Source organism: Lingula anatina, chromosome 1 (genome assembly GCF_051362555.1).
Source record: "Lingula anatina isolate TDL-2025a chromosome 1, LinAna3.0, whole genome shotgun sequence".
In the NCBI taxonomy this organism is placed as follows: Eukaryota; Metazoa; Brachiopoda; class Lingulata; order Lingulida; family Lingulidae; genus Lingula; species Lingula anatina.
Window position 1 is genome coordinate 53,370,727 of NC_141767.1, and position 1,105,528 is coordinate 54,476,254.

A 1,105,528-nucleotide genomic window follows, 5' to 3' on the forward strand; every position below is an offset into this window, starting at 1 on the left:
CCTGAATACGATTTTTGAGAAGATATTGTGTTTTCATAATGTCAACAGGATGTAACAGGTAATTGAGATATACATATTAAATACCTTTAAAAGAAATAGAAAAAAAGGACGCAAGAGACTAAAAATGTCATAAAATATCAACAAAGGCTTTTTAAGTAATGGAAAAATGAAGTGCGATGCAGCATGAAACTTGTTTGCTTTTCAAAATGTACTTTAAATCATTTCTTAATTTAAAGAAATTTGATAATAGTCTATTTTATGTCGAACGAAAAGGAGAAACATAAAAAAAGGAAAAATCATTGAAATCAAACAGTGCAAGTTTGACTGGGAAATTATGTAAATTAGAATCACTTTGTGCACTTGCGCTATTCTAATGTGACCTTCTTTCTCTTACTGCGAATGTCAGGGGCCTTGGAAATAAACTTGACACTTTGAATAAGCACGTGCTGTTCAACGTGCGAAATCGACATTGGAATTGACAGATGTAACCAGCCGGGCCTTCTGTATACGGTGTATGTGGTATTTAGTCAGTCTGCGCAAAAATACCTGGAGCGTCTGCGTTTTTTTCGCGCCAAGCGGTCTGCCACTTGAACCCCGTGTCAAATAGTGGTTTCCAACTTTTCAAGTCTTCTTCTTGTTACTTTTAAACGTAGCAGTTGCAGACTACAACTAATTTTTGGAGGGTGGGGGATGATTGTAATTTGTCAAAAATGATTTTTTGGGGAGTAAAACACTATTCTTTCAACTTAAGCAACTCACCCTTCTAATTCACAATACCACGCGACAATAGGGAACTGCGTCTGTAAATATTACTTAATAAACCAGGTCAAACGCACAAAGGTGCGCGACGCAAACCCCTGGATTGTTTTTTGTATCACTTTAATGTGTTCTGCCGAGGATAAAAAGGAGCAGCCTTCGAGTATGCAAAATATGACATAGAAACTAACTGGATTAAAATCACCTTCAAGCTATTATTATTTAAGTTAGGGAATATAAAAAGGCCGGTGTGTACAGCAGGTAAGAACATATATGTATGCCTGTTACGACTAGGTACCCAGGGCATCAATTCCTGGGCTTGAAATCGAGTGGCCACTTTCATATAATACATCCCTTTAAGAACAACATTATAAGTCATCGAAGCAGTGGTCAGGCCGACTTCAGCTGGTCTCCGGGCAGTGGATCGTCGGAAGGGTGGACAATGACCGTTACTTTTTCCTGAGGCAAGTCATAAAGTCGGCAATCAGAGATGTTGACAATCATAACAACAAAATAACAACAACGCTTTGCAGGTAAATAAAGTCAATCAAAAGATTTATTATATATACCATTCGGTATAGTTAGAAGGTATGAAGTCATGGGCCTGCCATGACGTAAATGATATTTACTCAGTCCACGTGTGCCCAAATTGTAAGCTAACCGCAAAACTATTTATTCTGTCCACTTTCTATGCAGGTCATATTTATCATTGCAAGAAAGTCACTTAGTCAATTGCTGATGATCTTTGACTAAGTCAACAGGACTGATCCCCGTAACACCTGGGATATGCTGTAACAAAACCGGTCAATCATTAAAGTAACCAAAGAATTTGACCGCTTTCAAACATTGCTCAAAATGCCATCATCAGATAGAGAATATACCTCCGTAATTAAGTATCTCGGTGTTTATTCAGTTAGGAAAAACAAATATTTACCGTACAGTCCTAAACGGCAGATAAATACCTTTCTGATGTGAACAAGCATTAGCACAAAATTAAAGTATACAGTTGCAAAAAGGACAATCTTAACTTTTCTAAATTTATCCTGCCACTCCTCATAAGAACAATTTCACAACGATAACATGTTGGCGGGAAAAGTTGTCAAATGACAATAGCCCAAATAAAAATCAAAATAAAATTGCGACATTCGTGTCCTGAAAAACTCTCATCTCTAACAGTGTGCTGAAATTGAGCTAGTACTTCCAGCACCTAAAACAACGATGCTCCTCACCCGAATGGATATGTGATTAATACCTCCTTCAAAATGTTCATGTTAGCAACATAAAAACAAAATGCACTGGCACTTTCTTTAGTTTATGGTTGGTCGATTGTACTTTTGGACGGATTTCCAACGTGGAATAATTAATGAATAAAGCTTCTTTGTTTTAAATCGCCACAAGTAAATCTGAATCATTCTCGAACCATTTTGATGCGTAATACAATCTTTTTTTTTTTTTTTTTTTTTTGGTTAACGACTCACAGTGAGAGATCAATAGCAAGGTGATATGCAGTCACCCATCAAATGTACTCATCCAATCTCCAAAACCAACATTTTACTCACATATTCCCCATAGTACTTTCCTACACGCAAACCCAATTTCCAGAAGCCGATATTTAACTCAAACCTCCACTAGCATTGTTCGATAATTGACATACCCTTCTCGACAATACTTAAAAAGTGACAAACCTCACAAGCTAATGTGTCATCAACATCGTTTCCAATGTGTGTAAATTATTAAAAAACTGTCGATCATCTTTGCAATGTCTGTCTGGGGGTTATTTTTATCGTGTGACACTGGCAGTTACCGGTTGATTTTTCGATATGGTCCCATTTGAAAATTACCAACTCTAAAATGCACCTTCAAAGGCCCAGACAAGACGAAATCCGAATCTTCACAGTAGCCCTAATATTAACAGGTCGTTCACATATTAGGAAGAAGAGAATGAGAACGGTAACCTATTTGCCTAGTTTGCCTGTCTTGTCGGTTTATTTTCCGTAGAAGGTATTCTCCATCCCACCTACCCCACTCGTATTGCAATGCTACCACTACGGAGAACTCCCATGAACTTACTTTCCCTGACCTTATCTTTCAATAATTAACTGTAATTTTTATTCAATCTCACACACTTTCACTCGGATTCACTATTAACTTTACGGGGGTCCAGACAGTACTGAATATTGGCCCCACAGCAGCTAGGTAGCCGTTTTGGGGGAGGTAAAACATACAGACATTCTCAATAGCACTAATAGAGTTCGCAGATAAATGCAGTGAAAGGAACATAACGACCTCTTTGGAGAGTCGCTGGCTTATGAACAAATAGCCTTTTCTTGAAAATGTGTCTCTCTAATGAGAATTCTTTCAAATGGAAGAACTACATTGTATGTAATATCTTTGGACAATGTGGTTGATTTAAGTTTTTTTCAGAACAGTCTGCCATACTTAGATAACAAATTGTCAGTTTACAGTATGGAATACAGAGATACTATAGGGACTGAGGTGCTGTGTTTGTATTGTAAGCATCCCTCACACTTTTTCACTAAAACAATAATGAATGTCCAATTATTTATATGACAATATTGTAATATCTATGATAAATCATTATACTCACTACTTAATATAACAACAGAAACTGCTGAATTTAATTTTTAAAAAATGAATAGACAAAAATAACTACAAAAGCACTGAGAAAGTGCAAACCTCTATCGAGGCAGCTCAATTCTCATGATTATAAATCCTTTAATTAGTGAATCCCAATCAGCAGAATTCTGAACTATCCTGAAAATCTATCAAAATCCATCTATAACTTTTTGGGTTGGCTGTTCAGGGTATCCTATCCAGGATTATCCTGCCAAATCAAATTTTCTTTAAAAAACGAGCAATTTCTCCTTCTCTTGAATCATTGATTCAGAAAGAAAAGTAGCTATGCAGACTTAGAAAATGTGACCTTGGGACAAACATGCAAAGAATACCTTTAACAAACAAAGGCAAAAACAAAACCTCCTAGGTGGAGGTAATATAATCCAATTAGATAATAAAATCTACCTCACCAAAACCAGACTAAAACCTGTCATTCTCAATTATTAAAATTTAATATAAATCTGGTCAAAAGGAAAATAATAAAAATTACATCCAAGAGCCATTTCACAATCAACTCATGCAATTTTGTCACATAACAACCTTAATTTTGCCATGCATAACAGAGGTTTTAAGTGATAATTCTTTTCTTGCAGGAGACTTGGACTTGCTGCGACCTCCAGCCCCTGTAGGACTCGCTCCACGGGACCCACTGCTAGGTTCTGGGGCTGGATTCTCCGCCTCATACTTTCTGGCTTCGATGCGGGCCTCTGCCTCCTCTATCATGCTCAAACCCTGAATAAAATATGGTTGAAATGGGCTTTAAAATTTTCATCAATATTTCCTAAATACAACTAAATTAGATATGAAGTTTGATACTAATATGGTTTTCTTCTAAATTAATTTCATTTTCCTGGGTTTATATTCACATAAAAAAAAAACAAAAAACAATTTGATCAAATAAATTACTCATAGTTTGAAGTTTGAAATCTTCACTTTATTTCCCTATATTGGTATAAAGATTTGGATTTTCATTTGAGATATTTTCAGCATTTATTATAATTAATATCATATTAGACAAAAACAATTTTTATTTCAATTTGTTACTAGTGGAAAAGAAAAATACCAGTACTGTCAAAAAGATCAGATTTCACTTATCCCCAAGAGCTGTACATCTATGAAAGTATGCTTGGCAGAAACATGATCCTGACATTTCAACATCATATTTAAATTGACCAACACTACAATTCTTTAGTATAATACAACCTATGCCAGGTGCCAATCACACATATACACTATACACACAACCTATCAGTCAAACTGACCATATGTCAATCTAGTCCATGAGTAATACCTGGAGACGATAAACAAATCTAACCAAACAAAAAGCACTCTTAGTTTATCAAGGTGCCACATCCAACAGTGTCTCAAGTGGGTACTTACCAGCTCATGATGATACCATTACATAACTGCAGTGACAGAGCCGTATCATTCCCTTTTGTTATTTGGTTTTTAAAGATTTCAAAAATAACATCATCTTACTGACATTTTTAAAGCAAATTTGTAAAAAAAGAAAGTAATAAAAAATAATCTGGGAATTGGGTTTTGGTTTGAAAGTTAGAAAACCATGGTTCTGTTGGATGTTCTCATACCTAGGCAACAAATCTACCAAAACTAACCCAACCGGAAGACCCTGAAAACAACTCTTCAGGACAAAAAGAGAATAACTGATTGTGAAGTCATGATAATCTATGACTGGTCAAAAGCGAAAAAACATACACGTATATTATCCTGTAGTAGTTGCCCTAGAGATTGATTTTCTGGTTCTGTATAGATGTGTGAGCATGCACTAAAAACAATGTGAAAATGAGCTCAATCTCAATATGTTCAATCAACTGCAGCATTTGATTGTTCACACTTGAGCCCTGTCCCACTCCCCTGCCTGAAGTAAACTAACCCAGACTAACTCCTGCGATCAGCTGTTTAGTCCATGATCAGCAGTGATGTTTACATTCAACCAAGAAGGTCTAGTTACTCAAGCAAATCAATAAAATTGTTTTGCTCACAGAACCACAAATATTTAAGCACACACAGGAATTCTATCTTATTATTATTATTATTTTTTTTTTTGACTGAGAGAAGACTGTGTTGCTCTTTCTTGCATTTTCTTTTGGAAAAAACAGAAAGAGGACAAATGGCCTCCTATCTGATTGGATGTAATTTAATTCTAAGCCACTGTAGGAATACCCTGTACACCTGACACCTTATATAAAGTGAATCAAAGATATAGTCTTTTGTATAAAGATATTGGGCAATATGTTTTCCTTTTGTGCTCAATTTTTTTTCTCTGTAGTATTTAAAAAGGATGGTGGATTTCTGTATTTTGCCAGCGATGGTACCTGCTATAGATATATACCTGATATGTATGTATTTATACATTAAATTCTATAAACAGAGGTTGTGCTTGTCAGTTACATTACAGTAATAACCTACCGACAACAATAAAGAGATTTATGCTACCCGGTCAATAATTGTTTTTCTACTTAAAATATACTTTTAAATTTATGGTCCAGTCAGTTGGAAATGTGTACATAAAATATTTTTCTTATAATTACTGACATGCAATTTGCTTATCTTCACCTGGCAATCATTAATAAAGCATTCTGATCACTATTCAGGTAACAAGTCAGTCAAAAAGTAAGTTGTTTACCACTCTTGTAGCCATGGTCACTGTAAGTTTTATTCCTTTGAATAAAGGGTACCGGAGGAAACTGATTGTGCCCAGAAGTGACATGTAGTGGTGTTAGAAGTGAAGCTGAGTGGTCATTTTAAGTACAAGTATTCTCTGCCTAAAATGCATTAAGAAAAAATGTTATCTTACCAAGTTGTTTGGAAAACTGCTTTTTCCTCTGACTACATGTCTTCTCTCCCGTTCACCTCCAGCTTAAAATGATCACTCAGCTTCGCTTCTAACACCACTTTACGTCACATGACATCACACTTCCGGCACAACTTTAACTAATTCTCGTCTCCTCCGGTACCCTTTATTCCTCATCTCTATAATGGGCTCCTTGTAAAAATGTTTTTTTTTTAATCACAAAGGTCCAATATGCTGAAAAATGCGGAAAATTGCTCTAAAATCTGCCAGTATGATGAAGGTATGATGAAAAAGTATACTGATGCAATAACTTTTTTTTTCTAATCTGTGGAGATTTTGCACGAGCAACATGTTGCAGAAAAGTCTGGTCCAATTTGGGAAATTCTAATAAGATTTGTGACATGAGAAAAATCTATTGCCCAGGTTACTGATAACAGCATATTCTAGAAAATAACTATGCAACTGAAGGAAATGATTAACACAAAAGGTTGCAGATGCACCTCTTACTACTAGAGCAATGTGGATAATACCTAAGAATTTTGTCAAGCTTTGGTCTCTGAACACTATGGATAACAACCTCTTTCAATTGAAAATCTTTAATCAGATAATACGATATTAGAGTGTTACAAAAAAGCTGTGGGCACATTCCATTTCACCTGCCTTTAATCTAACCAGTATCTCTCAGAATTTGCTGTATGCATTTCTAAGCCTTTCTAAATCCCCTAGCTAGCCATCAGGAGAGTCAGAAGGCAGGTTTTCAGCTCAGTTTGTCAAGGAGGTTCAAAATGACTGAAATAAGATCTTGATGAAATTAAATCTGATTGCTTCAATTTGTACGGAATGTCTAAGAGTCCCATTTGTGGTTAACCACAAATACACAAAAAAGGCAAAAAATGGAATAGTGGTTCATCATAAGCTGAGTCATATTTTCCACAGCAACATCTTATGAGTTAGACAGATGAGGGGGAGGGGGAAATCTCTCATATCTTCCTGACTAGATAAATCGGAGCAAAAATGTGCCAATTTAAAAATAGATCTTCAGCTATGTATAAGAGTGCAAACAAACTACAGAGGAGCCAGTACTGGAAATGAAGAGAAACCCAAGCTTCTTTAAGTGATCAAATAGAAAGTTCAAGCATGAAGGTTAACCCCCTGATGTTCATTCCAGTGGATACTTCCATTCTCTAGCCACACCCACTGCAGGGATCCACAGCTGCCACCACTGATCACAATGTGGCATTTTAAAGTCAGAGGGCAATACAATGTACTGATATAAATTACACATTTAAAGAAACCTTTTTAATTATTTATATAAAATTTAAAAATCTTCATTTAAGTTATTTCTATCATTTAGTTCCCACTATCAATCTCAACAGGAATCACTTAGATGAAGTTAGTATACAACACACTTACCATAGAAGGTGGAAAAAGATTAATTTTGCTAAGATGTAAGTGTGAGCCTAAAAACTTACTGATCTATTACTTCCAATTTAATTCTACATGTAATGTAGCCTCTGAGATAATTTAACATAATGATTTTATTAAGATTATAAAAAATCTTGGTGTAAAATGTACATTAATATACAACTAAAACAACCCATAATATAGGGCAAACATGTTTTTAAAGTTCGAACTGAAAAAGGAAAAGAAGGGAATCCAAATCTTAACTGACACTCATGGTGAGCTTACGATCAGACAGCCCAAAGGGGATAGTCTCTTTTCTTACATAATACCAGACATTTTGGTCTACTGAATCTGAATTATATACTATTCTTGTTCATCAAACTAAAGTCATGGCCATGCTGCTTTTGACTAGGTATTGTTCCAGGTGTCATTGCAAAAAAGTTTATCAGAGTTCACACTCACATTGTGACAGCAGTAGCTATTAGCAGTGTGTGTGTATGTGTGTTTATACATGTATATATTACAAATATAGTAAAAAGGAACTGAGTTGTAACAGATACCTTGCTATGATAACATAGTCTTTCTACTAGTGTAAGTAATAGTGTGTTATGTGTATGGACAGTCTAGCAATTGGCATCAAATGATAGCTTACTGTTTGACTGTGTACATGAGTTCAATAGTAAAGTATGAGGGTCATTAGTAACGGTACTCTTTTACTTACACAAGCACCAAATGGTTTAATACCAAAACACTTGACACAAAATTATTAGCTAGGACAGTTTTAAGAATTTCAATGTTTGTTTACATTTCAGTGAGTCGAATAACCTCCCGCGAAAAAAAAAAGAACTTTACTCTGTTGACTGAAGTAATTACATACGAGGATATTTCTTACTTTTTTGTCATAGAATACCTGATAATGGGCTGTCAAACATATCTAAATGTGATAAAAAGGCCCTTTAAAAGTGGATGCGGGGCTTTTTGTACATTAGAAAAGAATAAACAAAATCTTCAATTTCCAAATGAATCCACCCCTCTTATGTAATTCCTGCTAGATTTACTACGTCTAGGGACTTAAATAAAACAATGTAAATATAGTAACATTGCTGTGCAACCAAGGGGTTACCATTTTCACCCCAATCCAGGCTATAAAAAACGTAACTGAGGACTTTTGTTCTAGTATCTTGCTCACTGATCATGACCCTATGCAAACCTGCACAAATGTTTTTACAACTAAATATCTCTTCAACTGTTTAGAATGTAAATTATTGATATAATTTCAGCTCCAAGAAAAAATAAGAACCTTTTTTCATGGTTCAAAAGAATCTTTTAAAACCATAATGAAAACCACAGAGCAAAACATAAAATTCTATCCATTTTAATCATATTCAATGTCTATTAGACTACTGCAAACATTTTGTATGGTTTTAGATGGATTTTTAGTGAAAGTGTATCCCTTTTTTTTACCTACAAGGCCTTTCCTGGTCTGCAGTGTGTCAAATCTACAAATTCCAGAACCTTGTAACTCTGCCCCTACACAGTCCAAGCACTCTTAATGCCACAGAGTTTTACATGTAAACCTTCCAAGATAAGGAGACAGCTTACATCAATGAAAAAAAAAGAAGGCAAATATTCATGAACCTTGCCCAGTTCTGGACATGTGCTGTCCAGAATGGAGCTCTATGTCTCTCTCACTTCTCTATCTCCTCGCATCACATCGCCAATTATGTATTTTTTCTTACCCATACATAAAAAGTTGCAGCCCCTGCAGACACATCCCTAACTTCATCCAGCTCATGTTGCTTCATCAGCTCCTTGGCCCTCTTGGCAATCTGCATATTGTTGGCCAACTTGTCAGGATCATACTCCAGACAACGGCGCTTAAGACCATCTTTTCCCGTCTTTCCAACCAGAGCTTGGACGTTTTTCCAGATCTGTAAATATTAAGATAGTTGTAATATAATTTTAAAAAGTAGTGATGCCTGCCATAATGTTGAACTGTTATTCACAAGTACTGAATGATGTGTAGTACATGTTGTCTGAGTTGCAATGCTAAGTCCTCATCATGACTTCTAATAACATTACTTGAAATACGTTTAGCTTCTTTTTTTGACTTTTCTTATAAATAAACCTGGCATTAAAATAAAACATTCCTTTCAAACTATATATTAAACTACTTGTAAGCTGTGTTATTCAGTAATTCCAGCTGCAAGCATGTTTAATATGGTCTGCCAGTTTGGGGGGGGGGGGCTTTCTATACCCACCCAAGGTTTAACTTGACTGTTTTTCTTGAATTCCTTAAAATATCAGAGTACAAAATGTGTAAATTTTTCTCTTTGTTGGACCCAGTTATTTAATGAATCAAGCTGCTGTCAAAGCAAAACATTCTTTATATGCTAAATTTTCATTCAATTCATATGCACTAAAAAGGGGCAATGAAGTTTGAACTTGCTTATACTATAGCTTTTTCCTTCTGTCCTCAATTTCTGTCTACTTAACCAAGTTTATTACATTATACGTAGCCATGACAAAGCAACAGCAACTATAAACAAATTTAGAATTTAATTTCAAACAAGTCTAATAACATTGGCAGGAGATATACTTAAGAAAAGAGTGGATGTGGATTAAGCATGGCATGAAAAAACAACAGTTAACCACATGACCAGAAGAGAAATAGAAAAACTTATTATCAAATACAGAGAAAACATGTTTACATGTACAAAATATAAAAACAGCTCCTATGGTTGCACTACAAATATCATTTAAAAGATAAGTAAGGGATGGTGATTCAGCTGTGTTAGATATCGCACTATTTTTTATTCCATGTCAATCAAGTACTTCCTGACACTAGGTTAGTGGTAAGCACTGTACTTGAAACTCTATTTGAACATGTACATTAATTCACATGGACAGATGTCAAATCAGCAGTACGTCAATGGCATGAGTCTGGCTGGCAACATCAATACATATCAACTGACTATTTTCACTTTCAAATTACAACCTGAATTATGTTTTTAATTCCTAATACCACTTGTAAATATATTTCGCACACATTAGCAATAAAATCTTGTCATGAAATAATCATAACCTCCATAACATGGAACAATCATTCAATTTAAGTTGTGATGTTAATTTGTGGACATCAGTAAAATCAAGTTATCCTAGCTTCTTTATCTATAACATAAGTGAAGAGACTGTTAACAAAGAAAAATAGCAAGACATTATTACACATTTTTAGCCTGCTTACAAAAAGATAATTCTTTTAACTGAGGCCATTCTATTTACATTGAGATAAAGCCATCATTTCTGATTATGTGACTCAACTGTATTTGTTTGGTAAACATACAGTCATCATGTACCCTGCCAAGATTACTGTACACCACAAGAAAAAAGTCATACTGTTGCATAATCACACAGAAGTATATCTATGTAGTGTGTGTGTGTGTGTGTGTGTGTGTGTGTGTGTGTGTGTGTGTGTGTGTGTGTGTGTGTGTGTGTGTGTGTGTGTGTGTGTGTGTGTGTGTGTGTGTGTGTGTGTGTGTGTGTGTGTGTGTTTTGATAGATAGATAGATAGATAGATAGATAGTTAGATTGAACAGAGTGCTGTCTCTGAAATAATGGGAAATATTCTTTCATTAACAGTCTTGAAATATTTGGCTTCATCTTTCACAGTAATGCTGCTGAGGAAATAAAAACAATGTTTTCCAAATCCCAAACATGAATCAAACAGCCTACCTTAGTTTCTTTCTCTGTATGACCATGCAGGAGGAATGTGCCTATCATGACTGTATGGACAACTGTAGGAGGGCTGGAATAACTTCTGATTTCTGCCACTGTGGACTGTTTCAGCTGTAAGATTTCTGCACGGATCCTCTCCAATCTACGTAGCTGTAAAAGGAGTTTATTTGCTTCTGCCATTTCTGGAGCCAGTGCCACCTCAAAGCCTTTCCTTTTGACATTGTTGATAGCTTTCTCCAGTCCTTCTAGGTTACGTTTTACCATGGCATTTCTAAGACCTGCAACCATTTAAAAAATATGTGAGTAATGACAATGTTTAATAAAGTGTCCACAAGGTAGATTCATACCTATAATTTAAAATGACACATTTCTTATGCTTTAAAAGGATAACCATATAAAATGCATGACCCATAATAATTTTCAAGATTATAGTCATCATTATATAAATAATATATCATAAATATAAACTTAAAACAATCATATGCCTTCGCATACACTTACCATCTCTTGCATCCAACTCCTCCAAAATTCTTCGAGCCTTAGGAAGATCTTCATCATCATCCGAGAGTTTTGCCTTCTCAAATTCTTTAACAGCTGGTTCAATTTTGGTGCGATCCCTTGAACTGATGGCAGCCTTAAGTGTCAACCTTATTCTTTTGTTCCTTTCATCTGAAAGTGGTTAAACACAATTTATCATAACATCTTAACAATCATCCTAAGTCAAAATTTTAAAATAACAGTTTTATCTAAATTGAGCAATTTTCAAAACTTGTTTAATAGCTCAGCTTGACTTGAACATTAGTTGAATATCTACAGCTATATGAAAAGGTCAACTGTGCACAATGAATGTGTTAGCTGTACTATAAAAACAAAATTGCACTCATTTCACTTAAAACATTTAATACATTCTCACTGCCAAACTTTCACAAGTATGCTCCTGATGCATGATATTTCATTTTCTCAAAATTGTTTGAAACAAGAAAAAAATGCTTCTGTTATAAGCATCACAGTATTTTTCATTTTTATCTCCTTTTTAACTTTCCTCACTTATTAACTATAGGATACTTAAAACAATTTTGTAAGTTCCTACCATCTTTCCTTCTCTGTGCCTCTTTCTCCAACTCCTCTGCTTCTTTTCTTGCCTTGTCATCTTTTGCATTCTCTCTCTTCTGTCTGGCTTTGTTTATTTCTTCTTCTGCTTCTTTTTCACGTTGTTTAGCCTCCTAATGATAAAAAAGGAGTGTAAGAACTGTCTGACAAAAAGGCATAGTTCACTGTCATCACTTTAATCCATGCAGACATTATAAATACAGGGGTTCCAGTATTTCAAATAAAGTTCTAAATGTTTACATTACCTCTGCTTTTAAAGTATCTGCTCACCTTTTTGCATTAAATATGGTTTGTTTACCTTGGCTTTAGATTCTGAATCTTGAGACTCCTTCTGCTGCAACCTCATCCTTTCTTCATGTTCTCTCAATCTCCTAGCCTCCTCCTCTTCCTCCTTTACAATTATAAATATACAAAACTCTAGTTAAAATTACAACCAATCTGCGCTGTCAATATTTTCTTGAAAAATTGTGGTGGAATTGCCAGAACAAGTGCAAATTAAACATGTTTTACAATAATCCTCTCTAACTGACCTGTCGTCTTTTGAGTTCTTCATCTTCTTCTTCAGCTTTCTTATTCCTCTCCTGTTCTTGTCCTAAAAACGTCAAGAAATAGAACTGTTCACTGAATAAAATTACTACAGAATAACATGAAAACAAATGAAGTTTAAAAATTAGTTACAAAGTATCCATTTAATGTATTGTTTGGGGTTATGTCGATACTCCCCCACACTGATACTCCCCCTTAGTAATTTTTTGCATTATGCGCATCGATACGACCCCACACCGATAGATCCCCGCACCAGTACATCCCCGCACAAATACTCCCCCGCACCGATACTCCCACTCAGTATATCTGTAATTGTGGGGGAGTATCAGTGTGGGGAAGTATTGGTGCGGGGATGTACCGGTGCGGGGGAGTAACTGTGCAGGGACGTATCGACATGTAACCTATTGTTTCATCAAAACACATAGCAGGGTTCAAGCTTGTGGAAAGGATTTGGGTGATGCAACAAACAGTATAAGATATATATGAACCTAAGATTCACAGCAACCTGAAAGCATATGAGGACCATTTGTGTTTGACACTACATTAGTATTTTTGCAATGGGAGAGAAATAAGGAGAAAAAAAGGAAAGACATACTCAAAGGAAATATACATGTTTTGGTTAATAGTAAGCTAATCTAAACACTTAAAAGGGCATTTATTAATTGGGAGAGAAAGAATGCATATAGTCATTGATAATCCAGGAGGCATGGTGTAGAGAGGACATGGCCTAAATAAATTGCCAAACTGAAGAAGTAAATATATATAATGATTATACATAATATTACATTCTTGACAAAAAAACCAAGTGTGAAATACACTGGCTAGTTATCATTTGCCCTTCCATTTGTGAACCTACATTTTTGATAGTCGCAAATTAGTAACTCACAACAAACCAATGGCACACAAGACTACAGCTACAGACATCACCTTCTCCTGTAATAAGTGTTTCCTCCACCAATCCTTCCATCTTAACTTCATGCTCCTGATCACTGCTCTGATCCATGCTATAGGAATCAGAGTCTATAGAATTGTTAGTAGGTTCACACTCGATTATGTTAGTATTTCCAGGCTTGGGTTTATTAGTAGGTTGTTGATGAGAATTTAGCGAGTTCTCAGAAGTGTCAGTGGGTGGCGGCAAAGCAGGTTCTAGGTCTAAAGCAGCATATAAGGTATGGTTTGCTATAGCCACACACCAAAACAATACACATTCAATGTTTCATTGCTGTTTAAAGAATAAAGACCCCCGACAAATTAACTAATTATCACAACTATGAGGATCATGGTGCTTTTACATTATGTTATATTATATAATGTTAATAATTGTTATAGGCTTATTGCACCCAGACATGGCATACATGTGAAACTGATAATATCCTCAAGCAAAACACCAACAAACTGGCAATTATATAAATGTCCAAATACAGATGAATTAAGTTGTCAGTTGACAGCACAACTGGAGAGCTTTTGGTCTAATAGTGAGAAACAAATAATAATAATAATAATAATAATAATAATAAAAGTAAAAGCAATTACTTTTCAACATAGAGGTAAAATTTGGTGAAAAACACTTACGTCACCATAGAATGTTATCTATCCATCCCAACTAAATCAAGAAAACTTACTTTCTTCTTCCAGTAACCTTTTCTTTCTCAACTCATCTTCCTCCTTTTGTCTACGGAGCCTTTCTTCCTGAACAAAAATTTATAACAATTCGTCAATTTATATCAACATCAATGTTGATTAATTAAAATGATTAATTAAATTTTCATGTTACAATTTGCTAAATGCTTAATTAATAACAAAAAAAGGTGTTAACTGGTTAATGAATCATTACCTAGTTCTAAATTATTGTACCTATCACATTTTATTTCTATCTTTAATACCTAGGATACTTTTTAAAGATACATATAGTTGCATAAACAATACATGACACTGTACCTCTTCCAACTTTTTCCTCTTGGCCTGTTCCTCCAGTCTCCTCTTCTTTTGCTCTTCTTTTTCTTTCCTCAATCTTTCTTCCTCTTCTCTCTGCAGTCTTTCCCTCTCCAATTTCTTCTTCATTTGTTCTAAAATAAAAATAAATGACAATAAAATAAAAGATCATAACTGTTTCACATTTTCCATCCACACGTTATATCTAATGTGTTTTTCCACCAATATTAGATCATATAATATAATATAATGAAATGTGCAAACCACTAAAACATTAGTTCTAATACAAACATGCTTATATATGGATTTCTGGGATGCACATACCAGGTTTATCTAATGTCAATAACTTTCCTTTCGAAAAATGGAGGAAAACTGTTTACAAAATTTTGTAGCCCCCTTCTTAAAAAAAAAAATTAACAAAAAATTCACTTATTTCCTTTAAACTGCATTTACACCAAAGTCACCAAAATAACCCTCACCTTCCATATCTTTTTCTTCTTCTTTCAGCTCTATCTCCACTTCAAGTCTGTTTGGAATGTTACATAACTCCACCTCTATCTCTGCAAAACTAACCCCGCTCCCAGGCACAGGTCTTGTTTTGATAAATTTGTCCCATTTTCTTCTAGAAAAACTTTTGCCATGAATAGACTGCATAAACCATCTGTAAAATTATTATCATTAAAGGGAATTTTGAAAAATAAACACATTTTTTAAAAAACAGATATCAAACATAAAGTTCAACTTCACAGAAATGCTCTAAATCTTTCAGGAAAAACGACTTTATCAGTGACAAAAAAAAGGCAATAGTGTAAATGACTTCACATTATGTGACTTGTATTTCAAAGGCATATTGTTACATACTATTGTATATGACTATTACATTTATCTCAAGCTTCTAGTAGGCAACTGAAAGACATCCCTTTGCATAACTCAGGATCAGGTGTCATTTAAATTAATTTAATTCCAAAAAATCTATATCAACCTGTACAATTTCATATGCTTACTTTGCCTGTTCCTCTGTAATAGTATCTCTTTGCTGCCTGTCCAACATGGCGAACTCCCACCTTAGTTCTTGTACCAGGTAGTATCTCCTGTCCATCTCCAGTAGTACATCATACATCTCACTTGGGTCTACAGTGGCACTGGCACATACATACTTGATAGAGGCTAAAACCTAATAAAAAATATGCCTGATGCAATATCACATAGCATAAAAACAGTGATCTTGTATCTCTTATTAAAGGGATAATAACTCTTCGTTTTGGCCAAAAAATGAATTTTCCTGGAGTAAACAACAATTTTCCCATACTAACCAATGGTTAATGAATCCATTTTTACATTCAAAGTTAGTCCCTGGTTTTTTTCTAAAAAGTTTGGTTTTTTGTTAAAATCTCTTAAGAGATTATAACAGAGTATAGCTATCAATGGAGGTCACATGGTCTGAAGACAAGCTCATATATCAGAATAATAGCTGTAACTGCCGTTTTTGTGGTAAAACAGAATATATTATATTTCTATGAGTTGTTCACAATGTTTTTATTGTGAAATATAGATATCATATGAAGAGTTAAAAAACAGATATAAATTGACCAAAAGCATAGAAACAATGCCCTGGGCTTATAAGTTTTTAAAAGAAATTAAAACATACTTCCCAAAAGGCCAATTAAAGACAGAGATTAAGTGCAGTGTCCAACGCATGACGCTATAGCGGCAATTTGGGGGGAAAAATGTCGTTTTCGGATTTGGGATTTTCTCTATAACCAAGACAGCTATTCAAGTGATTCAAACGGCCTCATAAAGCTGGTTGAAAGCACTTCAATCGGGTACCAGGGAATTGTCTTAAACTATTTACTTTTGATTTTATCGTCTTTTACGTTAAATTACCCTATATTTCAATGGGTTATTCACTTCAAAAGACGATAACTTTCAAACAAACAATTTCCAACATCCCTGGTATCAGACAGTAGTTCACATTTTTAACAACAATTTGTGCAATTTTCGTAACGATCGGTTGCTTAGATAGGGAGATATACCTGAAACCGCTTGTCGGTTGAAAAACTCATCAAAAGACACATTTTGCAGTGCAAATTCAAAAAAATTATTATATCCAACGTTAGATACTTTGTTGATTAATATAAACACACAAAAAACTAAAAAACATGATTTTAGGCGTAGTTTACCCTACTACTGGTGGCCTTAAAAGAAGCATTTTATAGTATTTCTGAAATCTCCAGCATTATATTTGGCACAATATTTGAATCAGATTTTTTATACATTTATTTATCAAAATAAAGTGCCAGCCTCTACAAAATACAATTCCATTCAAAATAACATTTATTACCTGTGGAAAACTTATTCCTCCCATCCGAATTTCTTGATGCATGGACTGTAATTGGAGAGGTGTTAATTCACCTGTTCTGTCTGTGTCAAACATCATGAAGATATCATCAATGACCTTCATCTGATCTTCTGTAAACCCAAGCTCACCCATTGTTTTGCTCTTTCACACAATTATTTGGGAGGTGGGGTATTATAAAAAACTAAAAAAAAAAGGAAATAAAACAGTTGAGTTAAAATATGTGAATGTTTTGTTTATATATATAAACATTTGCATGGAGTCAGAAATTAATGTTCATTTAATATTAAATAAAGTATCAACTGTACCTTATTCACAGCGCTGTTGACGACAGAACTGCTTGGCTATTCAGCAGTGAGTGTTCATTGTACTAGTACATTTTGAAGAGGTGAGAGGTAAGACAAAGATCTGACAGCTCTCGCATCTTAGTGGACATGCTTGGTGGACATGCACCTATATCTTTCATGCTTTAACACATGCATATTCTAGTACATATCATTGATCATAATTTGATAAATTGGAGTCCTACAGCGTGGATTTTTCCTAAACAATTTAACTTAATTAAACAGCACTGAAACTTTAATACCAAAAAATGTATATTTATTTAATACAAACACCAAACACATCTTAATGCATATATGTGTAAAATGGTTTTACCTTGTTTTCAAATAATGCAAAACTCTACATCTTGTTTTATTTACTATCAATAGAGTTTCCTACATAACTTCGCGGCAGCCATTTGCAAACATATCTAAGGAAGTGCCTCTCCTCGATAAAGACTCATTTTCGAAAGCTTTCTATCTACCAATGAAAACAGTTTTCATTATAGTTTGTGTTGCATGTAGTCTGAAAAGAGACTATGCCGTGGAGGATACCGGAAATCGTTATCCTTTCATACGAAAATTTTGATTTGCTTGGTTATGATGGCCTATTTCTGCAGAACCAATTACATTGACGGATTGAAACAGATTTAGATAGTTCATGGCCTCGCCTTCGCTTTGACACACCAGTGTGATTGTATTTCGAGGAAAAGGTATTCAGCATCCTTCGTTTTTTTTCTTAAAAATGTAGCAAGTAACTCGAAATAACTTGACAATGAATGCAGACGTAGAGTTCCATATTCGCCACAACTACCCTTGGACGAAGCTACCATTGAATATAAAGCAGGTACGTAAAAATTATTTTCACACCGACTCTGGATTCCCTATGTATCATATGATTATTCGACCAATATAATGGGCAGCGTAGACAGTGGTATGTCATTATGTTTATATCATTTTTGGTTTGGGAAAGAAAAAAACAGCTATTTAAACCGAAGTGAAGTTTGATTTTACAACGCATCGTTTAGAAATTTAATTAAATAATCAACAATTTTATTAAATTGAATTTTATAATGCCGTCATGTATTAAATTTCATTCTATGCATTGAAGCATTTAAACATGCAGACAGTGACACACATTCATATATGATTCTCCTTTTAAAATCTAATCACTGGCACTCATCTACACAATGTTACCTTGTCAGTAAAGTCTAATACTTTTGGCATATGTTGTCCTTGCTATCAAATTATATTTATTACTACAGCATACGTACAGTATGCCCCCAAATTAAACGTGTTATTCTTTGATCTTCAGCATCTTTCTAGTTTCAGTTATGAAAGACTATTTAAATGAATCAGTTTTGCAATTTACTTCATGGTTTTCCATTGTTCACCACATAAAACATTGAAATTGCTAAACTATAGTAACTATAGTAATTTATTCAAGTATCAGCAACAATGATAGCTTTTACCACTGAAATGAGGAAATTACTGAAACTAAAAATCAAAGACTTGGCAGTTGCTAATTTTGGGGAGTAACTGCATGTGCATACTGTTTCAAGTACTAGTAAGCTATGTTTTCTGAACCTGAATGGCAAGTCCCAATACTGGGGCTTGAGCAAAAGGAAAAATACATTAGTCAAACTGTAGAGTTTTGTTGAATGCTTCCATTGTTAAATAAGGTACTGAGTTCTCAGGTATGCTCCAGTCCTGTATTGTTCCTTAAAAATTGAATCCTAACAAAATTGGTGCGTGTGTGTGTGTGTGTGTGTGTGTGTGTGTGTGTGTGTGTGTGTGTGTGCTCTTGTGCACGCATTCTAACCGAGGACACACACCCGCCCGAAACCCACTAACCGAGGACACACCTCCAACCGAGGACGTCCTCGGTTGACATAAGCAGTGGAATGCATAAAGGGGCCCATTTCAAGTTAGGTGGTGAAATTTGACGCTATTCTGAGCCAGTCCTCGGTTATGCTGTATAGCGCGGGCCAAATTCCCGCCACGAGTGTATCAGAAATACTGTCCAACTTTTTGTCTGAAATCGGGCTATACACACGCGTCCTCGGTTGTGCTGTAAAGGGCGGACCAAATTCCGCGTCCTCGGTTGTGCTGTAAAGGGCAGACTAAACTGAAACTAATGTTATATCTCAGATGTCTATATATTCAGTAAGTTCATATTTTTAAACTAAAGGTCTTTTTTATCAAATTAATCTCTCCTAGGCCGTTACGTAACTACATAACTATCATCGCACTGTACATATTACGGCACGCTTCTTTATTAGTACAACTGACTTGGAGTGGTTTAAATAAAGAAGAACTGTCTGAATTTGTGGCTCACTCGGTAGATCTTAGGACCGACAATCTTTTGAGGGTGCAAGAATTAAATGAAAAGGGTAAATGGATCGTCCGTAAACCCCCTTTACACTGGGGCGGCGTCCTTTGTGCGACCAAGAAACTGGCATCACTGTGGTCGTAGAAAGGAGGTACAAGCATTGCTTTGGTTGAAAAAAATGAATATTTGGTGATTGGCCAGTTGTCAGAAAGTTAAGTATTATAATTTTGTACTCTCAAATGGATCCGTACTACAGGACGCAGAAAGGACGCCGTCCAGTGTAAAGGGCCCCTTAGCTAACTATGAATTAATCTACCCCTGACAGTTTGAAGAAGGCTATGACATTATGAAAGTTTGAAAATCTTCATAATGGGCTGCTTTTTTTTTTCAGAAAATTTGCTGTTGTTTTTGCTTTTTTCAGCATACATGCAACACTGTAAACACAGTTCAAGGAGAAGCAATAGGTCTATTGTCATGAAACTCACAGAACTGATGATTATTAGTAAAAGGGTTGTCAAGATCAAAAATCGGCATATCCGGGCCATTTTTTGTCAAAAGTTATGCTGTTTTTTTTTCTGCCATTTTCAGCATATAAGTAACACTGTAAGCACATTTCAGGGAGAACCGATAGGCCTGTTGTCATTAAACTCACAGGAGTGATCAATGTTACCAATATACAAATCAAGTTTGAAAATAGGATTGATTGGTTGAGTTTTGTGGAAGTTGTGCCTTGTTTTGATATATATAAGTGGTTTTCTTCAGATTTGATTGTCAGGCATGTTGACAGTTTCGTTATTGAACTAACTAGATATGTAAATATGTTAGTGTTTGTCTGAAATTTTCTGCATCTTTACAACATTGCTAGTTGATTATATAAATATGACGGTAAACATGTTATCATGTACTGTGTAATACAGTGTCTCAAAATGGAGGAAATGGGGTGATTATTTTCAAAAGTTTTGCATTTTTTTTCTCCTTTTTTCAGTGTACATGCAACACTGTAAACACACTTCAAGGAGAACCAATAGGCCTGTTTTCATGAAACTCAGAGAACTGATGATTATTAGTAAATTAAAAAGATTGATCAAGATTGAAAATCAGCATGACCAGGCCCTTTTCTTTCAAATGTTATGCTGGTTTTTTTTCAGCATATATGTAACACTGTAAGCACATTTCAAGGAGAACCAATAAGCCTGTTTTCATGAAACTCACAGAACTGATGATTATTAGTAAAAGAATGGTCAAGATTGAAAATCAGCATGACCAGGCCCTTTTCTTTCAAATTTTATGCTGTTTTTTTTTTTCAGCATATAAGTAACACTGTAAGCACATTTCAGGGAGAACCAATAACTTAAAGCCTGTTTTCATGAAACTCACAGAACTGATGATTATTAGTAAAAGCATATTAGTAACACTGTAAGCACATTTCAGGGAGAACCGATAGGCCTGTTGTCATTAAACTCACAAGAGTGATCAATGTTATCTATATACAAATCAAATTTAAAAATAAGATAGATTGGTTGAGTTCTGAGGGACTTCAGCTTTTATTTGTATATAAGTGGTTTTCCTCAGATTTGATTGTCAGGCATGTTGACAGTTTCGTTATTGAATTAACTAGATATGAAAATATGTTAGTGTTTCTCTGAAATTGTCTGCATCTTTACAACATTGGTAGTTGATTATATAAATATGACGGTAAACATGTTATCATGAACTGTGTAATACAATGTCTCAAAATGGAGGAAATGGGGTGATTATTTTCAAAAGTTTTGCATTTTTTTTCTCCTTTTTTCAGTGTACATGCAACACTGTTAACATATTTCAAGGAGAACCAATAAGCCTGTTTTCATGAAACTCACAGAACTGATGATTATTAGTAAAAGAATGGTCAAGATTGAAAATCAGCAAGACCAGGCCCTTTTCTTTCAAATGTTATGCTGTTTTTTTTTTTTTTTTTTTTCAGCATATATGTAACACTGTAAGCACATTTCAGGGAGAACCAATAACTTAAAGCCTGTTTTCATGAAACTCACAGAACTGATGATTATTAGTAAAAGCATATTAGTAACACTGTAAGCACATTTCAGGGAGAACCGATAGGCCTGTTGTCATTAAACTCACAAGAGTGATCAATGTTATCTATATACAAATCAAATTTAAAAATAAGATAGATTGGTTGAGTTCTGAGGGACTTCAGCTTTTATTTGTATATAAGTGGTTTTCCTCAGATTTGATTGTCAGGCATGTTGACAGTTTCGTTATTGAATTAACTAGATATGTAAATATGTTAGTGTTTCTCTGAAATTGTCTGCATCTTTACAACATTGGTAGTTGATTATATAAATATGACGGTAAACATGTTATCATGTACTGTGTAATACAATGTCTCAAAATGGAGGAAATGGGGTGATTATTTTCAAAAGTTTTGCATTTTTTTCTCCTTTTTTCAGTGTACATGCAACACTGTTAACATATTTCAAGGAGAACCAATAAGCCTGTTTTCATGAAACTCACAGAACTGATGATTATTAGTAAAAGAATGGTCAAGATTGAAAATCAGCAAGACCAGGCCCTTTTCTTTCAAATGTTATGCTGTTTTTTTTTGTTTTTTGTTTTTTGTTTTTTTGTTTTTTTTCAGCATATATGTAACACTGTAAGCACATTTCAGGGAGAACCGATAGGCCTGTTGTCATTAAACTCACAAGAGTGATCAATGTTATCTATATACAAATCAAATTTAAAAATAAGATTGATTGGTTGAGTTTTGAGGGACTTCAGCTTTTATTTGTATATAAGTGGTTTTCCTCATATTTGATTGTCAGGCATGTAAACAGTCTCATTATTGAATTCACTAGATATGTAAAATGGGTTGTTCGACAATTTCTGCATCTTGACAATATTGCTAGTTGATTATATAAAAATGGTGGTAAACCTGTTATCTTGTATTGTGTAAAAAAAGTGCCAAAATGGAAATGAACTCGTATCATTGTAGTTTGTCAGATTCAATCATTCACAATGTTCGGAATGGAGGAAATTGGACATTTAAACTTGTTACATTGATATTTTTGCCATCTCAACAATTTTCTTAGTTGATCATGTGAAATGGCAGTAAACTGTATTATTTTATGTAAAAAAGTTAAAAATGGAAAGAAACCCATTTCAGTACAGTGCTCTCTTGTATACATTTAGTATTTTCAAAGTATGACTTTGGAGTTCCATGAACCTGAAAACCTTTGCTTTGGGTCCGGTTGGGCAACTTTGCTAGTCACATTTTCTGAATATTCATGATACTAATATTTTATTATAAAAAATTAATGATCATTATGCTGTTAAGCATTATATAATACTGCATCAAATTGGAAGAAAGCACAATTTTGGGTGCTGCTGGCATGATGTCCTCAATTGTAAAATTGTGTACTGTGCAAGTCTGTATCCAATGGACGACACTTTGTGTTATCAAAATATAAAATTCATGATAATAAAAGAGTGCTAAATAGAAAATAAGCATTATGAAAATAAAATGTTTGAAAACGAATTTCTTTGGTCTTTTATTTTATTTCATCAGTATCCTTTCTTTTCCTAAATTAATTGATGTTTTATCTCATAATCTTCAATTCTAAAAAAGTGGCAAAGCCCAGCATTAAATATTGTATAACTGTTCATTTAATCATCACCTCTGGTGTTATTTTGGAATTTACCTTAAATATGAAAGAATTTCATAAAAATGTGAATTGCTGCAAAGTAACGCTATATAAAATTTGCTTTGCATTAATAGTACAATCATTATTACATGTAGATGCATGCATGTCCTCGGTTGTAATGTGTAGTGTCTGTCCATGTGTGTGTCCGTGTGTGTCCTCGGTTAGAATGTAAAATTCTTGTCAGCAAAAAATTAGTTTTTATAAAAAATTAATTTATAACATTCATACTCGAATAGATTTTACCCTAAATTGAATGTTTTTATTTTGATTTAACCAAGGAATAAGATGTCCTCGGTTGTATGGTGTTGTGCTGATGTCCTCGGTTGGTACACATAGACAAGTATGCGTGTGTGTGTGTGTGTGTGTGTGTGTGTGTGTGTGTGTGTGTGTGTGAATTCCTTGAACTTTAAGCACTCAAAGTTATTAGCTTATTAGCTAATTTTTTAATTAATAGAAGCAAAGTCATCTATGGGCCCAAAAGGGGTTCAAAAAGTATTTGACTGCATTCCCATAGATTTAGATCAATCCATCTAGATTGACCTAACTCCCTGGGGGTTCTTTAAAAGCCTGGTATCCAGAATTTTGGATGTTATTAATAACAAAACATGTCACAGATAAGAAAAATGAATAATGGATTTGAAGAAGAGAAGTCACATGTCACAAGGCTCTAACAGGGAGAACTGTGATATGATTAAATGAGGAAGAGAGGCGTTTCACCATTTTTTTTTTTTTGAGGGGGGGGGGTGTATCATTATATACTCCAGTTGAAATAATTTATGTATATTTTAAAGTTAATACGAGTGTATATTCTATAAGGACCACAAAAGCTTTGCTGCTGAATTCCTTGTTTAAATATTTTTATTTGAAGGGCCATTTCATTTTATTTCCCCTTTCTTTGATAGCTTTCCTACACCATAGGCTTCTGTATATATTTATATGTTAGCAGTCATGCCGCATCTGTGCTGTCTTGAACTTAATTTGAAAAGTAAAAGGGAAACTTGGTATCTTGCAGCTTTTGTCTGATGTTTAAATTATATTTTCACTAAGTTAAAGTCATAATAACTCTTCGTTTTGGCCAAAAATTCGATTTTCCTGGAAAAAACGGCAATTTTCCTTTACTTACCAATGGCCAACGACCCCATTCCTGCATTCAAAGTTAATCCAGGGTTTTTTTCCTAAACGTACGGTTTTTTGTTAAAATCTCTTAAGAGATTTTAACTGACGGAGCTCTCTCTGACATTGCAAAGTCACTGGTGACCTACTTAAAACCGCGGGAAAAGCAGACAACAACAACACTATATAAGATTCATGAGATATATTCGTCTTTTTGTTAAAAATGCATTTATATCCACAATGTGTGCCATTCTGGGCTTTTCGTTATCCGACGCACTGTACAAAAACTCGCAACTTACGTCTGAGGGTTTCCCGCCATGTTATTTTGGTCTCGAATGAACGCGAGAATCCGCATGACACCATTACGTCATTAGCAACGAATGCACTTGTCGACCAGAAAAAAGGGATTGAAAGCCCTATTGACAAGCACAGATTTTAGTTTTCCTACAATAACGGCCGTTTTAGTGGTAAAATACAATAGAATATATTTCCATGCGTTGTTTACAATGTATTTCATGCGGATTTTTGAATCTCAAAGGAAGAGTTATTATTGCTTTAACTTTATTATTATAGTTTATTAGTTTATTTATTATATAGGTATTGGGAAACTCACAGAAGGAATATGACAAAGAAGTTGTCAAATACAGTATAAAGAATCAACTTAGATTTAAAGGAAACCTAGGTTCGTATGAATTGAAGATTGGTTATGGTAATGTTATAGATGTGATTATAATCTCCTTAGTCCAAGCTTTTCAAATCCAAACATTGTATTTCATATCACATATCACATATCTGTTTCTTCTTTGATTTCTGGAAGACTTAAATATTATCACCATCTTGAATAACTGTTGAAGCTGGTCTAACAATGACAATTTTCATTTTTTTTTTTTTAGTGAAAACAATCAGAAAAGATGAGCGCAAATATTACGAGCAGCTCCTCCAGTACAGTCGGGATCACCTCATGTTGTTTCCATATCACCTGTCAGATGTCATTGTTAAAGGACTGCGGATGACACCATTTGCTTATTATATCAGTATAATGACAGATATAATGACCCAGGAGAAAAGCTATGACTCACTGCCAAACTTTACTGCTGCAGACTGTAAGTGGCAATGCTTGTTCATTTGTTGCAAAATGTAAACTAAGGGATTACTAAACATTCTCTTCTATATCAACAGCAACTTAATCTAAAGAAGCGAGAGCCTTTTATAATTTCTTTATATTTTTGGATCAATTTCTTTAGTCCACTCATTCTATAAAGCATAAACCAATTTTGCAAGTTTTAAGTTGATGTTGTTTAGATTTATTCATTGTATTTTTATATTCAAATATTGCATTGATGAAATGCATATATACAGTGGTATTGATATTTTTCAGGCCTCCGACTCTTAGGCATTGGAAGAAACCAGTACATTGAGCTTATGAATCAATGCAGATCTTCAAAAGTGAGGCTTTTTTCAATCATTATGATTGTAACTAAAAATGCTCACTGTTTTGACATTTCCACTATGACATACATTCTGTCTAAGTTTGCCTTGCTCAGTCAGTTATGATGTGATATTTTCAGAAATTCTTCAGAAAAAAATCCGCAAAGGATTTGGTGCCTTTGCAGCCTATAGACATCAACATTGAACCTTGGTGGACTGTTCAGGCAGGGTACATCACTGAGGAAGATGTTAAAGTAAGGACAGTCACTTTAAATAGATTTAAGTTTAAAGGGAAACAGTATTTTTGCTCCTGCCACTAGGAATGGCATGAATGCTCTGGATTTCAAAGCAATGTTAAAACTGGTACTGAGAATTCCTTCCTCAAGAAGTTTGTAACTTTTGAAATTGTTTAAGTATATTCTTCTTAGCACATATAACTTAATAGGCCATGTAAATAGCAACTTTTGTTTATGTTCCAGACTTGTTCACAGGTAATGAAGGAAGCTATAGATTTTATCATAGATGGTGGAGGCCAGCAGGCAGGAACCATGGAATGTAAAACCATTCACAGTAAGAATGCAGAAATTGTGACAGTTCTAGAAACAACATGTGCTAAGCCTTAAGTCATTGGTGCAGTATATGTGAAATATTTGTAAAAAATGCCAATGACGTCTGTAAATACAACAGGCAGAGTTATACACTTGTACCAATGGTGTCAATATTGACAACCCTGTTTCTCTAAAAGTGATCAGAGTGAAGGAAAAATGACTGCAATTAACCAGAAATTATCATTTCACATTGTTTTTACTCTTCAGAAAGTGAGGTTACCCTTTAAGACAACAGAAATCTCATTTACTGCTCATGCAAGCCAAAGATAAAGGCTGGTGTAGTATAAAGTCAGTTTGCAAGTTTTTTTTGCAAATAGATACATATTTTGAATTGAATTTTATATATTACTGAGTAATTTTAATGTTTTTTCAATTTCAGAACTATATAAAAAGGGTCTTATTTATTTAGACTGCCCAATTGCAGATGATGATTGTTTTATAGGTATGCTTGATGATTTCTTGAATAAATAAAATATAATGAAATAGACTTATTGTAAAATAGTTTTTTTAAATTTCATTACGCCCCAAAAGAAAAAGAAATATTGTGTAATGAATTATTAATTTTTTTTCAAATGATTATTTGTTTGCGTACCTGTTAATACCATATTGTTGTGTTGGGTTTCATCAGTTCTTTTAAGTCAACATAGATTGTGAATGAAGTTTCACCACTTTTCAGTCCCACCATTGGAAGGGTTTGTTATGAACAGGGTGCTAGGAGACTACCTTGAGACCTTGCTGTACAAGATATTTGTGTCTATTGATGAGCATACCAGTGTAGCAGAGGTATGGGTCATTTTGTAATATTATCAGTTGGGTTTAATTTCAGATGTGTTTATGTCTCTTAAAATTGTACTGCGTGGTAGATTTTGTCACAAATTTATCAGCGTTAAGCTTTTTTTATACAAAATAAGTGGCATTGGTGTCCTTAGTATGTGAAATATTTTTTTTCAAAAAGGAAAGATAACTATTTAATTTTAATCTGGGCTAGAAAAGTTAGAGACCATTCCCAAAGATATTTAGATCAATCAATATTTATCCCCCTGGGGAGTCTCACTAGATTGCTGTCAGCTTAACTGGCTTAAATGTCTGTCCCGCCTACTAAAAGCTGTAAGGGGGTAATTAACTTTGGTTTGCGCTCGGCTCCTGGAAGCTGACAGCAATTTAGCGTGAACCCCCAGGGAGTTGGTCGATCCAGATGGATCAATCTAAATCTGTGGGAACCCAGTTTTAGAGACCATACAGCTTTTGAAGAGACTGAACAGTTGCATTTTTTGGATCTGAAGACAAGTACCAGATGATACACTATTATCAAGCAATATTTTGTTCTCCTTTTTTATAGTAAATTATTATTAATTTATGACTAAGAACTATAATTGAAATTTGATTGTTGTATTTTCCAGCTGGCCAATGTACTTCAGATAGATTTACCACTAGTGAAAGTAAGTTCATTAATGGTAGAAAATTTTATTTATTTATTTATTTATTTGATGATATTAAATTCGGTGACTGTCTGTTGGTTGCAAATTTTTTAACAGTATATTATTATATGTTGAGACTATCTTTAAATTGTAGTCTGTCTTCATTAAAAAGTCTCAGACAAGATTTTATTAAGTTAGTAAAAAGAATTAAAGGAGCATTTTTGTGATAACTGCAATGCTGCATTTGAACTTTTCCAGAATGCAGTGTCAATGTATTGCCGTCTTGGTTTTGCCAAGAAAAAGAACCCTGATTTACCTGAAGAACTCATGGACCCAAGCTGGCAGGAAGCAGACAGACCCAAACGGTATGATCTCACATCAACTTGTTAGAACTGTGTGAAAAGAAGTATCTGTAAGTGGTTTTTTAGCACCATAGGAAAGTAGGATAAAGTTGGAATAATAATCGAATCTCGTACTAGAGCTTGCATTTGAAACAGAGATCACTATGTTTTAGCCTTTTCTCAAGGTCTTCTTTAGGTGAAATGAAGTTGAGCTGAGACTGTCACATAAAATGATAGTAAAGCTTTGTTGGTGTTGAAATAAGATGTGTTTCTCATGTGAAAATTTTATACCTAGTCTGTCTGGTCCATTATTTCAAATGGTACATAAGAAGGGCAGTTTCAAAGGTTTTTATAGATGGCAGTAATGAGTAGAAATTTTTTGATTAGGTCCACTGGCACTGAAGAAAAAATGTTGATTGACTGGAGCTCTGCTATAAATGAGCAACAGCCTCCATCTGAGACCTCCTCCACTACCAGCCTAGAGGGAGGAATAGGTAATGTGATACCTAGATTTGTCTAGAATCTCTTTTGATAAAATGAATGGTGATACTGTAACGTCTACTTAACGAAATATAAGTTCTTCATGATGGCATATTGTTTATTAACTTGGTGAACAAAAAGGCACAGTGTAATGGAGGATGTTTTTTTGGATGATTGTTTATTAAACAGCTTGTTCTTTTCTGTCATACTGAAATCATTGCTGGTGCTCTTTTTAAAGCCTTTCTATGTTGCATAACTGCTAAGTACATTTTGTGTAAGGTTTTTGTTGGAGATATTCTACAATATAAGTGAAAGATGTATGTTGGACCATAATTAGCTAAAACATGTGGGTGTTTTCAGATGCCAACAGTCTGATGAATGCAGGACATTCAAAGCGGATTGGTTTTCTGTTTGACTCAACATTGACTGCATTTCTTATGATGGGGAACTTGTCTCCAGTAAGTACATTCAGACAGTTGCCCTTCAGTTTATACAAGAGTAGGGAAAATTATATTTGTTAACTATTGGATACATTTTGGACATTACAAAATAACACAAGTTCTGTAATGTGTTTACCCCCCAAAAATAGTATTTCTTTTTCTTAAGGGCAGATGGAGCACAACAGTCATCATTATGATAGTGTTAGAATAGAGAATGTCTTGTTAAAGGAAAATGTTATTTTGTCCTCAAATTGCAAAACTATTGCTCTGCTACATTGTTTAACATAGTCACATCATTGTGTCATAGGCACTCCAGTGTCTTAATCTCCATTTAGCTGTGGGTAAAACTAGTGACTGAATGATAACTACCATTGGTAACTAGACTTTTATCCATATGTTTTAAACTAAAATAATTATTGATCAATTTGAGAAAGGAGGCATCCCCCAACCCCCCACAAATGTGCGCACATGAATACACATTCACATACACACAAACACACACTTCTACTAATTGGTTGGTAAAATGTAAAGAAGGCGATAACTATTAGATGTCTATTAATAGCTATTTTCCAAAGTTAAATTATATGTATAACTTGAAACCAATAAGTTTTGCCAATAGAAAGGTGTCATTACTTGTGCATTGGTTGGGTATATATGTGAAGTCTTTGAGAGCAATACTGGGAAGATCCAAGATGTTATTTATGTGTTTTGTTTGTTGGACAGAGGGTAGATGTATTTTGCATGCTTTTTCTCAAAACTTTAGAGGAAAAATCTGTCTACACTGCTTTTGCCTTTCTGAGATCTAATTACAAATATGTAGTAGTTGGTTTAAAATTAATCATATCACTAAGAATCTCAAAATGGCAAAATGATATAAACTTTTAGCATATTCTTACTTATGATCCTTAAATCATGAAAATAATGTTGCTCGTGCAAAAGACCTGATTTTTTTATCAGTTTGGAACAATTTTACTGTTTGTAGAAAGTCAGGGGCAGATTTAGGCCGTCTTCTGGGTCTTCCGAAAGACAGTCAGATTTTCAAGTTTACATTGATGGGTATCTAATTTTTTCTGTCGGAAGACGGTCAAAATATGGAGGATGGATCAACAAATATAATGTGGAAGACTGTCAGAAAATATCTCTGGATCCGCCCCTGAAAGTGACTGAAAGTTGCTATCTAGCAAACATAACAAAGAGAGTACAACCTAAAATAAAGTAAGAGTAATCTAGTCTAACTGATTTGATTTTTTTCTGTGATGTCTATGAACTAAAGATTTGCAGTATTTATGAAGCTTAAAGTATTTGCTACAGCAGCTGAAGTGATATTTTGTTAAGGAAAATAGCCATAATTCTAAAGTTTAATCAATGATGTTTCAGAATCTTCTTCAGTCTCCTGAGCTCCTTACTGCTTGGACTGTAAGTGGTGTTGTTGTTATAGTATCTGTGTATCACATATACTATGATACGTCTTTCTCTTTTTCTGCTGCCTCAATTTAGATGTCATGGTGGTGGGCATATCTCGCTTGGTGACTTTATTTTGTGGTGTTTCTACACATGCATCACAAGTAAACCTAGGAAGATGCAGAGTGTATAAAGCTTATTGGGATTTTTTTTCCTCTCAGGGAAATGTTTGTTCTTTTCACAGTGTGTGCTTTGATAAGATAAGAAGCTGGTTATTTTTTATGGACAGACACATTGTGTCTGGACATTTATCGATCTCCTATCTCTGTCGCCACCATTACCATTGGTGTCTCTATGCACTTTCTTGAATTTTTGCTTGTAAACACAATAAAAAAAAAACTAATTAGTACTGATTCTCAAGCTTGTAGGAATGAGTAATAGGACCATAGTACTGTAACAGCTTGAGTTTGAAATTCAACCTGATTGGATCATAATTTCTTGAAGTTTGAGGTTTTTTATTGTGAATTTTTCCCAGATTGGTATTGTGACTTTGAATGCCTACATTAATAGCATTACATAATGTAATGTTGTATCTAAATTGTCAAATGCCTGATATTGTGCCCTTATTATTTTTATTTTATAAACATAAGAAAAGGCAAACTATGTAGACTTATATGAATGATTCTTATGACTAATATACAGTTGGAGTTTTTTTTGTTGCAGGTATGTTTTTGATAAATTTGGTTTCACATTTACAGGACAAGTTTGGGCTTTTATAACTGGGCCTAAAATTTGTATATTGTGGTATTATTGTACCACCAGCGTTAGCGCTGGCGGTACACATGGTTTCGGTCTCGTCCGGATCGTTCCGCCGGCTCCGCCGGCTCCGCCGGCTCCGCCGGCTCCGTTGGCTCCGCCGGACGGCTACCGTTACCGCTTCTCCTCCTAGACGGTAAGGCCCCCCATACCCATCTCATGGATTTAGGTCACCTATAATCTCAACTCGTTCCACGTAAAATTTGGGCTTTGTCGGTATTGGGGTCTGGGTGTGGCACTCATTGCAATGCACCCTTGTCCAAAAATGGCAAAATTAAATGCTAATTATCTACCCTACGGAAGGAGTTACGGGAAAAATTTCTACAGACGGCTTTCCAAAAGTCATATGTGTAGATTTCAAATATACCCTCGGATTTGACCTTTGACCTTTACTTCAAGGTCAAATGGGCCAAAATTTTCAAAAAAATGAAATTTTTTACGAAAAAAAAATTTTTGCCCTGTTATTCAGACACCACACAGACTTAACCAATAATATTATTGGAAAGTGTTACCCTTCAGGTCATCTTTCATCTCCGTGAATTTGGGGTCAATCGGTGCATTTTCACAGGAGTAGCGGCCATAAGATACCGAAACTGAAAACTGTCTCTAATTCGGGAACCGTTAATGCTAGAGACCCATTCTTTTTTGCATTTTGTAGAGCATGTAAAGCCCAACACTGGAGGTGGTCTCGGTTTTTTTGTATTCCATACGGTTTTCGAGTTACGCTGTATCAAAAAGTACATATTGGTGGTGAAAGGAAAATGTACGGAAGCCCACTGGTGCCATATGTAGAAAAAAAAATTATCTCGAAATTTCGAGATACTATTTTGAAATTTGAACAAAAAAATTTACCACCAGCGTTAGCGCTGGCGGTACACATGGTTTCGGTCCCGTCCGGTCCGTTCCGCCGGCTCCGCCGCCATGTTACCGTTACCGCTTCTCCTCCTAGACGGTAAGGGCCCCCGTACCCATCTCATGGATTTAGGTCACCTATAATCTCAACTCGTTCCACGTAAAGTTTGGGCTTTGTCGGTATTGGGGTCTGGGTGTGGCACTCATTGCAATGCACCCTTGTCTAAAAATGGCAAAATTAAATGCTAATTATCTACCCTACAGAAGGAGTTACGGGAAAAATTTCTATAGACGGCTTTCCAAAAGTCATATGTGTAGATTTCAAATATACCCTCGGATTTGACCTTTGACCTTTACTTCAAGGTCAAATGGGTCAAAATTTTCAAAAAAATGAAATTTTTTACGAAAAAAAATTTTTTTGCCCTGTTATTCAGACGCCACACAGACTTAACCAATAATATTATTGGAAAGTGTTACCCTTCAGGTCATCTTTCATCTCCGTGAATTTGGGGTCAATCGGTGCATTTTCACAGGAGTAGCGGCCATAAGATACCGAAACTGAAAACTGTCTCTAATTCGGGAACCGTTAATGCTAGAGACCCATTCTTTTTTGCATTTTGTAGAGCATGTAAAGCCCAACACTGGAGGTGGTCTCGGTTTTTTTGTATTCCATACGGTTTTCGAGTTACGCTGTATCAGAAAGTACATATTGGTGGTGAAAGGAAAATGTACGGAAGCCGACTGGTGCCATATGTAGAAAAAAAAATTATCTCGAAATTTCGAGATACTATTTTGAAATTTGAACAAAAAAAATTTTTATCTCGAAATTTCGAGATAGCATTTTGATATTTGAGCAAAAAAATTTATCTCGAAATTTCGAGATAGTATTTTGAAATTTGAACAAAAAAAATGCTATCTCGAAATTTCGAGATAATTTTTTTTTTCAACATATGGCACCAGTCGGCTTCCGTAAAAATGTGCAGTACGGTAATGGATAATAAATTTTGAACTCCGGAAAAATAAAACATAATGCTTGGCAAAGCAGACAACTTGTGGTCAAAAATGACATTATTTTATCAAATTTAAACTTCTGCAACTTCAGAGAACCTCCCATTTCAAGAACTTTGACCAAAATGACCTTTTCTTTATTTTAATTAATTTTTTCTGTAGGAAATTTATGGCACATTATGGTAACTCCAAAATTATAACATTTAGTCCCTTATATCTCCAAAACTGGCAGAGATAGGTCCATAGTTACTATTGAAGTTGAATAGGAAGTCATATACTGGCAATCTTACTGTGACCTTGACATTGACCTTTGACCTACTTTTCACCATGAACTGAACTTTGCAAATTTTGCTTCCCTTTTATCTCCAAAACTGGCAGAGATAGGTCCATAGTTACTATTGAAGTTGAATAGGAAGTCATATACTGGCAATCTTACTGTGACCTTGAAATTGACCTTTGACCTACTTATCACCATGAACTGAACTTTGCAAATTTTGCTTCCCTTTTATCTCCAAAACTGGCAGAGATAGGTCCATAGTTACTATTGAACTTGAATAGGAAGTCATATACTGGCAATTTTACTGTGACCTTGAAATTGACCTTTGACCTACTTTTCACCTTGAACTGAACTTTGCAAAATTTGCTTCCCTTTTATCTCCAAAACTGGCAGAGATAGGTCCATAGTTACTATTGAACTTGCATAGGAAGTCATATACTGGCAATTTTACTGTGACCTTGAAATTGACCTTTGACCTTCTTTTCACCATGAACTGAACTTTGCAAATTTTGCTTCCCTTTTATCTCCAAAACTGGCAGAGATAGGTCCATAGTTACTATTGAAGTTGAATAGGAAGTCATATACTGGCAATCTAAATGTGACCTTGAAATTGACCTTTGACCTACTTTTCACCATGAACTGAACTTTGCAAATTTTGCTTCCCTTTTATCTCCAAAACTGGCAGAGATAGGTCCATAGTTACTATTGAAGTTGAATAGGAAGTCATATACTGGCAATCTTACTGTGACCTTGAAATTGACCTTTGACCTACTTATCACCATGAACTGAACTTTGCAAATTTTGCTTCCCTTTTATCTCCAAAACTGGCAGAGATAGGTCCATAGTTACTATTGAACTTGAATAGGAAGTCATATACTGGCAATTTTACTGTGACCTTGAAATTGACCTTTGACCTACTTTTCACCTTGAACTGAACTTTGCAAAATTTGCTTCCCTTTTATCTCCAAAACTGGCAGAGATAGGTCCATAGTTACTATTGAACTTGCATAGGAAGTCATATACTGGCAATTTTACTGTGACCTTGAAATTGACCTTTGACCTTCTTTTCACCATGAACTGAACTTTGCAAATTTTGCTTCCCTTTTATCTCCAAAACTGGCAGAGATAGGTCCATAGTTACTATTGAAGTTGAATAGGAAGTCATATACTGGCAATCTAAATGTGACCTTGAAATTGACCTTTGACCTACTTTTCACCATGAACTGAACTTTGCAAATTTTGCTTCCCTTTTATCTCCAAAACTGGCAGAGATAGGTCCATAGTTACTATGGAAGTTGAATAGGAAGTCATATACTGGCAATCTTACTGTGACCTTGAAATTGACCTTTGACCTACTTTTCACCATGAACTGAACTTTGCAAATTTTGCTTCCCTTTTATCTCCAAAACTGGCAGAGATAGGTCCATAGTTACTATTGAAGTTGGATAGGAAGTCATATACTGGCAATTTACTGTGACCTTGAAATTGACCTTTGACCTACCTTACAATGAACTTAACTTTGATTGCACCATTTTTAGTTATATATATTTTTTGCATATTTTGAAAATTCTTGTTGATTGCATTTTTACAGCTTGTCAAGCACAAGACTGGTGGCTGCACCCCTTATTTTGTGTATGTGGGGGTCTATACGAATGCGCTTGCTCCAGCTGGTGGTACAATATTCGGAGGCGGTATCGCCTCTCTGATCCTCTAGTTTTGTCTATCTTTCATTTTTACAGTGCCAAAGTTTGTCTGTCCATTTGCCAGCTTCAGCTGCTGGCTTGTTTAATATATGTTTGTTTGCTTGTTTGTTTGTTTTGGGGGTGATGGTATCCCTGGATAAACACCTTTTAGTTGTAGTTTTGGGAGTGAGGTGTCTTTTTGGATTTCGGTATGACACACAAAAAACATACACCTAAAAGAAAGTATAATTTCAAAGTATGGCCATGTATCATAATAACCTTATTGTTTCTATTTATTATAGTATAGATAATTAAAAATTGGGAAGTAAAAAATCTTTTTAGTCTGGGTATTCCTTTTTGTATATATCACATATATAGATTTGTATTAAAATTCTGATTATTTGCAAGAAAGAAATTATTTTTGTAATAATTATCATATTTTATTCATGTATGTACTAAGTATGTTAAGTGAATTGTAAACCAAATGCATATTGGCATGACTCAGCCAACCTTCTTTAAAGCAATTGGGATTTTACAACCAAACAAAAGTTTTTATTACCAATAGCCATAATGGTATTCTGCAGTAGTTTGTGGCAATAATTAGGTGCTGCAGGGTATTGAAAAAGCATGGGTTTGACATGTGAGGAAGATATATATGGCCACAGTGAATATATATTTGTGATAAGATTGCCAACTTGACACCTTACAGCAAGACTTCCTCCAGGGGATTAAACTGAGGTCTTTCGTCCCTGCAGAAATGTTTGAAATCATATTGATTTAGTGGCATATCTGTAAGCCACCATGGCACATGAAGATGTATATCAAGATATTTGCACAACTTCATTGCCAACATTGGTGCAATTTGGCCTACAGCTGAAACTCTTTGGTAATCCACAGATGTGAAGCATGTTGAGGCCTGTGAAAGGGATGCCTGTCAGCAAATTGTATGTAATATACATGAGTGACTTAAGGCAGATGTTTTAGGATTTTCCAATTTTTATTTGTCTGTTTAGATAATGCTTAAATGAACATTGTGATGTTATGAGATAATGCTGTCACGCGCAACAAAATTATTCAATTCAAACTATTGATGTAAGAGCAAAGTATTTGGGGGTGAAAATATGTATCACCTCAACAGCTATCAACACTGTTGTAATACCTGTTTAATCACAACAAAAAGTACTACAGGTTGATAAGAAATTTTCTTGAAAGTTTTACTTTTTATTTTATCACTAAAAAAGTAAAATAATGCTTTTGTTTAGTGGAACATTGCAATTAGGAGCTCATAAACAAAAACATGTAAAACGTAACAATGGTGCCAAAATATACAAAGTTATGTAGATCACACCTGATCATGTCATGTTAATTTCCATGATAATAGCTGGTAAATTTTGTCAGTTTTTATTCTGTGCTGGACTGCAGCCATAATTTCTGGCTCCTCTCTCCTCAAAATCCCATAAAATCTTGTTTGATTTAATTATAATTAAATTGTGTGATTCTTATAAAACCACTATTGACATTCATGCTGTCTCAATGGGAGAAACTGTTTGTTTCAATTTGTATTCAAATAAACTTTTTGAAAGTTCAATGGTGCTTCAACTTTTACTCAGATGGTTGTAGAGGAAAGCCCTGTGAACAGATAGAACAGCACCTGGGGGAAGAAATTTTAGTGGCCATAGAAGGATTGATTAAATCTTAGTACTGATCTGTGATGGGGCCCTTGAGCAGATAACTAGTTGTCTGACCTGTCATATGACCAGCCCATTGAGCCTCTGACAATGATGAAAATCAGTAGTACCAATCAAAATGTTAGATCATTGCTATGTTAGTATTGGATAAGTTTTTGCTCTTGTGTGGGTAGTGCACACATCTAAGCAACCAACGAGAGGTTTCTTTGCACCCCAACCCCAGGTATATTTAGAATCTTATAAAAATGTATGATTTCATGCTGTTATCTGTACTAAAAAGCAAATGATGTGTTTTTCATGTATAAATTATTCAAATAGGATTGATACATTTGGCAGATTTTAATAAGCAGTACATAATATATTTGATGCCCCTGTGTGTGGTGATGTCTATTAAGTTACACAATGTGTTTGAATCTTTAGAAGTAGCAGGGGCAAGTCCACAAACTATCAATCAATCAATATATATATATATATATATATATATATATATATATATATATATATATATATATATATATGTATATATGTAAAACAATTGATTATAGATTGAATAAAAACATATATTATTTGACTAAGTCATTGTTACCAAAAAGATTTTGGAATATTAATTTGAAATATTAAATAACATGTTAAAGAAAATTTATTAAGTGCTATATGATACTGAAAATGAGTTGTGAATGTCTAACATACAGTCCTGATGTTAAAAACATGCAGGCCTGGGTTGACTAGTGATCAGGCAGTACCTTGCATGCGTTGGGATGCAGGTGTAGCAGTTGACATATAGCTTGATGCAACTGTGAGATGCCGTATGCATGTTTCTTCTTCAGGGTTTGAAGAGCCATGCAGTTACAATGTTTGAAGTGGGAAAACTCAACGATGAGTCACTGGACAGCTTCTTATCAGAACTAGATAAGGTAAATTTTTCTGTTTAAACTACATTGAATCAGTTTGAAGCTGCTTAAGTCATGTGATAAACTGTGCATGCAAACACACAAAAAAGGCCAAGGAAGGAGAGAAATCAGGAATTTGTTTTAATTTCTTAAATTTAACATACTGCATCTGCTTTACCTTTGATTTATGGGTATTAAATTTTTCCAAGGTTAATGCATCAGCTGAAGGAGAAGCACAGAGGTACTTTGACCATGCAGTAACTTTGAGAGACACCATCAAGTTTCTGAGGTACAACAAGGAGCTTTCCCCTGACCCAGAGTTTGGTAGTATGGGGCTGGACCTCATTAGATGTGAGAGCTTGTTAGGATTGGATCCAGGCACATGTTCAAGAGTTCTCAATAAAAATTACAGGTAATGGTAAATTTGTCAATGAATGGATTTTATTTTAATTCATTCACTGTACTCAAATATTATCATAAAAACTAATGTTGTGTACTCATGAAAAGCACTTCAGAATCTGCTGGTTACTGATAGATCAAGTGTTAGCTATATATATACATTACATGGGTATGATGTAGTAACCAGTACGGGAGGTCCTAGAAAAACACTAGTCCCATGCTTTGGATAGTTAAAACTGTTATAATTTTTGTAAATCTGGTAAAAGAATTAGATATAATAATTAGATGTGATGTTATCTGAACAGAATGCATTCATTACTGTAAGTTGAATTTTATCATCTTAATTACATGACGTTATGGTAGAAAGTGCTTTTCACTGCAGTTTGCTGGTTTCCATGGCACCACTGAGTAATGAAATCAGACCCATTAGTAGCTGCTCTCCTCAGCATATAGGGCCTGCTATCCCTGAGGTAGGTACTGTCTTTTCCCTGTACCATATGTCAACAGAGACTCAATAATCTTTAATAGATGATGGGTAAAGAAAGTGTGTTTGTGTGACTTTCACATCACATGTTCTTATACATGTATGCAAGTGACTGTATCACATTTGAAAGCTTTTTGTTAATCGTATTCAAATGAAAAACAAAGCTAATTAACCCGAGGAATAAAAATTGGAAGATATTTGACAAGAACTTAATACATAGTTATTAAATAAGTTTTAGCTGTTTATCAAGTATAAAACGTTGAAAAGGAAAGTTTTCGATGATTTTTTCAATGATTTTTGCAAAGGGAACTTGACATCACATTTTTTAAATTCAATTTCATAATTGAGTGATTGGCTTCAGTGTTTTGTTATTACTAAAATATCATTTTGTGGTTTTGTTGTGCCATGTCACATGAACTTTTCTCTCCCATTCTGATGCTATGATGACATGCAATTGTACTTCTATATTATTTGTATTTTACAGGTGAACTCTGTGTGGTTCAAACTGTTCCTGTACCACATCACTGGCTGTGGTCCACCTTCCTTGTTACTAGTTAAGGGAACCAGGTTGAAGAGGCTGCCTAAAGTTTTTCAGGTACTGATCTGTTTTTAACCTAGTGTAGATCAAACTTAGGAGAACAAAACCTTAATTTATATGGGGTGGGGGTGGGGTGCTTCTGGAATTAAAGCATAAGGCTCTTCAACACGAAACTGATGAGAGTGAGGTCTGATTGATATTGACTGCTTTTTATAAAAATGGGATAATTGTACTTTATTGGCACAAACACCATTTTACCAAGGCTGTGTCCTACATATAATCTGGTTACCCAGAATGTTTAACCTTTTGGATGAACAAACCCAGAATAGACTGACCATACCAGGATAACAAGATTGCTCTTTAGTACCAGTAGCCTCTGTGACTTTGTGATATTTTTAGACATGTGCAGTATACCTTAAATATTACAATTTAATGTTTATTAAAAGATAAATTCATTTTAGGTGGTGAACCCAATGTGGTAGGAACCTTTTTTGATAATTAACTGAATTTGTACCCCAATGGCACATCAGTTTAGATATATACATGACACACTGAAAAGTCTTTGTTATTGAAATTTTCGCACCTTTACCAATACCTCAAACCAATACTGTATATTAGTTTTATAAACATGACAGCAATATTATATCTAGGAATACGACCGCCTGCTGGTGACCACATGGGGACATGATCCAGGGGTGCTTGCCACCTCTAACTTGCTTTTGACACTAAACGATGCCTTGACACACTCTGCTGTACTGATACAGGTCAGTATATCCTTGTTGACCTTAGGTCATAGATACAGTTATTGTTATTATTATTTATGGCATTTTGAATACATTATTAGATATAAACAAATTTTGCATGAGTGCTTCAAGTACCCTGTACAGTTGACTTCTTTTATAATTGCAGTTCAGGAAATATGGATTTTTATTTCATTTAAATGGTATGTTTTTATTGAACAATTTCTCAGTGCCTTCTAAATAGATGTGTGACATTTGTTTCAGGCACATGGATGGCTGGATGAAGGAATGACTGTACATGTGCCTTTCCCATTGGAAAAGGAGGGTAAAAGAGGTAGGGTGAACAGCCTCTTACAGTTTGATTTTAGTGGTAAATAACATTGAAACTTAATGCCTTTTTGCAGTCTGTTTAAATTTACATTTGAGGTTTGTCAGCATTGTTGCAAACAGTCTTTCAAAGGGACAATGCATGATCTTGTTCAATTCTTAATACAGGGCTGTTCAGTAAGGAGAATGTAGAGGCTCACTTTGCTGTCCAAGAACTTGCTTCCAAAATAGACTTGTCACACTCTTGTGGATATGTCACACTCTTGAAAACTGGCAAACCAGAAAAAACTGGTGCTGATTTAATGACACAGGCACAACATGTTGAACAGGATGGTCCAGAAAATGGAATCAAAGATTCTTCAGCAGCAGACACATTGGCTTTTGAATTAGATTCTCTAGGAAATGAAAGTAGTGATACGAGGAAAGAAGAACAGCTTACATTGGATTTGAATGCTACTTTAGATGGTTCTAATACTGCAGAGCATTTTGGTGATGAAAATGATTGGATGATATTGGATTGTTGCTTTGGACTGCCATTGTTTGACTCACAAGTGAATAAAGATGTCTGCGCTAGAATAATAGAACATGCAATATGTGATCAGAATAAGTAAGTACTTTTAAAGTCTTTGTTGTTTGTAGTTTATGATTATTGATGCACAATGGAAAACTACGGTTTTGACCAGGGAAAATATGCTTATTGCAAAATAAAAACAATTATGAATATTCAGAATAGTATCTTCAAATGTAGTTCTAGAAGATTTTGAAATTTTTCTTTGGATGCATCATAACATGGGCTCTCTAGTCTTTTTTTATCTATTTTTTTTTTTTTTTCAGTTTAACCCAGTTGTTGCATTCCAGCAGAAAACTGAGCCTGCAGTTACTGTCTTTTATCAATGATTACCAGGTAAAATGCATATTCTCTATCATTATATGATTCTTGAAAATTGTTTTAACACCAGAAATATATTTAATAGGAAATAAATTTCATGTTTTCTAATTGAAGAAAATTATTTTATATTATATCTCACAAATGCTTTTTTTGTGATGGATAAGTATCGATAGTTGTACAGTGTGGAATCATGGACCTACTGCCAATGTTTTATATAATTGTTAATTATTTTTGTGATTTCAAGGACTCCTTAACAGACAATGGAGACAGTGGGTTAACAAAACAAGAACATTCTCCAGTTCCTCAACCAACAAACTGTCTTCTCTTCCTTGATGGAAATTTGAGCACATGGGAACTTGGCCAATGATATATTTTCTTGGCATTGCCATAGAATCTGTGCAGATAATGTAATTTGTAACTGTTTTTAATTGTAGATACTGTTCGCAAAGATGTCATAAGCATGCTGAATGATAATTGAGCAAAGTTTTTTAATCTGACAAAAAAAATACATGGGAAGAGTATCTGAACATGTTTTATTATTGATTTGATTGAAAGTTACTTATTGTTCAAAACTTATGTGCCCTAGCATGATGCAAGTTTGATTATTTAAATACAAAAAAGTGCATTTGCCATTAATAAAAAAGCAAACAGATCTATGATGAATATTTTATGTAACTCTTAAATTGTATTTGAAAATTGATTAAGTAAAAGTAAATTGTTTTATTTGTATGTTGAGCTTGTATCTGCAGCATCTAATCTGCAATTCTATTTGAATGTGTAGTTAATTACAAGGCACTCAACAATTACCTGGTACATATCTATAAAAATGGTAGAATAAAGTCATATATTCATGTAGTGCACATGGATAAAATTATAAAGTGCATTAAACAATGTTTTGCAGTACTTTTGATGTATCATTCATATTTTTCTGAATTCTCTAGAAATGTAGCAAAAATGATTTTTTTCACTTATAAGTATGGAACCATAGATTGTATTTGGTAAGTTGCTGTGAATGTAATGGATTTTAGAACTTGGTTGTACACTCAAATGGTGGAAGTAAACTAGCTCATCTCATCTAGTCCTTGCTTAAGGGGCAGCTTATGGGAGATTTTTTTAAACATAAATCTGCCCTTCTTCATACTTACGTCTCGAGGTGTGATTTATCAATCTAGACAGTTTGATAGCAATTATAGCTACAAGAATTCTACAAAACTTTATCATATTATTTCCTATAATTATATCAGAGACATTCTAAGCAGGGAATTATATCGAAGGGAATGGAAATGGGAGGGGGGTGTGATGATTTCAAGCAGTATCATTGGTCCTTGTCAATAGAGAGCTGTTACTTAGATCCGATATAATTCCCTGATCTAAGTAACAATTGTGCTATCATGACTGCACCTTCCAAATGAAGTTTCTAAGGCCTTTTGCACATTGAGGGGTACTTGTCTGTACTGATAGTTCTTTGAGAGTAATATGTAAGTAAGTAATCATTAATTGCCTTACAGGGGTGTTTTCAAGTACAGTGGGTTTTACAAGTCCTGCTGTTCAGTAAGTTTATTGGCCTTGTTGAGCACAGTACGATCAATTAGGTAAAAGCCAGGTTCTGTCAACACAGACTGTATTGTCAAAGTATGCCACTCAGTGTGAAAGAGCCCAATTTTTTAACAACATTAGGTTGCAGATGTTCTTGAAAATATGGTGGTAGTTATAGGTGAAATGGTGAAGTGCAATTTGGTATGTATTTGTATTATGAATGTTTGTGTTTGTTAAAATGTTAATTACTGTACAACACTTGCATTTTTCTGTGATTTTGTGTCTAAACTGATCAAATGTATAGCTTATTATTATCATTTTAGTAATGGTGGTAAGATATGCTTGGGTATTTCACAAAGCTTATATATTGGCTTTTTTAGAATTACTGTTATCTAAAAGCTTACATGAGATGAAAATGTTAGTTTAATTTGAGATTTGTAAACCATTGTCAGATGTAATTGAATGCAGAATTTGGAATTAATATGACAGTTTACTAGTATAGAAACATTTAAATAAGCAAGTGAATATTGGGTGTACGTATAAGGTGGGATTAACAGTTACAGCATACCATCATGTTTCAAGAGCAATAATGTTGAACAAATGTAAGTTCTTGAAGAATGACATCAGTTGAAGTTATTCTGGCAGTGTTGGAACAGGTTACATGTACATATTGGGTACTACATGTACATGTTGCTGTCATTTTGCAGGCACTAGTGTGTTTGTGGCCAGGTTTCAATGTTTAGTTTGGTGATCGGAACCTTTTCAGTGGTTTTGAATTCAGTTCAAGTTCTAAACTTAAATAAATTGTATTAGAAAAAAATCTTAGTTGTTAAATAATTGAAAAGAAAATGGGTGTACAATGTATATAAGGAATTGGGGGAAAAAATCCAATTTAGGAAATTCCTTTTAAACTACTTGGGGACAAGAATGAACTTGTTATCCCTTTAATCAATTTTTTTCTTAAACTAAAAAAATTAATATTTGATAAATTGATACAATTTGAAAGAAATTTAATACAGTTTGTAATATAAAACTCAATTGTTTCTTCATTGTTATGAATAATGCATGTACACATATTGCAAGGGAAAAAATGGCAATATTGATTCCCCATTCCCAAACCACTACCGTGCTCTGTTCTTTATATCCGGAATTTTCCATGACGCACTTGAATTCTTTAAACTCAATAATAATAGTTTAAACATTTTTTTTTTCAGCTCAAAAACTCAGAATTACATTTATTTTGAAACGACGCTTTTACAATTAACCTGCAAGATAGCCAAGCTGCACGATTATATGCAGCTGGTACTGAAGTTTTGGAAACGTATTATGTCGCCTTTATTATATAAAAAGGTATCATTTACTCTAGTATGCATCGTGAAATATCTTAGTGATAATAACTTTGATATTTTATGCAAATTTCAATATAGTAATGTGAAAATTTTAATTCCTTAAACATTTCTTCCTCCTATTCAAGAAGAACATTGACGGAAATGCACATGTTGAACCTGACGCTTTTACTGCTGTTCGTAACTAAATTACAAAGAGAGCCACTCATTATACATTGCATGCGCACATTCAATTAAGAGAAAGATTCGAATAGTAAGTTCTGGTTTTGCTGGGACTGAACAAGCAGGCTTAGCTGAAGAAAGGCTACATGTACGAACTTTTTTTGTATCGAGCACAACTGCTAAACCAACGACCGCAACAATCCAAATGGATACCAGTACCACAGGAGAGATACTGCGTCAGATATCACCACAGATACCAGATGCAAGTAAACTTAATCATACTGACCATGTTATAGAGCTTGTTACCGGTAAGTCATCGTGGGTTACAATACAGGGAACAATGTGTTGTATAATTTGTGGTAGCATGCACATGATGCAGTATACCGAACTTGCCTCTTGGCCACAAATCAGAAAAGAAATTCAAGAACTTTTGAAAATAACTCTCCCTCAAGATGATTGCAGTATTTCTTGTGGTAGGTGTTTAGGTCTGATGAAGGAATTCTTAAGTGTGAAAATAAAGATTATAAATATACACAGATCTTCAGCTAAAATGCAAGTGATAAATGAGCCTCAGCCAAATGTGGACCATTCTCCAGTCAATTCAGAGGGGGAACACGGGCAGGATGTGGAGACAAATTCAGGGTCACATCAAAAAAAATTCACTGTCAATGGTTGTGGTGCGGATGCTGAATGTGATCAGCCTTCATTGAAATGCCAACGTTGCGATAAAACATTTGTTGATATGAAGCGCCGCTTGGATCATGAGAAAGTGCACAGATACAGGAAGACTTACAAATGTCAGTACTGTGATAAGATCTGTGTAAGGCTACGCCATATAAAAGAACATGAATCAATTCATACTGGAGAGAAACCACATAAGTGTCAGTATTGTGATAAAAAATTTCGTTCAAAGTCAACTGTTAAATCTCATGAACTTTTTGTTCACACAAACAAACTTAATCAGTTTAAATGTCAGTACTGTGACAAAGGGTTTAAGAGAAAGTGCACTTGGTTACTCCATGAAAAGAGACATACAGGGCAGAAAGGGCCATTTAAATGTCAGTATTGTGATAGAACATTTTATTCTAAAAGTGTTATGGAGCAGCATGAAAATACACACACAGGGAAAAAACCATTCAAGTGTCAGTACTGTGACAGTGTATTTGCTTCTAAGTTAGGAAGATATCTACATGAAAAAATACATACTGGTGATAAACCACACAAATGTCCGCACTGTGAAAAGGCATATATTATAAAATGTCATTTAAAAGTTCATATCAGGACTCACACTGGTGAGAAACCTTTCAAATGTCAATTCTGTGATAAAGCCTTTATATCAAAAGCAAGATGTGTTGAGCATGAATTTACTCACAGAAAGGAAAAGAGATATAAATGCCAGTATTGTGAAAGACAGTTTTCGAAAAAGCAACAGCACCGAATACATGAGGATGCTCATAATGGCGTAAAACCCTTCCAGTGTCAGTTCTGCAAGAAAAGCTTTATGTGGAAGGCTTATCTGGATGACCATGAAGCATCGCACAGAGGAGAGAAACCCTACAAATGCCAGCACTGTGATTTGACTTTCAGTTACGCATATATATGTCAGTATCACATGAGTAAAGTCCATCCTGATGTGAAACACACCTGTCAGTTTTGTGGACAAACCTTTTGTAAATACAGTTCCTGTAGTGAACAAGTAAAAAGATATCACACCGGAACTGATACCAGTCAGAATAAGAAAGAAACTTTATTAAAGTAGAATGGGAAAAAAATGATCTTATTTTACTGCAAATCTTGATAATGAGTATTTTGTAAATTGATCCTCCTGTGACAAGTTCACCTGTTCATGTTCTATGCAAAATGTGCTGTAGTTTGCAATGCAATTAAATGTTTCATTTTTTGCAAGAGATATTAGAATTTTTCCCAGAAACTGAAATCTTAATTATGACAGTTTTAAAGAGATTCATTTGAAGTCATGTTTAGATCAGAGGTGCTTTGAAGTTTAAAATGACAGCATTTGGTTGATTAAAACATGGAGCTAAAACTCTGCATGAATGGAAATTTTGTAAAGACTAGAAGTTTGTTTTTAACATTGAACATTTTGTCTCACTGCTTTATGTGCAGACAGCGGTTACGCATTATATACCCGAGCAATGTATATCCCACCCCTTGAACCCACTTCTGCGCCTACCTGCCCAAATTCTTTCATATTTACACACGCTGACATACTCTCGTACTGGTACTGGAACTGATAGTTAAATACAAAAAGCTGACATCTCTGGGACGTTCGTGTGCTTAATCATCGGAAGCTACCAAACGCCAATACGCTATGAAGTATTATATACTTTGAAGGAAAAGTTGTTTTTGGTGTGGTAAGACTAGGGAGGGTAAGACAAGGAGGAGATATAGCGGACAGAAATGTGTCAACAAAACCTCAGTGATGAAGTTTGAGAAAGTGGCTAAACGACAAAAGCGTTTTCGTCCTTGCAAGTTTTTGTTTGGATCTTTTTTAATGGCGGTGGTCCTCTTCATACATGTTTTGCCAAGGGGACATTCTTTCTTCGACTATCGAGACGAGAGCAATTACATCGATGATTTTACAATGAGGTATATGAGAAATATAGTGCTGATACAAGATATTGAAAATAACTGGTTGGTAAGAGCCTCTTCAAACCATACTTCTACCATAGATACCACAGTGATTGACTACTCGGAGGTCGGTCAAGCACAAGTCGTTAATACAATTCTAGGAGGAAAAACGAATGGTTTCTTTGTTGAGTGCGGGGGATACAACGGACTGACATCATCAAACACGTATTATTTAGAAAAAGAGAAAAACTGGACGGGCTTGCTAATTGAAGCTGTACCACATTTCTATAAACAATTATGCAAGAACAGACCAAATACTCATCGTATAAATGCTTGCCTCAGCACCAACAATAAAGCCGAAAAAGCGTTTTTTAAAAATTCAATGGATATTGAAGGAATCGGTGGTCTGGCCGAACACATGAGCGGAGTTCAACTGAGATATCGGGGCGGGGCACGAAAAAATGCGCCCACCATTGAAGTACAGTGCTTTCCTTTCTATTCCATTATGCTTACACTCGGGATTACTGATATAGATTATTTTTCACTTGATGTTGAAGGAGCAGAACTCCCGGTTTTGCGGACTATTCCCTTTGATAAAATAAATGTTAAAGTTTTCACCATTGAATATCGCCTCTCAGACGGAGTTCACCTGTCACTTGAAGAAACACAGAAAAAACTTGATAGTCTGCGACATTTTCTTATCCCAAAGGGCTATGGAGAGTACGGTGTCTTGACTAAGCGTGGAGATTTAAAAAACTACGATCACCTACCTCTTCACCTACAGGGTTTGGATGTTGTATTTTATAAATTATAACACTTAACAGTCGAGGGGATCAACAATGATCTTTGGAAGGGATATTCTGGAAAAAAAGAAATTGAGTAGAAATGAAAAAAGTAACGGGATTTACGTAGGCCTTCATTATACGCAATTATTTTTATATAATGTCTGCTGTAAGTCTGTTTCATGTAGTCACTTTCACCGCTAAGAATGGGCGTGCCGCTCTTTATTTAAGCTTTGTCAACACAGTATATTACGCACGTATCACGGCCTAAGTTTCATCTCAATAATAAGCCTAAATATAAACGTTGAAAGAGCCACAGTTATAGTCGGACTTCTAGAGTCAAATCTCATGCATAGTATCCAGATTTTCACTGCCTCTGTGTAAATGCTAGTTATTCATGTGCCGCGTTTGAGTGACCAATTCCTTTTTTTTTTTCTTGTATAACTACGAGCGGTATGTGAGTCCAATGACAAAAAATGAATTTTTATGTTACATACTGTCATCACGGTATTATTTTTTTTCATGATATTTTTTATGATACGAAATGAAAAAATAATCTTACCGGACAAAAATGTCAAAGTTGAAATTTTATTTTCTCAAAAGCTATCCATTAAAATTAAATGAATTCTTACTGAATATTTCTGCAAGACATTGCCCCTGAAATAAAGAATCTTGGAGTCAAACGTTTTTGTTTTTTGCCATATGCAGTTGTGTCTATATTCATACAGAACGTAAAAAATCATGGTCGAGGCTACAAAAGCCTCTTAGATAATCCAGAGGCACTTCTGTGGATTGGGACCTGTCTGGGTACTGGATGTCGTGCCTTACATGGCCTGTGACCGTTACTGTGTTACACAGCGAAACCCTGTCCCCGGTGCGAGAACATCCACACAAGTGCTTTTTTGGAAGCAGTGCCCCTCACGACAACCTGGGATGTCTGAAACGAGAACACGCGAATCCAGTTAATCTTTTATCACAAAGAAAACTCGTCCTATTGAGGAAGCAATAATTGGGATGTAAATCCTAAACATGCAGTAATATTATCTGGCTTTTTTTCAAAGTGTCGTTGATCCGAAAAATAATAAAAGGATATTTACCACTGTACGTTATGTAATATTTCTAAATGTTTTGACTCTCATTTCTGGCACATTAGTTGCGGTTTCTGTCATACCCCTGGTATGGTTTCATTCAGCTGGTAATTATCTGAGTCAATCATAGAATTAAAATGATAACAACTGATCATATTGGCCAAACAAATGGATTTTTTCCTGGGGTAATCGACAATTTTCCCATACCAGTGGTAATGAAACAGTTCCGAAATTCACAGTTAGTCCATGCTTTTTTAAGTTTGTTTTTTAATAAACTTTTAAGAGATTATCACAGAGTATAGTCATCTATGGAGGTCACGCGGCCCGGTGTCAAGCACAGAAACCAGAATTATTGCGATAACCCGCCGTTTTGGTAGTATAAGAGAAATTATTGTTTCTATGATTTGTTTACAATATATTTATTGTGAAATATGAGTGTCATACGAAGAGTTGTTATCCCTTTAAATGGGAAAATGTATGTTTATTGGTGGTATGGGTCTGTTAAAAGACCTGTACGTTTTGGACTGACATAATTTAACTCGATAAAGCGTTGACATACGTTGAGAGCCACATTTAACAAAAAAAAAAAGGTTTTTAACATTAGTAACCAAATTTATCACACGAATATGACGTTAACCCACAAAAGATAACTTTGAATAACCTCACCTCTGTCACACAGATCTCCTTCCCAGCCACTAGAGCACATGCACTGACCAGTAACACGATCACACGTGCCGTGGACACACTGGCATACTCCCTGGCACATGTCGCCATATTGTCCCGGCTGGCAGACTAGCATGAAAATGTGATGGTTATTGTTGAAATTAAATGAAAAATGATTATCCTTAAATTATTAAATGGAACGTAATACATCGTTAAGATTTCGTATTGGAGTTCAAATTTATTTAGTATTGATTATGGTATGGCAACTTATTAATCGGCGTAAATTCACCTTTTTCAAGCATCTCTCCTTCGTTTGGTCACCGTACTCCAATCTACTCCGTTTGTTTCAAAATGATTTTTTATATAACAGTAAAAGAAGGAACGGACAAAGTGAAATGATTTGTTGTAATAATGGCAATCATTAAACGAGCAACGAATTCGGACAACAAAATATGTTGAAGCGAGGTACATATGGATGCAGTCGGTTTAACTGGAATTATGTACCACAATGTTAATGCAATTTCCCACCCTCAGACGTGTTAATCAATGTACCTTCACAGTATTTTGCTCCGTGGCGTTGTGTGGTCATCCCCGGAGGACAAGGCTGGCAACTGGTCTGCTGAAGGAGGGACTGTGATGTCCCAGGGGGACACGGCCTGCATCCGCCATCAGCCTTGGAATAGTACGTGCCTGGTAAACATGGCACTGAAATTATATGTTAATTAAAAATAATATCACCCCTCAGTTAATTTTTCTTCTTTACTTCGTTGCGACAAATTTAAACTTCATTTTTTTTAAAAACCTTGTTCTATAAATTACAAAATCGTAATAATACATACAGCATACACCTCTGCTGCCCACAGATTCCATTCCCTCCCCGCAGTCCACCATTACATCCGACACATTGCCACCAGCTGATTCAAAACGTCGACTTGCAGCATGAAAGACTGCTTTATGTCTATCCTCTTCGAACAATTTCTCCAACTTTCCCTTAGCGTATATCATGGCAGCTTTGAGAAAACGCTTGTATATACGCTCACACGTAGCTTGATTCTTACAGTAACGATCGGGAATGTTTAGGCTGGAGCAAATTTGGCGACAGTTTTTGATTTCTTTCTCGGGCTTTTCCGCAAAAACGTCGAAGGCAATATGAACCGAGTCAATAACGTCTTCCCTCGTTTGTCCACTCGCGTCACGTCGTCTTCGTATTTGACTTTCTCCACAAATTATGTCTATGTTTTTTACGTCGCATAGTTTAGTGTTTCTTTTGTAGCAGATTGTGTCGTTGTTTAACGTTTCTGCGAACATTAAACGCACTTCTTTCTTGTCGTCTTCAGTTAAATCACGGCAAGCCCTGACAAAGTAAGCTGAGTCCGCTTCAAGGCGAAAATCAGGGAAAAATTCCACTGGAATTAAAAAATACCTGTATGTAACTTCCATCATCAAAGCCAAATGAGAAGGATAATTATTAAGATGTTAGTATGTTCATTAGTGCAGATACTACAAAACCAAATGTGCATGTAAATATTAAAGAACATAGAAAGTGGGGGTGGGGGCGCAAATACGTTTAGAATATTGATCATCTTTGGAGCTGATTATTTGGTTAACAAATAACACTGCCTACCTGGCGTTCTGTTAAATATTATTTCCTGCTTACAGGAACAAAGGACAGATAATAACGGTAATAACATATTTTCTTATTCAAATTTTGACACAGTTCTTGGCTCCTTGGACTAAAATATACGTACCAACGCAAGGGTCAATAGTAGCATTTGGGTCTGACCTCTGAAATGACCAGATAAATCCAGTGGCTGGACCACACGTTTCGTATAGATTGGTTCTTGTTGGATATTCATAACCCGGGTTGCATTTGACTTGACACTGCTGAGAGTTCTCCTCCACGTACCAGTGGCATACGAGACCACCAAAAGCTGGGGCGTCGGTCTCCGTCAGATTAGTGCATTGTTTAGCAGCTAAATTATGAAAGAAAATTAAAAAAAAAAATACTTTTTTAGTTAAGTATATTAAAATTTAGAAAAAAATGTAATACCTATTGTATTTTAAGGAATTACTGAAGGTGTTCATCTGATTTTTTTATATTAGCATTTATAGTGTAATGTTAGCAGGTTTATTGTCTGCTAATATATCACATATTTTTTTTTTATTTTTAAGCACTGATTTTAAACATTGCCACTAATAATGCTTTATCCGTTTGTCAAATATAATATACATTTTCCATATAGCATAAAATTATGTGCTTAGTTATTTTAAGAATGAAACTAATAAATATAATGATATGAAGGATTTTCAAATAACAGTTTGGGCAACTTACGTTTACAAGTTTTGCCATCCTCAGACAACTTGTATCCCGCTATAGTGCATCTGCACATGTAGCCACCGTCAATGTTTTCACAAGCTTGTTCACATGGACCTTTGCCATTATTACTGTCACACTCATTGACATCTGCAACGATAGGGATTGATTTTAGCAGCAGAGATTTAATGACAATGTAAAATATTTAAGGGAGTTGTTTGTGGTGATCTATCACAATTCATCCCTATGAATCACGCTCGGCTATCACTTGGTTGTTGACTTAATAATCACATAAAACGATTTTTATAATAGCACACATATAAATAGTTTAAATGTATTACTCTTTAACCATAAAAAGCACTTATGTTCTTTATTCCTTTCACAATCAAAACATAACACACAATTTCTTACCAACACAGGGTCCTCCCGGGGGCCCATGGAAGCCCTCACTGCAGACGCACTCAGTCCTACTGCTGCCCTCTTTTAGAGTTCTCGAGTTCAGAGGACAGGGTAAACAACTGTTTACATCAGCTTTGTATGTATTTATGGGGCATGCTGGAATGTAGGCCCTATAGCACGTAAGTTGTCACATAAACTAAATCAAAAATGCACATTCCAAATATTTCTCAAATATTAAATAATGCTGTTAATTCTGCTTAACATTGCCGACAACCAACATTGCCAACAAATTGTCGGAGGTAATCAGCACAGACCCAGTTGTTAAAATTTCAATATTAATTCTATCTGAAGAGCTTTTTTCTAGATCTTACATTCAAAATAGGTAATGATTTTTGTATTACTCACCACGGCACTGCGGCGGGAATCCGTCCCATTCACCAGACTCTGCGCACGCCCGTTGGCTGCTCCCTCTAGCCAGATAGTAACCCTCATCACACTCATATACGCACACTCCATCGAACCGGTTGCTGCAAGACACAATGCGGCCGTTCTTTGGAGGATCTGATACGGGACAGGTGATCTCTGGAAGGGCAAAGAAACTGGTAAAGTCATCTTTTCGTGGAATGTCGATGTAGAAGGAAGATTAACCTGTTAAATTCTATCAAATATGTAGTCTTGTGAAGATTCTTTTGTCTATGGCTACTTATATTTGTCTGGTCTTACCAGCCAATATTTCGTCTGCTTGCAGTCAGACTTCGTCGGGAATGAGGTTGTGATAGGTGTGACAACCTATCACCCCCTCTGGTGTGGTATTTTGTCAGATGATGATGAAGTCTGACTGTAAATTGTTGATTTAACAGTTGCCTCTCACCTTCACAAGGCCCACCAAGTGGTCCAGAATATCCCCTATCACAGAGACACATCTCTTTAGTCGAAGCTGCGGCCAGGAGGGTGTGAGAGTTTTCTGGACATGGGCTGCACTGACCACCATCACTTCGGCCAACCTTGTAGAAATCCTTTGGACAAGCTGTAAAAATTTGATGTTACATATACTTTTTTTATTACCATAACTAACTAACAGTGAAGCTTTGCCATTCGGTTTCAAGCGCGTTTTAATGTTAGCAGCCAACAGAAATTGATCTCAGATCATAATCATCAATAAAAGACCATTAAATTATTTCTGGATTTAGTTTGAGAGGTATCAACTAATAAAAATATAATTTTGGAATTGCCAATTATATTGCAATGTATGGTAATTATATTATGACATTTAACTCTTGAGCCATATATTAGTAAGTTATCAGAATAAGACTATATACATATACTTATATACCCTGGCAAGAAGGGGCCTCTGAGTCCCAGGTTCCGTTGGCCAGACAAGTGATTTTGGGAACACCTTGCAATACATAACCCTCATGGCAGAGGAAGAAAGCACTTCTGCCAAACTGATGTCCATCATCGTCCCTTGACCCGTGGTTAGGTATACCAGGGTCAGGACATTCAATTGCTGTAATCAAAGTATTCATTTTCGATGATCAGTTCTAGCTTGATTTTCACTATCAACGCTGGTTTAATTCTTTAAAAAAACGCAAAATGTTGCCAAGTAACTTTCATTATATACTAGTCTACCAAGTTGGTTTAAAAGTATTTAATGGCAGAAAATTGGTATTTCAAATAATGTTATCTCTACAAAGGTTTTTAAAGAGGTCGAATAGATAGGACTGAATCAAATGTCTTTTCAGTCAACAATTCCCTTTTTAAAACTTGAATATTTTTTCACAATTTTTGCCAATGCTTCACTCGTTTTATAATGTTTATGTTTTTAAACTTTAATATCGTTTTAAGAGTCATATTCATTATTAATTTTTTATTGTATCGTATTATTCATGCATCGTTTCGTACTTGGGCCCAATTCGAAGTTTTGCCTTCATTCTAAAATTGGGTATCAACACATCAATAGATATAACTTTTATCAAAACTTAATTGTACCCTGGCAGACAGGAACAGTTCCGTTCCAGTTTTCGTCCTCCAAGCACACAAGTGATGAGTTCCCTAACAATGTAAATCCAGTGTCACATGAAAACGTCACTTGTGTCCGGGGTTCAACTTCCTTCACCATCATCTGACCGTGATTTGGGGCGATAAGTTGTGGACACTTGATTTCTAGAGAAACAAAATGAAAAAAACTAAGTTTAACTCTCTAAGGACACTTAACCTCGATGTAGACCTACATGTACATCTGGAGTTATCGCTGCTCGTTGTCTTTGGTGAGTTAGGTGCTTGAGGATTTGCAAGGTGAAAAATCAGTGTTTCTTGGTGGGGCAGTTCCGTGACAATCACATAAGTGTACATGTAACTATGTAAACTTATCTCTATTCATTGAAAAGGCACTTTGAATCTCATTTCAATGCCACACGAATCAACTCACGAAGACACGAAGGATGCGAAGAGCTCCACTCTCCCGAGGCAAGACATCTCCGTCGTCTCGGCCCAACCAACTTGTATCCAGGGTTACATGTAAAAGTGACCTGATCTTCGTAAAAGTAGTCTTCTCCGTGGACTTGTCCAAGGCCTAGCGAACCAGGATGACCACACCAACGTTCTGAAAAATATCATATAACAGCATTTTCAGCAAACCAACGAGGGGGTACATCTTCAGGAAGAATTTGGGCATAAAAAAGTGAATTTACCTTATAATACTGCTCTGTAGTTCCATTTATTTTTGTAACTGACAAAAGCTTTGGGTTATTCCATGCTCAAAACGCGATATTACCGCAGTATTGGTCTAAGACAACATCATATTTGAATTACAACCTATTTGAGCTGTTTTTCAGCCGACTAAGGCATTCACTATGCCTAACTATGCTTACACATACAACGGTACCTTATCCCCGGCTGTCTGCTTATGGTAATACCTGTTCCTTCAATTTATTTTCTGCTTCTCGTCATGGTCATCTCCCATTTTATCACAACTTTACATATAAGGATTAATTTAATGTTATGAATCTGGAAAATAAGATTTCAAATCTATATCACTCACTGATGCATGTAGGTGGTTCAGTGCTCCAATTCCCAAAATTGCCAGATCGCGCCATACAGGTAAGCGTATTTGCTCCTCGTAATTCAAACCCATTTAGGCATTTAAATCCAATGTTGTCTCCAACTTCGTAACCAGGCTTTGCATTCAATATAAACCCGTTTTTCGGTGACTGCAAATCCGTACAGGTGATTTCTGAAAAATGCATTGAACATTGAACAACAATTAAATTGCATAGTGAAAAAAAACAATATTAAAACAATTTGAATTCTTAGTCAGAAAGGTTTCATTTATGATAGATCCTGAAATTTCAGGATCTATCATAAATGAAACCTTTCTGACTATCAAAACTAAGATCCAATGAAACTATTTTCAATTTTGAATTCTTTTTCAGTATATCAGCCCTGGGTTTTCAGTTACTTTTGCACCTTTATAACATTTTTTTTGTTAGAGCATATTTCACTTACTTTCACATTTTGGGTTCGAACTGCCAGACCAAGTCCCGTCTATTAAACATCTCCTATGCTCTGGACCGCCTACCAGTGCAAAGCCAGACAGGCAAGAGAAGGTAACAACACTGTCGTAGGGGGCAGGCCAGTTCAATACACCGCCTAAATCGCCATGAGTAGGCTTTAAAATTCGGGGACAAGTAATACCTGCAAAAAAATTATTAACACTTATTTCCAGATTTACTCTCATGTTGCCCATTCTGTATTTTTTATTTATTCAAACGCACATTGGACAAATGAAATTAATTTCAATGGCATGTTTAAATTCTTTACCCCTTTCTACCTAATATCAACTTTTCCCTTTCCATTCTTCCAAAACACTATCTCCAAAGTTGTTTTTGTGTGATTTGATTTGAAAGTACAGGTACATCTTCAAATGCCCTATCTGATCTATCCTCAACAGATCTTATTCATTGCCGTCGTCCATTTACCGTTCTCACAACAATCTCCGAGGAATCCAGGTAGGCAGGAACAGATGTCTGTTAAGCTCGTCCCGCCATTAACACATTGGATGCGACATCGCTGATGCTGAATTCTGTCACCTGAAACGGCAACGGAAATCAAATTCACACTTTTGCATATTTGTGATTGTGTCTCATTAATTGCTTCAGTTGGGAACGCATAAGATTTTGCTGTACTATCTACTAACACATTTTATGAATGCTTTTGTCTTTGAAAGACTTGATCTAATACTTACATACTTATTTAAGCTATTCAGCAACATTACATTTGATTTGCTCAACAGGTAGTTGTTATTTAATGACAAAAGGTAGTGGCCAGAATGATTTATTGGACATCGATAGACAATAAAAGAATTAAAGCCTTGTATTATTCTTAATTTTTTTTTTTTTTGAGCTCACCATTTTTTTTCATTACAATAAAGAGTTTATGGGCCCAAAGATAATAATTCTGTAACACGATCTACTTACATGAGAATGTAAACGAATAAATATATAATACGTCTGATTACAAATAAATATGGGATCACAATAACATGTACTTTATAGGAGAGAGAATATCACGAAGTTCATCGGAGAATTCACATAACTCACCTGGACAGGGGAAACCTCGACAGGTGTTAGGGTAACCGCTCGATCCAAACTGCTTTACGCCACGTGTTCGGGAGCGGGATCCGCTATGACACTTGTCACTACACAGTCCCCAAGCACTCCAGGTATCCCAACACCTCTGAGCACAAAACGTGGTCATGTAACGACGATGCTCCTCGTCTAGAGCCCTCATTTTTTCATTGGCTCGGTTCTGTGCATCTTTTTGTCCCACAAAATCAGTGAAATCGAACACGCCGCCAAATATACCGCGTTTATGTCGATGTGAACTGAAATAAGGATGTTGATTAATATTGTTAATAGATACGATGCCATTTATTTATCATAATCTTTATGCCTCCAATTCTAATGAAAGAGAGAGAGCGAAAGAGTCAGAGCATTGATAAATCTAAACATGTACATTAGTATAAGTTTTAACCGATAGAGGTCGCTTTTGAGTCAGTCAATAATTTGACAAAGAAAGTATTCATAATCAGTGGCGGATTTAGAGGGGGGTCAGGGGGGTCCTGACCCCCCCCCCCCCCCCTACGGTTTCTGAAAAATATATCACACCAATATTTCCATCTTGAAATTAGAATTTTGACTAGCTGAATCATAGTTCTAAACCGTACCAAAGGGCACCGCTTGCCCTCTAAAACACCAAAAATGTTTCGGGGCCCTTGAGCAGGCCCCGAACCCCACGCCAAGGGGGCGATGGCCAGCTTCGCATCTGAGGCCTGTCGTTCTGGACCCCCCTTCAAATAATCCTGGATCCGCCCCTGCATAATTTTCTGTATTATGATAAATCAACAAAATACTTTGCGCTTGTCGCCAGATTGATGAATTTTTCAAGGAGGAGGACGCTTCTGGTTATCTAACCTGGTTCAGTTTTTCAATTTAGTCGTTGAAAAGAGGTCTTGGGGACGGAGGAAGAGTGATAGAGGCAGGATAATGAACAGAAAACGAGAGAGAAATAACTGCAAACTGACAATGGTCATTGTCTTTGTCTTTATTTTGTTGGCTGCTCGTGTCTGATTCAGTTGCTGGTCTTTCATGATAAGTTTTTGCACATGCAAATGGTCGCAATACAAAAGCTCTTATCTGTGTCCCCATTTAACACGCCAGAAAAATTTTAAGTAAGAAGCCGCAAACCATATATATATATATATATATATATTAAGATTAAGACACCGTTGTTGAAAGAAAAAAGCATTCCCTTTTTAAAGTCAGTTCAGTTGGCTACGTACAGTGTATGATTATAAACCATACCGATAGAGAGCGCTTGCAGCTTCTGAAACACAATATAGATTTATTTGACAAGGCATTACATTTGATATCAGGAAATTTGTTTCTAAATTTAATCACCTGATTTTGTTTATGTGGCGATAATAAATGGATATCCATTTATTTTGTTAAAAATCTATGAAAAGGTCCGGGTTGGAAAGAACAACGGAAATACACCTACGACCGCATGATTATGTGTCCAATTGCAAGATGAAATGCAGAACACGTTAAACAAGAAACGTGTTGTTACTGTACCAAGATATCAGCTTAAATTAAAAGAAACAAAACTCAGATGATTCAATTTCAAAACAATTTCCTGATATCAGATGAATTTGCACATTTTCACTTCAATGACAGACATAGAGTTGAAATATCAAGAAGAGTGAGAAGGGGGCAGGTAAGGGCGCACCTACTCCTCCTTACCCGGGGTATTGATAAAATGTAGTGGGTTTCAAGGGATCTCCTACGGTGTCTGTTTTTCGCTTTTGGAAAGGAATGATGGCCAAATCTGTCTTGTCACAAATGAACATCACAGATGACGACATTGACGGTTTGAATTTAGGGAAACGAAAAAATCAGTACGTAGGCCTACGTGCCGTTATGTCTGAGATACATGTAACTAATATTCTGTGTTTTGAGACCGCCTAAGCTGCACATGGCCTTTCCAGCCCTTCTGTGCTTATATGAATAACTTCATAAAGTTAATTATTTTAGAAGAAGGCTCACATAGTAGGCTGGGTAGATTAATGTACATGATATAAAGCACGTATAAAACATTTTACCAAGTGTTGTTAAAGATATTTAAAAAGACTTTCTTTTATGATCAGTTCATGACAAATTATAAATCCTGCCGATAGAGAGCGCTTGGAGATTTTGAAACAGCACAATTTTATTTGATAAGGGATTATATTTCTATAAGGAAATTGTTTTGAAATTAAACACATGATTTTTGTTTATTCGGCTTAATAAAATAGGCATTTATCTATTAGGTTGATAACTTTTGAAGAGGTCCGGGTTGGAAATAACAACGTAGATACACCTACGACCGTATGATTGTATGTCAAATTATTGGATGAAAAGCAGAGCACGTTAAATAAACAACGTGTCATTACAGTACCAAGAAATCTGCACAAGTTAAAATGAACAAAAGGTAATTATTTAATTTCGAGACAATTTTCTGATACCAGATGAATCTGCACATTTTATTTCACTCCAATGAGAGATGTAGGGATGAATATCAAGAAGAGTTGGGGTGCAGAATAAAGGCTGTCCACAAGCCCCCTGCCTGTAAGACTGTTGAAAGATTTAGTGCCTTATAGTGTCTTTTCTCCACTTATGGAAAGGGCCGGTGTATCCGCTTGTTTTACTGAAACATATTTAAATGGTTTTTCACATCAGAAGTTTAAATAAAACGCAAGTTTCTTTAAATTGCGCTGGTTTACTGCTGTAACTAGGTAAAAGTAAATATGAATGCCTCTGCTCAACCGTCTGCTGGCGTTATCATGTTTCTTGGAAACAGATACGTGAAATACGATAGATAAAAAGCTGCACTTAGCGCGTGCATCGCCGTGTGTTTCTGGTAAAAGAACCCGGACCTTAAGTTGCAAATTACAGTGGGATCATTTCTGGTTTATCAGAACTCACTGACTGACAAGCCCCGAAGTGATGCACGATTTAAACCCCTTTTTAAGGTGGCTATGTTGATGGTTCAAGAGGATTAGTCAACACTTTTCGATTCGTGCAGTTTGTTTGAAGGAGGGTAAAAGGCTGAAAAAAAAAAATAACCACACAATCCAACGATTTCACAAAAATACATATTTGGCATGAAAAGCAGGCTGGAAGCAATGTAACTTAGTTCACATAAATATACAAAAACATGCTTGCATAAGAATCGGGGAAACTAATTAGAGCACACAAATTAGGATGTTTAAGTTTCGTTGAAATAAATGTAGAATAAAACCCTTATTAATCTGAAATCATAGTATTAGTTTGAGTCGATAGAGGGCACTCTGTTTACCTTACTATGAACAAAGTTAATTCTCTCGAAATGAGTTCTTGGAAATGGATGTTGATGGTAACGTTTAAAGAAGTAAAATACTGAAATCTTTAGTTACGTTCAAAACGGCAAAGACATAATTATAGTGACAATGTAAATTTAAAAAATGGAAACAGAAACATATTTCACTTGGAATATTAGTGAAGTGAAAACGTATTATCTTGTATAAAAAGCATAAAGCTCTTGTTTTGGGACAACTTCTGTGCTTACATGTAACATTTGGTAAAGTTAAGTGTATTTTCCTTTCAGAATAATGCACATCACATTCTAGTGCACGGATAATCATTTGGATGGCTGTTTTTAGATGATTGAAAGCAACTTTGTTTTATGGTGTTTTATTACTAAGTCCGGGTTTGAATCCTACGTGGGTTTCCAAAAATAGACCGCTAGCGAAGAAAGGTGGGAACAACTGTTTTCCTATCATCTGACTTTCAGCAATGCATTAGGAGGCATCTGTCGCGGAAATCCTGTTTGAAAGATCCGGGTCTGAAAGTGCACTGCCCAAAATAAAGCTAACATAGTCGCCAGTACTAGCATCATACAGAAACGAGCAGAAACTTTGATACTTAACCACTTGTTTAACCACTTTCTGAATATTTGAAAATCATTTCGCACTTCAGATTCGGGATTATACACTCAATCTACAAAAATACACCCCCTTGGTAATTGTTTATGTACATGAAAACGTTCTTTTGCGCCAAAGATGTATGAGCACGTGATATATACATGCAGCCGTACATGCAAGCATGTTCATGTACTATCATTATAACGTCAAATGGTATGTTATAAATAATATGTTGTTTGTATTACATTTAACAAGTGGTTTTCACAATTTTGTTAATAAATGACGTTTAGAGAAAGACAGTGGAAGACCAGACCAAGGGGGAGTGCACGGTACATGGTGCGAGAAAAGATCTAAGGTCATCTAAATGTAAGTAGAGAGAGAGAGAGAGAAAGAGAGAGAGAGAAATTTATAACTAGTAATACCTTGCTAAATGAACACACTGTAAATACACTATCAATGCGATGCATGATGACGCAGTAAAACTACCCGGAGCTCTCATGTTGCTTGTTCACTCAAGTTCAGTCGTTCATTGATGTCTTTTCCGGTAGTTAAAGCGCAGCACAAAATGGCAGATATGATTTGCTATATTTCCTTATTTTTCCCCAATAAAAACTAGATACCACAAAGGGTGAAGAGGGCGATAAGTTTTTTGAAGACCAGAGCAGCCAATGATTAACGAAGATTGACTGAAGTTAATATGTCAAATCTTCACTTTTCCAAGAAATGTGGTATAGATTAAATAGACAAGGTGTCTCAGTTGCCTATCTTGTAGGTTAAATATTCGGCATGTGGGAATTAGCAGGATATACAGTAGTTTTGCTATGACCGCTTTCGATCATCATCGCCGCGATGTCCTTAATGTAGAAATTGTCATTTCTAGTTTCCCCAGATTGATTCTTTGCTTATATGCACATACTAAACCTCAAAAAGATAAACTTTCTCAAATTAAAGAAAAAACCAATAACACATGTCATGATTTACTTATATCATTTCAAGAGATGTGGGGCCAAGGTCGTGGATTTAAATGACGTGCACTGCATATGTTCTAAAAGAGTAAGTGAGCAAGGAAAAGAGGGAAGTTCCGCGTTACTTTTCGTTAACCTTTAGGTTCTTAAAGAGAGGAAAAATCAATCTCTATTTTGGCAATTTGTGGGAGAATCTGAGCAATATTTTTTCAGAATTCACTCGGGAGGGGTGGAGGGCAGGGCAGGGCAGGGCAGGATTTTTTGTCACCGATTGCAAAAGATACAATTAACAAAATTTCCTGACGTCTTCGCTTAACCGCTGCAGAAATTCCTACCCTTACGTTTTAGGTCTTTAAAACAAGTTATCACATATCTTACGCCGATGCACGATTAGTGCATTACCTTTTATAAAAATGTGAAAATTAAAAGAATGTTACATGACATACGGTACATATGCAAAGGCTATATGAAAAAAAATAAGATACAAAAATTTCGGATCAGGATTATGTAGTTTAATGGAGCTATGAAAAGTCCATCGGAACAAAAACGGAGTTTGATTGCTTAAAATCAGTGCTGTGAAACAATACACGACAGAACTAGACAAGAAACTTTATAATAATACATTTATTAAGCTCTGAATACCAAAACAATGGAACATTGTGCTAATTTATTAAAAGTCGAAAATATGCCAATTTTCGCTGAAAACAAAAAAGTAATCGATAAACAGTATTTAAAAAATCTCAATTTTACATCTAAAATCTTGATGTGAAGGGAATACGTTGAATGCATGTTGCGTGGGGCATTTGCATCGCGGACGTCTTCTCGTGGCCACTGCATGCAAAAAACCTTTCTTCACTGAATCCAGAAGCAATTGCTCTATTGATCGAACAATAACCCTTTTAATTTAGAAAAAAAAACAAAGACCCGTTACTGTTATTCACGATTGACATCTCAGATGAAGTATTTATTTATAGCATTTTCCGGGTTGTCTATTTTAAACCAGAGAATGACTGTGATTCAAGACAGGATATGGTATCAAGTGTCATGTTCACATAATCAAATCATAATTTTGATCAGAAGCGCAAACCGAAAAAATGCAATACATGTCAGAAGTGCGCATACGCGCTACATCAATTTCAATGTCACAAAGTGGTACTATTTCTTGCGAAATATTTTCCGTACGACTACGTTGCACATAACCGGGTGCGAGGAGCCTTCCCCGGCCGTGGTCGTGTCTTCCAAACAAGGGTTGCAAGATGTCTGCCCTTCCAGGGTCTGGTAGGTCCCAACAGGGCATGGGAGGCAGGTCCTTAGCTCTCGATCCGGTAGATAATATCCAGCGGAACAGGGCACTGTGAAGAAAAAAATATTAACATTAAGTACAAACTGGTAACTAAACTATTACAATGTACATGTGTTTGGCAGTTTCTCCTTATCTCTTAATCGGAAGAATATGCAAGTGTATTGGGAAGCACATACGTAGAGGCGAAATAACAAGCAAGAATGCCCATCAAACGAGTACCACAAATTAAAAAGAATGCTACATGTACATACAAACAAGCATGAAATAAAAGACCAGGTATAAATGTATGTTAAAGAGAATATGGATTGGTTGGAATAAGGGGAGGAGTTTGGTAGTTTCTCTCCCTTCTCTCTCTCTCTCTTTTCCACGTGGATTTTAGGCCTGCAGTATACCCCCACCTAAAAATACATGAAAACTCACCACATAGTCTGTTTGATGTCAACACCTTCCCCGGGTCACACAGTATCTGTGGTTTCTGGTAGCTGAAACCTTGGCTATCAAGGGAGGGCCGGGCCTCTGCATAATCAATCGACGTGGTCTGTGTTTTAAACAATCCTTCGAGAGCTTGCTTCAACTGGAATGTTTCTTTTAACATCTGTCGCATATTAAGCCGTTTACACGGCGTGTCGCAGTCCAACGGAACGTTCTCATCTGGGTTCTTGATAAGCACGCCAAAGTTGACGGTCACAACCACCTCGCTGTTGCCTTGGCTTTGGTCGCATCTTGTACTGACGTCTTGGACCTCACACGATTTTCTGCAAATGTTGAGGTTGTTGACTTTTTCCTGTATTTTTTGCTGAAGCTGCTGAGCGGTAAGATGCAACTCGATATTGTTGCAGTTGTCTTTGGTTTTGAAAGTTACGGTCACTGGAAGCTTGGTATCAACGAAAAACTCACCTGCAAACAAATGTTGCAATTTTAATGTCATGGACATTGTTATTTTGTTATTTTCCATTCTGTAAGTTAAAACTGCAGCATTTGTGCTATGACAGCGTTCTGACCATCTCCCTGTAAAACAGCAGTTCAACTTATGAATGCCAATCCTTGGAGCCATGAATGTAGGTATACCGTTATTTTATAGAGGAAATTGAACAAACCCTTAGCACGGATAATTCATCAATGGACACAAAATAATTGATAAAATTATCTACGATGTAAAAAAAAACAAAATTTTAAAACATAAAAGGACAAACGCAATCTTCAAATCTAACAGAAATGACTTTTGCGCAAATGAAAATGACCTTGGTTAAAAATGCAAGCTCAAAATTAAATTTCCTTACGAGTGCAAGGGGGTATCCTAGCGGTGTTGTTAATGACACGGTGAGACCAGATAAAGTCGGTGTCTGTGCCACAAGTCACGTAATTGTTGATCCCGGACACGAAGAAATAACCCCGGTTGCATTTCACGTGGCAAATGTCGGAATTCTCTCGGTCCGAGTGCTTGCACTCAAGGAAGCCGTTTGCAGGCATATCATCCGTCAATGACTGGCACGTTTTGTTAACTAGAACAAAAATGAAAAATGTTAAACTTGAGATATAAACTGCATGATTCGCAGAATATCAAGAGAAAACCTGTTTCGTAAAGGCAATGAAAAACTGGGTCTACTTACGTGTACATGTTTTGCCGTCGTTATCCAACACGTATCCGGGAATGGTACAGCTACACATGTGTCTGCCGGGCAAGTTTTCACATCTCTGGTCACAATTACCATTGTTGACAGCACATTCGTCTATGTCTACAATAAAAAAAGTGTTCCCATTAAGATAAACTGCGACGAGAAGAAGAGTGCAGAGGAGTGTATAACACAAGGTGGATCTTTTTAATCCCTCTATAATAGTCAAATGGTTCTTTCTTTATTAATGTGAGCTCTTTCATTTTTATATTCAAATACACTTTGGTAAACATCGAGTGGGTTTATATGTAATCTATAGATAACAGATAATTCACTATGTGCTCTCAGATTATGTGGCCTAAGATCTAATCCGAAAGGAAAAAAAACAAATATAACAAAGGAACATTTACTTACCTACACAAGTGAAACTGTCTCGACGGTAACCAGGTTTACACACACAGGACTGGAGCGATGTTCCCAACAGACCATTGGTGTGTGTGTTAAGTGGACAAGGCGTACACGTGTTAATACCTTCGAATTCTTTATACGTGTTCATTGGGCAGGCTGGAAGACAGCATTACAACAAAGGTTGAAATGAAACGAGTGTCATTGAAATCATAGCTTATATTATTGTATATAACTGGAAGTCATCATATAACTGTTGTACACTTTCAAGCAGGAAATATATTTGCCATCAATTAGTTCATTCAACTTCCTATTAATTAAGGATGTCTAAAGAAAAAAAGCACATTGTTAATTTAAGCGTTTTTTTTCTTTAAACTTACATATGAAAATTAACAACCAATGAAAACAAGAGGGTGGACCAGAGAAATGTAAAGAAACTTACCTGTGCAAGTAGTTGGGTTTCCCGTCCAGCCATCAGCAGTGCATTTGCGACTGTGTGAACCCTGGCGGATAAACCCAGCATCACAGTTGAATACGCACTGGTCATTATAACCTGTCCCTGGACATTGACCGCTGCCATTGACCGGGGCAGTGAGTGGTTCACATGTTATGACTGAAAGTTTAAAAGGCGCTTCATTTTAAAAATAGAAAGTACATTTAAAATATGACCCAGTTATTTCTGAATTATATATGACAATAGGACTACCAGTTTAGGTTTAGAACAAATGTTATCAATTTATTTGTATCTATTTACCCGAATGCACTCTTTAGTGTAGGCTTTGAATCTAACGTTAATTTTAGTAGAGTAAATAGTCACAATATCACCGCATATTTATATGAAAATATAGAAGTCACCTTTACAATCACCGGACTCAACACGCGTAGCTCCGGACACGCACTGACAGTGCTCCTTGTTAGCGCTTGCCGTAGAAGCTGTAGAGGAATGTTCCGGGCACTGTGTACACTGCCCAGGCCCTAATGAATCTTTATAGAACCCGATGGCGCAGGCACGGCACGTAGGGACAGGGTGACTCCAGGTGCCGTCTTCTCCACAGCTTGTGTTGGTTGAGCCAACAAGTTCGTATCCAGGAAAACAGGTGAAGTTTATAGTGCTGGGGTAACTTAATGAGTCGCCATCTCTGGAGCCGTGAGCCAGTGGATGGAGAGGCGGACATTTTTTTGCTGTAAGGGAACCATAGATAGAGTAAAGTCCAAAACTTCAACGAAAGTTTCAGTGTACAAACGTTGTACAGATGTTTATCGGCACAAATCATGTCTTCGTTGGTTTTCTGAAACTGAAGGTGCGAGACATTTCGTATTCTAAAACAAGGAAGGGGTATTAGAGCATTCATACAGGTTTTCCATTTTTAAACATTAAATCAACTATTGAGGTTATAATATCTCACAGATATGTTAAATCTATAAGTACCAAGAAACCCAAGTTATTCACCAAATAAAGCATATAAAAGAGCCTCTGTTATTTGTATATGTTCTGTTTGAAATCAAAGCATGAGCACAACTCTTACGTTCGCAGCGAGGGGGATGAGCGTTCCATTCTCCTGTTTCTAAACAAAATAGATTGCTTTTTCCATCAAGTCTGTATCCGGCATTACAGCTGAACTGGGCGTTGCCACCATACGTTTTGGAGGTGAACATGACATTGCCGTTAGCAGGGACTGGTAGGGTTCGGCAAGAGATGGCTGCAAGTCAAAGACGCAGAATTGATATGTTGGCTGTACATTATTGAACGTGACACAGAAACAGACGGTTGATGAATGTAGAGAAAAAATTGAACACGAAAAAACTAAAACTGATCTTAAAGATTTATAAATTAATATCAAATGTCATGTTTCCCATTGCTAAATTACCTTTAGTCTTCCTAATAAGAAGAACAATGGAACAAATATTTCCTTCTCTCTCTCTCTCTCTCTCTCTCTCTCTCTCTCTCTCTCTCTCTCTGCAGTACAGTGTCATATCCGATATTGTCGTACAGTAACACATACCTTCGCAAGTGGGGGGTTCGGAGTCCCACCCATCTTTCTGACAGACAAGGCGGTCGGTTCCGTTGACTTGAAAGCCAGGGTCACACATAAAGCTGACAGCACTGTTATATGTGAAATCCGTCCCCAGTACACTTCCATGTGCAGGATCCACTGGGGCAGGGCAGGTTATCTCTGTAAAAAGGATAGGCAAAATAACATTGCAATGATAACTAACTGCAATGGCGCTCTCATTGAATCTATTGATTCTTATTCTTTATATCTTTTTCTTCTTCTGGTATGGTAGGGAGGAGGTCGCTCCTCTTGAATCGAATTATCAAATGCGATAAATAAAAGCCACACGTACAATTAGGCTTCATTCACATGCAATGTCTATTTTCTAAATTCTATTTTCTATTCGCGACATGTCTTATGATCACGGTCTGTGCCCTGAATATCCCGCGGCGTAATTACTGGCAGCGCGAGCCAGTTACTATAAGTTACTATAAGTAACTGGCAGCGCGAGCCAGTTACTATAAGTTACTATAAGTAACTGGCTCGCGCTGCCAGTAATTACGCGGCGGGATATTCAGGGCACAGACCGTGATCATAAGATAGCGCGAATAGAAAATAGATTTTTAGAAAATAGACATTCCATGTGAACGAAGCCTTAGTTTGCATATAATGTTTTAAAATCTTTGGATGCCTTCATTACTGGCGCATTCAAATGCATTCCATATATTTTATCTTGCAGAATCTGAATAAGTTGTAGAAACCAATGAGACTAATACTTACGTTCACATGTCGGTGCGGGCGCAGACCATACACCTGTTTCACCGTTCTCTTCACATTTCACAACTTCTTCCCCATTCAGACGGTAACCCTCGTGGCATACGAAAATCACCTCGGATTCGGTCACGAAATCACGGGAACTAGTCATGATTCCGTTTGTGGGATGCGATAGGTTGGGGCATCGTTTCCCTGCAAAAATTAGTGTTCGATTTAAGGTGGGTGTTCATTATCTTTATCATATTAAACAGAATACACTAAAGTCTGCATTGTTGTAGTCCATGTGTACTTTAGAAAAAAGCTCCTTTCAGAGAGAGAGAATCGTTTCCTCATGCCAGTGGTCACTACCGAGTTTTAGATCACCTTCTTCAATATATATTTATTAAATACAGTAACCCACTTACTTTCACAAGTTGGAATAGGATCACTGAAAATGGCATCCTTGGTACACGTAGCACTGGCGGCACCCTTTAGAGTATATCTCGGGAAACAAACGAATGAAATGGTGTCGCCATAGAAGAACCTAGTCCCGCCTTTAACGTTGCCATTTTGGACATTTGGAACATTACATTCAATACCTAGATAAAACATGGTAATCAGGGTTAAAGTAAGAGTTATATAAAAAGAAGAGATGAAGAGAAACTTAACGGACAAACTTTTATCAAAAACATGTATAGGACCTACATGTCACTGTTACCTATCTAAGTTTTGATACAAAGATCACCTTCCAGTGTGAACAGGTTCACATACATGTACCAGTAACTAAAAAAGGGCAAATAAAAAAAGGAAAAAAAGAATGCGCACTAATCATTCGTTGCAATTTAGAAAAGGGAAGAAAATACAAAAGAGAGTGGGAGACCAATGACAGACAGACAGGCAGACAAACTTACGTTCACATATCGGCTCTCCCTCACTCCAGCTCCCTGTATCCAAGCACTGTCTTGTTTTTGGAGAAGAGGTGGTCAATTGGTAACCCTCATCACAGCTGTATTGCACATCTTTGCGATATGTGAAATCATCTCCCGTAAAGGAACCATGGTTGGGTGAGCTGGGACGACCACAGGAGATTGCTGGAAATATGTTTATGTGTGTGGTTTATGTTTAAAAATAGTTCTTAGCTATAAATATTAGATTCATGATAATAATATACACAAAATAATTGTTCCATTCACGCGCAGCATATTGCATTAGAATACAACCTATATAAGTACGTTTTTCCCTTTGATTGGCACATACTGTGTGATTATGATGAATATCATTATGGACAGGTACACATTTTGCCAATTGAGAAACTAACAATAATATGATTATAATTGCATTGTATCGTTATTTTTTTACTGTATTTGATTGGACGTAAACAATAACATGACAATAAGGACATAATAAAAGCCTCTGGTTGTACCTTTGCAAGTGGGCATTTGCCCTGCCCAGTTCCCATTATCTTCACACTGTATTGCAGAGTTCCCCAACAACTGATGGCCAATGTTGCACGCAAACGTAACCGCGCCCACGCCGTAATCTCTGAACTCGGAACTGGTCTGAAAGCCGTTAGAGGGCGCTTCAAGAAGTGGACAGAACAGCCCTACAAAATTTTAACAAGTATTATACTTAATGCCATTTGAATGATTTTGGTTGTCAAAACACTAGCTATTCTTTGTTTTTCAAAATGATTCATTAATTATTCAAAAACCTCTACACAGGACTGGGAAGATTTTTTTCACCCTTTAACCATGAGATGATTCTGTTACGAAATACATGTATATACACTACGTGCAAAATCATTTTCGCCGATTTTAGAGCCGAATTTTTTCTTTTACATGATCTTCAAATGTAGAAATCGCAGAAAAATGCTAGCCATTCCAATAATAATTTTTGTACAATACAAAAATCAGTCTAAATCAATTTAAAGGGAAATGTATTCTAAAAAAACGCAATATTAAATGAAATCTTTTAATGGTAGGAGGCAAAGCTAAAAGAAACGGTTACATACTTCCTGGGTAGGTGTAGAAGTTGCCCTCCTCTTTAACGACGTCAGGACCGTGACAGATGCTCACAGTAGATCCCCGTGCTACAATTCTTCCGTATATTCCTCCATTTTTGGTCTGACAGACACCGTAGCGGTGAAGAGCGGTCCCTGGTTTCCTTTCTGAGGCGACGTAAAAATAAAACTCCTCCACCCACCTATCCTGCCCGTATTCTGGACATGATTTTGCCGTCAGAATCCACGTGCGTGCGCCTTGGAAGTAGTCGTGGCCTCGACACACATTGATACGCTTCTCAAACCCTCCCACTTTTTTTAGCTCTGTACCTTCTAAATAGGAGTCTGAAGGGTATGGCTGCCTGTAGGCTTTGAAGAAAGAGGTGCCGCCTTCCTGGACGTTGTCCTTTCTCACTTGGGACCATGTCCCCGGCCGCACCTGCCTGCCTTGGGTGTATTTTATTATGTGTCGGCCGTCATGGACAGCTCGTGTTCCTATGAAAACGACTGTTTTATCGGGTTCTGAAAATAAAGGGTTGAAACTGCGACATGCCATGTCTGAATTGTTTCTGTGACGTCAAATAAGACAAATCATAATAATGATTTTATCATACTTTTATTTGAAAAATTGCAACCACAAGATTGAATTTGTAAATAAATTACTTTATTCATAAGTTACGTAGCAGTTAAATTGACTTATTTAGCTCCGAAAACAGCGTGATTAGTTATGAATGACTGTACTTCATTCAAATTGAAGTTGCACATAAATTCTACAATAGAATAATACTTTCTAATCTGTGTATTAAAATATGTAAGAATATCAAAAAAATATTTTTATACCTTACCTTCAGGTTTAGTCAATTTAAAATCCGCGAACGCCTATAAATTCAAAACGAGAGAAAATTGAAACCACAGCTTTTTGAATAACCAAACAAATATAAGTTGATTTATGATATTTATACTTCATAAATCTTTTAAAGTTTAAACAAAGAGACACTTATGTACAAAAAAAAAAGAAAATCTAGTCTAATCTAGTCTTGTCTTAAGGCAATAGATTTGACGACATTTATAACCTAAAACATATGAAGATACTGTTCTTTTGCTCCTTCAGTGATGAAATAGAAATCTAACGATTTCATATCAAAAACGCTAATGACTGTCAGATTATAAGGAACAAATAACAATGATCTTCTTTGTTCGTTTGTTTTATATTCACATAAAACTTATAAAAGCAAAAAATGGTACATTCCACGCCTTTATCCGGATAACACGTTCAACTTGTACTATAAACATTTACGGAAAACATCTATATTTAATCCAAATTATCAAAAAAAAAAAAATAAATAAATCAAGGTCGGTATGAATACTCACGTGCTGAGTTAAACCAGCCAAAAGTAGCAAGATGGACAACTTATTCATTTTCAAAATGAAACCAATGCTAGAAAATTAATATCAGGTGTAATATAGAAATATTACAGACGTAGCACGCACGCACGCACGCATACACACGCACGCACACACGCACACAAACACATACAAATGTGCATACCCAGGCCTAGAAGGAAACAGAGAAAATGTGTGTGTGTGTGTGTGTATGTGTATGTGTGTGTAAGAGAGAGAGAGAGAGAGAGAGAGAGAGAGAGAGAGAGAGAGAGAGAGAGAGAGAGAGAGAGAGAGAGAGAGAGAGAGAGAGAGAGAGAGAGAGAGAGAGAGAGAGAGAGAGAGCTATATTACAAAACATACTTCATCTACTTCACGTATATTACAATTAATTCTTTTACTACCTCATCCAAATTGAAGTTGAATGTAATTTTTTAACAAAATAATTATTTCTAATCTATTAATTAAAACATATACAGTGTATTAAAATAAACCTTATTACTTACCTCCAGGTTTTGTCTATTAAAATTTCGCCAACGCTTATAGATTAGCTGCACAGAGTAAAACTTAACAGTCGGCTCCTCAAAAATTTTGAAAAACAAAATCCAGGGAGCATTCACTTCATCTGTTTATCTGTTACTTACCAGTCGCTCAAACTGTGCTTTGAACACGCAATTAATCTGCTGACATGCGCGTCCTGTTTTCCGAGAACGTCTGGTTTGTGGCCCGTGTTCGGGTTTAGAGGAAGTGAAATATCTAAAGCTGTTGCACGACGAGATTATTTGGGTTAATTGCTACGTCGCTTTACTCATAAGCAAGTTTAAACCCAATCTCAATACAGTAGATATGTTAAAAAATGATGTAGTTTTTATTACACGGACGCCAAGTTATAGTCGGGTTTAATGTTGTTAGTTGGGTATAGAGCCTGCAAATGGAGCTGTGAGCATTATAGTGCTGAATAAAGTATAAAATATATTAATTCACAATTTTAAAGCATCATTCTTAGAACCTATACAACATATGGATATACACTTTATATGCACTTATATATGTTTTGATTAGATAAAGATACATTGCCATGTACCACTGGTAAGACTTTTTAGCCAGTACAAATATATTTACGAAACTGTTTTTTTTAAACTATACTGTCACGATTCAAACAAAATAAAATAGCTGTCTATCTGAAGTACGACATTTTGCCAATAGAGTGCGATAGTGTTCCTCACGGAACTGCTGTTGTTTAATTTAAAAAACCACATGTGGTGATCTGAACCGTTATCTGTAACATAAGTCAGTTAAATTTAGCCATAAATTGGATTTTCGTTTCCTGTTTAATGTTTCAAACCATGATTCAAACAAAGTTCCGGGACGACAAGAAAAACAAGATGGGGGGGGGGGGGGGGGGGGGGGGGGGGGGGGGGGGGGGGGACGAAAAAATCTAACCTCTTTCTATACTGTCATTGTACATGTATCCCCGTACTGACGGGAGGAATATAGGCACGACTAAAAATTTTTCGGTTGGGTGTGCTTTGTTATCTCTCAGACGCAGTGCTACATGTAGTTGTTGTTGAATATCAAACTTCAGATTTTAATCGGGGCGCATTTAAAATCAACATTCACAAAATAACAAATTTGAATTTAAAACACTTGCCAACAGTTTGCGAACAAATGCCCTCTTACTGTAGGCGAGTATGATATTATAAAACTTGGGGCAACTCGCGGTGAGTCAAGTGAAGTACTGACAATACTGTAACAACTCCCACATGGGTAACTTGCCTCTCTAAATACAGAAACTTAATGTCATCCACATGCATGCATGCACGGGCGAAAACGGACTTCACCACGAGTATTAAATGAGGGTTAAAGGCGGGAAAAGGGGGGGGGAGCTAACGAACTGAAGAACCGATGGAAGTACAAACGGAAATAACATGGGAAAAAAGGCAAAAGATATAATGAGCCAATTTGTTAGGTCCGGGATCTTGATTATCAGGATTATCTCGAAATTTCCTTGCCCAATCAAGCCCTGATAAGTATTACTTAGTGAAACAGGATTCAGACGAATCCTTATATCCTGTTTGCTATATTAGTAATCGCCCCACAAAGGATGTGTTGCAACCTTTTAATGCCATTAATTTAACACTCCAAAGTAACGTAGCGTTTTAAAGAAATGCAGACACTAAAAGATTCGCTGCCAGGGTGCTGAGGTGTCAAGAATCAAGTTAAGTTCTGCGAAACAGTAAGTGTAAACAGTACAAAGAAACGTGCCTGGCATGAAAAAATACCATATGATCAGTTTCTAAAGAAACGTGTCTATTAAGTTACAATGTAGTTTTTTATTAAGCTTTGATATCATCAGCTGTGTTTCCTCTAATTTTAGTCACTTTAGTTCTGTGTTAAGTTTATTTCCTTTTTTCTGAATATAGATGATATCTGTAATTAACCATGTAATATCCTACATTAAGCTTGGCGAAAATACAGTTTTAAAGAGTAGAGCAGTTTATGATTGGTCTTTTAAAGCCTTACGCTTCTCATCCACACGCACACTTACATGTATATCTCAATATACAGTCAGTCCAAGTACATAAGGCTGTTACACTATACTGCATTACATGTGCGTACGTATAGTGACAGTGTATTCTGTTTTATGTCTGCTTATCGTCTGCTGTACTATTACTTTTACCACATAATCTGCTATATGTTTTTTGATTGAGAGAGAGAGAGAGAGAGAGAGAGAGAGCACAATGTACTTGAATGTAGCCTCATGATTGTGCGAAAAATCACTAATAATAATCACAATAATAATAACAAAAATATTAATAATGATATTGATTATAATAATAGATGAACTTATGAAATACAACTGTAGATAAAAAATGAAAGAAATGAAACTTTAGAAAGAAAAGTAAAAGTAAAAATAAGATGGTTCGAAGTACAAACAAAGATATCCACCAAGATATGTACTGAGATTCTGCTCAGGGCAGGCAGCAACATTTCCAAGAAATCTAAAATATGAATGTTTCTACTTGGTAGTAATTAAACAGTGTTGACACATTACTGATATCAGTTCATCTGGGGGGCAAGGGGTGTTCTGGGCAAGTGTGCCACAGCAGAAACCCGCGGATTTCAATTTTTTAAATAGCAGTCAAATCCTGTCACGTAATCCCTGCATTTCTTAAAACGTGGGTGATATTACTGCTCATTTCCACTAATGCCAGTCTGTAGGATATCACTCTTTTCAGATTATTCAGCAAAACAACTTAACATTTCATTTACTATTTATACCGCAACTTAAGATACCAGAATTGTTTTGTGTTCAGGTGAAGAAATGCTTTATCTGATGACGCGTTTGAGGTCCGCTCAAGTACATACAGTCATGTATTATATAGTACGAAGAAAATGGTATAATTCAAGTACATTTTATATCTGAAATTACTGCCGTTTTTCTATTACAGTAAATCACGAGGTCAGATGCATCCGACCCTGCTACTTTTTCTGCTTCTGACATGCCCCCTCCACTCTGCCGGACAGGGCCCTGATGCGAACCCTCCAGGACCTGATGCCGATGGAACAGACCCCCAACCAGACGCAGGGGGTGAAACTGGTAAGAGAACGAAGTTGACAAAAGGATTCATAATATCGTACTTCACCCAAAACATATATTGGACTTTAATTTTTAAAAATATTCCTAAAAGCATGCTACCTCCCCTGACCACCTTAGAATAGCAGCTCTTTGTGAAACTGGTATTTTTTGTAAGATAAAAATAGAGATAAAATACCCATACACGCATGCTTGACGTATTTTAAAATGTACAAAATTACGCCATTTGATTTGCATTTTTACCATTGAAAAATTAATCTTTAAGCACTATTCATTTACTATAAATTCACTTCATCTTTAAAAACATTAACAGCTGCTTGCTATATACATCTTTAGGTGGACCAGATTTTGACAAATATGTTGGATACTTAGAGAAGGGGGTGGGCGTCGTAAGCACCATCGTTGACACCGGCATCAAAATAGGAAATCTAGTTATGAGCCACCAAGCAGCAAAACAACAGGCAGAGCAGTGGAGAAGCGGGCAGAGATTTAAACTTGAAGAGTTATGTGACAAGATTTGTGTGACAGAATGGTCGTCATGGAGTCTGTGTACAAATAGGTGTGGCGGAGGGACGACTTTCAGAACCCGTAAACATGAATTACCTGGAAGGTGAGTCTACATAAAATGTTGTGTCTTCAGCAGTTTTCGTGAAAAGCGTGATTGAAATTTGAGAGGAATTAATCACATTTTAGTGGTTATTTATACACACCATATGAAATGGTAATCCAAAGAATAACTTAGGAAAGAGAGACTGAAGCAAATATGTTTGAGGGTGGCGTTTCAAAAACTTGGTAAAGAAAATGGTATATTTTGGGAATTTGTTCCTTTTACATTTTTTGCCATTGCTTCCGTTCACTTTAGCAATTGATTATATGCAGGGGTTAAAATCAATGCTTTAATTACAGATGCAGAGACTTGCCCAACTTTGTGTGTCGACATAACACCCGGCAGGTGGCGCACTGTAACATGAAGTGCCCAAATGGCGGGTATCCAAAACCGGGGGGTGCCGGGGGGTGCAACTGTCCCAAAAGTTTCTCAGGAGACTGTTGCGATAATGGTAAATAATATAATTACATTAAGCTTATTAAATGGCATGATAAGACTCATTTTCATGTATCACTATACAGAATTTCCATGTTTTTTTCTGCAGTTAGGGAATATATGAGATCAAAGAATTAACATTCGTAATCAATATCAACCAAAAAAAAAAAAAAAAAACACAGAAACTATCAACCATGAAACAAGCTAATTTCTCGAACAAGAGATTCTTCCCTGGTGTATAACTTTTTTAACGACCTTATTCACACTTAAATGGTAAAATCCTCTTTTCAGGCATCTAAATTTTTGTTTCAAGAATTTAACTAATGGAATCAGATGACAAAGTAAGTTATCTCGGCCCCAGGATCATAAAAAGTCACTTTGAAGTAACAGGGGCGTGATCATCTTTTTTTTATTTTGAAAAAAAAAATTATTTCAGAGGTAACATGTCCATACCCAGGCAGACCTAGCCGGGGTAAAGTGAGCGGTGAATGGCCTGCCAAATATGGCATGGTGGCTACCTTTCAATGTGATGAAGGCTTCGCTCTGATTGGTCGAGATTTACTGATCTGCACGGAAACTGGGTCATGGGATGGAACCTTACCAAAATGTGAACGTATGTGCAATGTCAAAATACATGTACTCATGAGTTTTTTTTCAAAATTATTTTTAATTATCGCCATTCGCTGTATATGATTTTAATTGCACTTATTCAATTAATTGAAGTTCAACCACTAGAATCACTAAAAACTTTTCTTTTTTTAATTTCAAAGAAAATGCTTTTCTGTAGGGCCTATCGCATCATTTATTTCACTCTTAATTTAATCATGACAAAATTACAGGTGTAACCTGTACCATGCCGTCTGATCCACAGCATGGCAGACTAATAAACAAGTGGGTATGATATTAAATAAAACACTAACATGTAAAAAGTGTAATATGATGTCTTTGCTTTCTGTTTAGATTGTACAAAAACTACTAGATTAGTCACCTTCGGTACAAAAAACCAAAAACAGGAGGAGCTTGTTTCGAAGATATATGGGCATAATCTTATATTTACCTTTACATAAGCTTATGTATTTAGTAAATACTAGCTATGATCGGAAGAGCACTTGCATTGACTAATTTTCTTGATGACCTCAAAATTTTCCAGTCATAGGTGTAACCTGTTATGTTTCGTCAATTTATATCTGATAAAATGTTTATTTACGAATGTTTCGTCAATGTGTGTCTGATAAAATGCTTATTTATGAATCAAAAATAGGCAGTCGATCTACCATTATGGCGACAAACTAGTGTACCGATGTGATGATGGGTTCGAGTTCTACGGCCCAGACTCCAGAGAGTGTATTGGATTTGACGGCAGTACGGGAAGATGGACGGGTTTTGATCCGACATGCGGACGTAAGTCGTCTAGCTGCTATTTTATTTTTCTTCGTCGAACCTGCCTGTTTGAGCGGTTTAGTCGGCACAGTCACTACAATGAATATATTAAAACTAAATCGCAAAGCAGGATACAAATTGGTATAAATTGGTAAAAATTTACCTGTCTATTATCTTACTATAACGTGATGGTCTTCAGATATAAGCTGTGGCGATCCAGGAACCCCTCAGTATGGGGAACGAATAGGGAACAGCTTTAAATTCAACGACGTGGTGACGTATCGATGTAAGGAAGGCTATCGCCTGCTCGGGTCCAGCACGAGGAAATGCATCTCCACTGGGACTTGGAACGGGAGAGAGGCGACCTGTGAAGGTATGGTTTCAAAAAAGGGTGGCAAAATTGTGAAGCTGATATTACGACAGCATACTATTTTCACAGCGTTATAATTTCTTCTAACGCTGTGAAAATAGTGGAACCTGAAAAAAGAAAGAGAGGAAGGCCCAAGACCACCTGGCGCCGAACAGTGATGGCAGAGCTGAGGGAGGGGGATCTTACATGGGGACAGGCCCAGCACGTAGCCAGAGACAGGGCCAAATGGAAAGAAGTGACTGTGGCCTTATGTCCCACACGGGACGAAGAGCACTGATGATAATTTCTTCTTAAAATCATTTTCTCTGGATTTTTGTTTGGTATATTTTAAAGTTTGGGTGGGTCCAATTTTAAAAGTAAGCTGTTGAAAAAATGTTTAAATGAGGGATATACAAAATATGACACATCCGAGGCATTTCTCCTTAGAAAAATAAATAGAATATCTATATGGCATTTAACACAATAATTGAAATCGGTGGTATTGTTTATAATTATTGAATCATTATTAATAAAATAAAAAATATCCCTCCAACTCCAAATGCAGAGATCACGTGTGGCGAACCACCTAAGTTGAAACATGGTGCCATTATCGGAAATCGGTTCACCTTCGGGTCTCGAATATCGTTTGAATGTGAGGCTGGTTATCGACTGGTTGGAGAACCTGTATTGGAGTGTGCTGACGATGGGCGGTGGAATGGGGATGTGCCGCGATGTCAAGGTGAGTGAAAACATGTTTCTCTAAAATAGGTAATTGGATGGATGAATGGATGGACGAATAGTTAAACAAACAAAAGCAAAGATATATGGAGCATCCGAACAATCCCTCTAATCTTTTCACACGCAGGCAATTGTAAGCTATGTCTTATGCTTTATCTTCTCCTTCCAGCCGCCATATGTGGTAATCCAGGTTCACCAGAAAACGGCGCGAAGGACGGCAGCGTGTACTACTATCCCCATAACGTCACGTTCAGTTGTTTTGACGGCTATGTGCAGACGGGTCCTGACAAGATTATGTGTATGGAAAACGGCCAGTGGAGTGCTGGTATTCCTGTTTGCGAAGGTTTGTCACTATTCTGGTTTTGGTTTGATAAGAAGATGCGTCACGATTGTGTTTTTTTTTCTTGCCAGTGAGTCTTGGTACCGAGGTTAGAAAACCAAGTTCTGACTGGGAAAATCCTAAATGTAATGGGCAACATACATGGTTTTGAAAGGGTTAATTTATTAAATTAATTTTCTTACAATCCTCGACAAATTACTAGTGTTAGTTAACTCTCAGTCTATCTATTTCAAATGTAAAAAGTCTTTTATGATGATCTTCTACCACTTTTTCTTCAGCTGATTATGGCTAAATAAGCGATTAAACTCATTGTACAGTTCCATTACTATTTAGGTAGCATATGAGTGACACGGATTAAATAAGTTAATAAGTTAATAAGCACAAAAATTTTAAAGCTCACAGTCACGGCTTTTTCCATGTTCCAGCGTGCCCAGTGAACAGTTACAAGGGTGACACTGAAGTATGTGTGCCTTGTCCCAGCCATACTCACACTGTCAGCGAGGCCAGCACTACCCTACTGCAATGTCTGTGTGATGAGGGGTATACTGGAACACCAGGACAACCCTGTGAAGGTATGGTACACCCCCTCCGCTCCCCTCCCCATTCTGTTTGTTAATGAGGAAAATCACTAGAAAATGAAAAAAACAAGATATTCCGCTACCCTGAATCAGGGGTTCACCCGAATTAATTGGAATGACTAGCTGAAAAAATTATTTGTATTGATTTAAAAAACTAACGCAGTATGTATTTAAGTCGCTCGAAGAAAATTTGAGGAAACTCATATAGGCTATCTTGGTGTTAATTTTTTTATGCTTTTTAAAAATCCAGAGATCGCGTGTCCGCTGCTGGACGCGCCGGAAAACGGCAGCAAGTCGGACTGTGGAAATAAATGGAATGACGTCTGCGAGTTTGATTGTCGAGCTGGATATATCATTAAAAGGGGCAGCAGTCGAAGAACTTGCCAAAGCAACGGTGAATGGACTGGGAGTTCTCCTATATGTTCTGGTAAGTTTCATCTTTCAAACTATGAATTAATGTTACTGAACCTCGCGTGGAAAGCCGGATGCCATCAGATCCACACATATCATATCGATGCACGCCTCTGATGTCTTCTGCTGTCACTATCAGAATTTGAAATGATAGCTGTAAAATGATAGCATTCCCTGCATATTAAGCCAATTGTTCTAGTTTGTCGGGGCTTTATATCGTTTTTAGTATTGTAGAGGGAAATGAAGAGTTTATAAATTGTTCCAGTAATTTATATGAAACAATACTTTCACTGATAAAACATTTAGCTTTGTAAAAACCATCATTGTTAAATTATTGAAAATGTTACCATTTTTATTATTGTCTTTTCTTTCAGCTTGTCCTAAGGATACCTTTAAGTCCGATCAAGCCAGCTGTCTTCCTTGTCCTAAACACTCCCATACAGCCGGCCAGGGGAATATGCTGGAGGGGTGCTCATGCGACACTGGTTATCAGGGTCTCGCCGGGGGACCATGCACAGGTAAACAAAATAATCTTGTTCTTCTCACAATTTTTTTCAACTGAGTCAAACGGGGTGATTTCACATTTTCTACTCATAATGCAGAGTTACTAAGCCTACATATACACTGCACTATACACATGCCTACATTATGTTATTCACTATTACTAAAAACGACTTAAAAAGTCACCCTTTTCATTATTTCAAGATGTGAACGAATGTCTTGTGAACAATGGCCGCGGATTGTGTGAAGATGTATGTGAAAATACTGATGGAGGTTACCAATGTCGCTGCTCCATACCCGGGTACGATGTCGATCCTCTGGACATGCATAAATGCCGAGGTATGTGTTTTACTCGTCTTCAGGTTTGCCAAATGTTGATTAAAAAGCTAGTGACATGTATTCAGCGACGTCCATATGTGAATGAAATATCATAATTAAAATCATCGTGGGGTTTCAAGTTATTTACATATTTTTTGTATTGTTTTCACAATATAAAATAAAATCATGAAATGGATCCGATAGAAACCAGTAGTCAAATTCGTATAATGGGATTCAGCAATCACACTCTTCACCCAAACCCAATATAGAGGTGCATTTCACAAGTTCAAGTCTCAAAAAATGAAATTGAATGAATTTGATGTATTATCCAATTTTTTAAAACTTACATGTGTATAGAACCAAAATCCACAAATGTCCCAATTTTACGCCCACGCCTTTCTGTTTTGTAAGCAAATAAACTGATAACCGTTTGAAGTGAAAAAAGCGTAAGAAAGAACATACGTTACCACTGAATCGCCTGATACAATCACGATCATTAGTTGAGTGCTGTGGAAATTTGTGCAAGCTAAACACTATCAGAACCCTATGAGTCATTAATAATGGAAAAGTGATAGGAAAATACTTTTAAATTGACCAGATCTAGGAAAATTACTTTCAAACTAAAGATCATTTTTCTTTACAATGTCCACGTTGATGACTCTTTCAATAGCAGTAATTGTCAATTGTATAGAGAATTGAAAACTTTGTTACCTAAAAGTTATCTACCACTGGTCATATTCGTCGTGAATTTAAAACTCATTGACAGTTTCAAATTTTGGGTGTATTAGTTACAATACCAACTACGCCTCGCATCCTTCGCATACCGTAATGTAACGTATGTTCCACAGCCATAGAAAAGATACGGGACACGAGTTTAATAAACATTGATAAGATATTTTTTCGCTTTTTTTCGTAGAATTTATTGAGGTGTTTAAAAGTAACTCAGACATCAAAAGTGATAACCTATTACACAAACACGATCCGCGTATCAAACGTCTTAATCATTTGCATGTAAAGAAAGGCAGATCCCAGAAACATCTAACCTACCACCTCTTTAAATGAAGCCTTTTTCAACACACCTATAGGTTTTCCAATACAGCAGAGAATTCGTTCAAAATGAGCTTTACTATCCTCTCTGAAAGGTCTAAATTGTCTTGCGGATTTCGGCACTTTTGGGAATTTAAAAAAAATATGTATATATGTATAATGTTTGTTCCATCTATAAAAAGTAAGTGGCTCACAAAATTCCGTTTTTAAGTCTTTCCATTGAGTGAGTATAAGAAACAGATATAACTTTAGAGTTCAAGGGTCTCTACGGTCCTTATCAGTCGCTATTTAAGACAAATTATAGGCTGCATGATTTCTTGTAAAAGTTTCCTTGAGATTTCTTAGATGTTCATACTGTATTTTTACTCTGCCAACGTGCTGGATGATTTTTTTATTTTGGTTACTGGCGCTCTTGGCCTCTACTAAAGTCGTCTCGTTCAAAAAAATCGTATACAGCTTGCCTTTTTTTTTCCTGCTACTCCCATCCGTCGACTTTTCAACCAGTTCATCCCCTTTTCGCGAGTTCTCGACCAACGATTCCGGCATATGCCAGTAGCAGCGGAAAGAAATCTGAGACAACGGTACGTCTTCGCAATCTCCTCAGCCACTATATTATGCAAAATTTTCATCTTACTTCTTGGTGTAACTCGTTAAACTTGAATCACTGTAGCTAAAAAAACATTTTCTATAAGTCATATTTTTTAGGATAATGAGTCTTATTGAATATTATATGTATATATAATATTATTTTTATCCCGGATAAAGGCAACAATTTGCTACATTGTCATTATTGCTAAAATAATTAGGGTAGTGGGGTTATAAAATAAAAGCGGCCTTGTTTGACCAAATCTTGAACAATCAATATTCTTTGTTGCCTTCTTTTTGTTATAAATAAGACTATGAAAGTTTGTGTTGCACTGGGATGGAGGAGACATAAAAGTAATTGCTTCTGCACAGTGTTAGCTAGGGTCCATAGCCTGCTGTATGATGCGTTCTGTCTTAATTTTGGGTCATGTGGGAAATTCAGGTGGCTCCGTATTTCGTGCTCTACAATGGCTAAATCGTTGCCGGATAGCATTCTCCCTCTTTCTTATGGCATTAACCTGTGACTGTAGTTCTTTAATTGTTCATTGTGACTGCCTTCAGTTTCTTCTCCACGTTGTGGCCACCTTGCACACACAACAAGTCTCTCAGGTGGTGATTGCTGTGGACTTGCCTCGGCAACTTCTATAGCAGCTAGGAGCTCTTTTTTCCTTTGGTGAAGTCTACGTTTTCGCGATTTAGTCTTCGCTACCTCTTTTGTTTTTCACGACATTTATAGGGAGGCGGAAGGTAGGCCTACATAGTATTTTGAACCCGTTTTCTTTCGCTTCCAAATAAGCGTCACCCTCATTTTTTTACGAGATCGATATCTTTTTAAATCTCAGCTCTTGTTGTCGCATTTTTCTGAAATAATGATGTTCCGTTCGGTATCAATGTATTTGGCACTGCGCTCACTGCGCTCGTTGGCGATTATTTTTTTCTTGCACAGTCTTGTTTGACATTTATTTCCGTCTTTGACATTCATTTCTGTATTTGAATTAAATTTTTTATTACGACAAAATCATTTACTTCGCCTACATCGTTACTGAGGATTTTATGGATTTATTTACACTTGTAACTAACCTCATCTAATCTTTAGCTCGGGCAGACGTCAGAAAGAACCACCTGACATCTCAAACAGAGGCTAGTTTTTCTTTCGGAGCCAGTTTTGGGCACACGTAGATTTTCACTGGTAACGTATGTTCCGGAAACGTATGTTCCAGGCCACCTAATTTTTATTTTCATAACGTTTTCTTATATATTTTGAAGTGATTCGATCATGTTAAGTTAAATATGACGTAAGGACGTTTTTAATAAATATTTAAACCGTAACTAATGGGGCCTGCGTCATGGCTTATACTAGGTAACGTATGTTCCCTAGGAAAATTGACAAATTGTTTCATTTTGTACAAGTACCTGGTGCAAGAGAAAACAATGTTTTCTTTTGCTGACAGAAAAATATATAGTGATTCCATGATAGTTTGACATTTCAGATATAATATTTGGAGCACGAGGGGAAAAATAATTTATTAAATGCTTATTTTACTGTCGGTAGGGTGTATTTTCCCCGTTTTTTTAATATTCAGTGACAGGCAAACTTAAGTCGCTAAAAAACAATTAACTGCTCAATACAGAAGCTTTTCGTAATTTTTTACAACGTCATACCTGTAGAAGATAAATTAAAGAACAAAACCCGTGATGATTGATTTTTCAATGTGATTAAAACGTTTCCACAGCTAGACGTTATGCATTTGTGACAGTAACGTATGTTCCTTTTTGGGGTTAGATGATGAATTATTTTTTATTATTCGTGGTTCCAGGAAAGTGAAACTTAAATACAAACTTCTTTATGTGGGACCCTAAAATAATCAAACATAGTTTGTAATCTGTGCACTACATATTTTTAGGAACATGCCTGTGACATCGTTTGCACCTCTATATTGGGTTTGGGTGTCTTACCATTCTTTGTTTTGTAGTCGATAAGCAATGTCGTAACCTGACCGAGTCTGACGCACCTACCAATGGTGGCTTGGTGTGCCACTGGTACAGGGAGCAGAACTCTCAGCAGTGCTCAGTTCGCTGTAATCCCGGCTACGAGTTCCCGGCCAGAGTTAACAACTACGAAACCTGTGGATCCACAACTGGCTTTATTTGGTCCCACGAAGAAAGAGAAGAAGTGATTGAACCATGTATTGGTGAGTTTGCACTGCCCCCTAATTTTTGTTACCGAGTATAAATTTCACAACCCTATTTCTCAACGCAGAAGAGAGGAAACCTTGTTGATAATGTAAAAATATATATTTTGCAAAACTGAAGAAAAAGAAATAAACTTAAAATAGTAGAAAATAAATGTTTTATCTTCGGAAAAAGTAACATATATTTTTCATTTCCAGAGGAATTCTTCCCAGATTTTCGCCTGGAAGCCAATTCCACATACTTTGTTCGAGCCTGTCGAAACCTAACTGAAGCCGAGAAAAACGCCGTAAAGGCAGAATTTGCCAAAACTCTGACCGATCAAGGCGTTTGTCTGAAACGCCAGACAAAAGTCTGCGACATGAAGAACGTCGGTATTATATGTGGACACACTAAACGCAGACGACGAAGAGGAATTGAAGAAGAAATTGACGAGATTGGATTTCTCTTCGACGTTAGTGCACACAAGGTAGAAGATAAGGCCAAGGATTGCGATAAGATATGCCGATTTTTGCGAATTCCTCAATACCGATGCTCCAGTCTGTGTGAAAGAACTTACAAACGGTTTCTGAAAGCAGCAGTTCTCTATAGCAAACGGAAAATTCACGAAATTTTCACCCAAGAGGAGGGCCGGAGGGCAGCATTTACGTCTGCTAATAGGGATTTTGAGCCAGAGGACGTTGCAATATCTGACGTCATAGTGGATTGTGAAGCTGGGATGAAGGTGCAAGGAGATTTTTGTAGTAAGTCCTCAAACTAAAAATCCTCTTATATAACCTTCTTTAACAACCGAATAATACACTCCTATAGAACTTAAATTCAAACTCGAAATGAACATTACACTGAAATTAATCAAACGGCGAATAAAATTTGTAATTACGAGAAAATATATTATAATCATAGTCAACACGTAGCACGAGACTTTCAAACACATTGAGAATTATGGGACCTATTTCCTATAATAAGTTAATGGTTAATGTCATATGGCCCCTTAACACTTGAATTAAACAATTTATGCGTGTTTCAGGTTAATGGCAAAACTGTCATCACCTTTTGTTATTTCTGTTATTCCAGTCCCGTGTTCAAATGGTACTTTCTATCACCAAAGAACGAACAGGTGCATTCCCTGCCCTGTAGGAACATATCAGCCAGATCACAGGCAAACACGATGCTTGGCCTGCCCAACTGGGACCTCGACATATAAAACTGGCCAGACGAAATGCAGAGGTAAGATTTTGTTTTCCGACATGATATAAAGAATAAAGTTATATATATATATAAAAGCAAAATTTGAAAACAATTCCAGGACATATGTGGAAACCTCAACAATACGAGTACAGAAATGTGAGGTACCCAGGTGTGGCACCTGTCCACTAATTAAAGAGGGGAGCCATATAACATTTAAAAATGGACTTACATTCAGAATCAAACACCCATACACCTGCACTAGCTCAAATTTAATCTATGTATTAACTTGCAGTGGATGCGGTGAGAACTATATAGGACAAACTGGAGACACTCTCCGACATAGAATGACCGTTCACAGACAACAAATAAGACAACCTAAATATCAGTGCACGTCTGTGAGTGGGCACATTAGGGAATGCTCTATGAACAAAAATAAGGATTTTACGGTATTCCCATTTTATAAATTCACCAGGGAAACAACCCAAACAGAAAGGGAAATAAAAGAAAATCTATTCATTAATAAGTATAAACCTACATTGAATAGATAAAAGCATTGGTAAAAGTAACAATTAAACACTCATTGTTAAAGACGTCACATTTAAGCCTTTATGACATCACCTAGTAACAAATAAACAAAACCCCCTGAAGAAAGAAAGAAACCGGTCGGGGCAAGAAAGTTGCTGTTCTTCTTTTTCTTTTATTATATATATATATATATATATATATATATATATATATATATATATATAATTGGATTTCAATTGTATATTATTTCAATTGTGTATTAATTGAGCAATATTTTTGGAAATTAAGTGGACACATTTCCCTCTATACAGATCTAACTGAAGATTTTAATTTGTCATCTTTATATTCTTTTTAAGCATGTCCCGAGTCAAGATTTGGTAGAAATTGCCTAGGTCACTGTTCCTGTGTGCACGGACATTGCAACCCGGTGGATGGGAGTTGTAGTTGCCACAGTGGTTGGGAAGGACGAAATTGTGATACAGGTAAAATACCTGCATTCTTACACAGACTTTTAGTTGTTCCTGACACAATTTTAAAGACTTTTTTGCTTCAGTCCTTTGCAAAATGACAAAATGACCATTCGTTAGCTATCATCTCTACATATTCAAATATGAATCCTCCATAGTTAGCCAAGCCATACCAGGGTGAATGAATTCAAGTTATAGGTCATGTTTTTTTTTTCTGTTATTAATTTTCTTTATCTTAAGCAGTTAATTACCATCAACTTTTTTTCCCCTCAGAAAATTTTTTTGCTCAAAGATATCTATTTTTTGCTTTTCAATATATTATTTTCTTTTTTTAAGACATCCAGAGTTGCTCGGAAGACAGTTGCCCCCCAGGTGTGACGTGCGAGGATGTCCCCGCTCCAGGAGTAGGTTTTTGCTGTGGAAGATGTTCACAAGGAATTGTTGGGAATCGGACTATGTCCACTCCTGTTATCGGTCGTTAAATGGTGCTATATTTCTTGTTTGAAGGCTAAACTCTATGTTGGGAACAAACGACTTGAATTCTTAATAACTATCAGCTGTCAGCAGTAAAGAGCTAAAACAAATGCTTAGTACTTCATATTTACTGTATAGCTATATCTTGCATAAATTTATAGCTCATGTATAAAAATCAAAGGCGTAAAATGAATACACAAGTTTGTAGTCAATATGTGATCATGTATTTCCATACTTCTAAAGAAATGTCATTAAAAGTGATATTATTATCGGCCAACCGGATGGGTACATAAACTAAGACAAGAAACAAGAAATTCTTGCAGCCATATTTTACTTAACGAGAATCCTGAAGAGCATAATGCCGGTTGCTTATGTTTCCTTGCTTTCATAAGCAAACTCGAAAGAAATGCTTCGCCTCTGCAAGTACCAAGCTACCCATTATGGCTAGCAAACATCGGGGCTGACTGAACAGAACCCACAAAAGTTGGCAAAAGCAAAATAAAATAGTATCTTTATTTGCTACATAAAATGTTGTTAAGGATCATCTATTAGTAATAAACTTAAATCTACGAAAAAGTAAAGTTAAGTTAACAGTTTAAGGTACGCAGCAAGAACAGGCACCATAAATTGTAACTCATTAACCTCTAGAAATGGATTAGCACCTATTATTCACAAACCCAAAAGGCTCAATCAGTTAAACTAATCAACTGTGTTCAAGAACCTAGTTAATGTCATCGTTGTCCAAGCTCTTCGAATGATCCCACCATCAAAATATGCAGAAAGTGTTAAACAGTCGACACTGTTTTCTATGTTGATCATCTGGTTGCTTTCACATCCTCAATTATAACTATTAGGGTCTGTGCACTGTAAGAAAAATAAACTATTTAATAGTTTGTTCTGCTCTTATCGCAAACACTGTGATAAACTGGTGTAGGAGCATTCTTTGGCCTCAACGACAGAAACAGTGCACGTACACTGCGCCTGTGTCATGCGTCCAGGTGTGTGCATGCGTGTTGGGACGTGTAAATAAGGTCGCAAAAACATCTCAAACCCTAGTCTTAGCATGGATATTATAGCCTCTTAGAATGTGAGTTAATGTAAGAACTTACCGCACATTCCCTGTGACAACGTCATACCATCCCCACATTTGATTGCTGGTTGTTTGGTAACCGCCACACCGCCTGCTGGGACCATCTGTAAACCATCGATAAATAAAGCCATAATTGGCCCCTGCGAACCCATGGTCCGAAACGAAGTTTCGGAAGATGACTCCTTGGTCGAACCCACGTTGAAAAGAGTCTCAAGTTGCGATCTTGTCTGTTGTAACACGACAACTCCTTGGTGTTCTACTTCTTGAAGACAAATGGCATTGCAGTTTTCGGAGTCTGCAGCCTGACCCTTGTTAGTGCATATGGCGTCACAGTTCACGGAGCGCTTTGGTACCTTATCTTTTTCGAGTGTGATTTTGAAAGTCAGTTTAGCGGGGTTGGTATCTCTTTTTCGCCTCGAAGAAGAATCGCAAGAGATTTTCACGTCAGTTATATTGCAAACGCTCTGCCCATTTAATGAGCATATGCCCTTAGACTGCAGCAGCTGAATCATTTGGTTTTTTGCTTGGGCTTTTTGACTGTCGGTAAGTCCACTGCATGAACTAACAAAATAAGCTACTTCTGCTTCGATTTCAACTCCGGGAAAAAATTGTTCTGAAGAAAATAAGAAAAATAGAGATAAACCGACCACAATGAAACTGTTCTGGAATCAATACAAAACATCTTTTAACATACATGAATTGGAAGGTAATGTAATGGAAATCATATTACAGTGAACTTTTCACTACATATGTACAATCAGTATTTAGGGAACTTTGGGACGCCTGCCCAAAAGACAGACCGAAAGGACGAACGCCACTGAAACTTCAAACGCCAACCAAGTGAAAAAAAATCTTTCAAATTTGAGAATAAACAGAAAGTACTTGCAGAACTTTGTGAACTCACATTTGTGATAATAAAGTTGATGGTGGATTTTAAAACACAAAAGACTCACCAACACAGGGGGGAATTTCTTCCTCGTTTGCTTCGTGACTCCATAACCAGTTAGTTGAAGATCCGCATTCCTCAAAGGCATTGGTTCTGTCTATGTGCTCAAATCCTGGGTTACATTTAACTTCACATCGTTTGGTATTTGTCACTCTGTCATGGTGACATACCAGACCGCCATTTGCTGGAGGGGTGAGCTCTGAGCACTCTTTGGCAACTTTGGAAATTAAAACAAAACATTCCTAAATATGATAGTGGTAGGCCTACATGTAGGCCCTATTAGTGGGTTTACCAAGCTTATTATAGAGAATATTCATGTACTTGTGTACATACATGTATAGTATATGCACTATTTTTTATTTAATGACAATCACATAGACAGTTACGTCTTTCACTTTTTCCCCAAAATTATACACCCTACCTGTACAAGACGAAGGACGAGTTCCATTGATTTCATATCCAGGTAATGTGCATGCGCATTTGAAACTTCCGGGCTTATTTTCACACGTTTGCTCGCAACCACCATTATCCTGTCCACATTCATCGATGTCTGCAAAAAAAGATTCATTGAATCAGTGTAACCGAATTCAAATTCTGATCAGTTTCCATTTCTCAGCATCATGAGCTCTTTTGAATATAATGAACTCTTTTGTTAATTTCGCATTTTTACACCTTGTGAAGAAAGAATTGGAGCCAACTAGAGGAGAGAGCCCAAGACAAGGGTGGCTGGGGTATCTTGTGGGTGGCTTTCCTCCAAGAGTAACAGAAATAATCAGTTTGTTGGGTCTACTACATGTACCTTGACATGGTCCGCCGGCAGGCCCACTGTATCCAGAGTTACATACACAGTTTTGAAGCTCACTCGCTATACTGGTGGTATGTGAAAAGGGCGGGCAGCCATCACAGGCGGTATCACTGGACTTGAAAGTGTTGATTGGACATGCTAAAAAACAAATAATTGGGTTGAAACACTGAGACGTACTGTATGACCAGCTGGTAGGGAAAATAAAAAGCATTCAGTATGTTTTCTGTTTGTTTCTGTTATAAAAGTTGGAAATTAAAAACATGCTGTTTTAAAGTGCTTGTGGCCATTTTAACAGCTAATCAACACAATAATTGTCCATATCACCAGAACATGTCGGTTGTATTCCGGTCCATCTTCCATCCTGTCTGCAGACTCTCTTGGCATCCCCTTGGGTTCTAATGAATCCATCTCTACAGGCGAACTCACACACGTCACTGACGGTTGTTTGACATTGAGAGATTGTGCCATGCTCAGGCGCCGACAAACTGGAACACTTCACCTCTGAAAGAAATTATAAAAATGAAAATACTGTAGAATATGCAATACTGAATGATGAAGATTTTAATTACATACCAACGTTTATTATGACACAAACGTGCATAGGATTTTCCTTTACTTGCCAAGGAAGTCGAAAACCAATTCTTAAAGTTCTTCTGATTGTTAACCATGACGAGGTCATAAGGCAAAAGTTATAAACCAGAAATAGAAATCTAATCGGTCTTTCCATAGCTGACGGCCCTACCTCCACATGGTCCTCCCGGTGGTCCTTGAAATCCAGTGTCACAGAGACACTGCTTTATGGTAGTAGAGCCTTTTAACAAAGTGTGAGAGTTGGACGGGCATTTCAAACACACGGGTCTTGCATTGACGCCATCTTTGAAATAACCAATTTGACACGCTGAAATGAAAATATGTACGATATTCTGGAAATGGAAATCACATAGATAACTAAATTAAAGATAGATCAGCTTTTACGGAAATGTGTTATTCCATTTTAATGAAATACAGCCAGTGCATATTCCTCCATCGCTTAAGAGTGCAAGCAAAAGGTTTAAGAAAAAAATTCAACTTACATATAGAGGTAAGCAAAAAAATAAAAATAAATAAATAAATAAATAATTACCCACGTACGACCTGCATACAAAATAACAAGTTACTTGTTATATGTAGGTATATTAAGCTCGTTTACCATTACATACAGGCACCGGAGATGACCAGCTACCGCCACTGGTGCAGTTTATCCTTTCAGCTCCGTTCAGAACATACCCTGGCTGACATGTAAACGTAACCTGGCCCATGAACGTGTATGTGCTCCCTTGCTTTCCGCCATGTACAGGAGTGCCGGGATCACCGCAACTTATGGCTACAATCAATAAATAGGTTTGCAAGAAATATTCAACTACTAGGGGTAATCTTGTGATGCCGATGATTTCTAAAATCCCCAAAATCCCCTCCCCAAAATTGAAAGTTGCTCCGTGCATTTGCACTCAGTTTAACACATAAAAAGTATTGGCATTACACGAATGGTTTATGTAAACAGTTTTGAATCACCGTCTGTATCTTACGACTGCATAACCAGTGTGAAATAAATGGGAGATGCAATATAAATTTAAGTTTTCGGTTCAGCTTTAACGATCAATTACAGGCTACACCTAATGTAAATCTACATTTCCCCTCATCTTTATCTGCATCATATTACGGTGACAATTAAATATATAATAACAAGTGAAAATCCAACATTTTTGGATTCAACAAGAGTAAATGCTTAGCACTACTAACGTTGGCACAAAGGCTGTCGACCACTCCATGTTCCTCTTAGGCCGAAGCCACCACAGGTCCGTGAGGACTCTCCACGTAACTGGTGGCCAATACTGCATGAATAGGAAGCGACCTGGCCGTGCTCGTACCCTTCCACAGTGACCACACCATTCGGGGGATTGCTCACAGGGTCGCATATTGTTTCTGTGAAAAAGAAAAAAGTGTCTGTCTACTTTAAACTGAAAAGTAGACCTGACAAAGTCTGGGATAACCATCAAATTAAAAGACTTTCACTTCTGTAATTATTTTCCCAACTTAATGTTTAACCTTTTGTATGAACCGTTTTCTCTTTTTCGTCAAATATAGGAAATATGAGAACATCATATTTGTAACCAATTTAACTAAAAGGATTTTCAGACGTTACTTACTTTTACACAGAGGTCGAACGCCATCCCATCGTCCCGAGGCGAGGCAATTCCTAACTGTTGATCCTTCTAAATAATAGCCAGTGGTACACCCAAAATAAGCCATGGACTTGTATGTAACCCCATTGGTCATCATCCGTCCACCATCTGGAGCTTTAAGCCGTGGACACGTCACAACTAGATGAAAAATATAAATAAATAAATAAATAAATAAATAAATAAATAAATAAAAAGCAGGTATAACAAGATAATATGTTTAACATACGAATGCTGTGCATAACACATAAATCAAACAACACTTTTACTTACTGTCACATTTTGGTTTTCGCGCGCTCCATCTTCCACGACCTTCACACGTCAGAATACTGGCGCCGCTTAGACGATAGCCCGTGTCACACTGATATATGACGGAGTGACCAAACCTGAAGTCTGTCCCGGTCCTAGTGCCGCCGTTCAATAAACCCGGATCTCGGCAACTAATGACTGGATAATTGAATGAAAATTTGAAATCAGACCAAGATGGATTCTGTGCTGGACATACAGGAATAACAAAGCTCTTTTTATCCTGTTTCAGTATGAAAAGCTTTATTATTATTATTATTATTTTTTTTTTTTTTTATTAACATCAAAATTATAGTATGCCATTTCCAATGGTAAATATGAAAGCAAAGCAAAACTGTTCTATTGCATTACTTTCATGACTTACTTTCGCATTTTGGTACGTAATGACTCCATTCACCATTATCCTGACAAATTCGAGAAGTTGGTCCTCGAAGACGGTAACCAGTTTGGCATGAGAATTTGACTCGAACATCATAAGAATGACTTGACAGTAGCGAACTCACGTCGCCATTTTCTGGCTTTCCAGGAAAACCGCAGCTGACAGCTAGAGAAAACATGAAACACTAAGAAGACGGAACTGCGTTTATAACGTACTTGCAATAGAGTTTCTTATTTTGGGTTGATTTTCAACATGTGGTTGGGTTTTAAAGTTAATAATCGGCCATATGGATCTTAAGAGGTCTTAAGGGGCATTAAAAGCAGGATTAGCTTACAGTAGTCGTTTTAGGTTAAATATAAATGCAAACAAATTTATAAACAGGTATCGGTTCTCCAAATAAAGCCTTGTACATCCCTTCCTATGCTTACACATTAAATACCTCAACGTAAATCTTATATAAACTTTTGATAAAATTAGGTCCCGCCCAACTTATATTAATAAAGTTATCAATACACCCGTGTTACATCAGGTGCCGGACAACGAATTTCTACCATTGTATCTTGCCATACCAGTGCCGCAACAGGTTCCGGCGAAACCAGGCGGACATGCGCAGGCAAATGGCCCGAGTGTTCCACCATTTAGGCATTGTTGGTTGCATGACTGTTGCTCCTTTCTTTTTCCACTGCACGAAGCCAGCAGTTCAGCTCTATAGGCACCACACTGGCTTGGAACCACAGGGCTGCGGGAGCGAACCCTGCTGCCAAGCAGAGCACATTGATGGGAGCAAGACGTCCACCCTGTCCAGCTTCCCCAACAGTTCTGGCGGCAATAGCTGTAACGTGTTTCATAAATGTCTACAACTTAATGCTGTCAAAAATGCTTTGCAACAATTACTGTGATACATTAATAAAAAGAAACGTTATGCACTATAGGTAAAGAGAGAGAGAGAAAGAGGAAGCAGTGACACATATAGAGTATAGACATCTTTGTTTGATAACAAACACCTCGATCTGTTTGAATCATTACAGCAATAAATAAATAAATAAATAAAAATAAAATAAATAAAGTCAACATGAAGAGACAATGTATTACAAAAAATTGCTATAGTTTAAATATTCTATTTCCTGCAGTGAAAAAAGCGTAAATACCTGAATGATGAAGCGGAATCTATATGTTAATAAATGAAATTGCCAATTTGATTTTTTCTGGGAAACGTGATTGTAGCATCCGCTTCGTAGGCTATGTTTATAGTCAAGCTAAAAACTAAAATTAAATAGGATGCATTTTTCTTTCTTGAATAATTGAATGTATATAAAAAAGGGCTCTAGAACAAATGTTGCACAGCTCATAATGTTACGGCTCCCCTTGCACTTACTTGTGTAGTCTGTCTTTTCTTGCACTTTCATCTCTTCTCTCGTTACTTTCTTTATTGTTTTCGCCTGTAATTAATGGAATGAAAAACCATCCTCTCCGTTTAACCCTTGAACGAGCAACGAGGAATGACTTGGCACTGTCTTCGCTGAAGCTCAGGTCGTAGATTTCAGCATGTTCCTGCCTGGTGCTTGCGAGATATAATGCAAAGTTCAACTTAACAGATATTTTGCTTGTTACAGTAAGTATGACCGGAGCATGCGAAATGACTTCTCAAAATAACCCATCAAAGTGAATTTTGGGAATGTTTCGATACATTTCTTCCATTTTTTTCATAAACAAGCATTCATACGTTTTATGATTTATCGATATTTAATTTGGAATTAATTTCATCTATTATTTATATTTGTTGCCAACATGAGCTTTTTTTCAATTTTGATGATTTACAATTTTAATATCTCGTAAAGTTTAAATGTTGAACGAGTTTTGTAGGGTATGGGGACGGAAAGTAGAAGGAAAAAGATGTGAACGTTGGGGCGTATAGGAGGGGAGAGTGACGTCGATAGATTATAAGCAGATATGCGTGTCTGTCATATTACTTTGCTTTGATGTAATTTGCTACAAGACTAGATTTCAAGTAACAAACTATTTATGTATTTTGAACTATTTACAATAGCTTAATTGATGTATTCTTTATGGTAGATTGTCTAATTACAAGAATGAAACTGGTAACAATATTGAAAGCGGCTACCCTCTCTGTCCGAGCTGGACACAACCCACACAGGGCAAGAATACAGAGTGGATTCCTGGTACAGTTCTTGCAGCTGGTAGGTATGCACGTCAGTTTAGCGACTGCCAATGGACAGAAAGAGGGGAAAAACTAGGGACCACAACAACACGTACTGAGCTGTCAGTAAACTTATCAGGATAGAAGGTCATCAAAGGCGCAAATTTATATACTATTGTATGCAATCGGAGGACCTTGCATAACATATTTTTCATAACAAAATTGATGACAGGACCCAGACGATGAAAATAAAAAACAATAAGTTAATTTGGAAGCACTGCATTTGGAAAAATTAATATGAATTGATATCCATTAATAATTTAGTAATTCAACTTGCCTTGTTTGATCGCAAATCACCAATACGCCAAAACTTAATAGCACCATAGCCATTGAGCCCACCAATGCGTCCGCCATGATTTTCTGTCAATTAGACTAAACACGAATGCCTAAAAAAATATCTAGGACAGTTGTGAAAAATATCAGCGCCGTGTCAGAAGATCCGGTTTAGACACACTTATAGCGAAGGCGGTTAAAATGACTATTCAAAGCCAAACATCACAGGTTCCAAGAATTACGGAAGTAGCAGTCACGAGCCTGCATTAAACGGTTGAACACTCAATCAGCTGGGCGGATACAAAATTAATGTAAACACAGAGGAGCGATAAGAGCTGAATTAGATGTACAAGGACTGAGTCCGAGACAATATGGCTTTCATCCGAGGTGCAGTTTTGCTGAGTTTCATCTTATTTTTTGTATTTTCGAATTGGACTTACTGCGAGGATCAGGGTTTAGTCAGGTATGTACAGGGGGTTTGACGAGTAAGAATTCCTAGGGTTTAAATGCGCTTTTTGATTTATCAAATTCTAAGATTGACGAAAGGTCGATTCATCCACCATTGATATTGTTTTTGCTGTGATTAAGATGAGAGAAAAGTGTCAGAACTCAAATACTGCAACCATGTTGGCTGTACACAATATACGTGTTTATACCATGTACATGCAAGGCGAGTTTTTGGTGAATAACAGGGGCGTAACCAGACCTTTTAAAATTGTACGCACAGAATTTCAAAATTCCCAGGTATAGCTAAATGTAGATCGACTTACGCAAAAGATGAAGGGCAGTTTAAATTATATGTGCCAAATATAATAGCTTAGTTTTCGCCGTTTATAAAACCATTACTTAAAGTTTAAAATATTCCCACAGTATAATTAAGTTCCAGTAAATTATTTCACCCAGAACCAACGCTTTTTCCGGCATTGGGGTGCAGGCCGTCCATAATTGCCATCTGTATCTTACTTCAAAATTTCAGGGCCTCAAACTTTTCCAAAAGCCGTGAGCGGGGGTGGGGGTGGGGTACAAATTAATGGAGTCTTTTTTAATAATAAATTTCATTGGGAAAGAGGGTTAAAAATAATTGATACCGATCTCCCGTCACGCTCTTCCACGAAAGACCGCCCTTGTATGAATATAAAAATTGCCTTCTCGTCTCGCTCGGATCGCGAGCTGACAATCTTCTGCGAACGAAGTCCATTGAACGAATGTGAAAATCGCTTTCTCTTTTCGCTCAGATCACGCTCGATCTCCCGCTGAAGATACGAAAATTGGCTTCTTGTCTCGCTGCGGTCGGTAACTATCTCTTGTTCCCGATCCTCGGTTAACGAAGTCTCTTGAACAAATATGAAAATTGCCTTCTAGTCTGTTTCGGATTGCGAAGAATCTCTCGCCGAAGATATAAAAATTGCCTTTCTTATGTATTAGCTTTGTCAGATGCCATACGTATAAAGATCCGAAAGGTGTCCCCTTTCATAATTTGGCGGCAAGTTAGGTCATATTTCATTTAGGGCCTACACGTGTTTTGTACCGAATGTAGATCATTCTTGTCACTTCTGCATTATGTATTTTAAAGTTAATGGAAACATTTTATTGTGTTTTGTAAGCTTTAGGTAGTAGTTACGTCGTGACTGAAAAACACCGTGCACTAGAAAGAAGTTTAATATTCATACGTCAAATTACTGCAATGGATTTTCATACGACGTCCACAGCTGTCCCGACAAGTTAAGACTTTTTTAATCAGCTGCCATCCAATTGGCAGCTGGAGGACTCGCTGAAAAAAGCCTTGCTTAGAATGGTATATTTATTGAACTAGGGGTTTACTGACACAAACTATGAAAACATATGCAAATTATGCCCGCTTGTATCAAGCTAAATTCTAAATAACGGTGAGGCACCTTTGTTCGATGTGGTTTGTTGCGGTTATCCCGAGTTGTCAGAAAATAATCTTAAGAACAGTTGATCGTTGTAGGATTCTTACACCTTCTTGCTATATTATTCGTCATGTCCATGGTCAGCTTAAAGATGAATCTTCTAAAAGTTGAACTTATATATGGTATCATCCAAAATCAACCAATTATATTACAGGATAAAGCTCTGTTTGTTTGTGAAAATTGCCCATATCACCCTGTTAGTTTAGAGGGTTAAGCTGGGTCAAGTCCGTGTCAAAATTCTTTACAGTTTTGCAGGAAATATTTTTTTTTGTTTCTCTGGCTCCTTATAAAGCCCGTTGTCCAGATTTTATCTAGTGTCCTCAGGTCTGCTGGAGCTGCTGTTTGAAAATAACACAGGTAGATTTTTATCTGAGATAAATATCGCCATCGAGTGTGCATTCGACACACTTAAGACAAAGGCTACCTGAGAGTTGAAGGGCATTCAAACTTCCAATTAAGAGGTAAAGGAAGTTCCAGCTGGATGGACGATTAAGACAGGACTTCTGGAGGTAGCTAGTATTGTTTATTAACCTCAGTTCTGTGAAAGCAAACGAGACGGGGGGCGTCAGAACAATGGTGCGTATACGATTCATACAGAAGATTTGTACATTCAGGTGACTCTAACTTCCAATCGAAGAGGATTTTTCGTGAAAATACACTAAATTTATAGAGAATAATATCATGATTGGCTCAAAAAATTGTACGCACAGTGCATCCGTGCGTATGCCTAGTTACGCCCATGAATAAAGACACATGCACATTTTCCCTCGGCAAATTACATCTTTCTCCCTTGCACATGCCGGTATAAACATAATATAACAGTAAACAGTATATATCCAAATATGAATGGTTACAATATAGTAAAAAATATTTTTATTTATATATTTTCATTTAAAATCGCTTCAGGTCAAAAGACAAAGAAGTCTCTGATAATGATGTGTTGGATTGGAAATTCTTTCTAAGTAACATCAGGCACCGCAGAGACCTCGGCGGACCACTGGTCATTGATCACAGATCCCGCTTACGGCCTGTCGGTCTTGGACGAAGTAACAGCCTCCCCAATCTAGGTCATCCTTCGGGTCCATCTGGCCGTTCTCGATCAGCCAGTTTGCCATCAATTTCTTCGGGGTTATCTAGTAGTTCTCGATCGTCCAGTTTGTCTTCAATTTCTTCGGGAGGATCTAGTCGTTCTCGATCGTCGAGTTTATCTTCGATATCTTCGAGTGCATCATCTCGTTCTCGTTCTTCCTCGCTGCCTTCGTCCGGGGGCACCGACGCGTGGGGCAAGGCTGGAGCTATAGCCACGGGATTGGCTGTCGTGTCTGGTATTGCCCAAATAGGAGTTGGAATTGCAGGTAATCTTTTATTTATTTATTTATTTATTTATTATTTGCTTTATTGTCTTTTAATCCTTGTTTTCGTTTTTTCATTTTTTGTGTGTCTACTTATTTATTTATTGTTGACCGTTTTAATGTTTATTCCACGTGTTTTTTATTGTGCTCTGTTTGTCTCCATATTCCCCTGTTTCTTTATTATAAAGTTATCGAACTATGTCGGATGGAAGTGTAAATCTACCTATCTCTTTTTCATATGAAGCACAAAAGGTTTGCGGTTACGCTTAAGGTTATATACCAACGTTGGTCCGTTGGTATATACACTAGAAATAAAATTTGATATAAAAGCGGCCATTTATTTGAATGTTATTGCTCGGTGTATTCTAAGTTGATACATTATTTACCTAATTACTGAAGTTGAACTGCAATTTTCAATTCACGCAAATATGGATTTGCAGGTATAGTATATTATTGTTTGCATAATCGTTTCGAGGTTGCTGATTCTACATGAACAACTGGAGTTTTTTTTTCTTTTTTCCAATTTGGTAAAAGCTTGATATCATACATGAGAGCTATAAATATTATCAGTCTTTAATTTGGATTTAAGCTGTGCAGATTTGAACGGAAACTATGTGCAAATGCGTGTCGATTTTTCTGCTTTTGTCTGTAGACCTACATGTACTACCACTGTCATTCGTTGCAATAGCATTTGTTCCACATATTCACGTTCAATTTTTTTTTCTTTTATCTCAGTGCTAGAGTAAAGATTTGATTTTTGTTTAGGTATCGTTGAGAGTAAGAGACAGGCTGAACTGGCAGAGAAAAGATTTGAGAAGGAGTTTGCCCTTACAATTGAACAAATGTGCGAGAAAGTATGTGTCTCTCCGTGGACACAGTGGAGCCGGTGCACGGCAAGGTAATAATTCCAAGTAGATTTCGTTATTTTAATTAGAGAGAGGGGGGAGGGGGTGCCCAATAAGAATCCCACTTTAACCCTCTCGTTAAATGGCACTTTATGTATTGGAATTATTTATTCAAGCATTTTGGTACATATCCTATACCATTAAGATTGCATAGACGGGAATACAATTCTATTTAGACAGACAAGTATCTGAAAGTGAACGATTAAATGACGACAGAATGAGCGCTTTATCATTTTTGGGGTTACCGTGAGTGAAATAACGGCCAATGTCGGAGCCGATAAGCATGCCATGTAGTGAAGATGCCCATAGAAACTGGGGGTCAGAGCTATTTTGGCTAACAATGTTTTATAGATTCAAGAAAGATATTCAACCTGCGTGCAAACGAAAAATTACAATACAAACGGAGAGAACAAGCGCAATAACATTTTAAAAACTCGGATAATGATGTTGTGACATTGTTAAAAAATACAGCTAGTTTATTTACAGATGTGGTGGGGGGATGCAGCACAGAACACGAAAATATATACCACTGCCAAAGAGATGTAAAGAACTCAGTGAATTTACCTGCACACAGCACACATCTGAGCAACTCCGCTGTAATGAAGAGTGCCCGAACGGCGGGGTGCCAAACGGCCAAGGGAACTGCACATGTCCGACGGGGATCGGAGGGAAATGCTGTTCTAACGGTATGCCAAGTTCAATGTTTTGAGATATCTGATTACTGACAGAATATAAACTGCATTTTGCTTCATGTATGTTTGCTCTTGTACAGAAGTAAGTTTTTCTTGCACTGCGGACGTATCGAACTGCCCAGTGAAATAGAATTGACTGATTTTTCAATCCCATTTACTGAAATCTGTAAACGATATAAAATTGATTTTATATTGTTACAATTAAGCCTAGAGTTGAAAAAAAAAACATTGCAAAGATCTTCGTTTTGATTTGATTTATTATCATTAAAGCGCACACTGTCATTTTCGAGCACAGTCACCGATGTCGTGAAGCTTAAACTTATACCTCGTTGAGCATATTACATATTTGCCTTTTAGGCCTACTTGTCCAGTTCTAGACTCTTCTGTCTTCTACCGGTGCCACCAATGAATGAAGCATATCTCAAGTCAGATCTGTTTATTTAGGCTGGTCATTTTTTTTATCTTAACCGAACCGAGGATTTAAACCTTTCAGATGTGACATGCAGTTACCCGGGTAAACCCAGAAATGGAGAAGTTCGTGGCACTTGGCCCGCCATTTACAACAGTATTGTTACTTATTCCTGTGACGAGGGGTATTCCTTAAATGGAGAAGAGGTCCTCTTCTGTAAAAAGAGAGGCACTTGGAGTAGCAAGACCCCAACTTGCGAAAGTAAGTTTTCTGCCTGCATACTATATCGCCATTTCGACTTTGTTGGTGAAAATAACCAATTAGTTTGCCGACCTACAAGTGGGCGTTTGAAGATAATGTGACCTTATGTTCCTCATCGTATTACTCATACAGAAATTGCTTTTCATATAATAAAATAAGATATTTTATAGTAACGCATCGGTGATATATTTTTCTTAACCAGGAATAAAATGTGCCAAACCTGTTATCTCTGATGGCGTCCGTCTATTGAATCCAATGGATGAATATGTCTTCGGCGAACAGATTGCTCACATGTGTGAAGACGGCTACCAGCTGATAGGACCCGAGTTTAGGACCTGTATGGCATTTGACGGAAACTCAGGGAGGTTTTCAGGATTCAGTCCTTTTTGTGATAGTGAGTTGCAAACACACACACACACACACACACACACACACATCTCTAATGATTTTCACCTAGGAGCCAATATTGGACACAAGCTTTCACGCAGTTTAAGGCTTCATTCACATGCAATGTCTATTTTCTAAATTCTATTTTCTATTTGCGGTATGTCTTATGATCTCGGTCTGTGCCCTGAATATCCCGCGGCGTAATTACTGGCAGCGCGAGCCAGTTACTCTAAGTTACTATAAGTAACTGGCTCGCGCTGCCAGTAATTACGCGGCGGGATATTCAGGGCACAGACCGTGATCATAAGACATACCGCGAATAGAAAATAGAATTTAGAAAATAGACATTGCATGTGAACGAAGCCTAAGTCAGTAAGTCAATTATTTAGTAAATGAATCTTTGAATAGTTTGATCGGGTTGAAAAAATAGAGAAAGTGCATTTTCACGTTTTAGAGGATTTGCTATCAAAGGTTTTGTTTGAGGATAGCTTAGTTGTTGCACTGTAGATTGTAAAGTGTAATATTAAAATAACTGTTTTAAAATCGCTAAGGCTTTCAGAATCTTTTTTAGTTTCTTTGACATAAATCTAAATATGCTCCAACTTTTTTCAATTACAAAACTAAATCTTGGTAACACAATACCTACATCTTTGTTTAGAAATCAGTTGCGGAGAGCCAGGTACTCCGAGGTTTGGAGAACTCAGTGGAACCAAGTTCAAGTACAATGATGTGGTGACCTACAACTGTACGAGAGGCTACAGACTAGAGGGCCCTCAAAGACGACGATGTACACTCAACAAACAGTGGACAGGACGGGAACCCACTTGCGTCAGTATGTATCAACTCAAAATATTCAATATGAAATACATATATTTTATATGTATTTCATATATATGACTATTTAAAAAAATATCTTTTGTCAAGATCATGTTGTTGAAAGTGTGATTTATCTCCACAGATTTATCTTCATACGTTTGATGTCTGATAGGGATAACCTTATGCTGGTTATGTAATGGTTCCTTTCAAAATGTACCCATGACTTTTTTTAAAGAAATCACGTGCGCAGAGCCAAGGGATCCAAAGCATGGGCAGTATGTAGGAAAACGGTCAACTTTTCCATTTGCATCTACGGTAAGCTATCGCTGCGATCCAGGCTACAATTTGAAGGGGTCAGCAATTGCCCGGTGTACTGAAAGTGGAGAATGGGACGTGCCCGAGCCGGAATGTCAAGGTACATGTACTTCAATGCGATACATCTGCTATCATTGCCATTTTTTGTGAAAAGAGTACTATTAGGAAAGAACAAATTGGACCAGCATCACAAAACGCCCGTAGTAAAGATCATGTACTTCAGTCAGTTTCATTTTGAACTGCTCTCTCTATCTATACATAAAGAACTTTAGTGATGCAAAATTATCTGTTTGAAAAAAAACTGCCAACATATATGTAAGACTGTGAAGATACCCAGACGTAACATTCCTGTTTCGTTATTTCGGGGAGGCTTATAAATTCATATCCGGCTATCATTATGACATTTAAAACCAATTTTTAACACATTAAAGTATGAAATGATATATCCTTACCTAACCATTTATTTAAATTATTGTTTTTCTTTTTATCAAGAGCTTATAAAATATGTAGGTTTTACCTCCAATATTTCTGTGACTGTCAGTCACCATCATCAGGGAGTAAATGACTAGGGTCATTTCAATTAAAATAATTTAAATTGATACATACAGAGCTAATGAAACTCTTCTCTCACTAACCATTTATGTTGCTTGATGTTAGCTGCAATGTGTGGACCACCCCAAACGCCTTTAAATGGGACAAAGGACGGCAGTGTTTTTTACTATCCCCACAACGTGACTTTTACCTGTTTTAATGGCTACCGTCTCCGGGGTCCCAAAAGGATAACGTGTCTAGCCAGCGGTGCATGGAGTGCAAATAGCCCCACTTGTGAAGGTCGGTGCCCTTTATACACATTACAATAAAGTTAAATTAATCGTGTTGTTGATTGTCGAGGTACTTCGATTCTCATTGTTTAAACGATTTTTAAAATTTAAACGCAAATTTAGGATCTTTGCAGTTTTCTTTTTGTTTTACTGTTTTCCGCAGTCAGAAACAGTTTCGTGTGTAACGTGTAGAAATTATTATACCGAATTATACTGCGATGTAATTACCGGTATCTATCACTTTATTTGTGTATGCGACTATATTTTTCAGCGTGTCCGAAGAACACTTACATGGGACAAGATGACTGCGCCCCTTGCCCGCCCAATACGCACACTGTGACCGAAGCCAGCACAAGTCTCCAACAGTGTATTTGTGACAGAGGGTATACAGGACCGCCTGGTGGACCTTGCCAAGGTTACATTTTAGAGAAATTAAATTATAGCATTTAATTCATTTAAAATATTCAGCCGCAATGCGTTCTAGTTTTCGATCTACATGTACATATGGCAATCTATTTTTTCTCAGCAGCAATTTCCAGGTGTTTTAGCGATTCATTGATGATTATTCTTTTTGCATTTATTAGCTGTTTGTAAAAGCTTCGCTATTTGTTCATTTATTATTCATCAGTCGATATATCTATATATTCATTAATTTAACCATTTATTCAGTTTATTGCTCATCCTTTCATTTCTTCAGTAGTTCTCTATCTTTTCATTCAGAAATCCTATGTCCCGTTCTGACAGCACCCAAGAATGGTAGCATGGCACCGTGCGGAAATCGATTGGGAGCTCAGTGCATATTCCAGTGCAAAGAAGGTTTTATCTTGTATAAAGGGACATCACAGAGAACGTGCCAGGACAACGGTGAATGGGATGGAAAACAACCTGCTTGTTCGCGTGAGTAATATGTTCATGTCAGTAGAGCCAACATCTTTTATGCAGCTTGAAGTCAGTAGGCTTATAAAGAAAACTACTAACTTCCTTCAAACTGAAACTGTCGACACAATAGTAATTTGACGTTTATCTTATGTCCTACAGCTTGCCTAGAGAACACTTACAAAGCTGACCAAAAAAGTTGCCTGCCATGCCCACGTTTCTCAAATGCCCCTGGAATCGGTAACGTAAAGGAGAACTGCGTCTGCGACAAGGGTTATCAAGGACCCAATGGAGGGCCCTGCTCAGGTAATAAGTCATAAACTGTTAAAAAAGTGGCAAAAAGTTCATTAAAAACTTTAAAATATAGCCTCGTATTATTGAAAATTATATAACGTACATTATTTCATATTTTTATTTCATGTTTTTATATTATGTTTTGCGAATCAGCACTTTTAGATCATTGTTAATTAAGGCAAAATAAAAAAGAAGAATAGTGTTAACTTACATTTTATTCTTGGCAGACATTAATGAATGCTTGTCGAATGACGGAAAAGGACCTTGCAGCGATGTTTGCACTAATTTGGATGGTACTTATAAATGTGATTGCTCTATCCCGGGGTATAAAATAGACCCTACAGATCGTCATACTTGTTTGGGTAAGTAAGATCTACAAGATATTCTGTAGTTTAGTTGACACGTGTATGAAATTTTTGGGCAAATTGAGAACTGGTATTTGTACAAATTATTTGTACTTTGTAGTTGGATCGTATCATAGCGGAAACTTGATCGAGACTGTGTTCTCACGGTAAATTTGAAATGTTTGCAGAAGATAAATGATTTTAAAGAAATTGTTAAAATGTGATGGTTTTGTTAAATGCGATTGTGCTTTATAAATTGACTTTAAATTACTTTTTTACGCACTTACAAAATATGCGAGATTCTTAGACTGCCATTTTCATGTATTTCAGCCTCAATAACATGCCGCAACTTAACGGAAGAAGAAGCCCCAGAGAACGGAGGCCTGGTTTGCCACTGGTACCGTGAGCAAAACTCCCAGCAGTGCACCACCAAGTGTAACCCTGGTTTTGAGTTTCCATCCAGAACTAACGACTACGAGACTTGCGGCCCGTCTACCAATTTTACCTGGTCTTTTCAAAGCAAAGATCCAAACGAAACACTGGCTGATTGCATAGGTGAGGAATATGTTCACAGCCCATAAGTCCCAAATAAATGGTCAAAAACTTGCATGAGAGCTGAGTAAATAAGTGAATAAACTTTTTCTGGATAGGTATACTTCAAACGACGAATTGACTGCCAAGCAGTTAATGAAAATATTTTACTGGTAATTAATTTAGACCTAAGACTTCGACCTATCTCTTAATGCCTGTTTTTTCTTTTTCAGAGGAATATTTTCCCGAATTTAGGTTTGAGGCTGACTCAGCTTACTTTGTCAAAGCCTGCAACGATTTAACACCTGAGCAACAAGAAGATACAAAGAAGAAATTCGCAGAGAGGCTTAATGAAAAGGGAGTCTGCAAAAAACGTTCATCTCAGATTTGCAGTTTCAAAGATATCGGCATTATTTGTGGACGCACTACAGTTCGCAGACGCAAGAGGGGAATAGATGAGGTTTATCAATCAGTCGACTTTAAATTTAATGTTTCTTCTCTGAAACTTGGAGAAAAATCCACGGACTGTAACAGAATTTGTAGTTTCTTAAAAATTAGAAATGAATGTGACAAGTACTGCATCCCCGCCTATAAGCGTTTCTTGCAAGCCGCGGTTAGATACGCTCGACGACAGCTGGAGGTAATCTATGGATCGAGTGATCACCGAAGTATGGCCTTTAACGCTGCTCAGAGAGATTTTGAACCGGTACAAGACGGATTTAAAGCGTCTGACGTCAGTTTTAACTGCCCTGAGTCTGGAATGAAAGCATCCGAGAATACCTGCAGTATGTAATTCTTTTGTTTGCAATACAAGTATTACTCATTGAAATATTTCTCAAGCGCAATTTTATTTATCTATTTTAAAAACTTATTGAATGCCATACCGTTATTCCAATTACCATGGTTATTCATTTTTTCCCCTAGAGCTTGTTTTTATCTAAATAATTTCATACATTATCTTCCCCTGCAACAACATTGTTTCTTATTTACACTGTGAAAGTGATTTTTGTACCTGCAATAAACCTCTTAAGTTATCTTATACTTACCGTAACGCTATCAAGTTACTAACTTAGAAATACCCCTTTAGATATTTTTTTAATCAATTAAAGTAGATCAAATTATTAAAATTAAATGTAACCATGATTTATTTCTAAACAGTCGCATGCCAAGCAGGGACTTACTATGACCAGGCAGAGAATGAATGTGTACCTTGTCCCAGAGATATGTTCCAACCTTTGGCGAGGCAGACTGCTTGTGTGGCTTGTCCTGTAGGAACATATGCGCCTCAGCCCGGGGCTGCTGTGTGCCAAGGTACGCACGAGTATATAATTGATTTTGTTTTGTCACTTGCGAAATTTTTTGCAAGTTTATAACTCTGCTCGTTTGTGATTGTGTGTATGTGTGTGTGTGTGTGTGTGTGATAAAATTCTGTCCTGTCCGGCGCAAGAGGCCAGACTTTTAGAGATTTTTGCTTTCATTTTTTTGTAGATAACTAATAGGTCTAGGATGAACCCTATTGGTTTCATAAGGATCATGTTACCTGTCTATATGTAAAAAAATCCCTGAAGGTTTGAAAAATTAACATGGCAAATTCCACTGACAAATTTAAACAATTGTGTTTTTAATAATGTTTATTTGCAAGAATATTAAAATGCTTCAAGAACCATTAGCTTCTTTCTGAGACAACACAGCTGGACTCAGAAATGCCAAAATTTCCGGCACTCTCATATTTCTTTGTTTTCACTCAAGAAGTACAACTACTGGTGGTTAATTAATATTTGATGGATCTTTTATATTATATAATTGACAAGTCTTTGCATTGTGAGTAATTTTATTTAAATCAGTTTATTGTCACGTGGATATATTATTGGATCAATCAAGTAACATCACAGTTGTGCAAGTTAATATCAAAATTTGAAAATGTGTAGCAAAGATAAATGATTGCAGACACACATCTTTAGCTTCAGGATTGTTTGAGTGTCTTTAAGTGTTCTTCATATAATGCCAACTTATTATAAACTGCAGTCTTGAACTTTTTGATTCCCTTTCCTGTAACCCTCCTTTTTTTTTTTTTTTTTGAAGTATATTTTTTCTTTCTTGTATTTGTCTTGCAGTTTGCCCTAACAACAAATACGGGGACCGTTGTAAGGACGAATGCAACTGCGTAAACGGAAACTGCGATCCTCAGACGGGCAAATGCCACTGCACTAACGGATGGGAGGGAGATACATGTGAAATGGGTAAGTTCACGTGCGTTTTTTTAAATAACGCTTTGCATGACAGAAAATGGATTAATTTCATTTAAAGCAACCAATCTGACAAGATGGCTAATAAATAAAGAAGTTGATTTTAATATTATTATTGACATTGGAATTGATTTAACTCATTTACATGTCTGTAAAATAATTTCCAATATAAAGTTGACGCATTGCTGAAAATTGACACTTTGTGGGGACTAAAATTGCAATCTGATTATTTTTCCTTTTTTTCCTATTGAAATGAAAAAATTGCAAAGTTCCAAAATTTTAGTTGTAGTTAAAGCAAACAAAACTTAGAAAAAACATCTGCAATATTTAAACCCAGGAGAAATATCATACAGCGTTGTCTTTCAGATATCCCTGGATGCCGAGATGGCGGGTGCTTTCGTAATGTCACGTGTACGGATGTACCAGCTCCAGGATCAGGTTTCCGGTGTGGACCTTGTCCTCCACATTTTGTTGGAGACGGATCTGTTTGTCGTCCTATTGGGTTGTCAACCTTTTGATCGTATACTTAGAACTACGATCTGCCCATTCATCAAACTTTTGCATTTGACTTGTGTTTGATCATTATTCCTTAGCACAGTAACCCACGTTTGCGCATATGCAAAAATAAATTGCTCTAAACTGCAAAATTGTGAAAATTAACAAATTCCTTTGGTAATCACAAAATGCTTGATTGGAGATGATAAAGTTTCATTTGAGACGAATAGGTATCAATTTATCATATTCGAATTCAATTTCCGAATTTCCGAAAATGAGTTTAAACTTTAAGAATGTTAATGATTGGTTTGTAGACTTGAAAACATCTCATTTGTAGACTTGCAAATATCTGATAACAACATGAATTATTTTGAAGTGCATTGTTTACGATCGATATTAGATAAAAGGCATTCACCTCATTGAGAATGTCTATAATTTCTTTGAATAATCCTTTGCTAAAATTTACTGCTAGAAACTCACCAGGAGCTGACTGCGTGATCAAGTTCTATAACGCATGCGCATACGATTTTTCTCTGTGCTGTATTCCACAGGTTTTATTCTGTTTTATTCAGTGTGCAAATAAACTTTTCCTCTCTGATTCTTGACTTACTAATTTAAAATAGTGACTCCCAGTGAAGTATTCCATATGTTTTGAAGGAATTTATTGAACAACGTAAATATTCAACGCAGGCTCTTTAAGTCATGTAAACATTGAGTGATACTGAAAAAGAATGTGGAAGGCAAGATGATTGTAAATCTATAGGAAATGTGTTCATCACTTTAAATCAAAGTCCCGCCCAAATTTCTGCAGAGATAAAGACCTTGGAAAGTTGAAAGTTACAAAATCAAAAATCCTTTTCAGTGTTAAAGAGTGTGGTTGATAGAAAAATAAAAGAATGTTTTAGGCCGAGAATATTTGCTTTGGTGGAAGCTGCTGCAAAAAACCTATAATACAGGTTACTTTATCGTCTGCGGTACTTATCTATACCCAAACTGAAGAGAATTATAGAAATTTTTGATGAATTTGACAAAAGTGAATGCTAACCCCCTGATAAGATTTTTTCAAAAATATCTTGAGGACAACTGCCGTGGGAAATAAAAAGAAAGAAAGAAAAAAAAAGAAGAGCAGAGAAAATAAATTTAAAAAAATGTAAGGAAAATGATAAGGAGAGAATAAATGACAAAAAAAAAATAGAAAAATAATTAAGAAAACAGAATAAAAAGGAAACAAATGTATATGAATATAAATAAAAAGAAAGCAAAACTAAAATGCAAATTAAAAAAAGAAAGAAAAAAGAATGAGTTAATAAATGAACCACCCGAAAAAAAATAAGAAATTAAGTGTCAAAAAGAATCAAAGAAAGAAGATAGAAGAAAGAATGTAACAAAATAACCAATGGAAAAGATTTTAATAAAGGAAGATTTCTATTTGAAAAACAGAATGAAGACATTCCATCAAAAAAAAGAAGTTTTTTTACGTATTACTATTAAGAATTCATCTTTTAAAAAAGAAAAAAAAATGAATGAAGGCCTTTCATTAAGTAACTTCCTCAGAAAAAAATTATGCATTAATATTTAAAAAATCATCTTTTAAAAAAGAAAACGAAAAAAGAAAAAAAATGAAGAAATTCAATAAAAAATCTCTCTAAGAAAAAAAAATTATCGTATTAATATTAATAATTCATCTTTTAAAGATAAAGTTTACATACTGCGCTGTGTAAACAGGATTTGAAGATATAGCAACATGTGGTCTTTCACGCAACCGGATACCCAGTATTAATTTAGTTCCCAAAGTTAAGTACTGCTTCATGTCCTGGTTGACTGTTTTGCTTCCTGGAACGAATATGAGATAAACGCGGTAAACTCTGAGTCAATTCAGTAGACAAGTCCGGTTATTTTAACGTCACAGATATCTAGTAGACGACTTAGGTCTACTCGCCGGTTTAGCTCGTACGATCACCTCAAGATCTAAATATCACTGGTAAGTGCATACATATATCTGAAGTAGGGTTTCTTTGAAATTACTTGGAGCGTCAAGGAAGGTTAAATACTGAGTTGAGGGTTATAACCATGTGTTAATTATGTTATCTATTGTGTTTATTTTACGTGCTTCTTTTTGTTAAATGATCAACATCACAACACAAGTTGAAGAGACGTTAAATGTTATGTCAGTGAAGTTTCCTTAGAGCAAAAAACTACGTTGGTGAATAAGGTATTCACTTCTATACTTGACAGAAATGTATTTACAAGTGATATTCAAATTATTTAATTCAGAAAAAAAAAAGATTATTTAAAACTAACAGTCGAATAGAGGAAGGCGTAATGCATCGATACATACCGGCAATTGTTATTGCTGTGTGCACACTATGGATGTGCAGCTGCGTGACTGCGGAGGCCACGGACATTAAAGTTGCCAGAAGCGTGAGGTAAGTTTTTTTGTTTATACGAGTTAAGAGACACCTTTTGATAAATATGTGAACTACCGTCTGCACATCTGTCACAATCATGCTACCATTTTACGAGAAACTTTGTGAGAATATTTGCTACCCTAATGCAATGACAACTCCTGAGCAAAGCTTGTTTTTTTTATGCAAATAGAAAATGAAAGGCAAAAAAGTAACTATTCGCTAGATTAAGCACCCAGGAATGAGCGTGCGCATACACAAACACACACGATATCAAGGGGGACGGTGGCTTTGCATCTCGGCACCCCTGGTCTTTCTAGTCTATATTCCCCTAAAAGAGAGAGACACAAGTCATCCACTGAGGTCGCAGAAACATGTAAACGTCAAAATGCTTCACATTTTCTTGACTTTGGGAACAGAAAAAATTGCGTCCAATCTGCTTGAAGAACGGTTTTTTTCAATTCAGAACCGGCTGCGGATTTGTTCAATTCAGAACCGGTGAGCTTCATCATAAAAAAATATGGGTTTCGGATAAAAGAAGGATAGAAATGCCTATTAATCACGTAGTTCAACAGATTTACAATAGACACAAGCATACATGTACAAACGAAACGGGTGTAAATGGGAACACTTCATGGGCTTAGGGATTACATTAAAAACGTATGTATCTGTAATCACCTATTTACGGATCCTCCATCTCAGATTACCATAAACATTCATAGTCCCTTTATACAAAGATTACAGGAAACTACAGGTATGAAACTAAACCTTTGAAACACGCCATTCATCAAGTACATACTATTTGTGTCTACTCTGCCTATTAGGTTTGGATACCCTGATGTGGTCCTATTGAAATCGCCAAAGCACGAGGTGACCAAAGTAAGAAAAGAACGAGCAGCTGCTGCCATTGCTATGGGTGTCGCGGCAGGTGTACAGGCCATTGTTAGCATTGCAGGTAAAACTGAGAGAGAGAGGGAGAGAGAGGGAGAGGGAGAGAGAGAGAGAGAGAATAGTTTTTAGACTTGCAATACGGACCTCTTTTGCCATTTTGTAGAGTGGCCGGTGTGTTTCTAAATGGCTGTTTGACGCTTATAAGCACAAGTTGGAAGTTGTCTTTTTTTTTTTTTGGGGGGGGGGGGGGGTGATAAACCAAAAAGAAAGAAATTTTATCAAAATTGGGTACTTGTTTTTAATGGAATTCAAAGCATTCTTGTGTCTCTTATTTATCAAACATGATGACGTTGGGTCATAGTAATTATTCAATAAGACTGGTTCCTAGGAAATCTAAATAAATGTACATCTAAATAAGACGTTTCCAATTGGTTCATACTTCAGGTATGATTATGGGGAGGAAACAGGCTGAAGAAGCAGCAAAACGGTACGAGAAGTCTATGAAGTTTCAATTGGAACAGTTATGTGACGCTATCTGTGTCACGGAGTGGTCTGAGTGGAGCATGTGCACGGCAAGGTAAACATTTATAACTATCGTTGAATAAGAACGTAGTATATTTGTAGTATGAAGAGAGAGAAAGAGAGTTCAACTGTTAGTGCATGATTATGGTTGGCTAGATTTCATTTAATCTGTTACGAGTTTTACACTTAAGTCAGGAGTGAACAACATCACATTTTTACACATGTACCATACTGAGTATATTTAGTGAATAGGGAACCAATACAGTCTCTTAGATATTTTTATCCTCTTCGATAGAATCTAGCACTTGAGTGTTTCCCTACAACTGGATGTCGCCTTACCTATATGTATGTAAACTTGCAAATATTAAAAATGAAATGCATATCCCTAATTCAGGTGCGGTGGCGGAAGAACAAAACGCACTAGGGAATATCAAAATGTGGGAAGATGTCGTGAACTTCAAAACTTTCAATGTCGACACTCTAAAGTACAGGATTATAGGTGTAACGAAAACTGTCCGAACGGCGGAACACCCAATAGTGGGTCGTGTGAGTGCCAGCCTGGGTGGAAGGGAAGTTGCTGCGAAACTGGTAGGTTTTTTGCACTTTATAATCTTCCCTGTTGTTGAAATTAAACGATCGTTGTAGATATTCTTTAACAATTTTGATCTTAAGCGTTTCTGAAGATATTGGATATGTACATTCATTTGAATCCACATATGCTTGCTTTCATGCACATCTCTCTCTTTCTCTCTCTCTGATGTAACAGTAATGATAGCACTTAATCATTTCACTAAATCACTTATTTATTTCAGAGGTGGTGTGCGATTACCCAACAAAAAATCCACGCAGTCATATTGCGGGCACTTGGCCTGCAAAGTATCGCAGTCTGGCCACTTTCACCTGTGACACTGGGTATCATCTAGCCGGCAGAGAGACCATTATCTGTGGAAGTGATGGGAAATGGAGCCACCCATCACCAAAGTGTGAACGTGCGTATTTATAAAGCAATGTTTCATAGCAAAAATTCCTAGTGCCTCCCAGGTGTACCAAATGACGTGGGGTTGGGGTTCTGACAAACGGGCAACATTGCCTTCCACCTTTCACATCCACGATTTTAAATGTCGGACAGTAACATTGCTTGGCCTCGTGCTAATTTATGCTTTAGATGTAATTCCATACTGTACGTTTGTACTCTTGAATATTACTTTTTATGTCCTACATAATAGTATATGCATACATAAATAGAGGGATAAAAATATCAACTGAAATAAATCAAGCTACCACAAGGATGTGGCAGTTGCTAATTTTATACTACATAATCATAAGGAGGGGCTTAGGCCCCCACTCTGACGCAGAGAGAGAGAGAGAGAGAGAGAGAGAGAGGGGCATCATGCATGAAGGATTGGGTTTCGCCCTCGGCCCCCATGTTATTCACTTTATACGTTTAAAATAATTTTGTAGAAATCCTTCTTCGTTTTCTTTAAAGGTGTTGTTGTATTTTCTTTAAACGACTACGTACATTTTGTAAATTTAGACTCTAAAAACATCTCTTTCTAATTTATAGGAATTGTCTGTACTATGCCACAAGCCAACGAACATGTTCAGATTCTGAACCCTCAGAAGGGTTACGCCTTTGGCGAGCAGCTGGTCTATAGATGTGATGAGGGGTATGAAATAAGAGGCCCTGAAACACGTGTTTGCCAACAGGATCAAGAAACTACTGGAAAATTTTCTGGATTTAATCCACTATGCGAAGGTAAAACTTTATCCTTTTCAATACATTCCCTTCAACTAATTATTTGTTTATGGTATGAAACAATTGTATATCATATGGGCTCAAGGCGAAAACATGTTAAGAAGTCAATCCAAAAAATGCGATCCTTTTTTTAGTAAGCTATATTCCGGTATAATCCTCAGTTATAATATGACTTTTTCATTTAATTCTATGCATTATTCTGTGTTAACTTTATTTAACCGTTTGCATTTCTTCACTGTACTATAAAGCATGCTTCATATTCTGACTCTTAGATAAAACACTGTGCCAAAGTTGTAGTACTCGCGTAAATGCGACGGCCTTCGTTGTTTTGGGTCGCTTTTTTGTCTCCTGCTTTGTTACGTTTTTTTATGATTAGTGGATGCTACGATCAATTAGTTTTCCAATGAAATGTTAAATCAAGTAACCACCTTGTTTAATGCTTTAACACAACTGAGGTACTCATTATTTCCAAAAATTTAATCGATGTACATGTATTTATTCTTATTCTTTTTATGTTTTATCTATGTATAATTGTCCCATATTATGTTCATAGCTGTCAGTTGTGGAGAACCAGGTACCCCACAACACGGAGAGAGAGAAGGGAACTCCTTTAAGTTTGGTGATGTTGTGACGTACAAATGTAATAAAGGATATAAACTAGAGGGACAAAAGAGTCGACGCTGCATGGCTACAAAAACGTGGACTGGTAATGACCCAACGTGTGTAGGTATGTAATAGTTCTTTGTTCATAATCTAGGCATGTTTAGGATCGTGAAAATGCAAAACATTGGACAATGCAAACTTGTCAATGAAATTCTTTTATACACAGTATGTGTTTTAATAATTTATGTCTTCGCTAAATACAAATTGAAACCATCATGTAAATAAAATTCAAAGACTAATCAAAAGCATATCATATTTTTTCAGAAATCAAATGTGATGAACCCCGTGTTCCAAAACATGGTGAGGTTATAGGCAGAAGAGTAACTTTTGCGTCCAAGGTCAGCTTTCAGTGCGACGCTGGCTACAACCTTGTAGGGAATGCTACTCTTGAATGTCTAGAGAGCGGCGAATGGAGTGCTCCATCCCCCACATGTGAAGGTGTGCTGAAAACGAGTCTTTAGTGCAAACTGATAATGATTATTATAATTTATTTCATAATTGCAACCCTAGGTGTTGAAGTTTCTCAATTAACAACAAAAGTCATTAGAATTTATACTATCGCCTTTGGTTGCAGTGCTCTTTGGCCAAACCGACATTTTTGCCAAACCAAAATTCCAGAAACAGACGTATATAAATAAATTTTATATCTGAGAAGCAGGTTGCTTTTAACAGTTTTCATGTAATATCATTTATCGTGGCTATCAAAAGGATGGACCTAAAAGCTGACTATTAAATTGGTTGTCTTTTTAAGTCACTTTTCTTTTCTTTCTTACTATCCAAAAAAAAATTGCAAATCAGAATAATGCAGGTCAAAACTATCAACCTGTTTTGGTGTTTTAATATACCAGTAAAAAATAATCTACATGACCTTTTTCAGCTGCCATATGTGGTAATCCTGGTTCACCAGTAAATGGAGCCAAAGACGGTACCGTGTATTATTTCCCACATAATGTGACATACAGCTGTTTCAACGGCTACATACTACGCGGCGCCTCCAAATTGACGTGCCAGGCAGATGGAGTTTGGAGTGGTTCCGCGCCTACCTGCGAGGGTAACCTACCATGTCTTTGAAGAAAATGACAAAAATTAAACGTTTTTTTTTACCTTATTTACATAAATAAATGAATTTGACATCGATCAATACTGTTAAACAATAATTTGATTTCCTTCCACACGCAGAGCTCATACTTCAGTAAAATTTAAAGTTTCTTTGGAAATAAGGTGCCTCTCTTCCTTTTTCACTTTTTCTTCTTACTTCATTTCCTTATTCCTTTGCGCAGTTTTTCTCCGTTTCTTGACCAATTTTTGTTTCTTTCAGCCTGTCCACTAAACACCTATATGGCTGCTAATTCCCCAATATGTGTTCCATGTGCTGAGAACACCCACACCGTCACGGTGGCCAGTACCAGTGCTGAGCAGTGTGTGTGTAACAAAGGGTATACTGGTCCGCCAGGTGGACCCTGTCAGGGTAAGTAATATATGGGGGGTTGGGGGAGTGGTAGAAAGGTTTATAATCAATTGATTTCGCATACATGTATGGTAACGTTAGTATGAATTCAAAAAAAAAGAAATTTTTGTAAAATATAACTTCTTTCTAAGAAGGGAAATATATCATGTAGCCCTATAAATAATTTGGCTCCCTCCTTATGTATTTATTTCAGATTGTCTGTGGCATTATTTTGATTTTTATTGCCTTTCCTGTAGTTTTCCCTGCAACTGAAAATCGACTGTAAAGATTTTTAACGTAAACCTAATTCATTCATTCAAAATCCGTGTAATACATTTATCAAAAATTTGCTCTTTCAAGGTTTAAAGGGACACTGTTTGTTAGAAATCGAGAACTAAATCTAACTATGTCTTTTTTTATGAATATTCAGAGTCAAGTGTCTCTGGTGTTTGGAATTTCAGATTTCAATAAACTTAACATACATAGGTATGGATACTCTTTTATTCAGTCATTAATTACACGCATATAACGTTTTCTTTGATGTAGAAATCCGCTGCCCTGTCTTGCAAGCTCCTCGCCATGGCTCCATCTCACAGTGTGACAACAAGCTAGGCAGTAGTTGCGCCTTCAACTGCAGTGACGGTTACATACTAGATAAAGGCACAGCCATGCGGACCTGCCAAGAAAACGGAGACTGGGACGGGGCCATGCCCGGGTGCTCAGGTGGGTACTGACTCTGATATATTAGGTCTGGAGGACATTATCTGTGTCGATGAAGGAACGTTTATTGATATATTTTGAAGAATAAACTGACAGGTATTGATATTGACAAAAATTATCTTCAAAATGATACAGTAAGTAATGTTACTCAGCCATTATGCAAGATATTTTGGAAATGTTAATTTTCAACCACGCCCTTTGTTTTGTGGCACAGGCCTGATTTGTACTGCAGTAGTCGCGTGTAGCACATCTGGCATTTTGAAAATGAAACATTTCCTTTTGCCTATACTGTGTTATGTATGGGTTAAGATAAGACCTCTCCGAAAAAATGTATTTAATTAATAAGGCTTGAACGTAGATTCAATGAATCTTGGAAAAGTACATTACTTATATTTACCTATTGTTATTCCTTCTATATAGCAACGAGAATCTTATCGTTATAACATTTTTTCAGCCTGTCTCCGCCACACATACAAAGCCGACTTACGCAGCTGCCTGCCGTGCCCCCGACACTCACACACTGAGGGGACAGCAAGGATGAAAAACGGCTGTCTATGTGATGACGGCTACCAGGGACCACCAGGAGGCCCGTGTACAGGTAAGTACGCCAAGCTTGACCACTGCCTTGGGATCTGCATTCATTTGTTTTGTAGACGTTGGACTGGTTAGATATTAATATTGCAAAAATATATATAATATTGAGGTCTTGCTTATACATTTGTGTCAACTAAGTTTCTTCCAGCACGTGTGTTGTGGTTTTCTCTATTTTTACACTCAGTTGCAGTATATGCATTGGATATATTGAGCGTGTCTTTTTATTTTAGCTACCATTTTCGAATTTCGGACTTTCATTTTGGTGGATATAGGTAGTCTCAAACAATGTTCTCTTTATTCATATTTTTTTTAAATATAGCAACCCCGATGGTTGAAATTATACATAGGCCTATATTTTATTTAATTCACAATTCAAAGGAAGCCTGGACATTTTGGTCCTGTTGCATGCCATATTTAGTGTCGCTCTCACCTCCCTGGAAAGGATACAGCCCGGCTGCCGTATTAAGCGTTCAAAGCTAGCAAACGTACCATTGCTCTTTATGACATAATGTATGAAACACTTCTCTTCTCTTTCGTTTTTTATTTATGTAAGCACGGCCCCAACAGTAGATGAGACACGTATTTCGATACACATTGATTACAAAAGATATTTTATCGTTTATCATAGATATCGATGAGTGCGCACCTAACGATGGCCGTGGACCCTGCCAAGACACGTGTGAGAACCAGGACGGCAGATACAGGTGCTTGTGTTCTATACAAGGCTACAAGATAGATCCCAAAGATGGACACAGTTGTTTAGGTAATGAATACACTAAAAAGCTGTGGTTTTACGTTCAATATTTGTATTTGATGTGTGTTACTAGGAATGGCTTTATCCTATCGTTAGTATAACGAAGCCCACTAATTTAAAATTGAAAATGATAAAGAATACCAGAAAAGCACTCCGAGAGCGCAGACCTTCGCCAAGGCAACAATTTTTGATTATTATTGATTATTGTTGATTATTAATTCAGATCACCACCAAAAACAAATCATCTGTTCCTTGGCCCACTTCTGACAGTTCCTGAAAATTTCATTTAAATCGGTCCATGACTTTTTGAGTTATGTTGATGACAGACAAACAAACAAACAAACAAACAGGGGTGAAAACATAAGTAAGTTCTACAACCTCCTTGGCGGAGGTAATAAACCAGTTGTAAAAACACTGTAATGGCATGCGACAAAATAAGATGCAATTGCGAACAGTGTGGTTGACTTCAGAATTTAGTTTTTGTTGTGGTTGGGTTAAGTCAAACCACTAAAAGATAACTATGCCATCTTTCTTTGAATTTCATACTTCTTGTCTGCAGTAAACGAAACGTGCCGAAATTTGACGGAGTCTGACGCCCCAGATAACGGTGGTCTTGTGTGTCACTGGTACCGGGAGCAAAATTCTCAGCAGTGCTCAGTGAAATGCAACCCTGGGTTTGAGTTCCCTTCCAGAACCAACGACTACGAAACCTGTGGACCAATGACCGACTATGTGTGGACGTATCAAAGAGAAAATATAAACAGCACTCTCGACCCCTGCATCGGTAAAAAAGGAAGATTGTTAATTATGATAAAAAGGTGGATTAAAAGGGCACATTTGTACTTTCGTTAAAAATAAGGGGTTGAAAATCCGTTATTGATAAAACTCATTTATACAGTAAATGAGTGAAATTAGGATTTTAAAGACTGCATTGACATAAGGGAAATAGCAACTGTTGGTAAGACAGGACAAGGCAATTCTTAATTTCACCTAATTGTATTATTTGACGAAAGACTTCTATTTTCTTTTGCATTCTCATGAAATATAATGGATTTGTTACAGACTAATTAATTCCTTTAAGAGTGTAGGTTCTTTACTCAGCGTTTTTCAAATAAAATTTGATTAAAAATTTTTCTTTTAATTTTTCAGTGGAATTCTTCCCGGATTTCAAATTCGAAGCCAACTCGACTTACTTTGTGCGTGCCTGTAATGAACTGACAGAACAAGAGAGAAACGATGTGAAACGAGAGTTCGCTAAAAAGTTGTCAGATGAAGGAGTCTGTCTTAAAAGCAGTACTAAGGTCTGTGACATGAAGAATGTTGGAATCATTTGTGGAAGAACCACAAAACGGAGACGCAGACGTGGTGTCGTGGAAGAACTCCAGTCGGTTGACTTCAAATTCGACGTCGAAGCCAACAAAGGCGCAGGGCAGACATTCACGCAACGTGACCGGAAAAACATATGCATTTTTCTTCGCATTCCCGATCGACACTGTGAAATTTTGGGTGATAAGGTTTTCAAAACTTACAAAAGGTTTTTAAAGGCCGCAGTGATGAATGCTAAACGGGTACTAGAAAGATTGTATCGGGAGCGTCTGGGGGCGCTAGCATTTAACGCCGCTAATCGGGACTTCGAACCACAGCAAAATGGTCTTGACGCCTCTGGTGTTGAAACCGTATGTCCCAAAGCAATGAAAGCCAGTAAAGAAAATTGTGGTAAGCTGCCTAAGAAGATGCACGTCAACTTAAGTTGGGTTCTTAGTGTGAATATGCATTTGTATGTTGTTTTCACACAGCATTATGATAGAAGAACAGTTTATTAATGCGCATTTATTAAAGAGAAATCTTAATGCCGAAGCAAATATATCACTCAGAATACCAACAGGACAATACTAAAATACTGTGAATTATCATATCCTGAATTAGGTTTGAAGTGGTAAACAAAAGGGAGATCTATTCATGGATTAACTAATGTGTACGTTATATTATACATTTGATCGTTTTTTAACTGCTTTTTAAAATTTATTATTCTATTGTTAAAATCAGTTTTACCTAGTAGATAATGTTATATTTCTCAATATTTAATTGCAGTCCCCTGCCAAGCTGGATCATTCTATGATGCGGCAGACGATAAGTGTAAGCCATGTCCGATGGGAACCTACCAGCCCTTGGCACGACAGACGGCCTGTGTGCCCTGCCCTACAGGGTCTACAACAGGGGCACCAGGGGCAAGAATCTGCAGGAGTAAGTTTAAACTTCATAATTATTTTCTCCCGACATGATTTTGAGTAAAAGATATCTAAGGTTATAAAATGAAACAATAACAACTTTTGCTGGGTTTAAAGCAAAGAAGACTAAGACAGATGAGACACAAAAAATAAATTTTGGTAGGATCCCTGTTTCTTTAAATTTTCTGATACAGTGTATTAGTCACATGACAAGCCAAGACCAAGTTAAAAAAAGTTAGTATAACGCAATTTCTAAATCCTTAATAATAAATAAATAATTTAAATGGGCAAATAAATCCTCATGCGTCCTTAACAATTTGTTGGTACTAGTATAATGATTTATGTGGCAAAAATGGAAAAGGAGGATAAAAACGGAGACGAGGGTGCAGAATTAGAAAACCCTCTATGAACTTGAAGAAAATTTAAATCCTTTAAAAGAATATCGTAAATGCACCATAACTACATCGGATTCTCTCTCTCTCTATCTCTTTTTTTTTTTTTTTACCAATGAGCTTATCTTTTTTCCAGTGTGCCCAGCCAATAAGAAAGGGCACCTGTGCCAGGAGGACTGTGACTGTGTGAACGGGCGGTGTGACCCGAGGAATGGAGAATGTCGTTGTCACAGTGGATGGGAGGGGCAAAGGTGTGAAATGGGTAAGGGACAGTTTTAGTCATTGGACATTTAGATTATTGCGATAAATTGTGGATTTTCAGGTATCGGCATGAAATCCGTGGAACCACTTCTGGTCGCGCTTTCTTTCCCCATACTGTCCAAGATCCACTTCTGCTCATTCATTTATTTAAAATAGTTTATTCAAACCAGCTCTTCATATAATTATGAGACTGTGTTCGTGAGATAAATGGCTAATGGTGTTAAATGTGTCATAGATTAACTAATAAGTATCAATTGCTTTATTCAAAAACAAGAAATTGGCCCCTATACATATGAATAAATCATTAGTTTATGGGCAAACACGTACAAGACTTCAGGCTCAGCAAGCTTCAGGCTCAACAAAATTAAGTCCATATCAACGTGGTTCTTGGGTTATATTTTCTTAATTGTGATCTTGAAGAAAACATTAAAAAATGTTTTTTTTAATTTCCAGATATCCCAGGGTGTTTGGCAGGGAGTTGTTTCCGTAACGTGACTTGTTACGACGTGCCAGCCCCCGGGACTGGGTTTCGCTGCGGTCCATGCCCTCCCGGGTTTACTGGAGACGGGTCGCTGTGTCACCCATTACTTTTATCAACGCTTTAAAGATAAAACAGACAAACGCTGCCTGTCAGAGTCATAATTAAGCTTCATGTTTGATGGACTCAGTTAATGTAACTATGCTTGACAGTGATTTTAATGAATGCTTATGGCAAGTTAGGCCTGCCGGTAACTTGAAGAATTACAGTCGTCCCGATTACCATTAAAATTAAAATCAAAATTAATCGAAAAGGCCTAAATAGCAATGTAACAATTAACAATTAAATGGATTATCGGAGAAATCAATTCGTTTTTATTAGTCTTCTCCTTGCTGACATGTTCATTTTTTTTAAAGAATAAAAACATGCTTAATGACAATGTAATGAGAAATTTAAACGTTTTATTTGTTTTAAGAGTTAATTTTAAGAGTTTTATTTGCAATGAATTTTTAATATTTCCGACAGCTCTGTTTGTAGGAACTGTAAGAATATATAAGTAAGGCTATATGATCGCGAAGAGTTGGCCTATTAAAAATTTACATACGTGTATGATGAATACGTTAAATAAAAGTCCTACCCGGAATCCTTGTGATCAATAGCCTATCAGTAGCCCTATGAAAAAAAATTAAAGGGGCAGTCCCTTGACTGTATACCTAGCTACAGGCCTCGTTAAGCCTACATGTATCACTTATACAGAAAGCAAAGGATTTGGGGGACGAATATTTAGTAAAATTAGTTTGGCAATTTATACTTAGGCCTACTGATTTTTTTGGAAATGTTGGTAGGCCTAATTAGGCCTACAACAAACTTCCATTCAAATTTAGGCCAAATACAGCTGGAACCATTTCAGGGTAGGGGTAGAAAAGTGGCTGTTATTTCAAAGGACAAAGGGTTTGAAGGTTTATTGTAAAAACATAGTAACCATAAAATAAATTAGCAAATCTAATTAATTAAATAGGCCTATGCCTATAGAACGTGCAGACATTGATAATTATCTAACCGAATTTAGAAAAACCTTGAAAATTATAGGCTTAGGTCACCTTTAGAATATATTTGTGTGAGGGGAGAGGGGAATACTAAAAAAAATTAAAAAGTTTTAAAATCTATAGTGGGATGTATTTTTTCTTGAAAGCCCGACGACAACTTATTCCAGCGTCTAGCAACCGGATATTCTATTAGTCATTTTGTGCGCAATAAACGGGTACGCATCCAAAACCCGTTTGCACTTCCTCTTCCGTGCTAGTGATGGTGGCGTGCTGGCAGCAATATTCCAACCGGCGAATTAAGAATTCTGTATGAAAAATAGAACAATAGCACATTGATACACGTGTTTTATATGGGGTGTAGTATAGACTACAGCACTATCTATTCCCGGAGCGAGAGCAGACTGCAACATAAAGTATCAAGGTGATATCAACTCAGGGCCAAGGTTGCAGAATGCCCAGTAAAGCGAAGCACCGATTTCCCAAGGATAAGGATAAGGGGCAAGTGAAATTGCAATATAAACAAGACGAGAGTAAGTCCTCTGCGGATGGCCATACTCAGGACCATGGACGGAGGAAAAGGAAGACGAGTGGCAGCGATGATGATCCTGACCAGGGCTTCAGTCTTGGTTATCCGATTCTGTTGACTCTGTCTGCGGTCATATTAGTAGTAGTTGGAGTTGTTTATGTCTACTGGATGCACGAACTGAGAGAGCGTGTCCGAAGACCTCTTAACTCTCCGCTCATCGTTCCAGTGAATGCCACGTCGGCTGCAGTGGCCCCTGAGAAGTACTGGGGCAGTTATCGCCCCCATGCATATTTTGGGTTAAAAACTCGCAGCCCGAAGTCCCCTGTGTTTGGATTAATGTGGTTTACACAGTTTCTTGGAGAGAGGCCACCTGCAGTAAGACATTGGTGCGATCACGTAAGTGTGCAAACTTCCTCTTACTCCTAAAGAAGATATTCTGGATCATGGAATGATATTTTACTGATACGTTTACAATTTAATGTTTTGATAGAATTCATGAGGCATCTCAGTGTCACATTTGTGCCTTTCCTGATCTAAATTGCAGTGTATGGAATTACCCCCCTTCCCAGAAGTCATGTTAGTCTGCAAATCATAGTTGTAATAATTCTCTTTACAGGGTGATGGCATGTTACGCTATGGCTGGCTCGCTCACGATGCAACCAACTTTGGGGTGCAGGAAATTATTGATCGCACAGTAACTTTGAGGACAGAATATTTGAAGAAACCCGGTGGGGACCATGGCGGTGACTGGACTGCTAAGATATCTGCAACGCCAGTACCAGCAGTGAGTACATGCATGCTGTTCCGCACAAACAAACACACACACACACACACACACACACACACACACACACAGTATATTATAAACTGGTTTGGTTGAATGGGAAATGGAAAGTTGGTGCCAAGGTAAAAGTATTGAAATGGAAAAAAATGTCCTCTGTGTTCCTCAGTTGTTGAGCAACCCAAATGATTTATAGTTACACTTCCATATAGAAGATTTATATGAAAAGACATACTTCATGTGACCTATGTTTTTTTAAAAACTGTAACTGTATTACCCATTTTTTTTTAGCTTTAAGACACTGGTATTTTTTTATTTTCTTTTCAAAATTACATGAAATATTTTATTAATAAAAATAAAACTTGACAGGAATATTGCATAAACTTTATGCTTTAACTGACTCAAATATTCTTAAAATGCATTAACAGAAATATTTTCGTTCTTTACTGTTTACTTACTGTTTTGTGGAATTTATGCATCACATACTGAACTTTTTACATGTACACAATTGACTCTTTTATCTCCAAGTTCTGCATGTCAGGCGATTTTCTTAATTGTGGCAAACTTGTAGTAAAGGCATTGTTACAGTGCTGTTTAAGCTGTTCCATATTCATAATCTCTGAAACCTTGAAAGCTTTTGTTAGAACTTGATTTTTATCAAGTGTCTTTGAAATATGTAAGTGAATGTTATCTCTTCTTGAGGAGACAGCTGGTTTATTGCCTCTGCATATTTTAATCTAACATGTGATATCATATCTAGCTCTCTTTTTGGAGTTTGTAAAAAAAGAATAAAATGTGAACATAATTCATAAATATCCTATCCCATGAACAATTTAAAAGATTTTTTTGAACGTCAATTTTCTTCATATTGGTAATAAAAAAAATTGCCTCTAGTCTGCTCTAGCAGTAATCTGATTGTATGTCCTAAATATTGTTTATTTCTATATCTTTCAGCCTGGTGGAGAAACAATGGTTGTGTCCTTATTGTTTTATGCTGCCTTGGATGGACCTGGCTCCCTACAACCTACAGTGGAAAAGAAGCGTACCATGACAGTGGTCTCTGGACACACAGCAGAAACAGGCAGCTTCAAATTATATTTTCCAACCCCGGGAAAGAATGTTAAGGCCACAGACTATCTCTTAGCCAATGCTACTGGTCTTAATAAGCTGAAAGAAGCTGTGATGGCTGGCATGAGAATGGCTCCATGGGGAGATGATAAGACCAAAAGTTACATTGGTCTTGGGGGAAGGTTGTTACCTGATGGTATCACTTCTCCCAACCTTGTTGTCCATCAAGTGACGGTTGCCCTGCCATTTCACATGGAAGTTATTTATGAGTCTGGTAGCAAAACTAGGGAGACAACCCTCAGTGGCAGTGTGTATGATGTAGAACTCTCCAAGCAACGCATTATATTTGAGAAGAAATTTGAGAGTATTTTTGAGCTACAGGATAAAGGTTATAATCCTGAAGACAAAGCAGCAGCAAAGAATGCTCTGAGTAATATGCTAGGTGGCATAGGGTATTTTTATGGAGCATCAAAAGTGCAGTCCTCTTATAACAAGGAACCGATAGATTACTGGTCTGCCCCACTGTACACAGCAGTGCCTTCTAGGTCTTTCTTCCCAAGGGGGTTTCTTTGGGATGAAGGCTTCCACAACCTACTCATCATGGAATGGGATCCTGAGATTAGCAAGGAAATCATTGGACACTGGTTAGACTTGATCAACAAAGAAGGCTGGATCCCAAGAGAGCAAATCTTAGGTGTTGAAGCAAGAGTGAAGGTGCCCGATGAGTTTGTTGTGCAGAAAAATGAAAATGCAAATCCACCAACGCTGTTTTTACCCCTCCAAAAATTAGTCAAACAATTATCCAAGAGTGATGATCCAAAAGACCTTGAATATTTGAGAAATATTTATCCAAGGCTAAGAATATGGTATAGATGGTTCAACGAAACTCAAGCTGGTCCTAAACCTTTGACATATAGATGGCGTGGAAGAGACCCCAACACCAAGAGGGAACTCAATCCAAAGACCCTCACTTCAGGCCTAGATGACTACCCAAGAGCATCTCACCCTACTGATGCTGAAAGGCATGTGGATCTTCGCTGCTGGATGGCTCTGGCATCAGGTATTATGGCTGACATTGGAAAGACCATTGGGGAACCATGGGAAGACTACCAGGCAACTCATGATTTGTTAACAGACAATAAGCTTCTTGATGAACACCACTGGTCTGAAAAGGCTCAGATGTACAGTGACTTTGGACTGCATACTGACCATGCAAAACTTGTGAGACCTAAACCTCCAAAAAATTTAGCTCCAGGTCAGCGACCTCCTCCTCAACAGCAGATGGAAAAGGAGAGACAGGTGAAGAGTCAACCCAAACTTTCCTATGTAAATTCATTTGGTTATGTCAGTTTATTTCCTTTCTTGTTACAAATTGTAGACCCAAATTCCCCAAAATTGGACAAAATACTAACAGACTTGAAAGATCCCAACTTATTATGGACCAGGTTTGGACTGCGATCTCTGGCTAGAAATGCACCACTCTATAGAAAGCACAACACTGAACATGATCCACCTTATTGGAGGGGAAATATATGGATCAACATGAACTATTTAGCTATTAGAGCACTACACCATTACTCTAATACTGAGGGACCATACAAAACCAAAGCAAAAGAAATTTATAAAGAGTTAAGAGATAATGTTGTGAAAAATATTGTAAACGAATATAAAAGGACAGGTTATGTATGGGAAAATTATGATGATTCAACTGGCGAAGGAAAAGGTACTCATCCTTTCACGGGTTGGTCAGCATTATTTGTACTCATCATGGCTGAAAAATACTAGTACATGGTCTCTTTTTACAAAATATATCTCAAATCCATTCTTGGTTGTTAATTAAATAAAGTGTGAGCAACTTGTGTTTTTATAAAAAAAATACAAAATGTTTCACATTAAGTTATTGATGACATATATATAGATATACACCTTTTTACTTCAAACCAACGTATGTTCAAATCATATTTGCTCTTACTTAGCAATGTTCATTATAACAGGAAATTGGGTTTTAACCTTGACATCCAGTTGTTATATTTAACTTGGAATTTGTTTTGTGCTCTTTCAACTTGTGATGTGAGAACATCATGCTAACTAAATGCAGTTAACAGTGCAATAGCTAGCTTTAAACATAAAGGTCATTTAAGCTATTGTTAAGAAGTTGTCATGTTTTAATAATGAAAAACACACTGTCAGCTAATTTAATCAAGTTGCTAGGGGGTTATCCATTTTGATCATCACATTCACAAGTCTAGCCTCAAACAAACCAGTTGCCCCAATCCCAGTTTTTATAATGATCATGTATCAACTATGCACGAGGGTTGTGTGCCCCATGTTGACATTCCAACAATAAATTTATTTAAAATGACGATTGTACTTCACTATATTTCATACATTTTTAAGCAGACAATAATAACAAACACATATTTGTTTCAATCTTATATTTTACGACAATGATTTAAATAGCAGTATTGAAATTGATAATTTGCGACCACTACTCAAGAAGTTTGACAGTTAATTAAATATTAAATTCTAATGGGTTCCAAGTGCATCTGAATTCAGTGCACAAGTTGGAAGTGTCAATGTCATACATACTTTTGATGAACACTACTGGTTTTTTCTCAACAGGAAACTATACAAAAACTAGCTTTGTAATATTTTACCATACAAAGTACAGAGCCACTTGAACAATTTCAGTACCAAGAATAGGTGTGACCAAAGAGAATTGTAGCAAAGTTCCTTGTGCACTACCAAGTATTTTGAAAAATATGTAAAACTGCTGTTAAACCTGAAAAGACCCCAATATACTTCTCACTATCATCTTTTTATAATGGAAAGAACTGACTGCTATCTTTTACAGTAAAATGAGGAAAAATATTTTTTGAGTTCTTAAAATGGTCACAAAAGAATCCGATATTTTATTTATGGAACCTTTCAAATAGCCATTATAATAGATTTAAAATATAATACATACATCCACTTGAAACACATAAAAGCAGTTGCTATTAAACTTGATAACCCTTTGCAAAGATCACAGAATTCCAGTTACTGCTATGACATAATTTCAGTCAAAACTTCTCTGCCACAATTTTTGATGAGCAATACAGATGACTGGACTTGCATGCACAAGGAAATACATTCCAGCTGAAAGAGGGACCAAAGTGAATTACCTCACATCGGACAAAATGATCTTCATCAGGGCAAGTTGATCCAGATTAGTTTGTGTTTACAAATATAGCCAATTAGCCCCTTATACATCATGGACTTGTTACAAATTTTTCTTCTTCCACCTGTTCCCTTGAACTACACAAATTTACTTGTAACTTACTATAAAACAAAGACAGCGCTGCAGGCGAGTGAAATCAAGCACCTTGGTGGGTTTGCTGTCCTATAATGTATGGGTGGGAATCAAAATGCATGATGTATTTCTACCATGTCCAGATATTATTCCTATCCATGTCTAAATGCAATCTACACATATATCAAAGATTTTCTTTTAAAAAAAGTGGCATGTAAGCATGATGGAGATCATATATACAGCATGACCAATAATAGACATGAATAAGGAAACTTGGACTGAAATTGTTCTGCTATGCAAATATTACAGTCTACCGCGCCACATAGTTGGAAGCTGAAATCTAAGCCTTATGTTTGGCAACTAGAGAATTCAAGACAACTTCCCTTGAAACCAATTCCACTGCATCTCAGCCACATGGTTGGTAATAAGGTACTACAGAAAAGTAAACAGACACCAACTGCAGTAACTTACAGTATTTACAAACAGCCGGGGCCATATAGGTAATACATTTTATAATAGGTATCCAGTCCATCTACCGTTAGAAAGTTTTACGATGCACTGCTCTTACTCCTTCTTCATCATATTCTCTCTTGGAAACCCACATCTTTTTAAATGTGTCCAAGGAAGCCAATATGGAACCACTGGAATTAAAGATTTACATTTTGTCAGTCACTTCAACAAACAACCCATGTCAAGCATCATTTTCTGCTCATGCATATTATACATAGTGTGAATAACAACAATTTGGAATTTCACATCACTTTTTTTTTCATTAAGTACACACAAGCATTTCTTACCCAATCCATGTGGAATATAATCTTTCTTGTGGAGCTGATATCTGAAAACAATATTTATTTGTAATTAGCAATGAGGATCTCAACAATTGCTTCGGATGAAATAAATACATCCATCATCAAGAAATATGCTTCTTAATTTCTCATTACTTAAAAAATATAACATCAATATCACCAGACAAATGAGGTGTATTTGGGCAAATCTGACATAAACACTGAAAATCTAAGTGGATACTGTGGCAATAAATCACAACTTTTATTTCTGACAATCACTTTCATGTTACATCTACCTTTATTTTTATGTCCTTTGGTGCTAATTTCCTGACTTCACTAAGCAGTCGATCTCCAAAGCCTTTGGGTAAAATAAATATCTTTTATTTAAATGTGACTAAGTCTCCTTAATGCCAACTCAAATATCAAGTTTTGATTATTTCCAATGAATGTAATATACCAGTTGTTTTTTGATTATCTAAAAATAATTACAGATTTCACTATTCAAACCATGACTGATTCAATTAAAAATGTAAACAAGTGGATTTGAAAATAAATGCCTGTTGACATATAATCTGTTTATCTTGGAGACAGTCAACCACTGAAAGTAATAAATTTACTAACCCCTAGACTAATAAAATAAAAGTCTTCTACTGAAAATCTAAAATTTAGACAGGACAAAATCTTTTAAGAAATATAATTTAAATACAATTGGGAAAATCTAAAGTATACATCTTATCATATTGAAACCAAATTTTTACCAATAAATATTACCTTTAAATAATGTTGACCCTCCTGAGAGGACAATGTTGGACCATAGCACCTTTCTCAGATCCATGTCAGACTTGCGGATTGAGTATGCCAAAACCTCATGTATTCCTTCAAATTCCTCACCAATTAAATCTGGCCTAAACAAAAGTTCTGGTGCTCTAAATCTAGCAGGGCCAATCTGGAAAATAAAAAACACAACTTGTGTAAAAGAAAAAAAAAAGGTATATTGATTATTCTTATTTTCTTTTCATAAAAGTCTCAGTCTTGTGGTTGATAATGGAAAAATTTCAAAGATGTAAACTCAAAGTAATTTTTCACTGACCTATGCAGATTTGAGGGGGTTTTGCACCTGATGAAAAATTCCATTTCCTAATGATAATCATTTAACATATCAATATTGTACGGAAGTGCAAAGCCATTAATATATGCCAATTACCCAGTTGAAAAATGTAAACAAAACAGTTAACACTCAAAGATATTATGCTACTGAGTAAACAGATATTTAGGGTTGTTTTATACCTCTAATACACTTCCATCTGGAAGTGTATATTGTGCCTTTTCAGTCTGCATGGTTTCATCTTTTTGTGGGTTTATTGATAAATAACATGCATTCTGGAATAAAAATCTGAAGACATTATTTTGGCATCTTTATCTTAATGCAAACTGAGCTGCAGTGACTGTGTTTTCCAAAATGGTATCAAGCTCACAGGCAGCATAACCTATACCTTCATGTTATCAACTCCTTTTAAGTTTCAGCGACTTCATTATTTAACTTTTATATTTTTTTCATAGTTTTCCATGCACATTTTGAATTTTTGTTTTACTTAGAGAGCTTTTTGAAATCACACATTAAACTTATTCTACTCAAGGGAATGTCTACCTCTTTGATTTGCCTAACTATCTCTAATTCTGCAGATGTGTGAAAGTTCTGTCCTTCTTTCCTTAGTAGCAGTTTGAGGTATCTAGTGACATCTCTGCCAGCTATGTCTGACCTCATGATACTGTGGGGCATGGCAAAACCTTCATAGATGGGGACAGCGTGTGTGACACCATCCCCAGAGTCTAACACCACTCCTGTTGTTCTACCAGTAGCATACCTAAGAACCAAATTTTAAAGTGAGTATAAAATGAAAATAAATATACAGCAAATATGCTTTTTTAGATAAATGAAGTTCTGCTTTAAAGGCGAATAGGTTAAAGCAATAATAACTCTTCCTTTGAGATTCAAAATTCCGCAAGAAATACATTCTAAACAACACACGGAAATATATTATATTGCATTTCACCACTAAAACGGCTGTTATTGTAGTAAAACTAAAAACTGTGCTTGTCAATAGGGCTTTCGGTGCCTTTTTTCCCGGTCATCAAGGCATTCGTTGCCAAGGATTTTGGCGCATCACGTGGATTCTCGCGTGCAGTCGAGACCAAAATAACACAGGCGCATGACACAATCCTCAGACGTAAGTTGCGAGTTTTTGTACAGTGTGTCGGATAACGAAAAGCCCAGAACTGCACACGTTGTGAATATGAGCAATTAAGACGATTATATCGCATGAATCTTATTTTATTGCAATAAAGTGTTGTTGTTGTTGTCTGCTTTTCCCGCGGTTTTAAGTAGGTCATCAGAAAACCCCGCTCGATATGCTATGTTAGAGAGGGCTCCGTCAGTTAAAATCACTTAAGAAATTTTAACAAAAAACCGTACGTTTAGGAAAAAAACCCTGGATTAACTTTGAATGCAGGAATGGGGTCGCTGACCATTGGTGAGTACGGGAAAATTGCCGTTTACTCCAGGAAAATCCAATTTTTGGCCAAAACGAAGAGTTATTATGACTTTAAAAAAACAAAACAAAACAAAAAAAAAAAAAAACAAGGTCACGCCTGAAGAGTACACACCTATTTGGAAAAAAACAGGACAGATGAGACATGCCAAATGAACAATATTCACTATACACAATAGCCTGAACAATCAAAGACACAGTTATCAAGGCCAATAAAGAACAAATCACTAGCACCCAAGATTTTCAAACAAATAACACAGCTCTTTTTGGCCTTGATAATTTTCAAATACATACTTACAAGCTCAAAACAGCTTGCATTGAAATAAATAATGCAGGTACATTGAAGGTTTCGAAGAAAAGTTCTGCAGCCTTTTCTCGATTTCTTTGTGGATTCAGTGGAGCTTCAGTTAGAAGGACTGGGTGCTAAAAGACAGAGAAACAAAAATGAAGCTGTTAATTACCCTTATTTTGTTGAGTATATAGGTGTCACTGACATTTTGTGGTACTGCCCAAAGAATATAGGTTTTTATTAACTTTTTATTGCATTCACATCTCTATCTCTCTCCTTTCTTAAAGGGTGTCGGTTTTATTTCTTAAAAAGATTTTGAAAAACTGATCAAAGGCAGTCTTACAGAAAAAAAAAGACCTATCAAAATAGGAGAGAGAGAGAGAGAGAGAGAGAGAGAGAGAGAGAGAGAGAGAGAGAGAGAGAGAGAGAGAGAGAGAGAGAGAGAGAGAGAGAGAGAGAGAGAGAGAGAGAGAGAGAGAGAGAGAGAGAGAGAGAGAGAGAGAGAGAGAGAGAGAGAGAGAGAGAGAGAGAGAGAGAGAGAGAGAGAGAGAGAGAGAGAGAGAGAGAGAGAGAGAGAGAGAGAGAGAGAGAGAGAGAGAGAGAGAGAGAGAGAGAGAGAGAGAGAGAGAGAGAGGAGAGAGAGAGAGAGAGAGAGAGAGAGAGAGAGAGAGAGAGAGAGAGAGAGAGAGAGAGAGAGAGAGAGAGAGAGAGAGAGAGAGAGAGAGAGAGAGAGAGAGAGAGAGAGAGAGAGAGAGAGAGAGAGAGAGAAACTCACCTCTTCTGCAAATGTTTGAAGTTGATCCTTAGAGTAAATATACTGCCATATTCTCTCCATATCATTCCAGTCATTTACTATGCCATGTTCCATTGGATACCTTATACTTAATAATCCTCTATGTTCCTTAAATGTGAATTAAAAAATAATCCATACATGTTTTCTTCAGATTTGGACCCCCACCCAAGTTTAGGCCAAAGGGAAAAAAAGTAACTTTTTCACCCATAATTTTATACGTAGCTGTATAAGAAATGATTTTGCTGATAATTAATTAAAATTACATGTGTAATGCCATGTATTCTTTTGTGGTAGACAGACAGAAAAAATTAATTTTCCATAACTGTCAATAAATACAAAATATTTGGAATAAACAAGAACTTCATTTATTTGCAGTCATGAAACCCCAACTGTTAGAATACCTCTGCTTTTGGTCCAATGAAGATATCTCCCTCCAGAGCACCTGCCATAACCCGGACATGTTTAGGTCGTCCAATACTAAAATCATCATGAGAATAAGACATGAATACTTTTAAAAAGTAAATGGAGAAAATGATAGAATTTAATACATTGAACCTGCCTCTGAGCACAATCTCAGTGGTCAAATGTTGATCAAAACCATTGAAATACCCAAATATTCAACACTGTGCACTTTTAACAAGTTAATGCAAATACTCACAAATTGGGAAAATGATATTTGGGTATCTGATCACCAGCAAAGCCTGCTTTGATTACACCAGAACCCTGAAAGTACATTTAAAACCATTATAAATCAAATCATGCCCATATAACATTAAGTCACCAACAGAGACATGCCAAATGAACAATATATAATATGCATAAGGAATATTAATTTTTCAATTAGTGAGAGGAAAAAGTTTTACTATTTTATCACTTTGAATTGAGATTCTTTACAGTTCAAATTGTCACTGTTACTCAATATTGCATCTGTACAAAGTAAACTAAATAAATAATAATCTAAAAATTAAATAATTAATATAAGGCACTCAAAGAATAGAAAAGAAATCCACCGTCGACGCCAGCTGTTGTGTCATATTATTACTAGTTCGGCATAGATAGACATTTCTCTGTTAACGGAATAAACAACATATTAGAATGTGACGGCAGCATGTGTCATGACTGTCATGAATTTGTGGAATCATTGAATGTGAATTGGAAAATATATCCAAAAATGACTCATATCTGACCCAATTTCAATTATACAGATCTGCTTCACGGGCGCATAATTTGTCCTCGCAATGTTATTTTGGTGTACCATACAGAATAGCAAGGAACTTACATTGTCTATAACAACTGGTTGATTCGCAATCACATCATAGGTATCCATCGTGCAGTTACTGAACTGTCTTTTCTCCCTCCCATACACAAATTTTGGCACTTCCTTTGCCGCTGCACGAGTCTGCGCACCTTTACCGGAAGTTTACGGTGACAGGAAACATGTTTTTATTTGTTTATGCTAAAGACATATAATTTTGAGGGAAATCACATGAGATAATGAATTATTTTTAGAATACACATGAAAGGAGGCCTTGTAGTTGAAACTTTTAATACCTCTCGTTAGTCTGTCGTTTTACTTGGGTGGTCTCCTAGAGGAAGTGTATGGCTCTTCCGTCTATTACCCCCAAGCCATGAATATGACTTATATAAAATATTTGAAAATAAAGCAGAAAACTACTTTCTTAACAAAATGAACAATAACCGATTAAAAATATTGTAAAATGCTATTTTCTGAAATAATGGGTGCATATTACTTAATTTGAAAATAAAACATGATCAATGTGTTTTCTTTGTAAGGGGAAAATGACACTTCTTTAAATAGCTTTAAACAGCAAGATGGAGGAGAGAGGGGAGCAGTATTTCGCTCCAAACTTCGGTGGTATGGGTGTTCCTGTAACACCTGCAGGGCTAGAAGCGATTTATAATGCTTGTAGAAGACTGTATCCCGAACAGCCCAACCCTCTTCAAGTGACAGCGGTCGTCAAATATTGGTAAATATTATAAGTCGTTGCACGCTCGGCTGTCACCTTGATTGGATAGTAAACGATTGTCGTAAAATCGCTAAATGATATTAAAACCGGGTGCATAAACTTGAAAACCACCTACAACAACCTTGGACTACCACATTAATCCAATACAATGCAAAAATAAACTATAACAAGTGGTTAAAGCCTTCAAACCGAATGTCGTAAAGTCCCCATATACCTCCATAGAGACAATAAAATAGAATAAGCTTCTGAAACAAGAAAAATCCAGTTCCAACATAATAATCGAAATAAAATACTGCCGGGCATCGGAGCGGCCTAAAACTTGGCACGCTTACCGCTAATACTGCAGGCTACATCATCCCGTCGCTCGTTTGTAAATTCCGTGCATGGCATACGTACAAACAAACCGTAAAAAACAAATTCTCGGGGTGTCGTTGGCTAGGTCCACTCAACAATCCAATTCAGGAAATGACGTAACCGCAGAGGTCGCATTGTCCAATGGCATGGCTTCTTTTTCGTAATGGTAGGTTAGAGTGGACCTGGCCAACGACACCCCGAGAATTTGTTTTTTACGGTTTGATTGTGCGTATGCCATGCACGGAATTTACAAACGAGCGACGGGATGATGTAGCCTGCAGTATTAGCGGTAAGCGTGCCAAGTTTTAGGCCGCTCCGATGCCCGGCAGTATTTTATTTCGATTATTATGTTGGAACTGGATTTTTCTTGTTTCAGAAGCTTATTCTATTTTATTGTCTCTATGGAGGTATATGGGGACTTTACGACATTCGGTTTGAAGGCTTTAACCACTTGTTATAGTTTATTTTTGCATTGTATTGGATTAATGTGGTAGTCCAAGGTTGTTGTAGGTGGTTTTCAAGTTTATGCACCCGGTTTTAATATCATTTAGCGATTTTACGACAATCGTTTACTATCCAATCAAGGTGACAGCCGAGCGTGAGTCGTTGCTATTTTTTAGCTTCACAGTCTCATGTTCAACCGACTCACAATGACTTTCATCTTGGTGATACGACTAAAGCGTACACGTATTTTTTCATTTTGACTGAGTATATTTGTGTAAAGACCCCATTTATTCAATAGCAGGAAATTGACTTTAGTGTGTGGGGATTTTATTTCACAAATCGTATTGTTTACCGTTCTTTGATAAAGTGGAAAACATTTATTTGAAAAATGTCAAATGACACTTCTTAGTTCGAATTCTGCTACTAATCTTATTTCTCTGTCGGATTTTGTCAAAGTTTTATTCATATCATATGAAATTTTGAGTTTTATTGAATACGTTAAAATCTTATTGGTGTAATAAAATAAATCACACCGTGATCGAAAACATAATTTACTAAAATTACTTTTATTTCTTTTGAAAATGATTTCAGGAAGTCAAAGGAATTAAAATTTTAGTAAATCGAAAGCTTCATTATTAAGTGAGTTAATAAGTAAATAAACAGAAAAACATTTTTGTGAATTTTGTACATAATTGAAAGATTTCTCAAATGGCTGCTAATTGTTTTTTATATTTGAGCAAAAACCACTGTTTATTTCTTACTCGATAATTTTTTTAAAAAAATATTAATTATGGTAAACAAACTAATAAAATTAAGCTTACAAACATTATCTTTAAGAAATGACGTCAACATGACAGTATTTTCATCCTAGCTAAATCCTATCTAGGATTTTCCCACCACATGAAACTTTCCAGATTTTTTTATCCTACTTACTATCATTGCTGAAACAATCCCTACACTGAAATTTCATGTTTTATAACATTTGCAATTAAATAATTTAGTAATAAATTACTTGCCAGGCACTTAAACCAACATGTCTTCCTGTACATTTCAGAAAGAAATTTCTACATCTGGTACATTTATCATTTTTAGGAATTCGGAAAAATAATTTGTATTTCAGGATCTATAGATATAGAAAATATGACTTTGGCTTCGTTCACATGGAATGTCTATTTTCTAAAAATCTATTTTCTATTCGCGCTATCTTATGATCACGGTCTGTGCCCTGAATATCCCGCCGCGTAATTACTGGCAGCGCGAGCCAGTTACTTATAGTAACTTATAGTAACTGGCTCGCGCTGCCAGTAATTACGCCGCGGGATATTCAGGGCACAGACCGTGATCATAAGACATACCGCGAATAGAAAATAGAATTTAGAAAATAGACATTGCATGTGAATGAAGCCTTTGGGACAATTTAAAATGCAGATATTATACCTGTTAAGGCTGACAGTGTGTGGATTTCTTTTAAATAGATAAGAGGATAGCCGCCATTGGCTCTGGCAATCTGTGATTTTTATAGCAGGAAAGCACAGGAATTCCCATGTCCATTTAATCTTACGTTGACATATTGAATATTTATACTACACATGCATTTTTTTTAGTTCCACATTTTTTACTCAACGAGAAAAATGCATATAAAATATGGGTAGTTTGAATTTAGGAGTGTGAAAACAAACACAGATCCAATGAGCCTGCAAGTTAAAGGCAAACCAGGAATTGTTTTCAGCTTCTGTCATTAATTCTCAGTAAAATTAGAAGAGGTGAAAAAACAAACTAAAAACACCTGATAATCTCCCCTTGTTACATTGCTGCTACAATAAATTAAGAGCTGTATATGGCATTACCAGTTTTTAAGGTTATCTGAATCTGAAAGTAGGTGACATCAAAGTTGAAAAATCTGTAAGCACAAGTGAAAATGAAATATTCATCAGAAGTGGAATTGTAACTTGGTTGTAAATTGTTCCAATCCTTTGCTTGCATATGTGTAAGTGAACAGAATGTTTATGTAACCATTAAATCAAAACAGACAGAGACATTTGTGGAGGTCATGTATTGTACTTGGAGAAAAGGAATCTGGAGACAGATTTGAGAGAAATGTAGGTCAGACGTATTCACTTAACCTAGGAGTAACCCATGCATTTGTTTTCAGTGAGAGGAGGATGTAACTAAACACCAGGTTAGCCGTGTTTTGTGTTTTGCAGGTTGGGTGGTCCTGACCCGCTGGACTATATCAGTATGTACGCCAACCCAGGGGACCCAGATAGGAATATTCCGCCACATTGGCACTATATTAGTTTTGGACTTTCAGATCTACATGGAGATGGACGTGTGCACCAGTAAGTTATACCATAGAACTTGAATACCCACTTCTTTGGGATAGCCCTATTATTTAGCCATTATTAGTTGTCTGAAACAGAACAACATAATTGCATAATTTAGAAATTCATAGTTTCATTTTGGATTTGTATATTGTTAGGGTTACAAGTAAACTCAAAAATTAACACTTTAGATTGAATACTTGTAAGAGTGAAAAGCCAACCAAATGTCATGGCATCATGTAATTTCAAATAGAATCCCTTAGAGAAATACCAAAAGACATCATTTCATATTACCTGAAAAATGATATTTGAACGGATTTTTCTGCTGGTTTTCTGTGCTTTATATAAATAGGGCAGATAAGTAGGTCAGATTTACAACCCAAAAATTAAAGAAAGTTTAAATCTTCAGTTTAAAGCTCTTTCATGGTTGATAGAGTGATTAAATTTATCCCTTGGCATGTTGACTTTATTTGATTCATACAAGAAACTAGTACAAGTGGTTTATATGCCCTACTGAGAACCCATGCTCCACCAACACTCGGTTCAAATGTAACCTTTAATAATTTAGTTTCAGAAGAAAAAAAAAGATAATAAATTTTGGAGAGTTTTTAAAAGAAAAAATTGATGGAAAGTCTTTTTGAAAGGAAACTTTAAACATTGTTCCCTTTTTCTTTCTGGTTATCTTTTAAACACAATTGTATTTAAAACGTTTTTATTGTCACTATCCAAAACAGAAGCCTAAATACAATTATCCTTGCCAAAGTTCAAATTTTTAAGAAAAAGCAGCTTAACAGTTTACTACAAAAATTAGGCTTGGTATTTTTCATCAAATTTTGTCATGTATTCAGAGGAGAACTCTGGGCACTGTGCTATTTTTGTTTTAGGTTCTATTGATCATATTAATCGTGATGTAATTACAAGTTTGGTCAGTATGTCATTGGTAATACTGTGAACTTTACATATACATTTGAATATTATAACTTATGCTATCACCCTTCTCTAATTGTTATCGTAAATGTGCTAATAAATTGATCTGATGATTCACTGGTAACAACCTGACTAGGATATATATATATATATATATATATATATATATATATATATATATATATATATATATATATATAACTACATGCACATTTAATTCCTAGGAAAGCACTTCAGTAAGTGTGGCAAAGATAAGTAGAAACACTCTGAGTAGAAATTATCAGAATTGATTATATTATTTCATATCAATGCCTCTTGCATAGCAGTCAAGATCTGGATATCTATGTCTGGCAAGCAGCTGTTAGAAAGTAGTTGTAAACTCTTAAATAAGTGTACAAGAAGGCAAGGAACTGCATACTTCTGGCAACATGGAGAGCACTATTGCCTTCTTAATTATTCAGCCAGCTTCACCTCAGGCTGATAGGAAGGTCAATAATTCACCTGTCTCTACTTTCCAGTTTGTTCTTAACTGAAAATAAAAAAAGTTAATTCCTCTTCAAAACGCTGTAGTTTTATACATAAATTGTTTATTTCTTTATATAAATTTTCATTTGTGTGAAATATAATCAGACAACTTGGGTGTAAAAAGTTCAGTTGGAAAGATTTTATTGAATAAGATAATACTGTAATGCCTCCAATTTTCTATGAGCATGATAACTTTTTTTACAGGAACACTGGCCCTGAAAGTCCTAGTGGATTTGGGTTTGAATTAACACTAAGACTGAAACGTGAACAGGGAGAAACTGCACCTCCAACTTGGCCAGCTGCACTGCTACAGGCACTTGCAAGATACGTCTTTCAGTCAGGTTAGATCGGCTGTTTTTTATACCAGAACTGATATGAAACAGTTACAGCAGACATATGCTGTGTATGTACTGTATTAATAACTGCTCTTTTAGTGAATATTATGCTATACCAATTCATCATTTTTGCACACTCTATAGATTTAGGGGAGGGGGGTTGTTGACATTTAGAAATGGTAAACAGCATGGGTATGTTTTATACTTACAAATATCATCTTATCTGTTTGATTTTTACAAGAAATAATTCTTTGCTGATGGCCTGAAATCAACCAATCTTTTTTTCAGAAAACACACTGTGTAGTGGAGACCATGTCTCATGGCATGCTCCATTAGATAACAGTGACTCTCGTGTGCAGCATATGTTGATGACAGATGACCCCCAGCTACAGCCTATCACCACTCCTCATGGAATTGTGAACTTTGTCCAGGTTAGTGGGGTTTACTTTGAATTATGAAAATCTTAAGAAAAGAAATAGTGAGAAATACAACTGCAGAGAATGTTAAGCATTGTGACATAGCGTTTGAAGTGAAAAAAAAGAAGCAAATAAAAGCAGATTTATTCTTATGCAGACCATTGTCAATGTTTAAGCAACATGGGCAATATTTTGCCTAATAAAATTTTTAAGTGAAACAGTGATAAATTTTAAAGCATACATTTTTCATTTTCTGTAGCCCAATTTAATATCACTAGTCTTTAAACAAAATTTCATCTGCTTTAGTTAATTATGCTTTTTCTTGATTTATAATATCACTCAGTGAGACATTCTCTCTTGTCATTGCCTGCTGAAGTGCATCTGTTAAGTATTTTAAATATAAGTTTGATTGACGAAAATGTAACTTGTAGTCATATAAACCTATATGTAGTCAATCACAATAATTGCTTGTACATAAAAACATCTACTGTACCATAAAAGGCAACAAAAATAAAATTGCAGTTAAAATAATATTCGTTAAACAGTTTCAAATTCTAAAAGCCTTTTTTTCAGATATACATGTTATAAATGTCTCATTGCATACTTTTCAAGGGATTTGATGTGAAAAAAATCAGTAGATTCATATACACAGTCTGCAATATTAATTTGAAAGTAATTGATGATTTCTTTTCATATCAGATTGTTGGTTGTTGTTCTGAAGAGTTAAAGGCAGCACAGCATTGGAATGGAGCTGGCGTGATAGAACTTTTAAAAACTATACCAATGTAGGTCATGATTAATCTTATTGTTTCTTCTTTTTTTCCAATTTAAGAAGATATGTGATATAATAATATAAATATAAAGTACCTGATTATACCAGTAAGGTATCTTGTAAAACCGGTCTTATTTGGGTTTAACAAGGTAAGTAAAATACCACGTTCTAAAACATCTCTTAAACTGTTGTGATCGTTGATAAGGTATAATTCCTTATGTTGCAGTGCTGGTGGACCCTGGTTAATTACGGAAATGCGTAGAGGGGAAACAGTATTTGAAATTGATCCTACGCTCCAGGTGAATAAGCTTTGAGAGAGAGAGAGAGAGAGAGAGAGAGAGAGAGAGAGAGAGAGAGAGAGAGAATGTGTTTTAATCGACAAATATTAAAAAGATGTTTCAAATACATCATTGAAGAGCATAAGTTATGATGTTAAGTAAATTATAAAGCAGTTACATTTTTGGTGCTGTTGCAAAATAATTACAGTCATTTTTTTCATGACAATATATTGATAATAGCTATGATATATATATTTTATGTTAATATATATTTATTTAAAGGATCGTGTTGACCAAGGTATTGAAAATGAAGGCTCCAACTTAAGTGGCGTGAGTGCCCGCTGTGCATGGGAGGAACCTAGTGACATAGATAGACATGACAAAGTGAACGAGGAGGAAAATAAAGAAAACAGATTTATAGATGGTGATAGAAGAGGCAGCAGTGACATAGAGAGGCCACACATATCTGCGTTTGGTGAGAATTTACTATTTTTTCACCAGTGTTCTTTTTTATGGACCGAAACTATGTTGGACATGTAGTAGACATGATTTTTTTCTTATTTAGATTGGAAATTCCTTGTTTTTTTCTTTTGGTTTTTCTACATGAAGCCCCTGGGTGCCAGGTCATATGGCCATTGGGTAATATCTTCCTACTTTACAACCCCAAACCATGTCTGATATAAAATATCTTGTCTAATATAGCCACCACCTGCATGTATCATTGCCAATTCTGGAAGTATTGCTGAGCTCTCCCCTAGATTTTTTGCTTGTAAAGGCACTAAAAGGAAAACAGTTACTTATTATTTTCAAACATACAAAAATGATTATAATAACATGACCTTGATTTTTTTTTATTTAGAATTATCATGTAACGGTTACATTTCCGAAAAAATTTAAAGCAAAGCTTTTTTGACTACTTATAGAAAAAAAGTAATGGCTATGCAGACCACTAAATTCACACATTCTGAAAAATCTACTGGTCCAAACAAAATTTTTATTGGCTGTGGGTGTTGCCGCAGACTGCATTATTGAAGGTATAATAATAACTTTTATCACTTATGTATTTCAAACATGTGAATTGATTTCAGAATCTGAACAAATCAAAGCCACATTGAAGAAAGGGCTGAACACAGCTCATCAAATCAAACAAGAGCCTGTAGATAATGAATACTCACCTTCACACCAGCCAGATCAGTAAGTATTTAATGGTGTGTTCGGGTAGCTGAGACTTGTTTAAGTTTTTATTTCACCAAGTGGCATGAGTGGCCACTTAAATCTTTCAGTAAGTTAATGGTCACTGGTGCACAGTTAAGCATTTGATTGAATGGACAATTTTGTATCGAGCTGTGTCAGATTGCTTTCCTATGAATTTTTGATAAAAAAAGGCTGCATTGTCTTTTCAGGTGTACTTTTACACCAAACATTTATCTGAAAACAAAGCATCAATATATATATAATTTTTTTTTTGCCAAATCTCATTTTTACAATCAATTTTCAATCTATTAGTAATTTATCAATTACTAAATAATGGTTTTTTTTTCTTTGTAAATGGTAAGAACTAAAGAAATTTAGATTTAGTTGGAAAATTGCAGTTGCAGTCTTTAATATTTGATGTTCAACTTTCAATCATTATTTGCCTGGCAGACAAACTGGTGGATCTAGAAAGGAGTCATTTGATAGTAATGTAAGCAGTGAGGGGCCATCTGAACTGTGCAGAACAAGAACATTGGATGCTGTGCATCTGAAGTTTAATGTGGAGGCTGGCTCTCTACTTCCCCTGGCTTTGAGGTATATTGTAATGACTGTTTATAACATAACATGTAATTATTATGCAAAACTGTGTATTTTTTTCCAACTTTGGAGCAAGTTTTTTTTTTTTTGTTTGTGTGTGTGTGTGTGTGTAACATGCATAATTATTTGTTTATACGAACTTGAAAAATAAAAGAGAGAATAATCATTGGTTGGAAAGGGCAAATTCATGATTTTCTTTGCTATTTTTGGTCCTTGCCCTATTTTTTCTCATCTGAATTAGACCATTACACAAGCCACACCTTGTTTTTCTAGGGGAAGATTAAAGCATGGTCGCCACTTCACATTTAAAAGTGCATTAAATGATGTTGCCATCACTCTGGTATCTTCAAGTGTATTAGGTGCAATAGTAGACGAGGAACATCCATATGGGGCTCATGGACCATGGCTGCAGGTAAGGATGAAACCATCTTATTGTTGATAGATATTTTGCAGAAAATTTTCATTCACTGTGCATATGTGAGCAGTGCATTTTGTGGGTTTCTGATAGTTAAGATCATGATGACTTAAAGAAAATATTCAATTGTTCTCTTGTAGGTGTTGTTTACTGATGATTTTGTGGAGAGACTGTTAGTCCAGATGGAAGAATTATCAACACCCGAAAATGTAAGAAAATGTTTTTAAAAATTACAGAGTAATGAAAGTTGGGTATATCAGGTATATTTTACAAAAATTATCATGATTTTACTCAGAACATGTTACCCCGAGATGAAATCTTAAAGATATCGTGCATATTTCCTATTTTGATTTGTTACAGATTCATCCTCCCAAAGTTTATTCTTGGCCAGAAAAAAGGCTGTGTATCACAATCATACCAGATGATCTGCCAGAAGGCCAAAGTTGAAGCTCATCATATCATGTCTGTACATGTTGTATGTGTACTGTATGTACAATATGTGGCTTGTGGAAAAGTTGGAAGTCAACCAGGATGGTGCTTCAATTGTATGGGGATTTGATGTTGTTCATCTGCTCTTTTTAAGCCCCGATTAAGATGCATTGGGAGAAGTTTCAAGAAAACTTTTTAAGTTGAATGTAAAATTCATGCAAAGAGAAAACTGGCATGAACTGTTCGCATTTGATGGCTTTGTCTTTATTTGTTCATTTGAAAAGGAATATAATGGGCGATTTTAATGTTAGAATACATTTTGTGCTTTGGAAAAGCATTTTACTTTGAAATTCATTTTTTTCTACTTTTGGTATAGATCTCCATATATTACTATTTATCAATATATTTTAAATGAGCTGTATATTTTTTCTATGTAGAATTTCTCAAGACATTTTACTTAAATTGCTAGAAGTAAAGAGAAACAAAATTTGCTTAAGAGGCCAAACATTTTACCATGACATTTTATATACACTTCATTTGTTCATTTCTCACATCTCCAAATGAATTTTTGAGAGTCACTCATATATGCAATAAACTTGTGTAATTCGTACTTGTGTTTTGTTATTAGAAAATTGACAGGAAAGGATGATATTATAATGATCAGTTGTTAGAAGTCTTTTTTAAATTCTCAAAAGTGGACTTATGTTCTGCACAAAAAACGTGTGATGTTTTCTTTCCATAAAACCGATTTTATAAGTGTCTTTTGGTATGTTTGTCCTGTTTTCACCACCAATTTTAGATGCTTTAATATTGAAAATGGACCAGATTGAGATTATAAAACAAAGCTTTTTAAACACAAGCGTAAGGGCTTGCAGCTGTCTTCGTCAGTCTGATGTGAGAGGCCACTGCCAGGTGGGTTATTTACAAGCCCGGTAGTCTGTAATTCGTGTAGTTGACCAAAATATTATTGGGTGCACCATGTAAAGAGTAAATTGTTTTTAATGAAACTAGTGGTACTGAGAACAATATCCACCTGGACTTCTGAAGCACTGTCTTAAAGATAAAAAACCATGCCTTTAATAAAGATAAAGGGTTGATGTACATCAAAAATCCAAAGGGCCAAACAAAATACATCAATAACATTTGCATATTTTCTATGTACACAAATTATACATCTTCCGATGCAAAAGATAAAGAGCAGTAAATATGGAAAGGCAAACTAAAGTCAGTATGTTCTTGTACACTTTCACCGTTCAACAACATGATATTTTTTAATTCGATCATCATATATCTTTACAGTAATTTTTTTCAGTGCTTTAAAATGATTGTAATATGTGCATTTTCTTCCAATATTATTTACATGGTTTATTACAATATTTAACTCCACCAGTAAAGGAGGTTATGTTGATTAAAGTGTTTGTTTACTTACTAGGAAAAGTGGACAAGATATCTTAAACATAGAACTTTGGAAATTTTAATGAAATTTAATAAGAATGGCAGTTATTCACAGGAGGGAAAGAATTAACATTTTAAACTGAACCATTGTCTTTTGTCATAGACAGAGGTCTGTGCTCTTTGTCCTATACCATCTCTTATCTAAAATACACTGTTTGATGATTTTTGGACTGACAGACTATGTATAAATGGACTTGACTCTACCTTACAAAAAAAAAAATTTAAATTCAATGTTGCTGGTTTGAAAGCCTAGACCTTATCTTCTAAGTCTCTTTTGAGGAGGAATTTCCTCATCACTGAGCCTTCTCATGCCTCTCCCCATTGGTTGCATGCCACCATGACCTCTCCCTCTCCCACCCCTGGCAGGCTGTGATGGGGGAGACAGACCCCTGTTCCGTCTAGTTTCTCTCACAGGAAGAGGTGGGGGTGATGCTCTCTGTCCTCTCATTTCTCGGTTTTGAATAGGGGGAGACACAGGTCTTGGCATGCCACCACCCCTGGAGTCTCTCCTGCCCCTAATGGGAGGAGGACTATATGTCCTTGGGGGTCTTCTTTCCCTTTGCTGCCTTAAGCCTCCTGGGGGAGATGGGGGTCTCTGTCCCCTCATCCACCTGCTGCCCTCTGGAGGTGGGGATTCCACCCTTGGGGGAGAATGTGCTGGAGGAGAAGCTTTCCATCTGCCCCTTGTTCTCATCCCTGGTTCTTGAGGTGATGGGGGTCTTCCCCCTGGGGATTGTGGTATGTCTGGGCCCATACCTTGTGGTCTACCTCTTGGTGGTGGAGAAGGTGTTCTCCTCTGTCCATACCCCATTGTGGGTGGAGGAGAGGCTGGCCTCCGACCTCTCATTGATGTACCTGACATAGGTGGTCTTCTTATAGGGGATCTGCTCCTACCGCCTCCTGGAGATGGTGGGCGCCAGCCACCCCTCTTGTTGTCAATGTACCTTGGGGATCTTGATAGGCTACGCTCATCAGGAGGTGACTGTGACCTGCCAGATGACAATGACCTTTCATCCCTGTCCATTGTATTGGGAAGTCTGTTGGTGAATTTAACAGGAGACTGTGGAAACCGTTGACTTCTTGCCCTTCTTTCAGCCTCTCCAAAAAACATAGTGTCTGCTGATCGTCTGGTTCTCTTTGCAGCCTCCCCAAAATCTATGGTCTCTATTGGAGGTCTAGTTCTACGTGCTGCCTCCCCAAAGTCAACTTCATCTACTGGTTTACGCTCTCTTCTCCTTTCCGGAGACTCTGGAGATGAATCTGGCCTGCAATGGCAATAAAAGCAATTCTAACTGACAGTTTCTTATTATAAAGATGTTTGTACAGATCCATTACAGAACTGATAGAAACCAGTAAACTCGATAACTTGCAATAGGTCAACAAATAAGTAGCACAATTTCGATATATGCTAATCTGTGTGTGTGTGTGTATGTGGGTGGGTGGGGGGGAGTGGGTTTAAAAAATTTAGAAAAAATTGCAAACAATCCACACCTATCTTTACAGGCACGAATGTTATGTATATAAATAATTAGTACTAGTTTCTTACACAGAAATAACATCCAGATGCCAAAAAATAAACAGAAAATAAAATCACGAAAGAAGAAAAAGGCATTAAAAATGCACCATCTTTAAATTTTTGGTCATAAATTTGACCTACTTATTTTTCCTCAAGTCTGCAAAGTGCATAAAATGTAAGTAGAAAATATCCATGCAAATATCATTTTAGGAAAATGATTTAATGAAACTGGTGTCTTTATGAAAAAACTATGGTGTCATTTAGTCTGGTTTAACTGCAGATCTAACAGCAAAAAGAACACAAAAGTTGTTAATAGTTATTAAACATTATTAATTGGTTGATATAACGAAAAACAATTACCTTGGCGTAAGTGTTTCTAATGGGGATGGTGGTCTTTCTTGATACGCAGCAGGAGGGGTAGTACTACGACGGCGACGAGTGGAAAAACTTGAACGTGGTTTGTACAGCTCTGAATTATCATAAATCTGAGACGGTTTGGCTTTAGTGGACTCTGTTGATCTAAAATTAATTTGATATACCTGTAAGCCTTAGAAAACATCACAAAAGGAAAAACATCTACATTTACCTAAATGTGAGGTAATGAAAAAAAAATTAATCTAATAAGATAAATTGTTTTACAGATTTTGTATCATACCTAGGAGTAGAAGAACGCAGTTGTCCTGGCTCTTGCTCACTTGATGTACTGGATGCAGGTGAACTACGACGACGACTGACACGTGGTTTATACAGGTCATCCAAGTCGTACCTCTGGGCAGACTGAGACTTTTTATCTGAATCTGCACCCGATCTGTAAGGAAATAAAAGAAATAAACATGTTGCAAATAGCATTTTTTCTACACATATTCTTTCATGTGTATTCAAATGTCTGTTAAGGGTGTACTGTTTGTGTTTGAAAACATTCTAAATTTACATCTCTTATGTGTAAATATCATGCACAGAATCAATTCAATCCCAATTCAGACTTTAAAAAAAAAGTACCTAAAGTCTGACAAATATTTAGTCATTATGTTTGTACAGTTTCATGAAAACTGATTGGAAATTGTAGAAGATTGTTAGGCACAACTGCATTAAGCTGAAGTGTCAATTGAATTCAATAAATATTGTGAAGAAATATAAAAACAAAATGAAAAAACAATGATTCACAAAAACATGACAAGGTCTGTCTGTGCAGTTTCACTGGGTCTTCCTGAAGTCTGTTTAAGTGCTGCCTGGCAAGATTGCTTCTACAATTTAATCCCAGTATACCCCATACCTTGTTTTGGCATGCAACAAATTCACAGTGGTAACAATGCCAACTACCCACAAAATTGATAATGAACTCGCTTAATCAGGCCCTGCTGAGTGCTACAAGTTTAATACCTGCTTGAAGTTCTGCTGTCTGACCTGGGAGTATCCAAGGGTGTAGTTGGTTCATCCTTCAAAGAAGACACCCTCCTTGACCGTCTCACCCCACCTTCAGTTGACTCTGCACGTGATGATTCGGAACCTACACTTCGAGGAGTATCTGGTCTCTGGGGAGCTGACGTGTCATCTGATTTTGACCTTGCCCCAGTGATCAAGTGACCTATGCTTAGCCCAGTGCTTATAGCAGACACATCAACAATGGGAATATTTGACTGTTCAGCTGAAAGTACAACTTCGTTGTCTGGTACAGAATATTCTACTTCATCCTGTGTTGGAGTCCCAGGCATGTTTTCATATCCGCCTAGACCCTGTGTATAGTCTGTCTGATTGTTGTCTGCCACAGTATATTCTCCAGACATCTCTACTTCCACCGTCTCTTCAATCACATCTGTGTAACCCTCTTCCAGTATATGCTGTCTCTTATCAGTAAAGATGGAAGTGAATTCTTCTGAAGTATACTTTCTATTCCTTGTCCTTTGCCTTCTTAAGGCCATTCTCTTTTCCATCACTTTTTGTTCTTTTAGTCTTTCCTTCAATTCCTCCTTGGTCTTAGATTTTTTCATTCTGTGTTTCTTGTCTTGTGCCTTCTTTTCTTCCTGTTTTTCAGATGAGACTTCTTCTGATTCTAAAACACAATGCAATATTGTTAAGTATTTTTTGTACATAAACCCTGCTCATATATAGATTTCACATACCTTTACAGTTTCAGCAAAACATACATGCTATAAATATCTAAAGATACAAATGTGCACATGATGCATCTTAACAGTTGTTTTCTTAATTTGCAAATGAAAAAAATCTTGACACAAAAGATTGAAGATTTTATTTCAAGAATTTTCTCTTAAACTCTTCTACCTTCTGTTGGCACAGCTTTTAAGGTCTCCTTTGCAATTTTTCTTTCTTCTCTTAGACGTGCCTTTTCTTCATCTCTCTCTTTTCTTTTAGATTCATATGCAGCCCTTCTCTTCTGGCGTTGCAAATATCGCTGCTCTTTTTCATTAGCCTCAAAGTAAGAAAAATAAATTTATTTCAAAAATAAAAATACTTGCTCTTTTTCTAGATTTTAAGAGTTCCATTGAGCTTACTTGTTTTCTAAAAGTTTAACACTTTACTTACAATGTATATACTTTAAAACCTGTTTTAAAGTTACTTACAACTCTGGCTTTTTTCTCTTCTCTAGTTTCTCCATCATCACTGTCACTGAGGTTGTAAGTCAAGGATATTAATTTTCTAGGTTTTTTCTCAGTAGCAGTTTCATCTTGTCTAAAATGATCTGCTGAGTCTTCTTTTGCTGGACAAGCACCTTCTGTTTCTTTCACTGAAAGGATAAAGATTTATCATGATTACATCTAATAGTCAAACTACCAAAATATGCATGTATTAAATATTTTATAGGCTCTGTACTCTGTACAGTATATATGAACACAGAAAGTTATATGATACTCTAAGTATAAACTATCCATAATTGAAATAATCCACGATGAATATCTTCACAATACGAATACCAAAACATCTTTACACAGTGCCCAAAAAATTCAAACAATAGGTGGGACAATACAGGCATATTCTTTGTTTCAACAAAAGAGTAAATAATTATAATTTTTTTTCATTAAATAATTATATCTTATAAATGTCCCCTCACCTTTCTTTGTTTTGACCTGTCCCTCATCACTTGAGCTATTTTCTTCTTTCTCCTCACTTTCATCTACCTCATTTTCACTCTCTGACTCTGATTCAGATGTCTCAAAGGAAGACAAGTCACTTGTGTGCACAGAGCTGATTGTCACATCTGAGAATTCATCCTCATCTACATCTTGCCAAGCAAATTTGTAGGATTTTTCTGGCTTTATTCCATCAGCATGGTCTTTCTTATCAGGCACATCTTTTTCTTCCCTAACTTTATTCTCCTGCTCCTTAGTTGAGTCAGACTGAGGTTTCTTAACAGGAGAACCACCACTTGTACCAGGTGTGGAAATGGGGAGTGGAATGTCTAGTGTTTCTAGAAATTTCTTAGAAGACTTTTCAGGAGACTTGTTTTGCTCTGACTTGACTTGGTCTTCATTTGCTAGCATTGGAAGAGAAGGAGGTTCTGGCCCAGGTTCAGGCTCAGGAGGGGGATCAATGTCCATATCTTCTGGTTCTGGTGGGAGAGGAGGTGCCTCTGGGGGCAAGGGTGGGGTGTCTGGCTCACTTGGCAGGGGAGGAGCAGATTCACTGGGCAGTGGGGGAGGTGCAGAGCTTTCAGGCACCGGAGCTGGTGGCAGGGGAGGCTGGGCAACAGGCTGAACAGCTGGGCCTGGTAGAAATGGAGGTTGCATGGTGCTTTGAAAGGGAAGAAACTGGGAACTCCCTGATGGGAAGTTTGGTGGGGAGAAAGACATATTCTGAGCACCAAATGGATCCATGTTCATTAGATTTGGTGGCTGGTTTCCAGAAAAACTGCCTCCAGGACTTTGCAGATCTAAAGAATACAAGGAAAATATTTTTAAAAATCCTTTTAAACAAACAAACAAACAAATTATAAGATTTGCATATTATCAGGACATGTGAACTTTAAAAAAGCAGACCTGTCAAAATATTTTTAGAAAAAGAGGGATACTACTTATCAAATTAATTAATCAATCAATCAAAATTGAAAAATAAATAAAAAATATTTATATTGCAATATCCTCACTGATTTGTTAAAGAACATTTTCAACATAGAATGCTGAAATATTAACTCAAGATATCAAAATGTATCTTAACCTGGAGGCATGTTCTGCATATTTGTGCAGTAATTTTTTAGGTTTTCCAAACTCTGTTGTCTCTGAGCATTCTTCACTTCCTCCAACTTTTTTCTTCTTTCACTGGGATCAATTCCTAGGAACTCACAGACCACTTTATCCACTTCTGGCTTGAACACTGTCTCAATCTTTGGATTAACTACCTGTTCTATAATCCTTTCAACTCCACTAGCTAGCATGCCAGACCTAAGTAGAACAAAATGATGTAACATCCAAAATGACTTGCAAAGAAAAACATGAAGTTTTTTTTTTTTTTTTTTTTGAAAGTTTGAATTGTATAACACTTGCTTCAGTATAGGAAAAATATTGACAGTTTAGAATTTATTTAAACACAATTTATGTATTACAATATTTCCTTTTTAATATCAAACTCTTAACTCAAAGGTAACTATACACAATTCTTACTGGTTTATTTGCCTTCTCAGTTGTTCTCTCAGTTGGTTTTTGTTTAAATCTGGGCTCCACTTCTGCTTTGAAAGAAAGTTTGTAACATAGTTGTCCACTCGTTGGCGAAGATTTTGATATGCAGGCTGAAATATTTTATTCAATTCTTATGCCATTGCACATTTCTATCTTCTATCAACTTACTTGAAATCATCATATAGAGTATATCCAATTATAGATTAAAAAAAAACAAAAAAAACTTTGCTATACATTTCAAATAAAGCATGTCCTCAGAATCTGTGCATACTGTAAAATTCATTCACATGGTGTCAATAATAATAATAATAATAATGATTGGCATACTTTAGAGGAATTATATGTTTTCCAGTTATGTACGTGGTTATAGGCTGCTCACTTCTTAAAACATTCAATCAGTACTTATGCCGTGTGCCCCCAAACTCATACAAGCAATTATTAAGTTTTAGAAGTTTCTATTTTTAATTTAGTTACGTGATGATTTTGAGTAGTGTCGCTGCTATTCCAATGTATCAGCTTTAAAATTTACTTACTTATTTCTAATGTTCACCCCTGAAATGAACTCCTAATTCTGCTCTTATTATAATTAGTGTCCTTCATGTTTCTTGTGAAAACATAAGTATTAGGCAAATTTTTTTTTTTTTTTTAAATAAATAGCATTATAGTAGAGACACTTGTGAGGGTAACCAATGGGGACTTTTGTTACCCACGAAAGTCTCTTTTTACTTTACTGAAATGTGATATGTGAAATGCTCATATTAATTGGTGTGATTCATGAAAAATTCCATTCCTGAAACTTGTGAATGCATACGGCTTTTTATTTTTTGTCCTGAATGTGACAGATTTTTTACGCTCACTGACACGTGCTAGTATTTCTTGCATTTCCAGTTAGATATGCATAGGGTTTTATTTACTGTGATTTGTGAAAAGATGATTTTATTTCCCGTACACTGTGATCACTCCCCCCCCCCCCCATGGGATCCTCACTTTGACAGTCGCCAAATAAATGAATTTACAAACCATTGAAAACCAAAGACTTGTTTTTGTAATGTTTTGTAATGTTTTTGTAATTTTGTAATCTTTGTAAGTTCCGATTTATCAAGAGGGTGACATGCGCACCGGGACAGTCGGAGAGCCACAATGACAGGTGCTAACATAACTACCAGTCATTCTACTTGTAATATCCAGTAACACTGCCGTCGCTAGCTTTAGTTTACCTTAGTATCAACATCTGCCAAACATTCTTTACGAAACTGATCGAATATTCCTTGTGATTTCAGTTTCTTCACAATCTCTTCTGTAATTCTTGGGTCGCCGGGCGGCAACGAGGATAAATCTTGGCTCATTTTTTGAATTGTGTAGGCTTTCAGCAAAAGAAAATTGGGGTTAGATGGGCGCCGCCATTTTGGATATGCACATAATTAAACATTTTGCAAAAGGGGGTGACAATTTCAATTAAATTATTGGAGACAAGTGGCATAGGTAAATGCTACCTTCACGTGATAAATTGAATGGTTTTGATACAATATGCTTTTTAGTTTCAGTAAGTTATGTTATAACAGCAAGTAATCGAATTGTTTACTTCGTACTGTACACCTCCTCCCCCTACAATCCATACGACTTCCGCTTATGTAAGTCCCGCGGTACATTATTGGTTCACCACGAGAGCGGCAATGGACGGCAATCTAAGGGTCACAGCAGAAGCACATCGAGTGGATATGCGGTGATGATCAGTGATTTTGAATGGTGCTTAGGAAACAACTTGGCTTCAGGATAACTTTACATTATGGAGATCACAGAGGCAGAGATTGACGAGTATGAAAGTTTACCCCCAACCAGTTCCATGACCACGCACATGGCTGCTGGGGCGCTGGCAGGGATTATGGAGCACTGTGTTATGTATCCGGTTGACTCTGTGAAGGTGGGGTGTTTAGAAGTATATATGGTCATTTTACATGTACAAATTTTTACGAAATGTGTTACAACTTACATGATTTAAATTATACAGACATTGTCATGTCACGATGACTGACCCCATATCAATAATTTGACCCAGTTTTCGTGTCAGTTCCTGTGTCGAATGACCCCCCCTTCCCTGTGTTAAAATTTGGTTGAAATCATCACGGCGATAATAACATGATGATAACCTCGCCTGTATGGTGACTTTGAAATAGAATGAAAGCACGTTTCTAAAGTCCATATGGGATAAGCTGATTGATTTTTTATGAGGGTGATTATAAAACTTGCAAGTCATTCCCCTACATTCACAAGTTGTCTTTTATTACATCAAGTTGTGCAAATTCTTCATTGTAAAATCAAACTATATTGTTATTAAGCAAATTTAAGTCAAAACCACATGCTTGACATCTGCTGTTATGATAGATTGTGGACTGAATCTACTTCAGTGAGATGTTTGGATTGCTTTCTTCACTCAACTGACCATAGTCCAGTCAAGTAGACCATTGTGTAAACATTAACATATTTCTGTATGAAATACATCAAAGCAAAGGGATAAAATCATAATTAAAGCCTAGATTACACATGCCATGGGTGCTGTCCAATGAAATGGTATATGATTTTTTGTAGAATTTTTTGGCAAGTACTTTTGCATTAAGTGCCAGTGCAATGCCATTTATACATAACTTTCAGATCATGTAGGAAAAAATTGGGTTTTCAGTTGAAAAGTGACCGTACAGAGCCCTGATAGTCTCTGTCCAGTTATTGTACACCTTGCTTGCGGCATCCTTGTCAGTTGAAGATCAATACATTGTCAGTGTAGCCCCCAATGATTTTTTCACCCATTTGACCAGAATAAGGAAAAGCACAATTTTAATTCATGTAAAACATCTTTGCTGCTGTAATGAATTCTTAAAACAGTAAAGGTGGAAGAGAAAAAGGGCAACAACAGGTTCAACCATTATCAAGATTACCATAAGTATACTGAACTGAGCTTGTATGGGAACTGTATGATACCATCTACTATAATGCAATAGCCTACAGGCTCATTATTTCAAAATTTGTCAAGAGCTTTAGCTTGACAAAATCATAGAGGTTACGTGGGCCATTAATCTGTACAATTTTGTACCATTGTGTATGGCTACCGCATTGCTTTTGCACTGACTCTGTATGAAATGGGATTTACAGTATACAAGCACTGCAAGGACAATGCATAGCAAATATTATACAGGCTTACAGGACACAGTCACTGATGGATCCAGCTAAAATAGTTATTGGTTTTCTAATCATAAAGTGTACAACAGGCAAGTTTTTAAAAAGTCCATTGTAGGGAAATGGTCAGGGAAACATGTCTATATAACAATGATCAGTCCAGTGTTCCATATGGAATCTGTGGCAGAACTACTTGCTAGATTTATGCATCTGTTTTGCTGACCACTTCTCTGCTGACTGACCACTTTGGGCAGTTGGAATGATAAATCATACTTAGGTCAAGAGGATTCTGATTGATCAGACATTTTATAACTTTGTATTGCTCACAGGTTTATTATGTAATCAAACATACCTGAAATCTTGGCTTTACCAGTAATAATCATTCAGCCCAGTTGTCACCATTATGTGGATTTAACAATCGTGTTCCGTTTAGTGTGACAAACTGCAGTGTTCATGCAGGACAGTTCTTTGTTATGGATGTCCTGTGACGCAGGTAAGAAAATGACTGCAAAGGTGCATCACTGTCATTTCCCTAACTTTGCTAAATCAATATGATCTTTATTAATGTCAAACTTTTTATTGACTTTACTATAAATTCTTTTTTTTTTTAAGTTTTCTAAGGATCACTTTCTCAAGGTTTTAATATGGGTTTGTTGATGGACCAACAGTGTTTAGTTCTGTTAAGATACTGCATGTATCAGGATTTATGGGATGAATGGTGATATGTCTGCTGGTAAATTATTGCCATTTACAACTGGTGTTGAAAGTGGGAAAATTAGATTGGAAAGGTTAATGGAGGTTTAACAGTTTTATGCAAATGTAGCAGTTGATTTGCTTTTGGCTGAAAAAAAAAATCAAAATCACATCTAAAAATTATCATCAATTTGGGAAAAAGTGAAAAAAAAAAAATGAAAAATTTCATAAACATAGACTTGCTACTAGTATGTTCACCTAAATCTTAAATGATGTTGGGCAGTAATTGCAATCAAAAGATTAAAGGATTTTTAACAGTGGATGTAAAGTTAAAGACCTAGGGGATATTTCATGAAGCCTCCCTCTGTCTACTTGTATTCTTCTTAGCAGATTTGTTTGCTCAAGGAGTTATAACTCCTTGGTTTGCTGGATCTCAGTCATAAATCTACAGCAAATTTATGCAACCCCACTGCAGTATTGATGGCTAATGATAAGTGAAGAAACTGGCAAGGGTTTTATACTTGCATTATAAATGTTGACGGGGGGGGGGGGGGGGATGGGTAGTAATAAAAGGCACATGTTACTGTTTAGTCACATGTATTTTATTATCCCTTCTTTTTTGTGAAGTTTGGAATGTTATCTAGCCTATCCATGGGTATGCAATGGCTACCCATCAATGGCATGCAGCTTTTGAATTGTTTGTGAATTTGTGTGTACATATTTTGCTTGATATCCCTATGATAAATTTTTACCAATTTACATTATATTTTCCAGACACGTATGATGTGTTTACGGCCAAATCCTAATGCAAATTATAGAAATTTGATGGATGCATATTATACCATTGTGCGTTATGAGGGGCTTCGTACTACGTGTCGTGGTGTGAGTGCAGTGATTGGTGGAGCAGGGCCTGCTCATGCAATGTACTTTGCCTGTTATGAAAAACTCAAGTGGACAATTGGTGGCACAAGACAAGGAAATCCTCTTGCTAATGGTAAGATCTAGCTGGAGTGGTGCAAGAGGAGATATGGCCTTGCTTAATTTGTCTTATTACCTCCGCCAAGGAGGTTATGTTTTTACCCTTGTTTGTTTGTCTCTCTGTCTGTCTGTTTTCATGATTGAGATTTGAATAAAACTTTGAAAAATTTTATCAGACATATATCATATAGGATAGAAATTGACTTTAATGTCATCCATGTTTTTATACTTTCAACATTACCTCCAGTGTTTTTTTTTTCTTATTGATTTATGTTATCTTCCAAATCAAAGATTTTGTTCATTTAAGCTGATATGGTAGCTTTACACCTCATCTCTTATATCACCCTTTGAGAATTTTGATCCCCACTTATGCAACTAAAAATGGCTTGATTATTCCTTTCCTCTCCTGATCCTTTTACTCAGTGACATTGCAATAGAATGAGAAGGAAGCCATCTCTGACCATGCTTTGGGTATTGAGTTACATGTATGCTGTCCAGTTTTGATAATCATGTTGGTCATTGAACCATGTATGTAGTGTCGTTTTGTTACCCATTCATCAGAAGAGGAAGCTATCCTTGAAATAATTTTGTGAGAGATGTCTGACATGGTTGATGTTTTTATTTCTTTAGCTGTAGCTGGGTGTGCAGCTACACTGCTGCATGATGCTGTCATGAATCCTGCAGATGGTAAGTGTGTTTTGGAAAATCATTAATCATGCACAAATCAGTGGTTTCACTGTGACACTTTTATATGAGGTCTTTTCATATCAGCGGTATACTATACTTAACTGGTCTGGTCCATTAAGTTTGAGAGATTGTCACTTGAATAACCTGGCTATAAAGTAAGAGGTTCACCTCCCCCTCCTCCCCTCCCCCTCCATGTAGTAAGTTAAACTAAAAAGAAGAAAGCAAACTTGTGGATAACTTGTAGAAAAGGAGTTAAAGCCCCTGTAGTGTAATTACAAGTTATAGCCTTTAAATGGATCAGCCCAGTAAAGAAACCACTTGATGTGAAAATGGCCCCCAGATAGACGGCAGCAGTCTGTTGTGTCATCCGCATGTTAAATGCGCAGTGCCAATAGTGATATAAAGTAGAAACTTGTTGATTCCATTAACTTAATGCTAATGCACAGTAGTAAATGGTACCTATGATTACCAAGTAAGTGCTATTAGCAGAACTTCAAAATAAGTAATATTATTCTATGGGAATTAACTCTTGTTATTTATGACGTGATTTGTACCTTTGTGATTTATTTTCCATACATTATCATTTTATTACTTGTTTTTGTACATCAAGAAAAATCTACCAGAGAAGTCACATTTTTGTACCTTAAATGACTATAATTATAGACATGGTGTTATTGAACATAAATTTTGAAATATACCACATTATTTTCATCTTCCTTTCAGTTATCAAGCAAAGGATGCAGATATTTGACAGTCCTTACAAATCCTGCACAGATTGTGCAAGGACTATATTAAGAACTGAAGGCATAAAAGCTTTCTACCGCAGCTACACCACACAATTATCCATGAACATACCCTTCCAAAGTATTCACTTTGTTTCATACGAACTAATGCAGGATGTAATGAACCAAAAAAGGGAGTATAACCCCATGAGCCATTTACTGTCTGGTGGTGTTGCTGGTGCTGTGGCTGCTGCTGTTACGACCCCACTCGATGTAGTGAAAACCCTGCTCAATACCCAAGAGAAATGTGCAGTAGAATGTATGAACAGGCGTGAGGTATCTGGACTTTTCGCAGGTTTTGCAACTGTATATAAGTGTTGTGGATTTGGAGGATATTTCAGGGGACTCCAAGCACGTGTAATTTATCAGATTCCTTCTACTGCTCTCTCATGGTCTGTATACGAGTTCTTTAAATATTTCATTACAAAACAGAGAGCCGAGGAAGATGATGGATTTACAGTTGTCTCAGCAGCAGCAGCAAAGATAGATTAGATCATACCAGTTCTCAAAGATTGATAACTCTCAGAAGTGTTTTTATTTAACCCTTAGTATCTGGAGATCTCACGAGACAAGTCAAACACAGCACTGCATAGGACAGCATTTAAGACTGGTCAATAGTTGAGAATATGGATATTTTTTGTGTTAAGTCAGTTATCCTGTAATGGAGCCTTATCATATTTTCATCTCATTTACTCCCAGAAAATTGGAATACTTTGTATTCAGTATAATTTTTAATCTGGAATATGAAGCTTTCTCAGCTAGCCTGTTGTGGATTGATAATTGTGTTTTATAAGTTATTGGATCTGGGATTGATGTGGCAGTACAACTGGTGAGAGCCTTATATTTGAGATTCTACATTTTTGTTTACCTCACATGATCATAGCCATTTATGGGATAGTTTTGTTTTGGATGCATGCAGTTCACTTGTGGCATTTTTTTTTCCGGTCCAGAGGCATTTATAAATATTGGGAGTTTAAAAGTTGGGGCTCAAACTCTTGTCAACATTATCATTAATATCACCAAACAATTTTAAGATTGGTATGTGTACCATGACTTTTTATCACTAAGTAGCATAACTGCAGTGGGTAGACAGTTCTAATCAGCACTGCCTGTGCTTTAACCAAGCTTTCCACATCTTAACACAGTTGCTACACATAATGGTCTTTTCATTGTCATACTAATAAATTGAAGAGTGCTGAACTTTGGCTCTGTTGTGTCCATATCAGAGAGGGGTCACAAAAACTTAAACTGAAATATACGCACAATTATGATAATCAGGGTAGATGACAAATATTTAACCCCAAAAAACTTGATATGAAACTTCAAATACAGACACTGTGTATCTTTTTTGACTTGTAAGGAGAGAAATGTTTTAACATATATTCACTTAGTAAGAATAATAATAATAATGCCATACAAAAAACTGTGATATGTGAAACAGAATTGCAGTATTTACTTTTACTGATGATTGTAACAAGGTTACACAGGTGCTTTCTTAAATGCCCTTTTTTTTAATAAACACAGGTTTTACAGGAAATATTGAATTTGCGAGTTGATGCAGGCCTCTTCTGTTTGAGAAAGGAATATAATGGGGATTTTAAAAAATGACATAAAGGAGGATCCTTTCCATGAAATGGCATCAACAACTCTTACCAAAATTGGCAGCAACAGAAACCATTATATTTTGTAGTTACAATCTGCTATCATTTGCTTGTAAATGAAAAATAGGAATTGCTCAATCTTCTTGCTCCCCACCCCCGAAAAAATGCAGTGACATACTGCTAGCTTAATTCTCAATAAGTAAAATATACAAAATGAATGTTTATTCTTGGTATTCTGCCAAATGAATTGAAATACATAATAACATTAATGAATTAAGAAAGCATCTGTGATGACAGCAGCTAATTGTTCATAAAGATGGAAAATGTCATTATGTCATTTGATACAAATAACTAATTTTTATGAGACACATTAGTTTTGGAGTTAACAAGACTGTAGAGTGTTTGGACCCTAGATCTAAATTTGTATCAATACCTCTTTTACCAAGATGTCTTTTCACCAAAATTTTGTCAACATAATCAAAAATAATGTTTTACTGCCAAGTGTCAGAGGTCAGTCACTTCTTTGTTATACCTGTCATGGTAGACATTGGGTATGATTTGATTGTAGAGTTATGTTATCTTCTGGTAGATGGCTGTACTCTGCAATCCCTTTGATTGCTATATTTCAGGTAGTTACACATTTATTTCATGGTTGGTAGTCAAACCTGACTATATATAATGATAATCTCAACAAATATGGGAAAAGGAGATTTACTAGATGGAATTTGATATATATTCTAAAAGTTCATTTTTTTATTAACCTTAATCTGTATTTGCCATTACCCTCATTACACTTCATTTTGGTAGTGGGATATTCGCATTGTCATCTTTCATTCATGTTTCCTAGAAAAAAAGTAGATCAAGGAAAGAGGCCTTACCTACAATAAAGTCTATGTAGATCAAGGGCTAGGGCCTTACCTACATTAGAACCAAAAAAAAATTTCAGAGTTGAGTTTTTATTTCATATCTCATCCAGTTACAGGCTTGTAGATCAATGGAAATTCTAGTGTGCAAAATGAACCCATTTCTTCAACTAAGATGCTAAAGACAACAAAATGTTTTATATATTTTACTCTTTGGGAGGGCTGTACTGTTTATTGTCATAATTGTACCACCAGCGTTAGCGCTGGCGGTACACATGGTTTCGGTCCCGTCCGGATCGTTCCGCCGGCTCCGTTGGCTCCGCCGGCTCCGCCGGATGGCTACCGTTACCGCTTCTCCTCCTAGACGGTAAGGGCCCCCGTACCCATCTCATGGATTTAGGTCACCTATAATCTCAACTCGTTCCACGTAAAATTTGGGCTTTGTCGGTATTGGGGTCTGGGTGTGGCACTCATTGCAATGCACCCTTGTCTAAAAATGGCAAAATTAAATGCTAATTATCTACCCTACGGAAGGAGTTATGGGAAAAATTTCTATAGACGGCTTTCCAAAAGTCATATGTGTAGATTTCAAATATACCCTTGGATTTGACCTTTGACCTTTACTTCAAGGTCAAATGGGCCAAAATTTTCAAAAAAATGAAATTTTTTACGAAAAAATTTTTTTTTGCCCTGTTATTCAGACACCACACAGACTTAACCAATAATATTATTGGAAGGTGTTACCCTTCAGGTCATCTTTCATCTCCATGAATTTGGGGTCAATCGGTGCATTTTCACGGGAGTAGCGGCCATAAGATACCGAAACTGAAAACTGTCTCTAATTCGGGAACCGTTAATGCTAGAGACCCATTCTTTTTTGCATTTTGTAGAGCATGTAAAGCCCAACACTGGAGGTGGTCTCGGTTTTTTTGTATTCCATACGGTTTTCGAGTTACGCTGTATCAAAAAGTACATATTGGTGGTAAAAGCAAAATGTGCAATACGGTAATGGATAATAAATTTTGAACTCTGGAAAAATAAAACATAAGGCTTGGCAAAGCAGACAACTTGTGTTCAAAAATGACATTATTTCATCAAATTTGAACTTCTGAAACTTCAGAGCACCTCCTATTTCAAGAATTTTGACCAAAATGACATTTTCTTTATTTTAATTAATTTTTTCTGTACGAAATTTAAGGCACATTATGGTAACTCCAAAATTATAACATTTAGTCCCTTATATCTCCAAAACTGGCTGAGATAGGTCCATAGTTACTATTGAAGTTGAATAGGAAGTCATATACTGGCAATCTTACTATGACCTTGAAAGTGACCTTTGACCTACTTTTCACCATGAACTGAACTTTGCAAATTTTTCTTCCCTTTTATCTCCAAAACTGGCAGAGATAGGTCCATAGTTACTATTGAAGTTGAATAGGAAGTCATATACTGGCAATCTTACTATGACCTTGAAAGTGACCTTTGACCTACTTTTCACCATGAACTGAACTTTGCAAAATTTGCTTCCCTTTTATCTCCAAAACTGGCAGAGATAGGTCCATAGTTACTATTGAACTTGAATAGGAAGTCATATACTGGCAATCTAAATGTGACCTTAAAATTGACCTTTGACCTACTTTTCAACATAAACTGAACTTTGCAAAATTTGCTTCCCTTTTATCTCCAAAACTGGCAGAGATAGGTCCATAGTTACTATTGAACTTGAATAGGAAGTCATATACTGGCAATCTAAATGTGACCTTAAAATTGACCTTTGACCTACTTTACACCATGAACTGAATTTTGCAAATTTTGCTTTCCTTTTATCTCCAAAACTGGCTGAGATAGGTCCGTAGTTACTATTGAACTTGAATAGGAAGTCATATACTGGCAATCTAAATGTGACCTCAAAATTGACCTTTGACCTACTTTTCACCATAAACTGAACTTTGCAAATTTTGCTTCCCTTTTATCTCCAAAACTGGCAGAGATAGGTCCATAGTTACTATTGAAGTTGAATAGGAAGTCATATACTGGCAATCTTACTATGACCTTGAAAGTGACCTTTGACCTACTTTTCACCATGAACTGAACTTTGCAAATTTTTCTTCCCTTTTATCTCCAAAACTGGCAGAGATAGGTCCATAGTTACTATTGAAGTTGAATAGGAAGTCATATACTGGCAATCTTACTATGACCTTGAAAGTGACCTTTGACCTACTTTTCACCATGAACTGAACTTTGCAAATTTTTCTTCCCTTTTATCTCCAAAACTGGCAGAGATAGGTCCATAGTTACTATTGAACTTGAAAAGGAAGTCATATACTGGCAATCTAAATGTGACCTTAAAATTGACCTTTGACCTACTTTACACCATAAACTGAATTTTGCAAATTTTGCTTTCCTTTTATATCCAAAACTGGCTGAGATAGGTCCGTAGTTACTATTGAACTTGAATAGGAAGTCATATACTGGCATTATAAATGTGACATTTAAATTGACCTTTGTCCTATTTTTCACCATAAACTGAACTTTGCAAATTTTGCTTCCCTTTTATCTCCAAAACTGGCAGAGATAGGTCCATTGTTACTATTGAACTTGAATAGAAAGTCATATACTGGCAATCTAAATGTGACCTTGAAATTGACCTTTGACCTACTTTTTATCATGAACTGAACTCTGCTAATTTCTTTCTCTTTTAACTTCAAACTTGACAGAGATAGGTCCATAGTTACTCTTGAACTTGAATAGGAAGTCATATACTGGCAATTTACTGTGACCTTGAAATTGACCCTTGACCTACCTTACGAAGAACTTAAATTTGATTGTACCATATATATTTTTTGCAATAGTTTAAAAATTCTTGTTGATTGCATTTTTACAGCTTGTCAAGCACAAAACTGGTGGCTATGTCCCTTATTTTGTGTATGTGGGGTCTATACGAATGCGCTTGCTCCAGCTGGTGGTACAATATTCGGAGGCGGTATCGCCTCTCTGATCCTCTAGTTTACCAAAAGGGCTAATCATGATCTTAAACAGACCCAGACAGATCTTAATGATGTATACCTTCTGAATCATTCTTCTTTCATATTTTCTTGTCTCTATTGATCCATTTTCTTTGAAAGTGAAAGATATTTTTAAAGTGACAGTGCAAGAGATTGGGGATGGAAAAAGGAACCTTTCGAATTAATATGGTATAATTGTGTGGATGTACGAGACCTTTATAAATACAAAAATGCAATCTAAACTGCTATTTGAATATGGTTACTTAAATGAAAGCTTTTATAGAACTTTTTTATGTGCATGAGGAAAACAATAAATTTTTTGGTAATTTGAAGTGAAATCGTGAAGTCCTATGATTAGCAAAAATAAGCATGTCTTTCCAATGATTAATCATTAACATTTAGATGAACTGCTGCCTCATTGTGATCATTTTCTTTATGTAAAGATAAATGCATTTCTCTTTAAAGGAACTAATATTGTTATCTGAGCAAATGAACATCTGTGTGGTTTTCATACATAAACCAGAGCCACAAATATGCCTGAATTGTACTGTGTTCTGTGAATTAAATAGTTCCCAGGAAAATCAATTGTGTCATAAAACCTCTATATGATTTACACAAGTAGTGTGGGCTGCCATCTCAAATGTGCTATAAGCACAGATTGGAAGTGTCAAAGAATTGAAAAGTTTCACAGGTAAGCCAATGTTGAATTTTTTCAAAATGTGTTTCACCTGTTTTTATGTGAGACTTAAACTCCTAATTTTTGTAAACTTTGCCTATTTAAAGCCGACTATAATAACACTACAAAATTATTTGAATAGTTTTTCTGTTATATACGGATAAGATTTTGGAGTAATTTTTAACGGAAGATTGATTGATCGTGGATTCTCAAATAGTAAATTCTGATGCAATTGTTGACCTTGCTATGATTGCTTTGTGACTACAAAGAAAAGTACATGTATCAATTTGGTCCTCATTTTACAGTTTAAAGCATCATCGAAATTATAGTGTGGGGTACTTAGGTTTACAGTACTATTTTCATATTGTTAATATCAACTTTAATAACAAAAACTGTGTCAAGTTACTGGATCATGTTTAGCTATACTTGGTCTCACAGAAATTCACTGCCATTTCTCACCACTGAAACTCTGTTTCCAACTTCAACAATATTAAAAAAGAAATGCCGTGAATAGTTTTTAAATCTGCACACTTAAGTCAAACATTATGCTTACAATTTTTGTGGTATCCATATTATTTTTATTTGAAAAATTGTGGGATAATGTATTATCTATCTTACAGTCTTTTTCCTTGAAATCTGGGCAATGATGCCAGATTTTAAGTCAGTTTACAGTGTCTTGTTAAACTGGTATTAAATATGGAATTTAAAGGATGACACTGCCTACCAGTGTTGGAAATTAAGGTTGGACCGTCTGCCCGGGTCTGACAACTTTCAGAATGGGCTGACAAGTTTTCCCACCTGGCAGACATTCAGTCCAGCTACTTTTCAAGATGGCTGGACTTTCGATCCAGCAACTTATTTTCCTAAAGCCCCCTTTACACTGGACGGCGTCCCTTCTGCGTCCAGCAGTTCAGCCCCATTTGAGAGTTAAAGAATTATAATACTTTACGTGCCGACAACTGGCCGATCATTGAGCATTCATTCTGATACCAAATCAATGCTCATGCCTCCTTATTAAGACCACAGCGATGCCAAATTTCATGGTTGCAGAAAGGATGCCGTCCAGTGTAAAGGGGGCATAAGAGGCAAACACTGCTGCCTACAGCAATATTCTGTTCAGAATCGTTACCAAACTGTGCACACTTAAGTCTCTAAAAAATTCACTGGAAATATATTCAGCAAACTCCACAGAATCAGTAAGTTATTCGTAATATTCATCATATTTTTTATATATAATTACCTCCTCAGTACAACCATAAGTCTACATTTTTTTTCCACTGGTCTAAACTGGCAGTATTCAATACATGATCACACGCCTTTCATATAACAACAATTCACCAGACAACAGGTGTTTATACACACACATTTTATTGATTTGCATTATTAAAAAATGCAGGCAGGATGTAATGAATATTTGTACAAATGTCAAAATGCAAAATACAATATACACACATGATGAATCTCAACTAACACAATATGATGATTGTGTTTTGCCTCGACAGACACATCTTGCACATGGAATGTGGTATGATTAGCAAACTTGAAATATGCTGTTTATGATGAAAGATAATTAAAATCCATTTACACATTTCAAATTAATCATATATAAATAAATAAAATGAAATTTGTGTTCATATCGAGTCTCAACTTCTTCCAAGGCCAAAAGGGGACAGCCAACCTAGAGAGGATCTTTAATTTCTTTAAATTTCATTGATAACTACTAAAAGAAGATATCTTAACCTTATCCTAACTACTCATAGATCACCAGCTTTTGAAATGTCATGTTCAATATCTTTTAATTGGATTACATTAGATATTTTTCATGAACTAAATGAACTTCACAGAATGAGACAATTATAATGAGTATCTTTGCAACTATGTTCAAGTTTCAAAACCTGTAAATAAAAAGTGCATGTGGGAGAGTAACCAGTTGGTACACATGCACATGCATGCACGAATCCATACATGCTCATAGATACAGCTTCTGAACATGGCCTACAAGACTTGATCAATACGAATTGGCAAATGGCAAAAAAAATATACATATAACTACATAATATACAAAGGATATTAAACAAATTTCTAAAACATTTTCCACTTATCAAAATAGTAGTGATTTTTTTTTTCATATTCATAGACAGATACACAAGTATGTAAAGTCCTGTAAAACCTGAAATAATAAAAAAAAAATCTACAGTAGTTTTAATATGAGCAGTTAAAAACTATTTTAAAATAAATGCCGATGAAAGAAAGGCCAGGTAAGTGACATGAAATTAAGTTGCAGTTAAATTATACTTATGTGAGGACATCTTCATAGAAAATAGATAAAAATAAAACAAACGACACCTATACAATTTAACTTGATAAAAAATGGATCTTTCACATCCATCTATCTATAAATTAGTATTATTCTATGGTCAAGTCACACTTGTTTCAAAACATGTTTTACATGCCTCTAGCAAATGCAAAATGCATTATGCTAACTAAAGTCAGTTAAATCAGCCACTGTTTTTCTGAAGATATAAGAATGAGGGAGCACTCTAAGAGCACGTAACTCTGCCATGACAAAAAGACAATAAAAATCTTTTTAAAACACTGGGAGGCCTGGATGCAGTTATCATTACTTCCCCTCCTAAATAAATGTTTACCCTAAGAATTTCACCAAAATTTGAGAAAAACTGATATACAAACAAACCCAGCTGATAAAAAGGTAACTTCCTTCATGGCAGAAGTAACAAACCCTTTTTATTTACGTCTTCAAAAATCAAACATAGAGCCTGGCTAACTCTCTTTTTTTCAACATTTCTGTAATTACGATTCTTTGATCATGAACCAACAGTTACACTTCTAAAACATGTGCCTTTCTGATCTTTTGCTTTAAGCTCACCCAAGTGCTTCAGCCATTAACCCTCTGGGTGCTGTTTTTTTCCCAATTTTTCAATAATGTACAAAACCTGTATTTCTAACTCAATTATAGAATAAAATACATGTAGTTGGGTCACAACAACAGAAAAAAAATTAGATCACAAGTTGGTGAACTACAACAGTGGACATCAGCACTGCTTACACGTGCAAAACTCAAACAGCTTGTGCATTGGACTAGAGTTTGGGCTGTCTGTTGATGATGGTAAGGGTTAACCATTCCATGTTCTGCAACTTAATGGTTTCCTTACAAAATCCTCTTCATTATATTGATTGTGGACCTTTGGCTGGAATAGTTGTACAGTTTACATATGGCTGCCTTTGAAAATGAACAATCATCTCTGTACTGAATATAGGTAAGCTTTTGGTAGAATTGTGGATGTTCTAATAAATGGTTTCTTTTGTAGATAAACCATCATCACTGTATTGCACACAGAGAACTTTTGGGCTGAGGAGGGGGTTGTTTTGAAGTTTGTTCTTTTGCCTGATAGTTAATAATGTCTGCTTTAACCACTCTCTGGTGCTGCTCTAGCTCTGGTTTGGTTAACGTGATTCCTAGTATCTCTGCTGCTATCTTCTGGAAACACAGGTTTACCTGAAATATGTCAACGTATAATATTATATATAATGAAAGCAACACCATCATACTTCAATCATACTTGCAATTTCTATTTACAGATCATTAGGTTGAGTATAGCCTGGCCAGGTTGTGGACACACACACACACACACACACACACACACACACACACACACACACCAGTTAGCCACACATATGGAATAAAAGTCAATCACAACATTCAGGATCATGTATTAAATAAAAACAAAAATTCTCAGATGTTTTCTTTGTTACATTCCCAGCTTATCTTATATTGTTAGGATGCACTGCTAAAATATTTTAATGATTTGAGACACATGATTTTACTATTCCAATATGGTTCAAATTGAAGACTGGGCTTTTTTGACAACAACCTTGCTTGTCTCACAATCCCTGCAACCTTATATGAAGCTAATATAGTCAATATTGCCACATCATCAAGAGCTGACTTAATTTTATCTGTCAACATCTAGGTCTAAACAATGGGATAATATATCCTCACATGTGTCAAAGCTGACTGTTCAATGATGATAACCAACTAATCTAAATAGGCCTTCCAGACAACCAGCAAACATAACTATTTAATCAAACACAGACATTTTGATAAGACATTTTGAAGACTGAAGCTTTATTTTATTTGAAGTATTAATACTTATTATCAGATAATCTAAGGTGGGGTAGCTTTTATGTAAATGGTGGGCTAACGGTTCAAGTATTCTTCAACATAAACATCAGGATAATAGAACAATAGAAAAAACTATGAAAAAATTACCTATTGTATTACATGCCACTGATGCAAACAAAAAAGGGCCCAGGTTTCAGCATATTTACTACATAGCTACGTACTTTTATTTTCTCTTATATTTTCTTTTTTGTGGCCACAATTTAAAATTCACAATCTCTCTGCTATTTAAGCTAGCTAATCTAATCTTAAGGCAACACGTGTCATTATAACACCAAAACTTCTGCTTCCAGAACTGGGGTCACACAGAATAGAGAGGGAGTACGTCCAGCATGTCACCATCCACCTGGCACCTGTGCAAAGCTCTCCTGTGTATACTGCTGGCCACATATGGCCACAGTGCTCAGTATACCAAGAAAGTCCTTATCATCTCCATGGATGGATTTCGCTGGGATTACCTGAACATGGTGGACACCCCAAACTTTGACAAGATGGCCAGAGAAGGAGTCAAGGCACCTTACATGAACAACCCCTTCACCACCAAGACTTTTCCTTCCCACTATACTATGGCCACAGGTAAGGTGATCTGTCAGCATTTATAGCGCAAAAATTCATTTTTTACAATAAGCAGAGTGTCTTTGGTGCATATATATCCCACAAAAGCTCTACAATATCTTTTTATTTTGTGATCACCCCTTTCCAATAGCTATACCTATCCGAATTCAAACTATGCCTTCATAGGTAATCTTAAAAACTCAATGTGATATGCCAGTTCAATCCAGATGTTACATCAACATTGAGATACGGCACAAAAACCGACTTCATAAATAAATGCCATTTTAAGCACAGGGCCTAAGTTCCAAAAATACTGCCTTATTCAGGTCTGTATGAAGAGAGCCATGGCATTGTTGGCAACAGAATGTATGATCCCCAGTTTGACGAGTGGTTTTCCCCAGCAACTAAGACAACCAAATGGTGGGATGGTGGAGAGCCCATATGGATAACAGCTAGGAAGAACAACCTGAGAAGTGCCACCTACTTCTGGCCTGGCACTGAGACCAGGATCCAAGGTCTGAAGGCAAACATAGTCAAACCTTACAATGAGGACGTTCCATTCAAGGAAAGAGTTGACACAGTTATCAAATGGTTCCTGTGTGATAGCATTCACTTTGCAACCCTGTATTTTGAAGAACCGGATAGCCTTGGTCACCAGTTAGGGCCCAAGTCACCAGAGATGCAGCAGAAAATAAAAGAAATGGACACACTTCTTGGCTACATACTTTCTGAAGTGTATAAAGCAGGACTAGCAAATCAACTCAATATAATAATGGCAAGTGACCATGGCATGGCTGAGATTGACCCATCAACTAGGACTGTATCCATTGAAAATTTGATCACCAATCCTTCAGCAATAAAGTTTGTTGTTACCACTGGAGCTTTATGTCAAATCCTTCCTCATGATGGCAAAGTGCAAGAGGTTTATGATGCACTCCATGCCAAGCATCCCAATATGACTGTGTACTTAAAGGAAGACATTCCTGAGAAGTACCACTACAAAAACAACCGCCGTATCATGCCCATATTAGCTGTAATGGATGAGGGATGGTTGTGTACTTATGTAAGCTTGTTTGTTAATGCTGTGCACAAGTATGTGGTTCCTTTCAAATATCTGATTATTTCTTCTAAAAAAACTTTATTATTACATCAACATAAAATAATAAAATAACAGAGATCAATTTTACATGGCTTAAAAAATTCCAACTAATAATATGTCTGTCACTGAATAAAGAGATAAGTTATATTTTCCTATTTCATTCTAGAACACAACTCTGTATGGTAAAGGCACTCATGGTTACAGTAACGAGCTGATGTCAATGAAGCCCATCTTTTTGGCCAGAGGTCCTAACTTCAAGCACAACTACACTGCACAGCCATTTGACAGTGTCGACATCTATCCACTGATGTGTGAACTACTTGCAGTTCCCCCTGCACCAAATAATGGCAGCCTGAGTTCTGTGCAGGGTTTCCTGCAGAATACAACACCAGTGGACCCCAATGCACCAACAATGAATACTTGCCCTACCAGCAAAGCAGATGGCATACAAGGGAATGGATTGTTGACTTTATTTTTGCTTCTTTTTATCTCTATCACTTGATCAATTTTGCAAATTGAAATATTTTCTACTTTTCTAACTAAAATTTTAATCAATATAACTTCTCAATTCAAAAGGTCATTTTTAAAACTGAACATTTTAAACCTGAGCACTATGACTTAATATTTCCATATGCTGTATAACATAGTATTACCTGGCTCTCCTCCAGGATAACTGATAAGTTTTTAAATAGATATTCACTGATATGCCTCTGGCTAATACATGCCATAGTTGTCTACTGTGTGCACCAAGAATTAATTTCATAACTCAGTTGGCCTCAATTACTGAGTAGAATTACCCTCTATTTATATTAATGTCTTCTTATATCTAGTCAACTGCTTTTCAATTGTAGTTTTTTTTTTTCACTGTGGCAAAATAAATTTAAATTAAATGAAAAATTACTTAGTAATTCAATCCTCTATTTTGTGTATAATATCTATGTTAAGCCCTGCTAACATGAAGCTAAATTAAGCACTTTTTTGCACTTAAATACTGATTAAAGGTACTCTTTATTTGTTTAACCTGCCAAAATTAATTTTTTTTTTGGAGGGAGGCTCTCCCACTCACAAAACATTGCCTGGCCCATCCTTTCACATGGGTTAGATGTTTTATTCCATTTTTAATTTAATGGGTTAGTTCTAAATGACAGTCTTCCTGTACATTTCAAGCAAAATGTTGATGTCAGGTTACTTTTACCTGAGAGATTTTAAAGTTTCTAAGCTCTGAATTGGGAAAGATTGGTAGCTTTGCAGGACATGAAGACATAGATATAATTTGAATTTGGAAAATTTACACATGTCGTATTCCATTAACTACAGTCACTGTGATGGTACAGTAACTTGATAGATATCAAGATTATCACTGTATTTGTACCAATCATCTGCCATTTATTTTTTATTCAGTATCATTTATTATTTGTTCCGACCTCTCACAATAGCACCTCCACTCCAACAATGACTTCACAAAATCTTAATATCATCATAAAATCAAATTGACATAATTCAACAAATGATTCCTCAAGCACCACACAAAATAAAGTACGTTCATATCATTTATTATTTGTTCAGACCTCTCACAATGGCACCTCCACTCCAACAATGACTTCACAAAATCTTAATATCATCATAAAAACAAATTGACATAATTCAACAAATGATTCCTCAAGCACCACACAAAATAAAGTACGTTCATATCATTTATTACTTGTTCAGACCTCTCACAATGGCACCTCCACTCCAACAATGACTTCATAAAATCTTAATATCATCATAAAAACAAATTGACATAATTCAACAAATGATTCCTCAAGCACCACACAAAATAAAAGTATGTTCATAAAGTATGTTCATAACTTAAATCTGTTCTGTACATAAAAATACCAAGACTAACCACGTCCTGTACACGCAACTGACCTACTGATGATAAATATCAACTTAATCACTGGTTTATGCATAACAACAAATATATTATCTTGTGTGTACAACCAAGCCTTATGAGTAAACATCTGTGTTTTTCCCATACACAGATATAGTTTTAACATTACATGACAATAAAGAGGGAATAAGGTAGGCTCTACAAGGTAAATATTTTTTCTGTTTGTTTGCTCTCTACCTTTATACTGAGATTAATTGAAAGGAAGTTTTCACACAGAAAACTATCATGTTCAATATCAAATATATTTTAAAACTGTAAATGAATATTTGGTAAGTCCTTGATGTGCTAAATCTTGATTAGCAGGGTTCATGATTGCCCTGATCATGTGCTCTGGAAGAGTAGGTGTAAGTGATCATGAAGAGAATATACTTTTGCCATAAGCAGAAAGTTGTGACAAAACAATTTTTATAAACTAAGTATGGTTTTTAGCACAAATGATGTATAATACAAACATGACACCCATGTGCAATCAACTGCAACTATACACAACATCCATCACATCTGCACTGTGAAGTCACAAGTGGAAGATCTACTTCACATGCATATCAAACAGATTAGACATTTGATTCACGTGTTACCTACATGTGGCAGACTAAATATTATTTACAAGGGTTTAACTACTGGTAGATTGTGTACCATGGGAAAGTTACATATCGCTTAACAATGTTTAATATCAGTCTAAGGTATGAAATTAAGATTCATATAACACAACTTTGAACTGCTGGAAACTATGGACAGGGAAACGATGGACAGGGAATCAGCCAACTAGTCGCGGAACTTCATTATCCGACATCTCAACAATACACTCGAATCAAAAACCATTCACACAGAAGAATATGATTGAAAGGTGGTCTCATCAGAACAGAAACTACTGGCATAAATGTGTAAACACCTTTTTTTATATCACACTATATGTGGTGATCAGTGTCTGCTATTGGAAATAATTCATTTTGGGTGGGATACATTAACAATTTTCATTTGTACATGTAACAAGTAATGCAATGCCACTCCCCTGTTGGACATACAGGACGGTATACTTTGCCTTTGCCGGTATACTATGCTATTGTGAGCAGTGTAAATATTAGGTAAATAAATTAAATTGTTTACTCAACTCAAAGTAACATGTATTATGCTACTTGCTTAAACTGATAAAATAGAACAACTAGACAACATAGAAACTATGGTTTGTTAAGGCTGCCTTAGAGAAGATAAAACACCTTCTCAAACATTGCTGATGACATCAGTGAGTAATAAAGCTCTGTAATGATATTTACAAAGCACTCCATCTTCTTTTATCAGATAACAAAGACACTTTGGCAAGTCCCTATATTCAAGAATTACAAGCCAGTTAGAAAACGGTCACCCGCCATGGCATCAGCAAGTTTCCATACTCTTTTATTCCTTACCTTGCCTATGTTGGTGGCACTTCAAAAGGATTACACTAAGAAAGTTCTGCTCATCTCCATGGATGGATTTCGCTGGGATTACCTGAACATGGTGGATACCCCAAACTTTGACAAGATGGCCAGAGAAGGAGTCAAGGCACCTTATATCAATGTCCCCTTTGTCCCTAATACCTTTCCTAGTCATTACAGCATTGCAACAGGTAAGGCTATTCAAAATGGACAAATATAAAACTTAATTCTTTTCAAACTATATTGGTTAAATTTTCTTATATTTGAATAATTCTAATTTGAAAAAAAAAGGTTATTTTTCAATATCATAGATAACTTCATATCTACCTATTATTTATGGCTAAGAATTTATCAGTTTCTCTCTTTATGTAAGTGAGTATAAGAATACAATGAGTGTAATACAACTGAACATCTTCTATCAAATATGTATACATTATTCATGATATTTTTTGTATTTTTTTTAGGTTTGTATGATGAAAGCCATGGCATTGTTGGTAACAAGATGTACGACCCAGAGTTCGGTAAATATTTTTACATGTCATCTAAAGAGACAAGGTGGTGGAACGATGGAGAACCCATCTGGATCACTGCAAGGAAGAACAATCTTACAAGTGCCACATTCTTCTGGCCTGGGAGTGAAGCAGAAGTGCAAGGTCTCAGACCTAACTTTTTCAAGGCTTATGATTCCAAAGTTCCTTTTAAGAGTAGGGTTACAACTGTGGTGGACTGGTTGACCTGTAAAAACATTGACATGGTGACCTTGTACTTCAATGAACCAGATCACACTGGACATTATTCTGGAACAAATTCCACAAAACTCCTGGACATAATCAAGGATATGGATAAATTGCTTGGTTATATCATGGACCAGTTACAAAGCAATGGACTGACCAACCAGGTTAATGTCATACTGACCAGTGACCATGGCATGGCGGAGAGAGATCCTGATAAGATCATCAATATTGGCCAATATGCTAATGCCACACTGGTCAGGGATGTGGTCAATATAGGGCCTGTCTGTACAATACTTCCTCAGGATGGCAAGACACAGGAGCTGTACAATGTCCTCAAAGATGTTCACCCCAACATGACAGTATATCTAAAGCGTGATATCCCCGAATCATACCACTACAAGAACCACCGCCGCATCATGCCAATACTTGTCATCATGGACCTACCATGGGAGTGTGTTTATGTAAGCATTTTTTAAGGATTTGATCCAAACAACCAATCTTTAATTTCCTATTCTATTTTGTACCCTACTAGCTTGTGACCCTCAAGATATGTCTGGGCTTGTAATTTGTGTAAGATCCTTATGTTTAGACCCAAATGTTTTTTTAATATCACATTTTAAGCCACCATAACATAATATCAAGTGAATAGTGAAGGTGATTTTTTTCCTGAAAAACAAAAAAGTCAACAGCTTGGACCAAGCCATAGAAAAGAAAATCAACTTAACATCATTTCTTTATTGTTATGGTAATGATATAAATTTAAGTTAATTTTCTTTTCTATGGCTTGGTTAAGTTGAATAAAATGTACATAAATACTTAAATCTGCTGAAGTACTACATTATGGAAGAATCTTTCTTCAAACTTCTTATCTGCTCTTCAATTTCAGAATCCAAAGCGTCCTTGGAATGCTCTAGCAACACATGGATGGAGCAATGAGCTGATGTCAATGAAGCCCATCTTTTTGGCCAGAGGTCCTAACTTCAAGCACAACTACACTGCACAGCCATTCAACAGTGTCGACATCTATCCACTGATATGTGAACTACTTGCAGTTCCCCCTGCACCAAATAATGGCAGCCTTAGTTCTGTACAGGGTTTCCTGCAGAATACAACACCAGTGGACCCCAATGCACCAACAATGAAGACCTGTCCTACCAGCAAAGCTGCTGGCATACAAGGGAATGAATTGTGGATTCTATCTTTAATACTTGTCAGCATGGTTAAACATAAGAATAATCCCTGACCAGCAACCAATTTGAAGTTCTATTCTACGTGAAATTTCCATCAATTACAAGTAGTTTGATAGTAGTAAATGACAAAGTTTTTAACTTTAGACAAAGATCGTGTTAGCAGAATATAAAGAATAAAAATCATTTTATCTTTCAGTAAAAAATAAATATAGCAGCATTCTTTAAGGAAATTATGATTCAATATTTTCATGCTATTGTCAACACATCTTTTAATTTTCATTTGCTTTTGCATGCATGCTACCTGTGATAACGAATACTTTGTAACAAAAGCATTTTCAATCACCAATAAACAGATTTACCTACAAAATAGCAAAATTGTGATCTTATCTATTTATTACAATCATAATATTACCTGAAGGTATTGACTAAATAACAAAATATGCAACCAATATGTATTCAGTATAAGGTGTAACTTGATGTCAACAAAAATCTTTTTAACAGTCATAAGGTAATGATTATCTTAATTCTTGTATAAAACAGTGCATTAATAAAGATGCAGATTTCCGAAAAAAAAAATGTATGTCTGCAATGCAAAAGTGGTGTTTGCCCTCTGCAAAAGATTCAGCACAGTGACTGAGCAAATGAGGACTTAGAAAAGGCACCAGACTTCACCCCATCCTACTAATTGATAAAACAGATAGAAGTAGTATAAAACGACACACCCATCAATAGCAATAGTCGTTTTATTCTGTGCTGCTTCCCAGTAATCATTCCGTAAGTATTTGTATAGATTTGTATAGTTGTTGTAAAATTGTTATGACTAGTGTAGAGAGCCTGTAAAATGTAACATGTACACATTTTAGTGCTCAAGATTTTTATTATTATTATTATTGTTATATCCCATATGCCATTATGACAACATGACAGTGCAAAGATTTCCTGTATTATGTATTTGCTGCCAAGTCATCCATATAATCTTCTCATAAACTACTGGCAGATGTGAGTACCAGTCTCATACAACCATGGTCAGGGCTAAACATAAACCAGCCAGGGCCCCCTGGACAGTATGAATTGCTTTGCTTAGACCTCAAGTCTTGGTTTTATCACTGCTGTAGCCTCTAACAGGCACACTGATATGCATCGCACTGCAGCCAGAATACACTTTAGCAAAGTAAGCACAAGTGCCTTCCTTCCAGATGGTAATACTTAGCCTGAAAATACTAGTACTGAGCCTTTTTTCAATCCACTATACTGTTAGGGTGAGACAGATCGAGAAACAACATAGAAATTATGGATGTTTACCTAACTGCAAATATTGTCATCTTTATAATTTTTCTATATTCTGAGATGAGATTGGCACGAGCTGAATACACAGAAAAACTCCTTCTCCTCTCTTTTGATGGTTTTCGTTGGGACTATCTGGACAAAGTGGAAACGCCCTTCTTGGACTACATTGCAGGGTGTGGGGCAAAGGCTCCTTACATCAATGGGACTTTTATTACTAAAACATTTCCCAGCCACTATACTATAGCAACAGGTAAGAAAATAAAAACATTTGAAATATAAAATTTTATAAAGGTTTCTTTCTTGTATGGAAACTTGTTTACAATAAAAAAAAAACAAACTTCCATCTAATTCAAGATTTGAAACATAGTCTGTAAGTGTTGCATATTGGTCATTATGGTCAGAATTTTCATACCTACTTTAGTCTGTACATGTAACGTTTTTCTGCAAAATTTCTGAAATAAATACGAACCATAATGCGTTTACGTTTTACAAAACTTAATAAATTATTTCAAAGACACCAACCATTATGCTGTTTATAACTATTTTTTAGGGTTATATGAGGAAAGTCATGGCATTATTGGCAACACAATGTATGATCCAATATTTGATGAAGTATTTTCTATCAAGGCAAGAACAGGCAAGGAGGGGCGGTGGTGGGGTGGAGAACCAATATGGCTGACAGTAAAGAAGCAGCACAAAGTGAGTGGTACTTACTTCTGGCCTGGCAGTGATGTCAGCATTCAAAATGAAAATGCTAACATGTGGTTCAACTACAACCAAAACACCCCATATGAGGACAGAGTGAACAAAATGGTGAGCTGGTTTAAAGGAGAAGACAAAATTCAAGACAAACCAACATCTTTTAATTTTGTTGCCATGTACTACCATGAACCAGATTTTAGTGGTCACCAACATGGTCCAGACTCAGCTGAGGTGGAACAGGCAGTCAAGGATGTTGACAGGCTTATAGGATATCTTCTAAACAAACTGAGAGCCAATAATCTACTGGAAGTGGTTAATATCATAATTACCAGTGACCATGGGATGACTAAGATGAGTCAAGACAAGATTATAACACTTACAGACTATGTCACCGTCTCTGATGTTGAGAGAGTGCCAGACCATGGTCCTATATGTAATATTCTACCCAACAAAAAAGACCAGGATGCTAAACAGAGGTTGTATAATCAGCTGAAGGATGCCCACCCTAATATGACTGTGTACTTGAAGGAAGACATTCCAGACATCTTTCATTATAAAAACAATAGGAGAGTTATGCCTATCCTAGCAATAGCAGATGAAGGATGGGTCATCAGATGGGTAGGTCAAACTATGATGTCCTTAACACTCTTCAGTTCTTATTTACAATGCTGATAAAGAATATAGTCTGGTATCATCAGTGATTTTTCTTTTACTTTCTACTGTAAAACATTTGTGTTACAATATAAATATAATTCATATTTGTAAGTATAATTTATATTTATATTAAATAATAACAAAGGCTATCTAACTACCATAGAACCATTTTATTGTAAAATTATAGTCTGTCCTGATCAAAATTTCTAAAACAACATTCGACCTTTCCAGAACCAGAGTTTCATGTTCCCAGGCAATGGTACCCATGGTTACGACAACAGGTATATGTCTATGAAACCCATATTCATGGCCATGGGGCCCAACTTCAAAGAAGGAATTACTGTGAACCCATTCAAACAAGTGGATATCTACCCACTCATGTGTCAGTTGCTGAATGTACAGCCTGCAGCCAATAATGGCTCTCTGGCAAGTGTTTCCAGCATGCTTAGAAACACTCCAAGTGAAGTGCACTGGCCACCTTTGCCAAAATCTGAAGAAACTACAGCTCAACCAGACAATGACGGTAGTTCAGAAGTAAATCAACCACTACCTAGAACATCCAGTCCCATTGAAGTTGAACAGCCACCTTTGCCAAAATCTGAAGAAACTACAGCTCAACCAGACATTGACAGTAGTTCAAAAGTAAATCAACCACTACCTAGAACATCCAGTCCCATTGAAGTTGAGCAGCCAATTTCTACTACCCCAATGTCAAGCCAAGCACACACTCATGGACTACATCATGTGGACATACTGTTAAAATTTATGTGCTCTTTTTCTATTACTTTGTTGATATAGTCAGAAGTCATAGTGCCCAAATCAAATGTTTCTTTAGTAAGCTATTGAACTGTAAGCAAACATTATCTGTTTGGCAATGAATGTTATCTTAACAGTGTAAAGGACCTTCATTGTTTCGATTTTTTCAGAGTCTGTGCAAGGCAATTTTACCCTTTGTAATTATGATATTTCTACCTTTTTGATATTTCTACCTGAAAAATGATATTTTAAATGACCTGAAATGCTGAGAAATCTCTCAACATTAAGGTTTACTATACTGGATTTTCAAACCAAATCACTTTAAAAAGCTCAGTTCTAAATGAAACATGATTCATTTAGACTGCCACGTCTTCCTGATATTTTAGAAAGAAATATTAAAACACATATTCATGACCATAAAGTACATCAGGTATTTTAGTTTGAGGGGTTTTACTGTTTCTAAGGTCAGAATTGGAAAAGGTAAGTTGCTTTGCAATGTATTTTTCACATTCTGAAATGCATATAGTATACCTTTCAGGCCCGTAGCTAGCAATTTCAAACGGGAGTTCTTTTTCTGAAAAAGTGGACCTTTTACCATGAAACCTTCATATACATAGATAAAATTTTACCCAGAGGGGACCCTCTGCCCAGCAAAAAGGGAGGGGGGCCTTGAAAAGAGGGGTTCTTTTGAACCCCTCGGACTCCTCCTGGCTACGGGCCTGCCTTTAATTGTGATAAGAAAAAAGGTGTGGGGTAAATTCCAAATATGTACATTAAAAGGCAATTTGTATAACTTTAGTAATCCTTCAAACATAACAACGAAAATAGACAAAAAATCAAACTTTTTTCCAACCAATGATTCATTGAATAAAAAAATCAAATGCATTACATACATTCTTCAGCCAAATTCTCATTATCTTTAAAACTGATTGAAAAAACTCTATTCTCTCGAGTTTAAGTGTCTAGTCAAATACTGTTTTAATTTTTTCTACGTAAAGGATATAACATGTAAAATGAGGCATTCTTGAAAATTAAAGATTATCATTGAAAAATCTACACAATAAAAGCAAATTACAGCAAAAATATTAAAATTAAATTTTACTTACAGAATCTCCAGTTTTTGCAGACACAAAATGACTTGACATTCCATTTTCTTGGGCAAACTTTTGATGCTTGTCTAATTTTACAGTTCTCATATGTTCTAAGTCAACTGAAAATGAAAAAAAAAACAAACAAACATAAAAACCAATTGAAGTTTCTGCACTGATTCCTCTAGCTACAGACAAAAAATCAAACTACATCAACCAACACTTATTAATAATATATCAATATTGATAAATCTGACAAATCAACGACATAAGCATAAAAATGCAAGTCAATCTATCAATACTGGAACTCAAGTCTAAAAAAGTCATCCCGGCACGTGTGCTGAAGTCAGGCCTCAGTTTTCGTAAGAGGTGTGACTATAATGACTGTGTGAATGATACATAAGATACCCCCATTAGTTTTCCAAACAGAGAATTAGCCAGGAATGGACTGACTGGAAGTGTAATTATAAAATCTGGGAGTGTAATAGCCATGAGGTCCAACGGACCGAGACGCAGCCAGAGGCCCGGGAGGGGGTCCTCCTCCAAGAAAATTTGGATTTTTAGGAGCCATTTGGTGCATTCTAGTGACATTTGGATATTAAATTTAACAAAATTTGGCCCTATAATTGTGCCCCCCCAGAAAATTTTATCAAATTTAATAATTTCAATGAATAATTGGAATGGCAATTACAAATTATATTCCAATCTGGAAAAATTATGTTTTGACTATTAAACATAACAAAAACACAATATCTAGACAAATTTAATTACCTTTGATTTTATACACGTAGTTTAACATATTTTAACCATTTAGAGTAATCTCTGTCACCAGTTTGTCGACTAAACTGTTTTAAGGTCAAACCATTTTCATTTGGGTCTTAAAACACAATAAAATATTGAAATTAACATTATGCAAAATATTATCAATGTTACAATTTGATATTCTGTGGGATCATTAGGTACCTCACTTTTCAGAACATGCTGCAAGTACTGATACTCGAAATGTGTGGGATGATTGTATTTATGTTATCTTACTTTGTTTTTTGTTTTACGAACAAAATTTTTGTCTATGTGAGTGTGTGTCATGTGTATGAATGTGTGATGTATGCAAACCTCATAGGTGAGAGCATCCTGATCAAGCAATGTTTAGGGTCAAATGACATGTGGGTTAATGTATGTATGGGGTTGTATGTTTGTGAAGTGATGCATAATTGGAGCACTACACCAGATATGAATGAATATATTATCATGATATCTGCATGTATAACTGTGATGTGGACTTGCTTACTCTACAAAATATTTTACACCGATATAACGAGCCATATATTCCATAGATATACACAATCTATGGATGTCATCTGCGTACTGGATTACTTAAAAGTATTATAATTCACAAAAATGTTATTTAATCTATGAGTTTGCATATCGTTAGTTTGAATTGTAGGGGTCTTGGAGGTACTCAAAAGAGAAGAGACGTCCTGAACTATTTGAAACAACAGAAATACTCAATATATTGTATCCAAGATACCCACTTTACAGAGAGGGACAAATCAAAAGTACATTCCTTGTGGGGATATAAAACCCTTCTGAGCCCTGGCAAATCAAATTCAAGAGGTACGGCAATCCTTTTCAACAATAACTTTGAATTTAAAATAATGAGAACGTTGTTCGGAAAAGATGGAAATTATTTGATTATCGAAATTGAAGTTGAAAATAATTACTCTGTTTTACTTATTAATTTATATGGACCAAACAAAGATGACCCGGAATTTTTTGTTCACCTCGGAAATATCATAGAAGATTTTGAGGGTCACTTTGTGATAATGATGGGGGACTTTAACCTAGTTCAAGATAGTGATTTAGATTATTATAATTACAGACGTGTTAATAATCCCCAAGCAAGAGATGCTCTCTTACGGCTGAAAACTAAATTCAATTTGATAGACCCATGGAGAGCTCAACATGAACAGAGGAAACAATTCACTTGGTCCTCTAATAACCCTGTAAAAAGAGCTAGGCTTGACTTTTTCCTTATTTCTAACGAACTCATGAATCTTGTTGATCAAACTGAGATAACTTATGGATACCGAACAGACCACGCAATGATACACCTGAAACTTACTCTCTCTGAGCAGAAAAAAGGGAAAGGTTTCTGGAAAATGAATAACAGCCTTCTAAAAGATTTTGAGTATATAAGAGGAGTAAAGAAAATAATTGAGGATCTAAAATATCAATATTGTGCCAGTCCATATAACAAAGCAGAGTTATGTAAAATTAGTGACAATGATCTGGACTTTCTTGTGGATGAGCAAGCATTTTTTGAACAGATATTATTACAGGTTAGAGGCTATACCATTGCCTATAGTTCAGCAAAGAAAAAGGAGAAAAATATAAGAATGAAGACCCTGGCTGAAAAAATTAAGAAATTATATTCCATGTATACAGATAACCCCACATCGAATTTAGAAAACCAGCTCCAGACTCTGAAACTAGAGGAAGAAGAAATGAGACATGAACATATTAGAGGGGTCTATATAAGAACCAAAGTAAAATGGTCAGAGGAAGGGGAAAAACCAACTAAATATTTTTTATCCCTGGAAAAAAGAAATTTTGTAAATAAAACTGTAAAGAAAATCATAAGGGAGACAGGTCGTATTATTACCGATCAAGCAGAAATTTTGAAAGAAATAAGAGATTTCTATAACCATCTTTACTCGAAACAAGATAACTACTCTGAAATTTTTGATTGGAATAATATAATCGATAAAGATAAAATAAACATATTAGATGACAGTACGGCTAGGCAATTAGAGGGAACAATTACTTATCAGGAAGCTCTAATAGCCTTAAAAAGTATGAAGAACAACAAATCACCTGGCCCCGACGGTTTTTCTGTCGAATTTTTTAAATTTTTCTGGAATGATATAGGAACGTTTCTTGTGAGATCATATAATAAGGGGTTTGCTAAAGGTCACTTGTCCATTACCCAGAAACAAGGGGTTATTTCAATTTTACCCAAAGGGGATAAACCACGGGAATTTTTAGAAAATTGGAGGCCGATATCTCTCTTAAACATCTCATATAAAATCCTCTCTGCTTGTATTTCAAATAGATTAAAAAAAGTTTTACATTTGCTTATACATGAAAATCAAACGGGATTTTTGAAAGGACGGTTCATTGGTGAGAATACTAGAATTGTTTATGATGTTTTGCAAATTACAAAAGATAAAAAAATCCCAGGAATGATACTCTCAGTAGATTTCCTTAAAGCATTTGATAGCATATCTTGGGATTTTATGAAAAAAACTCTCTCGTTTTTTAATTTTGGTGATGACTTTAAAAAATGGATAAATGTTCTATATAATGATCCTGAATTATGTGTAATACAAAATGGTATTTTCTCTAATTTCTTTAAAATTGGCAGAGGCTGCAGACAGGGAGACCCTGTATCACCCTACATTTTTAATTTATGTGTTGAGATCCTAGCTATTCTTATAAGACAAAACAATAACATAACAGGAATAAACTTGGGGAGGGTGGAAGTAAAACTATCTCAGTACGCAGATGACACAGTGCTTTTTTTAGATGGCTCAGAGAAAAGTTTAAAGAGTGCACTCGACTTACTGTTTCAGTTTTCCAAGTACTCGGGGCTTAAGCCCAATATTAGTAAGACTAAAGCCATATGGATTGGTTCAAAGGCCAACAGTAGAGAAATTATCTGTAAAGATAACAATCTTAAATGGACTAACAACCCTTTTAATATATTAGGTATAGTTTTCACAGCTGATTTAGAACAAATGAATGAGTTGAATTATACCAGCAAGCTTCAGCAAATAGAATTTGAAATGTATCGGTGGGGAAAAAGAAATATTACTACTTTAGGTAAGATTACTGTAGTGAAGTCTTTAATTATTTCAAAAATAACACACCTACTGCTCTCTCTTCCGAGCCCTACCAAAGAGTGGCTGCAAAATTTACAAAATATGCTATTCAAATTTATTTGGCACGGTAAAACAGAAAAAGTTGCCCGTAAAACACTTATTCAGGACTATAAACAGGGAGGTTGCCGTATGATACATTTAGAATCCTTTGTGAGGGCGCTAAAAATTTCCTGGATTCGCAGATTAATAACCTCTGATAAAATAACAAATAAACTTTTTGCTGAAGCCACTGGATCGGATGTTCAGAGATTGACTCAGTTTGGACCAACTTATGCAAAGGAAATATCTAAAATTCGCAATTCTTTTTGGAGAGAAATCTTAATATACTTTTCAGAATATTCAGAAAAAATGGCAAGTAATAGCCTCGATGTCATTCTCAGAACTCCAATCTGGTATAATCCTGCTGTATTATCAGATGGCAGAAGAATTTTTTATAAGAATTTGTATGACAAAGGTTTCCATATTATCCAAGATTTATTTAACAGCGAAGGGAAATTCCTATCATTTGACTATTTTGTAGAAGAGTTTGAAATTCAGATTCCTTTTACTCTGTATTATGGATTAAGGCAAGCAACCTTTGGTGCCTACCCTGTGCTTAGATTTCTGAATGCTAACGTTATGTTGCCATTACCGCAGATCTCTAACCCAGTTAAAACATTATGTAACGATAAAAAAGGATGTAGAAGCATATATGACATTTGCATAAAAAGTCTCGGTCAGAGACCAAAATGTGAAGAAAAATGGGAACAAGAGTTAGGTATCAAAATAGACTGGCAACTAACGTATACCAATGCCCTGGTTAAAGTTAAAGAAATAAGATTGAAATGGTTTAATTTCAGAATAATCCACAGAATTTTGGGTACCAAAGAGTTGCTGTTTAAATACCATATGATCGAGAATCCTCTTTGTAGTTTGTGTAACAAACAGGCTGAAACGATAAAGCATCTATTTATGGACTGTGAATTAGTGAAGCTTTTCTGGACAGAGGTTGAACTATGGTTAAGTCAAATTACAGGAAATGTCTTCAAAATACTGCCATCTGATCTCATTTTTGGAAGTAGCGATAAAGTTAAAAACCTTGTAATTCTTCATTCTAAATTTTTTATTTTCAAAAGTACAAAATTAAATTCTAGATTGCTACTTAAACCGGAACTTAAATCTACTTTAATGAGTATAGCAAATCAAAACATATAGTTATTGTTTCAGTTTGTCTTTTTTACTTTTTATTACTTATTAGTTTACTTCTAATTATACATGTATATAAATCTGTATATATTTGTTTGTATATAAAAAGGGTGTGCGTGCTAGTGTGTGTGAGGTTGGGTATGTGTGAGTGTGTGCAGGAGCCTTTATTTAAATAAAAATTAAAAAATTGTGATAAAAATAGATAAGTCACTCTGGTACACTTCAAATGTTATCAATTCCTTATCAACCTGAATGTTTAACGTACCATAAAAAATTTAATTAATATAACATAGTATATTTTCTCTTAAGTGTGAGAGTGGGAGTGACTGTAGTTTTCTTTTTTGTACTACATATATGCTGTATTTGTGAAGTATTGTGTCAATAAAAAAAAAAAAAAAAAAAAAAAAAAAAAAAATATTGAAATTGGCTTTGAAAACCACGTTTTGTGCTGATGGCAGCATTGTACTTTTAGTGTACTATCGGTGGCAAGTTGACATACTTTTATTCAACACACATGTAGCAACAGAGACTCCGGGTGGCATACGTTGATGAGCTACTTTTATTGTTTTTGTTTTTGTTTACCCAGGAAACGATCTTTTTCTGGGTTTTAAACACAATATTGTGTATTATTTATCGTGAATATAGAATGTATTGAAAATACACGGCTTCATCATGGGCCGTGATTTGAAAAACTAAATGTGTCTCATGAAAAATGGCCGTGCAAAACACGGCTACAAGGCTGGCTGGCTAATTCTGTTTCCAAATAAATTACTGAACAGCTTCTGAAGCTGTTCAGTTATTTATTCGGAAAACTAATGGGCCTTCTACTTACCTTTGTTGCCTACTAAAGCTCTATGGGGCATTTTCCCTTCATTTTCAAATACCCTCCTTACAACAACCAGCCAGTCTTCCAAATTTTCAAAACTGGAGTAATTTGTTATATCATATACTAGTAATACACCCTGAAGATGGAAAAAAAGATCTTATGATTTTATCAAGCGTGACACCTGATATTCACACATTAATGTGTAGTTGGTGAGTTTTTGCTTAACATTATTCAATATGACGCAAACAAGGGGTTCTCAACTAACATGCAAGGAAAATTACCTTTACACTTACACTAATAAATATAAAATTTGGATAATTGGCACCTCAAATGGCCTGCAAGTTCAATATCTACAACAAAATACTAGTGAAGATAGTGTTTGAAACAATATCAGATAGTAAAAATTGTTATCTCTTGACATTTTTACTGACATTTTTTTTAGATTATAGACACTGGTATCTTAAACATTAATAACTAAAATTCATATCTTTTAGCACAGGCCTTGCTACTTTTAACATTATCAACATTCATAAGTATGCTTTCAAACAGCTATTCTTACATGAGCTCCGTATAGATATTTGTCCAGCATGCCTCCTCCTAAAGTTTGTCCTCCAATATCCCATACTTGCAATGCTACATTTACATTACCTAGAAAATAATATTGTGTGTCATGGTTACAGGTAAATTAATTTTGAGTCTACTGGGAAGGGTTCAGAAATTTACAGACGACCAAGATCAAAATTAAGATTCTATAATGTTTTTTAAAAAGTTTTAAGTTCCATCAGTTGGTAGATATTAGAGTTCAAAAGTTCTTTTGCCACAAACTTAGAATCTAACGTGGAATTGAAACGAAGTGACAGTGGCTTTATCTATCAGTCTAGTATCCCAGTAATTGGAGCTGTTCCCCTCTATATAGACTAGTGACACAACGTCATCTGTGTCACTCTGAGACTGATGAATATGGCACATTGAAATATTTCATGTGATTGACATTTTTTTCTAAGTTTGTGACAAAAGAGCTTTGATTTCAATATTCTACAATCTTTTTCATGTTCAGACTCATTCACAATGTCAGTTCTAGTATGCTTACCTGGTAGAACTATTCTTCTCAGAAAAAAATCAATCCCAACTGTCTGTTTGTATTGTTTTCCAAACTGTTCTTGTGCATACCTTGTGGTTAGGGAAGTCTAATAATTGAAGAAAAAATATTATGTATAGTACTTAAATCTAAACAGGAAGTACAAGGAACATTTTGTGAGACCAATGGACTGAATTAAGTATAAGCTAGTAAATATCATGCCTCACATTTATTTTTAATCCAAACTTTTGAAGAATCATTTACCAAATTCCAAATTTACACATTTCTGAAATATTCTGTTAGTTTAGTCACAATATTAAGTAGCAATTTCACAGTATCATATAAACTTCTAATCATTATAAAAAGAGCCAATTCATTATTGTCTTTTTTAATTCATAGTAGAACTCCACTGTCGTTGTCACTTCATTCTCTCCATGAGACTTTACGTAGATCCAATAGTATGTTGTTCATTGTATGTTCATAAAAAAACAAAGTTATGACGGATAAGGATCAGTTTAGAATACTAGTGATAGATTGTACTTGACTGTCATTAATTCATTGCATTGGTGACATCGTTAGTCGGCTCATGAATGTTTTTGACATAACATTGTTCTTTCGTACCTTCCCTGACGCACCATCCCCAATTATAACAATCTTCAACTGCTTGTCGATACTTTCGTCCTCCGAATCTGACATTATTTACAGGTATTGCACTTACAACTTGCAAACCATCGGCTTTGGCAGTCAAATATTTGGTTCTGTTTTTCTCGTGACGTCATGTGTTTCTACGAGAATGCGATATAAACATTTTATTAGGACTGTGTCAAAATTTAATATCCAGTGCACTAGAAAATGTATTGTAGTAAATGTGTACACTTAACAATTGATTTTGAATCATTTATGAGTCAATTTAGACACATTTTTGTCTTTTTGTGTCTTTACAAACCTTCGTCCTTGACCTTTATATGGATAGCCTTTACCAATAGGCGGAAGTTTAAACAAGATAAGCCAAACTCGTGTTGGTAAAGTACGCGCTGTAGATCGTGTTAAGGTTAACAATTTTTTAAAAAATAAAGTTTTTTAGAAGAATTTTTTCTTTTCTTTTAACAAAATAATAGAATGTTTGTGATTTAGTAGCATGAGACTTAAATATGTCATTTATCTTATACGTTTTGCAAACGCATTTGTGTTAAGTTTTGCATCCAAAAAATTTGATTTGGCACATATAGGCTCATAAAGGGTGGTGATAATGTAACTTCTTTGAGGACTTTTTAATGTAAACTTACTAATAAGTTTATTTGTTTAATTCTATTCCAGACACAATTGGGCTTCGTCATTTTCATTAATTACTATTATTTTATTTTATAAAACTGGGGGCAGGGCAGCATTTAAAAGAAGCATTGCTTTCTTGGGCAAAAAAATAAACAAAATCATCTTATGATAACTTCTAGTGTAGATCTCCGTCCATTCCATTGTTATATGTATTACAGAAAAGATGACAATGGTCTTTAAATTAGTACACTGCTGTAAGCAGAGACTTACACCAGTGATGTTAAACAGTGGCCTATATGTGCAAAAAGGTTCTGCAAATGACTCAGGGATGCTAGTCTTCCGGTTTTTACCGGAATTCCGGTTTTTTGCGTCCAGTTATAAAATTTTCTGGTACTATATTTTGTTCCGGAATTCTCGTTTTTAACGTGGTCGCGGACTGGACGAACGATGCGTCAGAGGAACGTCGCATTTCAACCATTGCGACAGAGCTGCGTTTCAACACAATATCTAGTCACAACCGTAGCACGTGATTTATTTATGGCGCTTGATTGGTTGGAAATGTAGGCTTTAATGTCGGCACCCATGTGGAAAGTTTTGACACCGCGTGCGCGGAATTTTGAACTAAACCAAACTAAATGGATTTCGCGGAGAGGGGAACAGACGATATTAGAAACATCGACATTACTGTCAAAAATAGATTTAGTTGGAGTTGGCTGGAGGAAAAGGACAATAATGACGATTTTTTTTCTACCTATGTTCGGAAGCGAAAGCCCCCCGGAGAAGCTTGGTGTGTATGGTGCAACGACGTGATCCGGTACGGAAGCAGTGGTAAAAAAGCTCTGAAAAAACATGCTAAAACAACTAAGCATGCCAAAGCACGTAGTTGTCTTTACACATTTTTGTTGCTTGGGCATTACCACGAAAGCCATTACCAATCTTTGAAAATGATAAATGAAAGGGATTAACATTTAGTGACTATCATTATCATGCTGGTGATTATCAAGCTTACGTGAGGGATCATTACTGTCTACTATGGGTGGTAGGTGTTTATGTACTGATGGCACTTCCATCTTGTCAATGTCAAGATTATCCTTGGAAACAACTGTTGAAAATTACCATGAAGTTGTGATGACATATATTGCAATATATTTATTAAATAAAATTTGAAATATAGTAATTGTTTCATAATCAATTTGTACCCCCCCCCCCCCCCCCCCCCCCCCCCCCCCCCCCCCGTCTTTGCCAAAAAAAAGTTCAGGTTTTCTTTCCGGACCCCACTAGCATCCCTGAAATGACTGCATTTCACCCATATTTTCATTTTATTCATTCATAGGCTTTAGAAAGTGGGTCCTCTTAAACATCTTTTAAGACATAAAGAGCATACCCAGCATTCTCTCACTAATTAATTCTCCAAAATCCCATTATTTTCTCTGCCAAATTAATAAACAACTAAATAAGAATAAACATAAATATCATTTTATTGTTTTGATTTAAAATTTACATTTACGTACCCATGGCCATCAGGGAAACTACAATTCCACAGAATTTAAGTTATTGATTCTAGGAAATTTTAATGCTCCATGGCCCCACATAAACCACATTTCACTTAATGCTATTCATCTGCGAAATTATACTCGTTAGTAGCAAACAGTAATAATTAAGAATTTTCTTTGAATAAGTTAAATATGTTATTAAATATATGACAGGCATTTCTTGCAATACAGAATGCTAAGTACTAGATTTTCACATATCAAACAAAAGGATCATGAACAATGAATATAAAATGGAAATGTCAGAAGCATCCTAATTTCCCAACTTCATTTCAAGTTCTAGATGAGTTGCTATGATACACTGGCAATTAAACACATGGTCCCAAGCAAACTTTGCACTATAATGGGATAATTCAAATGCTTCAAAACTTTAAAGCTACATAGAAGTGATTATCATAGCAATTTCTGAATTAATCAAATCACCAAGACAAGAGTCTGGACACAATTGTGTCTCCATAAACATAAAGGAAGCTTAAAATACATGAATGACATGAGTGGTGGTCTACTGTTTGGCACAATATGCAAATTATATATTAGGCAATAAGTCTATTAATTTGTGGTACCTAGGGTTTACGACTCACTAGGATTGGTATCAATGTGGTTTGCTGGTCCAGCAGAAACTACATCTTGTCTAGGTTGATGTACAATTCTCAATGTAAATACAGGCACTACATTTACTAAATGCAGGATTTTTTTTTTCTATTTTTCCCACTGTTTGTTAGAATATGTCAGCAATATACATGAGGATTACAATATCTACAGTATCCTTTTACTGATACAGCTTTATCTACTCTTGCAACAATTCAGAGGGCAATTCCCTCAAATGGTGATATGTATTCTTTAAATAAATATTCACAAACAATTGCACCACATAAAACAAGGTTATTGAAGCACCATTCCCTAGGTTCAGAAGTGTTAGCTGGCTAATTGGTCAACAGTTAATTTCACCAAAAATCATACAGAAGAAACATCTTCCTAGTGAAATACTAACAATGGAAAAAAGTTCCCTAAGATTAAGAGTAACATATCTTACTTCCTGTATAACAAAACCCATTAAATAGGCTTGCTAATTAAGTTCTCCCCTCAGAATCATATCTTTAACCTTTTTTCAATTTGTAATAACGTGGATTTCATCAGTCCTAAAGAAAATAAATTCAACTCAAAGAAGTATATCAGTCTCCATTTAGACCAGATAGTACAACAAACCTGTGCAAGAGACTCCAAGCATAAGGTATGGATTTAACACAAAAGAGGCAAATCTATATGTAGTAAACTTACGTAGAATGTAACTAAACTGGTAACCTGAAATAATGAATACTGATTACAATTTTTTGGTGCCCTTTACAAATAATTATCAACAAATGCTTGCATGGCTTTGATCGTCAGTATGAAGTTGACTTTATTCTGACAGAGAATGCTGGAATGGCTTTTTTTAAATTTTACACAAAAAACTGGAATGCAGTTAGCCCTATATTGATAATATTGCTTATTTTTTGATCTCATGTTGTTCTTTGCAGTATTGATACTTGATTCAAACTGGCATGAGCAAAATATACAATTTACTAATTAATGAAAGAAAACAGACTTTAGTCAACAAAATAAACTTACTGTTATTCAGCTGTACTTAACATAAACAAAATGGCAATAAAAAGGTAAGAAAATCATCAATTGAAGCATACTTTTAAGGAGAGTCATCTGCCAAAATATTTAATAGTAGTACGCTTTGATGAAAATTTAAACATACAAGTAGACATTTTACAAAAGTCTTGAAAATCAGTCCTGCCTACACTGCTGCTTCAAAATCCAATAAAAATATTTATTATGATTTAGACATAAGGATATTTTGTCATTTTTTAAATATATAAACCTTAATGTTTATAAAGAAATGAGATAATAATTACAGTCCGAAGTTCACATACAATATACACTGGTTGTCACATTTTTCATTTCAAATTAAAAATTTAAATGTTTGGAATACCTAGGCCATAATTTTATATTCCTCTACATTGCTTGTTAAAATTCCAAACAAACTGACAAATATAATTATCAATTTTATTAACACTGCTTATGCTTATAAGTCTCTATGTTGATTGGGCTGGACAGAAACTGTATATATAAAAAGGCATACACAGGGTAAAGTTTTGTTTCAAAACAGTAATTGATAAAACCAATGCTGGACTTTTAAAATATTGGGCCTCCAGATGAATAAATTTGAACTTAACTTTGGCACCAATCTGAGACCAATAATAATAATAATAATAATAAAAACCTTATTAGACTTTGTGCTATAATAACTGGATTCAAGTTAATAAGTACCATTATTTTCTATAGCAGCACCCATAATCTGTGCCTATTATTATATATAGCACAGTTAAAACATGAGAAAAGAAATTTCTATATGAACAATGTCATATTTTTGTCCATAATTGTAAGTTTGCTGAGCTATTTCAGCAGAGTATTTCATAATGGACTGAGGTACAGAAAGCAGTTCTAAACTATAGCCTCTGAATAAGCATTGTGGCATTACCAGAGGACTATGTATTTGGCTTCCAGCGATGAGACAGTTTCATAAACTTTGGCAAAGGTTTAGGAGAGCAAGTTGTGGCCATTGCTGCTTCCTCTTTACCCATATTTTTTTTGTCAAACACATCATCTCCCTCCCCTTCTGGACTTGGAATAAGCTCTGCCTTTACCTGCGGGTAGCTTTTAGACCTGGCCGATTCTGAAAGATATGGATATAAATCATTACTCCTATATTAACAATTGATAAGCAGGGCTGTAGCCAGCAATTTCAAAAGGAAGTTATAAAGAGTATATTTTTAATGGCATAAAATTATTGACTCTGAGTGGGCCTTTTCCAAGCCAAAACTACAGCTCTAGAATCCTTCTTTCTGCCCTTCCTCAGGCTTAAGATAGTGTTACTGAAAACAGTGTAATCAATAAAGTAGGTAGAAGGTGCATCTATGGTAGTATTCACAATAAATGATCCGCGGGCTAACTGATCCATGGACAAAATATGGCTGACCCCACTTAAAAGCAATGCCGCCTAAGCCCCTGAGGGTCTCTCCATCTCCACATGAGTCATCCCTGCAATGACCTAGCAATTAAACCTTGTATCTGAGATTTAATGTATAATTGCTAGGCCCCTGCTGCAGGGATGGTGCATGAGGAGTCAAGGAGACCATAGGTTGATTAGGTGGCATTGGTTTTAAGTGGGGTTGGCCATAATTAGTCTGCAGATCAGTTAGTCTGCAGATCATCTGTTACAATGGTCAAATCACATATTACCAAGTACTGTAAGAAAATATTCAATTTTCTTTCTAATCTTCAATGCAGCCTTAATAATCTATCACACACACACACACACACACACCTTCCAATCCCTTGGAGTCAGTGGTGACACTTTTGGATTTGGCCTTGAAAACATTGAATCTGTTCACAAAGGAGGCAGATGCTTTGGTAAAACTATTCCCAACCCTCTTCTTCTGCAAGCACGATAAAAATAATTTTAAAATAATGCATATTTCAACCACTGACATTTAAAACCAATGCATATTGTGAGATACAGCCTAGAAAAAGGAATTCCTTAGAATGCCCATATAAAGATGATGTACACTGTCTTTTGGTACATTATTTAGATTTATGCAAAAAAGTTTGATTGAATTTCTAAATTAAATCTAGAGGAAGTTAGACAGGTTTGGGACCTGATTAAGAAATACCTCATTCTGTGTGGTAGGCCTGTCAGTGAGTATAAACCTTCCTGTTGCCTTCCATTCACTCTGAGCCTGGTAAACATTCTCTATGTCTAAAAGGAAGCGTCTGCGCAAGCTGCTTCTCCTGCGCCCTGACTGGCTAGGACTTTCTGCAGATCCACCACTTGTACAAAGCTCCTCTAGTAATACATACTTCTTTGGATCGTCTGCTCGTCTTGCTCGGAGTAGAGCCTAAGGATAAAGTTAGATTTCTCATAATGCACATGAAGTCAATTAGTGTAAATAATTAACAAGCAATTATGACTTAATGTGTTACGTTATTGTTAAAAGGAATGTAATGTTAAAAGGAATTAAGAACATGTTATGAATTTAGAAGAACTACTGCTAATGACATTTTTAACACTAAGTTATCACAAAGAATTTTTTTTTTTGTAAAAATAATGACTAAAATAAACACCACATTTCAACATGGAGTACAAACTAACAGCACAGAGAAGTAATTGCAATAATTATGCTTCTATAGTTAAAGATCTCCTTCACATTTGCAATAAAGTACAAAAGTTAAGTTTTGTGCCAAAGATTTGAAACACCATATTTTTACAAGAATAGTATAGGTACCACCACAAGACAAAAATTGCATTCTGATATAAATTTGGCACTTCTATTTGCAGATCAATCGATGTTTGCAGATTGCTACCAAATGACTTAAAGTTTATGTATGCACATGTCATCCTCACAAATATTTCCCATCATAAGCTCACCTGTGTAATAATGTCCTGTGCAGTGCTGGTGACAGGTGCTTTGAAGATGGTGTATGGCTGATCAGAGGACACATTGTAGACACAAACATGAAACATCTGTTCATCTGTCTCCCAGTCTGTACTGTCCGTGTCCAGAGATCTCTGACGTCTCTAAATAAAACAGACAGACAGTATCAGTACATAAGACACAATGCATGTAACATGAAGCATTGTGGTACAGTAGCACAGACAGGTAAATTTCTTAACGGTGCTTTAAAGATGCACTGGCAATTGCTTCATGTTAGCCAAAACACGACAATTGTAATTACATATCAAGAAAAAAAAAACTTAAGTGTAACAAACCAGGATTCATGATCTCTCTCTTTCTCTCTCTCTCAGTGACAATATCAGCACTACCACATTAAGAAATTACCTTCTGATCTGTGGCCATTATTGTAGAGATCCATGCTCTTGTACTTGGGTCCTATAAAAATAAGACAACTGTATCTCATCTAATTCATCTAAACATAAAAGAGACTTAGGGACTGTTCACATGAAAAATCTATTTTCTAAAAATCTATTGGCAGTATCTTGTGATCACGGTCTGTGCCCTGAATACCCCACGGCATAATTACTGGCAGCGCGAGCCAGTTACTTCTGAAGCTGTAATTAATTCTCGGCTGCACTCGGAGGAGATTCTGACACCTTGACGCATACGCAGTAGTATCTCTAAGCTGTGGAGTTCATCAATTTAGTTGTGACGACTCAAGCATACAGTCATGTAATATGGCTAGTGGTAGTGCTTGTTGTTGCACAAAATCGACAAACACATTTTTCAAAGCAACTGCTACCACCATTTACTTTCTAACTTCCTACTGCGCATGCGTCAAGGTATGAGAATCTCCTCTGAGCGCAGCCGAGAATTAATTACAGTTTTGAAAGTAACTTGCTCGCGCTGCCAGTAATTACGCCGCGGGGCATTCAGGGCACAGACCGTGATCACAAGATACCGCCAATAGATTTTTAGATTTTTAGAAAATAGATTTTTCATGTGAACGGTCCCTTAAACAGATAAATTAAATTTAAAAACTGCCAGCTAGACTTGAAGATAATGTAATAAGCATATAATAAACGTAAAATAATGAGAAGATAAAAGAGAATTAGAATAATTAAAATACATTCTGAAAGTTGCTGATTACAGAAATATCCAAAAAGGTGCATCTTGTATCTTGGAATTACTAGATCAACCAAAATCAGAAGCAATCACATGAATATCAAAACATGGCCTTGTAGATATATAGATAGTAGGGTATTTTAAAATCAATTTTTTTTTTTGAAAAAGTATTAAAAATATGACAGAAAGTGGTATTCTACTCCTATATTGAAGAAGGATTAATCATGGTTTATTAGATAAGCTGATCAATACTAAATAAAATTCATTACATCGGTTTTCTTTTTCAGTATAAGTTTTCCTTGACCCTTCCAACTATTCATACACAGAAGTATAGGGTCCTGCATGTCCAAGATTTGATGATGGCCACCCTTTCCAGCATCCTTCTTATCCCAGCTCTTCTGAACCTCTTCAACTATTACAAAGTCTGTTTCCCTTTCATCCACCTTTCCAGCTTTTACCAAAGCCTAAAAATGCACATAAACAAGAACACAATATCAATATGTTTCTATTCATCAGGGCCAAGTAATATATCTTTATCTAAATAAATGTTAAAGATAAAACAGATATACAATTCATGCATATTTAATACCAAGTATCACAGATCAAGGCTTACAGGGAAGTAATATTATATTGCACTTCTATTTCAATTAAGACCATGAAAATATGAATACAGATCCATGGGTCTTAATGTTCTGATGACAGTGAGGCTGTTCAGGACACAACTTTTATGGATCAAGGTGACATATGGTCAGATGAAACAGTGAAGAACAGAAGTGCAAATTTAACCCTAAGTAATGCATGTTTCACAAAAAAGGTTTGGGGCTTGTTAATGAGTACAACATTTTACCCGAGTTATGGTTTCAAAGACAGTGGTATCCTGTGTGACCTTGAGGATTGTGTACTCTTCTGATGGGACAACTCCATACAGACTAATGAAGAACATTCGCCTCTTAGCACGCACTATGGGAATACTGCATGGACCCGTCTTTCAAAAAAAAGCATCAGATATATTGAAATGCAAGAAGTTAAAGGAGTGTTAGGACCAAGATATTTGAAAATATCATATTCTGTTTCATTCTAGAAAGTTGTCCCTAAAAAACCCTGAGCACTAAAACGACAAAAGAAAATAGGATTTGTCTACAGATTTGTTGCAATAAGGCAGATTTACCTCAGTTCTTGCCAATGTTTCTCCTTCCTTGTTTTTGCCAAAGAAATTAGATCTTCTTTTACTGGCACTGAAGTCTTGGGGATTATCCAGATTTACAGAGAAATCACTAAAGCCTTCCTGCTGTCTTGAGAATATAAACAAAGTGGCCAGCTCTAGAGGTTGGTTGGTAGGTGAGCGCAGTCGGACATGTCTGTAGCCAGGCTTCAGACACTTGAGTGGAATGATTCTTTGTGCTGTAATGTGGTTACTGGTTACATCTGTCACAGTAAACCGCACAAATGCAAGATCTCTGAACATCACCTAAGACATAGGATAGAAGCATTATCATCAGACTGTACATGAGATATCCTTTCTCTGTTTCTACACTCCCACAATCAATTAATATCAGACAAATATTAATTCACTTTCACTGGTCACGCATACAAAAAATTTTAGTTTTATGTTGACCCTTCCTTTAATAATATTAATATTTGAAAAAGGCAACTTCACTTCACATCACCTTCTTTCAAGAAAAAGTGGCTTGATTCAAATAAGGTAAAATGTTTTATTCAATTCCAGAAAGGAATACTACTTATAGAAAAATATAAAAGCATATGACTATTGTGATTTTCAAACATGTTGTTAACCTTAGGAACTCTACACTTTTTCCAAAGGCTGTGTATGTATAGCATAAATAGCAAGCACTTACCTGGAATGAGAAGACATCATACCATATTGGATTGAGTGCATTTCTTGAGACCACCTTTGTTCTTTGCTTTGTGCTGTCTACAGGTATTCCAATAATTTCTATGTCCACCATTGGACTTCCATTCAGGTTATTTTGGCAGACATACTGACCAGATATCACCTAAAGACAAATATCACAGCAGAAGGATAATTTTTAAACTTTTTATGTTTAGGTGCCACTCAATAAAAAGTTCGACCAATGTACACTTCTGATTTATGTGAATTATAATTATTTCTTCTCAAATACATCAGGCATTGACTCCTTAAGTACCTTTACCACATCAAAATCCTTTCTAAAATCATAACAACTGCACAAAGCAATTGCCAGTCTAATGCATAATCACTCAATCGTAATTCATTCAGGCAATTTTGCTTCTATATCTTGCAATAGGTCTTACATCATGCTTATATTCAAAATCAGAGATAAAAGTTGCAGTATTACGTGTCCCTTACGTGTATTGTAACGGCAGTAGCATGCAGTCCATCAAACTCCCTATCCCAGGGGTTAAACCTGTTGTACATGACATGAGTCTTATCCCACATTACTGGGGGCTTGAGAACATAACCACTGCGGTTGTTCTGCTCAAACAGGGCACTATTCAGGTGCATGGCAGTGTCTGAAAACAGAAATTTGTTTCAGTAATTCCATCAAATCACAAAAAAGCTGTAAAAAGATACCATCTCAATCCTCTTTTTTACCATTTTTTAAAATAATATTATGATTATTTATTTAATAAATAGCCAATGATTATGAAATACAGGAAACATGCTGTCCTACCATCTGTCTGGTAGTTTAGTGCTGCCATCTGTATACCAAAAGCCCAGAATATAACAGGATTGAAGTTAGAAGAGTCAATTCTCACTCCAGTGGGATACACACGCAAGAGGTGCTTTTCAGTATGAGTAAGACATGTTAAGGCTAACATATCATGTCTAGTACTATTTTTAAAAGGTTGTGCCATAATGACAAAGTTTTTCTAACACTATAAACATCATGGTAATTGAGTTTTAATTAATTTTGATATAAAAAGTGCATGCATGTGAAATTCATTTTGCTCCATGATAACTTTCTTAGAAAGAAAAGTATGCAAAATTTTCACTTTTATTCTATTATTTATATTTTTTATTTTATGTTTTTGGCAAATTGGTTTTGGTGAAAGTTTAAGAAAAAATCTGTAAAGGATATTTGATGACAGGTACAGGATTTCTCCTGCAAAGCTGCTTGGCCTTGTTCTCATTGATGGAAGAGATGCTGTGGCATGATGCATGGCCGTTCCTGGTCTTAGCAGGGATGGAGGTGAAGTTGATTTCTCTTTTCTCCTCTGAAATATTTCAAAAATATTTTGAAGATGATGTATTTAAAAATCAGAATTCTTATTAAAGACAAGCAAACTTATTTGATCACATCTTAACAGATGGCTTATAACACTTGTTTAACTATTAGCAAAACAGATCATTTTGTTCTAACCTATAGGAGTAGCAGCAGCAGCAGGTGCCACCGTGGAAGCACTAGGGGAAGTCCCCAGGATGTTCTTCTTCACAACTATTTTCTTTGTCTTTATGGTGGGCAAGGGACTCAATGCCAAACCTATTAGGATATATCATTTATTAGAATGTGGCTATTGATTTGCCAATAACAGTCTGAAGTAAACATCTTATTGATAACCAAATGTTAAACAATGAGAAAATAATTACCAACAATGAATCAGTGCATTTTATATCAATTAGACTAATATGATGACATCATAATTTTGGTTTGGGGCAAAATATCAGGGATGAAAATTGAGACTATTACCTATGACTTAGATAAGGTCATTGGTTTTATCATCTTTTGATAGTAAAAAAAATATTTGGGACTGACTTTACATACAAAAAGGTAATGTGATCAACTTCTATGTACAGTACCAAACATTATAACTTTTAGATTTAAACAAAATGGTGACAAAATTGCATAAAAATTGTAAAGTACTGTAGAACAAAAAAAATGTGTACCTTTAAATTTAATGGCCTGGGTGTAGACCACCAAATCTGAGAGTTCTCTTGCAATCTGGTTAGCCTTCTTCTGTTTAACTTTGGGTGCTTTCAGAGCCAGCTGAAGTTCTTCATCATATATCCAGTCTAAGTCTGACTGGCTTTTGGGTCTCATTCTATCAGACAAAACATCACTTTTTGATCTTGCTCTGATATTGTGGCATAATAACAAAGAAAAATGTTTTGAACATCAAACTACAATCAAAGCAAACAAGTTTTTTTAAACTAAAAATAATTATTAAGCAATAAATTATATCATAAGGTTATTAGAACACTAATTTACAAAACTAATTAAACTGGCATTAAATCAAAACCCTAAAGCACTAACTTACATACTAAACTGACATTAAAACAAAACCATAAAACACTAATTCACTACCTAATTAAATTGACATTAAAACATAGCTAAAGAAAACACTATTGTGCATATATTGAAACAGATTTATCAGCCATTAAAAATACCCATTTGTTTTAAGCAAAAGAAAATTTATGAGCAGATGACTATGTATTAGATGAATTCTAACCTCCCTTCTGGAACAGGGTCACTGCCAGTCCTAGAGTGTTCCATCTTGGACTCCTCTGACTCCACAGAGTCATCCTGACTACCCAAGGAGGTCCTGAGCAAGGCCAGCTCCTTATCTGAAGAGAGACCAATATCCACACTAAAAGTCTTATCATGGAGTAGTTGCCAGTTTGTTTGACAAGAATCACTGTTGCAAGACCATTGTCTAAGCATATTCTTTTTTGACTAATATACTGGGTACCTACTTTGATACCCTTGTCTAATATGTAAAGGTCTGCAAACACGTATATTCATATATATAAATCTAAAATACAGAAAGGGGCAGATTCCCTTTCTTAATTTTAAAATGAACACCAGGAGGGAATATCCAACATAAAAATGAATGTTTTATACAGTCATCTTTTATAGCAGAAACACACAAAATGGATCATGGCATTTCCACAAATATTGAATTTTACTCAATATCTATTTAAGGGTACATGAATCTCTACTTAATAAACATACCATCTCCAAGATCTTCATCATCATCATCATCGTCATCATCATCGTCGTCTTCTTGGACTGAGCCTGATTCACTGGAGACCGTGCTCAGTGTGGTAAGGGCTCTCATGTGATTGGCAGCAGAGCTCTTACAATTTATTAAAAAAAGGGGAAAAACATAATGAGCATGTTCATACATTATGAATATTTGCATGCCTGCACCTCTTACTGATGACCTACACTTATTAGTAGGGAAATGTATTACAATGAAATCAAAATTTACCAAAAGTATAATATTATACATGACTTATTGTTTGAAAATGCTTTATATCACATTTATCTGCAAACTCTTAATCTTAACTGCAAACATCTTGTACCTTTTGCTTCAGCAGCGGCTTATGTGTTGAGCGTAATTTCTTGTTCTTGATTAGAATCTTGAACTTGAGCTGGTTGGGGGAGGGCAGATAGGGATCATCAGTGAAGTCAAGCTCAAACAAGTACTTGGAAACCAATTTGTCACCAAATACATTCTGCAATAAATAGAACACATAAAATATTTATTCAATTCTATTTTAAAATACTTAATTCTTCCGATTTAAATTTGTGTAAGATCAATAGGCATTAATTTTTTATAACCTTTTCTTTTTTTATGGGGCCAAAATTTGTTAACTTGTTGAAAGCAGTTGACAAGAATCAGCTACATGGAACCAATAGTCAGTTGTGTATAACCACAGCTTATAACACAGTCACATCTCCCTTTATGTACCTGAAAGATGTGAGCCATTTTTTGTTGCTGTGGAATAGAGCAATGGTTCTCAATGGACAGAATCACTGGATAGGGAGATGCAACGAAGGCACTTTTGTTGATGGCTTCTACCACACTTTTAAATGGAATCTTTGTGGTGAGTGTGTGTCCATGGTAGATGACAGGAAACCCATCATCTCCATCCCAGCAGTCTAGTTCGACACAGCGACAACCAGTCAGCAACACCTGAAGTAGCAAACAGCCTCTAATTATATCAATATATGAAGAAAATTTACCTGGCATTCAAATTTGCTGAATTGTTTATTTTGTTGTTGCAGCATTTACTGGACTTTTAACTTAATTTTACTTATCTCAAATATGTGATTGCACAAAAAATAAACAAAAATACAGCACTTATGCAGTGTCAAAAATGTTTCTTTAACTCCCTTCAAAATCTTTTCAAATGATGTTCAACATTTGAATATCCATCAATTACCATCACACTAATATAATAATTAATATAATAATAAAATAAATTTCCCTCTTTTAGATAAGTGCCAAGTCCCAAAGTGCCTGTCAATTTACCTGACTATAGAGTTCCACTGAAGACTCCCCCTTGAACTGATTCCCAGTCAGGTAGGTGTTGTGTGAGGATGCTATATAGTAGTGAGTCATGGGCTGGTCCATGTCCTAGACAGGAAAAGGATACCATGTAAATAATCAAGTATGTCTAGACATATTATGAACAATGTTTCAAAGCAAATTCATCCTGTTTCAGTGTAAAACATGATTTGCAACAAGAAAAGTTGGAGTGTCACAGTTGATTAAAACTCTGACGAATGACATTGAATAATTTGGATCAAATTTTAAAAGAATTCATTCAATTAGAAAGAAATTACATTTCATACCTCATCTGTGTGGTTTGTCTTTTCATTCTGGTAGGCATAGTTGTCCTTGTCCATCAGGTACCTGGCAAACCCTTCAAATGAGAGCACACGCATTTGCCTCAGGCTGGGGTCAGGTTCATGGCGCTATAAGAACCAAAATATAAACATGACATTCTCATTTGCAAAAATGGTTACATGTGGTATGAGATGAAAGTCATATATCTAAAAAATGTATGTAAAAAGTATTATGCAGCTAGAACCAGTGTTTCTCTCAAGCCATATGAAGTTGAGTTGATCGAAACTATTTACACTACGCATCACAAATATATCTACTTCTTGAATAATAAAGGAGCAATTTCCTGTGATATTTGTTTCTTTCATTTCTTAAATGCTTTTGACTGAATCCCTACAGATCAAAATTCTTTAATCTAAATATGGGGTGTTCTATGTACACCTCTCACACAGCTGTGAAATTTCCATGACAATAATTTAAATAAATTCAGCATTCAACTGGGATAACTAGCCATGATAATACCTGTATCAACTTGACGATGTCATCGTCAATGAGATGGTCCTCCTGGTATTCATGCAAGAAGCCACGAAATTCACACACGCTGATGAACTCCCGTTTGGCTGTACTGACCCCAGCGCAGTTACTGACAATACTGGCCACCGCCAGCGCATCACAGATACGCCTCCGATGGTTGTCAAGAGTCAGATCTAAGATTGTGTTCCTGGTTATCAGACCTGGAAAGTGCAGTTCAGAGATCATTCATAATGTTAACTCGATCAAGATAAGGGGTTGGTATAATTTTTTATTTGATTCTAATTAAATATGGAAAAGACAAACACAAGAGGGGGAGCTTGGCTAGATAATTTGTTTTTTAGCAAATAGGCGACAGATGTAGACCTTCAATATTCTTAACCAAGAGATGTTTAAAAAATAAGCTATTATTTTTTTTCTTACAACTTAGTACACAGTTACTTATTACACAGAAATATCCATTAGTACTCTATTTCAACGTACAAAAGTAACTTGAGGGTTAATGTTCTCAAACTGCACTTCAAATATTACTGTAATTTTGTGTATAAACACATCACACTATGCGCATGACCATGACATTTAATAATAAAAAACAAGTGTATCCTAAAATTCAACTCAGTCATAAAAATATGCATCAGCTGTTCTCCATGATCTATGTCATTATTTCTCAAAGTAAATGTATCATCTGGGCTTTGTCCTTTAGAGGCCGGAAGCAGCTGGACTGGAAACATGACAGGACTCCTCCTTTGAAGGTCTTTTTTCATTTCCCAAAATCTGACATCTCATTCCATAATCCTTTTAAATCCATTCAGCGTAATTTAAATTAAAATACTTTATGAATACTACCAGACATCCTGGTACATCTTATAAATACAAACATATTTTCACCTATATGTGGTAGTATGTTGCAAGAAAAAAAATTATTTTACAAGTATGTGTATCTTATCTTTGCCAGGTAAATAAATTTTAAATATCAAATATCACAGAAGTTCCCAAAAAGCTTGAAAGAAAGGTTTGGTAAATTTCTCTTAAAATTGACTATTTAATAATGTGCTCTTCAGAAAATCAAGCCAATCATCACAAAAAAGATCACTAAAGTCTGGTTGCAAGCAATTACTTATACAGTGGCTGTACACTAGAAAGAAACCAGGCCAAAATAGTACCAGGTGGTATATGGGTTCCACAGGCTGTGACCTCTTAATTATCTTGTACAATAGGGTCATCCTTGCAATCAGCATGTTACAGTGCATTTATTATGATAAATTACAGTTTGTCGTGCATTAATGTTGCCGCTGCATCAATGTTGGGCACTATTTACATGGTGTAGTTCAGGGTTTACAGCTACATGAAAGAAATGTGAAAATCATCCCTAGGTTTAAGGGTTATATTCTGGCATATACAGTTGACATCTTCAAAAATGGTAACTGATAAAAAACACCAACTGCTTAGATTATTTTCTATTTTCATAATCATAAACACATCTTTTTCTCATCTCCTTTGACAAGGTCTTTATTTCCTTACAAAATATTCAAAATTTCATATTAATGTAACTGACCCATATATGTGCACACAAGTTAAAAAACAATCCCTTACCCATATCTTTTTTGTTTGGCTTCAGCAAGACTTTTTCACTGCCTTGTCCACATGTGTTACTGTCTCCAGGTTTAGAAAGCAAAAATCTCTCATAAAGGTCTTTGATGTCTTTTCGGCAACGCAGACTAAAAGCTTTGAATAAGTCCAAGAAATCCAGAAAGTCTAGCTGGGTGGAATGTGTGATAGAGTTGTTCTTGGTATCTACAAAGTGGCCTCCAATGGAAAGCTTTCTCCTTTCACTCCTACCAAAGCAAATATAACATAAAGATGAAAAAAAAACTTTCAAACAAATGTATTTGAAAAGCCCATGACTTTTTGAAGGCAGGTATACACAGTATTTATTAAATCAAAATAAAATCACCATTTATTACAAAAAAAAAATAATTTGATGTATATTTTAAAATACCTTAAAAAGATATTCAAAACAAACCTGTGTGTAAAGGCTACATTCCAAGTCATACACTTTCTCTTCAATGTATGGACTGGTATTCTGTGCAACCTATTCTCTAACTCAGAGTCGCTGCCTGATCTCACTGTGGTCCTCAGAGGCTCAGGTCTGGGGGACGGGGCACTACGTTCCTCTGGCAGGCAAGTTGCAGCTGGGGCAGAAGATGCTTGAGGAGAATCAGGAGAATCCCCAGCAGATGCTCTCCGTGAAGGGAGCACATCCTGTGAGAAATAATACAGAGTAATCACTAAAAGCTGACCTTCTTCAATCTTTTTACTCAAATCTAACATAACATCTAAAATATATTTTCTTGTTTTGAATGGAAAATTTAACAGATTTCTTGGAGAAACACAAAGCTACAGGTAAAATGTTATTTTAAGCTGGAAAATAATTCTGAAATTTCTCTTTTTCTTCTCATTTATTAAAGCACATTCAATTTGAAATTAAAATTATTGCATAGTAAAATTAACATTCACCTTATTCAATCAAAAGAAGCATTAAACATAATATTTAAATAACTCTTTAAACATAAATGCTCCTTTAAAATATCACTGCAACTCTGAAAAGTGTTAAGTTTTAATTGGACAAAAATTTTATATCATACTCTAATTGAGGTCAGTGGACTGTTCAGACATTTTCTGGTCGTTCTGAGCGGACCCACACCAACACTGGCTGACCGCTTGAACCCTGTGCTAGGCTGTGGCTGGAGCTGTGGCTGCTGAGACTGGGGCTGCTGAGACTGGGGGCCAGAGCCAGGGATTGGGCTATTTGGAATGTTTGTGTTAGAGTCCCATTTACGGCCACCAAATACCTAAATATGCAGCAAAAGAAAATTGGCCCTATTTAACACAGCAATATGATACACGTTATGCCAATTATGATTTTTTTTTGTGCCAGCCATATCTCTGCAATTAACACAAATCATCAGTTGATAATCGTATAAAATAACAAATGCACTTATGAAATTAGCTGGTAGTTCTATCAAAATTATCCATGGAATAAGGCTGTCCAAGTGCCTTTAGTTTAATCTAATATTTATCTTATTATAAGATTAAAAGTTATATAATGTCAGAAATGTGTATGAAATAGTTGCACACTTAAACAGGTAACACCTGAAATTACTGTATGGCAGAAAAGACTTTTCATATGCATTTATGTGCAGTTAAACAAGATTTCATGCCTTCATAATACTGCAGGAGTCAGTAGAATTTGTGCTTTAAGGACAAGACCTAACTTACCTTTATAGCCTCAGCAGGGTTTGGTCCCTGGCATTTATTTTCCCAGTAGTACAGCTGCAAGTATTGTTCCTTTAACCACTGTATTCTCTGGTCTGTCTGCTGCTGCTGTCTCCTCACAGCTGCTACAAGACACTTCAGTCCTAGGTACCATACCTGTACCACATTACTGGGCGCCACAAAATTCAACCAGCGATTATCAGAGAGATTTGTGCCATACAGGATAGACACACAATGCTGGTTGGCCGTAAGGTCTTCAAGGCCATGGCGTTTACATATCACAGTGGTGTCAATCAACTGGTTGCCCAGAACAACCTCCTTGATAAAACTTAGATCTATATAGCCTTCTTCTAAGTTCGTACATACCAGGTCCCCATAGGTGTATCTGTTTATTAGCCCTGTAGAGGGAGGGGAGTCCCACTCTCCCCCTAAGTAGTAGTCAGTGGAGCCTCCTCTCATGGTACTCCAACTGGGCTTGCACCAGGATAGCATGCCGTTAGTGTGTTCTAGTTTAAGGCAGCATATGGCGGACCTGGAGCTGTCCTCCTCTGTGTGGATCACTGTGCTGCCAAAGTGCATGCACTGCAAGTAGTGGAGGTTGATCTTGGCCTGCTTTGGAGGGATGATGGTGACTCCATGGTCTGCAGAGAGTGGGTGGATGGGTTGATAGCTGTCTAGATCTAGGTCATAGTCGCTGTCTTCTCTTTCTACTTTACCAAGGTCTGATTCTGCATCACTCTTGTCCCTGTAATATATGTATATGCATTCAACTTTCCACACATACACTCTTGTGCACACAAGAGCATGTACACCCACACACATATTACACAAAATGCATCAAAGATTAAAGTTGTCATACTTAAAATTTAATTTGATATATTTCCAGAAATGTATTTTTTCGCTCCGTGAAGTTGTCTATTTTACACCTTATATATAGACCCTATTTTTCTCAGTGATGCCATAAACATGGTAATCTATGAGACCTCAATCATTTGGCATTTTTATAAGACTTAGACATGACTACTTTTGCTTATAGTAAAAAGCCAATAATTATACCTTTTATCAATTTCTACACAATACCTACCTATCCAGTGATGAGCACTCTACATCAGAAGCATCTTGCTGTCGACCATGTTGTCTGAATTGCTCAATGTCATCCAAGACAATTTGTGCTTGGCGAAGCTTGTCAACATTCAGAAGACCCCCCACACCAATCCTCGTCATAAATCTATCCTCTCCATTGTAGTCAGAAATAAACTACAAAGAAGCAATAATGATAATAATGGGTGCCTGTGAAGTATAAATAGTGAAAGTGTTTTTACAAAAAATCATTATATGATGCTTAATCAATAATCATGACATAGGTATTGAGTTCTTCCAGTATTTTGATATTTGTAATTTATACTATAATAACATAGATATCACTATAGAGGCATCACTATTAATACATAATCAAAAGGAATAACATATAACATTTTGATTACTTCAAACTCACTTCTAGGGACTGGTTTTCTTCTGATGGTAGGACAACAATACTCGGTACCCCAGCCAAGATGGTCTTCAGGTCAGAGAGGAAGCCACCAAAGAAAGGTACCACCTTACAGTCAAGGATATCAAGAGCTCTGGCCAGAGCCTCCTTGTATTCCAAAGTGACCTCCCCAGACAGCACAGCATCACTGAGCATGTGCAGGGTAGACAAGTCTTCGTCAGATATGGACAACCAAAAAGGCTTCAGCTTATCAGATCTGAATGTGTTGAGAGAAATTTTATAATATATAATCATTTATGCTTAAATAAAAATTATCTCATCATGCATGTAGTTAGAGTGGCACAAACAGCCCTGGATCAGCTTGCCTCATATTCAATTTTTGGTTATTACAATGTAAAATGAATGCCATAAATTAATAACAAAAGAATGCAAAACTTATGGACCAATCTGAAATAAAGAAAATCAGTGCAGAAACATATGTTCATATGAACCCTAGGATAAACTGCATTCCCTTCACAACATGTACTCACTTAGACCTGAGCATACCTTACTACCCAAGGTGTAGTCACTTGGAAAACTCACAGAAACAAATGGCTTGACATAAACACTTCAGTGCCACAACTTTATCTTATCAGAGGCATTTACACAAGTGGTTTCTGTGTGAGAATCTATTAGGTTATAATGTGGCAATAAATCACATACTTGAGCCCTGCCAGGACCTCCACTGCAGTGTTAAAGTTGCCAAGGCTCCAGCACGCACTGACCAAGCGCAGGATGCATGACAGCACGGCCTTGCGATCTTCATGAGTAGGCTGGGTGATAATAAGATGGGTCACCCATGAGCTGACCTGTAACAACAGATTGTAATTTGTTGACTTCAACATGGACTTCTTTAATAATAAATATCATTTATAAATATTTATAAAAATAAACAAATTAGAATATATTGATTAAGATTTAAGGTTTTTCATTTTCTTTCATCTGTGCAACTGTTATTGTTACTTAATAAGAAGTGTTCTTGTGAAATTACAAGAAAAAATATATGCACATTATCCAAGAAGATATCACTTTAATGTTTACATATCAAACGAGGCTTTGTGCCTGTTGGCAAAATGGGCTTTAAATTCTAACTGGAGGCGTCACCTCACACAAAGGTACCATATCCCAGATAGCATGCATACGTTGGGCCAACGTTGGCCCAACGTTGCCTTGGTTGACCATGCAACGTTGGCCCAACGTTGGGTTTCCATCTAAGTGCTCACTTTGGCCAACGGTTGGCTGAACGTCTTTTTAATGCCAACGCATTGCCAACGTATTCCCAACCAAACTGCGTTGGCCCTACATTGGGCCAACTAATAACCAACATTGGTCCAACAATTACCCAACCTGTAACCAACAGTGTATTTACGTTGGTCCTACTAATAACCAACGTCAGTCCAACGATTACCCAACCAAACTGCGTTGGCCCTACATTGGGCCAACTAATAACCAACATTGGTCCAACAATTACCCAACCTGTAACCAACAGTGCAATTACGTTGGTTCTACTAATAACCAACATCAGTCCGACAATTACCTAACCTCAAACCAACAATGTATCCGCGTTGGCCCAACGGTAGGCCAACTGGTCACCAAATTATCTGCAATTTGCACAACAAATTATGATCCAACCTAAAACCAGGGGCACAGTGATTTACAGTAACCCATTGAGCTAAAGGCAAAATCTTTTTTTTTTTGGAATCACATAGGTGGGCACTGTAATTACACATCTGATGCACAGGCAGATCAATGTCCTGATGAAATATCTTGAGCATCTGAAATCTGCAAACTGCAAGATATGGCTGAAAAATTGGCAAGGTTTCTAAGGGTTGAATCCTTCAGAGGACTTGATCTGCCTGTTATCATTTACACTACACCTGGAAAATTGTCAATTAATAATTGTAGTTGAAACAAAAAGATTAGTGATATATTTTGAACTGTTTAATTAATTCATAACATTACATAAAACAAATACATTACACCAACTAAATAATGATATGTGAATTGAAATGTAATACAAAAAGACAACAAAGAAAATTTTTATAAGATATTATAATATTAAATTTAAACATTAATAAGTGTGTCTTATATCAATTGTTACATGATTCACATCAAAAAAATTTTAACAGTCCTATGACTTTTCACCTTATTCCTGTAGTCAAGGCATTTTTCTACTAGTAAAATCTTTTTTTGCCCCATTTCAATTTTTAAAAATATTTTCATCAAATTAAATTTTAAACCTGAAACCCTTGTTAATGTCAGGTAAGATGCTTTTCATAGGAACTTTCATAAGTTATATGTCAAGTCTATAAAATCACAGTCTCTTCCATCAGGCAAAATCTCAGACATTGTCTCTTTAAAAATCAAATCAGTGATCATATGAGTTCAATCTTTGTGTTTTTTTCTCTCTTTCCTGTCCTGCACCTGCATGATCTTTGGCAAAGCACGATTAGTTAGGTGTATCTTCAACATCTTTTTCTGAACAGTCACAGAAGAGTGTGCTGCACCTACAAATTTAAATATTAAAAACACTTGAAATATAATGCTAGAATTGGTATGGTACATGTACATAACATGACTGTACCTCTTCCCCCATATTTCATATACAAACTAGTACTAGTAGGTGTGTATTATATGATAATCTCCCCACCTTTTCTAAGTTAGGCAAAAGCCAATATCTTAACTTTAAAAGTGTGTGTCTTGTGTGCAGTAATTTATAGTGATTTATTTAAATTAGTTCTTACGTGTACACTTGACCATGAAATCAGTTTTTAGACAACTGTAATGTACCACTAAATTCCACATCATTTAATCATACCAACAACTCTATCACAGAATTTACTGGCCAGGATTCATACAGACACATAAGAGCAATTGGCTTCCAAGGACTTTTAAGGCTCTAATTCAAATCATTTTCAATGATTTTAACTAATGAGGGCAAGTTATACATTAATACAGTTATATTAAAGTGTACATAACAAAGGAAAAAGGACCCATTTCATTTAAACTTTGTCTTTGTAACACATTGATGATGAAAAGTTGAAAATAAAAGTACAAGTAATGATGTATTAAAAGGTATTACCCCCATCTGTGAATTATTGTCTGTATTCATCTCAATAAACTACAAAGTTATAAATAATATTTTTACAAAGACAAAATGCTGAAATGCAAACCTTTTTCAAGCCTAATAGCATTTTCAAGTACTTTTCAAAGTTACATTTAAACTAGAGCCATTTAAACTAGTTACATTTAAACTAGTCCAAAGTGCTGGACTAAATTTGAACACTTTTCAAGGCTGTATGGATCCTGGTGCATCAGTAAATAATGGGAAAATACACAATTAAAAAGTCACTTACCAGTACATGCTCACTTCTTATCCTGTCTCTTTATCTCTTCATTTTCTAATTTCAAAAAAGATGTCTTCTTTTTATATCCAGAAATCAATGCTTTCAGCCGTAATTCTTGCCTCTTCCTTAGAACATTTCTGACCTTCTGGCTTAGATTTTTGAATTGGCTCAACGGTCAGCGCGCTTAAGACTGTGCTCTGTATAGTTATTTGACCTGTTTGAGCAGGCAGTAGGCAAACTGTTTATATCAAACTGACAGTTAAGATAAACACCTGGCTTGTAATGAATCTGGTCCAGTGAAAGTTACCAGTGTACTTTAATCAAAAGTCAATTGATGCTAACTATAAAGTTAAAAATTTATATATTGTGCAGTTGTACATTATAATAAGATTTTAATCATTTGTCTGATTTCAATAATAATAAATATGTTTCACAGCATTATTTAAAAATATAAATCTGTTCACTCAGTAATTTTTTTTATAGGTGAAGTCTATGTACTATATACTATATCCATTCAGAAAAAAAGACAAAATTAAATATATATATATATATATATATATATATATATATATATATATATATATATATATATATATATATATATATATATATATATATATATATATATATATATATATGAGAGATATATAGCTTGGAAGACAAATAAAAGTAGAACACTGTTTTTTGGCCCAAGGAATTTGACAAACTCTTAATAAAAAAAAAATTTAATCCTAAAAACTATATGTTACTGATCAATAGATAAGCACATGTGATTCTCAGTTGTGAACAGAAACATTTTTATTATAACAGAAACATTATTCATTTCTATTGAGTTGTTAATTGGATACGTTGGCCCAACGTTAGGCCAACGTATGCAAAAATAAGCACACGTTGGCCCAACGTTGGGCCAACGTGAGCATATTGCAGTTATGTTGTGCATATTATGATGTGGTTGGGCCAACGTTGGGCCAACGTATTACTACCAACGCCAACCATGTGCCAACAAACCAACGATTCCCCTACGTTGGCCCAACGTATGCTTGCTATCTGGGATGTAGGACTCCCTTAATTAAATTAAAACACTTTTTCAAGTTGAAATTTGGTATTTAAGTATAAAAACCTTTTTAGTAAGAACAAAGTATAAAAAGGGCCACTTGTACTAAGCAATAAAATAATAACTACAATTAAGCATGTTTTTACAATACACTTAATCAAAAGCAAACCTCAAAATGGCCATTATTTTGCTGCTCTTCTCCTCTTTAATATAACTAATGGTTTTTGTCAATAATATTGTAAACAATATTGATTTCTTTGAAATCCAACAGCATGTAGTTTCCAGCAAATTGTTATACTAAGAAGCATCATCATTTATACTGCCTAATAACACCCAAGCCTTTGGTGCAATTTCCTTCTAGTACAAGCTAGGTCATTAAAAAGCAAAACTAGACATAAAATGCACGTTTTCCAGAGATAGATAGTCAACAAAACAATCTGTTAAAAGATTCTTATATCAATGTTCAAAATAAAGCCTAGTCTATATCAGGCTTATAAGATAAATCCCCTTCCCAATCAAGGATACAATTTTGTTCCCTGTATCTTTTCTTCAGAAAATCAATATGCTTTAAAAGATGAATTGTTTTTCCAAGAATCTGGCTTTTCTAAACACTAATTATTTTCAGACTGTTACCTCACAGAACCTGTGCACCAGACTGTGGACTGTGGGTTGACTGGTTCCTGAGCTGGGAATTCTGGACAGGTCAAGAGTCAGCTGACGGATATACTGGACAGGGGTCACTTGCTGGAATAACTCACGCTCCACCTTGGTCAGCATGAAGGCCACTTCCTCTGGGAAATGGAGAAGCTTCTGAAGATTGTCTAGTTCTTGGCTTGGGATGGAGCTATGGTCATGGTCACTGCGGCACATAAGTTGCCGCTTTCCACTAAAATCTAAAGCAAACAGTAATATATGTATTATCAAGTATAAGTAACTACCCAGGACATGTTCTTTATTCTGTCTTTATGTTGGATTCATTTTCTATTGAAAAAAAATTAAAAGCATAAATATGCACATACCCACAACATGTATATGTATTTAGAAAAGTGCATATGCTTACCAAAATCCAAATAACCCTTTTTCTGTTACCATAACCTTTTCCTCTCTCAAGAACAATAACATCTCCGAATTATACAGTGTATTTATGTAACTCTTGAAATGTGTGTGTACATGCAGGTTCATAATATTTTAATGTAAAAATTATAACATCATGAACAATTTTGTATTTTTTCTTTAGAAAATCCTAACAGTGTATATTTACTTGATTTTAACCCAGTCAAGTCTTCAGCATCTACCAAAACTGCATCAGTAATTTCACTACTTGGCTGAGTGTTTCTGTTTCAACTTTACAACTATCCCATTTTTTCTGGCATTTCAACTTGTTGAACATTAATGTGCCAAAGTTGGCTGCCAGGTCACATAAGCATCAAACAAAAGCTACTTTTAAGAAGGCCAATGTATGTATTTCATCAAGATGTTCAGTTCACAAATATAATCTCCAGACTTGTTGATTAATTCTAATGGAGTCGCTTGCTTGTGCACTTGTTTATGGCCTTGCATGTAAGGATGTAATCATATAACGCATGTGGACCTGTGCAATTTGAGTAATTAAAATTAGTATGCACCGCTGCATTGAATCCACCATAGATAAGGAATTTGTATATAAGACGTTCAGAAGTAATATCAGATTGAGAGAGACTTAAGGAGACTAATCGAGAGAGCTAGGAAGAAGGATGCGAGACATGGGAGATGGTTCAGAAGTTGGAGACTTTACATAGATCATGTAGCTACTGGTAGAGTGCGACAACTAAATAACTGTTAAACTGGTCATAATGTGTCCTTGGGTTTTCTTTGAGTGACTTTACGTAAAGCTGACATGAACCATGGAATTGGGGATTGTGTTTGCGTGTTATAAAAACTTAAAATTACATAAGTATAAAAGGTTTCATTACAAAGAGCAATGGAACATTTGTTTAATGCTGCAAAATTCATGTATGAAGGGAAAAATATTATTTCCAGCTAACATTCAGATCTAAAACCAACAATTCAATTTTTTTAGAGTAATTTAATTGTCATATTCTCTACAGACGGGTCTCTCATGTACTTTTTACATAACAGAAAATGGAAATACTCAAAGAAGTTTCTAATTAAACTACTGGTTCCCAAAACAATACATCTTGAGGATTTTGCATGAGTGTTCTCATACCCAGGTAGTTCCAGCTGTCTCTTCTCATAGAAATGCTTTCCAGACACTTGCTGTCCATCCCCAGGACTTCCCACAATGCACTGGTCACTTCCTTGTATGAGTCAGCAAGTGCCATTGACAGGACCCAGGGTCTGGTGCCAAAAAACTCCAAAACCAGCCTGAAAGTGTGGTTTGGTTTGAAGGCATGTATTAGCCATGTTAGAAGCTACAATGCTAGCGTATATTTACTGGAGATGATGACTCACCTGCGGTAATGTTATGACAGATGAGACATATTTATTTTTTCCAAGAATTTCTCAAAATGAAATACTAAATGTTCTTTGATTGAATATTATCTGAAACTGAAATTTAAGAAAATCACCTATATTTTCATTTTAAACCTTACATAAATAGCAAACAGCTGATTAAATTACTTCTTTTCATTGTGTTTACATTATAGTAAGGTTGGTTTTTTCCAGACATTTGGTGACATTTAAAATACTTTATTCATATAAAGGATATTGGTTTTCACTCTTAGAACTTTGACAGATAACTAGTCTAAAATAGAATGTGCTGCCGCAAAACTGTGGCAGCTACATGTATGATAATGACCACAAAATATAAGGAGGACCACAATTTTTTCACATTCTTAATAATATAAAAATGTGCAATTTAAAATAAACAAGACGTCAACTAAAATTTTTTACTAAATAGGTTCTGACTTTTAAGTGACTTAAAAAAACATTCATAACTAGTCATTATAGTCTACCACAGATTTTCTGATATCATTTCAATACTCTATTTTTTAAATTTGCATCCAGATCTTATAAAATTAAACCTTTTTCTCTCAAAAAATTATACACCCAGAAATGAAATAAAACAAACAAAAATCTTACTTTTCCTGGGAGCGCCCTCCACTCCTATTCCACACCTGTAGTGAGCTGGCTGGCTGAGATCGGACTATGAAACGGCTTTTACTGTCCAGCAACTGAATCTTTGACGCACTGACCGCAAGAATACGGCCCACCTGCAAGGGAGAAAAACAGAGTACTTTTCAAAATATTAACCTAAAACAAGGGTCAAAAATAGAAAATCCTTGGCAGACCCTAGCTAGACAAATGTGTGACATTGGCTATATATATTTATAGCTACTAGTTTTAAGGATATCAGTCAAATTCAGAGAGTATATCTTGCATGTGTGACCATTTGTTAGCAAACAACAGATAATCACTGGAAAACCAAAGTCACATTTTGCCTATATATATATATGCATGTCTTTACTTTGCTCTTAACTTCAAAAGCACCAGATGTTGAGGTAAGGAGTTGAAACCACAGGTATGATACTCCACGGCTATGCAGCAAAGCTTGAAGTCAAACGTAAAAACATGGATAGAAGCTTCCCTAGTTTCTCTTGCTAATGACAATGGAAATACCAGCTGTGCCAAGAACTGACTTACCCAAGGAACTGTTGGCACTCTGGCATGTTTTTTTACCAACACAGACAAAACATCTCTGCAAACAATGAGGGTCTACTTTGACCTGCTTAGTTTTTGCCAGAGTTCAGAGAGAAATTCCCTAGCCATGAAGACATAGATTTGCTATTCTTTGCAGGAGTTATCATTCTACCTTCTTAAACCCAATGATCATCTTAAAACAATCAAAACCTCATCTCAGTACATACCATAATTAATGTATGATATCCCATTTATCAGCTTTAGTCTAAATGCTTACAGTTCAGTCTTGTAAGTATTAATATTAATTAAATGTATCTGACATCTCTATGCTATAGCTAGAATGTCAATATTCTAACAATTATCATATCCCCCAACATGGTACAATTTTAACTGATAGAATTTAAATTTACATCCACCATAGACTTCAATTACAGAATCTTTCTGTGTCCTTTCATCCATCCAAAAGTTAACTGTGTTGACAATGCATCACATCATCAACACAAAAATAAAACAATTATATTTACCATCTATCTCTTTGGCATGATGTCTATTCAGAGGGAACTGTAAACCATACAACAATATAAGTTCTTTCAATTCATTTTCCCTCTTTTAATGAACCTGATTAAAGTCAAAGTGATTAAGATGAGAGTGACTTATATTTGGTTAAGATTCTGTTTAATCAGCACTCCATTAATTACCACTCCTCTCTCCTTCTGATGATTCCCAAAGTGAGATCCCACACAGGCCACAAGATCCTGTAGATAATCCATCACTTTTTGTTCATATTCACATGCTGCTACAACTGTATTTCAAAGGTGTACCCTCTTCACCAATAAATTGTCCCTTATACTTCTTTATCAAATATTATGAGGTACTGTACTGCCTCTCCCTTGTTTTTAACACCAAGTGGTGTTCCAACAAAACAAGTTTATGCAAGACTAGGCAAGGACAGTGGTATTTGGTAAAACATATGCACCTTCAGAATAATGATGATTTATTCCAATAAGATCAAGTAAGTACATGCCAGTGATACAATAAAACTGGGAGTCAAAGAAAAAAAGGCCAAGTTCAAAATAAAGCAAACTGCTTTGAGCAAAGAAAACTTTGGGGATTTTGTTTCCAAATTGACTTTATCTATTCAGTCGAAATGTAGACAAAAATTAATTAATGAAAACTATAAATAAAAATACTGCACAATAACTATGTAAAGTGATGTCATGTTTGGTATTTGTCACCTGTCACACCTGCACAATTTCAGGTAATTTCATTGATACCGGGTAGGTGACATGTTATGAGTACAGCTGTGTAACAGTTCTGCACAAAGACATTCTCCCTGCCAGTCCCCGGTACTCCTAAGTTATGCTGTGTCATTTGCCCTTGAAGAGCAGTTATCAGTTTTACTTTACCTTACTTGGATCATAATTACAATACACATTTCCAAAACATTGCTTCTAAGTGTAATTTGTCCCTCTACCTCAATGTTTACAACTCACCAATTCAAGACTACAATAAGGATGGAATTGAATAGACAATGTATGATATTAGATTTTACATTTTACATTCCAGAAGCAAAAAATGGGTTAAGTTGCATTCTACAGTATCCATTCCTCTAATCTTACCACTTAATTAGGAAAAAAACTTATAAATCATCTGCAATTCATATTAACATGCTTTATCACATTTTTTATAAATGCAAGTAGCAAAAGTGACTCTCTCTCTTTTTCAGCTTCATATTGATATGTTTTACCTAACTTCCCATTAATGTAAATGCTGCAGCGTTATTACCCTGGAGGTGTCTCTCAATAGATTCACATTAAAAGGAAGAGATCTTAATGTTATCAGCAAGTCCTTTGATACAAGAAAGGATGGAAATGCAATTAATTTTACAATATAATACAGAAATGGGATGTCCATATTTGTCAAGGAAATATACAATACAAACTAAATCTGAAAAACAGAATGACACTGTGACAAATGCATCCTGCCCTAATATGTTGCTATGACAGATTTAAGGATTTCAAAGGTCACTGGTCTCAGATTCCAGACATAATGAAACTAATAAGAAAATGCAGATAATATGGATTACTGGCCAGAAACATATCAAACCTGCTGGCAACTAATGCCATCATAATGGTCTCCCAGAATGGGACTTTGTTAGCAATTCATCAATAAAAAGATAATTTTTCATTTTCCAGAATACAGTCCTACTGGTCAGCTAGAGTAAACCTAATAAATGAGGCTTCAAAAGAAAAGTAATAATTAGACCATTTTGTAAAATCTCTTTTTTTTTGTTTTATCAAAAAATAATAATAATAATAACTTGAAAAGCACTCAATTGGCAGATAGAGTGATTTAATTATTGACTGGTTGATTTACTTGATTGATTAATTGATTGATTGATTGATTAATGGATCTTCACCAAAATTTAATCAATTTTTAGTTAGCCTATTTGTGACCTTTCATGACAAAACTTTTGTTAACACAAATGCTGTTCTTTATCCAACTTATCAATTTTGTCTAGCCTGACTTAGAATTTTTATTATTTTTTATCTGGATGCAGTCAGATCAGATTGCTATGTGTATCTTGTGAGTTCACTAAATTACCACTTCATTGCATAGTTATAGGTAGTGATAAAAATGGTTCTTATCCCTCGTAGTTCATCCTGCGCATTCTTCGAGATGAGAAAAAGAACAAAGTCTACTGTGGACTGGACAAAACCTTATACCCCTTTTACACTGGACGGCGTCCTTTCTGCGTCCTTTCTGCGACCATGAAATTTGGCATCGCTGTGGTCTTAATAAGGAGGCACAAGCATCGATTTTGTATCAGAATGAATGCTCAATGATCGGCCAGTTGTCTGCCGTAAAGTATTATAATTTTTTAACTCTCAAAAGGGGCCGTACTGCTGGACGCAGAAAGGACGCCGTCCAGTGTAAAGGGGGCTTTACTTTCAAGGATCCTCATGAAGAGAGAAATCAATGACTTCTATATGAAGACATATATATGTGCCCATTCATTGTTAATACTAGTCTTTTTCTATCATCTTTCTCATGACAATCAAGCCTAGGCATCAGTGGTCTTATCACCACAACACAGAGATGTTTACTGAAACTGTTACAACCTGACCACAGCTTCTCCTTAACATGCTCCTCTATGTGGTCAAGATTAACTCTGCACCACAATTTGTGTCTGTATTTGCGCATGTTAAAACACACTGAGGTTTAGAACTATTTGAGTTTTGATCATCACCAGACATCAAGACAAAATCCAAGATGCATATTAAGCGAGTACTTACATCAAGTTATTGCCGCAAGATCCGACCAATTGCCACCATACTGACTAAAATAGCACACTGTAGAACTTAAAGAAATACAACTGAATTTTGATGAATAATTTTCTGAAAATTGATAATTGCACATTTGACCTGCTTACTTTCTGAGGTTTAAGGACTGGAGGGAAAATAAGGAAATTTAATTTACTACCAGAAATTTTCTTATAGTACCCAAGAAGTTATTTTTAGTTGATGTTTGGCATGTGGATTTAAATTGTATTGTGTAAGAAAATGGCACTTCAGGGTAACTGCTGTCACTTCGTAATGAATCTTAGTAATCCATTTTTTAGCATTCTCTGCCTGGTGGGTAACCAAGTTTGCCTACTTCTGGAGATTTACTCATTGGGTCAGTTATTTGGCAGTGTGATGATGTCATCTATACACAAACCAGTTCAAATCCTCATTTGAACTCTGTGTCCCTTTACGATCATGAAGTTCAGCAGACAATGTGTAGATTTTTAAGATAATGTAATAAGTCAGACATATTCTTATATTTGGAATTTTTCATCCTAAATCTTAAAAATATTTTTGCAAATATGTAATTTCATATATCTGTTGTTGACTTCACATCTGTTGTTTGATACTAATCGGAAGGTTACCTTCTTGCGAGAGCTTCCTCTAATCAGCTCCTTGACTTGAAATAGTTTACAGCCATAAGCAGGTAGGTTTTTGCAGATCTTGATATACAACTGCTTCAGTTTGATTTCATTGTCATAGTATGGTGTATGCCAAAGGCGCTTCTGCTTTTCCTAAAAAAATAAAAGAAAAAATATAAAACTATTAATTGCAAACATAGGACTAAAATCTATTCTTCATTCTAAAATGTTGTCAGTCTTATTCCAAGTACATATAAGCCTTTGCTAAATGCAAAGAATGACTGAAATATTTATTAACTTAAAGAATGTTAACTTTAAGAATGTTAACTTCAAGAATGATTTTCAAGAATATATGTCTTACATATATACATATCATTCAGTTTTATCTTTCTATATCTCATTATCTTATTTTTATTTACTGATTGATTTATCTATTTCTTCTCTCTCATCATAGATTCTACAGTAACTTCCCATATATAACTTTTTGCAGAAAAAAATCTCAAATTGTCTGTTTTTTTTGTTTTTTTTTTTTTTTTTTTTGTCAAATGGACAAATATATTAACAATAGAACTAAGAAAAAAAAAACAGTCTCATTCAAATGGTCTATAAAGAGGAATTAATTCAATGATGAAAGTGCAAGTGTATTACATAATGCCTAGCACCATAATCACCACTGTTTTTCAATTATTTTATACTATTTCTGAGTATATTCAGGAAACGTTACTCACTACAACTTCATAAATTCAAGAAAAGTAATCTAATCACACTGGATTTCAAACTTGAGCTATATTTCATTACTTTTCTAAGAATCATTCTTAAAAGTATGAGAATTAAATGTAACACAATTTTCCCTTATGGTTGTTCCAAGGCAATAACATATCAACAGCAACCCTAATGGTGTTTGCGACTATAACTACAGCAGCAACATACACTGATGACAACAGATGCATAAGACCTAAATGCTGAGACTGATACCCCGTTCACATTACGCTCAGTTATCCGGATAAATTGCGAATTAGGTCACAATTCGAATAAATGCAGTAGTGTGAACGCAAGAGGATTTTTGTAATGCGCATTTTCAAAATCCTGCAAGCGAGGTGGATTTCTAAGCGCGATCCGGATAACTTACCGGAATCGACACCTGTACAGATCTAACTGCACATGCGTGCAGATAAGTGCGGGTATCTATGAACGCTTGTTTATTACTTTAGCGATTGCACCAAACGTATTTGGAGGTCGCCACTCACTACAACATGAGGAAACAAACTTATTTTGCCATCTTATACTTCTCAAGAATGCTGGAATGTCTTTAGAGTTGCATTTGTCGTCACAAATTGTTGTTGGTATTTTAAGATTTTCTGTGCGGCGCATGCGCGAGTGTTCAAAACAGGAAGTTAAACCTGAAATTTTCAACGTGGGATTCGGATTCGCTTAGCGTGTGTGAACGCAATACCGAATCGGATTCCTAACGAAAAATTCGGATTATAGAAATGCGCATTTTTGCAACTGTAGTGTGAATGGGGTATGAATGTCTGATCATAAGAAAACTTCTTGCAGACCAGGCTGTGAGCATGACATTTATAATTATAGTATTATACATTAACATAATGATCTATTACAGTCACTTTTTAAAATGACAATGTTATGTGGAGAAGCAGACCTTAAATCTAGGACACCACTTACAGAATCTAATTAAAGAACACCTGTGTAAAAGATTGATATTTCATTTCAAACTACATACAAGGGTGTTACAGAATCATTATTGCTTCATCACAGAACCTAAATTCATTTTCTACCTGACTGCAGAGTATCAATCACCAAAATCACTGAACTTGCCGAATAAAAACAAAAAATCATAAGACCTAAACATTTTCAAATGAAGATGAATTTGTGTTCATGTACTGCTTGCCCTGTAAGGCAGGTTTGAAATTGACATGCGCATCAAACTTAGCCTCTTGGCATTTAGTTTCGGTTTAAAATCCTGGACCTAGCTGTAACAAGTGTTCAACTTAAGACTCAAAGGTAATTAGCAAATAGTTCACTTAATTCAATTGTGGAATTAAAGATAATTTTGGAGCATCTGGAGGGCTTTCACCTACTTGTAGCTTGAAAACACATTGAAACAGCTGTGATACTTATGTATTCATAGCATGTATTAGGCTACATTCTGTTCACTGCATTCTACATTTATTTTTCCAAGATTTTTATAAATAATAAAAATATATGAGACTCTGAATGCCATTGTGAACCATAAAAAACATGAGAGAAAGTTGATCTGATATATTTTGGTACAAAAGTATTGTCTACAATGGTGAAACACGATCATTTGACATAATCGTCACATATTGCTCAATAAGTAGGTTCAGTTGAATTTATTTTTGCACATTAAAGGTATAAGGGGTCATTCCTATTGAATCCTAGATCCATCCAACTCCATGGGGGCATTGGCTGAATGCAATCAGCTTAACAGATAATAACATGCCTTGTTTCCGACATACTCATCAGCTTTTCAATATTCTACTAAAAACCAGGAGGCATGTTCATCTGTTTAACTCACTGCATTCAGAGAACCTAAGAAGTTGATAGGGAGACTGACAGATTCAATAGAAACGAACACTAAAACCATCTTTCTCTAAAAAATCAACACCCGAGGACAGAGGTTGAAGATCTAAAATGAAACTATAGAACAAGTGTGTGCATAAATGGTATTGTGCTTCAGTTGTGGACATTAAAAACTTACTTTTATTAAATCGTGCACTTTTTTAGACTCCTTATAATCAGGTGGCAGGCACTTTCCAAAGTTCACTTCTGTAGCAGTGAGCACACTCTCCGTAGTATCACTGACACATGTCAACTGGCGTACAAGTTTCCTCCTACTGCTGGTCAATTTTAGTGCCTTCTGAGTTCGGATCAGTTCCTTTTTTCTTGTTAGGTTTTCTTGCTTGGCCAAGTTGTCAATACTGAGAGTTTTACTTTTCAGTATAGCTACAGCTCTGGCTAAGTCACTGGCTTGCTTGTCTACATTTTCACTTTCATTCTCTGGCCATGCCTCTTCAATGTGAAGCTGGATGCCAGCAAGTGTGGCAGCCTCCTCCTTGGAACATGGTAGTTCTCCACTCACTATCAACTGCTGGAGCTGAAAATACACAAATTTAAAGTAGGACCATATAAAATGACCTAATATTTTAAAAATTTCTCTTCTCTTAGTTCTGCATCCTCTATATCAATGGCAAAGCAATGGCAAAGCAAATCTTTTACATCAATTCTTATTGTTAATACTACTTTTATCTGTAATCGTTCATTGCTGCATCAACATTTATTACAATACTCACATGTTTACTGACAATACCTAACTTATGGCCATTCCAATATATTGTCTTTTAAGACTGATTGGATGCCCCACCTATTTATTCTCAGCGCAACATCCTGCAGATGCTATTAACACAGAAATGTATATAATCCCATTCTGTCTCATCGAACATGAAGTGTGTCATATTTCATGCAAAATCTCACTCTTATAGTTTTCTGATAGATATTACCATCTGCAAGAATACTCTTCTCTATGGCCTCCCCAAGGTTTGCAACAATTAATTCACTGAACAAATATTATAATTTTAGTAAAAACATTTCCTGAGTCCAACAGCAGTAACCTTTCATCTGCACATCAAATACTGACATAACATCACAAAACTAAAACATCAGCCCCACCTAAGCAACACGACATCATGATAAAGCCCAGATTAAACAAATACTATCAATTTCGCCTGTATGCCCTACATCTAGTTTGAAAAAAAAAGCAGTTCCAACAGTACTGTATACAAAATCTACCTGTCTTGTGGCTGCCATGCATGCTTTTTCTCCACACACACAGCAGTTTGAACACCTCCTAGCCCATGTCAACTGTGCCATGTGCCGTCTGCTCAATCTGTGCCACAGAGCAGTTCCTGGACAGATGGCAGCATATTTGATTGTCAATTCATCCCAGGTATTTATGATGCCAGTAAAATCAGGCAGGTATCGTTTATCAACAATCAACCACTAAGAAGACGGTTGACTTACCACTATGAACAAATATTAGTTTTACCGTTGGTTCTTAAGTAAACTTCTGTGTTGTTATCAGCAGATACTTATCTTCCATCTGTGTTATGACCTATTGTATGAATTGTGTACATATAAAAAATGCTAACTGTTTGAGCATATTTATGTTCTTAAGGATTATGATTTAATTTTTCAATTTAGCCACAACTGAAGAATGTGCAATATGACTGAATATTTCTTGTATTAATTGTTATTCTTTTTTTTTATTATTCAATTTATGCTTTACAGAAATTACTAAATCTTTTTAATTGGGAAAAATGTGAATTTTACACATACTGTATTTTTTAAATCATAATTTCTCAAAATAAGTGCATTCCTATTGGGTGGTAGCAAAGATATTAAAAAGCAGGCTACTCTATAGTTCCTTTCTATGCAGTGAAAGCGCTACACAGGCTATAAAGAAATATAATTATTTGTGATTATAAAATTATGTATCTGAAAGTTTGAAAATTTTTACCCATTGAAAAAATTGTGTAATTACCATGCTTCATTTTTTTAAGCAATCAATCAATTCCTTCAAAGACGAACAGCAAAGCTTGTAAATGCACCCATCAAATTTAACAAAATCCAAATTAAATATACATATATACTAAGACATTGGCTAGATTGTGGAAAGAGGGAGGACAATCTTGATGTATCTTTATAGAGAGAGACTGAAGAGGCTTCAGGGATGAGGCTAGTCCTCACTGAAAAAGTAGGAAAATTGGCCAGGGGTCCAGGGTACACGGTTCACAAGAATGACCCAAATGACCCTGAAAAAGTCAGAATTCCGACAAAAGTTAGAAAAGTCTCATCAGTGAGGCTTATAATTTCTTAGCGTCCCCCTTCCCATGCATACACATACCCATAGCATTAATTCAGTAATAGTCAAGATTAACTGTAAAAGACTAACATATTATATGTCTGACATATTTAAGCATCAAAAAGTCATGAACACAAGGTTGCTATACAATATGGCAGCCAATTCAATATGGCATCTTGTTTTGACATAAATCCAATTATTATTATTCACTAACATGTTTGGCTTAATGTTATCATTTTTCAAACAAAAACATGAAATTTGGTTAAACTACTTTCTCTCTTTCTAGTGAAAGCAAAGTATATATAGTAAATGCATTTACAAGCAAATGTCTGTAAGAATCAAATTTGAAGCAATAGGTATCAGACAAAATTCCTTCATTTTTTATAGATCTTGTTCTCAAACCTTGTGCCTAAACCATCATTTCTACTGTGCTCCTTTAGTAACAGATGAAACTTGGATTTTTGGCCAATCTTATAAAGTAGGAGGAGCTGAAAATCTTGAAATTGGCAGATTTCATTACCTTATTTCCAAGAAAATCTACATGACTTTTGGAAATACATCAATCATATTTTCTTGTGACAAAATGTCATTCAGTGGTTTGATGTCCATTTTATATCATCTATGCAAAACATTAAGAAATTTTTGAAAAATGTTAAGAGAATATATATCCCAGAATAATGCTTTTTTAGCTTCGAATTCCTTTTCATGTGGACCACACCTTTGGTAATTCATAGAAAGGATTAAAGTCTGCCAACAATGTGTATTTAAATTTTGAATTTCTATTATATTTGGTGCCATAAGTCAATCATATTTGACATCACTGGCCTTGAGAGCAGTTAAAATGCTGACTAATATATGCACACAAATTAATTATATATAGGTCTTAATGAACTAATGAACAACTATTCTCAAAATTAGGCAAGTTCTCAGGATTTTGATGTTTTCCTACTATACTGTTTGCAAGTCACTATAAGTTCCTTCTTTTCAGGACTGACTCTTTAGTCAGAATATGAAAATAATCTTTATATTTTTTATCACAATCTCAAAATGCCAGTACCAGGCTATACCATTTGTCAGCCTGGCAGAAAAATCAAATAGAAAAAGATGCATATACACTGTCAATAAATTAAAATTTCCAAACAAAATGGAAAAGTAAGGTACTGTTACAGCAAATGTGATAGTGCCAGGCCAAGTCATAACACGATTGCACTATCTTCTCACATAAACTATTCTGAAACCTTGGAGCCATTTTGCCATTTTAAAGTTCTGGCTGATAAGTGTGCACATCAGTTGGCATATGCAGATAAGTATGACCATACTTTTAAAGACCAATCAAATCTTTGAATCTCATGCCGTGCAGTCATATTGGGCATGGAATCAAACAGCAACCTTACTGGTCCAAATGTATTTAGAAAGAACAATGGTTATTTATAGTGAAATATGTGGTAAAAACTGGTAATTACTGACAGAATCCCAAATGCAATGGCTGCCGACAAATACATTATGGTGTTAGCCAATTTAACATGGCTATATTCACAAAAGCACCTTACCAGCTTTATTTAATCATTTATCTTTTCTACTAAAGGAAATGAAAAAAGATGTTTTATATCTTCCCCTAAGCTATTCTCTGATTTCCATAAGGTTTCATTGTTCCCAATGTTAACTTTTCTTCTACACAATTGAAAAAGTTAAATGCACTTTATTTTCCTCTTCTATTTTTTAAAATTTTTACCTTGAATTATTAGAAATATGAATCTATAAGAACTATAAAACCAACATACACATATTACTTCACTTTTGTCATGTTTAAAGAATGATTAAGAAAGCAATGGCACTGCAGTTATGATCCTTCTTACAGTATAAATTGAGCAAGTTATCCATATATATACATTCTTTTCCATGGCTACAGCAGCTTTGAAATGCTAATCTCTTTTCACGCTACTGCACACATAACCTAAATAGGATGCATACCATAGAAGTGGTTTCTCTAATGAACATTACAGGACATTATAGCAATGTGGCTTCAGGTGGCCTTTCATATAAGGGGCTGGGTTGGTTGATGGTACTTTGAAACTTTTTAGCTAACATCAATACCCAATTCAGAATAGCAGACCTTGTCTAGAGTAAGTCAATAATTCATTATGCTTTTAATTTTAAAAAATAAGAGTGATCATCAGTGTTATTGCCATGAATAGCAGGAGGGCAAAGAATTTTTATTAATTTTTTTCACACACAAATGATTCACCTAACAAGAAAACACTTCTTATAAATACAATCTTAATCCTAAAATCCCTTTGGTAAAGAGTCCTCACTATTGTACTTGTCTAGAGAACACATTTTCCTCCCAATCCAAGTCCTCAAGAAAACCATGTACTCAGTACTACAGTAATAGGCAGATGTCTAATGACCATCATGATCATTGAGAGCTGTGCCAAAAGTGAGATGAGAAACCCTCGAGATTGAATGTATATGATCCACTGTAGCATTGATGGGTATGGAAATGGGAAAACTACAAGTCTTTATGTGCACTGATAAATCACACTTGGACCATTACCTCTTAGGCATACCAGACACATGCACAACCACCCTTTAATCTACTGGGATAACTTTTCAAGGTTATACAGAAGAAATGAAATAGCGAAATTGTCAAAAAGAAATACATGAAATCATTTTATTAGGCACGAGTTAGTGAGGTGTTGATAAAAGATGACTATGTGCTCACTTTCACAGTGTCACAAGATTTATGTTCACAATGCCAATTAATATGCGTGTTCCACCATTTGAATGTCTTGGGCCATCTTGTATGCCCAAGCCGTTTGCATACATTAGCTAGGGTATTTGCCATCGATTTCACATAACGGAGGCAGATTACTCAGCTGTACGCCATTTTCTCGAGCGGTGACACACCATGCTGCACAAGCTCTCGATTTTGTTGAAAAAATTTTGACACTCGTAAGATTTCTGTACAGGAGAGCAGTATATCTAAAGTTTGGTCATAGAAACAGTATGCGGAGAAATATAAACAAGAAAAGAAAAGTTGCCGCAACAGCGACAGTTTTTGGCGAATAACAGATGGAAATGCGAATTTGGAATTCATTTTTACACATTGCTGTAGGGAAGGTTTGTATTTCAGAAAATTTCCTCAAAAGTCAGTACAATGACAAACTGAATCAAGAGAGGATTAACAAATTATCAGTGGAAAGGAGTATCTGCTTAGGAGAGATTGTTCAGTTGGTAGTGAATGAGTTTAAAGGCTTCATCAATGTCCACTGGAAAATGAAGTCTTTCTGGTCATTCTCTACTGATGTGGATATTACCATCAAACTTGTGATTACGAGAGTGAAAGCCATGACAACAGGACATAATGTGGGAGGTGACATGTTGAGTATGGAAAGTAGAACTGATTTTTTCCATGCATGTACAACTAATGGTGCTCTAGACTGCTACACAAAAGAGAGAAGAAAAAAAACTAAACTTCCAAATAGATAAGTAGATAGATAGTTGTATATAGTATTATATTTAAACTGTTCCACAACCAATGCAAGAAATATAAAGAACACACCTGAAGATTTTCAATGAAATGGTAATACTAATATTTCTCTATCACAATGAGTGTTAATTACAATTATAAGGTGCAGATAATTGTGGAAATCTTTGAACTGCAACACAGGTAACATAACAAATAGAGTCACAGACCACTAATGGCTTGTGAATGCTTCTATGCATAATTTTCATTTTAGCTTTGTCAGTTGTCCTCCTGAAAGCTTGCAAATATTGCTCCTTCTATAAGATCCCTTTCATTAAAATACATATGAACCAGACAAGATGGGTGTTAATGTTTGTCCTATTTAATAATTCTCAGCAGGGCCATAATCATGTAACAACCACACAGCACATTATGCGAACACTGTGGAAAAGTGCCATTTCGTTCCTGTCTGAGACACCTCGATAATTGCTCTATATGGGCCATTAATTTCTGCAAATTTGGCAAATTAACCATTGAAAAGTTGAAATGCCTGTGAAAGCTGCATTTAAATTTGTTTCTGCATAATACATTTTATTTTTCCAGCATGAGTAAAATATCATAAAGCCTTTTTAGTCATGTAGTGATAATGATCAGTTGCTTTGGAACAAAATACTTAAAAAGAGCCATGGTTCTTACATGTCACAAGAGCATCATCAGGATGAATGTTCTTTCACAGGTCAACCAATACCTAACGACCTGTGGGCAATTGGCTTGATGATGCTCTTCTGAGGCCATTCAGATCAGAAGATCCGAGGACCTTCTGATCCACGGATCAAATATGGCGTACCCTTCATGGCGTACCCCTTGCAGGGGTCTGGCACATGTACCTCGGAGCCGTGATTTAATCCATTTAATGGTGCGTGTGGAGGCAGAGAGACCATCAGCAGATTAGTAGGCTCTCCATTTATGTAGGGTCTGCCATATTTGATCTGTTCTGAATGGGCTCTATGACAAGAGCAAAATGTAGCTGTTCATAAATATTTTGTTCCAAAGTAAATTATTACTATCACTAAATAAAAATCCTTGGAACTATGAACAATCTTATTGATAATCATAAAGCCTTATATCTTATATTGTAACTTAAGAGAATTAATGCCCTTTTTCTATGGTATTTTTTCAAGGGATGTAACTTTATGCCAAATGTGTGTCAATATCCTATTGACATTTAGATGTAATCATTTGGGTTTTTGGTTAAAAAACATTACTATTCTCAATATTCAAGAATTCCCAAGAATGCCTTCATACAGATTTTATGCCTCATGTAAAAACAGAGTAGCTTGTTTAAAAAACACTTCAAATAGAAGTTGAAATTGTCTTATTACTTATTTTACTTGTTTGTGACAATAATGTTTTTTTATGCAACAGCCTCAACTAAATGTTGCATTTATTTATAATACTCTACAATAAAGCTTTTGAAAATCCAATGGCAAACATGGTCATGCTTAAATTGACACTTTTGAGTACAGGCCTTACAATTACTGTAACTAGCTGTTTGCGAAATTGGGCTTTTATAATGCCCAAATCAACAACTCAAACCATGATTTCATGGCACTATCGTAAAATTAGCAGCCACAAGCACTGTGCTACAAAAGACAAACCGTTAATCCGCTCACTTATCCAAGCTGTATGTACAGAGATTAACAAGAGCACATTAGTGGCGTATAAATATGCAGTATAGATAGTTCAGTACAGATACATTAGTTTGATTTGTTTGAGGCTTTTTATTTCTTTTTTGTTCATGAGCCCTGTTAAAAATTTAATATTACAGTCATTTACAAGTATGGGGTGAATATTAACTTTGGAATGCATTTTAGTATATAAAATTGCTGAAGGACCAACTGACAAACAAGACAATATAGCACTACATTATCTGCCCTTATTGGAAATTAGTTACATTTTACCAATAAACACTTCTGACTTCAAAGAAGGCAAATTCTAGAAATAATACTTGCATTTTTTTATCGATTTTAAAAAAATCACATTAGCAACCTAATTTGAGTGTTTGAGTGCTTGAAGACTTCAGTGCTGTAAGAGAAGATGGATGTTCCACATACTTTACACTATATATTATACAAATTTATTATATAAAAATTTTCCATTTAAATAAATTGTGCTAAGTTAATATGTTCCATGTGTTGTTTTGTTGTAATTTACCACTTCTTATTTTGTTGTTTTTATTGCTTACTTTTCATATCATATCATATCATATCATATCATATCATACAAAACTAAATCCAAAGTGAAGCCATGTCACCATATAATCCAATTGTAAAATCATGTCCACCTTTTAGGCTGAAATGCTTAACACACCGTGAAAGTCTTTATACAGCAAACATTAAATCTTAGTGCTTCAGCTGTATCACTACATTTTTGAGAAATTGACAACTTAATGGCCTGGCTATTAAATAAGAGAGCCACCCCCAATCAACATCACCAACTGATCCACTTAAAGGTATCCTATCCCAGATTTTTGAAGCAAATTAAATTTTCCTTGGGAAAAAAGGAATTTTCTCTTCACAAACCATTGCTTAACCCATTTGTACACTATGCTTTATACCTTTTCTAATCTAATAATTTAGTTCTAAATGACTGGCCAGACATTTAGATTGTCATGTCTCTCTGTACATTTCAGAAAGAAATATCAACATCAGGTACTTTTTTTGAGGGGTTTTATTGCTATTAAGGTCTGAATTGGGATAGATAATAGCTTTTCGGGATTTATAGATAAAGAAAATATGACCTTGGGATATCTACAAATCAAAAGTGTACAGTATACCTTGTCAAGTTTCCTATAGCATAATGACATGATCATAACCTCTCAAAACATCAAAACCAGTACAGCATTATTGCTAATTAAGTCTAATTTGTCTGGTGTAAATGAATCAAAACAGTTATTTTGTGACAATGTTTTTCAGTTTTCTTATAATCACTGTAATCTCTAAATTTCACCCATTAAAATGAATTCTTCTACAACATTTTGGAGCAACAAAATGAAAACAAAAAAAAAACATGGCATCTAGGAAAGCTTGCTGCACAGTCAAACATCAAACAACCTTTTCATGGCATTTCCAAGAACATTATAATAGAAATTAGCATGAAAATAAAACATATGCAGTTATTTTCATTGCAAAAAAAGTTCCAATTATTTTCATTCCAATTTTCGCAGTTCACTTAGTTAAACAAAGCTCACCTAACACACTGGCTGTGATACTCATTTGTCCACTCTTTATGTATAATCAAATATAATGCACAACACTACAAAGGAAGTTGGTGCTGTTTGTTTAAAGACAGACTTTCTGTCTCAAGATATTAAAAAACATCTAAACATACGTAAGTGTAATAGAAATAAAGGAAGCAGATGAAGCTGAATCAGATTCACAAATCGCAGTACCTGCAAAAGCACATAACTTTTGTTTAATTCTGATGGATTTAAAAAATTGTAAAATATTTAATCTATGTTAGCTTGGATCATACTCAATTTTCACATATACACACAACATTTGTAAAAAGAAGGCATGCTTAGCCAGCTAATGCAAATTGGATTAAACATAAACTAAAATCAATCAATAGCTGCAATGTCTCAATATTAAGATAACTCGGTTATTTTCAGATCAATCAAAAAGCAATTTTATCATTATACATTACTGGAACATTACTTGTTAAAATCATTGATTTTTTTTGTTTGTTTGTTTTAGACTGTATCAGCATGCTAGCTCTGGTGCCAATTAATGACTCCACTGTTAATGAACTTTCATATATAATCAACAAACATTTTTTTTCCAGTTTTCTAAATTATGCATTTGCCCAGACACAATATTAAGGCGATTTTAGGTGGTCACAAAACATACACATGAAAGATAGGTTAACCCAGATGACATATGCAGAAAAATAGGGTTTTAGTGAGCAATATAAATAAATTAATAATCAACTTGCTGTTTTAAATCTGGTTTTCTGAAATCTGTGTATGTGGCTCTCAAATCTGTATTTGTGGCTAAAAAAGTTGTTATATCTGTTTCAAGTAATCAAATTACTTCCAATGCTCAATTATTTCATTTTTACCAGAAGGAAATATGCAAAGGATGCATGTAACTGCTAGCTTGGCATAACCCCAAGTGAAGAGAAAGTGGTCCAAAATATAGTATAAGAAGGATATCTATGAGTTTGGAATACTAGTGATACTACATAAGTTTTAAAAATTGCTGCAGAATCCAGCAAATAAATGAAGTAAAAATTGAAGTCTCTTTATAATGTGTTAAGAACAGGTCTGATGTAAACTGGGCTAACTGACATTATCTAAAAGTTAAAAAGAAACCCTACACATTCCAATACCTCTATTTCAGTCACTATCCATAAACCTTAACTAAGCCAACTAAGCTTCTTTTTCACAGCTTCTGACACATGAAAATGTTTTGATGGGAGGGGAGGCAGAAAACATTGAGTACACTTAAACACCGCCAGGTTTGCTACCATTTAAGATAGGGAGCATATCTGTCCTGCTAAAGGTAATGTAGGTTAGACATAACGGCTGACAAAATATGTCAGGCATATGAAAATAAAAAGAGACCCCATAGCTCCCCACAGTGCCCGGGAATTCTACGATCAGTGTTAAGTGGTTGTCTGATAACCTCTGCCTGGTTTTGATCAGACCAGTGATTTCGATATTGATTTTTATAAATAACATGTTTAATTTGCATTTCATTTTTTTTTTTTTTGCAGAAAATTACCCCCAAATACTGATTCAAATTTAAAAATTGGCATCTCCTTTGAAAAAATATATGCAGCCTTTTATTATCTTTCTAAAATGAAACTTTTTTGACAATTTTGTGATACTGCAAGTTAGTGTTTGTGGTGACTCACCCCTATCACCCCTCTTCTCCTGTGTCTGTCCCGCCACCACCATTTCCTGTGTACTCTTGCTGTCACCAGGGTAGGAGGTGTGACATTGTACACTGCACCACTGTCACCACTATCACTATCTACATTATTACTGCTACTGTTAAGTAACATCATAACCCCATATATCACCATCACCCAGCTGTCGACAGAATGAAGATCACCAGTGTCAAGTCCTCCCCCATATTTTCCTTTCCGACTTCTCACGTTTCACTAGTGACTGATGGATGTCTACTACAATGTACAGTACTCCCAGTGGTGATTCATTCACAGGGAAGTTTCCATATACCAAGTGTGTAGAATACAAATTCCAGTGCAGTCATATCTCTCTTCTCCACCAACTGCTCCCTGTTAATCTTTGCACATGCCTCAGTAAAGAATCTGACTTATAACACCAGGAAGATATTTCTTTACAAATACATTAATGCTCTTTACCCACTTGTTTATACCTATGAACTACCTCATCTGATCTTCTCGAACTCTCGATCCTTACTCTATGTCTCAGTGCACTGAGTTAACCAGTAAAGCAGCAGTTTTGGCACTGAACTGAACCTAGGCCCCTTAACACTACACTGCAGAGCAGCCAAGAGAGAAAACACATGTTAGGAAATTAACCACAAAAAATGCAACAATCAAAATATGAAACCACCTCAGTTGTAACCACACTGTATTTATTTACTTTTCAAATTAAAAAAAGCTCCTTAAAAGTTTTACATTTAATATTCAAAAAACAAAAGAATTTAATTGTAAGATATCTAGGTTTTCTTCATCATGATTGGCATGTATTGCATTTCCTTGAGGTTGTGATCACAAACAAAACATATTCTTTCCCATCTTGACTGAATTTTATTTTACATCTTGACTGAATTTTGTGGTGATTAAGTGGTTCAATTTAACCATAAAACTACACTAAACATTGAACATCATAAGATGAAATTGAGTTATGCCACTAGCTTTAAGGAAAAAGATTAAAAATATTAGGTTATGCTCCTTGATAAATAAATGTAACAGTGGATCCAAAAATGCCATTAGTACATTTTAACATATAAAAACAAGTTACGTGTAGTATGCCTGATGTTTTAACAGTACTTGTAAAATGCTTTTTCTCTTAAGAATATCTGGAATACATTAATCAAATGTCAAGCAATCATCAGGTGTCAAGCAATTCCATATTGAAAAAGTACAATGGGAACAGAAGCAAGAAACTGTACATTTGTAGCTGTGTCTGTATTTTAATCTTCCCATTACAGCCAACTCCAGCTGGGTCTTTGCACAGAACTGCACATGCCATCAAGATCCCCTTACCTCGCAGTTTATTTAAAATGAAACAGCACAGACAAATGCTTCTGAATTTTTCTTTGAATTCAACGGAGACAATTGTATATTGCATATGCAAAAATTAAGCCTGGATATTATAGACAATGCAGTTGCAAAGAAACAGGAAGTAGCAAATAAACAGCATCCTTTAGAGGCCAAGTGGAAATTATGAATCATATCATTTGAGAAAGAAAGGGATGAATAGAATATGCCCTTCTGTAAGCGATATCACTGGAAATACGGTATTCAACCAATGCAAGTCACATAACTGGAATTTTCATTTTATAAAAATTACAAAAAAAAATCTATTTATTAACATAAAGACATGTAACTAAAACGATCCAAGTTAGCACAAAAACATGTTCTGAATCATAAAGTAACTTCTTCTGCATTTGTGCATTCCTTTCAATATATCCAATAAAAAAGGGAAAGCATTCATACATGATAATGCTGACAATGTTTGTGTGCATTCACCCCTGTTTTCTCTTCCTTAACCTTTTCTCATAATTCAAACATGAATCACTGCAACTTCAAATCTAATTCCACTTCAAGCTGGAAGCTGTTTAAAGGTCACCAGTTTGTAGTATCTGCATCAGCATTAATAGCAGGAAATTGAGGGCATAATTACCCACTTGTTTTGCCAGTGGATTGTCAGTCCAATGAAAACTTCAAATTATAAAATAATTCAACCTTCTGAGACAACAAAAAGCTCTACAAAACACCTATTGCAATCATTATGTGATGTTATCTTGACACCAAAGAAAATGTCACTTAATTAAACTACAGGAGAAAACAGAAACCTAAAATGTGTACCACAAAACCAAAATGACAATGTCTCAAGAACATAAAGTCAAAATGAACAAGCATACATTAAAAAAAACTGAAATGGGTCCCTGTAGAAACAAACTGTTACAATGTCCATCTTGAAGTCTCAAATGATATTTGTACAAAGAAAGGTGAATATAAGCAATCAACTTATGATGTTACATTACGACCTTTGAAAGCGATATAATAATTAGCATCAGTGACGTCTGGTTATTTGCACTGTATCCAGTATAACAAACTTTTTAGACAATCTCCACTGCACTGACTGTATACTGCCAAAACATATTTGGATGGAAAACTAGATACAATTTGTTATGACATACCTTTTTATACTGTTCATGGGCACTCTCCACATCATTATCTTGGTTAGTTTTCTTTCTGGTATCTACATTCTACAAAAAAAAAATATCAAACAATGAAATAAAACGGTAGAGTATCAAATACAATTGGTAAAATATTTTGGTTTAGTGCATTAGAAAGCAGAAGTAACTGCTGCGTGATTTGTAACTGCCATCAACAAAAAGATGTAGGAAACAATGTTCAGAAATGAACGATTACTGAGATTACAAAAAGTCAGTAGACTCTGAAAAGAGATGTACTTACACAAAGCTAACAGAAAAAAAGAAACCCAAACAATTTTTTTGAAACATGAAATGTTCATTGAAGCATGGGCACACTGTGCGTTGGAATTTTAATAGGTGATAAAGACGTCAGTTAGTCTCACTGTTACTGATACCACACAATTCAACTGAAATGCAAGTTTTTTTAAGTGTTTTGCTATGTAAAACAGAGCAATAACCACTCAGCTATGATAGACAGCTGGTGTTGGTTTAACAGGACTTATTTATCCTTGCTTAAAGGTATATCCCATGTAGGATTTTAAACACATTCTAAGTGCATGGATCTTGTCAAACTTATCGGAGGGCAATTTAAATTTTGGAAACATGAAATGACAGATAAATGACCTTTATTAATACCACAAAAAAATAATCATATTCATCGTTCTCCCTCCCAACCTCACTAGTCAGCCATCTTAACAGAGTTTGAAAATAGTGCGGGCCACGGTACAGGAGTCTTTGGAAGTTGACTCAATAAAATGAATAGTGTATCTAGAAAACCTCCAAAACTAGACTGCAGAGCTGGCAAACTAAGACATTTAACAGAAAAATGTCATTCCCATTGTTCCATTTTAACACAAACTGGGGCATTCCAGGAAACAGAAAAAAATTAAAATCTGCAATGTTTAACAGTGACTGACTTCATGAACAGTGTATATTTCCCTTTCAAAATTTGACAGCTTCTCTTACACAATAGTTCTCAATCTAAAGCATGCATCCAGGTGCAGCACTTAATTTTGCATTTTTCTGAAACTATGATATTCAAATAGATCACTCCTAGTAATCTAAAACAAGATGGGACTTTTGGACAATTTCAACATGAAAAAAATTCCCGTCACACAGAACAGTAAAAAGGAGACACATAGGCCATTCACATTAGAACGTTAGCCGCGGTCGAGTTTACTCCGATTAAACCACGGTCAACCAAACTGCGTCCAAACCACGTTCACACCAACACCAGCAGCGATCAGTAGCGGTAGAATCTCAGCAAGCGTACTTCCTGTCAACCATGCGCTTTTACTAGAATCTGTGCAACATGGCAGGAGCTCAAATGACGATACACTTGTGCACGTGTGCTTCATATGTAGACATCCAGTCTTGACCACTGTCAGGAATTTACTACGATCATACCCACCTCCCGATCTGGGTTCATTTCAACCGCGGTCAGGGCTACGTCATCCGTTCACATTAGAAAAGTTAACCGAGATAGGACCGAGGTCAGGCCTTGACCGTGGTCGAAAATGCTAGTGTGAATAGCCTAATAGTAAACAAGACTGCAAAACATCCCAATCACTTCTTTGAAAATTAACCAAACATGCTGAGTTTTTTGCCTTCTCTCACAAATAAATCCCTTTTAGTAAAAATTCAAAAGGAAAGAAAGATGACATGATAACTGGTTTTACAGTCACAAGCTATTATCATTTAAAGATGGCACTAACATCCTAGCTAAAATCATAACACACTGTTGTTTGTGTCACATATTAAAAACACAATCAACAAAACAGCAGACATATAAATGCTTCAATTTCTCGGGGCTCAACCCGTTACCTAATCAGACTAATTGAGCTTTGGGCAGTTCTAATCAATTTCAAGCCACAGTCTCTGTACACTGACAGTTAAATGTCAGTTCTCAATAGAATTAAAACAAAACCAATCAGACTGAAACTTGTGGCTGTTATCATTCTTAAAACTTAGCTTAGAGCTCTGGTTGATTCATGATTTTGCTAGAGGTAGGGCACAAGGATTAAAATATTCTCAATGTACTTTTCCATACATATTATAGATTTTTTGCCTACTGTATTTATTTTATTATTATTATTATTATTATTATTATTATTATCATTATTATTATTATTATTATTATTATTATAAGTGAGTGCATATGGTTTTGCTTCTTGCAAATTTTTTGTCATGAAAAGCAAAGGGGTAATTCACAAGCTAAGGAAAAGGATAAGCCTGCAGTATCCCCTACCCCACATATTGACACGTTAACAGATTTTTTTCTTTTGATCAGCAAGTAGTTTTTAAATTTTTTGCTGCATTAACAACAAAAAAAATACAATATCAGCAAATCAATTCTGCTATCTTGCTGTGCACTACTTTGTTTCAGTTAGATATGGACCATCAAGGCCTATCCAACTACCAGATGTGTTGCTGAAGGATGACCGGTAGCACAATCCTATCTATGGTGAATTCTGGATCATTCAGTGCTGCATCTGGTAGTTGGGTAGGCCTGGACCATGTAATCATGTAATCACCTTTGTGACAGCATTTCTAGTTAAACAGTTAAACTATGAAGGCCAGTGTATCCAAATAAAGCACCTGATTTTAGTGACTATCTCCCTAGTTTTCTCTCAACATTTCCAAGAATGCCACTTCTGGGTCCCAGAGAGGCATATACTTTAAAGAAAAAACATCTTAAGGTTTTTGATTTAAGAATTGCATTTTGAACATATTATTTTAACCATAGCAGGAGTTACAGTGCCTTGGAGTAAAGATGTCGGGGAATAAACATGCTAAAGCATAATGGTGCATGGACTTACTAGTATAATGATGCAGAGGCATTTGTGCAGGTGAGTAGCGGTGTAGGGAGTAACACAGAGGAGGAATAACAGCCTGGGGACTTAAAGGGACGTAAGAGGGATTGTGCACAGTTTCAGGAAAACTTCTCTGTACCATGTGACTTGTTTGCCAGACAGATAAACGCAGACAGAATAAGTAATAAGCCTGTACAGTACAGTAAGTAGGTGGAGTTGCTTGCTGTGAGAAGAGGAAGAAATGTTGAGATAATTTTGCATGGTTTTCTGTTCACAGTTCACTGTTTACAGTTCATCACAGAAGTCCAGCACAATTTTTTGCACCAATAGACATCCATGCATTTTGCTGTAGAGTGCAGTGCCTGGGAGAGATTATCTGTGTTTTAAGTTCAATGCCTAGATCTGTGTTATGTAATGCTGTATGTCTTGTATGCAATTAGTTTTCCAAATTAACACATAAATGGTATTGTTCAGATGCAGAGGAAATAGGTTCTGGTCCATAATTTGCCACAAAATGACCAAGTTCATTTGTCATTGACTTCATGTTGTCACTGTAGGCCATCAGGAGTACTGCTACATCTGGATATGCTTGTCTTTTTTTCAAGTGGGAAGATCGACTGTTGATAGATGTTGCATCAGTACATCAGTTTGTGTGACAGGTACAGCAATCAAGACCTGAACTGGTTAAAGGCATGCGCAGCGTTTGTATATACTAGTAGGTTGGATCATTTATTTCAGTTTGCCTACATTTCAATGGAGGTTTTGATCAAAATACGCCCACCCTATTCAGCAATTCTAAGTAATGTGTCTGTTGTCCCACACATTGCCATTGTAACTGAAAATGGTGTGCTAATACAAAACACCTCATACACCTCCTTGCTATGGTGAACAGATCAGATTAATATTGCTGGTAGAGATGGATTGTGCCTTTGATGAGACCATGCATGTACCCTCACCCTGACCATAAAGATGACTTGTGTTCCATGTGGACAGAGTAATGTATTCCTAAATCTGAATAAACGATTTGCAAGTTATTTGCTATCATTTGATACTTTGAGGGTGAGGTCATGGGATTAGAAATGGAATAAGAAGCTAGGACTTCTGCAATGTTCTAATGAGAGGCATGTGAATGTGTGAAGACCTTTTCAAATAATAAATTGATATCTATCTGGTACATACGATGGTTTTTACTCCTCCCTTCACTTTTGGAAAATGGCCATTTCTTTGTACAGGTAGTAATTACATTACTTAAGATAGCTTGTAATAGTTCCACAGCAAATGCCCAGGCTGTTTGAATATTGTATGCCACTGGAACTGACTTGATCATTGTGGGGCATCTACAACTAGGACTACTCCCCTGACCCCTTACTTTCAACAAGGATTTGCTGATGTACACCTGTGTAATATTCCAATTAATGGAAGGCATTGACAGATCCATTTAGGAACAATTCTAAGGGAAAAAAACATGGATAAGTGCTCGTACCCAAGTGCCAATTATGTGCCAGTCTCAGTCCTTAATAAATGTGAAAACGGTCGAAGAGGCCAAGGTATAATTATTTCTGGCTAAGAAAATAATATATCAAATATATTAAATATATCCCAAGGGCATATAGATGTTTTTGCCAAATGCATTTTTTCATTATTTTCACACTAAGTGGAACTCTCAGGCAGTTTATTGGTTTGGTTACATTTATGGTATGGTAATGAAAGTAGTGGCATTTTTCATTTATGTATCAACTCTTGTAGAAATGCTAGCAGTAAACTACACTACTTAGTCCTACAGATGTTCTTTTCCACTTCCCCATGGAGCTTATAAAAAAAACATTACTTTGCAGCAACCTAATAGTCTAAACTTTTGCTTAGTACTTATACCCATGTTTTATGACAGGAACTGTGACATTCAGTCAAATGATTTGTGGATTGAAGATGTCTTCATTTCCGGCATGATTTGTATTGTGATATCCAATCATGGAGCATTTTAGACATCAGATGACAATTTTTGGTGAATTTCCAACAGCATTATTGATTTAGAAAGGAGAAAAGTAGGAAGTAGAAATTAATCTGCTGAAACTGTTATAGTGATGTTGAAAGTAGTTCTGGGGTTGCTAATGTTGAAGAGTCATCAAACCTGAAAAATGTGGAAATAGACCTTTTTGCACAGTACATTATTTCTGTATTTCTTGAATTTTGGATAATGAACTTCATGAAAGTAACATGTTGTTTTGACACAGTTAATTAACCAATAAATAACTGCAGAAGAAGGTTTGCATTACTTTAAATTGCTCTTTTTACAAGCTTACATATTGTCATTTTCTTGTCTAGATTTAAAGAAATCTGACTTCATTTTGACACTGACTGCTATTTTAATATATTTTATGAAATATAAATATATTTTACTGTATAGTATTAGATATCACATTATCAGCACTTCTCATGAAAAACAAAGACACAAGAATTGTATTTAGTCTGGTGGGATTCCTGAATTTTTTAAAATAAGCACCTAAGACAACAAGATCATAGCATTTTTTTATGATACCCAGTCACATCATTAGGGTTTCTTTTTTTATGGTACCCAATGCAATCACATCTTAAGTCTTTATTTTGTTTGCCAATTTTGACTTCTCCGAACAACTATTCTCTGACTACAGGGTGCGATACCAGTCTGTTACAAAATGATGAAAAGCACTCTGTGATATTTCAAGCAATCAAAGGGAACATGTTCCTCACCAGACATACCCTTTGTATTTGTCAGTGGAGCGATTTCATACCTAGGTGCTGAGTAGCACATATCCCTATCTATGCTACGTAATGCAAGTCAAGCGTCTTAAGCGTAGACTTAGATTTACTCCAGATTCCACACAGAGCGTTTTCACAGAGTCCCCCACAATTATCCCCTCTAATGCTGATCAATCCACTGTTTAAGGAGCAGATGGGGGTGGGGCAGTCACATTTTCCCCGACTGTTAAAGTGCACCAATCCCACAGGGCCCCACAGTGTGATTTTGGATAGGATTTCAGGGGGCTTTGACATTAGAGGGTAGTAAATAAGAATCATGTAACATTTCCCCAGATTTCAGCTGGTGGTAAATGTTTAGGAGGTGTCACTATCTCTCTGATCATCTAGATGCCTCTTTTTACCTAGTGAGTTGAAATCTATTTTTGTGTTAAATTGTTTTCTATTAAAGTATTTCTCCTAAAATTTGAGTTTTGTGATGCTGTTCTATTGACCTTAACACTGCCCTAAAGCAGCAGTGATTATATGGCTCAGTTATGCCACTTCATGCTGGAAAAGTATGTATAATTCACTTCTGATTAATGGCTAAATATGTCTACATAGAATAACAAAATTCCATATTTCTTGTCTCAAGAGCTTGTGAAGTTCACCAGCCAAGCTTTGATCAGGATATAATCTTCACATAATATGGCAGCCAGCATGCCTGATGTAATTCTCCTGCTTCTGACACAAAATCAATATAGAAGACTGAGAAAATGTTGATTTAGTTTGCTCCTATATCATGTTTTATGTGCAAGCTGTCTGGGTGTCCAAAATCAGTGTTATTGATGCATATGGTCATGTTGCATTTTAATGACAGAAGACCACTCGTGATTTTCCTGCTGCTAGGATATTAAATAAAAACAAGCATTTAGTGATGGAGGTGATTATTGTTTCAATCAAAAGACATGGATGTCCTGTTTTATGATTGCATTAGGTCTAAATGAACATCACATTTTGAGCAATTTGCTATTTTATCTAAAGAATTTGAAATCTATTTGAAAATCTATATTAGCTAGGAGGGCAAATAGTAATTATGACTTAGCACTTAGACAATGTTTTATGGCAACAATTGCAGGTTGCTATACCCTACAGATGTTCTTTTTTGATTTTAAAGAAATTACTGTATATTTCACTTTGTTCTTCAGCAGTGGTTCTGGTATGCAGTTCATGCCACTTTTTATTTATCTTTTTTATTTATTTATTTTACACAGAATTGGTGTAACCAAAAAAAAGTGGGGAAGTTGGCTCCAGAGGCCCTTGAAAATTTAGGTTAGCCTACTGTTAGGGCCTAAACCTTGTCACTATACTGTCTACCAAAGGCAAGTTGAGTGATAATGTCAAATCTATGCAACACTACAGAGAAATGTATTTATTGTCGTTTAACAGGTCAACGATCACGTGTCTTAGGAGGAAGGTCATTTGGGAGTAATACAGGGGGTGCTGTATTCAAAAGGTGAGCAGATCACGTGAGGAAAAGAAACGATCATTCGAAGTCGATCTACCCTGCTGTACGGACACTTCAGTTTATTTCTAATAAAAGTTTTTGTATATATATATTAGTATTTAAAGATAAGGGTTTTCTTATGCATTGTAAAATTATCAGATTTATATAAGTACGAACTGTATCAGAATTGGAATTGGACTGTGCGGGAGATCTTACTGGTGATGGAGCAAACATTTTTATGTAATATTGTATCGTCTGTACACAGGCAGAGGCACATCGACTCATTGCTATTTATACATAAATGATTTGATGTTTGAAGATGAAGTGGTTTTGTTCGTTGAGAGTGATAAGACGATAAATAATTTATATACGTTTAAGTGTCGGCAAATTAGAATATAACTGCAGAGAATGGGTGTGGGACACATTGACATGACTATACCCCCTCCTATTCAAGAAAAATGGCAGCAGTCAAACCAGGTGCTTATTTAACAAAAAATCTTAACTCTTCAGTTAAATAAACTCTGGTTGACTTAACAGTCTACTAGGCTAGTTTTTTTTTCTTCTTTTTTTTTTATTGCAATTGATCATGGCCCTAACTCATGAGCACAAGTTAATCTTCAAAATGGGGGGGGGGGGAGTATCACATATTCAGACTGAAGATAGCTAATGGTATCTTTTGGTCTTGAATAATCATTTATTGACAGTGGAATGAAGCAAAATGTAAACATTTGTTTCCAAACTTAATAGGATAGTAAACTTTAGAGGGTATTCGTAACAAGTGGATCTGTGGACTAAGGCCCCATTAAGAATAGGGGACTAACTAGTCCGAGGGTCAAATATGGTGACCCATTACAAAGCTTGCCATCTAATCCACTAATAGACACAGAATAGATACCCCATGGGGAAGTATTCAAGTGGGTTGGCCAAAATTGACTCTTGTACTAGTTAGCCCCCTTTTCTGAATGGGGCCTTACAAATCTGCAGATCAAATATGGTTGACCAACAGTATAACAGTGCCTGGGTGGTTATGTAATAGTGACAAACCCTGTAATTAAAGACATTACAATTCAACCCAAGGTGATGATAAAAATGTAGTGAATAGCCAGTGATATATATATATATATATATATATATATATATATATATATATATATATATATATATATATATATATATATATATTTCTTTTTTTTTTCCTCTCTTTAAGCCTGGTAGAGGGTAAAGAATCATCAGATTTGTAAAAACCCCAAGGGAGTTAGACATGAATTTTAGACATGAAAAAGGCAAATATTGGGAGTCTCCAGAGATGACATTAAAGAACCAGGGGTACAGATTATATATGTGTACAATAAAAAGGGTTTATCAGATATAATAAAAAATATATTATATACACTGAGTGAATAAAGAGAGTTCATATTGTTTCATAATGAGTGGACTGTGACAAGCAGCAGTTGTGCATTTTTCATTTTCAAACAAAGACTAAAATTTTTTGGCCCTCAAGCCAAAGTAAACTCCCAAAATAAAAGTACTAGTACACCGAGTGAGCCTTTTAATGCTCACTACTAAAATCAGCCAAATTGGGGTATAAGTATGCTTAGCACCTGTGCTATATTTCATTGGCACATAAGGGACAAAGAAAACCAAGATATGTTGTTACTCAGCTCACATAATATTTTAAGCGTACTGTATGTGAAAGAGACAAAATGTCAAGGTTATCATTAAACTCATTGTACAATGTCTCTAAAAATCCCTCATCACAAAACCAACTCATTAACATGACTGATTACTGTTTGTAGTTCATTTGTCAAAAAAAAAAAGATGGATTTTAAAATCTAATTTACAATATGTAATAAACATTAAGATGCTCAATGGATCTGAAAACTGAAAGCAAATCAAATCAAATCAATGTTAAAGAAACATTTTTGCAAAAAGATTTTTGCCACAAAACCCGACCAAATGCAACAATATAGTTTCAAATGCTATAATTTAGAGAAATACCAAAGGGCATTATTTCATATTTCCCGAAAAATTATATTTGAACGCATTTTTCTACCCTCATTCTGTGTTATTTTTATCCTTTTGCAGTCTCATTTTAATTAGTTTGCCATTACACATGCAGTTATACATCCATACAGTGAGAGTGATGATTATATAATCCGTTCACAGTACTATATCATTTATGTGTCTTTTATGTACTGCAGGCCTCATAAACGACAATTGCCGTTTCCGAGCACGAGCCTCAGATTTCCTAGCACAAATACCAATATTAACGAGCCCCACCTCAGAGTAACAAGCACAACGTAAAGTTACCGAGCACAAACTTAGCGTTTCCAAGCACTATCAATTTGTCCAGCTTCCAACGGGGCCCACGGCTGCTTACATATGGGTTCTTTTTATCAACTCAGGACTATTTTCAAGATGGCGGAAGTTAAAGAGACATAACGGTTGAACTTTCAGAGATTTTTGGATGCAAACAAGTAATAGTATCTCCCCTTTCTGTCTCTTTGGCAAAAGATAAAGGATTTTTAACGTCCACGCCACGACCAAATAAAGTGGCTAGATCATTACTAACAGATTTTGAATTGTCAGGAGAATTGTTGGGATCATTCTAAGCACATGGACTGCATGTGTGAGCGCCTATATAATGATGCTATGCATATGATAAATATGACGCAAATAAAAAATGATTCATCGATTATTTTCACCAACTCAGAAATATCTGTTTCCATGTATCAATATTTTAACTTGAGCAAAATAAACGTACAATATATAAAAATTCTCTAAACAAACCAAACAACTGCATTAGTATATTCCACTATCCTTACCGCAGCAATGCATTCTCGACAACCTTCGGCTCATACGGAACAAACCGAACGGGTAGATAAGCTTGGAAACGCTAAGTTTGTGCTTGGTCACTTTACGTTGTGCTTGTTAATCTGAGGTGGGGCTCGTTAATATTGGCGTTTAAGCTCGGGAATCTGAGGCACGTGCTAGGAAACGCCTAATCCGTTTTTGAGGCCTGGTACTGGAGGGATGGATGAATAGGTCAATTTACAACAAGGAATTATTTTAGTTTATGACTTGGTATTTTGACTTAAGTTAAGCCATATAAGAAACTAGTGGAACTGGTATATATATATATTTTACCAGGAATTCACCCACCCTTTATACGTAACATTAACTTAGGATATCTTATATTGGATCTTACTGTTAATTCAGTTGTTAAGCTGAACAGGCTATTAAAATTGATTGAATTTGAAAAATGAAACCTTGAAAATATTGCTTTTTTATGAACACCATTTATGAAAGGCTTTCTAAATCAATGCATATATGGAGTAACTATTCTATAAATGTCAAGGAAGATAAGAGCACTGACTTAATGCAAGTATTCGTTTACTGTGCAGTACTTCACTGCTCTAAGAAGACTGTCACAAAGTCTTCCATATAACAGATCATATTTCTGAATTTCACAACTAGTATAGCAGCATTGTGTTCATTGCTACTGCACGTATACTGTATTGATTTTTGTATACAACAATAAGCTGACAGTAAGACAAATAAGAGACACTAAAGATAAACTTATCCTCACAGAATCAGAGGGATTGTGGAGGTGAATTTTGTTAAGTATCCTTCACCAATAATGCATCTAGCTTGGGTCTGGGAAAGAGATGCACCTTGACAAGATAATCACAAAACCACTGTTACCAAACGGTAACTAAAATCTGGCCACTTTTTTGATAATTTTTTTCTAAACTACAGTTCCACATGACATCTCAGATAAGGAAATATCTGCATTTTTGTGTCAGTGTGATATTTTCAGTTCTAAAGTTTAATATTGTGCAGCTCAGGAAGAGCACTGCAAAATAATAAGTCAACATTATCACCTCAGAGCTACCAATGTGGGTCAGGTTTTATCAGTAAAAAAAAAAAAAGACTTATTTTCCAAGTGAGAGTTAAATCTTTGCTGCAAAATGTCTAAGGCTACATTCAAAACGGTGGACTAACAGATCCGCGGGTCAAATATGGCAAACCAGTTAAAACCTTACTGCATTATTCCCTAGTCTATAGACGCTGAATGGATTCCCCCTGCAGGGATTATGCAACAAGCATTCAAGTGGGTCAGCCAAATTTGACCCAAGGATCTGTTAGTCCTCTGCTGTGAATGCTGCCTAATAAGAAATCTCTTTATTACAAGTTACTTAATGGTCATTTCAAAAGTATGAAACCTTCCCAAATCTTTAAATGATTTTAAAGGCAAATTAGGCTTGGAAGTTGGAGGCTGAGTCTAGTCTCTTATGTGCATAGATTAATGGTTCCTTGTGCATACAGTATGATAATTAATTAGCTACCTGTATGTCTTTCACGAAGATCAAAATTCAGTTTCACATAAATATCATAACTATTTGCATGACAACATTCTCTCCCCTGAATTGGTTTATATCGTTGACAGATCATCTTTATCTCCAATAAGATATGGTCTAAAGTTTTTCCTTTTATTTGGTTAAATAAATTAACAAGTATAAAGGACATGAATGAACTCAAAATCACCCCTCTCATCTGACCCTAAGACCTAAGGCACCTGATACACAAATGCATGGAGTTTGATATATTGTGACTTAATTAACAATCAATAACACACAAGATTTTGTCAAGGGTATCTTACCATATTTACTTTATTCATACCTGCTCAGTTTATTTTCCATGTGACATATGTATTACTTTGGAAACAGTCCATAAAAAGGGGGCAGCACAGAGCATAAGTGTAAGAAAAAAATTATCTAAAAAATCTGACAGCTATAATGCACATTCCATGATAGATGCAAATACAACCAAATTCCTGAATATCACATCTCTGGGCACTACGCATGTTGGCTAGATTATTAACTGGCTCAGTGCTAATGATGGAAGGTTTAAATAAAATTGTTTTCCGAAGCATTTCATCCCTAGGCACCTGTCATAGATGGCTAGATATGTTAATTGGGAAAGTGGGTATGGCTCAGAAGATGAGTTTACTGCAAATAAATGAGATACATTTGTTACTTCCCAATACAGGCATTCAATAGCATGGTGAATTGAATCAGTCTCTGTTCATATCTCCCAGTCCCACCTGTAATTAAAAAGTCTGCACATAAGTTCAATATCAATCCAACAACACAGCGTTGGGTCCCTTCACTGGAGATTAGCTGAAATAAAAGATCATCCCTTAGGCCGCATTCACATCGAGTTGAGCCATGGCTCTACTCGATGTGAATGCGGCCTTACAGCAACCAATCTCAGCTTCTAAATCCTCTATGTATACCACATGTGACCATGAAATCATTTCTTTACACAGGTGTAACTGGTAAATTTTTAGTCCTAATATATATTGTGCAAATTGTATCACAAAAGCTTAATTATCATAGTAATGTAGATGTTGACCTACAGATGGGGCTATGTGTCTCTCTTACTCCAGTGTAAATTGTAAGTTTAGAAAAAGGTAGTCATTACGTCATTAAACTTGGTAATAAATTACTTAGTCTCCAAGGTGCAGAATAAAACAAGTGCCCCTGTAAGATTCTGGTCTCTGCCTAGTACTCTCTACCTTTCAACATCTTTGTTATATTTTTACAATTTTATTCCTTGTTTCCTTAATTGTCTATTCAAAATTTTCAAAGTACTTTAAAGCACACTTAACACTTTTCTGCTACTTCATTAAAAAGAAACTGAACTCAACATGTATATCTTACCTCCAGTTTTAGCATGATCCACATATTTCTACACCACTGTCTATAATCTGATCCAAGGCTTTGCATTTTATTGAGAAAGTCCTTCATCTCAGAGCTAGCGAGGAGATCATTCTCAAAGTCTGCACTGCACACATTCACCCAGGACTCTATGATTTTCATCACTGCTTTGTGTTGCAGTGGTACCTCCATGCCACCAAAGTAATGGTGACTGGAATATACGGAATGAAAACTAACATCAGAGCGTAAAGACGTGACAGAAGCAGAGGAAATGCACAACATGGGTGTTCGAGGTAGACCAAGCTGGCTTTGCATGGGCGAAGTAGCTGCATGGCTGAGGTGATGATGATGATGATGATTACGGTGATGATAAAGATGATTTGATGGATAGGGGGATGGCAATGGCTGATGAGAAGATTGATGTTTAACCTGTAGATGAGCATTCATTGCTTTAACCTCTGCATGCCTCTTGACAGCATGAATTCTTGCAATGCCTACAGATTGAGTATCTCCAATAGTTAAAGCACGGTGTGAGTGACAAGGCTCTGTGTCTGAACTGGTGCAAGTTGCGTCTTCCAAAACAAACACAGGACGAGACTTAACTTGGCTCTGTTTAACAAGTTTTTTATCAGATTCTTTTACTTCTTTCATCTTTTCTGCTTCTTGAGTCTTTGTTTCTAGAGAGCCTGAACATCTTATATTGTGGTCACTCATTGTAGCAGCCACTGAGTGTCCATCTTTATTGGTCAGTTCTCTCATATCTGGTACAGAGTTGGACCTAGAAGGCATAGGAGACACTTGCGGTGTATCTAACACAAATGTTGGCAAATTTATAAGCTCCCTTTGGAATGCAAGTATGTCGTAATTTTGAGCCTTTTCCTCTGGACTATTTTGGGGTGGGCTTGAATTGGAATGCAGATTGGCAACAGACTTCGATATGCTTTTCTTTGAACTCCTATGGAATATCCTCCGACTGGAACTTATTTTACCCTCCTCCTTACCATTGCTGTCAGATTTATCATGGTACAAATCTAAATCACTGATCTGAGGCGAGGGTGTCATGGCTATCTGCAGCTCCAATGGAGCAGGAAAAACCACATTCCTAGCCAGCGTTTTGACAGCAGCATTAGTTGTTGACCCTGACGCCATTACAGGGGATTCCACCCAATCAGGTGGTCCAAAATCATCCCCGTCAAATTTATGATTCTGTCCATTACAGTTCCCATAAGTAAGCCTTCTTTTCTTGTGGTAACTTTCCTTCATGGCATCTTCATCATTCTCCTGGTCCTTAAGGTCTGGCAGCTTTCTTCTTACAAGGCTTCCAAACATCTTGTGGTATAACAAACGAATAACTATCACAGGGTGAATCAGCAGGGGCATGGCAGAGTAGAAGAGTTCTCGGAATGGCTTGTGATATAACTGCAGCAGATATTCCTCAGAATCCGTGGGTCTGGATGTCTTAGAAGTTGTTGGCTTTGTGGCAGTTTTGGACTGTGCAACCTCTGGAGACACTTGTAAGGTCTGATTGGGCACACCACACAAGGTGGACAGCAAATAATTGTGTTCCTCTTCTACAGCATCCTGTAAAGATAATGTGTTGTCATGAAATATTATAGCTAAACTGGTTATACCAAAGACTTGTTCGCAAAAAGTAGAAATGTGAAGACACATGGCACCATCCAATCAATTATTTAAATCCATAATTGTTAAGCAGGATTTCTTGATGTATATTCATGACAATGTCAAGAGATATGTGTTTGAGGTGACACTGATACCAAAGGCAATATTCCTGATAAATTTATTCTGGTAACATGAAAGCTTCTCATTACCAATTATTTAATGGAGAAATCAAGAAATGGTACCCAAATGAACAACTCTTAGTTGGTTTGCCAGTGTAATGATTTGAAGGAATTGATTGAAAACGAAAAAGCCCCTTTCAGGAAACGGAGAGACAGGCAGGAGAACAACCCAATTCAAATATTCCTAAGCTTAATATTATTGCATAGGGAGAGGGAGGGTTGCAAAAAGTCCATGTAGTCTTAGAACAGGATAATATAGAAATATTAAACCAGTGTACAACAGCTGATAAGATAGTTGGTATCTAGTCCACCTTGTAATAGAAACCAAAGATATGGGCAGATAATCCAACACAGATATCCAATGCTACATTATGCAAGTTCTTTATCAAAATCAATAAACAACTATCTAAAATAATGTAGCAATTGAGCTCTGATACCACAGCAGGGCTTGGGGCAATGCACAACCAAATGCCACTTCTGTGTCTTATAAAGGGAAATTGCCTTAGGTTTAAAGTAATGATTTTCTTTATGTTACATTAAAGCATTTGGCATGAGGAAAAAAGGAGCATGAACACTGCAAGAATAATTCTTTGTGCTTACATACATATTACATATCTTTAACAGAGTTAACCCAAAACAAATTTATCTAACTTAGCCTAAGACATATTTCACCCCCCCCCCCCACTGCAATTTATGTTAGAAGCAATGCTACCTTTATCCCCAAAATACATTATCTAACATATTCTAAGATATATTTCACCCCTCTCTGTAACTTGAATGAATTCTTACAATTGTTTCACTTTTATTTCTTTTCAACAGAGTTAACAAAAAAAAAAACATTACCTAAGACATATTTCATCTGCCACAACTTTTATTATAGAAGTAATGCTAGCTTATATTTCCAAATACATTATCTTACTTAGTCTATGGCATATTTCATCCCCCACTGTAACTTATATTAGAAGTAATCCTAACACACTTGGCATTTCCAGAGTTCTTAGAAATCAAGGTGCAGTTCAACATGTGCAGATTACATGGAAAATTCATTAATATCTACAGATTAATTTACACCCACTGATTGATTTGAGGATATACAGAACAGATTACTTATGTCATAATTATTCTATAACATATGCTCCCATGATTAATGACAATATATATATACACATGTCCTTGAAATAACACCTTCAATGATCTTTATCTTCTTACCCATGTTTTTGTTTAACGACAAATTAACTTTTGCCAGATTTGTAGTAAATGAAATACATTTATCATGCTCCTAAAATGAGTTTTATTACCTGTATGATTGCCATTACCAAACCCTCTGGTGAGCCTGCCTCAATGTATCCCTGGCCGTCTTTCTTAATCACTTTTCCAAGAGCCATCAACTCAATAAAACTGTCTTCTGGAGAGTGCACTTGGAGCAGAGGATTGGAGGCTTTGTCTTGGAATACTGAAAGGGAGGTATAACATTATTGCGAGGTTTCTCTTCAGGGGAAAAAAGAGAATAATGCTAGTGGAAACATTTCATAATAAAGTTTTTTTAAATATTTATTTATCAATTTTCTTTATTTTTGATAAGGGCCCCTCACAGAAAATAAAGTAAATTGATAAATGAATATATTAAGGGAAAAAGACATATCTGTATTTTTTCACACTGACATTGGGCAATGAGATGAAACCTTTATTAAAAAGTGTAATGAACACCCGTCTTCATGCAGTATCTAACACCAATTTGCCCCTTTTTCCTACTTCACAATTTCCAAGCCAGATATACCACGTATTTCATCTTCAATGCACAAAACTGTGAACAGCAAGGGATATCATGTTTGATGCACCTTGGAGAAGATGAGTCTATACTATCAATATATAACAGCACTTGGTTAATTCTAATAAAATCCCTCTAAATGTACACTGATACAATATTGGAAATTAATTTTTAAAAAGGTCACTTTTCAAACTTAAACACCTGAAATATTGTTGTAAAGGACATGTTTTTGTCCTATTATGAATAGTCATTTGTGAACTGATCTGCCCTCTCTTGACAGACAAATTTTCTTCAAATGAAAAAAGACTTAATAACCACAAGTACATCTTAACCTTCAACACATTGGGGAAAAATCCATCTGCAAGTCCATGCTCTGTAGGTGAATAATTTCCTGATTTAGACTTAATAGGCAATTTCCCTGCCAGATCTTCTCTCGTTTATTCTACTTTCACCAATCACACTATCCCCTGATTTCAAAAGAATCAATCAATTTATGTTGTTCAGTATTTACTGAAAATACCTATTTATTTCTGGTTCTTTTATTTTATTTCTCTTTAAAGTTATATTTATAGTATATAATGGCTAACTGTGTAGATCAATGGCAAAACTCTTTGTGACAATTCAAAGACAAAATAAGAGTAAGGATTATTACAGTAAGTTTCATAAAATAACCTCCTAAGGCCATATAGCATGACAACTACAGAAGAAATATAACAGCAAGACTTGCAAACACAGACAGCAGTAGGATATAGTGTGTATGTATGTGTGTGAATGTGTCTTATTTCATTGCTATATTTTGTATACACAATAAAGTAGAAAAATAGCAACAAAATTATAAAATAATATGACTTATGACTTTTTCATAGTGGAACTGGAAGGAAGGCAAGAAACCATAGTTAGGATTAAGATACAGCAAAAGCACACAGACATACCTAATTTAATATGGAGATACTGAAATACCCAATGACGTGTAAAAGGATCAATTGTGTCAGAGAAAAATATCTGATATATCTAAAGACACCCTTAAGATGTATATGTAATGAATATCTGATATATCTAAATACACCCTTAAGATGTATATGTAATGAAGATACACATTGCCTATAAACATATTGGGAAAAACTTTGTGGACATGTGCACTTGTGAACCTAATGTCAGACTAATATTCACACAACTCCTAGGATTCTGACCTTTAAATCAGAAATCAGGAATACAATAAAATTGCATGACTGTTTCATCAAAGAGTAAGAATACATATATTTATACAGGTCATCTTTCTGTGTTATAAGTTTGGAGTTTATATATATTTCTTAAGCCATAAGACCATGAGAGTAATATCCAGATATATCCAAATAGCTATGTAAAAAAGAACTTCCCCTAACTCAAATCACATGTCATTATTTAGGAAATTCAAAAAGAGTAGTGCAGTCAATGTAACTATTGTCTTTTAATTTTTTATCATAAAATATATAATATATAATATCAGTTTTATTAGGTATATCATCTGCAACACATATATACACACACACATACACACAAGCACACTATGTGTGCGTGTGTGTTTGTGTGTTTAGAGAGAGACCTGACAAATATAACACTGTGATATTTAGAGCTCATGAGCTGTTAAATTATTATCATTATAATCATAACCATCATTATCATTAGTGTTATTAATTTCAATGTCTTGAAATTAATACACAAAATACATCTTTTACTGTGCTTAAGAAACAGCAGATAAAGACTAAGGTCTGGTAAGTATGGAACCTCCAACTTCATACAAAAATGAGTCAATATCTTGGCAAATCAATAATCTTAATTTTAATCTGATATTGCCTCAAGGTTTACAGAGGCTATGGCCTTGCTACATACATGCATGGATGCAATATAAGCACAGGTATATTTCCATTCAGTTCAACATTTTTAAGAGCATGCCCTCTACCCTATACTATCAAGAGCCTTGCAGAAATCTATGATCTATGAAGCAAATATTTAAAGTACAGATCTTATCCAGGATACAGGTGATTGAGTTGTTTATGATTTACATATTATTTGCTGTTTATGCTTATTCTTTATCTAAATCCTGCTTGTGCTCTACTTAAAGATTGCGTTTTTTTTTCCAGGGTTAACAGTCAGTGGTTTAAAAGTTATGTTAAAAGTTTTCCTAAACATAAGGTAATGCACATCCAACTTTAATTTCAGTCACCTTTTAATTGACTGACATGCCTTTATTCCCACAGTAAGGGGTGAGAACTTCAGCTTTGTATCTATTTATATAATCTTTCTTCATTTCCACTTATGCTCCTAACAAGATGTTTTATTTTTCAAGGTTTAATTGCAATTTTTATCTCTTTGATTGTTTTAGGAAAATCCTCACATATAACTTTATTTCCATCTGGTGAGCACACCTTAACTGGCAATAGTTTTTACAAAGCAGTATCATGTGTACTTTTAAACTACAATTCTTAAATAAAAACACCAATTTTTTCATTTGGAAATTTCAAAGGCATTCCTAAATTAAATAATTTTATACCAAGAGTCCTTGCCATTCTAAGGAATATATTCACCATAATATATTCATTGGTTTCTAATGCATTTCTGCCAAATATGGATCACAAAATTAATGTATCTTAAGTTTCCTTTAATATATTAACCTCTTTCTATTTGCAGCAGGAAATGATATTAACACAAAGATTGACATTACTTAATGAGAACCTCTCAAAATAATTACACTTTGGAATATGCTTTGATTTGATCAATTATAGGGACCTCTCTCCTTATTAACAGGTATCTCCTGCAGTTCATAACACTGTGCCTTGAAGTTGAAATAATTGGTATATCCTGCTATAACAATATAAAGAATTTATTCTGCATTAGCAGGATATGCCAAATCAATACCCATGCATAATTGGAACTCAATCTTCTAAAAAATACACCTCCACATTATTTTTGTATGATCTCATTGCTATAACAAATATGCCAAACATAATACAAACAGAATATGAAGGTGAAGTGGATACTGGTTAACAGTATCACAATTAACGCTATATGGTGTTGATGGGTAGCCTTCACATATTCTGGCACTTCCTCACATTGTTAAGAGTAGCTCACCCTCAGAGATTCCATTCCTTGACATCTATGACAATGTCTGGGGTCAATATGTATAATTACTACTAATAATCTTCATAATAACACTATAATTATATTAATAAAAAAAGCTTAATGTAAAAAAGAACATCCATGCCTCCCCCCCAAGACAGCCCAACTCCCATGCACACATGACTGGCTTAGCCACCTCCCTGATGATATGTCTTATCAACCATGAAAGTTTTTACTTCATCACTCTAATGGTCTAGGTGGAAAAAGCAGTAATTACAATGTTAAAAACATTGGGATCATCCACCCCCCAGAGGCAGCCTACCTCCTGGCAAACTAAAATCCCTAAGTGCCTATGCACATCTCTTATGATAGGATTATCAATTCCCAAAATTTGAACTTTCTTACTCTAGTGGGGTAGGAGGAGCTAGGAAAAATTACAATTGGAAAAGATATTCGAATCATCCGCCCCCAGGGACAACCCAAACCCCCAGGCACAATAAAATTCTGAAGTATCCATGCACATCCCTAATGACAGGTCTATCAATACCCAAAGTTTGAACTTCCTCACTCTAATGGTCTACGATGGGTTAGCACAGGCGCACAGACAAGCAGGAAAACATGATCCCTGACTTTTGTCAAAAAAGTATAGGGATAAAATTTACTTTCTTATCAATAAGATAAAAGTGCACCTGCAGAAAAATCATCTCCCTTTTTTAACTTATTTATTTTATCCACCTTTAACATGTGCTTAAAATAGCTATTTTATTATTGAGCTATCCCATAGGCAACTGGCATTTCTGATGTATCTGCATTTGACAGGCCCAGCAGTGGGAATTCTGATTGGAATGCTTGAAAAGCCAAAATCATATTGAGAGACAAATTAAAGTGTCATAAAGTGGATAATTGTTCAAAACAATTCTATGAAGTCATATGTAAGCTACAGCATTAATTCATTTTCTAGCAAACAAGTCAAATCCATATACTCTTTCCAAAACAAATTTTGGTAAATAATTAGTCATTTCACCAAAGTAACAAGAAGACCAATTCACAATTGTCACAGTTACTTTGTTTTCAAGTTTTTTCAATCTTATGATGATAATCAAAGGTATCCTATCTGAGATTTTTGTGCCAAATCAAATTTTCTTTCACAAAAAAGCAATTTTCTCCTAATCACTGTTCATCGTGTGCCCTGTCCATGCACTTGGATTTGACATTTTATACCATTTCTAATTGAATAATTTAGTTCTATAAGTCTGGCCAGATACTGAAACCATCATACTGCAATTGGAATTACCTAATTTTCTCTTGGTAAAAAAGAAAATGGACAAAAAGTTTTGAAAATTGTCTTGTTTTGTGTATTATATAGACAATTTTATTTCTTGCATAAACTCAAGAGGCACCAAGGCTTGGACCTTGTGAGGTACAGAAGGAAATAACATCATGTATATCAGATTAAACTTTAATTTGAGTTTTTTTATTATTATTTTGGCCTTGGCTTGGGAAAGATTAGAAGCTTTGCATAATAAAAATAAAACTCTGGGACATTTTCAAAAACATGCACAATAAGCATTAAAAAGTTTCTATAGTTTGAACATTTCAGTAGGTTTTCCAGTGAATTTTGGAATGCTAGCTTCAGGGTTTTCTTTTTTAATTTCATCAATGGGTCCATAAAACTGTGCTTAGTATCAAACACATTAAAACATATCACCTTATGTTATCAGTGAGGTTGGTATTTTTTCTTTTTGCCTTCAACAAGTTGTCAATTGTACACATTCTTACCATGTTCAAAAATTTAGATTTTATTAAATATTTCACCCACACTTTACTCAATGGAATATTCACAGATTGTCAAACTTTTGATGTTTAAGTCTGGTAGAAAGTATTATCAACTTTAAGGTGAAGCAGGGTTCTAAAAAGTCATCATATTTGGTTTCCAAAAAAAAAACAAAAAACTTCACAACAACAAGTCATATAATTAGTCTTAACAATATATACTGCAGATTTTGGTATCTGTAAAGAGTCTGTGTGAGCAATTATCTTTTCCACAGTTACTTAAATTAGCTAGACTTACATGAACACTTGAACACTTTCTAATCGGTTTCTGGTTTGGGTAATCTGTTTGGGTAGCTTATGCGAGCCATGGAATGGTTATAAAACTACAAAACAAGTTCCTCAGCTACATACATGATACCACCAGGCATGGTCAATATGGATGTGTGTGTGAGAGAGAGAGAGAGAGAGAAAAGTGCATGTACCCATTCATTTCTGAGTAAATAACATACAAAATGCATGGAGAAAGTAGAAGGCACCACCATCGGGAACCTTTTTGTTGAAGATCAAAATAAATTCAGCAACTTAATGTAAGATAATACAATTTTGTGGACCTTCTGGGAGAGAGCCACAACCACTGATCTATTCCACAAGTAAACCCCATTCACATATCTAATTAGTGCATTGAGATTTGTAACAGCACGCAAATTGCAAAAATTTTCTGAAATTCATCTCACACACATTGAACAACTTAGAGGCTTTTCTTTCCCTAAAGTATGGCAAATGTGGTTTACCAACATAATTAGGGCATTTTGACAAACTTAGAACAATCTTAATAAATATAATAATTATTGCATGAGACTATTTATAGGCATACGATTTGTCATATTAATCAGTGCTTAAAACTTTTTTGTCCTTATGTCACATCTTTACTTATCTTAAGAAGGCTTTTCAGCTTAATTGAAAATCTTGTACCAAAGTTAATAACAACTTATAAATCATGCCAGAGCTAGTTTCCTCTAGGTATGATTAAGAAGGCACATTCAGAGCTACACTAACTTAAGCCAGGTATGGTTGTAATGGCACCACCAAACCACTATATTGAACAGGGGACATAAAATTTAAGTTCTAAACTGTAATAGCAGTCTATATGTTATCTATTCATAAGCCAGGTATGGTTGAAATTGCAACACCAAACCCCTACATTGAACAGGGGACTTGAAATTTAAGTTCTAAATTGTAAAAGGAGTCTATATGTTATCTATTTATCTGGGTAAAGGTACTTCCAGTTCTAAATGTGCCTTATGAATTTACATATACCCACATTTCATATCAAAGAGATCGACCCTTCCCCCAAGCTTGTGGAAGTAGCCCATGTAGACCAAGATTCTGGCTGCATGGTACTTGACGTAGCAGGCATACTTGGTGCTGTGGTTAGTATAATACCATTCATCAGAGGGAAGGAGAAGCTGCATCAGCACGTCAGCTATGTCTGCCTCAGCGAGGGCTTGATGGTAAGAAGGGTTCAATGCTATGGTGGCCAAGGCCTGTAGTATGAGGCAAAGGAGATGCTGAAATGAAACAAAATCATTTGTAATTGATTTTAGTGCACAGTTGCATACATTGTTGTCTTAATAAGTGAGGGAACTACGAGGAACATAATTAACTCACACATCTGATCAACTATCATAAAAACCAGACCTGAAAATGCATTAACATTCCTAAATTGCTGAATTTCTAGATAAAACACAAGAAAGACATTCTTGACGCAGGTGTTTCTATGTGACGAATGACTGTTATGTTGAGGGACCGCTCTAACAAATGTTGACTTTGATGAAATAGGTGTATAGACAGAGCACAAGGACAGAATGACTTTAAAAAAGACATTTTGTCTCATGTAAAATTAAAATTATCATGAAATTACACCTTAGTAAATCAAGCAATAGGGGCTAGAGATAAGCCGTAGCAACATTAGCAAATGGTACACAAAATTGTGAAACTGGGCCAAAATGCTACCATCTTGAAATTTTGGTAGCAATACCTTGTTACCTGGTAATGTACTATAGGTGTTACCTACAATAAAATCCAGTCCCTGGCACTTACTCTGAAGTGCCGAATAATAGTGCCTACCAGAATAATTGTGCCCCCCAGAAAACTTTCCGAAATTAAAAATAATGCCTAGCAGAATAATTGTGCCCCCTGGAAAAATTCCCGATATTTAATAAGAGTGCCTAGCGGAATAACTGGCTACAAGCAACATTGTGTCATGTGTCAGCATCCTAAAATGGTGTACTGACCTTATAAAGAAGGAGCGTGTCTCTTCATAGCTAACCCTTCAGGATACCCAACCCTGTGCCTTCAAAATAGTGGACATTCCTCATAGCAAAACCCCAAATTTTCAGAGGTAAAAACAAACATTCAAAGCAATTTTCTGCATTTTTTGCAATAATCCCCCCCCCCCCAATTTTAAAAACATTTTTTTACAAGAAATATGCCACCTTTGCGACAGTATAAAATAACCAAAAAAAAAAAGAGTTGAAACATACAGATGGAGATTAACAGCATTAATATTATACCTTATGATACGTATTTGACCCAAATATGACTGTTTTTTCTGCTACAACAATTGAGCATCCACATTGCAATTCTCACACTTATCACATCTGTACACTAATACACTGATCATACTTGAAAACCAGATCATACTACAAAAATACAGGTAATTGTATTTCCTAAATATGACTAAGTAGATGAAAAAAAGATACAACTGCAATTGAACATAAGAGCATCGCCAACTTCAGTTCCATGGCAAGGTTTTTACCTATCCCTTTATTTTCCAGTGGGGTATTCCTGCGCATCACTCCACCAGTTATTTAAATACCCTGGCATAATTTTGATTAAAAATGCATCATAAGATACCCTGAGTGAACAAACAGGACATTCAATTTAGTGCTTTAGGTATTGGGATTTTTTATAAAATTAAACAAAATTGCCAATGCCTACTTATGGTGAGAAAAATCCTAGCTTCAAGCATTTTAGATTCAATTCAATTAGTGTCTGTCATATCAACAGGGGAGAAAGTATAAAAAATACATTAGTTTAGAACTGCATGTCTTTCTGATCTTTTGTGTTGCTATTAATAAAATCAGTCAGAATCCTCATAAATTTAACAGGTAAGAAACATATGTGTCTCTCTTTAAAAAAAACATTCCACATCTTGGCATGTTTGGTAAAGCAAACTAAATATTGGATGGTGATGTTAACCTTTAGGTGTATGTAATGGCACCGACAAGACTTGTAGGTATGAGGTATATTTTATGGTTATGATGGAATTCATACAGGGTTATATTCTGTCTGCATTTTGTAAGTTCACATCACCTCAATCCTTCTTTCACAGAAACAGGCAGCACTTAAAAGAAGCAAAAATTGTCACAACATTTGAAACCCAACAAGTCCATGTCACCCGGCAACAAAGTGACACACATGCTACATGTACCTGAAAACATTAACTTAGTCAGGTGGAGAGACAAAAAATGAAATGCTTATAGTTTTATCCTATGAGATTTTGATAAATTATGTTAAGTATGAAAACTAATATATTAACTTGCATTCTCATCTATCATTTATTGTACAATGGTTTTAATAACTTAAGTGCTTTGAGTAGCAATGTAACTAGATTCGGTAAAAGTCAATTACTGCAGATGTATGCCTTTTTTTCAATAAAAAAAATGTCAAAAGTTTGTACATATGACAATTATATGACATTCCCTTAAGTTATATGCTTGACAGAGATTCTTTTAAACACATGAACACACATTCTAGACTCATCTTTAGCATGCACACATTTTGAAATAGCTGTGTGTTTGAGAAAAAACATACCTGAACCTGAACTTAAATGATTATACAAACTGAAATCTACAGACGTGTCTTTCTTGTCTGCTAGAGGAAATTGGATTGGTTTGATAATGACACCAAGGTCCTGTACAAAACCAGGCTAAGAAAAATGTTTTATACCTAACTTCAAGATGTATATGCTTTAATGCACCCCTCTGCCTCCCTACCCCAATGAAATCCCTTCTAGGGAGTAGTCCAACCATGACTACATGGGAAAGTGGATGATAAAGGTATAATATGCAATCAAAGTACATATTCTCAAGACTTTCTGCTCAACCTGTTTTTGTGAAAACTATCCTGAACACATTCTAGCAACATGCAATTCTGGTATTTGGTACTAATGCAGATGTTTATACTATACTATATACTTCTAGTCCAAAAGCACTGCTTGTTTTAAAAGCCTCACTCTGTAGACCAGATATAAACCTAAAACTAGAGGAACAGAGAGGCGATACCACCTCCGGGTATTGTACCATCAGCTGGAGTAAGCACATTCGTATGGCAAAGCAAAAAAAGGGCCACCACATTCAGTGTTGTGCTTGACAAGCTCTACAAAATTCAGTTAACAAAAGTTCTCAATATTTCTGTTTACCATTTAAAACAAAATCACGAGTAAATATAGTTTTATTCCAAATTTGTGAAATGCAGTTCATGGCGAAAAGTAGGTCAAAGGTCAATTTCAAAATCACAGTTCGATTGCCAGTATATGACTGCCTATTCAAGTTTAATAGTAACTATGGGGATATCTCTGCTAGTTTTGGAGATATAACGGATAGAAAAGTTCAGTTCGTGGTGAATAGTAGGTCAAAGGTCAATTTCAAAATCACAGTTAGATTGCCAGTATTCTTATTTATCTTCCTATTCAAGTTCAATAGTAACTATGGGCCAATCTCTGCCAGTTTTGGAGATATAAGGGACAGAATCCTTGCAAAGTTCGAACTGATCAGTTCATGGTGAAAAGTAGGACAAAGGTCAGTTTCAAGGTCAAAGTTAAATTGCCAGTATTCAAATTCTTATCCAACTTCAATAGTAACTATGGGCTCATATCTGCCAGCTTTGAAGATATAAGAGACTTAAATGTTGCAAAGTTAAGTTCATGATGAAAAGAAGGTCCCAGATCCCTAAGTCTGAAACTTCATGTGTGTACGACAGAAACCAAGGGTGCATTCCCAGAGATTTAGATCGATCCAGAGATTTAGATATAGATCGACCTAACTCCCTGGGGGTTCACACTAAATTGCAGTCAGCCGAGCGCGCACGACAGTTAATTACCCCTTTACAGCTTTTAGTAGGCGGGACAAATGCTTAAACCGGCTAAGCTGACAGTAATCTAGTGAGACTCCCCACAGGGATAGATCGATCTAAAATCAATGGAAATGGGGTCTAAGTCAACAACAAGGCTAGGTTAACCAGACACTGCTTCATGAAACAATCTATCTCAAGAAACTCCATGATGTGTTTTTTTACATACATGTGTATCTCTTATCGCTCTCATCTCATAAGGATTCAGTGCTGGATGTTTGCGCGCTGCCTGCACGCCCAATTTAATTATGTTCAATTATATAATTACCTCATCGGGATCTCCTTTTGATCTCAGGTCTATCCCAACAATTAGGTTTTCTTATATAATGACTTTAATTTCATTGGTGAGTTTGTAATCAGTACATGATAGTCTGCAGGAAATTTGGTAATTTTATCAGTAACTGTCGCAATAAACAACATGTTGCTGCTGACTGGCTGATTTTTATTGGCAGGTTTGTTATGCAAAGTCTTAAAAAAACTGAATTTTTCATAATGTGTTGACATATATATATATATATACTAATACTGAGTATGACTGAACAACCAGTTGCAATCATTTGTGGGGAATTCAGTCATAAATGTGTTCCTTTCTATGAAAATTTTATTAGTAAATCATAGGCCTTCTAAGTAAAATTGCAGTTTGTGATCTCCATCAGTGGGATTGTGATTGCTAACACTGAATTAATGACTTAAACCCCAATTTTATGGCATTAACATAAAAAATACATGTTGCAGCTATCATATTTTATGAAGCTTTAAGCTGGCAGTACTGATCATTATCAGTGGGCTATAGCTAGTTGAACAAAACACTGTACACGAAAGATAATGTGTAGTCCAACTGAAAAAAGAGACTTGTTTGAGGGGAATTATTAAAAATGGACAGGAAAACCAATATGGTGGAAAAGATGATGATTTTAAATAAACATGGCAATAAAAATAAGTCAAGTAAAACAACAGGTAAAGTTTTGCCCTTCACAGCCGTTCAAAAGGAAAAAGGCTCTTTCCTATCCTGTTAGATTCATTGGTCCTAGTTCAAAATGGCAAAATCTGGACACACTTCTCTAACACTCCTTGCTTTTAATATATCATATCTCTTCAATATTGGTGTACACATGCAGGTAGCAAAGAACAGTTTGGTCAATTTTATAGTGAAGTATGGCGAAACTGAAGTGAAGTATGGCGAAACTGACCAAAAGTAAGGTACTAGTACTACTGCTATTGGTATTCACTGTTGCTCCCATATCTTGACTCTTTTCCAAGAAATTAGCACCAAATATGCCGATCTTTTTCAAAGATACAATGAAAAAGAACCAAACATCAATGAGAAAAGCCACTTTTTAAAAATTTTTACAAAAAAAGCATCCGCTGCCATCTATATAAGTAATACTGATTGCAACAAACAAACAAACAAAAACACTTAATGAAAAAAAACTGTTAATGGTGTGGTAATTTTTCCCTAACTCACCGGGTCATGGTTGGGATCCAGCCCTTCCACAAGAGATTTAAGATGGCCATCAGTAACAACCTTGTGCTGTACATAAGGACCATGACACATGAGAGCAAGTACACGGGCACTGAGAATCTGCAAACAATGGTGTGTGCAGTGGCGCCATCGTGTGCTCGGTGTACATTTCTGACGGGCCCCAACGATTCGTTTGTGCATTGTGATGGAATTGTGCAGGACACTAAGCACAGGGCCTGGATCACAATGAAGAAGAATTTCCAGTGGAGTTCTAGCACCCAAGAGATGGTCTTCATTTTCCTCCTCAAATTCGTCTTCCTCCTCCCCACCTAATTTGCCCTCTTTGAACTTACACTTGGAGTGCTCAACTTTTTCCAAATGGGGAGCATCTCGCTCTCGACATTTGTAATGCATTTTCTTACACTCTCCTGCAAGTTTGTGTTTTGAGCACTTCCCTTCTTTTTTCTTGCTGCTTCCTTCTGGCAGGAGAACATCCCCATCTTGAAGGGTCCCAAGGAAATTTAATTCCTTATTCTCATCCTGAAAGTAAAGGGATCCAATTCCATGCTGATCATACGAGCCGCTTACAATACATATGTCAATAATCCTATTGATGGCATTGAGTGCAGTGAAGTGGAGGGGTTGCTTGCCTTTCAGCAGTTGTATTGATGTAGTCAGCAAAGTGGACAGGTGAAGCAGGCAGGCACAGCGTTCTCTCTGGCCACCAACATTCTGCAAGTCTTCATAGCAAGTCTGTAAAGATAACAAAAATCATTATCTTTTCAACTATTATACACACATTTCCACAATTAATATATAAAACGTGTGTGTGTGTGTGTGTGTGTGTGTGCGTGTGTGTGTGTGCATGTAGTGCCCTTCTAATTTCTAGGCTGTAAACTAGTTCATACCAGTACAAAATATTGAAAAAAAAACTCCAAAGCCTACAGAATATTTAGGGCCCACTCACATCAGGTTTATTTAGATTGTCTTTGACTTGATGTAAATCAAAGGACTCCACCTCAAAGAACGCTGCAAATACAAGTACTAGTAAGGCGGGTGCAGAGTTCTCTGCCATTTCAATAAATACTTCAATCTGGGCTAACTTCAAATGAGACTAGAGAGTGGCTCACATAGTCACATAGCATTATTAATTAATAATGGCATTTATTTGCAACTAAAACAGTTAAACTGTACAGTAAAAAGTATATTAACAAAAATGTTACATGCATAATAAAATATATAAAAAGCATTCAAGAATTAAAAGTACAGCAAGGACATTTAAAATGTATTAAGAGTCCTATTCAAAAATCATATTAAAAGTGCATCAATTTTGTGATGGTGCAATTTCAGGCCTACCCAACTGCCAGACTTGGCACCAAATGATCCCGAATTCACCGGTAGATCGGACCACACTACCCATTTTCAAAGTGTGCGACAGTACGCATTTCACAGTATCATACCCTGGAACAAATTTTGAGATGAGATGCTCCACTTTCCAACCCTGCTGAGATTCATCACTATCACATCGCATACTAGGTAAGAGCGGTGTCGCGTCTCATACTTCGAAGTGCGTACGGACCACACCTTGAAAACAGGTAGTGTGGTCTGACCTACCAGTGAATTCAGGATCATTCAGTGCCAAGTCTGGTATAGTTGGGTAGCTCTGAATTTTTAGTACACCACAGAGTAGGATTTTTCAGTTGACTTCAGCAGCACAAGGGGATGATACTTAAAACACTATTGGGTCAGCATTTATCATAGTACCTGAGACTGATGTCAAAGCAGCTTTATCAGTAACAAATATATATACTAGTATGGAGGCTCAGAGTCTTAAGGCCTATTCCCCATGAAACTGTCATTCTAGGTAGATCAAACCAACTCCATGGAGACTCTCGCTGAACACAATCAAATTAAAAGATTAACATGCATCCTCCTGGCATTGAGTAATAAACAGAAAAACTGGTGATTGTACATTGGAAACAGAGGAGGCATGTCATTCAGTTAATCTGACTACAATCAGCCAGAATTCCTGTGAATTGGATCGATCTAAAAAAGAATGGGCTTTCAATGCTAGTACAAAGAATCCTCCTAAGTTCCAATTTTATACTGTAAGTTTAGAATTCTGTTAGAATTCTTGTTTGTTTTGTATATTTCACTCAAAAGATCTAGCTGTTTGCATTTCGGCTGAGGTTGAATTTCAACTGTCCATTTTTGGATGATTCTTAATTTTGAATTTTATAGCCTGCCATTAAAAAGACATGTATTTCATCATTAGCTTATAACCTTGAAATCAATTAAACTGTGTATTATGGAAACTTAAAAAGTGAATTCCAACTTTGATCTATCTCCTAATTACATGTATCATCAAATTAAAAAACATGATGTTTATTTTTATTATTATTATTATTATTATTATGCTGGAGTTTATCAAAATGGCAGATGATTTAGTATAAGTGTACAGCAGTTGATGTTACAGCAGCATTTGTTCAGAACACTTCAAACTGGCCATGCCTGGTCATTAATGGAGGTTCTAACTGACCAGAAGAACAGATATGAGTGAGATACTTGTTCCTGTCTAATTATGACACATTAGAACCTTATCCTGCTTAAATTAGCTGTATTTGAGCATGCCACATAACAGAATGGAATTCCTGATGTTCAAGGCTTGCATGACTTCTAGCAAGAAAAGTTGAAAAGAAAATCCTGACATTTTCTAACTAAATTTGCACTTTCCATAACACAGACAAACAAAACACTTAATAGCAATAAGTAACATGGAGATATACCTGTGATATGATATTACCAAGTGTTTTACAGGTGACAAGTACATAGTATCAATGTGATAATTAAGTGCTGCATGCAATTACTGCTATTACAAATACACAACCTCTTTCTAACCCAATTTCTAAATGAGTCCGTGCTAGTGACATTAAAACAAGGCTGGTGGTAATAATGCCATCTCTAAGTATCTATATATGCTCATAATGTTTTGTATCAAGTCACAAGAGACAATTTGTCCAGGTTTCCTTCAATGCTAGTGAGAGGCCATCTATCAGCTGATTGGTTTTAGGGAAAACAGGAAATTAAACTAATGAGAAATTAAGGCCGTATTTCTTTTCCCACAATATGGATATCCCTGGATACAGTAAAACAACATAAAAATTCTATTTTGTATCTCTATGGGCACAGATCAAAATGAAGATGAAAGGGATTCCTCACATTTTATAGAAAACAATATGTACAGTATAAAAGACTGAAACTGTTTACAAATAAAATATTTGGGAAGGTATATGTGGACTTCTGTCATTCACATTTCATTTGATTAAAATTATATTTACATTTGATTTGATTGAAAAGTAATTCATTAAAAATGTGACCCATCAACAACAGATTATGTAAAAACTGAGAAATAAATCATAACTTAGGGAGTGTTCCCATAAACCCATTGTACTAGCTGGATCAATCTAACTCTGCAGGGATTCTTGCCGAATTGCATTCAGTGTAGGCGGCTTAAATATCTGGCATGCCTACTCATGCCTACGATAGTCAATTACGTACCCCCTAGTTGCTCAAGGGGGTGTGCCAGACAATTAAGCTGATTACACTGAAATCATTTAGCGAGAAGCCCCACCGAGTTAGATCGATCCAACAAGTAAGATGAATTTATGGAGAAGCAGTCTTAAACAGGCATGCAATATTCTTTGAACTTTGCATTTCATGTGAATTCTCTATACTCTCCCTAACTTGCTACTGTAACACCCATAACTCTTATTCCTCTCTCTCTCTCATGTCTAATCAATTACACTACTGCTAACAAAACTTAATGAAATACATGTTAGAATAAGACTTTTGCAATTCCCATTTGAAGCAATTATATCACCTAAACTCAAGACACAGGTCTATATAGCATACTAGCTAGCAGGTCCCAATATCAGTTTTACAGGTTCTATACTTAACTGGTGAAAGACAGTTACCACTTTTGCCACATACAGAGGTCAGGTAGCAAGCTAAATTTAATATTTTAGTTCTTTACTGGGGCACTAACAAACAGGTTACTAGTACTAGTACATTTTGCTTAAAAAACATTATTTTAATATGAATGGTGAGCCACCTTTAAGGTCAGGACTCATACACAAAACATATTTAATTCAAGCCTCTTATTCTGTTGATTATGAAATCCTGTCATTGTCTACAGATATTTCAGAATCCATGATTGATTTTCAAATAGCCTTATTCATATGAGAGCTTATTACCAGAAGACTCCAATTTACATTATCACCTGACACTTGCACTATGTAAAATACTATCATGAGGGGTGAAAAGATCAATGGTTTAGGTTTTTTTCATACAATCTGCTTTATTCCTGGCTGAGAGGCAGGGCCTCCAGATAGCTGAGCCTGAGATCTAAGTCTTCTTTAAAAATCCATCTTACTGTAGAACAAAAATACAATACAAAACAAAATTATGTGTATATCCTTTACCAAGCTTATTTACCATAACAGATCAAGTGCATACCTTGAGCTAAGACAAGATAATTAAAGGGTTATATGGAGTCATGTAAACAAATGTACCTGGGTTTCTATGGTCAGTATACAATAGCCTTCAGGTAATTATGGGGGAGGTAATTAAGAAGTGGGCTTATTGTACCACTGATCTTTTAGTGCTTTCTATAGTGATAGAGTTGAGATTATTATTTACTTTTGCATGTAGAGGAAATACCACTACTTCTTGGTAAGTGATCACTGGCATTTACAAATCAACGACTTAATAATTGTGTAATTAGCATTTATCTAATTCATATTGTGGATTTACACTTGCAATTATCTCTCTTTGTATATGTACATGTTGTGGGATTCCAACATGTTATTAATATAATACACCTAATATAATTTGGAGACAATAAAAACATTTGTCAGTTAACATATATACTAGTATGCAACTATATATCATGAGGTGTGTGTGCCTATATGCTTGCATGTGTGAGACAGTGAGTGAGCGATTTGCAATACTGTCTCCTGTACAGTAAGTCCTAAATTTTGCTCTCCTGTATGCAGACTCTTTACTGAAACGTTTCATGAGCAATATTGGAAGTTACTTTGAGATCAATATCACTCAGGAGTCAGGTTTCCACATCTCATGTTCTTCAGCACTGGTGAGTAGTAATAAAAAGACAACAAACAAGTAAATTACCCCATAAATGACTCTAATCAGACAATGACCTACATTTAGGGTCATAGTAATAAGAATACCTTCTAGGAATGTACTAAGGCTGAATGAATATTCCTGATCATTGTGAAAAATTTGCTATAATTTTTTTCTGCTGTTCTTCAAAATGCAAATTTAAGTAGTTATGTCCCAAAACCAAAGTATACTTTCTGTGATGAAGAGAGCTAATTGAAATATATGAAGAACATGAACAATAAACCAATCATAAGTGTAATACACTTAGACCAACATCACAAAGTTGCTTTATATACTGTATATGAAGTTAAAAGTCTAAGGAAAGCTTATAATAAACTTGAAACAGACTGAAAGCTTACCTTATATATCAGAAAAGTAAACAAATAGAAAAATGCATGCATCTAGAAAGATCTATTGGAAAGCCTACATTTTTCTGTAAATGTCAATTTGAAATTGAACAAAGCAAATCCTCTCGATCACCCTTCCATTGAAAAATATCATGATAATTTCAAATTATGTTCTGCATAGTTCAATACCTAATGTAGACACCTGACAAGTTTCATAACACATAAACACTAATGTATATGAAACCATGCAGACAAATGTATTACACCTGGACTATGTGTCACACCCAATGCTGACTGTCCTGACAAACATAATGACAATTACCGTAATAAGTTGGTTGAACAATTCACTGGTACATTTTTCAATGCTCTGGGCTCCAGTTTGGTCAGCCACTGAGATAACTGTATTCATACATGATGCCAGGCCCTCCACTAAAGATGGAACACATTCTGAATTTCCTGCAAGCTTGATCAAGGTGCCAAGACATCTTTCTATATCCTCAAATCTTGGTTTATCTGAAAGAAAAGAGAATGCTGGCTGCAAATATTCAATTTTTGTTCTAGCTATCATCAAAATACTTCGTACAGTCCAACTGCGAGCAAAGCTTATGTCAAAAGTCCAAAGTAGATAAGTAAGCTTCAAAAACAAAACCACATCAATATAAAGTTGACTGCTTAAGGCCTTAGACTTGCCCTTCAAGAAAACGACAGAAAATAGCTCTCTTTCAAATTTGAATGGGCACTGTAGAAAACATATGATAGCTTAAAGCTCTCAAATTATGCACATAGGCGCGATATCATGTGAAAAATAAGTGTTGTAAATTTCAATCCAAGCGGTTGCGTATATTTTGAGACAGAACGCTTTAAATTTGCAGCAAACCGTAAAGCTAATCCCTTCAAGATCTCGACAAAAACCGGAAGTGCGTCGTGACGTCACTCACTTGTACGCGTGGCAGCCTTTAGGCTCCGCCTCCTTGGTCAAGCACAGTTACTATGGGGGGGGGGGAGGGGGGGGGGGAATAGACCGAAGTCTGAAACTTCATGTGTGTACGACAGAAACCAAGGGTGCATTGCCAGAGATTTTAGATCGATCCAGAGATTTAGATTTAGATCGACCTACCTCCCTGGGGGTTCACGCTAAATTGATGTCAGCCAAGCGCGCACAGTAGTTAATTACCCCCTTACAGCTTTTAGTAGGCGGGACAGACGCTTAAGCCAGCTAAGCTGACAGTAGTCTAGCGAGACTCCCCACAGGGATAGGTCGATCTAAAATCTGTGGGAATGGGGTCTAAGACAGATGTGATGGCTTGAAATTCGAAAGAACCATGGTAACATATTATGTTCATTACTAGGAATGGATCACGCTCGGCTGTCACCTTGATTGGATAGTAAACGATTGTCGTAAAATCGCTAAATGATATTAAAACCGGGTGCATAAACTTGAAAACCACCTAGGACAATCTTGGACTGCCACATTAATCCAAAAGAATGCAAAAATAAACTATAACACCCATATACCTCCATAGAGACAATAAAATAGAGTAAGCTTGTGAAACAAACCTGACCCAGTTCCAACAGAATAATCGAAATAAAATACTGCCGGGCATCGGAGCGGCCTAAAACTTGGCACACTTACCACTAATACTGCAGGCTACATCATCCCGTCGCTCGTTTGTAAATTCCGTGCATGGCATACGCTGTAAATCAAAATTCCACCTCTGATGTTTATCTCGGTCCTCTTAACAATCCAATTCAGGAAATGACGTAACTGCAGAGGTCGCATTGGCCAATGGCATGGCTTCTTTTTCGTAATGGTAGGTTAGAGAGGACCGAGATAAACATCAGAGGTGGAATTTTGATTTACAGCGTATGCCATGCACGGAATTTACAAACGAGCGACGGGATGATGTAGCCTGCAGTATTAGCGGTAAGCGTGCCAAGTTTTAGGCCGCTCCGATGCCCGGCAGTATTTTATTTCGATTATTCTGTTGGAACTGGGTCAGGTTTGTTTCACAAGCTTACTCTATTTTATTGTCTCTATGGAGGTATATATGGGGACTTTACGACATTCGGTTTGAAGGCTTTAAACACTTGTTATAGTTTATTTTTGCATTCTTTTGGATTAATGTGGCAGTCCAAGGTTGTCCTAGGTGGTTTTCAAGTTTATGCACCCGGTTTTAATATCATTTAGCGATTTTACGACAATCGTTTACTATCCAATCAAGGTGACAGCCGAGCGTGGAATGGATGATGCAGATAAAGTTGTTTTCTGGTTTGAAAATTCCCTAGATATAATCAAAGAGTCCCACTGCTTATGCTAACCCATGCATAACTGTTAAATCCATGACACGACTGCATTGCACCCGGTTTACCTGCCACCCAACTTGAACCAAGAACCACGCTCTCGTTGCTTTATTCCTTTACATTAGTGAGAGTCTTCTGTCTCCAAGTATCCTATCTAAGTATTTTCCATGAAAGCGCACATCCCAGTCTATAGTATGACCACCAGAAGGACGTTTAAACCGGCTTGTACTCGAGGACTGGAGAAATAAAAGGATGCTACCCAGACGAATTTCCCGGTGATAGAACCGCACAATGCAGCCCTCCTGCGATTTGATTGGATGAATAAAGGGGGTGTTTATTAAAGTATCCTACGCGGTTCTTGCAATCTTGATTTGTCACATATGTCCCATTTCCAGAAAATTTAAAATCTTTCCCCGTTAAACTATTTATGTTAGTAATTTACTTGGTGAGCAGACGTACCAGAAAATGTAAATTGATTTGAACTATTATGAGGTCCCAATCCCAACAAATTTTAAAAGTAGGCCCTACTGGTAGGCCTACCCAAGGGCCCCTATCCATCGTTATCACAAAGTTTCTATTAATAAAACGTTTTATTCGTCCATAAGCCTGGAGTGGCCACATGTCCCGTGGGGACAATGTTTCCAGCGGTTACCCTTAATTAACTCTGCTCCATTTAATTAATTAGCATTACCTTTCTCTGCTAGGGTTTCCACTGAGATTACCGACTTGCCTTTAGCACGATCGCTACGCCTGAGGCTCATCTTGCGGAAGAGTGGTCTGTCCAACACATGTGTGGAGCCCTGAAAGCATCAATTTTCAAAAATTATTTAATTTTTCCAGTTTCTTGGGGTATAAAGGTACAGTTTGTCACAAAAATTAAGATTATAAGCATACAATACAAGCAATAACGTAGGCCACACAACGAAAAAATGTGAGTAAAATGTGTCCTTGCAAAAGAATAAGAGTTGGAAAAACAGGTTTAGGCCTACATTTTTGGTCGTTGTAGAGTTATAGCATTCATGAATACAGACTTAAATTTTATGCACATATCGTTTAAAACAGAAAAATATAACTTAAAACTACAGGCCTATCTTCAAACGGCGCCCATCTTTTACAAATAGGCCTATCCTAAAAAATGAAAGACGTCTGTTTGCGTTTCCACCTCAGTAGAAACTGTGTTGCCGAGTAGGCCTATGTCGTAATAAATACAATTGAACTTTCTTCTGAAAAGTTGATTTATCCCAAAATTAAAAAAAATGTTGAGAAATAAAACATAAAACATTGGCAGTAAGACTAAGCTTAAAAACCTAATTATTAAAGTTTTCTTATATATATATATATATATATATATATATATATATATATATATATATATATATATATATATATATATATATATATATATAATCTCTTAAGACATTATTATGGAGGTTTTGTCATCTAAGAAGGTTCACGTGGCCTGATGGCAAGCACAGAATCCAAAATATATAATATATCATATATATCACAGTTGAGGGAAACTAATCACTGCCTTTTTTGTCTTGTGTGTGTGTGAGAGAGAGAGAGAAAGAGAGAGAGAGAGAGAGAGAGAGAGAGAGAGAGGAGAAAGCATTTTTAGGAAATAATCTATTTTTAAAAACTTTGAATCCAAACTTGTAATGACATAAATGTTTAAATGCCAAAGAACCAATGACTTTAACTACAGGCGTCCTAACGCTTGACTGCAAAATATATTCTTATCATATCTCTGATATTGAAAAATCATTTTGTCATTGAAAAGGTCGTCCATAATGTATTGCAGACCGTATTATATGCAGGTTATTTGGTTGGTTTACTGTGATGTCGATCCATTTAGCATTGATCGCATAAAGACAGTGATCAGGCCTATGTGCGCATTGTGCTTTTGGCTAGATTAAGTCTGGGGACTTAATGCTGCATTGGGACTTCAGCTTCTAATAACATTGTCGCTATTAACCCGTAGTGTAGGCCTACACTTAAGTGTTGTTTTCGATGTCTACAGGAATTCCCTTAATGTACTTTTTACGATAAGTGTTTTATTTCTATCCACACAATTGAATAACTTCACGGATGAACGTGTAATTCGCCCCCCTCCCCGGGTACTAGTAACAGGATATTTTTTTCTCACCTGTATGAATTGACATGCCTAAACTTAACGTGAAATTTACAACGGTGTACTTCGCACAGAGCATCTATAATTCAAATATCGTATAAATCAAAAGCTATAGAGAAAATTCGGTAACAGAAGTCTATAAATCCTCTTCTGCTGGATTGTTCCTTTACACTGACCATAACTGACCAACCAATTCTTACTTTCGAATCGTCTTCTTTGCAGTGTTTTTTTTTAAGCGCCGTTGAAATATACAGCTGTTTACCGGAAGCGCGTATCGCGTCTATTAATGGCAAGTCAAAGTCGCCTACGTGAAGGCTTCATTGACAGGATTGAAATGACACGGCATTAAGAACCCGAGCGGTTATATCGTGTCAGTTGTAATGGTCCTTCATCGAATCTCGGATGTAATTACTGAAGAGAGAGAGAGGGGGGGATGCTGATTATGTCGTAAATGGTACATGTAGCTAACACAATCAACGGATAAATACACTGATAATTTATCAAATCCCCCGACAACCCTCTGAACTCTCCATACTGGCCTCATGTCAGTGCCTGAGAAAACAAACACTCTCTACTTTACTGCAAAAATTGGTAATATATGGTACCGTTTCATAATAGCACTACCCCTAAAGTATTATAAAATCGCACAGGCCCCCACGCAAAATATACCCTAACGGTGCTTGCCAGGAAGTTGCGTCCGTCGTCATTCATTTCGTCACGATGTTAAATTTTGAAGCAAAATGCAGGTTTCATAGAGCTAAATACACTTTTAACTGCTGTTTATTTGAATGCCCTAAATTTCGTAGAGTGTTGAGATGAGGCAATGTGACGTCGAAGAATCCCCCATCAAAATTCAGTATCCTGAAGTGTGTAGCCGATACCAAATCAACTTCATAATTCCCATCTACTGAATACCATTTAAACTCATTTTACAAGACAAACTTTGTCTTTTCTCAGATTCAGTGCGTGGTATTTTATTTATGTTTTAACGTGATGTATTCCTTAAATATGACATAAAATATCTACCCTTATGTTTAATATTGCAAGAACTGAAGAAAAGATTATCTTTTTTTCTGCAAATAATTGGTAAGGTGGATTGGTAGCATGAATAGGCCACTGAAACCCTGGGTTAAGAGCAATAATTGGGATTCAGTATATCCAACATATGCTGTACGTCCCCAATGCAGACAATGTAAACAGCAGGGATATGCTGATAAAGTAACTGGCTTTTCGGCAAACTCTAAAACTCAACTGACTCTTTCTTTAATAGTGACTTTTTTCTTCTAGTTATCACAGTAAATATGATCAAAGTGTCTATTGCATGCTACTTGTACCATCAGTTAATTGTAACACGTATACGTGACGACGATAGCGCAATATAGAGGTGTACACACATATTCGGTGCTTTCATTTTATGCCTGACTCTTCCACCTATTTGCAGTGTTTTTGCTCTACATCTATGTTGCTACTTAAGAAAGAGCACATAGTTCCGATGGCATAGACTATGTCCAATTGATATAGCTACGGTATTACGCCCGACTTCCTATTGCGAACAATCTTTTTGTCACCGAAAATAGCTTTCTTCTTTCAATACAACAGCGATGCGTCCTTGTGGCATTTTCACTTTGGTTTATATCTGTACATCTGGTGAAACGAACGCTAAACTTAATGTGATTATCCGCCATTGCGGATTTGATTGATCACCTTAATGCCGCCTACTGTTTTCTTCAACCGAACTGTAAGTTTGTAATTCAGTTCCTATAGTTACATCGCATATTCAATGGCATCAAGGCATGTAGGAACGTTTGAGGTGTAATTTCTTTTAGCATGTCTTAAAATGTGCACGCCATTGCTGAAGCAAAATGTCACAGTTCAAAATCAACTCTTCTCTAGCCTTGCATCACCCCACTACTTCTGTACAATGCCTTGCTGTCTAGCCGTAGTGACAGCCATGTGTGACTGTTTTCCGGCATTTTGACAAAGTGACAGCCAATATACAGGTCTCTCGAACACAGACAGTATTTATGTGCTGTTAGTAGATAATTTTTTGTTTTTGATGAATAGGTTGTCGTACTTTATTTTAGACACTAGGTAAGCAAGGTTCTACATCAATTTATCTTACAAGCAAGCAAAGACTAAATAATATTGTTCGAATTTGGAACCACTTTGCTTTCAAGCATAATCCAACAAGATAGAGAGAAACTCCCGATGGTTTCAAAGATTTGTCGGAACTTTAAAAAACTGGATTGCATCATCTGTCAAAGGGTGTTGTAAAGTTTATCCTTGAAGCTAAATTCAGCCACGGGATTGGATTCTTGGTTGTTTGGATTAAGTGTTCAAACATCGACTCCAAGACATGGTGACCTACATATTCTACTGGACCAATAAAAAAAGCCATTGCATATCACTGATCGGATAAAATTTAAGTGCTGTGACATATATGTTGCTGGGGTTAGAACCAATGTGATACAACACATTTAATATGATACAAAAACTATTCCAGTTCATGCTGTAAGGTGTTAACCCAAGGCTGTGTTATCAAAACATCCGCGCCGTTGCTATACTTCATAGCCAATACATCAAATAAAAAATCATTGCACTTCACTCGAATACAGTTTTGCATAAAAACACGTTAGCTCAATCACTCGGAAAAAGAGGAGATTCTCCATTGCACCAGTAAAGCGATTATCGTGGAGAGGTGGCAAGGAGCCATTGAAAGTGAAATAAAAAAACGACTTCATTACAAAAATACTCTACGAAAACGCTGTTAAGGTATCATTGAGTAGAAGTGTTTATAGAAGGAGTATACGCATTGGTTACGAACTAATTGTAATTTTTCGTTCAATTCCTCAAATTGGACAAAATATTTTTCCTAAAAAATAAACCGAATTTCTTATAGCAATGTATTCATTATATTCATTACATTTTCAAACGTATTGGTCAAGTTGGTAGGTTCAAATAGTATAACTATACGGGAATAATATCATTCCATGCTTTAATAGTTCAAGGATAAATTCTCGGAAGGTGGTTTCCGGGTAGTGCTATTAAACAAGGAGATTGCTTGCCGTTCATCACCAAAGAGGAAATAACCTGTTCATCCAAGATGGTCGCCTGACCATGGGTGATGCAAAGAGTTGGCGAAACAATAAAAAATTAATTTTACGGCGAAAGGGAGCGATTTACTTCTTCTCTCTCTACTCCTTCTCTCTTTCAGATAAAGCCTTTCCGACTGTTTTGCAACATGTCATGTGTAAAACTTAATTAATTGTTAAAAGATCGTTGGAATATGTTGTGGCGCATGCTGGATCATAATGGTAAGAGATGACGAATGTCGGACAGAACGAATAAAGAACCCAACAATGATCTGAGAAAAGCATTTTGACTAAATAGAAATGGTAAAACACACATTGGTGATCAAATTAAAAGTAAGGAATCAATTTTCGTGAAAATTTTGAGCCAAAAACAAACAAAACGGAAACAAAAATGGAACAATATTGAAGAAGGGGTGTACGCATAAGACAACTAACTGTCATATATCTGGAAACGCATTTTGATATAGATCGTAACAAAGAATAGTGGTATGATAATATTTGTATTATTGGTCCCCTGCCTAAGAGCCAACGTTCAGCTAAGGTCAGCAATGACGTTTGATGGTACACATAAAGAGCACGTCACGCAGCAGCAATACAGGTCATGAACACGGCAGTGGATGTGGTAAAAGGTATTTTTGTCGACAAAAAACTTTAAAGCACGAGTTTTCCCTTTCATGGTGAGATAGTTTATTGGTTTTCTTGAGCGAGCGGCTTGGATGTCTACAGTAGCACCTTGCTCACGACAGGCGCGTGCAGGCGTTACAGTAGCTATCACTAAGCAGGCGATAACGATCTTCTTTCGCGCCCTCGCCCTTGCTGTTTGCAATGTATTTTCTGTAACGTTTTCTTGAACTATGTTGAACTGAATTAAGAAATTCACCCACACAGACCATGTAACATCTGTTCCACCTGGCGCATTAAGTACGAAACTGTACAATTTAGTCCAACGCTGTGTATCGTCATAGAACTAATTCATAGATAAGACGATCTCAGTCTCCCTAACAAGATTCTCGCTGGCAATTTATTACTGTAACTGAAATATCACGGTCTAGTTTTCTGGAGAGTGTCGACTTTCTAGTTCATTATAATGCACTTATAACTCTAAGAGCACGGTACATTTGTTTCCCGTGCGCCCTGCTTTTGTACAAGATGTAGACCTACACATGCAATGCACTGGCATGTTAACGTGTATTTCGAAGCATCATCGTTCCTAAAAGCTGTTAGCATGGAATGGACCCTGTATTTTGTTTGGATTGACGATATCTAATGGAATATCTATAAACTAGTTCAGACCTTTCAAAGTAACATATTCAAAATACAGTTTTTTCTTGTGGTTTATCTTTTGACTCTCTCCCTAGAACTAATAATATGCAATGTTTTTAAATAAACATGCATAACAACATGCGCTCATTGACAATACAGGAAACAGTGTCTTCGGCATGTTGGTTATACCGGTTAAACTGTTCCAACAAAAAGGTATATTTCAAATCCTTCTGGAGAAAGACAATATCCCGCAAGAAGAGCAATATCGGTGCATGTGGATAGAAATCTATGCAATAAAATAACAATGCCTGCTACAGGTACGAAAATGTTTTTGTTTAAAACTCCAAATGTGTCTTTTCGGGTATTCTATGCAGAACGTAATCTCCATAGTGAAACAACTACACGCGTTTCACATCGTAACCACATTGTTAGTATAATTCAGGTGGCGTTATCGTTGCCAATTCACCAGGGAGCCAGACATGAAACACGCACACACGCACACACACACACACACACACACATATACAGCAGCTATCGATGAAGATCTCTTTTTAAGTTCTTGAGCTTATCTATGTAAATGAGAAATTGTGTTACGACCAACAAAAACAAAAGTTCATTGTCAGTTATTTGCATCGTAATACATTTAGTTTCAGATTAAGTGTTAACCGTCCTTAACTTATTAATGTATGACGAACAGTTTGTACGTGTACAATGTGCGCTGTCCCCAGGTGTCTCTCGTGTATAAGCTGCAATATACTTATTATTTAATTATCTCTCCCTGCCCTGAGGTGTTCCCTCGGGGCCTGGGTTAAGTTGTTTACACTTAACAACACGAAATGATTCGGTATATTATGCTAAACAAGGATGGTCGGTGCACAAAAAGGTCAACAATATACGACACGAGTCACATAACCGTGAAATGTGGAATGGAGAGTATATAAAACGGCATAGATACACACAAAACCTTGTCGGGAAAGGAATATGAAACTGATGCCATATAGAAATGGAAAGTTTCAACATGGGAACTGCAGCGAAGAGGAAGTGGTGCTCGACAGCAGTAATTGATTTTTACTAGAGAGCTATTTATTCTCCAACATTAACCAACCTACATGTGAACGTATTGGTTTTTGTCACAACTGATACACATGTCATAAACGGATGAATAGATTGGATACCAGGCTGCAAAACAAACGGCTGAAAAATTGATACTTGTACTTTTTAAGAACAGGCTTAATTTTTTCTTATTCTTATCCTTTAATACACATTTGTATTTTTATAACATATAGTGTCTCTCTATCAGTTATCCTTTTCACTCTCTTTTTTCTATCTCTCAAGCCCTCTCTCACACTCACACTCACGCACGTCATTTTTATTGTATTCTCTGTTCACGGGAATTAAGGTTGCCACATTCACCACACATCCCAAAATATCTTTAGGTATTTTAAGTAGTTGCAGTGCTTCATTTGTATGACCCTGTGTGGATGCACTTACCCTCTCACTGTCGTGGCTTATCACAGTCACCTCTATGTCCACTGGGGAAATTTCTGACTCTTCCAACAAGCTGGTAGCTCCAGAAGTGGTCCTCCTCCTTATGCTTCTGACAGAGCTAAAAGAAGAGACTCGGTCGCGTAATATGCTGCTTGTATCCTCGGCGTCACAGCGTCTCTTGTCCTTATTCCGATGCAATTTGCTTTCCGTACTGATACGTTTAAGCAGTTTCCCGAATTGCCTGTTGTGACTGGTAATACCGTGGGAGGTATCGGCAGCGGCGTCCAAGCGCCCCACTCCAGAGGACGTGTAAAATTCCTGGAAGCAAGCAAGCGCTTCTTTCAGAACACGCGTCTGCTCATTTACTAATTCAGGAAATAGCTGGCAGGGAGAAACCCCGTAATTGTTCAAGACGCGTATCCGCGCACCGTTGTCAATCAATACCTGAGCGCAATCAGTGCTGCGAAATTCCGAGCATGCACACAAATGCAATGGCGTATTTCCACGATCGTCTTGGTAATTCGGATTAGCATTATATCTTAAAAGAAGTCGAACGATGGAATCGTTTCCAGTCACTACAGCAAGAAAAAGCACTGGGAGCCCAAATAGCCAATCTTTTGAATAAATGCTTGCAAATGTCGATGTTGTGTCATTCGGATGTGCATCTAATTGACTTTCACAGCCATTGGGTTCTTGCGCGACTATATTATTATCATATTCTATTGAAACACTGTCTTTTTGAGTGACAGCAGTAGCACTTTCAGTTCCGCTAACTGGTTTGTTTGTAGAGAACCTGACGTCCTTTCGCCCTGGGGAACGCGGACTACTCAAAGAGATACTTCCAGCGCGTTCTTGTGACATGCGCAATCCTATTTCATTGGGATCAACGCCATATTTAAGGAGTAATTTTATAACATCCAAAGACGAATGTCTCACGGCCAGATGCAATGCGTTGCGGAAGACAGGAGGGATGTCCCCGGAAAAGATAACACTTTCAGCACGGTCGTAGTTATCAATCAACGTTTGACTTTTTCTGAGGAGTATCTCAACTTCTTGACTTGCCTGGCTTACCTTGTGGCTACCAGAATCCCAGCTAGCTTTATCCAGGATACTGCTATGTAAGTTTACAGGGAATTTACTATGATGGATCTGGAGGATCTGGTTAACGGTCACAACGTCATTTTCAATGACTGCCCGCTCTAGTATATCCGCCTCATAGGTCATATCCATGATGGACGAGGCAGAGCTATTACTCCTACATGCCTGAGGATGGCCTGTAAACACGAAACTGGGACTATGTCCCATAAAGGGGACTTGCAAGTTAGATGGAGATGATGCTGACATATTTGCACCTTGTTGTGGCACTTTCAGTGTCCTACATCCTGTCCAAATCCACTGGAAACGGTCACTACAAGCACTTGAAGGCGAGCAAGGGGAGTGCAATGGGGATCGAGGAGACAGGGACGGTGACCTTGGGGTCAGAGATGAGAACGACGGGACATATGTAGAGACTGCAAGGGCGAGGAACTCCGCCTGAAGTCTTCCGAAGAGTGCCTGGCCATTTTCGTTTCTCAGCTCCAATTCCTAGAAGAATGCAGACAAATTTAATGCTTGGAAAAGATATGCTCTTACATAACAATCAATATAAAGGCACATTTACAAAATTGATATGAAAGCATAGTGTACTACTGTAAATATTCTGAAAAATAAATAAAAAGTGATAAGTTTTTGCAGTGTACTTCGCTTCAAAAATTGTACATGCTATTCTATATTATCGTGCAAATTCTGCTCTGCTCAACCAGTGTTGTTTCAATTATCTAATTCCTGTAAAGCTCAGTAACCTTCTCTATTCTCAAAACAATAGCATTGTTTACAAAAATTAATATTGCCATTTATATATTTCTGCCATTTAAATTTTTCATGTCTTTTTAATAAAGAGCGGCCTTGCTCAAGGCCAAATTTTCAGTTATATATCATGACTTGTTTTTCTACTATATAGCTTATTTATCAGAGACGGGAGAGCAGTAAACACACACACACACACACACACACACACACACACACCAAAACCCAAGAAAATCAGAAAACTCGTACAGAATCCAAGACAATAAGGTTAGTGATGTATTGACGGCTAAGTTGAACAATAAAAGAGCGAAATTAACAATAGCAAGTTAAATGCGCACAGCATCCATGGTGCTATAAAGTAATTCTTGTTATCTTTTTTATTAGAAATCGGATATTCACCCTGTTGTGTTTCAATTCTTGCCTTAGGTCTTGCGTTACAACTGTAAAAACCAATTGGCCAAAGATATTCAGATAAACTGTTGTTAAAAGTTCAGGAATAATTGTGCGATCTTAACTATGTTTTCACCCTAACTTCAGTGCATATTTCATACAGCAGGCTAATCTCAGATGTGGAGTATTGATATGACATTGAATCGATTTTCTAAGAAAAATGTGTGCAATTTTTTCATATGATACTTTACATTTACTGGTGTGTTCAAATGATTATATCGCAGTGAAATGTGTTTGGTGAGCAGCGGTATTATGTCAACTTTACTGCAATGAATCACTAACCCTAATCGTCTGGGATTCTGTTTTTCTGGATTTCTTGGTGTATCAATAATAAATTTAAGTTGAGGCTGATGTTTCAGTACCATCCAATGGAACAAATGCCACGTCGCTCAAAATGACTAATGGTGAAGCCATACTTAGCACAGAAACCTGCAGATTGCTGTGAATGACATTTTGGTGTGCAGCTGAACTCATTTGGCGACATGATGGAAGTGATATCACATGTAGATGTATCATTAGGTGTATTATGTGGTTTCCGTCTGTCTGGCATATTGCATATGAAATATGCCCAAAGTTAAGTAAATTTCTCTTGAACTCCAATAATTTGTAGTTACAGATAGTAGTATTGAATATTTGTAAAATAAGATGGAATGTTGCCTAGGTTCTGTATCAAGCTGTTGTGTTCAGATATACATGAAATGTAAACATATGAAATATGTTTATATGTAGCACGATGTAGACTGCGAGTTAATTTAATCAATAGAGGATTTATAGTAGGCCTACAACCGCCCTTGCTATAAGGAATACAAACAGCAGAAATACACTTGTTTAAATGTTTGAAAAAGCAACCGTAAAATGTCTTTTGTAATGCTGCATTTGGAAGGCTAAAATCAAAGTCGACTTTGAAACATTTTTAAGAGTTTTTTTTTTAATATTGTATAATTGTCCCTCAATAATAAATGTTTATTGTCTGTTATCACCACTCAGAGTAAAATCGCTGTCCAAACGATTACAATTTGCTTTGATGGATTAGATTAAGAAAGAAAAACTATGTAAGCAGCCATATAGATTGATTGTGAAGAAATATTAAAACGGCTAGGGTATAAAACTAAATCGAGCCTTTTTTTGGGGGGGAGGGAGGGAGGACCTTGGTCTACATGATACTAGATCTTCTTTCTCAATGTTGGGCTCCGAAACAAACCTCGGTCGGAAACATGCAATTTATTACTTTTTGAAAGGATATATAAATTTGCAAAGTCGGTCAATCTCTTTCTGTTTCATGCTAAAGGGCCAAGAGCTTGAGATGGCTTGTCACCGACGACTGGAAATGGAACAATGGAATGTAAAATAGCCGAAATGTTGTACATCAGGCTCGGATTTCTTTCATGACAGACATATTGGTCTATAAAGGCAGACTTTCCTTGTACACTAATAACCCGTCTTTTCCAGCATTCCCGTAATGTGTCCTTGGAATAGCAAAAGTAAACGTAATAGTTGTTGACGGTTCAAGGAAAGTGCCATTAATTTCCTTCTGCGCTAAATAGTTTTTATCTTTTTTATTTTGCATCGCTTTGCTACCTAATTCTGTTTCCGTTTCTCATAAGATTTCCATTATAAACTATATCAGTCAACAAGAACTGCAATGAACATTAGAACCTTATTCCGATTATACAGAAAGATTAATTTTGACTCGTGCAATGTTCGTCAGATGTCGAGACGTCAGTTGTATTATCAGATCTTAAGGACAGCCCGTTGATATACCATGTAGTGGCTATACTGTGTATGCTATCGGTGCTGAGAAAGTGAGGGTCAGTGTAACAGAGACTCCACCCTCAGATTCATAGGTTGGGTTAGTTAGGACAAAATCTAGGAAGGGGCTTACTTATAAAAACTAATGGGAACCTAACCTTCTATCACAGGGGTATCTCTCCTATACGCCAATTACTACAGAAATCGAGGTTCGACAAGGTTTAAAGAAGAAACAATATGGATAATGATTTTGCATTAATTCTATGGTTTACTGTCTAAAGTGCCAATTTTATGTTGATGTTGATGTTGATTAAGTATTTAAGAGCAAGTTCGGTTTTAGTCTCTCCTCAGTGCTCTGAGAAAGCAGATAACATTTTTTTCTGTAATCGATAATGCGCTAAGGTCATGCTCCCACGTAACTGAATGGTCCAATATCCGAATGCCAAATAAAATAAATCTGAGATGAATGTTACCTTTTTGTAGTGCAGTGTACCGGTAGTTCAAACAACAATTTCTTTTACTTATATCTGTTTACCAGCTTCGTGAACAGCACAATTTACTATCTAATATGCTTTAGACTCCATTACAATTTAGGAAATCCCATTTGCTGATGGTTGTTTGCATTATCTTTCTCCTATAGAGGCATTATTGTTTACTGTGAGGCTATTTCATTGGTTTTGGCATCACCGACGACTCACTCGCGGTGAATCACCCGGATTGCCACAAGATAAGCCGTCGGGAGACCCACGTTATGTGCTACGTGTCAGCTATATCAGCCGCGCCACGGCATTTTTTTTTTTTTTTTTTTTCAAATTTATGTTGTTGAGTTGTTTGAAAGAGTTACTTTTTGGCACTATTTCAAACAATTCAAAGACATAATATAACTTTTGTGAACATCTATATCTGCACGTCCACGATACCGGGTAACAACAATGGGTTATCATCTTTGACAATTTGTCAAAATATTCCTATGTGTTGGATTTCAATGGGGGAGGGGGGGCTTTCATGTGAAAAGGGATAGATTTATCTTATAATAACAAACAATTGTGTGTTTCTAAACATTGCTGTGTATTTTAAACTTTTTAATTCTTAGTTGCAAATGACACTAAAATAACGCTTAAATCTGGGACACAGACATACCAGTCTGTTTTGCAGCCGTGCATTATGAAAAAGAAAGCCCTCAGAATAGAATTGTCATTATTTTTTGGTCATCTCAGGGATCATTCACGGCACACACACTAGAGTAAAACAAAAATTGCTCTTCGTCCCAAATTATGATGCGGGAAGAAAACGGTTTGTTTTGCATTACTATGGTTTCTCCCATATTATCTCCCATACACGTGAACAATACAAATTGTTCAATTTCGGGATAAAAATACCTGAAATACACTGCCTTTCGTAAAACAACAATGTGTAAGGAAATCCTATCATCTGAGCATGTAATCACAGAAGTTATGATCCAATCCTGTTTCGTTTCCTTCAGACACGCATGACATCGAAACCACAGCTAGCGTCTAGTTTCGTTTCCCCATTCAGATTCGGCCCAGGGACTCCGTAAATAGCGGAGATTTCTATTGATGACGTAATAACCCGGTCACATGAATATTAAATGAGACTAATTAAATTAGCTCTATTATATCGGGTTCCCACCTTTTGGCGTGTAACTCACGAAAAACGATTTCATGCCATCGCTGTTTAACCGCCGATTCAGGATCGCAGCGTGCTTTCCCGAATTTGTGAAGTTGACTCTTTCTTGATAATCTTTGAAAGTGTTTAATGTTACATTTCCCAAACTTTATGAATGTAAAGCAAAACACAATACATTTTCTAAGTGGAAAGTGTGCTCACAAGATCGACGCCATGTTGAAATTTTGATGCCCTTGTCCCTAGGTTGTTACCCAGTATCGTGGACGTGCAGATATAGTTCTAGTCAAATTTACCAGTTACGGTGACAATCTGTTGTCAAAAGATACTTAACTAAATGATACAAACATGTGCTTTTGCTATAGTAATTAAATGATCTGTTAAACTGGGATATATTTTTCTTTTTGATGGATCTTTGTTCAAAACAACGACATACTAATACATTATATTCTTACACATGTAGCAAAAGAGAGTGTTGCATGCAACCCAATGGACTATACGAAAACATGGCTGACATGCAACTATGTCGTGCAAACAAAAGCCAACTGCTTTGTAGAACAACTCTTATCATATAACATGTTTGCTTTGTTATTTTTCAGAATGAAAAACATTTAAGTTTTTTTTTCAACTAACATCACTCTTTAGTCCTATGGTCTACAAATTATCAAAATGATGTTTCTGTGGTTTGTTTGTCCCAAGTACTCCTTTTTGGTACTATAATAGCAATTTTCTTTACTTTGACATGGCAGATACACTTTTTAATTTGATTTCAAGGTTATTAAATTTTACACGGTTTCTTTCACAAGGCCACCAAGAAAGCCCAGATCTCACTCAATTTTAAAGCGAGAAAATCACCGTATGTCATCAATAAGGAAACCAAAATGTTAATGGATTTCTATTTCGCACTTAAAGGGATAATAACTCTTCGTTTCGGCCAAAAAATGAATTTTCCTGGAGTAAACAACAATTTTCCCATACTTACCAATGGTTAATGAATCCATTTTTACATTCAAAGTTAGGCCCTGGTTTTTTTCTAAAAAGTTTGGTTTTATGTTAAAATCTCTTAATCTCTTAAGAGATTTTAACAGAGTATAGGCATCAATGGAGGTCACGTGGTCTAAAGACAAGCTCAGATACCAGAATAATAGCTATAACTGCCGTTTTTGTGGTAAAACAGAATATATTATATTTCTATGAGTTATTCACAATGTTTTTATTGTGAAATATAGATCTCATACGCAGAGTTAATATCCCTTTAAAGGGATAACAACTTAAAGGGATATCAACTCTTCGTATGAGATCTATATTTCACAAAAAAAAAAAAAAAACATTGTAAACAACTCATAGAATCATAATACTCTGTATATTCTATTTTACCTCAAAAAAGGAAGTTGAACCAATTATTCTGAAATCTATACTTGTCATCGGACCATGTTACCTCCATAGATGGCTATACTCTATAATAATCTCTTAAGAGATTATTACAAAAAAACTTTTTAGAAAAAAACAAGGACTAACTTTGAATGTAGAAATGTATTTATTAACCCTTGGTAAGTATGGGAAAATTGTTGTTTACCCCAGGAAAATTAATTTTTGGGCCAAAATGAACAGTTGTTATCCCTTTAAATAATGGCTCATTTGGGACACGCTGAGTGATAGACGTGGGGGATGTTGACAGTTTGTAAGCACCAATCAAGATAATGTCCATTTATGTCAAACAAAAAAAACATGAATTTGATTTGGAAAATGCAAGAGATAAATTCAAATGTGGTAGAAAAAAGGAGCTCACCTGGGAGAACACTTGGGACAGTAAAAATGGTGAGCATTAATATACCTCTTGGAGTATTCTAGGCCTCTGACTGGCCAGTTACAATACCCAGTTACTACCATTCACTACTGAGTGACCTCATTTGATAAAAAAAGCCCCAATGAAAAGTTGCAGGGGAATTTTCATGCAAAATAGTGAAGTCTTTGTTAATTTAATAGCAACATTTATCAAAATAATATTTTGTGCACTACAGTCACTCGTGCACTTTGTCTAGGGTCATATTTCCTCCTGCTGGGCCCTGTTCTTTGTAGTTGATTTGGAACTGTGCATCTATTTGTTTTACATGGCATAGCGACCGCCAAATACGGCACGTTTTCATATTGCAGGCATTTTGATAATAACGTACTTCTTTGTTTTAAAACGTTCAAAATGTGCGTCAGTAACTTTTTCAGTTAAAATTGAAAGGAATATACACAATGACCGGGTTCTTAAATTCAATGTTTCTGGACACGTAACCCATGACAGTACGTGGACCAAGTTGAACTACATATGAATCCCCTGCAGGAATATCCCGAAACCGCACGGGTAAATACTTAAATAAAAATAAATAAATAGATAAATCAAATCAATGGTATGAGCACTCGGTTGTTAGCTACATACAGAGCCGTGAAGCTGTTTAAGAACTCAATACAGTGTGCGTGTCAAAGGATGGCAATGGCTGATCTCCGCTGCAAGGCGAAATTGAGCGAACGTTGCTACACCAGACACTACTTCCTCAGTGAATCATCGCGGACAGCCGTTTTTATAATTCGCCCTACTCATTTATTAAAATAGTGAGGTATTTAACAGGGACTATGTGAAGCAATAAAGATATGCCATATACTTGCGCTTATCTATAGTAAGTGTCATGCAAATTATGCCCTTGACAATTGAAAAGTCCCAATCGTTAATTATCTTAAGCTGTGCATTCTGTTGTATACCCATTCAAACACGATTTACGTGAGGCGACGCCGACAGTAACTAAGGTAAATCAAAAACGGGTGGTATCATTGAGCTATCATTATAATGATAGGAAAAATTATTTGATAGTTCTGGGATAATATAAATGTAAAAAAAAAGACGGAAGAACCCTTTCACGAATGTCGAGCGGATGTATCTTTGTTGGTAGCGATGGTGTATTTTGGCATAATTGGAAGCTTATATTACTATCAGGCTCCATACCAGCAACCCCATAAAACATATGCGCACAACACTGTTCTTGGATACAGTATCAAATAAGTTTAATTATTGATTGAAATACCGGTACTCTGTTTTACGGACACTGTATTAGGACATGTAATATTATGGCGGTCATTTACTTTGCTGTATATTAATGGGATATCAAAGATTTCGCGGGATTTGGGTGTGAATGTCAGAAATAGTTGCAAACCAGCGAATACGGACGAATAAAAACTGACTTCATTTTCCAACGGATATTTTTTTTAGGTTTTAAATATTTGTTCGCTCTGTAAAATGGCAATCCTTTGCAAAACAGTACGTTGTCACTATGTTTTGCGGAACACTTTTGTATTGCTTTCCAAGACAACATATCTGGCGCATAAAGCTACAAGGTTAATCCCACCTGAGGCAGATTCTCACAGGTTTTCTGGACTCGTGTGACGTCAAAAAGTGTGGACTGTCTATTTTTAGGCCATCTCGGATGTAAATGACCGTGTGATGGCCACGACAGTGATCTATTCTTCGTGGTATACCTCTCTCCTATACATAAAATGGAAATGCCTTCTAAATGAACAAAATAAACAATTTAGTAAGGCGCTGACAATACGAATTTTACAACTGTGTCACAATACGAACTTGTCACTATTCACACTTTCACCTTAAGCTTCGTCAATTTTAAGCATAAAATTAATATTTTTTTGATCAATGGTTTTAGCTTTAATATAACGATATATATAAACTGATGGATCATTATCTTCCTTGATAACTGGTTAGATGATCATGTCCTTGTCGGGTGTAAACCACATCATATGGACAATGGAAGTAAAGATACCAGCTGAAACCTTCAGTATGTCTCGCATAAACGATATATAGCTCAAGATCATCTATCGTACTAATGTTGGGTACATTATGCACAGTAAATAGAATGTCAGGAACGTCCTGCTAATACACTCACATAGTAATGCTAAAACTAAAAAAAATACGATTTCAAACCACTCGGGTAGCACAGTGCATTAAGGACTATGGATAGCGCAGAGGTCATACTGCATGGAAATATCTAATCTCATACTTGATGGTGATACATCAGTATCAATCATTTTGTCAACTTAATTTAAATAGCTGCGTATATAGAAGTAGGGATAGGGGTGTCCTCGAGTTCCAACATTCACGAATTTTCTCATGAACAAATATGTTTACTTTCAGTTTCTAACAACATAACGTAAAAAGTAAGATTTTGTTAAACAGACAAACAAACAAATAAGGGGCATATTCCTATTTAATACATGTACCTCTATTTTGTAGTGCAAGGTTAGTATTGGACACTAATTCTACGTACTGAATTCTATCAAGGTAGTTATGTTGGGTCTAGCAACGCAAGTCCACCTAGTAGGGAATTCTCCAGGGTCTAATTTGGACATACATTTTAGAGTCAATAATAAAAGTCAATATACGAGTATGATGCTGGCCGTTACTTGGAATCTTTGCGAATGTTAGAGTATATGTGTGCGTAGTGCACTTGGTATGAGCAATTTATCAATATCGGTTCCAGAAGGGAATATCTCTAACGTCTCTTATCAAAACGAAAATTTCACACTAAGTGGTAGACCAAACGAGCAATTTAAGTAAGTCGATTTAACACGCACAAAAGCATCGCCATATATCGGCCAAGTAAGTGAAGTGAAAAAAAGTAATTAATAACCAACCCTCGATAGTGCGTGTCCCAATACATTATAACATTATAACATTTACATGTTACACATGTATATTGCAGCCTATTAAGAACTCTCATTGAATCATGGTCAAAAATCTATCTTCAAAATATTCAAAGTTCAGTTCGCATGCACACGCTGACAGTCCCTCTCTTTCTATTTAAAAACCTTTTTTTATACTGTCTGTCAAATTAAATGCTCCACCTGTTAGGCTGAATATAGCAAAGGCCATTAAATCATCTCTTGATCAATCGACAACATGTTGCCGACGATGAAACGATGTTTTTATCATCATTGTCACAACGAATGGATGAAGCTTAGCGTCATTTCCCAAATGGTTCCTTTCCATGTACGTCTTAAAGTTAAAATGTTAAAAATTTCTTCCGGAAATGGATTTTTACAACCATAGGATTCCTTGTATTATGTTTTGCTAGTTTACTCAACGCTCGATTGTAAAATATGACCCGGTGAAATCTATTCAGTTACACTAACCGTTGTGTGTAAAATTTTCTAGCAATCTTCTCGGCCTCTGCAGTAAGGTACCCTCTACCAGGGCGACAGATTGATTTTTTACAGATATTCACAGATATGTCTCTAGATAAATAGACAGTCATTTTGGTCTGATGTCGCCTCAGCAAAAAATGTCCACAATAATAACTGCAGTCCTGGTAGAGGGTAGCAGTAAGGCATGCTTGGCCTAATACTGGTTCTTTAAATACCGATTTACATGTGTATTAGTTGTGATTTTAAAGGTAATTTCAGATCAATGTTTATTAACGCTTTTATGATGTGACTGATGCGTCTTTACCAGATGTTAATTGTTGAATTACATACATGTACTTACCATGAGAAATGGATTGTTATCTTTGACTGCACTTATAAATATTACAATTGCACAATGGCGGAAAACAGTGCGTAAAACTAAATGTACATAATATGGTGGTTAAAATGTATTAGGGCGCATTACCATTGAAAGTATCGTTTTACGTAGATCGATCCAATTCTGCAGGGACTCTCGTAGAATGCAATCAGATTATCAGAGCGTAGAACGATAGTTTCATTGGGAATGAACCCTTAGATGTTTTGAACATAAGGAATGGAAATATCATTATAACCGTAATTATTGTAATGTTTTTTACAATGTACCAGTATAACATAAAATGATAGTAACAATGGGCACGTTAACCGCGTAAAGATCACAGGAGTATCAGTAGTCTACACTGAGAATAAAATTGGAGTCATATTTGACTCTCTAGTCAGAGTCCAGCACCCCTTGACCCTCATGGAGTTAATTTGACTCCTATATAAGGGTCAAATCACCCCACTTCCAGAGTCTTTAGACTCTCTTATCAGTCAGTCTTATCTTGTCAGTCAAACTGACTCTAAAATCAGAGTCAAAATATCGGGGGCCAGTGTCTGGCTGACCCCTTTCACCGACTCTTTTCGCTCGCTGGACAGTAAGCATCGTTTCAGTACTTGTGATGGCAGTGAGCAGACGGCGTGGAGAGAACAGTTTTCATCATCTTTTGTCAGTATAGACATTACTTTATTGGCCATAGTTGGTTTTATGCATGAACAAGTGTATTTGTGAGTGTTTCTGCATGCAGAACTCGTGCACTTATTACTGGCCCGGACTTTCAGTTGCCCACACCCTTTATGTGATATATTGGTATAAAGGTCAGCAGGTTTTGTTTCCAGGTTATAGGTTTGACCCGCTAATGCATGTCACTGGGGAGGTATGCTCACTAACTGGTATATTTGTGGCATATGTGATAGATACAATACGAGTCGCCGAGCTGTACGTGAAATATTACGAGTGTATTGGCGAGCCGCAGGCGAGACAATACACGAGTAATTTTCACGTACAGCTCGGCGACGAGTGTTGTATCTGGCTTAAACCACGGCCTCTGATTGGCTACTACACTAGTAGTGCAACAGACCGTGGAACGCACTCGTACATGACGTGCTTGTATGTCGCATACAGCACGGCCGAGTCTTTTGTTCTACGCGCTAGCCGTGGTTTAAATATATATATATATATATATATATATATATATATATATATATATATATATATATATATATATATATATATGTGTGTGTGTGTCATGCTGTTTATTACCAGATTTACAAATTGTTTGTTATTGCTGTTTCAACACAATATACGATCGGATGGCCTTGTGGTTAGAGTGCCCGCCTCCGGAGCGGGAGAACGTGGGACGGGGACATACAAGTCTTTAATGAACGGTACCTGCTGTCTCCAACGCTTGGCACAGTTTTTGTTGTCGTTTTTTTTTTCATAATGTGCCAAGGAGTCAAAAATTCCTTAATGAGGGATCATGGTGACTCTTTTGTAGAGATAAATCAAGGGATGAAGGGATGTGTGAATGGAGTCAATTGTGACCCTCCTGTGGGGTCTGGGATGGCGTTACTCCTACGGAGTCAACTTGACTCCAATTGGGAGTTATTTTAGGCACCACTGCTGGACTCCAAGTTTGGAGTCACTTGGACTCCGATTTTATTCTCAGTGTACAGATGGCGCTATTTCACTCTAAGTTATTATCCCCGCGCTTTTGGGACAAAAATTGGGGATCACGTTGTTCCGCCTGTCCGTGCGTTTGTTCGTCCGCTAGTCCCTGTGTCGGTAAGTTAGTGATTTCCGATATGTACTCCTAGATCATTAGAGTAAGGAAGGTGAAACTTTGGGGATTGATAGACCTATTATCAGGGATGGGCATGGGCACTTCGGAATTTTAGTGCACGTGGTAAGTCATTGATTGTAAGTTCTTTTCATATTGTAATTTCTGTAAACTCCTACCAGACCATAGGAGTGAGGAAATTGGAACTTTGGTGATTGATGGACCTATCATCAGGGAGGTGCATGGGCACTTCAGAATTTAGTGCACCTGAGGGTTAGGCTGCCCCTGAGGGGTGTTTTTCTATTTTTTTTCACATTGTTATTTCTGATATTTCATTCCAGACATCATCCTTCCTATTAGGAACTGAGAGACCTATCATCAGGGATGGGTATTGGTACTTCGAAATTTTAGTGCAACTGGGGGTTGGACTGTCCTAGGTTCGGGGGTTCATTATTCTAAGTTCTTTTCAAATTGTAATTTCTGCCTACTTCTCCTACAACATTAGAGTGAGGAAGTTCAGTCTTGGTATTGGCAGACCTATCATCACAGATATACATGGGCCCCTTGGGGTTTGGCTGTTCCTGGGGGGGGGGGGGGGGGGGTGATTCTAATTATTTTACACATTGTAATTTCTGCTTTCTCTTCCTCGACCATTAGAGTGAAGAAGTTAAAACACAGGAAATATAAACCTATCACCAAGGATGTGCATGGGCTCTTGGTAATTTTATTGTGCCTTTGGGTAGGGCTGTCCCTGGGGGTGGATGGTTTTACTATTCTTTATGAGGAAGTGAGGAGTGAGGAAGTTAAAACTTTCTGGGATCGATAGGCGTATTATCAGGGATGTTGATAGGCCAGTCATGAATTATGGGTGCGAGGGGTGTGGGCTGTTTCTGTGGGGGGTAGGAAGGGGTGGATGATCCACCGACACCATCTAATTTACTTTGTTTCTGAATGCCTTAGTCCTGAAAACGGATCATACATGTATTTTATTTTCAAACCCACGACCACATACACTCATGTAGACAAGCAAACCATCATCATGTGGGCCTTACTGGAGGTTAGCAAAACATCAAAACATATAGGCAAGCTTAACAACGGCAATGTTTTTCAACAAAATAATAGATTTGAAGATGGTTCCAACGGCTGCCATATTTACAAGCCTGTCTTCTTGATTAAGTGAGTCTTATTAAGAGATGAACATCAAAACTGCGTCATGAATCGATTCATGTAGCGAAATCCAGATAACCCTAACACGCACAGTGCGTCTGATAAGAGAAAGATGTTCTCACAAAATATGTTTTGAATTAAACATTCCCTGCTGCTGAGTATTCATAAAACTAAATAACGCAATTAAAGACAACGTTAACAATAAACCGGAATATGTGAGGCCAGGTAGGCGGCTGGGGGTGGGAGGGGGGGAGGGGGGGTTCAAAAGCACCGTCTTTTTGACCCATAAAGGTCCACTCTGGATGAAAATTTGATCTAAATGCCAAATCTCAACCTGTGCCAAATAAGGGACTATTAAACAGTCTACACTTCAGAAAAAGACAACTCATTTGAAGTTGCAGACGACAGATAAATAAATTACTATACATGCTCAACTCTTGTGTCTCTTCTTAACAGGGACAGGATATAGGATGACTGTATCCAATCTTTTTTAATATCATTATTTCAAAAAAGGCGATCATTTATTATATTAACTAAACAAATCCCCCAAAATGGACATTAGTGATAAAAACTTAGAACAGAAATTTGTAACATCCATATATAAGTTGCGATAAAATCTCCCTTTCAGGTCAGGTTACTCGTTATATATCTGAGCTCAGCTCAACTACCATGATATGATTTGTTCCAATGGTATCAATTACACTTATTGAAAACAAACATCCTAAACGTACCACAAGTTAACACTTACCCGCTCACACGTACTGCCTATGACTTTTCTTCTTTGCAAATTCTTTAAGAGTAACGCACGGTATGCCACAGTGGATGGATTTCTGGCGATATAAACTTGTTGACGTCAGCTGCCGCTGGCACCTAATGTCGACTGACCTGTATTATATTACCATTTATCATTTACCAGTCAATTGTTTTAACGTTCGATCTTAAGAGCATAAATGCGTGTTTGATCACACATGACGCTTACCATTCGACTGTATTCAGCTGATTAAACCTCACAATTTGCATTTTTTTAATGGGAAGTCAGCAGGGTTTACTGTAAGGCTTTGCATGCAGTTTCCCTCCATAATCCCAAGGAATCATACCTAATGCATTGACATGCGGCAGTCTGACGCGATGAAACACTACCTATGAATGTGAATTCTTGTCTCGGAAGACGAATCCATAAAACCAATCTGTCTGCCTGTCATTCGTAGCAAGCCCACATATTAGGTGCATGTAGTATGCTAATTTCTACTACATTGCGTTGCTGTCGTTTGTAATCTTCAGGCAATTCGTGGGCGTTTGCAGGACTTCATCTACATATAACCCCGGCAAATACTGCAGTTCAGTTCATATTGCTAGCTACCCTTGTACTGGAGAAAATATCAAAACCGAAAAAGGTATTTTTCTCCCCAAAATGAAAATACAGGGTCACCTGTAGGCCACTGCACTTAAACTCAATATTTAATTTAACTTTGGGCAAGTGTATTTGTTAATTAAAAAATAAGATCTGCTGTATTATTTTTATGATTGATTTATCCCCCCCCCCCCTTTAAAGAGGCATCAAATAGTTAAACCTGCATACATAATTCTGGATGCCAAGAAGCACATTTGATTAATATGATTGCGTGTATAAACTTTAAGTCAAACGTACATGTCATAATAAACATTGTTCTTCGCTTATATCCGTTCAACAGAAAGATTACTCATCTTAAAGGGTTTGCTTCATGCCGTCAGAATGGCCTGAACGGAACATATTCTTCAGAAAACATGCCCAACTAACGATATCTTTATCCAAATACACAAATTAAAAGCTCATTTTGTAAATTTTTGGCTTTAAAAAACGTCCTATTTGCTCGGTCTGGGAGTTAATGAGCTACGTGGTCACGTGGTCCAATGACGACAATCGAGCCACTGGAGAACAGAGCGTACTTAGCTGTCAAACTGAGCTGCATTGTCTACCTGTAAGATGACTTCTCTGGCTTCTGATAAAAGTTTATACTCATTCAAATCTCTTACCCGAGGGGTCTAAATCCTCGTGAAGCTGTGTAAAACCATTTCCCGTCTAGTCATTTCTTTAACAATCATTTCATTATGGTTATCTTAAGTTGTATAAAACACTGCATTTGAATGAGTTAAGGGAAATGTTGATTATTGCATATGAGGTCCATGTTATTTGTGAAATTCAATTTATTTTATTAAACCGCTGACACTCCGTCTTGCATACTTTTATTAAACTGGGGTAAACAATGCTCGTTACCTTTACAAGTCCTATCTTAATCATCCATCTAACTGGAACTTCCTTTACCTCTTAATTAGAGGGTTAAATGGCATTCAATTTGTCTTGCTTGTATCGAACGCACTCTCTATCTAAGCTTTACTCCAGTTATCTCAGGTAAAAATCTACCTGTGCGTTAGTTACAAAGCGCAGCTCCCGTAGACCTGGGGGTACTAGATAAAATCTGAACACCAGGTTTGTCGAGGAGCTAGAGAAAGAAAGGAAGAATTTTCCTGCACAACTTCATAGGAATTTTAACATGGACTTGATCCAGCTTAGACCGACCTCCAAACTAACAGGGTGACATGGGCAATTTTCACAAACAAATCATAAAACTATATTTCAGTTAACCGCCTTTAAAATAAATATACCGTTCTGGGTAAATTAAAATAGTTATTAAATCGCAAGAATATTTTTGACTTAAATGATGATTTTATTATTAATGGAAATTAAGCTACTATATGAGGTACATTTGCTGTGATTACGCTGTCCTTCATGTTTTGCGTAAGTCTACATTTTGCTGTATGTGCTTGTAATCTTTTTAAATATGTGCGTACAATTTTTGCAGGTCTGGTTACCCCCCTGTTATGTGATGAGAGTATTAATTTTGCAATTAGTTCCTTAGCTTATTTGAATAGAATTGCAGTGTAAAATTTTCAACAAGATGTTGGCGAAATAGCCCATTACTCTTTGTAGGTATTTCCCCCGTCAAAGTTTGTCTAAAATTATCTTTCAATCTTTACCCTTTCAAAGACAGTATAAAGTTACCTGACATATTTTCGTGTAAACTTAATGACAAGCCAAGTGTCTCCAGTTCATTCCGTACTCAATTTTACCCAAGCAAATTTTTTTCTTGAGTAGATCTTTATAGCACGATGTTATAAGCTTACAAATTTGCAAAAAAAAAAAAAAAAATTGCGTACTGACGCAGAATTTGCGTTTCAAGTTATAAAATGATCAATCTTTTAAATTATTTAATATTTCAGATGAAATAATCTTCAGAAACAAATCCTCAAAGCATAAACGAATTAGGATAACGAACCATTTTATTATAGCAGTTCCCATTTTTTCTTTAATATAACGCTCTTTTTCCTGTTTTTCCTCAACACGTTTTCTTCCACGGAAGCTTCAAGATACCCTGAGAGCAATTTCTTTTATTAATGTTCGCGACCGTGTTTGAACTTAATTGTTTAAGTATTGATATTTAACGTCATTTACAAATACCAATAAAATAACCCCATGAAATAAAGGAGATATATTGAAAAATATGAAAGCCCACCAAGACGAGTTTCATACCTGTTATTACCTGGCTTGGGAATTGCAGCGGTGCATAATTAACAGGTTTGTTGTAAACGAGCTTTTGGTCAACTACAATGCATTTAAAATGCATCAGCAATCAGTAAGTTTGCCAACTGATGACAGTTAATCTGAAAGACTACCAGCTCTTGATATGATCTAAACCACCTGAGGTGACCATGATCTAGAGCATCGCAACTATTGTCACCGAAGTTAGTAAGTAAGTCACGGAAGACCGTCACAGACAAAGAAAGATTGTCAACGAGAGCTGCAATTTTGGTGAATCCCACGGCAACACACCGAGGCATAACGGAAATTCCTCAACTCCGTTCAACACAACTTTCATTAACTTCTCCGTCTGTATGCACCATGGAGCTCAGTTGAGTCTCATAGACCTTTATCGTGATTGTCGTCACAGTACCACGTGACCAAGATCTGTTGCTTCATTTTTGCATATTGAGGTGAGGTTTACTAAAACGCTTTTTTTCTACTAATGGATTGTTTTTATAATTTTTAAATGGCGGGGATCGATTAAAACATACCTCTAGTGTATAGATTGAGTGCTGTATCTTCAAAATTCGAGAAATGAATTTTTACATGAACATTGTCCTTTAAGCACAACAGATTTATTTACAAGGAGCGCACGTTATTTTTGTCATTTTCATTCTAAAAAGGGTTATCTTGATGGTTCGTGTTACTTCTTCTGGTGGTTCTCAAAGGTGATTTATATATACGTTATTATATATATACCCGCGTCTACACGATAGTCTCTCCTGTCAAGAAATTTGCTTCAGAACATTAGCACGATGCAGGTAGTTTGACATCGCAGTCTGGAGGTTAACATCCATTGTCATAACAACAATAGACATGGTTCTTGGAAAAATGTTTCGTGAGTGCGTCAAAATATATTGCACTTTTCCAAAATAACTTGTTATTATAAAGCATGTAGGCTTTTTGTCGCAAGTGCGAATTAAGTGGAAGGATCGGTTTCAACGCCGCTGGATTCTTAATATTCACGGTAAGCGTTCACTGGCGTTATTGGTAAGGTGTTAGTTTCTTGGAGAATGAGTGGGCGAATAAAGACGGACAGGCGATCTTCAAGTAGGCCTACCTTCCTGTCGTAAACGTTGAAGCATCTCATCAGAGCATTTTATAAGCAATTTCGTTCGAAGTAAAGGCTGGCAACAAGCTTGTTGCATTTTATTTCACCATTAAGGGAGTGGTCAAGGAGGGGTGGCTGTGGGTGATTGACAATGGATTGATTTAGCAGCTCAATTATGAACTTCGAGCCTGTCTGAGCTCTGCCGCAGGCATACAGGTGATGGTTTTACGTCAATACAAAAGAGGGTAAACGTTCTGTGTAGGCCTACTTTCCTATAGACCTTTTTCATCTTTTCCGGAAATACGAAGTGCGCAAGACAGGAACCGCGCGCCACAGGGGTCATGATGGTCCTCTGCTGTTTCCAGCATGGCAATGCTAGGTGTAGATGATGTACAAGGTGTGCATATAAAAAGGTCGTTTGCAGCTTGCACTGCTTTCTGTCAAACTAAAAAGGTGGCTGAAGCACAGAAATGCGTAAACTGTAGGCAAGAAAACAGCTACTTGGACGGAGAATCAATCAATTAAATGTTTTTTTTCTCAGTTTAAATACGATGCGCTGTACAACTAGACTTCACCTAAGCGTCCGAGCCTTGGCTGCACTTTCAATAGTGATGACAAACTAAAGCTTCAGAGTTCTTTTAAATGCCTCCGATAATAAAGATATGCGAAAGAGACTCGTTATTTTTTATATATATTAAATCAAAACAGCCAGTAGACTCGTACACAGCTTTCAAGAGTGTGGACAGGTGCGTAGGCCTACGTCTTCAAGCTGTGGCGAAATCACCTCATTTACCGGCAGTATCAATTCATTGCGATTTTAATGTCTTGTTTGAAGGGTGTCTAAAGAGATTTTTGAAACGATAAAATGAAAAGATTCCCTGCATTGTTTGACTCGTTGTACCTAAAAGTGACACGCAGATTGTTCGTCGGTGAACTGATTAAATCGTTTGGTACCTGATAAGGCATATCAGGTGTTACTTGTTCAATTGTTCAGTTAGGGGGGCGGCCACAACTACGACCTTTCCTCTGTAATTAAAACCTTCTAATTTATAAGTGTTAAACAGGTGAGACAGGAATTCTCGAATCTTTCCCAGACGATAATTTAAGTTTACCGTGTCTTACTCTAGTATATGCACAAAATTTACGACAGGTAAAAAATGTCAGACTTTCGGTCTGACAAGTAGGCCTATGAACATTTTCTCAAACTGAAACAAAACCGTCAGGCAAAAACAAAATTATAGCAACAGACCAAACTATTTGATTTTTAAATGTTTTCATGCGTATTTTCATCGTTTTCAATCAAAGACAATAAAATCATTCAAATAAAGTGTTTTCCACACATTTCATACTTTTTAACTATCTAAGACAGAGTTAAATATACGTAGGCCTACTTTAATACTAAGCATATTTGCATTACTTTAAAAATACTGTACGTTAATTGTTTTATTATTTTTATTATCCATTTTGTCTTTACCATACATGTATTATGCACGTGTAGCTTACAGAAAGGCTTCTCTGCATTAAGAATATATGCCCATTGAATTTTCCAATTCTCTTGTTATTGAGTTCAGAAATAAATAACTTTTTATTTTGCCGGTAACGCGTTCAACAAGGGCCGATGTACATTATTCTTCGTATGTCTCTGTTGATCTTGATAATATGAGCCCCATTTGTACAAATCAGTAATACGTACAGGGTGTACGGGACTGGATACATAATAATAAAAATTTTATTAACGTCTCACGTTAAAAAAAAAAAAATAGAACCCACCCTACTAAGGGTTATTAGAGACTAAAACCTGTGTTAGGCCTTCTACATTTAAAATGATCACTTATCAATAAAACACACACAAAAAGGATATTACAAAACTTTTCAAACCTTCTCTTTGTTGTTACACAAAAAGTCGTGAAAGTTCTTGAATTTTTTGTAAGTAGAATCCCTGTGTAAAACCTCACAGCTTTTACTTTCTTTTTCCATAATCTCATACTTAAAGTCTTTTCTTTCTTTTTAGGCCCCTATTCTTCAATTTTTTCTTCAGAACTTTGTTTTTATCGCATTGTTTACCCCCGAGTTCTAGTTCGTTATATCCGTTGATTAACTAAGCATTTCTGTTTTTATTAAAGCACCGTTGATCTCCTAATATTATAATTTTTCTTCCCGCCTTCTCGCCTTCGAAATGTTCAGCGCAAACGCGGTGCCCTGCTTTTGATCCAAACCTGCTATATTTTCCTTTCTTTCTACCATATTTTTCATTCTAACGGGTTTGTTGGGAACTTATTATACCTCATGTGTCAATCTCGCTTACTGTTATTGTAGCAGCGGGACAAAAAGCACGTAAACTCAGCCATGGTTTTTAGCACCGCTGTAAGTGTTTCGACATAGCAGGGCTCCCGTACCCACAATGCAATTTCCATTTCCGGAAAAGATGAAAAAGGTCTATTGTGAGATATCAGAATATGCGAATGTCAGCTAGATAGATGCTAAATCCATAGTGCTCCACAAGAACAACCAGACATCACAAAAATCACACTTCTTAAACCCTGGGCAATGTACTGTAGCAAGAGTTGAAGCAGTACGTGAACATGTAGCAAAATGCTGTTACTCTGGTAGTTGTAATAACTGCAGTAGACTGTGGTAGGAGCAGTGGTGCAAGACAAATGCAGCAGTAGCAGTGTGTGTGCACGGCCTACTACAGTGGTAGAGAAGACGTTGTGGTGTTAATGAAAATAAAAGATGTAGCAACAGCAGGTTGTAACTTACTAAATAAAGCCATGTGTAAACGTTGCCATCATCACTTTGTCCCTTTTCTCTTTATTCTCCATAAAATGCGATCAAATAATAATAATAATTATTATTATCATAATAATAATTATGATGATGATAATATTTCATCGAGCTCTAAATGATACGATGTTACTTTTGTCAGCTCTCTACACGATAAAATATATAATAATAAAGTAAGCCTATATACCAGAAATCAAAGCATCATGGGAACAATTTTCTCGTGTTCCCATGGCAAGCATATCCACATCTACCCGTCAAGAGCACATTGAAGAATAAAGAAAGTGGAATTTGTGACGAACTTGAAGAAAAAGTACTGATATATCCTCCATCCTGAGTAGTATGAGATTCATTAACAAGATCAAATCACAAATCACAAATACAATATGTAGGTTTATTGATATTTGGCCAAGTAAGGCCGCTTTTACATGAATTTATGCCAAACCCAAATAACTACGTAATGTAAATGGTAATCGGAATGATTGTTGAGAGTACTATGGCGTGACCAAAATATTAAGGGTAATAAGCTACGCATAAATGTTTTTGTGGGGTTGTAAAAAGGCAAAATGTGAGACAATAAGAGTAAAGGCTAATAAAAAAACATTTTAATTGATTTATTGATTTTTTAGGATGAAAAAAAATTGTGCTTGTATTATCGGCACATTTGAATCTGGAAGAAACGTTAGCCGTAGGTAAGCTGGTACCAGTGAAGTCACACGTCAGTTTTTGATCCAACTCAGTATTTAGACTGCTCCTATTTGCTGGTCAACTCAGGGCATTGATAGGAAAAAGTTCCAGTCTAAGTGTTCAAATCATGGCATAATGGCTTGGAAAATGAAGTTAGCGGACTCAAAAATTATTACTTCGGGACATTTGGGGTTTATAACAATCCCAATATTCTACATTCGCAAAAATGGAATAGCATGTTCATTTTTAAACGTATTTTCCGTCCAAACCTTATGGACTATTGGTGACGCGAGGGAGAAAATGTCTAAGTTCCTCCTCGCTAGTGAAAAGACAGAAGAGTGGAAAAGTACCTTACAGTTTCTGTCGGAGACTGACTCCCACATATGTAATTTCAGCTCTCCCAGAATAGCTGTCAATTTCACTCGCAAGTGGAATGTGGGTCTCTAGTTCTATCGGGAGAAGCTGCCAGAAACTCGTGTGGTAGGTTCTCTTATCACGCAGGGTCACTGAAGGGAGTTCTTTTTTATGTGTGGTAGAAGATAACATAAAGGTAGATTTTGTGACGAATTCGAAGGCAAAGTGTCTGCAAAAATAGCACATGCGACAGCTGCAGGCCTTCTGCGAGAGAATGTTTTTTCCCTTTTTTCCTTTTTATCTCCCCTGTTGTTTTTGGCCTACATAAGGGTAAAGATTCTTGATCAGATCTTGTCTTGTATAGGAACAGCATGTCATAGTCTTCAATCTGACATTTAAGTTTACTCTAGAGACTTAAGTAGGAATATATTTTTGTTGCAAGGTAACATTTATAGCGTAATTTTAGACCAGAATTATTTCCCCTTTTAATAAAGAGTAGCAGATAGTGCGCCTAGCTGTTTTATAACAAGAAAGACGTTGCTACTGTTTTAGACCAATAATAACTTCCTTTTACTTTAGATGTATTGCATCATAAAATTTAAATAAGATTTGAAAAAATTCCAAAGTCATACCTGGGTGTTTGACTCAAAGAAAGAGGATTTGACAACACCAGTACAATCAGTATTCATTGAGTATTTGCTCTAAACAAATTCGTTTCCTCTGCATTTGAGTGTACTGCAAGCAATTAAAGGTATACTCTATGCGTTTAAAATTTTCCCAATGTAACATTTTCTAAATCCATATATCCTTAAAACTAATTATCTTTCCCAATTCAGACCTTAGAAACTATGAAACTCCTAAAATGAAAGTACGTGACGACGATAGTTCCTTCTGAAATGTACAGGAAGGCACGGTGTTCTTAGAGCCTGGACAATCATTTGAACTAAGTCCGTAAATTAATAATGGAATAAAACATCAAAATCAACTGCAGGGACAGGGACAGTAGGAAAACAATTTTTTTGCCCTAGGAAAAATTCATTTTGGGGTAACATCCCGTATTTAGTACTTTTAACCGTCGCATTACAGTTGATTAAACTCGTTTTATTCTTATCAGTTGATAAGATTGAGTAGACGTCTTATTTGTTATACGTCTGTGTCACCAACTGGCCGGCGAGCATGCCTAAATGCGGAAAGACCGTTTGTGTGCTCATTGTACTAATACAGTTTCTCCGAAAGCACGTTTACATATAATGCCAAGGAATAAAAAAACGATTAACATACTTATCCTGATACAAACCAAGCACACTCTCGCTGCAGCAGACAATGGCTAATAAAATTGCTTCGGTCTCGCGCAGGTGCCGCTGCAATGGACTGTGCTCTAAATAACCTACATTTTAGCTAAATATCCACATGTCTGGTTCGTGTTATCTTAAAGTAAAACGTACATAAAAACCCCTATCAGTCTTTTATTGATTGTGGTTAGGACGTAAAGAACCGAAGAACATATGGATTGACCGACATGTCTCTTTCCCGCAAGATGACCCTTCAGTTGCATACCATAACGCCGTGGTCGGTAACAATGATAATCAAAACATTTTGGAATCTACATTACCAAGACAATGACATTCTTCAATGTATGATCTGCATTTTAATTCTAAATGATTTAAACATATAAATGGCATTATTACTAGTATTAGTTTGAGAGGATCATCTGTCACCAAAATCAAGTTGCAGCTGTAAAAACGTCAGTAATTTCAGTAGATAATACACCAGAGCTGCGTGATAATTTGAAGTACAATATTTTATACCTTACTGAAACTTGTGACAATTACAAAAATAGATTGAGAACCACAATAAGCAATGTAGTCCTTGTTATGTTGTATTGTTGGTGAGGTCCAAACGTTATTACAAATTATTTCTAAACAATATTACGTTGTCTTTGATATATGCGTCCCTTCTCTTAATACCCATATGCTTCCACATAAAGAAACTGGTCAATTTATATAAAAACAGACGGAATAAATCAATTAGAACGAGGCATCTGAAATGGAACTAAGCTTTCCACAAGCGCAGAATAATTAATTATGATGAGGCCTACAGTGACTGTTCCACCTCAATATGCCCACCTGCAGGTGCAGACATAGCTTTTAGATTAGCAAATGCTCTTTGTTTGTCTCAAAGAGATGCTCAAGAATATTCTAACGGGCTACGAGTCAAAGTCAATTCCATTTCAAACTGACGATCTTGTACTTTATGTTACTATACTTGGCTCTTGTACAAATGTCTCTAGCTTGCCGTCTCAGCTGCAGAGGCGTTTCAAAGGATGGTTGTGCTTGTAATTACGCTCTATTTCAGTACGACCAACGTTGGCTGCCTGAATGCTGCCCTTAATAAGTCTAACATCGTTGATCGTATTGGTCCGGTCGCTTGAATCAGAGAGAGAGAGAGAGAGAGAGAGAGAGAGAGAGAGAGAGAGAGAGAGAGAGAGAGAGAGAGAGAGAGAGAGAGAGAGAGAGAGAGAGAGAGAGAGAGAGATCTGGAAAACTTGAACTTTGATAGATTTTTATCTTTTTGTGTGACCTGCTTTGCAAATTGAGATCTGAATACCATTTATCTTTTTTTTAAACCCAAACACAGCAGTAAGTATGGTAAAATGAAAGAGCGCTTTTCTCACTCATTTCCTCTTAGACTACCATCCCAATTACAATTTTCTAGTTAAAAAAATTAAATTAAAAAAGCAACACGACTTTTGTGAATAACTGTCATAAAATTCAATAATCAGTTTACTGACATTAGTAGTTTTTTCATTTATGTAACCCTCTTGAAACGAGCAAACACAATGGCTTTCGTTATGCATGTCTGAATAATGCCAAAAAATGAAATAACTAATTCTGTTCTCCCTGCCTCGGCCATTTAACTTATGATGCAGTGCAAATCCCCGGAATTCAGCATAGGGCTATAGTGTGAAACAAGTAGTTCAATGCATCGCTTTGTACGGGCAACAATGCAAAAACATATTCAACATATTCTTTCAGTGTCAGTCGAAAAAATCAACAACCCTTTTTCATCGATCTAGCGCACCTAGTGCCTTGATCTTTGCAAAGTAGTGTTATCAAATAACCTGTGGGGAATTCAATGCATTTTGTTCCCCGGCGATAATTAAGCGAAGTGCTCTAATTAACAGGAACAGGATGCGTGCCTGGTTATATTGTACACGGATTGCGCGTCTAGACAGGTGCGAGTAAAAACATGGAAACTGCAAAAGAGAATGTCAAACTACAATTCTAATGCCCTCCACAAATCGTTTAGTTATATTCAGAGCTTTTAGTCGCCGCAGATATTTGAAAGATTTAACGTTTGCATCGTAAATTACATTTAGATCTGTACTCGATGCACAATGAACAGCAGACAGCAATTCCCCTACATCATATATAATACAAATGCACTGGGAACACTACTAGGTCTCCATGCGTCACACTATTAAACACTGCACGCATAATTTACTCCATATAGACTGGGTTCCCACAGATTTAGATAGATCCATCTGGATCGACCTAACTCCCTGGGGGTTCACGCTAATTTGCTGTCAGCTTCCGGGAGCCTAGCGTGCACAAAAGTTAATTGCCCCCTTACAGCTTTTAGTAGGCGGGACAGACATTTAAGCCGGTTAAGCTGACAGCAATCTAGTGAGACTCCCCAGGGGGATAGATCGATCTAAATATCTGTGGGAATGGTCTCATAGTGTACATTGTATAGTAAAAGAGTGGTGCACGGAACTTAGAAGATGCAATGGTCATTCATATGCTCCACTGACAGGTCATTTAGTATCTCCTTCTCTATCGTATCATCATACCGTTTGCATTGTGATACAACTCGAGGGCAGGAGGGAATAAGTTACTTTCATGAATTTTACGGCTTCCTCACTTGTAAGAAACCAACCATCAACCTGAAATGAGGGTAGTATTTACAACCCTAGGAACAATCTTTAGATGACAATCAGGTCATGCGTAGTTTTCTTTATGAAATATACCTACGGCTTTTCTCATGTTTTACCAATGTTTTAGTGATAGCAAGATGTGAATAATAGATCATTTATACCGCTTACTAACATAGGGGTAGGGGATCAGGGCATGTGTTTGCGATGCCGTATATTTCCTATCAGCGGGTCGAGCCACCAGCAAGCTGTCAAACTTCAAGGAAAAATTATTTCTACCCCAAATCTGCTTATTTTCCCTTTTCCTTTGATGTATCAAGATCTTTTTTCATGGCTTGATGTCATATGTTTTCTAAAGAGGTGTTCTACCATTTGAAACACAGGTTTAAGTCATGGGCAGTACGTTTCCGGATCTGAGTGTTGTAATGTTGTCGGCTCACCAAAAAGGCTCTCGAAATGCACACAGCAATGACTTAGGATGGATGCTTTGTTGGTGAAGATGATAAAAATACCATTACCACGCAGAGTTCGTGTACGGAATGGAGTTTGCACTTGGTAGAATGGGTCATAATGTCCTTTCATTTCTTGAATGCCAGATTATTACCCATATGTACACACTACCGCGTGTCTTCAGGGCTCTCCACCACTCGTCCTTCATTTCTCCGAGCTAACTTGGGGTCTATTGCAGGCATTCCTATGAAGGTTTTTGATAACATACTATTCTTGCATGGCAAGAAGTCTCTCTCGACAAAAGTGTTTGTTCTAAATACGTTCCTCAAAAAACTCGCCATACTCACCAATCCAAACATTGTTCTATTTGGTGGAAAACTGTATTTTTTCTTCAAATGTGTATTGCAACACATTTTTAAACCACTAGCAGTATGTTTCCGGATCTGATTCTTGAGGGGCGTTGTCTGGACTACACAGCTAGTCTTTTAATTTTATCCGGAATCCAGCGGAATGCCTCCTCTTGCATTGCAAGTTTGTTGGTCTTTAACTTCTTTACCATAGGACCCTTCCTTGTGGGTGCTGGCTTGGTTGTTAGTTTCAGCTGATATGACAATGTGTGCTGTCATGATACTTACGTGCCTCAAGGTCCCAGGTGTTGATGATTTAGCGGCTGTAGTTAATTAAGGTTAACGAAAGGAACTGCCCCTAAACGATGCTACAATTATCTTGCTCTTCAAGAGCAAAAGGGCTAAGGCAAATTCCTGTAATTACATGTATACTTGAGGGATCACGCTATTAATCGCAGGGAAGATACTGTCCTAATTATTCTTACACATGCATGTACCAGTCTTTGCATAGGAATTAATAATAATATCTAAAAACCCAATTTGATTTTAAAGCAAACAATGATACAATGATTGTATGATTGGCCTATTGAGGTAGATCCAATACTAGTGCACAGGACAGAAAACGGGATTGTATGCTGCATTTATCGACCTAAGCCTGTCTTAGCTGCAGCAAGACATAGTGGCTTAAATGGGTGATCACTGAGAAGCTTGGGTACCCTCTCAAGTTTCTTTCCATCATTTGATAGCTCAATGGCAATCGGAAAACGAGAGGTGGGAGATGAACCAATGGGCTCCAGCAAGGACGAAAGGAACATGGACAGACAGAGACTGGAGAGAGCACAGAGATGTCTGTACAGCAAATGATTAAGCTTTTGTCTACCGTTAATATGAGAGCTTGTAAACTGTCAAATGCACAGACAAAAAGCGGGAAACAGTGATGCAAAAATAAGTTATTTAGTCAACTTTGATGCAATATTACACAATGCAGAACAGCTAATTACGCACAGCAAGTAACACGGACGGCAAAAATGTGTAATTAGAATATGGCTCCCCCTGAGAGTTCAAATCCACAATTGAAAATCTCAATATGTGAAAAATTATTATTTCACAAAAAAAAAAAAAAAAAAAAACTACGTATTTTTGATGAAAATAAGTAAAAGTTTCCATTTTATACTGTTACCATGACACAGCACGACATGTCTTTTTTGTCAATATTACTCACTCCTGTAATCTTGAATAACCCTATCAATTTTCTATTTACCTTGTTATCTCTGATAGTGCATGGTGACACCATGACATAAAAAATAAGGACGCTATAGCCACCAAACGGCATTCTGACGCCGGCGAGATTCAACACCTCTTCCTTTAATTTTCAGAATTTCACAAATGTGGTTTTGGTAACTTTGCAAAGATTTACAAATGATAGATATATTTAAAACTAATAATATGCAAATTCAATTTTGACACCAGCAGAAACTTACCACAGGATACCAAGATCAGGCAAACCCGAGTCCCCCGTGCCTTCCTAGACATCAGTGGAATAGGGAGGGTTTGGAACTAATCTTCTTACCTACATTTTACGTTTTTTGCAATCAATTATTTTCTTGGCGAGGCCCAATACAAGGCCTTTAAATGACACGTACCCGTAACTCTTTTCAGAATAAACCCCTAATCTTCTGGTAATGAAATAACAGCACAAAAAGATAACATATCAGAGTTCATGGTTGGGATATACCCGATATGTGGAAAAGTTCACCTTCTGTCAAGCTGAGCATGCCGTGCCTTGCAAGCATATATCAACCGTCAAGCTCAAAGTCGAAAGTGTGATAGAAATACAAAATTCCATTACAGCGAATTTTAACTGAAAGTGGCAAAATTTTCAAGAATGAGTTATGACTGCAGCAATCTCCCTATGTTCAACAATGCTTATTGATGTCTGTCGTATCTAAAACATCAGCTTTGGAGACAAGAGTTTATAGGAATACATAAAATGGAAAACAATTCTGTCAAAAATTGAATACGCTTAGGAGAGGCGACCTAAAGCTCGGCACTGATGATTAGATGAAATGTTATTCTGTAAATAAAAAAGAATAATAATTGGCATAATATCTTTCAAGGAATTGGTATTTGAGACCAGTCTTTTCCGGTTAACTTTTTATTATATCAAATAAAAAAATATAAATCGTCTCTTAAAACACTGCTCAAATATAAATCTGGCTACATTAATCTATTTATTTGGTACCAAAAACTACTTAAACATTTTTATGAATTGTATGTGAAAATAAATTTGCATGTATGGGCTACCAATGATATTTTTTAAAATTTGGTGCTAAAGCAACATTTAAATCAAACTGCTAACATAAATGAAAAAGCGCTATTTAGTTTCTTATGTGGTCGTTAAGTTACACGGGAAACATTACTTCAGAGCACACCTCGTTCTAAATCTCTGAGCAACGCTTAATCAATAAGATTCCATTGCACTAGACATTGTTTTCAAATCTTATCACATTTAACCTAAGACTCACGTAGCGTAAGTCTATACTTTAAAAGTCCTGGGATCACATAATACGTACACGATCAACAGAAGGGTAGCTATTCATTGGGATAAATGCGAAGAAAGGTAAGTAAGACAAGATAATATAAATATATGTGTGGACAAAGAATCTACAAAAAAAAAAAAAAAAAACACTCTGTCTGTGCGAAGAAATTGGTACCAAGTGCTGAAACCTGTGAAAGTGACACGTCTGTGACCTCCAAAAGTTGCACGATGGACGTGCTCCTCACGCACGAAATCCCACGTTTCCCCAAATTTTTTGGCCGTATACCAGACGTAGAAGCCAGTATGTTGGGTTGGGACCCAGGCTTCGACCCATGCACAGATTCGACCCATTTAAATGTACATCGGGAGAAAGTGACACGAAAAGAATGGGCTTTTACAAAGAGTTGTACTTCCAAGACCAGAGTATTTTGAGTTAATTGTTTACCCTGGCATTTTGTTTGTTTGTTTGTTTTTTTTCACGCAGAACGCTTTAAATAATATGTTAACCGTGTAGCTGAATATCTGAACTTTCTTAATCCCAAATGTGCCCTTGAAATATAAACATCTGAAGCCTGGGTCCTAACTCCACGCACGATTTTCGGGACGTAAGTTTTTTTAGGTTCCTCTCGTCTGGCTGGGCCGTAGCTAGAACACAGGGAAGGAATCAAGTAATTGGTGATTGCAGTGAGTGTGCAAGAAGAAAGTGCGTGGAAAGTACGTGAGAAGCACAACCTCCGCACGTCAGAAGTACCTCTGTGCCTGACGGGCTTTCGCACGTGTCCCGCGCGCCCCGTGCATGCAAAGTACAAGCATCGTGCACTGCGTACGTTATGCGTACAAGGAGTACGGGCAACGCAAGTGGACGTAGGGCAGTCTTGCTGACTTCCTACGATTGTTGCTCGTCCTTTGCACGCGAGTCTTTCGTGTATGTTGAGATGCTTTTTGGGAGGGTATAAAAACAGTGCATGTTTGAGGAGATCATTATATCGGCAGCATTGTTCAAAGATGGTGAGCCCAATCATACCTGGCTTGCCCCCGATCTCCCTCTACCCCTCTTGCTCTTTGTTGTCTTTTTAGACATTTTTAAAACTTGACATCAAAGGCAGAAATAATGCTTTATCGTTCATGTCCCTCCTTTTAAACTCACTGTCCGTGCGCATGGAGTGACTACTACTCGCTCAACATGCATGAAGCCCGTGAGGTCCACACGGTGGGCGCACGAAAGTGCGGAGCGAGCACGTAGTGAGCAAGAAATAAGTACGTGTATCGAGCGCCTTAACCACGTGCATCGCACGCACCGTAGTCACCCAAGCGCAGTAAAAAATAATAATTTCCTCACGTGTTCCGTACGACAGGCGCACAGCAAGCGAACGCTACACATTTAGCTGCCATGGAAGATCCTGTGCTGCCCACATTGGGATCGTCTCCCACGAGAAAAGTTGCCGTCGTCATACTCTTAATGAGTGACAGCCGACGATGATGGTAAAAGAATATCATATCTGCACATAGTACTTAACTATTTAGAATATTATACACAGAATGCCCTACGTGCAATTTGCAGATTGTAAGAGGACACGGAAATATTATTTTTCTATCAGTAATTAAATACCATGTTTTCAACTGATTTCTGAAATCGTTAGGTTTTGCTAATTTTTTGAAAAAACTCTAGCACTACTTTTTAATATAAATCTGGCTCTCATCTGAAAATAATCATATACGAGTAGTACTTTTTACACTCACTATTTCTTGTTCTATCTTTAAGGCTGCACCGAAGTTTTCAGTTCACGATTTTAAAGTGAAGATAGAACGATTACATGTAATTGACAGATTGACAGCGGATATTTCGAAAAGTAGAAAGTAAATGAATTTGGCGGTTTTTTGTGCCTTAACTTTTTCCTCTTTAATCAGTCCTGCAATTTCAGTGACATCTTCTGATGGACAGATTTGGCGAATGAATTAATTTTATTGACAGAAACATTAAAATGAAATTTCTCTAGGAGTGGGGACAAAAGAAACACTCTGACCTACTGCCAGCAATATCTAACAAGTGTCAACTGTTTTCAAGAGCATTTTCTAACGGGTAAACCAGATCAATACGAGCATCCCAATTTATTTAGTAAACGTCATCTGTTGCTGTTACGAAAGTAACTGATGCTAATTTACATAAACATACTCAGAAGGGTCGACCGTTTTCCAGGAAATATTATCATTACGCAATCCCAGATATATATATATATATATATATATATATATATATATATATATATATATATATATATATAGTGTATTATCCATGTCAGAAAATAATACAAGTATTGAGTTTGCGGAGTCACTACATTGTTTTTTTCATAGAGGCTTAAATATATTTTGATATCATAACATTTTGTGCAGTGAATCTAAGACGTGAGTCTCAGCAGGGTGATGCGGATTATCCCATACCTATGCCAAATGCAGTGTTGCCAGCGCGTCTGATTTGGTGAGTGTTTGTTGCGAATATTGTTACAATTCAATGATGTAGAAAGAAAAACACCATCCTTTTAGCATCCGTTGTCTCACGTAACCCCCTTAATAAATCTTTTAACACACTAAGAGCGCTTCCAGTAGGAGTAAGATTGCAAAAGATTGACGTCAAAACTGTCATTTCTTTAAGTTGTTTACAAAATGTGACATCCTGGAAATTAAACAGAACAAATTGTTTGCCGACTGCATACTTTTTCTCAAAAGAAAGAAAGAAAGGGAAAAAGGGAGAAAAAAGCGCGCCAATAATGTCTTAGTCAAACTTAAGAGCACACTTCTGTAAATAGGGCAACCAACGATTTCGCTGCTTTGTTAATAAGTGTGAGAAAATGATCGGTTTCCGACTTTTATCCGTATCCAAGGGTTCTTTCCAATGAATATAGCAGTCTACATGGATCGATCCAACTCCGTGGCGCCTCTCGCTGAATGCAATCACGGAGATCTAGCGATAAATAACTGTTTTCACCCCCAATGCGCTGCTTTTACGTCATCAGCTCGAGTTAGCCAATTAACTCCGATGCGTTTTTTATGCGACAGCGTTATCATTTTACTGATAATGTGACAACTTTTATGTGGTACAATTATTGATAGTGCTAAAAACATTTGGAGAAAGAGAGAAAATTAAATAAGCATAAACAAATAATCAATATATAAAACCATTTGGTTTTTCTAAGTATGTTAATGTACAAGACTATCGTAAAAGGTTTATAAGAAATTCAGTAGAAAGATATTAAAGAAGACTTATATACAAAAGAAAAAGATATTAGAAAACACTAGACTGCGCTGTCAATAAACATAATACTGACATGAAGAAAAAACTAAATATAATGAAACTTCGTTTGACAATTTTGCAGATGAGAAAATAGAGATGTGCTGTTATCCAAAAGTCAGTAACCGTCAGTGACCGTCAGCGACCGTATGCCATTCCGAACGCTGTGTATCTCGTGTTCCGGGACATGTTCAAAACTGACACTATTTGGCATTTGACCCCCCTCCTCCCCGCCATCCATCAGCTCTCTTAATAGTACTAATGAAGCTACGTGAATAGAAACATAGAGGTTGTTTTCATGACCTGTAAAACTACAAGAAAAAAAAAGTTCCAAAATACCTAAATGAACTGAATGGTTTACCTACTGGTACTGTTGCTTTTGTGTCCACAGTGGCTTAAAACAAGTGGGTATCTATGTGTTGTCAGATAAACACATAGATCAAGGCAACACATCGTCGGGTCTCTCTATTTCTTGGCTTTGAAATGATATTCACTGAGTTAATGAATACTAAGGACACAGCTAAGGCTGACCCTTGTCAGTTGGCTATCATTATCCCAGTTAGCAAGAACTTCCGCAAAGTAGAGCAGCTGCCTCTAGGGTATATAACGATAAAAACTACACTAATCACTGTTTGTCACGCTCATGATTTTCGAAATAGTAAAGCGTAACATAAAAGGTTCAAGCGTTGATTAGAATGGGCTCTTTCTCTTGGGAATAGCACGGGATAATTATCAATATATTCCATCGTTCCGTCAGATTGTTTTTAACGATCCAGTGCTGCCGTTAATCCATTTTCAACTGTCAGGTATACCAGGGGCAAGTAAAACCACGTTTTTGAATGAAATTGCTTGAATCCACATGAGTTTGAGTGCATGCAAAAAGGAAATATTTTTCATTTGATCATATCATTGAAAATGGATGAAATTATTTTCTTTAAAAATGCTGGACATTATATCATGCCAGATTACATCCAGACAAATTTAGCAGTTCTTTTGAAGTAAATACAATTCTCATTGTGTTTAAAAGTTAAAGATGCTACTTACTTTCTTTCAGTTTTGTAGGGAATTTAAACACTGTACTCGTAATTTTTCAAACTTTGAAGAAATTGTCATATCCATCAACTCATTTCTGAGTTCAATAACAGGTTACATGTAAAGGTTACGGGGGGTCGGGTGTATTAAAACAATGACTTGATCCAGAGCTATTGACAATTTTTAATAACAATGACAATTCCTGTGTACCTGGACTAAGCTGCTCAAGAGTAAACCTATGTGCACCTGGTACATGAAACAATAATTTAAAGATCTTTTCAAATGTAATTCGTAAAAGAGCAAATCTTAAAATAGCTGTACGATGAATTAAACAAACATTTATCTTGTGCTGTTGTATGTTTGTCATCTTTCGCATGAGAAAGCATCCTTTCCTGAAGTGAGCCAGAGAGCCTTGTCTTCAAAGAAAACTACTTAATCCTTATGCCAGTCTTGCATAGCGTGATTTGTTTAATATGACGAACGTAAAAAGAGTTACTTCAGCTATGAGCTATTCTGACAAAAGACATTTTGCTAGATCTTGTTTCAATAGCAGGTCTAGGCTGAGAATTATTTTTGAACGCGATTTACTTAACACTCTGATGGTTTAGTTTGGTAACGTCACTCTCATCACAGTACAAGCCGTGCCCGTCATATCAGTGAGGCGTTCACGCATGTACATCGTGAAACGGCATGCAATATATTACACACATATTGGCACACACACCGAGGCAACATTCACGGAAAATGCTTTAAGAACGTCTACGTGATAATAAAATGAATAGTCGTAAATGAATAAACCGCACATATACATTTGACACTGTCACTCGTTTACTTCGTAAGCGGAAAGGTATAAGGATATCACATGCACTTTGTTTTTTTTTTTTCTTTTTTTTTTTTACGCCAGACCCCGCCACTACCCAAAGACCCAAGGTACAAAAAAAGCTCACAGTCTTATACCGTCTTGCTTACAGGCTATGTCTTCACTGTTTAACTCTTCTTTATACTAGCTTTAACTCTCTAAACCCGGGGATGGACCTGACAATAAAATGGCTTTCCCATCCTTAACGCTGTCCTCTGTCTTTACTACTAGAAATATACCTTGCTGCTCCTGATGGTGAATATTGATTTTAGTTGACGACTTCCGGGGGTGATCTGATTTGATGCAATTAAGAAATTTATCATTTCTCCTCATGCTGGTAATCGCAAACATACCAGGTATATAAAACCTACGAACACTGCGAATTTTTTGAGTACATGTATAAGAGGGTAGGGGATGTCTATCAGTTATTTTATTGGATTTTTCTTTACATCTTACACCATAGTATAAAATAGAGTGGGAATGACGCCATGAAAAAAACGGGTGTCAAGATGAGAAAGCAGCTAACAACATGTATTTATTTGCCTGACAAAGCCTAGGATATTACTGGAGCGTCGAAACACGATTACTTCATTATTAAAATGTGTGTCAGAAATATTATCACAATTTATTTAGCATAGCTGACGCATTCTAATCCGAGAAAAAATCAATGAACATCCTTTTTTGTCAACGAAACGATTGACGACAGTCTGTGCTCTATATTGAGAGGCTAACAGACTGTGTCATAACTCCCCGACAGCAAACTCTGTTGTTATCATATCTATATGCCGCTGTTTTTCATACGCGAAAAAAACATACATTGGTGCGCACTGGTCTCCAGTCAACATCAGCTCGCTCGGGTGTCGAGAAAATTTTGGAGAAAAAAAATTTGTGTTCGGATGTTGCAAGCAAACGACTGGGTCCAGTTATTTTTTATTATACCTATTTTACTGGAATCAACAAATATTTTGTTGTCGATAATAACTTTTGAAATGGCCAATGTGAATATGTAATATATTTTAATGGTTTGTTCCATCACCACAAACATGCTTTTTATCGAAAGATGAAACAATCATCAGCAATGTGCTTTGAAAGTCACCTTACGACACATAATCTTACGATACTTTCGTTATATAACGTACATCGTGGCATTGTGCATTGCATCGTAGATGGTGTCAAGCCATGCCACTCAGTAACGCCGAGCGCTACGGTGATTAACGTACTCACCCCGCAAGGTATGCTTTGTGGTGCCATCTTCTATTCCTTCTCCTGCAGTTTCTTTGATTCCTTAGAAACGCTGTTCACGTGAAAAGTCAATATTGCGTCTGCTTTTCTCCCCCTTAAATCAATTTAGTTGCATATATGTACAGCGCCAATGACCAAATTATACATGCCTACTGGTTTCTACCACAAGTCTTTATTAAAGGTAGCGTCCTCTATATACACATTTCATGAATCAAAGAAACCGAAGATATTAGTTCTTCCGTTGACGAGAAATTGTTGTTACCTGTATTTTTATTGTAGCTGAATAACGCATGTTCCCACTTTCTGTGCGTGTCGTATTTGTTATTTGCATTAAATGGACACCAAAGTGTTCCCTTTTCCAAAGACGTACGATTTTTGTTCCCTGTGTTTCTCCCAACTAATAGAATTCCTTTTAAGAGTGTATGGTACTGATCCGATTAACATTGTCCAATGTAGTTCAAAGCTCACTGACCAACTTCCAATCTACCACAATAATGCCGAAATGTCACGTTATCAACAGACGAGGATTTAATCTTGAACTAAATCATACGAATATGTAAAATCTACATTGACAAAAGGGGTGATGTTTCAGTTTTCTTCATTTACGTTTTGTGCCACATCATATCGTTTGCAGCATAAATGCCACTCCGAGTTATCACCAATAGAATCTATACCAACGCTGAAGATGTCACCTTTTCCATTCACTTCGTTGCTTGACAACAACGTCTAACACAGACGCGGACGGAAATCCTGTGTTATATGACAGCAGTGATTTTTTCTTAAGGTTGCCTCTCGACGACGGGTCATTCTTCTGTTGTTCACAGTTGATATTAAACAATGTCTAATGTGGATACCTCTGAGGTATGGGTATCCAAAATGTTCTGACAAGGGTTCCTGTCAGCGTCACGTTTATCATTCTAGCGTGATAACTGATGTGACCAAGGGTTGTTGAATTTTAGGAAGCGCGATTTCACTCCTTATTTCTGATGATCTTTATCATGCTCTACCGTCTCAAGAAATTTGCAATTGTGGTGTTCTTTAATTTCCTCTCTTGCGGTCATTCCAATGCAGCATTCAATAAAAAAAATGTGGAATTCGAAATGTTTTCCACAGATTTATCCAAACACATATTTTTCTGGGCATGCAATGCTTAATATCTGTATTTATCTAATCTTCGGCCCCGACATACAACAACTGCCATTACCAGGAACTACTGGGCTTAAACAAGTCATGAACTGGGGAACAAATTCCCTGGGGTCATAACTGAAGCCGACAGAGCATTGGCAGAAACCACAATTACGCAAATAATTTAAGAAACACGACGATAGTTTCTGTATAATTCGATCGCCACAGGACTGGACAAAATGTATGATAATGAGATTATTGACATTTCAATTTAATTAATATTGAAACTACACATACTTGTTACATCAATAACACACATTTTACAACATGAACTCTTGGCACAGATTATCAGGGTTATCATTATTACCTTAATGCAAAGTAATCTAGCATTAGCAATTATTTTCACTGGGCCATTTACAGTGTAGGGTCGGCCTCTGGCAATCGCGTTTGGCAAGTCTAAGCAGTGATTTTTTTTTACCTAACTGCATAACCAAGTCAATTTGTGTAATATACCTAATATAACACTCAAGAGGTTATACACTGTATGCGTTAGGATTTCCGCCCTTATTCGCTAATATGACAAGGAAATAAAAACTGGCATGTTATGAGATATAGCTGTCACATTTAAAATGCATCAGGGTGAATTTGTTTAATCGAGGCCATAACAGGTACACTTTGTTGGTGAAAACTGTAATATCGATTTCAAACAGACCCCATTCACTTAAACAGCTATCAACACCCCTTTAACATCTATTTAATCACAACAATAACTACTACATTTTTTGAAAGGCTTACCACTGATTTTGTCAGTAAAGAGGCGAAATAATGTCTTTGTTTAATGAAATATCATAATTGAGGGCTCACATCTCCTAAACAAAGAATGTACAATCAACAGACACCACTGAATTGAACTTCACACCCTGGTCGTCAACCATGCCTATTTTCATGATAAAATCCTGAAAATCTGACGTAGATACGGAGTTATTTCCAGAACTGATCACTATCTCACACCGATACACGCCTGGATACCCTGTGTAGAAAAGCGCGAAGGGTGGCCACTAAAACAACAAAAAAGGAGTTTTTATCCAAAAATTGTGTATTTTTACTGCACTACCGGTATATCAAGATAGGCACCTTATGCAAAGGACATGGGGGGGGGGGGGAGCTATTTTGCCATACTAGGTCATAGCCATTAATAACGTTTCGAACCCCCTAATGGCATACATCACAATTGCAACTTCTTGATATGTAGCAATGTGGGTGACCTGGCTAATAGGCCACGTTGAAACTCGCGGCATCCTTCCTAGACTTCAAATGAACTGTCAATATCAAAGCGTTTTAAAAGTCATAAGGCATGTTGCAATACACAATTTATGGTCAATGATTAACCATCTAGATTGACATTTTTGTTGTCTTTCAATCACACAGTCGACCTTTTCCCAACTGTTATTTAGGCTGCATATACACCGTAAGTGGGTTGCCATTTCGACTGTTTAAAAGTAAACGGCAATGCCTGCAGCATAAGTTGATATCCATAGCCTTTCTTTAATATTGATATAATAATGTCAGATTAATGACGCGCAGAAACAATCCCAAGGCATACTCACAGATATTTTAATACAACAGCACACAGTTACAATTAAGTGAATTGGGATTTACTGTAAAGAAACAACATTAGGTAAAATTTTAAGCCACAGTTAATAAAAATTCGTACGCTTCTTGATACAAAGAGCCACATGACATATATTTAACGTAAAAACTTTAAACACATATTGAATAAAACAGAAATACTTTTTTCTTTCGCCTTCGCATAAAATCCTTGTACACACAATGGACAATAGAAGTGTCACCCCTACTGAACCAATACTTTGGGGGATATAAATGACTGTGGAATGATATGCTCCTGGTATCATTTTATTAACAGGAAATTTCACATAAAAAATGTAGACCAGGCATTATAACTACTCAAGATCTGTCTACTTTGATTATTGATTACTTGATTAATATTATTTGATTACTCTAATTCAGGGGGTGACACTTCTATTGTCCATTGTGTGTAAAAGCCTTTTCTGCAAAGAGCGAAATGGGATTCTTTATATGGTGACCACAAATGACGACGGGGGAGGGGGGGCATAATTGGTCGTAATCGATATATTGTACCAAAGATAGTGTTTTTGACGATCAAACCATTTGCGGTAGTGTCTTTTTGTCTTACGTTACACAGTGAAAGGCATAGTCATGCATCTCATGAAAGGACATACATTTATTAACTTAATATTTTCAGTAAGTACCCCAATACGTATTCTTCATAGAGTATAGTACATAGTAAAAACTGCAATATCTTGTGACATTTACATCTAATGGTCAAAGTACTTTACCCATGAAAATAAAGGTAACAGAAATAAATTTCAGCTAAACTGGATAAATTATTGTTATTGTTACTGGATAAGTTATGGTTATTGGTTTTGATGTATTTTTATGGTATTGCTTACATGTATAAAAGCAACATTATTATGAGGTGTCATGCTTGTTCCGACCTTAGTGACTGGTTTATTCGCCTTTTGGGTTTGATAACAATGGCCTGCGATTTTAGAAACATTGGGTCTATATGCACAGTACATAAAAATTTTTTCGTATAGTAAATCACTTGAAAGTCATTGAAATTATGACCAAACATTTTAAAGCGGATTAATGATCAGTTCTATAGAATGCACACAAAATAAATTAAGCTACGTCGGTTTCTTTAAACAGGCATTTCAATTTGATATACTTATCTTTACACACAGATCATACTTTTCGAACGATTTGCAGGTCTCGACATTGATAATAAAAAAAATCTATATTTCCAACCATTCCACCGATATCAAAGAAGCTTATCATAAATAATAAGGCTTTTTTGTATTCTCTCTTTCCTTGTAATATACGCAACAATCCATTTATGAAATATTTTAAAATGAAGTTAGATTTAATCTTTAAAATAAACATTTTAAAGAGACATGTTAACAATACTTTCTATCATGAAAAGGCATGGTTCATATTGAAACATGTATAAACCAGTCCATCAATGTGGCTTTGTCCATTAATGAAGATTCGAGGCTGCCACAGGGAGTTTGTTTTGTGTAGTTGGGGCACCTTGTTTAACCGTGCAATAAACCTTGTAATATAGTGTGGTGTCATCCATGACTTTTATATCGTGGACACAAAAGAGCCCTTTTTCTGTGTTTGAACACCCTTTTCGTTTTAAAGCGGGACAATCAATGTCAGTACGACTGTAAAATGTATTTTCTAAAAGAGATGTTTCAATGATGAGTGAGAGTATTTCACCACCACTTTGATTTGCTCATAGTGAATACTGAATATAAGGGCCTTAGTGAATTCTTAGAGACTGTCATCTCTTTATCTTATTTCTAATCAGGTTTCCTGGAAAGTCCTGGCAGCGGGGTCGTGGGCTCGGAGATAGAAAGATTAATGTTACTTTCCCACAAAATGACATTCCCAGAAACTCAGGAACCTAAAGAAAAACCAAGTATAGAGCTGGCATCTGTCTGTGACGCTGCGTTCGTGCAAGATCTTAATTTTCTGAGGAAATACTTTGAACTGGCAGCCTTGCATGCAGGGTTTAGTATATTGTTTAATTTAACAATATTTATCTGATTGACATTTTCTTTGCCTGGCTAATGCGCCCAAACAAGGTACTTTTTTTCCATTCTAGGCCTAATCTTTCTTATTAGTCCAGCAAAGTCATGTTGCCTTCATTAACATGCGCCTTGCCAGATTTTTGTCAGTGACAATCACCAGAGTAATACATTGAAGGAAATGACACAAAGAACCCTATCTGTTATTGATGGTTCCTTCTGCTCTCGAGAAAAAGGATTTGCGGTAGGATGGCTTTCCTAAGATTAAATGGATCGTATATGTATTTATAGACTTAGTGACAGAGTATGTTAAGAATAGTCAAAGAAAGCTGAACTGCTTATCAATATAAAGGATGCTACAAAAGCAAGGTGGGTATTTTAAAATCTGAATATTGACGTGTCAACCTTGAGCAAATACATTTGTGGCTGCGAAATAAAACGTTTTTAAAATTTTCTTCCGTTCATTAATGCTTTCTCCATTTTGGGAAGAAGTTTGCTGCTAGCCTTCTACTGCTTATAAACTATATTACCGTACATGCATTTAAATGAATAAATTCCCTGCTATGCGTGTAATCAGTGTGACATGGTTTGCGGGTACTGTGAGGAAGTCTAGTAGACAACTTTGTACTGATTTTGATTTGATTTACAGTGATTTCACTCATCTATCCATTTTTCCGTTCACGAGTAAAACCCAAAATGTAGCCAGCGTTTTCTATGACCGATCAAAATCAAACCGGTAATAGGAAAATAATACACCCGAACGCGTTTTACACCTTTTTAAGGAAACAAACATTCGCGCGAGCTAATTATCTCTCCTCTTTTTCAATCTTTTGAAAAATATTTTTCTTTGGAAATTTTGAAGAATGCCTTCCCCAAAGTCCCCTAAGGTGGGTGCAAGTCCATACAGAATGTACCACCTGGATGAAACTTCTGGACCCATGAAACAACGTTATTGGGTTGTTGCTAGCCGGAAATAAACCTCAGAGCCGCCCTACATGCACAGAATGCAATTCAAATATGCATGTAGGCCTACTTGTATCTATAGAGTAACTGAGTTACAAGAGTAACTGTGCGAGTATCTCTTTCGGGTAAGGTAATTTGGCTTGTGAGGGGCTATTTTCCAGTCGATTTTTTACTATCTTAGGTGTACAATGTAGTTAAGAATTTCCCTTTTTTCAAAGTTTACAGGAAACATACCGGTACATTGTATTACCAATTTAACAGTTTCCGTACAGTACATCACTGAGAGAGGCAAATTAAAAGAGCTTAGACAACCTAGTTTTAAGCGTCGCAAACTGAAGATCTCACCGAGTATCAATTATTTGGAACGTTCCGGTAGACCTAACGGGTATTGGGCCCAGGTGCTATAATAGTAGGCCTACAGGCACCGTACCTCTGTAGATTTCTTAGTGTGCTTAAGAAGGCCTATCACATTTTAAAACGTAAGAACCAGGTGGCATTTTTTTTACCCATGTTAGTTACATTGTTTACGTAAATGTGTACATCGTTTCTGTACATCCATCCATCGCCTTTGTCTGTCGTCGCTGGTTACGTCGCCGATGCCGTACACTGCTTCAGAGACAACAATTTAAGTGAACAACCATTTGGCCTTTTGACTTCAAACTTACAGATTTGATTAATATATATATGTAAAATACAGATAGAGTCCAAAAATTCAGCCCAATCGTTATTCATTAAGCTATGCAGTTTATGTTACTTATTATTCTTGAACTTGAAAATTTGTTTCTTAAGATTGACATACAACTTAGATTGGAAACATATAGCTTGACAGGATTTTTTTTCTGGAATTTATGCATTTTTTTTTTTAATTTTCATTTTTGTCATTCTGACATGAAAATTGTGTGAATTTGAACTCTCATGTGCCATTTTTCTGTTGCATATTCTTAATATCCGTGATACCTGTTGTGCATAATTTAAGTTTGGTGTTGATCTTGCTGTTAAGCATTATGCAATATTGCATCAAAATTGAGAAATATCCAATTTTGTGCACCATTAGCAGTAATAAAGAAAACTGTGTTACTTACATTATGCTCAGTGAGTCACACTTACAAGAGCGATTCTTAGGAATAAAATACAGCTTTGAGTCAGAAACCCAGTTCAATTAGTTTCTTTTCCTTGAAGCACGTAGGCCCCTAATGCATTTTTGTGAAACGTTCATTTTTCAAAAAAAAAAAAAAAAAAAAAAAAAAAAAAAAAAAAAAAAAAAAAACGTGCTGTTCTTAGTAGGCCTACTGTCTTTGTTACCCGTTGTGCATAATTAAAATTTGATGTTGATTTTGCTGTTTAGCATTATGTAATACTGCATCAAAATTGAAAAAAAAAACTATTTTGTGCATCATCATTTTCTGCTTTATGTCTGCCTCGCTTTTTTATGTTTAGCCACTCGAGCAAACACCCCTCCCGCTCCCCCATTACACACATAGGGACATGTATAATGATATAGGCCTACTATCATTATACATGTATAATGATATACTATCAACGCGTACTATAATATGGAAGCGTGTAAGGGTCACAACACCAACACCAAAAACAAACTTCACAACACCAACACCAAAAAGAAAACTCACAACACCAACACCAAAAAGAAAACTCACAACACCAACATCAAAAACAAAGCTCACAACACCAACATAAAAAACAAAACTCACAACACCAACACCAAAAACAAACTTCACAACACCAACACCAAAAACAAAACTCACAACACCAACACCAAAAATAAACTTCACTTTAAACAAACCCGAGTATCATGTCTGCATTAGATAACCACTCTACTTGACCCACTTCAGTGGCCATTAAAGAACAATCAATTGTGAAGTTTAAGGCCCTTTGATTGAACAACCATATTTTCTCCCATATTTTAGTTTAGAGGTAAAAACTAAAATAGGATAGAAAATATGGTTACTTTGACTGCTTGGCACGGCTGTCTATCCTGCTTTTGTGAAAAAATCTTAGATGATCTAATTAAGATTAAAATAGACCATTTTCTCTAGAAGGGTTGGAATTGCCACTACTCTTTAATATGCAACCTTGACAAGTGATTGATTGTTCTTCAATGACTACTGAAGTCGGTCAAGTTGGAATAGTAGCCTAACCTGGTGCAAACATAATACATATGATTCTCAAGATTGCTACTAGCCTCTGTGTTTAAAATGCTCCCCGTGCTTGTTGTTGCCAAAGCAACCAAAGTAACTATATTTTCTATCTTATTTTAGTTTTTCCCTTTAAACTAAAATATGTTAGAATATATGGTTCTTCAATCAAAGGACCTTAAACCATTGCAAGCTAATTAACTTCGAGACACTTCTCGGGCTTAACATCCAGAAGTCACACGTACCTCACTTCTGAATGTTAAATCGTTTAAGTCATGTTTATCAACTTCGGTAGTTGAGGCTGATGCCTGAATATCACATAATCAGCGTTCTTCGACAGAACTATAAGTAAAACATGATTTTTGAATAATTGGCGATCCTCAAATGTAGCTGGGATTGATTGATATGTAGAAATAGATTCAGAAATTGAAACTTGACTCTTACTTTGTTCTACGTTACGTTATTATTTCTACAAGGACCACACCTTACATTACTGGTGATCGAGCTTTATTTTTATAAACACTGTGCCTCAACAGCCGCACAGCTGAATACGAAATCTCAATTAAGCTTTATTGTGTTAAAAAGTAAGACACAAAATTAACATCTTGAAGGGTTGGAACTGCCTCTACTCTTTAATGTGTAGGCTTGACAATTGATTGATTATTCTTTAATGGCCATTGAAGTGGGTCAAGTGTGAGTGGTCATATAGTGCAGACATGATACGGTTTACATGATACTCAGGTTTGTTTAAAACGCTCTTTGTTTGGTGTTGTGAGTTTTCTTTTTGGTGTTGGTGTTGTGAGCTTTGTTTTTGGTGTTGGTGTTGTGAGTTTTCTTTTTGGTGTTGGTGTTGTGAGTTTTGTTTTTGGTGTTGGTGTTGTGAGTTTTCTTTTTGGTGTTGGTGTTGTGAGCTTTCTTTTTGGTGTTGGTGTTGTGAGCTTTCTTTTTGGTGTTGGTGTTGTGAGTCTTCTTTTTGGTGTTGGTGTTGTGAGCTTTCTTTTTGGTGTTGGTGTTGTGACCCTTACACGCTTCCATATTTCATACGTACTTTATAATAATTTTAATATTTTCCAATACAAAATACAGACGTGAAGTAACATGAATGCAAAAAAAGTGCTATATGAATAATTACAAGCACCCGGTCAGAGTAGGCTACATGCCCACCCGGACAGACCGTTGTAACGTGACGGAGTCCCCCATGATAGAGAGTCCGCTTCCAATTCATTTGTACAGGTAACCCTCGCCCTAAATTTTGCCCCACTTACTGTAGGTCAGACTAACACTAACCATTATAACTAAATCGAAGTCGGGGTCTCTGCAACATGGACCCTCAGTATCGTTACACCGGACAGATTTACAATAAGTCGCTTTGCCGAAGCCATTTACGTTACGGCCGTCAGATGGCGCCACCAATATTTGCATGACAATCCAACCGTTGGTGTTTAAATTTCAAATCGAGGCCAACGCAAAATGACAAGAGAATGGGGAGTGAAACTTTCAAAGTGGCGATTATTACACTATTTTCTCATTCAGCTTCTTTGATAAAGGTTTGTGAATGATAAACTTTAACAATACGTTTTACAGGTGGAATATGGAAGTCGAAAAGTTAATTGTTGCGCAAACGTTTTATGTGCGGTTATTTAGGGTCGTGGCTTGTTATTTGTAGTCAGCTGGTTTAAAGAGATTTCCCAGTTTGTGTTTTCTGTTGTCTTCATTTATATGTCGAAGATGTTGTTTGAGTAAATGTGTTGACCATATATTTTTGAAACAGAGTTAGTGGTCGGCATTATGTCACAGTTTGAAGTTTATTACCTTCCTTTAAAGAAAGGTTTACTTTGTCTGAATTTATGTGAACGCATGCAGTTGTTTACGAATTGAATGAAAAGTAAATGTGTGACGTTTCCGCCTTGTCCTGATGTCACCGGGTATACTCTAACCTTTTGTTTCTTTGGACTTAAAGTAAACCGGGTCCTAGTAAGCATGAGATATTTAAATTATTAACAGGTAAATGAACCTAAAGCACGTGACATGTGTCCTGCCATAATATGTACATTAAAAAAAAAAAAAAAATAGGCGTCAGATATGAGTATATTCTACTGATAACTGGCATCTAAAATGAAACTTTCTCCTGTCCAAATTAATTTTAATAAGGAATCATCACCAAAATAATTATTTGGAGTTCAAAATACAATTTTGAATGACATGGTAATTTACTCTATTTTGATGAAAGATTTGCAGTGTTGGACTTGTAAGCTATTTGCAGATCAAAGTATTTTCCTAGGGCATGGACAAAATTATGAAGGAATTTGAAACGCAGCATCTTCCTTTGAAGACGTGTGTGTTCGGGTAATCATTCGCCCATTGTCTCAAATAAGCTGTGTTGATAGCTCCACGGGAGCCTGAACAGATTATTATCAAGGTCCCGCGCTCTGTGCCTCAGTGAATTTCTATTGTTCTTTTGCATTGATTACACATTTCTAGCTGTTCCTTGTGTCCCCCCTTCCCATTATAGGTTTTTAAATATATAAATATACATTATTTGAAAGATGTTTTGAAATAAAGCTACTTAATTCAATGTAAATCTTAATCACCAGATGTACCTAGTACTCACTATTTTGGCAGATGTGCCTGTATTGGCTGATACATGCAACTATGCCAACACCCTTCGCACAAAAAAAAAAAATGTGTTAACTAGCAATTTCATGTATTAGTAGGGTTTTGGATATCAACTATGACTGGGTTCCCATACATAGATCGATCCATCTGGATCGATCTAACTCCCTGGGGAGTCTCCCTAAATTGTTATCAACTAACCAGCTTAAATGTCTGTCACGCCTACCAAATCAGCTAAGGGGTAAAGATAATTACCCCCTAACAGCTTTACTAGGTGTGACAGACATTAAAGTCAGCCAAGTTGACAGCAATTTAGTGTGACTCCCCAGGGAGATAGATCGATTCAAATATCTGTGGGAATAGCCCCTGTGTATGAAGTAGACATAGAAAATACACTTATAACAGTGCTTACACATAACTTTTCTTGCAAAAGAACCCAATAGATATCATTCAAAGGTATGAATGTTGAAAAATAACATAAGATTGTTTTCAATAGGGTGTTTATGATCTTGGCCAAGACAGTTTTTTCAGTTGTAGTAAGTTTATTTCTTTTCAGGCTTTGGATTACTGTCCTGATTCAGACTTCTATTGTGAAGAGTCTCATTGTTGTGGGAAAGGGAAATGTTGTACATATTATTATGAGTTGTGGTGTAAGTACTCAACTTAATTTGACAATGGTACTGCATGTATCTGTACTTTAATTGCAGTTATATGACTTAATATTTTGTCAACTGTTAATCAGGGAGTGTATTTTTTAAATGAGAGATTTGAAATGGTATGTTGAGAAAGAAAAAAGAAGTGAAGAGTAAAGTTTGTATGATGTATTGATGATGATAATAATAATGATAATTTTAGGGAGAGTTTCCAAGTTTCACCATATTAATACTTGTTTTACATTATTGTAGAGTGTTGTCTCTCTGCCAGACCAAGTATTTGTCTTCTTGAGTACTTGAGCAAAACATATTATTTATCATTGCATAGTAAACCATCATTTAGAACAAACAAGGACTTTTGCTTCAGGGTTTTGGCTGATATGGGTCATCATAGCTGCAGTGAGCTTCTGTTGTATATATCAACACAGGCGGTTGAAAAGACAAGCTCTTCAGAGAAGAAGGCATAGTAGAAGGGGCAATAGAACAATACATTTTTTTCAGCCTTTATTTGATCCAGGTTAGTTTGATTTGACATAGACATTTTTTGTTATAATAAATTTGAATTTGAAAACAATCAGGTGTAGGATGCAGGAAATAAATACAGGAATTATATATATAATAAGTTGAGGTGCACATACCATTGGTATCCCTCCAGTAATTGCATAAAGAATTTATCACATCACTATGTTTAAACTTTTAAAGAAAAATATAACAAATACTTCACAGACCCTCAGATGTGTATATACTCCCTCTGTCTTACACTGTCACTGATAGAAACGAGGCTCATTGGGAGAAGGATATTGTTGCAAATTCCACCCTTCTCAACCTACGTTGTAGGACCAACATAGGAGCATGTTTAGTTTGTTCTAGTCTCAACCAATCAAATCTAATCCCAGTTTAACTGGTTCAAACACCATTTTATCCACAAACAAACATCTAAATTTATTGAAATACTTAGTATGCCAGTTTCCATGTAATGCCTACTGGTATTCCATGACATTAGTAATATTATTTTCTTGGTATGTAGATAAAGGGCTCCATTTACCTAGTTATGAAGAGGTGCAAGACATGCCAGAGGATCCTCCACCTTACAGCACCAGTCACTACCTGAACCTTCCAGTAACCACAGTGGGCACCGCTTCCTCTCCACACATCCAACCATCTTCCAGGCATACCTCCCACGGGGAAGAACTGGTGGAAGAAGTCATTGATGAAAGGTTTGTTTGTTCGAGATTTTGTAATAATATTTGTTAGTTTTACCGATGAGCATCAATTTGAAAAAAAGCTGGATTGTTTTTGCCAAGCATTGATCAACCTTGTATAATTACCACCTTAAAGCATTTAGATGCCCAGGCTTAGACACATGGAAGCCCCTCGTGGGGATAGATAACAGGTAATACTGACTTGAAGTAAAACAAGATCCTAAAAGCAGTTGTTAGTACTGTTATGGATGGTTGAAAAATGTGGAAAGAAGTTCGGTCTTATGGTGACTATATGTGGGCATGGAATTAATATTTTTTTCATCTGTTGCCAAAATAACTGTATTACTTAAAAGAAAAAGTAGGATATTGAATGAAAAATGATAGTGTACTAGCTTTTTCTGTGTATACAATTTCAGTCCATCATAAGAAAATTCCTAATCTGTGTATCAGATTTTAGAATAAGCTGCTGCTTTTCTAAATATTGAGACCCAGTTACAAATTCAGTAGATGTAAGAACATCTAGAAAAAACAACATGGTTATGAAGAACATTTTTATGTACATGCACTGTGTCCATTATGAAAATATGAAACAGTGTAGGCTTTGTTGATGTCAGGTTTTTAAGAGATTATTATTATTATTATTATTATTATATTTTTCTGTGAGTTATTTCGTCCAGATGAGTGGTCTATTTTACCATTATAAAATTGTAATGTTTCCCATTTTTCTTATTGACCAGTTCAACTGCAAGCCTGCTGGACAATGAGGTATCATCCTACCATGTAGATCTTTCATCCATCCCACCCCCACCCTACACACCCATTGAGGCACAACAGGAAGATGAGCAGGGACAAAACAGCTGTCCAAGACTGTCTCCCATGGTTTAGTCAGATAAATTAAGGTTTAATCTCATTTATAAATATTCTTGTGCTTTGAATGGGGTTAAATGCATCACCCAATAAATGTAGTTTACTACAGCAACAACCAGTTCCTCTCAGCACTTTGGTACCAAGTAAAGAGTAAGGAAGAAGCCCTAAGAACTACTGTACAGACAGCAGAACTCAGTAAGACTGCATTGTGGAATGCTTTAATGCCACACTACTACTTAAATGTGTTATTGGTAGAATGGAAGCTTTTTAAGAATTTTGTGAGAGGTATGACTGTTGGATGTCTTTTAATCTGTGCATTACATGGGGCAGAATGGAAATGTACCAATGCAAACTGTGTTTTCCTTTTCATTATTGTTTTTTTGGCACATGAGTTTAAGACCTACTTCACTGCCAAGATATCATACTTGTCTTGCTGTATTAAGTGTAAGCAGCAGGTAAAGGTGTAACTGTCAATTAGTGAATGTGAACTCGTGCTGAGATGCATTCCAGACATAAGGTGCTTTGCCTTGATAACAAATAACAGTTCCAGTCATGGTATACATGTAATGTTTACATCATATTTTATTTTTGTCAGTTTTTCAAATTGTCATTTCAGAACTCACTCATGTCTTAAATGTGAAATGATGTTTGATTAAGAAATAATGTACGTTTTAAGAGATAGAAACCTTATATTAATGATTGCATATTTTCCAAGTTTTGATTGCATATTTTCCATGCAGAAAGTCCAGCATGTAAACTAGATGGTTGATAAAGATAGCATCATCACAATATGTGTTTTGCAAACATTGTACATAGACATCTTTACTTTTATGATGAAAATGATTTTTATCTTTTATAGAAGTGTACAAATAAATTTATATTTTTGTAAAAATTATTTGTAATGCTTCTTTTTCCTGCTTGTTAATTTACTGTTTTAGTTACCATACATGTCAGACAAGTGCAATTTAATGCGGTGGCATACAGTAGCTGTAAATTAAGCAATTATCACCTTGCGACTACAACTTACAAGTTAATTGGATGTTCACTTCTCCAATTGTCACCTATTTGCCAGATAAAGCTGGGTGACTAAGGGTTCCATCATGGACTATCATTTTATTGTCATGAGTGTGATAAATTGAGAGTTCAGTTTAATACCCATGTGTGTCTGTTCTATAACATCTACTTTTAATCTAAATTCTTGTCAGTGTTTATGCAACATCCTGTTATTATTTAGCATTATAGACTTCTGGTGGTTTCTGCTTCCACTTTTGTGCACCACTAGTTTAAGATATCACCAGATGCTAAAATGTTATCCAGACAATGGAAATATCAAAAAGACCCGCTGATAATGTAGATGCGAGTTTCCAGTGACCTCTGAAACATGGGGGATGCTTCTGTGCAGACTCCAGATGACGTGATGTGTCACCTGAACTGACCTCGGTGTATGACTGACTGCATGCGTTGAGTTTAATTTCTCACTGGCCTAACTGAATGGTTTCAAGATCAATTGCATTGCACGACAAACTTGGATTGTGTTATTTGAAGTAAGAAGTGTGAAGAAAGGAAGCAGTAACAAAGCCAGTGGCTCCGTAATGGACAAAACCCAAGTGGCATTTCACTACATTTGTGAAAGGCGGGTTTTCTAAAAAAAATATTTTCTCATCAGTTTTCATTTTCATCACAGCTCAAAATAATGTATTGTCATTAATAATTAGACGATAGTAAATATTTTGATTTTAACACAATTCAACAATATTTTATAAAGGTAAAGGCAGTGATCCTTCTTCAGTGACCTGTTTTTTTGTATACTATTTTTGAGGCCCCTGTGATACTTCATCCGTACAGTTCATTGAAACGGTGCAATCAAGTCTACTCAACAAACACATTGTATGTCATACGCTTGTTGTTGAGGGATCAGTGTAACTGATCTGTGCCAGCTCGTCTAACTCATTCACACTGAAGGTTATGTTGTAAAGGGCCATTAGATGCTTTTAACTGTTCAAACCAGCTTGATGAAATCCCTTTGAGCTTTCTTTGTTTCATTCCAGACGTTGATAAATCTGACATGATGAGTTGCTGAATACATCCGTTTATATATACTATTATACCAGACATGGAACTGATGCGCAGGTGATCCCAGGAAAGGAAGGGCGTCGTTTATAAAACAATATCGTGTGTTTGTCCTCTTTCCGACAAAAGCGGGACGGTGGAGGGGGGAGGAGAAGACACGAGGAACGCGATTGAATCATGGAAGACAGAAGTAATTTCACTGGATCACTGTTTATTTCAAAACCGGGAATACCCAGGACACGTGAAAAAACTAGAAAAAAAATAATACAAATGTAAGCACTGTGTGAGCTTTTAAAATGAAAAAGTTTTGAAATATTATAGATGAATTTCACAACTACAGTGTATTATACTATCCTGCCCATACTGAATGTATTAAAATGCTTTTCTAATACATGGAAGTTAATGATCTAGTCAAATCTCTTCAATCTTAACTTTTCAAAAGTCAATCTGAGTAGCACAAGGTTTACAAAATATTTTAATATTAAAACTCGCCATTTATGCCTGTCCCAAAAATATAAATTGTAAGTCAAGTTAGTTTGAAACACCAAAAGAAGAAGAATATGAGTAAGTCTTTCTCCCACAAAGACACGGTTGAAAATAGAAAAAAATGTGCAAACTCATGGGGTACCACCCTGAATGAAAATGTATCAAATATGCAAATGATTAACTGCTTGTGTTAGATGCATCAGACTGCTCCTCTAACACAATAAAATGCAAACTCAACTCTACACTGCTAGTTCTATTGTGTACTATTTATATTCTTAACGGGGGGGGGGGGGGGGGGGGGGGGTCTTTTGTTGGTCTAGACGTAAAAGTAAGATGAAAAATTAAGAGATTCTGTCAACAAAATGTATCTCATTTTGAGCGCACGTGTTAATGCTACTTTTGGTTTTGAATGTATCAATTTCACGAATGATTAAAAAGAGAAGATAATTTTGAAAAAGGGAAAGCATATTTGTCACCATTACAAAACCATGTTCTCAATGTCCAACATTGCCAGTTAAAGTGACATTAATAGGAAGCATTCTACTGCTGTTCTCCAAGTCTTGTCAGTTTTACACATCCATGAATATGCAATACTGACTGCTTGTTCCAACGCTACTTTTATAATGTATTATATGTGTAGTCTCTGCTTTCCAAGTTTATTACAGTGTCTCCGAAGGCTTATGGCGGCCTTAATGACTAGTCATCAAAACAATTGCACATTAAACCAGACGTGGACCAGTATTAATGGGTGGTAAGTGACTACTTATATTTACCCAGTCTTATGATATTGGAGACCTGTCCTAGAATCTAGATCGCTCAATTACCAAGTAACATTAATGTGTGCATGGATGCATTTCCAGGGATTTGATAAGAAATGAATAAAATACACACACCAAAGCCAAAACTGAGCAAATATGTTATTCCATTTTCACCTGGCGAAAAAATGACACAACGTATAAAATTTTATTTCACGAAATACATTTGACATTCTGGGACATAAAACTGAATATTTGAAGAAAATATTAAAACATTAAACTAATTAAATAAATTCTGAATAAAAACAGACTTGATAAGAGTCCATTGTGGCATTTGTTTTTTCTTTTCCGAATACTTATCACAGCTTATAAGTGAAGTAAAAAGCCTGGCAAAAAGTGGCGCATTACTACAATACATAAGCTTAAGTGGCATTAAAATGTTATAAGTAACAAAAAGAAGTCGAACTTTGCTACTGGGCATGTGCGGGGATGCATGTGTAAGCCCGGGTGCACAGCCTCGGCGGGGCTAGTATGCGCTATGGGAGTAACTTGTATTTTTTAGCGACCTTGTCTTGCAATTAATTTATTCTGCAGTGACACGATAATTGAAAATGTCTCTGTTCATTTTTCAGCATTACGGCTTACAAAACCCGTCTTCCAGCAGACTAACAATACTTATATATAAATGTTGAATAAACACCTAAAATGTAATTATATTAAATTCAACGTTGCATCTTTAAAAAGACATTCACTTTTAAAGCACTTAAAGCAAATCTTGCCATCTTGTACTGTTGTGGCGCGATAATAGAAATTTGCTCTTGAAATTCAATAGCTTTGTATAGAACCAATGGAGATTATTTGAAAAGGGAGATCGTTTAATTTTGGTTCAAAACCCAGCGCTGTTACACGTACAATGTCTATATTTTAAGTTGACCTATACTGAGCAATGCATTAACATCATGTTTTCGAAGTTAACTATTCAACGTTGAAACAATGTTGGATCTTTGTTGATCAACGTCCAAAGCCAACTTTAAACTAAGAGATTAATCTACGTTGAGTGTCTGCTTGGCATTAACCGACATGTTATCACCATGGACCATGATGGTCAAATGACGCACACCCTTCTCTACCGATGATGTAGCATTCAGCAGTCTTTATCATTAGATGCTTCCTCACTACGAACGGTTTCAATCTCAGTTGTTTTCTGGTTATCTAGCAATGGCTGTGGTATGGCGTTTTTCAAGGCTGATTCCAAGACAAAATTCTGACTCTGAGATCTATCAGTAGGCAACGCGCTTGTACGTGCAGCGATTTCAGAGTCGCTCGACGCCTTGGCTATTTGACTACAACTGTCTGTTAAACTGCGTGCCATGGCAAGACCGTTAACTAAAGCTCCGGGTTTCTTTTCCTCACGCTCGCAAACTCCGTGTATCGCTCCACTGACTTTTTTGCCCACTATTGTGGCTTTCCTCTTTGTGACATCCGCGGCACTTTTCGCCACATATGCAACCCTTTTCTCGACAACCACCACTGTCTTTTTAGTTTTTTCAATGGTATCATCAATCTTGTTTGCCATCACTTGCATAATCACGTTAACGGTCATTGAGATTAACGCAAATCCGAGGAGAATATACATAAAACTTGCAATAAAGTTATTAGGATGTTTAGGAGTAATGTCACCAAACCCAATCGTTGAGAGTGAAATAAATAAGAAATAAAAAGCCTCTAGATAATTCTTCCAGTCAACTTCCCAGATCGTATACATCCATGCTCCCAATGCGATATAAACCGCTAGGATGACTGCAGCGGCCCCTACTGGTAAATTGTAATTGTCATCTATCTTTTCCAGGGCTTTTTCACGGGCAGTGCGCCTTCTTTCCTTTGCTGCTCTTCTGGCAATATCCTTCTCGCCATCGACAGTGTCTGTTGATGATAAATGGGGTCTGAACGAATCTTCCTGTTCTTTTAAATCGCCGTTTTCCATCGCTTCATTCGAAGAAGTGAAATGTGTCTTTCGCTTTGCTCTTTTGCAACATACTGCACAGTAATCACATAGTTTTCGATACTGTCGCCGAACACCGTTGTACAGAAATTTGATGACTCTTGACAGCAACTTGCCTAAATTGGCCAAAGTGATCAGGCACAGTGGAATACCGAGGAGAGCATAGATCATAGTTGCAATTCGGCCCGCGTCCGATTTTGGTACAATATGCCCATAACCTTTAATAGAAAAGAAAACACAATATTAATGTTTACTTTATGCGAACAGTATATTGATATTTTATTGTGTCCACGTATCCTTATGACGCCTCTGATTACTAAATTGTTTGATGTAATAAGCTTTCTTCAATTGGAAAATACCCCAGATGATTCATTATTGGAGCAGCTTAATCAGACCTGCGTTTTCCAAATGCATTAATTTCCCTCACACATACATATATAACAAAGCTATTCGTTTTTTCGCACACTTCATTGATCAGACTAAATTAAGGAGGCAATAAAACGAAGTGTGTTTTCGAGGCAAAAAGCTCAACGTTATATTAACATATGGCACATTATCGAATCAGTTTGCTACTAGTACATGTTTCAATAGATAATTAATTGACAAAGAAGATGCATTGATGTTTGCAGAACCGGGAATTATATGTACCAGGAGTTTCCGAGCACTGGTGTTGCACTTTTTACCGTAAGGAAATCTAATCTTTAATCAAGGGGTCTAAATGGGGTGTATTTGATAAAGTACATGTAAAATGGAAACCAAATACAATGTTTATAGCATTAAAGCTATAAGCAGTGATTACGTACCAACAGTGGTGTAGACTGTAGCACAGAAGAACAGTGATCCCCAGAACGTCCACTTAGGATTCTTGTTAGTTTGCACAATACCCTCAACCTCTTTTCTAAACATTTCCTCCCATTCAGAAGCATTTAAAGGCAGTCCATTGGCAACCACTTGCCGATACGTATATTCTGTGCTGTTGACAGTTTCGTTTGTCACATACGTTTGACTGACATTTCCTCCCTGAGCAGTAAATAAAAGATGCAAAGACTTGTTCCATAGTCTTGCAACGGTTTCTTTTTCTGAACGTATGTTCTTCTCAATCTCGTCTCTTTCAACTGGAGCTTCAATGGCTTGGAATATGGCCGCCCCGATGAATGAGTATCCGATTAGAAAGAAAACCAAGGCGGTGTTGGATGACACAATGCGGATGATCGTTTTTCTTATTTTTGTCCTTTTCGTTTTTGGATCATCTTCTTTGTGTGTATTATCTTCTGAGAATTGTGACATTTCATCGTACTTCGAGGTAATTTCACTGCCACCATCTACGTAATCGTTGTGATTGGAATCGTCATTTTGTACCACACAAATGCCTCTATCCACAAAGTCACTCTCCTTCGTTCCCGGCTCAGTTTCTGAGGAGTAAGACATCTTTCCTGCTGGGCTGGCATGCGCCCTTGTCTGAAAACAAGTGACAGATACTCATGATTGATGAGCAAAAGATTCAAAGTATACAATCAATGATACTCATTAAAGGAGTCTGGTAATAATGGAGACCAGTTTCCAACTCGAAATTTAATCAAGTTATGCTGCCTCCTATCTCGTCTTGTTAATGAATTCGTGACTGCTTATGCAAATTATATTGTATATTTAATGGCTTAACCGTTACCCCATGGCATATAACCTACTTTTTGACATCATCAGATAGGATATAAGCTCTCATAACAATTAGAATCGGATACATAATATCAAGGATAACTGATGAAAAATTACATTTTTAAGGCACCGTTCAAAACAACGCATTTCTTCACAAAACTGTGGTACGGATTAAGGTCCTTTTAAGATTATGCTGGTACGTAACTCCAATCGGTGTCGGTATGAAAACAGTGGTCCTACGGTACCTATTTTTTGCCCCCTTTCACAAATTCGCTTCCGACTGTTTGAACATATAAGAATTAGTCCTTGCAGTGTCGAGCGGGAGATCTCTGTTTAGTCGACTCTCCAACACCTATATAATACATGTACATTTAGCCGGGTAGTCTATGTTCCTAAGTATTTTGATAAAGATACGTGTAACGCACGGGATGCAAGGGGCCCCTAACTAATGTTACAGTATACAAATGGCCATAACTAACTAACACCAAATATTAAAACTGTACGAAATGTCCTAAAGATAATCATTTCGATCATGTAATCAATAAAAAAAGAAAGCATAAAATGATATAGTCGCAAATCTAAGTAATATATAACTGCTTTTCGAAAAACCATAAAACGTAGCCCTACTAAGCACTAATCGTGTTATTTTTGCAGGATGGTTGATATAAATTGACCATTGTTTGTTAATTGATTACACATCTCACTTCTACTATCAACTCAATGCACACGCGTTGTGATTAGGAATATTTAATCTCTTCTTTCGGACGATGTACAACATTATGGTCAAAACAATATCTTGTTTCACTATTAATTCATGAGGCCGCAAACAAATGGATTTTAAGGTACAGACAGAGTTCTGCAAGACGTGTGTACCGTGTTGCTATTTACAGAAATGATACTGTTGGAACAACAGTTCTCAATATACAAAATGAAGTGTAAATGATTATATAATTCTTAATGTGAAGTTTGCATGCTGCCCCGTGAATGACAAAACAATCTCGGTCAAGATCAGTTCAAGGTGATTAACATAAGATGGCCTTTTTTCTACGTGTACTGATAGATCATTTACAGATTGCCTGGATCATCATTCATATGGTATCTATCAGGATATTATACTTGTGTTAGCAATAAATTTCGTCTAATTGCAATCATACCCTCGATGCATGAATCCAAAATAAAAGCAGGTCGATTATTTGTTATTTTTTATAACATAGGACCCGAAGATTAAAGGCAACGCATAGTCAAAATAAATAGAATATTCCTTGGAGTGCACAACGTGTAGGCCTACAACTAGCGGCCTGTGCAAGTAAAAGCTTTCAATAGATCTAGCAGAATTATCACGTACAAACAAAAGAAAAATGGAAACAATTATTCATTAATGGCTTATAATAATATAAATGCATATACATAGTCGTATAAATAAACCGATCTTTGTATTACTAAAAATGCAAATACTACTGTATATAGGAATAGTGTTTCATTTTCAGGTTTCCAAAAATCTTCCGTCACCAATAAAACTAACTACTTAAATTATCAAAAAAAAAAAAAAAAAAAAAAAAGATCAAATTGGAAAGGGGCACTTTCAAATCGATATTGCACTCGACAGGTATAATGTACATTTGCGACAAACGGGGTTCGGCGAGTTTCACAGGCGAGTAGGAAGCGATTTCGATTGTTCGGTTTTTAACAAATTCAGGGAAAAAAGAGCAATCAACGACAGGAAACAATTGAATATTGAGTGACTCGAGTCTAGGTACGTGACGTAATTTTTTTAATGATTTTTGGCTGAAAAAAGTGGTCTCGGCCTCTAAACTCTGTATCTTATCCTCCTCTTAGGACTGAAATCGTTAAAAATGTTTGAAGGGGGGGGGGCTTGGCCTTCCTAGCCCTTCCTGCACCCTCTACCAGAAGTCTTCTCTAGCTGTTTCAATATTGTGTGAAAGACTAATCTACAAATTTGTATAGCTAGAGAAGACATCTCTATAGCATTATAGCTAGGGAAGGCCCTCGGTTTTTACGTCTCTAACCCTGTATAAACTTTTATTTTAGAATCAAGTTTAAAATGGTCATCTTAGTATGCTGTACATATTTGTTTAAACAATAGGTTTTATGTATATCTCGTCCGTTCAAACATGCACGTTCAAACACAAAACTAGTTTTCAATCAATTGCGAATATTAAAACATGTATGTCTCTCAGCGAGGAAGTAGACCTATACTGCCTTGCTGTAAATGCATCACCATAATGTAATTATAACCTACGAAAGTGACTTAGTTGATACATTCCTTTTGTGAGCGTTTACCATTGCTCATTAGTCATTTTCATCAAGGCTAAACAGGTAGCAAATACTGTATTTGCTTCTCTATCAACAATGAAAACCTTGACTTATCAAAAGTGAACACCTATCTAGGTACCAAATTTCAGTCAAATGGACTATTCAAAAGTGCCCTTATAGATAACATCTGAAAAGCAAGGCTATGAAAGCATTTTTTTTTACTAAAAGCAATCACTCCACAACGAACAATCTCATCCAACGTGTAACAGATCTACAACTAATTGCTAAACTAGTAAAGCCTGCATTAATGTATAGGGCTGAGGTATGGGGGTATACGTGGCAAATAAATAAATAAATAAAATAAAATAAATAAATATTTGAATCTATCCAGAATGCCTTCGTAAGTCACTCCTTGGAGTCTGGAGCAAGTCAAAATTATAATAAATAAATAAATAAATAAATAAATAAATAAATAAATAAATAATAATGCAGTGAAGACAGACATGGGAAATTCACCCTATCTTGTAAAAACATTCTCAAGCAAGTAATACATCTTTCTGGTGAATATAAAATGGAACGGATTATAATCAATTAGCCAAGAAAATATAAACTTACAAAAATCACTGCAATTATCATATGACAAATAAAAATAAAGACTGTAAAAACAAAATATTTCATGATAAAAATTGCAGTTAATCACTCAATATCTTAATTAAAACTCATAGGGCACACCGGGAATTATAATTAAATTCAAAGAAACCTAAAAAAAAGCACTACCTAAGGGAGACTAGAGAAAACGACTTATTTTTTAACGTAACTACTAAACCTCAATCAGAATAATTAGAGATATACGATTTGTTGTTAATTGACTGATAAAAAGTGTTTTTAAATAAATATTGTCGTATTTCTGTCAAAGCCAGTTTTTGTTATTGTTGTTGTTGTTAAGCTCAGTTTTATTTTAAGAAGTTGTCAGAGGTTACTGCAGCGTTATTTAATGCTGACTGCCTAGGTTGCTTCTGTTACTGGTAAAATGCATAGGAAGGGGTAAAAATATTTTTTCTTTTGGATTCTAGTATGTATGCCAACTTGCCCCGCGAGGTGTGCGGACCTGCCTAGGGGCTGCGAGCATCACATTAACCTATAACTTCGAACTGCAAGTCTCTTCGCCAGCCCGCGTGGCACATCCCGACTAAATTTATAGAGAGCTCCCGCGTTTTTACGCTCGCGGTCGAGGGATAGGACCCGTATGTTTGCAGCGATAGACCTTGATAAAAGCGGTCAAAGTGTTGGCTTGTGCTCACAGGGAGTAGGATCATTAATTCGGCGATCGGAATTACAAATCCGCGGCTCCAAGTTGCAAACAGCTGTTATCATTTGTGATGCCTGTCGGAAATTTGACGGCAGTGGAATTAATGGGAAGGACTTTTATGCCATGTACCTCTTTTTCAGATTCCTTGAACAGTTAAAAATCCCAATCTTTATCTTTCCAATTTATTAAAACATATCCAGTGGGATACTAATCTCATTTTACAAAGATATTGCATAGGGTACCAACAACCAGAAGCTAATGTTACAAGGTTACATTGATCGTTAACGTTCCAGTTTCCTCTGTCTCGAAGAAAGCGATTAACACATAACAAAAGCAATAATAAGGTCTATGACAAGGAATACTTAATTTTGTACATTAAAGCAAAATGGTTTACTCTGTGACTGGAACAAGTATAACAGATCTGCTTACGCGTACGAGTGCTTTCCAGCTATACATTGCCATGTCCTTTACGAGCAACCTTCGACTTCCAATAACATTTCTTTCGTCGGGTGCGGTAAATCCTCTTTCCAATATCGTGCTATGGTAAAAGACATGTTGCAGCAGTTAGTCGACAGAACTAAAATGTGTTTCTGTAACACTATTAAAGAGCTTGACGTGAAGTCGATCGATAGACACATCGTATTTAATCACAATTTCATATTTTATCGCATCCCATCAGGACACTTTAGTAGTGTCGCCCTAATAGCTCAAGTTAATTGTGCCCATAAAGATATCCTCGCATCCGGCTAACTGTTTTTCAGCGCAATAAATAGTGTGTCATTTTCTATAATTTTATATGTCGCATAATCTAGGATTTTACATATTTTAATAATCATCCGATCAGTAAAATAAGGCATGAATCGAAAGTTTTAGTGCATATGCATGCGTGTACATGCTAGGAAAAGTACCTAGCATGTTTGTGTACTTCACATATACCTACCGAAGTGGGTAAAAAATAATAATTATCTCATGACGACCACACTTTTTACCGACATCTCCTTACAGTGCACTTTATAAAACACTATCTATATATACATTTGTACTACATAGCATAACACACAAAATACAAATCTTTATTGATATCAAAACACATTCACGGAGAAAACGGCACATTAGCCATCCAGGGTAGTTGTTCTTGTAAAAAAGTGCGATCAGTCAAATGATATATACCCGAAGGCACCCTTGCTCATCAAGTAATGCCTTCGGTACACGCTATACAGTGTGGGCCACACGTAGTAACAGCCACAGCGTGACAAGAAAATTTGATAACTATTGTGTTATCAACTTTTAAACCTGGCGTGTTCCATTACATGAAGTAATGTTGTGCGTACTTAGTGACAGATATACGGAGTCAAATTCTACGTCAAGATGAATACAATATATCTTAATTTCGTTTTCTGAATGTTTTTCTCGAAGTAAATAAAAGGTAATGTAAGGTAAATGGTCTTTTATGCAAGCATTATTCACTCGGCTGTTTTATAATCCCCATCAAAAATCAGAAAGATTTGTGAAAAGGGAAAAACAGTAGGCCCCTATGTGTTTTGAGAAATCCCGCCCTTTTTTTTCGTATTGCCTTTTACCTATGTATATGTTTTCTTCACAGGTTTCTCTTTCTCTCAATCTAATTAAATCACAAATATATGTATGTTTTATTTATTTTACTTAGATCAATAATTATATCTTGGTCGCTTTAGTCTTTCACATTCATAATGACCCCTGTGCGACCTGAAGAGATGGGGCATCATCTGGCAACATAACGTGTACACATAAACAGGCACACCTCATCCGTCAGTTTCGTCTGCAGCTATATGGATTTCCCATATATTGACTTCCTTCCGAGTGTATCGTCTATTCTGCCTCTTGTAATTTAAATCAAAATAGGATCCACGGAAAAAATAATCACGTCATTCCTCTAGTTAATGTTCACGTTTTATTTATTTTGGTCTCTTTAAATTATTTACATGCCGTTAGGTTTTAAAAACTTGCTTCAAGAACATGCATCCAAACGATTCACACACGCCATTCAATAATTTTGAACAAATCTGTATATACATATTTATTTTAATGAAATAGCTTGTTTGAGAAGCCTATAAAGGTACATTAAAATCTGATCTTTTTCCACATTTTGCACATTCTAAATTCAAAGTTTTTTTTATGAAAAGGAAGGGAAGGATAAGCCATAATATATGATAGAATAAGAAGAGAAAACAGTAGAATAAGAAAAGAAAACAATAACATAAACAATTGCAAAAGGATCAATAATAAAACAAAAGCCATATACCAGGTTACTCTTTTCGGTCACCATGGGGAATGTTCTCGCTTCTAAATCAATAAATATTTAAGCCTTCTGTCTAGCCCCAGTCCAACATAAACAGACCCAGGCTGCATAAAACATTTTTTGTTTGGAATCATTCACTGAATTATACATGAACAGGTGGTTTGCAGAAAATGACAGTCGAATAAAGCACCCACAATACCTGATACATAAAAGGAAGAAAACACTGGAGCTTTGATCTTTTTGGCAGAACTAAAATAATTTTGTTAGTGGTCTTTCTTTTTCAGTGTCTATTTATTTCTACAGATTTTATTATTGACCTTGACACGGAGTGGTAATGTATTGTGAACCATTTTCTGCCACCGTTTGCGGTGAAGCGCTAATCATCATTATCATTTTAAATATAATATGCCATGGTGCACAGATATTATTGCTGTCCTCTCTCTCTCTCTCTCTCTCTCTCTCTCTCTCTCTCTCACACACACACACACACACACACACACACACACACACGACCATGAAATGAGTTTTGAGAGACTGCAGAATTACTCCTAATTACTGTTCGTCTTTTCCCCATACCTGTAGCCGTGCGTCCTTTACTGATTTAATTAATGGCAGGGTGACGGAGCCCTCCTCTCGGCAGTTCTGTTGTATTTGATCAAATACTCAAAGTTAATGTTATCCTTTTTGGTATCTTGTCACTCCCGGTTGAGATATTCTGTCTGTCGCACCAATTATTTCTCTCGGCGCGCAACGTGGTCCCAAAGAAATAAAAGTCAAATGTACATGTATTTGAGGTTCCGTGAATATTTTCGTCTCATTTCAAGAAAAATGGTCTTCTTTAATGGTAACAGTGTATAATGCCACGGTTAAGTCTTCACAACAGCAACATCTGTTTACTTATTTAAAGGCACCTGCGCACTAGACAACTATCAACATTTTAAGTAGAGCACAGCATGTTTTCCTCTGCACAGATCACTGCATGTAGCAGCAATCATATATCTGTTGAAAGGAGACTCGGAAATGGGCGAGGCTTTTTCTGAGTCAACGCAACGTGTATCATACAATGACATCTAACAACTCGCAGACACATTTAAGCAGAAATCGCATGCATTTTGAATATACCACTAACAAATAGCTTTTATTTTGAGCAACGCGCCATGGAGGTGATGGGTGTCTTTATCTTGTGGTAGCGTTTTTTTTTCTGAATAACGGGCCATTATTTATACTGAATAATTAACAATACTTTTGAAAGCATTTATAATCCGATATAATTGAAGTAGCTTACCCTATACAACGTGAACTGCAATTTGTTATTGGGAAATGTACATCATGCAATGTGTTTTGTTACGCTACTCCGAGAACCGTTGGGTTACACAGATTAAGACAAAGGCTTTTATTAAACTGTAAACCTTAACGTAAATATTTGTGATAAAACCAAGGCAATCCGTGTATTCTTATTAAAGTGCTTTCCGTGCGCGCAGCAAAGCAGACTTAAAAAAGTAAAAGCAATTCGCATTCTTCGCGTGTATATTAGTATTAGTCACAACGCCAAATAAAAGACCATCGCGATGTTATGATATGATAAAACCGCAGTGTGTTATACATGTATTCTTAATGTTAGATGACTCAAACTAGTTGCACCCCGAGATTACATGAGAAACTTTATCGTAATATTAATGAAGGGTGGATCGAGAGAACATTAGACTTGAAAGCGACAATGAACGCCTCCAAGTATCAGTTTCAGACACTAAACTCACACGAGACACTTGATATGAAATTCTTTCTTTTTCATAACTCTATTAGAATATACATATGGCATTAAAAACGAAAAGTTACTTTTATCTTTCCATAATAGTCCCTCCCTCTGATGCAAAATCTATTAATTTTAAAGTAGGCCTAAAGGGATAAAATATTAAAAAAAAAAAAAAAAAAAAAAAAAAAAAAAAAAAAACGTGCTCTGCTGTCACTCGTGATCGTGACTACAGAACATTCGCTTATCCCTGCGTTACAGGAAGGAAGTCTGCAACGCTCAGCTGCCAGATCTTTGGAAACGTCTTGGATGTTAGAGGAAAAAGAACCAAGATAAATGATCAATCGATATATAACGATTCCAAAACCTCCCCGAGGTAAAATTTCTTTCGCAAACCGATCAGCAAGTTTTACAGTTTTACTGGTCCACAACTCTGAGAATAGACTCTTTAAATTTAGGTTGTACAACTCTAGCTAGAAACCTATCGTTTGCTGCATAATGCAATTATTTTCATAACTGGTTTTTCTTTCAGTTTAAACATGACATTTTATCTGTTGGGTCTCCAAAGCTTTCTAATTGAAATATGCTGATCTTTTCGGAGAGCCACTGTCAATTCTGTACATGCGAGAAGACTGTATGCCGACTATTTAAATTATCGGGACAACTATCAGGCCTAACCAACTACCAGACTCGGCACCTACGGATCCAGAATAAACCGGTATATCAGACCACACTACCCGTTTTCAAGGTGTGTGTCAGATCGCATTACAGAGTATCAGCCACCACACCGATTTTGCCTGGTGCGCGATGTGATAGCGATGATCGTAGTAATAGATAGACCCCGAGTCAGCGAGGGTTATGTGGCATACACGAGTGCGAAGCACGAGAGGATGTCACATAACCCTCGCTGACGAGGGATCTATCTTATTTAGACCACGGGTCCATTAGCGGGTTATAACGCATTCATGCGAGACGTGCGGTTAAGCGAGTTACACCACGTATGAATCTTTTGTTCTTCACTTCCACCGTGGTCTAAAGCGGGGTTGGAAAGTAGTGCATCTCGTCTAGATTCATGCGCTGCTGCAATTTTCCCTGTTTATGCAAACTTATATATTCATTTAGAAAAGTAGACCTAATTTTGATAGAGGAAGCAAATTCTGTCGGGGGTTAAATATTTTCTGGACGAGATTCAGTGAGTCGTCTGTCGCCATGTTGTCACTCGGAACTACTCCGATGTCTCCGCACTCGACAATAGTATGGAGCTTGCGGAATGAGCCGAGGATTGCCGATTTCCATGTTGTTGTATTCATACGACTCCTACTTGACGAAAACGAGGCGCGATACCCGGATGACAGGTAGGCTTACAAAATTTGTGATGGGGTACGATACTCTGTAATGCGATCTGACACACACCTTGAAAACGGGTAGTGTGGTCTGATATACCGGTTTATTCTGGATCTGTAGGTGCCGAGTCTGGTAGTTGGGTAGGCCTGACTATTAATCTTAATGTTTTTGGCGTTCTCTTTTTTTTTTCAGAAAACATACCTTCTCATCCTCTGTCACAGGACCAGGAGAGAGAACCAACAACGCATCGGACTCCATTGTTTCTCGGACTGTGAGTTCTACTCAAGCTCTGCCGTTATTTACTGAAGTGTCAAATAAAGTGTGGTTTTAAACTTCGTTTCACCTCTGGAAACGAATTTCATTTAGATAAAATTCAATAAATTGATGATTTAAATGACAGACATACACTTTATATAAAATCTCTCACACAAAATGTGACATGGGGGAAGGCAAGCGAAAACACATGTAGGCCTATAGTTTCTGTGAAAGTGCACTTACAGCCATACTGACGAGTATTGCACACTTAATTCATTCACGCACAACAATACATGTCAAGATGTGTCTACTTTACAGCAACAATCTTTACCCTTCACGTGCAATAATATTTATAAGTCTTTTTTATTTTTGTGTTTGTTTGTGTATATATGTGTTTGTTACAGCTAAACTTAAAAACTTAACAATACGAAGCAGACTTTGCAGCCCTCGGTTTATCTTCTCGTCATGAGACGATAACAGCAAAGGATTCTTTTTTATGTATTTTTATGCGAAATTAATGAAATCGAATTTCTCATCCCTTTGATTTTGTTTCAACTTATCCTTTCAGTACGTGCACAGTATAATTTATAGTATGAATCTGAGTGTAAATGATTCTTTTCACGGGAGAATCAATCACTTAATTGACTCCACCAGTAGTGGCTCGGAACTGATTTTTTTTATTCAAACCCCTCCGTGACGAATTATTTCTACATGCAATAGGCGTAATCAAGTTAATTGGCGATCATTCTCCCATCGATCGCGTTCCTAATATCGTTCTTTTAATCTCCCGTTTTTGTGCGGTGGGGATATTTTTCTTACGATCAAACAAAGTGCCAGTTTTCGCACAATGACGTTAAACAAGGGTCAGAAGCCCGAAAATAAGCCAAAACGTAAATTATTCTAACTAATCATCCGTAAAGTTAAGTCTCAAATGAGGTGGTTATTTCTTAAGCTGTGGTATTACCTAAGTAATGAAGCTTTTTGCCGATTTTACCTTTCTAATATGTCCTTCAAATTGTCCATATGGCCATAGTCACTCCTTAATCTGTAACACTGATCTTGAGTAAGGGTTCAAATGTCACTGGATGATATTGCTGGGACCGTCTCTCATCTAAACAGGTGTCGCACTGGTGTCTTACATAACTTTGCACGTAGGGCTGCATTAATGCTTCCTTCTGTATATAGGCCTAACAATAATAATAATAATAATAATAATAATATTAATAATAATCTAAAACTGTTTTTGGGGTGAAACGCCAGCATTCGCCCACGCTTAATTAGTATACAGTGATCTTTATATTATGGTCACAACCCTACAAAACTGGATATACCAGTACATGTCCGGTATGTAACTGAGGTAATGTACTGCATTTACTTACTTGATGTACATGTAGTATGTGAATAAATTGACACCACTGGTCTAGCTACTAGGCGTGATGCTATATATTAGTGTAACATTGAGTGCTCTGTGTGATTATACATAACAGCATTCACTCCGTTAAACAGACCACATATCCTGAATGCTCTTTGATCCATAAATTTCCAGAAGGCCCACATATCTCGTTCTTGAGATGAATGACAACTCACCAACTCGCCATCTCTGCTGTTTATCGTACTAACCTAAGTGTTCGCGACTGACCTGTTGCGACAATACAGCTGTTTCCTCATTTATTATGATGCACTGAAAACTGCACACAGGGTAATAAAGGCTTCAATATGCATACCCGAACACTTCACTAACGACCCACATAAAAACTATGCGTGCAGCTCCATGTATCGGTACATGAGACCGCTTCACCGCAGGCAGTGTGACCTGAAGATTTTTAAGGGTTCTATACCGAACACTGTGATTTTGTATTAGTAGGAAAATATCATCTCCTCTCCAACAAACAAATACGCGTTTGTTTTCGGGGCTGCTTTTAAACACCACATCAAATTGGGTCATTTCTCTCTAATGTCAGACATTTTGTGTAATACTTACCAGCCGAGTACTTACATAATGTTTGCTATCAAATTAATTGGGGTACGATGGGTCCAAGATTACATTAATACGCGAAAAAAGAACCATACAAATGCAAGACTAGCTTTATTTCCTTTCTTTGTAACTTTTTCCACTTGATAAAATTTGATAAAATTAAAAAAACATCATCTGTAAACTAGTGAAACTTTGTCTAGGCTCCGCAGTTTACAGCGCGTCGTTACTATACTGTACGTATGTGCATATTTATCATATTTAGATGACACGACGGTGAGGACTTGATACTTGCTGAGTATTCAGACACACAGTTTTGTATAATGTATAGATGAAAGTTTTATTTCATTTTTTATTACTTTTGATTTCCTTCTATATTGGAGGGTACTGTAGTTTAAAACAGCAAAAATAACGCGGTAAGACAAAATAACGCAAATATTGAACTGATACTCGTCACTGTCATGACTCAAATATTCGCTTTTTTTTTTTTTTTTTTTTTTGGAATGACCCAATCTATACAACCGTTGAAAGCTTTATGGAGGCCAGTTTTATGCCAGTTACAAAAAAGCGTCGTTGGTTGTCGCAGGTGTACACTGTACTATCCCTTTGTTACTTTTTTAAACCACGACACCAAGAACCTGTGGAAATAATGTTTCTGCACTCACACTTATCAACATTAATACTTGACAATGGAGAACGTGGGTATTCCATCTTAACCGTAGGAAACTCGGCCCTGTTGATTGATAGCACAAGCAAAAAATACATACACGTAAGATTGATACTAGTGCTCCAGGGAACTGCGCAGTCACCTCACGTTTGGCAATCGGGAAGTCAATATAGCAAACACAAACAAGATAGAAAGGTATAGGAACAAGGTATTTTAACCCAACGCCTCTCTCTTCTTTACTTTTACTTTACTGTGAGCAACACAGGGTAAGGTGACCCAACGGCGGCGTCTCTATTTAACCCACTGTAGATGGCCTCGTTCCAGTGTGTAACGGCGTTCTACCGAATGATATACTTAAGAATGTGTTTTCTATAGTGATAACAACATGCATTAAGAAACTAAAATCCAAATGTGTTTTATAGCTTTAGAATGCAAAATACAAATTGAATAAAAAAACAGTTTGATTAATGTAAAATTAAACTCAGTTATATATAGTAATTGATTATATAAGTCTAACAAAAAGTGATTAAAACATCCGTAGTTTCCAAGTTATTAAATTTCATAAAAATGATGTCTTTAGTTCCTGAACAGTTTTTTCGCTCGAGCAACACGGGGCAACTTCGTTCTCGCCGTCACGATCACACAATTATGAACACGAGCAAATGATTTATTCCGATTCTATTTTAAGTATTGGCAACCATAAATGTAAAATTATTGCAATTGACCACAGTGGTGATAAGGGCGGTGGTCGGCGTGGATGGGTTGGTTTTAATGAATGCAAAAAATAAAAATTATCCCATATTTATAAAATATGTGGGAGGTATTTGGTAGACAGGGGTTCTAAACCTGCTGCCCGGTCCCTGGCAGAGAACAGTTTTGCTTTAGGAACCTTTCACTTCCTCGTTATTAATGGCATCAGACAAGAAATTAAACGATAGCTTACCGGCTGCTGATAAAATCTTAGATTTTTAAACCATTGTACGAAAAGCATTTTCTTTCTTATCGTAAACCTATTTATTCCATGTAAATCTTTAAACTTAATGCTTTGATTGACTGCGTTTGAGAGGTGAGCGTTTAGATCACTAACACACGTAATTTCTCAGGTGACCATGACTGTTGTGCTGAATGTGATAGTTGTGCAGAGGGCCCGATATGGTTGTCTGGTATAAAAAATACCACTGAAGTGTTGGCTAGTTTGCAAATATTATAAAAAAAACTTATCAATTTAACCCAGAGTCAGCGTCTATTTATAGTATTTAACGAGTACACGTATCAGAATTAGTATCAGTTATTACCCCTTCAAATTCCACACTTAGATAAAACCAATCCATATGATGTTATGTGTTTAAAGACCAATTCTCTCTACTTGGAAGTCTAGAAAGTCTAGTGCGTTCCTTGTAAATTTACTTTGTGCATAAGTGTATAAGTACTCTTGTTGGCAGAGTAAGGAAACTCTCACTTACAACTGTTACGTAAGTTACGTCGAATTGAAGCATAGGCCTACTTGTAAGTGCAAAACATTAAAATACCTAAACACAGAGCTGAAAAGAAGTATCTAACAAACTGTATTTTCAAAATATTGGTTTAATCTAATTTTAAGTCTTATATAATCCAAAAATAAATCTCAGGTAAGATGACAGGTGTCTGGTTATGTTGTGGAACGTTAACTTTGTTAGTGCTGAGTATAGTGAAAAGGTTGTGGAGGCAGCGGGTGGTGGTGGGTTTCTTTAAAAAATATATAGAACACGCACTCTGTGTCAAGATATGCATTTGAAGTGTCATGAGGAAATGAAGAACGAAGCATAAATCGACTTACCCTTTTACGAGTACTTGGATGTAGTACCTGGGTAGGCCTACATGTAGTAGCTAAACGAAGCACCCATTATGAGTAACTTTCCTTATTCCTAGCAACGCCTCGAAACTGCACGATGGAGCATACTTCTAATCTTATGCGACATAAAGTTAACCTTCCCAGTGCATATTTCCTCCCGGGACCGATATTAGTCTGTATTATCCATGTTTTTTAACCTCTTTCGCTTCTTTTGTATTCATTACTCTTCCAGATTTGGATAGCTTTGTTTGACACCTTGGCCTCTGTTTATATTTTCCAAGGGTGTTTCTTTTAGGACCGTTCGGAAGCGCTGGTGTTTCTGACGCCCTGTATGCGTCATCTGTTTCCATCTAACTGTAAGTTATTAGGTGTTCCAACGATCCGTGTCGTAGCTAAATGTATTAATTTACCGCAGGCTCATTTTCTATTTGAAGTAGGCCTATTACATCAAAGTGTATGCATGTTCCCAACAGGTGAACATACACCCAATACTACCAACAATACACATCCAATCAATTTCAAATTTTAAGATATTACTTAGACTCGGCATCACAGGTTCTATTCCAACCCCAACTAAAACTTATTTTAAAAACATTTTGTGTTGGCTATTTTTGTTTATTATTTTAAAAATGAGTGCGATTGCGTCTTTGATCGCTGTTTTAACGGTACAGTGGTTGGGTCTATCAATTTATTGTTGGAGGTGGCAGTCTTCTGGAGATTAACTCCTGCAAATGTGGTCCTGAAATCGACCCTTGTACGCATTCTTCACATCTAGAATTGCACCCATTTCAAACAACAAAATATGTATCCTCTAAACACATTTTTCTATAAATCTTTGCTTCAAAACCATTTTAGATTATGTTGGATATTGTAGCAGAATGACGTGGAAGCCATTGCCAGAGATTTTAAAACACAACAAAACTGGAGCACAAAAAGATAAAACCCCTAAACTCTCTTTTGTTAACATTTGCATCTTTCAGCTTCAATACTTGTGCAAAATGCTACCCCTTTTCAGCGTTTTTTTCCTCTCATTACCAGTCCCGTCTCATCACCAGTCTCCGGGAACAGCTGTGATCTAATTGAAATGGATTCACTACGTTGTATGACACGCAATTTGGAAAAAAACTGTCTACATAGGCATGTTTGTTCTGCCCTAAAACAACAAAGCAATTATGACTCACCTTGTTAAACGTACATTGTATCTCCTGCAGTAGTCATGTCAATATGTCTGTCATATTTATCCCAATAAACCACCCTGTAATAGCACCAATAGCATGAAAGGGTGATATGCTGTGAGGCACCAAGAGTCCTTTTAAAGAGATAAGGTCTATGATAAACCCCCGCATTTAACTTCTGGCTCAATTGATCGCAAGAGGTACGTTTCGGTTTTGTATACGAATTTAAGACAGTTTCAAGATAATGTTCGGTTGGAATGTAACCCTTCGATTGGGATGCTTATGGATGTGTTTATATTGGCAATATCGACGTAGTTTTCCTACATAATCTAAGCTCCAACAATCTAAACACTTTACTGGTATGTGCAGGTGGTGCACTGTCAACTTTTATATCAGCATACACGTTTTTTTGATGGATGTTGTTTGTAATTTAGTTTAGTTCCACACAAGCAAACCCCAATATATCTATTTAATTTACTAACATATCAAAATACCTATAAACTAGGGCAGAATATTAAGTTGAAATCAGCATCACCTTAAGTTTCAATGTGGTTAAGCGGTGGATGGCTTCGCCAGGTAATGTTTCTGGAAGATGTATTCCTTGCACACGTATTGAGTTACTAGATGTCCTGGAATAGCCCAGTGAAACGCATTCTGGTATCAAAAATTCAATCACAATGTAAAGGAGTATGGGGAATCATGGGACTGTGCTACTGTACATGTCGGTTCTACGCTAAAAGAGTATTATAAAAGCACCCGAAAGAAATTACCTTCATTACGAAAAGACACCCATATTGGATGCTTCAGAAGAAGTTCTTGAGGGAGATGTGCTATACACAAATATCTCTGCATTGCCTTTGCCATCTAATTGCGTTAGAGAAGACACATGTTGAGCGACACTGGAACAATCCTTGTTCACCACAACCCTGCATTTTTGTCACCTATAGAAGTATCAAGGCAGAGATAGTACGAAACAACACTAAGTGTGTGTGAAGGAGAGAGAGAGAGAGAGAGAGAGAGAGAGAGAGAGGGTAAAATTAGTACGTACTGGTACTTTATTCGCAAGAATTGGTCAACGGTGGCATTATCAACAAGGGAGCCGACAAAATTGCCCAGTTACCAGGAACTAAACAAGTGTGCAAAGCAGGACATGAATGTGTTGTCTTTTTGTCACATGGTGAATAAGCAAATTGATTTATTAATCAATTAACAAATTAATAAAAGATTATCCTGGAGAACCGGACGAGAATTGATATTAAAAAATTAATTAGAACTTTCGTTTTTTCTTTGAAAAAAAATAGTAAAACCGAAACTGTAGAGGCCTACATATAATATTGAAACAGTATTGTCGGTGCATGTGTATAGCACTATTAGTTAGAATATTTGTTCCTGCTATGTCATTTACACTGTACATGTATTTTATCAAATGATAAAATCGCTAGATCAATTTTAGATATAAGGCCAGAAAACGGTCTTTGTTAAGAGAAAAGGCTACGAAGCTATATCAAAGGATGCCAGAAAACACATAATACATAAATCCTCTTATGGTCCTGTATTGTAATGGAAATTTACGAATAGGTCTATATAGGCATTGATTCCTGCACAGATCAATCAAGAGCTTTCGTGTGTGTATATATATTCTCAATCTCAAAGAGAGCTTCCAATCCGGCTCATGGTGATTCAGAAATTTGGAGTAAATGTAGGCAGGAGGTTCAAAAGAACAGCACTTTTGGTCGGAAAATTTGATCTAGGTTCTAGCTCTGATGACTCTCAAGTCGGGCCAACTAAGGGGGTAAAAAGATCCACTTTTTCGGAAAAGAACCCCCTTTTAAATTGTATAATAATGCCAATGTTTTTGCCAAATAAAATGAGTCTGTACTGTCGCACGCACCGTTTTCTCCTTCTAGCTTATTCTGTCCGTATACCACATGTATGTTTAATTTATATAAACTAGGGATAATGCATTGTTTAAATGTTTAGTATCTCTTGGTTGGGTTCACTGAGCTCATAGAAAGTAATGGAAAGGAATATAAATAGGAAAGAAAATGAGGCCATTGTACAATGTAGAATACATATTATTCAAAGAAATGACTCAATGGTGGGAATCACCAAGATATAAGGTTATACCATTTATTATTTTTTCCAAACAATGTAAAATAAGTCAACAACACGAGCACATTACAATAAAGAGGATATTAAAAATAATTCATAGGTGTTTGCCATATCAAGGACGATGTTGATGTATATACAAGTACCTTGTTGATTAATACTTGTACAGGGTACATGAAGCACAAAGACCACTAGCAAACCACAGTTTCGCTTCTCACTTGTCAGAATTGTATACGTACTTTATATCGGTTTTCTGTCTGTGCTTTTTTTTTTCTTTTCATATTTGTTTGAGATGGAAGTTGAGTCACGAAGCCTAATTATCACTCTCCGGGAAAAGTAAATTGCTTCTATTGTTCATTTTTTGCAGTGTGAAATATAAGCGCTTATTAGTAGGTATATATTTATTCAATACCAGACCTGTATCATACACATACGGATACCAGGGCAGATCCTCATGACAAGAATGATCGACAGAAATGAAGTATTACAACATATAAAATCATAAATGTCATTTTGTATTTACAATAGATAACATTCATTCACTCATCTAATATTTAGCAGAACGACTCAGAAGAACACGTTAAAACGCAATTATATATACACACACACAAATGGTTTGAAGCAGTCAATAATTATAATGCTTTACAATAAACAATTTTCTTTTTAAGACTTTGTAAAGGGCTTAGATTGAAGTGAATTTGATGAAACTTTCTTCAAATGACATCAACGTTTCATAAATCATCTAAGCTAGCTTTTTTAGGCTCCGGTGAGATTTTCGTAGGATATGGGGTGCTTGAGGACTTTTCAGTTTTTGCATCAACTGGGGAGGAAGTAGTATGCTTTTTCCAAGGTAATTTGGCTGATGCAAACAGAGAAGGCTTGCTGCCATGCGTCTTTTCTTCGTGTTCTGGGGCTTTTGGTTTAGAAGTTTCCAGAGGTTCCGGTGACAACACCGCCTTCGTCGGAGATTTACTATCAGCAGAACTTTGTGTGTCTGATAGCTTTGCAGAAGTTTCGTCTTTCTCCTCCTTTGCCTTAAAAGGTGTTACCGTATCTTTGCTGTCTTTCACTGGAGATCTGGCGGAAAACCTTGAAGGACTGGTTTTCACCTCATCTTTTGTCTTTGTGGGAGTATTAGCATCTTTCTTCGTCACCTTCTCATTCTCCGTATCACTTGCTAAGTGTTTTTCTGAGCCCCTTACACTCCCATTTTCTGAGTCAGTGGCGGATTTGTCTTTTTTGGTACTTAACTTGCTTCCATGATCTCTTACTGTTTTCTTCGCTTTGTCAAAGGTCTTGTCAATCTGCCCTGCCATTGCTCCCATTCCTGACTTCGCTGCTGTCACAGTTTTTCCCGCCATACCGTGAATGCCATGCTTAGCCTTTCCTGCTACAGCGCCCATCTGGGTCTTGGCCTTTCCTGCCATCTGCCCCATTTCAGCTTTCGCGCGTTCCATAGTCTTTTCTATTCTCGCCTGCATGAATTCCATCCCGACATTTATCGTCATGGATACAAGAGAAAGACCGAGAAATATGTATATGGATGAGATGAGGAAATAGAGTGGATGTTGTGGGGTCACGTCACCTAGACCGATTGTACTAATAGAGATGAAAATAAAGTAGAAAGCTTCCAAATAGCTCCATTCCTCCCACTGAATGTAAATAATGGCGCCTACCAAAATGTACACAATCACTAGCAAAAGGGCAAACACGATGGGTATGTTGAAATTTTCATCGATCTCATAGGGCGTGTTTTTCTTGTCTACTTCACTTTCTGTTTCCTCATTATCCTCGACATCGGTCAACGTGCACCCAGAGGGCGCTGCTTTTATTCGCCCCATCTCGACATCCGAGTGTGACATGCCTTGATTATCTAAACCAAGATCTTTAGGGCTGTGTGTCACCCTTGCCGGCACACTCTGTGAGCTATCAGCTAGACCGTTCTCCTTTCTTAATCTATTTAACGGAAATGAGAACCGCCTGGTTTGTTTTCGAAATTTCCCGCCGTATGATCTCAGTTGTTTTCCTGTAGCGCGACGCATCTTTCGGCATCGTCCCGTGTAGTAAAAACGTCGTATATAGGCAAAGAGAATCTTTACTCCTCTCGTGAGGAGTTTACCCAAATCTGCTAGCGTGATGAGACATAGTGGAATGCCAATCGCTGAATAGACAATGGTCATTACTTGGCCGAAAGATGTAGATGGAACGATGTGACCATAACCTGAAAATGAAGGAAAAGTACAGTTTTATACATACTGAATTAAAATTTTGTTTTTGCAATATTCAATATGAGTAAAAGGGATAATTGAAAGAATTGCAAGTGTTTGTTATAAGTGTACATATTTTATTAAGATTGGAGTATTACTGTGACTCCTGCAAGTCTAGATTTGAAGGTAAATAAATTTTTACGTCTTGTATATGTAAATCCATTTTGACGTTATAGAAGTGCCTACACGTGGTGAAGTACTCACAGTGCAGGGCAACTTTTTTAACGAAGAGAATTGATGCAGGTGGATCGTTTCATGACAACCTTAAGTGGTTTTTTGAATGTTTTTAGAAAACCTGTTCAAGGTTCCTTACAAGAACATTATCCACTGGCTGTGATGAAGCGAGTAAACATGTGAGAATTTCGAACATACGTGCTTAATTCAAAAATGGAATCTGGATACTAGCGTATACTCTGAGAAAAGTACTTTTGACAAAAATTCAAGTAAAAGAGACAGATGTATAAGATAAATTGGTTTACCAAACGATTAATTAGATATTTAGATTCTCAGACTAATCGTAACAGGTTTATAGTTTTAGAGCTATCGCTTTATTCCTATAATTTTTCATATTGGCAATGGATCTGACGTGAATTAACTACCAAATCTCAAGTGTCTAATCTCAAATCTCATTCTTACTCAAACCCTTTCAGATAGACACATTGAACTAGTTGGGTCTGTCCAATTCTTCAGGAATTCTCGCTAAGTGCAACCAGTGGAATCAGCTTAACTGTCTGACACGCCCTCTCGAGCAGCTAGAGGGGTGTGTGCCATTAGGGCGATTGCACATGGCGAGAGCTCCTGCAGAGTTCGACCGACCAAACTAGTATGACGTGTCTGTCTGAATGCCCCCTTGCTCCACAAAGGAATGTTATTTTTTGTAAAGTTTATGTAGGCACGACTCCTGCACATGTCCATAACTGTCTGATGGATTTCAAGTTTTTCTAGAATTATTGAAAGTTTATTCATAGCCTTTGATTTGGTTTAATTCTAGACATGATAACCTGCTGACATCTGTCTCTCTTTTAACAGCTAGAGCTCTAAAACTTTCTTTAGGAATTACTATCATGCCCTCCAATTAGTTGAAAACTTTCCTACTCACTAAATCGGTCTTTTATTACAAAATGTGTTCAGGTTAATTATTTTCAAATGTAGTTATTATCAAATACCAGATAGAACCCCCTTTATCTGTTGTGACCCCCCCCCCCAAGGTGTCAAAAAAAATTGTCAGAAAATACACCAAAAAATTGAAAATGATGACTTGAACACATTTTATTTCTGTATGCCTTAATCCTTTTTTTTTTTTTTGCAAAATAAAAGAAAAGCGATTAGAAAAGAAAGAATCGATCCCATCAATCGATTATTACAATAGAAAATGTCGGTCAGACTCGAAAGGAGTTTGCTAGTCCAAACATTTTTGCACTGTACCCCAATGAGATAGATAAATAGTTGGCCACGGATATCAATCAGCACGTGCACTTGCCAGAAACTAATAACAGTTGGCATGTTAATCACCCTACTGCCGTTTATCTTCGGACAAGATTACCAAACACGCTAAAAAGGATTAACTTTATGTGGCTCGGATAACCTTAACCTGACCTTCATAAGATGATATGATGAGGATGTTGAATGAATAATATTATTTATTTATATGGTTATCCTAACAACGGGACGCAGGTGCTGCTGTCTAAATTACATCACTGTTGTTAATACGATGTGCATGGTTCACCACAATTTGCTAGGCCCCATTGCGGTTGTCTTCAGGTCTTTAACAACTGTTGTTCGCAATATATTGATTTCAACTTGGCACTTGTCTAGTTACCGTTTCTTGCAGTGAGACGTGTGTATGGAAATTCACTAAACAAACTGCACTATTGCAACTGGACGTATCTTCATTATATAAGAAAACAATTTTAAATGAATCTGAATCTTAAAGCTGAACCTGCTTTTACTGGGCTTTACAAATTCTGATGATTACTCTACTAACGGGGCAAATGGCTTGAAGATCCATACAAGTGCATCAAGGGACAAAAAAGCCTAGCTGAACCATAACGTGACAGTATGTTTTCAAACTTGTAGTGATGCCTTGGTAGAGCATGGATGGATTTCTTACATTGTATTTAAGATTATGACCTCTACTGTATAATATATTTTTTTTGTACGGCAGTGGTGTATTTGATTACACCCCTCTCTCTCTCTCTCTCTCTCTCTCTCTCTCTCTCTCTCTCTCTCTCTCTGATTCATAACCCTGAGGCAAAAAGTCTATCTTTAAACAAATTATGTTGGATATAAATAACAGTGATAAAGCACGGTACACTTAGTGTGGTCTAGGTACAGAGAGGGAAGGTGTTCAAGTAGCAATTTCTTTTCCTTTGAAGTATTTTTAGATCCCGTGAGGAAATAAATCAATTTTTTTTTCATTTTAAAACGGCTTGTATTTCATAGACTTGGTTATAGAGACTTGTCTTGAACATTACTAATTGTTTTTTTAAATTATTTATTTTCTTTGCTGATAAGGCCTCTGACTCCTAGGGAAGTGTTTTGTCCTTTTTTATCTCTAATTAGGCATTGTTTGGCAGATATGATAGCAAGTGCCCACCCAGTAACTACATGTACCTCTTGATAAACATGTCGGGTGAGACAAGGTAGATTGTTTTGCACTTTCACTACGATATCAATTCGCGCAACTGAGGATGGGGTGGAAATAGTTACATCAGTGACGCATGTCTTAAAATGTGAAACGGTAAAGGTAGAGTCAGGATGAAAATGACTCAGAAAACTGCAGTTTTTGATCGCATTGTTGATGTTTTCCCTTCACTCTGTGCTTAATGTTAACTTCACTTATTCAAATTATTTTCTGTGTCGTTTTTTTAATGATGAAGCCCGTGTGTAAATTCTATCATGGGAATGTTAAACAAATAAAAAAATAAAAATGTAATAGAAAAGAAAACCTAACTTCTGGCTTCTAAAATCAGGCATTGATTCTTCAAATAAGCATCACAGTTTGCTTTCACGTCACAAGCCAAACTATTACGTGGGCTCTGTTTGTTTCTTAATTATACATATACTGATTATAGATCACCCAGTAGGGCGCAGAGGGAAAATACGCTCTGATCCCTGGTTAGATAAATATACGGTAGATTGTTTACATATGTTGATCGGTGGATGAAACACTATAAAGTCCAGTTTATGACTGATGATCATAACGTTATATGCAGTTGCTGTGCACGCCCGTGTACGTGTTTATATATCTACACAAGACTTGATCCCGCACAACTTTCAAGGCATTTGTAGATCTAAGTTTTATGAGGACAGTTCATATAAATTTCGACGTGAAAAATACGATATAGAAAAAAACTGCCATCTTCATAACATCATATAACAAACGTACCGTCAACTATCCGATGATCATACCCAGAGATATCCTATGTAAAATTATGTATAAGAACATATATCTGACACAACTTATATGCATTTTTTATTTCTTCACTTGGCATATACCAAATGAACACTACACACATTACACTCTATTTCTCTCTGTGGAAAATACTATACCACTGTTTAAAAGAAATCTTTCGTATATAAGCGCAGGTCTATCTTACAAAAAGAAAGAAGATTTGAGATAGAGTTCCCAGATAATACATGTATAAGTCTCTAAGGTTTTTCGTCTTCAAGAAATCCGAACTTGTATTATTTCAAAAACTGCACACAATGCTATAAATATCTCCTCAATACAGAAGAAATTAACGGGCATTGATTGCTCATATATATCATCCTGCATAGCTTCGACAGCCAGTGTGATAACAGACCTGCCAGACTAAAATGCTTATATTATATATGTATTGGAAATTTTTGCGTCTGCTTTTTCTCATTCAATCTGTTTTTGAAGAGAACAGAGTAAAGTCATGGTTTTTGTTACAAATTAAAACCCGTTTTGATCCAAATACCGTCATTATCCAAGTGAAATCAGGACATAGCATTACAAAACATTTAAGGAACACATATAGCTATTAGTCCCACGTTTTCTCTTTATGTATATTGATTAATTTTTCGATAAAAGGAACTTTATAAAACTTTGATTTTGGTGGGCCTCTAACTCCACGAGGTTATTCTCCCGTTGGGGATAATTTATATCGGCAGTTATATCAATATCATGTAAATATAGGGGCAATAGCAACTGGCGCAATCATATATCGGTGAATTATTATCTAAAGTGTACCTACTGTACCTTCATTTGTTACTACATTATATATGGATATTACAGGTACTTACCAATGGTAGTGTACAGCGTTCCACAGTATAAAAGAGCATTCCAATAATTCCATGTTTTTTGGCTAGAGTTCGTCTTTACACCTCTCTCAAACGCTGCATACAAGTCGGACTGCAAGGCATTTAACTCAACTTGCATCATCCGACTCCAGGATGTAGCATTGTGCACATCAAAGGTAGTTTTGTTCCAAATCTTTATGGTGAAAGTGCTTTTAATTTCCTCCACAGATGGGCCATCGGTTTTTCCTTCAAGTTCTTTTCTATCTTCCTCCGCTCCTTCAATGGCATGAAAGATGGCAGCCCCAAGGAATGAGTACACTAACAATATGATAACCAAACCGGCGTGTGATGACACAATCTTATAAATTTTTTGTCCCACATTTTTTAAGCCTGTCCAGAACCGTGTTGGTAACTTTCCCCACCGTCGAACTCTTGAAGGGAAACGGTTAAATACAGTCGGTGGTGCCATGATCTTTGCTGTATCGTAGAAACCTGAATTCCTAACAGCGACAACCTCTACATAGAGCCTTAAGATCAAAGATGTGCTTCAACTAGTACATTGATGTCCGCTATCAACGCGCCCTAGCCAAACCATTCGTACGTATTATATGTGCTATAAGTTTTTCATCTGGAAAGCACAGATAAAAATTGCGGCTAAAATGCAATCTTAAAAAGAAATGTGTTACAATCAAACTTTTCACTGTTCAGCTCCAAATTTCTTTTCGTATATTCCTGTTTCTGTGCAATGTACTTCATTTATATACTTACTCAAGCCAACATGTATTCACCTCGTCCTAAGAAAAGCCTGCACATCATTCTGGCATAAGGCAGATGGTATGTTGCAATTTTAGTGCCATGAATGATATGGTTATTAACCCTGAGAGTTCTACTATCTACCGACTTGCGAACTACGGTGTGTTGGTATGTTACTTTCACATGGGCTCGTCAAGACAGGAGAACCGCATGTAAACAACGTCATTTTAGGCCACCTTTGCAATATTTTGAGATGAAGAATTTAGATGGTGTCCAAAATGCCCTTTGACATGCCATTACTTGTTTAGATTTACACTAGAGAAATACGGGTGTAGCGTTTTTCATATCAATTACACATTTGCTATATAATTGATTGTTTTTCAAACCGCTCACGCACGTCGTTTCTGCAAGGTATTTTTTTTCCATTTTGTTCTTATACGTGACATATGTTTCGTCTTGTCCCTTTTGTAGACTCCATTTTATGTATACAGTATATTACCTTAAAGTTTTGTGACACATACACGTGTCTCAGTGGTCTTTTTTTAATGTACCCATTTCGTAATAATTACGTTAAAAAACGAGCATTTGCACTGAAGTAAACGAGGTTAACGCTCTATTACCTCAAGAGATACAAAGTCACGTGGTAATGCATCATCTGTACTGTTCACCCTTATAACTAAAGTCACGGTTTATTCATAAATTTGATTTTTATGTAAGGTACATAACGCAAAAGCTGACCTGGGCGTATGTTGGCACAGCATGTCTTATTCATAAATCTAGGGGTGTTGCTGTTGTTTTATTTTCATTGAACTTGTTTTGCGAAGTGATTACCACAGGCTGCCAAATTCCGCGCTTCAGATAGGAATTTCAAATGCTTTCACGGAATAATAGGTCAATATTTACATATTAATGCTTAAGATACATTTATTGTTATAAGTTTATTAAAATTTTTCAAACATGAATTCAGACATCCCATTCACAATATTGAGGACAAAATATCACCTAACCTTTCTTTTTAAAGAGATGGTTTACCAAACCGCCACTTGGTATAGGGAACTGAACCAAAATAAGCTGTGTCCGCAGGGTGTAAGTATTCGTGCACCTGCTCTGGTTTGCATCTTGTTCTCTTCGCCTACAACAAATTTAGGTGGCCTTCTATCGCTAAATGTAACTATTTATCGTAACATTTACCTGAACGATGGATAAGAAAATTCGTTAATCTTCTAGAAACGCACCCACTGTGATACCGCAGGTATGAAGAAGCAAATTAAAAAACGATTATTCATGAGAAAAAATCTATACTGCATTGCCTCTTCCCTCTCAGGTTGTCATTCACCAGGAAGCAATAATAAAAAATTAACCTGGGTACAAAATACCATATTTTTGTCGTAATATGACTAATGATGAGGATGTAGGGATTTGGTGTATATTGGTAATAACACTTTTGTGAGTGTTTAGGGCGCAGAAAGATGAGTCGTATCTGGCAGCTGCATGCAGAAGCAGGCAGGTCTCAGATTATCTAGAGAGAGCCTACTGGTTACGGTACATGATCACTTGACATGGTTACATTCCCACATCTGCAGTATTTGTATCTTTGATTTCAAGGTGTCATAGCTGCATGAACAGCGCTGATATCCTGCATACAGAAAGGGAGTGGCAATTAAGTCCACGAGAAAAGGGTTTTAAATGATTAGGATACTGGGGCTATAAAATAAAAGCGGCCTTGTTTGGCCATATCTCGAACAACCGATATTCTTTGTTACCTTCTTTCTTGTTGCGAATGGGACGATGGAAATTTGTGGTACACTGGGATGGAGGAAACAAAGGGTTTCGTTAACATGTACTCGACACTTGGAGAAACCAGGCAAAACCAAATAATGGTGCACACTCAATAAACTCAAATATGTAAAGAGCATGATTTAGCAAATGGCATTGTGCGCAATTATATACATCTTGTTAGTCCCCAAAGAGACATAGATCACAATCAATATTTTATCAATCGAGCGAGAATCAGTTAAGATGACACGTAAAAAGACGTGGGCACCGCACTAATGTCCTGTGAGTATCATTATTATAATAGTTTCTAGGATCGGTTATGACTCTGAGCTTTCAGAAAAAGGACAATTTTTGCTATTTCTTCCCTTATTATAGTTAAGAGAAATTCCTTTACACCAACGATGTAAATCAATAGACAAAACAATGACACGTTTCTGTTTCATTCGGATTGCAACTTTGGATGAGCGCCGCTATCTAATTGTTAGGCATAATGGTTACATAAAATATTATTACATGCACAACCATTCCCTCGCGAGTATTAACGTCACTATAACAACGTTCTTAGTTACACGGCGGAATAAAATCAATACATGGAGAATGTTTTAGAATGACTCAATGACATCGTTGTTCACGTAGTGAGCAGTCTTCATAAAGTCTTTCTATAACAATACGTTCTTTTATTAGCCAAATGACTTCTAATTCAAAATATTAGGCTATTCTTATTTAGATACATTTCGATGTAAAACTATACACATTTGCTGACGGAGAGGTTTTTTAAATAATCAATTTTTCAAAAAAAAAAAAAAAAAAAGGGGGGGGGGGAGGGGGCAGAACAGTCATATCATAATATACTCCTTGGAATCCACCTAGGCAATATAAAAAAAGGGGAGTAGTACTTGTAAAATCCGTCTTTTATGAAGAGAGCTTCTTATTTTTAGTTCAAGATAGTTACGGTGACTTATACTTTATCAAAACATTTAAAGTAAAAGTATATCAAAAACAAATAAGTCTTCTGAAATCCGTGACAATTTATGATGTTCATCCTACTTAAGCATGCACATTATGTATTAAAAACACCAATATGGGCAAGATTAAATGAATGTTACAAGACTGGCGATTATGATTTCCATTGTTCAGAGGTCTCACAAATGCGAAGTCGTAGGCATTTGACTTGCCAGAATGACCATTTGAACTGCTTGGTCCTGATTCGCCAATGTGACCATTTGGGCTTCTGGAATTGCTAGGACCGCGATTTTGCAAGTCAGATAAAAATGGTTTGGACCCAGTTTTGTCGGGCATCTCATTTTCTGTTTTTTTTATTTGTCTCCGTGTTTTTTCATGTTTCCCAAGGCAGTATCTCCCCATTCCGCTGGGAGCTGGTTTGGAGCAACTTCTAGTACGGACGATTTGGTCGTCGTTCCTTTGTGTCCACCGACTCCAAGCAGACCAACCTCCATCTACATTCCGTTCTAACCGAAAGAAATCCGCACAATTAATAATTGGACGTGCTTGGCCAAAGGCAAGTAGGTAAGACATGAAGAAGTAATTCCCTCCGTCCCGCTTATTTTTTACAACTCTACCCCAGTTCAATGTAACGGGCTGGCGTTGCTTAAATTTAAGGAAGTTGATAGTTTGCATTTTTTCGAATATTGTTTTGCCATGGGGTGAGAGAACGACCATTTTCATTTTAAGAGGCTTGCCATCGGACTGACTAGAGAACTTTTTCATCCATTCTTCATGCGGCTTCTTATTCCCCGCGTATGTATTAAAATGCGGGCTGACAGAATACATGTAGAAAGATATTCCAAATCCTTGTCCGTCGCCTACCCTGGTGATCCGTGTGTGATCAGGAGGTACCTCCGGCTGCCGTCTCATCAAAGTAACGCAGTGAGATCTCCAATAGCATTTGAAAGGGATTTTCCCAAAACCAGTCGGGTTTGAATTGCTTGGACACATTAAGCTATGCATGGGTATGGCCGAATATCCATATGTCTTCAGAATTCTATCTCGGGTTCTCTTTGCAGATCTTTGCAGATCATTTCTAAGCATTAGAGATGTGAATGCTTTTCCGCTTGACTTGGGTCCCCAGCCGAATCTGCAGCCTATAGGGAACTTAACTCGTATCGGGGACTGCTGTCCTTCTGGATAGCGAATCGTTACATATTTCACTTCACTAAATGAAATTTTCTGAGATACACCAATTGTTCCAGATATAACAAGCTTCACTGTTACCTCTGCATTTTGTGAATCACAATTGCCACTGCCTGCACGTAACCGTTTGATTGGTTTTTGTTTACAAAATGTACATAGTGTGCCTTTGAGCGTAGAAGGAGGAAGAAAACCACATTTCTCAGCAAGTTGATAAAATACAGGTGGTATATGTCCTTGTATATCTTTCAGGACAATCTGGAAAGATATTTGCATATTAGACGGACGAGAGGGTTAAGGTAACTTAATATGGCTAATAGGCCCTAAATGCTCATCTACTGTTGGCAGGAAATTTACTTTACACCTCTTTCTCAACCAAAGTTTTATATCATATCATCCGATTAATCAAATAACTAAGTGGGTTTAAATTTCAAACTAAAAACGTTCTACCTCAACTCGGGTATTTTTCGTGAATACTCCAACGAGCGAAATATTTTCAAAGTCTCTGAAATAACCGCCATTTCCTTCCTTGACAGTGTGTGGTTTGCAAGTAGCCGTATTTGAGCTGCTTATTGGACGGATGACAACGGAAAACAGCAACGTGAAGGTCAAAGGAAAACCCAACATGTCCTTTTTTTTCAATTTTGTGGATACAGCAGAATCTCGTTGCCATGGGCACCAAGCCCTGACGTCACTTTTGTAAACAGCGTTATTTACGTTATCATGGTGCTGCGTTGGACTCAAACATTACATCACAATTAGCATAGCGCGCGTGCGTGTAATACACTCTTTTATTTAGAATTCCGTCTGTGGATATCCGTAGACTAGATCTAAACTCGCCCTTCAACAAGAAATCGACACCTTCTAAAAATCAACGAAAGCCGAAAGTACGTGATTTTTTTTTCATTTTTCGCTATTTTCCCGCCATACTTTGCGTTGTCACGTAAGTTGTAGCGTCTGATACAAAGTATCAAACGCAACAATTGAACTTTTGTATACGACCGGGGATCGAGATGTTGTATAGAAGAAGTTAACTGAACAGAAATAATGTTTACTTACTTACTTTTCTGTACTTAATGTTCTTGTCGACGTCCTACCGTACTTGGCGCATACTTTCGATCGTATGGGTACCTCAAATTTCATTTCTAATTATTGTCACCGGTGTTAAGTTGCAAGTTCAAATGAACCTAAAAATGTCAAATACATCTGCTTTTATGTTCTAAATCTTTAAAATTCCAACAGGTGCCGTGTCCTTTGCAAGAAGCTTTCCTGGCTGATTGATGTTTTTTTTCACATGCATATAATTCTCTACTCTGGATGTTTATCACCTGCGTAGCATCGACGTAGTAGGGACCTATCCCTACAGGTACAATGCACATGGCTTTTGAACGAGTGGTTTCAAACTTAGTGATAATGACAAACTTTGAAAATAGCCATATTAAATGTCCCCGATGGCTTTCCTCTGATTTTCTCTACAATTCATCCCTCACCTGACTGAAAAGAAAGTCGTCCTTATCACTTGAAATTATGATTGTTTCTTTGTGTTGATTCAATAAAACTTGTGGCAACATACTGGTACTTGCACAGCAGTAGTAGTTTAGGGAGCTGACGCTAGAGACCGTTACAATAGTATTTTTACAAGACAGGTTAGGTAACTGATTTTAGAGTTGAATTAGAAACATGCTTAAAATATCCAACTGAAGCAAAGGATGCGATTTTTTTAAATAAAAGCTCAAGTCACCTGTGTTAACATTTTTAAGCACTATTAATTAGATACTAAGTACTAGATCATATGAGAAGAACGATAATAATGGGTCGCTTGCCAGCTATCTTTGCTGTTGATATAATTCAATATAGGGACGTGGACTTATGGAGGACAAACGCAGGTTTGTTTTACACCTACAGATGCATTTTGAATCCGTGGTGCGAACAAAATCAGCGCTTAAAATGTATAAGTGATAAAAATAGTTAGGGCGTAATTACTTCTTCAAACTTGTAACCTTTTTGCATTTGTTGCCGGAGTCTGTTTCTCCCATTTTTAACAACAAGTAGTATAATACCATTACCCGGCACATTATGAAACATGTAGCACTGTTCTGTTCTCATCTTGCGTCTATAAGAGGCGTGCAAATCGATTAAGTTCCAATCGTAAGAGTTACAAGTACAGAAATATAATTACGGAGCCTTTCGATTACGAATAACCCTTGTCAAATGGTAGAATTACCGTCATGGTGCATCATTACATGAAAAAGGATAAGTATGGGAGACCGGGGCTAGTTGGACCCCGGGGTAAGTTGGCCCCCATCAAGTCTCTTTGATAAAGTTACTTTAAGATGCTAAATCATTTCATTTGGACTCACTTTCTTAGCACGGTCACTTTACAAAATGATGTGATCAATTCTTTTACCCCATAGTTACTTTGTCATAAATTGATGGGGGGCCAACTTAGGCCTACCCCGGGGTCCAACTAGCCCCGATGGTCTCCCCTATTTAAATTGATACATAACAAATATAGGCCTATTAATGAGTGTCTGCACTTTTCATGAACTTATGAATTAATTTTAAGAAATAACTTAACATATTCTCGTTTTCGTTCGGAAGATAAAGTGAGTAGGCCTACGTTTATTGATTTACCGGCTCTATAATATTATTTTACACAAATGTAACTGCAGATGGGTAATATAGTGCTGAGCACTATAAAATTTCAACAAACACACACGTTCCTTGAGCAACATATTGCAACATGAAGCGAAGCAGTAATTCTTTTTTGTATCTCTTCGTCCTTAGGCCTACAGTATGACATAAACATATCTGATGTGCTAAACAAAAGACGAAATATTCAGTTTCATGCAAAAAGACACAGCGTGTTTACAAACGAAGCCAAGAGTTTTGTTATGGCTAAGATGTACATGTAAGACTCACTCACAACAGATAAATCTCCGAAATGTGTGTGGACATCAAAGATGATTTTATTGCACGCTTCGATTTATCCTGCGTATGCTGCAAGGCTCTAACCCAGGTACATATATATATATGTTTGAAGCATATGACTTTGTTTACACGACTGCAATCTTGATATACTATAGTATACATGAGCAAAGCAAGTTCAAACAAAATAGCGTTCCGCTGATCATAATTATTATATTGAAAACGCTCTTGTACAGTTTGTCCTTCACAGAAACATTCCACTTTATCGCGGTCTTCCTGAACACTGTCACCACACAAAAGCGTGCATCAACTTTACAATAAGTGTAAATTTACAGTTTATGATCGTTTCTTAAATGAATGAACCATTATATATGTATCCCTAGTTTTATAGGTATGTACATTTTTGTAACTAACAATTTTTTACATGATTTTTACATAATCGAAGATAATTAATATTCTAACCGCCCCTCTGTAACTTCCAAGGGCTATATACACATGTATATGGAATATAATTCTAATCCTCATCCAGTTATACCACATCAAGCAGCATCCTACGCATGCAGAGTTATGAGGACCGAAAATTAACAATACTAAACAACAAATATATAGCAGATTAACAAAAATTAAAAATAAATAAATAAACACAATCTATACAGCCTTTTTAATAGTCCATTCAAACTCTCGTCCATCGAAGCAAACCCTTGAATATCGTTTTGTAAGTAAATTACAATACTTTGCGCGAATGTAAAATATCAAAATAATTTACGTATTCACATTTTATAATCAAATCATGAAGACCTCTGCCGCAAAAGTTTTTTAATTAACATGTTTGCTTGATGTTCATTTTTGTGGTCAGCTGTGAGAGTATTTAATACTGTGCGTGCGTTCGTGTGTCTGTATGTTTCTGTTTAAAAGTAATTAAGAGATAAAAACAAAGGGGTCGCTTGTACCAGGATATATATATATATATATTATGTTGCAGACGTTCGGCAGAACTTCTAAGCCATGATATTACATTAATCCAGTACGACGCAAGTTGATATCTACCAGAATCTGCAACACATTTTCAATGATTGTTTTCATCAAATCAACATTTATCGCACACGAAACGTGCGTATAGAGGCTTTTTCCAGGTGGGGCACGTCTGTAAAATTCGTCCTTAATAAACCCCAGCGCGTCATCCGGCGTGTTGTGGCCTGCAATGATAGAACCAAATGATTTCTACAAATGCCTTGTTTCCAGACTACAAAGATGAATTGAAGGTAAAAATAGATTACGTGCAATAGAAACAATCCGAGATAAGCTAAAACGAGACTCAGCACTGCGTGAGAAGGCATACGAAAATAATGAATGCGCCAGAATCAGCATGAGGTGGGGTTAATATTGGAATTATAGAAAAAAATCACCCAGAAAATTATCCAACTTTTATTCGTTGCTTATTTCTGGCCCTATTCTCCTCAAAATCCCACGGACTCTCGCTTCTTCTTTTATCTCGGGTTATTCTTTTTAATCGGATAATTCAATATCAAAATAGGAACCTAGACGAGCAGTGTTATGGCTGATGCGAGAATTCACATTGTTTTGTGCTTTCCAAGTGTCAGAAACATCAAATGAACTATGAATTTCTATTATTAGCTGTGTCTCATACCTCTGAACTCCGGAAATGTTTCTGCCAAACGAAATCTCTTCATTTTCTCCATGAACAAATCGTGCTTGTTGAGAAATAACATAACATCTGTTTTCGTCAAGTACTGATTGTGTGTCATTTCCTGAAACGTCTGCAAACTGTCTCGAAGATTGTTCTGAAAAAAAATGAATATTTTTTTCCGCAAAGAAGAAAAGAACTTAAATGCTAGTATTAAAATGGTGTAGATTCACTTTTTAAATGTTAAAATAAGGAAAAACTGTGATGTATGTTTCAGGACAAACAAAAGGGAAGCATTTATTATGCCAACGTTTTTCTTAATTAAGCCTCCGTCACACTTATTCGGTATTTTAAAAGGATTCAAGCAATTATGCCTAAAATGTCACTTACATTAATAGAATAGTACAAAATACTTTTTAGAGCGGAGCACATGCATACACATTTAAAAAAACATTAGATACGAAGTTAACAAAGTTAATTATTTTTGTCAAAGTTATCGTGATGATACATAGACGTCAATGTTTAGTGCCTTTTTATCTGTTTAACTTCGGCTTGTTGCCTTGGTCGATGATTTTATGAAAAATAACGTTCTTTACACGGGCGTGAAAATAGACTGCGTGACGTGTATGTTAACGTGATACTAACGCGGCAAGACAATGTTGCCAGCGCTGTCGACAGTTGGTTAGATAAAATGAATGCCGCGATGTACTTTGTAACCAAACAAAATAATGATTAACACAGAGTAAACCAGAAATTGTTAGAATAAACGCAATTCAAACTTTCGCACAGTCTCAACAACCACAATGTTTGCCAAACGAGATTACATTAAGGAAACCACATCATTAACTTTTCATATTCTGCCATTAATTATCCTACCATAAAGTTACATGTATAAAACATTATTTATTTACCATAGTGCTGTCCTCTTCTAACATTTCATTGAAACCACTGAGCGACACGAAAAAGATGACAGCCGTGACGCCCTCGAAAAAATGGATCCATTTATTCCTTTGACTCTTCTGGCCAGCTACATCTATCACCCTGAAATGAGAGGCACAGATCACAGAATCAAACAGCTTCCTGTAGGTCACAGGACAATTTCACAATTCTCAGCAATGTACCAACGTATAAGCAAAAACAAGTACCGATTTTTTATTTATCGTGAATAAATTTAAAACTCTCAGTTATGTTAATCATTTTCTGCAGGACCCATTGCTCTATTCCCAGATCTGTGTTCCTCATTTTTCTAAATTAAACACGAACCTTTTCCGAAGAAACGGTAATTAATAAGATGCCAAACGGTTTGAAGGTGTTGGAGGAGTTTTTATATATTTATTTATTATATTTTGTAGCAACGGCATAAGGAAACGAATTATTTATAATACTGATGGTTCAGTCTAATATTTAATGTCCATTGGAGTAGAAATCATATTTTGGGGTGATGAGTGATTAATCAATTGCAATAATCAGAAAGGGTTAATGGCATGTGTGAGTGTCTCTGGTAAAACAACTATAGCCACTTAACATACGAAAATATCAAGGAAACCAGACAATACATCACAACTTGGCTGTTGAAATTATCCTCAAGGAATCTCCACATATCACGTCTTAGTATAAATTTGATTACTGGCTACTGAGAAAGATATAGCTTTGCATTTCCTCTCCGAGTGAAAGTGTTTTGTTTTGATAGATAAAAAGCTGCGTGGTCTCTGGTGAACCAATACTCGGTGATTCTCCGTCACGGTTTGTCCGCACTGTGGGAAAACTAGCAGTGATTAGGGCCGGTTGAAAAATCGATAATGTTTTCTCGTGTTTGGAGATTACGTTTCCCTGGTTTCCTGTTAAGCATCTTTGTTTTTATTTGTATGAAAAGGGTATAAGTGAGACACCCGTTGTTTATTCTAGATCGTATCTAGATCAGCTGTTTGTAGGCAGCAACAGCAATGAGACAAGAAACCGATACATATTGAATACATAAGCTTGTTCATTATTAAAAAAAAAACATTTCCCATAAATACGATCGTTTGGTGATAACATTAGGAACGAATTAATAAACCACTTTCCAAAATATAAGAAGTGATAGAAGTTAGAACAGTTTCGTCCAAAAAGATTTCCAGTAGTCTCCGTTGAGTAAATCGACGTTATCTTTCTAAGACCCACCAAACAAACTTGTTTATTGGTTCCTAGCTTAATTGCAGTGGTACAGTGTACAAAAATGCACCATGTTTTAATATCAGGCTTCATTTTCTGAACAGAATAGAAAGGTACAATGGCTTACTACACGAATTTTGCCTAGCCAAACGTAACACGATAAACCACATCCCCGCTGTTTAATTTTTTTTCTTTTCAACTGGTTTTAGATTACTGGGGCTGCAATGCTTCATAGGGGATATAAAGGAAGGGAAAGTATTGATTAAGTACCCATCTTGACGTGGTGTACGAAGTTGGTGCAATTCCAAACGAATTCCTACTGGGGACTAAAAAGACCTACCTGTAGTTAAGGCTGTTGATTGTCAAACACATCTCTTGCACGCCGACAGTTGGCTTCCTCAGGAACAGGATATCTTTGATTGTAGGCAGGTATGAGGGCGCGCAGATACGCTCAAAGTCGTTAAGGAAACTGAAAGAACGCAAGATGAACTGGGTCAGATTAAAAACACATTGTTCACAAACAGGTGCTAATCTTAATTGGTCGTTGCTTTATTTGAATGATAGTTGGCAGCGTCTGAAATTCAGTTTTTAAATATTGAAAAATATATCCGAAATATTTATACGTATTCACATTTTCATATTTGTCAAAACGAAAAAAGTATTCTGACTCCAAACCTAGAATAGATTTATTCAGTGAAGCTGCTAAGATCCTTTTGTAATGTTCCTGTTCACAAAGACACACGAACCAACGCATTTTAAATCCCTTTACTGACAACTTTTAGTATGTATTTTTTGGTAAGTATGATGTATAAATCTGTTTTGTCTGCTATAGCTCCGCGAGACAGAAAAAAATCTGCACGATCTTAACTTTTGTCTGCGGCAATAACATTCAGGTTAACAACGTAAAATATTTCCCGGGTTTCTAAACTTGCATATCAAATTTAAACGCATCCCAGCATATTAAACATTAGTATATATTTACATTAATAATACCTGTGATAGCATTGTAAAATACAAACTTTGCAATTGTTTCTTTAAAATAAAATGGACGTGTAATGTAAACTAACGTCAGTTGTAAGTAATTGATTCTCATTCCAGTGGTTTTTAAGACTCAGTGACGCAAAGAAACCTTTAAAACTGCGGCCAGTACCACATTTAATTCATTGCTCCCTTGTAACACTTTAACTGGGAATGAGGGCGTTGATTTACCTACAAGCAATTTGCAGAAATCATCTGACATATTGGGTTTTTATGTTAATCCCTTGGAAAAACAACCTGGTTTCAACAGAGAACTCTTTGCAAATTCCTTTAAATGAGATCCAGGGTCTTCATTCTTTTTCTCCAAAAACAAAATTTTCTTGTCGTTGACATTCAGCGATAGCGAAGGTAATACTCTCCTATCTTTATATAAAGGTCTAAAGTTGAAGTAAACATGTAATATCTTATAAACAAGTACAGGTATACGTTTAACACGAATACCTAATTGTCTAAAGAGGAAGATTACTTACTACTCTTCTGCCTCTGACAGCCGCAGAGGGTATCTGTTCCTTGTAGCGTAGCTCGCTTTCACTCCAGGGTCTTTCTGTAGCTTAATTACCTCTGACGGAAGATCTAGTAACAACTGGTCTCTGTTCTTTTTTGGGCTGGCATGGATTCCGTTTTCAAGGGCTAGGAGACGCTGGTAGCACATCTTTGGATAGAGTCTATTTAGTTCCTGTGCACTCGCCTAAACACATATCGTAATAAATTATAAATCTCAAAACAATTTCAAAGCAATCAAACACTATCCAGGATGTTCATACCTGATTACTGAGGAGAGTCATATCTTGTTCGTTTCACATTTTAACTAATAGACAGCTTTTTTACTGCCGAGTGCAACGGCAATTTGTGTTCTAACCCCCAAAACAACAGCGAAAAGGCCTACGCCATGGGTATACCCTTACTTTGCCTTCGTCTGATTTGATTTCTTCGCCAAGAACTTCCATGTTACTAATTATTCTGTGGAAAGCATCGACAACATTTTGGAATACATGAGGCCTCCATAGCCGCCTTTCTTCATCAGGAAATTTGTCTCCATAATGCAGCCGCAATTGCTTCATGAAAGTGGTCTTTCCAGAGCCACCGCCACCTAAAAAGAGAAGGGTATTGATATCTTAAAGATTTAAAACAAAGTACTCTAGTTTTCAGAAATATAGTACGAAAATATTTTGGTGCTTTTTGACCCACCAAAAATACCCATTCTTAAACTTGTTACTGTTATTGAAAGGTGTCTTAGCTAGTGGTTATTGAATAGGAAGGAATTTCTTAGTAAAAGGCAAACGTATCATCAACTAAATTAGCTTACTAAAATTGGCCTTAAGCTGAAAAATGTGACATTTGTTTGGACAAAAGATTCAACAGTCCAGAGGGAAGGTCATCATTCAAGTAACTGCACGAAGCACGGTATGGCCGCACTGCGTTTTTTAAATGTGAACTTTAGCATATTAAAGAGACATTACGGAAACTAAACTTTTCTGTGTGTCAAATGAAAAGACTATTACAAAAAGCAAAATTTGTGAAATATACTCTTAGTTATATCGAACTGAGATTTTTGTGTATTTGTTTCTTTGCTTTTATTATTTTAGATATAGTGTCGGTATACTTAACAGTCAGAGAAAATACCATGTAGCAGCATTTTGTTAAATTTTACAGAATCAAACGAATACATTTCTTTTTGAGAAATAGGCATCTGTATCTGTACATAACACGCCACAGGTCTGTGGGACATGCGGACAGGAACTATGGTGGAGAAATATGCTAGTGCCTTTCACTGGGTCCACATATATGTATCTCGAGCTCGTCATGCAACCGCGTTGCGTGTGACAGCAATTATCTAAAAAAACACGTGGTACCAACTAGATAAGCAGAACATTCTAGCAGAGCATGTGCAACACGGATTATATTGCTTGCAAATGGAGTTGACTCAATAAAGTCGCAACCCTGTATACTGGCTGTATAAATTAAGGACCACAGTATTGCACCCGAGCGCCTAATCTGATGATTCAAAGGAAGGCACTAATTAACATGCAGGATTATGTTGCACAAGACATGGTTCAATGAAATAGAAATAGATAAATATGTTTGACGGGTGTAATCTCTGAACAACTCTTATTGCTATGACAATTACGCGGCTTAAGTGGTGGATTGTTATACAATATTGACATTTTTCATAGAAGCGAAAGTGAAAAACACACAAAGTGATCATAATTGCTTGCATCAAACCAGCATCATTATGTGCTAAATAGCAAAACAGAGGTTTTGGATTTTGATGGACTTGTCGACGCTTTTCATTATATGCTGGATGTTAACTAGAGCTGCACAAGTGATTTTAATTCCGCGAATCCCCATTATCATCAATATATCCAAAGCAACCTCGTGTCACATTAAAACAATTGCTCAATATTTCCATTGTACCCCTCCACTTTCATTATCGATTGATTGCATCAACATTCAGACATTCCGAGACGAGTTCCATTAATCCTCAAATAGCCAAAATTAGAGAATCGATACCCAGGCTCTTTGCGAACACATTAAACAGCACGGCATATCTTCAACCGTTGGGTGTCAAAATTTGTGATTTATTTCACTTTTTCGAAGCAAGTTATTCACACATTTGACGATAGCAAACACACCGGAGTTCAATAATACTCCCAGTATACTATGTCTCTTGGCACTATTTTCATTTACTATTCTCCTCTTGTTTTCGCCTCACAGACATCAATAGCTCTGCATGCTTACTTACATTTGAAGTAAATATATCGTGTAACTGGCGGATCAATTGATATATAGTAAAGAAAAGTGGACGTAAAAATGATACAAAGAGAAAAAAATGAAAGTGGCTGAACTTATCAGACCTGCACGCTTAAATAACCTCTTGAAAACACGCGCGCGCGAGCGCTCTTGTTAAGAATGATGGAATATTTCGGTTATTAGACATATATAATGATTATTTCAAAGTTCACAGTGATAATTGTCACAAAACTTTCGATAAAGCTGGCTGTAGCAATGACCTACAAACAATTTTCTAATTACGACAGTTGGAAAAAATATCATCGATCAATGACAAAAGTTGGCTAGAGTTTGGTACATTGTATATTGCAGAATGGCAGACCACGTGTACACTTACGACCCAATCACTGGTGGTCGCGGTTTGAGGCCAATTTTGTTCCACACATTTGAAAAGAGCATTGCCTCGTCTTAAAACCGGAGGGAGAGCTTGGTTATTTTGTGGATGCAGTGTTCTGGGCACAAACAAAAAGACATTGCTGTTCGCATTGGAATCAATCAAGGAATTGTTTGTAAGACCATCCACCTTGTATCGTACAAAGCAACAATAATGTCATATTAACATTATGAAATAAGCTAACGGTATGAAAATATTTCGGCTTGTGTATAATAATTTTCATTTATGAAAAATAGCAGGTTGTACATGTAGGGTAATGCCTGACCTGGTACTTTCGCTTACTTCATTTCCTGCAGGTGTAAAATCATTATAACATACTGTACAAACCTAATATGAGCAACTGGATTTCCTTCTCTCGCTTTTCTCTTTCTTCATTTAGCTGGTGGTCTATACTCCTGCTGCGCGCTATGGCGCCTTTTCGACTCATCTGAGTTACGTCGTCGCTCTGGAAGATATGAAAAGACCTTAGAAAATATCGCAGCCAAAAGTGCATGAACCTACCAATCGATCAATGATACCCAAATGCTACCTTGCCAAAAAGATTGTCCACTATCATCACCCTCCGTTTCAAATTGTTGACGATGGCGAAAATGAAGATGACGAAGATGAGAAGATGGGAGGCACCGTCAGTAGTATGACAGTCAGGATGATAAACACGAGTGTTGTATTTAAAAGTAGCCATTTTAGTGGAAAGCAGGAGAAATAGCAGTGAACAGGAATATCGCAGTTGTAACTGGCATCTAGTTTTAAACATTGCATCATTAGTCCTATTTGCCCTTCTACACCGCAATGAAAATTACAATCTCAAGTTGTTTATGGGACTTAAAAGTAGATTGGGGTGAGGTGAATGTGACATCCTTAAGGATATTGTCACCCTTCGCCCAAATCTCCTTATTTAGTATCTTACATACATTCTTTTGTGTAATAAATAAATCTTCAGTGTTCAATGACTAAATTAATCAACATTTACACATATGTCATCTTACGGGTGACGTCATGATTGTGATGTTGGGGTAAAAACTGAAAAATCGGTTTCTCAAATTTCTCTTTTATCTGTGCACCCAGGATCACCGTTCTAATGACACCATTTAGTACTCCAAACACTGGCAGCAATTTTTTTAAAGTCTTTGTGCTGATTTTATCGTTGATAAAGCAAAATAATGCCTATGTTTACTGAAAATATGTGATAAGGGACTCATAACTCCATAACAAAAATATGTTAACCAAAATGAGGCAGGGGATTGTAGCCTATACTCTCCTGGTCAACTCTGCCAATTTTCGTGCATGTGTGCGTGTGTGTGTGTGTGTGTGTGCACTGGCTAGACAATTTTGTTGGAGCTCAGAAAGTGCACCACCAAGGTTTGTGGACTTAGGAAGAAGGAGAATTTTGATTTTCTATTGTACTTTATACTTATGATACATCAAATGCGAATTTTGTGGACGTTAAATCTCCAGTTGGTTAGATGAAATACATTTTGTCTGCATTTGATGTTTGGCAGTACATGTACGTGGACTGGAGCTATATGCTTAACCCCATCATGCTAATGGCCCATCATACAACATGTGATAGTGACTTACTGCCACAGTGCTCTGTCTGCAGATGTTTTTCTCTAATTAAAATACGCTATCAGCTAATTCACTGTTTGCGTGTTACTCCGAAGGGAAACGTAATACAGAAAGAACTACCAATTGGAAATATCTATTCAGAAACTCTGATGGAATTGAAAAGACAATACTAAGAATAAAGCATTGTCCGGTGTCTATAGTAATGTCGCCTGGAAATGAAAAAAAAAAATTGTGGGAAATGACCTCAGGATAATTTCATGAAAAAAGTCGATGATTATTACAACATACAGTATATCGACAAATTAATGAAAATTAAACACCATGCAAGAAAGGTTCGATTAGAAATACTTAAAAAAATGTCGATAATGTGAATAATGGAAAACTGAATGAAGAGATCGCTGCTTGTGTCATTTGAATAAAACCCTCGTAAAAAAACCTTAATATCCATTAAGTTATAATAACAAACAAGCAGATGCCAAATATATATAAAATTCTGCCACTTGGAATTGGAAAAAGTCCAACATTATTCCATATGCGCGCTATAACATGATCATTTTCAATTGGTGATTGGTATCCGTCAATTAATTTATTTATGACGCCATCGATAAAAATCAGTTGTCAGTGTCCGTATGTCGTCTTTTAATTGCTAACAATAATAAACGCACGGGAGATTACTTTACAAATTGTCGCACTGATTCACAAAAGAACCAAAGCGGACGATATATCGGTCTCCCATTTAGCTGCTCAGAGGTTTGGTTTTCAAATCTACAAGTTCAGTTCACTTTTTACTGGGTTCAAATGTTTCTGTTATTTCCTGGCAATAGTGCACTGAAACTTAAACGCTGTGATTGTCTTTTGTTTCCTAAATATTTATTTTGTATGGAAATAATACAAAGCTTAGTCAATCAAAATCTCATTAGCTATAGCACTTTGCATTGATCCGGAGTACGACGTAATATGACTCTGAGCCAAGCGCCTTTTCAATATTAGTTGAGAGTATATATTTATTTAAATATACCGAGTATTTGTCAACATTTAAATACATAGGTGTTAATTTTAATCACATGGTGACAAAAGTCATATAATAATATATAGTCATATAATGTGTTTAAGTAGTGCAAAACAGTTGCTTCACGACATTTACCAATGAAATTGCTCACAAAGCAAGCACTTGTGAACTATAGTACAATTGATCTAACGAATATCATTGTGTCACTCTTAACAAATAACCCTCAACCCTAAAATCTCCACCACTCATAAGGCTTGTCTGTCAGCACATGGTCATTTGACAGTAATTCTAGAGCCTCCCTCAATTTCCTACCCACAGCCCCGGCCAGTCAATGGGGGATTTTACATGTTTTCAAACCCTCACAAAATCCAATGTGTTGCTTGATTAATTTTTCAGGCACCCACAAAGTAAACAATACATACTGGTCTGGATGATACTTTGGAGAAGTCGTCACTTAGTACCAGTTCACGCGATTTGATGAGATTATACCCAAAGTTCAAAAATAAATACAGTGTTTTCTCAAAACTTCAGGTCTTTTTTTCACAATATAAACAATAAACATGAACCTTATGAAAACCAATATGCTTCATCCCAGATCTACATGCATTACCAGTCTACAAAAAAATTTTGAAACAAAAATCTTAAAATGTGGCCTCTAGCTCAGAACAAAAAATATGAGCACAAACAAGCAAAAATAAATAAAATTTAAAAAATAATATATTTGCATTTTTTCGCAAGTAAAAATTTGCTTCCACTTGATAGAGCATGCTGGATACCAACTCTGATATAGCTCTGATAAAACTCTGATAACTGGTATCACGGGCTGTCCTGAAGGTCTTCTGTGTTCCATTTCTGGTACAGATGCATTATCGCGTCTTTTATTATCCGTGATAACTAAGTCTAGAATAAACCAAGATGCGCAGAGTACGGTGATACGCGTGTCATGAAATACAAGGTACTATTTTTACAACAAATTATGTAAGTAGAGGGATACATTGAGTAGATATTTGATGCTCATTTTGTGGTTAAAATCGATAATGGTACAAAATAAACGAAGTTATGACTGTGGTATTGTTTCGCAGATAACGTTATTTGCAACGTTAAGGGAAATCCTTGTTTTGATTTGTCACTTATGCATTGCTATACGGTTTCTTGCATGGAAACTAGTCAACATAATGTTAAATAATTCAAATAAGTTGATAAAACTGAGCATCAAATGGCATGAGTTATTTTTAATTAAAAAGAAAACGCACATCGGCATTCTAATTAACAAAAACTCGAGATTTATTTCATGCCTTTTCCAGTTAGAGTCGTTGTTTTGCTGTTTTCCAGCCTCAACCCGATTAACGGAAAGTCATAACGGATGTAGACCTATTGGATGTACATGTACTGGATGTATTGGAGCACCATGCTCTCGTTAGGCTAAAAAATAGAAACGCGTAATAATATATAAATACGGTATAGGCAATTTTGTTTATCATCAGTGATAATTTTAAAGCCTCCTCGTGCCCTAATATCGAGCAATATTTCTCTGACAATCAATTTGTAGAATCATTTTAAGAAGAGATGTCTGTAAAGAAAGGTCAATGTACGTGATGGTTTTATCTAATCAGCAGGAGTACCGCCAAACTAAATGTTATTAGTATATGGGAATGAGTAGTAAAGTTTCGGGAAATTTTATTCTTGCAACATTTTCCTTGCATTCTTGCTTAAATTACAGCTTACATTCAATTAAACAATATTTAAAATGTTTATTGAATCCCCACATCTTATTGCAAACAACCTGTTTCACAGAAAGGCTTTATGCTTGAAGTAATTTATTTTATAAATTAGATTTTATTGTTTTGTATACACATGTTTATTTATCACTACATATATTACTTTATGTGGTAGAATCTGTAAAATTTGGTTTGTAAAATTAATTTCCCGATTAATTAAGCTTAGTGTGTATAATACAAAGAGTTTATACAGATACGTATATCTCACATTTCCTGAGAATAATTAGTATGGCATTGTCATAGTCAAAATGCTTTCAGCAGCAGATATATCCATGCAATCTTTTTCTCTACTGAATAACGCTCATGTTTTATTTGGGAGTGCTTTGTATGTGATATGTTTGTGTAATATGTTAATGTGTTATATAGTTAGCTATATGAGTATATAAATCCCGTTTGAAAGAGAAACATCTACTTTGTGGCAGTTATATTCATGGCGGCTCTTCTGTACAGATACACCTACAAATTTCATAGTTATTTTCCCATGAAACTATTCAAATTGACTTGATGACAAGATAACTTAGGTTACGCGGCTATATTCCACTTTAAAAAATTAAAAACTGGAAACGTGTCCATTTTTCTTTGTTATCATTATAGGACATTTACAAAAAAAACTTTGCTGACACAAAAATATTTTCTTTAATTCCTAATATTTTCTTCGTCGTAACTGATGTTGTTTTGCACTGCAAAATGGACACAAACAATTACACATAGCAATACTGTAGACATACTTCACCTAAGAAACTGCTTTTCGCCCAGAAACAAATAAATCAATCATTTTTGTGCGACGCCATGCGTGGAAAAACATTAATCAATATATCAAGTTACCTCTTGATAGTAGTTAACAAATCCGTGGAGAAATTTCAGCAAGACTACACATGGCACATGGATCATCAATTTATCATCGTTATGCCCCGTGTTTTATAAACCGAGTATTGTCACATCATACTTCACACACAGATTTTCTCAGTCGTTAACATTTTGAACTTATCTATTTCATTAACTGATGGGTGCGTGGCACACTAGTTTATGTTCCCACCTCAAAGCAAGCACGCCGCAACGACCTCTTGCATTCATGAAATATATGGCTCTTTAAAGATAATATTCACAGTAATGAATAACTGTCGGCCTAATGGTTCACGCAGAAATTATTGCATGGAAACAGGGCGACTCTAGTTATAGCATATTTACCTTCTTATCTTCTCGTTGGGTACAAATAGAAAAGGCCATCGCCAAAGGAATATTATCCCCTCTGTTATGCCTGTGAAGTAACTCATAAACTAGACTTTTTTGCCGTCTCTGTTTCACGTATCATTCCATTTCAGCAAGTTTTGGAAATAATGAGAACGGAATCCAAATATATTACGGAAATATCTCGTCCGGCAACAGAGTGGGTATCGAATAAACTTCAAACTTATAATCGTAGGGGACTGTTTAGTAATCCGCTGGGAACGATAGCCCGCTTCTTATTACTTTGTGCAGGTGACACTTGTACCTTATGGCGACTCGATACTCCTGACTTATCATATGGGGCCCCGTATCGTACTTCAATTCCTAGGGCTACCATCCCTGGCAACGGTTTGACGTAAGGGCTTATGTTTGTTCATACGAGCAACGACATGGTGGAGTTTCAACGCTTATTCGCCGTACTCTTTCTTACAAGAAAAAACATTAGGACTTACAGTTAAATGTTGTTTTCTTTTGTTCTTACATCAAGTTCACCTCTTCTAATCAAATGATCTCTTTCAGCATCCATACTTGCCTTTTAAAACTTGATATTTGAAGATATATTTTCTATTACGTCACCTTTTTATTTCGCAAAATCCAGCTTGCAGCTGTTATCAGCATTATGGAAAATTAGTTTTGTTTGTGAATTCAACCAATCAAAGATAACCTCATGTGCGCACTGTACAATATTCAATTTTCACATTATTTGACTCTTGAAAAAACGTTAGTTGCGCTTGATTATATTCTAGCTTTTAATTAGTCATCCTATATTCAACCTGTTACTTTGCGATTAACAAAAAGGGAAGCCATTGTATTAAACTAAGTATACTATTCCTTTCGACAGGATTCGTACCTAAATTTAAAAACTATTCAACCTAGTTTAAGGTACAAAGGTGATGATAAATCAACCGTTCAGTTTAACAACTGAGGATATTGAGATGAATATATCTGTTAAGGGGCAATTTGAATACCCTCTGCAAGCGACATAAAATTGCAACTTTTAAACTACAACACCACCAACAACAAAAAGGCACCGTTTGTCTAAATCTTCTGTTTCAAATCACATAATGTACAAAAAACATCGTTCCTCGTGTCTCGACAAACATTTTGAATTGATGACTCATATTGGATTTTTCATTAAGAATAAACTGATAAAGCCAAATCATGATACGTACAGATAAAACAGTTGTTACTTCTTTTAAGACAATATATTCTTGACCTCAGTCTGTTCATACAAAAATATTTTTAAAAAAATACCAAACTTACAACATTCGATGTTTACTTTTTGATTTCTCAAGAGATGTCCACTGTAACTATACAAAACTAAATTGATACTTCTTCAATGCATTGCTTCCGTCACAAATTTTAAAACCGGTTTGATTCAACAACTTTCATCACATCCACGCAGTGCATCATATGTAAAGGATAGTCCAAAAATGAATAACATATTTTGTGACTCCCTGGATGATGGCAAGTTATCCTATGTTCGCAGCTCCTATCCTCTATGAGGAAGCAACTACCAATACCATTAAGGTCACCGAGGTACATGTCTCAATCTATAATTTGTAAACCACTGGATCACTTCATTGGAACCTGACTAGTCGAAAAATTGTGTAGTCAGATTGCCACGGAATGCAAGTAAAAGGGCAATTCTTCAGAAAGCTGGGAAGATATATCCTTGAGAAGGTCATGACATGTATCATAATATGTAGAGACTGAAAGCAGTGTACAAGTGTGCAGTGTGTGTGTGTGATTAATCACCTTTTCTCATATATTGCGTGCTAAAATCCAAAACATTGCAATTCAGGCATTGCTCTTGAATCAAAGCCTTGACGTGCTGGAGGCAATAGTATGAAGTGTCATTAAATGAAATTTTACAGAATTATAGTGAATATAATAAGAGGTTTAATATATGGTGTTTTTTTTGTCCATTTGAAGAATATGCCATTTCATTCTCTCTCTCTCAAAAAAAAAAAAAAAGTGAAAACAATCAAGCAAAGTGTCGGTTGTGATTGATATAATGTAGCACATCGGAGCTAAATCACCCCAGATGATAAAAGTCTTAATGTAGCTTGACAAAAAAGTAAGACTATTCCAACTGAACAGACTAAAGACGTTTCTGGACAATATGCCATAGTTTTATGACTTATCGTGATTTCTCCCTGAAGACAGCACACTAAATCACGAAGATGTGAGACTAAACCGAGATATGATTTCCCAGGTTGTATTTGTTGCTAATTCGGATACACAAAACTGTCACCTACTGAAACAGGGTTAAAGAGATTAAAATGGAAAAAATAATCCACGACCTAATGAGAGCGAAAACATTTTAAGACACTACACATGTAGTAGTTTTAAACCTTAGTTTTCTACCTTAGTAATATAAAATTAATTATCCAGCTTTCAAAATTACAGGTAGATCGCCATCTTGCGATGGCAAGGATTGATGCGTCCGCCATTCCTGATGCATGTAAATATATTTCATTATTTACTCTCAGTAAGAAAAGCAATTGATCGGACAGGGCAACTACCTCCAGATTATATCTAAATGTCTATTTAATTACTTGCAAATCCTCTTATACGATCCAATTAGTTCGCCATATTTAGATTTTCTCAAACAGTTTTCATAGACGACAAATTGTACTTACCATTCTTTGAGGTGTTCTTTTCAATACTGCAAGAACAATTCTAAACAAGTCTCCAGAGTTACTTTCTAAGGTATGCCTGTGAATGCGAGTTCGTTGTTCAGAAAAGATCACCTAGATCACCCATGCTATCTTCAGTTAGGCATATATTTTTCGCAAAGCCTTGTTAGTAGCGAGTCGGATATATTACTTATAATGTATGTAGAGGAAGAGTCCAGACCGTAATTTCCCCAGCAGCGTAAATGATTATGAAACGAGGTCGAATGCACTTAAATATTTTGTCAGTGAAGCTGCATGCAAATGCAGGACAGCAGCAAGAGCAATCAATATTACTACTGAACAGCTTTCCCTTTCCAGAAGGAGCTTATAAACCTCGGCATACGCTCTGACGGCGAAGAAAAGAGACATCAAGGTGACCGTTATTGTCTATCAATATTGATACATATTAAGCGCTCTGCCACATATTAACGGTAGTCGGCCTACTTAATGCGACCAGGTTCAAAACACCTTATAAATTTTCATAGTATGCTAAGCTGATATTTAAATTTCTGTCTGAAATGGCATCCAGAAAATACAACCAATTGAAAATGTATCATCGGATAAAACGACAGGAAAACAAACTTTTGCTAAGTACAATTCTTAAAGGTAATGGTATCATAAAACCCGCATCTGTGGACAGTTCACATGAAGTGTTTGAAGGCAAATCAAGCGATCCTAATACAGTAAAAATATGGTTAGTGTTAAGCCAAAGCTTCTCAAGACTGCTCAAATCCTCAAGATGAGATGACAGAGGTTGTCTGAGATTGACACTTGAATGACCTTTGAACTACTTGGTTGCCAACGGTACCGATATATGTGATCATATCTGTATTGAAACTGGTGACACCTGCATTCACATCGATGTTATTTATGGCCGTGTGTGAACAAAACACGTACATATCTTGATATTTTATACTTTCTGTCTTACTTTGTGGTTTCATTATGGTTAAAGCATGCACAGTTTCAAACACATATTCGTAATATTGATGACTGATTTCTCCAGTACGTTAATAAAAACAACATATCGGCGCCGATCGGTATATGTGTAACGGACTTATCATTCGAGCACAATTACCCAAGTATATAAACGTTGGACAGTCAGCTGAAGATGGTGGCTTTTAGTTTCACTTCTGTCTTGAAATCATACTTGCTGCACAATCCATTTAATTTTTTCGGTAAATGTATAAAAATAAAGTGAAAATTAAACGTCATCAGGATTATATCACCATTTCATGGCACCATCCTGCAATCATACATAGTTAAGAGCCGCATGTTGCAAAACCCAATATTCAGCTAATTTTGAGCGGTTATGATCAGACTTACTTCTCCGGCAATAGCAACATGCGCTGCAGAACAAACAACCTGCAATATATGGCCGTGTCAGCTTTGACCTTTTGATAATGAACCCTGTGTTATACTCGAATCGATCCTTCATACAGTATAACATTACCTTGAAATATTATTCACATAAAGCAAGGAAAAACGTTTAAGAAGCCACCGTGGTCAAAATGTTAAAATAAGGTAATTCATGATTGGTTTGTCTGTTGTTCTATTGATTTTGCAAGTTGGCTTGTGGAAGTGGATGAAATCTAATACATCCTTGTCTGATTGAAATAACACTAATGGCGATTGGACATAATATGACCTGTGGAAGAAAACGAACTTACCGGTTTTAGTTTGTCACCGTGGGATTTCTTCATTTTGCCTTTAACAGTTATTCACAAATATCCCAATAAACCACAACGTTACACAGTTTATATCTTATATCTGCAAGCTAGTGCATCGACACAAGCAAACGCTCCGAAAAATGAGTTAATCCACTTCCCGTTGCCTTACATTAAATGGACACGAGAAACAAAAAATATTTTCAGATACACTCCATAGTTCTTCATCACACGCAGCCGTCGGACTAGAAATTTAACTCTTGAATTTGAACATCTGCCCAGTCTGCTTTAACCCAGAAAACGCTTGCATTAGAGTTAAGCTTCACGACCAGCTTATATTTTCAGTGAAGTGAACCCGTGGTGTTTATATCTTCAATAATTCTTGTCACGAAGAGCTAATATCATTCTACACGGCTTGGTGGTCTTTTCCTGTATGCCCTCACACCAGACCCTGGATATGATGAAAGGTACTTCACAGGAAAAGCAGAATTGTATCTAATTTAAAGGTAGAACATCGTTTCAGCGTGCAGTGCCCGCATATACTGAACCCAGGCTTCACTTCTCTTTCAACTGCATGAATCCGTTCCTCCAGACAGTTAGCGCATTTAACAATATAATCATCAACCCCCATCGGAGGTTTAGAGCGATAAACCAATCAAATGCATGTTGCATACGTCTCCGCGTTGTCGTTATTTATTCCATCGGAGCTTTTCCTGCCTTCATCTATATGACTTTTGTCTTTATACGTGGATGAATGATTTATTGAACCACCTGATTGTAATGAATAAATTATTCCATTATGACTCTTACAGAATGTTTTAATGGTGTGAAGCTCATATTAGAATTCGATCCATATGAGTATCTATACAGATTTGTTACTCGTTACGTTACCAAAAAAAGTCAGTTTTCAAAGAATGCTGGCTACAGCGGCAAACACTATGGATTAATACATCAGACCACGTTTAAGTTCATAAATGGGGATGGACAGATGGGCCAAGTGTTTTAAGTGCGGGTGCTTCATATAGATTCTGATATAGATACGGCTTTTTAAACATTGACTGAATAAAGATAATGAAGTAGATAAATGAATGCAATGTATATGAAATATAAGCACCAGTTTCTTACAAAACATAAAATTTCATAAGTTAAACAATAATTGGTATTCATTTCTCGAGCAGCAGAGAATAACCTGCCCCTTTATGGTCGTAAATTTGAATTTTATGTACTTATTATCGGCCCAGTCCGTAAAACACGGATAAAATGCACAAATATCTGTACCAATATAAATTTCAGGAGATAATGTAACGAAACTGTGGCAACCACTGGTGGCATTTGGTCGGGTTCAGCAGCAGTTATTTGACATAAATATTCGCTTATTATGCATCTTTAACTGGTTAAACTGAGGTCTTACCAGGTCCGAAATTTACGATGTTGTCTTGCACCTTTCATGGGGCTGCCTGTAGAGATTCTCTCCATATATTCTCGTGTTACCAATGTGAACCGTATGCAATAAGGAAGTTCCACAGACCGCAGGAATATCTACCACATAAGTACAAAGAATCTTTAGAGTATCTAAAGAATTGTTAATATGTATAGTTGTTCTATGTATCACGAGCTGAATAGAATGATGGGAAATTTGGAGAGAGAGAGAGAGGGGGGTTGTGTGTGCAATATAGATTAGAGCGATTGCACAATGATAAACGATTTAGTACCGTACCTAATTAGTTTGGCTTTTCAGCCTCAGTATATTCATCATGATAATAATTCTTTCCACGGCATAAGCGTTTAACGGAGATGTAGGCCTATTACCATCAAATGTCTACTTTTATTAAGTGCACTTTCTCAGAAACATTTAAGACGTGTTTGACCTGACTGGCCCTGCCAAACTCATCTACAGAGTACAACAGATATAAGACTTCTCCTCTCCGTTTGCAAAAGTTCTGAAATGAGCCAATATATCACTCTTTTAATCATAGTGAATCGATACCATTAGATGAAGTATGTTTTAACACTGCTACCAGTATATAGAGTGCCATGAATCTAAATTAGTTTTTTCACTCGATGCAAAGGGGTTTGCTAAGATATTCGAAACACCGATAACCAGTGTGGATGGCATAAACTTACAATAACTTATCAACCAAATGTATAATGTTAAATTTTACAACCTTGGCACATAACCATATACTTAATTGTCCCTGCAGCTTAATCTACTTAATTCGCCTTTTGCCAAACCCATCCATTCTTCCTTGATCCGGTGTTGCTACCCAATTATTTACAAGGCTCCCGTTGCTATGCCAGCCAATCTCTCAAATTGCTCAGTCCGCGTTGTTGGCAATCTATTGCATTCCTCTACTTATCCGACCATTCTTAAGCCTCATGGTTTCTTGCAATTGGCTTTGACATTTGCTTTGTTTCTATAGTCCAATACCCATTCGTCTTTCACCTCCCCACCAAAACCACCTAACTGCATTTCCAATTGGTACCTTGTAGACCTTGTTACCGTCCCGCCTATGCCCTATATTTCTTTGTGATTTACCCACTCACGCCTTATTCTTGATTCATCTTGTCCACCTATGATAAAGTATTTCTGTAATATATGTTACCCACTTGACATAGGCTTTGGTCCCTTATTCATCCTTCAAAAGGATTGGTTCCCTAGACAACAATGACTGGCACCCTTCCAACCTATGCTGTGATGCCTAGTGTCCAATCATCCTACTGTAAATTTATTTCTGTTTTCATTTAGTACTCTTATCCCTAAATAAAAGTGTGCAAGCTAACGATATCTATAGGTATTGAATGACCATTGCTACTTGAACATGAATATGATATACGTCTGCTTTCTTCCTATGCCGGGTGCAATCTGCATGAATAGTGCCAAGTACAGATGATTGTGGTTCTATTTCCGACAAAAACCTATTATTTCAGACTAATATAAGAGTTTCAGAATTGACAACACGGTGTTATTGTTAAATAATTGCGTTGTGACACCAGTTAAAAGGTGTGCCGTTGTAATTTCATGACATCATTATTCTGCTGTATATACTAAAATGGCTATAAGACCGCAGGAAAAGCACTGATTTCTATGAAATTTTGAATTTAAATATGATGAATTATAATAAACACAGATGACCTCATACACAGCTTTTCAAGTCGTGTAATTTTATGTATCATTGATAATATTATTAATTTTATTGAGTCTGCCATACAAAACAAAGTATATTGGTATGCCCTCAAAATACTCGTTAATCTATCAGAATCCATATTAGTCACTGAAAATGGAGCTATACCCAATTGAAATAAGATACAATTATTTCCAAATTGTAGACGTGCAACCAAAATACGAAACCCCATCTTAACAACATTCCACCAGAAATTGTTAGCAACAACCCACCAGAAAATTCATCTCAGTCGGGGACGTTTGCGTGTGATACATGTTATGGAGAAGTATTTTCATTTGACTGGTCGGATTGATAATTTCTGTTTACTCTGCTTTCATATGGTAGGACGCCGTTTCTTAATAAAATCGTTTTGTGCATAGTAAGTACTTCAACGTGTTTATGGTTGTACACCAATGCTCCTTAATCCCTGTTGGATGGATATGAAATAAACATATTACTAAATCATCCCCTGCCGCAAGTCCCTGTGTAGTACGTACATATAATTACAACGACAGAAATACATATTTAATGCACCTCATACAATATGTTTTCTATGCAGTTTTTAAGAATGGATGCACTTGGCCGGAGTGCAAGATTTACAGCGAACGACAAGGTGTCAAAGTTAAAAGCTGTAACTCTTAACTACAACACCAATTAGCGAAATACTTTGGAGATTGAAGCAACTGACGATGTAAGGCATATTATTCCCTTGCAACCCGGTCGAAGTCAAGAGAAAAAGGTTTATGAAATAGGCTCTAGAGATAGACACCGTCAAATACGAAGGGAAACTGCGCACACGCACCAGAGTTTAACAAAGGTTGATTTAGTTTATGCAAACGCCACCATAAGATACAAAGACTGCAAACTTCAATTTATGCTTTTACCAAGCAATGGAGCATCATTAAAGAAGAACGACCTGCAACACACAGCAGGGCTGCTGAATATTTCATATTCCCCTTGGGATACAACAACAAAATTAGCCGCAAGAAACTGGCAGGCACACGTATCAATATCCCATTTAGAAAACCGTTTCGTGTCTCTAGAGCCCACTAGTATTAATTGCCCCTCTCTTACAATAACATGAGCAAACGTTTGGTATTTAGTAGCCTGCATATTCCTTTTTTCAGGCCAGAGTAATATACACACACACACACACAGACACACACACACACACACACACACACACATGGCCTTCGGACCCAACAACCAAATTACATGCAGCACTACAAAATAGAATTTGGAAGTAATTTGATGGAATTTATTGCCAAAATACTTACTGTACAAAACAACAACAACTTATTTCAAATCAAACGCTATATACTCCTTTTTGTTAAGACATAACACTTGTTATTAACGTCAGAATTAGATTTCTGCATCAGGCCCGTAGCCAGGGGGGGTTCGGGGGGTTCGAAAGAACCGCCCCTTTTTGTCAGGAAAAGGTCCATTTTGGGTAAAATTTGATCTAGGTACACATAAGTTTCATTGCAAAAGGTCCACTTTTTCAGAAAAAGAACTTTTGAATTTGCTGGCCACGGGCCTGTGCATGATCATATCATTTACACTAATAGCCATTTAGCAATAAAGTATAACATACATACCATCATGATAGTTTAAACGCCTAATGCTATACGCATACATATATTCAAAATTTACTTAACTTGCCCGTGTGGATATTATGCAGCTAGGGGAGGTAATGCTTTGATACCTGGGATACACGTACGCTTGATTGATCATACTTTATTTCCTCGAACTGTGATTTGCAGTTTTTAATTTCCGCCTTGTGTGGTTACAGATTCAGTGAGGTCTGTTAAATTATTCCGTGTCTGATTGTTGATTTCGTCTACAATGTATCACCGATAATGAAAATTAATAAGAAGGCAAATGGAAGCTATTATATAATAGCATCTTCACAAGATTCATTATAGAGAGAAAAAGATGGCGCACAAGTAGCTTTTCTGTCACCCTACCATCTGTGATAACAATTAAAAGTATTAATCATTCGCTTTACTCGTTTCAAATTGTGTGTTTGGTTAAAAAGAATTTAGAGCAGACATGCCAAATTACTTATTGTCGGTGCACTAAAACACTGAGTGCGGTATTGAATGTACATCTGTATTCTTTCACATATAAGAGCTGATTGTGGATCCATCCTCCAAATAATTAGGTTAAACGCCAAGAAAATGATAAACATCTTGACTCTAAGATAATGTATTTACATAATCCCATATGCACTCAGCGATTAGAAATTTGTAAAAGTGCCATTCGGTTTAATGACGTCAATAAGAATACATTGCAATTTTAGAAATGTGCCCACCTTAATACATCAATATTGTCTCCATTAAAACGTTAATCAGAACCATTTTTGGAATGATAACAGAAAACCAGCACATCACAGTTGGGAGAAGTCGACTTATTGCTGGGCTGACAACCGGATGTAATATTGGAGTAAGGGGCCGTTCAGAATGAGTTTTGTCGACCTATAGCTAATGTGCACTAACCCCACGGAGACTCTCGCTGAATGCAATCAGATAAACAGATTAAAATCGGTTTATCTTATTACATTCAGCGAGAATCCCCATAGAGTTAGTGCGCAGTAGATATTGTAACCTAACTCATTCTGAAAAGGACCCAAGAAAGCATGAGCAGTGTAATAAAGCACTACGAAAGGGCAATTTGAAGAGATGTTGATGCAAAAGGTTTACGTGTGATCTTTGATGGATCATCCCGCATTCATCCGCTCCTGCATGTAGATGAGATTCATCTTCTATCTGGAAACTTAAATCCCACTTCATTTATTCATTCTTTGATCGAATTTTTTATCCTCTGAGAACCCGCACAATCCAATCAAACCTAATAAAATGGACTTATGATGTGGCAAAAAAATGTAATGCTGAAGAAGTTGTTCTCTCGATTTTTTTTTTTTTTTTTGCCTTATTTTGTGAAGTTGGATATATCTAATAATTTCCACTAAGTACATGAAAAGTAATGAGCAGACTTTGAAAATAATAGAGTATAGTCAGGGCACGTCACCAGACAGAATATTGATAGTATAGAAGGTGCTTCAGCTCTGTAATAACAGGCATAATTGACTGAACTAATTGACGCAATATGTGTATAGACTTACCTAGTGTCAAAGACTGCGAATCAAATAACGTTTTATCGATAATCAGTAGTCCAGTCTTAAGCTCACATTACGCTAGACCTTTTGGTACTTCCGATCCTCACTGAAAAAGGCTGAATCAGGTGACATGTAACATTATCTTAATCCTCTCCCTCCAAAAAAAAAATAAATAAATAAATAAAAATAATAATAAATAAAATAAATAAATAAAATAAAAAAATTAATAAATGAATAAATAAATAAAAAAGGCTAATACCTTGTACCGTATGTTCCCCAGAAAAATTGTAGTTTCATCTTACCAAAGTAGTCGGTGCAATAGGAAACAGGGTTTTCAGTTGTTGACTGAAAATTTATATTGTGATTCCGTGATAATTTGGCATTTCTGATTGGATACAATGTTTATTTTATGCTTATTTTACTGTTGGTAGGGTGTATTTTCCTCGTTTTTAGGTATTCAATGACAGGCAAACTGAACAATTAACTGCTATATACAGAAGATTATCATAATTTTTAAAACGTTATACTCGTAGGAGATAAATCAAAGAACAAAGCCAGTGATGATTGAACTGTCAAAGTGAGTAAAACGTTTCCACAGCTGGACATTTTGCATTTGTGCCAGTAACGTATATATATGTTCCTTTTTGGGGTTAGCCGATGAATTATTTTTTATTATTCATGTTCCCGGAGAGTGAAAATTTCATACAAACTTCTTCATGTGGGACCCTAAAATAACAAAACATATTTTGTAATCTGTGCACTAAATATTTCAAAGAGCATGTCTGTGACCTTCTTTGCACCTCTATATTGGGTTTGGGTGTCAAGTCAATTATCCCACGGCCGACGTTCCGAACAATACGATAATTGCACTTGTTGTTGTAGTACTGTTAAAACATGAGTCGTCCACTGTACGTGTTGTACAAGAGTGTAATTATATCGAAGCGGATCCGAGATATAATTTGATCTTGTATGTCGCATACAATGAACAGATACAGAGCCGAGAACCCATACAAAAAAGTCAAAAAGGCCACCTTGGGTGTCATTTGTTCAGCATAAAATTAGGGAAGCACTGTAAGAACTAAACAACACATTTTACACAGCCCACTGACAACTTAATAGTGAGTAAAATTTTCTTTCTCGGAACACGCCAATCTGTTCATGGAGGTATAACATCTAGACTACAATATAATTCCCTGTTCTAATATACGTCAAGTATTTCTTATCTATTAAAAGAGTTTACGTTTGCATTGTCTGGTCTCTTTCCTCGGAGGCCTCACATGGACCACCTTGTCCATATATACAGTAGTTCTGTTATCCTGAGTTAAGCTGGTTATTCTTCATCTCTAAATATTATCTAATTGTTACTACCCAAGATTACAGCATTTAGAACACAGAAACAATATCCTGTGCACATATATAGGCCTATGTTTATCACCTTCATTAATTTAGATTTAAGTGGTTTGCACCTTCAAATAAAACGCCAATCTTAAAATGCTTTTCATTATCTGTATTGAAAACCTCATTGCTGGGAAACAAAAAATATCGACCTGCAACGAAGGAATCAAGTGAACATTTCACAAATAGCAGGCTTGTGCATCATTCTACTCAGTGCGATGTGTTTGTAAATTCTGTTATTTTGTTTTCCACCAAGCTAGCAAAGCATAAGTGAATCTCATTCGGATTCTATCCCCATTTTACTATTGAAATAAACACACACATGCCCAAATACGTCTCATAAAACATTAAATCCAATAAACCGCTATCTAAGCAGCAGATATTAAATATGTCTTAATTTTCCGCTTTGCAAGATGTCAAGGGAGCCTTATGATTGTGATCAATTCTGACAGATACACAAAATAATTGGCAAAATATTGCCATGTTGTATTTCACCGTAAGAGTATTATTAAAGAGAATATTTGGTTTTGCGTCTTGTGCGCTCGTCTTGCTCACATTTCTTTGAAAAGGATTTAACGGATTGAAATTCAATCGGATTAAGACACAACAATAACAAATTCCATCCATCAAATATCATAAGCCTATATATATACGACGTTTAAGGATGAGTGTCTGTAATGGCTCCTCGTCGTCTACTGATACCATTATCATGATTACTGTTGCTGACGATATCAATACATACAGTCGATGCATGGATTTGACAAATGTGACGTTAATGGCACACTATCTTCGGGACGATCAGGCACATATCGAGCAGTCATTTTCTTCCCAATTTGATTAACCAGAGCGGCGCGTAAAGACAATATATAAAAAAAGATAAAACAAATCTTCTTTACTTTTGCATTGATTAACCTCTTTTCACTGCGTATCAGTATTATGTTGCCTTTGCGATATAGTGACTAAAGGTTAGTGATAACAATGATTCGTTACCAACAGAGAAGTTCGCCACCTACTACAACTCTTGTAGGAAAAAAGTCTCGGCCATTGTGTTAGTTGAGGGTCGGTACGCATTGTGAGATTTCACTCTCATTTTCTTGGGAAGATACAGACTTGACATTTAATATGGAATATTTCAGTTTCAAAGGTATGCCTAGGTAAAATGCGTTCTTTTTAAGAATTTAGATCTCATTTAAGATATATGAATAGAGAAGTGTGTGTAGTCAGGTATGTCGCTACCAATTAACTGATTACCATGTCTCTAGCCACCCTAATCCAATATAGAGGTACATTTCACCTGCTGAATGTAAATAAATAAATAAATAAATAAATAAATAGATAAATAAATAAATAAATAAAATTGAATGAATTTTAAGTTATGTTCAATTTTTTAAAAACATATAGGCCTATGTATATAGAACAAAAATCCACGGCTATCTCAACACCAATGGTAGTCATCAATGAAAACCTGAACCAGATCAAATAAAGGAATAATCTGGGAACCACTTGACTATCATTTGATAGAGGGCTACCTAGGAACAATTTTAGGTTGCACGATGAAAATGTCGGTTCACACAGAGCACTTTTAATCGCAGATAACTTTCAGACCAAAGGAATGAGCAGCTACCTTGGGCATCAAGATCGCCATATTTGAGCCACATAGACAATCTGTGTGTAGGTTATCTGTGGGTAGGTAGGTAATAGCCTAGTAGGTAATAGCGTCCTACTGGTCCTACAACAAAACTGAGTCAGTCGAAGGTCGAAGGAGTGAATCCTCACCTGTAAGGCCTTCATGATTTGAAATTTCATTCAACAAGTTTTAAATCTGTATATTGTAACATACTAGGTATAGATTTAACAAACCTTCAAGAGATAATAACTCTTCGTATGAGATCCGTATTTCACAATTAATACATTGTAAACAACTCATATAATTAAGATATAATTAATTTTATTTTACCACCAAAAACGCGGTTATCGCAAATATTCTGGAATCTGTGCCTGCCATCAGACCACGTTACCTCTATAGATGGCTACCCTCTGTCATAATCTCTTGAGAGATTAAAAGAAAAAAGAAGGATATTTCACTCTTGGTGGACAATTTTTATATTAAAATATTTAGTTACAGTGGTTGTGAATTTCAGTTTAATAGGGATCTAGTTAGGGAATCAATGAGTCACCTGTTTCCAGATTTCTCTGCTAGGAACTAATTTGACAGCAATATATGTGTATGAGCAAATCAAACATCGTGTGATTCTATTAGCTCCGGCTTGACTGCAGTTCTATCACAAACAGAAAGGCAACAGTTTCTTTAGAGATTAAAAGAAATAAAATGACACCTTCCTCACGCGCCTCAATGCATCAGAAAGCGGCCTAATGTAAGTATTGATTTTCATCCCTTTATTATCCCTTCTGAGAAACCCTTGCAGTGTCCCAGTCTGCTCACGCCATAACAATTGAGTGTGAGACATAAAATCCCCGGGCGTTAAATGTCATGAAGGCGAATGGTTGAGAGGAAATGTTACATAAACAATTTTTTTCTGATTTTTTTATTTCTTTTTTATCCAACATTCAATATAAGTAATCAGGAAAGGTCTCCATTCATTTTAGTGTACGGAAGCACGCAGAGGCCACACCCACAACAAATCTACACAACAACAACAAAAATACTGTGGTACATTTAGTTGCAAGGATATTTGTTGTGGTTGTGAGTTTTATTCATTTATTAATTTATTAATTTTGTTTTGAGAGATAGTAGTCCATGTACGCTTCAGTAGTCATATAAGACTGAGCATAATAAAGTTATTTAATTTAGATCCTAAAAATTCGCCTACTTTACTTTTAACATTTATGCCAAAAGACAAGCCTGTCAAAAGAGATAAAGGACTCCTGTGTAAAGGTCAAGTCTCCCTCAGACCTTTCTGCAAGTTCGGTAGCCTTCAGATATACAGTCGCCATTTGATCTATAACACCAATTAACTGTTCTTAAACTCTATAAAGATGAAAGATGTCCTTCCATATATGAATAACACATGCAGACGCAATGCAAACTGTCATTATTGATCGCAAACGAAATGCAAATAAATCATTCTGCGTGTGGTGCGGTCACTAAATTCAGCTGAATAAATGGTCTTATAAGCTTAAGACCATTTCCCAACCCAGGGCATTGACAAGTGAGCATCACTGTAGACTGCTGTCGTTGATCATAAAGGGAGGCGTAACTATTTATACATTTTTTACGACACAAAAACATTTTATTTAGAAACAAGAATGGGACCCCCCCCCCCAAAAAAAAAAAACAAAATCAAACCGCCACTTCTTTCTCTTACTCAGAAATCTGCATTTAGACGTGCGCGCGCGTGTGTGTATGTGAACCTTCCGAATACCACTCCAAGCAGGTACAGCACAGGGAAGTTAAGAGCTACACACCTCTCCGGCAATGTTCGAAAAAAATGCTGCACTCTAGTAAATTCTTCAGTAGTATAAGTATGCTTCAATGGACCCCTCATCTCTCCTCTTTACCATTCAATTCAGTTGATGCAGCGGTCGTCACTAATTCTAAGAATGTATGGATTATAATTCTAAGAAATGTTAAAAACAGGCTAACGTTTATCAACAAAAAGAAATTGCTAGTTAAAATACCTTGCCAAAGCACCATCTGCCAACCTTGGAGAGAGGATTTTAAAAGGCTAAGTTTATGCTTCACGTAGCGTCTCGCGCGTGCTTTAGTTCACCTGAGTGGATATGACATTCAAATAACGGTAGAGGGGTGTGAATTTCTTCTTTTTCTTTTTGTAATAAGAAGACTCTTCCATTATACTTCAAAAGCCCAACATTTCCCTCGTGACAATCTAATATGAAAACGCCATTATTGTTTAACACCTGGGGCATGGAAACCTTTAAGGTCATAAGAAGACATACGGAAAGTAGTTGGCGTTTTACATGAATACGCCATTACAAAGTCGTCTTTCTAATTGACGCTATTACTTAGTGGTGAATTTTATGAGGTTATTGATGACATGAGAGGGCATTTTCATCAATTTGGTACTCGTGTGTCATTACCATCTAACATTATTCAGTGGGGAATTCATTATTGCTTATTTCATATATCTGTCTGTCATTACTTTCTTCTAGGAATAGGCCCATTTTTTGTCGATGAAGTAGCTTTGGCCATAAACTCTGCAACAGAGAGTCTGTTTGTAGGTTATTTCTAAATATGCAAAGATATATGAAGACCACCTAAGCAAAGAAGAAAAGGCAACCACTAACGCCCCTTTCATCTTACCAATGTAGCCAAGTTGATTTAAGTAGCACCGGTCCTCTGATATAGGCCTGCCTCTTTAGTCACAATAGAACTGATTAACAGTCAAACATTGAACTTTGAAGACGTACATGGTGTATTTTTTCTTACGGCCAAAACATGCCAAACAGGTACATTGTATTTCAAAATTTGAAAAAAAAAAAAAAAAAAAAAAAAAAAAAAAAAAAAAAAAAAAAAAAAAGAGACGAGCACGAATGAACCATCCTTGGATAATTTATCAATATTCACTGATAGATGTAATCTAAAAAACTGTACGTTTTGACAAGCTATTATTTATTCCCAACGAGTTTGTGTGTGAGTGAGTGTGTGTGTGTGTGTGTGTGTGTGTGTGTGCGCGCGCGTCTTTAAAATTAATTTGATATATTTATGAGAACATATGAGTTTGTCTAGAAAATAAAAACATCAAATTAAGAATGAGAATACAGTAAAATTCTATGTTGGACAATTCAAGGTTTGCACTATTATTTTATTCATGTTTGATCCTGAACATTATTTACCCCTCATCTTTTTCATAATGAAAAACAAACAAAAGTTCTTGCGTGTCCTTTGTATGCATAACAAAACAAACAGAGAAATACATGTATCCCCCAAGACCTGCAGTTTAAAAAACATTGTGTTAAGTTTGAACTATGCAAATTTTCCCCTATACGGGTAAATATATTGATGTGGCTTTTGTAAAATTGCTTACATTGCAGCTCTCTGAAAATCAATATGCCCTCAAGATTGGGGGCAAATAAGAATTCCGTTCGAAGTCAAAGCACTATATCGTAAAAGTATGTTAACTCGTTTTACTCATGATGTCGAAAACCTTTTTTCTCAAACAAGACAAACGACTTTGCAATTTATCAATATTGGTTATAATCATAGTATGTATTTACCTTTTGCTTGCCAATTTTCTTCATGTTCTTCATACTATCTCCATAAACGTTCTAATCCTTTCACACAGACAAGTTTCTGCGCATTATCTGATAAAGGGAAGCCGTTGGAAGGTGCAAGTCCTATTACACTGCTGATTACCTAATTCTCTCCCAGAATTTACAGAAGTTCAAGAACTGAGGCATCGATAACGTGGTTAGCTGTCAGTAGATCAGGTCATTAAGAAACGGGTGAAATCAGCAACAACAAAATCTATCAACACTAACCGCTAAATCAACTGGCATGCCTTCTTTAAGTTGGTTTGAAAGCGTCCATGTATTTCTTGTCAGTAAGTTTATCCTTATCCCAGATGTCAATCTGCCGCTGTAAGAAACTTTCTATAATTGATCCGGGTTGATTCGTACGGATAAATCTTTCAGAAATAAATCACCAGATTATGCCTTCATTACGTGCTGAGGGGTGTGATATAAAGGATGGGAAGCGTTTTAATGATAGAAAAACCAGCATAATTACGTTAATATCATTGGTCAGTGACGCACAAGAGCAAAATACATTAATGGGAATCACTCATATGTCACTACATGGTTTCAACGAATCTCAAAGGACTTGGTTAAAGCTGGGAGGTTTAATACGATCCGCAGCATTTGGCAGAAATTAGGCGGGTCAAACTTCGTATCTCGATATACAGCTTCTGTTTTCTCTGATCTACAGAGGTTTTTAAGATTAGCCTTCAGCCGCTTAAGTTGCCCTTCAGGACCCACGTCTGACTCAGATTAATGTGAGTGGGAATAGTGCGTTATTACATCCATGTCAATAATGCACTTAAGAATTTGACAGACATAGAACTGGAATAGTGTCGTCTCCCTTCACTCGAGAACGATGTGAATATGCCTGCTTCTTAAAACCTTAGCCTACAACTGAGAAATAATATGAAAAGGTACTTCTCAGCGAAGAAAACGACAAGCAATTATTAAATAGCAGGCGTGCATGTATACTTGTACATTTTTTTCATTCGGTGATAAATTTGATTTCGTTGAAATGAAGAATCATTTCAAAAGATTTATAAAATTACTTGGGATTTATTTTATTTATTTTTTTTTTGGTCTACCACTTGAACCAGCCGGTTGTTTTGAAGAGTTCTACTCTGCAGTTAACATTTTTCGCACGGCGGGTATCCTAAAGTGAATAATCCTTCGAAACTATTTCGGGGTTCATTTACTTTATCAGACCAAACAGTATTGGACGGGGATTTGGGAAGTCTTTCTGTTCAATGGCTATTTCCCCAGTGTTTGAAGGATCACGGATTTTGGAAATGGAGGAGGAGGGCGAGGACCTTTAACAAAAGAAACGTTTTATTCGTCTACTCTTAGACCCCATTCCCAGAGATTAGATCGATCCAACTAGATCGACCTAACTTCCTGGGGGTTCACGCTAAATAGCTGTCAGCTGAGCGGACACGAAAGTTAATTACCCCCTTACAGCTTGTAGTAGGCGGGACGGACATTTAAGCCGGATTATCTGACAGTAATCTAGTGAGACTCCCCACGGGGATAGATCGATCTAAAATCTATGGGAATGCGCCCTAAGTTCATTTGGAGTAACGGCAACAGAGGCTGGACTCCGGGGGACAAAGGCGTATTTGCGGTACATGCACGAAGTCGCACTGCGCAGTTCCTAGTAAAGTGCTGGAGACCCATGGGCATTCAAAGTCACACCTTAAAAATGTTAATTGGTGAAAAATGAAAAATTCACACAAACAAAATAATAATAAAAACTTCGACAAAAACAATCCATTCAGGCTGGTTATCGAACTCGAGCTGTTTTAACCCAATAAATACACTAAAATTGGTAAATAATAAGTAGCATCGTTTTCCTTTTATTGTACTTACTGTGGGAGTGCATTTTTGCTCAATTCTGATGTGATCACCGCCAGCTTGAATCGTAAACTACTGTTACTGTGGATATTCAGATAATGTAACTACTGTACATATATCAAAGGACTTTGAACACACGGAAATTCAGTCAAAAATGGAAATTGCCAATTTGTGAAAAAATGATAAATTCTCAAACAATCTCGGAACGGTGAATTAAGAAAAGATTCGGCTGGTTCCAAACTCAAGCTATATCCGAGTCCTATGAATAATTTGAATTTGTGGACGAGTATCACCGTTAACAGTAACAACTGCAACAGACGAAGCTGATGGCTTTAAGTCCAAATAGTGAATGTCCTTAATATTTATAAAATAATACATAAAATAATAATAATAATAATGATGATGAAAATGTAAAAAATATAATCAAAGAGATTTTTGTGAAATTTTGAGAAAATGGCTCATCCATTCAATTTCTATTTTCAGTTTCACTAGTTATTTTTTACATTTTATCCCTTCTATAAAAATGGTAATAAATGAAATCATGCAAATTCTTAATATCTGAAAAAAGAACTTGTTCTAATGTCATCATTTCCATAGGGTTAAGGTGTATTACAACAAAAATTTTGAGCAATTTAAGAGTGCTAAGGCCTTTCTAATTTTAAAATCATACTTTTGCATCATAATGCATCCAACAGCAAAAATATACATACTGTTTTTCAATAAATGAAAATATATAAATTTTGCGACCAATGGTTTATAAAGAAGAAGTTTACCACAACATTTTTTCAGAAGAATATATATTTATTTTTAAATAAAACCAAATAAAAGCAAAGAAATAGTTTGACTCACCAGCATTGATAAAAAGTAAGTGGTAAATTCGCTGTGGTAAATTAAGTGCAACTGCATCATTAAAATACTATAGGAAATAAAAATAGCATAAATCCTCAGCTTTATACTATAGCAGTAAGACCAGCTTTTTTAGAAAAAAAAGTTCATGATAAGAATGTTTTCATCATTATACAAATCACATAAAACTCTAAATTCTGGCCAGCCAAAATAGCTTCAATATGTAAACACACATATTGCAAGAAGTCCACATTGCACCATTCTTCTTAAATCTTAGGCTTTGCCTCACCATGTCTCTCTCTCTCTCTCTCTGTCCACTGAATGCAATCAAGATGCAGTGTTTTCTAAAACTTTCTTCTCAAGGGAAAAATCATACTGAAATGTAAAAATATCTCAAAAGTACTTTTGATGGACAATTATGTAAAGACAAATGATAACTGAATTACTCATTAGGATCCCCAAGTTTAAATTCCATCAAAAAAAATCTTTACAAATAGTTTTAACTTTCCCTTTAATTTGATTATGGAAAACAGATTGTCCTTTGCCAATGGTACAATGAATTGTCAACAATTTGGTTTGAGTAATTATACATGCTTGACCAGGATGATACTTTACCTTCATGTTTTCTAAGGAAAGTTTGCGATCTTCATAGTTCAATGGGAGTGTAATCTACAAGTGTTAACAAGATGATATTATATGATATTTTATGTATTAATAACATGTAATTATCAAATAACCTGTCCCCCATTCTCTATCTGCATTATAAGTTAAGCATGGCAAATGTTCTGACCATTTCAAGGATATTTTGATAAAAATATTTCTACCAGTAAAATGCCTCTTTATGACACTTCTCACCTTTTCAGTAATTATTCTGTATTTATCACTAAGCTGAAATTCTACTCCATCTAATTCATGATGGGCTGCTTTGCTGTTTGTTATTTGACCTGAAAGGAAGACATTACAAAGAAATGTAGCTACATGTATCTGAGTAGATAGAGTCTGAAACAATGGCTTCTGTGCTGTGTAATCTGCTGGGCATTTTAATGCTTCTACACAAAAGTAATGGGCTAATTTTTTATATTTCTCACAAACCTGCTTGTATGAATTTGCTCTTTTAAGGCTCCTACTCTATGTGTTGGGAGTGCTGCTTCAACTCAGACTCATTTTTCTCCTATAAATCAGAGAATGTTTGCCAAACTAAATTGTTTGTGGCAAATTTGCAGGAAACCTGCTGCAAACTTATCATTTTACTAAAGGATATAGCTAGGGCTTACTCTGCTCCATACTTAGCCTTTCACTATAGTAATCTATTCTAGTTACTAGAGTAGAGCTTAGGACACTATTTGGACAAGTAATAATACCAGGCCCGTAGCCAGGGGGGGTTCGGGGGGTTCGAAAGAACCACCCTTTTTGCTGGGAAAAGGTCCACTCTTGGTAAAATTTGATCTACAGGTATGTACATGAGAATTTTGTGGTAAAAGGTCCACTTTTTCAGAAAACGAACCACCCCTCTGAAATTGCTGGCTACGGGCCTGAATACTGTAATAAGCCTCCAGCCCTCTAGAGGAATTATTCAACCATGTTGTTTTGTATAAGTCACCTGTAAGCACATCACAAGTCACCAGTCATTCACTAATGCATCTTCTCTACACCAATGTGAATTTGATTCCATTTTTTAAAACTTTCATAGGGCTTCAGGACCATGAGAGGTTTCTTAAAAAAATCACCATGTATGTTTGGCAAAGTAGACTATATACTAATATAGTTAACTATTTCATAATTTGTTCAGAAAAACTCAACCTATTTTGATCGGGGTTTTGCATTATGGTAGAATAGTGTGGTATAGCAAATCCATGTCCAGAAATACACATGCCTCTTTTTTTTTATCAAATATTATTATTTATCATAATGTTTGTATGTATCAGTAGGGTCCATGGGTGATTGTACTGGGGTAGGTAGTGCTACCAGTAATTGTTAGTTTTTGCAAACCCCCATAAAGTGTCCCAGTGTCAGGTTTCTATATATATTTTGAATTGTATTCTGCATCTCAACTATTCCATCTTGTACAGAGACATGACTAGGAACAGGTGGGAACTGATTCTGTAGGCAGTATTTTGATAATCTAGAAAAGGTTGAAAATGAAAAAGTTATAGTACAATCTTTAAAAATAAATATTTTAAAAAGTCAGTTGACAGCAGCAAGACAAAATATATGCAATGTAAAAGAACAAGGGCTTACTAGGAGTACAAGAGTTAATGCCAGATCCTGCCTAAACCAAAATTTTGACTGTGTGTTCATGCCCAGCTCAGACACTAACTGTGTGATAAACTTCAAGTGTCTAGGAAAGTATTTTGGGATTGAAAGTCAAGTTTTACACCTTTCATCTTTGGCTCATTCTTAAAAATGACGTCTGGGAACTTTGACAAAGTTAAGAGTGATGTAAAAGAACAACTTGAACGTCTTACTAGGAGTACGAGAAGCCTTTTAACTAACATGTCAGTATATGATAATTTGAGGAATTATATTCTTCTTCTTCTTATTATTATTTATTTTTATTTATTTATTTATTTATTTAATTATTGTCAAAACACCTCTTTTGCTCTCCATCAGACTACTGGCCAAAAGTGCATAAGTGACGGTTGCGGGATTCACTTACTTTGTGGTGCATATCCATCTCCTTGGTGGCTAAAATTATCTGCGCTGTAATTTGACCTACGATACATCTTCAAAACGTAAAGGACAACTGTACATAAACTTTTTTTGGTTAAAAACAAACCATTTGCGGATCTTTCAAATACGTCGTCAGCTCTCGTCCTAACCGGAAGTCAACACAGTATGAAAGTATCGAGTACACGAGAAAAATGGAGACATATCTTAAATACATATGCGCTTTCTTTTTTTCTTTGGTGAATATTTTTGACAATCTTGAACTCATTTAGTGGTCGTGATATGAAGAATCCGAAGGATTTTTTATTGTAGGCCAATATTTTTCTGAATGACGTCAGATGCAGTTTCAACATGGCAGAATAATATTTTGGACCACAGGCCTATGAATCAGCACTGCTGTGTCATTTGTGTTTTCTGTCCTGGTATTAAAAAGGTAGTGGTGCATTTTGATACACCGTGGACTTTCTTTATATAATTTTGATTGTTGTTGAGTTTACTGGTAATGTGTCTTATTTATACTGATACCAAATATTCGAGGCAAAATTGCAATTATCTGTAGCTTAGTGACATCGACAGGCAAATGATGTTATCAGTATCAGTTTGATTGCATGATTTACATCCATGTCATTTATTTGCTACATTTTTCAGAGTCACTAAGGTATTAAAATACGTAGCTGAAAGTATAATGGAGTATATGCGGTCGAGCAGTGGTAAGTTCTGTTGTTGTTAGACATGGTAAGTTTGGGAATGTACATGTATACTTCTTTTCTGGTGACTGTTGTCGATCTTTTGCATCAACCGACCAAATTGTCATTTTTCTGTCACCTGTAGAAGAGTAGTTTGCACATTTGAGAACACTGTGTCATGTTTATGGTTCACTGTTCAAGTGTTGGTCAATATGGCAATTGGGCATTGCATGGTATATTTCCTTGGTTAGTTCACGTCACTTTTGGACATTAGATTTCCAAGTGATTTCACTCATATGCCAGCATTGGTAAGTAAGCTTGTAGACAAATCAAGCCCTTTATATTATTTTATGACTTATGCTTACTATCTGAATGAGCTAAGCATTTCATAGGCAGATGGTACTCTTTATATCCAAAGGTAGCTGAGTGGAACCCAACAAAAAAGGTGACAGTAAGCAGGAAACTGGGAACTTTATGTATATGAACCTTTGCTGCTATTAGTGAGTCCTACCTAATAAGACAATCAGCGGGAAAGGTTTATGCAAAGACACTTAGACCTATCGGTATTTCAAATATGATTTTTTTTATCAAAAAGTCAACAGTCATGGCCTACTCACTAATACCAGCTGATAAGGGTCTAAAAAATCAGCTTAGCCAACAGTTAGATTATTATTTTTTTTTTTCTTGTTAGTATAGCAAAAAAATAAGATCTTTAAATTTTTTGCTTTAAAACATGTATTTTTGCATTTATTGTACTTCTTTGTATTGTGACAGTAGTTGTCTTTGATTCTTAAGTATCATATCATATTGGCTGTGTGTTAGTTCAGTATAATACTATGACTGATCAGGAAAGAGGTGTCAGATGCTTGGTAGTAATTAGAACAATTTTGGAAGGGAATTTACTGTTTACAGTTTACCAGGTTCTACAAAAATAATAAGGATATCATAAAGCAGACTTAAACATTTTTCAACTGCATGTAAATTTACTTTAAGAAATTTTTTCTTTAGTGTTAAAAATAATTTTATTACAAAAAGTGAGAGAGAAATGAGTTGTAAATAAAAATCAATTGATGGTAAAGGTCTTTATGATCAACATTTCTTTTCACACAGTATCACACAGCAGCTCAAACCCCTATATGGATGGAGTGCCCTTTAAGATCTCAGAAGCCACCAAACCTCCGAGTAAGGTAAGTCATGTTAGCTAGACTTTGAGGGTCACTTCTAAAGACGGTCACTTCTAAAGTGTCACTTAAAGTGCATAAACCTTGTTTTTTTTAACTTATCTGAGGACAAATGGTACTTTTTGGTAATTTGAAAAACGGGTGCCATGAATTAATGTGGCCCAAAATAATCTGATTTATCACTTCGTGACCTCATCACCTGTCAATGATGTGATGGTAGAATTTGAAAAGAAAATGCTTTAAAAACTGTGGATTAAGGACTTTTTGATTTTCCCAAATTGTTACAAACATACTGTGAATGTCAGGAAAGAGGGTCAGAAGTTGGTTTGTTGAAGAAAAATGCCGTTTATCTGAGAATTTTTTTTTAATATGAGTTTGCAGGAAAATCTTACACTGGGCACCTTTAACTACAGGCAACACGTTGAAAATTTTAAAAAATTTAGAACTATAATAATGGACGATAATACTGTGAAAAGTCTGGGTAACTTCCACAGAGGGATGTGACGAATAAAGGACATCATTCTGTTTTAGGTTTCACTTCCTCTGAGTTTCCAAATGCCAGATCCCAGGAACATTTTATCAGAAATGGTAAGTTTCTTAATTACATTATTGAATAGCAAGTTGACTGAAGAATGCCTCAAGGATAGGCACAGGCAACTTATTGTCTTGAATTGTCTTGAATCTGATTTATTGTTAACATCAATTTTGCCATTGTAAACAAATTAACATCAGACTGTTTACCAGTACCACCTGAAATGTAAATAGTGGTGAAAGTATTTGTTTGAGGACTTGGTTAGTTGGTTTTATCAAATACTATTATAGGTCATGTTTCAATTGTATTTATATTAATAACAAGTACAGCATACAAAATAGTTGTGATGCATGACCTAATTTGACGTATTTGTTTGATTTCAGTATGATTTTGAAGTAGAACAAGCCGTTCTGAATTATGCAGAGGCACAGAGAGAAGCTGAAGAAGAATTGGAAATTTCTAGAGAGGAACAAATTAACCAACTGGAGAATAATGAGTATAATATGCATACAACAGAAAGAGGAGAATGCCCAAACAGTTCTGACCATGTGGGACAGCCAGTAGAAAATGCTCACTTGAAACAAAATGGACATATTGGACACCCAGAGAAAGTCAATCCATTACTGGCCAACATAAGTAGTGATATTCTCACTCCTGTTCCCATTGCCAGGGACAGAGTGAACACAGATGAAAACAGAGATGCACAGAATGCTAGAATAAACCTAGCAGACTTTGAAAATGAACAGGACCCTTTTGATAACTTAACCCTGCAGACAATCAATGATAGAGAGGAGTTAAAGAATTTGTTTTCTGTGTCCTCTCAGGAAAACGACAACAGGCTAGTAGCCAATGGGATTGGTCATAATTGTGAAGAAAATACAAACAATTCAAATATTCACAGTCAAAACATGGGCAAGGAAATTAATGGTGGTGAGAATGTAGAAGTTGACTCTGTTGGAGTAACATTACAAACTTCCATAGATAGAGTTTCCTACAAACCGCATGTAACGCAAAAACCAAATATAAACACTGGTGTCCTAAGAAATGGGGGACCCGGAACTCATAAGGAAGTTTTAGTACAGAAAAGAAGAAGTTTGCCAGAAAGTAAAATTCCCAAGCTGCCTCCAATTGGTGCTATGCCAGCTTTGGTTAGTTCTCCACTCCCTCCTATTGGAGCGGGAAATAAAGTCTCAGACTGTGACTCTACACTCACTAATTCAAACCTAAAATTTGGAGAACCTTCTGTGCTTTCTTCTTGGGATGGCAGTCGGTCAACTCAGACCTCGTATGGACGGTACAGCAGACATGACAGTGCAATTCATGAAAGCTTAAACCTGGAAAAATCAAACATAACTGCTAGCTTTAGTGCTAGCTCAGGACCATCATTTCAGGATTCCCGGAGGAGCTCACGCAGTACCCCAGACATATCCCAGGTAGAGAGGGCTCCATTAAGTCCTTATCTTACAACAAAGTCTCCCCCATCACGGGTGTCTTCTGGCCAGGTGAGCCAGGAAGGTGTGGTCTTGGTTGACAGTGTGTCATGCAGTGCTAGTGTTAGTATGCTTTCTTGCTTAACACCTTCAGTAAATAATGCTGGTGGGTGGGTGGGGGGGGGGGGGGTGGGTGGGTGGGGGGGGGGTGCTGGGTGATTATTTTAGGTCAGACAGAAGAATGAAGCATGCACAGTTATATAACAGGGCCCCCAGTTCACACTACATTTGAACAAAACAAGATGGCTGTCTGGATAGTTAAACTGACTGAGAGAGTTAGGGTACTGAGACCCCATTCGGATATCTACACAACACTACTTGGGTTGGTCCAACTCTGAAGGCGATTCTTGTAATTTGCAATCAGTGGAATCGGCTTAAAAGCCTCAAGCAGCCAGGCAGTAATTTACCCGAGCGCACACAAAATGTTCAACCTTCAATTTGGCCAGCCTTCAATTTGGAAGTAACTCGCTCGCGCTGCCAGTAATTACGCTGCGGGGTATTCAGGGCACAGACCGTGATCACAAGATACCGCCAATAGATTTTTAGATTTTTAGAAAATAGATTTTTCATGTGAACGAACCCTTATTTGTACAGTCATCAGAAACGTGATGAGCAGAAACGTATTTTAAAACAAATAGATTTTTTGGTCATTTGATTAAAATGATAATTTTGGTGGGTAAGCTAGACTTTTGTAGACTTCTTTGTCAATTAAAGCCCTTAACAGATGCATGTTAATCCTAGTTTTAATAAGTTCATGAATGCTGGTTGAATACTGATGTATTAGGACTACCCTTGAGGTCAAAATCACATTTCAGTTTCAACCTGTAAAAGTGTTTGTAGAAGATTTGTATTTAGTTGAATTTTTAACCCATCATGTTTTGATGTTTTAGAATGTCACGATCTTTCAAACTTTGACTTTCACCCTCCACTTTTTGATGGAGGAAAACACTTTGCAAGTGTACCTTAGATTTGCCCTTTTGATTTTTTTCTTTGTATATGCTGTCATATAATCTATAAAAATAACATCACAATTTGCACGACTTTATTAAAAATTATAACTGCCTTTATAACAAAGTGATGCATGCTGTTGCTGATAATACAATTTGTAGAATTTGGAGCGCAGCAACTTAGTACAAATTCTAGTTTTATGAAGTTCACAGTAACTTGAAACTTGGTGCACTGTACACATTAGTCTTGTCTCAAGTAGTGAAAAGTATAGAAATATAGTTACAAAGATATCCCTTTCCATCCTGATTTTAGTTCTTATTCATGAGACATTCATGTGTCTAAATGATTTACAAATTACAAACCTGAAAATGACAACATGCAAGTGAGGGCAAAACATACTAAGGGTGGATTTTTTCCTGGTTACACTCAAAGATAACTCTTGTGAACACCAAGAACGAAACACAATCACAAAATTCAGTTCAATTAAATATGAAATCAGTGACAAGAAAAAGATGTTGAAATTTTTAATATGTTAACATGACATGAAACAATTTAAGGGAAAAAAATTAACCATTCTTCCTTCTATTATGCCATACAGGCTTGGAACAGGTACTCTCCTCTTCCCAGTACTCCTCAGACGTCCAGTCCGCCACAGGCAGGTCCTGCCAGGGCCACTCCACCTCCTAGACCAGCACCAAGAGAAAGAAATCCATATAGTAAACTGTCCAATGAATCCCAGAGGCTGGTTGACAGTGTTGTTAGTATGGGGTTTCCTCAAGCCAGGGTGGCAAGAGCTGTGGAAAAACTGGGAATGGATGATAAACAGGTGAGTTGTCAGGATGGTATGTTGACAGTCCTTCAGCTGAATTCTCACTTACATGGGATAATGGTGACAATTTTTAATAACTTAGATGACAAAAACTGTAAAATATTTGAGTGCCTTTTTTTAAATTGATGGGGAATATTTGCATGTTTTAGGTGGTGGATCACTTGTGTCATCTTGGCAGTCTACTGGAGAAGGGATACACAGCTGCTGATGCAGAAGACGCATTATTCTCATTTCCAGAACAGGATACAAAGGTATGAACTGGATCAAAAAATAACACTTCTTTTCATAAATAGTTTAAGTAAAATATAATCTCATCTAAGTCTAATAATCAGACAGTGAAGAATAATTCACTATTTGCAGTAGGTCAGTTTTTTCCTGTACTTCTTATAACACTGAGAACTCCCAGCATCTCACTTCATTTTATCTCAACATCTGTCTGAATCAACCATGTAGTTTCTCTCTACTCAGAAAATCCTTTTGTCATTCATTAAGTAGGAGGTCCTGCAACATAGCATTCATTGTAAACATCCAAATAATTACCAATAGTTGTTCATTTAACAAATTAAAGCTGCTGAGGTTATTATGAAAAATCTTATGTATCTTTTTATTATTTGTATTTTAGGTTAAAGACTATCTTGAAATGTTAACCAACTTTAAACAGATGGGATTTCACCCTGCAAAAGTCAAGGAAGCTCTAGTAAAACATAATTGTGACAAGGATAAAGCTTTGGATCAACTAACACAGTTGTAGTTGGACAGTATAGGAAATTTGTAAGCAGTCCCTAAAAGCAGAGATGCTTCTTTTTCAAAATTGCTACTGTAAAGGAATTTTGATACTTGCTTTTAGATGAAATTGAAATGGATACACAAAAAGTATGTATGTTCCCAAGGTTGAAGACAAGGTTTTTGTAGCAAAAATAATATTGACAGACTGATATTGATGACCTTTTTATTTCATGTTAGTTGTGCATTACTGTACTTGAGAATTTCTATTTCTCTATTCATGGTTTTTTTTGTTACAACAGATCTTTTTCATGCCAATTATTGGTTAACAACCCCTTAGATATACAATGACATAAAAATTTGGGTGATAGCTTTTTTCTTACATTTCATCAAGACCTGCAAACAGTTTTCTTATCATAGCTTCCCTGCTTACTTGTGCTCACATAGCTTGTCTTCGTATCATCCTCCTGTAGCCTGTCAAGCTGATAGTACCAAGTACTATTTACTGTACAAATTAATGTATTGTTACTCTTTCTAATTTAGACTAAAAACTGATTCTGCTCACCTTGACAGCTTTTACTAGGTATATTAAATCTAGTGTACTTCTTCCATATTAAGTTTGTAGGTTTGTCCAGTTCTCTGCATTTTAATCAAGATGCCATGTGCATGTATGTTATTTTCTTCTTAAGAGTGATTTGTTTGTTCATATTGCATTGCATTGCATTTTATTTTATTGTTGTAAACTGCAGGTTTTGAAGAAAAGGGATGGAAATTACAGTCACGTTAATGTCTTAAAAGGGGAGGTGACATATATATTATTTCAGATTTCCCTATTCTTGTTAAACATGCAGGATGTGCTATCTGTGATATATTTACAATACAGGGGTGCTTTTTGCAGATATACATCATGTATTGCCACTGTGACAATGTTTTAGGATAAATTACTAGTTTGTTGTTCCAGGCTACAAAGTGTGTAGTTTGTAGAAAATGGCGATCACCCGAACAAATTGATAACTTCACAGAGATTTGTCACCCTCATTTGTTATTTTAATGGTAGTCTTTAATAGATGTCTAACATGGTGCAAACAGGGTAAAAAAATTTTTGAATAGCAGAGATAAACAATGAAGCACTTAAAATTTATAGTTTCCTGTGCACCAGCCTTCAATTGCTCATAATCCATGAAGGGTATATGCTTAGAAATCCTGGATATATTCCTTTTTTTTTTTTTTTTTTTTTGATAAATAGCATGTTTGGATTTGTGCAATCAAGCAGAATAAAGTCTGCATTTGAATAACATCAAGTGCAAATATACTGATATTGGTGTTGTATAGTGTGTTGTGTGACATTGCATGTTTAAATATCAGTTTTATTTATTTTAAAACTCCTGTCATTTTTCTGTATTTTATACAAGTTTTTCACAACTAAATTTAATTTTGGCCAAGAAAAAGGAAATTTCCCAATTTTCTCTTCAGCCCATCGTACTGGACTTGGATGCTTCAGTGTACGATTCTATTTTAAAGAGAAGTGATTTTATTTAGATCAACACTCCCTCCTGACATTTTACATGGAAACAACATCAGGTTCTGCCATTTTAGGAGTTTATCATTTTTCAGGTCTTTGCAGGATATTTTAATATCTTAAAAGACAAAAATATGGCTTGGGGACATTTTAAATCACATTATATATATATATATATATTATACCCGTAAAAACGAGGACCTGATAATTTGTCCTCCTTTTTTTTTCATCCAACGATAACCCAGCTCTCTTCAACAATAATCTAACCAAAATGCATCTAAAGAGAAAGAAATCCATCACTTGTGCTGTTCATAGCCATAATCTCAAGAGCCATTTTTGGATAACATATTGGGCTTAAAAATGCCAGCTCCCTTGAGACTTTGTAGACATTTGTGTACCAGGAATGAACCCCATGTGACACGCGGAAAATGTCCATGAAGAGATAATAAGCCATTTGCTGCGATTTCCTATGGACATTGATGTCTAGGTTTAATGACTAGATACAGAATATATAAAACAACTATAAACCTGATATGAAGTGTATCCTGTTAGTGGCTAGACAAATAAACATCTACCTTACAAAATGTAGAATATGATAAATTAAGAAACTTGTCTTTAAAAACCTCTAACAAAGCAGGGTGCCATTACTCTTAGTTGTAGATGGCCCAGGAGCTCAAATATCTTTCTAGTGTTGTTAATATTGCAAACCTGCCCAGTGTCCACAATTTACTCAAGCAATCAGAGTTGTGGTACAATTGAACAGGAAATAAAATGACTCTTAGATTGTTTTATAATTTACAATTAAAGTGTCCCTTTAATATTTATTGCTGCAAAATATTTAACAATTATAAACTTCAGTATATGTTGACATATGCTTTTGAATAGACATCGTTAATTTTTAATTTAACATAATTTGTTTCCAAAATACGCACATTTAAGAAAAAATTATTGGAAGCTTTGAATATTTTAGTTTCACAATTTAACAAGTTGTTATGTTCATAAACTTCACTATACCAACTTCTTAATGGATGGTGTATAAATTAATATAGATGCTCAATCATCTACCCAAATAATTCCAGGCTTGCACTACTTAAGTGTACTTATCCTACAAAAATCAATACCTGATTAATAAAGAAAACTGCTGTCTAATATCAGATTACAAGACATAGCACCTGAACTCACTATATTTTTCTTACTTTTGACTTTTTAAAAAAATGTCACAAAAATGCTATCTATGTGTGTCTCAACTTTGTCGTTTTTGCTTTCCCAGGTTTATCCAAGGCTTGTTGCTTCTTGGAAATGGTTTTGGAGGAATTGGCATATTTCTTCTTGTCATCCCTGTAAAAAAATAAAACTAATGAAAAGCCCAATTAGACAGAATAAGGAACAGCTGCTATAGATCTTAATACAGTTCCAATGTGACAGTTCTGCAATGTGATGATCCATCGCCAGACACACTGGCATTTTGGGAATACAATGTTATTAAGAATATAACTATGTCACTGTAAATCATCAAATGACACATGATAGTCTTCCAAGTTGTATGCAGTATGCATGACAACACAATCACAACCTCACAGAACTGATTTTCTCTAAACAATGAACTTTATATAATCCTTAATTGACTCACATCAAAACTCAAAAAGAAACCTGCCTGGCCCTACAATTAATCAGTCTTAAATATCCAAACAATGGCTGCAAGGATTAATGAGAATTAATTAGTGGGCACTATATTACCTAACATACTTAACTGTCAGTGTCAGTCATCGTTGGCTCTGTGCCACATTTACTGTACAGTAACTACCATCTTTAAACAAATTTTTCTCAGAGAGTTTTAATTTTTTCTGTAAGTTTTCAACTGTACAGTGGTTAGGAGTGCAAGAGAAATGACAAGCTCATTGGTGTAACTAATTTTGTTAACTGTTTTAACAAGATCCCTACCTGCTCATTGCAATCTTATCTCTGCATCCTTTCCCACCCTCCCAATGCTTGGTAGACACTTTCTTCAGGTGACTGTGACAGCTTATACAAGGACGCTCATTAGAATAGGGCTGGAACAGGACATCATCATTTTCAAAAAGACATTTTTCATGTTCAAATCTCAATGCTAGGGCATTTAAACACTTTAAATGCACAAGATATTTTAGAGAAATTAAAATTTTGAGCATGTGCTCCTATGTACGTCATTTGAGATTATATATACTGGATGTTTACAGGCATTTAATAGAGCATTTCATCCATAATTGGTCTGAACTAAATTTAAATAAACAATAATTTAATGAACTAGTAGAGTAAGATTCTCACTGATCAATTGATAAAATGGAAGCTGATATTTGAAAGCACATCACAACATTTACCTGTTCTTTGGCACAAAATCCACACACCATCCTATTGGCAAACTTCATCTCGTGGTCCCCTTCCTTGTCATCATGGCAGACGTCACATGGATAGCACTTACCACAGCAAGGAAATCTGAAAAAGTTCAAAGTATAAAGTGAAGGTATCCTTTTTTTAAATATTTTAATATATTAAGAAATCTTTCATTGTTGTGTTCATAAGAGGAAGTCGGGTTTAATGGGCTGTGTAAAAACTTACAAAAATATATAATTCCGGGAAAAGAGAGATTATCTTTTGGCTTTTGACTTGGTGAAAAATGGCACAGAATATAAAATATTGTCAAAAAATTGTACTCTCTATGGAGTACTTGTCTTTTTTTCATACCAGATTCAATACAAAATATGAAACCAATTTCATGTGCAATGTATAAAATCCAGTAATATATTTCTACTGGCTTCTAACAAAAAGAGGCGTTAATAAACAAAGTGTGGCACGTCATTGTAAGTAAGGAATGAAGTACAAGCCCACTTTATTAGTATAGTTTGCACTTCTAGAAATATCCAAGTCCAAACTGTCATTTTGTACTGGTTTGTTAATCAAAGACACTTCTGTAGTGATTTGTCAATATTGAACTGCCCACTGACAATAAAAATCAACCGTAAATGTAGACAACAGAAGATATTCAACTGGTCTTACACCAGCCTCAGTCAAGATACTTCATCAGGAGACAAAATAAGCTAAAACATTGGAATATCTCTGTGCACTTAATTTCACATCATAATAAAATAACCTACTGCATCTGAGCTTAAATAAATAGTTTGGGCAGTTACTCTTTTAGACCCTGTTTTGGTTAAAATAATGGATTTCACTCAAAAAAAAATTGTTTTTAATTATGCAATCTGATCATCCTTGACCAAGTGCATTTCATGCTCCTCAAGATGCATAGCCGAGATGAAGCAAGTGTGGTTATGGATTTCATATCACCTTGTTGCTCCAATCTCAACTTAACTTACAGTTTACTTCATCAAAAAAGCAAGAGTGAAGTGATGCCAAAATGTAATGTTTTATGTTGTAACACTCTCACCTAACAAAATGCCTGAAGTTGCTTGAAGGGCTAACAAGCCACTGTACAAACCAGGTTAAATATGCATCTCCATACACCTTACTTCAATATGCTTCTATAACCATTAAGTAAATATGCACCACTACTTCTAAATAATTTGTTTGTACTCATCCTAGTTTTAACAAAAATAAGTAGCTAATCCACTCCTGATAGATCAAAGATATATACATTTTGAGACTTTACAACATCATATTATCAAAATGAAACACCGACTGTATAACAATTGAAAATTCACTCTAGATTTCATCTTCAATCAAATCCTTGGGACATGTTTATTTATTTTGTATCATGTCCCTATCTGATAACCTTATTTTTATGGTAGAACTAATGAAAAGCAAACAAAGTATTCCCAGATAAAATAAAGTTTATTGAGCTACTGAACCCTAAAAAATGCAAAATGTACGTGACCAGCATATCTCAAGTGTAGTCTGCAAAGGAAGCATTTTATCTGCTAGAAAAGCAACACATAAATGAAAAAGAATGTCCTGTCAAAACATTGCCCCATTAGCCCGCAGATTAACCAAGTTTCACAGTCTTCTTAATGTTGAGAATGCAGTTACTTTCATCATTTTCGAGATGAGAAATACTGAACAGCTTTCAGCTAACAAAACTAATTACTATGTTAAGGAATTACTTATCTCTTGAGGGCCAGTCCATTTTGGTGGAACATTTCCAGAACAAATTCTAGCCAGTGTTCATGAGGTCTGAAACATACTGTTCTAGTGATCAGATACCTCAGTAACGAATGGACAAATAGTTTCAATTTTCCTTTATAATTTCCTTCTTTGCCTGATGATGAAACACACTTAAAAAGAGGCAAAAGGTAAATCTGACCTCTTTATTGCATAGGACAGCAAAAATGAATACATGTTTAAGAATAAAAACAGAAGTTAAATATTTTCAAACTTCAAGCAACATAGTCCTTAAAATGTCCACATATCTAACTGCCACATATCTACATAGCAGATAACATTCTTGTTCATGCCATATTTTATACTGGATTACAAAAAATGAATGCATCACCATTTAAACATCAACATATAGCCAGATGTACAGTTGAATAACTATAAAATATTTCTGAATGATTATGTTCCTTTCTTAAAGCTCAATATTCTACAGATCTAAAGAAAAGGAAACTTACTTTCAGTATAACTTATACATTACGACATAACATCCAATGAAATTTAATTAACTACGATTAAAAATTGGTCAAAGATACAATATCAATATTGAATGTACTGAAAAAAAAAGGAAAGAAAAGGGTTTTACTGATGCTTTCCAATGAGTATTCAATTCTCTGATTATGATATATATATATGTACACTGTATGTATATAATACTGCCAGACAATGGCTAATAGATAATGGCTAAACAAACATCTTATATTTGGAAATACCCACCAAACATAATAAAAAAGGATGATAGTAAGATAAGTATGATTGTAACATCAATCCATTAATCTGGTATCAGCTGTTACATGTAATAATAAGCACATATAACAAATACATATAAATATATATTAAAATCTAGACCCTATTGAGTTATCATCACTTTGCTGCCCTTCAGGATAGGGGCCACTCTGCCCTTGGTGGCTCATAGAAAACTCAGCCTGAACCTTTATTTCACTGCCACAAGAAAATATACTATGCAGGCGTGCATTAAAATTTGTGTTCAACAGGCAGTACAGCACAAAATTCATAGTATAATTCAAAATTTCTAGTATGTTTGCTACTAGTCTGAAAGCAAAGTATTCTAATTTAAAGAGAGAACACTCGCCAAATATGCCTTTGTATATGATAGTGTGAGCAAATGTTACTGGTATACTCCCAATAAGGAAGGCAAATACTACTGCAATCAACATGGCTGCAAGACGAACTTGAGTGCGCTGTTTCCGCATCTGAACAGTCTGTTGGATGACCATGGATTTTCTCTTTTTCTCCATTTTGTATACATGCTTGATGAGATACATGTTCAGGACAGCCAACAAAATAATAGGAATAAATTTGGTCAAAGCTGCTCGAATCCATGAAAGTACAAAAAATCCAGTGTCTAAACTAATTAGGGTTGGAGTTTTCACATTGCTGCTGTTTATATAATTTTGAAAGAAATACATCACATTAGCTGCCATTGAACACAAAACTAAAAGTCCAACAACTTTCCAGACAACAGAAGACTTGCATATCTTTTTGGACTTGACAGGAAATTTGATCATTATACACCTCTCAACAGCCACAGCAACTGTTATCCATGCACTACAAGTGCCAAAAATGTTACCAAACGGCAGATAAATATAGACTTCATAAAATGCCCGTGTATACATGTCCTCCCCAACACAGTTGGTGCACCGTACAAAAGCAATTGGTGCCACTATAAGACAGGTTAGTCCATCAGCAACAGCTAGGGCCTTTAGGTAGGCATACGATGAGCCTTTCAATGGGCTGTGCTTTCCACATAGTACAAATAAATTGAGAACATTCAAAATTACTCCAAATAAACTGATGACTGGAATGATGTATACATATCCAACATGTTCCATAACATCTATTATCTGTTGTGTTTCATTTTCTATCATTTGGCAGTTTGATCCATATGTTTCATTTTCCATGTTAGAAATTTTTTTAATATTCCTTAGCAACAGATTGACTTCCACAATTTTTTTTCAATGTGGTAAATAGATTAAATTTGCCATCAAGCTCAATATCTCACCACTATTCACAAAAACTCCCAACAGAATAAGATTTTGCCTTCCTGAATTTTCATAAAAGTCTCATGGTACAACAACACACTTCAAAGGGGTCTATGGTTATATGTCTTACTGGCTCTTTCTTCAGCCAAATGTACAGTTCAATGAAGTTTTTCAGCTTCAGTCCACTACAGATCAATTTTCCTTCTCAACAGCAAAAATTTTGATAAAAGTTAACTAGAGATTCAAATCATCCTTCTGATGCAATCCTTTTATATTCCCTCCTCTGAGTAACAACATTCAATTTAACTTCAATACATTATGCATAAATTTCCTCGCGTTAGTTCATGTGTATTTGTCACATTAATCAAGTCATTTTGCTGCTGGTCTTCATGCAAAATGTTCAGCTGTTACTTTAAAAACATCCATTCAGTCAATGAAATGTCTCTAGTGAAAAAACATAAACATCAGGCATCAATAAATTATCATTTCAGTAAATTTGCCTTTATTTTGGTATTCATACAATAACAAATCCTGTTTTTCAAAAATGTGCCTATTCAAGGAAGTGCCATGATTCCTTGGAAAAAAACAATTTCCTTTTGAACAGTCTGTTTTTTTTTTCTCACAGAGTTACAAAACTTCCACATCTAAGGAAGCCTCACATTTCCTCGAAAACATACATTTCCTGTTATAAGCCATACATCCACCTATCACCTTCCTGTAAACAGAAAGTCAAGCTTGATTAGTTTTCAAACCTTCAGTATAGTAGGTATTTCAGCTCCTAGTTCACAACTAAAGTATGAACTACTGCAGCCAATGAGTGTTTTCCTACCAAAATCAGCAATAGTATGTGATCTCTCACAGGTTAGCAATAAAAATGTAGCTTGTCTTTAGAATCCATATATTATAAACTGGAGCACAGAGGGCTGACTGACTTCAGTGCTTGTTGAAGTAAGTTTAGCTGAAATAGTCTCTCTACAAAGGAACCACTGGCTATACCCAGAGTCAGTGTATGATTGTACCAGCATCCACCAGCATATATGAACAGCGTGTCATTCACTTATCTTAAGTACCACTGCATGCGTTACAACATTTATCTCCATGGAGTGGCCATTCTGACCTTAATACTAAACAAAGTCCTCCTCAACTACATGAGGTCCTATTGGGTGAGAACTACATGTAGTTTCATTTTTCCACCCACAGATACAGGCTGAGACAATCTTTTTGTACCAAAGTGTATGTGAACCACTTCCAGGTAACAGTAATAAGATGACTCTGGTCCCTGCAAGCTAATTTGTCATTTAATCCAGTGACACTTTTCCATGTAATGAAAACTGAAGCAGTGGTACAACTAGGGCTGCAAACACCACATCAATAGCTGACTATGCACTGCCCAAGTCTCACTCAGTGCATACATAAATAGGACCAGGATTAGATCACAGCATGAGGAAGGATGTTGGTACATCCAGGAGCCAGCCACAAACATCTAACTTGGTAAAATGGACCAGACAAAAGCAAGAACCAAACAACTTCCTCCATTAGCCACACCTATAACCACATGAATATACATAAATAAACGACACATTTAAAATAGCCTAGCATCACTGACTTCAAGATCCGAGTGATAAGTCAGGCCCAGTACCCAGTTTTAGCATAAATGTCCATATGGTTTCCCCTATAACCATTCGACTGCTGTATGAACATTGAAACATATCTGTGAAAATTGTGTTAGCTAAAAAATCCTCATCATTTCTATCTTTTTTTATCTTATTATCATTATATGATAACTTTTAGAAAATACATGACATTAGTCCCAGTAATTATCTTTATAATATTATAATATTATACATTATTAAGTTATAAGCCCATTATTAAGCCCAGTCAATACCACTGCATTACCACATCTCTAGGGTATGAATCCCAACAAAATAACAGAATGAAGATGTCAATAAATGTTTCATATTATAAATTTTACACTAAATCATTGCACACTTTGTTGGTGCTTTTATACTCATAATCATCATGCATAATCACCCTCAGTTGCAATAGTTTCTCCATTTTCCCCCTAAAATTTCTGGCTAGTTTAAAAAAGTTAAAGCTGCCAGTTTAAAAAAAAAATCCACTCAAAAACTCTCTGTCTTTCAAGGGATCAATTTACTAATTGACTAGTTTTCTCAATTAAAAATACATATTCTGTATTAAGCACATGATCATTAAGTAAACACTAAAAGTCCAGTTGGGATTGCATTGCCCTTATCTGCCATACGAAATACAGAATTGTATTGTTTAAGTAAATATACACATACATATATATCACCAATTATCAGCCAACCAGGACCTTGCTATCCTTATCTGTTACAGAAACAATTGGTAATTATAGTCCCTTTCTGTAAACTGCTATGTTGAGATTGCAACATTAATGATTTCAACATCTTCATTTGGGAACAGTAATGGTGTAACATGGGTTGAGAGTGGATGCCTGCTCACAAAAAGGGGTGATGCCGAAGTATGCAGACATGTATCTGTTTTGATCTTTCTAGTGCATAAATAGTGAAACTTATCAAGCACATGTTGAGAAATTAGCTGCCACCTGCTAAAGTCTATTGTATGTATACCATACATTCAAGTAATGGTTGAACTCCTCCAGCATTTGCTTTGTATGGGTTCCACACCAGTAAGTTACTTGCTGTGTCACATTTCCAATGGTTAATTATTCATTTTGGGTTCATAAACCACATCTTAATTATTTTTTTAAATCTTGTTATGTTAAAGGTAAAAATACATGAATTTTACTCATATTTTCATGAATAAATAGACCACAAAACCATTTATCTTAAATAAAAACCTTATAAATCTTCTATACCAATATGTCATATACCTGGACAACTTAATGTCTAAAATATACCTAATCAACACAGATTCCTGCCATTAAAATGACTCTGAACAAAAGAAATAAGTAAACATAGATGCTTCAAATTATTTCTAAATTGAATCTTATTGAGGCATGGTAAAAAACACATGACTGACCGCAAAAATCAAATGCAGCATCACGCCTTCATCATTCTAACCAACAGGTGAAATTGACAAGCTATTGTTGAGCACAAAAAATGTCATTTGTTATCATGCCTGCTTCAAACAATTTGCAAACTTAGCAGGGGGTGCAGTAAAAAGTTTATGTTGACATCAAAATGGGTCAAATGTGTGCCAAGTAATTTCAAACCACTTCACCTATCCAGGACAGAAATGTCTTTACAGCTTCCCCGAGCAAATATTAAGCTCACTGCTTGGCAACTGCCAGCTATAAAATCAAACTCTTATTCAATTGACTTTCAGAGTGACGTAATTATGAATTTGGCTGATGATTACAAAACCTCCAAATGAATGAAAGAAGAAAATAAATATGCATATATTTATGTTTTTAGTTTGCTTTTATAATACAAGTGATTGACAAACAGCATTTACAGTTTTTCAAAAATTTTACAAGCTTTAAAAAAAGAGAGAATATGAGAGATGCTCATGAAATAGAAAGGTACAGTAGCAGATGGTAACTGCCCAAATCCTGAAAGATCAAGTCACCACAATAAAGTTATGCTGTACAATGAACCAGTGGATTTCAAGCACTTATTACATGAGGAAGCAGTCAGCAGCTGGATGATCTAGGGCTTTCTGATTTGTAGGACGACTTCTAAGCAAAATGCAAAAAATCAAAATGATTTATATTTTACCAAAAGAAATGTTTCCATTAACAAAGAGTTACACCAACATCACAAAGCCCCTGACAAGCCACCATGGGAACATCGTTCCAAATCCAGAAATCGTGTGGTAAAATTATTATAGGATGTGATCAAGCGTATGGCAATTATAAACCAATTATAGTGCATAGCACCATTTCCTAACTAACTGCTTTAATTGTATACCCATATCCCCTTTGTCATGCACTGCAGTGTTCTCTTTCATGTTACTGATTAAGGTGGCATTGCAAATGAAATCAAAACTAAACTGCTGAATTTCTGGAATTTGTAAACTTAATTCAGACACAATTTTTCTTCTTTAGTATAGTCCAGTGTAAGTCTGGATTTGCAAAGGTTTATTTAATTTAACCCAAGTTAAAGTAAAAACAAAGACTAAAAACTGCATATGAAATCATCTTCAATGTTTGAAGACAATGGGTACAGTAGTCATGGCAGTAAGACAACAGATTTGGTTTTTATGGTCAAAATATTTATGACATAGATACTTAATATTGCATAGTGAGAAGTAAAGTTGTCATATTAAGCATAATTTGAATCTACAAGTCCTTTAAATGACCTGTTTATTGATACCACAAATTATAATAGTACAAAGTTCATCATAAAAATAAACACTGCCTTACACTAAACTAGTGTTATATATGAGAAATTTAAGCACAACAGTTTCCTGATATTTGTAAAACCTTTCCTACCCAGCTGAGCACCTGTTCAGTGCAATTATAACCAAGCTCTATGCTTGACCACCTGGCTAGGGGTGACTTAACAACTGACTCAAAATAGCATCAGGTGTTTGTAAAGATGTAACCAGTATTATTCTGCTCAGAAATAACACTGATCATGGTGTAGGTTTTCAGATACAGGGCAGTTAGTCTCTTAGGCGTTTGTGATATATTGTGATATATTAAAAATTATTACAGATCTTATCCCTTTATTAGTCTATATTCTTTTCTAGGGCACCTATACAGTAGGCAAATTCAAGGAAAAAAGAAAAAAAAAATATATATATATATAAAGAAACTAGGGAAGAGATCAGATAGTGCAGGCCTCTGCAACTCAATTCTCATTGCTAATTAGTTTCTGACCTAACCTGAAAATTTAATCAAAATCCATAAATAACTTTTTGAGTTAGGTGGTTAACTAACAAACCAACAAAGGTAAACATGGCGGAGGTAAAAAAATGTTACATTAATATATGGTATATAAAGTGCTTACCTTAGCCACCTGAAACTTTTCCTGTAGTGCTTACATGTCCCAGTCTCAGGAAGAGGCTTGCCCTCTTGGATAGCTGGGTCCTTAACTGCTCTTGGTGCCTTCTTCACTACTATTACATTAGCACCATGAGTGTCTGAAATTAAATTTTGAATCTGGTTATCTGGATTCACATCTCTTCTATCAATCCCACCTACATTTCTTCTTTGCTTATATGACCAAGTAGAAACAAAGCCACAATAATACAAAATTTACGTTCCACAAAAATAAAAAGCATCATAACCAAAAATTATAGTCACTTGCTTATAAATCAAAAATAGATTTTTGTGCATGGTCATTCTGTTAGGTACAGACAGGAAAAAATTTGCTAAAAATCACATCTATCACAATTTGAATCTTCATTGCAAGAAAAAATTTGATTGAGTAAATCTCATCCATCACAATGTGAAATCATTTAGTTGTCAGTTATAGCACAAACGGATGGTAAACCCTACAGACCAAATTCAAAAAGAACAAATGAGACTAAATTGTAGTGCTCTTCAATAGTGTTAATTTGAAGTGTTTTCATATTTTACCTGTAATATTTGCTGGATGCAGTTGCTGAAATTTAACTGCCTCCACAGCCACCTTAAGTTTGCTGTAACAACCAAGGCATCGTGTATCACTCATTTGACCAGGGGCAAGACCCTATAAATAATCAAAAGGTCATTCCATCATAAAAAGATACTATGTAAAATGTTTAAAATAACATTCTTTTCACTTTTGGATATTTAAACAAATCTCATTGTTAACAAAAATATCAGAAGGAGAAAAAAATAGTGGTGCCTCACTGAAAGGTAAATATTGCATTACCTCTAACTTCATTTCTTTGGAACAGTTCATACAACCAACACTGAAAACACAGTCAGCCAGGACAAGGTCAAACGCAACACATCCCTGTAGGTCAAGGTAACCAATAACAGAAGACATCTGATGTGCAAGGCTTGGGCGAAATGTCACATACTGGCATGAAGCACACTTGGGGCAAGGAACTGCATTAAATTGATTCTGTGGTGTTACTATTTCAGCCAGATTCTTACACCTGCTACATTGAATGATAATCTTGATTTTCGTTCCCAACAAAGTGGCAGCATCCTCCAAAAGCTGAAGTTTTAGCAGACGGATCTCTGTTCCCTTCTTTACAGGATCCAAGTTACCTGTGCAGTAAATAAAATTTTTGTATGAGTGTTAAAGCATAATAAGTTCAGATATATATGTCTTACAAAACAATATGATTTTCTGAATAAAGTATATGAAATTTTTATACCTCATCACGTTAGTTCTTATATCAATCCAATTTTTAAAAAAAATAATTGTTTCGGACAGAGGATATACAACAACAGTTCCATTTATAAAAATTAAGTTAAAAAGGGCATTTAGTGGAACTGAAATATTAAACAGACTAGCGTCATAAAAACACAATTTAAACTGTGTAATCTACCTTTTTCACTTTCTGCACCAATATCTTTATTTTCTTTATCCACATTACCATCACCACTGTCAACTTCCTGCTCAGAGACCTCATGTTCAGGGGACATATGGCTTGGTTCCTCCTCTCCAGGTTCTGGTTCTCTTGAAGTATGAATGTCTTGACTTTGTGATCCTTGCAGTTGAAAGAATGGGATGAATTCTAATCCTGCAGCTTTTGCTGCAAGCTGTCTCTTCAACTGAAAATTAAAATAAAGTGAAAAAGGATTTAAAAATTTTTTTTCATCTGATGAATTGAATACTGGCAAACCATTTGCTGATTAAATTTCAAACTTATCCAGCTTATCACCTTTGTTCATTTTTGGATAATAAATTGGCTTGATAAATTAACATACTACAAGAAAGAGTTAAAGCATTAAGAAAGACAAAAACAAGACAAAATGTTTATTTCTGACTTAGTTAAATATACCTTTTTGACTTAAAACGAGTATTGTATAATTTCAAGCTACTATCATATGTGTACCTGTTTCAACCCTTCTGTGAAAAATTCTTCCATTTTCTTGTCTAACCATTTCAGAAAGCGTCTCAACAGAAGCTCTGCCTTGCCTGCCTGTTGCAGTTCTTTCCAGGTTTCCTCAATCCAACCTTTGACATTATAACTCACATAACTGCAGAGAAAAAACATTGCCAAACTTCATAATTTGCAAGATTTCTGCTACAACATCAAGTTCAAAATTATACCCAACATGGTCCACTCATTTAAAAATAGCAAACAAAGTGAGTATTCCAGCAAACATTCAATGTTCAGCAGTACTACTTGGGTCATCGTGTAAGTCATAATTATAATTTTTTTTCATTGATATATAAATTTACGTAAAACATGATATCTGTCATAAGCTCTTAACACATTTTTAACATAAATTATCAAGAAGCATTAAACCTTGGGTTGTATTGAGTTTTCTTTCTTCTTCAGCAATTATATATTTAAACAGCAATCTGACAATTTTTAATGAAATATGTGAAATACCTTCTCACAGTGTCTGGTAATGTTTGATCCTCGGGAAATTTAATGTTAAAAGGCTGAAATACAAATGTAAGATTTTTTTCACAACAATTTAGAAAATGAATATTTTTTTTTTCAAATAGAAAATATATACATGTAGTATTCCTGATCTGTTTATTTACAGCAACTGGATTTAATGTACACAAAAACTTATGTCCATGCAGTTACTTACCACTTGGGGATATTTCAAAGGAAATGACACAGTAAGCTCCAATGACTTCACATCAAATGGCTTCAAAAAACAAAAGCAATATTTTTAAATGGAGCGTCAATTAAAAGAACAAAGCTATAATAGGATTAGCTTTGTTTTAAATCTTATTGTTTTATAAAAATGCTTTATACAATTTACACAGTCCTCATATTTGACAGACATTCCTCTGATCTTACTTATGATTATTAAAATCATGCACTTTATTTCTATTTTGTTAATATTATGAGAATTCTGTGGTTTTTGTGTCCTTGACATAAATTTTTTTAATGTTCCAAAATCAATCAAAAGTAACATTTTTTTAAAAATAGAGACTCCAGTTAAATCATATATATTATATTAGTTTTAGAAAAATACACCTTTAAAGAGTCGAAATTCTATCTGTAATGCAAAACGAATACCATGCAATGCCCTATTAACACATCAGTGTATACATATCCTACCCAGTCTGGATCACTAGCTGTGAACTCTATCCTGTATTCATCCACAGTCTCCCCCTCAGTTAACTCAACCTGGCTTCTGGAAACCCTTGGAAATCTTTTCTTTAAGTACAGAATTTCTGAGTTCCTGAGCTCCTCAATCTTTTCCAGAGACAGCTCAGACATCAAGTATACAAGTTTAGGTCTAGAAGGTCTGTATGGGGGACGAAATGATTCCTTCCTTGGTGGATTTCGTGACTGGACATTAACACGTGCTTCCTCCTTGATATCTGAAAATGAAAATATGAACCCATTCATTAACAGCACATTAGAAATACCAACATCTTAAAATGGTAAAATAACTTGATACTTGTTAATGCAAAAAAGTTGCCACATATATATATATGTATATATATATATATATATATATTTTTTTTTTGAAAATTGTTATGGAGGGTATTAAATTCTATTCTGGTCTTAGCAAACAGGTTGTAGAACTTAAGTGGTAGATATTACCTGCATCCGCACTCTCCACATTTTCCTTCATGACACCTTTTCTTTCCTGTTCACCACTTGACCTTTCATGGAAAAAGTAGCATCTGGATCCAAATCTGCACCGGCCAGTTCGTGCAAAGAACTTGCAGATTTTATGCCCCTCTGCATTTTCTTTAGTAACTTTGGGCTTCAATTTGTGGGGTTTCTCTGTCTCACTGAAGACCTCTACTACTTGGGCAGTTTCTAATTCACTTTGGTCAGTTCCTTCTGTGGCGTTGTCTATAGCTACCTCTTTCAAAGACTGGGAATCAACTTTTGAATCACTGCATTTTGCTCCAGTTGGGTCCTCTTCATCAGAAAATGGCTGACTACCACGTGTATGCTGGAATTTGCAGCGTTTACCAAATTTACACCATCGTTTATTGGCATAAAACTGACAAATTGATATCGGAGAAGGATCAGAAGCTTGGGACATAACAGAAACAATGCCACTCTTTTCCTGTTTTTGCACTAATTCCTGACGTGTGCTCATAAAACTATCTGTGAAAGTGCTGGCGATACTGCTCAACTCCACCTGGGCAATACTTGTAAAAGACCTAAAATACAAGTAAAATAAATAGTTGAAGCTTTCAAATATATGTCATGTGTCAAATTAAACGTGCATCATGACTTAAAACTTAATAAAAACATGTAAATTTACAATGAGATATGTGTACATATCTTCTTTGCTAAATCTTTTCACTGATTTTCATTGAACAGACAAATTCTTATGCCACATTCCTCTCATATTGTGCCTTGATATCGTTTACCTATTCCTTTTTAATAACAGGCAAAGTAAAAGACAAATAAATTGAAACAATCGTTGCCTTTGATTAAAGAGACTTTCGATTCTTCAAATGTCTGGTAAAGAACTAAGCCTAGTATGTACTGCTGTTGAAAGTTTTGTACTTCCACAAAAGTGGAGTGGGTATGGTTAATCAAAACTTACACCTTTATAGACAAGCGCACTGAGATTGCACAAACGCTGCTCAGCTTACTTACTGTGGTGCAATCACTTCAAAACCGGATGTGCCGTGCAACTCAGATATTTATCTTGCGGATATAATTCCGCCGCATTAAGTCACGCTTGCATAGAGTGGACAGATTTTAATGGAGTAAATAACTGGTTGCATGGACTGTATGAAACACAAATGATATAATAATAATAATTTGTTCATGGCATAAAGAGGTTAAGCATCTTTGAAGAAGAAAAATTATAAAGGTGAAGGTCATTCTCAGAATATACATGTATCACTCCCCCCATATGCACGTTTCTGTCTAAAGTCATGAGGTACGCACAGTTGCAGAAACTCCTTGGTTATACACTGTCGAAATGCAGCCCCAGACTTCAGAGATACAACAGATTTACTGTAGTTCACTTCAGATGGTACAGTGATCAACCGGACGCAGCAAAACCTCACTTCAACATTGGTAAAAACATTAGTGCAGTAGATAACGTATTTTAAAGAAGCTTTAGATATACGCCTGTGCATCAGGGAAAAATCTGAAAAAATCAAACATAGTTTGCAATCTGAGCACTAAATATTTTTAAGAGCATGCCTGTAACATCAATATAAATATAGTTTATATAATTTTAGTGCTTTGGAAAGGAGCAGCCTTTATGACTCAAAAAGATCTTTACATATAAACCTTCCTTACAATTATGTACTGCTCTGATTAAAGGTGGAATTCATATACCATTACCAGATTTCTATCTACTAGGCATGCTATATTATATGAACATATGCACTTCTCAAGGCTACTGCTTCATTCTTGCTGTAAATATGACTTCCAAAGTTCTGTAGACAAATACACATTAATATAGTTAGTCATATAAACAATTATTGCAACTAGCATTGTGTGGATTAAAGATGGCATTGATAAATCATAACCAGACAAATCGGCAATATGCTTGCTATCTATCATTCATGGAGGCAAAACGTTTCTAAAGGTTTTTCTAACAGATACTACACATCTTTTATACCAACCAAAAAGACAACAGGGACAGTTTTCTTATAAGCCTTAAACAAAATAACATTATTTTATTTTAAGTGTTCTCTTTCTGTAGTCATCAATATGTGCACACAAACATCAAAGCTAGTCTTCGACGTTCTACCAGAGCAAGTTCTACACCCAACCCTTACACATAATTTCCATTTCCATGACCTCGTTTTATAGTGGCTGTTCTCGTAGCTCTCAGCCTCTTGCATTGGTTAGGTTTTTTCCCCTTTGAAGAGGATGGTTTGACATTCAGCCAGTGGTGGACAAAACCATTTGGCTTTTCATCTTGGATGCTTTCATGAATTTCATAAGGTATCTTTCTCTATGCTCTTGAGACTTTCTGGTCCAAGATATACTGTCCATGCCAAAAGAAAAGAAATGATTGTCCAGAGTGAATTCTCCTCTTCCAATAATGGCCCTCTCAACATCTGTTTGCTGGCTCTCTACGATTTCATACAAACTCTTGATTAAAGCTGGGATGTCTTGTTGTCTCCACTGGGTTTTCATTTTGAGCACGTGATTAATTGCTTCACAGTTGTTGTTGGTCCAGGAAAATTTAGAGACCAATATCAGCCAAGAAGTGGCATATCCTCACTGTATATACTGATTGAAATATGGTAAAAATTCTGGGGCTTTATTCTCTGTTACCTTTTTGGTCATTTCTTGACGTGCCTCTTGGACTGGTAATGACGGTGCTGAAGTCAATCCAGAGGGTCCAAAAATAGTTGTAGTAATTTGTTGTCTGTCGAGCTCTCGACCCCAACTTTGTCCCGGAAGTGCATCATACAATTTTTGCTTCAAGTGTCTTTCACATGATAACAACTTTGCCTCTTTGAAAGAAAATTTGGCAGCCTTTCTGATCGCATTTTCGTGGTCAGATCCAATGATTGGGGAGCTGGCTGATCCATCCAACTCCGTAGCCAATGTGTCCATAAACAAGGCGTACGTTTTCCAATCTGATGTACCATGGATCATGACTGGGCCTAGGAAGAGAGGTGGGTTGTCTGCTGAACGCCTAACCAGGGCCAGGTTTTTGTACACCGACCGTAGCCGTTACATGTAAATGTCCTAAATTAAATGTCTTGTCGATTCCAAGCACTGTACCATGTGTTGCTGGCCCAGCACAACAAAACCTCCTGAGATCTACAATCTGTTTTTCTGTATACAGAATAAATGTAGGACATTTATTTTTCTTGTGAATTATTTTCTTCAGAAAGGGGTGATGGTGAATTTGTCCATGGAGGTGGATTAAGTTGTCCGCCAGATTTTGTCCTCCGCTGCTGTCAGTAAGCCCCGAAATCTCCTTTGTCACTTTGTGCACCTTATTCTGTACTTGTTTCAAGCTTGCTGGCCTCCTCAGCTCTTCATATATGCCCTCATATATTTCTTTAGGCTTGGAGGTCTTAGCTTTTGAGGCTGTTTCTTCTAATATGGTAGTGTTTGTTTTAACATAATGTTGAGCATTCGGATGGCTCGAGTTATCGTGAGGGGCAAGTCCTGGATACTGTCCGATATACTCCCAAGTAATTTATCAGGTCTGTTTTGGAGTATACTTATTCTTCTTTTGTAGTTAGAGTCCTTTTTAAGTGTCCGGTAGTTCCTTTGTTATGTTATTACTTGATTTGGTTGTTCGCCCAAAAGTTGCAATTTTCTCTTGTTTTTCACTTGGTTTTCAATGTAATATTGGTCATTCTTCAGCACTACCTGGCTCCATTTGCCATCTCTAAAGGCCATTCTTGTCAATGGCGAGGGACTTGGGTTCCACGCTCCACAATCATCAGAAAGGTCTTGTTTTTGTCCTGCCTGGATGCGTGCAACTTTACATCGGTTGTCTATGATAAACATTATATTTTCTTTCTTGCCTGGGGGTATTTCAGTGAGGGATGGTGATGAATCTGATGTCAGTAATGAAATGACTTCATCCACTGGTAAAAACTTCCCCTTGCGTAAAGCTGTCCCACCTATTGCTGTCCCCTCATCCTCCCATGACTGATCAACCTCCATAGTTTCATTGGAATTTCTGTGGTCCATGGGTGAGTTTGCAGGCATGTGGTCACTGGTGGGCTCACTGACAAAGGTGTTGCAAGCCGACTTGAGATTTTGGGGTTCAGAAGTTGGTGAGTTTGCAGCCCTTGGTCACTGTCATCAAGTTGGTGTACTGCAGTTCACTTTCAGTGAGACTACTATTGAGGTCTACAATAACTGCTGGCTGTTGGATTAATTCTATGAGTGTGCTGAAGTGGTCTGGACGGAACTGATTTACTGTTTTGGGCACGCCTACACTTGTCCACGTGATGACCACTTCTGCAATAGCAGACTGGGAACCTCCTCTACCTGTGATTTTCCTGGACAAAGGTGCTGTCACAAAGTTCTCATTCAGAACTGGTGGACAGTAGGACCTGATAAAAGAAAATGGAATAATGGTGTTCAGTGATAAATTAAAATCAATTTGGTTCTTCAATTAAATCTGAATGCAAAATTCAACATGAAAAACAGATTTCATGAAAATTTCTTATGATGTATGACAACCGAAAGGATGACCAAAAGATAACTGTAGGTTACCATTTGTACATGAAAATTAAATTGTGGAAAAGACCATTGTTTCCACATCAGAATCTAGATGTAATGCATCAAAATCCACTGCAAAAAGTTTCTTTTTTCTGTAAAATACTAATAATTGAAAGTATTACCTGAGGGCCACCTTCAGTGCTGCACTTGCAGCATACGTGTGTCATCCCAGACCATTGGCCTGGCCTGCATGCTGCATACACCTCATTGTTGAAGCTATCTGCAACAGTGGCATATAGATGCCCTTTGTAGCGATGGGACTGTATGTCGTAGTTATCTCGGTGGGTGATTATCTCCAAAAAAAAAGTCAATTAAACATTTTCTGGTTCAGAAGTAAGTTTATTTTTACTATGTAGAACTCAAATGCAATCTTAGAGAGGTTTGCTATGTGTACCTCAAGGTTTATTTCGGTCCATTTCTATCCATTTCCATGTATTGTAGGACCGACAAATCTTTAACATTTGGGCACTTTTTAAGTATTCCACACATCATAAAACTGTATGATATTCAATATCTTTTCTAAATTAATTTATGTGGTGACTTTGAGCAATGTCCATGATACTCAATTAAATAAGTTTGGCAATACATTTTCTAATTTGAAAATTTTTTTGTAAAACTTGGAATGCCTTCCAAATATTACGAGAGCTGAGGTTATCGCTTGAGGTGAACATTTGCTGTAATCTCATCGGTCAAATAACTTGAAAGTTCATTTTAAAAAGATTTTTTAAAAAATAGGTTGGTAAATAATCAATCTAATTTATTTGAACAGCAGAGACATTGATCAAAGTCACCACATAACTTAATTTTGGTGAGCATTAGAGAGTTAAAGGTGGAAGTAAATCTTGACGGTATATTTACTGGCCAGGGTGTTGTCAGTAGGAGTATTATAGCTTCCATTGATTATCACTAGATTAGAAAATGTAGAGATAAGATACACACTTAAAAATGGATTGTGTACGCAGCTCCAGACTGAGGTTATAGGTAGACAATCACTATTATTTATTAACCATTGTGTATCAAAAAAACATAGATTGACTTGACTAGATTCTGTCAGTGTTTTTAATTTCTTGGAATTTTCAGGAATACTTGGAATACGTTTAATATCATTTGAAGATACCATCACCTTACTAGTATTTTAATTTGATTGCGAAATGTTCCTAATAACTTAATCTCTTATAAACAGGAACAATTGGCCATGTTGACCATGGTAAGACAACACTGTCTTCAGCAATAACCAAAGTTCTAGCAGAAGAGAAAGGTGGAGAACTAAACAAATATGTTGCATTTGATGACATAGACCGTGCAAAGGAAGAGAAGAGAAGAGGTGCAATAATTTTCTTGTTAAATGCTATGAAGTTAAAATGTTGTTTTATTTTTATTTATCAAGTGATTACACATGCAAACAAGGTTGTTTTTTTCTGAAAGCAAGTTTATAAAATAGTGGTAAAAATCATTTTATAAGTAATTTAATAATTTCCAATTGTTAGCCAATAATTTAAAATGAAGTTGCAGAAAAAAATGCTTTTTTTTACAAAAATAAAACAAACAAATAACTTAAAGATGAAAGGGGGGGGGGGGCAGCATGCAATTTTGTTATGATCACTTTGTTTCAGAAGTTGAAAAACATCATTATAGGAAATCACTTCTTTTAAAAATGATGTATTTTTTCAACTGAATATCTAATCTAGTAGTGGTTTATTTCTTTATGTATATAGGTATAACAATCAATGCTACCCGACTGGAGTTTGAAACAGAGAAGCATCATTATGCTCACACAGACTGCCCTGGCCACATGGACTACATCAAGAACATGATCACAGGCACATCTCAGATGGATGGGGCAATACTTGTGGTGGGGGCAGATGATGGTCCCATGCCGCAGACACAGGAACACCTGCTACTTGCCAGCCAGATAGGAGTAAAAAGTGTCGTAGTGTATATAAATAAAGCAGATTTGGTGGATCAGGAAATTTTAGAAGTGGTAGAATTGGAAGTGAGAGACCTACTAGAAATGAGAGGCTATGACTCCAAAAAAACACCTATAGTTTTTGGCTCAGCTTTGTGTGCTTTACAAGGGACAGATCCTGAACTTGGGAGAGAGTCTATTTTAAAACTTATGGAGGCAGTAGACAATCACATCGAGACTCCTGTAAGAGACACAGAGAGTCCTTTCTTCATGCCTGTTCAGTCCTATATCAGTGTTCCTGGCAGAGGGACTGTAGTCATTGGCACAGTAAAAAGGGGCAAAGCCAAAAAAGGTGATGAAGTGGAGTTGGTGGGATTTGGTAAGTGCATGAGAACTAAAATGTCCGACATGCAGGTATTTCACAAACCTGTGGGTTTTTGTGCAGCAGGGGATCACTTAGGAGTGTTACTTCGTGGAGTCAAGCCTGAAACAATTACAAATGGGATGGTGGTTTCTGCCCCCAAATCTGTACAGATGACTGACAACCTGGAGGCCAAAGTTTATGTTGTCACCAGGGCAGAGGGAGGTAGACGGCGACCAGTATTTGACGGGTACACAGAAGTTCTTCATTCAAGTAACTGGAACATGGCTTGCTGTGTTAAGTTGAAGGGAACTGATATGCTCATGCCAGGAGATACTGCGGATGTGAGAATCTTGCTCAAGTGCTCTATGGCGTTAGACTTGGGTTCAAAATTTCAGGTGCGGGAATCTCAGAAAAGCACCTCAATGACTGGCATAGTGACAGGGTTGTTAGAAGAGCCTGCTGAAGTTATCAAGGGTTTTAATTTCCAAGAACCAAAGGCTATAACAGTGGAGAGCGGGAATTGGTTGCAAACCAAAAAAGCTGTCAAAGCCAAACGAATGGCAACAAAAGGAAAAACAAAATAATTGAGCAGCATTTGATTTGTAAATAAAGAAAAAAGCAAACTGAACATGTTTTTGAACAGTGTAATGCAAATAGTGAGCAAATTTGAATTTTGACCTTTACCTTCACATATAATATTTGACAATTTCACCTTGTATATTTCAAGCAACAGAACATCTGTAAGAAGATAATGTAACTTGATGATGAAAGTGTATTTTTACTATGTCAAAATTTGAAGGCAAGACGAAAAATGTAACTTGTTATTAATTGATGTAATGGGTGACTAAATTACAATTAAATTATCTAAATTGAAGACAAAATGAGTGATAAGTTTCAAAAGAAGGTAAATATAAATAGTATAATACTATAAATTAAAAGTTATTAAATGTAAGGCCAGTTTTTCAATGTAAGTAACTGTTGGGCATAAATCCAACAATCTTTTTCTCTTCTAAAAAGATATGGCACAATCTTTAACTGGTTGATAATCTCATAATGTGAAAATGGCACTTGTTAGCTTTCATTTCTGTAGGCTTTTAATATTACTTGTGCAATAACTTGCTTAAGGAACTATGCCAGCAAAATGTCTTTTTTCCCTACTAGTTCTGGTCACCATTTATATAATGCATCTTCCCTTTTTTCTTCCTCATCAAAATAGGGATTTTCGAAAAGCGCAGGACCACTAGAATGACGCCTAGTTTCCATAGCTTCCTGTAACACAGTTTCATCATCTCCTATAAAGGAGAAGTAACCTTTATTATTCTTTTTAATATAAAGCACACCACCTATTGCAGCCAGGAAGAGTCCTCCTGCCACACCTAATGTGGCTCCTACTATAGCACCAACATTAGAGGGCTGGGGAGGATGTTTTGATGCAGCCTGTGTCCCATTGGTTCCTTCTTTATCTGGCAATGTTGTGTTTGGTTTCTGTGATGAAATACTTGCTGCTGTTGTTATCACTGATGTATTGAGTCCTGTGGACGACACTTTTTTTGTTGATGATGATGATGATAACGAGAAGGTTTGAGGTTTAGAGGATGGCTTAGTAGTGGAGTCCGTGGTTGGTGCTGTCGAAGATGCTGTTGACTGGCTCGTTGTTGAGGATGATATAGTTGATGTTTTGGTAGTCATAACTGTTGACTGGCTTGGTGTTGAGGATGATATAGTTGATGTTTTGGTAGTCATAACTCTGATGGTTGTGCTTTTGAACTCTAAATAAGGCAAACGTGAATGTATAAGGATGGGCATACATCTGAAACTATGAAATTGAGCAAAAACAAATTGTCTTTTCTCAAGAATGCCTGGTTGTGAAAAATATTAAATAAACTTGACTATGATTGTATGAGTACCAAATTCAACACTTCACTTATGGTCACAAGTGTTTCCACAAAAACGTTTTTTCTTCATTATATTGGACTTGCCTTGCATACATCTTGCTCCATAATATGGAAATTTGCACTGGCAGAAAAATTGATTTTTGCTCTCAGTACATATTCCTCGGCTGGGTCCCCCACAAGAATCAGCCTTGCAATATTGAGGTTCTGCAAAAAAGATGCATATTTCAGTAAATTACAACTTGAATTCTTACAATGAAATTGAAAAATAAGTAGTATATCAATCCAAGCATAAAATTTCATTTCAATGGTTCACTGTTTTGCTTTGACCAACAGATTGTAAGGAACTGAAAAGCTACTTTTCACACTAACATCTTGTTTCAGAGCTGATGGAAGCAGAATACCAAAATGACAGAATCTGAATCAAAGGTAGCAGAATACCAAAATGATAAAATTTGAACAAAAGGTAGAATCCAAAAATAAAAGCTATTTTAACAGAAACAAAAAAATACTCACCAGTACACGTGCCAGTTTTCATCAACAAGTCATCGAGTGCCACCTGATCTCCTCCTGTGACACCCTCCACAACAATCTGGAAAAAACATGACAATGAAAATTTCATAAAAAATTCAGCTCAATGGCACTTTCAAATTCTGTACTAATATGGGCCCAAACAATGGTTTTATATTTAATAAAGTGAAAATTTTATTCAACTGTAAATAAATCAGCATAATACTCTTTTGCCTTAACAGCTTTGGAATGACTTAGAATTACAAAGTATAAACAGCAGAACGATGTTTTTGTCCTACCTGAAACTGATTAGAGTCTCTACTCTTGATGTTCACCTCATTGTAATCCCACTGGTCAGGCTCCCCTTCTGAGAAGGACACTGACCACTCTGGATACATTGGAATAGGTCCCCCAGAAGGCTTCACATATATATTCAGCTCACTGAGCCCTATACTCTGCATATTCAAATAGAAAGTCAAGCAGAGAGACCCTTGAAAGGCAACAACTGGAGAGAGCAACCTGGCACTGTCACCTGCAGCTCTAGATGTGTTGATGTAGATGTATTTCCCTATTAAATAAGTTATATAAATATAATAACACTGTTGGAAGTTATTAACATGCCGTTTGTTTTTTATGAAAAGCAACCACGAGTGTGGATAACAATAAACCAAGTTAAGAATAAGAACAATTAATATATTTAAACAAGAAGAAAAATAAGAGAGCCTTAAAAACAAATGCAACCAAAGATATGCACAAAAAGCATTCAAGAAATATATATTTTTTTACTAATACCTGATCCAGAAGTGTGATCCTTGTTAGGTACCTCATCTTTGTCACCTGATGACATTGACCAATCAAAATTATCAGCTTTGTCTTGTGTGAAGTCACACCAAGTGTTGTCAAAGTTACAGTACAGCATGGCACCACCTGGAACACTAGATGTGATTTGAGGTACTAGGGGGCTCGTTACAGTACTACTAGCCCTGGCTGTTGTCACAATTGTAGTTGTATCAGGAATTACTGAAAGACAAGATGTGGTACATGCAAAGGTGCTATGGAGTGTAAAAATAAAACCAAATGTGACCAAACCACAAATTTTCCTTCTGCTGTGGAGAGTTTTCTCTTGTATCTGTACTGACACATGCTTTTCTTGCATAAAACCCATTACAACCTATGCATCTGTACATCAATGAAAAGTGATCAATTAATTAAATGTCTGATGTCTCTTTCTAAAACATTTTCAAATGAAAAATATTTCTGTTTTAAAGAAAGATCTTTTTTACTTCTTCCGCAGTTGATTCCAATATATCCCAGTGTGCATTCGCAAACGTATAACTCTGTACTTTCTATACAGGTGGCACCATTGAGGCAGGGGTTGCTGTCACAGGGACTTGGAACTGACAAAATAAAATGTTAGGTATTTTATGAAGAGTTTAATCTTGACGAGCTTGTTTACACAATACTTTAATTACTGAGTGGTGGTAAAGTGACTGTAACTAAACCAGTAAGTAATGAGATTTTGATTCTGTGACCCGACCTGATGCAATCACAAGCCTGACTACAATTAGCTTAGAGGTGGTCTAAACACACAAGGTGAATATATTCAGGTAAATACCATCATGGCTAAATCAGCAAGGAGTCCAAAAATAGATTTAGAAGATTGGTTTTTTAATCATTCACAGTTTCCGGAAATAGGTGACACTGATTGCAATTGGCTATCTCTTCAATTATGCATGATCTATATTTTCTTTACCAGTGCAGTTGCCTTTCCTTAACACAATATCATCAACAGCCAGAGCACCTGCATCATTTACCCCTCGAATACCTTCAAACATGATCTAGAAAAAAGTGGTGAGTAGAATCTTCAAAATTAATTTTCTGACAAGCACAGTACGTATCAATTATTACCTAAATGATACAATTGATGTAATTGGATAATTGTAAAATCACCTATTAAATAAATACAGTTGTGGATGACATGACCAACCTGAAAATCCCCCAAATTTTTGTTTATTGGTATTTCCTGGTACACCCACTGTTCTCTGCCCTCGTCCACCAGGGTCCACACAGGATCTGTGGGGACAGGAGCACCAGCGCTGACCACGTAAAAATTCAAAATATCCAAGACAGTCCCAGGCAAATAATACCAAAAACTAAGACAATGGGAAGGAGAAGATGCAGGGATAGTAGCCAAAGGAGATATCAGTTTTGCTCTGTCTCCTGCACTATTTGCTTGTGACATATTAACATAGATATATGAACCTGGAACAAACAAAATTATAATAAATAATGTTTATCTTCATCATTTTTAGATCATAACCTTTTATTAATTCTTTAGCTTATATGAAAATAGTATTAGTCATATATCTTTTATTCAAAATCATACACAAAAAATTATCTATAGTGCAGTTATATTTATATAAAATGAACATAAGTACACATCAATATAAAAAGTACCATTGCCAGAATGATCTAATCTTGGATTCATGTTTGAATTTCCAGGTATAGACAATGACCAGTCAAACTCGTCTTGTCCTTGCTGGAATTGTTTGTATCCACAGTAGCCTTGGTCAAAATCACATGTCACGTCATCTATGATGGTGGCTGGTGTGGTAGATGGGGTCGTCCCTGGAGAGGTCGGAGCTGGTAAATACATAAAATTATCTGGTAATTATCTTAATCGTAAAATATTCTTCGGATACAAACCATTATTTATTTATTTATTTATCTATTTATTAATTTATTTAGTTTTGAGTGGGGGTGTTTAATCAAAGTTTAGATGATTGAATCTCAATCTTTACAAAAAAACCTGTGGTTTGCTTTTCATACAACAAAATCCACAACAACAAAAAAATAATAATAATTATAATAATAATAAAACAAGGGTAACCACATCCTGAAACCTTTACATAACTTACTGTTTTCGCATCTTGTTCCCAGGTATCCAGATAGACAGATGCACATGAAAGAATCCCGGGTCTCCACACATGTCCCCCCATTCTGACATGTTTCAGGCTTACAGGACTGAGAACCTGGGGAAATATTACACTATTGAAAAAGTACAGCATATTGTCAAAAAAGGGTCCACAGTTTTAAAAGCTAAATAAAAAAAAAGAAAAGAAAAAAAAGGCTGATTGTATACAAATACTTGAAAATCAACACTAATTGTAAATATGCTCTTTCATTGGAATTCTAGATATTTCTTATTAAGTAGCTAATTTTCTTCAGTTTAAGACTGAAAATAATGAAAGCAAACATATTTTTCTGCCCAAAAAATGTAATATCTTTTTATGTATTTGATACATTCTAAAAACAAAATCACATACTTTGACACTGTCCTTCCTGTAGTCCTATATCATCAATGGCTACAGTTCCAATACCATTCAAACCACGAACTCCTTCAACCACAACCTAGGGATGAAGACATATTGTATACACGTAGGTGCAACTGCCAATCAAAAATGTCCATATTTTGTGTACATCAATTGAAAGGGTTTATATGAAATTATAGAAAATATGTCTATTTTAAAAAGAAGTAAATTTTACCTCAAAAGCTCCGTTCATATCCAACAAAACTTCTTCATACCACCAATCTGAACTTTCTTCACTGGAAAATGAAGTCCACACAGGGTTACGAGGCATCTCCTCTCCTGCTGGTCTCATATAGACATTTAATGTGTCAGAGACAGCACCAGACAGATAAAACCAGAAGGTAAAGCAATGAACACCACCAGATGAAATCTCTGGTGACATCAGAAAAGCTCTGTCGTCCGTCTTCCTTGAAGATGAGTTTATGAAGAGGTATGAACCTGGAACAAGTAACAACCATTTCAGTGTAAAGAAGTGCAGTTAAATATAATAATATAGCTTATCAATCCTGTCTTCAAGGTAATAAATGTCAAGCAAGAGATCTGTGGAGAACTGACAGCGAGTATTTGCTACATGTACACAGCACCATCTTTTCACCACTTATAATCTCAACTTGTCAGAGTGGAATGGTTATAGAGTGTTTCCAGGGGGCAACTGGAATGCAGGGTCATTCCAAAAAAAATAAATAAATAAAAATAAATAAATAAAACAAACGATTATCATGTGAGCATTTGTCATAAATGAATTTGTGAAAAATCACAGACCTATACTTATATTTTGGAAAAACTTTCTACAATCTAACAGAAACTATGGAATATTTGATAAATGTTGCTATACAGTAATGGGTTGCTGAGCAACAGCAGCAAGTACATCTATATCAATAATTCAATAACTACACATGATAAAATATTCAAGAAAAAGTACCAACCATTTCCAGTGGTATGATCACTATATGGTTTTACAACTTTTTGTCCAGGGGTTGAAAAAGACCAATCAAATTCATCCTCTCCACTTTGGTGGTATGCACAGAGAGAGCCACTGTCAAAAGTACAGTTCAGACTTGGTGGTACAGTGGTGGTGGGTGGTAAGGTAGAGGTGGTGGCAACTAAAACAAGAACTAATTAATTGTCTAAAAATATCATTCATATGTGGAAACAAAACTTTGATTTTTTAAATAAGCAAGATTATGAAAAAAAATCATAGCTCTGAAAAGCTGATTCTCAAAATCAATAAGAAAATAATCAATATAGTTTTGTATGTACATGTTAATAATTACTGACCAATTTCACAAGTTTTTCCTGTAAATTTTGGCTGCATGCATTCACATAGGAATCCCTCAGCACTGGCAATACATGTTCCACCATTTTTACAGGGCTGACTGCCACATGGAGATGGTTCTGAAAATCAAATGTATCAAAAAAGTCTTAAAATATTGGAATTTCTTAAAGTAATGATATTAAGGAGTACAAAATAACAGAATGTTTCAGTAAAAATAATACATAAAATGTGTGTGGCCATTAGCAGACTTAAACTTCTTTAGGATCATTTGTATAGATTCAAATAAGAAACAGCAAAGGTTAGAAACAACACTACAGATCAATATATACATTGTTAGCATTGTCACGTTGTTTCTGGCCTGTACTGTATAATGTTTCTATAACAAAAAAAAAAAAAAAAAAAAAAAAACATTATTCTAAATCTTTTTAAATACTACTGACTTGTGCTAATGAAATAAAATGAATAAAGGTAAAATACTTGAGCAATCTCCTAGCAGTATTTCAACATCATCTATAGCCACCATCCCTTTCTTCTCAGCTGCCTTCACACCTTCTATGACAACCTTCAAACATAAATTACATCAATCTGTCTGCCTCTTTTGGGGTTTACTATTGAACTTATATAACAGTTGAGCAGTGGTTCATATTTTCAGGCAAATTATTATAAAAGTACGTTTAACCTTTTCCCACCACCTCAGTATCTCCAATACTGAAATAGTAAAAAACTCCATAAAAATTCCATTTTGAGTAAACTTATTCAACTATGAAAATTATACTTAAATCACCATGCAGTTTCTTAATAGGTCATTCATAGAATACCTGGAATGCTCCATTCATATCTATATAGACTTCATTCCTTTCCCAATCAAGATCAGTGCCTTCAAAGACAGAGAATACAGTATACACAGGGTTCACTGGAACATCTTCCTGGTAAGGCTTGATATATATATTAATGCTGTCTAGAGTGGCTTTATCTAGGAGATGCCAGAATATGAAGCAGTGAGAGCCTGGGGAGTTCACCAGAGGTGACAGCAGACGGGCACGAGCATCGCTCATCTTGACAGCAGTGACGTTGATGAATAGGTAGTCATCTGAAGTTTAAAGAGAATGACATTTTATTAAAGAGTAGGTTTAAAAGGTGATAAATTTGTGTTCTTGAAAATACACCATTTTCATGTCCATGTAAGAATTTTGGAGTGGTTCATCTTTCAAGTTCCATGTATTATTAGTATTTATGTGTATTATTTTGTAAAATGATTATCAGAAAAACAACTGCTTTAAACAGGGTATTGTAAATCAAAATGTATCCAAAATCTGTTACTATCCATCCAAATTTTTCATCCATTCATACAACAAACAAATTGTTGCATTGTTTTTATCAGCAAGGGCACTGTTACCATGTGCACTATCTTGGCCAGCAGACTTGTTGACTGTACTGTAAAAAGACCAGTCGAATTCATCTTCTTGACTCTGTGTGTATCCACAAAGAGAGTTGTGTGTAAAGCTGCAACTGAACTCTCCTGGAGTATGGACAGTACTGGACACTGTGGTGGATGGTGGCCATGTGGGGCATTTTCCTGGGACCAGACCTTGTTTATATATAGGGTTTATATTTATCAAATTTATTATTTAACACATAGAAAATAATATTGACATACACTATGCATGATGTCATAATAGTCTAATATGCAACCTGGCAGAAAGAAACAGTGTCTAGAAATGACATGCAACATTGTGATTAACAGTGAACCATTTAAAAAGGTGAAATGGCCGAGTGGTCATTACCCTGCTGCTGTGAACTGCAATCAACCATTAAAAGAGTATCTGTATCAAATCTGTTAGCAATTAAATAAAAACATTTTCATCAGTCAAATCTTCTACCATCTGCAGAAAATATTTTTACTATGATATAACGCATACATGTATACATTCCTTTTTCATGAATGGTTAGCTAAGACAAAACTTTGATATTCTTTAAATGAAGTGCTCACATGTGCGCACATCTGCGTGCACAGGTGCACTTATATGCATGTGTACTATGCATATGTACTTACAATCACCACAATTGATGCCTGTATAATACACTGTGCATTCACAAAGAGCTTTTCCTACGGATTCTATACATGTTCCACCATTCTGACATGGCTGGCTGTCACAATATCTAGGAACTGCAATGAACATTTAGAATTCAATAGATCAAAACGCTCTGCAGCTACTACTTAGTATAAAGTATTACTGCACATACTTAAATTTACAATGAGTGCTTAATACACTGTCCTAACAGAAATATATTTTAATTTATGCTATAAGCTAAGTTTTTAACCTGAGCAATTCCCTGGTTGTATTGAAAAATCATCCAATGCCATTATGACAGCTCCATTGTCAATGTTGGCAGTAACCTCTCCCATAAATGCCACCTGGAAAAAGCAATTTTCTTTAATTTAAGGTAATGTTAGTTCAAATTTTTGAAAAGAAATTCATACTAAGCTATGTACAATCTCATGATCCCATTCTAGATCACATTGGAGAATATTCTGATTAAAAACCTGCATGTATGTAAGTTGAGAAACCTAAAATGTTGAATCAAAAATAAATATGAAAAAAGTTGTTTCACCTGGAACCCATTTCTGTTCACCACATGAATCTCCTGTTTTTGCCACTGAGGTTTATCATCCAAAAAAGAAGACATCCACACTCTGTTAGTGAGTCTCACTTCATCAGCCGCAGTCACAAATACAATCAAAGGATTAGTATTTGGGGTTAAGAAGTACCAGAAACTGAAGCAATAGGCCTGCTGAGGGACATTCAATATCAATGGAGACAGAAGAAATGCACCACGCAGATCATGTTCAGCCCAGGAATTATTCAGGAATACAAAATTTCCTAGAAACACAAAATATTGAATGATTAATATAAAGTAAAGGTAAAAGTTTGGTTTATAGCCTGTCTTTAATAAATGAGATCAGCCAGTTTTACAATATTATGACTGGTCCTTATTAAGGGATCTCACCTTGCTGGGAAGGTTACAAGACTTGACCAATGACTTCATTCTCTTTATGCTACACGCTTACGCTTAGTGAGGAGACAGGAAGTATATTTCTAAAATGGTCTTTGGTATGACTTTACCAGTAAACCCATAAAGCCAGTACATACAATATACAACGATCTGAAATCATATTCCAGCACTGTAAGGTCATAGCATCAATTAACCTATAGGTTAAAATAACTAGTAAAAAACAAAAAAAAAACATTCAGGCTGTAAGGTACTGGTACTGTTAGGAAAGATGGAAGCAGCCGACAGGGTTTATGTTAGAGATTAGAAGGGTTATGAGGGGTACACTGTATGTAGTTCTATAAAAACATACCTGAGCCACTGGTATGATCTTTCACAGTAACTCCCTGTGACACAGCCTCTGACACAATCTCCCAGTCTAGGTCATCATCCTGGCCGTTAATTCCTTGAGTATACTGACACAAACCACTGTCAAATGTACAGTTCAGTTGTAAAGGTTTAGGAGTGGTTGGGCTCAGGGTGGAGGGAGCACCTGAGATTATGCATATATGATATTATTGAAAATATATACAATCATTTAGAAAAGGAAGAATGATATGGTGACAGTGTAATCAAATAATACTGTTATCTTAAATATGATTTTAAAATGTGTTATTCCTTTAATGTAATGTTTGAAGAAAATATATTATTGGCATACACAATATGTTTAAATATTAAATTATAATAACAAAATATACTCATATTGATATTACTGTATTTGGGATCTTTCCATCAAAACACTATTTTAACATTTTTTCTTTTGAGAGTTAAACTATTGAATTATCCTCTTATTTGTTAGATAGTATTCAGAATCATCTTGATCAAAAGAATCAATGAAATCCAACCCAGGTTTTATTTAAATCGTGAAAAACATTATCTCACATTCTCCTTGAGAGATAGAAATGTCATCCATAGCAAGGATGCCAGGTTGGCTGTTTTCAGGAACAAAGGTCTCGAAGATAAACTAGAAAGAAATGTGAGACTTTATATCAACCATGTTAAATAAAAATGTATGGATGAAACAAGGTTAGTTTTCCCCATATCATAAAAAACATACGTAGGCAAAAATATCAGGTGTGAAACCTCACAAAAGTTTCTGAGGCCAGCAAATTAATTCTCTTGCATCTGATGTACACCAAATTTTAAAAAAACATAATTTTTTTTCTGTTTAGTTGGCAAAGCTAATTAAATACTGATAATTGCATTTTACCTGAAAAACACTGCTCTTTGGCTTGAAAGAAACTGAAAATCTTTGCCAATCCCCACCCCTGGCCTGCAGTGGTGATAACAACTCCTCTTTCTCATTCTCTTTGACTATCAAATTAAGCACTGCCAGTTCTCCCTGTAGAAATATATCCAAACACATTGATGTACCAGTCACTTGAATCATGGGGGTGACCAGGCTGTATTTTGTTTTCTCCTTGGCTTTACTGGGGTCAAAATAAACAGATTGACCTGAAAAGTAACAGTGAGAATAACGTATGGTTTTGTGTTAAAATGACCAGTAAAATCACAAAATTTATTTCTGTTTGTGGTTCTTGACACGATAACTTACTGGGTTAGGGTTAGGGTTAGGGTTAGGGACCTATAGATGTGATGTTCTCATAGTCCTGAATAAAATATGTATAATATTACAAAATCATACATAAACCATATGGCATACATAATATTCACATGAAGGACAGCATGAAGGGCAGCATTTCATAAAAATTGAAATATCAACATGATTAATGACATTCCAAATTGCTAATCCAAAATTAGACACATTAACACATATTCAAATGTTCATTATCCCCACCTTCTCCAGTGGTATGGTCACCAGTTGGGCTCACCCTCCCTCTCTGCCAGACATCAGAGCTACTCTCTCCAGAATCCTGCTGTAGCCCACACCAATCAGTGTCAAAGTCACAAACAAAGTTAACCTGAGGTATTCCAGGTGTGGGAGAAGTTGTTCCATTGGAAGCTAGAGTTTTAACCAGTAGGAGCATCATTTTATAGTTACTGTTGCAACAATGTTTCTTACATGGCATTGAAGATAAACAAGGAAACACTGTCCTCACAAAATTAATATGTTAAAATGTTTTTGAATTTTAAAATTAAAAAAAATTTATATGTAACTTTAAAGGTCAAATCACATGAAACACTTATTGATGCCATGTGAATGAATTTTCATACCAAGCATTCAAGTCCAATAAACAAATGCAAATACTGTAGGACTTTCACTTAGAAACAGATATGATTAAATAAATCATCAAGATAATGTTGAGTCAATTTGTACTGGATTACTGTTACATCATAGTAATATAAAATAAAACACCCAGCAGAAAACATACCTGTCAGTGTCACATCATCCAAAATAACAAGTCCCTGGTATGGATTTTCAGTCACTTGGAAAATAATCTGAAAATATATAATGAAAGCTATTTTCAGTCATTTACATTGAATCTCTCTCTCTCTCTCTCTCTCTCTCTCCCCCCCCCTCCAATATTATTAATTCTTTAATAACATCCAATGAGCACATCATCTAAATACATACAATAGTTACTGTATATTTACATACTGTGTATACATCATTTTCTGTAGGACTATAATCCACAACTCCTTTCTGCCACTGCTCATCCACATTCTTCGCCTTCCAGACTGAATGTTCATCACTGACACCTTCCTTCACCAGAACTGAGAACTCAGCTGACTGTTTATTCTGGATCAACCTGTAGTAGAATTCCAGATGAACTGTTCCCACTGTCTTCATAGTAGGTGACAGCAGCCGTGCTTGTTCTTTAGTTATAGCTTCCCCAAAGTACATAAAATCGCCTGCATAGAAAAGCATGTTTGTGGATATTAATTCATATATGAATCTTACTTTTGTGAGTAAAATCACAATTATTTATGTTATAATAAAAAAATTTATTTTAATTATTTCTTAATCTTAATATGTATTTCCCACTGAAGTGCTCATCTTCAAATATCCAAGAGTATCTTTACATTATGTTAAATAAAATACTGTGAAAAATAAACACCATTCCCAGATGTGTGGTCCTGCAATGGTTGAGGCAAGTAGACCAGAGTCAGGTTTCCTGCTCTTTTCCAGAAGAGCCTAGGTGTTTTAGTGGATGGGTCCTGAGTAAAGCCACATACACCTTTATCAAATGTACAGCTCAATGTGCTGGGGTGGAGAGGAACTATTGCTGTTGGAGACTGAACAGAACCTAAAAAAGAAAATAGTTGGGAGGACATATTCGTATTTAACCTGATTAATTTGAGTTTTTTCATAGTAGGTTAAATAGTATTGCAACTGTTTTTTGTGCAGATTTGATAAAATGGAAAGTTACTTTTTAAAGGTATTAAAATACTTAAGACGTTGCATTTAATTATTCTTCACAGAGTTTATGAAAATGTGATATTATATCAAATGTTTAATTGCTTCATATTTCAATTTTGTTTATAAATGATATTTACCTATCAACTTTATATTAGCCAATAAAACAAAACCTCTTGGGTCATTGTGACTGACTTCAAATATAATCTGAAAAAAAGAATAAAAACCTGTCTGTCAACCACTTTAATGAAAATTATGTTAAAAATGAAATAATTTTGCCAATTACACATTTCTGAGTTTTGTATTTTGCGAATTACCCATGTTTTTTTCACCTGTATTAAAGGAGGTACAGAGAACAGTATTTATAAAAAGCTTAAAATAAGCTCATGATGTTTCAGTTGAATCCATTGATGAGTGTCCACCTACAAGTCTGTCTTTGCTCTGTGCTTTGAATAATAACTGTTACTATAACATACTATAAAATCTTCATTTGGTGTGAACTTCACAGCCCCTTTCCTCAAAGTATCTGAAGCGTAGTGAATCTTCCATTTAGCATGTGCAACACCAAGACCCTCCTTGACAAGTACAGAGAACTCTGTGGAGATGTTGGCCTCCTGCTGTAAGATTCTGTAGCTAAATTCCAACTCGAAGGTCCCTCCAGCCTTGAATGAAGGAGATCCAATTCTTGCTACCTCCTTGCCCGTGCTTTCGTTGAAGTAGATGAAATTACCTTTAAATGGAATTAAATTGCAAATTCAAAAAAAAACTCTTTGAAAAATTGCACATCATCAATTTAATAAAAAAATCCTTAATTCTAGAGCAGAAGGAAGAATGGAAAACAAATTTACCACGCAGCACCTCCTGTTTAGGACTAGATGATCCTGGTGTGAAGTACTGTACAGAGAGCCCAGAACCTCTCCTCCAGTACAGACTGGACTCCTTGACTGACGGGTCCTCAGTCAAACCACACATATCTTTGGTGAAGTCACAACTGAAGACTGGGTACATAGGACTAGGAGTTGGAGTGGAGGCCTGGCTGGGTGTGGTAAGGGCTGGACCTGGCATGTGAAACAGATCAAGTCTTTATTCAAGCCTACAATTCCTATGACTAGTTTTTCTGATCCTCTGTTTCAGAAACTGACATGTGCCCAAGGGACTTATTATCAACAATTTGAGACCATTGTACTGACATATATATAAAATAAATCAGACATTTTTGTGAAGTTCCACGAAAATGTAATTTACAAATAACAAAGAATGGAGTCCCTGGTAACTTTGTTAATATCATTTGTCTGTGACTGACACAGATGTAGTACTGTGATATATATTTCATTAGAACACGTCTCACATACTATCAGGTTAAACTACCATGTAGAAAGGTACTGAATCATCACATTAAAATATAAAATTTAGGACTTCAAACGATAAACACAATGCAGTTAAGTAGCGGTTCTAAAACTTGAAATAAAATAAAATAAACACAAGGTTCTATCAATATTCTGACTCAATTGTTTAGTCTCCACAAAGAGAATATGAATTTAAAATAAGATATACAATGCTGCTATGAATTAAATGAAAAAGGTTAAAAACAAACTACTGTAGAAATCACCATTAAAACTCACAATTTCCTTCTGTTGTTAAGACATCATCTATAGCAATGAACCCTTCTCCAAGCGGTCCACGCAGGGTTTCAAATGTGAACTGATAAAAAGAAAAAAAGATTGAATATGCACACATTGACAAGTTCTCTAAACACAAATAATCTTTAAAGAACTGCGCATTGTATTAAGCACATACTAGTCTCAAATTGCTGAACCTTTCCAGACTAAATTATTACTAGTCTTGTCTTTTGATCTATCAACCAATAAACCTGTAGGCCACAAACACACAGCACAAAAATTTATTTCCAAAATATAAAGAAACACTTTTAAATCAAAAAACTTCTACAGCTAAACCTTTCTTGCCTCTGATGCATGACACTTTAAGCTTTTGCACTAAGTAATACTAGTAATACTAGCAGGATAGAAAATGGAAAGTGATCAATTCATTCTTCATCTTGGCTCAGAATTCAGTTGAGGACATTTGTTGATAGGCATGTAGCGTACAAATGTTAAGTGGTACCTGAAAGTCAGTTCTAGATTTCATTTGGACGTATTGCAGCCTCCATGCTCCAGTCTTCTCCATGTTGCTGTCATGTTCCCAGCGCTTGTCTCCCTCACCATCAGGTCCATTTTGCAGCACCACCAGACTCTGTGCTGAAGTGCCATAGATACTATAATAAAACTGAAGGCAGATGTGGTTGGCTTTCAGAACTGGGGACACTACAGCGCCCTCTCCTGGCATGGTCACTTTGCCAGCATCAGCAATGAGGAAGAAACCTGAAAACAGAGAAGGGTGGGACTAAATCTACTGTCGCTGCTTAATGCCATATAAATATTTATGCTGCCAAATACAAAATATATTTTACATGGCCATCAGAAAATTTTTAAAATTTTTTTTCAATTTTTGTCTTTTCATAAAATATCATGCTTTGAGGAGACAAGTAATGTATCTAAAAATAAATATATACTGATTGTTTTTAAAAGTTACAAAAAGCTCAAATAAGTGTGAATTAGTAACAATTATCATATGTTATATACATATACTTCACATTCTATAAACCTCCTACCTTTCCCTGATGTGTGATCAACAATGGCCCCTTCCCCTCCTAAGGCATGACTCTCTGTCCTGGACCAATGGATTGAAAGTGATGGCCTATTCAGTGAGGTGAACCCACACATATCAGAGTCAAATGTACAGTTCAGAGTCAGCAAAGCTGGGGAAGTTGGTTTTGTTGGATCTGGACCTAAAACATAGTAAATATATATGATTGCAGGCAGTTTCAAACTACACTGTATGTGCAATTGTGTTAATATGCACAGTGTCCATGATATCTGATACTGTATCAGAGTAACAGACAAGAATGGAGGAGAGCCAAATGTGGGAAAAGGTCCAACCCAGTTCGTTCAGGACTGGAGACCTGAAAAACTGAATATCATAATGATGATAAGGATGATGATCGTATTCACAGTATGATACAAGTGTGCTGAAATTTCCAAATGGGTAAATTAAATACTTATTTCTTAATAATTTGAAGTTTTACATTTTCAGAAAAGGCATCTTTACTAGAAATAAAAGCAGTGTGCTGAAGTTTCCAAGTGGGTAGATAAGTACTAATATCTACATGATTCAAAGTTAAATTCTTTTCGAAAATTCTTTCTCTTCTTGTTAAAATTAAAAGGTCAGTTGATGGGGGGGAGGATGGGGGAAGGGAGAAAGATAGAAAGAGATTCCCTTGGGGTGATATGACTGTACAATCTAGCACTATGAAAACTTACTGCTCATGTGCAAACATTTGATACCTGTGCTGCGAGGAATAGATACCCTGTATATAAATGTAAAGAATCTAATTTTTTTCAATCCTTTAAAACTCACATTTTACTGGTGAAAACACCACATCATCTAAAGCTATGTCTCCCTGATCCCCACCACTTCCTCGTTCTGCTTCAAATACCATCTGTAAGTTAAATACAATTAAGTTACATTTGTGTTAATGTTGCCAGTTATACCATGCAGCTGTCTCAAACTAAAAGTACCTATTACATGTATTCACAGATGACTGCATGACTGGTCTGCAACTTCATCACTTTATATGTATCTATGTTCCTCTTTTTATCTTAAAAACCTTCTTAAGTATAAAGATGTTACATTAAAACTTAAATATTGGGTCTTGGATTTAAACAAGATCCCAGAGAAAGTCTATGAATGACAACAAGGAAAAGCAAGACTATTCTTATTATGCACTATAACCTTCACAGGGTCTATTCCTTTGTTACTATATAAAGTACCTGGTATGGAGTGCTTGACTCAATATTCACTTTAGCTTGATACCAGTTAGCTCCCTGATCACCCTGTCTAGAGAAAACAGGTGCCCCTGGGTCACCCCCTTTCTGGATATAGACATTCAGTGCCCCAATGTGTCTTCCTCTCATGTGGTACCAAACAGAGAGGCAGGTGCCAGAAGTGGGTGCAAGGTATGGAGTAGACATGTAGATTTTTTCTCCCACCGGCATTTTACTGGATTCCAAATACATGAAGTAACCTACAATCAAAAGAGTTTTTTTTAAAACCATATCAAATGATCGTTCATTGACTTCTCTACTACACAAGCTAAAAGGCTATATTTTTACTTAGCTAATTTTAGACAATATCAGTCTAAATAAAAGTTTTGCAACAGGTTAAATGTTGAAAAGAATTACCAGATCCAGTGGTATGGTCTCCTCTTGGTCCTGTCCACCAAGTGTCAGTTGATCCTTTTTTCCTAACCCATGTGAAGCCATGGTCAGATATGTCCAAGTTATAGTTGCAATAGTTCTGGTCAAAATGGCAGTCTGCAGTGGCAGGAAGTGGTGCAGAAGTACTTGGGGTTGTACGTGGAGTTGTCTCTGCTAAAAATATAAACAGACACTGAATAATCATTTCTGTTTTATGCCATTTTTTTAGTAAGAAATTGCAATCTGCTGGCCAGGGATTGCTTGATTTCAAGCACAAAATCCAAATTTATTGAATGTTAGCAGATGGTTATGCTAATGCAGTTCTTTGCAAGCACACTCCACGCCCACTTATACAAAGTGCTGAATTTGCCTCAGAAAAAATGTCTTAATTTCCTTAAGTACTTAACCCCATAAACATTAAGCTAAGACACATCTGACTTCCTATCAGGCCCTTCATGTACTATGGGTCAGTAGTGAACATAAGTTGTCTTTCATGAACTCTCTTTGATCATGTCCAATGTGCCTGTCAAAGGGGTTGTTCAGAATGAGTTAGTGCACACATACTCCATGTGGAATCTGGCTGAATGCAATCATACCAGACTAACACAGCTCCTTCTGGCCTTATAGTAGGCTTGTTAAGAGGTCAAACGCTGCATTTTATAGTACAAATGTCTAACTTGGCATAAATGTTCCTTGGGCCAAAAGAAAATTTTTTATCCAAAGAGACGCCCTCTATCGATACATTAATTAGCATTAATTATGCAAATTAGGTGCCAAAATATATAATATTTCATATTTCCATTAATTTTTGGCCTAGAAACATTTATAGATTATCAAACCTGACTAAATTAGGGACAAGGAACCCATTTTTGATCATTTGGAAGCAATTGGTGGCCATTTTGTGCCTCAAATCCAAGATGGCCGCCACCCGCCATTTTGAAAGTGGACATAATTTTGCTATTTTATGTTGAATTTTGAAGCGTTTGGTCTATATATATTTGATATAAATATCGATTCCTACTATTTTGGGTGTGAAAAAGTCATTTTTGATATTGTTTTGGTGATAGTAGGTGATTTGAATGGACAAAGAGGGTGTTTTAAGTGCTTACCACATATGTGTGAACACTGCAAAACCATGGATGTTGATAACCCGTATTCAAATATATCTCAATGCAATTTTTTGTTATATACCATTGCTATTGGACTATATTATGAGCTAAAAAAAACCCACACTTTTACCATTGTGGAGGCCATTGGTGGCCGTTTTATCCCTCAAATCCAAGATGGCCGCCAAAACCATTTTGAACATGAGCATAATTCGCTATTTTGAAACTACATGTACTACATCTTTGTAAATGAGTAATACGTCGTTTTATATTATTTTCTGGTGCAGAATACATTATTTGTTTCTTAAAATTTGTGCCTCAAATCCAAGATGGCCCTCATACACTATTTTCAAATTGAACATTATTCACCATTTTGAAACTATCACACCTTCATAAGCGTGCCATACGTCATTTTTGATTATTTCCTGGAGCAGAATGCATTTTCGGTTTCATAAAATGTAAATAGAAACTTTTATAAGCCTCCAAATAAATATAGGATTCAGTTGCTACATGGACCTGCAGTTTATATGTACATTGTACAATGAGTAATCCAATTAGTACAAAAATGCTTTTGCCGATCTATAAAACAAGTGTCAGCAAACAGAATGGCTGAATTAAAGCAAAAGAATACATCTTTGACCGCATGAGGAAAATTGTTAGCCATTATTTTGATCAAAACCAAGTGATGGTTGCTTGCCGCTATTTTAATAATTTGGTGTTATTTATAATCTTTGAACTGTGGGACCCTCATTCGCTTGTATTAGGTAAAATGGCACTATTCTTGGGGCTCAAAAGTAATTTTCCAGTGCTAATTTGGTGACAGAAGATAATAAAAAGGTAATATAAGGTTGTAAAATAAATTCCAAGATGAGTTTTGTTGAGTCTGTTACAAAAATGTGGAACCCAAACCACATGCTCAAATATATCATCTAGATTTATCTTAAGTGACCATCCACTAAAAGATACTGAATACTCAAAGGAAAGCAATAAATATATATACATAGTGGTATTATATTATTAATCTTTTACTGGTCAATGTGAACCAAAAAGCCACATGCACATTTATGTCCCAGTCACTGGGGCTTGCATTCGCACGTTAAATATAGCCCAGAAGATTTGAAGGGTGAAAAATGTGTCGTCTTATAATACTATGGAACTTGGTTGTGTTGATGCGTAAATGTCCGTGAAAGACAAGTAAATGGACTTTGCTTTGAAATAGCTCTAGATCTTGTCTGCAAAATCATCCAGCAGCACAGCAAAAATAAACATGCATGATCAGCTCTGGTAGGCCAATAAGACAACAGCTAGTAAGAATTGAGGTTTTGTCAGTGTCCTATGAGAAACAGCCAAACAATATATTAGAATCCAGTTTCCAGAGAAACATTAATGCATGAGAACATGTCGCATCAGAGGAAAGTGGTATCTTTACACAAAAGAACGAATCTGCAAAACCAACTAGAAAGCAGCAGCTGCGCAGGAAGGTAAGAGGGATAAAGCAAAGAAGTCGAGGAAGCAGCCTCTTTTCCTAGTTGACAGTGCCAGTGATCATTCCTAGCATGATTTGGCCAGACAAGTCATCTCACTACCAATAGAAATCCATAAGGCGACTACATAGTTCTCATTGTTTCCAATGGACAAACAAGCACAAAACATCTACAGTATATGACAACTACAGGAATATTCATCTTGGAATCGTCTTAAAAGACCTTATGCCTTTTTTATTATCCTCTGTCACCAGAGTTACACCAGAAATTAATTATGTACTTCCAAAATAGTAATAATTGATGTATTACGATCATATGTAAGTCCAACAGCTCAAAAAAGGTAAATTATGCCATAATCTTAAAATAGAGACAGGCTCTTGGATATGAACAACAGAATAGCTAAAAGTAGTCACCATAAAGTTGAATCCACTGTGCTGGTCTCTTGCACTTAATCTATGTCTGGCAAAACCATTTTAAAATTGTTATATAACATATTTTTGCACAAATTTGACTTCAAGACGTATACAAGCGAAGGTGAAGACGTAAGCCTGTATTGGTGTTGGAGCCTTTTAATATTTTCTTTTTGTATTATATCTCAGAAGAGATAAGACACATGACTTCTACAACCCAAATGATAAGAAACGATGTATAACATGCTAGTGTAAGAGCAATAGCTTCAAATTGATGAGTTATGCCTTATCCGTATTTCAAAATTGTGACTGGCGGCCATTTTGGATTTGAGGATCAAAATGGCTTCCAATTGTCTCCAAAGCACCAAGTATGTGTTCTTTACCTTTAATTAAGCCATTTTGGTCTCTTACACTTGTTTCAAGCTCTTTATGATTTTATAAAACATTTTGTACTAACTAGACTACATGGCACATGTAAGTCTATTTGACGACTTAAGCCTACATGCATATTCGTTTTGGAGAATAAAATAGTTTGTACTCACATTTTATGAAACAGATAATGTATTCTGCACCAGAAAATAATATAAAACGACGTATTACTCATTTACAAAGATGTAATACATATAGTTTCAAAATAGCGAATTATGCTCAAGATCAAAATGGTTTTTGGCGGCCATCTTGGATTTGAGGGATAAAACGGCCACCAATAGCCTCCATAATGATAAAAAATTGTTTTTTTTTGCTCATTATATAGTCCAGTAGCGATGGTATATAACAAAAAATCGCATTGAGATGTATTTGAATACGGGTTATCAATATCCATGGTTTTGCAGCGTTCACACATATCTTGGTAGGCACTTAAAACACCCTCTTTGTCCCTTCAAGTCACCTACTATCACCAAAACAATATCAAAAAGACTTTTTCACCCCCAAAATAGTAGGAATCGATATATATATCAAGTATATATAGACCAAACGCTTCAAAATTCAACATAAAATAGCAAAATTATGTCCACTTTCAAAATGGCGGGTGGCGGCCATCTTGGATTTGAGGCACATAATGGCCACCAATTGCTTCCAAATGATCAAAAATGGGTTCCTTGTCCCTAATTTAGTCAGGTTTGATAATCTATACATGTTTCTAGGCCAAAAATTAATGGAAATATGAAATATTATATATTTTGGCACATAATTTGCATAATTTATGCTAATTAATGTATCGATAGAGGGCGTCTCTTTGGATAAAAAATTTTCTTTTGGCCCAAGGAACATTTATGCCAAGTTAGACATTTGTACTACAAAATGCAGCGTTTGGCCATTTTTTGGTTCTTAACAAGCCTACTATTAAGCAGAATAGAGTTAAAGTGATAAAGTGGCAAAAACTGATTTTTCCTAGGGTAAACTATGATTTTCCTATATTGAAGAATGGTTAGTGAATCCATTCCTACATTCAAAGTTAGTTCAAGTTTTTCCCTAAATTTTTTTTTTTTTTTTTTTTTTTGTAATAATCTCTTAAAAGTTTATTAAAGGGGTATAGCCATCTATGAAGTTCCACGTGGTCTTATGGCAAACACAAATTCCAGAATAACTGCAATAACCACTGTTCTGGTGGTGAAATGAATTTATGATATTTCAATGAGTTGTTTACTATGTATTTATCATGAAATATGACTTTCATACAAAGAATTGTAATCCATGATGGTTATACGAGTACATTGGAAACAAGGTGAGTCGTAATAATTAGGCCGCATTCACATCGAGTTGAGCCATGGCTCTACATGGCGTCGTCCCTGCGGGGGTAGAGTCATTAAATCTCGGCTCCATTGGGATGACACATGCGGAGGTGTGTGAGAGGTGGACAGACTATTAAAAGATTAGGCGGTTTTCCTTTCAAGTACGTCCGCCATATTTAGGTCGTGGCTTTGTAGAGCCATGGCTCAACTCGATGTGAATGCGGCCTTAGTCTGTTAACCTGATTGCATTCAGTGAGAGTCCCATGAAATTAGTGTGTACTAGCTTGTGTGCTCATTCTCAAAGATGGGATGTCTTATGAAATTGGCTTATACAAAATCTTACTTTTTGAGTGGTATATTTGGGAAAGAAATAATGTAATGTTCAGTGAATTATAATTCTTACAGACAAATTCATCTAATAGAGCAGTGTCATCAATTGCAGTGTCCCCTTCTCTAAGCCCATTCAAAGTATTTCCCTCAATGGATAACTGCAAGATACAAAACAAGTTTTTCAGTCAAATGTTCTGTTAAATCTTGGGTTGACTTATCATTAAGACACATCAGAATTTAAAAATTGACAGCAACGTAAGGTTTTGACAAAAATATGCTGGAAATGAAAATCCAACATCAAATAAATTGAATCTATGAATGATTTTGAAAGGGAGTATTTAAACAGAGAGTTTTCCTTGATAGCTCACCCTGTATGAACCCTCAGGTAGACCTTGTTTCATTTGTATCCAACTATCCCCTGTATTATTTGTGTAGTGCCATAACGCTCGTCTGGTGTCGTTCAAATACTGAATGTATAATGTCACATTTCCTTTACCATTCTTGTGTATCCAAACTGAAAAGGTTTTATTCCCTGTCACTGTCATTGGTTGCGATAGAAGCCTAGCAACATCCTGTGGATATAACCCATCCCTGCTATCAATGTACATATAATATCCATCTGAAGAAAATAAAAAGATTTCTGTTAGAGATTATCTTTGAGTTTTAAGTGAGAGAAAACTGAAGACCTGAGAATACAGTAATTATGAAACCAATTTATATCTATTGAGTGACCAAGCAACGCTGATTTTAGTGGTTATTATCATTTTAATGCAGATAACTTTCAACATTTTGATATCTTTGCCATCCATCTAGTGCCAATATCAAAACCAAAAAAGATATTGAGCACTGGAATCAATGTAGGATAATTTTGATAAAAAATTGCACATATCCTAATCTCTGGAGCCACAGTATAACATGTAATTTAGTAAGTAAATGGAAAATCGACTTGAATAAATGACAAAAAGCAAGATATCATTGTTATCAGATGTATACTTGTTACTATAATTTTCAGAGCAACTTCCTTTAAAAAAGTGGTGCAGGCTCTTTTTACACCAGGATTAATTTAAATCACAAATGATCCCACTTTCATCAGAGAAATAAATGGCTAAGCATAATATAATAATAACAATATATTTGTTAAAAGTCTTAAATCCGTTTTAAAGTGTTTAGTGTACTTTACACAAATACAAGTACACAAAAATACACTTATCAAGATACATTTTAAAAATCAAAAATTATTTTCAAAGATTGTGATTTAAAAAAAAATAGCAATATTCTCAAATAAAATCAATCAATAAAATTTCCTAGAAAGATGTGTTTGTACATGTGATGTACAATAATGGAAGGAGTCCTTATCATTGGCTGACCCCCTCCAATCTCCACTCCAGCTTGCTTTCCTGAATTAAATTTGTTACTACAAGTAAACATGACACATAGAGCAATTCAGATAAACAACCTAAGTGACACCTACACCTTACTACCAAGCAAAATCCTGGGTCTGCAATTCTCGTCTAATGTTTTTGTCTGGTTGTGACATAAGACAATTTTAGGGTATCAGTCTCATAGTGAACACTGCCTGAAGTAAAGCAGAATAGCCCCCCCCCCCCCCCCCCCGCCCTTTTTTTCTGCGCGTCCAGGTTATGTATGCAGTGTACAACATAATTCCACACCACCAATGAACTTATACTAAGACAGCATAAGTTACATTTGAAATATGTAAACCAGCAATTTTCAGAAACATTTTTTATGTCTGCATGCTATCTTGAAAAAAATTGCAGCATCTTGGACCGAATAAAACATTTTACTTGTCCAAGATGCAACGTATTATTTATGAAACTTGTACTTGTGTAATTAGTCATTTTTACATATGCACAGATGACACTAATGTTCAGATTTATATTTTCTTAATAAGAACCTACATTTAGTTTTCTTGGTATGATCAGTAGGTGGGCCTGAGATCATGGTAGGTGTGTCTCCCTTGTTTCTGCTCCAATCAAAATTGTCAGAAGTATCCTGGATCCAATTGCAAGTGCCACTTTCAAAATCACAATTAATTGGGTTTTGCACTGAAAATAAAGTAACAAGATTATAGATCTTTACAGCTTGTTTGAAATATGTAAATAACACCTAACCCTGCAATTGAGAAAACCACCACTTAAACAACTGATATATACATGTAGTGGTGGCTGGACTTCAATAAGAAATCTAGAAAACCTGATAAGAGGGAAAATTAAATACCACTTCATTTTCAAGTGAAGTCACGATTCTGCACTTCATTTTTGCCAATTTGTTACCTAAACTGTTAAAGTTTTTTTGTGCATAAATAACATAAAGCAGTGTTAAATAATCCTACAGTGTTTATCACCATCAAAGATGCCTTGCCAACTTATAATTATACTGAGTTCCCATCCTTAGATCAATCTAACAGGATCGATCCATCTCCAAGGAGTTTTCTTGCTAAATTGCTTTCAGCTCAAGTGGCTTAGATGTCTGGCACGCCTACTGAAGCTGCTAAATGATAATAAATTACTCCCTAGCCGCTTCAATAGGAATGTCAGACATCTACTGGTAACCCGCTTAAGTTGATTGCAATGTAGCAATAATTGCTTAAGTTGATTGCAATCTAGAGATAGATTGATGCACAGTTAGTATGATAGGGTATGGGAATGGTCCCTTAAACACAAAATCCAAGTCATTACCACTTTCATAGTAGTCTTCTGTGGCCCAGAGATAGACATGATGACAATTTGAACCATTGTTTACAAAGAAGCTTAGTGTTATCTCATCAAAGACAAACACATATTTGTACTCCACAATTCATAACAGCAATCCCCATTTATCTGATATTAACATCAAAATCAAAACAAAAAATAGAACAACTTTCTCCCACTAAAGTTGTATTTTTGCAGCATATTGCATTCCACTTGTTCAGTTTAAGTGTAAGTAAACAATGCCATATCAAATGTCAGACAGCAGATACAACTCCCCACATCTAATCTTACATTAGTGTTACCTGCAAGGGGTGTCACACTGTATCTGTGCTAAAGGCATTAGGAACTTTCCATATAATTGTCAAACCTAGCAGTAAAACATCATGTCACATCTTTACTATGTAAACTCCACTCCCATCCCCTGGCAAAGTTCACTATCTACCCCTCCCCCCCCCTCCCCCCCCCCCCAAAAAAAAAATACTTTGTCTGCTTTGTCTGCGAAAAGTTTTCCTTTGTAAGCTACAAGTCGTTAAATTATCTGTGAACTAACTACTCTTAGAAACATTTCTCCCATTTTATAATGGGTTAATAACAAACAGTTAGTTGAAGTGAGTATTTATGATTTTGATGAAAAAAAATTACAGGTAGCAAAAATTTCCTGGGGTCTTTAAGAATCATCTACTGGGGATAGCACCTGCAGACCAATCTCACTTCATGTCAAAATGTATTTTTCAGCAGGAGTATGGAGTTCAGGGTTTTGAAAAATTCAACAAACAGTCTATGTAGAAGATTTATAGCCACAAAATATTCATGTACTGTCCCTTTAATTATTTTTGATATCATGTTAAAGATAATAGTACTAACCTTGACATGCCCCACTGCTAAACCATAACATGAACACAGCTAGTAGCATGAAGCTCTGCCTCCACCGTATACTACACCAACACTCCATTGTAGAAGACAGAACACATATATATCTGCAGAAAGCACGGTCTGAACAGATAAATTACTTCACCTGTTATCCAACAAATTGTGACTCCTTTTCAACATGTATCAGTAATTTAAACTGTGACTGAAGAAACTCCTTACTGATCCCGTGCCATCTCTTCTGTAAAGTCAACATAGTTGATACAGTGTCATCCTATATTTGCTCATCACAGCATGATAACACACCTCTCCAACATACACTTTGAGCTTCTACACTGGGGTTACTAATTAACTTACTATATCACATATTAGGTGGTTAATATGAGATATCGTCATAGGTCATTTTCAATAAGCAGTGTGTGTGTGTGTGTGTGTGTGTGTGTGTGTGTGTGTGTGTGTGTAGATAGATAAATAGATATAGATATTAAAAAATTTATACTGGCCTAACATGCAATTACCCTACAGTAGTTGGGGGGGGGGGGGGGGGGGTACTCTCTTTCAGAAGTTTGCTTCCAACTGTTTTGCCAGATTTCTACAAGGTAATGTACCATTCAAAATAAATCCAGCTAGCTGGCTGTGTTTAACAATGTTCTACTTAGGCGACTCTCTTAGGTAATAGTCTGGCTATCAAGTTATCAATATCTCTAAGTATTTCAATACTGTAAAATCCACTCTCGATGAAAAAGGCCATAGTCCCTTTGCAGCCTGCTGTCCTTTAATCTTTTCCAACATTCTGTAAAGTTAAGGTTACAATTGCCTTTTGTTTCGAAAAATCATTAATTTTTACTCTAGATATTTTTTGCTAAAGTGCCTGCCTAGCAATTAATTGTTTTCCTTTCAAAAAGACATTATATTCCAGTGTTCTTTTCATGCACTACTAAGCAGAATATTTCATCGTCTTTATAATAAAACAATATAAACTTGCTGCACACTGAATAAAAGTTGCAGAAAATGACAAATAAGTTTTAAAATTACATAAATAGCATTTTTATTTCACATAAAAAAGAAAAGAATTCATAAATTGAAGTTTGAAGTTAAAAAATACTATTTAACTTCAAGGAACACTATCACAGAAACATAGCCAGTGGAATGGACGGATATTACACTATGCTTGGCCAATAACTAATTTTAAATAAATTCTATTTCACATATAAAAATAAAAACCAATTTAAAGTGTTTCTGATAAAGGCCTTCCTCAATTTTATTTTGAGAATTGCCTACCTCTTTCTCTCTTTGACTGACTACATTGCCTCTTTAACAATATTGCACCAAACATATTTTTGCCAGCATTTTTGTGTTCCACATTCCTTCCTAATGGCAATGCATCATCACATTTATTATTTGACTGAAATAGGCTAAGCTATTAATGTTTTTGTTTGATGTGTTATGGGGATTGCATCATGATGTTGTGCACTGAAAGCAAGTCATCATTTGTCAATCATCATACAGTCACACATCAAAGAAACAATGCAGTCAATAAATCAAAGAGGAAATAAGGAAATCTGGAAATAATACCGAGAAAAGCCAATGGCGGAAACCTTCAAAATTAGCATTTATTTTGATATAATATATCATATAATTATATTTTATATATATCAATTTGGAAAAATAATTTGATGAATATCTATACATCCACAGTAAATATTAAAGTGGGAAAAGATTAAATGACCATATTGATTCCCATGAATATATCAAGCAAAGTAAATTCAAGAAAAAAAATTCCATACCATGCCTTATCATAATAATTATCATACATTCACAAATAAAAATACCTGCTGTCAGATAAAATAAATAGCTTCATCAAAAAAGCTATAATATGTGATAATTATAAAAAAGCCATTATGATGTCTGTATAACTGTTAACTATTTTAACTTACACATCAACTCCATAGGGTTTACAATATTGTCACAATATTCAGACATTTTAAATGCAAGGTCTCAGTTCTTTCAATATTTGATTCCAATGAGAAAACATGATGCTTTTTATTCTACTCGTTCACCAAAAACTGAGTAATTTAGAAGACACATCACAACCCCCAGCAATAGTTCTCATCCTTTATCAAGAGCAATCCTCTTTTTCAAATATCCATATATTTTTTTCAATAAAAACAGTGATTCTTATGAGTTTTTAATCATATACTGGCCTAAATCCACTTCTGTTCTGACCAAAAGGAACAGGGGTGTTGTTATCAGCTGGTGGGTTAGATGTAATGGCAGGTCTCCCCTGTCCTGTAGTTAGTGCCTGGTACAGGGATTCATCATACTCATCCCCAGTCAGGGCAGCATTCCTCAAATTAGGCATCTCTGCAAATGGCAGATAGTCTTCACCTAGGAAAAAGTTGTAAATGAAAGTTTACAAAGAGTGTGCTTTTGAGACAGATGTTTTGACATATATTCATCATCTACCTGTCTTTTTGGAGGTGATTTTGTGGCAAGTTGTGGCATGAATATTTTGTCATTTATTTTCATTGCTTTGAAGAAGTAAAGATAAAAGGCAAAATATTTCAATATTTTTATTTTTCTTAATACTCAAGCATTTGGCAAGAATCTAGCCTCTTTTAGCACAAGTATTAATTTGACAAGTGTAGACTAAAAATGAAGGAAAAAAACTTGTTTAAAGGTGTGAAGTAATATAAAAGGCAAAGATAAAACTACAAACATCTTGTGGATAACACCAGTATAGGAGAGGCACCTTAAATCGTTCTAAATTTTGGTGTGTGCCTCTCTTATATATAACCTTGATATAAAGCTTCTCCTTATAAGATTAATTAATCAAAATTGAACCCTGTTTTCTTACCATAGGGCAGCCCATTCATCTTTCTCATGTCCTCTGTCTCAAAGAATGTTTCATGGTCCTCCCAGTGACGATCACATGCAGCACACAAAAAATTAGAATTGAAATGAAAACATGAACAACCTGAAAAGAAACACCAAAATGAAAATAATATTCAAATATAAATTCAAATTTTGTAAATTGCCACCTCTAAACCATCCAGGCAATAATTAAATAAGCAATACACTGTGGAACATTCATTAAAATTTTCTTGATTTACTTACATTTAAATATATATAGAGACTGGGCTAATGGACTGAAATTCTAACCAGAAAATAACATACTCAGGCTGTAGAAAATTTAAACCATTTGATCTTATGTTGGAAGGAAAATAGGTTATTTGTCTCCAGAAACTGTACCTTTGGCCTTGCACTGCCGCCCTCCAGTAGCTGCATGTGCCTCATGTGTATGTGTACATCTACACTTTGCCCTCCACTTGGTGACATCAAAGTCACGTCTTCTCTGGAACCAAAACTCTCCAATATCTTCAGGACGGGAGGGTATCCATGCAAAAGCTTTACAAGGACAACCTCCAAACTTGCATGGCACTTGAATACTGCGTCCTACAATGAAATAACGTAAAATTTAATGAATGACTGTTAATAATAGTATTTTTAGGTAAATGGTTTCGGTAATTTTCTCTTACTGTATCATGTTTTGTGCTACCATCTTTTGAATATGAAACATTTCCAAAATTGTCAATAATTCACATTTGTCAATAGTGTTTCTTTATAAAAAAAAGTGTATTCTTGAGCATAAATATCAGACAAGGCTTGGTTAGTGTAAACTTAACTTCTATGTATAATTGTAAAGGTGCACTAAGACACACCTGTATATTTGTCATGTTCACCAAGCAGGTGTCCACAAAAGCATTTGGACATGTCACCGACCCTTTGACAATCATGCTTGAATTCTGGACAGCGCCAACCAATGTATATGCCTATAATTCAAAATCAAGGTTAGTAAAACATACTAATCTTGCAATTTGTAACATGAATTTCTTATATCATACATATTATCAAAATGGTCTCACAAGTTTACTCACCCTCAATGTACAACTAGACTGGCTGTGGTGCAGCAAACAGTGTTAACATAATATTCATACAAAAATACACTGTGTTAGTTGCTTTTGTTTAGAACAATATTTTTACAAAATTGCATTTCCTAAAATTCATAGATCTAATGTTTTTCAGAGTTCATTTATAAAAAAAATTACACTTGGCATCAAAAGTAACCAAATAAAATATTGAATGTGCATAAACTAGCATATAAATAAGTAAATCTGCTCTAGAACTAGCCCAGTTCAGGTCACTTTTAACCTGCCTGTTCTTTGAGCTATAATAGCTGCATGAGTTTCTGGCTCGAACAGTTTCTGTACCCTGGGTGCAAAGTCATCATTCATGGCACGAGCAAAAGACACAACATCATAGTTCTTTGCTGGCACTACTGGTCTCATTGTATAGCCTGAAATTAATCATAATGATTGTACATTCAACCCTTTTCTACATGTAACATACATCATCAACATGTAATACATAGATTTGGATATCATGTGATTCTAACTAGTATACCAAGTTCTCTTTAAATTATATTAAATAACCATATACACTTTATAATGTGCCTCACATTAAAAAAAAAGTCTTTTTAAAATAACAGTTGTCTTCAATGCAATGAAACAGCAAATAATATTTTCTTCATGTGTTTTTGCTCAATAACATACAGCCACTGTCACTTTGACCATTTTGATTTATCCAAGCAGTAGCAATATATCATCAAATAAAAAAATTCCACAATAGGAAACTGAACTTTGATGATATATATATATATATATATGAAAGCAATAGTTGATATTCATCCTTCACTCATTACCCTTTGGGGCCAAAATGGTTTCTTTTTTTACTATCACTGGACCAGCCTTCCCAGCAGATTTAGTCATTACAACAGCTCTGTTCCCTGATCTTGGCACAACCCTGTTTTCACTGGAGGCCTGGAAGAAATATATTACCAAATGTTTAATGATAGAAAATTTCAATCACTCCTTCCTCTAACATGTTTGTTATAGCCAAAGAGGCTTCTAACACTTAACATTTTTGCAGCTTAAACAAAGCACATTTACTAAAAAGTATCATATTTCCCTTAATAGCTATCATACTTTAATGGGCAATACAGTGCCATATAGGGTAGGGTTTCATGGTATTTTAAATATTATAACATAATAAACAATAGAAGCATTGTGGAAACTACAATGCTAACAATCCTGTTTTTACTTTGAGACAATAACTTACATCATGCGTCACCTTGCTAGGAGGCTTCTTTTTGGCAACTGCCCCTTTGCTGGGTGAATTGGAGGTGGGTCTGCTCATATCTACCCGCAACCTGGAAGTAATAATAAGATCTGATTATATTATTACAAGTTTTTCAATACATTGAATACCAGAATATCAGGTTAAAAATAAGCCATTCCAGTTAAGTTTGAATTAATGGATTTTTTTGGACTACAAGTATGTGACATGTCACATCACATGCCTCAATGGTTGGTAACTCTGGCTAAAATGAACACTAGAGTAAAATTGTAAGCAGGAATTGGAATTCATTGACTTGCAAGGGTTTTGTAAGGATTTTAAAATAAGGAGTCCAAATCCATTATCAGACTGAGACACCTAACAGTTGCCTAGCCTACGGCCTGTTGGCAAGATATTGCATACACTATAATTATCTTTTCTCTTTCTTATCGGATACACCACTGTATACATAAACGTATAGCGGAATAAAAAGAGGGGCCGCGGGTGCTTGACTACAACGCAGTAGCAGTAGATCCTCTAGTTCTGGCAAGGCCCCCTCCTTAATAATCAGTTATGCCACAAAGTAATCACTTTATCGCAAAAAAGTGCACTCATTTGTCTGCCCTACTCACCACTGAATGGGGTCTTTTAAAAATAATAAACACACATCTAACAAAAGTGTAGCATCAAACGTTGTTAACAAAATTTAAGCAACGCGGTCTCGAATGTTTCCTCCATGATGTCAACATCCTCGTTTTCGAATGTTAATCTCTAAACCTAAATTCTTTATGCAATGATCGTTAATTCTATCATTACATTTATGTTTGAAATCAATTAGAAAATAAATACCACTGATTAGCGATGAATCCTACTGGATGAATAGTTACTTTAGTGAAATGAAATACCTAGATTTGCATAAATATTCGAGGCTATCAATGGACACGAGACTAATCGCAAGTCTCGAACATGTCGGATGACGCATGGGGTAGGTGCTATTAAAGTAACCAATATTTTTGGTGTTTTCTTTTTGTTATTGGGACCGATTTTCTTTCTATAAATACAATCTCATGTATTCCAGATGCCGATGATTTCGATCCTGATAAGGGATTCGAAGCCGTAAAAGTGCCAGGAGTAAGTAACGACAAATGGGAGGGTGAAGATGAAGAGGACGCAGTCAAGGTGTGGAGAATACACAAGGAATTTGTGATCATTAGACCTACTCTAGAACAGTTTAGAGCAGTCTCTGTCACGTTAGAAAAATATAGTTAATAGTGCACTGACATCGAGCAACCGATTATGTCGATTTTGTGGTCTGGCAAATACGAAGTTAATTCATGTTTACAGCCGTGAATTTGACGAGTCTGCAACAGTAAATTCTTGCGTTAGAGATTTCAGGTAGTGTGTCCGCTCTAAGGCAGGGTGCTCTCCGATCTTTTTCTTACATCTTTTCTTACGTTTCACACTGCTGAGCCATGGTTGAAAGTGTTGAGAATAAGATGTGATTTTGCTTATCTACCATTTACAAGTCACTGTGAAATCATAAACCCTTTGAAGACAACATGTAAACAGGCGTCTGAGTGTGCAAAGTACCCCAGGATTTCTTTCTCACTCACAACAAACTCTCTTCTGATCTTATAGGTCAAGCAACTTGTGTTTTGCATAGTAGTGTTTTCCAATGGGTTGAAATCTCATGTCGAAATTTCACCAACTTAATTGGCACATTTGGAAGTCCATTTATAATTGATGATCTTCAACTGGTATGTGATCTTATAAGAGAAAAAAATGGTAGACGGCAGAAGAATCTTACCTTGTTCACAGTGCTGTCAACAAGGGAATTGGGTAGACTTTAGTAGTGTGTGACTTGAGGAGGTGAGAGGCAATAAAAGGATTTAAGAGCCTTTCACTGCATTTTTATCAATAAGCTTATTAGTAGGCATTAAAAGTTTTCTTATGCATGGATATTTCTATTGTAAAAGTGATAAATTGTTGTATTGTAGTGTATTCAGTAATACTGAACTTTAAATTTGTAGTTTTATATCCATTTCATGAACAGCTTGGCCTTGAGCTTTCATTTGAGTAATTCAGTGTTTCACTAGAGAATCAGAGACCACCGTGATGGTATGAAGTCATTTAATGTATCTGTTCTAACAAGTGATATGTATTATTCTCTTCAGGAGAGCTGGGAAGATGAGGATGAAGAAAAAGTAGATCTCCAAACGACAGGTAGGATAAATCTGATTTCTGCACAAAGTGATTTTGAAAATCTTATTTTATCTGAAAGATCATGTGAAGCATTTTGTTTCAGGAGGTATAAATAATTTCTTGATTGGTGACTATTTGAATTGATCACATTAAAAACTTTTTTCTAACGCATGAGGAAGAACGCATGAGAAAGACAAGTTACTTAAAGAGTCTGCAGAAATTTTAACTGAAACTACTGTTTTCAAATGAAAATGAATTTGCCATATTAAATAAATAATCCTTAATTCCGTTTATCCTATGGTATTTGTGGTAGTGGCCCCCAAGAAAAAGAAAAAGACTGTGAAGGAAAAGATTGCAGAAAAAGAAGAAAAGAAGAGGTTGGAACATGAGGCAAGGATAAAAGCTGTAAGTTTCTGCTCAAAAGTGATTGTGGATGAAATTTAGTGCTTATGGAAGATTTAAGCACTTATATACATTAAAAGACAATGAGGTATACTGTTATCATGTTTTTGATAAATATCAAGTACTTAACCGCTTATGTAAGAGTTTCTTTCACTTTATGAATTCATTCAAAACACTTTCAAAACATATCAAGAGATTTATGTTCGTCATTTATTGATACCAGACTTATTTTAACTATCTCGCAATTGTAAGCAGCTGGTCATGATCTCGAAACCAACTTTTATTACATGTTCTTTATAAGTTCTTAATGTTGCATAATGATATTATTTTTTCCTGCAGTCTTTTACAATTTTCTAGTACTTTGAAACAAGAGGTTGATCAAATTCCAATCTCTATTGTAAATTTTTCTTTCTTTTGTGTAAATGTACTAGGCTTGTCCCAAAAAAGATCATAAAACAAAACTATTGCGTATTATAGTTGCTTTTTAGATAATAACAATTGAGGACCATTAATATTATGTTAATTTTGTAATTTATCCAGTCCTTCTTTCAGAATAGATATGCTGGTCTCTGTGTTTATTAATTTTTTTACTATTTTATTAAGATGGAGGCAATGACACCAGAGGAAAAATTAGCAGAAAAACTTAGACTCCAGAAACTGCAGGAAGAAGGAGATCTGGAGATAGCCAAGGAAACTTTTGGTAAGTCTTGTGGTAAATGATATTGGAAGAGATGGTGGTTAAATGGAATTCTTGGGGGGCAGAGTATTAAAAGGTTTGAATACATGTTTGAAAATGTTCCAAAGTAATATTTTTGTTTTAAAATATCCTGCAAAACTACTTGCGTTTCCCAAATTTAGGTAAACCACCTCAAATAAAAGTACCTGATGTTGATGTTTTCTTGCAAAATGTTAGGAAGACATGATTGTCTAAATGACACTTGGTTTGTTTAAAACTTAGGGCTAAGTTATTTAAAAAGAAATGGTACAAAAAATTGAATCTTAGTGCATGGATGGGTTGCGCAGTGATTTATGAGTAGGTGGAGGAATATGAATTTTGGCTTAAAATCCCATATTGAATAGATTTAATGTTAAATGTTCAGTCTGAAATGGTTTTGTAATTGATCTAATTGTGCGGTCAAAAATTGCTCCTTATTGAAAAATAATCCAAATAGTCCTGTTTTACATTACTCAGGCATGCAGCAAGGTCTTGGGAAGACGGGAATTGATGCTATGCACCCAGTGTCAAAAGATGAGTTTGAGGAATTCGAAAAAGCACTGAAGGATAAACTTATACAGTATGAAGTGAGTTTCTAATGTATCTTGATCAATTTGTATTTTCTACTTTGGTTTGTTATTCTTTTCTCTTTGGAACACCTTAAAAGCTATAGACAATTTCTTCAAATTTTATTTATTTTTGTATATCTATAATGTTTATAGTTTTCAGTGTGAGTCATGTTTTTCACTTTGTTTTTAATTATATCATGTGTCATATGCCAAAATACATAACAGTTTCCATACATCTCACATTCCCTTTGTTCTTTTATTTTCAGAAATCTGCATTTTATGTAGCTTTTCTAGAAAATTTGTTTAGAGATGTCACTGCTGGATGTAAGTATTAATGATCTTGAGGGACAATCATTATAAACTCTTATCTTATTTAACTCTTTTTAACTTGAGCATAGATGCACATGGAAGGAAACTGATTAATGAAAGTAATGTAGAATTCACTTATTTATGTATTAATGATTCTTTTCCAGTGGAGGTTGATGATGTAAAAAAATTAGCTAGCACATTGAATGCAATTTCAAATGAAAAGACAAAAGCAGAAAAAGTAAGTGATAGAGACTTTGAAGAATATTTGGCTTTAATTATTAATTATTGCAATAAAACAGCATTGGTATGTCTTAATGTGAAAGTAAAGTACTCTTTCCCCTGATAAATTGTATTACGACACATAGCGCTTCACTGTTTAATTTAGTGCTTCACTGTTTAATTTTTGTTTCACAGTTATATATAAATATGTCTGCAGGGTACAGTTACATTAAGATATGTGTATCATTATTCAATTTGCAGGCCTTAAAAGGGAAGAAAAAGAAAAAAGCAAGTAGCCTTAATGTGGGACGAGGAGATATAATGGACAGTATTGGTGCAGCTGATGATTATGGAGATGAATTTGATGATTTCATTTAGCACCAGATTAGATTGCCATTGATAAACTTTTTCAAGAAAATTCAGGGTTACTTAAAACATCAACTCTTTTGCCAGAAACAACCTGTAATACCTGGCTAAATTGGAAGTAATCACTAATGACTTTTCTGAATTGATTTTTATAGGACAATTTTTATGAAGATATTTTTGGTAGATGGGGCAGCTATTTATACAATATATATATTCTCAAACACTGACTATGCTTGCAATTGATTCCAACCAGCCTCATCGTTTCACAGTAAGATATATTGCTAGACTTCGCAGATTGAAAGTGAAAGTGACTGCCCTGTTAATTTGTATGCTTACAAATATTCCGATATTTTGGTTTCTCTTTATAAAATAAGAAATTTTGGTTATATTAATGTAAGTGGGGGTTATAATAGTTTCAGATCAATGATTGAAATCCCAGTTCGGAAGTGCATGAAAGAAATGCAGGAGAATTTCCTGGCGACAATTTTCTGGTACTTCCTTGAATTTTACTAAACGAAGACGGTATTCTTTTTAGGAGAAATGGGAGCATAAGAATGTCCATAATTGGAAGGTGTGTGCCTGGGTTTTCTTGATGACGCTATAAACCATATTTCATTTGTCTTCATAAGTGTTTGTGAAAATGAAGTCTTCCTTAAACCATTTCTATAGACTTAGAATATTGTCCTGCAAAACTAACTGACCACATATGATATATAGAACATGGTCTAAACAAAAATGTTCATCGACGAATTTTTGTGAAATTATTTGTTAAAACAAGTTAAAACGGCGTTTGAGCTGTTTTTCATTAATGTAATAAAACGTCTATTAAAGTCTGGAATAGCATGTCAATTGTGGTTGTTGAGTTTGACGTCCTGGTGGTTGTGACCAGCTAAACGCGGGTGTGGAAATTAATGCCGAGCAGTGTATTATTAATTTTTTCATCAATGTTATTCTTTCACATGTCGCATGGAAGTCCTATATTGAATATTCCATTTGAAGCGTGTCAATTTCAAAGTAAACATTTTGGTTCCTGCAAGTGATGAACATTATATGTGTCTGCCTGTTTTTTAACGGTTTTGCTCTGGAGATTTCGTTTGCATATAAAAAGGCACTTATGTGAGACACTGGTGCGGCAGTTGGACAAAAAGAACTGTTGTTATGTCGTTCCTGTGCAGACAATAAACCCGACTTAATTCAACTGGTGAGATCGATTTAGAAATTACCTTGAAATTGATATCCACCTTGCTTACTAAAAGCAACCCTGAATCAATCAGCCTTTTTACCTGTCCTTTTTTATTGTAAACGACGGGGTATTTAGTGATTCCCCAGGTAGTAAAATTGGATCCTCACTGCAAATTGCAGGTTCATACTTCGATCTTCTCTTCGTTATTATGTTTGTATGGAATCGGTAACTAAACAGAGCTTCAATAGGCTCCCATGTTTAATATTGACACTCTTAGTGATTATAATAGATCAGGAGACTTGGCAATGGTTGGTGTTAGAAACGCCATTGTTGACAGCCGTGTTAGTGTAAATGTTATTATTGAATTGCGACATTCGATTTTCTGCTACTACACGAAAACTGCGTATCATTTAGGTTCTTTTGAGTCCCGCTAGTGGGCTGAAACCCGTTAACATGGAGAGAATTACCCACTCTTGCTTGTATCTACCAACTCTCAAGTATCAGCCCGCCCCCTGAAGAAATTGAAAGTTAAATCTTTAACTAAATTCCTTAATGCCTCTAGTGAAGTATGATTCTCCACCCTCTCCAAAACACAAGCATACGATTAGATAACTGTGCTTTTCAAAATTCACGTACAATCTGTTCGACATTTTTAAAAGACAGAAAAGAAAAATATTTACGTAATAAGGTGAATAGGGTGAATATTTATGTCGAAAGGTGCTGACCACAGAAATTAACAATTACATTAACAAGATATGGAATAGTTTTCATCATCATTGAATATAATGCAAAATCGCTTCAAAACAAATAGGTAGACTCTTTATTCTACATAAATGATAAAGATTTATTCCAGACAAAGATTGTTTTGCATAACTACATATCTTAACGATCAAAACAAAAGGGTCAGGAATAATTCATAAACTTCAATTAAGGTATCAATATTTCTACTTGTCGGGTGCAGCGAGCCGTGAAACTATATCCTTTACCTGATTTTAATAATGGAACACTCCAAGTGGCAACCAGTCGATCAGGGCAATGACGACAGCGACTACATCGACCCGAGAGACAAGGACCGCGCTGTGAAAAACGTCGTCTCTGGCAGATGTGTACGACTACTATACGAGTGCCACTGACACCGCACACGGGACGACTGGTGCCATGACTCTATCGGTAAATTTGACGGAGTAAGGCGTCACTTAAGATTTAAGTTACAAAATTTCTGTTAGACTTTGTAAATAGTTCAGTGGATTTTGAGATATCTTCCAGATGGACAATTTTACACTTTCGAAACAACAAGAGGGTCCACAGCTTGTTTTAAGTATCTAACTCACGTGTATAAGCCCACGAGTAGGTGTAGAGAGCAATGTGTAAACTCGGTATTCCTTCTTGGATTTCAACATTAAGAAAAGTTTTACTAGATAAGTAGGCACTTACAATCAGCTTCAAGTAACGCGTACCTTTAAGTCTCATCTCCTTTTCTACCGTTCTTTCTTAGGGGGAGCGTCGCCTGTGCTTCGTATTACAACGTGAATAGTCAAATGTACAAAACATATTGAAATCCATCGCATTAAAACAGTTTTCACCAAAAAAGTACTGTCGCAGGACGGGAAGACACTGCCAGAAAGGACCACGGTCATTTCCTTCCTTTAAGCATGGCCTTGGATAAAAAGAAGCGCGAAAATAAACGATTTGGGGACAAGAGGATTACGCTGAATATTGGTGGGCATAGGCATGAAACATGGCTGAGTACCCTGAAAACCATTCCTGGAAGTCGTCTGTATCATTTGGCCAATATGCAAGAAGCAGATGAGAGTTACGACCCGGTGAATAAAGAATATTTTTTCGATCGTCATCCAATTGCGTTTGCCACCATACTTCAATACTACCGTGTTGGAGAGCTCCACATGGATCAGACCTTGTGCGGGAATGTGATGGATGATGTAAGTTGTTTTAATGAATTATTTTGTTTTGTGCAGCCATTAGTTGCTTTCTATCTGAACGTTACCTGACCGTTTGTTTGTTTCGTTTTTCATATCGCCTAACGATACCTAATCACCTTCACTTACAGGATTGTTGCGCATCATGCTTACGGAAAATAAATTTCAATGTTAAGAATTTTTTCTGTATAGGACCAAATGCGTCTTAATAGTTGATATTATGTTCTTTTCGAGCATTCTGAAGCTCATCTCGATAACCTGACAGTGGACACCGCACAAACTGATCAGTTTACCCTCTGATTATAAAGAATATGTTAAATACGCTTAAAACACGAATTTAAAATTAAAATGCCACTATTTTATATATTGCTTCTACTCACCCTTTCATTTGTATGTTTTTATAAATCAGGCATGACTTATTGGCAATCTACTCAATTATTATGAATAGCTTACGCGCTGGTTCCTGTCCAAGTAATTAGTATATCGACAAACAGATTATGTCATGGCACCGTTTACCTACAATTTATTATACACTTTTTATCACGGGAAAAAATTACTTCTTTTAAGCCATATGGTATCGACCTTATACAGAGACCCTTTAATCGGACTCGTGTGTACATTTCCCATTGCTTTTCTTATCGCAACAAATGATGGTCACGAAAAAATACTGTTTTGGACACAAGCAATTACTTTGGTATATATTTATAACTATTGAAAGAAATTATTTAGAAGCACTGTATTTATTTCATTTCTATGAATCGGCATTCACGCAGGGCGCACCCTTCTTTCTTTTTTTTATCATTTCTGATTATATTTTTAATTCAGTTTTAACGCCTATTATATTAAGTGTATGGATATTCTAAAAAAAGTATCAACAGAAGTCACTCTTTTTTCACAGATAAACCCCGAAAGCACTGGACAGCTATTCTTGACTTTTTTCTTTATCTATATCTTTCATCTTTACAGTTTCCCGGATTTGCTGTAAAATACGTCAATGAAGTACACATTTATAGATATTTTTTTATTCTTAACCTCTGTGTGATGATAGATTAGTATAACATAATAGGGACATAATTTCATTAACGATAAGTACTTTGTGTTCCGATAGGAAGGTGACACTGGCTACGGTTCAGCTAAGTTATTAGAAAGATAACAGATAACCAGACATGGGTGAAGTATTTTCAAATAATCAGCTAAGCTTTATGTTCAGAGTCCCAAATGAACAACAGCACATGAAAAGTATCTTGTTATTATTATTAGCTTTAGCATTTATTAAAGGTACACGGCAAAATGACCAACAACGGACACGTCCTGCGATCAATGCCGTCCATTGAACGCAGATCTGTGGATCTGCTGTCTCCGGCTCAGTCATCCGAACGTATGTCCTACTAACCGCAGGGCACCAAGCATTCAATGCACACGTGGGAGACGGTTAAAACAAAGCCTGTGTCAGACAACGTAGTTAAACATCTCCCTGGTTAATCGAAAACAAACTGAACGTGTTTTTCAAGCCCTGAAGTTAATCTCATTTTCTAACGTTCCCATCTTCTTTTTTTTTCCTCTTGTCTCGGCAAATATGTACTTTGACAAGATATATGTACAATCTTTTATCTAAATATTGCGCAATTTGCAAAGTTTACCTAACATTTGGAATAAAAGATTTATTTATGTGAAGATTTTGAGAGAGAGAGAGATCCTGTGCCATATCATTGACTTTAGTTTTACCAACTTTAAACATGATTGTCGAATATTCTTTTGTTAGTAAAATGTGCCCCAAAAACAAAATGATGCTTTGGCAGTCCTAATTACAATTGACTTTTTATACGCGTAATTTTTCATTTTTGAATCTATTATCTCTAGATATTTGATAAGGTATATCCGACTTTAACACTCATACTTCAATCTGTGCGCGTGTTGAATGTATTAATGACAGAAAACATTTATTCAAGACATTTCAATATTTGATAATACCGATTTAAGAAATTTGTTGATTCTTTACATATTTGAACAGAAAGAACATAGGCTGAGATTAAATTTACTAACTATAGATTTTTAATGTTTTTTTCAGAGACATTTGTGCAATGATTAGTAGAACAAAAGAAGTTGATTCTATATATCGACTGTTTAAATGTAATGAAACTTGTCAATACACGTATAACACAAGATATCTGTCCAAGATATCGTACAAACACACATCCACTTGAAAATATTTCGTGATATGATGCTATAGGGCGTTTGGGCTACAAACAAAACACGATTTAAGTAAAGTGTACATGGTTTTTATTTTCCCTATACATTAAACGCCATGGTTTCTTGATTCAAAAGACGTTTCTTGCGGCGATAAGTAAGACTATTTTGAATGAAAGAGTGTCATATTCTCCTAATTTTTTTCGGATAATTTCTTTTTTCACACTTGCTCTGTTGTGTTGTGTTGTGTTGCATTGTGTTGTGTTGTGTTAGTTTGTTGACTACATTGATTCAGGCATACTCATTTTAATTAGTTTACCTATTGAATAAATAAAATCGTTTAAGGTAGATCGGTCGTTACATGTTCCAACGTTCGAATTTTTTAAAAAATTTTTTTGTTTGAAGAGACACCCAAGTACATTAAAAATTTGCAAAAAAAATTTGGGGTCACCGACCAAATAAGAGAACTAGCCCCAAATATGATACACCCTGCATATCGCACTAGTCCCCATTCAAATCAATGGGAAAATGGGTGTTTTCTCACTAAAGCATTATTTTTTATGACTTTCTGACGTTCGAATTTTTAAAAAAATTTTTTTGTGTAAAGAGGCCTCCAAGTACATTTAAATTTTACCAAAAAAATTGGGGGTCACCGACCAAATAAGAGAACTACGCCAAGTTGAAGTGCGCTACACCCTGCGTGACGCACTAGTCCCCATTCTAATCAATGGGGAAATGGGTGTTTTTCACCAAAACGTTATTTTTTATGATTTTTCTAACGTTTGAATTAAAAAAAAACTTTTTTGTGTAAAGAGGCATCCAAGTAGATTTTAATTTTGCCAAAAAAGTTGGGGGTCACCGACCAAATAAGAGAAATACGCCAAGTTGAAGTGCGTTACACCCTGCGTGACGCACTAGTCGGAAGTCCCCATTCAAATCAATGGGAAAATGGGTGTTTTTCACTAAATCGTTATTTTTTATGATTTTTTTTTTAGTGTGTGTGTGTGTGTGTGAAGAGACATCTAAGTACATTTAAAACTTTCGTTATGTTTAACAGTTGAAGTGAGTATACTCAGCTATTTTCAGATTTGTCAAACTGATGAGAAGGTGTAAGCCATTAACTTTACATTGTACAACAAAATTATTGAAGAGAATAATAAGGGAAATACTCATGCATATGAAAATAGTTTATTGCCGTTGTTATTTATTAATGAATATAACATGAACGTGACATCGTAAACACTGTGTTGTCAAGTAAAATGAAGCGTCTGATACAAAGTATCAAATGCGGCATTCACGTGCTTGCTTGCGGTGCGTTCAGTACACTTTGTTTACACTGACAAGTGAAGGTCAGAAGTGCACAATTTTTCTGTATAATATAACGCAGTTTCAATTTTGATTAGTGAATTTTCTTCAAGCTGTAGACCCTATGGCCATTTTCTGAACATTTGTATAAGCTACGAAATATTTCTCAGTCCAAATTTCTCTAAGTCCAAATGAGTGGCGTTACGACGCACTTCCGGTTTTCGTCGAAATCTAAACTACAGCAGCAGGGCGTTCTACCTCAAAATGTACGCAGCCGCTTTGATTGGAATTTACAACACTTATTCTTTACATGACATAGCACCTACGTGCATAATTTGTGAGCTTTAGCTGTCATACATTTTCTAGTGCCAATTCAAATTGGAAAAGGAGCTATTACGACGATTTCTTGAAGGGCAAGTCTATAAACGTGCTAGATTTGTATGGAATCTTAGTCGACAAACGTTGTCGAAAATCTGTATCTATCATACAGAGTTACAGACAAGTTGATAATGTGTGTTTATCTTATAGATAATTGTTTTATTTCCTTAAATTAATAAAACAGACTGAAGTGTCGTTAGAGACGATTGACGATGCGCTGAAATTGCGCAAATCGTCAAATTACGTAACGACCGATCTACCTTAAGCGCATTTTGTTTTAATAATAAAATAACGCCCCCTAGTTTCCTTTTTTTCTCTCATGCAGAAAAAGCTTGCTATCGACCCGTATCCGACGAAGCTAAATTCCAGCAAAATAATAGACTATTGTCAAGGAAGACAGAAAAAGTTGCCTTCGGTGACGGAAACCTGCCTCTGCGAAAATAAAGTTTTCTTCTAACGGTGACGGACATTTAGTCGCCTTTAAAAGCTAACATGGTGACACAAAAACACAAGGGATCACAGCTCTATTTTGACGGGAAATTACAATATTGAGGTGTAGTTCGACAGTGAGGTTATTCTGTGCAATACCTTTTTTATAAATCTAATTGCATCTTCTAGACTGTAAAGGAAAAATGTATGTAAAGTTTAAATATGTTAATGATAATACATGCGATAGTTTATTGAGATTTATTAGGACGTTGTCACATTTGGCAATTCTGCGTACTACATTTGTTTTGGGCATGTAGGATGCGATTATAGTACATCACAGCAAATACATTAAGATCTGAATCAAACACAAAGTCTGGCAACATTGAAAAGAATAAATCAAGAAATCTGATTCAGTTCGTGCGCGGCGTGCTATGCAGTTTCCGGATCCTGATTAGTGCATTCAACCTTCAAGCACTTTGTAACGTTTTATATTATAAAAATGTAGTAGCTCAGAGAAGACGGTCTCAGCATAGATCTAAATATAGCCAGGTAATTGACTGTTATTGTAACAACGTAACATATAAATTGGCAGTAGTTAGGGTGACAGATATACTTCACTGGTTTAGTTTTAATAATTCAAATGATAAACCTTCACCTGTACAACTCTCTTCCCAAAGGGCAAGTGACGGCCCAGGCTTGAGTTTATGACGTGTGCTCGTTCATATATAACTGACAGATTGAGTGTCAGCTAACTCATCAGTACGTGTAACCGTTCAGTGTTTAAAGAAAAATGACTCTGAACACATAGACATGCAGGAAAGACGCGTCACCATCGCGTTCCAGCTGATCCCAATGGACCTTACTGTGGAGATGATTAAAGGTCAGATAGACAAGTAATATATTGATGAGATGTTGAAAATGCTTCAAATGCATTTCCTGAACCTGATTTCCAAGAATGATCAATTTACATTTTTGTTCGAGGTCGGTAAAATACGACCATGTTAACAGATGCGGTGATGAGATGATACAAAAGCTCTGTTTTTAATGTGGGAATGCGTCGTCTGCACGCATACGCAACACCTGGTATTGCTTTTAGTGATTTATCTATAGTAACTGGCATACACCCGAAATTTATAGACTTACAAGAGTATTGGGATTCTTGTGTAGGAGAAATATAGCCTAAAAAGGAGATTACATTAACATTAGTGACTTTTATGCATTGTTTGACCCCGGGGTTTTCTCCACTGGACTTTATTGTGTATATAATTATTTGATAGTTTTGCATTACTGCCAAAAATAAGAAGAAAGAAATGAAAAGTTAAAAAATACATATTGATTAAAAGATTATTCAAAGAATGTCAATCTCTGAAAATTTTCAAATCCCCTCGTCAATTGGTTGTTCCATTATATCTTTATTTTGACGTAAAACTCGTTGTCTGTTGAAGTGAGGCATTTTCTGATACGGTTTATTTTGTGAGAGAATAGCCTAGCAATTTAAAAGAGAAGGGCATTTGATATAGGGCCTGTGAAATAAAATTTCATATATTCACATATTTATAAAAGTTCGATTACATAAAACCCAATGCCTTGCCATTAAAACAGCGGATCTTAGCAAGTAACGACTCTGTTTGTATTAAAAACTGCTAGTTTGCTGACTAAGTTAAATTGAAAGAAAATCCATGAGAAAAGTTGGGCCCAGCACTGAGATATGTGCAAGTTAAATACAGCCATGTTAAAAAGTACACCTGTGCGCAAATTAAGAACGTCATAATTGTGCAACGATCAATAAGCTTATCATCTTCACGATTTAAAGAACAAATAATTCAATTTTGATTGAAAACGAACAAAGGGTGGGTGAAATAATAAAGCTGGACTTTTTTGATCTATATAGATTTCGCCCATACTGAAAAAAGATGTACTTAGTTCATCAATAAAACATCCGCAGTATCGACTATGTACATATCTGTGTTCATGCACCATGTAATAACTTCAATTAATTGCTCACGTGTGTGGTCAAACATGATCCCGCCATTCACGCTCCGGTCAAACAAAATTAGACATGAATTTCGGAACATTGAATCAACTTTACTTGACGTACATAAAAAACTCTACTCCAATAATGTCATCCGTAAATAACTTATGATACAATTGGCCTAGAGCGCCACAGTGGCAAAAATCACATGAAAATCTATCCACCTATTTTTTGTACAACAAAGAAATAATCTGATGTCAGTAATAGTCGATACTGCGTTTCCAGATTTAACCTAATGTAATTGAAAACTTTAAAAGAACAATTAATCAATCAGTGGTCAATGAGTGTAATAATAAATATCCTAAACTACTAATTACCCTCTCTCTCTCTCTCTCTCTCTCTCTCTCTCTCTCTCTCTCTCTCTCTCTCTCTCTCTCGTGTGTGACAAGCTAGACCATCCTAGAGAGATCTCAGTAACTGTCTGCTGCCCTAATGTACGACCTGGGAATGGTGACCTTGCCAGTTGTTGGCCGTCACATTTTTGATTGATACTGGTACGTTCTCATTAAATGATAAATTTCTCTGAGAAAAACGACATAAAAACTTGTCTGCCAGCATTGGTAAGGTAGTTTTGAATAGGTCTACAGTCTGTTGCATTAGTCTTGCAATACTGCGATAAGTTTTCCCTTTAAACCATTCATCAGTTGTCACTGTGGTATTCATAAAACAGTACGTCGCCTGTGGCTTTTGTTCATCCTTCTGTTATTTCAGCTCATCTATTTTCCACCGATGATAGCGCAACATCTGCTTAACAAGTACATTAAAGTGTTCATTCGAACACGACTCAATGAATTTATCTTTTTGTTTCCCTCGGGAGATTTGTTAAGTGCAGGAATTAATTATGTTTGAAATAATCGTTAACACTTATTTTTCAGATTAGAACATTTAAGAAACTCTTACTTTTATGTGCTCTCTCACCTTCCCCCTCCCCCCTGCCCCCCCCCCCCCCTCTCTCTCTCGATCGATTCACCGTGCCTGGTGATTTTTTTCAGTGTGATCATACTATAAATGTATTTGTTTCAAATATCAGGAAAGAGCACAATTCTAGGACGGCGGTTTTTATTTGTAGCGCGAGCAGTTCCTAGGCAACCGCGTTAAATTGATAAGTAATGGAACACTACTTCAAAAAATACACGTTTGAGGTGCATGTACTACCGGTATCCGCCTTATCAATCTTTGTGTTTCCGTAAAATCAAGCAAATATAGTTGCATTTAAGCATCATAATCACGAAAAATAAGCCATCCATGTATACGGAAGAGGTGCATTTAATTATTGATTAAAAAGAAATTGAACAAAGAAACTCAGACGAGAAGATTAGAAGAATGATACTTTAATATTTACGACAAATGGGTGCGTGTCAATTTTCAACATCTTTTATACGTGCATATTGACTACCTTTTTGTGAAGTTAAAAGTAGGTCGATTTCACTATTTTTGGTGAGTTTGCAAATGTCTGGCATTATTGACAGTGGCTTTTCTCAGCTCAGTTCAGGCTAGAACAGTGACATAAAGTGTATGCTTGGTAAGGACGGTCACCGTCAGTACACTGGTACTCGAGGTGAAGATGTCGCCTTGTAAATTAGAGTGCGCCCATACACATGGATAAAATCGTTTGATATTTGGATATCTAGTTATAGCTTTATTAAATTCTACAAATATTTGAATAAAGTCTTGTAACACGTCTCTTTATAAATTGCCAACAGCACAGCAAAATGATAATGCACAATACATCCCATTTAAACTAGCAACGTTATATTTCTATGTGATTCACAGTTTTATTTTCCTTGTTCTTGTCATTTTCACGGTTTTTACATTTTTCTCAACAATGAATCCTAAAACTGTTCAATGTGGTTAAAATTGTTTATTCATACAGTAGATGTAAAATTGCATTTTTTGTTCCCCAGGAACTAGACTACTGGGGACTCAATGAGACAGACATTGAGACATGCTGCTGGAGCCATTACTATTCTTACCGAGAACATAAGAACACACTGGACGCACTGGACGAAAATTTTGGTCCGAATGATGTGTGTCCAGAACACTTCTCTCCCATGAGGCGAATGTTGTGGCAGTTTCTGGAAGACCCACAGTCTTCGAGAGCAGCAAAGGTAATGCACAAGTTCTATGGTGTCCTTGTTATATAAAGAGAGGGTGGGTGTTAAAGGAGTACAGGTACACCAGATAGATTGCAGGTTGTTTTGATGGAGACAATTCAGTAAAATACCCTCAAACAATTATGCTCTATTTTCAATGACTTACGCATATGCTATTTTCTATCAAAACGACAACTATAGTGCAGAAAAAAATTATAAAACTGTTAGTCTTTAGCTCCACGTATGTCTTAATATATATTATTTAAATGTTTTAAATGTATATATATAAATCCTCCTAGATATTTTAAATATGTTTTAGGTCATAGTTAGTAGCAAGTAGTAACTACAATAAGACGACGTTGTAAAAGTTAAAACATCAAAGGGGTGAAAATGACAACAGCACATTTCAAATTTCAGGCATATGCTGTCATTTCTATGGCGTTTGTCGGCATCTCCATTCTCGTGTTCGTTCTGGAAACTCACCCGTTTTTCCAGCAGCCTTCAACCTCTAATTCAACTTCATTGCTGGTAGATTATACACAGTGTGTATGCCTTGAAGAACCAAAGTTTGTAGAAGGCGTTCCTTTACAAGTCATGACGATCATCGATTATGTATGTGTGGGTTTCTTTACCATTGAGCTGTTGGCAAGATTTCTTGTCGCTCCGTCCAAATTGGCTTTCTGGAAAGAGGTTTTAAATCTGATCGACTTGATCTGTTTGATTCCCAACTACATCGATATCATCAGAGAGATCGTTGAGCCAGGGTCGACAAATTCTGCTTTGAAATTCTTGGTGGTGTTCAGAATCATACGCATATTGCGTGTATTCAAACTTATGAAACATTACGGCGCTTTCAAAATATTGGTGTACACCATTAAGGTCAGCGCGAAGGAGTTACTGCTGATGGTGATATTTTTGTTTACCGGTGTTTTGATATTTGCAAGTATCATCTATTATGCAGAACCGTCGAACTTTAAGAACATTCCTATTGGGTTCTGGTGGGCTTTAGTGACAATGACAACAGTAGGATATGGAGACAAGTTTCCCAAAGAAGCGCTCGGCTACTTCATTGGGTGTGCTTGTGTGCTATGTGGCGTTCTTACGATTGCTTTCACCGTGCCTATCGTCGTTAACAACTTCAGTCTGTATTACTCGCACGCACAATCCCGCCTGCAGATGCCGCAGGCGAAGAAGAAAAAGGCATGGTGTTCCGTCGATCCTGTTGATCACACTGTTGAATTTGAACCGGACAGCAAACCGGAATTTAGGAACAACTTGAACATTTATGCCAACAAGGTCCCTGCCGCTGGAAAAGAAATAAATTTCGAGGAGTCGAGATCGCGGCGGCCGTCTGGTCGCACTTCAACTGCCGCCCTAAAGAGTACGGAGAGTTTGACCGACAACACGGCAATACTGCAAGATCTACAAGAAGAATTGTCCGATGAAGCGTCGTCATCGTCAGCTGTACCAGTCACAGACAAGGTAAGGCATACGAAGAGTAGGTGTCAAGCCTATGTGCCTGTGTCTTTAAACTTTTTTTATCAAAGTCTACGGGCAACATATATAATCAATGGAAATCATACTTGGTTTAACTTGTATGAGTGCGTGCACTTCCACGTTTGAAGAAATTTATTTTGTGTGTACAAACATTTTATGGGTTCAGCAGTTATACGCTTAGGTTTTAAAGCCACCTGTAACATCACATATCGGTGATATCAAAATAATTTCTTTAAAATAAAAAATAAACAACAAATATTAAATAAATGACATTTTCCTCAAAATAATATTTAGTATTATTTGTTTGATTAAAATTATTTACAGCCGCAATAGTAACAAAAATTAAATCACACTGGGGTTTTATTAAGGCCATTTCGTTTCTTTCGGACCCAGCGGTATCTAAAATTGATCTTGAAAACACATTTGAATAGAGTGTTGGGAGAGAATGGCAAGAGCTGACATTAGGCATAATGAAAAAGTATCGAAAACACGATCAAATTCCGTTTTAATTAAATATTTTGGGTCAGTGAATCGTAGCAAAAGAGATTGGATACTTAAATCTATGCATAACCTTTCAGGTCGAAGTTGAGACCCACAAGCTTATGTCAGGACTGAAAAATGTGAGTCAACGACTAATGGACGAGCGCAGACGACAGGTGGATCTCATTCATAAAAGGCGGGAAGAACGAAAACAGCAACGCAATGAGGAAAAAGTTGTGATCACCGATGAACAGAACCAGTCAAGTCCGCGAGACAACTCCACAGAGGAAAAGGAATAAAGAAAAAATGTTATTCCAACAGATACAGGAAATGATCAAATCTGTGGACCCCTGTGTGCTCTATTTGTTGATACCACCTGCATTTTTTATCGATGGAAAGTTGAATTAAGGACGAATTTCGCAAAGATGGACAAAAAAGCTGATTTTGATCAGTTGCTCAGGGTGTGATAGAGCATTTATTTTTTTGGACAAAAATAGACTTGTTTTGTTATTCAAAGGTGATCTTATCGCCTTATTATAACTTTGTTTTACTTTGTGTTGTGAGGTAACAGTTTATGGATTTTTGCCAGCTCGTAGATATGGTTATTGGAGCAGAGATAAAGTTGCCAGCGTCATTTATATGTTCAAAATTCGTGTTCTTTATAATAAAGTAAAGGAAAGGGAGATGGTAACCAAAAATGAAAAGAAAACTTGCAAATAAATGCAATAGACAGTACTCAAGGTATTCATATGTACAGAGGACTTCAAGTCTAATTATTAGAGTATAACCTGTATATGCTTATTTTTATCTCCTCTATCTCGAGTGGTATGAGGTCCAATAGCGGCATTGGTGACAAAACACAATGTAGTCAATTTAGGCCGCTTTTTTTCAATTGCAAATGAATTATTGTGAATTTACTATAAATAAATGTCCAAGTAATCAAGATGGTAATCCAAATGATTGATGAGAGCACTTAATCCAAGATTTTTATGATAATCAGTTGCTCATAAACCAATTTTGTGTAGTTCCAAGGAGACCGAACCAACCGATTGCTTTTGTCAAAATTCAGACTTCAGCCTAGTTGTAATTTATCGAATGTTATTTCATATCTTCATATAAAAGTTTATTCTTAGATTCTTATATTCGATGTGAAACTTGAATTCAATATCAGTGCAGTCCGTCCAAAAGTGTAAATACAGAATTTATTGATGTATAGGAGCATCCGCCCACTTTCACTTTATCTATTTTGATAACCTTAATTTTATAAATAAGATATCAGACGTTAATTAGAAAACTCTGTGTTCTAAGCCTTTATTCCGTCCTGGTGCGTTGATTTCAACTCCTGATCAGGTCTATAAACAGCCTCTTCGTTGTTGTTCAGTGTAAGAAATAACGCAATCCGTCCACTCTTAATTACTCGTTACTCATTAGGCTATTCAAACAATTCTAATTATCACATTTTTATGCAGAACTGCTGTGAGACCAGATTATCGGAAGTTCTTCAGCAAAAGATGACAGGAACTCTGTTTCTCTCTTACTAATTATTCAAATTGTTCTGGTATTTACTACATATATATTTGAAACTGCTGTGACCTGTAAGCCTACGATTTGAAGTAGAATTTAAAGAAATAATCGGAGGTAATACTCGGAGAGATTGCTATGCGGCCAAGCTGTGGTGGACTGTAATGTGTATATTTACACTCATTTTAGTTGTCATATATTTTAGAGTGTAACGACTGCACGAGAAAGGTGAAAAAAATTTACTAATTTTATCTTTAAAAGAATGTCTGTAGCGCAAGGCGATGCCTGCTGTCTTGACATAATTATAAAAGGAATTCTTTGCGTTTATAGAAATATATATGCATTATACCATATGCATTTCGCTTACAAATTTAACATTTTTTGCCAAAGCTATTTGCGTTTCTATGCAAGCTTTGAATGGCAAGCAGTACTCGCTGAATAAAGCATGAAACACAGTTGTTTGTTGTGTCGTTTAGCAAACACTCATTTCATGTTTATTATCTGTCATTAAGTGAAATACGCTCCTTTTCGCAGACTTGTTTACGCATTCTTGATTTATTTTTCACATCCAAACAACGTGCTCTCATACTTCCAATATCACGCATGATCAATGAACACTTGGGATCGAATTAATTCTTGAAGTCGATAAACAAATAAAACCAGAAAAATAATCAGACAACTGTAATGCGTACCAAAGCGCGGAGAGTCGACCGTTTTAGAGAATTCCCCCTCCTCCGTCAAAAGGGCTCTTCTAAAGATTGCACGATACTGTCGTACCGTCTCCCCAATAAAGGCAAAATTATTTTTATAAACTTTTGCTTGGATTAGAGATTAGTGCATATAAAAAATAAACGAATTAATAAATACAAACAACGTATGTTGTTGATTTTAATTCTTTTATTATATATCCTCGTGTTGAAAATGTTCAAAATTTTGTTCTAATGAAGTTCCTAGATTGTTTACAGCACGTGAATAGGTCAGAATGTGAATATCACAAAACATCTAAGTTTCAGTGCAAATACAAAGTCAAACTTTCACATACAATGAGATAATAGAAGAGTACGATAATAAAATTTTAATAATATACACGAAGAGCAATAGTGTCTATCATTGGCTTTTCTATTGCCCATTATTCAGCTAAGAAGCAAAACCGAAAAAAAGTCTCATTTTCTAGTGCTATCTAGAAAAAAAATGTATGAAAAACGTCAAGAGTTTGTGTGTATAGATCGATATGTGCTCTTTGCAGTCGCGGTCAGGCGTCGAAAGATCAGCAAAGCTGTCAATCATAAACCTGTCGTCTGCCATGTGAAAAGTACATCATATGACACTTTCTCAACATCGGTTTGTTTTATGCTTTTAATCTCCCTGATAAACGAAATACTTACTGTACCCACAAGTCTTCTAATTCTCTGAAATTCTTAACAATGTAAAATTTCTTTCTCTCCTGTACAATGCACCAAGGTAAAGCGACGAAGTACTTCAATTACCCATTTGCTACAATTTCTGATCGAATGCTGGAATTTATCTACTACCCGTGTGAGACTGCTACACAGGCAAAACGGGATATTTGAACGCACTAACAGAATAGAGATGGTACTGCTCATCTTCTTAAACCTGCTACCTTACCTTACCCTAGTTTCACAAGTTGTGAAAGGAAAATGTGTAAAACAGGAACTATGGGTACATGCGCCACCCGACTTGTTAAAGCACTTCTATTCCTTTGTCTTCCAGTTATCACTACATACATAAATCAGGGTGTAACACTCCACACATGGTTGTGTTCAAAATAGGTTTTACAGAATAATTGAAAATTGCATTTTTGGGGGGTAATTGATTCAATGAATGAAAACCCTCTACTAATTTAACCAAGTGTAATATATATATATATATATATATATATATATATATATATATATATATATATATATATATATATATATATATATATATATGAATGTATGTATAATTTCTACAATCTTTGAAAATGGAAAAAATGTGGTAACTATTAAGCTAAAACGATATGTCACAATTCAAAAACACCTCGAGTATTTCACTGCAACTGCAGAGACAAAACATCAATTATATCAATAGATTTTTTCATTAACATATACATTCACACAAAATGTGTTTTGTTTGCGTTGGAGCCAGCCACATCTCCTAAATATAAAATGTATATTGCACATATATGTGTATTTATAATATTTTCTATGTATATTCATATAATATTTTCATATAGAAAGATGCACAGCACCAAGCAAAAAACTGTACAAGAACAATTTTATGGCCAGAAAAAATTATATCTGCAAAATGTCAGTATTTTAACATGTACCACTGAGTGAGTGAACAGATAAAACTGTACTAAAATGAATGTAAAATGTAAAAGTTGACAACAATGCTGAATATTTGACTAAATAAAAATTCAAGCAAAAAACATTTGTGCAAGAGGTTTAAGATTGCACTTTTGAACATTCTGCCATTTGTACGCTAAGAATGTGATGTCATATTGCAAAGATACTTTCAAAAATAAATACAATGAAATAATTTACAATAATAATAATAATAATACATTAGACATATTCTAAAAAACAACAACTGACACAGACTGGTGTATGTTCCAAAAGAAAAAAATACTATTAACTTGTGCATGGTACCCAGTGCATAAAACATACCAGGTCATCCATTTCAATTTTTTTCATTTTTTTTCTGTGTACAATTATTTCATGTTATCAGTAAATGATACAAATTTTTAATATTCTTCCCTTTGCTTGCTACTCTATGGCCATTTCACTTCAAAATAGCACTTTCACATGCTTTCCATTTGCTCCTATGATATGCCTGGTAATTTCAAAGATATGACCACTGAAATCATTGTGTGCACAAATACAACAAATTGATGTCCTTCCCAGCTCAAGTTACCCAAGACAAGACAGTGATCCAGGCTTTTTTTTTTACATCACTATAGCCTAGTAACCACAGTAAGGAGGCACCAAAGTACCTTCATAAATGGATAAAACCAATGGCATATTCATCCATATTTGAAATTGTCTCTCAAGCTACATTGTACACACATGGAATGGAAAACTGAACTTATCAATTTAGCTTTTTTCTGTATTACCATAGTCTTTAACACCTTTCACAATTCTTAAGCATATCACAAATACAATTTAAAAATACATTACTGGTGTAGGATGTTTGGGAATGAAAAAAAAGGAAGGCCGTGAAACCACACAACAGAACTGCAAACAATCAAAAAAGTTCACGATACACATCGTTAACATCATAGCTATAGGTATATTCCTGCGGCTTGTACGATTCATTTCTATAATAATGACATTGCAAACAATAACAAAAACATGACCCCTTTAGCATAGGTAAAGAGGCCCTTTAATGTTACACACGCATTTAAATGGTACCCCATATAATCATAAAGTGTTCATGATGGATTCGAGACTGTTAAAGATGAAATAATACAATTTTCATCACCATCCATTATATTACACACCATATGCAGGACTTCTAAACTGTTAAGTTTTGTGACTTACTATGTCATTTCCATTCTCCACTAAGAACCCAGTGACACATTATGTTAATCTACATTCCCACATATAAATAAGTACTGTGAAATAGTATCATATTTGATAACTCATTATTGTCCATTTGAAATGTAATACTTACCAGTACGTTTTGCTTATCTTTACATTTTATGTCAACTATGATGATATCTCAAGATGCCAAATATATTTGACAGTTTTTTGGTCATCTATCACTTTCTTTCATAAGTCCTGCTTTTGTGACTGAATGACCAAACATGTGACCTCACCTGGACTAGTGAGTGCCTGTTTGTATATATAATTTTAACAAATTTTTTTTGAAAGACCACACGGTTATAGACAAGGTCATCTAATATACCATTTGCAAAATAAGTAAACTTGCATCCAAAACCATGTGGCATCCTCAAATGCTTTCCTTCTTAACTTGCAGCTTCCAAAAATGTGCTGAAGGCAAGAAATACATATAACATGTAATTGTGAATAACTGTGAAGCAAATGCACATGGTCAACTGCTTATTTTCCCTCAGCTGCATTTATGGAAAGCCTGGAGGTTCGTGGTTCAATTTCCAGTGATGCCTTGTAGGTTTCTTCTTCATCAAGCAGTCTGGTTGGGTCCAGTAAGTAGGCAGTCACCTTGGGAAAAAATAACTGATGAATATTTAAATGGCACAATAAAAGGAGGTGAGGGGTGATGATTTGGGATATGTTACCCTCTCCCTTTCTCTCTTCATATCCCCCCCCCCCCCCATATGGTCAGGGTCTTGCCATTTAAAGTTTTATAAGAAATATTAATTTGTAAAACACACCTTATTTCTATAAGATATAAAATATGATTTAAGTTTTCATTTATTTGCCAATAACTATGTCATATTACTGATCATCAATAAGTTTAGAAATGTATTAAAAAACAAAGAAATTTACAAAAATCCACAAAATTACCTTAGTTTGGAGATCTATCTTATATGAGGTCTGTTGGAACACCTGGATCTCACGTATTACATGAGCAACCTAACAAAGAGGAAAAAAAGAAAAAATTAACAAATTTTGTCACAAGTGTCTTGATGTCTACAGTAATGGCTCTTTCAGTGTGCTACAAAAAATCTGGAACACTAGCACTTCACTGTAATAATGCCCAGTTTATATGTAGAATCAAGCTTGCTGTCATCATGCATGTATTGTTATTTCTCTATGTGAAAAGATGACTAGGCAAAAAAAGGGTCTTTTGTTTTATTAAAGCAGATAAAATTTAGAGTTTAGAGCATTTTATCTTGAATACAAATATTAAAATTTTCTTGTAAGTAAGAATAATATCATTACTGTTAAAGATTCATTTAGAAATAATTTTAGGTAATTTGCTACCTACTCTGCAGTTAAGAATTGACCAAAAAAGGAGGGGGGGGGGGGGCTAAAAGTCTTCATAATTGCACCAAATCCAAGCGTTATATATATAATATGCTCTAAACTGGGAATTATATTGCACTATCATCCTCAACACAATATTTTGTTACAGAGTTTCTTGCATTAATTGGGGAAGAATTTTTTTTTTTTTTTGCATGAAGAAAATGAGCTGTTGAAAAGATTCTTCAATTTCAAAATAGTTAACTAGCAAAATAATAATAATAATAATAATAATAATAATAATAATAATAATAATAATAATAATAACAATCTGCCTCCCAAAACAAAATATATATTTAAAACAAATAAATAAAATACTATGAAATATAATACAACAATTCAAAGCAGGGCCACTAATTCTATGGAAAAAATATACGGCACAATATGAACTAAGTAGAAACCCAATTCGATTAATAATGAAACCGCACACAACATAAACCATTTTGTTTTGACAAGAATAAATCCTAAACCAAAATGCACACAAGACCTGACACAAAAAGCAGTCGTGTCCCCAGCTACAATACATTTAGCACATCATGCAAAAGAGCATAACTTCTACACATAAAACATGTTAACAGACATATGATACTGACTGCACATACTTAAAAACACTTCATAAAATATTTAATACATATCAATACATTATAATTACAACGACTGGACCAGAACTAGAGACAAGATCTGAAAGGTTCATCATTTATATATAGACTTACAGTTTGGAAACAGAAAAATGATTCCATTCATATAAATACATTGCATTAGGGCATTCAGTGACTTTGTTGTGAAAAGAAAGGCATGCATTTTCAATGCATCAAGTGATAGAAACTCATTGCTAACATGCACCACACCATATCCCTGTGGCCCAGACCAACTGTGCATGCAGACACTACCACTAACTATCATGCATGTACATATCAAATAAACTCTAACCAACAATACAAATGTCAGGGTAACAGAAATATGAAAGCAATAGCCTATCCAATTAAATCATCAGCACCAGTCATGGACAGTGGTAAATTTAGCGGCCTGATTAAAAAACTAATACAGTGTTTCATGCATAATCTATAAAAAAAATCTATCAGGAATCACTTTGTGTCTCATGATGTTAACTGTTCACGATTCATTTACTGGATGACGAAATAAAGTTTTACCCAGTTCCACTTTTAGAGACAACAGAACCATCCTGTATAATGTTACACGATGAAAAAATACTGGGGTAAACCAACCATTCTTTAAATTGTTCTTTCATTAATTCTGTGAAGCTGCTTCTTGGATTTCATGTAAGTGGATAGTTCTGACACATTTCAAAAATAAAAGAGAAAGAATGTAATGTAGAAAAAAACCTGCCAAATTTTCTGGACATTGTTTTAAGTAATCAATAAAATATTCCCATAATCAAAACTTGATTTCTTCAGTCAATAAGTATTGCTTTTTGCTACAATGAATGATAATTAAAGTTCATACAAACGTCATAGGCTAAATGTGGCTAACTGTAACACAGCAGTCTCGTTAAATCACGTGTATATCTTATATCCAATGTTACAAAATAAACATATTTAAATATGCAGTAATATTGATTAACCTCTTACAACCTATGCATGACTGTGAGTAATAAGAAAATATTTTGGAAGAAAACTGATCATGGAGAGACCATTGTGTATGGAGGTGTCACTTGTTGGGTAACACAAAAAGGCTATGGTAAGATCCTGACTTAATTGCAACATGTTCAATAAGGTCATAAAAGAGAGGGCATTCCACTGCAATGCTAGTGATTAATGAATAAATATTTTATGTGATATTCAGACTTTGGATTTTCATATCTGATTTTTAGCTGTTCAATACAAGACCAAAGGCAAATCCAATACTGAACTTTTGATACTAACAGTATCCCTAAAACAAAATACCAATGACTAAATGCATTGCTAATTTACTTTGGATATAAACTAAATGAAATTTTAAAAAATTCTTTTAGATTTAATCCTTACAGGGCAATTTAGTGAATAAATGTGAATTTGGATGAAACAATATTATCATAATAGCCTCAAACGTTGTAAAATAATCTCTGAGTATTAACTTTTCCATACACTTAAATATTAAAAAGAAATTTGTAAGTAATCAAAAATGTTTTCTGCTTCCAGCAACTTACTCCTACCTGACTACACACTGTATAAAGGTTATAGTAACATCATATCATTAACTATGTGGCAAAACTGCAAAGGTTGTTTATACCAGGTTTCTAAGGAGGGAAAATTATTTATTTTGGTGCTGACATCAGTCAGACAGAAAAAAAAAAGACTCTCACCACTACAAAACATACACTACAACATTCAGGTTGTATCCAGACATGGATCTTAAGTGTGCAAATTTTGTGACCGAGATGTCATCCCCAGACAACAAAATTATGAAAATGATTCAAGAATGCTTCAGAAAGCATTGAGGTTACTGTGCACATTAACCCAACTTATTATAAAAAGACAAAGCCAGCAGAGAGGAAATGTGCAGAGATGGTTCCATCTGGATCCAGTCAGTTCAATTACTGATGATTTAATTTGGCTATCTGATGATGACACCATGGCCACAAGTTTCCATCTATGCCTGAATACACTTCAAGATACATCTACACTACCATTCTCATTTTGGAAAAGTTGACTAGTCCTTCTTCTGTGACATTGGGTGTGCCTTCCTCGATGAAAGAGAGATCAGTAAGATACATGCCCAAATAAGGAATGCATGGCGGATCACATCTGATTATCGTGTGCAGTGCAAAGGAATGGAGAGAAAAATGGAGAAAATATTGGATTAGTTGAAAGATCATAATCATCAAAATGTAGAATGTGACTATTAAAGGAAATGCAAACATAGCTGATTTATAACATGTACCTTTTCATCTTATAAATGACTATACTGAATTTTTTTTTCAGTTATTACAGGAAAATTTTGATTAAGCAATTGCAAAAACAGTAACCAAGAAGATTTAACCAAATTCTATTTCACTCAAACTGTCAAAAGTATCAAAAACTAGTCGGTCTGACATCTTCCTTTAAAACTCACTAAAATTATTTTCAAATTTCTGGACTTGCTTGCATCTTATGCTCAAGTATCTTACCATTTAAAGATATAACGGAAATTAAATTAAAATGTAACTTTAAAATAAATTTATGTAAAGATGTAAACAAGTCTTATATATTACTAAAAGTGCATAATCTACTTCTAAAGGCTACTTCTTTCATTTATATGATTGCACAATACATGTATCTCCTCAAGGCTTAGTGCATTCAAGCTAAATATCTGCCTACTGCACACACTGTGTAAAACCTGAATATAAAATGCAGTAAAATCAACATATTTCAAGCTTTTTTATCTTTTCACACTTCACTCTTTCTAACTACTAGCCTGGCCAAGGTCTATACACTAAGTTTTTGCCATAACATGGACTAGCCATAATGAATTTCCAAGGAACAATTTAGGGGTAAATTGAAGCACCTGCACATTAAATTGAATATTTTTGAGAATAAGTATGTCTGTCAAGGAAAATGTTATTAGCAATTAAATCTGGATCTAAGTTTTTCTACAACAATGGCAAAAAGTCTTCTTGAAATTTGATAAATCAGTTGGACAAATTATACACACGACTACTAGTAGGCAATATAAATGTAAATATCTAATTCACAGCATACAAGGGAGTCACAAAAGACACACAAAAATTTCATTTTCACATAAAAAACAAAAAGGTTATATATCCCTAAGTGGAAGTTGCTGTTGAAATTCAAGAACATGTCATGTAAATAACATATACTTTTGGTTGATAATACTTATCCTGCTAGATAAATACATACATAAAATAGGGTTTTCATTGTCTGTAGTTTATCTTTAAAGTTTTGGTTTTCATTGTCTGTAGTTTATCTTTAAAGTTTATCTTTAAATATTTTTTTCTTTAGAAACTATTACTTTCTCAGACACAAAATTGTCCACCATTTTTTTTTACTTTGAAATGTATTCATTGTCATGAGGGACAGCAATACAAATGCACTCATCTAATAAGAACTTATATTTTGCATAAACTGCATCCCTACTGCCCATTTCACTACATGCACAAAGACACTGCAACTACAAATGTCACAAAACAAACTGCAGAACTTATGGTATGTACAAGTATTTGGAAGACAGTTCATAAGGAAGACGAAAGTTGTAGTCACTTTCAACCATTCCATTTGGTAAGCTGAAATTTTAACATTTTAAGTTCACGATAAAACTATTGGGAAAAAAAAAAAAAAACTGAAAGTAATGAAAGATCATTTATATTCATTACTATAGTGAAATCTCTAAAAAACTTCAACCATAATATCAAATGGTTTTACTGAATTTTGTCAAATTATGAGAAGATAAAAAACTGTCTTTATATGCCAGAAAAATTATAAATCTTTATTTTGACTTTTCAACTAATATCTGAAACTGGGCAGCTATTAAGCTACTGTAACAGTAATAAACCTTGAAATTACTTCAATGAAATTGTGCCAATTTATCATAATTCCCCATAAAGACTGAACATATGGCTTAGTTAAAAGCGTATCAAGGATTCATTGAAGCTTCATGATTTCAAACAAAAAAACAGTATGTCTCATCTTCTTTAGAAATACAATTCTTCTAGGTTTGAATTAAATGCAGAACTAGTTGGGCACTTAAATGTGCAAAAATTAAGTCATGCCTTAGCAATAAAGTACACCCACTGTTAAGAAAGTATTGTGTATGTACCTGTGGAGGGCATCCCGCATATTCTTAAACCTGCCATCAGATGAGACCAACTGCTGGAGCTTTTCTATCATCTGCTTGGTCTGAAATAGATGTGAATTTCACTAGACTTTGAAGGAAAGTTACTTTAGAATATGTCTGAGTTGTGGTTATTGGAAAATAGTTTCAGTTTAAAAAGCTCTCTAAAAATGGTAAGATGTAGCTGTTAGTCAATACAATTCTTGCTCATTTTTAATATTTATTTAAAAAAAAATCATATATGTGTGTGCTTAAAAATAAGAAATATCTCTTTCATCAAGAAATACTGAACGTGTCAAAGTAAAATTATTGCACATAATTAACAGAACAAATTTGGCAACACTATCAAACTGACAGCATATTCCATACCTGTTTAGATAATTTATCCCATGTTTTCTTCAGCCTATAAACTGAGCTATTGACAAATGCAGCACATATTTGTAACACACCGTTGTAATTGTGCAGACAGCGACATATGTCAGCAATAGCTGCCCATTTCTCAATGCAAGCAATGCGCTCCTGAAAATTTGGCCGGCGGACAATCTCTGAAACAACCAATCTGCTGACCTAAAAGAAAAATGTTTCCTTTTAGAATACAGTGAAAACAATGTTTACAGAAATAAAACAGAAATCAAGATATTGCTACTTTGAGGATCAATTCTTGAAATAGTTTAAAAGAAGTAGTAAGATGATTAGTATCTCTTTGCACACCAAATTTAGAACTGCAACAAAACAACAGCAACAAACAAAATAAAAAAAAATCCATGTAAGAAGATACAATATATCTATGGTTCATTCTAGATACCTCGTTGAATCTCTTGCTGACCATGAGAACATGGGGAGCCTTCTCTGCCTTGTCTGGCTTCATCCAGGCTTGACATAGTAATTCCCTACATATTCAAAATAAAATAAAATTTAAAAAAAAGTATTATAATGTTTTCAGAGGCACTATTTTTATCTACTTACTTATTTAGCATTACTTATATTAGCGTTGATTTCAGATTCAGGTTCCTACTGGATCCCCTTTATCGGACTCTTCCTCCAAAACTAACTTGTGACTTTATTTCTTCATCTTCAAATTCCATCTATTCTGATTAAAATATCTTAGCCTCACTATGCATAATGTCTGTGTTTCAATAGCCTGACTTACTCGCTCCTTATAGCCATGAAGATGTGGTGGTCCAGGTATGTCAGCTGCTCAGCTATGTCCAAGGCAGACAGGGTGTCAAACGTGTCCTTGGAGGGTTTCTACACGGAAAACATTCAATAGCAGAACTTCAAAAATGCAGTTGAAACTGTATGAATGTCTATGTGTGCCCTTTACTTGCATAAAGAATAACCTGATATATTCTAATAATTATAAATATCATTAATTATCAATCTATCAATATTCATGCTAAAATACACTATTTTCCCATATTTTAGAGTGATGGCATTCAAAAATGTCTAAGACTGATTTTGTATGTCTTTGTCATCTGTTTCTTTACTAGCTTTAGTTGATTCTATTTCAAGTGAGTGGATGGCACCCAATGATGATTTCAAGTGATAAAACATCCATAGCTCCCCTGGTCCCTGACTCTTACCAGTGGTGGAGACAGCACAGCCACCAGGTCTACCCTGTATGTGTTAGCTGACTCCTCCTTGGCCATTGTACGCAAAATACTAGCTGCTGCCTTGTGCTCAGCTGGGAGGAGGTTAGTGTTACACACCATCTCTTCCAGGAGATCCTTCACTTCTGCTTTCAGCTTAGGGTCTGTTTCAAAGTCCTAAAATTGCAAGATAGGGATACAGATTGTATCAAAATTATATATAATAAAGAAAGTTTTCCTATAATCATGAATATAGACAAGATGAAATGTTTTAATGCAAAAAAATTAACTTTAATTTAAAAAAAATGCATAAATGCAGTACTGTAGGGAGAACAACATTAAGTCTGGCACATTATTTGGCAGATGACTAAGGTGAGCATTAGCAATCTATAAAAATGTATGTATTTGGAGAGCTAAGATCTTAACCTGGATGTCTTAACAGATAGATTTAAGGAGCATTTATAGTAAGACCATAATACTAATATTTCAGCAGATCATGCCCTTGAGATTTCTAAAAACCAAACCACTGGGCACATGACTTAATTCCATTACAGTGACAGAGGAAGAAACATTAAATGGGTTAGATAAACTCCCTAGATTTAAATAATGTAATCATACAAAATGCTACATGTATATAGTATTATAGGCAATAGCAACAGAATGAGCCTGAAGAGAGTGAGGTAGCAGGGGTTTTACCTGAGAATGTTTTGAGACCCAGTGTCTCAGTACGTTAAGTACTCTCATGGTTGCTGCCGTGCTTATGACAGACTCCCTCTTCTTGTTCACATTATATGGTTTAAGGTCACCGGCTCCTGGAGGAACAATATATAAAAACACCATCAGATAATTTTAGTTACCCAAGGCTGAAAGGTCCAAATCTGCCTCAAACTAGTCAGCATTGCAATCAATTTTGCCACCTGCACAGTAACATACTTTATACTACAAGCAACTTTCTGCACCTTTAGTCATATTACCTTTAAATACAGTATATTGCAGCTTTGATACTGGCTTGATTACCATCAGCAATGTACACATTATTAAGGCAAAGGAAAGGAACATACGCAATGCCCAATTTTGTATGTAAAAACTGGGTCTTCCTTGTACATGTACCTCTTGTTAGCATCTATTTAGTTTCTGAGAACATTTACTGCAGGGGTATTTTTTCCATAATAAGACACACAAGAAAAGGGATAGGATACGATATTTTGGATTATTTTGTTTGAAATACCCATGATAAGATAATACATAGCTACTAAGCAGGGCTTTGTTTAAACAAAGGTATCTCTTAATTTTTTCACAGTGTATGATGCAAATGCTTATTGCAGTCCCACAATTTTGTGGAAAATGGAAAAAAAGCTGTGATAAGTGGGTTAAACCTTATTTCTATAATTCCAATGTGGTCTTTTTATTTTGGATTATTTTGGATTACACTGAAAAATAAACATGAATTTACTACAAAATAATAAAATTAGGGGAACAGAATCTTTCAAATGAAGAGTTTGGGAGATAGTTTTGGCATCAACTGGTGTCAACAGGTCAGAGACAAACCTAGATGCTTTCAGCAGCACATAAGATACAAAGAGAGAGCACTGATGTCAATTTAGTGCCCAGGAACAAAAGAGAAGATTTACAAATCCCAACCCATTGTAATCAGGACAGTATGTTATAATCTACATAGTTAATCTTGTTTTTACCATCAGGAGCTTCCTACAATACATTTTCTCTATTGGAATAAAAAGCAGCATTTATCAACATGAAAGAAACAGCTTCAATGGTAAGCTCTCTAAAACATACAAAATGAAACATCATCCATGTGCCTCTACACCTGTGAATCATCAAGTCAAAGATTAAGTAAAACCCATGTCTTGTGAAATAAAAAAGATTCATTATAATTGTTTTGTTATTTCACCAGCCACAAAAAAAAAAAAAGACTTTATAAACATAATTATTAAACTGACAGGATGAAATTGTGCATGTCTGTTATGAATACAACTTAACTATTTTTTGAGATATCAAACAGAAGCACAAATATGAAAGGATCATATAAGAATAGGAAATAAAATAAATCTAAGATATGACCATCTGTAAACCACCCACATGAATGACTAGATAACAAATAAGTATTATTTCTATATAGGCAACAACAACCAACACAGACAGCTGGCAGTTCAATTCAAGTAAGAAATTATTTGGACTCCACATTAGTAAGCAAATCTCTACAAATAATATTCTTTCAATTTATCACAGAATAGATAGCAAACAATAAAGTAATAAAACACTTACAGCTACTATATTCCATCAAATACAACCAAACCACCCTTATCAACATGTGTTTATTAATTTTTTAAAAATATATTAACTGTAGTATCTCAAAACAATTTTCATATGCATATACAGCAGAATAGAATAGTATAGAATTTCCCCTCACAACTACACAGAAAATGGACAGATATGTTAAAGGACAAACAGTCTGGTTTGCTAATATGATTATTCAATGGTAAAAACTCTAACAATAATGCAGTAAATTAATAGCATTAGAACTAAAAAATAATTGCTGACTGTAATGTATATTGTATACAGTCTATGTAAACAGCTACATGTATACAATAATTGTAATGTCAAAAGAAACAAACAATTTGCCTGAAAATTCCTATCAATAATGAGCAAATAAGAAAGAAAAGTATCTGAAAACAATTCAAAACAAGAACTCCATCAAAAGCACACAGGGAAGATTTCATCACATCAAGCAAAGCCCATCGAGTCACATGATAAAGCAGCTGGTCACATGACTGACTCACCAGTGAAACTGTGATATCTGTTCATCCTTCTGGTTGGGTGTGCTGGGCTCATACCAGGGATCCCATTGGCCCACACTAGTATAGGGAATAAGCAACATACTCATACTAGGAAGGTCACATACAGGACACAAATGGGATAAAGAAGAGAATAAAAATTGGAAGAATAGGCTGCTTTTTAGGTGGGAAAATACTATGCAAAATTTGAGCCAAGATTTCTGTCAAAAGGACACAGATTTTGCGTGGAGTAGTGTTCTCTTGCCAGTTATCAGTCACAGCAAATCACTGGAATAAAGCCTTGAAATACGGAATGTTAAATGCAGCCACACTGATGTAAAGACAATTTTTCATGTCAAAATAAGATGAATTATGTGATTGATTAGCATAATGTGACTTAGACATGCCACTACAGTTAAAATATTCTAAATTTATTGGGCCTAAAAATCATCTAAATTCAAGATTATGAAAAAAGGCTCATTCTTTCAAGTTTCAATAGAAGGTTAACTAATCCTACATTCATTCCAAGTCAAAATTTAACTATTTGGAAAACCGTGCTTTAAATGTCCAAGGTGAAGTAGACATTAGGCATTTTATACCACGTTTTGAAAATATTAAAATGTATTTTAATGATATATTATATATCAATAATTTGACTCCTAAACCTGGTTTTGACTTTTAAAAAACCCCTCTTTCCTTAATCTGAGGACAACACTAAATAGAGAGTAAAGTTTTCAGTAGGCTTGTAGATTAGAAGAGAGGCAGATTCTGCTCAACATGGTAAGACTCTGGGTAAAATTTAATCAAGACAGATGTTCTATTTCATTACATATGATGCTGTCAGAAATATGAGATAAAACAATTTTAAATATAACTGCTGGATAGTTCTAAGTTAAATCAGTCTATGAGAACACATTGTTTAAGCCTAAGTACTGGTAGCAGCAGCAAATTTGTAGCATAAAGAATGTGAAGTGAAAATACATATACCAGCATAGATTTACCAGACATGGCCGTAAAGAACAGTGGCATTGTATGCAAAGAACTCACATACTATCATGTCACATGACATGCATGCAGGTAAAGTTGACAATATATAACACAATAAAACAGAGCATTACTTTGTTCTGAACTTGCAACAAATTGAATACACTATAATTATCAATGTGTGTTCAAACAGGATTGTTTTAATAAGGTTTTAAGACACAGACTTAAGACTTTTTATTCTGACAGTTTGGGACCAAAACATCAGAAAACCAAATCACTTCACCTTTGATTTCATAGTCCAAGGCAGTGCTTCTATGTTTTAATCACAATGTATTGTGGCTGTGTGGCAGAAGATGTTATGTGTCTTTCTGCATAAGCCATTTTAAAATAAATTAAATCTTAAAGCACCTCTACTAAATTACTTGTAAATTATTTGGATGGCTTTAACTCTCAGTCCAGCTGAAGTCTGTGTCTAAACACACTGCAGTGTCAAGAAAGGGCACATCACTCATGCCATTTCTTTATCCAAAGTTTTCATAGACCAGTACACAAAACAACCAATTTGTTGGTAAATACACCTCCACATTTATGTTCCATAGGGTCCCTGTTTACTGTGACCAATGAGAGAGGTTCTCATGGGTAAACATTATTCTTGATACACGTAAACATGTCTTTAAAAGGCATACCAGGGTATAACATCCAGGAGTTCACTTCAATTTTTTCTCCATCAATTTCAATCTAGAATTCTTCACAGCAGTTTGAGATTCACCAGACCAAACTCTGACATAAAATACATCAAATATTTTCTTCTATCCGATATATTAGAATACCTATGTTCACATACATTTTACAGACATAACGAATTGGATGAGATAATTGCTAAAAAATCCCAATTTTTCAGCAGATGACAGTGAACATATACATACCTGATACCTACAGCATTTCATAACAAAAGTATGACCTTAAGCAAATACTGCTAGCTTACCTGCACTGTGGTACCTATTAATGCCCTTGGGGTGGTGGTTCTGATTCTCAGAGTTTGTGTTAGCCACTCCTGCTGTGGCTGCCGCAAATGCAGTGGTGGCAGCTGATGAACTAGACCTATTTTATATAATGTAGACCTGCATAATACTAAATATGACTTTCATTTACAGTCTTGAATTAAAATAAATTTGAAAAGGTAACTGTTTAGTAAAAGAATACTGTGCTTTAATATCTATTCTAAAACTTAAAACATTTAATAAATAATGTATTTGTCAAAGCAACTCAACTGCTACTTAAGAAGTGATTTTATAAATTTATGACACGAGACATGGCTAGTACAAAAGCAAAATACACAGCAAAGAAAGGATTTCAAACTGGTACTGCCTTTGTACAATGAAAATAAAAATCAAACATAAGTTGTGAATTTAAAGAAGAAAATCTGCAGAGTTGCCAACAACATAGTTATCAATTTACACAGATTATTGTTTATCATTTTATTAGAAACCTAGAGAGTCAAAAATCCATAACCTGCAGTGTTCATGTAAATATGTAGAGTTGACAACCCTGACAAAACCCTGTTCATGCTAACAGCTAGTTATATATATATAAATTTCCATCACCAATAAGCAAACCCCTGAAGAAACATGTTTCAACGTATATATCTTTTATACAAATCTACAACAGTGAAGAATAGTAAAGCTACATATTAAACAGGACAATAAAATGAATACAGTTTTTGTTACTTCATCTCAGGCAAATGTGTATGATGCACAAAATGTAAATTACTACATCATTGATATTAACAGGAATTATGTTATCTTTTAATGATTCAGAAATACTATTGCAGCCCATATAACACATTCACTCCAATACTAATACAGATATCAAAGATTAATTAAATGATAAAACATCTGTAAACACAACCTTATCTTTCCTGGGAGGTTACCAGAGAAAGTGCCAGAATATTATATCTCACAACTTCTGAAAGTGATACTTCTACATATAATATAATCCCCACCAGGAGCTATAGTTTGAAAAGCTTTTGGAGCCCAAGATAGATGGGCACTTGTGATATAGTCCACTTCATACAGCCATGCAAATAAGAAGGCTCAAACAACCTGAATCACAAGTATAGCACCACACAGCAATTGTTATGGTAATAGTAGTACTATATAACAGACCACCAAAAAAAGCACATGCTAAAGCATCCTGGCACTTCCCCAAAGTTCAGAATGAAGCTTGTTTCCATAGAGATACAAGACAAAAGCACATGACATTACCAGCAGGCTCTGTACCTTCGCTTGGAAGGCCTGGAGGAGGTGATAACAGCGCCGGCCTTGGCCGAGGGTGGGGACCCCTCCATTGTCACCAAGCTGTGGCGAGGTGAGGTCAGACACACGCCACTGTCAGACTGGGTGGAGTCCACACTGCCCAGCTTGGCTGCAAACAACAAAACTATGAAATCAAAAATGATAACCATCCAACATTCAGCCTTTTCTTATAATACACAAATAAGGACATCTCACCTTAATTTGGCTTGCAGCATATATAATATCATACACATTTACACTGCCACAATTAAAGTGTTCTAAGTGAGAAGAATCAGCCAATCTTCAACATCCCTTAATCAGACCAGAATGTTAATGTTTTTTCTTTAATCATGTCAGAAAAATAAGGGTGTTGCTTTATATATATTAGATATCTTTTGGATGAAAGAAATGTCCCATTCCAAAGAGAAAAGACAAATATTCATCTAGAGTTGCATACAAATCTGCATAACATGAAATGCAGAATAATTTTTCTTTTATTACCATACCTTTTGGCTTTTGGGGAGATATAATACTAGGGGAAGAGAAACTATATATGATGGGGGATGATGCTCTCTTCAATTTAGGGCTAGCAACTGGAGACGTAGCCTGCGGGGATGCCCCAGTGACTGGGGAGGAGGATCGCCTCAATTTTGGACTGGCTTGTGGTACATTCAATGGAGAAGTTGGTCTACGCAGCACTGCTGCTATGGTTGCAAGAGGAATTGACAGTGGTGATGAACTGCGAACTGGGGATGGTTTTCGACCCATTTTAGGGCTTGCACTAGGAGAACGTTGCTGCTCTATCTTTTCTCCAGTCTCCTTCTCCTTTTCTTTTTCCTTCTCCTTCTGGTCTGAACGACTAATTCGGAAACTTTCCGGAATGCTTATGGACACAATCCTATTAGGAGTTCTCTGTGGTATGGGGGTAAAGGCACTATAGCCTAGTTTAGTTGGGCTGTCAGAGAGCGAGTCCCCATTAGAACCTGGGGTCAGAGTCCCCGAGTTTGTACTATGAGACCATGAAGAGACATTGTCTAGTCCTCCTGTTAATGTATCTGAGGACTGCGACAGGTTGGGATCAGTAGGGACCTGCAGTGTGTAACTGTCTGATGATGACTCTCCTGGGAAATGTCCTAGCCTTAGTCGTGTCATTGAAGTGGGTGACACTGGAGACAGGGCACCAGGAAAATCAGACAAGGTCTCACAGGAGGCTATCGGAGCCAGTTTTCTCTTGGGAGGAAACAGAAGTCCTGTCACCTCTGTGCTGGTGGGGGTACTGCCTTTCTCACTGTCCGTGGAAGAGTCTTCCTTCTCTTCTAGGAAATTAGAAAAAAAATTGAATAAATAAAATTTTTGCTCATTAGAGCTAAGCTTTTTTTCACAAGCAAATATGTTATTATTGTAAAAATCATAATTCTTATTAAATCGTGCAGAAATATTTTTAGCTTGAATCTTTTTCAAACACACTGATGTTTCATCATGCATTCAAGTTTCAGTCTGCATATACAGGATTTCCTTTCAAGACTGCAAACTTTTTCTCTCATTTATCTAAATACAGCATCCATAAAAGTATCCATCAATATAAACTGCTGCATCAAGGATGCTCCCCAGCAATTTAGATTTTCCTCCTTTATCACCTTGCGGTTTTTCTTCAGCACCAGTGACCTCTATCTTCATGCTCCCAGTGCTGATACGGCGTGGCTTCTCAGGCTGGGGGCGGATGAACTGTTTTGCATCAGGGGTACTATTGCGACTAGATGTGCTCACTGGGGGAGTGTCTGCAGGGTTCGGTTGAAAAACATCAGAATCCATGCTCCTGGAAATAAGAATGTAAAAGATTAAAAAATTTAGGAAAATATGACAATATAATTTAAAATAGTGCTTCAAGGCTGCTTTTAACTGAAATTCAAATCTAAAGATGTCATAAGTTACTTGACAGGCATACAGTTTAACTAGCTTTTTCCGTAGTAGCTTTTACAACCATGCTTATTTAATTTTATATCGACAAAAAATCATATAAGAGAAGTATCAATGAGCTTGAAACTATCTAGGGTTCAAGTCAGCTGTATAACTGTAGGCTTCAGAGGATTGCTCTGAAGATGTAATTCACATATGTACATGTGTATCCATATAACAGGGTTACTGAAAGCTACATGTACATGTTAATAAATACCATATCACTATTCAGCAGGATTATTTGTTATAAATAAATTAGCTGATGAAACCAAATAAAAATAGGTTTAATGGGTTTTAACATACTTCTTGATGGTTAAATGTCTACATTTGCATATTGAATTGATACAATTTTGAGTTACCCATTAGAATAAGTAGAATGCTCAAATCAACATACAATAAATAAAACCTCTCTTTCAAAGAATAGCAGAAATCATGTTCCCAAAGCTGGTTAGACTTTTCTACAGTTCTAATAAAACAATGCACCCCAAACTAAAAATCGTTATTTGTTGGTATTATCAACGTAAATTCACATGTAAAACTATTGGAATCTGCCAAGCATAACACCACTCATTTTTACCATGAATCTGCTTCACGAATCTTGATGTGTCGTCTCCTAAAACATAATGTCAAGTTTTTTTTTCTTGAAAACAAAGCATGAAATATCATCACAAATCAATTTTTAATTCAGATCATGTCTTCTGTGCAAGAAGTGAAGACAAAAACAAATCCTACAATGAAACTGTTGTGTCAGGAATAAACCACATAAGGTAAAATCCCAAGTCTTTTCAAAGTGTACATGAAGAAGTGTATTCCTGGTTAGCTAAATAAATTGCTGGAACTCATTAAATACAAAACAGGATAAAAGTGTGTAAAGTGCTTGTGCAAGTGCCTGTACTTTATAACTGGTTTTTCGCAAATTACAGTAGGATAACCTAATTAGTTGTCTACAGAAGAGTGCGAGAGTGTATGGTAATTTAGTTAACTAATTAAGTTAACTATGTATTTTGTATAAACATATGTAAAAACTAATAGCATATAGATGCTGTGAAATGTAATTTGTAAACATTTGAGTGCTATATAAATTATTAAATTAAATGTTAAAAAAGGAATCCATATTACCCTATTAGTGCTTTTTATTAGTTTTCCATTTAAATCGCTCCAGACAAACAGACTGGAATAATATTTTTCATTTCAAACCCCTCTCCTCATCCTCCAAAAATCAAAGAAGCAAATAACTCAATAAATCAACAAAAATCTCATCATTATCATGGGTAACTTACTGTGCTTGTAAGGAAGCTGGGGCCATGCCAGAGCCTTCAATACCTCCACACTCAGGGTTCTTGTAGACCTTCTTCAGGGCTTCCAGCACAGCATCTCCATTGGTGAACACCCTGTAGGTCAGGAGGAATGTGTTCACAAAATCTATGCTGAGAAACCTGAGATCTGTCAGACGCTCTAGCAGCTTATCCACCGATGCATGGCGGATCTAAAAAAAAAAAGGCATGTACTGAACAATCTGATGTTAAAGATCATTTGGTTTTATTTGTTATAACTTCTGAACATTTCAGAAGTCCTTTCTGTATTGGATAACATGACATTAACTTGAAATCCAATGCAATCTTAGTTTTAATCCCAAACTTTAACTTGAAGTTAGAACTGATTTGCTGGCCTATGACCAATGTGTATAATGCCACTTACTGCAATATCTATCATACACAGAACCTTAATCATACCTGAGGAACTTTGCAAGAGTTGAGAGTTCTGCTGAATTTGATATCAATGTCATCCCTGAAGAGCTTGGGGTCAGACCTAAACAAAATCATTTATAGAAGCAACATAAAATCCCAAAAGCAAAAGATTTTTTTGCTATGACAAGCTAGCAAAACAGTGCTTGTCCAGAAAGCTGAGGTTCAGAATTGATTTTCACTGCTTTGATTAATGAATTTATTCTTTCACCCAAAAGGGCTGGCGGTGTTCAACTGTGAGGAAAACACGGCAATAACGAAGTGTGAACATGTGCCATTCTCTTTCATATTGGAACTCAATAGAAACTTAAATGAAATTCTATTTAAAATAAATAGAAGAAAAGCCATGTGGTTTTCAGATAATCATATTGCAGCTGGAGTAACTATATGAAAACTGATAAAAATATAATTTAACAATCAACTGATTATAATTTCACTGAACACCTGCACAGCTGACATTTTTGCAAGCAATACAATAGAACATGAAAATGCATGATGTGACAATAAACTAATGTCAAATGGCAGAAAAAGAAAGTGAAATTATAAACTCTACACAAAACTGTAATAATGAGAACTACAAACATTTCTACAAATGTACAGTTTTGAGAAATAAAAAGGTTTGATACTTCATAAAATTAAAATATCTTAACAATATATTTACTTGAAAAAAAAAAAAAAACATCAAACCCAAAAACACAAATGTAATATAACTGTAAGCAAGCAACACAATAATGTTAGCGTTAGCTCAGTTTTCATGCACATGAAATAATTATTAATATATTCAAAGATTATCTTTTCAAGGAAAATCACTAAAGTTAAATATATGCAAGTTATGGTTTCTATTTTTATAAATAGGTGACCAGAGATTTACCATTCACTGCCCCATGCCTTACACTGGCTGGCTTTTAGGTATAATGTATATACAAATAATGGTAAACAACAATTTTGTACTATGGTTGCCAGAGAAAATGCATGCCTAAATTCCTTTGTTCAAAAATTCCATGCTGCTGTTAGATGCAATGGCTGTTTTTAATCCACTATATATCTAATTAATACTAAACATATTTATGGTGGGAGTACCTTGGTTTTACCAAAATTTGCTTTTTTAGGCTTTTAGTCATCCTATGTGTTAACACTTAAACTTACATCAAAAAGAAAGAAATCTATACCATGTTTGAAAAAAGCTTCTTTTAATTAATCAATTGATAATCTATTTAAGGCAGAGTATAAAATCTGTTGCAAATAGGTGTATATATATATCTTGCTATACATGATGTGAGATAGCATCTAAACAAGAACATTTGACCATGGCACTCCAGTTATGATTCTAAGCTATCATTCATATTGCCTCTGTTTTGAAATTTTTGTTCTAAACCATATGAGATACTATTTTGCATTTTTAGTGGTTGGGAAAGAATATGTGGAAAACAGATGTGTCCACTGTTTTAGTTCAGTCTTTTATGTCAGATAAATGAGCCACAGAAGACAGAAAACCAATGAAGAATGGGCCTTTTTAAATCCTTAACAATTGAAGCATATTCTTAAATACACATGGAAGATTTAAGATATCATGGATTTAAACTAAACTGTTAGCTGCTCTGGGGGACAGAAATCTCTGCAACCGAAAATGGCATTATTACCCTCAAAATGTGTCTATAACGTAATCCAAAAAATTGTGGAAAATGGCTTTTAGTAAAAATGTAAATATGAAGTATGGAAGATTTTTTGCTCTGCTCGCATATTTAGTGTTATAAAATTGTATATCTTCTTGTATATCTGAAATAAATACTACTAATACTTTAGGTATCCACCTTTAACATGAATATTAGCAGGTTGGGAAGAGGGGTACAGGGATTAAAGTTGATTAATTAATACTAGGACATAAAATATCTTTATTTTCTATCCTAGATTAATATCACTTTGGAGCTTATGGTAAATAATTGGTCACCTTTAAATCAAAACCTAAAACCACCTGAGCAGAAATACGAAATTAATACGGAATATTTTGGAAGAAGTGAGAATTAAACAGATCTCTGCACACTGCTTCTTATCTGACATAGACATATACTTTTTAACATTCCACTTTCCTGATATTTCTGCTCAGAACATTCTTCCTGCTACATAAGACATTCAGTTTTTCACTACAGTTCGACTTGTCTGTGTACCTTTGAACCCTTAACTGATACTTCACTCCTAAGTATCAGGATACCAGGATACTTCAACATTAAAGAATAGTTATCTATGAATACCACACACAAAGTAGAAAAAAGATATCAAACTAGCTATATGCAGCTGTCCCCACATTTATAACCTCTTCTTTCTGTCATTAAGATTTTGATACATAACAATTATTATCTTCTCAAAAGGTCATAATTTTCTTTTATCTCTTTCTGTTGTACATTCCCTTTGATATCAATCACATCTTTTGAAGAAATAGGTCTCAAATAAAATGACACATTTTCTTTTTTTCAGTTAATTCTAAAAGAAGTTCCAAATCCATTTTGGCCCACCTTTATGAAGTTTGCAAATCATAAACTGCACAAAATGCTACAGTAAGCATAATTTTGAATAAATGACAAAATATGATCTTGGAAGCCAAAAAATCTTCCAAATAAATTTCTCGGACAGTAAGAAGCAAGGCCATAGGGTATTAACATTACTTTCAATACATATTAGAATGATGGTCAATATTTCACATCTACCAAATCTCCTAAATTATTCAATTCAAAGATCAGAAGACTCATCATGCAAGAGGGATTTTGATTTAAATAAGTGATCATGGCAAAAGCTACAAGAGAATTCAAAGAACATATAATATCACACCTGTGATGTCAGCAAGAGCCTGACATTATTATGAAAGGCACACACACTCATACACACACGCACTCATACACACATCAACACACGAGATCTAATACTCACTCACCATATCTGAGTGCTGTGAATGTACCTGGCGCCATGCAATAAAGCGGTTCTTTGATTAATTCAAGTTGTGGTGAATAAATAGTGAATGGTGCACTACTACAAGATCACTGCTACGGGAGTGTTCAGATAGTCGAGAGGTAGTTTTAAAGCAGAGAGGTTAAAACATTTGTTAGTTGCTAACCAAGAATTGCCACTTGTGCACAGCTCTAATCTACTGACCATAGATATTAAACTCAATACAATTTAGACCATTTTATCTCAAAATTTCAATTGTTCATACTTTACAGGTACCCTCTCAATGGTATATTCTTATATTCTTTACTCTTATATTAATACTTAGCAAGTGGTATCAGCAAGCTGCTTTTTAAGCACCATATCAGTAGCTGCTGTTTATTTGACTTCATATATTTATGCAGTTAATTGTAAGTCCATCAATGACATGAATGATACAGAAAAAAAAACAAGAAAGGAAATTTTGTTTAAATTCGGGGAAATTTTCCAAATTTAACAGTATAATTTCTGGACTAAAAGATTTTCCTTTCTTGTCCTTTACATAACAAGTATATGGATTAGTAAAACATATATCCGTATATGGAGAATTAAAACAAGAATGAGGAACAATTATATCTACACTTCAAAAGATAAAGAAATGGTTAAAAGATAACAAGATGCAGTTATATTAATTCTGAAGTTAAAAGAAGTTGGAAGAAAAAAACAGTATAAAGAGCATGCACAGAGACTTGTTGAATTTTTAAAAGTCCCACTCGAATAAGAAGTAAATACAAGATTAAAGGCCAATTCCACTTTTCTGCCTTTAAGGAAATCAGTAAGTAAGAAGTAAGATAATAAAAATCCTGTGGGATGGATATATATCTATGAGACTGAGAAAAAGAAAGCTTAGAAAGACTTAAGAATTAGATTCTATAATTAACAACACCCGATTTTCTCTAAAATTCCCATTACTATATAATTCAAGATATTTGGTTCAAGCTTCTTCTTATTGATACTATGTAGACATCTAATCAATCTCTAAACTGTTTTTGGAACTCAAAATGATTTTTGTAAGAATAATGACAAAAACGTTTCTCATGCAATTTTCAAGTAAATGTAAAAGTATAAGTCAGATCTCTTAATAGCCCAAGATAAAGTTCCAGATATAAAGAAGTGTTAATCAAGAGTAAAGAGGTAATCTTAAAGTTTGTAACTTGATAGCATATAATTTGTTGATCTGTAAATTGGGTCTTTTTTCATGCAGGGTTAATATTTTTCTCAAATTCAATCAAGAGATGAAAAAAAAGCTCTGAAAATGATTTCTCAAGAAGATTGTTGGCAATGACATCTATATATATATATATATATATATATGTATATCTAAGACAAGCAAACCATGCATATGCAGATATATGCATTATAAATGAATCTGACTTGGCATCTAAAACATGAGAGTGAAGTATACAAAACCTTATTCTTAGAGATATTCCAGAAGCTTACCTCACAGACTGTGGCATGGTGACTGAGGAAGTGTCACTCATGGAGCTGTTCAGTAGATCACTGTAGTGCAGGTTTTCTATGCACTGAAGTATATACAATTCCATTAGAATAAATGATGTGTGTGTGTGCATGGGCACATGTGCATGCGTGCCATGCCTGTGTGTATGTGTTGATAAAGATATAGCAATGTCACATTCTTTGTTTGTCTAGTATGTCTTTACATAATAAAAAAATGGAAATTTTAATTATTTGACTGGAATATTGTTCAATATTTCAAATAAGTAAAAATATAAGCAAAAAAATGCTTAGCACAAAAAAAGCTTCACACTCTACCTGACTAATGTCACTACACCATGCCGCCTTGTCCTGTAGGGAGGATGCCACCAGTGTTATGGTCATGGGTGGGCCACTCTTGGAGTCCACTATTATCTTGAAATCCAATCCCTTGTAGTCTATGGAGAGTTTCTTGTCAGAGTAGGATTCATTTGGTGTACTCAGAGTATTGCTGCCTGGCAGGTTATTCAAGCTTTCCATAGAAGAGGCTGAAAAAATTAAAGAAAATCAAAAGAAAAAGAATGATTTGAAAAAAAATATGTTTCAAGTTTAAATGGTGGAATGTTTATCTTATCAAACAAAGAAATATTATCATACATATAGATGTTATGTGGCTTGAAAATAACTTTAAATCTTTTTAACTAGGCTGTTATTTTGTTCGACAAAAATACATATATAAAGAGACAACTACTCTGCAAAAACACGTACAATAAGCTCACATTGGTCTGAAAGTTATCACCAAATCAAAAAACAAACATACCAACTGCACAAAAATGTGCAATAAACATTCCCAATAACTTTCAAACAATGAGGTCATAATATACATCCTTATTTCAATCAAATCCACAATTTGTATCTTTATACATAAAACAAGTAAAATGAAAACATCTTCAGCACTGGGCAATGTATTTTAGTGTGCATGTGCCTAGCAACATTCATACCCTCATCATCAAAGAAGAAGATGTCCGAGTTGGAGTCCTCCACCAATGTGCAGTCAATCAGAGGTATTTTGCCATAGTTCTATAATAAATCAATGTCAAATATAAGTGTTGTATTAAGGTCAATTTAAACAATAGTGTACCCCAAGAGGGTAGACAACTTGTAAGTTTGCATGCTTCTTATTTCAAAATCTTTCAACTCCTCATTTTTTTCTCATTCTTTTGTTTGAAGTTAGAACTTTCATTTTACTGGCTATCGATTATATAACTATACATACACAGATATTCCTCAAGGGTTAAATCAAATAAGACAGCATAAGTGAAGAATGTGAGATGCAAAAAGCTTCGGGGAAAATTGTACTTACATTCAAGCTCCTTACCTTTGCAAGGTGTAGTCTTCCATTGGATGCTCTGGACGTTATCAGCAGATGATTTGTGAACAGGAACACTTGGCGTACCGTCTCTTTCTTGCTTTCTTTAAAAGAAGAGCTAAATGACCCCAGACGACCTCTATTGGGTTTCACCTTCTCTGTCATTACTTGCAGGAGACAACCTGAGGAAGTGGAATTGCAGTAAAGCTCATAATGTATAAGCCTTAGGTGATTTAATAAAAACAACATTGAGCCCAACCACGGGTTTGTTAATCAACTGCACAAAGTCCTCCCTATTCTTAACTCATATAAATGTCATACCACCATGAATAAGGAAATAATTTGTTGTGATTTCTGCAGATATCATTATTTCTTGACAGGCGAAAATTTCATACGGAAAGTTAATTTAAAAGTAAACAAACAAGGAATTACCAGAGTTCGAGTCCTAACATAATGAAAAAATATTCATGTTTGGTTATGGTAACACCAAATCCACCATATTTTTGTTATAAGCACTATGTAATACAGCCAAAATGCATAAGTTACTGTATATTCTGAAACTAAAATCTATTCCTGTGATCTCAATTTTTTTAATTCATTTGCCTAATTTTTTTTCTATCATATGTGCATACCTTGCCTTACAAAGGTCTGGTTGACATCTAATAAAATATCACAGCCTTCAATTATCATCCGTTCTATTGCCAGATTCTTACGGATGTTCTCTGTTTCACTGACTTCATCATGCATCACCTAGAGTAGAGAAAAAAGCATATATTAATGTAAGGGATAACCCCAAAACAATATTTTTCTATAGGAGTTACAGTAATCCTCTAAGTTTATTTTGGCTAAAACAGGTACCCTCTCAATGGTATATGCTCATGTTCTGATGAATATTTACATCAAAAAATGTTGAGGTTAAATTCAGAAATTTTTCCCTTAGGCTTCAGCCTAGCCCCAACTCTGATCTAATGGCTTTGACCTTGTAAGGTCATAATGCCTACCCTGACTTGCTGGCTTTAACAAAGAAAAGTTAAGTAAATGGCTTAAAGTACACAGACTGAAACAGACAAATATAACATAGGAATTAATAATCAAGAATTGATAGGATGATGGCACATTGGTTCTGTAAAAACAACTAATCCTGTATATTTAGAATCAAGCAAAACAGGGTTGACAGCCTACCCTTGATAATTCCTCCAACTTCCCCTTGGCATATTCTAAACTTTTTCTTTCCACATGGTCATGCGGAGTATGAGCAAGCAAGTCATGAAGTGTGACAATGTAGCGAGGTATCTAAGAAAAAATAGTGTACAAATAACACTGAATGGCATCAAGATTGGTAAAGGTTAATTGCGCTTAAACTATACTCAAAGAAGCACATAAATAATTTGCATATTCTTTTCTAATTTTCATAAATTTCTAATTGTGTTGGCTCATTGTTAATATTCATTTATTTGGTTCAAATTCAGTTTTACTTTAGCTGAATCTGTACAAAAAAAAAAAAAAAAGCTTTCTGCAGCATGCTAATTAAATCATTAATTTGAAGAAACTAATTTTTAATCTGAAACCTTTAATTTACTGCAGAGAAACTGCTTGAAATTTCTAAGGCTAGAACACAGATACTCTTTTTCATCTCAAGTTTGAAAACCTTTACAAATTACAAAGATTAAAGATAAAATACTGCCAATTTATCTTTATTCAAATCAATCTGATCTATTTTATAACAACAGGTGCTTACTTGGTGCATAGGATATGTGAGAAAAGTTTCGAGAGACCTCCCTTCACATGGTGGTTTCTCCTCGTAACGTTTAAGAAGTGTGCTAAACTCCAGTTTCTGTTTGTACTCTGCCAGCACCTGTAGACTGTAATGGTGGTTGCGTACATATTCCTGGTAAATTCCCAGCATTGGGAGGAGCATATCAAACAGATCACCTGGAATGATGGAGATGAATAACTCATAATTCTTATGAAAAAAATTTGACTCTCATCAATGTCATATTACTACTTTCTTTTGACATTTTCATATTAAAAGTTACAATGTATAACATATAAACAGCTATTTAGTTCATGTTTAAGCAAGAAGTCAAGAATTAGAATTACCCTGATTAATAAGCAGTGATTATTGAAACACAGTAGCATTATGATTTGATGTGGTTGTCTTACCAAGTACTAAAGTAGGCCAGTTCTCCATTCTTGCACAAAGACCCTTCATGAAGATCTGGTGCAGAAACAATACTGTTTCACTGCAATAGAAAGTGATAGAAAGTAAAACTATTATTTTATGTACAATAGTAAAACATTTTAGAAATGATGGGTCATAAGTACAGCTTTTCCACTGCTGCAGAGGTGACAGTTCTGATAGCTACATGCATGGACAAACCACTGCCAATTGTCAAAAAATCACCGTTCAATTTATTATCAAATTTGAAAGTTCTATAATTTAGCAATGGACCTTGAAACCAGCAGTTTAGATGATTCATGGTGAAATATTCAGAAATGTAGTGTGTTACACCATCTATACAGCACCTGTTCAGGAATATAGAATTGACGTCTTCGTGAGTGATAGGTGGCTTTTTGGAGCTTGCTGCCATTTTCATTGGGCGCAGGAAACAAGATACTAAAGTGGAAAGTTGCTTGACATATTCCTCTTCTCCTTCCACCATCCCAAAAACAATGCTATTCCGCTTCCGCATCATTTCTGCATGCGGTGATCGAATATATTCCTCTACAATTTGTTTCCAACGTCTGCGGCAAAGCCATCCTCGGAAAAAACTTTGAACCTGATAACAGAAGAATAGGCATGCACTCATTGTCCCGACAGAAATATGCACAAAACTGAACATTTACAACTCATAGCAATAAACTTTAATTGTGTGATTAAAGTAATTGAACTTTTTAGATGATTACACTTGCACTTCAATACCTAGCTTATTATTCTAGCATCATAATAAACTAAGTTAAAGAAAACCATCAATGAAGTGATCATGACTGCTTTTAAGCTGTTGCAATGTATAATAACAGTTTACAATAGACAAATGATATCAAAGGCATAAGCTATAATTGTACTTGCATCAAAATATCAACTTTATACTACTACAGTAACCACAAAATGGTGGGTAACTCAAGATTACATGAGGTCATTATACAAACCAACAGACTAATATGTGATGTGGTTACAGCATGATGGCAATAACTAAATAATAACAGGATGTTCATTATAATGATACATATAACAGAAATACCACTATATTTACTGTGCAAGAAAGTAATACTAGCTGTGTCAAGAGCATACAATTTTAACATCAATCTGTATTGGCATAGCTACCAAAAAATACAGTGACATTTCTCCCATTTTATTTATAGTTATTAGTGCTTGTGCATGTGTATGCATGTACACGTGTTCATATGCCTACAGCGATGCATGTATGCACTTATACATGCCTGTGTAGCAATACATTTATGTGATATTGTATGCAATTGAATAGATAAAGCAGTGTATAATTTCATTCATTTGGATCATTAAAAATTAGCATTTGCAGTAACACTTTGTTCCTGCAGCAAGGTGGCTTTTTAGATACATTACATTCACTTATTATTTCATTCACAGCAGATACTGAATAATGTCTGTGCACAATTCTGTGACCTTCTGAATTTTCCATGAAAAAATCAATACCATATTGTGTGTTGTTCATGTACCTGGCCTAGCTTTTCCCTGAACACAGATAATCAGTTTTATGCAGTTCTCATAAACACCAGGGGGAAAACTAGAACTCTTCCACAATCAAATTTTGTGATATAAATGTTAATAATTATGTATAAAATTTGTATAAAAACACAAGAAGACAAAGATAACCTTATCCCTATTGTTCTGGGAGAATAAAGTAAATAGATGTTCATGTGCCACTTTGCTGCAGGCTGAAGACAAATATCCTCTATTTATGTCTCTTTCTCTAGATAGGCAAGATATGCAGGTGTCTGCAATAGATTCTACTGTAACCTAATTATCTAAGAATATACACATTTGTATATGAAGAGATTTCCCCTAGCAACAAACATGTAGCAGTAGAAAATGAAAAATTTCCAATACAAGTGTTGGAATTATTGGAATATAATTGAAACAGAATTCAACAGGTCCATAATATAAATAGGCAGAAATTTACTCATATTTTACAGACCATATTCCATTGAACCTCGTGTGTCTGCACTGGTGTTTTCTAAACCAATTTCTATGCCTGAAAACAATTGCTTATGCATGTTAAATAATTTAACATAAAGCATCTTTGAATTAGCAGTCAGCCAAGAACCAAAGCACAGTCATTTCTATCAAAGGGATATTTTACAGATAGTCTTGTTGCAAGCCAGAACTGCAACAGTGGGTTTGATTTCCACACCAAGCCATAAAGACATGTGCATTAAAGCATGCTAGATCCACAGCAAGTGGTAAAGCAAGCTATACCTCAATCACTTGCAGTCAACTCTGATAACTAAGGTATGGATGGTACAGTGCATTCATATAAGGAATTGAAAAGACCATAAAAGGGAAAAAAAGCTAGACAAGAGTGTTTTAACAGTTACATAGTGAGTATATATTTATATTTGAGGGAAGGGGAGGGATCTGTTAACATTGCAGGAAAGAAATGCTATCTCCTGAGACAATCCTTTGTCTCAGTGCACTGGTAAACTGATATTGACCCTGAGACACACCTAGCTCAGCACATAAATCTCCTAAAATTATATGTAATTCTGGATTTAATGATAGTCTGAACATCAAGATAGTACGATATATCATAGGGTCCAGTTGTAAAAAATGTTCCAGTTTATGCAAAACAACGTTGGCCAAAGAGCTGCATGTCAAGATTTGCAACATGACCAACCTTGTGTAGAGAATAAAATGTTTTTTTTTTAATATTATTATTGACTCCAATTTTCTCTAAAAAAAGAAATATTCCTCAGGTCAACTAATTTTATTTTCTATTTATTTTTTTAGATAACAGAAATAGTGTAAAAAATGCAGCATTTTGCCGAACAATATTCATAGGGGAATATGAATTTAATTTAGAATTATCACTTAACTTAAAAAAAAGACAATGTATATTGAAAATAAAAAAAGAATTAGAAATTAGTGCATCTTAATAGGAACATACCACAGTAATTATGCCAGACTTATCTACCCATCACAGAAATCAAGTATACAAAATTCACAGCCCAAATTTTAACTCAAGAATTGTCTAAAATAGGCTGCTGGGACCTCACAAGGAAGATGTAGGGGAACCAGTCACCAACTTTCCAAAAGCTCCATGGGAGGCTTATATTCCATATCAGGTAAACCCATTTTCATAAATGCATGTATTCACAAGTTTTTGACAAGGAAGGAGGACAGACTGACTGACACCTGTTCTATAGGATCTATAGCTTGTGGCATCAATTAAATATCCAGGCGTACAATTGCACATAAAAAAGTGAGGTGCTGACTTTAAAACTTCTCTGAGGTATTCAGATACTTCATTTGAGGACACCACATGCGCTCTCCAGTGACATGAGCCATGATAATGCATAAATAATTACAAACCTGTATTAACAAAGGTAAGAAATTGATTAGAAGCAAAACAGCCTTTCTCATTGATGATGTGCATAATGTGGGTCAAACAGACCTCTTTTTTATTATCCAGATAACAATACATGATGCCCTGTTTAACAGCCAGGATTTAGGAATGCTTGTGTATGGTGTCAGTAAAATGTACATCAGAACAGTCATTTTCAAAACAGCAGATATTACATCTTACACACAAAGGATATAGGGGCATGTCAGATAGTTGTCGAATACTGCATTTGTCAAAAGAGGCAGATGCTTAATTGAAGTTTGAAGTGATCTCATCAGCCAAATTTGTCTATTGGTATCAGAATTTGTCTATTGGTATCCCTATAAGATATATTTAACATCATGACAAAGCATGAAATTGACTTAATCACAGGCTTGTTGATTTGAACTGAAATTGATTTAATGTGAACTCAATGAAACAAAGAGCCTAGTACAAAAATATATATTGGAAGAGTCAGAAGACCAGACAAATTTAATTGGCTATTTCACATCGATAATGTGTTATTATATCAAGATCAAAGAAAACCTTCAAACACCAACAAGAACAGGCAATAATTGCCTTCCTTGGAAAATATTTGGTCTGCTAATATATATTATATAAAGAAAAAGATCAACAGCATGGAGTTGAATCTGAAAATTCATAGCTCATTCTACTTAACATGAATTGTAAGAATCAATACAGAAGAATAAATAGAAAAGCAGTTCACAAACCTGGGTTTCAATTAATAATCAGTATAACATGATAATAAGGAAAGTGAAAGACTTGTTGCAATAACCAGTTGGCTGGTTGGTCAATTTACACATTTCATTACAAAAATATCAACAGTCACACAACATATGAGCATCTTAAAATGCAGGCTGGTTGTGAACCTGGTAATTATATATATATAATGACATTCAATAACATGCAAATCTATCAAACAACCTAAACAATGATACCCCATCCCCTAGTACATATAACTTCTACAACACAGAGATACTTCCATCTCCCACTCAAAAATAGTTTATGCAATACCTGACACATGCATGGGTACAGTATATCATACATGCAAGCTACATAGAAAATTTTAGCCACACAAGCAAGGAAACGGTGTACCAGTAAAGCATGGATATGCTTCATGAAAGTCTGTTAATTATACACTAAGCACATCATACCAGTCTATTCTAAAACCAGTTTCACATGTAACAAAACAATGTGCCAAAACCACCAACCTAATCAATGGACATCTTTTACCAACTAAAACAACTACCTGTGAAAGTCATGACATGGTACCACAATACAACATGCAAAAATTAGGGGTCAAAATCACAAAATTAATAAAGTCAGTGGATGATGAGAAGAAAGGTTAAAAACTTAAATGCAGTGTATCTATGTAAAAACAATGAACATTCACATGGGGGATCACATTCACAGTTCCAGATTGGTATTACTTCCATTTTATAATTGTAAAGAGTTTTGTCACACAAAAAGAAGTAATCTTCCAGAAAAAAACCTTCAAGACAAATAGCCTTCTTATCTATTTGTATGGCTCTATGCTTTCTCGTGAACAAATAATCTATTTACTTTTATTCAAATGGCTTTCTTATAGTCCTTCCTACCATATTGTAATTTTTCAATTTCGAAGCATTTGTTGACTTAAATAAACTAAAAACAAGGGCACTGCAAGTTGGAACATTATGTGCCCAAAGGATGAGCCACTTCTTTAACAAGCTTTATTGGTCAGGATTTAAAGTATACAGTTGTGCATAATAAGGGTAGATATAAACTGTCCTACAAGATATCATTGGAAGTGAAAGAAACTTTCTAAAAATTCAAAGGACTCTAAAGACAAGTACAGAAAATGTAGTCAAAGTAGTTTAAAGGTCAAATTCAAGGTCACATTTGGATCTGTAAAATGTGATTTTCATATTCAAGTTTAATGGTTATAGAGAAGATAAATTTTGAGATTCAAGGCCAAAATTGAAATAAAAAAGTGCCCTTCACTGTAAAAAAGAGTAGGCCAAAGGCCAAATTTAAAGCCAAATTTGGATTTGGCACTTATTATTCTTTATTCAAATTAAAAGTAAATATGGGTTCATCTCTTCTAGTTTTGGAGAAATAAGGCCAGGAAAATTGAAAAAGTGCACTTTATTATAAAAACTAGTTCAAAGGTAAAATTAAATGGAGCATTCACAATTATCTCACATTTATGAAGAACTGCATATTAATATCAATCATCCAGGTGAGTATGAAGAAAAAAAAGTAGGAATTATCTGCATAAAAATTGATGGACAAATGGATAACATACAGTTCCATGCTATATAATTAAATGGTCCCTATGGGCATATGACAAGGATGTAACGTAACATATCGCCTGAAAACCTGTTTGTACTTCTTTGATCAACTTTCTTGGAAAAATAAACATAAGAAACACGCAGACCATGCAACAATAATATTTTTAAGCACATGAAATGCGCAAATAATTTGGTCATTTGAATTGATGACATTTTCACCCTTTACATCAAGTTTAGGTGTACTACCAATCAAAACTAGAGGATCAGAGAGGCGATACCGCCTCCGAATATTGTACCACCAGCTGGAGCAAGCGCATTCGTATAGACCCCCACATACACAAAATAAGGGACACAGCCACCAGTTTTGTGCTTGACAAGCTGTAAAAATGCAATCAACAAGAATTTTTAAACTATTGCAAAAAACATATATGGTACAATCAAATTTAAGTTCTTCGTAAGGTAGGTCAAGGGTCAATTTCAAGGTCACAGTAAATTGCCAGTATATGACTTCCTATTCAAGTTCAAGAGTAACTATGGACCTATCTCTGTCAGTTTTGGAGATAAAAGGGAAGCAAAATTTGCAAAGTTCAGTTTATGGTGAAAAGTAGGACAAAGGTCAATTTTAATGTCACATTTATAATGCCAGTATATGACTTCCTATTCAAGTTCAATAGTAACTACGGACCTATCTCAGCCAGTTTTGGAGATAAAAGGAAAGCAAAATTTGCAAAATTCAGTTTATTGTGTAAAGTAGGTCAAAGGTCAATTTTAAGGTCACATTTAGATTGCCAGTATATGACTTCCTTTTCAAGTTCAATAGTAACTATGGACCTATCTCTGCCAGTTTTGGAGATAAAAGGAAAGCAAAATTTGCAAAATTCAGTTCATGGTGAAAAGTAGGTCAAAGGTCAATTTCAAGGTCACATTTAGATTGCCAGTATATGACTTCCTATTCAAGTTCAATAGTAACTATGGACCTATCTCAGCCAGTTTTGGAGATAAAAGGGAAGCAAAATTTGCAAAATTCAGTTCATGGTGAAAAGTAGGTCAAAGGTCAATTTCAAGGTCACATTTAGATTGCCAGTATATGACTTCCTATTCAAGTTCAATAGTAACTATGGACCTATCTCTGCCAGTTTTGGAGATAAAAGGGAAGCAAAATTTGCAAAGTTCAGTTTATGGTGAAAAGTAGGTCAAAGGTCAATTTTGAGGTCACATTTAGATTGCCAGTATATGACTTCCTATTCAAGTTCAATAGTAACTACGGACCTATCTCAGCCAGTTTTGGAGATAAAAGGAAAGCAAAATTTGCAAAATTCAGTTCATGGTGTAAAGTAGGTCAAAGGTCAATTTTAAGGTCACATTTAGATTGCCAGTATATGACTTCCTATTCAAGTTCAATAGTAACTATGGACCTATCTCTGCCAGTTTTGGAGATAAAAGGGAAGCAAAATTTGCAAAGTTCAGTTTATGGTGAAAAGTAGGACAAAGGTCAATTTTAATGTCACATTTATAATGCCAGTATATGACTTCCTATTCAAGTTCAATAGTAACTACGGACCTATCTCAGCCAGTTTTGGAGATAAAAGGAAAGCAAAATTTGCAAAATTCAGTTTATTGTGTAAAGTAGGTCAAAGGTCAATTTTAAGGTCACATTTAGATTGCCAGTATATGACTTCCTTTTCAAGTTCAATAGTAACTATGGACCTATCTCTGCCAGTTTTGGAGATAAAAGGAAAGCAAAATTTGCAAAATTCAGTTCATGGTGAAAAGTAGGTCAAAGGTCAATTTCAAGGTCACATTTAGATTGCCAGTATATGACTTCCTATTCAAGTTCAATAGTAACTATGGACCTATCTCAGCCAGTTTTGGAGTTAAAAGGGAAGCAAAATTTGCAAAATTCAGTTCATGGTGAAAAGTAGGTCAAAGGTCAATTTCAAGGTCACATTTAGATTGCCAGTATATGACTTCCTATTCAAGTTCAATAGTAACTATGGACCTATCTCTGCCAGTTTTGGAGATAAAAGGGAAGCAAAATTTGCAAAGTTCAGTTTATGGTGAAAAGTAGGTCAAAGGTCAATTTTGAGGTCACATTTAGATTGCCAGTATATGACTTCCTATTCAAGTTCAATAGTAACTACGGACCTATCTCTGCCAGTTTTGGAGATAAAAGGAAAGCAAAATTTGCAAAATTCAGTTCATGGTGAAAAGTAGGTCAAAGGTCACTTTCAAGGTCATAGTAAGATTGCCAGTATATGACTTCCTATTCAACTTCAATAGTAACTATGGACCTATCTCTGCCAGTTTTGGAGATAAAAGGGAAGAAAAATTTGCAAAGTTCAGTTCATGGTGAAAAGTAGGTCAAAGGTCACTTTCAAGGTCATAGTAAGATTGCCAGTATATGACTTCCTATTCAACTTCAATAGTAACTATGGACCTATCTCTGCCAGTTTTGGAGATATAAGGGACTAAATGTTATAATTTTGGAGTTACCATAATGTGCCTTAAATTTCGTACAGAAAAAATTAATTAAAATAAAGAAAATGTCATTTTGGTCAAAATTCTTGAAATAGGAGGTGCTCTGAAGTTTCAGAAGTTCAAATTTGATGAAATAATGTCATTTTTGAACACAAGTTGTCTGCTTTACCAAGCCTTATGTTTTATTTTTCCAGAGTTCAAAATTTATTATCCATTACCGTACTGCACATTTTGCTTTTACCACCAATATGTACTTTTTGATACAGCGTAACTCGAAAACCGTATGGAATACAAAAAAACCGAGACCACCTCCAGTGTTGGGCTTTACATGCTCTACAAAATGCAAAAAAGAATGGGTCTCTAGCATTAACGGTTCCCGAATTAGAGACAGTTTTCAGTTTCGGTATCTTATGGCCGCTACTCCCGTGAAAATGCACCGATTGACCCCAAATTCATGGAGATGAAAGATGACCTGAAGGGTAACACCTTCCAATAATATTATTGGTTAAGTCTGTGTGGTGTCTGAATAACAGGGCAAAAAAAAATTTTTTCGTAAAAAATTTCATTTTTTTGAAAATTTTGGCCCATTTGACCTTGAAGTAAAGGTCAAAGGTCAAATCCAAGGGTATATTTGAAATCTACACATATGACTTTTGGAAAGCCGTCTATAGAAATTTTTCCCATAACTCCTTCCATAGGGTAGATAATTAGCATTTAATTTTGCCATTTTTAGACAAGGGTGCATTGCAATGAGTGCCACACCCAGACCCCAATACCGACAAAGCCCAAATTTTACGTGGAACGAGTTGAGATTATAGGTGACCTAAATCCATGAGATGGGAACGGGGGCCCTTACCGTCTAGGAGGAGAAGCGGTAACGGTAGCCGTCCGGCGGAGCCAACGGAGCCGGCGGAGCCGGCGGAGCCGGCGGAACGATCCGGACGGGACCGAAACCATGTGTACCGCCAGCGCTAACGCTGGTGGTACAATTACCATGTATTACACAAATCAAAGCATTCTAGGAAAAAGCAATCAAGCAGGTACATCAAGTGATCACCTTGTCATGTACCTGCAGATACTTTTGACAGAGCAAATTCCTAAAGAAAGACACAATTTGAGAAAGACCTCTTGGGATAAGTGAAAAGTCTCTCCCTTCCCCAGAAATACTTTTCATTTGACATACTGTGAAAATCCTTTATTTTTCGGTCATGCGATTATCTACAGGAATATTCTGCTTGACCACAGGCAAAAACTTCATTCAACAATTCAAAATACAACACTTGCAGCAGGCTTTGTAAGGAAAAGGGTAGGCCTCATGGCAGAAAGTTCAGTGACATGAAAAAATTAAGCACAAGAGAGATGAAATGGGTTAACTGAAGGCCAAAAATTATACAATTGACAGCACTCTCAACTTTATTATTCAAAGGCTAGACCAAATTTGATGTCTAATGCAGGTAGTTACTAAATTATTTGTTTCAGAACTTACATTTTTCATTATGATATCTCTCCATTTATACTTCTTTCTTTTCTATCTCTAACACGATAAGTGCCCTTAAGGGCCATGCATTGAGCAAGAGAGAGAGAGAAAGAAAGAGAACTTGACTCTAAACAAGACAGGAACAAGATGGCAATTGAAGATATGAAGCATAGGGATAAATTTGTGGTAACTGCAGAGGGTGTTGGTCACTGGACAGTGCAGTAAAGTTCAACAGGGCCAAGATAATGAAATGTAATTGCCAAAATCCTTGAAATAACATGGACTGCCTGACTAAAAGTTAAAACTATAATGTTCCAATTTACCAAATCATTAGCTACATTCTTCCACAAACTTCAAATTGTTTAGAACAGTTGGTAAACATATCAAGAGTAAAAACACATAAAATTGCTTATCATCTGATAATATTTCATGAATCCAGCTACAGTTCAAAATGTCAGAGAGCATTCACATCGATAAGAGCCGGTGTCTAGCAAGGCCAAGACCTAAATATGGTGAACCTTCATGAAAGGTCTCTCAATGACATTCACTGAGTGACTATTAAAGGATTACGCGGTTTCCTTTCATGTAGGTCCGCCATATTTGGGTCTCGGCCTTGCTAGTCCTTGGCTCTTCTCGATGTGAATGCTTTCCTATTCCCCCCAAAATTGAAATGTTAAAAATCTTTTTAAAAATTATATATAACAATTCCTAAAAAAGGCCATACCCTCTCCCTTTCTGTGCCTAACATCTATCTAAAACAAACAGAATATGCCTATGTGTATATAAACATATATCACAAAACTTATTTTATAATTGTATACATATATATAGATATATATGTGAGGGGGGACAGGTGGGAAAATGGCTCTCAAGTCTAGACATTTGATACCTGATCAGTGGCAAACTGAGTGGTCATCTCCTGATGTGAATAGATTAGAAAATACAGATGTGCTATTTAGTACAAATGTAGTGTACATAGAAGACAATTTCATATTTCCTTCATATCTAGTATTTCAGATTATTTTAAGGTTAGCATGATATAAAACAAAATGGTGCATTACAAGACATTTATTTCAATATTAGAATAGTTGTGCTTATCCAATACCATTGTAGTTTGTTCATTCCCAATGTACAATACAGGGGATTTTTTAAGGATAAAAAACATGAAATGTCAATCAAACATGTTATGTGATGGAGAAGATGCTGGATAACCAATTTGCAAAATACCACAAAATATTTTTAAAATGTTTAAAAACCCAAAATAAACCAGTCAGACTTATTTTCTCCCAGCAAATTTAAAGTAAAAAAATAAGTACAGCTTGCCAGGTAAGTAAGAATGTTAAAAAAATGATTCACTTAATTTTCATACTTAATGTGCCTTTTCTACCAAAATGAGATAAAAATAGATTGGTAGTCATGTGGTTAATGTTGCCAATTAAGTGAAAAAAAAACCACATAAATATCAATTACTTTGATTCATAAAAACTATCCTTCCAGACAATTTTAAGTTAAAAAAATGGGTTCAGTAGGTATGGGGTTAATGTTGCAAAAAATAAATAAATAAATAAAAATAAATAAATAAACAAATAAAATAAAATAATAATAATAATAAATAAATAAATATAAAAAATATAAAATTGGTATAAAAATCTGATTACACTAATTCTCAAACTTTCGGATTTTTGCCTAAGAAAAGAACTCAGTAAATGTGAAATAAAACAAAAATATTGCTTGGCCCCTTTAGGGTGAACAACAGATGTGTCAGACAGCAACAGACACTTTAAGTGTATTGAAAAAAAAAAAAAAAAAAAAAAAAACCAGTACTGGACAGTATTTTTATGGTAATTATGCAAAAATTTGCAAATAATTTCAATTTTACAATATTCATGATTTATCATTTTGTTATTTATAAAAACATACTTATTCCCAACAACAAATTCTGCTTTTTGGAACACAGGGAATTATTATTTGAGTGTCTCTATCAACATTTGCTTAGGGATATATACAAAATTTAATTTGTTCAAATCGATACATAGAGTGATTGCTATGTATCAGCTTGGCTCATGAGAGAGAGAGAAAGAGAGAGAGAGAGAGAGAGAGAGAGAGGAGAGAGAGATTTAAAAAAAGCTGAAAGCAAGAAAATTTAATGACTAATTTAATGACTAAGAATTCTGTATACTCTTCCACAGCAAAAGACAAAAGAGATGAATTAGTGCCACTGAATTTCAGGATAGCTCATTAATTATCATGCTAATCAGATTGTGGAATGAGGTGACCTCTGACTCCAATTTTGCCATTCATGTACCTGCCTTAGAGGAAAAAAAGGGAAACAGTTTACCAATTATACTAAATCTAAACTTCTGGCTAATTCATTAAAAACAGGGAGCAGAGAGCTATTCAGAAATTCAGACACTAAAAATCAATCCTGAATGTTGGTTTCTCGCTATAGTGACTAACTGAAACAGAACATTCTTTTAAAGATATTTTAGAAATATGAAAAGAACCACTGAATAGTAAACGAAACAAATAATATATACCATATCAAAGGAACAAAGAAAGTAAATCATCACTTCCATGTAGATTGGCAGCTAGCAAATGTTATATTAAAGCATACATAGAGGTAATGTCAAACAAATTAGAGCAAACACAAATTTAAGAAAATAAATCAATTTAACAGTTATACTGAATATTTATAATACAGTCAAACATTTGTCACTGAAGGTTAAACAAGTTCATAACAATGTATAGACAACAAGGGTTGAACAGAAGGGTGTATCATATATCATAGCATTTAACTGCCACGATGACCATCATCATGACCTTTGGGCATGTTCTTGTCCAAGAAATCTGTCCCACACCCATCAAGGTACATCTAAAGTGACTCTGGCATGGCCAACAGATCATATAGCAGTATTTATTTTATGCAAATTCAAACATAAGAGTGACTTGTAAAAGTGGAATGACACTGCATTTGAGGCCTCTGCCTGTTTAAACCCACTAGTATCTCAAGCTGAAACAAAACTGGATTGCTTTTCTAGTCTTGCATATTCAAACTAAAAAAAATTGACTGAACATCTACAGGTCTGAGAATGTATTTGTATAGCTATGCCTGCTGAGAGGAGATATATTACAAACTGCAGTATGGAAGCTAGTATCCTAAAACCAATGTTGTACCTGCAGTAACATGTGACCAGTGGCTGTTGTGAAAGTGTGCCATTCTCCCAACACAAATCATGCTGTGAAATGCAGTTTGTCATATATCATAACAATGAGTGCCACAAGCATTTCCCACCTGTCTCTCAGTATTATATAACAACAACCACTCCATGCTCTAAACACTATGCCCAGTGTGTGTGTGTGTGTGTGTGTGTGTGTGTGTGTGTGTGTGTGTGTGTGTGTGTGTGTGTGTGTGTGTGTGTGTGTGTGTGTGTGTGTGTGTACCAGTCCTCATAAACAATAATTGCCATTTGCCAACACGGCCCTCAGATTTGGGAGCACAAATGCACAAATTAATGACTCCAGCAACAAATAAAGTACACCAGCATAAAATTACTTGCCACAAGCCCAGCATTTCATTACACAAACAATTTTGCCAGCTTCCATCCAGATCTCTGGCTGTGTGCTTAGCCCCCTTATGAGTTCTATTTATCAATCCAGGACTGTTTCAATATGGCATAAGATACCAGAAACAGAGTGTTAGAGTTTTTAGAGTTTCTCAATCACAAAAGAGTGATATTTTATCCCCTTTCTGCATCTGTGACAAAAGAGAAAGGATTTCTGACATCCATGCCAAAGCCCAATAAAGTGACCTGAGGTTAACTGACAGATTTTGAGGAGGAGAAAGACCTTAGTTGCCTTTAGAAGTAGTCTTTAGAAAGATAAAGAATATGTAAAAAGTCTCAAAACAAACCAATGTTTTCATATATACTTCTATCCATACTGCTTATTATTACAACAGCAATGCATTTTCGACAATCTCTGACTCATATGGAATGTACCAAATGGGTAGATAAACAGATTAACAGTTTGTGTAATGAAACATTGTGGCAACTAATTTTACGTTGGAGTACTTACTTTGTGGCTGGAGTTGTTAATTTGGTCATTTTTGCTTACAAATCTGAGGCTCGAGTTAGCAAATGTCACACGTGTGTGTGTGTGTGTGAGTGTGTGCGTGCTGCATGATATATACACATGATAACCTCACATATATACATAATCTAAACACCGCACATACTGATGTGCACAGGGGAATATACTAAGCTTTACCTTGGTTAATTTCTCATCATCTGGAGATACGCTATCATTGCCTTCGCACTTTGGAGAGAATAAAAAATTGGAATGTCAAATATATGGCTAGTCAACAGTCTTTGAGCAAATATTACAATTTAGCAGTTGGTTTTGCTGTGCTATTGAAGAAAGCTGCTGAATATACAGATATCCGTGTCAGCTGAGGTCTTTGGAAAGGACTTACACACATCTATTATCTCGAATTCTTAGGCAGAACCAGATTATGAAGAGGAGGAAAGCCACATGATTAAGTATTCATTAAAAAGTTAGCCCAAATCTTGATCACCATCAAGAATTTAACCTTTTCCTTTATACCATTATTCCTTTTATATCATTGGTTTCTGCATGGTAAAAGTTATATATCTAGCATCAGAGAGCACAATTTCTGAAGCATTTGCCATTCAACAAGTTACATGGACATATCCAACAATGTCACTTCCTCTTTGGTCAGATTTCTGATTCTGCCTTGTCTACAAAACCAAAGCACTACAACAACAACATTTACACATACAAATACTCCAATCTGAACAAATAAACATGGCCATTTTGTTGATTTGAACACAATCTTCACCACATCTAGTGCTATATACATATTTAACAGAAATGTATATTTAAAAAAATCAATAGAAGGCACACCCTGGCCTTTAAAAAGATAATGATGGCTGAATTTAAGATAAAACAGTACATTTGAAGAATAAAGGTATACCTGGAAGGATAAGGACACTACACCTACATATGCAGTAGCATAAACATGGTGTTGTGAGAGTCATCATTCTTTCAATGGACATTCCATCTAAAACTTATCAAATAAGGTAAAAGATGGACCCAACTTGCAGAAGCGCTAATAAAAGCCACACATCCAAAATGATAATATACTAATGTGAGATGATCAGATATTGTTAACTACACAGTCACGTGACATAGGTTTGTGTTAAACTGCATGATTGAATAGTACAAATTATAGGACATAGCCTACAGAAACCACCGCCAAATGGGAGAGGTAATGCAGTCACTAAAGCTTATTTCTCAGTCTGTCTGATAGAAAGATTACTAAAAATCCAGAGATTAAACAATATCTATGATTGAAATTTGATTTGAGAGGATTTCTTTTCTAATCCTTTAAAATTTAAAAAGAATCAAAAACTGTAAATTTTAACAATTTCATCTTCCCCCAAATCTTAAATAGCAATGGAATCAAGGTATCCTGTCACTAGTCAATAAATGGTCTACATTTCCCATTGGCGGGGGCATGCGCTCTCTGAGAGCCTGTAGTTTACACAGAGAAATGTCTGCAAATAAAACACATCAAGCAGTCAAGGGAGGTCTACCCACATAAGCTTATAGCATGTGTGATCAGTGTAGAGGATTCAATGCAATACCAGTAGTCAGGTATTAAATCAATAACACAATGCATTAAGAACTGTGAAAATATGAAAAAGAAAATGGCTTCAAATATAAATTATATAGCTCTACTAAGACAGGTCAGCTCAAAGACTAAATAATTCTAAATATGCTCTTTAAAATCAATGTGGAATCAAACAATAAGCTGAACACTACTAATTGATGCACTATTGACAAAGTGAATGGGAAACACAGTGTTTCTATAGCTTCCTCAGCAGACTCAGCTGCTTGTCACAACGGACTAGCTACCACGGACTTGGAAACCAAGTTTACCTGGACTAATTTAGCAGACAATACTACCCGCTAGAATCCAGAATATATTGCATTTATCTTAAATTCAATTTTATATTTAATTCTAATGAACCACATTAACTTCAATATACTAAGTGTTAAATGTGTTAATAGCATTTTTGAAGATATACTAGACTAGGTATAATTAATAAAAATAGAAATCAGAATTTTCAATCACTTGGCCAAACCTTAGGCATATCTGATAGTAACATTCATAATAAAATATCAAACAAACATCTTGTTAAGTTTTATTTTAATAAACAAGTCTATTTATCCTGCATTTCATGTAACACTTTACTTTTAACATACATGTATTCAATCATTTTCAAATATGTGCCTGCAGTCCAGTGGAAAGATATATTTTCATTTAATTCTTATTTCAATCTTGTACTTCATGACAAAGAGAGAGAAACTGTATGGTTTAATCTTTATTATATGCAGAATGTCTTTAGCTTTGATTTTGGGGGGTAAAAAAATTAGTCATAGCAATCTTTAAAAGTAGCACAATAAAACAATTACCTTCTTTATTTTCTTTATTTCATCACTTTCTTCTTCTGTTGATGTTGCAGCTTTCACATGGTTAGGATCCTTCTTTCCAGTCTTGAACTCACGCAGCTGAAATTGGAAATAACAACAAAATTGTTCACTTTACACATACTTCCATAATACATAATTGCAGTTCTATAGTGATGACAAAATATGTATAATTGAATAAGATTTTGTAGTAATTGGGACAGAGAACAAAACATCGATATAAAGCCAAATGACATCTTATACCCTTTACCTTTCATTTATCAAAGTTAACATATGCTGTTGAAGAAAATTTGCAAGATATCAATCTCCCCTAGCAACCATCACAAGCACTGAAAATTAACCAACTACAGTGCTGAAAATCACAAAACTTTGAATGGAGATTATAGCTTTCCTAGCCATCAAAAATAAAGCATTTTGTTTCAAAAATTATTCAAGCACAAGGGAATACAATTTTACCTGCATAGCCTCTATTAAGATTTATCTAAATAGGCAACAAAGAGTATCGTTTAAAATAATTTTCCCAGAAACTAAACTGTTCTTGCTAAATTAAAGCAACCTTGACCTTACATGGACTATATTACCTGGACCCAAATAGGAAAAAAAAATACAACTGAACGTTACAACTCTTATTAATATTCATGTCTCATTTTAAGGTCAATAAGTCCTAAGTATACATTAAAATGGCACTGGATATTATCAACTTGTTGAATCAGTAACCAGACATATGATACTGTAATATGTACATAGATAACACTGGTCGATCCCTTTTCCCTGCAGATTTGTGCAGTAAGGCTATATAACTGCACCATCTCCCTTGAGGAGGAATGTGCCACTTGAATATATAATAACACATTGTTCCACAGTTGTGAACTTCAAAGCTGCTGCAACAGAGGACAGGCTGCTATTGATTTTATGACAGATATTGTTAACTTCAAAGCCAGACCTGAACCACAACAAGCATATGCTTTTATCTGCTGTTGCTCTTTTACCAGCTGAGGCAATGAGAGAAAGAGAGAGAGAGAAAGAGAGAGAGAGAGACTGACTGACTTTCAAATCCATCCATGGAACTGATTGAGACAGGAAAAAACAGTAAAATTTCAAGATGCAAGGATCAAAATGTTTTCACCTTTTCCAGCTGATGATCAGCTGATAATCGATTGCCTTTAAACAAAACTGATATGCAAATTACTAAAATAATTATGCATAAAAGTAAGTGTAACCAAAGTACACCAGGGATCATCACCATTGACCAAAATCTAAGGGTTCTCATTTATCATCAGCAATGTTCATCAGAACAGCTGGTTTATACAGTGACTTACATATATATGTATATCTAGCAGCCACTGGCGCAAAGATTATTTTAAGCTCAAGGACATATGAAATTATTCATATGTACATGCAATTTTGGTACATTTTCTTCTGCCTTTACATCTGCAATTGTACACTTCAAGAAAAACTGGAAGGTCTCATTGAATATCTTTTAATACTTTATCTGACACTACGTAAACAGATCATGGCAAAGAAAGAATATGTGTAAGTAAGCATAAGGTGTACATGAAGTGAACACTGTAATTAAACATTTGTTCTTGTTTGTAGTAAGAAAGCCCATTTGGTCCTAAATATCATGATTTAAAGCTTTTTTTATTTCAGCAAAATTGGATTAGAACCACTGGATTTAGGTTTGGACCAATGGATTCCTACATCCTGGTGGCCTGAATGGCCTAACAGCAGAAAGAAATTTAGCACAAAATGGTTTGGATGGATCTGTGCCAAATGTGACCATATGGTCAGTGTGACATAGGGGGAAAAGTGAACAGAAAGGGAGAAATTCCTGGAGTCAGGATCCTATGACAGACATGTAATCCTCAAGTCAGGTACCACACAGGTGTGGAGATGGGAACCATTACAATTTGGTGGAGATTTTGTCTGATACTAAATGCCAGGAGGAGCTTCATAGTACAACAAACAAGGATATCTATGGATATAACAACCTTTCTGTTTAACTCCTTTAAGTCTTGCCCAAAAAACAGACAATCACTTAATTTTAACAATATTCTACATTACCTCAGTTTTCAGTTTTTTCACCTCCTCTGTCAGTTCCTCTGTCTGCTGAACATACTGCCATCTAGCCTTGCGTTCACTGTCCAGTATTTGAAGCAAGTGCAAATGTTTTTGTTCCAATTGCTCTTTTTGTTCAATAACCCGGCTAAAACTAAACAAAAAAAAACATTTTAAGATTGTTAATACTGATATCATTGGATGCAATATCAGAATATGCATCATGTAATCCCCCCTATTAGATCTCAGATTCTGTTAATCACAATTGACTCTTAATTCAGCATCACTGGATTTAGAGTATAGGACTTGTACTAAATATTAAGGTACAGAGCAAGGTGCAAAGGTGTGGTAAAGCCAAATTGGTCTCACATCAATTAGATAAAATTTAATATAAAGGACACTGTCACAGCCTTCACAAGAAACCTTTAAAATATTTCAAATGAGATTAAAACCTTTTTGTGTGCAAACTAACACATAACAAGTACCTTGCCATCTTGATGGCATCAATCCATGCATTGCACTCCACTTCAGACTCTGCTGCCAGATCATACTGCCTCTGTCCTTCTTTGGTAAAGTTGATGGCAAAACTGTACAGCTAGAAAAGATAGAATTTATGTTAGCTTGAAGGCCTTTCATAATCTCATGATCTCAAATTTAATTTTTTTTTTACAAGTACAAAATTAATTTTTTCACATATAGTGTATCTAAGTTGCATAATAATTTGTTAAAACACTATTTGCCTACTTTTCCAAATTTGTCCTGGGCTATAAGTGCACATACGGCATCATCAAGGCAATTGGCTATGAATGAACCAAATGAAACTGCAGTAACATACTTTTTTTGTTGAATTTATTCAAAGACAATATTTCACTGACCACATTTGAAATCATTGCCAATGCAAATTAAGTAAGCTTCAGCTGAAAAATGTATTGTGTATAGATAGGAAAGTGCTCACACAGGGTCATCTTGTCCAACTTCCTTATCTCATTCAGATGTTAAAGACATAACTGGGACATTATATTTTTTATTCTGACAGATTGTTCAATAACAAACTCAAAAGCAAAATTTTATGGTTCTAACCAAAAAAGTTCAGTCCAACCCCCTCATAAAGAAAGAGAGAAAGACAAAAATTTGCAGCAGTGGTTGGCAAAAGTAACAGATTAAGCAATGCACCATTTGTAAAGATTATGGTTATTTCCACTGTTGTGTGCTATATACCTAAGACAGCCCATCCCAACACATGACATGGCAGTGAACCATCAACTAATTAACCAGGAAAATCTGGTTATGCATTGCTATGACAACCATCAGGTGCATCACAGGTAGCTGACAAAGCATCCGGATATCCTCTGTGCCAGCAAAACAATTAACTTATTCAGCTTGAAAGACGTAAGCAAAGACAGATATAAAAAAATACAAATAAAAAGCAAATCAATTTCAATAAGATTTAAAAGATTAAGCTGGTAAATTTTTATATTAAATTTGTTGTTTATTCATCTTTTCTTCAATCAGTTTCATATCAGTAATACTAACTCTTCTCCCAACCCCGAATCAACCTAATACACAAACTATCATATTTCATTACATGGAACCAATTTGGTTCTTTTGATCACAAACTAATTTAATACACCTTGAACATGCTCAAAATAATGATGCATTACATATCAAACTGCACAGGTTGCAAAAACTCTCAGCTGTACAGGCCTGAATCTTGATAAGGAATGTTTTGATAATATTCCATACATTTTATGATTCAAGTTCAACAGCATAACATCGGTCTTAGAGCCCATTCAGAAAAGATGATCCTCGGATCTAATGATTTGGGGATCAAATATGGGAGACCCTACATGAAAGCAACACCGCTTTATCCACGATAGTCTCACCGCCTCCACACGGGCCATTAATTGGATTAAATCTTGGCTCTTAGGTTTAATTGATAGGCCCCTTCAGGGACAGCGCGTGTGAAGGCAGAGAGACCCTTAACGGATTAAGCAGTCTTGCTTTTATGTAGGGTCTGCCATATTTTATCTGCAGAACAGTAGATGCAAGGATCATCTGTTCTGCTTGGGCTCTTAGGGGCCATTCAGAATAGAAGATCAGAGTAACAACTGTTCCACAGACATGTGGGGAGGCGGAGAGACCATTACAGGATTAAGCGATCTTCCTTTCATGCAGGGTCCGCCATATTTAGACCTGTTAGTACTTGGATCTTTCACTCTGAATGGGGCATTACAGTGCTTTGCAAAACTAGAGTCCAACATTTTATGATGTAATAGCAATAGATATTGTAGCAGCAAATATTTAAGTTTGTACAACAATTAAGCAACCAAAAGCAGAAATATTAAAAAAAAATTGATTTGTTTAAAGCTAAATTTCCCGATGGTTATACGGTAAAGTCTTGAAAATTTCGTCGGCAGACGATTTTCCGCCGGCGTAATTTTTTTCCCTTTGAAAACTTCGTCGACCTTGAAAATAAAGTACTCGATAATTTTTGAAAAGTTCGTCACCAAATATGGACGTGTTGTCCAGCTCAAACAGGAAGGTAATGCGTCAGTTGATTCAAGACAATGATACGATCAGGATATCATTGCCGATAACACTCTCAACAGGAGATAGGAACAATAGTGCGCCCCTGCGAGCGGTTACTCACAATATGGATGGTTTAGATGTGAATTCCCGTTCTCAATTGCGGGAACGTCGGCCTTTTGTCTTTAGTTTCATTATTATTACCTGGCTTAAGGTGCGTTATCAAGCCGGCAAATAGAAGTCACAGGCCGCGGCTTTGTCATTTGTAACGCCGTTATTGTTATCGGCGGCTGTCCTAAATGAGGAAGACACAATGAAAAAATCAAGATATTATCTCGAAGTCAGATCGCATTACACGGTATCAGATGCGACACCGCTCTTGCCTTGTACGCGATGTGATAGTGACGATTCTCAGCGGGGTTGAAAAGCATTGCATCACCACTCAAAATTTGTTCAGGGTATGATACTGTGTAATGCGATCTGACACACACCTTGAAAACGGGTAGTGTGGTCTGATCTACCGGTGAATTCTGGATCATTCGGTGCAGAGTCTGGTAGTTGGGTAGGCCTGAAAAGGCAATTTTCCTATCATCCTCGGGAGATCGTTTGCAATGTAAGCAAGAATGAAATGCAATTTTCAAATTAGTTCAAGGGATTTAGGGAACTTCGTTTGCGGAAGATCGCTAGCGGGAGATAATTATTTAACCCCCCGCCTCCCACACACACATACTTTGGATTTTTAAAAAATATTCATTTTCATTTTATCTTTAAACCGCCCCTCCCTCTCTCCCGCTCACGGTATATCTTCGGCGGAGAATCGTTCGCGTAATATCCTCAGGACATCGTTCCCGATCCTAGCTAGACGAAAAGGAAATTTTCATATCTTCATATGGAGATTGTTCGCGATGTAAGCAATAATAAAATGCAGTTTTCATATTAGTTCAAGGAACTTAAATTGTGGAAGATCGTCAGCGGTAGATCATTATTTTAACTCCCTGTACAATTTTAGGAAGTTACAGATGGTTATTTTAGAAGGCCTGACACTCAATCCTGGGAAGAGCCCTGCATGCAACAAACGTTGCCAAGTGCGTAATTTTTTTAAATATGTCGCGTCCAGGTTATGATGCAAGGTTGCAATTAGGCTTATCTTGATCCTTCTCTTCTATCAGGAGGTATGTTTCTTACCGAGAAGATAATTCTCAACATATTTTCGGGTACAGTAAGTTAAATATAACTTAATCGAGATGCACTAATAAATAGATTATTATTTACCACCAGAAAATGACTTAGGAAGTAGTAATAAATATCCCACTATATAGGAGGGTCAAAGATAACAGCCGCTAAAGATAAAAGCCCAAAGGCCGGATTTTTGAAAATTTCGTCATACCCAGGAGTCGGGGAGAGGTAATTTTAAAAAATTAGTCGGATTTACACAATTAAAAATTACCAGGCCTACCCAACTACCAGACGTGGCACGGAAGGATCCTGAATTCAATGTAGATCAGGGCCCCCTAACTCAAAAGCATCACACTTTGTGACCGAGCGCAAGAGTCTTGATGCCATAACCCCCAATATGGGGCGAGTATGGGCGAGTTTTGGAATAGAGATGCTTGCGCTCGGTCACAATGCGCGAGGCCTTCAAGTTACGGGGCACAGATCACACTACCGGTTTTCAAGGTTTGTATCAGTATGCGCTTCACAATATCAGACACGGCACCTTCTTGCCCATAGCTGGTACGCGTGCCGTGTCTGATACTGTGAAGCACGTACTGATATACACCTTGAAAAACAGAAGCGCGATCCGATCTACAGTGAATTCTGGATCCTTCAGTGCCACGTCTGGTAGTTGGGTAGGCCTGTTAAGTATATACTAAACATGAGTTTTCAGGCACTATTAAGTTAAATACAAAATTTTCAGCTGAATCAATTGTGACATATGTTGGGCATCTGAAAAACAAATGCAAGCAGACACCCACACAAACAGGAATGTGCAAACATTCAACTAGTCAATGCACTTGTAATCTTTTAAACTGATATTTCAGAGCCAAAAATAAAATGACTAGTTTACTAGTACTGATCCTATTATGTCCTGTACACCACTAAATTTCAAGAGAGCAAAGACCATTTAATGATATTGAAACCGTTTTGTCATCAATTTTATCAAAAACTTTTAGATTTTTAAAACTTTTCCTTAAATTATATAATATTTTAACATGTACAGATGTGAAGTCGGGTTTATCAAGAAAGAAAAGGCTCAAATGGGGATCCCATGATAACCATTCCTCCAAATCTGCCTCTGTTCTTTTTCTGAAGCTGACCTAATTATGGAACTGTCTATATCTAACCCTTTGTCAGTGCAATTTGCCTTTATTGTATACTTAAAGATTTAGGAAATAGTGTAAACTTTCAGACAATATGTACAGCGCCCTGATCAATGAAGTATGTAGATTCTTCTGCTGTGCCAATTTCAGAGAACAGAGATGGGATGCTGTCATCCACTCTGACAGGAGTAACCAATCATTACATGAAGTCTACACGTCACAGTAAATATAGCAGCTATAGACCATATTCAGCACAACTCAAGAACAAAAGTATGTTAACCTTTTGTAAAAGGACAAAAATCATGCAATACATAACACAAATGTTAATATTATTACTTAAATTGAAAATGAAACAAATTTAACATGCCAGTTCTTTTTTGGTATTTAAAATCGCACTAAATGGCCATATATGCAAATAACTAAAGCTGAATGACTATTTTTTTTGTCAATGAAGCTTAGTTTCACACTGCAACCACACAACAAACATATCGATTCTCTTCTCGTTAAGTATATAAGAATCCAGCTGTCTATATTTGTGCAGTGATGAGTATTGATCAGAGATCAGTACAACCCAAGGGCCCTGGCTGGACTGAAACCTTGCCTTTCCCTAACAATATAATTACTTCTGTCAATACATTGATAAACTTCCCTTTTACCACTGCCCTAGATATACCCATGAAAGCATATGTTTAGTAAGGTAGACAGCTAGCTAGCTGTTAGAACTGTATAAAGACTGAAAGTTGTTTCCAGGCAATGACTGACATGAGTAATAAGATTTGATGCAACAAATATATGGCTGATAAGATGTCTTACCACCATTAGCTCTGCATTTAAATCTTATTCAGGAACTGTGCAGCAGTTTTTTTTTCATTCAGCATTAATGCATTAATTAGGAAGTAATCAGGGCTCAAGTAAATAATAATTCTTCAGGGCATTATTTTTCTCTTGGCACCTTCTGCAGAAAAAAGATACAACCCTAAGTAGAGTACCTAGCGCTAAGAAGATTGACTTTATTGAATAATTAAAAGACTAATGCAAACACAAAGGGGTAAAGAAGATCAAATTCAACACTGATCACTGGAAATCCCCTTAAAAATGGTCTTTATTTCAAAAACTTGTGCCTACAGCACACTAGAACATTGCGACCTGCATCACAAAAAGGTCATTGTAACAGTCCCTCTCTCTCTCTCTCTCTCTCTCTCTCACTGAGAATAGAGAGAGCAAAACTTGGTTACTCATCATAATAGCCCATGAGCCAAAGGCCTGATTTTTGGCCATTGGTACCAAAAAAGGGATAAATTCTCATAACTAGTATAAAAAGTTATGCTCTTGAAGTAATTTAAATACAATTGAAGGGTCACTCCAAGATTGAAGGATTTTTGAAATATTAACAGAAGACTGATGATAACAAAAATAAGCTCTTATTGTTATATTTTATACACTTACTAGTACACCAACTTTCACCATCATTCCTCAATTAATCAACACTTCCCACCATTAATTTGTAACATTAGGTCACCTCTTTAGGGGATATTTGTAGAGCTCTCTTGATTAAGAAAAGAATAGCATTCTTAAAGGAAAACACTAGCTGTCCGTCACTGTTTACATTTTAGTATATAGACACCATTATGCTCAGACTGAACAATAATTGGCAACCATTTTCGTCATTCCAAATGTTAGAGTGAATCTTATATTTATCTTTTAGTATTACATATAGAATTTCATTCCAAATAGTTATGTTGAAGTTATTGAATATTTGTGAAGAATAGCAAATAATATTTGTTTACTTTCTTAATTTTTTTTTTTTACAAAATATAAAAATATGAGCTTCAGTATAAATTGCTGTTGCCTTGGATAAATTTTCGCTGTGTATTCCATATATATATGCATATAATCTGAATCATGACCTTTATCTCATATATGAGCTATGGTTAATCTAAAATAAGTTTGTAACTTTTAATGAACAATTAACAGGTGATATCTGCTCTGTCACAGCAATTTTGCAAAAGCTTTTTTTCTCTAGGTACCTCACTGATACTTCAATTTTAACATTCATACAAAATCTTGAATGGAGTTCACTGCCATCTCTAGTTTTTGACTCCACATGTGTTATCTCATTACAACTAAGTTTTTATGTACAGTGATATAAAATTGTCGTATTCAAGGCATATAGTGGCATTTGATCACAAAATCCATTTTGGCACAAAAACTGTTCACTCTGTATTCATTGTTCCTTTGCAAGTGCACACTTTTATGGATGGAAATTCAGCAGAATATACCAAGCAATTTTTACAAATGACATTTTTAATGAATTTCATTATAGTTTACTGGAGGTAACCTTTTATAATCATGTAACTTAATATTGGTGTATTTAATTAGTAATGTTCATTTTATTTTTCATCAGTTGCTTTTTTATTTTTTGAAGAAACCATTTTGTCATTGTTATGTTAAATTGAGGACATTAGCTCTCTCTCTCTCATTCAGATATCTGAATAATGCTGTTTAAAACTTATTTTTGGCTTTGTAACAATATTATCATAGGTCCTTATCACGAGCACTATATGCACAAAATCCTGGCCCTTCTCAACAAATATAAAAAAACTTAAGTGGATGGCATAAATAGTTTATCATCTGAGCAGCCAGCAAAAATTCTTCATCAAGAGCTACACCCCCACCCAATCTGATAAAGTATTAACAGGTAAAACTTAAAGCAACATGGGAGCAGATATCAATAAATAATGTGCAATAATAAAGATCCTGTGTCCACCCACATATACCTCCCACAACTGTGAATCAATTTACACACCTCCATCTAATGTACGTGTGAACAAATGCAACCCTGATATATACTAGCCAAAGTAGAACTAGCTCGCCAACAGAACATGTGACATCTACCTCAGGCTCAGATATTAATAAAACATACAAGTAGTTTAACACATATCTGTTATTTGTTTTTCACAGAAAAGGCCAGCACTTTTGATTGTATGGTTTTGAAAATCACCAACTGATTTATTTTTCTTTTACTTTCCTTCTAGCTTATCTAGTTTGGTAAAAGAGGTTGGGGAAGTGAGAAAAGAGGCTTACAAATATTACCTTCTCTTATAAAAAAACAATTTTTTCTTCAGTTTATCATAAAAATATGAAAACAAATTGATTGGGAAATGGTGTCAATCTTCACAAAAGGTACTGCTTTCTACAGACTGTAATATATTAATTACAGTACCATATATCACTGTTATTAACCAAGGAAATATATGAAATGCAATATCCAATACAAAACATATTTCATCTCCCCACACATCCAATACCACGTGTCCATAGTTAATATCACTAAGAAATATGAACAAATTTTCTTTTACAGCATAAAAAATACATATTTTACAAAATTATCATTCATTTAAATCAGCATTTTTGTTAAGAACTATTTGGTTTCAGGTTGCTGTGCTGTTGTATTACAACTTGAACACTCTAAAAAGCTTAACATAAAGTACAACCAGCTCCCAAATTTACATTCACACAATACTGCAACTAAAGTCAATTCGAGTCAATGGTCCATCTATGTCATTGTTTGAGCTTAAACACAAAGAGACATTTCAATGTTATACAACTATTTTTACTATTAGAAGACTCTTAGAAGATGAAAACTACACTGTAGACAGATTTTTGTTACCAGAGGACATGATTGTTTAACACAAGATTTAAAAATATCAGCTACAATAGGGTTCTCAATACAATCTGGTCTTCTGGTAATATCAATTTTTCCAGTCCAAGTTTATTTGTTCACCAACTTTCCTCAGGCTGTATTGTTCACTTTAAGATTCTGCTTTGAGGCAATGGTATCACTCTGCCATCAGTGATGGGGAGATCACTATAATTTTTCTATGGTAGATCCTTAATCCACTTCCATAATAGGCGTCTCAAGTAGGATCTGTATCAGATCAGGCCAAATGAACTTCCACTGGCATGGCTGAGGCTATGTTCTTTTAAAACATATTTCAGGTGAAGAAGTAAGATAAGGTCTGCACATGTTGAATACAGCGCAAAAATGGATAAAGGCAGCTTTAATGACATCAAGAAGAAGAAATAAAATAAATCTTTAAATGAAAGACCTCATAAAGCCAACTTGTCAGACAGCATTTTTCATTTCAGAGTTCTTAACTGTTGCAAGCAAAAGATTCAAACAGATTTTCAAACTTTTGAAATCTCAGCAAATAATAGTATATAGTATATAAGTAAGAGGATGATTTTTCACCTACACAACTAGCAGATACAATTTGGGGATGGACTAAACTTTGCATTATAATATGGCTTATTGTGCTTACAATTCCAATGCATTTATAAAAGACACCTGCATCATCGCTTTTTTTTTCTTTTTTTGACAGGAAGCCCATCTAGATTGCTTAAAGTTGAAAATATTATTTTCAAATATACTGTGACATTTTAGTCAAAAAGTAAAATTATCTTGGAATACAAATGGATTGTATGCTAAAATAATTATGAAGACTTAACCGTGTGATAAGTAAATTGTGCAATTAACCCAATGAAGTCAAATTTTTGCCACAAAACCCAACCAAATTCCACCATTTAGTTTCAAATGGTATAACTAAGAGAAATACCAAAGTACATCATCTCACATTTCTCGAAAAATGATATCTGAACAGATATTTTGCTTTCTTTCTGAGCTATTTGTAACACTTGCTCCTTTTCATTCTAATTAGTATGGAATTACCCATGCAGCTACAACCATACATTGGTGCGATGATTATGCAATGTGCTTGCATTACTGCATGATATTGAGGACTTAAACGAACTGGAGGAACAGATTAATAGGTCAATTTCCTACCATCAATTTGAAGAAGAAGCAGTTTAAAGCTATTTTTTGGCTGAAGGAGGGATTAATTTGGTTTATTACTTGGCATGTCAACTTTGCATAGACTGTATAAGAAACTAGTATAAGTGGTTTATATCCATCACTGGGAATCCATGCTCGCTTCTACTGTTACTTAAACCCATGTAAATTCTGGTCATGACAACATAATGAAATAAACCAGGTATTAATAATCAATTGTTTCAAATTGAATCATTTCTGATAATTATTATTATCATTTTTTGTGGTAACCCCTTTCCCTGTGCCTTCTTGTACACAGATATAACCCTAGCACTTTTTGCATCAACATGTAAGCAAGCTGTGACTATAGTCTCGTTGCTATGGAGCAAGGTCTGTTGCCATGCAAAACAGGTAATGTGGGTCATTTTATGTTAATGTTCCCAACCTAGTCCCTACTACTGCAACAAAGCAGGCAGATCTATTATTGTCCAAGATTGCATGATAGAGGCAGAGAATTATTACTGTACCAGCCTAGGAATAATTAGAAATTGATTGCCTTGACTTATAACTTAACAGGTAGATCACTCTCAGTGTGGTGAACTGGTATTCGCGACATTTATTATAAGGTATCATATAGAATCAACTCTATGAAATTGTAAGTTTATAAATGTATCTACCAGATGATTTTATATATAATTTGTGTGTGTGTGTGTGAGAGAGAGAGAAAGAGAGAGAGAGAGAGAGTGTGCAGATACATGCCACTTATAAGCATGACAGGGTAAGGTCCTGTCAACACTCATTTTAAAGAAGTATACCAAACTTGATGAGAAATTTTTATTGTTCAAAACACATTCCCTAAGCTGACATGCACTGATAGGGGAAAGGGTGACAACTTTTAAACTGCACCCTCTTTCAGTGTAAATGATATCAAAGTTATTACTCCCTTACAGAAGGGCCAATAACTGTGATATGTAAGTCACATTAGATCAATTTTTTAAAACAATTATAGACAAAAGCAAATGGCAAACCCTGTTTAGGTGCATATCAACTCAAATGACTTGCAATTTCACCAGCTTTTGCAAATAGGTATTCAGGTACTTAAACTATATAGTTCCAATAAATAAATAAACAACAATATGTACTTCACTTCCTGTATACATTTTGTTAATGTTAATTCAGGCCATCATCCTGCCCCAAAGTACATCACATCCTGTGTACATGAAATAAAATAGGAGGACCAATCTTCCTTACAGTGTCTTTTCATCGATCATAATTACACAGAAGACAAATTATTAGATTTTATTTCCAGAATGATTAATAGAAACACAAATGGTAACGGAGATGGGGAAATAAAACTGATCGTGAGGAAATAATGTTAATACATTTAAATTCAAATGGAGGAATGCTTTCTTCAAAATAGTTACCAAAAACTTTCAAAATAAAGCATCAGGTAAATTGGATGATATAAAAAGTTAAAGATTTATTTGCCACTCCAAGAATAACTGATGCCTATAAAGAAATATAGCATTAGTCAAGATCAAAAATGAACCAGTTTTCCTCTAATGACACAGTTCATATATAATGCATATGGCATGCATTAGTAAAATGCTGCAGGAAATATTATTACCAGCTATGGACATTTCCCTTTTTCTGTGATGACTATTAATGGTTTATATAGAATAAAGATATTTCAGGCTGTATTCCCTACCTGTTTTTCTCCTTTGACAGAGTTTGGTGTCAGAATCCGTTCACAGTAACATCCCTCTAGGAAAGCTATCCCGGAGGGCCTGGTGGTGCTGTCATTTTCATAGTAAAATAGCAAATTCTGATATAAAGAAAACCACCGTAGCTGCCATTTTGCAGATTCTCCACTCTTTTTGTTTAGATATCCGCTGATACTGTTCTCAATCCTTGCTTTGTTTGCCAGATATAGTAGCTGATTTTCATTTACCCGTATAGCTTTCTGCATCTTGACCACATGGTGTAGACGTGACAATGGTTATACTAGCTTGGTAAGAGAAATGTTTCTGGGCTAGCATCAACTTTATAATTTTCCTACCAGTTCCTGTAAAAGAGAACAAAAATATCATAAGTTCCAGCATGCTTTTATCAGTATTGTATTACCAGCACAGTTCCTTTTTGATAATGAACCTTCCCCATGCCTGGCACAACTTCACATACAATTCTAACAATTTTCTACATCAATATTGTGCATAATATTACTGATATCTCTATAAACACACCTCATCAGTAGCATGACAGTGTACATCTCCTAGCATTATGATAATAATGAATGATCTGTAAGACTGTCTGCTGTGCTTAACATAAATATGCCTTTTATTTCCCAATTAATTTATAAATCCAAGAATATGATCAATTCATAAGTTAAACCATAAAGAGTTGATAGTTGTGAACATATTCTTCAATTTAAATTTAATCTATGCCCAACTATAGGAGGCATTAAATTCACCAAAATGATAGCTTAAATTGTAAAGAGAATTGTTTTAAATAAATATGCTTGTATTAGTGTATACTTTTCAAAGTCACAAGAAATCCTGATATACTGTTGTTGCTAAAGTTTAATGTATGCTATTATGCCAATGTTCACAGGCAGTTGATTCTATTAAGTATGCTGTGTAGAAGTATTGGATGGAGCATATTTTTCTAAGTGTATCATTACTTTCATACTGCTAATGATAATTGATTTTCATGAAAAAAAGATGACTGGTCCAAAACTAACTCAATATATAACATTGTACTTTTATCAAATATGCATAAGATATTTTTCTTTCTGAATATATCTGACTTCTTTTCTAAGACCTATTGATACATTGTAAAAGAGGACATTAAAATAATTTCAATCAAGCAAGGGTATTTTGACAATTTCAAATGCCCACCACAGAAAATTTTCTAAGCTAGGTAACCCTTATATCTGTTGATTCAAAGTGATCAATGACATAGTCCACATTATCTAATCAATGGAATAAATATGTAATAGTCTCAATATTGTAAAGACCCTGCCGGCAGTTAAGCCAGCAGCACCTCAGCATTAGACTAAACAAATGTCCAGCTAAATATATTTTAAATATTTATTTATTCATAAAAATATCTCATTGGATAATGCTGTGAAGACACCTGGCTAATTTTGATCTGGATTGTTTGCCTCATTTACTTACATGTGTGCAAGATAACAACAAATTAGGATATATAACCCCATGAACACTTTTTTAAATTCAGGATCATTTATGTATGATAAAAAAAATCAAAATCAATTTCTTCAAAATGCACAAATTGTCCAGAATGCAAAGACATAAACATAATGTAATATTGATCCTCAAATTGTTACATAAATGCTGTACTATTAAAATCATAAGCATATTTATAAACATAATGCATCCACAGCCCAACATTTAAGTTCAGTATATGGGTTTATTATTTTTTTCAACAAAATTTGTTTTTAACGTTTATTATGTACAATAATTATGTGCTCCTTTGTACTTTACTTTCATTACCCATGTAAAAAAAAACAACTGGGTAGTCCTGTAAACAAAGATCAGTAATGAGCAGTAAGACTGATTTAGTTGAAATTACATCGTTATAATATAAACCTATCTAAAGAAAATTATATTCAATTGCATGCATGCATATGGAATTTCATGTCTTAGAACTGCTCAAAGGCAAAATCTCTTAATGATAAAAAAATTAATACATTACAAGCATGTACCAATGCCAATCACAATAACAATACGTCAAAATGCCTCAGTTTACCCGACACATTTCAATTCATGTGTCCTCATAAGAACAATGTAATGTCTAGAGTCGAATTGCTATAATAGTCTACAGCATGTAGTATAGGTCTACAGTGCAACCTACTACAAGTATAGGTAGATGTTTTTTCTCTCTTGAAAAATCTTATATCTACTTTGAAACAAATTGGGCATTGTCTTATAAATATGGAAACAGCTTATCACTATTACGTGAACATACTTTAGGAATATTTGCATTGTAGAACATACTCTAATACATTCCTAGTTAAAACATCTCACAAATTTTACTACTTCTTAGACAGCTACAACAAATTAATCCACATAATATTGTGCTATGGCTGAGACAAAGTTCAAAGAATATATTATAACTATCAGAAAGTGCCTCCATTTTTTCACATCCCTTGTGTATTAATGGTTTCAAAGTCAACCTCTTGCAAAGAAATGCTGTCCATTTAACCATTACTGGTGCCTGGACCATTACAATAAATGATCACAGCCATATTTCACACTAGCATCATATCAAATTATTCCTATACAACCAGTTCTCATACACAAACACCTTTAAACTGATATGCCAGCCTTACCTTAAAATGTTGATGATGGCCATGTTTTTCCTTGCAATATGATAATCTGAATCCTGTCTGCGTTTCTAATGGCTGAGCCTGACTGCAACATCACAAGTTTCATTGAATCCAAAATAACAACAGAAACTGCATTTACTGGATGACATTGTGATGTTATGATATTAACCTGCAGTATTGATACAGCCCATTATCTTTACTCTATACAGTTGCTAGATCCATTGTACTGCTCAAAGCTCCAACTATTGTTGACCGTAGATTTCCTCCAACCTCGATCATTTATTGATCTGTCATTTTCATCACAACTCTGGCGCTGATCAATCAGCCGGTTCAGCGTAAAAGGAATGCAGCTTGTTCATTTCATGACGAAATTAATTACATATCCAAGCTCCTCCACATCAAATTCACCCAATCATAAAACTTAATTAATAAATCCTAATGAGGCTATATTGCAAGAATAATTGCTCCGGTTTCTTACACATTCCAATAAATCCCATTTAAATGTCAGCCATATGAGAAGATACAGAATATCACAGCCTGGCAAGCTAAGTGACTGAAATCAATTGTTATAATGTATTACAAAAAAACAGCATCCAACAGGAATAATTAACTACTTTTTCTGGGGTCACAATTATGGAGGAAAAAATGTGGTAAAGCCTACTTGTTCCAACAGGGTTGACTGTTTCGTCTGGTAGCTGGTTAGGCAATGCAATCACTACTGATTTTTCCCCATCTTCATTTTATCATCTGGCTTTCAGCCCTAACTTAAAAAAAGCTAGCTTGCATGCTGTGTCACTACCTCCTCTACACCTAAGACATCTTGTGTGCCTTGCAGATACATATACTACCTCAGTAGTTGCCACAAATCTGATAATAAATGTTCTTTTGCTTCTTCATACCACTATAAAATGGTATATTTTAACTGTTTGTTATCAAAAGCGTTTAGACATAAAAATACTATTGTAGTGCAACATTCACTCAATCATACAAAGTGCATTTAATGGTGCACATGCATGTAGGTCCATGAATTAAATCAAAGATGCTTTTTTTTTTCTATAGTCATTTGAAGAAGTACCTTCCAAATAAAAAATGAATATTGTACATCACCAACAGCTATAATGTAAAATTCTAATCTTACCTTGAAACAAAACATATAGAAAAGAACCTAAGAATTTACATAAATGTCTGGAAGAAAAATTTCAATTGATTATAGACCCTTTTATCAAAGTAATATTGATAATAAATAACTTACCCCAGTAAAAAAAAGTAATATTCATTAAGTACCCAACTATTATAAGAACAACTCTCAATTCTAAGGGGTTAGGCATCTAAAGCTATCACATGTACAGACATATCTCTAGAGATAAAATAGTATTTTTTTCCTAGTTACCACAATGAAAAAATTTAATTGTAAACACAATCTACAGAGTAGATAGGTGACACATTAGTTGCAACAGTAAAAAAAAAATAATACAACAAAATTCATGCTGAAAACTACACAACCATAAAATAAATACAGTACTGTAAATAAATTGGAATGAAAAACATAACCACTGAAAAATTTTCTGATCAGGCCATCAGAAAAGATCAAAATTAATTGGACTGATTTTTGAGGGCAACATAGAGTTCTTTATAAAAATGTCAACCAAACAGACAGTTTTCTAGACTAGAGTTTAAGTTATATTTAATTGAAGCAAAACCAAATTTGTTTTAAAGAGTTCCTGACAAAAATATAACTTAAACTACATTGCCAACACATCACATCCTTCAAAAATTTTGAATAAAATAGATAGACTGGCCCTTCAAGAAATCGACACTTTCAAGAAATTGATGAAAACTGAAAGTACCTTTTTTTGCCATTTTTTCTGGCATGCCTGATACAAACAATTTTTTTTGTCAAGTAAAATGATTTTGACTGTCTCATTACACAGTTTAAAATTTTATTCTTGAATCTTTTATAATCTGCATGGTTATTTTATAACATTTGCATAGGCATATCATACAGCAGCTTTCAAACTCAATGATATTATGTCAAGAGGCACTTCGGAGATCTTGTAGGCATTAGCAGTACAGCTTGCACCAAATATGAAGCATTCTTTGTCAAAATTAACTCAGCAGTTTAAATTAAAATTTGGCACATTATACATACATAGTTTTCTTCACCGCATGATTTAAGTCTATTATCAATAAACAAAAAAAAATAATAACAAAGTACTTCAATTTTATATATAAAGGGTCCCATTCCCAAAAACACCATTGTCTATTTGGATTGGCCCAACTGTGTGGGGACTCTTCCTGACCGTAATTAGCTTAACTGAATGCCATGCATCCCTAGGCATTAAGTAGAAAACATAAAAGCAGGTGATTGTATGAGTTTGCTAAGAACAAAGGTGTGTCATTCAGTTAAGCTGAGTCCCTGCAGAGTTAGGCCATCTGTGTAGACTGCTAGTGTTTATGGGAATGGGGTTTGAAAGATCTATTTAAAAAGTACTCCCTTGTAAGTACCTAATTTCATGCAACCATTACAAACACATCAGAAATGATGGTAATAACTTGGAAGTTAAAATGATCATTTACCAATTTAGAGCCATTTATTTATAAAGATAAGCTGGGTGTTCTTCGGTCAATATGACCTGGCACTCGTTGTCAGCATAGACAATAGACATGAAGAAGCACATAACTTCTTGAAAATACTGTGACAAAATATGTTTGAAAGTTACTGAAATTTACTGAATTTTTAAAATAAAAAACAAAATGCAACATCAATGGGTTTACACTTTTTTGACTACAAGATGTCCAATGGCAGGATTCCAAGACAAGCTTACGTTTTATTGTAACTTTGACCTTGTACTAAAGATCAAAACAAATCAAAAATCAAATACAAACTTTGTTACCGTTTTGTCCAATTTTGATCATTCACAAACAAAAAACACCATGAAAGGTCATGTCTTATAAAATTTGAGGGATTTTTTCCTACTGCTTTTCTTGAAGAGTTCCTTGAGCACATGAACCTTAAAACATGCTTAAAACTTGCTGTCAAGCAATATGTTTGAAGAACAGTGATTTGACTTTAATCCAAAAATGTCCTATTATTCAAAACAGCTGCTAATAAAATGTAGTTCTGCAAGAAAATAAACAAGTTCTACTGGTAAGCAAAGAATATCTCTCCCATCAATTACAGCAAAAGATTACAAAATCCTGTTCAGCAGAATACAACATTATGTGGACAATAAATGGAGAAACAAACAGACCAAATTCCATCCTAGAAGAAGTTGTGTTCAGCAGATCCACATTTTCAGAAAGACCATGCATAGTTTCCAAGATTACCAACTGCTGCTTACAGTCATGTTAATAGACTTCAAGAAGGCATTTGACTACATCAACAGAAAGGTTATGATTGCCATATTGCGCCATTAAAGAATACAAAAAGCCATGTTCATACAGGTATGCACCATACAATATTCCAAAAAAGTGGTAATGGTTAAATTAAACGTCTCACACCCTTTTGAGGTTTCCAAAGGAGTGTACAAGGACAATGTTCTAACTCTATTCCTCTAGTATACTTTCGCCTGAGTAAGACCACAGCAGATCTTGACTCAGTACTAGTAGCTGTAACATATCCTCAATGCTCCAGATGATAACTAGCTACTGAAGTGTTTGAATGACTTGAATTTTGCTGATGGCAATGACCAGCTAGAGTCTACTATTCTGCAGGTACAGGCCTAGTGGGGCAGTACAGCAGCTGAAGTTAACTATCTTGGCCTTATAATCAGTATATTCAAGAGCAAATATGTAATGGATTTCAAGCATCTTAGCTCCAAAATGACATCTGCTGCAAGTGACTGCAGAAAACATACAGCAATTGCAGGGAGTGCTTTCTACAAGGTATATAACCCCTGCAAAAGTTGCTTTAGTCTATAGAAATACATAATATATATACATATTCAGTCTTTATACATGCCTCTTATTATTTTCCTCAATCAGTCAAAACAAGCACAAGCATCATTGTGTTTTAAAAAAAATATAATTGCCTACCAGTTAATTACTAAGCTTTGAAATTGCAAAGACAGCATTAAAAAGAGACACGTGAGGCTACAATTAGGATCTAAAAATGGACTAGTGTTGTACATTTTTGACTAGCCCAGAGCCTATTTTGGTAGGAATTTGCCACGGATAAGTGCGCAAAGTGCAGAATGATCACATCATTATATCTCTGTCACTGGGGCATTTTAACCAACAGCCTAGATATCTGTTGCACCATCTCACATTCAATCTTGATATACTGTGTTAAAATGTGTTCAGTTAACACATGCACTCTTATTTCACATCTTTAAATGCAATGAAAGATTCTGATAGGATCAGCTTAATTCTACCCTGAAAGAAATGCCCTTTCACTGGGCAGCACATATACATATTCATACACGTAGAGCAGTATAATTGATGTCACTTCATTGTAAAGTACCTGTTCACATCGTCTCCACACCTGGACCATCGTGATCAATATTAATTTTTGTTGCCTATGTAAACAATCATGTTGCTGGCACATAGGGACTAGGTGACAGAATACAACTGTGTTCATTTCTCGGAGACAAACAATGAACATACAGCTGCTTACACAGCATCACTTATTTGTAATTTCTAATAGCTAGCCTAGACTCACCTATAATGTAGTCACAAGTATCAAAAAGGATAGACAGGATACAATGCAAATACCACTATCTATATCCACAAATGTTGAACTTGTTTTTTATTCCATGAATTTGAAAGTATCCTTCACATAAGTTAAAAACAAAAATGTCTTACTCATCACGTTCCAATATATCATATCTTTAGATATATATTATGTTTAGTTCATGTTGTCTCTAACAGATTACACAGAATCAAATACACTAAATATCAGCACCAACTTTCCTGAATTCCTGAATCACTTAACACGGACTGCAAAAATATCAGCCATTGAAAGCATTGCTTATTTAATCATTCCCCCCCCCCCCAAAAAAAAAAAAAAATCTTACTGTTACAATATTTTAAAGCAAATTTATCAAAGCTTATCTGTTAAATAAACTATATGCATCCCAAATTAACCTTTTAACCTGTTACTAGAACAGAACAGAGAGTAAATGAGCAATAATGTCATTTCAGTAAAAAAAAATATTACAAAAGTCAAAATTTGTTTACAATTAAAAATGCTTGTGTATAGCAAGAAGTCTTTTATTTTTATCACAAATAGTTAATCTTATTCCTATATTCTTTATAGGTAGAAAATGTACACCTCACTTATCCCAACCCATTATAAACAAAGCAGACATTTTGAAATATTTTGTTATGTTATCCTCTGGACAATTGCCTTTTATAATGAGTTCATTGGTGTGACATGTTTGCCTTTCTTATCTGAATAGTAATATTAGCAGTGTGTGTATGTGTGTATACACATATGCATGTGTGAATGTGCATGTGTGTGTTACACTGTGTATGAGAGAAAGAGAAAAAAACAACTATGAACAGTCTATAGTTCAAATGCCATTCCACATGCTTTCAAAGCTAAGCAAAAACAAGGCAGCACATTTATAAGTTGTCAAATGGACAGACATACCAATGACAAAACTGATAGCAGCAGTGACATTAACACGGTCTGAAAACAACGAACCACTTAAATGATGACAGTTAACTAAATATATATCAATTGGTCAATTTTGATGAACACAATATATGCTGTAAACTAGGTCATTCGGACCACCAGTTTCTTAAAATCTACGGGTCCAAATGAAAATTTCAATCAGACAGGACATTTACCCATATTACAAACTAATACTAACAATAACAAAACCTTGATTTTGCCAAACCTTTTTGGAGCACTTTCACCTATGGAGACGCATTTGAAAACCTTTTGGGAAAAAGTTAGTATTTTATTTTTAAAATCTACTGGCCTTGTCAGACCACTTAATTCACTCAATCTGAAAAATCTACTGGTATGCATACAATTTTACTCGTCATTGGTATCTGACCAGTAGCTTATACCATAGACTGTGCACAATATTATATTATATTATATTATATTATATTATATTATATTATATTATATTATATTATATTATAAAACGCCTAGCAGCATGATCATCAAAAATTTTTAATTTTATGCCACATTGGACATCAAAAGAATGTAAATAGCACAGAGCCTAAGACCTATGGGAATTTTTAGTCATACCTGAAATATGGCAAAAATTAAACATTACAAAATAAAGATTAAAAAACATTTTTTTTTCCAATCAGGTTGTTTGTTATACGTTACATGTATTTTAGTCCAATAAAATATGAGAATAATAAGTGACACAATTTTCCTTTTGTATATATGATTCTGCACAAAATGATTTTTGTCAATAAGAAACATGTACCAAGATAAGTCACTGATCTTGTGAAGTATGAAGGAGGGTGAAGTTAACTCGGTTAGCAAGTGCAATACCTCATGGCTAAAAGTTAACAGATTTATCTATATATAGATATATTTCTGGTTGTTTAATCTGTATAATTCTGTTGAATTACATTCTGTTGCACAACAGCATGTACATACATTTACCATGTTTTGTATAACACTATTGCATTGCCTCCTTAAATGACATTCTCAGCGCATACATAGCTTCATTATGGATGAAGGTAAAAGATAGTAACTCTACCTCGGTATACAGGATTTACCTGCCAAAATGAATATTCCTCAAGGGGGGGGGGGGGGGGAATAAAGCAATTTTCTCTTACTCAAACCATTGCTCATCCCATCCGTCTTTGGATTTTATGTTTTGTTCCTTTTTAAATTTAATGATTGTCTTTATTTCAGATTAAACTATCGATACCAAGTACCTTTACTTTAGAGGTTTTATCATTTCAAGCAGCTTCGCAGGATATGCAGACATAGAAAATATGACTGTGGGAATATTTTAATGTATGCAGTATACAGGGAAACTTTCACCCAACCTCAAGCAGATTCTCACACTGGAAAGCTAAGTACTAGCAAGGATGTATATTGAATATATGTCCTTGGTACACTAAAACTAGGGCATTCAATAACTCATCACCTAGCCCAAATTATGTGGACCATATTACGTGGAAATATCGGTACTTTTGTAGTATACCCCCCCACCCTGTAACTTCCTGAAACTTTCATTTTTCAAACATTTTTTTACATTGTCTTTTTCACCTATGTCAAAACTGTTGAAATAAAATGTTTTTGTAATTACCTGTGGTCTTTTTATTAGTTTTAATCACGTTTAATCCACCCCATTGAAATACAATGTGAAAATTTACAATGTACCCGCAGTCAATAACTTGCCGCGTTTTCGTTGGCTAACTCTACCTTATTTTATGTGAACATAGGATTGATACATTGTATACTTGGACTTTCTCTGTGAAATTATTATGAGCTACTTGTTCACATAAAATTACCTTTGAGTTAGCCAACGAAAACGCGGCAAGTTATTGACTGCGGGTGTAAATTGAAGATTCTAACTTTGTATTTCAATGGGCTGGATTAAACGTGATTAAAACAAATAAAAAGTCCACAGGTAATTACAAAAGCATTTTATTTCAACAGCTTTGACATACATGAACAAGAAAATGTAAAAAACTGTTTGAAAAGTGAAAGTTACAGAAAGTTACAGGGTGGGGGGGTATATACTACAAAAGTACCGAAATATCACCTGGCCCACATTTTATGAAAAAAAGCCAAGATATGTAGTTTCTATGCTTGTGTACATTATACTGTGTTTTAAAAGAGACAAAATATCAAATATCATACCTTGCCTACATGTAAATGTAACCATGGCTTGGCAGTTCTCACACTTTGGTCAGTCGTTTAGTTATGTGCAAAGGGTCAAGCGATGTCATATACACAGCAAAAGCAGACCAATCACTTAACTATACAATAAATATTGCAAGTGACTGCAGTGCTGATACTAAACATTGTTACACTCTTACTCTTCGCAAGTCTACTCGTTGATTCAATCAATCATGAAACAATTTCTTAAACTTCAATCATTTTGTTTTTCAAATAAGGCTTACTGAGTGTAAATAACCAGCAACAGTAAAAGCTATACAAAAATGCAGTTGTACACAAAAAAAAAAAATTATAACTAAATTATATGCTCGAGAAAATCGGTAAGCGTCAAAGCTCATTTACCTGCAGCAGTTCCAAGCATCCGCGTTTTCAAACGACCTTGAACTTCATAACGTAAATATAATTATATTCAAATTAATGCTGCAACATAACGTTCAACTCTCCCAAACACACATTAAGTGAAACAAAATGCAATAAATCTAATTCAACATCAAACCAGTTTTCCATTCCACAACAGGTGTCAGTAAATGAGCCAAAAGATAATAACGGAAGTAAAGTCGATTTCGAGGTTATGTCCTTTAAACAAGCATGGCGGACACAACAGACCGAGACACGAGAGATGTTAATTTTTCTGATCTTGGACTTAGCCTTTGGTTATCAACCCAGTGTAAGGCTGTCGGGCTGGGGAATCCAACACCAATCCAATTTAACTGCATACCAGCAATATTGAAGGGTGAGTTTGGGAATCTGAATTTACCATATCCACTTGAAATTAATTCAACAGATTTTACTCGGATTTTTGATTGTTGTTAAGTCAGTGGGATTATGGCCAACCAGCTATCATTCAGCTTATTATAAACTGCTAAGGAACAGCCTCTGTGGCTGCATGCACATTTGACAGTCACGTACATGTCGCAAACAATCCTTAGTTCATAACAATAAAAGACATTGTCATTGTATTAAATTTTATTACAAATCAAGTAATTTATGATTAATATTATTTAATTTAGGTCAAGACTGTATTGGATGTGCCAAAACTGGAAGTGGGAAAACTGCTGCATTTGCATTGCCTATCCTCCAGAAATTAGCTGAAGATCCATTTGGGATTTTTGCTCTTATAATTACCCCTACAAGGTTGAATTATTATTATTATTATTATTATTATGTGCAAACTGGTGCTCATGAGAGGTGTTTTGAGACATTTGCTTTCATGATTTAATACAGCATAGATAGCAAAATCATCAAATAAGAGTGTGAATGCATGAATTTCGTACTAATGTAGAATTACATAGATCTGGTGGTGATCCATTTATTTAGTAATCATGAGAAATTGGCTATGTTGGTTTAGGTCTGTGCTGTCTAAGTGATTTTCTGACGTATGTTTTAAAAAAGATTCTTGTCAAGTTGTCATAAATATTTTTGCATCAAGATATATGATAATGATATGACAATAAATCAGACATGAGCTTTTGATCCAAGATTACCACATAGTCAAAGCCACTGTAAATATCAGTGCTGTGCTTTCTAGGTCAAAATGTTGGTTCATGCTGATTGATTGTTTTGTCACACAATTGATGTTCTAATTTTTTGTTATCACAGGTTTGTGCTTGGTAAATGGATGCATGTAGTTAACTTTTGAACAGATACTTGTGAAATATGAATATAATTAATTTTTTGTAGTTGTGTTCATATTTTGATTTGAGTTATAGGAATTCTTGCTAGCAACAAGTGTATTTATGTTTTTTTCAGAGAATTGGCCTTCCAGATAGCGGAACAATTCCAGGTACTAGGGAAACCAATTGGCATCCGTGTCGTCACAATAACTGGAGGGCTTGGTAAGATATCTGTTTCTAGACTTTTACTACATTCATGTAAATAAAAATACAAAAGGTTTGTAGCAATCTTAGTATTCAAACACCAGTTGAAATAACTGGTACTGATCATTTCACTTTATAACATATGAGACCGCATCCACAACTAGTTTGTCAAAGACCACATGAACTTGTAGTATAATAACTGAATATTCATAAAATACAGATCGGGTTCGAAAATCACCTTGATCGCACCATTTCTCCAAAAGGTTTTTTTTTTCAGCATGTATGCAATTCAGATAACACGTAAATTAGTGAAAAGTTGACTTATTGCCTTCAAAGCTACAGGAGTGATCATTATTACCAAAATACAGGTTGAGATCAAATACCAACCTGATTGGTTTATTTTTCTTGAAGATGTGCAATTTTTGTGAAAGGCTTTTCTGCTGTCTTGTTCTGTAATTATAGTTACTGGCTTTTCTTGCAGATATGATGCAACAAGGTTTAGATATAACAGAAAGACCCCATATTTTAATATCAACACCTGGGAGACTGGCAGACCATTTGGAAAGCTGCAAAACATTCAGTTTAAAGAAAATAAAATTTTTAGTAAGTTGCCATTGAATGATATGCTCCGTATAGAGATTACTTGCATCTAGATGTATGGTAAACATGAAAATAGTATTATGAATATGAAGTCGGCTAAAAGACAGGTGAACCCATTGGAGTAAAACCATAGATATTTGACTTAACCTGTTTTCAGGTTTAATGGAAACTTATTTATACTACTTAACTAGGTATTAGATGAGGCAGACAGGCTACTCGAAGACGACTTTGGGGAACAACTTCAAGTAATATTTTCTGCCCTGCCACAAAAACGTCAGACATTACTTTTTAGTGCCACCATCACAGAAACTCTCAAACAACTACAAGAGGTAGCCATGAATAAACCCTTTTCTTGGCAGTCCTCATCAGAGTAAGTAATGATAAGTCAATGTATAGATTATGAAAAATATGATATCTTGATTTCAACAGGGCAGTTTTTTTTTCTTTAAGGAGTAGTACATCATCATTATATTTAGATTATACTTTCAAAAGATTTAAGATATTACTAACGATTCAATTTTTGCTGTAGTCCTCATTGGGTGTGGCTTACTAAAGGTTGATATAAAATCATATTGTATTAGCAAGTAAAGCATGGCGTAACGGAAGTTATTATTTAATGAACAAAATCTTTTCTCAACAATATGTTCATAACTATGCACAGCAAAATGTCATGTCACCATTAATGACACAGATGGTGGCTAGGTGCAAAGTGAGGCTTCCTTAACACCTCTTTATACCCCAAATGTACAAATAATATAGAAATAATGCAGTGAAATTTTTAACCATTTAGATTACAGAACTTTTGTTCATTGAATGATTATCTTAATTTATTGTTGACATAAGACTATTATTATAATAGCAGATTAACCGAAGTCTCCTTTTCACGTTTTTCTCCCAAACTACCTTAGGGTAGTGGGATTATAGTGGCCCTAGTTTGAATTTGATAATGACTGTTAAAAGTATATTTTGAAAGCATTTTCTAGATTTTTGCAATTTTCGTAAAGCTTTGGCATGTGCGACATATATGTGACAGGTATCATATATTGTCAATAACACTTCAGCAGATAGCCCAGTGGTAACGGGTCTGTGGTAATGTCCTTGGCTCCCAAACTTGGCAGACTGGGTTCGATTCCCATTCAGTGGTGTTTTTTCTTTTATTTTTTTAAAAATTATTATCATGGTTCAATGATTGATGTGATGGGTATCAGCTGGTATGTATTAAAATGTGTTTATGGTATATTTCAGAGTTATCACGGTTGAACAGCTAGATCAGCGCTATGTTCTCATGTCTGCTGATGTCAAAGATGCTTATCTTATTCACATATTAACCAAATATACATCAGAAAATGACAAGAGTTCCATTATGATATTCACAAATACTTGCAAGTAAGTCATTTTCATTATTAGATATGAGAGGCAAAGATAATGGATTCATGAATTTGAGGTCTGATAAATATTGACAGGTAACATCATGAACAGTTTTTGGGCCAATTAGAGAAAAAGTAACATTTATCAATCAGACTACAATAATGTCAGATGCCATTGAAGGATATTGGCCTTTGGGAATAATTTATTTATTAAAACAAATATTGGCTTGAGTTTGGACCATATGTTGTTTGCTGCAACTGGCCAAGTTTTCTGAGATCTGCAAAACAACATGGCAGGATATGTCGGTATGACTTTGCTGTAATATGGAAGCTGAGAGGTTTAAAGAACTGTTCATATCTGATGATATTTTGCTTATGTAATATTACTGTTTCAGGTTGTATTAATGGCATTAGGGACTGCAGCCACCATTAAATTGTATTAAGCAAATGCTGCCCCTCAGAAATCCTGTGTATTGCTTCAGAACAATGAATTTACTACTAACATATCTCCAACTGAGCAAAGTGTTTTCTTTTTCAACTTTTTTTTTTAGGTATTGCCAGATCTTAGCCATGATGTGCAGAGAACTTGGTCTCCCATGCGTTGCCATTCACTCCATGCTTCCACAGAAACAGCGTCTTGCTGCATTAGCCAAGTTCAAATCTAACCAAGTCAAAGTTCTGATTGCAACAGACGTGGCTAGCAGGTAATTGGCATGTTATAGTGGATACAGTATTGAAGCGAGTAGATAAATGCCTTATCATGTAAAGATTATGCTGCATTTTTTTTGTAAAATAATATGTGAACAATATGTGGACTTAAACCCATTCAGGGCAGTCAGTCAATCCTCATTGTTGAGCCCTGAGATGTGTGCAAAATTGAAGCACAGTGGAGCATTATTCAAAAACTAAATAATAATATTGCCAGTTTTTCTTTTATTTTCAGAGGTTTAGACATTCCTACAGTTGATTTGATTATAAATCACAATGTGCCAACCAGACCAAAGGATTATGTTCACAGGGTTGGAAGGACAGCTAGGGCAGGTACAAAATCTTTTTTTTTTTTTTTACTAAAATCTTAGGTTACTAAGACTCTGGTAGTTATGTTGTGCTTTACAAAGAATCTGAAAGACTGCTTACCTTATTTTATTTGTCTAAAAATTTAGATCCTGGTCAGAAACTCAAGTATCTTTGGGAGCTGTCTAAACTCAGTTAAACAACTAAAACACATTAATTGATGGCACAATCAACAAATTACCTTTTACAGCATGCTCTCATTGAGTGTGAATAAATCTGTTTTGTCTTATGTAAATTAAGTCTGTAATCTTTCATGACCGTAAGACACCATAAATTGTCATGTACAAAATTCCACCTCCTACTGTTGAAGTGTTCCTTGAGCACATGAGCTTAGAGAAATTTGACCTTCCAACAGCCAGGAAGGTGAAATTTCGCAATTTCGTACTGATGATGTGAAATAGGGGCCAGGTTTCACCACTGTCAACACTGCCATATAGTCTTTATCTTTTAAAGACAGATATTAACTTTCTGTGGATTTTTATTCTGTTCTTGTTTTGTAGGAAGAGGAGGAATGTCAATGACCTTAGTTACACAATTTGATATCAAGTTGGTACATGCAATCGAAGATTTTATTAGTGAGTATCCTTTTGTGTGCAGACATAAGTTTCTATACATATCACCATCATCTTTGTCCAAAGGAACGATTTGATCAAAAATGGGCTGTATGGAAAAATCTTTTTGAAAAAGTGGATTAGAATTAAACTATGTATATAGTTAATTACTTTCCATCTTCTGTTTGCACATATGTGTATATATATTTTTTCATTCTTGTTTTGATTTCTCTCTCCTGTATTTGTAAGCCCTTTTTTTAATTAATTTTTTTTAAATCTCTGTCTGCCCACATTGCTAGAGCTGTGGCTAAAGACTGGAAGGAAGGAGGTCCAAAGTTGGACAGGAGGCATGTACCTTTCAGGCTACCACAATAACTGAAAGCAATGTTTTCATTTTCCTTGATCCTCATAAAGATTAATTATTCTCCTAAACTGCCAGTCAAGTTCAAAATGGACATAAGCAGTAATTGTTTATATTTTTTCAATATTCTTTTTAAATATTCTTGGCCTTTTCCAATTTCCCAGGCCTATTATCTCCAAACTAGTTTCTCTATTAAGGGTTCAAAGTTCAATGTACAAGTGTTTGGGTCATCAGTTGGCTTTCATCCAAATTTTAATTAGTTATTATTTGTTCATTGGGATACCAAAATACAGGGAGGGGGGGGGGGGGGGGGGCTTTGTAAATTATATTAGTTTCAGCAGTGAGGTATCATTTGTTTTAATTGATCATACCTGGGAAAGTATTTGACTGGCTTGGTCAGTTTTGCCATACAGAGCAAGGAGGAACAGTTAACACTACTGGTATTGGATAGTGGTGGTCTTCACTTTTCCCCCAACTGTTGCAGTGACTAATCTTTTGAAGACTTGCTTGAATTAGATATTTTAGACATCAGAAATTTTCAAATCATTCATACATTCAAACTTAGTCTAGAGAAGATATGTGCTTGGTTAAACATCATCTTACTGGCCAAGTCTTCATATTCATCTTTTTATGTACAGACACAGATGTGTCTGTACATATAGCCATCATCTGCGTCTGTCGTCGCCGTCGTCGCTGTCGCCGTCGTCGCCGTCGTCGCCGTCGCCGTGCACTTTTACCGATAACACGATAAGTGGAAAACCATTTTGCCTTTTGATTTGAAACTTACAGTACCGATGAATATTCATAATACGCAGGTCGAGTTCGAAAATCAGCATGATCGGGTCACTTATAGGGAATTTATGCTGTTTTTTCACTTTTTTCAGCATATATGCAGCACCGATAACACGATAAGTGGAAAACCAATTTACCTTTTGGCTTGAAACTTACAGAACTGATGAATATTCATAATACGCAGGTCAAGTTCGAAAATCAGCGTGATTGGGTCATTTTTAGTGAATTTAGGCTATTTTTTCTCTTTTTTCAGCATATATGCAGCACCGATAACACCATAAATGGAAAACCATTTGACCTTTTGGCTTGAAACCTACAGAACTGATGAATATTCATAATACGCAGGTCAAGTTCGAAAATCAGCATGATTGGGTCATTTTTAGTGAATTTAGGCTATTTTTTCACTTTTTTTCAGCATTTTTGCAACACTGATAACACAATAAATGAAGAGCTGTTTTACCCTTTGGCTTGAAACTTACAGAACTGATAAATATTCATAATACGCAGGTCAAGTTTGAAAATCAGCACGATCGGGTCACTTATAGGGAATTTATGCTGTTTTTTTTTCACTTTTTTCAGTATATATGCAACACTGATAACACAATATAAGAAAAACAGATTGGCCAATTGTCATTATACTCACAGGAGGGGCCAATCTTACTAAAACGCAGGTTGAGTTTGAAAATCAGCATAATCAGTCCATTATTTTAAAAGGTAATGCTGTTTTTTCACATTTCCTCACATTCAATTCTTAGGCATGTTAACAGTCTCATTATTGAACTAATAAGATACGTAAATGTGTTTGTTTGGCATTTCCTGCATCTTTACAACATTGTTAGTTGATTTTGTAAAAATGATGGTAAACTTGTTATCATGTATTGTGTAATAAAGTGTCAAAAATGGAAATAAACTCATATCATTGCAGTTTGTCAGATGCATTCATCCACTATGTTCAGAATCTCAGAATGGAGGAAGTTGGGCATTTAAAACTGTTCTATTGATACTTTTCCCATCTCATCAATTTTCTTCATTGGTCATATAAAAATGGCAGTAAACTGTTTATTTTGTTTTATGTTTAAAAAGTGTTAAAAATGGAAATAAACCCATTTCAGAACAGTGCTGTATTGTTTACATTTTGGCATTTTCAATATGTGACTTTGAAGTTCCATGGGCCTGAAGGCTTTTGCTAGTCACATTTTCTGAATAACCATGATACTAATATTTTATAATTAAAAATTGATGGTCATTATGCTGTAAAACATTATGTAATATTGCATGAAAATTTGAAGAAACCCCTATTTTGGGCACTGCTCCCAAGATGACCATTTAAGGAAAATCATGTCACTTACTGTTCTCAAACTTACAGGAAAGAAACATGGGACTAAAATACAGCTCCAGTAGGCAATGCAGTCTGTTTGGTAAATTTTTCTGGCAATTAAACAGTTTTTTGTGAAAATTTAATTTTTCACTTATTGGCATTTTCAAGGTGTGACTTTGAAGTTCCATGATCCTGACGACCTTTGCTTGTCACATTTCCTGAATATCCGTGATACTAATATTTTATAATTAAAAATTGATGGTCATTATGCTGTTAAACATTATGTAATGTTGCATCAAAATTTGAAGAAACCCCTATTTTGGGCACTGCTCCCATGATGACCATTTAACAAAAATCATGTCAATTACTGTTCTCAAACTTACAGGAAAGAAACATGGGTCTAAAATACAGCTTCAGTAGGCAATGCAGTCTGTTTGGTAAATTTTTCTGGCAATTAAACAGTGTTTTGTGAAAATTTAATTTTTCACATATTGACATTTCCAAGGTGCGACTTAGAACCTCCACGGGCTTGAAGGCCCGTGCTAGTCACATTTTGTGAAAATCCATGACACTTATATTTTATTATTAAAAATCGATGGTCATTATGCTGTTAAGCATTATGTAATGTTGCATCAAAATAGAAGAAAACACATGAAGCCAAATGGTAATCATATTTTCTACATGTCCATCCTATTTATAGTCAATAAACAAAAATTGGTGATAATTATTCTCTAATTTATTATGTAATGTTACATCAAAATTGACAATCTTTTCGCACTGCTACTGCAAACATTATGAAAAGAAAACTGTGCTACTTATTATAATTTTAAACTTACAAGTACGATTTTTAGGATTGGCCTTCAGCTCATGAGAAAACCAGCTCTATTGGATTATCATGTTTATTGTATTTATGCATTTTTTGTGAAATTTTCATTTTTCTCAATCTGGCACTTTCTAAGTATAAACTTGAACTCTGATGGGCCTGAAGCCTTATGCTTTTACTTTCGTCTGTGTTACCTGTTGTGCATAAGTTGATGTTGACTGTGCAGTTAAACATAATGTATTATTGCATCAGGATTGGTATTCTCCTATTTTGGGCATTATGGTTTTGTGCTTTTCTTAAGGTGTGACTTATGGGCCTGAAGACCTTTGAGTGGGTCAGTCTGTAAATTACCCTTGGGTATCACTAGATTAATTTCAGAGTTATAAAGTCATTTGCTTTATAGGCCATTAAATGAGATTACGTAAAGCACACTTGTTGATATTTCCCTGTAAACTCCCAAAGGTAAAGCTCTTTGCTAGATTAATAATAAGGAAGCAGTGATAATTATGCAGGTAAATTTTGTTTAATATTGCAAATAAGTTTTAAATATATATATATATATATATATATATATATATCAAACTGGAAGAATAAAAGTTTGAATAGCAGCTTCATTGGAATTATATTTACCTCAAGCTCTGCCAAGGAGGTTATATTTTCACCCCTGTTTGTCTGTCATCCACATAACACAAAAAGTTATGGACTGATTTTGCAGAAATTTTCAGGAACTGTCGGAAGTGGGCCAAAGAGGACAATGATTAATTTTTGGTGGTGGTCCGGATCAATAATCAATCAATTATCAATAATAATCAACAATTGCTGCCTTGGCAGAGGTCTGCACTCTCAAAGTGCTTTTCTAGTTTTGTTGTTTTTCTTTATAATTTTTTCTCAAACACTTGCATTTGTGACTTTTAGCCCCAGGCAGGCTCTCATCTGCCTGGGGCTCTGCACATTTTCTGTATTTCTACATAAGCAGTTGTATTGTTTTTTATGTCTTTAAACATTATGTAATATTATTTTATGCACTGTCATCATTTTTCAAATATTGAGACTTTCATAATGTGAATTTGAACTCTCATGGTCCTGAAACTGTAATCTTATTGAAGGGGTGGATTGAGACCATCTTCTGGGTCTTCCGGAAGACAGTCAGGTTATTAAGTTTATATTGACTGGTATCTATTTTTTTCTGTTGGAAGACCATCAAAATGGAGGATGGATCAACATAGATACTTTGTAATACTGTCAGAAAATATCTCTGGGTCCGCTCCTGTTATTGACCATGTTACCTGTTGTGCAAGATTAAAATTCAGTGTTGACTGACAGTGCTATTATAAGCATTATTTATTATTGCATCAAAATTGACAAAATGACCTTTTTTGCATCTTTATTTTCTGTTTTTTGTCTGTACATTTGACAGCTTTGCTGCCTTGTCTCTATACTTGCTTAAATTTAAGAAAAACTTGCATCAAATTTTATAGAACAAAAGTAAAAAACATTTTCTATTTAAGATTGATACATATATTGTAGAAGGGCCGCACTTCACTTTGGTTGTTTACTTTTGCAGATACTAAACTTGTAGTGTACAAGGTGCAGGAAAAAGAAGTCATGAAAATCTTGACAGAGGTAGCAGTGACCAGGAGAGAGGCTGAGATTGTAAGACATTTATACCTATAGAGAAATAATTCAAGAAATGGACAAAAATGGTTAATTTTCAAATTTGAACGGGCATTGTACAAAAACTATGATGGATGCAATATCATGTACAGGTTTAATGTACCAAATTTTAATTCAAAATGTTGTGTAGCTTTTAAAATAAAATGCTTCAAATTTTGTGCAAACCATAACACAAATGCCTTCAAGATTCTGACAAAAAACGAAGTGCATTGTGAAGTCACCTTATGGTATTTGGGAAGCTGCTGGATGATCTTCCAATCAGGCCAGAAATACTTCATAGCTTTCGCAATTGTTGAGAAAATAGCCATGCAGATTATAGAATGTCCAAAACATTTGGACAGTATAGATCATGCATCGTGATCTGTCAGTGTGAACAAAGCATACTGAGTTCTTTCCTATGCATTGAAGACACCATAAACAAGAATGTAAATGCCACTTTTAATACTGTTTCACTAGACGACGCCGAGTGTTTACATTAGGCATGCTGAGGAAAAAACAGTGAAGAAACACGTACTTCCAGTTTTCAGATTTCTTTGAAAGTGCAGGGGTTTATAAGAGTGGGTCTACTGGAAAATGAAGGTTTATCACATAATCAAAAAAACTGTTACATTTTTTATTTCCAAGATTTTACCCTCCATTGGTTATTCATTGGTAAGTCATAGTTACACACAAAGTGCATCAATCAATGAAAGTTATTATTTTCCTTGCAGAAATTGGATGAACAAGATTTTGGAGAGAAGAAGGAAATCAACAAGAGGAAAAGATTAATGATAGAAGGAAAAGTACGTATAGTGTAGCATAGCATAGCAAGCATTTGGCATACCTAAGCAGTCATTGCATGTGTCAATGCAAAATTTTTATCCCCGTACTTTTGGGACAAAAGTCGGGGATCATGTTATCCCGCCCGTCCGTGCGTCTGTGTGTCCATGCGTCTGTGTGTTAGTAATTTCCGCTATCTCCTCCTAGATTATTGCAGGTAGGAAGTTGAAACTTTGGGAATTGGTAGACCCATCTTTAGGGATGTGCATGGGCACATTGGAATTTTAGTGCAACAGGGGGTTGGGCTGTCCCTGGGGGGTAGTTGATTCAAAATTCTTATGACATTGTAATTTCTGCTATCTCCTCCTAGACTGGTAGAGATAGGAAATTGCAACTATGGGAATTGGAAGATCCATCATCAGGGATATGCATGGGCATTTTGGAATTTTAGTGCCACAGGGTGTTGGGCTTTCCCCGGGGGTGGTTGATTCTGTAATTTTCACTATCTCCTCCTAAACTATTGCAGGTAGGAAGTTGAAACTTTGGGAATTGGTAGACCCATCATCAGGGATGTGCATGGGCACTTTGGAATTTTAGTGCCACAGGGTGTTGGGCTTTCCCCGGGGGTGGTTGATTCAAAATTCTTTTCACATTGTGATATCTGCTATCTCTACTTAGACCATTACAGATAGGAAACTGAAACTCTTGGAAGTGGTTTACCCATCATCAGGGATGTGCATGGGCTCTTTGGAATTTTAGTGCCACAGGGTGTTGGGCTTTCCCCGGGGGTGGTTGATTCTGTAATTTTCACTATCTCCTCCTAAACTATTGCAGGTAGGAAGTTGAAACTTTGGGAATTGGTAGACCCATCATCAGGGATGTGCATGGGCACTTTGGAATTTTAGTGCCACAGGGTGTTGGGCTTTCCCCGGGGGTGGATGATTCTAAATTCTTTTCACATTGTGATTTCTGCTATCTCCTCCTAGACCATCAGAGTTAGTAAGCTGAAACTTTGGTGAATAGTTTACCCATCATCAGGGATGTGCATGGGCACTTTGGAATTTTAGTACAACAGGGGATTGGGCTGTCCCTAGGGGTGATTGATTCTAAATACTTATGACATTGAAATTTCTGCTATCTCCTCCTAGACCATTAGAGATAGGAAATTGAAACTATGGGAATTGGAAGATCCATCATCAAGGATGTGCATGGGCACTTTTGAATTTTAGTGCATCAAGGGGTTGGGCTGTCTCTGGGGGTTGGTTGATTCTAAATTCTTTTAAAATTGTAGATTTTTTTACGTTTATACTTTTAAATACCTTTGGATGAAGCAGTGATGTGTGTGTATGTGTGCGCGTACGTGCGTGTGTACGTGCATGTGTGGTAAGTGGTCCCTAGAATGAGCTGCTCTAGGGGGAAGTGCAGGGATATGCGATGGCTACCCATCGACACCATCTAGTTTCAAGATGTTGAGTGAATGATCCACTCTTTAAAGGGATAAGCCTTGAAACATAACAGAACTATAATTTTTAACATATTTTTCACTGTTATTATTGTATTTTGGGATGATAATGAAAAGGTTCATCACTTTGATAACTTGATGATGAACCAGTTTAACTACAACTTCTGAACACATACATAAGTGATACATAAGTGCTATTCTTTGGGGTCTCTTTATCTCTGCATGTCCATTATTGCTGTATACATTAAACACATAATTTAATTTCTTGCTTTTTAGGATCAAGACAAAGAAGGGAGATCTAAAAAAAGTAAAGTGAATAAAAATCTGAAAAAGAGGAAAAAGCCCACTGGGAAAAAATTCAGCTTGTCATAGTACTGAGCCTACCACTTGCACTTGCTACATTTTATCATCAGCATCTTAAGGATTTCTCATGAACTGCACAAATCTTCACAATATTGTCCAAAATGTAAACAGTACTGTGATAGCTTGGATAACAATTTATACAGATGATAGGTATTTGAGAGAGCAAAACAGCCAAATCTATCCCCAGCAACTAGTCAACATGACAAAGCATTCAGTGGCATTTTAGTTTTAGACTGTGAGATTACACAATTTTTATAACAAGGTATATTTGTTACAAATATTCACTGTCTTGTCATGTCATATACCAAACTATTGTTCTAGAAGGAATGTATTATGTATGGTTTATGGATCTTTTGCTAGAAGCTTAAGGGTTACATGGTTAGAAGTATCATATCATAGGTAAGAGACTCTGTCAAAACATAATAAATTATGATTACATGAGTTGTTATATATTCAACTGAACCATTTTGTATTTTCCAATCAAAAATCTTTTGGGCATATCTTTGAAAATAATTGTCTGAATTAAATTGCTGAATGATTCCCCTACATAGTCTGAGTGCCTAAGGCCTTCCTAGTACATTGTTGGAATACAATTAAAGGAATTTTGACATCAAGAAAAATTCGGGTTGAAATACCCCTTTCTGTTGTCCCTATACTGATTATGCTGACGGGAAGGGATTGTAATCACACAGACCATGGAAAAGGGTTCATTTAGAACATTTTGAAGTGCATGATACTGCAAGATTCTTGACCCCAGCATGTCCTTTTCTCTCTGTTTCTATCTCTCTTGTTCCTTCCACCGCCACTGAAAATTGCTGAGGAAATTAAATAAATGCTCTGTACTAAATTTCTTTACCGTCTAGTAAAGTATAGCAGGATGAAGTTAGTGATGGTGTGCATAAACAATAGCAAACATGCAGTTGTAAAAGTATGGTTAATGCCAGTGTATAATTAAATGGAAGGTAATGCCAGTTATCTTCTGTTGAAATATGCTTAACAAGGTAGACATTTGATAAACAACAACAAACTTATAAAAAACCAGTGTTACATGTTTGGATACCCGTGAACGGTTTTAACTCGACACAATTATCAAAAAATTAAATTATATTAAAGGGTAATAACTGCATAGAACTGCAGGTGCAGTGAATAGGCGCATCACAGGGTATAAGCAGATGTTTCCTGAAGACTAGCACTTGATCATACAATGGTCTTAGTACGCAGTTGTCAATGATAAATGAATGTTATTAACTTCATGCAATTTCAGTAATGCCAAGTTTTTTCCGGTAATACCAGAACCATCCAATATTGCAGGACGTGACTTGTGCATTCTTACGCCCATCTTCCTAATTAGAAACACCAACTGTCTGTTCTGTTAGTGCATTGGCAAGATTTATTTTTCATCTAAAACTTGCATGTTCGGTCCTTCTGCCGCGCACGTTTCCACTGGTATATCTGCCTTCTTGGCTGCCTCGTAGAATGCTATTTTATGTGCTGTCTCGGAGCGGTTAATTACGTTGAACAGAGGAAGCATGTCGATTTTGAAAAACCCGGCAAATGGTTGATCAAGGTCCGACACAATATAACACAACATAGCGATGGAGAACACTGTGATCATGGCGATGACTAGCTCAAAGCGGTAGGATTTGCCGTCCACCATTAAAATCCCCAGATAGGCGCAGAGTCCAAGACTCTCTAAGATGATCCACCTGAAGCATGTTTTGCAAGTAAGGATGAGCATTTCAAACACTGTAACGGTAGGGTATCGCAAGTTTGTTTCGCTATTTTCACAGACGAAGAAGTATGCAAAAGTTATGCCTAGAGGATATTTCAATATTATTTAAAAATAATTTGTATATCCTAATTCAGAGGAAGACTGCGCAAACTTTAATGAAAGTGACGATTCAATTTGGGTCGTATTTGCATCGGGACCCTAACAAAAAAAAAAAATGCGTTACTTACTGTAAAGGATGCAGCCTGGTTCGAAATCCAGCAAGTTTATCATAATCTACCCCGATCAAGTCAACTACTATGGTGATGGCTTTGTTCATCAATACGACATCCACTTTGGCTGATATGTCATTTACGTCCACCTTTCGCAGCCGATCCAGAATGCCGTAGAGACTTTCTAGTAATGATAATGAAATGATTATTTGAGAGTAATTATTTTAGAACAATTTCGTTATCTGTATGATTATGACTAATATCACGTAATTACGAGACTCAATTTGTATTCATTTTGACAGGTTTTATTGAAATGGATGGTCGAGGTTATGGAAAATTATAAATAAGTCTCCTTAAACACAATAACATGTACAGTAAGAGTCTACAAAAGAATGAAGATGGTCTTATAATGTAGTTTTGACTAGTAATGAAACATATACCTTTTGTGTGTATTGTGGGCTCGTGATGAAACTGACTCAATGGCCTATTGAGAATCTGAAAGGTCATCTGGATACATTCATCTTTGACAGAACGGTACACTTCCATCTTGTCGTCAGGAGACATGTGCACCTTGGACGTCATAGCAGTAAGCTCTCCAAGTAAGCCGATTTGATACAAGAAGCGTTTTCTGACCTCTCCCTGCTTCAAGGCAACACTTTGGAATACAAATCCAAACATGATGGCATATACCAGTCCGGACGGAGTGAGGAAACTTCGGATAGCATCATTGACATTCAGCGATTTCACATCCACGCCAAGATCTGTCCACAGGACATAAATCAGCCATGGTTGAAGGGAAAGAAATAGGGGACAGCAAGCCATTGTTATCGCGCATGGCAAAGCAACTTTAAGAAGTCCAGTTGGGCTGTTGATAGAATGCATCATTGCTCTTTTAATTTCTTTGTCAAATGGGCTTAGAAATTCTACTTCATCTATGTCCTCGGGACGGATCTCTTTCCCGTGGCCTCTGTGGATTCTTAACAAACTAAATTTGCCATCCTTAATATGATGCGTCGTAAAATACAAGTATGTCATTGCTGAAATTGAAATGATATTATCGTTATATAGTAATTGCATTTAATTGTTGGCAAGAAATACAGGTTAATTTTTTTTCAATAAAATCTTTTCTTGGCCATTTTTAACCTGACAACGTATTCTCATAATTAATTAGACGATCTCAATTAGTCCTATCGATATTAACCGTTATTTCTTATGCTTAAAACCTACTAACATTTACTCTATTGATATTTTTATTGCAACTTATCCATTTAAATTGTTTTAAGTAAGGTGCAAGTGTGTCTTTGTTCTGTAGCAAGTATTCCTAAACAACCGTTTTAAATGTAACGTTATTTTTGCTGTCCTTTGCTGTTAATATTCTACATTTTTTAAATAATAAAAAAAAATATGGTAGATTCATGACGTTGAATTTTAAAAGGTGGCTACCAATGTGAAATACTGCGCATTCATCAAATGCTTACCAAAAGTTAAAAATGATAGAAATACAACCGGTGGAATAAAAATATCGTTGGTCGTTGGTTCATTTGGCACAACTGCTTCTGTTTCTGCTTCAGGTTCTGCACTTGCAGATATGCCCTGAATGGCAACTGATATTGTCATGCATAAAGTAAAAAACAGAATCCTTGACCACTCCATATTGATTCGAATTGGAAGAGTCACGCAGGGTAAAAAAATGGCAACCTGAAAATTTGCCTGAGATGTAAAACGCAGTTACGTCAGGGAAACGGAAACGTCATGAACGTCGTGTCTTAACGCTGAATACACCTAACAGCTCGTGTGTCGTTATGCCATTTTATTATGACGTGAATCTCAGTCCATTACCAATCACCAGTGACAAATCACATTACCAGTTACTTTACACTACTGCACTTTCTACTTTTTTCATGGAAAACCAATGAGTAACATCAGTTCACTGATTCTCAGTATATATATAAATCCAAATAAGTTTTTTTTTTTTTTTAAATTTTATCAAAAGTCAGGAACCGGAAGAATTGTTTGTCCAAGTGGAACTAACTTACAGTGGCGGCTTTCGGGGAGTGTCATGGGGGTCCTGCCCCCCCCCCCCCCCCCCCCCCCCCCTTCGATTTCTGAAAAAATCATATCTATGGCCCCCTCTTGAAATTAGAATTTTGACTAGCTGAATCATATCTAAAGCGTACCAAATGGCACCGTTCGCCCTCTAAAATACCAAAATTTCTCGAGGCCCTTCGGCAGGTCCCGAGCCCCACTCCAGGGGGGGTTTGAAGGTTGGCTTCGCATCCGGTCATTCCTAAAAACCGGACCCCCCTTTTTTTCTAAATCGTGTGGTACAAGTACACTTAACTAGACCTATCCACTTTGAGAGATTGGGCAACTTAGTAGCCTGGGCACAGTTTCATCAACACTGCATTCTACTATCCTATGGATAACATTATCCATTGGATAAAAATGTTATTCTCTGGACAGTTATCCTGCGAATAAAGTATTGTTTCAAAACGATGGATTTTTTTTTCATTTTTTGGTCTCTGATATTGCTGTTCAGTGGCTTAAAAAGACTGCTATATTATGACATACCTGGTTATCACGTTAGAGAGTAACCTAACCGGAGCCAGATTTTTCTGGGCTCAAGTATAATTTCTCAATGTAATGGATACCAATCCATGCACAGGCTTTTTATTTTCACTATGCATATACTTCTATCTTTTTACATTCACATTTTACAATTTTGAGAACCCGACTTCAGATACATATTTTAAACTCGACTCTCTGTACATTAACATTGATACAATTGTAAAGTAGTTTTAACTTTAAGTTCCTTTGCGTTTTATTTACCATATAAGCAGTGCAATGCTCATGCATGTACAAATATGCACATGTGAATACCACAAGATGCAATTTACAGTTTATTGTGAGTGTTGGTGTGAAGTGTCTATCAGTTTTAGGAAACAACAAAATATAGATTTATTGAAGATAAATATTATAAGAAGAAAAATGCTTAAATCCACAATCAAATTACAACTTATTTGTTTTCATGTTCTATTTCAAGATTTATCTTCAAAATCTATATCAATGTATTATGTATATTTTGAACATCAACAACACAATGATATTTCGGGATATACGCAACAGGACGCGTTTTTATAAAAGCATCAACGACGCGTATTTAAGGAACACAAAGGCGCCAAAAAGTTTTGAAAATCCACATGGATTCCAATTAGCTTAAGATTATTAGAATATTTACAGAATACTTATTGTTTAATTATTACCAACATTATACTACTAGCACAGTGTCATCTTCATCTAATTCGCCAGCCTCTTTGCCTGTGCTCAACTGCCATTCAGCGGTTACACCAATGTGCGTATAAGCCTCAAAATAAGCCTCTTCTGCACTGGTGATGACGTCATAAAGAGGCTGCAGGTCAATACGAAAAAAGCCACTAAAGGGAAAGTCCATATCTGAGACAATGTAGCAAAGCATACTGATAGAAAACACTGTGATCATGCAAATTAGCAGCTCAAATCGGTGTGACTTGCCATCCACCAACAAAATTCCCAAGAAAGCCAGGAAACCAAGCGATTCTAGAATCATCCACCTAAAAAAAAAAAAAAAAGTTGAGAAAGTAATAGACATTTCAAATGTCTGAAGGCCTGAAATATCTATAATCATTTGAAATATTTTTCATCCAATTTACGTGAAAATCGTGATAATAATTTGACATTCATTGTTAGTGCAAAGTCGAAATATTCATATCTTACTGCAAAACGTGAAGCCTGGCATGAAATAGAGTCAGCTGGTCAGAATCTACACCGATGATTTCTGTGATGTTGGTGATGGCTTTGTTCATCAGCACCGCATCTACCTTGGAAGATTTGTCAGTAACATCAACTCGACGCAATTTATCCAAGACACTGTAAAGACTCTCTGAAAAAAAAACATAGATTATATGTGTGTGTTTAAGATATTTTCTTAGTCAAATATATCGTTTTCAATCCTGTTTTGCTGCATGTGGTCCATTTTTCAGTTTTGAAAATTGAAGCGCTGTTTTAAAGTCTTTAAGTGTCCCTGTACTTACACTAGCAAAGGCTTTTGCAAATCTGTTTATTTGTATATTTGATTGTAGAGGGGATCGAGAAGTGATTAATATATAAATACTTTGACACATATAAGCATTATAACATCTTATTTCAGATGAGCAAAATAAATGGATGTTTTACAACTATAAAATACATAGTCACCATTTGTAAAGAATGTATATAGATTCGAAACCCCGACCCCAAAGCCGTTAAACCCTACATCATTTTAAAACCTGTAAATCTAATTTTGTAAAAGAGGGAGTATATGCATTTATGGGAATGTTTGAGAATTAATGAATGAAAAAAAAACGCAATATTTTTTCATTTTGTAGGGAGAATATATACCCTCCATTTTTCCGGGTGGATCATTCTTGAATGAATCTTGTGATCTATTCAGAATATGAGACATCATACTGATACATTCATCCTTAACTGATCGAAGCACTTCCATGCGGTCTTCTGGTAGAAAATGGAGTTTAGTTGTCATAGTGACAAGCTCCCCCATTAGTCCAACTTGGAACATTAACCTCTTTTGGACTTCCTGCTGTTTTGCCGCCACAAACTGGAACACGAAGCCGAACATGATAGCATAGACCAGTCCCGATGGTGTAAGGAAACACTGGATGGCGTCATTAATATTCAGAGTTTCGACATTAACACCCAAGCTTTGCCAAAAGCTTTCCAGTAGGAAACCGTGTGAATATAGGGTAAACGGACAAAACGCCAGTGATACGATGCAAGGTCCGGAAACTTTGGCAAGTTCAAAGGGGTGGTTGGGATATTTCCTTAGGCACTTTTGGACTTCATCATCAAAGGGAGAAAGGAATGGTTCAATCGCTGGGTGTTTTTCATAGTTAACTATCTCAGAACGCTCCAAATTTAGCTCTCCGCCTTTCCATATTTGCGACTTAAAAAAAAGTCCCGCCAAAGCTGAAAAAAAAATAGCACAAAAAACTTTATACAAAATATCATATGCAGTTTTAAAATTTTACCAGATTAAATTTAATTTTAAATTACTTGACAAAGGCCTATGGCTTAATGTAACTTCTCTCCATTGTGCATTTCGGCATATGTACTTGTAAGAAACCCGTCAAATGTTAATTTTACAGTTAACGTTACATCTGAATACGATTTTTAAAAATTAGTAGCATGGATTTTTGATAAACAAAGGAAACAAATTGGAAATATACATGTGCATTTCAATATACAAAATTAGAATCAAAATTTAGTGCGTTCATCATGATGCGCTATGTAAGTTTATACAGCATAAACAAGCATTTAAATTCAGACAAAACAATAAATTAACTTGATTATAAAATTCAAAAAAATATCGTAGGAGTTCGCTTGTCTAATACTCCGTATTCGCCCTTTATTGCAGATACTTATAGCACAATTAGGCTTAATTAATACCATGCATTTTATTCATTTTAAATTAAAAGATAGATAAATAACCTGATAGGACATTTCCCATATAACAACACAAAGTGCAACGTTGCCATATCATACAATAGCCATACCAAATATGATTAAAGCAATAAACGTGAACGGAGGTGCTAGAATCGGACCGGCTTCTCTTGGTTCAGGTGTTGATTCTGCTTCTGATTCTGATTCTGATTCTGATTCTGGTTCAGGGGACGTGCTAGTACATTCCACATTAAGCAAACTGGATGCTAAAACACTGAACAAAATCCACAGAAGAAGAAAATGCCATGCCGGCCGATTTGCCATTGTTTTGCACGATGTTATTGCATTTCCATATAATGGCTACTACTGGCTTTTGGCATCGAGCGTTTCTTTACGCCGCAAGACGTCAACGATATTAGATTACGCTAGTATGCGTATGCACGAGCGGAAGACGTGTAACGTGAATTGTGACGTATACATATTACAGTGAATGCACTGTATGTCAATATGGAAGATAGTATGGACATTCATGCATTGACGCTCTTTTTTGTATCCACTCGTATGTACGTTATCACTCATTCTAAATATTCAAAATATCAGTCCATTAAACATTTTTTAATTTTATTAAAAGTAAGCGAGCGGAAGAATTGTTTGTTCAAGTGGGACATAAATAACATCAGTATAATAATAATAATAATAATAATAATAATAATAATAATAATAATAATAATAATAAACGTGGGCTACTTAATTTTAAACATTCGTTGCTGTCGCTCGCAACACCATCTCTAATTCTACGATCTAGTTTATTTTTACGAAAGTAGAAAATCCGCAGCTTGTCAGGAAGCGACTATGATGTTTTAGAGTCTAGATCTACCTCTCAAAAAATGTGTAGAATGTTTCTTTTAAATAACTCAACAAGGTGTCGCCAGGTTTTTAAAAATTGAAAAAAAAAAAAAAAAAAAAAACATTCATTACATCTTTTGGCGCAAGTTATCATTTTTAAGTGTTTGATGTATTTGTAATATTTTAGCCATTAATGAAATCTTCAGTTAAGTTACATCCACGATTAACTAGAGGATAGGAAACGCGGCAAAACTGCATTCACTTAAAAATGAACACTAAATATAGTAAAAAAAAATTAAAACATAAAAAGGGTCCAAATCAGTTATGAATTTGATAAAATCGCGATAACCAGACTTTGTTTTAGCTCCGGTCCGGTGTGGGGGTGTGAACGGTATGCAGGTCCGCAGGAGACACCTTCCAGTGTTCAGGGGGCTTAGACTAACCTCTCAAATGCATATTTGATACAATAATAGTTAAAGGCATCTCATTTTACCTTGCAAACGGTTTTCAAACAGTTTTTTCGGACACGCGTAGCACTGTATTTCAATGTTTGCTTATAAAATTATTGGTGAAGTTAACGTTGAATTAGTCTCGTCTTTGTGACAAAAGAACACCTAACACCTGTCGGTGACAAGTGAAATTAGGTCATTGCCCGTAGTTACTGTAAACTAATCCGTCAAGATGGCGATGGCTCCGGACGCAACCAGCTACATCAAATCGGAGTACACCAGCAATTATACATGGGAGCCTACACGACATGGCCCATATGCATGGTGAGTTTAATGACATGAAAATGAGCTTCTGTCAAGGGTTTGCTTATTGTGTTATGTTTGCGATTTGTTAGTTAGCAGAAGAATGTTTATGGCTATAGCCTACCGTCTCACATTGTTACTGCATGTAGTTATGTTATCTGTAGAGTTAAATACCCCGTACCCAACTTGAACAAAGAGAGGGTTTGCGAGTGAGGTGCTATTGAAAAGTTCATTCTTATGTGCAGAGTAATGAATTTCGATCCAGATTGCAGATGTAAAACGTTATAAACCATAATAGGCCTAATTTTATTACCGAATAATTGAATATATATATATATATATATATATATATATATATATATATATATATATATATATATATATATATATATATATATTTTCTTACTTCGTTCATTTATGCATAGACAGTAGACATTTACTCATTTTCAAATATTTCACATAAGATATTCAATTTCGCTGATGCCGTACATACAGTACATGTATGTTGATCTATATTATTTTTTGCATGTTTCCATAATAAAACTGCTGAAACTGAACTGGAAACAAATATTGTAAGAAAGCAAGCACGAGTAGGGAATTGCATTTTGCCTTCTGAACCGTTTTCGCTTTAAACTCGAACTGACAACTTTTTTAATCACTCCCAAGGACAAGAAAAATTAGTGCTATGAAGTATTTTTTCTTAATTCATTGAATTGTCATATATATACATATATATTTTCTTTCAGGGGTGCTCAGCCACCTGTACCCCAGTCGCTAAGAAGTCTGTTCAGTTTGCCCGTAAGTATTCTCTATGGACACAGACATACGCGATCGCACTTGCATTAACTAAAATTATTATTTATATAGGCCTACATGTAGAAGAGTGAGTTACCTTTATTTCTTTATTATAGGCCTAATGGAGTTTAACTGGGCCGAAGTTATCATGATTTTATTTAAAAAACATATATCTTCCTTTATTCATTCATTTTTGTCATGTTACAGTAATTTGTAAAAAAAAAAAAATGGCTTTGATGCTGATGTGTGTCATGAACTTTGCTGAATTTATATCAAAATTATTTTCACCTTAGATAGACTTGTGTAGCCATCGTAAAGGATAATGATCTTAAGTAACCTTTTCAACTCATAGGGTGTATTCCCAGAGATTTAGATCGATCCAGAGATTTAGATTTAGATTGACCTAACTCCCTGGGGTTTCACGCTAAATTGCAGTCAGCCGAGCGCGCACCATAGTTAATAACCCCCTTACAGCTTTTAGTAGGCGGGACAGACGCTTAAGCCCGCTAAGCTGACAGCAATCTAGTGAGACTCCCCACAGGGATAGATCGATCTAAAATCTATGGGAATGGGGTCATAGGATATAAATTTTGTTTTGATTTAAATTGACGTGATTTTCTTTCAATTTTGCACTATTTCTGTCTAAAACGCGTAGTTATCACAGAATTTCTTGGTATATTAAATTATAAGAAACCAGATAAGTAAAATCTCATATTTTCCTTCAATATTAGACGGCTAAAGTCCAGCTGGTGGATCGCAGTCAGACGGGCCTTCCGCCTGTTCACGAGGCAACCACCTGGAGCATGCGTAGAGCAGAAAACAGACCAACTTATGCGTACAGAGACAACACTCAGCCAATGACAAACATGACCATGATGGGAAGACCAGAAGAGCAAGCAGAAATTGCCCGTATTAAGTCCGATTATGGCCAGCCGTGGCCAAATACGAAATTATGGGAGACGTGGAAGCAGAGGGAGCAGTGTAAACCAGAAGTGGTTTACTCACACCAGTTGACTACGGACTACCATTACCCGTACGCACGCGCTCCTCACGTCCACTCGTCCTATATACCTGGCTATGTTTTTCCAAGTGACAGGTTCACCAATAGGGGGAGTTCCTGGAAAACACAGTTCAAAAGATCCAGTTGGTTAGAGAGTGGGAGTTTGTACGGGAAATAGTTTAAAGGACTCGGACTAGGTCGATTTTAGTATATAAGACGAAACAGAATTTCTTTAAAAGATTAATTCATTTCTTTAGAGACTATTTCATCTAAGCAAAAACCTGTTATCAAGGTCAAAACGCTTATTTATAAGAACGTTTCGTTTGCTTTCATCTTCTTATTTAAAAATACATAGTTCTAAATTATTTTTTAAATACTTTTTGAACAAGGGCGTGTGTCCCTTCGCTTTGTTAGAAAGTTATATTTTCTGCCAAATTTACCTATTGTTTGTTTTGAATTAAGTGTTCATTTATTTGCAGTTCTCGTCTTTTTTTCTTCCTAACAAATTTTATAGCTATCTCCGTTGTTCACCATTTAGCGAAGGGTTGGCTGGTGTCTTCGAGTTTATGGTGGTTAACAATCAGATCTGTGGAATTTGTTAAAGGTTGAAGGATGAACATGCAGTGTGGGAAACGTCCCCTTAACTAAAATTATTATTTATATATTTGTTTGAGTTACCTTGATTTTATTTATTATAATTTAGTGGAACTGCGTCGAAGTTATCATGACTGCTTATATTTTATTTCAAAACTTATTGTTTACTTTATTCATTCATTTTTTGTTATGTTTAAGAAAATTGTAAAAAATGGCTTTGATGTCGATATGTGTCATGAACTTTGCTCAATTTATATTAAAAGTCATTTCATTTTAAATAGACTCGTGTAGACATCGTAAAGGATAATGACCTATAGTGTTTATGGTCATCTGCGTTTAATTAATTTTTAATGATCTCCTTAATTTGTAATTTCTTCTTTTTCTTTTACACAGAAAATTTTTGTGGTGATTTTAAACTTCTATTTAAATTTTAAAATGAAAGTCCGCTTACTTTGAAATTAATCAAGCCTCCTGGTATGTAGCCTACTGGTATGAGCTTGCTTGAATGGATGTTTGCTGTTTGTTATATGAATAAACAAGTGTTTATTTAAAAGAAAGTAGTTGAAACTTGTCCGTCCTTGTTCTTCATTTCTGACATTATTCTTCTACTATTATATGCCTTTGTCCGAGTGACTTAACTCGCAGCATGTTTTGTCTAAGGGGGAACGAGAGAATACATAAGTTTTATACAGAATTGCGTTCTTTCTTGATATATAGGTCCAGTTTGTAAATTAAATGATACAAAATTACCCCATCTTTACTTTAAATTATGTGTACCATCATCATCATTATACATATATATATTTTAAGAATAGGAATGAAAACTGGGGAGCTTCAGCTAACCATTCAAAGACATATTGTTTATCACATTTTAGAGAGCTGGGTTTCCTAGAAAGACCACGTAATATTTTAACCATCTCCCACCAAGTTCAACGTTCCCTCTCAGTTGTTCTTTCCACATTTCGGCTGAGTAAGTAAATACATGTCTTTCGAAAAAGGTTTGGATTGGCGCAACAAGGAGATCGTCCCCAACGAGAAATTCCAAGTCAAGAGTTTGTGCAAACTCGTCCTTCAGAAAATTCCAACACCACGGTCGATTTTTCATAACACTTTTACATACTAATTTTTGTAAAATAAGGTAATTCGCCGAGGTCTGCTGTGTAGTTAAAGTGCCAACCGCAAGTAAGGATTCCTCCCGTTCGCTCATCTCTCCATTTATATGGGGGTACTAAATACACATCACGAACCCTAGCCCCCTTCTCCAGAACTGGAGCCACTAATAGATCATCGCCAAGTAAAAATTCAGAATCAATTGTTAGAGATATATCGTCCGTTGCATTTATCCACCAGAGTGGTCGGATTATCGGTGCACCAGTTTTAAGGTAATCTTTGCCTAGGGTCACTAATTTGTCAGCATACTGCTCTCGAATTGCCATCATCCTGCGAGTGATATTTATAACATCGTCGTCGTACAACCACGGAGGTATAGAAAACTGTATAGAAGGTAGAAAGACGTTTACCTGCAGCCAGCGAACAAACAATTCCCGACTCGGATAGGCAAGTCCAGTCAAGCTACCATTATAAGCATTGCCTCCAATCATGTCAGGAAGGACAAAGGGATAACCCAACAGTCCAAATGTCAGGGCATCGGGGATAACTGTTCTCAGTCCATTGTCATAACCCCATGTTGAATCTTTGTCCATCATACGTACGAAAATGGGTAAGTGTTGGGTTCTCGTTCCAACACGTACTTCTTGGTGCCGAACTGTTGTGTCGGATTTGTACGCTATCTCAGCCCAAAGCTTAGTATAGGAATCTGGATTTGAATACAAAACATGCGTAAGATAATGTTTCGGTAGCCAATTCACTTCCCCTCCATCAAATTTGAAAGAACTTACTCCGTAAGTTGTTTGTAAGTTTTTCATTTTATTTAAAAACCATGCAGTTGCGTTGTGATTGGTAACGTCCAGCAACGCTGCAATCTTATTCCACCATGTAATCAACATTGGTAAGGGGTATTGAGGGATGGATCTGGTCCGATGATGTAAGAAAAAATTCTGATATAATCCCTGTTGAAAGCTTGTAGAGTCAATATTCATGAAAGGATGCACCCAAACCGTAACTCTAAATCCTTGTGTTCTCAACTTCTGAAACATTGCGGTCGTATTTGGAAACTTGTCTTTGTTAAATGTGTAATCCCCGTATTTAGGGGTCCAATCGTCATCAATTTCTATTTGCGAATGGGTAAAATTATTGTCCAGAATTTGTTTCGCATAATCAAGGACCATGGACTGGTTAATAGCTTGTTTGTATAAGGCCCAGGTTGACCAAATTGGAGCCACAAAGAGTTTTTCATCTGGTATCTCTCTGGGTTTCTCAAAAAAACGATTCGACATGTATTCGTGAGTAGTTTTAAGATTATTGCTCCTGCATATAGTATATTCTAAGGTTGGAAGCGTGTTCTTAACGTTGATATATGGCAGGTCCCATCTACTTTCAAGGCATATGTTTTGATCTGAACTGCTGTTGATGCTGACATACAAGGGCACGCTGGCGTTCACAAAAATACCAACCCCAGCAGATGAGAGCCAGTATCTTTCTATCACCCCGCCATATTGTCCAGCGTAAGAATCTCCGGCAACGTATGGTGCCATATCCATAGACCAAGAATCTATTGGCCAATATTGATAATACACCTGTGCGCCTCCATACCAATGGGACCCCTGCATTTCATAACAGTCTCTTAGGGATGACACATTACAACTTAGAGACTCCCACGACACCGTGAAGCATGTTACGCCCTCTTCTACTTGTGAGGAATTTATCCGCAATCTGGCATCTTTCCAGTCAAGGCAAACTCCTTCGGAATTACATACGCTAAAATCATTTTCCATTGAAAAATTAACTCCAAGATTACCTCGTAGGACTTCTTTCGATTTGGCATCCCCAGTCGCTTGCAAAGAGAACTGTCCATTTTTTCGTGGAGAAAAGGACGCCAATGGTAATTTAAAGGTATTGATGGGTTGTTCTGATTGAGTCGGTCGCGTAAAATACCACGAAATAATGCCGACTGCCACTGTCAAAATGACAATGATGCTTACAGCAACCAAACCCTTACATCTTCCGTTATTGCCCATGGTTTTCTGAAAAAGCAAGAAAAAACGAACTGTTTATCGACATTTTGACCGCGGTGCTCTACTTGAAAGAGCTGTACCACTGTAGTACAAAAGCTGTAGAAAAATACGTTGAAAAAAGGATGTTTTGGAAGGAGTAAAGACTAAATCGAAAATGAGCTTAAACTGTTAATTTCAGATATGTCAAATTCAACAATAAAAAGCTTTTTACCTTAAAAGTTGTATCCATGTTTCCTTTCTTGTGTTGCTATTGCCTTTTTCAGGTCACCTGTGGTGCACAGGGCTGATAAAACGACGTGTAGTGTATAACATACATCTTAACAAATAACGTGGTCTTATCAATTCAAGGACTGGTTAATCGAATAATTAGGGCAACGCGGGCGGCACTCGTTTCCTTTGTTTGCTCTTGTGTCGACAACTGTTATCGGTTATGCGATTTTTCTTCACGCGAGGTCTTAGGCCGCATTCACATCGAGAACAGCCGAGGCTCAACAAAGCCGAGACCTAAATATGGCGGACGTACATGAAAGGAAAACCGCCTAATCTTTTAATAGTCTCTCCGCCTCTCACACGCCTCCCCAAAAATTAAGTGCGCATGCTCATTGGTCTTGGGTCAGCTTACATCATCTCCGTAGATAGCCGATTCATTGATGCTCAACAGGCCAATTCATTCCTTTTTCGAAAGATTTTGAAAGATAACAGAACAGAAGAGCTTTTTTCCTTCGATCGCATCCAGCCGCCATGCTTTCTTCACCTCGAGTTTAATTGATGAGCATGCGCACTTAATATTTCTCAGGTGGCTTCCGGGCGAATAAAGCCGAGATTTAATGACTGTACCCAAGCAGGGACGACGCGTGGGGAGGCGTGTGAGAGGGGAGAGACTATAAAAAGATTAGGCGGTTTTCCTTTCATGTACGTCCGCCATATTTAGGTCTCGGCCGGCTTTGTTGAGCCTCGGCTCTTCTCGATGTGAATGCAGCCTTAGATTCTAAAATCTACAAGGGTACAAGGGTAATCCCCAAAAAACATTTAAAAAACCGAAATTACATAATGCATTAAGTGCCATTTCACGAGAGAATCAACCAAATCAGCCAAAATGTGGCAAGGTGGGGGTCAACAGATTTAACCCAAATTTTCTGTGTTTGATAACTGTTACAAAAGATGTTGAAAACACACTTCAAAAAAATTCTGAAAATTCTGGAAAAAATAGATATTGCCATCTGAAATTTGGGGGTCCTGACTACACAAAATATCGTAACAAAAGTAGTGGAAGTTTGCTTGAGAATTCCATGAAGGATTTAACATTTCAGCTTTAACTATTCCCTTTTTCTAAGGGTCCATGCCAAGACCTTTCGGGTGATGTGTGACTAAAATGTCAATCACGTTGCTATAGTAACGAATTTGGCCCGTGAAAAGAGGGTAGAAAATCAAGGTCAAAAATCAGCACTCGCCGATTGGCAAATTTAGCCTAACACGGCGTCGAATATGAATGAAATAAGGCAATTTTTTAACAGTTAAGGTCTTGAGCTTTGTAATTACGCAATAAAAAATACTGCACCTCGTCAGGATACGTTGGGGTGGACGTCTAGAATGAGGGGTATGAGCGGTGAGTTATACAGTGATTCCGGTCCATAGTGCCGTTCAAATGCGTCTCATTTTTATAAATCGTACTTTTTGTTTATATTAATATAATAGAAAATATTCTTAAAGTTTTATTAAGGTTATTGTAACGATTAGAGGATAAAGAAAATATTTCGAAACTATCGTTTACGACTCTGCGTCATTGACCCCAAAATGTACACAGGCGGACTTAGATGTGAGATAGCGAATATTCCTGGTGCAGAAAATATACCGTGCGGACTCAGTATTCCATACAAATGCCACAAGAGCTGTGTTTTGCTTAGGGAGTGTACCAGAGACGTTAAAAACCACTTAAAAACCTGAAAGTGCTTCATGTCCAGAAACAAGCTACAGATAAAAAGGAGCTTATATTCTTCAAAGTTATTTCGACTTTGACCCCGAGAGTGAACTACTCAACTAAACTATATGTCCAGCACACAGGTTTCGTTTAGGGACGAACTGGACTACGTCCAAAAAGTGCCGGCACCCACTTCTCAAAGAGAAAGGGAAACCCTCTTCTTACCAAGCAATTGGCGTCGAGATTTCCAAGGAGCTGAAACTAGATTTTGGTGTGTTGGTCCCAGTAGGGTCATGTAAGTATAATGGCTATATCAGCTAATTGTAGTTTACCAACAATGGAAAAAGCATAACAAATTTTAAAACTCACCCAGTTTATATCTACACTATACAATGATAGGATATCTTGTAGCATATTTTTTATACGAAATTATTGAGAAATAGAACATTTATATTAGAGTAACTCACTTGCATGTATTCAATGATTGTTTGTGCACATATATTATGAAACAATTTTTATTAATATTGTAGAAATTTAAGTAGTGTATTTGGCTGATACTTAGTTGAAAGGTGATACCATTCTTTTTTTCAGCTCTTTGTAAAAGGTGTAAAGAGAAAGAGACTGCTCGTCAAGGGGGCGTCTCGATAGTCTGAAGGTTCATTGGTCCGAAGGAATCAAGGGTTCATTGGTCCGAAGGTTCTATAGTGACTATTGAACATTCGGACTATTGCTACGGCCCCCTTGTCACCATGAGAAGTATACAGCAACTAAAGATACAACTGTGGCTTCTATGTCTAAACTTTCTTCAGCCCAGGAAGAAACTGAAGTAAGTTATAATATTATTTCCATGCACAGTTTTAGCAATACTGTAATTATTAAGGTGCACACTACTGATATAAATATATAGCAGTTCCTCCACTGTTCTCATATTGAAGTACAGATTTTGTAAATCACTCAGTTAGTTTTTACATTGTTAAAGTACAGAGTTTATTTGTAAATCAGGACTTTGAGGCTAGTGACCATTAGATGGTTTATTGAAGATTTGATGTGAAAAGCTTCTTTTGTTGAGGTACACTAATACTTTTTTCACCTCTCCGATTATTAAGGTTACAATAACTGAAGAACCTCTTTTTTCAGCATGCAAGGTTAGACATGCCAGTGTCAGGCAGCAGCAGCAATGGCAGCTCACAAAGTAGTGGGAGGACAGACCTTGAAGCTTCTTGGGTCTCTACACCTGTAAAGAACCAGGACCTGGGGAATTTGAATAAATTTCTTGTTCGTGGTGGGTTTGAACCAGCCATAGGTCAACTTAAATCTAGCTATGACACTGCTGCCCCAAGAACGAGAAGGTATTACAAACAGAAAGCAAGAGAAGGCATCAACTTGGTTCTGAACTGTTTGTCACTTGGTCAGGAAGAAGCTGTCTGGAGATATATTCAGAAAGCGGATGAGGAAACCAGTACCATCAACGCACTGATAGCCTGTTATGAAAGTGCAGATTCAAGAAAACTAAACGCATAAGTCTGCCGCTGTATATGTATTTGTGCAAGACGTTTTTAGTCTAATGAAAGGCTCTACAGTGCATTTTTTATTGGTGCTTTATTTTTCTTAATTTTCAAAATTACAATAAAATATATATTATTATCTTTAAGCAATCTGATTTTCTTTGAATGAGAAATGGAAATGAATAAAAACAGATATCATCCACCTGAAATGAGTGCTTCAATAATAATTTTCAAAAATGAAAAGGTACATAAAAAGTACGACCTTGCTCCAAAGATAAAAATATAATATGGATACACTGTGGAGCATTACATATATTTTAAAGGGGATGCTGATATTACATGCTTATATTACATTCTGCATCAGCCATATGGCTTGTTCCCAATGAAAATATTATCCCACATAGATCAATCCAACTCCCCAGATAAAAAGATTTCAAAAACACGAAAAATAACCAATGATTTGCTGAACACTCAGTCATGCATCCTTGTTGAACAGTTTCTTCTTTGTTTTTTATTCATCATTTCTTATGAGACTTCAAGGGGAGCAATTTTTGTTCACACTTGTCCTTGCCTGCTTGTGCTGAATAAAGAAGCCTGTCTGTTCAGATAAAGCTGGTATCACTATGGACAAAATGTAGGAGCACAGCGGTAGCACCCAACAACATCTAAACTAATATTTCTCCAAAGCTGTCCATGTTTGTTTTCAGCTGGCAGACAGATTTATCTAGCAGAAATATAACTGCAACCCAGTTCTAACTGGCTTTCTCCACTCAGTTGATCTGAAAAACAAAATGAAAATATAGTTTTACAAATATAGCCTTGCTTATAATTTTCTGGAAACTATGAAATATACCCAGATGAAAGGCTTTCTATAAGCAAGGTCCTATCTACTGTATCAATGATAAAAGCCACCTTTCAAGCTAATTATTACAACAATCATCAATGATATTGAAACAAACATTGATTGTAATACTTAACAACAATATTGAATATTTTTCAAAGAGAAACGTATATAATCATATAAAAAGCCAAATGCAGTTTTTTTTTCAATAAAACTAATAAGCCATATAAAGGATGATGCTAAGGCAAAGGCAGGGCACAGAATCTTATTTACCTCGTACACCAGGCCTAGTGACTGGGGCGAACAAACCTTGTAAATCTAGACACCAGTCGCTTGGTTAGCAAAGGATTTTCCTTTCTTTGTGTGAAGTGGGTGTTGGCACTCTCTGGATTGAGTCTATTCCGTCCATAGTCGAAATATACCGTTAAGCTCAGTAGCTCACACTCGCGTCTGAAGAATGGGCTCCCTATCATTGTGTCCTGGTTTGACCCTGGACACAAAGCACATTCAGACTTTGTAAATGATTCTCAACATGTCTGGTTCACTCCCCAAGCAAGATACAACTCGTATGATATGTGTAGACATGTTTAAGTCCGCATGCTATCTTTTCTGCATCAAAAATATTGACTTCTCACACTCGACGTCCACATCTTTCCGCCATGTTGATTGTGAAGACGCACGCAGAGTTATGGACGTAAACGATAGTTTCGAAATATTTTCTTTATCCTCTAATCGTTACAATAACCTTAATAAAACTTTAAGAATATTTTCTATTATATTAATATAAACAAAAAGTACGATTTATAAAAATGAGACGCATTTGAACGGCACTGTGGACCGGAATCACTGTATAACTCACCGCTCATACCCCTCATTCTAGACGTCCACCCCAACGTATCCTGACGAGGTGCAGTATTTTTTATTGCGTAATTACAAAGCTCAAGACCTTAACTGTTCAAAAATTGCCTTATTTTATTCATATTCGACGCCGTGTTAGGCTAAATTTGCCAATCGGCGAGTGCTGATTTTTGACCTTGATTTTCTACCCTCTTTTCACGGGCCAAATTCGTTACTATAGCAACGTGATTGACATTTTAGTCACACATCACCCGAAAGGTCTTGGCATGGACCCTTAGAAAAAGGGAATAGTTAAAGCTGAAATGTTAAATCCTTCATGGAATTCTCAAGCAAACTTCCACTACTTTTGTTACGATATTTTGTGTAGTCAGGACCCCCAAATTTCAGATGGCAATATCTATTTTTTCCAGAATTTTCAGAATTTTTTTAAAGTGTGTTTTCAACATCTTTTGTAACAGTTATCAAACACAGAAAATTTGGGTTGAATCTGTTGACCCCCACCTTGCCGCTATTTGGTTGATTCTCTCGTGAAATGGCACTTAAGAACCTAACACAGCTTCAGAAGATTTTCAATAACATCATTTTAATTCTTTAAGTAGGAGAAAGAATTACACCTTGGTAGAAAGATTGTTAAGGTTTTGATAACGAGAAAACAAAACAAATACAACTTATTTATCTGTATATAACATTTTAACATCACAAATGTCACATTCGAAAAAACTTCAGATGATTTCAAATAAAAACTTTCAGACATTCATTCTGAAAAGTACAATAAAATGCCACTTAAACGACTAAATAAGCAATATATATGTATAAGCGACTGTCACAACTTTTTCAATAGGTACCTATTTAACTGTGATGTAAAACTTTATCTAATTTCTCATTTCATATTTGATATAACTTAGGCTACATCTGTTGCAATTTTAAACAATACATTTTTCACAACTATTCACCTTTGGATCTTAGAAAAGAGCACTGAAGTGAGCATTATGCTTTAACTGTGTAAACAGCAATTTTATACTGAAAATAATCATTCATATCATATTTGAACATTTTAAAGAGACTGAACTCTTACATTTTACAGTTAGATTTTTTTATAACTCGTTTACTTTATAATTCTTGTAAAATAAGGCAATTCATCGAGGTCCGCCTTGTAGTTTAAGTGCCAACCGCAGTTAACGACACTTCCCGTTCGCTCATCTCTCCATTTATATGGGGGCACTAAATATACATCACGAGCCCTAGCCCCCTGTTCAAGCACTGGGGCTACTAACAGATCATCGCCAAGTAAAAATTCAGAATCAATTGTTAGAGATATATCGTCCGTCGCATTTATCCACCAGAGTGGTCGGATTATTGGCGCGCCTGATTCAGAAAACTGCTTGGCAAGAGAAATAATAGTGGGTGCGAATTTTTTATGAAGGTCAATCATTTTCTTTGAAATGTTGATTATCTCGCCATCATATGCCCAAGGCGGAATTGAAAATTGTAGAGAGGGGAGAAAAACGTTTGCCTCTAACCATCGTATGAATAGTTCACGGTCTGGGTAAGTTGACGCGTAGGCATTACCCCCTATCATATCTGGGAGAATAAACGGATAACCTAAGATGCCAAAGGTAAGTGCGTCTGGGATGAGCGTTTTAAGCCCGTTATTATACCCCCAGACAGAGTCTTTGTCTAACATCCGAGTGAATATTGGGGTATCCTGTGTCCTCCAACCAACGCGAACCTCTTGATGCCGTACGTCTGAATCGGCGTCGTATGCCATTTTAACATACATAGTTGAGTACAGACTCGGGTTAATACCGGGGGATGCCATGTAAAATGGAGAAGGGGGTAGCCATCCAGATTCCCCGGCATCGAATTTGAACGAGTTAATACCGTAAATGTTTTTCAGTCTGTGAAGTTTGGCTAGAAACCAATTTTGGGCGTTCATGTTTGTAGCATCTAATATAGCGCCAATACCGTCCCACCAGAATGTTGGCTTTGGTGTTCCACGTTTGGTTTTGACAAAGTATCCGTTTGCCTTACCCTCCTGATAAGACTGGGATAACAAGCTAGCAAATGGATGAACCCAAACTGTTACACGGAAGCCCTTGTTGTGTAGCTGTTGAACCATTCCTTTCGGATCAGGAAATTTTCTTGGCTCAAATGTCATGTCTCCGTAATGCGGTGTCCAGTTATCATCGATCTCTATCTGGGAATTACTGAAATTATATTTCAAAATAGCGTCTGCGAAATCAATCACAGTTGATTGATTGATCGTTTTTTTATATAATGCCCACGTTGACCATATCGGCGATGTAAACATTCGTTCATCTGGTATCTTATTTGGAGGTGGTAGACTGAAAAAGTTCTTCGCGGCAAAATTACGCATTTGCAGAGCGTTGTCCGAAGAGCAAATGTTATATTTAAGAAAAGGTGGCAAGTCATCATTATTTATATAGGGAGAGTTTTTGAATCGACCCATCAAACAGATCTTATGGTCACCACTTGCATTGACACTGACAAATAACGGGACGTCTTCAGGTACATAGATCCCAACGCCTCGAGAACCAAACACCAACCGCTCAGCCACGCTTCCATATGCAGTCTTCGCACTTATACTATCATGGGTAACGAATGGAGCGAAGTTCATAGACCAATTTTCTATGGGCCACTTTTGGTCGAAGACTTGTCCAAATCCATACCAATGTGCCCCAGACATATTGTAACAATCAGTAAAATCATTAATGTCATATGTCAAGGCCTCCCACGAAACTGAAGTGCAACGCACTTCCTTAGTCAAAACAGTTTCTTCCATTACAAGCCTTGCTTTATTTTTCCACTCTAAACATGTTCTCTTTTCTCTGCTTCTACTGCACTGAGAAATAGGTGCAGTGCCATTTGCCAAACTGATACCGACGCAGCCCGACAAAATGACCGAAGGCTCGAAGTCGTAACTAGTCTTTCTTGCGTGCAAATTCATAACCTGGGATTGCGGTAGGTATGACACAGCTCCAGCATTATATTGAATGTGCTTTGCACATGCAAGGTTCGTCAATAATTGTTCGTTTTGGCTTGGGGCCAGCAGAAAAACATTGAACATTACCGTCATAGATAACAGTAGTGAACCAACAACGACTGCACTCAATGAAAGCATGACTACAAAGGTCAAAGGTCTATTGGGCTGTGGAAGATACCGATGATCTGGACTTTTTCCGAAAGACAACTGTAAATATTGAAATAAAAAAAGCTGTTTGTATAGCTCGTTTTAAACATTTGATAAATAATTGTTATAACATATACTTAATTATGTTTTTAAAGACACAAATGTATGTGATTAAAGCCTCAACATGATAAGTACTTATCCAAAAGCTATGAAAATAAAATGGTACAATATGAAAGAAATCAAGTCTGACTGACCGTATTATCAACACGTATGGGTTCTATCACTATCTTAGCAAAACATTAATATAGTTTAGCGTTTGGAGAGAATGTCACCAAAATATATTTTTAAGAATGCAATTACTTTCGTTAAAATAATCCGATCATGCTGATCTTCGAAAGGTAGGCCTACCTGCAATTTACCACACAAGCCGTTTAGTATATCTTAAATAAAATGAAAAACACTGTTTTTTTCACTCATAGACTAAGCAACACAAGTGTTGGGCGGCGACAGCAAACACAGCGATCAGAAAATATACAGAATATACAGTGCCCGTATATAAAATATTTAGAGAGAGGGTAAAAGACATTTATGTTTTAAGTATAATTATTTAATAAGCTATTCCGAACACTATACGCAATGTCTTAATGATCCCTGCTTAAGGATATTCCCTTACCTCGGCTTTCTGTGGGATGGTATCAAGGAAAAGCACATTTTTATCCTCCATTCTGCACAAATAGCCTACCTGCTAAAACTGGAATTGAACTGACAGTCTGTGGACCACTAGATCACATTGCCTACTGTCATATGGCGTTACGAACAATGGGACTTAAAGGGATAATAACTCTTCGTTTCGGCCAAAAAATGAATTTTCCTGGAGTAAACAACAATTTTCCCATACTTACCAATGGTTAATGAATTCCTTTTTACATTTAAAGTTAGTCCTTGGTTTTTTTCTAAAAAGTTTGGTTTTTTGTTAAAATCTCTTAAGAGATTTTAACAGAGTATAGCCATCAATGGAGGTCACGTGGTCTAAAGACAAGCTCAGATATCAGAATAATAGCTATCACTGCCGTTTTTGTGGTAAAACAGAATATATTATATTTCTATGAGTTATTCACAATGTTTTTATTGTAAAATATATATCTCATACGAAGAGTTATTATCCCTTTAAACGTTTGCATACTGATGTAATGTGGTACAAACTATTATCAGTGGCAGAACAGGATTTTGATAATTTTGTACCCCAAACTGATAGGGGAGACCTTTATCCATCAAACGCTCTATGTAACCATCCAGTACCTTTGAAAATGACATACTGAGTAGATGTTAAAAACAGAAGTGAGTTTCATTAAAACTAACTCGAGCTGACTTTCGCCATATGCAACTGCCGACAGACTTCAAGAAAAATGATTTGATTAGAAAAAACTAACGTTTCACTGGTTCAATAACTTTAATATTTACTTTATTTTTTTCCATTACTCTTTCGATGCCGTTTGCTAGGGTTTATCACTATCACGCTGCTCGACATTAATGCAATCTAAACCAGCAGATAGCTGTATTATCTTTTGCGTGTAATGCAGCATTACTACCGAGTGTTTGTGAAGTTTCCTTTGGGAACATTCTTAATTCCTCTGTCAGTATTTCAAACTTAAAATTTTGGTCACAGGGAGGTGGTTGTCACATGATACTACAGTAGATCTTCTATCCACGTGTAGGAATTGCACGTATTATACGCGTATACAATTTGTCACTTTCTTTCATTTGATATATTTATGAAAGCCAGATTTGTGGCATCGAATGAAATTAAATATCAACCAGAGAGATTTTGGGAGAAGGGATGGTGTTGACCAAATCAAATCAAATAAGAATACTAAAATGTTTAAATATTTTGAAAACATCAATGTATTTCAGTTTAAATTTTACTCCTTGTACAATATAATTTGCACCTTGTGATATAATTTGCATTAATCACAGTATGCTTAGTCTCATCCACTATCATTGTTATAATGTTTAGCCTTATTCAAAGCCTTCAAAATAGAGTTAACATACCAAAATTGCAAGGTTCACATTCCGTTTCACACTATAAACTTGATAACCAAGAATGTGTTAGAACTACTATAAGCTACACAAAATGGAACAATATTGCACACTTTTCTTCAAATATAAAATATGTAAAGTTTCAGAGACAAGCGTGATAAGGTAAGGTAATCATTTTGTTATAAGTGTATCTGAAAGAGAAAACAATTTAAAGTAACTTTTCCTTTAACTGTATGGCAACTAATCAAAAAAAAAAAAAAATCAGCATTCAAGGAGTCTTTGGAAAGGCACAAAACTAGGCAATGTGTGAAACTACACGGATTTTACATTGGCAAGTGTGAAAAATAACTCTGTTTCAGCATCTGATTTCACATTTACAAAGTGCATTCTGTTCAACTAATGCATCATGGGTACCGTATGGACAAGTACATTGACATGATTGGCTACCCTTGTCATGTCAAGACTGCTCTAGGTTGTTCTGCATACAAATGAAAAATCTGCATTACACATTAGAAACATACGCAAGTTCTCTTTATGAAAAATACAACTCAGTGTCTCTCTACATGTAAAAAGTTAACAGTATGCTGACAGACAGGAGAGCACAAATTAAAACCTGTTAAGATATGATGTGAGCACATCATTGCATGGAAAAAAAACATGCACACTTCAAGAATCAACAGTCATTTTGTTACAACAAAAGTTACCTTATGGCTGAAAAGTTAGAGGAATAAAATAAGTATTATCAGGTCAATCTTAGCAGCAAAAATGTTACATAAGCAGGATTTAAGTTAAGTACATTATGTCAATACATCAGTGCTTTTCAACAAAGTCCTCTAATTTTGCTGGTACATGTCCTTTGTATGGCAACTTTTGAGTTCTGATCACTTTGGCAGCCAGACACTGTAAGGAGATATATTCCAGTGGTGAACACACGTCTCCAATAGTGGCATTCTTCATGAGCTGCATAGGTGTACGCCCAGAAGCATTACACATGTCTAAGTGAGCACCATGGTTCAGCAATACACGCATCACATCTAGCTTGCACGGTTTGTTGGCAGCTGCTATGTGCAGTGCTGTGTTGCCTTCAACATCAACATCTTCCAATGACGCCCCAACCTCCATTAGCAGGTTGGCCACTTCTGCAGAGGGAAAAGAGCAGACAGGGTATCGCCCAACTGTAGTTGTGTCTTTAGAACATGCAAGATGCAATGGAGTCTGGCCCTTCTGACCTCTAGGTTTCAGTTGTACCAGCTTGTAGATGGATTTTTTGAATGAAAATTCCTGCTCTGGAGAAAGTTTTTTCTTCATGCGTGACATAAGGCACACCAGATGCATCATTATTGTCAGGGTACGGTTAAAGTGAGAACCATCCTTTTCAGAAGGCAACATTCGGGCTTTCTCCTCAGGAGTCAGCTTAGCCAAGTAAGCCATTCCATGTTCTATCTCTGCTACACCTTTTTCAAACACTGACATGATGTCATTGAACTCTACAGGATGAGCTGGACGACCTCTTCCATCAGACATCCAAAAAGAGAAAAGTTCAGCAAAGGAAAGGAAACTGCTCTGAGTCATGGGGCTCAAAGGTTCTAGCATTTTTTGTTGCATATCTAGTGCATACATCCATAGGACAATACAGCGGTCAAAATTCCCCATATCAGCATAAACGGCACCACGATAACGGATATAATAGGAAGTGTCTGGATGAGCTGGACCAAGAATTCTCTCACGGACTAAAAGGGCTTGCATACGCATGTCATCCGGATCTGAAATCAATTCGTCCAGCTCCTCATATGTCTTCACCTCAACTGCATTCTCATAAGCTGCAACAACTGAGTCTGTTGTTGGTTTAGGTATTATGCTTTTGTGGTCTCGATGTCTCTCATCCAGTGCCATTCTCCAGTACTGAAGGGCGCCTAGCATGTCACGTTTTTTGTCCACGTAAGTTGCTCCCAGCAATTCCAATGCATCTATTTTTTCTTCTCTGGCAATGTCAGATCTAGTAAGTAAGTACTCAACCACCTTTGTTTGCCCAGTGACACTGGCAGCCAGGAGAGGAGTCATACCATAAGCATCTTTGTCCATTCGAGCATCATGACTGAGGAGTAATTTCATAATTTCAACACTTCCTGACTCAGCACAATCATGCAGGGCTGTATTACCTAGGAAAAATGACATTAAAGCTTAAAATACAATAGAAATAAGTTACACTTTGAATAATTGTGTAAAGTTTAAATGTTAGCACATACTTTCAATCTGATTCAAATATCATTAAAGAAAATTTTGGGACCTGTTACAAAAAGTAAAAAGTAATTACAAGGTCAAAAAATACAGTCAACTGTCAAATGCTTTATTATTGTATCTAAAGAGCACAGGGGTCGAAACAGACGGTCGCCCACTCGCCAATGCGACTTAGAAACGTCCCGGGCGACTACCTGTCAGGGGTACTGGTCCGTTTTGGCGACCGCTGAAAAGTGCCAAACATCGTTGCCAAACCCACAGTCTGCGACGTTAAGCACTAGCCGGAGGCAATTGCCCACCTAAAGTGGCACCGGGCTAGTAAAAAAGTTGAAATTTTAATAAGCACTAGCTGTAATTTTGAACCTATATTAACACTCAGTAAGATTTCAAAAATATGAGTCGCCAGTCTTCTTTGTTCCTGCCTCTAATTTGACGTTTCTAGATAGTATGATATGCCTCTCAGTTGAAAAAAAATCACACCTAGCTCAAACTACTGAATATTGATTAGTTGCTATAAATAACTTCACTGTAGTTATTAATAGTACCAGTCTGTCTGATCAGCGTGTCGGCATCTTTTTATTTGACCAGTTTGTTGTCATGACTACAAATTGCTGTCAATCAAGAAACTGGATCAGACCGGAATTCTTTGGCACTAGCAACAGGTTTTGTCAAAACAACACTGTCTCCGAAGCAAGTGTAATGTATGCGTTATCTCATAGAACATTTAGGTTAGCACCACTTAGCAGACTGAGGTGGAGTATTCTATTTTCTTTTTTGTTTATATTTTTTATTTATAATTTTAATGTCCATGAGTAAATACATGGCAGTTACATAAATACCCTATGAACTATTCTTGACAATGTGGGATAGTTCGGTTTATGCCATGGCTACCCCTCCACACTTTGTCCTGGTAAAGTCCTTGAAAAGTTGTTTTTACAAATATATAACCAAAAGAATTGTTACCAAAAAAATTGTAAGACGTTTGTTTAACTACCCTTACAGCACCTATGTATTTTAAATTAGAAGTGGCATTATATACCGATGTAGTTGGAAATAAATTGTCAGAAAAGAGCCATTGTCAATAAAAAGAATAGGAATTAAAAAAAAAAAAAGATTTTGATTGCATATAAAAAATGGAAAAAAGATATAATAAAAATATGAAAAGTAAAGGTAACTATATTCAGTATTACAAATTAAAAAAAAAAGAATTTTTTCAATATTAAAAAAAATTAAATATATTTTAAATTAATTTTACCACCCCATCAACTGGAAATTAACCTGATTAACTTTGTTATTCACTTGCTCTACTTCTATAATAAGGTTTATAAGAAAGTACAGTATGGTACCACAACTCTTTACAACATCTGCTTAACCTTTTTAAATGAATTATTTAAATTGGGCTAGTGTTTTTTGGTTCGGGCTAGTAAAGTTTGAGAGAAGTTTTTTTCGTTTCGCGTTCAACCCCAGAAATTAAAGTTAAATTAAATTTTTAAGATTAAAATATGGATATATGTAGAAGTTATATTTATTTCATAATAATTTTTTATATATCCATTTTATTTTTATATATTATGATGATGATGAGCTAGCAGAGGAGGATGTGTACAAACAGTTAAAGGAACTGACTGAATTATGAATGTGTTTAGATAATCATATAGAAATAAAAATGGATGTTAAACATGTATGCATTTTCGTTATATCTAGTAGCTTGAAACTACTAATTTTTAACGTAAAATTTTACGGACCAGTACTTCTTGGTACGGACCAGTACCTCTAAGGTCCACTGGTCCGTATTGGCCAGTCCTGCCCAAATTCTGTTTTGACCCCTGAGAGCATTTCTATTTTATTTACAACACCCAAGTCTTTAATTGCAGTCAGTCTAGTATTCTTGCAGGGAACTTTAAAATGTTAAACTTAACATGAAAATATATTTAAACTGCCATGTGTTTTATTGGCCAGAGAGAGAGAGAGAGAGAGAGAGAGAGAGAGAGAGAGAGAGAGAACACACCCTTCACACTTTTTCTATTCACATCAGCTCCAAGGCTAAGCAAGAACTTCACAATCTTGTAATGTCCTTTATAGCAAGATATCATAAGGCATGTATGACCGTGGCGATTGGCTATTTCAATATTGGCCTTTCTCTCCACAAGGTATTTCACAATCTCAAAGTGGCCATCAAAACAAGCAGCGCGTAATGGTGTAGAGTTTGTCAGTGTGGTGCTGTTTACGCCAGCCCCTCCTTCAATCAGGAACTTGGCAACCTCAAAATGACCAGCTGCAGCTGCGCACCACAGGGGAGGGGCACCTTCTATCGTTTCACCATCGAATGTTACCTGTCCCACTTGCTCCAACTCGGCCCTACAGTGTTTCACAAGGTACTCTACAACTTCACTGTGTCCATTTCGACTTGCTGCGATAAGTGGAGTTGCACCATTAGTCTTTGCATGGATGAGCTTTTGCACTTCTTCTTTCGGACGATTATCCAGGAAAATGCGCAGTCTGCTTACTTTTCCGTCTCGAGCAGCGTTATACACAACACTTTTGAACTCCATTGTACTTCTAATGGCGTCTCAGTCGGTTAAAGTCTGCCAGTTAGAAAAAAATTAATTCTTTCAGCATTTTCAAAGAGAAAAATTAACTAAAACCATACTTGTAGTGTTTGGGAGACGATTCCTGAAAATATGGCGACATTTTCCTCACGACGCGTCGCTTTTTCCAAGACAAGCTATCGGCATATCAAATTCCTTCAAACACTGACCCCTATCGTCAAATTGTAAGGTGGAAAAAAACTGAAAGAGAAAGTTGAAAGAGTGACACTTTTGGCTTGCTATATATCTATAAATTATTTGATTTCGGCTGGGCTCAAAGCTTGCGCTTCAAACAGTTAAGTAACGTTTACTTTAACGCTATTCTTTGTGCTGTTCGAGCTTACGATAACTTCAAAAACAGATCTAACATCAATGTGATGGCGTGGTTAGAAATTGGGATGGGAATTTCCCAAGGAATGTGAATCTACCGGAAGTTGGACTGGAAGAATAGTAGAGACATTTCAGTTGGTATTGTTGTTCTTTTCTGAACTGTTAACTTATCTTCGGAATCTGTCATGTACTTTAAATGCTAAGGCTACACATATTGGTTAATATTCCATTTACTAGTATACTCCCAGTATGTTTTTTATGTATGAAACTTGCATTTGAATCTTGACATTAGCAGGTGACAAGATGACCGCTGCTTCATTAGGAAATGACATCCCATTCCACCAGATTAAACCTGAAGAAATCCAAGTTGAAAAGAGTCAGAAGATGCTGCTTGGTCAAGGTGGTTTTGGGGCTGTGTATAAAGGGATCTATTTAGCTCATGGTGCAAAACAAATTGCTGTCAAAGTCATGCACACACAATTTATTCCAGAGGGAGGGTTATTAAAACAGTAAGTGCTTCATTGATACAGGTAAAAGAAACACATTAATTAAAAGAATATAGGATGATGCCACTTATTTGGACAGTTTTTTTCCATAATTTATCTGGAGGTGTATGTTGTTTCATTGTTTTTTTTTTTATTGTTCTGTTTTATTCCTATCCATAATGTTCTTGGTTCTTCACTTAAAATTTTGATGGAAGGCATTATTTGTATTTTTACCCCTTTCATTTTAGTAAGAAAAAAGCTATTAAAATAATGTTTCTGGGAATTGTGTGTACTATTGGATTTGTGAATCCTTTTAAGTATTACAGACAATTCTTGCTCAGTAAATAAAATTATTTACAGAATTGAAAATGAGCTGTTAGAGGAGGCAAAGAATATGTATGCAGTTCGAAGTGAACATGTTGTTGCAATCTATGGCATGATTGTTGTTCCTGAAGACAAAGAATATGCTTTAGTGATGGAGTTCATGGAGCACGGATCTTTGGACAATCTGATGAAGAAAGTTGATTACAATATACCATGGCCAGTTAGAATGAACATGCTCACTCATGTGGCTTCTGGTCTTGTCTGGCTGCATGACAAAAAGATGGTTCACAGAGACATTAAAATCCAAAACATTTTGGTTAACAAACATTTTGTTTGCAAGGTAAGAGTGAAGGTGGTTTTTAACTGTAACTGTATCAAAAATAAGGGGCATTCACATCTAGCATGTTTTATGTTATAACTTCTCCCATATTTGTTATAGTTATATATGATGAAATGGTGTGTTTTTCTTATTTCTTTTATGTTATTATTTGTTTTTAAAGAGATGTAGCATTGCATGCAAGTTAATCCTATAGGATAATTTTTAAAAACATATATCTGATTAACTACGGTACTGTTCTACTTTCTGGAGATATTCCTTTGGGTGTCAATTTTTATACCATTATGCCTTTCTGTACATGCACATGTCACATCATCATTTAGAGTTAAATATTTATGTTGCAAAAATATGCATCAAGGTAAGAAAAAAAAAAACAATTAAAAAATCAGATATGCACAGATGTGTCTGTACATATAGCCATTACCATCATGGCCGTCATCGCCCTCGCCATACACTTTCACTGATAACATGAACAGTAGAATACCATTTTACCTTTTGGCTTCAAACTTACAGAACTGATGGGTCAAGTTTGAAAATCAGCATGAACAGGCCATTTTCCTAAATGTTATGCGTTTTTTTTTTTTTTTTTTTTGCTTTTGTTGGCATACATGCAACACCGATAACACGATAAGTGGAAAACCATTATACCTTTTGGCTTGAAACTTACAGGTTGGCCTATCTTCTTGATCAGGAAAAGCAGTCTAATTGGCTTCTTTTACTGTTGTACATTTTTGTGACATTTTTATCTTTCACATCTTTCATGAAGCCCAGTGGTAATCAAATTTACTAAGTGTCCACAATCGGCAATCCTCGGCTCATTCCGCAAGCTCCATACTAACCTCGGATGTGATAGGCGGAGAAATATGCACCAAATCCATGCATTTTGTCCGCCGGAAATGCCTTCTCACTCAATCAATTATTCTGCTCATAAAGATGTCTGCCAATACCCCTGATTTTTATGATGCTATACAGTTTATCAAACAATGCACTAACTTTGACTTTGATTTAAAGGATAAACAGATACAAAAGTTGAAAGAATTGTGATCTAAATTAGCGCGAGGTTGAAAGTAGTTCCTTCCCAACATATCAACAATCAATATGGCTGCCTCCGTATTACGTCCGAGGTCATTGTCGAGTGCGGAGACAGCCGAGTAGTTCCGAGTGAAGTGTCCATGTTATTAATTGTAGATAATTAAAAATTAATGGTAATTATACAGTTATTCATTATGTAATATTGCATCAAAATTGACAAAAAAAAAAAACTTCATGCACTGTCACCACAAACGTTATGAAAAGAAAACTGTGTTATTTATTTTTTTTTTTTACTTACAAGAATGATTCTTAGGATTGTCATACAGCTCAACTTAGAAAACCAGCTCTATTGGATTATTACTTTTTTTTTATTGAATTTATGCAATTTTTGTGAATTTTTCATTTTTCTCATTCTGGCATTTTTTAAGTATGAACTTGGGGCTGAAGCCTTATGCATTTACTTTCATCAGTATTACCTGTTGTGCATAATTAATATTTGATGTTGACTATGCAGTTAGGCATAATGTATTATTGCATCAGCATTGACAGTATCCTATTTTGTGCATTATTATTTTCTACTTTTTGTCTGTACATTTGAGAGCTTTGCTGCCTTGTTACATATCAGATGTATGAAGATATCATTGGTCCCAAAACTGCCAAATAATGATTTTGTTTTACTTGAAATAAAATGGGCTTTGACTGTAATTTTGGGTCATATTTGCAAAAATTATTACATATTTTGTTGCAGTTTCCTTTTATCTTGTAAAATCCAAAATAAGTCCTCAAAGTGTGTTTGGTGTTGAGAAGGGTAAATTGGCGGTTTTCTTCATAAAGATTTTTTTGTGAACCATTTTACCTAGACTCCTCGTAGCTTGTTTTTCTTTGTTGCTGTTAGTCTCTATATATATTGTACTAGCAGTGTTTTAAAATCTGTTGTCTGTATATGCCAAAGCCTGGCAAATTAAAAATGTTGTATATTCTGTTTTGAACTTGAAAATATACCCTACTAAAATGGAGAACTATCAGTAAAAGCACCACAAATATGTTTGTGATTATAAAATTATATATCTGGAAGTTTGATGATTTTTGCCTATTAAAAAGACCGGGTAATTATCATAATAATTCCATTCATCTCAGTTCATTTAGTGAATTTACCAATTCATATTATTGCACAATCTAGCCTATTGTTGCAAATAAACATTATTGTAATTTTTTTTTACAGCTTTTTACTCTTTTTTTTTTTTTTTGCAGATCTCAGACTTTGGCATAGCAACTCTACAGAGGATCACACAGAAACAGTTTTCATCCAGAAGTGGTGGAAATAAAGGAACTGTGACACATACAGCACCAGAATTTTTCCAAAATATTAGAACCAAGCCGAGTGAAAAGACAGATGTGTTTAGGTATTTTAGTAGTGCATCAAATAAATACTATAGTTTTTCCCCCATTTGGATTGCTTTATTAACATAAGATTTCCAGGTCACTGACTAGACTGAAGTTTCTACTGTGTTCTTTATGTAATGATTTTTTACACAGAAAATTGCCCTTAATAAAAAACATCTTTGTTAGTCAATAACAACTAAACTGAATTCATCTGTGTACTTTTGAGAACTACCTGCATTCAGAGGATGACAATAAACTGATGGAATATAATAAAAATGTTTTGTAATACCAGTCTTCAACATAGATATATTTTTATTTACATTTCAGCTTTGGAATCACTCTGTATGAGATAGTGGTAGGATGTTCCCCATATCCTGGTTAGTTCACTTTATTTAAATGAGTTTCTTCCTCTTGTTATGCCTCTTTTCAATACATTTAATTTTGAATTGATGGGAAGGTTCTGATAAATTTAAGTTATAGTTTTATAGTACATGAAAAAAAAACTTAAAATAAAATGGAACAAGATATATTTAAGCTTTCATACCTAAAGAATATAAGTAATTTTATTTTTTCCTTTTCCAGATTCTGCAACGGATGAAATGATTGTCCAAAGTCTCAAGGATGGCAATTCACCATTTGATGAAGAGGCCATTGGCCAGCTTAGGCAACAGCGTTGTCCAAACTTTCTGATTGAATTGATGGAAAACTGTGTGTTAAAAGATGCCAGTAAAAGACCACTGTTTAAAGGTAATGTCTAAAATTCTTTTGTGTGTTCTACGCACAAAGTTGCCTCAAATCATTGACTTTCGAAACATTACCTAGACTCAAATATTACTTCTATACATGTTGATGTAAAAAGTTCAGTATTTTGTGTATGTTAATAAGTCATATATTTCATCTTTGTAGAAATTGCAACAACATTACACACAGAATACTTCATGAAATATGAACCAGATTATAATTTAGGGTGTGTAGAACTTTACCAGAGACTCTGCTCACACCAGGTACTGTGCATTGCTTCTTTTTTGACATGATGGTATGACTGTTAATGTGGAATGTTTTTGATTCTTCACAATTATGATTTGAAGTAATGTTTTCAATATGTGCTGAATTATAAAATATTGAGTAGTATCATTAAAATTTCTCATAATTTAATATTTGCAGGAATGTCATATTTTGTGAAAGAAGCATTTGATGGATAAAATTTTAATTACCCCAGGACTCCCTTTTGCATATTTCTGTTTGATTGTGTAAAAAGATTTGTTATATATGTAGATGGTGTAATAAGTTTATTTGAATTACAATTTCCACAGCCTGGAACAACCGGTCCATCTTTCAGCCACGTGGAAGCTAATGTCGATATCACAGATGCACCTGTTCAGCAAGGTATGACAGCGAGATCATTTGAGATGTGTTGGAAATCTATAACTAAGATATTTGCTATTGTTGAGACACAATGATCAAGGCAAATTTTATTTCATAACTAAACATTGCTTTACATGTAAGCGCCAGTGGGCTTTAGTCATTTGTATTTGCCAGGTTTTGATGTGGTGTTCAAGTTGTATTTTGGGATGTATTAATTTATTATTTTCAAATAAAGAGAACCCAAAATGTAAAAGATACTTGAAATCTGGCATCATTGGTTCTTTCTTTTTGAGTGTTCTGGAGGGCTACTGACTTTTAAAAAGTTAAGTATTGGTATATATTTTGCATTGGTTCTTTCTGTAAGATCTTGCTTTCTACACTTCAGGTCCACAAACACAGGTGAAGACAGCTTGGCCTTTACAAGGACCCAGCAGCATAGGTCAGCCTAGACCACCTTATGTACAGCTCTCTAGTAATTGGCAACAGTGTATGGCAGGACCTGCAGTTCCACCACAAAGTCACTATTCACCACCCCCATCTTATCACTCCGAGGACCCTCGAGCAAACCATAACCCACTTCATCTTTCAGAGAGAAGAGATGTACATCAAACACCAGCAGGGAGCACAGACACAACAAGAAAAGTTCCCTATAACCAAAACCCCCACAACAAGTTCCAGTTACATTCCTCAGAATCATTACCAGGAAATGGTCAATTTGGTACGTCATTTCCTGATCCAGGTAGAACACCTTCAGATGTCTCAAGTATTCATTATCCGCACCAGGAAAGCGGGAAACCCAAACCAGAGCCGCCTTTATTTGAGGAATCTATGCATATTGGAGGCAGAAATTTTCCTCATGACGAACAAATGTTCAGTCCTCCTGATCAGACAAGTTCGTCTCCTTTATTTGCAACCTCAAACCTTTCACCTAATGTTGGAGCCATGGCAGGTCCTGCAACTGCAAGAAGTGAGCCAAGATCGTATAGTCCTTCTGTACGTGAACAGCAAGCAAGGCTCAGGCAGCTAGCCCAGCATGTCCAAGGAAGTGATGTGGGAAATAATATTGGAAGGTACACAAGGGAATTACAATCTTTGAGAAATGACATAGAAATGAGTAAAATGAAAGATAAGATAAGTGAATTAGAAAATGAGAAAATGAAATCCCAGATTCGTGAAATATTTGAAAAACTTGCAGGTCAAGGAAGGAATATTTCACAGCCTTCATATGGAGTTTTGCAGCAAAATTGTGTAAATAATTACCAGCAAATTGTTCAGGACATTCAGCCAAAAAATTTACTGTCCTATTTAATTCAAGATGGATTCTTGACCATCGATGATGCAGATTGTATTAAATCCAAACAAATACGCCGTGATATGGCAGAAGAGCTTCTTAACATCTTACTTACTAAACCTGAAAGTGCCATGCATTGCCTTGCAGTTGCTTTGTGTGAAAATGGACAGGGACATTTGTCGTATCTTATTGACCCCAACTTTCATTTCTAGATTTTGTGATGATAAAACCCTTCCAACTGTAAATATGACTAGGAAGCCGACAGTGAGGTTTAGAAAATCAGAACAACTTGAGGAAACTGTTAAATGGTTATGACATGACCATTCAATTTTTTGTTTTATGTTTTAGAGTATTTTCACAGTAAAACTGTAAATGTCACTCGATTGCTGTAGATAAATGGTGCTTTTAGTGTAATGAAATTCCATAAATTTGGTCATTTTAGTTAAGTAATTAACACCCAAAAATACTTATATCCTATGCCTTTTTTATAACAAAGTTTCAGTCTGGTGTGATGAACTTCAATTTTATAATTTGCATCAGCTGTATGTGGTGTAATTAATATCTAGAAATGTCAATATCCTAAACTCGTATTGTATTTGTGGATGAATTCTGTTAGCAAATGCATGCACCAAATGCGTTTGATAACATACCTATGTGGAATGCTATTAGATGACTTTACTTAAGATAATCCTTGTAAAAAAAGTCAACCTTTTTGTACAGTCTGTGTGAAAAGAAGAAATGTTATTGAAAAAAAATTTAACATGACAATAACAATAAAAATCCCAAGGTTTGGTAAGGGTACCAAGACCTTTGGTTAAATATAACAGTGATTGACAAACTAGATGGAGTAGGTGTTTCTTGGAAGTATGCCAGGTTAAAAAAATGTAGCAACATTAATCCAAATCTCATTTTTCTCCAGGAGGCTCAGAAAGTATGAAACTCGCGACTCCCCTGCATGAATTTGAAAACCAATTTTTTATTTGTTGTGCAAATTTTAAATTTTTAACAAATTGGCAGTTTGCAGGTGTCACTTCTAAACCATGTGCAACTTAAATTTTCTGAACATCCACAGTAACAGTTGTGTAGTACACAACTCAAAATTAGGTTTATGTTGTTAAGCATTATGTAACAAATAATTGCATCAAAATTGTGAAAAAAAAATGTGCACTGCCATCAAACACCACAAAGAAAAATTATTTTCCAACTTATCCGACTAATATACAGGAAAAAGGAACAGTTTGAGTGTGACAAGCAACTCGATTTCCCAGATGTGATATTTTCTGTAATTTTTTGTCAGACATGGCATTTTAAAGGCGTAATTTTGCATTTGCTAGGGCCTGAAGTCCTATGGCAGGTACGTTTTCCGAATATCCTAAGTGATAGCAGTACATACGTAAAAATTAGTCATTATGTAACATTGCAACAAAATTGACAAAACATTTAATGCACGATCATCTTGAAACTGGTTTAGTTTTTAGACTTGCCAGTTTGTAATTTAAATGCCTGTCCATTTGACAGCTTTTCTGCCTTGATTGTATTGTATTGACTATTGCGACACGCAAATAACAGATCTTTTGTTAAAGACATCATGGTTGATGTAATTGAAAAAGCCTCATAAGCAAAGCCAATGTGGCGCAATCATGCATTCATACAAGAAACGTACAGACAGCAAACATGGACAATAAAAGTTTAACTTTAAAAACCATCATAGAACATTATTGTATGCTGCTCTCAGTTAGCCAAAGGAGACGACCTTTCAAATGTTGGGCAACCGTCCACAACAGCCACTGGTTTGTTAATGTACCAGATATCTGGGGAATTCTTCAAAGAATTTAAAAGGGATAACATGTTGAACCAAATCCAGGTCTATTGTTAAAGAAAAGTAACTATGCTATTTTAGGGGGCACTTCTTTATTACATAGAAGCCAAATTGCTTCAACTACTCAGAGATGTACACGTCTCTTTGAAGCACTCAATTGGGGGGGGGGGGGGGGAAGCAAGCAAGCAATGCTTTACACCAAACCTTTTCTCTCCTTTTTTTCCCTCAGAAATGACAAAACAACATATTTGCTCAGTTTCATTTTTTTAATTTAATATTTTTTACAGTTCTTTTATTTTTTCACATAATGAAATTCATTTTTTTGAAACGGATTCCCTTCCAGAATCTCCTCTGCTTTTTGAAGCAGACCTGCGACGCTCCATTTTCCTTTCCTTGGCTTCTTTCAACCTCTGAGCAAGGAGTTTCTGGTATTCTGCGGCTTCATCTCTCTTCTTAGCAGCTCTTCTTCTCTTGAGTGCCAAGCGATGTCTCTTACGCTGCAGCACCAGAGGAGTAATCAGACGCTGGATCTTGGGGGCCTTTGTTCTGGCCTTTTTACCTACATATAAGGATAAATTGTTATTAATAATAATGATAATAATTTTAAGTCTAAAATCCATTAAAATTTTTCAGTGGACTTTACATAAAATTAAAAACTTAAGCCTTCCTAAATTTCACAATGACATGACTGACTAGTTCCGAAGCTTAAACTCCTTGCACACATACAAGCTGCAGGATAAAAATTTATTTCTCTTGGTGTGATACAAGTTTTATTTTTTGTTTACATCACTGACAAAATTTAGTAAACATGGTTTTCAAGTCACAGTACAGCAGTAATGAAAAGTAAGAGATGAGAAAATAAAACCCACAGCAGTAGATCTAAAATTTTACAAACCTTCTTTTGCTGGTAAAGGACGCCTGACAACATACTGGCGGACATCATCTTCCTTTGTCAAATTGAAAAGCTTGCGGATCTTGCTAGCACGCTTGGGTCCCAAGCGACGAGGGATGGTTTTGTCAGTTAAACCTGGTATATCTTGTTCCCCTAAACAAAATTAAAATAAGAAAGATTAAAAAGCTGTTTCATAATGCTCAGGAAAGAATGTTTCAGTACAAATAGCTATATGAAACTGAAAAACTCAAGTAGGTAATCAAACTAGAACACAGTGACATACGATATAGTTATAAAGGAGAAATGCAGTCAACAGACCCAAGGTAATTTCACCGACTACCTGATTAAGATGCTATGAAAAGCAACTTGCATCTTAAAATTAATTCCCAAAATTGATGTGAAATGGCAAATATCAGAGAGCATGATAAAACTGTTCCTTTTCAGAAGAACATACACAAACAACAGTTACAAATGTACCTTTCTTTCAACATAGGAATGAATAAGGTTTCTTCATGTAAACCTGAGTCTTACCTTTCTTAACAATCACCAAGTTTAAGACGCTAAGGTTAGAATCCACAATGCAACCACGCACAGACTTTCTCTTGCGTTCTCCACTACGGCGCTCACGGTAACAGCTTTGGCCCTTGCCCAAAAGCAGCTTGACACGGCCATTGGTCAAAACCCCCTGCTTCATTGCGAAGCCTTGTTTGTCATTTCCGCCAGAAATTCGAACAACATATCCCTGAATCAAAAATTTGCTGGTATAACAACCATTAAATATCACATTTTTAAATCTTGACATGATGCAGGAGACCTCAGGGATTCTTCTTTATTTATAACATTTATGCTTCTTTTTTGCTTTCAAATTAATGTGAATTGCAATTTAAGAACAACCACCATATAACTCACCTTCCACTCATCTCCCAAACTTTCAGCACTGACTTCAGAAGCCATGCGCTTCTCATAGAAAGCTCGAATTTTCTTCTCATCATCAACTTCAATGAGCTTTTGACAGCCCGTCGCCGGGAAGGATATATTCAACTGAAATAGCAATTCAACACTAAGTAAACATTTGGTTATAGAAAATATCAGTATGTTACATTAGAAATAAGTTTTGATAACTATAAGACTGGTTTTAAATAAGTGAATTAATCAAAACTGATCTAAATTTCAAAGGCAAATTAACATTTCGTTTGCAACATGCTATAGCATCATTATGAAAAAATCCAGAAGGTTGCCTTTTAAAGCAGAAATGGCCAGGTTAAATTGATAATTAAAGATCTCATAACCCATGCTGGATGCTGTAGGTGCAATAACACTGGTACCATCAAGGATACCCGTTAAAGAATCGTCTCCATCTTGTAACTTACAGGGTAATCAGCACATACATAGTGTATCTGGTATAAACTGAGATACCTATGAGAGTCATGAAGAATATTATTTTATAGCATGGCCTTTCAGAAGATGTTCATAACTGGAATTATTACCTTCATTTTCGACGGCCCCTACCAGGACAGTCTTAGGGGTGATAAAGAGGCCGACCAACCTTGAAAGCGCGAGAGGTCACGAGAGCCCAGATTATTGACCAATCAAAAGTCCCACATCCCGCGGCAGGTTTGTGCATGTTATCAACATGTATGAACTTCCCTTTAAATTGGATTAACAACTGTTTTTAGCATACGATGATAGCGATCCTCCAAAACTTGAGTTTGCATCGTTGAAAGGAAATACCATTTCACCAGGTGATTACTGTTTCAATAATTTGTCTATTATATCTGTTTGGTACTAGTAGTAATACTAAATGATTTTTTTCTCTACGTACATGTAGTACATGTACTTCTTAATTATTACTTCTCTGAAAATTACTAGCTGTAGTTGTTGTAGCAATAGTGGCAGCAGCATCTGTAATATGGAAGAGGAGAATTTAGTCGGAGTACTCGTTTCCAATTAACCTATTGTTCTAAGTAGATCGGTCCAACACCTAGTCGCGGGGACTCGCCAAGTGAATGCAATCAAATTAACACGCCTCCTCTTGGCATTGAGCAGAATGCAGCAAAGCTGGTGATTACACGAGTATTTGGGAAGTCCAGTTAAAACACGTGCTGTGCAATGAAACAAAAAAATGAAAATCAAGCAGGTATGTCAGTGAATTAAAAATCCCAGGGCTTTTATAATGCTTTGTGAGAGGAAAAGTTTGAGCTTGGAAATCTCTTTTTAGGTGCTTTTGACATATGCATAAGTTAAGAAAGGTTTGTGCACTAGTGGAGTGTAAAGTGGAAATCAATCCATGTAAAAACTTAGGGGCGGATCCAGAGATTTTTTCTGACAGTCTTCCAAATTATCTTTGTTGATCCATCTTCCATTTTTGACCATCTTCTGACAGAAAAAAAAAAAATAGATACCAGTCAATGTTAACTTGAAAATCTGACTGTCTTCCAGAACACCCAGAAGATGGCCTCAATCTGCCCCTGAAACTGACCTTCCATGAACTATTACATAAAGCTTTGTGGTCTCAAAATGTTTCTGCATACTAGTACTCTCTCATCTGCATGGTGATGGTTTCTAGGGTCAACTTGTAATGTTGAATGGATTTAACAGAGCCATACCTGTCTGAGTCCTCTGAGGCCTGCTTACTTGTCTCCAGCTCCCAAGTGGAAGAGACACAATATGCAGAATATGTGCCCAGCAACATATTTAACAGCTTAGCAATTTTACGGAAGGAAGGATCCATAAACAATAAAGAGGTAAACTAACATAATGCTGAATATCAGTTATTTTTACCTTTTGTGAGGGTCTGTTTTATTTGTAAGGGTCCTTTTTATGATCACCTGACCTTCACAATACATAAATAACCCTTTATAATATATCCTACATACAGTTGAATGGATAGAAAAAGTAATACAATAAAGATTTTATATTAAATGTTTTAAACTATTGTGATTTGATGTTCTTTAATAATCATTATTTTTTGGTTTGTTTAGGATACTTGTAAAGAGCTTGATGCCACTCCTACATCAGAAGCTGAACTTGGTAAGCTTATGATAAGTATGTTTGCTGTACTGTATGTTTGCTCTTCTGTAACATGTTCAACATCCATTGCTCTCAGAAGCTGACAAGCTTACTGTGCAAATTTTTTGTTTTACTTCTACTTAAGGTTTACTATTACATATTGTCTAAAAACAATTGAGCTTGCATTATATTTTTGCACAACATAAGACCATGAAACTTTCGTTTTTGATTTTCTTATAACAAAAGTGAACTTAATTCAGTTGGATGATTGGTTTTCTCTTCAGTTAAGCATGAATCAAAAACATCTAACATTGTGAAATATGTGAATCTAACTAAGTACCATTCACTGTTGCTCAGGATAGTTGCTCACCAAGTAGGTAAAGGCAAAACCATTTTTGTCAGAATACAAATGCACAAGCATTGTTTATAGATGAGTGCTTTTAGTGCACCCCTTATTCAAAGAATGATGCCAGTGTTATTTGAGCACTATTGGGTGTGATTTGATGTCATTTCAGATGGTAACAGGGCTGTAACTCTCACTGGACTTTCTGGTACCATTGGTAACAGAAATGCTGGAATAGGCCAAGGTGGGGAAATGAGTACCAGTGGCTGTGGAGATGATGATCAAATGGAAAGAAATACAAGGGACAATGAAAATGATCGTGGAATAAACAGTGTTGAGGATGAAGAAATTAAATCTGAAGAAAAAAGTGATGTTGAAATCCAAGATGGGTATGGTTTTTTTTAAATTAAAATTGATATCCAAGTGTAACATGTTATATTTTCCTAAGTCAGAACATTTCATGTTGGAACTTTTTTAAATGAGAAAATGATATTTTTGGATTGCCTTTTACGCTTCACTGTCTTAACATCTTACATCAGGAAGGAAACCACTACAAAAGAAGTAATTTGTTTTGGAGCAGTATTCAGCTGATAATGACTTATGTGTCAATATATATATATATTTTTTATATAATTTAGACACCCAGTGGGATTAAGAGCAGCCCAGGCTTGTAATTATAGTCCAGGTAGCACACTGATACAGAGTAAGTTGACATGAAAAACTGCATCCCAAATTTTGCTGGTCTGAAAATGCTTACTTGCATTTTTGTCAAATATGATTTCTTGAATTAAAATGTATATTTCATGTCAAGGTTTTTCACAGTCAAGCAAAATAGATGTGAGGAAGTAGATTTAGACAACTGGTGGGTGTGAAATAAACTGAATGTTTTTAAAGTGACTTTCATCGTTGAAGATATAGTAGAAGCCACCCAAAGTGAGGCAGAGGGTGATCATATAAGTACCATCCTTGCAGCAGAAACAGACAGCAGGGAGGATGAACTTGGAGTACCTTTTCAAAATGGTCACTACAATGGAACACCACAGTAAGATATTTTTATAGATGTTGATTGTTTATTTCATGAGGTAAATTTTATATAACCCAGCTTCTCTATCAAGTGAAAGGGATATCTTAAACTAACCCTGATTAATGCTTAGCAAAACAATTATTTGACAAATACTGTGTGAGCTTGAAATAGTTTTTTGTGTGTTATGAATTTACTTTGCATACAGATAGATCAATCAAATATAATATATGAAAAAAAAGTGGAAATAAGTTTTGGCAATTTCTGTTTTAATGCACGAAGGATAGTAATGAACACAGTTTAATATGTTTATTGTTTTTGATTTGTTACCAGTGCTATAAGTGAGACAGAAAGTGGTGGTATAAGTGATGCCCCAACAGCTGTGGTCAGTGATACGGAGGGTCATGGCCAAGTCTTTGTGAAGAAAACACCTTTGGCCATGAAACCAAGAACACCAGGTATAAACTGTCTAATTTGCTTAACTTGAAAAGTGAAAAATCAGTTATAAGTAGTTTGGTGGTTTATGGTCATAGTGCTTTAAGTAAGGGCTTGAATATTACAAAATATTTTCAGATTTGAGTTATGATAGGACAATCAAAATATTTGTTTACTTTAAGACTGGGTTCCCATACTCAGATCGGTCCTTCTGGATCAACCTAACTCTTTGGGGGTTCAGGTTATATTGCTATCAGCTCAAGAGGCTTAAATGTCTGCCAGGACCTACTGAATCAGCTAGGGCTAAAGATAATTACCCCCTAACAGTTTTACTAGACGTGACAGACGTTTAAGCTGTTTAGTTTGATAGCAATTTAGTGAGACTCCCCAGGGAGATAGATCGATCCAAATATCTGTGGGAATGGTCCCTAAAGCTAATATGAGTAGTCTGAGACAATTAAAAAACATCCTGTAATTAAGGACTTGTTGATTTTTTCCAAGAACAAAAGATAATAATGAATTACCTTGTTTTGGCACCTGTGAATATTACAGGCAGCCCAGAGAAGAGCAGCAGCACTGTGACCACGAGTAACCTCAGTTCCTTCAGCAGCTCTTCCAGTGATGAGAGAGATTGGAACAGGTCATGGTCCATTCTAATATAAGTGGTATTGCGGCTGTTGAGATTGGACACTATTGTCTATTGTTGTCATTACCACCAACTTTTCATTCTTTGATTAGAGGAAAAAATCGTTTGAATAGATTACCAAAAGCCAGTGACTTTGACTGGTTTTAAACAATATATCCTTGTGCTACTTATTTTGATTAGAAAAAATTAGATTTCGAATGATTATCTTTGCTTATTTAGGAAAAATCCAAAACAAAAATCAAAGGGAAATTTTGGCAGTTTGGCCAGTGAAGAACAGTCCAATGTCCATAAAACCACATGGAAACAAGAGCAAGTCTTTATGGCAGAAAAATATGGGAAGCAGGTGGATCATCATGGAGAAGATGAAGTGGAAAATCAAAGCAATTCACAAGAAGATTTGTTCCCATGTAGTCAGAATACAAACCAAAGAGGTACTAACATGGCTTAAACTTCAAAGAAAGTAAAGATACTGTATACAGCATTTCCAGATGACACAACATTTTGATAAAGCATCATTAGTTTTTAAGAAAAATTATCAGTGCTTTTAAAGAGGGATTATTCTTTTGTTTCCGGTGTCCATAGTTGCCACTCCATCAGAATACATGGGTTCCTTACAGTTTTCACAACATGAGGTTCTTGCCATGGACACTTTGGAATCTGACAGGTATTCATGCTGTTTATTGACCATCTTGCAGACCTGTCATCCTAAAGTTATCAGTTAAAAAAATATATTAGTTTTGTATCAGTAAGAAGAATTTGTCTGTGATTGCAATTTTTTATTTGGAAATTTTGCATTGACTTTGATATGGAAGAAATCATTTGTGGTAATCTTTTTAAATAGTATGCTTTAAAGACTCATAATTCAGTTTACACAATGTCTTCAACACTGATCATGCAAAAATGAATTTCCAAAAATTGAGATTGTTTTTGCAGCAGATGAAGTTTCAATGAAAACAACTTAATTCATTCTAAGTCAGTTAATGAACCAGATGAAAAAGAAATTGCCTAAATAGATTATAAAATAGAAGACCTTTGCCCATCAGTTTTATGATGCCTGTTTATGAACCCTATTTGTGTACACAAATTATGTGTTAAGCAAACAAACTTACAATGTACACAAGTGCCAACATGTTTCTTTGATTTTGTGATTTTTACATTAACAGACCCCCATTTATATTTATGCTAGACTCGCCCTTCAAGAAATCGACGCCTTCAAGAAATCGACGAAAACCGGAAGTGCGTGTTTTTTGCACTGTTTTTCCTGTCATGCCCATCGTAAACACTGTGTTGTCAAGTAAAACGAAGCGTCTGATACAAAGTATCAAACGCGGCATTCACGTGCTTGCTTGCGATGCGTTCAGTACACTTTGTTTACACTGACAAGTCGAGGTCAGGAATGCACAATGTTTTCCTATGTAATTACGCAGTTTCAATTTTGATTAGTGAATTTTCTTTTATCTGCATGGTCATTTTCCGAACATTTGTATGAGCCACGAAATATTTCTCATCGGAAAATAACCCAGCAGCTTTCCAAGTAGAAGCGAGTGACGTCATGACGCACTTCCGGTTTTCGTCGAGATCTTGAAGGGATAAGCGTTACGGTTTGCTGCACATTTAAAGCGTTCTGTCTCAAAATGTACTCAACTGCTTGGATTGAAATTTACAGAACTTATTATTCACATGATATCACACATATGTGCTTAATTTGAGAGCTTTAGCTGTTATATGTTTTCTACAGTGCCCATTCAAATTTGAAAAAGAGCTATTTTCCATCGATTTCTTGAAGGGCAAGTCTATATTAAAAAAAAAATTACTTGTCAAATTTATTATTGTCTGTACATGTTCTTTTCATATATCTATTGGTTTCCCTTTTTATTATGTGCATGCAGCCAGTCAGTGAACTACATTCCACCATCTCCCGGAGCTTATGGGTCTGTTCCAGTCATTATACCAAGTTCTCCCACTGCTCTGTCAGGTTAGTAGATGGCAGTGTTGTCTTCACAAGGTTGATAAATGACCAGAGTGAATTAAGTCAAATAATGGCATTTGTATAATGTTTTTAATAAGCATGTTTAGTAGTAAATTTCTTTAAGATAAATCTTTAATGAAGGGTATTGAACAGGATAAGGAATGTTTTAAATAGAGAAGAGAGGAAACAAAATGCTGAAGCCATGTTTAAATTTACTCACTTATTCAAGACATTTAGAGATGCGAATGTTATACTTGTATAAATAGATGATGAAACAGAAACAGCAACAGGTCTGGATTTGTCCTTAGCTAATTTGTCAAGCCTTCAGAAAATAAGACATTCAAGATCAAGGTCATTGGAGCAGAATCCTGTGGCTGATGCTCTTGACACCACTTTAATTTCAGTAAGTTATGCCATTTCTGATTGTGTGAGATATCACTTAAAATTTTAATTACATTGTGCCTAGAAAACGTAAATATATAAGGCTGTCTCTCAAATTGACACCGGCTCTTGAAATATTTTTTCATGTATGTAGCTTTGGCTTAGTGCCTTTAAAAACAATACAAATAGCCTTGCTTGTTTACATAGTTACTAGGCCAATTCTATGAAAACTGAATGTTGAGATTTGTGTTCTTTTTAGAAGGTATGAATAGCTGATTTGCATTTGCTTTCCTTTTAGACACTGGATGAGAATCACAGGCGTGTGGTCAGCCGCTGCCAAACAGACAAAAGTAAAGGAAGTAGTGCATCTGGAGAAAGCTACAGACATGATTCAGGAAATATGGGGGTAAAATTTATAATTACTCATGTTTATTTTATTTTATTTTATTTCATTATTGGGTAGATTGTCATGTACTTGAATTAATTATTTAATCTTAATGTCTCTTCTTATACTTTGATATCAGTAAAATATTTAGGATGATTGTGTATGTTTATATGTATGTATGTGCCCACAATTGTTAATTCTGTTCTAGCATTGTCCATCTTCTTTCCCTGTGGACATTGTTAGTATAGATGATGGACAGGAAGAAAGCATCATAGTGTTACAACAGAAAGAGGTATGTTGGAGGAGCCTCCAACAAAAGATGAAAAAAAAAAGACATCTAGAAGTTGGGTTTATTTCCTTCCATGATCATACATTCATAGTGTTTCAGTCCCAATATAAGACCAGTCAATGAATGTAGTGCTGTTTAGTTTAGATTTAACAGAACCTCACCTCTTCACCCCACCACTCCTTAAACCTCTTACCAGGTAGACTGTTATTCTTAATTTTGATCTGTACTTTGCAGTATGTGATGGAGCCTACCTTGAGAGAAGATGCAGTTACACCAGACAGCCAGTGTCCAAGAAAACCAAACCAGACAGGGAAATCTAACACCCCAAGAAAACTTTTTGAGAATGATATGACTGTTGCAACAAAGAAACTACAAACTGATATAAGAGGTGAAATACCAAACACCAGAATTAACAATCAACATGAGTGCAGAGTACAGACCAAACATGGTATGTCAAAAAACAATGAAAGTTCTGCTGACAGCAAAAAAGAAATTGTAGCATCACAGCCATCTTTAGTTGCAGGAAATTCTGGATTTGACCGTGGTGTTATACTGGAGCAACATCACCAGGGCAAGAGGTATGGAGCAAAACAGCACACTGATAACATTGTCCATGTGCAAGTAGCAGAGGGTTCAAATAGGGAAATACAAGATTCAGGACATCAGCATGAAGTGGTTAGCTATTCAGATAGAAAATCGTCTCATATTGGCAAATTTGCTTTAACAGAAAGTGTGCACCTTCATTTAAGTGCTACTGAAAGGAAGGACATTTATGAACAATCCATGGTAGAGAGTCTGCCAGAGAACTGTCCAGTTTATAAGATTGCTAGAGAAGAAGATGCTAGTATTACTATTTTGGAAGAGGAAAGTCGGCCATCAGCCATACAAGGTTGTCATGGTAAGGTTTTAGATTTTTCAGCATACAAATTTTCTGTGATGTTTAGGGCAGAATTTATGTGATTCAATGCATTATAACATTTGACTGAAGCAGAGTTTCAGAACAAGTCATAGGAAGAGTATTTTGTAATTTAAAGGCATAATAACTCTTTGTATGAGACCTATATTTCACAATAAAAAACTTGTGAATAACTCATAGAAATATAATATATTCTGTTTTACCACAAAAACAGCAGTTATAGCTTTTATTCTGATATTTGAACTTGTCTTTAGACCACGTGACCTCCATTGATTTCTATACTCTGTTAAAATCTCTTAAGAGATTTTAACAAAAAACCAAACTTTTTAGAAAAAAACCAGGGACTAACTTTGAATGTAAAAATGGATTCATTAACCATTGGTAAGTATGGGAAAATTGTTGTTTACTCCAGGAAAATTCATTTTTTGGCCGAAACGAAGAGTTATTATTGCTTTAAGTTTATTCAAGAATATTAAAATAATCCATATTTCTACATAAAGCTTCCCATTTTACAAGTCGGGTTCATATAATAATAATAATAATATTTATTTCTTCAAACCGCACTACACTACCGTCTCAATGCTGTTTACAGGTAAAATTATCAGGATTACAACTAGACATATATATAATAAAAGCTAAGGTTAAAAATAATTAAAATAATTAAAGCTGGTTAAAATAGTAATGGTCTGAACAATAAAACTTTTTTTCTGATAAAATGAGAAAATATTAATTAAAATACTGTGCAAATAATGTTTTAAAATCTTTTTTAAAAACCTCAACACTATCAATAGTCCCAATGTGTGAGGGTAATTGATTCCATAAAATTGGTGCTGAAATAGAAAATGCCCTGTGGCCGTAGGTTTTGGTTGTTTTTTTATTATCATTTCTGATAAAACAAGGAGTGGAGGTGGATCTGGTAGACCTGGTGAGACTGGGTGTACTTGGATGTAGCATCAAGTTAAAATATGAGAGACATTCTCCTCTGGTGAATTTAAAAACAAACAACAGTAATTTAAAAACAATTCTCTGTCATACAGGAAGCCAATGTAGTTTGAATAAAATGGGTGAAATGTTTGATCTGAGAGGGATTTAGTCAGTAGTCGTGCTGCAGCATTTTGGACAGATTGCAATTTTTCAATTTGGTAGGTAGGAAGACCATACAGTAGACTGTTTCCATAGTCAAGATGTGAAGTTATAAAGGCAGGGACAAGCCTCTCCATTTGACTTTTATCAAGGATGTGGGATAGTTTGGAAAATTTTTTAAGACCATAGAAAGCGGCTTTGCATTTTTACTGATGTCGGCAGCCATATCGCACCTATTATCAAAAATTACTCCAAGGTTTTTAACCTCATCTTTTACTGTGACTGTACTGTTTCCAATTTCTAATAGTTCTAGTTTTTCCGCATCCTTAGAAAAACGAGAAGTAAAGTGAACAACTTCTGTTTTGCCATCATTGAAGACAAGTGAATTGGCATTAAGCCATTGACTCAACTGAATATGAAAGCTTTATTAGACCAACTTTTTTTTTTTTAATATTTCACTTTTCACCAAACGGTAGGGGAAACCAGGGCTAGTTGGCCCAGTTAGACACTTTTGGCCTTAGAGCCAACTAGGAATGAGTTAGAGTAACAAATCCGGTTTCAAAGTAAGCCCCATGAAATTAGCTATGTATGCAATGTCATTATTTTTCAAATGTAAAGCATGGCTCACAATTTGAAAAAAAAACAAAAAACCCCAACTGACCTCAAGGGGACCAATGACGTCAGATGGGGCAAACTTCCCCCGCCACGGGGCAAGTTGGCCCCATGGTCGGGGCAAGTTGGACCCCTATACGAAAATGAAGTAAGTATCCCCTGTAAACGCCTTGAAATACATTTTTACACATTTTCAATTTATTAGATTGATTTTTGAGTCTTTGATAAACAAATGGTTCAAATGAGGCAGATTTATTGAGATTTCCCTCCATCACATTGTATATGTTGCAAGAACCAAAATATGTATCAATAAAATTTGTTTTAATTGAGAATAAATTAATAATGGTATAAAGCAGGTTTTTGAATGATAATGCGCAAAGAATAGTGGGTAATATGGGGTCCAACTTGCCCCGAGCCAAGGGGGCCAACTAGCCCCAGGTGCACAATTTTTAGATTTGAGAATTGCAGTTGTTTATGGTGCAAGAATGGACTACATTAATACAATTTAGTAAATTTTGAAACAATTAGCTTTAGTTTGATACCCTATACATATACTTTATTTGATCAAAAGTCTATGAAAATAGATTTTTAAATCTTTTGAAAAAAATTACTTTTAGGTGCAAAACCCATTAAATTTAGCCATACCGCCTAAGTAAAACTTTTTAACTTCTGACACTTCCTTAGCATTGTAGGCTACTGTCACTTTACTAAATGATGTGATCAATTTTTTTCACCCTGTAGTTACTTTTTCATACATAGATGGGGTGCCAACTTACCCTGGGGTCCAACTAACCCCGGTTTTCAAGGTGTCACTTTGAACCCCAATGAAAATAAAGCCCCTGTTACATTTTCTGAATTTTAACAATATTTTTAGAGTATTTTCTATGTAGCATTTCAAATTTTAAAAAATTGGTGAAAAGGCAGTAAAAGGCACACAATGAAGGATTTTTAATGGATTCTAAGTGCGTGGATGGCTTCTAGTTGAACTTATGAGGCCAAGTAAAATTTTTAAAGCATTTAAATGACTGATTATAAGAATGATCAATATCACAACAACCTTCTTCTGTCTTTTTCCATAACTTTATTTTTGAGTGCATCTCCATTGGTGCAATTTAAGAAATATTTGACAAAATCAATGTCTTGTCATTACTAGTATAAATCTGTAATAGGGGTAAGTGTCTTGTCTGATTGAAATTTTATTTGGACTAGTGGTCTGAATGGCTGATAAGCTGAAAACTTAAGCTGAAAATAAGATGCACAGACTGAATGTACCCCCCCCCCCCCAACATACACACACTTATGCGTACACATACAAACACACATTCTCTCTCCCATGTTTCTCTGTTGTAGTTTAATTACGATGCTGAACATTGTTCAAATAGGCTATGATCAGAATAGACTTGTCAGAAATAATACAGCTGTTTAGTATCAGCACCTTACACAAATATGGACAACAATCACGTGACTGGTACGTGCCTGTACCTGCCAACAAGCTTGTTACACCTGGTCTTCACGACATGCCTAGACAAGAGGGTTTATCAAAGAGGACCAGTTTTATAGGGGGATGAATTAAGAATTTAAAAAAATGCTAGTATAACAGGTTTAAGTTCTAAAAAAATGTCATTGCTTTTTAGCACATTTTTAATACTAGATCAACCTTAGATTTAGGGATAGATTGATATACATATTTTCACTGTTAATGCATGTGTATCCTGCTGTACCCAATTATTAGAATAGTACAGTATTAGTTGGTCCAAGATGACCGTTGGTTTATTGTGTTCTTCCACTTTCTGTGTTTGAATGTTTTCGATGGCAATGCTGGCTTTAAAATTCTCTGTTGATTTGCAAGGTAAGTACTAATATATGTAGAGCACTGGCAACTGTCATTGTATCAGTATTTTTATTTTATAATTATATAATATTTTGAGAAGGCATTGATAGATAAGTGGCAATAAAGTAAAATGGTTCATAGATAACTGAAGATAGGTGTTGTGATGTTGTGAAAGATGTGGTGTAATATGGTAATGGCAGATAGTGTATATTTAATCATAAAAGTAAAACATTCTTATTGAGTGAAAAGCTGGCTGCCCTATAATTGTATTCGGTACAGTAAAAGTACCACAAATGCTACAGAAATTATAATTAAACCCACTGAAAAGATCAAGTCATTGCTGTAATTCTTATGCATTGTGTAACAAATAGCTATAACAGAAAATGTAAAGATCTTTTTATATGTGATTTATTTCTCATATTCCATAAGATGTAGCAGCAGAGACTGCAGAGGACTGGTCTCTCCATTTAACCCCATCTCAAGGCAGTACTTCACAGTACACTCTGGCATTGAGTGAAGCCACAAGAGGGGCCAACCCCAGGGGTATGATATAACTTTGAACGTCAGAGACTGCTATCTAGAAAAGAAGTATTTGTAAATATTGTAAAGATACAAAATCTGCAATGGCTTTAAAATAATAAAGTATTGAAAATGCTTTAAGGTGACTTAGATTTTAAGATGGTGAAGTATAATTGAAATATTAGAGATTTAAGTTGAAGATTACTTAAGAAAAGCTTTTATTTAAACTTCTACATCACACTACTAAAACTTAAGCAAAATTAAATAAAGGATCACCGATTAAAGAAAACTTTCTGTTATTTGTATATTTCAGAAGTTAGGAAGAAAAAAGATAGACCTTGCATTAAGGATACACCAAAGCATTATCTCTCAGAAGAGTCCAAGAAGAGCAACAGACCCACATCAGCAATGTCTACATCCTCTGAAGCCTCTGGAGGTTGACACATTTTCTCTTTTCTCCTTTTCATTATTATTATCAGATTTTAAGTGCTTATAATTTTCTGTTTGTCACAAGGTGAATGTTGACAAACATTTGGTACATTGTATCTCCCAGGGCTTAAACATTTAGTTCTAGTGGTGCAAAGTATTTATATGTTATATTATTTGTTTGTCTAAAAACCATTATTGTTCATATTCTTGTTTGTTCCTATTTTACTGGTTTGTGCTTTATTTTTCTGACAGCATTTCGTCTCAGTATGCCAGAAATACTACCTGACACACCTGATGTTCAAAGACATGAAGATGAAGAACAGGTTGGACAGCAAAGTCAGAAAGTTTCAGACTTATCTTCAAAAGTAAATGCCAGGCAAAAAGAAAGGTATTATTGTTTAACTTTTTATTATTATCATTGTTATTCTTCAGATTTTTAAAATCTTTACCAAATTTATTGAAATTCTTTTTAATTGTAAGGTTTTGATTGTGATTTGTCTCTTTGCTTGTCTCTTTATTTTTTAAGTAAAGAATAATTCTGTTTTCAATGTATTTCTGTTAACATATTATATTTGGATTGTCTGGGGGGTTTCTTCACATGCCTCAGGTTGAGTGAACAGTTTACATGCATGCTGTGCATTTTCACTTTACACTTTGCAGAAAAAAAATGTAATTTGTGATCTGCAAGTGAAATAACATAATGTAAAAATATGCAATATTTTTGGTAGATAGTTTTTGCATAATATAGAGTTTTTGAAATAGTATACTTTCACCAAGCAATATTGTTATATCCTTTAAAAATCTAAATATTATGCTTGAAAAAATGCATGCTATCATTACACAATAGGTCCCCATACATTTTGAATGGTAGCAGGTTAAGATATGACACTCACATTGACACATGGTATTATTGCAGGATTTTGGCTGAAAGAAAACCAGAGGGGCCAACTTTAACCTTGAATATGATTCACACCCAATCAGAAAATTCTGAAGATGTGACTGAATTTATGGTGGAACGTAAGAAGTTGATATGTATTTATAACCCAAAGATACCAGATCGTGATATAGTTAAACTTGGTAGCTTTTTTTACAACCATGAGACCTTAAAACTGGAGATAATAAGATTACTTTCAAGTTTCAGATGATATAATTTCCCCCCACCCCCCAATGACCATATTTACAGTCATCAATGTTTTTCATCATTCAGGTCCGGATATTGGCAGCAATTCTGTGAGCAGTAACCACAGTGTTGAAACACCAGTCTCCATGTTCACCAGAGTGAAAGAGGCTGTCATATCAGGAGGGCATGCTACTTGTCCTCGGTCAACAACTTTGTCAGAAAGGTTTGGAGTTATTCAGTTCGTGTCATACTGTACAAATAAAACAGAAGTAGCTGTTGGGCTTTCACTTATTTGTCTTAAGCAAAATAGTTGGAAAAGAATCTGGTAAAATTAAGTTAGCAATATTGGAAAAATGGGTTGAAAAAGACCTGACCTGTTTTCAATATTATATGTTAATCATATTACTTACTTTTTTTAATATGATATATTTGATATGGAATTGATTCTGAAATGATTCAGGGGTATGCAGAATTTACAATTCATAAGAACCAGCCAAATTGCAGTCTATTGACCAATGTTATATTTATTATTTCATTATTTCAGTGAGCTTGATCTTTTTGCATATGTGTCACAAGATAGCCCTCACCAACAACAGATGTCTGTACCAAGATCTGATCAGCTGAGATCAAGGCAGAGGAGAGAACAGGATTGTGACGGAGCTCAAGGAACTGTGCAGAAGACAAATCAAGCACCTGTACTTCAAGAAGAGCAAAAGAGGGTTGGTATAGAAAATTCCTGGCTTTTCAGCATACTGGCCTGCATAAGGCTTTAGAAGGTTCCATCTTTTGGAGGATTTCTGTTCTTTGTGCATGAAATGATTTTTAGAAAGTTACTGAATTTTGTAGGAAATGATGATATTGAAGTGATTGGATGTCAAACTAATGGCCAAACATTTATTAAAGGCTTATTTCAGAACACTAGTTTGAAGTTGCTGATTGTCTTAAGTTGTCAGTATATGTGCCCTCTTAAATCTGCTAGATCATTGGGAAATTGGCATCATTGTGATTGATGTTTTCCTGTGCTAAAACTCTGTGACTGTGAAAAATGTGATTGTTTACAGGATGACACTGAAGATCAGCAGTGCACCAAAATATCCAGTGAGAAGTCTCGTTCACCTCTCAAGTCATCAGCAGAGTTAACTGCCACAGGGGAGTTTAAAGTTCAAAAGACAGACTACTCTAGGGAAACAAAGAGTAAATCACAAGGCCAAAGAAAAAGAAGATTTAGAAAAAGACACAAAGATAAACCAGAACTGAGACATGTGAATGCAGAGAGATACGATACAAGCCATGTTGTTGTCACTGGTGATAGCAATAGCAAATCACAAAGCCGACTTTATGATTGTGAAACACAGTCATATGATTGGCAGAAAGAACTAGCTGAGCAGAATCAGAATAACCAGAGTGACACACAGCAAGACGCACAGATAATAGAAGACAATCAGCTGAATGTGCATGACCCATTTGAATTTAGAATGTCTCAGTCACAACGCGACAGACAGTCTCTGAAGAGCTTGACTTTGGGAAGAGAGGCTAGGAAGAGAAAGGCAACAGCACTACAAAAGGTAGGAATGTTAGAATATAAATTAAAATTGTTTCTCATCAAAAGGACGATATTGGTGTTATTGCTATGTAATATATGTAATGAGCTGTAAGTTTTCACTATTTTTCCATCAAATCACTGCATTTTTATTTTTAAATACTTGACAAACTAATGAAATGTCCCCATTCCTTCAAATTGGTATTTCAAATGTGATGCAAACATTGATACTTTGATATACACATAAAGTCCAAAGCTCATTTTGTTATCTTAAGGAGGAACAAACATTCAGTAATTCAGTGTCTACAAAAAGAAAAAGTGGAGCTAAAGGAAAAAGTGAAAGTATAGCAGGCAGTCATTTCAATAAAACCCAAGCACGGCAGCGGCCAAGGTCACAAGATGTAAAGGAAGGTCAGGATGATGTGTCTCAGGGAAATAGCAACCAAAATGGCAGAGAAGCCCAAGGTAGGAAGAGACCCCATTCAGAAGCTGGCCCAAGTAAAGATGGTTCTTCTGGAGAACAGCAAGGACAGGGAGATGGCAACAAGGAAAAGGCAAGTTTGGTCTTTCTTGTACAAGGTCAAAACCCTTTCAGTTTTGGTACTGATGATGTCTCATTACAATCGTGAATTAGAAATACAAAGTTGCTGTTACTGTTTCAAAAAAAGACTTTTACTCTAAATAAAAGTGAACTATATTTTGTCATTGAAAGTCAAGTCTCAAATTTATAGCTTCTCCTTCCTTTCAGCCACCTATACAAGGCGGAACAGATGAACCTCCACAGAAAATAATCAGAACTGTTGTGGAAGAAATAGTTACTGTCAGAAGGATTATTACAGAGGAAATAGTCATTGGGGGACGAGTGGTCAAGAAAACAACCAGAGAAGTAAGTATAATGTATTTTACTCTGATTTTGTTTGTCTTACACTCATATGTTAGAAGCTGTGTAGTTTTTTCAAAGCAGGTGGCTGATGAAGATATTATGTTCACAAATGATATGTGATAAAGATGTGACCATATTTAATGTTGTCCAGACTAGTTTAAAGTCTGGAAAAAATATTCAGCACCCATCAGTTTGCCCGTTTCTCTCATTTTACCTATTGCCTCTTACAGTCACCTATAATGCATGTATGTATGATTATATATAAACATATATGATGATAATCTCTGTAAACCAGGAAAAAGAAGAACCAGTTGTAAGATCAAGTCCGGGCAGCATGTCCACTATCTCTCCATCAAGGACTGTTAGTTCCTTGACTTCTGGTGACCTGGGTGATGTGAGCAGTTTGTCTAAGACCACCAGCATCAGTACTACTGGGGGCAGCAGCCTGAGCAAGTCCGCCAGTAATGTGACCAGTCCTAGCTCTGGTCGAGAGAGTCCAAGCAGGTTTGGGTCAAGGGAAAATAGGTCAGCAGGGATGCTCCAGCCACCACAACCACCCCAGACATCTTCAAAAAATGATAATGAAGACAACACTCAAGGTGATGGGAATATACAGCCTGGTATTGTGAGTGCTTCTGGAAACCAAACCAGAGCTAAGAGTGTGGCCTCTAATCAGACTGGTGGCCATGAGGGAGATGATGAGCTGACACAACAAATTAGCACTGGAGTGGTTAGTTTAGACCATGATAGAGCTCCAAGTGCAGATCTGTTACCTTCGCATGTCCATACACCTGTTACAGATGAGAGAACTGGATCTTTACAAAGAACGGTAGATTCTTTCCTAAGTCCAGCTCCACCTAGACCCTCTCCCACAGAAACGGTCATTCTTGATAGGACACATAGCTCGGAAAAGTCCCTTAATAAATCTTCTAACAGTAGCGCTGCTAGCTTGAAACATTCTGAATCTCTTTTTACCAGTCCTGAATTGGTGCAGCGTCAGAATATTGAAAAGCAGACCAGCAACAGCAGTGAGATTATACAGGCAGGTCAAAGAACCTCCAGTACTTCCAGTGCAAAATGTTCACAGTCTTTGTTCACAAGTCCAGAATTAAAAAAGAAGTCATCCACTGCTTCCACAAGCACTACCAGCACCAGTACTGTGATGTCTGAAAGGGGCGAGAGTATAGATGACACTGTATTTACTAAACCTCAAGCAGACACTGTCAGAAAAAAACAGCTTAGTATTAAAGATACAGAAACCTCCATTGCCAAAGACAACATTGTCCATGCAGAAGCCTCTGAGAACACTTTATCTCCTGTAAAGGTATCTGAAAGGCCAAAAAGGTTTTCATCATCTTCAGGAAACTCTGGAAGCAAAACAGATGATGGATTGACCAGAAGGAGTAATAGAAAGGGAACAATTTCAGGTAATTTTAATTAGTACCACCAGCGTGTACGCTGGCGGTACTCATGGTTTTAGTCCCGACCCGTGTTGTACGGCTCTGTTGGCTCCGCAAGGCGTCGTGGGATACAAGTCACCGTTACCACTTCTCCTCCTAGTTATATATATATATATATATATATAGAGAGAGAGAGAGAGAGAGAGAGAGAGAGAGAGAGAGAGAGAGTCATTAGTCTATTTCTCATTTTCCTTTTTTTGGAAGCCTACGCAAAAGCATGTCACATTCATTTTAAGTAGTGAAATTACTACTGACAGACCAAAATTTACATTTTTAATTGTGAATGCTAAAACTATGCTTGGCTTAGATGAAGTGAGTTAAAAATTACCATTGCAAATATAAATCTATGATGTATGATTGAGTTTGGAATTTGCTGATGTGAAAGTTTCTGTCCCCATAAAATTGTACTTTTGGGGCCAAAATCTCATGTGCTGCCCCAGTGTTTTAAGGTGTATTCAGTACCAGTTGATCCCTGGACTCACTACCTATAGTCCGTGGATCAAATATGGCGTGACTCACTTAAAAGCATGCCGAGATTGAATTGCTCTGTCCATGCTGGGATGGTGTGCATGGGAGGCGGGAATCCATTGTTAGGTACACACCATATTTGATCTGTGGACTAGTTAGTCTGGGAATCAACTTGGTTGGGAATGCAGCCGTATTTTATTTTGATCAGATATAATTGATGATAAATATACAAAAACAGGTTTCATGGCTTTAAAGTGGTCATACGAGAGCCTGTTCCTAAAAGTGTTGAAATTTCTGTTACAGTTTAAAGTAAGGGGTATTTAGATGAAGTTTTAAGTAATGGATATTTAGATGAACTTGCCCTCATTTTAATATGTGTCATGGAGTATAATTACATTTCTTGACCACTGCAGGTCAATCCAAAATGCCTACCAAGCAGGATGTACAAAGAAAGGAAATTCCAGAAGAACCAGAGAGCAGAAGCCAAATCAGAGATAGTAGCACAAGGTTGGTATATTTTCTTGTTGTCCTGAAAACAAAAATGTAAATTGGCTATGCAGTCCTGAAAATAATGAAATTACTCTGATTTAGGGCAGTGATAAGTATTTATTAGCCATTGTTGGGCTGGAGTATGGGATTCATAGTGGTTTAAGTTGTGTTCTATCAGGACCTACAGGTAGTATGGGGTGACAATTTGTGCTCAATGTAATATATTTGTCTGATCCAATTTTTTTTTTTTAAATTGCAAATTCAAAATTTTACCCCAGTAAATAGTACGTAAGAGTAAAAATATGACATATTACTTCTTGACAAAATAAAACTGCAACAGACTATTTTTAACAATTGGCAGAGCTTGTACTGCACTGTCATTCATAATCCATGTATGTGAATAAGTGACACAGAAAACCTAAATGTTGCATTATGAATTGTTTTCAGCCCAGTGATTCCACTGCAGTCCCTGTTAGAATCTGGCTCCAGGTCTTCTGCACTCAGGCCAGATCTTCTAGACACTAATATTCCTGGTTCTGAGTTTGAAGGGGGGCATAGAACTTTAGAAACAGGTAAGTAACATTTGTCAGAGATAAAGTATACAAACAGACAACTTCCGGTCAAAATTGACTTTCAGAAGTTCTGAGCACCTCCATTTCATGAATTTCGGCCAGAACGATCTTTTCCCAAATTTAATTATTTTCTACTGTTCGAAATTCATGGCACATTACCGTAAGTATGTTTCAGATTGCAGTCTTGGATATGAAAAATATGTTACTGTTATTTTTGGGGTAAAAACTGTATTATGCTTGTTGCTATGGCTGATAACATTATTACTGTTGAAAATTACAGAAGTTCAAAGAATAATTACAGTAGGATTTTGCATTTGCTGAAACATTTAAAAAAAAGCATGTGATGGCTGTATGATATTTTCTTTTAGGAACAAATGTTTTGGCTAGGTGGAAGGATGGATTCTTCTATCCAGGAGTTTTTATTTCTGTTGAGAAGAATGGAAAGTAAGATTTGTGTGTGGTTCATTTAATTTAATATTTTTTATTATTAGTCAATGATAAAATGAAAAATTTGTTATAATATTTTTAAACATATTCCCAAAAGAATGTTGGGCATTTTGAATTTTTTCGCCTTATAAAATTTACTAAGTTACATATCCAACCAAATAATTATTAATCAGTATTAATCTCTGGTGGCAGGTACCTTGTATACTTTGATGATGAAGACCAGCGTCAGGTGAAAGCAGCAGATCTCATAGTCAATCCAGAGCTGCCAGTTGGCTTAAGTGTCATGGCATTGTCGGTTGATGGATATTTTGATTCCGCCATCATCTGTGAAGTTGACCAGAGGAAAGACCAGACACATTACCTGGTTGAGCTTGATGATGGGAAGAAGAAAAGGTTGGTTTCTCCAGGAAGGAGTTTTGAAATGTGTGTTATTGATTTAATTGTTGATTACTGCATAGGTTAAAACCTAAGCCTCAAAAAATAATGGTCATGAGTTAGCGCATGACATTATTATGTGATTATACAAAATGAACTTGTTTAATGATGTTCCCCAAAGAAAGAAAAAAATCCTATTTCCTTTATTGAAATGCAGCATAAGAGCAAAGGACAGGTGCAGAAACGGATTTTGTACAGCACAGCAGCATTATTTATGTAGATGCAACATCCCTGGCATTATTTTTTCTTCTTCAAGTGTCAGGGTTGGTGCAGGCATTGACCATCATGGCCCTCCAGTTTACACCATTTTCAGTCAATTGGAGGAGCTCGTTGTTGGACAGTTGTTGATTTGTTGTAAAGGCATTACTAGTATTTATAAAATAAGTCCAAGTTGGCTGACAAATCTTAATTTATTTTGTAGATTGACCAAATCCAGCATAATTCTGAGTGTAGACCAGGCTGCTTTGTTACCATGTGTCAATAGGCCAGAGACTTGTCCTCCTCCAGCTACTGCTGCAGCTCATCTGGGAGATGTTAGCCTGGGTAAGTCTCAGAATAAAGATTCTCAACAAATCTAGTTATTCTTCATCAGCATGGGGGAGGGGGTGATACATTAAGACATTTTAGTCACACTTGCTTTACTTTTCCTTTAATGTCACATGAAAACTTTGCCATTTAAAAAAAAAAGGGAGGCTGAAAGGTTTTTGGTTTTTCCAGATAATTTGATTGAAGGCAAGCGAAAAAGATCCTCAAAAACAGGAGAGCAGTCTGCTGTAGCTGGTACTGCCACCGAACCAGCTGATACGAGCACTTCTACCAATAGCAGCAAAGGGAAACAGCTGGCATCACAGGGTAAAAAGGGCCAGAAAAGGAAGTTTTCCCACTTGGAACCAAAGGCTACCAGCACTCCAACACCTAAAAGAATGGCCTCTAGGTTAATTGAGGAAGGTATAAATTACATTTTTTCTATTCATTCTAAATATTCATTGTAGCCTCTATGTGATGTCACTATTCGCAATACGCGATGCTTTCGAGTTACGTTGCCCAGGTTCACTGTAAGCTAACGGTATAAAAACATTTCAGCTTGTGTTTTATAATTATCATATATCATATGATACAATTTTTGGTTGTAAACATGATTTACCTATCCATCCTTCCTGCTTGTACTGAATTGAAAGGAAATAATGAAATGCAACCCTGTGACATTTCTTTAAGTTATACTATTTGAGTATTTCTACCATCTACTTTATGGTTTTATTTTGGTAGGGTTTAGAGACAATAATTTAACATGGCTATGTGCATATACCCTATATTTTTAGAACATCCTGGAACAAGCAGATCTAACATGGAAATCGAGACTGAATTTGATTTGTTTGCCAACGTAGAGCAGTCCCCTGTGACTGTCAGACGTTCACCTAGGAAAGCCAGAGCTGGTAAGAAAAAATATAACAAAATGCTACGATAAAAAAATGAAAGATTACATCAGATAGCAGTTCAAAAGAATTTAAGGGTAACTCGGCCTACATGAGACATGAATCAGAAGGTTGTCACATGCTGTATCAAGGTGTACAGGCTGTTTGGTTTGTTGTAACCTGAAATGTTTTTTTAAATTTTCTTTCCTTAGTACAAGGAAAAATTGTAATTCAGTTGATAAGCAGTTTAAGTTAGATAAAAGTACCTGAAAGATATCTTTGATTGATATAGACAACCTGAATATAGTATCACATTTTATTCAATTTCTGTAAGTGTTTTACCCTTTATGAATGTATCTCTTAGGTCTGTTCACAGATGGGAAAGGTCCTATTCCTCCTCCTGGAAGCACTCTCTTCCAAGGTTATGCCTTCCTGCTCACCAATGTGGACAAGTCTGAGAATGAAAAAAAAGCAGAAAGGAAATTTTTACAACAGGGATTAGATTCTTCTACTGATGACTCATCAATAGAGGGTAAGACAATGAGTTAATTTTACATTTATTGTAAAAACTGCATTTGATTTTGATACTTATGATATATGACTGTGTGTTCTCAGTTAATTTTGCCTTTTGATTGAATGAAAAATTAGACAAGGGGAAAGTACCCTTTTGTCAGATTAAAGTTATGAATCGCATTTGGATTTGATTTCTTTGGTGGAATATAAAATACTGCCAGATTACATTTTATTATTTTCTGTCCCATGTATTGTGTTCAGAAGAGGAAGAGGAGGTCGTTCCATTTGATAAGTGTCATCTGCGAGCTCAGATTGAAGGTGGAGGAGGTGTGGTCCTGGACAAGTTCAATCCTAGTCAGGTAATTACAAAAAATGTTAGAAGTTTCTATAAACCTAAATTCATGTTTTTTGTAAGCTCACACAATTAGATTATTTCACCAACCTGTTTAAGACTATTCTGTTAAGCTTGTGGTCAGGGTGTCTGCCTATGGAATGGGAGGACATGGGTTCAACCCCATCAGAGGATATACCATTCATTCATAAACGGTACCTGCTGTCGCCCAGCTTCGTGCTCAGCACTTGGGGGTTAAAACAGGGGTAAAGTTCCTGGTCTAGCAGCAAAACATAACATTTAGTTGCTAGCTTTCAGTACCTTATACAGAAAGTGGGCTGTATCCTCCCCAGGGAGGCCTTAGTCTCAACATCCAGTCTGTATAAGGGCCAAAAATGGCCAGGTGTCAAATGTTAAACTGCGCTGAGACACATGTGGAGTGTGGTAAACAGGAAATGAACTTAACTTTACTTTTAGTAAGAAAAGTTAGAATTTTATGTATGTATCATCTATTTGATGGAAAACAAGACAAATGTATAAAACAACCTTGCTAGAGTGATATCAGTTTACTTATTTTACTTGATGTCCCAGATCTTAACTAGGATAAAATTTCTTAATTGTATTTACAATATTTAATATGCATGAAATTGTGTGTGTTTGTTTGTTTGTTTTTGGAAACAAAATGTAGTGAATTTATAGGAAGAGATCTGTGTGTATTGTGAATAGCTTTATGATATCGGGAAATGCAGACATTGTTTAAAAATTGTTGAAATGATAAATTCATGCCAGTTTTATGATGAATATGCTCAGAACAAAAAGCTGCACGTTTTCTGAAATATTCTCAATTCCTTAATTTCTTTGATAGTAACCATTTTACTTCCTGTATGTTCACTAAATTTGCAAACAAGTAATTTTAGAATATCCATAAAATGGGTTGGATACCTATAGAAACCTTGGTCAGCCTTGTAACAAATATTTAATAAACTTTCATACTTTATATTTCAGATTCATGCTGCACAGCAGGTGTGCCTCATATCTAGTGCCCACCAGAGAACAATCAAGTACCTGCAGTGCCTGGCTGCCTGTATACCATGTGTGTCTCATGTGTGGATCAGAGACAGCTGCAGATCGGTAAGATTGTCCAAGAAAAGAGAGAATAGAGATTGGATGTTTTTTTTTTCCTTTTGAATGATTAGGTTGTTGCATAAATTGTTATTAAGTGGCCAGAGATTGAGGGAGATAAAGTTATTATTTCTTAATTTGAAATTGATTTAAAGAAATATCTTTTACCATCTTTGCCAAGAGCATTTTAAAGCCCCCCAAAAATTGTGTCTGCATTTATTTTCTGTTTACACACACACAGTATATGACTAATTTTTGCTGCCTTTGATTTTAGAGTCAGTTGCTAGATCATAAAGCATATCTACTTCCTGCAGGAATCAACATAGAATCAAAGAGACTTGTAGAATGGTAAGTAACATTTTCTGTAATGTTATGAAAGCTGTCAAACTTTTATTTCTTTGGTTATTGTCAGTGTATTGTCCAATCATTCAATCATCATGGCACTGTCTATATGACATCTTTTATCTTTAGGAACCCTAGGAATGATGCTTTGATGGGAATGTCAGTGCTGCTGGTGTCAAGTAATAAAGACTTCCAGCTAACATGGACATCTGTCCTGGAGGCTGCAGGGTGCCAGGTAACTGCCAAGATGCCTGGCCAGGTGCTTAAGTCAAGTAAGTATAAATGTAATGTAGCATCATTTTATGCAGTACCAGTTCAGTAAACACATTCTAGGTAAAAATTTTGATGGGCATTTCCTGGAATTGAGTTGCTACAATTTCTGAAATACTTATTTTCTTTCCAAAAGTATACATTTTAGTCATCGTTTCTAAATTGGTGGAAATTTGCCACTAAAAAAAAGAAAAAGATTCCAAGGAGAAATAACAACATTAGCTTTTTTTGTTCTAGTAACACATACAGTTGATTAGTGATTGGCCATTTGAAATGAGAATAACTGCACAGTGATATACTTGCTACAAGTCTTAGCCCAAAACGCTGGGTTCTGATCATTTTTCTCCCTGATTTTCATGGTTAGGTTTTGTATGTTTCAGGTTTCAAAGATGAAATATCAGTAGTGGTCACTGATAGCAGATGTCCGAAGAAAGTGATAACAATGTCAAGTGACTTTGGATTGCCAGTTGTGTCCACTGAGTGGGTCATCCAGTCCTTAATCAGTGGCCAGAGAATGAATTACTGTGGACATGTTAAATACAAATACAATTATGAAGAAACAATTTAATTATCATTTTATGCTCAGCATATTGTTAAATACAAATATGAAGAAACAATTTAATTTTTATCATTTTATGCTCAGCATATTGCTCTTTGGTATTTTTATGGTGAAAATTTACATGACTTTTTTTACACAAATTAGAAATCTTATGAAGTCATGTTATTTAGATGCATGGAATATTAATGTTTTAATAAAAGGTAGTTCTCTTTTTAGATCAATTGTTCATTTAATGCATGTTTATCTTATTTTGTACATAATGATTTGTAATTCAAATTTAAACATTCAATACTGTCATGTTGCTTGATCATGTTTTATCAAATATGCTTTGAAAACCAATTGAAAGTTGGAGAAAATTTTGAATTGTGAGATTTATCACATCATAGGCAGAATATCAATTCTGTTCCATTTTTATGTACAGACACAGATGTGTCTGTACATATTGCCATCACCTGCGTCTGTCGTCGCCGTCCCTGTCGCCGTCCCTGTCGCCGTCGATGTCGCCGTCGCCGTCGCCGTGCACTTTCATCGTTAACACGATAAGTGGAAGACAGTTTTACTTTTTGGCTTTATATTTACAGAGCTGATAAATATTCATAAAACGCAGGTCAAGTTCGAAAATCAGCATGTTTGGGCCATTATTGTAGAAGTTGTGCTGTTTTTTCACTTTTTAACATATATGCAACACTGTTAACACATTTCAAGGAAAACCGATAGGCCTGTTGTCATGAAACTCACAGGAGTAATCAATCTCACTAAAATGCAGGTCAAGTTCGAAAATCGGCATTATCGGGCCATTATTTTAGAAGTTATGCTGTTTTTTCACATTTCCTCAGATTCAATTCTTAGGCATGTTAACAGTCTCATTATTTAACTAATAAGATACGTAAAGGTGTTTGTTTCACATTTCCTGCATCTGTACAACATTGATAGTTGATTGTGTAAAAATGATGGTAAACTTGTTATCGTGTATTGTGTAATAGAGTTTCAAATATGGAAATAAACTCATATCATTGCAGTCTGTCAGATTCAATCATTCACGATGTTCAGAATCTCAGAATGGAGGAAATTGGACATTTAACACTGTTGTATTGATACTTTCCCCATCTCATCAATTTTCTTAGTTGATCATATAAAAATGGCAGTAAACTGTTAATTTTGTTTCATGTTAAAAAATTGTTAAAAATGGGAAAAAAAACATTTCAGAACAGTGCTGTCTTGTTTACTTTTTGGCATTTTCAAGATGTGACTTTGAAGTTCCATGGTCCTGAAGACCTTTGCTAGTCACATTTTTTGAATATCCATGATACCAATATTTTATTATTAAAAATTGATGGTCATTATGCTGTTAAACATTATGTAACGTTGCATCAAAATTTGAAGAAACCCCTATTTTGGACACTGCTCCCATGTCACTTACTGTTCTCAAACTTAGGGAAAGAAACAAGGGACTTAAATAAAGCTTCAGTGGGCAATGTAGTCTATTTGGTAAATTTTGTTGGCAGTTAAACAGTTTTTTGTGAAAATTTAATTTTTCACATATTGGCATTTTCAAGGTGTGACTTAGAACCTCCACGGGCTTGAAGACCCATGCTAGTCACATTTTCTGAAAATCCATGATAAGTGTATTTTATTATTAAAAACTGATGGTCTTTATGCTGTTAAGCATTATGTAATATTGCATCAAAATAGAAGAAAACACAATTTTGGGTGCTGCTGCCATGATGACCATTATGGGTAAAGCATGTTACTTATGATTGTCAAACTTTCAAAAAAGAAACACAGGACTAAATTGCAGCCGAGTTGGAAAAGCAGTCTAATTTGCTTCTTTTTATTGTAGTAATACATTTTAGTGAAATATTCATATTTATCGTGTTGCCATTCATTGTGGGACTCAGAGCTCCCATGGACATAAAGCCGAATGGTAACCAAATGTTCTACATGTCCATGCTATTTATAGTCAATAATCAAAAATTGGTGATAATTATTCTGTAATTTATTATGTAATGTTACATCAAAATTGACAAAAATGCACTGCTACAATAAACATTATGAAAAGAAACTGTGTTACTTATTATTATTATTTTTAACTTACAAGTTTGATTTTTAGGATTGGCATGCAGTTCAAATTAGAAAGCCAGCTCAATTGGGTTATCATTTATAATTGAATTTATGCAATTTTGTGTAAAATTTTCATTTTTCTCATTCTGGCACTTTCAAAGTGTGAACTCTCATGGGCCTGAAGCCTTATGCTTGTTTCATATTTTATTTACATTGGTGTTACCTGTTGAGCATATTTAAATTTTGATGTTGAATTTGCAGTTAAGCATAATGTACTTTTGTATCAGAATTGACAGCAGCCTATTTTGTGCATTGTTATTTTCAGCTTTTTGTCTGTACATTTGACAGCTTTGCTGCCTTGTTTTAACCGTTTTTATTTAGTTGAAACTTTTATGAGCATTAGTATAGATAACCTAGATTGATATTTGGAAAGGCAGATCATTCTATATGCTGCCCTTTGTAATTCAATAATTGCATATATCATCTTTATTTAAATAAATTTGTAGATAAGTTTTTCAGTGTATATATGTATTTTAATGTAAATGTTTGTTTCCCATTGTATGAGAATATATTTATAATCAAATTAAAACAAAACTTCATCAGAATTTTATTGATGCCATAAAATCATACCAACATGTTTTTAACTGAAATATGTTGGATTTTACCTTTACTGCACATAATAAGTAAATTTTATGTACCTCAAAAAATATTTTAAAGGTACACTGTATATATATATTAAAACATTTCCAAAAGTCATATTTTCCTTGTCTATGTATCCTTCAAAGCTACTAATCTTTCCCTATCAGACCTTAAAAAGATAAAATCCTTCAAATGAAATGTGGATGGTTCCTTCTTAAATTTACAGGAAGTCGTGGCATTTCAAGTGAAGGGGCCAGTCATTATGAACTAAATTATTAAATTAAAAATGAAACGTACTTCTCTAAGTACTTCATTTTGGCAGGTAAATCTCTTACAGAGTACCTTTAAGAACCATTTGGTGTACATAAAATTTGTGAACAGTCCTAATATATGTCATTTTCTTTTTTTGATATGCATGGGCAGCCAAATATTTACTAATCTTACAAGCATGTGTTCTTAAAGAAAAAATCATAATTTATCTATTGAATGATTTACTTTTTTCAAATATATGCCCACCAAAAAGATACTACAATGTAACTCCATTAATACATTGTTCATGTTAAACAATTTGGAGAGGTTATGACCCATTAAAATATGCCATCTCTCATATTATTTTGAGAGAAAACTAGCTTCAATTACATGCCAGTCACTTGCCACATCTAACAAAATACTAAATTTTTTTGAAGTTAAGCATATTAAAGTTTGTGATGGATAATTAAATATGAATATAAAGAATCATTTTCACATCAAACCAAAACCAGTCAGGCTGGATTTCATATTTAAAAAAGTTATCTTTGTATGCACTTCATGTAATTACCATAAAGCGCATGCTTCACTTCTTTTAAGTTTTCATAACTGCATCTGCAGCTGGCTAGATTTCATATTTAAAAAAATTATCTTTGTATGTGCTTCATGTAAATACCATAAAGTACACGTTTCCCTTCTTTAAGTTTTCTCCTCATAACAGCTGGCATATGATAACAGATGCATTAAAGTCACTAGGGTTATATTTATATTTATCATTTAAAGGCAACACAGATTTGTCCCCAAATGTCCCATGTTGATGCCCTAGATGAATGAAAATAGCTGTATTAATGAAGTGTTTAGTGTGCTCAAAGCACTGTACTTGTGAAGAATTACACATTGCTTATAATGACCCCTCTTTCAGAATGCAGCAGTACATGAGGGGATTATTTTATTTATCTTGATAATCCTTATTTTAATCTTTCAAGCTATTCTATTGCACCCAGGGGTTTTAAAAATCTGAATGCTTATTCTTTTAACTACAATCTATGTATCATTTCTAAATATTAAGTAACATATCCCTAAATTGGTAACATTGGTGCAAGTTTCTTCACTTTAGGAAGATATAATTCTAATCCTTGATGCATTTTTTAAAAATCACCAAATAAATAAATAAATAAATAAATAAAATTTAAAAAATGGGCCCTTTTTAATCCTTACTTGAACCCTACTGATAGGTAATAATAGATTTTGTCAAAACAGAAAATGCAGCTAATGAAAGTTATCTGTCCCATAGTTGCATAAAGTAAAGTGAGTATATTGTTATTTGGACCTAGAGTTTAAGTATTCCATAGTCTACTAAGAGAATACCATTATAATATTTTAATTACTTATCATATATCATTAAAAAAATATTTTTCTAGGATCAGTTTGGGAAATACTGCCCAAATAAGGCCAAATATCATGCTTCTAAGACTTTTCCTTTAGATTTCTGAACCCTAAGGGCATGTTTCTAACAAACAAGTTAAAGCTACAAAGTTGCAATCCTTTAAAGTCTAATATTTCAAGCCTCTTTCCATACAGCATGTTACTCTTGAACATTGCTGATAACATAATATCATGTTCTCATGATATTAGCCACATCAGAAGTATTGAATTTACAATAATGCAGAGACTAATTTATGTAATACATCACTCTAAAATAATGTGCATTCTTTATATTCAATAATTCAAAACATGCACTGTCAAACAAAAGTGGTAATGGACCTGACCAGAGTACACACACACACACACACACACACACTTGAAAAGAGTGTTTAAATGAGTAATAAGAAAAAAGTTGACATACACAGAAGAAAAGCTCCAAAATCACGATCAAAATCTGCACCATGGAGTATTTTGCATAATCCTTCCCTGTGCCTTAAAAAGATGATACTGTACAACCATGTTCACTCTATTTTACATCATATGCTGTGTTGGTACAGAAAAAAATATACAAAATTCGCATAGAAATGTGAAAGAACATCAAAATCTATTTTAAATGTTGTAAATTGCATGAACTACATGTACCAATACAAATATATATATACAAGGCCTTAATGCAATGTAAAATCATAGATCACAAAAACTTATTTACAATGAATTTGTATCAAATATATTACAAATATCATACCCAGGTTAACACAATCTTGTTATTTTACAGTGTTCTAAAAATCAAATATATCCTGGAAAGCTATGAAAACACTTTAAAAATCTCTGTCTACTGGCACACCTTTGTCTTTTAACAATGCCTTGACCAGAGACAGCAGTTCCTCAGTGATGCTTTTTGCCTTTGTTGCTGTGTCATTTTTGTATTCATCATGTGGAATACCTGAGTAGCATCTGTCTGGATATCGCATGCTTACGGAATGTCTGAGCAGAGTCTGAAGTTGACTTGAAAGCATTGCAATTTCATAACCATTGCCTGAAAGGTCTAGACTGGCAGCCATTGAAGGCAGGTCATGGCTGTTGTCCTTCAGATTGGCATCTATCGCAAACTGTGCAGCTTTCAGTGCTTTTTCTGCAGACTGAAATTTATATAAAAAATGAAATAATGGTAATATGTCATTGCTTAAGGATGGGTTTAAGGGACCATTCCCTGAGATATCGTACTAACTTTGAATTGATCCATCTCCTAGGGGATTCTCACTAAATTGCTATCAACTTAAGCAGCTTAAATGTCTGTCACGCCTACTAAAGCTGTTAGGGGGTAATAAACTACTGGAGGCCGAGCGTGCACGAAGTTAATTATCCCCTAGCCGATTCGATAGGTGTGACAGACATTTAAGCCACTTAAGTTGATAAGAATTTAGTGTGAATCCCCGTGGAGTTAGACCAGTCCTGTTGGATCTATATAGGCATGGGAACACAGTCTAATAGAAGGGTGCTAATGATGCTCTACTGTCAGCCTCTTTAGCAAAAATGAAAAGAAATACACAAAATTGAAAGTGAAATTATGAGATGTGAAGATTAAACATGTAAAATATTGTCATATTAAAAAGAAAAAGAGCTAAATACTGTGATTAGGTTTTATTTACAATTTCATTTTATTTTACTTCTTTAGCTTACCTGATGGCACTTGAAGCATGCCCATTCATAGCTTTGGGTTGGTACACTGGTATCATTGGTGACAGCCTTGAAATCCCACTGGGACTGGCAGAACCACCTGAAAGCTTCTGTTGGTTGGGGATTCTTCCGGGTATATGAACCTCCACTATATGACCCATAACTTCTAGAGCTCCCACCTGAATAGAATCGGTGATAACAATCTCTTTCATGTCTGGCGCGGCGACCCATGTTGGTGTAAAATTGGCTAAATATATCTGTGTAAGCTGAATGTGGTCTAGATGCTGCAAATGTTTGTTGTGGACCTCTGTCAAGTCTAGCTACTTCACTCTGAATGAATTGACAAGCTTTATTGTAAGTATCTTCCTGACCAAGATTTTTGTCTGGATGATACTTTCTGATCAATCTCTTGATAATTTTTTTCCTCTCATTTTCATCAAGCTTCCAAGCCTTCTCTAAAGTTCTTGTTATATCTTGCAAAATGTCTTCAAGAAGTTCTGGAGCCGAGTTGACCTCGTATGGAGACTTCTCATAAGGAAGAATGTCTTTTGAGACTTTTTTAGGTGGGCGCTTAAACTTGTAAAGGTCATTTGCAGAGACAACTAGGATGTCATTCTCTTCAGATCCAATTGATATTTTGTATTTCCTTTGCACATTTGAGGTTTGAGAATTGGCATCTTTGATGATCTCTTCTAGCACAATGGCATATATGTATGTTGGAAGACCCTCAAGATTCTTCAATAATGGATCTTCCACTTCATATCCTACATACTCGCCACGCTCAAAGTGGTCAAAATCCTCAGACAGAAGATATTGATCATCTATATGAAGGTATGTACCTGGAGTGGGTAGAACACTCTCCATGTTTGACTCATCTGGAAGAATGTCTAGTTCATCCAAACATTTTGATATTCCATTGATAGCAACATTTTCATATAGGATGCAGCATAACTGATGAAATACTGATGACAGTCTGTGCTTTGACAGAGTGTTCAACACTCCAGCAATTTTATGTGAATTTTTACTGATTTGGACACCTCTTTTCAAATAAAAACAATAAGACTGTTGTCCACAATGTGCCATCCTATAGAAACAAAACTGCGTTTTCTCACTTCCTTCTAAAACATCCCCTTTGTATTCCAACACAGTGGTCAATTCTGGTACCAAGTGAAATTTGATGTTTTTAATGTTTTCTTTTAATACAATAATGTCTTCTTCATTCACTTGGAAGTTCTCCTCTTTACCAGCATGACGAAGTAGGCGTATCACTGCCTGACAAAAACTGGGAGATCTCATTTTCAATTGTACAGGATGTTCACCAAAGTCTTCAAATTCTGGTTCAAACATCAGTTTCTCTTTGACAACATCAGTCAAATTTCTTAGACGCAAATTCTGTGGCAAATATTCAGCAACATGGCTATATGGTGGGGGTGGGTCCTCAAATTCACATTCTGTCAGAGAAACAAGTACTGGTTCATCAAACTGAACTTTTTGAAGCCGCTCAAAATGAGACATTTTATTGTAATAGATAATATCCTTGGAGAGCTGCAGATCCCCATTGGAAGTAAGCAAGTACAACTGGTTTAACTGTTCTGGTTTGCGAAGCTTTTTAAACAAAAAGCCCATTGCTTTCAATGCATTCTTCTTTTCATTTGGCTCCAATTTTTCTCCTTCAGTATCTCTGTGAATCATTTCCAAGACATTGGCATACTGGTAACATGAGGGTCTATCCGTGCTCCCTATCAGCTTGAAAAGATCCTTGTACATTGCATATAGTGGTGGCACAGCATAAAGATAAGGTTTTAATTCATCTTCTGGCAAGCAAAAAATAGCAACTTGATTAGGATACACAAGTCTTCTTCCATCCTCTACTAAAATGCATGTCAAGTTTTGCAACTGTTTAGTCCACTTTGGACTTTTTTTCTCATTTAGTTGCTTCCAGTCTTTTTCCAACCACTGATACATTTGCCCCATAATCTTGCATAGCAGTTCATATTCTTTATCTCTTAGATTTTCGACTTGCTCTTGCAATGAGTGGCAGACACTGCAACAATGACCCACAACCTGTTCTGTAGATGGTTTTTCCTTCACTCCAAGGGCTTCACACACTTTTCTGTAGTAAGACTGTTCGTCACCTCTAACTTGAAGGTGGTACCTGTAAGACATTGGATTTGCCCACTGTTCAATGAAATGGGCATTTGTCCATGACAGTAATTCATATTCTTGCTTGTACGGGATTGATCCACTGAAGCAGATAAAAGGTGGAACTGACCCTTTCACCTTACTGCCTTGAGGACACAGTCTCTGAAGGTTCTCTGAGGCAACATGTTGGGGCAGGAAGGGCACATCCCTGATTTCATGCAATAATGAATATTCACTTAAAACATCTTTACGTGAAAGTAAATGCTCTACTACTACTCTGGCTTGTTCTGCAAAGGTTCTGTATTGTTCTTGGTGTGCTAGCCTTGACCCCTTTTCAATTGATTTGGCAAATTCAATGACCTTCTCTGCTGTGACATGTTGCTGTAAACCTATTTCACGAAGCAATGGTAAAAATTCTGTAGAGTTGTAAGGGTATGGAGGAAACTCTTTCTCAGTAAGCATGGCTTTAAATACTTCATTGCAAGGATCATAAAATGAACTTGCAGTTGCCAGGGTACCTGGAATTCTACTATTAGGCAGAAACTTCAAACAAGAAAGTGCCTTTATCATCCTCTTCCTATCATCTTCCTTCTTTCTCAAAGGATGTAAGTAACGGCCTATAATAAATTCCAAATGATGCACTCTTTCTGCCTCTGAGAAATCTGCAAACTTTGGAAATATGTACATACAGTATGCATCACATTCAGAGAGAACTTGACAACCCAACCATTTGTAAAGTGGTTCTAACATCTCACTAGGTCTCAAAAAGGCCACACTTTCACCACCTCTGTCCCATACTTGCATACCATGTGCAGGGATAGATGTAGGTATAATGTAAGCAGTCTTCCTTTCAATGCTTATAAGCTCTTTTGTCACAGAATAGAAGAAAGGAAAACTGCACACTTTTGACTTCAGTTCAGGGGTCTTTTTCAGGACATCAAGGCACTGACGAAAATATCCCAGTATGACCTGACATTCCACGACATTTGCTTTGCCAACTAGTTTTTGCCTTTTTGCTACTCCTTCCAATGCAGCGACTACCGATATGGGGGAATTAATGTTGCTTACTGTTGCACGTGCAGTGGGACAAATTGGTTTAGAATGTCCTTGTAGTAAAGCATACGCTAGCTGTGGAACGTCCAACTTTTGTAAGACATCTAAAATTTTTTCAAAGCCTGAGAAGTAAACTCGACTATCTACAGCCTCTTGTGCTCGTGACATCTGAAGCAGGCACAGACCTGCTGGCTTTCCAGATGATTGCTGTATGATTACTGGCAAGAGACACCAATCTGAAAGTGGTTTCAATAAATCTCTTATTTTCTGGCATTTAGAAACTGCATCAGTTTCATTACTGACCTCAGGATCAACTTCTGAGTGAAGATATTTCCACAGTGACTGGATCCACTGTTTTGATGGAGCCTCTGGATTCCAGTGAATTATCCCCCCTCTATGTAGCTCCTGCGGTAACACAGAGGGCAGGCTGGCCGCTAGATCAGAAATCATAAATCTTTTGAAAATTTGACTCTTCTCAGTAAATGTACAAAAAATTGTATTTACCAATAAGGTATGGCAAAAGAAAGCAGCATGCATGGGTAGCAAATAGGAGAATTTTGAACAAAACACAGGTGATCTTGAACTAAACACTTTCAGTTTCTTGTCTTGTGTCAAAAGCAATGGACAGTCCTCAAGCATCTGCAGAAAATTACTGGACTTCGTGCAAAACTCCAACACAGTTTGGAGGTTTTCTGGTGTTCCAAAGATGGTGTTTGTGATATCCACTGGAAAGTATTGTTCTGAAATGAAGCACAACTCCTCAGGTTTCTGGAAGGTTTGAAAGAACTGAAGTACAGACTCTGGACTCACAGTTTTCACCTGGATGCCTGCATCCCCGTAACGTCTAAATATTGACATTGGGCAATGCACTAGATTGAAATTGCTGTCAAGTAGAATTCTTCTGACAGTACAACTGGGGGATGGCTTATATACACTTGGTATATCTGTGAACAATGGCTTTGGTTCTAGAATCTGACTATCCAAGTCATCAAAAAATACCTCATCTTTTCCACTTCCTGTAGGTTGAAACCAGGTTATTTCACAATCTCTCTGACGTCGATCTGACCTCCGCAAAACTGGAAGAACCCTCAAAGAAAGTTCACAGGTTAGTTGGTAAACTCTTTTTGCCAAATAATGTATATATCTTTCCTTATGACTGATAATAGGAAACAGCTGAGCATACCATTGCAATAGTTTTTCTATTTGAGCCTCAGTTTTTCCATGAATATTTTCCATAATCATCAACTTTGTTTGCTCAAGCTGATTGGTGTAACAAGGGGCAACTGTTTGCTCCAGTAATGTTTTGTTCCATTCACTTTTCACATCAGTACACATATTTTCGCTCCCCACCCAAAGATTTCTTCTTGCTTCATGATCCAGAGCAAAGTGTCCATTTATATGGACTGGGAGGTCTGTTTCCAATGGTAATGGCAGGAAACAAAAAATTATGTTTTTCTGGGGCTTTGATATTTCTAGCCTTGGAATGTCAGATTGAAGCAAAAATGCTGTCCCTCCACGTGGCAAAAGTCCCAACTCTCTGTTCCCAAGGGCTTTCTGTAAAGTTGGAGATACTGCTGAATTGCTGAAGCCAAACTGCTGAGTAATTAGCCACTTTTGAGATCTGCCTTCACTGTTTTGCAAGGACAGTTTGTAAGAAACATCAATAGCATGTAACTGGTCCACTCTCATTTCTCGTGCCTCGAGGATCTGTCTACTTTTCATAATTTTCTGTTGAAAAGACTGCTGTGCCTGTGTATCTTCAGCACTGAGGTGTGCTTCTACACTGTAAGTGTTTTGCAGCTTTCCAGTGGAGGTGTCAATTTCTGAGAGGCTTATTTTCTTTATGTTATTGAGAAATAACATCATCAGAAATAAATCATCTTTAAATCTTCTCATGAGAGACTGCATTTCTTCAGTGGTAACTGCTTTCTGTTTTATCTGGGATCGTCTGGCCATGTATTCATTTCTGAGTGGCAATCGGAACAAGGTAGCTTCCTCCATTGGAAAAATATCCCTCATGTCATCCAAATATCCTGCAAAAACATCTGGGAAAGACCTTCTTAACTTAGGAATGTCCACATAACGCCTTCCAGGTTCAGCATCAGAAGCACCTGGTACATAGATACAATGTGGATCAAATACACAAAGTGTCTCTCCCATTTCTTCACCCTTGGTTAAGAAAGATGGTGCATCTGTGAGATGATATACAGCATTGAAACCTACACCATACTGTCCCGTTTTGTTTGGATCTTCACTCTTACTTCCCTCACCTAGATTCTGAATACCCTTTATGTCTGCTTCTGTAAATGGGCTGTTGTTGTAAACACATAAAGCTGGCCCTTGCAGTGGCTCCCAGCATTCTTCAAATATAAGCTCAACTGGATGTTGTCTGGGATCAAAAACAAAGTGAATTTCAGTTGCCTTTGCATCATCTGCATTTTGCAAAAGCTCTTTCAAGATATCCTGGTCATAAGGGTACCCATCTAAAATTCTCTTTATTCTGTTAGTAAGTTTTTCCTTCTGACCAAAACCAATTCCCATTGAATATTTCCTCAGCTTTTCACCTCGTTTTGTCTGAACACCAAGGCCTATAGCAACATGATAAGGCAAGTCTTTGTGTACATAATGCGTGCTGTCATCATTTTCAAGCCACTGGCAATCATCAAAGCAGAGCTGCTTTGCTTCAGACATAACTCCTTGATCATCTGGTAAATAAATTGGCCCATGTTCAACTTCAACTGATTTCAGAGTTGTAGTGAGTGGCACATCTGTTTGAATTGGAGGGGAAATTTTTTCCTGTAATGCAAACACAACCTGAACTACATAAGATGGCAAGGACTCTTTTTTGAATGTGTGATTGTCTTTATGCAGCTCCTGTAGAACCTTGATATAATCTGCAACATCAAAGTTTTTCCTAACACCTGCAGCTCTCATGATGACATAGAAACTTTCCCAAGGACTGGGGAGTTCATAAAGAAGTGGTTCAAACTTGGCCTCAGAGTGAAATATGACCTTACGTCCTGAGATAAATTCATGAATCTGTGGAATGTACACTGCATTTCTTCTTTCCAGTTCAGAGGTAAATGTTTTCTGGTGTTTAGGGTTGTTCTTCAGTAAATCATTAAGATGCTGATAGATGTGTCTCATCAGATATGTTGGCAAGTATTTACACACTGTAGCAGCTTTTATTGCTTGATCAAGCTGATGCCATACCTGTTCAACCTTGACATCTCTTTCAGATTTTATTTGGAGAAACACTGCAACTCTCTTCTCCATCTTCAGCTCCCTTGTATCAATAACAGCAGCAGTGGAGGATACTAAGTCTTCCACATCTGTTGAAAAGCATTCCACAGGTGCAACAAGATTGTTGTGATTGCCTTTCCAGGGAAGTGGATAACCTTCTGGTTTTGCCTTGGCTGGCAAGAATGGTATTTCACGTAGTTCACCCAGTTTGCTTTTCAATTTATCAGTTTTACAGGTTCTGAGCCTCCATTCTAAGTACTGCAATATCCTTTTTGATCTCTCTATTCCTCTACTGTCACCTGCACGATGAAGAACAGCAACACTTCTGGCTCTCTCTAAAATCAGCTTACAGTCGATTTTATCTTTACAGATGCCAAGTTTTTCCAATACTAGGAGGCGATATGGGTGCAGGTATGAGCTTTCTGTTCCTTGGATGAATTTCCCGTCTTCCACATGGTATAATGGAGCAGCTCTACCATTTGGGTGCAGGAGATCACATGGTCGTTTTAGCTGCCCATGTGGTAAGGAAGGAATGCATGCGCAATGCAAGAGCTCATTGAGATCTTTATCACCATGATCAAGTGCATGCAGAATCAAAGCATTTCGGACATCTTCAGCAATAATGTTGAGATTTGGAAAAACTGCTTCTTTGTAAAGCTTGTGGAGGCCATACATGATCTTTTCCACAACAACTTTAGGAGCATATAATGACAGGGCTTCCATTGTTTTATGGGGAACTTCAACATATATCTTTCCCTCCTTTTGAAGAAAAATTTCCAACACCTCTTTGGCTTGTTTTGCTATACCTGATCCTTTGATATCTTCTTGGAGGAGACCAACACTATGGGCATTTGACCACATTTTTCCATTTGAAAGTAAATGAGGTGCCTGCTGTTCTTTACTGGAAAATAAAGTGGCATACAGCTTTTTCACGAAGTGTTGACATACTGGTTTATATCTGGTCACTGAGGCTGGCCACAAGTCACAAAAGGTATAAGATGTGCCAGATGTCAAAGTTTTCAAATCCTCCAGACAAAAAAGAAAAGCCTTGGAAATGACATCTTTAAACAAAGTTTCATTCCATTCAGCTCCTTTTGAAATCTTGTCATCAGAAGTTTTCTCAGTCAGATGTTTGCGGTTGGACTCAACAGAAAAACTGCCATTGACATGGAATGGAAACCCACTGAGTATGGGAAGAGGAAGATAACAAAAAATTGTTCCTTCAAGACATGTTGGTGCATAGCTTTTGCTGCCTTGTATATTGCACTCTTCTAAGTGTACTGCCACTCCACCTGTAGGTACAAGACCAGTATCTTTGCACATTTTCAACACTTCTTGTGTAAGGTCTCCCAAACATGATGTAACAAGCCAGAAATCCTTTCTCTCTTCCCTTTTGAGAATACCCACATTACCTGGAACCTTTTTAGAAGACATCTCAAGAAGAAGAGACACTGCTGGATTTTGTGTGACTCTGTTCATGTGAGTTGATGGCACTGCTTGGAGTACTTGAGTTGATGCTCTTAAAATTTGTGTTGGCTCAAGATGTGGTAAATGCAAACCTCGTATCACTTTTGTGATGTTCCTTGTGGTTTCATAGATAGGCTGCATCATTGATGGTGTTCCATTCTTTGGAAGGTGATAAATTGATACTTTCTTCACATTCTGTGTAAAGAGTAGCACCTCTGGCAAATAGTTCACCAACATCTGAAGAAGTTCTTTTACTTCTTCCTCGTCATAATGCACCTTGCTGATCTCGCTTTCATAGGACTGTTCTTTTGTTCTTAGAGGAAATCGAAATAATGTTGCATCATAGCTTGCTATGCATGATTCCACAGTGGGGTCAAGATTGCAGCCAAATATACCATTGAAAGGCTTGAATTGGTTCTTTAATTTCTGCAACTTTTTTCTATTTTTCAGATTGATCTTCATTCCAGGTTTTGACCTTACTGCTCGTCCCAAGTGTTTCATGTGAGGATCAAAGATAGCTATGCTGTCATTGCTAATAAAACTTGGAACATCTGTTAAATTGTAGACGGCATTGAACCCAAGTCCAAATTTACCAACTTTGTCACTCATTTTTTCTTTAGTTGCACCACCCAGCATAGCAATGTGTGTAAAATCTTCCTCTGTAAATGTAGCATCATTATAGGCCCAGAGAGCAGGGCCTTGGCATCTTCGCATTCCATCATCTATCAAACATGTTTGTGCATCTTCATTTTCTCTCTGGTCAAACAGAAACTTCACTTCTGTTGCTCCTGCATCATCAGCATTCTGTACAAGTTCCTTTGGAACAGATAAACCATCTGTGTAACCTTCTTTAAGCAGGTTATGTAGGCGCCGTGTCAATGGCTCTGACTGACCATAATTGATGTCTAACTCTTCTGCATCTAAAACACGGCTCATGAGGGTAGGTATTCCTAAATTTTCACTAGTTTGCATTGGAACATACTCATGGACAAAGAAGATTAATTCTGATTCTTCATCATTGACATCAGTGACATCATGTCCTTGCTGTAGCCATTCCATATCACAATAGGTGCACTCTGATACTGGTTTTAGGATAAGGGAAGAACTGTCATCACTATGAATAGGTACTAAAAGCACATCTTGCAATTGTAATAGGGTGTCTTTGTCCATGGACTCAACAATATGCAATAATTCTATGATGGTCTGCAAATCTCTCTGTCTATCAAGATTTGTATGCTTGCTGCTGTTCCTCCCTGACTGACTACTTTCTTTTAGGTATTTGCTTTGGATAATGCTTTGTACTTGAAGAATTATTTCAAGTTCATTTCTTGGCTTTACACCATAGTGTGTAAAGTATTTGCTGAATTCCTCTACTTCTCCTGGCAGGGTAAACATGTGTGGCTTTAGCTGAATCCCCTGCAGCTTTGATGGGATGAAAGGAATGACCTCTTCAGCTGAACAAAATCCATCTCCATTCCAAATCCATTTCTCTGCACTAGGTATCAAGTGTTCATGTAGATTTCCGTCCCTCTCAGGGTGCCATAGTTCTCTGTAGATATCTAAAATCATTGGCAAATACACATCTTTTTCTTTGCTTGTGTAGTGGCGAACAACTTGTTTTAAATGATCTATCACTTTTGACACAGCTGGCCTTTTGTTCCATCCAAAATTTCTGGCAATCTCCTCATTTACTTCTTCACCTGCAATATGCCCCACAGAGCCAATCACTTTTTCAAAGATGCTGCTGTTCAACTCACTTGGACTTAAAAAGATGCATGCAGCATAACACCATGGCAAAGTCCTGGGATAATTATATGGCCTTGGCTTGACCTTGATAAACTTGACTGTCTTCAACCACTCTGATGCAAGTCCTAGTATTACTGGCTGGGACTTCAGAATGGTCATAACTGCCTTGGACTTGGCAATGAAATGGTCTGGCACCACTGGTCCATTTGCCTTTTGAATGTACTGAGCAACCCCGTAAATGTCTCTGGCAGTTATGTCTTTTTTTGTCTTCAATCCTAGCATCTTTAAAGCTGTGAATAATCGTGGCTCATCCCTGTATTGCTTAGTTGGAAATACATCACACACCCCATCAAATAGTTCAAACACAACATGGTCACAAGGATCAAACAATGAGTTTGCTGTGAATCTCATGCCTGATTTGGTTGGAATAAAAGATATGTTCTTCATCTTTTGGAAAATTTTTTGATCTTCATTCATGTTGATAGTCAGAACTTGCTTCATCAAACAATCAATCTCCCCATTCTTCTTGTACCATTCAATGTTTGGTAAGACAATTTCTTTTAGCAAGTCATTGGTGTGGAATACCCTTATTTGTAAATGTTGAACAAGGACTTCTGAGTCTCTCTCTGATGCATTTATGAACTTGAAAGGTAATGGAAAGCTTGGACTGTGTTGCAAGGCCCTTTGTACCTCACTGAGAGAAACTGTGTCAGCAGAACTTGGCAGATCAAAATATTTTGTTCCACTCACTAACCTAAAGATTGGTAGTTTCAAAAGTAATTCCCTGTGCAAATGTATACAGTTTGCAGAGGCTTTGGATAAAAACATTCTCAGTTTATCCTTTTCTGCTAATGGCCAATCTTTTACAACTGCCAGAGCTTGTGTTTGCACACTTGAAAGAGCCTGTAGAACACCTTGAGGTGTTGGTGGACTAATGTACCTTGGCACAACAGCCTGGTGATCTTCAATAAATTTGGGAAGATTCTGAAATACAATAACCCCCAAAGCTCTTATTTGATGGGCCAAACTATCATCAAGTTTGTCCCCTCTCCAGGACGCAATCAAAGCAGCTATACCAGAGCTTAACCTCACAACTTTGCAAGAAGCAACATCTGGCAGAATGTGTAAACCTTCAAACCTGGAAAGATCATCAGGGAACTGCCTGGCCAGGTACTTCCATAACATTTGAAACCAATGAAAAGTAGGATGCTCTCTGGCCTGTGGGTTCCAAAGTTTGCAGTTTTCTTTGGATAAAGGAAACAACCTTCGTATCAAATTGGACACTGAGGTTCTATCAAGAATCTTCAACTGGGTTAAGCCTGAATGGAAAAAAAATTAAAATCAAAAAGATATTTTCAAACTGAAAAAAAAATCAAATAAACTGTGCTTTATCAATAATACACCTTATATTCAACAAAAAACAGCAAAATATTTTAAAACATCTTAATATTATTCCTTAAATTCCTTTTTTAACATTAACCCATTTGATTAACAAAATTATGTAATTAAATTGCTCTTTTGTATTTACCCTTACTTGCAGTATAACAAATTAATTGTCATGCATGTATTTTTGCTACTAATAAATATTCATTGCCTCATTTGAATCATTTGCTAATAATTACCCAAACTTGCTATCTTTTTCAGGTGTGAGGTAACTTCAGATGGAACATCCCTAGATGTATCTAATAAGTTATGACTCAGTCCAGGGAGAAGTTCTTTTGGATGATCTTTGGTTGGAATGTACACCTCTTCACTTTTGCTGGCTTGGAACATGGCAAAAGACTGGTCAGCTAGGGGCAAAAGACTGATTCCAACCATATCTTCATAAGATGAATCAGACAGTATGTACTTAAGTAGAGACATCTTCTTTTCATATGGAAGACCATCTACATAAGGTGACACACTAGGTTTCTTGAGAGCAATTCGCACATTTCTTGGCTGAATCTTTGCTACTGCCAAGTTGTCTCTCATCAGTGCATCTTCTATGTGTGAGGGGACTGTGCAAACTTTTGCTCCACTTTGCCTGAGAATGTTCAAAATTGTTATTTGATCTTCATCATTGTCAACCTTGGAGCACAAATCATTGAACAAGACTTCACTGGCATATTCCCATGTGCCAAAAGACTGATTACTGTTGACACCAGCTGTTGGGCTGTGAAATAATTGACTTGATAGAGTCAATCTGTACATACTTTTCACCATTTCTTCAAATTTTGGATCAATTGCACTGTATGCTGGCATTGCATCATAAAAGCACACTGGTGAAATGCATTTCTTAGTGGCAAAACTGAGGAGTTCAGCATATGCCTTGGAAACTGCTTCTTCCATAAGACAGATGTTCCACAACAGAGCTTTATCAGTCAGGGTTGACTTTTCTTGATCTGCAGTGGGCCATTTAAGATGTCTGCGATTCTGACTTAGAGCAAAGAACCCATTCACATGGACTGGTAGACCAGTTATGCTTTTTGTTTCCAGTGGAAGTGGTAGGAAACAGAAGAGATGACCTTTTGGTTGTTGGGGTCTCTGCTTAACTTGTTCAAATGGCTCACCTTTGGTCTCACAGCACATAGCAACAGCCACCCATGGAAGAAAACCCAGTTTTGAATCATTTGCCAGTTCTTTAAACCGTGCACTCACTTGGCCTCCTGAAAAGTGGTTTGTTAACATCCATTTGCTTGTTGAAACAGATGTTGGGAAAGTTATGTCATGAGATAGGTTGGCCACATTTAAATGACTGGGACTTGCCCTGGCTGATCCCCGCATATATTTTGTCTCTGTGAATTGGAGCTCATATGTCACTTGGACAGCATTCTCTGGCCACTTATTGGTTTGTCGCAGCTGATCAATTTTTGTCAAAAACTTTTGACGCTCTGATCTCACAGCATCAATTTTATCGATTACTAAACTGAAAATTAACCTAGGTTTTTCATCTTCTTCCCCTCTTTCATACAATTCAATGGTTTCCAGTGATGACAGGAATAGAAGGTTCATATATGAACATGTCATGAAAGATTTGAACAAACTGTTTATTTTTTCAGGTGCATATGTCTCTTCTGATAATTCTGAAAAGAATTCATCATTTTGTTCTTTTGCTCTGAGTGGAAATCGAAACAATGTCCCATTATAAAATCCATCACTAAATGTTTTCTTGCTGCACTCAAAAATTCCCATAAATGGTTCAAATTGATCACTAAGAGTAGATATTGTCTGTCTGTCCTTCTTCAAGTGCCACTGTTTTCCTGTTGTTCTGGAACCAAAGAATCTTTCATGTGGATCTAAGAATCCTATCTTGTCTCCACTTATCACACTTGGTAAATCTGAAAATAGAAAACAGTAAATATATGATATAAAACTCAATTTTGAATATCACTTATGTGCTTAACTAATGAATTCACATATTTTATAAAAGGCCTAATTTTTATAGGGAGCATTCACATCGAGGAGAGCTGAGGTCTAGTAAGGCTGCGACCTAAATATGGCGGACCTACATGAAAAGAAGACCGCTTAATCCATTAATGGTCTTTCTGCCTCTCACACACTTCCCCACGTGTCGTCCCAGCAGGAGCACATTAATTAAACCTTGGTTCAATTCAACCGGTCGAGGGACGATGCGTGGGGAGCCATGTGAGAGGCAGAGAGACCATTACAGGATTAAGCGGTTTCCCTTAAGACTTTTGTTACAGTAATGCATAACAAAATTAACCTTTAGAAAAGCTTTAAATTGTAGAAACATTAAACCAACAACAATTGTAATCAATGTTTATATAATGTGAAAGGATATTCTTTTTGAAAAGTTTTTAACCGTGTGTTTATAGAAAGCCAAGATAAGCCCACCCAATCCATTTTAAAAAGGCGCTCTATTGCTTATGAAACTAGGAACCATCTTCCCCTCATGCTATTTCTTTTCTTTTTCCGATTCAGGTCCTTTGACAATAAAATTAATGTGAAAAATGCATGTGAAATCAAAAAATTTTTTTTTGCCACAAAGCCTGACCAAATGTCACCATATAGTTTCAATCGATACACAACTTGGAGAAATCCCAAGGGACATAGTTTCATTTTTCTTCAAACATGATATTTTAACATATTTTCTTTCTTTCTGTGCGGTGAATCCACACTCCCTTCAAATGTAACTAAGTAATTAATATACCATGTTATATAATATGTAAATAGTATCCAACTACATATTGTAAATTATTTGATGTATATCTGCAAATATCTATATATAAGCTCATATAAAGTAGCTGTAACAAAATTTTCACAGTAAAGACTCCCTTGTTTCACCAAATGCAAGGTTTAATTAGTGTACCCAACTTAATTACAGTTCAAAGGGAGGGAGAGGGTTACACCATTCAATTGTTCATTTGAAGTGTGCATGCACTCTGTCAATAAATAAACAGTTTTCATTACTGATACCTGTCATGTGAAAGACGGACTTGAATCCCAATCCAAATTTCCCTACTTTCAGTGGGTCATCTTTTTTGCTACTATTATGAATGGCTCCTATTCTATCCCAGTCAGCATCACCAAAAGTTGCATCATTGTAGGCATACAGAGCTGGACCCTAAATTAAGAATGAAAAGGATAATTTAACAAATTTTGATCAATACAAGACCTAGTTTTGGCCACAGTCCATCCTGGAAAGCCTTGCACAAAGTGTGAGATTATGAACATGAAATACAGCGCCTGTGCTTTGTTTTTGATAACAAGTGGTGAGTATTACTGTTTATATCTATTACTATTTTTAAGTACAGACACAGCAATAAGCATCCACCACAGCCAAATAGCCTTTATGGCAAAAGCGGGGAAAGGGGGATGGCCCCCAAGTACAGTAATGTACCATGACTGGGGTCGCGCTAGACTATGTTTATAGCAGACTATGTTTATAATACAATCTAATTACAGCAAGGTCAATTTACCATATAAAGAAATTGACCCATAACGCGATGCCGATTTAACCCAATAGTGTTGCGCATGTGATCGGTTAGTTTCTTAAAGCGTGTTCAGTGTGTGTTATGAATAATTATGGCGGGTGCAAGATCTAAAGAAAAACTTTCTGATATGAAGAAGATATTGCTCTGAGAAATTTATTTTAAGTACAGAAGGAAATGAGTAACTTTGTTGTGTAGGGGTTGGACAGGTTAAAGGTTTATTTGAAGAAGCCAGTGAGGATCTTCTCACAGCACAAACTCCTCGAGATGACACGTGGAAAAGATGGTATGTACCGTGCAATCTTGTGAAAATTAACTTTCCCTCATTGACATAACTATTACAAATCGTAACAAGCACTTCCAGTCCCACAACTGAAAAATCAATACTAGAAGGGGCTGGTATCATTGTAGTTTTAACTGTAACTAGTCTGTTGTCTAGACAACTACCTGTCATCAAGTATCTGAGAGTAGATTTAACTGAAAAATCAATAAACTGGTACCAGCCGTGACTCATGTAAGTTGCATTTGCTGTATTGACTTGGGGCTCAGACTAAACTGAATTTTAGACCCCATTCCCAGAGATTAATTCGATCCAAACTAGATCGACCTAACTCCCTGGGGTTCACGCTAAATAGCTGTCAGCCGAGCGGGCACGAAAGTTAATTACCCCCTTAGAGCTTGTAGTAGGCGGGACGGACATTTAAGCCGGATTATCTGACAGTAATCTAGTAAGACTCCCCACCGGGATAGATTGATCTAAAGTCTATGGGAATGCGCCCTTAAGCTTAATGTTAAACCAAAAGTTTTTATTGCCCAAAATTATGTCACTTTATTATTTTAAGCAGGGATGAGGTTTTTCCAACCATTTGTGGATTTCCGACTTTTTGGGGTGGGGCCAAAATAGCATACCTGAGATGCAGATCTTAAATAAAAATGGAGGGGAGTGTGACGTATCCACTGACGAGACATTGCTTTGGCAGTTGGAATCTGAACTCTTTTGAACTTTGCAATACATAAAAATGAATATTTCTCATCTAATACTAATGGAAGAGGATGGAGTCAAAACCATTTTGGAAACATCAATTTGAGCACTTGCATCATTTATCTTTTACATCTTTCGGATGACGTATGTGTTACATGTATATACTACAAGAAGCGGAACAATTACAAAAGAAGGAAAGATTCATTAGATTTTAAATCTTGTTTGCATCAACATTGTGAAAAAATGCATTTAAAATGGAATAAATATTGGTTTAAATTCCTTATATTGTCTTTTTTTTGGGCTAAAAATATTATAAGTTGGCTAAAAAATTTTGATTTGGCTAAATTTTTTCAGAAGTTTGGCTAAAGCAAAAAAAAAAAAAATCCCAGCACTACCCCAGCATGAATTTTGAACGGCTCCTAAATTCCGATCGATCTTAAAACCAGATGTCTGGAGATTTTTATTGACCATGAATTTTAAGCAGTAAGCAGTCTTGCACGATCATGATTTTCATGAATTTAGTACACCTCAGTGAGTGTATATATGTAAGAAAATTGGAAGAGTGCCAACAAGATATGTCTATCGGCACAGGTAGGCTCCGTAGATTGCCTTTTCTCAATATGTTTTAATATGACATGATTTTTAAATTAAAATACTTAAAGTAATTAAAAGTTACACTGAATTTCGTTTGAGTACCAGTTGGAATTTTTTGATAGCAAGCCTTGCAAGTTGAAAACAACTGATCTCAGACTGGTAGAAAAAAGTATCTCAATTTGGTTGATTTCAGTTGACACATTAAAATTCAAATAGGGCGTATATAGGTCACATAACTGGTTTAAGTCCACTACAGCTATCGGTTTCAAATATAAGTGACCGGGCATTGTTTACAACAAAAACTTGTCCCACTTATGAAGCGCATCATGAAAATGATCGTAGGTGAGGGAAATAAACAGATAGAAATTATAAATTGTTGTCTGTTTGAATCTCAAGTAATGTTAGCACATATTGTAAACAGCAAAATAATATCCCATTCACACTGCAGTTGCAAAAATGCGCATTTCTATAATCTGAATTTTTCATGAGAAATTTGATTCGGTTTTGCGTTCACACTGTAAAGAGGAAACCGCATCGGCAAAGCCAAAATCCAGGTGAAACTTCCTGCATAAACAACTGCGCATGCGCTGCATCAAGCAGTACAAAATATGGTGGCAATTACTACATGTTTATTTCTCTGGAATTTTTTCCGCTTTTTTCTTGGGAAAAAAACGTTGTAAAACAAAACAAAGAATATTTGGACAACCCCGCGTATTTGGCACACATAGTAGGCTTTCTGAGAAAAGTATGTTTCCCGCCATGTACCGCACATGTGCAAAGACATCTCTGCACTATTTACTTCCGGCCACTGATACAAATCGCGCTTAGAAATCCACCTCGCTTGCAGGATTTTGAAAATTCGCATTACAGAAATCCTCTTGCGTTCACACTACTGCATTTATTTGAATTGTGACCTAATTCGCAACTTATACGGATAACTGAGCGTAGTGTGAATGGGGTAAAAGATTTCAAAAGGAGGATAAAATGTGATTGAAACTTGCAGCTTATCTTCAATTCTTGCATGACACTTTGGGTAAAATGCAATACTTCCGGTAAGATGGACGTTTTGGCAGATGCCCCAAACAATCCGACGATATTGAAGGTTTCCATTGCTATATTTTAATCAATTCAACCAAAATGACATTTCCATGAAATTAATTAATTAATCTTGGTCAAATTGTTTGGCATATTACCGTAGTGTTGTTTTTTAAAAGCAATTCTTGCAACTAGAAACTAGTGTAATGTTCTTCAAAAAGATTCTGCTTAGAACTTAGAATTGTTTCTGTAGAGGAGAACTGGAGTTGACGGAGGGAGAGGCGATTAGCGTGTACCACAACCAGGTAGCTTTCCTTTGTCATAGTTTAATATTAAATTACAGTCACTTGACATTAAATATTATTTTTTTCCAAATCATTTTTCCTCCGTTTTTTTCCTTTTCTGCTGAAAGACAAATGAAAACAAGGATTAAAATTGTGCTTTAATAACTTTGAATAATCTCTTTTATATTATTCTGACATGCTCATTAATTGAATCCACCAGAGAAGCAAACAACTAGAGGATCCAATAGGTGATATCCAGCTGGAATAAGCGCATTCATATGGAAAAGCAAAAAAAAAAGGGATACCACCTCCAGCGTTGTGCTTGACAAGCTCTACAAAACGCAGTAAATAAAAGTTTTCCATATTTTTGTTGGAAATTACCATTTAAAACAATATCATGGGGAAAAACAATATCATGGGGTTTAAATCCAAATCTGTGAAGTGCAGTTCATGGCAAAAAGTAAGTCAAAGGTCAATTTCAAGTTCACAGTTAGATTGCCAGTATAGGACTTCCTATTCAAGTTCAATAGTAACTGGGGGCCTAACTGTGCCAGTTTTGGAGACACAAGGGACTAAAATGGGTGTATTTTTGCTAATTTTGGAGGTACAGTAATGTGCAGGGATCTCTCGAGGCTGCGTTTTTGCGCCATTGGCACGCACATATTTGTAATGACGCATTTTTTCAATAGCAGTGCGTCCCAAGGGCGCATCAAAAATAAATAAAATTAATTACAGTAAAAAACGGAGTTTGTTTGTTCAACATATTTTAAACTGTTAAAATTGTGTTTTTTTAAACCCATCATAATTTTACTAAACTTGGAACAAGTGAGTCGGAAAAACCTAACGTCAAAGTTCTAGTCTCGTCTACTGCACGCGTTCTCTGCATGGAGAGTACCTTCTCTGCGTGGAGAGTATACCGGAAGTTCAGAGATGGCCGCGCCAAAAGCAAAGCAGCCGAAGCTTTCGTTTTTTGGTAATGTACCAGATAGGGAGCCTCCACTAACTTACGTTAGGAAGTTTCAGCAAAGTTGACTGCAGAGATTCCCGTGGATGCGCTTCGACAAGGAAAAATCAACCATGTGGTGTGCACAATGCAAAAAGCCGGACAAACGTAATACCATGGCCCTGTGGATATCATCCAACTTTCGCACCCGCCACGTTGGAATGACCGACCTTAAATAAATTTATTCTGATTCAAAGTCATTTAAAAAACGACTGATAAGTGTTAACAAGTGTGCAGCCTACTTAAGAGATGTACGCATTCGTATGTAGGGAGTTGAAGTTATTTTGGTACTTTTGTAGTATACCCCCCCCCCCCACTGTGTAACTTTCTGTAACTCACTTTTCAAACAGTTTTTTTTTTACATTTTTTTTGTTCATCTATGTCAAAGCTGTTGAAATAAAATGCTTTTGTAATTACCTGTGGTCTTTTTATTAGTTTTAATCACGTTTAATCCAGCCCATTGAAATACAAAGTGATATTCTACAATGCACTCGCAGTCATTATTTTGAGTTTCTTGTGTATTTGGCCTTGAGCAAAGTACTACGTTTTTGGTGGGATAAGCAGTCAATTAACACTATAATTATGTCTTTCATTTCTATTTGTATTGTATTGGATAAAATTTTGTAGTTTATTGCTAAGTTAATGTACCGCATGATATAGAAATTATTATGCCAAGTAATGGGATTGCATTTCAGTCATTTTAGTTTGAGTATCACTGATTGTTATTATGGACAAAATGATTAGTGAATTTTAAAGTTTCTAAGTATATATATTATGTGATTTATAAAGTAGTAGGCAGCATTACTGAATTGCAATGCTTATTTTAACAGTTACCAAAGGAACAGGAGTACATGAGCACAGCAACTACTAAAGCCCTGAACTTGCAAGAGAAGGCCATCATGACAGCGATGACAGCAGTGGTTTGGATGACCAAGGAGTGTATTCCACTTTCCAGGACTGTTCTTTAATGAACTTTCTCCAAGCTGTAGAAGTTCCAGATATAGGTCAGCTGAAGTGCTGCAGTGCAGTCTCATACTGCAGTTACAATGCTGCAACTGACATTCTTGATGTTTAATCTTGTTTGATTGATGAGAACATTACATAACAGAATCACCAGTCATTGCTGTCTTATGTGATGAAAGTGGAGATATTTTAGCTCATCATAAATTGGTAATCAGTTGCAGAGTAGTTGATCCACTAATTTAGCCCCAAAAAACTTTTTTTAAAGACTTGTATATTTCTGATGGAACTGGAAAGGGGATATTTACAGATATAAAGATACACCTGACATCCAGGGGAGTAAATCAGAATATAATTTTCTATTAAAAGTTATTTCATGAACACTGTTACACACGTGCATAAGCTGGTGTTGCTAAAATGTTGTCATGGGCTTTGTTATATAGAACTAAAAAAGAATAAAAAATAATAACTAGTTATTTTTGTCTAGATGTTTTATTTTGATTATTTATATATTGAGAATACTTCTCAGATTTTATTTTAAAAAAACAATCTTTCATATAAATTATAATTATTAATATAAATTATAAATGCAATTAATAATGGTCACAATTAAATTATACTGACTGTTAGTGACATTTTAAATTTAATGCCCAAGCATGCACTGAATGACTAGGCACAATGTTTCGCAAAATGGCACACTTTTCAATCTTGAGTGTGCCCAAATGGCACACTTGACCTTCAACCTAGGGAGATCCCTGAATGTGCCATAAATTTCATACAAAAGAAATTAATTGAAATAACAAAAAGATTGTTTTAGTCGAAATTCATGAAATGGGAGGTGCTGAGAAATTCCAGATGTTTGAATTTCATGGAATTCTGTCATTTTTGACTGGAAGTTGTCTGTCCCTGGCTAAGCCTTATGTTATCTTATCCTGACCTTTGAAATTTACGGCATATTACTGTATTTCACATTTTAATTTTACCACCACGTTGTACTTTTTGATATTTCACAACTCGTAAACCATATGGAAACCAAAAAAAAAAAAAAAAAAAACGGACACCACTTCCAGTGTTAGGCTTGACAAGCTCTACAAAATGCAAAAAACAAGAGGGCTCTAGCATTTATGGTTCCTGAATTAGGAAGAGTTTTCAGTTTTGGCATCTTATGGCCGTTTCTCCCATGAAAGTGCACCCAAACTCATGAAGATGAAAGATGGCCCTAAGGGTAACACGTGCCCATTATATTATAGGTTAGGTCTGTGTATAGTTTCTGAAAATCGGCAGAAATAATTTTTTTTTTTTGTAAAAAATTCTCATTTTTAGAAAATTTAGCATTTAATTTTGCAAATTTTGGACAAGGGGGCATTGCAACTAGCCCCACATCTAGCCCCCAAACTGACAAAGCCCACAATTAATATACGGGGATCGAGTTGAGACTATATCTGACCTAAATCCAAGAGATGGGTATGCAGGATCTTGTAGTCTAGGAGGAGAAGTGGTAACAGTGACTTGGCAGCAGAGCCGCAGGAGTCGGCAGAACATGCGGGTTGGGACTAAAACCACGCTGGTGGTGCAAAAATACATTGCCTATTCTAAGTCATACGACAACTATGAAAAGCGATAATTTGGATCTCTGTGTTTTCCAAATAATGATCTGTAAAAAGTTACACGTCCCACAAAGGAGCCTCATGTCAGTGTCTAGTCACAGCAACTATCGCTGTAAGCCTGACCTAATCTGGTTGCTAATAGGGCTCTCAAGCAGCAAAGCATTCCTTGGGAGGTTTTTTAGAGTTTAATCTGGAATAACATTCCAGGCATTGGTCAAAACTTTTCCAATTTGGTTCAGTTGTGTTGTAGGACAAGTAGGCCATTCATTCGGTGAGTAATGACCTACCTACAAATTGTCTATGTGAATCAAATCTGGTGATCTTAATTGCCCAGGTAGCTGCTCGTTCCCTTGGTTCTGTAAGTTATGTGCTATTATAAGTGCTCCGTGTGAACCAGCATTTTCATTGTGCAACCTAAAATTGTTCCTAAAACTTGTGCCGTAAATTATCAAATGTTGGTCAAGTGGTCCCCAGATTATTCCTTTATTTGGTGTGGTTCAGGTTTCCATTGATGACTACCATTGGTGTTTTGACACCAATGTGGTATCCACTCCAAATACTGACCCTATCAATGACCTTAATCACTTTGAGATGCATCACATGTTCGTTGTATATGCCTCTTCAGGACGTCAGTAAACTCTGTTTCGACTAGTTGAGCAGAGCAGGTGAAATCTGACCTCGATAAAGAAAGCCATGCAGTTTCAATTTTCTACCCAGTAATGGTCATGGTCCCCAATTCATTAGAAAGACAGATGATGATGATTTGCTGTTTACAGTGGCTTCTTCAGAGGTTATGAGGTATTTTTACCTGCTAAAACCAGTCTGGTGTTTACTAAGGGCCTTGAAAATTGCTCTCTGGTGGCAATTTGCCCAACATTCTGAATGGAATGGGTGGATTTTGTTAAGTTGAAACAGCATATCAGGGATCTTCCTGGGTCAAAATCCTGTTGGATCGATGCAGGCATGGGAACCCAGTCTTAGAGTACATAAAACCATCGAAACTGTCTACGGTAAAGTCTTGAAAATTTCGTCGCTAAAAAAATAATTAATATTTTTAATTGTGTTAAACCGACTAATTTTTCAAAATTACCTCTCCCCGACTCCTGGGTATGACGAAATTTTCAAAAATCCGGCCTTTGGGCTTTTATCCTTAGCGACTGTTATCTTTGACCCTCCTATATTTTGGGATATTTATTACTACTTCCCAAGTCATTTTCTGGTGGTAAATAATAATCTATTTATTAGTGCATCTCGATTAAGTTGTACTTAACTTACTGTACCCGAAAACATGTTGAGAATTATCTTCTCGGTAAGAAACATACCTCCTGATATAGGAGAAGGATCAAAATAAGCCTAATTGCAACCTTGCATCATAAACTGGACGCGACATATTAAATTAAATTACGCACTTGGGAACATTTGTTGCATGCAGGGCTTTTCCCAGGATTGAGTGTCAGGCCTTGTAAAATTACCATCTGTAACTTCCTAAAAATTTACAGGGAGTTAAAATAATGATCTCCCGTTGACGACATTCTGCAATTTTTAAAAGTTCCTTGAACTTATATGAAAACTGCATTTTATTATTACTTACATCGCGAACAATCTCCCGATGAAGATATGAAAATTGCCTTTTCGTCTAGCAAAGATCGCGAACGATCTCCCTCTGATACGATCTTACGCGAACAAAGTCCTGAGAATATTGCGCGAATGATTCTTCGCCGAAGATATACCATGAGCGGGGCAGGGGGCGGATTAAAGATAAAATGGAAATGAATATTTTTTAAAAATCCAAAGTGTGTGTGTGTGTGTGTGGGGGGGGGGGGGGGTTAAATAATGATCTCCCGCTGACGATCTTTCGCGAACGAAGTTCCCAAAATCCCTTAGACTAATATGAAAATAGCATTTCACTCTTGCTTACATCGCGATCGATCTCCCGATGATAATATGAAAATTGCCTTTTCGTCTCACTCGGATTGCGAGCGATCTCCCTCTGACGATTTTACGCGAACAAAGTCCTGACGATATTACGCAAACGATTCTTCGCCGAAGATATGCCGTGAGCGGGGAAGGGGGGGGGTTAAAGATAAAACTAAATATATATATTATTTATAATATTCAAAGGGGGAGGCGGGGTTAAAATAATGATCTCCCTCTGACGATCGTTCGCAAACTAAGTTCCTTGAACTAATATGAAAACTGCATTTTATTATTGCTTACATCGCGAATAATCTCCCGATGAAGATATGAAAATTGCCTTTACGTCAAGCTAGGATCGCGAACGTTCTCCCTCTGATTTGATCTTACGCGAACAAAGTCCTGAGGAACGTACGCGAACGATTCTCCGCCAAAGATATACCGTGAGCGGGGGAAGGGGCGGATTAAAGATCAAATGAAAATGAATATTTTTTAAAAATCCAAAGTGTGTGTGTGTGTGTGTGTGGGAGGATGGCGGGGAGGTAAATAATCTCCCGCTGACGATCTTCCGCGAACGAAGTTCCCTAAATCCCTTGAACTAATATGAAAATTGCATTTCATTCTTGTTTATGTCGCAAACAATCTCCCGATGATGATATGAAAATCGTTTTTCGTCTCGATCGCGAACGATCTCCCTCTTACGATCTTACGCGAACAGTCTTGACGATATTACGCGAACGATTCTCCGCTGAAGATATGCCGTGAGCGGGGAAGGGGGGGGTTAAAGATAAAATGTAAAATATATATTATTTATAAAATTAAAAGGGGGAGGAGGGGGGTTAGAATAAGGATTTCCTGCTGACGATCCTCCACGAACGAAGTTCCCTTGAACTAATATGAAAAGTGCACTTTATTCTTGCTTAAATCGCAAACGATCTCCCGCTGATGATCTTATGCGAACGGAGTCCGCTACAAATATGAAAATTACATGTATCTTCTCGTCTGGTTTTGATCGCGAACGTTCTGTTGACGATATTACGCGAACGATTCTCCGCTGAAGATAAGAAAATTGCCATCTCGTCCCATTCGCATTGCGAACAATCTCCATGTACGAGTCAGGTAATCGTTAAATGGTCCTAAATTGAACATAGACATGGATAGAAGTGACGGGTACATTTCACTTCGAGATAATATCTTGATTTTTTCATTGTGTCTTCCTCATTTAGGACAGCCGCCGATAACAATAACGGCGTTACAAATGACAAAGCCGCGGCCTGTGACTTCTATATGCCGGCATGATAACGCACCTTAGGCTAGGTAATAGTAATGAACTAAAGACAAAAGGCCGACGTTCCCGCAATTGAGAACGGGAATTCACATCTAACCATCTATATTTTGAGTAACCGCTCGCAGGGGCGCACTATTGTTCCTATCTCCCATTGAGAGTGTTATCGGCAATGATATCCTGATCGTATCATTGTCTTGAATCAACTGACGCATTACCTTCATGTTTGAGCTGGACAACGCGGCCATATTTGGCGACGAACTTTTCAAAAATTATCGAGTACCTCATTTTCAAGATCGACGAAGTTTTCAAAGGGAAAAAAATTACGTCGGCGGAAAATCGTCTGCCGACAAAATTTTCAAGAACGACGAAATTTTCAAGACTTTACCGTATTTATTCATTGTGACCCAATGTCAGCCCAACAGCTATGTGCTATTTAGGATGGACATATACCTTCATAAAATATTATTATTTATTACTGTCACTGTGCCCCTAAACAAAGCATACAAGGATAAACAAGCCAAAAAGTAAAAAGGTTTTTCACTTATCGTGCTATCGGTGCTATAATAATGCTAAAAAAAGTGAAAAAACAGCATTACTTCCCTAAAAATGGTCCGATCATGCTGATTTTCAAACTTGACCTGCGTATTATGAATATTCATCAGTTCTGTAAATTTGAATACAAAATGTAAGACGGTATTCCACTTATCGTGTTATCGCTGAGTGCACAGCGACGGCGGCAACGGCGATGGCGACGACAGACGCAGGCGACGGCTATATGTACAGACACATCTGTGTCTGTACATAAAAATGGAATAACCCAGTTTTTTAAAGAAATCAAAAGATCCGATTTTTAATAAAAACTTAACTAACCTGAAAATTCTTCAAATCTGGTTTATACAAAGACTCTGCAGAAAACTGGCGTCTGTCATTCACAAATTTCACATGCTTTGCCCTTGCATCTTCAGCATTTTGGATTAATTCCTAGGAGAGATATAAGAATTCTCATAACATAACACAGCTGCTGAAATTCTCTGACTAGGAGCGACATAGTTTTCTATATATTGTTATGTCTTTTCTAAACATTTTATATTTAAGCAAATGTAGATGCATTACACTAAAAGCCGGTTCAAACTGAGCATATGCATCTTACTGTTATTGTTTTCTGTTTTGAGAGGCCCAACCACGTAAATCATTCTACAGGTAGCTTCCACAATTTCACTAGATACACATCCCAGCAGGCATAGTCGCGTTGGATCAATGTTGAAAGCAGGTTGATACGTTGAATTGCTGTTGATCTACCTAAATTCAACGTCAAATCAACGTTGATCCAGCCACGTGGAAACACCGTCATAATGTGACGTTGACTCAATGTTATGTTTTGGTCATTGACACAACCTTGCAGACATGGATAGTAATTAAAAATATTAATTGTTGAAAACGTGATACTTTGTTTATCAATACTGTAACTAACTTTATCAAAATAATTAAAAAAGTGTTTAAAGTAAAAGTGACAGTTGTTTTGTGTCTTTAGTGAACTAGTGAATTTTCTTAACTTGTTATTCAGAAATACATTCCAATTTACTGAATTCCTTGCAAGGTCAGCTAACACTAGGATGAATACTTTGCTGTAAATGTGATGGAGTGAAGTTAAATAAAGTTGACAGTTCTTGGTACCCTCTTATAGATAGGCAGGTTGAGGTGACTGTGTCTTTGTTATATATATATAGTTATGTTCTTATATAAATAAATATATATATATAAATAAATATAAACCTTGGAAATTTAAACTTAAAGGCAATACATATATACCCTACTTATATATAGCCATCAAACATGTCCTGCTGCTAAACACATCCAGGCTAAAAGGGTGTACCATGCTTAGGTGCAAAACATGCTTATAGGAGCTAAATGCGTTGAAAAAATCAGACAAAGCAGGCACTTGGATGTTTTTACAGTGTACATTATAATTGTGTACCTGTGTTTTGAACCAAAAAAAAAAAAATGCCAAAATGTAAACAAGACAGCACTGTTCTGAAATGGGTTTATTTCCATTTTTAACACTTTTTTAACATAAAACAAAATAAACATTTTACTGCCATTTTTATATGACCAACTAAAAAAATTGATGAGATGGGAAAAGTATCAATAGAACAGTGTTAAATGTCCAATTTCCTCCATTCTGAGATTCTGAACATAGTGGATGATTGAATCTGACAAACTGCAATGATATGAGTTTATTTCCATTTTTGACACTTTATTACACAATACATGATAACAAGTTTACCATGTTTTTTACATAATCAACTAACAATGTTGTAAAGATGCAGGAAATATCAAACAAACACTTTTAGGCATCTTATTAGTTAAATAATGAGACTGTTAACATGCTTAAGAATTGAATCTGAGGAAATGTGAAAAAAACAGTATAACTTCTAAAATAATGGCCCGATTATGCTGATTTTCGAACTCAACCTGCGTTTTAGTAAGATTGACCACTCCTGTGAGTATAATTACAATTGGCCAATCCGTTTTTCTTATATTGTGTTATCAGTGTTGTATTTATATTGAAACTAGTGAAAAAACAGCATAAATTCCCTCAAAATAGCCCAATCATGCTGATTTTCAAACTTGACCTGCGTATTATGAATATTCATCAGTTCTGTAAGTTTCAAGTCAAAAGGTAAAATGGTTTTCCACTTATCGTGTTATCGGTGCTGCATATATGCTGAAAAAAGTGAAAAAACAGCATAAATTCCCTAAAAGTGACCCGATCATGCTGATTTTCGAACTTGACCTGCGTATTATGAATATTCATCAGTTCTGTAAGTTTCAAGTCAAAAGGTAAAATGGTTTTCCACTTATCGTGTTATCGGTGCTGCATATATGCTGAAAAAAGTGAAAAAACAGCATAAATTCCCTAAAAGTGACCCGATCATGCTGATTTTCGCACTTGACCTGCGTATTATGAATATTCATCAGTTCTGTAAGTTTCAAGTCAAAAGGTAAAATGGTTTTCCACTTATCGTGTTATCGGTGCTGCATATATGCTGAAAAAAGTGAAAAAACAGCATAAATTCCCTATAAGTGACCCGATCATGCTGATTTTCGAACTCGACCTGCGTATTATGAATATTCATCAGTTCTGTAAGTTTCAAGCCAAAAGAAAAAACAGTTTTGCACTTATCGTGTTATCGGTAAAAGTGCACGGCGACGACGGCAACGACGGCGACGGCGACGACAGACGCAGATGATGGCTATATGTACAGACACATCTGTGTCTGTACATAAAAACATTTCAGGTCATTTTAATGTCTTTTCATGCAAGAATGCTGTCTAACAACTGGGGTTGATACAATGTTGTTATCTGACGTTGATACAACGTTGTTATCTGAGGTTGAGTCAACTTTCAAATCCAATGTTAATCCAAAGTATTATCAACGTTATGGTTCAATGTTGTTTCATCGTTAAAACAACATAATTTGCCTGCTGGATTGTTAGGGTGAAGTTGTAACTGACGTAGATGCTCTTCATCAAAGTTAAAATATGGTGGACAAACAGCAAAATCTCTGCATGTTCTGAATTAAGTTCTAAATTAAGTGGCAAGGTTTAGCACTGGACCTCCATATAAGCAATCCTCTTACATGAAAGCCAGGATATATATATATATATATATCCTGTTAGGAAAAATCAAGATAAAACTACTTTTACCATTAATAGACATCCACATTCATCTTTCTGACAATGTTATATATGCGGTTTTTGGTGTGAAAGTGCTATTTTTGATGTTCTCTACTATATATGGGTTTGTATCAGAACAAATTCTATCTGCAAATTGGAGCTGTGCATGAGTACTATAGGATGGTGTAATTGATTTTTTTTTCAAATCACTCTTTTCAGATTTTATCACTAATAACTTTAAATTATATTAATTTCCCACAGATTGAAAATAAGACTGCCTAACATTGTTTTAAAGATATTATCAAAAATATGTGGCACTGGATTGCAATTTTATCTGCAGCAATCATCCTCCAAACCAATTACTATCATCGCCCACTTTATTATTATTATTATTATTATTATTGTGTTATGGCCCAGTTATCAGTATGACTGATACATAAATGAGAAATTGAAAGAAAAAATTAATATTACATGGGTGATAAAATGATATGTTTCAGTGCATATAACCTTAATAACAAAAAATCAAAGTTTACCTTTAAAATCTGTCCATCATCTGGATACTGGTCTAATACAGCTCTTAGTTGTTCAATTAAAGATGGTGTCCGTATACCAAAACCATCTAAAATATAATTGATAAATATCTTAATCTGCAAATGTGAAAAAATATCTTCACACAAATTGGTCCAAGTTGCTTCTTCATACAATTAAATGAATATGGCAAGAGACAAGGAGAGGCTAGAAACTCCTGTCCGCTTACAGTATATGCTCTTCATCTCTCAAATATAAAAAAATGAATTTTTTTTATTTAAAAGATGTGACTTTACATGGACAAATTTTTATTTACCAGCGTATATGGATGCACTTACGTTCAGCCATCTTTGTTTGAAGCAGCAGAAAATTATTATTCTGATTATTCTTGGCACATGACAGCAACTACATGTATCACTAAGAATATGTAGGATTTCTGAAGGATGCCCTGTAATAATTAAAAAAAACAAAACATTTTAATCACACTTCTTTCGTTCAAACGTATTACAATGGTTGCTAAAAAAAAATGCATGACATAAAACTCTTTGTATGTTACAGGCATCTAATTTTTTCTGTCAGAAGACAGTCAAAAATGGAGGATGGATAAAAAAGACAATTGGAAGGACTGTCAATAAATATATCTGGAACTGCCCCTGTGTTATATTGATCAAGTACCGACGATTCCCAAACAGCGTACCAAAATTGAACAGCCAGCCAACTAGAAAATCATGTACATTATTTACTGTACTGATATGTACATGTACATACAGAAAGTAGGTACAAGTATATGCAAAGGTTAATACAGTACATAGAATGCCTCTCCCCCTCCCCTTTCAGGTGTGCAGGTTCTGCAGGTGTTTGAATAACATCAAAGCCCCTTCCAACATAAAATAAATGGCAAAGTAGTTCTTAATTTAGTTCTTATTTTACAAATACTGTACTTTTTAAAGTAAAATTCTTAAATATAAAGCATTCTTATTGATTGGAAGCAACAAAATTGATAATTCCTAAAGTTCTACTCTACATGATTAGAGTGAAATTAAAGCATAGAAGACTGTTCATTTAATATGATTTTCTCAATCATAATTAAATGCATCTGGTACTTTTGGTTTTAGTTTAATCTCCAGTGCTTCAATCCACCATATTAAATGTATAACCAGACCTTCCTAATGTGTTTAAAGCCTTGACATCACATAAATGTAAAAGAAAAAAAAAATGCAAAAATATTTTTTTCTAACTGTTCAAGATGTCTTCTACTGCAACACTTTAAATTTTAGAAGCTTCTCTTTATCTATTTGACCTATTACAGTGTTTGTCAATATGTACACCACTTTCTCTTTTGGATTATTAAAATTTATACCAACACTAGAAATATCTCTCAGTAATTAAGTCATGTAAGTCTTGAAAACTCATTTGCAAATAAACATTTAGCAATTGTTAATTTTTTTTTTATAAAATACTGCTTTTTCACTAGTTCAATAATCAAATCAAAACCAATATTTAGATTTTATTTTGATTCAAGACAATACTACGACCAGGATATAATTGCCGATAGCAGTCTCAATGGTAGATAGGAACAATAGTGCGTCCCTGCGAGTGGCTACTCATAATATAGATGGTTTACATGTGGGTCGGCCTTTTGTCTTTAGTGTCATTACTATTACCTGGCTCATATACACACGGTTTGCACAAGGTGAGTTTTCAAGTTGGTAAACAGAAGTAACAGGCTGCAGCTTTTTGTCAGTTGTAACACCTTTAATGTTATTGTTGGCTGCCCTAAATGAGGAAGACAAAATGAAAAACCAAGATATTATCTCGAAAGAAAATGTACCAGTCACTTCTATTCATGTTCATTGCGCAATAACGATTACCTAGCTTGTAAACTTGGAGATCGTTCTTGCAATCTCGTCAGCGGGATATAGTTTGGAATCCGAATGAGATGAGAAGGCAATTTTCATATATTCAGTGGGAGATAGTTCGCGCAATATCGTCAGCAGATCGTTCACAAGAAGGCAATTTTCATATTTGTTCTAGGAATTTGGGAACTTTATTCAGAGAAGATCATTATTTTAAACCCCTCCCCCTTTCAATTTTTTTAAATATATTTTTCATTTTATCTTTAACCCCCCACCCCCCAGCACTTGGAAAAGTTGGACTCCCTGTAATTTTTTGGGAAGTTACAGGTGGTAATTTCAGAAGGCCTGACACTCAGTTCTAGGAAAAGCCTTGCATGCAACAAAAGATGCTATTTAAGTGTGTAATGTTACATATGCCGTGTCCAGTTTATAATATAAGGGTGAAATTAGGCTTATCTTGACCCCTCTCCTCTGTCTTGAGGCATGTTTCATACCGAAAGAAAATCCTCAACTTTCTTTTCGGGCAAGTTATTATTTACCACCAGAAAGTGACTTTGGAAGTACTCAGTAGTGATAAATATCCCACAATATATGAGGGGCAAGGATAAAAGCCAATAAGGATAAAAGCCTGAAGGTCCGACTTTTGAAAATTTCATCATACCCAGGGGAAATGTAATTTTGAAAAATTTGTTGGATTTACGCAATTTAAAATATTCATTTTTCAGCTGTGCATGAGTACTATAGGATGGTGGAATCTATTTATTTATTTATTTTTTCAACCCAGCTAGAATGGGAGCCCCGGCTGCCCACGGGAGCCCAGGCTGCCAAAGAGACTGCCAGGGAGACTGCCCTTTTGCAGTCTGGGGCTCCAGTGTGCAGTCTCCTTGAGCAGGCAGACTGCAAAGAGGGCTGCAATAACTTAAACATTTTTGCAGAAGACTGCAAAGGGGGCTGCAATAACTTAAACATTTTTGCAGGAGACTGCAAAGGGGTCTGCAATAACTTAAACATTTTGCAGGAGACTGCAAAGGGGGCTGCAATAAATTCAACATTTTGCAGGGGACTGCAAAGGGGGCTGCAATAACTTAAATATTTTGCAGGGGACTGCAAAGGAGGCTGCAATAACTTAGAAATTTTCACAGGGGACTGCAAACTAAACTGAAATAACTGACATTTTCAACGTTGCCCAACGTATGCAATAAACAACCCAATAGTTATTTAAAAAGTGTTTCTATCCGCAATTGATAAGCACATGTGCTAAACTTTTGATTACTAAGTGAAGTTTTATATTTTTTTTAATTTTTTAGATTTATATTTTTTAAATAATGCTGTGAAAATATCCTTTATTATTGCTATTATTTTCATTGAAATGATTGAAGTCTTATGAGAAGTCTTGGGAGAAAGATTATTTCCAGATTCCTTTTGATAAATGTAATTATACAATTGCATAATATATAAATTTTAAACCTCTACGGAGCTTTGTTAGTATCATATTAACTTTTTTTCTATTTTCATTTAAGTTTCATTTTATGGAATTTTCACCGCGGTGAAAATGATTTACACCGCGGTGGAAAATAATTTACACCGCGGTGGAAAATAATTTTCACCGCGGTGGTAATTCCTGGCCATCTCGGCCCGGGTGATGAATAGGTAATGAGAACCTTACATTTGCCAGATGCCGTCACGGTGCATACTATTGTACATACACAAGGCTGGTGGATCTGTTCGTGGGGCCACTGCCGTTAACTTAGGTTTCCCATCTATATTTACCACCTATATAATCAAAGTCCCGCTTGCAGTTTTATGCAAAGGGAATCCCATTGTTATTACTAAATACTTAACGTTAATTTTGGACAATGTATTTTTAAATATTTGTGTGATGTGTTTGTCCATTCATCTTATCTTAATAGATGTAATCTCGGTTTCCTTGGAGAGGTTTCTTTCTACCAATATTCCCAATAATACGCGTTATTATAAAGGGAAAAGCGACGTACAACATTGCAGCATTTCGGTGATTTTTTATCTATGCGAATACTGCCCGCTTCCTCCACATTCCTGGGATGATTGGCACATAGACTGGTTAAACCGCATGCATGTGCATGTGAGTGTCTTTATCAACTTCCTTCCCAGACATCTGGTAATTTTTGGATTCGTATAACCTACATGTATGCATCACCCGGGCCAAGATGGCCAGGAATTACCACCGCGGTGAAAATTATTTTCCCTCGCGGTGAAAATTATTTTCCCTCGCGGTGAAAATTAATTCCCACCGCGGTGTAAATTAATTTTCACCGCGGTAAAAATAATTTTCACCGCGGTGAAAATTCCGTATAATAAAACTTAAATGAAAATAAGAAAAGTTAATATGATACTAACAAAGCTCCGTAAACCTCACAGTTAACATCAATTTAAGTTGGACTTGTGATTAAAATTAACTGGTAACTTTCAAAACCAAATTCATTTCAAGCCAGGGGCATGTTTATCTTATCTGTCAGTTTGATATAAACAGTTCACCTACAGCTTGCCCAATGAGGTCAAATAACTATACAGCACAGGCAGTAGTACATAACCGTTGAGCTAATTAATTCAAAAATCTAAGCCAGAAGCTAGGTCAGGAATGTGCTAAGGAAGAGGCAAGAAATCTGAAAACATTGATTTCTGGATTGAAAAAGCTAGAAGACATTTTTAGGAAATGCATGTAGAAAGAAAAATGAAGAGAGACAGAGACAGGATAAGAAGTGAGCATGCAAGTCCTTTTGATTTTGTATTTTTCTACATGTATAGTTTACTGATGCACCAGGATCCATAGAGCCTTGGGAAGTGTTCAATTTTAGCCCAGCACTTTTAATTCTGTTTGTGGTTTTTAAAAGTACTTGAAATTGCTATTAGGCTAGAAAAAGGTTTGCATTTAACCATTTTGGTCCTTGTCAATTATAATATTATTTCAAACTTTGTAGTTTTTGACATGAATATAGACAATGATTCACAGATGAGGATAATACCTTTTAAAACATCGATCTTTGTACTTTTCATCATCATACAATGTGTTAAAAATACAAAGTTTAAATGAAATGAGCCTTTTTTCCTTTGGTATGTACACTTTAAAAATTGTATTAGTGTACAACTTGCCCACATTAACCTTAAAAATTACTTGAAATATAGCTCTTATGTGTCTGTATCGCTGTATTGAATCCTGGCCAGTGAATTCTGTGACAGAGTTTTTGGAATGATTAAATAACGTACAGTAGAATTCCCAGCCCTCTGCTAATATGGGCTTTGTAGAAAAAAAAATATATATAAGGATATGAAAACAAAGGGTGCTATCACAGAGGATGTTTTCCCAAGTCCAAGCACTCCAATGACTCCCAAAATTACACCACAACAAAAGAAAGTGCTACTTAACAGAGCAAATGCCACTAAGCATGCATGGGAGACAAGTTTCTTAATTGTTAACAACAACCTGTCTAACATTGAAGCAAGTCATGCTGCATTAATAATGCGAATGGATAACTTTCTACAAATCCAAGCAAACAATACAAATACTTTAATGGGACTTATGAAAGCCCAATCTGAAAAAATTAACTCCCTGAACAAAAAGTGCTCTGAAATAGAAAATCAACTGAAGCAGATTAAAACCCAGTCTGAAGAAATACATTCAATCACCCAAAAATATTCAAATATGGAGAAAGAAATGCGAGACATCAAAACTACATCCAACAATCTCACTAAAACCTGTCTTGGAATGGAAAATAAACTTCAAGAAATGAAAGAGTTACACCTAAATTCTGTGATACAAGACAGTCAAGTCGGATCCAAATCAGCCCCTCAGGAGCTAGAGCACAAGAAACAGAACATTGCAGATGTCCGCATAAAAACAACAGGTGAATGTACAGACAAAGATGGACAATCAAAAGCAGCATCCAACAAAAGTAACACTGTGAAAAAGAGTACAGATAACACAAATAAGCCAGTAAAAGGCATGAAAAAAGAAGAGAGAAAAGATGCTGAAATCCCTACTCCGAAAATGTCATATGCAGAGACAGTCAAAGAGAGCTCTAAGAGAATAAAGAAACCCCAGAATGAAATAAATTTGAAAGCGAGGACGGGGGAAGCACGCAAAAATGATACAAATAAACCAAAGCAACTGAAAAAAATCCAGCAACAACGTGTCTATAGAGCACATACCTGTATATGTCAGAGGCGGTGTCAGTGAAATGCATCACTACATAGAAAATATGAACGGTACTCCAGACTTTGATCATGTCGTAATTCACACTGGGACAAATGATTTGAAAGGGAATCAAGACAAGCTCTTCACTGGATATGAAACCCTCATTAATTCAGTAAAAGGAAAATTCACAAATAGCAGCATCACATTCTCAGGCATTATTCCCAGGAGTGACATGGCCTACTACACAGTAAACAAGATCAACAGAAGCTTAGAAAAGCTATGTGCCACAAAAGGAGTAAAATTCCAATGCAATGATATAGTTGTATTCAATGATATGGGGGAGATAAGCTGTGATGTCCTCCACGATGCCGTCCATCTAAATGATCGCTGTGGCCTTCCTAGACTTATTCTACACACAAAGCATATGTTGGGTCTCAGAAAGGATGATATTGAATGTTTGAATGATAGCAATCGCTTCTTCACACCAAAGCAACAACTATACAGGTCCATTAGAGCGGATTCAAGGAGATGGCATTCTGGACATACAGCTCACAAAATGCCAAGGATGTCTCAGCGTGTCAACGAGTATAGGTCACATACAAACAAGTTGTGTCACACGGGATCACATTTATATTCAGTTGGATACTACAAGGATAGAAACTAGTCAATGAGATGCCGGGTATGTTATCTATTCAGAAAAAAGACAAAATGAAAAAGACAGCTTCGTTGGAAAGTCTACAAATAGGGTGTTGGAATGTACAGGGACTGGGACAGAAACTCCAGGACCCCGATTTCGTCAATTATATTTCACGCTACGATTTAGTAGCTCTTACTGAAACTTGGACTGATCAAACACATTTACCATCTCTTCCTGGATTTATTATGTTCCATAGCTATAGAAAGTCAAAGCCAAACTCTGCGCGCCGAAACTCGGGTGGAATTTTAGTTTTTGTAAAAAAGTGCATTAGTGCTGGTATAGAAAAACTAAAATGTAGAAGTGAAAACATATCCTTAGTATTAAACTTAAAAAGTCTTTTTTTCATACATGCAAGGATATCACTCTACTTACTGTATATATCAGTCCAGCAAACTCTAGCTATAGTGTACGCACCAATGTAGACATGTTTGACTCTCTCCACGAGGAAATAACTCAAGTTGCCAACAGTTCTCATGTGATTGTTCAAGGCGATTTTAATGCTTATACAAATGTTCACCCAGACTTTGTGCAGGAGGACTCTGTTAATCATATACCCATAGCTAATGGGTTTTACTCCTGTGATTTACCAGGTTTTAGAAACAATATGGACTCTCACAAGGTGAACGATTTTGGAAAGAAACTTCTGGACTTATGCAAAACTTGTAATGTGAGAATTTTAAACGGAACAAAAATAGGAGATCTGGTAGGAAGGTACACTAGTTACCAGCACAGTAGATGGGTGCAGCACAGTAGATTATGTGGTGTGTAGTTCCGAACTTGCTAGAAGTATTTTGTTCTTTAAAGTAGAGGACCTTACCCCCTACTCAGATCATTGCCTACTTCAATACATCTTACCCTGTCATATTACCCAGAAAAATTCACATACAAGCAACGTACATCCTATACCATCAAAATATAGGTGGTCAAAAGACTCAGGTAAAAAATTTTAAGTGCGCTCTCCAGCGTAGAAAGCCAACAACTGATCTCAAAATTTTATGAAACCAGTAACCCTGAAACATTAGTAACTAGATTTAACGCCATAATGAAATCTGCAGCAGACAAATCACTATGTTGCATTAGGCAATTGAAAAGGAAACGGCCAGTAAGAAAAAAGTGTGGTACACAAAATCTCTGCTAGAAATGAAACAAGAACTAAAAACTTTAGCAAAATCTAGAAGTAAATACCCAAATGACCCAGTTGTGGTGGGGACTTTTTATAAATCCCTAAATAAATACAAAAGAACCTGCAAAAAAGCCTCTTATGAATATAAGGCGAGCCTCCTTGAAAAACTTCAAAATATGGAAGGGAAAGATCCAAAGGCTTTTTGGCAAACTGTACAAGATCTAAACACTAGTAAAAATAAATCAAATTCTACAGAACATGTTGATCCGCTAACTTTTTTTGAACATTTTAAAAAACTCAGCAGCAGCGCTGACTTGGGCAAATATGACGACATCTTTAAACAAATGCTTGAGTCTCAGTTGCCAGTTAAAGAGGCTGAAAATGCAAATTTTGACAGTTTAGATCATGAAATAACACAGGCTGAAATACTTAAGCAAATCAAGACGCTAGGGACAGGCAAATCTCCGGGTGAAGATAGAATCACCAATGAAATGCTGAAAGCGAGTACGGCAATCATAGTACAGGTACTGCATAAACTATTCAATGCAGTATTTTTGAGTAAACAATACCCAAAAATATGGAATAAAAGTTTCATTGTTCCCCTCCATAAATCTGGTGATCCCAGTAATGTAGACAATTACCACGGTATCTCTATATCTAGTTGTGTAGGAAAACTATATAATTCCATTCTGCTTTCAAGACTGAAAAAGATATGCTCACAACAGAGTGTCCCTCAACCCAACCAAACTGGTTTCATGGAAGGACATAGCACCTCCAATAACTTATTTGTCCTGAAATCTATAGTCACAAAGTTAACAAGATCTAGGAAACGTTTATATGCCTGCTTTGTAGATATGAGTAAAGCTTTTGATAGTGTATGGAGGAAAGGTCTCCTCTATAAATTACTGAAACTCAATGTAGGGGGAGTGTTCTATGCCAACATTCGATCAATGTATGATCAGGCTACAGCTTGTGTAAAAACTTCCAGTGGCTTAACTGATTGTTTTCCAACGATGAAAGGTGTCAAGCAGGGAGACACTCTCAGCCCCTTTTTATTTAATATATTTGTGGATTTAATGTAAAGCTCATTGATGATGTCAAAAGCGATTCTCCCATAATAAACAACAAACCCGTCACAGGTCTCTTCTACGCGGACGATCTTGTACTGCTGTCAACTAGTGCCTCTGGTTTACAGTACAGTCTTAATCGTATTGAAGCTTACTGTTTTACATGGAGACTCTCTATAAATCTTTCAAAAACAAAAATTATTATCTTCAATAGCAAGGGAAAGGTACAGAACAACCAGGTGCAGTGCAAAGAAAAATTTTTTCTGTATAACAGTCAGTTAACAATAGTTCCCAGTTACATGTACCTTGGTATTCTCTTTACAAGATCAGGTAATTTCACAGCTGCTCAACTGAACTTATACGAAAGGGCACAGAAAGCGCTCTTTAGTCTGAAAAGTTATATGCCACTCTGTAGTAGTATATCGTCCTCACTTAAAGAAAAATTATTTGACACTATGATCATACCGGTGGCTACATATGCTGTTGAAGTCTGGGGCTCCTCTAGAATCACCGACAAATCTCCGGTAGAAAAAATCCATTTACGCTTTTGTAAAGAACTCCTAGGTGTACATTCTAAAAGTACAAACCAAGCTGTCAGAGGAGAACTCAGTAGGCTACCAGTATCCTTTAAAATCCAAACACAACTTATAAAATTTTGGCAGAAAATATTAAACTCGGAGGATAATAGTTTGTTGAAACAGGCCTACCTAGATGAAATAGAAAATTACAAACTTTTAAACACATCCAACCTTACAGAGATAAAGCAGGAAAGCATGTCATGGTGCGAAGGTGTGAGACAAATACTTTTTGAGAATGGCTTTGGTGATGTGTGGCTAGCCCAAAGATACGATAAAAACTTTATCCAGCGGTTTAGGGAAAGAATCAGGGACAGAATAACACAAGAATGGCAGAGAGACATAACCAACACCAAGTCCAAATTACAAGTTTATTGTCAATACAAGAACAAATGTGTGAAGGAAAGATACTTAGATACAATTAAAGATAGAGATAAATGCACCACTTTAACCAGATTCCGCATAAGTGCACACAACCTAGGTATTGAAACAGGTAGACATGAAAAAATTCCCCAAGCTGACAGAATTTGCAAAAAGTGCCATTCTGGTGAAATAGAAGATGAAATCCATTTCCTAGTGTCATGCCCCCTTTATACAGACCTTCGATATGATCTTTATTCAATATACAAAAAACAACATAGTCACTTTGAGCATCTTACCAGAATGGATAAATTTAAAACCCTAATGACTGGAAAGAATAAAGAACATATTATTGCTCTTGCCAAGTATTTATGGTTAGCCTTCCAAAAAAGGGACTGTGCTGCACCCATAACCAGTTGAGTAGGTAGAGCTATTTGGGCTCCGACAAATATGTTTTGTATTTTTTTTCCATACAAGGAGTCATACAATATCACTATTGATAATAATTCATATTTATATATATTTGCATTCCTTTGTACATTTTCATCTATCCATGTAGATGCATACGTTACAATGAATAAAGCACCTATAAAATAGTAAACTGAACTAAATAGTATAGAGAGAAATAAACCAATATGTTAGATATAAATGGATCAGATAACATACATTTTGTGATCAAGGGGAAATTTTGTATTTAGATTTGAACTTACACACATACTTGGGAGAAAGATTATTTCCAGATTCCTTTTGATAAATGTAATTATTGTTTGAATATATACATGTATGACTTAAAAAAAAAAAAAATAAATAAATAAAAAGATTTTGCCAAATTTTATTTTGCTAAGCAAACTGCTAAGGAGACTGCAGAGTAGACTGCCAGAGGGGCTGCCAAGCAGACTGCTAGGGGGGGCTGCCAAGCAGACTGCCAAAGCAGACTGCCAGGGGGACTGCCTTGCCTTGGCAGTCCCCCTGGCAGCGCGTTCCAAAAATGCAAATTAAGACTGCCAGGAGGACTGCCAAGCAGACTGCTAAGGGGGCTGCCAAGCTCGATTTCTGTCCAAATAGCTGTTTTCTTGCCTACAGTTGACGCATTTCTGTGCTTCAGCCACCTTTTTAGTTTGACACAAAGCAGTGCACGCTTCAAATGGCCATTTTATATGCACACCCTATACATCATCTACACCTATGCTGGAAACAGCAGAGGACTACAATGACCCCTGTGGCGCGCGGTTCCTGTCACGCACACATAATTTTAATTATGTACAATGTTAGCAAAATGTGTTATAAGCATAAGGCTTCAGGCCCATAAGAGATCATTTCAAGTTTACACTTTGAGTATGCTAGGATGAGAAAAATGGAAATTTCACAAAAAAATTGGATAAATTCAATAAAAAATGATAATCTAAAAGAGCCTTTTTTTAATTTGAGCTGAATGTCAATCCTAAGAATCATTCTTGTAAGTTAAAACACATGATAAATATAAATATACTGGCAAATATACAGACGCCATACAGGAAACAAGGCAGCAAAACTGACAAATGTTCAGACATTACACAGAAAAAAATGCACAATTGTGATGCAATGTTACATAATGCTTTAAATCAGCATAATCACTCTAACCCTTATATATATTATGTACTACACGTAACATGGAAAAACTAGCAAGTGATTCAGTTCCATGGAGTATAAAAGCCACTGAAAATACAAATGTGTGAAAAATAAAAAAATTCACACATACACAAAAAATAATGACTGTTATTGTAAATCGATCACATTGATTAAGAGGGGGGTTCAATGAGGTCCTGACCCCACCCCTTTGATTTTTGTAAAAATCACACTGATATTCTCCATTTGAAATCAGAATTTTGACCTGCTTATTTATAGTCCTTAACCATTACAAATGGCACCATTTGCCCTCCAAAACACCATTATATTTTGGGGTTATTCAGCGCATCCTGATCACCCCCAAAATCAGATCCCCCCCCCCCCCCAAAACAATCCTGGATCCACCCCTGGATCATGCGGATTTTTGAAAGCAACCTGCCTCCTTACCAAACAAAGCCACTTAGTGAACATGAAGTAAAATAAGGCAGCAAAGCTGTCAAATGTACAGACAAAAAGCAGACAATAACAATGCACAAAATAGGCTACTGTCAATTCTGATGCGAAAGTACATTGCTTAACTGCAAATTCAACATCAAATTTTAATTATGCTCAACAGGTAATACTGACGTAAGTAAAATGTGTAACAAGCATAAGGCTTCAGGCCGATGGGAGTTCAAGTTCACACTTTGAAAATGCCAGAATGAGAAAAATGAAAATTTCACACAAAACTGCATAAATTCAATAATAAATGATAACCCAATTGAGCCGGCTTTCTAATTTGAACTGCATGCCAATCCTAAAAATCATACTTGTAAGTTAAAAATAATTATAAGTAACACACTTTTCTTTTCATAATGTTTGTAGTAGCAGTGCAAAAAGATTTTTGCCAATTTTGATGTAACATTACATAATAAATAACAGAATAATTATCACCAATTTTTGATAATTGACTATAAATAGCATGGAAATGTAGAAAACTTGATTACCATTCAGCTTCATGTCCATGGGAGCTCTGAGTCCCACAATGAATATGCCAAAACGATAATAATGAATATTTCACTAAAAACTTCCAGAAAAAGAAGCCAATTAGACTGCTTTTCCAGCTCAGGCCGCATTTTAGTCCTGTGTTTCTTTTTTGAAAGTTTGACAGTCATACGTAACATGGTTTTCCCATAATGGTCATCATGGCAGCAGCACCAAAAATTGTATTTTCTTCTATTTTGATGCAACATTACATAATGCTTAACAGCATAATGACCATCAATTTTTAATAATAAAATAAAAACCTATCATGGATTTTCAGAAAATGTGACTAGCATGGGTCTTCAAGCCCGTGGAGGTTCTAAGTCACACCCTGAAAATGCCAATATGTGAAAAATTTAATTTTCACAAAAAACTGTTTAATTGCCAGAAAATTTTACCAAACAGACTGCATTGCCTACTGAAGCTGTATTTTATTCCCATGTTTCTTTCCTGTAAGTTTGAGAACAGTAATTGACATGGTTTTCCTTAAATGGTCATCATGGGAGCAGTGCCCAAAATAGGGGTTTATTCAAATTTTGATGCAACATTACATAATGTTTAACAGCATAATAACCATCAATTTTCAATAATAAAATATTAGTAACATGGACATTCAGAAAACGTGACCAGCAAAGGTCTTCAGGCCAATGGAACTTCAAAGTCACACCTTGAAAATGCCAAAATGTAAACAAGACAGCACTTTTCTGACATGGGTTTATTTCCATTTTTAACACTTTTTAACATAAAACAAAATAAACCATTTACTGCAATTTTTATATGATCAACTAAGAAAATTGATGAGATGGGAAAAATATCAATAGAACAGTATTAAATGTCCAATTTCTTCCATTCTGTGATTCTGAACATAGTGGATGATTGAATCTGACAAACTGCAATGATATGTGTTTATTTCCATTTTTGACACTTTATTACACAAAACACAATGACAAGTTTACCATCATTTTTACATAATCAACTAACAATGTTGTAAAGATGCAGGAAATGTCATACAAACACTTTTACGTATCTTATTAGTTAAATAATAAGGCTATAAACGAGACTGTTAACATGCCTAAGAATTGAATCTGAGGAAATGTGAAAAAACAGCATAACTTCTAAAATAATGCCCCGATTATGCTGATTTTCGTACTCAACCTGCATTTTAGTAAGATTTACCACTCCTGTGAGTTTAATGACAATTGGCTTATCTGTTTTTCTTATATTGTGTTTACAGTGTTGCATATATGCTGAAATATGCTGAAAAGTGAAAAAACAGCATAAATTCAATAATAATGGCCCGATCATGCTGATTTTCGACCTTGACCTGCATTTTATGAATATTCATCAGCTCTGTAAATATAAAGCCAAAAAGTAAAACTGTCTTCCACTTAAAGTAAAACTGTCTTCCACTTATGGTGTTAACGCTGAAAGTGCACGGCGACGGCGACATGAACGGCGATGACAGACGCAGGTGATGGCAATATGTACAGACACATATGTGTCTGTACATAATAATGAAACTGTTAACATGCCTAAGAATTGAATCTGAGGAAATGTGAAACAAGACAGTACTGTTATGAAATGCGTTTATTTCCATTTTTAACACTTTTTTAACATAAAACAAAATTAACAGTTTACTGCCATTTTTATATGATCAACTAAGAAAGTTGATGAGATGTGAAAAATATCACAAGAACAGTGTCAAATGTCCAATTTCCTCCATTCTGAATTTCTGAACATAGTGAATGATTGAATCTTACAAACTGCAATGATATGAGTTTATTTCCATTTTTGACACTTTATTACACAATACACGATAACAAGTTTACCATCATTTTTACATAATCAACTAACAATGTGTTAAAGATGCAGGAAATGTCAAACAAACACTTTTACGTATCTTATTAATTAAATAATGAGACTGTTAACATGCCTAAGAATTGAATCTGAGGAAATGTGAAACAAGACAGTACTGTTATGAAATGGGTTTATTTCCATTTTTAACACCTTTTTAACATAAAACAAAATTAACAATTTACTGCCATTTTTATATGATCAACTAAGAAAGTTGATGAGATGTGAAAAATATCAATAGAACAGTGTCAAATGTCCAATTTCCTCCATTCTGAGTTTCTGAACATAGTGAATGATTGAATCTTACAAACTGCAATGATATGAGTTTATTTCCATTTTTGACACTTTATTACACAATACACGATAACAAGTTTACCATCATTTTCCAATAATCAACTAACAATGTTGTAAAGATGCAGGAAATGTGAAACAAACACTTTTACATATCTTATTAATTAAATAATGAGACTGTTAACATGCCTAAGAATTGAATCTGAGGAAATGTGAAAAAACAGCATAACTTATAAAATAATGGCCCGATTATGCTGATTTTCGAACTTGACCTGCATTTTAGTAAGATCGATTACTCCTGTGAGTTTCATGACAACAGGCCTATGGGTTTTCCTTGAAATGTGTTAACAGTGTTGCATATATGCTGAAAAGTGAAAAAACAGCATAACTACTAAAACGGTGGCCTGATCATGCCGATTTTTGAACTTGACCTGCGTTTTAGTAGGATTGATTACTCCTGTGAGTTTCATGACAACAGGCCTATCGGTTTTCTTTGAAATGTGTTAACAGTGTTGCATATATGCTGAAAAGTGAAAAAACAGCATAAATTCTACAATAATGACCCGATCATGCTGATTTTCGAACTTGACCTGCGTTTTATGAATATTCATCAGCTCTGTAAATATAAAGCCAAAAAGTAAAACTGTCTTCCACTTATGGTGTTAATGCTGAAAGTGCACGGCAACGGCGTCGGCGACATCGACGGCGACATGAACGGCGACATGAACGGCGACGACAGATGCAGGTGATGGCAATATGTACAGACACATCTGTGTCTGTACATAACAAAATTATGGTTTTGGAGTTATGGGGCAAACATCACCAAAATGGTGCAAAAAGTCAGAATAATTACCGATCTGATTACAGATCATGCCAATTTTCAAAAGCAACCTTTTAAAGTGAAACAAAAAACGGTTTGGAAGTTATGTGGTGAACACAAAAAATGCAGCCATAACGTTTTTTAAAAAATGGACCCATCATGCTTGTCTGGTACTTTATAAATATTCATCATGATCAGTTACCCAAGTTTGAAGACAAAAGGTAAAACGGTTTTCCACTTATCATGGTATCACTGAAAGTGCACGGCGACGACATACGTACAGACAAGAAACAATTATTTTTCTAGAAAATATACCGTGTATTTGTGCCCCACCTACCACGAACATTCATGCGTTAGCACTCCTATTGACGATTCTGATATGTACTGGCAGAATCGTCAATAGGAGTGCTAACGCATGAATTTTCGTGCTATGCCCCACCCTGCCTTGCAGACTTCGAGGTGTTCTGAAATATCGCTCGGCAGTGTATCATCTATAATAAAACGTACTTCTACCTATATATTTGCCCACAGGTACCAAGGAAAGAAATCTTCATGGAAACGTTGCCTTTCTTTGTGCTTGTGTCACTCTGCGACCACACCGGTTTCTGTCATGCAGCTGTCTGGACGTGATATGTAGAACGTCCGCCCCCCACATCCGTTTATATACTACTTGGCATCGGAAATTCCAACTAGTTTCGTTTTCGATTAGTCATGTGATTTCTGTGAAAACGGGGGCGTTGTCTATCTGAAAACCCTATTTGACCCTTTAACCTTGTTGTTCGTAGAAACGTGCTGATAAAACGGATAGAAAAAATTTGTTATCACCTATTAAATAACGCATTTCGCTAAAATAGCCAGATATAACTGCATGGTTTTGCGCAGTTACAGCCCGGGAGCCACTGAGCTGCCGCTAGGGGGACTTTAGAGAAACCGGAAGTTTACGTATTTTGAATTGACCAAAATTTCGAGTATTTAGAAGGTAACAAAAAGGGTGAAATATCTCAGCTATTAAGGTACCAAATGCATCATTATTTATATTTACATTTTTAAAAATAAATTTCAAATAAGCTGAGATGCGCCTTGAGTTGATCCAAAGTCGCTTTTGTGTAAAAAAGTGAGTTTGAAATTAAAAATTTGTGAAAGCAATTACGCAAGTCCAACTTTTACGCCGATGTTTGTACTTATAGAGGTCTCTCCGGATTTTAGAATTTACGAAAAAATGTGAGGAATTTATTCAGCTTTTTGCTATAATAAGCATGTCAAGGGGCATTTGTTCAGCTGAAAGTGTCTCGATTCAAACCACACTCGAGTGCCGTCAAAAAATTGCTCTCGCAATATCCGTACATCAGCCTCGTTTCGAGTTCTTATATTCTTTAGTAACCCAGTCTCGTTTTGGCCTTTTCCTTTAGTGCACACACAAACACGTATGTGCAGATTTGATTATCGAATATATTATAGTCTGGTGCTGGGAAGAAGAGGCAAAAAAAAAAAAAAAAAAAAAGAAAAAAGAAAAGAAAAAGAAAAAAAAAACAGAATATGCTGGAATGGCCCGACTATCACTCAAATTTTACTGGTTGTTCTTTTTTCAATGCTATTAGTTTTTTTGTATTAGAGAATACTATATTACCAACTTGCATGCACCATATCAATTTTTTCATCAATACATAAAATTTAACAACAAATGAAGAACCAGTATTATATTTCATTAATTATTTTTGCTTTTATTATTTTAACATTCAAGCTACTTGTATATCATCTGCAATACAACCACAGAAAATATCAATTTTTATTGTTTTTAAATTTACTACATGCATTGTAATGATTATAATTTTCACTACTCATAATGAATCAGTGCAAATTTACATTGCAATTCATAATTGTTAAGCCAATGAACAGACAGATTCCTTTTGAAAGGGCAATTCTTAAATTTTAACATATGATATAATTTGATTAATTTTCACAAAGTTAGCTTTTTTTTTGCTACCAAGTCATATGCCAATCCATCTTTGCATTTGATTTTACTCAATTGTTTTATTTCTAAGTTAAGTTTTGTCCAATTGCCAATGACAAACTACATGTACATTACACCATGAATGCATATTCTTGATTTTACTGATTATCTACTAGTATACAGATAATATTAGCAACAGCTACAGTCAAGAAAAATATGTAATCCCTTTAAAGTATGTCATAAGTTGAGGTGGTGCTCTATGTCACACAGCATCAGAAATGATGGGTATGTCTGGGACGGCTTCTATCTGTATTGACTCATGAGGATGGCAGAACAAGGAATGGCAAAAGGATTCATCCTGGCCCAAGACATGTTGTTCAAGCCTAATGAAATATACATATAGAAATGTGAATAAATCCATTTATCCCATTTACTAGTATTTAAAAGGTACATAAAAAGTTGTTTTCTAGTGGTTTTCTTATCACACACACTCACATAAACTAAAATAGATGTTTAAATATATTTATCATATTGTTATATATAATAATATATTAAAATATATAAACAACCTTTGTAATAGCAAAACAGGTAGCAATTATAGTTGAATAGTATTACTGAGGGTAATCTAGACTCAAATTCAATCAGTATTGAAACATTTATTTATTGTTCTTTCATAGTTCACAAACTTAAAAATCATATGTTTGTGCAAGTATATGCGTACTTGTGTATGGCAGAGAAAGAATGAGATGGCGACGCGCGTGTGCGCTCGCGCGTCAGTCAGCGTGTGACAGCAAGTATCTGCACACTGCCAACTCAAAATCACCTTTTTCTGCTTTTTTAAGCCCATGTCTAACAAAAACGGCATAAATATCTTACAATGACATTCATTCAATAATGACGAAACCAACGAAGCTGCTAGCTACCATTGACCCAATGATCTTTACGCTCAATATACACCTTGTTGGAAATGCTCAAAATCTATAAGACAGAGGTTTCTCCGGATTCCAAAATTTTCATATGTGCAAAAATGATAATTTAGCTATCTAAAAATGTGAACAGAAAAAGAAAATACTTGTTCAGCTGCATTTGTCTCTATTCAAAAAAGCGTGTTTACGTCGGAGCAGGGGTAATCCTAGAGAGGGGTAAGAAACGTCCATTGTTCTCGTCAGTGAGGCTAACCAAATCCAGGGTATGTACGCACAGACAGAAAACCATGTATTGTGGGAACGTTACTAATGAAGCCACTGGTAGTACTAGTAGATATCAGTCTGTAGTCTTGAACAAGCACCTTGACGAGTGAACAGTTGTCAAAAACAAAAGACCCAGGTGTGGTAGATCGACTACTGTTCGCGCGTGCCGCAAAGACCAAGCCTAATTGCCCCTCAAGGTCACTAACTAATATCCGGTGCTGACGGTTAGGCTCGTCATAATCATATAAGTAGCGCGTTTCCACCCCCTGGTCGGAGTTTTGTCTGACGCCATTTTGGTGCTGGCATTTAAATCAGTGAAAACTGTAAAATACATATGTCAACATTCTTTTGGTGTATACAATATAACTTAAGCATATAATATATCGTTCTGCCAAGTCTTTTTAAATACACCTCTACAGTCATTCTATAATCACCTTTTAATCTTACCCTATTCTATGCCTCTGATTCCCGCCATATTTTCTCAAGGCGAAGCGGGCCTATTTGAAAACGAGGCTACTATCCAATAATTGGGAAAATAACGGTCATATGGGCCAGTGGCTCCCCGGCTGTTACCGCACGGCTGTCAGCTAGAAAAGAATTGTCGTAAAAACCGCTACATGATGGCATAAAAACTGGGTGCATAAACCTGATAACGACATAATACGATCTTACAGGGACATACTAGTTCACCATAAAGAAAAAATCCGATCAAAATTGGTTTATATAATCAAAACTAATGTCGTTAAATCCCCATAGGGTCCCAAAGGTCATTAACTTGTGAAACAAAAATAGTCTCTAAATAGTCCGGCTTTTTATGGAAACCACCTGTCAAGCACAGAGACTTACTAATCTATTCTGTTGAATGTAATTGTTATCATTCAAAGCAAAGGAAGCAGTACGCACGTAATGTGATTTTAAAGTAGAGGTGCAGTGGAGGAAAGAAAAAAAGTAACACTTTCATAAGTAATAATAAGAACACATTTGTTTATTTAAAAAATAACAAATATGCCTTAGTAGCGAAACTTACATGTAGAGGTTCTAAGGTTAACTTTACACATAAATCATTAAACAAATTTTAATAACCTGGTAAAGAATCATAATGAATTTGGGCATCTGTTTGCAGTAACATGTTGAAACAGGGGCGGATCCAGGATTATTTGAAGGGGGGGACCGAAACGACAAGCCTCGGATGAGAAGCAGACCATCGTCCCCTTGGCGTGAGGTTCGGGCCTGCTCAAGAGCCTCAAAAATTTTTGGTGTTTTGGAGGGCAAACGATGCCATTTGGTCCTGTTTAGAACTAAGATTCAGCTAGTCAAAATTCTAATTTCTAGAAAGGAATATTGGTGTGATACATTTTTCAGAAACCGAATCCACCACTGTGAAACGTATTTTCTCTTTTCACATCATTTCAGTGAAACATTTTGACTGCAATTCTTTGCTGTTAAAACCTGCAAATATATAAAATTCAAGTGGAATATGCATAGAAGTACATTTTTCTTTCTTTGAACAAAGAATTAAGGTCAAGGTTAATCCTTCTAACAGATGGAAAAGGAAAAAAACTAATCGAAGTGCCTAAGAACAAATGTATCAATATGAGTATCCTTGAAGTCAAGAAGGAAATGCTAACATGAATCTGATACACAGCTGTTGTGTGTTCTTGTTACTGGGTATACATTATTTCTTTTATATTTTTTCAGCAGTTCATGTAAAACATTTGAACCCTACAATTGGCACACAATGGTAAATATAAACTTTTTACTAATATTACAGTTAGTGTTTCAATGCACTTGAAAATGAATGTAAATATGCAGGCCCGTAGCCAGGGGGGGTTCGGGGGGTTCGAAAGAACCGCCCCTTTTGGTGGGAAAAGGTCTACTCTGGGTAAAATTTGATCTAGGTACATGAAGTTTTTATGGAAAAAGGTCCACTTTTTCAGAAAAAGAACCCCCCTTTTGAAATTGCTGGCTACGGGCCTGATATGAAACTACCTAGAAGTAATTAATTAAGGCACCTTAACCTATGACTAATATGCTATATAAGCAAAAAAATGTGCAATTTATCTATTCTCTACTGTGACCTTTTAGTTACTTGTCTAAGGACTTTATACAATAACATGACAGAAGAACAAGAATAAATTTCAATTTTTTTTTATTCAAAGCTAAAGGAAAAAGTTTATGAAAATAATTTTCTGCAAACTACACAACCTACGTAAATGCATTAGGAGACCAATATACTGGGGTAATACCCTTAGAGTGGTTGTTTTCTATGGAATTTTAATGGTTAGAAAAAAGTGTTAGTAACATATTTGTGTTAGCTTTTTGTTTATAGAAATTGATTGGAATTGAAAGAGAAACATCATTAAAAAAACTGACATGGACGCCACAGGCACTGATCATCTTAGACAGCACAGGTTTAAGAAAACTAATTAAACAAGAGCAATTTTAAGGATAAACCGGATAAATCAGAGTTAAACAGTATATATCTATAAATTTGTATTATACCACAATATAATCTGATATTTATAGCCAGAGTATTATGAGTTCAACTGGTGTGCTAATATGCCCAAAACATCAAATCATAAATGACTAATACTATAAAAATTAGCATTCAAATGGCGAGGCCTCTCTATAGTCCAAAGGTTCATCAATTGGTCTGAAAATTAATAGAATTTTCATCTGTTTCAAAAGGGTTCATTGGTCTGAAGCTTCTACAATCTGAACATTGAAGATTCATTGGTTGGAAGGTTTATAAGTCCAAAGCTTCATTGGTCCCAAGGTTCATTAGTCTGAAGGTTCAATATAGTCTGAATCATTTTAAGGATGTTGTCACCCTTCGCCCAAAACTCCTTATTTACTGCCTTACATGCATTCTTCTGGGTAATAAATAAATCTTCAGTGTTCAGTGACTAAATTGATTAATATTTTAACATATGTCATCTTACGGGTAATGTCATAGTTGTGATATTGGGGTAAAAACTTTCTCAAATTTCTTTTACCTGAGCACCCACAATCACAGTTTTAACACCGATTTAATAATAATAATAATAATAATAATAATAATAATAATAATAATAATTTATTAGATAAAATTGCAACCCTAAGGTTGAAGTTGTACAAAGAATGTTTAAAAGAAAAATTGACAATAAGACTTTAAATTATAAAACAATAAATTATTCTTAAAATACTACAAATTTAAAAAGGCATCCATAATTACTACAAGTTAAAAAGGCAATAATTAATAAAGGAATTTTTAAAACGTTCCGTCTTCACTTTTGGTTGTAAGAATTTGGTGTTGTTTTGTAAAGGGCGGGTGTTTCTTTCAGGCAATAAATGACTTAACTGTAATTAGGGGCTCATGGTAGCTCCATAATAAAACCACTTAAACCAAAATGACAGCACTGGATTGTGGCTCGTACATTTGTGGTCAACTCTGCCATTTTTCATGATAAAAATCTTGTTCAGGGATGACGTTATGCCCCATACTAATTGCTACCTCTCCATAAAATAGAAAGGTTTTAAAATGACAATTAAAGCTTTGATTGAGTTGCCAATGATTATACATAAATGCTATATTTTATATTTTTGGAGGTTTTTTATTGTTTTAAATCAGCACAAAGATAGATGCATTATGGAATAATAAGATGCAGGGAAAACCTCATTTACTGTATCTGGATAATAATAATAAAGGGTTACAATATTCTTAACAAGACTTTTAAAATGTCTACCATTTCAGGCATCCAACAGTGATCCCTGTACAATGCACACATCTCCACATAGCACCGTAAAGCCCCGTCAAACTTATTCCAAATCCGCAATAATCAAGCAGAATGAGCCAGAATAAAGAATTTTCAAAATTCGAGCCACATTCTGGAGGAAATTTCAAACTGACCTAAATTCCTGTAAGAATACTCAGAATCTGCTTCAAACCCCGCCTTGAATGATTCGTGCACATTTCGGGTGTTTTAGTACTCAAATCAGCTCAAATGCACTTGGAACGTGGAATATTGAAAATGCTGGCTGAACGCAGTCAGAATATTTAGAATATTCATGTATTTCAAATGTCGTACGAGTGTTTTTCCATTGCTGGACGAAATATGATTTATGCACCAATCAAGAAGCATTCAAATTGCATTCCGGCTTATTTGAGGCACATGCAAAACATTCTGGCAGGATTTGAAGTGTCTTGCCATTTCAGTTCTCCCTCAAATGTGATCAGAATGTTTTGAATGCTGTCGGAATGCTGTAAAAATATTAACAATGCACTAATAGTGCAGTTAGAACACACCTCAAATGCCATTCAATATTTCTCCACTTGGAATGCATTTTGAAAGTTTAGAGCATGAGCAAAACATTCAGACCAGACACAAGAATGGGCCCATATATTTGGAATGCACTCAGAATTATTAGAATGCACTTCAAATATCCAGGAATATACAAAGAATTTCCATTCCGATGATATTCTAGCACATTCTGCCTCTAGTGGGACTAGGGTATAAGACTGAAAATAATGTTGAACCATCAGACTGCAAGAAGGGTATTCTATACAGAGCCAAACTAGTAAGCAGTATCTATAATACAAGTTTCCCCTAAGTGCAAAAGTGACTTGCTATTATATTAGCCTGCCCAAATGCAGAAGGCAACCTATGCAGAGTACAATGCACCACTCAGGTTAGTAAATGTTTCAACTTAAAATACATCTAATGAAAGGAAGTGTATGCCTTTAATAAACAACATATCCCTGTGTACTCGTATGCTGAAATGAGCAAGTGTATGTATGTGTGTTTTTCTCCATGTACTCAGTAAATCATGCATTTTCTTTACAATTATTGAGCTTTATACATTTCTACAGTATTTTTAAACCATGTAGTATTACACATCACATTCAATATTTACTTTCACCTTAATTTCAACTTGGACTTTAGAGCAAATTATTCTCACAATATAGTCCATGCAATGAATTTCTTACAATTTCTGAAACCTTTCCACAAATGTTGAAATAAGCAAAAATCACCTGCTCAATTTCATGAGATTGTACCCAGTAATTACTATGATTTCCCTTGGTTGTTCGCCTGTGTTCCTGTGTATTTAAACAAACATTATTGGGAGAGCAGCAGTTTACTACTAGGTAGAAGTTTGTCTTAATTAATGATGAACCAACTTGTTTTGTTTTTTGGTAGCTTTATCTCAACCCAAACCTGTCTGACTACTTTACAACTTTGTCTCAAGCACATCATGCTTTCCTGACACATTTTATATGTGATGGCAAGCACAAATTCCAGAATAATTGTGTTAACTGCCGTTTTGGTGTTAAAATAGAATTTATAATATTTCTTAGAGTTGTTTAGAATGTATTTATTGTGAAATATGGCTATCTTAAGAACAGTTAATTGTTATCCCTTTAAGTAGTCAATTTCGAGTTCAGACTGCATTATTTAAGTGGAACATCCAATGTGAAAAGGGGCAAAACCTACACTTTTAATGTAGTACTTCAAGTTTTCATACCCATACATAGTCGATAAGTCATCATCAGGAAATAAAGTCATTGAATCATGGGATGTACAGGTAGATAAATGTTGAACAGAGCTAATTGTTTACAAGTACTACCCTTCACTGTTATCAAAATACTACAAGATATACACACTGTATTTGAGAAACTTATAAATTGCACCAAGCAACTTTATTAAGTTCCATACAAACTGATGAACTTATTCTTTTCTTTTTCTTTTTTTTTTAAACAAATGTTTCAGATTATCTGCCTCCATTAGCAGTCAATAAAAATACTCTGAAGAGGTAGAATAAATGTAAACTATACAACTACCTGGTAGCTTTGTGGTTTAAAAAAAAAATAATGCACCTGTACATCAGAAGTTTGATATTAAATACATGTAGCAAAAATTCATAAAATATGTATTAATTCCATTATATTGCAACCGAGCAGAATAAACTGTATTACATAATATTGGTAAAATTACATAATATATAAAATAGTATTAGAAAAAAAAAAACAAAAGAACTACAAATTCATGTCTAACAAGGTTATGTACTGACAGCAAATGAATGACAATATACATTTTTGTGAACGTTCCACTTTCATTCTCTTCCTCCAAAGGTGACTACATCTATTATGTCTCCCCTGCTCATCAAGACTTGTCAACAACACTTGCATATGATGGTGGTGGAGCATAAGGTTGTGAAGGAAAGGATGACTCTGGAAGCAGGAGATAAAAAGTACAGTGTACCGTTCAACTGCTAAAGAAGTGGAATTGCTCAAAAGCAAACAATCAATACCAAATTCCTAGCACATTTCTACGAGTACTTTACACAATGTTTTGACATACTTAAAAGTTGGAATGTAAAAATTAAAAACTTGACTATGTGCTCTCTTCTTTCCGATTATGTAAACAAAATATTTTTCAAATATTAAAAACTGAATAAATTCCACGTATAACTGAAGTTTGCTGAGCATTAAGTGACACTTTTTGTTTGAAATAAAGCTTAAAAGGTAAATTTTCTAATAATAATAAAATCCTTAAAATGAAGTAACCAATATGAGAACTCATGATCATTAACTGTCAAAGCAGCTTCAACACAGCATGAAACCAACTTCTGTACCCTTACTTACCAGCAGGTGGTGCTGATGGGGTGACACCAGGACTTGGAGGGGGGTATGGCTGACCCTGTGTCCTATAGCCTGGTTGAGGCATCATGCCTGCTGTCGTATTTGCCTGGTTAAAACCACCAGCTGTCTGTAATTCATATGTTGTTCCAGTCTGGTATGTTGTTCCAGTTTGAAATGATGGTCCATATGTCGTGCCTGCTCCAGGACCTGCTACAGTGCCTGCTCCAGGACCTGCTACATGTACAAAACAAACAAACAGATACCAGTAAGTCACTTAAATGATAGCAAATAATCTATATTCTCCCTAGAACACTAGTCCCAGATTCTCCTTTACATAAATTTATTACTGCAAGTATTCCTATTACAATAAAAGGGTGCGAGGTGCTTTTTGAAATAAGTACAGGTTATATTATTTAAAAAAGAATACAGGTCTAATGTTATGAGATAATGCCAATCCCATGCACTATATCCTTTCAGGAAAGCACAATTATCTAGATTATGTTACTTGGGAAGGAGGCTGATGTGAAAGACTTGGGGTGCATTCCCAGAGATTTAGATCGATCCAGAGATTAAGATTTAGATCGACCGAACTCCCTGGGGGTTTACGTTAAAATTGCGGTCAGCTGAGCGCGCACCATAGTTAATTACCCCCTTACAGCTTTTAGCAGGCGGGACAGATGCTTAAGCTGGCTAAGCTGACAGTAATCTAGTGAGACTCCCCACAGGGATAGATTGATCTAAAATCTATGGAAATGGGGTCTTATGTATTAATAAGAAAATGCTAAAACACCCTTTTCAAGTACCAATTTTTACTAAAAACCATCTTAGTTAATGCTTTTTTCATTAAATACAGAAACAGATTGATTTTAATCCACTGATATCTTATATGGCCACAATTTCTTCCAAAAAGTCTACAAATGGACATTTTACAGAAAAGGTTTTTAGATCATATAAATGTATACTTAAATATCTTTACATAATAAGTTATAAATCATATGGATTGATGTTAACACCTGCATAAGTTGTTGTGGTTACTCCACTAGTTGTATATGTGGCTCTTGCTGCTTGACTAGTGCCCAACCTTCTCTTGCAGATGCATGTAACAATCAGAATAATTATCACTAGAATAACCATTCCTACTACAATGCCAGCTATCATTCCCCTGAAAAACAAAATATGTTTTGATATTAAATGAGGGAAATGCAATAAATAACTTTCAGTAGATACACTGTATTGTTTTGCTAACCAATTTCATAAAAAATTATTGGTAAACTAATAAGCAAACACCAAGCACAGTGTATTATAAATCTGCCAACAGATATTAAGTTAAGGTGGGATTGCCTGCATTCCTCTGGTTAGCAGACACAAATCAATCACAAAGATATATGATAATATTATTATTATAAACATTCACAGGCAGTGTGGTGTCCCTCGTAAATATGTTTTATCATAAAGAATGTAATAATTTTCATAAAGACATTGGAAATGATATACTCCACCCAACATCCATCTGTCTATGCATTGGCCAAAGATGGCCTAAAAAAAAAAAAAAAAAAAAAAAAAAAAAAAAAAAAAAAAAAAAAAAACATGCAAGAAAAAAGAAGTTGATAATCAAGAAAATTGTCTATAATACTGAAGGCTCCTGTGTGTGTGTGTGTGTGTGTGTGTGTGTGTGTGAGAGAGAGAGAGAGAGAGAGGGAAAGAGAGAAACATTCTTTAACCACATAAGCTACATTGTAGCAAGATCACCAAGGTCAGAATTCTTTTCTGGAATCATCATCACTAATGCTGAAATCATTGCTTCTTATCCAGAACCTTATAATATCCTGATTCTCACCCATATTTAGATCCAAATTCACAACAGTAGTAAAATGAATCAGCATCACCACAGCAATAATCTCCTTTCCACGGAAACTTGGGGCAATCAAACCCACTATCTGTCTGACCAAAAAATTCATTATATCTGGAAGGACAGCTTTCCCCATGTACACCTGAAATGAATAATTATAATAAAAACATAGGTAGATTGATCAGTTTTTATCAAATATTTTGATGTATCTAAAACCTGACCCTATATCAAAGGCACTAGCATATTGGTTTGCAATGTCCAATTCAGAGTGTAAACAAATCATGAATGTGTCATTTTATGTTTTGGCAAACCAACTGCATTATGTCCTCAATGAGGGAAAGAAAATAATTTGAAACATCACAATATTCCAGACTTGGAGAAACTGCCTGACCACTTGGTATGCCAGAGGACCTGCAGGATTTTTGATATCACAGGTCCTCTGGACTGGCAAGGTTTATGAGAAAATACAATACATAATGAAAAAAATGCATGTAAACACAGGCTAATTGAAAACTGCTTTTGGACGAGCTCAGAATTGACAGAATGTGCAGTTTTCTTGCTTCCCCTATATCTAATATTCAGTATTTCTGTACTTCTTATTCGAAGTACTAGTATATGTAATTAACTTTACTTTAACAATATATATTGCTAAGATCACACAAGTTCAGTATTATGCAAAGGCCTTAGACAGAAAGATGCACCTTTTCCAAATCTTAGCACACAATTAGAAAAGCCTGCAACTATTAGCAACTTTTGCTTGAATAAGTTATTTTTCTGACTTCTTTATGAGATCGTTAAACACATACAGATATCATTTAAAATACTGGAGAAGACCAAAATTCTAGAAATTATGTATCACATATATTCTAAATGTTGTTAAAACAAACATAAAATATGAAATTGCTCAGAGAGCAAACAACTTGCAAAATTAGTTTTTAAAACCCAAATAAATTAATAAATAGATCTAACAAATAGGTAACAGTTTTACAGTTAGGATTGTTGGCCTTATGTTTGCATCTGGCAAAAGTATGTTAAGCATTACCCTCTACCAGGGCGAGTGATAGATTTTTTACAGATATTCACAGATATGTCTCTAGCTAGATAGATGGTCATTTAAAGCTCAACTGAGTTAAAAAATCTATCACTCGCCCTGGTAGAGGGTAGTTAAGCATTAACTTTATGGTAACCAAACACTGCAGAAAAATCTATAAAAGAGAGTGACACATTTAGATAAACCAGAAATGGCCAAATGACTCACAAGTTAATGACTGACAGTCAGGCGTGTACTGCTTATCACATCAGTAACTGTATAAAACAGTTTCATTCACATCAAAATATAATATATAGTATTACAACATCACATGATCTTTATTCTGAAAGATAAATAAGATATGAGGCAATCAACATCACCCGTCATCAGCAACACATGAATAGGGAGGGGGGGCAAAAGCTAATAGTATGAAAGTTTTTTGGCTTGTGTTTTATAAATTTGGGTGTTTGAAAGTAGTTTGTTCTGTATCAGTGATCATGAAATAGCCCATATCACACAGTTTTTATAATGCAATATTACTTTTGTCTCCATAATATATTTTAAAATTGATTTAACACGTTAACTTAGAGTTCAAAGCCTCCTCTTTTAAATGACATAAAGCAAAAATACCTGTCCACTTCAGACACTGAGAAAAATTAGATTAAAAGGGTGGGGTGTCCGTCATTTTGGTAAAATGACTAGGATTTTTCAAAGTAAAAATTAAGTGCCTTCTGAATCTGCCAAACCATTTTCAATGTGATAGTTGGACTCCTAAAATGTTAAAATATAAAGTCCTGAAAGTTACAAAGCAATGGGATACTAGTACTCAGAACTTTTGTTCTAGTGCTTTTTCTTAACTGTGGCCTACTGTGGTAGATTTAAATGAGGCACAGAGAGACTGCCAGGGAGACTGCTCTTTTGCAGTCTGGGGCTCCAGTGTGCAGTCTCTCTGGCAGCCTGGGCTCTCGTGGGCAGCTGGGGCTCCCGTTCTAGCTGGGTATAATATCTACAAAACATGTGAAAATCAGCAAGTCCGTGACAGAAGGTACCACTACTGGATGAGCTGACATGGAACAGACATGCTGAAAACTTTTCAGAATGGCCGGACATTTGGAAGTACATGTATGTCAAATGATGACTGTAAATTCAAAATTGCGACTTTTAAAACTCTTGTCGGTCCTTTGGAATAGCCAAGTCCAATTTTTTATCGGTCCAGACAAATTTTGCCGGTCATGACCGATCGGACTGACAGTTTCCGCATTTCTGTTGAATGACCCATGCACAATATTTTCATTGAAGGGTCGGCTACCATGTTGGCAAGTGGCTCTTCTAGGCTGGTAATATGTCCAAGAAGAACCATTCACCAACATGGCTGCTGACACGACTATATTAAAGTCTTGCAGATTTGTTAAGTTATATTAACAATATTAATTACCAAGTAATAAAGTTTGCTTTTATATCACCCTATTTTGTTGGGAATGTCCGTTTCTTTTGTGTAATTGCAACTTGACTTGTTTTTTCAAGTGTGTTGTGCTGCATTGCGCAATTCAGCTACACCCATCTTGATCTACATATGTATGATTGTACCTTGCTTATGACAGTAAACATCAGTAAAAGCAATCCTTGTTCATACAACGCTGTCTGTACATAATTATGTTGTCCTGGCATTGTGTACTACTACATGTAGGACATGTACCAGTACGTGCAATGCAGAGAATGACATAAATAATTAAAGGTACCTGTACATCTGTACATGTACTATGGGTTACTAGTAGACATCCGGGTAAACGACTCTGTGTTTTGCCATTCGGCATTTAATTTTAGGAAATTTTCCACTCCATACGTACATACAGTAGGACACATACTGTCGAAAAGCGGTGCACTTCGGCACGTCATGATTGTTGTTTTGCTACGTCCGCGTAACAAAATAGCCCGAGAACGGCGACTCGTTGAAAATGTGTACGTTACACGTAAATCTATATTGCAAAAAATCTACAGTGGCTTGAACTTTTATATTTTAAAAGGTGAATAAGCATTTGTTCTTCTGTCGAAAAATAGCATAGTTTTACCAATAAACCGTAAAGAATTCTTTCCACCGCGTCCTGAATACAGAGGACGGAATTTTTTACAGAACCAAAAACGCAAATGTCTAGGAAGGGACTATAATGCGATAAATTTGTTTACAAATATAAAATTCGCTTAAATTGCGAAAAAAGATTGCTAAAGTATAAAGGTTTTCAATTTTTAAAGGAAAATCCCGCACACTCTTTGGTTTGTCAGTCTCAACCGAAAATCTGGGATGTTGTCAAAATCAGCGGAAATTTACTCCCGCGCAAAACCATCGAATAAAATACCCATTTTTGCCGTCATTCAAGCAAATAAACACCTTTATTCACTCTAAAAAGTTTCAAACTAACCTCAAATTTCACATAAGGTGCTATGATCCACACTTTTGTCCTAAGCAGCAGACTACTGACCTTGAACTGGTTTGATTAGTAAATATCATGTGACAGAAGTCATGTGACAGGCTGATTGGGCCTTCAAATTATGCATTTCTTAAGTCCAGTGTCATCACAAATAAGGTTTTCAGTTTATTAGGGCAATGATTGCATTAAATAATAAAAATACAACTTAAAATTAATGCCGAAGAACCAATTTTGCCTCTCGTTTTGCGGGAGTTTGTCTGACCTATTTTCATTGGAAATCCCGCAATTTTATCACGAGGGTGGACAGGTGGAGTGAATTGTGCGGCCAGTTTCGAATTGCACCAAAACTTGCGGAATTTTGTGACCCACACATGTAAACTATATATGAAGATTATAATGAGGTAGGTATAGATTTTCAACAGAATTCAGAAGTTATACTTTATACGAAAAAAGTGTATGCCTTCCCCCCAACTTCAAGATCATGTTCGGTATATAGTACATTTGGATATGTCCAAGTTGTAAGTTATAGTATACAATGTATCATACATGTAGTTTTGTTAATAGGGGGTGTTGTTCATTCTGCACTGTGTGACCTACCCCGACTCATTTACATCACTTTAGTCAACAGATTTACTTAATTTTTGGCAAGTCTGAATAATGATACGAAAGCAGTTTACCAGCGCGAGCACCTGCCAAGATTCATTTGATAAGTATACGAGGTACATATTTAATCTTCAATTATACACTTCTAATTGTTATACAGCTATATCTCAAAGTACATTCCACAATACAAATCTACAGTAGAAAATTTTTGAGCATCATCATATTAGTTCCCAGGAAAGCATTATTATGTAATTCATAGTAAACTTTGTAACGGTGCCTTATGTCCCCCCGGTACCATTACCTATGTGTGGATCGGTTGTGGTCTTCTGTAGTAAGTTTTGATACATGTTCTCAATTTATGTAAATGAAAATGTTTATCTTTAACCATGGTCTCTAATAATTTATGTTGTAGTGGTATTTTTTCATTGCAGGTGAAAATGAAGAGTTTCATGCAAGTAACAGGAAAAGTGGGTGCTACATAATGTGAAAGTGATCATGATGATATCAATAACGCAACCTTTGTTTATGTATTTATTTCTATACCTCTATTGATAGAGATATGCAAGATATATTTACTGAGTGTTTGGACAGATCTAAAGCAACTAAAGGCATAGACTTGAAAGTAATTTTTCAATAAAAGTTGATAATTGCAGAAAACCAATAGCCCATGGTTTACCACTTAATTGTTGGCTTATAATATTCAAAAAGAAAGACAGCAAAGGAATGGAAAATGAAAAAGAAAAAGAAAACAAGGGAAACAGACATTTTGCAGTTTAGTATACATTAATCATGCCCTCTCTAAGAATTCATGATTTTGTAAAAAAAACATGCAAAATTATAATTTTGTGATTAATGTTGAAAATGACATTATCTTTAAATAATAATTATAAACATTATGAGACATGATCACAAAGCTTAAATATGCTTTGTGACATTTTTCTTTTCATTTTCTGTCATATAGTAAAACTAGTATTCGCTGTAACAAGAAAGTCCATGTGTTTTTAAACAGCCGGTTGTACTTGATAATAAATGCAAATTAAGTGCCCTGGTTATATACAATGTCTTCAAATATTTTAATTGCCAAATGCCTACAGAGAAGTTCTTTAACATAAAACAATCAAAAATTGCATTTATAATATCACAGACAATCCAACACATGGTGTAGATTGTAACAGCATGATGCCTTGGTTTTTAAGGTGGATTTATTACTATCATCATGTTAATTTATTATTTTTTTTCTACTATTATAACTTGCCAGATAAAATTGTTAAACATGTTTCAGTATGTTGTATATGTTGAATAAAGGATTTTAAAGAAATATATGCTTATTAAAAATACTTATCTGCCAATTAAAATGAAGAAAACAATCCACTTATCTTATCAATGTCACATAAAACACAGACAACATTTAGAAATACATATATTAGCCAATTTAAGCTTGCACATTTACCAGTGAAAATTTTGACCAGCTCCTTAGATATTGTTTTTGTACAAATATCAGTCGTAACATCGTAAAATGGAATTGGGACTAAACCTTATACAGACAGTAACATATATCAACATAAAAATAGAATTACCGACCATATTTAACACAAGTATTCGCCAAAGTGCAAATAGGTGAAAATGTAAACAAACATTCAGTTGGGCTCGTCTTGGCCGATGCATGACGTCAAATCCTGAATTTTACACTATCTTCCTACGAAAACAGCTGAGGCATTTGTTTACAAGGATAGATTTGAATAAAAATTTAGCCACATAATTATGGCTTTTAAACACATTATACAGGCTCTGGAATTTCCCGCACACTCTCTAGTTTGCAAATTATAAGGAAAGTTACGATGTTGCCAAGGAAAAATGTCACCGCGACGTGTGAGTTTGGCGAACATAAACTCGGTCAAATCAAACATTTCAAAATAAAATATTACATGGGTATGAAGCTTAAATACCCAATTAATATAACATCTGATTGGAAGTATTAGATATTTACTTCTGCAGATAATATTGGCATTTTTCGGTCAAATTTCCAGTGTTTCACAAAACGAACGCGACGTAACGTAATGGCGCGTGAAAAAACGACGTAAAAACCCTACGCCGTGACAGTATGTGTCCTACTGATACATAACTACAAAAATTTCATTTTGTTCTAGACTGGCAAGACTTGAACGTTCAGTACTTTTACTACATGTTAGTAACCTGGACTAGAAAGTTAACAGTTAACGTTATAATTATCCAGTAAACTGAATCGACTTACCAGGACAAATTTTAAGAGTTGCAAATACAAATGCCACAACGTTGAACAATAGTTCCATTTTACTATTAAGTGTAACTTAGATACGCAGTTCAAAGTACATGTATGTAATGTTTTTATGACGGCGCAAGTCGTAAAAATATTAAGTGCTTGCCTGCTGCGATCGTGACCTTGGTTTACCGCTTGGTTTATCTTGACTAAATGTACGGACGTTACATGTGGTTAACTGTAGTTATTTGTTTGACAAGTTTACACACTTGTTAGCTCTTCAAATGATATTTAAGAAGTCGATACACGTCAACACGGCACCTAACTGCACCAAACGTCTCGTAAACAGATATTGGTCTTTTCTTGGAACAAGGTTATCGGTAGAGGGGGCTAAAGGTGCGCGTATTTGAAGATTGGCTTCGCGGAAAAGGTCCAGACAGAAATTTGATAAACATATCATTCTTAGAATGTGCTGATGGACTTTTGCGGTTAGAGATGTGAAAATCCTGATCATGGATTTTTCAGGTAAATGAAAATTAGAAAACATTATTGTTCATAGGCATATTGAAGGTAAAAACGCCCACCTGATCGAAAACGAAAGAGACCATGCAATGGGGCGGAAGTTAGGGAAGACGGAGCAGGTTGGAGATGGGCGGTTTATTTTTTATTTATTTATTTATTTTTATATTTTTTTTTTTTTGGGGGGGGCTACTTGGGGTAAATTGATTTGTGAACGTGCTAGATAAGGTTTAAATTAATTTTCTATATTAAAAAAATCGTAGACATATCTGCCTGCATTACTCAGTACATCACTATCATATGCGTCGTTTTATCTTCTGGTACTGAGCATAATACCGGGGGCAGTGTATGAGAATGTAATAATTAAAGATATAAACATGGTAAGGAATTGCATAATATTAGGTGATTAAATAAAGACCCCCTCTTGTCTTAAAAAAAACAGTCTTGCCATAATGATGTTGCAAAAGCATTTTGCCAGTTCAGCATCCTCACCAAGACAAAACAATTTTCCTTGATCTAAATCTTGTCTGTGGTATTTATAATACAGTAGTATGTTTCCGAAGATAATAAAATTGACACAGGGGAAATGAATCCAGCTCAAGATGGCTTTCTGATTGACACAGGCTTCTGGAATATTCAGAGTTCTATATGTAATGTGCTAGTAGATACAATTTTATACAGTGGATTCAGCTTTGATTGAATTTTCATTTGTCATATAGCCTCTCTCTGTAAAAGAAAGCAAGTTATTTGCAAATGATAAAGAGAAATGCATGTAATATTTGCTTAATTTGTTCAACATTTCAGATTTTTCCCTAAAGGTTTATGATGCAGTTTCCACTGACAATAAAACAAAATTGCTGTTTCTCTTAAATGAAAATAAAGAGCTGGTCAGTAATGTGCTGGACCCCAGTCTTAGTGGCTTTTACTACCTCCATGAGGCTTGTAAGGATGGATTTGAGGAAATTGCACTGGTGCTTGTCAGTAGGGGAGCTAACCTAAATCTTTATAAAGACCATGAGGTGAGCATTTTAGTATTAGGATGCATATATGTAGTTGTACCAAAAAGCAAATAAATTTCTTATGTATGTTAAAGAAACATATTTATAAGAGCTTCAACCTCTTTAGTCAAATCAGAACTTCATGAGAGAACATTTTTATTCTTGTAGAACACATAGCTGCTTAAGGCCGGTGATAGGGTTAAATACGCTTAAAATCATGTTTTTGAGTTTTTTGTGTGTTTATATTAATCAAAAAAGTATCTAACGGTGGATGTAATAATTTTTATGAATTTGCATCGCAAAATGTGTCTTTTGATGAGTTTTTCAACCGGCACGCGCCCCAGTCAGGCTGACAACTAAGCCACGCCTCTGTTATTAAGGGCCGTTGCCATGAGGAGGTCGGAGCACAGTTAATGAGTTATAAGCCGATTACGTAGGTCATAAGTCTTACATCAGCTTAACAGCGAAGAAGTCTAGCTAGTACACTATGGGGAAGAGAAAAGTTCGTGTTAAAAGTCCATTTCCTGAGGAAAGAAAGAAAATTTTGGACCTATGCGTGGCAGTTGGGGAAAACCGGTCCTATTTGTTTAGACGGATGACTGATTTCTGAATACCTAATAAATGGGCAAAAGAGTTAATCGAATCGTCTTAATTAATTGACAAATGAAAGAAAAATCGATAAAAAAAAAAACGCTAAAAAGGATACTTTTTGCCTAGCTAATTTTTGCAACCGGAAATGATTGTTGGTCGCCGTTTGCAAAAGGTAAATCTAATGTTGACAAAATAAAATTTTATTCTCCTAGATATGATATCATGGAGCTTGAGAGACACGCGAAAAATTGTGATGTGAATGGCCCAACGAGAGAAATCCAAGCAAGGTTTGACAGCATGATTAAAACAATAAAAATAAAAACGCATGTTAGCGGCTTTGCATTTTGCGATGTTTGTAGAAAAACAATTTCAAAATCACTGATCAAGCATGCAGAAATGTATCCAAAAATGAAAATCACAAAAAGACCCCGAGAATAGTCAAGGCTAGCAGGTAAAAAGCAAATAGGGTTTAAGTGTCATGTGTGTAAAAATAAAATATTTATTCAAAAGCCTTCTCTCAGCCACTTTTATCGCTGATTCTTGTGCAGCTGAGCGTCTCCCCTTTATCTTAGATGGCATTTTGAGAAATGCCGCTATGAAGTAAACACTGGATTTTTCCGTTGATCTGACGATTACCAAGTGTCGTGCAAAATAATATTGCAGCGTTACCCGTCAAAAAACTCGTATTAACACAAGTGACGGACACTTGCTCTCGACACAGTTTTATCTGATCACTTTGCCGATAACAAAGAAGGAATCTCTCAGGTAAAATTACTCGATTGCCGAGGAAGAGCCATTGAAACGTTCAAATGCAACTTCACACCTCTTTAATTGCGGTTAAAAGTAATCGCCTTTGTTAGCGCTTCCTTCTACATATCCTTGACACCCTACGGGGCATCACAAGGCTAGGGCCCTCTCCAGAGCTGTCAATCAAAACGGCGGCACGCTTACATGCCTAACGAGTGGTCGGAAAATGTAACAAAAGCACGATTTTCTGCCCCTTCAAAGCACCCAAACAAAATATTTTTAGATGACAATAAGCAATGGTTCCATCTGATCGTATAACCGATAACAGGTAAATTTGCCAGCTAAGCATTTGACTAATAAGCCCTGTTAACCAACCTGTGAACGTTTTTGGCTGTTTTAACAGCTTTCTATATTGACGAGATAAGTGTATCGCTGCCAAGTATATCTCACTATCTGAGCAACTGATCGTTACAAAAGTTGCACCTATTGTTGTTAGGAATGTGGACTACAGCATGATATCAGGGGTTTAAGAGGAAATTGTTTGTTTGAAAGTTATCGCCTTTTGAAGTGAATAACCCATTGAAATGTGGGCTGATTTAACGTAAAAGATGATAAAATCAAAAGTAAATAGTTTAAGACAATTCCCTGGTACCACGCTGTAGTGCTTTCACCCAGCTTTATGAGGCCTTTTGAATCACTTGAATAGCTGTCTTGGTTATAGAGAAAATCCCAATACCGAAAATGGCATTTTTCCCCTCAAATTGGCGCCAGAGCGTCATCCGTTGGACACTGTACTTAATCCCCGTCTTTAATTGGCCTTTTGGGAAGTTTGTTTTAATTTTTTATAAAAACTTATAAGCCCAGGGCTTTGTTTCTATGACTTTGGTCCTTTTACTATCAGTCACCTTAAAAATACTGAGTATGGTAATAGTCAATGAATTGCTAACATTTTGCTCATTCTATAATTGCACGTACATATATTCCTTCCATGATTTTGTAATTCTTCATTAAAAATATGCTTTCTGACATAACCTTCTGCTTTTACATGTAGGTTTTTCTAATCATTTGTATATATTCTTAATGATGCATTAATTTTGATGGCAATATCACATACATGTAATTTAGTTTGGATTTAATGTGGAATTACTAGTACAGTACCGTGGTTTGATGATGAGCAGTGTTTTAACAGATACTTGAGTGTCTATTAAAAATGGATTGACGGGTATCTCACAGCTACTAAGTGTATCAGTAAGTGCACTTTGTAACTGTTAGTATCATCAACACTGCAAGCTATGTACAGGCTGAATAGTATAAATGATAATATGATTGTTTGTTCAGGCAAAGTTCTGACATTATGTTGATAAGCTTAGATGGAATTGATATTTTAACATGGTGACTTTGAAAACACATGCTCATTCTGCCATGTGACTTAAACGTGTATATGTACCATCAACCTATGCAGCATTCCAACTGCAGTAACAGTAACATCTGTATCGGTGCTCCTTGCTTCACAGATTTGTAAACTGTAAAATAATATTTTTACGTCTTGTAGTTTGTGCCTGTTAACAGAAGATGAGCCTAATTTTATATACAGACATCTGTTCCTACCTTGGCATACTAACAGCATTGAATAAAGGACTATTAATAGTTTTATCACATGTATAATAATTATTTGTCATGATCATTTGAGTATATCTAGATATTTTCTCTTTTTCTATTTTTTATCAATTATTTTCATATTCTCTAGGGCACGCCACTGGCAGTGTGTTGTACTCACAATCATAAGTCCCTAGTAGATATCCTTTTACTTGAGGGTGCAGAGATTGGAACCAATGTGTTTGACAGGCATTCCCCTTTACATATTGCCACTTTCTATGGTCATGTTGATATGATTGACACCTTGCTGGAAAGACGACCAGGTGTGTAAGTTAATAGAAGTTTGATGTTACATATACGTGCACATCTATAGGTGCATGTAAAGTCATATTTTGGAGTAAATAAGGTGAATACCAGGGTGTCTTATTTATACCCTTCTCCAGATCCCTGTATAGAACTGAATGCATTTGATTCTCGTGTTTTTAGGATTTGTAAAGGATCCGCATTCACCCCTGATTTTTCAAAAAAAAAAAAAATCTTAAGACCTGTGGACTTTTTTAATGTGTCACGTTGTTGTACATAATCTTTTTGCATAATTTGATTTTAGAGAATAACTTTTATCATCCAATTTGAAAATAATTTTCTTTTTCAATTATTTATATTTCTTCATTTGAAGGAAACTTGAACTAGTAAGTAGATATGTAGGTAATGTTGTTAGGAACTGGAACATGTACATGACAGTATTAGCTTTCTAAAATGAGTGGGACATATAGGTTATCATTATAAATTAAAGGTGCCATAGGTGTCAAAAAGTTAACACTTATGTGATTGTGCTTGTTTGATTAAAGCAGGCCTTTTCTTAATTAGAGACCTTTCTTTGTAAAGTGCATCAAGGTCAAGATAAGGAATGTGTACTGATACAGTAATGGATATTGAATGGTTGGTCAGAGAACTTGCAAACGATTTTGAACAGTGAAACAAATTTACTAGTACTTTACTGCTATTTTTTGAGATAGGTCAAACCAAATTGTGGAGATGAAAATAACTGACATTTTGGGGATATTTTTTTACTCTTTCAGTGTCTTTCTAAGAATCTTGTCTAGACATTAGTGAATCTCTTTCTTTGTTTAATGCCTGTGTGCCGTCTTTAATGTCTAGTTTTTATCCCTATTAATCAATGGGGTTATTGTTTGATTGGTTCATTAACTTGTTTATATTTTTTCCAGAAATGGGCAGCAACATGGACTGGTGCAGTTGTATGCTGTATGTGGCCTGTAAAGGAGGTCACCTTCCTGCTGTGAAAAAATGGGTAGATTTAGCAAATCAGCAGAAGATAGACCTGAAGCAACCTCTACAAATTGTATCTGAATCTGACGATGAAGAGTGCCCCAGTCATGAAAGAACTCCTCTTTATGCTGCTTGTTTAGGTACTGATACGTTTTATGTTTTGGAAGTGTCATATGGTCATTGCATTTAAGGCCTCATTCATATTGAGAATATTGGACTATGTAGATTGATCTAACTCCTTGGGGACTCTTGCTGAATGCAATAAGTTTAACAGATTAACAATAACAGGCCTCCTGGTGTTGAGTAGAATACAGATACTAGTAAGTTGGCGACTATATGAGTACGTCGGAAACAAGAGATGTGTTAATCTGTTTAAATTGATTGCATTCAGCAAGAGTCCCCACAGAGTTGGATTTATCTATGTAGTAGAGTAGTTTCAGTGGGGATGAGCCCTAAATACCATTTTATTATTCATTGTATTAAGGACGCAAATAGTCAGAAAAACCTGACAAAAGGTTTTATGATAAAGTAAAGGATTGCGTAGCCTTGGGGACCATTCCCAGACCCCATCGTACCAACTGTGGGTTGATCTATCTCCGAGGGGATTCTCGCTAAATTGCAATCAACTTAAGTGGCTTAGAAGTCTATTATGCCTGTTGAAGCTGCTCGTGTTATTAATTATCATTTAGCAGCTTCAGTAGGCATACCAGACATCTAAACCGCTTAAGCTGAAAGCAATTTAGCGAGAAACCCCTGGGAGATGGATCAATCTTGTTAGATCAATCTAGGTATGGAAACCCAGTCTTGCTTTGTGGATGTGAGAGAGAATAAAGCAAGGCATACATTTAAAGAAGCCAAAGAAGGGTTTCTGAAAGTTTTTTTTTTACGTTTTCTATACCTCATCATACGTGTACTATACAATTGTAAATTTTGGATCCTTTAATTATTAAAACCATTGCTATTATTATTATTTATTTATTTATTTATTTATTTATTTATTTATTTATTTATTGAAAGTCTGGCAGTATCCATTGCATTTAAAGATGATTGTTCCACACGGCCAAGATCGATTTTATAGTTAATGATGAAAAGTTATGTATTTTCTTAGCTGGCCATCCAGATGTTGCTGACTACCTAATGTACCATGATGCAGAAGTTACACCATTTATAGCAGCCAAGTTTGAACATTTCATTAAAGATTTGCTGTACATGCCACGTTATGTGCAAGAAAATAAAGTACAAAATCAGGAAAATGAAGGGAATGAGAGTGATGATGAAGTGGTAACAATGATTTTTAATTTAAATATGTCCAAGAATGGGGATGATGCTATTTATGTTTGTAAATAACTTGAAGTAATTTCTGTTAGTGCAAGTCCTTGCTACATGTATGTGAGCAATTTTATATTTGTCTATTAATTTGTTTTTATAAATTTCCATTTGTATTGTACATACATTAATTTACAATTATGTGGTGCAATTGAATACAGTTAAACCACATAGCCATTTATTTGTGTGCATGCATCTCCGTGTGTGTTATCAGTGACAACTAGTACATACATTGGTAGGTTAAGAAAAATAATGTATACCTATACATAATATGATTATTAGTTTTGCTCTTGTATGCAAGTGTATAATGGTGTCCTAACTAATTAGAGATACTAATTATTTTAGGAACACAACATCAGGTGGATGAGGAAAGGTCTGCAGACTTTGCCTCTGCCATGGATCCAGCCGTTTTTACACACTGTGATAACCCTTGACCTGAGTCACAATGGCCTGAAACAATTGCCAAGCTGTGTGCCCTGGAGTATGCCTAATCTGCATTCTCTCAATATCTCCAACAATGATTTGAGATCTTTTGACACACCCACAGAATATCTGTGTTCCAAGTAAGATATTTTGATTACCCCCTACCCACCCACCCATGTCAAATAACATGCATTTATAGAACTAAAGTAATTGAATGGTGATTAAAAAAATTAAAGTCAAACATTAATTTATTGCGATGCCATCTCTTCATTCACTTCTGCTGGTTCTTATGTTCCCCAAAAACTAATTGAGTGCACAGGAACAGTACCTTTGCCATGTGGCTCATGCTGCTGCACACTTTTTAAACTCATTACGAAAGTTGGGCATAATATCTTGTACTGTTCTTACTCGACATGCATAGGCTACAGATGGAAAAGATAAAAATATAGTGTTTGGACACAGCTTTTAAAGTTAGTTTTGTACCACCAATGAGGCTGTGGCAGTACACATGCTTTTAGTCCCAATCCGTCTCCTCTGCTGGCTCTGTGCCATGTTGGTGGAGACAAGTGATAATTTCCACTTTTCCTCCTAGATTACAAGGGCCTGGTACCCATATCTTAGACTTAGGTTACATAGAACATCAACTTGATCCCCCTAGATTCATGGTTCTGTTGGTGTATTCTTCTAGGTATGATGTTGAGGAATCCACCCTTGTCAATTTTGAATTTAAATTTAAATGCTAAATACCCTCTAGTAGAAGGAATATGGGAAAAGTCACTATAGAAGTGTACCAAAAGTCGTGGAAATTTGGAATATGCCCTTGGATTTGGCCTTTAATCTTTATTTGAAGTTTAAATGGGTCAAAATATTGTAAAAAAATTAAAATTAAATTTTCTGTGATCAAATATTTATTTGTGCCGATTTTCAGAAACAACTCAGATCTTTGATTTAATATATGGTGAGGAGTTACACTTGGGTTCTCCTTTCATCTTCATGAGTTTTAGATCAATCCATGCATTTTCACAGGAGAAGCCATTGTTATAGATGCTGAAAATTAAAGCTTTCTCTTGTTCTGGAAGCTGAAAATCTAGAGACCTCTTGTTTGTTGCATTTTGTTGAGCTTGTCAAGCCCATGCAATACTAGAGTTGGTGTATACTGAAGTGCTCCAGAACTACAGTTTTGTAGCAAAGATACGTCCATAGTTACTTTGAACTTGAATAGAAAATTATATATTGAGCATCTTATTGTGACCTTGAATATGACCTTTGGCCTTCTTTTCATCATAAAATACACTTCCCCATATTTACCAGTGTGTATGTGCCCTAGTGTATTCTAAGTATACATGTGTCCTAGTACTGTACAATATGTAACTATAATTGCCATTTCAGACTCCAAGTGATAAACTTAGCAAACAACCTTTTGTCTGGAGTCCCTATCCAGCTATACCAGGTGTCCTCTCTACAGAAATTACATCTCAGTCACAACAGATTACAATGTCTGTATATAGGATGTGCTGCAAGTCCATACAACTCTTTAGTCATAGAAGATAGACACCCAGAAGCCACTAGACAGGGTAAGGGTACAATTTTAAAAATTATATTTATAATGGATAGGATCTACAGATATCAGATTGACAATCAATATATCTGAGTCTCTTAAGACAGAGTTTTGTCCTTCTGTCTCTTGTAGACATCACTTTACCATTTCAATTCAATCAAAATCAATCAAACCTTGTGTAGTTATTTTGGTACTAATACATGTAGAAGCTTGCACTATTGGAGCACCTGGGAATTTTACATATTATTATTAATTATTTTTATTTTGAAAGATACATTTTGTTTTTAATGTGTCATTTGGAAGTTATTTAATTTGCTTATAAGCTGCCAAACATTTGTGCTGTTTTGGGGTATTTTAGTCAGTATTATATATTGTACATTTTTTGATTTTCACTGACAGTACATGTAATATGTTGTTTTGAAAATCTCAAAAAAGCTGTTTGACCAGTTATATAATCAATACCTTAATCTTAGTGTCAACAAGATAACATTAAAAGTTGTAACAATGCTGTCATCTAGCATTGTTGTCTGTTAGTCAAACATTGGTGATGACATCATTGGTCAATATTGAGTTTTATCAGACCTCAGATTTGTCAGACCTCATATATAATATATTGTATGCTAATTACATAATGATTTGTAATTTCCTTTATCTGAAAGAGGCAACAACATAATCAGATTGTTAAACATTTGATGAAAATTTCTAAGGCATAAATATTTTTCAGGATCTAGCATTGGAAAGATGAACTGCCCATCTCTGAAGCTGCTTGATCTGTCTCATAACCTTCTGGAGGAAATTCCAGCTGCCATTCAAGATATTGATGGCCTTCAAAAACTTAATGTGGCACACAATTCCTTACTCCGATTTCCCAAGCCTTGGGGATGTAGATTGGTAATTATGATTATTGATATTTGATATAATATTGACTGTAATTATTAATCATGGTGAGACAGTGATTGTGAAGTTTATTGTGTTTACTCTATTATTTTTACATATGCAATAATTATTTTGGCTTCCAGGACTATCTTGACCTTTCCCACAATAATTTGGTTTTGTTGCCACCCAACTTTAATGTATTCTGGGATGATACTTTGAAGGTGCTAAAATTGAACAACAATGAACTTGAAGCCCTCACTGAAGGCATATTTAAGTTGAGTAAGTAGAAATATTAACTGAAAGATTATCTTAGTTGGTAACAACTGTTTATTTTTGCTGCCTCCCAACTTTAACAAATTCTGGGATGATACTCTTAAGGTGCTAAAATTGAACAACAATGAACATGAGGCCCAATGAACTGAGGGGATATTTAAGTTAAGTAAGTAGATTATCTTGTCCAGTCCATGTATAAAATTTCTATTTGGTAATCTGAACTGAACTGCAGTAAATATGTATTGCTTCCAAATATTTTCATTTTGAAAGTAACAGTTATATACCTTTATTGTTGTTCTGTGCACTTTCTATCTTCTGAATTTGTATAAAAAGTTTTGTAACTTTTATTTCAAAGAATCATTGGAAGAACTGGATTTGTCATTCAACAAGTTGGAATATTTGCCAAAGCCAGATCTTTGGACTCTAGGGAGTCTGAAAAATTTAAACCTCTCTCACAACAATTTTGGGTATCAAACAGCTGCTAGTCCCACAGAGTCCAGGTATTATGTGCTCAGTTATATGTTTAAAACATTTTTGTTTAATTTTATACAATGTAGAATTGGACTGCCTTACAGTTATTTGCTTACGATGTATTTTTGTTTATTTTTTAATCTCGCTAATTTGCCAATATTGAATCATTATTTTTATACATGTATGTTATGCATAGGTAACATGATTGTACAACATATTTTGGTTATTCACTTACCTTAATCAATAGGGGTATATATATGATCAATTAACAAAATCACTGAAAGAGGAGTAAATGTGACTACCTGTATTTTCCAGGTCTCCAGGGAAGGTTTTTGAACGCTTTAAGGAGTTATATCACAGGCACAGAACGGGGACCAATGCTCCAGCATCTAATGATTATTTCATGGAGTTTCCACCAGGCTTAAGGGAGACTTTATGTTACCTGGATCTGAGCCACAACCACCTGCCAACTGTACCCAGTAGTGTGTGTAGACTGGAACGCTTAGAGAGGCTGAATATTAGAGGGTAATTATGGTGAATTGCAAGGTTACATTGAGAGACACCAGTTGCAGTCATTGAAATGAATTTTCCTGGGGTAAACAGCAATTTTCCCATACTTACCAATGGTTAATGAATCCATTTCTACATTCAAAGTTAGTCCCTGGGTTTTTTGTAAAAAAGTTTTTTTTTTTTTTTTTTTTGTAATAATCTCTCAAGAGATTATTATAGAGTATAGCCATCTATGGAGGACATGTGGTCCGATGGTGAGCACATATTTCAGATTTATTGCTACAACTGCCATTTTTGTGGTAAAAAAGAATATATTATATTTCTATGAGTTGTTTACAATGTATTTATTGTGAAATATGGATCTCATATGAAGAGTTGTTATCCCTTTAATAATCATCGGAATTCAGAGGACATGTAGAAGGCAGTACATTATTTATTTGGATGATATCTGATTAAATAGGGTGCAAATTGGTCAAACCAAAACAACATAAAAAAGATTGCACAAGACAAGGTACCAGATTATCAGGAGCTTGTTTGCATTTTTGAAAGTTTTTAATTGTTTATTGAAAGAATTTACAAATAAGCCATTTCACATTTTTGTAGTTCCTTGGCTAAAACAGAAATAATGCACCAATAATTTTTAAGTGCCTTGTCTGACATTGTCACATGGAAGATGTTGCATTTTTTGATTAATTTTTTTTTTCAGAAATCCCATCAAAGAGCTTCCATTGGAGCTTGGCAATTTGCTTGGATTGTGGCATTTCAAGGTAGAGAAGTCTCAACTACAGAACCTTCCACCTCATCTTTGGCCTCAAGGTACACAAGGTTAGGCTGTAACCAACATAATTTCAGTCAAATGCTAACAACTTATTATTTTTGACTAGTTGAGTAAAACAACATTTTGCTTGATAGAGGCAATTGTTAAATATATGTGACCATTCTAAAATTTCCATTTGTCTTTTAAAGAGTTTCAGACCTGATATGGACCATGCAGCTTCTACATATTTATTTTTGCCTACTAAACTAATAAGCATGCATATATGGAAATATGAAAATGAAAAAATTGACATTTCCTTACACCTGAATCTCAGGAATTATAAAGGGTATTAATTGTCCAAAGTCAAGGTAGAGAAGTCTCTACTGCAGAACCTTCCTCCTCACCTTTGGCCACAAGGTTAGGCTGAAACTTACTTCTTTTTTTTTTTTTTTTTTTGATAAATGAATATAGACAAACTTTTCTTCTGTTTGCAGATGATTCTCATTCCTACCGCTGCAGAGACCTTCTCCATCACTGTCGCTTGAAGCTGAGAAAATCAGAGCCAAACAGGAGGATCAAGATGATGGTTGTAGGAAGAGAGGTAGAGTTACAAACTACCAAGTTTTAAGATAACATTAATAAAGATATCATAATGAGGGTTTATTGTGCTCTTTGCAAAATTTAAAACATATTGAATGTATATACAGAATATAAAGATGAAATATGGGATTAGTTAATAAATATACCTTTAAAATAAATATGAAAGGAAAAAACCGAGAATAAAATGTATTTTCCGCTGTTCATTTAAAAGCTAAAAGTTTATGAACATGGTTCATTGGTATATGTCTAGGCAATATGATAAGTAAGTGTTTCCATATCGTTTCGTTCGACATTTTGGTAAAAGATATCCACCTGCTGAATTATACGTTTCTTTGCTTTAGATTCCCTGCATTAACTTATTAGGATAAACATTATTTATAATGGTCTTGTAGGAGAGAGGAAAAAGTTGTCTGATAGCTGCTCTTCAAGGAAAGCCACTGCCAAAGCCAGTGGCCACAAACGGCATTCATCTTGACAATGAAATGTGGAATCTGAGAGGATCGCAGTTCAAGAAACTGTTCAAAGATAAGAAGGTTGGGAAAAGTTCAGATCATAAAACTGTTTGACATTAATGCAACACCATTTGGTTAATATTATTAGTAGCAGATTGAATTTCAGTTTGCCATGAACAGGGGTTTGTCCTTACCTCATACACAAAGAGACCCATGGCTGTTTAGTTGACAAAGCTGGTAGAAATAAAGAAACCAAAATTGGTGAAGTTGAGATCTTTGTGCAAAATTACCTTTTCTGTTCAAACTGTTCATAAGCAAACAAATGCTTGAAAAATTTGACATAAAACATATTAATTGCTAAATGCATTCTGCAGAATCTGCCCAATGTTGAGATAGCAGTGTGGGACTGTGCTGGTCAAGAGGATTTCTACACCACTCACCAATGTTTTGTCACACCCAATGCTCTATACCTTGTTGTGTGGAAACTAGTGCTACATGAACAAGGTGTTGACAACATTAGGCAGTGGCTTCTCAATATAGAGGTAGTATTACATGATATTATAGTATTGCATACATTTTAGTTACATGCATTTAACATCTCTTATTAAGACATTATTTTAGGGGTTTTCTTTAAATAAAAATAATGTAACACGTCTGTAGCAAGGTGGGAAACACTTAACTGAGACTTTGACACTAACCGTTAATTTTGGCAGGAAGTACAGGTTTCTAAGCTTAATTACCAGCACATGGTGGAACCTGTAAATCATATTGCTACAGATGGAGTACTAAGATATAAAGCGGGATAAAAAGTATCTATAAGGCCATAATTTACTAGTTTATGCAGATTTTATAGTATAACTATTAGATGAAGTTTGTGATATAACTACCAATGTAATTCTCTGGCTTTTAAATATGGAGATTTGGATAGGTTTATTAATTCTTCAGTATTTTAATTACAAGTAACAGATTAGGTTGGTTTTTCTTTGAATACTTAAAATTCTATGAACTACCAATCTTGAGTTAAGCAAAAGAATATAATGATAAAATATTAGAACTATTGATTTAGTCCAGAGCCCCAGGTTCTACTGTGATCATAGTGGGCACCCACCTGGATCAGCTAGACAAGGGGAAAAGGGCTGACAAGATTGTAGAGCTTACAGACCGCATTCAACAACTGTATGGAAGCCATGGTTACCCCAAGATAGCCCACGTCCAAGCTGTGTCCAGTACCTCAAAGGATCAGGAAGGAATTAGAGAACTAAGGGAGAAGATTTACATGACAGCAGTCACAATGGGGGATGTACACTGCAGATCTGAGAGATGGATTGGGAAAATGGTGAATATAAGGTTACCTACTTAAAAAATCTTGGAATAATTGGTCTGATGATGTTGATGATTGCTAAATCTAAACATTTGTTTGTTTCTGTATATGTTTAGTTTTAAATCCTGTGAAGAATGAATAATTTAAGCACTAACAATTATATATAAATATACATATGCCCGTCGTAAGCACATAAGCAAATAACACTACCTGCTGATGCTGTGTGTGTGTGTGTGTGTGTGTGTGTGTGTGTGTGTGCATCAAATCATTGCATACCATACCTAGTGCTTGAGAAAATGATGAATAAAAAGAAACTTGTCATTTTCTCAAGCACTAGGTATGGCATGCAATAATTTGATACCCTACACCAACATGTAGTATTATTTGATCTTCTAACTTGTTTGAGGTTGTGGAAAATTGAGATCAATCTTGTAAAAGCCTTTAACTTTTTATCTATGCTATAAGATCCCCAGAAGTTATCTAGACCTGCAGAGGATAGTTGAAGCGGTTGAGCAGAATGAGTCCCAAGTCCCAGTGCTGGACCAAGACCAGTTCAACAGACTTCTCAGTCAAGTGCCCAACAGTGACATCAACACAGACGAGGATGTGGAACTCGGTAAGAACACGTAGCTCAAATTTTAGCTTACCCTCAGCAAAGAATGTTGTATGCCAAAGGATACTTTACTTTAAAAAGAGAGAAATTTTTCATAGTTGATTAATATTAATCTGATGGAAAATGCACTGTTTGTCTAAGAAAAAAAGTAAGTGATCAATTATTATATCAGAGTTCTTGTTCTACTAGATGGTGAATTGGTTAGACTTACTGAAAAATTATGTTGATGTATGATAAGTAATCTACAGCTACACAGTCCTTTATTAGATTTTACTGACAAAACTTCTGCTTGTTTATGATGGTGCAGCTGATGTGTGACATGAACTTTCTTGTCCTGTTCCCAAATAATCAAAACCCTTTCCCTACTACTTGCTTGAATTAAGGTACTCCAGTTTATTCCAGATATGGCTAGTTATAATTGTACCACCAGCGTTAGCGCTGGCGGTACACATGGTTTCGGTCTCGTCCGGATCGTTCCGCCGGCTCCGCCGGCTCCGCCGGCTCCGCCGGTTCCGCCGGCTCCGCCGGCTCCGCCGGACGGCTACCGTTACCGCTTCTCCTCCTAGACGGTAAGGCCCCCCATACCCATCTCATGGATTTAGGTCACCTATAATCTCAACTCGTTCCACGTAAAATTTGGGCTTTGTCGGTATTGGGGTCTGGGTGTGGCACTCATTGCAATGCACCCTTGTCTAAAAATGGCAAAATTAAATGCTAATTATCTACCCTACGGAAGGAGTTATGGGAAAAATTTCTATAGACGGCTTTCCAAAAGTCATATGTGTAGATTTCAAATATACCCTTGGATTTGACCTTTGACCTTTACTTCAAGGTCAAATGGGCCAAAATTTTCAAAAAAATGAAATTTTTTACGAAAAAAATTTTTTTTGCCCTGTTATTCAGACACCACACAGACTTAACCAATAATATTATTGGAAAGTGTTACCCTTCAGGTCATCTTTCATCTCCATGAATTTGGGGTCAATCGGTGCATTTTCACGGGAGTAGCGGCCATAAGATACCGAAACTGAAAACTGTCTCTAATTCGGGAACCGTTAATGCTAGAGACCCATTCTTTTTTGCATTTTGTAGAGCATGTAAAGCCCAACACTGGAGGTGGTCTCGGTTTTTTTGTATTCCATACGGTTTTCGAGTTACGCTGTATCAAAAAGTACATATTGGTGGTAAAAGCAAAATGTGCAGTACGGTAATGGATAATAAATTTTGAACTCTGGAAAAATAAAACATTAGGCTTGGCAAAGCAGACAACTTGTGTTCAAAAATGACATTATTTCATCAAATTTGAACTTCTGAAACTTCAGAGCACCTCTTATTTCAAGAATTTTGACCAAAATGACATTTTCTTTATTTTAATTAATTTTTTCTGTACGAAATTTAAGGCACATTATGGTAACTCCAAAATTATAACATTTAGTCCCTTATATCTCCAAAACTGGCAGAGATAGGTCTATAGTTACTATTGAAGTTGAATAGGAAGTCATATACTGGCAATCTATATGTGACCTTAAAATTGACCTTTGACCTACTTTTCACCATGAACTGAACTTTGCAAATTTTTCTTCCCTTTTATCTCCAAAACTGGCAGAGATAGGTCCATAGTTACTATTGAACTTGAATAGGAAGTCATATACTGGCAATCTATATGTGACCTTAAAATTGACCTTTGACCTACTTTTCACCATGAACTGAACTTTGCAAATTTTTCTTCCATTTTATCGCCAAAACTGGCAGAGATAGGTCCATAGTTACTATTGAACTTGAATAGGAAGTCATATACTGGCAATCTATATGTGACCTTAAAATTGACCTTTGACCTACTTTTCACCATGAACTGAACTTTGCAAATTTTTCTTCCATTTTATCGCCAAAACTGGCAGAGATAGGTCCATAGTTACTATTGAACTTGAATAGGAAGTCATATACTGGCAATCTATATGTGACCTTAAAATTGACCTTTGACCTACTTTTCACCATGAACTGAACTTTGCAAATTTTTCTTCCCTTTTATCTCCAAAACTGTCAGAGATAGGTCCATAGTTACTATTGAACTTGAATAGGAAGTCATATACTGGCAATCTAAATGTGACCTTAAAATTGACCTTTGACCTACTTTTCACCATGAACTGAACTTTGCAAATTTTGCTTCCCTTTTATCTCCAAAACTGGCAGAGATAGGTCCATAGTTACTATTGAACTTGAATAGGAAGTCATATACTGGCAATCTAAATGTGACCTTAAAATTGACCTTTGACCTACTTTTCACTATGAACTGAACTTTGCAAATTTTGCTTCCCTTTTATCTCCAAAACTGGCAGAGATAGGTCCATAGTTACTATTGAACTTGAATAGGAAGTCATATACTGGCAATATAAATGTGACCTTAAAATTGACCTTTGACCTACTTTTCACCATGAACTGAACTTTGCATGTAAAGCCCAATACTGGAGGTGGTCTCGGTTTTTTTGTATTCCATACGGTTTTCGAGTTACGCTGTATCAAAAAGTACATATTGGTGGTAAAAGCAAAATGTGCAGTACGGTAATGGATAATAAATTTTGAACTCTGGAAAAATAAAACATAAGGCTTGGCAAAGCAGACAACTTGTGTTCAAAACTGACATTATTTCATCAAACTTGAACTTTTGAAACTTCAGAGCACCTCCTATTTCAAGAATTTTGACCAAAATGACATTTTCTTTATTTTAATTAATTTTTTCTGTTCGAAATTTAAGGCACATTATGGTAACTCCAAAATTATAACATCTAGTCCCTTATATCTCCAAAACTGGCAGAGATAGGTCCATAGTTACTATTGAACTTGAATAGGAAGTCATATACTGGCAATATAAATGTGACCTTAAAATTGACCTTTGACCTACTTTTCACCATGAACTGAACTTTGCAAATTTTGCTTCCCTTTTGTCTCCAAAACTGGCAGAGATAGGTCCATAGTTACTATTGAACTTGAATAGGAAGTCATATACTGGCAATCTAAATGTGACCTTAAAATTGACCTTTGACCTACTTTTCACCATGAACTGAACATTGCAAATTTTGCTTCCCTTTTATCTCCAAAACTGGCAGAGATAGGTCCGTAGTTTCTATTGGACTTGAATAGGAAGTCATATACTGGCAATCTTACTGTGACCTTGAAATTGACCTTTGACCTACTTTTCACCATGAACTGAACTTTGCAAATTTTGGTTTCCTTTTATCTCCAAAACTGGCTGAGATAGGTCCGTAGTTACTATTGGACTTGAATAGGAAGTCATATACTGGCAATCTATATGTGACCTTCAAATTGACCTTTGACCTACTTATAATCATGAACTGAACTCTGCTAATTTCTTTCTCTTTTAACTCCAAACCTGGCAGAGATAGGTCCATAGTTACTATTGAAGTTGAATAGGAAGTCATATACTGGCAATTTACTGCGACCTTGAAATTGACCTTTGACCTACCTTACGATGAACTTAACTTTGATTGTACCATTTTAAGTTATATATATTTTTTGCGTATTTTGAAAATTCTTGTTGATTGCATTTTTATAGCTTGTCAAGCATAAGACTGGTGGCTGTGTCCCTTATTTTGTGTATGTGGGGGTCTATACGAATGCGCTTGCTCCAGCTGGTGGTACAATATTCGGAGGCGGTATCGCCTCTCTGATCCTCTAGTTGTACCACCAGCGTTAGCGCTGGCGGTACACATGGTTTCGGTCCCGTCCGGATCGTTCCGCCGGCTCCGCCGGACGGCTACCGTTACCGCTTCTCCTCCTAGACGGTAAGGGCCCCCGTACCCATCTCATGGATTTAGGTCACCTATAATCTCAACTCGTTCCACGTAAAATTTGGGCTTTGTCGGTATTGGGGTCTGGGTGTGGCACTCATTACAATGCACCCTTGTCTAAAAATGGCAAAATTAAATGCTAATTGTCTACCCTACGGAAGGAGTTATGGGAAAAATTTCTATAGACGGCTTTCCAAAAGTCATATGTGTAGATTTCAAATATACCCTTGGATTTGACCTTTGACCTTTACTTCAAGGTCAAATGGGTCAAAATTTTCAAAAAAATGAAATTTTTTACGAAAAAATTTTTTTTTGCCCTGTTATTCAGACACTATACAGACTTAACCAATAATATTATTGGAAAGTGTTACCCTTCAGGTCATCTTTCATCTCCATGAATTTGGGGTCAATCGGTGCATTTTCACGGGAGTAGCGGCCATAAGATACCGAAACTGAAAACTGTCTCTAATTCGGGAACCGTTAATGCTAGAGACCCATTCTTTTTTGCATTTTGTAGAGCATGTAAAGCCCAACACTGGAGGTGGTCTCGGTTTTTTTGTATTCCATACGGTTTTCGAGTTATGCTGTATCAAAAAGTACATATTGGTGGTAAAAGCAAAATGTGCAGTACGGTAATGGATAATAAATTTTGAACTCTGGAAAAATAAAACATAAGGCTTGGCAAAGCAGACAACTTGTGTTCAAAAATGACATTATTTCATCAAATTTGAACTTCTGAAACTTCAGGGCACCTCCTATTTCAAGAATTTTGACCAAAATGACATTTTCTTTATTTTAATTAATTTTTTCTGTACGAAATTTAAGGCACATTATGGTAACTCCAAAATTATAACATTTAGTCCCTTATATCTCCAAAACTGGCAGAGATAGGTCCATAGTTACTATTGAAGTTGAATAGGAAGTCATATACTGGCAATCTTACTGTGACCTTGAAATTGACCTTTGACCTACTTTTCACCATGAACTGAACTTTGCAAATTTTGCTTCCCTTTTATCTCCAAAACTGGCAGAGATAGGTCCATACTTACTATTGAACTTGAATAGGAAGTCATATACTGGCAATCTAAATGTGATCTTAAAATTGACCTTTGACCTACTTTTCACCATGAACTGAACTTTGCAAATTTTTCTTCCCTTTTATCTCCAAAACTGGCTGAGATAGGTCCATAGTTAGTATTGAACTTGAATAGAAAGTCATATACTGGCAATCTAAATGTGACCTTGAAATTGACCTTTGACCTACTTTTCACCATGAATTGAACTTTGCAAATTTTGCTTCCCTTTTATCTCCAAAACTGGCAGAGATAGGTCCATAGTTACTATTGAACTTGAATAGGAAGTCATATACTGGCAATCTAAATGTGACCTTGAAATTGACCTTTGACCTACTTTTCACCATGAATTGAATTTTGCAAATTTTGCTTTCCTTTTATCTCCAAAACTGGCAGAGATAGGTCCATAGTTACTATTGAACTTGAATAGGAAGTCATATACTGGCAATCTATATGTGACCTTAAAATTGACCTTTGACCTACTTTTCACCATGAACTGAACTTTGCAAATTTTGCCTTCTTTTATCTCCAAAACTGGCTGAGATAGTTACTATTGAACTTGAATAGGAAGTCATATACTGGCAATCTATATGTGACCTTAAAATTGACCTTTGACCTTCTTTTCACCATGAACTGAACTTTGCAAATTTTTCTTCCCTTTTATCTCCAAAACTGGCAGAGATAGGTCCATAGTTACTATCGAACTTGAATAGGAAGTCATATACTGGCAATCTAAATGTGACCTTAAAATTGACCTTTGACCTACTTTACACCATGAACTGAATTTTGCAAATTTTGCTTTCCTTTTATCTCCAAAACTGGCTGAGATAGGTCCGTAATTACTATTGAACTTGAATAGGAAGTCATATACTGGCAATCTATATGTGACCTTAAAATTGACCTTTGACCTACTTTTCACCATGAACTGAACTTTGCAAATTTTTCTTCCCTTTTATCTCCAAAACTGGCAGAGATAGGTCCATAGTTACTATTGAACTTGAATAGGAAGTCATATACTGGCAATCTAAATGTGATCTTAAAATTGACCTTTGACCTACTTTTCACCATGAACTGAACTTTGCAAATTTTGCTTCCCTTTTATCTCCAAAACTGGCTGAGATAGGTCCATAGTTAGTATTGAACTTGAATAGAAAGTCATATACTGGCAATCTAAATGTGACCTTGAAATTGACCTTTGACCTACTTTTCACCATGAATTGAACTTTGCAAATTTTGCTTTCCTTTTATCTCCAAAACTGGCAGAGATAGGTCCATAGTTACTATTGAACTTGAATAGGAAGTCATATACTGGCAATCTATATGTGACCTTAAAATTGACCTTTGACCTACTTTTCACCATGAACTGAACTTTGCAAATTTTGCTTTCCTTTTATCTCCAAAACTGGCTGAGATAGGTCCGTAGTTTCTATTGAACTTGAATAGAAAGTCATATACTGGCAATCTAAATGTGACCTTGAAATTGACCTTTGACCTACTTTTCACCATGAATTGAACTTTGCAAATTTTGCTTTCCTTTTATCTCCAAAACTGGCAGAGATAGGTCCAAAGTTACTATTGAACTTGAATAGGAAGTCATATACTGGCAATCTAAATGTGATCTTAAACTTGACCTTTGACCTACTTTTCACCATGAACTGAACTTTGCAAATTTTGCTTCCCTTTTATCTCCAAAACTGGCAGAGATAGGTCCATAGTTACTATTGAACTTGAATAGGAAGTCATATACTGGCAATATAAATGTGACATTAAAATTGACCTTTGACCTACTTTTCACCATAAACTGAACTTTGCAAATTTTGCTTCCCTTTTATCTCCAAAACTGGCAAAGATAGGTCCATAGTTACTATTGAACTTGAATAGGAAGTCATATACTGGCAATATAAATGTGACATTAAAATTGACCTTTGACCTACTTTTCACCATGAATTGAACTTTGCAAATTTTGCTTTCCTTTTATCTCCAAAACTGGCAGAGATAGGTCCAAAGTTACTATTGAACTTGAATAGGAAGTCATACACTGGCAATCTAAATGTGACCTTGAAATTGACCTTTGACCTACTTTTCACCATGAATTGAACTTTGCAAATTTTGCTTTCCTTTTATCTCCAAAACTGGCAGAGATAGGTCCATAGTTACTATTGAACTTGAATAGGAAGTCATATACTGGCAATATAAATGTGACATTAAAATTGACCTTTGACCTACTTTTCACCATAAACTGAACTTTGCAAATTTTGCTTCCCTTTTATCTCCAAAACTGGCAAAGATAGGTCCATAGTTACTATTGAACTTGAATAGGAAGTCATATACTGGCAATATAAATGTGACATTAAAATTGACCTTTGACCTACTTTTCACCATGACCTGAACTTTGCAAATTTGCTTCCCTTTTATCTCCAAAACTGGCAGAGATAGGTCCATAGTTACTATTGAAGTTAAATAGGAAGTCATATACTGGCAATCTAAATGTGACCTTAAAATTGACCTTTGACCTACTTTTCACCATGAACTGAACTTTGCAAATTTTGCTTTCCTTTTATCTCCAAAACTGGCAGAGATAGGTCCGTAGTTACTATTGAACTTGAATAGGAAGTCATATACTGGCAATCTAAATGTGACCTTAAAATTGACCTTTGACCTACTTTTCACCATAAACTGAACTTTGCAAATTTTGCTTCCCTTTTATCTCCAAAACTGGCAGAGATAGGTCCATAGTTACTATTGAACTTGAATAGGAAGTCATATACTGGCAATCTAAATGTGACCTTAAAATTGACCTTTGACCTACTTTTCACCATGAACTGAACTTTGCAACTTTTGCTTCCCTTTTATCTCCAAAACTGGCAGAGATAGGTCCAAAGTTACTATTGAACTTGAATAGGAAGTCATATACTGGCAATCTAAATGTGACCTTAAAATTGACTTTTGACCTACTTTTCACCATGAACTGAATTTTGCAAATTTTGCTTCCCTTTTATCTCCAAAACTGGCAGAGATAGGTCCATAGTTACTATTGAACTTGAATAGGAAGTCCTATACTGGCAATCTAAGTGTGACCTTGAAATTGACCTTTGACCTACTTTTTATCATGAAGTGAACTCTGCTAATTTCTTTCTCTTTTAACTTCAAACTTGACAGAGATAGGTCCATAGTTACTCTTGAACTTGAATAGGAAGTCATATACTGGCAATTTTCTGTGACCTTGAAATTGACCCTTGACCTATCTTACAAAGAACTTAAATTTGATTGTACCATATATATTTTTTGCAATAGTTTAAAAATTCTTGTTGATTGCATTTTTACAGCTTGTCAAGCACAAAACTGGTGGCTGTGTCCCTTATTTTGTGTATGTGGGGGTCTATACGAATGCGCTTGCTCCAGCTGGTGGTACAATATTCGGAGGCAGTATCGCTTCTCTGATCCTCTAGTTTTTAATGTAATTTGAAAACAATTAACAGCCTAAAGCCTGTAACAAGGGTGTTTTTGTGTTTCTATATATTATTATTAGTTACTTATGATATATTCATTGAATTACATATACAGCTGTGAAGTACCTCCATGAGGCAGGTGTACTGTTACATTACCCTGATCAACTGAGGCAGCTCAATTCTCTGTACTTCATTGACCCACGCTGGCTGTGTGACATGCTGGCCAATGTCATCACAATCAAGGTAATGGAAGAGCTCTGCTTTCTCCTTATCTTAAGCCTACCCGCCCCCAAATATGTAAATGGGTTTATGTGAGTTTGTGTATGTACTTATGACAATATTTATATATTTGCATAAAACTATGGTTCGCATTTCCATTGATTTTTGGTATTTGATTTAATTTATATTGATCTATTATTTGAATTGATAAATATTTCATTTTTATTTTTTAATTATGCATGCTTCTATGTTGACAAATTATATACAAAACACTTAATCTCTTTACAACTTCAAGCATGGAATGTTTTTATACACTCTAAGCACACTTCTTTGCTCTGTTAATTTGCCCAGCATCATTTCCAGCTATTAAAAATACAACTATGACAATGAAAATTCTTCAGGCTGTGAATCCAAAAGTAAAAGATGGGATTTTGAAAATACAGGACTTGAAAGCAGTCCTGAAGCATGACCCACGCTTTCCTATGGAGCTGTTGGACCAGTATATACAGTTGATGGAGAGGTTTGATATTGCTATCAAACTGGACTCAGACAAGTAGGTATAGTGTAACTCCTAAGTTTGTCAGTATATATGGATATGGTCTTTGTTTTTAAAGCAACATAGTGTTAGTGGGTACGCATTTGTACTTTCTGATATTACAGTTGTCATGATGCCTTAGACTTTGCATCACATCCATAGCAACAAAACAATGCAGATGATGAACTTTTCTACTAGTGAGTTTCAGCAGGTGATGAAATTGTTAGTAGAACACATACATGCTTTTTTATTATTATGACAAGAAATCCAAGAAAGCCTATGAGTAGAATTTGTGAGTGTGTTGTTTTCATAACTTAATAGACAGATTGGCCAAATTTTCTAAGATCAAATACAGATTGTCACTGTGGTGTTCAGTAAGTAGTTCATTGTACATGTATCAGACTGAATGAAGGACAATGCATATCTCTGGAAATGCTTCAAACAGTTAAAGTTCAAAGATAAATTCATACCGCCAATACCATGGGACTATAATGTTCAAATATTCTGAATATGTAGAATATATAAACTCAAGTCTAAAGATATGCCAGTTTGGTGTTCTTGTTCATACAGTATTTAACTAGCATTGTGCAATTTCACAATGATTAAGAATTTCTCTCTTTTAAGTTTACTGCTGCCATCCAAGCTGCCTATACTACGTCCTGGTGTCACTCTGGAGCAGTCCAACTGCCTGCATAGGTTCTATAAGATGTCCTTTATTCCCAGCGGGTTCTGGAGCCGTCTTGTCACCAGATTGATCATCAGCGTCAGAAGGCTACTGTCCTCACTGGAAAGAACCAAAAGACCATTGTCCACTAGAGGACAGTCAGAGATCTCAAAGCCTAAAAGAAAATTGGCAAGAACTGTATGGAATGCTACCATGTAAGTGTTTGGTTATCTTTAGCTCATATTATGATTCTTATTGATGGTTTTCTGTGGTCACCTGTATTTATGATTTAAATTATTAAGTTCCACAGTAGTTAAATAATTTTAAAAATTTGCATACCAGTGTTTATAATTTTTTTTCTTTTTTGCAATTGTCCGTACTCTTATGAACTTATTTTTGGTCTGGTTATGTGTTTTGAATACAAAATATAAATAGATGTCTTGCTTTTTTCCTAGGCGTCGTAGAGATCGTGGAGGGCTCATTATAAAGCGCCAGCAAATATTCTACTGGCGGCAGGGTTTCATTGTGACTTTCAGAGGAGGCTATATGTCTGTTGAGTCCACAGTAGAAGAGGCATTCCTGGGTGGCCATGCTTATGACTGTTCTGGGGTCTTGATCACTGTGCACAGTACCAGTGATGATTTTGCTTCCATGGGCTTTGTTACTGATGAAATTGAGACCCTGATAATGGAATGGTTTCCAGGTATATTTGTGTTGGGAAATACTTTGGGGGCAGAGAGTAGAAGAGAATTAGCCAGTGGCTTCTTCAGGATTTTATTTTAACTAATATATCATTTAAAAAGGTATTTACTTCTTGAACAGTTTGGCTATTAGTAATTATGATAATTAATTTTTGAACAGTTTGGCTCAGTCCCCAATAATTAAAGCAATAATAACTCTTCCTTTGAGATTCAAAATTCCGCAAGAAATACATTGTAAACAACGCCTGGAAATATATTCTATTGCATTTTCCCACTAAAACGACTGTTATTGTAGTAAAACTAAAATCTGTGCTTGTCACTTGGGCTTTCAATGCCTTTTTTTGCGGTCGACAAGTGCATCTGTTGCCAATGACGTTTAGGTGTCACGCGGATTCTCGCGTTCATTCGAGACCAAAATAACATGGCGGGAAACCCTCAGACGTAAGTTGCGAGTTTTTGTACAGTGCGTCGGATAACGAAAAGCCCAGAATTGCACACATTGTAGATATAAATGCATTTTGAGCAAAAAGATGAATATATTTTATGAATCTTATAATATTGTTATATAGTGTTGTTGTTGTCTGCTTTTCCCGCGGTTTTAAGTAGGTCACCAGAAACTATCGCTCGATACGAGAGGGCTCCGTCAGTTAAAATCTCTTAAGAGATTTTAACAAAAAACCGTACGTTTAGGGAAAAAACCCTGGATTAACTTTGAATGCAGGAATGGGGTCGTTGACCATTGGTAAGTACGGGAAAATTGCCGTTTTTTCCAGGAAAATCGTATTTTTGGCCAAAACGAAGAGTTATTATGACTTTAACATTCAGCATTACATAAGTTTTTGCAATAAAATTTTTTCTAAAACATGCATTAATTTTAAATTTTGAAACCAGGGTTACTGCAGGCAGACATCCAAAGACTAATCCCTTGCCCAAAATGCTGGGATGGTGGGAAACAAGATGTTCGACGCACCTCAACACTTGGCAACAATTTCAGTCTAGAGTATTGTGCAATGAAAGCTTATGAAGGGAAAACACATTTAGTATGCCCTGTCCACCCAAAAAAGGTCAAAGTTCACAACCTTATCCCTGACCTCCTCTTGACAGACCTTCCTGAAAATTTCTTACTGGATGGAGATTATCTCATTAAAGAGGATTTCCTTAGCAAAGGAGGGACTGCAATGGTTTTCAAGGGTCTTTACAAAGGAAAAGCTGTGGCCATTAAGGAATTTTTTTCTGGTCAAAATGCCTCAGAGTACACTCAGTCTAGTGGGTCGGAGGACAGTGGAAGGATGACATTTCAGAGTGGTGTCAGCACTTGGCAGTCTACTCTGGAAGCTGCTGATGATACCACCAGTACTGTCAGTGGTGTGGAAACTTTGGGCACTAGGGAGCAGGAGATTCTTGAGTGGAGACAGATGGCAAAGGGAGCAAAGGTTAAGAAAAGAGAGTTAATAAAACAAAATTTACGTACTGTATTTTCAGTGTTATTGCATGCATTGAAATTTTCATATTTTATTAAGAAACATTTTGTGTAAGGTTTTTGGATTTTTAAATTTACTCAAAAAAAAATTACGTGTAGTCTATAAAGATTACACTTTGTGTTTTCTCACTAGATTGTGCAAGCATTCAAAGAAGTCCGCCAGGAGGTGATGCTGCTGAGTAAGCTAAAACATCCCAATGTGTTATCTCTGATAGGGGTGTGTTTCAATCCCCTATGCTTTGTGATGGAGTATGCCCCCTATGGTAGCCTGACCAGTGTGCTACATGCAGGAGACAGAGAGAACCTGTCAGATGATGTGCAAGGACAACATGGCATGGTGTTCAACAAGATGTTCACCTATAAACTGCTATTGCAGGTACTTGTATTATATAATGCTTCGTATGACATTCACTGCTGAATAAACCTAGAGCTGTGTTCTTTTAAAAAACAAGGCAGCAAAGCTTTGAAATGGACAGACATAGATGACAAAACTGATAGCAGTGGACATTGAAACAGTCTTAAAATGACCAATGTAAAGGTGAAAGTGCAGATAGTATTTTTTCCATTTTGAGCACATTCACGCCCATTTTTTAATTACCACAGTTGCTGTGGACATTCAGAAAATGTTACTATCAAGTGGGAATTCAAACTAACTCCTCGAAAATGCAGATTTATGAAAAATGAAATATTTACTAAAAATTCAATTAGACTATTAATATTCCTTTGAATTTGAGAATTATAAGTAAAATTATGTGCATGGCATTGCTGACATTGACAGCAATTATAGATGCAAGAGATGACTGTACAATGTCCAGACACATTATCTGTCCATAAAAAGCCTATTTAATATCTGAACTATAAATCCTTTACTTTGCAAGTTAGATCTAAACATTTAAGTGATGTAGAAGACTGCAACAAACAGCAAAATTTGAAAAAAAAGTTTTTTGTATTGCCTGGGTTTAATATTTACAGTGGAATATTTCCTCATTTCTCAGTTAACCTTATTTCCAGGTTGCTGAAGCCCTGTTTTACCTTCACAGCAAAGACGTCATCTACAGAGATCTGAAGTCAGACAACATCTTGGTATGGAGCCTTAGAATGCAGGATGCCGTCAATGTCAAGGTGTCAGACTATGGGATCTCTACTTACTTAACGCCCTCTGGTGTCATAGGGAATGAGGGGACACCAGGATTCCAGGCACCTGAAGTCAGAACTGGAGTTACCTATGATGAGAAGGTAGGTTGTTTGATTGGTATGGTGTGCTGAGAAAATGTTTTATGTGGCAGTATGGTTTGCTTGGCTCTTTTCTCTCCTAGGATATAAAGTGGTAATTTAAATGTGCAGTTCAAAGTGAAAGAAGAAAGTTCACTCTACACGGTTTCTCTGGTTTGTTCAGATTGGTACAAGATCATCCGTGTCCTTAGACATAGACCGATTGTACAACAAATAGTGGCACAATTAATCAGGTAACATACATTCTTCTTTTAAAGGCAAGCTGACAGGATTTTGTCAAAATTTTACTACTGGTTCTTATTTTTCAATTTTTGTTCATTGGTACTTGGCTACTACAGACTTGTCAACCACAGTGCCATGTCTGGCTGTTAAAAGACAGAGTTGCAGGTGTCTCTTCTTGATCTTGATAGATATAGACTTATGGCAATCAAGGTAATTATATGTCTGTGTCCCTAGGCAGAATGCATTTATGCATGTGTATTCCACCCAGGGACAAGGTTGCATAATTACCTTGATTTGCCTGTTTATTTTTGCAGCCCCTGTGAATTGGTTCAATCCAATTTTCTTAATGAATTTAAGACTTCCTTAAGGCAAACTGGCTATTCTTTTCTTCATCGTGTCCAACAGTTTATCTATTGACTGCCTCATATTTGCTGCTGATGTAATTAGTGTCTCTGAAGTACTCAGAAAAATATATGAAGAGCCTTGGTCTATTTTTGCATGTCCGATTGTCCAAATGTTTGACCTAAAATCCCTTCAGTGACTTGAAATTAATATTAAATAAGATCCTGGTATATTCATGAACAATGATGGCAATAAATCTTTCAATTAGACAACATGGACACTTCCAGTAAAATAGGCCATTTCATCAAAGGTGCCTTGAGAGGACTGCTGCAGTGAGCACACCTGACAGTGACAATTCCATTTTATAGCAGGATAAACTACCGTTTTGCACATTTTAGAACTGTTTAGACTGATCAGGCAAAAAGGTTTTTAGATGAAATGTATGTTATGCAAGACTTGTTTATATTGCTAATTTTAATTTTGTGCATGAATTTTGCCTGTGGTGGGCCACTCTTCATTTTAAATAAAACTCTGTGAATTCATGTGAAAGAACATAAAAACAAAGAACAGTACATGTATTCCAACAAATGAGATAAACAAGTATTCATTTGTGGGGTTTCAATTCATTTAAGTTTTATTTTAAAATTCTTTTCAGGTTGACCTGTTTTCATTTGCCATGCTGATCTATGAAACATTGACAGGACTGCGACCATTTGGCCAAAGGAAATCTCTTTCTTCCATTACTTATGCTGTGCGCAAAGGAGAGAAACCAGATTTGAAGGTGAATTTTTTGTTGATACTCCTTTTCCTCTCTGCAAGTTGAATTTATTTACTTCTGTAGAACATGTATAAAATAATAAAACCACTGGTACTACATGCACTTAGTGTTATATGCAAAAAATTTTTCACACCAAAGTAGTAGGAATTTCTAATTTAATTTCATTTTAATTTGGCTGCCAGTACCTGATGTTATGACCTAAAACTTCTATGAAGTAACTGAATATAGAATGTAATAAGTTTCAGTTTTTATTATGCAAATATTGAATTTTTATACGAGTGCTTTTTATTTCTGTGAATCCAGGACCAGTGACAAAGACATTTGACTTAATTATGTTTCTGACATCATTGCCTTTGTGTGTGTGGAATTCATTTATCTTAATGCAGGGAATTGACATGAAAATGCAAATGTTGCAAGACTTAGTGGTGCAGTGCTGGAATAATGAGCCCCAATGCCGCCCTACAGCAGAACATGTTGTTGATGTCATGAAAGATGTCAAATTCATCTGTCTCAACAGTATTTTCCCCCAAAAGGATATGAAGAAGTTGCCAAAGATTGATTGTGTTGGAAAACAGGTCTGTTTGCCCTCACTATTTTGTTGGTGTATGTACTGAGTAGTTCACCATTTTGAATAGGCATTTTTTTTATTAAAATACACTTTTAACATACATAACATTGGGATTTTTTCTCCACCTTAGCAGTAGGGTTGACATGCATTCACTTTTTGTGTTAGTCATAATCAAAATTAAAATATAGTATTTACTGTGTACATAGGGACAATCATTTTGATTCTCCTAGCTACCATCTTCAATTTGAAGAATAATGTACTTGTTACTCAGGATACTACGTCAGCACTAGTGTGGATGTGGAGTGGTGAGGGGGTGGGCAGGCAGTTGTACATCTTCAACAGTGAGACTCGTCATTATAAACACAGTGGCCTTTATCTTTCGGGTGCCAAGGTCACCTGCCAGGTCAAGGTCGAAGGAGACATATGGATAGGAACAGAGGTATGTGGGCCATTTCATTTTTCAGCATGAGAGATAAGAATTTGCTTCAGATAAATGGTTTTAATTGTTTCATTTTGAACAACATTTATAAATAATTTTTCAAATTCATGTTTACTGTGCAGTGTTTGTTATGTTCCTGACAACTGACAGTGGTTAGATTCATTAAGTGCAATATTATTATTCTTTAAGTGCAATAACTATACCAGCAGCACAGAACTGGAGATGCCACAGATTTGGTAACCCAAGCACTGCCTGGTAACCCACCTCTGCTGCTACTGAAAATAGTCATAGTTAGCAAAGACAACCCCATTCTCCCATCTTATGCAATCCCCAGTACTGTGATAATGTATGTCAGAAACAAACAAAGAAAATACATTTACTCTTTATGGCATAAGACAATCTGCAAAAAAGGGTCTATCTTTATGCAATGTGAACTTGCTTTATGAGAAAGTGTTACTCCAGGACAGCATATTTATGACTCACTTTGTGCAATTTGAAAACAGATTTGGATGATGGAACAAGTTTACCTGATTGAGTGTTTTCATTATTTTAATATAATTACAGCTCTTTTAAAAGAAAACAATATAAGTAACATTAAAAAAAATTAAATTGACCTGCATATTCAAATTCTCAAGGCTCTTGATAATTTGTTTAATTATTTAATCGGAAATCCCATCTCAAGTTAAGCAAACTGTATCTTTAATTACAAATAGATCAAATTGAGTGAATTTATTTTATTCAAATTTGTTTAAATATATATATCTAAAATGTGCACTGAAAAAAGCCATATATATATATTTGAAAAGTTATGGTCTATAGTCTCATTAATCTGCTAAAAAGCAATTTCTTGCACCAGTACTTTCAGTACAGATTGTAAAGTAAAAGAAGAATTTTTTAATATTTTGAATATTTATTGAAGGAATTTAACAAAGAACAAAATGGACATTTTTTTTTTTCATCAAGAAGTTTTGTTAAGGTTAAATTTTGCAATTTTTGCCTGCAGATATTTTTTGGCTTTGACTGCCATTGTCCGCAGTCCAGCCTCCATCTTGTTGTGACAGAGTAGAAGAAATTCAGCATGACAGCCTGACCCAGGAAATGAGGGAAAAGATGGATAACATGCCTTGCAAATGACTATCAGAATGCATTTCAGAAATGCATCTGTCTACGTAGAAATTCTGTAAAATGGTTAATATGGACAATTATATTTTGTTTTTTTTTTTTTTCATATCCTTTCATTTGTATAAAATGTAACTGTATTTTTCTGTTAAACTTTTAAATCAAGGAAAAGCTAGTCAGCTTTATTTGCCTCAGAATTATAATTACATATCATGCTATTATCTTTCTATTTGGTTTTGTTAGAGTCTTGGAAACAATTATAAAAAGCATGTGTTCATTTGTTGACATGTTATCTACGATTATTGGTAATTTTCAGAATTGTTATTCTTTAATGAAATGCCATTTTAATAGAGAATTGCCTAAAAGAAGAGTTTCATTTACACCATTCTTTAACTTTTCCCTAAAGACAAATGGGAATTTTTCATAAAGCTTGTCACATCCAATTTTTGCTTGTGATTTTTTGTCTGTGAAATGTTCAGACTTATGGTTGTATGTATTTGTGGAACAAACAGATAGCTCATAGCTCTGAGCTAACACCTTCTCTGTGTGTTTAGGAGCCAATAACGTTATATTTTCAAAAGGTCTTTCCTGTAGTGGAAAAATGTCTTTCTTTTGAAATGTAAATAGCCGTTTAAAACCAGGATCAACATCCCATATTTGGTTGGCATTCTCCTTGTAAAAACATATATCCAGAAAAGGCCATCTCCATTTCAGATTCCGAATCATTTTAGAAGAATTCTTGAAAAATTTCCAGCGCACCTTTTGTGAGACCACCAAAACATAGACTGGACTTAGAGCAGAAACGGCTGCCTTTAGTTTCCCTCTGTCTGCATCATTCATTAGCAAATCTACGTCGTCATCCCATGGAATGAAGCCATGGTGCCTGTAGGCTCCCAGGAGAGTCCCCCCATACATCATATATGATAAATTTGCTTTTTTAAGAGCATTAGTGAAAACAGTCAGTAAGTCCATCATCATGCCCAAATCCTTGGAGCTCATGCTAGGCTTGAAATGTGAAACTATTTTTTGCTCTTCAGGAGTCAATTGCACAACATTTCTTGGAATGTGTTCTGTTTTAGGGGAAGTTGAATTTGCATTATTAAATGTTAGAATAGCTGGTTTATGTGCACTAGAAATAGTTGCTGGTTTGATAGATATATTATAAGATCCAGTGAGTTGTTGCACACTAGGTCCCAGCCACCATACAAGGCAACCCATGAAATCCACAGTTAGAAAGGCTATAAAGAATCCTACGGTCTTCTTCATTGTTTAATTCCTGAAGAAGAAGTGAAAATTGTCATTTTAACCTATAAAATTCAAAACCATATCATAACAATGAGCCAATAACTTTTTTACTTAGCAGAAAAAGAAATAAATCTTAAGTGAATTGTTAAAATTAAGGTCTATGCCATCTATTTCTAATTAAGATGTGCACTCAAAAATCAATAATGCTTATGAAAAACTTAATAGTTCACATTGAGCACCATTACTTAAATTTTGACCAAGGATCCCTCAACCTAATTTAGTTTTACCCATGACCATGACTAGCTGTTTTTGAAAGAAAAGTTATAAAATTTAGTCTCATCCTTTTATAAAATTAAGTCTCATTCTTTGCTTACATATATAATTCATTACCAAACCCAGTTCAATCTTTTTCCTATCCCATCTTATCTTGAAACAGTAAGCATTATAGCATATAGAAATTTAACAGGATATCACACACCTTCAGAAACAGGACACACATGCCTGGGGAAAAATAACTACAGGGATTTTCATGCTCCCTTTTAATGGTCTGCCAAAATCTAAGTAGGGTTTTGCTGGAGAGTGAGATGATAAAATGCCCAGGCTTACTAACTCCAGATGTATTTTTTGTATGTTGAAGACCTTGTTTAAGCCAGTTATTAAACAATAGCAGTTCAAAGACTTGACGTTACACAGCCCTGATTAATCAACATAAGTTGCTTTTGTTTTAATTACCTTTCCTTGTTCTTTCAGGTCATTTTTTCCATTTCATGTTTTTAGTTGCCCTATTGTAAATTTGCCTTAGTAATATAATTTAATTACCAACTAGGGAATTGGATTAATCAGCTTGAAGAAATTTCACTTCCTATTGTGAAAATATTATTAATAAGAAACTCCAAGCAAATTATAATAGGAGTCTGAAGAATACTTATTTATGATCTGTGGTTTATATTATGTTTGAAATATCCAATGGTGTAAATACATTTAGATATTCATGAAGGCGAAAGCAACACTAGAAGTGCAAAACCATTTTAACCTATTGATTGCGTGAGATTATAGAGGATAAAGAAGGTTTTTAGATCTTCCAAGCAGCTTTCTCATCAGCATGTATTGCCCTGGGAATAACTGGTAATTTCATTTTGATGGTTATTTGGAGCATTGGCAGTTGTACTAGTGGTAAGGCCTGCATCTGATAGAGCATTATTTCATGATTACCAACATGATACACATAGTTCTCAAAATTAGACGTTCCATTGTTCAGTTATTAACAATAAAATGCCACCTTAAGAAATTAATTGAAACTTATCATACACACTAGCACGCACACACACACACACACACACACACACACACACACATAAACACAGAGACCAGAAAGCATTGATGAGATGGGGAATGGGGCTTAGAAAAACTTTAGGTCAGAAAAATTCTACTCTAAATCAAATATTGTTCTCGGTTCAATGCCATTGTTTAGATTAGGTCAGCTAAATTTGTAAAAAGGTCACCTTCTTTTAAAGAAGACCCCCCCCCCCCCCCCCTTTGAAATTTCCAATTAGATTCTAACGTGACCTATGGTTGATTCATATTCATTAATTAATATTAACTAGACAAAGAATTGCTAGATTTTTCACTCAATTTTGTGTACAGTTGTTGTTGCAATGTTTCTTGGATATTTCCATAGATAATTCTTATGTCTGATTTGATTTATGTTGAAACTTATTGGGATTAGACTAGAGTTTTTGGCATGTTACTGTGATGCTGAAATTACTGCGGTACTTGTGTGGAATGTTTCATTACACTGGACAGTGACCATCAAATTTCAAAATGGTTTTCTTTCTGTAGTGGATATCTGGTACTCAGCCTCTTCTTATTGGTCATAAATGAATTTAACATATATGCACCAAAGCTCATCCAAAAGTATTTGATAAATTATTTTGATAAAAATGTTCTTTTGTAAAGTAGCTGTTAAGTTTTAATGCACAAACATATGTGCAACTTTTTTCCTTTCCAGTCTAGTCAGTATGTGGTGTTTCTCTCGTCCATTATTTCTCAAATCTCCTCTAGTATAATTCTGTGAATTAGTCACTTAGTTGTACAAGAGGCAACGAGTCTAAGACCCCATTCCCCACAGAATTTAGATTGATCTATCCCCGTGGGGAGTCTCACTAGATTACTGTCAGCTTAGCTGGCCTAAATGTCTGTCCCGCCTACTAAAAGCTGTAAGGGGGTAATTAACTTTCGTGCGCGGTCGGCTGACAGCCATTTAGTGTGAACCCTCTGAGAGTTAGGTCAATCTAGTTAGATCGATCTAAATTTCTGGGAATGCGCTCTAAATGTGGTTTTGTTCTCCTAATTTCCAGAACACTATTCCTGTTTCTTTACTTTTTCAGACTTGCAAGTTTTATAATTCTCTTATTTGTTCTAGAAACTGTCAAATTGTCAATTAATTAATGTTGATCCCCCTTGCATGCACTCATGTGCATTCACACACATACACACACACATACACACATACACACACACACACAGGGGAGTTTTGTCTCTACTACCTGCCTACTACAGTCTCTCATGATATACCATCTTGCATTTGGAATCTTACTCTGACACAATATGATTGGGCACGTGACTTGAAATTCTTGGTACAACAGGAACTAAAGTTTTAACAGTGATTAAATCCTGATTAGTTCTGAAACTGAAACAGAAACAAAAAGTTAATATTCACCATTTACTGACTATACTGATATTAGTCACAGAAAAATCATTCAAGACTAAACCAGACAACAAATACAGAATACTTGCCTGCGTTCCTGAGAAGCAACCAGAACTGAACAGTGACTAAGCAGTGCACTTTGTACTTTGTAATCCAATCTGCGGTCTGTCTGTACTTGCAGTTCCAGTAACCAGTACATTTCTCATTGCTGCCTATGTCCAATATTCCTGCAGGCAGTTCAATAATTACCAACTGATCTGCTGCTGTCCAATAAATTCACCAGTTTCTGTATCTAGTGGTGGCAAATACCATTTCTTCTTACCCAAGAGGCAAAAATTACCAGATATTTATAAACAAGATTATGTCGGTTCGTCAGCTGCCTGCTTGCTTTCTGCAGAATGACTATGTGGTGGTAATTTGGACCATGTGGTTAATTCCACTACTTACTGCAGGAGGGGTGTTAGGTAGTATGTGAAAACCATATTGGAACTGTCTGTGGGAGATACCATACTGGAACTGTCTGTGGGCTATAACCTGAATCCTTTAACCTAAAATGCTTATTGAAATATTTTTGCATTTGGGATCTTGTGAAAAGCATAACATTGTGGGAAGTTATTAACAGTCCAAGAATACAGAAAACCATTAGAGTCAATTCAAAAACAACAGCTCCTTATAGGAAGAATTTATTAACCACGACAACCTAGCTGTTATTCTAACACAGGCCAAGTGACTTGGAGGGGGGGGGGAGTTAGTCGTACTTTCATTTGACATATTGTTTTATATTGTTTGATGTAAAAAAAAAAAAAAGAATGCAAAGGTCATAGTGGCAAAGTTGTAAAGGCTTAAATGTAAAGAAGTGGTAAAGGGATCACAACAGATCTTATGAGATTCATATTTCATTATAAATACATTGTAAGCAACTCCTAGAAATAAATTCCATTTTACTGCCAAAACAGCAGTTATTGCATTTATTCCGGAATCTATGCTTGCCATCAGACCATGCGGACCTTCATAAATGGATATACCTCAGTAATAATCTCATATGAGATCATTACAACAAACCAAATTTTTTAGAAAAAAAAACATGGACTAACTTTGAATGGATTCATTACGTAACCATTGATGAGTATGAGGAAATTATCCTTGCCCCAAGTGGAGCACTTGTTTTCCCTTTAAATATGCTTGGTGAGTGTGGTATTAAAGAGATATGAAAAAGAAAAAGATCAAGAAAAATGATGTAGAATATGAAGGAAAGATTACTATAACCAAGTTATTGGTATCATCATTTATATTTATCTATGGCATATATTGGAATAAAGCATTTTAAAGATTTGCACAAGAGGTTGCTTATTATTACCATGCCAATGAAAATTAGTTATTGATTATCCCAAATATATTCTTGCTTACTGAAGCAGTTTATTGCAGCATGCTGATTCCATAAAAGATAAGATTTATGTTCTGTGATTAAAGAAAACGAGATACAGGTTTTTGTATTTGAAACTGATTGGACCTTAACTACACTTCATTACAATAAACATTTAGGATCTATCATACTGTGTGGCCCAGTAGAGACTGTTACACTAAAATAACCAGGGGCGGATCCAGGATTATCTGAAGGGGGTGTCCGCGGATATGAAGTGTGGGGTTTGGAGTCTGGTATTTTAGCTGGCGAATGGGGCCATTCGTACAGTTTAGAGCAGCTTGTCAAAATTCTAATTTGAAGAGGGAACCTTTGGTATGTTTTTTTTTTTTTTTCTGAAATCGGAGGGGGGGTCAGAACACCCCTGACACCCCCTAAATCTGCCACTGATAACCCATTTGATGTGAAAAAAGCCTCACAATAACATGGCCTACCTTAGATGACAAAAACCTCTCCATTCAGCATATTAAAATTTTACAAATTTTAATATTTTACTAAGGCATGTAATGTCTGTTTTATGCAGAAGAATTAATCATCACACTTGTTTCCAAGTATGATCACTCTGTCAGTAGATCTTCCTCTTGACTATAGGTACAAAAATCACACTTTATTTTAAATTGAAGTCAGATATATGTGAACTAATATCAGCTTTCCACAGTCATTTCATACGATATACACATGTTCACTGGTTCCTTATATACAGCAGAAGGACCATCTCCTGTACCTGAACATTAAAAAAGTATGACTTGATGGGCCAAAGTACTTACAAGTGACAATTGTGCCGGGGTGAAACATACTGTATTTGGCAAACAATGTGGCAGGTGATATGTTGCCCATCAACATCTGATTGTGTTGGTCTTTTTAAGGGTTTTTATATTTTGTATGTATTCTGATTGGTCCGTCTGTCCGTGTCATCACAGTCACGACGTTTGCCCCAAAACAGCCAAACCATATTTTTGTTTTACTTTAATTTACTGAGTGGCTTGTTTGGTAAAGAGGCAGGTTTACTTTTTGTGTATGTGTGTGAAATTTTAGCACTTTCAGTAGCTTTTATATCCTGTGGAACTGAATCATTTGCTAGTTTTTCAGTGTCCATGTTACCTGAAGTACATAATTTAAGAGGGTAAACGTGACTATCCTGTTTTAAGGCATTATGAAACAGTGCATCAAAATTGGCCAAAACATTATTTTGTGCACTTTTTTCTATGCAATGTCTGAACATTTGACAGCTTTTCTGCCTTGTTTCCTGTATGGCATCTGAATATTTGGCAGCTTTGCTCTCTAGTTATCTTCGTTTTCAAAAAAAAAATGTCATCATAATTGTGAAAAGTCTTTACTTGATGACTACAAGTTCTCCCATAATGTACTGATGACCTTTGAAAATGACACATCAATCAGTAGTTAATCCAAGTAAGGAAAGTGAAGTTGACAATATAACTTAAATTATCAGGAGTATAACACTGCATCTACCCTGTACATCTACTTACTGTTTTGCTTTCATATTGGTAAATTAGGTTAATTTGGTTGTATATTTTCTTTGTATATTACTTAAACTAACATGTTCATTTATTTGTTTATTGTAGTAAGTTTTGTGTAAGTGTACTTACAAATATGAGTATGCTTGACCGAAAAAGTTCAGAAACAATATGTTGAATAATTATTAAACAACCATAAAAGCTAAGGTAAATATTTTAACCACATATTGATAGGTAATGCAGCAATTATTCATTCCTTTTTTATATACTTTGAAGAATTTCCCACAACATTACGTAGTTTTTAATTATTGAAGAACAATTTCATTTTTCTGAACTTTTTTGGTCAGTTGTAAATAAGGTGGTTTTGGTGTAGAGCATCCTTTTACTCAGTGCTGTCAGTGTTTTATTAAAGGGATAATAACTCTTCGTATGAGATCTATATTTCACAATAAAAACATTGTGAATAGCTCATAGAAATATAATATATTCTGTTTTACCACAAAAATGGCAGTTATAGCTATTATTCTGATATCTGAGCTTGTCTTTAGACCACGTGACCTCCATTGATGGCTATACTTTTTAGAAAAAAAACAGGGACTAACTTTGAATGTAAAAATGGATTCATTAACCATTGGTAAGTATGGGAATATTGTTGTTTACTCCAGGAAAATTAATTTTTTGGTCGGAACGAAGAGTTATTATCCCTTTAAGTGGTTTGCAGGATACAGCCTGTCACCGAGATTCAATTGCAGGCCATCTCTGTCTCTTGCCACTGTCTTTATATATTCAAAGATGTTTGGAGAAATAATAGGGGCAGATTACTTGCAGCTATGAAATACTAATAAAACCATGTTTTTTTCTAGAACAAAGAGCTAGAAGTGGTGAGCAGACCAAGAGTAGGCACCCCCAAAATTATTTTTATCAAGACCTTGAAGGAGGAACCACGGTGTATGCTGTACCAGAAACAACAGGTAGTATGATTTAAATGTGAAAATGCAACAGATGTGGGCAGTGCAACTTTTTTTTTTTTTTTTTTTTTTTTTTTTTTTTTTTTTTTTTGTGCGGGATGTTGAGACAGTTATCATCTCTCAGAGTAAGACAATGGAAGAGGTCTGTAAACCTAACCACCCATTTGCCAGGAAAAAATATTCCCTTTGTATCAAAATTTGATCTAGGTTCTGTCATTATAGTATACAGGTAACTTTTTGAGAAAAAGGACCAACCCCCTCCTTTGAAATTTCTGGCTAAAAAAAGGTCTGTATCATATGGTTCACATGTACAATTTTGTTAACAAATTACTTGAGAAATTGTTAGCTGAGGACACCTTGTTTAGAGAATGAGCATTTCATACATCCTGTGGTTACACGTAAATAATTGATACAAAATATTTCATTTAATTTATCCATCAAGGTACAATGTTATCTTTTGTAACCTTTTCTAATATATATCCTAAAAATTGGTTGGCCCTAAAACTAAATACACTTTATCATTATGTGCCTGATATAGTTTTGTGGGTATTTACCAGGGTGTTGCAACAGAAAGTTTGATCTTATCCTTATATTCCATTTTACCTCTGGCTAAATGGCACAGATACAGTTATTTATACTGTTCAAAACAAAATTACAACAAAAAAAAAGAAAGAATATTGGGATGTTCAGAGAACTGTCACAGATATTTCTATTCAACTTGTGTTGATAACTGATAACTGACATTGATTAAATCTCTCTGATTCAGAAAAAAATTAGTCTGGGGCATAGACAAAAATAGTAAAACTCAGTTTAGGTAATTATCTTCTTTCATTTTCTGTAATTTAGATTGACATTCCACGAGTTTACATTGGTCTGAAAGGTGGGCGCCTGGTGATACTTGACCCAGCAGAAAGCATGCCTGCTCATTCTAAAGCTTCTCCATTCAAATGGAGAGAGCAGAAGACATTATTTGTGCAGCCAAAGGACCAGCTGGACATGCCTGTATCCTGCATGATCATAGTAAACCAGGGCCAGGAGCTGTGGGTGGGATGTGGGCACTCCATCAGTATTATCAGCACAAAGACATTTATGGTGGAGGAACGCATTCAGGCATTTATGCAGTCAAAACTGGTTGTAGGGACTATGGTGTGTTCAGGCAATCATGCATGGGTTGTCAGCCATAAGGCACCACTGGTGAAGGAATACAACACTCAGACCAGAGAGGTTTGCTCTATTTTGGACTGCTCATATAATCATCCACTGGACTGCAACATTGCATCACCAGATTTGCCTGAAGTGGATATCTTATTAGAAAGTTCCTCCAGCGCGAGTGAGGCAGATGATGAGAGGGAAGAGGATGGAGATGAAGAGAAGGAGGAGGAAGTCAGTGTATCCATGAAACCACTTGATCCACCATCATCACCAGAAACAGGTGAGGAATTACAAGCAGACAAATTACGTCGGCCAGGGGATTTTGCCACAAACACAGTTCATGATTTACCAGAACCAGGAAAGTCCTTCATCAAGAGTGAACATTCAGTCACAGGAACTACTGGTAATGAGTCAGACTCAGAAGGCAGCAGTCTTAGACCCCATCCTCCATTAGCACGATCACATGCTCTGCGCGGTCATACTTTACCAAACAGAGCCACCACCATTGCCACTCCATCTGCCCGTAGAGATGTGCAACCACTAAGGGGTAGAGTGAAGTCCGACATCATATGTCCAGGACTGCGTACAACATTCAACAGTAAGACCCGGGTATTATCTTTAGCCATTGTCCAGGACACCATTTGGGTTGGACGAGCTGGAGGAGATATACTGGTGGTGAATGTAAGCAGGAAGGAACCACATGGCTATGACTATGGTCGTGTGTTGGCCCAGCTTACATACAAGGATTTGCCTGAATTCAAGGGAGGGGAGGTAGACCAGCTGTTCTGTGTGTTTGGAGACCAGGTGATTGCTGTGCGTCACTTTGTCAGGCGACCTACAGCAGAGGTAACTGCAGATGTGATAGCCCCTGAGGAATGTACCCAGTTGCTACTGTGGGAGGCATATGGAACTGACTTGATACATAGGGTGCATAGTGTGTGGAACTAATGTGAACATATTCTGATGTATGTACTGACATTCCTTCATTGCATGGGTGACATCGAGGTCTTTATGCTTTTCAAGGAGTTTATTTTTTACAGAAATGTGCCGTGAATTTCAAAAAGCTTGTTAACTTCTAACAATCTTAAAAGCAGCCATCTGGGTTTTTTTGGGAAGCATGAATTTCGACCAGTAAGCCATTGTGCAAATGTTATATCACCCTATACAGACTGCACCATGGGTTTGATTGGATAAATGTCTACTGATGGACAACAATCACCAGTTAGTTGCATAATGAAGAATTATTGAATAAATATAATTTTGATATCTATTGTATTGATAACAGCAACCGGTAGATTTCAAGGTACATGTGCATCTTTTCAGTTAATTTGAAGGTTAAATCATCAGGTTCTTTCAAATTTCTCTGTATCATTATATGCACACCAAAGTGACTAATCAATTTTGTCTGATCTCTTGCAATACAAATATATTAGCATTATTTCTGTTAAAAGGAGATTGACAAAGGTAAAATTTGCCAACTTCAAACTAATGTATGTGTGAGAAATACATTTGACAAAAAATAGGAGTTGTATATTTTCAAAATCAATAAACATTTTCAGTTGTAGAGTCTGAGATAGATAGATAGATAGATAGATAGATAGATAGATAGATAGATAGATACTGGTATATCTGTGCCAAGCTAAGTAGAGAAGCAGCTCTTTGCTGTTTTACAGTGTTTATATACGTATATATTATTCTGCATATATTTTCATATATTAGATTATATTTGGTCTTTTAGGTTTAAATAAAGACAATTTGAAGTAGCTTCATGATAAATATATAGGTGTAGCTTCATGATTACTAGATACAACCCAAATGACAGATTAAAAATTTTTTTTTAAAAAAAAGGGTAATATTAAACTGCTGAATTTTATATGTATACTGGGATGAGTTGATAAATCAAACCGATGAATGCACAGTAAGATTTATCTGGTTAGTTTAATTCAACTTTTGCTGACCTTGGGATAGATAACTAGTGACTTGTTCAAATTACTGAGGGTTATTGGGGATAAAGAGCTTTGCAAGATGTTTTATTTTATATTGTTTTATAGGATAAGTAATTTGACATTTTTAATACAAATCGGAGGTTGATAAATTGTAGGATTTTTCTTGCCATAATAATAATCATTCATGTTTATGATTTTTATAGTAAGTTGATAGCTTATGCCACAACTCTTTTGAGTTATTTTTAAAACTATGATATTGTGATACAGAAAAACGAAGATCAAACTACTGCTGTATGTTACTATTTTACTGTACTATAGCTGGAGGTGCTTTCTGTGATTAGAAGTTTTTTATATATGATGATTAATAATAATTTTTGTTAGTTAATGAAACTACTTCAGTGATGGCTGTGATCCAATTCAATTTGTGAAGTCGTCTTTTAAAACAGTTTCAACTATAACCACCAGATTTTCTAAAATATGGTAGGAATGGCAAACATGTCATTCAATCCCTTCAAGTCACCCTAACCTCTTCAAGTAACTTGACACGATGGAGATAGGCTACAGTGAAGAGGTTAGTGTCAAGTTATCTCTGAAGCTCAGGGTGCTTCAAGTTTGAATGCAACTAAAAATAGCCTTCTCTTGCATGAACAATATCCTGTCAATTGCACAAAAATCTGTCTGCGTATCTTTTCAAGTTAACTTTTGCATATGAAACTTAGATCGAAGCAGTTCTTTTTATACTAAAGCATATGTGGTGTCATGGTACAGTGCAGAAAAGACTCCCAGGCGTTCCTACTGCTCCGTTGCACCGGTTTGTCTGCAACCGGCGTCCGCTATGTTTATGTTCTGACCTCGCTTTTTGGTTTATTTTCGAAATTGAGAGCAGGTTGCCTTTGTGCACTCCAACAAGTTGGGCACCCAACGGACAGTGGAAAGCTGTAAACCAATCGACGATGCCTAACAGAATTTGGACACAACGGCCCAGGTTGTATGTCTAATGGCGACGTGGTTGCAATTCCCTCAGAATATAAGCGTGACCTTTCTGTAAGGATCATGAAACTACCATTTCTGTTAGTAGAAGCCTGGCGTAGGCCTACATGGCTTCGATCCGTATCCGGTGTCTCTAAACCATTTGGCAGAAATACACGAAAGTTGTTCCTTTTGCAGCAATCTGCTGTAAGTTTCCAATTTTCCAGATCGTGTTCTGTTACTTCAGCAGAGACTCGTGATCGATGGAGTTTACTTTTTGGACGCCTTTCTTTTTGCTTGGTGGTCTTTTGAACTTGGCAATTTTCTTCAGCCATCATCTTAAAATCTGAAAAACATGGATCAACTCTTACTCATTCACAGGGGCACAATATATATATATATATACCTGTATGATCATAATTCTACATTTTACCAAGTAACACCTCTACTATCTTTTATTACATTGGTCCGGTAATTTAGTGCTTATAATATAATAAACACCAACGTGGAGAATTACACGCGAGAGTGTAGCACGAAAATTCATGCGTTAGCACTCCTATTGACGATTCTGATATGTACTGGCTGTGCTGTGTGTCAATAAAGGAGTGCTAACGTATGGATTTTCGTGCTAGCGAGAGTGCCGAGGCACGTTCCTCAAATTTTCACAAAATATTTTTCTGATAAGGCTGGCCCAGACGGGTTGTCTGAATCTTCTCTCCCCTACCCTATCCGCGGTCCGTTCGCCTCGTCATTTTCAGACTCTGACTATTCTATTTTGGGCGCATGTACGTATGCCTGGTAGACCTATGATAAATAAATACTGTAGACTAGAAAAAAATTAAATTTTTAAATTTGTTTAAATTGAAAATTGCTCCGTACTTACCACAATGCTAGTAAGTCCTAAAATATCCACGAAACAGTTGAGTTCGTCTCGGGTCTTGACATACTTACCGAAAAGAACAAAGACAAAACGTTTTCATTGACTGTATACTTCTCTAGTGTAATTACTGCGACCAGTGCCCGCGTCCAGCGTAATTTCATGCAGATTTGATGTTTATCATGGCGACGTGACGTTTATCACATTGCGCGTACGTTGCACAGTGGTTGTCTTGACAGCCTTGGATATTGCGTCACATTGGCGAAAATACTATAAGTACTATGTGACCATAATTTACATATTGTATTTTTATCTTTTATATTTATTCTATAATTGGAAATTTAATTGATTATAGGTCCCATGAAAATATATAATAATTGTGCTAAAATAAAATGTTTGTGTGGCTATAAGTTTGAAGTTTGTCATTTCCTTATTGCAAATATTCTTTTTTTGTTAACAAGTTGAGAAGCAAAAGCTGAACGGTACATTGTAACTTCGTTGGTAGTCCATTGACCGCATTTTGTTTAGATTTAACGAATTAAGTATCATTTAATTTCGTCTCAATCTCTGTATAAGTCTTCGAACGACGTTTCTAGATTGGGGGAAAGATGCTATGGTTTCAGAAGAATCTTCCGACTCGGTGATATCACTGTTTATCTCGGTTACAGTGTCCAAATTAATATCGTTAGACGTTTCTGTATCAGTTTCGGTACCTGTGTCAGAATCGTTTTTATCATTATCGGTTTCAGTGTCAGATTCTAAATGGATGTCTGACTCCGTTGAAGTTCCAGTGCTTATGAATGTTATCTTTTTTATTTCAATATGTTGGTCAGTGGCTGCCTTGGATTGGAATGGCAGCTCCCATAATGGATATTCTTCTGTTAAATTGCATTGCACTCCAGTGCACTTGGTTCTAACATATTCAGTATTAGTAGAATTGCTACGAACAGTTACCAAATTCCAAAAGTCTTGGGTGCGTCCTCGATCCGATGCTTCGGAAAATTCGTTGGCTAAATGTCTTTCTGAATCCGGAAATGGGCTTTCTGAATCCCGTAAGAGGCCGCTGTCCGTCTCCGAATGTGATGCTTCCTGGGCATAGTATTCTGCCAAAGAATGAAAATCGGGAGCACGGTTTTCGTGTGGCATCGGGCTATTTCCACGATAGTTATGTCTGTTTCGGTTGGAGGCAAGAGTTACGTGCAGTGGTAGGTTAGGAAGCCAATGTACATCCAATCTTTTGAGAAATTCATGCACATGTTGCCTAATCGAATAATCTGGTCGTGTTCCCCTTAAAGAAGAAAAATGGTAAATCAGCACCACGATAGTGACCCTTTACATATGCTTGCTCCTCCAGTAACGTTCACCTCATTTTTTTTTTTTTTACGTTGTCATATGTACTTAATTTGCTTTGATATTTACCGCAATCCGTGCGTTCTACTCATGCGTCCAATAAATTCTCATTCACTAACACTTACCTTGGTAAGCATTCATCCCCATTAGAATCCAGGAAAGAAAGATCAACTCTCTTATTAGTCTTATCATCCAAAGCATCCAGCAGTCTCCTGAGCAGCCCTGACAGCAATTCTGTCCTGCGAATGGCGACAGTTAGCCTGGAATACGATTTATAAAGCTCTCTGTCCACGTCCTCGATCCTTTTCTCCAGCCAACCTATGTGGTTATGTAGGAAGAACACTGGGGGGAGAGAATGTAATTTTTAATGGTAATAGGCCTATATACACTGTGCAAATGCTTTTTTTCCTTCAGACAAAGAAGCAAATCTACATTCAAATCATTACTGCATTTATTTTTTACTTGAAATGTTGATATTACGCCAGTGATTTTGTAAAACTGTTTTGAAACAAATGTAGCAAAACTGTTTTTGATAATGGATTTATCTTTATTTATTGCCTGGCCAATATTATTATGATCTAAGACGAATGTATATATAATATTGGCGTGACCATTTGGTTATATACTGTTAACTATTACAACTGTTTATCTCAGAGAAGGTGGACAAAGAGATACACAAAGTTGGCCTGTAAACGTAGCGGAAATAAACGTTTGGCCTGTTTTACGGGCTTTCTATTTGACCAAATTCCATAATAGAAATACGCCATAAATGAGCTTTAAATGTAAAATGTGAATACGTATATTGTACTAATACATGGTAGGTCCAGGTCATTTATATTAACCCTGTTTTTAGTACTGGACTTGAACTATGAAAACCATTTGTCTCATTTACTCATAGAACTGATTTTAAAGGACAAAATTATTCCATTTGCAGAATACTCACTGTCTGTGAGCGGTACTCGGAGGTATGGTCCATTGCACCCCCGCCGTTGAAGCTCAACTTGATCTTTATGAACCTGTACCTGAATCATCTGAGGGACAGTGAAAGAGTCCCAAAATCTGCAGCAATAGATGTACATATAAATAGAGCTAGACGCATACAAAGATAAATTTATTATCTCATTATAACTCACGTCCTTTTTACAAAACTGGTCTGTGCTGACATTTGAATATTTCTAACAAGATAACTCCACGTGATTTCAACATAATGACAAACCTGGAGATGCTTTCTTTGAAATTCAAATCGAAGCGATTATACCCATCTCTGCCCGTATCGGCGAAGGCTGACTGATTTAGCCAATAGCAAGCTCTGACTGATTCGTCCACGAACTGCATAGCTCTCTTGCTTTCTATAGAGCCATAATTCTATCTGAAATGGTTTAATGAAATTCAGAATGATATAGATATTAATTTTGTTGTTGATCGCTATTACTTCATATTCATTATAAAAATTGTGTTTTTGTCTATTGCAGACATAGTGTCTACCTTTCCTCACTTGGCCCACTCAAAACGTTGTCAGGATATACAGCCTTTTGTGTTGTCACGTGTCAGCAGGATCTTTGTGACGTCCCACATTGGTGACGTCCGAAGACCAAATTACGTTTTGATCTCGTGAGAATAACGTTTTCTTGTAGCATTTGTCGTTACTTCTCAGTAAAATATTAAATTGTCCATCCGGTAGAATACAACGGCGGATGACACAAAGCACCACTGCTATGCTATTATTGATGTAAATTTCTTTTTTGTTATAAAAAACATATATAGAAATTTAAATTATCGTGCTTTATTATGAGACCAAAAACAGACGACTCTTCACAGGTTGATGGATATTTTATTTATAGAATTTAATTGCAATATTGCTATAAGTGCATTATGTGTTTATCAGTAGGACCACAATTGTTTTGATTCGTTTAAAATTTAAATTATCAAGGTTTTTCTTCAAAAGCAACTACATTACTTAACAAGATGAACGCTTCTTCCACTGCGTTTGAGCAGTTAATGGGACGAGGTGGGAACTGTTTCGCAATTCTAATTTAAAACTCCCAACTCGGGTGATCGAGCCACTTCGTAAATAGACGGGCTAACTTCTGGGGTCATTGTTACTCTGGCTATGGAAATTCTATTCACACATGACTTCAAAGATCCATGGCGAACCACCACGATCTATGTTTGAAATGTGATATGTCGCTCTTCTTTGAAAAGACGTAGAACAAATCTACCCGCCGCGGACTTCCTCCGTCGCTCGACCTCTTTGCGATAACGAGGAGGCAACGGGTCTTTGCTGAAGGAGAAAAGCCCGCCATCCATTTCAGTTGGTAGGATCAGAGGGTATGAGAGGGCTGCAAACGCGATATCAGTCCCAGAAGCCTGTCTTGTGCCTAATATATACTTTCGACCATCGGACAACAGTTGGTTGACCTTGTCCCATGTTTTATCAACTTGCTCTATATTTGCTTTGAATGTCACTTGATCGTCGACTTTCAGACTGAGTTTGATTATCAACTCATAACCAGGCCACAGGAATGGTAGCAATACAGATTGCCATTTTGAAATTCCTTTTTTGCACACTTGTAATAATTGTTTTTTATCGTCGTCTTCCTTTGCCGTGAAAAAATAATGGTATACACATCTCATGACAGCCTGACCATACGAATCGTCAGCTGAGAGGTTCATTTCAAATTCTTCCGCAACCCTGGATGGGAAAACCCAGTCCTCTCCGAATCGTTCGTTATTCAAGTCCCCGAGGAAGCGGAGGCAAGCGTGTGAAGTTGGCAAGACACGATGATCGGGGTGGGTTATCATAATAGGAACGGCACGATTGGAGCCCAGAGTTTGGAACAGGCTAACAAAATAATGGAAGATTGGCCCTACAGACCTCTCGTCATATGGCTCTCCAGCCATGTCAAATGCCCACCTCACTGTCTCGCAAAAGGGAGAAAACGGCATTGTTATCAAAACGTGTGTTTTGGTATTTCCACCGGAGATTAAACTGTGCGCCCATCTAACTGAGCTTGAAATTAATGCTGACGTTCTTGGGAACCAGGTCGATAATTTGGTGTACACTATAATGTAAAGCTGCCACACCATCAGGGCGATCCAAATGTAGACGAAGGCCAGAATGCCAAAAACTTCCCTCATTAGTGACTGCAGCCAACTCCGGACGTCTGCCATGGCCTGCAAATCAATGAAGTGAAGAGGCTTACATTAAAACGTTCAGTAAAGATTGTCAAAAAATTGGCAAAATTTGAATTGCTTGATATTAATATCTAATTGGTTCGGCCTACCTAGAATTCAACAAAAAATGTTATGTAGGATCCCAGAGCCTGCATACCATGCAAAAATACTCGATAACGGACACCTTACTCTCCTAGCGCTCTTACTATGTAGATGTAATAAGTTGTAAAAGGAAACGCATGATTCAACAGTTATGTAAAGGTCCACACGTTATATCGGGATGACACATTTGACCCAGACATGGACGAATGTATAATTCGTCCATGACCCAGACGATTACCAATAAGTTAACAGTTCTCGATTATGTCACGTTGCACGACCAAATCATCACTTCAACCACATTATAGGCAGTTGTTTTTATAACCTTGAAACTATTCCTAGCCACTTATCAGTGAGTAATGTGTAAGCTGTACCAGTACATACTGGTACACCGTCGTTATATGAAAGACGGTGTATACCACTCGTCATAATTCAAAGCAGTTATACATCTTATTTTATTTTACGGATTGTTCAGCTGCGACCCCCCTCCCCTGCTTTTCAATTTTTTTTTCAATTCTTCTGTTGATTATAGCTTCCATCTTTATTTATATCCAGGATCCAGGATTATTTGAAAGCCCCCCCTCCCCCCCCCCCCCTTGGCTTTAGAAATATTTTGGTATTTTAAAGGGTGAACGGTGCCATTTGGTGCGGTCAAGAACTATAATTCAGCTAGTCAAAATTCTAATTTCAAGAGGGGACCATTGGTGTGATATTTTTTTAGAAATCGAAGGGGGAGGGGGTTAAGACCCCCCTGACCCCCTTCTAAATCCGCCACTGATATCCTGTTTTTAGAAGTGAAGTTCACTATGTCTCCTCGGAGTAGAATATTCAAATAAAGTATATCGAAATAGCAGCTGCAAAGACATAAAGATCTCAGCACAAGTTTTAATGAAATTTCAAATTGACCGTTCGTAAAAATTTCCTTAATCTTAAATCTCATTTTTGTCCTTTTTTTAAGAAAAACGTCGCTGTCCTAGACCATATAAGACCATTTTGACCCAGGATGAAATCCAAGGAACGCACAAACAATTTCAGGGGAGATCCAGGATTATCTAAAGAGGGGTTCCACGGATGCGAAGCCGAACACCCCCCCCTCCCTTGGCGTAGGATTCGGGGCCTGCTAAAGGGTCCAAAAATCTTTTGGTATTTTAGAGGGCGAAGGTTGCCAGTACGGTTTAGAACTATGATTCAACTAGTCAGAATTCTAATTTTAAGAGGGGCCTCCTGAATCCGCCACTGAATACCATTTTTATGGAATAAGTTAGACTGTAGTAGGACTGGGTATGGATAACTGGGCCCCGTAACTCGAAAGCATCGCTTATGGCGAGCGGGCGCAAGCATGGCGATTCCTCGCTATCCCATATCTCAAAAGCCTCGCAAATCGCGACCGTGCGCTAATAGCGAAATAACCATTAGTTTCGAGGCTATTATTTACGGCGAGTAAAACCCGTCGCAATGGCCTCTGCGTATGCATAATTCGTCATTTTAATGCGTCTTTCATGTAATTAAACGTGGTGGAAAGTTTGGGTTGCTAGTGATAATAGCATATAACAAAACATATGCAAAAACATGGAAGCTTATAATAAATTGAATCACTCGGTACCTCTGATAGAAAAACTCACTGTAAATATTCACGTGAAGAATGCTTAAGTCATGTTTTATTATGCATAAAAATTTCAAAATTAAACATTTCATACATCATTTTATATTTTTTGATGAATATAATTCATCTGTTTAGTCTATTGATAACAATCATAAATTTACACAAAATGAAAAAGACAAAGCATTCGGTCGCACCGTGACCTTCTTCAATGTCTATTATTGTGCCTCGAAACTAATGGTGATTTCGCTATTAGCGCACGGTCGCGATTTGCGAGGCTTTCGAGATATGGGATAGCGAGGAATCGCCATGCTTGCGCCCGCTCACCATAAGCGATGCTTTCGAGATACGGGGCCCTGGTTTCTTTGACACAGCCATGCATTCCGTTTTAATTGTACAACAATAATCTGCTGAAGGTCTTATTTTCAAAATTCGTGATCCTGTTACTTGTACAAAACAGCTAGAGACTTTTTCGGTCACCCTTTGGCTATTTTCGACCCTCAGCTGGGTCGGCCAATCTTACAATGTTTTCCAAACCAGTAACAACAGTCTCGTCCATGTTGATCCTCATAATGTTTGACGCATTTCTTTATGGTTTTATAATTATTTAGCACCTATCGCAACCAATTCTGTCTCATTCCATAGTTAAAACCCCTCCCCACGTCCATTGTAGTTAAAAGAACAAATTGACATTTGCTGTTTTGAGACATGCAATACATTTTTGGAATGTACTATTCAGTGAAAGACCATTATTTCTGGCATTATAATAACAAAAATAGGATAAGTTTATACAGGGTCACCCTTTGTCGGACACACAATGGAACCAAGGACGCGAAGTAAAATCTCACCCCTTTATCCTCGAGTGATTTCGAGGCTTTGGAGTGTGGAGCAGTCCGGTTCCGGACAAATTCAGCATTAAATTGAGGTAAGTTACTTCAATGGTTTTAAAACCAGGGCATTTATATCATACCAATTTAATTCAAGGAATTATGGCATGGTTCTTAGTCACAAGGGATGCCAGGATGAACACTATGACTGTGGGAGGGCGTTTGTAAGTTCTCCTCCGTTCTATTGGTCACGCCCTTCTTCATCCTCGAGTCTCGACTAAATGAAATGAGCAATGGCAACCCTTAAGTGACCGCAAAGATTGGATATCCAGCATCTTAGTACAGAAACAAAGCCACAATGATGGGCATTCATACGTGACAATTTGGAAAAAATGCAATCCTCAGTTTAAGAAATAAGTTATGCTGAGAGTAATTTTTAACTATTTGTGACCGGGCTGTCATAGAAAGTTAGATACGTTCAAATTGGTACTGAATAGTTACATTGTATTTTTCCTTGTGAATGACATAGTGACAGCTTGTAGACAACTGGTAGAACATTTAACTTTTCTCTAAACTGCTGTACAAATTAGAGATAATTAACTAGTTATGATCTAATACGATCGCGAAGACAACTTTCCATTAAAATCCATGCCTTGCTAGTATGGAGAATTTTCGTTTTTAGCCTATTTTAGTGACGCAAGTTTCAAAAATAACAACCCTTTTGGATAATATTAGCATGTTATCCAACAAAAATTAGACTGCACTCAATGGGTATTACGAGATGCACGTTTATTTAACAGACACATTTTGTCCTCAACCTCATTTATATTTGTCCACAATGCCTGGTAACGAAGGTTTTGCAAATTACTTTCTATGAGAATGCAGTTTTACCTTGCTTCATGTAAAACATTAGACTGTGTCCTGTCATCATTTCGTCTTGGATATAATAGATGTAACCGAATCGAGGATTTAATTAATGTTGAAGGTGTTGCAAAAACATCAAATAACTAAAAATAATGGCATGCGCCAAAAGACTCGACGACACCGCAAAAAGAGCTTCAAGCTATTAGTGAGTTGCTAAAATAAACATTCTAGACATTTTCTGGGACGTTACACATCATACTCATTTCCTGACAAGTTGCCAAAATTGTGAAATGTTCGACTACTTTTGGCTTACGTGTGACGAGCATCTGGCAGATGTCTCTAGCTAGATAGATGGTCATTTTGGGCTTAAGTCATGAAATGACCATCTATCTAGCTAGAGACATATCGGTGAATATCTGTAAAAATCTATCAGTCGCCCTGGTAGAGGGTACATCTGGCGTATATATAACGAACTCGGTGTATCCATTGCAGCATATGATGTGTATATGTTGTGCACAACACTGTTTTCTTGCTGCGGATAGCTGTCTATGCAGTATGTATGCCTAGAAGTGTATGCCGCTCGCATGCCTGACGTACTAGTTACCGGCGAATACCGGGCGTTTTCACGATTTATTAAAAAAGGCGACTGTTTCCCGGTTTTTTAATTACCAGTACAGATTCCATAGCGAGAGCTTCAACCTTTCCGATCTGGATCTGTCATCTTCAGGCATAATGTGAACCCTTCAGCCACCATATGCACTGTGTGTATAATTTTCTAGTGTACTCTATGTACGTTTGTCATGAGTTACAAATATGAATTCTGGAGAAGAGTTTCTTTTGGTCTGCTTGCATATTAAGTGTTATGGAACAAAATAAAATATATCTTCTTTGAATTAAATAAAAAACAAGTACTTCTAGAATACGCTGCCTGATCGCAGGACGAACGTCACTGACCCATATAATACGTTTTCATTCGTTATAAGTGCAGGCGTTCATCGTGGGTTGCATCTGCGTAGCATACGTCTAGTAAACGCGAAAGAACAATTCGAGTTGCTTTACCAGCTAGGCCTAAAGACAAAATTAAGACTGTTTCATAGCTATTAAATTTCATGCAATATATGACTCATCAAAATGCATGTTTCTGAGTTTGAACCAGTATTTCAGCTCAAGTATTAAACTATCACTACAATAGCCTTTTTACTTCAATAATTCTAAGATTGAAAATTGAAAATTTAATATAGTAGAATAACATAATAATAATAATAACAATGAGAACAACAACAACAACAACAATAATAATAATAATATTCATTTATTCTAAGTCGAAAATCCTTTACAATAGACTTTACAATGTTAAAACAATAACATAATAAAGTATTAAGACAAAATATAAAACTGTAGTTAAGACATTAAATTAATGTTTACGTTTAAAATTACATCAATAGTTTTATACATAAAAGAGCATCAACCATAAAATTTCTTTAAAAGATACGTTTTTATATAATTTATATAATTTACCGAATGCGCGCTGTATCTTTTTATTAAGGAAATAGCATCAGACTAATAAGTGGTTCATTTCCGAACCATTTCCGATTTTTAGTTGACTGATCATGTAGTTTGCCGATATAAAATTAATTCGATGCTTAGAAGACAAAGAAGAGCAATTTTCAGCGCTTAAACTGGGAGTTGAAAAAAAACTTGTATCGTTCCCTCAAGCTACAGAAAGGAAGGTCAAAGGTTTTTCTTTTTTCTTTTTTTCATTTCTGGAGAAGATTACCTTTGTTGCTGGCTATTTCTCATAGATCGTTATGAAATAAGGCTGTTGTGGGCGTGCATTGAGTCTAGAAAAGGCAATTCACGATGGATTATACGCTTAAAACAGACATTAAAAATTTGACACCTCCATCAACTGACCATGGGCACGGTCAAAATGTGGAAGACTATGAGATCTATCGGCGGACTGAAGACATTCTATCGACAGTTTTCACGGTGTTTGCAACCATTCTGAACTCACTGTCACTAGCTGCAATGCGAAAGATTCCGGTTTACCACCAGCGACCCGTCATAATTCTCTTAACGAGCCTCGCAGTTTCTGATCTTATTCTTTCTCTTTTGTGTCTTGCTCTTCAATTTAAGAGTTTCGTTCTAACAGCCACGCACCACAAAGTCGCAAATAAGTTTGATCCACTGACGGCACTATCACCACAAGTTATGTTGGAGAAGGACGAAATGATTTCTTACTTGCTTAATATATCGTCTGTCGACGTGAATCAGGGCGTGATACGTGGGACCCCAGCTTGCCTAACGTTTGCTCTTCCTATGGTCGCTTTCATAAGTGCATTTTCAACGGCTTTTGTCGTACTCGCGTTGGCGGCCGATCTTTTTCTAGCTCTTCTTTTGCCGCTAAGGCACGGGATAATTATGAGAGAAACTAGGGTAAAATTACTGGTGTGCTTGATATGGAGCTTAGCTGCTGTAGTGGGTTCACTCCATTACTGGACCATACCAATTCAACAGCACGATTTTCCGGACGACTTTTGCGTCACGGTGCAGATGAACTTTTTTCACACGTACGTTGTATTTCCTGTTCTTCTCGGGATCATCATGACACTGACAATTTTAGTATATCTGGGGATTTTAATCTTTCTTGTAAAAAGTGGGAAAAATTCACCGGCGCTCTCAGCTTCACCCTCGCACGATTTTCGCAAACACGTAAAGATGGCTACCACCATTTTGATGTTGATGTTTTCTTTGATATGCTGTTGGGGGCCTTTCGTTGTAATCCCTTTCACAACTCTGCCACCTTTGTATCACAGGGTGACGTTTCTCTTGCTTCTTCTGGGAACTTGTTCCGATCCCATTATCTACGGAATCCGGATCCCTGCAGTACGCGAGGGTTATGGCCGCTTGTACTGTCGTTCTTCTCGTTTGCAAGATGTAAGGGAGGTGTAAACAGTGATTTAACTTAATATATGTGTGTGGCATGCCTCGGACCGAGTATTATGAATATATATATATTCATAATACTCGGTCCGAGGCATTATCAGCAGACTAGTTATGGAGAAAATGTACGAAGGCTACCTTTGTATATTCTCATCATTCATTTCTTTACGCGGAACTAATTATCATCCATATTGTAATTCCTTAAATTTTTCTTTTTAAACATTCTTAACTATTCTCCGGTGTTTTTATTCTTTATACTACCACCGTATCAATCATTGTAAAAAGTACACTCATATTAAATGAAAGCGTGATAAATATGTATTGCACACACCCACAAATTTTACTGATTAAATTTAATGTGTGGACTCTGTGCACAAAGTTGTTTACATGGTCCACGAAATATATGTTCAGTTAGATGTGAAAGCAAAACTATAATGTCACTCAGGGCTCCGTAACTCGAAAGTGACCGAGCGCAAGCCTCTATTCCTTAACTCGGGATTTACTCGCCCCATATAATAGCCTCGAAATAAAAGGTGATATCGCTATTCGCGATGCTTTCGACTTACAGAGCCCAGACGGACAAATGTACTTTCATTTATTGTATCTGAGCACACCAGAGCTCCGTATTTGGGCTCAGCCTTTTTACCACACGAATTTGTTATTACATTGCATTGTTGTAAAATTATTATGCTGTTCAAGAAAATTATTTGCTTTATATTTTATTTCCTGTGACTTGTGGGCCCACTGTGGTTTCATAATTCAATACTCTTGTTGTCACACTTCACCCGTTACATTTTGTTGGCCTTTTCGTTACTATTGTTGGTTAATCTTAGCTGGCCTATATTCCTAAATAAAACATTTATTTATTTATTTATTTATTTATTTATTTATTTATTTATTCTAATGGTACAAGTACATTTTTCAATGACTATGACCTCATTATATATTCCATAACTATGGTACAAAAACTACATTTAATAACAATTAAAAATATGTTTATAATTTTTAGAATCACGAGTGACTGCATGGTGTCTAGCAGGCAGTCAAATTTCTTTCCTGTGAAGTATTTTGCAAGTGCTTTTACAGTTTCCTTGTCATTCGCATTCATTATGTTTTGGAACTCTCTGTTCAGTTGCTGGGGTAGAGTGCAGTATGTCTCTGGCAAGACAGATTTTTTAAAAATGTTGTTGTAATGTTGTTTGTTATCAATAATCAACACGTATACAGTGGCAAAGACATCTGAGGAGGGGCGTCCTGGATGTGATTATGGATTTAACTATCTTTTTGACATTTCTAATTTGCTTTCCAAGCAACAATAATTACTGTGTACATTTTATATGAAGGAACAGCAATTATAAGACTCTACGATTTCTGGGGTGGAACTGTCCTTGGGGTAATGATTTTATTTATTTATTTATTTCACATAAAGCCCGTAAAGCTCAATCTCAAATGTAAAGGGTCTTTGGGGGAAGGGGTTATTGTTGATTTATACCCTAAGGTTTTCACTTCTATCCTGCACTGGACAAAATTCCGTAATATTTGTCCATGCCAGCTATGAAGAATGACCATACAGTGCAATGTACGTTCTTAAAGACGCTGAGTACACAGACTAAAAGACCCTTTAGAATTTCACAATGCGTTTTACGTTACCTGTGCTGTTTGGCAAAACATTCCACATACTCGCTGATGACAGCCGTGTGTTCTGTTCTACTACTTATAATAAAAATATCATTGTTACGTAATATGCTTTCAGAGGAATCGTAACTCAACCCACCCTGCAAAGTAAACGTAGCAGCCAATATAGACTACAACTCGATGTATGCGCTGTTCCACTGCTCATATCGGTGGCGGATTTAGAGGGGGGGGTCAGGGGGGTCCTGACCCCCCTCTTCGGTTTCTGAAAAAGAAATCACACTAATATTCCCCCCTTGGAATTAGAATTTTGACTAGCTGATTTATAGTACTAAACCGAACTAAATGGCATCGTTCTAAAATACCGAAAATTTTCGGGGCCCTTCAGCGGGACCCGAAGCCCACGCCAACCGGACCCCCGGACCCGTGAAATCCCCCTTCAAATAGTCCTGCCTTTGTTACAAAATATAGTTTAAAAGAATCTACAATGTAGAAGGCGTATAACCACTGCTATGCACAGTGTCTAGGAAACAGACGGCGTGCGCCCTTGTTGGTGCGCTTTACAACTGTAAAGGTGCGCGAAAGATACATATGTACTTAAAACAACACCACTTATTTACTTGTCTTTTATTTCCGAGAGGCTGTGGCTTATTTTAAACACAGTGAATTCCAGTCGAGAGATTTACTGTCTTTGCTCACCACAGCTTTCACAATGCGGCAGGGTTTGATGTTTCGAGAAAATGATATGTAAAAGTGCATTTTTTTATCCAACAGGGCCTACTTTAGAAAGCAAGATATTTGTCCAAATAGTTAAAAAGAAGCCTTGAGTTCCGCATGGTTATTATGGATGTTTTTCTAACCTCAAGTGTGCACTCACCTTACCTATGTAATGGAATCGCCCAAATGCCTTATATGTCATCAGAAAATAGCGAGTACTTGTTTAAGATAGATTTTCATTCCCTTCTTAAGCGGTTCCCCATCCTTCCGGGTTTAATATGTTATATTTGATGAATATGGACTTTTAGTCGTTAAGTTAATGGGATTTTAGTTAAAAAATTATTTACATACAATCCCGTACAATGCAACCTAACTTAAAAACTCTCCCCATTTGTGGTCACTCATGGACTCACCTGTAGAGAGATTGTATGTTTAGTACCATTGACCGGTTCCCATTTGTCCCATACACAATACAGTTACCACACCGGTCAAGATTTGGGCTGGGACATTTCTCTTATTTCTACCATGCTCGCGATGCAGTCTGTGTGAAAGGCAAGTATGTCTCTGAAATTCATTTGTGTTTCTGTCACGCTTAAGGTAGTACGTATACAAATACTTTAGCAAAGTAGCTCTTAAACCTACAACACAACTGACTCATCAAGGCCTGAAACCAAGTAAAAGAAGGTAAGCTATACAATATGTTCAAAATGCATCAACTAGGTGTATAGTGAAAAATACGACGGCAAAATACGAGTTAATGTCACTGCGACTGTATAAATACACAGTGCTTGCGAGTGATGTCTCTATCCTGACGACTCGTCACGCATCGCCATCGATATGTGTCGTGCATATATTGCGAAGCAGTACTACGTGGTCTTCTACAAAAAAGACGTTTGTCATATCATAGGAAAAAGCAAGACTTGGTCTGCTAATTAAGTTCACCTTTCAACTTTTCTATGCATCACTATTTGCTTTTTAATTTGTGACAAGGTCTGGTGATGAAATATGTGATTGTGTAAATCCGAGGTAAAATGAATTTAGTTTAGTTGGAGTAGGGGGCGCGGTAGACTGTTTGGATTTACGTTTACACTCTACAACAAGCATTTAATCACATGAAAGAGGATTTATCGCTCTTCAGCTAATTTTTGGAACCTTTTACATTTCCCTGTTTGTTGGAAATGCTTTTTGCTATACTTTGTTATGCAAACACAATAGAAAAGTCGTTGGCACACCAGTTCACCCGTGAGTTCATATCTACAGAACATGAAGTCGCAGGCAATATCTTATGTGGTGTGGAGGTGAAGTCACATTTTTTCCTATGAAGTCGGTTTGTCAGTAAAATCAGGGCATTTGGCCCATGAAGTGGTAATATATCATCAAGTATCTTTACAGGCGTTCTTTAATACGTGCCCGCAATGCACGCTGCTTTGTTGACTGAAGTTTAAAATGTTGTATAACGTGTGTCTATAAGACCACCCTTTGTTTTTCTCTAGAATTTGTCATTGTCAGCAGATATTTCCGCGGTGAAATAAATGTGCAAATGCTCACGGTTTGACTGGACTACCTTTTTTTCATTGAACAGAGATATCGTCAAATAGTCCTTGGAGACATCGAGCCTGTTTTTAGGTTAATTATTGGGAGAAGAGTTCCCCCACTGAGAAAGGAAATTACCAACATTATTGTACAATGTGAAATCCCACGGTGACTTTTTCCTTTCAAACTATCTTTTCTCAACATCCTTTAAAAAGAACTGTTTGCTGTCCTTTCTTTTCAGTAGCATTAGAAGTGCGCAGTAACTGCATGCCGACTGTATATTTTTTATCAGAAGTATATATCGTGTTTTCAACCATAATCGCATTTTTGCAAATAAAAAAATAATGTTCAAATTCTGTAGAAAAACATATTAAAACCTGTTCTTATTGCAGGGACGAAAAACTCTGAAACCGGACAAGTTAAATCTAAATTTAACCTTAATACTAAAAAAGTCCATAAATCACAAAAATGGGTGTTGTTAGTGTAAGGCGTCATAGAGAATGGCATTTTTTCTATCCTTTCACTGTTATATACATGACGTGACTTTTCAGTGATGCTCTGATAGTTAGGTCAGTGGTAATTGTGCATCTGAGTAGTACTTGTTCGAGTTACTGAAAAGTCATGCCATGTATATGAATAGTGAGAAGATAGAAGTTATCATTTTCTACGACGTGCCTATAATTATGTCAGGACGGCGCTTCGAATAATAGGATAAATTACACTTGTATTTCGCTTACACGCACGCCGGTATTTTCGTACGCTTCAGTGCGACAATACAACAGGAAAATATTGTATTCGAGATAAAGTGCAAACCGCGAATACAACATTTTCCCTCTTTATTGTCCCATCTAAGAAAAAATCTTGGGTAGTAGCTGCATGTCAACAAGAAGGATAAGTCTACAAAAATACTACACAATACGAAAAAAGCCATTAATTAACTGAAATGGATATGTTAGTTCTGAAATGTATTTTCAGACTGAAATCTTTATTTATAGAACGACCACTTCGGCTGTTATTTAATAATTTAATTTTGGTCGTTTGCCATTTTCATTAAAGCGATATAACCCACCGATTGCACCTCTACATTCCTTTAATTATAAAATACTTGCTTCATGGCTAAACTAGAATATATTTTAAAATCCACATGTTTTAGATAGGTCATATTTGGTTATCTTTTTGAACAGTCTTATCCTACCCTAGGATCCACTAAACAAGTTAAGTGGCTACCGTAGGAATTGGCTATATGGTTATATCACGGTTGACCTGGGATCACACTGATAGCAGTAATATGATCTAGATAACTAGTACACGTGTCCAACCAGCTACCTTTTCTCTCACTTTAAATGACACCTGTCTAATGATGACCTCAGGAAAAGCAACTCTGGTTGCAAACTTGCAATTGACAAATATTGTGGTAGATTTTAAAGATTATTTGTGAAACACAAGTTCATCAGCTCTATAATAATAGTTGCACACTGTACCTAGCCCTTACAAAAGCAAGAGAATGGCAGTAACAGGGCGATTTTGTATCAGCATATATTTACTGATAAACATCCAAGAACAAAATTCTTGAACGCTTTTTTTGTGTGGCAAAAACCTACAAATGCGGTGTTGTAACAGCGAGTACCCCCTAAACCTGACCTGATTGGGGGAGGGGGGGTTATAAGAGTATAATTTTTTAGCTCATCTATGACTTTTAAACATTGATAACCGATTTTGCATGATTATTCCAAGAAGTTGTAAATGCGTGTTGTGAATGATTTGCCCGCTTTAAATGTAGTGTAGTGTAGTGTAGTAATTTCCTTAAATGAAAAACATGGCTTGTCTTGCAAACCGATTTTATTCACACGGACTACTGATGATTTATATCAAGAACTGAAGCAATCAAGTTTTAGATAAATAAAAAAGGCCAAATTTCGGCCTTAAGTTCTTTGGTGAAATCGGCTCCTGCAGCTGCGCTCGATGGCTTTGACGTTTGCTTGCAGTGACATTAGCAAACACCGGTCAGTAATAAAAAGTGTGCCAAAAACGTATGACAAAACCGTACAAAAATTAATCGCGAAGAAAACCTGTCAAATGACATCCTTCATGTCTTTTATACTTGAATTCATTTTTTTGTTTAACTATTTCCACAGAATTAATAAATGCTTTCAGAACTGCATGTTTGCATACCAGTGTGAGCAATGGTTGTCCAAGGAACGGAAGTCCTGAACCCCATATGACTAGTAAATGCTTTTTTTAAATAAAGGGATCAGTATTAGGTATCTGTACACAGTAATGGGAAAGGGCTACGGTTCTTAACGGACTACCATTCCTAACACAACCTGTGTCGACTGGTTCATCTGCTTCAAAAGTGTTCAGTTTGTCGATCGTATTATTTCCAGGACAAACAGAAAATAGACGCAAGCATACCATGTCAACGAGCCATAGCTTTGAAAATCCCGCGTTCTCCGGTGCATCTGATGAAAATTTACCAGACCAGAAAAAGTCGCCGTACTATCTTGCTTCTCCAGGTTCTTCGCATTCATCTAAAATGTCTACACGTTCACTGTACTGCGCAGCTCTGACCGGGATTATCGTGTTCGCACTCGGTCTTGGGCTAGGATTTTTGATTGGATATTTTGCCTACAAGGCACCAGGAGAGGGCACATCAGCGACTGGGAACTCTGCTTCCAATTCGGCTACCATGAATGGAGCAACAACGCCATCCGGCAGCACGCGACCACCAACCACCCAGTCCACCAGACCACCAACCAGTGCTTGTAACGACGTGTGTAAGGAAGAACTCAAGTGCCCACAAAGTGCGCCAATTACGCAGTCTGAGTCATCGTCTTCTAGAGGGATATTTGAAATGGTGACTGCAGGTGAGATGGAAGAAGTTTATGAGTTCATGGTCCAGCAGGGGTTAGTTGACCAGCGACCTTCAAGCGGTTCACCAAGTTTGCAGAATACTTATATCTATAGCATATCGCTGTACCTTCCCAACAAAGATGAAGCCATTTCACACTTAGATGAAGGTTTGGCGTCTCCTGGGCGTTACGCAGACGTCCACGTTCATCGTGGAAATAGAAACGTCCCCGATATCATGGAATACAGAGTAGGCCCTCTCGGCGGTGCCATGACTGCCACTGCTCTATACAACGATGGTGAATTACCCTATAATTCTCGCCCAAGAGATGGAATTGAATGGGATGGAATCACTGAACAAGTCACTTTAGCCATGTCTATTCTCAGACCACTGTTAATGGAAAGTTTCGACGGGGCTTATTACCCTGAAGGCGGTATGACCTTCCATCCTCAGGCTCCGCCAGGATTGCTGCCCGAGGAGCGCGAGACGCGGTTTGTCATGACACTTTTGGTCGACGGTACAGCACGTGGTCGTGACTTGCACCCTCTGCCACTCACTGGAACCGTGCGCAATCCTGGAACAGACAAATCTCAGTGGTATTCTTACAATTTTTATTATTTGAATCAAGGACCCTTCCGCACGGCTGAAGAATTACTTGAAGCTTTTCAAAACGGTACCATAAGGAAGTTTGCAATGCCTCGAGGTCACCGCCAGACTTTGTTTGAAACCACTTTTCCCAAACAAGATGGCAACAAACCTCGTGATATGTCCAACAAAGCACCGCCACGAACGTATGAACCGGCTGGCCGACGCTACACAGTGCACGATCACACAGTGAAGTGGATGGACTGGGAGTTTACAGTGTTTGGGAGTCAATTACGTGGCCCAGGAGTGATGAATGTCCAGTTCAAGGGTGAACGTATCGTGTATGAAAATTCATTAAATGATGTTGGCTTGATCTACGCATCAGATGTTAGTTCTGGTGCAAACACTGTGTACATGGACGCGACTTTTGGTCTCGGAGAGTGGCAGAATGTCATCATAGGGGTGGATTGTCCTGAACACGCCACACTCCTCGATGCAGCTTGGTGGAACATGGGAGCTCAACGATCTGTCTCTGCGAAAGCAATTTGTATCTTTGAAATGGATGGCCAAGAAGCAATTTGGAGAAGAAAGGACAGATTTGCTGCTGGACTGAGAAATACATATCTTGTCGCCAGGTTTCCAATGTCTGTCGGCAACTATGACTACACTATAGATTTTCGCTTTTATTTAGATGGGCGAATGCAGAGCACGGGGATGGCGTCTGGGTTCATCCAGGCAAGCTTTTGGGACCAAGGAAATCCACATGCTGGTAATGACAAAACAACAGATCCGTTTGGTTATAGAGTGTCAGAATACACGCATGGTGCACTGCATGACCACACTTTTGGTTTTAAGGTCGATCTCGACATCTTGGGCAAAAAGAATAAATTTGAAGTGATTCATTGGAAAGCCGGAAATGTCCTCGATGCTTTAAAAACTCAAAACAACAATATAACACTTAAACCCCCGTACTACCTGTATAACGAGACACGTTTTGTTGAATGGGAAACGTTGGCGACAGAAGCAGGACTCAAACTTAGTTATGCAAATCCCAAGATCTGGACCGTTGTTAACGAGGAGCACAAAAACAAATGGGGTGTCCCTCGAGGTTATCGTATAGCACCGATGTCTGCCTATGGCCAGGTTGTTCCCGACTCCCACCCAGCCATGGGCGCCTTGTCTTTTACTAAATATCAATGCGCAGTCACAAAACGTAAAGAGGACGAACGTTTTATCACCGGCTCATACGACCAAAATCGAATGGCAAATCCAACAGGATCGTTAGAACGGATGTTAGATGGAGAAAACATCGTGAATGAAGATCTTATCACCTGGGTGAGCGTTGGGTTTATACACGTACCTACATCAGAGGACGTCCCGATGACAGCTCGCGTAGAAACCGGGTTTTGGCTAAAACCATGGAACTATTTTGACACCACGGCAGTTTTTGATGTACCTCAGTATGTGGACACAATGGACCACAGCATCACAGAGAGGCCACCTGCGCCTACGGATTGCTATCAACCTGTTAAAGAAAACTGCTATTTTTGCAATTAACGTCGCAGGTTGAAATTGGACATATATACTCTCCTACCCAGGAAAATAAAACGGTGTCCAGAATTTAAAACGATGAGCAGTGGGACAGTGTTGAGTGTAACTAGATTCCATGTGTATCAATACTGATGTAACGTAGAAGCACATTGATCAGGCGTATCTCAGTTTAACGTTTTCACATTTTAACTATTGTGCTTTAGGTCCAAATATTTGATTTGCTAAATCCACGTTTTGTATGCCTTTGGCACGGGACTAAAATAATGTAGGATTTGACATTACCGACGAAAGTGAAAACGCTATTGTTAAAAAATCTACTGATGCACACCGATGCGTTTAATAATCACGTTTTAATTGTACTAGGTACAGTTTTCTACAGCTGTCTTTATCTTTAACAATCGTTTATAATTTTTGTATATATTTGTTAAAATGCCAATTAACATTTTTGTAAATTAACTTTTTCATCGTGCTTTGCATTTATAAATTTGATGTTAGCTTCTCTTTATCATATATCTCTTCATAACGTTTGTTGTTTTAATATTCATGTATTTGGTATAGGTTCTACTCTCTGGTGTGAAAGTGAAATAATTATACTATAAATATACTCTATATTCCGCATTTTAAATTGTTTTTTGTTTAATTGAATCACTAAGAGCAGGTCGTGTTATTGCTGCTGCAGTTATTTTTCCCCTAAAAAAACGTGCCACAATGAGTAATTTTCACCTCAAAATCTAGCAGAATTTGGTCATTCTCTTTTTGGTCGTTTATTCTCGCTTTAGATTAACTTCTTAAACACACTGCACATCCCTAGTTGTTTTCGTATTCTTTACATTAAATATTAAATTCAACAAATTTGTAAAAAGCCTTAAAATATTTTGACGAACATTTCCATTGCAACTTCCATAAACTTTGTGAGGCCACAACGTATTCAGATCAGTCCCTTGTCCTACTGAATGAGAGGAGGAACGTTCCTGGCGAATGATGTACTGTACTTCACATACTCGAATCCTTTCTGCGGATGGGAAAAGTAGGCCCATGATATATGTATATAAAATAATAATCAGCGGTTTTCATATGCCAACAACTGTATCACGAGGTAACTGAAGAATGATGCCACTAATATTAATAAATGACCTTTAATAGTTAATAAGATTCAATGTCAACTGTAATCATGAAAGGGTTCAGATTTGATGATTCATACAAATTCAATTTGAGATGAGGATTCTGTTGTAATTCAATAAGCCACAGATGAAAGTATAAATATTCATAAGCTTTAATTTTTCAAGTATGCGAATGAATGTACATTAATGTGCCAACTTCTGGCATCCATTTGTGCTCAGTCACAGCCTTAAAATGCAACGGGTCCCATCAATGACTAGTCTTCATCTGTAAACCCAAGGTAACATTGTAAACAAAGAAACAGTGGATTACCGTAAAGTTGTCTGAGTATTACAAAATACTAATATGCTGGTAAAATGGATAGGTGAAATCTTCAAATTATTTTTTTTTCTTTTGTGGAATTTTTGAAGAAATTCATCATGATCACAAAATTTATTATGCAGAATACATGTAGCAGAAATCTTTGCATTTTAACAGAGATGTTATTGCTCTAACCTTTTATTCAAAATTTAAGAAAGGGAAAATTCAACCAAGTTCATATTTTATCAAAACTATTTTCACTATGTACATCAGAAATTGTATGTGAGCACCATATTTTTAAAATTGCACTACATTCAGAAGTTGATCACACCAAACAATGTGGGGACCATCTTCAAGCCGTCTATTTGTGCACTAAGAGCTGCGCCATAAGCTTTGAGATTGCCAGAGTCTTGTTCTAATTTGCTGTCCAGTTCCTAACAGAAAAATTAATAGAATATTTCTGTTATATATTATATAGCCAAGGTCATATATACTAGTACATAGCCTAGGTCAAGATTGTTCAACTACATATACTGATTTTCCCCAGATATGGCAAGGTAAATTAAAATTCTATTAAGAGCCTGTTAACACATTAATTTCGATAATTTTAATAATCACTCGTTATTCTATCAAACTATTTCATCCCTTTTACTTTAATCTTTGATAAGACAGTATCAAAATTTATAAATCTTACAAATAATTCACATATTTACAATAAAAAAAGTCCGTAAATGTAAAACAAACACATCTTTCTTTACCTTCAGTTCCTGAACCTTTTGAAATAATGCCATGTTTTGATCTTTGGCTGCTGCAAGAGATTTTCTCAGTTGTCTAATTTCACCTTCCCTTTCTAAAATGATAAAATGACCAGCACTTATAAACCAGACATCAAGGAGGACACATATGCAGACTTTGAACAAGGGAATTGAAAGACAATTCAATGACAACTAGGCAAAAAGGGTGGTTAAAGCACTGAAAGAAATTATCAAAAAATCACAGCAATGTTCACTCCAACAACATGAATAATGCATCTTTAAAAAATATGAACGATTGCCAGGATAATCTGATTCATTCAGTGCATAAAAGGAAGTGGTCGTGAGTAGTCATAACAACTCCACAAATACTTTGTACACATTTTAGCTTGTTTGAGGTGACTTTGTTTGAGGTAAAATTGAGACTGCATATATAAATGCAGTCAACTAAGTATGTTATCAAAAGGAGTATGTATACATAACCTGGAAGAAAAGGATCATTTTGAACAAAATTAATTTTCATGGGTATCTTTGAACTGGTGGGAGTACCTCATATTTCTGATATCGGGTAGGCAAGTCAATGGGAGTCTCTGAACTTTTAAAAAGCATATAGCACTCACCTATATTTCTTTCAAGAAATTCCTGCATAAAGCCATCTATGTCGACCTGCCTCTGTGCCCCATAGCTGCGTGGAGGGGAAGACGTCAGGAGACTCTGGTCTGAACCAGAAGAAAGGAACTCTGAGCCCAGAGTCTCTGACTCTGTCTGCTGCTGCTGCAGTTCCTTTTCAAATTCACCTATAAAATATACCCGAATGAGTGCTTCATGATAAATTTTAGTGAACTAAAAGTTCATTTACTATACTTTCATAATTAAGTGATTAAATATCTACCTATTACTTACCAGTTATAGCTTGCAGATGTTGCTTGCCAAACATGTGTTCTTTTTTGTTGTGCAATGAACTAAAATACATGTTGCAAACTTTGCAATACAGCTCATTTGGGTCTTCTTCCTGTGTGCAAACAAACAGATAATTAAAAAGAAACTACAGACTGTATGGTTATGAATAGACTTTGAGTAACAATTTGTTTTAAAAATATATTTATATCTAAATAAAGATTTTAATTTTCCCTTACTGCTTCAATCACTTAACACATGTAAGACTGGGTTCCTATCCCTAGATCAATCTAAAAGGATTGGTCCATCTCCATGGGTCCCGCGCTAAATTGCTTTCAGCCCAAGCGGCTAAGACGTCTGAGACGCCCACTAAAGCTGCTAAACGATAGTTAATTACCCCCTATCAGCCTCAGCAAGCATGACAGACATCTAAACCGACCAAGTTAATTGCAATTAAGCGATAATCCCCTTGGAGATAGTTTGATCCAAAGTTAGTACGATTGTCTCTGGGAATTTTGCATCTGTCTCATTTTTTTTGTGTAATACTGTGGCATTTATTACCTCCAAGTCCATTATGGTGGAATCTATTTCTGGGGAAACCTCCATATCTGGAATAATTTTATCACCCATTATTTTCCAGTAATACTGAATAATATCAAACACACAAATCAGAAATATTTAGTTAAAACCATTTGTAATTTTTTTTGTCAGTATAATATGAAATACATAAACAATGCAATTTACCTCCAAAATTCGGCTCAATAAGCATGCTTATACTTTGACCAGTAAATCATTTTTGTCATAATGTGACAAACTTCACAACATTTTTAATACTTGTTTTAGGTGCTCATATTGTTATTTTTTTCTGAACCAAATCATCATTCTTTCAAATCACTGATATCTCTTTTATTAAAAAGAAGAACTTTTAAGTGTTCATTGCTAATGTTTTTTGTAAGCTTACCTCCCAAACTTCTTATTTTCTTTTTCCTCAGATAAGTCTGAAAAGCTTCAGATTGCTGATATGCCTTCAGTTGTTCAACATAACGTTTCTTGTCTTTATCTGCTGCTTCAAAATATTTCTGTTAAAAAAAAGCTGTTAAGATGAAAAATATCACATGCTTTCTGACAAAATTATCTGAGTCATTTCAGTAAAAAGTGAACATTTCCACTAAAATAGAAGCATGGTTTGGCACTTATAGAACAAACACTTTTATTGCACAGTGATACACAGGCTTGTAAATAAAGATCCCTCACCTGCTTCTCATCCTGTGACATTGAAGACCATTCATTACCCAGAATTTTAGTCACTTCACAGAATGGAATCTCTGGGTTACTGGCTTTGATTGCCTGTCTTCTCTCAATGGCATATAGTACATAGCTGGAACAATGATATAAAATGCAAGAAGGCTACAAAATGTATATGACAATTTAGATGTATATGTCAATAATAAAAATACTATTTCCATAATATAAATATGTCAATAGAAAAGTTGCTTTTAGAAAGTGTTCTTTAGCATGTCCAAATCCACAAATAGTAATAGTCTTTTAACAAAAATTACTTACGCAGTAATTGGTGCCTTGGGTGCTTTGTTTTCTCCTAGATCCTTTTTTCTTTTCTTTCCTTTTGGCCAGCCACCTCTCCGCTTCTGAAAATGAAAATAAATGTCAATGAAAAATCAAGTTTGTATCAATTTGCAAATATGAAATGCATTTTGCCATCATGCAATTCAAAGGATTCATATTTCATCTTGGCACAATCAGAAAAAAATATCAGCATATTCAATTAAAAAAGTGGCATCTGCCAAGCAAAGAGGTCTCCAATACGAGTAACAAAAATGTGTACCTTTGGTTCTCCTTCAATTGGTTCAGTTGTTGATGTTGTGGAAGATGCAGATTTTGGTGTCACTACTGTTAAAGCAACTGGAACTGTTGTCCCAGATGTTATTAACTGTAGAGGGTTATCTAGTGTGAGTCCAGAGTTAATATCATTGTGAACATCTGTTATCTTGGCTACTTGGTCTTCATCAAGAACATCCTGCTGCTGTTGATCTAACAGATCTAAAAAAAAAAAAAAACAAAACAAAACAAAAAAAACCAAAAAAAAAACTAAAAGAGTTTTTCATAATAAAAAAACATCTTTTTATGAAATTTTTATCTAGAGTATAAATCTTAGGCTTAATGATACAGAAAATCAGCAAAGTGATTCTGCATAAGATCAGTTAAAATTAGATCAAATAACTACTGTTTACAGGAGTGATAAGAAGCTTATACAAAATGGTTTAAAATTTGGGTTTGTTGTTCTATTAAACAAATACTTGCTGACACCTTTGCATATTAATGTTGATGAGCTCTCACCTGTGTGACTCTGTAAATCTACACTGTTGATAGGGTTCCCATATGCATTCACTAAATCAGAAACATTCACCCACACTAACCTAAAAGAAACAGGCAATGAATAAATAATCTCTTTGATACAGCAAATAATAAACAAATGTCAGATTCCTGCCCCATGCCCTATAAGCATGAAAAAAAAAAGCTTGTAATTTTAGAAATTTACTGTAAAAGATATAGTTTTAGATAATTGTGCACCAGCATTCACTTTGTGAAGTGATTCCATTTCCAGGACTCTATTTTCTTTCTTTCTTTTTTTTCTTGCCTCTACCATCCAACCACTACTAGTTTTGGCAAGTTTTACCCCTGTTGAGGACCACCACTGACTGACATCAAAATGCAAGAATTATACCAGGAACTGTTTACCCACCAAAAAACAGAATTTCTAATTTGAAAGGGCCAAGCAACTTGCATTCCATACGCAATTCTTCACACCAGTTTGCTTTCAGGTAGAAAACAAAATTTGACTTACTTCTTGCATATAGAAGTCTGGTTGTAGTGGTATTTAATGAGTGTATGATTTTACAGTGGCATGACTGGTAGATGTGCTGATAAGTTACACATATTTATTTATAGCACTGTCAAAAATTGGATGGCTTTCCTGCAATGTGCAACTTGAGGAGGTAACAAAAAGATTTAGAACTCCCACATCATGGCGGACACTGAAGATGACTGTCATTTTATAGTTGTTTGCATCTATAACTTCCGTCCATTACCACACAAAATACATATCATAAAACTTAAAACAGCATTGCACACGCCTGTGAGTTATGTTATTGTGACACACTGTCCCATGGGATGTGCAGCCGTTTTATTTTTATTCATTAGAATTCAAGAATTAAAACGGAAAAATGGACTGTTAAATGTAATTTTATCAACTCCCCAAAGGACATATACGCAAATGTATTAATCATTAATAAAATGTTAAAATATACTTATACAAGTGTCAGTCTAAAAGGGTCTTTTCACTGAGTACCACTTGGCACTTCTATGATTGGCACACTACTCACCCCTTGGGAGTTTCCATAATAACCCCACCGTCTTGTATAAATCCTGTGGCATTAGAAGGATCTAACTTGTCAGATACCAAGTCCGTTTTCTCACCTTCCGAAGGAAGCGAAGATAATGAATAAATGTTCCCATTTACAATTACAGCATTTGTAGAACTAGCCGTGGTCGCGAGTTCCCCTTCCATTGCGACACTGTTTTCAACAACCTGCTTGTTTTCTGCTCTCTCTTTAATGAAGACGTTATCTCAAGAAAAGACACATATTCAATTTGATAGCATTCCACATTTAATGTTATTATATGAGCGTTATCAGTCAGTAAATATACTTCCTTAAAACGGTTATATTTTTAATAAGACGTTAAGTCTGCCGTTATTTCTGCATGTTTTTATTCTCTTGCAATTACGTGCTGACCTCTGCAGGCAGCTAGAATTACTAGCCTCATCTCCTGAAAGGCCAACAAGTGGGTCGGAGGTGTAGAGTCTATTCATTTAGAATGGGTGTTGTCACTGCTGTTAAAGTATTATTGGGGTTTGCTGTCGTGTATACGATAGCATCATTTTGGTCAGTAGTTATTGTACTGCCGATTCTATTGAAAGGGTTCATGAGTAGTCCAATAAGATTTTTTCAAAGAAGGAGAAGGGAGATCAAACCAGCATGCCTGAACGACCCTAGCCTTGGAACCCACACATACGTCAGACTGCAGGTGACCTTTGATCAATGTTGTAGATTGTCATTTGTCAGATGTGACAGCTATACACATATAGAGTGATATAAACGTTATCTTTTGCAAAGTATGTTGAGAAGTAACATGTTTGAAATGTAATAAAGCCACTTAACTCCTGTAGCTCCATTATGACGCTCAGTGCATGTATCACTTTCGTTTTGTAACCAATAATCAGAATAGAATGTTTTGGGGAAAATACGACTGATCTATGATATATGATCTTTTTCTGTCTGTCCAGTTATGCTGCTGCCTCCAATATCTTACAAATGTTACCAAAACAGCTTAATGGTCTATAATACTAGTATTACTAGTACAGTATGTTGTCAAGCTGATAGAGGCTTAGATATGTGACCAGTTCCTGTCATGATTGAAGAAAACATTGAATTTGAATAATACAAACAGTGTTGAAAAAAGTTACCATGCATGTTTCATGCTTAATTACATTATTGTTTTACTTTGATTGTTGTTTAGGGTCTAAGAATGCACTGTGTAGTTAATGGTAAGGAAGGCAAACCTCTTATGTTGTTTGTTCATGGTTTCCCAGAAGGGTGGTACTCTTGGAGACATCAGCTGAGGGAGTTCGGCCAAGATTATAGGTAGGTAAAGAGCTTATTATCCAGTAGAGATTCAATATATTGCTTGAATTCTTCCAAACAAAAACATAATTGACCGTTGACTCTATGTACAGTATGAAAAAAATACTGGTACATATTATATATTGGCTTGTTTCAATTGATGGGACATTTTAAACAAAAGGGATTAAAGATGTTGTTTTCTGAAACATGTTTATTAAATATGAAAAAATATGTGGAAACAACTCAAAAAAACAAGCAGTCCATTTTTTACAATCATTTATCAAGTTTCAGTTGCTCCTTTTCTGTGCATTCAGTTGCTTTCTACCAAGTGAAAACTTTAAGGGTTGCATTCCTATATGATGTTATTGTCACTCACCTGTGTTGTTGTCTTCAGGTGTGTTGCTATTGACATGCGAGGCTATGGGGAAACAGACAAACCACCAAATGTGTCTGACTATACTATGGACAAACTAACAGGAGATATAAAGCAGCTCATTCCTGCTCTTGGTGAGGGTTTTTCTCTCTACTTTTATAATTAAGAGCTATGACAGAACAATTTTTTTGTTAATATTTCAACTATTTTTTTTTTTGATAAAATCTAATGCTTTTTATTAGCTTAATTTTATTTATTTATTTTTTTTTTGTGGAAATAAAAGAAGTGTTGCTTTAAGTTGCTCTCTTATTACACAGCGTCTTAGTTTTGACCCAGTCTAACATTAAAATATTTGAAGATGTTTCTTTAAACATATTTTATTCCAGGTTATGAATCTTGTGTGTTGGTATCACATGACTGGGGAGGTGTTATAGCGTGGGCCTTTGCTGAGAAATACCCAGACATGGTGGATAAACTGATCACCATGAATGCTCCCCATAGAAAGGCTTTTGCTGACATTATGAATCATAACAAAAAGCAGCTTCTTATGTCTTGGTAGGTGCAGTTAAAGTGAAATACCAGAAGCATAATGCTTTGTCAGTTTGTGATATGTTTGATGATAAGACTGTCTTCATGTTTATCACATGGTTTGTTCCATTTTGTGATGTTTGTGATATTAAGCCAAATATATCCTCATAATTTCCATTTTTTATTTGTAGGTACATATTTTTTTTCCAACTTCCCTGGTTTCCAGAGTTTTTAATCAGCCACAATGACTATGATATCCTCCAGAAGTCTTTCAGAGGAGCAGATGGTAAAGTTATTGGAAGTATGACTCCTGAGGACCTTGAAGCATATACTTACTGCTTCTCACAGCCAAGTATGAGTTGTCTTTGTGAATCAAAATTTGATGCCAAATGCGTTTTGTACTCTTTAGTTTTTGTTTTTATAATCATTGTAATCTAAATTGGCATTGGGATTTACAGCTTTGCATATGTCAGGTTGCCTTAAGTATTCAAGATTAATTAGATATAATTAGTATTATTATTTTAGAACTTTGCAGTTCTTTTTATGTAAATAGCTTCACGGCTGATACATGTATATCAGTTTCTACCAACATGGAATAAAATGTATTTGAATGTATAACATTCCATTGCATTGTATCAAATCTGACATGATTTGCCATTTTTTCATGGTCTTTGATCTAATCAAATCTTATTGAACTTTGCCCATACAAGTAAAAAAAATTCATTTCACAACTTATCTTATTTATCAAAGCATATTTCAGAAGTATCAATAGATTATGACCATGATGTTAAATTATGCTATTTTCTAAAAGTGACAGTATGGTTCTGAAAATATGGTCCTTTTTAAAAACACAAAAAAACATCCTCCTTGTTTTATTTCAGATTCATTGACATCAGCCATCAATTATTATCGGGCTTCAATGAGGACAAGTATTTGGCAGCAAGCACAGCCAAGGGAAGGTAAGAGAGAAGGGTCTGGCAAGATCACAGTACCAGTACTTACTATATGGGGGGATGCTGACAAAGCCCTGCACAAGGATTTACCAGAGCTGGCCCGCAAATACAACACTGACTACACCTTGAAGTACATCCATGGCTGCAGCCACTGGACTCAGCAGGAGAGACCAGATGTTGTCAATGAAATGATGAAGGAGTTCCTTAAAAGGAAAAAATTGGAATGATTTTAATATTGTTTAAATGTGGGGAATGCTGAATAACATAAGTAAATATGGTAACGACTTAATATTTTCAGTGGACAAAATTTATTGATCTTTCAAATACATAATTTAAGAATCATAAAAATTATATTTCTGTATAGCATATATGCTGCTTTCACTGCATAAAATGGATCTGTAAGGAAGCCTCCTTTCCCATTTTGTTGCTACCACTCAATAGGTGTGTTTTAATTTTAAGAAATTATGACTTAAAAATACAATACCAGTAAAATCCACTGTTTCCCCCCCCCCCCCACATTGAAAAGATTAAGCCATTAGCTTATGAATATTATCATTTCTTTATACGTATTTTGTTTATTTGCAAGTTTCAATGACATTAATGTTGGTCAGATAGGTTTTTCCAATAATTATTTACAAATGCATGTTAAATATATGGTTTTTGATATTTTTGCTTTATGAAGTAAAAATTGCACATTCCTTTATCTGATTACCTTATGTTTAAAGTTTTGTAATAATTTTTGTAACAATTTATTTTGCGAAAGGAGACAATAGGATTTAAACCTAGAATGGTTAATCAAACTTCTGATTATTGTACTGGGCACTGTTACTGTGCAGCTTATTAGTACCACCAGCGTGTACGCTGGCGGTACTCATGGTTTTAGTCCCGACCCGTATTGTATGGCTCCGCCGGCTCTGCCGACTCCGTGAGCTCCGCCGGCTCCACAGGGTGGCGTGGGATACAAGTCACCGTTACTGCTTCTCCTCCTAGACCACACGGACCTGTGTCCCCATCTCTTGGATTTAGGTCACATATAGTCTCAACTTGAACCCCCTGTTTTTTTTGTCTCAGTCAGTGTATTCGCTTGGGCGTGACACTCGATAAAATGCACCCTTGTCAAATTTTTTGAAAATTCAATGCTATATATCTCCTAAACGGAAGGAATTATGGGAAAAATAAGTATAGAAGTGTGACTGAAAGTCATACAATATCCGGAGGCGGTATCGCCTCTCTGATCCTCTAGTTTCCAGGCATGTTAACTTGAAATAGAATGGGAATCATCATCATCTTCTCATATGAGACTAGAAAAAGGACAGGAATCTGTGTGAGTTGGGGCCAACTTTTTCACTATCAGGCTGAAACCCTTTGTGCTGGGAATGCCATCTTAGAAAGCAATGTAAAAGTGATACAAAAAATGGTGAATTCATACTATTGTGCAGAAATTCAAGATACGGTAACTCAAGAAAAAATTACCTGAAAATGTCAATGGATTCTTTTCTGTCAGTTTTGATTCACTGACACACTGCAATTGCTATTCTGCCATTATTTGTGGCTCCATTTTCTTCAAAATCCTGCAAATCTTGCTTCATTTTATACTAAATATAATAAATACATGTACGTAGTATACTAATTTTATACTTATGGTTATCTTGGATAATTCTGATAAATACACTTTAACTTACCATTCAATCAGTATTTATTTTTTAAGTGATATTATAGAGACGATCAAAATAATGTATTGTTGAAATTTGACTCAATTTTGTTTGCTTTCATTTACTAGTATATTTTTGTTTCTGTTAGCTTTTTAGTTTTGTTATTGAAACTGCTTCATATGCCAGCCAGTAAAATGTTGTCTTCCCAAGTAGAATGTGTGTCTGTACACTAAACTTTTAGATTTAAAGTGATTTAAAGTGAAACACTACACACAGCATTATTATTCTTGTGCATTGTACATATCAGTATTAGAATCCCTGTCATGTGTACTGGTATTTCATTGATTTTTATATACAGACAAGATGATTTGAAAAAAAAGGAAAATGTAATAAACAATAAACAGCTTATAACACAGTAAATTACATGTTTTCCTGACACTTTTCTGTTGACTGGATGAAGATATTTTATTTGGATTGAAGTTTTTTTTCTGTTTGCATACTGGGGATAGTTATATTGTTTGATAGGCAACATGAATGACAACATTTGTATGTCTACAAACCATTCCTGTGCTGTGATTTTACATTTATGCAATCTAGACACTTGAATAACTTCAATTGTTGAGATGTTGCACTATTATATTAAAATTTTGATCAGATGTGACATGTACATTGAATTGTAACTTACATGTACATTGTAACTCTGAAAAAGCAGTAGTGTTTTGAACTAAATTTACTTGTACATGCAACTTTTGGGAAATAATTTCGAAAAAAATCACTCTTGTTTCAATTAACTTCTTATTTTAGACTTTTTTCAAAAACAAAAGTCAAAAATCTGAAAAATTATTTGCCGATGCGGGGTTTCCGACTCATTTTGGGATTTGGCCACGTGACGTAAACAAAATCTTTTGCGTCAGAAGACTAACAAATATTGAGCAACATCCGGGATAGTTGAATCTAGGCCAGTGCACTTGCGCTCTATGTGTCATAACACGGGCAGGGATAGGAGAGGGAAGAAGTTAAGCTCACAACGCATATATTGTTTGTAAATGAGTGTTGTGACATGAATAACATACGAGGACTTCAGGAGGAGATCTCCGTAAGTACTTCACTTTGCAATTTTATCAAATAAGCCTCTGTAATTAAGACGATACTGGTTTTTGGATGCGTTCTAAAATTGAGTATCCACCTGAAACGCAGTGAGTGAGTTTAAAATTTACACGGAGAACGTAAATTTTCGCGAAGGGAGTAAATATCTCGGATATTTTTGTATAATATTATGAAACGATTGTCTTTTTTTTTACAGGGAAGCCATTCAAATACTAAGCTTCTACGGACAAAGGTTGTATCTGGTATCAATTTAGCCAAGAAAGACATTTTTGGTGCAAGGTGAGAAAGCCGAGTCACGAGGTCCCATTACAACATTTTAATATCTATACAAGTTTTAGACAGAATTAGGTTAAAATTATTTGCCAGCCTTACTGCCCTATTGTTTCTCATTAAACTTGAAAATAAACAACAAATAAACAGTTGGAAATAATAATGTTATATAATGTTTAGTAAAACATTTCTTTGGCATAGTTTGTCATTTGTGAAGGTCTTTCAATTTTTTGTCTTTTATATCTTAAATTGGATTCTTTTTTGGTCCTATGGCTGCTTGTTGCAAGAATTCTAATTTTAAAACTAAATAAAGGCAATCCTGCAAGAATTGAAATTGTCCCAAAATAAAATTATAGACAAAGGCCACATTCCTATAGACACCATTGGTCTACGTGGATCAACCTAAATCTGCAGATACTGTCACATTTTAAATGATCAAAACTTAAATATAACAGCTTATCACTACAGATGATTTGAGGTGCTTGCCACAGCTGGTTTATGTGTATATATAGAGCCCTCATTAACACACATATACACTTTGTGATACCCAATATGCTGCTGACTCTTTAAAACAGAGCTAGCATTTTCTGTTCAGCCGTTACATTTGTTGAAACTGCTACCTTGACACGGTCACACCAAAGCTGACCCTATAAGAAAATTGCATGTGTATTATATGTGCAAATTTAAGTTTGTTTAGTATTCACAGATCATTGGATTGCATTGCATTGTATCAAGTATGACGTAAAATTACACACCCACACATACATATATTTTATCTGATTTCAGGAAGAAGACATTATTACAGTAAGCACTTGATTGCCCCTCTCCCACCTGCCATTGAAATCATGTATTACCATTTACCACCAAATATATAGTTGATCATTGGGATATGTAAACACTGATTACTGATGTTCCTAAGCATCATAGGGCAGAAAAATACTGATCACTACCATCCAGTAACCTTATACCCTGCTTTTCAATATTTAGTGCCATGTTGATTTAAGTAAAAATTAAAACTGAAGAATGTTAAATGAATACAGCCATAAGGCATAACTGAACATATTTCACGTATCAATGCTAATTTTCAAAGTGAAATAAATGTGAGCATCCTACATATTGAAGCAGATTATAAAAAAACTTATGATTTCCCTATTATTTCCCTACTGTGTGATGAAGTCTGTCAGTGATTTGCTGTTGTTTGGAGAGATTAAGACAGTGAAGTGAAAATTCATTTTGGGTCAGTTCTTGCAGTATCGCTTTCTTAAAAAATGTCATTTATCTAAAGAAATTTTACAATGTCCTAAACACTTCTTAAATGTTTTCTGTACAATGAAATTGGTCTGCACTGATACAGCTGTGCTATGAAATTTCACTTCCACGTGAGAACTGAAGGAACAAATATCCTCATGAAATCATGCAAGTCATTTGCATTATTGGTATTCTGTAATACATGAAAGTGTGCAGCATTTTTGAATTTATTTCAAGAAGTTTTTAAAAGACCAAGAATTCCACTTGCTCTTGCAAAGAACTCCTCTTTTATTAATTAACAAAATTCCTGGCCTACTTATTTGTTTGTTTTCATATTTTTTTTTACAGTGATCCTTATGTACGTGTGATCCTTACCAAAGAGAGTGGAACAGAACTAGATTCCATACAGACAAAGACTATCAAAAAGGTACATTTAATAATGATTGATCTATAGTTGAATATTTTGAGAGTTGTAATAGCTAACAGTTATATACCCTGTTTTTCAGTCTGCCTTGTTGGCAAGTGTTCCCGTGCAAATTAAATAGGAACATTTGCTGGGCCACTAATTAGTTATCCCTGTACCATGTGTGTAGCATCCTGAACATGTTTTCTGTAGTAATAAGCACAAACTCTGTTGACAAAAAGTGTTGGTGGAATTTTAGAAGTGTAGATTTTTTCCAATCTGTGCCATAATAATTCTACATAAAGTGTCAGAAATGATATTTTATTGATGTTATTTACCCAAGCATTTTGGTGTATCTTTTTTTTTTTTTTTTTTTTTTTTTTTTTTTTTTTTTTTTTTGCAAAACATAAATAAATAAAATAAATAAATAAAGGCAAACCGTGCAATGTTTACTTAAGGTATTCATCCTTATTAATATGAAAAATGAGTTATCATGGTGTGATATTTAATCATATCTTTGTATTTTTTTGATGATATATGGATAAAATAATGTAAAAAAGCTTTTCACATTTGCACAGTATATTAAGATGATATATTTAAAAAGTTAGTAAATGATTTGGAAACAAGCTATGCAAAACTGACCTTTGTAAGTGCATTCAATTGGAGAACATAATTTGATAAGACCACATACATTTTACAAAAGTCACTTGTCATAAAAGTGTAGCAAGGATTTGTACTTGTGGTGACTTGAATGCAGATCTGCTAAAGTTTCAAAACAGTGAACCCCTTGCTAGTTGACAGGATGGCTTGCAAGAATCTGAATATCTGGGCACAATAAGAGTTAACTGTTAAGATATAATAGTGTTTATAAATACCTAAATATTAAATTTTTCAAGTAGTTTTAATTCTCTTACAGACTTCTGAGACCTGGGTTGTGAAGAGATGCATCTTATTAAAGAAAACCAACTAAAATATTTTTATAACAGGTAAAATCAAAGAAATATTAATGTGACATCTTTTTTTTTCTAGACACTGAACCCAAAATGGTATGAAGAGTTTGTGTTCAGAGTAAGTATTTGATGGTTGCCTTATCATCTCAAATGTGTTTGTGAGACTGACAAAATCATTTGCTCATTTGATTATCTTAGATAAAGCTGAGATTATATATATATTTTTTTGCTAAGTCATCAAGAAATTCTCATTTATGATGAAAAAATACTTATCCTTATACGTACATAAGTGAGAATACAGCTGTGAACATTCCCATTAACACATACAAATGACTACCATCAGTTTCTTACACAAGTCATGTTAAATCCAAATGCCAAAAAATAATTCAAACCAATCATTTCATAAGCTGAAAAAAAAGAAATTTAAAACTGCACAATCTCTTCTTGCTGGTTATAAACATACTTAATCTGTTTGTGTTCTTAACTTTCCTCCAAAGTTGCATAATTTGAAACTGCATTGTGGCATATGGTCAAGTTAAGGTGCAATAATTACACGTCTACTTACTTTATATGCATCTTTAATATAATTGATCTGTGGATACCAAAGGTAATTGCATAATGCACTATTAGAACTAATTTTGAATTAAAACCAACTATGCATAATAGCTTTACTCAGGGCTTTTTAAAAATAATACTTGAAGACATTGCAGTGGCAATGTCTATCCAAATTTTTTTCAACATGGTCCTGGTAGTTAGACCCTGTTTTTACCTTTCTACCATGGACAAGTAAAGTCTCTGAAGAAAATATATGACTATGTTAATTAAAATCGACTTTGATTGATCTGTAGTGGATCGGTTATAGCATGTTAGAATTCAGAAAAACATAACAATTCTTTGTTAGTTTGGATAAAATTTGATCAATTAAGGGACTATATTTGGTTACAGGTAAACCCTAGGGAAAACAAGCTGTTGTTTGAGGTATATGATGAGAATAGAGTGGTAAGTTTTTAAAAAAATTATTTATTTGTGCATTTATTAAAATTTTTATTATGCTATTCCTGGTTTTGTATTTTTTCAATGCACAAAGGGATTAGATAGTTTTTGGTTATTTGACTTACTTAGCAGAATATATCACTAACCTTTTGTAATTGACCTTATCCTGTTATTATTCTAGACACGAGATGATTTCCTGGGTGTGGTTGAGATCCCACTGCAGCATGTTCACATTCCAACAGAAGGACGTGAACTTGTGCAACCCAAAGATTACATTCTCAGACCTAGGAGGTACGTAGACTGTTGATGATTAAGATGATTTCTCAGATGACTCTATTTGCATGTACTTGGGTTTTTTTTTTTTTTTTTTTTTTTTTTTTTTTTTTTTTTGTATCAGATTAAGTGCTTTATGTAATTATCTGTAAACAAAACAAACATCAAATAAGAGATATTGAGACAATCATGTTGGACGGGATGATAATGAATTTGTGAGGGTTTAAGGAAATTCTTAAATAATTTAAAAAACACATCTAAATGCCATAATTTAGGCAAATAAATGAAATGAATATAAAAATGGGCAGTGAAGGAAGAAGACCAAGGAAGTTCTTGAAGTCTACTTCATTGAGTGTTTTATACCATAAATTTATCTACTCTTCCTTAAGAAATTTACTTTGAATATGACGTATAATTAATTTTAAGTAATGATGACGATTTCAGATATGTTTATAAGCTTTCAAATTGATAAAAGATATTGATTTTGTTTTTTAATTGCATAAATCTGAGAAATAAGTATTTGATTCTAAATTCCTAGTACCCGTTCGCGTGTGCGTGGTCATCTCAGGCTGTACCTAGCATATGTTCGTGAGGATGAGGAAGAGGATGAAGAAGAACCAGCCCGTAATGAGGTGGGGAGTCTTTGTAACATAGAATTGAATGGAGTTTTGTTTAGTATGGCTTGTTGAATGAGGGGTGGGATTATTATTGTTCCCATTAATGTATAAGTAAGAGGGAGAGATTGGTGAACTGTGATTTTAGTAATATGTTTATATCAAATGTCATCAAAGTGTGTCTTAGTTACTGTATTGGGCTGAAAATGCATATTGCTTTGTATTATTTTTTTTTAATTAATTTATTCATCTTTTTGCCTTTTATCTTTTTATATGTTATTTATATTTTGATTTTTCTAAAAATCCTGTTATAATTTCTCACATATAACATAGTAACTGTGTCTTAAGCATAGCTAAATGACAATTGTTGTTATTGAGGCCTTTCAGTCACCAAAGCCTTGTGCGGGAAGTTGAAGCTCTACAAATGATATGGCCCATACTCTCTTTCGAACTTGAATAGGAAGTCAAATACTGGCAATTTATCTATGACCTCGAAATTGACCTTTGACCTACTTTCCACCATGAATTAAACTTTGGAAAGTTTCCAGCCTTTATATCTCCAAAACTAGAGATACGCCCACAGTTACTATTGAACTTGAATAGGAAGTCGTATACTGGCAATCTAACCATGACCTTGAAATTGACCTTTAATATACTTTTCACCATGAACTGAACTTAAGAAATTTTCCGGACCCTATATCTTCAAAACTGGCAGAGATACGCCCATAGTTTCTATTGAACTTGAATAGGAAGCCATAAGCTGTCGATCTAACTGTGACCTTTGACCTTCTTTTCATTTGATTATTGCAGCCTGATTGGGAGATGGTAGACAATGAATCTGTAGAGCTGGAAGAAGGGGCTGTTGGGGGTGTTGAAACTGAAGCTCTTCCCCCTGGCTGGGAAGAGAGACAGGATAACTATGGAAGGACATTTTATGTCAACCATGTTACCAGAACAACACAGTGGGAAAGACCATCTCTGTAAGTAATTTTCATGCCTGAATACTTGAACACTACTGAACAAAGAAACTGTGTAGATGCTTATTCTGATGAGATTGTATTATACATATGTCTTTGTGTATTATGCCAGGTCCAGAGGCAATGCCCTTCCACCAGGTTGGGAGGAACGTGTGGATGCAAATGGGCGGGTGTATTATGTCAGTCATGCCACAAGAGTTACCCAGTGGGAGCGGCCAACTATGTGAGTAATAAGTCATAAAATGAAGCGATGGTTTCCTGAAGCAAAATTTATAATTGAACATCATTGCCTTGTTGAGGCTTTGCAGAAATGCCCATTTTATTCTTGTGTGTATTCTCCTATATGATCACCCAAGTTCAAAAAGTTAGAGAAACCTTTTGAATGCCCATATATTTTCCCATGGTTAAAAATATGTGCTAAGATATTTTTATAGGGGGCTTGATCACAGATTTTTATTACACCAACAGTAGAAAACCTACTTTTTTATTCACAGTTTTTAATTATATATAATCAGCTTGCCCTAATATATTCATGGTTTGACATACCTAGGCCTGCCACATCTGAGGAAGGCAATGCTAGATTACGACAGCAAGAAGAAGCAGCACGCTGGGCTGGAATGCGTCGCCACATTAGCCAAGAAGATACCATAAGCCACACCAGTGAAGATGATGTGATAGAAAGAAGAGTAAGGACAGGTTGTTTTTGTGATATAAACAGGACTTATTATAAGTGTCATGTTAGCATTGCATTCCTTTTAGGATATTAAGACTCTGCTATGAGGCCCTAAGTAAAAAAGAAAAAAAATAGTATTATAAAAAATGTGTAGATAGAGTTTCTATTAGTTTTGGATTAAGTGGATCAATCAGATTCCAACATAAAAATTAAGGATCATAATATGATTAGATATTATGGCCTGAAGGATACATATATACCTGGTGAAGAATACGCTTTCTTTGAAATGGTAGTGAGTAGTTAAGTGCAAATAAAAACTTCAGTGCATGACATTACTTGATTGACTTTTGATTGATTAGAGACAGAGGTTGTGCTGTCACACAATTTTTCACCCTATCAGAATACATACTATTTTTTTACAGCTGTGCAGTAGAAAAAAGTCACAATATAGTATAATAATCACAGTCTTATACAGACAAACATAGATCCTGTACGTGTTATATGCATTTTTTCAATTAGATAAGTAGAAGTGTAAGTGCTCAAGGCAGCCCTGATAATGATGATGATGACGAGCCATTGCCTGCTGGTTGGGCTAAGGCTGTGGCAGCCAATGGGAGAGTGTTTTACATTGATCACAACAACAGAACTACATCGTGGGTAAGTAAACTGACAAGATGCAGTTGCTGTTCCAGTGAGTAATGTCTTTTAAACTGTTGTAGTATTGCTGTTTTTAAAGGGATAATAACTCGTCGTTTTGGCCAAAAAATTAATTTTCCTGGAGTAAACAACAATTTTTCCATACTTACCAGTAGATAACGAATCTATTTTTACATTCAAAGTTAGTCCCTGTTTATTTTCTAAAAAGTTTGTTTTTTTTTTGCTATAATCCCGTAAGAAATTATAACAGAGTAAGAAATTATAATAATTATAAGAAATTATAACAGAGTATAGCAATCAATGGAGGTCAAGTGGTCTAAAGACAAGCTCAGATATCGGCATAATAGCTATAACTGCCGTTTTTGTGGTACAACAGAATATGTTATATTTCTATGGGTTGTTCACAATGTTTTTATTGAGAAATATAGATCTCATACAAAGAGTTATTATCCCTTTAAGTAAATATGTTGAGTAGAGGAACAAATTACATGTGTATCAACAATCTCTTAAATGATTGGGACCATAACTCTTTCCTTTTTTGTATTTTTTAGGATGATCCAAGGAGGTCATCAAACAATAGAGCAAGTTTGAGAAGCCGAGCACCCGCTGCCCCAGAGAGGAGTTCATCAAGTACTGATCTGCTGCATGACTTGGGCCCACTACCTGTACGTACAGGAATATTTTGAAAAAATAGCTATGAAAAAGCTATTATGTTGGAGCATTATGAAAATACTTTTTGAATTCCCATGTATTTTCAGGTCAACATATCTTTGTTAACAAATCCTGTTTACTGTTTTTACAAAGCTGAGGACACTTATGTAATAAAGCTGCTTATTCTCTTTTATGCTTACAGCCTGGCTGGGAAGAAAGAATTCATGCTGATGGAAGAGTGTTTTATATTGACCACAGTAAGCAAATCCTATGAAAATGTGAAGGTTTGAAGTTGTTTAGACATGATTTTAGCTGGACCTTCATTTTATATGTCAGCAAGTTGTTGTTTTAGATTGTGTTATGCAGTTAAGTTTAAGTTTACATTCAAGAATAATTAAGCTTCTCCCCCATCATGCATAGGATCATGGTTACAGATTGCACTTAGATATTGTCCATTTTTTTATGAAGTGGGATAAGGTTTTCTATATCAGATGTTGAAATTGTAAATGTTTAAGTATATCTATCAATCAATATATTCCAGATAATAAGGTGACCCAGTGGGAAGACCCCAGGCTGTCTAGGTTGGGAGGTCCTGCAGTTCCCTACTCCAGAGACTACAAACAGAAATATGACTACTTTAGGTCGAAATTACGCAAACCAGTAAGTATTGATATACCCAAGTCAGTTCTCAATTATATGTGAATTTTAGAAAAATGATTTAGGCAGGCAGAAAGCAGAAAACCAATATATATATATATATATATATATATATATATATATATATATATATATATATATATATATATATATATATATTAGGTTTAAATTTTGAAATGCAGGTTATACATTAGATGTGTTTATATGGTTGTCTGTATCATCTTGAGATCTTTTCATTTTCCTCTGCAGATAATGCTTCATATCATTAATTTCAAGATCCAAATATAAGAACAACTTATAATATTGTCACATTCCTATTATGTTAAGATTTAATCAAAAGGATTATTATGTAGATAGGCTGCACATTTTTGTGAACATTTTGAAGATGACATACCAAGGTGTATGAAATGCCCTTTTGGTGACAATTTTTTATAAAGATAATTTGTCAGGTTTATTTACTCAGTTGTTGATTATTTTTCAGGAAAATGTGCCTAACAAATTAGACATCAAAGTCTCAAGGAAATCTATCTTAGAAGATTCTTACAGAGTTGTGATGGGTATCAAGAGAACAGATTTACTGAAGACAAGGTAAAATGTTGCCCCAGTTTGGATGATTTAAACTGGATAACCTTTGACCTTCTAGGGCTAAAAATTGTTTTATTATTTATCAAGACTGGAAAAATATGTTCTTCATGGTAGCATTATTTTAATATAGATTAAATAGATATATGCTTGTGGACCTAAGTCAAGAGCATAGTTTCTGTTATCTGTGACCCTATGCTACAAACAGTGCTTATGTTATAGGTTATGGATTGAATTTGAAGGAGAGGTTGGTTTGGACTATGGTGGTGTGGCCAGGGAGTGGTTCTTCTTGTTATCGAAAGAGATGTTTAATCCTTACTATGGTCTTTTTGAATATTCAGCAGCGTAAGTAATTTGAAGAAAGCTTTACTAATGATTTTTATTATTACATTTTATAATGGGTATGAATTATAAAGATACCTCCCCATAACAATTTTGAAACTGGGGTTAACATGTTTGGATTTTAAGGGTGACACGAAATGATAAATATCACAAAGAAAATGTATTATCAGTCTATGATATTGATCAAATTTATAATTTATTTTTTGTATACTGATTTTATTATTTTAATAATAATATACTTATTTTTATGTTTAAACTTATACTTTTTTTTAAATTTATTTTTATTTTTATTTTTTTGCTACCAGGGTAACATATTTGATTTTTTTCAGAGACAATTATACACTCCAGATTAATCCTCTCTCAGGACTTGCCAATGAAGAACACCTCTCTTATTTTAAATTTATTGGAAGAATAGCTGGAATGGCTGTGTTCCATGGCAAATTGCTAGATGGTATGGCATAAAAACTTTTAGAAATAGAAATTGTCATAGAGAATGACTTAATTGAATGGTATTGGATACTTAATTTACAAAAGATTTTGAAAAAATTTCCACTTGCAGCTGCCTTTTGACTTTGTTGTGGTGACAAGAGTTTATAATTTCAAATTTTAATTTTCTTTTTAGCATTTTTCATTCGACCTTTTTACAAGATGATGTTAGGAAGAGCAATCACATTGCATGACATGGAATCAGTTGTAAGTACATCATACCAAGTACTTCATACAGTTCAAGTTGATTAGAAATAAACTGTTGTTGAAGTGCATATTTTCTTTTGTTTTGAATGTTTCAACCATCAGACAACCAAAATGTTGAAATTTTACTGAATTTTAGGATTCTGAATATTATAATTCCTTGAAGTGGATTTTAGAAAATGATCCAATTGACCTTGAATTGACCTTCATGGTGGATGAAGAACAGTTTGGAGAGGTAAGCTTGTTTCTGATGGACATGTATAACAATTTTTTTTAGTATAATGCATATTTAACATGATGCTTTGAAGTTCAGGTTTTATTGAATTACCCAACAATCCTGCTATAAATATTTGAAGGTAATATTTTGTTTGTAAGTTTTTGGTTGATTTTTTACAACCCAGGTACAAATAACATGAGACTCCTCTTTTGGAATTGAAACATTTGGTAATTTTCCAGTTAGATTTTTATTTAAAGGTACACTTCGTCGGTTTGGGAGTCCCCAAATTGCTCTTTGTAATGTTAATAAATTTTTGTATATTATCTAGAAAATCGAGAGGGAATTAAGACCAGGTGGAAAAGACCTCCAAGTCAATGACGACAATAAAAAAGAATATATAGAGTAAGTTTATGCACTGTTCTTCTGTTTTAGTATTTAATCCTTTTATATGAATTAGGAGATGTATTATTTGTTAAAACATGACAAATAAATAAATGAATAAAATGCATGTTACAAATTATTGGTATAATTCATGGTATTGTCTTGTTTTCCAGCCTTGTTATTAAATGGAGATTTGTTTCAAGAGTGAGAAAACAAATGAATTCATTTATGGAGGGATTTAATGAACTTGTTCCACAGAATCTTCTAGCAATTTTTGATGAGAACGAAGTGGAGGTAGGTGGTTTAAGCTATTATCCCAGCCTTTAAGAGTGTACATAAATATTAAGTCAATCATTTAAATTAAAAAAATAAAAAAAGAATCTTAACATAATTGGTCTGAGATCCATACATACAAAGGGTTAAGACAGTTTTCCTCTAATGCTATATCACCTTTTGCATTTTGCCAACCTGATAGCACAAAATCAGTGTTATAGAGCTTTATATAGGGTTGCAAAAAAGAAAAAAAGTTAATGGATGCCATAATGCAACAGCTGGTGATGTTGAATTGTCAACTCATGATGATAGTGTGTAGGACGTTAAAAGGTCTTTACGTCTCCTCATTAACCCAAGTGAAAGTATATTATACGTAAAGGACAAACAAATATGGTGTTCGAAATTTGGCTGGTGATGGCCGCTTTAATTGAAAGGTCCCTCTAGTAAAAGAATAGTGTAAAATTATTGTATAGCTTTAAATGATGTTGAGTAGCTTAAAATTATGTAATGTTAGCATTAATAATAAATATCCAAACAAATAGTGCACATATTTTCATTTGTGGGGTTGCAAATGGGCCATGGCAGTGGCCAACTTGTCATTCTTGCACCAAAAGAGTCATGTGTATTTATTGATATGTAAATCCAAATATGTACTTCAAGATCATCTAATTAATCTTTAAAGAGTAAAGAACTTCTATACGAAAAAGGTATTTGTAAGGAAATTTTACAGCAACTGACTTCAGCTAGCTAGGCTAGTCCCCTCTCTGCTATATAGTTAAAACTCCACTAATTCATGTTTGATTTTCACCTATTGAACTATAATTGAAAGTAACCAACATAAACGTAGCATTCTTTTCCCTGAAGCTGAAAAAAATTGAAGTTTAAATACTTCAAATTTCATTTCTCTTTTATGATAGTTTTTGATTTTTTTCTTTGCTTTTTAGTTGTTGATGTGTGGTCTACAGGATGTGGATGTCAATGATTGGAAAGCCAACACCAACTACAGAGGGGAGTACAACTCCAACCACCCTGTGATTGTTAACTTTTGGAAGGTAAGGAAATGCATGTTTATGTTATGTCTTTTGTTTTTAATTTCAATAGTATTTTGCAGAGTATAGTATAGTATAGTACAGAATATTTTTGTGCAGTGCATCAGTGATTGAGACACCCTCATTATTAATGAGTTGTTGTTTGAATAATGTATTTTTAATATGTCCACTATTTATATTTGAAATAAAATAGCTTTGTAATATAACTTTGAAAGTGTTTTGTTTATTTCTGCAGGCTATTTACTCCTTCAACAATGAAATGAGATCCAGACTGCTACAGTTTGTGACTGGAACATCCAGAGTGCCTATGAATGGCTTCAAGGAGCTGTATGGAAGCAATGGACCTCAACTTTTTACAATAGAGAAATGGGGTGCTTCAAAACAATTGCCAAGGGCACATACCTGGTGAGTATTTTCATACTTGTTGTGTCATAGACATAATTGATAGGTTATAATTAGGCCAAATTGTTTATAAAAACATTTTGTTCATTTTGTGTGCTTTTGGTGTATGGACAAAGAGGACACTGAAGTGCAGCTCGAGTTGGAAAACTAGTCTGACTGCTTTCTCTTCTGGAAGCAAGGCACTTTTTATGAAATTTTCATTTTTCACATATTGGCTTTTCAGTGTGGGACTTAGAATTCCCATGGGTATGAAACGCAATGGGAATCAAAATATTTTAAATGTCCGTGATATGTATTGTAGATAATCAAAAATTGGTGTGATTATGCTGTTAATTAATTTGTAATATTGCATTAAATCAACAAAAACACTTTTTTGTGCACTGCCACCACAAACATTATGAAAAGAAAACTCTGTAACTTCTTACTTTGTAACTTACAAAAATTATTCTTAGGATTGAAAACCAGCTTGATTGCATTATCATTTTTTCTTGAATTTAAGCAATTTTTTGTCAAATTTTCATTTTTCTCATTCTGGCATTTTTAAATTGTAAACTTGAACTCTTGTGGACCTGACTCCTTATGCTAGTTACACATTTTGCTTACATCCATTTTACCTGTTATGAATAATTAAAATTTGGTATGACTTTGCTGTTAAGCATATAATAATATAATATTGCATCGGAATTGACAGTAGCCTGTTTTGTGCATCATTATTTTCTGCTTTTTGTGTGTACATTTGACAGTTTTACTGCCTTGTTTTTCATCCTTTGTGATAGTTGAAAAACAAAACAAAAATTAGATTTAAATGCACATTTAAATGATACAGTGATTAAACCATCCATATTTGCTTCAGTTTCAACCGACTAGATTTGCCACCATACGAAAGTTATGAGGAGCTTCGTAAGAAACTTGTTGTTGCAGTAGAAAATGCAGCTGGATTTGAAGGAGTTGATTAGAGTGAGAGGTGATCTGTATGATGCTGTAAGTCACTGTACAGAATAAATCAAAATATAAAATGTTGGACATTTGGTATGAAATTGACTTTTGAAGCAGCTAATGATTGTTTTTATAACTCTGTACATAAAGACCAGTGCAAAACATTGCTCTCTTCCATATCCTGTTTTATATAAAATTGCATTGAACTTGTCTACAATAAATGTTGATCATGTCTTCATATAGTACTAGAATTAAGTTGATGTATTACATTTTTAATTTAAGCATTAACTGTAGTGAATCATTACTCAGCAGGGGTGGATTATTCTGAAGTCTGAACTTCAAGCATCTGTTAGACATATTATTTACTTCAACCATCTTCAGGATGGACGTTCTGCTCCAAATTCAAAACATACTGTGATACCTCCATCTAAAAAAGCTTGTTGAGTCTCTTTTTATGGATGCACTTTATCAGCATCCAGCATTTTTATTTACAAACTGCATAAAAAACACAAGCTTATTAAATTTGTTTGCTGTCATAAATATTTATTTAGGTTTTTTACATCATAACTTCACTTCTCTTTTGTTTTACTCTTAATCAAGAGTCAGATTTTATCCCAGGCATGAGGTGAACTATAGGTTTTTAAAACTAATTTCACTTCTCTTTTGTTTTACTTTTAACCAAGAGTCAGGTTTTATCCCAGGCACAAGTTGAACTAATGAACTGAAATAAGATCAAGCATTACTTTAGGCAACATTCAGTTTCCATGTTTATTAGAGTGAAAGGAACCCAGTCTCATCACAAGTACTATTTTTATGCCCAAAAAGTTATTTACTCATTTTGTCAAATGCAAGTGTAGGTACAGATGTTGAAAGTTAATAAAAAGTAGCTCATGGTTGTGTACTTAAACCAACTTATCAAGTGACCCAAGTAGTTAGATTTTGGGTTTTTGACTCTATTTGCAAGGGAGAGTAAAAATTGTGCCTATTCTATTATAGAACAACAGAAAAGTTATCATGTAGAGTTACACCCTGTACCAAAGTCTTATTGCTCAGAATTGTTTTAACAGTGACATGATAGTTTAATTCTAACTACTATGAAAAATCCATACCATCAAATTTTGCTTGGCATTCATTATCACTTATAACATCAATTTGGTTGTATTAATTTTAAATGTTTAGAAATAATTTTTAATCATGCCTCTGTAAAGTTGTCAAATTGGCTCTTTTTTGTCTTGCCCAATTTTGTTTTGAAATTGTCAATTTGGCATATGCTTTTCAACAGCTTAAGCACTTTCTTTCTACTTGACAGATGTTTTTGTGGTTTTATTTTGTCATGTTGCTTTTTATCGTTAAATAATGTTATCTTGGACAATTATGATGCTGCATTTAGTCACACAAAACATGAAATGTTTTATTATAAGGTCTCTATTCTTATAAAATTTTGATTTTGATGAGTTCATACATTAAATGATTAAATGGCATGAGAGAATGGATTAACTTGCCTATAAGAGCACATTTTGATAACTGTTAGACCTTCCTTAGAAACACTAGTCTTTGTATTGCATGGGCTAGCTTGATAATTTTAAAATATTTTTACCACTAAATTTGTACATTTTGTATATAGTCGCCAATTGTCATCCCAGAATGTGATAATTTAATATTCATTTTATCATAGTTTATGTTCTAAAGTAAAATTCATTTATACCTTTGACAGCAAGATATAGTTTTATGTAAAAGTAGCTTACTGAAAGTTTCTTTTTATTAAAATCTTTTATTTATTTATTTTTTAGAAGTATTGATGAAATCTGACAAAAGGGATAGATAGGTTGATGTGTTTGATGGTTACTTCATGTGAAACCTTGCTTTTAAACCTACCAGGTGCAATTGAATTGTAGACACTCCATTGTCTTATTTGGATATTTTAAGCACATAATCTTTACATGGGGTTATAATAAATTGTCTTTGTACAAAAGGAATAAATAAATAAAATGAAATAAAGTGCTATTATGTTGATATCTTTTTGTTATTGTGAACTAGTGGTCATCATCTTGGCCACCTATCTAACCTAGCATGTTTGCAGCAGAGCAAGAATGTAGAGAGTAATCATATTACTGCTTTGATATATGCTATAATTGGCATTTTATTCAGTGCCCGAGATGTGTTGCAATGGTTGCCTTAGGAATTCTGGCAAACCTAAAGCCCTATGCTATTTATATATTTTAAATATCCACGATTTAAGTAGAAAAATGGGTGGTGATTATGCCTTTAAACACTGTGTAGGATTGCAACAAAACTGACAAACTATTTTGTGCAGACCAAAAATGTTCATTAATTTGGTAGTTGGATCATAAATGAAAATTATCAAACACAAGCCAAAAAACTTTCATACCGTTAGCTTACGGCCAACCTGGACGTAGGCCTTCATCAGACTGATGTGAGCAGATGTTGACACTCACTGACTGCTAGATGGTAGATGACTGCTAGAGCAACCAGGACCCTCTTAAAAATGTCAGGTAGATCTAAGGACTGAGAATAAAGTGAAGGATATATGGGACTGCTTCTCACACACCTCCCCACGCAATGTCCCTGCATTGGCACAGTAATTAAATCTCGGCTCCATATGACTGGACGCGTGGGGAGGCATGGTAGAGGCGGAGAGACCATTACATGATTAAGTGGTCTTCCTTTCATGTAGGGTCTGCCATATTTGATCCTTGAACCAGTTGATACTTGGATATTTTTTTCAGGATGGTCCCTTAAACAAGATCCCAGCCTCATGGAATGTACTCATCTGTCAGTAGAGGATATCACAGAGCTATTAGAAATTGTATGGAACACCATATACTTTATCTGTAAGGGGGTATTCCATAAGCAGAAACATGGAGCGGCCATTGGCAGTCCAATCAGTCCTAATGTGGCCAATCTGTATATGGAGAACTTTGAGGAAGCCGCACTGGTGTCTATGCCCAATCCTTCACGTCTTTGGTTGTGATATGTAAATGACATGTTTACCATCTGCCACAGGGACCACATAACTGCTATCACTGACTTCATCAACACTAACAGCCAAGACCCTTACATAAAGTTCACTAGAGAGCTGGAGGAAAACAATCCTATTGCTTTCCTGGACTCATTAATTATACGTGAGAGCGATGGCCATCTGAGTCTGAAAGTCTGCAGGAAGGCCACACATACCAACCAATACTTAAACTTCCAGTTGCACCACCTGCTACATCAAAAACTAGGGGTTGTAAGAACTTTAAAACACTGGTGCAACACGATCATGACTAATGAGGAAGATAAGACATTGGATGAGGCTCTCATGATGTGTGGTTACAATCTGTATTTGTGGTTACAAATATGGGGCGAGTATGGGCAAGTTATGGAAATGAGACACTTGCGCTTGATCGCAATGTGCGATGCTTTTGAAATATGGGGCCCAGAGTTAGTGAACACAAAATCAGTGACTGTAGGCAATACCAGCTCTGCCATTCATGAACGTGTAATAGACACTGGCCACAGTATCGCCTGGAATTCTACCAAGATCCTTGAATCCGAGTCATCTGCAGTCGGAAGTCAGAAGATACGAGAGGCTATCCACATCAGCCATCACCAGCCACCCATGAATGGGGGGGGGGGGTCCATCTACCTGACATTTATAAGAGGGTCCTGACACTATACCGTCTAGTGGTCAGTATCAACGTCTGCTCACATCAGTCTGATGAAGGCTTACATCCAGGTTGGTAATGGTTGTAAGCTAATGGCACGAAAGTTTTTTGGGTTATCTTTGATAATTTTCATTTATGATATTTAGTGAAGCTCAAACACCGTTATCTGCTACATACATTTGACAGCTTTGCTGCCTTGTAATTTCAATATTTAATTTTTTCCGTATTTATACTTGTAAATGATCAGAACACAAGGAACATACATTTGACTTATGGTTGTATGCAATCAGGAGAGGAATGTGAAAGTCAGGAAAAGGCAGAATGTGAATCAAGATGATTACTTAAAAAGCCCTTTCCTCAAACTAAACCAGGACATTCTCCCTCTCAAAAATAAAGCCAGCAATCTTAAGGAACTTATGTAAAAGCAATTTTTTGTCTTCAGGTTGCATATTTGGGTACAAATGATCTACTGTGGGGTTTCTAAAGAATTTTGGAAAAATTCCTCAAATTCACCGATAATAAATGAAAAGTAAATACAATATGAAATAGTCATTTTATTTGAAACACTATATATATATATAGATATATATTTATAAGACCAATATGACCAAACTGGTGTGACCAGAACCACAATTTTAAGGGGCTAAAACAGTTTCATCAAATATTATAGCAGATTCTGTATACTAGACGGCTATATCTCCTAAATATTGACAGGCTCCAGAATCCAACATTTGAAATAACAAAAACGCTAACATTTTCATTGTTGTAGCATGAAATAAATCATGGGCTTCTTGTTCAAGCCAAGTTCTAAAAATATTCATACAAATCCCCATTTTCCACTACTTTTATTCAGATACTTTGGTAAAGAGGTACAAAATATGTGAACTACAAATAAATTACAGAAAGGTTGAGACAAAAAGATTAGCACAAATTTGCTTTTTCACTGGCTTCATAATAAATAGTGCATGGTTCAAAGCAGTTTTTTCTGTACAATCCTGACTACAGGTGGTGTCTCAAAGATGGGCAAGACTGTGCAAGTTTTTTATGTTTGCTTCACTGAAGATAATTAATGCAACCTTTTCCATGTGAACCAGCTGCATATCCGGGTTTGTAACTACAGTTGTCTGTGACCTTAGCAAACATAATTTGGGTCAAGTAAATTACAAAATGGTTTCATATCAGAACAGACAAAATGGGTAATATGTAAAGCTGACCTTTAGCTGAAGGATCACTTTAACAGATCCATTTCACCTGCGGCCTTAACATAATCACCTTCTTATACAAAACGTTGTAGATTGTACAGACAATAGCAGCACTTTTTAGTATAAATTTTTCCAAGACTTTCATGGTTAGCATCAAGTTTCAAGACTTAATATAACAATATGAAACAATACCCTGTCCAAATGAATAAAAAAAAATGTTAAGTCAAAATTTGGCAGCTGAAAATTTTTATTAGCTCATGTAAGCTATTTACTTGAAGTAAAAAATATGCCTTATATATTGCTCTACCTATTCAGGTTTTGTCTTTCTTCTTAATATTAAGAGACAATAAATAAAACAGGACCACAATGGCTTTCTTTCATCAGGCATATCATATTCAGCAGTTATATAGAAACAGAGATGAACATATTCTAGTAATGTGACAAGGTTAGACCTTGACCTGGTACTAAAAAATGAAAAGGAACAAAAGCTCAAGTCCACAATTTTGATTACAAATAACACTAACTGTTTCTTCGAACTCTATGCATCAGAAAACTTGGGTATAATATAAATGTTCTACTGGGCTCATGCAACATAAGTCTTTCTCATATGTACATAATTATCTACACTTCAACCTGGAAAGATCCTATATCCACAAATTCCATTTATTTTTGTTTCTAATAATTTAGCTCTTCCATAGTACAGTTGACTGTGGAAGCCCTCCACGAGGGATCATGTCCAGTAGATACTGGCGCTGCAAATCTGAGGGTTTTGCATTGAAAGGTAACTGGTAAGGGTTGAAGGGCATCCTGGGGTTGTAGGACTGGAACCCAAGCTGAGAACTGCGCAGCTGCGATGCTGCTGCCGCCTGGTGTGCTTGGATCATGTTGGGATGCTGACGAAGGGGATCAGGACTAGGTTTGTAACTGGTGGCAGCAGCAGTAACTGATGATGTTGTCGTTGATGGCGAGGAACTGGAGTTGTTGGAGTGCTGCTGCGAGGACTGCATACGCTGTTCTATCTCCTGTTCTTGTTGAAGAGCCTTAACAAAAGCACTTTTTAGTCTATTTGTATGTTCCTGTTTCAGTGCCTTCTTCTGATTGGAGGTAACACACTGTTCGCATATTACATTCTTTGACCCTGGCTTGTCACGCTTCCATACAGGAGTGAAGTCAGTTTTACACTGCACACAAGTAAATGGATTGAAGACATACTTAACATCAGTCGACTTTCCTTTATCAGCATCTAAAATATGTTTAACAACCTCTTCTAAACCCACAAGCCAAATGAAATCTCCAGTAGCAAGACTTGGTATAAAATTCATTTCTGGGGGAGGGGGTTTTGGAGGCGGAATTTGCAATAATGTTTTTTCCAACTGTTTACGCAGTGCTAATTTGGCTGCTGCCTGCCGTTGCTCTGGAGTGATGTTCTCTTGCTGTGCCTGCTGCTGGGCCTGAACACTGCGACTGGACACCTGTGACGGAGGTTGGTTTGGCCGATACCCTGGGATAACATTGGGTGGAGTGGTGCCAGGGAGATTCCTCATCCCCTGAGGTAAGGAACCATTTCTCATCCCTGGGGCCATGACTAGGGGTGGGGGGCCCTGTGCACCAGAAGAAGCATGCTGACCTCTAGCCATGTGGGCTGGCAACTGTTGGGGTCGAGAATTGGTGTTCTGGCCACCTCTGATAAGTGGGGGTGGAGCATTGGTGTTTGGGTGCCTAGATTTCCCTGGGACCACACCAGATGGATCTGTAACTGGATTTATAGTCTGGCTCTGGCGGATTTTCTTTAGCAAAACTGCAAAATAAAACGAACCATTAGTTTCCAGGTATATTAATAATAGCATCAAAAATATAGGACTAGATTTCTTATTTCATTCTCTTCAAGAAGGGCATGATGAGCCCTGACCACACTGGGGCCTTACGCCTATCATCCTGATGAATGGCGCAGTGGGGCATCAACCAAACTTCTGAAAAGATGTAAAAACAAGGATTGGATGGTGAAAATTCTGGTAAACCAATATCTGTGTAGAAACATGCCCACTTAAAATATCTTACTTCTGGTTCAGTGTATAATCCTAAATCATAATTGGTCTTTGTCATTCAAACTTTAGACTCATATCTGATATAATACCATCTTTGGCAAATTTAAGCCTATTGCAAAAGCCTTCCAGCCTCTGTCTTACACGAACAGTGATCCACCTTATGTGGGCCCATTATTTCTCTTTTTGGTTTAACAGAAAAGATTAAAATTAAACAAAGAAGAACAAGGGTTTTGTTGGCATGGTTTTCCAATATTCTGCTGTTGTGCTCAGACAGCCGCTTCCAGAATACCTGTAGAGATGATGCAACATTTTGTAGGGAATTAGCATGCCTCACTACTTTCAAAGAAGTCAGTTTAATCATATAGCATAATGATTAAATTAACATAAATTAATCTGGAGAGGAGGAAATTTGAAGAGCTGCATTATGTTTTACCTTGCTAAAACTCTATCCTTAACTTTCTGTAATGAATCAGATAAGTGTTCCTAATCTTGAATATATTAAATAAAAATCAAATGGAAATCTTGACTAAAAATTACCTAGTTTTGTTTCTTCATTGCGCAGCTCCTCCTGCAGCCTGTGAATAATCTTATCTCTCTTCATGACTTCTTCCGGAGTGAGATCTCTGACATCACCATTCACTTTGCGAGGAGGGAGTTCCTCACTGTCATCATCAGACAACATGATTATGTCTGGTGATGAATCCCTCGAGGCATTCTTATTTGTGCTCAAATCAATTGGTCCATTTTCATTTGGATCAGCACTTGTGTTAACACATTCCTTTACATCACCATTCATTTTTGTTGTATCCACTGAGTTACTGTTGGGACGTTGATGCTTTTCTGACTGAGAGAGAGACTCATTTTGACTAGCATCTTTTCTTACAGCAGCATGCAACCCATCAGTATTGCTATTAGAATTGCTAGTGTCTGGGCCATCTGTTGTCAGTCGTGAATAATTGTCATCTTGGTCCTGTGCCACACTTTCGTCTGATCCTTCAACTAAATCAGCATCCTCTCTTTTCCCTTCAGCTAAACTATCATCTGAGTTTTCATCACCTTTTCCACTCAGATCTGCAGAGTCCTCATCTAGTTGTTCTATTTCTGTTGTTACTTTGTTTTCTTCCTTTGCAGGCTTCTTAACATGGTCTGTTAAATCCAACCCATCAAGCTTAGAAATTTTACAACTATTTTTTTCTACTGAGTTCTCATTAGTACTGTTTTCCTTGCTAGGATTATCCAACTTGGACACAGTTTGTTTTTCAACATGGTTTGGACTAGATCCATTATAGTGTATGCAACTTTGGTCTGTTTTGGATTTGGCACCAGGTGTTGTGACTTGGTCCACCTTAGCCCTGTAAAAGAGTTAAAACAATTTATGTATCTAAGAACCCATTCGACATACCAATGTTACAGGTAACAAGTATTAATATATGTGCATTAAATGCAACAAAAACTATTATTTTTACTAGAAAGGAAATTCAAACCAATGCATCAGATCCAGTTTAGTAATAAGATAATCTTTTTACTGAACTGGATTGACTTTTTAAAACAAATCTGATCTAAATAAACACAAAACAAAGAGTATTAGGGAGTTGCATGTCAACAATAGGATAAGCTGTTATTGGAAATTAGCTATAACCTCCTGAAATATTTCTGAGATTTTATCTTTTCGGTACCCATTTCTATCAGCTTTCCTTATAACTCCAAGTAATTCATGCTTTGGTTCAAGAAATGTTAAGTTAATCACCTTATATATTCATGATCTAACATGTTGATTAGCATTTGTTTCAGTGGCTAAATTATGTTTCCGAAACAGGGGATGAAGGGATACATTTCAGCATTTCCAATATGTTTTAGTTTTAAAATCCACACAAGCATGGCAGCTTTCAAATGGTAAAGATTATAAGAGTGACAGTACCTTTTCACCACCAGATCAGCACAGACTTCATCCTCCTCCTCTCTGAGACGTTTACTGCTGGTCAAATCATTATCATTGTCTGTAGTCACATTATTGGTACCACTATGATTGACCTCAGACATGGCATTAGTTCAGCTTTCCTTGATCTAATAATAAATCAAATTTTAAGAGTGAACAGTCCTTCTCTGAATGACTTGAACAACAACGAAAAAAATTCAATGACTGTGCAATATCTATGAAAAGACATCAATATCCTGCAAAGATTCCCTTTTTCAGGTTCTCACATTCAACGATTGTTTAACATGTCAGGTCTAGCACACGTCTTCATAAATGTCGCTTTATATATCATGGAAACTGAAAGCCATTCCTCTATAAATAGCCATCACTGAAATCTCCTCCCTGCTAAGACTACCAATAAACACCCACATGCCATATGAAATGCCCAGTAACTGCAGACAAGTTCAATATCAGTCACATGACCTATATTGAAGACAGCCTTCACAAGCCTATAATATTGACTGTAATATACATTAGCAGGGAATACTAAACTATGCATCCCGCACGTATCAGATTACGATGTTGCTTTACATGTGCTCTGCACCATCCAGGTACTGCTGTCTCCAATACTTCCCACTTCCCTTTTCAAGCCTTCTTTATCATAACTACAACAACTATTCACTAAAATATTGCCATAACATGTCATGATTTGTGCCTGTCCCCAGTTTGTCAAGAACAAGGCTTTGTCTGTGTATTACGTCATATTTTGAAAATCATTAAACATTTAACAGTTTTAATGTGTTCCCATTGCATTGGCAGAGTTTAAAATAAAATGGGCAGCACTACCAAAAAGCTAAACAAAGATAACATTTGCTGTTTAAATTCAAATAATGATGAGTGTTATTTATAAATCATTTGTAATAAACTTACTCATACTCTTATGTGAAAGTAGAGAAATTCAGAAATAACCTCTCATGACTAGAATCCTCTGACCAAAATACTAAGCAGTTTTGTATTTGTAGTCTACTTGGTTTCACATCTTTCTTTCAATTTTTCAGCAAAATGTTCAAAATATTTAACTTGGACTAAAATATTTTGAACCTCTAAGTCTTTATTAATTTTTTCTCATCATTTGATAAGAAAAAGTTACTTTTCTTGAACTGACATAATGCTAGACCAACTTCATGTATCAATGCAGACAGATGTTCTTGATTCAACTGATACCTCTGTATTCCCTAAAAGATGTTATTATCAACACTATGGAATGCTACTGAAGGTCCCTTTTTACTTCAGTGTTACTGGAATAAAAATACAAAAATAAAATACCATTCAATCCCAAAGAAATGCCACAGTTTTAAATACTCTTGTCTAGTTAAAATACTCTAAATACTCTGGAAGTACCAAAATGCCAGTTTTTTCTAAAAAAAAAAAAAAAAAAAAAAAAAAACAATGCAGAAATGTCAAAGAAAAATGTTGATACCAGTCAAGGTCCTGTTATACTAGAAAAAACAGTGAAAGAAACCTACAACATGTCTTCCCACCTTACAACTTTTTACAAGAACATAGCTACTACTTGACAAATTCTTTAAGATTCTTTAAATCAAAGCAATTCATGTTTTGGCTTTATTTCAATTGACTAAGTCTTCAGCTAACATCTACATCAATGAAAAAATTTGTGCCTTTTAAATGCTACATTCTAAGACTACAGCTAAGCAGACCCAGCACCAACTTCTTGTGTTTCAGAAAATATATTACCAAAATACCAAATTAAAAAGAAAGTTCTTACGATTCCCCAAATTGTGTCAGATGAAAATGTTTCCACTGTCATTGCTACAAGCATCATTATTAGCCTCCTGGAGTATGGGACTAGATTGTTAAATCTCAAAAAATTATCAATATATGTAGTAATACATCATACATATATCAATCTTATATTCAATGCTATTTGGCATTTCACAAGAAAGGCAGGCAAAAATAACCAAGTTTAGCTTGATTTTGAATCTGAAAGCTCTACAGTACATTACTTAGGTGTTCCATAAACTGTTAAAATTACAACATCAGAACAGCTACAAAGATATCTGCCTAAAAATTGTGAAATTTAGGTAGTAAGACATACGGATTACAAATATGTTTCATGAATATAAGATATTATCTACTAAGAATCCTTTCTATTACTTGCTCATCCATATTAAACACATAGAGCACTTACTGGCCAAACCCTTCACCCTCCATCTTGTAAGATGAAACACATTACCTGTAATTAGGATCCTAGACCCAATGCAAGGTCTACAAGGAATTAACTTTTTCTCATTAAGACTTTCTATAAATTCTACATCCTAAAATACACAAGTTTATCAACTTAATGTCAGGAGTCTCCCTTGCCTCTTGGTCACAAGCACTGTACAAAGACTTGCTCCTTTGTCTGAATCAATAAAACTGGTGACCTACATTAACCCTCATACAATGTTACAGAAATGTGCCTGGCTCAAGCATGACCAGTGAGCAAAGGGTTTCACAAGGAAAGTGTCTCTCAAAAAAGTATTTTACATTGCATTATATTCTGTAGGCTCTTACTTGTGAATATACTATAAAGCTTAAGAATAGTACTTTTTTCAGATATGTTTAACTCCTCTAATAAAGTTGGCTCTCACACTGTTACACCATGGATTATGCATGCATCAATGGCACTTAGATTATAAGGGGAGGAGTCATCACCTCATCACCTGTCAGTCAAACTACCTGGTCATGTGATCTTTCTCTCTCACACACATTGACCTCTGGTCTGCCTGAAGCACTACAGCCTAGTTGATGACGTGGAAACTGTATCAACATTTAACTTCCCTTTCTTTGTTCAATATCTAACTACATACAATATCAGCACATTACACGTACAAATTAGATATGTTGCCTTGATTACCCCCTCTGAAAAATTTTTGACAACTGCAGGACTAGTATTCAAGCAAAAAAATCAAAGATTTACCCCTTTTTCTTTTCTTTCAACAACTTATAAACCTTTAACATATTCATATTCAGTAGCTATCAGTGTTTTTAAAAACAAGAAAAATCTACTCTGATAGCAAAATCATGAAATATAATACTCCAACTATGTCAATACTAACATATGCAACTCTACTTAAAGCTACTAAGCACAATCCCCTGAATAACTCCCAAATACTGTCTAATAAACACTTGCGGGTTTTTTAGCATGCAAACAAACCCTCACACACTCAAACCTTCAAGCGTCTTTTCTGAATAATAGATAATAAATAAATCCACAAATACACATTGCTTGCTTCAGTGATGAACAAGTTTTCAAGGTATGTACAGTAATCCAGTTTTAAAACTAAAAATGCTTGATTGCTCACAAAATTAAGCCAAAGATTTAAAAACAATCTAGGAATAGTATACAAGAATATCATTACCTCCAAAATGGATTCCCAATAGCATGGATTCATTCTTGGTTGATTTTGTAACTGATTCTTTGACTGTAGTTAAGAAAAAGAACTCTGAACTACTTACAACAAAAATGTCATGCCTAACTACTGTACATGCTTTATCAGTAATCAGCTTGAGCTTGACATGTAACAACAATCTGCTCATGAGATTCTTAGCATCAATGAATTGAAAACTGCAGGCTCAAAAGTCAGGAGCACTTACAGGAAAACTATCAAAACCATCAAATGGTATTTGTCCAACTTACAACATGTGCAGAGATGGGGATTTCTTCAGTACAGACCATTTGCCCTTTCACATGCAATGACAAATTTAAAAAATGAAAGTAAAGGAATTAGGCAGCAATTATCTAAGGGACCATTCCCACAGAAATTTGGATCGATCTTTCTCCCTGGGAAGTCTCACTAAATTGCTATCAAACTAACAGGCTTAAACGTCTGTCATGCCTAGTAAAGGTGTTAGGGGGTAATTATGTATACCCCTAGCTGATTTGGTAGGCGTGACAGACAATAAGCCCCTTGAGCTGATAGCAATTTAGCGTGAACCCCCAGGGAGTTAGGTCGATCCAGATGGATCGCTCTAAATATGGGAACCCAGTCATACATATCAAGAAACAGGACAGTAATCATAAGTCTAATACACCTAGATATGCAAACCATCTGCAAATATTTCCTAAATTAAGAAATAGCAAAACCCAAAATTAGTTAACCTTACCAAACAAGGTTTTAAATGAAGAGATAGGGCAATCAAAACACTGTAAAAATCTTATTTTAAGTTGATAGTCTTTGTTTCAACTAGAGCCCATCTCATTAAATCTTCAAAGGTTAATCGAAAGTTCATTGTCACATAGTTTTCAAGAAGCGGGGGAGGGGGGGGTCCAGGGTACACGATTCACCAGAATGACCCAAATGATCCTGAAAAAGTCAGAATTCCAACAAAAGTCGGAAAAGTCTCATCATTGCTAACTAGTCGGTGGATCATGGCCCACTTGAAGATTTAATGCCAAGATTTAATTGCTCTGCCCCTGCAGGGATGACACCAAAATCCATTGTCAAGTGCATATCATATTTGATCCGCAGACTATTTCATCAGTGGATTAACTGGTTTTGAACAGGCCCCAACAGGACCTTGTCACTGATGTCTTTAAAATATTTTGCAAATGTGAAATGTGCCTTCAAACCATTGTTGACTCCAAATTAACAACATGGCAGTGAACAATGGGCATGTAGGCCATGTAATGCCTTGTGTTCTTGTATTATACATATATTAGATTTCTTATAAACCTACTTTAATATCATAAATGAAAATATAATCTGTAGACTAGTTATAAATGCAAAGAGTAACATAAAACTGAATCTGCATAATGTGCTGACATTTATACAAAATCTAAATGAATAACCATTTGTGTCTGATTGAGGGAAATTAAGTTAATGCCAAAAAAGAAAGGAAACTAAAACATACACACATACTTCTAGAAAAACTTTGTGTTTCATGAATGTTGCTTTACTATCCTGTTATTTTGATGGATACAAATTCAAACATATTGTTGTGGTTAAGACCAAAACAAACCATCAAAATTACCTTAAGGCATCCCAAAAGCAACTCAAGTTTATTATTATTATTTCATCCAGTGTATTAACATTTGCCAACAAATACCTAAATACCAACAATGTTTAACCATCATGTCTAAATACTAGTAAACTTTCCCAATGAGTATGTCCAAAGTTAGGAACTAATGTGCCTTAATAGTTATGACCTTTGCCTATTTTACACTATTATATTCACAAGTTAGTTGCTTTTTCAAAATACACAAAAAAAGTGCTATGCTTGCTGCTCCCCATTTGCTTGATATGATCAGCCAAATTTTGACTAATTTATAACAAAAATCTGAGACTATTTTAAAAAGTTATCAATTTCTCATGTTAGGCAATTAATATTACAAAATATCCGAAGAAAAATATTATAAGAAATTTCTTAAAACTTGTCTTCATTTTAATAAATTTACACTTCCTTCACAACTAGCTAGTCACCGAGCTAGAAGGGGCATTGGAATTGTGCTATTTATAACTTTCAGGATATCCCAGGGAGGCTTAATATGGGGGCATGTCAAATCACGGTACCAAAAATATAAAATACAACCCAGATGACTGAAATCTAAGTCATGAGAAAATTATTTTTCCAATAAAGTTAAAAGTGTTCTCGAGTCAAATCACATGTCAATCAAAAGATTACCACACCAGAAGGGGTCTTGAAAAGGGGGAATCCCTGCTAAAACAAATAATACTTTCGACCACATACTGACACTGGCAGACCCTCAAACATCTTATTTTTGATGATATTGCGAAATTGAGCACTCAATTAAAATATTATATACCTGAGCAACGAAAGTCTGAGATGTTCCACTGCCTGACACCCTCCTTTCCAGGAGACACACAATGGGCACAAGTTGGGAGAATTACAGTTTGATCAGCAATTTGCCAGCGGGCACCTTATGCAATGATTGATCATTTTCTCCCAACTCCTCTTTTAGAAATTCTTCATATTATACTGTTACATAGACACCACATACACTTGCAAAAAAAACCTCCTTTATTTTCCATATATCTTACACTATATAAAAATCAGAAGGAAATCCCCGTTTTAAAAATTTGATCTCACATAGGTTTCTCCCAACCTTAAAACGAACTCAATGGTTGGGTTTCCCCAATCACAGTCATATGCGGTTCATCAGTATCAAAGACATGATAATCTTCAGTTCATTTATCACAGATATTATCGTCAATGATCAAATATTATAAACTCGATTTAAAAATATTTTCATATTATTATGAATAAAATCACGTGTGACCCCTCTGCTCACCTGTCCGAAAATGGTCCTGGCCTATTCAGTCCCACGTTGGGGATGCCGGGTTTTCCCTTTCCAAAGTCAATGAATTGGAGGAAATTGTTTTCAATCACCTCTAACAGATACTAAAAATTCCAAATATTTTATGCTCCAAATGTTGATTTTTGAATCATAATACTAATTGGTCCGTGTTTTGCTAACTCTTACGATTTCCTGTTGCACTGTTAAATAATTACTATTTTCACCCCAAAAAATGGCTGACCTTTCTCTAAAATAGGAGTGGGGTTCTCACTTTGTAGTGCAGGGAGCAAACAAACAAATTGTTTACTAGTAAACAACCATTAAATCTTGTCTGAATCTCATTGGGTAATCATGAACATGTGACCTAATGTATCGGTCTTTGTGCAAAGGTCAAGATGTATGTCACCTCGCAGCTATGGCAACCATCTGATGAAGTGTGCAGAAGAAGAGTTGCACAAATAAATACATGAATATGTAATTGTTTATTTTGCTTTGTTACTCTGCAATCTGATTGGTTGGACTAGGGCCAATGAACATCCTGTAAGGTACTTAATTTACACAATTCTATTTTCAGAAATCACATAATATCTCCCAAAACAAGCAAAAAAAGCTTAAGTTCAACAGAACAGCAAAATTGATGTTTCTCAGAAATTTGTTGTATAATGATGAGAAAAGTTGATATTTTAAATAAGTCTTAAACTATTAGAATGCCAAAGTATGCAAAATGCCTTTTTTTTTTTTTTTTTTTTTGAAGGGGCTTTTGCATGCCAAAAAAAAAAAAAGCAAATGATGTTGTAGCTAAATCAGTCAAATGAGACAAATATACTACACTTCATAGATGCTGCAGTTTCTTTTCAATACTTAAGTTCAACAGCACAATACGGTATGACTCTTGATATTATTTCACAACACTTTAACCCTTACATATATATATCAACATTTTTATTTGTACACATGTAGTACCTACAAGAATACAGATTTGCTTAAAAATTGGCTGGAAAAGCATAAATGCACATTCTCTTTAGTTTCTTTCAACACAATTGACTAGGGTAGTTTTAATATCATAATACTTGATACAGTGAAATAGCACAATCATGCAGCAACTATGGGTGATGTCACAATCACCAAATAATAAATTTTGACTAATAACACAATCAGGAAGTTAAAAATTAATTTTAAATGTGTTAGCTGTGACATATCATACTGCCAATTAAAATGTTATTTATTGAAATCGGCATTAAGGTAGTTTTCAAATAAATTAGACGGCTTCAGTGGAAAATTCTCTATAAATATAAATGTTTGTATGTTTGAACCTAACATGCAAAACTATATACAGACATTTTTTTCTGGATTTGATACTCAGCTGATCATGTATCATTTACTTCAGATTACCAGAGCCCTCCCTCTCGTCCAAATCTTCATACATTTTTTAAATAAGCTAGCAATAGCACAAACTGCTTCCAGGCTATTCTTATAAAGTCTAACGTAACATGATTGTAGTTTTCAAAAACGTATACCGTTATCACATACTCAACTAACACAGAGATAGACAATGACCATATTTTTGAACTGAGATCCTGTTTTGATAAAAAATTTATTTCAGTTGTAAAGTATTTTCAAACTGATATTAAAACATAATCTGCAGTATTTTGATCAATCTTTTCCATAAAATTGTTTATAGATAGCTTCTTAAGAGGATGATGATGATGATGATGATGAGAGATGATGATGCTCCTGGTGATAGCTTATGATAATGACCAATGCACCATGAGGTCATAATGTATTCTATTCACATATGTACATTGTCTGTTTTCTTCCCCAGCTTGTAATGGGTTCTCTTCCGAAGTTCATAGAGAATATGCTATAACAGTGGCCCACTTGAATTTGGAGAATTCAATAAATGGAAGGGGCAGGGTCCTTCAGTCCACTGAAATAAAAAGTTAATTCACTTATGATATGATATGATATAATACAAGGAAATACAGACTTTGAATAGAAATAAAGTTGAATATGATATACTGTTTTCTAAATCAAATTAAGATTTCTCATGTGCAGTTAAAATGAAGAAGTTAAATAACCTGCTGCACAAAGCCAGGTTCTTAATGTATCCATAGTGGAATAATTCTCAAGTCCTTTTTAACTGTGATTCCAAAGGCATGTACATCTCCCACACACCTGCATTAGTTTGTGTTCAGGCTGGTTGGCTGACTGCATGTGGTCTGTGAGGAGGGACTGTGAAAAACTGTGATGGACTTGATGTTCTGCAGCCTCACGTTCATGATCACCTACTAACCTGTATAAATCTGCAACAGACAAAGGTGTAATTTGCACAATGGGTGGTGACCAATACACCAAAGTCTCCATTCATTCAGAGTGTGTGTGTGTGCGTGCTTTGTGCATGTAAATGCTTAATTGAGGTTAACTTTTTTCTGGTATCTTCCTTATATTACATCAAATTTACCCATCTTACAACAACCTTAGAAATTTTTAAAATGCAGTCTAACAATATAGTATTTACCTCTAAGGAGAGCTGATGCCCAAAGTTGTACTTGCGCATCTGGGATTTTTGCTGCCAGTTGAATGGCTGGCGTTACCATGTTCATAGCTTCCTGAAAGGTTTGAGGTAGATATGGTCAGAAAATGGATGAGTAATAGTCTGAAAACCAATTAATCTTGCAAAATATACAAGAAAGATAGCTAAGAAAAAGAAATCAATGGAAAGGAACCAAAAAGAGAATATATAATACTAGTGAAATCAAAGTTGCATTGGGTCATTGCAAGGGCTATGTTCTCCAATTTGAGACCATCTTTTAATTAAAAGATTTCATATCAAGTAGGGATCCAACAAAAGAGCAAACTTACTTCGCTGTTTCCCAGGGATAAAAAAATATGTCCTAATAAAACCAGTGAGCATGATGTTAGGCGATTCAAGTCTTCAGCATTGGCCATCTTCAAAGTTTCCCTGAGATACCTCCTGAAAAATAAATCAAATATTTCATTAATTAATAATTTCATAAACAAGACATGCTCATAAGGAAATTCAGACCCCTAACAACAGTCACTTCATAAACATTTTAAACAGTTCCTGAAACACATCACTTTGACACATGACAAGTGTACAACACAACATGTACTTTTCTCTAAGTTTTAATGTGTACTTTCGGCTAAAAATCCCATGAACCGCCAGGAATTGATAAATCATGAGGAATTGTGGAATTTTGCACATTTCTTGTAGAAATCTTGTCCCTGCTTGGGCTTCAGTTCCAAAATGAATGTTCAACATAGAGCATCTATAATATTGGTCCTAGCACTAGGGTCTGAACATTAACTGGTGATAAATATAAGACTGGTTCCAAACTTTAGGGCCAATTACACAATCTCTCATGAATTGGAAGAACTGACTGAGAATAGTAAGGAATTAGTTAGGGGCTTAAAGAATTTATCATGATGAAACTAAGAACCCTGGAAGTTTAAATTCTTGGCAGTTTGTGGAATTTTTAGTCAGTGTGGAATAAGGGCATAAGAAAGTTTCAAGACAGAACTATTTATTTTTTCAATTCCAACTTACTTTGCTTCATTGTATCTAGCTTGAAAAAATGACTGTAGTCCACGAACATAAAATGCAGCTGCTTTCAAACTGTGAGACCTAAAACCAAGCACATGTCAATAAACTAATTATATGAGGCTGCACCCAGGTTGATATAATATTGTAGACTGCAAAAAAACATACTGATCTCAGCCAAAGTCCATCATTGAATAGTATTCATTAAAATCTTTTTATTTCACTTTTTTGCACTTAATTTTAAAGACATGCAATTTTGAAATACAATACAGGCTACAGCCACATAGCTTATGTACCAATAAGCACATCTTAATTCATCTCAACTCTTCTCTTTAAATCTAGACACAGCTTTAAAAAAAACACTCACCCTGCTGGAATCCTTTCAGGGTCTATCCGGTCTAATAATGTCATTAAATCAGCATGCCTATTGTTCCGTAGGTAAACTATTGCTAAATTCAAATTGTTAAAACTCCATAAGTTTGGTTCTGTAGATAACTGAAAAGGAAATAACCAAAGAAATAAATACTCCCTGGGTAAGATCCGTATAATGTAGATGGCTCATAACATTGTTACTGATATGTGGCCTACAAAATATAAACGAAAATGTAGATCAGTCCACCCTCATACTCACCCTTATGGCAGTACTAAATTGTACCTCTGCAGCATCCATGCTATTCATTGACATTGCATACAGCCCCTAGGAAAAGAGATCAAAGCTTCTTAGACTTCACCAAAGACTTCTATTTAGTAACAATAATAACAGAAAAAACAAATTTATCCGAATAAACAAAGTTATAATTCAATACATCACATTTTTATTTCTTACCTATTTTATATGGAACTTTTTTTCACACCACAATTTATGTCAAATTGTTTTGATCTATTCTACTCACCAATAATGTGTGTAGTTGTGCACCATGCACTTGGAGTAACTTTGGGCTTTGTTGACAGACTTGGCAAGCTTGTGAAATTTCTTGAATTGCCATGGTCTTGTTTCCCATAACAAGTCTACACATGATGATATGTTCTAACAACATCAGTTGAAATGATGACAGGAGAGGATTTGAGTCTAACACTGGAACAAACAAATTGTTCAACTCTATATCATTGTTAATTATATATGACACAAAAATAAACACCGCAAAAACTTTATTTTGTACAACTGCTGTAAAAGCCTTTACATTCTCTGAGACAGCAGTATGTAAATACAGAAAGATGTATAGGAATGTGAATTTTTATTCAAACTATTCTGATTGTACATACTTTTTAACTTTTCAATCTGCATGAGAGCCTTGTCAGTGTATTTTTGGGCCTTGTCCATATATCCTGCCTGCATGGAATGCATGACTGTTACCTGGAATAAATCAACAAACACTATCACACAGCTTTCAATATAATTTATTTTAAAACTAGATTTTGTGACACCAAGCAAAAATATTCTGTTCATTAAATATCTGGGCCAAAACACTGTGATTCCTGCACTGAGGTTAAATCAACTTTTTCTGATGTTTTTAATCAGACCAGGATAACTGAAATGAGTAAATTTATCCTTACCAAGTACACTAATACACACATATGTTCCTTAGGTAACCACTGGAAGCAGTCTGCTGGGTTGGCTGGGAGAGGATCTACAGAAAGACCAAAAGATAAATATTATATACTTGTGTGCTTGTGCGTGTCAGCCTGTGTGCAGGTGTACGTATGTGCACAAAGATCAAAATATAACCAACTACTGACAAAAGATCCTTGATAATAAAGTCAGCATTATGGCATAATGCAATTCTTAAATATTTTCAAAAGATAGAGATTTTGTTGTATACAGAAAGCATGAAACAACAAGTATTTAAGTTGTAAGTTAAGCCTGTTACACATTTATTTCAAATTCATGTGATTGAATGGTTTTAAGCAAGCAGATGTAGAAACTGTCAATTGTATTGTCATAGAATTTTTTTCGTAAAAAGAAAAAAATTACTTGCCTTGGTCAATGTGTTCACTTTCATCTATGTGTATTGAGGTAATTGTCTGTATGCTTTGCTGAAGTTGCTTTAATGCTGGTTTTACACTTTTCACCTATTAAAATATATTTAAAAGAAATCTTGTCACTTTTCTCTTAAAATTTTCAAAGCATTTAAAAAAAACTCCAAAATACTCCACTGGATCTTATGTATTATGCTGAAAGAAAGTTTCATTTTGTATAAAAACAGAATACACAAAGACTGATGTAGTCAAGTCAGCAGATACACTGCACAAAACAGTCATCAAGTAAACATATTCTACATGAAATGAAAAATTTTCAACACCATCCTAATCACATTACATAATTTTATACTTATCTTAAAAAAAATGTAACAATATATGAGATGTACACCTGTAAGTTGTTTCTATCATTTTACAAAAATGAAGATACTCTGTAGCTGATATAGTAACACATCTGTACCTGTCCTGCCATTAGAAAATGGCAAACTTGTAAAATGAGAAAAAACACTTTGAGCCCTTCTTTCCTCCCTGGATCTCCTTGCAACCTTTCTATAAGCTCTCCAGACAAACTGAGGCTCTGGTGGACTTCCGTCAGATTTTTGCTGATTAGTAATAGCTGAAATAAAATTAACTTCACATTTCAAAACCATTTTCTAATTGAAAAAGAAAATTTGTACAAAATACTCTCAGATGTATTTTTATTAAAATCAAACAAATTATTTATGCCAGTCGGATTTTAAAAATATGTTTCATTCAATAAAAGTACAAAAAATTGGAATTTCAGTATCTCACTTAAACATTTTTCAGCATGTGATTTTTACTTACCATTCCTCTACTAAGTAAGTATAAAACCCTACTATACTGTGCACCCATCCTTTGTGCAAAGTCAGCACCAACTCCCAGCAGTCCAACTGCAGATACAAAATCTTTTTCTTGCACATGAATTTGCTGTAAGACAATATTGACCCATATATGAAACAAACAGTGTGTGTGTGTGTGTGTGTGTGTGTGTGTGTGTGTGTGTGTGTGTGTGTGTGTGTGTGTGTGTGTGTGTGTGTGTGTACACCTCAAGGAACACACACATTCATGTTACAGTCAAGTTCTAATGATTATGACACTTGAAAGCATAAACATCAACTAATAGAAATATATATATATCATTTTGAAGTGAACTTGGCACATTTCTTGTAAGAGACAACAATTTGTTTTTCATAAAACAATTGAATACTTTTCGTCAACCAAAACAAAGAACTCTGTACACCTGCTGCTTCATTTTCTACATTCATGAAGACTTCATGGCTAACAGCACTGTGTCAAATATTCTAAGGTGAAGAACCTTTCATTTTATATCCTGAAATATCTCTGGGGCTTTGTACTCAGGATAAAACCCCTTTTTTCACTAAAATGATAACTTTTTGTACTTTGTACTCCAATTAATTGTCAAGGTTAGACTTAAGTCTCCTGAGATTACTGTGCATTAATCAATATAATGAAAAGGCTTGCAGTGTAAAAAGATATCAACTATGATACTAAAACTACACATGAAAGCAAGTGCACTAAATGATTCTGAATCTTTGAAACAGCATGGGTGTATTTAGACTAAAATTACATCGAAAATGTGATCTTTTCTGGAAAGAGGCATCTTTAATAAATTGCTGACACAATACTTACTGCCAACTGAAACAAAAGTCTGCACCGCCAATATGGAGCATCACTGGAAATTTCTATTGCTTTCCGAAGTACAGGCTTAGCAGCATGCACTTGACTCTGAAGAAATAATCAATTTTAGATATCTCTCAGACTGGTTAAAATTAATCTCAGTATCATTTGGTAATATTTTAAATATGCCATGAGGGTAAACAGTCTCAATATTAATTCATATCATCACATACTATAAATGTATTGGTCAAAGAATATAAGAAAACTGCTATGTAAATTTGATGGCCCATGTACTTTATCCAAAACACCCAGTTATATAGTCCAAGAAAAACCAGATCTCTCTCAAGTTTTTGCTGCTTAGAAATAGCTGAAAAGTGTACTTTACCTGTTGCTCATATAATTGCCCTAATGTACTTGCTGCTTCAAATTTGACATCATCAAAGGAAGGGATCTTTTGTTTTTATGTTAAGGTATATAGCTAGATTATAGAAGCAACTCACACAGTAGAGATATATTGCCCTTTCAGTCAAACTCAAGCAAATGTAACTGATTTTGACACACACACACACACACACACACACACACACACACACACACACACACACACACACACATACCATCCTAACCCATCTTTTCTTAATGAAATAATGTTCACTATTAAGATCATCTGCAAATGCCATAACTGAAGCCTCCTGTATAACTAAGGGGCAAGCTGAACTCTGGTAAAAAAGTATCCTACATCCTATGGGAAATATCAAATTGGAATGTCTATTTTTTTGTCAGCTTGACCTACTTCTCTTCAAAAGCAACATAAAGACTTGTTAATTTATCGACCTAAATATATGTATTGCACAAAAACTAAGAACATTTTATAAGTGAAAATGCATGCTTTTTAAAACTTGCTGAGCTGCTGAAAAAGTCTGCTATGATATGAAATTCCCTGTCCAAAGTGTAGGTAGAATAAGTGACATTTGTGCAAATCACATACTGTTCTGAAATCAAAATGTAAACCTCTCCCAGAAGAACAGCAAATCTCACCTCAACTTCTGGATACAATTTTCAAATAAACAATTCCAATTACTGACTGTCAACATGCACATTAAACACTTACTGGTATATCTAGTACGGTTATTTTGATGCCCAGGTCCTGTAAAGTCACTAACAAGCAACTTTATTATGGAAACCATATTATGAAAAACGAATTACAGAAACCTACTGCGGCAATGAAATTTAAAATAAGGCCTTCTTCATTTCTTGACTTGCCGCCTGAAGTTACTACTTTAAGTTAATGTGCCACAGTGCCTACACTGTCAGTGTCACTGTCATCTGTGTATTGATCTTATTCCACAACAAAAGGATACGCTATTTGACAATCCCCACTGAAAGAGAGAAAAAAGACCCGTTTATTTAAAATAAAAACGATATAGAAATTAAAAGACTGATATCAAAATGTTCTATTAGCTAGGTCACATATGACAAACTTGAACTTACCGCTGTTTCTAAATGTGATCTTGCGAGGTCAATGTTTTTTGTATGAGTGAAGAGGAGACCCCCAAGTTGTAATCGTGTCCTTGCCTCTATCCGAGGTGGAGGCTTTAAATTCAATATCGCTTGCAAGCAATGAATACAGAGCTTTATGTTTGGTGGATTAGAAGTCCTAAAGCTTTCTGCGATTCCTAGTAATGGTAGATAACATGGTTCTGGTTGAGATGCCGTCGCCATTTTGCTTTCTTCCCGCTGGTGCCTTTCCGCGAAGTAGGGTGCGGTGCGGACTTGAACAAAGAAAAGAGATTAATCAATTACTATAAATAGTCTAACTTTGATTTTTGTTTTTTAATTATTTTCTTATATGCATTTTGCGTAGAATCTATGCCCAATTATTTACCAATGGTAAAAGAAATAAAACATATAGACCAATTACTAAAAAGTAGGTCATCAGCCTCTGAGAGAAAAATGGCTGCGCCCATGTGGAGATGGGCGGCTGTTTGCGGAGTATATTTAATAGCATTTTTCTGGGCTATTCCTGTCTTGATGCGGACATTTTATATAGCGATAAGGAAGCCTAAACAGTTTTTTAGTCGTAAGAAAAGAGACATTAGGCCCGCTTGTCTGGATGATCCCAAACTGGGTGCTCACGGATTCGTTAGATTAAACTCGGAGTCAGAGGCGAGTTTCTGGGGGGTGGGGGTTTCTGGTTTGATAAATGACGCACCATGTTCAGTCAGATGTTAATTTAACTTACGCTAACACTGCAAGTTTTTTATTCAAAATTTTGAACAAAGTCACATCACCTTCCAACATGCAGTATGTCATGATTAGGGTTAAAGAACTGGAGCCGGAGGGAGGGGAGGTAAAATGAAACATTTTAGCCACTTTTAAACCTCTTACAGTGGGAATTAAATTTCATATTTTAAATATGTATACCAAAGATAATAAAACCTATAACCTATCATTTACTGTCAGAGTCAATTGTTTTTAAAAAATGTTCTCTACACTGGACTCAAAAATTGCAATTATTGTCCCAAACTGAGAAGTATCAGATCTTGAAAGACATAAATACAATGGGCATTGAATAATTTAAAAAAATCATGGACATTATTATTTTTGAATAGGACTCTTATAATTTCCCCAATACGCCCTAATTATAAACAATTTATTATAATCTTATTTTATTTAAAGCATTGAATAATTGTGTAAATTTATATTTTATTGTAAAATTCCATTATTTCTATTTGCATTCAACACTTGTATCATTATATTAAAAAAAAATAATGAAATGTATTAGAATTATGTGAGCAAATGTGTTAGAATATAATTGTTACGTCAAAAATTGCATTAATAAATGAAGTTTCATTCACTTACTGAAGTTGAACTTTTTATTCGGTTTTGTTTTAGGGTATCAAGATGCATTATGTTGCAAATGGAGGGGAGAATATGCCCCTGATGCTTCTCTTGCATGGGTTTCCAGAATTTTGGTATTCTTGGAGGCATCAATTAAAGATATTCTGTCAGAATTACAGGTACACAATGCATTTGCAAGGTCTGTGCATAATGTTAACTTGATATACATATTAATATTTGTATTTGTTCATTGTTTACAATAATAATGTTTATTTAATGAAACTGATAATATATTTATTTGAAGTCTAAAACTCATTTAAAAATAAGTACTTAACACAATCACAGAGTTATATAGATAAAAACAGCCTAATTTTCACACAAAACCAATTACAAGTAAGATTATCAATAATAAAATTCATAAAAAAAGATATATTTTTAACTCTATTTTAAAATTATTTGTGAATTTCAATTGGTAGCATCTTTCATTGCAATGGACCAGATTTAAACGTGATTTACCCATAAGTTTAAACACACATTTTTATAACTTTCTGTTTCAGTAGTACATGAAGTTGATATACTGATCACAAATTTCTGGTAGGAACACTGTGGACAACTAGACTGTTTAAGGAAGTCACTTTATAATAAGGCAGCAATGCTGTTAAATGCACAGACATAAAGCAGAAAAAATCTCCATTTTCAACACTTTTTTACACAATACAAAATAACCAATTAACTGTCATTTTTATGTGATCAACGAAGAAATTTGTTGAGATGGGAAAAATATCAATAAAATGTCCCATTTGCTCCATTCTGAGATTCTAAACACATTGAAGGATTGAATCTGACAAACTGCATTGATATGAGTTTATTTCCTTTTTTGACTCTTTATTACATAATACACGATAACAGATTTACCATCATTTTTATATAATTGACTAAAAAAATTAAGATGCAGAAAATGCCAAAAAAACAACAGACACAGGAGACAGCTATATGTGCAGGTGCAACTGTGGCTGTACATAAAGAGAATTGTGTACAAAAACTAAGAGTGCCATTCCAATTATTTAATATATTCATGTTAGTTTAGCCAATGGGTTCCATTTCCTGACTACTCCTGTAGCAACAAAAATCTCTTGTTGCTGTCATCTTGCACTTTCCACATTAACACCATAAAAGTGAAACCATGCTACTTATTATTCTCAAACTTACAAGAATGGTTTTTAGGACTAAAGTACAGATAGAGTTAGACATGTGAATTTATAATGTTTCACATATTGGTAATTTTAATGTATAACTTTGAACTGCCTATGGTCTAAAGCCCTAATGTTAGTTACGTTTTCTGAATGTCCACAGTAACAGTAGTACAAAAAATTGGTGGTAATTATGCTGGTCAGCATTATGTTATATACTACATCCAAATTAACAAAATTACAACAAGGACTCACTAAATCTAGTTCAAATAACTATTCTGACTAGATTGTTATTCTTTCAGTTTTTCTTTAATTGTATTTACAAATAACATTTGGGGCTTGGTGTCATATTTTGTCACTCTTTCACTTTTACGCTGTTAAAGGTTTTTATGTAGAAAATTATATATGCCTTTTTTAACTCTAAGAAATGTTATATTTCTAGAGTTGTTGCTGTTGATACACGAGGATGTGGAGAAAGCGAACAACCAAAAGGAATTTACAGCTATGACTTGAAAAAGCTGAGAGATGACATCAAAGAATTAATATTATCTTTTGGTATGATAAGACACTTGAAAAGGTTTTGAGAAATTATTACCACAGCATCTTCCACTGAAAATATTTGGATTGCCTTTTGATACATTCCCTATAACAACTAATGTCAGCTTCACATGGAAAGAAAGAAAGAACATCTAAAGCAATTTATGATTTTTATATCATTTTATAAAATTTTCCACAGATTACACTATTTCTCACCATTATGTGCCTGTGTTGGTGATATCCAATTTTAATCATTTCAGTGCTACTAATGTAGTTGTTAACATGCTTTATTCAAGTCACATAATCTGTTTGTTTTGACACAAAAATTGCCCTTATGCCTTTAACCAAGGCTTTTCCCAGTGAACTGTCCAGTCGTCATTTGGACAGCTGCCAGCAACACTGGACAGCCTATTTTTTCAAAGGCAGCTGGAAAACTTATGGATTTTTTGTGGAAATATGATGGCTTTAGGCATACTTGGACTCCCTGAAATTTTGGTAATTTTGGACGGCCTGTACCCCAGTCCTGGGAAAAGCCCTGCCTTTAACTCATCTTACTTTTTAAATAATTTTTTTACTAAATGATTACATTTTGACTGATATGATTAAAATTGAATAATTTGAAATAAGAAAGGACATTTAATCATTATGTTATGTACAAAATTGTATAATGTTGATAAAAATTATTGACCTTTGCTCCATTTGAGATGTGATCACAATTTCTGTACGTCAGGTTACAATTCCTGCATACTGGTAGGACATGACTGGGGAGGAGCTATGGCATGGGCGGTGGCTGGCAAGTATCCTGAACTGGTGGATAAACTAATCATTATGAACTGCCCACACCCAGCTGTAATGGGACCTTATTTGAAGACTCACTACAAACAGATGCTTAAGTCTTGGTAATGTACAATTCTTCTTCAAATTTAAATCTTTGAACATATGATATCAATAGTGCGATTTTCATTTAGTAATCTTGTAAAGTTTGATCAGATCTTCCTTCCTTAATTTCATTTGTTGACCAGTTGGACATATTCTTGATGTTTCTCTCATGATCTCTGTATAGGTCCTGACATTTACTTTAAAAAAGGTGAAATTTAAATTGATGTTGTAAATGAGAGAAACCAAACATAGACAAGCTGTATAAAATTTAACATAAGTGGATTTGTTATGTTTTATAGGTACATGTTCTTTTTCTGCCTGCCTTATTTACCAGAATGGCTCTTTCTCAGCGGGGATCTAAAGATGATTGAAAATACTTTCTGTGGGAAGGTAATGGGAGCCAAACCTGGAGCTTTCACCCCAGAAGACATAGAGGCTTTTAAGTACACATTTTCTAGACCAGGTAAAAAGAAATTGATGTTTTACAATATCAGTTGATACCAATAATATGGACAGGGGTTGTGGTACTTCTTACACATTAAGAACATGTTACATAGTTCAAATTGTCGTTTTTTTTTTTAACTCTGTTATTGTCCTACTGAGTACGTAGCAGTTGTGTTCAAATTGTGTAAAAAAAAAAGATGAATTCGTTTTTACAGTTACAGTTTGCTTCATTATTTCCAATTATAACGGAAGTGGTTTCTTTTTAAGGTTAGATCACAACTGTCATTCAATACATTTTCTATAGGTACTGTTACCTGTGCCATGAACTATATCCGTGCAGCCATACTGGGTAAAATAGCAAGTGGAGGTTATGGCAAACCAAAGGCTTTAATTCAGGCCCCCACCTTAGTTATCTGGGGCACTAACGATGGTGCACTGCAGAGTGAGATGGCAGAATTGTCTGGTAAACACTGCAGGGATTTTACTCTAAAGTTCATAGAGGGAGCCAGTCATTGGGTACAACAAGATGAGCCAGACATAGTAAATCAGCACATCACTGCTTTTCTTGCCAAATAAGCAAATGTGATTTCAGTTGGGGGAAAAAAAACAGAAACAGACATGAAACATTGCCATTTTTAATTTGACCAGAAATATTCTTCAGTCACTGGGTACAAGATGAGCCAGACAGTTAATCAGCACATCATTGCTTTTCTTGCCAAATAAGCAAATGTGATTCAATTTGAGAAAAAAAAGACCCAAACAATTATGAAACGGTGCCATTTTGATTTGACCAGAAATATAGTTTTGACTTTGACTCTAAGTTGGAAAACCATGCACATTTGACATACTCATATAAATACCATCCTATACTACCCACTAACAGGGTGGCAGATTATAGATCATAATATAAGGAAAAATGGAAAAATCCACAGCCAAATGAATGTCTATTTATCTAGAGACATATCTGTGAAAAATCCATCTGTTGCCCTGGTAGAGGGTAATCCTCTACCAGGGTCACGAAGATAAATATTTCACTAGATATTTACATCTAATTATCTGTCTATTCACTAGCTGTGCACATTTCTATTATATGCAGCTAGGATTTTTGGATTGGGTTTTTATTTCTGCATAAGAACGTCATCTGCCAGCTGATGAGAGCAGTAAACTACATACAACACAACCTTAAAATAGGGTATTGAATAGACAACTGCAAACAGAGGAAGCTTTAAGTGATATTCAAGAGGTATTTTTCCTTTTCATAAATATAATTAAAAGAAGACGTTTGTTGACAATCACAAACATTTTATTGAAATTCACTGGGAAGTTTGTAATATCACACATATTTAGTTATAGTTAATAAGATTTTTTTTTTCAATTTCATATGTATTCTTAACATTCTGGAAAACTACATACATTAAATTATGTCTCGGTAAATTGTAAAGACACATAACAGAACACATTGTTTGAACAAATCAAGATATTGCTCATTTTTTAAATGTTCTCATTTAAGTAAATGATCTCCATTATTTTGAAATAAATTAATTTTTTTATGAAAATAATCAACTGATATTGAATTCCTTACATAACATGGTCCCCTATCAGACATAAATTTCCATCTCTCAAGTGTAGATATATTGTTCCCCGCCCTTCTAAAATAAAATCAAATAATGCAGACCTATTCCAGTTCCCAGACCCTGACCAATTAAAATCAATGAAATTTTCGTGCAGAATGTACTTTGCATTATTGCAAATTTTCAAGTCTTTCAAAAATGTCACCGTCTATAAATGTGTTTCCACATTGTGTCTTTTATTTGTTTACATATGGCACCTAAAAACTTCCATCTCTTAAAATCAATGAAGCATCACTTCCTCCAATACTGAAAATTAAAGAAATTAAATTAAAATATAACTTTCAATTACGTGAGCCTTGAGCAGCAATTAGATGTACATGTAGTTTGACCAATTATATATCTGATATCATAACAATTTAATGTCAGTTTTGCCATGGTTCCATTATTCTGATATTCCTCTGTGGCAAAATGATAACATTTAACATTAAAAATGTATAACAGTTGATAACACACTATCATCCAGCAAATTTCTTACTAATTTGGTTGTTCAGAATTGATCACAAAAACAACACATTCGGTAAGAAAACTGGGCAACCAAATTCTATTTTAGTTACCAAAAACCAATATATAGCACACAAGTTATTAACTATACCTGTGCCATTTTATGAAACTGCTCCACAATCCCAGCCATGAAAGCAGACACACTAACATCAATCTCATTCTGTAAGTGGCGAACTGCTTCTTCATCAGACAGCTCCAGTTTGAATTTGTCTTGCACCTGGAATTTGTGAATAAAATTAAAAATGACAACAGCAATGGCACTTACAGACTATTTTCAAGTAGGAGCATATGTAACTAGTTAACTTTTTTCACTGCTCCCTCTAAATACTGCATACATTTTGTATGAAAAGATCATTGATTAACTTTAAAGGAGTATTACCTTTTTTACAGTCTTGTCGGGTTCCAGAGCTATGTCAGGGACATTGGCATGGATCATCAGTGAAAAAAGATTAAGAATCAAGTTTGCTGACCTGAAAGTTGTAATTTTAACTGTAAATGAGTTTCAAAATATGCACATCTTCACACTTTCTTCATCAATTACAAAACACTTTAAGGTAGTCACTCCAATGGCTTCAATACATAAACCTACAAATTGCATTTCCTATAGTTTTTTTCTTTTTTTTAATTCAGAGTAACATGCAAATGATTGCTTGACTTTTTATTGGGGATGAATTTACAAAGACTACACCAAGGTGTAGTTTACTAAGCCTAATGTGAAATGAGGCTTTTGACTTTTTACTAATTTGTGCATATAATTTCTCCACAATAATATGTTTTCTGAAGCCTGAACTGATTTCAAGCAGACACATAAATATTTGAGAGAACATTTTACACTAATGGAAAAAGCCTATGGGAATACTTAATCCACAATGGAAATAACAAGTTCTAGGAAAACTCCCTTTCATACCTGCTGCATTATAAATTGGATACTTGAGAGCCAAAAAAAAAAAAAAAAAAAAAAAAGAAAAAACAAACCCACTGACTATCTATCTATCTTGGCTGCCATTATTTCCTCACTTAGTGCTCACTTATTAATTTTCATTAAATATTTATTTCCTCACTTTTGTACACTTCAATGTACTTTGTTGTGATGCCATTTAGCTAATACAAAGTGTTTGAGGCTTGGGGATGGCATGAAGAAAATGAATCAATTTGTTCTCCTTTAAATAATTCACATTTAATTTGGAAAAAAGTATTTGCTTTGATTGTGAACATATTTCACATGGACAACAGGAAGATACAAATGGTAATATTGTTTTATGTGCACTGCTACATGCAAAATTATAGTAGCATGCTTGTTTCTCTTTTGAGCATATGTTCAGGACAAGAAAGGTCTTTTGACTATTCTTATAACTTGTTAACAAACTGATATACATCAAACAGAACACTAAAATATGCTGTGCTTGGTGCCTTTTAGTTCCTCCTTTTTTATTCCATGTATAAACTATAAGTGCCTTCACAAACAATTCCTTAAATGATAAGAACTGCTTCCTCTGGTCTCTTACAGACAGAAAATGTGTCCAAATATCACTACTCAGTACCAAATTTTTTATTAAAATGATTTTTTTAATGATAGACAGGTGGTTAAATAACCCCAAATCCCACAAAGACAACTCGTCCCTACAAGTCAAGCTGTTGCTAAAACATAGTAAGCCAGCCATCAACAACAATAATAGCAGTCCTCTTATGTATATAATAGACTGGTCATCAATATGGCAGCTGGATTGCTCTCTGGGGAAAGCCTTGTAAGAAACACAATATACAAGTTCCAAAAATTTTGAATGCTCAATTTATCAGAAATTCTGTGCAAAAGCTTTAATTACCTTCTTAAATGAAGAAAAGATGTATAACATAATGTTCTGAAATCTTCAAACTGTTTGCTGCTAGTGCCTCCCATTGCTTCTACCATTTCCTTACTAAGTTTCATGGGAGGTGGAAATGGCTTAGGATCCCTTCCAAGTATATAGCCAAAATCAATATGGAACATCTTGCCTGAAACATTAGAGATGCTTTAAAATGTAGAGCATGAGGGAGAATCTAAATATACATCAGAGCAATTTAAAAAAAGTATCAGTCATGACGATAAGACAGTTTCAACATGTCTGTTTAGTAATTTAAGTACACTATTTTCCCCATTTATTCATTCATTCATTAAAATATTTTTAAAATTTCTTCATTAATTTCAGATAAAATCCAACTGGGCATTATTTTTAAGGTGCCCATGCAGCTAAAGATTTTTCCCTTGAAAATCTCATACTTAATGGATTTTCCCCAAAGTAAATGGTGTTTTTCACCAACTAACCAACCTTTGATCTTCCTTTCCTGTTAAGTTCAAGACAAATTTTTCATGCCTTTAAGTAAAAAGTACGTACACTTTGTCAATTAAAATTCTGAATCTAGCTACTTCAATAATTGCTATATAAGTATGTGGTGTAGACTAATTTACTTTGGTATTACCTGATTTTGTGATCAGTAGATTGTCCAAGTGCCTGTCTCCAACACCCAGCAAGTAGGTCAAGACACAGTAGCCAGCTGAAACAGAATATATTCCTCTTTTTAAATAGAGTGCAAAGATTAAAACAAGCACATTCTTAGAAGTGAAAAAATTATTTTAACTTAGTTTTTTTTAAGTCTCCTCCATACCACTAAACAAATTATACTAAATTTAAACAGATAATAATTCACATCATGCTAAATCCCATTATGCTATGATTGTTATGAAAATATATGCACACACACCACAACTTTTAACATAGTTATCCATGACCTCATTGCGAATTCCATATGGTCCAGTTTCAAAAGGGGAATACTTTCTAAGAAAGTTCTGAATGCTTCCTTCCGATGATAAAACAACTGCTACATTGGTGGATTCAACAATCTGAACAAAACCTAAAGAACATATAGATTGGTTGAATAACATATAAATTGAATGAATAAACCTAAAATAAAGAAGGTAGTCTATTTTTAATTTTTGAATTGCTTCTAAATTGAAAGCTATCATTTCCCATAAGTACTTCTGGAAAATATGTATACTGACAAAGATTCAAACAGTCAGTGTCAACTGGCAATATATAGAGATGACAGATGTTTATTGAAGGGTAAAAATAGGCCACACTTTTTTATTTTTATGGATGACATCCTCTGGGGACCCCGAAATCGGTGCGAGAGGGCGAAAAAAAAAAAAGTGCAAAAAAAAAAAAAAAAAAAATGCTGCTTAAGTAAAGAATTGCCGTCAGTACACAGTTGGAAAACAAATTTACCACAGCAACACGTATCACAGAAACACGTAATAGAAAGGTAAAAAAAGAACCACCCCTTTTGCTGGGAAAAGGTCCACTCTGGGTAAAATTTGATCTAGATACATTAAGTTTTTATGGAAAATGGTCCACTTTTTCAAAAAAAGAAACCCCCCTTTTGAAATTGCTGGCTACGGGCCTGCTAGACATGCTGCATATTACCCAATCTATTTAAGGTTATTTCATGCATTTTGTTGGTATAACAATCAATAAAACAAATATCAAACAAACAGCATGTCTTTATTTGTTTTCTCAGAATATTAAAGCATTATGAACACTACACAGAAATGTTACAAAATGAAGCAAAGATATGCTTAATACTACCAAATCTATAAAAGGTCATTTCGGTCGATGCCATTTGGTCTACTTCGACTCACACGAAGCAGCCAAACTGTCGGGTGGCCTGACCGACCTACAGCCCACCAAATACCTTGACGCCCTGTTAACCCTTTTTTCGCTACAAAAAACCTGGTATGTGCTGCTTTGGACAGAATGTCACTGAAATTTTCCGGGCGATAATTGCTGGCCACCGCCAGCCTTTCGCATAATTGTAAAAAAGTGGATATCTCCATGCCCAATATCAATGGCATAACAATCCAAAACGACGGCCCCGTTCTCTTTATGACTTTATATAATTAATTGTCCTGTAATTTGAAAGTAATCCTAGAGATGAATTTGATGGCAAAGCGACCATATTTCCATGTGGCAGTAATACGCATGCGCAGAAAGCTCATTTTCTGGCAAATTCAATAACGATGTTTGCGACAACCGACATCGATGGGGGGGGGGGGGGGATTTTTTTTTTTTTGGGGGGAGAACGGACGAAAATCGGTGCGCGCGCAGGATGTCATCCTTATAAATAAAAAAGTGCGGCCTTAAAAAAAAAAACCTGTCCTATTTCCTGCATTCATTTCAAAATAACTTGCCATTTTTACAGCTTGTAGCCAATACTTTGTATGGTGTGAGCTTCAAGTCTAAGTTTTCCTGTCTCAGAAGTTTGTCCATTAGGCTTATCATCTGCAATACCAACTGATCCTGACGTAAGTCGTCGCCTAGTTTAAACATGGCTATATATTCAGTCTCTTCCACTGTTTTAAAGGCAAGTTTGCAGGGCATTAGCTGGCTCTGGATTAGAATAACAATTATTGAGAAATAATTTAAAATAATTTCATAACAAATAACAATTAACTGTTTATAAAATTACTTCTAAAATGTGGTTCATGATGAAACGGAAATTAAGCCAATGCTAACATGTAAATCCCTCCTCAGAAAATGGATTTAACTTCAGGAATCTGTCTAAAAAAATATGAATCAAACTGATCTCTACGTAAACTGTTACTGATTTGCTACAAAAACAAATACCTTAAATAATGTTGCTTTGTCTGGTAATAGTGCTTTTATCTTAACTTCTGGATCCAGAGGCAAAGGAATAGGATCAAAGCCAGCGAAATTGAACTTGAAAGTTTCATGGTCTGTTAACAATGCTTGCAATTTTTCAATCTGAAAACACATTTTAAAAAATCATACCATAGTTTCGTAAAGCAATGAATTAAAGAAAATTACTCTTGGCCTGCTTCTTCCTTAGCTATAATGAGAAAAAAATCCATCAAATGTTTTTAATTATTTTTTATTAATTCAACATATATTGTTGCCTGGGTTTATTTCCTCTTTACTTGACATACCTTCTTTGTTCTACTCCCACTTTCTCTGGTTACCATTTTCACTAATTGGACTAATTTATCTTGAAAGGTTTTCTGTGATGCTATCATTGACCTCATTAGCCTGTATTCTGGGCCAAGCTGGAAAAAAATACAGTTTGATTACTGGGTTTAATGCAAACATTATCTATGTCCCATTCCATATTGCATACTTGAAAACAACATTCCTATCAACACACATACACAAACTAAAAAAAACAAAATACAAATTGAAAAATAATAACAATAATTAGAATAAATTGAAGTAAAAGTTTTCAAGCAATCTCTTACATTAGGCTGCCGATCAGTTTTTTGTCGATGGTAGTTGGCTGACCCAACCATCCAGCTCTAAAAAATATAATGTTTTAAGGTGCATGCACTTACCCTCATCAAGGCCTGGCTAAATCTCTTCAAAACTGTGATATACATGCTCTTTATCTTTTCATCTTTGGAGGCGGAGTTATCCTGGTCATCACACTCTACCACAAGGTACCTGAATATTGAAAATACTCAATACAAGTGTGCTGTCATCCATAACATTTCCACTTGAATATGTTAATATACACTATTTCATTGAATCTCAAGTTCTGCTAGACAATGTACGATTTTACTAGACCATAACTTACCAGTATAAATAATTAGCCAATTTAAAGTTCTTTGATGCTCTTGATATGAGGAATGTAGCTAGATCCATCTAAAAATATAGAGCGAGTTGAAATCAAAGTATTTGTAAATATATTAAGAAAAAACTGTTTATGTGCACAGGTATGCATACCCAATCAACTTAAATAATATTTATCAATAAAATAAATATATTAATAAAATGAGTTTGGGGACAGGCCCAAAGGCAGGGATGGTTTGGGGTTCATGGGGTTTGAATAAATATTTGTGTGGTTGGAAAAAGTCTGCTCTATTTCAAAATTTGATCTATTCCATTTTAAGTTGGGTCAGGAGTATAAAGTACCATCTTTTCAGAAAAAGAGCTCCCCCTCCCACTTTTGAAACTGGGAACAGGTCTGGAAGATGACACTTCCACTTCATTTTTCTACAGTATGTGAAATTATTCAGGGCTGTTACTCAGTATTAACATACATCTTACCCCCAGTTACCACTTCCTTAAAATCTCAGATAAATATTGAGAATTAAGATTTAGAAAACACTTAACTATAGATTTATTTGCTTTAACACTAATGTTGTGGCCAGGGACTTTGTTTAACATAAAGATATCAGATAACATACTTGGTCCTCCAGTCTGTTTTCATCCACTGAGGCAGCTTTGATAGCCTCCATGATATCATCAGGGGATCCAGACTCTCCAGGGGACATGATGGGTGCATTGCTGGTAGTGCTTGCACTCCTGAAAATACAGTGAAGATTCTTTATACACATGTCTATTTTTATATCCATGTTTCAAAACTCAAACAGATTACATACATGAAAATTTATTTTTTAAAGTAAATTAGAACATCATTTACACTAGAAAAAATTAAATTTAACCTTGCAAAGTATATTACATTTTGTACATTAACTTGAACTGCTTTGTATGGAAATAGATACATTACAAATGTTTGTACCTTGATGTTCTACCACCTGTGTGATCTCCTTGAATGTGAGAGGTCACAGTGGACATTGCACTTTCTCCCAATACTGAGCCAGAAACCTGCCGATTGGTTGGAGAAGTTTCCTGGCCTGCTCTGATCTCCTCAAAATTCTCATACTTTAAGGCCTGAACAAGTTGCAGCAGGTAGAGGAGAAGATCCTTAAACACAATATTTAAATGTTTATTTTGCTACATTGCTACATTTGCTACAGTTGTATTTAAACCCACCAAGGTCCTGTGTTCATTTGTTTTGATGATTTGATACTTTTTTTTTTATTGTCGGATGATATCATTCTGATATAAATATTATACCATGTACTATAATAATTCTATAGCAAATCTAATATGGTACCACTGCTTTGAATCTAGAAAAAATGATAACAAGACAAATAACAAATGACTTGAGACCTTGATTACAATCAAGTGGGGCTATAATAACAGACTACTGCAAGCAATGAGCAGTGTTTACCGCCAAAGATATCTGGGTTGAAAAGAATGATGCCACATTTCCTATCTGGTGTATCATGGGTCCAAGCAACAACTAGAGGATCAGAGAGGCGATACCGCCTCCGAATATTGTACCACCAGCTGGAGCAAGCGCATTCGTATAGACCCCCACATACACAAAATAAGGGGTGCAGCCACCAGTCTTGTGCTTGACAAGCTGTAAAAATGCAATCAACAAGAATTTTCAAAATATGCAAAAAATATATATAACTAAAAATGGTGCAATCAAAGTTAAGTTCATTGTAAGGTAGGTCAAAGGTCAATTTCAAGGTCACAGTAAATTGCCAGTATATGACTTCCTATCCAACTTCAATAGTAACTATGGACCTATCTCTGCCAGTTTTGGAGATAAAAGGGAAGCAAAATTTGCAAAGTTCAGTTCATGGTGAAAAGTAGGTCAAAGGTCAATTTCAAGGTCACAGTAAGATTGGCAGTATATGACTTCCTATTCAACTTCAATAGTAACTATGGACCTATCTCTGCCAGTTTTGGAGATAAAAGGGAAGCAAAATTTGCAAAGTTCAGTTCATGGTGAAAAGTAGGTCAAAGGTCAATTTCAAGGTCACATTTAGATTGCCAGTATATGACTTCCTATTCAACTTCAATAGTAACTATGGACCTATCTCTGCCAGTTTTGGAGATAAAAGGGAAGCAAAATTTGCAAAGTTCAGTTCATGGTGAAAAGAAGGTCAAAGGTCAATTTCAAGGTCACAGTAAAATTGCCAGTATATGACTTCCTATGCAAGTTCAATAGTAACTATGGACCTATCTCTGCCAGTTTTGGAGATAAAAGGGAAGCAAATTTTGCAAAGTTCAGTTCAAGGTGAAAAGTAGGTCAAAGGTCAATTTCAAGGTCACAGTAAAATTGCCAGTATATGACCTCCTATTCAAGTTCAATAGTAACTATGGACCTATCTCTGCCAGTTTTGGAGATAAAAGGGAAGCAAAATTTGCAAAGTTCAGTTCATGGTGATAAGTAGGTCAAAGGTCAATTTCAAGGTCACAGTAAGATTGCCAGTATATGACTTCCTATTCAACTTCAATAGTAACTATGGACCTATCTCTGCCAGTTTTGGAGATAAAAGGGAAGCAAAATTTGCAAAGTTCAGTTCATGGTGAAAAGTAGGTCAAAGGTCAATTTCAAGGTCACATTTAGATTGCCAGTATATGACTTCCTATTCAACTTCAATAGTAACTATGGACCTATCTCTGCCAGTTTTGGAGATAAAAGGGAAGCAAAATTTGCAAAGTTCAGTTCATGGTGAAAAGAAGGTCAAAGGTCAATTTCAAGGTCACAGTAAAATTGCCAGTATATGACTTCCTATGCAAGTTCAATAGTAACTATGGACCTATCTCTGCCAGTTTTGGAGATAAAAGGGAAGCAAATTTTGCAAAGTTCAGTTCAAGGTGAAAAGTAGGTCAAAGGTCAATTTCAAGGTCACAGTAAAATTGCCAGTATATGACTTCCTATTCAAGTTCAATAGTAACTATGGACCTATCTCTGCCAGTTTTGGAGATAAAAGGGAAGCAAAATTTGCAAAGTTCAGTTCATGGTGATAAGTAGGTCAAAGGTCAATTTCAAGGTCACAGTAAGATTGCCAGTATATGACTTCCTATTCAACTTTAATAGTAACTATGGACCTATCTCTGCCAGTTTTGGAGATAAAAGGGAAGCAAAATTTGCAAAGTTCAGTTCATGGTGAAAAGAAGGTCAAAGGTCAATTTCAAGGTCACAGTAAAATTGCCAGTATATGACTTCCTATGCAAGTTCAATAGTAACTATGGACCTATCTCTGCCAGTTTTGGAGATAAAAGGGAAGCAAATTTTGCAAAGTTCAGTTCAAGGTGAAAAGTAGGTCAAAGGTCAATTTCAAGGTCACAGTAAAATTGCCAGTATATGACCTCCTATTCAAGTTCAATAGTAACTATGGACCTATCTCTGCCAGTTTTGGAGATAAAAGGGAAGCAAAATTTGCAAAGTTCAGTTCATGGTGATAAGTAGGTCAAAGGTCAATTTCAAGGTCACAGTAAGATTGCCAGTATATGACTTCCTATTCAACTTCAATAGTAACTATGGACCTATCTCTGCCAGTTTTGGAGATAAAAGGGAAGCAAAATTTGCAAAGTTCAGTTCATGGTGAAAAGTAGGTCAAAGGTCAATTTCAAGGTCACATTTAGATTGCCAGTATATGACTTCCTATTCAACTTCAATAGTAACTATGGACCTATCTCTGCCAGTTTTGGAGATAAAAGGGAAGCAAAATTTGCAAAGTTCAGTTCATGGTGAAAAGAAGGTCAAAGGTCAATTTCAAGGTCACAGTAAAATTGCCAGTATACGACTTCCTATGCAAGTTCAATAGTAACTATGGACCTATCTCTGCCAGTTTTGGAGATAAAAGGGAAGCAAATTTTGCAAAGTTCAGTTCAAGGTGAAAAGTAGGTCAAAGGTCAATTTCAAGGTCACAGTAAAATTGCCAGTATATGACTTCCTATTCAAGTTCAATAGTAACTATGGACCTATCTCTGCCAGTTTTGGAGATATAAGGGACTAAATGTTATAATTTTGGAGTTACCATAATGTGCCATAAATTTCCTACAGAAAAAATTAATTAAAATAAAGAAAAGGTCATTTTGGTCAAAGTTCTTGAAATGGGAGGTTCTCTGAAGTTGCAGAAGTTTAAATTTGATAAAATAATGTCATTTTTGACCACAAGTTGTCTGCTTTGCCAAGCATTATGTTTTATTTTTCCGGAGTTCAAAATTTATTATCCATTACCGTACTGCACATTTTTACGGAAGCCGACTGGTGCCATATGTTGAAAAAAAAAATTATCTCGAAATTTCGAGATAGCATTTTTTTTGTTCAAATTTCAAAATACTATCTCGAAATTTCGAGATAAATTTTTTTGCTCAAATATCAAAATGCTATCTCGAAATTTCGAGATAATTTTTTTTTTGTTCAAATTTCAAAATGCTATCTCGAAATTTCGAGATAAAAATTTTTTTTGTTCAAATTTCAAAATAGTATCTCGAAATTTCGAGATAATTTTTTTTTCTACATATGGCACCAGTCGGCTTCCGTACATTTTCCTTTCACCACCAATATGTACTTTCTGATACAGCGTAACTCGAAAACCGTATGGAATACAAAAAAACCGAGACCACCTCCAGTGTTGGGCTTTACATGCTCTACAAAATGCAAAAAAGAATGGGTCTCTAGCATTAACGGTTCCCGAATTAGAGACAGTTTTCAGTTTCGGTATCTTATGGCCGCTACTCCTGTGAAAATGCACCGATTGACCCCAAATTCACGGAGATGAAAGATGACCTGAAGGGTAACACTTTCCAATAATATTATTGGTTAAGTCTGTGTGGCGTCTGAATAACAGGGCAAAAAAATTTTTTTTCGTAAAAAATTTCATTTTTTTGAAAATTTTGACCCATTTGACCTTGAAGTAAAGGTCAAAGGTCAAATCCGAGGGTATATTTGAAATCTACACATATGACTTTTGGAAAGCCGTCTATAGAAATTTTTCCCGTAACTCCTTCTGTAGGGTAGATAATTAGCATTTAATTTTGCCATTTTTAGACAAGGGTGCATTGCAATGAGTGCCACACCCAGACCCCAATACCGACAAAGCCCAAATTTTACGTGGAACGAGTTGAGATTATAGGTGACCTAAATCCATGAGATGGGTACGGGGGCCCTTACCGTCTAGGAGGAGAAGCGGTAACGGTAACATGGCGGCGGAGCCGGCGGAACGGACCGGACGGGACCGAAACCATGTGTACCGCCAGCGCTAACGCTGGTGGTAAATTTTTTTGTTCAAATTTCAAAATAGTATCTCGAAATTTCGAGATAATTTTTTTTTCTACATATGGCACCAGTGGGCTTCCGTACATTTTCCTTTCACCACCAATATGTACTTTTTGATACAGCGTAACTCGAAAACCGTATGGAATACAAAAAAACCGAGACCACCTCCAGTGTTGGGCTTTACATGCTCTACAAAATGCAAAAAAGAATGGGTCTCTAGCATTAACGGTTCCCGAATTAGAGACAGTTTTCAGTTTCGGTATCTTATGGCCGCTACTCCTGTGAAAATGCACCGATTGACCCCAAATTCACGGAGATGAAAGATGACCTGAAGGGTAACACTTTCCAATAATATTATTGGTTAAGTCTGTGTGGTGTCTGAATAACAGGGCAAAAAATTTTTTTTTCGTAAAAAATTTCATTTTTTGAAAATTTTGGCCCATTTGACCTTGAAGTAAAGGTCAAAGGTCAAATCCGAGGGTATATTTGAAATCTACACATATGACTTTTGGAAAGCCGTCTGTAGAAAATTTTCCCGTAACTCCTTCCATAGGGTAGATAATTAGCATTTAATTTTGCCATTTTTGGACAAGGGTGCATTGCAATGAGTGCCACACCCAGACCCCAATACCGACAAAGCCCAAATTTTACGTGGAACGAGTTGAGATTATAGGTGACCTAAATCCATGAGATGGGTATGGGGGGCCTTACCGTCTAGGAGGAGAAGCGGTAACGGTAGCCGTCCGGCGGAGCCGGCGGAGCCGGCGGAACGATCCGGACGAGACCGAAACCATGTGTACCGCCAGCGCTAACGCTGGTGGTACAATGAATCATATCCAATCTACCTCATCATCAGCCTGCTGCAGTCTGCTAACAGCATATTTTCTGACTGCAGGATAAGTAAATGCTGGGCACAGAAGCTCCAGAGCATCCTCTGGGTCTATAGGGCTCCATTTCTGCATCAGATCCAATGCTTGTTTCACCTCCTGGGGGATGTCCCACTTCACACACTTCAGGAACTTGGTCAAAGCCTAATAGTCAAAAATATAAAAATACATTAATAAAAATAGTTCTTTTCTTTTTTGCTTCTTTTTTGAGTTTGACATTTTTCAGGACTTAAGGAAACATGCACACAATCAAGTATTGATATGATACATTGTTTACTTATTTTCAAAGCAACACAACAAAATGTTTTTTTTAATTAAAAAATAGGTGGTACTGAAGCTCAGGGTAAATTTGGTTTAACTGCCCTTGTTTTGTAATCACAAAAGAAAATATCAAATAAATTTATCTGAAAATGTTTTATTTGCAAATTATGTAGATACAAATTCAACAATGATTTTTATGAATAAATACACAATATTGTCATATTAAGTTATACTGTCCATCCAACACATGAAAATGTATGTCCAGTTCACTTAATGTTACTTACTTTTTTCTTTTCTGAGAGATAAAATCTGAACTTCCACAACAAATCTTGTTCCTCTGATGTCAAGGTTTTAGTCGGAGGATATCCAAGTATAGTCTGAGGAGAGAATTGTGAAAATATCACAATTACCACACAATAAATAAACTACTATTCATCCCATTTCACCATTCACATTGTTGGTTCTGGAAATAAGTTTTGGAAAGGAAAAGTGAAGGTGTGGAGAAGACCCCCCACCCACCCAGAATATACAATGTGAATGGAAACTATCACTTCAGTGCATCAAATAACATTTGAAGAAATACTTACATTCAGTTGATCCCTGTTGCCTGCATTAGGTTTCAAGTCCCTATCTGTCCTCAGACTACGAGCCAACTTATGATGTTTGCTTTCAACTAAGTTTTCCTAAAAGTACAATCTGAGTGCTTAAAACCACCTTCAAAACTGGCCAAAATATTAACTTAACAAATAAAATGCATAAGAGCTATGTGAGATAAAAGCATTAAAATCCATCCTTTACATTTTAAGGATCTCTGCAATGGCTTTATTTGTGCATTTAACAGTAATATTGCTCCCACTTTTATACGCACTGAATGCATTTATATTTTAAATTCTTACTAGTGATATTTCAGCATCTGGCACAGAGACAATGTCAGCATTTGTCCTCACTGGAAGAATTTCATCCCCTCCCTGAAGTTTTATGATAAAAAGAGACAGATGAAGAAGTTGTTAAAAGAGCTACTTTGAAAGTAAAAATATTTAAGGGTGTAAATTAAGCATGTATTAATTTGCACTTTAATGATAATATTTTAATTCTGTGCATTCAGTTAGTAAAATAACAACATATTTAAGTATAATTGAAACTTGTGTGACTTTAAACACATCTAACTGATTGAAGAAAAACTTTAATTTTTAAAATGTTATTTACAAGAAGCATGTGTTGCCTCATGAAAGCTAACCTTCTCAAAGTAAACAACTGCAAACTCTGTTCCTTCATAATGAATCAGTGGGAATTCTACCATGAGGTACATGAAGTTTGAATCCCTTTTCTGCTTTTCATTAATCATCTCTATTTCCCTAAAGGTCAGCCTGTCTAGCCAGTCCACCTTCAGCATGTGTCCATCTTTGTGCTTTATGCTCAGCTGTAAAAATGTCAACCCATCACATTAATACAGTGTCCAATACTAAATAACCAAATTGTCTTATATGAAATTTCTAACAGACAAATGTTAAAGGTACCATGCTACAAGGTATTACACACACACACAAAATCTGCAAATGCCTGAATGACAGGAAAAAATTAAGCAGCAATCCAACCAATTGCTATCCACCATCTTATCATAAAATTCATAAAAGTTTTAGTAACAGCAACACTGGTCAAATAATTTTTTCAAGAAATGAGTATTGTATCTACAGAGATAATGAGACTTATTCAATCCTACACCTTAGCCAGTCTGCTCATTTCATCTTTTGACCCATCTATCTTGCCTGGAGTGGTGGAACCAACATGGCCATCTGCTTCCAAGTCTGGCCATACTTTTAAGTCATGCATTCCCTGACGGAAAGTTCTATAAATGCCCAAAAAAACAAGTATTTTTGTAATCATACCAGCTATAATTTATCAAATTTTGTGGGTTGCAGTGATTTCAATGTAATGATATAAAGACTTTTAAATGTGAAACAGACTAAAATATGCAAGCAACCACATAATATTTCATTTCTTTCTTCTTCAACTGACTTATATGGGTTTTACAAAATAACACCCATTTAAAAAAATGTTAAAAATTGTTGACTCTTAGAAAGAAAAAAATTTGCCCAGATAAAGCTATAAATCTAAAATGCAAAGAAACATTGTTTTTAAATTACCCATGTTTTCCAAACAATGGCATTGTGGTTCCCCCTACTGGAATGGCATTCCTGGGACCATAGATATCCCATATTGTAAAACAGGCCAAGGCATTCCGAGGAAGATCACTATACTTCACAGGCAGTGTTAACCATTCATTCCAACTGAAAATGGATGGAAAATGAAAATAATAAAGTTTTTGTTATTGTGTTTCCTTGTACAATTTAACATACATTTTAGTTTACATCAGATGAAATGTTTTTGGTAACTACCTAACAGTAAAATGCTAATATAAAAACACACACATAAGTTTATTCAATGCCAATCTCACATGAGAAGTTTATAATGAACAAAGTGGTAAGCAATAAATGCAGGCCCGTAGCCAGCAATTTCAAAAGGGGGGTTCTTTTACTGAAAAAGTGGACCTTTTCCCATAAAAACTTAATGTACCTAGATTAAATTTTACCCAGAGTGGACCTTTTCCCAGCAAAAGGGGCGGTTCTTTCGAACTCCCCAAACCCCCCTGGCTACGGGCCTGAAATGAACATTTAATATATATCTATGCAACGGAATTATTGATAATACCAGACTGAGGTTGAGTGTTCTTTGTCCTGGTTTGTCTACCACAGTTAATTATCCAACCAGTATATAATACGCATGTGACTGAGTCATATGCAGAAGTTGGCATAATGATCACATCAGGTCATATGAATAAACTATAATTATGCTTTCTATACAGGCATAGCAGTGACATTTCCTAATACACTAACTATAAAACAGAATATGAAACAATAAAAAATCTATACATTTTTCTATTAAATACCTACTCAATCATCAACAAGTAAATCCCCTCACACTAAAACAAAATTACCCATAACAGCTGTATGTAAAATCTTCTCTGACTGAAAAGAATGATACAACCTAGATGATAAGTAAAGATAAAAATTTAAATAATTTAGTCAATCTATCACCAATTTGTCCAACAAGTTAGTGTTTTTATTTCCTATTTACTCATGTCAGCATGGTTGACCCCAGCTTTTGTAGTAGCACTTACTTCCATCTGGTACTGAATGCCTTGTATGCTGTCCTCACTGGCAGAGTGAGAGGTTTGCCATCTGCATACACCTGGCAGGTGACATACAGGTCAGAGCAGCTGTCCTTACAGGCTCCAGAGAACCTCAACAATGGATCATTTACCAACTGCTTATATCCAGGCCTGTCACGCTTCCCTTCAAGAGTACCACTGAAAAATATACAACAGTTTAAGATGCACAGTATCATACTTTTTGCCTTAAAAATTTGTACTTAAGAGATTTTCCTGGAATAAATAGTAATCTACTTCATCTTAGTAACCTTCAATTCTCCTTTCTTGAAACTCACCAAATACCAATCTGGGCAAATTAAAAAGTCTTTATCTATGCTTATAAGTAATGGTTATTCAAATTCCGCCATAACTTTGGCTTAGTTCTAGCACTGGTTTTGTGTGATGCAATACTGTATCTAGATCGTTGACAGGTAGTTCAGTTCGTCAGGATTAAAGAGGTAAATTTAATTTAATTTAATTTAATTTTTATTTATTATTATTTTTTATTTTAGGTGACATAAAATACACTTAAAAACAGGAGAGCTTTAAAACAATTTTCTTTCATTTTATGCAATCGTCATATACTCATTTCACGAAATAACTGCTTGTTGCATTTCATTGAAGACTGCTGTCAATGCATCAAAAACTCACATGAATAACTGTCTGTGTTTTATTTAGCATTTAATCCTTGATGTGTTTAACGAAATTGTATCATGTTTAACTAAGCCAATTAAAATGGTGCAAATTAAAATCTTCACAAAAGCGTAGAGGAACTATCGTAAATCAGAACTGTACGTTTACAGTATTTCAGTGTCTGAGATCATAATGAATGACAGAACTCCGTTTAAATGGTGTGTCACTGACTGTACAATGCACACTGCAGCAGTGGTGTAGTGACTGTGTCTTCGGAAGAGCCCTCGCTGAGAAGATAATTTGGTGAAGCAAAAATGGGCTATTTGCAGAATTATCGTTCTTAGTGACTATGAACTAATAACTTAACGGCAAACTCAGCATTTTAAGTGTATACTTACATTTTAAGCTGTACATTCACATCTAAATCACAGCTATATACGTAACAAAATCTTTCAGGAAGATCCCCCATCTTTCTGGCACCGTTAGATGTCGCTGGTGAATGCGACTCAAGATAGATCACCATCAACTTTTAAACAGGTGCGTGAAAGTACATGAATATTGGATTAGGTCGTCAAAATTGAGTCAGAGTCACAGTATTGATAATTTAAATTTTCTAGCATCATTTTATGTCTAAAACATATGACAAAAAGACACTAAATGCCGTTTGCAATAAGCGTATCTTGCCAAAACTTCTGACACAGCCCCGAACGAAGAAGGTTCATAATAAACAACATCATGGAAGGAAATCAACGCGTTTCTGGTGCTCTACAACAGTGCGATTTGACAAGTGTTATGAATGAGTGGACTGAAATAATTGAACACGTGTTACAGTTTCTTCCTGGTGCATCACTTGAAGTTTGTAAACGGTTAGGAAACGTGTTTTCATCCAAATTCTTTATAATCGTGCGTAGTACTAGTAGTAGAGTCGCTTCTTTCTACCCCAGTAATGAGCTAGATACTTGTAATGTAATGCACAGATAGCCACATATTTGGATATGATGAAACCGTTTTAAGTTTTAATCCAGGTCATTAAGACCAAAAATTAAATAAGTTTTAGTGACACCATGCCCGTCATTTTTTTTCAGACTCCACTTTCAAAAATAGGTCAAAAGTTTACCCATTTGATTTTCACCTCGTAAATAATGTCTAATTAGACCCCATTTCCAGAGATTAGATCGATCTACTTTAGATCGACCTAACTCCCTGGGAGTTCACGCTAAATAGCTGTCAGCCGAGCGGACACGAAAGTTAAAGGCATAATAACTCTTTGTATGAGACCTATATTTCACAATAAAAACCTTGTGAATAACTCATAGAAATATAATATATTCTGTTTTACCACAAAAACAGCAGTTATAGCTTTTATTCTGATATTTGAACTTGTCTTTAGACCACGTGACCTCCATTGATTTCTATACTCTGTTAAAATCTCTTAAGAGATTTTAACAAAAAACCAAACTTTTTAGAAAAAAACCAGGGACTAACTTTGAATGTAAAAATGGATTCATTAACCATTGGTAAGTATGGGAAAATTGTTGTTTACTCCAGGAAAATTCATTTTTTGGCCGAAACGAAGAGTTATTATTGCTTTAATTACCCCCTTACAGCTTGTAATAGGCGGGACGGACATTTAAGCTGGATTATCTGACAGTAATCTAGTGAGACTTCCCGTGGGGATAGATCGATCTAAAAGCTCTGGGAATACGGCTCTAGAAATTTGAAATTTACCACATAAGATGTAGAGGGGCTAGTCATATACAACAAATTTAAATTTTGATATTAGCGTTTTCCCAAGCAGAGTTATTTGTTTGCGAATTAGACAAAGTGATAAAAATTTGGGGCACATATGCCGGCTTGTGCAATATGCATTAACACAGTGTACTGAGTATCTTTCAAAGTGTATGTAGTAGAGTTTGACAATTAATCATTTAATTGGCTAAATTGGGAACAAGAAGGGGGGCATGTAGCAAAAAAAAAAAAAAAATACAAAAATATTTGCCAAAATTTCCCCAAAAATCTGACATGCTGGTTAAAAACCTGAGTCCTTATTCTTCTATGTGGCTTATATTTCAAGTCTACCCAACAACCAGACTCGGCAGTGAATGATCCTGAATTCACCGATAGGTCGTTTTCAAGGTGTGCATCAGTTCACTTTTCATAGTATCATACCCCGGAACAAATTTTGAGATGAGATGTACTACTTTCCAACCCCGCTCAGAATCATTGCTATCATATGGCATACTAGGCAAGAGTGGTGTCGTGTCTGATACTGCATAGTGAGTACTGACCCACACCTTGAAAAGGGGTAGTGTGGTCCCATCTACCGGTGAATTCTGGATCATTCGGTGTTGAGTCTGGTAGTTGGGTAGGTCTGTATTTTGTCTTGCCTGACTTAGCTGAATTAAAAGAATCAGTTAAAAGGTTTGCACTTAAAATTTTCACTTCTGACCTTTCCTATTTCATCAAAACGGTACCCAAGAGGAAGTAAGAACATGTCAGGAACCACAGTATAGAAAAGTGTAGATAGTATTTTTAAAACTTTCATACATGATGTAGTATTAATTCAATCAGAGGAAGCCATTGTTTGATGAAATTCACACATAGGAAGTCAAGTTGTACTGTAAGTACACCTTGTACCGTTTGTAGTGTTACATGTATGGGGCAGCATGTATCATGTACTGGGGTAAAGCCATCAAATTGGTCATTTCAATAGCTTTGCCTTTGCATTTGTTATCAATAGTATCCGCAATACTTCTCCAGCCCATTTGTCCTGCCCAAATATATATACATTGCCCAAATAGTTACATATCAGACATGTATGTCTCAGATACCCAGTATTTATTGCCACTGTTATTCTACTAATAATTGCCAAATAATTAAAACTTCAAAATTATTTTTAAAAAATAGGTATACCAAAGTAATAATTTCAAGTTCAAAGATATGCTGACTTAGAAATTCTTATTTTGATGAATTTTTGTGGGACTTTGCATTTTACAACTTATGCCAAATCAACAAAACTAGCTGTTTTATTTGGACACCAAGCAATTGTCTCCTCTACCAGCTACAATGTAATAGGTTTTTGCTTGTGCTGGGGTTTTAAAGAATTGTTATTGCCAATATCTGTTGAATTTCTTGTCTTAATTAAAAAATTCTAGAAATGTAGACAGGTGTCAGATTTTTTTTTCATTTCTTCTGTTTTCAGGGTTTGTAGAAACTGGAAAGAAATAGCAGACAGAATTCTTAAGAACCGTATTCCAAAAGTGCAACCCATTTTATATGGCTGGCACAGAGAAGACAAGAGTGGACCAAGCTCCTTTAAAGCTGTAAAGCTGGAAGGATGTAGGCAGTTTAAGGATGCTACAGGAGAGAGGATACAGGTTATTATAGAAATTTTAATGAATGATATTCTATGTTGTTATTGTCTTTTAATCTTTCCATTTTTATGTACAGACACAGATGTGTCTGTACATATTGCCATCACCTGCGTCTGTCGTCGCCGTCGCCGTCGCCGATCATGTCGCCGTCGCCGTCGCCGTGCACTTTCAGCGTTAACACCATAAGTGGAAGACAGTTTTACTTTTTGGCTTTATATTTACAGAGCTGACTAATATTCATAAAACGCAGGTCAAGTTCGAAAATCAGCATGATCGGGCCATTATTGTAGAATTTATCCTGTTTTTTCACTTTTTAGCATATATGCAACACTGTTAACACATTTCAAGGAAAACCGATAGGCCTGTTGTCATGAAACTCACAGGAGTAATCAATCTTACTAAAACGCAGATCAAGTTCGAAAATCGGCATGATCGGGCCACTATTTTAGTAGTTATGCTGTTTTTTTCACTTTTCAGCATATGTGCAACACTGTTAACACATTTTAAGGAAAACCGATAGACCTGTTGTCATGAAACTCACAGGAGTAATCAATCTTACTAAAACGCAGGTCAAGTTTGAAAATCAGCATAATCGGGCCATTATTTTATAAGTTATGCTGTTTTTTCACATTTCCTCAGATTTATTTCTTAGGCATGTTAACAGTCTCATTATTAAACTAATAAGATGTGTAAAAGCGTTTGTTTGACATTTCCTGCATCTTTACAACATTGTTAGTTGATTTAGTAAAAATGATGGTAAACTTGTTATCATGTATTGTATAATAGAGTTTCAAAAATGGAAATAAACTCATATCATTGCAGTTTGTCAGATTCATTCATTCACTATGTTCAGAAACTCAGAATGGAGGAAATTGGACATTAAACACTGTTCTATTGATATTTTTCCCATCTCATCAATTTTCTTAGTTGATCATATATAAATGGCAGTAAATTGTTAATTTTGTCATATGTTAAAAAATTGTTAAAAATGGAAAAAAACACATTTCAGGACAGTGCTGTTTTGTCTACATTTTGGCATTTTCAAGGTGTGACTTTAAAGTTCCTTGGGCCTGAAGACCTTTGCTAGGAACATTTTCTGAATATCCATGATACTAATATTTTATTATTAAAAATTGATGGTAATTATCCTGTTAAACATTATGTAATATTGCATCAAAATTTGAAGACACCCCTATTTCGGACACTGCTCCCATGATGACCATTTAAGGAAAACCATGTCACTTACTGTTCTCAAACTTACAGGAAGAAACATGGGACTTAAATAAAGCTTCAGTGGGCAATGCAGTCTATTTGGTAAATTTTTTTGGCAGTTAATCAGTTTTTTTGTGAAAATTTAATTTTTCACATATTGGCATTTTCAAGGTGTGACTTAAGAACCTCCACGAGCTTGAAGACCCATGCTAATCACATTTTCTGAAAATCCATGATACAGATCTTTTATTATTAAAAACTGATGGTCATTATGCTGTTAAGCATTATGTAATAGTGCATTAAAAAAGAAGAAAACACAATTTTGGGTGCTGCTGCCATGATGACCATTATGGGAAAACCATGTTACTTATGATTGTCAAACTTTCAAAAAAGAAACAAAGGACTAAAATGCAGCCTGAGTTGGAAAAGTAGTCTAATTGGCTTCTTTTTCTGGAAGTTATACATTTTAGTGAAATATTCATTTTTATTATGTTGGCATATTCATTGTGGGACTCGAAGCTCCCATGGATATGAAGCCAAATGGTAATCAAATTTTCTACATGTCCATGCTATTTATAGTCAATAATCAAAAATTGGTGATAATTATTCTGTAATTTATTATGTAATGTTACATCAAAATTGACAAAAATCTTTTTGCACTGCTACTACAAACATTATGAAAAGAAAACTGTGTTACTTATTATTATTTTCAAATTACAAGTATGATTTGTAGGATTGGCATGCAGTTCAAATAAGAAAGCCAGCTCAAATGGGTTATCATTTATTATTGAATTTAAGCAGTTTTATGTGAAATTTTCATTTTTCTCATTCTGGCATTTTCAAAGTGTGAACTTAAACTCCCATGGGCCTGAAGCCTTACGCTTGTTACACATTTCACTTACATTGGTATTACCTGTTGAGCATAATTGAAATTTGATGTTGAATTTGCAGTTAAGCATAATGTACTTTTGCATCAGAATTGACATTAGCCTGTTTTGTGCATTGTTATTGTCTGCTTTTTGTCTGTACATTTGACAGCTTTGCTGCCTTGTTACTATTGTTTTTATTCATTTTCTTTTTGTTTTTAAATCTAAATGGTGCTATATTGATATGTTTTTCCTTAAAAAATATTTTCAGAACGTATGTGGCTAAAATACATTATGTGTATATGGGAGTCTATTGTAAGTGTATTATGCTGCTTGAGTTTATCAAGAGTGAAAATTTTTTGTTTTTGCAGTGGCTTCCTCTGCCACCTAAGGTGACAATAATGTTTGTCAACAATGAAACCTGGGAAAAAGTTAGTATCCCGATGAGCTGTGAAGCTCCGTCCAATGTAAAGCCTACTAAATCAAACAAGAAAATACGATGGAGCAGTTATAAGCTAACCATTGAGGAATACATCAATAAGAGATTACCTTCAAACTGCCCAATTCTGGGTGCAGTGGCGGGGGGAGCCATAGGTGAGGAGAAACTGATACTGTGAGAACTCTTACATAGTGGCCATAGTGCAGCTGTGTGGATGCTTGGATTACTGGGTGATCCCACCACAGCTCAGACTTGAATATTTGGTTAACTAAACGGAGACTGTTTTTAGAACCAATTTTTATTTTTACGTAGCCAACTAACTGAATACACTAAGTTTAATTTGCTGTTTATTTCAGTTTGTTATATTTCTATCTAAAATGTGGGTCTGAGTTTGTACATTTTTGTTTTCAACAAATTAATTATTTTAAAAGTATATTTTCCATAATTTTATACAATGAGTATTTTCACTAAATCTATTTAGATTGACTTGAGTAAGATATCCATAAAATATTAGTAAGTTTTTGGCATGGTGAACTTGATCTTGTGCTTTGTTTAAGTTTTTTTTTTTCAGTTTCAGTTTTGACTACCCTTTTAGTACAGTATATACAGTAAATGTTAATGATTTTGCAATATTCCAGGCACCCCCATGAGTTTGGGACCATCCTTGGAAATAGAAAGTGGTCCTGGTTGTGCTATAGCATTTATACCTGAAATTCCTGGGTTGGAAGTGCATCATTTTCTCCTGCCATTTGGTAAAATATTTTAAGTGTTATTAATCATAAATCACTTAATTCAGTGAATAAACATAAGGTAGAGTCAAACTTAATAACAATAAACCTTTGCCTTTTTAAAAAAATCAGTGGTAGATGTATATTAACATTATTGTCAATCTGATAATGTGTATTAACAGATTTGCCCTTTTTAGTCATTGGTATTCTTAAGTTTTAAATATATTTTTGTTTGTTCTAATATTAGATTATGATTCAGAAAATCTTCCCACAAAAGAAGACTATGAAAACATGACAGGAATCTCCAAAGATAAGCACATTAAGGCAATGATACTGCTGCAGGCATCTGAATATGATGTCCCCTTTGATGCTGCACATTGTTTTTGGAGCCTGAACAGAGACATTGCTATTGCTGGTGGCAAAGTTGACAACATCATTGCCCCTGATTTGGATAAAAAGAGGTATTGAAGAAAATATATATATATTATCCTTGGATCTGTCCAGATTTGAGAAACCATTTTAAAGTAGCCCATTGCTTCAAATTGATTGCATCATTTATATTCTGCTTTATTTAGATGTAGTTCCTTCTTAAATTGCTTTTTTTGTTTTTGTTTTTCAGCGAAGATGAGGCATGTATCTTAGGTATTGCATTTAGCGGAGATAATGTTCAAGCAGCCAGTGTTATGGTAGAAAGCCATATCAGAGATCCTAAGGAAGTAGAATGTCAAATAAAGAAACTGAAAGATTGCAACATTTCAGAAGAAAACAGTTTTGCATTCATGTTTGCTTGCCTCGGCCGAGGATATTATTTTTATCGTAAATCAAATGTGGAGGCTGATATATTCCGAAAGCTTTTTCCTAGAACTCCATTATTTGGCTTCTTTGGAAATGGAGAAACAGGCTACAACTTTTTGCCAGATTATAGCAAAACAGATCCATATGTGGAAACAAAAAACAACTATACTTTTGGAAGTTTTGATCATGGTTATACTACCATATTTTGTTTGATATCTGTCAACCCCACTTTGCCTGTCTAGGCTACTCTACTTTATGTTTATAAATACGAATGTGAAAGATGGTCATCATATTTGTTTCACTTTAATATGCAGAGGCTATTGATAGATTGTCCCTATTATTGGGATCATTGAGTTGACTCAGATGAAAAGATGTTGTACTTGTTATATCAATCTATTAAATAGTATTTAATTCTGGATAATATTGCAGTCACTGCCAGCATAGTGCTGCCAGCAAATGTTTCCTACATTGATAGGGCAGAGTTTGTCAGTTTGACAGTGATGGGAGTTAATTTCAAAATAGATGAAATATAGGTTCCAATCATGCACTGATCAGACTCAGAATAGTGATCCATATTTAACAAATGTGCAAACGCTCTATTTTGTGGGGCAAAACGTATTTAAGTCACATTTTTTGGAGTGCAAGTGAATCAGCCCTTTTTATTGTTGTCTGTGACAACCCTGGGGAAGTAATATGTAGTTTTAAGCTGCCATATATTACATTTATGTATATAATGGTGTGTTTATATATTATTATGAACAGATTGTATGAGATGTTTTAACTAGTCTGGGATGAGCTCATGTATGCAGAAAAGTAATGAAAGACATTAATTATACTGATGTAGGTCATGTACAGGCACAGAAAACAAAATCAGCTAAAATTTGCAACATTGACTCAATTTTGGTGTTTTTAGAGACTTAGGATTGTGACAAAGAGCAACAAGTTTACAACTAAATAAGAAAGGGACATTGAGGCTTTGATAAACTTGGATTGATGTGCATCATCACTTTAAATAGAAATTCCCCTTTTTTGCTGAAAATGTGGTTCACATTTTTCAGAAGATACTTGAATTCACTGAAGATCATAGAATTATTTTTGTATTGTTATGTACAAGAGCAAAGTGTATGCAATTTTCTGTAAATCTACATGTACAAAAGTTGGATTTGGATAAGAATCGACTCAGATGAAAATGCTGAAATAAATTATAAAATCTTTTGAAATTATGCGTCATAGAAAGCATCTCACAGTAATGTGTTCTAACATAATTTTGGTAGGTGTCCTGTGCCCATTACGTTGATACAAAAGTGAGAAATATAAACAGAAAAAATAATCGTGTCGACCAAAGAAATGACAAAAAATCTTGACCTGATTTTTTAAAAAGCGGTTTATTACCTGCTTGGTCAGTGTATTACCCGTCGTTTCACAGATTGTATTTCACATTGGCCTCCAACTGTTCGCCTGAATATTTCAAGAGACATTCTCCAGAAGCAAAAATCGACTTATTGTGAAACATAGCTTCACCTGAGAACACAATTAATTGAGATTCGTGCGATATTGCAAACTATGTTCATCCTGAGGTGCAATTAAGCGCTTTAAATATGAAGTAATGTACCTGTATTTTTATTTGAAATTAAAATCGTGTCTTACTGCACGTATATATTTACAAGCATAAGAAACGTGCTATTAAATTTTCACGTAGTTTGTTTAAGGGGTTGTTTTTGGTCCAGACTCGCACTAAAGAGATACATGTAGTATCAGTAACAGGGCCGTAGCCTCCGGGGGGGGCAGCTGCCCCCCCTGGGATTTAGAAGTTTCCACACTGGTAGGGGGACACCCCCTCCCCCCTCGGGGGCTTCGCTCCCTCGTGTCCGCTTACTGCCCCCCCTGGCATTTTGCTCAGGCTACGGCCCTGAGTAAGATGATATCTATATGTACTTACCCAACCTTTACTGGGAAAGTGCGTGCTCACGACTAAATTAACCCATTTACAAACTTTCAGCCAACCATTCATAAGAATGGAAATTGATTATTCGATTGATTTACTTATTTTTCTTCGGTACCAAACCGTGGCATAAATACTTAATAGACGACCTTTGGGGCTGTATATACGACTCTCTTACGTACAGTGTACATTTCAAATCATTCTTGTTCCAAAGGAGCGTCATATCTACTGCTTAATCTTGTGTATCGACCACGGGAACTGGAGCACGGTGTCATTTTACTGACGGTCACCATTGTCATTAGATCATCTGCCACTTTGTCTGCATCCTCGGAATCCTGGTACTGATGGAGTTGCCGTTCCTGTGTGCGAGGGGGTCTGAACCCTTTCAAACTTTGTGTCGTTTTTGGCGGTCTGGTCCCTGCGTAAGTCTTGAGGTTATATCCCAAATCTATGGCAGACGATCCCGTTAGTTCTTTAAAGAGATCTAGCGTCGGAAAGATAAGACTTTCGCTCTCTATTGACCTTGCAAGTTTATCACTTTCTAAGAATTTGGAAAGTTTTTCACTTTCAATTGAAGTGGGTAATTTTTCAAAGTGAGGCTCCAATTTGAGTAGTTCATCTTCTTTATGTGGTTCAGAATTCTTCAAAAAATTGTCATTTTTCTCTTTCGTTGCTGCTGCTACAGCGTCTATTTCTTTATTTTCATCTTCGATTTCAATCTTATGAGAAGGCTGATTGTGTTCCTCGACAGTGTTGTCCGTGCGTCCCTCTGTGATAAAACTTGGATCGCCTTGTGGCAGATCCTCATTACTAGTGTAAACCAGCTGTGGCTTTGGCTTTGATGGCTTATTATTTATGATGGGCATGGTTTGGTTCCGGAATAAATATCCAGTGAGGTATGGTTCCTTTGGTCCTTTTGGGTAGAGAGATTTTTGAAAAGTAATTTGCTGATATCTTATTTTGCTCTGTTTTTTCTTCATTTTGGGAAGGCGACTGAATCCTTCAGACAACTTCGATTTATATAACAACCCCTGAATCAGAAAAAGAAATTAAAAGTAAGTACAAATTATATTTAGTCAGTATACTCAAAAGTGAAAATTAGGTTTTCTTTCAACAGCGTTTCACGTATACGTAACCTCCTCCCCTCTTCCTCAGCCACCCCCACAAATAAAAGCTCGACCAATGCTGGATTAAAAGAAAAAAGCTTAATAAATGCCTGATAATGAAAAAGATCATTAGTTCGAAGTTTTGATCTTTCTGTCAGCAAAATTTCTAAAGTAATAGGGGCCTATAGCTTTATTCGTTCACTGTACTCTTGTACGGATGAATATGCAGGGGTACTCATCATGCGAGTTACAAAGATTTCTAATGCATAACAACTTAATTTTTGTTAAACTAAAGATAAAACAATTTGAGTTTTACTATAGAAGATGTGTTTGTATTGATTTTTTATTTGTTCTGGTTTGTAATATATACCCGTTTGAAATATACAAAAGCTTAAGTATAATATCAGGTTAAAGCTTACCGATGCCCTATAAAAACTCTTGTTTTCAAATATTTAAACATTATAATCCAAAAGAGAAGCCAAAAGGAAATATCGATTACGATATCTAATCCCTCAAATGGGAATTAGACGCCAAAAAATAAAAAGACAGAAAATTCCACCTTTTCCTCCTTTTCAATATTTGGTAGCTGGCTATGTTTGTTCTGTAGCTTAATGTGCAGGGGAATGCTGGGTTTCAGTTTAGGTAAATACAGTGGATCTCCTCCGTTGATACCATGTGGTTCATAGATCTTCCACGTAAAAAGCTTCGTCTTGTGGTGCTATTAGAAATGAAAGGAATTTAGGTATTAATAGTTTCTTTTGTGTTAATAATTAAAGAGAAAACTGAACAATGTCGAAAAATAAATTTAATTTTTGAACCCTCTGTCCACTGATGGTTCAGAGGGTTGAATAGCAGACATTTTAACTAGGTATTTTCTGTTTTGCTGAGCATGAGCCCATATCGGCATATCGGTAGTAGTTCAGTTGTATACGAAAGTCTTTCGTGTCATTAAAATTTTCATAAAATAAATGCCATTTTCACAAATAAAGTGTTGATATTGAACGCAGTTCTAAAAAAGATCTGAAAGACATTAGGCTTTTAGGTATATTAAAAATAAAGTTGACCAAAGAGCTGCATTGATTATTTTGCATAGCTCACAGAGTTTGTAAAAGTAGTTTAAATTCGAAGATTGAAAGTAAAAATACTGATGATTCATCGAAAAAATTTCATTAAAACGAACGTTGCTATATAACAAACATATGCATCTGGAATATAAATATAATATCAATCAAGTCCTTATATTTATATGCATCTGGAATATAAATATAACGACTCGATTGAATCCTAGAAACATACCGCCACTTTCCTGGGGTTTCCTATCATCGTGCCGTCCTGTACTGTCACCTGCGGTAGGACCAGAGACACCCGCATTGTAGATTTGTTCACGTCCGAATACAAGTTCCTCATATTGCATTAAAAACACACTTTTCTGCTTCTACATGTTTGAAATCGTCCGTTTAAACCTTTTGAAGAGATACAAAATGAACAGCTTTTCCGCACAATTTCAGGTTGCTATGGAAAAATCTATACCGATGTGTTCCCAAGGGGGAACGCTGGCGGAAAGCTTAAGCCTGCTCCATGTTAATGGTTTCCGTCTTCAATGGCAACAAGTTTACCTAGCGGTTACCTGATACTTCTTTTGTGCGGAGATTTTGTGGTCAAAACCTCAGTTTTTGCCGTCAATACAAATCCTTAGTCGTCCCAAGTAGTCTTTCAGTAGACCAGTACAAATCGTACGTCAAATGACTACTCTGCGCTGTTTTTTAAGGTGTAAATTGTTTGTAATTATGGTTTGCCCCCTGCAGCCAGAAAAATCTCTGGGTTATCACGATTTTTTCAAAGCATTCTACTTTTGAGTGTTCTAAGTCAAGACCGCTGTTTTGTAAGCCCTACAAGGAGACTCTAAATGGCAATGCAACTCACAAATGCCGCAGTTAGAATACAAAAGCAACTGGTCCCCTACGCGACCTTCACAAATTGAGGCATAAAGACCCACCATTCACCGTTTGTTGTGTTGTTGGGCTTACGAAAACTTTTGAAAATCACCGAGCTATGCAGTAGGCATCATAAAGGAACCCATTTATCTGAAGAAAATCTACGACAATGAAAACGAAGGGATCGTAAAACTCTATTCCAACTCAAAATATTAGTAAACAAGTAACACAATACGGTCTCTCAGCCGAGAGATTTGAATGTGTATTGTTGGTCTATTATGCACCAGTTTGTGCGGAAAATGGAAAGCGCAGGTTAAAGAGCCATTCCCTAATGCACTTCATTTATATAGTAATATGAACCAAACTATTCAATACAAATTCGTGCAATATTTATACTTTTAATTGCATAACCTAGTCTACTGGCCCCAGCAAGTGTTTGTTTGAAATTTTATTTCTGGACACTGACCCCCGACTCCCCAAGTTATTGAGCAAATCGCAGTTAAAACGCTTACATCAGCCAACCCCTCTTCTTTTTTCTTCGCGTTTACATGCTTAGACATAGTTGTTAATAAGGGATTCAATACTAATATGGGGTAGATTTTTTTTTTATTTTGGATCAGTAACATTTTTAATCGCCGCATTGCACACAATGACTTTTTAGAGCCTCCCCCACACCGTTAAAACGTAATTAGAAACCCCTGCTTTAACTGAGATGTGCATGACGTTTCTAGATCGAAACTAGTTTCGCATATTTAATAAAGTTTTAAAAATAAAAGACCCGGTAACTAGAGACCACACCTTAAAAAGTGCAACCGTTCAAGGCGACAGACGGCAGTGGATTTCGTTCGCGCAAGACGATATTTAAAAAAAGATACTAAAAACTTTCACTGGCGTTTTGGTCGAAAGGAAACAGTAGACAGCAAATTGTGATAAAAGTTGCGATAAAGGTCTGATAAATATTTGGGCCAATACTGCATTATCACAATTTTTAATCTTCATGACAACTTTCCCAGCATTTGTAAAGCCAATCGGGCACCGAAATTATACTTCACCAACGATTATACAGAGCACTGAATGCAGGTGAAGACTGTCATTAAACAAGGCAGCAAAGCTGTCAAATGTACAGACAAAAAACAGAAAATAAAGATGCAAAAAAGGTCATTTTGTCAATTTTGATGCAATAATAAATAATGCTTATAATAGCACTATCAGTCAACACTGAATTTTATAATCATGCACAACAGGTAAAATGGTCAATAACATGAGCGGACCCAGAGATATTCTCTGACAGTATTCCAAAGTATTTATTTTGATCCATCCTCCATTTTGATGGTCTTCCAACAGAAGAAAAAATAGATACCAGGCAATATAAACTTAATAACCTGACTGTCTTCCGGAAGTCCCAGAAGATGGACTCAATCTACCCTTTCAATAAGATTACAGTTTCAGGACCATGAGAGTTCAAATTCACATGATGTAAGTCTCAATATTTGAAAAATGATGACAGTGCATAAAATAATATTACATAAGTAACATAATGTTTAAAGACATAAAAAACAATACAACTGCTTATGTGGAAATACAGAAATGTCAGAGTCTCAGGCGGATGAGAGTTAAAAGTCACAAATGCAAGTGTTTGAGAAAAAATTATAAAGGAAAACATAACAAAACTAGAAAAGCACTCCGAGAGTGCAGACCTCTGCCAAGGTAGCAATTGTTGATTATTATTGATTTTTGTCCTCTTTGGCCCACTTCTGACAGTTCCTGAAAATTTCAGCAAAATCGGTCCATAACTTTTTGAGTTATGTTGATGACAAACAGGGGTGAAAATATAACCTCCTTGGCAGAGGTAAATATAATTCCAATGAAGCTGCTATTCAAACTTTTAATCTTTCAGTTTGAGATATATATATATATATATATATATATATATATATATATATATATATATATATATATATATATATATATATATAAAACTTAATTGCAATATTAAACAAAATTTACCTGCATAATTATCACTGCTTCCTTATTATTAATCTAGCAGAGAGCTTAACCTATGGGAGTTTACAGGGAAATATCAACAAGTGTGCTTTATGTAGCCTATCAATTAGGCAAATTACTTTATAACTGAAATTAGCGAAGTGATACCCAAGGGAAATTTATAGACTGACCCTCTCAAAGGTCTTTCAGGCCCATAAGTCACAACTTAAGAAGAGCACAAAACAATAATGCACAAAATAGGAGACTACCACTTCTGATGCAATAATACATTATGTTTAACTGCACAGTCAACATCAAATTTTAATTTTGCACAACAGGTAACACCGACAAAAGTAAAAGCATAAGGCTTCAGGCCCATCAGAGTTCGAGTTTATACTTAGAAAGTGCCAGAATGAGAAAATTGAAATTTCACACAAAATTGCATTAAATTCAATAATAAATGATAACCCAATTGACCTGGCTTTCTAATTTGAACTGCATGCCAATCCTAAAAATCATACTCTTAAGTTAAATATAATAATAAATAACACAGTTTTCTTTTCATGTTTGCAGTAGCAGTGCAAAAAGATTATTGTCAATTTTGATGTAACATTACATAATAAATTATAGAATAATTATCACCAATTTTTGATTATTGACTATAAATAGCATGAACATGTAGAAAATTTGATTACCATCCGGCTTCATGTCCATGGGAGCTCCGAGTCCCACAATGAATATGCCAAAAAGATAATGAATATTTCACTAAAATGTATAACTTCCAGAAAAAGAAGCCCATTAGACTGCTTTTCCAACTTGGGCTGCATTTTAGTCCTGTGTTTCTTTTTTGAAAGTTTGACAATCATAAGTAACACGGTTTTCCCATCATGGTCATCATGGCAGATGTGGATGATTGAATCTGACAAACTGCAATGATATGAGTTTATTACACAATACATGATAACAAGTTTACCATCATTTTTACATAATCAACTAACAATGTTGTAAAGATGCAGGAAATATCAAACAAACACTTTTACGTATCTTATTAGTTCAATAATGATACTGTTAACATGCCTAAGAATTGAATCTGAGGAAATTTGAAAAAACAGTACAACTTCTAAAATAATGGCCCGATAACGCTGATTTTCGAACTCAACCTGCATTTTTGTAAGATTGACCACTCCTGTGAGTATAATGACAATTGGCTAAGCTGTTTTTCTTATATTGTGTTATTAATGTTGCATATATGTTGAAAAAAGTGAAAAAACAGCATAAAAAAATTAAAAGAAAATGTAAAATAAAACATAACAAAAAATACCAATAAAGCTGCTATTCAAACTTTTAATCTAGCTGTACAATTACTAACATGATATGAATAACCCTATTGAGTTTGAGAATAATAAGGCACTGTTATTCATCTTTAGCATTAATGTAATCGTTACACAAAATTTTTTTTTGTAAACTTATTTTCCATATTAAATAACATTTACCTGCATAATAATCATCGATTCCTAATTATGTGACACAGTTAAGAAAGCTAAACCGATGGGACTTTACAATGAAATCTCAATGTGTGTTTATGTAATCTCATTTAATGCCCACTTGAAAGTTAATTAAGCAAATTATTTTATAACCCTGAAATAACTTGAAAATCAATTAAGCAAATTATTTTATAACCCTGAATTAACTGCCTACTATCCATATACATTTATTGCACCAAATAGCACTGTACTGCATTGCTTTCAAAACAGAAAACAATTACAATGGTTTTCCAACACAAGCTGCACTTCAGTCTTTTCAGTAAGGTTGATTATCATAAGTAACATGGTTTTCCCTTAATCGCTATCCTGGCAGCAGTGTCCAAAATAGGGTTTTCTTTAACTTTCATGCAATATAACATAATACTTAACAGCATAATGACCATCAAATTTTTTATAAAAAAATAAAAGTATCATGGATATTTAGAAAATGTGATATGGAAAGGTCTCCAAGGACATGGAAGTTAGGGTCACACTTTCAAAATGCCAATATGTTAACAAGAGATAACTGTACTGAAATGATTTTCTTTCCATTTTCAACACCTTTTTTACATAAAACCATCATCAATTAACTGTCATTTTTAAATGATCAACTAGGAAAATTGTTGACAGAGGAAAAATATCAATAGAACAATTTATAATGTCCAATTAGCTCCATTTGGAGATTCTGAACATAGTGAATGATTGAATCTGACGAACTGCAATGATGAGTTCCTTTCCATTTTTGATACTTTATTACACAATGCAGGATAATAGGTTTACCGTCATTTTTATATAATCAACTAACAATATTGTTAAGAAGCAGAAAATGTTAAAACAACACTTTAACATATCCAATTAGTACCGTTATGAGACTGTTAACATGCTTAAGAATTAAATCTGAAGAAAAACCACTTATATACAAAAAGGCTAACTTCATCAAAACTTAACTGATCAAGCTTATTTTCAAACTTGATCTGTATACTGGTCAGATTGATCACTCCTGTGAGTTGCAAGACAAAAGGCTGATTGGTTTTCCTTAAAATGCGTTATGAGTGTTGCATGTATGCTGAATAAAGGGAAAAAAACAGCATTACTTTTGTAAAAATAGTCCAATCATGCCAACTTTCAAACTTGACCTGCGTATTATAAATATTCACCAGTTCTGTAAATTTCAATCCAAGGAAAGGAAAAACATTTTTACACTTATCATGTTATCGGTGTTATAAAAGTGCTGAAAAAATTGAAAAAAAAAAAAAAACAAACAAACAAAAAAAAAAACAGGATAACTTCCATAAAAATTGCCCGATCTTGCTGATTTTCAAACTTGACCTGCGTATTATGAATATTTATCAGTTCTGCAAGTTTCAAGCCAAAAGGTAAATTGGTTTTCCACTTATGGTGTTATCGGTGCTGCATGTATGCTGAAAAAAAGTGAAAAAACAGCATAAATTCCCGAAAAATGACCCAATCATGCTGATTTTCGAACTTGACCTGCGTATTATGAATATTCATCAGTTTTGTAAGTTTCAAGTCAAAAGGTAAAATGGTTTTCCACTTATCGTGTTATCAGTGCTGCATATATGCTGAAAAAAGTGAAAAAACAGCATAAATTCCCTAAAAGTGACCCGATCATGCTGATTTTCGAACTTGACCTGCGTATTATGAATATTCATCAGTTCTGTAAGTTTCATACCAAAAGAAAAAACAGTTTTCCATTTATCGTGTTATCGGTAAAAGTGCACGGCGACGGCGACGACAGACGCAGATGACGGCTATATGTACAGACACATCTGTGTCTGTACATAAAAATACGAAAGCACAATCAAAAATCTGCTTCATGGAGTATTTGTGCCACTTATTCTCCATTTCTCTCCGACCAGGGGTAGAGTATCAATTTTTCTTATCAACCACATTATTTCTGTAATAAAAGGGCTTTAAAATATTATTTGCATAAATGCACTGGTTCAATTACAGTCAATAGTATGTTCTTATTCTGAAGTTCAAATACAAAGAAATAAAGAAAACATACAAGAATAAATATTATAAATTAAACACGTAAGACTAGATACGGTCTGAAATATGAGCAAATAAAAATTTACAATTTCTAGTAAATTTACAATTTACTAGAAATATCACAACAATTGTCAATTCAATGAATGTCAGTTATTGGCACTTTTCATGTTCAAAGTCCTACGCGATCTGGGTCTTTGCTCACTCTCCCCGACCTTGTTGACTTCCAGTTTTGCACCTACATTAGAAGTATTAATTATGGGGGAATTCATCAAACCCAACAGGCCTATTGCTGACACTGGCGAATATTTAGGAGAAGACTGCTTTTCTGATCCCTGGGGACTCGCTGTTTGTAAATCGGCAACATCACTGACCGACTTTCCTTTGCTTGACTGAATGTATGGTTTACTTATGCTATTCTCCACATTACTGTTCAACTGATCGCAGTGATGGGAACTACCACTGACAATGTGACAAACGTCACTACTAAATGATCTCAAGCGCCCTTTCCTCAAGCTGTAAATTCGCTGATGCACTGGTGATCCAACAGCCTCAACTCCATCAAGGAGTAAATCAGAATTTGTAGTGTTTTGCACCATCACCGCCCTTTTATGACTACTATAGGAAAAGGTCGAATTTGTCTCATTTTCATTAAGAAATTCATCTCCACTTTCCATTGAAATGCTGTCAGAACTGTCCTCTGTATCAAAATGGGAAGATTGAGTGTTAGTGCGCAGCCTTTTGGACGTTCTCATCTCATTTGGAGATGTCCATGTACGTTTTCTACTAAGCACCTTATTTTCTTTCAATGAGTCATCCGAGGAGACATCCCTGCATATGTCACCAGCTAGAACTGGTGGACTACGCTTTGTTTGGTGGGGTTCAACTACAGTATCCTTAACATGTCCTCTACTCACTCTCTCTGGCAACCATCCTTGTGTGTTAAAGCTTTCCTTAGATGTCTGGCTGTCAAATGACCTGCTATGACGTTTTAGGACTCGCCTTTTCTCAGCAAACTCCTTATTTGATAAAAGTGAGTCTTCTTCAGCCTCCTGTATATCTTTTCTGCATACTTCTTTTTCAATTGTAGTTCCTTCTGAAATTTCATTACTTGACTTAAGGACCTGTTTTGCAACATTTATATTATACTGAATTGCAGACTCTGGATCAAATAAGCTGTACCCCTGGTCTTCAGCAGCTTTGAAATGGATGACACTTTCATCATCACTCATTTTCCCTTCCTGTGCAGCCTTTCTGGTTTTCCTATGACTGGGGCTGAGAAATACCATGTAGTCATGAAAAGAAAGAGAACTGTTTTCATTTTGATTTTGAGACAGCATAGAATTGTCCTTGCATCCCTTCTCTGCAGTTTCTGAATCATCATCTTTTGCAATAACATTACCCTCGCCATAGTTGCCCAAGTTGGCATGTGATGGTGAAGGGCCATTACTGATCGACCTTCTACTTTTTTGCCTTTTGCTTCCTGTCTCCTTTGCTTGGCAAGGCTGAGTATTAAATATACTCGAAGCAGCTTTAGTTTTCACAGCTGCTGGTGAATGCAATCCATGCCTAGACTTCCTCCTGTGCCATTTGTCAAATGTATCTGGGGTTGTTTGCACTCTGATGGGTGGAGGGGTGAAGGGGCTGGCAGACGACAGTAAAGTCTCTTGAGGAGGAGTGTGCTGAAGAAAGGTTTTAATTGACAGTTGACCTTTCATAGGAGTGGTATCATTTTCACTCTCCACGCCTGAAGAACTGTCCAACTTTTTCCTTGATTTTGTAGAATTTGAGGCAGCCAGCCTTTCTGATTGTTTGCGATGCACTTTTGATGTTTTGCTTTGGTTTGTGGTGTCAAGTTCTGTTAACTGTTCACTGTCTGTTGCACATTCCCTTTCCACTTTTAATTTAGCAGGCTTTACTGCCTCTGTTAAAGCATTCCTTTCCTTGTTGTGAATGTCTGATAACCCCTGACACCCAGATGCACCATTTTTGTCACCAAGTTCATCATATTGTCCCACTTCTGTCCTTGATCTGGTATTCTTGCTTGGTGTATCAGCAAATGAAGATTGCTCTAAACTGATACCACTACCAGCCTTCAGGGGTGTTGTGCTCACCCATGTCAGCCGCTCAAATTCAGTTTGTTTAGCTAGGGAAACAAAATCCGGGTTGGTTAGTTTACTAGGTGTTTCAGATATACAAACATTGGATACTTTCGTAGAACAAGAAACAGGTGTCTCTTGGTAAGTTTTCACTGGAGTGGTTGCCAGTTTATTGAAGACTGCTCTCTTTACAGAACTTGGAGTGCCTGTTTTCTTGGGTGTTTTTCTTGGAGTTAGACTGGTGTGGCAAGAGGTTTCTTCCTGGGTTGAACTTCTAGGTGTTGGAGTCTTTGTCCTTGTTGGGGTTCTAACTGGAGAAAGAAACAGTGCTTTCTTGGTTGCTCTCCTCGGAGTGACAGCAGTGGTACTATTTGTAACCTGTGTGCAGTTTCCAGTTTTGTCTGGGGTACTTTTCTTTAGACCCTGAGATTCTCCAGCATTTTCAATCTTCTTTTCACTACTTTTCCTTATTTGAGAAAGCAAGAAATCACCCCTCTTCCTCACTGGTGTCTTTAATTTTAGTTTCATTTCTGGATGAAGAGGAATCACAGGCTGATGACCTGCAATTCTTTTTGCTAGTTCTCTGTGCTTTTGTAAAGTTCTGGATGCCTCGGAATAGAAAGACCCTCTCCTGGCCAAGATAGACTTCCCCTGGACTTTACATTTTACTTTCTGACTGCCATTCAGCAGTGAACTTGCATTTAAATCTGCACCTGTAATAAAATCAGATAATAACTATCATTACTGTTTAATACATTAAACAAAAATGATAAAAAGTTAATCATGAAGAACATCAGTCACCTGAAGCTTGCCAGGATGATGGTGGTGAAAACCTCAGTATTAAAAATGCAACTTTCATTCTTGTGATTTCACTCACAGGGGCTGTCCAAACATACATACCTATTGACTTGTACACAATGGTTTCTAAATATAAGGTAAAATCTGAAGTTCCTGAACTACTTATGAACATATATATATATATATACACAGCTTCCAATATCATCTCAATTAAAAGGGTACATGACTTACTTTTTACAAGGAGATCTTTCTCTGGAGATTCTTCAACTACAACCACATCTTGTAGTGTCTCTGATTGTTGTCTTTCTTGTTTACGTAATGCCATGGCAACCTGCTTGTGTCTGGGGGTTTCACTGACCATCTTGGTCTTCAGGATGTGGTGCTCTATAATAAGGCCAAATTAGGATAACAATGACATCAAGTAATGAGTGGGCTTTGGAACATATTACAGTTAAAATGATGTAATGATAAATAAACAGTACACATTATGCTTGATAGGCATAATGAGGATTTTTCATTATTGCTGAAATGTAAAATAAGTAGACTTCAAAGGTGAACATGTGAGTTTTTATAATCTAAGTATTGTTGCCATATAGTTTCATTACCACAGTATACTTTTTCATAACATGACAACATCACAGTCCTTAAACAACACATTTGTACTGAATAAGGATTACAATAGCCATTTGCTCAGACATAATGCCCTACAGTTGTTTCCCACCCTACCTTTGACTATATGTCCACTGCAGTGTCTTGATCTTGCTTTCCTGGAGTGTCTAGCATGTCTGGGACTGACCTTCTTAGGCGTGTTCATCTTATTAGGGGTTTTCCTGGGAGTTTTTACAGGCGTTTGTTTCCTAGGAGTGGAATGTTTCTTAGGGGTATGAGATGCATTGGTGGGAATCGCTGCCATGGTGTGGCGCCTCTCCAAACGATTAGTCTTAGCCTTGAAAGTTTGACCCGCAACATCTCCACCCAGAAACAGATTTCTTTTTACTTTTGTCACCTCCATTTGGGGCCCTAAAATTCAATTGTGGATTCCAAAGTTAACCTTGTGTTTGTCAAAATCAAAAACAAAAATTATGGTTAGGACTTAAACTAATAGTGATGATTATCATTATAAACCTAGTTTCATATTCACAGATAATATGGTAAAATAGAAGAAATAACATTACCCCAGCAAAGTGCAACAGTGACATCTGACTAGACCTCCTACTTAATATAAAGGTGTGCAGCTTACCAATTATTTTCTTTTTTCTTGCACTCCTCTTTTTTGCACTACTTCTTGTAACAGGCCTTGCACCCCGGACTTTTGCCTTTTCCACCTGGAAAGTGAAGATTTGGTGTCAGCACTACCTTCAGTCAATATCAAAGAAAATGCAAAAAATATTCAACTGTATTATATAACAACACCATCTTGGGAAATTTTATTCAGGCTATTTCTATTAATTGTATACATGACATTTAAAGGATTTAAGAACAAACAAGATATCATAAGATCTCAAGAGGCTGCTTAAAATATATTTTGAAAAATAAAGCATTTCTGAAAACTAACTTTTGGTTTTTTCACTTGTGGTATCATGATCTGTCGTTTTAAACTTGCATCTGTGAAACTGGAGTGGGAGACCAGGCTTCTGCTTCTACTTCTGCAACCAAAACAATTAACAATAGCAAATTTAAAACATTTGTGAAATAGCAATAACTTTCCCATCTTAATCATATAGAATGCAAAATACCAAATATCCTTAAACAGATGGCACTGAATCACTTTTCAGTCCCATTACTTGCTGTGGTTCTTAAAGAGTAATTCTGACAAAAGATCCAGAGTGAAATCTTCAATTCTTTCATGCACATTTCTCCCCTTAATAACACCCTACAGTGACTCCACTGCAGTATTACATTTTTGATTATGTACAAAATAAAAATATACACAGAAACAAAACCACAACAATATATTTAGAGACAATTAAGTAAAACTTACCCAGATTTGTTGGACCAAGGATCATTAGAACATGACCCAATGGAAGAGGCTGACCTCAGGGACATTGGGGCTGGTGGTTCAGCTATTGAGGGGTTGGATTGGTTCATGGAATCATCTTTGTCACTATTCTCACAGGAAAACAGATATGCATATTCTTCAGGAGGCTCAGTCATAAGTTCTTCATAGATCCTCCCAACAGTCTTTGGCAGGACATACACATAGCTGGAATTGGTCATCAGTACATTGTTAATCCACATGACACTGAGATACCTTGGCGTGAAGTCACAAAATTTGTACTAATGATAATATAACAAGTTAAGACTTGTACCTTGCAAATGGGTGGTGGACATAGAGGTAATATTGTTTACATCAAATCATCAATTTCCCAGATCTGTCAGTTAAACAAACTTTTTAAAATAATTTAATAAAAATACAAATATAGTTACTTTTCTAGAACCACTTCTTTAAGGAACTGTGGCAAAAAAGTTGGATCTGATGAAAAAGCTGCTCTCCTTAGCATATTAGCCACCTGAAATATAGAGAAATCTAATTTGTTACAAATATTGCTTGGCAGTATTAAAGAACTACACTTTATTGGTGTTTCACGACTTGCCATACTTGTGTTTTATGGTGCGCCATGAACAATGAGCAATCACTGACCTACATTACCAATAACTGCTTGAAAAGGGTCCCAAATAAAGGTGACTTGTTACATATAAGTTTTCCATCTCTTATATTAGTTAAAAGTGCTTGACCCTTGAATGAACACACCTCTTCCACCCAGGCATCTTCCACCTCCTCCTCGCCATCGTGTAATGCCGACTCCAGCTCAATCCTCATCAATACCTGCAGCTGATACCTATACAGGGAACAAAGTTTGAAAAAGCTTCAAGAAGGGTGATATGTGAGATAGGCAATCGACTTGGTTACAGAACAGAAGTAGTTGTAGTTGAAATACAATGTAATATCAATATCCAAAACAGCTGAATAACAAATATGCAGCTTTCAAAGAAGTCTACACAGCCTCTCAAATCACCTGTATTTGCTCTTTATCAAGTTAAAAACAAATCCAAGTCTTGATACACAATCATCTGGCATTTTACTCCTTAGGTACTGCACACTTACTCTGCAATTTTCATGGTTTCATTTTCTCCATTCTCTGACATGGGATTGTCTCTTAAACTTTTGTAGGATTTTAGGAAGTGATCTGTCAATAATCCTCTGCTTTTCTCCTGAATCATATAAATACCAACAAAATATTAAAGTAAACAAATACTAATACTCAAAATAAATTTGAACATTTTTTTTTTTGCTTTTTTTGTTGCTTTTCATTAAAAAAAATGGAACATCTTCTTTCTTAAACTTTTTCAAAGGATTAAATATTTTCTCAACCAATAAATGCTGCTTCAATCTCATAAGATACATATAAGTTGGGAAATACAAATCTGACTTATCTATAGTAAATCATGGTTTAAGTAAGCATATCAAACTTCTTATTGGGCTTGGTGTGGACATCACACAGTTTCAGCTTGCAAGACAACACTTACAGAATATTTATCTGGGTAAAAGCTCTTTGAAAAGTGCACCATAACGTTGACCAAACTCTGAGCACATGAAATGGGTGAGATGTTCCCACTAATGCACTGTGTGTAATTTGCATGCAGACTCTCGAGTAAATCCCTTTCTTCAGTGAAATCTGAAAGAAAAAAAATTTGAAAAGCACATCTTACCATTTCATTAGAGTAACATTTAAATAAGCAACGGCAGTTCAAAATTAAATCATTACACATGAATTTAACATAGACAGCTTTCCAAATCATTTAATCTTCTTTGAAAAAGATTTAAGAAAGGCTCTTCACCAACAAATCAGAGATGATCAATTCTAAAATGTATATATTGTATAAATATTGAATTAACAAGCAAAAAAATAAGAGAACAATAAGTTTTGTCTTCTTTAAAAAATGTGAACAACACATGTTAAATTATCTTCACTTGTATTAAATTAAGATCCTTACCATGTTTGGCAACATTGGCTTGTATTCTATCTCTTCGTTCTTTAACTTTAGCCTCAAGTTTCTTCTGTCTAATTTCCCCCTCATCTATGACACTGGAGTTAGATTCAGATTCACCTTTCTTTTGGTTTGTCTTGATGTGATTAATTGTATCCACAAGGTGCTTCCCCCTGGTGGTTTTGATAGAAGATGCCAGTCTCTCTAGTTGTTTCTTTTGATTTTTGCCATCCCCAACCACATCTGAAATAAAAAGAATTTGGCACTTTTTGTGATGCAATACAAAATATATCCAGATGAAGTGAACAAAATGGAGTCTGTTATAAATATTTATTCAAAAGGTTCAGCCAATGGCCTACATTTAATTCAGAACAAACTAAAGTCACAGCAAAAACAAATTTGGTGTTAAGTAATTTCACTATGGCTGTAGCACACAGCTACTGAATATTAACAAGGTACTGAACTGCATTTGTCGCTCCGAGAAGCTTAAAACTTACTGTTTTGCTTTGCAGTACTATACATTTCTTCAAGTTCCATGGGCCCTTTCATAGTTTTAGGTTGGTCTGCTTTCTGATAGTATTTGGCAAGTTTCTTCTGTAACTCAGTACTGTATCTTTTACCAAATGAAGATGTCCTGCCATGAAATATAAGATTAACACTTTCAGGCTTGTAACTGAGTAGGTATTAAGGCAATTGGATGCCATTAAAGGAGATGAACAAAAACCCTTTACATCAATTCACTTGAATAGTAACTTAATTAAATACACAATGAAGTTGAAGTTATTATGGTACTACCTAAACCCCTGCACAAAGTCATTCACTTTGGAGTGGTTTCCTGCCAGGTGCCACTGCTCTAGAGTGCCACAGTGGAAAACATAGTGATCAGATTGATGTGACATGGCTTCCTCTTGTGCAAGTGTAGACACTTAAAAAAAGTACTGCAATTTATTTAATTGAATTTGGTATATATTATTTTATGAAATAAATCTAATTACAAAAAGAAAGATTAAGACAAGGTTAATAGATGAAACGAGTGGTACATACATTAGTTCTGATGATTTTAATCTCTTTCTTTAGTCTCTCTTTTAATAATATCAAAAGAAAACATTTGCAAGTAACTAATAATTTTTTTCAAGGGCAAATGGGCTTACATATTCAAACTTTTCTATATAATTATATGGAGTAAAAAATCAAATGCAGGCTAACCTGACTGAGGTACAGCAGGCCTTAAAATGGACTGAATGTGCTTCACACTTTTTGTGACAAAGTGCTGCAGACCCGCAGATTGTGCTGTGTTATCTGGGCGTGGCAAGGAGAGCAGTTTCTCCAACTGTAACACCATGGCTGGTCTGATGGTAGTCAGGGTTGCACTTAGTGGGGTTAGAGGTTGCAGCATGATTTTAGAAGGAAACACCCCTCTGCTGCCGTCTTCAAGAACCTGACAAAAATAAATAAATAATCAATAGGTTCTACAAGTAGTTCTACAAGTTGTTTAGATCTAATGTGAAAATCCATAAAAAATAACAAAATCTAGAAATACTAAAGCAAATGAACAATAATTTGTGAACAAACATAAATATTCTGATCTTAAACAATAAGCTTACCAAGTTTAATTTTTGTTTAAAAAGCTCCATTAAGAGAGCCTGAAATGTTTCAGATGCCTCATCCAAGACAATGCCTCTTCTAGTGTCAAAGGTGTTCCCTGTACAACAATACACCCGATCACAGTCAAACCAATCCAAAGGAAGGCTGCCAGTTTCTATTGTGCCACATATTTGGTATGTGTTACACTTAAACCCAGCAGGGACAACTTCTGATACAACTCTATCCTGGTCCTGCACCATGTCAGCTGAAACTGCTGTGTCAGCTGTGTTAACTGTGATCATACTGCAAACCTCAGGAGTCTCAGAGTCAACTGACTGGATTTTAAGTTCTACTTCACTTGGCATCCTGACTACAAATTTCTTGGCTGCATTATTATCAGCATTGTCAGTCAATCTAAAAGTAATGATTGATTAAATAAAGTTTTCATTTTTAAATCCAAAGAGAAAATTCAAATTGTTTGATATATAAACAAACAGATAAATTAACATATATCTCAGAGGTAGGAGGGTGACTGGGTATCAAACAGGTCAAATCAACATGGCATACATACATTCATAAAAAAAATCCAAACTGTATACCTTAATATGGAGGTAAACTTGTACATATACATCTTTATCATTTTACTGTATAAAATCATGTTCTCAAAAACTGACTAATACCTGTGATTCACTGGACTAAACATAGGCTGTAAACAAAGTGCACACACAACATCTGCATTGCCATCTAAAAAAAAAATATGTAGGCTCTTTCAACTTTGCCACAGTATGGCATTGACAAACAAATAACAAATGAATCTATTCTAATATCCTTTCTCATAAACTGCAGTAGAATTTGATCTTAGCAGTCCAGCATAAATATTACTTTTATAAAAACTTAGCTTAATGACAGTTTTTTTTTTTTTTTAATTTCAGAAGTCCCTTATCAAAACTTAGTCAACTAAGACAACTTAGAATTGATTTACTCAAATCTCATGTCCATACCTACCTGACTGATTGCACAACAATGTATAGGCCTTGCTTTTCTGCTGTTGGCTCTTATCAGTGTCACCTTTGCGTTTTGTTAAATAATGATCTAATACAGAGGAAAAAGGCAAAGAAAAGCAGGATCTCTTGTCCTCTGATCTGCAACTACTGGTGGCACCATCATCAGAATATTCTAAGAACTCTGAGCTGTGCTGTCTTTGGATTGAAAAAGGGAGAAGTACATGTCCAACACTGGTGTTTAACTGGAGAACTGTTTCTATCGGCAGAACACCACCTCCAAGTTCACAAAATATTCTGTCCACTGTTTCAATTCCATGGAAATCTTTAGTCTAGGAAAATTTCCAATAAAAGACAGATATTAGATTAATTAGAAGTTTTTCCATCTTTTCAAGTAGAATATGTCTTGTTAAAAGGGCATCTAAACATCAGCTACTGCATGTGAAGAATGTTATTTGTTAGGTCTAAGATCAAATAAAGTGACTTCTTTACTACAGTATATATGATCATTTATAAAAACATGTTTTTTCAAATTTGGATGACATTCATTTTCACAGAGCATGTTAATAATTAAAATTAGGCAAATTGTGTCTGACTGTTTAGTGTCTGCAAACTTCAGAATGCTTTTATAACATTGGGGCATGTGTATTTACCTTGACTGGATTATCTACAATGTTAATCCAATGTACATCAATCTTTCTTGATAATTGCAGGTCTCTCTCTAGGTTTCTTGTAATGAAAGCATTGCGGTGTGGCTGAAAATCATCTCTGTAGCACTCTGTGAATCGACACAAATCACTGCTGCTCTGTGGACAGGCAGCAAACAAAAAAATGTGGTTCCCTGTCAAGCCACGTATGTTGTCAGCTACTGTGACTGCATGTTGAGAACGCTTGCCGCGTACAGGTGATCCCAATACAGACAAAGGTCGATCCCAGTGAAACTCGTTAGCTGCTTGTTGCAAGGCTTCTCTGATTTTCATGGAAGGGTGTTTTTCGTCATCTGCATCCCCGATCAGATTAATATCGTTATAGATAGAGTCTTCATCAATCAATGTTTGCATTTGTTTAAGTTTGTTTTTGTGAGGCGATTTAACTCGGTTCTCCAGTTTTAATCTTTCGGAGTGTAATAGTCTTTCCACCTCTGCTTCAAACTCTTCGTATGTTTTCCCACTGAAGTCTTTAAACCCATACTTACGTATTTGTTCTGACTTACCACAAAAGTTGTAATATTTCACTCCCCATTTTAACACCGAGCGGGTGTTTTTGTTCGTGAAGTATGTGAGGAGTTTTAAAACCGCTAGCTGAATGGATTTTATAGTATTGTCAGTTCTACATTCACCGGCACCTTTCTCGTGCCTACCCTTGACATCTATCACAAAAACAACTTGAAATTCATCACCCGTAGCAGACATTTCGTATTTTATTGTTGTCGGAGCCTTTCGAATGAAACACTGTCAGCCATATTTGAAAACCATTCCCATAATGCAACATTTGGCGGGAGTAGAGACCAATGTCATTTGACCCAGTATCTGTTCATTAGTATTCCCAAAGTGATAATAAAAATGTCATTGCTATCCTAAAAACTAAAGGAATAGAAGCTTTGCTGAGTGTGAGTTACTGTGTAGATATATGTTTCCAAACTCATTGTGAGTATTTTGTGACTTTGATAATGATAACATTAACATATTTTAATGTTTAAAATATGGTGGTCATGCACCCGGGCCTGGGGGGGCGTCTCGATAGTCCGAAGGTTCATTGGTCCTAAGGTTCATTGGTCCGAAAAGTGGTAACATTTTCATCGATTTTTTAATCAAGGGTTCATTGGTCCGAAGGTTCTATGGTGAACATTCGGACCAATGAACCTTCGGACTATTGAACCTTCGGACTATCGCTACGGCCCCGGGCCGGGCATGGTAGACGGCTGCATGTAGACTGATCTAGACTTGGCATACACAATATTCTACACATGATTTATTTGTGTAAAGGACAAATAAGTGATAGGAAAAATAATTTTAATGAGAATAGTGGTCTTAGAAGGACCATGTACTGCCGTTGATCGAACAAAAACATATAATATGTCTAGGTAAGAATGTTTCAAAGACGTTTATCACACGAGAATAGATAAATGTGTAGTCAGGTTCGCCAGTATCAAACAATAAACTAACTGCCTTGTTTTGAAGCACTGCATGGTTCAGTAGAAAAGTCTCAACATTTCGGCAATATATAGGCCTATATATAAAAATAATTAATGCAAATATTTAGGCCTATAGGCCTATATAAATGCGAAAATCAAAACTAGCCATGCAACAATTAACTAGCTAAGACCATTCCCAAACCCTATCGTACTCTGGATTGAACTATCTCCAAGGGGATTCTCTCTTAATTTCAATTAACTTAAACGGCTTAGATGTCTGTCACGCCTACTGAAGCTGTTAAGGGGTGATTAACTATCGTTAAGCAGCTTTAAGTTATCGTGCCAGACATCTATATAAGCCACTTAAGCTGAAAGCAATTTAGCGAGAAACCCCGTGGAGATGGACCGATCCCGTTAGATCGATCTAGGGATGGGAACCCAGTCTAAGGGGTTTATCCATCTTTCCTTAACCTAACGGTCGTAAATTTGCCGCACCCCCCCCCCAAAAAAAAAAGTCCCTTCTCACATTCACTAAGGCAAAAAAAAAAAAAAAAAAAAAAAAGATGCGCCGCAGTTTAGCCCTACAAGAATTACTTAATGCAATTTTCAAAAAAATAATAATAATAATTATTATTATTATTATAAAATCTTGAGATGCGATGGATACGTTTATCAAAAATTATTTTACTGATTTTGCCGTTTGAAAATTTGTCCAATTAAAAAAAAATTATTGGTGAAATAGTTTATCAAACTAATATGAGGAATTGTTTATCTGTTTAATGTGTGCCAGTAGTAAGTAAGAGATATTTAACACCTATAGGGAGGAAGAACGTAAAAAAATTGAATGACCATTTTATGCTAGATTTATAGCCTATTATCCATGATTTTTATGAGAAACATTTTAAATTATGACACACTGTGGCCCACCATGGCCCCGGATAAATTCTGTGCACTTTTCTGCAGATCGAAAGATTTGTGTTGTGAATTCACCAGAGACCTAATTTATCTGAGAATATCTAGTGAAAAATTAATCTGTGACCCTGGTAGAGGATAAGCAACAACAGCCAGAGCTCAAGTATGGTTTCAATCAAAATCAAAATCTCAAAGTTCAGTGTACTAAAATGTTAGCAAGGCTACTAAACGCTGCAATCAGATTACCCGGTTTACGAAATTTTTCAGGCAGTATTAGTGCCATTACTACGTATACTGCCCAATAGACTGAACTTTATTGAATTCGTATTCAAATTTTGAATATGTACAACACATCAATGGATCCACAATTACTGTCAAAATGGGTCTTTGCAATGATTCAATGAATAAATATAAAACAATTTAAAATGCAAAACACATCCTCAGTAATATGTTAATAGCATTATTATTTCACTATACACCAGAAAGAAGGTCCGATTTCAAAGACAAATGTTAAAACAACAATAAACGTTAGGAAAAGTTATATATGATAAAATGAAAATTACATCAAATAAATGTAAAGCTAGATCAAAGTATTGTTTTAAAAAATACTAATTGTCATTCCGTTTAAGTATGTACTAAATGATAAACGATTTTTATAAATAAATTTAAAGACAACTATAGAAAACTTGGTTATTAAACTTGACTATGTACAATCTGGTGGTGTTTCTTTTCATGCTTTACTATTTTCCTATCTTTTTTGAATATACTGCACTAGTAAATATATATTTCTTTCTTGTCCTCTCAAGAAGTGTGTATAAAGCTCTATGCGAATGGTGCTTCCATCTACATAAGTGTTATATTAAATCGTAAGTAATTTTAAGTCTTAAGCCTCAGTTATAGAAAAGTGGACTTTACTTATATTTGGACCTTTAACCAAATAGTTTATATGTTAAACGTTAAACTGAAAAAATAAAGAGAAAATCCGGTCTGATTTAGAGCGTGCTTCTATGCTATATCAGTAAGGATGCACTCAAATTCTAGTTAGGTTACACGCAACAGATTGTACCTAATTTTTGTGCTGTTAATCTTAGTTGAACCAATGGTTTATATTTTATGCCGTTTCATTTCCTTGGTTAAAGATGTGCCTAAAGAGGTGAAGATATTTGTTCAACTTTAACAAAAATAGCAGTTCTCTTTAACAGGTTGATAGCAATCCGTAGGCGCAGGTGGCCTCTCTGTGATGCTGTGGTCCAGTGTGTCCACATACTGAGGTACATCAAAAACTGCCGTGGTGTCAAAATAGTTCCATGGTTTTAGCCAAAACCCGGTTTCTACGCGAGCTGTCATCGGGACGTCCTCTGATGTAGGTACGTGTATAAACCCAACGCTCACCCAAGTGATAAGATCTTCATTCACGATGTTTTCTCCATCCAACATTCGTTCCAACGATCCTGTAGGATTCGCTAATCGATTCTGGGCGTATGTTCCGGTGATAAAACGTTCGTTCTCTTTACGTTTTGTGACTGCACATTGATATTTAGTAAAAGACAAGGCGCCCATGGCTGGGTGTGAGTCGGGAACAACCTGACCATAGGCAGACATCGGTACTATACGATAACCTCGAGGAACACCCCATTTGTTTTTGTGCTCCTCGTTAATAACAGTCCAAATCTTGGGATTTGCATAACTAAGTTTAAGTCCTGCTTCTGTCGCCAACGTTTCCCATTCAACAAAACGTGTCTCATTATACAAGAAGTACGGGGGTTTTGCTGTAATATTGTTGTTTTGAGTTTTTAAAGCATCGATGACATTTCCAGCTTTCCAATGAATCGCTTCAAATTTATTCTTTTTTCCCAAGATGTCGAGATCGACCTTAAAACCAAAAGTGTGGTCATGCAGTGCACCATGCGTGTATTCTGACACTCTATAACCAAACGGATCTGTTGTTTTATCGTTACCAGCATGTGGATTTCCTTGGTCCCAAAAGCTTGAATGGATGAACCCAGACGCCATACCCGTACTCTGCATTCGCCCATCTAAATAAAAGCGAAAATCTATAGTGTAGTCATAGTTGCCGACAGACATGGGAATCCTGGCGACAAGATATGTATTTCTTAGTCCTGCAGCAAATATGTCCTTTCTTCTCCACATCGCTTCTTGGCCATCCATTTCAAATATACAAATTGCTTTCGCAGATACTGGTCTTTGAAGTCCCACGTACCACCACGGTACATCGAGGAGGGTGGCGTGTTCAGGACAATCCACCCCTTTGATGGCATCGTGCCACTGTCCGAGCCCAAATGTCGCGTCCAGGTACACGATGTTTGCACCAGAGCTGGCATCGGATGCGTAGATCAAGCCAACTTCATTTAATGAATTTTCGTACACGATACGTTCACCCTTGAACTGGACATTCATCACTCCTGGGCCACGTAACTGATTTCCAAACACTGTAAACTCCCAGTCCATCCACTTCACTGTGTGGTCGTGCACTGTGTAGCGTCGGCCAGCTGGTTCGTACGTCCGTGGCGGTGCTTTGTTGGACATATCACGAGGTTTGTTGCCATCTTGTTTAGGGAAAGTGGTTTTAAACAAAGTCTGGCGGTGGCCTCTGGGTAGTGCAAATTTCCTTATGGTGCCGTTTTGATAAGCTTCAAGCAATTCTTCAGCCGTGCTGAAAGGCCCTTGATTCAAATAATAAAAATTGTAAGAATACCACTGGGATTTGTCTGTTCCAGGATTGTGCACGGTTCCAGTGAGTGGTAAAGGATGCAAATCATGCCCATTAATTGTGCCGTCGACCAAAAGAGTCATGAGAAACCGCGTCTCGCGCTCCTCCGGCAGCAGTCCTGGAGGAGCTTGAAAAATTAATGACATACCACCATCAGGGTAATAAGCCCCGTCGAAACTCTCCATTAGCAACGGCCTGAGAATAGACATGGCTAAAATAACCTGCTCATTGAGTCCATACATTTCAAAAGGATCCATTGGACGAGAGTTGTAGGGTAATTCACCATCATTGTAGAGAGCAGTGGCATTCATGGCACCGCCGAGAGGGCCTACTCTGTATTCCATGAGATCTGGGGCGTTTTTATTTCCACGATGAACGTGGACGTCTGCGTAACGCCCAGGAGACGCCAAACCTTCATCCAAGTGTGCAATGGCTTCATCTTTGTTGGGGAGGTACAGAGACATGCTATAGATATAAGAATTTTGCAAACTTGAAGGACTCTGGTCAACTAACCCTTGCTGAACCATATACTTATGAACTTCTTCCATCTCGTCTACGCTCACCATTTCAAATATCCCTCTGGAAGACGATGACTCAGACTGCGTAATTGGCGGACTTTGTGGGCACTTGAGTTCTTCTTTACACACGTCGTTACAAGCACTGGTTGGACTGGTGGACCGGGTGGTTGGTGGTCGCGTGTTGCCGGATGTTGTTGTTTGTCCATTCATGGTTGCCGAATTGGAAGCAGAGTTCCCCGTCGCTGTTGTGTCCTCTCCTGGTGCCTTGTAGGCAAAATATCCTAGCAAAAACCCTAGCCCAAGACCGAGTGCGAACACGATAATCCCGGTCAGAGCTGCGCAGAACAGTGAGCGGGTAGACATCTTGGATGAACGCGTAGAACCCGGAGAAGCAAGACAGCGTGGCGTTTTTTTCTGGTCTGGTAAATTTTCATCAGATGCACCGGAGAACGCGGGATTTTCAAAGCTATGGTTCATTGGCAGGTTATCCGTCTATTTTTTGCTTGCTCTGGAAATAATATATTCAATGATATTAACACTTGCATCAATCTAAAACGGACATTTTTGGGATATTTGAAGATAATCTAGTCACATATACTCAAAATCAAACTCAGCAGAAAGCATATTTTCTTTAACTGAGGATTCTGATTTTTTCCCAAATAGCCTCATTTGAATCCCTATCAATGTGGTTTTTTTAACAATGAAATGCTGGATATTTTATTAGTGTCTGAGATTCGATACGTTATAAAGGCATGTATTCTTCAAAATAACTTTTCCCCATTTCTTTTATGTGAAATATCCCAAACCTTATATAGAGGTGCATTTCACATGCTAAAGTGTCCAACAAGTGCTCTAGTACTCTGTTACAAAAGTGCCCAAAAAAAAATTGAATGGAGCCAATGTTGTATTCAATTTTTAAAAAATATGTGTATAGAAAAAATCCTGTCTCAATTTTAATTAAATTTTTAATTTTTACCATGTCTTTACATTATGTAAGGAGCCCTAATGGTAACGTATGTTCCGGTAACGTATGTTCTGGGCCATTTAATTTTAATTTTTCTATCGCGATATTTTTTGTAATGATTCAGGCATGGTAAATTATACATGACGTAAGCATGTTTTCATAAATATTTAAACTGTAACTCAAGGTGTTTTGCGTCATGGTTAATACTACAGACTTGACATTTAATATGGAATATTTTTTCAAAAACATTATTCATCAGTTTTTTTTCCTATTTTGCTGACTGATAAATGAAAATAAGGATTAAAATCGTGTTTTAATAACTTTTGATAATCTCTTCGATGTCATTGTGACATCAGTTCATTAATTGAATATGTCAGTGAAGCAAACAAAAATACATTGCCTATTTTAAGTCAAACGACAACCATTGAAAGCGATATTTTGGATCTCCATATTTTCCTAATTATTGTCTTTACAAGAGTTACACGCCCCACAAAGGCCCCCCATGTCAGTGTCTAGTCAAACAACAGTCGCTGTTACGCTTGACCTCATATCGCTGCTACCAGAGCTTTCAAGCCGCAAGGCATTTCTTATGATAGGCTTTTTAGAGTTTAATCTGGAATAAAATTCCAGAATACGGTTAAAACTTGTCCAATTTGGCTCAGTTTTGATGTAGGACATGCAGGCCGTTGATTCGGCTAGTAATGACCTACACACATATTGTTTATGTGGTTCAAATATGGCGATTTTGATGACCAAGGTAGCTACTCATTCCCTTGGTTCTGTAAGTTATCTGCTATTAAATGTGCTCTGTGTGAACCGGCAACCTCACCTTGCAACCTAAAATTGTTCCTAAGGTGCCCCCTATCAAATAATAGTCAAGTGGTTCCCAGATTATTCCTTTATTTGATCTGGTTCAGGTTTTTATCGATGACTACCATTGGTGTTTTGGCACCAATGTGGTATCCACTCCAAATACTGACACTGTCAATGACCCTAGCCACTTAAGAAGAGGCACACGTTTCGTCGAAGGCCTCTTCAGAATGTCTGTAAACTCTGTTTTGACCAGTTTAGCGGTACAGGTAAAATCTGGCCTCAATAAAGAAGCCACGCGGTTTCAGTGTTTTATCCAGAAACTGTCATGTTCCAAAATTCATTAGAGAAACAGACTAGGCTGCTTTGCTGTTTACAGTGGTTTCCTCAGAGGTCGCCTGGAATCCTAACCTGCTGAAATCAGTTTGGTGTTCGCTAAGAGCCTTGAAAAACAAGTTTTGGTGACAATTTGTCCCTCATTCAAAACGGACTGGGAAGTTTTGGTTTAATCCATGGAACCGGAGAAGATTGATTGTGCCCGGAAGTGACGTGCAGTGGTGTTAGAAGCGAAGCTGAGTGGTCATTTTAACATAGAGGTGAACGGCAGTGAAGACGGGTTGTCGGAGGAAAAAGAAGTTTTCTAAACAACATAGTAAGATAACTCTCTTTTTTTACGCATTTTGGGCAGACAATACTTGTAGAAATAATAGACGCATGATATGAAAACGTGACACGGAACTTGAAGGTGCAAAATCGTGCTTAATTTGCGGTCAACTTGTTTAGAAATAAATGCTGCGTCGACCGCCAGCGCGACAAAAAGCGTAAAGGGTAAATAATTCCCGGGAGTCTATAAATCGTTGTCATGTGGAAATTTGGCATTAATATAATCCGATATGTCCATATCTAAGTATTTTTGGGTGTTTTATGGTATGGGCTGCAATTACAACGATGTTTTAGAGGTCTTGAAGGACCTTGTGAAAACCAGGAAGTAGTTCGTAACTAACACGTGGAATGTACCGATCTCCGACTGCTGTGTACAGCTGTATCTTTTTTTTTTTCAATATATTGACGAATTTTTAGATCTTTATATGTCCATCTGGCATGAAATTCCACACACATGATCACACTGATATACCTTTTACACTGGGGAAGGCGCTAATCAGTGACAAATGCCTAGACAAAGGTGACACTCTGACAGCCTCTTATCTGAGTTAAAAATCACTGACAAAAGAGACTGGCAATCAATTTCCTCAGGCTGGCAATCATTAGCCTATAGAAATTGGTCATGTTACATCTTATCTACCTGTGAGAATCGTTTTACCAACTGAGTATTGCATAATAATGTCAATTATTAGTACTTTGAGCTAGTCTTAATTACCTGTCAGCTCACCTGAATTCTCTTTCCGTCTTTTTGGGAAGATCTTGTCAGTGAAATGTTTTATTTGTCCTGTGAATGCCTTGAACTTTATTGTATATTTGTACCTTTTTTCTTTTATCATATTAGGACTCAAAGAAGTGCAGTAGTGCGGAAATATCTAGTGAAGTAAATGCCAGTCGCGTACTTGTGATTTTTAGCTCAGATAAGAGGCTGTCAGAATGTCACCTTTGTCTTGGCATTCGTCACTGATTTATGCCTACCCCAGTGTAAAAGGTGTATTAGTGTGCTCATGTGTGTAGCATTTCATGTCAGATGGACATATAAAGAACTAAAAATTCGTCAATATATTGAAAAAAAAGATACAGCTGCGCACAGCAGTCGGAGATCGGTACATTTCACTTGTTAGTTACGAACTACTTCCTTGTTTTCACAAGGTCCTTCAAGACCTCTAAAACTTCGTTCTAATTGCAGCCCATACCATAAAACACCCAAAAAATACTTAGATATGGACATATCGGATTATATTAATGCCAAATTTCCACATGGCAACGATTTACAGCCTCCCGGGAATTATTTTCCATTTACACTCTTTGTCGCAATGGCGGTCGATGCAGCATTCATTTTAAAACAAGTTGACCGCCAATTAAGCACGATTTTGCACCTTCAAGTTCCGTGTCACGTTTTCATATCATGCATTTATTATTTCTACAAGTTTTCTCTGCCCAAAATGCGTAAAGAAAAAGTGTTATCTTACCATGTTGTTTAGAAAACTTCTTTTTCCTCCGACAACCCGTCTTCACTGCCGTTCACCTCTATGTTAAAATGACCACTCAGCTTCGTTTCTAACACCACTGCACGTCACTTCCGGCACAATTCTGACCAATGCTGATCTTCTCCGGTTCCCTTTATTGCAGCAGCATATCCTGAAGGACAGTGAGTCCTATACCCTGGTGGTAAGACGTCGATGCATTGGGCTTGGTCTCTGTGTAGTGCCTCAAACTGAGCATAACTCTATAAAACTGTGTAGACCGTTCCGTTTGACACAATAATCTGTCTGGCAATGTCTGTGTTTTTCGCGCCATTCTGGCACAGCTTAACAGTTTTCTAAAACGCTGCTTAACTCATTTTACGCACTGCAAAACCGACTGCTTGCATGCAAAATTTCAAATTCTTCTATGCAGTATTTGCCGACATATGGATACTTTACTGACAGAACCATCCTTCGCCAAAGCCAAGCTTTGACTAGCCCAAAGGAGCACTGCCCAATTAAATTACTGCATATTACACAAGGCAGCAGTGCAACAGACTTGGTAGTCAGTTAATTGGCAGCGACACACCTGACTTAACACTTCTCCAGTCAGATGTCTTATCTGAAATCTGATTTAAAAAAAAAAAGAACGCATTTTTACCTAGGTATACCTTTAAAACTAAAATATTCCATATTAAATGTCAAGTCTGTATGTAACGCATGTTCCCCAGAAAATTGTCAGACAGTTTCATCTTAGCAAAGTACTTGGTGCAGTAGGAAAACAGGGCTTTCTGTTGCTGGCTGAAAATTTATATTGTGGTTCCATGATAGTTTGCCATTTCTGATACAATTTTTCGACCACAAATGAAAAAATAGTTTATTTTATGCTTATTTTACTGTCGGCAGGGTGCATTTCGCCCGTTTTTTTTTTTTTTTTTTTTTTTTTTTTTTTTTGATATTCAGTGACAAGCTCAAAAAGCAATTAACCGCTCTGTACGGAAGATTAACATAATTTTTATAACGTTATACTTGTAGAATATAAATCAAGGAACAAAACCGATTTAACTGGAGGGGCACAGTAATTAAATCTCGGCTCAATTCAACCGGTCGAGGGATGACGCGTGGGGAACCGTGTGAGAGGTGGAGAGACCATTACAGGATTAAGGGGTCTTCCCATCATGTTGGTCCGCCATATTTAGGTCGTGGCCTACCTAGCACTCGGCTATTCTGAATGGCCTCCCATTCTGAAAGGCCCCATTGTGATTAATTAGGCGTTAAAAAAGCGTTGATAACTGTTCAAGTGTGGGAGATCTCTTTGAAAGCGATATTCATCAAACCGTGTTTCTTCATTATACCCCCTTTACACTGGACGGCGTCCTTTCAGCGTCCTTTCTGCGACCATGAAATTTGGCATCGCTGTGGTCTTAATAAGGAGGCACGAGCATTGATTTGGTATCAGAATGAATGCTCAATGATCGGCCAGTTGTCGGCACGTAAAGTATTATAATTCTTTAACTCTCAAATGGGGCCGAACTGCTGGACGCAGAAGGGACGCCGTCCAGAGTAAAGGGGGCTTTAGGCTCTCTCATCTGTTTTCAAATTGGTCCTTCTGCTGAATTTTAGTAATAAAGTAATAAAGTACTGTTTAATATAGCACGGTGCATTAAACAAGCTGATATAATTCGGCAGAAGACAGATATTTGAGAACGGGGCTAGGGTACTCTAACTGTAGTAAATATATATATATATATATATATATATATATATATATATATATATATATATATATATATGGAAGTCCGGGCTCCCATATGATTAGAACTGGTTAGGGCATGGAGTTGGCCATGGAGTATTGGGGTTAGTATATAGGACGAATGTCACCTGCACAAAGTAACGGGAAGCGGACTACTGTACGGTTCCTAGCAGACTTCCATTCCTGTTACACCTGTATTACAGTTTTTACTCTCAAATCGCAGCTCGAACGAACTAATTCGCCCTGCTCAATGTGTTTTTGTTGCGACAGAAGTATTGCAGAATATGATCTTCGCAGTGGATAAGAAAATATCCTAACGAGCCGAACACAGTTGAGAGTTATACTTTCTCATTTCATTTAGACGAAGAATGAGAAAGGGCGTGAACAAAATGGCGCAGGAGAGTTTTCAAATGCCTTTTTACAAGGTGTTTTCTACAGTCAGAGTTTTCACCTGTAATTGAAAATGATTGATCAACTACACCTTGCGATAATGCCTTGTATTATTTTCGTATAATACAAATTATGTGAATACCGTCAAAAAATCTTACCTCAATCAGTCAGTGATATGTGATGAAACCGCCCATAACCATACTACGCCAAAGCCACAGGTACTAAACTGGCGATATTTCTCAAGAGTTAAAATGTACGTGACATATAATTATGCTTTCTTTGTTCCACTGTGTGAACGACAAGGGGGTGACCCTGTGTCAACGTCCCCTTTTGTCCTTCACAAAATTGGAGACGCTGACGCAAGCCCTGGGTCACCCATATATTTGACCCCACTCTCCTCCTAATCCTGCGAAAAGTCGAGTTGTATGTATAGAAAAACGCCTTACATTATTTAGGGGCCAGAGCCTTGAACTCTGAATAAAAATAAAACAAATGTTATTTTATATTGCTGGGAATCCGCGTGAGGTAGGTTTGAGTTAAACTATTTGCGCCCAGAATGTCTTCCAACAAGAAAGCAATGGCTTGATGACTTTTGACGTGACTTAAAGAACACGGTGAATTCATACTGTTGTAAAATAGACTGAAATTTAGAGAAAGCAATCAGCCTGGAGTATATCCTTGGATGAATCCTGTCATTTTGATTCACCGCCGACCATTATTTCTGACCCTACATACGCGTGGCTATTCTCCAAAATACAGTGAAATTTCGCTTGATTTTACACAAAGTCAAGGAATTTACAACTGTATTTGGCCTATCGCGGTTGAGTCCCACCGTGTTGTAATGTAATTGAAAATGATTGATCAACTACACAACGGAGCTGGGCCAAAACTAGTTTTAAAAATTCATGTTGATATAAGAATTCAAACTACCTTTTCATCAATATTTACTATAGCTGACAAATATTTGATTTGACGCTCATTCGTATGGGAAAAGTGTCGCAAAAACATAATGCAAAAATACACGCAAACAAGCAAAGCACTCAGAGAGCGCAAACCTCTGCCACGGCGGCTCAGTTCTCATTATTATTAATTTTATTAATAAGTTAACAAATTACTTTTAATTACTCACCACTAAAATTTCATTCTTGTCCTATCCTGAAAATTTAATCAAAATTCGTCTACGTTTTGCATCATGTTGCTATCAGACAAATACCTAACTAATAATTTACCGATTAATAACTGGATCACCTAAATTTTATCACTTTTAAGTTACCCAATTTCTGATCTATCCTGAAAATGTTAGCAAAATCTATTCATAACTTTATTTGGGATAGACTGCTACAGATAGTGTCTTCGCTTAGAAATGTACCTCAATGTTTCATGCTTCTTTGTGCAGTTCAAGTGATACTGCCGGGCAAAAAAAGCCATTCTTTTCAAGTTTGTTGATAAGAATAGTGGAAACATTATTTAAATATCAATATCATATCTTTATTTCTTAAAATTGTACCACCCTCATTTGCACTTATAAGTAGTAGCAGCAGTGCAGAAATTTATTTACCAAAACATTAAAACTTGTGCCTATAAATAACAAGGTAATGATTATTTTTCTATTCAATTAGCATGCAATTGTATTACTGAGGCTAAACCACTAAACCAGCTACTAGGTTTTTCCTTAAATAAATTGTCCATATCACAAAAGTTATTTTGCTGCATAAAAAAGGTCTGCCTTACTTATAAATCTGCACCCTTAACATGAAACTAATGCTTTGATTGGGGTGCTCATTTCACCTTCATTTTATTCATACATTGTATTTAACCATCTTCTGATTCATACTGGAAAGAAATGCGATTCCTGTATTAGTTTTGAATTCTATTAACTAATTAAATTTGTTATATACACTTATATGCTAATGTTTTCCAGTAAATCACTTCTAATCTTGAACATATGTAATGTTATCCTATTTCTTAATTTCTATACAATGTTTATGGTGTAAATTAGGATTAAATGCATAGCCGATCTACAGCCATTTCATAACACAAAATTGTTGAGGCATTCCATACCATAAATAAAATAAACTATAGTTTCTTGAAAAAACTGTACCACATATGATCAAGGATGTAGACACTACCTTAATACAATCTATAACAGCCATCACAAAAATTGAGAGATTTTTATAATTCCCAAGCACTGAATGACTCTTTTTGAATGTCCATTGCACTGCCAAAGAAAAACGAAGTTTTCATTTATCATTTTCAAAATTGCATTCAAGGGCAATCAACCTTTGGCATGTCGACCTTTATTTCAAAAAGAATTTACTACTTGTATAAGCCAAGTTCACTACTGGGATGAACTACTGTAGACGAAGACAGTATGTGGGCTGTATGTGTAATTTTGTTGTCTGAAATTGTCACATTTCCATTCAAATTATCTGCAATATTGATCAAAAGGAATGTTAGGTCCTTTGAAAGTGATGAAATAAATACCTCTGCAAAATGAGGTAGCACAGTCAACTTGTTCCCTTGCTCATAAAACTGAAACTGAAGCCACTGAGGCTCGTTTTGAATTTCACCAGTATCACACTTTATTTCTTAAGTATAATGACAATCTTTCTACAATTTGTGCGACTACTTCATCTATATTTTACCGCAGCTCTTACTCATCAAAAAACTCTAGCTGCTCATGCATTTTTCATTTATTGCTTACACTTGATGAATACATATCTTCTGGTCTTTTAAGAAAAAAGGTTTTATTTAAATACAAATATCATCAATTGTATGTATTTTATGACCTTACATATTAAACAAAAGTGAAAATTACACGTAATTGAAAAAAACTTGAAACAAATATATCTATTTCTTCAGATATAACAAATCCAAACTAAAGGTACCAACCAGCTCATGATATATTAAGCAAATATCAGGAAGTAACAATATACTTGGCTTACATTATATGCTTTCAGATAATGACAATAAGAAAATGTTGCACAATGTTGAAAAATGCACAAAATAACCAAACATAAATTAATGTAACAGTTTGAAAATAATTTGAGACATAGGAGTTTCCTTCACTAGTTCTGCTTCATTCAAGAAAGACTGATATGCCAGGATAAAATATGGTGCAAAGATCACAATGTCACAAATACTAAAAGCCAACTAGCTAAGGAATTTTATAATTGATTTCCTGTTGTAAATATTAGAATCTCCTATATATATTACATGATTAACTCCCCCAACTAAATGAGATTAATCCAGAGGCACTAGTTCAAACCATGAATCATCATCTATTCAGGAGTAGAGAATAAAATTATTAACCCAAATTGTTTTCCTCTCTTTTGATATCAGACTTATTTCTCCAGGAAAAAACTACAGCTCTTGACTTAAACAGTTATTCCTAGTTCTAGTTATAAACAAAAATTTTTCACAGCTCCAGCAGCATAAAACACTTTGAGGAAATTTTTGTCTGGTAAATCTTAATTTGGTTCAATGCACATAAAAGCCAACAACTGAAAGATAAAGAAGTAATTTGTGTAATAATATTGCCATAACATTTTGCCATTAATTATTTTTTGCACCTCGGCTATCCTTCAACACATCATTCTTTTCCAGAATATCTCTCAAAATGCTGTTAGAACAATGTCCTTGACAACTTTCCAAGAACAGGAAAGCCTCAATAAAATTTATAATCATTATCAGTAACCTAAATTATTGTGATAATTAACTACTGCCCTATTTCCATTCCGCATAGTCTTACTCAAGGTTTTCTCCCCTGGATTTTGAATTTCTGCCCTCTGAATCATCTGTATCCTCTAGCTCAGCAGCTGCCCCATTCTCACTAACACCTAGGCCATAGGCCACCATGCTTTCCTCAAAATACTTGCTCAGAGGTGTGCCAAGAATGTTCCTCCTGTTCAGGGGCCCAAGAGGCAAATAAGGGAATGAAGAGGTGAGGACATCTGCCTTAAGTTTATGTGGAACACCATGTATGTCCTGACTGAAGAACAAATCGCTCTTCGGTCGGCGCACTCTATCATTTGGAATGTCCTGTTGGGAACTTTCCAGAACTTTCACCCTGTGCTTTAAGTGCAGGATCTCTTCCACCAGGATACACTGTTGGAAATACTCTGATGGAGAACCACCACCTATGATCTGGACTGGAATCAACCAACGTAGAAAGCACTGTGACCATAATTTAATCAAGGGGCCTTTGACTTGGGGTAGGAGGATGTCAAGGTCACTCTTACTGATTGTTTGTAGAGTATCATTATAGTCATCTACAATCAAATATCCCAGGTTCCTGACCAGAGAAGAGTCTTTATTTACTTCTGTGCTGCTCTCTAATGCACTTGCCCCTTTTTCCTCAGCCAAAGACCGTTTAGAGTCTTCTAAGGAAGCAGATTCCCTTCTGTGTTTCACGACTTCATGCTCAGCAACATAAAGCGGGTTTTTGAACAGTGACTGTTCCTCATTTTTGAACTGCAATGACCAGTCCCAGACTGACAAAAGCTGAGCTCCCTTTTTAGGACCATATGGTATTCCTTCCTTAGAGCACATCATTCTCTGGTGCTGGCTATTGAAAAGGAAAGTCTCAAACAGCCCAATGAATGTACTGTCCCATAAGGTTGTTAGGTAGGTCTCACTGAAAGCAAAAGCTGATGGGAACTGTTGCAGCATTTGCCAGACACAATCTAGAAACATCAGGAAGACAGGCGACTGAAACACAAAGGAAAAAAAACCTGTTATAAGGACAATCTAAATTAAATCAACTATACAATCAAATTGCTACAGTTGAACCTGTTGAATGAAATCAATTAAAAATTAAATGTTTATAAGTTGTAAAAATATAAAATAGTCGTTTTAATTTAGGTGATTCTTGGTCACAGGAACACATATGAATTTTACTTTTCAAAAAAAAAAAAAAAAAAAAAAAAAAAAAAAAAAAAAAAAATGCAGCTTCACTGGAGAAGACCTACAGTATATTAAGTGTTTTCAATAATATCTTATAATATCTTATAATTCCTTACAACATCTTCTTCATTTTTCTTAATGTGTCCATGTCTGTCCAAGAAAGGGTGCCCCATGACCACCCACTCCCTCTGTACAAGGTTCTGGAAGCCCCTCTGTGTGCGGAAGCATGGGTCCAACATCAACTGCACCAGGCTAGAGATGACACAGCATAAATCTTTGCTGTCAGACTCTGCAAATGCATATACAAGAACAATATCAAGTCATATTTATTATTATTATTATTATTATTATTATTATTATTATTATTATTATTACAATCATAACTATTATTAATATAGTGGTTTAAATTTTTTTTTAAAATGAAGATAAAATTCTAACAATATGGTAATTTAAGCAAAGACAGCATTTTTATCACTTAGTCAAATAAGCATTATGACAATTTAAAGAATAAATTACTTAAACTTTTATGATCATGTTACAGAGGTTTGTTACAAGCATACCTTTCATGACCACAGACACTGGTGTGTCACCAGCCATTTTAATGACAATTTCTACTGCAGTCTCCAGGCATCTGGTGACATTTTGTAGCCACCCAGTGTCACTGAGCCTGGCAAACCAGTTTAAATCCTCCACCCAGAACTCTTTCAGGGACACTATGACAGACAAAAATACGTTTTATACACAATGGTGCTAACTGACATTGTAATAAGTTAATTCCTTTGCATGTTTTAATGATCTACTTTATAACAAAAAGAGCAAATTTCTGAATAAAACGCACTAGATGTTAAACTACTTATTTGAATGACAAAACTTCTCAAGGCATACCTGGCATACATATTTCTTTGAGTTTCATAAAGCTGTTGGCTATGTCCTTGACTGATGGACATTGCTTGTTCAAGTCAGCTATTTCAGCCTGACGTTTATTTGGGTGGACAAGGCGAACAGCCTCCAACATGCTGAAATAAACAAATAAATAATTGAAATATTACAATAAATTTGGAATTTAGAGAGTGTAAACACAGTTTACAAAGAAAATATAAGATCTAAAGGAATGTAACAAGACTCAAAGAAAGTAGTCTCATACTACTTTGAACATGAAGTTATGGCCAGAAAGCAATGTCCAGAGGATGAGAAGCAGCACTACTTACTCCACTTCAAGTTCAGGGCCATTTCACATCATTTTTCTCTTCCTGAACATATTTCATCACTGATAAAACCTTTTTTATTGATTACATGTTATTTCTCTTTTTTTCATAGAAAGAGAAACATCCAACATCATCTGATATTACAGAGCGAAAAAAGCGTGGAACGGCATGGCCAGAAAAAAAACACTACTTCTGTTTTCTGAACCTTAAAGCACCGTAACTTAGCACCTATACGACCCCTTATGTGGCTTAAATCATTCTGAGATGATGATAGAGGTCCTATACTTTATATAAAACCTCTAAAACTGACCTTTAAAAGAATCAAGATTTAAATCCAGATCAAATTTGGGGATTCCACTGAATATTCAATAATACAAAGACCTTCATACTTGTGAAATAAATGCACTTATTGGCCATGAAGCTGAATGGCCAAGAATGTGTAACAGTCAGGAATCTAACTGCATTAGCATTAGATACCTAGACTTTCTCAAAATGCATATAAAGCAAATAAGATCTAATACATGTAGCTTGCTGGTGAAATCTAATGCTAAAAGCTTTTTCAAGTAAATTGTATAATGAACATTGACAAATAATGGAGAGAACTAAATATCATTGATCTTTTTCACAGCTCTCCATCATTTAAATAAGCTTTTAAGGCCAATAAACATCTAAAAACTATCTAGCTATCAGCAAGAAATAGGATCAATTGATGTTCAGTAACAAAAACAACAAGAAGTAGAAAGTAGAGTAAGTCTGGTTTAAAAACAAAAACTGTCTAAAGGAATAATGCATCATTTAGTGTTCAAAACAACACTTTACACCATATGGCCATGCTTTTAATGAAAAATAAAAACCCTCCCTAGCAAAATTAAGGCCAATAAGATGAGAATTGCAATAATGGGTTGTGTAATTTATCTCAGTGAGCACAAACCTGAATGAACATTGATTTTGAAAACAAAACCTCCTCCAACATTACCTCAAATGGCAGAAATATCACTCAGAGCTTTAGAGGGGGGGAAAAAAAAAAGAAAAGAAAAGAAAAAGAAAAGAAAAAAATTAAATATGAACTTATTTGATAAATTCTTCTATTCCAAAAATAAGTTGTTGATAATTTTACACTAACAAAGCACTGGTGCCAAAAAAAAGACTACACATCTGTGCTATAGGTAAAAGCAATATTAGAAGTTTGCAATAGCCTGCCAACAACACTACCAGCAGAGGTGTCTGTAGCAGCAAGCTAGTCAGTAAACACAATAATAAAACACATTGGTCAATAAAACTAAAAAAATGTAACTCCTTTTAATGGAATATAAAAAGACTTTAAATGTTAGTCCTGAATTATACAAAGTTATATAAACAATTTTGAGTTTAAGAACCTTGCCAGAATAAAAAAATGCTTTTTAATTCAAGAGATATTAATGTGAGTCTAGGAAAAGGAATGAAAATGAAACCGAAAACATTTTGGTCAATAAGTACGAGTCCTGAGAAGCACCATTACAAAGGATGAAAATCTCTCATACCTTTCAATTTCACTAACAACAATAATCCCCCTAAAGTGACAAAATATGGAATTTATGCTCATTGGCTTACATATCATTTTGAAAGTTTTAATGCAGCAATGACAATATATTTCTACTTCCTTCTGTTATACCTTTTACAATATAGAAAATTCTTTTCTTTTCATTTTCTGATTGTGAGGGATATAAAATATATTTGGGGTAATCATTTCAGATAAATCATGATCGATGTGGATAAATAAAATTTGGGATTTTGATGGGTTGAAATTTATGTATTATGAACTCACTTGTTTTCTGTCTGAGACAAAGCAGATTCTGAACGTAGGCAGGCCATCCTTACAAGTGCTGTTCCATTTTTATAGCTATAACACCAGGCCTGTAATACAATGTATATGTTATTTGATTTCATATTTCCTTCAAAAACAGGTTGGTCTGAAATCTAGTTTTAACTTATCCTAGTGTGAACTGATTTAAGATAGGCTGTACAAAGAACTTTCAAACTCTTAGTCTTATTTCTTTTGTAGATATTGGGTAAATTAACATGAACATTAAGTATACATTTGGGTAAGGTTGAACAGGAATACAATGAATTAAGTTTAACAGGATTACTATGAAGGCTGTTTTAATTAATATAGCTATATGAATAGATTAATGATTAATCAATGATAAAAAATGGACTCACTGGAACCCTGCTGTCCAAAAAATGAGGTGCTGCCTTTAACAAGTCATTGTCATAAAGTTTGGATGACACAACAAAACACTCTGGCATGCTAGAAAATAAAAAGTTATGATCCTGATATTTTTTGCAGTAGACTTTTTACATATTGTCCAGTATGCTTACTTTTGAATCAGATAAGTTCCAGTCATTCCAGACTAAAAAAAAGTCTATATATTCAGTAACAAAGTTATTGTAACTATTGTAAAAATACAGACCAATTCCTGTACCCAATGAGATAGTTACAAGTACCAGGTACACTAACAGAGAATTTTTTCTATCATTTTAATTATTAGGCAACCTTCCCCTACATCCTTTTAACTAGTGCCATGCGTATTAATATTCCTTTACCTGTCTGTCATATTAAAGTGTTCATTAACCTGGGTGACCCTCCAGGCATCGGCACAGTGAAGGCGGTCCAGCTCCTTGCTCCAGTCACTCTTTATTGTAAACATGGTGGTGTGATGGGCTGCAAATACAACAAGATAGCACTGCATTATATTACCTTAAATTGCTTGTTCTTTACTACAGTTGATAAAGTTTAATTGACAGATAAGATTTTATAACATTTTGATGGTGGTTTCATTATTTACTTCTTATAAAGACTCCATAAGTCTGTATAATTTTCTCCAGCTTCTCTAACATGTATTTATCCATTAGCTATATTACACCTAGACAATGTTCTGAAAATAGTTTTGTTGGTATCTTTGAAAATAGCAGTATGTCAAAATTACATGCTTTTGCTAAAGATAATGAAAACCATTTTAACTCCCGATCTTTAACTTTTATAACCGATTTGTCTAAAGATTTACTTGGGTAAACAAATCATAGGGGATGGTGAACCTTGCTTTACAACCTTAAATATTGCAAATTTCTGACCCATGACTATTTCAACAAATCAGTATCTTAAGCATCATTCTCTTCTCCCATATGTGTGCTCCATTTGCTTTTGCACTTAAATGGAAGTAATGACAGCCAACACACCTGTGTTTTGCACATTTACCATTGCTGAGAGCTCACTAGTTATCACGAAGAAGAATCACGAAAACCTTATTAATCACTCATGCGGTGCCATCGTCTGCCTATTCTCATCTATTTAATTTCTTCCTTCGGAAATTCATAGTGGTAAATCCTGACAGGCCTCTGCTAGCACCTGTAATTGTGCCACTTACAGCTGACTGATGAAATCAATCTGTCACACCTTATTTTTACATGATATGTAATTTGCAATTAGCAGCCCATTATACAATAATACTGTGATGGTTTTTTGCTTTGTCATAAACAATAAAAGACAATGCACATTGGGAAATATCCAAATTCACAATCAGTTTTGTAATCTTCTGATAATGAATTAATATTTAAAAGGTCATATTCTGATGCCACTGGGGAGATGCGTGAAAATTTTGGATTCTATTTTTGACTGTATTTTAAATTGACTGCAGTTACTGAAACTGGCATTGAAATAAATAGAATCAATATTTTCTTCAGTCATTAGAATCAGTATAATAAAAATGGTTTTGAAATCAAATGTAGTTTAAAAACTTTCTTTTTTGAATTCAACTTTTCCAAGTGATCATGCCTTCACCAATTAACATATATAACGAATAAGGAGATTAAGTTTTTGCCTTTGATGGTTTGTCATATTTTAAACAGCATAAAGTTATGGAGAGATTTTGATTACATTTTCAGGATAGGCCAGAAAAGGGCTAAGTTAGGATTAATTACATTTTGGAGGCGATCCATTTATTAATTAAAATAATAAGAATCGAGCCGCTTTGCAGAAGTCTGTGAGATAAACTTTTGGAGAGATTATTAATAGTATTTTATAATCATTCCTGCTTAATGACAAACCAACCTGGACTACATATATCCTTTGGAAACATTTACATGTTGCTTAGTCAATATTGTAATAGAATCTTTTAGATCTTGCTTAATGTGTCCACAAAACAAAGATTCTAGATCAATGGCATTATTCACAATTAGCACACCAAATTTACTGCATACTGTCAAGCTCTGGTTAAAAGTTGCTGAATTCAGTTTCATTTTGACCCAACACATACTGGATACATTTGTAAATTAAACCAATGGCATAGCATTTCATGAGTAATTGGCTTTTAACTGGTTCTAAACCAAACTAGAACCAAAATAAATCACTTTCATGCAAGTACATACAACCTTTTGTCAAAGATAAGAACTCATCAAGAATTGTATGCAGGTTATTGGTCCAATATAGTTCTGATTAATTACAAGCCTGCTCACAAAAGGTTCTGTAATTATGATGCTTACCAACCTCCTTAAAATAATACCTTAAGCTCCATAAATTCCATAACCTTTACCATGGAATTATTGACTCACTCATTTAATTAAGACACAAGATTATCCATCACTGATTTACAGAACTGCATGGATTTACTTTGAAGTTCTAACAGTTGAATGACTGATTTAAAAACCTGAAGCATAAATACTTCAACAAAATACATTTCAGAAATTTTTCTTAGTTTTAGCCATTTGTCACAGAAAGAAACGTTCTAATTAGAATAAGGGACCTGTATTCACATACATGTATTCTTATAAAACAACACTGTAAAAAAATGTTAAGTCTATTCATGTGACAACATTCTTAATCTCTGTGAGAAAAATCCAAATCAATAAAATTAATCATTCTGTAATTGTCTCATCTCCAATTATCCAAAGTGATAAACACTTCTCCACCTTCCCCAACCAATCACATGGCAGCAACTATAAATACCAAACCGCCTGCCATAAAATTGCCCAGGATGGGATCAAACCACTAATTTAACTTATGGAGCTGCACGTCAGACACTGATGCAGTTCTTGAGACAATATAGCCAGAATATTGCAGGTAAGGAAGGCTTTCTTTATCATTTTTAGTGTTTTGTGCACATCCAGTATACTTTTTTCTTAACAACAAACTGGGTCAATGACTATAAATATGTTAATTTAGATGTGATACCTAAGAAAGGCATTAAAGCAAATTATTCCGTCATTCATATGGAATGGTTTTCACTCTTGTATTATTTATATCAAATTGTCAAATAAGTTATGCTTCAGATTCACTGCCATCAAAATTTCAAGTTTTAAGGTCTTGTTGGGTTTCATAGATATAATCTTTTTCTTTTGCTTCACAAGGACTTGTCCTAAATTTAGATTAAATGAATGCAATTTAATTGTTCCTTTTATCCATTTATTAAGTATTTTTCAAGGCAATTTTGAAAGCACTTTTGAAGGTGATATTCCCCATATTATATTTGAGAATCAATCAAAGGTCCTTAAAGGCAGCTTTCACTTTTGACAAGATGAAACTTGAAACTTTCTTCTGTGAAATCTTTCAAATCACGCAACTTTCCCATATAACATTACATTTATGTACAGATGCACAATACAACTGCAGTGCCTAAAAAATTATACAGAGAAATGAAAATAACATATTACTGGTAATAAAGGCCTGCAAATGAAAAGGGGCTGATTTAATGAAGTACAGTGCATACTTTATCTCTGATGGTGTGAACTTTCATTTATGATACACCCATCAATAAAATAATTGCCAAGTAACAAAGTGTATATATATGTTTCTGGTGTCTGTGAAATGTGTCTACTTTTATAAACATGTTTGGCACTGACTCACTTTGCTTGCCTGGTTGCCTGTTTGGATCTTGATATTCAAAGGCAAACATCAGCTCAAGTCTTGTGGGGAATGCATGGTGAAGAATGGCAGTTACAGTCTGAAAAGATATATTTGTAGAAGAAATATCCATTGCATTTCTCATGAAATTTGATAAAAATGGTCTACATACATTCTTAAATTTACTTAAGCATATATTTTGTAACAAAATACTGATTTGGGGTTTTCAAATGTTATTTGTGGTCAGTTATCTACAATCTTAAATGTATAAAAGATTGGCAAAACTCCAAAGACATTTTGGCAATCTTGTCACAACATTTGGAAGTGTTAAAAACTAAATATCAAATTACTGTTTAAAGTTTCACCTGTATTATATTCAAAATCAAGTAAATAGGTTATTCTGTCAATATAATGATGTGAAATATATGGTTAAAGACCTAAAATTTATGGCACTTCAACATTTCATCTGCATAAACATATCTGGCTGATTTCCACAGGGAAATATATAGGAGTGGATACATTTGATATCTTTTACAGGTCCATGTGCAAGGAGGTCAGGGGTGGGGGAGCAGTGGGTTCCAAAGGACCACCCATTGATTGGTAAAGTCCACTTTGAACAATAATAAGACTGAAGTTCTATGTCCATCTTAGGTTGGGTCAACTAAGGGGGTAAAAAGGTCCTCCTTTTCAGAAAAAGAACCTTCTTTGAAATTGTTGGCTATATTCCACATTGCCTATAGACAAAAGAACCTATATATACTTGATTTAATATTAAAAGTTCCTTGAAATTCAATTACTAGTGTTAGTCAACATTTTATGTTCATATCCAAGATGTTAAAATTTCAAGTAAGAAACAAAAATTGGGAATGAGACAAGTATCTCACATAAAATCAATGGCATAACCTACATAATCTTAACAAAATTATCCCAGCAAACAGAATTTAAATTTCACCTTTTTTCATTTTTTTAAATTCTGTAATTGGTGCATGAATTTGCAAGTTTTACTTGATATTCTATTAATATATTAAATGCTGGCAGATATGGGCAATTATTGCATGTCTCTAATAGGTTCACAGACCCAGTGAAAGATTTTTTGTTGTTTATACCAATTTGTCTTTCTCAACTGTATGCCTTGGAGGAGACTGCCAGTACACAATTTTTCCAATACCCAAAGAAAATCAATAAGATATCTTATAGTTAAAATGTGCATCCAAGCCACTTATAAAAAGCCTAATGGTTACTGCATTGTGTTTTGTGTCCATTTCAGAGAGGAAATTCTACATCTCTTAATGATTCTTGGTAAATAAATCACATTGAGCATTGAATGGGAGTTTCTAAGAAGATGACATTTTTACTGGAAACACAACCTAAAAGCTTTATGTTAAACTCCTGCTGATCTTTACACTACCTCATGCTGAAGTCAATTGCCTGTTTTACTATAAAAAGGCACTGTGGTCCCACAAGACCTGCTTGCTTCCTTTTTCTTTGAGTGGCAGTGCAATTTTCCAGTACAAATAGAATCTGTTTTTTTTTTAATCAAATCATATTCCATATTGTGTATAAAGTAAATGCTTTCCATTTAAGGACTCCCTAGGAGTATGCTCAATCCATGCGTATGACAAATAAGCTATGATACTGTAAAAACACAAAAGGGAGATTAATGCTGTGTCTGCATTACCATCACAAACATCACATTATGCTCAATTTATAGGTTGGCCAAGTACATCATGGCTTTATTTTTCCAAGTCATCGAAACACACACACACACACACGCGCGCGGGCGCGCGCCAAACGTTATTCTCTTGAACCAGTCACCAAACTATATAGTGACTAATATTCTTATTTTGTTAAATAAGGCATTTTCAAAACATAAAAAAAGCATTACAGAGTATAGCAGATGATAAGGACATAACAATTAACATCCTTCAATAGCACACAAGGAAGTAATACAAATTTCCTATTTGAAAATAATGGCATGCCAAAGCATTAAATATTGATTCATCTTAATGCAACAATACAATAAAACTTATTTCATCAACATCTCACATTCAGAGGTTATTTTGAATTAATTTATATAAAAGCTTAGGGGTCAAATTCTTGCTGCAAAGCAATCCAATTAAACTGGATTATGATTAGGTTTTGGATTATTTTCCTGGATGGCCCATGTTCACTTAACATTTTCCATTTAGTATTACCTAATCCTTTCCTGCATTTATTTTGAACTGAAATCATTGTCATCTCTTTCCACTGTGAGACTGTATGGGATCTAAATTTTTCATGTTTTGTGTAACTTATAGAGATAGAGGTACAGATGCAAATTATTGGCAATGTGAGAATAATTCTGATGGCAATTTGTATTTTTAAATTACTATAATTATATTTAGATTTGCCTCCTAAGGGAAAATCATCTTTGGAATAGGAAAACATTTGCAAAACATTTTTTCATCATTAGACAAAGCTGGCCATAACATGCAAATAACTGATTCTATTTCAAAAAAAAAAAAAAAAAAAAAAAAAATCATGAATTGATTAATGAGAAATTATCAATTCATGGAAAGAGCTTGGGCAGTAAAATGTGCAAGATGATCCAAACACGCTAAAATGATCTTGATCAATTTCAGATTTTTGTAAAAAATCACATTTAATGCTTTATTAGCTAAGATCGCATTCACAACGAGTTGAGCCATGGCTTTACAAATCCTGGAACTAAATATGGCGGACGTACATGAAAGAAAACCCGCCTAATCTTTTAATAGTCTCTCTGCCTCTCACACGCCTCCCCATGCATCGTCCCTGCGGGGGTACAGTCATTAAATCTCGACTCCATTGGGACGACACATGGGGAGGCGTGTGAGAGGCGGAGAGACTATTAAAAGATTAGGCATTTTTTCTTTCATGTACATCCGCCATATTTAGTTCCAGGATTTGTAAAGCCATGGCTCAACTCATTGTGAATGTGATCTAAGACTATAATGCAATGCAATGCAGAGCATCTCTTCATTACTCATCTTTCTACTTTTAGGAAATGTAAGGCTGCATAAAAGACTACACAAACAGATTAACAGTCACATTTGTCACTTGCAGAGAAACTAGGTGTTCAGAAACCAGGCCTCCAGGGACTGAAGCGAAATAAAAAGGGTTGTGATGAGCTACATGTGTATGCTACATGTCAACAAAAGCAATTGCATGACAGCTAATGAATTTATGAAGAATGTCTGATCAGGCAACAAGCAATATGAGCAGCAATGTCAACCGTTGACCATCACTACATTGTATTCTCATCATCAGAATGATGTCTTATCTAGAAAAGAATCTATCATATAATACAACAAACAACTTGAGCAGCTGTGATCTGCCAACAGAACTTGTAGGAGTCTCTGCCACAATGTTAATCCTAGCCACTGTTTTGGGGACATTATCAAATATATTCATTATTGGAGTCTTCATATGGGAGCGTAGTCTGCGTACTCCAGTTCATTCGCTAATGTTCACACTTGCTATTGTGGATTTTATTCATTGTGCTGTGCACACAACATCTTTACTGTTACGCATTCTTGGCTCCAGGTGGATAACGCCTGACATGCATACCTCAATATGCAAAGTAGCATTTACCTGTTCGACCTTTACCAACATGGAGAATGTTTTACTGATAGGGGCACTCTCCATAGCAAGATATACACAAGTGTCCAAGCACCACCAGATACATTTCAAGTCTGTTTTGTTGTACATAGCATTTACTGTGATTCTGGAAATCTGTTTTGTCACATACACAGTATTCTATCCAGTGCTTATGACGGGAGTGTGTACGTGTTCAGAGCAGGACAGAGATTATAGTCTTCACAACAACTGGGTGCCCATCATATTTCTTTGCATGTTCACAGTCTGTGGCATCATCATGTTGGTTTACTACCTAAAGCTCTTGCAATTAATCAAACTGCATCGCTCTGCTATTGCCTCTTTAATCATTCACACTAACAAACTGGACAGATCAGTGTTTCGATCAATGCGTCTATTAACAATTAATTTCATAATCACTTATCTACCACTGGCCATTCTGATTCCAATCTTAATATCAGGCCCTCTCTCACAGACAGTCTATGAGAACTGGGTTTTGTATGGTGGCTTTGCACTAAACTCGCTAGGCCATGCAGTTGATCCACTCATTTACGGCCTTTATTCCAGCCATTTCCGAAAAGCTTTCAAGAAATGTTGCCTGCCTCTATGGAGGAAGTGCACCATACTTGGAAAACATAACCAAGTTTCTACTATCAATATGGCAAGTTCAGTAGCAGATATTTCATTTCCTTTAGGCAATCAGGTTCAGAGCTAATCAAACTACACTTATACATTATTTTTGTTCTAATTACTCTTTGAGCTTAATTTATATGAGGAGATTTTACATTGAATCTCTTAATTCAGTTTACAAAAGAGGAATTATCTTAATTCCTGTTGACTGATAATAGTGATAATAATGATAATAGATAATAATATTGTAAAATGTCAGGCAGAGAATAATTAGATTATAACAACCATAAAATGTTGCATGTAGAGAGAATAATAATAATATCTGACATGAGCGAGAAGCATATGTCACTTGTACATGTACAATCTCCATACAGGTGATGCAGAAAAATGGTATTTTTCATACTGTGCAGTGAACTGAAATGATATTAGGTCACAAGATCAACAAATCTCGTTTATATGCAAGTTGCCTCGATGAAATATGATGTTCATCTTTCTAATTATAACAATGTTTTCAAGAAATTGATGTGTCCTTTATGCTGAATGACAGTGAATAACTATTCTGAGTAGATATAGATCCATGTAGAAGGATATCATTATTTCTGCAATGCTAGGAACTATATCTGTCAAATTCAGTGCACATGATGAATAGGACTATCAGAGTACTAAGATAATGTTTTTTCATGTTACTGTCAATGTGCTTCATAAAAAAATGTGTTAATCCTGTTGCTACGGTTACAATAGCATTTCCCATTAGTAATGACAAATGGGACATAAATCTCATAATAACATGACTGAAAAGTGACATTCTGTGATGATAAATTCACAGGATTTGAATATTAAAATAGAATACCTTTTAAATTACCACAAATATACAACTGCAGCTCTGTGAATTTTTATTTGTAAAATGTAGTTATATAACCAAGCACCTGTGCCTGGGTAGTGTGGAGACTCCTTGTCTTCACAGAATTTCATATAGGTAGGAAAAAAAAAACGCAAATTGATCACAAGTAATTTCCTGTACAAAATGCCAACATGACCACTTCATTTGAGAGAAGAAGCTGGCTGGCTGAAACTTGACACCGTTCAGAACCTTTCTTTAGACTGGTCATTTTCACAAAGAATTCATGACAGAAGCATCAAGACAATATGACTCAGCTTCAGCAAAGTGAAATAAAGGAGATTGTCTGTCTTTTCAAGTTAATAACACTTATAGCAATTTCACCTGTGGAATGCCCCCCTTATCTTATTTTCAGTTGCTTTAATTGGTGATTAGAAAGAAGAACAAAGGAAATTACAATAGAAAATCGAATAAGACCTGCAGAAAAAACCAGACACATTTTGTCACATAAAAACTTACTCTGCCACATCAGTCAAACTGATAGACATGTAATGCATGTAAACATGTATTCTAAACAATATGGTTAAAAAAAAACTTATCTTCAGCTTGCTATAAGTAAACAGCCACAAAAAGTGTTTAAAACAAATCAGTTTCATTTCAATTTTCAGTTTTAAGTGATCTCAGTTAATGACCCCCCTTCTTGCAAACTAGAGGATCAGAGAGGCGATACCGCCTCCGAATATTGTACCACCAGCTGGAGCAAGCGCATTCGTATAGACCCCCACATACACAAAATAAGGGACACAGCCACCAGTTTTGTGCTTGACAAGCTGTAAAAATGCAATCAACAAGAATTTTTAAACTATTGCAAAATATATATATATGGTACAATCAAATTTAAGTTCTTCGTAAGGTAGGTCAAGGGTCAATTTCAAGGTCACAGTAAATTGCCAGTATATGACTTCCTATTCAAGTTCAAGAGTAACTATGGACCTATCTCTGTCAAGTTTGAAGTTAAAAGAGAAAGAAATTAGCAGAGTTCAGTTCATGATAAAAAGTAGGTCAAAGGTCAATTTCAAGGTCACACTTAGATTGCCAGTATAGGACTTCCTATTCAAGTTCAATAGTAACTATGGACATATCTCTGTCAGTTTTGAAGATAAAAGGAAAGCAAATTTTGCAAAATTCAGTTCATGGTGAAAAGTAGGTCAAAGGTCAATTTCAAGGTCACATTTAGATTGCCAGTATATGACTTTCTATTCAAGTTCAATAGTAACTATGGACCTATCTCTGCCAGTTTTGGAGATAAAAGGAAAACAAAATTTGCAAAGTTCAGTTCATGGTGAAAAGTAGGTCAAAGGTCAATTTTAAGGTCACATTTAGATTGCCAGTATATGACTTCCTATTCAAGTTCAATAGTAACTATGGACCTATCTCTGCCAGTTTTGGAGATAAAAGGGAAGCAAAATTTGCAAAGTTCAGTTTATGGTGAAAAGTAGGTCAAAGGTCAATTTTAATGTCACATTTATATTGCCAGTATATGACTTCCTATTCAAGTTCAACAGTAACTATGGACCTATCTCTGCCAGTTTTGGAGATAAAAGGAAAGCAAAATTTGCAAAGTTCAATTCATGGTGAAAAGTAGGTCAAAGATTAATTTTAAGATCACATTATAATTGCCAGTATATGACTTCCTATTCAAGTTCAATAGTAACTATGGACCTATCTCTGCCAGTTTTGGAGATAAAAGGAAAGCAAAATTTGCAAAGTTCAGTTCATGGTGAAAATTAGGTCAAAGGTCAATTTTAAGGTCACATTTAGATTGCCAGTATATGACTTCCTATTCAAGTTCAATAGTAGCTATGGACCTATCTCTGCCTGTTTTGGAGATAAAAGGGAAGCAAAATTTGCAAAGTTCAGTTTATGGTGAAAAGTAGGTCAAAGGTCAATTTCAAGGTCACATTTAGATAGCCAGTATATGACTTTCTATTCAAGTTCAATAGTAACTACAGACCTATCTCTGCCAGTTTTGGAGATAAAAGGAAAGTAAAATTTGCAAAATTCAATTCATGGTGTAAAGTAGGTCAAAGGTCAATTTTAAGGTCTCATTTAGATTGCCAGTATATGACTTCCTATTCAACTTTAATAGTAACTATGGACCTATCTCTGCCAGTTTTGGAGATAAAAGGGAAGAAAAATTTGCAAAGTTCAGTTCATGGTGAAAAGTAGGTCAAAGGTCAATTTTAAGGTCACATATAGATTGCCAGTATATGACTTCCTATTCAAGTTCAATAGTAACTACGGACCTATCTCTGCCAGTTTTGGAGATAAAAGGGAAGCAAAATTTGCAAAGTTCAGTTCATGGTTATAAGTAGGTCAAAGGTCAATTTTAAGGTCACATTTAGATTGCCAGTATATGACTTCCTATTCAAGTTTAATAGTAACTATGGACCTATCTCTGCCAGTTTTGGAGATAAAAGGAAAGCAAAATTTGCAAAATTCAGTTCATGGTGAAAAGTAGGTCAAAGGTCAATTTTAAGGTCATATTTAGATTACCAGGATATGACTTTTTATTCAAGTTCAATAGTAACTATGGGCCTATCTCTGCCAGTTTTGGAGATAAAAGGGAAGAAAAATTTGCAAAGTTCAGTTCATGGTGAAAAGTAGGTCAAAGGTCAATTTTAAGGTCACATATAGATTGCCAGTATATGACTTCCTATTCAAGTTCAATAGTAACTACGGACCTATCTCTGCCAGTTTTGGAGATAAAAGGAAAGCAAAATTTGCAAAGTTCAATTCATGGTGAAAAGTAGGTCAAAGATTAATTTTAAGATCACATTATAATTGCCAGTATATGACATCCTATTCAAGTTCAATAGTAACTATGGACCTATCTCTGCCAGTTTTGGAGATAAAAGGGAGGCAAAATTTGCAAAGTTCAGATCATGGTGAAAAGTAGGTCAAAGGTCAATTTCAAGGTCACAGTAAGATTGCCAGTATATGACTTCCTATTCAACTTCAATAGTAACTATGGACCTATTTCTGCCAGTTTTGGAGATATAAGGGACTTAATGTTATAATTTTGGAGTTACCATAATGTGCCTTAAATTTCGTACAGAAAAAATTAATTAAAATAAAGAAAATGTCATTTTGATCAAAATTCTTGAAATAGGAGGTGCTCTGAAGTTTCAGAAGTTCAAATTTGATGAAATAATGTCATTTTTGAACACAAGTTGTCTGCTTTGCCAAGCCTTATGTTTTATTTTTCCAGAGTTCAAAATTTATTATCCATTACCATACTGTACATTTTGCTTTAACCACCAATATGTACTTTTTGATACAGCGTAACTCGAAAACCGTATGGAATACAAAAAAACCGAGACCACCTCCAGTGTTGGGCTTAACATGCTCTACAAAATGCAAAAAAGAATGGGTCTCTAGCATTAACGGTTCCCGAATTAGAGACAGTTTTCAGTTTCGGTATCTTATGGCCGCTACTCCCGTGAAAATGCACCGATTGACCCCAAATTCATGGAGATGAAAGTTGACCTGAAGGGTAACACTTTCCAATAATATTATTGGTTAAGTCTGTGTGGTCTCTGAATAACAGGGCAAAAAAAATTTTTTTCGTAAAAAATTTCATTTTTTTGAGAATTTTGGCCCATTTGACCTTGAAGTAAAGGTCAAAGGTCAAATCCAAGGGTATATTTGAAATCTACACATATGACTTTTGGAAAGCCGTCTATAGAAATTTTTCCCATAACTCCTTCCGTAGGGTAGATAATAAGCATTTAATTTTGCCATTTTTAGACAAGGGTGCATTGCAATGAGTGCCACACCCAGACCCCAATACCGACAAAGCCCAAATTTTACGTGGAACGAGTTGAGATTATAGGTGACCTAAATCCATGAGATGGGTATGGGGGCCCTTACCGTCTAGGAGGAGAAGCGGTAACGGTAGCCGTCCGGCGGAGCCGGTGGAGCCAATGGAGCCGGCGGAGCCGGCGGAACGATCCGGACGGGACCGAAACCATGTGTACCGCCAGCGCTAACGCTGGTGGTACAATAACAAATCTGTCAGCAGTTGTTGTATGTGCAAGCGTGCATACGTGTGTCTGAGTGTTAGAATTAAATGCAGCAACCAAAGTGTCTGATTTGATTCATTCAGTTGTATTTTTAAACTATTTAAAGAATGGAAATTAAACCACATACTGGACAATAAAATAAAGATACAGGTATTGTGTTTTCTATCCCACAGACTTCCTCAGGAAAATGAACTAATTGCCACTGCTGTCATATAAAGAACCACAAAAAATGTTAACATATCCTGCATAATTGGAAGGACAGTCTACCACGTCTGTCCAGGGACTGGTTTGAGCTTGTCCATCCTTTTAAATTAAGACATTTTTGTTGACCCTTCATGTCAAAGAAGTGGCCAAATAAGACAGAGCCAAATAAAATATGGGACTTAATGCTATTTGGATCCTAGTGTCTAGTATGAGATTTAATATACTTTACATTTTAAACATTTCATAGTGTTATAAATAATTAATACTGCTGCCAGACATTTTTCACCATTTACTCAAAAGGTAACACTAAAATGCGTTAGTTGTGCATAAGCCTTGCATTGTGTCTGATATGTTGAAACTTTCACAAAAACAATGATAGTCAACACTGTTGAGAGAGAGAGAGAGAGAGAGAGAGAGAGAGAGAGTTACATGTGGTTAGTTTACTAACCGATTTGGCTTCATCTTTGGGTGAAAATTTGAAACTGAAGGTGTGGATACTCAAGTCCTGAAAAGGTAATCAATGAAATAAACACAAATTGCCCTAGCTTTATCTACAAAACTATCCAAAGTTTCAAAGTCACACATGTGTAGAAGGGTGTGTACTTAAAAATGCAAATACATAGCTTGATAACTTTGTGAAACAATTATCTCAGTTATCTAGGATAATCTTTGATAAAAATAAAACTTAAAAATGCAAACAAAATGTTATCAGAGCTTGTTATATGAATGTCTCATCTGATTCATTTCATTGCCTAAAAGGGCCAAGGATTCACTGGTATGATTAAAAATTTCAATAGGACTTTACATTTTACCCTAATGCAATAATATTAGTAATAGCAACACTGATTTTCTCAAACTTTTTTTTTTTAGAATCAGTTACATTCCCAAAAAAATTAATCAAAACAAATGCTCTTTTAGAAACTTATAGAAAAAAATCTAATGGACATGTCGGACCACCAAATTTACACATTCTGAAAATCTACTGGTCCAAACAAAATTTTACCATAGTACCAGTGTCAGGCCTACCCAACTACCAGATGCAGCATGAAAGGATCCTGAATTCACTGTACGTAGATTGGATCACGCTACTGGTTTTCAAGGTGTGTATCAGTACGCGCTTTTAAGTATCAGACGCAACACCCTCTTGCCTGGTACGCGTGCCGCATCTGATACTTCGAAGTGCATACTGATAAACACCTTGAAAACCAGTAGCGTGATCCGACCTACAGTGAATTCTGGATCCTTCTGTACTGTGTCTTGGAGTTGGGTAAGCTTGAGTGTCTAATGTTGCAGACTGCATTAAGGACATCATGTTCTTAAGTCCCAAATAAATTTGACTGAAATCTTACAAAAGCAAAACAAAACTTCTTCAAAGATGCATGGTGAGACAACTAGAATTTAGTATCATGGTGGAGTTATTGATAGTTCTCACACTACCAAGTTGATAGCTATTTCAAATACTAGGTCTTATCTGATTACAACCCTTTACCTTCCTGTCTATCTTACCTTGCACCTGATCTCCAGTGTCTTCACCTTCCCAGTCAGGTTGCCTCCAGGAGTAAACTTCTTCCGCTTTCCAGTTGACACTAAAATGGAAGTTTTGAAGAATAGTAACAAATGAGTGCAACAAATGGTTTTATTATGGTGTGGATGGAGGTGTATGCATGCATATTTGGAGTACATATATGTCAGTATGTCTTTGTGACAAAATTAAAATTAATAGTGATCATATATGTACTTTATATTTTAAAAATATTTTCAGTAATGATATTGTGAACAATCCTTTTCAAGTAATCTAAATTGTAGCAGTCATGAGTACTAGTAAGAGTATCACTGGACATTCAAACACTGCCACATAGCTTTTTTAAAGCATCTTGCGTTCAACATTAAGTAGACAATAAAAATAACATTATTTTTGAAACATAGGTTCACTGTAGGTCTACATATTATCTGGAACTGTGACATATTTTTATAAACATAAATAGTTACAAGAGGGTAAAACAGATATTTGTGTTAATGTAATTTCTCATTCAGACATAAAGCTACATATCAAAGACATCAAAACTGAAGTCATAAAATTGCTCTTAAATAAGCACAAAGTTGAAACTAAAAGAACTGTAAACTTCGAAAGGCAATAACTTAAAACAATTCTACGTATAATTCCCTCCACAAGATCCTACCTAGATGTTTAAAGTTAGCCTTCCTGCTCCGTTTTTTAGCTTTGAAAGGTCGAAATTTCTCATTAGGAGTATTGGTTCTGCTACAGTCAACATGCCACTGAGAGGCATTGCCAGGATCTAGACCAACTTTACCACAGAAAAAACATTTCAGTGCAATTGACAACTTAACAGCATGCAAAGGTCGCTAAGCAAGGGACTTGGAATAAAGTGGAGGTAAACTGGGATTCGTGGGTTATAAAAGTTGTTTTATACCTATTATGTACATACACTTTTGATTTTCTGTGGTTGAAATCTGAGTGCCCCCCCCCTCCCCCCAAGGAAAAAAAAGGAGCTTTCAAAATTGACAAATTGACAAGCTTATTCACTGGACAAGATTCATTATTTAGCAAGGCATTGTTCAGGTTTCTGTTTTAACACACTGATTGGTTTCTAATACATCTGTCTTTACACTATAATATGAATTAAAAGATTCAGCTGTGGGTGCATTATCATCATCATCATCATCATCGTCATCATCATCATCATCATTATTATTACTATTGCATACCAAAAATGTTTTTCCAACCATGTAAATAAAAAGGGGAAACTATCAAAGCGGTACAAAAACCATAAAGTGGCCAACATAGATAAATCATGGAAATATACAGAATCTGCATTAACTTAGCAGTAGATTACACAGCAGTTCATAGTGCACTGCCCCATAAGTAAAAAAAAATAGAAACAAGTGCAATATTCATCACATTGTTACCACTAATAAAACTATGACTCAAAATATTGAGCCCTAGATTAAAACTAGATGGCACTGCTGTCTTTTAATCTCATTCCAATAATAAAACTGATACTAAAATTTCATGAATGGCAGATTCAACTCTGAAACAGAAAGAGCTTGACATACATGTTGCACCACATGCAAAGATGTCCATAAAACATACAAAAGTACTGAATAGATGTTATGCATTACCAATACAAAGGTTAGTTGAATTTGAAAATACAAATAATAAATATTTCATGAAGAACTCAATGCAATTAATAATTTCATTATCATGGGTTTGAGGATTGAGGAGTGATGGGTGAGGGAATAGGAAGCTAAAAACAAAATGATAATAATAATAATATAACATGCCTTGAAATATGGCTAATATAAACTTGCAGGTTTAGCAGTGAGAGATGCATGTTCTTGTACCATACCAAGCAGCAACCTACCTATCTTTGGAACAAATGTTTCTGTAGGCAGCTTTGGATATGAGGCTGCATATATAATGAAAGGAATGAAGGACTGAGATGACAGGGAACATTTACTCATAACAGGGAAATATTGGTTTATTTATCAAACTTTCACATTGCAAAATCAATTTGATTCACAGATTTCATAAAAGAGGAATGGACGGATGAAAATATGTAGCACTTCAGATAAACATTTTATGTGGGTTTTAATGAAGCAAATGAAAGCAACATTTCAATGGACTTAAATACCATTAAAGAATAACCTACATTATTTCATAAGATACAAAAGATAACTATATTAGCTTCTAAAAAAGTGAGTTAAAAATTTATTTTAGTACTAAAAAGCGAAATACTAAATTCTAACATTTACTGCAAAAATATTTGACAATCCAGTGTTGTAACAAAAACCACATGCATATGAGCAACAGAAACTATGGTTTACTATGTTTGCAAAACACAGTTACTTAATACACAGGCTATGGTATATACTTGAAATAGGCACTGGCCCCAGGCCATTAATTTATTTGCTAGATAAGTCATACCCAAAGCCTTATGCCCTTTAGGTAAGTAACATTTAGCCTAAGTGTGACAACTGTCAGCAACTGAAGGCCACCATAACTTGAGTCAAATTTAGTTTGAATTTTTTGTTATTATCATTTTTTTTTCATTTTGCAGAACAAGGCATAGTGTTTTTCTTTCTTTATACTAAGAACAAAAGGCAAAGACAATATCTTTACAATAAAAAGAATGTCACCTGTCATTGTAACTTTATCCTTAATTTTTATCTTTGTGTGTCACTTTATGACTCTTTAATATTTGTACTTAGTACTTACCTTGGTAGATGTCATCTATATTACATAGGGCAATATCATTTTCTCCTAGTAACAAGTTCCTCTGATTGTTGTGTTCCTAAAAACAAAAAGGTTATAAACAATGCTTAGAATGTAAGTTTTGTGTTTTTTATGTAAATTAATGTTTGACACAACAGCTCATCTTACACTGAAGCATACAAAGATGACCTTTTATTAACTTTTTAAATAATAATTTTAAGAAAACAAGATGTCTGATGTTCATTTAAAAGTGAAAATGCCCCCCCCAAAAAAAGCCTGATCTTAATATATGTCACAAAATAAAAGTCCTTTTTACAATCTTGACTGAAATCATAGGGTTCCATCAGATATATGATGGTTACTACAGTTACTGTACATGTGTTTGACAAGGCTTTAAGCTAGTTCACATTTAAATGGTTCATTACCCCATCATATGATGATCTGTCTGCTGTCACAAAGCTCACTTTGAAGTTGGTGCAAAACAATGACCCTGAGATGCCTTGCTTCTGCTCGCTGTAGGCACTAAACTTTAACACATTCTGAGCATGGCCAACAATCAATTCTCCTAAAACGTATATGATCTTTTTGCTAAACACAAAACTCATGACATAAACATATACTGAGTAACATTTAATAATCTAGTCTTTTTGTACTTTTTGTCATTTTGCTTTTCTCTCTTAAATTCTATTAAAATTTTTCATGCGTCAAGATGAAAAATTTGAAACAACTGTATCTTATCTTACCTCTCTTACTTAAATTGAAGAAAGAGAAGCAACAAAAAGATTTACATCATAGCTTGTTCACACCTAAGGCCCAATGAAACTCATTCTACATAGATCAATCCAACCCTGCAGGGTCACTCGCTGAATGCAATTAGATTAACACACCTCTTCTTGTTTCTAACATAGTCATATAATCACCAGCTTTCTGTATTCTACTCAATGCCAGGAGGAGAAAGGATAGTCTGTTAATCTGAGATGAAACATTGTTTATCATTTATGCTTTTATAGCAATCCTGTGCTGCTGACTTTTCTTAACTGTTTTAACTTTTACATTTGGCAATTATGTTAAGCACTCTTGCCACAATGATTAAAACATAATTACCTGGTAACAGCTGGGGTTCTAATGTTGCTTGAAATACAGCCACAGCATTTTTGTCAATTTCACTCTGCAAAAAATATTGGGAAATTACAAGAACTCTAGTAATTCAATAACTAATTACTTATAACTAAAAACTTCCAACTATTCCCTTAGACCCCCTAAATTATTATTATCTTCTAAATTTCTAAATGTTATTTATTATTTTTATTATTATTATTATTGTTGTTGTTGTTGTTGTTATTTAATATTAATAAGTGATGTAAGTGATAAGTAAGTAATGAACATAACCTCATGAATCCTAAAGATACTTGTATCAGATGGGGAATGAAAAGTCTGTGGTAAGGTATACAATGAAAGGGCAACAGTTGAAAGGGCAGCAGACCAAAAGTCAGTAAACAATGGGGATAATCCAACATAACACAAAGGTCTGAGAACTTGTAAATATGCAAGGTTTTACAGGATTTGGAGAATAGTTAGATATAATGGCAGACTAACAAGTGTGGTACAGCACTAAAAAGCAGAAAGAATTTATCCAGTGATATTTTTCTGGTTATTTTCTCTTAAGTTCTGAAGAATTAATCAATTGCACAACAGTCTGAATTTATCATGTTCTGACTCAGAAATGAGTGTCACTATAGTATTAATTGTTTTCTAAGTCGACACCCCCAGCAAACAGCATTTTACATTCACTGCTGCAAAGTTAATACTACCTCAAAGATTCTTACACAATTCCTAGTCTCTTTTGACACCAGGCAGTGCCGACACCCTCATTTTTAGCAATATTGGATGATACTCATAGAGACAACAATTAAATATTGAACCAACAAGAGAAAATTATAAATGGGACACAAAATGTGAAATTAACAAATCATGAATGAAGTACGTTACACCCATTGGTATTGAACCAAATTAAGGAAGTTACTGAGTATGTACAGTACAGTGTAGCAAGGTCTTTGAGGCCATTCATTCTAGGATAGAGCAATCACCTCTCGAAGCCTTCCTGCAAATGCAGGATAGAGAGAAAGGAGCTGACTGAACCTACAAGGTATACACTATTTTAACACTAGTAACCTCCTTCCCTGAATAAGGTAACTTGAGAGTCTAGAGAGATAACCCTTTATATGGATGAACGCTAATTCTAGTTTCAACTTCTGACTAAAGGAACTGTTGAAGCAACGATACTTGATTTATATTATATTTTGGACTTAGAACTTTTATTTGTAACCTGGACCAACTGACTGGCTGACTGGAGATGGTGACAAAACTGTTGAAACGGGGCGGAAACCACCTGCCCTCTGCAACTGGGTCATAGTCTGCCAGAGTGCAAGAAGCGGTTTTATACCAATTATGATGAATTTACAAACCTGTGTCTGTTCCTCCTGCCCAAATATGTCAACGTGTATCTTAAACCCCTTCGACATGTTTGATAAGCCTTCTGTTTTCACTTTAAGTTTTGCTTAAATTCAGTCAGGTATTTCCATTTTGAAAAGTATAAAAGGAGTCATCGATACGAAAGCCGTATAAAGTGAAGCAAGAAAAGACACTACCTATGCTGTGCCCCAGTACCAGTACTGGCACTAAGTGAAAGTCTAGTGATATGACAGAAGGGTCTTTAGTCTAAAAGTATAGTCAAGAGGAATTTGAACTGTAGGAAGAATCTTTAAAAATGTTGACTCTCTCCATATTTTATTTGTGTATGAAAGTGGGTAAAGTAGGGAGGCTTCATTCAAAACTACTGCAAATTTATAGATAATACTAAAATGAAAATTATAATATAAATTAAAGTGATAATAATTAGACAAGGACCCATTTTGGACAAGAAATGACACTTTTTCTGGTCTTGGTCATAAGACGATTACTATAGGAATGTCAATGATAATTAAGACAAAGAGTGAAGGGACTGCTGTAATAATATCTTCTTAAACCTACCTGTAATTTAAATTAACAGGTACAGATTTTAAAATCAAGAACCACTTTTTTCATCATTCTTTCTGTAATAGAATTCAAATAACTTAAAACTTATAATGTGTAATTAATTTTTTCTGTAAAATATGAAGAGCCTATAATCCACATTTTTGGGAGCAAAATTGCACTGTATTGTAAGGTCTTTTAATTCACTGCACATATCAAAATCATTACATTAACATAAATGAAGGTAGCAAACAGCATACAGGGGTTGCTTGGTTTTCTTAAAGTTATGCTAAACATAAAAACAATTGATACTGGGGATAGTGGTTTTGTATCATTCTAATACTTTTAGCTTGAAAGTTTTCAGTTTATTTGATGTTTAATGGTGCTTTAAGTACTTTAAAAATAACTTGTGCATCTTGATATTTTCTTAGGTTCGGTCTCTTACTTCAAATATCTACTTTGCTCCTTACTCAGCTATGTTCAGCAGATTCTTTGTACTGTCTTCAATACAATGGTAATTTTACTGTAGAAATGTCATTAGCTACGTAAGTCAAATGTCAAGGCAATAATCTGTGCCAAGTGACAACACAATGCCAGCTCAGTGTCTTGAACACCTTTATCCACTCAAATGCTATCTTTGCAGTGTCATCCACAAATGTTTTTATCAAAAAGTGTCAGTGTTATTTAACAAGCCAACAGGTTGACACACTGTTAGCTACCTTATTCAAGGAATTTATATCATCTGTCATGGAGGTTACATTTTTGCCTTTGTTGATTTGTTAGTTAACAGCCAAACTCGAGTTCATGAACTAATTTTGATAAAGAATTTCCAGAAAGGTCAGAAATGGGCTCACTAGAAAGTTATCAAATTTCAGTGGTGATTCATTATGAAATTAATAACAGTGAGAATTGAGGCCCCTTGATGGAGGTTTGTGCATTTTGTACTTTTCTAGTTTTTACTGAGATGCATATTAACATGTTACAAGTCCCGTCATAAATTTTTGGAATCCACCATCACGAGGCAAATGAAAATAAAGTAAAATTAATTTTAATCATGCTGTTTTGTTTATTATGTACAAAATAAATTGTTATGCTAAAGTAAATGTAGCTGGTTAAATAATTGAGCAATTAGTGATATGACATGCTCTATTTTTACATAGATCTACTATACCTGCTGACTGAATGGTATAAAAGGAAACATTTTACCTCTTTTAGCTTTCTTTAGAACGAGAACCTGTATATCGTTTTTATGTACAAAATGAATTGTCAAACTAAAGTAAATGTAATTAGTTAAATAATTGAGCAATTGGTGATATGGCATGCTCTATTTATACATTACTATAATTTCCGACTGAATGGCAAAAAGCAATGATCTTATTTCCTTTAGCTTTCTTTAGAACCAGAACCTGTATATCTATTGCACAAAATTATAATTTCAAGCCCATTTTCACCCGAGTATAGCACCACAATTATGTTAACTGGTGAAGACAGTACACAGAATAGCATTCAGACAAAGCAAATGGAGTGCAGCCTATTTACCTGTACTTAGAATTCAAAATTTACCACTTTAACATAGGCCATTTTTCCACTTTAATGTAGGTGCAACCGGACATACCAATGCTAATGATTAGCAGTAACTTTAAATAATTTCAATTTCTTCATAATCATGTATATGAAGACGATATTCACACATTATGCTGTGTTATGTATAAAATTTCTGATAAAATGTATAGCACATAAAGTTGATGGCATGGCTCTTTCACACTTGACAGTACATACCTGAAAATAACAAAGCAGCTTTGACAATTACATCAGCAAATCTTGCTTAGCTATTCAGGGAGAATAAAAATTGAACCCCAGACACACTATAAATAACTGTGTTATCTCAGCATTTGGACATTCTTGAAAACTATGCCAATGAAATTATCATGTAGGCAAGACGTTATTTTCTTAGATATAAGTCCTTCTTGCTGCCGTGACAGGTAACCACAGTGTTGCAGTATGACAACAGTGAAGCGTCGTAACAACCAAAATAATGCCAAATACATGATACTCAAGAATCTCAATTATGTCAGCTACTAACTGCAGCCTTTATCTAAACCAACAACCTTAGTTTGGCAGACACTGTCAGTTAACTGACTTCATCCTTACACTGCTACATACAAATAAGTCATATTTTTCTTGATGTCAATTCTGATGCTGTGATTCATTTACAAGTTGCCTTAACTGCCTTAGAACAGTTTCAATGAGTTTCTTCTTGTCTCTCTCATTCTTCTTAAAAGTAAATATCTTTTTTCTGTCTGCAGTATTGACCCTGTAAAAACAATTCATTGGTCAAATAATTTAACAAAAAATAACAAAGGGGTGTCATACTGACAAATCAGTTAAGAGAAAATTCAACCTGAAGAAACTGTTAAAAAACCAAAATGCTATGTAATGAACCCTCAACATTCAACCTAAAAGTACTGGTAGATGGCAAAATCTTACTCAATTTATATTAAACTCATTTGGTAGATTTGCCACCATTATCAGTTTGAAAAAAAAACTGATGTATGGCTATTTCAATGGCACTTTAACTTACTTTTCCAGCAGTGTTATTGCCCTCTGACCAGGAACCCTCAGATATTTACAGTCCAGTTTACCAAAGTCAGCAAGATAAGCTGACCAGTCCTCTGTAGTAAAGAGGTCCAAGAGCTGAGGGGAAAGGGGAAAAACATTTTTTTTAATTACAACCCTGTTAAAAATGAATTTGAGACAACATTCAAATAACATAAATTAATTTACAAAGTAGAATGCTGACAAGCCCCTCAAAGGCACTTTGCTTATTTCTTCCACTACCTGAAATTTCATTTCTTTACAAAAAAGCCATAAGTATGGATTCAAGTTCAAAATCACAACTTGTTATTAGTATAATAATAGTGAAATTATAATTACTAACTTGTCTCAAATCAATAAAAGCAAGTTGTAATGTTCCATCATTGCAGCCTGGAACTGGCTCCGAGTTGGCAAATTCTGAAAAAAAAAAATCATAGTGTGAAAGATGCCACACAAAATCAATATCAGAGAGAATATAGTTTTCAAACCAAGAAGTAACATAATAGGAAGACTAAATCCAGCAAGTATACTCTTTCAATGTATGTTAATAACTAAACATACACTTTATTCGAAACAAAACATTTGCTTTAACTAAAACAGTCACAAAGATGTATTATTAGGAGGTACCAAATTTTCTGTCATAAAATAAAAATAAATGCAATGAGAAACACCTGAAAACAAAACAGATAATTATTGGAAAGCTCACAAAATATGGAGAACATCCATACATATTAGTATCTCTTCATGTAATATCTTAACTACCATTCAAATATATAAGTGTAGGATTTTTCCACAAATATAAATTAAAAACTTCAGTATTTACACCTAAATGAGTTCTTTATTTAGGCTTCTTTTAATCTACATACGTTCACACTGCATAAGATCCAGGTTAAGCTGGTGGAGAGCTCCTAGTGAGATGGCCTTGACCTCATTATCCAGCAAGAAGTCCATCATCCTCTGAGCTAGGTGCTTGCATGCCGACATCAGGGCCGTTCTGGCAACCTTATCCTACAGATCAATGATATAGTCTTAAAATATTAGTGATCTTAGTAATGGATAAATAAGAATGGTTGAAAATATGAAACAAATTTTTTGAAATTTTCATGTTTGCTTACTTCTTACTATTATTATGCATTCTTTCCTTGCCACACTGCTCTTTTTCATTGACTGATGTTCCCAAAACATAAAAATTACATTGAAAACAGTTCAATAAATATAAACAGGAATGGATGATTTGCATTTTTATGTGGATTTTAAAGCATCTTGTTTTTTAATAGTATACTTGTGGTTATTGTAGCAATATTTCAGTTGATTCAAACTCACATCTAAACAAAGTTTAAAAAATGAGACTCCCAAAGGAACAAATGTCTGCTATAAAAAGCAAGGTTTGAGGGATGGACTATAATTAAGCAGGAAGAAAAACTGCATGGTAAGTAATGATAAAATTCTGATTTTCTTTTTTTCCCTGTATAATTCCTACTTTCGGGTGTCTGTAGTCAGTATTATCATACTAACAAAGTCATCTATTTAATATTTTGCAGAATTAGATTTCTCTTTTATTTATGGACAAGGTTTTCAAAAATGCAAAGAACAAAACAGTCAGCCTGGTAAAAATGTCAAAAAGGTATAAAAACATATGCTTGCCCAATAATAAGCATGTGAGGCATGCCTACATGGATTAGCAAAGAAAGGAAAATACAAGGAAAGTTTGATGCATAGCATTGTAGCTACAATACCATATGTCTAACATTGATAAATGTGGACTTTGTCTTGGTAACCATATCCTGAAAGCCAAAAACCAAGTGCCTAAGACAATGAAATGGAATTCCATTCAAAGGGAAAAATGCAGCAAAATAAAATGAAACACTTTGTACAAAAATGGTTTTTAAAAAGTGAAGCAGACAATGCATGATACAGGGGCATTTAAGTATTTTACTTATGTATAAAAGACAAAATTAACTATTTGGAATATAATCATCTCTCCAGGGAAAGCATAATGTATATGTACACTCAGCCCCCTAAAAAATTGAAAAGATCATTATTTTGAATAATTATAAAATAACCATATGAGCAAAGTCAATAATGATTTTTAGTGTCATTTCCATGACAAAGTTTGAGCAAGTCTTGACAATAAACAGTGGATGCTTCACATGATACTGACAAAAAGCAGCCTCAAGATTTTATTTTTAACTGTATCCTACATTCTGTATGTCTAAAATAAAGATTCTTAATGTTTATTGTCAAGACTTGCTAAAACTGCAAACTTCAATTTTCGTCACTCCATTTACATGATTTGTGAAAATGAAATTTTTAGCCTGAGTGTATATATAGTATTATACATTATATAAGATAAATTTCATTAGGTGAGCTTTGACCATATGCCTGTTACTCTCTCTCTCTCTCTCTCTCCCATGCACACACATGTGAACAAACACGGAAATATGTATGTCAAACAGTTATTACAACTATAGCCAATATAATTTAAAAGTTTTTTTTAACAGAATCCCTAACTGACAAAAGAATTCTTTGTCAGTTTGGCTATTCAACAGTTGAACTTCGACTTACTGGCAAGTTAGTAAAGGACATAAATGTGCTCTGCAAGAAGGCAATGAGATCCACTAGATATCCACTGGCATGTCCCTTAGGTTCTGGAAGGGTCCACTCATATGAAGCTGTGAAGAAAGTGCAATTTATCAAAGTAAATAATGATATGAATGTATTCAATTTAAATAGGTCTTTTGCATGTGATATCACACTCCCAAATGCACAGCTACAAACAATTTAAAGAAAAATGATGACTTTATGCCAATTCAAACTAAGTAATTAAAACTGATTTTAATTACAATGAAATGACAACTTTTAACTGCATCTATCTCAAAACCTAGATTATTTAGAGATTTTACTTACCTAACTCCAATATGTCATCTATTTTCTTATTCAGTTTATAATAGATTTGATCTTCAGCTTCACTCCGTGCATCCTAATATCGAATAAAAACAAAACTTTGAGTTCTTTGATAATTAATCCAATTGAAAAAAATCTTAGTTCATGGTTTTATCCAATTTTATGATATAGGAAGAATAAAACTAGTCACTGTTTATATAATTACAACAACACAAGTGAGAATGGAACAACTGTTGCTATCCAAATATTCCTTCCAAGAAGCACATCTAAAAATATCTTGCTCCTGAGTAATATTTTACATATATTTCAGTCTTTCACATGATAATTTTTTATGTCAACAGCAGAGAAGGAATGTATCATACCTTAAACATGGCTGTTCCATGGAGTTTGGTCACATGCACACTTTCCCTATCAGCACTAACAAAAACATAAACAGTATTTTTTTAATCACAAAATTACAATAAATAGTTTACTCTACGGGATGCCTCCAATATCTTTTCCTCAAAAGGAAGTACAACAGTGATTTTAAAACTAGGCCAAGGATTTTATTCTATTTCTGAATTCTAAGAAAGCATAACATTTCCTGTAACTGAAGACAAAAACATTTTTGATACATAATTCATTATCATACATCATGTTTAAGAATTTAAATAAATATCCAATGGTGCAAGGGTTGCCAACAGGGAATCACAACTATATCAAATAGAATATGATTAATTAAGTTTAAGAAATAATATATTTCTTGAACAATCAAGCTTGATTTTTGTCAGTTAATAACACAATATGAAACTCCTGACAGGATGATATGTGAAACATGTACGTCTTATAAGAACAGGACATGAAGACAATCGTACTGGTTTTACCACATATCTCTGTAGACTTACCCAGTGATGTTGGAGATGAATTGTTCTAGATACTCGCAGGACTGTTCTAAGTAATTCATGTTGATGGAGATTTGGATCAACTAGGAAAGATTGCAGCTGTTAACATATGTAAGGTCCAATAGCAGCAAATGTAAAGTAACTGCCAACTCTTTAAAATAATCTTTGTAAGTTATGACACCAATTGCCAAAATGGCCTCTCAACAAAAAAAAAAAATAGTTTCACAAATACAGAGCAACATGAAAACAACTCAGTTCTTTACAACCAAACATTTCTCACATTAATATCAACACTGAATTACAATACATCAACTGCCAATATGTACCTGGAGCAGTGTTAGCTCTGGTCTTCGTATCAGTTCTGACAAGCATCCCCCTAGTGTTCTAGTCAGGAGAATATTGGCAGACTTCCTGATCATGTCATTCACCTCAGAATGACTAAAATAAAAAAAGAAAATAAATATTTCATAATCAGTCTTAATAATTGTTATTTTTTCTAATTTAAAGATAACCCAATGATTTTCAAAAAAGTGATACGTTAAAATACCAAATATTTTTGTTAACTGATATTAATGAAGGTTTAGAGTATGAAAAAATACAATATTTTATGGTGAACATTTCAATCATCACATATTATGTCGGTTTTCATAAGGCAAAAAATAACATAGGTCCTTTGAATATCAATTCTAACAGTGTCACCTGAGATGCAGATCTTCTGAGAATTTCAGACAAGCATAGATGTACTCTTTCACTTGAATGTAAATCTTTGGCACAAACTGAGAGAAAGGAAATGTTTTTGGAAAGGGGCTCTGAAAAGAAAACATCAAAATCTCTATCAATCATTATTCCTGATGTTACCAAATCCATTTTCTTTCTCTATTGTCATTTTATAAACAATTGACAAAATCAGATCTTCACATCATAAATAGTTCCAACAAAATTACTTAGCTACCAATGATTGTTACACTTTCATTTGTGATATTTTTCAAAATAGCCTCCAACCCCACCCAATCTTCCATGCTTTTTATCACACCAAAGCCTGCTGTTTCACTCTATAAATGTATGCCCAGGTAAAAATTCTATCATTCCAATACCTTCTCAAACTCCTCATCTTTGTATGGGTACTTAGAGGTGACATCCAGGTACTCTTCCTGTGTCTGCACAGAAATAGCGGTATAGTTATCCTGGGCAAAAATCTCCTGGAACACTTGGATCCATTTCTGCATGATAATCTCATTGTACTGATCCCTGTTTGGATGGAAAAATAATAAAACATATAATTAAAAATAAAGATATTAAAGGGATAATAACTCTTCGTATGAGGTCTATATTTCACAATAAAAACATTGTGAATAACTCAAAGAAATATAATATATTCTGTTTTACGACAAAGACAGCAGTTAAAGCTATTATTCTGATATCTGAGCTTGTCTTCAGACCACGTGACCTCCATTGATGGCTATACTCTGTTATAATCTCTTAAGAGCTTTTAACAAAAAACCAAACTTTTTGGAAAAAAAACAGGGACTAACTTTGAATGTAAAAATGGATTCATTAACCATTGGTAAGTACGGGAAAATTGTTGACCCCAGGAAAATTCATTTTTTGGCCAAAACGAAGAGTTCCTTTAAAGATCTATTGATACTACTGTAAACTTTGATCATTATCTTGAAATGTTAATGATCAAATCTTCACATTATAAATGGAATCCAGCCATTTCTAAGTCTACAAATAAACCTAATATTTTATCATTCAAAATCATTCAAAATAATATGGAACAATTAATATTTCTTTTTTGCTACCACTGTTTATAACATACAATTCTATAAATAAACAAAAACTGCTTGTAAGCTATTACTTAGCTAATATATAAAAAAATCTCAGCTGAATGAATGGAGGAATGAACACGTCATTCAAAAATTAACATACCTGACTTCTACCAATAAATCATAAAGTTTTCCTGCTGTAAAACCATAACTCTGAAACATAATCATTTAAATTTTGAATAAAAAGTCATTACTGTTTTGACTTAAATATAATAGGTTGTACATATTATCCGCACATACACAAAACTGCATTAACGTGCAAGTTCAAATGTAAATGTTTCTCACTTACATTGTCTTATCTTCTATATTTTTATAAATTCAACAAAGGCATGGATATCTATAAATTTATTTAGACTTTCCTCAATAAAAATTTCTAGATATCTTTAAAACTGTTTGGCAACCTCTTACCTTCAATGTATGACTAAATAAAATGATCACATTTTTTATTTGTAAAAGAAGTGTGGCATCTGTGCAATAGGCCTAAAACAAATAGAAATACATTAAATAGTATAATGAGCAAATGTATCTAAAATCTGCATCAAACAAGTCTGTTAATTTTTGTTCTATCATCAAAATATGTGAAGCTGGCCGTGCTCTACACAGAAATTTTGCCCCTTTAGGGAGACTGGTAATCTTTGTTTATAAGTCTATTTTTCCACATAACATTTATTTTTCTATTAAATAGAAGTCACAGTTACTGATATTACTTACTGTGTGAGTCCTTAACACAGCAACAATCTTTGAAATACACATGTCCCACAGCTCGTCCATGTAGCCTCTGTCCACAAGGCCAGATGTAGTATTTAAAATGTGGTCCTCAACAACTAAAAACCTGAAGCAGAAAAACAATACTTCATACAGAAGTCATATGTATGTAAAGGACCACATTTAAAAGTTGAAATCTTATAAAATAAACTATATCATTTATACAATTTAAGTGTGCAGGGATATGTGAATACACAGGTAGTTGTTTTTCTGAAACGTTACAATCTCCCTGTAACTATCCAAAACATAACATACTCACCCTACTACTTCTTGGAAGTAAACCCTATAATGTTCTACAGAGGCATGCTAAAAATATAAAAAGACCATACATTCTTTTAGACATAAACTGCTGTTAAGTTGGATGGAACTTATCAAGAAAGATTGATTAAGTAAAACATTCCTTGATAATACATGAGGCATAACTGTTTAATATGCAAAAACAAACAAAAAATAATACAATTTGCATGCAGAAGATACTTATCACTAACCATGTTGGTAGGAGGCTGCAAAGCCAATCTTGCTTGCTTTCTTCGCTGTCTACGGTAGTAATCTACAAATGTTTCTCTGGCACCCTACAATTACAAGATAAAGATAAATTTCAAGTGTGGAATAGCATTCACTAACCTTAATACAGATGTACATAAATCATCTAATAAATTGCTTTGACATCACATAAATGCAGAGAGCAAATTCTGAAATTCTATTACAAATCTACTTAGTCTAATTAAATACATTTTGGTCCTATCACAATATTATGTTCTTTCCTTGTCTCCTTAATTCTTACATACCAAAACAGTATAGATATGGAAACATCTGTAAACTGGAGAAAAGTCCACTAAGTCTTGAGCACTGAGTTCCTGAAAGCATAAAATAAATAAAATTTCCGAGGTCTAGAAAAAAATTTTAAGATAAGAGGAAAGTAATTTGCATTACAATGTCAAAAATGAAAAAAAAAAAGAAATCTTTTAGACTGGTCATGTTATATTAATTGATAATAACTGATGTTACACTCTTATAATACAACCACAACCTGTTTTCTAAAAAGATGCAGTCATTTATCTATTCCAAATCAGGATGCTAAAAGTTGCTGAACAATATAAAAAAAACATAAATGAAGGAATATTCAACATGAATGACTACTCACTTCTCCTTCCTCTGACTCTGTTGGCTGTAAGAATGGATTTGCATCATCTTCCTCATCATTATCTTCTACTGCATCTTCCTCTTCAACTTCTCCCGTGAATGGGTTAGGAGGTTTTGGTGCTCGTCTTTTCTTTTTCTTTTTGATAACTTTTGGTGGCTGTTGTGCTGACGGTCCAGAATCAATGTTATTCAATTCTGCTGCCTATATTAAAGAAAACTTTGGAATTTTTACACTTGTAAAGATGCCCAGTCACACTTCAAAATAGAAATCAATTAAAATCCAAATGATAAAAAAAGTGTCATAAATAGATCCTGTAAGATCCACTAGCTCTACAAATCTGAAATGATTAAGCAAGAAAATAGTGCACAACAGGTTCATCCACATTCATGACAAAAATCCCACTACTTAAAAGTTTTGTTCTAAAATAAGTTGCTAGTAGAATACAAGCATTTTCCAAGTAACTCACGTGTCTCATAGCAACTTGACCAATCTTAGGTGAATGTTTCCTGATGTTTTCAAGGAAATCTTTAAGATCAGACATGGAAGCTTCTTTGATCTCTTCACGAAGCTTGGGAATGGTCTCACTCATCATCTGTGAGAACCTATATCGACTAACACGTGGAAGGTACACATGCTCCAGTTGTTCCAGTGTTTTGAGAGCTGGGTAGTACCTGCATACGATTGACACAGTGAGGTTGTCATAATATACCAATTTTCACGTAGCTTTTACAATGGCATAAAACTCTCCAATTAATATAAGCTTCCAAAAAATACATAGCTACATTGAAAAAGAAATGATTCATATAAAAGTTCATATAAAAGTTATATGAATGCATCTGAGGATGACAATTGGCTTTAGGTTGCTTAAGTCTTTAAGCTATGCTACAAACTATTTTGGGCGCAGAGGTATGTCAGAACCTTATAACAACTTACCGCTTATCATTCATTTGTTCTCTAAGCTTTCCAAATTTTTCAAGAACTGAAATACAAAGAACAGGATTATGATCACAACAAATCTCACTAAATTTCACAGAAAAAAATATAATATGTAGTACAGGTTTCCTATCAGTAACATTGTTTATTAATAATTAAGTTAACGTCTGTAACAACTTCATCCTAAAAGCAACAGAATACCTGGCAAACACAGCTCTAAATGTTCCACTGCTGCCATTATATTTCTTTGTATTTTTCTACTGGTCACCAACTCACTGCCTTTCTTCATTAGAATCTGACTGGATTTCTGGAGTTCTTCATTTGTAGCTTCAATTTCACTCTAAGAAGAAAAATAGACCAGGTCTCTCACGCTTTAAAAATCTGTCAAATCTAAACGTTATCAAAATTCAGCATTAACAAAAATATGTTAGTGTTACAACATCATTTTGTGAATTTATGAAATTGCTACATAACTTACAAGTTCTGTGTATGCAAAATTGTTTGACCATCCTGGTCACTAGCCCCTTAGTTTGTGTACAATCAGAGCTTTTTCTAGTTTCAAATACAATTGTTTACAAAATGAATCTATCCCCTTAAAATTATATTACAAACTTGTTAAAATGCTTATAATTAATAATACCAAAAAATGTCCCCTAACACCTCTTCCATACCTTGAGATTCTGTGCTTCATTTCTGACTTGGAGCAGCTCCCTTATGGAATCAATAAAGCCCTGGTAGTGGTAGTTACACATGCGTTCAATCTCCTTGTCATGGTGCTTGAGGCGAGCATCCAAGTGCTCCATGAACATCTTATGCTCCTCTCCATCATATACAGCTCTGGAATAGTGGCATTTCACATCTTTAAAGTGTGATCATGCTGGAGCACTACAATTATTTTGTAACATGTACATAATAGTAATCACTATGTATTTGTATGACAACAGTCCTCCAAATATATCTGTATTCATTTTTATTGCAAAACTGTAGCCATATATATATACGCAAGATGAAATGTTATGAAACTGGAAACTTTTTTATCTACTGTACAAGTCTGTCAAAATTCAGTTTTCTTTACATAACGCTTCAGAAAAAACTCTCAAGGAAATATATTTAAAAAGATAAAATTATAAATATATAATTTAACAGCAACAAATGTTAGATACTTAAAGCAGTATAAAAAATGGATCACACATAAACATAATTTGGTTTAACTAAAAGAAAAACAATTGTAAGAAAAATATATAAATTCACATTTTTAATTTCTAAAAACCAACACAAAACAAGCATCAGAAAACAGAGATAACATTTTAATAACTGCTAAAATAAATACAATTAATACATTTCATATGCAAAGCTGCTTCATAACATTTTAAATAATAGGGTAGGTAATCTAAAGCATCCCTTCAAAGAAAGCTTTTAGAAAAATATATCTAATAACTAAAAATGCAGAAATGCAGGATACACAGTGAGGGGAGGGTACTAGTATGGATTAGAATGGTGTTTTTTTAATCAAACTATGGCAAAGAAAAACTCAAATGTTTTTGGTTTTAGTGTGAGTGGAGGGGTACATGTGAGTATATAGGGTGAGGATGTGACAAGTTAGAAGACAGATCAGAACACATGAGAGCTATGCTGCACACAAAAAGCTGCATTCAAACTGTATATAAACAGCAAAAACAGAAGTTTATATCTACATGAAAGTTTGCAGACACAATATTCATGTCCATGCATAATATCCTAAAGGCAAGTCCACAACACATTATGCACCCAAGGTAGCATCTGGGCATAAATGTAATGCAGGATAATGCTGACTGCTCTAATGAAACTATTGTAACTACTAACACCTGGGTCCATATGCATTAAAACATGAAATCTTTTGATTAGAAAATAATACAATTAGGATAAACAGCTTGGAAGTCAAAATAAATATGATCTGCTATAAATTATTTGACCAGACCATTTCACTATTTTTCTTTTTTATTCATTTATTTTTGGTGAAACATTGAATTGTTAGTCTAACACAAAGTGTCAGAAAGAAAGAAAATATTTTAAAATGAATGTAAAATAAAAGCTCATTTGGCAAAAAAAAAAAAGTAAATAAAAATAAATAAATAAATGACTTGATCTTAAATTTTTTCCATCCTTACATCAAAATTTGGAGAAAATTGTTAATTCACTTAAAAATAATGCCAGAATGACCCCAAAGTCCAAACAAAAAATAATGCCTAAAACTAGGTGTGGAGATAAATATAATGCAAGTGTGCATGTGGGATAATAATTAAGCACTTCAAATTGCTAAAGTGGATGAGGAATGCAAAGGAACACATTAAATGCTGACACCATATAACATTCCTACCTCAGAACATAGCTCAAACTACCAGGATTGCCTGACTCAAGCTCCAAAACCAAACCCTCCTGTTCATAATATCCACTTCTACTCTCTTCATTTTTCTGTTCTGCCATGATCTACCTATATACTAGTAAGGTACACCAACAGCCAATAATTTGTATGTTACTACATAACAAATATTGCCCAAAGAAAATCACCCATAGCTCAGAACAATGCCCAGTCATTGTGATGCATCCTGTATGTACATTAGTCTTTATTATATATCTAAGAACAGTAACATGCTTTCATTACAATCATTAATAACAAATAACCACTTTTATACAACATGGCACTGGCAATTGCGGGTTGAATCAGTATTTTTTCTCAATTTCAAATTTCTACTGGCGTGTTAATTTAAGTTGCAACAATAACAAATTATGTCAAGAATAATCATAATGCACTGTTAAACGCAGAACGTTTCAGTTCGTCGCTCTGTGAAAGTTGAAATCTGCAGAAGCAAAAGTCAAAACTCTCTAAAATAGTCGATTATTATACTTATAATATCTAAAAAATTTAAGTTATTAGTAGAGCACGTTTTCTCATACGACTAGGAGGAGGGTGGCACCTAATATATTTACTACTGCCAGTGTCAAAACGAAATCCCAAGTTCGTTACAAAAAGACTTAACATTTACCTTAAAGTGGTGGACAAAGAAACATCAGTTGTTTCAATTTCGTTGACCAAAAGCTCGTGCTTAGCATGAATTGACTCCTGTTGAACAAACTCTGACTCTTTCACGGCCGTTGCAAGCTTTTTCCAGACATCGTGAGAATTTTTCCGTACAGGTTCCGCCATAGCAATTTCCGGTGGAGTTTGCGCACTTGAGTTAAGATAATTCTTTCGAATTTAGAGGAACGAAATGTGTTATGGCACTTCATTGAAGAAGAAAGCTGTAAGGCGATTCTTATACTAATGAAGTGACAGTATTCAACTGATAATGCAAAAGTTAGTCAATGATGTACATCAGCTTGCTATTACCTAAACTTAATAGAACAATCAAAAGTTTGAAATATCTCTTTCAAACAATGACGAAAATTGTTGATTTTAACAAATAACAATTAATATCCTGACATTTTTTCCAAGACATGATGAGGAGTGCTTAGGGGAAGATTGATCCAAATGGCGATGGAGAGTGTGCCAGAGGAACACTATATGAACATTAAGGTCACACAAGTAATAGACCCAAGTAATTTTTCTGCACAGATAGGATATGGTGAGTTAAATGTTGGTGCCATTCATTCTCTGTAACATACATGTAGGTATATCAGAAAAATTTTCAAACTGTTCAGAAAATTATAATACTCATATCTTCTGAATGGTAATGATAAAAACAGATGAATTCTTTTGGAATTTTAAAAATATTCCAACAAGCAACAAAGATATTGAAGTTTTTAACTGCAAAATTTCACCAAAAGTGTCCACACTTTTCAGCTAAAAACCTGTGACCACTGACCAGCAGTGATCACTCAGCTGTAGCTGCAGCTTAAATTGCTTGTGAGCAATTAAGGCAATTAGAGCTCTGTGTTAATCTAATGACCCTGAAACAAAACTAAATTGGTGACCGCAAAAGCACATGGCTGGGATGATTTCCGTGCAGATCACGTACTATAAATATTGCGCATCAAATAAACTATACTTCACATGGTTCAATTTCATGATTTTTTGCCATAATATTGCATATTTCATGAACTTTACATGGCATAAATTACAAAAACTTCCATGCAGTACTTATCTAAAATTTTTAATATTTTGTCGAGGCAAAACTTCAAAACGTCCTCAAATCAAAGTTCTCTAAGACTGCAACACGGGAAAATCACGTGATGGGAATTTACTCTTTCATTTACAGCTTATTTAGTAAATGGCTTGTATTAGTTTATTTACATGGCGCTAAAAGAGAGATTTAAAAAAACGGATGTCATGGGTGAGCTGTTAGCAGGCCAGTCTCGGTTTTGCACTTCACTGCCCCTGGATAGTTACTACTGTGGCGCTCCTAGCGGATTGTGATATACCTATTCTAACAAATAACTTAATAAGGCATTTTATTTTAATACAGTATTGACATTTTTGATAAATTCATAGCTACCAACTTGACAACAGCAGTTTTGTCTTTCAACTATGTGTTCTCATAACAATTCCTTTTAGTCTCAGTATGATTTTAAAGGTTTATATTTATATACAAGTATCCAAATACTTTCAAAATAAGAAAATAATTTCAACATTTTTTAAAGATATCAGTCAGTTAGAAGCTTGGGAAAAGAAACTTCATGAGTACTGTGAATGCCTGTATGAAGTGGGTTGTGATGTGTCCCAGCTTCATGTAGGCCAGTTGGTGCTGGTTCACAGTGGAATTGACAATACCTGGAAGAGAGCAGAGATTGCTAGAGTCAACAGGTGAGAGGTGTAGAAAATAGAAAATTGTAAGTCACATGTTTTAAATTTCTTTGTTTGTAAGGCTTAGTAAAGACTTCACTTCCTATGGCACTATTCTATGGCAACCAAGAACTGCTAGTAAAATTTTACTTGGTTGTGATTAAGGGGTCAAGGATATTAAAAATACGTCTTAAACTCGATTTTTAGTTTTTTATACGTTAGAAATAATCAATATTGTATCTAATACTCAATTAAGTTATATTTTTGCAACACGGACTAAAAATATACATTTGGACGAGTTTTTCTACCTGTCCGTGGCAGCCTTTAGGCTCGGCCTCCGTTGTCAAGCACCGTTACTATGGGGGGCGGGGCAAGAATGGTTGTCTAACTTGTCTTAAGCTGTTACGTGTGCACTGGCAGCTCATAAGTCTTACGTCAGCTAAACTGAGATTATACTGTTTCCATTTTTTTACATTGTTAACAATATATTAATTTTTTTCCCTTAGCGTCTCAATCATGTCACGTCAAGATCACACTTGAGCTGCTGAGAATTCGTACAACGTCTTGGGTTGTCAGAAAAAAATTGTTAGGCAATCATTTTTTTACAATAAAGATCGTAACAGCAAGCAAGTTTATAAATAATATTGCCACCCAAAACATTTTCAAACTCGCCTATTACGATATCGGCACTCTGTGGCATCGTGGCTGATACGTACCCACATTCGGCCGTTTCTCGGAGTAATTCTTCCTTGCTTTCTCCATTTTCGCGTCTTGGTGTGTAGAGCGGCGTCCACGCACGACGGGTGGCATTGTCCTCTGCTTGCACCTCAAGTAATTTTCTTTTTGTTAGTTAGCGCTTCCTTAGACACTTCCTAGACAGTGCACAGACTCCTACTGCGTCAGGTACAATTATGATTAATTACGTCAGTGAAACGAGAGTAGGAAGGCCTACTCAGCTGTCAATCATTTCTCAGGGAAGAGCGGCTTTCGTGGTGCGAATAAGTTTGCGTACAAAAGTAAGATTTTCTGGCATCTAGATAGAAACAAACAACCCAATTTTAACACGTAATGGTGTATAGACCTTCCCGATCAATAAGATGATAACAGGTAAGGTGGAGGTGCAATTAATTTGCTAAATTAGCCCAATTACCTGAGCCAAATGGTTTATGAGCGATTTCTCAGCTTTGAAGATTGATAACATAGTCTAAACTTCAATCCCCATATCTCATTCTTTTCCTGTCAGATTGACATGAAATTTGATGTGTCTGTGTTTCAGTATAATATCTAGTCGACTGCGTCTTGGGTTCTTGATTGACTTTTTATTTTTGAAGTTATTTATACTGAAAGTGAATGGTCCATATATATTTCATAAAATTCACGTTTTATCAAAATAAAATCAAACGTAAAAATAATAAGAGAAAATCCTGACAGAGTTTACTGGTTTTTGTGCTAACCTTTAGATAGCTATTTCAATCGTATTTATAGGGCTTTTTGTTTAAGAGAAAATCTTGATTAAAAAAATGACAATTTTAGCCCGAAAACGCTGATATTACGTCACTCGTGTTACACTGTGACTACAAACTTTGGAAAATTGTTTTGCTTGCTAGACCATATCCTTTAGTTAATAGGAAATTTAATTAGCTGCATTAGTTTTGGACTTTTTCGTTAATATCCTAGACCCCTTAAGAGTGTATTGACACTCTCTTTCACCATCTGGTATGGTAGTTCAGCAGTGGAAGACAACAACAGTGTAGTGAAAACTGCCAGTTGCATTGTAGGGTAGGGATCAACACCAATGAAAAGTTTGTATGACAGATGAGTGCTCAAGAAAGTTAAATCAGTCATGAGTGACCCTGGACACCAGCGAACATTTGTTTTTGCCTATGTCAGCATTACACCTAAGGTCGCTAAAGCCAACTCCCACATGAACCAAAAATAGTTTTAAACCAATAAGTAATAGATATTTTAATGTGTGCGATTGATTATATTTTTATTTTATATAGATATATTATATATTTCAAGGGGAATTTCATTTTTTAAAATCAACACAAAGGTAGATGCATTATTGAATAATTAGGTGCAGCAAAAAACATTTTTGCTATCTAAATGATAATAAACCCTTACAGTACCCGTTTATATTCATTTTATCTGTAAAGTCTACATTTTATTTGTAAAGTTTATTTTTATGGATTTTAGACTCTAAATAAATTTCTTATTTATTATTATTATTATTATGTTATTAGCTTTTGGTGATTTTATTTCTGTTCTAGAGAGAAACAGTAGAAATTTTACCTTATCATATCTTGAGCATGCTAGAAAGACATTTCCTGCTTAGTGACAGCTAAAGTGAAACACCTGCTGTTACAGGAACTTTTTTAAATGCATTGTGGGAATAAAATAGAAATATGATACAACATATTGAAGGAGGAACACTTGTGCTTAAATTTTTGTTGCACTGGAAACAAATCCAGAACATTTACTTTCAAAAATGTAATATTTATAAGGATTGGTTATCTTTTATTCACTTTCAATCGGAATTGAAGTGAACTCATTAATCAACATATAATTAGAAAGCTATAATCCTGGATTCTATCAATATTTATTTTCAGAGCAAATGATGACATAGATGTTCTTCATATTGATTATGGTACCACTGAGATCTTATTTGTAGATGATGTTTATGATAAAGTGCCGGAGGAATTTGCTGAACCTGCTCCTTTTGCCTTCAGATGTAGATTAGCAGGAGTCAAACCAGTGAGCCTTTGATTTTCATGTTAAGATACGACCTGATTGGTGTTTTTAAATATCATTTTGCAGAAAGTGACATGTTAGAAGTCATTATTTCAGTTTGTTATTGGATTTTATCAAAGAAAAATGCTTAATTAAAATTTTTGAACCACCGTTTTGAGCAAGTTTAAACTGGAAAATGCCAGCATCTGGTAACTACTTTAGTATTAAGTTAGTATTTACTACAGATTGGTCAGTTATTTCAAACAAACTATCCAACTTGTGTCTTTTTGTCTAATATAATATGACTTTATGTTCATATCTGAAGATTGCTAGTTCTTGGATATCACGTGCGACCCAAACCTTCTCAAAGCTAGTCTTCAACAAAACTCTCTCTGCCATATGGTTAGATTATCAGGAAGATGTTGCAAGTGTTGCCATTATTTTGAGGTAAATTTATTCAATATATTTTAGCATCATAAGCATGACTGGTCTTAAAATTTGTTTACCAAGTAGCTGTTAATATTTTTAATATCAGTATCCAAAGTGTTATGTAATTTATTTAATTTCAAACACTTTTGAATTGACAGTCAGGACGAATTTGGACAGAAGAAATCTGTTGCCCAGGTTTTGGTGGATGAGGAGGTAGCAGTGGTGAGTCATTCTGACTTATGATATGGCATTAATTAAGTTTATATTAAGAAGATTATATGGTCTTGTCTTATATTTCTTTTAAATGTTCTTTTCTAATTGATTTTCAAATTTGCATTGCCTTTTTCATAACCTGTAACTTTATCTGAAAACATTAATCTTGAAATTTTATTATATTTGTCAGGCCATAGAGAACTTAAGTTTATCAAACAAAGGTTAGTGTTTAGATGTGAAATGGTAGTAACCTTTATTGAGAGACAAACTGTTGTACTGTCACAGCTTTAAAGATGAAATGAATTTAGTAAGAACACAAATCTGGAAACTTTAAGATGACCATCCTCAGTAATTCACATTCTTGCCTTTTTTATTTGAGTATTGCTATCTAATTCTAGTCACTTCTATATTGCTGTCTGTGTTAACAGGCACCATGGCGACCGAGCAGGCTCAGCCTACTGTAACACTTAGTCTTCGTTTGTCTCTGTTTCTTTAACTTTGTTCATACAGTTTTTTTCCCAAAACACAATGAACTTATGAAAAGAATATTTGCCTTGAGTCGGAGAAAATATTATTTTGAAGTTATATGCTGAAATGTTTTGCAGACTCTGTTCAAACTAAGAAAGAAGCAGTCCAAAAAGCCCACCGCATCCCCGGGTTTAAATTGGAAATGCTAGCTCCAAAGAAATTTAAAGACGAAGAGTCAGAAGAATGTAAGTGTTGATTTTAGCAGTCCATCCTGGAGGAGTAGTTGTTTTTCAAAGAATAGAAATAAAGAACAAAAATGTGGGGACATTGTTTGAGTTAAATATATAATTTGTTTAATGAATTGTAAGGTAAGGTAAAGAAATTAAACAGGCAGAGTGCATTTTTAAAACTTTAAAAATATGAAATATGACAACTGATACAAGTTTTTTTTTTTTTTTGCATTTGTTAACAATAAATGTACAACATTTTAGCTGATAATGAAGAAACTGTTAAAGCTGATCCAGAAATAGAGATTATGAAAGCAGGACTAGGAGACACAGATTGGGGTAAGACAGTTTTTATAGTGATATGCTGCCATTAATTAGTTTCCATTGTCAATATAAAGCTACCTTCAAAACTTATACGACATAGACTGGCTATTAATTTGGAATTAATTCGTTTGAAATTATTTGAGGTTGTTTTTTTCCCTTCCAGTACACAGCATTGGTATGATATGTTACTTAGTACTGTACATGTACTAGTCTATATTCACATTATCACTAGTCTGAGGAAGTAATATACCCTGGCAGATTTCAAATTGCCAGACAAGTACGCCTTTACATGTCACATGAAGATATTTTAGGGTCTCTTTAATTTGATCAGTTTGATTAGATATTAGGATGATACCATGAGTTACAAAATGACCTTGCTAGTCATATTGTTATTTTTTGTGGAATTGGAAATTAATGCCTATATAAATTCCATATTTTTCTTTTGTAGAACAGTCTGATCTTACTATTGCCAAAGGATACTGCCCAGAGACCAATATCAACATCATGGAGAACATACGCTCAGAGATCAGAGGCATCAGAGGAGAGAAAAAAATGGAGCAAAAATTCAAAGGCATTTTTTTTGTTTTTAAAAGATACACAATTACTGACACACACACACACACACATATATGCACATAGACAGGCATGCACACAGGTGCACATGGGGCATAGCTGAGAAATATGATTTATTTAGATGTGTTATAATAGCAGTCACAACAAAAATGAATTAAAGACTTATGATTAATTTTTAACCTCTGCATTAGCCAGGCTTGATATGCCAAGGAGATCTGTTGGAACTCCTTGGATATGCATTGATCTGACTGGTTTAAATTTCATAACAATCTATGTTTAACATCAGAATCCACACTTTTGGTGGTGGAATCATTGAGAGATTGTTATTCCCTCATTGCAGGTAGAGGAACTAGGTTCCCCACTTTGAGTCCATCCAAAGAAAATCCACCTGGTAATCCAGACAGAATGAAGTTTTCTCCTGAGATGCCTATCAAGCACAAAACTGCAAGGTCACCATTACATTATCCGAATTTTGACAATAAAAGCCACACAAATAGAAACCTGAGTGCTGGCCTAAAAAATACAGAAAGGTAATTTGGTTTGGATGTACATGTACACAAAGCAAATGTGGGCAGTAATGAAGGTGATTATGTAGTAAATAATTAGCATGGGTGGATCGATGAAAATGTCGTAGTCATTGTTGAATTTTGAGTACTGCAATTACAGTTTAATCTTATATCTGCCATGGCATCCATACATTTCCATGGATTTTCTGATTATTAAAACCAGTATATCCTTGAAGGTAAAGTTATAATGAAAAGAAACTTGTTAATTATTTTAAATAGATATATTTATTTTGATTGATGGCATGATTACTTAAAGGTATTTCAAACTCAACAAAACATTCTGACACATCTTAAGGCAACAGAGGTCTTCAATCCAAAAAGAGGAGAGGAAGGGCCAGTTATCTCAACAAGATCCCAGGTCAAAAGAAAAACTGAAAAATGAGTATGAGTGGCAGAAATATCAATTTTCAAGAAAGGTTAAACAGGTACACTGTAAATGGTTACTTTTTTCAAGTGGAAATTATTTTGTAAGATGTTATGACCTGCATGGCAATTTTTCAGAGTTGGATGAGTAAATTGAAATTGATTCATTTATGAACAGTCCAATTTGATGTGGTACAGTAATGTCTTCATTTGTTCTGGCTAATGATCTATTAATTGAACTAGCGTAGTTAAGGTGATACAGTGACTCAAAATTTGCCCTTTCTAAAAGAAATATTGCCCCACAAAAGCCAACTGTGGTTCTTAAAACGTCATTCTTCAGTTGGCTTCATCTGATTTGTCAACAATATATAGATAGATATGCTGTAACATAGTATTTGGTGAAATAAGAAAAGCACACATTCTGAATTTGATGACTAATTAGTAATTTAAGATACTCTTTGGTTATCCATTTATGTCATTTTTAGGTTGTGGCTAAAGTAACTGCTGAAAACATTGAGGCCAAAATATTAGAGTTAAAGGAGTTGGTGTTTCCTGGTAAGTGTGCCTTTGAAAATATGTGTGTGTGTGTGTGTGTGCACGCATGTGTGCACTTGTGTGTTTGTGTGTGTGTGTGTGTGTGTGTGTGTGTGTGTGTGTGTGTGTGTGTGTGTGTGTGTGTGTGTGTGTGTGTGTGTGTGTGTGTGAGAGAGAGAGAGAGAGAGAGAGAGAGAGAGATTATCAGAATACTGCCTTGTTTTAGTATTACGGTAAGTTAGCATTTTTCATCGTTTTAACAATTGACACTTGTAGGTCTGACTATTTGATTTATGGGATGGTTCACAATGAATTTAATCAATGTAGTTAATGCAGACTAACTCCTAGGGGACTAATGTGCATTCTCTTATTTCCAACATAATCACATAATCATCAGTTCTATATTCTACTCAATTCCAGGAGGAGGTATTGAGTAGAATAAACTCACTGGGAAAGGCCCCAGTAAACCAGCCCTACAAGGATAATTTAATCATTTGTGTCAGCTAACATATAAGACTGTATTTGTGATTGAAATGTTTGGTATTTCAGTCAACAGTTTTTTGAAGAACCTTCCAGGTCCCAAAGAGCTGCATTTATTCATGGAAGTGGTTTTAGAGCAGTGTATTGAGCAATATGACTCATTCTGCAAACTGGGTTTTGCACTGTTAAAAGAATTCCAAGGTGAGTAAATCAGCATTGTTTCATACCAATTAGTTATGACATTCATGTTGATATCACAAGTCACATTAGATACAGACAATTGCTATTATTTGGTTTGAATGTATTCTGTTGTTTTAAGAATCAAATTACCTATTGTCATGTATGAATAGTGGTTATGTTAAAGTTTTGTCTCATCATGGCCACTTTATAATTAAATTTAGATTTATATTAGTTAATAATATTAGTTTTGTTACCATTTTTTTAGGAAATAAAGAATTTCTTTGCCATGTCCAGGAATGGTAGAGTTTTTTTTTCACTCACATTTCCAGTAGGAATTTTCATGAATTAAAAAATCATTTCAAAATAGTTTGCGTATATACATGTAGACCCTGTTTTTACTCTTCTTTCAGAATATTATTATTATCATTTATTTCTGAAAAAAATCTGTATCTGCCTTTTAGCTTTGCCTGACTTCTCATCCAGCATGAAAGAACTTGTATGGAAATTGCAGAACGAGTATGTGAAGGTAAGAAGCATGCATTCTAGATACAGTTTAATAGTTAAATTTGCTAAGGCAATCATAAAGTCACCACCTTTTTATAGGTTTGACTGAACCATGTGTTAATTATAGGTGCTGGATGTTGCATGTATTTTAGTGAATTAGTTGAAAATGCATATATTTATTCTTATCATAACTGTTGCATGCACATGTATGTGGTTATATCGAAGTTGATTGTGCCTTTGCAGACAGCTGTTAATGATGAAGTGCTTCCAACTGTGACCAGCTATTGTCAAGTTCTAGGAGAGATCTATTGTTATGAATGGGATAACAGGTAAATGCCATATGCCATTTGCAATTTGATTGGTTGTTTATAGTACTGGTCTCTGTATTTTAACAACTAGGTGATTTGGAAAACTGAACTGTCACCCTGGAGCCTGCTCAGCTGTATATCTTACACATATTTTTGTTTATTGATATATGGTACTTGCATTCATCTTTTATATTCTAAAATATCATAGTGTGGTGAGTCAATCTTCTTCTGTTATTAATCTATCTGTTAACAGTTATTTGTGTGGATATCTCTTTTAATGTGAAAAGGAAATTTTTCATACTTGCATGGATGTTTCATATTGATGTACTGTTGTACTTACTTTTTATAGTGATCATTAAAGCATGTTTAAGGAGTAGTTCATGCGTCAGATGTACATTTATAATAGTCTGACTTGCAGTGCAGTGCTTTGATGATGAATTAGAAAAAGTTATATGATTTTGGTGTCAACCTCTTTGCTTCTGACAAATTTCCTCCATTATACAATAATTGTAGACTATATTGATTTTACCTTGCAGTGTCAGTGAAGTGATATCAAAGTGTTTGGTCAACTCTTTACTGAAATGGATTCATTTCAACAAAAAAGTAAGTTAAGCATGATTTAGCAAAAATAAAAATGCATTTTACTAGTATTATGTACTTATTTTGGTGAAATTGAAATCTTGTCAACAATAATATAAAAAATGATTACCAAAAATCTTTGTGTAATGTAGGTTTTATTGGATTGCCAAGATTATAATATACCTTTTAGTGACTCTCATCACTTATTTTCCTGTGCACTTACATGACTATATTTAATTTTTTTCTAGAGGCAGCACTTTGAACCAGGTGCATTGGACTGTCTTCACTTACATTGTGCTTTCAAGGTATTAGGCATTGCTGGACCTAAAATGGACCAAGAATTAAGTTCAGATATGGAAATTTTGTTTCATGAGTTAAAAGAGAAGGTTTTGTCTCAAGAACTCAAGCGGTGAGTAATTGAGGATCTGATTAACTCTATTTTTTATGGGTCTTGTATTAATGCCCCCCCCCCCCCATTTTCCCTACTTAATCTCTGAAATTACAACTGTTTAAAGATAATAGTGCCTACTGAATATTTTTATAGATTCATGTTTTGACAAGGCAGTTATAGTTATGTGTTTGCCAACAAGATGAGTTTTTGTTATCATGGTTTGAATACCTAGGTGAATTAAACTGTCTCAAAAATAGTCACACCTCAGATAAAACCTTGTCAGAAACACAATCTAGTGTTATATATGTATATGTTTATTTATAGTACTGACAAAGAAAAGTGCCTCGACTTGCTGCTACTGAGAGCTTCAAAATGGGGACAGAAAAACAGTGAAAGCAGGCAAACAAAAAGCCAAGAGCAAACAAAGGATGACACAATTGAAGTACAATCTGGTAAATAGATGAGTTGGTTGATTTTTCTTGGCCTAGACCTTTTTTGCTGTGCAAATTAATTCATGTTCTTCTTTTTTCATATTTAATTGTACCACCAGCGTTAGCGCTGGCGGTACACATGGTTTTAGTCCCGTCCGGTCCGTTCCGCCGGCTCCTGCGGCTCCGCCGGCTCCTGCGGCTCCGCCGGCTCCGCCGCCATGTTACCGTTTCTCCTCATAGACGGTAAGGGCCCCCATACCCATCTCTTGGATTTAGGTCACCTATACTCTCAACTCGTTCCACGTAAAATTTGGGCTTTGTCGGTATTGGGGTCTAGGTGTGGCACTCATTGCAATGCACCCTTGTCCAAAAATGGCAAAATTAAATGCTAATTATCTACCCTACAGAAAGAATTATGGGAAAAATTTCTACAGACGGCTTTCCAAAAGTCATATGTGTAGATTTCAAATATGCCCTTGGATTTGACCTTTGACCTTTATTTCAAGGTCAAACGGGCAAAAATTTTCAAAAAAATGAATTTTTTTTCGAAAAAAAATTTATTTGCGCTGTTATTCAGACACCACACAAACTTAACCAATAATATTATTGGAAAATGTTACCCTTCAGGTCATCTTTCATCTGTGTGAATTTGGGGTCAATCGGTGCAATTTCACAGGTGTAGCGGCCATAAGATACGGAAACTGAAAACTGTCTCTAATTCGGATTAATGCTAGAGACCCATTCTTTTTTGCATTTTGTAGAGCATGTAAAGCCCAACACTGGAGGTGGTCTCCGTTTTTTTGTATTCCATACGGTTTTCGAGTTACGCTGTATCAAACAGTACATATTGGTGGTGAAAGCAAAATGTGCAGTACGGTAATGGATAATAAATTTTGAACTCCGGAAAAATAAAACATAAGGCTTGGCAAAGCAGACAACTTGTGGTCAAAAATGACATTATTTCATCAAATTTGAACTTCTGGAACTTCAGAGCACCTTCCATTTCAAGAATTTTGACCAAAATGACCTTTTCTTTATTTTAATTAATTTTTTCTGTAGGAAATTTATGGCACATTAAGGTAACTCCGAAATTATAACATTTAGTCCCTTATATCTCCAAAACTGGCAGAGATAGGTCCATAGTTACTATTGAAGTTGAATAGGAAGTCATGTACTGGCAATCTAAATGTGACCTTGAAATTGACCTTTGACCTACTTTTTATCATGAATTGAACTTTGCAAATTTTGGTTCCCTTTTATTTCCAAAACTAGCGAGATAGGTCCATAGTTACTATTGAACTTGAATAGGAAGTCATATACTGGCAATCTAAGTGTGACCTTGAAATTGACCTTTGACCTACTTTTTATCATGAATTGAACTTTGCAAATTTTGGTTCCCTTTTATCTCCAAACCTGGCAGAGATAGGTCCATAGTTACTATTGAACTTGAATAGGAAGTCATATACTGGCAATCTAAATGTGACCTTGAAATTGACCTTTGACCTACTTTTTATCATGAATTGAACTTTGCAAATTTTGGTTCCCTTTTATTTCCAAAACTAGCGAGATAGGTCCATAGTTACTGTTGAACTTGAATAGGAAGTCATATACTGGCAATCTAAGTGTGACCTTGAAATTGACCTTTGACCTACTTTTTATCATGAATTGAACTTTGCAAATTTTGGTTCCCTTTTATCTCCAAAACTGGCAGAGATAGGTCCATAGTTACTATTGAACTTGAATAGGAAGTCATATACTTGCAATCTTACTGTGACCTTGAAATTGACCTTTGACCTACTTTTCATCATGAACTGAACTTTGCAAATTTTGCTTCCCTTTTATCTCCAAAGTTACGCTGTATCAAAAAGTACATTTTGGTGGTGAAAGCAAAATGTGCAGTACGGTAATGGATAATAAATTTTGAACTCCGGAAAAATAAAACATAAGGCTTGGCAAAGCAGGCAACTTGTGGTCAAAAATGACATTATTTCATAAAATTTGAACATCTGGAACTTCAGAGCACCTCCCATTTCAAGAATTTTGACCAAAATGACCTTTTCTTTATTTTAATTAATTTTTTCCGTAGGAAATTTATTGCACATTATGGTAACTCCAAAATTATAACATTTAGTCCCTTATATCTCCAAAACTGGCAGAGATAAGTCCATAGTTACTATTGAAGTTGAATAGGAAGTCATGTACTGGCAATCTTACTGTGACCTTGAAATTGACCTTTGACCTACTTTTCACCATGAACTGAACTTTGCAAATTTTGCCTCCCTTTTATCTCCAAAACTGGCAGAGATAGGTCTATAGTTACTATTGAACTTGAATAGGAAGTCATATACTGGCAATCTTACTGTGACCTTGAAATTGAGCTTTGACCTACTTTTTACCATGAACTGAACTTTGCAAATTTTGCCTCCCTTTTATCTCCAAAACTGGCAGAGATAGGTCCATAGTTTCTATTGAACTTGAATATGAAGTCATATACTGGCAATCTAAATGTGACCTTGAAATTGAGCTTTGACCTACTTTTCACCATGAACTGAACTTTGGAAATTTTGGTTCCCTTTTATCTCCAAAACTGGCAGAGATAGGTCCATAGTTTCTAATGAACTTGAATATGAAGTCATATACTGGCAATCTAAATGTGACCTTAAAATTGACCTTTGACCTACTTTTCACCATGAACTGAACTCTGCTAATTTCTTTCTCTTTTAACTCTAAACCTGGCAGAGATAGGTCCATAGTTACTATTGAAGTTGAATAGGAAGTCATATACTTGCAATCTAAATGTGACCTTGAAATTGACCTTTGACCTACTTTTTATCATGAATTGAACTTTGCAAATTTTGGTTCCCTTTTATCTCCAAAACTGGCAGAGATAGGTCCATAGTTACTATTGAACTTGAATAGGAAGTCATATACTGGCAATCTAAATGTGACCTTGAAATTGACCTTTGACCTACTTTTTATCATGAATTGAACTTTGCAAATTTTGGTTCCCTTTTATTTCCAAAACTAGCGAGATAGGTCCATAGTTACTATTGAACTTGAATAGGAAGTCATACACTGGCAATCTAAGTGTGACCTTGAAATTGACCTTTGACCTACTTATAATCATGAACTGAACTCTGCTAATTTCTTTCTCTTTTAACTCCAAACCTGGCAGAGATAGGTCCATAGTTACTATTGAAGTTGAATAGGAAGTCATATACTGGAAATTTACTGTGACCTTGAAATTGACCTTTGACCTACCTTACAATGAACTTAACTTTGATTGTACTATTTTAAGTTATATATATTTTTTGCGTATTTTGAAAATTCTTGTTGATTGCATTTTTACAGCTTGTCAAGCATAAGACTAGTGGCTGTGTCCCTTATTTTGCGTATGTGGGGGTCTATACGAATGCGCTTGCTCCAGCTGGTGGTACAATATTCGGAGGCGGTATCGCCTCTCTGATCCTCTAGTTCATAACTGCTTTATGTATCTTTTTCTGTCTCATAAAAGACCAAATGAATCATTCATCATTATACGCTATAGAATTCAGCTGCTGATGCTAGGTGCTTCTCACCATCAGTACATAACCAGTGCCAACCTAGTTAGGCACGATATATATCCAGCCTGACTTTCTTAAATTACACCTGAGTCTACTTTAATGGTACTTATTAGACAGCTGATGGCTATGTTTTCCTTGCCCTCACCACTTAAAAGTAGTACTATGTAATTCTTTACAAAAAGAAAGCAGTGCCAGCTTGACTGGTGAAGATGTACTTGTGGAGGACCTATTTGATGAAGATGCAGGCAGTGATAAAGATATTAAAGGCCAGCCTGACCAAGACACGGGGGATGACCAGGAAGAGAGTGATCAGTATAGAGAAGTGAAGACCATGCTGCATGAGTTACAGCTTGAAGATCTCTTAGAGAACTTTGAGGCAAATGGTATTAGGGTAAGAGTTACAGCATTCGAAGCCCAGTAATGTTATTCATAAGTGGTTTAGAAGTGCAAAGATGTACAGCACTTGTGATGATAGGGGGTTATGGAGTGTTTATCACGGTGCCTGTGTTTTAAAAGTGGGGTGCTAAATGTGAATGTATGTTTTTTTCTTTGATTGATAAATTCACTGAGGTTCAGACTTAAGTCCTCCTTGGAATGAAAATCTAGGTATTGAACATGACTTTAATGCTTTGTATGTCTTATGTTTTTGCAGGATTCTATTTTGCACATTGACCTGGTTGATCTGAAGCCTTTGATGAAAGAATGTGGTTTCAAACCTGGATTCATTTTAGAAATTGGAAAATACTTGGAAAGAAAAGGTTTTTATCTTTGATCAATTTACTGAGATACAGTAACATATGTGCAGGATGACATTACTTAAACACTGTAAAAAGAGTAATGAAGATTAAGTGAAAAACATAATTTGGATGAAAATTTTATTCTTTTCAGAAAAAGTGAATTTGTCGTGTGTGGCAGGTAGAGACTTGAAGGAGATTGGGGAAGGGCAGCCAAACATAACTGGAAAGATAAAGAAAGAGCCAAAAACAAAGGTTGTGACCAAGAAGAATATCATTGCAAAATCTCCATTAAAAGATTTCAGAGGTGGGAAATCATTAATCACCCAGAAATTAGATGGTTGTGAAAAAGTGCAAAGTCCTGCTGAGTTGACAGTTGGGCAGAAGCAGATTTCTGCGGATCAGGAGTCAAAGGAGGTTACGCTTGGGATGAAAAATGTTGCCAATTGGATAAGGAACACACCAGGTCATCAGGGACCCACTGATACTGAGAAAAAAAATCTTGATACTAGCTCAAATAGAAATACAGGTAACTGTGATTTGAAAACCGTGCCAAAATATGTGCCACCACACTTAAGGATAACAGAAAAAAACAAAAATAATACCTTGAAATCCAGTTCCCCTAGGGAAGAGAGGTCCATCTTAAATTCAGATAATGATGAAACTTACAATTTTTCCAAGAGTCTCACGGATACAGATGAAGCTGAATCCCAATGTAAAAAGGAGTCGTGGGAGATAAAACCAAAAGGTGTGTGGCAAGCCACTGGAGATTTAAGTATCCATAATGTATGCAATACAGAAAGTTGGCCTACTTTGGCTGATTCTAAAACAGTTGCCAAGCCTATAGGTCACAAATTTGTGGAATTTCCCAAAGTTATTCAAGCAGTGGAAGAGCCAGCTGCCAAAACCTCCTTTGGTCAGTTTGGTGCTCCACGAGCTTGCACACTTTGCAAAAGCCCCACTCATCAAACTTACGATTGTCCAAACACAGACAGATTGTTTTTGTAGTGAAAGTTTATCTTTGTTGAATAATTTTGTATTAGAAACTAGGAAACATGTCTTCATTTAACCTAGACATGAAAAGACATATAGTTTGGTATTTAAATCACATTATGATAACAGTATTATTTGTATAACTTTAAAAACATGTAACCATTGATAATTTTGTTTTTATATTCCTGAAATCAACATTTTTGATATCTGCTGCACTGATATATTCCTCACAGCAGATTTCTTTGTTTACTTCTTTTATATCACTGTAATGTCAGTATTAACTGAAGTTAATTGAAACTAATCACTTAAATCTTATATTTCATATAAGCTCTTCGGTTCCCATTGTTCTTGGCTTAGACATTTAGTCAATCTCATTTTTTTGTGTTGCATGGCATGCTACGAGCTCTTTTTTTGTCATTAATCTAAAGGAGCATTCAATATGCCACAGCTTAGCATTGGTTTCTGTTGTGACATTTCTGATGAAGTTTCTAGTCTTCCAAGAAAGGATATTAATCTGTGACAGGGTGTGCCACAACAGATGTTTATGTTTACTTACATTTATGCACAAGGTTGCTACATTATAGTTCTCTTAATGTGTAGATCTATTGTTCCTCATATTACTCTTTAAAAAGACACATACAGCAATTGGACAGTCATAAATGTGTGGAGTTTGGAACCTTGCCTGCACCAGGGTGAAGAGAATGACAGGGTGTGAAAATTATGATTAGTAAAGCTATTTTTAGCTGCACTTTTTATAATGAAGCATATTTCATGTACATCTAGTGCAGGATGTAAACATAATGGTTAAAACTCTATATACTGGGCAGTTAGTTGATGTTCAAAATTTAGAACCACTTGTCAGCAAGAACAGTGTCAACATGATATGATGGTAATTCATCAGTAACTGTGATTGCATCAAATATTTAATTATTTTCATGAATTCTATATGGCTGGTCCTTTCAATAAAATGACCATACAAGCCAAACCAGATTTCTTAAAGGGATAATAACTCTTCATTTTGGCCAAAAAATGAATTTTCCTGGAGTAAACAACAATTTTCCCATACTAACCAATGGTTAATGAATTCATTTTTACATTCAAAGTTAGTCCCTTGTTTTTTCTAAAAAGTTATTATCCCTTTAAAGTAACAAACACTTTAATTGGTATAGTGATGTGTCAAACCAAAGGAGGCTTGTCAAAAATCCTGACTTGAGTCCACTTTAAATAATTGGTCCTCCATTCCCACATTTAGTTTTTTTGCACAGACAGCTGATAGTTTTTTAACAAGTCCCAGGCCAAATTTGAAGAAGGAAAATGATTTTTTTTCTTTTTCAGTTTAAAAGGCTAGATATCCCAATTATGTGAATGGATCAACCTTACTCTTTGATGATACTTGAATGCATAAATAACATCAGTATGATTGTTAAAATAATTTTCCTGTATAGATCTAGGGATATTTTATTTAATCATTTAAGATAGCCCACTGTCTCGTGACTTACTGGCCAAGTGCAGCAACATATGTAAGTTGAAAGAATGTTTTTTTCCTTCTCCAAGAAGTTGTTTTCAGCTCCAATTCTTTGTTTGTTCATCACTAGCTCACACAACTCAAAAAGAATTATGGATGGATTTTGATGAAATTTTCAGGATAGGTCACAAATGGGTTAACTTAAAAGTGATAAGATTTTGGTGGTTATCCATTAATTATTTTTATTAATGATTAATTAATGGTTAATTATGTCTTGGCAAATGTCTGTGCTCCCGGAGACTGTATTCCCATAGATTTAGGTTGATCCATCTAGATTGAACTAACTCCCTGGGGGTTCAGGCTAAATTGATGTCAGCCGAGCGGGCACAGTAGTTAATTACCCCCTTACAGCTTTTAGTAGGTGGGACAGAGGCTTATGCCAGCTAAGCTGACAGTAATCTAGTAAGACTCCCCACAGGGATAGATTGATCTAAAATCTGTGGGAATGGGGTCTTAGTTTAGGACCCATTTTCATCAACACTGGATAGTGCTATCCTATGCATAACACTATCCTTTGGATAAAATTGTCATCCTTTGGACAGTTATCCTAAGGATAGCAGGCTTTTTAACCACTGGAAAGCAATATCTGAGACAAAAATAAGCATCTAGTTTTTAATAAACATTACTTTACCCACTGGATAATTGCCCAGAGGATAACAATTTGATCTAATGGATAGTGTTATCCAGAGAATAGTGCTATCCAGTGTTGATGAAACCAAGTTGTTTTCTCTTCAGTTCTATCAAATTAGTGTCTGCATTTATTACACAGTTGTACAAATTTACCAAATTTTGTGTGCCATTTTTGTATTCTTTTGAAAGATGACATCCCTGAAGCATAAGAATTTTGCATTTATCACTGCAAAGTTAACATCACCCCACAAATCCTCCATTTTCAATGTTGTCATACAGCGCTGACTGCCTCAAATGATTTCCATATTTTTAGGTTCTTATTTTGGCACTTGTTCGAAGTTCTCTTAAAAATGCAGACCCATAGATCGCACGAGAAAAAAGTCTGCACTGGGTAAAAATTGATCTAGGTACATGAAGGGTCATGGTAAAAAGTCCACTTTTTCAGAAAAGAATTTCCCCTGTGAAATTGCTGGCTACAGGTCAAAATGTATTATAAATATACTTTTCTATGCAAAGATTTCCTCCAAATAACTTTGATTTGCACATTATACATATTGTAATGTTTGATTTATTGTTCTCAATAAATTTTTTTGTAAAACATGTAGGGTCCTTTAGAATTTTACCATAACATTGAAGAATAGATAACCACAGATCCAGCATTAGTGTTGTTGAGAATTTTCTTTCCAAGTTTTTATATATCAAATGATTCAGTTTAAAAGAAATTACCTAACACGAAACAAAAAATACCATATGAAAAGGATTTTTTTTAGAGATATAATAATTTTGTGCAATCAATTGTCATCTTTTCAAAAATAAGGTGATGATATTAAACAAAAAAGCTTTTTTATCACAATGAAACTTCGTTAGAAACTTATTCACAACTTTTTATTTTCCAATTTCTGGTTAAATGCTGATGAATTAACATTACAATGTGTATTCCGCAACAAATTGTATTGTTCAATAAGCATACACTACATCTAAAATTCCTTTTTTTTTTCAAATTGATTACTGGTTTCCTTTTAAGGTTTATATTGCATTTCCCATAAGTACTTAAACACTTACTGAAAAGTTAAACAAATGGGCACTTGAACATATAAATATTTAAAAGAATGAACAAGTCACTTACAAGCTGTAACCAAACTAATGAAACAATTAGAAACTACATTTCTTACAAAAGTTTACATTACTTGTTCACGTAATATAACATTTTTCCCTTTAACAACTAGGCTATTAATGTCAAGAGAACAATTTCTCTGGGTAATGTTACCACAATATACTATAAATTCATAATTTATATCCTATTAATAAATACGTCTTGTTTATCTTTGTTGCTCTATAGACAAGAGGAGACAAAAATGGCTATCACACTTCCTAAAGTACCTGCTTAAGGAAATCGGTCTTTATCCCACCTACATCACCAAGTCAAAGTCCAGCTGTATCACAGCCCTGTTACAGCCATAAAGAGACTGAGAACATGACAATAACTAAAACTAAGAAGTATGCACCGCAATTCAGTATTTAAACACGTAAATTTTGTGATTAAAATTGTACTTCCTATTCCAACAAGATTTTGAGGCATGCTCAGCACGCTAATCAAGTTTGCAGTTAGAAAAAAGTTGGTGTAAACTTTCTTAGCAATAACACTAGAAACTCTGGTTCAAATTAACTTCCACCAGCTTTTTATAACATTAGCACCCAGGTGTAAGTGTCACAATGTCAAAAAATTTAAATGACTGTGCACTAAGTATTCTGTTAAGACTGGTTCTTTTCTGCTCTGCTTGGCTGGTGCATGATTTTAGGATGCTAAGTATGTCAACTACATATTAACTTTACATCCCATCAAACAAGAGACATATATGAAATGGCTTCAAGGACGTATGAGTAAGTTTGTTTCTTACTGTAAAACAGGGCAAAGTAAAAGAATGCTTACAAGTATATATAGACCTGAACAAGTAATCTTGAATGGCCACTGGAAATATGTAACACAACACTAATGAAGTAATTAACTGTTGTAACTGATATAAAGAAAAGTGCCGCTAATTTGAAAGAAAAAGTATTAGGTGACACTTTGATGAATACAAATAGAAGCACCAAGTTCATCATAATATCACCACCAAAACATTCTGCAATTGAACTAAAATGTAATCATTAAAAGGTAATCATTATAAGATTGTGAAGCAATTAATCATCACATTGTTTTCCACTTCCAAATAAACATGCATGATGTATACTTCTGTAATAAAATATCCATACAGACTACACTTTCAAATTATTGTTTTTCTTTTTATCAAGAGCTTGTAAAATATGTGGGTATTATCTCCAATATTTGAGGTAATACCCACATATTTTACAAGCTCTTGATAGAAAGAAAAACAATAATTTGAATTGATACATACAGAGCTAATGAAACTGTTCTCTCAGACTACACTTTGTTTTTAAACACATTTTACCAATACCAGTCTGATAATTTACGTTGAAAACTTAGAACTGCAATGCTAGATAAAGGTATTTCGAAAATATGAAGTTCACTACTGCCTTCTGTGGAAAAAAATTCAAAATAAAATAAACTTTTTCAGCTGTAAGTTACGCAAATTAACTAAAAATGGATTCACAACCAAGATGATGTTGATAGATGAACTATACATCAATAGATATAATGGTATACACTAAACTGAGAGCAAATAAAAACAAAACATATATGCATTAATATATGTAATACTCTTTACATAAATTACATAATTCTTATAATAATTTATACTGTTAACCCTGACATATCAAAACAGACAGCTGTATCCACGTCTTCCTGGGATTTCTTCATGGTCTACACTGTAAGTACCAATACTTGAAGTTCCACAAAATACTTAACCCCACCATTATTGTTCTGCAATGGCTTCATATATGGATGCAAATAACATATATATTAAAAAATGTAATGGATTTTTGTTCCTTGTAACTGTCTGTATGTCTATCTTTTTTATCACAGTCTTTATCTATGCAAAATCTTGCAACTTGTACTGTTTAGTAACTGATTGTTAACTTTTCATTGCACCAAAAGTCAAAACAACAATGTATTTATATATTTCACATTTTCTTGCTTCTGTCTTTAAAGTTATGGTCACGTTGTGCCATGCTGGTTGTCTGCTTTCACTCTCTCTCTACAAGTTTGACCACTGCTGTCTTGCAAACTTTTTAATGATAAATGCATCTGAGGACAAAAGAAAAAAAGAAAGATGTAAAATTCCATCTTAGTAGTATTAGGTATTTGAGGATTAGTACAGTTAAAATTGAACCTCCTACATTTTTATTCAAATATTTACAATAAATTTAGTATACATTCACTGAGATTTTTTTATTTTTTATTTCAAAACAATGCTAGTAAGGTAATTTTTATTCAAATATTTACAATAAATTTAGTATACATTCACTGAGATTTTTTTATTTTTTATTTCAAAACAATGCTAGTAAGGTATACTTACTTCATCTAAAAGTTTAACATTGGCACGCAAAACAGAATGGAGTTTGTCTACAGTGGCAGCATGATACTCTGTCTGGAGGTAGTAGGCATCTTGAAAGTATTTTGAGCTGGAGTAAAAGAAAGCAAAATAGTATTACTGGTAAATGCAGCTTTAAACATAACTGGAAATTACTTCACTGAAATGTAAATGACAGCTGCTATAATAAATCTTTGTTTAACAAATAAGACGACTGAAAAAGGTTTCAAACACAAAATAAGCTAGCTTGTTCAATTCAATCATACATCATTATGTGTTCAACTTCTTGTAATTGAATATGAATAATCAAGTTTTTGTCATCTAAAACTTACCCCCGGTCACTGTGTTGATGGTGCCACAAGTACCTGCTGCCCTCTATCTTTGCTTGTAAACGGAATATTTTATAAGTAAGAACTGCACCTGATACAAGTAAGAAAAGCGCCCTGAAAAATTACAACAATTTTATATAAATTTATTATAAAAACCATTAAATGAAAAAAGTATTAAAACTTGCTTTTGTGTTTATCTCAGATTACCAAAAATCATCAGTTTCACTTATGGAACACCATTCTCACAAAAGATTAGTTAACATACTGTAATTACATAAACTAACTCTCGCATTCTACTGTAGCTCTTGCAATCTATATTTCAACCCACACATTTAGCAGGTCAAAATTGTTTTGTACTGTCATATAGCAATCTGAGAAATTATGCCACTGACCAGCCGCATTCAACTTGGTGTAAGATGGTGGCATAACTGTTTAACTGAGTTGAAAGTATAATCCACACGTTGAAGTATGAATGCATGAGTTGAAATAGAATGCATGAGTTGGTTTAAATTTATACAGTATGCCAACTGATTTTTTGAGAGAATGGTGCTCCATACTCAATTTTAACAATCAATTTTCAAAAGAAATGATGTTATGCATTTTGTACACAAATTCATAACTATGTACATGTTAATTTCATATTAGCAATACAAATATCAATGAAAGCAAACTAACACTTACATTAATGAACACACAACAAGAACAAAATGAAGTCTTGGCAGTGCCCATATGCTTTGGAACAGACTATATAATGCTTTGTAAGGACTTCGTAAGTCTGAAAAGGAACAAATAAAATGCATGATAATTCATCATATTTATTTCTGCCATCCACACAAAGAAAACTTTACACTGGGATCTGACAGGGCTGAGAAAGAAGGGAGGGCAAAATATCAGAAATAGTGGGATATATGAAACTTGTGTTAAAAAAAACATGAACTATATCATATATATATATATAATTATCATAATCATTCAATAATATACACTCACATGTACACGATTTGGCTTCCATCACAGTTTCTGCTTTGACTGGTTGAATTGTTTTGGACTGATTTGTTTCTGTAAGTTTAACATGCCCACAATCTGACACACCACATTGCTCACATGTCTTGAGATCAAAATCTGATTCCTCTGTTATGTCAAGACTACTTTCTTCTTCTTCTGGATTTTCAAAACTCTCATCTGCAAACACCTGAAGAATAAAACAACATTTGTTATTCAATTTTTCCAAAAATATCAAGTCCATGGGTTTGAATAACAAAAATGTGTACAACTAATTATAAGTTAATTACACAAAAAAGCTTAATCAACTTATAATACAAGATTTCTTCAAGTTATATGTATATCTCTACATAAAAAGAAAGGGACATTTCCTATTCACTTAATCGTCATATCTTGTGACAGACAAACTGTATACATTCCATTATGTATGTATATAGTCACTTTGCCAGTCCAGTAGATCTATCAAATCTAATTGAAAGTTACAAGCATCTAAATATGGGAACGAAAAATTTGACAGCACATACTCTATGAAATCAAACATCATTAGTGACAATATAAGCCTTCACAAATAAGGGTTTTACAGGCCAGCCATGGAGGAGTGTGACAAAACAAGAATTACAGTTGGAATTGGTTCTTAATATATATTTTACGATACTTAAAACACCAAACTGAAACTCTATACAAACTTTCACAAATAGCTACTAAGTGATATGCTCGTAAGGTTCCATTGGGCAGTATTTACTTGTGTTTTACAAAAAAAAAAAAAAATGATGCAAATGGATGCTTATTACTTACAGTTTCATTGATTTCTGCTGGATCTTGCTGGTTCTTACAGTTTTTCCACAGATAAGTCAGGAACTTGTAAGTAGAATCTCTTGACATCAGTGAACCGAACACATGCTAAAAATAGAAGAATGACTCTGCTTACATATATGTAAATAAACAAAACAAATGTACAATAAAAGCTAATAAATCAAATGGATTGTTGCATATTTAAACTATTTACTACATATTTACACCCAAGTAAGAAGCAGATGAACTAGCTATTATCTTTTATAATAATAATGAAGGTAAATACACTAATTTACCTTTTCTTTGACAGTTGAGATACCTATAGCATTTGGAATGATAAAAGCTGTTCTCTCTCTTGTCACCTGGCTGACATTGGAAAATGACACAATAATCTGAAATAATACATTTCAAATGGGTTTCTCCATTAATTTTGACACTTGTAAAACCAGTTTTCATGCAGATTTAATCATCAAATTTGCAAAGTCATTATCTTCAACTTGATAATTCTTTGTCATTTCTTTTTGTTCTTATGTCAACCATACCTACATGTACACTACTGCTACACTATTGACCTGTCTGTCACTTAAAATCTAAAGTGACAATGTCAAATCTAATAAATGATAATTGGCATTTGTGATCTCAAGCCATAGATTTGTGATTACAAATGCCAAATTAACAACTCGAACCTATTTCATTTATAAGGCCCAAAGACAAGTCTGTCCAAAATAGATGCATGGAAATTGTAAACCTATACCATTGAGATGTCAAATATTAAGATATTCATCACCAAATTAAGGAAAAATGAAACTCTTTGATAATGCCAATTTTGATTAGATGTATTTCAGAAACAAATTTAGTTGGCCTCTTTTTTATCAGAATGCAATGGGTTTAAAATTAAGCATCAGATGACTAAAACATGTTATATCAATAAAAAGAATTTCTAGAAGAAAAATGTGAGACCAAGCATAGAGGTCCTTCATGACAGGGGACTTGGGACAGGGACAAATAATTTCCGTCCAAAATTTAACTTCAGCTATCCCCTTGGACATTGATGTACCAGAAAACAGTGTTGTGCTAGAGTTTCCATGGCAACACTTTGATCAACATACCAATATGCTGCAAACACCTGTTATTTAAACTTCAAGGGGATAAAATTATAAAGTTTCCAGCTCAAGTTCCTTTTGAAGCTACAGAATACAGGGTATTTTCTTTAGCAACTTTGTTCAGGTAACCAATTCACTAACTCCTCCAAAAGGCACATGAGAGGGTTATTTTTCTTATAAGCTGACCCAGCTCAACTCTTTCTCAAGTATTCCCAGGTTTTAAAATGCCTCACAAGTAGAGTTTTTCTGCTTACCATATTGCCTACTTTACCTTTAATGACACTCATGTACTGATATAATGATCACTATTTATGAATGCATAATACTCATGTCACTATGTAACACAAAATTGTAGAGCTAAGTGTCTATTAAGAGTGAATTAATCTATTTATGAGAATGTTACATAGGAACTCTTCTCTACTATAAATGATGTCATACATAAAAACCATTAAGATTTAAATCAGGTTCACAATATAAAAGTGTTCAGCTAATCTTGGATAAGCTGCTTTGTACAAGACAAAACTGCTAAAACTTTTTAACTGCTCATTCTTATTTCTGCTGCTACTGCATGGTTTAAGGAAAGAAACTCCCACCAAAAGGTCTATCAAGTAGTGTAAAGCTGACCCTTTAGATAGTAGTGTACATTCAGAATTCCTAAGCTAATCAATACATAATCAATAAGTTCATATACATAGCAGCATGATATCATAATAAGAAAGACTAGGAGAACCTAAAAAGGAATGATAAATAAAACAGCATGGAATGGGTGGAGGGGCAAGAAAAATACTTCTGTGTCACTTTCGGAAGGGGTTGGGACTGCTTTGAAACACATGGATCGGTATATGTACTAGGGAAAAAAACAAGGAAACATTATTTTCAAATGACGTACCTGTTTTTCCTGTCCAAAGAGTTTAGAATGAAAGCACACCCAATTTTCAGACACATAAAGACTCCCTGGTATAAGAATGTCTGATACAAGGGCACAGGAATAATCTGAAGAAAAAAATAATGTGCAACAAGACGATGACACATCCCTTTACGACCGTATTTAACATTGATTTTTACTGAATTCTCTGATTTTTTACTGTGCTATTTTAAAACATCTTTTCATGTGTAGATTCATTTTCAATGGTACTAAATCTGACACTTACAATTGAGAGCATGTTCATTGTGTGGAATGTCTGGAAATAGCCTGTGGAATTTTTGGTTTCTTCTGCGACTCATTCGAGGAACAGCCATATATGTCTGAAAAAATGTTTTAAAACAATGACTAGTCTAGCAATAAAAAATGAATAAACATCTATACAGACTTAAAATTAGGTAACTTCCAAGAATATTTTTGCTAAACATGTGGCTTAAGAAGAATTATCCATGGCAACTGATCAAATGGTCATGTATTGGACCAATTATCACAGTCATACATGAATGTTTTCAGTAGTGTAAAAAATAACTCACTTTATTAAGAATTTCATAAAATTGACTCACTAAACTTCCAGTGGATTCTGTAACAGATCCTTCCCCATTTTCTAAAGACCTAAAAATATACAAACAGTGGTTTTCTACACCTTATTGTTTCATATTCCATTCCAATATACTTGAGGTTTTATACAAAACTGTACTCATAGTTATATTACTTATTGAAACAGACACAGATTGAAGTAGGGATGCAGCAGATGCCCTCTACAGTTTATTTTTACCTACCTAGTTGCACTTTAAAGTTTGTTCAACCTATCCATATAAAAGTTGTTAACCTTCCATCCTGCATCTCTATTCCACAACAAAGTTTTAGTTTTTCTTTCAGCTTCAGGTAAGATACAAAATTTAAAGAAAGCTAGTTTTTTTTATTAACATTACATTTTAAATGTAATCCATTTAGAGCTGCATTAATTGTAACAAAAAATTAAAATACAAAATTATTCATAGAGGGTATAAAGATGACACAGCATTTCAGTGAAAAGCAAGTCAATATTAATCCTGCATAAAAATAGTATTCTGCAGGAAGGATTGTATTTGTGGGGTTTGTATTTTGCTTTACAGAATTGAAGTAAATACAAAGACAATGGATCTTAATTTGATGAAATGTTCCAACAATATTTTGATTCCCTTTTCTTTAAAATCTATGGAAGGATAAATTGAATTCAAACTTTAGGAGAAAATAATTGATGAGGACAAGAAAGATCAATATAGTGTTCATTTTAATAATCCAACCAGTCAGGGAGAAAAGGAGATAAAATCCCCAGGATAACCATGTTTATAATGATGGTGGTAGTCATGGCTTAGGTATTTATCTTTTTTCATTGAGAAGATTAGACAAGGTGGTGTTAATGGAATACTAATTATCTCATTAAATTTGCATGAATCTGCTTATGGCAGAATCATTCATACCAAAGCAAAATTCTTCCATATCCTCTTCTGGTCAGTGGGATGCAAACATTTTGCATTAAAAAATTCCACAATAAGTAATAACAACACAATTTTTGGCAAATTTCTCCAGCTGCAAAACCCAATGTTTTTATCTACAACTGGACCTTACCAAAGTATCAAAATCTAAATCAGCTACCACTCCTTCCCCAAAATAATAAAAGCACATCCCGAAAACAAAATTACCAACCTACTAGATCCATCTGCCTTTTTCTTTTTCATAGCCATTAGATCTGGGGCACTGGCTCTACCTGAGATCTTGACTGTCTCCAAGTCTGGAGTTGCAGGAGCACTACATGACACTCCTCGATTGCTGAAATAAAGATTTAGAGCCACAGTGAGTATAAGCTAGATTATATTACTTTGTGAATGAATACAGTATTAGTATTTATGGTTGTGTTAAAAATGTGTTTCATGTCACAACATGTAAACAAATTTGCTATATTACAAAGAAACTGAATTAAGCTTCACATATCTGTCTAGACTTTTAACTAATTCTATGACACTGATTAATATTAGAAAACTTAATCCATATAAAATTTTGTATCATGAATGTGACCTCAAAACAGACTTTTTAATTCCCCTTAATAAACATCACTGTCCGTAAAATGTCTATTTGCAACAAGACTTAAGTACTTGAGAGAGTTTCAACATGGCTTTCCATTGCAAGCTAAATGTCTGCCTTAACAGCTTGCAGTTGCATGAAAACTATACATACTTACAATGACCTTTTCAATATACATGTATCTACAACAAAACATTTGCTCTGTATAATGAAAGAAATAAAAAAATCAAAGTTGCCCTTAAAAAGATGGCAGCCACATCATAGAAGTGGAGACTTTTACTTTTGTAAAAGATGCGTGCTGTGCAGTAATGGTGAGAGAAGATGGCTGTTAATCTATATTGGGCTCTGTCACTGAGCCATCAGATCGATTTTCCATGGTATGAAATTGAGGCAACCTTTTGAGTTTATTTATTATTGATTATTTCCTACTAGGCTTAAAAGGCTGGACAAGAGATGAGATTGTGTCTGTGGAGGGATTGTGTACAGCTCAAAAAATATAACCTTGGGCATCATTTACTAGATAAATATCTAATTATCTCTGAACACAAAGAAATTAAAGGTAATGCAATATGAAAGAATGAAAGAAATGGAAGATTACATGGTAAGAAGAATATAGGATCACCAGTGTTGTCAAAAATTTGTTTACAGGTATTTGACAATAAAAAAATTGCTCAATATGCAACACGATTGGATGACTAAAATACATATAGTTCTCTTCATTCATTCTATGGAATTCTTTACAAAGAAAAAAAGGGCAATTAATTTGTAAAAAACATGCTACATTTGCACTTCACTTAAAAATATATTTCAACTAAAGGTATTCATGTTGTCCTTCCTTCCTTCATTCATTATCTTAAAGTATATAACATGTGCCTTTGACTTGAAGCATGTGCTATATTATAAGAATAAGGGAAATAACAAAAACCTCATGTAATATACCACTTTCTTTAACTGACAGGTTACTTAATGTAACTCAGACTGAAATCAATATCCAAGTGAACTAGAACAGATGGTGTAGGTGGCAGACATTCTTATATTAAATTCATAATATTGGATTTTATGGATATCAATGTTTATAGTTCATCTTGTAGCATGCTGCTGGTTTCTTACCAACATAAAAATACTACATGATTTAAACACTCAGTTTAGTACTTCTCTTCAGTGACATCTTAATTTTATACATTAATTTATCTATCTAAAGGAATAGGAGCCCATTTTTATTACCATCAAAATTTAAGATCAAACATAGATGTATCATAATTGCAATATATGGCAATAAATAACTGTCCAGACAGCAATTTTTCCTAAATTTATTTGTAAAAGTATCCATTCCAATAATTCACTCCACTGGTTTTAACCGTCTGCATAATTGCTTCATATTTTTTCAAATGCAGTTGTAACCTGATGGCTGGATTCAAATTCAACAATAATACCTACCCACTTTGTGTAAGTGTTGGGACCTCTAGCAGGTCCTTGTCCAGTGTAAGTTTACTTCGATCCAGTGATTGTCTGGCTCCACTTTGATCTCCATCTTTGTTCAATATAACTACTGGTTCTCTTCCATTGCACCCATCTTTATCCTCCAGATAAGCATCACTGGCTGATCTCTCAAAAGTACCAGTTGCTCTACAGGGAGAAAAAAAAGGAGAACAGTGTAACATAACAACTGTGGAATATGTGAAAGTGATGATGCATTGTTAGTGTTTTAGTAGATCATTTTGTCTATCATCAGGGACATTCATGCAGCTGTGCTTTTCCATTAATACACCCCAATCATCTCTGACATATCATGCTGGTAAATTTGGAGCTCTAATCTGAGTAGTAATGCAAATTTTACTTCACAAACAGCATATAAAACCTAAGCATTGCATATCTATAAAACTTCTGATTCAACCTGTTATACATTGTCTTACAGAAATTACATGACATCAATTTCAGTTTTTATTCCAATTATCAATATCCATTTAAACCACTGCAGATCTATTTTGTTGCTGGCATAAAGAGTTTTTGCCCTATGCATTTTCTCTTTTGACTTCGAAAAATATAGTTCTTTATTCATTGCCAAATTTTATAGATCGTGTAAATCAATATTTAACGAGAACAAATACTCTGCTAGCGTGCCTTAATTCAGCAAATAGAACTTCTCTGGTATATTCGGGCAGCAAGTGGTTAGCCATGTGTTGCTCACTCTTTAAGTTCATAATCACCTGCATATGATCTATATACTAGCTGTGTCTGTAAGTTACACATTTTAAACCTTTTTTAAAGTAGCCTTTTGTGTTCAACCATTACACAATCGATATATCTTGCCAGGTAAATGTTTCCCAATGTGCCATTTAAACGAACTCCATCAAGCCCCATAGAAGGCAAATATTGACCACAATGCTATCGGTACACAGCAACCAGATAATCCACTGTGTACATATCATATTTGCAGGATCAGCAGGATATACATGTTCCACTGAAGAGCCCTGCTGAAATACATATATGTTAAAACATTCAAATCTTATCTTCTCTGCAATGAAACCCTTGTTAAAAAGCCATCCTGACACCTAGCAGGCACTGTGTGTGTGTGTGTGTGTGTGTGTGTGTGTGAAAACTTACCAAAATCCAAATCTTATGCATATAAATATACCTTTACCTATGATCATGCAGCAATTCAAAACTCAGAGCAGCTACTGGAAGGTATGATCTGCTCTATTTTTCAAGACAGACTAACTGCATCTGATGACATGAAACCTCTCATGCTTTGGTTTATTCAGCAATCAATATATTGCAATGACAGCAGCCTTCAAACCATTCCACTTCACTTTATCCAACTGAGATAACTGCAACAAAGGTAAATCACTTCCCCTTCGTTTTTTCCATGTAATATTACATGCAGTCCTCATATTCCATTAAATATATCATGAATATAATCATGATATTAAATCAAGCTATAAATGGAGATGTAATGAATAGCAGTAAGCAAATGGTAATTTACTGTAGCCCTAAGCAGTTCTATTGAAATGTGTAGAAACACATGGAAATTATAATAAAACATAATAATAATAAGAACAATTATAATAATATGTTTTTAAATACACATTTTTCTATAACAAAATTGCATTTAGACTTTTTATTAACATCAGAATGATGTGGAAAAGAAAGGGCTTTCAGACAACAAAACCTAATTTTAATTTTTGACACTATTGTGATATGCATATAGAGTATGAATTTAAAAACTTTTTATCAATCCCTATCTATATTCCTTTCCTTAAAGAAGGAAAATGGTATTCTGCAATATACCAAGACTTGATCATTGAGTCACTGTCACTTTCCTACGGAAGGATTGACGTAATATGAAACTACAGGCAAAAATTGCGTTTTGCCTGAAGACTTCACCAGATGCAAGAAGAGCCCTGCACGCAATAAGAGCACATTACACAAGATTCAAACACATGACCTATGAAACCTAAAACATAAATATAATAACATAATGATGGCTCTAATACTGGAATAAGACTCTAGATCTTGCCCCACCCTTTCTCTTTATCAGCAGATTATAACAAGGAGCAGACTACTTACAGATTTTCATCAAATAATAATTATTCCTATAAAGCTTCTATTTACACTGTAAAACCAAGCTGACTTACTAAAAAGAACTAGCCCTGAGCCAAGGTAAATATATATATAGTCCTGAGACTACTAGATAATTATTACTTGCAGTATGGATTTCCCATCATTTCTCCATGTTATAAGTGCTAAAACTGGAGGTTTTTTTTTTACTCATACATTTCCAACTTGCCTTTCATGTTAACCTATTGTCTGATGGACTGTTGCCTCCTTTTTACCTACACTACTTAATTAATATTAATATCGAGACAAACACCAGTCTTAGAATGCCAGTGTTGACAGTCTCTATAATATGTATCCAGAACTGTTTGAATAACCTTTACTAAAGGTTCCTTGGGGGCAATAGTCCAAGACATGTAATTCCATTATAGCAAGATAATTATGTCACACAGTTTTTCATTTGAGGGCTAGACTGTTAATTCATTTTCCTGGTAATTGGACATAACATTTCAAGGATAATATGTAACAGTTTGCTGAGGAAGTAATTTATTCAGTTACTTCAGATGTATATGTTAAAACCAAAAAACAAACGCTTAGGCACGGTCAGCTCACGACTCCTATCTTCCAATTCAGTAACGGTTAACATAAACTGATCCTGGCATAACCGAGCTATTTCGAACAATAAATTATTTTTCAGTTAACAATGTGTAAAATTAAGCTCTTGTTCAGGAAGTTAACATCAAAAGATTCTAGTTTTAAAATACTTGGATACTATATTTAGTTCCTTGGCAATATCAATGCAGTCAAGAGAAAGTTCTCTAATCATCAGTTTGGCTTCCTCTATCGGTTGGTTTTGATATTACATATCAGTATATTACAGCAATAAATACTAACATAATGAGAGTATGAAAAACTTTTTAAACAAAAGATTCAAATAGAAATAATAATAAAATAATTTATCAGTTGAAACTTGAAAGTAAAAACAAGTTGGCTGACAAACAAAGATACCTTATCAACTTCTTCCATATTTTTTTCCATTTGTGTTTCTGTGTATGTCCCATAATTGTTTAAACAGTCTCCTTGTCAACAAATTCATTTTATATGCAGATATAGGATATACAATTTGCAATTTCCTCATGTCCTGGAAACAGCTTGAATCATCAGCCACAACTTTTTGTTGACACTGTATTGTGCAATCCAGAATATGAAATTCACATTGGGGTTGCTATTAAACCTTCTTGAAATTGTTATAACAATGCATAATATATACAGTATATACCAGACATTCTGCATCAATAATTATACATCTAACATTTATAATGGCTACTCCCTTATTCATAATTTGACTGCTAACACTTAATATCTTACAGGAAATATTTGACCTCATTCGACAATTAACATACCAACACTAGGCTAAACATAGAATCATTTTGTCCAACAGGTGTAGTCTAGCGATTCAAAAACTAAAGAATTGTCTCATTCCTATGGGAATTATAGCATAACAATTAATTCTAAATACATGTTTTTTGTTTGATATTGGAGCACATGTTAGAGCTGGTTTCACCCAAAAAAATTCAATAAGACAGTTAGGACCACCTGTGAATTGGTATACCAGTGCATCCATCAGTGTAACCACACCAGGATGTTATTTACAGCATGGGAATATATGAAACTAAATATATTTTTTCCAAGAAACACACTCCCTTGTTCCTGTAAAAATTTTCCAAACAAAGCAGATTTTCATACATAAATTACTGGATTTAGCCTGATTGTGGAACTGACCCAGTTCTCTCATTCAAGATGATACAGAGAAAAGTAATTTCATCAAGCTTATAATGACTGCATTCTTATAAACCCATCGTACTAGCTGGACCAATCTAACTCTGCAGGGCTTCTTGCTAAAGTTCTTTCGGTGTAATAAGCTGAATTGTCTGGCAAGCCTCCTTGAGTAACAAGGGAATAACTGCATGACTACCCCCACAGCAGGCTTGCCAAACATTTCAGCTGCTTACACTGAATGCAATATAGCAAGAATCCCCACAAAGTTAGATTGATCCAGCTAGTATGATGAGATTAAGGGATGCTCCCTACCTGATCAGATTGCCTGCATTTACACACCTTGACAAAAAATTCTCATTGAAATGTAATTGACTTTCTTTTTGTTATGTTATGAATTTACACCCGTCAAAAGGTGAAAGTTGTTTATTTAGTAGCTGTGACATATCTCATGTACTGGAAGCATGTTAGGCTAGCTTGGAATGTCTGAGCTTGATTGAAGGAGAGGAAGATATGCAGATATAAACAAAATGCTGTTATAAAAAGTGCTAAAAATGGAGCTGATATGAGTGTAAATAAATAAGAAAACCACCTGCTGCATTATTTATAATGCTGTCCCATGCACCAAAAGGTGAAACCGTCAGAAAACAACAATTAATAACTGCACCTGTCTGTGCATGAAACACTGTAATGCAGAAGTTAGATTTCTTATCTATTCACACTTTTTCACTTCTAATAAAATTTCAATCAAATTTGCTTTAAAACATAACCAATAGTTCTCTTATAACAAAATAAACAAAGCATTTTTGTAAATCTATAGAATTTCAGTTTTCATAAGTTTAATTTGCTTTAAAAAGTAGAACCAAATGTTTCAACAAAATGAATAAGCTGGTCTGATTTGTAGCCTGCACAGTACAATAGAAAGAAGGTATGGTTGACTTGACTAGTTCAATAATTTACCCAACTTTCATTATAATACAAAGATTATGCAATCCCAACAATAACTGTCTGTGCTTGTGTACTCACCTGTTCTGTGGTGCACTATTGACCCTAGATCCCGGGACACATGCAGTTATTTCTTGAACCACCAACTCAACTTTATTTTGATATCACTTACCCACAAGCAGACAATTGAAACAATTTAACAGTATGGAGACAACTACATGAGATATAAATATGACCTTGCAGGAAAACGGCATATTTATATATACTACCAATATCATAAAGAAGTGGATCAATATTGCACTGTTTAAATACACAAGATATAAATACTGATAACTGTTGACAGTTAACTTACCTATTGAAGTTTATGCTGGTGCTGGAAATCCTAGTTTTTTTCTTTGATTTTTTCTTTTTATCATTTCTGTCTTTAAAGTTGTCTTTTGTCTTGAAAGCTGCCAGCATTTTGATGACCATTGCTACATGCAGAATTGATTTCTTCTCAACAGTCAACTTGAAACATTGATTCATTTGAAAAAGTAGGTGATTATTTTTGCCCACCTTAAATGTTCAAGTAAATGTCATCTTTCTTCCTGCAATATTTATAAGTGAATGTGCCAGAATATAGGCAAACACACAAAACTAAATTCATGGATCTGAAAAAAAGAGTTCTGATGCCTTATAAGGCCTTATGTAAGATTAGAGGGTATTCCTTCATCAACCACATCATTTGCAGGTTAAGTGTTACTAAATAAGATGTCTCTTCTGTCTCCTTATGAAAGTTTTACTATTCACTTGCATAGTTGCCTCAATACCCCAGGACCTCCCAGCAGCTGTCCTGCAATCAACCATCTTCATCCTGACTTAAACCTTCTTGGCAGATCAAATATTCAATACCTTTATCAAGTTAGCCAAAAGCCAGATACTGTGTTTCAACAGAATTATTTTCTCTCTTGCTCTTTATGTACATACTGGACGGCTCAGCAATTTAAACAGGCAAGAGCTATAGATTCAGATCCAGTGTGTTACTGATTAGCTATTAATAAAAGATTATCATGGTGAATATCAGTGCTACCATCATCATCCAGATGGGCCAGTCAGCAACATCCCCAATACTCTTCAGCTCCAGCATTGGGCCCAGAGGCACCTCTGACGATTGCACAATTTAAAATTTCGCAATCCCTTAAAACACTCGGCAGTTTCTAATCAATACACGCCACATGACCTATATGTTGACGGGAGCCTGTGTACACCAACCTGTGTATACAACATAATTCCTGCATTAAACTACAAAGGCCTTGATTTGTATAATCCGCCTATCAGCTGACCCCACCACACCATAATGGAGAACCAATCACAGCTGGTGGTGAGGGTGACTGATAGCCTGTGTCCTGGGCCAGACATATATGTATGTGAACAGGCATTCCTGGAGAGGTGATAACTTACTGCAATACACAGGGCTTTAGATAAACATAATATTTTTAAATAGATTTATTTATATTAAATCAGAACATGATATGGCGCATCAATGGATTCTAACATGCTTAAATTTAAGTTGATATTGTACAATTTTTCATGTGCATCTGTACAGCATTAAGGTGGGATGTAGATTGAAAAGATGCTGGGTCACAGGTGAGAAAATTGATTGGGGGGTGGGGGGGGGGGGGAGGGGGGGATGCACAGATTGAGGATCTTGTCAATATCACATGTATGTAAGAGTACCTGTCATTTAAACTTCTCCATTTTAGGTCTGCAACCAGTGCAAACAGTCTTGGTGCAGAAAAGCTATTATACGTACATTATATGTATATAAGTCATGTTGACCCAGCATAGAGGGCTTTACACTGGGGTCATAAAGTAGAGCTCTTCACGCTGTTGTATTTACCTGAAGTCAAAACAAATGCTATGTTTTGTGCATTTAACAGTAAAGGTACTTTACTCTAGGACTGTTTACATGGTTTGTTGATAACTACACAAATAGATCCTGTACTGTAATCTTTTGTAATTCTATATTTCAACAGAAGAAACAATTAATTTATTGATAATAAACATGGAAAAAAAATCAAAATATGATATCATGCACGGAGGTAAATAATGATGAAATATATAAAAAGAATTTCAGTTGAAAATGATCAAGTAAATGAAGTAATAATACTAATATACATGTAATGTTTAATGGATGTGGACCGTAAAGATGGAGCGCAAGATCTTAATATCATAAAAAATATTTTGCTGGACATTTCATAACTTTCTCTTTTCCACCAAGGCATGACACTTCCAAACCAATTGACAAAATCATGTTCTATATAAACACTATCTTAAAGGAGACCGTGAGTCAGGTAAATTGTGCTCCTATAAAAAATGTAAACTTGTGAGCATTGTACGTATACCTTCAGGGAATAGGTGATTACACCTTGGGCAATTTGTTGTCCTAAGACAAAACAATTAAACACATTATTCTAAAGAATGGGATTAAATAATACTATGATTTGGGGAAAGTGAGTAACATTAGGCATATAGGTAAAATTATTAAACATGCTTTTGATACATATCTAACTAAATTGTTATACACCAATAGCTTGTTTCCTTTACCTAATTAATTGGAAAACATAAAATGTAAAAAAAATAAAAGTTATATATCAAAAATATATTGCACCATAATAATAAAGGATGCAAAACAATCAGGGTGATATCAACTTTGACTTGTTTTTTTTATATCCTATGATCCTCTCTCAGTTTGACTGTAATAAAAACACTGTTTTCCTTTCATTTTGCTTACAGGCAAAAATTTCATGTAAATGCAAGGTGAGAGCAAAATTACTGGTAATGGTGACAACAGATACAGGTGATGTCTTTATGATCAGACACATTTTGTCTCCCCATAAAACCATCTGCAAAGGAAGAGAAAGGCCTAAGTATCATCAAGTACTTTGCCCCCCCCCCCCCCCCCCCAAAAAAAAAAAAATGATAATGAAAAAAAATGAATAAGATAGTAAAAATTCTGAATACTGGTCTCAACCAACCCCCACCTGATAAACTTAGATTGCCTTGCCTTAAACATCTGCAGTCTAAAATGAGCAACTGTGCTCTGCGTGCTTTCCCTTGTGATAGTAATTATTGAAATAATCTTATTACTACAGCCCACAAACTTGCTAATTATATCTCTGAGCTCAATTGCCCATCTCTTTAGGAATGGGATGTGCTGGTCACTTCTGTATCTACTAGTCATTACTATACATATGTTATAACTGTTGTGCAACATCTATACCCTAGACTCTTAACAACATATATCACCACAGCAATCAATATCTTTGAAAGTAATCTGTGGAAAATGTATTAATTTCCATTCAATTTTTTCCCCTTTTTTCCCTAATCTCCTACTAATTCAGATGTTGCACATATACTGAATATGAATGAAGTTTTATGTTATTTTTGTTCAGTCAGTTTGGAATTTACTAAGGAAAGTTTTTAAATTCATTTTATGACTTATTAATCTTCAAACATCTGTCTAAGGCACTTTATATTTTTCAGATCAGATTCTTAAATAGATGTGGAAAAATTGTCAACTCTTTATCAAAATCAAACTGACATATATGTCATATATGCATGTAAATATTCAAGCTACTCACAGCATTGGGGGGTCCAGTGACAACTCTGCCACAATCCCAGTTGCATGTGTGGCCAAAACACTGACAACTTCTCTGCTGTCTTTACTGTTTTTCCATGGCAGCTTAAAATGTTTGTGATGATCATGATCTTTATGTTTCTTTCCATACTTCCTCAGTGATTTTGGAGATTGATTGGGTGTGTCATCACCAGACATGTTATCTTTTGGGCTTCCTTTCCTTTTTAACTTGATTGTTGACAATGATGTGACTGTATCCTCATGGCTTTGACTTGAACCGCTGGAATCATGATGGAGAGGAGGTATCAACAATGGCAAAACCTGAGACTTGCTTTCACTTTCTATTGTTGTTGAAGATTTTTTGTTGCGCTTTTGAAAAGTTGGTGAAGAATGGCAAGAAGTGTCACTTTCCTCACTCCTGTCTTTGAGATATTTTTTTCTTAAAAAGTTTGGTGATAATCTATGTAGCTTGTGACGTATTTCTCTAACATCCATATGGTGCATGTGGTGCTTGTTTCTATGCTTTGGTGAAAGCTTTGGAGAGCACTCAGCTGATTTGGACATCATTAAATCCTGGGGAAAAGAAACAGAAAAAAATATGTTATCATGATATTGGATGTGAATTTCATTTTAGGTACTGTGATCAATGCTGATTACATACTTTTCTGAAATGTGTTAGGTGAGAAAGGAGTGCTATGCCTGGGAAAAGACCATTGTGCCAGCTAGCACTGTAGCCAAGTTAATGTTGTTACATGTTACATGATTAGAGCCCCATGGCAATCCAGCATGAAGTCTTGATACTTTGATAGATATTTTATTTATTCTGAATTGTGAGCAGAAGCACAAAAAGATAAAGAAAACATTTCTGTCACAATTTCAGCAAAAGCATTAAAAATGAAATTGGAGAGATAAACATATATACAATATAATATAGTTAGTATATTTGTTTGCCCAAAAGCTATATGACTGATCTGAAATCCAAGTTCATAAACTTCGGTCTCAAGCCTGCTGTAAGCAGACAGTAACACTGAAGGTGTTTTACTACTGAAGAACCTGCCTGTTGATCAGGTAACAGGTCAGATTTGATCATGCAGCGAGACTAACATTTTCCTTGTTGAAATAGTGTTTGATAAACAATATTGTCTTCTGCAAAGGGGAGGGGGGGGGGGGGGGTCAGGGCACCTCCCCCGTAAGCCTCTGGGTCTGCCCTTCATACTTCTACCAGTACAATTTGCAACACAATCTTAGTTTTCATTTTATCTGTCTACAATCATCCTTTTATATGTCATAATGCAGGCACATATTAGGTTAGCAGAGTATTCTCTTAAGGGAGGAAATCCATTACATTCATAAGTCATGAACTGCTATGTAGACAAACAAAATGTTCACTATGCAGTGATAATAATATATCTAGTGTCATCAAAGGTGAACTTAATGCATGCATTTCTACTTCCATTAAATTACATTAGGCAATAAACTTATAGTTGATAGACAGTCAAATTACTGGGATGATGAAAAGAAAATATTTTCAACTGAAACCATTCAGCAGCAATGTTCTCTTAGGATCAGTGGTTTTCTTTGCATTTGTCCAATTCTTGTGCACAATTGATTCCTAAGACCATTTAAATATCCCACTGATGGGTTTAACTTGAACAAAAATTATAATAATAATGCCCAATTATCTGTTTTATAAGATGCTGAGAGCTTCTTAGGCAATCAATACCTCAATAAATGTAATAAAAAGATTCTTGTCAACCCTGCTTTGACCTTGTTTTGGATGACTCTAAAATATTATCACTCTTTCAAATGTTGAACTATTCCCTTCACCTAAAACCAACCACAAATTGCACATTTACATATGCAGCACCACTTATTCGTGTTACAGTATATATCTGTGCATTAAATATATACCTTATGTTTTAAATCTCTTCTTATGTTTTTTCTTTTCTTTGATTCAGTCACATATTCTCATTTTGGCCTTAAACAAGACCTGAATCTTTTCTATAGTTTAACATGTTGTAATGCTTTCAAATACTGTACGTACTTGTACTGTAAAGCAAACACACCTGTCAAGTCCTCACCAGACCTTCATCTAAAACAAAAATCCTATAATGCTATATATCCAATCTTCCTTTCTACTAGTGCTTCAAGTTCTATGTATGTATATAAATATATATGAATTTAGGTCTAGCGCTTGACGTGTGGCCAAACATTTGGTTTTAAAACAGATTAAATAGAGCACATCGAAAGTCTGGTAAGTGGGAGGACAAAGGGGCCAGATAATGACCACATTTGACATTTTTATGTCTCTTCCCTTTTGCATCAATCTGATTGAGATATAACATTTTCAGGACAGTTAGGATTTGTACTTTTGTGGATGTAAATGTGTATTCAGTATAATCAGAACTGATGACATGACAAAAAATAAATAAATCAAATCATGAGAACCAGAGCACTAAAGTTTATAGTGAGAGATGACTGAAAAATGCTCAACCTCTTTCAGATATCCTACACTGGCAGCTAGGAGAGTACAACTTACAACTCGTTGCATTTTCATGCACCCAAATCATCAATCATTTATTTTCCCTCAAAACAAAACAAAAAAATCAGAACTTCAATAGACACACAAAAAATAGGAAAATATTCTTCTCTGAGTTTTACCACACATAATGTTCTCAAATGATGTTCTTATTTTGAAAACCAAATGACACCTTGACAATATTCGTTTTCAAAAACGCATTTATCTTCTATGTACGTACATATCAGGAGAAAGTACTAACAGGTGTATTAAAGAGTATTGCACTTTAAAAAAAACCAACAACTGGGCCTTCTTAACCTAGGTCATGCTCTCTGTAAAATGGATCAGGTTAAACTAGTCAGAATGAAAAAAAAATCACTCTTAGGCAGGTTAAGACTGAGGGAAAGTTTCTAAAATATAGCACTAAGCTACCCTGAGTTACAGTAACCTGTTGTAACAGGGAATCTCTGAAAGTCAAGGAGCTTTGAGCATGCTGGTGACAGTATAATGCTGATGATGAAGCAATTTTATATATGCCTTAATAGGAAATAAATCAGACCTCAATTAAGGATTTCTTCTGGTGATGAGAGCAGTTCAAATAAGGTAAGGTAATATGAAAAATAAAGAGACAGGTAAGAAATCGTACACAGAGAAAGACAGTTTAGGCATAAAACAAAAAATGAATACAAAAAATCTGTTTACAATTGATTTTCATACACTTCATGCTTTAGGCAAACTTGGATTGTTCTTTCAAGCTTTCTGCTTAATTAATATATTAATTTGACCTTAACCTTTGTTTATATTTTAACATATCCAACTAGATGACTAGGTTTGCTTCTGATAAGAAATATCACATTTGACTTTCTATTGCAGCATAAACTGAAATTGGCATGTCTTCTCGTCAACATTATACAGGCTGATTATAACTATAAAAGCATCTTGAATTACTAAAAACTTCATACAGAAGGTTAATGGGTCTTACCTTTTTACTCAGATAAAACTTGTATACAATGATTTACTTTGCATCAGTCCAATGTTTCTTCCTGACAAACTGGAAGAAAAAAAATCAGTTTGCTCTTAAGTGACGATAACATTCACTACTTGTATCTGTGGCGGATTCCACCTACTATAATCAATGGAAGTGCATTGAATGTGCCTTTATATTTATTCTCATGCATATCATATAATAACTATAAATCTCTGAGGTCTCTTGATGATGTCAGCATTTATGTCAAAACTAAAACAAAAAATGAAAACCTTTAATGTTCCACATAAGCACCATGTGGTATATCAGGAACAAAGCTGAAGATTACCTGGATTACACGTTCCATTCTGGGCTTAGGTTAATACTGTCCTAGAAACTGCAGTGTTCACCTGCAGCTCTCAGAAATATAATCCCAGGAAAACCGTACTTGTATGCAGGTGGGCCATTAGTAGAGATTAGAAGCAGATTGAGGAGTAAGCTAAACACTGCTGTACATCCGGTATGACATTTAAGGTGGACTCTGTTAGGCACTAGGTATTCATTTGAATCCTGCACGTTTTAATTTGTTAAAAATGGTCAAAACTGCTATTCTCAGAAAAAAAGTTTTAGTACTGAGTTTAAGTGTTGGCACCCACTTTGCAACATGCCATAGATCTGGAAATTAGATTGATGAAATTGTGCTAAATCATTAATCACTGACTTTCTATCTAGCATGACTACTTTTGAAGCTATTTATATTGTTCTCTCTAAAGGTTACTATAGCACAGACAACCATCAATAAATACTTAACCAATAATTGATAGAAGATAATGGATAATATAGGAGAAATAATGCAACCATACTCTTCTATACCAAGCGTCTGCACATGCAGCATTTCAAAAGTTTCATGCTCAAACATATGACTTCTCTGAATCAAAGTTTTACACCAATCAATAAGCATTTCCTGCAAAATTAAATTGCCATCTACAGCACATAGTTTATTTTCACATTACAAGTCAGGAATACATAAATCTTTAATCCATGATTTCTTACGTGGTTTTGTATGTCAATTGTAAAATATGTTTGCTTAGTGAGAACCAAAAATGTTTTATTTAAAGGATACCTGATATTAAAATGTTTTTCTTCTTGACAATTAAAGCATAAAATCATTCCTCCACCTGGACAATTGAAATAATTAACATTTTACCACCACAATACTTTGCATTTGTGGAGTTAGCACTTTTGAAAAACCCATATACTTTAATTGTCTTAGTCAGAATTTGAACTAATATTTAATTCTACAAAGAGGCCAGTAATGAAAATTGAAGAGCACCATCTGGTTAGGGACATAAATCATATCTTCAGCTAAATGTCAAGACACCATTACCAATATGTACAAATAGGTTGTTAATTTCAAGAGAATTGTCAAACTGGGATGTTTTTCCTTTGAGAATGCTATAGGCTGAGAGTGAGGCTGTACCACAGTGTGCTATCCACACCTGAAACTGGCAAAAAGAGGGAAATCAGCAATCCCAACTTTAACCAGCAGGATAAATCCATCGTCTCTTCTTTACCTCATAATACTTAATTCACAACTCCATTACTAAAGCAACTGAAGCATCAATCACTATAATATCAGTACAGGACACAATTCCCTTGTTATTCAACAATAAAAACAGCAGACAAGGACTCATCACACTGTTACTGTGTTATTACACATTAGAGATAAAGTTACCATGCACTGATGTACGTTTCACTGAGTATTTGCTCTGACCTTTTAAAGAACTCTCATGGGATGTCACCCAATTCTGGTTTTGGTTTCCACTTTGGCAATAATGTACCTTTCTTCAAACCATATCAATCCCAAGTACCTGTAGTAAGTTGTGATGATGAAGACCACTTACTTTGCAACATAAAACATTTATGAAAAAGCTACATATAGCTCTACTGTTTCAAAAACAAATCTGGGCCGTTTGGTAAAAAGTCTATGTTACAAAGTAAGTGATCATGTATTACTAAGTGATCAGTAAGTAAGTCACCCAAAGACAAAATATAATGGAACCATGAACATCTTATAGAAGACGGCCTTACTGGTTCTAGCTCAAGCCCAATATACTAACCTTGAGTTTCAGAGAATACTCAGGATACTAGAAATGGCAGGGGCATGCTGATAGTAGAGAAAATTAAAGACTTTCCAGCGACCTCTGAATGCTCCAGAAAAACAGTACAATCAGCTTCATACAAAATTCCCATTATTCAATTATTCGGGATCTAAGAAGTGACATTTATGAAACATACCATGTAAACATAGATTGCTAATATCTTCTATATAAATAAACCTTGTGATATTTTATTTTTAGTGAGCAGATATATCCATGGAAATCTAACAAGATTCATAGCACTGAAACCAAGAACAGTTTCATCTGGACGTATATGACAATAGCTTTATGAGAGCAAAGTTCATTTTTTAAGATCCAACATAAATCAAGGTAATAAAAAATAGAAGAGTCTAATAGTGATGTTTATAAAATTCCTAGTGATTCTTGCCCTGCCAAATATATTGGAGAATGATATATGAATTTTGAATATAGGATGAAAGTCTATCCCAATATAATTGGAGGAAACATAATACAGATAGCCTAGGATACTGACTTAATTTTCAGATCAAGTGATATATTACCATAAAAAGGAAAAATCCATTTGTCAAGTATTGATAAGAAAGTGTTAAAGGTGATTTTTTTATTTGATCAATTGTTTCATAACACTTTCAAAAGTGTACTTTCTTTTAAAAACATTATTATAATTAGAACATATTATTATTAAGATCAGTATGCAAATCATCAAGTAATGAAATTCATCATATAGTTTCTTTTCATTAATCATATTGCTTTAGCACCATGACGGTGACTTTAACTAATTACACTGTATTTCATGTAATGATACTTTGATACCACAGTCTGCACTATACTCCAATTACTTATTCATTTACCAACCCTTCCATCTATCTCTCCACTGATTAAGACTACGGTATCTTTTAAACAACGACGCTGATAAATGTACAGACAGCATTATTAGGTTCAGAACACATGAACATGGAAGAGAAACTGAGAATACCCTCAACAAATAACAGATTTGTGTAATTTTTCAAATTTCAAACTGTAGATCTCTAGTTTTACACATAAAACTATAGTATATATTAAACTTGACATACAAAACTATAGCATATACTAAACTGGTCAAACAATTATTATCCTATCGGAGATTTTTTTGTGCCAAATTGAAATTGCCTCAAGAAAATTACAATTTTCTCCTACGTGCAATTTATGTGCATTTAGACTGCCATGTCATCCTGTACATCTGAGAAGGAAGTACTGACATTAGGTACTTTCATTTGAGATGCTTTTATAATTTTTAAGGTCTGGATTGAGAAAGAGTAGTTTTGCAGGGTATGTAGAAAATGGAAAATATGACTTTGGGACAGTGTCTTACATGTATAATACACTTCTAATCATACTTTTCTTGATTTATTGGGATGTCCTATTGTTATCAAATATTACATGATAAAATGATATAAAACAGCAGCAAAAAAACAAAAATGACAAAAGCACTATTGTACAGAATTTGAATAATTTCTGACAAGTAATAAAAATGATCAGTTATAGATTAAAAAAAAAAAAAAAAAGAAAAAAGAGACATTTCTTTTTCATTTGCTCTTAACTGACACTACCCAAATTTGGGACTTCCAAAAAAAGAAATAATGACGCCATGAATTCAGTAAATTGGGTAAACAGCAGTTGAAAGGTTTGCAATCAAAGAACTTGGCAATATAACCGACAATATTTCAATATGGAAATGTAATCTGTGTATAAGATTATGATGTGAACAGATTCCTCATAGTGTAGGTGACATAATTACAAAAAGCCTACTGTGCACCTTGTGCCATTTCTTAAAGCAACTGAATGATTTACCTGATTATCATTTTCAAGAAATTTCGCAAATCCAGGATATTACATACTACTGTTAGCAACTTTATAAACAGAATAAGTAATCTGACACTGTGCCGATTGCAGTGTACATGTGAAAAGTATAATATCATCCAGCTTGATACTTAAACCTGCAATCATTTTCCACAATACACTTATGAAATTTAAGAAAATCAATCATTTCTTTGTGGTTATTTTTGGTGGACTAAAAGGGATTAGCTCATAGCTTCATATCCACAGAGATTCCATAACTGGTTATACTTTGGTCGCTATGATAACCCAATTCAATCAAAAGTACTGACTGATAAATTTAGACTTTTACATAGCGCCGAGAAGAAATCAATATCTTCTAAGAAGGCAATGATCAGTCCTCTTCAAACTCAACCATCAACTGCATTTTGAATGAACAATCCCAGACACCAGTCCAAAAATGTTAAATTATTATTTAAAAAACCCTTTTGTACTATTGGGCTATTTTATTTGGCTAAGTCTAGACCAAACAAATGAGACACCTTGGGGCGGCCGAAAACCACTTGACAAACCCAACCTTACCTAAGATAAGTGAATATGAAGAATAGGAAAAAAGAAGAAATGCATTAAAATTGTTGTGGATCCCAATCAACGTACTATTCTTCTCACCAGATATGTGGCACAACAAGTTCACTGCAACAAAATGTTCCTTGCTCCTGTTACACCCATATTAGACCTGAATAAAACATTTTAAAATTACTATTAAAGGCAGAGTTTTCAGATGCTGACCAATGAAGAAACAAACTTATTCTCACATGTAACAAATGTTGCCAACTTCAGGGGACTGATTTAATATTTTAAGTTACCAATATATCAAAGTTTACAGAGTACCAAATTAAATAACGAAAAGAAATGGTTGGTATGGTTCCACGCATTTACATAAAATGTTTGTTCTTGTATCTTATTAACAGCAAGTGAGATGGTTTCTTGATACTCTGAGCAAAGAAACACAGTAAGAAGACAGTCACACAATATACAATTGCAATTAACCCCTCACAAGCCATCTGCATCCCTCTGATTGTGAGACTTAAGAGATGACAATATAAAAGATACATATCACATTACCTTGCCAATTTTTCACTCAAACTCAAAAGGAAGATGCTGCAAAGAAAAAATCTATTAATAAATAACCATCTTATATCATTTTATCATCATCAAAAATTGAAAGCAACCAATTATATTAACATTGTTTGTTCTGTATCAAAAACTCAAAATGAACATAGGAATGATGATGATAATAATAATAATCTAATAAATTTCAATAAAGCAAATCCAATTCTGATAAAAAAAACTTACTGGGTCACTCTCCAAGTGCAACTTTTTTTGTAGATTCTTTCAAATGAAACTCTGAAAATAAGCAATTGAATGTCAAAATAAGGTCATTTTGCTGCAAGAGCCCAAAGTAAGACTGCCACACTAACCTAGAAAATTACATCTATAAAATCAACATCCATTCTTGTCAGTAATGAAAGCATTTCTTTTCGTTATTTAAAGTTCAACACTCCATCCTCTGGGAAATCACTGAAAATACAAAAAGACCCACTGAGAGAAAAAGATCAGCTATCATCAACATGATGTATACCTATGCATATACAATGGCTTCAGTACTTCTAATTCTTGTCAATGGTTTGTTTATCCCTCAAAGGAATAAATCAATAACCAGTATTCAAGTGTGTTTATCATCATCCAAAATAATTATTTTCTTAAGCATTTTTAGGAAAAAAAATTGCTAGTTACGAGAGCATCTACATTGAGAAGCTGCCAGACTAACCTTTTTGGTAAAATAATTTCAAACTGATCTTCCACCTGTACAAATTCATCAAAGTTTATGTTTATCTATTATGAAAAAAAGATATGCCTTCTTCAATTATTAACTGTACAGTTTCTCATGCATCCATTCATCAACATATGCCATGCTTCATAACATTGGTGATCATTCCCTCCCAAATGTCTTTGTCTTTGAAAGCTTTCATCACGTCTGTCACCTTAGTCAACCCATCTATTAAGCACTGTTGTTCAATGTTTTTCATATTTTTTTCTCTGTGCTTGTTTTAATTTGCCTTCCTGATGTAACCAGTTGTTCTATATTAATTTATTTCTTCTCAATACATGTCCCAAGAAAGTGGCTTGTCTTATTTGTCTTAATTAAAAAGGCCCAGTTGGAATTTGCTTCCCTTAGGACAGTTTCATTAATTTTCTTGTCTGTCCATGGTGAACACATCATCCCTAATAGAAGCCACATCTTTTTTTACTGATGGTTCATGTTTTTGCAGCCGCACATTATTATTATGGTATTATGTAGCATTGTCCAATCATTTTTCTTGATCAAAAACTAAAATACATACAATTGTAACAAATAATTATAACTTCATATCAATTGGCATGTTTTCAGCAATTACATCAGGAACTTCTTGTCTATTAATTTTTATCTAGTTCAACTACCATGGTCATAGAAATTATTCATTCCCAGCTTTTAACTTACAGTTTAAAAAGCTGCCTCAGTTCTTACGAACTGCTGAACATACTGGTCATCTTCAAAATCTTTTTATTTCAACAATATTTTAATTAATCTGTAATAAGCCTTTATTTCAGTATTTTTAAAATATTATTGACATCCTGTATGTCTTACAGAAATTTGGGGATATTTTAGCTTTGAATATGTACATGGGGTTTTAATCAAGTTTTTTTTAGCCATAAGCTCTCACAATTCTTAATCTTGTTATTTGACTCTGTAGTATTACCAATTTATTAATTTTTACTCTGCACACAACACAAAAAACAAGGGTTGCTTTAAGAAATTGCTATTTTAAAACATTATAAACAGCCTCTTCATTTCCCTTTTCTGCTCTCTCTCTCTCTCCCTTCATGGCTATCTGCTATCTACTATACATTAAAACCAAAACTGCACAGACTCAGATTAATTATTTCATTTCAACAAGAAAAACCTGAATTTCATAATTAACCTGTGTGACTCTACATTGCCACTGGTTAACAAGATACTGAGCCATTAATTCCAAGCTGCATTTTTATCACTCACCTGAGTTGGTTCCAAGCGTTTTTGCAGTGGCACTCTTTGTCAACCATAAACTATAATGCAAAAATTGGCAACACATTTGTGTTTAAGTTACGTAAGCATAGGTAATGAAATATGTAATTTAATCTAGGACTGTTTATCTGTGACATGAAACTAAACATGAGGCAGCAGTGCAATGACATGCAATGAATGTTACATATACACTCAATGTTCAATGTTATAGCTCTTTTTCCTGCCTTGCTGAAAACAAAACAATGTTTCATACACTTAATAATATACATACATTATATTAGATGTATTACATTATGGAAATAGCTTTCAGAGTTCTTTTACAATATTTGAAAGCTTTGAAATAAGTCATTTTTCAAATAGTGATTTTTCCATCAATAACACATTTGAACACTTTTTTTTAACATTCCCTCTGACAAAACTACCTCCTGCCCATGTTATCTCAGCCAGGTACTTGCTCCAGATACATTGGAGGAAGTGTAACTGTCTGCCTGCAGACCACAGAAACTAGTGCAAACTGGAATCAGTCATCAGCAATAATAGTAGTCTGACTAAAATTGTATCCTATTCCAAATACTTACAGAAAATATTGGCAATTTCATGACATCAATTCACTGCCGATTTACTTGCTTGTAAATGCATTATTTTAAGATATCATGGCTCTATGCAAATGTAAGTTTAGCATCAAAATCAGATTAAAATTATTTTAAAACCAATCACTATATAGTCTACTAAATGATGAAGTGGGTTAACTGTTGGCAAGAAATACTCACTAAAAACTTCAAAATACCAACATGTTTTCGTACCGATTAATATCAGCATCACCACTTCATAGAAAGATGCAGTTTATTCTTCAACTGAGAGCATGGAAAATTGCAATCATTATCACCTCTCATTTTAACAATAAAATCATGGGACCAGAGGTTAATTGAATATATGATCATTTAATTTTAAGTCTACTTGTAAAAATTAAGCTAGTATCTCAGCCATACCTCAATATCTTAAGTCTCGATATCCCAATCTTACCCTTAACTTCAATTATTCACAAACTGGACCTGATAAAGTCATGACAGTCAGGAAATTTGAAAATATTATCTGGGGACTCAAACTACAATATCATTGTAATATAATGCTGAAACTGTACTAAACTGATATAGAATCCATTAATCATTGATGACCGCTACATATCCAATACATTGATGGTGCCCAACTCTCAGATTCAGGGCACACAATGCATTTCATATGCTTTGCATTTGCTGTGGTCTTTTAGACACAATCAACTTGTACCTAAATGTATCCACCAAATGGAAAAGAATTGAACTTTTGACACAGGACAATACTGTAGACACTTTGGGAGAATTTCCACTCAACTGCACAAACCATTTCCAAGGAATGTAATAATAATGAAAATTTCCTGAAATACATAATCACATGCAATAGTGAACAAAGTACACATATGTCAGCTTGGCTTTCCATGGGCTTTATTGTCTACTTAAAGTAATCTGAATGCACAAGACAATTTGATCTTAACTCTATCAAAAGAAAGCAGGATCTATTCCCAACCAAGGCACTGGTTCAGCCAAGTATGAAATAAAATTTTGCAGTGAACCCTCAAACCCCACAAAAATGTCTGCGGTATTGAAAAGAGCAACATGGTAATGTCTTATTTAGATCTAATGAACCTGGGAAAATATACAAACAATACACACAAGTGTGTGTGGGTATGACTTAATTTGGCTTGTAAATGGATAGCCCTTGTTTTTTCAAAAAGTTGTTTCATTTTTCTTGTTTTAATAAATATTTTTACTTCCTAACAACATTATAAATTTACAATGAAGACACTTCAAATAAAGATTATAACAAGTGTGGTATTAACCATGTTTTACACTGCAAAATAAACATTATAAATTTACAATGAAGACACTTCAAATAAAGATTATAACAAGTGTGGCATTAACCATGTTTTACACTGCAAAATAAACAGGCATGTGAGCAATAAGACACCAATTTCTTCTGGCACAGTATCATTTCAGGAATCCTGCAATTTAGCAGAATAATGCCAATGCATACTTTGAACTGATTACCATTTCCACCTAGTAATAAAGAATAGTTTACAGACATACCTGGAATCCTATTTTTGGGACAATTTGAAAACCTGCTGACCTCTCAACTTGTGCAAGGGTTATCAATCCTCTGCAACAAACATGTGGTCCTATCTAGTAACAGAAGTCAAAAAGATTTTCATATTCAGTCCTCTTCAGATGTAGCCACTGGAAAGATACCTGCCCTACCAGGGAAACACAGACGGGATCATAACTCCACTCATGTTCTTTCATGCCAGGAACTTGGTACAGATAAACATAGCAAAGAACAACCTGAGCTTCTTGAACTTGATACAGAACATAGAACAACCGTAGCTTATTGACTATCATATAAAAATGCACTAAAATACCTTTCTCTAGTGCTCACTTACTTGAAAATGGAACCCAGCTTGGAAAAACAATTCAGTCTGGCTGTTCACAGTTGTGTAGGAAGTTGGGAAATATACTAAATAACTGCTATCAAAAGTGCCACCACCTACATAAATGAGGCTAGTATGCAATATTTATGCATAATTCAAGGAAAATTAAGCAGATGCCTAGAAAATTGTTCGATATAGAATGAAATGGAATGTTTTTCGAATATTACAATCGTAATCTATTAAACCAAGGGTTAATGTGGCATTTTGTCTGAAACCAAGAGGAAATACTAAAGCCAACTGAAGTATAACTCATTTCTCTGAAATTGTTTACTACTTATAAAGCTGCATCATGAAGTCCAAATTCAAACCTTCCATCAAAAATGTGCACCATTTCATGAATTATGAAAGCACCATCATTGTCAGTCACCTGTACATCTTGTTCCAGTTATATGACACATACAATACATTAATTTATAACCAATATCAATACACTATGCATACTGGGTCATGGGAAGCTTGCATTTTTTGTACCGATTGCTTTAACTGATATATCTTCATAAATGCATATGTAATTAATAATCATAATTTTTCTTTGCACTCATTTGAAAAAAAATTGTTTCAACAATTTTTGGACTAGTACAAAAAATGTAAGTATGGCCATTTAATACATGCCTGATATACATGTTTTTACACCGGTTCGGTTATGACAATATCAGGACTGCAGCAATTTCCTTTATCAGAGGGAAAACATACTTACTGAGATTATTCAAGCAGAGTAAATTTAAAAGGGAATACTTTTACAACACAGTGATAGATTCAGTGCTTTTGTGGCCCTATGTAGTAAAAAGACATTTTCATTAAAAAGTTAGTACAATATGTAAATATCTTTATTTAACATTTGAAAAGGAAATTGTGATGTATTCTGAACACATACAAAAAAAATTTAATGCGGTCCTGGGCAATGTTACCAACTTACCCATAGCTCACAATGAGTGGATTTTTTTCTGTGTGTTTGTTTCTGTGTTTGAAAAATAAAGGACATTGTAACTAATGGTCAGCTTTAAAGATATTCTAAATATTGCAATTGTTTTTCTTACTATATACCAATGATACCATGGTCTAGCATTACATAAGTATAGTTTGTTATTCACAGCATGTATTGCACTGTTGATACAAATGATGAAACATAATATGCAACAATTTAGAAAATAAAATCTCAAAAACAGATAACAATTATGATAAGAAGAATGTGCCATTAATCTTGTGATAGTCAGGAATTCTAAATATCCAGAGCATGCCCTGTTTTGCTTTTATTACATCAAGGCATTTCATATATAGCTGAAAGGACCTGTGGTTCATAACATTAATGTGCAAAATTTAATTTAAAGGGTCTCTTAGACATTTTGCAAGTATAAGCCAAGAAAATACTTAGGACTGCCCCTCAGACTCAAATATACAAATACCATTACAAATTATACATCAGTCATTAAATATACAGCAAATTTAACCAAATCACATAATGGCTGGGGAAGCTATACAAATAATTTTGCCAAAAGACTTAGAAACACCATGGATTGTCTAGGTTGGAGAAAATGTGTTCTCATCAAATTGTTCTGGTAAATTGTATGTAAAAGCACCATGCAGTTAATATTACTTCAATACTTCTTTAAACTCTACGTAGGCACTGCAAACAGTGTTTGGGATACAGGTGTACCAGAAGTAGATGGATCCAAAATAACTTCGCCTTCCATAGTATATAAATTACACATACTGGCTGCATCTTCATGGCCTTGGTATGGTGCAAGAAACAGTTCTGATTTCCCATTTGAACCTTTTGTCCTAAATTTTCCAGATGCAGACCTATTCATTGTGTGTAAGGTCTTTGATTTTCTGCTGTTTTCCCAAACATCTTCATCATCAAAACTATCAATGTCAGATTCTTTATCAAGCTCAGAGTTTTTTGAGGATTTACTGGTTGCTGAGGAGGGTGCAGTTCTATTTTTAAAAAAAGAATATTTCTGTGAATTGTTGCTAGCAGGTCTACTAGTATCAGTATTGCAAGCCTCATCAGACTTCAATGAAGTTCTGCTTTTTAAGGACTCTATTTTCTTTGTTCTCCTTTTGGTTCTTGCACTAGAAGCCCTAGAAGATGGTTCAGTGTCACTATCTTTATGAACATGGGAAACTAGAACATTTTCTGTTAAAGGCAGTTCTGCTTTCACTCCATTTTGAGATTTTCTGAGATCAAGACTAGTATCTTTATTATTTGGATTATAACTTCCCATTACATGTTTCATACTCCCTTCCTTGTTAAGGTCAGAATCCCTACTTGTATAGGACAGTGTATCCTCATATTTGTCAGGAGTTTTGCTAGAGTTTTTTGTTGTTTTCTTGAGTTTTTTCATTTCTCTTGCAATTTCTCTTAACTCCAAGATATCCGCTGATGTCTGATCAACTTCAGTATGAGCTGCACCACTACCATTCACTTTTACCTGAGATTTGGCACCAGCCTCCAATTCTTTAACTCGTGCAGAAAGATCCTGGACCAGTTTGTCTTTTTCTGACAATTTTCTTTGAAGGTCATGAATCTTCAGGTCTTGCTCTGAGACCTGATTAGAAAGTTCAAGTATAATTTTCATTCTGCTGTCTTCCCACTCCTCATTCTCTGCTTCATCTGCATTCCCAGTTACATTTTTTTCCTTGTCCTGTGTTACAGCAGACTGGGCTCTATTTAGACGTTCTGTAACAAAATAGAATGCAAAGGAAACCACTATTGCCACAATGATCATTTTTTTCTTTCAATAACAGCTCTTACTTTAGATTAAGATCAATTACCCATACAGTAAAATATCAGGATGCACTGTGGAAGACTGGTAAAGAAATGATAGTTTGGTGCACTATTAAAGAAATGCTCCTTTCAATTATCAAAACAAGAGTAACAAAAGTCTGAAAAAAAAAAAACAGTGTCTGTGCAAGATATCTGAAGATCTTTTGCAATAGATCCATGTGTATTCTGATTGGTGCTTTCAAACTGATACATATCATCTTCAACTTACTTATTTGCCAATGATAATCATAATATTAAATATTGGTGACCGTGTCAGTTGTATAAATGCAGTAAAGTTATTATATATAATCCTCACCTATTAATTTTGCCTTCTCCTCAGTCATTTTGGCAATTTCATCCTTCAATTCAAACATTTTCAGTGTGGATTCCTGTTTGTTTTCTGCAAGTTTGGCATGAGCCACACGAAGCTTTTTCTTAAATCTTATTTTCTAAAATAAGGTAAATATTGTTAAAAACAATTTGATAGACTACACAAAAGTACAATCATTGATAAGGCCCATTTAGCACTTGTTTATACTTTCCATTAAATTTCTGTATACCTTTAATCATACACAATGAGTATTAGATCTATAAGACTGGGTACCCATACCCTATCATACTAGCAGGATTCATCTAACTCCTATGGGATTCTTGCTAAATTGCATGCAGTTAAAGCGACTTAAATGTCTGTCACGCCCATTGAAGCTGCTTAGGGGGCAATTAACTTTGGTGCACACTTAAACTGAATGCAATTTAGAATCTCCTCATGGAGAGATCGCTCCTGCTACTATGATAGGGTTATGGGAATGGTCCCTATATAGCAAAAATTATTCATCCTGGAAATGACAACGCAATGTAATTACACAAGGTATACCATATCCAAACCCACTGGCCACTGACAAAATTACAATTATAATCATTATAGTTTTTGAGTTCTAAAGTTTTAGATTTAGCAACACTCTTGTAACATAGTTAAAGATTATTTACATAAGCCCATAAAATAAGAGCTTAAATACAGTTTTGAAGATAATAATTTCCTCCATAGTTTTGGATAGTGTATGCCTTGTCAGTAAAAGGAAAATTGCAAAAACAGCCAGGAAAATTCACTTTTGCTATATAGAGATCAAATACAAACTGTAGGTCTTTTAATGGTTTTTTTAGCTATTTGAGACATTAAGCATCTTTAATAGCATAGGCTGACAGATTAAAAATCACAATTTATATAACCTACCATTTTCTCAATCTCAGCATTTATGGTGTTTGTCTGTTTTTCTAGTTTCTCTATATACTGATCCTTGGCCTTCAATGTTTCATTACATTCCTAATAAAAACAATTATTTGTTCAGCTTTTAAAAATAGTTCTATTCTGTATAGCAAAAACACTAATAATATTAAACAGAATATGCTTTTTATTGATTCAAAAATTAAGAACTTAAAAGATTGATAATTTTTCTCCAAAGAAAAGATCCGAGACATTACCATAGATACATACATATAGTAACATGAATAAACAGATTTTCATCTGAACCTATCTAATTTATTTCTACAGAGGACGGGCTTTACTCTTTTCTCTTTGAAAAATAACACTACTGATATCACTATTGAAAGCTTAATTTCACTACCTCTGATTTATCTTCCCACTTCTGAGCATGCAAACTCTCTATCTTTTCCTCCAGTTGTTGTATCCTTTCCAATAAGTCTAGGTTTGTACTCTCCAAGGTAGACATCTGAAATAGAATAAAAACAATCATGAATTTAAATGTTCCTTGTACATGAGTAGCAGGCCATGCTTTATACCATTTTGAGTATCCTTCAAAACTAATTACCTGAGTTTTGCTTAGTCAGTATAAGAAATAATATGTTCAAAATTTTTCTTCGTGACATATAAATTATAACTGCACATGTACAAAAGCATAAATACAAGGAACTAGAAAAAAACACTTGATCTGAGGCGTGTTTAAGAATTTAAGTACATGTAACATTCAGTTATAAAGCTATAAACATGTCATAACATTTTGTGAAGTACCTGTTTCTCCAACTCCCTGGCTTCTGCCTCTGAAGAAGATGCTTTCTCTTCAGCAACAGCCATTGCTTGTCTGCATTTTGCCAAATCTGCTTGTAGCACTGCCAACTAGACATCAAATAAATTTATTTTAATTCAAAATACAGAACTTTGTATAAAAGCATTTTGTTAACACAGATGATCTATTCATAAACAATGAGCCTTGTGTCATTAATGTTTTAGAAAAAAATGTGATGAACTGACAAACAATATATCAATACAAGTGAAATAAAAATTGTTATAACTACATAAAATAATGAAAATAAAATTAGTTAGGATAGTCATGCCACAAGATTTTCAACAAAGGGGTGCATAGGAGATGCTAGGGACACAAGTATCTGATGAAAATGAGTTTTAAAAATGTGCTCAAACAGACACAATAATAAAAACCTTTAAAGCACAAAGTATCAATTCTGGTCACCCTGAGAGGCACCTATTACTAATATCGATAGATAACATGATTGTATTAGAGTTTCATTCCTATGATATGAGGCTTTTTGTTTAGGTTGAAAACAAATTGTCATTACATGATGATCAAGCATGCTACAGATTTATATATATATAAATATATAATTTTACTGCATATTAACCTGTTTGGAACATTAAACACATTGATTAAAATTTGAAAGCTCTTGAGCTCTACCATACTGGTTTTATCATTGCAAGTAAGGCAGGTGTTATCAAATCAACAGCCATGTTAAACCCACCGATATTTCACCTAACTGATAGTACTCAGACTTATTTGGTCACTTACAAGTCGCACCTAGTGAAATCTACAAGACTCCATGGTCCATTGAGTGGAGTGGAAAAGATTTTATTATCAAATGATAGTAGTGTTATTTATCTCGCAGAGGTGGGGGACGATATGAAAAATAAACTAATTTATCTTCATTGTATCACTCCGCGTTATTGCTTAGTGAAACATCAAATATCCCACGTCCCATGCACTCACCTCCCTGTCCATCATGTACGCACGTCTTTCCTTGCCTTCCCTGTTACTCCGGGGTCTGAAATCAATATGTTGGTTTGTACAATAATGATATAATATCAGTAAATTGTCAACTCTGCAGTTTAATCTAGAAATTTTCAAGACGATTTATGGATATATATATACTAAACAAAATAATGAAGGCACCGATCCAATGATTGTTAACGACAGTAAGGAAAGGGTCACAAAACATGCAACAAAATTTACCTGTCATATCTCTCATATTTTTCACTTTCCTGGTCTATTCGTATTTCCCTAACACCAGAACTTGCTCCGGATCCCATTCTAATGCTTTTATATCAATACATACACTTATGAGAATGGAATGTTTGTACTAAAATAAGCGAAGCTGAAATATTTCAACTGGCCGCCATTGCGGCTTCTCTTGGTTACTAAAAACAGCGAACGAGATTTTTTGATAGATCACCAAAATCGATATAAATTCATAACAAGAATCAACTTGGTAGACAAAACCCCAATAACTTAAACGTATATATGTTAAAGAGAACGCATTTGAGACAATAACCCCCCAAAAAAAATTGCCCCGACCTTCACCTAATAACTAGTTTCCGCGTTTAAGCCTCGTTATAAACTCCCACCACTGAATAGGACCACTTTAATTTAACAGTGCAAAAAATATATGTAAATTAGCACAAGAGAATTATTTATTTTATATTTTGGAAAACACTGACTTGCTGCTATTGTATTATTTTAAAAGAAGACACTAGTTGTTTGTATCAGCCCATAAAATATTATTGATAACCATTTTATAAACTTAAAAGATTCCATGGTAAAAATAATATGAGACCAAACTGAGGGAACAAATGATTAATTTTGTCAGGACAACCATCAAAATAATCTGAAATAAATGTTTTGTTGCAGTACACAGTGTTTTAAATGAAGAAATAAGACAAAATGGACATGATACACTTTATTAAAAAAGAAGCGTCTGATTCATCTACATCTGATTTATTTGAATGGGGTAATTGGATCGCCGTACCAGTAATTCAACTCTCTAACATTAAAACATGCTTTTAGCAAAAGCATATTTATAAACATTCCACCCCTTAAAAATTTTAGTGGGCAAGTAAAAAATAAAATAAAAAACACTGGAGCATAGAATTGCTTATAATATAGAGACAGAGATGGATCCAGGATTATTTGACGGGGGTCTGGAATGACAGGCTTTGGATGCAAAGCCGAGGTCATGTCGATACTCCCCTACACCAATAATCCCCCTTAGTTAATTTTTGTGTATTATGCGCATCGCTACTCCCCCAAACTGGTACATCCCTGCATCAATACATCCCCAGTAAAATTGCCAATGTAGGCGCACCGTTACTCCCCACACCGATACTCCCACGCATCTATACTGCAGTGAAGTATAGGTGCGGGGGAGTATCGGTGCAGGGAAGTATTGGTGCAGGGATGTACCGGTGGGGAGGGGGGAGTATCAGTGCAGGGATGTATTGGTGCAGGGATGTGCGAAGCTGACCATCGCCCCCTTGGTGTAGGGTTCGGGGCCTGCTCAATGGCACCGAAAAAAATTGATGATTTGGAGAGCAAACAATGCCCTTTGGTAGGGTTTAGAACTATGATGTAGCTAGTCAAAATTCTAATTCCAAGAGGGGAATATTGGTGTGATATGTTTTTCAGAAACCGAAGAGGGGGAGGGGGGGTCAAGACCCACTGTTAGAGGCGAGTTGTGCATGTGCATGGGAAGCGTAGCAAGGAGCAGGAATTTTCTTTTTAAATTTAACTCTCTGACTTCTAGTGTTCTGTCGATAACACAGAATTCTTTTTCCACATTCACTAGGTCAAAAGGAGGAGATAAATGAACCCCATAATCCAGCACACTTGGCAGACATTTAAGTGTGCTAATAAACTGACACCTTTGAAGTTCCTTATACAGGTACATGTACCGGCATTTGCCAACAGGGAAAGAGAAATGTTTAAACGCCTTTTATTCATCCTTTGAATTAAATTTGTCAAACAAAATTTCAAGTCTCATTTAGAGATGTCACCTGGAAATTCCATGTAATATAAATTTGGATATAAGCAAAATCATAATTCTCAAATAATTAGCAGAGTAGTAAAAGTATACAAAAAAACATCTTCTCAAACTTCCATTAAAATGACAATGACAGAAGAAGAGTTCATCTTGGAAGCAAAATTTACTGAAAAATGTTTGTTGTGGCACTTTCTTACAAGTAACCAAGCATCATAAAATGTATTGGCAATTTTGGTTCAATTTTGGCAAAAGCATAGAGCAAATTCAAAAGTTGCAATAAATAGTATCAATTGATCTAATACCCTATAACATAAATATAACAAACAAAAAAAAAAACACATTTATAAATGTCCCTAAATGCCAGTTGAGATACACAAGACAAGTTGCTTAAACACCAAATGCAGTTTTTCCTGTTATCTTTTTGATGACAATTTACATCATGAGAGGTAGTATAAAATAAAAATGGACAAAACCATATTAAATTCTCATCAAATGCATTGATCAATTTCTTACATAGCCAATAAACATAAGGAACAGATAAAGGTTAATCTCAAAAACAATATCTAAATACTTCTCTAGGATCGATTTCCTAAAAAGGATATTCTTGGAATTCAGACTGCAGTAAATTCTAAAACAAACCCCGACTTTCCTTTATGCTGCTACCATAGATTTACATTTTTCAAGTTGTCATATTCATATGACAAAGCAAAGATGAAATTTTATATTGCCACTTTATACCAAGAACCCCAATATCCAATTATATAATATAAAGTAACTTCTTTACTAACCAACAAATGATAAAAACTGGACTAAATCCTAACAAGGCATTTGTTTGTGGTCATGATCCACTTCTGAACCAAGGTGATCCTTTAGGTATATTAAACATTGCTTTCTTACTTCATTATAAAATAATTTTTAGAGAGAACATTGTAAGAAACAACTCATATTACTTCCAAGCTGATAAATGCTGAATAATAGGCACTTAATAATTATATATATCTAGGAAATAACACTCCTGCTTAAATAAGGCACAATGAACTAATGTTTCAATGATATATTTGTGTTTCTATTTTGAAAAAATAAATGAATTTCCATGCATTAAGGCTTTTGACTAATTAATTTGTGAAGCAAACTGATAAAAGAAAAGAACAGCAATGAAATATGGCTTAAATTGATTGATTTTCTCAAAGTGCCAGTACACTTAACAACAGTTTTCGGTATTTCATTCATTCACCAGAGGTAGAACTAACATACCAGTCAGCAGCTTTACTGAGCTGGACAAAGGCAGTTTTATATTAAAATGGGTTTGATGAATTTGCTGTTTCTGCAATTGTAATGACAAAGTCATGGCCTAAATAATTAACATTAAAGACAAATCACATTACTAAAGACGTACACTGTTGAGATCAATCACTAAAGCACTCTTACTTAAACCAAGGGGATGTATATACATCTCCTTGCTTAAACATCCAAACATCTTATTTTGCACTCTGCTTTAAGCTAGACTTAACAAATAGACGCAGGATTTCAAATGTTCAAATGCACCGAGGGAAAACCACACTTAGGTTGACATACTGACTAAACTTTTTGTCCAACTTGTACAATATCTTATTTCCTTATTCCTTTATCTTTTTGATTTTTCTACAGTTGCCCTTTTGATAAACCAAAAGCACTCTCTAGCACAGTTGTGAGATTACTAAAGTTGTTATATTGTTATATACAACCATCACCAATATCATAATTTAGAGCCATATATTATTGGTCTATCACACAAAATTAATAGATTAATTAGCTATTTTTATATAATATATTGAACTATAAATAATTCTTGTTAAATAAATAAAAGTCCTATATTTTTAACATGAAGAGCTGGAGTCCCATTTTTAAAATAAATGCTTCTCACCATGTCATGGTTCCAATGAATAAATACACTGAGTAAATTTGTGTCCCTGTATATGTACATACTAAGTATGTATATACCAACCATTACAAGTTGAAGGGCAAAGATTATGCTGGATATATATTAAGACTGGGATATTTTCTTGCACCTGTGTATAATGTCATGTAAATGTGCCAGAGGTATATCTGTGCTTTCAAAAAAAAATATATAATAAAAATATTGCAACTTAATATATTTAAATGTATATAACTGACACAAAGTGAAGAGAAATGTTAATATAGTTAGAGTCTTATGCATGTTTTACTAGTTTCTATACCTTGTGCCTCTTAAACTGCTTCCACTTTTCTAGTTTGCATGTTGGCATGTTCACTTACTAAGCACTGTACCATTAACACTCTCATTTCATATATTTGTTCTTAGAAACATTTTCCCTTAATTGCTTGCTTGAACTACTGTCGATGTATTAACCACTCCCTAAGTTAAAAGAAGTCCCACACACAGTCGTGTGTAAGAGCAACTGTTTGATTTTCAAATATCCTGTATACTCCAAATAATGTAAAACTTGATTGCACTGTTCACTAGATCATATTCCACATTGACCCCTACCAAGCTTTCATACACAAGTACCTTAGATATTCATACTATAACTCAATGATTAATATTTGCAAGCTTTACACCCCTACTAATAAAAAGACTAAGAAGGCATCTCCTGCCATTTAACTGTAATATGTTAATACACTGGTCTGGTTTCCTCTCAGCAGCAGTATGGGCGGCATGTCTTTGGTCAGAGTCTCTAGCCAGGCCATGTACAGCCCTGCCCCACAGGTACCTTTGCGTGGCATGGGGAGAGTCCTGAGAATAGAAAAGGAGAGAAATGAATACCCATCTAAGTGTTATAGTAGACATTGTATATTTAGACACAGAGATAAAATGTTCATAAGATGCAAATAGGCAAATAAAGGCCACATTTTAAGACCCTTTTAAGAGTGATGCTAAATTTATTGCAGTGACTGAAAGGATGTGCAAGAATGTAAAGAGGGGGAATCGGTTCTTTTTAGAATTATTTATCAAAATACAGTAGGATTTAATTAATCTTAAGCAGCATAGAAAATAAATTACCCATTCTAATAAATGCATCCATTGAATAAAGTGCAGTTTAAGTACAAAAAAACAAAATAATATAAAGAATACAAAAACAAAATGAGCATAGACTCAGAGATGATTTTTTAAAAATAAAATTGAAATAGGTAATAAAATGAATAAAATGGTCATATTTGAAATATAAAATGTGACATTAACAGAGATGATCTTACATGACGATCAGGGATGCCTCACTATGGGAGTGTTCCATTAACAGCTCTCGCAGGCGAATGTGGCGATAGTTCTAAAAACGGTCATTAAAATGAATGAACAGCATTAAGTACACAAGGACAGGGAAGCACTTATTTTAAGGCATAAAAAATTAATGAAAAAGATATTTTAACCTGTTACTGTATTATTGTTACTGTATTATAATAATCTGTTACCTTATTTCACTAAGATTTTATGTAATAATTTCTATACATACTCCTCAAGTATATGATAAAAGACAGGTATATATGCATAATCTCTTTGCCTTGTCTACTAACCTTGTCTTTATTTGCCAGCATCTCTGCTTCAGATATTTTCCAGGGGAACATTTCTTCCGTCTCCCCAGCTTCTTCATCCAGGACCCAGGGTTTGATCAAGGTTTTAAACTGGGCAATACTTCAAAACAGAAAACAAAATACATATTATTATTATTTGCTACATTCCATATCTTACACATTAAACAAGATGCATAGGGGGATTTTTTTCTGAAAGTAAAGAGAACTTCAGGTGAGTGTGCTTAATTTTACTGACATATCATTTAAAAAACATTTTAACATGATCAGTTTTTAGATCGCATACAAAGGGTACTGATGGGAAATGATAATTAATTTTGTCTTTTCCAAAAGAAATTTGGAAATCTTCTTGAAAAGTCTTTAAATCACTTTTTTAAACAGATACGTAAACATACATATATATTAAAAAGTGATAAATATCTAACAAATCAAAGATGACACTGGTTATATTTGGGGGGGGGGGGGGGGGGGAGTAAAAGCACCATCAAAACCCACTGTATTTAGTACTTGTCACCACTAATTGCCCATCTATGTCATTCAATATTCAGTCTACCTAAATCCCACTTTGATAATTGATAGTATAATACTATAAAGTACAATTCACATTTTTGACCATAAAAACATTCATGTCTTCCACTACTTAAAAAAATAAGTAAGGGGATTCTCATAAAAACACCAACATATTACCTTTCCTCTTTTGGCTTCTTTCCAATGTCTGGGATAACCGTCATTTTTGAGTAGTCTATCCTAAATTTACTTAACAATGTTGCCATGCTGAAATACAAAAGACAGATGTGTCAACAGCTATATTATCAAAGCAAAGCATTGACATTAAAGCATGTAATCTGAAAACTTTTTCATGTTAAAAAATGAAATAAAATAAATATGAAAGTCAGCAAATTTACTTTGAGTTCTCTAAATGTATTGTTAATGATGCAACACTTTTAAATAAATTGGTCATACTTTTTCTGATCCCTGTCAAGTTCCTTCTTTTTAGTTCCAGCAGTAAAGACACGGAGATCGCAATTTGACCAATGTGACTTGGTGGACAGAATGTATGGGATCAACATGGTCAGACCTACAATTAGATAAGGAAAGGACTGGTAGAGAAGAAAAAATCAATCGTAGTTGAAAGCAAATACTCTGGTTGGCAATTATAAGGTATCTCATTTTTCTACACTCAACGGTCATTTAGATAGCCTGGATAATAGCCTGTTGATAAGTCATCAAGTAGAGAGCACTAAAGTGATGGGTGACAAATACTAGGAGTGAAAACTAGTAAAACTAGTAGTCTAGTAGTGAAAAGTAGCTGACAAGCTGATTATGTAACAACAATACTTCAAAAGGTACTCAAGATATCACACACAATTACATATCCACTAAACTAAGCTTAATACAATTTCAAAACACCATGAAGACTTTTTTCTTATGAAAATATTTAATCATCTTATGTAAAACTATGTTTTAATAACATAACCAATGTTATTTATATTATCAGTATATTTATATTATACTACTTTTGGCTTGTCATTTTGAATTACCTCCATCATCAAAAAGCCACCACACATCAATGGTCCCTTTTTTCTGTTTCCTCTGGAAACGATTCACTGCCTGCAAGATATCCCTGTTGATATTAGACAATATTCCTTTCTTATTTTTACTTTTCCTACTTCCAGATCTAGATATACTATTCTCATTTTTGTCCTTTGATTCTTTCTCTACTTCTTTCCCCTTTTCTATGTCTGCTTCCTCTTTTTCTATCTCTGTCTCTGACATTCCAGCCTCTTCAACCTCATCATCTTCCTCATCTTCATCACTTGATGGACCGCCTACATCAATCTGAATTTTATTACTCTTCAGGTCTTCTAGCATGGTCATGCTGCCTATAGAGCTGGCGGCAGTGAGCTGACCATGAGGGATGTCCTCCTCACTGTAAGCTGACATCTGGGCTGCCATCACTACACTAGGAGCTCTCCTCATCAACAGCGCCTCCTGCTCTTCATTCCTTGGCTCTGAAACATAAAACTTAACCATGAAATATATGTAGTAACATTTGACCTGATTTTAGACTTGGTACAAATGATACATCTAGATGATCTGCAAAGTAGACTTTCAAAAGAAAAGCTTATGTTTCTTTAAATTGATTTTACTGTGACAAATAATGAAACTTCTACTCACGTTATGAAAAAGTGGAGATATGTAAGGCAACTGAAGTACCCAGAGCAAAATTAGGTAGACAGCAAAGTTGATGATCAGGTTAGAGTATTATCTTATTCCACATTTATTTATGATGATCTGAACCAAGAAAGCAACTCTTTACTTTCCAAGACAAGCATTATCCCTTTACTCATAAATCAGACACCTTCTAGAGATGCCAACAATACGTGCTTGTCATTCCTGACTTAAATTCCCAATGCAGTGCTAGAGTGAATAAGTGTCAAGAACCCACAAAACTAGCTGTCATCTCATTCCTCAGTAAACTAGCATACCATCAGTCCTACATGCTCATCCTTTTTACCAGGAAACAAAGTGCTGGCACTTACCAATAATCATATCTTTATAAACATATAACAATTACCTGTATATACTAAAGCACTATATAGAAGGAAAAGTAAATCAAATTATTGTATACTGTTGCACTGGTTCATATTTTAATTAGGGTTGCAGGGTTTAGAATAATTAAAAGATTAAGTGGTGAGGTTGATGAGGGTACTTGGGGTAGGCTGATATCTGACTACCCAGAGAAGGATGCACAAAACATACACTGCAATACAGGAAGAAAAGTACAAGTAACACTGGGCTTCCAACCATGAGTATTTCTGCATAATCTAAACATTATAAGTCCATTATTCAGTGTTTTTAAAGGAGACTATTGCTTATACCATCTAAGCAATGCAAGATCAACGCTGTTCGGAACCATGCATGCCAATTAAACTGCCATATCTCCTTCTACTCGTAGCGAAAATGGATTTCAAGCTCTGAAGCATTAATGATCATAGCCAAAAACAATTACCTATATTTTTGCATCATAACATTAAAACAGAATCAACATGAAAAGCATCCAGTGTAAGGAATAAGCACAAGCCTAAGGTCATTGATTTTTCCAGTTAGACCAGTTAAATGTGAATTCTCTCAGTTCAAAGGACTTGGAATATATTGTTTATGTGTGTCAGCAGGAAAGACCACCAGACCTTGTAAAATTAAACTCAAAATAGTAAGAATTACTTTTTGCATATTGTTTTCTATGCATAATAAATTAAAGCGTAGTTTTTATGAGGAACACTTGTAGTAACACATCAAAATGCAATTGACATAAAGCATTAGCAGTTCTGGGGGAAAAGATTTTAAGCCAGGGCAATAACCATTGAGATCCTGTGTTAAATTTGGTCAGTAAAAAATAAAAATACTTTTTGCACTTACACTAAATAAGATCGATCTTCTATAACTATCTATGGACATCTTATTTCCCAATAAGCTGAGTAAGTTCTACATGAAAAACTAGTGCTGGAAATCTATTACTACCAATTTTACACTATTGAATTTTAAAATATATTATTCTAGTGTACAACAAAATTGATAAATTTGTGTCAGCAGGAAAGACCACCAGACCTTGTAAAATTAAACTCAAAATAGTAAGAATTACTTTTTGCATATTGTTTTCTATGCATAATAAATTAAAGCGTAGTTTTTATGAGGAACACTTGTAGTAACACATCAAAATGCAATTGACATAAAGCATTAGCAGTTCTGGGGGAAAAGATTTTAAGCCAGGGCAATAACCATTGAGATCCTGTGTTAAATTTGGTCAGTAAAAAATAAAAATACTTTTTGCACTTACACTAAATAAGATCGATCTTCTATAACTATCTATGGACATCTTATTTCCCAATAAGCTGAGTAAGTTCTACATGAAAAACTAGTGCTGGAAATCTATTACTACCAATTTTACACTATTGAATTTTAAAATATATTATTCTAGTGTACAACAAAATTGATAAATTTTGAAACAATTTTTTAATGTTATATAAGACATAAGTACTTCATGGAGATCAAGCATATGAAGTTTTAGTTTGACGCCCTCTTATGCGATGGGATAAATTGTCAACATGTACTACTGCCACATCCATTAAACTATGCAGGGTTGGGTTTAGCACAATATTATATTGGATATGTGGTTGCAACAAAATATCAGAACATGAGTAAAGTGATAACTGCATTTACTTGGCAGTCTTGCATATATGTGATATAAAATTTTGATATTGTCAAATGTACTGAAAATACAAGTCTTTCCACAATTACCATATAATGATATAAGCATGGAGTCTTGAGAAAAAGTCACGAACTTTACCCCTGGCCAGTACATATACCACTACCAGAGCTGTGGTATAGTTAATGGTATAGTTTTACTTACTAGCATTCAAATACACTATCAGCCATGAATAGAAAAAGCAGACACCCAAGTAGCCTGTTACAACAGAGAACACCAAAGGTTACATCCACATAACATGTAAAGAACAGCACCCAACCTGCCAATTTCTCTTTCCTATAGCCATAGGTAACATTAATAGAGTAGGAACTAAACTCCCTCAGATGTGGGTCTGTGCAGCACAAAACCAAAAGAGATATCAACTCAACAAAAAGTACAAAACAAAAAAAAAACAATAAAATCAATACCTTTATATATATTACATGTATATGAAATTACTCTTTAAAAGATTAAAACATATCAAATTCACTTCAACATCAATGAAAGGCTCAAACCAATCTTCACACACTGTATAACATTTACAAGAGTTATCAAAAGTTATCATGAAATACTTTCTTAGCATTTTAGAGGTAAGTGATATGATAATCTTGTGCTATAAAAACTGTAAGCATATAAAGGGCTTACATATACATGTTTTGCAATGGAGGAGTTTAACCACATTTTTCAGAACAGGTCTGTTTTAATATCACACAAAATGATAATAAAACCATCCAACAGCTGTAAAAAATTCAGAGCCAAGATTTTGGTAAATTTTTGACAAAAACGTAAATGTGAAGAATGCAGAATAACCCAACACCACAGAAGACGCAGTATGTACCCTGTTTCTTTTTTCCTAGACAAATACCTTCCAGAAATCTCTCAACTTCTGCTGTCATGATTGCTTTAAAAACAAACATGAACATGTCTTTTTGTTTCACAATACTGTAGGCCCTTTACTTAAATAATTATGTGTTTTAATTAACAAATAAAGCATGGGGTTATAAGTGTTAATGTAAAATAATATCAAAAGTAAAATATGTGTTAGTCAAGTACAACTGTACATTACTTGAGGACAAAAATGTACAAATAATAAGGCAACATGAAAAATATAATACTCAAATGCTACAAAATGTGGGGGTTAGTTTTCATCTATAAAATTTTAACCAAACAAAATCTATACATTTTCCTTTAAAAGATCAGATCAGTAACAAGCATATGTCCAGCTATAAATCAGATCTCTTTATATATCATTTGGTACTTTTCTAAATATTAAAATCAGTTAGAAGTATTGTTTCAAATACCCTTAATAATTATCCACAATAAATAGGCATAAATCCCTCTGAAAATAAGTGACAAGAGCCTTACCTTCCTCTATTACTGGTTCTATCACCATGCTCTCAGAGAAGTCAAACCCTTCCTTCACTCTGAGAATACCTACACCATAGCGCAGGTCTAGAGTGTCGCTGGAAAAAAAATATTAAACTGTGCTAATCATAAATATATGAAATTTACAAAATGCCATACAATTCATATTACTATTAAAAAAACTGATGGTATAAAACCATTCTAAGTCAATTTTACTTGTGCTTAAGCTGAATTTATCACAAAACAAGAGATGGGTACGCAGGCTCTAGTAGTCTAGGAGAAGCGGTAACGGTGACATGGCAGCGGAGCCGGTGGTACAATTAAAATAGAGTGTAGAACTTTTCCCGTTTGTTTGTGTTAGTTTGCTTGTTTGTTTTTTCTTTACTTACTGTATGATGTGAAGGTATTCTTCCACGTTTTCAGGTTTATCTGTTTGCCAGTTGGACTTGAAACCCATGAGCACAGTGTTTGGTTTTAACTTCCCTAACCCTGTAACCTGAAAGAAAATAAGATCAACATTAGATTCCATAACAAGTGGTGTTGAAATTTTAAATGACTTCCAAGACAATAAGTCTAAATTAGATTTATCAACAATATTTCATTTTGAAAGCCAAGCCCATAGTTTTTTCAACTTCTCCCAAAAACTACGACAATGTACACAGTTATTCAGAGCTGAAGCAAATAAGGAAACATATTGTGTTATTTGTAACATATTATTTATCTCCTTACCTCTAGGAGTGACTGAATGCCACTTCTAAAATCACTAGCTGCAACAAAGTTGTAAAATGCTTTTGCTTTCCTTTTGTGTAGCCAGTTATGAACAGCTGCTGTCTTGATATTGCTAACCTGACTAACATCACCCTAGTGAATGACAATATAACTGTATCACAATTTAGTCACTAGAATTTGTCATATTCATCTTCAAGTATGTATTAAAACAACTAAAAATAATTAGGCCAAACCATTCAAAATCATTTTTTCATAACCACAAAATGTGCTTTCACGACCCATACCTTAACATGAAGTCATTAAGTATACATAACGATATCTTTAAAAGAACTGGACTGAACCTTTGACATCATTTGACTACTGAATTTTTTTCTTAAATGTTTGTTTCTGAAATATGGATGTTTGTTCATGAAATGTATATAAAGGTCCCATACCTTTATATAGTGTCCACACACCATGAGTCCAATTCCTTTGGTTATGTCAGAAGCAAAATCAATCAAACTAGGCCTGGTCATGGGAAGCCCACTTAGCACAAGTAACTGTGGTCTGAAATATAAATAAGAAATACTGATCACCCAAAAAAGGACATCAGAAAGTATATTCCTCTATTTATATAACAAAAATCTGTAACAGTCTCTAAACCTACAATCTTTTTGTTTTAAATTCAAAGACTAATCAAATGAACACTTAGTGAAGAATCTATTTTTAAGGCACATCTGTTCAGGTTGTTTCTTCTTTTTTCACAAAAATTAAAAAGACTGCAAATTTTACCTAAAATTCTTGACATGTTCCTCTACTGAGATTAGTTTTAAAGTCTGCTGAAGAGCGTTCCTGTAGGCATGGGCCTGGGTGGAGGAGCCCCAATTGACATCTACAACATACGTCCATAAACAAGATTATATCAATGCTAGCACCACCAATAGTTTTCAAGTAAACAAAGTGCTATATATATTGAATCACAAAACTAGTTCTGAAATGGGTAAATGCAATACTTATATGATCAGACTTTTTTAATATCACATCTTAAACACCATAAATGATTGTCACAAAAAAAATGGGGAAAACTTATATAGTACTATATTTACCACCACCTACCTGGCTTACTGTAGTGCACATAGACATACAAGGCAGTCACACAGACAAAGGTGACCAAGGCAGCCCACCAGTTAATGATGAACATGACTACAAGGCAAAGCATGGCTCCAGCCAGGGAAACCCATTGGGAGTAATACTTGAAGGCAGGGCGCCAACCTGAAGGGGTTTGTTCAATATCAAAGCATGAATCCTATCTAAAACAAATGGAGCATTCCAAAGAAAAATGCCCTCCCCCCCCCCCCCCCCCCCCCCCACAAAAAAAAATGCAGAGTATTGATGTTGTTGTAAGGTTTTCAAATTTTTTGTTGAAGACAATAATACACATCATTTACAAAAATTATGAATGCAACCATTCTGTGTTTAGTAAATTACCAGATGACAATTTTAGAATATTGCAAAATAAAACTGTATAATGAGCTCATTAGTATTTACCTGGTGATTTGGAAAGGGAGGCATCAAAACAAGAATAATTGATGAGTGCATACGCCATAAGAAAAAAGTTACTGATCAAGGGTGCAATAGCATTCAGCTCTCCTAAAATGGAAACAGGAAATCTTGAAATCTAATCTTTATGAAACGTTAATAGTACTTGTCCTTTAAGTGAGTCTTAAATCTCTGATAAGGCCCTTACTTATCCTAATGCCCCAAATCCACATTACATAACAAGGGTGCAGTTTGAAGTATAAACCAATGACAAGGAGCCTTTTCTGCCCCCACAATTTTTAACCTAACAATGAAAAAATATACGAAGATATATATTTTACTTACCTATGAGAATAAACCCAGTAGCAATGATGAAGGTCAAAATATATGCTCTCCAAGGTTCTTCTCCAGTTCTACCGTACCCTTTGGCAAATATGTGAATCTTTGGGAAAATTTTGTCTTTACAAACAGCCTGGAGCAAAGAAAGAGAATTTAACCTTTTGGTATTTCAGTATAACTTGAATCATGTTGTCTATGACACTGCAAAAGTCTTGACAAATACTTTTTTTTTAATCTAGCAAAGACAATTTAATTGTAAACTGTATTTTTCTCTTTGTCATTTTTTACAGACAATATCTACAATTTTTCTTATTATTTTGCATATTTGCTGTCAATAGAGTGGCAAAAAAGAAGTAATTGATCAAATGAAGTGAAATAAAAGAAACAAGTTGCTGAATAATTTTATTTTGATGTTGAATCTACCTGAAAAACCTTTGGTGCCGAGACCAAAGAGGCCAGAGCACTGGACAGAGTGGCAGCAAATATTCCTGCATAGATTAGAGGGCCAAATCCAGAGACCAGTTCCATCACCTGCAAAAAAAAACAGTGTACACTCAAAGAAAATCAACTAACTGATAACATTCTGCTTGGCAGATTAAAAGCTCTCTCTTGGTAAATTTTCAATTTATTTACCATATCTAAAGCATGATTAAAATCATTGGTTCTTATATCCCTTTAACTGTGATGAATCATTTTTTTTATACCTACTGTCTTCCATTCAAAAATTACATCAGTTTTATACTAGTACCAGGATATATTCTTATTACCTGGAAGTTATTCAGTAGTCCATATTCGAATGCAACTTGTGAACAGTTAGAGGAATTCTGAGAAAACATCTCCGCATCCATCACACATCCTGTGGCATCCCGTACCACACAGGAGCCTACCATGACAGCAAAGCAGATGTAACTGATGGTGGTGATGATTATAGCAAGGAGAGTGCCCTTGGGGATTGCACGCTGGGGATCCTGGAAATTGGAAGATACAGTGATGAAAAGGAGACAGATGCATGTTCTGAGTGGCAACTTCAAGAAAAGTATGTGGAGAATACACACACACACCTATAACACGGTGACCATAAGTGTGTTCAGCATGGACAATTGGTGAAAACTAACTTACAGCCAAATCTCCAGAAATATTAGCACCAGCCAGGATCCCAGTGGCAGCTGGGAAGAATATGCTGAATACAGAAAAGAAGCCTTCTCCATCACGGAAATCTGGGCCAAAGTTTGTTTCAAAGATTCTGCCTGAAAACAGAAAAAATATAAATATCATTACATATTCCACATATTGTTGACCATTAATCTGATTGTTTCAATATGGGATTGTGTATATACATATTTGCTAAATGAACAGATGGCCTGGCATTTGTTTTGGAATATAACAGAAAGATGGGATAATAATAATAATAATAATAATAATAATAATAATAATAATAATAATAATAATAAAGACACTGATGCCCAGTTGAAAAAAATAGGAATTGAGATAAGGTGCATGGAACTTCAAAATATTGAAGTTAACCATATTGCTAAACACTGCAAGAATTCTACACAAAATTCTTCAGATTTGAGTAGTCTTGTTGACACTCAAGCTCATCCCTAACTATTTACCATAACAAATGCTCATGTGTGACTTCAACATTATAATAATAATAATAATAATAATAATAATTTATTATTATTATTATTAATCTACCTTGATATCCCAGGAATCCCTGACTCTGCTCCTCCATGCTAGGAGGAATAAAAGTACCAACAGTGAAATTTACCATGGCAATAATCAAGATGGCAAGGAGAATAAGTTGAGCCTGAAATACAATGAGAAACAGGTTTCCCAAGACTGGAAGACGTCATATGGTGCTTTTTAAAATAAAAAATATGAAGATCGAAAGAGTTGGACTGTTGCAGTGTTGTATTTTCATTTTTAGAATGAACAATTTTTTTTTTTTTTTCAGTTTAAGGCATACTTTCAAATCTTATGTTTTCACTTATTTATAATGTGACTTTATCTATTTAAGAAATAGTCTCTGCTCACCTTGGCTTCCCATTCCATCCCAGCTATGGACACCCCCAGCAGCAGTACAATAGTGATACAGCCTATGATCCTTACATCATTCATCTCATCTGTCATCAATGCATCATACTCCTGAACACAAAATACACAATTCTTATCATCTGTTACACTTAAACTAAAAAAAATAGTGTTTATTATGTTAAAAAAATGAATAAATCAATAAAGAGTCAAAGAACAAATTTCCAGTCAGGTTGGGTTAAATAACCCCAGAGCCACTATTTTAATTATGATTAGATCACCAAAGACAGCTCCAATGAGGTATACCAGCCCGCTTGGCGCCAGGTGTCGCTAGTGTGAATTCAGTCCTTCCACAGTCGCCATGTTGGATATCATATACGTTGGACTGTGGCACTGGCCTTAATAAACATGCCTCAGTATTGTTGTGTACCTGAATGTCAAAGTCGGCAAGGTGGGCATAATTTTCCTGAGGATTCAGGGCTTCGTTTGAAGTGAAGGGTTGCCCATGTCAACACACCTTCCATGTTAAAAGGACAGTTACAACTTGACCCAGGCACAGTAATTAGGCCCCTAAAGATAGACGAGTTGCCTCGCCTCAAAAAGAATACACGTAGAAAGGTTAATTGATCTTGGAAAAACTTATAAAGTTTTGGAAAGAGAGCTCCGTAGCAAGAAAGTGCCCCTAGGAAGTATCATTTATCAAAGTGCGTTTTCTTATGTCCGTAATTTCAGAAGAGTTGTCATAAGTGCCGGTAGCCTACTACCCGCATAAGGTTGTGTTATTAAGTAATATCCTTTTTTATTGATGTATTGAGCATGACTGGTAATGTTAATTAAATAATTATTTTTATTTAAAAAATTATTCAGTACATCGTAAGAATCATAAAACTAGGTATAGTTAGATAATTTATTTGTACATGTATAGATGCAATTTCTCAGCCAATGGAATAATGCATGTTTGGAAATCTTTTTGTAACAGTTTAAGAAATAAAATTTAAAGAAAGAAAACATTTTATAAATGAACAGTTGTTATTCTTTTTTTACAAAATAGCACTTCTGAATTGTTTTACTTGAGTAGAAACACCATATTATTTCATCGCTCTGAAAATTCATTAAAAAGCAGCAAAACCAAATGTTTTATTTAAACAAAATAATTATTCAGTCCATAGTAAAAACCATGAAACCATGTAATACTTAGATAATTTATTTGTGCTATAACTTTCCTGATTATATAGCTGCAATTTCTCAGCCAATGGATTTCTGTAGGTATGGAAAACTTATTGTAACAGTTTAAGAAATAAAAATTAAAGAAAGCAAACATTTTACAAATGAACAGTTTTTTGGTTCCTTTTTACAAAATAGTACTTATGAATTATTTTACTTGAATAGAACCACCACATTATGTCAGCACTTTGAAAATTCTTTTAAAAGCAGAAAAACCAAATTATTTGCTGTAAATACAACTATCAAATTATTTCATCCCACTAAAAATACTTTACAAAATAGCATCATAGTTTTTTTTTTCATTACAGTTAAAGACTATTAAAAACAGCATAAACACATAAGTACTTTTTGTAAAGAATATAGCACCACCAAATTATTTCATTTTAGTTAAAACATTTTTTTTAAAATGGCACTTCAAAATTGTGATTGCAGCTAAAACCATCTCATACAGGTGTACTTTCTATAAACTAGCTGACACGTACTTCCTATAGTGTTTTTCATTAAAAAAAGTTATCCTCGGCAAAATACATGTAGAAAAATATCCAGTGTCACTGTGTCAGAATGAATCAACCCCACAAACAGATCTTTGAATGTAAACACAACAAAATAGCAGAATGGGCGATTCGTAATGAACATCTGGCCTTCTAACTGAGTAAAGTATTTGCAGGTTTTCTTTGGGCCCAGATTTGTGCACGAGATACACATTCCAAAAGGGGAAATCAGGTCCGGGTCCAACTGTCATGTGTCTGCAATGGTTTTGGACACAATGTTCAATGATTCATACAGTTTGTTTATATACTTCTTCTCTGTAGCTGCAATTATCTCTCCAAATCTTGAGGCAGTGATCCGCCATTGTCTCTCCTTGTGTCAGATTGCGCTCTTTCCTTGTTATAACTTGCTTACTCAGTGTCCTTCGCTGTTTGTTCCTCAACCTGAAATATTCATATCCCATTAAAGCATGGTAGATGGTTACAGCATTAAATAGATACAATTTAGATTAGTTTAGATACAATATTATAATTCTATGATGTCACCTATCACCTAGTTTGATAATTCTTTCTCATATTTGGGCCCGATTCTTAATAGCAGACCTCTGTTTTCACTTACATCATTCCCTCTATCCATGCTTTATTCTTTTCATGGCACTTGGCAATAGTTGTTGTCCATCACAGCCGCCTGTAAGTCAGCTTTAGGGTAGGCATTACTGGTGGCTACAGCAATCTTTGCCGCTGATGTGAAGTGATAGGTAAGAGTCCTGAAGTAATCATTTTATCCTGCTCTTGAAGTTGGCTGTCCTGGGGTCCTGAAATCGACAGTTTCAGGCTTTGCCCCCGATATATGGGCCTTCTTTGGGTAACCTTATAAAGAAAATAAATAAGTACATTTACTAAGTATAAAAATCTTCGTGCTACTAAAACAAAATATGAGCGTAGGCCTACTCGTACCTACAGTAGTCTACTGGTACATGTACATAACATGTCAGATTTGTCACACACACCTCGACTAATTTTTGATTTTTTCAAGGAAAATAGTCAGCATTCGTGTTTTTCAAGCACTAAATGAAAAGAAAACACATACCTTCCAGTCAATTCACATTTTCATCCAGATGTTATGGCACCACATTCAAGTAAATTGCGTTTGAGTTGGTTCACTGTCAGCGACGCGTGCACACGCTCCATGTTAAACTCTGGTGTAAAGCCGTGAGCGAGATTCTGCGAGATTTTAGAAGGACTGCTTTCACCCCCACGCCATCTAGCGGCAGACCCTTAAAGCGGGTATTCCCCATTCATTTTGGACCTAAACCAGTCTGCATGTATCTGTGTTAATGCTTGAGAATACCCTCGTTTTCAATGACCTGACCCAATCTTTTAAATATGCCTTGTCTGCTCGTGAAATATTCAGGGTACAGATTTCAGAAAGCCCTTTGACAAAGAATATACAGATATTTGCCACCAATTTCAACTTAAAATGGCTCCAATGTGGCCAATTGCCAACCTTAGTTTTTCAACCCACCTTCATGATATCCCGCACTGTCTCAGCAAACCCCACCACATACATAGCTACTGCCACTGCATTGGCCATGGAGAAAATGATACCAATAGCACCTCCAAACTCCGGACCTAAACTACGAGATATCATGTAGTAGGCACCACCTTAAAGTAAAAAAATTGGAAATTTTACCAAGATCCTACATGCTCAGAATCAACAATGAAGAAACAAATTACAAAAAAACTGCCCAAGTTATTTTTTTCCTAAACAAATCCCTTTTCTTCCTGGGCCCAGAAAGATGTTAAAAAATATACATCTGCTAATAACTATATAACTATAATTCAAAAAGCAGTTTATACGTACATTATCTAGGTTTACTACATAGCTCTTTTGCTTAATACATAAAAATATCCTTATAGTCATCATTTTAAAATTATAAATTCAACACCAATTATGCAAGAGGTGCCCCTCCAAACACTCTCTTACCTCCCTTGACTTCACCATTAGTACATATAGCAGACATGCTGAGTGATGTAATAACAGTGACAACAGTGGCCAGCAGAATAATGGTGGCTCCCAGACCAATTCCTGCTTGTCCAACAACCCATGACAAACGCAAAAACAACATGACACCCCAAATGTTGAGCAGACATCGCACCTAGAAGAAAAATAACCATGTTTTAACCTCATACATTGTATCTTTGATATACTGGATCATTTTCTCTCTCTGTCTTTTTTTTTACTTAAAATACAATAGTTGTTTACTAAATAGCTGAAATTGTCAGAAACGTTTAATTTTGTCCAATCTTTATCAACCACTTAAGATTTCCTTTAAAAATTCCCTATACACTAGTTAGCCAAAATAATACCCAGAACTTATACAGGGTATACTACGTAACACCCCACCTCACAAGAACTACCACTAATGCACTATTTACCAGGACTCCCTTGATCCAGCCAAACTTAACCACCACAGTGCTAGGTGTCTTCGTCTGAACTTGAACCTCATCTTTAGCCGGCCCTGTGCCATTTTCAATATTGTGAGCATCCAATATCTTGTGATGATGAACTGGCTTAGGTGCCTCCTGAAATTACAGGAAACATGTCAGTTAGTCAGTGGTTCTAATTTGTATACATGAAAGGTAACCACATATAGCTTTCGGAAAACCAATTCAAGGAATCAAATGATCTAGTGTTATATGGCACTCAGTTGCTATTTTTATCATTTTCTGCAATTGTTCATTTCAGTATTAATTTTGCTACGTCGTTTTCAAATCTTGATTACAATATAGGGAAAATAAAAGCCTATTGTCCCCTCCCCAATTAAATAGGTAATCATGCTCAGATCACCATTACCATGGTCCTCATTAAATAGAACAAAAGCAGAATCTGAAACAAGATATGACCTTTGCTTGAAGTAAAATGCACTACAAATATCAAGTTAACGACAGCACTTCTCATGTTGATTTCATGTGAAATAACATAAAACAACAAAACCATACAGCACTTGGCAGGGAATGCTGCCATACATAGGAGGACTTTATTACCTGGGTATGTACAGTGGCAGATGGTGATAACTGTCAGTGATTTCAGAGTACACTCACGCAACAACAGAAAGTTACATATCTAACCCAAGTCAGAACACTAGGAGACCCTTCCCTTTTTGTCTCAGTAATTTTATTTCAAAGCAGGTTTGGTGTATTCTAAGTGTAGAGGAATCAGCACTGTGCACAGGTTTTAAAAGTCAAGATAGTTTTCACATAGGTAGAACTCGAAGTGTGATAAACATAATGATTATAACTTCTTTTGTTTAGTTTCATAACAAGATTAGAAGATCATTCTAAGCCTCTGGCCTTTCATCTGTGATGCTTACTAGCTGTAAATCTGAAACCGATTGTAGCCTGATAAATTCTAAGAGTGCATTTGTGGTGTTTGTCAGTTTAATGTGTATTGAAAATCTTATTTTAATTTGAGAAATATATAAGAACTGTTTGAAACTTTATCACTAATCCAGACATTAAGGTCTACTAAATGCTAATTAAAGCAATAGCCTTATTAATATTAAAACCACAGAAATAGATGAACCTCCTGGAGAAAGCATACAATAATTAGCTCTTTGGCATGCTGTATGCCTAGACCAAACTAAGATGGTGAAAATAAGAATTGTAATTTTTATTTTATCATTTTTGTATAATATAATATAAAAAAGTTGATTCTGACAAAGAGATGCTTTATTCATTAAGATTTCACGTTCAAACTTGTGACCCAAACTTGGGATGTTTTCAAGGGGTTGTGTGCATCATTTATACCAATGATCTAATTTTCCCATTTTACATCTACTAATACTTCACTCAATGCTCTTTGTCTTTACAATGGTGATCATGACCATACAATATCTCTACCCAGGCACTCACACCAAAGTTAAACAGCGGGTTACCACAACAATGTTCATTAACATATTAAGAATGAATAATTTATTTCACCATCCATCAATTTACCTACCACTAACTTTGTGAAAGAGTTGTACATTTTCAACACATCAGACATTATCCCACTCAGATCTCAGACCTTCACTACAAAAATCTATATTCCATTCTACATTATTAGGAAACTGACACCAAACATATTTCAGGCAAATGGTCTATATGCCTGCTAACATGACACCTGAATCACAGAAAATGCTGCCTTAAATCTTGCTGAACCTCATGCACCATTAAATATAGATTCAACTCTTCACTTCTACAGTTTTTCCTGCTAAAGCATTGGCCATTACACAACATGGTCTATGTATAGCCTATTTCTTACCACACAACAGTATAGCCTATTTCTTACCACACAACAAAGCTCTTACATTGATTTGGCTCAGGTGCCTTACCCTTAAAGAAGCCTATTAGAACCAATTACATTTTTTTTTCTTAAGCTTCCCTTAGGCACAGCTTACCCACAATGAAGTGAATTAAACAGCTAAAAGTCAACTACAGCAAGAGCTTCAATAAGTCCAATGCCTTCAAGTTATCAGCCTTACAACTCTAATACAGCAGTAAAAGATCACAATCCCATTTCTTACACAATGAAAATCCATCAACTGCCAAGCTCTCTATCTATATGTTTTATTGGCTGTCATGCTTGTGTTAATATCTCATATTTGGAGCTAACCATCTTTAGTTTAAGCATGCTTCATGCAGCTACTTTGAATGGCATGTGTAATTCTGGTAACTGCTTGTACGCATTGTTTTAAACTTTTTCCATTCTTTTTCATTTCAGGTCATTTATCCTTATGTATATACAGAAAAGTAATATCTGTGCATAAAAATAGTGCTATTAGACCTGAAAGAATATCACTTGAGCGACAGCCAAATTCATTACAGAAAAGCTTTTTTCCATCAATATATAGGAGGTCATGAAGCCAATAACTCTGCTTCACAGTTCTTCTATGCTCTTTTACTGGGAATGTTCTTCAATACCAACATCTCCTACGCAACAGAATTGTGGGTTTTGAAAATGTCTGGTTTCTAGAAGCTGTATTTCCAGTTGTCATCTCCCAGCCTCAGTTGCCCCACTGATCATGATAAGCTGAACAAGAAAAACCAATCTAGCCCACTCCAGTTACCCTGGGAGGTGGGGGTGGAGTAGACACATTGATTAGATTTCTTGTTGTGAGCTAATTATCATAATCATCTGGTTCAAGATAGGCTGGTTCAAGTCAACCAAACCCGACTAGAAACAAGACCATGCACAGCAAACATCTAGACCAGCTGACCTAGGTTGTGTTGCAGGCCAGATGCACTTCAGCAGTGGAATACATTTCTGAGCCTGAAAAACATACTAGTAGGTTATAGTACAAATGTGCTATAACACATAAAAGAACAGGCATAAATTCTGCTGTAATATTACTCCAATACAATACAAAAGACTATTACAGTGCTAGTTTTGGTCCATTCAGCATAACCATAGAGATATAGTTAAAACAGAGTTTTTTAAAATGTGATACGTACTGTAGCTTTTCTCAAACATCAAATTTTCAAGAAATACTACAAATGCTTTTTATCTGATAACTCTGCTTGATGTACAAAGTCTTTAAATAATTGACTGTAGAGAAGTGACATTAATTGAAAGACGTAAAAAATTGTGTGAAGAATAAGGGTGGCAATGAAGTGGTGATAAGGCAGCAATTGGTATGCATGCATACAACAACATCTTACATGTAGATTTTATTTAGATAGCACTGCTGGCATATAATGTGAGAAGAAGGTGATAAAACACGTGTATAATTACTTACAAATCTGGAATTATCAGAAAAGGAAATAGATTCACTTTAATTCTTGTAATACTGATACATAAAAATCTCGGTTAAGAATGATTTTTCCATTTTTTAAAAGACCACTTGATCACATATGAAAATATAGAGATATTTTGTGTATGTTTTTACTGAGAATTCTGGCTTATATAGAACATATATAGTAGTTCAACTGATGCCAGATGACCATGGATAGCAGAAGTTGATCATGAGGTAGTAGTATAACTCACAATTAAGAAGCTAAGGAGTCAGAAGTTATAGCCTCTCACAAGGGACCAGTGGAATAGGGTGGAAATTCTTAGTTTTTATCGTAAGGAATTACCTATGCAGGATATCTGTGCAGATCTCAAAAAATGCAAATATGAGAGAGCTTCCTTAAATACATTATTTTGACATGAAGGTCAGTGCTTGCCACAATTACCCAACTAATGCACCAATATGCTTTTTTGGAAAACCTAACCTTCGTTAAAGCAAAGCCTTCAGAAAACTAAACCCTGTGCATTCGGAACAATATAATAATAATAATAATAATTAATAGTCTAAAATCCATATAAAATGTTCAGTAGACTTAACATGGGTAAAATGAACAGAATAAGATGAATTAAGTCAATAAATAATCATGTAGTTAAAGCAATAATAACTCTTGCTTTGAGATTCAAAATTCTGCAAGAAATACATTGTAAACAACGCATGGAAATATATTCTATTGCATTTTACCACTAAAACAGCCGTTATTGTAGTAAAACTAAAATCTGTACTTGTCAATAGGGCTTTCAATGCTTTTCTTCCCGGTCGTCAAGGCATCCGTTGCCAATGACGTAAGGGTGTCACGCGGATTCTCGCGTTCATTCGAGACCAGAATAACATTTGGAACCAAACCCCTGATGCGATATGCAGACGTAAGTTGCGAGTTTTTGTACAGTGCGTCGGATAAAGAAAAGCCCAGAATTGCACACATTGTAGATATAAATGCATTTTGAGCAATAACTCTATACTCTATAGTTTTTAAGTATATTGGGAGATTGTTCCATTCATTTGGTCCATAGACCTGAAGAGCTAGGTTGTAGTATGTTCTCAATCTGGCATAGATGACATGAGCTAAAAACTGGTGAAAGTGATCTTAAACTACGTTTTGAAGAAAAATGATGAATTGTTTTTTGTAGGTTCGGGGGTGCTGATTGGTAAAAAAATGCATGCATAAAACTTAGAATTTGAATAAAATGCATGCTCTAACAGGGAGCCAGTGTCACTGCTTTAAAATGGGTGTGATATGTGTCTCTCTGGCTGTGCGGGTTAAAAGACATGATGAAATATTCTGAACTTGCTGCAGTTTTTTTATCGTTCTTCGGTATAGCCATAGAGTAAAGAGTTGCAGTAGTCTATAGTAAGTGAGGTGATCATTGCATGAATAACCATTCCCTCAAAAGAATGATCCAGGTATAGTTTCTAATACTGGCATACTGGCATACTGGACTTTTGTCATAACAAACCCCATATTTTTGAGGTAAAAACATAAATAAATAAATAATTGTCTGATTTTAGAGCAATTTTCTGACTTTTGTTTTAAGAAAACTGTTACACAGAGCTGACCCTGGACCGAGAGTCACACCTTACAGCTTACTGTAATAAAGAATTGTTCCATAAAAAAGGGCTCAACAAAATTTGGCAATCACACTAAGACATGGAAGATATCCTAAACTCTGAAGTAGGATGGTTGATTACATGTCAATAAACAGCATGAGGAGAGAAAAAAGGCAGGAATTATCTACAAAGAAGATTATCATTGTCTAACATATGGGCTCCCTTGTGTTGTCCATGACAAAAGCCATCCAATATGTACTCTCTGTACCCATACTGTACTAAATCACCTTTCTTTGTTATTGTAGAGCTATGAACATAACTATTTTGATGATAAACTATGATCATGATAAGAAACCAGACAAACAAAGATTTCTCCGTCTGGCTGACTTCGTAATGTGTTATCTCAGTCTTCTGGAACTGAATCAGAACTGTAGGTTGAATCAGTTTCACTGCATGTCTGGCCTGGTCATCATAGGTCAACCAAACCCAAATTTGGATAATCACCTACAGCCATGCAATGGCTAAAATAAAGGTTGTACTGCCATCATAAATATGTAGTGATAATATAGTGCCATGTATCATATCATGAAACTGCTGTTGTTAAAAATTATTAGGGCCTTTACAGTTATTCCTTTTTTCTCCCTCTGTGAATAAATTGAATATGTAATATTTCTAATTACATGCATCTTGTTCATTAAAAAAAAAACAGATAAAGATATTAACAGTAATGGAGTAAAAAAATGAATGTACAGAAAAAACAATCATGATTCACATAGTGTAGGAACAAATGCATTTCTGATTTCTGGTTATATTGTTTTCTGGTTACATTTTCATTTCTAAATAGTTTTATTGCTGATTTGACTGGAATTTAACTTAACCTTGTTCTTTATATACATCACCTTGATATTTCAGCTGTTTATTTGTCTTATTTCATTTTATTTTGTTAATTTACCCTTGCAAAGTAAATGAACATTCTAAATGGATTTTAGACTTTAATAAATATTTTATTATTTATTTTCTTTTCCTCTGTTTGTTGTTGTTTCCTGCTTATGCATTATACCTGTTTTTTTTTTTTTTTTTTTTTTTTTTTTTTTTTTTTTTTTTTTTTAAGGCATGGCATTGGCCATAGAGAACAATTCCAGGTCAATCAGCTTGGCAATTAAAGTAAATTTTACATAATGTGTCTGGCCTGCAGTAGCATCATGTCAGACTGAATAACTTCACAGCAGAAAGTGATTTTTATCACCTGTCTAATTGGGACATCTCCAGGTATGAACATCTTCTAGGAAGAAAGAGCAACTGATATATGCTGATAGAGCTCACAGGATAAATGCTCGAGTCATGGACATTAAAATAAATCCTACACAAAACATATATATATGTATCAAGTTATCTATTGATTACCACAGTTCTAAAACTAAATACAATTTTTACTTTAGTGAAAGATGCAAATACTCAAAATTTTCAGTGATGTTTTTACAGCAGGTATGATCAAATAGATGTAGCTTTGATTGCACATTGGTTATAAGTATATGGCACAACACTACTATGACTAAATGCTAACACACTCATTACTAAATTAAGGCTTCGTTCACATGCAATGTCTATTTTCTAAATTCTGTTTTCTATTTGCTGTATGTCTTATGATCACGGTCTGTGGCCTGAATATCCCGCGGCGTAATTACTGGCAGCGCGAGCCAGTTACTATAAGTTACTATAAGTTACTGGCTCGCGCTGCCAGTAATTACGCGGCGGGATATTCAGGGCACAGACCGTGATCATAAGATAGCGCAAATAGAAAATAGAAATTAGAAAATAGACATTGCATGTGAACGAAGCCTTAGCCACCATAGGCTGCAATGGGCATTAAATATTATGTAATACCTTGAGCACTACTGATATTGATTCATTTGTTGGAAAGATAATCACTATGCTGATTTTCAAACTCAAGCTGCCTTTCTTTAAAAAAAAGGTCCCTAGTAAATTTTAATTAAAACAAAAACACAGTTTGGTTCTTTAAGAGCAAATGTCACAATATATACCAAAAAATTCAATAACTTTTATAAGAAATAATAATAAAAAAAAAAGAGCTCACAATTATGGATGAACAAATCTATGAGACATACATTCCAAAACAACAGTGTCTAATTTTTCTACTAAGCACCCTCTCCCCTCAAACATTTAACAATGCATCATACTTTACACAAAGGCACTAGAGCAGGTGTGGCACATGATTAATCGATACAACTTAAGCTATCGGGCAAATAAACAATGAAGAAATGATCAACAGGCAAAAGTAACTATATTATGCCGCCTGTATAAACAAAATACCAAACAAGACTTATGTGAGTAAACATGTTAGTGACTAAGTAAACATCCATACAGTGAACTTGGGCAAGACCTGTGATACTATTATCCACTATATCACCTGCCAATGGGTAAATACCTGTACAGAATTATTGATAGATTATAGATATCGCTCTCTTAAGTTATTTCTTTTTTTTACATAAATACAATTATTGTGTTATACAAAAAAACTTTCGTATACAACTTCATAACATAAAATCATCAAAAAGTAAACAGTTTGAATAATAATCTGAGGAGTACAAAAATTTCTCGAAAGGCACAAGCCAATATGTAGTCATGTCAAATATAATAGCTCAAGTGAGATAATCGTAACTAAATTACGAGGATTGACAGTTAATCCCTTCACAGCTTGAAATAATTTTCAAAGCTTTGCCATATTCCACATTAAAGATTATCTAATCTTTATCCTGCCAGCTGCCACGCTGGATCAATACCATAGCAACAAGTAGTATCATGCCAAAGTAAATCCATATATATATATATATATATATATATATATATATATATATACACATAATCAGAATGATTGAAGAAGGAAAGTGAGTGTTTCCTAATTTCAACTATCCCTTCAAGACACACATTAACCAAGTACTAGTAGGCATGTCAAATTATTGCTATTAAACCCAACCAAATCGTATAACTTAAAGAAATACCACAAGCTTTCATTTTATTATTTCCTTTTATTTCATTTTCCATTTCGTTACCACATGGAGGGTCAAATAAATGTAGTAGGTAAAATTTGACAGAGTCATTAATTGGGGGTAATTTATGAAATGTGGATTTCAAAGAGATCTATATCTAAGAAACTGGCAGTAGTAGATATATATTACATATTACAGTACATTTGAGGGAATGTGTAAGAAATTTGGATGGCTTGTTTGTTCTAAAATCATGTTCTCTTAGAATGTATCTGTGCAGAAGTTTTTTACAATAAACTTTTTGTTTCACACATCATGTATCTATCCGGTAATCTAAAACAAAACAATTTGCATACAGATTCAGAATCAGCGTTACGCTTGGGTATCTTTCCATAATGTCAGCAGCTCTAATGTTCAATGACATTTTGGCCCAGACAGGTGCTTTGAAAAAGGTGATAAGTTGATATTTCTTTTATTGACACTGTAGGCATACCAACATACATACACTGTGTGATTGATATCTGATTAACAGAGCATTTCATGATAAATATGAACTTACCTTCAACAAAGCATGAAATTTTGTAAAAAAAAAAAAAAAATTCAGCCATTAATGTAAAAAACATGGAAGAATGACGCCATTACAAAATGGCTGGGCATATCTGTTGCCACTTGTAATACTAACACAAATAATTATTTTAATTAATATTAAATAAAGGTAAATGCTTTACAGAAATTTAGTCAAGTCTATTTGAAATTTCCTTTCAAAAAAGGTGTTGTCAAATGAGATGCATATTCATTTCCATTTAATATAGCAGAAAAGGCATTATAAACTTAGTTTCTGTTATCTGACTAGAACTCTTAATATTCAAACTGTACTTTCTTATTAGCAGATAAACAGGATGTTTATACTCACAATTTATCAAATTTTATCATTTTTATACCACTGCCGATAATAAAGCTCACATTGAATGAGATAAATTTTCCTGAGTAAACAATCACAAAAGCATAAAATAATCACAACAGCACATGTCACTCTCTATTTGGAAAGAATGGAATTGCATTGAAATCATAGGTTATGTTTGGATTTCACTCCTTCGTACTTAAGTCAACAAATGTTTATTGAATGCCTCTCCTTGACTAGAGTGGTGAAACCAACATTGATATCATGTCGGATGTCCGATATCTATCATTTACGCACCAACTCAATATAAACAGAGGAAGGGTTATCTTTCCACTTTCTTTGCCAGTAACTGTTATATTGGGGGGGGGGGGGGGGGGGGGATACGGTGCCATGTGTAGGTGTCTTGGGCATTAGGTATACAACTTTTTTTAAACATAATCTCAACAATGACATCTCAAATATTCGACAAACATATAAATGACTAGTATTAGGAATATGTACTGCTACATAATATGGCTATCAGAGACCTAATATTTGACAAAACTTCCCCAAACAATAGAGGTTGGACTGGAAGAAGCACATACCTTTTCTTCATGCAGTTCTTGAAGCGTCGGCCTCGACTTTAATGCTTGAGTGGTTGAGAGCAAATTTCTGTAATGATCAACGTGTGGAAGGGCTTCATTTGTGTTATGTCCAAATGTCTTGAGATTGTGGGTGTCATAAAAACTGTGCGAGTTATACGAGTCTGATATGAGCGGAGACGTAGGCGGGGACAGCGATTCCACATGGTCTCCGCCGCCAGCGTCATTGTCTGGTACTGTCTCTTTGTCCTCTTTGAATTCTACTTTGTTCACTTTGAATCGCGACTTTTGTTTATTTTTGCTGTCTTGTATATCAGAATCATCTTTAGGTACTACTTTTAATTCAATTTCCTCTTCCTTCTTTTCGGTGCTGTTTCTTTTCTCCTCAACTACGTCTTCGACATCAAAATTCTCCGCCATTTTTTAACACCAGAGGCAAGGTCGCAAGATAAGACCAACAATGATCACTGATCGTCACACAGTTTCGTTTTGGGTTGTTTAAAATGCTCGAGGATGGCTGCTCTAACAACTAAAACAACAAAATAAGACGCAGTAAGATTAATTCCTCATAACAAATGCTAAGCCTAAACATCTCTGCCGTGTGGAAGAGAACGAAATGCAAGTGAGTCATTTTAAACGTGGAAGAATGCACTGTTCAAAGCACAAGGTTGTAGCAACACAACTAAAGCATTTCACTAAAGTGAAGATGAGAAACGGCTGGAGAGGGAAAAAAGGAGTTCATTGTTGTAGAGTGCAGCAGTTGCGTTAAATACCTACCTTTTCTTTGATAATATTCAACAGTTTAAATATTAATATAGAGGTGTAAATAAGGTCACAGGCATGCTCTTGAAAATATTTAGTGCACAGATTGCAAACTATGTTTTACTTTCATGAATAATAAAAAGTAATTCGTCGTCTAACCCTAAAAAGGACACAAATGCAAAACGTCCATATGTGGAAACGTTTTACCCACTTTGAAAATTCAATCATCGCTGGTTTTGTTCTTTGATTTACCTCCTACAATTAAGTAGGCCTATAACGTTGTAAAAAAATATGATAACCTTCTGTATAAAGCAGTTGATTGTTTTTGAGCGACATTAGTTGGCTTGTCACCGAATAGCCTATAAAAAAGGGAGGGGGGATACACCCTACTAGCTGACAGTAAAATAGGGCCTAAGCATTAAACAACTATTTTCCATTCGTGGTCCAAATATTGTATCAGATATCAGATGTCAAACTCCCAGCACCTGTTTCCTATTGCACCAAGTACTTGGGTAAGATGAAATGTTCTGACAATTTTTCTGGGGAACATACGTTACATAGCATTAGCCATGACACATTTAGCCCCTTGAGTTACAGTTTAACTATTTATAATAACGCCCTTAATTACGTCATGTAGGCTATAATTTAACGTGACTTAATACAAAATATATCGGAACGCAATAAAAAAATTAAAATTAAATGACCCGGAACATGCGTTAACCGAAACATAGGCGTTACAATTAAGGCTCCTTACATATGTAAAGGGATGGTAAAAATAAAACATTAAATTAAAATTGGATTTTTTTTAATATAGGCCCTATATATAGATGGATAGATACATGTGTGTGTTTAAAAAATTGAATAAAACTTTCAATTCATTCAATCTTATTTTTATTTATTTATTTATTTATTTATTTATTTATTTATTTATTTTTATTCATTTATTTATTTATTTTTTTGACACTTCAGCATGTGAAATGCACCTCTATATAAAATACAGGTGCATTTCACATAATATCGGTTTTGGGTGTATTGACATCCTGCTTTAACAGTAAATTATTCATTCAGATTCTACATTCCAGACAATACCTAACATGCCTAAAGTAATAGACCTACTGTCACCAAAGTGTTGAAAATAAATTCATGAGTTATCAATATGTGCACCCAATAACTTATTCTCACTTTACGAAATTATATAGCTTAAATCTTTGATATACATATAGGCTATCAAACCCCCTGTTACAGAGCCAACTAATACGCACATGTAGGCCTACAAAAATACATGTCAATTCAAGCGCCTGCAAATAAAATGCCTACTTACTACTGGGTTTTCTTTTTCTTTTTCTTTTTTTTTTTTTTTTAGTCTCACGGAAGCCTGTCATTTCTTAGCGATGTTTGTCTTAACGTAGGCCTACATACTGGTACATCATAATAGACCTTACCCATTATTAAATGATCTTTTATTCATTTATTTATTTTCATTATTATTTTCAAATAGCAAAATAAGGGACATCAAGTCTGTTTTGCCTTTCCATTGGCCTTTTTTTATAAATACTGGTAGACTACCCCTTCTTTAATTGTTTCCAATATTTTTAGGCCGTCTTTATAGTGAGTAGGTTACGCGACAGATGGAGCAGGTCTTAGAATTTGAGTAGCTTCGTGAGAAATGCGACATCCAGGAGTCTGAGTGTAGAAACCTGCAACTGAATACAAGCAAACTGCAACTATACGTGCAAAGTAATTTTTTTAAAATAATTTTTAACTGGCTCATGGAATATGTTTAAATGAATGACTGGCACAAAAAGCGGTCAAAGAATGATGTACGAATATCTTTCTGCGCAACCCGAAAGTATTTTATATACCCTCTGACATCAGGGGCTTCCTTCAAGATAGTATAAAATAGTATAAATTTAAACTACAATAATTACACTTACAATAATTTTGTAACAACCTACTAGCGTACCCTGTGGAAAGTAAGTACATGTATTTTAGGTGCATATTGGGATTGTTTTTAACATCTCAAAAAATCATATTAATAAAATAACAAAATGGCCGTCAAAACAGTTTGGAAAAGGCAGGTAAGTTATGTCTTTTTAACTGAAGAAGATCTTAAATGGATGCTATCTAGATACAGAAGGGAAATGTGTTCGTCAAAGTGCTTCCACGATTAACCAGTCAGTCATACCAGAATCTGATACTTAGGTCGTTTAGCCCTTAATTTTTCACAAAACTTACTTTTTAGATGATTTTACCTTACTGAAATATACAAATTAAATCAGCATTTGTTGACAACATTGTTGACAAATCTTGAACTTAGACTTTTTAAAGACTTCGTCATCTTCATGTAGCTGTTTTTCATCGCCATCTAAATTCTGTCGGTTTTTTTCTGTTGTACATTATGAGAATACGCATGGAAAAAATGAAATGGTGAATGCAACTGTAGAGTATAGTTAGGACCAAGAAAATGCAGCTACATGTAGCTACAAGGTGGCTAGTACTGTAAGGCTGTGATACGGCACCGTAACTCTCGGATAATCAGACGGCTCTTAAGCTGCTGTAGGTAGACATCACGACGTACCTGATCAAGTACTCGGGCAGCCTAGCAAAATGAATTAAAATAAGCTCAGTAGCCTTTTGAAGCACCAGAATTATCTAAAAACCAGCCGCCATATTTGGTCATATGTGTCCAGATATATTTTGGCGGCCATTTTGCAAAAATGTCATATCCAAAAGCTATCAGTATTTAAAGCAATCTGGCCATGTTCAGGCTTTTATCACAAAAAAAATAATAAATAAATAAATAAATAAAAAATTTAAAAAATTTAAAAAAATGAACAATTGGTCAATTTTGGAAGATAACTTTCCACTATTAAGTAGACGCTACGATTAAAGGAAATCCCTGCCCTTTTCTTACCTTGATCCAACGTATAATCCAGCTGTCATTTGTGCAAATAACATGTCCTTTTTAATATTCCAACCAAGCTCTAGTGACAATCCGATATTGTCGGAAGCCTTTTATCCTCGCCGCAATCGTGTCAGTGGTCGCGTGATGTAGCTATATATTCTCTACCAGATGTCTCCTAACTGTAACAATGTTGTATGTAAACTTCATGCAGTTTTGTACCAGGTAGAAAATCTTTGGTGGATTAAGTAATGTTTTTTGTTCACTTGGTTTGAATGATGGGGTGAATGTGCTAAATGTAATTTAGGATGGAGGAGACGTTAATATTATTTATACCTCTTGTGGTACCAATCTACTCGCTGAATGAAGGAAAAGTAAGAGACTCTAACTTGTTTAATGAAGGGCTTATACATAATGAACATCGAAATATATTTTTCTAAAATCTCTGTATGGGGGCAATTGCTCGCCCCCATCCACCCCAGCCTACATCATCTTTACTATCTCATTTATAGTTTTTATTTTAATAATAAAAGAAAACATATAGTAGCTCCGTTTTAATACATGTATCACTATATTAACTATGTTTGTTCATTTTCACATCTACATGTTAAATTTCACTCAGTAAACTTATAATCAGGGCACATGTAAAAATCTTCAAATGTTATTTTATGAAGTAAACTAATCTTTACAAAACGTTTGGAAATAAGAAAAAAAATTGGACCTTTTCGCAGTGTAACCAAAAGACTTTACAGCGCTGAAACATAACTTTTGTCACATTGATCAGCGGGTGGATACGTACTTGAATTTTCAAGATAACGCCGGAAAAACCTGTCTGCAAATTAGACTTATTGTTCAAGATTTTAGATCAGAATCAAAAATTTGGATTGGTAACCATTCTGGACTCTTAATTCAGATGATAGATAATTCATAAGGCCAAATTTTAATGTTTTCCTGTGATAGTCTTTGAATATTTTATCCTAATTTTTATATCGCGTTATCATACATGGTTTTATAAAGATTTCATTTTATTATATTTATTTTATTTCATCTAATTCTATTTCATTTATTTATCTATCTTGTTTGGTTCATGGACTGAGGTTGGGTGCGTGTATGTTAAAAGCACGTGTTATTATACTTCGGTCTACGTATAATTGATTTACCGACTGCATCAACCAGCTGCCTGAAGTTTCAAACGGTCACGTTAAAATAGACCGGTCTCTGCTTGGTTTCCGAATATACAACGTCAACAACTGAAAGGTTAGACTAGCAGGCACAAAATGATCGTACAATACAAAATTCATCTTTGTTTGCACATAAATGAATGAAAGCAATTCTCTCTCTCTTTCTCTCTCTCTTTAGATTTCTTTCTCTCTTGGACATAGATGTGCAGATGCTTATGATGTTGATATTGAAACTTTCTATAATCAGTAACAGATTTGTATGGTGATTTGACTTATGAGTTGCACTAAAATCAGATGCAACAGAAGAATCTGAGGTATCTATTTTGAATGGTTGTGATTTGTCGGAATCAGGAAATTTACTGTTCGTGTATTGGCCTCTTTTTCAAACTAGAGTTTAATTTAGCACCGAAATTTGATACGCCATCTGAGAAAAACAATAATATTTTACTTATTTTATGAATGGGAATCTGGAACTTTAGTGTTCACAAGTTGGACAATTTTCCGACTGTATTGCACGATGGATTGTACGATGTATTATCAAATGAAAAATGTGTGAACTACTGACGGTCCCTTAACACACATGCTGGTGCTGTACATGTCAGTCAATTTGATCAGTGTTTTTTCTCGACCAGCCAGTCAACCGATCTTCATCAAAAATAATTAACACATTTTCCAGAAATCTCATTTTCTTTAGTTCTAATCTGCTATCCCCCGCATATTTTTGATATGATCATGTGTTTGAGAACAATTCAAAAGTGGTTATATCCTATGTACTGTAGTTTTATTTTTACCTCCGGTGTATATAGCGTCACTTTTTTTTCCTTCAAGTATTCCGACCCTTAAGATACCGTATTTGCACCGGTAACGTGAACAAAAGCGAGAACATCTATTAAAACAATACTGATTTACTTCGAAAACTTGACAGTCAAGATAGCATTCGAACTTATTGTGGTTTCACGGACGTCTCAGCAGCTGCAATGTGATCACAATTGTTGTTCCTGCTTGGAAGATAGACAAAGCTTTAATATTTACCAATTCACTGAGAGTAAGTGTATTTGAATGTGCATCTTATTCATCATAGTTGAATCGACACTTATATTATAATCATATTTGCCTTACTGAAAATATTTAATGCGCAAAAATATTTAATGTTTTGAAAAATCTCATAGATGACTATAATATGCAATACGTAAAGTTCATAGATTTGGTTTGAATTTGTTTAAAGCTACTCTTACAACCGGTCGTGCGTGCTTCTACGAGCGGTTTGCGTGCAAAAAATTGGCCAAGTAGTAAGATACACGCACGTGGAACGTACTGTTTTTGGTGGACGCAAACACGACGCAAAGCACGCAGCCCGAAAACTGGCCGGCCAGTTTTTCGCTACGACCTGTCTGAGAACGCCTGGAGCACGCTCGTAGCACGCAAGACAAAAGTACTGAGTAAGTGCGCTAGGCGTGCGTGTAACGCAGGAAAAGCATGCAGAAATTCCGGGGTATTTTACCACGAAGACGTACTTACCACGCAAGAGACTCGTACGTTCAACTTGCTTTCAATGTACGTGTTAACAAAAAGGGGGGTGAGCGCATTTCCTCCGTGCGTTTATCTTACTTCCAAAGTGCGTGGCGAGTACTACTACCATACTTGTGAAGTGCGTCACACTAAGACGACGCACGTGCCCTGCACGATAAAAGTGCAGGCGATCCCGGGCAACCACTGCCAGAATTGCGTCACGATCTTCGGCCTCCTCTAGCATTAGCAGCTGTAGAAGTCGATGGCGCATCCTTCTTGGAAGTGCCATTTTGGTAGCTAAAACAGTAAATGATGAAGAGACTCGGTGCTCCCTTTTATTTCATTTTGATTATCCGTGCGTTCCACTTCCGTGCTTATTACGTTTCTCTTACGTTTCTCTTACTTCGTAAGTACGATTTCTGAAATCGTACGCTTCGCTTGCAATACACGTATGATTATCTCACTCACTGTGTGCGACACAAGTACAGATCGTACGTGCTCCTTACTTCTTCCTACTTCCAAAAAAAGGCCCCACGTTTAGAGCACAACACACCTACTCATAAAGTACTTACTACTTCGTCTGTTGCGATTTAATTTTCATCCTGCGACAACGCTACGTCTGACAAGAACTCCGAGGACGCACGATCTCTAAGCACGCACGACGGGTTGTAAGAGAGGCTTTAGTCTTCACTTCAAGAATAAGCGAAAAGGGCACTTTAAAAAGCGCTAGATGAAGGCCAAGGAAAATGTCTAACGATGAATGCGAAATATACAGTATAGATTTCTGTAACATAAAGTGTTTTCAACATTATCAATATTAGTCGTGGTGCACATGTAGTACACGTGCACATGACGATAGGCAAATTAAATTTTGTTTTCAACCATATATTGCGTGAGGAGGTTTTGTTTTAATTGCAAATGACATATGTTAACCTTCCTTAATTAAGGGCAGCGTTTGTTGGAGCGTCCTAATAAGACTGTGGGTATTGACGTCAACATTATCTATCATCATAATGTTAGTTGATGGTATCTCTGCCCTATTATCGAAATCAGCTCTTCTCTGTAATGGTTCCCAACAGGCTATTACCGTCCTTCCCAGTGCATGTAAAGTTGTCACGGGGGACAGAATTAATCAGAAACATCTTCCAACTTGTAATTAGATATATCCAGTTGTTTTGTCAAATACGAAGGGCATGTTTCTTCTCAAAGTGGTGGTTTCAAAACTGCTCGGTGTCTTATTTTGAAATTAATACTGTGACGTTCAGTCATTCGGGATAAAGGTCTGTGCATTCAATTGCCTTATACATTTATGCCTATGTTACATTTGCCACGGGCGACGCTCAATGATAACGTATACGATTTTCCGTGTGATTTTTTACATCGTAGACTAAGTGCCGATGGGCTACGGCGTGTATGGTAACATTTTGTACGAGTGCCTTGCCGTTTATCCGACAGGGCTTTAGGGTCAGGTCGACGTCGGGAAAATTGGTTTGTGAGTTGAGAAGTGATCATATAGACTAGACGCTGATCTTAGAAGGAGGCATATAAAGTAAATTTTATTCCCTCAGCATTCTATACTCGGTTTGATAGTTCATAATGATATACAAATTTGAATATTTATATCAACCAAATTTGCCATTTCTATCAAGTCATATATTCATATTTCTTATATAAACTCACACTTGTGAAACCAATAAATGCCGTTATGCTGCATTTCAAAATTTTTAACACGAGTTAAAAACAGATATTGTAGTTTTTTAGAGTACTTGACTTATACAGTGGATAACTATTCAATGAACAACATGAATACATTCATGTATGTCATTTAAGCCATTGCAATATATGCAAAATATTACTATTTTCATCTTTATCGATATCTTCATTACTATCTGATACCGCCCATGTGAGATATACATGAACATTTGGACATTTTTGGGGTTAGGTCCATAGTGCAGTCTTTGATAAATAATGGAGGAAGTAGCATATATGTTTTGTTATGTGTCCATCGAGTGTTTTTTTTTCGATAATGTCACTGTTGTCTACTGCGGCTTGCTCCAAAACTCTCGGCATCATGTTGTACAGCAGCACACCTCCATCCCTTCAGATTCATCTATGACTTCTTAAGCTAGTTTAGTTTCTACAACCTCCATAAAGGCATACAGTGTAAGTGGTGCAATGCCAAAAATGATGAAGAATTTTTATTTTTTAATTTTTGCAATGGCCATACGAATCACCGGTAGTCTGCTAAATATGATTGTATTCTTCGATTTATGTTCTATTTCAGAGGCCCCTGTGATATCAGAGGGTATGCCGGGGGTAATACTTAACTTATATGTTGTGTTATTGAAAATATAGGGCTTTACCTGACGGTGTTTTACTAGATATTTTCTTCTTTTTTCGACAATAAGAGGAGATAGAAAGTAAATCACGGATGAAGGATGAATGTCCTCAACGTTTACTGGGTTAATATGCATGCATTTATTATATTAGCTGCATGCAGGGTTTCTCCAAAGCCCCATATTTCGAAGCAATCGTGCTGGAGTGGTCGAGAGTGAGCTTCGGGGCCTGCTTGTGAAATACAATAGACTTTCTGTAATGTATTTTTTATTCATCCAGTTGGGTTGTCAATCTTACAACGACCTAACGTTTGCAACATGGATTATGCAAAATGTCGAGTCGAAAGCTTTCCCTGAGTCTAATTCAAGAGTAATGTCAACACTTGCCATTTCCAGACATTTCATCATACATGTTACATTTTTCAATGTGCTTTTCTGAGCGGCAGTTAGATGTCTTTTTCTGTAATAGACATAAATTAGACTTGCCATTTTATGCCCCAGCTATATGTAGGCCTACATCAAGAATGATTTTAGACCCGTTTGCTGTAGCCTATAGCCTACTTATAAGTAGATACAGTATAGTGTACGTATCTACACCGATTTACATTTTGACTTTTGCACACTGACCAATCAATAGATTCAATTTTAGAACTTGAAGTAGGCCTACGTCTTGCCACAGATGCAGTAGTCACAGGGTCTAATCAACGGTGTGAGATTTCTTTCACTCTTGTATGATTTGATTCCACTGTTCAATTCAAAACCCGCCCTTGTACAAGACTTTAAGGCTCCGTTCACATGGAAAATCTATTTTCTAAAAATCTAAAAATCTATTTTCGGTATCTTGTGATCACGGTCTGTGCCCTGGATACCCCGCGGCGTAATTACTGGCAGCGCGAGCGTGTTACTTTCAAAGCCTCGGCTGCGCTCGGAGGAGATTCTGATACCTTGACGCATCGCTTGCACTCATATCTGTCGTGTGTATAGCTTCTTCATCTTCTTCGTCTTGTTGTTGCACAAAATCGACAAACACATTTTTCAAAGCAGGGGTAGGCCTAATCCTAGAGAGGGGTGAGAAACGTCCATTGTTCTCGTCAGTGAGGCTAACCAAATTCAGGGTATGTACGCACAGACAGAAAACCATGTAGGCCTATTGTGGGAACGTTACTAATGAAGCCACTGGTAGTACTAGTAGATATCAGTCTGTTGTCTTGAACAAGCGCCTCGTTGACGAGTGAACAGTTGTCAAAATCAAAAGACCCAGGTGTGGTAGATCTACTACTTTTCATGCGTGCCTCAAAGACCAAGCTTAATTGCCCCTCAAGGTCACAAACTTATATCCGGTACTGACGGTTAGGCTCGTCATAAGTGATAGATACAATACGAGTCGCCGAGCTGTACGTGAAATATTACGAGTGTATTGGCGAGCCGCAGGCGAGACAATACACGAGTAATTTTCACGTACAGCTCGGCGACGAGTGTTGTATCTGGCTTAAACCACGGCCTATGATTGGCTACAACACTAGTAGTGCAACAGACCGTGGAACGCACTCGTACATGACGTGCTTGTATGTCAAATACAGCACGGCTGAGTCTTGTTCTACGTGCTAGCCGTGGTTTAATCATATAAGTAATGCGTTTCCACCCCCTGTTCAAAGCAACCGCGACCGCCATTTACTTTCTAACTTCCTACTGCGCATGCGTCAAGGTGACATGGCAAATTGTCTTATTCTCAGTGCAATATATAGAGAAATATAATCGCCTAAAGACCACCATAGTATAGAAAAGTAGACTATGTTTCAATTATGATTATGGAATGATTGTTTGTTCCTTAACCTTCAAAATTAATTATCTTATGGAAAGTAACACTGTTGGCTGATTCATAGATTTTTGGGATTAATTAGGCCTATTACCAATCAAATATGACAACATGGCTAAAATGAACGTTTTTCCTACCTTTCGCTGACTTTACCGCCCTTTATCACGGCCCTCTTTACCGCCCTCTGTCATGGCCCATTGGTTTTATAGGACAACCGCCCAGAAATAGACCGTCATACATTTGTCTATCATAAAAAAAGTGTCAAACTGAGTATGGATTGCCGAGGATATAGGTAAAAGTTTTCAGGCCCGTAGCGTCTAGCCTAATAACGAGTCCTTTCAGTCTCAGTGTAATTGAGGTACACCCTCCTTGCAAATTCCTTGCAGAAGAATGGTAAGCTGTCGATGCAGCCCCGCACGTTTTTAGCACCCACGTGGCCAGAATAAGGAAACGCAGAACTTCAAATACCATCTACAATATTGCTCCGGCCTACGAGCTTACGATTTAAAACATTTATACATTTATATTTCGGCATGACAAAAAAATAGAGACTACGGAGGTCGTCAATCCGTAAGACTTTGTATGAATTCGCTGTACGAGAGAAGACATATAGGCAGTGCACGTTATCACACGCATCAAATGCAACCTAGGCATCAGGTAAATGTTCTTCATTTCATTTCATTGATGATGTATTCACAGCAGCAAGGACATATTGACTCGCGCAAACCAGTGTTGGTCTGTAGACGGGTTTCCAGAATAGGAAATGAAAGGGATCGAGTGTTTATCCTATTATCGCTTACTAATTACCTGTTAGTCAAACACGACTAGCAGCTTTTCCTTGGCTTTTGAAGATGTCTGGTTAATGATCCAACAACTCCTGTAATTGTGAAACAAAGACGGACACGGAAAAGTTTTTAGTAGATAATGCACAGTTCAGATATTTTGACCTGTAGAGGTACATGTAGGCCTACGTGTAGTTCAGTAATGTACCGGGTTCAGTTTCACAGTGTTATCGGCCCTGAGCACCTGGCGAGAGACCCTTCATGGAATGGGATAACGATTTTTGAAAACATTTTATTTATTCAAATAGACAGTTCATGGAATGGGACGTACCAAATAAATATCGATCTTTTCGGTATACTGAAAAGACTACCTGAATAGACAAAAGGCATTTATAGAGTAACGCATACCATAAACAGTCCCATAAAGCAATGTTTACCGTGTGATAAGCAGTGTCAGTACGCTCTGCGATGGATTTGACCGTATCACTTACATCGGATAGATAGGGCAAAAACGGATTACCCTTTATTTCAATTTCCCCAAAAATAATTAATTATAATTATTTTAAGAAATTCCCACGCAATACAGTGTATTGGCTCTATCACAGAAAAGATATGGCCCAACTGCCTTTATAACAACTATGTAGCATTCGAACAAAAACATTATATCAGAATTAAACTTTAGTCTCTTGGATGTCGTTTTTCGAGATTCTGCATCGCATGATTTGTCCAGTTGGTAATTAGAATTTTGAGTAGGGTAGTTTTTTTTAACACGTTATATTTATCATTCCAAAAGAGTATTGTCACGGGGTAACATAACGTTTAAAATGAAAATTTTGAATTAGAAAACCCCTCTTTGATATACCCAGTAATATTTGACCCTATGCACTGTATTATGCACCGGATGATCGTCTTTGAATTTAACTTGTGAAGTCATGTTTCATTTTTGAGGTGTGACAATTAGTTATGGAAATTTGGACATTGATACCTAAGTAAAAACAATGACCTGCCTCCTGCATCACATTATACATAATACATGTAAGGTAAAGATATTAGCTGCATGTTGTAAATGGTCTGTATAACCAATCTCATGTCATCCAGCATCAAGGTTTGATGATTTCACGTATTGTCCATGCAATCAGCATTGTTCAATAAGTTAAGTAATTCTGACCATATATGGTAAAATGCACACGGTACTTATGTATTTGCACACGTACACTATTTATTATAATATAAATATATGTGAAATTCATTGTAAAGCTAGTTAAGTTCCAAAAAGCTCAAGTGCTAAAGCAGAGGATCAGCAACGCGTGAGAGTAGTGACTTAAAGGGTTGAAGTTAGCACTTATAAATCTTGTAAGCTGCACTTCAGAAATAAAAATATATTCCGAGAACTGACTCCTTTCATCAATAGTTACGAAGCTGAAAACCTCGTAACGGTATTGGCCAGATTTATTACACCTTACGCATTTTAGAGGGCGAACGGTGCCATTTGGTAGGGTTTAGAACTATATGATTCAGCTAGTCAAAATTCTAATTTCAAGGGGACCATTGGTGTGATTTTTTACAGAAATCGAAGGGGGGGAGGGGTCAGGAACCCCCCGACACTCCCCTAAATCCGCCACTGGAATTAAACAAAATATTATAAATAAAGCAATAGACAAATATAAGAATCACACTTATATTACAGGCTATCTACAAATTAAATCATTTTGAAACAAATGTCAATGCATTTGTTGATATTAATTATAACGGTTAGGTTTCTGGCAGATAAATCACTCTTGGTTGAAATAAAGGACTATTTTGAAAATTAGAGATATTATCATCAATTTTAATTACACTGTGAATATTTTCACAAAATATTTAATACAGCTGACTTTATCAATGTCAAATAAACGATTTCCAATTTACGAAAGTGGAAGAAATTCCTTGAGTAATGCACAATAATTGACTAGAGTTGTATATCCTGTGTGTAGTGAATCTGAGCGGAATGAAAGATTAACGGTTAGGTGTTTTTAATTACTTGTTTATCGCACAATTTTTATTTTCATCAAGGGTCGGATGGGGGAAATACAAAAATGCAAAATAATGACTTTTTGTCACTATTTAAAATCATTTTGACAACGTTAACACTTATTTTAACTTACTAAGCCATATCTCAAAACGGTAAAACCAGCGATTCTTATTCAATGAAGTGTTTCATTTTTCTAAAATACATGATATACTTCATACAAACGAATCGAACAAAAAACTTTCTGAAAAAACAAGAAGACCTATATGAAGATATTTATTTTATTGATACAAAGTGATTTCACCAATATTTTTTCACCAACAACACTTTGACTTTCCTAATAGAAACAATTAGTTCTTAATATAATAATAATCCAGAGCTTACATTTAATACCTTAATGGATTCCCATTAATAGGCTTGTTATCCAAAACAAATGACAGTTAAAGGTTATAATTCCAGGCTAACATTAATAAAAGAAATTCACAATACAACAGAAACCTTCTGCCTGTGGACACTGTAGTGTAAGGGCATTGGACCTTTTTGTGAAGGTGCAATGAAACATATTCTCAACATGTCTATATAAACTTTGAAGATTTTCATGAAACACTACAAAGTTATCTACAAATAATGAAACACTCGCATTTTTTTTTTTTTTTTTTTTGATAGAGACCCATGAGTCATATTAAGCACGTACGTGCAGCATTAAAACAGCGAAGACTTTCTTTTTTTTTTTTTTTTTTTTTTTTTGGGGGGGGGGGGGGCGCTTTCCCACTCTGTCTGTTCTCGTCGGTCAAGGGCAAAATAATCTGGATGTATTTTTTACCAAAGTCCAGCACTTCGGACACATGCATGATTGCTTGCAGTTCAGTCTCAACTTGCGCTCCGTTTTGAAACAATCCCCCCGTGTTACAGTCGTAGTCGGAGCAATAATTTTTAAGACTGAAAACTAAGCGGTCATTTACAGTATCTAAACGTTCGTACGACCGGGCTGACCCTTTTACATACATGTATTATCTTTTTGTCTACCAGTCACTAATAACCTCAGCCATACTTCAGTGGCGAAAGAATTACTTCTTACATAGCCCACTGGTTCTCCCGCCGATTGGCTAACAAAAATGGTGAAAATGAACCAATCGTTAACCTAGGCTTAGTTGACCTTTGAGTTATAATAATGCAGTCATGTGACGTATGAGAACCGTAAAACTTGACAGTTTTCGTGTTTATTTTATTCCGATATTTTAAACCCAATGAACAGTCGGACGTCGGTAAAAAAAATAAAGTTTTAGAAGCAACTTATCAAAAACACACTCATATTGATGTCCTAATCACTGGCGTTTGCAGTTACAAATCAAAATTTGCCCAGCACAATTGAAGGTAATAATGCCGCCTCTTGTAGCCAAACGTAAAGTTTGGTACATTGCGTAGATGAGGCAAGCTAGACACAAACAAAAGGACACTGCGGTTCACCTTGGAATGGCTCAAGGGACCGTCTGGAAGAGAATCTAACGACATCGCACTACAGAAAACGTGCGACCAGGCCTCAGCACTGGTTCTCCTTGTTAGATTGCATCCAGGGAGCAAAGTACACTATATCAGATATGTCGATGAAAGAGCATTGAAAGAGAACCTCATCTGCATCTTCTCCGAGGGACAGATGGGAACTGCCTTCCAGGGGAGCAGTCAACATGTGAGTCTTGAATCGTGGTCTGAAATCAGAGGGTACTCGTTAGAAATCCCGTTTGGTCCAATAGAGGAAGTACCGCCACTTAGAATGGACCCGTCAACTTCACTTCTGTCAGCTGCGCCATGCATGTCTGGTTTTCTGATTTATTGAGATTCCGTTTTCATCGTGTGGATGGCAGATTCTGTGTTCGATACCAAACCCGTGAGAGGTTTGCTGAATACTGTGTGGTGAAAACTGTTTCTCGCGGAGGTGGCTCAGTCTTTGTTTGGACTACCATTCGCGATGGGTTCATCTGAAGGAAAAGGAAAATGCTGATGTCTGCTGGCTGACAGAAAAGTCACTATCAGGTAATCTATATTAATAATGCATATAAAAAACTTTTGCTTGGGCGACAAGTAATCGATATAACATTTTATCTTCGATTTTAGCGTTTTGATTGACATTTTCTTTTTTTCTCGCTAAAGCGAGGCAAAAGGAATTCTCAATGGGAGCACAATTGTAGATTCGTTGAATTTAGCTTAATAAAGTTTTTGGCATGGCAGGCCTCTGAAGACTTTTGATCTATTTCGAAAATCTTCACTACCAATTACCTTAAACTTTCTTAAAAGAAAACCCTCTCGGCCTACATGTATTTATTACCATAAAATGTAATTTACGGCATGAGTATTTACAGTCTCTAACATGCCCAAGTTGTCTGTGTCACCTTGTTTTGTAACGAGGCTCAGACGTTTTTTTCCTATGCTATAGATTCCCTGACTGTATTTGCTTCCAAGGTGTCCAACATGTACAACATGGGTGAATTAAGATAATATTAGAAAGCAAAAATCTGGAATTTTGTGCAATATCTCAAACTATGTTATAGTAATTGTCAGCAACACATCACCAAATGTATCGATAATGAAGATTTCCTGAAATGTAAGCAAATTATATACCAACACTACCTACTTTGTCATAAATAAATCTCAATATGAGCTATAATATATCATATGGCAATTGTCAAAATACGATGGACAAGTTGTTTATTTATGGGAGGCAAAGAGAAATAACCATTAAATGTGTCAACGAGGATTGCATCTCTGACATCTTGCATTAGGATTGAACCTACTAAAAATGCTTGCTGCCTTTTTCACAGATACTGGTATGAACAAATTTTTTAAAGAACTAAAACTTGCCATGGAAGATTGTTCGACTGGCTGTGGACTACATGTATCAACCATATTTAAGAGTCGCCTGTAGAAGGGATTAAGGTGGACCCTTGATGAAAGCTGGCATAACTAGATATTTGGGCAGAGGGTGACATTCAAAATTAATTAAATGGGGTAATAAGAAACAAGCACATTCACGAGATAATTTCTAAATTAATGGCAAAGTGGTGACCCTCCATGTGCGGCTACAGCTTTACCACAAATCACATACCAAGGTACATCAAATGGATAAGATCACTTGTGGTGTGTGCATTACTGTTTAGTGACTGTTACTAGTGTGTAAGAGAACAGGAATACATGTGGCATGAAATTAGAATTGCAATGCAGTCTGTAACCAACAAAGTGTGACTTGATAGTGGATGAGTTTATTCAAGGATTTCTTTGAGTGTGTAAACAGCTTTGGGTCTTTGTAACTGGTTACTGACTTAATATCACCCACGCAGTTGCGTGTACGCTTAGGTATTTTTTAGGACTTAGAAGCATATATCTTGTATAACAACCCAGATGCGTCACTTTGAATTAGGTTGAGTTGATTTCTTAGGTTTCGTTCTAACTGTAAAAAAATCCCTGATCCAAAAGAACAAATTGATTTATTCGGCTCAGCAGGGATATGTCACGACGAGCAGCTCATGCCAGCCAAACTCGCTGTCAATTTTCCTGAAACAGGCACGTTAAATTGGCATTCCCTGTTTCTGGTTGCAGGTAGGCAGTTGCCTTTATTTGGTCACTATGGTGCCCCAGTCAAGGTTCGGTAGTAATAACAAGCAAGAACATAAGAATGTATCTCCGGGAACTTTTCAGTTGGTCAATTACAGTTGAAATATTATTATAATTATCGTCATTATTACTATTATTATAATTACATTATTTACTGACCGCATGCTGGTAGATTTGGTATTAAATATTGGACAACAGGTAGTGAGTGTGATTAGCTTACAGCAGCGGGTTATTTTCCAAAGCGATGATAATGGCATTGGGATTTTGCTATCCGTTAGTATTTGCTTAATTTCACACCTGTGTCCACGGAACAGAAATATCGAATATTTAATTGCAGTTAAATTTATGCAATTTTTCAAACAAACACTTATATAACAGATCAACTACCGATTTACAGATATTCATATTAGAAATTAAGGTGCAGGTCATTCAGCATTCAAGATTAACGTTTTCAGAAGAGATATTTTGTCATGCTTGTTTTTGTGTCGTGATACCCGTGCTACATATAGTAGTAGGAGTTTAAAGAAATGTAGGCTACTAAATGTCACTATAAAAACTGAAGTCCCGATGAGAAAACCAGATTTAATTAGTCTGTTATTAGTTTAGACATGAGAATTGTAACATTAAAATAGAAAACGAATTATCTTGCAAATCCGCCAAAAACAGTCTGATTCCATGACGTCAACAAATAACCCGAATACTAAGATATTGAGATTCAATCTTTAGACGCAAGTTAGGTGCAGACACATTATGGCAATCTTAATTTCTAGTATAAGGTGTTAAGCAAGTAACCGGACACCAACAAAATGCAAAAACTTAATGATGGATGTTTTATGACGAAACATGTTTGTACGTCTAAAACCGTAAAGTAGTATAGAAGCTGCCGTCATCCGACAGCCTGGCTACGTGCTGAACAGGATCCACTTTAGAAAGATTATGTGATTACACTTTAAAATACATTTTTAATGCAAGTCCTGTATTACTCGGTTTATGTAACAGACAAGTTTTGGGGGTATTAAAATCGTTTTCGGTTTCTCGCTGGATTTAACGCCAAGTCGCGAGACTTTCGTTTGAGCTATCCTGGATGATTTCCATTTAAGTTTTGAGCCATTATCCTTGTGCTGCTACCAACTCGGCTTTTAAAATTAGATGCTGTCTCTCATCTGTACATGTATACATGCAGCAATTGTGGGTCTATTGTTTTGCATTACAAGATGTAAATGGCCTCTCTCTTTGTCATTCACAAAGATTAAAATAATGCTTCACGTAAACATATCTACTAGCATTTGGAACAAATTTAATGCCACATCGTGAATGAATCATTTATTTATTCATTTGACATAAAACAGCTTCAAACGAGATAATAAAGATGTATGTTTTATCGTGTTTTTGTCTTTTCAGATACAGATAAAGCATTATGCCTTTCATTGCACATGGTGCATGCACATGCAGGGTTTTTACATTATCTGATAATTGTACTGAAACACATCAAACCTTAAAATAAAGACAGTTATATTCCCCATTTTGCCCAATTTTTCGAAAATGTTGTTATTATGTTAATTAAACCACCTGTCCACGGGTAATATTTTCGCTGTCATGTAACGCAGTCATACAGCTGACTGCAACAGTACAGTAACAGATAACAGTAGCACATATATAACCTTTTGTTGTAATCTGATCCCAAACAGATCTTCGTCGAGATTATGTAAATGACAAAGGCTTCAGGAAGCGGGGAACATAGAGGCAAAAAGGGGAACAGTGAAGTTGTTTCCTTGCCAGAGGAGGTGAGCATATACTTGGTCTTCCTCTACACAATACCTCCGCATTATTTGATGGTCGTAGTCACAGCTATTTGTTCAGTGTCGACAAGCAATTTTCTGTCTAAATACGCTGTCATTTTGACAAAAGACGGTAATCAGCCTTTCAAAAGGTAGGCCTACTTGTAACTATGCTGTAACATTCTGCGCATCTCCATAGTGACCCCTTCCTGGCGGTCGTTGATTAAAAGTCTTTGTCCTGTTTTTTCGGATAAAACAGATTTAAAGTTACACAATTTCGAATGACTACTTACATGTACAAGTCAAGTGTTGGTTGAGGCTTTCAAGTAACCAAATGGTATAAAACCAAAGTGTAATGCAACAAAGAAAGACAGTATGTATTCATGCGATGATCGAATGTGAAGGAAGAGAGAATTTATCTAAAGGGAGGCTTTGGCACAATAACATGTAGAAAATGAATTTGGCGTGTCTTGCCAAGCTCTCTTTCAAAATCGTGCTCAGCTAAAGTGAACGTCACTGTTGGTGTCAGGCAATGTAGGTAAATATTTCCTTTTTGCATGTTCTCAGACATCTATTTAGATGGAGGTTACACGATCATCACTTTCAAACTCCTTTTTCAGTGTACAGAAACCGTCGGCAGATGAACAGTACTACAGAAAAGAATGTAATGTGTGAATAGACAGTGCGGGCGCAGGTGGACCTTCAGCAAGAAGGAATGTTGTCAATACGGGTGAGTTAATGTACACTTTTATGTCAGTTTTGTTGCCTAATATCTGTCGCTAGCTTTTATAATTTCCAATAATTGAGCAGAAGTGTGTATGATACAAACGAGGGGTAAAAATCGGGCAACTTTTAGCGTCACGTTAAGGTAAAGAATTGGAAATAGATAGTAGGTTGAATAAAATTTTTGTAAGATTATAAAATAAAAAAAAGAAAACGCAATAAATCATTTTGTAAGTTAAGTCCACGGATTTCAAGTCATTTTCCGTTAACTTAAAGAGAAAAAAGAAAACCAGTGTCTTTTTTCTTAAGTCCTATTTCTAAAACAACTGGCGAAACTTTCTTATTTTTGCAAAGACGTATATTTTGTACGCACGCCGAATATTTTGGCCCGCCTTTAAGGCCCTGCCACACTATATAGCGTATAGCACCAAGGTATGAGAAAATTTACACATACGCAGCCGAACGTAAGTGATTCTTTAGACTTACGTTTTGAGTATGCAGGTAAACGTTGGTGTACGTTTGTATTAACACAAAGGGAGATGTTAAATTTTTTCAATGTATACCTGCGTTTGGAATACGTTAGGGATACGCTAGGCACAAGGTAGAATGAAGTTAGAATTACGAGAAACGTAACGATGACCGAAACAGTAGCTCTTTTATGACGCCGCCTTGATCTGATCCACTTGGAAGTCAACTATATTAGTATTATTTAATCGAAAAAATGAACTTTTTTTAAAGTATTGTTAACAACAATGTGAGACTGTATTCCGTATAAAGGTAAGCTTCTAATGCTGCGGTTTGATACACGCAGCGTATGGATTGCATTTATGCAGCGTAGTATCGACGAACTAGTATCGTATGGGACATGTCTCTAACGATTAAGTAACGTATGTTAACGTCTGTCTGCCGTATATTTACATAACCTTTGCGTACATTATTATATGGCGAACGCATTGACAAGCAACAAGCTGATGATATACCTCTTAGAATTTCAATTGTAAGGTTAACAACATGAACTGTCAATCACTACTTTATACCCGTTTATGCAATACTGTAACTGTACAACCTTTTTTTTACTGAGAGAGAAAGAGAGTCCAAGTATGTAAATGTGTGTGTGTGTGTGTGTGTGTGTGTGTGTGTGTGTTTGTGTGCGATTCATAAGTCAAAAACTGTAAGATTATATATTTATTTGCTACTGAATAATAATAAAAAAAATTATATGGATAACACATGTTAACGCATGATTACCGTATGGCAACGCACGTCTCAAACGATTAAATAACGTATGTTAACGTCTGTCTGCCGTATATTTACATAACCTTTGCGTATATTAGTATATGGCGAACGCATTTTGCGTTTACCTAACGCATAACGCATGATTACCGTATGGCAAACGCACTCTTTGCGTTTTATCATTTGTGATAAAACAAGAGTTCAATTTGCACATTTTCATCATAATCGCCCCAGATGAAGAGGATAGATGTAGATATTTACTACTACCAGTTGGATTTGATCCAGTTCTTACTTCATAATTATCAACAAAACGGAAGCACGCTACCCATTACTAAAACGCACATGTATATGTGTTAATCATACGCTTATATACGGTACTTGTAATACACTATTTCTATGCTTCTTTTTTGTTCTTTCTCATACGCTGAAAAAAGGGAGATTTCATACCCTCAATGTTGTGCTAATAATCGGTTTTACATACGATACTCATGCGTATTCTTTTACGTGTGACATCACCTTTAGCAAGGCTTTAACGTAATAGGGACGGCCATGGATCTTCATATTTCACTATTCCGCGAAGACACAGTTCTTCCACATGGGAGAAATGATTGTTATATTCCGTGTTTCTGACTTCATCTATCCTCCAGTAAATGTAGATTCACGTGCTTTGCGCATGCTTTATTTTTGAACTCAATTGGATAAGGAGAGGACAGATAATGTCCCTTGATATGACTGTCAGGGACCATTCAGAATAGAAGATCCGAGTATCAACTGGTCCAAGGCTCAAATATGGCGGACCCTACATGACAGGAAGACTGCTTAATCCTGCAACGGTCTCTCCGCCTCTCACACGCCTCCCCACGCGTCTGGTAGAATGGAGCCAAGAGTTAATTACTGTGCCCCTGCAGGGATGATGCGTAGGGAGGCGTGTGAGAGACGGAGAGACCATTACAGGATTAAGCGGTCTTCCTTTCATGTAGGGTCCGCCATTGTTGAGTCTTGGACCATCTGATACCCGGATCTTCTATTCTGAATGGCCCCTCAGTTAAATTGAGGGCTAAGCCGTTGATTTTCGAACATTGCACTCACGATCTGCGGTGGGTCTCTGATGAATTTTTGTTTATCAATTATCAAGTGAAGGCATGCAGAATTATCAGCGGAGAATTTTGTAAGCTTGATTGAAGCCATTCGGCTTTATTGGAATTTCTTTTTTAAAGTAAACCCTATCACGACTCTAAGATTATATCAAAGATGAAGTTTTATCGATATACATGAATGTCTTCTTTAGTGCCGGTGTCGTGTGGCATATAGGGTTTTTAATAATGTTTGAGATAGTGCTTCGTTTCTTGATTTGCTCGGTTCATTTCCCGAGCGGATCCATATACCGCGGCCTGATAAAAAGCAAGTCGATGAGCTAAATTAAGTATATTGATAATATTGTTATTTCTTAATGGAAAAATCTCAAGTTAAGCGTAATCTTGTGGGAATATGGACAATTTGCAATTTATTGTTCCGTTTCTCAAAGGCAATGTATCTTGTTTTACTGGCCGTAGATTATGGTCTCTTAAAAACGAGAGTAACATATGCACTGCGGTATGTACTTCCCGTGTTTTACTGTTGAATTTTCAAATTTTGCTGCTCCAGTTGATCAAATGAGACAAAGGGAATCTTAACCTCAACCATTTGTCGAAAAAAGCATTCTCACACTCTATATCTGTTTAATATCTGCAGTTCCTATTTACATAGCATGGAAGAAGATGCATCTTTAAGCTTGCAAACATTTTAGAATTGCGTGTCATGTTGGTGTTATAAGACAAATTAGTATTCAAAACATGACATGACATGACAATTCAGATTACTATTTCTGAATGAATAGTACACTTTTTCACCTCAGGAGCTTTTGGTATTTGGATTTATGTTTCAGCTTCTTTTGTGAACCTGGTTGTCAATTTAAATAAATCTCCTTTTTCCTCCTTAATCATCGCCATCAAAACGGAGATTACAACTAGTGTGTGGAATTACAGTTTGAATACATGATGGTATTAAAAATAGAGGCAATTGTTTGAAACTTATCATACCCCGGTAAGTGTTTTAAATATATATTCTGACATCGACATCTTACTGATCAACCGCATATTTAATGGATTAAATGTTAATATCTATATTGATATATAATCATATCCAGATGCACTGCATTTTAATTCAGAAAAAATGCTGTTGCATAGAAGGCTGATTTAGGTATGATTTTGTAATTTATCCATTTGTCGCAGGTTTGGAAGCCTTAGGTAGCCTGAAAAATAGGAAAATCAATTTATGTAGTAAAGCTAATAAGAAAAGGCATCGGTGGATTGCAGATGAGCTGTGGCGTGCTTCCCAACCCTGACTCCCTACTTTTAAGCGAGGGGAAGGTAGGTCTACGCTCTTTTCCTAACAATGATAAGCCTTACAGCGAGTAGAACTCTCCATTCTACCATCCCCATTTGAAAAAAATATGGTGATGTAATAAAAGTTTGCTTGTCTAGTCTTTGTTCGGCCACACTGTTTTTTAACCTGATATGGAAGTGATTATATGAAGATGAAAAGTTAAAGTAAAATGAAAGTGTTTTGATAGACCACAAAATCGTAGTGGGCTTCTGAAAGGGACTATGAGAAGATTAAGCTCCGCATGTCTTGCTGGGTGACCTGTGTGTGGAAGTTGCTGAAGCATTGGGCTTTCCAGCCTTCGCTGCAGCCAAGTATGCCGCTGCAACGCTCAGTTTATCCAAGACTTCCGACATAGAACTCATTTTTCCACCTTATTGACCATGTCAAGGGCCCGTTGATTATCCACTGGTGATGACATTGACATCCCCGCAGATTATGTAGGTGTTGCATTACAGTAGATAATGAGGAGGAAGGACAAAGAGAATACTGTAAAGGTTTGAAACAGCACAGATGAAAACGGCATACCACGGTAGATGAAACAGGAAAGTTCCGAAGTCTCATGCATCAAGATGCAAGAGCTTCTTTCAATCCTCGGTATACCTGGTATAGTGTCTTCAGTCTCTATTGTTTGTTTGTTTGTTTTGTTCGTGGCTGTTCGCCTGACTTGTCTTTTTTTTATATTTTTCTTTCATCTGCTCGCTGACCGCCCCTTTCAGCTAGTAAATTTTTCTAGATCTTTGTTTTTTTATCCCAAATATTTTGCTTTCTTTTGAATTCGGGTTGCCCTTTTCACGGGCTTTTTCACCGGTCCACTTCTAGGATTTTTTTTGGGTGCCCTGACAAGGACCATCAAGAGTCATTCGCTTCCTGTGAATAAAGTGTAGCATTATTTACATAAGTCAAGAGTAAAGGTAGTATTTTTGTCTAGTTTGCCTAATATTACATTTTCGTCTTTAGTTCCTTAAGACGATGGTTATTTTCGAACCTGCTGATTGTTTTTGTGCCAAGAAAGTATAGTTATGTTTGATATATATATATTTAACTTTGGGCAGCTTGAGCAATGCTGTGATTGAGAATAGCGCTCTATGGTGAATTATTGTTTTGGATCGAGGAAGGCCAAATATATAGGCACTTATGGTATAAATGCGACAGCGTGGATCCATAAAAAACCACGTGGATTCAGTGCTGCAAAAATATTGTAGCCTCGGATTCAATACTGCAAAAATATTGCAGCCTCGGATTCACTGCTACAAATGATGTTTTTCATTGGACAGATAATTTTGGACGACCTTTGGGGCTTTGGATTTGATGCAACAAACTCCTGATGTCGTTTTCTGATTAAGCAAATAATGCCTGATGCTGTTTTTTAATTAAGCAGATAATACGTGTAAGAAATTTAGCCAATGTAATAAATGTGTTAAACCGTCGTTTTTCAACGCCATATGTTCCTTTTCATGTTTGTATATGTTTTATCTGAATATGTTGGTAATAAAAATGTTTTTAATCGTTTAATGTAGTCTACTTTTCTCCTAGAACGGATCAGTTCAATTTGACATAAATTGTTATTATTTTTCATTATCTTTACGCATTTTGGTCATTAAGCGCTCAACAGCAATTAAGTGATACTGAATATCAGCCATATCTCTGTCAGCCAATACTTTTTTGACGGGGTCATTGTTAGACTAACGATTTTCGATATGTACACTGTATAATGTGGTATGGTGACGAAAAACTGCAGCGAATCAAGGTCAACATCAGTTTTAAATAACGCGTATTAGTGAATAGAATCCTGGGCAGTAAATGCGAAATTTCAAAAATATGACCATAGCCCGCTGATACGGAAAATATTAACTGGGAGCAATGAATTACTCTCATGCTCGAGGCATCTGATTTTAGTTTAAGAAGACATTCAATTTTCTGTGTTTAAAACCACATTATACACTCTTTAACCACAATTAAACATTAAACTGCAAATGCATGTACACTGCTCAGTGTAAAAACATGACAAATAATGGTTCCATCAATGGTCATTAGTCAAAATTCTATAAAGAGACAGATAGGCCCATAATCTTACGGTTTGAGCAACTTTGTTACATTATTAAAATACCGTATTTAATATATTTAATTTAAATATAATTATAATTGTTGTTGTTATAATTATTATTATTGTTGTTGTTTTTGTTATTGTAGTAACTGAGTGCAAAATGTACTTCACATTAGCAGACTTTCTTAACAACATATAGAATAGTACACACTGTTGTATATGATGGACAAGATCCCTTCCTATAAAGACGAAACTTATACATTGTATTTTGAAGCCAGGGACAGCCAAATTCGTTTTCAAGCGGTATCGAATGGAATAACTGGTTATCAGCTTTGCTTATTAAACATGATGCCACAATTTAAATTTTAAAAATTGAATCGGTGTTATTAGCGCTACTAATGCATTATCTTTGGCGGTGCAAAGTTTGAATGTGACCATTAAAATAACCAACGTGATGTTATTTTGATTCATGAATTGGATTGAATAATGGCCCCACGCATTATAAGTCTTGATCAAGCATCAGTCAGCGTTTATGTTTTTGGAACATACATAATTGCCTAGGTTCACAACAATAGGCTGACAACATCTTCGCAAGGATTGAACCAGTGTTTGACATTGTTGAACATAACCGTGACATGACTATGGTTCAGATTGTTCAGTTGTTTCATAACACATATAAATTCAGAACAAATGTATCTCAAACTACACCAAACAATTGCGTTTCTATGTTTATATACATTAGTATACAGTTAGTGTATAAATGTGCATTTTTTAATATGGCATACTTCACCGAAGTGCAAATGTTTTTAGTCCTGACGTTTATTGCGTATGACAGTGATTTTAATTACGCACCTTGTGTCTTTTTGCATGGGAATCGAACAGTGATAAACTGGCCGCATGGGCTTTTGCAAATCCGCATGGTGCTGATAGAATTAAAACGTATATTACATGGCATTACTTTTCACCACCAAAGCAAAATAATATATGAAAATCAAGCTTGTACTGAACCATCTATTCCAAAGCGGTAAAGCAAAATGTAATTGTAAATTTGTAAAGAATGTCGATAATTAGCTGAGTTGGAAAACTTTAAAGGACAGCTCTGAAATTGTCAATAAGATGTCTGTAAAATAAGTGATTTTGACCGAAAAAGGTTCATGTAATCTAATACTTTAACTGAGACAAGGAGATAACCTGACGCTCGTGTTATCAGTAAGTCAAGAATATGCCCTCTTCAGTGGGTTTGGAAGCTGACGTGTTATTTGGAATCTCTGTATGTTGTATAATTTGAATAAAGACTGGCGCCTAGAAAGAATGGGAGTTATCCACATTGATATTAAAATCCCCAACAATAATGAGCTAATGTTGCGTTCGGGTAACCTTTTTTCAACAAGAGAAAATTCAGTAACGGGAGGTCTGTAGATTAGGAGTATTAACCGGCAAGTAAAGTTTTTTTTTACTTTCAAACGGGGTCGCACTAGGGTACTTTTCACCAGAGACAGGAAATCTTTGGGTTACAGCTACTAGTGGTCTCATACCAGCCTCCAGTTGGTATTTTTACCTAAAATTCTTGAACCGATTTTAGGAGGTAATTATAGAACGAACATTTTGCTTCTTTTCAGGCTGCAGATCTTGTCGCAGTTTTTGCAGAATGCGTCTTTTGAAAAGGGATTCAAAGTTCTGTGTTGTGTCAGTCAGCCTTTCTCGTCTTTAGCGCCTGTCCACCCGTCTTATAAAGGCAACAATGATCATCTGGCTTATTATCAGTCCATGCACAACTTGCATTAGAATAGTTTGAAAAATAGTTATTTCTTAATTATGTTTCGTTTCCTGGAGATGCTTTTAATTGGATGACCGGGTTAGAACTGATGAAATATAAAAGAGTCCGAATATATCGAAGGACGCCCAAACAACGCTCATCGGTCTAGCAGGAGGCTGAAAGATAGTAGAGTGGTTGCCACTGATCGCAGTGGACGCCGTAGGTTGCACATGGGACGCACAGGGGAGGCAGGCAGGTCGCTCAGTGGACGCAGAGGTCGTTGCAGTTTTACAGGTAAAAATCAAGATTCGGTCGTTTAAAGGACGCACAAGGGACGCAGACGCCTTTACACTGAGACACGATTTAATTTCTTTGGCGACCGTTGAGCGTCCTGACCACACGTTTGATCGCAGAAGGGACGCAGAAAGGATGCCGTCCAGTGTAAAGGGGGTTTTAAGACACATCTATACTGTATTGTTTTAAGGCACGATTGATTTTTCTCACCATGTCTGGAGTCTTATCAAAATCGAGCTGAGCTTGTAACCCCGTGTGCTCTCAACTTTCTTCAATACGCCGGGGAGTACATATAATAAGCTTAAAGTGTTGATGCATTCGCATTATTGAGTGTGAAATCTCGCAACCTGGTGCAACAGACCACAACCATTCAACGTCTAGCTGGTTTTCATGAAATTAAAGTGAAACATCTCGTATAATTGGATTGCTTGTCAAACAGTTTTTGGTTAAAGGTTGACCATCACCAATTTTGTGCACTTGATTCAAGAGTAGAGAAATCTGTTGGGAATAATATATTGCATCGATCTTTTTCAAAGACACATCGTGTGTCTCCACGGGGATTTGTGTAATATTATATCGCATGATGTTTTAAGCGTGAAAGCAGTAAAGATAATGTTAACGTCAGTGTAACCAAGAATCACCAGGAATAGGTTTGATGCCATAGAGGGCACCAGCGGCCATTGGCACAGTGTTAAATCCGGAGGTAAGTATATCACCTTACTGGATTAGATTCTCGGCACAATGGCAAAAAATTAGCATATCTTTCAAGGTGAAGTCGGCGAAGCACTCAGCTAAATTCTATCAGCTATATATATCATAAATTTTCCTGAAAGTCAAATGTTGATTGTGCCTTTTGTATCAATTTGTTCTATAACGTAATTAGAATACGTGTTCTTTATATCAATTTTTGTATTTCGCTGTGTTCTACTTTTGTTCGCCTTTTGATATAAATATTTCAAATATCATTTCATTTCTAGTTTTCATATATTTACTGTTGATGCCCATTTGGATGTCATTTGCCGAACTTAATCGCAGAATATGTCGTGTATTTTAATCAATGTAATATGTAGTTTAAAAATTACCGACTAATCTAGCCCTTGTCAAATGAGTTGCCTCAAGGCTATTCTGACTTTCATCGAAAACTTTCCATGCATTCTTTTAATATAATTTATCAATCAAAGTAACACATATGAGACTGATACATATTTTGTTGTGAATCTATAATCTATAATTTATAAATAGACGTCTGGAGGCGAGGAGACCTTCAGCGAATTAGTAGGCTCGGCCTCGGATCTTCTATTTTGAATGGACTCATACGAACCTCTTAAAACTATGTGTGACAGACCATTCCATGATGAAACACTCAAGTAGAAAAGGGTGACATTTTATTTATATACTACAGTAGGTCTTACATGATCAATACATGCCACACCCAGGGAACGGCACTGATCACATCAGGGCAATATTTTACTAAATTTTACATGCCTACCTTACTAGTCCATGCCCACTGATGCACGACAAAATTTGGTAAATAATATCAAACGACAAATGATCACTACGTATTCAATAATCAAACTCCAACAACAGATCCATTTTCGTAGCTGCTAGGAAAATCAGTTCTTATAGAAACATTTTCATTGGCAGTCATGAAATATCGTTTAAACAAAGTAATTTGGGTATATCTAAATCTAAAATTTGATACGTGGTGCTCACGTATGATCTGTAGGCCTACGGATAATAAAAACGTTATATTTAAGTTTCGCTATACTCCGAGAGAGAATTACACAGTTTAGTCTACACAGTTGGCGTTACCTGTATGCTCAAAACCGTCTCAGGGTCAGCAAATTAATAATAATAATAATCAACATTCCTAGGGAGCTAAGGAACAAAGAGAATGAAAATGTTTATGGTGTAAGGATGGATTTGTTTACTGGAATACTATCGCTGTGTCGAAGAATTGCAAAAACAATTTTCGGTGCCACGAAGTAAGATATGAGCTACGTAAAGTATTGATCGAATTGAGTCAATCCATTTGATTTCATTAAGGAGATACTGATGAAATTGAATAAGGTGAAACATTTCAGATGTAAAAATGTCAAAAAGAGGAAATTACGTTATTTTTTTGCACGCCCACATCATCGTTTGCGTCTCGGTGACTAGCCAAAATACCGTTTGACTGATATACGATGGAAATACGGTAATTCTCTCGGCAACAAAGGCTGTGACTTTTTCATTCCCAATACATATTAAATTATAAAATTGGTTTACCTCACGTTTCCAAATTTGAGAATAGTTTTGTATGGTGATATTTCATCTTGATCTTGATTTTGATATATGCAATGTACGTAAATGTTATGTCAAGGAGTGGTATTGTCTGCTTACTCTTGCATGTATTGCGAATGAGATGGATTCTTTATTTGGAGAGTGGTGGGGACACCTCTACACCTACGGGTATTAATCTGACGCATCATTCTATTATGAAGATTAAATTGATCGTCTGTAAGCATGAGTCCTTAGGAATTCTCTTTCTCGCACTAGGCGCGCCTTAAGTTAAGAGCACTTTCAGCAGACCAGATGCAATTATGAACATAGTTTGCATCATATAATCAGTTTTATTAGTGCTCGCGCTACTTTTTTTTTATCTAGATGAATTTTTTCTTCACTTTTTAACAAATAATTTTTACAAGGAGATCTTACCAAGCACCACATATCTTGCCTTTACCTATTAGCCTGTTATTACAGTGGGTTATAACTAATACATATGTTAAATTGCAATAGTAATGCGTTAACACGTTTAAAAGGAAGTATTCATCTGGAATAAACTTAAGATATGTAAAACCATTCTCTGCCTATGCATCCCAGGTCTTTAAATCCCTAACGTCATTTGAGAAAACGTTGAGCTGAGAGGATAACCAACATCACTACACATGACCTGCGGGGCTCAGAAACCGTGCATATTTTGCACCTTGTTGGTTTCTAAAGCTAATTAAGCTAAAGTTTTCCAAAGAGTGAAACGAAAGCAAAATTTGCCATCCTATCTATCTGTGACGCAGATTGTGCAGATACAGTGCTTTATTAATCACGACTGTCTACCGCAAAATTTAATTACTTCGACCAAATTACCTGTTAAATACACGAGACTGAATTATCAGATAGTTATTTTATTTGAAATTTTATTTGCAACTCTTAAACTCGGGGAATCTGTATTGGTACTTTGGAATGAACTATATTAGGCTTCAAAGGGCAATGGGGGACATAGATATCGAATAGGCCGGAGAAGGGGGAAAGTTTATCCAATGTCCGCTCAGCATTTGTAATTGTCTAGTATGCCTTGTCAAGCACAGAACTACACAACGCCGGCTTTGAAATATTGATCTGCCAAGGGCTGTCTACAATAAATGTAATTGACATACCTAAATTGTCACCACTGAGAATACAAATCAATGTTAAGATAATCACAGTTTGCTGTAGGGACATAAGCAAAAACGTAAGCTACCATTCATTATTTATTTTTATTTATTTATTTATCTATTCATTTAGTGTGTGTGTGTGTGTGTGTGTGTGTATGTATGTGTGTATGTATGCATGTATGTGTGGAACGCAACCGTCGCGATCTGTGCGAAACCCACAATTTAACTGCAACAGCAGCATTGTTTACTTTATGCATCTCCTCGTCTTGTATGCTACTACTCGAATAAAATATAAAGGTCAAGTTTCAAAAGTCAATTTCGAAACTGTTATATTGGGAATTACAACATATTGCCTCCCAAGGCGAGTCCCCGTGGCCGATGATGACAGAAGGTCAAAGATAGTTTTTTATCTAATAACATGGCTGCTTAATCAACATGTAGGCCACGAGGAATCAAATCCGTTTTTTGATTAATATTCCCGTTTTCCAAGCTGTAAAAGCTGCATCCAGTGATTTTATTTGGATGTGATTTCCCGATCTCTAGCGTCCTTGTCAGCATTATCTGTTTTGATAAACACTGTGATATTGTATTAATCTATTTCTGTTACTTTATTAAACAAGTCCTATGTGGTATTTAATCGAAGACTTAGAATAACTCATATTAGATTAATTGACTGGAATGTATCTCTCTCAGCTTGTTTTTATCTCCGGTGGTTTTTGATAACCAATATCAAGGCACTTACCGTACGTATAAAAAAGATACAATTTTTTTAAAAATAAAAGAATGATAAACAGTCATTAGATTTTCCCTACAATTGCCCTAAGACGAAATGAATACTAGTTTTCTATCTCCATAGTTTTATTCGAAACGTGTTTTGAAATGCCGATGTAGCACATAAAGGATTATTATCAATTATAACCTCTGGATTAAGAAATGCTTTTTAATCAATAGTACATTGTCCATTCAAACAGACTGCCTTTCAAGGGATCAGTTCCGTGTCGTTATCTTGATGAGGTAAATTGGATGTCGACTTTCAATTCTTCATTTATGCAATTTTTCTGGTCATCCCTTGGCTTCATATTTTATCCCTTTTTAACTATTTCATTTTAACCTAAGTATTGTTCGATATTATATGTAGAAGGCAGTACATAACTGCATGACCATGTTCTGCTCCGTGATCCCGAAGGTTTTTGAAACCTTGGAACACGATCTGTGTCACACGGACTGCCTGGCATTAAAGGCAGTGGCATTGCCGCTTAGTGGCAGCACTGTTTAAACATACTGAAAGGTTGGATCTAATTGTGACCTTCTGTTTCTGTTACTTTTCAAATGTGGGAAATAGTGACAAAAACATTTCCCCACGGCTTCGGAGTCCCATTATCGATGTAACCACTATAATGGTTAAATGCTCTGAGTGGTCTGTCTTCAGAGATTATGCTTTGTAGATCATGGCTAAAAATTTTTCTATCCACGTTCATCTGTTATGTATGTAGTAAAGTGAACCTGAAAGTGCTAAATTACATTTTTGGTGTGTGGGTGGGGGGGTGGGGGTGGGGGGGTGGGTTCTTGGGCATTTTGGCAATACTGACATTTTAATGTTGTTCTAATATGAATGAAAGGAGAAACAGTAGCGAGTGTGTCATAAACGAGCAAGATATTTCATTTTTCTTCTTGGGATCTCTTCACTTTGACGCAAATGCTATGCTTTCCTGCATATTAAAATAGATTGCTTTCTGAGTTAAGGTTTGTGTTTGTGTTTGCAAGAATGGTATAACTGATGGTTAGATTGCTGGTTAAGGAAACTTTTCAAACATTGCTGTGTGCTAAGAAGTTGGGCGTCAATCAAGAAATAATAAAATGCAATTAACAAAGGTATCTTATAGAAAATAAACAAATATCAATTGCCATTTGTGAGTTAGCATACATAGACCAAGGCTAAATGTTCTGTTCACTCTTCACTATACTTGAATACATAATTGTGTTCGAGATCAAACTAGCCAAATGACAATAATGAGGCCAAAGTATTTTTACAATTTTACAATCGTCACTGAGTCCCCATTTTTGTCCGCTTAAAAAAGGGTAAACATTCTTTATTTAAATTTATTACTTTGGCTTCTCTTCCGCGATTGAGATTTATATTTAATGACTAGGAAGAATTGTATAGTAGGGCCTACTACCGTGCTATAGTTACATCTCAATTTTTAATAGACATGTAAACTTTTGCCTGGCGTATACTAATGTACCCTAGTGTATATAAGCGAATTTAGCCTAACGTATACCTTCCACATCTTCATCACAGTTGTTCAAGATAGCCGTTTTGTACCATCCAGTTGGCAGTTCAAAATTGTCAACAAAGCAGTGAAGCACCACAGATACGTTACTCATGCGCTCATCTACGGTACTCATACAGTCAGTATCACGTTATGCATACGCTCGCCATACACCGACAACCGTTTGAGGAACGTACTGTTAGGTTAACATATATTTAGCGGTTCTTTGTATGCCTAGCGCATCTGAAGCTTAAGGGTTACTTATGCTCCTACACTGCTCTACGTTGAAAAACAATTGAACATGCCAAAACATTTATCCGCCTCTGCGTAAACGTACTTAGAGCGCATTCTCAACGAATTAAGCCAGGCTTTACAAAGCCGGTGACCTAAAAATGGCGGACGTACATGAAAGAAAAACCGCCTAATCTTTTAATAGTCTCTCCGCCTCCCCACACGTCGTCCCTGCGGCTTTGTAAAGCCTGGCTTAATTCGTTGAGAATGCGCTCTTATACGACGTAAGTTCAACGAACCTCTTGCATTTGTCTTCGTCTGAATATTTTTTCTCATACGTTAGAACGGTTAGTGCTAAAGGCACTGTCACACCTTGCGTATGGCCTCAACGTATGAGAAAAATTACCGATACTTACGCTATGTGTGACGGAGCCGTAAAAGCTATAGTGTGACAGTACCTTTAGTGACATACACTGTAGTGTGACAGCCCCTTTGGGTGTGACTAATTTCATATGTCAATCTTAACTAAAAACTTATTTTTGACAGATTGCTGTGACAAATCATTCTCAATCACTTTAGTTTATTGGGTGTCTTGAAATGCTCATATATCTACCAATATATCGACAGGAAGCATCAAGAATTTTAACTGAAGTTGCATTGACTGCCTTAATTCTTCCAAAATATGAACCCGCACCTTTGGGACATGTCGGGAGACATGTTATCACACCTGTCCGTCAGTCATTACGTCCATCCGTCCGTCCGAGCGTTTGTAATTCCCGCTATCTTGTCCTACACCAAAAGAGTGAGTAAGTTGAAACTTTGAGAATTGGTAGACCTAGCATCATCGGAACTTCGGAGTTTTGGTGTGCCAAAGATTCAGCTTTCCTGGGATGTATGATTGTATTGTTTTCATCGATATTTTTAATATCATGCTGTAATGATGAAGTTTATTTCCAATTATTATCATTTTTTCTAATTTACTTAGTGAACAATAAAACACTGTGCTACGCATGAAATGACATTATATCTAATGGCACTTTCACAAACATAAGCCATCCAAACCACAATGGAAAAGATATTTTCTAATTTTGGGGCACTTTACAGTAAATGCGTGTGTAAGTACATACATGCAATCGCAAATAAAAACCTCCATGCATGCAACTGATTTGCAAACATCGGGCGTCAATGATTTGACATTCTCATTCACAACAAATTTCACGAAAGATGGAACATAACCATTTTAAAAGCAGGTGAGATGAATAAAGTTGCATGCACATTTTAAAGCAACTTTAGATATAGTTTTACCACTTAAGAAAAATTATTTGTATACTAGTACATTCTCTTGTCTTTTTAATGCTGTTCTTGTGCTCATCAAATACACTTAAACATATTTAATCCGTGATGTTCATGCTATATCGAATTTGAAAAGTTGCATGCAAGCGGTCGGTTTTGCAGTGCGTAAAATGAGGTCACACCCAATGGATCAAAATGTTACCATCAGGATACAAGACTCACTGTCTTTCCTGATATGCTAGACAAAAACCACCCAGTCCGTTCAGAATGAGGGCAAATTTCCACTAAAACGCGTTTTTTCAAGGCCCTTAGTGGACACCAAACTGGTTTTAGCAGGTTAGAATACCACATGACCTCTGAGGAAGTCATTGTAAACAGCAAAACAGCGTCGTCTCTTTGTCTAATGAATTGAGGACCATGATCGTTTCTGGGTAGAACACTGAAACCGCTTAACTTTCTTTATTGAGGTCAGATTTCACCTGTACCGCTAAACTAGTCAAAACAGAGTTTACAGATATCCTGAAGAGGTCTACATGTACGACGAAGCGAGTGACGCGTCTAAAGTGACTAGGGTCATAGACAGCGTCAGTATTTGGAGTGGATACCACATTGGTGCCATGGTAGTCATCAATGAAAATCTGAACCAGATCAAATAAAGAAAGATCTGGGAGTCACTGGACTATCATTTGATAGGGGGCACCTTAGGAACAATTACAGGTTGCATGATGAGATTGTCGGTTCACACAGAGCACTTTTAATAGCAGATAACTTGCAGAACCAAGGGAATGTGCAGCTACCTTAGTCATAAATACCCTGGTACTGTAGCTATATGTAGTTTTGCAGGACATATAGATATAAAAAAAATATTACTTTTACACATTTTGAACACGGAGTTTACATTTTTTTACTAAATGTTTTCTTGTTAAGCATTTCAGAAGACCAAGGGGCATGCTGGTGATCACCCTTACTCATTGTTTATATTTCTACAACGCACGGAAACTTATTAAGGTAGATCGGTCGTTACGTAATTTGACGATTTGCGCAATTTCAGCGCATCGTCAATCGTCTCTAACGACACTTTGGTCTGTTTTATCAATTTGAGGGAATAAAACAGTTATCTATAAGATAAACACACATTATCAACTTGTATGTAACTCTGTATGATCGATACAGATTTTCAACAACGTTTGTCGACTATGATTCTATACGACAACTGTAGCACGTTCATAGACTTGCCCTTCAAGAAATCGTCGGAATAGCTCCATCTCCAATTTGATTTGGCACTAGAAAATGTATGACAGCTAAAGCTCACAAATTATGCAGTAGGTGCTATATCATGTAAAGAATAAGTGTTGTAAATTCCAATCAAAGCGGCTGCGTACATTTTGAGGTAGAACGCCCTGAATGTGCTGCATACCGTAGCTTAGATTTCGACGAAAACCGGAAGTGCGTCGTAACGCCACTCATTTGGACTTAGAGAAATTTGGGCTGAGGAATATTTCGTAGCTTATACAAATGTTCAGAAAATGGCCATACAGCTTGAAGAAAATTCACTAATCAAAATTGAAACTGCGTTATATTATACAGAAAAATTGTGCACTTCTGACCTTGACTTGTCAGTGTAAACAAAGTGTACTGAACGCACCGCAAGCAAGCACGTGAATGCCGCATTTGATACTTTGTATCAGACGCTTCATTTTACTTGACAACACAGTGTTTACGATGTCACGTTCATGTTATAACAGCGACAACAATAAACTATTTTCATATGCATGAGTATTTCCCTTATTACTCTCTTCAATAATTTTGTTGTAAAGTTAATGGCTTACACCTCATCAGTATGACAAATCTGAAAATAGCTGAGTATACTCACTTTAACTGTTAAACATAATGAAATTTTTAAATGTACTTAGATGTCTCTCCACACACACACAAAACAAGAAATCATAAAAAATAATGCTTTAGTGAAAAAACACCCATTTTCCCATTGATTTGAATGGGGATTAGTGCGTCACGCAGGGTGTAATGCGCTTCAACTTGGCGTAGTTCTCTTATTTGGTCGGTGACCCCCAATTTTTTTTGCAAAATTTAAATGTACTTGGAAGCTTCTTTACACAAAAAGTTTTTTTAAAAAATTCAAACGTCAGAAAGTCATAAAAAATAATGCTTTAGTGAAAAAATACCCATTTTCCCATTGATTTGAATGGGGACTAGTGCGATATGCAGGGTGTAACATATCTGGGCGTAGTTCTCTTATTTGGTCGGTGACCCCCAATTTTTTTTGCAAATTTTTAATGTACTTGGGTGTCTCTTCAAACAAAAAAATTTTTTTAAAAATTCGAACGTTGGAACATGTAACGACCGATCTACCTTAAGTACCAGTAGAGTTCACATCTAGTAAACCAACGGCCAATCATACACCTACAGGATTGATAAAAATGCCATAGCAAATTCACGGATTCGGGGCAATTCAATATATCTACTGCTTCGTCTTGTTGATCCGTTTAACCATTTGTGATAAGGAAGTCAGCCTTTTTCTTTTTTTTTTTCTGAACACTGGATTGCTAATCACAACTGTCGTCTAAAAACATGAGCAACTCACCAACTCGGTCATTATCAGACTAATGGCTTTAAGGTTTCTGTCTCGGTTATTGATTAGGCCTTCTATACGTCGTATTCTGTTATATTGCGCTGTTTCGTAACGTCTCTAGCAATATGTACTTCTATCTAGAGCGTGTTTTGAAAGCACCGTTATAGAGAACATTTTGAAGAGTTTTAAAAGAAAAAAGAATTATAATGACAGTAATTGATAGACAGAGTCTGTCTGACATGAGCAGGTTGTGTGAAGCTTAATATTTGCATATTCATGATAAAGTTAATCAATTTTGGAGTCCACAAAGATTATTTTCATTGTTTAAAAAAAAAACAAACTTAACAATCAATTTAACGGAACAAATTATTTTAGGATGCTAGAAAGTAAAAAACAAACTGATGATAATTGTCAGACTCATCGTCCCACCTCTTCACCTATATATATCCGATCTCATTAAACAGGTTCAAGCAAAGGACAGCATCTTGTTCCAATTAGTAAAGGTATCGGTCATAATAGAGTTCCATCTCTTTCAATAACCCTATTAACCAAAGTGAGCTGTCGCTTTGGGAATGTGGGTAACTATACTGTAACTTGTGACCAGAAAGCTCTAACGTTTGTTTCGGGCAAAAAAGTAATTCGTCTGGGGAACTTAAGTGTGAAATTTTTTTCTTTAGACAAAGGTCAGCCTATTGCGCTGAAAACATCAAACTTTACAGTTTTAGAGTTGGGTGTCTGTTGAATTTTCAGATTTATTTGGTATTAATTTTCAATCAGTATTAAATTGTAATCGATTTATAAATGCTAGTTATACATGTAGCCATATGGCTTAAAGCATAAAAAAACATTGCTAACTTAATATCCGGTGATTTGTCATGAATATGTCCATGATGTCACAGAATATTGTTTGAAGCCTCAGGATGTGTTCAGGACTTCCTGAAGAGATAAAAAATGTTTAGTTTTGACATTTTGAAGAAGACGTTTGATTGCAACTATTGCAACTATAATTCTCTCTATAACCTGTGACTTCTGCAAACAGTTGGCAGATTGAGATTTTTTTTAGGATTACAATACATATACATTCCTCAGTGTGACCCTGACGCTATTATTGTCATTTATTACCTTAAAAAAGCCTCGACTGTGGCTTCAGCGAGTCTGTATATTTCAACATGTAAATGACGCGTAGGGACAAGAAGAAGCATCCCGCGTAGGCTAGAACTAGACAAAGAAGAGCCAATTGATTGTCTATCGATATAAGTAAACTAAAGCCTTTATTAAAACCTCTCTTTTCTATCTTCACTCCCACGTGCTGATAAACATTTAACTGCTTCCTTTGACAAATGACAGGCGACAGTGTCAGACAACAAATAGTCAAGTCACTTATAGTTAATTTGGTCCTCTGGTGACACAGTAACAAAAGCGGCTGTGGGCGGAAAAGATATCGTTTTAAATAGCATACCACTGAGAAATACCGGTGCCAAACGGCATCGTTTCATATTTTCCGAAAAATGATATTTGAACGGATATTTTCTGCTTTCTTTCTGTGCTATTAATATGGCCCTGTGACATCTGAATAAGTATGCAATTACGCGCGCATCCATACATGGGAGTGACAGTGATGATTATGCGGACCTTTATAAACTGGAGGGACAAAGAAAAAGGTCAATTTTCCACCAACATTTTGAAGAAGATGCAGCCCTAAAGTTTTTTTTTTTTTTTTTTTTTTTTTTTTTTTTTTTTTTTTTTTTTTTTTTGCTGAACAACAGATTAATTTGGTTTATGACTTGGCATGTCGACTTTATTTTAATCGTATCAGAAACTAGTTGAAGTGGTTTATATGCGTTACTGGAAATCTCAATCTAAATTTTTTTTTTTAAATAAAAGAAAGTATTTTTGAAAGACGTATTTATTTGTTTTTTTTTCTATTACAATTATGAGTGCTCGTTTCCGAGAGATGACAGCGAATCAGGATTAAAGAGATCCATAACAACCAGGCATATAATGGAAACAAGCAATATGCTTGTATACACGTACAGTGTATATGTATTTAGCCATCCAATGTGCTGGTATATATTTATCTTATTTATAAGTTGCCAGATTATTTAATAATAATATACATTTTTTAAATGTGTTCTTCGCGCATTTATCAAAAGGGTTTTAATCGAGATTTTTCATTTAAACGTGTATGTTGCAAATTATATGGTAGCAAGTCATACTTTCAGAAAAATGATAACAAAAAGCATCGTCTTCCGATTCATCAAAAAATTGGACCATTCGATCATGCTGTGTTGAAAGAAAACCTGAAGAGTACAGTGATTAATTCCTGAGTAAAGATTTATGTTTGTGGAAAATATCCATGCAAGTGGGAGAATTGATAACGTGACTTTCACATTAGCTGATGGTAGCAACCACTATCTGCGAAAGATAATCTTAGTGGCAGAAAAGGGTCACTGGCAGCCAAGACATTATACATTGTACATTGCATCTACCTCAACGCCGTTTATCAGGTATCTCTTTTTGAAGAAAACCCAAAAGTGCGTTGAGTACTGAGTACATGTGCGTTGAGTACATGTTGGTAAGAGAATCCTGGGCTCCGTATCTTGAAAGATTCGCTATGTTGCGCACGTGCGCACGTGCACAAGCGTCTCGATCTCATGGCCCCGTATCTCGAAATAGAATCGGTCATGGAATCGAGACACTTGCGCACGTGCGCAACATAGCGAACCTTTCGAGATACGGAGCCCAGACTTTTTGTGTCTTTTACCAGAACACACAAGGCACTCAAAATGATGTGCATGGAGTATGTAAGAGTATGAGTTTTGGTTTTCTTTGTCCCAAATGTGTCATTAAATATGACCCCGGCACTGTGCTATATTGAGTGCACCAAATTCAATGAGCACTTAGCCGCCCGATACACACGAAAATCGCTGCCGCACTTCACTCGCTACTCTGCCATTATTTATGACCCCATTCTCTTCCAAACCTCTTTAAAGTTCGTTTAATTGCAGCCTAAGTCGACGTCAGCTCTGATGTTCTTCATTTTCGTTAATGGTGATCATTTAAACAAATCATCTTTCAACAATCATTAACGAGGTACTATACTGGTACAATACTGTACAACATGTGCATTTTCTATAGTGCCGGTATCTCACGGAAAATAATAGACAAGCACTAATTGTATTATCAAGAAATAAAACCTTTTGGATGGGCACAATTTACGGATCGTCTCCGGGTATTGGAATCAACACTTTTTACCAATGAGGGTACAGATCATTAGTCTTATGAGTTTCAGTTGTGGTGTAACAGCATGTGGTGATAGTTATGTCATTTTCAGTACTAAAGCAGAGAGCGCTAGGATCTAACGGCACTTCTGATAAGATTAAAGGGAAGGCCTAAGAGCATAACTCTCTTGCTTCAAAACGAGAGGAATGGTTTTTGCTAACATATATGCTGTACATGTATATTTTATCTTAAATCAATCGAAGCTTGAAATAGGTATAGGGCGATTGACATTGTCCATGGGATATTGAAGCTGTGAATACATGCACTTGCTATTGTGGTGAAACAGCATGTGGTGATAGTTATGTCATTTTCAGGACTAAAGCATACGGTATATGATACCCGTCACACATGCCGAAGCTTTACGGAAATTGCCGAAGGCTACAAAAATGCCTTCAAAGTATACTTTTAACAGTTATCATCAAATTCAAACAATGACCACTATCTTCCCACTGCCCTAAGATATTGCTAGCACCACAGTAGTCAACAGATCTTTGTAGTTTGGGAGAAGACGTGAAACGGAGACTTCGGGGATCTGCTATGATAATATAGATTAACTCTCGCGCTACTCTATTTTTCACGTATCATTGGAATGGCACTTAAGATTGCTTGGGTGTTTTTTAAAGGTGTATTGTTAGGTGGTGACAGTTACTCGTAGGTACGGATTTCCAAAAAAACTTATCATACCACTCAGAAAGTTCATGACTGAATTGTATTAGCGAAGAACGATTGTTTGTTAATGGAGAAGGCTGAGGCAAAGCTCATACATATTTTGATTCACTGCTCGTTATGATGTGCATTGCGATCTTGATTGCACACTTTAAAGGAGTGTGGACGCAGTAGTACATGTACAAGTACATTCCTTTAAATAATGGCTTGTTATTTACTTCCTGGCATGTCGGTGTTAGTGCACTGTTTGGTTGTGCGCCGCGTCACAATGAGATGGGTTACAGTGTTACCGGTAGTAAGCATCCGGTTTTCAAAAGAATATTTTCAAAAGGCTATAACGGTTTATGTTGTGATGATCTATTTATAAGACCTTTATGAGTACGACTGAGTCTTATCTGCTCCAACAGGTGTACTTTTATCATTGAACTAGTAATACCGAGTTGCGCTATTTAAACAAATTTAGCATATAGGCAGTCTCGTTTTTTCAACGTCTCGTTTTAACTACATCATTTTTCGTGGTGTCTTATGTTATAAGACTTAGTAAAACATTAAAGAAGGTCATGGAGTTGACATCATAATGAAAACTTGAAAATAATAGCGTCGGTGCTTAGGGCACAATTTATGCATATTAAAGTTTTATTGGCATCGAAGAAAATACCCTAATTTAACCCATTTATTAGAAAGTACAACGCTTCCACATTGAACTACAGTAATTCTCAAAAACTGATGAGCAGTTTTTCAATAATAAGGGATATTTCCACCATGGTGGTCAACCACAAGTAAACATCGTCGGGGCATGGTTCGCCCGTTCTCTCTGTAGACTCCTCTCCACAACTCTAACTTGTCCTGAACCGGTGGGTTGCGGATGTTTATCCTGCACCAGATTCTATTTCATCATCATCATTAAACGCAAAAACGAGATTCATCCGTCTAAATGATCCGTCTCCAGCATCTGATGCTATGGCTTCTTTGGCACATAGCCTATTGGTGACGAACCCTGTTATGTTTGGCTGCCAGATTGTTTGTGCACAGAACGGCGGTATCCCTCAGACGTTACCCGACAATTCTGAGGGGAACCTGGCGTTGTACTGTCATCTGGCCAAATTCTCTGACTCGTAATGTTTGTTACAAAATTCACAGTTATGTTGAACATTACATAAGCCGGCTATTCAGCAATTGAGCGTTAGCTATCTTTGTGCTGTTATTACTAAGGTTGTTAGGGTAGTTAATGCATTACTAAAAAAAATGGTAATTACACGAGTAGACATTGGCACAATTGTGTTGTGTATTAAGCAGACTGAAATAAAAAGGAAACAAAAACAATTTTTCTGTCTTAATGTTATACCACGGTTCTCATGGGACCTTAGATGTGGTTAAGGTGATGGATTGCACCGATAATTGTTAGTGCAAACAGACGCTAAATGGTCGTTTTATGGATTGTCTGATCAAACCGTCTTAAAGTATTTTTACCCAGATACTGTTATCCTGTTTTTCTACTCCTACTCATTGTTTGAGTCGACCCGTACCGCCTTACATTGAATCTCTGATACTGAATACACGTTCATATCTGTGGAAAGCAATACACGTAATGCTACACCAAGCTAATTTGTTGAGTGAGAGGGAAATGCCAAGAAGGGAGGAGATATGTAAAATTTCTTGTTTACGTGACGACGCTCGTGAAATATAAATCACAGCAACAGCTCTGTTTTTCATGGGAATACGTTCGCCTAAAAGGTATGCTTTATGGTACATGCGATAACATTCTCATTCAAAGGAATCATGAGTAGATGGGGCATTTGTATAGTAATGCCAATGATCAATGTATTAAGAGCTTTCATAAAAATGCATGCTATAAAGACGCTCCACCGACTATCGTAATATCCGTCACACACAAAACAATTATGGTCCATGGTTTCTATAGCAACAAATTGCTTCTACCTCCGAGCAACCGGTGTTCTTGCAGAAAAAAGCCAAATAAATTTTCATAAGCAAAATAGCGAAAATTTATTCGAATTGTCAATATCAAAACAGAAAGTTATTTCCAATCCAAGTTTACTTAAAAGTACGAACACTGTTAATGTTTAGCGTTGTGCCTGTACAGTTGTACATTCAAGTCAGAAAAAGTTATCTCCAATCCAAGTTTACGCAGTAACTGTTTAGCATCGTACACGCATGGAAAGTTTTGATATCAGTTACCTACGGTAATTGCAGCAGTTTTCAGGTTGATGAGTCGGGTGTTAATCTGCTCACAACGATAAAGGGAAATTAGTTGCCTGTAGCGATATCTACAGCATATCGATACTAGTACAGTGTATAATATTGGCATAAAATACTGCAAAAAGAAATATATTCACGTGAAATGAAAGACTTTTGGCAAACATTTCCCTTCACATATGTACCGCATTTGTTCGGTGAGGTCACTTAAGTTTACCAAATACGGGGTTAATTACAGAATAGAATCCTTACAAGTTATGGCTGCAATTCATGGTTTTATTTCAACATATGACGGGCATGTTTATTTAATTTATTCAGGTGTTCCTTCGGTGCTGTCACCTCGTTTGTGCATTCGTGCAAAATGTTTTATATTTTTAACAAGTGCCTCAAATAATGAATGTTTTTATTGAAAAGAAGAGATCTGTAAATTTTAATGAAAACGTGTCTGTTATTGTTATTTCTGTACTTATTCAGGTATGTTGACCGGGCAATAAACAGTACGTACATCTACAATAACACAAGTTTTAAAATATTTTTTAAAAGGGTTTTGAATTACACTGTTTTCCATCAACATTTCTTCCAGAAAAATCTTTCTCGCCTATATAAAGCTACAATCCGTTCCGTGGGTATTGTTTTAAGCTTAAGATCCATGCCAGGCTTTCTACGTCTTCACATCAGTACTTAAAAAATTTTCTTTTAACTAGTCATTTTTACAAACCTTGGTTACAAAATTAAGGGCCAGCAAATCGCTGCAAAGACAATGTACAACTGACCGTTAATCATGTGTAATAACAAAATTGGGTTGACAAGTGAACGACAATGTTTTTGATTTAATCGTTTTGAAAACATTCTGACAAACCGTTTTGGGCATTTATTCCATCGTTGTCTTCATTGAACCAAAATATGGTTGTCATTAATATACTTTCACGTATCTTTGCACTTTTGTTTTAATGCATTGTAGAATCGCTTTGAACACATCGACGTCGTAGGATAATCGATACATCGGGACCGATAACGGATTCTAATTTTGGTTACATACTAGATACTTTTTCCCATTTATTACAATAGTGCCCTTTTGTGCTACTCTCTGATTGCTTTTGTCCTATATTTAGCTATTTCATAACATGCATACCCTGCTGCTAACGTCATCTTTCCCATTCTTTTAAAACAATCTAAACGAGTTTGGATCATTTCGCAAACTTCTTTCGAAATTCTCATCGGAATTGATGGCCTTGCCTTTTCTCGCCATCATCAGCTTCAGTTCTTGATCTCTAATCCCGACGTAGTTTAACAACTAATGCAGTTATAACATGTTATACATGGCTTATGTTAGTAATAGGGCGCTAATTTGTAGCTAAACTCCCTCCATTTTGGCTCATTCACTAGATTATTAAAACAAACAAGCATTTTTACCTTCGAAAACATAAGCTTTTCTTAAATCAAGCATAAACGTTACTACCTATGAAAAGTAATGAAATGCCCAGGGAAGACAAAGAGCTTGGTCCGCTACAGAGAACTCAAGTAGCACTCACAGATTGAAGTAAGTTTACATTTCGATGAAAGTACTTTCTAACATAGGCCGCTATAGCAAGTTCGACACAAAATTATTGATGGCTATACCGATTATGAATGTATCTTAATGGGGCTAAAACGCCTTCTTTATCTCATACTCAAAGAGATGAAACAAAGCTCTCGTGAAAAAATACATCTCCGCTATTGCTGATTACCGCTGTGAACCTCCATGGCTTTGAGTTCAAGCAAAGCGTCCAATTCCCATTAATTTCAATGATTGATCTCACCTTACGACCGCCTTTTTGTGATGTATCTTTAGCTCTTATGTTCTTTTCAGATCTGCGTACTGAAACCAGACAAGCAAGAGCGTTATTTGAAACCTTGTGCTCGAAGATGACGGCGGCCAGGACCTGACGCTTGGTGAAATATTGTTTCGGACACTTGAAGCAGGCAATAAGGACGTTTATATAATCAATGGACAGTTGTGAAAAGTCACGTATTATGTGATTGAAATTATTAAGAAGGATTGTTGATCCTGCTTATTAGTACCTTTATCAGGTGTATGAACATATACTTCACAGTGGTAATCATTCACTCCTCGGGCTTAACCTGGAAAGCTGCGCTCATCTCTTTTCTTCGAAAGGCTCCGGAAACACTGGCTTTCTTTTCTAGTTGCCTGTCTAAGTGACAGAGACAAAGAGCATTAGATTGAGGAAGCTTCTTGGTAAGTCAGCGATTTGACAATCTGGAAAATGTTTTGCTTTCATTAAGTTGTGACTTAACAAGAAGCCTAAAGAGAACGTAAAAGTCAAAAGGTACGACTCCAGTGGTTTGCTCTTCACATGCGGGACACGTTTTTGACACTGATCACGGAATCGATTTTGATATACATCTGGTTTGTATATTAGCACCATCAGACCGGATCTAAGCTGATGGTTCTCGGCATTTACATGAAAGCATATAATTGATTTACGATTAATGAAAACATTTGCATTGCAGTGGAACTTAATGATAATGAAGGGGAACTCTTTGGAGGACGCTGAATGGAGCTTCAGTACGGAGAAACCGCATTTTCTGACGACACCTTCCATAAATTTCAATGTCTCGCATTCCATGCTAAATAGTTCAGGTGTACACTTTCTGTTGTCTCAGAACAGTTCAAATGACAACATGTCTGCAAGGTGGAACAATAGCACCTATGGGGATTATGATCGCCCATCCATTCCTTCTTTCAATCGCATGTCTCTGATCAAAACTATATTATTCGGTATTTTTCTTCTCATCTCGGTTGTAGGAAACACGCTGACATTGGTACAAGTGTATAGGATGCGGAGACGGAAATCTACGATCAACACGTTAGTATTTTTACTTGCGTCGGCTGACCTGATGGTTTCTTTTTTTGTAATGGTGACAGAAATGACCTGGACTATTACAGTTCAGTGGCTGGCAGGGACATTTATGTGTAAACTCATGAAATATCTGGAGGTCTTTGGTTTTTATCTGTCTACATATACGGTAGTGATTATCAGTTTAGATAGATGCTGTGCGATTTTGGACCCCCTAAGAAGAAACAGAGCCCCAGACCGAGTGAGAGCCATGATAATTGTCGCCTGGATCCTTAGTGCCTTATTCAGTATCCCGCAGGTAAGTGTATTTGCTTCTCACCACTTGCTCTTGGACATAAGAAACGTTTTACTTGCCTAATACTTGGTGAATGATAATCATATTCCCATACTGGTTTTCTTTTCTTGCAACAAAATCTTGTGCACGGATCTATCCTATACCTGGTATTTTGAATATATAATAATATTCAATACATACCATTGGACGCATGCAAATAATACCAATCGAAACTACAATGCTGCTAGGACTATTCTGCAAGAATTCGAAACGACAAGGTTTTAAAGAACTGACATAATAATATGACAAATTTAATTAATTGACGTAGCCTGCATTTGCATTCCGGTCCATGGAATCGTTTAGTCGGCATTTGAATACAAAAGAGGAATGTTCGTAATATCTCAAGCCTTTCCTCAGTTTAATGTCGCTGATGATATTTGTAGTTCTAACAGTGCTATAAAGTGTACAGCTGGTTTGATAAACAAAATACGTACGAATAGGTGGTTTGATAAGCAAAAGGTTGAAATTTGATGAATATATCAATTATGCATTCATGGATATCCTTTGAACTGTGTTGAAATGTCTTCTCTCAATCCCAGGAATCGTCTTGTTAATCTTAAGTGATCCACATGGTGCAATACAGAAACAGGAGCAAACAACCCAAAACACACTTGTCATCTAACAAAACATAAATCTAACATTAAGCTGTACGCAGGGTTGCGTCAACATTCCACAGCTGCCATTGCTCCTCATTCCATACTGATGAGATTAGAAGCAATATACATTGCAATAAGTGATGCATGAACATATCCAGACTCCCAACAAATATGAGATGGACTTTTATTCGTTTTATGTGATGTGGATTTGGAGACAGTGAAGAGGAAATGGGCGCGTTATCCTCCGTCATGTGTACACTGATACGTACTTGTGATAACGGAGATAGATCGATTCACTAGATGTTTAATCAACATCACGTCGCGTCTCGCTAGTAGGTGAGAATATATGTTTTAGTAGCAAATAAAGTAATTATCCTTTTAACCTATATCGCAGCACACAAATGTGTGAAAGCAATTACAAATGTTCCCGGAACGCGCGTTAAAATTCCTCCAGGGCATTTGCACTGTGACGCAGCACTGTGGTGATTAGATCGCAGTGCCAATGTTAATGCTAAGATATTTATCACAATACTTTTCTGGTATAGACTGATATTATTTATTTATTTATTTATTTATTTATTTATTTACTTTTTGGGATTTACTTTTTTGGCTTCTATGCCAGGGTATGATACAATAGCGACAAATTCACATTTGTTATGAACAACATAAGCGAGGCAATGGTAATGGCTTTAGTTTAATACCCTAGTCTACCTTTTGAGAGAGAAAATTGGCGGCACAGTCCACCCGGTGGCGTTTATTGATTGTTAATCTCACTTTTAAGGCCTTTTTCAGTGTACTCAAAAGTTGGATAACTACAAGTATTTCTGTGTATCTGACAGTCAATCTATTATAATAATTATTTAGTTTTGTACAATTCCAGTATGGTGTAAATGTACGGATAAAAGAAAACATATCAAGTCCAATTTCTGTTAACGTCAAGGGCATTAAAAAAGGCAATCAGTTCAAAACAGAAACTGTCGCATTGAGAGGATGCTTATGTTTTCCCAAGGGTCGATTGCATTTCTCAGGACTAAAATTCATTTGACATGTTCACAGGACCTTGATGAATATATGATTTGCGTGTGACTTTCGCCGTTTAACTGTATAGTAATTTAGCACATTGCACTAAGGATGATAAATGCGTTAGCAGATTATTGAAATTTCCGGCTGCAGTATAGAGCATAGATGGATGAAGAAAGTAAAGAGATATAAAGTGCGTGCGAATTCATTAATTTGTGTTGAAATTTAAAAAAAAACAGCATATCGGATAACATGCAATGCTCCCCCATAGTGTTTTCTGTTGCAAGATCGTCTACAAGTGCTTATTAATTAAAATACTTATTTCAAAAACCCATTTATCTATATCAGACATGATATTTTACTGCAAAAGTGACTCGACCAATTGCCCACCCGAGGGGATTTCACGCTGTTGGTTATGACTCCCATGTTTTCATAGCTAGCTGATCTAGATTGAGTGTTCTTTCGCCCTGGAAGTAGAGACGTTACCTGTAATCAATAACCTGTTACGCGATATATTAAAATACATGCCGGCAAAATTCACTTAAAGTATCAGAAGTCGGTATTTGATTCTTGTGGTCTATAAATACATACATGTTAAACCTGAGCCTTGTTTTGTTACCTTTAATGTAAAGAAAATTTACATAAGGATTCTCAGGTTACTGCTTCTCTATTTGATCAAACCTTTATAATGGTGTCTATTTTATCAAATCCTTTCAGCATGGTTCCTTTAAACATATCATAATTTTTATGGAAAATGTCATTCTAAATCAAACCCTTTGATGGCTATTTGTAAGTCTTTATCTTTGAGAATAGTGTTCAACCTGGCTAAATATTGTTTCACAATGCTATCTCTGGCATCCAGGTAGGTTACAACTTTGCTCATGAATGCTAATTTTTGTAACCGTCCTTGAACAGAGTATAGAGGCATTCTCATTTGCCGTTTGCTGAACTTCTTTGCAAATTATGTAGCTATTTCAACCTTGCAATATAGCTACATGTATCTAGATCCAGTTACTAGTGCTGCACGCAGTGTGCACACTCACATTGTGAGGATCAAAGCCCATTTAACCGTGAAAAGGGCAAACTAACATATCTGGCTGTTAGCCATTTAGAATGGTTGTTTCTTGCTTCTTTTTCCACCCGATCGAGCTGCAATAGCGGTTTACATGTAATAAATTCCATAATAAGCCTATAAACGGATCTGAATCCATTATAAGTATTCAAAAGTCGATTTGAAAAAGAAATGCTGTGTCAAGATAACGGGTCATTCTTGAAATATATTTGATGGAAGATTTTATATTAATTGTTGGTTTTCTTTGGATCTTCAAAGGATGACAAAGGTCTAACTAAATCTCTTTCGGCTTACTCAGAAATAGTGATTTTCTGTGTTTCAGAGTTACTTCTGATCAAATAATTATCAGTATTATAAATTTATAATCATAAGTTACTGATGGCAGTTTCCATGAGACTCAATTACACTTCCGCTTTTGGTATTTTAAATTTTCCTATCGCTCACCTGGCGGTAATATGAGTTACAATTATTAGACCGTTGTTATCATGGTGCAAGTTATTTAATCGAAGAATGGGATTTTAAACTAAAGTATGAAGGATTCTTTAAATTAACAGCACTTAAGTAACCATCCCCCGAGAAAAGTACGAATGCCTTGTTTTTTCATGCAACCAACAACCGCATTGACGAATACGATACGACCAAATCCTTTGGTGGTATCTGTTTTTTAAATGATTAAACCACATGTTATTGACTAGTTGCTTGGTGTATTTCATAATGCCTCGCGGTATTAGCGCTTAGATGTCAAGCTATATTCCCCCGGTGCTTGAGGAAAGACTGTTTGCTAGTAAGTGAAATGCAGAGATTATATATTTTAATACTTCTTGGCCCGTCATTTGTATTACCCGATCCACTCAACATCAGACTTATGTTTTTCTTATAAAACGAGAAAAAGAAAAACCCAACACTGAAGAAACCCACATAAGCAAGATTGTGGTATCGCGCAATTATCTTCGACATTGAATCAAAAAAGTACATTTATTCTCTATTTCACATCCCCCGATTAAAGGATTGTTATGGTATACTTAGCTTTACTACTTCCTGCACTGGATAATACCTTGTTGCTACATGTATTTCGAAATGATAAAAGAAATCTGATATTTTGGCAGGTCAAAGCAAGGCGACATGCACTCGCCTCGTTTTTAACATTTTGAGATATACCGTGTCCCAAACAACGATTCAACTGCAGCTGTGTTTAAGATGATGAAACAATTAAGTTAACCCCAGCTACTTTTAGTGGTCGTTATCGAAACACGTGCGTCGTTCATTCTCAAAAATGATACTGACTGAATGTTTAGCTGACTGAATGTTTTCTAAAATAACGTGCAACGAAAAACACAAATGAATTTAGCCCTTTAGATGCACCCTCATTGTCTTAATTAGCACAAAGCTCCCTTCACTTCGTCTGAGAGAGCATACAGCAAGGAGCTTTCGTGCCTCCACTCCGGGTAGCTGTTATCAGGCTTAAGTCGCTGTCGGTAAATAAAAAAGTGAATCTCAACGATGACATTAATGTGTTATTAACCGGCCGTAGAACACAAGGAGGCCATAACATCTGTAAGTCGTAGAAAACCAAATTTATTGCGAAATGAATAATCTTAGTACAGCTGTTTAAGTATTATTTTTCACTTCTCAATGTCTGTGAGACTCTGTTGCTATTTCACGTCGCAACAATCAGAGCACTACTGCAAACAAAACCCCATGCAAGCCTTTTTGCATGATTTCAGAAAAAATACTTTGGTAGGGTCTTATTTTCGAAAAAAAAAAACTCGTGAAGCTGAAAATCAGTTCATTAGATAATTAAATGCACGCCTGCAAAATGAAAATCCGGGCACAGCATGTCACAACTTAGAGTTTATATCAATGCCAAATTAGTCAAACGTTCGTGATCTTCAAACAAATTATTATCACAATTTTGATCCCTTGGAATCGCCTGTCGATATATCTGAATTTATGTAAAGAGACTGAAATGTTAGAGGAAAGGATAGAAAACATATTTCTTTGTAAACTGATTATGCAGCCATTAATCTAACTGCTTTTGAAAATATCAATGCCTGTGGTGGAGTTACTTCGAAAGATAAAAAGATACTCCCAGAGATGCCCTACTGAAGACTTGCGCCTTATATAGTTAAAACAATAATACCAACGGAAACCTTGATTCAAAGAGGGTAACGAGTGCCGATTCGAACATTGTGTCTGGGGATCTTGATGTTCGTCAAGTCCATTGTCTTCTCATATCGGGACAATGATTATGGCAGCAATTTTGATATTTTTGATTAAATGTTTACGTTATTACTAGAAGATCAAGTTTCATATTGTGGTTTTAAGTTAAACGAAGGTCAACTGTTAAACACTGGACGTGAAATTTGTATTGTGAAATGTTTTCCAAGCAATTCCTCTTTTTACGTTGTTTCTTTTCTGATATACTTTTTACGTTGTTTCTTTTCTTTTCAGTTCATGAAACATATTTAATTGAGAGTCAAGGGAGGCCAACGTGAGAAGCATTGCATGCTGTTTTTCCTTGTATAACATCCAAACGTTCGTAGAAAGAAATCATCAGAAGACAATTAGTCTATCGGAAAAATGATATAAACCCCTCTTGGTATAAGCTTTTGGAAGTGTGCCCTGCTGAAATAACAATATTTCGTTACTTGCACATGCCATCTACTATTATCACAAGGACATGCTTCCAAGAAACAATTTTTATGAATGTTTACTCATAAGGAATAACACTCTGTCAAACAACGGTAATGTTTTCTTTAACATTTCACCAAGATAATCATTTAACCTAATGTGGTACCAGGTCGATTGTTTTTCCGTGAAAATGGTTGTTCGGGAAAAGTATCAATTGAATGTGGAGGATAGTGCGCATGTATTAATATATGGGATTTAACAGATATACATGTATTTTGTATACAAAGAAACAACAAAATAACCAGTTACGTGATGTCCCCCTCTTACTTTCTTACTTGACTCCCAAGCTGTAAACAAAGATATACAACTGCAAAGCCCGATAGACTGTCTTCTGACGATTTCTTTCTACGAACGTTTGGATGTTATACAAGGAAATACAGCATGCGATGCTTCTCTCGATGGCCTTCCTTGACTCTCAATTTAAAATGTTTCATGAACTGAAATGGCACAGTCATGGATACTGGCTATTCTCTCGTCATATATAAGATATGTGTCATGTGTCAATTATGTAAGTTTAATGTTTTCGTAACATGTGCTATCATTGGTAAGTCACAATATTATTTCGATTTCTCTAGGATACTTTTGGTTTAATAAAATGATCCATTTTATTAAAATCATTAAAATAGAAACAATATTGATAGAAAAAGTCTCGAATCTTGGGAATTTGACATCTAACCAAACGTCATGTCGGTATCACGCTCGTCTGGTAGATGCAACTTGAATATTTGACTGTGCATGGAAGGGTCAAATTTGATTATGAAATATACGAGCTTTTCTCTCTTTCATTGTAATCTCTTTTACTCTACATGTAGAATTGTTTTTTTTAGGCTATTGTGTTCACAGTAGAAAAAGCACCGTTCGCAGGGATTGACTACTACCAATGTGTCACTTTCACCATCCTGACTCAGAAATGGCAGGAGCAGCTGTACGCTATATTGACCATCATAACAACGTTTATTCTCCCGCTGCTTACCATGATAATTGCCTATGCTCTCATATTCCTCGCGATTACGAGGACTTCTAAGGATTTCCAGGGTAAGTTTCGTATGGACGTATCATAAAATGGAATTTATTTAGAGATAAGTAGCACCTTGGAGGCTTCTTGACAATGATATGATATTTTGGGTGCTATTTATGAAATGGAGGCATTTAATACTTTTAGGGTGCATTCCCATGGATTTTAGATCGATCTATCCCCCTGGGGAGTCTCACTAGATTACTGTCAGATAATCCGGCTTAAATGTCCGCCCCGCCTACTACAAGCTGTAAGGGGGTAATTAACTTTTGTGCCCGCTCGGCTGACAACTATTTAGCGTGAACCTCCAGGGAGTTAGGTCGATCTAGTTGGATCGATCTAATCTCAGGGAATGGGGTCTTAGGCTTATCACTACGGATTAATTCTTTCACAACATTGTGTTATTTTACTGAATTTTTATCTTTTACTTTGACAATTTCCCCTTGATGCCTTTATATGAAATACAGATGTGGTCGACATTTTATTTTATCAATTTATGACCAATAACTTTACAAAAGATGCAGTATATCAGAGAGAGACCATATACATATTTTGTGCACATGAATTTATCAATACCAACTTTTTAGCTCAGGCTTTGTTACCACCAATATGAGGCATATTCCAGAGAGGCTATGAGTTGATATCCTCATTATTTATTCGCCCTTGTCACGGTCAATAATTTGAAATAAACATGTCTGAAAAATATGCACATACCCAAAAAAACTCACACTTGTCAAATTTTTACTTTATTATATACAAGCCGGTGTATCGGTTTTTATACCTTTAATGGTTAATGCCAGTATTGTAAAGTTATTGGTCCTGGCATCTGCACAGCGAAACACACACTTGCAAGCGCAAACGCACATGCAAATACATGTTCCAGTAAGATACCTTCCCATATCCAATATGACTTTCGGTGCTGTAAATGACATTCCTCCTCATTTACAATATCATTACCTTGTGAATGTGACCTTTTGTGATTTGATTATTCTTGTCACATATTTCATCATTCTGCTTTTATAGTATTATCTCAACTCTCATCATTGGGTCATTTATTAGGAGCACTTTTGCATCCTGGGTTGACGCAGGCTAAGGCTACTAGCTTTTACTCATTTCCGTAGCCCATAGAAAAGTACTGCGCACATTCAACTGGTTGGCAATTTTCCTACAGTATAGCTTATTACTTGAAAAAGACCTTTTGTGCTTATCAGGGTTTGTTTATTTAGATTTAAGGTAAACGGGAGAAAGCGAAACACACAAGTGGGTCATCCCATGATCAATGAAATTTTAGTTGAATTAAGTGACTCTAGAAACACCTTCTTCATCCAATGGCTGTCGAAATCACATGCAAACCAAATAGTCTCGACCTGGATGATGAAGCCTTTTACTCATATCTGAAAACAGTCTAAAAGCAGGACCAAATAACCTGTGAGAGAAAACAACCAAATTCTTGTGGTCGCAAACATATTTCATGATTGACACTAATAATATAAAACAATTACATATTTTTAATATTTCAATTTATTAATCTCTCCCCGGAGAACAGTCAGATTAATGCTTAAGTGTAAACTGACGTAGGGAACGTTTACAATAATGAGTTATATCGATCTAGCTAATACGCCCTAACTCCACGGGTACTCTCGCTGAATCCAACATGTTTAACAGACTAACACACCTCCTCCTGACGTTGAGTAGAATGCAGAGAAGCTGATTATACGATTACGTTAGAAACAAGAAAAGGCATGTTAATAAGTTAATCTGATAGCATTCAGCAAGACTCCCCGTGGAAATTAGTGCGCATTGCATACATGTATCTCTTTCTGAACGGTCCCGTAGAATTTAAATTTCTATTGTGCTTAGGAATTATGCACCCCTTTTCAGAAGAATCGTCTGATGTATCACGTGGACACGTAAGGAGTCAGTTGCTTCGAAAAGCCAAGACAAAGTCACTTATCATGACCACCATAATTGTGGTAGCCTTCATAGTCTGCTGGAGTCCATATTACATATTTTGGCTATGGCATACCTTCAATACACAAAGTTCACAGGATAACGACAGTAATACCGTCGGAACCTGGGTCTTCTTCTTCGGTATGGCGAACTCCATGGTGAACCCGATGATATACGGAGCCTTCCACATATGTCGCAGTCAAAGGTACACTATGGGGCCATTCAGAAAGAGAAGAGCCGAGTGCTAGCTGGTCCACGGCCGACATATGGCGGACCTACATGAAAGGAAGACCGCTTAATCCTGTAATGGTCTCTCCGCCTCTTTCACGCCTCCCCACGTATCGTCCCTGCAGGGGCACAGTAATTAAATCTCGGCTCAATTCGACCGGTCGATTGACGAGGCGTGTGAGAGGCGGAGAGACCATTACGCGGTCTTCCGTTCATGTAGGTCCACCATATTTAGGCCGTGGACCAGCTAGCACTCGGCTCTTCTCATTCTGAATGCCCCGTATTTCTGAATACAGTCTTCTCCCACAGAGACATGTCAAATTTGTTACTGGCACCTACCTTCCCAAAGGTCCGTTTTAATCTGACTGTGTGACACTTTAGTCTCGTCCCTGTGCATGGCATCTGCAAGTACGTGAAACACCCATACATTAACCATCCGTGTTTGTTCTGCTAGTCACGGCGAACTAAATCAGTGAGTAAATACGTTTAAAAGATTTGCTTTAGACTAGAAATGCTCTGGAAAATATAAACCCCAGTTTAACAGACAGTAATCAAAAATTCATTAGAAATCATCAGTTAGATAATAGCAGAAATCTACTTTCTTTCTTCGGTGAAAATGAAAATGATTTCGAATTCTCGCTCACTTTGGTAGGCTATATTCATACCAGCACGTAACGTATCTTTTTTACTTGCTTCAAAGTGAAAAATGTATTTATTTGGAAAATGCAACATGTAGTTTAAAATGAACGGCCTTAAAATACCAGAGGTATTTAGTAATCAAGAAATGTTTTAGGTAAAGACATCTAGCGGTAACTGCATTGATATTCCATATTCTTGGACATCTAAGAAAGTGCAGCGCGTTTTGACTTATTACTTCTCGCAGAAACTCTTCCTTTCCGCTTTCACATCTGCATATATGCTATGCAAACAACTCCTGCATGTGCCGTAGGTCCTAGATATATCGTGTTTCAGTGTTTATGGTTGTTTCCCAAAATGGATATGCATTTTATTCGGATGATAACCATTCGCATGTTTTATCAAAGCAAATATTTTACTTCTTGATGTTAATTTTTTGGACCCTTTAATTCTATAGTAAAGGGTCTGTGCATATGTCAAACCTCAGGAAATCCGTGGGTTAGTTACCACAGTACTCAATGGCAGAAACGAAAATCAGCAACTGCTTTCAAAGACTATCCACTATGTTAGAATAAAATATGGCCTGCTTGTGTTATTAGACCAAGTGCTAACGTTCACTACTGAAGAAAATACTTAAGTGAATCTTTACTAGTACTTAACTAAACAATGACAATTACTGAGATAATGAATATAAGGGTCCTGACTGTGCATTTCATAAATTGCAGTCGTTAAGTTTAAGCCAAATATAATATGGCTTTGAATAGAAAAAAATTTAAAACGACTGTTAGAGCATTTGTTTAAAGACACCGAAATTTTAAAAGGCACTGACCGATGGGATGGTTCTTTAAAATCCGTTACGACATTTATATGCATTATTTCATCTTAAACGAACCTCAATTTGGCTAAGTTTTCTGCAAAGTTATCCTTTATGGTCCTTAGTAACTTTAACTTTTCATCTTGCAATGCTTCGCCATGCGACACCCGAAGGTAAACAAAACCATGAATTTATTCATTAATGATTCGAGACAGCCCGTTAACAGACAGGCAGTAGATAAACTGTAGAATATCACATTTTACGACTGCCTTTAAAGATCTCTCCACGGGATTTAGCCGCCAAAATGAATTTTCCTGGGGTGAAGGGCAATTTTCCCTTCTCGCGAACTATTGCTCGGCCCGTCCCTGCCCTTGGATTCGACGTCTTTTTCCTTTTTAACTTAAAAGTTCAGTTCTAAATGACTGGCCAGAATGACGTGTGCCTTTACGTGCATTGCATCCTTTTTGCAACTTTTTGCGGGTTGTTTGTTATCGCTGTCCTATGCCTTGTCAAGAAGCTGTACAACCACTTGGCTGTGTAGCCGAATATAGACTTTGTGACTGTGGGGGAGGGGGGGGGTTCAAACGCGTTGGGATCCCCTTTACGGTTCGGGTCATAGTCACTCTTTGTCTTATCACAAATAACGTGGAACACTTGCTGAGAAATGGCAGACGATATTAACGAGACCCTATTCAAAATCTAGTTGTTAATACAATTCTGTTTAAAGCACCCTGCAGTCGTTCTAAGTGCGCTGAAAGATCGTGGGTATGTCATTTCCTACTAAGAACGAAGCTTGATACGCTGTTTGGGAGTACTGATACAGCTTGTATTGTTATTATGCAATATTTTGCTTGGCAACTACAGCGGAACAACTTGGCATTGGCAAAACGGAAATTTTACTCAACCCAGTCTGCTCTGAATACCGACTTTAGAACTCAATATCCAGAAACCGACTGCGTTGTTATACATAAGGCACATTTTCCTGCCTACCAATATCTGCTTAACTTGCCACACACACACACACACACACACACACACACACACACACATATATATGAAACAGTTTCTTGGAACAAGGATATAATTATATAATAGTTGCGTATCACACACGGTACGGTTCTAGGTGATTTGCCAATATATGTTTGACATTGTGTCTTAACAGTAAAGAAATACAAAGCACTAATTATCATTTTATTCCTAGCTTTTGATTCCCCGCAACGTTTGACTCAGTTTGACTATTGGCTTAGCTGTTCTTCTCCTAGTTTTTCGGAGCAGGTGGACCAGTATTAGCATGAATCTACGGGAGATTTTATACCAAGGACGTACGTTCAATGGCTCCAGGGCTGATTATAGCAGATATGGACTTAACGTTATTAAACAGAATCTAGTCCGATCCCGCGGTGAGATTGGGGGTTGCAGTGTGAAATGTCTAGCGGGAAATTTTACTTGATCGATCTAAGTGCTTCCTTAAATCTGATTAGGCCTACATGTATTTCCTCTTGAGTCAGCATGAACCAGATTGCGAACCCACTTTTAATAAAAGCAAACAGTTAGCTGTTAGAGTATGTTTTATCTGATTTTCATAACAGATATTTAATACCCCGTTCAGACTACAATCTGAAACATATGAAAATTTAGATTCGCCTTTCTGGCCACACAGTGAGAAGGTGTGTTACCGAATAATCAACTGGGTGGTTGCTTTTGAATATGATACGGAAAAATCCCAGAAGAAGCGATAGCGCGAGTTCCCTGGTGATTCATACTACTTGTATCATCATAGCGATTTCCATGCTTATTTTTTACTGACAAAAGGATTCTTGCTCAAATGGTTGTTAAGATTTTTCAAAATGAAACTATTGTTAGACAAATGTATTGGTGGTTGAAACGGAATTGCATCAGTCTTTAAAATTACCGCTTCACTGAATATATTTCTATATCTCAGTAGAGTTAGTAAGTAGGTCTTGTGCATGTACACGTAAAAATACGGTACGTAAGCTAACTCTATACGTCATAAATGTAACCTACTTAATATCTGAGCACAGGGGATATCTTTGGAAGCAGTGCTGTTTGCATAAATAAAGAAATAAAACAATTTAACAAAAACTATGCATGTCAAGGATTAAGGCTTTCGAAAGGTTGAGAGGGCAATCCATTATTCCTGACGAATATTTCAGAAAAAAATATGTAAACGAAATTGATAAGGCTTTCCTAGGGTGGAAAGAAGTCGAATATGTTCCAGGGTAGAGAATAGTTTTGAGTCAAACAGGGGCCGAAAATTTGTTTCGATGTACTTCCGCTACATAAGTTTAGTCTCTTCGGGCTTATTGATCGTCTTTTTATGGAAATGACGTGTTCACGCCTGCGTGCTTGTTTCCATTTTATCGCTCTCTCTAGATAAGCCCCAGAATGTTTTCTTGGAAAAGTAATACGCAACAATGAAAGCTTGATATGAATGTGATTGATTGTCTAAAGAGATGGTTAAGGAGACCATTACCCAAAATCGTCCATTCCAAGAAATATATCACAATACTAAAAAGAGATGATTAGAATATATGTCGCAGTTTTCTGTTCTAATAAGCCAGAACAAACAACATTACGTTATGCTTATTGAAATACTGTACAGAAAAAATAATAAAATTTGCAGGAACATGAGCCACCCAATGCTATAAAGATGCATTTGAAGCGAATTGACATTCTCGAATTGCCACTAAACCCGACCAAATCCCCGCCATATACTTTCAAATGGTATAACTTAAAAATACCAAAGTTTATCGTTTCACATTTTCCGAAAAAATTATATTTGAAAATATTTTTTCTACTTTATTTCTGTACTATATATCGGTCGTTTTCGCCAACTGTAATTTGAATAATTATGCAATTGCTTGCGCAGGAGTAATAGGTCACACATTACTAGGTTATTTGGCAGACATTTACGAACTGGATTGACGGATAAACAGGTCATGTTAACAACCAGAACTTTGAAAAAGTGCTCTTTTAAGGTTTTTTTTTTTTTTTTTTTTTTTTTTTTTTTTTTTTTTTTTTTGCTGTGTAGGTGATTAATTTGGTTTATCCTTGGGCTTGTGTACTTTGTTTGAGTCGTATAATAAACTAATGGTAGTGATTTACTGTAGAGGGAATCTATACTTGCTTCAGATGTAACTTAAATAGATGATATATGTCGGTCCTTGGCCCAACAACTTCATAACCACAATGCTGAGACCAAGCGATTAAGAAGGCTGATATTTTAAAAAGCACTCGTTCATAAAAAAACAGTGACAAATAGATTCACTGGCAGAAAAGTGCCCTGCTTTAACTATTTGTAATTACCACTTTCGTTGTTTATTATTTTTCTTTTTTCCTTGTTGTCAAATCTATATCTTTATCTGGATGTGACGTTTGTTCTATTAACGTGACGCATGTTGATGGTCCCCGCATGTTTAAAATCCCTATTGAAGTTTTTTTCCTGGAATTCATATACCTAGTGACCATCCAAAATTATAAAGAGCGTCTGTATGCGTCAGGCACAAGAAACATTGTTTTTCGCTGCTGCTCAACGAACATTGGGTCTATTTTGCATTCTCATAGGTCACTCCATTTTATTTATCTAGACGCCCACGCACGGTGCAGAAGCCCTTCCCTACCCAATCGAGACGGGCGACATCAAACGCCAGCATGCTGCCACGGTCGCACTCCCACTCCAGCTCCGCGACCAGTTCTCGTTCTAAATCAAGCAGCGATAAAACTTGCTCCAGAAATCGAAGTTGCAGCAGTAGCACTGCAAACACTGCGTTATCTGCTCGTAACAATGAATATAACGAAACCATCGAAGAAAAACAAAGATGCCTGTGTGATGTTTATGTCAGATATTACTGTAACGGCAGCGAGTTGTCATGGGTTTCGCCACATGAATGCTCTAGTGTCTAAGCAGGTAAACTATGAATAAATGAAACCTTTAAAAGGAGGAGGTCAATATAAACATTTTTCTCGAAGGCCATTGTTTTAAGTGTAATAAATGGACAGGTCAATGAATGACTTCTAGGACACATTGCTGCACAGCAAGAATAGCAAGTGTTGCTCTCTTTTCTTTTCCCGTTGATTAGCAAGCCAAAAAAGAAAAAAAAAAAAGGCTCGAATAGACACCAGTTGGGTACCAAGACAGAAATGTAACGAGTGGTAGTCTTGCAATGAAAGCAATTACATATATACATATATAAAGGCACAAGGTTCAATGGTAAGAGAGGAAGCTCATACAATAACCCGTTCTTATGCCTGGAAGTACCTGTATACATGCATTTGATCCGTTGATGACTTGGCCTTTGATTACTGAAAAAGAGTAAATAGGACCTAAAGCACATGTGATGGTTTTCTGAAATATTTTTCTTGACATGTGTAAATGGTATCAGAACGATTTGTTTTGTCCACCCACTTTATCGTCGCTGATAACTATTGCGCAAAGCGAACTGCGTCAGGTACTTAATGGCATCGGACAATTGCAACAAACCTGTCACATATTGGCACGCACAAGAGTGGGCCTGTCTCTTGAAACCTCGATGAATGCTATTAATTATAGAGTAAGATAGGACCTATCTCTTAAACAGGCATTTATGAAACTCATTACGGGAAAAAGTGACGTATGAAACTCATTACCTGAAAAAGTGCGATGAGAACTACAACAATGCGCAGGCGTCAGTTTGCTATACAAGGAAGAGACAGGTTTAATGTGGGTGACGATTACGTAAAATGCAGTTATGCTGTTATATGTTGCGCCAACTTGCTGCTTTTTCTTCTTTTATTTTTCACCCTTTTATTTTTATTCCGGTGTGATTGGAATATTAGTCTGTTTAGAACCAGGTGAAATTCGTCCCATATACTATCCTTGATATTTCGGGCTAACCCCAAACTGTACTTATCATATGGCAACCTAGGTTTCTATTCCTAGGACTACCATCCCTGTCACACCGGCTTTGATCGACGTAAGTGGTAGTTACTAATATCTAATTTACTAATACCTAGAGGCAGTTTTCGTATGCTCTGCATTTTTAGTCTGATAGCCATGCGTCAAGTAATGGTATTAACAAAGAGGCATAAGAATATATGCCCGTCATAAGAATATAAATGCTTGTACTAACCTGGTTTTCTCTTTGAGGAATCTTTTAAATGTTGTGAATTCAAAATTCAAATGTAATAATAACGATTAATGTGACAAACGTACATGTAGGTCTACGTACGTACGAACACTATAGTGTATCCAGAAAATTAAAAGAAAGGGGGACAGTTGAATTTTTTTCATTTTTTTCCTTTTGAGCAAAGAATTTTTTGGGAAATGGCCCAATTGAAACATTTTGCGACACTTTTTACCCCTTTATCTGCCTATCGTATATCATACGTAATGCTAGTAAATATTCTTTACATTTAAGGCCGATAGTGCACGCCTTGCTAGACTACGTACGCTGCAGACAATTTTCAACATATTCAAGTACACACGACGATGCCATCCTGAAAGGTCCATCATAGTCAGCTTTGCTGGAAACTTAGCAATGTGGAAGATAAGAGAGAGGGGGAGACAGTTACGAGACATTTTCTTATTTTTTTCAACTTGAATTCTTCATTATTCTCAGGACAATATTGGAGAAAAACGGCCCAATGGACAGTTTTACACGTTTCCAGATCACTGAACTAGGAGCCAAAGGACTGTGCGCCACAGTATACATATCAAACTATGGTACTAACATACCTATGATAGCCGATACCACTGCCTTTACATGTAGACCAGGAACCAAAAAAGTGTGCTGATAAGTTTTTTTACGTGATATACCCTACCACTGGTTTCACACTGTGCCGAAATAGACACGAGATGGAAACAAGATAAAGGGAATGTTTAAATTTGGCTCTGATTGTAAAAAAATACCAGGCCATTAATTAGGGCATCCTAAGTCATCGTATGACAGCCGGTGCAGATTCTTGTTCTCCGACAACTTCTTGAGGGCTGATAAAAATTTGACATGTCAAAAATGCAGAAAAACCCTGTAAGGTTCATTTTCGTGATGAAACGTGAAGATGTCTTGTCAAGTGTGTCATTTTTGCTTTTTCTTCGTGTGATCAGCTGTGCCACTGGGCATTTTTCGCCCATCGAAAAAAAAGCTGCCAGATTGTCTGAGGAAGGGAATGTTATTATATGAAGCCCTAGCAATGCCAGATTAGACCACTGTGTCGGCGAAGACAACGGAATTTGAATAGTTCAAGCAGTTTCCATGTGTCATGGTTACGTTCATATATAAAAATGACTTAAATTTGAAAGAAAGCAGAAATGTACATCAAGAAGTTATAAAGAGAAGGCACACAATGGACATTAGGAGTGTCACCCCCTGAATCAGAGTAATCAAAGTAGGTAGATCTTGAGTAGTTATAATGCCTGGTCTACTTATAATGTAACTAATGAGTATAAAACCCGCTGTACCATGGAATTGTATTGTTGGTCTTTTTGTGAAATTTGATGTTAATAAAATGATACCAGGAGCATATCATTCCACGTCATTTTTCTTCCCCAAAGTATTGGTTCAGTGGGGGTGACATTTCTATTGTCCAGTGTGTGTACTGTTTTCCGCCCTTTTACACGGTGGGCTGAAGGTATTATACCATCAGAAGGTCAGGTGGCGACTTTGTGATCTAGTTTGAAGGCATCGTGATTGACTGTTGACCTACTTTGGGGCCATCTTCACGCGAAATTCAAAATTTCCTTTTCGTATGACCATCTGTTGTCAGTTTTGGAAATGTGTCGCGTGATTGTGAAGAACAAGAAATAGAATCTACATGTATCAAATCATACACTAGTGGAGCACGCATTGTAATCATATGGACAATTGCCTAATAACTTTGACGATCAGTCCTTAAATTTTAGGCAGTAATCTCCGGTTCCATTTAAATAACCAAGTTAAGTGCTCAATTGCAGACAGATTATCTTATAAAATGATTAAGGCTGGGATATAGAAATCACCGCAGTCTTGGGGATGCTCAGAATTACGAAATGATTTTTACAGTCTGGATGTGGTTCTCCAGGCCTAACCAACTACCAGACTCGGCACCTAAGGATCCTGAATTAACCGGTATATCGGACCACACTACCCGTTTGCAAGGTGTGTGTCAGATCGCATTTCGGAGTATCAGTCAGAACACCGACAGGATGAGCCCACGCTCGGCTGTCACCTTGATTGGATAGTAAACGATTGTCGTATTTAATCGCTATATGATTTTAAAACCGGGTGCATAAATTTGAAAGCCACCTAGATGAACCTTAGACTGCCACATTAATCTAATACAATGCAAAAAAAGCCCTATCAAAAGTGGTTAAAACATTCAAACCGAATGTCGTAAAGTCCCCATATACCCCCACGGAGACAATGAAATAGAGTACTACAAAATTTGTTCTGGGGTATGATAATCCGAAATGCGATCTGACACACACCTTGAAAACGGGTAGTGTGGTCCGATATACCGGTTAATTCAGGATCCTTAGGTGCCGAGTCTGGTAGTTGGGTAGGGCTGTTCTCTTAAAGAAGATAATTCACAAACAGTGCAATTTCTTGTGCGGTGGTATATTGGGGAAATTATCTTGGGGGAATTCTTCAGGGGATGTCCAGGGCAGAATTGTCCGTGGCAGATTGGCCGGGGGAGTTTGTCGGGTCGGTGGTTTGCTCTGCATGTAGGATTGTGCTGACCTTTCCACACATATTCATCTTGCTTAATACGCGACGAGTAGCGTATTTAGTAAAAATAGAACGACACGTTGCAATCATTGGTTGACAACCAAGTATGAAGAGACCCGTAGAATATCCTGTAAATATGCGGCTGTAAATATACTTATTATGTTTCACTTTTGGTGGGAATTTAAATCAATTACCACCCAATGAATGACATCCATGAGGGAAATCAACAAGGGTTTCATATGGAATTATGTGTATATATATATCTAATGGTTTTCTTATAAAAACTATATTTAATCTTCCCCTCCTATCAATTTAGTCAATATCAGTCCAATAAAGATTAAGGGCTAACTGACAGAGCCCTACCATATTCGCATTGCCCAACCAAATCCAGTTTTACAGAGAGTAAAGGGCTGAGAAACCTTTATATTGTCACTCATTGTGTTGGCAGTGTACTCTGCTGTCCAAACAAACCATCTCCAAGAAGTCAGTCTTACGCAATTTGAGTTAAACGAGGATAGAAGCGGTTAAGTCTACCTTGGGTGAAAATGAAAATATTAACTTAACATGGAGATCTACAGTGTATGTACTTGTGTGTCCCGAAGTGAGTGGTGCCAAAACACTATTTACTGCTTACACTTCATAAAGTACCGTGCTACTCCAAAGCCCTAAGTGCAAGCCATAATTTATAACAGATAAAAAGCAATGATTGAAATTGATATCTCGGAAAAAAAAGAAAGAAAAACAAATCAGAATAAAATACATGTATTTAATTGAAATTGATGTCTCGAAAAAAAAGGAAAACAAATAAAGGATCAGATACATGTATTATATTTGCTTGGATTTTGAGGAAAATACAAGACAAAACGTGGGTTATTTTTGCTATGCCAGTACTTGCTGTTTTTTCTTCATTCTTGTGCCTTTGTCACGGTTTTCATTTATGTTATATCAAGAGCTTTGATGTGGTTTCTTTTTTGACTCATGTCTTCAGTCAACGCTTTTTATGCTGACTGCAGACATGATATTTTTCAATGTTTCAGGAAATGCAGACGCGTATTGTATTGCACCATATTAAGGATGCGATGGTGTACACATAAACATTCCACAATTTTCTCTAACATTGCAGCATCGTTTTACGTCGCGCTTAAATCTTGTCATATAAAAATCCACTGAACCTACGAACCTGAGGTCCGTTTGACAAAAGAACTTGAAACGAAAATCGCTTTAAGCTGAGGCAGTTGCGTTTCATTCGGCCGCTTACTCATTTTTCAGTCTAAGGCTTGACTTGACACTTATCCTAATTAATTAATTTTTTTATTGTTTGCTCAAAATTGTGACAGTAGCCTAATTACAACCACATTTGTTGTGGGCAAAGCGTCCGTAAAAAGCTATTAGATCAATTACATGTACCGGGTACTACCAGCTTTAATGGCTAAGGATAGGTACTTTTTATTTGCAATGTCAAAAAATTATTAAAAAGCTATATCTGTATTCAAATCATTTTCAGACTCCTCTGAATATTTGATCCTTAGTCCTTTAAAAAACGGTGCACCGAGAGTAAGTTGGTGGTACCTGTACATGTATGTCTGTTAACTAAAATTTCTGTAGACCACACACTGTGGAGCACCCCAAGGGAAAATCAGCAAATTGTTTAATAATTTTGTATACTTGTAATTACGAGGAACATAGTTATTATGTAATTTGAGCAAAAAGTTTTATCAAAAGGTGTCGAATCTGATCCTACCCGTAATAGCCTATTTACAGGGTCATATTATCTAGGTAGAAAAAGATCAATTTGTACTAAAAAGATAACCATGGCGGTTTTAATCGATCTATTCTCACTTGGTTTGGTCTTCCCGAACTTACCTACAGGTTTGTCGACGCATTCGTATCCCCTAAATTATGTCTTAGGAAGTGTCGTTTGATGAGTCGGTAACAGTATATTGTCTCGTTCTTTATGTTGTATCTACCGAATGAGATAACTTTTCTCTCTAACAACAAAGCGGTCCACAGTTGAAAAGGATTCTGGTGAAAAACTGTCCTAGTCAACAAACCCAGCTGGTGGTACTTAATCAGGAGTCAGACCCGCATCTCTGAGGTGCAGGTCACAATAACAGAGAAAGTCACACGACAAACAGTGCATGCCAGAATAGACAATAGGTTGTGTAATGGTATCATATTGTAGACGATAACCTCGTTTTTGCTAACGCCTCTTATAAAATAACACTTACATAACGGCACTCACTGTACATTGCGTAATGTATCGTTATATTTTTCATGAATAAAAGTTTTAAGGCAACTGTTAGATACATGTGCGACTTAGTTATTGGGAAATGTTTATCAATAATTTTAGTATAAAGATATCACATTTAAATATTCTGTGGTTTCTCTATTCCTTCGGGGGTTTCAAGAAGGGAAATAGCAACGATAATCTCAGCTTTTATTTTAAATTCAGCAAACCTAGCATTCAACATACATTATGCTGATTTGTGGAATAAGCATGTCCATAAAGAGGAATTGCTCCAAATCCACATTTTGAGCGACCCAGATATAAAAACATGCATAGATATTGTACACAATACTTTACAGTACTATCGAGATAACTTGGATAAAACGAAACCGATAATTTTACAGTCAATAGGGTGCCTACGCAGGATGGACTATAAGCGAAGTTGTATTGAAAACATCATTTAACACATTCTCTGACAAAAGAAAATGCCTGATATTAATGTCAATGGGCATCTTTTTTATGTCTGCATCAGCTACGTAAAATGCAAAGTTTGTATGTGGATTTTAAAGTAATTTCACTTTTTGAAAAATGTCTACTAAAACCATTTGGATTGACATACATGCTCTACAAATGTTTTTCAAAACTATACTTCTTGCGTCTGGTACCGGTACATACTTACAAATAACTACTGGAAATTTTATTTCACACATCGAAAAAATCCGATTAAAAGCTAAGCATCAGTGCATTGTGCAATTCTCTAGGAATTAAATTTAAGTCAATGATTTGTCAGTCTTGAGGAGGAAATAGAACATTCCGGCACACGTGCGTCTAAGTTCATTCTTAGTTTGGTTCGTCTATTGTCAAGACCGTGTTGGGCATCTTTAAGAGTCACAGATGTTAAGAAACCTTATATCTAATCAACTTGCTACTTACCAACGTAAAAAGCGGAAAGTCACGCTAAAGGAAGGCGGGAAACAATAAAGAGGGCTTATTTCCCGCTCGAAAAAATTGCCAATATAAGGTAATAGTTACCTAGTAAAGGTGAAGGCTCATCAGAGAAAGGTTTTAAAAGTGCTACAAGGTTTCCCAACTTACAGCAATGGGTTTTGACACACATGCGCACGCACATGCACATTTATATACATACAGACTCTTACCTCGGCGTCTTCTCCCCTATAAAATTATATTAAACCGAGACGTAAAAGACCCCGAAACTTGTTTTCCTTTATTATCTCAAGAATATTTAAATGTTATACTGATGCCATTGGACGAAATACTTACATGTAGTACATGTATGATAACTCATGGGTAGACCAGAGTCCCTCAAGATTTCAATTAACATCCCAGCTGACAATATCACACAGGGACAGTGTTGAAAAAGTGAGAATGGATAGAACGTTATTTTGAATGTGATTCCCACGTAAAACTGTAATAGGTAGAACGTGGGATCACGTTGAAGTTATTCGTTGTACATATACCTTACTTGCCACATCCAAAATAACGTTCATACCACTTTTAAAAACTGTAATGTATCAATTTTAATTACTTTGAACTAGAAAAACAAAGACAAAGAAATGAAAATGAGCTAGGCTGAGCCAAACTTAGTCTTTTGGAGTCTATTGGACTAAACCCCTTCTCTTTCCATCACAACCCCCCTGAATTTTAGTCAAGATAAATTATATATGCAATCTATGTACTTGAAGTAATCCTGATATTTATCTAAATAAACTAAAGGCCCTAGCTGTTATACGGGGTTGGAGAACAATTTAGTCCCCTCTTCACCGTTGTGAATCGCAGACATGTGGTCTGAATGTGATGTGTTTTTTACCCGTTTGTTTCTTTCTCCCTCTTAGGGATCCCAGGTCCAATCACATCAGCCACTTCTGTTATTCTCCTTCACCACCCCAAAATGCTTCATTCAAATAAAAATAAAGGCAACATGTCCATTGCAGTTTTTTCTGGAGCCCACTACGTCACATGGCACTTCCAGTGCAGTTTTAAACAGACAACGGGCAGAGTCGTATGGCGTATGGTATTTTCTGTTTGAACCATCAGCATATTTATTTCTTTTTTAAGGAGTCTTTTACGTTTGAGAAGAGTATATAAACAGTATTGTTTTATTCCAGTCTGTTGCGCTCCAACAACCCCTTTCACACCGTCTTCGTTAGCGGACAACTTCTCTTCGTGTGGAACGCCAGCTTAATATCCGTTCAAATACACACTAAATTAAGCGAACGCCTCTAACGACAATCGTAAGCTAACAATCGCGGCTTTGTTGAACAGACCTTCAATATAGTGGCAAGCTATACAAGGAAGGTGATACATGTATACATGAGTTAAACGTTACCTTGATGTAGTTAAGTCAATAGGCTTGTTTCATAAAAGAGCATTCTCACGAAAACTAGTCTAAAAATATCGCTCCTTAATTAAATGAAATACTGCGTCGAGTTCATTTTTCAGACCAATACTTAGTGTATTTAACAGGACTACTATGGGTTTATCAGTAACTGAAATAAACCTCATTTTTGGTCTTAACATTGAGACCAGCTTTCGGGAGATGTATCGTTTTTTTAAACAGACGTGACAGAAATGGTTTTAGTCTAACCGTGACCTTGATATTGACCTTTGACCTACTTTTCATGATGAACTGCACTTTGCAAATTTTCCGGCCCTTATATCTCCAAAACTGGCAGAGATATGCCCGTGATTACAATTGAACTTGAATAGGAACTCATATATATATATGAACAGTCTTCCTGTGACTTTAAATTTGACCTTTTACCTACTTTTTACCATGAACTGAACTTTGCAAAATTTTCGACCCATATATCTCCAAAACTGGTAGAGATACGCCCATAGTTACTATTTAACTGGTCTTTTCATTACACACAGAAACGGAAAGGCTGGATAAGCATTGTTTATTTTATTGTATCAACAGTGCGGCACTGGCGGTACACATGGTTTAAGTCTAACTGTGACCTTGACACTGACATTTGACCTACTTTTCATGATGAACTGCACTATGCAAATTTTTCGGCCCTTATATCTCCAAAACTGGCATAGATATGCCCGTAATTACAACTGAACTTGAATAGGAACTCATATATGAACAGTCTTCCTGTGACTTTGAATTTGACCTTTGACCTACTTCTTACCATGAACTGAACTTTGCAAAATTTCCGACCCATGTATCTCCAAAGTAGAGATACGCCCATAGTTACCATTTAACTGGTCTTTTCATTACTCACAGAAACTGAAAGGTTGGATAAACATTATTTTATTGTATCAACAGTGCGGCACAAACGGTATACATGGTTTTAGTCTAACTGTGACTTTCAAACTGACATTTGACCTACTTTTCATGATGAACTGCACTATGCATATTTTCCGGCCCTTATATCTCCAAAACTGGCAGAAATATGTCCATAATTACAATTGAATTTGAATAGGAACTCATATATGGACAGTCTTCCTGTGACCTTGAATTTGACCATTGACCTATTTTTACCATGAACTAAACTTTCCGGCCCATATATCTCCAAAACTGGTAGTAGTCACATAATAGCAATCTTACTGTAGCCTTAAATTTCATCTTTGATCTACTTTGCTTCTTGAACTGCACTTTGCAATTTTTTTGACCTTTGTATCTAGCAAACTGACAGAGATGTGCCCATATTAACTTTTAAACTTGAATAGGAAGTCATATATTGGCAGTGTTACAATGACCTTGAATTTGACCTTTAATCTTCTTTTCACAACGAATTGCAATTTGCAAATTAAGAGATGCTCATAGTTACTATTAAACTTGAATTGGAAGTCATATATTGGTAATCTTACTGTCACCTTGAATATGACCTTTGACCTAGTTTTCACCATGAGTCGCACTTCGCAAATTAAATTTCCAAGCTCTTATATTTTCTGTTGAACTCATAATCACAATTTTACTGCAACCTTGGATTTGACCTCACTTTTTCCCCACAATTTTGTTATAAATTGTAATTTTCTACAAATAAAATTTGAGAACTCTTGTTTACCGTATTTTGTAGAGGTTGTCAAGCACAATACAGGAAGTGGTGACCCTCTTTTTTTTAATTTTCCATACAAATGCGCTTACTCCAGCTGGTGGTAAAATGCATGGAGGCATTTTCGCCTCTCTGATCCTCTAGTTCTTTTAAGTATATATGTGCGTGCGTGCACGCGAGTGCGTGCGCGTGAATTTGTGTGTGTGTGTGCGCGCGCGCACTGTTAATGTTGAAGTAAGGATACATGCTTCTTTACAATAAAATGACTTTTATCGGGCGCTTTTCCTAACCGAAAGAAAAGAAAATGAAACTGTAACTCGACTTTGAAGGGGGAAACTTTGAACACGCCTAGTAGACTTACGTACGTATTTGGACAAAGCATCTTTTGTTAGTGGCATGAACTAATCAATAATAACACCCTTACACAGAAATGTTACATGTCACACATTATGAGATAAATTAACTCTTACGTGTACCTGTTTTGATGGGAAAGGCGATTGAATAAGCTCGATTTCCCAGAAAAAAAAAAAGTGGCATCGATATTAAGGTATTCAATCAGAGTTCACGAAGGTGCTACCTAAGAGTAAACACAGTGAATGCAATTTCCATAACTGAATAGATGACTAGAAGAATATACAAAAAACGTTTTGAGAACTACATGTACAATATCACCAGGTATTGTGTACCCCTGTACTTGGACACCACTCTAAATCCGTTGTGTATGACATTAAGAATTTATGACTCTTTCCTCTTAACTGAACTTTACTGGCATATGTTTCATATTTCAGATTAACATATCTCAACGACCACCCACTGCTATCAATTGAAATGTCACTTGTTATTGCCTCCAATACATGAAAGATTTAACAATGCTATACTCTCGTAACAGACCTGTGACGCACAAAAACAGTACACTTCCGGGGTTTTAACTCTGTTCTCTTACAAAAATGTTCAGCATTCAGTTCAGTTATGTGTCTCTTTTTCTAAACAAGCACATGTTTTGGCCTCTACCAGAGATACGCCATTTGTTCTGAAATATGGTATTCTAATTCGCGGCCAGAGACACTAGACTCTAAACGATTTCTTGGCTAGGGCAGAGGCCAGTGTGATGATTCCTTGAATTGCATTTTGGAGATGGTAAATCTTGTCTTGCTACTCTAGAAATAAAGACCAAATTTGCACAAGATTATCTTTTACCACCAATGCAATTAACAGCTACAGAGGCCGGAAGAAGGCCGGCGCCATCATATATGAGCTTGCAAGGTGCATATAATTTTGTTATTGCATTTTTTTTTACTTCTAAAGGCATGTAGTGAGAGTCATTGAATCAATTATTTTATGTGCGAGTGACAATTCCATGCAGCTGTTCAATGCATTAAGTGTAATTTGTTGAATCACGACAGATCATCTTTCATATATTAAAGTTGAAACCTGCTGCGTTTTTTCCATACATACATACATGTAGTGACGACATCTCTTCGAAAAATATCTGTTAATTTCCAAAATCTACGAAAGTAATGGTTGGTTAATGGATGCAATGTACACAAAAAAAGGGTAGCTTAAAATAGAATAATTAATTTTTGGTACATAACTATAAAACCTACAACCTAATTGACAACAAAATAATTTGATATTCAAAGCACAGCCATCCAGCGGTCACAATCTCCAGGAGAGAGAGAGCGAGAAGACGTGATTCATCTGCTACCAACGTCAAGTCCAGGTATAATGTTCACAAAACGCTGTATAATGCACTCACTTTCTCCAGTGCAGAGAAATATACTTTCGTCATTGTTTTAGGTGAACCGATATACATTTTTGTTGTTGTGATTGTGATAAAAACAACTTCACTGGTTGCTGTGATGCCCCACTGTCACAATCAGTTGGTCTGTTATAGAAATAAATGATTGTTGTTGATCTTTATTTATGTGTTCTAAACCTGCAGACAAATTGCAACGTCACCTTCTCTAATGATATGACATTTGGTATTTAGTTAGATCCATGTTAGGGCCGTGTCCAAACGGCTTGCGAAACTGGTAAAATGTATGGTGTTCCAACTTTGTCTCTTGATAGACGGAAAGCACATAGGCCTATACAGTTATGGTGACATGTTACAGCTATGGACTCGTTGGGAAACTGAACACAGCTTCATCAAAGTAGAACTGCCTGAGATTTTCGGAAATCAGATGAGAATTACAGTTATACTGGTATATTCCTCACATGACAAAATCCAGATTGATTGATTGATGGCTAACGAGGGTAAATTAAAAATAAAAGCAAGGTAATGTGAGAGATAAAAAGCGACAAAGTAAGTAAACATTCGCAGTACCATCACAGTACATGGCCAGCTGCATTTTCATGTCTACAGATAATTTTCCTCTGACGTTGAATAAATCATTCACTGGAACTTACATTTTTTGCCATTTTTTGCCATTCAAATGTGTCGCGAAGTTATTACCAGAGGACATAGTGACAAGGTCTGCGAGTGATAGATTTTAATTTAATTTCTCAAAAGTACAGATGTGCTTGCAGTCGAATACATGAAAATACAGCAGTATGCTAACACTCTGACTGTTTAAACGTGACATTAAAAATTTTATTGATTAAGAATTTTTTTGTATTTTGATATATTTTCAAATCAGATAAAGCGGATCCAGTTGTACTTTAGTTAAACAAAACATGATCATAGAAAATTCAGTCCATTATGACCTGTGTCACATTGTGGTAGCCTTGCCATACGTTGTCACCCTGAGCTTCAGAGATAACTTGACACTAACCTCTTCACTATAGCCTATCTTCATCGTGTCAAGTTACCTCTGACGAAAATAGTTTGACCTAGTTTATATAAGCCAATCGAATCCATGTTTCAAAATTTTTCACCAAAGTTTGGTGAAAACGCTGATTGGTTGACCGTCAATCGGCAATCCTCGGCTGATTCCGCAAGCTCCATACTAACAACATAGTTATTGTCGAGTGCGGAGACATCCGAGTAGTTCCGAGTGCATAACCGTACACAAAGAAAGCGTGGGGTATATCGGAATTGCAGTTTGATGCCCTGCATAATTATCTACTGAGGGATGATGTATTTTGCGTGCTGCCCACAGGTTACGGCAAGTCCCTGATATTCAGCCTTATCTTTGATTGGTCCGGATTTGAACAAAGCGCGCTTTGACTCGTTCGCGTTCATTGGCTAGATCGTTCAATGAGTCATTGAGTGCGGGCTTTAAATTTGATTGGCGGGCGGCGGAGGCAATCGAATGTGGTCAGAGGTAACTTGACACGATGAAGATAGGCTATAGGGAAGAGGTAAGTGTCAAGTTATCTCTGAAGCTCAGGGTGTACGTTGTGCACATCGCAGGTAAATTACAAATAAAAGGGAAAGTTTTGTTCAGTAATACTATGTAGACCATACACGTATTGTAGTTACGCAAGTTTGCTCTAGTGTGTGTGTGTGTGTGTGTGTGTGTGTGAGCGTACGCTCGTACGTGTTCCGGGACACAAGGGCAAAATAGATGTTGTTGACAGTGTTGCCCATGGATTTTTCCACTTTCTAATATGTATTGCGCTGTCGCAGTGGACCGACCATATCTTAATTCAGCATGTAGAAACTACAGATGTTATTTCAGAATGAGGGAAATCGGAAACAACTACGTGTGTATTTCTACTGGCAACAGCAATATGGGAAGTAAACAAGAAATGATATGGAAATGATGTTCGACATGGTTGCCTCTATAGCAGAAATGCTCTCAATCGGACAGTTATTATTACATCCTAGGAAAAGATACAAGTAAAAAAATACGGCGTCTCAGCTAGGGCCTATTCCCTTCAAATACGGATGGCAACCAATATATTGTCGCACCGAAACAATAAAACAAATCCACTCTACTCTATAATATAAATATACACTATTAAATCCCTAATGAAACTTCTCAAATCCTAGCTTACCAGCTTGCTTTAGTTCCGGCGTCAGACTTTCCTGTTTGTCAAGGTAGCAACACATGCCTAGCGTCACTTTTCCAAGAAAGTGACGCATGTCCGGCGAAATGGATTTTTACCTTGGAAATTCGTCTTCCTGCTTTTCAGACAAGCCAGACTTGTGTAATCAAAGAATTAAAAATATTATCAATTTCATTATTCCGAGAAACAACCTCAAATTTGAAAAAAAAAAAAACACATATGGCATGTTGCTTGCACGTCTAAAATTGTTTTAGTCTTTGTAGATAAAACTTGAAAGGTATATGCTCTTATTCTACACATAAAAGTCTTCAGATACAAATTATGTGAAATGATAACAGATTTCAAAGATGAATGATATTTGTGAATGGCAAACAAACAAATCAGTTACCGGACACGGTGAGCAACTCACATGGGAAGTAATTAATAATCCAACGCTGCTAATAAGGTTGGCCAACAGTGCAAATGATGTAGGCCTACGACAATTAAAATTTATTTAACTCTTATTGTTGACTTTAAAAAATTCTCTGTAGGCTATCATGATAAATACGCATCTGAGATAAATCTCGTTTCCTTTCAAGAGCGAAGATACGTGGTGACCCAAAACTTTTATCAGTTCATACGGGAACCTAAAATGTAAACTGTCAACATAAAAAAGAAAAGCAGACGAAAAAGAAACTAGAAATGTGTTCATAAGACACTGATGCCCCATGCACCACATTTGCACCGCTTCAGAGCCCCTAAAGAATATATTTCTTCAGTGGCAAACAACCGATCGCAAAAAAGGGGGATTTGATGTAAAGATGTAATAATCAGCTGCAAATAGTGACCCCTTTAACAATAGCGATGCAGTTAGACGGAAAGAATAGGAACAAAGATCTGTGCCTCGTAACAGAACTAAGGCACGTAGACGGTTGTTGATGTGATTGAGACTATAATTTTTTGTAAAATTAATAAATAATTCATTGGGAGTAAATGAATAAATAAAACAGTTTTCGACGTAACATGTACGTAACATTTCGACGTAACATAAACATTTATATTCGATACTGTCTCGATAATTAATCTACTAAGCTAAGCTGTATATATACATTCTGTTGTTTTCATTGTCGTATATGAGGAAAGGAATAGAACCATAACCGTTTGACCAATACGCGTCTTTCTTGTCTCTCCAATAGAGGGCGTGAGTAGTTGCGATTCGCCCTTGAGCCTCTGACGATTGACACTGAACGAACAAGATATTCTCCAGATGATTTAATTTTCTTTTACTTTATTTTGATTATTTTTACCATATATGATTTATTAGAAATATAACATTATATATTTCCAGACACGTGTGAAGAGGAGACAAAATAACCTTTGAGATATTATTGCAAACAGTAGCCATACTTGGTGCCCTTTTTGAAAGACATGAAGAGCTTTTTAGTTCTGGTTGACCATGGTTGACTTGTGATACCCTTTTAAAGGGTTGATGGGTTTATAACCAAAGATGTCAAGTGTAATCTTTTCTGTGCAACTTATACCTCTTAATGACACAATTTTCTAGGTGTTACGAATTTTGAACAGAGAATGAGCATTTTTAAATCCCTCGAGTTCAAGTTCTAGAAGTCTATATGCTTTTGATACTTTTTTCTTTTCATAGCGACTGATATTTGATTAAGAACATTCTATATCATAAATAATAATAATAATAATTATTATTATTTGGATTAATGAAAGGACTTAAAAAACTTAACATAATTACATGTAACATTTTTTAGAGAGAATAGAGTTTGTCAATCTCTTTTAAAAATGGTTCCACAATGCCTAACTAACTTAAACGTAATAACATATGGTTGTGATGATTCACAAAATTTTTCTATATACATTACGCACATGCATATATGATATATAATAAGCATGCAATGATAAGAATAACACCGCCGACATTATCTCTCGCTGTGAACTAAAACGGCAGTTATGCAGAGAGAAGCGCATATCTCACATCTGTAAGAAGACAAGTCTGGCGGTTTAATTACCTAACTTTATCCAACTGAGCCAGCATGCCTGTAAACGACCTATATAATTCCGAATGTACAAGACAATGACAAGATGGTGTTTCAATATGGCTGCCCTGCGTAACATCATAGTTCGGAAAAAATCTAAAATAAAATAAAATCGAAGATTGAATATACTGTATATGCAAATGAGCATACAAAATAATGCACCCAGAAATGGCCCACAATGTATTCTCCAAAAATTAAAGCACTCCAGAGTTGGCGAGATGATCTGTTGAAATATTGATTCAAAGTATGTGCTCAGATGAACACAAGGTGTTCCCACCAACTACCCTTAAATATCAGAAGCTGTACTCCTTGTAGAGGGTCCAAAATTACCAATCAACTTATTATTTCTTTGCAAACGAGAAAAAATTATCGTATTGTATTTATGCATATATAGGCATATTTTTTATTTTTGAAATATTTTGAAAATCTTTTTGAATAATTATAATGTACAATCCAACTGCTTTTAGGTGCGAGAAATAAAAGACCATAATGAACTTGTATCAAATGGGTTCCAGTAATCCACATCACACGATTGCAAGTAGTTCCAATATAAAAACAAAGCATAAATAACAGAAATACAGGATATATGTGTGATAAAACATAAATGAATAAATAAATAAATAAATAAATAAATAAATAAATAAATGAGACATTTTAATGTCTTAAAAGACATGAATTTACTACATATACTATGATTGTCTCCATCATTTTAAATCAATTTTGACTTCTAAAGTATGTTATCTATATGTAGATATTCTGAGAAGTACACTGCCGGACAAAAGACTGCATACACTGGTTCTACAGAAATATCAGAACAAATCCCAATATGATATTTTATTTTGAGAATATCCAACAACACCACCATCGACAATGTTGTCTGAAAGAAAGAAATCTAGGTGGCGAGCTGTTTCTTTATCAAGAACAAAACGGATTTTTCAAGCCGCCACGGCTGAAAGTGGCTCATCTTAATACGGGTGTCCGGTTTCCTATGTGCGCCGAGGGCAACAGGAGACGGCAGACTTTACAATACGTACACGTCACTCGTCACTCTAAGCCAGTTTGGAAAATAATCTATTTGTCGCGTATTTTGTGAGAGTTACTTTTTTGTATCAACCCCGACTGTAACGCCCGCTGTCAGCGGAACAGGGGATTATAGAAATCGACAATAGTGTCAACAGATCGTTATTATGTAGTTGTGCACAGCACTGCAACACCGCCACTCACCGTATACCTGCGTAGAAAATTATCTAATGAGCGCAAGACCGTCATTTTCTACTGTGATTTCATTAAATCCTTATTAAGTTGTCAACTAGGATTGACAAGGGTTTCCATATAATGGCATAAATGGAATATTCCACGGAAGCCTCCTTCCATAACACACGCTGTTTGACGAGAGTGTTGGCAGGTCAGAAGAGTATCTAGACAAACACTTCCTTTCTCACTCTCTGTTTAGGTTAGACAGTTAGCAAATCTGCGAAAAAAATAATGATAAAATTATCGCAAAAGGAAAGAATAATGACGATAGGAATTACCGTATATTGTTTTCTATAACGCAAGTAATTATCGGGTCTTATTATAAATAAATACATGACGTTTTTATACATGTGTGAATTATCACAAATTAATAATACATTACGACATTTTCATGTAAAAGTGGTTCCTGTATGGTAAAAATTCATTCTCCTCACTCAGTATTTCCAGTTTATATGATTTTAATATTCACAATATCTAATAAAGAAATTTTATATTATGTATACTATATTTCTCACTTGTTTTTTTCTGTGTACATGTTTGTTTTATTTTATGTTTGAGCAAAATGCCATGATAATATCATGAAAGAAGTACCTTAAACTTATTCATTAGGTTTATGCACTTCGGTTTTTTTTCCTTCTTGCGTGCCGCTTTGTTAGACACAAAATCAAAACGGAAATTTCAGCATCTAGAATCCATGAATAAGAGGTACACCCCGGAGTTAATTTCCACTTGAGCTCGTTGCTTAAAAGCAGCAAAAGTAATGAAAGTGAACGTCGCACAGAATTGCAGCTGTTATTCCTACACTATTTTCACAATATTTGAATACATCTTCAATGTGGTTTCTCGCACGCTACTCTGTTTTCCAACAGAGTTTAGTCTTAATTGATGTATTTAAAGGTTGTGAAGGAAACGTTTCGAAAAGCGTCTATACATTTGAAACGTAATCAGGCGCCTGGAAGGGATATGGAAATGCAACTGACGGGTTTTCTCTCGACCCGTCTTAAGGTTGTGCCCAGTCGAGCAGAAGAGATGATGTGATTTAGTAACGACTGGCTTAATGTATAAATCTGTTATCTAATTCCGATTTTGTGCACATTCCGATTTGGCGCACATTGCTACCTCAGATCCGTGAGGTTGCAATTTTTCGTTTTGGTATGGATGTATAAATAAGTACAAAGATTGACATTATCTAACGCGTATTTGCAAACCAAATGATATTCTTAACAGATACGATTAAGGACTATTAAAAAATTCATAGAAAACTTTAGATGAAGATTAATTATGTAAGAAAAGCACGTGATAATCAGTTTCAAGTCTTGTGGAATGCTTTTGGAAGCTTCGTGAAGCTTTTGTTGTGATTTATCAGTTATGCCTAGCTATTCTATATGTATTTTTGTATTTTTGGACTCAATTAAAATGAACGGTAACTTGTCTCGTTCAACTCATACCTCGTTCATTTCTTTTGTTTGTAAAAACATTTTACACAAATAGCGCGCACCTCTTATAATAAAGACATTGTACAGTACAACTGTCACTGTTACATGTATTTTTTTCAGCAATGTACTTATGATAGTGTTCATTGGTTCTAGCACATTTTACAAAGGTTATAGCTTAATAATATACATGCATTACAACCTTGACATATGCTAATCTACAATAAATGTAAGAAGTATATATGTACTTGTTTAGATTTTATTGGAATATACGGGTAACTTTGTGGCAGTCAGCAGCTCTCCGTGTCTTTCTCTGAAACATTTTTCTACAAACTAGCGAGTGCCCATGTAGTTTGCCTATTATAGTTAACTATTATCACACACACACACACACACACACACAAACACACAACGTTTTGTATCTTATTTTTTTGCCAAAACCACTGAGCCTCGTCGGTCAAAGTATATGCGTCTGTATTCGTGTGAGTGATCAAGAGTTGTATCAAAACCATCGCATTTTCTGCCACGTTGGGGACATATGCGCACAGAAATAAAATTTACCCGATTCATTAACTCTGACATTTCTTTAATGAGACTTGATAGTTTTCCATTTTCCCATTTTCCCGTTTTGCATGTGCTTTCATTACTTTCATAAACCTTTCTACAAGATTAATGGCTGATTGACAGAGTGATTTCTAACAATTGAGAACGCATTAGAACAATTAAGGGAAAGGTGAACTGGTCTCCTGCAGTGTAATGCAGCGACAGTGCAACTCTTTATCCAAGTTTGTAACACTCAAAGTTTGTAAAGGGGGGGGGGGCGCGTTTTTCAACAGCTTATTCCTTTAAATCTTATGTCCCAAGTCTTGGTACAAGATTAGATTAGTTGTATTTGGAGAATTTCTCCTCACAACGACACTTGTCCAATGACCAGTTAAGGGGGGGGGGGGTCTTAAACAGTAAGAGTGCATTCAAATTTGGTATTTTAACTTAAGACATATTTCCACACATCTGACGAAAGAAAAAAATAATTTTGTGATTTTTAAGTCTAAAATATTTCTTTTATGAATTAAAATTTAATTTAGGTTAAATGGCATATTGCGAATGAATGGTATACGCCCCCTGTGCTTGTAAAGATTCGCTGACTGGCTTCCCCAACACGAGTCTCTGGCGTTAAAGCTTATAACACCCCATTAACACCGTGATTTTTCGATTTTCCAAAAACTTAAGTGTTCTTTTAGAAGAAACACACAAAGGCGTCGCACAGCAGCGCCTAGTACATAGATTTTGCTACATGTCTTTCAAGTACGGAAATTGAATTACTAACGAAACCCCATGCCGCTGCACCATTAGAAGACCAAGAGTCATCATAACTCCTCATAGATTTGCCATTTCGAGTTATTTGTCTTTCCCCTGTAATTAGTTATTTTAATAATATTTAAAACCAATTACTGGCGTACTTTACGACCAATTAGACTCCCTAAAAGATTTTCCGCGGCCCTAGAGACCCAACATGATGGCGAAGAAGGGCGTTAATCAAAAATCGGAAGACAAATTACAGAAGTATGATGAATGGGTCAATCAAAGGAAAGTCGGTCTGGGGAGGAAAATGTAAACTCTCCAAAGAAATCGTTTGACATATCACAGTTGCTTAAAGACATCTAATGATCTTTAATGGTACTATTAGCTATAATGCTGGTCGTATTACTCAAAAATGAAGACGGAAATTTGAAAACAAAATCATTAAGGGATGAAATGAAGACTAATATTGAAAAGACTTACTGTGACATTCTACCTTAAATGGGTAGGTACATTTGACAAGTTTTCCCAGACGTCGGTCTTTTTCCCTGTATCGGGTGACGTGTGAATTCAAGGATTCTTAGAATCATAAGAATATGGCTTGCGGAAAAATGCACCGAGTATGATGTTTATCTGGAAGGTATTTATTACTTCCCTGGCCAATGACTGCCTAAGTGTGAGGAAAGAGAGCGTAAACAGGCTGGCGTTTGAAATGTTTGCATTGATGTTTAGTTCAATGTGAATTGCACAAAGAATTAAACATGATAGTGAGATACAGATTGGTCAAAGAAGGCAGTTAATCAAACAAGCTGAACAAGTACTGAGTACATATAAATTGTGGAAATAGCTAGTGTAAAATGTACACGGGGTTTTGTCAGTAAACGCATGGCATTTTCATCATTTAAAGAATAATTTAGGCCTGTTGCTTTTTTACTTACACATCTCTGTTCATAAAATGCTTTTTCTTTAGGACATCACACACACACGCACACAAATAAAACATTTAATTTAATTTAACATTAACATAACAGTTAATTCACAGAAATGACACTCTTTGAAATTTGCAACCACACTAACAATTGTTAGTAGTTATTTGAGTTGCACAGCTATCCACTATGTTCGTTTCGACGTCTGCATATGGTCACGTTGTGTGCTCTCTCTGTTGGTCTGATGTCTGTTTGCTTGACTTTCCCTCCATTCAAATACAATGTCAAGATGCCAGTATGAACATAAAATGATTTTACATATTTGCCAGCTTGCTCGAAATACAAAGAATGCATGTCAACATACTAGAGAGGGCAAATAATAAAAATAATAAATAAATAACAAGAAAAATCTGCAAAAGGAAGATGTGCTGTACGATGGAAGATACTATGTTGCAGCAGGAGAGACCTGCTTGAAGACAACATGTTCCATTCCCTTAGGGAACTAAGAAAAAGACAAATAGAAGTTGAGGGGAGTTCTATCTGTGGCCACACGTATCTCAAACTTAGTCGAGATTGTGGTGAATCTGATAGTAAAGCGCCGTGTCTCGCCTCGCAAGATCAATCGTCACAGGTAATTGAAGAAAACTTACAAGCTGAGAAATTCGAAGTGACAATAGAGCCAATGAAATTAGCCATTCTTATGCATTATTTAACGAGCAACGCGATAAGCTAATAATCAGTTTTCATTTGTCAATACTTTAAATTAATTTACCTATTATTAGGCTTTCAGAATAGCAGCGTTTTTTGAAAGGGAAAGATTTCATTATTTATTGCGATATCACCAAGAAAGATCGAGACATGCGTAGGCAACGGTGCTTTAAGACCAACATAGTGTATATCTTTTTTTCTTATATTTTCTTTATATAATAGTCATGGCAAACGTTAGATCTTAATAGTTTTCCTATAGACAGTTATGGCCGTTAAACAGATAATAAGTTCTGATAAACCCAGTCCTAAAACTTACAAATTATGATGGCGGGGGTGAGTATTACAGGGACCAAAATAAAATTTAGTTTTAATTTTTCAACATCCATTCTCTCTCTCTCTCTCTCTCTCTCTCTCACACACACACACACACACACATGGAATAAATGAGACATATTTGATGCATTCTGTGAATTCATATTATTTCTGGGCATTTCATATACATACGGGACGGAAGTAATAGTTCTAATTTAACAAATCTTTCAAGTGTAACTGTTTTTTCACTGGTACACACTGACTTATAATAGACTGTGTATATTGTTTTGTACATAGCATATCTCTCTCTCTCTCTCACCTATGGACTTGCGTGTCAAAGCGTAATCCATTGTTTTTCTGGTTCTTCAAATAATTCACACCAATACATTTGAAAATCATCGCCTTATTTCTCAACCCATCCTTATTCCTCTTCTGTTTTTGTTAAAGTCCACATTCAAAACGTAATTTAGTCCTCTTCTCAAATTCTTTTTACGGCATTTTGTATTGTGCATACTGTATAGTGTAAATTAAAATTGTTGAAATTAGATAGTTGTGCACAGTGTTGAAAATTAGTTTGTTGATAATGATTCTATTGAGTTACTGAGTTCATTAGTTAAGCCTGAATTCCAAGAAGAAATTCCCTGTAAGTTTCCACTGTTTGTTACGGTTTCTAAGTTTTCTCTGTTTGTTTGGTAAAGCGGATCGTTTACCTTAAGTGCCCCTTGCATATTTCAGGCTGCATATGTTTACTGTCCTATTTTTATAAGTTCTATTTAGATTATGCTTAAACTTGTTTTTGTTAATCCGTCTTCTGTTTCTTTACAACTTTCACTTTTCTTTTTACCTATTTGTAAGATTCGTGTTATACTGTACATATTCATATATTTATTCCTATTGTTTAGCATAATTTTATAATAAGTGTTTTATATTAAATGTTTAAGAAATCTTGTCTAGCTCTACTTTTCCTTAGTTTTATCTCGATTAATAAGGGCACACTGGCCACTTAAGTAGTGAATACATAGAACATTAAAACTACCCTGAATTTCACATTTTTTGCGACCCGCTATTTTAATTGGCATAAAATTAAGGTATATTCAATGTTGTCTTCCATTCAGGCAAATAAGTGAGTTGCATTTAATTTTCAAGAATGTAATGTTAATTTAATAGTTCAATTAAAAAAGGGAGGCACTGACAAAATTCTTTCGCGCTGGCAAATATCGAATTTGAATCACAACTGTTACTAATATTATCTATGAACTCTGACAAATTATAACTACATAAGATATCATTATATATGTATACAGTATAATACAGTATATTGTAAAGTTTAAGTCCACTGAGAAGTCAACTTACTAAAGATTTGTGCTCATGGTTTGTGTAGCTTCAGGCTCATTACCCTCAACACTTTAGGTTGATAATAACCATTTCTTCACCTGGGTGGATAGAGGCATTGGTTTTGAAGTGACTTACCTATTATGGCACACGGCGTTTATTGGTCGCGAGCCGGATCCGAACTCTCGAGTTACATGTAGTGAGTTCTGTCTCACTCCCATGCGACTACAATACATGTATACACTGTATATAGTGTATTAGAACAAAAAGTGATTTAAAACAATGCAAACGTTTTTTACTGATTTTTTTTTTTTTTTTTTTGCTTTGTCAGGAACATCAAAATAAAATAAACTAGGTTGGTTCTGCGTTCAGTGTTCAATTATATCACCCTTATGTTGGCATTTATTTTCAATTTATAATGACAAGTGGAGTCGCATCGATTTATTCGCCTGTTTATTTATTTCCATTATTTTTCTTGCAATATTTAACTAACTGCAATTCTTGAATATGAAGAATGGGAACATATTTCACACATGAACATTTTTCATGTACAAACTTAATTTAAAATGCCCCATGTAAAGTAAAAAGTTCTTCCACCTTACAAAAGTTCCTAGAATTACTTGTATTATAAAATAGTACAAGTAATAAGGTTAGGTAAGTGTCAAACGCGGTCTACAGGAAGTTGAAAGGGGTTACTCCCCGTCTTTGTGATTATGTTTATTTTACATGCGCGTGACCTAAACATTTGGGTCAGATTATAAACTGTGCTGCCTGCATGCAGCTTTAGGCGGAAACTGCTCATGATATACATATATAACGTGCTTTTTTTTTCAATCTCGCTAGTGCTATCAAAACACTGTGATACATGAATATCAATTTTGTTAAAGTAATAAAATTGATTATGTTCCTTCGCTTTAAATATGCAAAGATTTGCCAGAAATCTTTCTTAACATTTATGAAAATATACTGAAAATTGAAACCTTAATGTGGCTACATTTTATACATTTCAATTATCCATTTGAAAATAAATAACAACATAAAAATTGGAACATTAACGCAGCTACATTTAATGCTTTTTAATATTTCAATTGAAAAAAAAAGTAACAACATAAAAGATTATTGCACACTGACGATGGAAACAATATTTTAACGCACAGCATTAATTTTTTGATCAATACTAAGTGTTACGGAACATTTAAAGGCGCCACATACATATTGTGTGAAAAAGCTGTAAACATATACAATATTTTTGTATCATTAAATACATTTATCAATAATAACGATTATCTCAAGAACTGAAAAACTGCAAAATGCAACCGCATGTGCAACCGCAGCGTATCCTAATCATGATAAAAAACTTCTCCTTTTTGAAATCGATATGTTTAGGGAGGTGCGATATCGATGTGGCACCTAACTTGTACTGAGGAGTACAAAAAGATAATGTCATTTTGGTAACAAAACCGTTGTTTCTGACATTTTTCAGTGAAAAGGAATCCTTTAATCCTCAAATACTAATCGCTTTGTAACAATAGACTGACAAAATGATAAAATATAAATATGATTTAAATTGCACGTTTGAAATAAAAAAATATTGTGTCTCGTTCTTATAACTAAAGTCTCATTAAATATTATCAATTCAATAATGCGTGGCAATATCTATCCTTTTTATAATAACAGTATAACCATATAATATGCGACTTCAGGTTTTGGATAAACTAATGACAACATATTGTAAACACTTATCTATACTACAATATAACAAATATATGTACAGTTTGGCATGTGGATATCAACTTGTATAATATAAATATTGTAGTTACTCACTGTCAGGATTGCTCAACTTTTTGTCGTAGGATTTGGCCATTATTTTAGCTAGCGATTCTTGCCACCTGAACGAGTCAACGTCTTTATTCTCACGCGGCGAGACGGACGTGGTGGGTCGAAGGAAGCGAGGAGATATTTGGCTGTGTGAAGCCAAGGTAGACCATGAAGTCACCGTTGCGCTGCTTGTTTGTGGAAAGGCGCCGTGGAGGGTAGCGGTGTGAGGGCTCAGACGAGGCCACATGAAGCCCGTTCCAGAAAACGAAACTAACTCCCCAGTGTGATGGCGGTAGCCACCAGATATTAATTGTCTGGCTACTGGGGGAGATTCTCTGCTACATGTGTTTACTTCAGTTTTTATTTCACGACTTTCCTTGTTGTCATTCACTTTTCTCTCTTCTGGATCAGCATTATCATCTTCTGTGAGCTTCGTTTCACTTGTACTTGCGAAATCTTCCTCCACGCGTTGTCGTTTAGTTTTGTTGCACTTGCTATCATCGTCCGGTGCCAACAGACTTTCTACATCAAACATGCGTTTTCTGCTCGCTGAGGAAATGGGGAGCACCGTTATCAACTCCTCTTCTTCTGCCACTGTGGATGAAGGTGCAGCGATTGTTTTATCTTGCACAGCATCTTTGTCGTCTGCGTCTGAACTTGGGCAAGGAGAATCGGCAAACATTCTTCTCTGCCAGTCAGAGGGGGGAGCCGTTGGCGATGGGCTTGGGCTATCTTCATCTTCAGGCACGGAGAGACCCATGTGTTTGCGAACTTTTCGCTGTGCTTTGCGCCTGCGAAAGTCCCCTTTCTTGAAATCTTCGATGTTTGCAGGGTGTATGCCCCAATAGTGGCCCTTGCCATTTGCACTACGCCCAGCTTTTATGAAGCAATCATTTAGGGATAAATTGTGCCTTATACTGTTTCTCCAGCCTGGTCCTCGAGTGCGGAAATATGCATAATTGTCCAAAATCCACTGGTAGATGTCACTTAACACAAGTTTTTTCTCTTTAACACTGAGAATTGCCATGGCGATAAGACCAATATAGCTATGACTGGGTTTCGGTTCCTCGTGGAGAAATCTGGTACGCGGATCCGCCGTCGTTCTGCCGTACAAGAAAGCATGGGAAAACCCTGGGGACCCAGCGGCGGGATGGTAGGGTGAAAATGCATGAGGGTGGTACCCGTGAAAACCATACTGTAGCCGGGAGAGGTCATACAAATGAGCCCGGTGGTGAAATTCGGCCGTCAGTAGACTGGGATGGGTCATCACCGCGGCAGCGACTGCAGACAGTCCAGACCCAGAAGCCGAGAGAGCAGGGTACGTCGGGTTCGGAACTTTTAACCCCGAAAAAGGAATAAGCGTTGCTGGCGACGCTGTGGTTGGTACAAATGGCATCTGGGGCCCACTCGAAGGCTGCATTTTTATCCGAAAAATAAGTTTTTTTTTTCTCAAAAACTAAAGTTTTAAGTTACTTGAATTACAAAAATGATGTAATGATGTAAAGTTAATAGACTGTCACAAATGTCTGGACGTAGTTACCCCTTGGATGCCGAGTTTGTGATCACGTCTGCTGCCACTGAAGATCCCTTTGCTGCTTACTTAACACAAAGTTACCCGTAGATGGTCAATTCATTTGACTTTCTTGTTTCATTGATGAAAAGTGTTGATGTTACAGTCATAGAAAGGTTTCCTTGCCGTTTGATTCGGCGTGTCATCTACTAGCAGTTTATATACAGGTTTACTTTCCTGTAAGTATGATTGCACGAAGAGTATCCAACGATCTCAGCTTCGATCTCTGTTCCGATTGGTTGCTTTCTGTGCGATTATCCGCCATACGCAATTAGCTCAGCTTGAGGCATATTGTCCAAGCGAATATTCACCGCTATTTGTTTGAGGCTGTTTATAAATAATAAGGGGCGCTAAAGCAGCAGGTGTTCAAGAAAATCCACAATAGGGAAATTGTACGAATCATACCGAAAATTACACCTCAATGTTTTGATTGACGTTTCGAAAACAGAGCTGCCAACACATTATCTAAGTTGTAGAGACACTCGTTGGATTTAGGGAGACTGTCTCCGTTCGAGTGTCGCTCCCTCTCACAGCCTGTCTCCCCATGACTTTTCTTTCATGTGAGTCAACTGTGGAGACTGACGCTTTTGTGGGCAATTAGAATTTGGGATTATACCGATCATTATTATCATTATTTTGGATTTATGACAGATGCGTATTGTGAATGTTATAATTGCGTATGTCAACACACTAATACACCGGGTATATACTGTAGTGTGTGTGTGTGTGTGTGTGTGTGTGTGTGTGTGTGTGTGATACAGAGAGAGGGACACAGAGAGAGGGAAAGAGAGAGAGAGAGAGAGAGAGAGAGAGCGATAGAGAGAGAGGCAGAGAGAATGTTTGTGGGGGAGAGTGCAATGTATGTGTGTTATAAATATATGGTCCTGCTGCATTAGGTTTTGGTCGTTTTCAAGACAACCGGTCACATTTAATTTTCAAACCAATATGTCATATTGAATAATTGAAGAGCTAAATTCCGTGCTTTACTTATTTGTCTCATAAGAACGGAGGCGATAAAATCTCTTCACAGCCTGTGCATTAGTTTGGTCTAGGCTTGGTGACAATTTGAGATGTTTATTCTGTGAAAGCAAATGTTAAATTAAATATTGAAATGATACCACAGAGGTTAGAAATGTCTTAATTTCAAACAGTTAATTTTCAAAACTTTAATATCAAGTAGTTATATTAATTTTAAAACCTAATTATCTGTGATTGTAAGCACTCAACTAAAACCAATTGATTGGTACATGTAGCAGGCCTCCTTTTCATTGGCTTGCATATGTAGATTGCATGGACTTTTTTGCGTCTAAAAACGCACCAAGGAAATTTTGTCAGAGTCAATAAGGGACAGAAAAGTATAAGGTAACAGCAAAATTTTGAACTGAAAATTACTTAAGATCTTGACAGATCTGAAAAACCAAACATCAATCCCCAAGGTCAGCAACTTTCTTGCTGTAACATGATATGAACAAAGGTGAATTTGGGGGGGGGGGGGGGGGGGGGGTTAAAAGGAACGAAGAAACAGATTTCCAACTGTAAAACATGGTCATAATCTATTAGAAATTTTCTTCTTCAGGAACAAAGCCTTAGAATATATATGTAAATTTACAAGAGATGATATGAACATTTGTAAATTTACAAGAGATACATTGATATATATGTAAATTTACAAGAGATAAAAATCTTTTCCGCAAGATAGTGTAATTCTTTAACCATGATCCGAAATAAAAATAAGACAAATGATCGGTCCTACATGTACATGTGCGCTATAAACCATTGGCTAAATGTGATCTCGCTTTAAGTACAGATCTTTGTGCACCTCTGAGACAATTGTACAGGAACTGATACAAATTTGGGAGCTTCATCTTTTGCCTTTTCTGTAAAGGGGGATTCAATTTAAACGGATATCACTTTTGGATGAATAGAAACCAATAATGAAAAAATGGAGGAATGAATAATTCCTAAGATCATGGTTTTGTACATGGGAATAAAAAGTTTCGTTCTATAAACTCACACCTGTACTTATTATTCTATTTTTTCTTGAGGTGATTCTGTAAAAGGATGTGAAAATAAATATGTTCATATATGAAAATGATTGTACAAGAAATCTGTCAGTTACAGCTTGTCCAAATAAAAGGTATTATCTTTCTCTTATATATTATATACGGACACGCGGACGCAGATCCATTGGGCTGTGTTTATTTACTGAAAAAATGTCTTCAAAAAGAACGGTGAAATCTATTTTTCTTGTGACAATTTGGGTACAATGTGTCTTCTAGAAAGTATGTGCCTGAAGCGTTATTCTGTGGAATCGCTTCGGAGAAAAATTAAAGTATCGACCTATTTGCAAAAGCGAAGGTAAGCTACACAAATCTGTCCTTGGATTATTCCTCTGGAGACAGGAGCAATATTGCACCGAACGTCAAGGGGCTAATTATAATCGTTATTTGCCTTTGATTTGGATAAATCTTGATATACAAAAGAGCACGAGAAAAGAATAGATCTACTATCCATCTCAAAGGCACTAATTTCTGTGTATTATACTCTGTACAAAGTAACCAGAGAGCCTCGGAGGAGCACCAATCACCTGAGATAGCTTGCATGAATGACAATCATTAGATCTCGGGTGACCTAAAGCGTGCGTGTGCCATGTCCAAGACAGAGAAACTCTGCAAACCCATTTTCAGCTGAAGTTTTCATTAATAGCATGCAAAAAGAATCGCCCCTTGATCGATAAAGAAATAAATACACGCATTTTCTACAGATAAAATATGGCTTTTTTTGGTTGTTTTCAACAACCGCATGTGACCTATCTCTCTCTCGTACATTATCACATTCTCCGTAATTCAAGTCCTAAATTCGTGAAATTATGTCTTGGCTCAGTTATATTTTAGATGTCGCCTTTCCCGCTGGTGAATCGTAGCATTCGCTATGCCAGTCTGCGCTTCTTGCGTGGGTAATGCGATTAATGTGAATTAAACCGCTGCAAACTTTCACTACATCACGCTGAAGTGGCGGGAAGTCCCTTGAACAGGTAATATGAGAAACGTAAATAATTTACAAACATCAAGCAAACCAGGAGCTGTCACACTGACCACCTCCCGTGTTCAACAATTACGGATTTGCGATTTAGGAAAGCACTGACAGATTGACAGGGAAACAGCCGGCCCTCGCTATGACCAAACTGTGATGTTAAGGACTCTCCGAGTTGTAATTCGTGTACGAAACTGTTACGACCACAGACCCTTCACCTGGCAATTATCCTTCATAGTATGTAAAAATTTCTGAAAACATTATTGATAATAATCAACTCGGAATATCACACCTATCGTCAAGAGCCATTGTAATAAGTGCATGTGACAGCTGTGGAATAAACAAAGACGCATGAAAAATTTTGGTTAAACAAGTTGTTCAAGTTGACGAACTATTAACGTTCTGCAACACTAACAATAATCACCAAACGCTGTATTAAATGTACACAAATGTTAAGCCATAGTTTTTTTTCTTTTGTTAAACCAGTTTTGTTATTGATTACCATAATATAATTTGAATATGTAAACATATAGACATTAGCTATAAAAACATCGAAAGTTAAGCTAACGCACGTATAGGCTCACAATGGCCGCAGGTGGCATATTTAAAGCATACGGAGAAAACGAAATTAAAAATCTGATATATAATTTTAGTATTATTATACTATTCTTTACCATATGATAAAATCTCAAATAGTATTTAGTACACTTTTGTACGGCAAAATGGCTGGTATACCTGTAAATTTTATAATACTTCTCATTTTTGTAATTTTGGAGCCAGTCGCCTATGATGTCACGGGCATAGTTTATTGAGCTTCTTTTATTGAACTTGAGCCACAAGCAAACTACCAGCGGTAAGCAACACAAACGTGACTTAGCTAGTATATCAAGACTTGCGTTCGTCATTTCTTGTCATCTTTTCTTAGTTTGAATGAATTTAGGTTTACATAACTACTGTGTACGCAAATACGCATTCCACCAACATCTAAAAGGCGTAAAACATTAAAACAGAAATTGCCATGGACTCCATGTTTCAGAGAAAAGGGGTTAAGGGGATTGACAATCAAAACAAATCTACAGGTCAACCTCATGTTATGAAAGTGATCATGATTTGACAGATGACTTTTCTTTTATTTTCAAGCGAAGCGATTTGTGGGAAAATAGTGTTAGCTTTACAAATAATTCTCAGAAGCGGCACATGGTTCTGTTCAAAAGTATACTTCACACTAATAAGGATATAATGTATGCTTTCGAACGGAACTACATTTGTATGCTAACGTATACTAATCATATATGAAATAAAACACTCATGCCACGGATTAGGGTGCCGTCTACTTCTTAAGCCAGCGTTAACACTTTTTAAAAGACGATTAGCGTCACAGTTGTCAGTCACCAAAGAACTGTCTGTTCAATATGTCTACATACATGCACTACGTCTTAGTATAATGAATTCGCTAATGACTAAATCATATTTTTATTCTGGTTGTTCCTGACGTTTGAAATTTTCATTTTGTGTTCAGTATATGAAAACCCTCTCATATCCGTGCCCTACGCTGAAGAAACGCCCATGCTTTTACATTAGAACGAAATGCGTGATAACACGACAGCAACATTGCCGCAGCTTCTCATTTCCTTTTCAATCAATGTGAGATCTAGCGTTATTAATGCTTTCATATTTGCTTCTAAGTATTTTCAAATATTTATATGCAGCGTTGATTTGAATAGATAACATAATTATTAGAACACGTAACTGTGACAGCCTCTTCCCTCGTGGACACGATACACTATGCCTCCTTCATCTTTATTACCTTTGTATTGATTATTTTTGTTATCAATGCAAAGTAAAGGTCTTCTCCAATACAATGTGCATTTTATTTCATTCTATCGTTTTGATTTGATTTGAATGTAAAATAATAATTATAAATTCGGTGAGTTATGGGCTTTTTTAAAACGTGTTTAGCCTGTTCCCGTTGGTTCATGTAATTTTTCCGTTAATATATAGTTGTGTTTATTCTGACACATTTGTGGTAAGACCTTCCATAGATGGATTATATATTTCACGTATCAGCTTGAAAAAATGATGAAAGGCTGTGGAATAAAACCTAGTCTTAACACGAGACTTGAATTGGTAGCCATTATGCAACTAATCTGCCATAAACGAATAATCTTCACTGGTTGTGAAGTGAAAGAACCTCGAAATTCGACATCACGCATGTTAGCTTATTGTCGTGGCGGGAGATGGAAATTAATTTCTTCCACGATGACCAAAAAACAAACAAACAAATAAATAAATAAATAAATAAATAAATAAATTAGATTTGGGCACATGAAGGAATCAAAGGGTGAAAATGACACTGTAGGCCTATACATAGGGAAAAGTATCAAGAGGCGATTACAATCCGTTTCGTGGAATATTTCGTGTCCCTAAATAATTTTTGTCAGCCTTCAAATTGAATTTCCGATCACTGCAGACTAGAACAACAAAATATAAACAAAATGTTATAAAACCGGGATGGTGAAGCCTTTTGAAGGTCTCCTAAAATACCATAAAAAGTGATGCGCCTGGTGGCATATCGTAGTAAAACGTGTTTTGCGTTTATTATCCTTATTCTTATTATTATAAACAGGATGGGAAAGAGGCAGTAGGCCTTTTTGCTGGAAAGTCATATTTTCTACCTCTTTTATCACTCGGGCCATAAAAGCGATAAATCCCTCCCAATAAAAGTAGGCTACCTGATGTCATTTTTTTTTTTTTTTTTTTTGCTATAGTGCAGGTAGATAAATGACAGGCTAAGTGACAGGGCGGTCATTAAAATCAAAATTGTTTAATTAAAACGGTATAATAGGGCCTACATCTTATCCAAATGCAGGATGGTTACAACAATGATTGATGAGTAGGATAATTTTTTCTTGAAGAAAATTTGGTTTGGATAGGATACCTTTTAGGACAGAATTCCGTTTGCATTCGATCTGTTTTTGGTGAATTTCTGGCAATCCAGATAATTCCACTGAAAAGTGACACAGTTATTAGGGGGTGTTTAAAATGAGAGGTTAGGCCTACTTAAAAAGAGGGAGGGGGTCTTTTCAAAAAGTGAAAATTAGGAGTAATTTTGACAATTTAGGTATTTTGGTTTCTGGCACACGTATACTCTATGTAATTTTTCCTTTTTCAATTTTCAACCACTTACTTGTTATTTTGCATTATCATGACATCAAGTGTGCGACTGAACCAGCATACTTGTTCTAAAGCACAAAAGTAGGCCTACATTCTAAGGCGTAATGACAAGTGATTTCTCCTAGCTGTCAACATTTCGGCTTTTATTTGAACTGAATTTAGCAAAGTAGTTATAAATTCGATATTATCTCAACGTCAAAGTTTCTGATATATATATATATATATATATATATATATATATATATATATATATATATAAATGGATATGTCACATTATACTGTCGTTTTGGGGAAAACTTCAAAGGCTCGCTCATTATACAGCCGTGTCCATTTGAAGCCTTTTTCCTTTAATGAGAGAAGAGCAATACAGTTTCTGCGGGATAGTTTAATAGGAAGTGCTTCCGGAAGTGAGAAAATGTCGAGACTACTGAAACATTTAGGGTTTGGTGGAGGTAAAAAGAACACATATCCTCCACCAAGGGCTGATATAATTATACCACAGAGAGGATCACCAGTTTCGCTTAGCTATGAATATCAAGGCTCGGATTCAGACACCTTTCTATCGGACCAAAGCTCGCTACAAAACTCACCTCCTGTTTTGACAACATTCGGTCATACTGTATCCCCAAAGTCAAAACGAAAGGAAAAAGACAAAGATAGGCAAGGGAAGAAAAGGGCACAGAAAGACAATGTTATGGCAATCGCGGCAACAGAAAAAACTTTGTGTAATGCTTCAAGTATGAGTCTGTCGAGCACAGACAGTTATGGATCTAAGGGGTCACTAAAATGTGTTGATGATTCCAGAGAACAAGTACAAGCACAGGTCAGTAAATACGATTTCCTAGTTTGGAACATACACATAACTCCCCTCACCTCTTCCACTTTCTTTCTCTTCCTACCCCACAGGTATTCTTCAAAAAACATCCCAACCACTACTAGGTAATTCCACAAAGGGTTACAGTGTTGCCTCTGGGCCTGGGCACTACAAACACGTTTGTCCATCATTTTGAAGCATGCTGCTCCCCTAAGGGTGCAAGATTACGACAAACATCCCTTGAAATCTAGTTAGGATTACCTGTATAAATAATTAAAATGAATATTTCTCTTTTTTCACTTATCGATTGCTCAATATATGCCGTGAAAGATGCCATATTTACTCAGTATGTGTAGGTAGGTGTTCTAAGACATCCATACCCAGATGCAACACTGGGTTGAGACAGAACTTTCATATGTCTAATTTTCTTTGGCTTCGGTAGTAATAATGCTATTCCAATTTCTACAAAATGTTACTGTGGATGGGTGTATTAAACATACTAAGTGTTAGTTAAAGCTGAGCTGGCCAGACTGGAGGAAGATGGCAGTGATAAATTGGCTGAGAGTTCTAATTCTTATGACTGAAAGTAAGATGCATAAATGATGTCAAAAATGTATTACCAAGAATATTCAACCAAAATGGCCAATTTCAGAAAAATGCACCTTAGAGCCAATTTAAACGTAGAGGTAAGGTTTGCGCTTGATACTTGCCAACTCCTGCAAGTTAAATGAGATTGTAGAAGTGTACTTTGACATCATTTAAATCATAAATTGGCACAAATTTGAGATGTGAAAACACCTCTTAAACAACTTCCAGCATCTGCTTTAGGTGTTCCAAGGTGGTCAGACATTAATATATTTATTTATAAATATAAGTGAAATTGTATGATTGGAGTTCAAAGCATATTAAGAATAACGCTAAGTATGGTTAAGCTGCTGCTTGAATATATTCATTTTTAACATTTTAGATGGGGCATCATTTAGGAAACACTACTCATTTAGTGGATATTTTTATATATGTAATCCACTTCTTATTTGACAGCAGAGAGGGGTGCTTTTGTATTGAAACAGAGCTTTCCCCAGGTAGCCATCAAGCCATCATTTGGACAGCCATTAGCCTCAAAAGATGGCCTGAATTTCCAAAGACAGCTGAAAGGCTTATAAAATTTTTGGGTTGGTTGGTTGAGCTTGCTTGGGATGGACTCCCAGTAATCAATGACCAAATTAAAGATTCACATCTCTGTATGCCAAATCCTGGGAAAACCCCTGTATTGAAAGGCAGATTCTTTTACCTATTTTTTTATCTGCCTTTCTTTTACACCCCTCCCCCCTCACATATATATACTATAGAAACAAGATGTAATACAGGTTGATGTAAATTTTATTTGTTGCTTAAGAATGAAACTTATATTGCAATCCAGGATCCCCCTATGGATGGTGCCTATAGTGATGTAATAGACACCAGAGAAGGGGAGGAAGGTCCAGAGGAAGCTGATACACTACAAGAAATGTTAGACACAGACCTGTACACAGAACCTTATGGTACTCACAGACCTATCAGAGGTACATATATGTGGAAGAGATCTTTGATATAGCATAAAAATTGTCTGCTCTATAAATAGTTTGTAAGACATAAACAAAATGAAATTTAACTGTGTTCTCGATAGTGAATTATCACTTAAACTATTGTACTGATTCCGCGGATACTCTTGCTAAATGCAGTCAGATTTAATTTAACAGATAACCATGCCTACTTCAACTGTTGAGTAGAATACAAAAAGTTGGTGATCATATGAGTATGTCCAAAAACAAGAGGAGATGTTAATCTGATTGCATTCAGTGAGATCCCTGCAGAATTAGTTCAAACTAAGTAGTAGGATAGTTTCATTGTGAACACACCCCAAGGTCCCTGTTAATTTTCCATTAAGGAAATTTTGTCTGAAACAGATTTTCTTATAATTCATTTGTAAGCAGTTATTTTATGTTATAGTCTTCCCAGATGGAGATGTCAGTGAAGAGGAATATGACCTACCTTATGAGTTTGCCAGTCCCACAGATGCCCTTGGGCAACATTTAACATCAGAGAGTCACATATACAGTAAGACACAACCAGTGATAGCTAGCCCTGCTAAAGTAGCAACAGATCAACAAGAAGAAATGTATGACAGACTGAAATTGCAGGTTATTCCCAGAGACAAGCCTATTCCTGTAAAACCTGTAGTGCTACGAGACAAGACCACATTAAGTCATGCTAGGAGGGCTACCAAACCACCACTAGATGATGGCCGACCCAGTAATGACTATGATGACCCGTGGGAGTTTTCCAAGACTAAAACAAATTTGGTGCAAGTTGGTTTCAATGGGACATCCCCCGTGGAAGCTCCGCATCCACATCCGGCTTTATCAAGTCGAGTGTCAGGGAGCAAAGAACAGCCATTTGTAATGACAGCTGAGGCTGATCCAAGACCTACAGCAGACTATGAACAACCTTGGGAATATAACAAAAAGAAAAGCTTAGTGTTTGAGAATATGCCAGCTAATCCTGATCCAGTAGATGGGAGTTTACAGCATATAGACTATACAAAAAAGTCGAACAGAATATCACGTCAGATTTCAGCATCTGACACAGGAAAAGTGCCGTTACAAAGGGGGATGTCATACGACAGTGGTGCTGACATACCACCTTCCCCTGCCCCCATCACTGTCACTGATCATAGGGGTCAAGGTGTCACAACTGGTGCTTCTGAGAATTATGAGGAACCTTGGGATCTCACAACCCAGCAAAATATATTTGAGAACAAGCTACAAAACAAGCATGGCAGATCTAACCCTCTCCCAAGGGCCGCCTCTGCTGAGCATGATATCCCCCATGCTCATAATCATCATAAACAATTAAAATTTCAGCAATCTCTTCCAAATTATGAAGATCCTTGGGACTTAGAAAGCAGGCAGAAAGAATTCCAAAGCAAACTTAAGATTAAGGAGGACAAGAAAGATGCAGCTGTGTCAGAAAAAAGTCATGTTTATGACTTGTTTGAAAAACAAACTAACAAAGAGGGTAAAGTTACATTCTCACAACAAGAGCCTGATATTGCAAGTAGCAAACCAAATGAAATGTCTCGAAAAAAGCATTCACAGGGTTCAGTTAAAAATCGCAAGTCATACAAAATGGCCACAGGGGATGTGCCATGTGATCCAGAGGTCTTTGACCAAGACACAGGAAATGAAGATTACAACTACTCTCAAGAGGTGAACCAGGAATTTCAAGAAAATTCACCAAGAGAGCACTTACCTATACAACGCATACAAAGTATAAAAAATCGAGATTCCTACAGACAGGCAGTGGGAGATGTTGATGTTGTGCATGAGGGTAAAAGTGCTGAATGTGGAGGAAATCAGCCATCTGGCTCACTACAATTGTCTGGAAGGAGAACACCACCACAACCAGGTGAAAGATTTGATTTTTGAATTTGTGGGTTTTATTGTGTTTGCATGTGTGTGAAGCTTGCAAGTTTAAAGCTATCTCTCCGAACATAGACTTAGAGAAACAGTTAGCATGATTTCTTTTTTTTTGCATGGAATCTCTTACACAATCTTTATACTTTTTGATACCTTAAGCTTCTGACTAAACAAGTTAACTTCCAACTTCAGCACGACCTCCAAAACCCAAAGCCTCTAGAGAGTCTAGTCCAATGCCAAGGAAAGATGATATGGTGGAACCTTTGGAACAAAACCATTTGACAGATGCTGATACCAGACCCACTGAAGATTATGAAGACCCCTGGGACATTAAAGCCAAGCAGCAAGGGACAGCAGTTTCACAGCTGTTGGCAGGTAGGTCATCTTTTGTATTAGTTTATAATGTTTTAGACTTTATTTTAAATGAGTTTTGCATTCTTGGTGTAAAAAGTACAATAATTAATAGATAAGCAAAACAGCAACACATTTGGTTACCGAGCTCATAATGGCGGTTGTTTTTGTATTTAAAAAAAAATGATAATAACAGTTTTTCATAGTGAGAAAAGTTCATAATGGAAAATACTAAAATAATTTTAGATTTTCAGCAGCTGAAGGGAAAAGCCATTAAGATTTACAATTTATGTGTCCACTGTCCATTTATTATCTAAAATTGTGACAAATGTATACATCTACTGATGCCATGTAACACTTGGTGTTGCAAGGGAATCACATAGCAAACAATATATATTTCCAACATTTCTTCCTCTAATTTTTTTCATTTATAATTTGTTGTTACTTGAGATTGAATTTGATTTAAAAAAAAATTAAAATCAATTATACTAAAAATGCTATGTACAGCATCAATATTTTCATTAATACGTTATGAATCTGAGCAGAGCAAGAGAGAATGATCTTGGCAGATAATTTTGAAAAGAAGGCATTTGAATTACATGTGCACTGCCAACTATCTTTCCTCTTGCACATACATAATAGAAAGTCAGTATTGTCCCTGAAACATAATCAGTTACTGATATATAAGTGACTTCATACCATATATAATTATTCACCATACTGCATGTTAGTGCATAAAATAGTCCCTAAAACCAAAGTTCTGACAAGGTTGTTAAACACAATGTATAGTTCTATTTTATAAACTATAGATCTATGTGAGAACAAAAAAAAAAAAAAAAAAAAAAAAAGACAATTGAGCACAGTTTTACAGTCTGAGGGATACTTCTCAAGTTGACCCAGTGTGACAGTGTGATTATAAAACACTTGGTTCAGGGAGACCTTTTTTGTTAAACATCTTACTAATTTTCTGTGGGATTGATTAGAGAGTTAGAGAAACCCAAAATAGTGTTGAGAAATATTTCATAGTTTGATGATTTGTTTGCAGGTAGTGGGAAAGTTGCTGTTGTCCACCCAAATGTGCAGAAGTCTAACAGTACTGAAACATTAGGAGAAAGAATAGATCCAGACATACCTTTGGTACACCAAGGGTAAGGATATATTGTTTTTTTTTGTATTGAAGTAAATGAAATTATGTTCACTTACTTGGAATACTAAAATTAAAGACATCCTGTAAAAAAGATATCTGTGGATGTCTGTCAAAAGTAAGTAAAATAAAGGTATTGCATGTAAACAGTTTTGTAAATGTGTGTGTGTGTGAGTGAGGGGGGTGGGGGTGGGGGCTTATGGCCTTACTACAACTGTGTCACAAGATTCCATGGGTACATCTTAATGTCTATAGACCTTTATATACATTTAATCAATATGTATTTTGAAATTGATGTTTTTGATCCAAGGGGAAATATTCAAAATATAATCAGAAACCATTTTAATTACAAAGTTAAATGTTACCTGTTCAGTTGCTATGACAGTTACTGGCCATACTGAAGTTTTCTGTCTGGCTGCACATGGGCTTGATGTCTTTATCACATAAGTGGGGCCCACGTTTTTGTGAATCTTGTTTTTTTTTCTCTCCATTTGAGAGTACATTTCAACTTAAAGATCAAGTGTATTTTTCATGAAAAATATTTATATTTAAATAACATGTGGGTTGAAATAGAAAACCCTTCCTTTGATACCGCAAGAAGTCGGGCAAAATATTTAAAATGACAGTATGTTAATCTAAGACCTACTAGTAGTTGTGAGTAAAGAATATACAAGGTATGGCTCTAAAATAATGGGACTGGTGTTGTATGTGTGCTAAGAATTACAATATTTGTATGTGTTGTAAGGTACCTCAGATAATTGATTATAGTGCACATAACTAATTTCATTTGTCCTTGTTGAAATATATAAATATAAACTGTCAGTAGCCAATGTGTCATGGTAATCCCCCCATCTCTGTGCCCCTGCATGAAGTGAGATTAAGGAACATACTAGTAGAATTCTGTTGTCTGTCTACGGATGTATTCTTGACTCGGTATCTAATCCTTTAGTGTTCAGTCTCTTTCGCCTGTTAACATGGACATTCCATTGTTCTACATTTTTACATGCACACACTGGCTTTGTTTGGTGAAAAAGGTTCCTTTCAGAAATTGGCAAAGGTCTTATTTTTCCACTATTTTTTTTTTTGTTTTTTGGATGCATTTTTGCAATATTTGCATTTTACTTCAAATTTGCTGAGTAACTTTGTTTTGCAAAAAAGGTTTATTTCCAAAATCAGCACAATCATTTTTATATAAGTTCCAATTTTTTATTATTTTTTAATGTAAATATCATTGCTATGATTTTTCGCTGTTAAGTATTTGTATATTTGCCGGCTTTGCAAATTAGATAAATAATTATAATAAATTTTTAAAGGTATTTTTTGTACTGTTGATTCAGAGTGCCTTTTTTTATAAGTAGAAAAAGGAATAGTGCAATTAGATTGTTTAAAAATATTATAATGTGTCATTGATTTCCTTGTTTTATTTTCCAAACTAGATGGTATCATGGCTCTATTAGTCGCACAGAAGCAGAGAACTTGCTCCGTGTACACAAAGAGGGAAGTTTTTTGGTACGAATGAGTGAGAGTAATAAAGAAGATTACTCTTTATCACTAAGGTTTGTTAATATCTTTTGATCACTAGGTGCTTTTATTTGTTCTCTGCTGTCAATGTTGCCTTTATATTATTATCAATTGTGATTTTAACTTTTGCTTTGATAGCTGTTGTTAAAGGCATGCAACAAGTGTTGAGGTTAATACAATAAAAAAATTTGAATTTCCGGGAAATTACTAGATTTTACTGGAAATTTTAAGTTTTAAAAATTTAAAGTTTTAAAAATTTTAATTTTAAGTTTTAAAAATTTAGTCTCACTATGTACATGGGATCTGGTTAGTTAAACTCCTTAAGGTAAAAATTAGAACATTGAAACTGGTTTTTAGATTGGATTTTTTATCAAAAAATTTAAATAGGGAAATCAATACTTTGTTGATAAAGGGAAAATTATTAAAATTTTTACCAAAATGATTTTTGCCATAATAAGGTGTAAGGGCCCATTCTCAATAAAACTAATGTTTTAAGTAGACCAATCCAACTCTGCAGGGACTTGCTGAATGAATCAGATTATCATACCTCCTACTGTTCTTAATATACTGTTAAAATCACCAGCTTTTCTGTATTCTACTCAATGCCAGGGGTGGGAGTGTTAATCTATTACTCTACATGGAACAGTAGTTTCATTGGGAATGAGCCCTAAGATTATGCACAACACAAACCATAAATTTTCCTGTATGATGGCATCATTATCTGTGTGAAATCATTTGTATTTGCGAGTTTTGTAACTTTTTATAAAATAGATATGTTCTTCAATAACCACTTTTTTGATAAAAATATTTTACCATTCTCAAAAATTTTTTTTCAGAGGTAAGTGTGGATACATGCATATGAAGATCACACGCAAAGATGGAGGTTATGTCCTTGGTCAGTTCAGTCAGCCCTATGAGACCATCCCAGGAATGGTCAACCACTACACCTTGAATAAACTGACTATTAAGGGGGCAGAACATATGTGCCTTTTGCACCCTGTGGCTGGGGATGTTCTTTAGATTCTGGTCGTGTGTTGGGAATAGACTGAGATTTTTCATTAAATGTTTTCAGATAACCATGTTGCTTTACATAGCATTTAGCATTTTTAGACATAATGTTGTTCCTGGTGTAAAGTGGAGTTTAGCCTCTTGCCAATTTAAGTTGGTCCCAAAGTGATACCACAACCAAAGAGAGGCTAAAGGGTAAACAGAGCCCTTTACTCCTCTGATTACAAGATAGATTTGCTTATGTAGCCCTTTTATGTGTGAAGATCTCAAATAAATGTACTTACGTTAGTCATTAAGTGCTTTATATATATTTACTTTTCTACATGAAAGTAATTTACCCATTTGCTATGTGTTAGTGTTAACGGTAATTATTGTTAACAGTTATAGCAATTAATGGTAAGCAAACCAAGAAAATATAAGCACTCCTTTTCAGCAGTTAACATGTCCAGGAATTGTATCCAGGAACTATTCAAAACAAACAGAGTTCTAAGAGATGTTTATTTGAGAAGAAATGTATGCTTAATTTTTCTGGGATTGTTTTAGATACCAATCTTTTATCAATGACCCTTTTTAATAGAAATCCAATAACAACTATTCAGCATGTTCTGTGTTCCTATATTTTACATATATGTATATATGAGACATTGTTTGTAAGCTTACACATTCAGACATCAGTGTGAAATTATGGAGGATTTCATGTTCACATAAATGTTATTGTTATGTATCATGCATTTATTTTTTAATTACATAAACCTGTAACTCCCTTAATTACTGTAGCAAAGAACTGTATTATTGTAGCATAGAACTTAAAAGTGAAAAGGCCTGGTTCTTTATCAAGAATTTGTATTTAAAAAATGAGAATTTAGGCCACAGGACAGTACTGAGGACATATTCAGCATTGTTTTTTTTTTTGTATTTTCTTAGTGTATTTAAAGATGGCAACTAACTTGTAAGTTCAGCCAACACAGCTTTAAAAATTGCTTCCCTGTTATAATGCCATTTAACCATCAGATGCTTCCTTTTATCATGTATTTGTAATTATATCAGTAAAAAACATTAATTGTTGTTATTTCAAATAGCAACTCATTCTGACATACAGTGGTACCTTCTAAGTGCAATATAGCTTATGCTGAATAAAAATGTCATAAATGTTGTCCAAGTGCAGTGTATTTAAAATGTTTGAGATATGTGACAAGCAGTGTTTTTATTCACTTCTATGTTAAAAATGGAGCATCAATATTATTATTATTATTATTATTATATAAAGTTTTTTTGGCAAGGACTAATTTCGGATCAGTAGCAGATACTGCATTGAAACATTTATTGTTTAAAATACTATAACATGCTGGGAGATGCAATTTTCTACAGAATTTTAAAGAATTTATTTGAAATGTTTTCCCCTGAAGTTGGTAAGAGGTGTTTGAGATCATAGTTTGTAATAGCTTGGACATGGTTTCTGTACTGATGAGAGGTCCTGGTTTGTAATTGACTAGGTTTGTATGACAACAGAAGAATGCTTGTAACATTTTGTTCATTAGCATTAGGTGAAAGTAGCACTTTCTGTACAAGTTAACACAGGTGAGTAGTATTTGCTGTTCTGATGTCAAAAATACAAACTCACTACCTAGGGACCTGCTTCCTAACTGAAGATGCAGTTACAATTAATTGAGCTTAACAGGATTTTCTAATGAAATCTTAGTTACAGATTTTAAAATGTTTACAACGACTTCCAACATTTTCACTATCATCAATCAGAGCTTGATGTGGTCACATTACAGAATAGAAAGTTGATTGAATGAGACAAAAGTAATTCTAGTTTCACTAGGCAAGAGACCAGATTGTCAAATAGTGGAAGGGGAGTGGGGTAAATATTGTCCCCTAGCTGTTATCTTTTTGATTCTGCTGTTGAAGATGAAAGCAGGTGGGAGTAGTGACCCTGACAAATACTTCCTTCTTTCAAGTTGGACCCATAATGGGTGTCACAATTGCCCACGATATTGCATGTTTATCAACTCTCAACGAAGTGTTTGTTAAAAAAAAAAAAATTCAGTCCCGCTAGATGAAATTTTTGAATTGTCGGTGCCACTTAAGGAAGCATGTATCTTTTGACATGTGATTTTTATTGGAAGTTAATATTGGCATTAAAACTGTCAGGGTTCATACAAGAACAACTGAGAACAAATGGAAGGCCTTCAAGGAAATTTGATGCATTTATTGAAGTACTTTTCAAGGACCATTGAATGCAAATGAGGGTAAAGTACTGTCATATGTTAGTCTACATACCAAAGAAAAAAGGCAAGTAAGATTTCATAGAAACTGTATTTTAACACATTAATGATGAAACATGAAAATAATAAAATCAAATGATGCCCAAAAGGGGTATTCTGACCTGCAAATTATTTTCTACATGCATGTTAAGAACAAGAAGA

The 1,105,528-nt window shown here is 35.5% G+C and overlaps 66 protein-coding genes, 5 long non-coding RNA genes and 1 pseudogene across 179 annotated transcripts; 29 read left to right on the top strand and 43 right to left on the bottom strand.

The window, feature by feature from the left end:
- Window positions 1-1,290: 1,290 nt before the first annotated feature.
- On the bottom strand, window positions 1,291-18,106 carry LOC106169176 (uncharacterized). Its single transcript, XM_013548597.2, has 13 exons — window positions 17,949-18,106; window positions 17,277-17,475; window positions 15,940-16,109; window positions 15,415-15,596; window positions 14,942-15,069; window positions 14,626-14,692; window positions 12,988-13,049; window positions 12,756-12,848; window positions 12,438-12,570; window positions 11,849-12,016; window positions 11,345-11,625; window positions 9,352-9,543; window positions 1,291-4,125 (listed from the first exon to the last, which is right to left on the bottom strand). The coding sequence occupies exons 2-13, from the start codon at window positions 17,424-17,426 to the stop codon at window positions 3,922-3,924; spliced, it is 1,830 nt and encodes a 609-aa protein (XP_013404051.1). The 5' UTR covers window positions 17,427-17,475; window positions 17,949-18,106; the 3' UTR covers window positions 1,291-3,921.
- A 148-nt stretch (window positions 18,107-18,254) lies between these two features.
- Window positions 18,255-42,366, top strand: LOC106167224 (protein FAM91A1). Of its 2 annotated transcripts, XM_087002483.1 has the most exons (22): window positions 18,255-18,458; window positions 25,355-25,439; window positions 25,651-25,860; window positions 26,136-26,203; window positions 26,326-26,439; window positions 26,665-26,755; window positions 27,173-27,235; window positions 27,470-27,576; window positions 28,194-28,232; window positions 28,470-28,576; window positions 28,940-29,046; window positions 29,393-29,490; window positions 30,850-30,888; window positions 38,024-38,110; window positions 38,296-38,498; window positions 38,868-38,955; window positions 39,454-39,564; window positions 40,158-40,271; window positions 40,512-40,581; window positions 40,743-41,181; window positions 41,409-41,478; window positions 41,708-42,366. In XM_087002483.1, exons 1-22 carry the CDS (start codon window positions 18,387-18,389, stop codon window positions 41,828-41,830), a joined length of 2,505 nt encoding a protein of 834 aa, XP_086858609.1. In that variant the 5' UTR covers window positions 18,255-18,386; the 3' UTR covers window positions 41,831-42,366. The 2 variants fall into 2 exon arrangements, with proteins under 2 accessions (XP_086858609.1, XP_086858610.1); XM_087002484.1 differs by lacking the exon at window positions 30,850-30,888 and having other exon boundaries at window positions 18,257-18,458.
- A 2,108-nt stretch (window positions 42,367-44,474) lies between these two features.
- Window positions 44,475-46,414, top strand: LOC106161891 (uncharacterized). The gene has a single exon (XM_013538994.2). The coding sequence runs from the start codon at window positions 44,713-44,715 to the stop codon at window positions 46,264-46,266; it is 1,554 nt and encodes a 517-aa protein (XP_013394448.2). The 5' UTR covers window positions 44,475-44,712; the 3' UTR covers window positions 46,267-46,414.
- A 2,038-nt stretch (window positions 46,415-48,452) lies between these two features.
- LOC106161642 (uncharacterized) lies at window positions 48,453-61,567 on the bottom strand. The gene is made up of 17 exons (XM_013538694.2): window positions 61,262-61,567; window positions 56,941-57,224; window positions 56,320-56,430; window positions 55,847-56,035; window positions 55,383-55,574; window positions 54,771-54,944; window positions 54,332-54,505; window positions 53,676-53,849; window positions 53,214-53,369; window positions 52,748-52,924; window positions 52,355-52,498; window positions 51,962-52,093; window positions 51,378-51,602; window positions 50,469-51,035; window positions 50,182-50,334; window positions 49,633-49,758; window positions 48,453-48,815 (listed from the first exon to the last, which is right to left on the bottom strand). The coding sequence occupies exons 1-17, from the start codon at window positions 61,336-61,338 to the stop codon at window positions 48,721-48,723; spliced, it is 3,150 nt and encodes a 1,049-aa protein (XP_013394148.2). The 5' UTR covers window positions 61,339-61,567; the 3' UTR covers window positions 48,453-48,720.
- Window positions 61,568-62,409: 842 nt separating this feature from the next.
- On the bottom strand, window positions 62,410-72,047 carry LOC106161230 (sushi, von Willebrand factor type A, EGF and pentraxin domain-containing protein 1). Of its 2 annotated transcripts, none has more exons than XM_013538238.2 (17): window positions 71,896-72,047; window positions 71,243-71,309; window positions 70,717-70,750; window positions 69,884-70,393; window positions 69,296-69,475; window positions 68,784-68,963; window positions 68,298-68,471; window positions 67,900-68,085; window positions 67,129-67,299; window positions 66,652-66,825; window positions 65,981-66,307; window positions 65,568-65,738; window positions 65,135-65,284; window positions 64,718-64,843; window positions 64,388-64,609; window positions 63,528-64,004; window positions 62,410-63,156 (listed from the first exon to the last, which is right to left on the bottom strand). In XM_013538238.2, exons 2-17 carry the CDS (start codon window positions 71,288-71,290, stop codon window positions 62,960-62,962), a joined length of 3,327 nt encoding a protein of 1,108 aa, XP_013393692.2. In that variant the 5' UTR covers window positions 71,291-71,309; window positions 71,896-72,047; the 3' UTR covers window positions 62,410-62,959. The 2 variants fall into 2 exon arrangements, with proteins under 2 accessions (XP_013393692.2, XP_013393617.2); XM_013538163.3 differs by having other exon boundaries at window positions 71,758-71,948.
- A 2,502-nt stretch (window positions 72,048-74,549) lies between these two features.
- On the top strand, window positions 74,550-87,194 carry LOC106161377 (uncharacterized). Its single transcript, XM_087002479.1, has 19 exons — window positions 74,550-74,568; window positions 74,704-74,852; window positions 75,186-75,459; window positions 75,756-75,907; window positions 76,328-76,504; window positions 76,731-76,782; window positions 77,153-77,292; window positions 77,471-77,644; window positions 78,186-78,359; window positions 78,528-78,701; window positions 79,124-79,270; window positions 79,527-79,703; window positions 80,062-80,205; window positions 80,393-80,527; window positions 84,112-84,330; window positions 84,529-85,071; window positions 85,403-85,555; window positions 86,398-86,523; window positions 86,845-87,194. The coding sequence occupies exons 2-19, from the start codon at window positions 74,720-74,722 to the stop codon at window positions 86,988-86,990; spliced, it is 3,240 nt and encodes a 1,079-aa protein (XP_086858605.1). The 5' UTR covers window positions 74,550-74,568; window positions 74,704-74,719; the 3' UTR covers window positions 86,991-87,194.
- Window positions 87,195-87,466: 272 nt separating this feature from the next.
- On the bottom strand, window positions 87,467-95,395 carry LOC106161744 (sushi, von Willebrand factor type A, EGF and pentraxin domain-containing protein 1). 2 transcript variants are annotated; one of them, XM_013538799.2, is made up of 15 exons: window positions 95,223-95,395; window positions 94,103-94,288; window positions 93,297-93,559; window positions 92,713-92,892; window positions 92,316-92,489; window positions 92,010-92,183; window positions 91,603-91,785; window positions 91,013-91,186; window positions 90,566-90,721; window positions 90,148-90,324; window positions 89,818-89,961; window positions 89,440-89,568; window positions 89,026-89,235; window positions 88,092-88,685; window positions 87,467-87,846 (listed from the first exon to the last, which is right to left on the bottom strand). In XM_013538799.2, exons 1-15 carry the CDS (start codon window positions 95,297-95,299, stop codon window positions 87,833-87,835), a joined length of 2,835 nt encoding a protein of 944 aa, XP_013394253.2. In that variant the 5' UTR covers window positions 95,300-95,395; the 3' UTR covers window positions 87,467-87,832. The 2 variants fall into 2 exon arrangements, with proteins under 2 accessions (XP_013394253.2, XP_086858608.1); XM_087002482.1 differs by having other exon boundaries at window positions 94,103-94,278; window positions 95,219-95,367.
- Window positions 95,396-95,512: 117 nt separating this feature from the next.
- Window positions 95,513-109,874, top strand: LOC106162341 (uncharacterized). Its single transcript, XM_024076915.2, has 18 exons — window positions 95,513-95,681; window positions 98,056-98,504; window positions 99,267-99,399; window positions 99,893-100,092; window positions 100,592-100,768; window positions 100,971-101,162; window positions 101,814-101,987; window positions 102,207-102,386; window positions 102,944-103,117; window positions 103,379-103,522; window positions 103,828-104,004; window positions 104,146-104,289; window positions 104,505-104,639; window positions 104,952-105,176; window positions 105,386-105,937; window positions 106,311-106,463; window positions 107,267-107,392; window positions 107,765-109,874. The coding sequence occupies exons 1-18, from the start codon at window positions 95,590-95,592 to the stop codon at window positions 107,914-107,916; spliced, it is 3,579 nt and encodes a 1,192-aa protein (XP_023932683.2). The 5' UTR covers window positions 95,513-95,589; the 3' UTR covers window positions 107,917-109,874.
- Window positions 109,875-110,175: 301 nt separating this feature from the next.
- On the top strand, window positions 110,176-121,448 carry LOC106159285 (uncharacterized). Its single transcript, XM_013535553.3, has 18 exons — window positions 110,176-110,319; window positions 111,123-111,253; window positions 111,634-111,766; window positions 112,106-112,299; window positions 112,524-112,700; window positions 113,276-113,467; window positions 114,021-114,194; window positions 114,395-114,568; window positions 115,008-115,181; window positions 115,449-115,598; window positions 116,124-116,300; window positions 116,752-116,895; window positions 117,520-117,654; window positions 118,205-118,429; window positions 118,795-119,361; window positions 119,737-119,889; window positions 120,402-120,527; window positions 120,980-121,448. The coding sequence occupies exons 1-18, from the start codon at window positions 110,216-110,218 to the stop codon at window positions 121,129-121,131; spliced, it is 3,282 nt and encodes a 1,093-aa protein (XP_013391007.2). The 5' UTR covers window positions 110,176-110,215; the 3' UTR covers window positions 121,132-121,448.
- An 806-nt stretch (window positions 121,449-122,254) lies between these two features.
- Window positions 122,255-126,787, top strand: LOC106158814 (mannosyl-oligosaccharide glucosidase). The gene is made up of 3 exons (XM_013534954.2): window positions 122,255-122,972; window positions 123,193-123,360; window positions 124,312-126,787. Exons 1-3 carry the CDS (start codon window positions 122,502-122,504, stop codon window positions 126,208-126,210), a joined length of 2,538 nt encoding a protein of 845 aa, XP_013390408.2. The 5' UTR covers window positions 122,255-122,501; the 3' UTR covers window positions 126,211-126,787.
- Window positions 126,788-126,845: 58 nt separating this feature from the next.
- On the bottom strand, window positions 126,846-133,574 carry LOC106159136 (beta-centractin). The gene is made up of 11 exons (XM_087002502.1): window positions 133,416-133,574; window positions 132,795-132,859; window positions 132,538-132,613; window positions 132,119-132,244; window positions 131,353-131,477; window positions 130,154-130,370; window positions 129,793-129,885; window positions 129,277-129,451; window positions 128,802-128,863; window positions 128,515-128,555; window positions 126,846-128,358 (listed from the first exon to the last, which is right to left on the bottom strand). The coding sequence occupies exons 1-11, from the start codon at window positions 133,461-133,463 to the stop codon at window positions 128,256-128,258; spliced, it is 1,131 nt and encodes a 376-aa protein (XP_086858628.1). The 5' UTR covers window positions 133,464-133,574; the 3' UTR covers window positions 126,846-128,255.
- A 364-nt stretch (window positions 133,575-133,938) lies between these two features.
- On the top strand, window positions 133,939-143,741 carry LOC106158903 (suppressor of fused homolog). 2 transcript variants are annotated; one of them, XM_013535066.2, is made up of 12 exons: window positions 133,939-134,124; window positions 137,127-137,261; window positions 138,900-139,036; window positions 139,319-139,461; window positions 140,146-140,231; window positions 140,445-140,517; window positions 140,779-140,971; window positions 141,585-141,690; window positions 142,141-142,284; window positions 142,561-142,699; window positions 142,843-142,911; window positions 143,063-143,741. In XM_013535066.2, exons 1-12 carry the CDS (start codon window positions 133,970-133,972, stop codon window positions 143,147-143,149), a joined length of 1,467 nt encoding a protein of 488 aa, XP_013390520.2. In that variant the 5' UTR covers window positions 133,939-133,969; the 3' UTR covers window positions 143,150-143,741. The 2 variants fall into 2 exon arrangements, with proteins under 2 accessions (XP_013390520.2, XP_086858622.1); XM_087002496.1 differs by lacking the exon at window positions 137,127-137,261 and having other exon boundaries at window positions 133,940-134,124.
- A 444-nt stretch (window positions 143,742-144,185) lies between these two features.
- On the bottom strand, window positions 144,186-152,177 carry LOC112042385 (uncharacterized). Of its 2 annotated transcripts, none has more exons than XM_087002475.1 (10): window positions 151,948-152,177; window positions 150,716-150,840; window positions 150,273-150,496; window positions 149,170-149,988; window positions 148,682-148,845; window positions 148,383-148,530; window positions 147,507-148,152; window positions 146,758-146,910; window positions 146,463-146,621; window positions 144,186-145,851 (listed from the first exon to the last, which is right to left on the bottom strand). In XM_087002475.1, exons 1-10 carry the CDS (start codon window positions 152,074-152,076, stop codon window positions 144,843-144,845), a joined length of 3,576 nt encoding a protein of 1,191 aa, XP_086858601.1. In that variant the 5' UTR covers window positions 152,077-152,177; the 3' UTR covers window positions 144,186-144,842. The 2 variants fall into 2 exon arrangements, with proteins under 2 accessions (XP_086858601.1, XP_086858600.1); XM_087002474.1 differs by having other exon boundaries at window positions 147,483-148,152; window positions 151,948-152,172.
- Window positions 152,178-152,357: 180 nt separating this feature from the next.
- On the top strand, window positions 152,358-159,581 carry LOC106159051 (mitoferrin-1). Its single transcript, XM_087002503.1, has 4 exons — window positions 152,358-152,651; window positions 155,366-155,585; window positions 156,200-156,256; window positions 156,980-159,581. The coding sequence occupies exons 1-4, from the start codon at window positions 152,517-152,519 to the stop codon at window positions 157,528-157,530; spliced, it is 963 nt and encodes a 320-aa protein (XP_086858629.1). The 5' UTR covers window positions 152,358-152,516; the 3' UTR covers window positions 157,531-159,581.
- Window positions 159,582-164,532: 4,951 nt separating this feature from the next.
- Window positions 164,533-186,803, bottom strand: LOC112041598 (ras-related protein Rab-28). The gene is made up of 7 exons (XM_024075037.2): window positions 186,774-186,803; window positions 186,449-186,612; window positions 185,840-185,936; window positions 185,309-185,397; window positions 184,756-184,885; window positions 178,816-178,919; window positions 164,533-166,700 (listed from the first exon to the last, which is right to left on the bottom strand). The coding sequence occupies exons 2-7, from the start codon at window positions 186,521-186,523 to the stop codon at window positions 166,524-166,526; spliced, it is 672 nt and encodes a 223-aa protein (XP_023930805.1). The 5' UTR covers window positions 186,524-186,612; window positions 186,774-186,803; the 3' UTR covers window positions 164,533-166,523.
- LOC106172638 (uncharacterized) lies at window positions 167,602-178,133 on the top strand. The gene is made up of 9 exons (XM_087000719.1): window positions 167,602-167,960; window positions 168,266-169,002; window positions 169,205-169,537; window positions 172,271-172,577; window positions 172,851-173,581; window positions 174,007-174,360; window positions 175,574-175,847; window positions 176,148-176,917; window positions 177,185-178,133. The coding sequence occupies exons 1-9, from the start codon at window positions 167,717-167,719 to the stop codon at window positions 177,749-177,751; spliced, it is 4,317 nt and encodes a 1,438-aa protein (XP_086856845.1). The 5' UTR covers window positions 167,602-167,716; the 3' UTR covers window positions 177,752-178,133.
- Window positions 186,804-188,559: 1,756 nt separating the features above from the next.
- LOC106171793 (1-phosphatidylinositol 4,5-bisphosphate phosphodiesterase epsilon-1) lies at window positions 188,560-279,135 on the bottom strand. Of its 7 annotated transcripts, none has more exons than XM_087002468.1 (41): window positions 277,607-279,135; window positions 270,321-270,429; window positions 267,651-267,841; window positions 261,804-262,553; window positions 256,467-256,713; window positions 249,807-249,961; window positions 246,713-248,290; window positions 233,937-234,005; window positions 220,893-221,288; window positions 218,156-218,305; window positions 213,667-213,797; window positions 212,792-212,949; window positions 211,219-211,478; window positions 206,848-206,993; window positions 206,152-206,401; window positions 205,741-205,913; window positions 204,660-205,401; window positions 204,026-204,232; window positions 203,404-203,642; window positions 202,974-203,215; window positions 201,372-201,583; window positions 200,858-200,980; window positions 200,535-200,639; window positions 199,971-200,195; window positions 199,582-199,734; window positions 199,229-199,352; window positions 198,726-198,840; window positions 198,163-198,317; window positions 197,639-197,758; window positions 197,357-197,492; window positions 196,949-197,073; window positions 196,624-196,787; window positions 196,133-196,291; window positions 195,445-195,744; window positions 195,124-195,261; window positions 194,546-194,740; window positions 193,536-193,586; window positions 193,124-193,273; window positions 192,369-192,593; window positions 192,023-192,134; window positions 188,560-191,371 (listed from the first exon to the last, which is right to left on the bottom strand). In XM_087002468.1, the coding sequence occupies exons 1-41, from the start codon at window positions 278,945-278,947 to the stop codon at window positions 191,184-191,186; spliced, it is 10,809 nt and encodes a 3,602-aa protein (XP_086858594.1). In that variant the 5' UTR covers window positions 278,948-279,135; the 3' UTR covers window positions 188,560-191,183. The 7 variants fall into 7 exon arrangements, with proteins under 7 accessions (XP_086858594.1, XP_013408111.2, XP_086858595.1 ...); XM_013552657.2 differs by having other exon boundaries at window positions 198,163-198,350; window positions 277,607-279,134; XM_087002469.1 differs by lacking the exon at window positions 233,937-234,005 and having other exon boundaries at window positions 198,163-198,350.
- Window positions 279,136-323,214: 44,079 nt separating this feature from the next.
- On the top strand, window positions 323,215-328,079 carry LOC106170277 (uncharacterized). The gene is made up of 5 exons (XM_013550112.2): window positions 323,215-323,396; window positions 325,019-325,112; window positions 325,483-325,632; window positions 326,143-326,332; window positions 327,055-328,079. Exons 1-5 carry the CDS (start codon window positions 323,331-323,333, stop codon window positions 327,200-327,202), a joined length of 648 nt encoding a protein of 215 aa, XP_013405566.2. The 5' UTR covers window positions 323,215-323,330; the 3' UTR covers window positions 327,203-328,079.
- A 2,560-nt stretch (window positions 328,080-330,639) lies between these two features.
- LOC106170996 (TWiK family of potassium channels protein 7) lies at window positions 330,640-345,142 on the bottom strand. 9 transcript variants are annotated; one of them, XM_013551541.2, is made up of 5 exons: window positions 345,000-345,142; window positions 344,355-344,547; window positions 343,307-343,407; window positions 333,301-333,955; window positions 330,640-332,715 (listed from the first exon to the last, which is right to left on the bottom strand). In XM_013551541.2, exons 3-5 carry the CDS (start codon window positions 343,361-343,363, stop codon window positions 331,640-331,642), a joined length of 1,788 nt encoding a protein of 595 aa, XP_013406995.2. In that variant the 5' UTR covers window positions 343,364-343,407; window positions 344,355-344,547; window positions 345,000-345,142; the 3' UTR covers window positions 330,640-331,639. The 9 variants fall into 9 exon arrangements, with proteins under 9 accessions (XP_013406995.2, XP_013406822.2, XP_013406907.2 ...); XM_013551368.2 differs by having other exon boundaries at window positions 344,981-345,135; XM_013551453.2 differs by having other exon boundaries at window positions 344,948-345,114.
- A 5,979-nt stretch (window positions 345,143-351,121) lies between these two features.
- On the bottom strand, window positions 351,122-358,565 carry LOC106159768 (uncharacterized). 2 transcript variants are annotated; one of them, XM_013536551.2, is made up of 3 exons: window positions 358,416-358,565; window positions 357,651-358,275; window positions 351,122-353,335 (listed from the first exon to the last, which is right to left on the bottom strand). In XM_013536551.2, the coding sequence occupies exons 2-3, from the start codon at window positions 358,114-358,116 to the stop codon at window positions 351,846-351,848; spliced, it is 1,956 nt and encodes a 651-aa protein (XP_013392005.2). In that variant the 5' UTR covers window positions 358,117-358,275; window positions 358,416-358,565; the 3' UTR covers window positions 351,122-351,845. The 2 variants fall into 2 exon arrangements, with proteins under 2 accessions (XP_013392005.2, XP_086858099.1); XM_087001973.1 differs by lacking the exon at window positions 358,416-358,565 and having other exon boundaries at window positions 357,651-358,409.
- A 5,278-nt stretch (window positions 358,566-363,843) lies between these two features.
- LOC106163462 (guanine nucleotide-binding protein G(o) subunit alpha) lies at window positions 363,844-396,653 on the bottom strand. Of its 5 annotated transcripts, none has more exons than XM_013541170.2 (8): window positions 396,066-396,653; window positions 373,598-373,715; window positions 370,992-371,176; window positions 370,557-370,774; window positions 369,389-369,517; window positions 367,809-367,938; window positions 366,901-367,054; window positions 363,844-366,448 (listed from the first exon to the last, which is right to left on the bottom strand). In XM_013541170.2, exons 1-8 carry the CDS (start codon window positions 396,096-396,098, stop codon window positions 366,264-366,266), a joined length of 1,152 nt encoding a protein of 383 aa, XP_013396624.1. In that variant the 5' UTR covers window positions 396,099-396,653; the 3' UTR covers window positions 363,844-366,263. The 5 variants fall into 5 exon arrangements, with proteins under 5 accessions (XP_013396624.1, XP_013396851.1, XP_013396545.1 ...); XM_013541397.2 differs by lacking the exon at window positions 396,066-396,653 and adding an exon at window positions 384,607-384,737; XM_013541091.2 differs by lacking the exon at window positions 396,066-396,653 and adding an exon at window positions 383,199-383,934.
- A 2,064-nt stretch (window positions 396,654-398,717) lies between these two features.
- LOC147764785 (uncharacterized) lies at window positions 398,718-401,632 on the bottom strand. The gene is made up of 4 exons (XR_015332083.1): window positions 401,440-401,632; window positions 399,639-399,727; window positions 399,399-399,452; window positions 398,718-399,158 (listed from the first exon to the last, which is right to left on the bottom strand). It is a non-coding gene; the product is annotated as an uncharacterized LOC147764785 (long non-coding RNA).
- An 80-nt stretch (window positions 401,633-401,712) lies between these two features.
- LOC106163252 (ubiquitin-associated protein 1-like) lies at window positions 401,713-409,157 on the top strand. Of its 4 annotated transcripts, none has more exons than XM_013540903.3 (8): window positions 401,713-401,883; window positions 402,099-402,160; window positions 403,247-403,323; window positions 403,849-403,905; window positions 404,233-405,351; window positions 406,886-407,113; window positions 407,266-407,367; window positions 407,739-409,157. In XM_013540903.3, exons 2-8 carry the CDS (start codon window positions 402,136-402,138, stop codon window positions 407,865-407,867), a joined length of 1,737 nt encoding a protein of 578 aa, XP_013396357.2. In that variant the 5' UTR covers window positions 401,713-401,883; window positions 402,099-402,135; the 3' UTR covers window positions 407,868-409,157. The 4 variants fall into 4 exon arrangements, with proteins under 4 accessions (XP_013396357.2, XP_013396282.2, XP_013396433.2 ...); XM_013540828.3 differs by having other exon boundaries at window positions 401,714-401,883; window positions 404,233-405,402; XM_013540979.3 differs by having other exon boundaries at window positions 401,714-401,883; window positions 404,233-405,282.
- A 1,008-nt stretch (window positions 409,158-410,165) lies between these two features.
- Window positions 410,166-425,321, bottom strand: LOC106162896 (uncharacterized). 4 transcript variants are annotated; one of them, XM_013540448.2, is made up of 13 exons: window positions 425,153-425,321; window positions 424,133-424,707; window positions 423,641-423,906; window positions 423,162-423,221; window positions 422,954-423,006; window positions 422,450-422,594; window positions 421,940-422,165; window positions 421,312-421,655; window positions 421,035-421,146; window positions 420,463-420,595; window positions 411,716-411,830; window positions 411,300-411,409; window positions 410,166-410,696 (listed from the first exon to the last, which is right to left on the bottom strand). In XM_013540448.2, exons 2-13 carry the CDS (start codon window positions 424,641-424,643, stop codon window positions 410,591-410,593), a joined length of 2,181 nt encoding a protein of 726 aa, XP_013395902.2. In that variant the 5' UTR covers window positions 424,644-424,707; window positions 425,153-425,321; the 3' UTR covers window positions 410,166-410,590. The 4 variants fall into 4 exon arrangements, with proteins under 4 accessions (XP_013395902.2, XP_086858098.1, XP_013395822.2 ...); XM_087001972.1 differs by having other exon boundaries at window positions 425,100-425,172; XM_013540368.2 differs by lacking the exon at window positions 425,153-425,321 and adding an exon at window positions 424,978-425,146.
- On the bottom strand, window positions 413,165-415,518 carry LOC147764786 (putative G protein-coupled receptor B0563.6). Its single transcript, XM_087001978.1, has one exon. The coding sequence runs from the start codon at window positions 415,421-415,423 to the stop codon at window positions 414,338-414,340; it is 1,086 nt and encodes a 361-aa protein (XP_086858104.1). The 5' UTR covers window positions 415,424-415,518; the 3' UTR covers window positions 413,165-414,337.
- Window positions 425,322-425,386: 65 nt separating the features above from the next.
- LOC106170160 (uncharacterized) lies at window positions 425,387-431,617 on the top strand. The gene is made up of 3 exons (XM_087001976.1): window positions 425,387-425,581; window positions 429,903-430,043; window positions 430,435-431,617. The coding sequence occupies exons 1-3, from the start codon at window positions 425,437-425,439 to the stop codon at window positions 431,571-431,573; spliced, it is 1,425 nt and encodes a 474-aa protein (XP_086858102.1). The 5' UTR covers window positions 425,387-425,436; the 3' UTR covers window positions 431,574-431,617.
- Window positions 426,540-428,200, bottom strand: LOC147764787 (uncharacterized; annotated as a pseudogene).
- Window positions 431,618-431,619: 2 nt separating the features above from the next.
- On the bottom strand, window positions 431,620-457,763 carry LOC106169330 (MAM and LDL-receptor class A domain-containing protein 2-like). The gene is made up of 40 exons (XM_013549134.2): window positions 457,360-457,763; window positions 455,704-455,850; window positions 454,153-454,403; window positions 453,858-453,942; window positions 448,707-448,895; window positions 448,296-448,549; window positions 447,883-447,964; window positions 447,077-447,253; window positions 446,530-446,786; window positions 446,031-446,109; window positions 445,257-445,466; window positions 444,885-445,138; window positions 444,549-444,615; window positions 444,110-444,298; window positions 443,650-443,903; window positions 443,423-443,489; window positions 442,888-443,052; window positions 442,300-442,544; window positions 441,972-442,053; window positions 441,403-441,582; window positions 440,652-440,920; window positions 440,361-440,454; window positions 440,092-440,205; window positions 439,435-439,626; window positions 438,857-439,128; window positions 438,516-438,600; window positions 438,041-438,157; window positions 437,689-437,865; window positions 436,938-437,200; window positions 436,718-436,802; window positions 436,310-436,423; window positions 435,849-436,034; window positions 435,379-435,653; window positions 435,145-435,229; window positions 434,675-434,788; window positions 434,184-434,411; window positions 433,691-433,959; window positions 433,398-433,473; window positions 432,969-433,088; window positions 431,620-432,758 (listed from the first exon to the last, which is right to left on the bottom strand). The coding sequence occupies exons 1-40, from the start codon at window positions 457,445-457,447 to the stop codon at window positions 432,157-432,159; spliced, it is 7,059 nt and encodes a 2,352-aa protein (XP_013404588.2). The 5' UTR covers window positions 457,448-457,763; the 3' UTR covers window positions 431,620-432,156.
- LOC147764788 (uncharacterized) lies at window positions 434,815-444,322 on the top strand. The gene is made up of 6 exons (XR_015332084.1): window positions 434,815-435,242; window positions 435,451-436,058; window positions 436,332-439,120; window positions 439,420-439,642; window positions 443,729-443,842; window positions 444,181-444,322. It is a non-coding gene; the product is annotated as an uncharacterized LOC147764788 (long non-coding RNA).
- Window positions 457,764-458,385: 622 nt separating the features above from the next.
- On the bottom strand, window positions 458,386-463,299 carry LOC106158047 (protein FAM221B). 2 transcript variants are annotated; one of them, XM_087001583.1, is made up of 8 exons: window positions 463,170-463,299; window positions 462,553-462,631; window positions 462,125-462,242; window positions 461,579-461,719; window positions 461,085-461,195; window positions 460,615-460,818; window positions 460,220-460,339; window positions 458,386-459,750 (listed from the first exon to the last, which is right to left on the bottom strand). In XM_087001583.1, exons 2-8 carry the CDS (start codon window positions 462,616-462,618, stop codon window positions 459,551-459,553), a joined length of 960 nt encoding a protein of 319 aa, XP_086857709.1. In that variant the 5' UTR covers window positions 462,619-462,631; window positions 463,170-463,299; the 3' UTR covers window positions 458,386-459,550. The 2 variants fall into 2 exon arrangements, with proteins under 2 accessions (XP_086857709.1, XP_086857708.1); XM_087001582.1 differs by having other exon boundaries at window positions 462,541-462,631.
- A 49-nt stretch (window positions 463,300-463,348) lies between these two features.
- Window positions 463,349-467,546, top strand: LOC106170349 (eukaryotic translation initiation factor 3 subunit J-A). The gene is made up of 9 exons (XM_013550230.2): window positions 463,349-463,522; window positions 463,616-463,716; window positions 464,712-464,760; window positions 465,053-465,144; window positions 465,745-465,841; window positions 466,334-466,443; window positions 466,692-466,749; window positions 466,899-466,972; window positions 467,215-467,546. The coding sequence occupies exons 1-9, from the start codon at window positions 463,504-463,506 to the stop codon at window positions 467,329-467,331; spliced, it is 717 nt and encodes a 238-aa protein (XP_013405684.1). The 5' UTR covers window positions 463,349-463,503; the 3' UTR covers window positions 467,332-467,546.
- A 271-nt stretch (window positions 467,547-467,817) lies between these two features.
- Window positions 467,818-483,109, top strand: LOC106180131 (potassium voltage-gated channel protein Shaw). 2 transcript variants are annotated; one of them, XM_013564412.2, is made up of 5 exons: window positions 467,818-469,686; window positions 469,998-470,442; window positions 478,675-478,878; window positions 479,281-480,345; window positions 480,939-483,109. In XM_013564412.2, the coding sequence occupies exons 2-5, from the start codon at window positions 470,155-470,157 to the stop codon at window positions 481,137-481,139; spliced, it is 1,758 nt and encodes a 585-aa protein (XP_013419866.1). In that variant the 5' UTR covers window positions 467,818-469,686; window positions 469,998-470,154; the 3' UTR covers window positions 481,140-483,109. The 2 variants fall into 2 exon arrangements, with proteins under 2 accessions (XP_013419866.1, XP_013420657.1); XM_013565203.2 differs by having other exon boundaries at window positions 467,818-469,672.
- Window positions 483,110-483,240: 131 nt separating this feature from the next.
- Window positions 483,241-551,991, bottom strand: LOC106168494 (ras-specific guanine nucleotide-releasing factor 1). 17 transcript variants are annotated; one of them, XM_087001540.1, is made up of 34 exons: window positions 551,806-551,991; window positions 540,999-541,355; window positions 530,101-530,210; window positions 529,622-529,769; window positions 527,543-527,638; window positions 525,311-525,358; window positions 511,743-511,996; window positions 511,380-511,459; window positions 510,955-511,148; window positions 510,399-510,509; window positions 509,849-509,966; window positions 509,211-509,398; window positions 508,849-508,927; window positions 508,187-508,395; window positions 507,854-507,936; window positions 506,364-506,387; window positions 503,426-503,501; window positions 502,973-503,178; window positions 502,270-502,305; window positions 501,374-501,552; window positions 500,243-501,049; window positions 499,707-499,866; window positions 498,428-498,543; window positions 496,465-496,539; window positions 494,363-494,478; window positions 493,661-493,843; window positions 493,228-493,325; window positions 492,883-492,967; window positions 492,447-492,644; window positions 492,063-492,142; window positions 491,461-491,529; window positions 489,937-490,054; window positions 486,852-486,920; window positions 483,241-486,545 (listed from the first exon to the last, which is right to left on the bottom strand). In XM_087001540.1, the coding sequence occupies exons 2-34, from the start codon at window positions 541,257-541,259 to the stop codon at window positions 486,426-486,428; spliced, it is 4,794 nt and encodes a 1,597-aa protein (XP_086857666.1). In that variant the 5' UTR covers window positions 541,260-541,355; window positions 551,806-551,991; the 3' UTR covers window positions 483,241-486,425. The 17 variants fall into 17 exon arrangements, 16 of the variants coding, with proteins under 16 accessions (XP_086857666.1, XP_086857667.1, XP_086857668.1 ...); XM_087001541.1 differs by having other exon boundaries at window positions 500,243-501,052; window positions 509,226-509,398; window positions 551,806-551,990; XM_087001542.1 differs by having other exon boundaries at window positions 499,722-499,866; window positions 500,243-501,052; window positions 551,806-551,990.
- Window positions 551,992-552,016: 25 nt separating this feature from the next.
- LOC106162743 (putative ATP-dependent RNA helicase DDX49) lies at window positions 552,017-564,865 on the top strand. The gene is made up of 12 exons (XM_013540186.3): window positions 552,017-552,196; window positions 552,474-552,597; window positions 553,213-553,298; window positions 553,762-553,883; window positions 554,072-554,250; window positions 555,126-555,266; window positions 555,799-555,951; window positions 556,191-556,288; window positions 556,822-556,896; window positions 561,731-561,819; window positions 562,551-562,622; window positions 564,338-564,865. The coding sequence occupies exons 1-12, from the start codon at window positions 552,052-552,054 to the stop codon at window positions 564,431-564,433; spliced, it is 1,380 nt and encodes a 459-aa protein (XP_013395640.2). The 5' UTR covers window positions 552,017-552,051; the 3' UTR covers window positions 564,434-564,865.
- Window positions 564,866-565,037: 172 nt separating this feature from the next.
- On the bottom strand, window positions 565,038-568,029 carry LOC106160646 (uncharacterized). The gene is made up of 4 exons (XM_013537699.3): window positions 567,844-568,029; window positions 566,806-567,402; window positions 566,384-566,549; window positions 565,038-566,130 (listed from the first exon to the last, which is right to left on the bottom strand). Exons 1-4 carry the CDS (start codon window positions 568,016-568,018, stop codon window positions 565,815-565,817), a joined length of 1,254 nt encoding a protein of 417 aa, XP_013393153.2. The 5' UTR covers window positions 568,019-568,029; the 3' UTR covers window positions 565,038-565,814.
- A 1,157-nt stretch (window positions 568,030-569,186) lies between these two features.
- On the bottom strand, window positions 569,187-572,220 carry LOC106167610 (uncharacterized). Its single transcript, XM_013546808.2, has 4 exons — window positions 571,954-572,220; window positions 570,782-571,366; window positions 570,119-570,284; window positions 569,187-569,955 (listed from the first exon to the last, which is right to left on the bottom strand). Exons 1-4 carry the CDS (start codon window positions 572,162-572,164, stop codon window positions 569,634-569,636), a joined length of 1,284 nt encoding a protein of 427 aa, XP_013402262.2. The 5' UTR covers window positions 572,165-572,220; the 3' UTR covers window positions 569,187-569,633.
- Window positions 572,221-573,302: 1,082 nt separating this feature from the next.
- On the top strand, window positions 573,303-576,387 carry LOC106165063 (uncharacterized). The gene is made up of 3 exons (XM_013543191.2): window positions 573,303-573,459; window positions 574,185-574,236; window positions 574,965-576,387. Exons 1-3 carry the CDS (start codon window positions 573,368-573,370, stop codon window positions 575,409-575,411), a joined length of 591 nt encoding a protein of 196 aa, XP_013398645.1. The 5' UTR covers window positions 573,303-573,367; the 3' UTR covers window positions 575,412-576,387.
- Window positions 576,388-576,525: 138 nt separating this feature from the next.
- Window positions 576,526-579,540, bottom strand: LOC106164702 (alpha-galactosidase MYORG). Its single transcript, XM_013542739.2, has 2 exons — window positions 579,173-579,540; window positions 576,526-578,970 (listed from the first exon to the last, which is right to left on the bottom strand). The coding sequence occupies exons 1-2, from the start codon at window positions 579,188-579,190 to the stop codon at window positions 576,940-576,942; spliced, it is 2,049 nt and encodes a 682-aa protein (XP_013398193.2). The 5' UTR covers window positions 579,191-579,540; the 3' UTR covers window positions 576,526-576,939.
- Window positions 579,541-580,733: 1,193 nt separating this feature from the next.
- Window positions 580,734-582,530, top strand: LOC106158379 (uncharacterized). Of its 2 annotated transcripts, XM_013534319.3 has the most exons (3): window positions 580,734-581,174; window positions 581,471-581,705; window positions 582,017-582,530. In XM_013534319.3, the coding sequence occupies exons 2-3, from the start codon at window positions 581,670-581,672 to the stop codon at window positions 582,398-582,400; spliced, it is 420 nt and encodes a 139-aa protein (XP_013389773.2). In that variant the 5' UTR covers window positions 580,734-581,174; window positions 581,471-581,669; the 3' UTR covers window positions 582,401-582,530. The 2 variants fall into 2 exon arrangements, with proteins under 2 accessions (XP_013389773.2, XP_086856694.1); XM_087000568.1 differs by lacking the exon at window positions 581,471-581,705.
- LOC147764789 (uncharacterized) lies at window positions 582,460-584,622 on the bottom strand. Of its 2 annotated transcripts, none has more exons than XR_015331893.1 (2): window positions 583,499-584,622; window positions 582,460-583,163 (listed from the first exon to the last, which is right to left on the bottom strand). It is a non-coding gene; the product is annotated as an uncharacterized LOC147764789 (long non-coding RNA). The 2 variants fall into 2 exon arrangements; XR_015331892.1 differs by having other exon boundaries at window positions 583,535-584,601.
- Window positions 584,623-584,684: 62 nt separating this feature from the next.
- On the bottom strand, window positions 584,685-588,973 carry LOC106163960 (alpha-galactosidase MYORG). Of its 5 annotated transcripts, none has more exons than XM_013541735.2 (3): window positions 587,908-588,973; window positions 587,595-587,642; window positions 584,685-587,294 (listed from the first exon to the last, which is right to left on the bottom strand). In XM_013541735.2, exons 1-3 carry the CDS (start codon window positions 587,956-587,958, stop codon window positions 585,189-585,191), a joined length of 2,205 nt encoding a protein of 734 aa, XP_013397189.1. In that variant the 5' UTR covers window positions 587,959-588,973; the 3' UTR covers window positions 584,685-585,188. The 5 variants fall into 5 exon arrangements, with proteins under 5 accessions (XP_013397189.1, XP_013397499.1, XP_013397345.1 ...); XM_013542045.2 differs by lacking the exon at window positions 587,595-587,642 and adding an exon at window positions 587,643-587,674; XM_013541891.2 differs by having other exon boundaries at window positions 587,595-587,674.
- Window positions 588,974-589,118: 145 nt separating this feature from the next.
- Window positions 589,119-594,213, bottom strand: LOC106164790 (protein fem-1 homolog C-like). The gene is made up of 2 exons (XM_013542853.2): window positions 593,518-594,213; window positions 589,119-591,430 (listed from the first exon to the last, which is right to left on the bottom strand). The coding sequence occupies exons 1-2, from the start codon at window positions 594,059-594,061 to the stop codon at window positions 590,082-590,084; spliced, it is 1,893 nt and encodes a 630-aa protein (XP_013398307.1). The 5' UTR covers window positions 594,062-594,213; the 3' UTR covers window positions 589,119-590,081.
- A 55-nt stretch (window positions 594,214-594,268) lies between these two features.
- On the top strand, window positions 594,269-601,485 carry LOC106164324 (uncharacterized). 6 transcript variants are annotated; one of them, XM_013542396.2, is made up of 9 exons: window positions 594,269-594,392; window positions 594,720-594,936; window positions 595,273-595,576; window positions 597,857-598,008; window positions 598,316-598,365; window positions 598,571-598,735; window positions 598,895-598,992; window positions 599,302-599,374; window positions 599,739-601,485. In XM_013542396.2, exons 2-9 carry the CDS (start codon window positions 594,731-594,733, stop codon window positions 600,854-600,856), a joined length of 2,166 nt encoding a protein of 721 aa, XP_013397850.2. In that variant the 5' UTR covers window positions 594,269-594,392; window positions 594,720-594,730; the 3' UTR covers window positions 600,857-601,485. The 6 variants fall into 6 exon arrangements, with proteins under 6 accessions (XP_013397850.2, XP_013397693.2, XP_013397925.2 ...); XM_013542239.2 differs by having other exon boundaries at window positions 594,272-594,392; window positions 594,723-594,936; XM_013542471.2 differs by lacking the exon at window positions 594,269-594,392 and adding an exon at window positions 594,399-594,565.
- A 1,225-nt stretch (window positions 601,486-602,710) lies between these two features.
- LOC106164975 (small ribosomal subunit protein eS6) lies at window positions 602,711-605,007 on the bottom strand. The gene is made up of 5 exons (XM_013543075.2): window positions 604,843-605,007; window positions 604,265-604,396; window positions 603,887-604,097; window positions 603,359-603,508; window positions 602,711-603,022 (listed from the first exon to the last, which is right to left on the bottom strand). The coding sequence occupies exons 1-5, from the start codon at window positions 604,846-604,848 to the stop codon at window positions 602,778-602,780; spliced, it is 744 nt and encodes a 247-aa protein (XP_013398529.1). The 5' UTR covers window positions 604,849-605,007; the 3' UTR covers window positions 602,711-602,777.
- LOC106167315 (uncharacterized) lies at window positions 604,951-632,003 on the top strand. 12 transcript variants are annotated; one of them, XM_087001008.1, is made up of 39 exons: window positions 604,951-605,097; window positions 605,324-605,492; window positions 605,795-606,099; window positions 606,337-606,385; window positions 606,880-607,096; window positions 607,346-607,410; window positions 607,602-607,749; window positions 608,062-608,186; window positions 608,716-608,803; window positions 609,029-609,240; window positions 609,392-609,473; window positions 610,699-610,784; window positions 611,045-611,181; window positions 611,458-611,565; window positions 611,753-611,836; window positions 612,068-612,731; window positions 616,705-616,818; window positions 617,108-617,230; window positions 617,476-617,611; window positions 618,140-618,240; window positions 618,431-618,566; window positions 618,888-619,062; window positions 619,405-619,908; window positions 620,159-620,437; window positions 620,632-620,769; window positions 621,062-622,193; window positions 623,108-623,201; window positions 623,631-623,755; window positions 624,124-624,199; window positions 624,395-624,595; window positions 625,059-625,180; window positions 625,355-625,585; window positions 625,957-626,070; window positions 626,414-626,581; window positions 626,824-626,921; window positions 627,899-628,024; window positions 628,290-628,363; window positions 628,487-628,629; window positions 629,008-632,003. In XM_087001008.1, exons 3-39 carry the CDS (start codon window positions 605,941-605,943, stop codon window positions 629,193-629,195), a joined length of 6,822 nt encoding a protein of 2,273 aa, XP_086857134.1. In that variant the 5' UTR covers window positions 604,951-605,097; window positions 605,324-605,492; window positions 605,795-605,940; the 3' UTR covers window positions 629,196-632,003. The 12 variants fall into 12 exon arrangements, with proteins under 12 accessions (XP_086857134.1, XP_086857141.1, XP_086857142.1 ...); XM_087001015.1 differs by having other exon boundaries at window positions 607,620-607,749; XM_087001016.1 differs by having other exon boundaries at window positions 607,680-607,749.
- Window positions 631,831-680,302, bottom strand: LOC106167914 (sacsin). 2 transcript variants are annotated; one of them, XM_087001006.1, is made up of 8 exons: window positions 679,645-680,302; window positions 664,028-664,137; window positions 663,695-663,780; window positions 660,354-660,464; window positions 649,302-649,449; window positions 646,508-648,202; window positions 635,238-646,204; window positions 631,831-634,696 (listed from the first exon to the last, which is right to left on the bottom strand). In XM_087001006.1, the coding sequence occupies exons 2-8, from the start codon at window positions 664,035-664,037 to the stop codon at window positions 634,376-634,378; spliced, it is 13,338 nt and encodes a 4,445-aa protein (XP_086857132.1). In that variant the 5' UTR covers window positions 664,038-664,137; window positions 679,645-680,302; the 3' UTR covers window positions 631,831-634,375. The 2 variants fall into 2 exon arrangements, with proteins under 2 accessions (XP_086857132.1, XP_086857133.1); XM_087001007.1 differs by having other exon boundaries at window positions 679,639-680,302.
- Window positions 680,303-680,813: 511 nt separating this feature from the next.
- LOC106166264 (uncharacterized) lies at window positions 680,814-697,273 on the bottom strand. 4 transcript variants are annotated; one of them, XM_087001042.1, is made up of 6 exons: window positions 697,051-697,273; window positions 690,729-690,882; window positions 689,905-690,053; window positions 688,895-689,101; window positions 682,720-688,480; window positions 680,814-681,465 (listed from the first exon to the last, which is right to left on the bottom strand). In XM_087001042.1, the coding sequence occupies exons 1-5, from the start codon at window positions 697,106-697,108 to the stop codon at window positions 688,413-688,415; spliced, it is 636 nt and encodes a 211-aa protein (XP_086857168.1). In that variant the 5' UTR covers window positions 697,109-697,273; the 3' UTR covers window positions 680,814-681,465; window positions 682,720-688,412. The 4 variants fall into 4 exon arrangements, with proteins under 4 accessions (XP_086857168.1, XP_086857167.1, XP_086857165.1 ...); XM_087001041.1 differs by having other exon boundaries at window positions 688,895-689,122; XM_087001039.1 differs by having other exon boundaries at window positions 688,895-689,125.
- Window positions 697,274-697,379: 106 nt separating this feature from the next.
- Window positions 697,380-739,892, top strand: LOC106166009 (leucine-rich repeat serine/threonine-protein kinase 1). 7 transcript variants are annotated; one of them, XM_087001019.1, is made up of 29 exons: window positions 697,380-697,560; window positions 698,359-698,573; window positions 701,638-701,809; window positions 702,713-702,913; window positions 703,882-704,054; window positions 704,445-704,662; window positions 705,912-706,096; window positions 706,805-706,971; window positions 707,100-707,235; window positions 707,585-707,729; window positions 708,016-708,225; window positions 708,917-709,035; window positions 709,462-709,568; window positions 709,960-710,100; window positions 710,394-710,561; window positions 711,086-711,355; window positions 711,806-711,956; window positions 720,397-720,524; window positions 720,902-721,053; window positions 721,660-721,914; window positions 722,155-722,402; window positions 723,292-723,833; window positions 724,014-724,256; window positions 724,892-725,116; window positions 726,333-726,458; window positions 726,842-727,030; window positions 727,295-727,462; window positions 736,292-736,399; window positions 737,243-739,892. In XM_087001019.1, the coding sequence occupies exons 1-29, from the start codon at window positions 697,548-697,550 to the stop codon at window positions 738,494-738,496; spliced, it is 6,429 nt and encodes a 2,142-aa protein (XP_086857145.1). In that variant the 5' UTR covers window positions 697,380-697,547; the 3' UTR covers window positions 738,497-739,892. The 7 variants fall into 7 exon arrangements, with proteins under 7 accessions (XP_086857145.1, XP_086857146.1, XP_086857150.1 ...); XM_087001020.1 differs by having other exon boundaries at window positions 708,917-709,026; XM_087001024.1 differs by lacking the exons at window positions 736,292-736,399; window positions 737,243-739,892 and adding an exon at window positions 728,466-729,024.
- LOC106165828 (uncharacterized) lies at window positions 739,779-754,003 on the bottom strand. 4 transcript variants are annotated; one of them, XM_087001037.1, is made up of 6 exons: window positions 753,848-754,003; window positions 744,176-745,864; window positions 743,907-744,059; window positions 743,634-743,749; window positions 742,816-743,032; window positions 739,779-742,628 (listed from the first exon to the last, which is right to left on the bottom strand). In XM_087001037.1, exons 3-6 carry the CDS (start codon window positions 744,023-744,025, stop codon window positions 741,890-741,892), a joined length of 1,191 nt encoding a protein of 396 aa, XP_086857163.1. In that variant the 5' UTR covers window positions 744,026-744,059; window positions 744,176-745,864; window positions 753,848-754,003; the 3' UTR covers window positions 739,779-741,889. The 4 variants fall into 4 exon arrangements, with proteins under 4 accessions (XP_086857163.1, XP_086857162.1, XP_013400012.2 ...); XM_087001036.1 differs by lacking the exon at window positions 753,848-754,003 and adding an exon at window positions 746,022-746,259; XM_013544558.2 differs by lacking the exon at window positions 753,848-754,003 and adding an exon at window positions 745,975-746,259.
- LOC106152866 (diamine oxidase [copper-containing]) lies at window positions 748,409-761,681 on the top strand. 3 transcript variants are annotated; one of them, XM_087001029.1, is made up of 2 exons: window positions 748,409-748,488; window positions 758,464-761,681. In XM_087001029.1, exon 2 carries the CDS (start codon window positions 758,493-758,495, stop codon window positions 761,067-761,069), a length of 2,577 nt encoding a protein of 858 aa, XP_086857155.1. In that variant the 5' UTR covers window positions 748,409-748,488; window positions 758,464-758,492; the 3' UTR covers window positions 761,070-761,681. The 3 variants fall into 3 exon arrangements, with proteins under 3 accessions (XP_086857155.1, XP_013382442.2, XP_013383215.2); XM_013526988.2 differs by lacking the exon at window positions 748,409-748,488 and adding an exon at window positions 754,924-755,098; XM_013527761.2 differs by lacking the exon at window positions 748,409-748,488 and adding an exon at window positions 755,062-755,230.
- A 637-nt stretch (window positions 761,682-762,318) lies between these two features.
- On the bottom strand, window positions 762,319-767,771 carry LOC106157347 (uncharacterized). The gene is made up of 11 exons (XM_013533011.3): window positions 767,533-767,771; window positions 766,487-766,566; window positions 765,975-766,189; window positions 765,695-765,777; window positions 765,386-765,509; window positions 765,093-765,210; window positions 764,693-764,739; window positions 764,138-764,246; window positions 763,855-764,031; window positions 763,241-763,332; window positions 762,319-762,916 (listed from the first exon to the last, which is right to left on the bottom strand). The coding sequence occupies exons 1-11, from the start codon at window positions 767,715-767,717 to the stop codon at window positions 762,797-762,799; spliced, it is 1,350 nt and encodes a 449-aa protein (XP_013388465.1). The 5' UTR covers window positions 767,718-767,771; the 3' UTR covers window positions 762,319-762,796.
- Window positions 767,772-767,955: 184 nt separating this feature from the next.
- On the top strand, window positions 767,956-772,757 carry LOC106157464 (epoxide hydrolase 4). Its single transcript, XM_013533164.2, has 6 exons — window positions 767,956-768,235; window positions 768,728-768,852; window positions 769,226-769,338; window positions 769,591-769,759; window positions 769,924-770,084; window positions 770,614-772,757. Exons 1-6 carry the CDS (start codon window positions 768,026-768,028, stop codon window positions 770,910-770,912), a joined length of 1,077 nt encoding a protein of 358 aa, XP_013388618.2. The 5' UTR covers window positions 767,956-768,025; the 3' UTR covers window positions 770,913-772,757.
- A 497-nt stretch (window positions 772,758-773,254) lies between these two features.
- Window positions 773,255-788,695, top strand: LOC106154247 (E3 ubiquitin-protein ligase NEDD4). The gene is made up of 24 exons (XM_013528908.2): window positions 773,255-773,433; window positions 773,641-773,723; window positions 775,311-775,389; window positions 776,395-776,433; window positions 777,261-777,314; window positions 777,490-777,599; window positions 778,120-778,213; window positions 779,006-779,175; window positions 779,285-779,395; window positions 779,723-779,858; window positions 780,365-780,502; window positions 781,054-781,167; window positions 781,356-781,410; window positions 781,695-781,813; window positions 782,292-782,398; window positions 782,615-782,737; window positions 783,064-783,185; window positions 783,357-783,427; window positions 783,564-783,659; window positions 783,970-784,043; window positions 784,196-784,316; window positions 785,240-785,347; window positions 785,580-785,749; window positions 786,600-788,695. Exons 1-24 carry the CDS (start codon window positions 773,398-773,400, stop codon window positions 786,700-786,702), a joined length of 2,433 nt encoding a protein of 810 aa, XP_013384362.1. The 5' UTR covers window positions 773,255-773,397; the 3' UTR covers window positions 786,703-788,695.
- A 2,189-nt stretch (window positions 788,696-790,884) lies between these two features.
- Window positions 790,885-802,110, bottom strand: LOC106155073 (uncharacterized). Of its 5 annotated transcripts, none has more exons than XM_013530118.2 (4): window positions 801,826-802,110; window positions 795,516-795,661; window positions 794,135-794,949; window positions 790,885-793,350 (listed from the first exon to the last, which is right to left on the bottom strand). In XM_013530118.2, exons 2-4 carry the CDS (start codon window positions 795,635-795,637, stop codon window positions 792,236-792,238), a joined length of 2,052 nt encoding a protein of 683 aa, XP_013385572.1. In that variant the 5' UTR covers window positions 795,638-795,661; window positions 801,826-802,110; the 3' UTR covers window positions 790,885-792,235. The 5 variants fall into 5 exon arrangements, with proteins under 5 accessions (XP_013385572.1, XP_013386363.1, XP_013387930.1 ...); XM_013530909.2 differs by lacking the exon at window positions 801,826-802,110 and adding an exon at window positions 801,340-801,481; XM_013532476.2 differs by lacking the exon at window positions 801,826-802,110 and adding an exon at window positions 798,120-798,188.
- Window positions 802,111-802,756: 646 nt separating this feature from the next.
- Window positions 802,757-810,796, bottom strand: LOC106169972 (MAU2 chromatid cohesion factor homolog). Its single transcript, XM_013549696.2, has 17 exons — window positions 810,521-810,796; window positions 810,391-810,408; window positions 809,415-809,480; window positions 809,042-809,137; window positions 808,196-808,318; window positions 807,831-807,986; window positions 807,370-807,463; window positions 806,948-807,021; window positions 806,657-806,747; window positions 806,287-806,468; window positions 806,025-806,090; window positions 805,761-805,888; window positions 805,400-805,477; window positions 804,694-804,805; window positions 804,350-804,440; window positions 804,007-804,134; window positions 802,757-803,758 (listed from the first exon to the last, which is right to left on the bottom strand). Exons 1-17 carry the CDS (start codon window positions 810,749-810,751, stop codon window positions 803,693-803,695), a joined length of 1,800 nt encoding a protein of 599 aa, XP_013405150.1. The 5' UTR covers window positions 810,752-810,796; the 3' UTR covers window positions 802,757-803,692.
- Window positions 810,797-810,964: 168 nt separating this feature from the next.
- On the top strand, window positions 810,965-815,740 carry LOC106169831 (epoxide hydrolase 4). Its single transcript, XM_013549495.2, has 6 exons — window positions 810,965-811,195; window positions 811,925-812,049; window positions 813,503-813,615; window positions 814,328-814,496; window positions 814,776-814,939; window positions 815,225-815,740. Exons 1-6 carry the CDS (start codon window positions 810,983-810,985, stop codon window positions 815,494-815,496), a joined length of 1,056 nt encoding a protein of 351 aa, XP_013404949.1. The 5' UTR covers window positions 810,965-810,982; the 3' UTR covers window positions 815,497-815,740.
- Window positions 815,741-816,200: 460 nt separating this feature from the next.
- LOC106169742 (phosphatidylinositol 3-kinase catalytic subunit type 3) lies at window positions 816,201-833,498 on the bottom strand. Of its 2 annotated transcripts, XM_087001026.1 has the most exons (22): window positions 833,357-833,498; window positions 832,296-832,484; window positions 831,262-831,405; window positions 830,840-830,963; window positions 830,355-830,537; window positions 830,014-830,085; window positions 829,705-829,800; window positions 829,402-829,494; window positions 828,815-829,000; window positions 823,620-823,804; window positions 823,285-823,402; window positions 822,672-822,739; window positions 822,430-822,538; window positions 822,031-822,147; window positions 821,711-821,848; window positions 821,275-821,473; window positions 819,792-819,941; window positions 819,510-819,584; window positions 818,876-819,044; window positions 817,432-817,522; window positions 817,144-817,269; window positions 816,201-816,797 (listed from the first exon to the last, which is right to left on the bottom strand). In XM_087001026.1, exons 1-22 carry the CDS (start codon window positions 833,479-833,481, stop codon window positions 816,783-816,785), a joined length of 2,772 nt encoding a protein of 923 aa, XP_086857152.1. In that variant the 5' UTR covers window positions 833,482-833,498; the 3' UTR covers window positions 816,201-816,782. The 2 variants fall into 2 exon arrangements, with proteins under 2 accessions (XP_086857152.1, XP_086857153.1); XM_087001027.1 differs by lacking the exons at window positions 831,262-831,405; window positions 832,296-832,484; window positions 833,357-833,498 and having other exon boundaries at window positions 830,838-830,963.
- Window positions 833,334-841,592, top strand: LOC106161670 (F-box only protein 22). Of its 3 annotated transcripts, none has more exons than XM_087001034.1 (6): window positions 833,334-833,495; window positions 836,161-836,335; window positions 838,782-839,004; window positions 839,488-839,601; window positions 839,825-840,038; window positions 840,197-841,592. In XM_087001034.1, the coding sequence occupies exons 1-6, from the start codon at window positions 833,458-833,460 to the stop codon at window positions 840,612-840,614; spliced, it is 1,182 nt and encodes a 393-aa protein (XP_086857160.1). In that variant the 5' UTR covers window positions 833,334-833,457; the 3' UTR covers window positions 840,615-841,592. The 3 variants fall into 3 exon arrangements, with proteins under 3 accessions (XP_086857160.1, XP_013394140.2, XP_086857159.1); XM_013538686.2 differs by lacking the exon at window positions 833,334-833,495 and adding an exon at window positions 833,636-833,824; XM_087001033.1 differs by lacking the exon at window positions 833,334-833,495 and adding an exon at window positions 833,636-833,824 and having other exon boundaries at window positions 839,837-840,038.
- Window positions 841,593-841,738: 146 nt separating this feature from the next.
- On the bottom strand, window positions 841,739-845,831 carry LOC106161671 (uncharacterized). The gene is made up of 3 exons (XM_013538688.2): window positions 844,717-845,831; window positions 843,980-844,138; window positions 841,739-843,345 (listed from the first exon to the last, which is right to left on the bottom strand). The coding sequence occupies exons 1-3, from the start codon at window positions 844,825-844,827 to the stop codon at window positions 842,512-842,514; spliced, it is 1,104 nt and encodes a 367-aa protein (XP_013394142.2). The 5' UTR covers window positions 844,828-845,831; the 3' UTR covers window positions 841,739-842,511.
- Window positions 845,832-850,784: 4,953 nt separating this feature from the next.
- LOC106164974 (uncharacterized) lies at window positions 850,785-861,834 on the bottom strand. Its single transcript, XM_013543418.3, has 18 exons — window positions 860,996-861,834; window positions 860,347-860,674; window positions 860,022-860,085; window positions 859,362-859,755; window positions 858,964-859,195; window positions 858,553-858,682; window positions 858,255-858,391; window positions 857,764-858,000; window positions 857,296-857,444; window positions 856,874-856,980; window positions 856,520-856,607; window positions 856,195-856,277; window positions 855,749-855,970; window positions 855,323-855,413; window positions 855,008-855,092; window positions 854,494-854,787; window positions 853,999-854,151; window positions 850,785-853,682 (listed from the first exon to the last, which is right to left on the bottom strand). The coding sequence occupies exons 1-18, from the start codon at window positions 861,752-861,754 to the stop codon at window positions 851,020-851,022; spliced, it is 6,216 nt and encodes a 2,071-aa protein (XP_013398872.2). The 5' UTR covers window positions 861,755-861,834; the 3' UTR covers window positions 850,785-851,019.
- A 2,001-nt stretch (window positions 861,835-863,835) lies between these two features.
- On the bottom strand, window positions 863,836-873,065 carry LOC106170052 (diamine oxidase [copper-containing]-like). Of its 2 annotated transcripts, none has more exons than XM_013549817.2 (2): window positions 872,839-873,065; window positions 863,836-867,145 (listed from the first exon to the last, which is right to left on the bottom strand). In XM_013549817.2, exon 2 carries the CDS (start codon window positions 867,112-867,114, stop codon window positions 864,562-864,564), a length of 2,553 nt encoding a protein of 850 aa, XP_013405271.2. In that variant the 5' UTR covers window positions 867,115-867,145; window positions 872,839-873,065; the 3' UTR covers window positions 863,836-864,561. The 2 variants fall into 2 exon arrangements, with proteins under 2 accessions (XP_013405271.2, XP_086856631.1); XM_087000505.1 differs by lacking the exon at window positions 872,839-873,065 and adding an exon at window positions 872,419-872,584.
- A 1,078-nt stretch (window positions 873,066-874,143) lies between these two features.
- On the bottom strand, window positions 874,144-902,171 carry LOC106160294 (myotubularin-related protein 10-A). 5 transcript variants are annotated; one of them, XM_087000506.1, is made up of 17 exons: window positions 900,737-902,171; window positions 899,376-899,439; window positions 898,697-898,836; window positions 898,275-898,350; window positions 897,421-897,465; window positions 896,218-896,343; window positions 895,544-895,623; window positions 894,486-894,542; window positions 884,669-884,765; window positions 881,374-881,491; window positions 880,990-881,077; window positions 880,595-880,683; window positions 880,311-880,340; window positions 878,471-878,601; window positions 878,146-878,298; window positions 877,702-877,874; window positions 874,144-877,390 (listed from the first exon to the last, which is right to left on the bottom strand). In XM_087000506.1, the coding sequence occupies exons 1-17, from the start codon at window positions 900,791-900,793 to the stop codon at window positions 876,428-876,430; spliced, it is 2,487 nt and encodes an 828-aa protein (XP_086856632.1). In that variant the 5' UTR covers window positions 900,794-902,171; the 3' UTR covers window positions 874,144-876,427. The 5 variants fall into 5 exon arrangements, with proteins under 5 accessions (XP_086856632.1, XP_086856635.1, XP_013392335.1 ...); XM_087000509.1 differs by lacking the exon at window positions 900,737-902,171 and adding an exon at window positions 900,598-900,620; XM_013536881.2 differs by lacking the exon at window positions 896,218-896,343.
- A 154-nt stretch (window positions 902,172-902,325) lies between these two features.
- LOC106159858 (exocyst complex component 6B) lies at window positions 902,326-915,552 on the bottom strand. 5 transcript variants are annotated; one of them, XM_087000503.1, is made up of 25 exons: window positions 915,355-915,525; window positions 914,688-914,808; window positions 913,003-913,168; window positions 912,533-912,671; window positions 912,332-912,377; window positions 911,865-912,069; window positions 911,399-911,599; window positions 911,043-911,111; window positions 910,743-910,826; window positions 910,514-910,560; window positions 910,201-910,321; window positions 909,898-909,969; window positions 909,593-909,642; window positions 908,758-908,911; window positions 908,363-908,472; window positions 907,990-908,101; window positions 907,667-907,746; window positions 907,145-907,199; window positions 906,786-906,858; window positions 906,444-906,550; window positions 905,615-905,662; window positions 904,745-904,886; window positions 904,222-904,295; window positions 903,865-903,977; window positions 902,326-903,597 (listed from the first exon to the last, which is right to left on the bottom strand). In XM_087000503.1, exons 2-25 carry the CDS (start codon window positions 914,792-914,794, stop codon window positions 903,471-903,473), a joined length of 2,502 nt encoding a protein of 833 aa, XP_086856629.1. In that variant the 5' UTR covers window positions 914,795-914,808; window positions 915,355-915,525; the 3' UTR covers window positions 902,326-903,470. The 5 variants fall into 5 exon arrangements, with proteins under 5 accessions (XP_086856629.1, XP_086856630.1, XP_086856626.1 ...); XM_087000504.1 differs by having other exon boundaries at window positions 914,688-914,801; window positions 915,355-915,519; XM_087000500.1 differs by lacking the exon at window positions 914,688-914,808 and having other exon boundaries at window positions 905,627-905,662; window positions 915,355-915,552.
- LOC106159549 (uncharacterized) lies at window positions 915,546-934,436 on the top strand. 4 transcript variants are annotated; one of them, XM_013535965.2, is made up of 22 exons: window positions 915,546-915,665; window positions 915,804-915,933; window positions 916,949-917,111; window positions 919,700-919,844; window positions 920,146-920,267; window positions 920,408-920,471; window positions 920,653-920,683; window positions 921,068-921,175; window positions 921,422-921,496; window positions 921,930-922,052; window positions 922,395-922,584; window positions 922,916-923,045; window positions 923,469-923,538; window positions 924,067-924,198; window positions 924,639-924,703; window positions 924,925-925,010; window positions 925,526-925,592; window positions 925,817-925,977; window positions 926,284-926,411; window positions 930,136-930,344; window positions 930,606-930,711; window positions 930,842-934,436. In XM_013535965.2, the coding sequence occupies exons 2-22, from the start codon at window positions 915,840-915,842 to the stop codon at window positions 931,693-931,695; spliced, it is 3,123 nt and encodes a 1,040-aa protein (XP_013391419.2). In that variant the 5' UTR covers window positions 915,546-915,665; window positions 915,804-915,839; the 3' UTR covers window positions 931,696-934,436. The 4 variants fall into 4 exon arrangements, with proteins under 4 accessions (XP_013391419.2, XP_013391660.2, XP_013391347.2 ...); XM_013536206.2 differs by having other exon boundaries at window positions 915,569-915,612; XM_013536056.2 differs by having other exon boundaries at window positions 915,660-915,678.
- A 258-nt stretch (window positions 934,437-934,694) lies between these two features.
- Window positions 934,695-957,071, bottom strand: LOC106159456 (uncharacterized). 3 transcript variants are annotated; one of them, XM_087000510.1, is made up of 14 exons: window positions 956,934-957,071; window positions 953,438-954,006; window positions 944,976-945,164; window positions 943,164-943,286; window positions 942,038-942,086; window positions 941,704-941,797; window positions 941,442-941,545; window positions 939,746-939,841; window positions 939,453-939,557; window positions 938,646-938,847; window positions 938,337-938,430; window positions 937,659-937,769; window positions 937,312-937,417; window positions 934,695-937,040 (listed from the first exon to the last, which is right to left on the bottom strand). In XM_087000510.1, the coding sequence occupies exons 2-14, from the start codon at window positions 953,998-954,000 to the stop codon at window positions 936,951-936,953; spliced, it is 1,926 nt and encodes a 641-aa protein (XP_086856636.1). In that variant the 5' UTR covers window positions 954,001-954,006; window positions 956,934-957,071; the 3' UTR covers window positions 934,695-936,950. The 3 variants fall into 3 exon arrangements, with proteins under 3 accessions (XP_086856636.1, XP_086856637.1, XP_086856638.1); XM_087000511.1 differs by lacking the exons at window positions 953,438-954,006; window positions 956,934-957,071 and adding an exon at window positions 950,167-951,178; XM_087000512.1 differs by lacking the exons at window positions 953,438-954,006; window positions 956,934-957,071 and adding an exon at window positions 948,102-948,674.
- Window positions 956,933-967,134, bottom strand: LOC147764790 (uncharacterized). 2 transcript variants are annotated; one of them, XR_015331866.1, is made up of 5 exons: window positions 963,966-967,134; window positions 962,225-962,275; window positions 961,994-962,029; window positions 961,538-961,604; window positions 956,933-957,002 (listed from the first exon to the last, which is right to left on the bottom strand). It is a non-coding gene; the product is annotated as an uncharacterized LOC147764790 (long non-coding RNA). The 2 variants fall into 2 exon arrangements; XR_015331865.1 differs by lacking the exon at window positions 956,933-957,002 and having other exon boundaries at window positions 960,533-961,604.
- A 167-nt stretch (window positions 967,135-967,301) lies between these two features.
- Window positions 967,302-972,727, bottom strand: LOC106159364 (uncharacterized). Its single transcript, XM_013535667.2, has 7 exons — window positions 972,517-972,727; window positions 972,274-972,328; window positions 971,286-971,390; window positions 970,882-970,986; window positions 970,491-970,580; window positions 969,576-969,708; window positions 967,302-969,172 (listed from the first exon to the last, which is right to left on the bottom strand). The coding sequence occupies exons 1-7, from the start codon at window positions 972,591-972,593 to the stop codon at window positions 968,106-968,108; spliced, it is 1,632 nt and encodes a 543-aa protein (XP_013391121.2). The 5' UTR covers window positions 972,594-972,727; the 3' UTR covers window positions 967,302-968,105.
- Window positions 972,728-974,255: 1,528 nt separating this feature from the next.
- LOC106167063 (solute carrier family 12 member 1) lies at window positions 974,256-1,012,456 on the bottom strand. Its single transcript, XM_013545870.3, has 24 exons — window positions 1,012,316-1,012,456; window positions 1,001,676-1,002,201; window positions 992,246-992,392; window positions 991,794-991,965; window positions 991,332-991,471; window positions 988,098-988,208; window positions 987,759-987,870; window positions 987,180-987,307; window positions 986,828-987,028; window positions 986,484-986,591; window positions 986,067-986,193; window positions 985,731-985,832; window positions 985,299-985,454; window positions 984,975-985,074; window positions 984,638-984,749; window positions 984,204-984,335; window positions 983,864-983,970; window positions 983,475-983,572; window positions 979,405-979,875; window positions 978,827-978,941; window positions 978,551-978,637; window positions 977,849-977,966; window positions 977,534-977,604; window positions 974,256-977,072 (listed from the first exon to the last, which is right to left on the bottom strand). Exons 2-24 carry the CDS (start codon window positions 1,002,090-1,002,092, stop codon window positions 976,937-976,939), a joined length of 3,468 nt encoding a protein of 1,155 aa, XP_013401324.2. The 5' UTR covers window positions 1,002,093-1,002,201; window positions 1,012,316-1,012,456; the 3' UTR covers window positions 974,256-976,936.
- Window positions 989,420-991,306, bottom strand: LOC147764791 (uncharacterized). Its single transcript, XR_015333251.1, has 3 exons — window positions 990,897-991,306; window positions 990,426-990,676; window positions 989,420-990,250 (listed from the first exon to the last, which is right to left on the bottom strand). It is a non-coding gene; the product is annotated as an uncharacterized LOC147764791 (long non-coding RNA).
- A 7,884-nt stretch (window positions 1,012,457-1,020,340) lies between the features above and the next one.
- LOC106170776 (gonadotropin-releasing hormone receptor) lies at window positions 1,020,341-1,064,515 on the top strand. Of its 2 annotated transcripts, XM_087006876.1 has the most exons (8): window positions 1,020,341-1,020,504; window positions 1,020,973-1,021,082; window positions 1,046,632-1,047,018; window positions 1,047,589-1,047,938; window positions 1,054,181-1,054,388; window positions 1,056,250-1,056,523; window positions 1,061,605-1,061,924; window positions 1,063,414-1,064,515. In XM_087006876.1, the coding sequence occupies exons 4-7, from the start codon at window positions 1,047,621-1,047,623 to the stop codon at window positions 1,061,918-1,061,920; spliced, it is 1,116 nt and encodes a 371-aa protein (XP_086863002.1). In that variant the 5' UTR covers window positions 1,020,341-1,020,504; window positions 1,020,973-1,021,082; window positions 1,046,632-1,047,018; window positions 1,047,589-1,047,620; the 3' UTR covers window positions 1,061,921-1,061,924; window positions 1,063,414-1,064,515. The 2 variants fall into 2 exon arrangements, with proteins under 2 accessions (XP_086863002.1, XP_086862997.1); XM_087006871.1 differs by lacking the exon at window positions 1,061,605-1,061,924 and having other exon boundaries at window positions 1,046,632-1,047,938.
- A 21,129-nt stretch (window positions 1,064,516-1,085,644) lies between these two features.
- On the bottom strand, window positions 1,085,645-1,089,089 carry LOC106181555 (uncharacterized). Its single transcript, XM_013566358.2, has one exon. It carries the CDS (start codon window positions 1,088,444-1,088,446, stop codon window positions 1,087,025-1,087,027), a length of 1,422 nt encoding a protein of 473 aa, XP_013421812.2. The 5' UTR covers window positions 1,088,447-1,089,089; the 3' UTR covers window positions 1,085,645-1,087,024.
- Window positions 1,089,090-1,095,173: 6,084 nt separating this feature from the next.
- Window positions 1,095,174-1,104,258, top strand: LOC106166595 (uncharacterized). Its single transcript, XM_013545263.2, has 7 exons — window positions 1,095,174-1,095,626; window positions 1,097,038-1,097,179; window positions 1,097,607-1,099,064; window positions 1,099,268-1,099,450; window positions 1,100,472-1,100,574; window positions 1,102,007-1,102,126; window positions 1,102,928-1,104,258. The coding sequence occupies exons 1-7, from the start codon at window positions 1,095,219-1,095,221 to the stop codon at window positions 1,103,109-1,103,111; spliced, it is 2,598 nt and encodes an 865-aa protein (XP_013400717.2). The 5' UTR covers window positions 1,095,174-1,095,218; the 3' UTR covers window positions 1,103,112-1,104,258.
- Window positions 1,104,259-1,105,528: the final 1,270 nt, after the last annotated feature.

Bases quoted from the DNA above. Each gene is read 5' to 3' on its own strand.
- LOC106164324 (XM_013542396.2), top strand. From the start codon at position 594,731: ATGACCGCTGCTTCATTAGGAAATGACATCCCATTCCACCAGATTAAA. The intron at 598,366-598,570 runs GTTAGTTCACTT...TTCCTTTTCCAG, and splicing joins AGGATGTTCCCCATATCCTG to ATTCTGCAACGGATGAAATG. The intron at 599,375-599,738 runs GTATGACAGCGA...TCTACACTTCAG, and splicing joins AGATGCACCTGTTCAGCAAG to GTCCACAAACACAGGTGAAG.
- LOC106165828 (XM_087001038.1), bottom strand. From the start codon at position 744,025: ATGCAGTTCGTGGACGAATCAGTCAGAGCTTGCTATTGGCTAAATCAG. The intron at 743,750-743,906 runs GTTTGTCATTAT...CTATTGCTGCAG, and splicing joins TTCAAAGAAAGCATCTCCAG to ATTTTGGGACTCTTTCACTG. The intron at 743,033-743,633 runs GTGAGTATTCTG...CTCTCCCCCCAG, and splicing joins CCGAGTACCGCTCACAGACA to TGTTCTTCCTACATAACCAC.
- LOC106169176 (XM_013548597.2), bottom strand. From the start codon at position 17,426: ATGGGTGAGCTTGGGTTTACAGAAGATCAGATGAAGGTCATTGATGAT. The intron at 15,597-15,939 runs GTAAGCATATGA...ATAATTTTACAG, and splicing joins ATTACAGAGGAACAGGCAAA to ATGGTTTATGCAGTCTATTC. The intron at 13,050-14,625 runs GTAAGTTTTCTT...TGACGTTTTTAG, and splicing joins AAGGTTACTGGAAGAAGAAA to GACAAGAACAGGAGAGGAAT.
- LOC106161230 (XM_013538238.2), bottom strand. From the start codon at position 71,290: ATGAATAAGTTGTCCATCTTGCTACTTTTGGCTGGTTTAACTCAGCAC. The intron at 68,964-69,295 runs GTACAACCAGAG...ACATATTTCCAG, and splicing joins GCAAATGCCCACTTGCAAAG to CAATCTCCTGTGGTCGTCCC. The intron at 66,308-66,651 runs GTAAGAGTTGTG...GTTCCCTTACAG, and splicing joins TCATCCCCCTCGCTGCGAAC to CAAAAAAATGTCCGCCTCTC.
- LOC106169742 (XM_087001026.1), bottom strand. From the start codon at position 833,481: ATGGTGATCTATCTTGAGTCGCATTCACCAGCGACATCTAACGGTGCC. The intron at 830,086-830,354 runs GTTAGCTTTCAT...ATAAAACTTCAG, and splicing joins CAGTTGTTTACTTTGAGAAG to GGAGGGGATGAAATTCTTCC. The intron at 822,740-823,284 runs GTATGTTATCTG...CTATATTTTTAG, and splicing joins AAAACAGACTGGAGGACCAA to ATGGATCTAGCTACATTCCT.
- LOC106162896 (XM_013540448.2), bottom strand. From the start codon at position 424,643: ATGAGCACACGTCAGGAATTAGTGCAAAAACAGGAAAAGAGTGGCATT. The intron at 422,166-422,449 runs GTACACATATGA...TTTAATTTTCAG, and splicing joins TCACAGAAGGGTTGAAACAG to TTGAAGAGACAGCTTGCAGC. The intron at 421,656-421,939 runs GTAGATTACACA...TTTACTGCACAG, and splicing joins TGGTGCAGAAAGTGAAAAAG to GTAACTTGGATCCTGTAAAG.
- LOC106160294 (XM_087000506.1), bottom strand. From the start codon at position 900,793: ATGTCGAAGGGGTTTAAGATACACGTTGACATATTTGGGCAGGAGGAA. The intron at 897,466-898,274 runs GTAAGTACTAAG...TTATATATGCAG, and splicing joins TATAGATGACATCTACCAAG to CCTCATATCCAAAGCTGCCT. The intron at 878,299-878,470 runs GTATGCCTTGAG...TGTCTGTCATAG, and splicing joins CAAAGAAATATGTATGCCAG to TGTCCCTGAAAGAGTTCTGG.
- LOC106161744 (XM_013538799.2), bottom strand. From the start codon at position 95,299: ATGGCGGACGCATTGGTGGGCTCAATGGCTATGGTGCTATTAAGTTTT. The intron at 90,722-91,012 runs GTAAACGAGCTT...TTTTCATTTCAG, and splicing joins TCCGGTGCCTGTATGTAATG to CGTGTCAAATTGGTTATTTC. The intron at 89,569-89,817 runs GTACATGTAGTA...CTTTTTTTGCAG, and splicing joins TGCCGGCGGACCATGTCAAG to ACATCGATGAATGTGGACAG.
- LOC106167063 (XM_013545870.3), bottom strand. From the start codon at position 1,002,092: ATGGCGGAGAATTTTGATGTCGAAGACGTAGTTGAGGAGAAAAGAAAC. The intron at 984,336-984,637 runs GTATGGGACCTT...GTCATTCACTAG, and splicing joins TGTGTGGACACTATATAAAG to GGTGATGTTAGTCAGGTTAG. The intron at 977,967-978,550 runs GTAATATGTTGG...TCTGTTTTGAAG, and splicing joins AAGAAGCCAAAAGAGGAAAG to TATTGCCCAGTTTAAAACCT.
- LOC106171793 (XM_013552657.2), bottom strand. From the start codon at position 278,947: ATGTCAGCATCATCTCCATCTAACTTGCAAGTCCCCTTTATGGGACAT. The intron at 205,914-206,151 runs GTGAGTTTGAAG...GCTTCTTTGTAG, and splicing joins AAGAAAACCAGTCCCTAGAA to TTTATTTCTGACTACAATGG. The intron at 201,584-202,973 runs GTAAGGGATTGT...TGCACTTTCCAG, and splicing joins GCCAAACAAAAAAGATATGG to GTCTGATAACCAGGAACACA.
- LOC106158903 (XM_013535066.2), top strand. From the start codon at position 133,970: ATGGAGGAGAGAGGGGAGCAGTATTTCGCTCCAAACTTCGGTGGTATG. The intron at 140,232-140,444 runs GTAGGTCATGAT...CTTATGTTGCAG, and splicing joins CTTTTAAAAACTATACCAAT to TGCTGGTGGACCCTGGTTAA. The intron at 140,518-140,778 runs GTGAATAAGCTT...ATTTATTTAAAG, and splicing joins AAATTGATCCTACGCTCCAG to GATCGTGTTGACCAAGGTAT.
- LOC106161642 (XM_013538694.2), bottom strand. From the start codon at position 61,338: ATGAGAGCTCCGGGTAGTTTTACTGCGTCATCATGCATCGCATTGATA. The intron at 51,603-51,961 runs GTAAGTTGCCCA...TTCATAATTTAG, and splicing joins GGATGGCAAAACTTGTAAAC to CTGCTAAACAATGCACTAAT. The intron at 49,759-50,181 runs GTACATTGATTA...TTTTCATGCTAG, and splicing joins CGGAGCAAAATACTGTGAAG to TCTGCCAGCCGGGACAATAT.
- LOC106160646 (XM_013537699.3), bottom strand. From the start codon at position 568,018: ATGGAGTGGTCAAGGATTCTGTTTTTTACTTTATGCATGACAATATCA. The intron at 566,550-566,805 runs GTATATGTTTCA...TATCATTACTAG, and splicing joins GCCCACAATACACACAAAAG to AAAGTCTCTACGGCATTCTG. The intron at 566,131-566,383 runs GTAAGTAACGCA...AACATGCTTCAG, and splicing joins ACCAGGCTGCATCCTTTACA to GTGGATCATCTTAGAGAGTC.
- LOC106170349 (XM_013550230.2), top strand. The intron at 465,145-465,744 runs GTAAGTTTCTGC...TATTTTATTAAG, and splicing joins ATGAGGCAAGGATAAAAGCT to ATGGAGGCAATGACACCAGA. The intron at 466,973-467,214 runs GTAAGTGATAGA...TTCAATTTGCAG, and splicing joins AAAAGACAAAAGCAGAAAAA to GCCTTAAAAGGGAAGAAAAA.
- LOC106164975 (XM_013543075.2), bottom strand. The intron at 603,509-603,886 runs GTAAGACTCAGG...AATTTTGTTTAG, and splicing joins CTTGGTGATTGTTAAGAAAG to GGGAACAAGATATACCAGGT. The intron at 603,023-603,358 runs GTTTGTAAAATT...CCTTATATGTAG, and splicing joins TCCTTTACCAGCAAAAGAAG to GTAAAAAGGCCAGAACAAAG.
- LOC106170052 (XM_013549817.2), bottom strand. From the start codon at position 867,114: ATGAACCATAGCTTTGAAAATCCCGCGTTCTCCGGTGCATCTGATGAA.
- LOC106159136 (XM_087002502.1), bottom strand. From the start codon at position 133,463: ATGGATACCTATGATGTGATTGCGAATCAACCAGTTGTTATAGACAAT. The intron at 129,452-129,792 runs GTATAAAACAAC...TTTATTTTCCAG, and splicing joins CAGATGGAAGTGTATTAGAG to ATTGGCCCTGCTAGATTTAG. The intron at 128,556-128,801 runs GTAGATGTAACA...TATTGTTTTCAG, and splicing joins CAAAGGACATAAAAATAAAG to ATATCAGCTCCACAAGAAAG.
- LOC106166009 (XM_087001019.1), top strand. The intron at 707,730-708,015 runs GTATTATGTGCT...TGTATTTTCCAG, and splicing joins GCTAGTCCCACAGAGTCCAG to GTCTCCAGGGAAGGTTTTTG. The intron at 727,031-727,294 runs GTCTGTTTGCCC...CTTGTTACTCAG, and splicing joins TTGATTGTGTTGGAAAACAG to GATACTACGTCAGCACTAGT.
- LOC106181555 (XM_013566358.2), bottom strand. From the start codon at position 1,088,446: ATGCAGCCTTCGAGTGGGCCCCAGATGCCATTTGTACCAACCACAGCG.
- LOC106161891 (XM_013538994.2), top strand. From the start codon at position 44,713: ATGGATACCAGTACCACAGGAGAGATACTGCGTCAGATATCACCACAG.
- LOC106157347 (XM_013533011.3), bottom strand. From the start codon at position 767,717: ATGGAAGGGGAACTCGCGACCACGGCTAGTTCTACAAATGCTGTAATT. The intron at 766,567-767,532 runs GTGAGTAGTGTG...TGTTTCTTTTAG, and splicing joins ATTATGGAAACTCCCAAGGG to GTTAGTGTGGGTGAATGTTT. The intron at 764,247-764,692 runs GTAATAAATGCC...GTTTGCACACAG, and splicing joins CCACCATAATGGACTTGGAG to GAAGAAGACCCAAATGAGCT.
- LOC106152866 (XM_013526988.2), top strand. From the start codon at position 754,975: ATGTTTAGTACCATTGACCGGTTCCCATTTGTCCCATACACAATACAG. The intron at 755,099-758,463 runs GCAAGTATGTCT...TATTATTTCCAG, and splicing joins CGATGCAGTCTGTGTGAAAG to GACAAACAGAAAATAGACGC.
- LOC106167914 (XM_087001006.1), bottom strand. The intron at 660,465-663,694 runs GTAAACTTTGAT...TATCTCTCCTAG, and splicing joins ATGATGGACAGATTTTAAAG to GAATTAATCCAAAATGCTGA. The intron at 648,203-649,301 runs GTATCAGTAATG...TTCTATTTTCAG, and splicing joins GTCCGTCTTTCACATGACAG to ATTTACCAAGTGTGATAAGT.
- LOC106161670 (XM_013538686.2), top strand. From the start codon at position 833,694: ATGGAAGGAAATCAACGCGTTTCTGGTGCTCTACAACAGTGCGATTTG. The intron at 839,005-839,487 runs GTGAGGAGAAAC...GCAATATTCCAG, and splicing joins AGTGGCGGGGGGAGCCATAG to GCACCCCCATGAGTTTGGGA. The intron at 839,602-839,824 runs GTAAAATATTTT...TTCTAATATTAG, and splicing joins TCATTTTCTCCTGCCATTTG to ATTATGATTCAGAAAATCTT.
- LOC106158379 (XM_013534319.3), top strand. From the start codon at position 581,670: ATGTCTAAACTTTCTTCAGCCCAGGAAGAAACTGAA. The intron at 581,706-582,016 runs GTAAGTTATAAT...CTCTTTTTTCAG, and splicing joins CAGCCCAGGAAGAAACTGAA to CATGCAAGGTTAGACATGCC.
- LOC106154247 (XM_013528908.2), top strand. From the start codon at position 773,398: ATGAATAACATACGAGGACTTCAGGAGGAGATCTCC. The intron at 779,859-780,364 runs GTAAGGACAGGT...TTTTTCAATTAG, and splicing joins ATGATGTGATAGAAAGAAGA to ATAAGTAGAAGTGTAAGTGC. The intron at 782,399-782,614 runs GTAAAATGTTGC...CTTATGTTATAG, and splicing joins ACAGATTTACTGAAGACAAG to GTTATGGATTGAATTTGAAG.
- LOC106162341 (XM_024076915.2), top strand. From the start codon at position 95,590: ATGGCTTTCATCCGAGGTGCAGTTTTGCTGAGTTTCATCTTATTTTTT. The intron at 98,505-99,266 runs GTAATCTTTTAT...ATTTTTGTTTAG, and splicing joins AATAGGAGTTGGAATTGCAG to GTATCGTTGAGAGTAAGAGA. The intron at 104,290-104,504 runs GTAATAAGTCAT...TATTCTTGGCAG, and splicing joins CAATGGAGGGCCCTGCTCAG to ACATTAATGAATGCTTGTCG.
- LOC106159364 (XM_013535667.2), bottom strand. From the start codon at position 972,593: ATGGGATCCGGAGCAAGTTCTGGTGTTAGGGAAATACGAATAGACCAG. The intron at 969,709-970,490 runs GTAGGTTATATA...ACCTTATTTTAG, and splicing joins ATGCTGAGATTGAGAAAATG to AAAATAAGATTTAAGAAAAA. The intron at 969,173-969,575 runs GTGAGGATTATA...ATTTTGTTACAG, and splicing joins GGAGAAGGCAAAATTAATAG to AACGTCTAAATAGAGCCCAG.
- LOC106159549 (XM_013535965.2), top strand. From the start codon at position 915,840: ATGGCGATGGAGAGTGTGCCAGAGGAACACTATATGAACATTAAGGTC. The intron at 924,199-924,638 runs GTGAGTAAATCA...TCTGCCTTTTAG, and splicing joins ACTGTTAAAAGAATTCCAAG to CTTTGCCTGACTTCTCATCC. The intron at 926,412-930,135 runs GTAAATAGATGA...CTTTACAAAAAG, and splicing joins CACAATTGAAGTACAATCTG to AAAGCAGTGCCAGCTTGACT.
- LOC106163252 (XM_013540828.3), top strand. From the start codon at position 402,136: ATGGAGTATATGCGGTCGAGCAGTG. The intron at 405,403-406,885 runs GTTAGTATGCTT...TATGCCATACAG, and splicing joins GTGTGTCATGCAGTGCTAGT to GCTTGGAACAGGTACTCTCC. The intron at 407,368-407,738 runs GTATGAACTGGA...TTTGTATTTTAG, and splicing joins TTCCAGAACAGGATACAAAG to GTTAAAGACTATCTTGAAAT.
- LOC106159768 (XM_013536551.2), bottom strand. From the start codon at position 358,116: ATGGCACCACCGACTGTATTTAACCGTTTCCCTTCAAGAGTTCGACGG. The intron at 353,336-357,650 runs GTAAGTACCTGT...CTTCATTTTCAG, and splicing joins AACGCTGTACACTACCATTG to GTTATGGTCACATCGTTCCA.
- LOC106170996 (XM_013551541.2), bottom strand. From the start codon at position 343,363: ATGGAGTCCGATGCGTTGTTGGTTCTCTCTCCTGGTCCTGTGACAGAG. The intron at 333,956-343,306 runs GTATGTTTTCTG...ACTTGTTTTCAG, and splicing joins CTGTGACAGAGGATGAGAAG to ACAAGGGCGCATGCCAGCCC. The intron at 332,716-333,300 runs GTACGTAATCAC...TTTCTATTAAAG, and splicing joins TACAGTCTACACCACTGTTG to GTTATGGGCATATTGTACCA.
- LOC147764786 (XM_087001978.1), bottom strand. From the start codon at position 415,423: ATGGAAAATGAAACATATGGATCAAACTGCCAAATGATAGAAAATGAA.
- LOC106168494 (XM_087001537.1), bottom strand. From the start codon at position 541,259: ATGCAGAAAGCTATACGGGTAAATGAAAATCAGCTACTATATCTGGCA. The intron at 502,306-502,972 runs GTAAGTTACCCA...ATTATGTTTTAG, and splicing joins CCAGCTTCCTTACAAGCACA to GAGACGACACATCAAGATTC. The intron at 501,553-502,269 runs GTAAAAATGAGT...TCTTATTTCCAG, and splicing joins ATTCGTGAAGCAGATTCATG to GAGCATGGATTCTGATGTTT.
- LOC106167315 (XM_087001008.1), top strand. From the start codon at position 605,941: ATGGATTTAACAGAGCCATACCTGTCTGAGTCCTCTGAGGCCTGCTTA. The intron at 618,567-618,887 runs GTTTGGAGTTAT...TCATTATTTCAG, and splicing joins TCAACAACTTTGTCAGAAAG to TGAGCTTGATCTTTTTGCAT. The intron at 625,181-625,354 runs GTAAGTCTCAGA...TGGTTTTTCCAG, and splicing joins TCTGGGAGATGTTAGCCTGG to ATAATTTGATTGAAGGCAAG.
- LOC106170776 (XM_087006871.1), top strand. From the start codon at position 1,047,273: ATGAAAACATTTGCATTGCAGTGGAACTTAATGATAATGAAGGGGAAC. The intron at 1,054,389-1,056,249 runs GTAAGTTTCGTA...ACCCCTTTTCAG, and splicing joins GACTTCTAAGGATTTCCAGG to AAGAATCGTCTGATGTATCA. The intron at 1,056,524-1,063,413 runs GTACACTATGGG...TTTACATTTAAG, and splicing joins CACATATGTCGCAGTCAAAG to GCCGATAGTGCACGCCTTGC.
- LOC106166264 (XM_087001039.1), bottom strand. From the start codon at position 697,108: ATGGAACTATTGTTCAACGTTGTGGCATTTGTATTTGCAACTCTTAAA. The intron at 690,883-697,050 runs GTAAGTCGATTC...TATTCATTTCAG, and splicing joins AACTCTTAAAATTTGTCCTG to GTGTACATGGGGAAAGCTGT. The intron at 688,481-688,894 runs GTAAGTAAGGGT...TCCTGCTTCCAG, and splicing joins CCCATCAGCACCACCTGCTG to AGTCATCCTTTCCTTCACAA.
- LOC106159051 (XM_087002503.1), top strand. From the start codon at position 152,517: ATGGAGATCACAGAGGCAGAGATTGACGAGTATGAAAGTTTACCCCCA. The intron at 152,652-155,365 runs GTGGGGTGTTTA...TATATTTTCCAG, and splicing joins ATCCGGTTGACTCTGTGAAG to ACACGTATGATGTGTTTACG. The intron at 155,586-156,199 runs GTAAGATCTAGC...TTATTTCTTTAG, and splicing joins AGGAAATCCTCTTGCTAATG to CTGTAGCTGGGTGTGCAGCT.
- LOC106158047 (XM_087001582.1), bottom strand. From the start codon at position 462,618: ATGAGCAGACCCACCTCCAATTCACCCAGCAAAGGGGCAGTTGCCAAA. The intron at 461,720-462,124 runs GTAATGAGTGAA...GATTAATTTCAG, and splicing joins AACCATTTTGGCCCCAAAGG to GCTATACAATGAGACCAGTA. The intron at 460,819-461,084 runs GTGTGTCTTAGT...ATTTCATTGTAG, and splicing joins TGAACATGACAAATATACAG to GACGCAGTATTCAAGTGCCA.
- LOC112042385 (XM_087002474.1), bottom strand. From the start codon at position 152,076: ATGAGCCAAGATTTATCCTCGTTGCCGCCCGGCGACCCAAGAATTACA. The intron at 150,841-151,947 runs GTAAACTAAAGC...AAAATATTTCAG, and splicing joins TGGCAGATGTTGATACTAAG to CCTGCATATCAAAATCTTCG. The intron at 150,497-150,715 runs GTAAGAATTGTG...TGTTCTACTTAG, and splicing joins CTGAGAAGGCAAATAAACCA to GTCTGGCATGCTAGCTAGTG.
- LOC106170277 (XM_013550112.2), top strand. From the start codon at position 323,331: ATGGGGAGTGAAACTTTCAAAGTGGCGATTATTACACTATTTTCTCAT. The intron at 323,397-325,018 runs GTTTGTGAATGA...ATTTCTTTTCAG, and splicing joins ATTCAGCTTCTTTGATAAAG to GCTTTGGATTACTGTCCTGA. The intron at 326,333-327,054 runs GTTTGTTTGTTC...CTTATTGACCAG, and splicing joins GAAGAAGTCATTGATGAAAG to TTCAACTGCAAGCCTGCTGG.
- LOC106159858 (XM_087000499.1), bottom strand. From the start codon at position 915,515: ATGGCGGAACCTGTACGGAAAAATTCTCACGATGTCTGGAAAAAGCTT. The intron at 911,600-911,864 runs GTGAGTTACTTG...TCTTTAATATAG, and splicing joins GTCAAGTTGCTATGAGACAC to GCAGCAGAATTGAATAACAT. The intron at 909,970-910,200 runs GTAAGTAATATC...TATTTGTTTTAG, and splicing joins CTGTGTTAAGGACTCACACA to GCCTATTGCACAGATGCCAC.
- LOC106158814 (XM_013534954.2), top strand. From the start codon at position 122,502: ATGCCCAGTAAAGCGAAGCACCGATTTCCCAAGGATAAGGATAAGGGG. The intron at 122,973-123,192 runs GTAAGTGTGCAA...TTCTCTTTACAG, and splicing joins TAAGACATTGGTGCGATCAC to GGTGATGGCATGTTACGCTA. The intron at 123,361-124,311 runs GTGAGTACATGC...TATATCTTTCAG, and splicing joins CTGCAACGCCAGTACCAGCA to CCTGGTGGAGAAACAATGGT.
- LOC106164790 (XM_013542853.2), bottom strand. From the start codon at position 594,061: ATGGAGTTCAAAAGTGTTGTGTATAACGCTGCTCGAGACGGAAAAGTA. The intron at 591,431-593,517 runs GTGTGTTCTCTC...CATTTTTCCTAG, and splicing joins GAATAGAAAAAGTGTGAAGG to GTAATACAGCCCTGCATGAT.
- LOC106155073 (XM_013530118.2), bottom strand. From the start codon at position 795,637: ATGTCTGAGGTCAATCATAGTGGTACCAATAATGTGACTACAGACAAT. The intron at 794,950-795,515 runs GTACTGTCACTC...ACTCTTTTACAG, and splicing joins GCTGATCTGGTGGTGAAAAG to GGCTAAGGTGGACCAAGTCA. The intron at 793,351-794,134 runs GTAATTTTTAGT...TTTATTTTGCAG, and splicing joins CAATGAAGAAACAAAACTAG to TTTTGCTAAAGAAAATCCGC.
- LOC106172638 (XM_087000719.1), top strand. From the start codon at position 167,717: ATGTCACCATCCACCTGGCACCTGTGCAAAGCTCTCCTGTGTATACTG. The intron at 169,003-169,204 runs GTAAGCTTGTTT...ATTTCATTCTAG, and splicing joins AGGGATGGTTGTGTACTTAT to AACACAACTCTGTATGGTAA. The intron at 169,538-172,270 runs TGATCAATTTTG...TTCTTTTATCAG, and splicing joins TTCTTTTTATCTCTATCACT to ATAACAAAGACACTTTGGCA.
- LOC106157464 (XM_013533164.2), top strand. From the start codon at position 768,026: ATGGGTGTTGTCACTGCTGTTAAAGTATTATTGGGGTTTGCTGTCGTG. The intron at 768,236-768,727 runs GTGACCTTTGAT...ATTGTTGTTTAG, and splicing joins ACACATACGTCAGACTGCAG to GGTCTAAGAATGCACTGTGT. The intron at 770,085-770,613 runs GTATGAGTTGTC...GTTTTATTTCAG, and splicing joins TTACTGCTTCTCACAGCCAA to ATTCATTGACATCAGCCATC.
- LOC106165063 (XM_013543191.2), top strand. From the start codon at position 573,368: ATGGCGATGGCTCCGGACGCAACCAGCTACATCAAATCGGAGTACACC. The intron at 573,460-574,184 runs GTGAGTTTAATG...ATTTTCTTTCAG, and splicing joins CGACATGGCCCATATGCATG to GGGTGCTCAGCCACCTGTAC. The intron at 574,237-574,964 runs GTAAGTATTCTC...CTTCAATATTAG, and splicing joins GAAGTCTGTTCAGTTTGCCC to ACGGCTAAAGTCCAGCTGGT.
- LOC106167224 (XM_087002483.1), top strand. From the start codon at position 18,387: ATGAATGCAGACGTAGAGTTCCATATTCGCCACAACTACCCTTGGACG. The intron at 29,491-30,849 runs GTAAGTACATTC...ATGATGTTTCAG, and splicing joins TGATGGGGAACTTGTCTCCA to AATCTTCTTCAGTCTCCTGA. The intron at 38,499-38,867 runs GTAATGGTAAAT...TTTTCACTGCAG, and splicing joins GTTCTCAATAAAAATTACAG to TTTGCTGGTTTCCATGGCAC.
- LOC106161671 (XM_013538688.2), bottom strand. From the start codon at position 844,827: ATGAGGAACTTGTATTCGGACGTGAACAAATCTACAATGCGGGTGTCT. The intron at 844,139-844,716 runs GTATGTTTCTAG...CATTTCTAATAG, and splicing joins GAAACCCCAGGAAAGTGGCG to CACCACAAGACGAAGCTTTT. The intron at 843,346-843,979 runs GTGGAATTTTCT...TTTCTGATTCAG, and splicing joins ATATTGAAAAGGAGGAAAAG to GGGTTGTTATATAAATCGAA.
- LOC106169831 (XM_013549495.2), top strand. From the start codon at position 810,983: ATGGCTGCGCCCATGTGGAGATGGGCGGCTGTTTGCGGAGTATATTTA. The intron at 814,497-814,775 runs GTAATGTACAAT...TATGTTTTATAG, and splicing joins AAACAGATGCTTAAGTCTTG to GTACATGTTCTTTTTCTGCC. The intron at 814,940-815,224 runs GTAAAAAGAAAT...CATTTTCTATAG, and splicing joins GTACACATTTTCTAGACCAG to GTACTGTTACCTGTGCCATG.
- LOC106164974 (XM_013543418.3), bottom strand. From the start codon at position 861,754: ATGTCTGCTACGGGTGATGAATTTCAAGTTGTTTTTGTGATAGATGTC. The intron at 856,278-856,519 runs GTGTGTTCATTC...TCTATATTTCAG, and splicing joins AAGATGCCTGGGTGGAAGAG to GTGGCTAATATGCTAAGGAG. The intron at 855,971-856,194 runs GTAACTATATTT...GACCAATTCCAG, and splicing joins AAAGAAGTGGTTCTAGAAAA to CTATGTGTATGTCCTGCCAA.
- LOC106169972 (XM_013549696.2), bottom strand. From the start codon at position 810,751: ATGGCGACGGCATCTCAACCAGAACCATGTTATCTACCATTACTAGGA. The intron at 807,987-808,195 runs GTAAGTAAAAAT...ATTTTATTTCAG, and splicing joins ACTTACTTAGTAGAGGAATG to CTATTACTAATCAGCAAAAA. The intron at 804,441-804,693 runs GTAAGTTTGCTC...CAAACCTTTCAG, and splicing joins TATCCCTGGGAAACAGCGAA to GAAGCTATGAACATGGTAAC.
- LOC106161377 (XM_087002479.1), top strand. From the start codon at position 74,720: ATGCATCCGACCCTGCTACTTTTTCTGCTTCTGACATGCCCCCTCCAC. The intron at 74,853-75,185 runs GTAAGAGAACGA...ATACATCTTTAG, and splicing joins AGACGCAGGGGGTGAAACTG to GTGGACCAGATTTTGACAAA. The intron at 85,072-85,402 runs GTAAGTCCTCAA...CTGTTATTCCAG, and splicing joins GGTGCAAGGAGATTTTTGTA to TCCCGTGTTCAAATGGTACT.
- LOC106163960 (XM_013541735.2), bottom strand. From the start codon at position 587,958: ATGGAGGATAAAAATGTGCTTTTCCTTGATACCATCCCACAGAAAGCC. The intron at 587,643-587,907 runs GTAAGGGAATAT...GGTAAATTGCAG, and splicing joins CCATCCCACAGAAAGCCGAG to GTAGGCCTACCTTTCGAAGA. The intron at 587,295-587,594 runs GTAATTGCATTC...CAATATTTACAG, and splicing joins ATCGGATTATTTTAACGAAA to TTGTCTTTCGGAAAAAGTCC.
- LOC106170160 (XM_087001976.1), top strand. From the start codon at position 425,437: ATGAGGTACGCACAGTTGCAGAAACTCCTTGGTTATACACTGTCGAAA. The intron at 425,582-429,902 runs GTAAAAACATTA...TCTTATAAACAG, and splicing joins AAAACCTCACTTCAACATTG to GAACAATTGGCCATGTTGAC. The intron at 430,044-430,434 runs GTGCAATAATTT...TTATGTATATAG, and splicing joins AAAGGAAGAGAAGAGAAGAG to GTATAACAATCAATGCTACC.
- LOC106167610 (XM_013546808.2), bottom strand. From the start codon at position 572,164: ATGGCAAATCGGCCGGCATGGCATTTTCTTCTTCTGTGGATTTTGTTC. The intron at 571,367-571,953 runs GTATGGCTATTG...TTTTTTTTTCAG, and splicing joins TATTGCTTTAATCATATTTG to CTTTGGCGGGACTTTTTTTT. The intron at 569,956-570,118 runs GTAAGATATGAA...TTTTTTTTTTAG, and splicing joins GCCAGGCTTCACGTTTTGCA to GTGGATGATTCTAGAATCGC.
- LOC106159285 (XM_013535553.3), top strand. From the start codon at position 110,216: ATGCATCGATACATACCGGCAATTGTTATTGCTGTGTGCACACTATGG. The intron at 114,195-114,394 runs GTATGTAATAGT...ATATTTTTTCAG, and splicing joins TAATGACCCAACGTGTGTAG to AAATCAAATGTGATGAACCC. The intron at 115,599-116,123 runs GTAAGTAATATA...TCTTTGATGTAG, and splicing joins GCCAGGTGGACCCTGTCAGG to AAATCCGCTGCCCTGTCTTG.
- LOC106180131 (XM_013564412.2), top strand. From the start codon at position 470,155: ATGGCCTTGGATAAAAAGAAGCGCGAAAATAAACGATTTGGGGACAAG. The intron at 470,443-478,674 runs GTAAGTTGTTTT...TTTGTTCCCCAG, and splicing joins GCGGGAATGTGATGGATGAT to GAACTAGACTACTGGGGACT. The intron at 478,879-479,280 runs GTAATGCACAAG...TTCAAATTTCAG, and splicing joins AGTCTTCGAGAGCAGCAAAG to GCATATGCTGTCATTTCTAT.
- LOC106169330 (XM_013549134.2), bottom strand. From the start codon at position 457,447: ATGGAGTGTTGGTGTAGTATACGGTGGAGGCAGAGCTTCATGCTACTA. The intron at 455,851-457,359 runs GTTAGTACTATT...CTTTATTTTCAG, and splicing joins TAGCAGTGGGGCATGTCAAG to TGCAAAACCCAATTAATTGT. The intron at 433,474-433,690 runs GTAGGACAAAAA...TGTTTTTTCCAG, and splicing joins GAGACTCTAATCAGTTTCAG to ATTGTTGTGGAGGGTGTCAC.
- LOC106162743 (XM_013540186.3), top strand. From the start codon at position 552,052: ATGGCGGACACAACAGACCGAGACACGAGAGATGTTAATTTTTCTGAT. The intron at 555,267-555,798 runs GTAAGTCATTTT...TTTTTTTTTTAG, and splicing joins ATATTCACAAATACTTGCAA to GTATTGCCAGATCTTAGCCA. The intron at 562,623-564,337 runs GTACGTATAGTG...CTTGCTTTTTAG, and splicing joins GATTAATGATAGAAGGAAAA to GATCAAGACAAAGAAGGGAG.
- LOC112041598 (XM_024075037.2), bottom strand. From the start codon at position 186,523: ATGTCAGATTCGGAGGACGAAAGTATCGACAAGCAGTTGAAGATTGTT. The intron at 178,920-184,755 runs GTAAGTAGAAGG...TTTCATTTTCAG, and splicing joins AGCTTTAGTAGGCAACAAAG to TTGACTTAGAACATATGAGA. The intron at 166,701-178,815 runs GTAAGTAAAATT...GACATATTTCAG, and splicing joins CTGCAAAAACTGGAGATTCT to GTAAACCTGTGTTTCCAGAA.
- LOC106159456 (XM_087000510.1), bottom strand. From the start codon at position 954,000: ATGATGTCCAAATCAGCTGAGTGCTCTCCAAAGCTTTCACCAAAGCAT. The intron at 945,165-953,437 runs GTGAGTAGCTTG...TTCTCCCTGTAG, and splicing joins TCACTGGACCCCCCAATGCT to AGCAACTGGTACTTTTGAGA. The intron at 938,431-938,645 runs GTGAGTGTATAT...GTTCCTTTTCAG, and splicing joins GGAAGCCAAATCGTGTACAT to ACTTACGAAGTCCTTACAAA.
- LOC106163462 (XM_013541170.2), bottom strand. From the start codon at position 396,098: ATGAAGAACATGAAGAAAATTGGCAAGCAAAAG. The intron at 371,177-373,597 runs GTTTGTACAGTA...TTCTCTTTTTAG, and splicing joins AATCCAGTTGCTCATATTAG to GTGGCGGTGGCTCTGGAAAG. The intron at 370,775-370,991 runs GTAAGGGTATAC...ATATGTGTTTAG, and splicing joins TCAAATCAGACGAAGGCAAA to GCGAGTGCACAGGAACTAAA.
- LOC106166595 (XM_013545263.2), top strand. From the start codon at position 1,095,219: ATGTCGAGACTACTGAAACATTTAGGGTTTGGTGGAGGTAAAAAGAAC. The intron at 1,099,065-1,099,267 runs GTGAAAGATTTG...TTCCAACTTCAG, and splicing joins GAGAACACCACCACAACCAG to CACGACCTCCAAAACCCAAA. The intron at 1,102,127-1,102,927 runs GTTTGTTAATAT...ATTTTTTTTCAG, and splicing joins GATTACTCTTTATCACTAAG to AGGTAAGTGTGGATACATGC.